At 49.1% G+C, this 1024648-nt stretch overlaps 378 protein-coding genes and 6 non-coding genes across 384 annotated transcripts in view; 183 read left to right on the plus strand and 201 right to left on the minus strand.

Moving 5' to 3' along the window:
* Positions 1-283: 283 nt before the first annotated feature.
* On the minus strand, positions 284-1864 carry P175DRAFT_0499490 (carnosine N-methyltransferase family protein). Its single transcript, XM_040896746.1, has one exon. It carries the CDS (start codon positions 1665-1667, stop codon positions 618-620), a length of 1050 nt encoding a protein of 349 aa, XP_040754332.1. The 5' UTR covers positions 1668-1864; the 3' UTR covers positions 284-617.
* A 525-nt stretch (positions 1865-2389) lies between these two features.
* Positions 2390-3024, plus strand: P175DRAFT_0432564 (proteasome assembly chaperone 4 family protein; the record flags this gene model as incomplete). Its single annotated transcript, XM_040893547.1, has 2 exons — positions 2390-2635; positions 2791-3024. The coding sequence occupies 2 exons, from the start codon at positions 2390-2392 to the stop codon at positions 3022-3024; spliced, it is 480 nt and encodes a 159-aa protein (XP_040754333.1).
* Positions 3025-9821: 6797 nt separating this feature from the next.
* Positions 9822-12443, plus strand: P175DRAFT_0530026 (transcription factor domain-containing protein; the record flags this gene model as incomplete). The annotated part of the gene is made up of 5 exons (XM_040899747.1): positions 9822-10277; positions 10330-10427; positions 10508-10770; positions 10818-11280; positions 11342-12443. 5 exons carry the CDS (start codon positions 9822-9824, stop codon positions 12441-12443), a joined length of 2382 nt encoding a protein of 793 aa, XP_040754334.1.
* A 222-nt stretch (positions 12444-12665) lies between these two features.
* Positions 12666-13478, minus strand: P175DRAFT_0514924 (tubulin-binding prefolding complex subunit GIM3; the record flags this gene model as incomplete). Its single annotated transcript, XM_040898829.1, has 4 exons — positions 12666-13022; positions 13088-13155; positions 13222-13356; positions 13461-13478. The coding sequence occupies 4 exons, from the start codon at positions 13476-13478 to the stop codon at positions 12830-12832; spliced, it is 414 nt and encodes a 137-aa protein (XP_040754335.1). The 3' UTR covers positions 12666-12829.
* Positions 13479-14465: 987 nt separating this feature from the next.
* On the plus strand, positions 14466-16109 carry P175DRAFT_0499495 (autophagy-related protein 27). The gene is made up of 3 exons (XM_040896747.1): positions 14466-15021; positions 15171-15672; positions 15767-16109. Exons 1-3 carry the CDS (start codon positions 14760-14762, stop codon positions 15960-15962), a joined length of 960 nt encoding a protein of 319 aa, XP_040754336.1. The 5' UTR covers positions 14466-14759; the 3' UTR covers positions 15963-16109.
* A 221-nt stretch (positions 16110-16330) lies between these two features.
* Positions 16331-18508, minus strand: P175DRAFT_0152030 (uncharacterized protein). The gene is made up of 4 exons (XM_040892452.1): positions 18153-18508; positions 17917-18099; positions 17055-17846; positions 16331-16947 (listed from the first exon to the last, which is right to left on the minus strand). Exons 1-4 carry the CDS (start codon positions 18213-18215, stop codon positions 16804-16806), a joined length of 1182 nt encoding a protein of 393 aa, XP_040754337.1. The 5' UTR covers positions 18216-18508; the 3' UTR covers positions 16331-16803.
* Positions 18509-19762: 1254 nt separating this feature from the next.
* Positions 19763-21022, plus strand: P175DRAFT_0151447 (uncharacterized protein). Its single transcript, XM_040892451.1, has 2 exons — positions 19763-20162; positions 20370-21022. Exons 1-2 carry the CDS (start codon positions 20003-20005, stop codon positions 20777-20779), a joined length of 570 nt encoding a protein of 189 aa, XP_040754338.1. The 5' UTR covers positions 19763-20002; the 3' UTR covers positions 20780-21022.
* Positions 21023-21265: 243 nt separating this feature from the next.
* On the plus strand, positions 21266-24052 carry P175DRAFT_0530032 (ATP-dependent Clp protease ATP-binding subunit; the record flags this gene model as incomplete). The annotated part of the gene is made up of 1 exon (XM_040899748.1): positions 21266-24052. The coding sequence occupies one exon, from the start codon at positions 21266-21268 to the stop codon at positions 24050-24052; it is 2787 nt and encodes a 928-aa protein (XP_040754339.1).
* Positions 24053-24569: 517 nt separating this feature from the next.
* Positions 24570-24980, minus strand: P175DRAFT_0491356 (uncharacterized protein; the record flags this gene model as incomplete). The annotated part of the gene is made up of 1 exon (XM_040895834.1): positions 24570-24980. One exon carries the CDS (start codon positions 24978-24980, stop codon positions 24570-24572), a length of 411 nt encoding a protein of 136 aa, XP_040754340.1.
* A 2308-nt stretch (positions 24981-27288) lies between these two features.
* Positions 27289-29364, minus strand: P175DRAFT_0454090 (uncharacterized protein). The gene is made up of 5 exons (XM_040894558.1): positions 28959-29364; positions 28735-28839; positions 28384-28665; positions 28183-28316; positions 27289-28099 (listed from the first exon to the last, which is right to left on the minus strand). The coding sequence occupies exons 1-5, from the start codon at positions 28964-28966 to the stop codon at positions 27450-27452; spliced, it is 1179 nt and encodes a 392-aa protein (XP_040754341.1). The 5' UTR covers positions 28967-29364; the 3' UTR covers positions 27289-27449.
* A 2601-nt stretch (positions 29365-31965) lies between these two features.
* Positions 31966-33845, plus strand: P175DRAFT_0474634 (putative choline transport protein; the record flags this gene model as incomplete). The annotated part of the gene is made up of 5 exons (XM_040895212.1): positions 31966-32125; positions 32207-32249; positions 32308-32387; positions 32451-32943; positions 33004-33845. The coding sequence occupies 5 exons, from the start codon at positions 31966-31968 to the stop codon at positions 33752-33754; spliced, it is 1527 nt and encodes a 508-aa protein (XP_040754342.1). The 3' UTR covers positions 33755-33845.
* A 410-nt stretch (positions 33846-34255) lies between these two features.
* On the plus strand, positions 34256-37574 carry P175DRAFT_0555611 (DEAD/DEAH box helicase). The gene is made up of 2 exons (XM_040900642.1): positions 34256-34659; positions 34730-37574. The coding sequence occupies exons 1-2, from the start codon at positions 34307-34309 to the stop codon at positions 37530-37532; spliced, it is 3156 nt and encodes a 1051-aa protein (XP_040754343.1). The 5' UTR covers positions 34256-34306; the 3' UTR covers positions 37533-37574.
* A 364-nt stretch (positions 37575-37938) lies between these two features.
* P175DRAFT_0514931 (uncharacterized protein) lies at positions 37939-46683 on the minus strand. Its single transcript, XM_040898830.1, has 4 exons — positions 46383-46683; positions 46144-46307; positions 45855-46076; positions 37939-43265 (listed from the first exon to the last, which is right to left on the minus strand). Exons 1-4 carry the CDS (start codon positions 46591-46593, stop codon positions 38070-38072), a joined length of 5793 nt encoding a protein of 1930 aa, XP_040754344.1. The 5' UTR covers positions 46594-46683; the 3' UTR covers positions 37939-38069.
* Positions 46684-46836: 153 nt separating this feature from the next.
* Positions 46837-49277, plus strand: P175DRAFT_0522033 (uncharacterized protein). The gene is made up of 6 exons (XM_040899234.1): positions 46837-47051; positions 47117-47151; positions 47218-47287; positions 47344-47511; positions 47574-47932; positions 47984-49277. The coding sequence occupies exons 1-6, from the start codon at positions 46933-46935 to the stop codon at positions 49123-49125; spliced, it is 1893 nt and encodes a 630-aa protein (XP_040754345.1). The 5' UTR covers positions 46837-46932; the 3' UTR covers positions 49126-49277.
* A 520-nt stretch (positions 49278-49797) lies between these two features.
* On the minus strand, positions 49798-51699 carry P175DRAFT_0491362 (uncharacterized protein; the record flags this gene model as incomplete). Its single annotated transcript, XM_040895835.1, has 1 exon — positions 49798-51699. One exon carries the CDS (start codon positions 51697-51699, stop codon positions 49798-49800), a length of 1902 nt encoding a protein of 633 aa, XP_040754346.1.
* A 452-nt stretch (positions 51700-52151) lies between these two features.
* P175DRAFT_0522035 (misato family protein) lies at positions 52152-54206 on the plus strand. Its single transcript, XM_040899235.1, has 6 exons — positions 52152-52163; positions 52218-52336; positions 52417-52619; positions 52718-53156; positions 53216-53763; positions 53831-54206. The coding sequence occupies exons 2-6, from the start codon at positions 52265-52267 to the stop codon at positions 54090-54092; spliced, it is 1524 nt and encodes a 507-aa protein (XP_040754347.1). The 5' UTR covers positions 52152-52163; positions 52218-52264; the 3' UTR covers positions 54093-54206.
* Positions 54207-54330: 124 nt separating this feature from the next.
* Positions 54331-57724, plus strand: P175DRAFT_0555618 (Hsp70 family protein). Its single transcript, XM_040900643.1, has 3 exons — positions 54331-54412; positions 54468-54600; positions 54668-57724. Exon 3 carries the CDS (start codon positions 54687-54689, stop codon positions 57687-57689), a length of 3003 nt encoding a protein of 1000 aa, XP_040754348.1. The 5' UTR covers positions 54331-54412; positions 54468-54600; positions 54668-54686; the 3' UTR covers positions 57690-57724.
* A 983-nt stretch (positions 57725-58707) lies between these two features.
* P175DRAFT_0405457 (uncharacterized protein) lies at positions 58708-59526 on the minus strand (the record flags this gene model as incomplete). Its single annotated transcript, XM_040893020.1, has 1 exon — positions 58708-59526. A coding segment is annotated over one exon (819 nt), but the record flags the coding sequence as incomplete, so codon positions are not given.
* Positions 59527-59888: 362 nt separating this feature from the next.
* On the minus strand, positions 59889-62604 carry P175DRAFT_0555620 (SDA1 family protein). Its single transcript, XM_040900644.1, has 4 exons — positions 62496-62604; positions 62367-62402; positions 62002-62289; positions 59889-61941 (listed from the first exon to the last, which is right to left on the minus strand). The coding sequence occupies exons 1-4, from the start codon at positions 62540-62542 to the stop codon at positions 60051-60053; spliced, it is 2262 nt and encodes a 753-aa protein (XP_040754350.1). The 5' UTR covers positions 62543-62604; the 3' UTR covers positions 59889-60050.
* A 270-nt stretch (positions 62605-62874) lies between these two features.
* P175DRAFT_0474663 (40S ribosomal protein uS7) lies at positions 62875-64077 on the minus strand (the record flags this gene model as incomplete). The annotated part of the gene is made up of 3 exons (XM_040895213.1): positions 62875-63450; positions 63549-63732; positions 63932-64077. 3 exons carry the CDS (start codon positions 64075-64077, stop codon positions 63133-63135), a joined length of 648 nt encoding a protein of 215 aa, XP_040754351.1. The 3' UTR covers positions 62875-63132.
* Positions 64078-65038: 961 nt separating this feature from the next.
* Positions 65039-71620, plus strand: P175DRAFT_0499511 (putative AMP binding domain protein). The gene is made up of 6 exons (XM_040896748.1): positions 65039-65280; positions 65405-65427; positions 65581-69320; positions 69378-69587; positions 69644-70247; positions 70305-71620. Exons 1-6 carry the CDS (start codon positions 65221-65223, stop codon positions 71200-71202), a joined length of 5535 nt encoding a protein of 1844 aa, XP_040754352.1. The 5' UTR covers positions 65039-65220; the 3' UTR covers positions 71203-71620.
* Positions 71621-72075: 455 nt separating this feature from the next.
* P175DRAFT_0499513 (2-isopropylmalate synthase) lies at positions 72076-74555 on the minus strand. The gene is made up of 4 exons (XM_040896749.1): positions 74345-74555; positions 74141-74285; positions 72485-74062; positions 72076-72395 (listed from the first exon to the last, which is right to left on the minus strand). The coding sequence occupies exons 1-4, from the start codon at positions 74350-74352 to the stop codon at positions 72192-72194; spliced, it is 1935 nt and encodes a 644-aa protein (XP_040754353.1). The 5' UTR covers positions 74353-74555; the 3' UTR covers positions 72076-72191.
* A 155-nt stretch (positions 74556-74710) lies between these two features.
* On the minus strand, positions 74711-77708 carry drs1 (putative ATP-dependent RNA helicase DRS1). The gene is made up of 2 exons (XM_040894559.1): positions 75827-77708; positions 74711-75762 (listed from the first exon to the last, which is right to left on the minus strand). Exons 1-2 carry the CDS (start codon positions 77594-77596, stop codon positions 75019-75021), a joined length of 2514 nt encoding a protein of 837 aa, XP_040754354.1. The 5' UTR covers positions 77597-77708; the 3' UTR covers positions 74711-75018.
* A 101-nt stretch (positions 77709-77809) lies between these two features.
* P175DRAFT_0543101 (GNAT family N-acetyltransferase) lies at positions 77810-80041 on the minus strand. Its single transcript, XM_040900369.1, has 3 exons — positions 79755-80041; positions 78217-79706; positions 77810-78169 (listed from the first exon to the last, which is right to left on the minus strand). Exons 1-3 carry the CDS (start codon positions 79983-79985, stop codon positions 78109-78111), a joined length of 1782 nt encoding a protein of 593 aa, XP_040754355.1. The 5' UTR covers positions 79986-80041; the 3' UTR covers positions 77810-78108.
* A 1200-nt stretch (positions 80042-81241) lies between these two features.
* Positions 81242-82422, plus strand: P175DRAFT_0474677 (uncharacterized protein). The gene is made up of 6 exons (XM_040895214.1): positions 81242-81366; positions 81421-81529; positions 81588-81609; positions 81664-81809; positions 81885-81965; positions 82060-82422. Exons 1-6 carry the CDS (start codon positions 81308-81310, stop codon positions 82189-82191), a joined length of 549 nt encoding a protein of 182 aa, XP_040754356.1. The 5' UTR covers positions 81242-81307; the 3' UTR covers positions 82192-82422.
* Positions 82423-83242: 820 nt separating this feature from the next.
* P175DRAFT_0474680 (putative gelsolin repeat protein) lies at positions 83243-88587 on the plus strand. The gene is made up of 3 exons (XM_040895215.1): positions 83243-83652; positions 83805-88167; positions 88241-88587. Exons 1-3 carry the CDS (start codon positions 83490-83492, stop codon positions 88482-88484), a joined length of 4770 nt encoding a protein of 1589 aa, XP_040754357.1. The 5' UTR covers positions 83243-83489; the 3' UTR covers positions 88485-88587.
* Positions 88588-89299: 712 nt separating this feature from the next.
* Positions 89300-91030, plus strand: P175DRAFT_0431041 (D-arabinono-1,4-lactone oxidase; the record flags this gene model as incomplete). Its single annotated transcript, XM_040893459.1, has 1 exon — positions 89300-91030. The coding sequence occupies one exon, from the start codon at positions 89300-89302 to the stop codon at positions 91028-91030; it is 1731 nt and encodes a 576-aa protein (XP_040754358.1).
* A 1343-nt stretch (positions 91031-92373) lies between these two features.
* P175DRAFT_0530054 (uncharacterized protein) lies at positions 92374-93059 on the minus strand (the record flags this gene model as incomplete). Its single annotated transcript, XM_040899749.1, has 2 exons — positions 92374-92497; positions 92962-93059. The coding sequence occupies 2 exons, from the start codon at positions 93057-93059 to the stop codon at positions 92374-92376; spliced, it is 222 nt and encodes a 73-aa protein (XP_040754359.1).
* Positions 93060-93838: 779 nt separating this feature from the next.
* On the plus strand, positions 93839-95965 carry P175DRAFT_0499517 (Zn(II)2Cys6 transcription factor domain-containing protein). The gene is made up of 3 exons (XM_040896750.1): positions 93839-94479; positions 94545-94666; positions 94729-95965. Exons 1-3 carry the CDS (start codon positions 94276-94278, stop codon positions 95474-95476), a joined length of 1074 nt encoding a protein of 357 aa, XP_040754360.1. The 5' UTR covers positions 93839-94275; the 3' UTR covers positions 95477-95965.
* A 313-nt stretch (positions 95966-96278) lies between these two features.
* P175DRAFT_0474689 (J domain-containing protein) lies at positions 96279-99344 on the minus strand. Its single transcript, XM_040895216.1, has 6 exons — positions 99096-99344; positions 98941-99025; positions 98639-98865; positions 97907-98564; positions 96895-97824; positions 96279-96833 (listed from the first exon to the last, which is right to left on the minus strand). The coding sequence occupies exons 1-6, from the start codon at positions 99123-99125 to the stop codon at positions 96676-96678; spliced, it is 2088 nt and encodes a 695-aa protein (XP_040754361.1). The 5' UTR covers positions 99126-99344; the 3' UTR covers positions 96279-96675.
* A 504-nt stretch (positions 99345-99848) lies between these two features.
* Positions 99849-100669, minus strand: P175DRAFT_0530057 (uncharacterized protein; the record flags this gene model as incomplete). The annotated part of the gene is made up of 2 exons (XM_040899750.1): positions 99849-99939; positions 100386-100669. The coding sequence occupies 2 exons, from the start codon at positions 100667-100669 to the stop codon at positions 99849-99851; spliced, it is 375 nt and encodes a 124-aa protein (XP_040754362.1).
* A 1025-nt stretch (positions 100670-101694) lies between these two features.
* On the minus strand, positions 101695-103256 carry P175DRAFT_0431981 (aminopeptidase P family protein; the record flags this gene model as incomplete). Its single annotated transcript, XM_040893514.1, has 2 exons — positions 101695-103049; positions 103163-103256. 2 exons carry the CDS (start codon positions 103254-103256, stop codon positions 101695-101697), a joined length of 1449 nt encoding a protein of 482 aa, XP_040754363.1.
* A 422-nt stretch (positions 103257-103678) lies between these two features.
* On the plus strand, positions 103679-105914 carry P175DRAFT_0499522 (SSH4 family protein). The gene is made up of 3 exons (XM_040896751.1): positions 103679-104475; positions 104567-104872; positions 104943-105914. The coding sequence occupies exons 1-3, from the start codon at positions 104010-104012 to the stop codon at positions 105704-105706; spliced, it is 1536 nt and encodes a 511-aa protein (XP_040754364.1). The 5' UTR covers positions 103679-104009; the 3' UTR covers positions 105707-105914.
* A 1384-nt stretch (positions 105915-107298) lies between these two features.
* On the plus strand, positions 107299-109029 carry pdeA (3',5'-cyclic-nucleotide phosphodiesterase PDE1; the record flags this gene model as incomplete). Its single annotated transcript, XM_040899751.1, has 3 exons — positions 107299-107406; positions 107544-108202; positions 108249-109029. 3 exons carry the CDS (start codon positions 107299-107301, stop codon positions 109027-109029), a joined length of 1548 nt encoding a protein of 515 aa, XP_040754365.1.
* A 365-nt stretch (positions 109030-109394) lies between these two features.
* Positions 109395-111677, minus strand: P175DRAFT_0474700 (amidase). Its single transcript, XM_040895217.1, has 3 exons — positions 111353-111677; positions 110658-111241; positions 109395-110586 (listed from the first exon to the last, which is right to left on the minus strand). Exons 1-3 carry the CDS (start codon positions 111484-111486, stop codon positions 109439-109441), a joined length of 1866 nt encoding a protein of 621 aa, XP_040754366.1. The 5' UTR covers positions 111487-111677; the 3' UTR covers positions 109395-109438.
* A 180-nt stretch (positions 111678-111857) lies between these two features.
* On the minus strand, positions 111858-113347 carry P175DRAFT_0499526 (uncharacterized protein; the record flags this gene model as incomplete). The annotated part of the gene is made up of 1 exon (XM_040896752.1): positions 111858-113347. A coding segment is annotated over exon 1 (1202 nt), but the record flags the coding sequence as incomplete, so codon positions are not given.
* Positions 113348-116281: 2934 nt separating this feature from the next.
* Positions 116282-117816, minus strand: gwt1 (putative GPI anchor biosynthesis protein Gwt1; the record flags this gene model as incomplete). Its single annotated transcript, XM_040893476.1, has 2 exons — positions 116282-117646; positions 117721-117816. The coding sequence occupies 2 exons, from the start codon at positions 117814-117816 to the stop codon at positions 116282-116284; spliced, it is 1461 nt and encodes a 486-aa protein (XP_040754368.1).
* A 2213-nt stretch (positions 117817-120029) lies between these two features.
* On the plus strand, positions 120030-120428 carry P175DRAFT_0530064 (uncharacterized protein; the record flags this gene model as incomplete). Its single annotated transcript, XM_040899752.1, has 1 exon — positions 120030-120428. The coding sequence occupies one exon, from the start codon at positions 120030-120032 to the stop codon at positions 120426-120428; it is 399 nt and encodes a 132-aa protein (XP_040754369.1).
* A 772-nt stretch (positions 120429-121200) lies between these two features.
* Positions 121201-122781, plus strand: P175DRAFT_0153031 (bZIP transcription factor). The gene is made up of 3 exons (XM_040892453.1): positions 121201-121744; positions 121820-122550; positions 122657-122781. Exons 1-2 carry the CDS (start codon positions 121438-121440, stop codon positions 122410-122412), a joined length of 900 nt encoding a protein of 299 aa, XP_040754370.1. The 5' UTR covers positions 121201-121437; the 3' UTR covers positions 122413-122550; positions 122657-122781.
* Positions 122782-123736: 955 nt separating this feature from the next.
* On the minus strand, positions 123737-126771 carry P175DRAFT_0474710 (uncharacterized protein; the record flags this gene model as incomplete). The annotated part of the gene is made up of 4 exons (XM_040895218.1): positions 125693-126771; positions 125272-125395; positions 124297-125148; positions 123737-124103 (listed from the first exon to the last, which is right to left on the minus strand). The coding sequence occupies exons 1-4, from the start codon at positions 126498-126500 to the stop codon at positions 123737-123739; spliced, it is 2151 nt and encodes a 716-aa protein (XP_040754371.1). The 5' UTR covers positions 126501-126771.
* A 281-nt stretch (positions 126772-127052) lies between these two features.
* Positions 127053-129135, plus strand: P175DRAFT_0474714 (senescence-associated domain-containing protein). Its single transcript, XM_040895219.1, has 2 exons — positions 127053-127903; positions 127973-129135. The coding sequence occupies exons 1-2, from the start codon at positions 127255-127257 to the stop codon at positions 128842-128844; spliced, it is 1521 nt and encodes a 506-aa protein (XP_040754372.1). The 5' UTR covers positions 127053-127254; the 3' UTR covers positions 128845-129135.
* A 6782-nt stretch (positions 129136-135917) lies between these two features.
* Positions 135918-137720, minus strand: mdm12 (ERMES complex subunit MDM12). The gene has a single exon (XM_040896753.1). It carries the CDS (start codon positions 137494-137496, stop codon positions 136171-136173), a length of 1326 nt encoding a protein of 441 aa, XP_040754373.1. The 5' UTR covers positions 137497-137720; the 3' UTR covers positions 135918-136170.
* Positions 137721-143212: 5492 nt separating this feature from the next.
* P175DRAFT_0530072 (uncharacterized protein) lies at positions 143213-143869 on the plus strand (the record flags this gene model as incomplete). The annotated part of the gene is made up of 3 exons (XM_040899753.1): positions 143213-143259; positions 143319-143628; positions 143678-143869. The coding sequence occupies 3 exons, from the start codon at positions 143213-143215 to the stop codon at positions 143867-143869; spliced, it is 549 nt and encodes a 182-aa protein (XP_040754374.1).
* Positions 143870-146184: 2315 nt separating this feature from the next.
* On the minus strand, positions 146185-146744 carry P175DRAFT_0499538 (uncharacterized protein). The gene has a single exon (XM_040896754.1). The coding sequence runs from the start codon at positions 146714-146716 to the stop codon at positions 146363-146365; it is 354 nt and encodes a 117-aa protein (XP_040754375.1). The 5' UTR covers positions 146717-146744; the 3' UTR covers positions 146185-146362.
* Positions 146662-147433, minus strand: P175DRAFT_0499539 (uncharacterized protein). The gene is made up of 2 exons (XM_040896755.1): positions 146996-147433; positions 146662-146941 (listed from the first exon to the last, which is right to left on the minus strand). The coding sequence occupies exons 1-2, from the start codon at positions 147104-147106 to the stop codon at positions 146789-146791; spliced, it is 264 nt and encodes an 87-aa protein (XP_040754376.1). The 5' UTR covers positions 147107-147433; the 3' UTR covers positions 146662-146788.
* Positions 147434-147775: 342 nt separating this feature from the next.
* Positions 147776-150079, minus strand: dus3 (tRNA dihydrouridine synthase DUS3; the record flags this gene model as incomplete). Its single annotated transcript, XM_040893443.1, has 3 exons — positions 147776-147857; positions 147926-149821; positions 149883-150079. 3 exons carry the CDS (start codon positions 150077-150079, stop codon positions 147776-147778), a joined length of 2175 nt encoding a protein of 724 aa, XP_040754377.1.
* A 3174-nt stretch (positions 150080-153253) lies between these two features.
* On the plus strand, positions 153254-155099 carry P175DRAFT_0491391 (zinc-coordinating transcription factor SFP1; the record flags this gene model as incomplete). Its single annotated transcript, XM_040895836.1, has 3 exons — positions 153254-153594; positions 153643-154729; positions 154785-155099. The coding sequence occupies 3 exons, from the start codon at positions 153254-153256 to the stop codon at positions 155097-155099; spliced, it is 1743 nt and encodes a 580-aa protein (XP_040754378.1).
* A 1642-nt stretch (positions 155100-156741) lies between these two features.
* On the minus strand, positions 156742-159034 carry P175DRAFT_0153523 (transcription initiation factor IIA large subunit). The gene is made up of 4 exons (XM_040892454.1): positions 158679-159034; positions 158460-158561; positions 156996-157927; positions 156742-156942 (listed from the first exon to the last, which is right to left on the minus strand). The coding sequence occupies exons 1-4, from the start codon at positions 158694-158696 to the stop codon at positions 156903-156905; spliced, it is 1092 nt and encodes a 363-aa protein (XP_040754379.1). The 5' UTR covers positions 158697-159034; the 3' UTR covers positions 156742-156902.
* A 512-nt stretch (positions 159035-159546) lies between these two features.
* P175DRAFT_0433330 (glutathione S-transferase family protein) lies at positions 159547-160512 on the plus strand (the record flags this gene model as incomplete). The annotated part of the gene is made up of 3 exons (XM_040893594.1): positions 159547-159894; positions 159997-160325; positions 160404-160512. The coding sequence occupies 3 exons, from the start codon at positions 159547-159549 to the stop codon at positions 160510-160512; spliced, it is 786 nt and encodes a 261-aa protein (XP_040754380.1).
* Positions 160513-160724: 212 nt separating this feature from the next.
* P175DRAFT_0499546 (WD40 repeat domain-containing protein) lies at positions 160725-162901 on the minus strand. Its single transcript, XM_040896756.1, has one exon. The coding sequence runs from the start codon at positions 162689-162691 to the stop codon at positions 160835-160837; it is 1857 nt and encodes a 618-aa protein (XP_040754381.1). The 5' UTR covers positions 162692-162901; the 3' UTR covers positions 160725-160834.
* A 671-nt stretch (positions 162902-163572) lies between these two features.
* On the plus strand, positions 163573-165864 carry P175DRAFT_0432128 (Kelch motif domain protein; the record flags this gene model as incomplete). Its single annotated transcript, XM_040893521.1, has 3 exons — positions 163573-163795; positions 163858-163944; positions 164036-165864. The coding sequence occupies 3 exons, from the start codon at positions 163573-163575 to the stop codon at positions 165862-165864; spliced, it is 2139 nt and encodes a 712-aa protein (XP_040754382.1).
* Positions 165865-166654: 790 nt separating this feature from the next.
* Positions 166655-168608, plus strand: P175DRAFT_0499548 (uncharacterized protein). Its single transcript, XM_040896757.1, has 4 exons — positions 166655-166981; positions 167063-167535; positions 167601-168186; positions 168289-168608. Exons 1-4 carry the CDS (start codon positions 166782-166784, stop codon positions 168425-168427), a joined length of 1398 nt encoding a protein of 465 aa, XP_040754383.1. The 5' UTR covers positions 166655-166781; the 3' UTR covers positions 168428-168608.
* Positions 168609-169276: 668 nt separating this feature from the next.
* P175DRAFT_0543138 (amidase family protein) lies at positions 169277-171495 on the plus strand (the record flags this gene model as incomplete). The annotated part of the gene is made up of 5 exons (XM_040900370.1): positions 169277-169285; positions 169343-169751; positions 169816-170003; positions 170080-170503; positions 170532-171495. 5 exons carry the CDS (start codon positions 169277-169279, stop codon positions 171359-171361), a joined length of 1860 nt encoding a protein of 619 aa, XP_040754384.1. The 3' UTR covers positions 171362-171495.
* Positions 171346-172569, minus strand: P175DRAFT_0454203 (putative DNA repair protein Dds20/Mei5). The gene is made up of 2 exons (XM_040894560.1): positions 171703-172569; positions 171346-171629 (listed from the first exon to the last, which is right to left on the minus strand). The coding sequence occupies exons 1-2, from the start codon at positions 172459-172461 to the stop codon at positions 171537-171539; spliced, it is 852 nt and encodes a 283-aa protein (XP_040754385.1). The 5' UTR covers positions 172462-172569; the 3' UTR covers positions 171346-171536.
* A 235-nt stretch (positions 172570-172804) lies between these two features.
* Positions 172805-175647, minus strand: P175DRAFT_0474746 (ubiquitin ligase complex subunit HRD3; the record flags this gene model as incomplete). Its single annotated transcript, XM_040895220.1, has 4 exons — positions 175501-175647; positions 175302-175424; positions 173288-175225; positions 172805-173208 (listed from the first exon to the last, which is right to left on the minus strand). Exons 1-4 carry the CDS (start codon positions 175541-175543, stop codon positions 172805-172807), a joined length of 2508 nt encoding a protein of 835 aa, XP_040754386.1. The 5' UTR covers positions 175544-175647.
* A 417-nt stretch (positions 175648-176064) lies between these two features.
* On the minus strand, positions 176065-182268 carry P175DRAFT_0499550 (DNA-directed RNA polymerase II core subunit RPO21). The gene is made up of 5 exons (XM_040896758.1): positions 181781-182268; positions 181547-181703; positions 181415-181485; positions 176486-181353; positions 176065-176427 (listed from the first exon to the last, which is right to left on the minus strand). Exons 1-5 carry the CDS (start codon positions 181907-181909, stop codon positions 176412-176414), a joined length of 5241 nt encoding a protein of 1746 aa, XP_040754387.1. The 5' UTR covers positions 181910-182268; the 3' UTR covers positions 176065-176411.
* Positions 182269-182684: 416 nt separating this feature from the next.
* On the plus strand, positions 182685-184395 carry P175DRAFT_0530086 (Set1-mediated histone H3-K4 methylation subunit Swd1; the record flags this gene model as incomplete). Its single annotated transcript, XM_040899754.1, has 5 exons — positions 182685-182754; positions 182812-182873; positions 182930-183018; positions 183086-183226; positions 183300-184395. The coding sequence occupies 5 exons, from the start codon at positions 182685-182687 to the stop codon at positions 184393-184395; spliced, it is 1458 nt and encodes a 485-aa protein (XP_040754388.1).
* Positions 184396-185597: 1202 nt separating this feature from the next.
* Positions 185598-186866, minus strand: P175DRAFT_0507754 (class I SAM-dependent methyltransferase; the record flags this gene model as incomplete). The annotated part of the gene is made up of 2 exons (XM_040898290.1): positions 185598-186426; positions 186637-186866. 2 exons carry the CDS (start codon positions 186864-186866, stop codon positions 185598-185600), a joined length of 1059 nt encoding a protein of 352 aa, XP_040754389.1.
* A 3626-nt stretch (positions 186867-190492) lies between these two features.
* P175DRAFT_0555658 (uncharacterized protein) lies at positions 190493-191602 on the plus strand (the record flags this gene model as incomplete). Its single annotated transcript, XM_040900645.1, has 4 exons — positions 190493-190699; positions 191135-191289; positions 191383-191516; positions 191573-191602. The coding sequence occupies exons 1-4, from the start codon at positions 190530-190532 to the stop codon at positions 191600-191602; spliced, it is 489 nt and encodes a 162-aa protein (XP_040754390.1). The 5' UTR covers positions 190493-190529.
* A 225-nt stretch (positions 191603-191827) lies between these two features.
* P175DRAFT_0454212 (WD repeat protein) lies at positions 191828-193755 on the plus strand (the record flags this gene model as incomplete). The annotated part of the gene is made up of 6 exons (XM_040894561.1): positions 191828-192560; positions 192684-192783; positions 192894-192960; positions 193017-193354; positions 193409-193535; positions 193588-193755. The coding sequence occupies exons 1-6, from the start codon at positions 192254-192256 to the stop codon at positions 193753-193755; spliced, it is 1107 nt and encodes a 368-aa protein (XP_040754391.1). The 5' UTR covers positions 191828-192253.
* Positions 193756-194676: 921 nt separating this feature from the next.
* Positions 194677-195900, plus strand: P175DRAFT_0491405 (uncharacterized protein; the record flags this gene model as incomplete). The annotated part of the gene is made up of 2 exons (XM_040895837.1): positions 194677-194962; positions 195014-195900. 2 exons carry the CDS (start codon positions 194677-194679, stop codon positions 195898-195900), a joined length of 1173 nt encoding a protein of 390 aa, XP_040754392.1.
* Positions 195901-196744: 844 nt separating this feature from the next.
* P175DRAFT_0t38 lies at positions 196745-196849 on the minus strand. Its single transcript has one exon. It is a non-coding gene; the product is annotated as a tRNA-Val (tRNA).
* Positions 196850-197024: 175 nt separating this feature from the next.
* On the plus strand, positions 197025-198233 carry P175DRAFT_0499558 (uncharacterized protein). Its single transcript, XM_040896759.1, has one exon. It carries the CDS (start codon positions 197312-197314, stop codon positions 198134-198136), a length of 825 nt encoding a protein of 274 aa, XP_040754393.1. The 5' UTR covers positions 197025-197311; the 3' UTR covers positions 198137-198233.
* P175DRAFT_0499560 (tRNA guanylyltransferase) lies at positions 198145-199824 on the minus strand. The gene is made up of 8 exons (XM_040896760.1): positions 199673-199824; positions 199525-199614; positions 199304-199435; positions 199163-199207; positions 198888-199063; positions 198741-198829; positions 198568-198672; positions 198145-198509 (listed from the first exon to the last, which is right to left on the minus strand). Exons 1-8 carry the CDS (start codon positions 199684-199686, stop codon positions 198288-198290), a joined length of 873 nt encoding a protein of 290 aa, XP_040754394.1. The 5' UTR covers positions 199687-199824; the 3' UTR covers positions 198145-198287.
* Positions 199825-204040: 4216 nt separating this feature from the next.
* Positions 204041-207193, plus strand: P175DRAFT_0499562 (putative lipin Smp2). The gene is made up of 5 exons (XM_040896761.1): positions 204041-204557; positions 204619-204689; positions 204754-205027; positions 205084-205978; positions 206036-207193. Exons 1-5 carry the CDS (start codon positions 204449-204451, stop codon positions 206898-206900), a joined length of 2214 nt encoding a protein of 737 aa, XP_040754395.1. The 5' UTR covers positions 204041-204448; the 3' UTR covers positions 206901-207193.
* A 331-nt stretch (positions 207194-207524) lies between these two features.
* Positions 207525-208577, plus strand: P175DRAFT_0474764 (putative transcription initiation factor TFIID, 31kD subunit; the record flags this gene model as incomplete). Its single annotated transcript, XM_040895221.1, has 2 exons — positions 207525-208416; positions 208459-208577. 2 exons carry the CDS (start codon positions 207525-207527, stop codon positions 208575-208577), a joined length of 1011 nt encoding a protein of 336 aa, XP_040754396.1.
* A 120-nt stretch (positions 208578-208697) lies between these two features.
* P175DRAFT_0454226 (uncharacterized protein) lies at positions 208698-209704 on the minus strand. Its single transcript, XM_040894562.1, has 2 exons — positions 209506-209704; positions 208698-209306 (listed from the first exon to the last, which is right to left on the minus strand). The coding sequence occupies exons 1-2, from the start codon at positions 209648-209650 to the stop codon at positions 209056-209058; spliced, it is 396 nt and encodes a 131-aa protein (XP_040754397.1). The 5' UTR covers positions 209651-209704; the 3' UTR covers positions 208698-209055.
* A 130-nt stretch (positions 209705-209834) lies between these two features.
* P175DRAFT_0454230 (rRNA-processing protein UTP11) lies at positions 209835-211069 on the plus strand. The gene is made up of 2 exons (XM_040894563.1): positions 209835-210040; positions 210106-211069. The coding sequence occupies exons 1-2, from the start codon at positions 209945-209947 to the stop codon at positions 210916-210918; spliced, it is 909 nt and encodes a 302-aa protein (XP_040754398.1). The 5' UTR covers positions 209835-209944; the 3' UTR covers positions 210919-211069.
* P175DRAFT_0555667 (histidine biosynthesis protein HIS4) lies at positions 210961-213974 on the minus strand. The gene is made up of 3 exons (XM_040900646.1): positions 213041-213974; positions 211404-212969; positions 210961-211336 (listed from the first exon to the last, which is right to left on the minus strand). Exons 1-3 carry the CDS (start codon positions 213885-213887, stop codon positions 211143-211145), a joined length of 2607 nt encoding a protein of 868 aa, XP_040754399.1. The 5' UTR covers positions 213888-213974; the 3' UTR covers positions 210961-211142.
* A 633-nt stretch (positions 213975-214607) lies between these two features.
* Positions 214608-216148, plus strand: P175DRAFT_0431416 (glycoside hydrolase family 47 protein; the record flags this gene model as incomplete). The annotated part of the gene is made up of 2 exons (XM_040893487.1): positions 214608-216003; positions 216066-216148. The coding sequence occupies 2 exons, from the start codon at positions 214608-214610 to the stop codon at positions 216146-216148; spliced, it is 1479 nt and encodes a 492-aa protein (XP_040754400.1).
* A 247-nt stretch (positions 216149-216395) lies between these two features.
* On the plus strand, positions 216396-216926 carry P175DRAFT_0530099 (uncharacterized protein; the record flags this gene model as incomplete). Its single annotated transcript, XM_040899755.1, has 2 exons — positions 216396-216610; positions 216683-216926. The coding sequence occupies 2 exons, from the start codon at positions 216396-216398 to the stop codon at positions 216924-216926; spliced, it is 459 nt and encodes a 152-aa protein (XP_040754401.1).
* Positions 216927-221521: 4595 nt separating this feature from the next.
* Positions 221522-224358, minus strand: P175DRAFT_0530101 (uncharacterized protein; the record flags this gene model as incomplete). Its single annotated transcript, XM_040899756.1, has 2 exons — positions 221522-223684; positions 223783-224358. 2 exons carry the CDS (start codon positions 224356-224358, stop codon positions 221522-221524), a joined length of 2739 nt encoding a protein of 912 aa, XP_040754402.1.
* A 1420-nt stretch (positions 224359-225778) lies between these two features.
* P175DRAFT_0530102 (aminotransferase-like domain-containing protein) lies at positions 225779-227244 on the plus strand (the record flags this gene model as incomplete). Its single annotated transcript, XM_040899757.1, has 3 exons — positions 225779-226246; positions 226317-226705; positions 226773-227244. The coding sequence occupies 3 exons, from the start codon at positions 225779-225781 to the stop codon at positions 227242-227244; spliced, it is 1329 nt and encodes a 442-aa protein (XP_040754403.1).
* A 1361-nt stretch (positions 227245-228605) lies between these two features.
* On the plus strand, positions 228606-231508 carry exgO (exo-beta-1,3-glucanase Exg0; the record flags this gene model as incomplete). Its single annotated transcript, XM_040898291.1, has 2 exons — positions 228606-228843; positions 228906-231508. The coding sequence occupies 2 exons, from the start codon at positions 228606-228608 to the stop codon at positions 231506-231508; spliced, it is 2841 nt and encodes a 946-aa protein (XP_040754404.1).
* Positions 231509-231878: 370 nt separating this feature from the next.
* On the minus strand, positions 231879-232954 carry P175DRAFT_0474793 (lytic polysaccharide monooxygenase; the record flags this gene model as incomplete). Its single annotated transcript, XM_040895222.1, has 2 exons — positions 231879-232209; positions 232312-232954. The coding sequence occupies 2 exons, from the start codon at positions 232952-232954 to the stop codon at positions 231950-231952; spliced, it is 903 nt and encodes a 300-aa protein (XP_040754405.1). The 3' UTR covers positions 231879-231949.
* A 1011-nt stretch (positions 232955-233965) lies between these two features.
* On the minus strand, positions 233966-235943 carry P175DRAFT_0522090 (VHS and GAT domain-containing protein). Its single transcript, XM_040899236.1, has 5 exons — positions 235555-235943; positions 235435-235502; positions 235339-235377; positions 234890-235273; positions 233966-234829 (listed from the first exon to the last, which is right to left on the minus strand). Exons 1-5 carry the CDS (start codon positions 235589-235591, stop codon positions 234035-234037), a joined length of 1323 nt encoding a protein of 440 aa, XP_040754406.1. The 5' UTR covers positions 235592-235943; the 3' UTR covers positions 233966-234034.
* An 80-nt stretch (positions 235944-236023) lies between these two features.
* rpl17 (60S ribosomal protein uL22) lies at positions 236024-237575 on the minus strand. Its single transcript, XM_040896762.1, has 4 exons — positions 237402-237575; positions 236941-237154; positions 236528-236715; positions 236024-236443 (listed from the first exon to the last, which is right to left on the minus strand). The coding sequence occupies exons 1-4, from the start codon at positions 237402-237404 to the stop codon at positions 236294-236296; spliced, it is 555 nt and encodes a 184-aa protein (XP_040754407.1). The 5' UTR covers positions 237405-237575; the 3' UTR covers positions 236024-236293.
* A 142-nt stretch (positions 237576-237717) lies between these two features.
* P175DRAFT_0474799 (D-mandelate dehydrogenase-like dehydrogenase) lies at positions 237718-239096 on the minus strand (the record flags this gene model as incomplete). The annotated part of the gene is made up of 7 exons (XM_040895223.1): positions 238981-239096; positions 238806-238904; positions 238639-238753; positions 238459-238575; positions 238323-238405; positions 237992-238273; positions 237718-237924 (listed from the first exon to the last, which is right to left on the minus strand). Exons 1-7 carry the CDS (start codon positions 239059-239061, stop codon positions 237718-237720), a joined length of 984 nt encoding a protein of 327 aa, XP_040754408.1. The 5' UTR covers positions 239062-239096.
* Positions 239097-239273: 177 nt separating this feature from the next.
* Positions 239274-240907, plus strand: P175DRAFT_0474802 (NAD(P)-dependent alcohol dehydrogenase; the record flags this gene model as incomplete). Its single annotated transcript, XM_040895224.1, has 2 exons — positions 239274-239670; positions 239753-240907. Exons 1-2 carry the CDS (start codon positions 239617-239619, stop codon positions 240905-240907), a joined length of 1209 nt encoding a protein of 402 aa, XP_040754409.1. The 5' UTR covers positions 239274-239616.
* Positions 240908-241101: 194 nt separating this feature from the next.
* Positions 241102-241970, minus strand: P175DRAFT_0491424 (SDR family NAD(P)-dependent oxidoreductase; the record flags this gene model as incomplete). The annotated part of the gene is made up of 3 exons (XM_040895838.1): positions 241102-241373; positions 241430-241854; positions 241912-241970. 3 exons carry the CDS (start codon positions 241968-241970, stop codon positions 241102-241104), a joined length of 756 nt encoding a protein of 251 aa, XP_040754410.1.
* A 172-nt stretch (positions 241971-242142) lies between these two features.
* On the minus strand, positions 242143-245136 carry P175DRAFT_0499574 (uncharacterized protein). The gene is made up of 4 exons (XM_040896763.1): positions 244570-245136; positions 243153-244459; positions 242781-243100; positions 242143-242734 (listed from the first exon to the last, which is right to left on the minus strand). Exons 1-4 carry the CDS (start codon positions 244698-244700, stop codon positions 242282-242284), a joined length of 2211 nt encoding a protein of 736 aa, XP_040754411.1. The 5' UTR covers positions 244701-245136; the 3' UTR covers positions 242143-242281.
* Positions 245137-247109: 1973 nt separating this feature from the next.
* Positions 247110-247842, minus strand: P175DRAFT_0555681 (uncharacterized protein; the record flags this gene model as incomplete). The annotated part of the gene is made up of 4 exons (XM_040900647.1): positions 247110-247207; positions 247265-247373; positions 247445-247493; positions 247568-247842. 4 exons carry the CDS (start codon positions 247840-247842, stop codon positions 247110-247112), a joined length of 531 nt encoding a protein of 176 aa, XP_040754412.1.
* A 1112-nt stretch (positions 247843-248954) lies between these two features.
* Positions 248955-250841, plus strand: P175DRAFT_0491426 (ferric reductase family protein; the record flags this gene model as incomplete). The annotated part of the gene is made up of 1 exon (XM_040895839.1): positions 248955-250841. The coding sequence occupies one exon, from the start codon at positions 248955-248957 to the stop codon at positions 250839-250841; it is 1887 nt and encodes a 628-aa protein (XP_040754413.1).
* A 778-nt stretch (positions 250842-251619) lies between these two features.
* On the minus strand, positions 251620-254004 carry P175DRAFT_0431075 (Zn(II)2Cys6 transcription factor; the record flags this gene model as incomplete). Its single annotated transcript, XM_040893462.1, has 5 exons — positions 251620-253104; positions 253175-253206; positions 253272-253488; positions 253551-253830; positions 253907-254004. The coding sequence occupies 5 exons, from the start codon at positions 254002-254004 to the stop codon at positions 251620-251622; spliced, it is 2112 nt and encodes a 703-aa protein (XP_040754414.1).
* Positions 254005-254170: 166 nt separating this feature from the next.
* P175DRAFT_0555684 (bZIP transcription factor) lies at positions 254171-254705 on the plus strand (the record flags this gene model as incomplete). The annotated part of the gene is made up of 1 exon (XM_040900648.1): positions 254171-254705. The coding sequence occupies exon 1, from the start codon at positions 254190-254192 to the stop codon at positions 254703-254705; it is 516 nt and encodes a 171-aa protein (XP_040754415.1). The 5' UTR covers positions 254171-254189.
* Positions 254706-254797: 92 nt separating this feature from the next.
* Positions 254798-259974, minus strand: P175DRAFT_0155252 (pleiotropic drug resistance family ABC transporter). Its single transcript, XM_040892456.1, has 8 exons — positions 259191-259974; positions 258789-259135; positions 258532-258719; positions 258129-258472; positions 257835-258078; positions 256834-257769; positions 256465-256777; positions 254798-256406 (listed from the first exon to the last, which is right to left on the minus strand). Exons 1-8 carry the CDS (start codon positions 259748-259750, stop codon positions 254890-254892), a joined length of 4449 nt encoding a protein of 1482 aa, XP_040754416.1. The 5' UTR covers positions 259751-259974; the 3' UTR covers positions 254798-254889.
* Positions 259975-260451: 477 nt separating this feature from the next.
* On the minus strand, positions 260452-262066 carry P175DRAFT_0432040 (clathrin-mediated endocytosis regulator UBX3; the record flags this gene model as incomplete). The annotated part of the gene is made up of 2 exons (XM_040893515.1): positions 260452-261861; positions 261932-262066. The coding sequence occupies 2 exons, from the start codon at positions 262064-262066 to the stop codon at positions 260452-260454; spliced, it is 1545 nt and encodes a 514-aa protein (XP_040754417.1).
* Positions 262067-262409: 343 nt separating this feature from the next.
* P175DRAFT_0499579 (PAN-complex poly(A)-binding subunit PAN3) lies at positions 262410-265693 on the plus strand. The gene is made up of 9 exons (XM_040896764.1): positions 262410-262876; positions 262954-263019; positions 263095-263149; positions 263233-263399; positions 263447-263553; positions 263675-263863; positions 263909-264053; positions 264104-264259; positions 264336-265693. The coding sequence occupies exons 1-9, from the start codon at positions 262804-262806 to the stop codon at positions 265364-265366; spliced, it is 1989 nt and encodes a 662-aa protein (XP_040754418.1). The 5' UTR covers positions 262410-262803; the 3' UTR covers positions 265367-265693.
* Positions 265694-265890: 197 nt separating this feature from the next.
* P175DRAFT_0499580 (uncharacterized protein) lies at positions 265891-266620 on the minus strand. Its single transcript, XM_040896765.1, has one exon. The coding sequence runs from the start codon at positions 266598-266600 to the stop codon at positions 266235-266237; it is 366 nt and encodes a 121-aa protein (XP_040754419.1). The 5' UTR covers positions 266601-266620; the 3' UTR covers positions 265891-266234.
* Positions 266621-266730: 110 nt separating this feature from the next.
* Positions 266731-267664, minus strand: P175DRAFT_0499581 (putative small nuclear ribonucleoprotein (LSM7)). The gene is made up of 3 exons (XM_040896766.1): positions 267284-267664; positions 267157-267228; positions 266731-267103 (listed from the first exon to the last, which is right to left on the minus strand). The coding sequence occupies exons 1-3, from the start codon at positions 267495-267497 to the stop codon at positions 266976-266978; spliced, it is 414 nt and encodes a 137-aa protein (XP_040754420.1). The 5' UTR covers positions 267498-267664; the 3' UTR covers positions 266731-266975.
* Positions 267665-268179: 515 nt separating this feature from the next.
* P175DRAFT_0515001 (Zn(II)2Cys6 transcription factor domain-containing protein) lies at positions 268180-270707 on the plus strand (the record flags this gene model as incomplete). Its single annotated transcript, XM_040898831.1, has 3 exons — positions 268180-269040; positions 269114-270489; positions 270636-270707. The coding sequence occupies exons 1-3, from the start codon at positions 268425-268427 to the stop codon at positions 270705-270707; spliced, it is 2064 nt and encodes a 687-aa protein (XP_040754421.1). The 5' UTR covers positions 268180-268424.
* A 387-nt stretch (positions 270708-271094) lies between these two features.
* P175DRAFT_0433535 (uncharacterized protein) lies at positions 271095-272302 on the plus strand (the record flags this gene model as incomplete). Its single annotated transcript, XM_040893604.1, has 3 exons — positions 271095-271331; positions 271435-271916; positions 272032-272302. The coding sequence occupies 3 exons, from the start codon at positions 271095-271097 to the stop codon at positions 272300-272302; spliced, it is 990 nt and encodes a 329-aa protein (XP_040754422.1).
* A 213-nt stretch (positions 272303-272515) lies between these two features.
* P175DRAFT_0474830 (putative TGF beta receptor associated protein 1) lies at positions 272516-276609 on the minus strand. Its single transcript, XM_040895225.1, has 3 exons — positions 276408-276609; positions 273715-276341; positions 272516-273638 (listed from the first exon to the last, which is right to left on the minus strand). Exons 1-3 carry the CDS (start codon positions 276565-276567, stop codon positions 272697-272699), a joined length of 3729 nt encoding a protein of 1242 aa, XP_040754423.1. The 5' UTR covers positions 276568-276609; the 3' UTR covers positions 272516-272696.
* Positions 276610-277297: 688 nt separating this feature from the next.
* P175DRAFT_0433470 (CCAAT displacement transcription factor COY1) lies at positions 277298-279749 on the plus strand (the record flags this gene model as incomplete). Its single annotated transcript, XM_040893600.1, has 4 exons — positions 277298-277433; positions 277507-277674; positions 277735-278582; positions 278637-279749. The coding sequence occupies 4 exons, from the start codon at positions 277298-277300 to the stop codon at positions 279747-279749; spliced, it is 2265 nt and encodes a 754-aa protein (XP_040754424.1).
* A 63-nt stretch (positions 279750-279812) lies between these two features.
* P175DRAFT_0155446 (uncharacterized protein) lies at positions 279813-280426 on the minus strand. Its single transcript, XM_040892457.1, has one exon. The coding sequence runs from the start codon at positions 280222-280224 to the stop codon at positions 279877-279879; it is 348 nt and encodes a 115-aa protein (XP_040754425.1). The 5' UTR covers positions 280225-280426; the 3' UTR covers positions 279813-279876.
* Positions 280427-281158: 732 nt separating this feature from the next.
* Positions 281159-281248, minus strand: P175DRAFT_0t37. The gene has a single exon. It is a non-coding gene; the product is annotated as a tRNA-Pro (tRNA).
* Positions 281249-282224: 976 nt separating this feature from the next.
* On the plus strand, positions 282225-283491 carry P175DRAFT_0555695 (uncharacterized protein). Its single transcript, XM_040900649.1, has 2 exons — positions 282225-282793; positions 282858-283491. Exons 1-2 carry the CDS (start codon positions 282533-282535, stop codon positions 283347-283349), a joined length of 753 nt encoding a protein of 250 aa, XP_040754426.1. The 5' UTR covers positions 282225-282532; the 3' UTR covers positions 283350-283491.
* A 229-nt stretch (positions 283492-283720) lies between these two features.
* Positions 283721-285230, plus strand: P175DRAFT_0474838 (rRNA 2'-O-methyltransferase fibrillarin family protein). Its single transcript, XM_040895226.1, has 3 exons — positions 283721-284087; positions 284296-284432; positions 284498-285230. The coding sequence occupies exons 1-3, from the start codon at positions 283985-283987 to the stop codon at positions 285206-285208; spliced, it is 951 nt and encodes a 316-aa protein (XP_040754427.1). The 5' UTR covers positions 283721-283984; the 3' UTR covers positions 285209-285230.
* A 520-nt stretch (positions 285231-285750) lies between these two features.
* Positions 285751-289160, plus strand: P175DRAFT_0515007 (bifunctional SDR family oxidoreductase/M16 family metallopeptidase). Its single transcript, XM_040898832.1, has 6 exons — positions 285751-286747; positions 287054-287184; positions 287245-287370; positions 287432-287509; positions 287576-288270; positions 288344-289160. The coding sequence occupies exons 1-6, from the start codon at positions 285793-285795 to the stop codon at positions 288732-288734; spliced, it is 2376 nt and encodes a 791-aa protein (XP_040754428.1). The 5' UTR covers positions 285751-285792; the 3' UTR covers positions 288735-289160.
* On the minus strand, positions 289148-290321 carry P175DRAFT_0155517 (PLAC8 family protein). The gene is made up of 3 exons (XM_040892459.1): positions 290029-290321; positions 289867-289964; positions 289148-289756 (listed from the first exon to the last, which is right to left on the minus strand). Exons 1-3 carry the CDS (start codon positions 290081-290083, stop codon positions 289514-289516), a joined length of 396 nt encoding a protein of 131 aa, XP_040754429.1. The 5' UTR covers positions 290084-290321; the 3' UTR covers positions 289148-289513.
* Positions 290322-291178: 857 nt separating this feature from the next.
* P175DRAFT_0t28 lies at positions 291179-291251 on the plus strand. Its single transcript has one exon. It is a non-coding gene; the product is annotated as a tRNA-Lys (tRNA).
* A 299-nt stretch (positions 291252-291550) lies between these two features.
* P175DRAFT_0499593 (tRNA (cytosine-C5-)-methyltransferase) lies at positions 291551-294703 on the plus strand. The gene is made up of 4 exons (XM_040896767.1): positions 291551-291598; positions 291653-291861; positions 291947-294058; positions 294123-294703. Exons 1-4 carry the CDS (start codon positions 291575-291577, stop codon positions 294427-294429), a joined length of 2652 nt encoding a protein of 883 aa, XP_040754430.1. The 5' UTR covers positions 291551-291574; the 3' UTR covers positions 294430-294703.
* Positions 294704-295803: 1100 nt separating this feature from the next.
* Positions 295804-296804, minus strand: P175DRAFT_0155734 (uncharacterized protein). The gene has a single exon (XM_040892460.1). It carries the CDS (start codon positions 296667-296669, stop codon positions 296070-296072), a length of 600 nt encoding a protein of 199 aa, XP_040754431.1. The 5' UTR covers positions 296670-296804; the 3' UTR covers positions 295804-296069.
* Positions 296805-297110: 306 nt separating this feature from the next.
* Positions 297111-297507, minus strand: P175DRAFT_0530132 (uncharacterized protein; the record flags this gene model as incomplete). Its single annotated transcript, XM_040899758.1, has 2 exons — positions 297111-297425; positions 297490-297507. The coding sequence occupies 2 exons, from the start codon at positions 297505-297507 to the stop codon at positions 297111-297113; spliced, it is 333 nt and encodes a 110-aa protein (XP_040754432.1).
* An 894-nt stretch (positions 297508-298401) lies between these two features.
* bfr1 (putative nuclear segregation protein (Bfr1)) lies at positions 298402-300101 on the minus strand (the record flags this gene model as incomplete). Its single annotated transcript, XM_040895840.1, has 3 exons — positions 298402-298548; positions 298612-299796; positions 299979-300101. 3 exons carry the CDS (start codon positions 300099-300101, stop codon positions 298402-298404), a joined length of 1455 nt encoding a protein of 484 aa, XP_040754433.1.
* A 327-nt stretch (positions 300102-300428) lies between these two features.
* On the plus strand, positions 300429-301412 carry P175DRAFT_0499597 (DNA-directed RNA polymerase core subunit RPB5). The gene is made up of 3 exons (XM_040896768.1): positions 300429-300619; positions 300695-300777; positions 300827-301412. The coding sequence occupies exons 1-3, from the start codon at positions 300518-300520 to the stop codon at positions 301350-301352; spliced, it is 711 nt and encodes a 236-aa protein (XP_040754434.1). The 5' UTR covers positions 300429-300517; the 3' UTR covers positions 301353-301412.
* Positions 301413-302853: 1441 nt separating this feature from the next.
* P175DRAFT_0433960 (putative integral membrane protein Pth11-like) lies at positions 302854-304534 on the minus strand (the record flags this gene model as incomplete). Its single annotated transcript, XM_040893629.1, has 2 exons — positions 302854-304114; positions 304176-304534. The coding sequence occupies 2 exons, from the start codon at positions 304532-304534 to the stop codon at positions 302854-302856; spliced, it is 1620 nt and encodes a 539-aa protein (XP_040754435.1).
* Positions 304535-304736: 202 nt separating this feature from the next.
* On the minus strand, positions 304737-305972 carry P175DRAFT_0530136 (uncharacterized protein; the record flags this gene model as incomplete). Its single annotated transcript, XM_040899759.1, has 4 exons — positions 304737-304992; positions 305320-305546; positions 305603-305754; positions 305954-305972. 4 exons carry the CDS (start codon positions 305970-305972, stop codon positions 304737-304739), a joined length of 654 nt encoding a protein of 217 aa, XP_040754436.1.
* Positions 305973-306722: 750 nt separating this feature from the next.
* On the minus strand, positions 306723-309013 carry P175DRAFT_0555706 (uncharacterized protein; the record flags this gene model as incomplete). Its single annotated transcript, XM_040900650.1, has 5 exons — positions 306723-306815; positions 306877-307015; positions 307065-307237; positions 307643-307843; positions 308726-309013. The coding sequence occupies 5 exons, from the start codon at positions 309011-309013 to the stop codon at positions 306723-306725; spliced, it is 894 nt and encodes a 297-aa protein (XP_040754437.1).
* Positions 309014-309468: 455 nt separating this feature from the next.
* Positions 309469-312848, plus strand: P175DRAFT_0454317 (beta-glucosidase). Its single transcript, XM_040894564.1, has 4 exons — positions 309469-310015; positions 310084-310155; positions 310220-310386; positions 310460-312848. The coding sequence occupies exons 1-4, from the start codon at positions 309950-309952 to the stop codon at positions 312690-312692; spliced, it is 2538 nt and encodes an 845-aa protein (XP_040754438.1). The 5' UTR covers positions 309469-309949; the 3' UTR covers positions 312693-312848.
* Positions 312849-312938: 90 nt separating this feature from the next.
* P175DRAFT_0454321 (histidinol-phosphate transaminase) lies at positions 312939-314582 on the minus strand. The gene is made up of 3 exons (XM_040894565.1): positions 314436-314582; positions 314226-314378; positions 312939-314135 (listed from the first exon to the last, which is right to left on the minus strand). Exons 1-3 carry the CDS (start codon positions 314519-314521, stop codon positions 313115-313117), a joined length of 1260 nt encoding a protein of 419 aa, XP_040754439.1. The 5' UTR covers positions 314522-314582; the 3' UTR covers positions 312939-313114.
* Positions 314583-314889: 307 nt separating this feature from the next.
* On the minus strand, positions 314890-316914 carry P175DRAFT_0454323 (phosphatidate cytidylyltransferase). The gene is made up of 2 exons (XM_040894566.1): positions 316723-316914; positions 314890-316646 (listed from the first exon to the last, which is right to left on the minus strand). The coding sequence occupies exons 1-2, from the start codon at positions 316735-316737 to the stop codon at positions 315096-315098; spliced, it is 1566 nt and encodes a 521-aa protein (XP_040754440.1). The 5' UTR covers positions 316738-316914; the 3' UTR covers positions 314890-315095.
* A 150-nt stretch (positions 316915-317064) lies between these two features.
* Positions 317065-319976, plus strand: P175DRAFT_0454326 (uncharacterized protein). The gene is made up of 4 exons (XM_040894567.1): positions 317065-317280; positions 317358-317654; positions 317723-317832; positions 317883-319976. Exons 1-4 carry the CDS (start codon positions 317143-317145, stop codon positions 319795-319797), a joined length of 2460 nt encoding a protein of 819 aa, XP_040754441.1. The 5' UTR covers positions 317065-317142; the 3' UTR covers positions 319798-319976.
* On the minus strand, positions 319973-320821 carry P175DRAFT_0499606 (U4/U6-U5 snRNP complex subunit SNU23). Its single transcript, XM_040896769.1, has one exon. The coding sequence runs from the start codon at positions 320772-320774 to the stop codon at positions 320124-320126; it is 651 nt and encodes a 216-aa protein (XP_040754442.1). The 5' UTR covers positions 320775-320821; the 3' UTR covers positions 319973-320123.
* An 800-nt stretch (positions 320822-321621) lies between these two features.
* Positions 321622-322214, plus strand: P175DRAFT_0431697 (uncharacterized protein; the record flags this gene model as incomplete). The annotated part of the gene is made up of 2 exons (XM_040893499.1): positions 321622-322051; positions 322120-322214. 2 exons carry the CDS (start codon positions 321622-321624, stop codon positions 322212-322214), a joined length of 525 nt encoding a protein of 174 aa, XP_040754443.1.
* A 614-nt stretch (positions 322215-322828) lies between these two features.
* Positions 322829-323339, plus strand: P175DRAFT_0155890 (uncharacterized protein). Its single transcript, XM_040892461.1, has one exon. It carries the CDS (start codon positions 322966-322968, stop codon positions 323236-323238), a length of 273 nt encoding a protein of 90 aa, XP_040754444.1. The 5' UTR covers positions 322829-322965; the 3' UTR covers positions 323239-323339.
* Positions 323340-323417: 78 nt separating this feature from the next.
* On the minus strand, positions 323418-323946 carry P175DRAFT_0499609 (uncharacterized protein). Its single transcript, XM_040896770.1, has 3 exons — positions 323846-323946; positions 323719-323786; positions 323418-323608 (listed from the first exon to the last, which is right to left on the minus strand). Exons 1-3 carry the CDS (start codon positions 323922-323924, stop codon positions 323441-323443), a joined length of 315 nt encoding a protein of 104 aa, XP_040754445.1. The 5' UTR covers positions 323925-323946; the 3' UTR covers positions 323418-323440.
* A 420-nt stretch (positions 323947-324366) lies between these two features.
* On the minus strand, positions 324367-326356 carry P175DRAFT_0522124 (transcriptional regulator SPT3). The gene is made up of 3 exons (XM_040899237.1): positions 325556-326356; positions 324664-325503; positions 324367-324602 (listed from the first exon to the last, which is right to left on the minus strand). The coding sequence occupies exons 1-3, from the start codon at positions 325907-325909 to the stop codon at positions 324597-324599; spliced, it is 1200 nt and encodes a 399-aa protein (XP_040754446.1). The 5' UTR covers positions 325910-326356; the 3' UTR covers positions 324367-324596.
* A 172-nt stretch (positions 326357-326528) lies between these two features.
* On the plus strand, positions 326529-327540 carry dph5 (diphthine synthase; the record flags this gene model as incomplete). The annotated part of the gene is made up of 3 exons (XM_040898292.1): positions 326529-326663; positions 326742-326866; positions 326946-327540. 3 exons carry the CDS (start codon positions 326529-326531, stop codon positions 327538-327540), a joined length of 855 nt encoding a protein of 284 aa, XP_040754447.1.
* On the minus strand, positions 327507-328585 carry P175DRAFT_0499612 (uncharacterized protein). Its single transcript, XM_040896771.1, has 2 exons — positions 327850-328585; positions 327507-327780 (listed from the first exon to the last, which is right to left on the minus strand). The coding sequence occupies exons 1-2, from the start codon at positions 328417-328419 to the stop codon at positions 327730-327732; spliced, it is 621 nt and encodes a 206-aa protein (XP_040754448.1). The 5' UTR covers positions 328420-328585; the 3' UTR covers positions 327507-327729.
* Positions 328586-328708: 123 nt separating this feature from the next.
* P175DRAFT_0474885 (AP-2 complex subunit sigma) lies at positions 328709-329973 on the plus strand. The gene is made up of 5 exons (XM_040895227.1): positions 328709-328993; positions 329061-329100; positions 329165-329194; positions 329276-329506; positions 329620-329973. The coding sequence occupies exons 1-5, from the start codon at positions 328959-328961 to the stop codon at positions 329719-329721; spliced, it is 438 nt and encodes a 145-aa protein (XP_040754449.1). The 5' UTR covers positions 328709-328958; the 3' UTR covers positions 329722-329973.
* A 2677-nt stretch (positions 329974-332650) lies between these two features.
* On the plus strand, positions 332651-334118 carry P175DRAFT_0515022 (sulfotransferase family protein). Its single transcript, XM_040898833.1, has 4 exons — positions 332651-333076; positions 333142-333314; positions 333376-333479; positions 333540-334118. The coding sequence occupies exons 1-4, from the start codon at positions 332932-332934 to the stop codon at positions 333973-333975; spliced, it is 858 nt and encodes a 285-aa protein (XP_040754450.1). The 5' UTR covers positions 332651-332931; the 3' UTR covers positions 333976-334118.
* A 1919-nt stretch (positions 334119-336037) lies between these two features.
* On the plus strand, positions 336038-343574 carry P175DRAFT_0507803 (uncharacterized protein; the record flags this gene model as incomplete). Its single annotated transcript, XM_040898293.1, has 11 exons — positions 336038-336175; positions 336245-336373; positions 336445-336486; positions 336537-337932; positions 337993-338215; positions 340325-340329; positions 341382-341620; positions 341654-342272; positions 342328-342509; positions 342567-342856; positions 342908-343574. 11 exons carry the CDS (start codon positions 336038-336040, stop codon positions 343572-343574), a joined length of 3930 nt encoding a protein of 1309 aa, XP_040754451.1.
* Positions 343575-343696: 122 nt separating this feature from the next.
* P175DRAFT_0499618 (DUF292 domain protein) lies at positions 343697-345452 on the minus strand. Its single transcript, XM_040896772.1, has 2 exons — positions 345392-345452; positions 343697-345213 (listed from the first exon to the last, which is right to left on the minus strand). The coding sequence occupies exons 1-2, from the start codon at positions 345410-345412 to the stop codon at positions 344011-344013; spliced, it is 1224 nt and encodes a 407-aa protein (XP_040754452.1). The 5' UTR covers positions 345413-345452; the 3' UTR covers positions 343697-344010.
* Positions 345453-345885: 433 nt separating this feature from the next.
* P175DRAFT_0491465 (SUN domain-containing protein) lies at positions 345886-347438 on the minus strand (the record flags this gene model as incomplete). Its single annotated transcript, XM_040895841.1, has 3 exons — positions 345886-346738; positions 346786-347018; positions 347112-347438. The coding sequence occupies 3 exons, from the start codon at positions 347436-347438 to the stop codon at positions 345886-345888; spliced, it is 1413 nt and encodes a 470-aa protein (XP_040754453.1).
* Positions 347439-348464: 1026 nt separating this feature from the next.
* ppm1 (protein C-terminal leucine carboxyl O-methyltransferase ppm1) lies at positions 348465-349718 on the minus strand (the record flags this gene model as incomplete). The annotated part of the gene is made up of 2 exons (XM_040895842.1): positions 348465-349381; positions 349451-349718. The coding sequence occupies 2 exons, from the start codon at positions 349716-349718 to the stop codon at positions 348465-348467; spliced, it is 1185 nt and encodes a 394-aa protein (XP_040754454.1).
* Positions 349719-350002: 284 nt separating this feature from the next.
* Positions 350003-355564, minus strand: P175DRAFT_0499621 (ubiquitin-protein ligase RKR1). The gene is made up of 8 exons (XM_040896773.1): positions 355094-355564; positions 354640-355033; positions 352857-354582; positions 351959-352806; positions 351491-351910; positions 351066-351439; positions 350705-351004; positions 350003-350652 (listed from the first exon to the last, which is right to left on the minus strand). Exons 1-8 carry the CDS (start codon positions 355391-355393, stop codon positions 350131-350133), a joined length of 4884 nt encoding a protein of 1627 aa, XP_040754455.1. The 5' UTR covers positions 355394-355564; the 3' UTR covers positions 350003-350130.
* A 181-nt stretch (positions 355565-355745) lies between these two features.
* P175DRAFT_0454369 (TFIIH/NER complex ATP-dependent 5'-3' DNA helicase subunit RAD3) lies at positions 355746-358640 on the plus strand. The gene is made up of 4 exons (XM_040894568.1): positions 355746-355956; positions 356018-356474; positions 356528-356644; positions 356707-358640. The coding sequence occupies exons 1-4, from the start codon at positions 355940-355942 to the stop codon at positions 358489-358491; spliced, it is 2376 nt and encodes a 791-aa protein (XP_040754456.1). The 5' UTR covers positions 355746-355939; the 3' UTR covers positions 358492-358640.
* P175DRAFT_0522137 (DNA-directed RNA polymerase I core subunit RPA190) lies at positions 358623-364236 on the minus strand. The gene is made up of 4 exons (XM_040899238.1): positions 363964-364236; positions 363370-363870; positions 360527-363305; positions 358623-360459 (listed from the first exon to the last, which is right to left on the minus strand). The coding sequence occupies exons 1-4, from the start codon at positions 364146-364148 to the stop codon at positions 358873-358875; spliced, it is 5052 nt and encodes a 1683-aa protein (XP_040754457.1). The 5' UTR covers positions 364149-364236; the 3' UTR covers positions 358623-358872.
* A 146-nt stretch (positions 364237-364382) lies between these two features.
* P175DRAFT_0454374 (U4/U6-U5 snRNP complex subunit PRP3) lies at positions 364383-366430 on the plus strand. Its single transcript, XM_040894569.1, has one exon. The coding sequence runs from the start codon at positions 364530-364532 to the stop codon at positions 366333-366335; it is 1806 nt and encodes a 601-aa protein (XP_040754458.1). The 5' UTR covers positions 364383-364529; the 3' UTR covers positions 366336-366430.
* A 30-nt stretch (positions 366431-366460) lies between these two features.
* Positions 366461-368666, minus strand: P175DRAFT_0499625 (RNA-binding snoRNP assembly protein NAF1). Its single transcript, XM_040896774.1, has one exon. The coding sequence runs from the start codon at positions 368184-368186 to the stop codon at positions 366606-366608; it is 1581 nt and encodes a 526-aa protein (XP_040754459.1). The 5' UTR covers positions 368187-368666; the 3' UTR covers positions 366461-366605.
* Positions 368667-368889: 223 nt separating this feature from the next.
* Positions 368890-372863, plus strand: P175DRAFT_0507812 (uncharacterized protein; the record flags this gene model as incomplete). The annotated part of the gene is made up of 8 exons (XM_040898294.1): positions 368890-368963; positions 369015-369687; positions 369741-370535; positions 370587-370821; positions 371608-371710; positions 371759-371811; positions 371861-371984; positions 372083-372863. The coding sequence occupies 8 exons, from the start codon at positions 368890-368892 to the stop codon at positions 372861-372863; spliced, it is 2838 nt and encodes a 945-aa protein (XP_040754460.1).
* A 228-nt stretch (positions 372864-373091) lies between these two features.
* On the minus strand, positions 373092-375083 carry P175DRAFT_0499628 (exonuclease V). The gene is made up of 2 exons (XM_040896775.1): positions 374779-375083; positions 373092-374657 (listed from the first exon to the last, which is right to left on the minus strand). The coding sequence occupies exons 1-2, from the start codon at positions 374895-374897 to the stop codon at positions 373163-373165; spliced, it is 1614 nt and encodes a 537-aa protein (XP_040754461.1). The 5' UTR covers positions 374898-375083; the 3' UTR covers positions 373092-373162.
* A 482-nt stretch (positions 375084-375565) lies between these two features.
* On the minus strand, positions 375566-376402 carry P175DRAFT_0414789 (Mpv17/PMP22 family protein; the record flags this gene model as incomplete). The annotated part of the gene is made up of 2 exons (XM_040893069.1): positions 375566-375908; positions 375990-376402. Coding segments are annotated over 2 exons (756 nt in total), but the record flags the coding sequence as incomplete, so codon positions are not given.
* Positions 376403-376938: 536 nt separating this feature from the next.
* On the minus strand, positions 376939-379659 carry P175DRAFT_0507816 (MFS transporter; the record flags this gene model as incomplete). Its single annotated transcript, XM_040898295.1, has 4 exons — positions 376939-378143; positions 378203-378457; positions 378519-378849; positions 379636-379659. The coding sequence occupies 4 exons, from the start codon at positions 379657-379659 to the stop codon at positions 376939-376941; spliced, it is 1815 nt and encodes a 604-aa protein (XP_040754463.1).
* A 508-nt stretch (positions 379660-380167) lies between these two features.
* Positions 380168-381164, minus strand: hhtA (histone H3). The gene is made up of 4 exons (XM_040892464.1): positions 381081-381164; positions 380804-381014; positions 380616-380723; positions 380168-380546 (listed from the first exon to the last, which is right to left on the minus strand). The coding sequence occupies exons 2-4, from the start codon at positions 380826-380828 to the stop codon at positions 380269-380271; spliced, it is 411 nt and encodes a 136-aa protein (XP_040754464.1). The 5' UTR covers positions 380829-381014; positions 381081-381164; the 3' UTR covers positions 380168-380268.
* A 434-nt stretch (positions 381165-381598) lies between these two features.
* Positions 381599-382456, plus strand: P175DRAFT_0499633 (histone H4). Its single transcript, XM_040896776.1, has 3 exons — positions 381599-381663; positions 381749-382024; positions 382087-382456. The coding sequence occupies exons 1-3, from the start codon at positions 381654-381656 to the stop codon at positions 382110-382112; spliced, it is 312 nt and encodes a 103-aa protein (XP_040754465.1). The 5' UTR covers positions 381599-381653; the 3' UTR covers positions 382113-382456.
* A 1078-nt stretch (positions 382457-383534) lies between these two features.
* On the plus strand, positions 383535-385838 carry P175DRAFT_0499634 (MDR family MFS transporter). Its single transcript, XM_040896777.1, has 5 exons — positions 383535-383854; positions 383933-383970; positions 384051-384392; positions 384458-384887; positions 384966-385838. The coding sequence occupies exons 1-5, from the start codon at positions 383597-383599 to the stop codon at positions 385614-385616; spliced, it is 1719 nt and encodes a 572-aa protein (XP_040754466.1). The 5' UTR covers positions 383535-383596; the 3' UTR covers positions 385617-385838.
* An 836-nt stretch (positions 385839-386674) lies between these two features.
* P175DRAFT_0499635 (stress-regulated transcription factor RPN4) lies at positions 386675-389359 on the minus strand. Its single transcript, XM_040896778.1, has 2 exons — positions 388323-389359; positions 386675-388256 (listed from the first exon to the last, which is right to left on the minus strand). Exons 1-2 carry the CDS (start codon positions 389161-389163, stop codon positions 387070-387072), a joined length of 2028 nt encoding a protein of 675 aa, XP_040754467.1. The 5' UTR covers positions 389164-389359; the 3' UTR covers positions 386675-387069.
* A 3680-nt stretch (positions 389360-393039) lies between these two features.
* On the plus strand, positions 393040-393683 carry P175DRAFT_0156812 (uncharacterized protein). The gene has a single exon (XM_040892465.1). The coding sequence runs from the start codon at positions 393180-393182 to the stop codon at positions 393534-393536; it is 357 nt and encodes a 118-aa protein (XP_040754468.1). The 5' UTR covers positions 393040-393179; the 3' UTR covers positions 393537-393683.
* P175DRAFT_0499637 (pentafunctional protein ARO1) lies at positions 393469-398990 on the minus strand. The gene is made up of 4 exons (XM_040896779.1): positions 398913-398990; positions 393870-398723; positions 393766-393810; positions 393469-393705 (listed from the first exon to the last, which is right to left on the minus strand). The coding sequence occupies exons 2-4, from the start codon at positions 398541-398543 to the stop codon at positions 393667-393669; spliced, it is 4758 nt and encodes a 1585-aa protein (XP_040754469.1). The 5' UTR covers positions 398544-398723; positions 398913-398990; the 3' UTR covers positions 393469-393666.
* Positions 398991-399239: 249 nt separating this feature from the next.
* P175DRAFT_0156862 (uncharacterized protein) lies at positions 399240-400060 on the minus strand. The gene is made up of 2 exons (XM_040892466.1): positions 400026-400060; positions 399240-399953 (listed from the first exon to the last, which is right to left on the minus strand). The coding sequence occupies exon 2, from the start codon at positions 399769-399771 to the stop codon at positions 399304-399306; it is 468 nt and encodes a 155-aa protein (XP_040754470.1). The 5' UTR covers positions 399772-399953; positions 400026-400060; the 3' UTR covers positions 399240-399303.
* A 3097-nt stretch (positions 400061-403157) lies between these two features.
* P175DRAFT_0515046 (putative intracellular protein transport protein (UsoA)) lies at positions 403158-406725 on the plus strand. Its single transcript, XM_040898834.1, has 15 exons — positions 403158-403550; positions 403607-403657; positions 403710-403905; positions 403964-404427; positions 404483-404890; positions 404915-404951; positions 404988-405088; positions 405125-405258; positions 405280-405523; positions 405551-405579; positions 405601-405701; positions 405723-405801; positions 405832-405868; positions 405890-406501; positions 406561-406725. Exons 1-15 carry the CDS (start codon positions 403275-403277, stop codon positions 406642-406644), a joined length of 2853 nt encoding a protein of 950 aa, XP_040754471.1. The 5' UTR covers positions 403158-403274; the 3' UTR covers positions 406645-406725.
* A 138-nt stretch (positions 406726-406863) lies between these two features.
* On the plus strand, positions 406864-410355 carry P175DRAFT_0454412 (isoleucine--tRNA ligase ILS1). Its single transcript, XM_040894570.1, has 2 exons — positions 406864-407356; positions 407461-410355. Exons 1-2 carry the CDS (start codon positions 406928-406930, stop codon positions 410263-410265), a joined length of 3234 nt encoding a protein of 1077 aa, XP_040754472.1. The 5' UTR covers positions 406864-406927; the 3' UTR covers positions 410266-410355.
* Positions 410356-410467: 112 nt separating this feature from the next.
* Positions 410468-410778, minus strand: P175DRAFT_0530177 (uncharacterized protein; the record flags this gene model as incomplete). Its single annotated transcript, XM_040899760.1, has 3 exons — positions 410468-410488; positions 410544-410639; positions 410713-410778. 3 exons carry the CDS (start codon positions 410776-410778, stop codon positions 410468-410470), a joined length of 183 nt encoding a protein of 60 aa, XP_040754473.1.
* Positions 410779-410979: 201 nt separating this feature from the next.
* P175DRAFT_0522154 (Sfi1 family protein) lies at positions 410980-414664 on the plus strand. Its single transcript, XM_040899239.1, has 2 exons — positions 410980-411206; positions 411292-414664. The coding sequence occupies exons 1-2, from the start codon at positions 411143-411145 to the stop codon at positions 414456-414458; spliced, it is 3231 nt and encodes a 1076-aa protein (XP_040754474.1). The 5' UTR covers positions 410980-411142; the 3' UTR covers positions 414459-414664.
* Positions 414665-414848: 184 nt separating this feature from the next.
* Positions 414849-419895, plus strand: P175DRAFT_0454418 (WD repeat protein). Its single transcript, XM_040894571.1, has 7 exons — positions 414849-415090; positions 415181-415369; positions 415470-417749; positions 417799-418242; positions 418290-418536; positions 418589-418839; positions 418903-419895. The coding sequence occupies exons 1-7, from the start codon at positions 415010-415012 to the stop codon at positions 419416-419418; spliced, it is 4008 nt and encodes a 1335-aa protein (XP_040754475.1). The 5' UTR covers positions 414849-415009; the 3' UTR covers positions 419419-419895.
* P175DRAFT_0157005 (uncharacterized protein) lies at positions 419595-420646 on the minus strand. The gene is made up of 2 exons (XM_040892467.1): positions 420430-420646; positions 419595-420372 (listed from the first exon to the last, which is right to left on the minus strand). The coding sequence occupies exons 1-2, from the start codon at positions 420442-420444 to the stop codon at positions 419710-419712; spliced, it is 678 nt and encodes a 225-aa protein (XP_040754476.1). The 5' UTR covers positions 420445-420646; the 3' UTR covers positions 419595-419709.
* A 463-nt stretch (positions 420647-421109) lies between these two features.
* On the minus strand, positions 421110-421526 carry ccpA (the record flags this gene model as incomplete). Its single annotated transcript, XM_040893003.1, has 1 exon — positions 421110-421526. A coding segment is annotated over one exon (417 nt), but the record flags the coding sequence as incomplete, so codon positions are not given.
* Positions 421527-422381: 855 nt separating this feature from the next.
* On the plus strand, positions 422382-423511 carry P175DRAFT_0522158 (D-isomer specific 2-hydroxyacid dehydrogenase family protein). The gene is made up of 2 exons (XM_040899240.1): positions 422382-422922; positions 422976-423511. The coding sequence occupies exons 1-2, from the start codon at positions 422406-422408 to the stop codon at positions 423482-423484; spliced, it is 1026 nt and encodes a 341-aa protein (XP_040754478.1). The 5' UTR covers positions 422382-422405; the 3' UTR covers positions 423485-423511.
* A 334-nt stretch (positions 423512-423845) lies between these two features.
* P175DRAFT_0530183 (OPT family oligopeptide transporter) lies at positions 423846-427248 on the plus strand (the record flags this gene model as incomplete). Its single annotated transcript, XM_040899761.1, has 3 exons — positions 423846-424655; positions 424702-426202; positions 426998-427248. 3 exons carry the CDS (start codon positions 423846-423848, stop codon positions 427246-427248), a joined length of 2562 nt encoding a protein of 853 aa, XP_040754479.1.
* Positions 427249-427286: 38 nt separating this feature from the next.
* P175DRAFT_0157082 (SH3 domain protein) lies at positions 427287-429487 on the minus strand. Its single transcript, XM_040892468.1, has 2 exons — positions 429318-429487; positions 427287-429259 (listed from the first exon to the last, which is right to left on the minus strand). Exon 2 carries the CDS (start codon positions 429227-429229, stop codon positions 427325-427327), a length of 1905 nt encoding a protein of 634 aa, XP_040754480.1. The 5' UTR covers positions 429230-429259; positions 429318-429487; the 3' UTR covers positions 427287-427324.
* Positions 429488-431041: 1554 nt separating this feature from the next.
* On the minus strand, positions 431042-432473 carry P175DRAFT_0432233 (putative cell division protein kinase (Ctk1); the record flags this gene model as incomplete). Its single annotated transcript, XM_040893529.1, has 5 exons — positions 431042-431074; positions 431140-431295; positions 431356-432189; positions 432245-432347; positions 432415-432473. 5 exons carry the CDS (start codon positions 432471-432473, stop codon positions 431042-431044), a joined length of 1185 nt encoding a protein of 394 aa, XP_040754481.1.
* Positions 432474-432898: 425 nt separating this feature from the next.
* On the plus strand, positions 432899-435946 carry P175DRAFT_0507829 (uncharacterized protein; the record flags this gene model as incomplete). Its single annotated transcript, XM_040898296.1, has 10 exons — positions 432899-432934; positions 433052-433144; positions 433214-433299; positions 433385-433412; positions 433461-434016; positions 434077-434391; positions 434413-434462; positions 434520-434599; positions 434653-434758; positions 434813-435946. The coding sequence occupies 10 exons, from the start codon at positions 432899-432901 to the stop codon at positions 435944-435946; spliced, it is 2484 nt and encodes an 827-aa protein (XP_040754482.1).
* Positions 435947-439656: 3710 nt separating this feature from the next.
* P175DRAFT_0515054 (uncharacterized protein) lies at positions 439657-440921 on the plus strand. Its single transcript, XM_040898835.1, has 2 exons — positions 439657-440053; positions 440245-440921. The coding sequence occupies exons 1-2, from the start codon at positions 439759-439761 to the stop codon at positions 440625-440627; spliced, it is 678 nt and encodes a 225-aa protein (XP_040754483.1). The 5' UTR covers positions 439657-439758; the 3' UTR covers positions 440628-440921.
* On the minus strand, positions 440884-441925 carry P175DRAFT_0543254 (uncharacterized protein; the record flags this gene model as incomplete). The annotated part of the gene is made up of 2 exons (XM_040900371.1): positions 440884-441816; positions 441878-441925. The coding sequence occupies 2 exons, from the start codon at positions 441923-441925 to the stop codon at positions 441139-441141; spliced, it is 726 nt and encodes a 241-aa protein (XP_040754484.1). The 3' UTR covers positions 440884-441138.
* A 710-nt stretch (positions 441926-442635) lies between these two features.
* Positions 442636-443127, minus strand: P175DRAFT_0491498 (uncharacterized protein; the record flags this gene model as incomplete). Its single annotated transcript, XM_040895843.1, has 2 exons — positions 442636-442950; positions 443014-443127. 2 exons carry the CDS (start codon positions 443125-443127, stop codon positions 442636-442638), a joined length of 429 nt encoding a protein of 142 aa, XP_040754485.1.
* Positions 443128-443918: 791 nt separating this feature from the next.
* On the plus strand, positions 443919-446041 carry P175DRAFT_0555758 (Ygr210 GTPase family protein). Its single transcript, XM_040900651.1, has 11 exons — positions 443919-444034; positions 444092-444149; positions 444216-444225; positions 444344-444612; positions 444691-444784; positions 444837-444868; positions 444920-445131; positions 445185-445390; positions 445437-445616; positions 445667-445787; positions 445849-446041. Exons 1-11 carry the CDS (start codon positions 443999-444001, stop codon positions 445873-445875), a joined length of 1245 nt encoding a protein of 414 aa, XP_040754486.1. The 5' UTR covers positions 443919-443998; the 3' UTR covers positions 445876-446041.
* A 316-nt stretch (positions 446042-446357) lies between these two features.
* On the minus strand, positions 446358-446953 carry P175DRAFT_0555759 (uncharacterized protein; the record flags this gene model as incomplete). The annotated part of the gene is made up of 4 exons (XM_040900652.1): positions 446832-446953; positions 446695-446765; positions 446525-446605; positions 446358-446451 (listed from the first exon to the last, which is right to left on the minus strand). The coding sequence occupies exons 1-4, from the start codon at positions 446844-446846 to the stop codon at positions 446358-446360; spliced, it is 261 nt and encodes an 86-aa protein (XP_040754487.1). The 5' UTR covers positions 446847-446953.
* Positions 446954-447506: 553 nt separating this feature from the next.
* On the plus strand, positions 447507-449225 carry P175DRAFT_0507835 (SET domain-containing protein; the record flags this gene model as incomplete). Its single annotated transcript, XM_040898297.1, has 4 exons — positions 447507-447806; positions 447901-448427; positions 448492-449077; positions 449142-449225. 4 exons carry the CDS (start codon positions 447507-447509, stop codon positions 449223-449225), a joined length of 1497 nt encoding a protein of 498 aa, XP_040754488.1.
* A 2410-nt stretch (positions 449226-451635) lies between these two features.
* facB (C6 transcription factor FacB/Cat8) lies at positions 451636-454527 on the plus strand (the record flags this gene model as incomplete). The annotated part of the gene is made up of 5 exons (XM_040899762.1): positions 451636-452125; positions 452218-452531; positions 452608-452888; positions 452942-453299; positions 453361-454527. The coding sequence occupies 5 exons, from the start codon at positions 451636-451638 to the stop codon at positions 454525-454527; spliced, it is 2610 nt and encodes an 869-aa protein (XP_040754489.1).
* Positions 454528-455156: 629 nt separating this feature from the next.
* Positions 455157-455793, minus strand: P175DRAFT_0499655 (uncharacterized protein). Its single transcript, XM_040896780.1, has one exon. It carries the CDS (start codon positions 455476-455478, stop codon positions 455263-455265), a length of 216 nt encoding a protein of 71 aa, XP_040754490.1. The 5' UTR covers positions 455479-455793; the 3' UTR covers positions 455157-455262.
* A 170-nt stretch (positions 455794-455963) lies between these two features.
* On the plus strand, positions 455964-459237 carry tktA (transketolase tktA). Its single transcript, XM_040896781.1, has 7 exons — positions 455964-456253; positions 456322-456386; positions 456697-456839; positions 456894-456978; positions 457058-457352; positions 457414-458774; positions 458842-459237. The coding sequence occupies exons 2-7, from the start codon at positions 456333-456335 to the stop codon at positions 458953-458955; spliced, it is 2052 nt and encodes a 683-aa protein (XP_040754491.1). The 5' UTR covers positions 455964-456253; positions 456322-456332; the 3' UTR covers positions 458956-459237.
* A 1654-nt stretch (positions 459238-460891) lies between these two features.
* On the minus strand, positions 460892-462535 carry P175DRAFT_0515061 (spermidine synthase). The gene is made up of 5 exons (XM_040898836.1): positions 462452-462535; positions 462090-462270; positions 461874-462021; positions 461526-461766; positions 460892-461267 (listed from the first exon to the last, which is right to left on the minus strand). The coding sequence occupies exons 1-5, from the start codon at positions 462480-462482 to the stop codon at positions 460990-460992; spliced, it is 879 nt and encodes a 292-aa protein (XP_040754492.1). The 5' UTR covers positions 462483-462535; the 3' UTR covers positions 460892-460989.
* A 662-nt stretch (positions 462536-463197) lies between these two features.
* P175DRAFT_0499658 (ubiquinol--cytochrome-c reductase subunit 8) lies at positions 463198-464183 on the minus strand (the record flags this gene model as incomplete). Its single annotated transcript, XM_040896782.1, has 3 exons — positions 463198-463419; positions 463521-463908; positions 464091-464183. Coding segments are annotated over 2 exons (237 nt in total), but the record flags the coding sequence as incomplete, so codon positions are not given.
* Positions 464184-464325: 142 nt separating this feature from the next.
* On the plus strand, positions 464326-465381 carry phb1 (prohibitin subunit PHB1). Its single transcript, XM_040896783.1, has 2 exons — positions 464326-464682; positions 464768-465381. The coding sequence occupies exons 1-2, from the start codon at positions 464359-464361 to the stop codon at positions 465284-465286; spliced, it is 843 nt and encodes a 280-aa protein (XP_040754494.1). The 5' UTR covers positions 464326-464358; the 3' UTR covers positions 465287-465381.
* A 203-nt stretch (positions 465382-465584) lies between these two features.
* On the minus strand, positions 465585-467091 carry P175DRAFT_0474995 (25S rRNA (uracil2843-N3)-methyltransferase; the record flags this gene model as incomplete). Its single annotated transcript, XM_040895228.1, has 2 exons — positions 465585-466310; positions 466416-467091. 2 exons carry the CDS (start codon positions 467089-467091, stop codon positions 465598-465600), a joined length of 1389 nt encoding a protein of 462 aa, XP_040754495.1. The 3' UTR covers positions 465585-465597.
* Positions 467092-467890: 799 nt separating this feature from the next.
* P175DRAFT_0157923 (uncharacterized protein) lies at positions 467891-468305 on the minus strand. Its single transcript, XM_040892470.1, has one exon. It carries the CDS (start codon positions 468188-468190, stop codon positions 467969-467971), a length of 222 nt encoding a protein of 73 aa, XP_040754496.1. The 5' UTR covers positions 468191-468305; the 3' UTR covers positions 467891-467968.
* A 114-nt stretch (positions 468306-468419) lies between these two features.
* On the minus strand, positions 468420-472981 carry P175DRAFT_0530201 (putative cell wall proline rich protein; the record flags this gene model as incomplete). The annotated part of the gene is made up of 3 exons (XM_040899763.1): positions 468420-471362; positions 472722-472802; positions 472892-472981. 3 exons carry the CDS (start codon positions 472979-472981, stop codon positions 468420-468422), a joined length of 3114 nt encoding a protein of 1037 aa, XP_040754497.1.
* Positions 472982-478675: 5694 nt separating this feature from the next.
* Positions 478676-479621, minus strand: P175DRAFT_0432202 (uncharacterized protein; the record flags this gene model as incomplete). The annotated part of the gene is made up of 2 exons (XM_040893527.1): positions 478676-479100; positions 479174-479621. 2 exons carry the CDS (start codon positions 479619-479621, stop codon positions 478676-478678), a joined length of 873 nt encoding a protein of 290 aa, XP_040754498.1.
* Positions 479622-480407: 786 nt separating this feature from the next.
* On the minus strand, positions 480408-481036 carry P175DRAFT_0530203 (uncharacterized protein; the record flags this gene model as incomplete). Its single annotated transcript, XM_040899764.1, has 3 exons — positions 480408-480433; positions 480494-480881; positions 480962-481036. The coding sequence occupies 3 exons, from the start codon at positions 481034-481036 to the stop codon at positions 480408-480410; spliced, it is 489 nt and encodes a 162-aa protein (XP_040754499.1).
* A 1387-nt stretch (positions 481037-482423) lies between these two features.
* P175DRAFT_0499665 (serine/threonine-protein phosphatase 2A activator) lies at positions 482424-483863 on the plus strand. The gene has a single exon (XM_040896784.1). It carries the CDS (start codon positions 482463-482465, stop codon positions 483735-483737), a length of 1275 nt encoding a protein of 424 aa, XP_040754500.1. The 5' UTR covers positions 482424-482462; the 3' UTR covers positions 483738-483863.
* Positions 483864-484331: 468 nt separating this feature from the next.
* Positions 484332-485845, plus strand: fgaPT1 (fumigaclavine A dimethylallyltransferase easL; the record flags this gene model as incomplete). Its single annotated transcript, XM_040895229.1, has 2 exons — positions 484332-485524; positions 485601-485845. The coding sequence occupies 2 exons, from the start codon at positions 484332-484334 to the stop codon at positions 485743-485745; spliced, it is 1338 nt and encodes a 445-aa protein (XP_040754501.1). The 3' UTR covers positions 485746-485845.
* A 120-nt stretch (positions 485846-485965) lies between these two features.
* P175DRAFT_0543280 (uncharacterized protein) lies at positions 485966-486693 on the minus strand (the record flags this gene model as incomplete). Its single annotated transcript, XM_040900372.1, has 1 exon — positions 485966-486693. One exon carries the CDS (start codon positions 486691-486693, stop codon positions 486205-486207), a length of 489 nt encoding a protein of 162 aa, XP_040754502.1. The 3' UTR covers positions 485966-486204.
* Positions 486694-487471: 778 nt separating this feature from the next.
* On the plus strand, positions 487472-488091 carry P175DRAFT_0433135 (uncharacterized protein; the record flags this gene model as incomplete). Its single annotated transcript, XM_040893582.1, has 2 exons — positions 487472-487765; positions 487900-488091. The coding sequence occupies 2 exons, from the start codon at positions 487472-487474 to the stop codon at positions 488089-488091; spliced, it is 486 nt and encodes a 161-aa protein (XP_040754503.1).
* A 689-nt stretch (positions 488092-488780) lies between these two features.
* P175DRAFT_0432821 (AN1-type zinc finger protein) lies at positions 488781-488999 on the minus strand (the record flags this gene model as incomplete). The annotated part of the gene is made up of 1 exon (XM_040893561.1): positions 488781-488999. The coding sequence occupies one exon, from the start codon at positions 488997-488999 to the stop codon at positions 488781-488783; it is 219 nt and encodes a 72-aa protein (XP_040754504.1).
* Positions 489000-489961: 962 nt separating this feature from the next.
* Positions 489962-491976, minus strand: P175DRAFT_0475014 (gamma-tubulin mipA; the record flags this gene model as incomplete). The annotated part of the gene is made up of 7 exons (XM_040895230.1): positions 489962-490808; positions 490860-490946; positions 491005-491208; positions 491270-491452; positions 491512-491565; positions 491625-491737; positions 491847-491976. The coding sequence occupies 7 exons, from the start codon at positions 491974-491976 to the stop codon at positions 490131-490133; spliced, it is 1449 nt and encodes a 482-aa protein (XP_040754505.1). The 3' UTR covers positions 489962-490130.
* A 331-nt stretch (positions 491977-492307) lies between these two features.
* Positions 492308-493871, minus strand: P175DRAFT_0499668 (aspartate/glutamate racemase family protein). Its single transcript, XM_040896785.1, has 3 exons — positions 492637-493871; positions 492439-492526; positions 492308-492342 (listed from the first exon to the last, which is right to left on the minus strand). Exon 1 carries the CDS (start codon positions 493648-493650, stop codon positions 492766-492768), a length of 885 nt encoding a protein of 294 aa, XP_040754506.1. The 5' UTR covers positions 493651-493871; the 3' UTR covers positions 492308-492342; positions 492439-492526; positions 492637-492765.
* Positions 493872-493947: 76 nt separating this feature from the next.
* Positions 493948-495487, plus strand: P175DRAFT_0499669 (aldo/keto reductase family protein). The gene is made up of 3 exons (XM_040896786.1): positions 493948-494075; positions 494156-494750; positions 494831-495487. The coding sequence occupies exons 2-3, from the start codon at positions 494216-494218 to the stop codon at positions 495349-495351; spliced, it is 1056 nt and encodes a 351-aa protein (XP_040754507.1). The 5' UTR covers positions 493948-494075; positions 494156-494215; the 3' UTR covers positions 495352-495487.
* A 63-nt stretch (positions 495488-495550) lies between these two features.
* Positions 495551-497009, plus strand: P175DRAFT_0499670 (uncharacterized protein). Its single transcript, XM_040896787.1, has 4 exons — positions 495551-495924; positions 495985-496253; positions 496308-496528; positions 496579-497009. The coding sequence occupies exons 1-4, from the start codon at positions 495719-495721 to the stop codon at positions 496936-496938; spliced, it is 1056 nt and encodes a 351-aa protein (XP_040754508.1). The 5' UTR covers positions 495551-495718; the 3' UTR covers positions 496939-497009.
* A 277-nt stretch (positions 497010-497286) lies between these two features.
* Positions 497287-498522, plus strand: P175DRAFT_0522183 (uncharacterized protein; the record flags this gene model as incomplete). The annotated part of the gene is made up of 1 exon (XM_040899241.1): positions 497287-498522. One exon carries the CDS (start codon positions 497287-497289, stop codon positions 498127-498129), a length of 843 nt encoding a protein of 280 aa, XP_040754509.1. The 3' UTR covers positions 498130-498522.
* Positions 498523-499259: 737 nt separating this feature from the next.
* On the plus strand, positions 499260-500791 carry P175DRAFT_0433467 (DMT family transporter; the record flags this gene model as incomplete). Its single annotated transcript, XM_040893599.1, has 3 exons — positions 499260-499579; positions 499646-500397; positions 500532-500791. The coding sequence occupies 3 exons, from the start codon at positions 499260-499262 to the stop codon at positions 500789-500791; spliced, it is 1332 nt and encodes a 443-aa protein (XP_040754510.1).
* Positions 500792-501152: 361 nt separating this feature from the next.
* P175DRAFT_0499672 (actin-related protein 2) lies at positions 501153-503202 on the minus strand. Its single transcript, XM_040896788.1, has 7 exons — positions 503078-503202; positions 502966-503012; positions 502746-502889; positions 502394-502619; positions 501757-502322; positions 501609-501686; positions 501153-501549 (listed from the first exon to the last, which is right to left on the minus strand). Exons 1-7 carry the CDS (start codon positions 503094-503096, stop codon positions 501463-501465), a joined length of 1167 nt encoding a protein of 388 aa, XP_040754511.1. The 5' UTR covers positions 503097-503202; the 3' UTR covers positions 501153-501462.
* A 497-nt stretch (positions 503203-503699) lies between these two features.
* P175DRAFT_0432596 (uncharacterized protein) lies at positions 503700-505763 on the minus strand (the record flags this gene model as incomplete). The annotated part of the gene is made up of 2 exons (XM_040893550.1): positions 503700-504627; positions 504688-505763. Coding segments are annotated over 2 exons (2004 nt in total), but the record flags the coding sequence as incomplete, so codon positions are not given.
* Positions 505764-506085: 322 nt separating this feature from the next.
* Positions 506086-506535, plus strand: P175DRAFT_0499676 (uncharacterized protein). Its single transcript, XM_040896789.1, has one exon. The coding sequence runs from the start codon at positions 506256-506258 to the stop codon at positions 506418-506420; it is 165 nt and encodes a 54-aa protein (XP_040754513.1). The 5' UTR covers positions 506086-506255; the 3' UTR covers positions 506421-506535.
* A 180-nt stretch (positions 506536-506715) lies between these two features.
* Positions 506716-507010, minus strand: P175DRAFT_0530216 (uncharacterized protein; the record flags this gene model as incomplete). The annotated part of the gene is made up of 2 exons (XM_040899765.1): positions 506716-506915; positions 506992-507010. 2 exons carry the CDS (start codon positions 507008-507010, stop codon positions 506716-506718), a joined length of 219 nt encoding a protein of 72 aa, XP_040754514.1.
* A 1408-nt stretch (positions 507011-508418) lies between these two features.
* On the plus strand, positions 508419-509925 carry P175DRAFT_0499677 (NAD(P)-dependent oxidoreductase). The gene is made up of 5 exons (XM_040896790.1): positions 508419-508522; positions 508591-508779; positions 508842-509173; positions 509260-509397; positions 509468-509925. Exons 1-5 carry the CDS (start codon positions 508433-508435, stop codon positions 509724-509726), a joined length of 1008 nt encoding a protein of 335 aa, XP_040754515.1. The 5' UTR covers positions 508419-508432; the 3' UTR covers positions 509727-509925.
* A 108-nt stretch (positions 509926-510033) lies between these two features.
* Positions 510034-512295, minus strand: P175DRAFT_0499680 (bZIP transcription factor). The gene is made up of 2 exons (XM_040896791.1): positions 511405-512295; positions 510034-511297 (listed from the first exon to the last, which is right to left on the minus strand). The coding sequence occupies exons 1-2, from the start codon at positions 511964-511966 to the stop codon at positions 510192-510194; spliced, it is 1668 nt and encodes a 555-aa protein (XP_040754516.1). The 5' UTR covers positions 511967-512295; the 3' UTR covers positions 510034-510191.
* Positions 512296-512958: 663 nt separating this feature from the next.
* P175DRAFT_0499681 (uncharacterized protein) lies at positions 512959-514008 on the plus strand. Its single transcript, XM_040896792.1, has one exon. It carries the CDS (start codon positions 513169-513171, stop codon positions 513760-513762), a length of 594 nt encoding a protein of 197 aa, XP_040754517.1. The 5' UTR covers positions 512959-513168; the 3' UTR covers positions 513763-514008.
* Positions 514009-514636: 628 nt separating this feature from the next.
* P175DRAFT_0158697 (GTP cyclohydrolase II) lies at positions 514637-516424 on the minus strand. Its single transcript, XM_040892471.1, has 3 exons — positions 515478-516424; positions 514873-515408; positions 514637-514754 (listed from the first exon to the last, which is right to left on the minus strand). The coding sequence occupies exons 1-3, from the start codon at positions 516082-516084 to the stop codon at positions 514725-514727; spliced, it is 1173 nt and encodes a 390-aa protein (XP_040754518.1). The 5' UTR covers positions 516085-516424; the 3' UTR covers positions 514637-514724.
* A 135-nt stretch (positions 516425-516559) lies between these two features.
* On the minus strand, positions 516560-518280 carry P175DRAFT_0433613 (SAGA-associated factor 29 family protein; the record flags this gene model as incomplete). The annotated part of the gene is made up of 3 exons (XM_040893610.1): positions 516560-516842; positions 516910-517438; positions 517632-518280. 3 exons carry the CDS (start codon positions 518278-518280, stop codon positions 516560-516562), a joined length of 1461 nt encoding a protein of 486 aa, XP_040754519.1.
* A 326-nt stretch (positions 518281-518606) lies between these two features.
* On the plus strand, positions 518607-520259 carry pmi1 (mannose-6-phosphate isomerase pmi1; the record flags this gene model as incomplete). The annotated part of the gene is made up of 5 exons (XM_040893442.1): positions 518607-518637; positions 518707-518727; positions 518799-518890; positions 518954-519191; positions 519262-520259. The coding sequence occupies 5 exons, from the start codon at positions 518607-518609 to the stop codon at positions 520257-520259; spliced, it is 1380 nt and encodes a 459-aa protein (XP_040754520.1).
* A 27-nt stretch (positions 520260-520286) lies between these two features.
* P175DRAFT_0499684 (putative Coatomer subunit epsilon) lies at positions 520287-522091 on the minus strand. The gene is made up of 5 exons (XM_040896793.1): positions 522042-522091; positions 521575-521953; positions 521328-521463; positions 520988-521226; positions 520287-520870 (listed from the first exon to the last, which is right to left on the minus strand). Exons 1-5 carry the CDS (start codon positions 522064-522066, stop codon positions 520762-520764), a joined length of 888 nt encoding a protein of 295 aa, XP_040754521.1. The 5' UTR covers positions 522067-522091; the 3' UTR covers positions 520287-520761.
* A 1053-nt stretch (positions 522092-523144) lies between these two features.
* Positions 523145-526594, minus strand: P175DRAFT_0434074 (putative 1-phosphatidylinositol-4,5-bisphosphate phosphodiesterase Plc1; the record flags this gene model as incomplete). The annotated part of the gene is made up of 1 exon (XM_040893634.1): positions 523145-526594. The coding sequence occupies one exon, from the start codon at positions 526592-526594 to the stop codon at positions 523145-523147; it is 3450 nt and encodes a 1149-aa protein (XP_040754522.1).
* A 7530-nt stretch (positions 526595-534124) lies between these two features.
* On the minus strand, positions 534125-535008 carry P175DRAFT_0530228 (uncharacterized protein; the record flags this gene model as incomplete). The annotated part of the gene is made up of 3 exons (XM_040899766.1): positions 534125-534259; positions 534308-534590; positions 534920-535008. The coding sequence occupies 3 exons, from the start codon at positions 535006-535008 to the stop codon at positions 534125-534127; spliced, it is 507 nt and encodes a 168-aa protein (XP_040754523.1).
* An 854-nt stretch (positions 535009-535862) lies between these two features.
* On the plus strand, positions 535863-536438 carry P175DRAFT_0159393 (uncharacterized protein). Its single transcript, XM_040892472.1, has one exon. It carries the CDS (start codon positions 536023-536025, stop codon positions 536335-536337), a length of 315 nt encoding a protein of 104 aa, XP_040754524.1. The 5' UTR covers positions 535863-536022; the 3' UTR covers positions 536338-536438.
* Positions 536439-536670: 232 nt separating this feature from the next.
* Positions 536671-539454, minus strand: P175DRAFT_0491529 (uncharacterized protein; the record flags this gene model as incomplete). Its single annotated transcript, XM_040895844.1, has 1 exon — positions 536671-539454. One exon carries the CDS (start codon positions 539452-539454, stop codon positions 536671-536673), a length of 2784 nt encoding a protein of 927 aa, XP_040754525.1.
* A 527-nt stretch (positions 539455-539981) lies between these two features.
* Positions 539982-541918, minus strand: P175DRAFT_0431335 (nucleobase cation symporter-1 family protein; the record flags this gene model as incomplete). Its single annotated transcript, XM_040893480.1, has 5 exons — positions 539982-540527; positions 540588-541315; positions 541371-541620; positions 541684-541754; positions 541819-541918. The coding sequence occupies 5 exons, from the start codon at positions 541916-541918 to the stop codon at positions 539982-539984; spliced, it is 1695 nt and encodes a 564-aa protein (XP_040754526.1).
* Positions 541919-542912: 994 nt separating this feature from the next.
* On the minus strand, positions 542913-547913 carry P175DRAFT_0515086 (ribosome biogenesis protein URB2). Its single transcript, XM_040898837.1, has 3 exons — positions 547787-547913; positions 546870-547718; positions 542913-546807 (listed from the first exon to the last, which is right to left on the minus strand). Exons 1-3 carry the CDS (start codon positions 547802-547804, stop codon positions 543202-543204), a joined length of 4473 nt encoding a protein of 1490 aa, XP_040754527.1. The 5' UTR covers positions 547805-547913; the 3' UTR covers positions 542913-543201.
* A 129-nt stretch (positions 547914-548042) lies between these two features.
* On the plus strand, positions 548043-549018 carry P175DRAFT_0159608 (MICOS complex subunit MIC10). Its single transcript, XM_040892473.1, has 4 exons — positions 548043-548134; positions 548231-548315; positions 548474-548624; positions 548695-549018. Exons 2-4 carry the CDS (start codon positions 548241-548243, stop codon positions 548742-548744), a joined length of 276 nt encoding a protein of 91 aa, XP_040754528.1. The 5' UTR covers positions 548043-548134; positions 548231-548240; the 3' UTR covers positions 548745-549018.
* Positions 549019-549567: 549 nt separating this feature from the next.
* Positions 549568-551612, minus strand: mac1 (putative copper-activated transcription factor GRISEA). Its single transcript, XM_040892474.1, has 4 exons — positions 551451-551612; positions 551233-551393; positions 550672-551142; positions 549568-550338 (listed from the first exon to the last, which is right to left on the minus strand). The coding sequence occupies exons 1-4, from the start codon at positions 551483-551485 to the stop codon at positions 549725-549727; spliced, it is 1281 nt and encodes a 426-aa protein (XP_040754529.1). The 5' UTR covers positions 551486-551612; the 3' UTR covers positions 549568-549724.
* A 535-nt stretch (positions 551613-552147) lies between these two features.
* On the plus strand, positions 552148-553471 carry P175DRAFT_0499693 (putative mitochondrial outer membrane protein (Sam35)). The gene is made up of 3 exons (XM_040896794.1): positions 552148-552576; positions 552664-552903; positions 552963-553471. Exons 1-3 carry the CDS (start codon positions 552301-552303, stop codon positions 553356-553358), a joined length of 912 nt encoding a protein of 303 aa, XP_040754530.1. The 5' UTR covers positions 552148-552300; the 3' UTR covers positions 553359-553471.
* Positions 553472-554599: 1128 nt separating this feature from the next.
* On the minus strand, positions 554600-555949 carry P175DRAFT_0159746 (cell division control protein 14). The gene is made up of 2 exons (XM_040892475.1): positions 555487-555949; positions 554600-555408 (listed from the first exon to the last, which is right to left on the minus strand). Exons 1-2 carry the CDS (start codon positions 555740-555742, stop codon positions 554792-554794), a joined length of 873 nt encoding a protein of 290 aa, XP_040754531.1. The 5' UTR covers positions 555743-555949; the 3' UTR covers positions 554600-554791.
* Positions 555950-556905: 956 nt separating this feature from the next.
* P175DRAFT_0530240 (FPP/GGPP synthase family protein) lies at positions 556906-558116 on the plus strand (the record flags this gene model as incomplete). The annotated part of the gene is made up of 3 exons (XM_040899767.1): positions 556906-556966; positions 557027-557297; positions 557351-558116. The coding sequence occupies 3 exons, from the start codon at positions 556906-556908 to the stop codon at positions 558114-558116; spliced, it is 1098 nt and encodes a 365-aa protein (XP_040754532.1).
* On the minus strand, positions 558031-559611 carry P175DRAFT_0454540 (Smr domain-containing protein). The gene is made up of 4 exons (XM_040894572.1): positions 559512-559611; positions 559321-559421; positions 558933-559183; positions 558031-558796 (listed from the first exon to the last, which is right to left on the minus strand). Exons 1-4 carry the CDS (start codon positions 559540-559542, stop codon positions 558430-558432), a joined length of 750 nt encoding a protein of 249 aa, XP_040754533.1. The 5' UTR covers positions 559543-559611; the 3' UTR covers positions 558031-558429.
* Positions 559612-562143: 2532 nt separating this feature from the next.
* On the plus strand, positions 562144-563386 carry gpaA (guanine nucleotide-binding protein subunit alpha gpaA; the record flags this gene model as incomplete). Its single annotated transcript, XM_040893587.1, has 4 exons — positions 562144-562261; positions 562329-562671; positions 562734-563290; positions 563343-563386. 4 exons carry the CDS (start codon positions 562144-562146, stop codon positions 563384-563386), a joined length of 1062 nt encoding a protein of 353 aa, XP_040754534.1.
* A 1056-nt stretch (positions 563387-564442) lies between these two features.
* P175DRAFT_0403766 (uncharacterized protein) lies at positions 564443-565655 on the minus strand (the record flags this gene model as incomplete). Its single annotated transcript, XM_040893005.1, has 2 exons — positions 564443-565378; positions 565536-565655. Coding segments are annotated over 2 exons (1056 nt in total), but the record flags the coding sequence as incomplete, so codon positions are not given.
* A 639-nt stretch (positions 565656-566294) lies between these two features.
* P175DRAFT_0491539 (uncharacterized protein) lies at positions 566295-566852 on the minus strand (the record flags this gene model as incomplete). The annotated part of the gene is made up of 1 exon (XM_040895845.1): positions 566295-566852. The coding sequence occupies one exon, from the start codon at positions 566850-566852 to the stop codon at positions 566295-566297; it is 558 nt and encodes a 185-aa protein (XP_040754536.1).
* Positions 566853-567593: 741 nt separating this feature from the next.
* P175DRAFT_0530245 (uncharacterized protein) lies at positions 567594-567876 on the plus strand (the record flags this gene model as incomplete). Its single annotated transcript, XM_040899768.1, has 2 exons — positions 567594-567671; positions 567757-567876. The coding sequence occupies 2 exons, from the start codon at positions 567594-567596 to the stop codon at positions 567874-567876; spliced, it is 198 nt and encodes a 65-aa protein (XP_040754537.1).
* A 913-nt stretch (positions 567877-568789) lies between these two features.
* On the minus strand, positions 568790-570742 carry P175DRAFT_0543346 (acyl--CoA ligase; the record flags this gene model as incomplete). The annotated part of the gene is made up of 4 exons (XM_040900373.1): positions 568790-569024; positions 569104-569207; positions 569298-569586; positions 569682-570742. The coding sequence occupies 4 exons, from the start codon at positions 570740-570742 to the stop codon at positions 568790-568792; spliced, it is 1689 nt and encodes a 562-aa protein (XP_040754538.1).
* Positions 570743-571211: 469 nt separating this feature from the next.
* P175DRAFT_0530247 (nucleoporin) lies at positions 571212-576840 on the minus strand (the record flags this gene model as incomplete). Its single annotated transcript, XM_040899769.1, has 4 exons — positions 571212-572567; positions 572628-575726; positions 575784-576714; positions 576773-576840. The coding sequence occupies 4 exons, from the start codon at positions 576838-576840 to the stop codon at positions 571212-571214; spliced, it is 5454 nt and encodes a 1817-aa protein (XP_040754539.1).
* A 293-nt stretch (positions 576841-577133) lies between these two features.
* Positions 577134-579826, plus strand: P175DRAFT_0515097 (bifunctional anthranilate synthase/indole-3-glycerol-phosphate synthase). The gene is made up of 2 exons (XM_040898838.1): positions 577134-577205; positions 577267-579826. Exon 2 carries the CDS (start codon positions 577280-577282, stop codon positions 579563-579565), a length of 2286 nt encoding a protein of 761 aa, XP_040754540.1. The 5' UTR covers positions 577134-577205; positions 577267-577279; the 3' UTR covers positions 579566-579826.
* A 39-nt stretch (positions 579827-579865) lies between these two features.
* On the plus strand, positions 579866-582686 carry P175DRAFT_0475098 (BRCT domain protein; the record flags this gene model as incomplete). Its single annotated transcript, XM_040895231.1, has 4 exons — positions 579866-580045; positions 580129-580344; positions 581348-581425; positions 582409-582686. Coding segments are annotated over 4 exons (752 nt in total), but the record flags the coding sequence as incomplete, so codon positions are not given.
* Positions 582687-582999: 313 nt separating this feature from the next.
* P175DRAFT_0522209 (snoRNA-binding rRNA-processing protein IMP4) lies at positions 583000-584198 on the minus strand. Its single transcript, XM_040899242.1, has 2 exons — positions 584167-584198; positions 583000-584095 (listed from the first exon to the last, which is right to left on the minus strand). The coding sequence occupies exons 1-2, from the start codon at positions 584170-584172 to the stop codon at positions 583202-583204; spliced, it is 900 nt and encodes a 299-aa protein (XP_040754542.1). The 5' UTR covers positions 584173-584198; the 3' UTR covers positions 583000-583201.
* Positions 584199-584725: 527 nt separating this feature from the next.
* P175DRAFT_0160196 (putative regulator of nonsense transcripts) lies at positions 584726-585119 on the plus strand. Its single transcript, XM_040892476.1, has one exon. It carries the CDS (start codon positions 584821-584823, stop codon positions 585034-585036), a length of 216 nt encoding a protein of 71 aa, XP_040754543.1. The 5' UTR covers positions 584726-584820; the 3' UTR covers positions 585037-585119.
* A 5771-nt stretch (positions 585120-590890) lies between these two features.
* Positions 590891-591801, plus strand: P175DRAFT_0530253 (putative C2H2 transcription factor; the record flags this gene model as incomplete). Its single annotated transcript, XM_040899770.1, has 2 exons — positions 590891-591153; positions 591279-591801. The coding sequence occupies 2 exons, from the start codon at positions 590891-590893 to the stop codon at positions 591799-591801; spliced, it is 786 nt and encodes a 261-aa protein (XP_040754544.1).
* A 2550-nt stretch (positions 591802-594351) lies between these two features.
* P175DRAFT_0491547 (RNA-binding signal recognition particle subunit SEC65) lies at positions 594352-595229 on the plus strand (the record flags this gene model as incomplete). Its single annotated transcript, XM_040895846.1, has 2 exons — positions 594352-594781; positions 594874-595229. 2 exons carry the CDS (start codon positions 594352-594354, stop codon positions 595227-595229), a joined length of 786 nt encoding a protein of 261 aa, XP_040754545.1.
* Positions 595230-595520: 291 nt separating this feature from the next.
* P175DRAFT_0160363 (putative C6 transcription factor) lies at positions 595521-599779 on the plus strand. The gene is made up of 6 exons (XM_040892477.1): positions 595521-596545; positions 596598-596637; positions 596688-597711; positions 597764-598092; positions 598146-598216; positions 598266-599779. The coding sequence occupies exons 1-6, from the start codon at positions 595812-595814 to the stop codon at positions 599356-599358; spliced, it is 3291 nt and encodes a 1096-aa protein (XP_040754546.1). The 5' UTR covers positions 595521-595811; the 3' UTR covers positions 599359-599779.
* P175DRAFT_0499711 (translationally-controlled tumor protein) lies at positions 599514-600849 on the minus strand. Its single transcript, XM_040896795.1, has 4 exons — positions 600731-600849; positions 600251-600527; positions 600015-600174; positions 599514-599925 (listed from the first exon to the last, which is right to left on the minus strand). The coding sequence occupies exons 1-4, from the start codon at positions 600743-600745 to the stop codon at positions 599841-599843; spliced, it is 537 nt and encodes a 178-aa protein (XP_040754547.1). The 5' UTR covers positions 600746-600849; the 3' UTR covers positions 599514-599840.
* Positions 600850-601516: 667 nt separating this feature from the next.
* Positions 601517-603436, plus strand: sur2 (sphingosine hydroxylase). Its single transcript, XM_040892478.1, has 2 exons — positions 601517-602599; positions 602681-603436. The coding sequence occupies exons 1-2, from the start codon at positions 601909-601911 to the stop codon at positions 603277-603279; spliced, it is 1290 nt and encodes a 429-aa protein (XP_040754548.1). The 5' UTR covers positions 601517-601908; the 3' UTR covers positions 603280-603436.
* A 400-nt stretch (positions 603437-603836) lies between these two features.
* On the minus strand, positions 603837-605572 carry P175DRAFT_0499713 (uncharacterized protein). The gene has a single exon (XM_040896796.1). It carries the CDS (start codon positions 605080-605082, stop codon positions 603862-603864), a length of 1221 nt encoding a protein of 406 aa, XP_040754549.1. The 5' UTR covers positions 605083-605572; the 3' UTR covers positions 603837-603861.
* Positions 605573-606129: 557 nt separating this feature from the next.
* Positions 606130-607614, plus strand: P175DRAFT_0475121 (uncharacterized protein; the record flags this gene model as incomplete). Its single annotated transcript, XM_040895232.1, has 3 exons — positions 606130-606679; positions 606746-606823; positions 606882-607614. The coding sequence occupies exons 1-3, from the start codon at positions 606213-606215 to the stop codon at positions 607612-607614; spliced, it is 1278 nt and encodes a 425-aa protein (XP_040754550.1). The 5' UTR covers positions 606130-606212.
* Positions 607615-608072: 458 nt separating this feature from the next.
* On the minus strand, positions 608073-610808 carry P175DRAFT_0499715 (putative ATP-dependent RNA helicase DBP6). Its single transcript, XM_040896797.1, has one exon. It carries the CDS (start codon positions 610776-610778, stop codon positions 608163-608165), a length of 2616 nt encoding a protein of 871 aa, XP_040754551.1. The 5' UTR covers positions 610779-610808; the 3' UTR covers positions 608073-608162.
* Positions 610809-610963: 155 nt separating this feature from the next.
* Positions 610964-613266, plus strand: P175DRAFT_0475126 (phosphatidylinositol N-acetylglucosaminyltransferase subunit A/GPI3). The gene is made up of 5 exons (XM_040895233.1): positions 610964-611137; positions 611204-611235; positions 611285-611319; positions 611373-611761; positions 611821-613266. The coding sequence occupies exons 1-5, from the start codon at positions 611121-611123 to the stop codon at positions 612827-612829; spliced, it is 1482 nt and encodes a 493-aa protein (XP_040754552.1). The 5' UTR covers positions 610964-611120; the 3' UTR covers positions 612830-613266.
* P175DRAFT_0530263 (uncharacterized protein) lies at positions 612965-613220 on the minus strand (the record flags this gene model as incomplete). The annotated part of the gene is made up of 2 exons (XM_040899771.1): positions 612965-613071; positions 613124-613220. The coding sequence occupies 2 exons, from the start codon at positions 613218-613220 to the stop codon at positions 612965-612967; spliced, it is 204 nt and encodes a 67-aa protein (XP_040754553.1).
* A 613-nt stretch (positions 613267-613879) lies between the features above and the next one.
* On the minus strand, positions 613880-614752 carry P175DRAFT_0491555 (ADP-ribosylation factor family protein; the record flags this gene model as incomplete). Its single annotated transcript, XM_040895847.1, has 2 exons — positions 613880-614604; positions 614704-614752. The coding sequence occupies 2 exons, from the start codon at positions 614750-614752 to the stop codon at positions 613880-613882; spliced, it is 774 nt and encodes a 257-aa protein (XP_040754554.1).
* Positions 614753-615801: 1049 nt separating this feature from the next.
* On the plus strand, positions 615802-617498 carry P175DRAFT_0433647 (uncharacterized protein; the record flags this gene model as incomplete). Its single annotated transcript, XM_040893612.1, has 2 exons — positions 615802-615826; positions 615916-617498. The coding sequence occupies 2 exons, from the start codon at positions 615802-615804 to the stop codon at positions 617496-617498; spliced, it is 1608 nt and encodes a 535-aa protein (XP_040754555.1).
* A 204-nt stretch (positions 617499-617702) lies between these two features.
* On the minus strand, positions 617703-618867 carry P175DRAFT_0431177 (mRNA splicing protein PRP18; the record flags this gene model as incomplete). Its single annotated transcript, XM_040893470.1, has 2 exons — positions 617703-617895; positions 617951-618867. The coding sequence occupies 2 exons, from the start codon at positions 618865-618867 to the stop codon at positions 617703-617705; spliced, it is 1110 nt and encodes a 369-aa protein (XP_040754556.1).
* A 214-nt stretch (positions 618868-619081) lies between these two features.
* Positions 619082-620180, plus strand: P175DRAFT_0499718 (SAP18 family protein). Its single transcript, XM_040896798.1, has one exon. It carries the CDS (start codon positions 619253-619255, stop codon positions 620087-620089), a length of 837 nt encoding a protein of 278 aa, XP_040754557.1. The 5' UTR covers positions 619082-619252; the 3' UTR covers positions 620090-620180.
* A 303-nt stretch (positions 620181-620483) lies between these two features.
* On the minus strand, positions 620484-621023 carry P175DRAFT_0507894 (uncharacterized protein; the record flags this gene model as incomplete). Its single annotated transcript, XM_040898298.1, has 4 exons — positions 620484-620537; positions 620607-620722; positions 620908-620943; positions 621005-621023. 4 exons carry the CDS (start codon positions 621021-621023, stop codon positions 620484-620486), a joined length of 225 nt encoding a protein of 74 aa, XP_040754558.1.
* A 932-nt stretch (positions 621024-621955) lies between these two features.
* P175DRAFT_0161002 (glutathione S-transferase) lies at positions 621956-623021 on the plus strand. The gene is made up of 3 exons (XM_040892479.1): positions 621956-622084; positions 622160-622539; positions 622609-623021. Exons 1-3 carry the CDS (start codon positions 622053-622055, stop codon positions 622953-622955), a joined length of 759 nt encoding a protein of 252 aa, XP_040754559.1. The 5' UTR covers positions 621956-622052; the 3' UTR covers positions 622956-623021.
* Positions 623022-623087: 66 nt separating this feature from the next.
* Positions 623088-624131, minus strand: P175DRAFT_0433068 (2-hydroxyacid dehydrogenase; the record flags this gene model as incomplete). Its single annotated transcript, XM_040893578.1, has 1 exon — positions 623088-624131. One exon carries the CDS (start codon positions 624129-624131, stop codon positions 623088-623090), a length of 1044 nt encoding a protein of 347 aa, XP_040754560.1.
* Positions 624132-627509: 3378 nt separating this feature from the next.
* Positions 627510-629301, plus strand: P175DRAFT_0499721 (FYVE zinc finger domain-containing protein). The gene is made up of 2 exons (XM_040896799.1): positions 627510-628408; positions 628655-629301. The coding sequence occupies exons 1-2, from the start codon at positions 627991-627993 to the stop codon at positions 629089-629091; spliced, it is 855 nt and encodes a 284-aa protein (XP_040754561.1). The 5' UTR covers positions 627510-627990; the 3' UTR covers positions 629092-629301.
* Positions 629302-629578: 277 nt separating this feature from the next.
* On the minus strand, positions 629579-630658 carry P175DRAFT_0475149 (GNAT family N-acetyltransferase). Its single transcript, XM_040895234.1, has one exon. It carries the CDS (start codon positions 630519-630521, stop codon positions 629682-629684), a length of 840 nt encoding a protein of 279 aa, XP_040754562.1. The 5' UTR covers positions 630522-630658; the 3' UTR covers positions 629579-629681.
* A 136-nt stretch (positions 630659-630794) lies between these two features.
* Positions 630795-632747, plus strand: P175DRAFT_0522227 (rRNA (cytosine-C5-)-methyltransferase RCM1). The gene is made up of 2 exons (XM_040899243.1): positions 630795-631049; positions 631181-632747. Exons 1-2 carry the CDS (start codon positions 630849-630851, stop codon positions 632693-632695), a joined length of 1716 nt encoding a protein of 571 aa, XP_040754563.1. The 5' UTR covers positions 630795-630848; the 3' UTR covers positions 632696-632747.
* A 48-nt stretch (positions 632748-632795) lies between these two features.
* On the minus strand, positions 632796-634386 carry P175DRAFT_0433207 (uncharacterized protein; the record flags this gene model as incomplete). Its single annotated transcript, XM_040893588.1, has 4 exons — positions 632796-633176; positions 633225-633868; positions 633924-633992; positions 634272-634386. 4 exons carry the CDS (start codon positions 634384-634386, stop codon positions 632796-632798), a joined length of 1209 nt encoding a protein of 402 aa, XP_040754564.1.
* Positions 634387-635560: 1174 nt separating this feature from the next.
* Positions 635561-637926, plus strand: P175DRAFT_0430936 (uncharacterized protein; the record flags this gene model as incomplete). Its single annotated transcript, XM_040893449.1, has 3 exons — positions 635561-635931; positions 636002-637113; positions 637175-637926. The coding sequence occupies 3 exons, from the start codon at positions 635561-635563 to the stop codon at positions 637924-637926; spliced, it is 2235 nt and encodes a 744-aa protein (XP_040754565.1).
* A 67-nt stretch (positions 637927-637993) lies between these two features.
* Positions 637994-639063, plus strand: P175DRAFT_0499726 (F-box domain protein). The gene has a single exon (XM_040896800.1). It carries the CDS (start codon positions 638433-638435, stop codon positions 638928-638930), a length of 498 nt encoding a protein of 165 aa, XP_040754566.1. The 5' UTR covers positions 637994-638432; the 3' UTR covers positions 638931-639063.
* A 2008-nt stretch (positions 639064-641071) lies between these two features.
* On the minus strand, positions 641072-643669 carry sidI (putative long-chain-fatty-acid-CoA ligase; the record flags this gene model as incomplete). Its single annotated transcript, XM_040898839.1, has 5 exons — positions 642764-643669; positions 642383-642680; positions 641940-642319; positions 641541-641870; positions 641072-641418 (listed from the first exon to the last, which is right to left on the minus strand). The coding sequence occupies exons 1-5, from the start codon at positions 643167-643169 to the stop codon at positions 641072-641074; spliced, it is 1761 nt and encodes a 586-aa protein (XP_040754567.1). The 5' UTR covers positions 643170-643669.
* A 1422-nt stretch (positions 643670-645091) lies between these two features.
* On the plus strand, positions 645092-659495 carry sidC (nonribosomal siderophore peptide synthase SidC; the record flags this gene model as incomplete). Its single annotated transcript, XM_040893501.1, has 2 exons — positions 645092-645706; positions 645759-659495. The coding sequence occupies 2 exons, from the start codon at positions 645092-645094 to the stop codon at positions 659493-659495; spliced, it is 14352 nt and encodes a 4783-aa protein (XP_040754568.1).
* Positions 659496-660049: 554 nt separating this feature from the next.
* Positions 660050-662587, minus strand: P175DRAFT_0522232 (phosphatidate phosphatase App1 family protein; the record flags this gene model as incomplete). Its single annotated transcript, XM_040899244.1, has 1 exon — positions 660050-662587. The coding sequence occupies one exon, from the start codon at positions 662585-662587 to the stop codon at positions 660050-660052; it is 2538 nt and encodes an 845-aa protein (XP_040754569.1).
* Positions 662588-663585: 998 nt separating this feature from the next.
* P175DRAFT_0507905 (UV-endonuclease UVE-1) lies at positions 663586-665311 on the minus strand (the record flags this gene model as incomplete). Its single annotated transcript, XM_040898299.1, has 2 exons — positions 663586-665112; positions 665183-665311. 2 exons carry the CDS (start codon positions 665309-665311, stop codon positions 663586-663588), a joined length of 1656 nt encoding a protein of 551 aa, XP_040754570.1.
* A 1603-nt stretch (positions 665312-666914) lies between these two features.
* On the plus strand, positions 666915-668012 carry P175DRAFT_0491570 (putative extracellular protein; the record flags this gene model as incomplete). Its single annotated transcript, XM_040895848.1, has 1 exon — positions 666915-668012. One exon carries the CDS (start codon positions 666915-666917, stop codon positions 668010-668012), a length of 1098 nt encoding a protein of 365 aa, XP_040754571.1.
* A 771-nt stretch (positions 668013-668783) lies between these two features.
* Positions 668784-669601, minus strand: P175DRAFT_0431745 (uncharacterized protein; the record flags this gene model as incomplete). Its single annotated transcript, XM_040893504.1, has 2 exons — positions 668784-669087; positions 669159-669601. The coding sequence occupies 2 exons, from the start codon at positions 669599-669601 to the stop codon at positions 668784-668786; spliced, it is 747 nt and encodes a 248-aa protein (XP_040754572.1).
* Positions 669602-671289: 1688 nt separating this feature from the next.
* Positions 671290-671908, minus strand: P175DRAFT_0530286 (CENP-S family protein; the record flags this gene model as incomplete). The annotated part of the gene is made up of 4 exons (XM_040899772.1): positions 671290-671407; positions 671475-671508; positions 671697-671820; positions 671876-671908. The coding sequence occupies 4 exons, from the start codon at positions 671906-671908 to the stop codon at positions 671290-671292; spliced, it is 309 nt and encodes a 102-aa protein (XP_040754573.1).
* Positions 671909-672531: 623 nt separating this feature from the next.
* On the plus strand, positions 672532-673116 carry P175DRAFT_0530287 (uncharacterized protein; the record flags this gene model as incomplete). The annotated part of the gene is made up of 1 exon (XM_040899773.1): positions 672532-673116. The coding sequence occupies one exon, from the start codon at positions 672532-672534 to the stop codon at positions 673114-673116; it is 585 nt and encodes a 194-aa protein (XP_040754574.1).
* A 494-nt stretch (positions 673117-673610) lies between these two features.
* On the minus strand, positions 673611-677703 carry P175DRAFT_0475186 (DDB1/RSE1 family protein; the record flags this gene model as incomplete). The annotated part of the gene is made up of 5 exons (XM_040895235.1): positions 677214-677703; positions 676447-677105; positions 674480-676392; positions 673975-674418; positions 673611-673913 (listed from the first exon to the last, which is right to left on the minus strand). Exons 1-5 carry the CDS (start codon positions 677306-677308, stop codon positions 673611-673613), a joined length of 3414 nt encoding a protein of 1137 aa, XP_040754575.1. The 5' UTR covers positions 677309-677703.
* Positions 677704-677894: 191 nt separating this feature from the next.
* On the minus strand, positions 677895-680805 carry cprA (NADPH--hemoprotein reductase cprA). Its single transcript, XM_040896801.1, has 2 exons — positions 678539-680805; positions 677895-678478 (listed from the first exon to the last, which is right to left on the minus strand). The coding sequence occupies exons 1-2, from the start codon at positions 680327-680329 to the stop codon at positions 678182-678184; spliced, it is 2088 nt and encodes a 695-aa protein (XP_040754576.1). The 5' UTR covers positions 680330-680805; the 3' UTR covers positions 677895-678181.
* Positions 680806-683573: 2768 nt separating this feature from the next.
* Positions 683574-692091, plus strand: P175DRAFT_0499739 (putative cell morphogenesis protein (PAG1)). The gene is made up of 5 exons (XM_040896802.1): positions 683574-683689; positions 683836-684590; positions 684647-684877; positions 684944-688258; positions 688310-692091. Coding segments are annotated over exons 1-5 (7779 nt in total). The 5' UTR covers positions 683574-683688; the 3' UTR covers positions 691787-692091.
* Positions 692092-695495: 3404 nt separating this feature from the next.
* On the plus strand, positions 695496-697158 carry P175DRAFT_0499740 (uncharacterized protein). The gene is made up of 2 exons (XM_040896803.1): positions 695496-696057; positions 696189-697158. Exons 1-2 carry the CDS (start codon positions 695779-695781, stop codon positions 696924-696926), a joined length of 1017 nt encoding a protein of 338 aa, XP_040754578.1. The 5' UTR covers positions 695496-695778; the 3' UTR covers positions 696927-697158.
* A 961-nt stretch (positions 697159-698119) lies between these two features.
* Positions 698120-700253, plus strand: P175DRAFT_0515127 (putative RNA binding protein MSSP-2; the record flags this gene model as incomplete). Its single annotated transcript, XM_040898840.1, has 6 exons — positions 698120-699069; positions 699122-699212; positions 699266-699355; positions 699413-699507; positions 699566-699883; positions 699938-700253. 6 exons carry the CDS (start codon positions 698120-698122, stop codon positions 700251-700253), a joined length of 1860 nt encoding a protein of 619 aa, XP_040754579.1.
* Positions 700254-701120: 867 nt separating this feature from the next.
* On the minus strand, positions 701121-703267 carry P175DRAFT_0555851 (uncharacterized protein; the record flags this gene model as incomplete). Its single annotated transcript, XM_040900653.1, has 4 exons — positions 703088-703267; positions 702993-703036; positions 702404-702926; positions 701121-702266 (listed from the first exon to the last, which is right to left on the minus strand). The coding sequence occupies exons 1-4, from the start codon at positions 703145-703147 to the stop codon at positions 701121-701123; spliced, it is 1773 nt and encodes a 590-aa protein (XP_040754580.1). The 5' UTR covers positions 703148-703267.
* Positions 703268-703515: 248 nt separating this feature from the next.
* Positions 703516-705963, plus strand: dbp4 (RNA-dependent ATPase HCA4; the record flags this gene model as incomplete). The annotated part of the gene is made up of 1 exon (XM_040893583.1): positions 703516-705963. One exon carries the CDS (start codon positions 703516-703518, stop codon positions 705961-705963), a length of 2448 nt encoding a protein of 815 aa, XP_040754581.1.
* Positions 705964-707290: 1327 nt separating this feature from the next.
* On the minus strand, positions 707291-709051 carry sclB (putative C6 transcription factor; the record flags this gene model as incomplete). The annotated part of the gene is made up of 2 exons (XM_040898300.1): positions 707291-708331; positions 708401-709051. The coding sequence occupies 2 exons, from the start codon at positions 709049-709051 to the stop codon at positions 707291-707293; spliced, it is 1692 nt and encodes a 563-aa protein (XP_040754582.1).
* A 2112-nt stretch (positions 709052-711163) lies between these two features.
* P175DRAFT_0530298 (uncharacterized protein) lies at positions 711164-711902 on the plus strand (the record flags this gene model as incomplete). Its single annotated transcript, XM_040899774.1, has 3 exons — positions 711164-711586; positions 711685-711791; positions 711851-711902. The coding sequence occupies 3 exons, from the start codon at positions 711164-711166 to the stop codon at positions 711900-711902; spliced, it is 582 nt and encodes a 193-aa protein (XP_040754583.1).
* A 4125-nt stretch (positions 711903-716027) lies between these two features.
* P175DRAFT_0499746 (ATP-dependent RNA helicase DBP10) lies at positions 716028-718893 on the minus strand. The gene has a single exon (XM_040896804.1). The coding sequence runs from the start codon at positions 718845-718847 to the stop codon at positions 716079-716081; it is 2769 nt and encodes a 922-aa protein (XP_040754584.1). The 5' UTR covers positions 718848-718893; the 3' UTR covers positions 716028-716078.
* A 241-nt stretch (positions 718894-719134) lies between these two features.
* P175DRAFT_0475212 (putative replication factor-a protein) lies at positions 719135-720262 on the plus strand. Its single transcript, XM_040895236.1, has 3 exons — positions 719135-719161; positions 719228-719337; positions 719470-720262. Exons 1-3 carry the CDS (start codon positions 719158-719160, stop codon positions 720214-720216), a joined length of 861 nt encoding a protein of 286 aa, XP_040754585.1. The 5' UTR covers positions 719135-719157; the 3' UTR covers positions 720217-720262.
* A 403-nt stretch (positions 720263-720665) lies between these two features.
* On the minus strand, positions 720666-722676 carry P175DRAFT_0431380 (MATE family efflux transporter; the record flags this gene model as incomplete). The annotated part of the gene is made up of 3 exons (XM_040893484.1): positions 720666-721472; positions 721541-721899; positions 721962-722676. 3 exons carry the CDS (start codon positions 722674-722676, stop codon positions 720666-720668), a joined length of 1881 nt encoding a protein of 626 aa, XP_040754586.1.
* Positions 722677-722835: 159 nt separating this feature from the next.
* On the minus strand, positions 722836-723794 carry P175DRAFT_0163418 (uncharacterized protein). The gene is made up of 3 exons (XM_040892480.1): positions 723252-723794; positions 723068-723196; positions 722836-722949 (listed from the first exon to the last, which is right to left on the minus strand). The coding sequence occupies exons 1-2, from the start codon at positions 723565-723567 to the stop codon at positions 723114-723116; spliced, it is 399 nt and encodes a 132-aa protein (XP_040754587.1). The 5' UTR covers positions 723568-723794; the 3' UTR covers positions 722836-722949; positions 723068-723113.
* On the plus strand, positions 723730-724312 carry P175DRAFT_0433813 (DUF202 domain-containing protein; the record flags this gene model as incomplete). The annotated part of the gene is made up of 2 exons (XM_040893620.1): positions 723730-723836; positions 723889-724312. The coding sequence occupies 2 exons, from the start codon at positions 723730-723732 to the stop codon at positions 724310-724312; spliced, it is 531 nt and encodes a 176-aa protein (XP_040754588.1).
* idi1 (isopentenyl-diphosphate delta-isomerase IDI1) lies at positions 724218-725643 on the minus strand. The gene is made up of 3 exons (XM_040896805.1): positions 725249-725643; positions 724790-725128; positions 724218-724733 (listed from the first exon to the last, which is right to left on the minus strand). The coding sequence occupies exons 1-3, from the start codon at positions 725478-725480 to the stop codon at positions 724498-724500; spliced, it is 807 nt and encodes a 268-aa protein (XP_040754589.1). The 5' UTR covers positions 725481-725643; the 3' UTR covers positions 724218-724497.
* A 1430-nt stretch (positions 725644-727073) lies between these two features.
* Positions 727074-728119, minus strand: P175DRAFT_0431308 (putative C2H2 finger domain protein (Ezf); the record flags this gene model as incomplete). The annotated part of the gene is made up of 2 exons (XM_040893478.1): positions 727074-727151; positions 727226-728119. The coding sequence occupies 2 exons, from the start codon at positions 728117-728119 to the stop codon at positions 727074-727076; spliced, it is 972 nt and encodes a 323-aa protein (XP_040754590.1).
* A 2170-nt stretch (positions 728120-730289) lies between these two features.
* P175DRAFT_0433542 (uncharacterized protein) lies at positions 730290-733659 on the minus strand (the record flags this gene model as incomplete). Its single annotated transcript, XM_040893606.1, has 11 exons — positions 730290-730754; positions 730834-730897; positions 730955-730989; positions 731059-731110; positions 731707-731812; positions 731879-731927; positions 732084-732126; positions 732357-732677; positions 732742-733296; positions 733353-733487; positions 733547-733659. The coding sequence occupies 11 exons, from the start codon at positions 733657-733659 to the stop codon at positions 730290-730292; spliced, it is 1938 nt and encodes a 645-aa protein (XP_040754591.1).
* A 688-nt stretch (positions 733660-734347) lies between these two features.
* P175DRAFT_0454689 (ubiquitin-binding serine/threonine protein kinase VPS15) lies at positions 734348-739507 on the plus strand. The gene is made up of 4 exons (XM_040894573.1): positions 734348-734397; positions 734453-734719; positions 734776-734896; positions 734945-739507. Exons 2-4 carry the CDS (start codon positions 734506-734508, stop codon positions 739434-739436), a joined length of 4827 nt encoding a protein of 1608 aa, XP_040754592.1. The 5' UTR covers positions 734348-734397; positions 734453-734505; the 3' UTR covers positions 739437-739507.
* Positions 739508-739647: 140 nt separating this feature from the next.
* Positions 739648-739719, plus strand: P175DRAFT_0t29. Its single transcript has one exon. It is a non-coding gene; the product is annotated as a tRNA-Ala (tRNA).
* Positions 739720-740216: 497 nt separating this feature from the next.
* On the minus strand, positions 740217-740510 carry P175DRAFT_0431078 (uncharacterized protein; the record flags this gene model as incomplete). Its single annotated transcript, XM_040893463.1, has 1 exon — positions 740217-740510. A coding segment is annotated over one exon (294 nt), but the record flags the coding sequence as incomplete, so codon positions are not given.
* Positions 740428-741747, minus strand: P175DRAFT_0163601 (uncharacterized protein). The gene is made up of 2 exons (XM_040892481.1): positions 740562-741747; positions 740428-740511 (listed from the first exon to the last, which is right to left on the minus strand). Exon 1 carries the CDS (start codon positions 741476-741478, stop codon positions 740642-740644), a length of 837 nt encoding a protein of 278 aa, XP_040754594.1. The 5' UTR covers positions 741479-741747; the 3' UTR covers positions 740428-740511; positions 740562-740641.
* A 413-nt stretch (positions 741748-742160) lies between these two features.
* P175DRAFT_0431385 (uncharacterized protein) lies at positions 742161-743102 on the plus strand (the record flags this gene model as incomplete). The annotated part of the gene is made up of 3 exons (XM_040893485.1): positions 742161-742540; positions 742594-742822; positions 742890-743102. 3 exons carry the CDS (start codon positions 742161-742163, stop codon positions 743100-743102), a joined length of 822 nt encoding a protein of 273 aa, XP_040754595.1.
* A 303-nt stretch (positions 743103-743405) lies between these two features.
* Positions 743406-744506, plus strand: P175DRAFT_0530311 (uncharacterized protein; the record flags this gene model as incomplete). Its single annotated transcript, XM_040899775.1, has 4 exons — positions 743406-743623; positions 743970-744174; positions 744235-744336; positions 744420-744506. The coding sequence occupies 4 exons, from the start codon at positions 743406-743408 to the stop codon at positions 744504-744506; spliced, it is 612 nt and encodes a 203-aa protein (XP_040754596.1).
* A 1059-nt stretch (positions 744507-745565) lies between these two features.
* Positions 745566-748800, plus strand: P175DRAFT_0454695 (DENN (AEX-3) domain protein). Its single transcript, XM_040894574.1, has 3 exons — positions 745566-746067; positions 746126-747145; positions 747227-748800. The coding sequence occupies exons 1-3, from the start codon at positions 745687-745689 to the stop codon at positions 748565-748567; spliced, it is 2742 nt and encodes a 913-aa protein (XP_040754597.1). The 5' UTR covers positions 745566-745686; the 3' UTR covers positions 748568-748800.
* Positions 748801-748969: 169 nt separating this feature from the next.
* P175DRAFT_0454698 (SDR family NAD(P)-dependent oxidoreductase) lies at positions 748970-750458 on the minus strand. The gene is made up of 4 exons (XM_040894575.1): positions 750293-750458; positions 750214-750245; positions 749795-750125; positions 748970-749688 (listed from the first exon to the last, which is right to left on the minus strand). Exons 1-4 carry the CDS (start codon positions 750415-750417, stop codon positions 749232-749234), a joined length of 945 nt encoding a protein of 314 aa, XP_040754598.1. The 5' UTR covers positions 750418-750458; the 3' UTR covers positions 748970-749231.
* Positions 750459-751341: 883 nt separating this feature from the next.
* Positions 751342-754656, plus strand: P175DRAFT_0432689 (TBC domain-containing protein; the record flags this gene model as incomplete). Its single annotated transcript, XM_040893555.1, has 2 exons — positions 751342-752682; positions 752752-754656. 2 exons carry the CDS (start codon positions 751342-751344, stop codon positions 754654-754656), a joined length of 3246 nt encoding a protein of 1081 aa, XP_040754599.1.
* A 1151-nt stretch (positions 754657-755807) lies between these two features.
* Positions 755808-757541, minus strand: P175DRAFT_0530315 (Zn(II)2Cys6 transcription factor; the record flags this gene model as incomplete). Its single annotated transcript, XM_040899776.1, has 1 exon — positions 755808-757541. One exon carries the CDS (start codon positions 757539-757541, stop codon positions 755808-755810), a length of 1734 nt encoding a protein of 577 aa, XP_040754600.1.
* Positions 757542-758309: 768 nt separating this feature from the next.
* P175DRAFT_0454708 (dolichyl-diphosphooligosaccharide--protein glycosyltransferase subunit 4) lies at positions 758310-759097 on the plus strand. Its single transcript, XM_040894576.1, has 2 exons — positions 758310-758355; positions 758494-759097. Exon 2 carries the CDS (start codon positions 758628-758630, stop codon positions 758841-758843), a length of 216 nt encoding a protein of 71 aa, XP_040754601.1. The 5' UTR covers positions 758310-758355; positions 758494-758627; the 3' UTR covers positions 758844-759097.
* On the minus strand, positions 758938-761456 carry P175DRAFT_0454709 (putative C2H2 finger domain protein). The gene is made up of 3 exons (XM_040894577.1): positions 761248-761456; positions 759547-761193; positions 758938-759437 (listed from the first exon to the last, which is right to left on the minus strand). Exons 1-3 carry the CDS (start codon positions 761303-761305, stop codon positions 759142-759144), a joined length of 2001 nt encoding a protein of 666 aa, XP_040754602.1. The 5' UTR covers positions 761306-761456; the 3' UTR covers positions 758938-759141.
* An 840-nt stretch (positions 761457-762296) lies between these two features.
* On the minus strand, positions 762297-763668 carry P175DRAFT_0499762 (synaptobrevin family protein). The gene is made up of 2 exons (XM_040896806.1): positions 763501-763668; positions 762297-763407 (listed from the first exon to the last, which is right to left on the minus strand). Exons 1-2 carry the CDS (start codon positions 763536-763538, stop codon positions 762678-762680), a joined length of 768 nt encoding a protein of 255 aa, XP_040754603.1. The 5' UTR covers positions 763539-763668; the 3' UTR covers positions 762297-762677.
* Positions 763669-763972: 304 nt separating this feature from the next.
* On the minus strand, positions 763973-765925 carry P175DRAFT_0421008 (uncharacterized protein; the record flags this gene model as incomplete). Its single annotated transcript, XM_040893102.1, has 1 exon — positions 763973-765925. A coding segment is annotated over one exon (1953 nt), but the record flags the coding sequence as incomplete, so codon positions are not given.
* A 510-nt stretch (positions 765926-766435) lies between these two features.
* P175DRAFT_0530320 (uncharacterized protein) lies at positions 766436-768512 on the plus strand (the record flags this gene model as incomplete). Its single annotated transcript, XM_040899777.1, has 9 exons — positions 766436-766478; positions 766550-766564; positions 766698-766869; positions 766923-766944; positions 767006-767038; positions 767193-767430; positions 767492-767570; positions 767683-767801; positions 768103-768512. 9 exons carry the CDS (start codon positions 766436-766438, stop codon positions 768510-768512), a joined length of 1131 nt encoding a protein of 376 aa, XP_040754605.1.
* A 1057-nt stretch (positions 768513-769569) lies between these two features.
* P175DRAFT_0491598 (ion transporter) lies at positions 769570-772909 on the minus strand (the record flags this gene model as incomplete). Its single annotated transcript, XM_040895849.1, has 2 exons — positions 769570-772550; positions 772615-772909. The coding sequence occupies 2 exons, from the start codon at positions 772907-772909 to the stop codon at positions 769570-769572; spliced, it is 3276 nt and encodes a 1091-aa protein (XP_040754606.1).
* A 1147-nt stretch (positions 772910-774056) lies between these two features.
* P175DRAFT_0454719 (bifunctional carbamoylphosphate synthetase/aspartate transcarbamylase) lies at positions 774057-781467 on the plus strand. Its single transcript, XM_040894578.1, has 3 exons — positions 774057-774948; positions 775022-781020; positions 781087-781467. Exons 1-3 carry the CDS (start codon positions 774231-774233, stop codon positions 781141-781143), a joined length of 6774 nt encoding a protein of 2257 aa, XP_040754607.1. The 5' UTR covers positions 774057-774230; the 3' UTR covers positions 781144-781467.
* On the minus strand, positions 781439-781731 carry P175DRAFT_0499765 (uncharacterized protein; the record flags this gene model as incomplete). Its single annotated transcript, XM_040896807.1, has 1 exon — positions 781439-781731. A coding segment is annotated over exon 1 (173 nt), but the record flags the coding sequence as incomplete, so codon positions are not given.
* Positions 781732-782209: 478 nt separating this feature from the next.
* P175DRAFT_0507938 (alpha/beta hydrolase) lies at positions 782210-783178 on the plus strand (the record flags this gene model as incomplete). Its single annotated transcript, XM_040898301.1, has 1 exon — positions 782210-783178. One exon carries the CDS (start codon positions 782210-782212, stop codon positions 783176-783178), a length of 969 nt encoding a protein of 322 aa, XP_040754609.1.
* A 194-nt stretch (positions 783179-783372) lies between these two features.
* Positions 783373-785496, minus strand: P175DRAFT_0454721 (acyl-CoA synthetase). The gene is made up of 3 exons (XM_040894579.1): positions 784928-785496; positions 783674-784848; positions 783373-783593 (listed from the first exon to the last, which is right to left on the minus strand). Exons 1-3 carry the CDS (start codon positions 785217-785219, stop codon positions 783429-783431), a joined length of 1632 nt encoding a protein of 543 aa, XP_040754610.1. The 5' UTR covers positions 785220-785496; the 3' UTR covers positions 783373-783428.
* Positions 785497-785699: 203 nt separating this feature from the next.
* On the plus strand, positions 785700-788463 carry P175DRAFT_0454726 (putative ABC transporter). The gene is made up of 2 exons (XM_040894580.1): positions 785700-786456; positions 786520-788463. The coding sequence occupies exons 1-2, from the start codon at positions 785721-785723 to the stop codon at positions 788103-788105; spliced, it is 2322 nt and encodes a 773-aa protein (XP_040754611.1). The 5' UTR covers positions 785700-785720; the 3' UTR covers positions 788106-788463.
* P175DRAFT_0499768 (exocyst subunit EXO84) lies at positions 788455-790774 on the minus strand. The gene is made up of 3 exons (XM_040896808.1): positions 790333-790774; positions 788983-790264; positions 788455-788919 (listed from the first exon to the last, which is right to left on the minus strand). The coding sequence occupies exons 1-3, from the start codon at positions 790727-790729 to the stop codon at positions 788529-788531; spliced, it is 2070 nt and encodes a 689-aa protein (XP_040754612.1). The 5' UTR covers positions 790730-790774; the 3' UTR covers positions 788455-788528.
* A 279-nt stretch (positions 790775-791053) lies between these two features.
* P175DRAFT_0530327 (TOM complex receptor protein TOM20) lies at positions 791054-791727 on the plus strand (the record flags this gene model as incomplete). The annotated part of the gene is made up of 2 exons (XM_040899778.1): positions 791054-791111; positions 791189-791727. The coding sequence occupies 2 exons, from the start codon at positions 791054-791056 to the stop codon at positions 791725-791727; spliced, it is 597 nt and encodes a 198-aa protein (XP_040754613.1).
* A 1303-nt stretch (positions 791728-793030) lies between these two features.
* On the plus strand, positions 793031-794955 carry gel2 (1,3-beta-glucanosyltransferase gel2). The gene is made up of 3 exons (XM_040896809.1): positions 793031-793337; positions 793406-793690; positions 793746-794955. Exons 1-3 carry the CDS (start codon positions 793323-793325, stop codon positions 794694-794696), a joined length of 1251 nt encoding a protein of 416 aa, XP_040754614.1. The 5' UTR covers positions 793031-793322; the 3' UTR covers positions 794697-794955.
* A 127-nt stretch (positions 794956-795082) lies between these two features.
* On the minus strand, positions 795083-798716 carry P175DRAFT_0454738 (F-box and WD domain protein). Its single transcript, XM_040894581.1, has 2 exons — positions 798190-798716; positions 795083-798131 (listed from the first exon to the last, which is right to left on the minus strand). Exons 1-2 carry the CDS (start codon positions 798524-798526, stop codon positions 795103-795105), a joined length of 3366 nt encoding a protein of 1121 aa, XP_040754615.1. The 5' UTR covers positions 798527-798716; the 3' UTR covers positions 795083-795102.
* Positions 798717-798852: 136 nt separating this feature from the next.
* Positions 798853-801872, plus strand: P175DRAFT_0515156 (MRX complex nuclease subunit). The gene is made up of 3 exons (XM_040898841.1): positions 798853-799125; positions 799180-801554; positions 801742-801872. Exons 1-2 carry the CDS (start codon positions 799110-799112, stop codon positions 801543-801545), a joined length of 2382 nt encoding a protein of 793 aa, XP_040754616.1. The 5' UTR covers positions 798853-799109; the 3' UTR covers positions 801546-801554; positions 801742-801872.
* A 1124-nt stretch (positions 801873-802996) lies between these two features.
* P175DRAFT_0499771 (uncharacterized protein) lies at positions 802997-804900 on the plus strand. The gene is made up of 3 exons (XM_040896810.1): positions 802997-804415; positions 804497-804566; positions 804623-804900. Exons 1-3 carry the CDS (start codon positions 803116-803118, stop codon positions 804780-804782), a joined length of 1530 nt encoding a protein of 509 aa, XP_040754617.1. The 5' UTR covers positions 802997-803115; the 3' UTR covers positions 804783-804900.
* Positions 804901-805129: 229 nt separating this feature from the next.
* Positions 805130-807405, minus strand: P175DRAFT_0499772 (fungal specific transcription factor domain-containing protein). The gene is made up of 3 exons (XM_040896811.1): positions 806806-807405; positions 806158-806754; positions 805130-806070 (listed from the first exon to the last, which is right to left on the minus strand). Exons 1-3 carry the CDS (start codon positions 807150-807152, stop codon positions 805605-805607), a joined length of 1410 nt encoding a protein of 469 aa, XP_040754618.1. The 5' UTR covers positions 807153-807405; the 3' UTR covers positions 805130-805604.
* Positions 807406-808411: 1006 nt separating this feature from the next.
* On the plus strand, positions 808412-809601 carry P175DRAFT_0499774 (uncharacterized protein). Its single transcript, XM_040896812.1, has one exon. The coding sequence runs from the start codon at positions 808803-808805 to the stop codon at positions 809100-809102; it is 300 nt and encodes a 99-aa protein (XP_040754619.1). The 5' UTR covers positions 808412-808802; the 3' UTR covers positions 809103-809601.
* A 1396-nt stretch (positions 809602-810997) lies between these two features.
* P175DRAFT_0454750 (putative nonsense-mediated mRNA decay protein Upf3) lies at positions 810998-812936 on the minus strand. Its single transcript, XM_040894582.1, has 2 exons — positions 812563-812936; positions 810998-812505 (listed from the first exon to the last, which is right to left on the minus strand). Exons 1-2 carry the CDS (start codon positions 812808-812810, stop codon positions 811038-811040), a joined length of 1716 nt encoding a protein of 571 aa, XP_040754620.1. The 5' UTR covers positions 812811-812936; the 3' UTR covers positions 810998-811037.
* A 171-nt stretch (positions 812937-813107) lies between these two features.
* Positions 813108-815049, plus strand: sitA (TOR signaling pathway phosphatase SitA). The gene is made up of 4 exons (XM_040899245.1): positions 813108-813394; positions 813469-813862; positions 813918-814249; positions 814302-815049. The coding sequence occupies exons 1-4, from the start codon at positions 813241-813243 to the stop codon at positions 814589-814591; spliced, it is 1170 nt and encodes a 389-aa protein (XP_040754621.1). The 5' UTR covers positions 813108-813240; the 3' UTR covers positions 814592-815049.
* Positions 814814-815676, plus strand: P175DRAFT_0164387 (putative phenol 2-monooxygenase). Its single transcript, XM_040892482.1, has one exon. It carries the CDS (start codon positions 815035-815037, stop codon positions 815566-815568), a length of 534 nt encoding a protein of 177 aa, XP_040754622.1. The 5' UTR covers positions 814814-815034; the 3' UTR covers positions 815569-815676.
* A 317-nt stretch (positions 815677-815993) lies between these two features.
* Positions 815994-816999, plus strand: P175DRAFT_0499777 (NUDIX hydrolase). The gene has a single exon (XM_040896813.1). The coding sequence runs from the start codon at positions 816120-816122 to the stop codon at positions 816795-816797; it is 678 nt and encodes a 225-aa protein (XP_040754623.1). The 5' UTR covers positions 815994-816119; the 3' UTR covers positions 816798-816999.
* A 420-nt stretch (positions 817000-817419) lies between these two features.
* Positions 817420-819821, plus strand: P175DRAFT_0530338 (flavodoxin and radical SAM domain protein; the record flags this gene model as incomplete). The annotated part of the gene is made up of 2 exons (XM_040899779.1): positions 817420-817447; positions 817507-819821. The coding sequence occupies 2 exons, from the start codon at positions 817420-817422 to the stop codon at positions 819819-819821; spliced, it is 2343 nt and encodes a 780-aa protein (XP_040754624.1).
* A 601-nt stretch (positions 819822-820422) lies between these two features.
* P175DRAFT_0454762 (uncharacterized protein) lies at positions 820423-822340 on the minus strand (the record flags this gene model as incomplete). The annotated part of the gene is made up of 3 exons (XM_040894583.1): positions 821942-822340; positions 820888-821871; positions 820423-820771 (listed from the first exon to the last, which is right to left on the minus strand). Coding segments are annotated over exons 1-3 (1521 nt in total), but the record flags the coding sequence as incomplete, so codon positions are not given.
* P175DRAFT_0164409 (uncharacterized protein) lies at positions 822176-822604 on the plus strand. The gene has a single exon (XM_040892483.1). The coding sequence runs from the start codon at positions 822231-822233 to the stop codon at positions 822522-822524; it is 294 nt and encodes a 97-aa protein (XP_040754626.1). The 5' UTR covers positions 822176-822230; the 3' UTR covers positions 822525-822604.
* Positions 822605-823887: 1283 nt separating this feature from the next.
* P175DRAFT_0475305 (putative integral membrane protein) lies at positions 823888-825371 on the plus strand (the record flags this gene model as incomplete). The annotated part of the gene is made up of 5 exons (XM_040895237.1): positions 823888-824037; positions 824106-824210; positions 824262-824659; positions 824721-824785; positions 824845-825371. 5 exons carry the CDS (start codon positions 823888-823890, stop codon positions 825327-825329), a joined length of 1203 nt encoding a protein of 400 aa, XP_040754627.1. The 3' UTR covers positions 825330-825371.
* A 210-nt stretch (positions 825372-825581) lies between these two features.
* On the minus strand, positions 825582-827842 carry egl2 (putative endoglucanase). The gene is made up of 5 exons (XM_040899246.1): positions 827515-827842; positions 827236-827447; positions 827111-827175; positions 826958-827055; positions 825582-826882 (listed from the first exon to the last, which is right to left on the minus strand). The coding sequence occupies exons 1-5, from the start codon at positions 827591-827593 to the stop codon at positions 825888-825890; spliced, it is 1449 nt and encodes a 482-aa protein (XP_040754628.1). The 5' UTR covers positions 827594-827842; the 3' UTR covers positions 825582-825887.
* A 703-nt stretch (positions 827843-828545) lies between these two features.
* cbhB (putative 1,4-beta-D-glucan-cellobiohydrolyase) lies at positions 828546-830198 on the minus strand (the record flags this gene model as incomplete). Its single annotated transcript, XM_040893479.1, has 1 exon — positions 828546-830198. The coding sequence occupies one exon, from the start codon at positions 830196-830198 to the stop codon at positions 828546-828548; it is 1653 nt and encodes a 550-aa protein (XP_040754629.1).
* Positions 830199-831124: 926 nt separating this feature from the next.
* On the plus strand, positions 831125-832409 carry P175DRAFT_0499783 (formyltetrahydrofolate deformylase). The gene is made up of 2 exons (XM_040896814.1): positions 831125-832285; positions 832347-832409. Exon 1 carries the CDS (start codon positions 831201-831203, stop codon positions 832065-832067), a length of 867 nt encoding a protein of 288 aa, XP_040754630.1. The 5' UTR covers positions 831125-831200; the 3' UTR covers positions 832068-832285; positions 832347-832409.
* Positions 832122-833829, minus strand: P175DRAFT_0164514 (ammonium transporter). Its single transcript, XM_040892484.1, has 3 exons — positions 833239-833829; positions 832347-833182; positions 832122-832285 (listed from the first exon to the last, which is right to left on the minus strand). The coding sequence occupies exons 1-3, from the start codon at positions 833644-833646 to the stop codon at positions 832177-832179; spliced, it is 1353 nt and encodes a 450-aa protein (XP_040754631.1). The 5' UTR covers positions 833647-833829; the 3' UTR covers positions 832122-832176.
* On the minus strand, positions 833782-835010 carry P175DRAFT_0530346 (uncharacterized protein; the record flags this gene model as incomplete). The annotated part of the gene is made up of 6 exons (XM_040899780.1): positions 833782-833979; positions 834036-834173; positions 834210-834418; positions 834523-834627; positions 834693-834839; positions 834890-835010. The coding sequence occupies 6 exons, from the start codon at positions 835008-835010 to the stop codon at positions 833782-833784; spliced, it is 918 nt and encodes a 305-aa protein (XP_040754632.1).
* A 31-nt stretch (positions 835011-835041) lies between these two features.
* P175DRAFT_0530347 (uncharacterized protein) lies at positions 835042-836088 on the plus strand (the record flags this gene model as incomplete). Its single annotated transcript, XM_040899781.1, has 4 exons — positions 835042-835264; positions 835313-835581; positions 835678-835789; positions 835847-836088. 4 exons carry the CDS (start codon positions 835042-835044, stop codon positions 836086-836088), a joined length of 846 nt encoding a protein of 281 aa, XP_040754633.1.
* Positions 836089-836157: 69 nt separating this feature from the next.
* Positions 836158-837300, minus strand: P175DRAFT_0507958 (uncharacterized protein; the record flags this gene model as incomplete). Its single annotated transcript, XM_040898302.1, has 4 exons — positions 836158-836226; positions 836280-836350; positions 836419-836976; positions 837039-837300. 4 exons carry the CDS (start codon positions 837298-837300, stop codon positions 836158-836160), a joined length of 960 nt encoding a protein of 319 aa, XP_040754634.1.
* Positions 837301-838072: 772 nt separating this feature from the next.
* On the minus strand, positions 838073-839347 carry P175DRAFT_0515167 (glycoside hydrolase family 28 protein; the record flags this gene model as incomplete). Its single annotated transcript, XM_040898842.1, has 3 exons — positions 838073-838553; positions 838635-839054; positions 839135-839347. The coding sequence occupies 3 exons, from the start codon at positions 839345-839347 to the stop codon at positions 838095-838097; spliced, it is 1092 nt and encodes a 363-aa protein (XP_040754635.1). The 3' UTR covers positions 838073-838094.
* Positions 839348-842056: 2709 nt separating this feature from the next.
* On the plus strand, positions 842057-843637 carry P175DRAFT_0530351 (uncharacterized protein; the record flags this gene model as incomplete). The annotated part of the gene is made up of 1 exon (XM_040899782.1): positions 842057-843637. One exon carries the CDS (start codon positions 842057-842059, stop codon positions 843635-843637), a length of 1581 nt encoding a protein of 526 aa, XP_040754636.1.
* A 479-nt stretch (positions 843638-844116) lies between these two features.
* Positions 844117-846481, minus strand: P175DRAFT_0430632 (transcription factor domain-containing protein; the record flags this gene model as incomplete). Its single annotated transcript, XM_040893436.1, has 3 exons — positions 844117-846223; positions 846286-846340; positions 846394-846481. The coding sequence occupies 3 exons, from the start codon at positions 846479-846481 to the stop codon at positions 844117-844119; spliced, it is 2250 nt and encodes a 749-aa protein (XP_040754637.1).
* A 303-nt stretch (positions 846482-846784) lies between these two features.
* P175DRAFT_0499789 (uncharacterized protein) lies at positions 846785-849328 on the plus strand. The gene is made up of 7 exons (XM_040896815.1): positions 846785-847750; positions 847816-847893; positions 847949-848368; positions 848430-848579; positions 848635-848943; positions 849005-849232; positions 849284-849328. The coding sequence occupies exons 1-6, from the start codon at positions 847237-847239 to the stop codon at positions 849229-849231; spliced, it is 1698 nt and encodes a 565-aa protein (XP_040754638.1). The 5' UTR covers positions 846785-847236; the 3' UTR covers position 849232; positions 849284-849328.
* Positions 849329-849767: 439 nt separating this feature from the next.
* On the minus strand, positions 849768-850537 carry P175DRAFT_0491625 (uncharacterized protein; the record flags this gene model as incomplete). Its single annotated transcript, XM_040895850.1, has 2 exons — positions 849768-850067; positions 850118-850537. The coding sequence occupies 2 exons, from the start codon at positions 850535-850537 to the stop codon at positions 849768-849770; spliced, it is 720 nt and encodes a 239-aa protein (XP_040754639.1).
* Positions 850538-850720: 183 nt separating this feature from the next.
* P175DRAFT_0454779 (TauD/TfdA family dioxygenase) lies at positions 850721-852102 on the minus strand. The gene is made up of 3 exons (XM_040894584.1): positions 851951-852102; positions 851315-851894; positions 850721-851258 (listed from the first exon to the last, which is right to left on the minus strand). Exons 1-3 carry the CDS (start codon positions 852045-852047, stop codon positions 850823-850825), a joined length of 1113 nt encoding a protein of 370 aa, XP_040754640.1. The 5' UTR covers positions 852048-852102; the 3' UTR covers positions 850721-850822.
* A 386-nt stretch (positions 852103-852488) lies between these two features.
* P175DRAFT_0431016 (uncharacterized protein) lies at positions 852489-853217 on the plus strand (the record flags this gene model as incomplete). Its single annotated transcript, XM_040893455.1, has 1 exon — positions 852489-853217. The coding sequence occupies one exon, from the start codon at positions 852489-852491 to the stop codon at positions 853215-853217; it is 729 nt and encodes a 242-aa protein (XP_040754641.1).
* A 650-nt stretch (positions 853218-853867) lies between these two features.
* On the plus strand, positions 853868-855027 carry P175DRAFT_0499793 (glycerophosphodiester phosphodiesterase family protein). Its single transcript, XM_040896816.1, has one exon. It carries the CDS (start codon positions 853887-853889, stop codon positions 854997-854999), a length of 1113 nt encoding a protein of 370 aa, XP_040754642.1. The 5' UTR covers positions 853868-853886; the 3' UTR covers positions 855000-855027.
* Positions 855028-855242: 215 nt separating this feature from the next.
* Positions 855243-855732, plus strand: P175DRAFT_0543480 (uncharacterized protein; the record flags this gene model as incomplete). Its single annotated transcript, XM_040900374.1, has 2 exons — positions 855243-855467; positions 855558-855732. The coding sequence occupies 2 exons, from the start codon at positions 855243-855245 to the stop codon at positions 855651-855653; spliced, it is 321 nt and encodes a 106-aa protein (XP_040754643.1). The 3' UTR covers positions 855654-855732.
* Positions 855733-855877: 145 nt separating this feature from the next.
* Positions 855878-857552, minus strand: P175DRAFT_0515172 (CRAL-TRIO domain-containing protein). Its single transcript, XM_040898843.1, has 4 exons — positions 856738-857552; positions 856643-856684; positions 856485-856584; positions 855878-856418 (listed from the first exon to the last, which is right to left on the minus strand). Exons 1-4 carry the CDS (start codon positions 857470-857472, stop codon positions 855883-855885), a joined length of 1413 nt encoding a protein of 470 aa, XP_040754644.1. The 5' UTR covers positions 857473-857552; the 3' UTR covers positions 855878-855882.
* Positions 857553-859285: 1733 nt separating this feature from the next.
* P175DRAFT_0433350 (putative GABA permease) lies at positions 859286-861321 on the minus strand (the record flags this gene model as incomplete). Its single annotated transcript, XM_040893595.1, has 7 exons — positions 859286-859777; positions 859836-860165; positions 860227-860624; positions 860690-860772; positions 860846-860935; positions 861064-861134; positions 861211-861321. The coding sequence occupies 7 exons, from the start codon at positions 861319-861321 to the stop codon at positions 859286-859288; spliced, it is 1575 nt and encodes a 524-aa protein (XP_040754645.1).
* Positions 861322-862245: 924 nt separating this feature from the next.
* On the plus strand, positions 862246-863581 carry P175DRAFT_0433653 (uncharacterized protein; the record flags this gene model as incomplete). The annotated part of the gene is made up of 5 exons (XM_040893613.1): positions 862246-862404; positions 862474-862578; positions 862656-862880; positions 862945-863087; positions 863149-863581. The coding sequence occupies 5 exons, from the start codon at positions 862246-862248 to the stop codon at positions 863579-863581; spliced, it is 1065 nt and encodes a 354-aa protein (XP_040754646.1).
* Positions 863582-864158: 577 nt separating this feature from the next.
* Positions 864159-867640, plus strand: P175DRAFT_0475329 (putative ubiquitin conjugating enzyme; the record flags this gene model as incomplete). Its single annotated transcript, XM_040895238.1, has 3 exons — positions 864159-864354; positions 864429-866820; positions 866887-867640. 3 exons carry the CDS (start codon positions 864159-864161, stop codon positions 867638-867640), a joined length of 3342 nt encoding a protein of 1113 aa, XP_040754647.1.
* An 871-nt stretch (positions 867641-868511) lies between these two features.
* P175DRAFT_0432077 (mitochondrial 54S ribosomal protein mL41) lies at positions 868512-868974 on the minus strand (the record flags this gene model as incomplete). The annotated part of the gene is made up of 2 exons (XM_040893518.1): positions 868512-868718; positions 868792-868974. 2 exons carry the CDS (start codon positions 868972-868974, stop codon positions 868512-868514), a joined length of 390 nt encoding a protein of 129 aa, XP_040754648.1.
* Positions 868975-869192: 218 nt separating this feature from the next.
* P175DRAFT_0555908 (uncharacterized protein) lies at positions 869193-872393 on the plus strand. Its single transcript, XM_040900654.1, has 2 exons — positions 869193-872014; positions 872082-872393. Exons 1-2 carry the CDS (start codon positions 869312-869314, stop codon positions 872262-872264), a joined length of 2886 nt encoding a protein of 961 aa, XP_040754649.1. The 5' UTR covers positions 869193-869311; the 3' UTR covers positions 872265-872393.
* Positions 872394-872520: 127 nt separating this feature from the next.
* Positions 872521-873760, plus strand: P175DRAFT_0530366 (uncharacterized protein; the record flags this gene model as incomplete). Its single annotated transcript, XM_040899783.1, has 5 exons — positions 872521-872613; positions 872733-872802; positions 872947-873126; positions 873183-873451; positions 873605-873760. The coding sequence occupies 5 exons, from the start codon at positions 872521-872523 to the stop codon at positions 873758-873760; spliced, it is 768 nt and encodes a 255-aa protein (XP_040754650.1).
* A 107-nt stretch (positions 873761-873867) lies between these two features.
* Positions 873868-876852, plus strand: P175DRAFT_0432895 (glucan endo-1,3-beta-D-glucosidase; the record flags this gene model as incomplete). Its single annotated transcript, XM_040893568.1, has 6 exons — positions 873868-874038; positions 874094-874454; positions 874511-874623; positions 874669-876393; positions 876451-876512; positions 876564-876852. 6 exons carry the CDS (start codon positions 873868-873870, stop codon positions 876850-876852), a joined length of 2721 nt encoding a protein of 906 aa, XP_040754651.1.
* Positions 876853-877648: 796 nt separating this feature from the next.
* P175DRAFT_0164933 (calcium/proton exchanger) lies at positions 877649-879717 on the plus strand. Its single transcript, XM_040892486.1, has 3 exons — positions 877649-878317; positions 878376-879220; positions 879274-879717. Exons 1-3 carry the CDS (start codon positions 877943-877945, stop codon positions 879356-879358), a joined length of 1305 nt encoding a protein of 434 aa, XP_040754652.1. The 5' UTR covers positions 877649-877942; the 3' UTR covers positions 879359-879717.
* A 210-nt stretch (positions 879718-879927) lies between these two features.
* On the plus strand, positions 879928-880640 carry P175DRAFT_0164789 (uncharacterized protein). The gene has a single exon (XM_040892485.1). The coding sequence runs from the start codon at positions 880077-880079 to the stop codon at positions 880494-880496; it is 420 nt and encodes a 139-aa protein (XP_040754653.1). The 5' UTR covers positions 879928-880076; the 3' UTR covers positions 880497-880640.
* On the plus strand, positions 880328-881473 carry P175DRAFT_0499799 (mitochondrial 37S ribosomal protein uS7m). Its single transcript, XM_040896817.1, has 2 exons — positions 880328-880874; positions 880941-881473. The coding sequence occupies exons 1-2, from the start codon at positions 880707-880709 to the stop codon at positions 881364-881366; spliced, it is 594 nt and encodes a 197-aa protein (XP_040754654.1). The 5' UTR covers positions 880328-880706; the 3' UTR covers positions 881367-881473.
* A 126-nt stretch (positions 881474-881599) lies between these two features.
* P175DRAFT_0522294 (putative plasma membrane phosphate transporter Pho87) lies at positions 881600-885425 on the plus strand (the record flags this gene model as incomplete). Its single annotated transcript, XM_040899247.1, has 7 exons — positions 881600-881628; positions 881658-881797; positions 881892-882360; positions 882553-883768; positions 883830-884174; positions 884232-885009; positions 885065-885425. 7 exons carry the CDS (start codon positions 881600-881602, stop codon positions 885208-885210), a joined length of 3123 nt encoding a protein of 1040 aa, XP_040754655.1. The 3' UTR covers positions 885211-885425.
* Positions 885426-885885: 460 nt separating this feature from the next.
* P175DRAFT_0499801 (DUF2470 domain-containing protein) lies at positions 885886-886728 on the plus strand. Its single transcript, XM_040896818.1, has one exon. It carries the CDS (start codon positions 885950-885952, stop codon positions 886613-886615), a length of 666 nt encoding a protein of 221 aa, XP_040754656.1. The 5' UTR covers positions 885886-885949; the 3' UTR covers positions 886616-886728.
* A 120-nt stretch (positions 886729-886848) lies between these two features.
* On the plus strand, positions 886849-888123 carry P175DRAFT_0454813 (40S ribosomal protein eS8). Its single transcript, XM_040894585.1, has 2 exons — positions 886849-887419; positions 887511-888123. The coding sequence occupies exons 1-2, from the start codon at positions 887346-887348 to the stop codon at positions 888037-888039; spliced, it is 603 nt and encodes a 200-aa protein (XP_040754657.1). The 5' UTR covers positions 886849-887345; the 3' UTR covers positions 888040-888123.
* A 1081-nt stretch (positions 888124-889204) lies between these two features.
* Positions 889205-896000, minus strand: P175DRAFT_0165201 (guanine nucleotide exchange factor DCK1). Its single transcript, XM_040892487.1, has one exon. It carries the CDS (start codon positions 895716-895718, stop codon positions 889353-889355), a length of 6366 nt encoding a protein of 2121 aa, XP_040754658.1. The 5' UTR covers positions 895719-896000; the 3' UTR covers positions 889205-889352.
* Positions 896001-897529: 1529 nt separating this feature from the next.
* P175DRAFT_0430595 (GTP-Rho binding exocyst subunit SEC3) lies at positions 897530-902275 on the minus strand (the record flags this gene model as incomplete). The annotated part of the gene is made up of 4 exons (XM_040893433.1): positions 897530-898457; positions 898515-899629; positions 899693-901854; positions 902077-902275. 4 exons carry the CDS (start codon positions 902273-902275, stop codon positions 897530-897532), a joined length of 4404 nt encoding a protein of 1467 aa, XP_040754659.1.
* Positions 902276-903028: 753 nt separating this feature from the next.
* Positions 903029-904683, plus strand: P175DRAFT_0475364 (nucleolar and coiled-body phosphoprotein 1 family protein). Its single transcript, XM_040895239.1, has 2 exons — positions 903029-903145; positions 903208-904683. The coding sequence occupies exons 1-2, from the start codon at positions 903089-903091 to the stop codon at positions 904381-904383; spliced, it is 1233 nt and encodes a 410-aa protein (XP_040754660.1). The 5' UTR covers positions 903029-903088; the 3' UTR covers positions 904384-904683.
* A 481-nt stretch (positions 904684-905164) lies between these two features.
* Positions 905165-907243, minus strand: P175DRAFT_0555916 (uncharacterized protein). The gene is made up of 2 exons (XM_040900655.1): positions 906104-907243; positions 905165-906050 (listed from the first exon to the last, which is right to left on the minus strand). The coding sequence occupies exons 1-2, from the start codon at positions 907180-907182 to the stop codon at positions 905363-905365; spliced, it is 1767 nt and encodes a 588-aa protein (XP_040754661.1). The 5' UTR covers positions 907183-907243; the 3' UTR covers positions 905165-905362.
* A 496-nt stretch (positions 907244-907739) lies between these two features.
* Positions 907740-909927, plus strand: P175DRAFT_0475367 (cytochrome P450). Its single transcript, XM_040895240.1, has 3 exons — positions 907740-908442; positions 908514-909628; positions 909682-909927. The coding sequence occupies exons 1-3, from the start codon at positions 908111-908113 to the stop codon at positions 909816-909818; spliced, it is 1584 nt and encodes a 527-aa protein (XP_040754662.1). The 5' UTR covers positions 907740-908110; the 3' UTR covers positions 909819-909927.
* A 17-nt stretch (positions 909928-909944) lies between these two features.
* Positions 909945-910929, minus strand: P175DRAFT_0555918 (mitochondrial 37S ribosomal protein mS37). The gene is made up of 3 exons (XM_040900656.1): positions 910708-910929; positions 910441-910520; positions 909945-910349 (listed from the first exon to the last, which is right to left on the minus strand). The coding sequence occupies exons 1-3, from the start codon at positions 910832-910834 to the stop codon at positions 910251-910253; spliced, it is 306 nt and encodes a 101-aa protein (XP_040754663.1). The 5' UTR covers positions 910835-910929; the 3' UTR covers positions 909945-910250.
* A 171-nt stretch (positions 910930-911100) lies between these two features.
* P175DRAFT_0522301 (DnaJ family domain-containing protein) lies at positions 911101-912767 on the plus strand. The gene is made up of 2 exons (XM_040899248.1): positions 911101-911500; positions 911549-912767. Exons 1-2 carry the CDS (start codon positions 911144-911146, stop codon positions 912692-912694), a joined length of 1503 nt encoding a protein of 500 aa, XP_040754664.1. The 5' UTR covers positions 911101-911143; the 3' UTR covers positions 912695-912767.
* Positions 912768-913378: 611 nt separating this feature from the next.
* Positions 913379-913638, minus strand: P175DRAFT_0499810 (uncharacterized protein; the record flags this gene model as incomplete). Its single annotated transcript, XM_040896819.1, has 1 exon — positions 913379-913638. A coding segment is annotated over exon 1 (208 nt), but the record flags the coding sequence as incomplete, so codon positions are not given.
* Positions 913639-914090: 452 nt separating this feature from the next.
* On the minus strand, positions 914091-914163 carry P175DRAFT_0t36. Its single transcript has one exon. It is a non-coding gene; the product is annotated as a tRNA-Thr (tRNA).
* Positions 914164-914831: 668 nt separating this feature from the next.
* P175DRAFT_0421573 (uncharacterized protein) lies at positions 914832-916022 on the plus strand (the record flags this gene model as incomplete). Its single annotated transcript, XM_040893105.1, has 1 exon — positions 914832-916022. A coding segment is annotated over one exon (1191 nt), but the record flags the coding sequence as incomplete, so codon positions are not given.
* Positions 916023-916209: 187 nt separating this feature from the next.
* On the minus strand, positions 916210-918434 carry P175DRAFT_0522304 (GNAT family N-acetyltransferase). Its single transcript, XM_040899249.1, has 2 exons — positions 916666-918434; positions 916210-916568 (listed from the first exon to the last, which is right to left on the minus strand). The coding sequence occupies exons 1-2, from the start codon at positions 918135-918137 to the stop codon at positions 916451-916453; spliced, it is 1590 nt and encodes a 529-aa protein (XP_040754667.1). The 5' UTR covers positions 918138-918434; the 3' UTR covers positions 916210-916450.
* A 193-nt stretch (positions 918435-918627) lies between these two features.
* Positions 918628-920055, minus strand: P175DRAFT_0475383 (putative proline utilization protein PrnX-like; the record flags this gene model as incomplete). Its single annotated transcript, XM_040895241.1, has 1 exon — positions 918628-920055. One exon carries the CDS (start codon positions 920053-920055, stop codon positions 918628-918630), a length of 1428 nt encoding a protein of 475 aa, XP_040754668.1.
* An 884-nt stretch (positions 920056-920939) lies between these two features.
* On the minus strand, positions 920940-922175 carry P175DRAFT_0507986 (cyclin family protein; the record flags this gene model as incomplete). The annotated part of the gene is made up of 1 exon (XM_040898303.1): positions 920940-922175. One exon carries the CDS (start codon positions 922173-922175, stop codon positions 920940-920942), a length of 1236 nt encoding a protein of 411 aa, XP_040754669.1.
* A 1628-nt stretch (positions 922176-923803) lies between these two features.
* Positions 923804-924592, minus strand: xgeA (putative endoglucanase; the record flags this gene model as incomplete). Its single annotated transcript, XM_040893437.1, has 2 exons — positions 923804-924203; positions 924267-924592. The coding sequence occupies 2 exons, from the start codon at positions 924590-924592 to the stop codon at positions 923804-923806; spliced, it is 726 nt and encodes a 241-aa protein (XP_040754670.1).
* A 1102-nt stretch (positions 924593-925694) lies between these two features.
* On the plus strand, positions 925695-926706 carry erg2 (C-8 sterol isomerase ERG2). The gene is made up of 3 exons (XM_040896820.1): positions 925695-926054; positions 926123-926149; positions 926267-926706. Exons 1-3 carry the CDS (start codon positions 925772-925774, stop codon positions 926602-926604), a joined length of 648 nt encoding a protein of 215 aa, XP_040754671.1. The 5' UTR covers positions 925695-925771; the 3' UTR covers positions 926605-926706.
* A 158-nt stretch (positions 926707-926864) lies between these two features.
* Positions 926865-928432, plus strand: P175DRAFT_0499817 (putative PP-loop ATPase superfamily protein). The gene has a single exon (XM_040896821.1). It carries the CDS (start codon positions 926899-926901, stop codon positions 928153-928155), a length of 1257 nt encoding a protein of 418 aa, XP_040754672.1. The 5' UTR covers positions 926865-926898; the 3' UTR covers positions 928156-928432.
* Positions 928433-928589: 157 nt separating this feature from the next.
* Positions 928590-929079, minus strand: P175DRAFT_0499818 (LYR motif-containing protein). Its single transcript, XM_040896822.1, has one exon. It carries the CDS (start codon positions 928980-928982, stop codon positions 928632-928634), a length of 351 nt encoding a protein of 116 aa, XP_040754673.1. The 5' UTR covers positions 928983-929079; the 3' UTR covers positions 928590-928631.
* A 525-nt stretch (positions 929080-929604) lies between these two features.
* On the minus strand, positions 929605-932945 carry P175DRAFT_0491658 (putative Ras guanyl-nucleotide exchange factor RasGEF; the record flags this gene model as incomplete). Its single annotated transcript, XM_040895851.1, has 6 exons — positions 929605-929688; positions 929739-930167; positions 930219-931773; positions 931991-932252; positions 932306-932627; positions 932700-932945. 6 exons carry the CDS (start codon positions 932943-932945, stop codon positions 929605-929607), a joined length of 2898 nt encoding a protein of 965 aa, XP_040754674.1.
* A 594-nt stretch (positions 932946-933539) lies between these two features.
* Positions 933540-933926, plus strand: P175DRAFT_0530389 (uncharacterized protein; the record flags this gene model as incomplete). The annotated part of the gene is made up of 3 exons (XM_040899784.1): positions 933540-933544; positions 933600-933741; positions 933819-933926. 3 exons carry the CDS (start codon positions 933540-933542, stop codon positions 933924-933926), a joined length of 255 nt encoding a protein of 84 aa, XP_040754675.1.
* A 488-nt stretch (positions 933927-934414) lies between these two features.
* On the minus strand, positions 934415-935940 carry P175DRAFT_0515195 (uncharacterized protein; the record flags this gene model as incomplete). The annotated part of the gene is given in 5 exon segments (XM_040898844.1): positions 934415-934799; positions 934819-935259; positions 935283-935420; positions 935471-935836; positions 935868-935940. The coding sequence occupies 5 exon segments, from the start codon at positions 935938-935940 to the stop codon at positions 934558-934560; spliced, it is 1260 nt and encodes a 419-aa protein (XP_040754676.1). The 3' UTR covers positions 934415-934557.
* A 1005-nt stretch (positions 935941-936945) lies between these two features.
* Positions 936946-937578, minus strand: P175DRAFT_0433825 (zinc finger HIT domain-containing protein; the record flags this gene model as incomplete). The annotated part of the gene is made up of 2 exons (XM_040893621.1): positions 936946-937429; positions 937508-937578. 2 exons carry the CDS (start codon positions 937576-937578, stop codon positions 936946-936948), a joined length of 555 nt encoding a protein of 184 aa, XP_040754677.1.
* A 382-nt stretch (positions 937579-937960) lies between these two features.
* On the plus strand, positions 937961-939331 carry P175DRAFT_0499823 (NifU family protein). Its single transcript, XM_040896823.1, has 3 exons — positions 937961-938309; positions 938375-938905; positions 938971-939331. Exons 1-3 carry the CDS (start codon positions 938040-938042, stop codon positions 939124-939126), a joined length of 957 nt encoding a protein of 318 aa, XP_040754678.1. The 5' UTR covers positions 937961-938039; the 3' UTR covers positions 939127-939331.
* Positions 939332-944532: 5201 nt separating this feature from the next.
* P175DRAFT_0430732 (PSP1 family protein) lies at positions 944533-947256 on the plus strand (the record flags this gene model as incomplete). The annotated part of the gene is made up of 2 exons (XM_040893444.1): positions 944533-946661; positions 946731-947256. The coding sequence occupies 2 exons, from the start codon at positions 944533-944535 to the stop codon at positions 947254-947256; spliced, it is 2655 nt and encodes an 884-aa protein (XP_040754679.1).
* Positions 947257-948312: 1056 nt separating this feature from the next.
* Positions 948313-949837, plus strand: P175DRAFT_0522316 (60S ribosomal protein eL15). Its single transcript, XM_040899250.1, has 6 exons — positions 948313-948355; positions 948471-948557; positions 948640-948717; positions 948769-948925; positions 948996-949222; positions 949300-949837. The coding sequence occupies exons 2-6, from the start codon at positions 948471-948473 to the stop codon at positions 949438-949440; spliced, it is 690 nt and encodes a 229-aa protein (XP_040754680.1). The 5' UTR covers positions 948313-948355; the 3' UTR covers positions 949441-949837.
* A 787-nt stretch (positions 949838-950624) lies between these two features.
* Positions 950625-954366, plus strand: P175DRAFT_0432365 (HECT-type E3 ubiquitin-protein ligase; the record flags this gene model as incomplete). The annotated part of the gene is made up of 3 exons (XM_040893536.1): positions 950625-951189; positions 951253-953364; positions 953447-954366. The coding sequence occupies 3 exons, from the start codon at positions 950625-950627 to the stop codon at positions 954364-954366; spliced, it is 3597 nt and encodes a 1198-aa protein (XP_040754681.1).
* A 516-nt stretch (positions 954367-954882) lies between these two features.
* On the plus strand, positions 954883-956678 carry P175DRAFT_0499827 (zinc-dependent alcohol dehydrogenase family protein). The gene is made up of 8 exons (XM_040896824.1): positions 954883-955145; positions 955198-955267; positions 955328-955396; positions 955451-955466; positions 955517-955717; positions 955766-955911; positions 955976-956288; positions 956357-956678. The coding sequence occupies exons 1-8, from the start codon at positions 955108-955110 to the stop codon at positions 956548-956550; spliced, it is 1047 nt and encodes a 348-aa protein (XP_040754682.1). The 5' UTR covers positions 954883-955107; the 3' UTR covers positions 956551-956678.
* A 620-nt stretch (positions 956679-957298) lies between these two features.
* Positions 957299-957396, minus strand: P175DRAFT_0t35. Its single transcript has one exon. It is a non-coding gene; the product is annotated as a tRNA-Leu (tRNA).
* Positions 957397-957521: 125 nt separating this feature from the next.
* Positions 957522-958834, plus strand: P175DRAFT_0454877 (uncharacterized protein). Its single transcript, XM_040894586.1, has 3 exons — positions 957522-958007; positions 958121-958630; positions 958701-958834. Coding segments are annotated over exons 1-3 (909 nt in total). The 5' UTR covers positions 957522-957609; the 3' UTR covers positions 958702-958834.
* Positions 958732-960750, minus strand: P175DRAFT_0165850 (E3 ubiquitin-protein ligase RNF103). Its single transcript, XM_040892488.1, has 4 exons — positions 960616-960750; positions 960400-960476; positions 959779-960322; positions 958732-959714 (listed from the first exon to the last, which is right to left on the minus strand). The coding sequence occupies exons 1-4, from the start codon at positions 960617-960619 to the stop codon at positions 958921-958923; spliced, it is 1419 nt and encodes a 472-aa protein (XP_040754684.1). The 5' UTR covers positions 960620-960750; the 3' UTR covers positions 958732-958920.
* A 1023-nt stretch (positions 960751-961773) lies between these two features.
* Positions 961774-963945, plus strand: P175DRAFT_0530400 (histone acetyltransferase NGG1; the record flags this gene model as incomplete). Its single annotated transcript, XM_040899785.1, has 3 exons — positions 961774-962314; positions 962441-962907; positions 962962-963945. 3 exons carry the CDS (start codon positions 961774-961776, stop codon positions 963943-963945), a joined length of 1992 nt encoding a protein of 663 aa, XP_040754685.1.
* A 354-nt stretch (positions 963946-964299) lies between these two features.
* P175DRAFT_0508001 (nitrogen permease regulating protein NPR2) lies at positions 964300-967841 on the minus strand (the record flags this gene model as incomplete). Its single annotated transcript, XM_040898304.1, has 6 exons — positions 964300-964463; positions 964566-965409; positions 965478-965614; positions 965671-966099; positions 966161-966180; positions 967009-967841. 6 exons carry the CDS (start codon positions 967839-967841, stop codon positions 964300-964302), a joined length of 2427 nt encoding a protein of 808 aa, XP_040754686.1.
* Positions 967842-969901: 2060 nt separating this feature from the next.
* P175DRAFT_0522324 (putative DNA repair protein) lies at positions 969902-973000 on the plus strand (the record flags this gene model as incomplete). The annotated part of the gene is made up of 8 exons (XM_040899251.1): positions 969902-969929; positions 969986-970003; positions 970064-970197; positions 970245-970343; positions 970392-970545; positions 970617-970885; positions 970939-971535; positions 971591-973000. 8 exons carry the CDS (start codon positions 969902-969904, stop codon positions 972869-972871), a joined length of 2580 nt encoding a protein of 859 aa, XP_040754687.1. The 3' UTR covers positions 972872-973000.
* A 30-nt stretch (positions 973001-973030) lies between these two features.
* On the minus strand, positions 973031-976061 carry P175DRAFT_0555945 (urease Ure; the record flags this gene model as incomplete). The annotated part of the gene is made up of 6 exons (XM_040900657.1): positions 973031-973488; positions 973544-973603; positions 973663-975717; positions 975777-975803; positions 975882-975968; positions 976041-976061. The coding sequence occupies 6 exons, from the start codon at positions 976059-976061 to the stop codon at positions 973228-973230; spliced, it is 2511 nt and encodes an 836-aa protein (XP_040754688.1). The 3' UTR covers positions 973031-973227.
* A 268-nt stretch (positions 976062-976329) lies between these two features.
* Positions 976330-978225, minus strand: P175DRAFT_0499833 (uncharacterized protein). The gene is made up of 3 exons (XM_040896825.1): positions 978090-978225; positions 977215-977604; positions 976330-977145 (listed from the first exon to the last, which is right to left on the minus strand). Exons 1-3 carry the CDS (start codon positions 978168-978170, stop codon positions 976663-976665), a joined length of 954 nt encoding a protein of 317 aa, XP_040754689.1. The 5' UTR covers positions 978171-978225; the 3' UTR covers positions 976330-976662.
* A 706-nt stretch (positions 978226-978931) lies between these two features.
* Positions 978932-982829, minus strand: P175DRAFT_0515208 (uncharacterized protein). Its single transcript, XM_040898845.1, has 6 exons — positions 982784-982829; positions 982167-982715; positions 981931-982107; positions 979905-980184; positions 979771-979848; positions 978932-979705 (listed from the first exon to the last, which is right to left on the minus strand). Exons 2-6 carry the CDS (start codon positions 982371-982373, stop codon positions 979137-979139), a joined length of 1311 nt encoding a protein of 436 aa, XP_040754690.1. The 5' UTR covers positions 982374-982715; positions 982784-982829; the 3' UTR covers positions 978932-979136.
* Positions 982830-983043: 214 nt separating this feature from the next.
* Positions 983044-984988, plus strand: csn12. The gene is made up of 6 exons (XM_040894587.1): positions 983044-983739; positions 983801-983873; positions 983929-984081; positions 984138-984199; positions 984248-984668; positions 984723-984988. Exons 1-6 carry the CDS (start codon positions 983159-983161, stop codon positions 984807-984809), a joined length of 1377 nt encoding a protein of 458 aa, XP_040754691.1. The 5' UTR covers positions 983044-983158; the 3' UTR covers positions 984810-984988.
* A 158-nt stretch (positions 984989-985146) lies between these two features.
* Positions 985147-986826, minus strand: P175DRAFT_0166277 (BTB/POZ domain-containing protein). Its single transcript, XM_040892489.1, has 4 exons — positions 986415-986826; positions 985983-986330; positions 985615-985888; positions 985147-985535 (listed from the first exon to the last, which is right to left on the minus strand). Exons 1-4 carry the CDS (start codon positions 986576-986578, stop codon positions 985491-985493), a joined length of 831 nt encoding a protein of 276 aa, XP_040754692.1. The 5' UTR covers positions 986579-986826; the 3' UTR covers positions 985147-985490.
* A 943-nt stretch (positions 986827-987769) lies between these two features.
* On the minus strand, positions 987770-989203 carry P175DRAFT_0432599 (ubiquitin-protein ligase RMD5; the record flags this gene model as incomplete). Its single annotated transcript, XM_040893551.1, has 4 exons — positions 987770-987988; positions 988046-988819; positions 988876-989003; positions 989083-989203. 4 exons carry the CDS (start codon positions 989201-989203, stop codon positions 987770-987772), a joined length of 1242 nt encoding a protein of 413 aa, XP_040754693.1.
* Positions 989204-990941: 1738 nt separating this feature from the next.
* On the plus strand, positions 990942-994202 carry P175DRAFT_0499837 (putative Sin3 complex subunit (Stb2)). Its single transcript, XM_040896826.1, has one exon. It carries the CDS (start codon positions 991211-991213, stop codon positions 993854-993856), a length of 2646 nt encoding a protein of 881 aa, XP_040754694.1. The 5' UTR covers positions 990942-991210; the 3' UTR covers positions 993857-994202.
* Positions 994203-994301: 99 nt separating this feature from the next.
* P175DRAFT_0430608 (Tim10/DDP family zinc finger protein) lies at positions 994302-994681 on the minus strand (the record flags this gene model as incomplete). The annotated part of the gene is made up of 2 exons (XM_040893435.1): positions 994302-994485; positions 994584-994681. 2 exons carry the CDS (start codon positions 994679-994681, stop codon positions 994302-994304), a joined length of 282 nt encoding a protein of 93 aa, XP_040754695.1.
* A 327-nt stretch (positions 994682-995008) lies between these two features.
* Positions 995009-997322, plus strand: P175DRAFT_0475457 (putative lysyl-tRNA synthetase). The gene is made up of 4 exons (XM_040895242.1): positions 995009-995095; positions 995294-995802; positions 995861-996286; positions 996352-997322. The coding sequence occupies exons 1-4, from the start codon at positions 995037-995039 to the stop codon at positions 997095-997097; spliced, it is 1740 nt and encodes a 579-aa protein (XP_040754696.1). The 5' UTR covers positions 995009-995036; the 3' UTR covers positions 997098-997322.
* Positions 997323-997545: 223 nt separating this feature from the next.
* P175DRAFT_0515215 (uncharacterized protein) lies at positions 997546-998984 on the plus strand (the record flags this gene model as incomplete). The annotated part of the gene is made up of 3 exons (XM_040898846.1): positions 997546-997609; positions 997707-997859; positions 997929-998984. The coding sequence occupies 3 exons, from the start codon at positions 997546-997548 to the stop codon at positions 998855-998857; spliced, it is 1146 nt and encodes a 381-aa protein (XP_040754697.1). The 3' UTR covers positions 998858-998984.
* Positions 998894-999325, minus strand: P175DRAFT_0166395 (uncharacterized protein). The gene is made up of 2 exons (XM_040892490.1): positions 999247-999325; positions 998894-999154 (listed from the first exon to the last, which is right to left on the minus strand). Exon 2 carries the CDS (start codon positions 999143-999145, stop codon positions 998930-998932), a length of 216 nt encoding a protein of 71 aa, XP_040754698.1. The 5' UTR covers positions 999146-999154; positions 999247-999325; the 3' UTR covers positions 998894-998929.
* Positions 999326-999414: 89 nt separating this feature from the next.
* Positions 999415-1001986, minus strand: P175DRAFT_0530416 (uncharacterized protein; the record flags this gene model as incomplete). Its single annotated transcript, XM_040899786.1, has 4 exons — positions 999415-1001225; positions 1001285-1001429; positions 1001493-1001569; positions 1001806-1001986. 4 exons carry the CDS (start codon positions 1001984-1001986, stop codon positions 999415-999417), a joined length of 2214 nt encoding a protein of 737 aa, XP_040754699.1.
* Positions 1001987-1002431: 445 nt separating this feature from the next.
* Positions 1002432-1005338, minus strand: pxa1 (putative peroxisomal ABC transporter (PXA1)). The gene has a single exon (XM_040896827.1). The coding sequence runs from the start codon at positions 1005050-1005052 to the stop codon at positions 1002581-1002583; it is 2472 nt and encodes an 823-aa protein (XP_040754700.1). The 5' UTR covers positions 1005053-1005338; the 3' UTR covers positions 1002432-1002580.
* Positions 1005339-1007324: 1986 nt separating this feature from the next.
* On the plus strand, positions 1007325-1012048 carry psrA (putative general stress response phosphoprotein phosphatase Psr1/2; the record flags this gene model as incomplete). Its single annotated transcript, XM_040898305.1, has 12 exons — positions 1007325-1007424; positions 1007511-1008419; positions 1008450-1008625; positions 1008682-1008831; positions 1008883-1008981; positions 1009040-1009226; positions 1010552-1010704; positions 1010788-1010819; positions 1011065-1011361; positions 1011424-1011498; positions 1011570-1011972; positions 1012029-1012048. 12 exons carry the CDS (start codon positions 1007325-1007327, stop codon positions 1012046-1012048), a joined length of 2601 nt encoding a protein of 866 aa, XP_040754701.1.
* A 423-nt stretch (positions 1012049-1012471) lies between these two features.
* On the minus strand, positions 1012472-1013378 carry P175DRAFT_0508017 (uncharacterized protein; the record flags this gene model as incomplete). Its single annotated transcript, XM_040898306.1, has 2 exons — positions 1012472-1013164; positions 1013238-1013378. The coding sequence occupies 2 exons, from the start codon at positions 1013376-1013378 to the stop codon at positions 1012472-1012474; spliced, it is 834 nt and encodes a 277-aa protein (XP_040754702.1).
* Positions 1013379-1013600: 222 nt separating this feature from the next.
* On the minus strand, positions 1013601-1014829 carry P175DRAFT_0499846 (aldo/keto reductase; the record flags this gene model as incomplete). The annotated part of the gene is made up of 3 exons (XM_040896828.1): positions 1013601-1013729; positions 1013795-1014582; positions 1014683-1014829. Coding segments are annotated over 3 exons (962 nt in total), but the record flags the coding sequence as incomplete, so codon positions are not given.
* A 437-nt stretch (positions 1014830-1015266) lies between these two features.
* On the minus strand, positions 1015267-1017288 carry abaA (transcription factor AbaA). The gene has a single exon (XM_040896829.1). The coding sequence runs from the start codon at positions 1017093-1017095 to the stop codon at positions 1015455-1015457; it is 1641 nt and encodes a 546-aa protein (XP_040754704.1). The 5' UTR covers positions 1017096-1017288; the 3' UTR covers positions 1015267-1015454.
* A 26-nt stretch (positions 1017289-1017314) lies between these two features.
* P175DRAFT_0166600 (uncharacterized protein) lies at positions 1017315-1018183 on the minus strand. Its single transcript, XM_040892491.1, has one exon. It carries the CDS (start codon positions 1017941-1017943, stop codon positions 1017497-1017499), a length of 447 nt encoding a protein of 148 aa, XP_040754705.1. The 5' UTR covers positions 1017944-1018183; the 3' UTR covers positions 1017315-1017496.
* Positions 1018184-1018873: 690 nt separating this feature from the next.
* mrd1 (RNA-binding ribosome biosynthesis protein MRD1) lies at positions 1018874-1021748 on the minus strand (the record flags this gene model as incomplete). Its single annotated transcript, XM_040893597.1, has 4 exons — positions 1018874-1020088; positions 1020141-1020413; positions 1020654-1021412; positions 1021521-1021748. 4 exons carry the CDS (start codon positions 1021746-1021748, stop codon positions 1018874-1018876), a joined length of 2475 nt encoding a protein of 824 aa, XP_040754706.1.
* Positions 1021749-1022055: 307 nt separating this feature from the next.
* P175DRAFT_0432934 (dynein light chain DYN2) lies at positions 1022056-1022656 on the plus strand (the record flags this gene model as incomplete). The annotated part of the gene is made up of 7 exons (XM_040893572.1): positions 1022056-1022086; positions 1022142-1022164; positions 1022214-1022247; positions 1022299-1022333; positions 1022388-1022414; positions 1022469-1022538; positions 1022592-1022656. 7 exons carry the CDS (start codon positions 1022056-1022058, stop codon positions 1022654-1022656), a joined length of 285 nt encoding a protein of 94 aa, XP_040754707.1.
* Positions 1022657-1023312: 656 nt separating this feature from the next.
* Positions 1023313-1024305, plus strand: P175DRAFT_0515225 (rhodopsin family protein; the record flags this gene model as incomplete). The annotated part of the gene is made up of 7 exons (XM_040898847.1): positions 1023313-1023343; positions 1023442-1023495; positions 1023596-1023629; positions 1023686-1023710; positions 1023796-1023828; positions 1023926-1023966; positions 1024038-1024305. 7 exons carry the CDS (start codon positions 1023313-1023315, stop codon positions 1024240-1024242), a joined length of 423 nt encoding a protein of 140 aa, XP_040754708.1. The 3' UTR covers positions 1024243-1024305.
* Positions 1024306-1024452: 147 nt separating this feature from the next.
* P175DRAFT_0555964 (sodium:solute symporter family protein) overlaps positions 1024453-1024648 on the minus strand; it is a gene marked incomplete at its 5' end in the record, with an annotated part of 2521 nt that continues 2325 nt past the window's right edge. The window contains one exon of the mRNA XM_040900658.1: positions 1024453-1024648. This exon is cut by the window's right edge and continues 1227 nt beyond it.

The following is a 1024648-nucleotide window of genomic DNA, read 5'->3' on the forward strand; positions in this document are numbered from 1 at the left end:
AGGCCACTAATTTAGTAACTAAGCTAGTAATCAAGCTAGTAACCTCATAGCATGGAAGATATAGTAAAAGATATAGAAAATAGGAAAGTAACTAGGGGTATAAAGAATATACTACTATATAAAAATAAATTCTAAATACTAGCTTCTGATTAGCTAATAATTTATATGATTAGAATTACTTAAATAATATATATTTTATTACTTTTATAGGTACTTATTTTAATAGATTTAAATATAGATATCTAACTCTATATATAATATTTTTATTATATGATGAATAGGTGTGGCATTATTAGGTCAGGGGGTGTGGCATGATCGGGAAGGGGTGTGGTTGGATCGATACAGGGTGTGGCGTTAACAGTCCCCTATGGCTATTTCTATTCTGCTAAGCCCTGCAAACCCAGACAGTTTTTCTTTGTTGGTCTGCTGCGGCTGAAGTATGTGTTTGTATCGCCGATCTAGGTATGTCTTGTACTGTACATACCGTTACCACTGGATGCTTGTATTTAATACCCTCAATCCCACAAGGCAGACTCCATCCCAAGCTATCTACTTCTATTATTTGACTTATTGTTCTTTCTTGTTTTGGGTCTTTTTTGAGTCCAAATACAGCTTGGTCATTTTTGTTCTGGCTTCTTGCGTGCCACCCAGTGCGAGGGTCGGTAAAGAGGTCGCAGCATGCTCTCCGAGTCTTGGATATAACCGCACTCGGCTCTCTCCTCTACGCACTGGCGCTGTTCAATGCTGAATCCCATCCGTTCCACGAGACAAAAGACTTCCTCTTCGGTCAGTTCCACGCTACCGGGCTCTCCAATCCCCTGGTGCGATGCGGGATCACTGCCGCTGTGGCTACGCTGGGTGTCCTCGAAATGCCACAGTAAAGGCCCATTGTTGATCCAGAGACCGCGCGGTTTCAGACAGTGCCGAATCGTCTCGATGTAGCGGATGAGATTGGGGGCCGTGTCGATAAAGAAGACGGTAGTGACTGCATCGAAGACCTCCCGGTTGGAAGGGTTGCTGTAGAGGACCACAAAATCGGCAGCGGACATGCTCATCGAGCCAAAAGGCATGGTAGAGTTCGCCTGAGCTTCGAGCATAGTAGCCCCAGGGTGCACATCGGGGATCATGACTTTGCGCAGCTGCTGCTCTCTCGAGAGTAAATTGGAAAAGTGCAGCGCAAACGGATATAACTCGTGGTGCTGGGGACCGCGTGTGTGATTCAGAACCCAGCTACTCGCCAGCAACTGGTGGTAGGATATTTCATTACCCTCTGCGGCGAATCCTGCGCGGCAGATTTCGAACACCAATCTCCCCAGCCCTGCTCCAGGGACGAGAACTTTGATCTCCTCTCCGAGGTCTCGTCTCTGGGCGAACTCGGTCTTGAGGGTTTGCAGAACAGGAACATAGGATACGTCCCGCTCGGGCTGGCCTTCGGCGCTCCAGTCTCGGTAGAACTGACGGATTGTAGAGTGTGCTTTGTTGACGTCGGAAGAGGTGGCGACTCCATGCCAGTTCTGACGAGGGTCTGCTGGGTCAGGGTTCGCGGGTAGACCGAACGACGAGAGTCCTGTCGCCAGGATGGCGTCGACAATCTCAGCGTTCGTGTCGATGGCGTCGTCCACGCGATTGAAGTTATCCAGAATGGAGAAGGGTGGTTCTGCCAGCATCTGCCAGTGAGCGGACGGTAGTGCATAGAAAGCCTGGCGTCGACGATGTGTAGTATTCAGATGTGCGGTTCTCCGATACTGCCTGCAGATTGTTAGTTTCTATATCATCCTTTCAACGCCTTACCAAGCTATCTGCATCTCCGTGAGAGATCTAGCTGTAAATAACCCAGAAACTGAATTCTCAATCCCGTTTTTTTTTTTTTTTTTTTTTTTTCCCTGCGTGCCAACCGCACTTCACGCACCTAAATGAATCCAAAGCCGCACACAGCACCCGGCGCTCTTCAGGATCTCCCAAGGGATCAAAATCCCCGGCCCAACTACGAGCGTCCTCCGATTCGTCGAGATGTTGGGCTCCGGATGCCATATCGACAACCTCGCGTGCCAATCCGGTAGAGGACAAAAACAAATACCTAGACTAGAAAGAGCTCCCAGACTCGTCCATCAGACATGAAAGTTGTAGATAGTTACCAAAAGCCGGACTGCTGAATCAAGTGTCCAAATATTAGAAAGTTGACTGAGTGTCACTGGTGGTGGCGGACCCGCTCCGTTTGGCGGGGGAACACACAAAAGAAGAGGACCTGAATGAAGCATGATGAACTGGACCTTCTCTCTTGCATCGCAAACAGCACATGCAAACCAAGCAACCGAAATATTATCAATCTCCTGCCTCTCCTACTATAATTATTTTCTCCCCATATAATCCAAGTATAGCACAAACCAATATGTCCACTGCCCAACAACCCACGATCGCGATCCCGCCCCAGGAAATCCCCGAAATCCCCATCATCCCCCTCTCCGTGCAGCCACAAGAGCTATCATTCCCGCTTCCGAAAGCCCTCCATACAACAGCACATGTCCATCTGACGGTGCTGGACACCTGCACTATGGTGTTCTTGGCTACTTCCACGCCGGGCGATTCCACGGGGACGGTGAAATCGATGGGGAGTTTTATCTACGCCATGCCGGATGTACGTTCTTTCTTTTTTCCCCCCCCCCTTTTTCATGTCCTCTTCCCTTTTTGGATCACTACTAGATATCTACTAGTAGCTCTGTAGTACATTCCGAGATGCTGATATTATTTTACTGATTAATGTATTTTTTTTTTTTTTTTTTTTTCACATAGCGCACCTCTCCCCGCTCTACGATATCTACGACTCTGTACACAACCCCTTCAACAGAGGAGTACGCGACGCGAATAGCCAAAATCCTGGCGCGGCGCATGGGATCCCCCGTGTATGTAGGGTGTAGCATTGACCCGAAAGCTCTCGGGCTCATGGTCGATGAGGAGATGGACGGGCTAAGTAAGATTGTGGACGGCGTTATGGCGAAATGGAATGAGAAGAAACAAAAGAGATAAACAAGCGGAGTACGGAGTACTCTATGATTATGTGGTTAATTAAGATGGGCGATAGGAATGGCTTGGGGAGATTCGGTTGGATTCCGTGTTCGTTGCGTTGAATTGTTTTTTTTTTTTTTTTCTTTTCATTTTTTGCTGGGTTTGTTTTATTCCTGACTCTGGTGCGTAACTACTTCACAGTGGAAGAGAAGTTCGGGAATCTTAATCTTGTCCGTCCAATGATTTCTTTCATTTACCGATGGCGAGTAATGCATGGGGAGTCATCGTTCACCGTTGATATGAGTACAGACTCCGAAGGACAGAGTACAGAGTAAATTAAGCCTAGGTAACTAGTAGGTAGAGAGATAATTGCCGATGTGACAATATCCCGGTTATTCCGTGGGTGCAGTCTTGGGATGATTCTGGGACGATTAGGGGGCAAAAGAACTCGGTCAGAGTCGATCCCAACGTGCCAACAGGAGCAAACTACTGGAAGAAGCAATTCAGACGACCATCTAACGGGGCGAAGAGACAAAAGGAGGTCGAGTCTAAAGTGTACGTGCGCAGGTACTATATGGGTAGTGATTCCCGAGCCTTAGCTTCAAAAGAGTCAAGATACTACTGTAGATATTCCACGGGAACTTTAGCCGCCGGAAAAGAAAAAAAAAAGAAGAAGCAGACCATCACCAGATAGTCCAGACGGTTACGAATAACAGAGAGATACGACTTCGTAGTCCTTCGTATAAGGTACACCATGCCACGCGGTCCCCAGCGCAGTAGCAGCAGAACAAAGAGAAGCGTAATTAATCTCGGTGCATCTTCCCACTACCCTTGGGCGTTTTCTACCCCAATGACGATATCCCGAACTTCCGAAGATGGGCCTTGTACTCTATTCAGACTTAGCGTTGGGAGCCATGAACTCCGGTTGGACGGACGGGGGTATCTTGCATAACAAGAACCCAAAGGGGGCATGGGCTGCGAGCCTGCGATACCTGTGCATTGTGCAATCAATCATCGTGGTTTGAAACACAGCCCTGTTGGAAACCGCGGATCCGAAGGGGGTTGGTTGGTGAAGCAATCTACCACATTTTAGTTCGTCGACTAGTCAGTTGGTTAGTTGCTGCGTACTCCGTACGGCTTACTTATAGCCGGAACAAGGAAATAAAACGAGAGAAAAGGAGTACTAGTAGTACCAGGATACTGAAAGAAGAGAGAGATGTGAGGACCGGAAAACATTCCGAAGGAAGGTTTTGGGATCTGAAGTGGAGAATCAGAATGTCACTGAATGGAATCCATTGGACTGGAAATTTCACGGTGAGCGGAACGGAAGCTCGGGTAATCTACAAGGTAAGATGGGCATAAATTAAAAGTTGTTGAGGACTGAAGTCTGTGCAGTCACTGCAGTGTACTCGGAATCTCAATTACGATGCTCGGCTCGGCTCAGGATCGCATATTTAGCTCCAACCCGAGTCATGATTGTCTTGGAGGAATTCCTGGGATATATATCTATATCTTTATTTATTTATACAGAGTATATATATCATGAAGAAGAAAGAGAAAGAATACAAGTTGATCTATTGCCATGATTCGAACAAAACTCGCAACGTCCGAATAATACCTACGAATCTACCTAGGTACCTAGGTACTCTAGTCCTCCGTACAACAGAAATCCGAGTCGATTCGATTCGATTCGTCCAAAACCATCGGGACAAGACCGGGAAAGCAGGTCAATGCATGACCCACGTGGACGCATCTCTCTAAGCGATGTCCAACATCATGTAACTACATAATTGGGCTGACAGGACTCAGGAGACGAGGAGGGGGAATGAATACGAACAGAAGATAGACCCTTCCTCTTGCCCATGGGCTAGCCTCTAGGTAACTGGATTCCAGTAGGTACCCTAGGTACTACCTTACCCCGTCTAGGGAATCCTACTGCATGCTATTCTTATTGTTATTATTCCGATCTTGCTGCAATCCTCGTCATGGCTGACCCCCCAGGATTTAGTTAGTGGTGAAAAATAAAAATAAAAATAAAGATCGAGCAAGTATAACCGATAGGAACATTCCCCCTGTCTCTTTCTCTTTCCTTCACCTTCACATCTACCGATGCTATATCGTATATTGTTCTGGTTTGCTCTCAACTACAAAGACCAGGAACAATATCTACTGTAATCATACTCTATGTGCAACTTAAAAAACCAAACAGTGCCAATTTATGGTTGACCAATAATCTACCGTGCGCTATTCATCACCTCCAGACTGTAGTGCGTCAACAACCAAGACATCTCATCTCATTTGGTAGGTTAGGTATGGTTCAGCCGTTTTCCCACACAACCCACAAGGATGGCGGGAGGGAAATGGAACGGGGTAAGGGTGAAATTGCCAGTTCTAACTTTGGAAACTCCGAAATGACGCCGGACTTGACCTCGACGAGCTATAGCTGGAAAGCGATCCGATGGCTGCACTACAACCAACTAAAGCATATTCAGGCAGGTAGGCTGTGGAGTGTACTCTAACTTAGGAACATTCTTTGTTGGTCTCCTCCTTGGCGTTGAGATTAGAGCTCTATGGTCTGTAGTTGGAAGGTCTAAAAATCCTGAACCAGCCGTCGCGTGTAAATGTTTCGGGTTATCGTGGTCGTGGGATACGATTGCCTATTCTACCAATCCGCATCCAGGGGGCTTTTTTTTTTTTTTTTTTTTTTTTGGGTTGAGATCTCGGGTAGATTGTGACCTGGTGAGTGAGGCTAAATACGCATCTACATGTTACATTATAACTCCGTAGTAAAACTTGGGCGGATGTGGATACTGGGAACTTGTATAGATTGCTATCCGTGCGAGTCATGTGAGTTCAATCCAATTTCGAGCAGCAGGAGCTAGAAGAAGAAGAAGAAGAAGAAGAAGAAAAAACGGTTAACATGCCACTAAAGGTGTGTGCTCTGTTTCTTTATCACGCAAGGCAAGTCGACTCCGCGCTGGGGGGAGCAGAGAGAGCGATGACTGGTGCAGAGAGGTTATTATCGGGCATTTGCCGTGATAGATCAGCAGTGTGACCAGAAGGATAGTTAGTTAACTCTAACCTTGCTATCTATCTAGTATCTAATCACAGCCAGCGAGTCCAGCCGGTGCGGGGAACTGGGCAGTCTAGCCTGGTTCCTAAACCCACCGTCGTACTCTGTCGAAGAGATGTGTCTGGCTTTCCTGCAGATGAACCGATGTTTCGATCATTTAGTCGACAGGACGGAGTACTCCGGAGGCTGATAGGAGATGTAGAAATCTCCAAGGATGACCCTGGTGGCATCATCGTCGGCATGCTTCCGTCGCGTTACGAGCGAGGTGAGCACACGATGGGGCCGGGCCCTGATTGATGAGTCCTGGCGCATCTTGCAACAGGCTAACGCAAGAACAATAAGTTATCACGACCCAAGGGGAAGGAGGAGGAGCCATGTTGCCAACAACATTGTCCTATGTAATCATTTAATCTTACGGCAGTTACTCCGGTATTCACCTCGAGCCGCTCCCTCCTCCTCGCACCGCCCGTTTCGTCTTAGTTGACCGCTGGTTTGACCCGCTGTGGCGGAGGAGATATTTTCCACTTCCATTTTTAATTATCGAGGTGACAGTGTCTTTGTTGTATCAGACATCAGACGGTGTGCCATGCTTTCTCGAGGCGGAGATTAAAAAAAAAAAAAATTGGCCTCTCCCTGCTTTCTTTCTTGTTGAGTGGAGGCGTACGACGAGGTTGAGTCTGAAATCCACGCCCCGCCAATCTCCGCTCGCTAGCTACGGAGTACATGTGCGCGCGCTCGATCAGAAACTATTACATAGGGATCTACTCCGTAATGCCGGGTGGTCCAGACCGAAAGCAAATGCATCAAGGGAGGAACCTTAGTTAGCATGCTCTTTTGATCGACACCGCCACGAGTACAAAGTAGGTAGAAAGATTTTTTTTTTTTTCATGAAGGGGGTGCCCCTTCGAGATACTAGGTATACTCCGTAGGCAATCAAGCATAAAAGAGGTGCTCGGTACAGAGTAGTTCGGGCGAAATCCGGAGGGAAAAAAAAAAGAATTACTAATTGAATAACGGGAGTTAGTTAACTAACTAACTAAAGTAACTAACCAAAAATTATAAAACCTCTGGGGAACACAACGACGACTGTTGAGTTTCGTCCGATTCAACCACAGCCCAGTCATCCCGTATTGGGAGCGGGGATTATAGTCTCCCTCCCTTTTCCTCTCCTCAACTCTCCATCATGGTCCACCACGGATCTTTTCCACCGAGTAAGTTGTGAGTACTCCGTAGGGTGCCATCCGATCCACCGGTTAGCTTAATAGCTTTGAGTCAATAGTTAATTTGCAGGTTCATTTCCATATGGTCCGTTCAATCGCCAACCGAGGGAAGGATGCCGAGAGGCGATCGTCCATCAATTCTCTCGGTGTTGTTGAAGAATGGGTCTTCTTCGGGTTGGCTGTGTTTTTCAAATATAGATACTAGTAACTACCTAGGTAGATAGCATATGCATAGAGTAATTGGTGTCAGGGCTTGACCAACATTCTCTGCACTCAATCGAAGGCAGTAGTAAAATCTATGAATGAAGATATGCAAGATTTGATTTGTTCTAATTATAAACAATATCCCGACAGACTGTGCTACGCGGATGCCATACTACGGTTTTATTGTTCCCCATCACAGTTATCAAAATTGCATAACCATCCTCCACATTTCACGCATCCTTGTCGGCAGCTTGCTTGAGGCTTGAGCCGCGAGAACAAACTCCGGACAATCTTGGTCGTTTACGATTCTAGTACTCCGTAGGTACGGAGTAGACTCAGAAGACTCGTGGTGGGCCAAAGCAGTGGACCCAAATGCTGGTAGGTAGGAAGGGAACGAACGACATGCTCGTTGATCCCAGGGCAGACACTGCCACTGCCGATCTTGGGATGCTTCTAACGTTACCCGGTAACTTTGAGGTGTGATCTCGAGGCGATGATGGGTTCTGACAAAAGAAAGTATACAGGAACGGAGTATTTGCTGGGTTGCTCTACAGCGGAGAAAAGAGTTTGATTACTCAAATAAGCATTTATACTTCAATGCAAGAGAGGATTTTGTGAAACGATGGAGTTACTTTGTAGTATTCCTATTCGGATTTTATATTCGACGAGTTGGCCTTTCTTGATTGTACATAGTAGAGACCTAGCCTAAGGGACAGAATTCAGCTCCTGATATTTCAAAAAGATCCCTAAAGACATGTAGATTATTCTGCTCGTCCTGTCCTGCGTCGTTTCAGCCATGTTTTCTACTAACCGGGGTCAGCCGAGAACTCTCGGAATCGTTTCCTGGACCTTGGGAGGAGTTCAGGACCCTGACTGGACAAGCTGATTGACTGACTCTTTTAGAGAAGACGCAGGCTGGGTGGATTCTGGTTTTTGACCATGTGTTTTCCATTCTTTTCCTTTTTTTTTTTTTTTTTTTTTTTTTTTTTTTTCCTTTTTCTGCTTCTTTTTGGCCAGTTCTATACTCTCGCTGAAAAATGCTAGTTTGCTATCCGGAAAAGTACGTGGATATTTTCTTCGGATGATTACTATTACCTGTAAAAAGAAGAACAAGAAAGTCTTATTATTAGTGAGGATTATTTTGGTGGAATAATAATACTAATCCTAATAAATCTGGGCGGATAGAAGACAATTTTCGTCTTATTTGATTTCTGATTTGATTTCATTTTTAGTTTGATTTTTCTGAATGATTTTTGGGTTGGATTTTATTTCTCTCTTTTTCTCTCTCTCTCTCTTTTCTCTCTTTTCCTCTCATCGGTAGTTGTCACAACCTCTGGTTCTGTATATCTTCACTTCTCCTCGACAAAATAATAATACAAGAACTGAAGAAGATACCGACTATCCCTTCTACCATCAACCCTCCGATTCTCATTCTCATTCTATATTACTGTGCTGCGTTCCAATCGTCTTGTCGTCGGCTCTAATCACTCAACTACTACTTCCTACTGCTCCTCCTCCATCATTCTCTTCACAATTGTCTGAATTTCGCATCCCCCTCGACCTCATTTATACTGTCGCTCCTTCTTTGCTCTTCCTCCCTCCTTTTCCTTCTCTTCGCAAAAATTTATCGCCCCCATTGGTTTCCGTATTCATATCTTCTCTGTCGCCCCTCCCGCGCCTCCTTCAGCACCAAATCCACCACCAAACCACAACCACCACCCCCCCCCCCCCCTCTTCCGAAAAAACTTTCCCAGTTCTACTAATTAAACAACAATCTAAATCCTCCCCCTCTCCTTCCTCATTCAAACTTTCTCTCAGCCTGTGGTCCTGGCCCCTGGACGGCTCTTCATTCCGGGAACTCGTGGGTGGAGTGGATTTCCTGCATGGCTTCAACAGCGTCATCTAACTCTTCAAACTTGCCCACCACCTCAACTAGCTTCAGTCAGTCCCCACCCGTGAATGTCAAGCGTGCCGACATTCAACCTAACTTTAATTTAATTATCTTGGGGTCCCTGGTTGCTTGATAGGCCTCTGTCGCGAGCTGCTACTGTATCCCCATTCGCTGTTCCGTCGTCGCCACCCGAGGGCGAATTTGGGTCCTGGCGCCTTTTGGGTCGAACTCTCCTTGTTTCCTATTATCCTTTGGATATTTCTTCCCCTGTTCCGTTGGAGGAAGAAGCTTCCCTCGTCATTCCTTGAGGTGGGGATTCCTGCTTGGTCTCCAAGGTTTCCTCTGTCGAACCTGTTCTTATCGCTTCCGAAAACCACTCTCTCCCACTTGCACTTTCCTTCTCCTATGAGGTTGCGCTTGGTGTATCGCGATGCATACGCATTATTATCACTCGTCGACTAACCAAACCCCACCAGGCGCTCCATATGAGCTACCTCCGGTGCAGTCGGTTACGTCCTCGGGTCCTTTCCACCTTGGCCCGCCACCTGGGGCCCTTCTTTCTGCTCCCCCAACGAGGCCTGGCAGCGGATTGACAATGGCTCATATTCTACAGCCGCAGCCTCAACATCCTCCACCCCCGATGGTGACGCCTCCCGCGCCGTACCCCCGTTCTTATGAGTCCAGCAGTTCCCCAGCGGAAGGAGGCACCGCCATCCTCCCGGATGCACCTCCGATCAATGGCTCCGGGACAGGTACGGCGGGGTTTCTACGCCACAATGGTGGTGTAGGGCAGCAACAGCAATCGCAGCCTCTGCAACAGAAGAGGGCATATCGCCAGAGAAGGAAAGACCCTAGCTGTGATGCATGTCGTGAGCGCAAGGTCAAGGTACCAAGACTTGAATCCCCCTGTTCCTAATCTGCTGGTTAACTCCGCTTAGTGCGATGCCTCTGAGTCCGCTAGTTGCACAGAATGCACAAACCGCAAGGTCCGCTGCCAGTTTACCAAGGAAACCAACAGGCGCATGTCTTCTATCAAGTTCGTACCGCGCGCGTTTCGATGATTTTATGGAGAATTTTTTTTTTTTTTTTTTTTTTTTCATTCTGATTCGATTGTAGGCAAGTCCAAGACCTAGAAAAACAGCTCTTGACCACCAAGCAACAACTCCAACAACTACGATCGGGAATCTTGAGATCGGACAACCTGATGGATATAGAGGTTGATGGAGCGGGACAGCCTCAGTTGAAGCTGCCGGACATTAGCGACAGACCCTCGCGCCGACAAAAGGCTCCTGTTCAACAGGATCTAGCCGATGCCAGAGCGAACCTACGGAACTATGGAAGGGGAATCTGGAAGGTTCCTACACCATATCGGCAACCTGGTCCGAAATCATTACTCACTGCAGACCCTCCACCCCTCCCCCGAAAGACGTCACCGGCCATCTCCTCAACCAGTATTATTCCCATCTTCACTCTACGTTCCCGGTCATCCACTGGCCGACTTTTCTCGCGGAATACGAGGAGGTTTACCAAGCAGGCTCCCTCTTAGGGGCTCCTCGCGAATGGGCCGCCGTTTTATTTGCTGTCTTCGCATGCGGTACTCTGTATACCCTAGGTCCTAATCGGGAAGAGATGGGGAAAGAATTTGTGAGGATATCTTGTGGGGTAATCGATGTCTGGCAGGACAGTTTCACGCTGGACCAGGCGCGGGCCGCCTTGTTGGTCAGCATTTTTCTCTACGAAGTCAACTCAAAATCGGCTAGCTGGGTGTGGAATGGGTCTGCGGTAAGAGTCGCTCAGGAGATTGGGTTGCATTTGGATTCCGGACCATGGCCCGCATTAGAGTGGGAAATGCGAAAACGTGTGTGGTGGGGAATGTACACCTGGGATAGGTTTGTGGCGGATTAGACCTCCGGCAAATCGTTATTCTCCAATACTAACGGGGGGGTTTAGGCTTTTGGCTTTGGAGACGGGGAAACCGGTCCTCATCAACGACCAGGACTGCGACATTGGACTCCCGTGCCCTATTGACGAGCAATTAATTTCGGATAAATGCGTCCCTGAGACTCAACAGACGACGTCACTCCTTGCCACAATACATGTAGTCCGGTCGATCGGTCAATTGACCCGTACGCTAAGGAGCACGACAATCAGCCCCGCGACTCTCGATACCTTTGAACGGCATTTCAATGCGTGCCTCGCCACCTTTCCTGAACAATACCACCCTAATTCTGACCAATTTCTTGACCCTCGAACCCTCGCGCCAATTATCTACCTTCAAAACGCCCGCCTCATCCTCCATCGTCATAATATCTCCCCATTTTGTCCTGTTGATGTTCGATCAGCAGCGCTTGATTACTCCGTTTCTGTATGCCAGGAGACTGCCCGGTTGCTCATGCGATGTATGCAACCCTCCCATGACTCTGGAAATGATGGCTGGCGCACGTTATTTACCACATCGGGAGGCACTATCTTATGTAGTCACCTCTGGCGTTGCGTGCTCCTACTGCTTTTCCGCCAGGAATTTGCTGCAGCCTTGGTATGCGTTCAAGCGAGTGCTGCGATTGGCGAGTCGCGCGTGGCTAATAACGCTTGTGGACGCTACACGGCTTTCTTTTTGAAAAGCTTGCTGGATCGATTACGCCGTAATGAATCTGTGGATCTCGAGCGTGATGAAGAGATGATTGCTTATGTGTCTGGGGATATGCAAGGCGCAGGCAGTGGTAGCTGGGTTTGGGACGGTAGCGAGACCGGCTCCCAATTAGAGGAGATGATGTCCTCTCGGTTAGATAGCCCAGCCCATTCAGGCATCGGGCCTGGTGGGTCTGCTGAAGACCCTGACCGCTGGGAAGGCTGGGAATGGATCGAACGAACGCTCCAATACCTTGTGAATGAGAAAGAGAAGCAGCAGCAGCAGCAACGGGACGCTCAACATCTTCCACAACCAGCAGAACCATCGTATCCCGCCAGCGAATCCGCCACGGGGAGTCCAGATTCGGTACCCATTCAATCGAGTTCATCGCATTCCCGAATGACGATAGCTAGCATTATCTAATTTTGGCTTGAGTGCAGACTTTTTGGCCTAATATCCGATTGGATTCTGCCTCTCTACCGGATTAGAGCAGAGCCAGGCTCCACAACGGGTCTAACTCGTATTTTGCTGCTGAACTTTTTTATTCTTATATATTCTTTTTTTTTTTTTTTTGCCCTCCGCCGCGGGGGGTTCTAGGTATGTGAAATGAGATTACGGTTACGATTTAGCATTACGTTTGGCCTGCTGTTTACAGCCTTGTATAACGGTCCCGCTTGGTGTAGGGATACCACCAAAGATCAATTTTAGATCTGTACATAGCATAATAATCAAAAACTCCTCAAGCGTCTATTTGGTTTACATTCTGGTAGAATGCGTTTCAGGGGACACTGGTAGTAACTCGGATGGATCTAAGTTTCCAGATTGATACTCCGTCCGAAGCGAGCATACAAAGCAACCTTCAACTGCTGCATCTCATCGCGCAGATCGCTTAGTCCATCCTCCAACTTGGCCACCTCGGCATCGATCTTCTCCGTTGACGCGGAAAGAAGCGCCTGGGCTTCTTCCAGGGGAAGACGAACGAAAGAGTCTCCGATTTTGTATCTGATCCGTTAGCTTTTTTTTTTTTTCGTCTTATAAGATGGATAGATGGATAGATGGATACATACGGAACCAATTCATCTTCATCAGCCAATTCCAGTTCTGTTGAGATCTCCTCAAGATCTTCTTTATCCTTCTATTTTTTTTTTTTTTTTCATCCTTTATTAGTCTGTCTTCATCCATGAAAAGAAAAAACAAATACCTGCTTCCCCTTCAACAACTCCTCCAGTGTCGCTTCGCGCTGATGAAGTCGACTAAACCGGTTAATCTTTTCCTGGTCCTCGCGGCGGACTTCATTGTCTTCTGTGCCGATTGTGGCTTCGTCTTCTTTGGAGAGCTTTTATTTATTATTATTATTTATTTTTTTTTTTTTCCCCCTTCTGTTTTAGTTTTTTTTTTTTTTTTGGATTGGGGTTTGGGTGGGGGGGGGAGGGAATGTACCATGCGATGTTGCATCATTTTGTTTCGAGGTTGATCGGGGATTGTATTAAAGGGGTATAAATAGATAGAAGAAGAAAGTAGAAGAAGAAGAAAGTAGAAGAAGAAGAAGAAGAAGAAGAAGAAAAGAAGCAGTGAAGTGAAGTTGATGCAGTGCTATATCAAAAACTGCCTCGATACCCTCGATGATCAATCACCTGACGCGCGGTCCCCACCGCCTGGGTTTTCCTCGCTGGCAGAGAGTACTTATGTACTACCTTCAACAACAACTAACTAGGTACTTATATGTCTCGTTAAATATGGCTTCGATGGAAGTGGTGATAGAAGCAATTAATTTCTTTGAAACTAGGTGATTTATTTCAGTATACTGAAATTGTGAAATAATTGGGGTTGACCGGTCAACATTATCAAGGCGGCACCGCGGGGTAACTATAGCGCTCGAGAGACTACTAATAACTATGTACCTAGGTACGGAGTCGGTACCTAAGTTATGAGCAGCAGCAGGTCCTACTAACTAATCAACATAAAAAGAACTTAACTAGTCAGTTACCTAAGGTTTATGGAGTGGCCATGGCCCATAACATGAGAGTTAGGACCTATAAAGAGTGGTTAACTGGAATAATTTTGTTACCTGAAGACATAGCACAAAATAAAGACTATGTTGTAGAAAGGTTGGAGAAAGTTAGTACTCTAGATTACTTGCATAGTAGTACCTTCGTTTAACTATAGATAGATATAGCTCAACCCTGGAAGAGAGATGCAAAGCTTCTTTAACTAGTGAGAACTACTTTGTCTTATGGTCAATTCTATTTAGTACTTCCTACACTTTATTACTTCTCCTAACTTACCAGATACTTTTGGTGTGAAATACTAGAGAAGTTTTCTTTTAATATATTGCACAAGTGTTGTAAATCAAGTCAGTTGTGAGGTGAGGCATTATTATCTCAACCTCGGAAATACAACTCCACCCTGTTTTTTTTGTTCCACCAGCCACCACACTTCAACAATCCATCCTCTCCCTTTTCATAAACCCAGCTCTTAATTCTTTCACACTCTTTCCAGCATCCCCAGATCATCCGCCCTTCCACCGTGATCTGCCCTAGTGTCTGTGTCTGTGTCCGTGTCCTGCTACTGTTCTAGGCTGGGCCCCGTCGATCACCGCCTACCAGCAATCTCCGTCATCGTCTTATATCCAAGCAGCTCCTTTACTAGCTCCGAATCCTTCTTTCCGCTCCTTCTCCTCCTCTCTCCATTTCGCATCGTCATATCCTTATTTCCTCTACCCCCGAGACATCCCACACGATGCGAATATCCTCCGTTTCCCTCGTTTCCTCGGCCGCCGCCCTCCTTCCCACCCTCGCTGCCGCAGTCACCTTCGACTGTGCACAGATCAATAAAGACGGCTACAAGTACGACCTCAGTCCGCTGGGCGGAGCACACTCACTATACCACGTCGACACGACCGACGAATTCACCGTCAACACCACATATGTCCTAAACATCTGCAATATCCTCGGGGGGAAGGCCATTCGCGGGGGGCTGAAATGTCCGACTTCAAAGAATAGTACGTCTACATTCCATCCATCTCTCATCCAGCCCACTACAAAAAGGCATCATCATATACGAACACCCCTTATCTGACAGAGAGCTGGAGCTTGAAAAAAAAAAAAAAAAAAAAAAAAAAAAAAAAAAAAAAAACTAATGCCACCATAGTCTGCGGATACCAGTACAGACACCCCATCAACGGCAGCGAAGAAACCAGCCACGCATTCCCCATCGTCGGATTAGATCATATGGGCGGCGGCGCGAAGGACCCCGAGATCACACGGTTGAAAACGCTGGATTCTGAGCGCGAGGGACTCCAAGTGAAGCTTGGCGGAGGCGAGTACACCGACGAGCAACAGAAGAAAAAGAGTGCGGGCGCCGTCATTGAGTTCCAGTGCGATCCTGGCCGGTCGGGACTAGAGGGTCTCGATGCCGCGGACATAAGCCGGTTGCTCCGGATCCGTGATGAAGGGGAGAGTGACCAGCCCTCGCCAGAGGACGGGTCGAATCCGGACAGTAGTCTACAGTTTAAGAGCTGGGGGCCTTCCGATGATGATTCCTATGTGTTGAGTTTGAGCTGGAAGACGCGCTATGCTTGTGATGATTACGTGAAGAATAGGGACCAAGATTCCTCTAGTCACTGGGGGGTTTTTACCTGGTTGATTATCATGTGAGTTCGTTCTCTTTCTAATCCCCTCGCCCGGGGTCCCCCTCCCTCGCACTTTCCCCCAAGAGACAGTGGCTGACTTGCTCACGTTGTGTAGTTTCTTCCTCTGCGCAGCGGCATACCTCATCTTCGGCTCGTGGCTCAACTACAACCGCTATGGAGCCCGTGGATGGGACCTCCTTCCACATGGCGACACGATCCGCGACATTCCGTATCTTTTCCAAGACTGGCTGCGCCGGGTTGGGAACACTCTTCAAGGGGCAGGGTCGAGAGGGGGCTATAGCGCTGTATAAGCAAATTCTTTTTCTTCCCTTTTTCTTGTTCTACCTACATTTCCGGAAAGACTTGCTTGAAAGTCTTGTCTATCTGCATTCGAATCGGAATTTGCATTTGTTGGCTGTTGGATATTTTCCTCTTGTCTTCCTCCCTCTTGTGTTTGCTTTTTTTTTTTTTTTTTTTTTCTTGTTTTTCTTGTACGATGGAATGATAGCCGGCTTGACCGTGTTGGGGTTGGTTTAACGTTGCCTTTCTCTTGAGACTTTTACGCTTTTTTGCACCTTGAACGGGCTGATATATACCTCGGTAGGATAGGATACTAGTCTATATACTTCCAGATCAACTCAGGATTCATTCCTTCCTCCCTCTCCTCGCGTTGCATTTCCGGATATATAGGCGACTTCTTTAATCCCAGGCAATGGGTTAGAGGAATTAGTGAGTTAGTCCATCAGAGTCCAGAGCTAGGCAGGCTATAGACTTAGGTAGGTACATTCTCCCTCCATTCGAAAAACAATAAACATGCAGCGGGGTTCAGATGCCGGCCGGGTAAACAAAAGTTATACGGACGGCACGACGAACAAACTCAAAAGGAAAACGAACAGGAACAACAGCCACATAAAGGAAATTCGTAACAATTCAACAAACCTGACTCAAGCTGTCTCGGAAATTGCATGCTCGGAGCTACTATCTCCTCCTCATCGACCAGGGCAGATTTATATTCACTACTAATCATATCATATCTCAACTTCAAGTGCCGCGGGGGCGATATCAATTTCAAGCACTTCAATAGCGGACTCTTCCTCCTAACTGCTCGTTCTGTCCTCTTTCACGTTGCTTTGGTTGTCTGTCCCGGTGGGATTACACCTTCATGGCAAACTGCTTGAGGTACAGGTAGTCCGCCATGTTTGCGTCGACGGTCTTTCGGATTAGGGCGGCGCCTTCGGGGCCGTACTTTTCACGCCACTCGGCGTCGAACTCGGCTTCTGTTTTGAGGGCACGGGGCTGTTGATTGGCATTTTCGATCAGCCGGGCTTGCTTCCTTCATATGTACTACATGCCAGACTAGGGGAAAACCAGAAAGAAAAAAAAAAGGGGGGGGGGTTACATACGTGGGTTCTTGCTGTGAGGCGCTTGGATTCGATGGCGTCGTTGTGGAAGCCCCTCCACTTCTCAAACGCCTCTCGTGCGTAGGTGTGGGCAGTCTCGTTGTCCCAGATCAACATATCCGGGGTATACTCGAGTCCGACACTGCGGCAAAACGCCTCAATCATGGCGGCGGGGTTGTCGAGCATGTCGTCCGCATCGATAAGACAGATCTCGACGCCCAGATCACCATTTGGCAGGCCCACAGGCTTGCGGGTGGTGTCCACCAGCTCGTCAGCATCCTGTTCCCTCGTTGCGATGTGCGGTCCAACCATTCGCTCCGCGAGCAGATAGTCAAAGAACCGGCGCATCTCGTCGTACCCAGCCTCGGCGGGGTCGTAATAGGAGAACCCTGTGACTTTGTCCAGGGGGGGCACGGTGCAGCGGTAATAAGATGGCACGCTGTAGTGGGGGTCCCGGATGAGGAAGGCGAAATGGAAGAGGGAGAGCACATCCTTAGGCACAACGGTGGGATTTTTGGCTTCACTCTCCGTGTCGTACGGATAGGGTGCCTTAGTCGTGGATGTAGCCTTTTTGAGCTTCACTCCGTTAGTGATGCCGCCCGCGACCTCGGGGAGATGGCCGTTGGCAGTGGTGCTACTGACAGCACCACTGCCAACGGCCCCGGGGTCGACAGCCTTTGTGGTTTCTGTTCCTACGCCGCGCTTAATCCGATTAAGAGACGGGGCAATGCTGGCTGGGTTTGCGTTGGGGGGGAGGAGATAGTGGAGGATGTCTTTGATGAAGATGCGCTTGCCCTGTCCAGGGTTCAATTTCAAGTCAATACTTGCAGTAAAAATGGTAAAAACTGTCCCGGGATAAACCAACCTCTGAAGCTTCGCGCTCGATTCTTTGCAACACAGTGAGGAAAGTGGACTGGCTGAAGCCGCTCTCCCAACGACCCTGCTCATCGGCTTCATATCTGTCAGAGAGTCTCTCAGGACCATAGTAAAAGGCATCTCCGAATGGTTCATGGATACACTGGATTGTATCCCGTTGAGTCATGAAGATCTGGAAATGTCAGCAGGTCGACCTTGACAGTAACAGATATCGCATGAGGATACCCGTTCAAAGGCCGTCGAACAAGCGCGAGGGTGAGTAGCGACAAAAATCGGTTTCTGAGACATTTCGAGAGACAAAGAAGAGTTTCAATCTATGGGCAAGTTGAATCGTATGAACTGTGTTTTCTCGAGCCAACCGTTCACTATCTACCAGGGAATTGCACCGCCGGCGAAGCTACTGATTTTTACTCTGAATGTTTCTTGTTAGTTTATCGATCGCTATCCAGGTACTGGTAGCAGATACTTGTCGCGAGGGCAGTACGGAAAGAGATTCCGGTAGGGAGGAATGTGGAAGTAAATGTAGAAGGAGACGAGAGTTTTCGAAGCCAAAGAATTCAAGTAGCAGCAGCTATCCAGTATCCAGTCTTTGGAAAGATGTGGACAGGGGATGAGAAAAATAAATAGGAAGCAGGAAAGATGAGGGCAGAAGAGGGGAAAGAAGAAGTATATATATGGAGGAGAGTTAACGATCACTTCGCGTTTGAGTTTGGCCGAGTCACGACCAAAAATATATATTTAATAAAATCGTCAGGAGAAAAAAGGAGAAAAAAAAAGAAAGCTAGTTAGCTGTAAGATCCATGTGAGAGTTTTCAAGTGCTACAGAGATTATTCCATCCGGTGGTACACAGAGAGAGCTTTTAATGCCGCACTGCCTAGATGGAACTTGAAGTTAACAATTGGTCTTGACACAGTACTCGATAGACAGTTATTCCTCCATGACACCGGATGACACTGATATTAATCATAGATAATCTACCCTTTATACTGGTATCAAGATCTTGATCTGCGCTGCGGTATATATGTGGCTTGCTCCCCCTCTCTCTCCCACCCCAAATCTGAATACGACAGCATACTGCATGTCCATGGGTGGGATTGGGGCCTACAGTTCTTGCTCCGCTTTCATTGCAACTATAATTGGAAGAATATGAGGTCTGGATAAGGAAAAAGGCTCGAAGCGGGTTCGAGTTCCTGACTTCTGACCAAGCAGAGTGGTTAAAGGAGTACAATATCCCTGCCGCCACCGTTGTTCGACGTAATCTTGGGGTTTCCACTTTGACGTCATGGACAGAGAATTTAGTAAAGAAGAGGACAATTCTCCAGTATCGGGGGAAGAATCGAGGGAAAGAAACGCGAGCAACAGGAGGGTAATATCACCCGGACGCGGGAATGTATACCTTTGGAACGGTTGTGATAGGAATGTGCAACAGAGTCATGATCTGGCTTCTTGTCAGGAGATCCATCCTGGGTATCAGACAAAACCGTTTAAGCCACGTCCAAGTGGGAGAGGGGCTGAGGGGCAGAGGTGTACCTCAGAACCGCTCCCGCACTTCACGGGCCATAGTCCAGGGAGAGACGTTGCTACTGCCCAATGAAGTATCCCGGACGCTAACGTGGGGGTTTGCTGGGCCATAGTTAGCCGTCCAAGGTATGATTATATTGGAGCTGTTCCCTCCGAGGCTCCGCATCTGACTAGACGATCGTCGGCTTAATATGGGTGATCCAGATGTTGGAATCGGAGGATAGGCTTCCACGGCCATTATTTTGGACGGGATAAGGAGTTAGGGTACAGCAGGAATTTTCGGACAATCAGAGAGATTTCAAGACAGAACCTGTCAGCATAAAACAAAAAATGTAGGCTCTTAAAAGACTGGAAGAATAGCAGAGAAAGCTATCGGACCGCCTGGCACTCCGCTTTCCTGAAAAGGTACAATTGCCGGCAAAACTCGGGCCTTATATAACTTGCTCGTCCAATTCCGGATGGAGGTGTCCTTGAACGCGCCGGGGTGATTCTATGGCGGAATACGGACATTCTTTCTACTTGACTAATTGTTCTATCCGCCACACCTCTTCAAATGGATCAATTTCCTGACCAGTCCTTTGAGCCCCTCGAGCTGGACCTCGATGACTCCTCGGAGCTCGACTCGCGGCTATTACCTCCTCCTCCGGAAGGCCAGTATCACACGGAGGCTGAGGCGGTACAGGCAATCAAATCATTTGCGCAGGATAATTTGTATGCGGTGATTATAAAGCGGACCAATAAAGGCCGTGATGGGTCGGTCGAGGCCATTTATCTGACCTGTGACCAAGGCCATGAGTACCGCTCAACTGCACAACGTCGTCAGCGAACGGCTTCACGGCGGAAAGGATGTCCGTTCAGTGTACTCGTTAGCTTCCATAAGAGCGACCGATTGTGGCATGTCAAGGTTCGCAATGGCTCACACAATCATGGCCCATCATTGCCTAGTTCCCACCCCTCCATCCGCCGAGAAGAGATCACCCAGAAAACCCAATATATCAAAGCCCTGCTTGATATAAATATGCCGCCTAGCCAGATCCTCAAACAGCTCCGTCATGTTGACCCCAGCTCTATCATCCAACTCCGTGATATCTATAACCTCCGCCATCGTCTCTACCAGGGCAAAACACCTGTCCCGGCAGTAGTGGATTTTCGACCGGCTATGATAAAACCCCGTGGTCGTCGAGAAAGCTCGACCTTTACCCAGGCAGAAGAGCCATTATTATTACCTGGAGCCGTAGATGTCGGGGTCCCTCTTGTCGCCGATCTGGAATATCAGATTAGGCAACCCCGTGAGGACCTACATGATGGGGCTGCGACTTTGAAATTTTAAGCATGGTCGTTTTCCGGTCGGAATTAGCGTTGTAAAATGATACCAAGGAACGATGAACGATGAACGATGGACATAACTACAGGTACCTTCCTGGGGAGATATTTTATACGGTTCAATTGCACCGCCTCCTTCACCGCCTCCTCTTTTCTGCCCGCATTTCAATTTCTCCGGATCACGTGGAGGAGCACGGGCCATGCCAAGAGGGAATGACCGAAGCCGCTGGATGCTTCTGGAAGGCGGTGGAAGTGGATGGTGTCGTCATGGTGCTTCTCGTACGGTTGGGCATCATCCACAAGCATCCGATGCTTTTTTCCTTTTGGAGCTTCCGGTACTGCCATCTATATATTTCCCTTGTGTTGCATCTCTCGGCAATTTCTTCACTCCAACTCAATTCATATCAGCTTTATCTGACATACCTTTCATTGGTCCTCCCTCTGCGGAGACTTTCATCTCGATTACTCACCCCTCCTCCTCCCACTTTTCGTCATGAATACCGATAAATACACAGACAAGGCCAACAAGGCATTGCAAGATGCTCTTGACCTCACAATAGAGCACTCGAATGCAGAGATATACCCTGTCCACCTAGCGGTCGCTCTCCTCGACCCGAATCAAGATGAGGAGCAAGGTCCCTCTCACCATCCTTCTCATGGAGACTCCTCTAGCCCCCTCTTCCGCCAAGTTATCGAACGTGCCCATGGAGATGTCCAACTCCTCCACCGTGCTCTCATGAGGCAATTAGTCAAGCTCCCCAGCCAGGATCCAGCCCCAGAGACACGCAGCATTTCTGCGCCTTTTCGAAAAGTCCTCTCTGCCGCTACAGATTTGTCCAAGACACAAAAAGACAGCTACATTGCGGTAGACCATCTGATCCAAGCTGTGGTCCAGGACTCGCAGATCCAAAAAGCTCTCAAGGAAGCGAATATCCCGAACGTGAAGCTGGTCGATACAGCCATTCAGCAGATTCGAGGAACACGACGTGTCGATTCCAAAACTGCGGATGCCGAGAGCGAAAATGAGAACTTGAAGAAATTCACCATCGATATGACAGCTCTGGCTCGAGAGGGCAAGATCGATCCTGTCATTGGTCGAGAAGAGGAAATTCGTCGCGTGATTCGCATCCTCAGTCGACGAACCAAGAACAATCCTGTGCTCATCGGTGAGCCAGGTGTAGGTAAGACTACGATTGTCGAAGGCTTGGCTCGTCGAATCGTCAATGCCGATATCCCAGCCAGTCTTTCCCAGTGCAAGCTCCTTTCGCTTGATGTCGGCTCACTGGTTGCGGGAAGTAAGTTCCGCGGTGAGTTCGAAGAAAGGCTGAAGGGGGTTCTCAAAGAAATTGAAGAATCCAAAGACCCGATTGTTTTGTTCGTTGATGAAATCCACCTGCTCATGGGAGCTGGCTCCAGCGGCGAGGGTGGGATGGACGCTGCCAACTTGCTCAAGCCCATGCTTGCGCGCGGACAGCTGCACTGTATTGGTGCCACGACATTGGGTGAATACCGCAAGTACATTGAGAAGGATGCTGCCTTTGAACGACGTTTCCAACAGGTGCTTGTTAAGGAACCTACTGTCGCAGAAACAATCTCCATTCTTCGTGGTCTAAAGGAGAAGTACGAAGTCCACCACGGTAGTGTTCGCATTCTCGATGCTGCCATCGTCACTGCAGCTACCCTGGCTGCCCGATATCTTACAGCTCGTCGGCTCCCCGACTCAGCTGTTGACCTGATCGATGAAGCTGCCGCTGCCGTCAGAGTTGCCCGTGAATCTGAACCGGAAGCACTCGACAGTCTTGAACGCAAATACCGACAGCTCCAGATTGAAATCCACGCTCTGAAGCGTGAGAAGGACGACGCTTCCAAAGCTCGTCTCCAGGCCGCTGAACAGGAAGCAGCTAATGTTCTTGAGGAGCTGCGTCCCATGCGCCAGAAATACGAAAGCGAAAAACAACGCAATAAGTCTATACAGGATGCGAAAGCCAAGTTGGATAACCTCAAGAACAAACAGGAAGAAGCTGAGCGATCTGGCGACACCGAAACCGCTGCAGACCTGAAGTATTATGCTATTCCTGAAACTACGGCCCACATTGAGCACCTGGAGTTGGAACGTGCTAATGCAGACAAAGAACGTCGGGCTAACCAGGGCGATGCAGGGGAGCCCCTTCTTGCTGACGAAGTTGGCCCCGACCAGATCAACGAAATTGTTGCCCGATGGACTGGAATCCCTGTGACGAGACTCAAGACTACGGAGAAGGACAAGCTGTTGCATATGGAGAGGCACCTAGGCAAGATAGTTGTGGGCCAGAAAGAGGCTGTAACCTCAGTCTCGAATGCCATTCGACTGCAGCGCTCTGGTCTAAGCAACCCGAACTCACCTCCCAGTTTCCTCTTCTGCGGCCCATCCGGCACTGGTAAGACACTGCTGACCAAGGCCCTGGCGGAATTCCTCTTCGACGACCCGAAGTCTATGATTCGTTTCGATATGTCTGAGTACCAGGAACGACATTCACTCAGCCGTATGATCGGTGCTCCCCCAGGCTACGTCGGACACGACGCAGGTGGCCAGCTGACCGAGGCCCTCCGACGCCGACCATTCTCTATCCTCCTGTTTGACGAAGTTGAAAAGGCAGCCAAGGAAGTACTCACTGTCCTGCTTCAGCTCATGGACGACGGACGCATCACAGATGGACAGGGCAGAGTGGTCGACGCTCGGAACTGTATTGTTGTCCTGACTTCCAACCTGGGGGCCGAGTATCTTGCTCGCCCCACCGCTAAGGACGGCAAAATTGATCCTCAGACCCGCGAATTGGTGATGGGTGCCCTGCGCAACTACTTCCTGCCCGAATTCCTCAACCGGATCTCGAGCATTGTCATCTTTAACCGACTCACAAAGAAAGAAATTCGCAAGATCGTCGACCTCCGTCTCGACGAGGTGCAGCGTCGTCTTGAGCAGAACAGTCGCAACGTTACTATCCAATGTACCGAAGAAGTCAAAGACTACCTTGGACAATCGGGCTACTCGCCTGCGTACGGCGCTCGTCCTCTCGCTCGTATCATCGAACGCGAGGTCCTCAACAGACTTGCTGTGCTCATTCTTCGTGGAAGTATCCTCGACGGCGAGGTTGCTCGCGTGGTCATGCGAGACGGTCGGATTGAGGTCTTACCAAACCATGAGATTCCTGTTGACGAAGATGAGGAGATGACCGACGAGGATGGCATCGATGCTATGGCAGAGATGGAGGATAACAGCGGTGACATGGATCTGTACGAGTAAAAAGGCCCGCCACGCAAGTCTTGAGAAGATCATGATGACGATGCTTTATGAATTTCTTTTTCTTTATACTTATTTTTACCTTGATACACTTGCTTCTGTTGCCGATACTACATTTCATTTCATTTATTTGTTTATTTTCAAGCAGCAACCGCAAAGATCATGTATACTTTATATTACAGAGGTTATATAGTACCTAATAGGATGTTCAAATTAATCATACAATCTTCTTATACAGTCTGTATATATATACTGTATAGTACAGAGTACACAACACGAACCTACTGGAACATAGTATTTCCGACCAAACAGACGGAGGTGTTTATAAAAGGGGAGTGATCGAAATCAAGCCCATCACTTGTTGAGCGATGTGGACAAGCAGAATCAATACTTCGGGGATCTAGTCCAGAAGAGCCACGTTCTTGAAGCCATAGTTGCACACCATCTCAACTTGGTTTCGACAAGCTGCCTTTCTTGACTCGTTCTGTCGAATTTCTCCGCCGCCAGTTTAAGAAACCACTTACCCAGCACAATCAAAATCAAACGACTCATCATACTCCCGTTCAAACGGACACCCCCATAGCCTGCGACTCGAAATAATACCGCGCCGTCCCCGCAGGCAGGAGCCCACCGGGGAGCTCGAGTCTCTCCAGCACGCGGCACGACCCAGAGCCGCGCCATCTGCGGCGGCGTCGTGGAAGGCATCGAAGTCCTTGGTTTCGATGGTCGTGACGTACTCGCAGACATGCAGGCTGCGGGAGGACTCGAACGCGAACGCGAACGCGATCCCGCCCTGGACCTTGCGCTCGTAGGGCGTTTGTTGGCTGGGCCCGCCGGTGCAGTGGTACCAGGTGCATTCGGGGGCTTTGGGGATGCGGGTGATGAGGACCCAGTGCTGGGGGCCGCGGGCGATGTAGATTTCCAGAGGCATTGTAGGTTGCTGTTGCTGTTGCTCTTCTATTAGGGCATAGTGGTGAGGATATCGTAGATGAAACCCCGGACAGACTGGCGATATTTATATACTTTCCGGATTATGCGGGTTACCGGACTATATAGGATACATTCTTTGTTGGAGTGTTTGCAGTCAGGTTATATAGGCAATATCAATTCATTGTTCCAGGTCCATTGTATAGCAGAGGAAGGAAGGGCTTCTTTGTAGGACAATGCCCATTATACCTACCAGACAAAAGAAACCCCCCGGAATATCCCGGTTTTTTTCTTTATTGAATCGGTGCCTGGATTCTGTGGTTTACTGTATGTATCCATGTACATATAGTTCCTTTGTGGTGTTATGTAGGGAGAAATTCCTGGGTATCTTTCTTTCTTTGGAGGTACACTGTACAAGTTGAACAGGTTCTAGGGTAGTAATCATGTAGAGATGTCAAGGGAAAGGTTACACTTTATAGAAGTACTGGGGAAAGAGGCAGGGATACTGCTGTTATTTACTGATGTGGTGGGTATAAACTGCGGCTCTAGTATAATTCCACAATATATCGTATAGACAGCCTGCCCTCTCAATCTATATATTATATTACCTTTATTACTTGATTAGCTATGCGGCATCATGCTCTGTGAATTGGAATCTAGTATATAAGTCTTGAGACTGCAGCAATGAAATGGGTGATACCTAGGTATATTTGTAGCTAGATACTACTGATAGGGTTCCTCTAACAAAGGCTACTTCTTCTTGTGTTGGCCAAGTGACTAGATCATTGGGATGCATCTCGTATGGGAGGTAGTCTGTAGAAGAATTCAAAAGCAGATATAATAGAGCATAGCCAACTAGTTAGTTAGTTAGCTAGCTAGCTTGGTCATTCTGGATGTTCTTAGCTGACTTTATGACCAGTCTCATTTCCGACCACACGGAGACTCCGCTGTAGATCCTTATCATGGACGGCAAAGCTCCGAGAAACTTCCTGACTCAGGACTGTGGGAACCAAGCTTAAGCTGTTCCATGAACCCATGGTAATGTTGTATCCGACGCGAAAACCTTACGGAATTGCCGTCTCGAGTTATTGTTTCGAAAAGAATCCACATGGTTCTCCACCGGAAATCAACTTGAAGGATCGAAAGAGTATGATAAACAGGGGTTGGTAACCGATCCAAGCCGGTCAACTGTCAACATCGGGGGTTTTCTTGCAGAAGTATATTTCCCTTTAGACTCTTGGCGGTGTCGGGATTCGCTTCGGAGTGTTTCTGTTTCTGTTTCTGTTTCTGTTTCAATTCCACGTACCCCGGAGTATGTAAACAACCCTCGTTCGAAGACCAAGATCCAGACTCCGATGCGAAAAAGGCTAAAACTACACGCCGGGCTTCGTAACTAAAAAAGGAAATCTCGACGAAACAACAATAACTTCATCCGGTGAAGTGAGGAAATAATCCCGGTAGAAATTACCGGTCGACGCTTGTCTGGACTCTGGACTCTGGACTGTACTAATGGCTTAAGAACCGGGGCTGGGGACTCGGAACAGAGAGTTATTATATTTCTCCCTGCTTGGTCTCAAAGCGGGTCAAATAGGGGGGGCTTGAACTTTGAAATACTACTCCGTAGGGGGACGAAGAGAAGTGAATTAGGTTCCCGACGGGTTCGCTTAGGGTTTCCAGCTATTGCTTGGTCTCACGATCAGTTGATTACTGCGGTAATCGTCCCCGAGGAAGAGAGTTCGTGTGGCAGGGACGGTATTTTTTTTTTAATGGAGGAGAAGCCTGGTGAGGTCATTGTCAGAGCAGTCAGCCACGTTGCGAGGAAAGGACAATGGAAAGAAGCAATCAAAACAAGGAGAGGTGACTCTGTAGATGTTTTTTTTGGAAAAAAAGGAGAAGGGGGATCAGCAGTAACAAACCACATATCCAGATAAAATTGCTGTCAGCGATCATATTTGGGGAGGACAAGATTGTGGAAAGTGATGCTGGAGTGATGCTGGAGTGATGCTAAAGGGAAAGAATCTCAAAATCATGGTTCTTGGATAATGAATTCCGTACTGTATGTGTTATTACATACTTCCATGGCAGAAATGGTAGTCTAGGCTGGTATTATACCGTACGAACCATGTAATTAACGTTCTTTCGATACCCGAGATCTATCACTGTGTGTATCTAGCATCCTCCTCCCCTACCATAGAACTAGAGAATGGTGCGTCAACTCAGATATGTGGCCCTCGATTAATCAAGACAAGGTAGGGAGAGAGAGAGAGTTCAAGGTTCAGAGGTGGATTATCAAATTAGTGGGAGAAAAATGTGCTATTAAAGACCTCCAATCTCCAGAATAGTCTAATGTACATGATGATGAACACAAAGCAACCGATGAAAAAGGTGGGGGAAATCGAAGGAAGTTATATATAAGTATATACAATATTATGCCATTTTCAGCTCATGATCTTTTCTCGCTAGTATGTTTCTTTCAAAGCTGCGGTTGGCGGAAGTTGGTTTGCTGGGTATAGTTAGGTGGTCGGGACTCGCTCTCCACCGTCACCGTAACATCTTGTCGGATCCTTAGGGCCCGTTCAGAGCCATCGTCGCTAACATCGCGATCGTCGCTTTGCTGGATACTCACATCCGATACTCCCTTCTGAGGGGTAACCACGGTGCTTTGGTTGAAGTCTTGCATGTTGAAGTCGCCAGATCGGAGCTGACTGGAGGGCCCGTAGTTTCGGTAACCGGACGCTTTGCTGGTCCAGGGACCCGATCGATACCGGTCATTTGCCCGTTTGGATCCTCCAGTCCAACTCTTAAGGGCAGGGAACACGTCGCGAAGGAGCGACCAGATGAGCGGCAGGTTGGTGACGAGAATAGCCACGGTGGCTTCACGGAAGTACCAGTTCATGTAAACATAGGAAATAAGGGAGGGAACGAGGCAGTAGACTTTATTCAGAATGGCAGCCACAATAACGAAAATTCCCATGCCGAAGATGACCACAAGAATCAGCTTCTGCTTGAGAGGAACTTTGACTTGCAACAAGAGTGGAAGACCGATGAGGAGCATGAAGATGTCAGCGGAGATTGAAATGCATCCCTGAATAATTTCATAGTACTGATAGGAGGAGCATTGGTCTAGACATGGTCAGCGTCAGTCTTCCTCCTCGTCCCTCTCTTTTTCTCTTCTGGTGTATAAGTGGAATGGTAGGAAAACGAACAGTTGGGGGTAGGCACGGCCCAATAGTTTGACAAAGGTCGACAGATCAGGAATAGGGAAAGTTCGACTCCGACAAATCCAGCGGCGACATAGACAGCGAGGTAGTTGACCCATTTCCTCTGACTCAATCCTTCCCTAAAGAAACAAAAAAAAAAAAGAGTTAGAGACCGAGTCTCTTGTCATGGTTACCAAAGATACGTACGTGATACGACCATAGATCAACAGCATACAGACTTTCAACGACCAAACGGCAAGAACGAATGCGTGTTCAGAAACAAAAACCCATTTACTTCCCTGAACTCGTTCCTCCTTGTTTGTAGGGGTAAGGTTGTTTATATCCTCTTGGGTCATCAAGTTTGACCCTCCGCCAGAGGCGACTTTGTTGAGAGCGACGCATAAGATAGTATACCAGAAAGCCGCGAACAACATAATATACTCATCCGACTGAAGGTTCTGGATACCCAAACGACGGATACGAGCGATGCTGCAGAACGATTAGACCAATCTAGATGAGGGGCGTGACAGGGGTCGCTTTTAGAGTCAGAGAGCTTACAATCGCAGCGCAACACTGAGCATTCCCACCCCGTATAGCGTCCATGTTTCTCGAGCAAAACCTCGACTGAACTCCGGGCCTAGACCGGACATTCTGGACTTCAAACTGGATATGCACACAGGGGAAATCAGTTAGGAAAATGGCTACTCCAAGAGGGGCGAAAGGGGCAACATCTGAGAGGAAAGATCACGGGTATATAACTTGCAAGGTCGCAAAGTACGTACATCGGCATTGTGCCAGATAAAGTTTGGAACAATCAACATTCAGCACATGGCCAGGGCCCAGGAGGAACCTTTTTGGAGGAACGAAAATCACAGTTGGGTTGGAATTCCATGGTTCGTGCTTTCGAATGTTTTTCTCGTGGCGCCCAGGTAAATTGGCTGATTCTTGCAGAGAACAGCCCCAGTAACAAAGTTTGGAGCTCTTTCGTGAAGGGAACCCACTCTGCCATATTGAAAAAAAGAAAATAAATGAAGTCGAATCAGAAGCAATAACCAGTAGATGTACTAGTTAGTACCTACGAAGAGGCGTAGAGGAAGGTGGAGACTTCGTGTACAGAGAGTACTTAGGTAGGTACCTACTAGGACCTAATAGGTACAGTGGGGGGGAAAGTACTGGAGTACGGAGTAGTAGATAAGGAAAAAAAAAAAAAAAAAAAAACTGGGGGAAGACGGGCATCAATTGGGGAAGAATAATTCTGGCTAGGAGAGGTTAATTAAGTAGTTGCTCAGTAAAGAGGACCAGCCCCACAAGATATATATTACTATACGAGTAGAATAATATGGTGCAGAAATGTTCTAGAATTATAATAATAATAGTATCAGATAGTAAAGGATCACTCTTCTACCTATACAAGAAAAAGTCTGTCAATATCTTAGTTCTTGCTGTATATAATAAAGATCTGCTCTACCTTTATTAAATGATAGTGAATTATTATTTTAGTTTATTTAAGTTCATCTTTCTTCTGTTCATGCTGTATTAATCTAGGAGAAAAGCAATCCGAATTCTATTCTAATCCACAAAAGCTTGTGCTCCAAATAGTTGTAAGAATTCACATTTACATTTCCTGATTTGGACAGTACATTGAAGCATTCAAGTATTACCTACAGGTGTTCACAGGTATAATCCTTGAATATTCCCCTCTCTCCCACCCAGTCTTTCCAACCAAATTATTATTCATGTTTTATTAAATCATCAATGCTCTTATCCTTCACATATAGGATTGTGAGCATATTAATCTATGTAGGAGCGGGTCAGAGATGCTTGCTGGTCTTATATATGTTTTACCAGTTGAGACTGTGCTTTGTAGAAGGTTCAGGGCACAGGGTTTGATTCGATAGAACAAGGTTGTGGCATGACTCTAGTGTCTCAAATCCCAACCAAAATGTAACTTTGAGGTCTCCAAAATATCCAACACGCAAATCCTTTCTTGTTCGGGTTCGAGGGAAATCCTCGGGATGTACGGAGTACGTATCTGCTAGTAACCTCCTGGAGAACCACGCAGATCCATCCACCACTCATCGAACTGGTTCCAGTTGCTGTTACTGTTAAATTGCCACGCGTGTCTCATCTTCATACCATCCTTTGTACAACGGAGTAGACCCAGACCAGGATATTATTTGGGTAAGGCATTATTATTATATAAAGATTACTACCTTATTTCCTCCCTACATCACCAGGCTGCCGGGTGTTCCGATATGGTACAGGGGTTCCCTGTAAGTGATTGGAAATAGATATTGATAGCCCTGTACGGAGTATGTTTTATGCCAAGACCTTGCCAAAGGAAACCAGCTCCGGGTAATTATATTAATATTAATATTAAGGAAAAATACTTCATAGGGTTGAATTAAATAGTGGGGTTTACTTGGCCCCACCTGTTTTCCATCCATATTTAATTCAACAGCATCGGATATGCAAAAAGGATCAACCACTGTGGTTACTAAATGGGATTGAAAAAGGAGGGGTTTCCAATCAAGTAAGAATTCTAAACAGGTGAAGGATATCGGGAAAGTTCTCTGCAGATGGATATTAGCCATGGTCAAGCAACTGTCTGGTCAAATCCATAGGAACTTCTGAGTTGATAAGCTGGGGCTGAATTCTTGGTCCTTCCAACATAATAAACTTAGAAATTCATGGCAAGTGGACTGGCAGCAAGGAAATCATGCATGACAAAAAATTTAGCACAACAGCATACTCTGTAGGTACAATTGTTCGAGATGTGGACTGTGGAGGCTACCGACGGCTAGAAAACAAAGCCCTCCTGCTCAGATTCCCTTCTTATGGTTGATTCTTTATCACCTTAAGCTCCTGTTTCCAGTCTAAGCTCTAGTATCCCGGTACATTTCGATCTTTTGGACGAAGTATCTAGAAGAAGAAAAAGAAGTAGTAGTAGTAGTAGTAATTGTAAAATACCCCCACTTACAGAATTCCTACCCCGCTGATGGATTGAACACTTGAACTCCCTCCCAACCAAGCATCCGGGGTATACCAAAACTGTGGATGACATGCGGTGCACCGTGCCCATGGAAATATCTATGACAATTTCAATCCAATCAAAAGACTTCATTTTATCCAGATAACAATGACATGAAGCCATCATATCATGTCATACCTGAAATGTTCAAGGCCAGGGGCATCTGTTGAAGCTCCCTCTTTTGGTTAAGCTCCCCCACACCTTCCTTGTACGGCTTGGCCATCCAATCGGAGCATTCTTAAGCCCCACTTCCGCCGCCACGAGCGGACTTTATCTCACGTTGATTGGTCAGAGATGATAATCGCCGCTCATGTACCGGTACCACCTCCAGTGGCACCCGGAGACACCTACCACGGAGTACCAGGTACCTAGCTAGGTACCTCTATTGTACCACTATTGTACTCCTGCTGTAATAGGTTCTGCAGGGAGTGCTTCGTACGGAGTAGTTCATCTTGGCCCGTCTCGCCTCTCATCCCCCTAAGTACTACCTATAAACTCCTTCTCTCACGCCATCATTTCATTTTCTTCCTCACTATAACCCGCTTCTGTTAGAAGTCAGGCTTGATTGTTCTTGTCTTCTGACGCCTCCCCGTTACTGGTTTAATTAGTTACCGATCTGTCTCAAAAAAAAAATTTATTTGACGCCACCTGGGGGAGAAACTCAGGTAGATCTTATCAGTTACCTATCAGGGTCGTCTCCTATAATCAACCTGAATCGTTCCGTCAATCGACTTTTCTTCCCAATACATATCGACAAAATGTCTTCCGAAGAGTCTGAGAAAACCCAAGTTGTCGACTCCTCCACTGAGGATCAACGGAATTCCCAAGAATTGGAACGTAACTTCAGTCTGCTGAGTATTTGTGCCGTCGCCGTTACTACTGGAAACACATGGATTGCCCAAGGAGGCAGTGTGGTACGTTGAGAGAGAGAGAGGGAGAGAGAGGGAGAGAGGAAGCACCCAGAAAAGATCTATGTTGACGAATAGGTCATGTAGGCAGTCGCTCTGTATAATGGAGGCCTTGCAGGCGTCATTTATGAATTGTACGGTTGTTCCCGGGGAAAAAAAAAAATAAAGACCCCCTCACTGACTTGACTTTAGTATTGCTGTCTCTCTCTGCTACTGGTTGGTCGCTGCCTCCATCGCTGAGTTGGCGTCTGGCATGCCCTCTTCTAGCGGTGGTATGTTTCCTCGCACCTGGACGCTCCCCTTGAATCTCATCACATGCTAACTTGAGCTTGTAGTCTATCACTGGGCTTCCGTCACTGCAGGAAAATACGGTCGAGTTTGCGGGTTTTTTGCTGGTTGGTGGAATTGTCTTGCTTGGATCCTTGGTGCCGCCTCAATGTCTGCAATTCTCGGTCAGCAAACTGTCGCCATGTACGGTCTCATGCATCCGCTGTTCGAAATGCAAGCATGGCATGTCTTCATCAGCTTCGTCATTTGCACATGGCTGTGCTGCTCCATTGTCCTGTTCATGAACCGCTATCTCCCCCACATCGGTAACCTGGGACTGGTCCTCATTCTGGCCGGTGTGCTCATCATAATCATCATTTGCGCTGTGATGCCCCATGTCAACGGTATGCCCTATGCTACCGATGAGGAGGTGTGGCGCACCTGGACCAACTCCACCGGATACTCCAGTAACGGTTTTGTTTTCGTTGCTGGTATGCTCAATGGTGCTTACAGTGTCGGCACTCCTGACTGCTCGTCCCATCTTGCCGAAGAAATTCCCCAGTAAGTCACACACACCAACTTGCGAAATGTCCTTCAACCGTTTGCCTAATGAAAACGTAGGCCCAGCAAGAACATCCCCAAGGCTGTCCTGGCTCAAATGAGTGTCGGATTTATTACCGGTATCCTGTACATGATTGCCATCTTCTATGCCATCAACGATCTCGATACCGTCATGAGCAGCAGCTTCCCTCTTGCTGAAATCTACCGCCAGGCAACCGGCACCCCCGGTGGTGGCCTCGGACTGCTGATCGTCACTTTCCTACCCACCGTTATTACTTGCGCTGGCTGCTATATCACGGCTGGTCGTACACTCTGGACGCTTGCTCGTGATCGTGCTACCCCTTTCCCCAATTGGGTTGGACACATCAACACCAACATGCACAACCCCTTTAATGCAACCCTAGTCTGTGGTGTTCTCATCACCATCCTTGCTTGCATCTACGTCGGCTCCACCACTGCTTTTAACGCATTCGTCGGCTGTTTCGTGCAGCTCTCCTCTCTTTCCTACTTTGCTGCTATCTTCCCACATCTCCTGACTCGCCGTTCATCCTTTACCCGCGGTTACTTCTGGATGGGCAACATTGGTTATGCTATCAACATTCTGAGCTGCATTTACATCGTGGCCTTCGTTGTTATCTTCTGTTTCCCCGTCGCCCTACCTACTGACGCCGCCTCTATGAACTACGCCAGCCTGCTTACTGGTGGTTTTACAGTCTTCGTGGGCATCTGGTGGCTGTTCCGAATGAAGACCTATGAAGGTCCCATTAACGTCCCCTTTACCGACAGGACTTTGGTGGACGAGGCCTTATAGATGATTTCTTGGGGTATGCGGGGATGGGATGTATGAATATTAATGAACCAGACGCTATATATTGGGGTTGCGCTATATTATCGCTAGTATGATGTATAATCTGTATATATTCGTGAATCAATCTCAATACATATACTTTTTGTCTTTTTTTTTTTTTTTTTTTTCCCACCCAAACGCATACATATCTTAGCCTCTATTGTTTAGCCGAGGATTAGGATCTGCTGGAATTTCGTGATTGCTACATGAAGCTACATCGCTTCAATACTTTCATATGCATTTGGGAACTATAACTGTTTTAATGTTTCAGTTTTGAGCATACATGCAGATAGATATATAATAATATATACTTCTCGATATCGTCTCATAAATCTGTACTATGCACAAGTAATTGAAAGAGTGCGCCATCACGTGAACACGCGTCTCTCGCGACGCGCGCTTCTTCCTCCCGCTCCGCTCGCCTGGACGAGTTCGCTCGGATGCACGTTGACCTGATAAACCTGAGCAAACGAGGCCAGGTTTGAAAGACGATATATATATATATATACGCTCACTATGGTCTTTAAACCGTTCAAGCCCCCTTCAGTAAGGAAACCGTTTCAGCCTCCGACTTCGATCCCGAAACCCGATTTGTCGGACACGGCGGCCTCGAAAAGCGATAATGATGATGAGAATCATGCCGATGATGATGGTGATGGTGATAAGCCACTGAAGAAGCGACCGCGGCTGGCATCAGATACAAACACAGATACGGATAAGAATACGAGACCTGCCATAGGGCTGTCGACGAGCCATCAGAGACGAAGGCCTTTGTTGCAGGTGAACAATGGGAGCGAATCATCACTGAGCAATAGCTCTAATAGTGGTGAGGATGTTTCTATCGCAGAGAGATATTTTAATGTGTTATGGTATATTATATGCGTGCTTCGTATCCGGTCCAGCCCAGACTAGAAAGAATGCTAACAGCCAGCCCTCCAGGCGAAAACCAACGACGAAGAAAAAAAACAAAACCTGGGATGGTGACGGTATTCTTTCCTCGCGGGATGGGTACGTTTATCTCCAGGATGTCTCGTCGGGCAAGGATATGGGCAGGGCGATGCAGGGGCCCGGGGCTACTCTGAACCCTGGTGTTGTGCTTTCTGTTGGCGGCAAGGAAGTTGAGATTGACTCGGAGATTCCGAGGACGGAGTATCTTTCTGGGAAAAGGTTTCTGGAGAATAATAACAAGGTTGTCGAGCCTGCGCGTACACCTGATTCCGAGCCTGCAGCAGGAAGGAAGACTCGAATGCAGCCGGAGAAGAAAGCATTTGTTCCTGCGTCGGGGAATATGACGGTTGATCTGACGGTTTCGCCTGTCGGGAAGAATACGACGACCGCGACGACGACGACAAGGGCGAAGATCCAGGTTGAGAAGAGGCGTCCGCCCGGGTTGAGTTTGAGCTTAGGCCTGGTGGGTTCCGCGTCGAAGAATAGCGCGGGGGTGTCGAGTGCGTACAAGAGGCCTTTGGTTGAGGGGGCAGTTGTGCCTCCCCCTCCGTCAGCTTCTTCTGTGTCTTCGTTGAACCGACCGGTCCCGCGCCATGACCCGAACCAGCCCGGTGCGTTGGTGATGAAGAGGCCGGATACCGTACCTAAGGGGAAACAAGTTGTCGATGTGGTTGTGGATCCTATTCTAGGGAAGCATTTACGGCAGCACCAACGCGAGGGAGTGCAGTTTCTGTATGAGTGTGTGATGGGGATGAGGTCGTTTACTGGGGAGGGCGCGATTCTAGCGGATGACATGGGGCTAGGGAAGACGCTGCAGACAATTACGCTTCTGTGGACATTGCTAAAGCAGAATCCGGTATACGAGAGTCCTCCGGTGATCAAAAAGGCTTTGATCGTGTGTCCGGTCACTTTGATTAATAACTGGAGGAAAGAGTTTCGCAAGTGGCTTGGGAATGAGCGGATTGGGGTCTTCGTTTTTGATGATAAAAGGAAACGCTTGACGGATTTCACGATGGGCAAGGCCTATAGTATTATGATTGTTGGGTATGAGAAGTTGAGGACTGTACAGGAGGGCCTTGCTCGTGGGAGTGGAGTGGATATTGTTATTGCAGATGAGGGACATCGGTTGAAAACGCTGCAGAACAAGAGTGGCCAGGCTATCCAGTCGCTCAGTGCTACGAAAAGGGTCATTCTTTCGGGCACACCAATCCAGAATGATCTGAAGGAGTTGTTTGCCGCGGTTGATTTGGTCAACCCGGGTGTTTTGGGGTCATTCAAGTCCTTTATCAAAGAGTTTGAGGGGCCGATCGTGAGAAGCAGACAGCCCGAAGCCACGAGAAAGGACATCGAAAAGGGCGAGGCAAGAAATGAAGAGTTGAGAGAGCTTACCTCGAAATTCATGCTCCGAAGGACAGCTGACATTTTGGCTAAATATCTGCCCCCGAAGACGGAGTACGTGCTCTTCTGCAATCCAACAACCACGCAGGCAAAGATATACCAAAATGTGCTTTCATCGCCAGTCTTTCAATGCGCCCTGGGCAACTCCGAAAGTGCTTTGCAGCTCATCACCATCTTAAAGAAACTGTGCAACAGTCCCTCCTTGCTCGCACCGAAAAACACCGACGACACCCCCAGCGAGACAATCGCAGCCTTGCTATCCTCCCTCCCACCGAACCTCCTCCGCCACTTCTCCCCATCCAGCAGCGCAAAGATCCGCGTCCTAGACCAACTCCTGCATAACCTGCGCACCTCCACTACCGAAAAAATCGTCCTCGTCTCAAACTACACCTCCACCCTGAACCTCCTTGCCACTCTCCTCACCTCGCTCTCCCTCCCCTTCCTGCGCCTGGACGGCTCCACCCCGGCCCAGAAACGCCAAGCGCTCGTCGAAGACTTCAACCGACTCCCCGCAAACCTATGCTTTGCCTTCCTCCTCTCCGCTAAAGCCGGAGGCACAGGCCTCAACCTTATTGGCGCCAGCCGCCTCGTCCTCTTCGATGTAGACTGGAACCCGGCAACAGATATCCAAGCTATGGCGCGGATCCACCGAGACGGCCAGAAACGACCCTGCCATATCTATCGGATCTTGCTAAAGGGTAGCCTTGAAGAGAAAATCTGGCAGCGCCAGGTAACGAAGCTCGGGCTTGCCGACAGCGTCATGGAGCGCAAGGACAGTGTTGCGCAATTCTCGCGCGACGAGCTGAAGGATTTGTTTCGCCTGGACACGCAGAGCAAATGCCAGACGCATGAACTGTTGGCCTGCGATTGTGGCGGGAGAGGGGATGCGGAAACCAGCAATACCGGCTCGCATTCACCCGTAACTTCATTAGAAGAAAAGCAAGAAGAAGAAGAAGAGGAAGAAGAGGAAGAGGAAGACGACTTCCCCGACCTCCCAACCCTAATAAAGGCCTCTGAACTCGACATGGAAAAACAAGAACAACTCTTGCGCACTACTACCGCACACCAGAAACGTAAACTTATTCTCTCTTCTCGTCGCTCAAGCAGCGGCAGCACCGGTACCACCACGCAGAAAAACAAAATGATCCAGCAGTCTCTATCGCAATATCTGCATATCGACCCTTTACTTCTTTTCCCACTCGAAGACGCAAACGGGGCCCAGACTGACGGAGTGGATGGCGATGATAATAATGAGCTACAGCAGTTGATTGACGACGAGGTACTGCGTTCCGTGCTAAGGTCGGAGGAGAATAGGGTGCATTATATTTTTAAGAAGGCGAGTTCGTCCGAGATGAAGGGGGGTGGTGCTTCTGTTTTCCTACGTAACCTAGAATAGAATTTAGGATTTCTGTATTATTAGAAGTTCACATTTATCAATTTTCTATTATGCATTTATGCGGGGCCTAATGCTCCTCCTCCTCCTCCTCCTCATCTAGTTACAGGGTGAGTTCGTTTTCGCATTTTCTGCCTCTCCCATGCAGGCAACGCCCACTTCACCATATACTCCGACCCCAGGACTTGGTCTGCGAATGGGCGAGGGAGTCTCCAGCCGGGGTTCATATTGATGATGTTCATGTCTTGCAGAGGTCATCGAGTGACGCGTAGTAGATACAGATTCTGGTAATATAACAACATTCTGCCTGAGGTAGCTGAACCAATTCCCTCTACAAAATTTATATATATTGAGCATCAATAAAAATAGATATAGTCTAATACTCTAGTAAATATTTATATAATAAATTAATAATTAGCTATATACTCTAACAATAAGGATGATCCGGTATATATGCAAGTCAAATACATCACATCATATCACATCAACTCATATAAAAGAAATCACTCATAAACATCCCTATTAGGCTTTCTATCCAATTTAGTACTTGACCTTCCCAACAAGCCCAAAGGTATAAGCCGCTTCCGCTTCCCCCTTCATCTGGATCATATAGACAGTCGAGCATCCGCCTGTGACGCCGCCCTTTTGTGGCATCGCACCGTTCTCATTTTCCTCTCGCACGGAGACAGCGATACCCGTTCTCGCTACACGTTCGAAACAGCTTTCATCGAGACAGACGTCGAGGAGGACCTCACTGCGCGTTTTGCCGCGAATGAGGATGCGTTTTCGTTGTTCGATTCCTCGGCGTGGGGATGCGGCGCCGGAGGCCGGAGGACTGTTTCCATCCGTACCTAGGCCGATGGTTTCGGTGGCTTCTGTGGCTGTGCCGCTGGCGTCGCTCCGTCTGCTTCCTGCTGTGTCTGGACGACGTGGTTCTGGAGACGGAGATGCAGGCATGATTGTTAGCCTAGCAGCTCCCATATCGCGCCACTTTGATTGGGTTTCTCGGATGTAGAGACGAATCTTTGCGTTGGACAGGCCAATTCCATCTACGCCATTGATGGCGCCTGCCATGCGGCCGATGCCACCGCTGGAAGCATCCCTTGAGCCTGAGGCGGCAGAGCTCGAGTAGAGGCTATCTTCCTTTTGGGCGCCGCCGCGAGATGTAACGGATGATCGGGAGATGCTGAACATTTTGCTTCCGGCGCCAAAGCGCTTTAGTGCGGAGAAAGCACTACTCATTGTGCCCACGCTGCTTTCTGAGTTGTCCGCTACGGAGCGGGGAGAGCTCGATGCCCGATAGCTCTTTCTGCGCCGAGGCCAGCCGAAGAAGCCGCTGGCGTTTTTAACTCCAGGCTCAAGAGGTGCGGGAAGGTCGGCTAGGGGGCCGCGGGCATTTTGTAGAGCGATATAGGTTGGGTTATTGATGCGGGAGTGGTTTATCAGGCCGTATAGAATCTCGCATTCGTCTGCACTCCGGGAGCGGAGCATAATGTTGTTGCTCCAGGTGACTTTTGACCGTGCGGTCGGCGGGGAGCGGATGCTGATATCGATGGCTGTGCCTCGGCGTATAGGTACAAGTGGTGTTAATTCAAGTGCGACCAGCGGACGAGCGGTCTGCGATCGGGTGTCATCGTCGTTGGTTCCGAGGGGATCATCTTTCATTTCATACGCCTCAACGAGACCCGGACTTATGATGATCTTGCATTCATCTGGGAGGACACTCTCCCAAGAACCTTTATCGGACCAGACAAATACCGTTGCCATCGCGGTGGACGACTTGCTTGGTTGAGAAGGTACCGATCGGTATCCAGCCTGGCGTGTGGAGTTGGACAATGACAAAGTACTGCTGGCTTGTGAATGGTCAGATTTCTGGCCCTCTACCTGAGGATGGTCGGCTCTGGGTTTTAGTGGCAGGTCATCTCCAGAATCTTCGTCTGAGCTATCCGTTGCGGTATCTGAGTCCGAGTACATGTCGTAATGTCGCACAGTTGAGGTATCGGAATCAGAATACGAATCAGATGCAGTAGACGGTTCGTACTCATGTTTCAAGGGCGAAGAGCCTCGGCGCTTGATGCGGGCAGCCGTTGGACTTAGAATTGGTGTATTTGTGAGGCTCGACCCACTAGTTGAACTTGGTGAACGGGAATGGGGTGGTGGTTGAGGGGGATCGTTGTCACTTGCTACACCAGAATCGGAGCCAGATCCAGAGCGAGCCATTGTCTTCGTAGGTGTTTCAGGAAGTTCAGCATAATCAAAGGCATCGCATTCTTCATCTGGTTCAAGGTCCGGGATATATGTGTGGCTGCTACCTTGTCTAAGTTTCGGGATGGAAGGAAGATCCATTGAAGGAACAGAGGAAACCCGTGGGGAGCTCTGCTCTACTTCAGCCCTGATTGGAGTCTTTGGCTGTTGTTCATTTGGTGTCTTGTGCTCTCTGTGGGCTGATGCTTCAGCCTGTTCCAAACGATTCATGCTATCACTATCGCGAGGGGAAGCTGAGGAGACTGCATTATCCGAGATAGCGTCCGGTGGGAGAAGGGGGCTTTGGGGGCTGCTTTCTCCATATCTCGAAATCCTCTTTGCCTTTGATCGTTTGAGACCATGAGAGGATTTGTCATCGCCAGCGTTAATCTTGCGAGGATCCCTCGAGTGGAGGATAGTAGATGGAGGTTGTGGCGAACACTTGGAAGGTGCCTCTGGTTCTGGAGAGGCATAATCTGAGTCGCGCGTGATAGCGGTATTTAATGACAGCTGTGATTCGGTAGCTGTAGACGACTCGGCGGTGCCTGGATCAGACCATTGCTCCTGGGGGTTCCAGGATCGTCGCGAGGCCTTGGTTGTTGGCTTCTCCCCGATGGGGATAGCGATATTACTAGGGCTGGGAGGAGCTTGGTGAGCCGTGGAAACTTCATTCGGCGAGGAAACAGTTTGCGCACGTTGTCGCTGCTTCGCCCGCTCAATAAAGCTCTGGGACCGATAGATGGCCGGTGGTACGGGGTTCAAGCCTAAGAGTTGGATCCATTCAAATCCGACTTCCTCCTCGTCGATGCGTAATAATAGGAGTTCTTGGAAATGCTTCCGTCCCGGGGCGCTCCGCAACATGACTACAATCTCTCCCTTTTTATCACCCTTTCGGGCGGAGATACACCCAAGGTCCATAGGAGGGAACAGCAACCAGCGATCCGAATGATCAATTTCACAGATAAGCAAGTCACCGCCAGGTCCATTTTCGGGGATATTATCTCTGAGTAGAAGTTCCGCACGGCAGTCGATAACCTGGCCAGTGGAATGGTAAATTGACAGGTTGAAGAAATCACGAGCCCGCACTCTTCGAGCTTTATCAATAGTTACACCCGTGAGAGTCCCTAGGCTTTCAGGATCCCTTGCGCGAGTTGAATCGATGACGCTAGCGGATTCGTCCTCAAGTCTCGCACGTTCATCTCGCGCACGGCGGCGAGCCTCTGCAACAAGGTTCTGATAGTTCATGGCGACTTCTTCTGCCTTGGGTGACGGCTGGAGCATGCTGATTCCTTTGAATGACTTTGCCAGGTATTTGAGGCGCACCAACGGACGTTTCAATAGGTATGCAACATCGACTTTCTGTCCGCTACTGTCCACCACGTCTCCCTGCTCATCTCTTGACATACCCTCGTCCAGACTCCTTGAGTCGGCGTTCTTTGACTCTTCACCCTCTTCGAGAGGAGCTAGATTAACAACCACATCTTTGAATCCTAGCCTCCATGCCTTCAAGTATTCATGGTACACCTTCTCCGCTCCATGTGCCCACTGTAATAGAGAATATGTGTTGTCATGAGGAATCCTCTTATGGAGTAGCTTCAGGCGCTCAATGGCGACACCCATGTTCACAATAGGCTTAGTGAAGTTCAGCTCATCTTTAGGGTCTGCTGATGGGTGGAAAAGACCAGCGGCGACAGCCGAGTCTGAGCGCGAGAGCACGCATGTTAGTAGCACTGGAATCACACCACCCACTAGGGTTTTGAGTTCACGCATATACTTTTCCTCATCCAAAGCTAGCTCCCTGAGGATGTCTGTGACTGTCGCGTTGCGATTCCTGCTGCCTCGAAGGCTTCGGGCGGATCGGATGCTCCTGCTCCTTGTGGTTGCAGAAGAGAGAACCGATATCAAGTCGTCATGGGTGGTAAGTCGCTTCATCACCTGCGCCGAAACCAAGGAAAGCGAGTTGGGATCAAACTGATCCCTTTCTTCCGCCTCAGCTCTGCCCTCTGGAGGAGATCCTGGTTTTTCTACCGCGACATTTGAACTGGTTATTTGAGACGGTTCGTCATCATGCGTACTCATTGATTCAACAGAGGCAATTGTCGAGAGGCGACGAACGCCCGTGCTAGGGAAAGGTCGTTTCCGAACAAGTGGCACAGGGGGATTGTTACCCGACACTTCAGATTCCCCCGAGAAAGAATATGTCTCAGTGTCAGGGACACCTTCTTTCCCATCAACAGCCTTGCAGGTCGGATCTTCCTTCGTGATAGAAGAAGCGTTGCTTTGCTTATGCTCGCTAGATTTTCTTCTCTGCGGAGACGGGGATGCATCTCTTGACGATGTCGTGACATTTGGCTTGTCGTTCCTTGACCTTGGACGGTCGCTCCCGGGGGTGCCTTCCCTACTCCTCACTTTTCTTTTGGAGGGCTTGCGAGAAGTGTCGCTGCCTACGGAATGCTCGGGGCTAGATGGATGATTGCCTTTTGCATCCTTTCCTTCTGTCTTGCTTGGGGTCTGTTTGTTTCTATTTCCCCGAGTCTTCAAGGGCGCAGGAATCTCCACATCAGGTTCCTTATCGTCCAGAAACGGATCGTGGGTGTTAGATAGCCATGTCTCAATTTTCGAACCCCGGCTCTGCGCTGGCTGCTTGGGAGGCTCCGGCTTGGAAAACATCTTTCTAGACTCATCGAGCATTTGTCCAAATATTCCACCTTTAGGAGGCTTCAAGGGAGTGCGAGCCTTCGATCCATGATTTGTGCCTCGTGCCCGCCGTCTCGATAGTTCAGAAAAGTCAGCTTCGCTCGTCGCCCACTCGGAATCGTCATCTAGCACCGAGTCTTTCTTTTGAGGACTCTCCGATGGTTCTGATAGCACGCTAGATCGGTTCTTTTCTGCGGTTGTCGGGCGGGATGAAGGCTTTGAGGATTTACTATAAGAAGCATGCTCTTTTTCAATCTTTTCTATAATCGAGTCGATATCGTGCGAAGGCCGTGATTTCCTCCGCTCCCTGAGTGCGAGAGGTGTTGTTGTTGTTGTTGTTGTTGCGTGCACCTTATCTCCTTCTCGACCGTGGGGAGACGATAGAGACGGTATATTAGTCTCTTTTGAGATCTCGCTCTTCGACGATCGAGGGGATTGTACGGAATCGTTCGTGGTATACTCTGCGATCCGTCTAGGTGCGGGCAATTTGGCCGTGGGCGCTTGAGTGGGCGTTCGATTCAACTTCCAATGCTCATCACTAATAACTCGTTTTCGCGGGGTACTCTTGCTCCGATTTCTAGTCGTAGCGGCAGAAATGGTATTGGAACTTTTCTTATCATTTGCTGGCTTGGATTTGGACTCAGCCGTGGAGTTGTTCTCCTCCTCATCCTCATAGTAAATTACCTCGTCGGCGGTGATAACCCCACCACCGTGTTGCTGCCACTTGCGGACCTTTGCTCTTACCGAGTTGGTATCATAGATGCCCAGAGGCTGTCCGATGTCGAGAGGCTTTTGCTTGGTTGGGGATGATTTGGTGCTGCCCCCTCGATTGGAGGGGTTGTTGGGATTGGCAGGAGTCGGCATCGAGAACTGGATGAAAAACGGCAGTTGTCAGCATGGTTTTGCGAACGGCAGCGTGTATCCGAGACATTTATTGATTGCAAGTAAACCATCCCGTTCTCCTTTTTGATTCTCTAGCTTGTTTGTTCATTGTTGTGGGATGTTGATAGGGGGATGGAAATAGGAGCCCGGACGACGTCATTTCCAGCAGGTGTTGTTTTGTTTATATAGCCAGAGAGGGGAAAACACTCACTCTTCGACATACCCTGCCTGACACAACAACACTAACAACAAATAACAGACAAGACCCCAGTGGATTGTTCTGGGATACCCAAAATAGTGAGATAAAAAAGAAGGCACGGTTGAAAAGAATATAAAAAAAAGAGTGTGGGAGAGTGATAGGTAATAGCTGTTAGCGCAGCTGAACCCGCGACCGCAGGTGCAAATGACAAGAAGAAGAGTGTCAGCTGGAGAAATCACAAGGATTGATTGACTCAAAGCCGAAAAGGGAATAGAAAAGAGATCAAAAGTGAAGGTACGAAAAAAAACAACAGGAAAAAAAATGACAATCGAACTGCTAACTGACGGGTTGAAAATTGTAGGAAAGAGAGAGAAAAAAGAGTAGCGACCGCGGCTTTCGAGCCCCATTACTCAGAACCTACCACTAACTAACTAACTATAGTTACAATTCCAGGACCCAGAAGAAAACCTGATGTGTATCTACAGTTCAAACTTCAAAGGTGCCAGTTTAGTGCGTGGGCTGCCGGGGAAACCAGCTCATGGCTGGCCTAGAAATAGAGCGGGCGCCAACAGAGCCAACGGGACGCCGTCAACTTTGGTTGTTCACTCGGGTTGAGCTCCTCCTAAGGAAGTCCACAGTAACGGGGCTGGTGGCTGGTGACTAGTGGCTGCCATTGGGCCGCTGTGGAGCGTCCAGCAAACTGTTGCTGTCTGATCAGATATACATAATACGCGTCCTCTCACGATGGCTCCTGTCACGTCGATCAATCGACCAGTACTCCGTACTCCATACTTCACTGATTTAAAAAGGGTTCTATTTTGGGATCGGCCGCGGACACGCTGTAACTCCGGATATAGGTACCTATCCTCCGTACCTACCAGAGTAAACTTCTCAAAGGTCAAAAATACGAATTTCCGATTCTCCCTGCTACTACGGAGTACCTATGCACGGCTATCAATTGGCTGGTGGCCCAAGGGTCGACACATCACCTGGACGTACATACATAAACCGCATGCTCTCCCCTTTATTGATGCACTTGACTTTGAAGCATACAGAGGTCACTCTGTTCATTCTGCGCTTAACTTCTATTATCATGCAAGGGGGTTGGTCAAAATTCCATTCAGAACTCTCTCTGACTACTATTGTGGAGGACTGTCAATCCAGAGGCAAGCAGTCACCGGGAGGAGAGCAAATTCACATTATAAAATGAAGCAGACCATGCGCTAGTTAGTTAACTACCTATCCTTCTAAATATTGACTAAGGGTTTTATCCAAGACCAAACATTTACAGTCATCATCATGTACATACAGAACTTATGATGCTCGTTCAAAAGGAATGCCATGGAAATACCCGCCGATGAGCCACTCCTGTTTTGAATGAATTCTGCAAACCCCCTCTCTGTCCGACCCATGCTGAATGATGGGCGTAGCTTTCATGCCGAGCTCGGAATCATGGCAGTTACAAGGTAGCTCGAGGCCCAATGGAGCTGTGTCATGTTGAGGACTCGGGCCCGGTCATCCTATGTCCGCTACTGCATCATTTCCTTTTTCAAAAGCCGACTTGTCTTCCTTACCTCCCATCCTGCTATACGAGATGTGGATTTCTAGATCGTGTAGGTATCCTCGTTCTTCTGGCATATCTATTGGTCTCCCGTGCGCTGCTACTGGGGGAAACTGACAGCTGTGTCTCGCTCCATAACAACACGAGCCATACAATCCTGGGAACTGCCGGTTCCGCAAGATACAAGCGAGAATAGCGCGGGTGCACGTCCATGTCTGGATTGGTCGGGGTTGTCTTCTACTAGGGATCATCAATGGTGGCATAGGGTTAAAATTGGCAGATAATCCTACGGAGGGATACTTGCGTATGCTGTTGTTGCGGGGGGTGTTTGGTCTGGCTTACCTTGCAACTGCAGCTTTCTGTGAGGGGAAGGTGATTCTGCAAGAGAAGGAGTCGGTTGAGAGGGAGCAAAGTTGATTGGGATTTTGTTTCGTTAAGGTTTGATGACTTGGCCGAATTATCAAGGTAATGAATGAGATGGATGAAGTCAGTAAGATTGTTTTCAACATTTCGGGGTTACTTTTTTTTGAATTAGTTAATTCACATAAACTTGACATTCTGGAACTGAAAAGAGGGGGGGGAGCCTCCTTCTATCTATTTCGATTTCCGGCCAACAGATTCAGACTCTACTGTCTTTATAGCGTCGGATATCGTTTTCATACTCTGAACGAGGTAATCTATAAACACGTGTAAGTTATTGGCCTCGCAAATCATGAAAGAGAACCCTACAGAAAGGAACAACCATCCAGATAAAGTTCATCAGGAAATAATAGATCCAGAAGTAAAAAGGCTCAGGACGGCAATACGACCGTTCATGGACATAGTGGTCGAATAGGCTTGTTGCGTAGTACAAGCTATCACCGTAAAGATGGCTCATACAGATGATGACCTGCAGCGGGTGTCGTAGAGAGTGGTTAGTGAGGATCGAGTACGCAACTATGAAGCATAACGGGCCCCAGAATAGCTATTCCACATCCTTAGCTGTTTTCACTGATCAAGTTTCTATACGGCTTTGAAATGAGAAGGCTTACAACAGTCATTGTTTCCATGCAGAGAACAAGAGTGTCCGAGGTCATATAGCGCGAATCAGAAAGCGCATATTCTTTCCATAGTTGGCCGAAAAAGTCTTCAGCTTCTGCCATCCACTCATGATTGACAATGAAATATCCTTCAAAGAAGCAATGGATAGTTCCCGCTAGATGATGGTGATTCTTCTTAGTATGTAGTGCTGTGAAAGATTGTTTTGAAGGAAGAAGGGGGGGTGTCGTACAGAGAACAAACCATAGGATTGCGATTTGATCGGTTTTGCTAAGACTCGGTCGCATCCATACAGAGAGAGCATAAGTAGCTCCTAGTAATACCGTGACGCCCACACCAGCTGTAGATATTAAACGGAGAAGAGAGGCTTCATTGGGTGAATATCCGTCGATCTGTGCATTGAGGGGATAGTATGGATGAAGAGGGGGGTCCATTTTTGCCATATATTTGGGACATTAAAACTGCAAATGAATTATCCCAAAACCAGTTAACTGAGCATAGATAGCTCTGGACGAGAAATAAGGAAAGTCCTCCTAGCGATGATGTCGGAAGTGAAGCTGTTTTCCTAAAAAGGCAAGATAACAATCCACGACCCACTAACCCATATCTGGCTAGTGTGGGTACCTCAGGCCACAGCTGTGACGACCTCCTCGTATTGATTCCCAGGATTCTTAATGATCGGGATCCCCTCATCCTCCAATGCGGCCCCCCCAAGTGACTCTACCTGCTTCCACCCATTCTCATGGGGTCTGATTACGCTCTTTTTAACGCGTAGATTCGCGATGGACCCTGCCTCCTTGAGAAAAAAGCCCCTGGGGCTTGATGTCCCCCGCATCGTTGGCAACGAGTCGCCGCCAGCGATTGCAGCTTTGTTCGTGATTCACTTTGATATTAAAGCTGGGTGAGTCTTTATATCCTGAGTATTTTCCATTGGTCAGTTTAGAGCTAACCGAATAATCATAACAGATACGTCGTAACCTGGAAACGTTCAATTCCCGGTGGTAGGTCATGCATTCATTCCATAATATCATTACGTATACACCTTGTTCACGCAAAACGGGAAATAGTCGAAGTCGAAGGAGCCGTCGAGTATAAGTCGTTACCGTCTGGTTTACACCATGTTTCGGAAGATTTAGTGTACGTGTTGAGCTCTGGGACTTAACCCTAGGTAACTAACCCCTGTTGCTGTGCAGCTATTTTGTTCACGAGGAATATGCCGGTATCAGCGCGTTTATAAATTGCCCCGCAGAGGAAGCGGAGCGTAATGCGAAAATGTTCGCTGTGGGAGTTCTTGTTCCCTTGAGCTCTGGAAGGCTAGGTAAAAGCTGGCGACATGCTCCCAAGTTGAAGGATTTAGCCCTGTAAGTGGCGCCAAGTACCCGCTTCACTGATGATCGACTCTAATGTGTGTCGCCCTTGATAGGCAGTACTCAGAAGATGTATCTAACATGCGGCTATTATCCGAATACTGGGACACCTACGAACTCTCTGCAAACGACGTGTCAGCTGTACCGCCTGATTCCCCTCTTGAATCCCCTCTCAGTCTCCGGCTAAGAGCCCACGGAGACCGCCCAGATGCTTCGCACAGGAATCGCGTCTTTAGCGATGCGATCGTGCTGGAAACGCCCAGGCCGGCCCTGACACCTTTCCACCCAGCTTCGTCCCTTCCTGATTTCTTGGACACCTTTGGTCCTCTTCTATTTCCTTTGTACAGAGCCGCATTACTGCGCAAAAGGGTCCTTCTCATGGCTGAAGCCCCGGTGCACGCGCCTTGTAACTATGGTACGGCATATCTCGCTTGACTCGTGTGGCCTCTTACTAACTGTGGTCTAGTATACGACTTGTCCTTGCTGGCTTCATTACCTAATTCTCTTCTCCCTTTGCTCCCTCTCGAGGGGCTACCCTCTCTGCGCCCACGTCCGCTGTTCAACGTTGGTGTTTATGACATCCCATACCTTTCTTCCTTCGTCGGGGCTTCGCCCAATTCCGAACCTGACTGCGCCTGGATTGCTTGCAGTACGGACAGTGTCCTGAGCATGAAATCCGAGCTTTTCGATGTCCTTGTCACTCTCCCCCCTTCTCATTCCAAAGAGGCTGCAGAGAAAGTGTACCCAACAGTCTCTTTTTTCACTCCATCCCCACAAAAGAAAACGCCCCAAGCAACGGAGCTGAAAGCCACACAGCGGGATGTACGGCGTTACAAGACCCTACGCAAGGCATTGCGCCATATATTCCGGAACGAGGACACCCAATCGAACAACGACGACAACTCCGATGCGGAATCAACCTTCTCCTCTAGCCCTATTGTCGAACCCCTCTCGTGGACCCGACTCGCATACACCTCGTTCATCTGGTGGGCCTCCGCCGGTGAAAAGCGCGACGGGTTCTCGGAGGAGGAGGAAGAAGAACATCAAATTGAGCAGGACGCGCGACTCCTTGCTAGTGTCGAGAGTCTGCCAAGCCTGCCTTCAAGCTCAGTCCGCCAGCGAAGCATTCAAGCCATGGAAACCCCAAAACAGCCACCGGAAGTTGCCCTAGTAGCTTACTTCCGACAACTGACCACTGACATTTTCATCACCTTATCGGACGTGATTGCCCGTCACGACAGCCAAAACGGCGAAGACCCCAACAATGGCGTCTCGACCCCCTACGATGACGACGATGATGGTGACAACGCCACAAACAACGGTCTAGAGAGCGATGACGACGACAACGACGACGAAGCACTTATCGGACCGGCTGCTGGGGAAGACGAATCAACCTCTCCACTGTTAGGGCCACGGCCACAGACCGCAAACCAAGACACAGAAAGGGGCCCCGTTACCGTGAGCACGGAGGATATGGTAGAGATGGGTCTTGACGTCTGGAGTCCCGCTGACCGTATCTTTGTGGAGGAATTGGTTCTTCTGTGGTGGGGACGGACGGCTTATGTTGATAGCGCGAGGATTAGATGTTGTGGGATTTCGATTATCTGATATGATGTGATAGGAAGGGGTTTTGTTCTAATAACAATGGGATATATACTTGTGTTTACAACAAGTCTTGAGTGTTTCATCTATATGACTGGGTTCGATTTAGCCTTTATTTTATGTATTTGAAAGGATATAACAAATCCAGGGCATCTGCGTATTTGATAAAAGCGGTTGAGGATGACATTCATTAAAACTATGTACTGACAGCCAAGTAAAGACAGGAGAGGGCCAACATATATTCCAAGGCAATGCAAAACAAAGGAAATCTGCGCGACAATCGCGGGTCTAAGAGAAAGTTATGACTATGAGTCAAGGAGTCTATGCCGACGGTAAGAAGGATATACAAAATGGGATGAAATAGATTGAGTGCGGCTTGTAAACGCCATCAACCCCCAACCCAAAAGAAAAGAATACTAGAAAAAGATAATTCCGAGACCACAAATTCAAGTGTCACGAGTGAAAGTGAAAGGCAAGACAAATGGAACAACTCTCTTTGGGTGCCTTTTCAATGCAGAAGTGAATAACATCAAAAACCAGAACAACGCCATCTCGCTTGGAACGCTGGGGTATCAAGAGACTGTGGTTTCATGAATGAATACCTCGACTGGTCAGCTTTTCGACTAAAGGACGTAAGTCTTCCAGGTATCCATATGGATCATAAAGCGATAGTGGAGATCAATGATGCAGCATCCGCATGGGGGCACTTAGGTCTCTGCGACTCCTTGGAGCCCCTTCGCCTCGTGGATCGGTATGTTGAAGCCCGGGGATCCGTCGCGCTGCTCTGACTGGAGTTGTGCTTATCGCACTAGCCCGGAGTGCAGCGTCGTTTGCACTGACAGATCTTTTCATGGTGCTGGTTCTCCCTCGTCGGGCTCTGATCTGAGCTAACGCTTGTTCCCGGCTGACTGGTGTACCTGGGACAGTAGCGAAGCGATTGGACTGTTCATCATCGGTTCGCAGGGGAATTCTTTTTAGGCTGACAATTTCGTTCTCTGCATGCTCCCCGGTCGAAAATCGAGCTTGCCACTGCGCTTCAGCAATCATCGGAGAATTGTGAGATCCTGGAGTCAAATCTCTGGAATAAGCTTCGCTTTGCATAATTGATTCAGATTGACTTTCATGCGCATGGGATTCATACTTCGCAATGGGACTGGCAAATACGGGTTGAGCCTCCAATTCGCTCTCGCGGTGAGCAGCTAGAGGTTCGGGCTCTTCGGAAGTAGAGTCTTCAATCTGCTTTTTGGGAGATCCTCGAACAGGAGAGGGAATAGTGCGGAAGGTTCCGGTCACTGGAGAGAATGTGATGAGCGGCTCTCCCTCTCCCTCTCTTTTCTCCTCCGCCCCGTCCCCCTCTTCCTCCTGTTTGGTTTCGATAACCTTGGCTTCATCGTCGACAGACGTCACTGTTTCGGCGGAGGCAATGTTATGGCTTTCATCCTCGTGGCCTTCCATCTCGTCCTGACATTCGTGGTGGTCAATAGTATGGATCTGTTGCTTGGCGAGAGCGGCATTTTCGATTTCCTCACGAATACGGCAAGTGCATCGGTTGAACATACATTCAACTTTCATATATTCAACCATATCCTCGGCTCTGAGTCTGAGTCGTCTTTCCAAATCAAGGTCGTATCTGAGGTCCTCGATAAGATCATGTACTTGATATGGGACAACGAACTCCCGGGGTCCCTGTTGAGGTGTAATGTCCGATAGCCTTTGCCGCTTCGGCGTGGTATCTTGAACGCATGTAGGATCGGTGGACTCAGCGACGGGTGTAATATTTGGGTCCTCGGCAGATCGCTTTGGCCGTCGCGGGGTAGGAGTCAATAGCAGGGCGAGATCTCCCTCGGCTAATGACATCCTTCCAATATCCTGCTTGTTGATCTGCTGAGCTTGGGCTTCTAGGGTATCCGCATGGGTGTTGGCTTCTGCGGAACGAAGTTGTCCTTTAAGAACCTCCAGCTCTTCCGTCAGGCCTGCCAGCGCATATGCTCTCTCGAATGCCTCTTGCTTTGCCTGTTCCTTTGCTCCTCGCTCGAGCTGAACCTCCTCCTTCAGGATTTTTGCCTCGATCCTCGCATGCTTAAGGTCCTCCTGTGTTTTCACAAGGGCAGAGCCGGCACGAAAAGCTTCCTTGCGCGATTTCCGGATTTCCTTTTCGAAGACTAGTCTCTCATGGGCCTGGCGCTCCTTGGCACTTCGCAGTTCTTCTAGTAAAGACTCAAGCCTCTCACTAATCCGGTGTTCGCGGGATTGAGATTCGGAAAGTTGACCTGAAACTCTGACGAGAGCAGACTCTGCCTCTTCACGCCCCAATATGGCCCGCTGAAGTGCGGCGGCACCTCCTGCCGATGCTGCTGCTTGCGCTGACGCGGCCGCTGGACTGTTACCGCGAGACAGATGATTCAAATAGGCGACCTTTGCCTGGACATCGGAGAGACCTCTGTTTCCCTTGCGTTGAAGACGCAGGAAATCGGCAGCGGCGGAAGGCGAAGTAGGCACTGCTTGCTGGTTGATGCGTTCGGGCGATAGCGGATTGAGAGCCTTCGATGGGCTAGACAGAACACTAGACGGAGAATCCATCGTAGAATGGAGGGAAATAGAGAGCTGTCGAGGTTAGTAGACTGAACTGATGTTGACCTAAAACATGACACCCGATTCAAGAAAATTTCGAGTGGATGATGGGACTGAAATAACGGTCTGCTTATGGAGAGAAGTTGTGTCGCTTGTCACTCCAGAGTGACGCACCCACAAAACATGTCAACATGGCCCGATTCGGTTGATGTCCCTCATCAGGTGACCGTTGCCCAGGACAGCAGCGCTAACCAAACTGGGTCATCACATATCACGTGCGTATATGACATACGCTATCCCCAAAATGGAAGACGCGGCTCCAACTTCAAAAGAAGGTCCGTGCGTTTTGATAAATTCGCCGTCAAAACATGTGATCATGACTTCTTCTTTCCATTAGCATATCAATTCTTTGAGGGGTCGATTCTTGTTCGATGTAAACATACCGTCGTCTTGATATTATTTTGAGGATTCAAGTATGTCTTACCTCATTGTTGCTTCGTCTGTCTGGACACCTACTAAGTCCCCAGATACGCCCACAATTCGTCAATGCCTTTAGTAATCCCCTCATCCAACCATGCATGAAATTCTAACAATTCAATTGGGACAACGGGCAAATTACTTGGCCACCCATTTTTGGAATCTCCAGGTTGGTTGACGTGATATCTCTATGTGTGAATTGCCCTATATATATATATAGCAGAAAGCTAAAAAAAAAATATTTCTTAGGAGTCGTACTTCACATACAATGGAGAAGACGACTCGCCGGTAGATCATGACGTCCATTTCCGTCCTGGAATCGGGGCAGATGGTGGTGAGACATTCACGCCGAGGACCTTGATATATGATCTAAAGGGGGCTTTTGGCACTCTTCGTAAACATAATGCTTTGTACGAGCTATCGGAGGATTCAACTCCTGGACAAGGCCTCTGGTGAGCTCCTCTCGTTTTCTTTTATCCATAGCGGGGTATCCGATATCCTTGCGCACTTTTCATTATGCCCGAACTCATCAGGCTTCCCCTCTATACAGGGACGGCAAAGAAATTGTACACAAATTAGCGCCTATCACTGCGAGTAATTACCAAAAGAGCCTTGATGAAGGTACTGCTCCACAACCACTTTCGTCGGAAACTGTGCGCTTCTGGTCCGATTATAATCGAGTTTTCTACCACCCGCGCTCAATTGTTCAGTTGAATGACTATGAGCTAAATTCAAAGATTATGCCCTTTGAAGATTGGACCATTGGGGAGGATCTTTTTAATGATATCGACAAGGAGCACGACCTACTTGATAGGGATGTACGACCTTTTGTTGAAGAATGTGATCAACTGCGCGCTTTACAGTTGTTTACTGGGTCTGATGATGCCTGGGGTGGTTTTGCCGCCAGGTATATTGATAGGCTTGTTGACGAGTATGGGAAGAAAGCTGTCCTGGTGTGGGCTCTTGAAGACGGCAAAAGGGTCCATCAAGTGAGTTTACAGTTCGTCGATTTTATTTGACAAAGCTAATTTAAGCACACCCAACTCAGACTACCAGACTCAAGCGTGATATGAATAAAGCCCGATCTCTTCATGCAATTTCCCCTCAATCGACACTATATACACCCATTCTCGACCCGCCAACCAGGGTTCCCCCGTCCCTTCACCTGAACCCCCATTCAGAATGGTACAGCTCAGCATTGGTTAGCGTAGCCATGGAAAGTGTAACTCTTCCGACCCGGCTACGTCCTTACCAAGACTTTGAGTCCCTTCTGGCCGGGGACGACAGCACTCACAAAATATTTGAGCTTCAGTGTTCGATTCTCTCGTCAAAAGTGAGCGCTGAAAGTCAATCTGCCATACAGGCGAAACAGTCCAATAGGGGAGAAGTCTTTGGAACCGAGCCCTCTAAAGCTGAGAGCAAATTTGACTTGGATTTTACGTACGATGGTTACAGTAGCGACAAATCCCATATCTATAATCAACTTCAGGTTTTACGTGGAGTTGATCCAGACGACAAGGACGAGCCATCCTCCGGAGAGGATATAGGTATTACCAGGAGAAAACGGCTGTATAATTCAGAGCCTATGTTTCACAGGTGGGACGGACACATACTTGCTGCTAGTGACACCCTTGCTAACAAAACTCCCACACCGACCACATAGATTCCATACCTCTCTACAATTTCCAATTCTGGGTAGCTTCCCGAACACTATGTTCGCATCGCCAAACTCTGAACAGAAGATCAATGTTCTTGCTGCACTCTCCGCGTCTTCCCGGACCGCGGAGAAGATTAAAGGGATGGAGACAGCGGCAAGTCGAGTTATTGGGGTAGATGAGCGGGAGAATCTCGTCAATGGGTTGGGAGAGATCCGAGAATCTTACGAAACGGGATGGATGAGCGATTCTGATTTCGACGATGAGTAACAATATCGTATCAAGTATTCAGATGGGACCTTTTCGATCGAGCAGTTCAATAAATGATCATGAATGAAACTATCTATCCTCCGTTGATAAAATAGAAACCCTCCCAAATACGCCGGAAAATGACGACCGAGGACGGGACATGGCCAAACAGTGCAAACATGCCGTTTCGAGATCCCAACGTGTCCTCTCGAAGCCGCGACGTTTCTTCGGCCTTTTGCATCTTTTTATCAGTTGAACCATTTCCCCAGGCTTACTGCCAGGTGGCCAGTAACACGGAGTGTCCTTGTGTTTTGGATGGCTCTCCTGATTTAACATCCCCCGTATGGCTCCCCTTTCTCTTCCTGGCCCTGCTTTCTCTTAACTCTCTATACCTAGTACAGTACCTGCGTCTGTGGCCTCCGCTGCGTCTTAAATGTACTGCTAATTGGTTGCCGCCACTTATTCACAATTCCCCTGCTTAGCATAGGCTTTTCCTCTTTTGCTGTGTTTCTTACCGTCTGCTCAGAAGGTATACTCTTCGTCAATCTCTCAATGTCTCCAAACACCTTTTAGCTAACATTTAGATCCCATCGCAGCAGGCGGAATACAGAGACCATGGCTCTGGGCGGCCGACGACGATCATGTAGCTCGCTACACTTCTTTCCCTCTTCTCCTATCCTTTCCGTCGTGATCGTTCCGTTCCTTCTTTTCTTTCTAAGCTTCCCCGCTCCCACATCTGCCGCAGGCTCTGCAGTTCTCGGGATCGATGTTGGCACAGAGTACCTGAAAGCCGCGTTAGTTAAGCCAGGAATCCCTCTGGAAATTGTCCTTACCAAGGATTCGAAGCGCAAGGAGTCCGCTGCGGTTGCCTTCAAACCCTCAAGGCAGAGCGACGCTGTTTTCCCAGAACGATTTTACGGTGGCGACGCACTTGCGCTGTCTGCTCGATACCCCGATGATGTCTACGTGAATCTCAAGACGCTCATTGGACTCTCCTTCAATGGTGGAGAGGATGAAGTGGTCAAAACCTACCATGAACGCTATCCGGCACTGAAACTGGAAAGCGCCCCCGGCGAGCGAGGCACCGTCGGACTTCGAAGCAACAGACTTGGCGAGGAGGAAAAGAAAGAGGCCTTCCTTGTCGAAGAGCTTCTGGCTATGCAATTAAAACAAATCAAAGCCAACGCTGATGGTCTGGCTGGCAAGGGATCCGACATTAGAGATGTCGTGATTACCTATCCTGCGTTCTACACCGCGGATGAAAAGAGGAGTTTGCAATTGGCAGCAGAATTGGCGGGTCTGAATGTTGATGCTCTCATCAGCGATGCGCTTGCTGTTGGGATTAATTACGCCATGAGCCGAACATTCCCCAGTGTCTCTGATGGACAGAAGCCCGAGTACCACGTCGTTTACGATATGGGGGCCGGCTCTACTACCGCCGCCGTTCTCCGCTTCCAGAGCCGTACAATGAAGGATGTTGGCAGATTCAACAAGACAGTACAGGAGGTTCAGGTTGTGGGAGCGGGCTGGGACAAGACACTCGGAGGTGACTCCCTGAACGACGTCCTCGTTAAGGATATGGTTGATCAGCTAGTTGACGACAAGAAACTAAACGGCCGTGTTGCTGTTGAGGATTTGCGGGCACATGGAAAGACAATGGCAAGACTTTGGAAGGACTCCGAAAAGATTCGTCAGGTTCTGAGTGCCAATACTGAAACCAGCGCGTCTTTTGAAAGTCTCTACGAGGAGGACTTCACCTTCAAGTATCGTGTCTCCCGCTCGAGGCTTGAGGAGCTCGCAGAGCAACATATCGCTCGTCTTGGAAAGCCCCTTGAAGATGCCTTGGCCGCAGCAGGATTGCAGTTGAATGATATCGATTCTATCATTCTACATGGTGGAGCGATTCGCGCACCTTTTGTTCAGAAGGAGCTAGAAAAGGTTTGCGGAGACTCTAGCAAGATTAGAACCAATGTCAATGCAGACGAGGCCGCGGTTTTTGGTGCGGCGTTCAAGGGAGCCGGACTCAGTCCGAGCTTTCGTGTCAAGGACATCCGGGCGAGCGATGCGTCTGGGTACCCTGTCGTGCTGAAGTGGCCCTCAGAATCCAAGGAAAGACAGCAGAAGCTGTTCACACCTACTTCGCAAGTTGGACCAGAGAAGCAAGTGACCGTGAAGAACCTGGAAGATTTTGAGTTTAGCTTCTACCAACAAGTGCCGGTTAATGGGGATGTGGCTGAGCTACCTGTCCTCTCCGTGAAGACACAGAATCTGACCGCCTCCGTTGATAAGCTGAAGGATAGCTTCGGGTGCTCAACTGCAAACATCACCACCAAGTTTTCTATCAGGTTGAATCCTCTTAATGGTATTCCTGAAGTCTCGGGTGGTTCCGTGAGCTGTGAAGTAGAAACCTCCAAGAAAGGAAGCGTTGTCGAGGATGTCAAAGGATTCTTTGGTCTAGGCTCCAAGAAGGAGCAGGAGGCCCTTAGTGAAGAAGGAGAGCCCAGCGAGTCCATTACCCTGGAGGCCGACGAGCCTCAAGCATCGACGTCCTCCGCAGACGATGCTGCGCCTACTTCTGTGAAAGAGAACAAAAAGGCAACACCCCAAACTCGGCTTGAAACAATTCCTATTAGCCTCGTCGCCACTCCGCTCGGCGTCCCTGCTCCATCTGAAGCTGAACTCGCCCGCATCAAGAACCGCCTTAATGCGTTTGATGCTTCGGACCGTGACCGCGTCCTCCGTGAGGTCGCCCTGAATGAACTAGAATCTTTCATTTACAAGAGCCGGGACCTGACCGAGGACGAAGAGTTCACGAAAGTACTGAAGCCCGAGCAACTGACCGACCTTACCGAGAAAGTTTCCGCGGCCAGTGACTGGATCTACGAGGACGGCGCTGACGCCAAAACGTCGGAACTGCGTGAGAAATTGAAGTCTCTTAAAGACGTTGTCAATCCAGCCTTGAAGCGGCAGCAAGAAAACGCGGCTCGTCCAGCCCGCGTGGAACTACTTCGGGAGACTCTCAAGAATTCCAAAATGGTCATGGATGTCATGGAAAAGCAGATCCAACAAGATGAGGAAATCCATTCCGCCAATCTTCCTGAATCAAACACCAGCGAAACGGAATCCTCCAGCTCCGAAATCCCTTCGCCATCCGCCGACGCCGACGACCTCGACGATGACGCTTACGCCACCTCTACTTCTTCCAAGACTTCCTCTGCCACAAGCACTCCCAAGCCTGCTTCCCCCAAATACTCCGTCTTTCAACCATCCGACCTCACCAGCCTGTCTAAGACCTACGAGTCCACCAACACATGGTTCGAAACCCAGCTTGCCCTCCAGGAGCAGCTGACCGAAACGGATAACCCGGCTCTAACAGTGGCGGAGATCGACTTCCGTCTCAAGGAGCTCGAACGCACCATGAACCGCATTTACGAGAAGATGGGCGCGGCCGCCAAAAAGGCGTCCAACGACCAATCTTCCAAGAAGAACAGCAAGAAAGAGAACAGCACCGACAAATCAAAGAAGCCTACCTCGTCCAAGGACCAGGAACCGGCCCAGGAGACCCAGGAGAAGAAAGAGGGAAAGAAACCCCAGTCCAACGTGAAAGACGAGTTGTAGTCATGACTTTTTTTTTTTTTTTTTTAATATTGTTTCGGTCTGTCTATCTATCCTATCGTATACATTATTATTATTATTTCTCGAGGTTTTCACTCCTTCCCCTCCTCTTACTACTACAACTATACATGCAAAAAAAAAAAAAAAAAAAAAAAAAAAAAAAGAGCAACATAACAACAACAAGAAAGCGGGGGGCGTTCGGATATAGCGTTTTATATTTGTTTTGCCCTTTTCAATTGAGTTAGTGTTCTAAATAAAATTCTAGGATATTGTTTGTATGCATTGATTGAGATATTATGGCCAAATATTGTTTTCTTTCTTTTCTTTCTTGCAACGGTTCTACTAACTACTACTATTCCTCGGGGTTGGTTGGTTAGTTCTCGTTCTCTTACAGGATTAGGGTAGGTAGATAACCTCAGTACAGAGTAAAAAGCAGTTACAGGTACACCGAGTCGCTACTGGAAACAAGACCACGCCAATCCAAGGAGATACTAGTATAGAATCTATCATGCATAGACATGATGATACATACATACGTTGTGAGAGCAGTAAGCGGGACACGAGAAATCGCTTTCGAGAATTCTGTATAGTATCACTATCATACAAGTACTAATTAACTCTGTCAACGAACCAAAATCGAAGTTCGTAAAAAAAAAGCTTCTGGGAATATAAACAGGAGAGAAGAAACAAATCCGGGGTATTATGCGCTGTCGCCTGGGAAGTAATGATGGTACAGAAAGATGAAAATATAAAGAAGGAAGAGGGAAGGAAGGGTCGAGGTCATGTCCTTAATTTCTATCCTCTCTCTCTCTCTCTCTCTCTCTCTCTCTCTCCCCTAGCCTTGAGTGAAATGGAAATGAAGTCAACCACTGATACCAGCCAATGTCTTGACTCTTAAATATACACAGCAAGCACTTTAAGCGAGCGAAAATCGAAAGAGAGAGAGAGGAGTCAAAGGACACAATTATACCCCACCCATGTGCACCTCATAATCGTGGGCCGGAGTCAAGACGTAATCCATATCGACTTCCTCCCGCCTACGTAGAAACGCAGGTTCGTCGAAATCGGCATCGCCAAAGTTCATTTCTGTTCGTTGTTTCTGCGCTGCCAAGAAATGACTTCTATGCCGTCCAAGCTTCGGGGGTAAAATGGTTCTGCCGGACACAAGACTGGCGGAGTGGGTTGTAACTGGATTCAAACGTAGCGGGTCGCCCCATGGGGTTCCTGCTCCAGGTAAGGCCGGTTTAATTTCACCCAGTTCCTCCTCGTCTTCGCTGCAGTCCAAATCGTACGAGCGTTTCTGGGCGGTTGAGTGGGAATCGATCGATTCCTGGCTACTGGGCGGGAGGGAAAAGCTATCTGCGTCGTCTGTTGTGATATGGCGGTTGTATCTTGCTACTGGTGCATTGGAGTATGGGAGAGATGTGGGAGGCTGAGGAGAAAGAGACTGGACCCCGGGGTAGTCGCCAGATTTGGATATTCCGCAAAATGGGGCGAGTTCCGAATGGGGGTTGCGATAGCTGGGTGTTGTCGTTGGTGTTGCCTGAAGAGTGCGCGCTCCGTGGGTAATAGGTAGGTCCTCGATCGTCTTCGTAGGCTGTGTTTTGTACCCCTCTGCGACGGATTTGCGCACGCGCATTCCGACGGAGAGTAGGGAGGCTTGGACTTTGGCTGGGACGACGGGAGTGGGGGAGTGAGTGGCGGCGGAATAATGGGTGTAGGAGAGGTGGGAGGCAGAGGAGGAAGTATTCGGGTCGGAAGTTGTAGAGAAGAAGGTTGTGATGGGTGGTTGGAAGCGTCGACGTTTCGACGAGAGGTCGGAGACTTTGGTGGAGGCCATGATGGAGGTGCTATTCTCTCTTCTTCTTCTTCTTTATAACCCACTCGATCCAGCGAAGCAGTGGAGGGGTTCAGAGGGGAAGGAATGCAGAGTATGGAGCGAGTCGAAAGAGAGGCAGCGGCGAAGAAAAGAGAAGAGGTTGGGGATTTGGCGGAAGACGCGGAAGACGCGAGAGACGCGAGAGACGCGAGAGACGGGACAGGTACGTGAATGTGACGCGCTCCCTCAATATTTCCTCTTTGGGACGGGTTAGGGCTCTACCCTGCGGGTTTGCATCCCGACATCTCGAAGATCTCAAAGAAACGAGTGGAGGACATTATATATATATATATATATAGAGAGAAATTATGGAGGAATCATATGGGTGAACAGAATTACAAACTGAGGGCTAGTGGCTGTAAAGTGATGGACCTGGAACGGAGAGAGAGACAAGGGAGATGCTCGCTGTATGTACAGGTATATCATTCATCTATCTTTTTTTAAACCACAGCTCAGCTTCCTTTAGCTGTATACAACCATTCTAATTAAGTCCTTGATCCGAGGTTTCCTCTCCTGCCACCCCGTTTCTGCCGGTCCTGATGCGCCCTCAATACCGCACGAGTCTCAACAAGACTCCTCTTGTTCTTTGATTTGGCTTTGCCCAGTGTCATCAAGAAGTTCTTCTTGCGCGCCTTTTCTTTGTTTGTAGTACTCTTTCCCTGAGACTCCTTCTTCTCCTTACGCCGGGCGGTGACACTCTTATACTCGGTTCGATCAGGCTTGCCTTCCTTGGCGTGAGCAATTCGTTCCTCGCGAGTTTGCTTTCCCGCAGATAGGGCAGCCAATCCCTCAATCTCGGCTGCAGTCAATGGGTCTTCCGCATGTCGTGGGCCGTCAGGGGCTTGACCACCCCGGCGCCTAGATCCTGGAAGAAGCGAGTTGACAGCGGCTTCCTGACGAAGCTCTTGGAGTTTAGCGAGATCAGCTGGGGTAAGAATACGGGTGGTTGCGATGCTCGGTTTCTTGGGCCCTGGCTTGCTTTCCGTGGCTTGAGACTCAGCGGTTCCCTCGCCCTCATCGGTTTGCTTGGCCTTCTTAGCAGGTCGCGCTTGATCATCGTCAGAGTCACTGAGATCAATCTCCACATCACTCTGGACGTCGATCCAGCCTCCGGAATCATCGCTATCTTCATCATCTTCAACGTTCCAAGCAGCCCAGTCGTTTTCGTCGTCCTCTTCTTCGTCTTCATCTTCCGCATCAGAAGGCAACCCTTTCTCGGCTCTTCTCTTCTTGCGCTCCTCTTCCTTCCACTGCTCCAGAAGCTCCAGGCCTTCAATCGCACCGACCTGTTGTTCAGCAAACCGTTTCTCCTTCCTTTGTCCAGATTGCAGACCAATAGAGGCGTCTTTGCCGCGGTCTCGTCGCTTAAGCATTTCGGGATTCTGATCTCGGTAAAGACTGAGCAGACCCCGAGCTGCCATCACAACACCCTTGTCTTTACTCTTCCTGTACATGACCAAATCTTGCAACAAAGATTCATTCATTGCAAGTGGCTGTCGGGCACAAATTTCTCTGATAGCGTTGAGACCCGCCGAAGCCACTTCGGAGGCGGATGCTTCTGATACGAACTCATTGGCGATCTTCAGAATCAGCGGCTCCAAATCATCTGGGGGGACCAAATCGTGCGATGCTTGAGCAAGCGAGGCCAAAATAGAGGTGACAGAAGGCTGTCGGGGAGTGAGGTACTTTTGGAAGTAGGAGTAGAGGTGCATGATGTGAAGTTTATGCAGCCCAACAAGACGAGTCACCAGTTGAAGAACCATAAGCTTTTGCTCCAGGTTCAGCTTCGACTTGGAACTCTGGAGGTGCTTCGAGAAAAGACCCTCCGAGAATCCTTGTGGGTCGTGCAGAAGATGCAGCGCAGAGAAATTCAACGGATGGGGTTGGTTCTTCTTGCGCTCCCGTCTCTGGACGGTGGCCTTTGCCTTTTCCACAGCGCGTGACTTCTTTTTCGTCTTTTTGTTAATCCCAACCTGATGTTTCACTCGTCCCAGATCAATAGCTTCCTCATCGCTGCTCTCTTCCTCCATTTCCTCCCGTTCTTTGTCTCCACCGAGGAAGAAGCGAACTCCGCCAACTATCACTTTTTCATTTTCTGCCAAACAGGCTTCCTTCATGACCTCAACGGCTTTGGCGTCGGTCCAAATTTGTCGTTTCCAAAGTTCGCGCGTAAGCTTAATAGCCCAGAGACCTTTAGAAGAGGTACGATCCGAGGTCACTAGATTAAAAAGAACAGTCTGCATCGTTCGGTTCAACTTGTGATTCGTCGTCTTTGCATTGGAGGATCGAAGTTCCATAAGAATTTTTTGGAAAATCAATGCCCGTAGCGTCTTGCTTGGGGTAGTAATAAGGATTGGAAACAGGGTTTGAAGCAATCTAAGACGATGCTTGAGTATTAGCAAGGCTGGATATTTATTCCATGGACAGAAAACGTACGTCGCAGAATCGAGAAGATCCTTCTTCCTGAGAAGCACGAGGCTGCCCACGATTTTCTCCCGTAATTCTGGCTCCAGAAGCAAGTGGTGTTGTGTCAACATTTCGATAAGCTGTGGACCGAAATCTTTCGTTATGTCCGGATAGCAATCAGCTACATGGGCTAAGAAATCTATCAGCTCACGCAGAGAGATGATTCCCGTGTCGGTGGCCGATGAAGGCGCCGCCATGAAAATTTCTCGGTGACTCTCATATTGATAGTGCTGAGCGCGAAAATCCTCGATATAAGACCTGGACAGATTCACACCGGTCAATATTTGATAAATAAAGCCAATTAGAATAAATTCGCCAATGCGCAGATGCCTTACTTGGGGTCTCTTCGAATTTTATGTTGCAGATTGGGCCTGTCAAGTGAAACGAGGTCATGGTTAGCGGCGAGAAAAAAATCTCCAGAAATCGCTGGGCGGGCCCTGTAAGAGAGAATGAGAGATACTCACAGGTCAGCTTCGACCTTTTCCAAGGCCCCCAACTTCCTCTTCACCATTGTATTTAATTAAGAGGAGGTGACACGCTCAAAATCGCGCTCGATATTGGTGAGGAGCAGATGGTGTCCTGGTCGTCGTTGATGCACTAGGGTGAAACTTTTTTTTTTTTTCATTTTTCTTTCTACGGGACCGCATATCGATAAGCCTGGGCAACTTGGCCGCGGCTCTCCTGGATCTCTATCAAAATTCCCACAGTTTACCAGTGTCAATCAATATCGCTACAATTTTTTAATATATAGTATTCATCGTTGACGTCCTGAAGAATCTACTATGTCTCCTAAAGCCTTATGGGGAAGATCGCTCATGGAGGGTTTTTTTTTTTTTTGGAAAACTGGAAATCTTTTTGGTTTAAAAATTTAGAGTATTGACTTGAAAAGTCTTCTAGGGTCTTCATGATCGCATCGCAACTACTGTAGAAGAAAGCCGTCCGAATCTCTCCTTTTTGGGGTCTTGCTCCTTCCCGTGACTGTCTGCAGGTATGTACAGTCGCGCAGATGCGTGCAAATCGACTGGATCCTAATAAACCCTCCGTCCACTCCAGTACACATAAAACCAGGACCAAACGGAGAATACGCCCAACAATACCATTTTACCGGTTGCTCTTAGCCACACGCTCGAGCTCGTCCTTCTTCTTGATAGCGTAGGAGTTGGAGCTGCCCTTGGCGGCGTTGATCAGCTCTTCAGCAAGGCACTCAGCAATGCTCTTGATGTTGCGGAAAGAAGCCTCACGGGCACCGATGGTCAGGAGAGCAATAGACTGGTTGACACGGCGGAGAGGAGAGACATCAACGGCCTGGCGACGGACGGTACCAGCGGAACCAATACGGGTGCTGTCTTCACGGGGACCGCAGTTGACAATGGCATCGATGGCGACCTGGAGGGGGTTCTGGTCGGTCATGATGTGGATCTACCGTGCAAAAAAAAAAAAAAAAAGGTCATGTTAGTCCCTGAACGATATTTCATGTCCAACTTCTTTAGTCGTCTCAAGCCAAAAGATGTACATACGATCTCGAAAGCGTGAGCAACGATACGGACAGCCATGAGCTTCTTTCCGTTGTTGCGGCCGTTCATCATGATGGAGTTGGTCAGACGCTCAATGATGGGGCACTGAGCCTTGCGGAAGCGCTTAGCGGCATAACGACCAGCGGAGTGAGGGAGGTAGACAGGGGAGCGAATCTGAATGTAGTCGCTGCGTGTAATTCGAGGTCAGCATGTCTTTTTCTCGACTTTGTGACATTTTTCTGCGATATCCATCCAGCAGTTGATCGTGTATCACGTTCCTCCCACCCCTCGATGTGCATTCCCCCAACACACCAGAATCCAATCCCATCAAACGTTCCCAAAATATCACTGTAGCAAAAGACCGCAAGAAATTGGGGGACACCTACGTCAAGGAAATGTCCCTGATCTCGACATCCTCATAACTCCACTTGTTGAACAGCTTCACGGTTCCCATCTCCGCGACAGCATCCTTAGGAAGGGCCTGGAAAGCCCCAGCGGGGATTTCGACCTCGACTTCACCGTGATCAGACATGTTGGACTCCGTGTGCACCTGGTGTCGAGGGACGGATTCGTGAAGGCGACGGACGGTGTCGGTGGTTGAACCTTCAATGTCGACGATAGCACTCGGTCGGCTGAAATGTTTCTCTGAGTCCCAAAGGAAATTGGAGGTGCGCTTTCGCTTAGCACTGTGGGTGGGGTTAGGGCAGAATTCTGGCCAATTATAAATTGCATGTCATGTGAACAGACTGTCACCTGTCTGGGACTAGCCGCTCGCCTTGTCCCGTGACTTTCCTTTTTCTCCCCCTTCCTAATTCGGTCGATTGCCTCTATCCTCAGGTCTCTCGTCTTTTATTATTATCCTTTGAAAGTACACCTATTAGGATATCCCTATTACTACTGGTAAAAAGACTGCATTCTTTCTACCTACTCCAAGTAAGTAATACCTAGCAGAGTTGAAATCTCCTCCATAGTTACGACGACGATATACCAAGCGATCCTCACGTGCACCCTCTGCACTGGAGTATCTTCACCTCCCAAATTCTAGCAGATCTAAGGTTTGTATTCAATTTGTATAATGCACATAATCTAGAGTAGAAATCCTATGTTTGGATACTCGGAGTAGAATTACCAAAAAAGACTCCATCATAACTGAGGCTGTGTCCGAACCCCACCAGACAAATCGTGTAGGTTCGTCATTAAGGTGATGCCATATTCTCCAGGCTACAGACAACTCTATCCCATTGACGGAAGGATCTTCATCTCCTCCAGCTCTTCCCAACTTCGGCCTTTCTAATTCTGTCTCTCGAGTTCATTCCATACCTACCCAGGAAACTCCTAGTCTCGCCGGTGTGGCGGTGTCTCTTCCCTGAGGCTTTTTATTGGCTCGTGCCCTGTACTAGAGAGTGTGTAGCCACGGCGGCAAGTGACGCTGTGGCTCCAGACGCGGAGAAAGAGACAGACACCTCGTGCGAGATTATCCCCAAAACTGACCATCTACCTCCGTTTTGCAAGGGGCCGCACAAGCTGGAGAAGTTGTCTTCTTTCCCTCCAGCGCCTCAACGAAGTCGCTCAACGGCCCTGCGATGAAGGCTTCATCTACCCCTAACCCCCCATCTACACGCTTATTAGAATTAAAGCCCCTCGCTTTGTCTCGAACTGGCACACCTTCGTGAACATGGCGGACGATAATCCCGAGCTCCAGGCCGCTCTGCAGCATCTGGATAGGGAATTAGAGGTATGGTCTTATTGTTCCTGCGCTGTCCCTGCAATACAACGCCCGGGTCTTATTACTATGATTATTACTATTATTATTATTATTATTTTCTTGCTGTGTCGCTAACATCCTATCTGGTTCTCAGGAGGGCGATATCACGGAGAAAGGGTAAGCAATCCTGTCGGAATCATAGCAAGTTTGCGTTTGGGTCGCTCGAACCACATACCCGAGCTGTCCTTTTTGTCTCAAAATCGATCAATTCCTTTAGAACCTACGAGCATCGATATGTTATAAGAGTCTTTGGAGCTGACGCCAGCAAAGTTATCACAAACGTCGCACCCTTCTTCTCTCGCAATTCCTGGGGTCAGGCATGGCCTTGGATTTCAACGCAGCCGGCTCAGTCGCCCCATCTACGTCCATCACTAGCTCTGTGAAACCTCCGCCAGCTATTCTCAATGTCCGACCACCAACGGCAGAATCCGCCACCCAAGGTGTACATTCCCACTCTTTCCCGGGCGGCTCCGACCATAGGCAAAGCAACGGAAACCTCGGGCATGATCGAAGAATAGGCGGGGACGCGCCACAGTTGTTTGATAGGGATGGCGGTTTGATGCCGCAGCATGATCGAATGCCTTCTGCATCCTCGTACGATTCTCTATTCCTTCCAAAGGCCCCGCCAGGCCCTCCCGTACAAGAAGACTCCAGGACAGCTACGTTGCTGAGCCAGAACTATGCATTCAGCCCTGGCGGGCCCCAGGATCATTTCGATGAATCGGCTGGTGCATCCGACGTGGTGCCTGGGGGAGTCTCACGACAGTCAACAATGCTGGAGTCACAACAAGGCTTCTTTTCCGACTTCGCAGGTCAACAACATGATGATTATAGGGATAGCTATGGTGGTGGCTTCCACCGCTATTCTCAATCTGATGCATTTTCTCCAACTGCAAACATGGCCCCGCCATTGATTCCTACTTCGGAATTGCCTCATGGCCCGGCAGTTGATCACCTATTACCATTAGAGCCCCGCGATATCCCATTCGCAGTAAATGATCCTCATGACAAGAATACACCTATGTCGAATTTTGACAACATTCCTACCGTTCTTAGACACCGTGCTCGAACCAACGGGAAGCAGCCCGCGTATTGGGTCCTGGATCAGAAAGGCAAGGAGATTGCATCCATTACTTGGGAGAAACTTGCGAGTCGTGCAGAGAAAGTTGCGCAGGTAATTCGTGATAAGAGTAATCTCTATCGTGGAGATCGAGTGGCTTTGGTCTACCGAGACTGGGAAGTTATAGAGTTTGCCGTCGCTTTAATGGGATGTTTTATAGCTGGGGTTGTCGCTGTTCCTATTAACAGCCTTGAGGACTATCAGAGTTTAAATCTGGTTCTCACTTCCACTCAGGCCCATCTCGCACTGACAACGGAGAACAATCTCAAGAGCTTCCAAAGAGATATCACGATCCAAAGGTTAAACTGGCCTAGAGGGGTAGAATGGTGGAAAACCAACGAGTTCGGAAGCTACAATCCGAAGAAGAAGGACGATACACCGCCACTAGTCGTTCCAGATCTTGCGTACATTGAATTTTCCCGTGCTCCCACGGGAGACTTGCGCGGAGTTGTTATGAGTCACCGAACGATTATGCATCAGATGGCTTGCCTTGGTGCTATGTTTGCCACCATACCCTCCTCAAGCAACTCAAGGCCAAGGGGGGAAACCATTATAACATACCTTGACCCAAGGCAGGGCATTGGTATGATTTTGGGGGTGCTACTCACTGTATACGGCGGCCACACCACTGTCTGGCTTGAGGACCGAGCTGTTGAAACTCCTGGTCTTTATGCTCACATTATTACCAAATATAGAGCTACCATCATGGCTGCCGATTACCCTGGATTGAAAATAACTGCATACAACTACCAGCAGGACCCAATGGCTACACGACATTACAAGAAGAATTCTGAACCCAACTTCGCGAGTGTTAAACTTTGCCTAATCGACACTCTTACCGTTGACCCGGAGTTCCACGAGGTACTTGCAGACAGATGGCTGAGGCCTATGAGGAATCCACGAGCCCGGGAAATTGTTGCACCAATGCTGTGTTTACCGGAGCACGGAGGCATGATAATCAGCGTTAGAGATTGGTTAGGCGGCGAGGAGCGGATGGGTTGTCCCCTGACGCATGAGATGGATCCCATTGAAACCCAGGAAGATAAGAAAGAAGAAAAGAAAGAAGAAAAGACCGAGAATACTGGGTTTGGAAGCAGTCTGTTGGGCGGTGGCTCACTTGCCCCAGCTCCACAGGAACATGGGAAGAATGAACTTGGAGAAGTGCTTCTCGATAAGGAAGCTCTGAAGAGCAACGAAATTGTGGTTTTGGCCATGGGTGAAGATGCGAGAAAATACGCCGCCACAATACCAAATGCTATTCGTGTTGGGTCGTTCGGCTACCCTATTCCGGACGCAACTTTGGCAGTTGTTGACCCCGAAACCAATCTACTTTGCACCTCTAATGTGGTTGGTGAAATTTGGATTGACTCACCCTCGCTCTCCGGCGGATTTTGGGCGTTACCGAAACATACAGAAGCAATTTTCCATGCAAGGCCCTACAAATTTGAGGAAGGCAATCCAACACCTATTCTTGTTGAGCCCGAGTTCTTGCGAACAGGTCTTCTCGGTTGTGTAATAGAGGGCAAGGTCTTTGTCCTAGGCCTATATGAAGATCGACTTCGACAGAAGGTAGAGTGGGTCGAGCACGGACAAGAAATTGTTGAACACCGTTACTTCTTTGTTCAACACATGGTTGTTAGCATTCTCAAGAATATTCCCAAGATCCATGACTGCACAGCCTTTGACGTGTTTGTCAATGAAGAACACCTTCCAATCGTTGTATTAGAATCATATGCAGCATCCACAGCACCAACAACCTCAGGCGGCCCCCCACGACAACTGGACTCAGCTCTCCTTGAATCTCTTGCAGAAAGGTGTATGGAAATTCTTTACCAGGAGCATCACCTGCGAGTGTTCTGTGTCCTCCTCACCGCTCCTAACACTCTGCCTCGTGTTATCAAGAATGGAAGACAAGAGATCGGCAATATGTTGTGCCGCAAAGACTTCGATGCAGGGTCCTTGCCATGTGTCCATGTCAAGTTCGGTGTTGGGCGATCAGTCATGAATCTTCCCATCGGTGTTGATCCTGTCGGAGGCATCTGGTCCCCCTTGGCCGTCATGTCTAGACAGGACCTGCTGACTTTACCAGATAAACAATATTCAGGTGTAGACTACCGTGACGTAGTTATGGATGATCGCACATCTACACCGCTTAACAATTTCTCCACCATCGTTGATCTACTACAATGGCGTGTCTCGCGCCAAGCAGAGGAGTTGGCTTACTGCACGATCGATGGTCGTGGGAAGGAAGGAAAGGGCATAACCTGGAAGAAGTTTGACTTGAAGGTTGCTGCTGTTGCGATGTACTTGAAGAACAAAGTCCTAGTTCGACCAGGCGACCATGTGATTTTGATGTACACACATTCCGAGGAATATGTCTACGCCGTTCTTGCCTGCTTCTGCCTAGGAGCAGTTGTCATCCCACTTGCTCCTATCGATCAGAACCGTCTTTCTGAGGATGCCCCTGCGTTCCTACACGTTGTCAGTGACTTTAAAGTGAAGGCTATCATTGTCAACAATGATGTGGACCATGTGATGCGACAGAAGCTTGTTTCTCAACATATCAAGCAGTCTGCACAGGTTCTCCGGATAGGTGTGCCAGCAATATATAATACCACAAAACCCTCGAAACAATCGCACGGATGCAAAGAACTTGGGTTTACCGTGAAGGAGGCATGGATAAAGGCGAGTCACCCAGCCTTGGTTTGGACATACTGGACACCAGATCAGCGCCGAATATCGGTTCAAATTGGCCATGACACCATCATGGGCATGTGCAAGGTGCAGAAGGAAACATGCCAAATGACTAGCTCGCGGCCAGTTCTTGGTAGTGTACGAAGTACCTTGGGTCTTGGGTTTCTGCATACCTGTTTGATGGGTATCTACGTTGGTAAGGAATATTCTCTTTTCAGACTCATTTACTTCGTGCTGAATTAACTTTCATTAGGGGCACCAACCTATCTCGTATCACCTGTTGATTTTGCTCAAAACCCCATGACGCTGTTCCTTGCGCTCTCCCGGTATAAGATTAAAGACACATATGCTACTAGCCAAATGTTGGACTACGCTATGAACACAATATCCGGGAAGGGATTCCAGCTCCAGGAATTAAAGAACCTGATGATTTCCGCGGAGGGCCGGCCAAGAGTGGATATTTGTAAGTCTACAACATTCACATTATGATGTCATTTTCTAACAGCACGCGATACCCAGACCAGAAAGTGCGCCTAAACTTTGCTGCCGCCAGCTTGGACCGGACGGCAATCAACATTGTCTACTCTCATGTTCTAAATCCTATGGTTGTCACAAGATCATATATGTGCATCGAACCCATTGAGCTGTGGCTGGAGCTTCGGTCCTTACGACGTGGAATGATTTGTCCAGTAGATCCGGATTCCGATCCAACCGCACTTCACGTTCAAGACTCGGGAATGGTCCCAGTAAACACCCAAATAGCTATTGTGAACCCAGAGACATGTGCACTATCCCAGGTTGGTGAATACGGCGAGATCTGGGTTCAATCAGACGCCTGCGCCACGTCATTCTACGGGTCCAGGCAAGAGTTTGATATGGAACGATTTAATGGCCGAATAGTGGATGGAGACCCCAACGTTGCCTTTGTGCGGACTGGAGATTTAGGTTTTCTCCACACAGTCACCAGGCCTATTGGTCCAGCGGGTCAGCCTGTCGAAATGCAAGTCCTGTTCGTCCTGGGAGGAATTGGAGAAACTTTTGAGGTCAATGGGTTGAATCATTTCCCTATGGACATTGAAAACTCCGTGGAGAGATGTCATCGTAACATTGTGACCGGTGGATGGTAAATATCCCAGACCAACCCTATATTAGGGCACTCTCACTAATACAAATTCTATAGTGCCGTGTTCCAGGCGGGTGGGTTGATTGTTGTGGTGGTGGAGGTTACAAGAAAGGCTTACCTAGCATCTCTCGTACCCGTCATTGTCAACGCGATTCTTAACGAACATCAAGTCGTTGCCGATATCGTTGCATTTGTCTCCCGTGGAGACTTCCCAAGGTCCCGATTGGGTGAAAAGCAGCGTGGTAAGGTATTGGCATCATGGGTGACTAGAAAACTGCGAACCATCGCGCAATTCAGTATTCGCGATGTAGAAGGACATGAGTTCTCGGCGGGAGCTAATCAACATCGCGCTAGTAAGAGCTCAAAACCGGGAAGTATCATGGGACACAGCGTGAGACGGTCCACTACTGTGTCTGAAAATGATCATCCTGTGCCTCTTTCGCCAACTCCAATCCTAGCGGAGAATACAGGAGAAGCATATATGCCTTCAGTCCACAGCCCTACCGGGACCATACCTGAAGGTGCTCCTTCGTCTGTTCCCTACATCACAGACCCGGCATCTCGGCCAGCAACATCCTCAACCAGCAACGGAAACCCTTACCTTCCAGGTAACGAACGCGCTACAATTTGCAATTCGGAGCACGGCTTCGATTTCGGAGACTTTGGAGTCCCAGCAAACACTGGGGCACCATATGAACCAACTATACCAGCTGTCACAGCTGAAAGCCTCCCTTATCGTAGCGCCGCTGACCATCGTACCTTCCCCAACTCACAGCAAGCCCAATTCAGCTCTATGCCTGGTAGCCAATTCCCCCAGCGGTCCGATTCCTACGTTGCGAAATCTGCCCCAGACACATCAGACGAAAGTCCCGGAGAATGGCCCCAGGAAGCCTTGTTATATCAATCTTCTTTGGAGGGAAACGGCCATGGAGCAGGTCGCCGTAACTTCCTATAGTTATGACAGGGGCATTTTTTATATCCGATTTAGTTTTGACTCGGCTCGACTTTTCTTTGCATAGCCTGATGAACCAATTTACCTTGTCTTTTTATTTTTTTTTTTTTTATTTTTTTACCCTCCCTTGTTCCCCGTCTACCCTGCTTATGTTTGACTTGATTCCATTCCTCCTTCCTTCCTTCCTTCCTTCCTTCCTCCCTCATCAGATCTCATCGCAGTGTGCTTTACCCAGCGGCATAGTAATAATGTCCAGGTTCGAAATCGATAAATCTCGCGAATTCTTTTTCTCCGATGATGAGGATGATGATGATGACGATGATGAATTGACACCTTTTCAATGTTTTGTACATCCATACCCAGCCTACTGTTATACACTTGTTATCTATAAAACCATGCAATAAAAGATTCTTTCCCTTCCTTCTTCTTCGACCATGTGATAATATAGTAATAATATAGTACAATAACACGATACACCAGTTAAATGGCTTCTCAAGAGTGAGTTAGGAATAATTTTCTTCAAATCAATCATGAAAAACAGTGACTTTTTTTTTTGGTTGGGATGAAACTGTGTTTTTGGGATGAGTGTATATATGGATATATATATATGTATGTATAGTCCGCAGCAGGTAAATTTCTTGACAAAGAAAACGACTCCATTACTATTAGTAGACGGGCCAAAAAAAAAAAAAAAAAAGAGACAAATTTGCAGGTCATATCTTTCATTCTGTACAATTGACTTTCCTTGTAAGGAGTGGTGGTGTTTCTTTATTTTTGGGCGGCTTTTTCTTTTCCCTTTTCCCGCTACTTTGTAGTAATCCTCGTATTTTAAGATGAGTTTTTTTTTTTTCTCTTTTTTGTCCAACATATGCACAGTTTAAAAAAAAAAAAAGGTCGAGGAAAATGGGGGGTAAGAAAAGAAAATATGGCCGAAAATGCGAGAAGACGTAGGTTGTTAAATGATACTTTTTAGCAGTGGGTTTTTGGATCATTTATTGGCTAGCAGCGGCCTTTTGTGTCAGGGCATCCAGGTCTACTACTGGTTGGGTTCCGGGATTGCCATTGGCGCCTTTAGCAGCGACTACTGCCTGATTGAAACCGTCGAGATTTTCCAGTGCTCTAAGGTCTTCGTCTGTCAGGGTGTTGGAGCGCAGAGGACGGAAAGGGGCGGGGGAGCCAGCGCGGCTGGTAAGGAACTAAACAGGGGGTTAGTTTACTTCATCTAGACTGAAAGGAACTCCCGTGGACATTAGGGACGGGGGAACAAAAAGAAAGGGCTTCTTACAGAGCTAGCAGCGCTCAGGAGGGCAATCAAACTGGCTTGGACAACATCCTGGTGGATACCAACACCCCAGACCTGTTCCTTGCTGCCCGTGGCAGTACACTGGATATATGTGGCGGCCTTGACATCTCTTCCCAGACCGATGGAGTGTTCCTTGTAGTCGACAACATCGAGGTCGATGCCCAGGGTGGCCAGGGCGTGCGCCAGGGAGGAGATCGCACCGGGACCGACACCGGTGATGGCGTGCTGCAATCCGTCGATTTCGACAATACCAGTGAAGCGACGCTTGAGGTTCTTGGTGTTGAGAGCCTTTCCGGGCTCAGGAGGAGCAGGGGATGTGGAGCGGTCGGTAGTGATGTTGTAGTCGACCAAGTTGAAGCGGGGGTTGGACTTGAGGTGGTAGGCTTCTTCGAAGAGGGTCACAATCTCGCTGGGGCGTAGCTCGCGGTTGACCTCTTCCGTTTGCTTCTGAACGATCCTGCTGAACTCGACCTGGAGGGCGCGCGGGAGATCCAGCTCCAAACTGCGCAGAATGATCCAGGCAGCACCACCCTTGCCACTCTGGGAGTTGACCCGAATAACGGCTTCGTAGGTTCTTCCGATGTCCTGAGGATCCAGGGGAAGGTAAGGAATTTCCCATTTGTCGTCATCGGTGGCACCAGCATCCTCGCGGAGCTTGAAGCCCTTCTTGATGGCATCCTGGTGACTGCCGCTGAATGCGCAGACAACCAGCTGACCGCCATAGGGCCATCGTTCGTTGACAGGGATTTTGTTGCTCTCCTCTACGACCTTGATGACGGCATTTATGTCGGAGAAATCGACCTTGGGGGAGATACCCTGAGTGTAGAGGTTGAGTGCCAGGGCAACGAGATCGACATTACCGGTTCTTTCACCGTTACCGAACAGAGTGCCTTCCACCCGCTGGGCACCGGCCATTTGGGCTAATTCGGCGGCGGCGATAGCACAGCCACGGTCGTTGTGAGGATGAACGGAAACCACATACTTCTCGCGCTCCGAGACGTGGCGGCAGAAATACTCGATCTGATCAGCGAAAACATTGGGTGTGGTCATTTCTACTGTGGCCGGGAGGTTGAAAATAATGGGGTCTTTCTCGGTGGGTTCCCAGGCGGCCTTGACGGCCTCGCAGACCTTGGCAGCGAATTCTGGCTCAGTGTCGGAGAAGGTCTCGGGGGAGAACTCGAAGTGCCATTCGGTGCCTGCGGTGGAGGGGTCGTCCTTGGTGATTGAACGTGCGTATTTAGTGCAACGGACAGCCATCTCCAAACTTTTTTCCTTATCCATTCCGAATATGATTCGGCGGAAACACGGGCTAGTAGCCAGGTAGATGTGCAGGATGGCCTTCTTTGCGCCCTTGAGGGAGTCTACGGTGCGACGGATCAAGTCTTCACGACAGGGGGAGAGAACCTGGAGCCAGACATCGTCGGGGACCAAGCCGGGGGTCTCGACCAGGCGACGGGTGAAATCGAAGTCGGTTTGGGAGGCAGAGGGGAAGGATACTTCGATTTCCTTGTATCCAATATCGACAAGCATCTTGAAGAAGCGGAGCTTTTGTTCTCCATCCTGTGATTGCGGGGATGTTTAGGGATAATGCCATTTGAAAAAAAAAAAAGGAATAGGAAATAGAAAATAGACAAATACCATAGGATCTGGCAGACTCTGGTTGCCATCTCTCAGGTCAGTGGCCAGCCACCGAGGAGGCTTGTCGATAACCTTATCGGGCCATTGGCGGTTGGGTAGATGAATAGGCTTGAACGGCCTGTATTTCTTGGAAGGATCTTTAAGCCTTTCCCGAGAAGATTAGTTGAAAGGAAGGTGGTATTGTTGGATAAGGGGTAAGCATACATGGGCATAGTGATTGGCGTCAGTGGTGGTGGAGAGCGGGCGAGAGAAGGAGGGGTAGTGGGGGAGAAGAAGGAGGGGGAAATAACGACAGAGAAGGATAAGGTTGAAAGGAGGGATAGAAGATGGAGAGAGATGAAGAAGAAGCTGGGGAGATTAAGATAGTGAAGCCAGCAATTGGCGCTGTATTTAAAAAGGGTGCCGTGAGTCACTTGTCACTGGTTCAAATGATGCATGAAGCCAGAATTGAAGGTTCGATTTTTTTTTTTTTCCAGCGATGCCGATGGCGGGATTACCTGATCTGACCATGATTTTCAATGCATTTCTACTGAGCTTTCTCTTTTCTTTTCTTTTGCCCCTCTCAATCTACTTTCTGGTAATATATTATAGATGATTTGGATTATAAGTCCTAGTAGAAGACGAGGATATTTGTATTTTGATGCTTCTTCTGGTCCCTTTCTGGTCTTTATCCAAACTTGCAACAACCCAAGAAACGTGACTCAGAACGCCGATAACGGAGCCACGAATGCCTGGGGCAGAATTAAGGCAGCACTGGTTCCGTGAATAGCCGATGAATTCCGCTCTTGGTTGCCTCTTTGGGTAATCGACATACCTCGCTATACCTTCATTTCCGGGATAAATGAATATCATCATATCCAAGATTTGGTATATACAATCTATTTCTTTCCCTTAAAAGTACCCTTCGCTTTGCCCGGTCCTGGCCTCTTCTTGCCATTACCCTTGCCCTTGCCCTTGCCCTGGGTCGGGTTCGGGTTCTCTCTCTCCGACTTGTTCTTTTTCCTCCCAAACCCTCCCTCCTGACGCATCCGTGCATCATCCAGACGCTTCTTATCCTTGTTACTCAATCTCGCTTTCTCCTTTTTCGAGCCTCCTGCGTCGGCCCCGTTCAGCGCCGTCGCCCCCAATTTGCGCGCAGCACGTTTCTCCTGCTCCGTTTCGAACCACGTCCGCTTGGGTCGTGATTTGATCTCCGCCTCGTGCTTGATTAGGTTCTCCCCCTTGGTTACCTGCATCTCCGCCTGGGCGAGTTGCTTCTGGAGCTTCTCTTCCTCGAGCACTTCGTCAATCTCATCCGCTAGATCCTCTGCCTTGTCAGCCCACTCGTCAGCAATCGCGACGTCAATCACCCGGCTGACAATCTTGGCGCCTTGTGCTTTCCCAGCCTTCACAGCGGCCTTGACGACCTTGCGGTCTGGTTCGGCTGCGATGGTACACGCTCGACCGGAGCGACCAGCACGGGCTGTTCGACCAACACGATGGACGTAGATTTCATGGCTCTGGGGAGCTTCGTAGTTGATGACGGTTTCGACTCCCTTGATATCCAGACCACGCGAGGCAAGATCCGTCGCAAGTAAGAAGTTCACTTTCCCATCTCGGAAGCTTTCTACGCTTTGGATACGCTGTAGGTTGTAATGGTTAGTTTATTGTTATCTTCTATGATTTGGGGGAGGGAATTAGTCATACCTGCTCCTGGCTCATACTACCGTGGAGCTCGGCGGCCTTCAACCCAACCAGCCCAAATATGATTCGAACTCGGTGAGCCTCACGCTTCTGGCGGAAGAAAACAATCACTCGGCCGGTGTAGAGCTCCTTGCAAAGGTGGAGTAGGTACCCTAGTCGCTTGTTCTCGCGGCCGGGTCGCAAGCGCACGAATTCTTGGACCAGTGTGACGGCAGTGTTCTTCTTCGAGTCAACCATCAACCGTACTGGGCGGTTAAGTCCAACGCGGATCAGTTTGTCGACGGAGTCTGTCATCGTAGCCGAAAACAGCATCGTTTGGCGGGACTTGGGGATGGTGGTCAGAATCTCGTTCAATTCGTCGGCGAAACCATCTTCCAGCATACGATCAGCCTCATCCAGAACCAGAATTTCCAGAGTGTCCACGGTGAAGCTTGCAGAGTTGCGCATGTGGTCGATAAAACGACCGGGGGTGGCGATGATAACATCGGGCCGTCTCTTGAGGATGTTCTCCTGTTCGCGAAGGCTGAAACCACCGACAAGCTGACAGAAGGTGATGTCAGTGTATGTTGCGAGCTTTGTAGCGACGTTATAACACTGCACTGCCAATTCACGAGTAGGCATGAGGATAGCAACACGACTGGTGGGGACCTTTCGGGGTCGGAAGAGCAGACGCTCGAGGATGGGCACGACGAAAGCAGCGGTTTTACCTGAACCGGTGACCGCACTACCAACAATATCCTTGCCGAGGAGAGCCACAGGGATTGTCTTTTGCTGAATGGGTGTGGGGTTGGTGAAGTTGACAGCGGCCAATCCGCGAAGGATAGGTCGAGACAGGTTGAAGTCTTGAAACGATCGTTTGGATGTGGTTGACGACTCGTCGGTCTTCTCTTCAGGTGCAAAGAAGGCTTTGCGCTTGGCCTCTTCTTCAGCATCCACATCGCTCTCGGCGTCTGACTCTCCTGAAGCGATATCGTCGGGGTGCTGAACCGGCGTTGCAACGGAGTCATTATCAGATGCGGCATCATCATCATAATCGTCGTCGTCGTCGCCGTCTTCCTCAGCGTCCTCGTCGTCTGCTCCCGAGTTCTCACTCTCGTCCTCACCATCAGCTCCCATACCAAACCCATCGGCCGCGAGCAATTCATCGTCATCGAAATCCACAGACATGCCTCCATCCGACTTGACATCATCATCGTCGTCGTCATCTGCTTCACTCTCCTCTTGAACCTTCTGGCTCTGCTTCTTTGCTTTCTTCTGCAGCTCGGCGTCCTTCTTCGCCTTCTTCCTCGAGATAATATCATCAATATCCACCGCCTTCTTATCACCTCTCTTCCTGCCCTCGTCATCCTCATTGCCCATTCCCCACCCATCAAATCCCTCTGTAACCTCATTCACAATACCACCAACATCGAACTCGAATTCCGAATCCAGAGCGCCATCGTCCTCCCCGGCATTGTGCTCGTCATCTTCCTCCTCTTCCTCCCCCTCTTCCTGATCATCTCCCTCCTCCTCCTCCTCCTCCTCAATTACAGCACCACTCTTCTGTTTCCCATTGCTCAATTGCCGTGGCTGCTGCTGCTGCTGCTTCTGCTTCTTATTCTTTCCCTTTTGTGCCTCCGCCGATTCTCTCTTGCGCTTTTTCGTTCCGGCAGAGGCAATTTCTTCCTCGCCGTTACCGTCCTCTTCGAGATCGTTGAACCGGTCGTTCTCGTCATCGGATAATGTCAGGACGAAATCGTCGTCTTTGGCGGATTTCCGCTTGTTGGGTGCCATTCTTCTGGCTGGGGGAAGCTACCTGGTGCTGAGGTAACTTTCTTCTTTATAAAATAGGAGATTTTTCAGAAATGAATGCTCCTAAAAGACCAGTCGACCCCCTTTGGTAAACCTCAGTCTATTTTATCTTTGAGGCTAGTTTTGTCAGGGAAAGAAAAAAAAAAAAGTTCAGCAGCAAGGCGGTGAGAAGAAAATTATCGGCATAAAAATTACCGCCTGGTGATATTTTCGCCCATCCAATTTAGGAATAGGAAGAAATGATGAACATTAGCGAGATCTGGAGTAAATATGAACTGGATCACTCTTCCCTTTCCATTCGCAAGATCCTGCTTTACTCTGTACAGTACAATGATAACTAGCCGCCCGCCCATATCCTGAATAACTTCGCTTGTTTTTCCTTATCGTCCCTGTTCCTAAACCACCATGCTCAATCTTCCCCAGGATTTTGCTCTTGTGTTTTCCCTCTACTTCGACCCAGCCTCTCGCATAAATGGCCCACTTCAGTAATTAGATCATTCCCAGTTGTTGCCATGTTGGTAGCCAACATTTCGAACAAGGTAGCTTGTATTAAGCCTGTCTGGGTTAGAAAAAGTTTCCACCCAAAGGGGCGGGCGACTTACAGCTTGCCGAACTTGACGCGCACTCCTTTAAGCAATCCCTGCTCCTCAAACTCACACGCTCTCTCCAGCCATTTCTTCACCCACTTGTATTCCGAGAGCTCCTTGTTTCCAATATAACTGAAAGCAAAAATGAGTCTTCCTAGTCGGCGCCGGCCGCCAGGATAGTATCCCCAGCGCTCGTCAGCGCTCGGTTTAAACGGACAACCCCCCTTCGGACTGTACGTGGGGTCACAGACTTCCACAAGCTTGTCGAGAAGGCATCTACCGATTCCCTGTTCCTTAAACTCAGGTCTCACAAAAATTTCTAGCTCAGCTGTGAAATTGCTTGCGGGTTGAGGACCACCGAAATCTGTTGCAAGTGCGTAGCCCAAGATTCGCTCAGTGTTTGGAGTGGATGCCCTGCGACAGTCGACAGCGACGATGAAGGGCAACTTTGCACTGCAGCAGCTTTGGATTCGTTGGAGAATGGAGTCGAAATCCAGATCCTCGATATAGGCACTGCATGTAGAGTTTTTCGCATACCAGTTGTGAATTTCCAGTAGTTCCACAACATCCTTTTGTTCTGCTGGCCGGAGGTAAATATTAGCCTTAGGGCTATTAGGGCTCTGGAGTGGCGGACTCTGTATTGCGTCTAGGTAGGCCTTACGTGCCAATTTTCTCCTATCTCTTTCCTCACATTCTGCGTTCTTATTGTGAATAGTGAGGTTGTGACAGTACCCTTCGGCATTTTCATACCAGTGAAGCCAAGTTTCTTCGTCGTTCATCTCAAGAAGAGTATTGTAATTACTCATATCTAGCACGAACATAGATCTCTCACCGTCCGCATGCGCTGTTCCATCGAAGAAGGTTGGATGATAAATATCAACGTAACATGGAAGGTCGATAGTAGTTTGTAACCAAGTCTGAAACCGTGAATGGTATGCGTCGTAATCCGGACAGGAGCGAGGATGAAACTCCCAGTCTGCGGGGGAGCCGTCTGTCCAGCTGTTCTCAGGCCTTTGCGAAGATTGGCCTTCATGGCACTCTAGTCTCTGGGATCCTTCTTTTGGGTAAGGCATTCGAAGCTTCGCTAGAATACGTTCATGCTCCTCGGTTGGTTTGGAGGAGAGCAGTAAATCTCCATTTTTAACAGTAGGGTAAACCGCGGGGCTTTGCTTGTACCAGACTTTACACAGCTGTATTGCGGCCCCAACTTCTTGTAAGCTTCCGTCTTTTATGCCATCAAGCGACATGCGTGAAAAGGTAGGAATGTCCTTGGTGTCTGACAGGTGTTTCTGGCTAACATGACGGGTCTTTGCAATCTCCTGGTACACAGCCGAGTTACGATCCGCCCCTGGACCATCTCTGCATTTGGTAAGAACTTCAGGGTTGGCCGTCGGGAGCCCATTGAAATGATTCAAATGGGCTTTCATCACTATTTCGCCTTGCATCCGCTTCAGCCAGTCCAGTTCCTCCTGCGTCAAAGGGTCCGGGAGTTTCGCCTTTGTTGACTTCGGTTCTAGTTTCTTCTTATTAGAGTGGGGATCGATATCAGCGACTTTATGTGAATTTCTATTCTCTTGCCCTGAACCTTGAGGAGCCTCGCTCTGCTTTCTATTGTGGGGTTCCTTTTGGTTTGAAGGTCCTAGAAATGATTCCGGACTCTGGCGAGGAAGATGCTTGCGAGGGCCTCGAGGAAATTCCGATCCGCGCATTGGCCTTGTGTTGCTAGCTCTATGTCTGCCGCGGCATCGTAGTAGGTTTTCGTCGGAGCCATCGCTTTCTGACATCTTAAAGAGCGTTGCTTGTTTATCTTCTGCTTTCTGTTAGCGGGCTAACTCTCGCCGGAGTGAAATCAGCACAGACTTACGGGACAAGGATATGTTCTGGGGTGACAAAGACAACATAGGCTTGATGCCACCTTCCTGTACCAGCTTTGGCTGTGATAGCTCGGGAGATTTGTTACTGTGTAAAGGAGATGCAAGATCCTTCGCTACGACAGATCTCGGTTGTGTTAAACCTTTTGAAAGGTTGTGACCGGGCGAGTATTCCATTCCCTTGTTCGGAGGTTTGTTTCTAAGAGGATGGGAACTGTCAGGAGTAGGCGAAGGAATATTCGAGTCAACGACACTGGAAAAGATTGGGTGACTAGGAAAAGTTGAAGATATGAGATTATTTGTTTGCTTGCGAGTATTTTGTGTTGGAAGAGCTGGCGAACAGTCTGCGATCCCTTTGGAGGGAGAAGACATCCATCCTTGAGTAATTGTGGTTGGAGTATTGACTCCACCAGATGGGTTATGCTCCTTTAAACACGGAAGACGCTTAGCAGTCTCGGGGATATCTTTCATCTTGATAGATGTTGCGCCAGGGACTACCTTGGAGTGGGTGTTGTTAGGAGCTTGAGAGGCATCTCTTGGGAGCGGACTCTTGTACTGCTGGGAGAACTGGCTATTGTTTAGCAAGTTCTCTTTTGCTAATTTAATCTTCTCCCAAACATCTGGGCTATCGCAATTGCTTTTTTCTTCCATTGTTGGATTCTGTCAACAAATGCCGGGTAGAATTCCTAAAATGCACAAGAATAGTCAGAATGCCTCTTCTCTTGCCCACGATAAGTCTGCATACTCTGTCACACTTACCTTGAAAAGATTATGGAAGGATGGCAGACATCTGGGATGTGCAAGAGGATGAGTAGTCCACAATCCTAATGAAAGATTTGGAAGAATGGATGGGGTGGTTAGGCTGGTATATGAGGAGAGTAAGCTATTTCTCAAGAGATCTTTGGTGTTTCTGGGCTGGCAGTGAACAGCTCTTGGAATAAACGAGGAAGGAGATTCTGCTCTATTACACTCTAAGAACCACAACCCAGATCCTACTATAGTAAATAAAAGGAAGGAAGGAATATCAGCATTGAAAAAATGTCAAATATTAAGCGAGAGATGCTGTATGCTATCATTTGCCAAATACTGACTTGACCCTTTTTTTTATCTATACAACGCTTCTTAGGTAGGTAAACCTGCCTGTCGTTTCCCCACCACAAAACCATGCAATCAAACCCACCAACCACAACCACCACCACAACCACCAAGGTAAACCAGACAGAGCTACTACCAGGATGCTCTCTATATTGAGGAAAGCCAGGTTAAAGGATAAGGAGATGCGAATATTGATGCTGTACGGTCCTCCCAGCTTCCGACTTTCTAATCGATTTGCTGACAGCAATTCAAGTGGCCTGGACAACGCTGGAAAAACGACGATTGTCAAACAGATCATGAGGGAAGATGTCACGACCGTGAGTCCAACATTAGGATTTATCATCAAGACCATAGACTTCGCGGGGTAATTACTGAGTGACCTCGAATCTTTTATCGTCGAAAGGAAGAGCTGATTTTGCTTGCAGATACAGGTTGAATATCTGTAAGAGTTCTTTCGAGGTGAACAAGTTGGTCCCCCGTTAATGCTTTTTCTTAGGGGACGTTGGAGGCCAGAAAACACTACGATCATACTGGAAAAATTACTTTGAAAAAACCGATACTCTTGTCTGGGTTGTAGATGCGACCGATCGATTAAGAGTCAATGACTGTCGCGAGGAGCTTGCTGGTCTTCTCCTGGAGGAGGTACGGAGATTCTCCCACCCACTTGGAAAAAGTTTTGTCAAGTTTCAACAAGCTAACTGACTGTTTCCTGAACAGCGTCTGATGGGGGCAAGTCTTTTGGTTTTTCTGAATAAAACCGATGTAGAGGGGTGCATGTCTGAAACTGAAGTTCGGGAAGTAAGTGTTCTTTTTTTTCTGTGCCCACTCTGCACCGGTTCTCGGGACGACAGACACCCTTCCGGCTTCCAAACCCATTCTAACCCTGCTACAGCGGCTTTGCTTAGATGCGATTAAAACTCATAAATGGACTATATTGCCATGTAGCGCAATGACAGGCGCGAATCTTCATGAGGGTTTAGATTGGATAGTACAGGATGCGAAGGACCGACTTTTCCTTTACTAACTGTGGTTTCTTTGTGTTATATATATATAGGCTTACCTGTGTAGGATGCCGGGGTTATAATTAACGACCTGATGAATTTTAGATCGCCGGATTTTTATATCTTTTGCCCTTTTGCTGGGGTAGATTTTGGGGGGGACATACGGAGTACATCCTACTCCGTTACTTATAAGGGTAAATCAAAAGCCCACTAAGGAAGATAGACTTTACCACTGCAAAATTTGTACCTGTTCCCAAAGTGAGATTTTGAAAGTTATCTGGTCCATGGTACGCCAAAAGGAGTCCGTAGGTTATACTGTTATTAACCCCAATACATCGCTAACTCGTGAACGACTCCAAGATCTAATTCGCTTTTCTTTGTTCATTAGACAGGCGTGATTTAGTTAGCACTTTATCGAGATTAATTTCGAGTTACTCCGTCGTCTGTACCTAATAGGTAGTAGTTCAGAACACACTAATATACTCACTCCACTTGGTTCATGGTGTACTCCGTAAATAGTTTTCTGGGTGTAGCAACTTCAAAACAAATCCTTTTTTGGCTGGAATTTTGGTGAATATTATAATAAATATAGAGACTAGATGGGAGAGGAAACCAAACCTCATCATTAATTAGCATGAAGACCATAAGAGATTTCAGAATCACTATCGAGCTCCTACCTCGATCTGTAGTCCCGACTCGACGGTCAGTCAGTAGTAGTTGATTCGAAGTTGGAACGAACTAACTGGTGGGGACTCTGAACAAGTTCCAACTTCCAACACCAGCTGAAGTGCCCTCATTTCTCATCCAAGGAGAATCATAATCCTAATTCTGGTCTGGTTTAAGAGAGAACTAGTCCAGGGTATTGCATGGGTATATATAACTATTTCCTATATATATAATATATTCCCTTCCACTAACAAATCTGCATGACACTCCCAGGTACATACACAAATACACGTACACACACACACACACACATTACCACACACCACCACACACATAATCACACACCACACACCACACCACTCACTGGCATTACACGGACACGCTCTCTCTTATTGCCTCTCTTTAACCCTTCCCACTTTCTGTCTCTCTATTTTGAATCCTACATAATCAATCATCCCTCGGTTCGGATTGCTACATTTATTTTGCCTGGGGGAGGGGGGTTATTGTTTTATTTTCTCTCCCTTTCTTTCTTGCTTGTTTTTCAGTCTTCTCTTTTTTTCTTCTATCCCCTCCTTGACAATCTGATATTTTTTTTCCGGCTTTTCCCTGACTTGCTTCCTTGCCGGTGTCTAGCACCAGTGACAAGGTGGTGGTCATGACTTCTACGGTCCAAGTGGATGGGAATGAGGATGTGAACGAATTCCTTCAGCGTATTCGCGAACTAGGCGAGAAACACGACAACAAGGATGATGAACGCACCAAGAAATTGGAAGAGGAGATTCTACAGGGTCGCAAAGAGAGACAGGCCCGGAGAGCTGGTATTTTCAACTCCCCTCTACTTCTCCTCGTTCCGCTCCACGCCTTCTTTCTTTGCCTGGATTGGGTTTCTTTCACCTGCCATGAAAATAATTTGTCCGCTTCCTTTGTCTTCCTGAAAGCTAATCACCGTCTTCTTCGGAATCTAATGTAGAGCGAGCCCGCTCGATATCGCCAACCAAAGATTCCTCTCCTCTCCTAGATCCCGCTCGACTAAGCATTTCGTCGTTGAGTCACCGGGCCCTTGACCCTCCAGAACAGCTCGCGCCATCACCCCAAACGCCAATCCACCACGACATTCACAACAAGCAAATTTTAGCTCGGGATGAAGCTCATGCATCTGCGGAAGGTAGCCCAGCGGGGTCGAGGTTAGATGGACCCGAGCCGGAGATGTTCCCGAAAGTTCCTTCACCCTTGTTACGGAGCAGAGCTGGAACTTTGTCTTGGCAGCAACGACCGTCATCTCGAGACCGTACTGCCAATCGTCCCTTTCTTCCGGGTTCTCCTTCACGCGATGGCCGCTTCAGGGCGATGTCGGCTGCTTCAAATGATGAACATGCAGTGATGCGCAGTCCGCTTGCTTCATTGCCTCCGTCAAGAGAACCGTCCTTCCTGGGCGAAACAGAGGGAGATGCTAGTCGCTTGCAAAAGACGAGCGTGGAGGAGGATTCGAAACACGTGCCTACTAATAATGTTCCGCTTATAGGGACCGGAAACGAAGTAGTACCCTCTGCAGAATTGGAAAACGAAAACGAACATCAAGATGCCACTGAAGAACAATCCCGCTCTCCATCGAGAGCTAGCTCGACATGTGCGGACGGTAGCTTGGGAAACCGATACTCAAGCATCTCTTCTGTTTCTACACCCACGGGTCTTGGTTCCCCAATACCTTTGTCTAACACCCAAAAATTTGAGCCTCCAAAACTCGACGACGGCTCTGACGGCCAGGTCTCGTTACCTCCGTCTCCACGACGACTTTCCCCAGAGCGTTCCACGTCACCGACAAAAGGTCTTGGCGGGTTTGTCCAAAGTGCGATGATGAAACGTTCGGACAGCATATCTAAGCGATGGAGCGCTCAACTACCGTCAGGTCTTAGCCGGGGTAGTCCATTTGCCAGCAACCGTAACAGCTTTGCTGCACCATCCCATAGCGAGATCCCCTCCATGTCGTCAATCTCTAGGCTCAGCCGCGAAGGCTCCGCCTTGTCACTTCACAGACCCAATTCTAGTCATAGTGAAGCCACAATCGTCCATCCAGCGAAGGATGAGGATCGTCCGGCTACTCCTACGGGCCAGGGAAGCAGTGAAAACACTGGTAGACCGTCCCTAAATCTTCATGAGCGATCTGCGAGTACTGCAAGCGTGGATCAACCCAAGGATTCCACATCGGTGCCCTCAACTCCTCCTGTCTCAAGAACCATGGACCCGAGGAGGTGGAGTCCCACTAAATCTACCTGGCTGGAGAGTGCATTAAATCGCCCGGAATCCCCAAGGCATAAAAGGAATCCTTCGCAACAAACATCGTGGGCCAAGGATAGACAATCTAGAGGTAGTGTGGATTTGGGTCGCCGAAGCAGTTTCAAAGAAGTTACCCCTGTGGGCCTTCTACGAACGGCACTTCCCGGGAGCCATGGCAGCAAGTCAAGCATTTCGGGAATACCCGATGTGTTCAGCCCCCAGGATGCTGAACAGCCCCAAGAGGACTCCCCGACAGAGCCGAAGACTGCCCCCAAGAAGATTGACCCGCCACTAGAGGATGTTATCCCGGAAATTCCCCCTCCCACAGCGGAAACAACGGTGGAACTTGTCGAAGATGACACAGCACGAGAAGATCCCCCGACTTCTTCATCGCCGGCAACCAAGTTAACTCCTATCGATGTACCCCTTGCATCTTCTCGTGAACCAATCCGTGATCCTCTCCTCGATCGACCTAAACCTCAATCGCCTGTCATTGATTTTCGATCAAACCTAAGGAAGCGGGAAATTGTAAAGGACCAGTCGACTAAAGAAGAGCCTGAATTCAAAAACGTCTTTGGAAAATTGAAAAAAACCGAAACGGCAACTTATGTTGCGCCGGATGCGCTTAAAGAAAACATCCTTAGGGGCAAGGCATCGCTTAATGCAACCGGGGGTCCAAAAAGGTCGCAAAGGACCGACGAGCTCAAAGAGAGTATTCTTAAACAGAGGGAATCTATGAAAACCGGTGGGGCCTCGCCGCGGCGCAATACAGCTGGGGAGAGTGACGCACCTCCCCAGATAGTCCCAGAAGCTATTGCAAAGCGGAATAACCTGACCAAGTCCAGCAGTGTTAAAACCAATTCCTCACCTGATGTGACCCAGTTGCCTTCCCCTGGTGAGATCAGCACACCGGACAGCCCACACAGTAGCCTCATTTCTTCCTTTGATGACGAGCACACCGAGGCCTCCCCGCCTACGCAAAACCATCCTGAGATGCAAACCTTCAATACAGATGACGATCAAGGGAAGGATTTTGATTTTGAATTACCCAGTGATGGGGCTAATAAGAATGAACCTGATCCCATGAGCATGGAAGATCAGTCGAGAGAGCTTGAGCTGAATAAAATGGAAGACGAATCCACACAAAAGGCCATTGAACCGGTGCGTGTTTTGCTATCGGGGGATGTCGCGCAGGCTGTAACTATGCCAGCTCTAAAGCAAGGTCACGTTACTAAACGTAGCCTCGCAGGCCGAATAAACCCTGCTTTAGCGAATATCATATCTCGAGGCCCACCGGCTCCGGTGAATGGACCCAAGACACAGGTTCCTGAAGTCAGTTCCGGGGGTGATACTTTAACCTCGCAAAGTTCCTCGTCGACTCCTGCCCTATCTCACATGACGAAAGCCCGTGCAAGAGGACCGAAAAGGCGTCCCCCCAAGGTTGCTACTTCGATAGTTGAGAAACCGAGCTCAAAAAATGAAACGATCCCTCTGAAAACGCCACCGTGTTCCCTCGAGGCCGATACCTCGGTAACTAGCTTCTCGCCGATTGACCCTCCGAAAACATCAGGCGCTTGGCCCCTCCCTGATACATATATCGACTCACAGGCTACCTCAGAACCCGCCCCCCCGGCTAGCAGGAAACCCACCGTGTTCAATAAGAGCTTACCGCAACTACCTAGAGAAGTCCCGAGTCCCGGTTTGGTCCCTTCTACGCCACTAGACAATCCTGCGCAAACACTGAGAAAGAAAACATATGAGGATGAGAATAGATGGGAGCCTCCAGCCAAGCTCGCCTTCACTCCCTCACGATCGACAACATCGCCATCTAGCCCTCTTGGTGGCCAACCACGAAGCCCAATCGTTCACTACTCTTCCCCATCTCCTTCTCCACTCAGGACCAACCTTAAAGAAAACCAGACCCGCCTTTCCCCGAAGGTGACCGGTGTGAGTAGCCTTCTTACTGGGTCCAGGGAATCGTCACCTTTCCGAAAATCCTTGCCTTTGCCTCCCGTGCCTCCCAAAGGGCCGAGCTCCAGCGCTGATCAATTGTCATCGCCCAGATCATCGGCCTCGCTGGTGCCCCAGGCTGACGAGTCCCTAGAAGCTATTTCCAGGTTCTTTACGACATTCCCAAGCTCGAGTGATCGCGTCAATATCGACCCACAGTTAATGCTGACGGAAAAACGTGACCATTCTAAAATCAGAACCCTGAAAAAGCAAATATGGGAAATCACTGGGGATGGGAAGAGACAGGATCTCCCTGTCAACCAAGAGTACATTCTCTACGAAGGGGCAATGTATCTGTGTGTTCACTCCTTTGAAGCTGGTGGCAGTGTACGGTCCGCAGTCCATCTTTGGTGTGGTGATGATGTGTGGGACGGAGCGGTAGAAGACGCCCTCAGCTTCTCGCGAAGGGTTGCGAGAGACAATGGCTGCAAGCTGGAGGTAATAAAGCAAGGCAAAGAACCTGCCGGTTTCATTCAAGCTCTTGGTGGAATCCTCATCACGCGCCGTGGGTCAAGCTCTCGCTCAAGCTCATCCGCCATTTTTATGCTCTGCGGCCGGAAGCATCTGGGTCAAATGGTTTTTGACGAGGTTGATTATTCACCGCGCAATCTATGTACGGGGTACCCTTTCGTAATATCTGCCATGTTCGGAACGGTCTACCTATGGAAAGGGAAAGGAAGTTCTGCTGAAGAGATCGGCGCCGCTCGTCTGATTGGCATGGATCTCGGACTAACGGGGGAGTTCGAAGAAGTGGCCGAAGGAGACGAACCCGAAAGCTTCTTTGAGGTTTTCCCTCAGCATACGGAGACGGGGGATTATATGTGCTCTGGTCACTGGTTGTCGAAACCGACGCATGAGCACTTCCGCCTGCGACTCCTTCGCGTCGACCATGAACTTGGGCAGCGGACCGTATTTTGGATGCGACGACCAGGCTCGTCCTCTCCCGTGATTCGCCCCAACGATACGGTTCAAGAGGTGGAGCCCTTTTGTCAGAAGGACCTCTCAGCAAAGGGCATCTACATTCTCGACACTTTCTTCGAAATCTATGTGTGAGTATTTACATCTATCAACAATTTCTGTTACAACCCTTAGAATACCCGAACTGATTCCACTCGTTTCTAGGATTGTGGGAGAGCAAGCATCAAACCGGCCTGCGGAATTTGCTTCGGCCGTAGTCTTTGCACACGAGTACGGGATCCTAGCTGCCTCGCTTCAGGATCGACCTTTCATTCCGAAGAGCTTTGTTTCTCTGGGTGGACCTCCGGAATCTTGCCGCGGTGCGTTTCGTAAGTGGAAGCAGCGTCCTTTGCAAAAACCTCCGCAGGTGTTTCCTTTGAACGCAGCCATTGATGCGATTCGGTCTTAACCATGAACTTTTGTATCATCTCTGTCTTTGCATTTTCATGGTTCATTTCTAGACATTGGCCTTTTATTTCATATTCCCCCCCCCCCCCCCCAACCCCCTATTTTGCGGTTTTCTCGCTGTTTATAGACAAGTTTTTTTCTTTTCTTTTTCTCTTTTTCCCAACTATGCATAAGGGCTGTATGGCGGTGGTGTTTATTTAGTTGCCCTTCAACAGGTGGTGGGTGCATTATCCAAGGAGCCTGGGACGGGATGAAATTTGGTTGCAACTTCCTTGTATGTGTTTCTGGAGTTACCTTTCTTTTCATGTGCTATTTTATGTTATCTCAAGGACACATTATATATTGTTATTAGTTGCTTGCATGCATGCGATTTCGAGGTGTACGGCTAGACTCTAGACTTTCTAGAGTAAGGTCGGGTCCGTATGAAGCCAAAGTGGCTATTTCCACCATTTAACCACAGCCCTTCGGGATGCGATCGGCTTTCTTCGTTTCTGTTTGAAGAATCATATTTGGATATCTCCATCTCGGGGGCCTGAAGGTAGTCTCAGATTTGAGTGTACAGGTACTGTATATGTAACTCGCTTCTGTAAATGGCCCGATCCGACCCACCGCATGAGGATTCGCCATCGATGGAACTATCAATCAATCCACCATCGCTCATTCTTCATTCATTCCCTAATACTCTCTTCTCCCTTCCTCATCATGTCTTGATTTAATAATAGACTGCGATTATCTTCTTATGAGAGAGACTGTTTGCACTTTCTGATTTATAGCAGCAGAGTATTTTTGTTTTTGCCTTTTTTTTTTTTTCTCACCATGGACCCCGCGATCCTTCGTGAAGTCTCCCTACATGACCCCGCGGTCCCTTTCCGTACGGTCACTGGCCATTTGCATCACACCTGGGCCAGAACGTTCTTCTCGCGTCCCGAACTGTATATCCAGCCTCAAACGATTGCGGAGATCCAGAAAGTTGTGAATGTTGCCCGTCGGTGTCGTCGTCGTCTCGTGGTCGTCGGTAGTGGTCACTCGCCTTCCGATCTGACTTGTACCTCGTCCTGGCTGGTCAATCTGGACGGTTTCAACCGCGTGTTGGATGTTTCGCAAGAAACCAAGGTTATTACGGTGGAGGCTGGGATTCGATTGAGGGATCTAGGCGCAGAGTTGGAAAAGCATGGGTTGACCCTGGGGAATTTGGGCAGCATCGATAGTCAGTCGGTTGCGGGAGTTATCGCGACGGGCACACATGGAAGTTCACTGCAGCATGGACTGATCTCGGAAAATATTATTTCACTGACCTTGATGCTGGCCAACGGACAACTGGTGCGCTGCAGTGGGACGAGTAACCAGGCGCTGTTCCGCGCGGCGCTCATCTCTCTGGGCGCGCTGGGAATCGTCGTCGAGGTCACTTTGCAGGCTGAACCGACGTTCAAGATTTCCTGGACGCAGACACGGCGTCACCTCTCCAGCGTTCTGGATGACTGGTCGTCTGGGTTATGGACTTCTCACGAATTTGTTCGCGTCTGGTGGATGCCGTATCAAAAGAGTGCGATCGTTTGGCATGCCGACAAGACTGACTTGCCCCTCCAGGCGCCGCCAAAGACCTTCTATGGGGAGAATCTGGGCTACCATATTTATCATAACTTGCTAGCCCTATCGAACTATTTCCCCCGGATTCTCCCTTGGGTGGAATGGCTCGTTTTCGGTCTTCAATATGGATTCCGGGCCGAAAAGACAGTAACGAAGGCAGTGGAGCCAGCCCGAACGGGACTCCTGATGAACTGCCTTTACTCGCAATTTGTCAACGAGTGGGCGCTGCCTTTGGAAAAAGGCCCCGAGGCCATCACGAGATTGTCAGCCTGGCTGCATGGCGATCTGGAAACCGCGCGTATCCCTTTCCCGGTGGAGGGAGTGTGGGTCCATTGCCCCGTTGAAGTGAGAGTCTCGGATTCTACACGTAACGGGAAACCTCGTCCGTTCCTCGACCCTACATGCTCTGATGGGCCGACTTTGTACCTTAATGCAACTCTCTACCGTCCCTATCTCCGAGACCCGCCTTGCAAGGACCGGTATTACGAGGCGTTTGAGTGGCTTATGCGAGAGATGGGTGCGAGGCCACATTGGGCGAAGAATTTCCAAACAACAGCCTCAGAGATCTGCAAGCTATACGGGAATGACATGGATGAGTGGCTAAAGGTACGCCAGGATGTGGATGGGGATGGCATGTTCCTTGGCGAGTGGCATTATCGCAACCTTGTCTTGTCTGGTGACGAAGGTGCGTCGGCGTCAACAGAACCCAAACCCCTTTGCATGCTGGAACGCGAAAAGACTCGTCGCCGAATAAATATACAAGGATCTGGTGATGGTATTGAATGGATCGGAGATAAACGATGGGAGACGATAGACGAGACTACTTCCCAGTTGGCTCCAGAGAATAACAGTCAAGGTGGCTTGTGGGAGATAACGAGCCCAAGTACCCCAGCAACAGTGACTAGTGAAGAAAGTTTCGACCTCCTCGCATCCAGGATTATTCCTGATCACCGCTTGTGAGGGATAAGAGGCGCATCTAAGAGGAACATCTGAAAAGTAGCAAACAATCGGTGGTCCTTGCGACCTCTGGATGGCTAGTTGAACTGCCCAGGCCCTGTACTTTACTGTATTTCCATATCATTTTCTTTTCTCCCCCCCCCCCCCCCCCTCTTTGTTTTTTTATTTGTTTCCTTGTTTTAACTGGAGTTGGAAGTGTCCGCCTCGCACGCTCGATGGAAACTCTGGTCCACGGGCTTCCCCCCATTTTCACCCATTATAGTCATAGGAAAGCTGAAAATTGATCCCGGAGTTATCGCACTCCGGATCGATTATCTGTCTTATAATTAGCTCGTTGACCCAACTGTTCGAGTCTCCGGGATGAGAAGACGAAAGACGGATTTTTATTAGGTGATCGTTGCTCTGGCGTCTCAACCAACTCCAGAGGGGGAGCATCTTGACTGTCTTTTCACGGCATCTGCAAGGCGACGCTGCTGTTATGATATGATTCGATCTTGGCAATATGTTTGTGACCAAGCCCAGATTGATATGACATGACGATTTGCACCCACGGGTGAGCTAAATATGTCAATAATGGAGTCCGAATTGTCCATAGCTTTACGAGTATGCACATATCATGCTGTTCAACCATCCAACTTGGTTGTCTATGCTCATATACATTTATCAACGAGAGATTATCTGGCCTGATGTTATCTGCATCTAAGCATCAGCACAGTCATTCTCCAAAGCACAGACGAGCCAGGATCTTGTTATGGAATTTGAGACCTAACCTGAACTCGCCATTGAACAAGGGTACGGTAGAGGCCCCTCTTCTTCCCCCCCTAATTCGAGTAAATTGGCTGGTTCGACCCCAGACCTTTGGTGGAATCAAATCATGTAATTTGATGCTATGCAAGCGATGCCAGGATGCCGTCCTAGTCGACGCAAAGGAAAGGATCGAAAGAAGAATCAATGAAGTTCATCATGAGACCCTATCTTTTGCGTGTTAGAAGGCTTCTCGAATCCCTGGTGATTCATTGAGGAGCAGTGTAAAAACGAAAAAAAAAAAAAGAATTGTATCGCGGGGTCTGTCGAGCCCTGCTGAAGCCCAAGTCACGTTTCCCGCATGATTGGCTCATTTCTTTATCCCTCACTCATTCTTTCTCATCCTTTGCTTTCACATCATCCTGGTTCTTTCTTCTTCTAATCGACTGCCACTCGATTGATTTACAGTTACCTACTCAAGCTAGGTAATAGCTGATTTGATGGGCGTGGCTAAAAAAATAATAAAAAAGGCCACGGGAATACTAGAGTCAGGCCAACAACATCCTCCTCTTCTACAAGCGCTACATAATTTACCCGCTTGTCTAATAGTTGGACAGCTCTCGAGCTTTCCCTCGACAATCGGACAATAACGGATGGCCATCGTAATCCCATCCTGCCCTAGCTCCGACGATTTGGCGCTTTGCTGGGGGAGCAGCGGTGGTGGGGCTGGTGTTGTTCATTAAACAAGACTGGTGCAGATGTACTTGCTACTATTTGATCGAACTGCAGAAGCTCAAGACTTTCTCTTTTTTGGCAGTTCTTGCCCGCTCTGATTCGCCTTTCCCTCTCTCACAAGTGCCGAATACGTTCGTGAAATGCTTGACCGCGCATATGTGTATGCAGTCAGGGTATGTTGTGTTACGCCAGGATACCTTCCTTAGAGGGTAAACTAAAGCTTGCCGAATGCAGAATACGTTCACACCTAGGACTTTTCTCCTCTTCATGCAGCGCTCTACCAGCGAAGACCTTGAGGACTCCTCGACGTGTCTACTTGTCAGGTGATATTATTGAAGCCCGTCTTCGTTACTATCCCAGTCAACCACTCCCCTGCGTGACAGCACTTCCTATCGTGGAACCTTCCATCAAAGGTAAAAAGGTTGCATTTGATATTGCATATTTACTAGCCTTACTCCAATGACATGCTCATTACCGCCGTAAGGGTATGAGCGGCAAGGCTTGTGGTGCTCAGTGTACGTCCGAATCGATAGAGGCGGCCCTTCCCCGTCATTGGTTGAGGTGCTTACCGTTCAAAGACAAGTTTCATCTCAAATGCAGTTAGATTGGGTGTATGGTGAAATGCACTACTTATGAACCCTATAAATTGAAAACTACGAGCACAGGTTCATGGGAATGAATGTCAAGGTGGGAAAGGGACGGCAAAAGGGGGGAAGGAAAGGAAAGGAAAAGGAGATACCTGCTCGCGCCATTGGATTATTCTTCAACTTTACCTTGGCAAAATGCTGAGCACAAAACAAAGCATTCGTCCATACACTGCAGAAACTGATAGCCAAATTGTGATGGTGATTGCCATCTGTGCGCCAATGACAGCTGTCTAGTTGACCGATAGGCGCCCACGATGTGAATCCCTCCTTCTCATTCATATCATCCGTCTCCTGCATTACTACACGATTTTCATCATGGATGGATGGGCTGTGGCCCCCTCAAGGCGCGAGGCTAAAAAGAGCCTGATTTTAGAAATGAAAAACTCCGGGTTTATGCGATGAGGTAAAGTACAATCAGCACACACCCACGCCTCGAGCTTGCCACAGCTGTCATGCATTAAGCGACCTTATTGCTTCCTCTCCGTCTCGCTGCCCAACCCAGATGACCAGGGTCATAGCCGGTTAGAGTTGATGAGCTGCCACTCGCATCATACAATTCTGCTGTGCCGGGTCGGACCGTTCAGGAGCATGACCTCTGGCGTGTCAATGCCAGCGAATTTAGTCATCTGTATCTTTAGCGTTCGACGCACACAGGGTCAAGCTCATTGTTGCGGTTGCCGGGGGGGGGGGCTGAGGTATATTCCCAAGGCTACCACAACTACAGACGGTTGGGGAACGTCGGGCGACCGTACCGGTTGATATTGCGACAGACGACAAGCATCCACGTCACCATCGGTCTTCCTATGGTGTACGTCTAACGAGGGAATGATTGTCGGCTGTATTTGCGGGGCTCCTGCACAACAGTTCCCTACCTCTTTGATAATCGTGATCTTCGTATTAGTACTATGAGAAGATCCCAGCCTCTATTCCTTCTATCGTTTTGCACTCCACCGGGTTTCCTTTTCAGCAGTCCAGTGTCTACCCCTTCCTCTCCCTTTTCTCAAATCGCGGAATATTAGTCAAGGATTTGTTTCTAGCATATCAATTATTCGAACCCTTGAAGATCTTACACTTGCGCTCTTCTCTCTAGGCGTACCGAACCCCCCTCCCCCCCAAACAGTCATGTCAAGACAACCCAAACTTCGTCCCAAGTTACACATCTCGGGGGTCTCAGATGCCATGTACGAATTTTCTACAGCTCCGTCACTATCGCTACTTGAATCCCGCAGGGACTTGGGTGAAGAAAAGCCGGACCAGCGTGTTTTCCGGGTCAAACGGAAACATGTCCTGAAAGCATGCGATCGCTGTAGAGTAAAAAAGACCAAGGTTAGTGTGCATAAACCTATTAGATCTAGTTGCCGCCTGGAATTGATCCATACTAATCTATATAGTGCGATGGAAAGCAACCATGCAACCGCTGTTCAGCATATAACCACCCGTGCCTATTCAGGGAACGGAAGGCTACACAACCAAAAGTCTACTCTCGAGGGTGCAGTGGAATCTTTCATCCCTCGTATGTTTGGGTCTAGAACACTACACATTGATGACTAACCACGAATTTTTTTGTACATGCAGGTTCGTTGAGATGCTAGAATCGCATCATTCACTCGTCGTTAAAGCACTACAGAGGCTTTACAAGCTCTGCGTGGGGAAGGAAGGATTCCCAGGCGAGCCTCTGACTGAGGCCACTGACGGGTATCCTCTAACGCACGCCATTCTAGACCGGCTAGGGTTGATAAAACAGGCCGAGGAAATCTCCGAGGAACCTGAGGAAGAGTCTGAAGATCTCCAATATCTCCGATTCATGTCCAACTCTACTGACTGTAGCGCCACCGCGGATCCATCCCCCGAGCCTGCGACTCCTCCTGATCCGCCTCTTAGCACCTGCAGCCCGGTCAACGTTTCCCCAGGAGGCCCTGCCCCCTTCAAGTGGGACTTTCATCCATCAGCCCCGCCAACCCGCCCAGAGTCATATCACGGCTATCCGCAAGCAGGGTATCAGGGATTGGTGTTATTGCGGCCAGCATTGGAGCCCGTAAGCGTGCCAACTGAGGTAAAATGTGCTGTACCCGTGCCTTCATCAGCGACGGATCAAGGGCAGTCGTATCTCTACTACGCTGATAGTAGGAGCAATGGTGACTCAACAACCAGCCGCGTTCAACTCGTAGTAACTACTGGGCCTGGGCCTGGGCCTGGACCCGTTCCGGCAATAACACCATCCGGAATGCCTAGTGGGACTGTCGAAGAGTACAGCCTCCAACTTCAAAGCAACCAACATATATACCCTTCTTTTGCCTCTGGCTGGACCTACCCTTGTGGCTAGCCGGTCTTGCCCGGTATATTCACTGTTTGCTTCCACGCAATAAATTCCCCTCTCCTCTCCTGTTGGCGCTTGTGTGCTTTCTCTGAGAATTTCCCGTCTGCAGTCAAAGAAAGCTTTCATCCATTGATGTAATTTCACGATATACCAAATTTTGAGATCCTGTTCCTGCTTCCCTCCCCTGACATCATCATGTGTGTGTGAATACTCTAAAGTCCGAGGCCTTAACATCTTGCCTATATTGCACCAACCCTAGTGGATAGAAAGGGGATGGTGGAGCTATTCTACATATAAACCCGGCTCAGCTCCCCCAGTCAACCTTAAGAGATGCAGGCTTCATTCATCCTTTATATAGGGTAAGATTCAGGGTGACTGTCATTCTTTCCCACCTCTTATCACCATCTTCATTTTTTCCCTACTAGAGCTGCAATCGTGACTTTCTAATATACATACATACATACCCCAGGAGCTACACAGATCCATCTAGCAGAGGATATCCATTCATTCACTCGCTTGTTAATGTCTCTCTCCTGAATACCTACTCAACCTCACTTCCAATAAGCAGGTTCACTAACCTTGCTAATTTTAATATATCATAGGGACGGGCTTTGTTGCTATTATTATAACTACGTATAAAGAAAGTATCTAGCTACAATCCAGTACAATATAGTATAGTACAGTAATAGTTATTGCTACAACCTCATTCATTGACCTACTAGTTAGTATGTACCTATGATAAAAGATAAACAGATAAAGAAAGGGCAAATAAATCAATAAATCAATAAATAAATCAATACTGCAATAACTCTCTCTATCAACGCCCATATCATATATCATGCATGCATGGTAAGTAAGTAGTTCGTACATATATAGCATACAATACAATATAATACATTCACCAAAAAAGAAAAAAGAAAAAAGAAAAGAAGAAAAGCCTTAAGGGAAAGATAAAAAGAATCCAAGAGAGAAACGGCCATTAATAGATAGGTATAAAGAGGAACAGTGTTGCCGGGTCAAATACTTGGGGAATACTAGTAAGATAGGAAGTGAAATAGGAATAAATTATGTTTTCTCGACTTTCCTCTTTTCTCGTTGCTTCCTTGCTTTATAGGTAGGTAGGTACATACATACATGCATTCAGTATTTGGGTTTTGGGTTTTGGTTTTTTTTTTTTTTTTTTCTCTTTTACCTAGCCGGTTTGGTTAGTCGTCAATATCGGTTTCAGTATTGGTATCACTGGTATCTCCCTCGTCCCCGTCGGTATCACTTTCTTCGTCGCTGGATTCGTCTACAGGCTTCTTGGCCTTCTTCTTTGGCGGTTGGCCCGTTTTCAGGGCTTGCATTTGGCCGGCGATTGAGTCTAAATGGAACTTGTTGTTAGGAGCGTGCTTTTTCCATGAGACAATAAAGAAATAACTTACCCTCATCGGGCTCACTGATGTCATCTTCTTCCTCCAGAGCCGCGGCTTTGGCAGGATCATCAATATGAAGTGTAATGTCTAGCTTGGTGTCGAGGCCTAGATAACTATCGCAAACCATATGCATAACGAAGTTGAAATCTCCAACCTGGGGAGGGGCCTGGAATTGCATCTTGAGAGTTTGGACATTGTAGGTAGGCTTGCCGGACTCATCAAACAAGGGCTTGTCGAAGGTAGTGAAAGTAAAGGGAGGCACGGCCATTTTGTCTTGTTTCGCGTCGGCCAGGAAAATGTGCCATCGTGGGGAGTGGTCACGGGCGAGATAGGGGGCGTGCGCGAGAGGGGGCTGGATGGCGCTGGCCTTGTTGTCGGCATCCTTGCCGTTGGCAAACTTGGCAGATCGGTTTCCTCGGCCCATCAGGGCGTCAACATCGCCTTCCTCGGGATCGATATCCTCGAGGTCAGCCGGGTTGACTTCGGGGACGTTGGAGGAACCAGGTGGTACGAATCGGGCCTTCACTATGAGCTGGACCAGGCTACTAGGGGTGATCACCTTCTCGCCCAAGACCTTGAAGAATGCCTTGGAGACTTGGAAAACGGGTAGTTGTTTAGCAACGGCGATGGCTGTGGAGTACTGCTTCTCGGAAATAACACCAGCGCCAACGGTAAGAGCGCGGCGCTTTTCCTCGGACATGTTCATGAATTTCTGGACAGTAAAATGGGTTCTGGCGTCTGGGCCCTCGATGGACTGGACCACTGCATCCGTGAAATATGGGAGCTGCAGAAGGGGAGAGGATCCTGGTGCAACGGCTTGGATCAGGTTTTGAGATGTGCGGAAGGCGCCTAGGATAGGACGAAGGTTGCCGAAAACCAGAGAGATGGTTGTAAAGGCCTCATTCAACGCAAGTGCAGTAGGTGCGACTTCATATTTTTCTACGGATTCAAAAAGGTCAGTCAGAATTTTACCCTTTTTTTTTTTTTTCATCTGTAGCAGAAAGGTTGAGTTCCAGCTTACCTCCGTCAAGAGCAGCGTCTTCCAGCTCAACGCGGCCCAGATAAGCCCACAGAAGTGCCAGTGCCTTTCTTCGGCTCGGTTCATCCAGAGCTTTGATCGCCTTTCGATCTTGTTCCAAGATGAACCTGGCATCCTCAGCAAGAACTTTCTTCTCAAGCTTCGCGAGGCCCGATTCCGCTTGTGGACCTTGGATCATCTCTTTGAACTCGTCACCGGAGGAGAGGGCGTTGACGATTCCGCCGTCTGTGATATTATCCTTATACTCCCGGAAGATATTTCCCGCACTGGCGACGAAGACCCGTTCCTTTGTATATCGCTGAGACCCGTACCACCACTTACCAACGATATACGGCAAAAGAACACCGAGGAGTCCTCCGTAAACCAACAAAACATATTTTCCATTCCCCTCGGTCACGATGAACTGAGGAAGGGCAATGCCAATGCTGAAGCTCTGCTTGCCGTCGGGGTGACCGTACTGAAGATAGTTGTTGCGCACTTCCTCATCCGTCAGGGCCTTGTACGCCTTGGTGAGTTCCACGAAGCGGTCATTCAGCATCTCGAGAGTTTCATTCTTTGAGGGGTCGGGGCGAATCTTATCGGGGTGGTAGATGAGCGACAGGCGCTTGTAGTGCTTGGAAATCGCTTTCTCGTCCGCACTCTGATAATGAATCACCGGTTAGCAGCTGCGACAAAGCTTTAAAAATGTAATCGAACTCTAGTCCTCAGACTCACCCTTGAAACGCCCAGAATCTGATATGGGTCCCAGATCTTCGGTGCAGCGCGCGAGGTGACGATGATCAAATACACCATCCATGCCATGATGGCATAACCTAGGATAACGGTGACTATGCGCTTGATGCGACGCTCCTTGCGGAGGCGTTTCCGCTTCTGCGCCTCGATGAGGTCTTCATGTTGAGGTTTGAACTCGGACTGTATTCGGGGGGCGGTATTTTCGAGTCCTAGCAGAATAGGGAAGATGAGAATGATGAGCATTACTCCGGATACTCTTAAGGGACTAGACGCTAGTATTTTACCTTTGCTAGGCTTGAGAAGATTGTATGTTAGAGGGAAGGTGACGAGGCCCGCCAAAGTCAGGATGAAGAACGGGAAGAATTGACCCTAGGCACCGGAACATGGTTAACTAGCTTGCTTCTCAGAAGGGAAGATCCGTGACCGGTCGAAATAGTACCTGCTCATCGTATGTGTAGTCTGTAGACATGGTGAAGTAAAGCCACTAGAGACACGGTTGCCCGCCGTATCAAAACCGAGCGTTCACTCGAGAGGGTGAGAAAGGGAATCTAAAATCAAAATCTCCAAGAATACAAACGAGAAAGGGTCCTCCCTGGAGTCAGTTCTCTTCAAACGGGAGGAGAACAAAAGGTGAAGAGAAGGACAGGTTGTCTGGTGTGCAACATCTCCAGATGGGCCGCTGTTAATATTATCGGATTGCGAGGTGTGGCTCCTTTTGTGATCGACCGTGTCCTTTACGGGGGGTGAAATGTCCAGCACACCGCCTTCTGCATTTGGGTAATGTGGCGGCCAAGTATTTCTACCATACAAAGTACACCTATTTAGTTTTAATTATTATTATTCTTCTTCTTATTATTATTATACAAATATAAGATGGTTAGGAAGAGTGAACAATTTATTATTATTTTTTTTTTCCCGGTTGGACCTTCAGTAGGTATTTGACGACTGGGCCTGCTAAAAGGTGTCCTCCTGTAGGGAATGCCCAGAAACACGACACACACGGGCTCACAATACTCATCCACCCTTCCCCTCCCTTCGCCGTCTTTGGTTTTTGACTTTTTAGCAGTAAGGCATGCTTTCAAGGGTTCAAACTTGTGAGGATTGCTCTGCACACTGCAAAGGCACATCGTGCGCGGACGGAAATGCTTGCCTAACCTTTTCTCAATGAATGGGGAATTCAAGTGCCCACGACTCAAGTCACATAAAACGAATCGGACACGAACTCGACCCACGCAGCAAGCAAGGCCGCGGCCGGCTTCTGACGTCGCCACTGTGCAGAGCTTCTTCGACCGGAAACCACATGGCCAAGTTTGAATAGACCAATCCAATTCCCACAGGGGGGGGGAATCTTCATTGCTACAAGTCGGTAACTTGGTTGATCCATGTAGATCGGTGTTTGCACCATGCGAGCGTGATACTTTCCCAATGGGTTGTTGTTGTTGGTTTGGGCGTAAATGTGGGAAGGGTTGCATGAGATTTTGAATCAGGTCGCTGATCAATCGGAATTTGTCCCCTCGATAGATGTTTAGATTTTGTTCCTTTTTTTTTTTCCCCCGTTTATTTGACCATCGTTGACTGAGACAGAACGCGCCAGCAGAATCCGAATAAACCTTTCTTCATCCAGGCAAGGGTTTCAAAGCCTGTAAGCTGGAACCAAAAAAAAAAAAAAAAAAGTCAGAACAAGAGTTTTTTTTTTTTTTTTTTTTTAACCAAACTTGGGGGAACTCACGGATCTATATAATCGAGTCCGCCAAAGTACTCAAGCATGCGATAACAGAGGGCCACATCATCACCAGGCTCACCTCCGAAAAGACGATACTGTTCTGTCTCCAACATGGTAGACTCCGGTCTCCGCAAGAGCTCACGTTCCTGCCATGTTGACCACCGATAATGCCGGGATGAGACGAGGTGGCTTTCAGGGCAGTCGAAAGTGGAAGGGAGAGCTGGAAGTGTAGTGGTGTTGCGATTTCGAGATCTTGGGCGTGTGCGGCGTCTGTTGTGTCTCTGTCCCATTCTATATCCTCCAGGTATTTATAAAAGGAGAAACGCAGAAAGAAAGCACTTTTGAAATATCCCCTCCTCTTTTCTTTTTTCTCTCTCTCTCGTTGTTGTAGAGAGGAGGTATAACCAAAGCAAGAGGAATAACAAGTCCAATAAGAACAAGAACAAGAACAAGAATAATATGTAAAGCTAGAAGAGGGCAAGGAGGGGAATGACCATCACCCCTGTGACAGGATGAGATGAGGTAGGAAAGAAGTAAAGCTACAGGAGAGAGATTGTATGGTGACGATGATATATATAGAGGTCGTAGTATGACACAATTAGGGCCATGAATGACTTGGTGAGATGGTGTGACTCACGTTAACCCAATTAGGGAGAACCAAAAAAAAATCTCTTTCAGTTGGAATCAGGAGTAAAAGTACCCAGAAAAGAAAAACAGGATCCACCAACTCCACAATTTCCCTTTTATTCTCTTACATTTCTTTGACTTGCTGAGCACTTTGTTCCCCCGGAGCACGGCATCGGAGCAGAAAATTTTCATGAAACTCGGGTTAGTCGGAAAGGACTTGATTCCATCCGAGTGACGCGGTTCTGTGCAGTGTGCACAGTGGTATGATTCAGTGGATAGAAGAAAAAAAAAAAAAAATTCTTTTCCTAAGGCTTGGGCTGGTGAACACACATATATACTAGTACCGAAAGTATTCACTCCTAGTAAGAGGAAGACAGACAACGTGGCATGACTTGAAATTTTTTTTCTTAGCAGCTTGCATTATTCTTGGATTCTACAACAAAGAATCTGTTGTTGTCATGCAACTATAAATGCTTTTTTTAGTTCATTGCAGGAGCTGAGTCAGATTCTTTATAACATAACTAACTAACTAGTTAGAGTCCAAGTTCACCCGGGTATTATCAAAGCAGAATCATAGTAAATAGCAGGAGTGAGGGAAAACGATTCCCTGGTCTAGAACAATGACATCAACGGTCGCCATCTAGTTAGTCAATTTTTTATTCCCGGCAAGTCAAATTTATTCCGGTAGTTAATTCCCGCGGGAACGGATGATCTCCAGCATCTCCTCCCCCTTTGGCGCCGTGGTTAGATTCTCATATCCCACATGAGTGACTAGGATATCGTCCTCAATGCGCACCCCCCCAATGGGGATGTACTGCTCAGCTTTGTGGAAGTTAATGTACTTCGCTAGAGGCAGCTGGCGCGCGTTCTTTAGAGCCAGCTTGGAGAAGTACAGACCAGGCTCAATGGTGATGACCATCCCGTCCTGGAGCTGCGGAGCGCTGATCGTTGGTACGAATTCCCGCCGGGCTCCGTGGCCGCGGTCGGATGCAGTGATCGGCTTTTCGGACACATCGTGTACCTCGAGCCCTACGTGATGGCCCAGTCCGTGGGGAAAGAAGATCGCCGACGCCCCGGAATGCCGGATCTCTTCTACGCCGCCCTCTTCGAGAACCCCTAGCCTCTGCAGACCCTGGATAGCGATGACATGTGCCAGTTCTTGCAAATCCCGGAATCGCACCCCCTGTTTGACCCGGCTGATGCATGCCTCTTGCATTTGCTCGACAATCTGATAGACCTCCTTCGCGTGCCCGCTGGGCCAGTCCGGTCCGAGGGGGAATGTTCGAGTCACATCGCTGGCGTAGCAATTCCATTCTGCCCCCGCATCCAGACAGACCAGCTGTCTCCCTTTAAGGGGCTCGTTGTTCTTGATGTAATGGAGCACGGCAGCGTTGGGGCCGGATCCTGCGATTATTTCATACGCCTGGCTCTTGGCCCCGTGCGATACACAGGTATCCAAGAATAGACCCTCAATCTCCGCCTCGTTGGACAGGCGCTGTATGTTTTCCAGAATCCTTCGATGCGCAAGGCCGGATATCTTGTTCGCCTGTCGTATCATTCCAATCTCGTACTCGTCTTTTATTTCTCGGGCCGCGTCCATCGCGGGAAGGAGCCCGGTTTCATCTAATCGAGCCTTTTGGGACGGGATGTCGGGTTTCTGGGTGCTGTGCAGGACATAAATCGGACCGTCCTCGTTGTACTTGTCCACCCACGATTCCAAATCGCTCTGAAGAGAAGCGTAGTAACGGACTTGGTCAACATCGTACCGCTTTTGAGCCTCCTCGATGGTTAGCGTGGGGCCCATCCATATCGCGTGACGCAGGTCAAAATCCGGTACGTAGAGAGTTAGAAGGTCCTTTTGAATATCGTACGTCACATAGCAATCGGCCTCGTCCGCTCCAGTGAAATAGTAAAAATAACGCCTTTGGCGAAAGGGGCGCGGTTGGTCTGAGTCCCCCCAGTTGATGGTAGGCTTGCCGACTAGATAGATCAGCCCTTTGGAAGCCCCTAGTTTCGCCGCGACTCTGCGCGCATGCTGTTTGGCTGTATTGGGCTGTCTGTTAGCCAGGAGCCTCGGGAATAAAGGGAACGTCTGTCTACAACAGAAAAGCAAAAGGAGAACGGGGAATCTAGGATATTTGAGGCCCTGAGCGTACCTGGATACTTCTCGCGGGAGCCTGTCACGGTAAGGCGGATATCACAGGAATCACTGGGATGGATGTCAAGCTTTGACGGGTCCGAAACACGCATGATGAGGGCATATGAAAAGCCTGACTCAAACCGTTATCTAACGTATAGACAGAAGTAAGGGCCCGGAAATAGTTCTATCTAGGTGATAGAGAGAGAGAGAGAGAGGGATGGAGGGATAGAGGGAGGAATGGATGGGGGGACGAGTAGACAAGACAGATCATTTTCAACTCCTCGATATGATAAACAGCCGCTGACGGGGACAGGTACATACCGCCTGCCAGCTGCCAGTATGAGAGTCCAAGTACCGACGTCTGTATTTTCGGAGGGCTGACAGTATTATAATCCTGGAGAATTAGCAAGAATTAACAACCATTGATTTTTGCTGCTCCTTTTTGTAATTAGAAATCTGACCTTGCATAAGAGAAAGTTATTTAAATCATTATATTATTCCTCTTGAAGGATATCCTTAAATCTAGTACGGAGTAATTACTTATGTCCACCTCCCTGGAGTGCTTAATTAATCTTGCGGCCTGAAAACAGCGCCCGGAAACGTCCAGCCGCCAAATACGCTGCTCACTTTCATCGCTTTTTCTTTCCTTCTTTCCTACATCAATTCTCCGCCTCTTCCTCTTCCTCTTCCTCTCTCTCTCTCTCTCTCTCTCTCTCTCTCTTCCATCCACTCTTATACCTTCCCTCACCTTATTTTGTGTCACCGCATCTGATTCCCCTCTCGTTCTTCCCTTTAAATTAGATTCTAGATATCTTTTCGTTCTCTTATCGACGGGAGCCTATACGCATCTTGGTCAATGAACGATGCGGGGATCTGAGGCATCGGGGCCCGGTGCCTACTGGGATGCTCCCTCGACCCTCGCAACCTCTGTTAGAACCGGCTCTTCAACCTTCCAAACCGGTGTTCCTTTGCATACTTCCCTCAATTCGCAAGACGTGGTGTCGAATATTGAGCCTGCTTTTGCTTCAGCGTCCTGGGATACAGATAATGGCGGTCGGATTAGCGTCAGTGGCAATTCGTCCGGTTCGACCGGTTCGACCGGCAAGGGTATCTTAATCGGTGTTCTCTCTGCATTTGGCTCAGCAGCGGTTGCCGTCATTGTCCTTGCGGCATTTTTCTTCTTCAAATATACCCAGCGTGGTCGAATTCTCCTCGATCGCATGGGGCGACCTGGTGAATATGATGACGAGCAGGCCTTCTTGCGCGAAGAGGCGGACGCCTTGGAAGCGATGGATGATCTGTCGCGATCGGAATATTTGAGAGCAAAAGGTGAGTTCCAAAATTTGGTCGCCGATTATTTAGACCAATTAGTCTCTTTTGCGGCGTTTGAGTAGGTAGTTTCTAATCGCCTGGGGTTTAGCGTTCGTTCAAGCCAACCCCCCCGAGTCGATGCAGACCGACATTTCCCTGTCTCAGTTTCTCGCTATTCAAGAAAAGGGTGTCTCGGCATGGGAATTCCAACCGGAATTGGAAATCGCCAATTGTTTCGTCGAGGGCCGGACCGAAATTGAGTTCTACGATTCGGAATGCAGTGTTCAGACAAATCTACCGGTCCCGAAACAAAACGATGTCTATTATTGGGAAGCAAAGATCTACGATAAGCCCGAAACCACTCTGATAAGTGTTGGCATGACCACCAAACCATATCCTCTCTTCAGGTTACCTGGTATGTTCTCGCTTGTATCGCCAAACGCGGTTGATTCACTGTTGGCGCTAATCTAGATTCTCTTCTCTAGGCTTTCACAAAACATCGGTCGCGTACCAGTCCACTGGCCATCGGAGGTACAATCAACCCTTCATACCTACTCCATACGGCCCTCAGCTCACACAAGGCGATGTTATCGGTGTGGGATATCGGCCCCGCTCCGGTATAATCTTCTTTACTCGTAACGGCAAGAAATTAGAAGATGTAGCCCACGGCCAAAAATCGCAGAACTTCTTTCCAACGGTTGGCGCTAATGGTCCATGCTCTGTCCACGTCAATTTTGGCCAAATGGGATTTGTTTTCATTGAAGCCAATGTCAAGAAATGGGGTCTGGCTCCGATGACTGGTAGCCTGGCGCCTCCTCCACCCTACGGAAGCGAACAAGGTAGTATATTACTTGAGTCCGGCCGAGAAAGCACCGCCCACGGTTCCCACCGGGTGTATCAGGATCCTCACTACGCCCAAACAAGCCCAACGGTGAGAATCACTCCGTCTGTCAGCCCCGGTCCCGTTCGATCTCCTACCGATATTTCGCTCGCGCAGCTCTCACATATACCTTCGAATGAGGATGTTGGAGAAGGCTCCAGCCGCACAAATGGAAGCGATGTCGAGCAGGTCCCTCTGTTGAATGCGGATGCTCTCGACCAGATTCCACCCCCGGAGTACTCCAGCCCTGATGGAAGTCGAAGAGGCAGCAACGACCTCTCACTACACGACCAGCCGCCCATACCCAGCTATGATGCTGCTGTCGGGAACTACCATCATGGCCACTCTCACGCGGATGACAGCCGTTGAGGCCTGCGATATACATGTTGTTTTGACTCTTTCCGCCTTGTGTATACGATGTGTTTACCTTTTAAATTTTGTTGGTATCTCTTTTTATCCGGTCAATTTTAGCGGTTTGGGGATGGCGTTTCCAATGGGTGGGATTTTGCGATTGGATTTCATGGACTAAGTCGCTGGATGCGACAATGATTTTCACGTGTATAAGGGTCAGGTTATCTTCATATTTTTTTTTTTTTTTTTTTTTTTTTTTGCCTATTAGCTGTCACCTCACGGCTTTACTCCAGGTCCCATTTGGGACTCCCCAAGGTGGTTCTTCCCCCCCTCTACCTACCCGATGTGGCTGAACATGGCACCGGACAGTTTTATCCCAATGATATCCCTCTTGCTTCACTACCTGCATCCCCTTGTTCCCATTCTTGGAGGTTAGTATGATTGAATGGTGATAATCTTGCGAGCGGCTGTTCTTTTGCAGAGGTAACTTTCTTTGTCAGAGTAATGTATAGTAAAGAATGTGTTCACCCATGCCTTCAAGGTCCTGCCGTAGAGTAACTCGGTCCATGTTCGAATGGATGCAGGATCGGGAGCCGATAAGATAGATTACGATCTCGGTTCCGCATCCAGAAAGCGCCGCACGCCATCCGCGATCCTTCCTGATGTCTTTCTCTCTCTCTCTCTTTGTCTCCTTCATATGTGTCCTTTCTTCCCAGCCTCTCTTTCCCTTGTTCGATCTCGACTCTCGACTCTTGTCTTCCCTCTATCTACCCTTTGTCACTTTCCAACTCTTGCTTCATTTTTGGTCATTCCTCGTCGGCAATCCACTTGTTCATTGGACCCGTCACAGCTAGCCACTCCACCCTGCACTCCACTTGTTGGTTCTCTCGCGCCCTTTCAGATCAGGTTCTAGCTAGCTACTTGGGGATGGTATACTACTACTACTACTACTGCTGCTGCTGCTGCTGCTGCTGCTGCTACCTTTCAGCTGCCTCCCGCATCGGAATGTGCCATTCTTAAGCGCACGCCTTGTGCGACACAAGCCCGTCCGTCATTCTTCAACAAGCCATACCATATCATACCCGCTGCGACTGGCCTCCAAAATTAAACCGAGTTCGGCCCCAGACAAAGGCACAGTCACTTATCCGACCCCGCCGTCGACAAAGCGTTGCCATTGATCCATTGACCCATTGAAGTTCGCCGGTCGATTTATAGGGTTGTTTAGATCTCACAAAGAACCACTGGCCCTGGGTTCCTTTTTTTTTTTTTTTTACCGTCCACGTGCCCAGTCGCTCTTTTTTCGAGGCTTACGGATTGCGCCCGACGCCCAACTGGCCTAGATTCTTTGTTCTTATCGATTGGAAACCTGAAGGGAATGGGATATTGCTCGAATTAAAGAACGGCGTTTCTAGTGCTGCATATTTTAAAGAGGATACCCCGGGTAATCGTCGCATTGGGTCACGTTTTATTGCCGCGCTCTCGCCTCATGTCGGTTGGGGTTAATCCTTGCTAGGGAAAATAGAGTGAAAGATAGGAAGAACAACAAGATTTTTGAAGTATCTGCAGGAATTACTTCGGGAGCTAAGGGTTCTGGTCGTTTTTTTGCAGCCATGGCCCAAACAGATCCCACGAGAGCAGGCGCTGAAGCAAGAACGGAGGACGACAGCCGGGAAGCGAATGCTAGAAATGCAAAGTCGGGAATCCAGGTTATTGTTCTAGTGAGTCAATTGCATCTCTTCGAACAGATTGTTTCTGTCTTAGACATTTCATATGCCAATTGCTGCTCCGAGTTCCTACTTCTCGGGTTCTCGCATCTGAAACACTGTGACTGACATTGGTCTCAAATAATAACTAGGGTCCAACTGGAGGCCCTCGCGAAGATAGGGTCACGGGGATTTTGGTGCGGTCAGTAGCAGCTGGGTGGTCGTCGAATTCGATGATCGCCGTTGACGCAGGCACCCTTCTCTGCGGCATCATTAATGCTCTAACAGGATGCGACAATAAGGATGGTGTCGTCACCTCGGGGCCATTCGCCGGGCTACCCTTACCCCATAAAACTATTCCATCGAATGCAGCATATGTTTTTCAGAAGATCATTGGAGCTGTTCTAATCACGCATCCTCACCTGGACCATGTATCGGCATTGGCAATTAATACACCAGTCCTGGAGGCTGGGAGTGGACCCAAGACCGTCGCTGCGCTGCCGTCCGTGGTTGCTGCTATCAAAAACCACATCTTCAACGATGTGATCTGGCCCAATCTCTCTGATGAGGATGGAGGGGCGGGTTTCATCACTTATCAGCGCTTAGTGGAGGGAGGAAACCCGATGATGGGTCGCGGTGATGAAAGAGGTTATGTACGTGCATCCGAAGGCTTACTAGCGAGGTGCTTTTGCGTCAGCCATGGGCGTTGCAAACAAAAATATTATCCTGAGACAGAGGGGTTCCACCGCGCAAGCAGTGTAGCTTTTTCTGCAGATCGCCATCGACTATCTACGGATACATCGGAGATGGGGTAAGTTCCATTTTCTTGTCGCCCGTCAAAGAACTAAAACCAACAGGTACCCTAGGTCGCTCTCAGATATGATCCGATCCCCCTTTTCTTCGAAAGAATCTTGGTCCAGTGTGGAAAGCTCTGCATTCTTCATTCGCGACCAACAGACCGGAACCGAAATTATCATATTTGGCGACGTTGAACCCGATTCGATATCTCTTGACCCACGTAATAAAAGGATCTGGGACTTGGCCGCCCCCAAGGTCGTATCTCATCAGCTACGCGCAATTTTTATCGAATGTTCCTATAGCGATGACACGGATGATGACTACCTTTTTGGGCATCTTTGCCCGCGACACTTGGTCGAGGAGTTAGGCGTCTTGGCCCGGTTGGTAGCCGAAGCCAAAGGTCAAACTATTCTCGCAGGCGAGAAGCGCAAGCGATTAAGTGATGCTGCAGTTAGCACCACCGAACCAGTGAGCCCGAAGTCGAAGCGGGGTTTAGTTACCAAACCGAGCCACCAATCACGTCAACCAACTCGACGCACTACACGCCATTCTTCGAAAATCAACGAAGGAGATCCTCTAGCTCCCGCCGGTTCTGTTGATCCCCATGCTCTGCGTCGCGAGCTGGACATTGCCAAACGCTCTGATCCGTCGTCGAATTCTCCAGGATCCGAGTTGCCCCTGAAAGGATTGTCCATCTATATCATTCATATCAAAGATGATATGACAGACGGTCCCCATCCAAGTGAAAAAATTCTCCAAGAGCTCAACGAGCAGGGAGAAAAGGCCGGGCTAGGGTGTGAATTTCACGTCCCTCGGCAGGGAGAAAGCATTTACCTCTAACGTTCCTACTACGCTCTCAATACTTCTGCATCTTACCCTTAGGCCAGCCAGGTTGTATTTTTGTTTTTTGTTTTTTGTTTTTTTTTTTTATTATTATTATCCCCGCGCGAGTGGCCTCATTCCTGTTTATTTCCAGTGGTGGCTCAAAGTCTCTTTCAGGCGGCGCTATGGCTCTCGAATCATGATATCCAGGGTATAAATATTTCTACTGTGTTAGCACTATTTTCTAGCTCTGAATGAAGAACGTATATAAATAGATCAAGATACTTTTTTAATGACGTGGATGTGATGCTAGGTATAGTTTGGATCAATCTTATAGATGGGTATACGTAGGATATGCGCGAGAAAGGTCAAGGGTTCAAGCGAAAAAAAAAAAAAAAAAAAAAAAAAAAAAAACAATCCGTTACATCTACTCGGAAGTCAGTTTCCCGGCATTTCCCATAACATCCTCCCAAACAGAACCGACACCACAAGGGATCGTCAACCCAACTTGCTGCTCCCCCGCTTCAGTAGGGGTGGCGGTGGTTGGTTTATTCTCCGGAAGGTCCAAGATACCTTCTCCGTCTCTCGCAAAATCAATCAAATCCTCCTCCGTCCCCCATTCGCCCATAGCCATGAGGCCAAGCGGGACTCTAGTCCCGTTATCCTCTGCATATCCGGCCGGGCAGGTGATAGCGGGACAGCCCGTGAAATTCGCCAGCCAGACATACTCCATATTGCGAACGGAGGATTTCCCGTCCGAGACGCCACGGGCCAAGTCCGCGTCCCCGCCGGCAATCTTCCAGCCGGGGATCGGGGTAGTCGGGGACAGAACCAGGAGGCCAGGATGGGCGTGGAAGAGATAGGCGAGATGCGACATGAGAAGGCTGCGGAGACGCTGGGAGGCGAGGAAATCCTGGCTGGAGATCTGGTACATGCCCATGGTGACGAGGACTTTGTTGGGGGCTGTGAGGGCGCGGATTTGGCGTGGGGAGAGGCCCGAGGCGATTTCGGCCATGATGGTTAGCACGTGGGCGCGTTGGCCTTCGGGGAGATAGGGGATCGTGATGTCGATGACGGTGTAGTTTTGGCTACGGTAGTAGGCGAGCGCGCGGTCGAAGACAGAGCGCACGGCGGGTTCAGCGCGGTCGATCCAGTCGCGGACGATACCGATGGTTTTGTCTTGACCTTTGCGGGGGTGGTGGAGGGCAAGGGTGGAGAGCGGGGAAGGGAATAAGGCCGACTGCGGGTCTTCGGCGGTGGGTGCGGGGGTTGCCATGATGCGGTATGCTAAGGCGAGGTCGTCGATGTTTGAGGCAATAGGACCATATACGCCGACTGTTGAGGCTAGAGAAACGGTGGGCGATCCGCTGACTCGGCCGTGCGAGGGCTTGAGCCCCCACACGCCGCAGAAGGAGGATGGAATGCGAATTGAGCCTCCGCCGTCGGCTCCGAGAGCGATGGGGACCAGACCGGAGCTAACGGCATATCCAGAGCCTCCTGAGGAGCCGCCGCAATAGTAGTTTGGGCTGTGCGGGTTCCTAGGGGTGCCGTAGTTGGGGTTGTTGTTGGTGGTATCTTATATTAACCTGTTAGCGTCTGTTTTGGGGGAGGAGGTCGTGAGAGTGTTGTGTTTTTGGGAGACTTACCCAACCCGAGCTCGTGCATCGTGGTTTTCCCAACGATAATGGCGCCTGCTTCCTCCCACTTCTTCACACACCAAGATGTCCCCGTAACTGAGCCTGTGAAATCCATTTTCGTTCCAAGGGTTCGTCGGTATCCCTCCATGTGAACTTCGTCTTTAACCGCAACGGGAATACCGTCCATAGGTCCCAAGGGTTGACCATTTTTGTACCTCTCCGTAGAAGCTGCAGCTGCAGCTCGCGCCCTCTCGATCTGACAGTCTAGAAACGCAATGGAATGTTTACCGGTGGGCTGGGTATCGCGACGAAGAAGCGGAATCAGGGACTCAACAACCGCCGTGGGAGTTAACTCTCCAGACTTGTAAAGCGCATGATAGTCTGCCGACGTATAGTATCCTGCGTCGCCTCTCCTTCTCGCTGTTGGTGCTGGAAGACTTGCGCCCGCAGTTAATCCAGACTCAGCGCTCTGCACGGGTATCACGGTTGGGTCGTAGCGCGCCGAATACTGGTCCAGGTCGGGGATGTCACGGATGATTCCGAAGCCTGCATTACGCCAGAAATAGCTTTGCACGAAGCCGACGGAGTGGATGCTAAGATACAGACATAAAGACAGATTAGTCGAAGCTCAGCAGAATACCATCAAGGTAACGTCAGATCAGACTTTCGGATGAAAGAGGCTTATTGGGGCAGGTTTGTCGTACAGCGCAGCTCCGATCACCAAAGGGGTTCCCCGAAAGGCGGGGATCGACTGGTCCTCATTCCGGTATGGAACAGGGGGCCCCTGGCGAATTTCGGGATAATAGATAAACGGAGGCTCTCCACCTTTGGGGGCCATGATGACGACTCTTTGTGATGTCCTTGATGAACCTGGCCTAGGAGAAGACGGATGGATGAAGTTGCGTGAAGTGGAGCCAGAGCTCTTGATTATAAGAGCTCTCTATGGGCGCACGAGCCGCGGTTCAGCTGAAAACCTCAGCGAATTGCATCTGATCCGAGTTTTCGGCCGGAGAGCTGGCGTTAGACTGAGTTTCCATGTCTCCTCAACAGGAAGTCAACTAAATGCAAGGATATGTGGCATTCTTTGACTTGTAGCTTTTGCTGCAGGTAAAAAGACACTGAAAAGATTCCTGATTATGTTTCTAGCACGTGACCACAGGTGCCTTTACGTCTCCTTTTAAACAATGATTCATTATTCCAAAATTCACAAGTCATGGGAGTATTAATTTATTAGGTAGTTATATACAGTAGACAGACGCCTAGTGGGATCAGAATATTATGACAGTTTAGTATCACCCCAATCAATTACCCGGCATAGGGCAGGCCGTGATCGTAATGATTTCCGTGCTATAGATGGTAGTGGGGGTCTTGCGGGAAGAGGACGTTCCCACAGCCTCTGTTGTAACTGCTGCTGCTTGAGATCCACTGGTTTCTGTCGCAGTAGTAGTAGGAGTAGTAGGAGTTGGATAGATAGTCTCGGAAACCGCGATTGTCTCAGTAGTCACATAGGTTATCTTCTCGGATGCTGGACAATTCTTCACAGATGGTGGACAAGCAGTCACGGTACGAATCTCGGTGCTATACACTGTGGATGAAGCAACGGGGTATACCGTGGTTTGAGTAGGAATTGTCAAGGTGGTCAGGTGGGGAGTCTTCTCGGTCAACGGGCAGTCTGTTACCGTGGCTGGGCACTTGTAAATAGTAGAGATGACGGTGGTATAAAGTGTTTCTGTAATGACTGAAGAGCTAGAAAAGCCATCTGTGCTTGTGTCAGAGGAAGAGGTAGCGCCAATGCTTGCTGGAGCAGTTGTTGTCTCGCCCTTGTTAATAGAAGCAGTTCTGGTGCTGGATGTAGTAACAGGGTATACCGTGGTTTGAGTGGGAATTGTCAAGGTGGTCAGGTGGGGAGTCTTCTCGGTCAACGGACAGTCTGTTACAGTGGCCGGGCACTTGTAAATAGTAGAGATGACGGTAGTATAGAGTGTTTCCGTAATGACTGAAGAGCTAGAAAAGGCATTTGTACTTGTGTCGGAGGAAGAGATGCTTGCTGGAGCAGTTGCTGTCTCGCCCTTGTTAATAGAAGCAGTTCTGGTGCTGGATGTAAGGGTTTCCGTGGCAGGCTGGGTCAAAGTAGAGTCAAGGGTAGAAGAGCTTGAGATAGTCAGAATTCCAGTAGACGAAGGAAGGCTTGGTGATACAGCCGCACCAGAAGGAACGCTGACAGGAATTGTGCTGAATGGGATGGAAGTGGAGGAAGACGAGCGTGTATAAATATGGGAAGTAGATCGAGACGAAGAAAGGCTTGGTGATACAGCCGCACCAGAAGGAACGCTGACGGGAATTGTGCTGAATGGGATGGAAGTGGAGGAAGACGAGCGTGTATAAACATGGGAAGTAGATCGAGACGAAGGAGGCTTGGGCGGAGACGGCGACAGAACTACTGACGAGCTTGCCGCCGAAGTCACGATAGCAGCTGTGGATGATCCTAGAGCGGACGACGACGCCATCGGGACTGGGGTCGAACTTGGCAAGATGGTCGCACAACTGGTGTAAGCTGGGCGGATAAGCGCGAGGTTTTCCAGCTGAACTCCTCCACCACTTTTATTGGTCTCAAACTCGAAAGCCAGTGTCACGGTGCTGCTGTTAAAAGTCCAGGGGGAACTATAGGTTTCCGGCGTCCCATATCCATCGTACCCGAGGGCAGAGGTCCAATAAGACACAAGAACTCCATCTAAATAGATATTCAAGGATGAAACCCCCCAGGCAATTGTGTAGAGATCCATGTTGTAGGTAAAGGTGTACGTCAGAGAAGTATCTAGGCCTGTGAAAACCTGGGATATGGTCTGTGTATTCGTACAGAAGATAGTGCCTTCATCATCTACCTGCTGACAATTGGTATAATCTAAACTGCCGAAATCGTATAGATTTTCTTCTGGATAGGTCGTACAAGTTGTGCCATAGGGTGACGAGATGCCAGATGATGAAATCAACGCCGATGAAGATGATGAAGATGATGACAGAGTCACTGATGGTGTGGATATGGTGGTTCTAGTCGTAGTGTCTGTGGAGCTTTCCGGGGTTGAAGTGGATGTTGATGCTGATACGGGTGTCGATACAGAGACTGTAGATGTTGATGTTGACACAGGGGTCGATACAGAGATCGTAGATGTATATGTAACCACGTGGGTTATGGTAGAGACATCGAGCGATGTCTCAGTGGTCATTGATTCGGTTGTTATCACACATGGGTTCGTTGTGTAGACCATCAAAGCCTCCATGGTTGAAGATGCCGTAACAAGTTGGGGATTACCACTCACGAGGAAACATTCCTTGAGGAAATTCTCCACGTAATTGAACGCTGAGCATGTTGCGACTATATTGCAGTACTTGTAACAAGAAGCGTAAGGGAGGTTGAGATACGCTCGAATAGTGGTTGCACTTGTTACAGATGCGGAACAAACTGCCTCGTAGTATTTTGTGCCATCTAACCAAACACTATTCGTGCAGGATGAACCTGTAACTGGTGTCGACCCTGGAGTACAGGTAGCGGCAGTGGTAATCACCGGGTATGCAGTAGTACTGGTGTAGGTTACTAGCTCGGTCGAAGTCGAGGTTGATATTTCCAATGTGGTACTAGTAGGGAGTGAAATAGTGAGCGAGTGTGTCCCCCTTGACTGCCAGAGGGCAGCAAGGAGGAAGGACAAGTATGTCAAAGAATGTTTCATAAAGACCGATTACCACTATTAATAATTAAAGAGTGTGAGAAATGAAATACATGCAAATGAATGAAGTCAAGGAAAGAAGGAGAAAAGACAACTGACCAAGGGGAATCAGTAGGTCAAGGTAGACCTGGCACCAGCTTTAGATTTAAATAGCAACAGCGTAAATGCCATGTCCATTGCGTCGCAATCAAATAATGCTATCATCGCCTATTTTAACCAAAATTCTGTCGTGCATCAGCGATGCTGTTCACTAGAGTTCATGTTAACGTCTAGATCCTCCATGCCAACCAATAACAGGCAGGAACACCTAGGGACTGACTCGTAAGGCCCAACTGGTTCCTGAATTAGTCCCAGGAAGACGGAAGAGCTTTCGCTTGGATGGCCTTAAATATGTCGAAGGCTCTTCTCACCACGCATCCGAGATGTGAACGGAGATATGTGGCTCGCTACCTCGAAAGGCAGTGAGTGCCAGGGCCATGGAACCATAGGCTAGTTGACTATTTGACTAGTCAACTTCAGAACAAGCTTCTGCATAGCGCATCTTCTCTGCACTAATCTGTTTTGTCGCCTCTGACCTGCAATTCCACATGGCCTGTTTCGGACCAGATGGCAAAGGTTACATGAGAATTCTCGCTCCGAATAAAGCATTCAAGTTAAGTGTCATTCACTTAAACGCTATGTGAAAGTGTACATATTCTTCCTCGGTATTGTAGGGAAATATATATAAAAATGACCCCCGAGATGTCCACACAGTAAAAGGTTATCATACTCGAGATCTTGGGGCAACCAGGTCTATCTCATTCATTGTGAGGATATAATATTATTTATGGAGCGATAGTCGCGAGGAACGGAGGAGGAGAGGAAGAGAGAAAGTAAATTCGGTATTCGAAAAGGAGTCGGACCATCAACTCAGTATATCTGAACGACCACCACAACTGGTTATTTCGGTTCGAAAGCAGTGAGATATATTTAAGTTTTCAGGTTTCAAGCTTGATTCTCGTCTTAGTACTCACCTCAAACTTCAGTTCGACATCATCCCAGTATCTCCCCAGGACTAACGATAGCTAGTGCTGATGTGACAAAATATTAGCCCAGCCATATAGCTGTGCGAATACGTCAGAAGATATGCCCTTCTTTGGAGGAACTTTTGAGAAAATGCAGGACCACCATCAGGCTCTCGCGCGGGGGGGGGGCGTAAGGAAAAACTCGCGTCGTGTAGGTACCGGCATCGTCCCCGTAAAAGCAAGGACGCTCTCAGGGATCGTAACTGTTTGTATATATGAAATACCATTATGTGTTTTCTTTTCTTTTCTTTCTTTCTTTCTTTGGTTAAATTTTGGGATAAGAGGGATTTGGTTGCAAGACGCTTCAGGGTTCAGCAGGGAATCTCAGGGCCTCAGATCGTTCAACACATCTCACGAGAGGTGCAGGTGCAACATTCGATCTGATAGCTAGCGTCGCACAAGAGATATGGTTATTTAACATGTCAATGGTGTCATAATTAAGGGTTCTTGTATTCAACTACCACGTAGATAGAGTCCCTGTAGCGTTGTGGTTCGGGGGTAGTGATTCATCGACATCATAAACGGTATTAAATATTAGTCAAATATTAAGAAGAAGAAGAAGAAGAAGAAGAAGAAGAGTAGATATGATGATAATGCTGTTGGATGTGTTGATCTGAATATCTGTAGCTTGAAGTTGATGGAGGACCGTCAATTCTCTAACCACGGCCTCGAGGACAGAGGCTCCCTGGTGGAGCCACGAGAATCTGGGCATGACTCGTAAGACAGCTGAAAACCTCGAGCCAAGAGGAATTAATGCAATTAAACATTGTTATTATTTTATATATAGGTACATTCAATAAAATACCCCAGTATATATCCCTATAATACATATTTCTTTTTCGCTTTCTCACAAGGATAGCTTGATATTGGCTTTGTCCAGCGCCAGCGCAACGCCAGTAATTACGGCTGCGTATCCAACCAGAATTACCATGGCTTGTGTATCACTAACATCAAGAGTTGGAACTGTGAGATTAACTGCGCCTGTGAGGAGGTTGGCCACCAAAAATACCGCAAGCCCGCCACGATTAAACGCCCTTAGAACATAGCTTGTTGCAAAATTAGTCCGGTTCGTTTCGTCCTCTTTTCCTACGGCCCCAGGGACAGATGGAAAGAGGATGGTCTCGATAAGAAGGAAGAGAAAGAGCTGGGCATTGTTAAAGGCGGCAACCCAGAGTACGTATGGCATGTTTGCGAGACGACGGGAAACCGGGATATTCGATCCACAGCCCATCGCATAGGTAGAGACCAGCACGAAGAGAGCCGTGCAGGAAAGCGCAAGAACTCCTAGGCTCGTAAGCACGCGCCTCCTAGCTTCCCTAGGAATAATGCGAATTCCGGTAGCACGTCCCGCCAGGAAAATAGCTAGGTATCCTAGGAAGGAGAAAATTCCTTCCCTATTCTTAGAGAGTAAGCCAGGCCCTCGAGGAGATACAAGAATGTAGCTCTTCAAATCAGTTGACTCGAGTGCTACCTGGTACAGCACGGCCACAGCGAGGGAAAGGACCTCATACGAAGGAATCAAAATGGCGAGACCTTCAAACATCTCAACAAATGGCGGTAAGAATCCCAAGGTGAAGAAAAAGTTCCAATGGACCCCATACTCTGTGACATGTTCTGCGTAATCGAGGCCCTTGACGCTGTAAAGCCGGATGAGGCCCAAGATCAGAAGTGGAATCGAGTGTCGTACGGACGCAGTTAGCCTCTGCAGCAGGGACCTCTTTGACGCCACATTTCCCCTGCAGCCTTTCAGAACGGAGCGGGCGGATACCACCCCCCCGGAGAATACAAAGGACCCAACACCCAGATCCATTAATGACGTGCCCCAGTTCTCGGCCTTGGCGAAACGTCTAGGGAATACACGGAAGTCCACCGCTAAAATGGCGATGCAGGTAATGATCATCATGGCTGCACGGTAGGTAGTGAGAAATGGGTGGATGGGCAAGGATTCTGGGTTGTCTGATGCATATCGCGAGGCAGTCGTGCGTAGGGGCTTTGCCTTTTGCTGGACGCGACGAGACCGTGAGTTTAACAGCACCAAGACAGCAGGAGAGACCAAAAGAATATTCAAGAGCCATGGCGCAGAGGAGTAAAGTGTCGTCGCAAAGAGAATAGCCAAGACATTGAGCAAGAAATCAGTGACCAAAGCCGCGGGACCGTACGGCGTGAAGAAGGAGAGACGGGCTTGGAGCGTGGACCACAGGAGAACAGAAGCCTGGTAAAGGGGACGACACTATTAGTCCCAGGGAGCTCAGAAGGAAGGAAGAGAACAGTAATCACACCACTGACAGGGGCAACTAGGGTCACCGCGTTGATCTCCAGGATACTTCCCCCTACGAGATTCGAGACGAAAGCCTCTTTGCGGGATTTGTAGGTTGGGTCCATTACGGCTAGATGGCAGCTAGAGTGAAATCAGCAGCTGCGAGAGGGTCGATTAGGAAGTCAAAGCTCCCAGAATCGGAGAGGAAAGAGAAGAATTATAAAGGAAGTTGAGTCTTTTAGGGGAACCATCGTCCTTTGGTTGGCGATGGTGGATTGACGATTTTGATGAAGAAGAAGCAACGAAGACAACAACAACTCGGTATGGCTACGTTTCCAATTACCAGTAATTATGGAGGTTCCGCGATTTTTGCTTGTACCGTCTCCTGTCATTCTGGTAATTCTGGTAATCCCCAATACACAGTACATGGAAGGTGTAGGTAAGCAAGCCTCCAATCAAGACTTCAGCAAGAAGAATCCTCAAGAATCTCTAACACTTCTCTCTTCCCTTATCTCCCTTCCCTTTCCCAGATTCTTATGCAAGGCAAGAATTGAGATGACCCCACAGGCGATCAAGATTTATAACCCGGACCGATGGGGTCGAGAACGAAACCTGTTCCGATTCCCGATTCCCGATTCCCGATTCCCGATTCCCTCGTCCCATCCTTCATCGAATAACACTAAAAGGACAAGAGTTCTCACAGTGTTGAAAAAAAAGGGGGGGATGAGGGCGACATTAGCTTCAGCCACATCTGGGTCGAGCAAAATACGGTGACTTCCTTGAACTGGTGCCCAACGCTTATCCTGCAGCAAATCCGGCGTTTCGCCTGCAAAATGACAGGTAAAGACGCGCGCCCTGCACGCTCTGTAGCCTGTGGTGGACTCCGTAGGAAAGATGGTAATAGTTACTCATGATGGTACAGGAGGGGATCATTCATTATAATCATAACTCAAGTCCGTATTTAATTTCCTCAATTGCTGGGTTCATTGCGCAAGAGTTCACTTCTGTAAGAATACCTGATGGTAGTAAGAGGTTGCTGCATAACACGTGAAGCTAAGAAAAGCCACCAAGCCTGCAAGCTGCAAACACCATACAGAATCTATCCCAACATCCTTCAAAAAGAAAAAAAAAAGGCAAAGATGTGAGCAAAAGTACAAAAGTACAAAAGTCCATTGTCAAAGACAGGATATTCTCAATCTTCGGTTCATTGACCTAATATTACAGTGATCTATCATCTCGCAGTTCCCCCCTCCCTGGTCTTCGTGATGCCTCACTTTGCAGCTTTCCTCCATCTCTCCCACCATCAACCCTCGAATCCCCGATGATTGGGCCTCCTCTCTTTGCGGCCTTAGGGTTGGACGGACAAAAAGGAATATTAAGGATCAAAGTGGTTCGTGCCTAGTCAACCCCAAAACTCCTTGAAAAGGTAGGTTCCCTTGTGCAGATTTATTTCATCGCCGAATTTTAGCCCGACACCGGCATGGAGATGACCAGCGACACTGTAAATTCCACGGTGTTTTTTTGAGTCCTGTTATTATTATTATTTTCTTTTCATCACCCTCATCATCATCTCCTTCTCCTTCTTCTGCTGCTGCTGCTGCTGCTGCTGCTTCTTCGTTTCTCATTGAGCCTCTGTGGCCCGCTACGGATCAGATTATTACTACCACGACGATGTGATTGTCCAGAATTTTCGGCTGGTTTCACTTATCTAACCAGTGCCATGATCCATCATCTATTATTCGGAATTTCTTCGGCAAATACGCCGGAGAAGAACCCGTATGGGAAAGGAGATTGGCGATGTTCAAAGGGGGATAAGTGTGCGATCTTGACTCTATTTAAATTTGAATCTTGAGGAACAATATCCACTAACTAGCCTCGCAGGGTAGAGGACTATTGTGTACGTCATGCATGGCTCAGCCAGCCCTTGATGCTTTCCCCCCCCCTCTCTTTTTTCTTCACACCTTGACTTCCTCTTTAATTATTTCTTTCTGGGGGGAAGGGGGGGAGGGGAGGTTTTTCTCCTTTCCCTTTTCTTCCTGTGGTCCTTGCTATGGCCCTATCTCATCCTACCTTTCGGTTAAGTGACCCATTGTACCGGTGGCGGATGAGGGCTTTAATCATATGTACCTTCTTAAATCAGGATGGTCCCGGAGCTTCTCTCCTTTTACACTATATATCATGATCCAATTGTATCTAGGAATGGAGGGAGACTGAGGATGGAATTTGGGACTGGAAAATGAAATCCTACTGGGTGGAGTTGGTTTCCTTTTCCTCGTGGCTGACCATCCATGGTTCTAGAATGTGGTACTAGCCTTTCCAAGATCCGAAATATGATTACATGGCGATTTCGGATACAGGCCGCCCGTTCAGGCAAGGGAAACTTGGCCTTGGCTTGTCAGCGCTAACATGGCTGCTATGCGATTCGCTCAATCTTAAAAGGTCGGAGAGCTTCTCGATACTTAGTGGTCACCAAGGTTGGAGATCTCGAGAATTGTCTATTCCAAATACAATGGTCCGAAGATCACTAAAACCGAAATGGCTGTCCTCCGTGCATAGTGCGTATGGAGCTTTACCAATAGCTAACGACATGCAAATCAAGTCCACCCATAGTGGCCACTGGGCGGCTTGTTTCCCAGCCTCTTGCAACAAAACGCCTTGCAACCTGAAGACGGTGTTTGGTCCCCCCTTCCCTTTCCGGACGGCGGCAGATAATCAAGCACCGAAGTTTGGTTTTTGAGGTGTTCCCCCCTCCCAAAATACCACTAGTCGAATTCAGCCGCTGGTCCATGGGATGTTGCAAAGGATTCCAGTTGGGGAGGGCCGCTGTTCAATCATGAATCCTCAATTCCCGCCATGTGGCTCGGGTGTGCTAAGGATCCGCCCGGTGATCTCAGCGATACCCGGACGATTTCTGAGGACACTTTCGCATGGTGTGCATCGAAAGAGGGTGATCATCTTGAGCATTCATCCCCCTTCGATCACAGGACCAGATCGGGGCCACCGTTGCTCCGCATAGCCATACGGTAGGCCAACGCTTCTTGCGTGCCGAGTCTCTCATTTCCAATTGTGAACTAGAGCATGCGTGGGCTCCATAGGGGGGGATGGTCGGAGGATTCCCATAGCGCAGACCCATAGTAATAGCTTCTTGGGGCAGGCCACCATGCCCATAATTGCCACCCTTTCGCAGGGTTTCTCGTCCTTTCTGCTTGCCCATTGGCGCCCTATGCGCCGGAGAGACCGTTGGTATCTTGGTTCCATACCGGGACTTCATAATGTTTCCGGGAATTATTGGGGGCGTGTGGTTGACGTTCAGTGTTGATCCAACGATTATTACGTGGGTTCTTCGAAGTGATTTTGGCACTATGTTTGCCTAAATCCGAGCCGATCTGACCCTCTCTGGGTCGGGGTCTTCGAATAGCTATATTCGGGAGCAGATCCCTTTATCATCTTCCTCTTGCAACACACCAAGGGACGGGCGCTATAATATCTTTCTCCATCTGCCCTCCTGACACCACCTAATTGACCTCCGTTCGATTATTTCCTGGCCCTTGAGCATGTCTAAGCGGCTTGGTACGACCCACGCACATGGAACAACTATAGTCTCTGATATTATCGGGAAATTTAACATCCGTTGGCGCACAAGCCTGGGATGCGGCGCCTTGATTTGAAGTTTCACGCTTACCCCTAGGAATAAAAACACATCACCCTACTGAAGCTGTTGGGTTTTCCATATATCAGAGCGCAGGATGAGCTCCAACTCAGACTCAGGCCCGTCTAAAAAGAGAGAATCCCGCGCGGGGACGCGTAGAGTAACATCTCTCACTGCGGAACAGTTGGAACGAAAGCGTGCCAACGATCGGGAGGCTCAAAGAACTATCCGCCAGCGGACCAAGGAACATATCGAGCGACTAGAGCTTCAAGTTGCCGAGCTTAAAGCCAAGGGGGACAGATTTGATGAGGTCGCTCGACGGAATGCCGTGCTAGAGAATGAAATCAGAGCCTTAAGACATCAACTAGCCATGGCGGCTGGGGGTTCAAGCTATCAGAATATGGGTGAGTAATATGTTCCTCCACCGCACAATACCTTTCCCGGCTGGGATTGCTAACCTGCCAACTTATATGGATCAGAGGAGTCATATGGCCAACAGACACAGCAGCAACAACAACACCATCACCACCACCACCACCACCACCCGGGGTCTTTGGTTCCTTCCCCGCAATATCCCGAGGCCCTAGGGGCGAATGCAACATCCAGAACCCCGTCAGTCCTGTCGACCTCCAGTCAGGTTTCAGTGACACGCGAATGGCAACCTTACGGCTCAACACGAACATCCTCTAGAGGGGAATCCACCGATACAGAGTATCCTCCCAGGGTCGAGCCCTGGGCTTTTGAAGGACCCTCTCAAACACCTGTACCGATTTCTATCCCACCTTCCCACGTCGGTTTCAACCAGCCAACTAGTGGGCAAATGCCCGATCCTGCATTCCAACCCTACCCGCAAATTTACCCACCTCCAAACGCTAATCGAGGATCTGGGGAAGGGATCTCAAGCAGCCACACCCAAGGGATGCCCTACGAGCCCATTCAGAGAGCCGTGTCAGCCCCATCAGAACGACAGTCTACCGGATACCCTGCATATCATTCAGCGCCGCAATACCCGCATCCTATGAATCATCAGCAACGGAGTGACTATGAGTATGATTGGACGCATCGATCCTAGACTCGTTTACAGAATGAGTCCCCCAAGACGATCGATCTAATGCGAATACACTGCGCCGTTGCAAAAGTTTGTTGCGGGTGATCAGAGCCATCTCAAGTCGGATTCGTCTTCTTCGCAACAAATGGTGAATCAGTTCCGGTAAGCTCTCCCTCCCCTATCACATTTAGTTAGAAACCCCTTTTTTTTTTTTCTCTCCGCCATTCACACCATCTTCAATTCATAGCTAACAGGGGCCCGTCTACAGCTAAACAAGGGTTATACAAAGCCCACCATGGCGATCTATCCAGCTCGAAATACATCCACCCCATTTTTCCAGCACCAAGCCAGCCACCCACCTCACCGGACTAGCAAAAATACCGGCCATCTCCTCTCATCCACGCGAACATGGGCTACCTCTTTTTTTTTTTTTATTTCCCTACGCGGCATATAATTAACGATAAGGCTAATTCACCGCACACACATGCGCTACATTTCTCGAAACCCATCTACCGCGCAGGCGTAAGAGAAGAGTGAAAGAAGTGATTGGAATGTCCGTCAGATGGAGGGATATATAGGGGGTACAGGTCTACGCAGGCCTCACTGGGCAGCGCCGCATTATCTCGAGGTTTAGCCAGTCCCTCGAAACAGCTATTTCATTCAAGTAATGAAACCAACACGAGCCGCAATTCCACTACAAGATACATAGGTGCAAAAAAGCTAGCTTTAATAAAAATGAGCCAATGAAGAGATACCCGTTTTTTCTTGTCAATTGCATGTGTGAATGCGCGAGTAGGAAAAGAGAACCGAACCAAGCCATAAAGAGGAAAATGTAAACAGTCCATTTGCCCTCGTATTCCAAGGGGGAAGGCGTGGTGGTATGCGTACGGCCTAGTTAGAACTGCAAAGGGTTCCATATGGTTTTTAATTTGTTTTTTTTTTAGTTCTTCTTAACTACTACTACTACTACTCCTCTTAGTAGTAGTCGAGGTGGAGGTACTACTATGTAGCTAGTTAGTAGATAGTTATCATACAGAATGATTGTCATCGTAAGAAGTAAGTCCCCTTTCTAACCCTGATTGAACAACAGAGAAAAAGTGCCTATCTAGATCCCTTTCCTTCCACGGTTCAGCAAATCACTAGATCATATATGTACACGGCCACATCCAAGCTCTGCTACCTAAGGTCAATAGTCCGCAGATCCCTAGGAAAGGTAGGTAATCGGGGAAAGACTCCGTGCCGAGTAGAAAGACACACACACACACACACACACACACACACAAAAAAAGGGGGGAAAAAAAAAAAAAAAGAAAGAAAAAGAAAAAAAATGCCCTCATTACTTCAACACTCAAGTCGTATACTGCTTCTGAAGCATCTTTGCAATCGTCTGCAGCTGGATGTTGCTAGTACCCTCGTAGATCGCACCGATCTTGCTATCCCGGAACATCTTCTCGGCAATGCCCTCGCGGACGAAACCCATGCCGCCCATCCATTCGACGGCAGAGCCAGCGACGCGGCCTGCAACCTGGGAGGCGTAGAGTTTGGCCATGGCAGCGTCTTGCACGAAGTCCTGGCCTGCTTCCTTCTTGCGGGCAGCGTTGTATACTAGTGCGCGGGCGGCTGATATCTCGGTGTAGGCTTGCGCGATCTGGTGCTGCATGCCCTGGAATTCACCAATGAGTTGGCCGAATTGGCGGCGATCGTTCCAGACGTAGCTGACGGGATTTGGTTAGCAGGTAGGTAACAAGCCACAGAAGGGGGTTTTGGGGGTGGTTTTGGTTTTGGTTTTGTGCTCTGTCAGAAATACTGACGGAAGGGAGGGATGAAGGGAAAGAAGTGGGTTCAATGCAAACGGGGGTTGAAATTACGGAGTAAGGAGAAAGATTGAAATGTAAAGAACGGGCTTACTGGGCGGCGTTTTCCCATGCACCTAGAGCCAGACCGGTCATTTGCGCAGCAATACCAATGCGGCCTTCGTTCAGGATGCCAATGGCGTACTTGTAGCCCAGACCTTCCTCGCCCAGGAGGTTAGCCTTGGGGATAACAACATCATCGAAGTTGAGCACGCAGGTACTGCTAGCGCGGATTCCGAGCTTCTTCTCCTTCTTGGCGATGGAGAATCCGGGGGTGTCTTTCTCCACGATAAAGGCCGTGATACCTTTATAGCCCTTGCTGGGGTCGAGGTTGGCAAAGACGATGAAGATGCCTGCTTCCATGGAATTCGTGATCCACATTTTGGATCCGTTAAGCTTATAGCCGTCCGCGGTCTTCTCGGCCTTGGTCTGCAACGCAAAGGCATCGGACCCAGAGCCTGCTTCAGACAGACAGAAGGAGCCGACGGTGCCGGTAGCGAGCTTGGGCAGCCACATCTTCTGTGTCTGGGTGCTACCATACTTGATGAAAGCTGTGTTCACCAGCGTGTTGTGCACGTCGACCAGAACGCTAACGCTAGGGTCGACACGCGCCAGCTCTTCAATAGCTACAATAGCCGCAGTGAAGTTCATACCTGCACCGCCGAATTCCTCGGGGATCTCAATACCCATGATGCCCTGCTCGAAGAGCTGCTCAACTAGGGTTGGGTCCATGGTCTCTGCTTCGTCCATATCGCGAACCTTCGGGCCAATTTGCTCCTGAGCAAACTTCTGTACCGACTCTGCCATGAGGGACTCGGTGTCGGATAGGTGGGTGATCGGGGTTGGCGTGAGGGCAGACAGATCCGCATCCCGCCGGCGGCATGTGGTAGAGAAGGCATGTGTGCTGCTGGTGAAAAGATGTTAGTGACTCGGCCCCATCTTTAATCCCCAGTTACAGAGGAGTTTTAGATTGTCGGAATTGACGTATTACAAGGTTCTCCCGAGTTATTATTCTTCAGAAGATACATACCTCTGGACAAGGCGGGATGTCAAAGGACGAACCGTGGCGGTGCGGAGGGAGGGAACAGTACGCGACAAAGGTCGCAACGCGCGGATTATAGATGCCATCATGGAAAAAGTGAGAAGATTTAAGGCTAAAGGAGGGAGAAAAAAAAAGAAAAAAGAAAAAAAAGCAACCAAAGGGATCCTCAACGATAGAATGCAGAGGAGAGGAAAGGGTAAAGAGGAGAGCAGGGGACTTTGGGGAATCACAAGAAAGCCCACGGGCCTCGGTTAAAATCGGCCTCCCCTCAAATTATTAAACAACATCCGGGGGAAGAAGCGGGGGAAACAATCCGGGTTTCCGCGGCGATATTCTCATTCTTTCATTCTCATTCTACCTGATGTCCGGTCTGGATGTATGTAGGCCCATCTACTCCGTACCTAGATACTAATAAGCCTCCCCGCATCAAATCCTTGCGCCTGGGCAAAATAATACCCCCGTTGATTCGCCAGCACTCGCTTCCCTGTACGCTGTTCCGTATAATCGCAGTTGTAATGAGTATGCCCAAACGCCCACAACCGGACTTGGGGTTTCTCCCAACACACCTCTCCCGTGAGATCTGTCGAAAACCCCGAAGATATCGGGCTGTTGACATGTGCGGGATCGACAGTTGGAGATGCGACGGTCGGACAGTGATGGGTAAAGATCACGATTTTATGATGAGGGTTTGAGCGGGCAATCTGCAAGACCTGATCATTCAACCAGTCCCGGTCGGTATCGTGGGCAGCGCTATGGGCCTCCACGGTCCAGTCTGTAATGTAGTAGAAGTCATTCAACCGATCGCTGACCGTCTCTGCTTGGTTCTCGAGAATCTTCGAATGGAGCGTGCACCCCAGCACCGTCACATCGCTCGAGAGATCATACCTAGTCTGATCCAACAAGACCAACTTCCCCAGCATCGGAGATCCCGCCTGCGCTGCTTGGGCTTGTTTACGGCTGAGTTCGGCAGAGAACTTCCTCACCTGGTCCTTTGTAGCCGACCAGCTGGACCCGTATGGCTCGTGGTTCCCCAACAGTAAGAACACAATCTCAAATTTCAGGAGCTGAGCCTCGATAAATGCGAAAAAGCCATCGTCCTTGACGTTCCCTATATCCCCGAGAAGTGCGAGGTACGGCGCCTTTGGTGGAATCTCAAACACATCGTACGCCTTGGGATTCTCGAGATGAAGATCCGACACGATTTGGAAAGTAACCATGTTGGAGCCGGAGTTGTTGTTATTCTTAGCCCCAAAGAAGGCTCTAGAGTCACGACAGGGCGCAAAACTGGGATTTAAGCGCTCTGGCTAAAATAGATCTATCTCTTCGTGTTATGCCGGTGCTTCCTTTGATGCTCGATGAGTGGAGGAACGGGCTGGGCGCTAAGAATAGTCAGTCTTCCTTTCTGAAACAAAGCTCAACCGTAATCTCGAACCCTCCACTTCGTTCCCGTCTTGTGCTCCCATACCCTGGCAGATGATTATGATCACAAAATGGGAATCTTGCTTCTGTACAGAGCATCTAGTTACTATTCTTACCGGATTTTAGCCACTCAGAGTCCCTGTGGCGGTGCAGTCAGGCATAGGAGTGTGGCGCAGCAGGGCCAAGACCACTTGGGCGCTTATTCATCAGGGCGAGGGAACCAGTGACATCGCGCGAGCCACATCCCTCCAAGAAAGAATCCAAGAAGTCGGGTTGAAGCTGTATTTATTATATTAGTTCTTTTAAATAAATCTCTTCTTCTTCTTCTTCTTCTTCTTTTTCTTCTGCTGGTTTTTTCCTTTCTTGTATTTGTTGTTTACTTAATGTTGGCCTTTTAATCCGCTTTGTTCATCACTTTAAGACACTTGTATGGAGACCTTCCCCCCGCAGTCCAAACAACAACGTTTCATACTATCTATCCTTTTGTTTATAAAGGTACTACTAGGTACATCTTTTCTTTTCTATCAGACCGCTCAGACACCGGAATAGACCATGTCTTCCTCGATTCATGATCCTCGACTTCTTTATAGCATCAATAATGTCCTGGCGTTCCATCTACAGAATGGCGACGAATCTAGTTTGACCCCTTCAGGTCCTCAGACCCTCTCCCTTCTCATGGTCCCAACTTCCGCCTCGATTCCGCAGAATTCCCCGTTGGCGCCCGCTCCAGAGACCCTGTCAGAGGAAGATTTCTATCTCCATCTTCATCTCCCGCCAGAGCTGGATCTGGCTCTTCCTGCCACTACGCAAATCTACCACCAACCGCCCAATAGTTATCTGATTCCTCGCTGGGACTTGGGACCAGATTCGGGCGCATTCATTCGCATCCAGTTCCCGGGGATCGGAGCAGGGCCCAACAAGGTGGCGCAGGAGGATGTCGATACGTTTGAAACAATCCTGGCGCAATGTACGGCATTTCTGGAGCGCGCGCAGCCTCCGCAGGCCCATACACCCTATGTCCCTGCGAACTTTGCGCCTGGTGAAGGCTATGTATCTTCGCCTAACGCGATCGGTCCTGAAGTCACCAAGCGGGACCAGCATGGGCGGATCGTCCTGGTGGACGAGGAGGATGGCAGCGTGGTAGGGGAAATGGAGGGGTATGATGTTGTTGAGAAGCCTGATGTGAAGCCCGGGTCCAAGAGTAAGTCATCACCCTTTTCAACAAAAGCATTTGGGGGACCCCCTTTTGCTAACCCGTTATCCTCTCCAGGACCCGTAGAAGTCCAGCTTCCCGCCGAGGGAGAAGGCAACCAAGTCAGCGTGAGCAATGTCTCCGAAGAATATCTTCAGATATCTCGACACCCCGCGTACAGAGATTCCACTCTTGTCCAGACATCTGCCATGGCGTCGCGCCTCATCGTGACTGGATCCACATACCTGGCCCACGCGCTGACCAACGGAGCGGATGCCTTCACGCGGAAAACGAACCCCAACCCGAAGCCAGCAACGTTCTCGGAAACCACGCATCTACGAATGCGGAAAATCGGCACTTTCTCGAACGGCGCCGCGGACTTCTCCTCCAAGACAGTCGGCCAGGTAGGACGATACGCGCAGAATCTGGGGGCCTCTTTGGCGCGGCGCAGGGATGACGGGAAGGTCCAGAATGGCGAACGACGGGGGCCCCCTCCGGCCGCCCATGGCAAGCCCGGCATTCTGAACAAGTCCTTGATTGCCTTCTCCACGTTGGCGGATGGGATCGAACAAGGCGCACGAACCGTCCTGCATTCCGGGTCGGCGGCTGCCTCGACGATGATTGGACACCGCTACGGAGCAGAAGCCGGCTCCGTGGCTTCCAATCTGACGGGCGGCGTGAAGAATGTGGGTTTGGTCTACATTGACGCTGCGGGAGTGAGCCGCAGGGCGATCCTCAAATCCGTCGCCAAGGGTATGGTGGTTGGCCGCATGCAGGATGGCAAGCAAGTTGTCGTTGGATCTGGCGATGGGGGGCAGTTCTCGCAACCAGGAAGACCAGATCCAGTGAATCGACGACGACCTTCTCCCAGCCCGACGCCCCCTCCCGCGTATGGAGCGCCGGGGACATTCTCGCTGGGGGGTACGATGATGTCAGGAGGAAAACGCTAGATAAATTTTTTTTTTTTTTTTTAAGAATATGTAGGTAGGTAGAAGACTAGAAAAAATAAAAAAATGGAAGGGTCACGAAAATAAATATCAGATCCAAATTCATACTCCGTCCTGAGTCTGAGAGTACACAGTCTCAGATCGGAAGATGGGAAGTTCTAGAAGATGGTCGGAATGAGAGATAAGATAGATTGAGAATCCAGGGATGGATCATTGCAAGGAATTTAAGCTCTGATGGATAGATAGTTGGACAATAATTGACTGATCCTTCTGCCCTGAATGAATCTTGGAACTGAATAATAGATGGTAATCGGACCGAGGAGCGAGAAGATGAGGATCGACTTGTCCCCGCGGCTCTAGCGAAACACTGAGCTTGGGTTGACCCCTGATATTGTGTTGACTCGTTGAGTATTATTACTCGGAGAATTAATGGGATCGAGTCCAATATTGATCCTGTTGCCTTTTGTATGGAAAGGGTCCATCCAGCAAGGGAATCGAAAGCACAACACGTTCTGACCCTGGATAATAATAATACAATTCCCTGTTGTTTATTATTAGCTTTTTCTTTTCTTTTCTTTCGTTTCGGGGGGGGGGGGAAGAGGACTCCATCAAAAGCACATGGGACTCTCACCTTACTCCAATAATGACTGCAGATAGGGTCAATGGATTCAATTATCCAGTTACTAGTAGTATCCTTTAATTTCAAGTGTTATTTCCGGAGGCTGCTTTCCATCCTCGAGGACGAGAATCTCAGAGAAGAACAACAAATAACCTGTAAGAGGAGTAAAAAAGAGTTGATGGAAAGAGACAGAATATCTGAATGAGAATCAAATTGAATAATGTGATGGTGTTGCTTAAAAGTCCTCCGTCGTAACTCAACTTCTTTTTCCCTCTTCTCTCCCTTCTTCTTCCTCTCCCTCTTTACCTCCTCTCCCTTCTCTTTTTCTTCTGATTGTCTTTCCCTCCTCCTCCTCCTCCTCCTCCTCTTCTTTTCTCCCGGGGGTCGATAATTCCCACTTTCTTAGGGGTGTTTCTATTTCCGCACGGCCTTCTCCTCTCCCCTCGCGCCGCCCCCTGTCCGCTCGCCTCTCCGGGCCAAAGAAAGGTCGACCTCTCTCTCTACACCCATCTTGTCGCTACCTCTTTGCACTTCCAATTCCTCCTCCCGTCGATCATGCTTCTCAACATAGCAGTTTCTCTACCTTGTCAATTCTTCCTGTCGTGTTGAGTTGGTGTAAGGTAAAATCTTCGCCTGTGATCCACCCTGTTGCTGGCTTGTGCTGCTCCTGCTGCAAATCGCGCGTCTCCCTTTCCCGCCCGCGTTTGTTGGCCTCGTCGTCCCAGCTCATTCAACTCTTGATTTTTACGAGCCGCAATCCCCCCTTCAGTGCGTTACCTAAGTAGGTCGTTGGGATTTATTGAAGAGAGGTGAAGTCCAAGAGACTATTCTGCAGTGCAGATCTTATCACCCTGGTCACTCTCCTGTTACGACTCGATCCATCCAAGTGAGAAGGCTCTCTCTCAAAACAACAAAACAATACAGAAAAAAAAAACAAAAAAAAAAAAAAAAACAATCCGTTTCCTTTGTTACGAATCGCCCCTTTTGTCCCTTTTTTTACTTACTCGAGCCTATATTTTATATTATCTTTTTTTTTTATCTGACCTGGTGTCCTCGATAAATCAACGCCCTGTACGGCTTTCCCGCATTCCTCGCTTGCTGTTGTCAGTCGTCATACCCCTTATCGGTGACAGCTTACCGTTGAGGAAACTAACTTAAAACCACGACAACTTCAGCTGCCCGATCGGACGGACCAACAGCCGACCAAACCATCACGGTCGCCAATTGAAAACGAAGGGGAAAGAACTGAACAGAAAAAAAAAAAATTTAGCAAAAAGAGAACCCCCCCCCCCCCCCCTCCCCCTTAAAAAAGAGAAGTCAAAGGAAAGAGTCAGTGGCTGGGGTATCGTCAGGCTTCTTTTACACACGGCGTTGACGTGTCAGACTTCTCCGACGTCGATCGCATTTGCTCAAACAAACCGCGACCGCTCATCCTGTGTCTGCGCGTGCCTAAAGAGGCTGTCTCGGACCGTAAACGCAGAGGACTAAGCGAAGGTATGTCATCGGTGACTATGCAAACTGTCCCTCACTGTACACCCTTCCATCATCCTCTTCCCTCGTCCCAGGCTCACAGATCAACGATGCGCCTGGCTCCTTCTCCACCCCCCGGGCGACCGATCAATCGCAAAAACCCAGTCATACTCGATTCACTTCAGTGGGTTCTATGCTAAACTTTTCAACAGTTATTCTCCTTGCCGGTCCCCACAGCTTCTTTGGCTATGAGCGATTCCATGTCCCAGGCTCTGCCACGCACCCATGCAACCCCAGCCTTGACCCCTGCTGCTCCCTCGCCCGCTCCGACTAGTAGTCGACCTCCTATCTACCCCGACCTGCTTGGTGCCCCGCCTGTCCCACCGCCGAGGACGTCGTCAAGTCACCGAAGTCACCGCGGTTCGAATACAACAACATCTGCTGGATCATCCGGAGAAAAAGGATCGGGGTCACGTCATAAGAGCAAGGGTGACGAGCGGAGCCGTCGGGAAAGGAAAGGGGATGACTCTCGGTCTCGCCGTCAAGCAGCCAGGTCCTCTGAAGAGCCACCAAGAGGCCCAAGCACGCTTGCCCAAGGCAACCCGCAGCCGGATGATCTCATGGAGACTATTCCAAGCCAGGGAACGTTGGTCAAGGAGTCGAGTACTGTGATCAACCAGGTGCTGGTGAGTGATCCGGCAGTGGATCTTGAACGGGAACAGGCCCGACAAGCAGGCACGTCGGGACCTCCGTCTCCTGAGGATGGTCCTGCCTCAGGGCTGGGGTTGGTAGGTAGTGAGGGCGTGGATGATGGAGGACGCGGTGGTATGCAAAGCCGGCAGGATTACCCCGAGCATACAGTGAAGCGCAAAGAGACAACATTTGGTCAATATATTTTAGGACAAACATTGGGTGAGGGTGAGTTCGGTAAGGTCAAACTAGGGTGGAAGCGAGATGGAACCATCCAAGTGGCCATCAAACTCATCCGCCGCGAGACTCTTGGATCAAATCCAAGTAGGCTGCCGAAGATCTATCGTGAGATTTCTATCTTGCGTGACCTCTCACATCCTAATATTGTCCGCCTTCACGAGATGGTCGAAACCGATCGGCATATCGGAATTATTATGGAGTACGCTTCTGGTGGAGAGCTTTTCGATCATATTTTGCGAAACAGATATCTGAAGGACAACGCTGCTCGGCGTCTTTTTGCGCAACTCGTCTCCGGTGTCGGTTATCTTCATAAGAAGGGAATCGTCCATCGCGACTTGAAGTTGGAGAATTTGTTGCTGGATCGGAATCGCAATATTATTATCACGGACTTTGGCTTCGCCAACACATTTGACCCTGAGGATGAGCTCAGCGAGGAGATTGAATACAACCTCACTAATAAGGAGTTTGTGAAAAGGATGCGTCTAGATAAGACCAATTCCAAGGGGTTGCGCCGAGGCGATCTGATGCAAACCAGCTGCGGAAGCCCGTGTTACGCAGCTCCCGAACTGGTGGTGAGTGATTCGCTATACACCGGACGCAAGGTCGATGTCTGGAGCTGCGGTGTTATTCTGGTAAGTGGGCCACTTTATTTTTTTTTTATTTTTTTTTTTTTTTTTTCATTTCGGTAATCGTCCCACTCGTCTCTTCTCTCTCGTCTAACTTTGGGTGTCTCTCTCTCTCAGTACGCCATGTTGGCTGGATACCTTCCATTTGATGATGACCCCGCAAATCCCGACGGCGATAACATTAACCTCCTCTACAAATATATCGTCACCACCCCCTTGACATTCCCCGAATATGTCACCCCTCATGCCCGTGATCTCTTGCGACGGATATTGGTACCCGACCCACGAAAACGAGCAGACCTTTTTGAGGTTGCACGGCACAGCTGGCTCAGCGAGTTCTCCCATATTGTCGCCCACATTACCAGCAGTACAACCAAGGTTGCCGACATTGCGAACACTACTGCTAATCGTGGTATGTTGTTTCTTCTCGCCTCGTTCCTGTCCGCTTGCTAACATAAATTGATTTAGAACCAGAAAAGGAAAATCCGTCTTTGGCACGTAGTGCATCAGTTAGAGAGCCGCCAAAAGTATACCAGGGCACAGTCCCCGCCGTGGGAGGCTTGGTTCACCATTCCGGAGATGTTTCGCAGGATCATCCGAGCGATCGATCCAAGACTCCTCGAGACACCAAGCGACGCACTGTCCAAGTGGAGTATGTGGCTCCTCAATCTCAAACTTCAAGGGGGGAGACATCCACCAGCTCGACGGTTCCTGCCCAGAACGCATCTGCCATTGAACCTGTATCAACGAAGACGAGGCCAAACAACCAGGAACAGGAGACTAATATCCAGACTGGGGGATTTGCGCAGGACACTACCCCTGACCCATCCGCACGGACGGCGGTTCTTCAGGCAGCTGCTGGCCCGGTGCCAGCATCCGCCGCCACTACACATCTACCCCGTTCCGCTTCGGACACAGCAGCGCTCACAGGCATGACCTCGATACCCGCAACTCAAACAACACGGCCCACAACAGGGGCCTCTATGGCCTCCTTTAACACTGGACGCTTACCTTCGCGAGGATCTTATGGCCAGCCAGTCGCACCAACTGTGGCCGCAACCAATGCTCAAGGCCGACTTGCTCAACCAAAGAGCAAGCAATACGTTATCTCGGCCCCGATTCCTCACGATCCCTCGCAGCCTGCTGGTCTTGACCGCTCAAATACCCAGAATCTGCCATCGAAATTCAACCCAACTCCCCGCCAAGAGCCACCCAAGGGCCACAAAAGATCGAATACCGTTTCAAGCATTGGTGAGAAATTGTTTGGAAGGTCTGGCTCGATATTTGGAGGACGTGGGGGACAGTCTACTGTTCCCAGACAGAAGACTAACAAGCGTTACCCTCCTACGAGCATGAAGGATCCGTATGCCGGAGACGTCGCCAGGGCCTCGATGGATTCAAGGCGCTCGGGCCAGTTTGGATATAACCGCAAGACGAGCGAAGCAGGTGGAGAAGGTAGGACGCGCCGATTCTCTCTCCTGCCAGCTTCGTTCTCGCTCAAGGGTCTCGCTTCATCAAGCCGATCACAAACCCCTGATGAGGAATCGCAAACTGACCGCTCATCCGATAATCGGTTACCGCAGCGTCCATCAACAGGAGCTCTGCCACCAAGGACCAGGGCAACTAGCCATGGGGCGCAGGATACAATGAGTGCGGCGCCTGAGGGTGCCCCAGGGGATGAAGTTATCTCCCCAGATGAACCCGTCAACTACCAGGCTCGTATCGATCAGCAGTTTGCTGTATTACACTCTAATCAGTCCGGGACATACCAACCTACTTCGTATGGTGCCATATCTGCTGAGCAGGTATACCAAAACGAAAACGATCACTATTATCGCAACCAATACGCCAACCACTCGACACCTAACTACTACGATGAGTACAATGGGGCGTACGATAATGGGTCACGCCAATCCATGTCAGTTGGGCGAGCTACCAGCCGTCCCGGTGTCCTGCAGAAAAACCACCGGAAATTCGCAGACGCGTATGAGTACGAGCGAGACTTGTCGCACCATTCCGGTAGCTCTGGAGCGGCCCGAAAAGTGATGGATTTCTTTCGTCGCCGGGCGAAATCTAGAGCCGGGGACGAGCGTTAGAAGGCATTTTTTTTATTATTAGCTTTTCAATGCGCTAGCTCTGGCCCTATCTTTTTTTTTTTTTTTTTTTAATTTTTGTTCTATTTCATATTATTGGACCAGGTTGAGCGTTTTCTTGGGGGTCTCAGTTCGGACTTGTTCCCGACGATAGAAGAACCAAGATAGACCGACATCTCCGTGTTCGATGCCTTTTGCTTCTTGTGTTTCGGGAGTCGAGCAGATCAAATGTTCCAGCAGGCCGCAAAGGTGCTGTGTCGTCTGCACTAAACGCAGGATTCGAACGAGGCTAGATGGGATGGACGGGTCGAGACACAGTTTCGATTGATACTTTCATCTTGGAGGGAGGATTCGAGTCAATTAGGCTCTAGGATTCCAACATTGAAAGAGCAGAGAGGTTATTTGGATACCCGGTGATACCCACGCAGCTTTCGTCCCCTTCTATTGCTTGTAGCTATCAGTTTGTCCTCTGTTGCACCAGTTGCTCCTTTTTTTTTTGTTCCCGCATACATATCCATATCTAGCATGTTTGCGTTTCCTTTTGTTGACAATAAATTTCTTTTAGTTCCTTTGTCCAAATTTCGTTTCTCTGTCTTTTCCTTTCTTTTTTTTTTCTTCTATTTCTTTCTCCCTGTCACTATAACCCCCCTCTTGACTGTAAATTGACCTTTTGTCTCTTTATTTATTTTATTCTGCTTTTGCTCTTGATTTTACTCCTGTGGCATGGCTTAGTATCTGGGGGTGTCCTTGTTGACATGGCGCAGCCTTTTTTTTTTTTTTTTTTTTTTTTTCTTCTTTCCTACTCTTTCAAGCCTATTTATGGTAATTTAATATGGTTACCCTATGAATCCGCCCATCTTGCAGGGCTTTATTATGTGTTCTTCTCTAGCTTGAATTTCCTCCGGTGGGAATTGGTTCATTCCGTCGAGGATGATGTTGATATCATTCTCTGTTGTTTCCTTGTCTGCTCCAGGCGGGTTATACTCGAATAGTTGAGTAAATAGGAATGATGCTTCTTCAATGTCTCAAGTCACAATCGTATAAAGTAAGAGAAAGCAAAATGCCTTTTTTCAGAGATATCTGGAAATATTTACTCAATGCCCAGGTATCTCAGACAACAAAAACAATGCTACTACTACTCGTAGATACCCACTCTGTGACGCTCGACATATATATATATATATATATACATATATATGTAGATGAAACCTTTAGTATTAAGGTACGGAGGAACTGTTGTATGCTAGTTATAACTATCAAACGAACGTTATTAAGGTGCAGTGCCGTCTACTAACTAACTAACTAACTAGTAACGCAGTAGCTACTCTGTATGTATGTATGTATGTAACTAGCTCGGATTCCGCTTAAGATTTGCAAGTTAATAGAGCGTATTATAGCCTAACTAATCCAGCTAGTAATAACTTTATTTACAGATCGGCAAAATCCACCACTGCTTGTGTTCCTAGAGTGGCATTACTTGCTAAATACTGGGTTGTGTAGCCAACTGATACGCAGAGTCACTCAGGGCGGTAACACACGGAGAGAGAGAGAGAGAGAGAGTGTGTGTGTGTATATTTGTATATGTGCAGGTTTAGATGAGGAAGGTATAAAAGCTCGGATAGACAAGCTCTTCCTCGAAGATACGGCGCACCTGCGCAAGAACGAATCGCTCAACTTTACCAACATTCTTGAGGACCTGTTTACCATCTTCCTTGCGGCCGATTTCACTCTCGACGCGGATCTCTTGCAATAGGCCGCCCTTTTGTTTCGGGGATGTGGGAGGGTCCGTGCCCGTTCGGTAGTGGTGATGGTGGTGGTCGCCGGCACCCCCCGCTCCGCTCTTTTCATGCTGGTCTGGACCAACCAAGGCATCGGCATCTTCGGGAGACAAAAAGCAAAAGTGGACCCGTTTGCGGATGTATGCGATTACAGCTACACCGTCGAATGTAATTCCCGTGACGTTTAGTTTCAAGGGGAGTCCTACAAAACTGGGCATGGGGTAATCGAGAAGAATCTCGGCTGTCAGCGAGAGGCGTACGTCTCCGGCGTACTTGACTTGGCAAAGGACTTGGAAATCTTCGGGTCGGCGTTCTCGCATGCGGGGAGGCATTCGGAGGCCGTGCTCAGAGGAAGCTGGGTCATCGAGATGCTCGTGCTCGTCCGGGTGAGAGCCGTGGTCTGCATCACCGCTGTTTTTGTTCGATCCAGGAGGATGTGTACTTGCTGTTGAGGGGCGTGAGGTCGGGTTGCTTGAGTCGATGTCAGCGTCCAGCCGATGGTGTCCTCCTGCATTCGGTGGAGCGGAGGCTTGGCCTCTGCCCCCCGGCCCCATTGGAGAATCTGTCCAGCCATTTGCAAATGGTGATCCACCTGCAACTGCAGCAAGGGGTGTTTGAGATCCCGAAAGCCCTCCGAGAGACATCAGGTGGTAACCCAATGTCGAGGTGCCGCCAGGGATGCCCGGGGTGCCCGCGCGGGGAAGGAAATGCGGGTTCAGGTGATCCCCAAGGGCGATTGGTGAGCGTAGAGCGGAAGGGTGATAATGATCTGTACCAAATGGGTCCCGAAGTGAATGGTTTATCGGTACATCATCGCGAAAGGGAGGCTCGTTGAGTTCCGAATGAGCTCTGTGCCATGGGTTGTCGTGGCCGGAGGGCAGACCCTCGGAGATGTCGGATGCTGTATCTTCGTCCCCATCATCTTCTTCGTAAAAATCTGTGAACGGCTCGCAAAAGTCCTTGATTTCTAGATCAGGAGGGATAGTCCCGAAATCAAAAGAATGGACCTGCACAGAACGGATGAAGCGTGGGAGAGGCACCTGCTGGAATTTGTCGTGGATGAAGGAGCGGATGCGCTCAGCCAGAGCCTCACCGTCTGGACCAGAGGTGGCAGTCCCCCAGTTGACTTCGATGGACATTACATGTGCGAGACAGCTGGATGTTTTCAGACTGGAATTCGCTGCGACGTTGCAAGAAGATCGGGAGGGTTGTTGACTCGGATTCCTTGGACGCTGCGGCAGGAAGTCATGTCACGTGATGCAGCAAGGACCACTAGAGCTTTAGAGACGTCGAACATCGTCAAAAACTTCATATTCTTCCAACCCCAACCTTGCAATCGCCATCAACAACAGCAACTTCCCAGGCCCATTTCTGATCCAATTCCCCCCCTCGAAAGAGAATGGATTCATTGAGTGCCTATGCTTGTACTTGAATTCGGCCTGGCGCTGCCTGCCCTGCTGCAATCGGCTTTACCGCTTTAGGTTTACTACTGACCCAGCACTCTGGTTCAGTCTTCTCGTTGCCTCGTTTCGTCCCGCTCCTTTTTTTATTAATCCCTCTTCAAACAAGAGATCGCACAGTCTCCGTGCTGGGCATTACTCAAACAGCTAGTTACACTTAGTGGCCTAACGCTAAATCCCCCAGGGGCTGCCTGCTATGAGACTGCTCTGCTACCGTTGTTCTAGCCACGGGATATCCGCATCTTCCTTGCCCTGGGATCAATCCAACACTTGAGTATTGGGGTAATGGATGTCATTGGTGTTCTTGATGCTGGCGGGCCTGGGAAAGATATGAATGGGTGGATATTCCTTCTCCATCCTTCTCCTTTCACATTTAGTGGTTCATATTTAACTTCCACTCCCTTGACCTTAGCTTCTATCTCTGAGCCTTACTACTGGCTTTCCACAAAGCCGATTTCTTCCATCGTGGTCTTTCCGTGGGCAGAAATGCACCGGCATCTCCGCAGTGTCCGCACTACTTTCTTTCAAGGTTGTCGATAATCCTCTTGGCATAGAGAACCAGCGCCACATGCCGCGGTTTTCTTTCATAATACTCCGTACGGAATACTGCCAAATCTTCCATGCTAATTGCGTTTCTATCATCGAATTTTCCCCTAGGCACACTGATGCCCGCAAATCTCAGCCCATGATATCCGTCCCAGCCCTGTCCTGCGGGAACAGTGCCATTTTTGTCTCCTTCCAGAGACAGTTAAGTATCGCATTTACGCGCCGAGATTTTTCTACACTAGCCTCTACTTTTTATGGCACCCCTCCCTCTCCGCGTCTCTGTTGGCTCCATTGCACCTGAATCCACCGGATAACTCAGAGCCCCTCCCTCGACATCTTCATCTGATTTGTTACTTTACATCAGATGATGGGAATTGCCTGCGGGTGCTAATGCATCCAGTGATACATGACACGTTGCTAATCATAGACGACAAGGATTTTTTTTTTTTTTTTCCCTTTCTACGTGCTTCTGGCCCAGCAGCTCTTACGCACGCAGGCACGCACCAAAAACCCCGAGCCCACACACACACATCCATGTGTCCTGCTGTCCGTCCCTCGTTTTCTCTCTCTTTCTCTCCCTATCCTCAAGGTACGCAAGATAACATAAATTTTGTGAAATTGAGGCGCCTGATGAAAGGTGATGTGCTATCCAATCCACCCAAGTAAACCCAATCGGCTATTTCGAGGGTATTGCTGCCCCATAGCTTCTCGATTAATGTTCTTATGTCGATTATTTATTTTTCTTTCCTAATCTTCGCACGAGATACCTGAGATGAAACTAAAAAAAAAATATATAAAGGATTTGTCATTTCATTCGTGAATGAGATCTATCTTCGGGGAACTGTTAGGAACGCCCGGTCCTCCTCTCTCTCTCTCTCTCTCTCTCTCCCCTCTCTCTCTCTCTCTAGCTCCCCCCTCTTCCTCTCCGCTCATAAATTTAGAAGAAAAGAAACAAAGAAAACCAAACCCAAAAGCCTCAGAATATAATAGAATAAAGATCTCAATCTCATCTTTTTTTTGTTGGGCATTCATTCATTCTTCACTCATACTGTGCCTCTCCATATAATCATCCAGTTTGAGGGTGTGTTTCTGTAGGAAAAACTATATTGTTCTGTCTGGCAGATAAGGAAACGTCCAAGGACCCAAGCTACACTACACTGGAGATATATATGGTTTCAGGCAAAGTTCAGCAAAGCAAGAAGGAGTGTAGTATTTAGCTACCTAGTAACTCGTACAACAAAAGGACAAGCAGTAGCAGTAGCAGTAGCAGCAACAGCAACAACAAGCAGCACAAACAGAGTGAAATCAAGAAATCAATCAATCAATCAACAGTTAACCGAAAAAAAAAAAAAACTGCAAAACGAAGAAGAAGGAGAATAAAGTAGCATCGCTGCAGGCTCAATCAAGGGTACCAAAAATAAGCAAGACAGGTGAGTTCAAGCGCGGGAAACAAGAACGACGGCAGGAGGACAATGTATACACTATTGCGGACAGATAATTGACAATTGATGCACTCTCTTCTCTTCTCTAGTTTCCTCCTAAAACTTTCTAGGAAATGTCCAAGCGGTCAGGGCTCAGATGGGGCGAACTAAATTGTATTGCATGTCCAAACCATTCGTTGGAAGGGTTTTTTTTTTTTTTTTGGAAGGGGAAAGGATTTCCTATCAAGAATGAAAGAGATGGAGAAGAACTGCTGTGTTCACCCTATAATCATATCAGAATTATTAGCAAAGGTGACTCTTTGTCCCTGGTGTTTCATCTTTGGCAACTCTCCCAGCGAAGGAGCCTCCATCGAATCTAGCGCACACTCACCCTCTCACTGTCTCAGAATCTAGCCACCGTGCTGAGGGCAGTTGTAGCCCTGTCGGCGGCGGACTTGCTGACGCACCCCAGTGCAAGATGTGCCTCGCTTGGCGCAGTAGACAACATCCCCTTCCGGGTGAGTGCAGCCACAGTCGTACTTGTAGAAGTATTGAGAGCACATCTTGGTAATTTGAGATTTGATAGCTCCTCGAGATTTGAGTACGGATCAGGAAGTAGAGAATGAGAATTCGGGTCCAAGACTGGAAGTAGAAAGAAGATAGCGCAAGAGCAGACAGGTCTGAAGAGATATGGTTGAGGAAATTGGTCTTTGAGCTTGTGTTGTTGATGATCTGAATGATGCGATGGGTGAAGAGGGCCTTAAATAATTCAGACTCCCGAGCCTGATGAACATTCGAGGAAAGATCAATACTTGCTGTTGACTGTGCCGCAGCAACACTCTTTAACAGAAACAACAAAAACAGAGCAACATCAGTGGGTATGACAGCATGAAAGAGAAAGGAGGCCCAGAGTTGAATAATTAAAAAAAAAAAAAAATATTAAAATAAAAGAGTTGGCAAATGAAGGACATGGCGAAGGAGAATAGGAAGTGGTAAGAGAATTAGTCGGCGAACAGTAACTACGCGTGCATGCCATTTCTTTCTTTTTTTTTCCCTCTACTTTTCCCCTTATCCTCTCAGAAAGTCTGCCTAACTGCGGGAGGCATAGAGAAACGGGCCGTAAGAGTTGGTGATTCAATGCCCATCACACTCTAATGGGAGCATTTCGGCGAATGATTCAATCAACAAATTGAAGGTCCCTGGCCTTCGGGGAACTACTGAGTCCGTTACTTCCAACACAGAGAAATTGGCGGTTATGCGGATCATCTGTAAAGAGTAGAGGCCACCTGGGGTTTGCCTAAAAGAACCCTCCTTGCCCAGTCCAGTAAATGAACAGATAGGTGATGATCTGGTCATCGGCAGAATTAGACTGAATCCTTGTCTCGAGCTTCATTAGACTTCCACGGCTGCATCATGGGAGGCTTGACATCACGTTGAAGACACAGTGTTGTCCCCAGCTAAGAAGGGTACCCCGTCACAATATGCAGGTGAGAGAGAAGAGAGAAAATAAAAAAAAAGTCAAAAAAGGAAGCCAACGATCCCGTTGTCAAATCATGGTTCGTCGTTAACCAACAATTTTAACATCGTTCGGGGTCATGCCGCAGTCCAAGCCATTGCTCTAAACCGAGCATCTGACAAACGCCAGGCAGTGCCAGCCGATAGACCTGCCCTTATCATTAAGAGAGCTACACTTGCCGTAATTGCCTCTTCATCGTGGGCACTTGGCATCTGGTGAGGGTGGGTGCGCAGGCAGGGATGCTACCAAAACTCCTGATATGGTCACCTTGCTATCAGAATCCGCAGCATCCCTAATTCCGTGATCTTCATGCCGTCTGTTGGTGCGCATGAAGCTGGTAGTATCGAAGACTGCGGCAGCAGTAGACTCATGGGCCACTTGCGCCAGTCATGGGTACCGCAGTTCCTTGACGTCTTCCCTGTCCAACATATACATCACAGACTACATGGTTTCCAGTCTAGACCAGGTACATTGTGGGTTTCAGTGGGAAGGTCCGCGGAACCTTAAGAAATGAATCTGCAAGAATCACATTGTCATCACAGTATTTCAGACATGATGCCTCATAACTGACCAATGTATGAAGCACGCGGTTCTAAACGCAGTTGGTGATATCTGCAAGCCCTGAATCAATTCCCCACCCCTCTTCTTGTCTTCCATCTTGGTATGTTGTATGCTGTTGGGAACTTTACCATCACCGCAGCGGAAAACAAAGAAAGAGAGAGAGAAAAATGGGTCTATCTCAAATCAAGTAAAAGAACAACTTTCATTGCCTTCCCCCTCCGCCTCCCCCCCCCCCCCCTTTTTTTTTTTTTTTTTTCAAATGAGTTCCATTATGTGTCGCAATGTTGGATGTGATACTGGCACAGTTTAGAGTCGCTAACTTAGTGCATTAGGATTCGAGCAACATCGGCCTATAGATTCTTGGGCTTCTTCACGATCAAAGCAACCAGACGATGAAATATTTTGAAGAGAAAAAGCGATTATTCGAAATAAGCTATCGGCACAGCACCTGAGGCGTATTTTGTAGTGGGGAGTAGATGGAGCGATACAGCCTATAGCTCATCCCCCAGTGTGTTGAGCCGCCAGGGATCCGCGCCACCAACGGAGTGACCGAGGCGATACGGGGCTGATAGCTAAGGCGCTAAAACAGCGACAATTGACAGGTTGAACTATGAGGCACAGCGTTCTCGTAGCCGCCGTTAGGTGGGAAGCCCAAGGGAGCACAGGGAACCATAGGTGTTCCTTTAATCTCGAAGCGTACATCTTAGAAGACGTCGAGAACGCCTTGTCAGAGTTTGTTTCGGGGGCCGCAGGAGGCTCTTGGCACGTGACTAGGCGTTCTGTCGGGTTGTTTGTTTCTGGGGCCAGTTAAGTAAGGTAGCGACGAGTTTGATTTCTTCTTTCCATCCCGAAGGAAATCTCGAACGGGGGGAGAGGGGGATTATCCCTTGGGAGACTGGTTATTCAAACAATAAACCGGGTCATGTGGTCTGGCCAGCATAAAAAAAGGATGCAGAAATAAAAGTTACACCCTTCCTTACCGGCTCTAAAGTCCATCCCAAATCAATAGTCAGGGCACATTTCTTGGCTCCCACTTCCTGGTTGCTGATCATCCGAGGGCTGATTTTCGGAACCACATCGATTCCTAACTAGAGCTTGTCGACGCTTTTGGAGCTACGTAAGCTCCGTCAACATGAAGATTATACGGAAAGACCCCTGAAACCCGCTTGGGACGCGAATAAATACATACCAAAGACGACAACTGGTGCCAGTCGAGGGGCGTCTTAGTTTCGCGGGGTATTTTCCTCCAGATGCCGGAGAGGCACGGCATATCCAGGCTAGAAGGGGTATTATTAGTATTATTACCTGACCCTCCCGGCCAAGATATGCATTGGTATGGGGGCCACCAATAATGACGTTGGCCAGGCGCATCGTTCCTATCGATACCGGTCTAGACATGTGAATTACGGAATACTCGGTGGTTGATTATCGATCCACCTGCGCGTATAGGATGATAGAGGCTGGACCGAAGCGAATGGCTGCCCGCTTATCACTATTACAGATTCGGTGGTGATGCGTTTGATCGACACGTTCTTTCCGTGGCCTCTCCGACCCCTCTTCTTACATCAGGAGCTTAGCCCTTTTCTCCCATCTATAAAGAGGACGCTGGATCCGGCCATCCCCTCGAAATTCCTTCATTCATCCATCCCCAATACTCTCTCCACTCTTCCAGTCTCTCTCCACTCCTTCAGCTCTCGCAGCATCTCCTCCTTCACACTACCAGACCACTCACTTACTTCCATTCGTCCGAGAATAACCGAGAACCATGTATACCTACACTGCCACCCACAAGTTTCTCGTTCTTGCTCCTATCCAGTCCGGCCCTGTTTCTCATGCCAGCGACCAGACGGAAACCGAGAGCCAGTCCTCTACTCAACTACGTGAACGATCCGGAAGCCAGTCCTCTACTGCCAGCCGCACTCAGCTGGGCGAGAGCTTCTCCACTCTGCCCAGTGGCTTTCTTTATCTAGGCCATGACGCCCCCAGGGTCTCCAGCCCCAGGGTTTAAACCAACTCCTCCGTATGACCGTCCTCATTCAAGTTTCGGATCGCGCTGGACACGATTTTCCTTTCTCTCTGCTTAGCAGCAGAGCTTAGTTTCCCCTCCACTTTCTTATTGATGGATGTTTACTTTTCTTGTTGGGGCTCTCCTTCTATTTTACCATCACACGCGCGTTTACCCTGGAAATGTCTGCAATACCACCCATGAAAGGAGCCAACCCAGGGAGACGAAGGGGAAAGGGGGTGGGGGAGGGGGCGAATGAATCACTAGCTGCCAAGCTCAAGTTGATATTTGCCAAGCCTTGTGCAATCTGTGATCTGATAATTGTAACCTGATGTTCCACAGCCAAGCAATGATAGATGCGACGATCTGCCCGTTTCGCCCCCTTTGATTCCCTGCATTCTTTCTTTCTTTCTTTCTTTCTTTGGAGGAGAAGGAATCAGATACATGAATGTACGGAGTATACAACCCCACCTGCTACAAAGGAATAAAATCTAGGGTAATAATAGGTCCCTAGATCTCTGGAAGAAATAAAGGATGACACTATGTAGATGGAAACAACGTAATCTGAGATCTAAGTTACACCACGTCAAATTTACAGCAGGCATCTACAGTACTTAGTAGTAACTACTAGGTAGTAGGTACTAGGTATGGGTCCTCCGTACTCCGTGCATAAGTACTCTAGTAGTTCATAAACCTTAGGATCTAGAATCTTAGTACCAGTACAACAACCATTACGCAGCCACAAAAAATATCCAAACCCCCCCCCCTAAAATCATATAGCTCAGCAGGAATGTTCCTCAAGAATGAGGGAAAGAGAAAGGAGGGGCAATTAATTAAAAAAGAAAAGAAAATGAAAGAAAGGATTAGGTTATCCTGGTGCATACCGGGAGTATAGTACGTCGTACCTAGTATCATATAGATATATATTCCAAGATTAGAATCATCCACCGATACTAACCTGGAGCCCCTTCCTTATCCATACACCGACATCGCCGGTTGCTCTCATAAAACCAATAAGAAATAGAAGATACTGGGAGAAGGAGGTTCAGCTTGCCTAGGTAGGGGTTCTTCTATCTTTATCTTCATGTGGCGTTTGGGTTTTACAGGTAGGTAGGTCATATGACTGACTGACTGACTGACTGGTTTAGCTGGGTTTTTTTTTGTTTTGATTTGTTTTTCAGACCAGCCAGAATTTCTTTTCTGCACATCTCGGAACCCTCTGTACTCCGTGCAGAGGCAGAGCACGGTTGTTTCCCTATTAATTAATTAATTACTACAGTAACCTCCTTGTTATACTTTACACCGGCTCAAGGATGAAGGGAAAGGTATATATTTCTTGGCTGGAATCTTCCAATGGCCGGGCCGGTCTTAGCTACCACACACCTCCCTCCATCCATCCATACCTACTTACAGAGTACCCTACCCTAACTTACTACTACTACCTACTCCAATAGTAAACATACTGCGGCAATCATAGTCATGCGCTCAATGGAATGGCGACACGGCAGAGAAAAAAAAAAAAAAAAAAAAAAAAAAAAAAAAAACAGGAAAAGGAGGGGGGTTCACCATTGGTACATTCAGAGGCGAGGCAACGGAGATCAAAAATAATAATCTTAATACCTACCTACCTACCATAGTTAATACGAAGGTCTGCACGGAGGCCAGACTCCGGAGCTTATTGGACCCAGCGCAAACTAGCATCCTCATCCTCATCATTATTCCAATACAGTAAGTAGGTGGAAGGGAAGATATGATGCTGCACGCGTCGGTTTACTCCGAAAGTCGGCAGTACAGTTTTTAATGTTGATTTCTGATAATCTGGATCTGTAATATACCTACATGAATACTGACACATTACGTGACTTACTCTGTATGGAATCATGGATACTTGACCTCATCTTCTCGTCAATATCTACAAAAGACGTGGTCAGGCGTAAGCAACATGGGGCAATTACAACCGATCTTTAGGTTCTAACCTCATATATCCGGGTATACGATTGACCCGGATGATTGGTTGAAGTGTCCGGGAAGGATGTAGGTAGACAAATTCATTGGCAAATACGTGCCGCGTGTTTCTTGATAATCAGTCTCGGTGCTAACTAGTTATCCTTCGCGGTCAATAAGCATGGGCTTATGTGGTCATGTAAAAAAAAAAAAAAAAAAAAAAAAAAAAAAAAAGGGTTTGTTAGCACATATATGATACCTAAATCACTACATATACACCCCTTAACTCCCCGTGCACGCCGTCAAGGCACTAGAAATAGGCGAAAATAAACAAGTTCCCCGCTCAACGAGCTTCCTAACTGTATAAAACAGCCCTAATCCTTCACCAATAACCCAGTTTCTAAGCTGGGAAAATCCAAGCCTATAAGGATGGTGTCACCCGATCGGCATCCCCATTCCTTTATGGGCCTCCAAGTGCAATTTGTTGACAATTTTGGTAAACCTCGCTCATTGCGGTTCAAAGTTGTGCTCCTTGAAATAACCCACAGTGACTTATAGGTCTTTCTTAGAACCCTCGTCAGACTTGCCCGCAACCTGATCGCCCAGGCTATGGTATTCACGAGTCAGGCCCTCGCACTGCTTCTTGAGAGTTTCGATGTCACGGTTCTTGGCCTCAAGCTCCTTCTTAAGACGACCAATCTCGCCCATATCGCCAGCCTGAGCAAGACGCGCAGAGTCCTTGCCACCAGCCTTCTTATCACCCTCGAGAAGCTTGACGCGGTCCTCAAGGCGCAGAACTTCGAGGATCATGATGTAGGTACGGTTGAGAATGAGAGACAAAAAGAGAGTGAATCCGCAAAGGTACATATTACGTTGCGAGTAGAACTTGCGGGCCTGGACCTCCATGCGATCAGCTCCAAGAGCAGCCGCTCTGCTAGAGACAATTAGCGTATATCGCTAAGAGAAAAAAAAATCCGATCATGATCCTAGTACAATCCTGGAAATAACAGCGTGAGAACAAAGTACGTACCCCAGAGCACCGTCCTTGGAGAGAGCAGCCACCTCCAGCTGCACCCGGTATACCCGGTTGACGCTGTCGATGAAGAGAATGAGGATGAAGATAAATGTAATCTTGTAAACTTTTAGTACCCCGGAAAATATAGAAAATAGCATCGTGAAACCTACCCTCAATCCATATTGTAATTTAGCTATCACCGGGCTTTCCGAAATAAAGGTGAATAGCTTGCGCTTGACAGTGAAGGGAAGAGGAACGATCAGGCCCATGAAGACCGCCATCTCGAAAACGAGAAGGCAGAAAACCTATTCAGATCATGACCATACTTGTTAGTGTTCTTCAAGATATTTTTTTTTATAAAAAGAAAAAAAAAAATTGATGTTCCAGCTACTGTGGAATCACGATCCATCAGGTTGCAGCAAACTCCAAATCGAACAGCGAATGGGGGGGTGAGCAATAATAATCCACGCATACTCACAAGGCTGTAATAGAGAGTCATTTTGTTCGTTAAAGTCAATGAATTGCTTTTATAGGTCGGTTTCTCGATGTACAATCTAAGGAGAAAGCTGAAGCGAGCTTCGAGGGGGGGGTTCGGACAGGGTAAACAAAAGCTCGGGTGTGAAGAAGAATGGCCACAAAGGCTTTGAGGAGCTTCAAAGTAGAGGTAGGCAATTTTCAAAGATATCTCTCGCAGGGAATATAGAAGCCAACGGGACTCCGGTACTGCTGAGAAGGGTGGATGGGAGATGAGGTGGTCTTTTTCAACAGGTTTGGGGGAGAAGACGTCATAAACGCTGGCAGCTGGTGCCTAATCACGTGAGGTGTCACGGAGCAAAAACCAAGGTCTTTTTTTCGGACTGGGTATAGTAGTTACTTCTATATATCTATCTTCTGATTTTTTTTTTTCTTGCTAATTTACACGCGCTATGCAAGCTAGAATAACCTCCCCCTTAACCTTCCGCTTCATAAGCGTTGGATTTGTGTTTGGGCTCGAATTTAAAGTCCTTGGTTGCTGGGCCGAGGAACATCTCACTGTAGGCAGATATCACATTAGAATCTATTTCTCGAGGGGCTGACTGACTGTGAATGAATCAACTTACCTTATCTTAATCCAATCCTTGTAGTTGGGGCTGCCCATCAGGGTCTCCAAGTCATTTCTTCCTCTCCAGCCTGGAGGTCGATGGTTGATCTTTGCAGGGAGGTATTCCAGCAGCCCGATGGGCACGTAACGATGTGCAAAGCTCAACCACTCTAGAATGAAGCGTCTGGTCTGGCCCAAACCAAACTCATCCGATCCCCAAGTCTCTAGTCCATACTTGGCGAATTTTTCAATGTACGTCAAACGCTCGGACGCGGACTTATCGAGATATTGGCCTGTCTGGATTTCTTCAAAAAGCCAAGGTTTAATCAACGCACCCCGGCCTACCATAACGCTATCTACACCAGCATTGTTGATATGGTTGTCGTAGTCAATGTGGGAGAAGCAGTCACCGTTACCAAGGAACCAGACCTTCCCACCATTGGGCTGCGTACGTTCTTCAGGCTCGCGAATTGTGTCCGTGACTTCGTCCTTCTTCTCATTGAGACGCTTGATAAGAGCGGCGGTTTCGGAGATGTATTCCCAGTCTGCCTCTTTCGTGTACCGCTGTTGCCGGCTCCGTCCATGCAGTGTAATGGCTGCCACACCGCAGGGTCCACAGCCAAGCATACTGGACTCGTAGCCTCCCAGAATGAGGCGCTCTGCCAATCTCAAAGCATTAGGGGAATTGTCTTTTGTTCCCATGCGAATCTTGACGCTAATGGGGATCTTTTCGGAAACAGCATTCATCCCGCGGATCATCTTCTCCAACCTCGAAGGAGAGTCAAGGAGTGCAGATCCAGCTCCCTCCCTGAAGACCAGGTCAATTGGACAACCGCAATTCAGGTCAATGACGCGAAGGTTTGGAGTAAATGCTGACAGCAGCTCAGTTGCCTTGAGAGCTTGCTTAGGTTTGTTTGCCGCAATCTGGGCGCCAAATTTCATGTCCTGGGAATTATCGTACCCTTGCACAATGGGGTCGCCTGGGGAGATGGTTGGAGGAAGCGCCTCCGACTCATGTGCCCGCATGAGAGCCCACTCTGGTTTCGACCCTTGTATCAATGGCATGCTGACAGCCATCTCTGAATAGGTGAATTGTGCACCAAACTCTGTGCAGAGCCTTCTGTACGGCAGATTTCCCTGTGTCGTCAAAGGTGCCAGGGCTGGGGTCTCTGGCCCAAAATACAACCTTCGCTTCTCGGATGGTAGGAAGGGAGGTTCCACATATTGTGCTCTGTTATCCTCTTTCTCTTCCTTATCCTGGTCATTATTGTCGGCTTTCTTATTCTCGTCTAGGTGCCGTCCATGGACATTCTTTTCCAAGTCCCTTGAGGTCTGGTCTAGCCAAGTGCTGAATGCATCGGCGCGTGGGGTCTGTCGGCGTTTTCTTGCCATATCCAACTTGTCCCCTGCCGACACCACGTTCACGATACCCTCCTCCGTCGCATGCGGAACAAGCGGTTGTGCCTTCTTTTTGCGCTCCTCGTCCTCAACAAGTACCAGCTCTTTTCTCCCATCTGCGGTTTCTCGTTCGGCCATATGGGATCCAACAAATCGGCATTTCCAGCCTGCTGAGCATTTCCCTCGAACATCCCAGACAGGACATATGCCACCCAACGTGGTAAGGTCATCTCGCTTGTGCTCCTTCAAGTAAGTCCTCAAGTTGTGTTCATAACGACATTTGTCGGCAAATTTGCATTCACCCGGGGAGAATTCTGAAGTGAGCACTCTGCTCGGACACAAGCCCTTCTCATCTCGTGATTTTCCAAATGTGCGAGCGGTGTTCTGGCCGGTGTTCTTCTTCTTCTTCTTCTTCCCTTTCTTCTCGTCCTCACGTTCCCCGTGGGCAGCGGCCTCGGCCTCGTCGTCGGCGTTGAAGTCGGTCGGCTGGGACTGTCCAGGCTTTAGGACAATGTATCTATATATCGGTAGTCAGTCAACCTGTGTGAGCGCAATCTTTATATCTTTTTTTCGCATACTCAGCCTTGACCGGAGCTATACCCCTCCGATTATCGGGAACCTCGCCAACCGTTTCTTTGGGAGAAGTTGTTTCGTCTAGCTTGGCCTTCTTGAGGGGAGGCTCCCCGGTATAATTGGCGCCGTTGGAAGTGTCTTGTGTAGGCACCTCACCATCTGTGTTTAATGCTGCGGGAACCGCCGTGGTTGCGGAGTCCATTCTGAAGGACTGAAGGACTGATGATGTCGGGTAAACTAGAGCGTAGTGGGAAAAGAGGCAAACAAATGATGAGACTATACGGCGTAGTAGACTACTGCATCCCAGCCTTACTTCAATGCAATGCAATGTCCATTCCCAAGACCATTTTGTCTATTGAACCCATCCTCTGAACGAGACTCAAAATGCGGACAAATTTTTGACCCTCCAGCCCCACTACACTCTAGTTTGTGATGTTTGCATGTGCACTGTGTGGCGCAAGTGGCGGTACAGAGATTCGACCCTCAAGCCTCGAGTCTTGATCTAGCATACAAAGAACATCTTGGAAAAGGTTATGGCTCGTAAAATACACTGGTAGACTGTGTGTTCTCGAGTCTCCTTTTCTCCTGTCTTGGAATAAACGGTAGAGACAATATAGGCACGGAGAAATGTATCAATAACGGTGTAGCGGGATAACAAGACTCCACACGGTGGTGTCCCGTGAAGACAACATGACTCGGCTTTGTTCATCTCCCACTCGAAGCTACTAGGTACCAACGGGGCACTCTTGAGTCTTCGATATTATTTATCCTCGTCATCCCAGTCAAGCGGTGAAAGAACCACCAGGTGATTCTATCATGATTCTAGCGTCGAGCCAAGACATACTACGAATCTATCAGCAGTGCCCCCCCGCCCCTTCCCCCTCCTCCCCATCGCTTAAAAGCTAACAGTACGTATCTAGTTGCTTCTTATCTCCAGTGATCGACTGCCTAGTGTTGGGCGCGAGAAAAGGTGCAATGCTCGGTCAAAGGCCGTTCATTCTCCATCCTTTGTAACCCGTAAAATAGGGTTTGACCCGCTCACGATCATCCTGTCTGTACTCGGTACTGTACATACATCATGATACATACTACAGTGTACTACTTGACCAGCGCAGGGGTTGTAACGATGCCCCAGTATATGTATGCTCGTCATAGCGCCCAAACTCAAACTACTCATTCACTCCAGCGCAGGTTTTGTTTTTTGTACAATTCAGACCGCAGGTGGGACAGACCGCTTATCAAGACCTTTTCACTCCCATCGGATCTAAAGAATAAAGGGAGACTGAGCCAGTGATAAGGGTGTTCGCCTTATCGCTCCGGAGCACGTTAAGAGTTTTAGTACGGAGTATAGATTGAAGTTTAAATAGGTAGATTTACTAGAGTCTAGGGGTTGAAAAACGTTCAGTGCACGGTCACTGTTCAGTGTTGCCTTTGTTAGGGGTTATAGTTATAGTAGTTACCCACTACTTGTAATCAGTCATACCTAGGTAAGTTTCCCGAGCAATACAAGATCGAGAGACAAACCCTACACCTTCCGATGCCGTGAGATCTTTTCGTGAGGGTCGCATAATACTCTCGAGAGCCGTTGTCGAGAGAAGAAAATGTTTTAGACCCAACCGGCGCAACGGCTTGAAGACTTCGGTCCTCTAATCGCGCCGGCTGGGCCCCTAGGTCCTGGTATAGACTGGAGGAGATGCGATGGGGGGAAGCACAGACAGAAGGAGGGAAAGGAATTGCATGTAAACCAGTGATTTGGAAATTGTCTACTAAATCATAGTTATGTACCTACTACCTACCCCTCCGATGGCTGTAAGTCATCTTTATAAGCCGTGAGCCTGTTGAACTGACCTCTCCAGAATACTACCTCCGACCTAAGTAGGAATGAGCCAAGAAGAATCGAATAAGAAAAACAACACTAGTGTCTCGACTCTTGAAGAAGAAACAAAAGTCTGAAGCAAAACAAATAAACCCAAGAATAACCACCGTCACCAATGCAACCAAAAATTCGCCAGCAAGCGGGTTTTGGTGGAGTAATGAAAGAACTGGGAAATGGAGAGACAGAGAGAGGATGAGAGACAAGAGAGGGAGCGCCGGAATGGATGGGGAAAAGGAACCACGATGAAAACATTCAGTATTTGTTACCTAATAATACGCCAAGAACGGTAGTGATACGGTAAAAATGCATATTGTGACGACCGTTGGCGGGAGGGAAGAAGTTTCGGGCTTTCTGGAAGACTATTAGTAGCGCTAGCAGTACTAGTAGTACTGTACTAGGTACTAGACAGTAGAACTCCGATGACCTTACTGGAGACTGGAGACTCTGCAAGCGGTTCCGAACCCACTGCAACCAAAATGGGCCCACCCTATGAATGCTGTTCATCCGTTTTACTGAGATGAGCTACATCATTCAGTCCCCGAAATCCCATGGATCTCCCCAGTCTCCTCTACGTAATCATCCCTCGTTGGGGGGGGTTTTCCCCTTTGGAAGAGTTCAGACGAGTCCCGGGTAAAGTAAGTAGCGAAAATAAGCCTCAGGCAAGATGGAGTCGAACAGAACCCGCAGACACTTGGGACACTTACTGTACGGTAAGTTTCGGTGTATTACAGGGTATTAGACGGCGCCCATTATTACCTGAGATCCCCCTCAATCTTCCCATCCATCCATCCATATTGTCGATTCTTACCGTCTCTGCCCAGAGCCCCGTCAAGTCGTTTCTTCTACTACTTAACCTACTTAATACTAACTAACTAATAATAATCATAGTAATCCATACTGACCAAGAATAATTTCCGCCAGTTGCCTTCTTTTCTGATACATCTTCATCTCTCTCGTCCATCCTCCATCCTCCATCCTCCTCCTCCCCCCCCTTCTGCCTTTTCCTCCTCCAGCATTTTCATCTCCATTCCTCTTAACTCGGCTGTATTTTGTTACCTAGCTCGTACCGCCACCTCCCGAATCCGTCACCTTTCCGCAAGTGAAAGCGGGACATCATTATCCGAGGGTGGATGTTCCGTGTGTGTCTTCACTACTCCGTACTTCCTCCCCAAACCTACTCGAAGTAGTCGCTCCTTCATGCTTCATCGTTACAACTCTCCCTCGACTCATCTTCATAATCGTTTGTCGACTCGAATTTTGATTCTCCTCCCTCCCTCCCTCCTCCGGCTTTGGTTTACCGTCGCGCGGATCGGATAAGGAAAAAAAGATCTCGGATCTGCCATCACCGCGAAATTCATCCCAGCACTAGCGACGCTCATTCACTGTGCCTTAGCTCTCAAATTCAACACGCTCTTTAAAGCAACAATTCTGGACCTGCCTTTCTTCCCTTTCTTCCCCCCCCCCCCCCTCCCCTCCCTCAAACATCCGCACACTGGCACAATGACCGGCGCAGCTCCCATCGACATCGCCACCCGGCAGACCTCTGTGTCACCCCCAGGACAGCAGGCTTCGAACTTGACGTCGGCTCTACAGCGAGCTGGGAACACAGACCGCACAGGTAGCCTCTCTCACGCTAACGGTGCCGCAATCAGTATGTTTAAAGCGCCCCCGCCTCGCAAGGACTCCATCGGTGCAGCCACCGCACAATGGGGAAACGGCACAAAACCTATCTCGGTGTCAGGATCCAACCGGGATAAGCAGCGTCGAGAATCTCTAGCTGGAAGCTTAGTCGGTGGGATGAGCTGGGGTGGTATATCTGTTGGCAGCTGGATTCGTGATGAGTGAGTACTCTTTTATGTTTCTCCCGCTATCCTAATTCAACGAGGGAGGGAGCAACTCTGGTCGAGAACTGACAGGAAACAATTTAGTATTATTATGACTGGCACATCTCCCTTTGCTTTCCAGTCACCCTCGTTCCATTCTTCTTCGTATCTCCCGAAACTGGAAGCGAATTTCATGAAGGACTTCTCGTGCTGTGGTGTGACACTCCCCACCCTTCACGATTTGTTACAACATTATGAAGAAGCGCATGCCACAAAGTCAGGGCACCGCCCGAGTCAAGGTGATAACCGCGCTGCACTTGCCGCTGCAGCGATCGCGCAGCAACAAAGTCAGCAAAGCAACAACCAGAATCGCGGCCTTCAACCGAATCAGAATTCGGACATGCAGCGAAAACTGAGCCAGACCCACCCCACTCAGCAACATTCCGATATGGATACTATCGACGACATGGAATTAGACGAACCCATGGATGATGACACCGCCGCGTCCTCACAACTATTTTCACCCCAATCCCAAGGCACGGGCCAGGGAGGATATGGCACACCAAATCGTGGTGTTCCCAATTTAAACCTCTCGATGCTCCCAAGACACCAAGGCTTCAAAGGATCACAGCCTGGAACACCTGTAGCCTCCGCTCGTCCGCTCTCATTGCAGAATAACCCCACTGTCTCCTCCGTTAACACCCCCACTCTCATGGCAAATCCTCTCCAGAACTCACAGTTCCGCGGAACTCCTGATTCATCCACCCCTGGAACTCCTGCAGAACTTGACGACAGCATGGTCGGTCCATTTGGGGATCTATCCATGCAAAGCGCCATGCTGCAGGGCCAGCCACAGTTCTCGAGGTTCACCGGGAATAATGACATGGTCGACCTGTGTATTGACGAGCCAGCAAAACGGTTATTCAGCCCCACTGGTGGAAACAGCACCTCGAATGCCCATTTCAAACTTAGTGGGGCGCAGTACGGTCCTAATAGTGAAATTGCTAGACGAATTCGTGAGCAACAACTATTGGCTGGTGTTCCTGATACCACCGCTCTTCTACCAAATGAAGAACCCAAACCTTTCCGATGCCCTGTCATTGGTTGCGAAAAAGCATACAAGAACCAGAACGGGTTGAAATATCACAAAGGTGTAAGTAGTCCCGCATCGTCAATCGTCACTTTGACCATTTCTAAGTAAAGACTAGCATGGCCACAACAACCAACAACTACACGACAATGCGGATGGCACATTTTCAATTGTCAATCCAGAGACATCGGCACCTTACCCCGGGACTCTTGGTATGGAGAAAGAAAAGCCATATCGCTGTGAGGTCTGCGGCAAGCGTTACAAGAATCTGAACGGTCTCAAGTACCACAAGTCTCACTCCCCTCCATGCAATCCCGATTTCCAACTTGCGGCAGGTCGTAATATGGCCTTCGGTGGAGGAGTGATGCAAGGGCAGAACATCAATGTAGCCGGAGCGGGCCTACCTGGCATTGGTGAAGAAGGGCTTCTATAGATCCACTCTTCGTAACGAAAATCACGCCTATTGTTCTTCTTTTATTCCCACCTCGATCGACTCGATGGATTTTACGGCCTCGTCGCGCGACATACGATTTAATGACCGGTTTGGTGGGTTGGAGTTAAATTTGGTGTTGACGCCAATATCAAAAAAGGCTACTACCGTCTTTTGGATTCTGGTGATACCCCCCCTCAGGATCTTTGGGGAGCCAAGTGAAGCTGCTCGGTACATGCACGTCTCTTCTTTTGCTTCTTATTTGCCTGTCCTCTATCTCCTCTTTTTCTTCATTTTTGTTCTCTTGGCTTGGTGGCTCTCTTTCCGCTGAAGACGCGGTCGTTTTGATTTCTTTTTCTTCCAACCCCCTATCTTTCTTTAATACGCAACTGTCGACTCCCTGATCATACCCACCTCGGGTCTTTCGTACAGGTCCACGGAGATTCCGAGAACAAAACTACAATCGGGGGAGCGGCAAGTATGGAATTGAATCATAAAAGCAACAACATGACTGGGTTAGGTCGGTCGGGGTAACTATTTGGATTCATTCGGTGTTCATAATATCTTTTCTGTCTCTTTGTCTCTTGTCCTCCCCCCCATTTGATGTGCGTTGGACTGCAAGATTCTAGACATTTAACCACAGCGAAGAAAGACCTGGATGAGAAAAAGAACAGAAAAAGAGCAGTCCACTGGCGTCAACTCTTGTGTAGATAGATGTTTCAGGCTGGCTTCTAACTAATAGCTTTCTTGCTTTCGCTATGTCTCCTGATGGTTATGGTTTTATTTGCGTCCATCACTTGCTTCTTTTCTGGGTGGTGTTGCTGGAGAACTTTTGGGTCTAATTTTGCTTCTGATGTTTGTGTTTATCTGTATTGAATATGCGCCTATTTCTCTTTCCTCTCACCTCTTTTTTTATTTTTATTTTTTTTTATTTTTCCCTTTCTGTCCATAGAGCTTGTTTGTGTGGTTTTCCTGATTCCCAATTCTTCCGTTTGGCCTGTTTACAGAGAAAAGAAAAAGTTTGGAAAATATATTGTTTGAATTCTTCTGATCCTCTTCTCCATTTTCTTCCATGGGCTTTTACTGTTCACTACGAGTACATAGTAGTTATACATACAGTAACAGTAACACAGTAAACTAGTTAATTACCTAGTACCTGTACCCTAAGGCAGGGTACCCACCTAGGTATCTTCGAAGCATGGATTGGATTAATTACCTCCAAACCCAATCTTGCAACACTTGAAGATCTGTACGTCACCACGAGTTTCGGCCCAGACCCAGATGGACTGGACTGAACTTTGGATGATCTAGAGCTACAGCAGGAAACTCAAAAAGAACAACTTGCATATGGGGGTGTTTCATCCATGTACTGTGTAAGTTGTTTGCGCGTATTCTAGTACAAAATACAAAAAAGAACAAGAAAAGAAAAAAAAAAAAATTTTTCACCAACCGCCTGCATAAGCGCCGTCCACCATTTGTTGTCATATGAGGGGATAATTGAAAGAAAAAAGAAATAGTGGGGAAATAGTGTCTTCTTTCATAGACATCCTGGGTTAATACTTTGGAGACGAAAACAAAATCATTAGTCGAAGCAACGTTCGTCTGCGCCAAACCATCCAAGGTATAAAAATTGTGTGGATGATATGTGGGTTTTCCTGGTTTATGGGAATGCGGAACATGAGCAAATCTGAGGATTTTACACAATACAGAGAGATTTAGGAAGATACGAAAGGAGGAAGGAAGGGGAAGGATTGGAGACGAGCGCTATGAGCCTTGCAAGGCATCATCACATTAACGTGGTTTCATCTACCATTCAAACTCGCCCTGCCCTTTGTGGAAAACATATCTATTATCAGGTTAGTATGAAGCTAGAACCTAAGGGGCATGAGCGAATCTTACTCTTTGCCTCCGGTGGTTAAGATGCCGTCCTTCAAAGTGCACTTCCACTTGTTCTTGACCCGTTGTACTTTATCGTACGTGCAGAGCATCACCTGTCCGACAGCATCCTCGGCATCATGGTCTTCCGCTACTAGGTCATCGGGGTCATCCAAGTCAGAATTGATGGCATCTTCATCATCTTCATCCTTGGTGTCGTCGCCGCCAGGTCCGTCAAACTGAGCACGAGGCACTTTAGACTCCGCGGAAGACAGGTTTGATGTTAGCCCACGCGAAGAGGAGGACTGCTGTTCTTCTAGAGGCAACATCAGACCACCACCCTCAAATTGGAGTATGCGTTGGCGCAAATGTTCCCTAAGCGCCCGGTCCCCTTCTCCATCCTGTTGTTCGGCAGCTTCCCGCCTTCGTGTGACTTCAGCCTTCCATTCTGATAGTGCATCCCCACTGGCACCGTCGGTCTGAGAATTGCCAACAGATGGATGTGAGAGAGGTGGATATCCTGGTTCCTGCTTGATCGGGTGGCCTTGGCCGTTCGGCATGGGCTGCATATTAGGGGGACGGGGCATTCCTAATCCCGGCTGTGGCTGTGCTTGCATCTGACTGACCGAGTTGGCAGCCGCAGCGCCATATCGCTGATGGACTAAGTTGGCCGCTCGTTCTCGTGCGGACTGGGGGTTTGGCGGGGCTGACATCATCATGCTGTTCATGGGAGGCAATCCGGAATGGCCATTGACGCCTGGTTCGGTCTTTATCTGGGGAGACTGACCCATACCATTGCTGGCGCTGGGCCCAACGGGAGCAGGGACTTGCAGGGGTGGTACGCTTGCTGGGACTGACTGTGGTAGTGGTTGAGGCGGGACATGTTGTGTTGGGGAAGGTTGAGGAGGACGAGGAGCATTAGACGGCACGGTCGCTGTTGGAGGCAGGATCTGGTTCTGATTTTGAGCGGGAGCTGGTTGCGGTGGTGGAGGATCCCACGGGAAATGGGCGACTCCTAGAGAGGAGAGTTTCTTCTGCCAGCTCTAAAATCGGGAGGGTTGGTTAGAGACGGGTGTATATATAGAGGAGAGGGGAAAGCCGATTAAAACAACTATATTTCCAGGGGAAGGGGGTGAGGGAAAAAAAAAAACGAAAATGAAAATGAAGATAAATAGATGATTCAGAAAAGAAAAACCGACAATAGAATAAAACGAACGAATCCAACTGATTAGCGATGGAGGGGAAATCACGATGTGAGGATGAGATGGGGGCAGAGAGATGAGGTGGCTTGGCAGCCTAAGGCGGGTATAAAAAGACACTCAAAAGCAGGCGGTTCCCCAACAGGCCAACAGACAGCCGCCTCCCGCATCCCCCCCCCGCTTCGGTCCCGAGTCAGATCCATCCTGAGATGAAGAGAACTCCCCCGATTCCATCCATCAAAAGCCATCAAAGATCAATCAGAAATTTTAAATGAAAACAGTCACTCACCTTCCGCAAATCTAGCAGAGTCTGTTGGTCGACGCCACTTTCCTCAAAATCCACCTGGGATGCATCGCACACCTCTTGGATGACACGATCAAACACCGTGCCCTGTGAGATCATCTGGATTCAGCCCACATCCTTACAAGAAAGCAGAAAAGAAACATCGACGGGGGAAAACGATGCATTCTAGCTTGGACACGGCAGGACTGTTAAGATGGCACTCACCACCAGCTGGTTCGACATGGTGTCAAGACTTGAACCGAGGAGCCTTTTCAGCTTTCAGAGAGGGAGACCGTCTTTCTTTCTTTCTTTCTTTCTTTCTTTCTTTCTTTCTGTCTTCTCTCTTCTCTCTTCTCCGCCTCTCACTCACTGATAATCTCTAAAGGAAGGAAGGAAGGAAAATAAAGACAAGTTTGGAAAACCTATCGAGCGTGGGTTCGTTCGAGTCGTCGCCAGAAGAGCCTCACCGTCACCGCGGTCGGTGATCACGAGCTTAGAAATGCGGCGGACGAACTCCCAGGCGGTCACTATCTAATCACCCCAGATCCAGTACTCACTCAGTAGATAGCTTCACACCTAGCAAAACGATCTGAAACTGAATGGGAAATAAGCCACGGCAAGGGGTGGGCCAGCAGCAAGAAAACTAGAGGAAACGATGAAAGGGCGAGAGGGATGTTGGATGAGGTGAAAGTCGTTGTTCCCGGGCGAAATCCGCCTTCCTTCCTGCCTGCTGAGTCAGCGCCCTTAGCGTCTTTGCCTCCCGTAGAACTTTGTAGTATTTCCATGATGCTTCTTTTGCTTCATTTGAATTCAATTCACTGCTTAATTGTTACCTTTGGGGGGCATCAGTTATGAGCTCGACTAACTTGCAGGTCAACTAACCATGTAGCAATCCTACCATCCCGTTCTAACAGATGACATGTGGGGAGGGAGGTTCGGAGGAGTCTATCTCTTCTCAGTCTCCCACTCTTGCTGCCTATCTAAGAGCTACCTAACATCCCCTAGATTTCATCTTTCACCAACCATCTTTCATCTCTGCTTCAGGTCCAATTGGCATCATCTCACCTACATCTCACCACCGATCTCTGTAGCAATGTCATCTCCCCCATCCCCAAACCTCATTATCTACCGTGGATGGTTCAACCCCGGCCTCTACGTCTGGTCTCCGTTCGTGATCAAGCTCGAGGCCCGTTTGCGCTTCGCCAATATCCCCTACAAAACTGCCGTGGGGTCCGTGAGAACAGCTCCCCGGGGGAAAATACCCTACATTGAAATCAACGACGAAGGATCCTCCAGTTGCATTGGCGACTCGACCCTGATCATCAAACATCTGATCGAACGTAATATCCTCGCGGATCTAAACGGGAAGCTTTCTCCCGCAAACAAGACACACGATTTGGCTCTTCGTGCGCTCTGTGAGGATAAACTTTACTTCTATAATGTATTCCTGCCCAGTCCCCCGCGGGAAAAGATTCCCCAACCCGAGGGCAAACAAAGTCAAGCTTTGATTTCAACTTCAGTCCTGATATAATAGAATGCATAGACCCACGAGCGGTGGACCCAAAACTACTATACCATGCGGGACCACATCCTCGGCGCAATCCCCTACCCGGTCCGCGTTATCGTCGGCCTCCTGATCTATCGTGGCTCCGTCAGGACCCTGCACGGCCAAGGAACGGGTCGGTACTCTCGAGCGGAGATCCAGATGTTTCGGAATGAGGTTTGGGAAAGCCTCAATGGGATGCTAGCTGCCGCACAAGCCGAAGCTAAAGACGGCGATGACCGTCCGTTTTGGATTCTGGGCGGCGATGAGCCTACCGAGGCGGATGCAACGGTGTTTGGGTTTATTGTTTCAGGGTTGATTTGTACTGCGTGAGTGATTTTGGCTCTTTTCTGTTGTTGTTTGTGTGTAGCATGGGTGGGTGGGGAGAGCTAATGTGTTTTTATTAGTGGACCTGCGACGAGAAAGTTGATGTTGGAGTTTCCAGCCATTCGGGAGTATGCAGGGAGAATTCACGAGGCGTTTTTCCCTGACTATGAAAAGTGGTCGGAGAAGTGAGCTGGATTTGTACTTGGTCTCGTAGGGTGGATTTGCCAGTATTCCCTTGAGTCGTTTCTATAGAGTCCAGAGGAAACGAGATCAAAAGAGGATGTGGATTAAACGACGAATAGCAGCTGCAATCTCTATACAAGAATCTCAGATAGAATATACGAAAACACTAGATATAATAACGCCGCCAGCTCTCAAACTCCATGTCCAGACTCCCCGCCAAAAAAAAAAAAAAAAAAAAAGTAAGAAAGTGCGCGGTGAATAAAGAGTCAAAAACCAAAAAAAAAAATCCTATAGATCACCTATGCTTGCGAAGGATCAACCAACCTCTCTACCGGATGGTCATCGACTTGGTCATCTGAGCCTTGCTGCCGACACCACCTTCCCGAGATGCGGCGGCGCTAGTTCCAGGCTTGCGCTCGAAGATCTTCCAGAATTTCAAGCTTTCATCGGCAGCCGCAGTGGCCAGCATTTGACCATCGGGGCTCAGGCAGCTGTGGAGGACTCGGGTTTCGTGGGCCGGGATCTCCACGTTGCGGACTAGCGTGGGGTAGCTCCAGATGCTCAGAGAGTTATCGGGGAATCCACTGGAGCTGACGATCTCTCGGTAGTGGTTACTCCATCTCAGGCTGGTAACCTGGGAGCCAGTGTCAATACTGTTGGTGCGAGCACCGGTTGTGGTATTCCAGAAGTGAATATGGCGGTCGTAAGATCCACCACCAGTGGCCAGGAGGTTGAGTTGCCAGGGGCACCAGCTGAGGGCCTTGACAGCCGCACGGTGGTTGGTCTTGGTGAACTTGGGCGCACTGAGGGATCGGGCGTCCCAGATGTTGACCAAGTTATCGTTACCACCAGTGGCAAGCTGGGCGCCATCGGGTCTCCACTCTAGACCACACACCTCAGAGGTGTGAGAGACGAGTTCAGCAACCTTGTGCTGAGCAATGCGGACATCGTGGTTGTATACCAGGCCGCTACGGGCGCCGGTTGATAGGGTGTGCTTCGACCAGCCCATCACGCCAACCCGCGACTCGTGCCCAAACATGCTGCGAAGCTTGGAGCCTTCTTCAACATCCCAGATCTGAACCTCGCCTGTGCCCAGGCCAACCCCAACATAGGCCCCATCACCGCTCCATTTGACACTGCTGATATAGGTATCAGGCGAAGTCTCCAGCAGACAGCTAACAGTTCCGGTGTCAGCCGACCACACATACACATTACGTTCCAGGCCAATGGCAACTTGATTTCCAGAGCTCCAATCCAGGAGGTTCAGGTAGTAGTCGTCGAGCAGGCCAGGAGCATCCAAGACTCGCTCGGGCGCGGTTTGCACCCTCCTACGGAACTGAGCCGATTGTGCTTTGGTAGTCTTAAGAGGGCGGTTGTATTGAGCACGCAGATCAATTGGCTTGGATGACTCTGGTGGGGGTGGCTTGAAAGCGAGAATGCGGGTGTTCAGGTTTACTCCACAAGCATTTGCCAATGAAGATTCATAGGCAACAGCATCTGGTGCGGGTTTGGTATATGATGTAGAGCTCTCATCATCATCTAGACCAAGGTTTTCCAGGGCTGCGGTGAGGTCCTCATCGGTTCCACGACCACCAATGTCAAAGGCACTAGCTGCTGTAGCAAGGACGGTTGAGCCCTCACTACCACTGGTTTTGGGTCTTTGAGAGTCATCGGGCTTCGCAGCTCCAGCTGTTGCCAGCCCCTCGCTTGCTGTACGGTTGGGAATAAACCTATCCCCGGCGTTGTGGGAAATACGCACGGTAGTTTTCCCGGCGCGTGTCCGGCTAGAGACCTCTTTTCGCAACCGTTCCTTGGCAGGAGATTGTGTCGACGAGGGACCAGTACCAGTCAACGACCATTCCGATAACCCCATCTCCAGATGCTTGGGAGATCTGCGAATTCGAGCAATGTTGGACTTGGGCGACTCGCGGTAGGTGCGGGATGTTCGCGGCACGTTTGATTTGGCGAAGTATGAGGACAGGTTTCCGCCATACACTGAGCGTCCTTGATCTTTGATTGCTTCAGAGTCCTGACGAGGGGGTGTGAAAGGGGAGGAGTTGTTGGATGCTAGACTGTCCCTCCGGCCACGGGGCGACGGGGTGAGTGGCATGCGGCCACCGGCCATCTTCGTGGAGAAGATCCCATGATGGGTCTTCACTGGTGTAGATACTAAGGGAGTAGCCATGTTGATATGATTGAGCTACTCGGGGTTTAATCGAAAAACGAGAAATGAGACTTTGAGCGTCGGTTTTTCAGGCCAGTCCAGTCATGAGATTGACGCTAATCAAGGACGAGCAAAGGCTAAAATGCGGCGATATGCAATGCAAGCAAAACCAAGTGAAGTTAATATGGAATGCAAAGGATAGCAGATAGCAGCGAAGAGGAGAAAGATGTGAGAGGGGAAGAGTGAAAGGAGGAGAGGGCGAAAGAAGATCCAGGGGAATGATTAAATAGGGCATGGAGATATAGTTCCTAAGCTTCTCCCATGGCAACCGTTACTGGAGGTACGCTCTTCGACACTAGCCCTGAAACAGCTAGTGCGCACATGACCTGAGGCTCTTCCCTTTTGGGACGTCGATCGGGTCTTGGCAACTTTCCCCCTTTCGGTCGCCTTTTCTTTCTCTTTCGCCACGTCAAAAAAAAAAAAAAAAAAAAAAAAAAAGGTTACTTACTTGCTTATGGACTTTAAGCACCAGACAGAATTCCCTCCTTTGCTCGATTTTTTACTCTAAATTCCTATGGACTATGAACATCAAGAATAGAAGAGAAAAAAAAAATTATTATTCCACTATTTTTTCATCTGCCGTCCCAGTGTCTCATGACCCGGTGTTGAACACCTCTCTTTTCTAACCCCCCCCAGGCTGCTTCACCGAGAGAGGCCTTGGGTGGCATGGCAACCACCCGCCACGACCACAACTCCTGCTTCAACTTCATTCACTGCGACAACGGCTCCAATTTATACTAGTCACTCGAAGACTTTTCGGTATCCGTTACGGGGCTGTCCCAATTCCACCGAGACCCACTTTGCTCCTCCCCAGTCATCGGTTGTCTACATTGTCATATTCGATGGATACGCTTTCCTCCGCCCAACATTCTACCCCTCCCCCCCAGGACACATTCCTCATGCCTGCTAGCTCGATTGGCCGTCGTCGGGGTAGTTCAGAGTCCCGCCCAAGCATTCACAAGGCTCAGGGCCATATCCCCGCATGCCTGGTTAATGCCTCGGTGACGTATTGCAACAATGATCAGATCTACGCTTTTGGCGGGTTCGACCAGTATACCGATGAAGGTTGATACCTCCCTAACAGTGACAGGTTGTATGCATCGGCTGTAAAGGCTAACTTACTACAGTGTATAACCATGTCCTACGATTGGATTTGAATACTCTTCGGTGGGAGTTGGTGGATAACTACGGAGATATCCCGGGTGTTCGCATGGGTTAGTCGAAGCCTTCCCCGCATTTGGTACCCCGTTACTCCTCCATCTGTTCATCTCTGCTAACCAATGTCGTTCATTGTTTCATCTCTAGGACACACGGCCTCGCTCTACCAAGGAGACAAATTGATCGTATTCGGAGGCGAAAATGAGCATCGTGAGTACTTGTCAGACGTAATCATTTTCGATATTCCCACATCCACCTGGACGCAGCCAGAAATCCGCGGACCCATACCACGAGGACGGGCTCGCCATGCTGCCGTTATCTACGAGGACAAACTCTTCATCTTGGGGGGCATAACGTCGGAGCGCAGTGTTATTATCGACGACATGTCCTATTTGGATCTCAAAACCTGGACCTGGTCTCGATCCTGGAAATTCACCGCCCGCTTCGATCACCTCGCCTGGATATGGGGCGGCCGCCTTTGGACATTTGGAGGACTCGATCCAGATATGGAACGGACCACGGATATCTGGTGGTTAGAACTTCAGGGCATTCCCGCTCTTGGAATGCCAACAGCTTCACAAGGTACCATGGATTCTCCCACTCCACTCGGCACGACAGCTCACGGTCCAGACCCTCTGTATAGTAACTCATCACAACAACTGCCCGGCCGGTCCGGGAGCTATGCAGCCAACTCTGCAAGTGTACAGGTTCGCAATACCAATCGACGAAAATCCATAGCCCCCGGTTCCATCTCTTGTATTCAATTCAAATCTGGTCCCAACGTACCGGCTCTGTTTTCCGGTACTCATTTTCAGGCATATGCGTCGGGGGTATTGCTCGATTTGATCACGCCATCCGAAACCGTCCGCACCTTTGATTGTAACCTGTCGTCCTTAGAACTTGACTCGTTACGATGGCAGAGACTAGCTGACGGACAGGAAATTTTCCGGCCAGGTTATCGCTGGCACTACTGCACAGTCAATGCAAGCGGCACTAAAGCGTGGTTGCTTGGATGTAGTCTAGATGTCGGCAGCAATCCCGACACGAGTGACGAGAATCATATGACCGAAGTCCTCAGTATCGATTTGGAAAGGTACGGTTTGCTGGGCAACGAGATGTCGGCCCTGTCTCCCGACCCAAGAAGAACGAGGATGATCTCTGGACGGACAGAAACGGGGCCTCTCTCTGGCCTAGGGGCGGACTTGTCGTCTGCCTTTGATCAATCACCAGAGTCCGGCAGTGGGGCAGACTTTACAATTACTGCTAATCCAGATGACTTTACTTATGCGGACGATATGACCGAAGATGGAACTGTCGCCCAGTCGACACCCGCCTTCCTACCAGCCAACACAAGCACATCTCCCCCGATCCACGTGCACAAACTCATCCTGCAACTAAGATGGCCACATTTCAAGCGGTTGTATTCCGCCCAGATGGCAGAGTATCACACGAATAGGATGCACATTCCCGAACCTTACTCCGTTGTCCGTGCGTTCCTCTACTATCTCTACACGGATAGTATAGCCGGTCATCCGGAGTACTGCTCAGATATTATTGATGTAGCAGGGATGCTTGTGATGGCAAACCTCTATGATATGCCCCGACTGCGTTTGCTGTGCGTCAACCGCCTAGGGCGAGAGCTAGATGTAGAGAACGCGGCGATAATCTGGGACAGAGCAGGACGAACGAATGAGGAATGGTTGATGAGACGCGCTGCCCAGTTCTGCCTTAGTCACTGGGGTCGGATTGTTCGGACCGATGGCTTCAAGTCTTTGAGCAGGCAGAGCTTGATTGAACTATGTGAGGTCGTCGACATGGAGGGCCGGATTATTGCAGGGCCGGAGCTGGAACTCGTCGGGACGCTGGGCGCAGATGACGGGCTGGGCCCAAGTCGCGAACTGAAACGGTCGCAACTAGCTCTGAACGACGGGGAGGATGCTGATGTTGACGAGATGGATGGCCTGGAGGCTTCATAAGGTCACTGTTCTTCAACGGCCAGGCAAGAAGATGAAAAGTACGTTCTCCTTTTCCTTTCTTCATTTTTCTATACGTTTTTAGCATTGAAATTGCATCTACAAAAGGGAAGGTTGTTGATGGATTTCCACAGCCGAAAGCTGTTACTATTTGAAGGATGAGCGCTGGTTTACCCGGAGTTTACGCGAGACATTCAGCATGACTACTACTGCTACTACTATTTGATTTGATGTAGCTGCATATGACATCTTGTAGCATGATCTCTTATTTTCTGATTATCACCATCATAGAGCATCTTAAGAAACCATGGAGCTATACCGTATCCAGACACGGCGAACGGCCCGTGTAGCCGCCAGTTTAGCCTCGTGAAAGCAAATCGCCCATCTCTCCCCTGGATCCATCTCCATTGCGCCGTTCGTTCCCTGGATTTGGCTCTGGTTGGACCAGGTACTATCTCCGTGATGAATTAAAATATTGCTCCCGGGAGCCCTTGACGAAGAGGGAAAGCAGTGATAATGGAGCTGCAAGGCTTTAAATATCCTGCGTGTTTCGATCCCTTTTTGTCCTTCTTTCTTCTTTCTAATCCTATTGTTGTCTTTTTATCCATTGACTTCTTATTCGTGGCTCTCGTGGAGTTGGCAGGTCCACTACTAACTACCATCCACCTCCATCTGACACACGCATACGAAGAGGGGGGAGGGGAAACATTCACCTTTCAGATAAAAAGACCTTCAAGCAACCATGGGCTCTGTACCACCAGCTCATCTTCCTTCAGATTTCCTTTGGGGATTTGGAACAGCTAGGTAATCCTACTTCTTGTCCCTGTCCCTGTCCCTGTCCCTGTCCCTGTTGCTCTGGCTTCTGGATGGGATTTCCCCGCAACAATTGATCACTGGCTGATCCGAGATTACGCTTTCTGATGAATAGTTACCAAATCGAAGGCGCTGTTGACGAGGACGGCCGTGGACCCTCCATCTGGGACACCTTTTGCAAAAAGCCCGGTAAAATCGCGGATGGATCCAACGGCGACGTGGCTTGCGACTCATACCACCGCATCCATGAGGATATTGCCTTGCTAAAAACATGCGGAGCCATGGTTTATCGCTTCTCTATCTCCTGGTGGGTGGTTGCTTACGCCAATCTTTTATTTTCTGGGAGTAACAGTAGATACCCTAATACCCCTTTTGTTTTCCTGCTTAGGTCCCGTGTTATTCCCCTGGGAGGTAGAAATGATCCCGTCAACGAACAGGGCCTGCAGTACTACGTTAAATTAGTCGACGGCCTGCTGGCTGCTGGTGTCACCCCCGTCGTTACCCTCTTCCACTGGGATCTACCAGATGAGCTCGACAAGCGCTACGGCGGCTTGCTCAACAAAGAGGAGTTCGTGGCGGACTACGCCAACTACGGCCGCGTCATCTTCAACGTGTTGAGCCCTAAGGTAAAACACTGGATCACCTTCAATGAGCCATGGTGTAGCAGTGTCCTTGGCTATAATGTCGGCCAGTTCGCCCCTGGTAGGACGAGTGACCGCAGCAAGAACCCTGAGGGTGACGGCGCCACGGAGCCCTGGATCGTAGGCCACAACTTGCTCATCGCCCACGGCACAGTTGTAAAGATCTTCCGGGAAGAGTACAAACCCGTTCATGGTGGCGAAATCGGAATCACGCTCAATGGTGAGTACTTTTCTTGGGCCCCGCAGTTTCCTTGCGAAAATCCCAAAGCTAACCCGCAATAACAGGCGACTGGGCCGAACCCTGGGACCCCAAAAATCCCGCAGACGTCGAAGCCTGCGACCGCAAGATCGAGTTCGCCATCTCCTGGTTTGCCGACCCTATTTATTTCGGCCACTACCCCGAGAGTATGGTGAAACAGCTCGGGGACCGGCTCCCCAAATGGACCGACAAGGAAGTTGCCCTCGTGAAGGGGAGCAACGATTTCTATGGCATGAACCATTACTGCGCGAACTACATCAAAGCTAAGACCGGTGAGCCCGAGCTCACAGACGTCGCAGGTAACCTGGAGATCCTGCTACAGAACAAGGCGGGCGAATGGATCGGTCCCGAGACACAGTCTCCATGGCTTCGCCCGTCCGCGATTGGATTCCGCAAGCTCCTCAAATGGCTTAGCGACCGCTACGACCGGCCCAAGATCTACGTCACTGAAAACGGTACCAGTGTGAAGGGAGAGAGCGATAGGCCGCTGGACCAGTTGCTCAAGGATGACTTCCGCGTGAAGTACTTTGAGGATTATATCGGGGCGATGGCGGATTCCTATACCTATGACAATGTCAATGTTCGAGCCTATCTGGCTTGGAGTTTGATGGAGTGAGTCTCCCTTGCTTCTTTCTCTGTCTTTTTTTTTTTTTTTTTTTTTTGGGGCCCCCTCTTGATCAGAGAAACACTCCCCCAAACTAACATATGTTATAGTAACTTCGAATGGGCCGAGGGCTACGAAACCCGCTTCGGAGTCACATTCGTTGACTACGAGAACGGCCAGAAGAGATACCCCAAGGCCAGCGCTACGGCTATGCCAAATATCTTCGCCAAGTATATTCAGAAGGCATAAGTCAAAAAAGCATGGCTGCCAAGACACAATCAATACTTCATTATACGAATTGTATGGGAATAAATGACCTAGCTAGTTTAGAGGTTCTATATGAAGATGAATGCAATGAATGCAATGCAACCCAAAACCAAAGTACAAAAAAAAAGAGAGCTAAGCTCGAGGCAACTTATGCGAGGCGGGGGGAAGTTCACTTACATATCTGAGGGAGCGCATATTCTTTTTTTTTTCCCCATGCTATTTCATATAGCAGAGTAGCACGCATTGGTACATATGTATATACTAGTTAGTTTCAGTTTATCCGATTTCTCAGCGGGGCCCAATGATTTCTGGTGCGGTCAATTATGAGAGACTCGGTAATTTACCCATTTGGCATGGTTTGAAGAAATTGAATAAGAATATTCTTACCCTGTGTATTGTGTGGATCCCAGGGGGGGAGTTCATGTACTTCTTAGGCCGAGAGAGAATCCGGTTCAATGTCTCCTACTTCTATACCGGTCCAGACTTGAGACCGCGTCTTTAACTCATATCAGGTGTCAAATTGATAAAGCAGCTCTCGTCTCATTTGCTACCTCTTGGCGGTTATATCTTGACCACGTTCGCCATGGCTTGAACTTGAGACAGCCTCTGCAGACTCAGAGTGCAGATACTAGGGCTAAACATGAGGAAATACCCAAGAATGTGGTTCCTGTACGGCGTTGGTTGTTCATATACAGTTCCCAAGAAAAATCATCTTCCATCACATCTCTCAGAATACTGATAAATTGTCATCTCTCCTAAAATATCTAATCATCTACCACCAGATTAGCGTCACGTTCGTTGTCATATACCTGATTAACCTCAAGTAAAACAATGAAATCGGTAAGCTCTCCAACGGTTTCCAGAGTCTCTCCGATGCTGATGAGAAGTCCGCGATAGGAAGGACAATCCCTCAGTCTTCTTGATGCCAGCATCTCAGAGCTGCAAGACGCTCTTACTTTGGGATGGACCACAAGCGTTGCGCTAGTAGCACGATATCTGCGGCGGATTAGTTTGTATGATGCTGCTGGTCTCACGCTCAGTGCCGTACCCATCCTGAACCCGTCTGTTCTCGATGAAGCCGAGGCATCGGATGCGCGGAGAGCTGCAGGCCTCCCCGCCAGGCCACTGGAAGGCATTCCCTGCCTCGTCAAGGACAGCATCAAAGTAAAGGGAATGACGGTTGCCTCGGGCTCTCCAGCGTTTGAGGGTCTTGTTGCTACAGATGATGCCGCTTGCGTCCTGATGCTCCGGGAGGCCGGGGCGGTGCGTCTCGGGAGAACGAACATGCCCGCTATGGCGTATGGTGGTATGCAACGCGGATCATACGGACGTTGCGGAGAGCCCTTACAATATGGAATATCTAACGGCAGCTTACGGATCTGGGTCTTCGAATGGTTCTGCCACGGCTGCCACGGCGAACTTTTGCACCTTCAGTTTAGGCACGGAAACTGCATCCTCAGGGAGATCCCCTGCATCAAACAATTCCATCATTGCATATACGCCATCAAAAGGATTATTGCCTCTCCGTGGAGTATGGGCCTTGTATCCGACCTGCGATGTATGTCTTGGTGCCCCATACCCGCACCATGTCCGATCTCTTTCACGTCCTCAATGTTCTGGCTGTGGCGGATAAGAATCCAGAAGGAGACTTTTGGAACGAGCAAAAGTTGATCCCCCTGCCGTCAGTCAGTGCTATCCGCCCACAGCAGTTCAAAGAGCTAGAAGACCAGTCCTCTTTACGCAGCAAACGTGTGGGCATACCTTCAATGTACATCCACTCGACAGACCCTCTCCCAGTGAAAGTGAGCACACGACCTTCCATCATCAAGCTTTGGGAATCGGCCAAGCTCGCCTTAGAGTCCTGCGGTACTACAGTTGTTGAGGTCGACTTCCCTCTTATTTCCACTTATGAAGCCAATGTTCAGAATGGGCGATTAGCGAGCGTCAAAGACCTACCAGAAGACTGGCCAGCGAAAGAGCGATGCGACGTAGTTGCACATGCATGGGATGACTTTCTAGTTGCCAATGGTCAACCCGGCCTAGACTCTGTGTTCTTGTGTAAACCCAAATGATATCTTCCCTCTAGCTCCAGGCTCCCTTCGCGGAGCACCATTGCCAGCGAATCAACTGCGATGGACAGAGATGGTCGAATATCCGAAAACCAAGTCCGGTTCTATCTTCGATATTCAAGGATTGGAACAAGCTTTGAAAGCACTCGAGAATGCCCGAAAGGAAACACTGGAAGACTGGATGGATAAAGAAGGTCTGGATGTGATAGTTTTCCCTGCAAACGGTGACGTTGGACGCACAAACGCAGATGTAGACGACGAATCTTCTCAATTTGCTTGGAAGAATGGGGTCAAGTATTCGAACGGAAACCAAGCCATCCGCCATCTGGGTGTTCCTACCGTCTCTGTGCCTATGGGGCTCATGGAAGACACAAAAATGCCAGTGAATCTGACTTTCGCAGGAAAAGCATACGAAGACAATACGCTTCTCAAATATGCTTATGCCTTCGAGCAAGCAACAAAGAAGCGCTCATTACCGCCCCTTGTGCCTGAGCTTGATTCTGATGACATTCTCAAAGCTGTTGGGACACGTACGGCAGAAGCAACACAAATTCAAGTGCAAAACCAGTCTAAAAAGATCCTGGGGGAGACTGTTAGGATTGACGCTCATGGAACTTGGAATATAACCCAAAACGACGAGCTGAAGCAATTCAACTGCTCTGTTAATGGCAACCCTGTTGAGGTGGTAATGGATGGGAGTCAATGGAGTTTGACAACTGCATATCCCGTGTCTCCTCGTGACAACACATGGTCTCGGTGGACCAGGCCTGCTGCGTACCAGCTTATAATTATCTTGGTGGCTCGATCCAGTGCCGGTCATGCAGTTGGAAAGCTTCTATTGCTTTAAGTAATTCCCAGGAATCTATTTGAACTCCGCAATGGAATGGATAGCATCATGGTTGAGAGAGCATTTGCAGGAAAATAGCATCATCGAACTCATACATCATAGCTCAGGACGAGAAAGAAAGAAGAAAAAAACCCTCCCAGACATATTAATCTAGCAATACAAGGTACATAACCCATTATCCATTAGTCCATTTCTGGTTCAACTGGTCGTAACCGATAGTCCTAAGGTCAATATTCAGCGTCTTCAACATAAAGTCCATAGTAAAGTCCTGTAAACATCCCAAGTAGATATTGAGGTCAGCATACAAAACTCTCACAGCAGATCTTAACGGGCACACCAACCTCAGGTTCCTTTGCTTCTCCCCCAAGTCCCTCCTTAATCTCATCAATCTCCCCCATAATGTCAGCCTTGCGAGCTTGCAACTCATCTTCATCCAGGTCAGCCCCTTCAACATCCACATTCCCGAACCAGGATTCCATTTCCTCTTGCTCCCATCGTGCACTATCATTCTTCATTCGCTCCCTCCAAGCTTTGATGCCTCCCATCCGGGAAACCCGTTCCTGAGCACCCGTAAAAACTTCATCTGCCGCGTTCTGGCTCACACGTCTCCATTTCACAATCAAGGCTTCAAGTTCGTCGTCCCTGTTGGATGATTCAATTTGCAGAGCTTGCTGTACTGTTTCGAGCTCTGAGCGTAGAGCCGCGAGGCGTGACTGTAAGACTCGCTGTTGTTTCTGGAGATTTAATACCGCAGGATCTGGAAGGATAGGTCTCATACTGAATGTGAGACGCTCACCGGGTGTTCTCATTTTGCGGAAAGGGGAGGAGGGTGTAGCCAATGAATTTGTAGAGAGGGAATCTGGGACGAAGGAGCTTGGTTTCGGAGATGGATTCTGTGATAGGTGACTGCTGGTTCTGGCGGCTTGGTTTATGGCATTAGAAGAAAGCAATGCACTTTCTTCTTTCTTTAGAGGTGCATTTTCCCCCTTGGACTCCTCTGGCTGCCTGCGAAGAGGGGACTTGAACGGCTTAGAAAGTGCCGCAGCAGATGATGCGTGGTCGAGACGACGTCTTTTCGCATTGGGTTTGAGAGACGCCATGTTGTTTTTATTTTACCCAAGAGGGGTTTTTTCAATATCGAATAGTGGGTTATAAATATGACATAGAAGCGAATCTTGGAAGGATTTGAAGTTGGTGATATAGATGATGGGAGATGGTTCAAGTATTCCTAATGCCGAAGGATTTTGAGAAGTCAGCCAGTCCTTCCAAGCTACAATAAAAGAGTGGCTAACGGTTTACACGAAATTACTCAACAGGCGGACACAACTTAGGTAATGAATCATAATAAGTAGATATCAAGGCATCACCATAACGCTCAATTATCGTAAAATACACACATGTACATAAATTAACGAGAGGGAAAAAAGCTTCTGTTCGTCCCTTCTAATGACCAACTCCTCCAGCAACCCATTGCACAAACTCAGGTTCTCCAGGGCGAGGGAAAAGCCCCCGGTCGTTACCATTGGCCGGTGCTCCTTGGTTTGCATTCTGGTTATCATTTGGTCTCTGGCGGTTGCGTTGTTGACGCATGTAAACCAAGACTAGGAGTGTTGCAGCTAGCGACAGAATAATTAAACCTTCGAGAATACTTTCGTCAATCTCCAGGTCGAGGTCGTCATAATAGCCATCCTCGTGACGGTCATCAAGGCGATCACCCCCTGAAAGTATGTCGTCATCGTTGTCCTCTGCGCGTTTGTACATTTGTGCCCGATAATTTGCCTCTTCCTCCTCGTCGTTCTCGATAAACGCAGCAACCCACTCTTTGAACGTGCGGCGAGGTTTCGGTTCTGTGGACAGAATTAGCACAGTCGAATTTCATGGAGAGTCGGATGTTTCAGTAGGCAACACCCAACCTGCGATTCATACCATCATCTTCCTGGATAGAATTAATATCCCCATTTGTGAACCTATTCCAAGCACTCCTCATCCGCAATTTCAGCAGGCTTAATTTAACAGGCAAATACGCCTCGGTACTTGTCTCAAGCGCGAGATCATAGTATCTTTTAGCCATGTGGAAATCCTGTTCAACGGCAACTCCGTTCTCATGCATCCAGCCGAGATTCCAATACGCCTGCGCACTGTAATGAACTTCGGCGGCGGTATGATAGCAAGTTGAGGCCTTGTCTGCATCCGCATCGATACCAATTCCGCTCAGATAATAGTCACCCATCTTAACTAAAGAGTCGATATTCGCCTGCTTGGCCGAGCGAGTCCAATAGATAAGAGCCAGCGCCGCATTTCGTAGTAGAGGAGCCCGCGGTTTCTTGAGTCCAGGAATAACCTTGTCCAATGATACCAAAGAGCGCTGTTCGTCGAGAATGAATGCGACATTGGCCTGGGCATGTTCATAGCCCTGTTCTGCGGCCATGAGCACTGGAATCAGGGCCTCCTCTTTGTCGCCATTCTCATACGCAATATTAGCCTCCAGGACCGATGAATGAACGGCTTCCGCTTTCTCAGCAACCATCTTGTAATACGACGCAGCCAGTCCGCAGTGTCTCTGCCGCCCAACGCCGTTGTTAGCTAGTTCTGCCAGGTAATAGAAGGCCTCCATAGATCCCCAACGTGCAGCTAACTCGAAATATTTTGTGGCTGTAGTAACGTCTCCCTGATCAAGGAACAACGCACCCAGTCGGGTTTCGGATGCAGGATAATCCTGATCAGCCGCAGACTTGAAGTAGGACGAGGCCTTAAATGCATCTTCTTGTACCCCGTACCCATGGAGATACATCAGTCCAATTTGGTGTTGGCAGAGCGCATCGCCGTTGGTCAACCCGCGCTTGAACCAAGAATGTGCAATATCGAAGTTTTGTTCCACGCCTTCACCCCGCATATGCATCAATCCAACGTGACCTGCTGCCTTTGACGCCAGCTTCTCGATCCCAAGAGGGTGGTTGGGATTTACCGATCCATCTGTATTCCAGTATCGTTTTGTAACCTTCCTAAAATATATCATCGCCTTTTTGTAGTTCTTGGGAAGGCCCCTTGTGCCCTCGTAGTGCATCTTGCCCAGGCTAAAGGTAGCCTTCAGCTCACCCTTCCGAGACATGAGATCCAAGTACTCCAAAATATCCTCCAGGCTGGCCTCAGTACTAGATCCCGTTCCATCACGAAGAGCGTTGGGTCCAGAGCTAGAAACACTGGCACCCTCACCATACACGCCACCCTCTTCATCAGCCCAACGGTATGATTCGCGGATCATGCTATGACCGCCAGGAGGTCCCGATCGGTAATACTGAATAGCCTTGTCTGCTACTTTCTTGTAGTAGTGTGTAGCTTGGTCGCAATTTCTGGCAGTTCCAATACCAGCATGATGCCGATACGCAAGGGTCATTTCCGATCTCGTGTTTCCCGCTTCAGCTGCAAAAGTGTGATATAGCAAACTCTTGGCTTGGTCGCGTTCAACCGCACCCCCAATTCCCGTAGCATACATAAATCCAAGCATATACTGTGCCGTACTATTTCCATCCAAAGACGCCAAAGCCTGATACCAATGCAACGCCCGTTGGAAATTTTGGGGATGCGTAAAGTTGCCGTAGAAGTTCATCTCTGCCAGCAGAAACATCGCGTCTGGGTCATGGTCCTCTAGCGCTGCAACCTTAAGCTCCTCCACAGCCTTGAAAATAGTTGGATGGACCTTCTTCCGCATAGCTTTATCCGAGGGCGGTCCGTTCATGAACAATATCCGAAAGGTTTCCTGTGCATAATGCCAGGTGTAGCCAATCAGGCCTGATGGCTTTTCTGGGGACGAAATTATTGCAATCTTGGGATCATGAAGAATCTTCAGGGCAGTGTCAACGTGTTCTACGGAGAAAATAGGACAAACGTCATGTGTTAACTAGACAGCGCCGGCTTGATGAAGGAGACGGCTATTCCTTACTATTTGGAGGATTCGATGCAGTCGGTCCATCAGACGACTGAAGTGATTCGTGAGCGACATCTGTCGGTGGGGATTCATCATCAGAAGGGCCCTTGAGTTCAACTGCAAGCGCCTGCAAGAGTACTAGAAAAGTGGAAAGCCAGTGTCAGTGTACGAGGTCATACTCCCCAAGCTCCGTAGTGGGGAGGTGGAGGCTCACGAAACACCAAGGGCAGGAAACGCCATATCCAAGGAGTCTTCATGTTGCCTGGGAGAAATTGGTAGGAATCAACAAGAAGAGACGCATGGCGAATCCGTCCTTTCTCGATAAAATAGCGACTTTAGGAGGACGTATATGGCCAACCCGATGCTCGATGAAGCTCTCTAGGTGGTCAGATCGTCATTCCAGAAGAGTCGGGCCACCTGTCCCCGCGGAGCTTCATTTTACCGATTTCCGAACAATATTATACGGAGTAAGTATGTACTCCGTAGTAACTAACTACTGCGAATCTACCTACTCTGAATTACACCCTCAAATGTCTCGTAATGTCTTTTCATTTTTCAAGTTTTTATAAGTTTTATCCCCTTCCACTCCGGTCCATAACGTATCTGCTCTAAAAACTGTGTACAAGAAAGGAAAACTCCGATCGCAAATAATACACTCAGTCACAATCTCTTCCCCATGCAAATCAAGGGAAAACGAAATAGCATCCCGCAAGAGACATCTCCAGAGTGGATAATCCAACCGAAGGTCTTCAGGTCTAAAAATAAATGCTTGCCACTGTAGGGTTCTTCAGAATAAGAAACGAAAACGTGAAAACGTTACCAACCCGTAAGAATTCGTTTGCAATTTCACCAGGTTGGCTCAGAGACTATAGAGTCGACAAGACCTTGGGAATGGGGCATAAAAAAAAAACCGCATACATTAAGAAGAAAGGGGAAGAAGGAAGTAGGGAAAATAGTAAAAGAGTTAAAAGGCTGAACGCGCCCAAATTGTGAGAGATATAACCAACCAATTCCGCAGCAGAAATGCAATATGTGTTTTCTTTTCTTGTTTTCAGGGGAGTCTGGATGCAAAAGTGATAGTACAATGATACAGCAGAAGTCAACCTGAACATTAAGGTTTCAACTTCACTGGCGAGGAGACCTAAGAAAAACCGTCAGAAATTTCAACAGCACAATAATATTCTGATTAACCAACTTACGTAGGACTGAAAGCCGGCGACGTCGGACTATAGCCAGGGGATGTTGGGCCGCCTGGTGATGTCGGTGAGCCAGCAAAGTTGGGAGATGTTGGTGAGTATGTTTGGGGGCTAGTAGGAGACCACCCGGGTGATGTAGGTGTATATTTAGGAGACGTTGGTGAAGTGGGAGACAAGTGTCGAGCACCACCAATAGCCGGGCTCGTAGGGCTGTAGCTTGGCGAGGTTGGGCTGAAAGCAGGAGACGCGGGGCTAAAGCTTGGTGAAGTAGGGCTATAGTTGGGCGAGGTTGGTGAGAATCCAGGCGACGTTGGAGAGTACGACGGTGAAGTCGGAGACGCCTGGCCATATGCTGGCGACGTGGGTGAGTAGGCGGGCGAAGTCGGCGCAAACGACGGACTAGAAGGCGAGAATCCGGGAGACGTCATGAAACGAGGGCTCGTGATACCCATACCAGGGGAGGTAGGTGAGTAACTGGAAGTTGGAGAATAGCCAGGAGATGTCGGGTTAGCGCTGAAGGGACTGCTTGGAGAGTACCCAGCCGGACTAGTAGCGGCAGGACTAAAGCCGCCACCAAAGCCACCAGTAGGCTGGTATTCAGTAAAACCACCAGGGGTCTCAGCACCTGCTTGGCGAATAGGAGAAAAGTTCGAGTCTGGATCAGGTGTACCGATATAGGCATTCTCCTGCATAGGCGAGCCAGTATCATACTGTGTCGCAGCGCCATCGGAGATAATAGCGTCCTTGGCACCAAGGGCTCCCATCACTCCAAAGCGAGCATTGTTTGAGACCACAGTATTCAGCATATTCTGGTCAAGGTAGACATCAAATTCTCCAGTACCAGCGGGTGCCATTTGTCCCAGGATCAAGTTCTCTGACACACCACGACAATCATCAAGCTCTCCAAACGCAGCAGCCTCAAGCAAAATTTCCACTGTCTCTTCAAAAGAGCAACGCATAAGCGCACCATTATCAGCACGGTTAATACCATGACGAGTGACAGGGGTTAAGTAACCTCGCACAGTCATGACATCGACCAAAAGAGCCAAGTGACGGTGGTTGACATAAGATCCGTCGAAAGCCAGCACTTGTGTCAACTCGCGAAGAACAGCCGTTCGGGCAGCCTCGATACCGAAAACTTCGAACACCTCAATAAATTGGTTGGAGTATGTCCGAGAAGCATCGACACCTGGAAGAGCCAAAACTTCGCCAAGAGATGAGCCACTTGTTTCAAGCACCCACTCCTTGCAGAGGGGATCGGTCTTGCTTGATAACAGTGACCCGTCTTCGAGGACCCGGACCTTGGCCTTCTCATTGATAAATGCGCGCTCCACTCCAGGAACACCTCGAAGAGTCAAGGTATCCAAAAGATGTTGCTCCAACTTTTTCAATGTGACATCATACTCAATATCGTCATCATCCTCATCTTCTTTGTGGTCCTGGATCTGTCGGATACGAATAACTTGCTCATCAGCGTTATTATCGCTGAAGAGGACAGCAATATCCTTGGGGTAGGCCTGTTTAATCCTGGTCGCAACATCCTGCACCGTAAGACCCTTATCAAGGAGCTTAGGTCGACTAAGGATGATACGGAGCAGCCACTTGGACTGGCGGGACGAGTCATCGGTGACATCCTCGGGAATAATGAAGTAAGACTCCACCATGTCTCGATCGTTCTCAATCACGGTGGTCTGGATATCGGGATCATAGTAGATCTCAGTTGCCTCCGTAACAGACCGCAAGCTAGTATGCTCGACAGCACTTCGCAGCTGCTTGGCACCCTCCTTGTCAAATGTTCTGGCGGGTTCCTGGTAGACAGTCATGGACGGGGTCTTGATGTTGGTAGCAACATTGAGAATTTCCTTCAGACGAGGGACACCAAGGGTAACGTTCTTTGAGGAGACACCAGCAAAGTGGAAAGTGTTCAGCGTCATCTGAGTAGCGGGCTCACCAATGGACTGGGCGGCAAGAACACCAACCATCTCACCAGGGTTCGCACCAGCCTTGGCAAACCGCATCTCAATAGCGCCCAGAACGTGCTGGAACGCGAGTTTGTTCATCGAGTATTCGGTAACCAGTCTTCGGAATGCAAGACGACTTCGAAGCTGGGCCTTGAACAAAAGCGTCGCGTTCTCCTGCGCCTCCCGTGAAATAACATCATCACCACGCACAACCAGCAGCCTGTCAAGGAGGGATTGCACCTGAGGGATAACTTCAGCAGGATGCAAATCGCTGATGGTTCCTTCACGGATTCTGAATGTTGTCCTGGCTGTTTCCAGAATTCTTTGCACGTTAATTGGAAGCTGCATCATCTCCTCATCCTCCTTCACCACACTTCGAAGGAACGCCCTGTCCTTCAGTAGTCGTTCCCACTCTTCATCCAAATATCTCTGGACTTCAACGTCACCTGCAATCTCATTGGCCTGTTCCAAAATGTCAGGGCCTAAGCTCCGCTCAGGGTCCATGAGATCAATGCGGAAACGGTCCCTGAACTTGTCATCGGAGCATTTAATGATATCAACACGCTGGTTTTCAATATGAGCACCATCGAGACCATCTTCTCCGTAAATGAACTGAATAATATCGCCCAGGGAGTTGCGGACAGTACCATCATACTTGACCATAACTTCTTCAAGTGCCTTGACCAACTTTCGCTGAATGTAACCGGTTTCCGCAGTCTTGACAGCTGTATCAATCAGACCTTCTCGACCAGCCATAGCGTGGAAGAAGAACTCCGTCGGAGTTAGACCACGAAGGTAAGAGTTCTCAACAAAGCCCCTGGATTCTGGGGAATAGTCGTCCTTTGTAAAGTGCGGCAAGGTACGATACTTGAAACCAAAAGGAATACGTTTACCCTCCACCGACTGCTGTCCAACGACAGCAGTCATCTGCGAAATATTAATAGTTGAACCCTTGGATCCAGAACGGGCCATCTGAATGGCATTGTTCAAGTCTTTTAAGCTCTTCTCAGTCTCGCTACCAGCTTCATCACGAGCATTGTTAAGAGCACGAGAGACCTTGCTCTCGAATGTTTCTCGAACATTCATACCAGGGAGAGGCTCCAGAGTGTTCTCGGTGGCACTGGCAGTGATCGCTTCGACCTCCTGTTTCCTGACACGCACACAGTTCTCAATCCTTTGGATAGTGACCTCGTCAGGAATAGTGTCGCCAATACCAATACTGAACCCATTGTGAAGCAACCAGTAGTTAACAATGGTTTGAGCACCATTGAAGAAAGCCACTGCTGTCCAGGGTCCGTACTCGTTGAAGATGGTATGAATAACACCGCCTCCGGTCGCACCAACGGTCTTTTTAGAAAACATTCCGTACAATAGCTGTCCGCCATGAACGAGGAGGCCACCATCGTTCAGAGGAGAGAACTTCTCTGAAAGAGGAGATCCGTCCTTTTCAACGCGCAGAAGATTGAGACCAGATGGTAGTGCCATGCTGATCATCTGCTTTCCTGTCCATCTGGGTCGAGGCTTCAGGATAGCAGGGGCAGGAATAACTCCATCCCAATCGGGAACCCACATCATGATGTTCATGACCTGTTCCTTGGTCAAAAACACATCACGTCGACAAATCTTATAGATGCCACAAAGAGTATCTTGCACAATACCCATGAGTGGTCCGTTTCGCTGAGGAGACACAATGTTCATGGGAACCAGAGCAAGTTGGCCGAGTTCAGCACGAGACTCTTCGCTTTGGGGGACATGCAAGTTCATTTCATCACCATCGAAATCAGCGTTGTACGGGGTAGTAACGGACAAGTTCAGCCTAAAGGTAGAGTAGGGCATCACGCGGACACGGTGAGCCATCATGGATTCCTTGTGCAGCGAAGGCTGTCGATTGAACAGAATCACGTCTCCATCCATAAGATGGCGTTCGACCTTCCAGCCGTACAACAGCTGTTGGCCTCCGGCTCTCCTGGCATGGCGAAGATCAATTCGCTCACCATTGTCTCGAACGATGTATCGTGCTCCAGGATGCTCATTGGGACCATTCATAACAAGTTGTTGCAACTTTTCGATGTTGTATGGAGTGACAACCTCAGGATATGTCAAAGTCCTAGCGATACTCCTCGGCACACCGACTTCGTCAAGTGACAAGTTCGGGTCACCGGTGATAACGGTACGCGCGGAGAAATCGACACGTTTTCCCATCAAGTTCTGTCGAAGACGGCCTTCCTTGCCCTTCAGACGGCTGCGAATAGCCTTAACAGGTCGGTTAGATTTCTGCATAGCCTTCGGCTGGCCAGCGATGTCGTTATCCATGTAGGTGGCAATGTGGTACTGCAACAGGGACTCGAACTCGCGCACAACGTGTTCTGGTGCACCTTCTTGCTCGCAGCGCTGGACGTTCTGGTTTGCTCGGACGATTTCAGCCAATTTATATGTCAAATCGTCCTCACCACGCTGACCACTAGTGCTACCACCCACAAGAACACTGGGACGAACTGGGGGGGGAGGGACAGGCAACACAGTAATGACCATCCACTCAGGGCGGGCGTAGTCATTGCTCAGTCCCATAATGCGAACGTCCTCATGAGAGATGCTGCGGAAGACATTCAGTGCCACCTGGGGACTAATGACTTTCTTCTCAGGTTGTTGCATATCCATCTCGTCCATCATGCTCTTCGTCGGCTTCCAAGTTCCAACTAGCGTTATACCTTCCTTTCGAATCGTGGGCTGGGCATTACCACATCCGCCATGCATCCTCAAAGGCTTAGAGCTTTCCTTTCCAAACGGATCGTCGTCGTCCGGAGGGGGGTCGGCTTCGCAAATCAGCACATCCTTCGACAGTCGCCAGATATGATCGAAGCGTCTTTTGGGATCCCTGATACGCAGGGCTTCCAAGAACTTTGAATCGGACTGGTTAAATGTTAGCATAATTTGCCATCTTAGATTTGCCATCCCGTAAGGGATGACTAACCGTGTTGGCTTTGATCTTTCCACAGTTGTGGCAGACCGTCTCAAGCAATTTCTTGATTTTGGTCAAGAAACCTAAAAGAAGTAGGTCAATACTCGATCCTAATAAGCTGGCTTAGTAGGGTCGTCATCATACCAATGTGGAAAACCGGGGTGGCGAGCTCAATATGTCCGAAATGTCCAGGACATTCCTTCTGGCCTTCCTCACAGGTTTCACAGTTCCACTGTCGGTCAATAGTTCCTAAACGCGGGTCATTAAGGCCCTTGGTTCGTGGGCGCTGCCTCTGATCATCCTATTGTGGTTGTTTCCCGGTCAGAATCCTCACACAGGTCATCCATAGCGAAGAAAAAGTCCAGGGGCAAAACAAACCATCGTCTCTGGATATTCAACGTGTACCACACTCATCCGCTTGATTTCCTCAGGAGAGAAAAGACCAAACTGGATCTCTTTAATGGTGCGCAGAGGCGCCTTAGAGTACGGAAAGTAGACGTTCGACATGGTGAATGGTGTCGCGCAAAGGCGTAAAATCAGGGGACGAAACGGGTGACGAAGGTGAAATAAGGACGGGTCCCAAGCCTACAGAAAACGACTTCTGAAGGTATAATCCGTTAATTCTCAAGTATGAACAAGCGAGAAGAGGAAGAATTTGCGAGCAGAGGGCCAGATGAGGCCTCTGGCAGCCCTTGCCACGAGGGCGCCTGCGACCCTGTCCACCGACTTCGCGAAGCTTCAAAAAGGGCGAAAAAAAGGAAGGTCACGGTCGGTATTGGCGATTCTCCAGCTCGTAGGATGATATCGCGATGAAAAACGCGATGATCGGGGGACGTTGGGCGATGGACAAGCAGCGTATCGAGGAGGTGAAAGGGAGGCGGTTGTCTGTCAGGTCGGTCGCCGATGGGGCACGAGTTTTCTGAGTCGCAGGCCTGTGTTAGCGTTGGTGCCTTAAAAGTCAGTCATCCCAACCTCATCTCCAGCAGTTCCACCAATCAGAGAGTGATTTCTTGGTCAGAAGTGGGTCTCGATGAACACATTATAATGCCAGCTCTCACCGCCCGCCACCCCCAGTTTTTCCCCCCTTCAGATTCCCTTATTATCGCCTCGCCCAATCCAGCTAAGCAAATGTATTGAATGTCAGCGGTCGTAGAGGGCGCTGGATGATTGCTCTCGGCCATTTCTCCTGGCCTATTCTCCAGGCTGGGAATTCGTACCCTTCTTATCTTTCTTGCTCTTTGGCTTTGGCAGCTTTAACCACACTTTTCAAACATTGCGCGCGATGAATCTCTCTCTAATTGATCCCTTTGTCCTGGCCCAGGAGTACCCAGACACATTATCAGAAAAACTGAGTATGCAGATGCGAACTACTCTAAATGTTATGATGCGTATGTAACTGACTTGTATAGGGAGCGGTCATGCGACATGCCTTCGCTTCAGTCGCAAGGGAGATTATCTAGCCTCCGGACGGGTTAGTTCCGGCTACAATACCACAGAATTGGGGGGACAGCACTGATGTTAGCTCAGGTGGACGGTACGGTAGTGATATTTGACGTTGAGACAAATGGGGTTGCCCGCAAGTTAGAGGGCCATATTCGGCAAATCCAGTCATTGAGGTAGTGTTCCCTCGCTCTCAAAAATTTTTTTTTTTTTTGGCAAATTGCTAATCTATAGCACATACAGTTGGTCTAGGGACGGTCGCTATCTCCTTAGCTCCTCTCAAGACTGGAAATGCATCCTGTGGGACTTGAAAGATGGTTCCCGGGTGCGTACAGTCCGATTCGAAGCGCCTGTATATATCGCAGAACTACATCCCTATAACCAGTCAGAAAGCCACGGATCCCACGTTTCTTTCTATCTTGTGGCACGGCGTAAACTAACCATATTTTGATGCCAGCCTGTTATTCGTAGCCTCCCTTTTTGAAGATCAACCGGTCCTCGTCGACATATCCTCCCCGAAACCTATCAAACGCATCATCCCCTCTGCTCCGTTCCGTGCAACCCCCCCCAAAAACGAAGAAGTCGATCCCGCGGTTGCGGCAAAGCAAGCGGCCCAGGATGCGAAACACTCGACATGCGTTACGGTCTTCACGGCGCTGGGGAACCATATCATCGCAGGGACATCCAAAGGTTGGATAAACATTATAGAAACGCAGACGTGCACCACCATACACTCGACTCGGCTCTGTAACGGCGTGGTGATTCTCCTCCGTCTTGCAAGCAACGGCCGTGATCTGCTCGTCAACAGCTCCGATCGCGTTATTCGCACGATCCTCATGCCCGACCTCTCCCAGCTGGGGATCGACCTCGAGCCCGCGAACATCAAACTCCAAGTAGAACACAAGTTCCAAGACGTCGTCAACCGACTAAGCTGGAACCACGTCGCGTTCTCCTCGACCAGCGAATTCGTCACCGCATCGACATTCATGAACCCCGACATCTACGTCTGGGAACGCAGCCACGGCTCGCTCGTCAAAATCCTCGAAGGCCCCCGGGAAGAGCTCGGCGTCGTAGAATGGCACCCCAGCCGCCCTCTCGTCGTCGCCTGCGGCCTCGAATCCGGATGCATCTACACGTGGTCCATCGTCACGCCGCAGAAATGGTCCGCGCTCGCCCCGGACTTTGGCGAAGTCGAAGAAAACGTCGAGTACATGGAACGCGAAGACGAATTCGACATCCACCCGGCCGAAGAAATCCACCAGCGCCGCCTAGACCAGGAAGACGAGGAACCCGACGTCCTCACCATCGACCCGCAGAAGAGCGGCGGCAGCCTCGACGACGACTCCGAGTCCTTCCGCATGCCGGTTCTGCTCGATATCTCCGACAGCGAAAGCGAGGAGGACATCGTTGCCGTTGGCCCAGGCACAATGCGACGTCGAAGTCCCGGCGCCAGCCGTGCCAACGCAGGAGACCCCGAGAAGGATACTACGAGCAGCACAGCTGGCGGGAGAAACGGTACCACGCGAGGCCCGAAGAAAAACCGCCGACGATAACCTGCGCTCTTCTTTTCCTGATCTCGCCTTGTACAAGCGCTTGTGTCTCTTAACACCCATAGATTCCTTTCTCTCTCTTTTTTTTTTTTTTTTTTTTTTTTTTTTTACCCGATCCCTTCTATGTATCAATTAGGCAATGGGGCGTTTTAGAGATTGTTCGCATAAAGATGGGCGGGGGATAGGTATATATCATTTTGTATGGATGGATTGTTGGTTGAAAATGAAAGAGAAAGAAAATCTAGTCGGAAAGAATCGATCGTTTCATACTACTCCATTTTGCATACAGTAGGATCCGTGCCGTGTATCTTCTCAATGTACCAGAGGTAGAAGTACCTGTAGTAGCTGTAGTAGCTGTAGTAGCTGTAGTAGCTGTAGTAGCTGTAGTAGCTGTAGTAGCTGTAGTAGCTGTAGTAGTAGTAGTAGTAGAAGTACCTGTAGTAGGAGGGAGAGGAGGAGGAGATATTTGATAGGTAGTTATGGGGGACATGAAACCATGATATTGAAATTTTTTTTCTTCTTCTTCCTATTGCGTGTCTCGTCTCCAAATACATATATATATATATACATACATTCGTTTCCTTGAATTTCTGATTTCCTTTGTGCTCCTTGATCAGTTCACATCTGAACATAGCCAGCATGAGAGCCAATGTAAGTTACACACCATCCGTGCCATTCCAACACATAGAGTACAATAGATTTGGTGGTGTATTTTTGTAGATTTGCGACTCGGGTGGTATTCAAAGAAGGTTCTTCTCCGCCCTTTTTTTTTTTTTTTTAAGAAAGGGCATGAGAGACGTCATGTCATGCCCTCTCCAAATAGATATATGGATGAGAACTCCACCTCCCAAGGCTCAGATATGGCCCCCGGAAAACGCACTCAGTAGGCGAGTAAATCGAAAGTAGCCATGGGGGCGGATAGAAATCGCATTGCTATGACCGTTATGTTCCCCACCCTCAAACGAAGAACTGTATTTTGTGGATGTGTGGGTGGTGTGTTGCTCATAAGTAATAAATCTGCTGGTGATGAAAAAGTTCCTCGTGTTATTACATTTCATATTTTGAATTTGTGCTTCGCCGTTCCTGTGATTTCTTCGTCCTGAGCCCTAAATGCAAGCATCAACTTCAGCGCTTACACACACACACACACTCTCTCTCTCTCTCTCTCTCTCTCTCTCTCTCTCTCTCTTGATTTCACATCGGGGTTATTTCAAAGGTTTCCGCGCTTGGTAAATATGTAGGATGTTATATGCGTGGATCTCCTTGTTAAAGGCCTCCGACTTGACATCAGCAGCCATCTGCTGGATCTTTTCCAATGGCCACCCAAATACACGGCTAAACGGTGCCAAACTGAGATTCTCGATACTTTCTGAAATGGCGAGATGGTACCATCGCGCCACCTTCCTCTCGTGTTCATCTTGGTGCCAAGGGTTAAGCGGGAGCCCAACAATTTGGTGATCGATTTCTGTAAACCCAGCCTCCTGCAAATCTCGAATGGTGTCGCGAGAGTTGTGGGCAATCGGTCGCATGGTCTCCGCCGTAGCTTGCTTCAGATATTGGTACCAGTGCCGTATAGCCAACCCGTCCAGGGACCGATCATCACACCGCGGCTCAAAGTCAATTTCCACCTGCTCAAACCAGGCACCCGGGCGAAGATGGGCAAAGACCTTCCGGTACATATTTGGCCAACCTGTGACGCTACCACAGCCCATTTGCAGATGGATGAGATCCCAGGAATCCTCCCCCAACGCCCATCGGCTCTCGAAATCGAACGGCGCATAAAACTCGCAGTTCTTCGGTTGATTGGGGGGCTGTATGGGCGCCAGATCCACGCCAACAACAAAGGCATCTGGATACTTATTGGCCACCTCGATTGCCCAGATCCCCGTTCCACAGCCGAGATCCAAGAATCGTCCACCCGTCGGATGCGGAGCGTAGATCAGTCCGTCCGATACGCGAGCTACCGTGAATAGTTTGTGAAATATATCAAGGCGATCCTGCTCTTGCTCATCGCACGGTAACATATATAAACGCCTCTGCGAAATCCATGATACGTTCGTCCGTTCTCTTCATGAAAGTTGTTTTTCTCAGAATTCCTAAGTAGCAGGGGAAAGGGGGGGGGGGGGGGGGAAGTTTTCAATATTAGCCACGACACAGAAACAGGCCCAAGATCGTGCGTCAAAGCGCCTGGACCAGGGGAGCAACGTCCCGGTGGAAAGTGCGGAGAGGGTAAGAGAGAGATACTTGCTACATGTCGGGCTCATACAGGGAGACCCATTCGGATTCCAGGACCCACTAGCAGTCGCATTCCGTCCCGACGCTTCTCTTTCAGTGATGGTCTGGATATCCATGGCATCTGAATTCTGTCTAGAACGACCAAGCTCACTAGATCTCGGGGACTGGTAGCCATAATGATTATGCAACGGTGAGCTCATCGTGGGAGGTCTTGGTCCCACCTGACCGGTCCCAAACATGAGCGGCAGGTATTGCAAATTGGATGGTGTCACACCGAGAAACCTGTTCTAATGTGCTGGAGGCAGATTCCAAAGGGTTGTTGTTGTAGTGGTGGTGGCCGGAAGGCAGTTGGAAGCGAAAAGGTGAAGTATGTATAGTGAGTATAATTCAGGGACTAGATATTAGCGTCTTATTCCAGGAAGAGTGAAGACTGAAAATAAGGCCCCAGTCACAGCATCCACACTGCAGATGGGGAGATGAAGAGGCCAGGGGGTGATTGAAAAAAAAAAAAAATAAATAAAATAAGACAATTGTAGTATGAGGAGAGCTGGAGAGAGAGAGAGAGAGAGAGAGAGAGAGACAAGGAGGAGGGGGAGGGGGAAGCTTCAACGACAGGGGAACGGGGAGGTATAAGAATTCAAGAGAGCCTCCGTACGGAAGGCTGACAGAAGTAGCGGTCACGGCCAGGATGGAGATGTAGCTGAAGGTTCAACTAGAGAGAACAAGATCAACCAGCGTTGGGGGTCAGCGGGAGCTGTCAGCAGTAACCATGGATCAGGAGGCGATTCAGGATGACAAGCAATTGGCAGGAAGACAGCAATGGTGGAGAGAAAAGGAGCCGGTTCCCTGAGACCAGACAAAGTACAGAAAAGCAACGCAAAAGCAAAAGCAGCAGCCCTGCCTTTAAGGTTGTCACAGCCGCTTTCTTGACCCCGTTGGGCCCACGGGCGCGAGGCGGGGCGGTTAGCAGAAAAGAGATTGGGAAAGGGGGGAGAAAAAGAGAGAAAAAGAGAGAAAAAGGAGAAAAAGAAGAAAGAAGAAAAAGAAAAGAAAAGAAAGAAAGAAAGAAAGAGAAAGAAACAGAAGAAGAAGAAGAAGAAGAAGAGAGAGAGAGAGAGAGAGAGGATGGAGAGAGGAGGGGAAAGGGAGGAAGTCAGGGGAAATGTTCATTAGCGGATAGACTGGGATCTGTTACTTACTGTTCATCGCCGTTGTCATTATTGATGTTGGAATTAATATTTTTTTATTCTTCAAGTACCTACCTAGGTATCTACATATCTCCTCCAGGGTTATTGGTGGACGATTGTCACCAGGACCCTCCTGGACCATGGTCCGGGATCATCTAGGGCCATCGCCATTCTGTAGATTATGTAGATTGGGTTAAGATGATTCCTAAAATTATCATGCTCTTGCTAGTTGTAGTTACTTTGGGCGGTTAACGAGGGGGAAGGGAGGTTTTGTACCACCTTACAAGGGGATGATTTTTGACTCCTCAGCGTTTCTGGATAGGTTATTCTGTGGGTTATGGTTACTATTAATATCCTTCTTACATTCTTATGAGTACCTAGGTATGATTATGATGGTCTGTTAACCACGACTTCTTAAGGTATTCTTGAGCTGTCACCACATGAATATCTTCTTTGAATTCTAACTATTATTATTATAGGAGTCATAAGAATAATACTAATACTAATAATAATAGAGAGGAAAAAAGCAAAGTAAAAGGGAGAGAAAAAAAAAAAAAAAAAAGGGAAAAACTCCCTACATCCGAGTTTTCGGCCCGCTGATTGTAACCCAGGACAGTAAGAAACTACCAGAAATATTCAAGATTAATTCAGTAGAAACCTAAGGTTCAGGCTAAGAATCCTTAGGAAATCCTCCTGGTCGACTAATCAATATGATGAGTTGTTGGAGCATGAAACATGGTGGCAGAAACAGTGAGGCACAGAGTCTGTGTTATAAAATTAACCTAGGTAATGTGTAAATTAAGAAGAAGTATTATAGTACCTTGTGTATAAGTAGAAAGTTATTAGAATTGGGAACTTGATTCCTAAAATAATAGAGCTTTCAAGGATTGGTTTCACCTTCTGAAACCAGGAAAATAAGGAGATAAAATGAAAAAAAAAAAAAATAAAGAAAAAAATATAATCTCCTAATGGACTGAGTGGATAAAGTGACTTTCGGGCGGGACGCGGACCGTCTCCAACCTTGGGAAAATAAAGAAATAGTGGGCCAAGGACTGGTTGCCTGGAATGTCAGGCATTCCTGACATTCCCAGCATTGTGGTTGAAGGATTGCACGGCGGCATTCGGGAGCCAACCGGACTGTTGAGTATTGCATGCAGCTCAGGAAAGTGGATCATCAACCTCTTGACAGAGGAGTTAGAGGAAGTTTCAGGAAAAGAGGACTTGTACGGAGTACCATCTCGGATACTAGGTAGTTACTCTGTAGTTAACTAGTAGTCTACGGAGTACCAACCACATCTCTGAGACGAATCTAAAAAAACAGCATGGAGGTCATGTGCAACAGGAACCTCCCTACAGTAGGGTACCAGGTACCTACAGAGTACTAAGCTAGTGTACTACCCTACTCTGTACTAGGCACTTGGTAATTAATCCAAAATGGGTATATGGCTGGAGTTCATTCTTTCTTATTCGTCCACTAGTTATCCCATATCATCATACAAATACTACCTATGTGCGTATCCAAATTCCAGGACGAACCTAGGGTCTTAAACCCCCCAAAAATTTAGGGTGCGCATTGCATCCTGCATCCCTCATTGGTGTTGACAAGACTCATGTATTGTATTACTTAGTACTAGTACTAGTACCCAGATTCAAGGCCCTTGGCTTTGACCGATTCTCCAAAGCCATTCCCGGTCATTCCTTCTGAACTACCTATTAAAAGTTATACCACTTCCCAACGCTTTGGGTCGCCCATCTCTGTGCATCCTACCTTGTACTTTTCCCATGCATGTAATGACAAATCGACAGAGGATGCCACCCTAAATTTTACCTGTCACTATTTTTACCTGTCATTATTGTTGAGATCGGTGTATCCCACACGTGCTAAAGGAGTAGTAGTTTATGGCCGAAGTTCACCGAACCCAAGAGGATGGAACCCACCCTGCTGAGCAACTGTCTAGACTCGAGATACCGCTAGTGTCTTTTTTGAACGGATTTTTTCTCCCTGACTGGGGATTCACGGACTGATTAAGAATCAATGATTTCACTCCCATTCAAAAAGATAAAGGTCCGGTGGGGCTGATTGAATTATTATTGGTATTATTCTTCTCTGTACGTAGTCTGTATTATGCGTAGTACAGTACTTAGTACAGTGGGTAATACAGTATTATGCAAAACAAACCCTGCCATTGAAACAGAGTAGATACTACTACTACTACTACTAGTATCAATCAGTCTCTCCAACAGAAAATAGGACACAATCCAAAAGGTACTCGTAAAACCTACTGGATTGTCCATACAGAGTACTCCATACTTAATTACTCCCACTAAATACCGGAGTAGTTAAACCAGTTTCAAGGCTGACGCATTCCCTCGTGCTAATGTCACGCGCCCCATCGGATATATCAACCGCAACTTCCTCCGCCATTAATTCGTTTAACGTCGACCAATATGCCCACAAAACTAGGCCCGTTTATATCCCTGGAAATCTTTCTGAATCGTGACCTCTGGATTTGGTCTGGTCCACTGCCACTACTACGGTGGTGCGCTGGTGCCACGCAGACATTAACAGCAAATAAGTAGTGACATGGAACCAACCACTGTGGATACGGTATCCAAGCCAACCTTGAACCAGGGGCCAAGGTAATGGCCAAAAAAAAAAAAAAAAAAAAAGGATGTAGATTCATTTCCTTGCAGGATCCTGGTCAATGCTTGAACATGACTGAGGCATCCTTTAACTCAACTGACGGTGACGAAGTCCACGCGGTCACCAAGCAGAAGAAACAGGAGACCATGCACCGAATTAATCGTTTAAGAAACAGCTCTCGGAAGGAGGATAAGTTTGATCTCTCTCAGAAATTCGAATTCTTACTAAACACTGCCACGAGGTACAGAGAGAGTCCACTGTTCAGGTCCCCCATGCTTCTCATAGCCTCCAGGGAGTTGGGATAGGAAAACAACAACAACCCGCACTTCCTACGACAGTACATCCATGCCTAATTTAGTGCATTCAGGCATCGCAAACAATGGTGCCAACTCACATTTTCCCCTTGTGCTCCCGGGCTTCGCAGAGAAGCTATAGTCCTCCAAAACAAGCCTCAAAAGATATGAATTGGGTCGCGCATGGGGCAATGATTCAAAACATTAATCATGCCCCATTTTGGGCCAGCACAATAATACCTAGACTAGGTACCTAACTAAGTATTCTGAAATATTCGATCCGATAATCGGACCAAGAACCACCCCAGCGTGTTCTCAGGGATATCGCTACAGGGATTAAGACCAACGGTCCCAACTCTAACACTGCACCTCTGGTGTAACAGAGGCGTAGCTGAACGTCGCATTAACACCGAAAGAGAAACAGTCCCCCAATACTTTCATCTGTGGGTTGAAGTCAAAATAAATACCCTCCGTGCTCCTCATAGGGATGATATGCGAGAGCGGGGAAATGAATCGGCCTCGTACACTGATTATGACAGTCAATATATCCGGTAGAATCCGATTCTTTCTTGTATCGATTTTCCTAGTAAAGAATCAAGATTATTGATGGTCTCCATCTCTGTGCTCTCAGGCCAAACGCCTCTCACCAAACGCGCCCCGACTACCGTTCTCAGCCTAGGACACGGAGGATGCTTCAAAACACTCCACCGTTGCAAGCCTAGCCCCAACGTCCTCGGAGAGTATGGTGACACAGGTAGGGTGACTGTCAGCTCCTACTTCTTTGGTCTTAATCCCCTTACCTTACCTTCGAAACATGCCAGCCGCTATCTGGCTTTGTTATGCAGCGATAAGTCTTGCAGACCTTATTATTACTCTAATTCCATGCTGGAAATTTTTTTTTATGGTCTGTATGGTATTCTCTTTTATTCTTGTGTAGGATATTTTAATTAGCCTACATGTTCATGATAGGATTACCTAGCTAGCTGCTACTCGTATCTAGGTAGGTTAGGTACGGTAGTTTTGTACAGTAGTCTATTTTGGTGCCCGCAAAATCAGGCAAATTTCGGTATATTTTTTTTTTCTTCGTGGTCTTGGCTTTTTTTCGTCTCCTCCACCACTACCATCCATCATCCTCGACAAACAAACGGGGCCCCTAAAAGGACCTCCTGAGCGAGCATTTCATTGAAGGAGCAGCCATTCTTATCAGGGCCAGCCACGTCAGATCAAAAAAAAAAAAAACAGGGTGCGAAAAAAAGGTTTCGAAAGGGAGAAACCTTCGCATCCACGTTGGCTAGCATTGTATCAAATCTCCGTTGGTCACTCCACGATTCCATTTCTCGACGGACTCATTCCCACTAGTAGAAAACAAACGGCTGTATTTCTTGAGGCTTTTTTGTTTCCATTTGAAGAGATATTTTCAGTTGAGGCTGAGTTAAGCCCAGTGTTACGGTTTACCGGCTACTACCAGTCTACCACTACTCAAGGAGTGAATCAGTCCAACCATGCATAAGCTCAGGGCTACAGCTTCGTCATCTCTGTCTCTTGCCGAGGATAATTATATCTACTCGATTGTCCCGTCATCGGCAACAGCCTTCGCAGCCATCTCTTCCGATGACTCGCTTCGCGTATTCAATGCGAACAATCTTGATTATTTATCGGTGATTTCTAGAAGCGCTCATGAAGGCGTCACGTCTCTACGGACCTATGACGCGAATAACCAGCTCCTCCTTACTGGCGGTAGGGACGGGAAGATGAAGCTCTGGGATCTCCGCAGTAACAAGAATTCAGCGGTTGTCGCGGTGGAAATGTGTAAGTATCATGTCGGGGTCCTTTTTATAGAGAATTGCATCGGCTCCACGTTGCGCGTGGATGACAGTGGATGGCGGTGGCTATGTGTGAAAATCGCTTGCTGACTGGACTATTGCCCAACAGCAAATAGAGCCCCCGTATTGTCTATCGCCGGTTGTTCCGAAACGAACAAGATTGTTGCTGGGGGTGAGCTCCTATCTCACCAAGCGATTGTTGCTTTCTGGTAAGTTTTTTCTGTAAAAAAACAATATAAATAAAATAAATAAATAAACATCGAGTGCTGCATATACCTCTATTTGTGTGGGTTTCACGTGCTGCTAACTGACGCAACAGGGATATCAGATCGCCAGACCAGCCACATCTTCAATATGTCGAAAGTCACAACGACGACGTAACTGAGGTATGTCAAATTTAACTACTAGAATACGTGCAGCTCCGCTGATCTTCGAGGGGTAGCTTCAATATCACCCGACCCGTCACAACATCCTCCTATCAGGAAGTACTGACGGTCTGGTCAATATCTACGATACAACCATCACTGATGAGGACGATGCCCTTGTCCAGGTTATCAACCACGGCTCCGTACACCATGCGGGATTTCTCGACGAGAAAACCATCTACGCCTTGAGCCATGACGAGGTCTTCTCGATCCACCCCGCCACAGACCCCGACGATCAGACTCAGTCACCGGATCCTATACAGTTCGGCAACCTCCGAGAGCCTCTTGGGTGTGAATACATCGCACAGCTATGCCTCGGGAGCCAGGGGCCCTACATTGCAGCTGGAAATAAGATGTACGGACTTATCTCTCTCTCTCTTGTCTCTCTCCTTCGTGCTAACTCTCCCAGTGACAAACAACTGGACTTGATCCCTCTTGTCCCAACGCCCTCATGGCGATTCGACGAGCAGAATCTCTGGCGCCTCCCCGGTGGCCACGGCGAGGAGGTTGTGCGTTCTGTCTATGTGGATGAACAAGTGGGTGCCCAGATCCAATTAACAGGGAAAATCGGTGACTAACTATGGACAGAACCAATCGGTATTCACCTGCGGAGAGGACGGGTTTGTTCGTGTCTGGAGACCAGATGAGGGAGAGGCGGGGCAGGCAGAGCAGGCAGAGCAGGATGGGTCGATACAGACACCACCACGGCCAAGGGAGAAGAAGGGTAAAGATAAGGGTCGATTCAGACCATATTAAATCATTATCCTTGGCTCGGGGGAGGGGGTAAAATAAAATTGAAAGTTTTTTTCTAGATTAGAAACCTGGAACAGATTAACCCCGGCGTGGGTAGAATTTCTACCCATGATGAGCTATGTACTCCGTATATCTCAACCCATGGGAGGTCGTGGGATCCATTTAACCACAATAGGAAGCGGTGAGCTATAACAGAATCTCAATTGGGTTAAGGACGGGTTAATATATTCCCGGAACGCGACTTCCCTTAAGAGTCGATATCGATAAGGGCGGGTTGTGAACTGACAAGCACCAACAATGCTTCGAGCTATACAAGGTTTCAGGAAATCCTGCGATGCCCAATTTTCTCACAGTTATTTATCTTTTTCATCTATACTAGCCAGAAGACATCTATCTATACAATGTGGAGGTCCGTAACAATTTGTCCCTGGGACTGCGTGTCATTTTGTCGCTAATACTACTAGCATATGTATTAGGACCCCCGATTTCCGAGGGAGATCTTTTCCGTTACACAAATGGACGCTTTCTTAGTGACGAAAAACTTCAATTTTCCAAGCGATATGTGCATTTTAATATTGAAGGATTATGTGACGCGATCGCAAATCTCCCCGGTTCCAAAAAGTCGTCCGTTTCTAGGATAGAAAAGATGGAGGGTGGTTTTTAGCAAGGCATTACTTATTACAACAGAGGACGCATCAGAGTATATTGCCAAAATCCCCTGTCCGAATGCAGGGAGACCGATGTACTGCACGGCGTCGGAAGTCGCCGTGCTCAGATTCAGTGAGATAAGACATCCAGAAGCTCGTTTCTTGGCTGATATGCTGTATTATCTTGAGTACGGAAATATACGACGATTCCCGTTCCTAGGGTTTTGGCCTGGAGCTCTGATATGTGTTGAATGCAGTTGAAGCAGAATATATTATTATGGAAAAGGTTCCCGGGGTTCAAGTTTTCAAGAAGTGGGATGAAATGGGCGAGCCTAATCGGATATCTTTGATCAAACGTCTTACTCAATGGGAACGTGAGCTCTCTGAAATTTGGTTTCCGGCTTATGGTAACTTATATTATAAGAGTGCTCTGAGCGAGATGGAGACGGTACCATTGGACTCATCTATCGACCCTGCAGGTGAATTCTGTATCGGTCCTTCTTGTGATCCATCCTGGCTTCTTCAGCCTGGGCAGTCCCTTACAAATATCCACTGTGGTCCTTGTAGGTATTACTTCTCTGAGTGATTTTAGATTGCTGACTCTTTCTCTACAGGGAAGACACCTCGTGATATGGGCGAATCATTAATCGACCGCTCACGCTTTAGAGTCGGTCATCACTCTAACGTGCAGCTCCCATCCTTTCTAAATAGCTCCACCGAGGACCATTATTCTCTGCTTCAGATGACCAAGGCAGTCCTGCCGGCCATAGCAAATAGCGCCAAGCTTTTGGATAAGGCCCAACCAATTCTATGGCATCCCGATCTCCACATGGGCAACATATTTGTCTCTGAGAATGACCCTGGAATTGTGACTGGCATTATTGACTGGCAGAATAGTTCCGTCAGCCCTGCATTTCTACAAGCCCAGTGGCCGGTCTTCCTCCTTCCTCCTGAGGGCTATCAACTCGGCCATATAATGCCCGGTCTCCCTGCGGGGTTTGAGAATATGGACGATGACGAAAAGGAGATCGCACTGTATAACAAAGCGAAGGCCACATGGACGAAGGCTTACGAAGCTGCAAGCTTCTTGAACAACAGGAAAGCTTGGCAAGGAATGCAAGTCGTCCCGGAATTAAAAGAGATATTCCGCCGTTGTGGGGGAACATGGGATGAGGGTGTGTTACCTCTCAGAGAGGTACTAATTGAGATATTTCTCAATCCAAGGGATTTAGGGCTTCCTGACGGAAGCCTGCCATTACATTTTACTGATGAACAGCTCGCACGGCACAAACGGCAATTTACAATTTACCAGGAATGGCACGAGATGCGCAAGTTTATCAAGGAGATGCTAGATACTGATGATGAAGGCTGGATTCCTCCTGGGCGTGACCTGGATGAAATGAAGTCTCGGAATAAGATCTTGTTCCAGTACTATGTCACTAAAGCACAGAAACCCCCCGAAGAAGTGAAAAGTATGTGGCCATTTCCGCTGGATACATAAAAACTTGTCTCTTCATCACAATTTCCACCAGGCAGGCAGATTGTATCAGATGTATTCCTAATTGAGGGGGGGGGGGGCCCGTTGTTAATAGCCATGGTAGCATCCGCTTTCTGTAAATCTGCTTCAGCGACCTTTTTGTATGAATGAGTTGTACGCCCTCCCCGGACTCGGGTGATTTTCACCAAGCCTTTCGCTGGACTTCTTGAAAGCTTCTTCTTGCTTGTCTTCCAGGGTATCCTCGTCGATAAACGCAGTCGCCACATTGGCATGTGTGCCATTCTTTGGTCTAAATTTTCAACCCATCGTTCTTTGCCAGGGCAAAGAACTTTCTGAAGCCTTTGACTGGAGCAGAGTTAAATAACTCTGTATATTTGGTGTGGCTGTATCCGTTACTTCAGCTCGGGTATAGTTCTTTCGATGTTTATATTCACCCAATATCAAGAGGGGTTCGACGAGTAGGGAATAGAGGTAGAGAGAGGGTATAGAATAATAATAATAGTAATAATAATAATAATAGTAGGTAGAAGGAATATAACTATATTATATATACTCTGTATAGTAAGTAAGATATACATAAATAAGAGACTGATCCTACTCTTCTTGGTCTTCTATATATATTACATACAAGAGGGGAAACTAATTCCTTGATCCCTCCTCACAATTATATTATATATAATAAAAGTTATCCCGTATCTAATCCATATAATTAAACCTAGTACCATGGTATGAGTGATTCCTCCAAACTTTTCATTCACATAGCAAGCTGCAAGCAATAAGGAAGGGAGGAGATCCATCCATCCCAGGAAAGACAGAAGGGGAGAAAAAGAAAAAAAAAAAAAAAAAGTAGTCGCGCCCGGGATCGAACCGGGAACCTTCTCGGAATCCTACTGGTGGTAGCGAAGCTCACAATGTTGTGAACGAGAAATCATAACCATTAGACCACGCGACTTGTTGTTGTTGTAGTATGGGGGGAAGTATTGAATTATACTTACTTACTGTCGCTGGGATCCATGACTTTTTTTCTCTGACATCCGCGGGTCTCGATTTTTTTTTTTTTTTTTTTCCCCTTCCGCATCTTATCAGTACCGTGATTCTTATTCCTGGCTTGGGGCCCTTTTTTTTTTTTTTTTTTTTTTTTGGTTCTTTCTTTTTTGTGATTATTTCGATTGATCATTTATCAGCGTATGCTATGCTATGCTAGAGCATATATAATCATAATTTATCTTGCTTCCCCTCTTCCCGAGGTTTTCTCTGGCTCTTTCGCACCCAGCCAGCCTACCTCGTTCGATCCCACCTCCCATCGAAAGGGAGACCAAGCGCCCGCTCGCTTCAACTCCCTCTCCTAAAGACCAATCTCCACGCACGCACCCTCCCACAAAAGAGCGAAACCAAAGAAAAGAAGAAAAAAAAAATGGACGCCCATGCCTATCTCATCCGCCACGGCTGGTCCGGCCCCGGCAACCCACTGAACCCCGACCGCGCCCACGCGCGCGGGGGCCTGGGACTGACGAAACCCCTGCTGGTCGCGCGACGACAAGGAAACCAAGGCGTGGGGAAAACCACCACCAAGGACCCGACGAATCAGTGGTGGCTGCGCGGGTTCGAGGATGCGCTGAAGGGGGTCGGGAATGCAGCCGTGCCTGGTGCCGCGGCGGTCTCGAAGGCGAATGCGCTGACGAGCGAACTATATCGGTTTTTCGTGCGGGGGGAGCTTGTCCCCGGGACTATTGGGGGGGTTGGTGGTACGGTAGTGGAGGAGAAGGAGAAGGGGAAACGCAAGAGGAAGATGGTAGAGAGTGAGGGGGAGAGAAAGAAGAGGAGGAGAGAGGAGAAGGATGGAAAAGAGAGCAAGGAGGAGAGACGACAGAGAAAGGAAGCGAAGAGGAGGAGGAAACTCGAAAAGGGAGAAAGGAGGAAGGAGAAGGAGAAGGAGAAGGAGAAGAAGAAGAAGAAAGAGAAGAAGGAAAAGGAGTCCAAGCCCGAGGAGGACTATCCTACGCCTGTGTCGATGGACCGGGATTCGACAGAATCAAGTGGACTTGACGGGGAGGGGTCTCTGAGTGCGAAGGACCTGGAAAAGCAGAGGAAGAAGGAAAAGAAGCAGCAGAAAGAGAAACGGAAGGATAAAGAGAGCAAGCAGAGCAAGAAGCGAGATTCTTCCTCGGACGAGAGCGCGAAACGAAAATCCAAAAAGTCGAAAGAAGAAGAAGAAGAAGAAGAAGAAGAAGAAGCCTAATCTGGAAGCTATGATGAAGCTGGTTATAACTATTGGTTCTTGGCGTATAAAGAATTAGACTGTTGATAGATACCCATTTGGTAACTAACTATTGCCATGTTTCTCTTAAACCTCATCTCAAAGCAGATATAAAGTAGTGAATCATGACAACTCAGGCCTCTGGTAATTTCCCCGGCCTCCCGGAGAGAATCCACGGCCTTCGCTCCCAGAATTCATCCTTGATGATATCGACATGGTTAACCACCACCTGTGCTTTTCGCCGGAGTTTTTTAAGTTTCTCCTGTTGTGATTTCGAGATGGCTTCTGGGACGGAGCTGCCTTCGTCCTGTTCTATACTCGGATTCGACGCCGGCTTCGCATCCTCAAGTTGATACTAAACACACCACTTTAGCAAGAATGCGCAGGGGCAGCGTGGAGGATAAGCACCATACCTGCCGATATATCACACTTCCTTTCTTATACATCTCGTCTTCATTGTTGTAGTTGATCCCGAATCTCGTGAAAAGGATCTCATTCTTGTCGGATGACACAGTTCCCTGCTGTCGTCAGCAATTTTTTTGTCTTCGCTAAAACACCCTCGGTCAGTGAAACCCGCATCACGAACCTGCAATTCACGTTCCGCGTCGGTATTACTCATTCCTCCTTGCTGGACCATTGTCCAAAACGTCGTATTATACAGATTATTGATATGGCCTATCAACCGTAAGCACGCACATAAGTGAAGACACACGGCAAGGAAAAATCAACTCACAATCAACCTGTCGCCAGCTCATGTAGTCGCGCAGATTCCCCATTGCGGGATATACAACCGCCCTCCCATCAAATGAAGGCAGATATGGCGGCTGTAAAGGGTTCTCTGTGAAATACGTTCCCCATAGGTAAATGTAGTGTGCTGTGAATGTTGACACAATAGTCGTCACGAGCTTGCTATTGACCCCGGAAATAAAACCAGTAAATCCCTCTTGTTCTTCTTCTTCTTCTTCTTCTTCTTCTCTAATCCCACCAGGGAAGAAAGGGGTGACTTACGCACTCCGCCTCTCAAACAGCTCACAGCTGGGATGGAAGACGAAACTTGAGAGGATCGAGTCAGTTGCGACTGCGGTTCTTAAGCTTGCAGAAGCAGAAGCAAGAAGACGAGCAACGAGCAACGAGCAACGAACAACGAACCTATATTCATCACTAACTCCATAGGCAATCGCCAAATCAGGGAGATCCTTCATGACTTCGACAGCAGCAGCATTCATCAAGTCCAGTGCACGTCGGTCATTGGGCTTTTTGAAGGCATACCGATCGGAAAGCCTAAGAATAGATACATCATCTCCATAAGTAAGTGTATCGGCGTCGGATCCCTTGGGGCAAAAGGCAGAGGGACAGAGAAAAAGACTGACTTGTGAAAGCCTCTGCCATCTATCCGGACCACGATCCAGGTATTCGGGAGCAAAGTGTCTGGTTGCTCGAATGACTTGACATATTCATATCTGGATGCCGTTGTTAGTTCCGCAGGAGAGAAACAGATAATGGGCAGGCAGGAGGTACTTTGAGTTTGCCATTGCTAATCTCTAGTAGCGGATTGTTTGATTGGAAATAAGAAATAGAAAGTAATTCCCACGTTGACTTCGTTGAGCGTGGAGGTAAAAAAAATAAAAATGATTCTAAGCTCCCGATCAATTGTGGGGGAAGAAACCGCCTTTGAAGGTTGGTTGGATCTGGTGACAGCCAAAAAGACACACACAGTGCCCGATCATCTACTATTTATATAAATATGTAGATTTTATATTATTACGGGTAATTTTCAGGCATAGAAAACTTCCATTTCAGATTAGAAACCGTGCTTGTCCATATTTGAGGATACGTGAAAGGTTCTATCTAGTATTTGCTGAAGTGGTACAGCTCCGGCTATCTAGACTGATATAAGGGAAAGCTCAAAGGATAGAAGGGCATGGAAGTGCCGTAAAGTCCAAGGTCAAAGGAGGTAAAGAAGGGGAAAAAGAAGAGAGATCTCTAGGTACTGTCCTCTTCGGGGATTTCATCGTCGCCAATTTCACTAACTCGCTCACTCGGTCTTTCACTGGTCTCACTGGCGGCCTTGTCGGATTTTTTCGGCTTGCGGCTGAAGAAACCAAGGCTGCTTCTGCTGGACTTGTCGGCCGAAGGAGCACTGGAGACGGTGCTGTCCACACTTTTGGCCAACTGTGTCTCGCTGGGGCCATCTGCATCAATATCCACCTGCGCTAACTCTCCCTTCCTGGAGAAGAGGCCTGAACGGTCCTTCCACGAGCTAAACTTGCTAGAACTGCCCTTTCGGGTGATTTTTCGAATGAATGACTCTTTCGAGCTAGCATTGTCGGTGGACGCAGAAGACGGCATGCGTTCAAGAGACTCGTATGAATCACGGGTAAAATTCGACAGAGATCGCGAGTCCTTAGATGCGCGCGACTCCGAGGGAGAGCCGTCTTCAAATGCGAGGTCGAATGGTGTATCGATCTCCCTTTCTCCTTCCCTATCCTTGCCCTTATCTGATTTGATGCCGAAAATCGTTTTGAATGAAGGTGCGGCAGGATTTAATTTCGGCGTCAATGGGCGATGCGAAGAGGATGGGCGGGTGCCGATCGGTGCCTGGAGTGGCCGACCCAGTCTTTCAAAGGAAGCGTCGTCCATGAAATCAGGGTCCCCTGTGAGCCCCAAAGGCAGGTGACCAGACGAACCGTACTGAGTAGTAGAGGGTCGTCGAGATTGGACTCGTGACCAGGTAGAGGGCGAAGCCCAGTCGAAGCCCAGTGGACTTCGGTGGCCAGATTTGTCCGCCAACGGCCAACCAAAGTGACGGTTATCCGTAGAAGGATGTGGAAGTTGGTTATCAAAGGAAAACGTTGACGAGGGCCTTGGAGACAGCGAGCCTCTTCGGACGGTACCTAGAATCGATGAGGGATCAATAGGATCATGCCTAGGGCTGAACTGGTTGTAGCCGGTGTTCAAGTCCGAGCTCTCGCTAGATTTGGCTAAGCTATTCCCACTGCCAAAACCGAATCTGCTGGGAGAGAAGATACTGGAAATAGCAGTACGCCTAGAGGGCAAATGATCGGATGAGCTATCTGCAGTTGCCCCTGTTGTGTTATTTCTCGGAAGGAGTGACATCGGATTGGCCCAGCTAGCTGTGTAGCTCAGACGGCGGCGTCTGGATCCGATCGGTTCGATTTCGTCTAGATCCCGGGGGAAGGACTGACTCTGTCCTTGTTTGAGAGTGCCCAAAAGAGGTGGCTCTTCTGCAATGGTCTTGCCGCGGGGGCGATGGAAGCCGAAGAGACCAGATAGCCTTCTGGAGGCACTCTTGGGTGCCTCTTCTACATCGCCCAGGGAAAGGGCCTGTGTGTCAGCCTCTTGCGAATGCCGTTGGTTTTCGTGTGGACTCGCGAAGAGGCTTGCTGGCCGACTCCCAGAGGAGTCTGGAGATGGTGGTACGTGCGGGAAACTTTCACGCCGAGTTGATTGCTCCAGACTGGAGAACCGGGGTCTAATGATAGGGCGTGGCAACTCTGGCGATTCCTCATCGCCAAGGAGATCGGATGGGAGGAGTGCATCTGCTCGAGGGCTCATCTGAGGGTTGTTGAAGGAAAATTCGGAAGCTCTGCGAAGAGTTTCGGGCTGACTTGTTAAACCTGGGAGAGTCATTCCGTTGTTGATATTGAAAAAAGACGTGCTTGCGGCAAAAGTGGGCGAGTTAGTCGACGGCGGGTTGTAGGCCAGGCTGGTAGGAAACGACGGTTCAATGGACGGAAAGTTCATCGGCGAGGAGACGTTGCTGGTCAGTGAACTGCGATGACGGCGTGGTGGACGAATGGTGGCCGTGTTAGACATGTCCAAATCGAGACTTGGTAAAGAGAATGGCACCGTGCTGCCGGCACGTTGCGACGTCAGCCATTTGAGACGCTCTTGTGCCTCTTGGTATTGTTGTTGAGCTTGAGTATGAAGATTAACGAGTGTAGCATAGCGTGTGTTGAGATGCGTCATTTTGATTTCCCATTGTCGAGCTCGTTCGTGGTCAATTCGATCCAATTCCTTCCCATCCTCGCTATCTGCCTCGGTGTGCTTCTTCCTCTCATCCTCTAGCTTTTTCACTCGTCCGCCCTTGTCTTGGATCTCATCGTCGATAATTTTCATCTCCGATTGCTCCTTTGCAATCTTCTCCCTAACCTCATCCGCACGTTTTCTTCCTTCCTCTTCTAGACGGGCCCTCTCTTCCTTAGCCTGCTCAGCGTCGACAGTCATTTGTATGACCTGCTCTTGCCATCGTACGATATCATTTTTGCGCTTCTTGCGATCGGATTCTTTCTGCTGAAGTAGCCTTTCACGCTTCGCCTTTTCACTTTGCACCGTGCGGTTGACACTTTCTAGCTTATAAACGTGCTTCTTCAAATCTCCGCTAACTTCGTCCTTCTCCTTGACTCGCTTCCTCAGATCGTCGCGCTGTTTCTCGAGTTCCTTCAACAGTGAAATGTGCTCCTCTTCCTCGTCGGTGGCTTGCTTTTCCAAGGCGTCATTTTCATGCTGCAGGTTTTTTAGTCTATCGGCCAGTCGTGAGATATTTTCGTCTTGATCCGAAGTCGCCGTATTCTGCTGTAAATTGTCCGAGTGGCCGTGCGAAATATCCACACCGCTGGCTGCTGGCGACTGCCTGCGTCCACCCGATGATCTTTTCCCTTGCATGGGTCCACCACTGTGCTCGCGAGCCATCATGGGGGCCGAAGGAGTGGGAAGCCCAGCAGTCGACCGGGGTACCGACGCTCGAATGGTAGGGCCGCCTGCTGGAGCATTTGGTTGGGACTGCGACGCTGGGAGAGGCTTTGTGCGCACGTGGATGATTGCACTGGGAGTCTGAAAATTGGCTGCGCTAACGGATAAGACGCAAATATGATATATGGTCCCCGGGAGAAGGTTCAGAATTTCGACTGCGGTTTCTGCTCGTTTGGATTCGCCCACTGGAAGTTGTCGTTAGCGTCGCTCTTTGCATCTAAATAGATCGGTAAAAGAGGGGTAACACAACGGACAAAATGAGCAATTTACCTTTAGTGCCATTTACTTGAATGATATGCTTGTGAATTGAATTGTGGAATTCTGGTTGCTTCCAGGCAATCCGAATCTCACGGGCGGTTATTTCTTCGAGGGTGACTTCCGGAGGAGGAGGGATATCCAATCCAAGTTTTTCAACCAGCACCTCATTGGGAGTCTGACAGACCTGCCACGCACGGTATAGGAGCCTTTAGGAGCGTGTCAATTGGGTGCATTCGAAGCGATAGCAGCAGGACGGCTGTGGAAACTCACCAGGTCAGAGCCCAAAGGATGCTGACAGCTAGAAACAGAGCCATGACGCCTCGTACCCTCACACGGGGAACTACGCCGGGGTAGGCGTCAAATGGAAGGAAAAAAGGCTCATACATCCTAGCGTCAGTCCATGGATAGAGGGTAGGCGAGAACCGGTGGACAGGGTGACGAAAAACCGTCCGTCTCTTCACAGGGAAGGGTCTGTCTGTCTGTCTGTCGCTCTGTAGGTCTGTTTCTTCGTCTGCTTAATTCAATGCGCGGGAGGTCATGTGAGCCGTGAAGGGAATGCTTAGTCATAGCCTAGTTATGAACTTATGTACATAGTAGATCCGGATTGGGACACTAACCAATCCTGGTTAGTCATATATGCAGAGCGGGATTCTTTCATCCCAAAACGGTAAGTGCCGTGGGCGGGTGAGGCGGCAGATCTATTTCTGTATTGGGCACTCACGCTAAGACCCAATCCGGCTAATGTCCCGTCGTAATGCAGCAATAATACCTGCTTATATAACAAATGCACCACGTATGTTGGGTTGTTGAGTCGCGGCCTCCTCCCAACGACGACTAACTTGCCAACCTTCCCCCCCTCCTCTTCTCCCCCCCCCAGTTCTTCTCTCTCCTCTCTTAACTACTTTGATTTTTTTTTTATATCTTGTTATTGCAGTCATCTGCAACTCCTCTCGTTTTGGTTCTTCTCTCGAGATCTTTTCTCTCACTTCCTGGTTGATGCTGAGCTCTTTGAGTCTCTTCTCATTCTGCACTATTTCCTACGCTTTCTCCACTCGGGGCATGTCTTTCGGCCATTGTCACATGCGCCGTATGTAGGCGGCAATTCCTGCCTTTTGAGCTTACAACTTTCTGTGCCCCTCAATTCTGCTGACCTCATTTATTCTGCCCTGATATATTATTTTTCTTCTTCTTCACCTTGTCGTTTTTCTGGTTGTTTGCGATCTTTGATTCTCGGGGTGGGGAGCTTCCTGTCAACCTTTCAGCATGCAGTACGTGCGAAGTATCAGCGGCTCCGTCTCCAAGACCTGGAATTCTATCAATCCGGCCACCTTGAGTGGAGCTATCGATGTGATTGTGATTGAGCAGGAAGATGGTTCGTTCCTGAACTTCCGAGCCCGCGTTATTGTGTATTTGCTGACTGGGGTCGGGACTAGGGGCCCTTGCCTGTTCGCCGTTCCATGTTCGATTCGGCAAGTTCTCTCTGCTTCGTCCATATGAAAAGAAGGTACTTTGAACCCACGGTCCTTTCGCGTGTTATTGGAAAGGGGTTGACTGACTTTCATCTCAAGGTGGAATTCAAAGTCAATGGAGTCAAGCAGGATTATTCGATGAAGCTAGGAGAGGGTGGGGAGGCATTTTTTGTCTTTGAAACAACAGACGAGATCCCGGCCTCGCTGCAGACATCGCCCTTGGTATCACCAACTGCTAGTCCAAAAATGCAGAGCGAGGAGAATCTGGCACCCTCTCTTCAGGAACCAGAGTATCTGGACCTGGATCGATCCGGAGGTCAGGCATCTAGCCCCACCTTGATCTCAAGGGCCGCTCGGGCCTCTAGTGATTTGGGTACTGTGGTCCTCCCTTGTCTGGTATTATGTACTTCCATACTCATCTGTGACTAGGCGTCGTGACTCCGTTATCCCAGTCTTCGGATGATTTTACTTTGGGCAGGCCCCGCCAGAACTCATTCGGTGCGGAGCCGGCAAAATTGGATCGCGCGGTTTCCGATGGTATCCTGCCGGCTGGAGGTTATGCTGCGACTGCCAGTGTAGCCGATAATTTCCGACTCCAGCGCTCTGGATCCTCCGGTTCCAATGACGACGCTGATCGCTCCCGACGCTCTCAAAGCCCTCCCCTGTTATCCCTCGAGGAGGCTGTCTCCCGTGCCACGTCTCTGTCGAAGAAACTTTCCGGGTCGAATATCCCGTCTCACGTCACCGATACTGGTGATCTGATGCTTGATATGACTGGATATAAGAGCAATGAGGAAGATGCTCTCCGCGCGGAGGTCGTTGCCCGCAAAATCCTCGCAGAGGAGCTGGAGGGCAATTATGACATTGGAGCGCTAATTGGGGCAGACGAGCACGGAAATTTATGGATTTATAGCAGTGAAGAGGCTAAGGAAGCGGCAAACCGTAGGGCGACTTTCAATGCAATGCGCCCCAGTTCTGCTATGAGTGAGAATGCGATTTCCGATCCCGGATATCACAGTGATAGTGATAAGTCCCTCCGAGAAACTTCTTTTCCAACTCGACAATATCGTGCGAAATCCGATGTTCAGCCTGGCTTTCCCACGCCACCACAGTCCCCTACCCAGGATTCTATACCGGCGGAGCCCGTTCGAAACTATGCAAAGACGCTACGTCTCACGAGTGATCAGCTCAAGGCGTTGAAACTAAAGCCTGGTGCCAACGAAATGTCCTTCAGCGTGAACAAAGCTACCTGCACGGCCAGCATGTATCTATGGAACGGCAACGTGCCCATCGTCATATCGGATATTGATGGGACTATTACCAAGTGAGTCCTTGCAATCTATATTTCATCCCTTTTACAGTAGACTAACCGATGTGATAGATCCGATGCTTTGGGCCACGTTCTGAATATGATCGGCCGAGACTGGACTCATGCTGGTGTAGCCAAGCTGTACACTGATATCGTCAACAACGGCTATAACATCATGTACCTTACCAGCAGATCGGTTGGTCAGGCAGATTTAACGCGGACGTATATTTACGGCGTTTGTCAGGATGGATATCGTCTCCCCAAAGGCCCAGTTATCATGAGCCCCGATCGGACTATGGCGGCGCTTCGACGCGAAATATACCTCAGAAAGCCAGAAGTATTCAAGATGGCGTGCTTGAGAGACATATTGGGGCTTTTCAATGGAAAAGAGAATCCATTTTACGCTGGATTTGGTAACAGGCTTACCGACGCTCTTAGCTATCGATCTGTGAACATCCCTTCTACTCGGATATTCACTATCAACTCAAATGCCGAGGTTTCCCTCGACCTTCTGAGTCTAACTAAATACAAGAGCAGCTACGTTACGATGAGAGAGCTCCTCGATCACTTCTTTCCTCCAGTCAGCTTGCTGGTTCAAGCTGGCGGCGAAAACTATACGGACTTTACCTATTGGAGGGATGTCCCACAAGACTTGGACGACTTCTCAACCACCGACAGTGAGAATGAAGATCAGGGAGAGGAAGAGGAAGACTATGACGGCGAATCGAGCGAAGAAGATGGTAGCGACCTGGACGATGAGGAAGCTACCGAGGAAGATCTTGGCGCAAGCTATATTTCACAAGATTCGACTGACGGATATGATGGGCCAAGTATGCGTTTGGAAGATGCGGAGGAAGTGGGAGCACCTGTTGTTACAGCTAGCCCAAGGGACTCAACTCCGTCTACGTACAAGTCTGCTCGTTCCGATGAGGACTAAGCCTCCTCGATTGCTTCAACATCATATTGGATATATTTGGCGATCTTTCCGCACGGCGTTTCCCTCAGCTTATAGATACCCCTCCTGGGTAGGATTCTTTTCTTTGACAGCCCCCTGGGATAATGTTTTTCTTTGCACTCAACCCGCATGATAGGCGTTTGCCCTGGTTGCATATATGCATTACGTATTATTATTATTATTGTTGTTGGGGTTGTTATTATTGAGTTGAAGAATGCTAGGCTAGATAATATACTGTAAGATAGAATTGAATGTGGTTATTATTTCATTTGAAACTATTCACAATCTTTGTATTGTGCTGTGTTGAGTTGCGAGGGGAAGCAAGTTTCCTGTCTTGGCATACATAGTGCGGATCCGGCAGAATCTCCAAGCAAATGAATACCTTCACCTCTTCTATTTAGACTCTTTCTTGCCTCTTCTCCTGTTCCTCTCACCACTCCACATTCATACCTCCCGGGACTTTCCCGAAGGATATCTCCTGGTTATATGCGACTGGCCCTAAGCGACTCCGCAGGCCCCAAACCGCCCACCTGATCCCGCAGCTCATTCTCCTACGCAACCGCCAACCGCATAAATTCGCCCATCCACCCCGAATTATCCACAACCATGGCATCACCAAACCAATCCCAAACAGGGCAATCCACTCAACCGCTCACCCCTCCCGCAGAGCCCTCCACCAACTCCGCATCCGCACACACCGCAGCCCCTTCGCAACTACCACAACCCGCCGCCACAAACACCACCACACCAGCAGCAGCAGCAGCAGCAGCAACAACGACGACGACGACGACGACGACAACAACAGCACCACCAGCACCAGCAGCAACGGCAACGACAGGAGCAGCAGCCCCCAACCAATCATCCATCTCACAACCCGCACAAGTCCCCTCGACCTCGCTCAAAGACAGCGGCAAGTCGCGTCGCCCGCGCGATGTCCGCCTCATCCACATGCTCCTCGCCTCGCTCGGCGTAACCTCGTACCAAGAGCGCGTGCCGCTCCAACTCCTCGACTTTGCGTACCGCTATACATCCGGCGTCTTGCAAGATGCCGTCCACCTGGCGACGGAAGGATACGCGGGCGGACCAGGCGACGCAGCCAGTACGAGCCGCGGGCCGTCCGAGGTGAACAGCGTGTCACTGCCTGCGCTCCGACTCAGCATTGCGTCGCGACTGCATTATCAGTTCCAGACGGGGCTGCCGAAGGAGTTTCTGATGGATGTTGCCGCGGAGCGGAACCGGGTCGCTTTACCGGGGGCTACGAGGGGGTTTGAGCAGCAGCAGCAGCAGAAGCAGCAGCAGCAGCAGCAGGTTAATCGGGCGGCTGCGAGCCAGAGCCAGAGCCAGAGCGTTTTGATGGGCGGGATGAGGCTGCCTCCTGAGCGGTTTTGCTTGACGGGGATGGGGTGGAAGATGGCGGATGAGTGGGATAGTGAGGGCGAAGAAGAGGTTATGGAGGAGGACGAGGAGGAGGGCGGAGAAGCGGGGGAAGGAGAAGATGGTGACTCGAAGGCTAATGTTACTGGTGTGGGTGGTGGTGCAGGGGAAGGAGACGAAGATGAGGATGAGGATGGGAAGATGGAGGATATCTTTGGGGAGGATGCTGTGATGGGGGATGGGGATGCAGATGGAGATGGGGATAAGGATATGACGGATGTTTAATTGAGCCTTTTTTTGGTTTCTTTAAAAAAAAAAAAAATCAAGGCATTGATTGATGTATATTTCCTGGATAAGATGGATATCCTGGTGTTTTACTACATTCTTTCTTTTCAAGGCTATGCAAGGTAAAAGGAGAGATTCAGTTCTTATTATAATTCCACCGGTTGCTGTATATAATCAAAGCAAAGCTAAGCTCTTGAATGCAAGCAGAAGACTGTTAGAAGAGGGGATTAACAAAAGAAAAGAAAAGAAAAGAAAAAAAAGCCCACATCATAACGCCAGAAATATACAGATATACAATCACGGTAATAAATCATCAATCACGCCTCAATCAATGCAAGCTGTCCTGTGCCATCTTTCCAGATTCCAGTCCCAATCAAACCCATCCGCAGTTGCAGTTGCAGCTGCAGTCGAATCCAGGAACGAAAGAGCTGAAAAGAAGAAGAAGAAGAGTGAGGATTCCTGGGCTTCACCTTCACCTTCACCTCTCACTCTTCCTCCGCCCATCCTCCCTCATCATGCGAATCACCTCCTCCCGCCTCTTCTCAACTCTTGCACTTTCCTCCTCCTTTGCTCGTTTCCGCTCCTCATGCGTAGCGAACCATTCCTCTCTCGCGCGGTCTTCCTCTTCCGGACCGGCCCAGGCTAACATGCACGTGTTCATTGCGAGGCGCTGTGTTCGACATACCCAGGTAGCTGTGACGGTGCGATTGGCGGCGCATTCAGCGAACGCTAAGAGTTTTCAGACAAGCAAAGATGTCAGCCGTGAGTCCAAATCCACGACAGCGGCAGCGGCGGCGGCAGCGGCAGCCACAGCCACAACAACGACAACGACAACGACAACGACAACGACAACGACAAACAGAATTGAATGGACTATAAATGCAAGGCTGGAAAGGCAGCATGGAATGGAATGGAATGGAATGAATACCTTTGACTTCGGCCGCGCAGTACCCTCGTACACGCTTGTAGTATAATTGCTTCACTTCTGCTTCTTGGGCGGCGGAGAGAGGGAGTGGATTGCGGAGGTTGTATTTTGGGTCAGATTGGGATTGAGGGTTAGTTGATGTGTCCATGGTGATGATAGAGAGAGAGAGAGAGAGAGAGAGAGAGAGAGAGAGAGAGAAAGATGGTGAAAGGAATTAACCAAGGGAGTAAATGAGAGGTGAGGTTCGATTTTAGTGAGTTGCACTAAGAAAGGAAGAGATCCTTTTTTTTTTTCCCGCTCACTTGAATTTTCCCTCTTCAACTACCACCATCACCACCACCACCACCACCACCACCACAATACTTGTCATTTCTCTTCGACTCGGGGATTTGAGCTTGGGAATTCAAGAATTCTAAATATCATAATTACTCCCCTCGCAAAAATGTCGTCCATGCGAAACGCCGTCCAGAGACGAAACCACCGCGAGCGTGGCCAGCTCAAGAGCCGCGAAAAATGGGGTATCCTCGAAAAGCACAAGGTATTTTCCTCCTTTTTTTTTTTTTTTTTTTTTTCTCTCAAACTAATTAAAAAAAAAAAAAAAAGGACTACTCCCTCCGCGCCAAAGACTACAACGTAAAAAAAGCCAAAATCAAGCGACTGGAAGAAAAAGCCCGCGATCGTAACCCCGATGAATTTGCGTTCGGGATGATGTCTGTGCATTCGCAGACAAAGGGGAAACACGGTACCGCGACCAGGGACTCCGCCGCCGCGAGGGGACTCAGCCACGATGCGATCAAGTTGCTCAAGACGCAGGACGCGGCGTACCTCCGGACTGTCGGGGAGAGGATCCGGCGGCAGATTGGGAAGGTGGAGGAAGAGGTGCGGATGCAGGAAGGAATCAAGGGGGTTTTGGGCGAGGATGAGCATGGGAAGGATAAGAAAGGGCCAGCAGGGGAGGAGGAGGAGGATTTTGACGACGATGATGATGATGATGATGACTTTGGGGTTGATTTTGGAGAGGTGGAGAAGCAGCCGCGGAAGTTGGTTTTTGCGGATGATCGGGAGGAACAGAGGGATTTGAAGAAGACGTTGGAGGAAGGGGATCTGGAAGATGACGAGGATGAGGATGAAGAGGAGGATTCGTTCGCGGCTCGTCAGCGCCAGCCGCAGCAGAAAAAGTCCCAGAAGCAGATCGATGCAGAGCGACAGGCTTTGGCGGCCGCTCGACGGGCGAAGAAGATGAAAAAGAGAGCCGCCGAGGGGAGAGAGAACAAGTTGAAGGCGTTGCAGAAGCAGTTTACACACATCTCTGCTGCAGGACGTGCGCTGGACTTGCAGCGAGCGAAGATGGCGCATACCGTGGGCGGCGTCAACAAGAACGGCCTCAAATTCAAGATCCGGGAGCGCAGGAGGTGATGCTCCTCCTCGATTTTCTCTGCTATGATTAATGACTGGTCTGGGGAAGAAAAAAGTTTCTGTACATTTAATAGATTTTGCGTTTATATCATTCTGCTGGGCGTCTAGATACCATGTCCATAATAATGCACTCAAGGCATCCCTTTTTTTTTTACTGGGCTCATCTATATATACATATAAAATATGGTGACGGGGAAAATATCCAAACGAAACAATAATCTGCTTTACTGTTGCTTCATAGCTGCAACACGGATGCTCACAGCCCGCTTGTGGGCGTCTAAGCCCTCCACCGCAGCCAAAGTTTCTACCGTCTTGGACAGTCGGAGAAGTCCCTCAGCGGTCAGGTTGGAGCTTGTGATGTGCTTGACGAATGATCCAAGGTTAACACCGGAGTATTGCTTAGCATATCCGTATGTTGCTAAGGTCAATGTTAGTGTTTTGCCGGCTTTCAACTCTGGGCAGGAGGAAGGGGGGGGGGGACTTACGCAAAGAGTGGTTTACTCCAGCAGAGTAATCACCCACACTCTCCGGGGTCCACTGTCCGATGAAGACACTTCCGGCATTCTCCACCTTTTCCACAACGGCCTCCGCATTCTGCATCTGCAGGATCAAATGCTCGGGGGCGTAGTCGTTGCTGAGAGCCATGGCCTCATCAATGTCCCGCACCACAAATGTAACCGAGTGTGCTAGGGATCCCTTGACAATATCCATACGGGGAAGGGCCTTGGCCTGGGCGTCAACTTCGTCTTCAATCGCCTGGAGCTCCTGCTCATTCAAATCAACAGCGATGAGAATAACCTGGGAATCGACACCGTGCTCTGCCTGACTGAGCAGGTCCGATGCGACAAAGGCAGGGTTGGCGGACTTGTCGGCGATCACGAGCACCTCACTGGGACCAGCAGGCATATCAATGCTCACCCCAGCAGAGGTGTCATTAGCAACCAGCATCTTTGCTGCAGTGACAAATTGGTTGCCGGGACCCAGGATCTTGTCCACCTTGCTGACGCTCTCTGTACCGTACGCCATCGCAGCGACGGCTTGGGCGCCTCCTGCAAGAACGATGCTCTCGGCTCCAACCTTGTGTGCGACGTACACAATTTCTGGGGTAATGCTGCCGTCCGCACGTGGTGGCGAGGCCAAGACAATCTTCTTGCATCCAGCAACCATAGCGGGAACACCCAACATCATGGCAGTGGAGGGTAGTACCGCGGTTCCACCGGGGATATAGAGACCAACACGCTCGATAGGTCGTGAGAAGCGCGAGCATACCACGCCGGGCATGGTCTCCATCTGAAGGCCATCGTTGCTACCCTTCTGAGCGCTGTGGAACTTGGCGATGTTGGAGATACTGACATCGATCGCCTCCTGAATTTCAGGAGAGAGCTTCATCAACTCGGGGGGGAAGGGGGCGTTGAGGACGGGCGAGGTCAAGGAGGTAGCCTTCTCAAACTTGTGGGTGTACTTGAGCACTCCAGCATCTCCGTGCTCGCGAACATCCTGGATGATTGGGCGGACAAGACCCACGATGGCGTCGTTGGACTTTTGGGATGGGCGCTTGAGGTATTCCTGAACTGTCTCGGCGGAGGTCGATGCGGTGATGACGCGAGTCATCTCGATTCGGGAATCGTCGGGTTTGGGTTCTTCCTTTTCAGGAGCAGGGGCTGCAGGCTTAGGCTCAGCTGCGGTAGGAGCGAGGCCAGCCTTCTCGGCCCACGGGCCTTTGGCATCGCCCTTTCTCCTCTTCACCTTCAGACTCTTCAAGTCGAGATTTCGCTCCACATCCTCGAGACTGACACCAGCTGCGACACATCGGGTCAGAGCAAAGTAAAGGAGATCGGCGGCTTCGAAGGCGATCTCTTCCTTGGTAGTTGCGCGGCACAATTCATCGGCTTCTTCCATAATCTTGGCTTGAGTAAGCTTCGGTTCGTTAAAGAGTCGAGCGGTATAAGATCCGGCGGGGGCATCGGCTTTGCGGGCTTGCAGAGTCTTCTGCAGACGGGCAAGACCATTGTAGGGACCAAAGCAGCTGGCAGTGCCGAGGTGGCAGAAACCTTCCAAGGGTTAGGGTAAAAAAGGTCAAGAAGATTTGTTATTGGGTCTAAAATTGGGTGAAGTAACATACCTCTACCAAGCTGTCTGACGACAAACACCAAGCAATCGCTGTCGCAATCAAAACCCACGCGGATCAACTCTTGCACATCTCCACTGGATTGACCCTTGTACCAAAGGCCACGCTTTCGGCTTTGATACACACCAGTTCCGGTGCGGAGGGCTTCCGCAATACTCTCATCACTGCTCCACACAAAGCCCAGACATGTACCTCTCTCATCCGTCACCGTTGTGGCGTAAAGGCCATTGCCTGCATCGACGACACCGCGAGCGGCAATGAGCGATGCGGCTTGGATCTTGCCATTGGACTCGTCGCGGTCGACCACCAGAGAAGTAGCGGGGACGATGCTGACAGCCCCCTGCTTCATTGTATCCTTCATCGATTCCTCTGTGACAGGTCCGGAGTAGGTGCGGTATAGGAGCTGAGCTTCAGAGTTCAAGCCGAGTTTAACGGAGATGGCGTGGACAGCGGTGGCGTCTGTGCAGAGGCCGGCATCCTCTCGTTCGATATGCTGGCATACCCATTTCTGGAAAGATTCAATGTCGCTATCGGATGAGGTGTAGACAACGAGCCGCGACGAGGGGACGGACTGTTCTTGCGTGAGAGCCGTCAATTGGGCGAGAGTGATGAAGATCTTGGCAGCACCGGCATTGAGGATATCAACGAGATCTCCCGTCGAGGAGATGCTGGTGGCGTCAACGTAGACATCGAGGCGGCGGAAGTTTTGGCGGACAAAGTCCTCTGCTTGTGCGAGACTCGTTACCTTGACGAGGACACGGCCAAAGTAGGCGATCTGCTGCAGAGAAAGGCCGTTGGAGGGGGAAGTGGGGTCGACGGAGACGAGGAAGGGAGTGGCCATGGCGGAATACAAGGAATGGATTTGATGTGGATGATAGTCCCCAGTCAGGGGGAATCAGATGGCAGGAGATGAGTGAAGTGGAGGAGAGAAGAGGGGCAGAGCGGACGAGGTTCAACTTCAAGTGTGAATCATCATAGAATTTCTTCTGCCCCGCGTCGCCTTCACCGCCTGAGGTTAAAGAATCATGATTGGCGTAATTGAATACGGTATGTTACACTCATATAAAATACCTAAGGACATGTTCAGGCAGCAGTACCTGTATCTGTACTATGGTATCGATAGGTATGGATGTATTAAGAGTACCGGATTTAAGCCGACACTTGACTAAATGCAGTTTAGCGGCATGTTTGTTTACAAGAGTACCTCCGCTCCTTTAGGTACCTAGGTACTTACTAGGTAGGTACCTAGGTATAGTACCAAATAGATCCTCGAGAGAATTATCCTCCATCCATACCTATATATGAAGGAACTGAATCCTATGACTCCGGAACCCTGGGGAGATTCTCCAGCACTTTGCCTGGTTTGAGCTTGGTCTGTCCAAGTATCACCAGACCTGCAAGAATGTGACATCGTGACCCTCATTTCTCCACCTTCGCATGTGTTTATTACCCTCTCCCCCCGTCACTCCTTTGGACTCTGCTGCTTGCAATTATTCCATTAATCAGTCCTTTAATGGTGCTTTACATGCATTGATCATTGTTCCCGCATTTCGAACTCAGGATGCGTCTCCACCTCCTCGCTCTCCCCGCGACGGGTTTGGCCCTGGTGGGCTCCCCCAGTGGTTCTCAGGCGGACACTGTCAAAGAGGCCTTCTCACATGCGTGGGATGGCTATATGAAGTACGCGTTCCCCCATGATGAATTGCTCCCGCTGTCCAACGGCTATGGCGACTCGCGCAACCACTGGGGCGCGTCTGCGGTCGATGCCCTGTCCACTGCCACGATCATGGGGAACGCAACCATTGTCACCCAGATCCTAGACCACATTGCCACGATTGACTACTCCCAGACCGCCAGCACCGTTAGCTTGTTCGAGACCACGATTCGATACCTGGCTGGGATGCTGTCCGGGTACGATTTGCTCAAGGGCCCTGCTGCGGGCCTGGTGGATGACAACAAAGTCGACGTGCTGCTGGAGCAGTCGAAGAACCTGGCCGACGTCCTCAAGTTTGCCTTTGACACTCCGTCCGGAGTCCCATACAACAATATCAACATCACCTCCGGGGGGAATGATGGATCCCCCACCAACGGATTGGCTGTCACGGGCACCTTGGTGTTGGAATGGACACGTCTGTCGGACCTGACTGGGGATCCGGAGTATGCGCGGCTGAGCCAGCGGGCGGAGTCGTATCTCCTGCACCCCCACCCCGCGTCCAGCGAGCCATTCCCGGGCTTGGTGGGCAGCTCGATCAGCATCGAGACCGGGAACTTCACCGACGGCTCTGTCAGCTGGAACGGAGGCGACGACTCGTTCTACGAGTACCTGATCAAGATGTACGTGTATGACCCGAAGCGATTTGGCGTTTACAAGGACCGGTGGGTGGCGGCGGCCGAATCGAGCATGAAGTATCTGGCTTCGCACCCGGCGACTCGCGCCGACCTGACCTTCTTGGCGACCTACAACAACGGCGAGTATGGGTTGAGGAGCCAGCACCTGGCTTGTTTCGATGGCGGGAACTTCATCCTGGGCGGAAGCGTGCTCGGGCGCGATGACCTTCTGGCGTTTGGCGTGGAGCTGGTGGAGTCCTGCCACGAGACTTACAATGCGACGGTGACCGGCATCGGGCCGGAGGCCTTCAGTTGGGATTCCGGCGCAGTGCCCCGTGCGCAGGCGGCCTTTTTCGATACGGCCGGCTTCTGGATCGAGAACGGCGCGTACATCCTGCGGCCGGAGGTGATCGAGAGCTTTTACTATGCGTGGCGCATCACGGGGCAAGAGGAATACCGCGAGTGGATCTGGAACGCCTTTGGGGCGATTAACAAGTACTGCCGCACGCCGTCTGGGTTCGCCGGGCTGACGGACGTGAACGCAGCCAACGGCGGGTCCCGGGATAACAACCAGGAAAGTTTCCTATTCGCAGAGGTGATGAAATACAGTTACCTGGCATTTGCCCCTGGTACAGATCCTCCTCCCTCCTCCATCCCTCAGCGGGTTCGAGAACCGAGCTAACCGACGCAGATGACGAGTGGCAAGTCCAGCGAGGCGGCGGAAACACGTTTGTGTTCAACACGGAGGCGCATCCCTTCCGCATCAGTACGTAACTAGATGGGGTATTCAGAATGAGGCTAGTTTATTCTTCCCGTATCACTATGAGCGCGTTTGGCTGTTTCAGTTGTATAAACTATAAAACCCGGGTGGTGGTTGTAAAACCTAAACCGAACACTAGCGAAGAATGTATGAGTGAATTTGAGCACTTTCCAACCTATATATATATATTCTTCACTCAATCTCATCTCCACAGTACTATACTAAACTTACTATACTATACGTATATATTCTTCCTCCACAATGTGTGGAATCCCCCGCCCCAGCACAGGCCATCGAATCGCCATCATATCCCCATCCGAACCCAGCCAATGTCAAAGCCAGCCCTACTACTACAAGCTCCTATTCCGCGACTCCCACACAACCACAGCCACCACAGCCATTTTCCGCCTACAAGATCCCACCGGGACATGGGAGATCCTACGGGCGTCATCCAGCAGGATAGATTTACGGATTGAGTACGTATGCCTCCTCTCACCAAATTATTTTCACCCTAATAACTAACGAATGGGGAAAAAAAAAAAAAAAAGACATCACGGTGATCTGTCCTCCCCCCTCTCGGCCCTGCGGAAATCCCAGCCCCTATATCGGTTCCGGCTTCGTCCCGGGGTCGTGTCTGCGTCGGCTGGGAGTCCTGAAATGGAGTTCGATCTCCCCGAGAGACTGGACTTGGGGGTGTCGGAGAGGGGGATTGTCGGGCGGCAAGTGACTGTTGTGGTGGAGGGAGAGGATTGTGTTCGGTGGATTGGGAGGGGGATCGTTGGGTTTGATTAATTTTTGTGGTATTTTTTTTAACGAGTTGAGTAGTTACGGAGTACTGGAGTGAATATATATTAGCACCATCAGCTGGGGGAAAAAAAAAAAAAAAAAAAAAAAAGTAGAGAGGCCTCGTTGACTCTGACAATACCTACTCCTAGTGTAGAGATAGTGATTCCACCCCCTTCTCTCTTATCGGGAGCAAGGTCTGGTTTTCTTTCACAATCGTCCGTTCTCTTTCCCATCGTCGAGTCCGCAGCCAGCCTCGCATCCGGCGAAGTCCCTCGTGGAAAACGTCCCCCAGGTCGTCCAGCACCAACGCCAGCAGCACCAGCGGAATGGAGATGCCAAAGCCAACCCCAAAGGTATATTTGGCGACATAGCCGAGATTCAGCGTGCCGTCGAACTGCGGCAGGTTGATGGTGAAAATCGACGAGATGAAGGACAAGGGGAGAAACACAATCGTCACGATGGTGAACACCATGAGGATCTTGCCCTGGCGAGTCGTCCCCGCGGCCTGGTCCCGCGCAAATCGCGCCTCCAGTGCATTCGCGTGTTTTTGCTTCAGATCCAGGAGATTCGTAATCGACGAGTAGATCCGTTCCGCCTGTTTATCCATCCGGTCGATATCCTTCAGATGCATGTCGATGGTCCGCTGCTGCTCCTTGAATCGCTTCTTGACTTCGTACTGTGACCGTTGCTGCCCGTGGTAGATTTCGCAAACCACTTCTTGGAAGTCGACGAGCACGTGTTGTTGGTGCTGGAGCACCGTGCGGATCATATTCAGCTCGTCGCGGATATCCTTCGCCTCCGAGAGAAGGCCGGTTTCCTGGCCGATATTAAGGAGGTTGTCGACAAACAGCGGCTGATCGTCATGGTGGTGGTGGTATCCTTCACCAACTGTTGTTGGTCCGTTTCTGTCATCGTCTTGGTCGGAATCGTCCACGGCCGTGGCCCCCTGGGGGGGTTCATCCTTCGGTCGGGCTGCGAACCGGCTCAGCTTTCGGTGGTTCTTCAGCCAGTTTGATGCTTGTGCGGAGGCTCGGTTAAATTGGTTGAATAGGATACTCTCCCGGTCTGTCGCGATCCCAATCGATGCCTCAAACATATCCAAAAACTGGTACTCCTCGTCGCCGAGTCGGTGTCGGTCAAATACGCCCGAGCACCGGTTCGTGATGATGATGGCTAAATCATAGATTGAGCGCACCGGCTCGCGGGTCTTGGAGTTGATGTCCTCGATAATGCCATCCAGGACATTCAGCGGGTCATTCTTGGGTTGTTCCCACCGCTGCGGAAAGCTCGTGACGATCAAATTCGGTCCTAGAATCCACATCCACAGCTGGTCCACCATGAATATCTTCGGATTCCCGGAGCGCCCTCGGGTGGTCTGATATCGGTACACCACCTGGTCCTGGTCGCGCGACTTCGTGTCGATGTTCGGGTAGAAGAATTGGTCAAGAGTGCGCCGGATATGCAATGAAGTCGACGACGACGACGCCAGATGTGCACGGAGCAGCATCTCATCGCGCGTGGGCACTCGAGGAACAACGCTCGGGCGAGGCGTCCCAGCATGCTGGATCGCCTCGAGCATCTTTTTTCGCCCGTCCGCCGTCTCGAAGTGCAAATAAGGCATGAAGACACAGACGTTGCACGCGCTCGATGCCCACAGGTCCTTGCCCAAGGTCAACGGAGGGCGCGGCGACTTATCTCGTCTGATTGACGAGCCCTTGGGAGCCGTCGTCCCTTTGGGGGTTGTCGTGCCTCCACGCTTGCTGCCTTTCTTCCCTTGGGCGTTCAAACTGTCATCCTGCGAGTAAGAGTCCACCCCCCGGTCCATTTTCCCAGCGCCGCCGGGCTTTGGCTTCTTGGACCGGCCGACGGCGGCCCCGTCTAGTTTGGGAGACGGCGACGATAGCAACGGCGAGACCAGTGGCTCCCTTGCCCTCCCATTAATAAGAATCCGGGGCGACTGATTCTCGTCCATCGTTTCCTCGACACTGTCTTCAAAACTCTCGTCACGTAGTAGTCTTGTCGTCGCGCGCGGGGTACTGTGGCACAGCGGTCGCATGAAATTCGAATGCGTTCTCTGTCCGCGGTGCTGATAATTAAATGACTTCTCCAGCCCCTTGAAGCTCTCCACATCGTGCGCGCCTTCCTCGATAAACACCTTGGTCAGGAGTGCCTCGACCCAGGCCATATTATTCGCCGGCAAATGAATCCAGCGGAACTCCGTAGATTTACTGTTCGCCGGCAGCGCATGAAACGCCTGCTTTCTTGGATTCTCGGTGTCCCGTCCGTACAGCAGATTAAAGACAGAAGTCCGCTTGACGCGGTTCTCATTGTGGAAGTTCCCAAAGTCCACAACCGTGGCCTCGAAGCCTTCACAGGCTCCGCGCGCATCGGTAGATAACGCAGAGACATTGTTATAGGGCGCCAACAGCGACACGATCTCCTTGCACTTGCACTGGGCTGCGCGGAGAAACGGTGTACTCCCAAAGTTATCCCTCAGCCGTTGCTTCAGCTCACTCCGCTCCAAAAGCACTTCGACCACCTCGCGATGCCCGGCCTGCGACGCCAAATGGAGCGGGGAAATCCCATTCAGCAATTGCGCGTTGACCTTTGCACCGGCTTGCAACAACTTCCGCACGGTGCTCTCCGACCCCCGATCACAGGCGTTATGCAAGGCGGTCCATCCCCCATCACTGCGCGCGTTCACATCCGCGCCGTGTCGCAGCAACAGAACCACGATACGCTCGTTCCCATGCGCCACAGCCAGATGCAACGCGGTCTTATTCCTCAACTCGACGGCGTTCACATCAGCCCCGGCTCGCCCACCATTCTCTATGCCCTTGACAAGAAGGGCCCTTGTCAACAACATCTCCGCCAGCCGGTACTTGCCCGTCGCCGCCGCCCAATGCAACGGCGTGCGTCCCAGCTCATCCGGCTGATCCAGCACGCAAACCGACCCGAGAAGTAACCGGACCACATCCTCCCCCCAATCACACACTTTATCCGCCGCCAAATTATGCAGCACATTGCGTCCACGCGCGTCCAACGCATTCACGTCCGCGCCCTTCCCAATCAACGAATGTAGGACATGCCAATGATTCTTCCATGCCGCCGTCATCACGGCCGTGCGACCTTCTCTATCCACAGCCTCCGGGCTTGCCCCGTAATCGAGTAAAAGCTGAACCACACGAACGTGGTTTTTCTCAACGGCACGAAGTAAAGACGAAGCAAGTGCAGAAACCGTTGCATTCCCTACCCCTGTCCCACTATTCTTCTCCTCCCTATTCGCATGATTACCCAACGCCGAAAGTAAATACTGTGTTGCTCCCGCGGACCCGCGCTCACACGCGCGCAGCAGCCCAACCTTCAAAAACGCCTCGGTGAGTTGTCCGCTCTCGCGTGCCGTCGCGACCACCTCGCGTAAATCTTCGATCTGGTCGTTTGCTGCGGCTTTCAAGAGTCGGGGTTCAAGTCGGTCGTGGCTAGAGCTCGCCATACTCGAGCGGGACCGGGACATTTTCTTCCTTTCTTATTCTCCCTCCCTGCTCCCCTGATTTCTTTGAAAATATTAGATGATTTAGGCGTTGAGAGTCGTATTATATATTTTCCGTACGTGTGTCATTGATTGGTTGGTAATATTGGCAAAAAAGGCTGAATTCAATCGGAGGAGGGAGGGTAAGGGTCACTGAAAGCGTGTTATCGTCGCATTGAAGGATGTTTTCCCTTCTTCTTCTTCTTCTTCTTCGCACACTCTCTTTATACAGGGTTATTCTTCACGATATATATCCACATATATCCACATAGAGGAGTATCTGTGGTGTTGGAGGGTGCGACATCGGGGTCTTGTTTTTGGCTTCTGTTGCTCTCTAGAAGAAGACGAAAGTGAGCAAAATAGTAGACAAATAAAAGGGAGAAAGAGGGCAAGAGTTGAACAGATGAAGAGATGAAGAGAAAGACAACGAGGGATAGAAGAAAATCGCTTAGCTGCAGACTGACAGACCGTGCACTAATTTAGCCTCGTTTCGTGCCTCACACGAGCCCCAAAAAGCAGAGACGACGCTGACTGCAGAATTATGATTATCTCTATCGTTCTACTAAATAAACAGAAATCCAGCCGCCTCGAGGGAATCAAGGAATGCATATCGAGGCTAAGTGATGCTCAAGGAGTGTCGACGCAGGCATAACAGTATTCCAAAACGCAAAAGTTGACACACCGCAAAAACGAATCCCGGAATAAAACAAATGCGTCTTGCTGCTGAATGCGCAAGGAGCCAAAAAAAAAGAAGGAAATAACAAGAAAAATTGAAAACAAATCGGCTCTTTTCGGTCGCAGGTACGCCGTCCCAGCCCTGTTTTCTCTCTCTGCGCCTCTTACACTCTGACCAAAACATTACATAGGGAAAACCAATGCAGGTTGACAATAGAGAAATGCAATCCGGGGAAGCGGCCATGATGATTAAAACAACGGATAGAATTATTAGAAAAGGGTCAAATCATGACACAGTAAGAACCCCTACCCCTTTGGTAACGTGATACACCTTTTTTCTTTCTTTCTTTCTTTCTTTTTTGGGTTGGTCGGTCAGGTTGTTGCTGTCCTGCAGGCCCTATTTCTTGCCCCTTTGATTGGGAACCTGTTTCAGGATATCATCAAAGCTCATGTTGGGATTGAACTTGCTGACTGGTCTAGCGGGAGGGTCAATCGGAGCAACCCCGGCGGGTAAAGGAAGTGCCTCAAGGCCCGGATTAATGGAGTGACGATGTTCGGATCGGGATCGGATGCTTGGAGCACTTAATCGAGGGATGGCAGGAGGCGGGGTGAGCCCGCCGGGAGAGAGGAGAGGGGTGCCGGGCGCTTGGGGCTGGTAGTACTGCGACTGGGATTGGCCGGATAAGGACATTTGTGGGTGATGCTGAGGCTCTGAGGATGAACCCGCGGAGGACTGGTGGGCGGGGTAGGGCGAGGAAATCGACGACTCGTTCTCATACGGATCATCCATGGTCGGAGGCGCCAGGATGGCGTCCTCTTCGGCCCATTGCTCTGCCATCTGCCAGCAGTGACTACGTCGATAAACGCCTTCGACGCCGTTGATGACCACATCGGAGGGGAGGCTGACGACCCCCCCGCCTTCGACCCCGAACCAGCTGCGAGCCACTTTGCCGTCATTGTGGACCCAGGGAGCACCACCGCGGGGGGCAATGCAAAGGAAGTACTCGACGTCGTCGACGAATCTGACGGTTTGAACGTCAACCACGAGCAAGGGGAGTGCCTGGATGACGCAGTAGATGAGGATCCACTGGCCACAGCGGAGGTCAATCAAGTCATTGACCGTCTTGCCGTGAGCGGAGCGCCGCTCGAACTGCATAAACGCTTCAATGAACGGAGTGGGCCGCATGCTCTCGCGAGTGTAGGAGCCCATGAGAACCGCGTTGATGTCCGCATCCTTGAGCTTCTTGCCCATCTGCTTTCCTTCCTTCTTGGCATCCATGGGCTTGCGGGTGATGGGTTTCAGCGAGGGATACTGGGGGATATCGAACGGCACCGGGGGCTGGACCGGTGGGGTACTGCGGTCATACTCGCTCAGGATGATCCGCATCGCGCGATTCATCAACTCCACGGGGTCGGAGGTCTCGGAGGTCTCTGGGGCCATGTCCACCGTGCGCGTGGTGAGCGCCGTCCGGTCGACCAGCATGTCATAGAGGTCGCAACAGTCCTGGTACAGATCCTTCACCACCTGCCGGTTCAGACCACTCTCCTCGAATTGGTTCTTGCGCGAGCGGGCCTTGGGCGGCCACGAGCCGTACTTCTGGCGGTAATATTGCAGGAGGAATCGGCGGAAGTCCATGAAGGCTGCTTTCCACGCCTTGAAGCGCACGGTCTTGCTTTCGATGGCCGTCGCGGAATTGGCAATGCCGGAGAACACGGAAGGGAATTCAAAGTCGTTCAGCTTGCTATGCAGCACCTTGAGCCGGCTGTCCAAGTCAATGAAGCCGCGCTCCAAGCGTTTCTGGGTGATAGGGCTGATGAGTCCAAATTTGGGACTTCTCAATTGTTTCAACTCATCCAGTTTCCCGACGCCGTGCACAAAGCCCTCGAGATAAAGCGGGAAGAAGCGTAAGCGTTCTCCCAGCACGATGGCCTCGATGGTCTTTTCGCGACTCTTGCGTACGTCGGCCAGATACAGCTCATCGCAGTAGTTACTGAAGCTGGACGTGGCAATTTCGCCAAAGTTCGAGCCGTCGAAGTTTGTAAACTCAAAGCGGGAGAGCAGCGAAGCGATGTCCATGAAAATCGAGAAGAGAGACGGGGCCCGCGGGGTTGCAATCAACGATTGACCGAGTAAAAAGGCAAACAGGTTTCGAAAGAGCAACAGGGTTTCTTGATCTTCTGGTGAGATTTGGGTAGTGAGGTTCGACACATCGCTATTCAGGGGGATGGGGAGATAGAGATGCAGCTCCTGGGGCTCATCCAGGCCATCCTCTTCCAACGACATGCGCCTACTGCCTGCGCTGTCGTTGTCATTTTCGGTCCACTTGTGGGGGGTGAGCGGAGGAGATGCAGGGGCGCCCTCCTCGGGCTTTAATGACAGCGATTGGGTTTGTTGTTCTAGGTGATTGGCAGTTCTGGGATCGTTTCCGCGGGCGAGGAAATTGAGGGAGGCCGAGTCGGTGAAAGCCGTGGAATGAATTTTGAAGGAAGCTGGTCTGCCAGTATTTTCGGGGAACAAGTAGACGTATGTGTCGCCGGCTTCATTCCACAATTCGGTGATCTATTACATGTTGCGTTAGTAACACTGGCCCTAGAAGAGGTAAAGACAATATTATATATATATATATATATATATATATATATGTATATATTTCGTACCTGTTCGCCCTTCCCCAGTGGGGTCATATCGTAAGAAATCTTATGTTCGAGTCCGGCAATCCATGCACTCGGTAACTGGGAAGTGGTTGGAGAAGCTCTGGTATCTACTGAGCTCGCCCTTTGTCGTCCCGGCATCCAGCTGCGTCTCTTGGAGGGGGTCCCAGGGCGGGAGTCCGGAGCAGCCCCCGGAACAAAAAGGCCTCCCGAGGTGGAGGGTCTCCCGTTGCTCATCCTGCGACCGCGACTTTGTGGCCTTCCATCGGACGAATTCGATGCGGTATCGGCGAGATCCTGATTCACGGCCAAGAGGGATGGGGGCGGTGGAAGCGGAGAATCCAAGTCAAAGCCATCCATGGGGGTAGCCGGGGACATAATTGTTCGTGGTTCTGTGAAATCGGGGTTTGGGTTGGAGACTAGACGCGCTGGGCGGGAGCTGGTTCGACGGTGTTTCTCATCGGGAGAGGGCCTTGGAAGGCTCGGGGAGCGTGGAGAGGTTGGACTGGGAGCATCTTTATGGGATCCCAAAGAGAAAAGGGAGGATATCCGCTTGGCCGATTTAACAGGAGCGGACAGCATCTTCTTGAGATGGGCTATATGGAGAGGGGAAAAAAAAAAAAAAAAAAAAAGGCACACACAAGTCAAACCTCAGAAATGATAATAATATAAACCAGAATAAAACAAGAACTAAAGAACTAAAAAAAGGGGTTTGAAAAGAGAAAAAAGACAAAGAGAGATGTGGAAGGAAGCCACGGGGGGAGAGAAGCAGATGTAAAAGCAGCAGAGAGGTAGGGAAAGAATTCCGGAAGCGCGAGGAGAATGAAAGAAGACCAACGATGCAAGAATCAGTCTTACAAAAGGCCCGAAGAGGTCAGATGCGATTTCTTTTGGATTCGTGGAAGATGCTGACGTTGTGAGTGGTGGGTAGAGGGTCAAGCAGTGTGGAATGGATCTGCAGGAGGAATGAATGAGATGAGAATTGGGGGAAAAGGAGAAGAGAAGAGAAGGAAGTAGAGGAGGTGTAGAGAGGAAGAAAAGAAGAGAATGAGGTGTAGAAAAGAGAGAAGAAGAGAAGAAAAGAAGGAATGAGGTGTAGAGAAAGAAAGACTTGGATGAGGTTTAAAGGAGAGAAATAAATATCAAGGAACCAATGAAACTTATTTTTAAACCACGGGGGAAATTCAACAACTTCCCTACATAAATAACGATCAAGATTCTTTCTTTTCTCTTTCTCTCTCTCTCTTATTCTATTGCTGAGATTTTACGTATAGTACTCTAATCCTCTAACTGTCCTATACTAATTGATATATTGATACCTAGATTTTCGGAACCTGACGGATTATTACCCCTCTATACGAACGACCAGTTTTCACCCAACATCAACATCAATATCAATATCAATATCAATATCAATATCAATATCAATATCAACATCAATATCAATATCCAAGAATCAAGGATAACTTCTTCATAATGTGGCTATGGGATAACAGGATGATTTCAAAGCAATACGTGGTCTCTCTTGCCCACAATCACCCCCCTCCTAGTTACGTGACAAGCCTACGTACACCGAGATCAATCTATATATATATATAGATATCGACGCTAATGCACTATACGTAGGTTCCTACGTACTAAACTCTGGATGGCCCGCGGGTTCGGTCTGTCTCTGCCTCACTTATGGAACAAGGCGTTTTTGTGGAGCTCATTTCGGCAGCTGAAGATGTTAATACAATTGATACATATGGAATCTGGATCTTCACTAACTATAAGGACTTCTATAGAATAGCTCTGTATATACTATATTCTGTATATTCTGTACTCTGTACTCTGTATCTTACTCTGTAATATATAAAAAGATGGTCCCGAACTCGGATTTATAATTTTCCTGGAATTATCTACGAATCACTACTAATTAATTGCAGAGTACTCTTACTCCGATCTACTAGAACCAGAAGTTGAGCAGAAGTTGAGCAGAAGAATCCAGGAATGAATCAAAATGAAAGTAATCGATCTATTCAGTGGCTGGCCCAATGCCAACTTGCTCCCGAAATCTGCTCTCTCTGATGCCTTTGCCGCAGTCATGGCTGCTCCCTCTATCCGGGACCCCGCTCTACAGTATGGCCCCGATGAAGGCTATGAACCCCTACGCCATCACATCGCCCAATGGTTAACTGCATACTATCGACCGCCAGACCCGATTTCACCAGCGCGCATCTGCATCACCGGTGGTGCCAGCCAGAATCTGGCATGTCTTTTGCAGGTCTTCACCGACCCCATCTACACGCGGAATGTGTGGATGGTGGCTCCGACGTATCATCTGGCCGGTCGCATTATGGAGGACAGTGGGTTTGCGGGTCGCTTGAGAGCTATCTCGCAGAAGCAGGGAGCGTTGGAGTTGGAGGGGTTCAGACAGGAGTTGAGGAAGGTGGAAGAGCGTGCGAGAAAGGAAGAAAATGATCAACCGGTAGGTAAAAAGAACCCCCCCAAAAAAGAATAAAAATTGAGATATCAGAGACTAATTTTTTTTAAAAAAGAAATCTAAACCGTCAAGACCATGGGCCAAAATCTATAAACATATCATCTATACAACTCCTACATTCTCCAACCCATCGACGCTCACCATGTCGCTGGAAGATCGTGAGAATCTCGTCCGGTTGGCTCGGGAATTCGACGCCCTGATTATATCCGATGATGTCTACGATTTTCTGCAGTGGCCATCCGATGACCTCCAGACGCCTCTCCCTATGAATTCAAAGGCGCTCCTCCCCCGCGTCGTAGATATAGATCGTTACCTCGACGGGGGTCCCCAAGATGAATGGGGCAATGCCGTCAGTAATGGGAGTTTTAGTAAGTTGATCGGACCGGGGATGAGGACTGGATGGGCGGAGGGGACCGAGAAACTCGCCTATGGGATTTCCCAAACGTAAGGTCATCTGAATCTAAAAAAGAAAAAGAAAGTAAAAAAGGGGCCTTGATTGACCAACTCACAGAGGGTCAACACGATCCGGCGGCGCACCCTCGCAATTTGCATCAGCCATAATAGATCAGCTGTTGCCTTCCGGGTTTCTGCAGCACTACATTGACCAAGTATTACGCCCCGCATACTCGAGACGATACCATCGCATGATGCTGGCAATCCACGAGCACCTGCTGCCCCTGGGGGTCACCATTCCCTTCCCCGCATCCAGCGTAACAGGGGGGTACTTTATCTGGCTGGAATTACCCCGGTCTGTTCGCGCGAGTGACCTGGCTCCGGCTGCAGGGCAGAACCACGGCGTAAGAGTCGCCCCGGGCGATCTGTTCGGAGTGCAGGGCGACCCGACGATCAACCCGAATGAGTGGAATAGGTTTCTGCGAGTGTGTTTTGCCTGGGAATCGGAGGAGAAATTAGGGGAGGGCATTCGACGATTAGGGGAGGCTATTCGCGACTTGACTACCCCGAGCTCCCCCGAACTTGTCTGAAGGTACTCTCTCTCTCTTTCTCTCTTTCTTTCCCCTATATCAAATATTGTTTTCTGGTCGAGGAACTAAAATTGAGAATTGTTGAAATTGGATTCTCGGGTCCTGTGCGGTGACTTAGTGAGGATCGACAAATAGTTGATCTCCTGAAAAAGGAAAGAAAAATGGAAAAACAAAAAAAAAAAAGAACTAGAAGGAATTGTCGATTGAAATTATCATCCAATTTTCACAAGACCCTATCTGCGAATCTAACATAAGCGTAGGGAGAAACGATTGCGACGGACATTCTTAAGCGTGTTCACATACTCTGCCGAAACTGAGCAGCGGCTAAACCAGACTAGCGAGAAGATGTGGACGGATGATCGGACGGTGAAGAGAAAGCTTGGTCTGATTAATTAATTAAAACCAAATTTGAATCCTTGTTGAATTGCAGCCTTCATCGGGATGCTTCCTCTGGCGGTTGGTTAAATCGACCACCGAGTATATCCTCGATTGTCAACAGCAACCACAGCATACCTCAATCTCGAACGAGCAATGCCGAAGAATGTCCCGGAATGTCATCTCCTGTTCAATCTGTCAGGAATTTCGGCAGGATTCTTACTGGATTCCAAGTTCCAAGTTCCAAGTTCCTACACGTCTCTCCTCCACCGCGGAGGCGCTTTTATTCTTGGAATCTAGACCAGTATGTTGATCTTTTTTGTCATTATTGATTTATTTTACTTTTATTTTTTAGGAAATTACGAGATGATCATGATATATTATTATATAGCGATCTCTTTCTTCTCTGCTTTGTTGATTCCCTCCTTTTTCTCTCTCTTTCTTCTCGCCTTCTGGACTCTCTTAGGGTTAAGAATAGTCACTCCCTTTAAATTTCCTCTTGATGCCAACCAATCAATCCCGTTTTGCGCCCTTCTTAGTCTCTCGTGGATCGTTTCACCCTTCACACAGCTGTTTCAACTCTTAGGAGTTCCTCCCTCGGGCTGATTTTCATTGGACGTGGTCGGTTAGCGCCTCGAGACGCTGTAATTGCCTTGCCCAGTTGATCCCGAGGAACAATACTTAGAAAGGATCTCCTCTCCCGGTTGTCGTTCATTCTTTCATTCATTTATTCACTCCTTCATTCCTTTTTCTTTCTTTTTCTCTCTCTGACTGTCCTTATCGTTCTGTCTTGTGTTTGTCTCCTTCTCCCTCCTGACTCCATCGTGTGACGGAGTGTGTGACTATAACTTGCATATATCCAAGCTCTTGGAAGGTCATCCGAGCATATCGATCCTGACTGAGGAGGGATTGATCTTTTTTATTATTTATTCTCTTTTTCGCCTGGTGTTTCGCTGCTGGTCAGTGAGCCATCGCGATCTTAGACAATGGCCTCGCAAAACATCTTCCTCATGCTCTTGACCCATCTCCTGCTGCTGCTGAATGGACCGGCCGTCTTGGTCACGGCCAATCCGGTCTTCTCTCGTGGTCACAAGGGACTGGAGAAAGTCGTCGCGAGAGATACAGGTTACTGGGTGGGTTCCGTTAAACATCAAGGCGTGGTAGCTTTCGGGAACAACTCGGCCTACCAAGTATATCGCAACGTTAGAGACTTTGGCGCTAAGGGTATGTGTAAACTGTAAACCAAAACAGGAACATTGAAAACAGGGCTAACTTTGGCTTCCCAGGCGATGGCGTCACCGACGACACTGTGGCCATCAATGCGGCCATCTCGTCGGGTCAGCGCTGTGGGCTGGGCTGCGACTCTTCCACCACCACGCCGGCTCTCGTGTACTTTCCCGCCGGTACCTATCTGGTCTCCAAGCCCATTGTGCAGTATTACTACACTCAGATGGTCGGTGATGCGACCAACTTGCCTGTCCTGAAAGCCACCGCTGGGTTCTCTGGCATGGCCGTCATTGATGCCGATCCGTATACCGACACGGGCGACAACTGGTACACCAACCAGAACAACTTCTTCCGTGCCATTCGCAACTTTGTGATTGATCTCACAGCCATGCCCCAGAGTGTCGGAGCCGGCATCCACTGGCAGGTCGGGCAGGCCACGAGCCTGCAGAACATTCGCTTCGAAATGATCCAGGGCGGCGGGGATGCCAACAAGCAGCAGGGCATCTTTATGGACAACGGCTCCGGTGGCTTCATGACGGACCTGACCTTCAATGGCGGCAATTATGGCATGTTCGCCGGCAACCAGCAGTTCACCACGCGCAACCTCACCTTCAACAACTGCAACACCGGTGTCTACATGAACTGGAACTGGGCATGGACCTTCAAGTCCGTGACCTTCAATAGCTGTGGTGTCGGTCTTAACATGTCGACCTCGCCGTCGAACCAGACCGTGGGCTCCGTGCTGCTGCTGGACAGCAAGTTCGTCAGCACCCCAACGGGAGTCGTGACGGCCTGGACCCGCAATAGCATTCCAGTCGGCGCTGGCACCTTGGTCCTGGACAATGTCGATTTCAGCGGTTCCACCGTCGCCGTCGCCGGCGTGAGTGGCAATACGCTGCTCGCCGGAGGCTCAGTTGTGTCGAACTGGGTTCAGGGCAACAGCTACCGCCCGTCGTCGACACTCAACAAGCGCGCCAGCAGGTCGACCGCGGTCGTGGTGGAAACCATCGTCCAGACAGTGTATGAATGCCCCGAGGACGCGGTCACGGAGACCGTGATACCCTCGCTGCCCACCGCTTCCTCCTCGGCCACCACTGAACTTCGAGCGGGCAGTGCCGACACCGCCAGCCAGATCTTGCCCTGGCTGTCCTCACTCTCCTTGGAGTTCCCGCCTCTCGGCTCTGCCTTGTCGCTCCCGGGATTCGACCAGCCGTCCACCACCGCGGAGACCCTTGCTCCTGCAACTGCCAGCGCCTCGACTGGAACCTCGGTCCCTACCGAGCTACCCTCCACTACGGTGATTCCCACAGCCTCCACGGCCTCCTCCTCCTCCTCCCTGTCCCTGGCCACGGCGATCTCGTCCGGCGCTCCTCATGCCTCCAGCGGCTCCATGCACGGCTCCAGCGGCTCCAGCCAATGCTCCGCGCGCGCCGTGACCAAGACCCGCATCCAGACCGCGCTGCCCGCAAGCTCCAAGCCCAGCTCGCTGCTGAACGGCAACGGCAAGGTGTTTGAGCGGTCCAAGCCCCTGTACGAAAGCTACCCAGCGTCGTCATTCATCAGCGTCAAGTCCGCCGGCGCGAAGGGCGACGGTTCAACCGACGACACGGCAGTGCTGCAACGCATCCTGAACGAGGCCAAAGCCGACCAAGTCGTCTACTTTGACCACGGCGCGTACATCCTCACCGACACCCTCAAGGTGCCGGCCAACATCAAGATCGTCGGCGAAGTGTGGCCGCTGCTGATGGCGTCGGGCGCCAAATTCTCGGACCAGAACAACCCGATCCCGCTGCTCCAGGTGGGCGAAGTCGGCGACAAGGGCTCCGTCGAAATCAGCGACCTGGCCATCCAAACCAAGGGCCCCGCGCCCGGCGCCATCCTCATGCAATGGAACGTGGCCGAGACGTCCCTGGGCTCCGCCGGCATGTGGGACGTCCATTTCCGCGTTGGCGGATCCGCAGGAACCGAGCTCCAAAGCGACAAATGCCCCAAGACCCCCGAGTCCACCACCACCCCCAACGCCGCCTGCCTGGGCGCCTTCATGCTGCTGCACATCACCCAGCACGCCACAGCGTACATGGAGAACGTGTGGTCGTGGACCGCCGACCACGAGCTGGACCTGGCCGACCACGCCCAGATCAACGTGTACACGGGGCGCGGCGTGCTCGTCGAAAGCCAGGGCCCCGTCTGGCTCTACGGCACCGCTGCCGAACACAACCAGCTCTACAACTACCAGGTCACCAACGCCGCCGACATCTTCATGGGCCTCATCCAGAGCGAAACCCCCTACTACCAGGGCAACCCGAACGCGCTGGTGCCCTTCACGCCGCAGACGCAATGGAGCGACCCGACCTTCGCCCACTGCACCACCAACGCCTGCCGCAAGGCCTGGGGGCTGCGCGTCGTCAACTCCACCGACCTCTACGTCTACGGCGCCGGGCTCTACAGCTTCTTCGAGAACTACGCCCAGCAGTGCATCGGCACCGACAGCTGCCAGCAGAACATGGTCGAGGTCGACTGCTCCAATGTGCACCTTTACGGGCTGAGCACCATCGCGAGCCAGAACATGATCACCTCGTCGGGCGGCCAGTCGCTTGTGCCGGCCGAGGGAAACGAGAGCACGTATTGTTCGACGATTGCCCTGTTCGAGCAGTCTCAATGAACCCTTTTTTTTCTATCTTTCTTCCCCATTGCAATCGGTTCCTCGGTTCCTCCTGCATGCTACTGTCTGGTTCACCGTCCATCATCATAGATAGATAGATAGATTCAGCAGGTGAGCCAGCCTGTGATGGCAGTGTGAAGATCATGTCCTTGTTGATACCACTTTGTTACCACTACTACTACTACTACTACTACTACTACTACTAGTTCTACTTGGATTGTAATTTCGAATCATGGATACTAAGATACCAACCGAGTATATCTTCAGTTGTAGCTCGTAACTCACTCACTCACTCGCTCACTTACTCACTCTGCCACCCAAAGGATCTTTTAAGAAGAGAGAGATATATATATATGTATGAATGTAATCTAACTAAACCAACTACACTCAGTCAATAAAATACATCAATCAAATAAGAAATAGTTACCATGCATGCATGACCTAGTTAGCATACTGCATGAGAGCCTTCAGAATGCTTCCGGCCCAGTGCAGTTTCTCCTCCGACGTGCCGTCCTTGGGGATCGTCACGCTGCTTGTTTCGGCGCTGGCGCTGGCGCTGGCGCTGGATGCTGTCGTGGAGGCGATCTTGACGTGCGTGGCGAGCGTTGTGGAGGCGAGTGAGGTGGAGGAGAGCGAGGTGGGGAATACAGTGGCTGTGGCGGTGACGGTAGCGGTCGCGGTATCGGTTACAGTGCTTGTATCTGTAGTGGTGGTGATGGTGGTGGTGGTTGTAGTTGTAGTTGTAGTCACTGGAGCTGTGGCAGTGGTGGTGGTAGCGGTAGCGGTAGAGCTGGAAGCAACACTAGAGGTGGAAGCACTAGAGGTGGAAGAGGTGGAAGCAATAGAGGCAGAGCTAGAGCTCGAACCAGACCCCAGCGTAAAATCAATGCAAGACTCATAGGTCTGATCGATTGACTGCGCATACCAGTACCACTGGATCACGCACGCCCCTCCCTCAGAGCACTTGTCGCCCAAGTCATCAGGGATCGTGATCGAGAAGTTGGTCTCGTTCTTAGTGACCCCCGTCGCGGTGGACGCGTAGACATCCCACGAGATCAGCGGCCCGCCGATCACGGTGTTCGACGCCGTATCGACGATCGAGACGTTCGCGACCCCGGTGTGTGGCGCGCGGATGTCCACGACAAAGTCGACCGTCTCGCCCGCAGTGTACGAGAAGACGTTGGCCGTGTTGTCGGCGTACTTGTAGCCCTTGCAGAGCCAGATGTCGCAGGCCGCCGCGTTGTAGTCGCTTTGGCCAGCGGCGATTTGCAGTTCACCCTGGATGTTGCCGTAGTTGTCGGACTCTTGGTTGATCGTGACTTGTTGACCGCAGGCCGCTTCCATGGCCGATCCGGGCATACGGGGTTTGGGCGAGGTGACGAAACCGTGGCCGTGGGCGAGAGAGATCAGGCCCGCGAGGGCGAGGATAGAACTGGCTTGCTTCATTTTGATGGGCTATAACTTTTTGACTGGTGAAAGAGAGAGAGAGAGAGAGAGAGAGAGAGAGAGAGACAGAGAGTGTAGATTGGTGAATAGCAAAGGTTGGGTATACCAGTATACCGATGAATGAAAGTGATGGACAAGTGTTCAAAGAATGAGACGGTCACAGACCTGTAGAGACGAGAAATGAACGAGAAAAAAGAAGTCAAGACAAGCCTGCATGCATAGGGAAAGAAAAGAAATGTAGCAAACATGAGGTTCTCTCCATCTCTATATACACCGTCAAGCGCCAGGCCGACGGCCTACTTACCCCTGGACCCTCTGCTGGACAAGTCGACTATGAAACATGGCTCTATCCTCGAAAAGGATATTCCCCTTCCTGCAGCGCGGACAATTAGGCCGGTCGGAGTCAAGTGGCATCACAGTCCCAGTAGAGTTCCGTAAAGTGACGAGACCGACGCAAACGCATCCAGGAACTCCCAAGACGGTGTGTGCCGAAGCGCCCAAATAGTTTCACCTTGATTAGCATTGACCATGCCCAAATAATGGTGGTGGATAAGATCCTGCTTAGGGATTAGCCGAGCAGCAATGGGCGCTTCCGGAGTTTCAGCTTTATATTAGGCCCAGTTTCGAATTAGAGCCAAGAACACTCTCTGTACGAGCCGTCAATCTATATGGTGCATCCTATACGAAGTGGTTATTTGCTGCGAGTCAGCTAAAGTAAGAGTACACCGTACTAGGGTTGGAAAATACTTGACTTGTCTTTGCCAATAGCGCCTGGAGCATCCCCTGAATTTCCCTGCAGGAAGCAGGAATCCGTTTATGAAGCTTCTTTAAGTGGGTGGTAGTTAGTTATGCGTGGGAGGTGAGAAATCAAAAAAGGATATTCTCTGAGGGAAAATAATACGTCCAATTCATACTGACCCGCAGAGAGGTATCACATCAGGGAGGTATAAATACATAACGGCATGAAAGAAGAATAAGGTGGGTAATCCAAAAAGTGAACGTGGGCAACGCAAAAAAAAAAAAAAAAAAAAAAAAAAAAAAAGAAAGCGTATATATCAGAGCTTGGGGAACTGTAGGGAGCTAACGATGAAAAACACCTGAAGTCTGTTGAACCGGGCGCTGATGAGGTTCAGTCCATTGATCCTGTTCATCCACCCGGTCGTCATGTTCCGCGTGAGCAGACAAGGTGGATGGGGCACTATAGTTATCCGCGAATGGATTCTGCACCTGGTAATCCTCTGACCGATACTCATACCGAGGGCCGGTCCCATTGCTACTGATCGCCGAGATGTCCGAGCGTGTAGTCCTTGTAGTCATCGACCGTCTGGTGGTCTGTTCGGGAGAGACTGGAGACGGAGGGGAGTCGGATGGAGGGGTTTGGCTCCGCGGGGGGAGAGAAGGAGCAGGAAATGGCGTAGACTGACTGCTTGGATTTGGGGACGAGGCATCCGATTGCTGCGCCGACTCCTGCTGTCCGAGGAGCTTGCGCGCCTGGAGCATAGCCCGCTGATGCTTGGAGAGCGCGACAGACAGTTCATCGTTTGTCTCAATTAAGGTGAGCAGCGTATCCTCATCGGGAGTGGGATCCGTCGCGTTAATATAACTTTGCATTGCGCGCGTTGCTCGTCGACAGCGGCCAGAAAATTCCTGAATCAGGTCGTGCGAAAGCAGCTCCGCCGGAGGTGTTGACTGGACGAACTGGATTAGAAGCTTTGCAGAGGTCTTGGCTTCGGCGACGCGAACAGCCAGTTCATCGGGGGCGGGCAAAGAGTCCGGGCGCTCAGCATCCCCGAAATTACTCAGTTGGGGGTGCTGCTGCTGCTGCTGCTGCTGCGGTGCTGACCAGGGTTTTCGAGAGTTCGGTTTTCGAGAGTTCTATATCGCCGTATCATCAGGACTGGGACGCGTGAGGCGCCGGAGGGTACATATCCATACCTGGGAACTGTGGACTTTCTCCATCTTGCTCTTCTCCTTCTTCCACATCTGTAACAGCAGCGCGAGATCTTCATCCCACGAACGCTGAATTTCTAATGCGTCCAAAGTTTCTCTCAGGAATCGCTGCACGCCCATGTCCGTCCCCTGGCGCAAGAGGTCCTTGACTGTCCCCACAAACTTGGCATCTAGATTGCGCGAAAAGGTATGTCCCGGGTTGTCAATGAGGATACGGGCCAGCATAATCGCATTATACTGAATGCGGGCGGCTGTTGCGTTTGGACTCGACAGCAATTTACGGATGAGATGGGCGGCCTCCCGCGCGGCATTGGGGCTTGATTCGGCGCTTTCGACGATGGTGGGCAGATGGACGAACTCTGTTCCTTGCTGGATGCCATAGTATGAGTTATTAGCCAAGAGGATAGGTAGTAAATGGTCGGGGGAAGACGTACGGGATTGTCCGGACCCTGACCCTCTTTGCAAAACGCAGTCTATAGCATCCAAGTCAGCCCTGTTCCCCGCATAGGGGATGTCGGATCTCCACGCACCACCTCTCTCATCACAATCCCCTCCGGAGAGTCTTGGGCATACTTGGATGAGTCATCGAGCGAAGGAGCTGCCCGGATGTTTAGCAAAGAAGTTCATCAGGGGAACCGTAATGGACTCACTCGAGCGCTTGTTGATGGTACTAAGAATGCGTTTCATTCTGGCGGGGGAACGAGGGAGGGTATAACAACGAGGGAAAGATGAAAACCGAAGATTAAGGAAAAGAAAACAAAAACAATTACAAAGAAGGGATACTTGGGAGGGAGGGAGGGAGTTGGTAAGATAGTAAGTTGGTGGTTACCTGGGCAGAAAGAAAGCGGCGATCTCAAGGATACTATAAAGAAAAAAGAAACAGAGAAAGTGGCGGCGCTTCATAAGCAAACACGCAAGATGTCCTAAAATATGCGATTCCAGCATGATGATTCTTCATCATCCAGGAATGAAAATGGTGATGCCTGCTACAAAGTCAATATATACACGTATACACCTCGAGGTCCTCTATATTCTATTCGTGTTGCACCGCCACGCTTGGCTTTCGCATAGATCAAAAGATTGCCAGTCAAGTATAGATGACACAGAGATGGCTTACGACGACAAGTTAGCAGATGGGATGAAGAGAATCTGGTGATATTTCTGTGTTTGAACTTTTGCTCATGCCTCTTATGTTAGGAAAGAAATTAAGAAAGGGCCGAATTCCATTGCTCTAGCCCATAGATTTTGATTGATTTTTGTGGCCGTTGAAAAATAATCTCTTTTATATTTTCTTCCGTGACCAGGTATTGGTTCCGTACAACAGAAAAACTCCGGCTATTCCCATTCATTTACCACAAATTCACTCGCTCCCCGACACCCACAGACCGCTTATGCCTCAGTGATGGCACGGCGAATCTGAGCACCACGCTGCCTGGAGCTAAGATGGGCATCCTGCTTGGCAACGGCCTTCTGAACGACCTCCTCGGCCTCAGTAAGGATCAGCTCGATGTGGCAGGGGTTGGTCATGTAAGGGTTGATCTAGACGTCGTTAGATTTCCTTCACTTCACCACCCGAAGAAAGACACCCGGATCCAAAACAGAAAAAGAAAAAGAAATACGTACACGACCGTGGGCACGGTAGGTGCGTCTGCGTCCCTTAGGAGCCTGGTTGACCTGGATGTGCTTAACAACGAGGTTGCCGGTGTCGAGACCCTTGGTGTCGGCGTTGGCCTCAGCGTTCTTCAGGAGGTCGATGAGGAACTGAGCGGACTTGACGGGCCAGCGGGCCTTGGAAACACCCCACTGCTTGCCTGTAGACGAAACCATCAGTAATCCGCTTGCTATAACGTATTTCCATTTGCCTTGGAGATATCCTCCGCCTTTCCCGTGTTTTCTTGTCTTTTTTTTTTTTTTGTTTCCTCCGCAAATCCCACCCCAATAATTTCCGCGATGAAAAAAAAAAAAAAATTCTTCTCTTCCTCCTTTTCCAATGTGACGATTCCCCCATTGAGAACAAAGTAAAAGGTGGCACTCACCCTGAGCGCAGCGACCGGTGCTGCCAGCGAACCTGCGGAATGGGACGGCCTCGGCCTTGTTGGTAACGTTGTCGAGGAAGGTAAGGGCGCGCTGGAGCTTCATGCCGTTGATGGCCTGGGCGGTCTCACGGGTGTTCTTGAAGCTGACACGCAGGTAAGAGCCCCGAGCGCGGGCGCTCTTTGCGGCCGAAATGTCCTGAGCAGCGTAACGGACCTGAATCGACGAAAATATCCAACATCAGCACAAACAGATTCCAGCGACTTTTCTTTGCCTGTATAATTTCCAAAAAAAAAAAAAAAAAACACAATTGATGAAGGTAGTCGAACGAAATTTCGAGCCAGGGACACAGTCAAAGATGCCGGACTGCCAACAAAGGGACGAATTCCTCGGGGAATTTCATTCTGCTTTTCTTGCACTCTCTGGCCTCCTCATTGCAGGGAAATCGAATAGAAACACTCACCATCTTGAAGTGGTTGCCGAGCGGGTGGTCCTGATGTCGGGTGAGAAGTTTGTCGCTTTTCTTTCGTCGGCCGCTGGAACTTGAGATCGCGAGAGTCGCTCGTTGTGGTGCGGCTTTCGCTCTTGGCGCCGGTTGCCCTAAGCGAGCCCTAACACTAAGTCTGTTCGGGTTACCGCCCGGCAATACTTCTATCCTACAACCTTTACTACCAGGTACAGTACTATGTACCTAATAATGATCATGGCTTTCTTTCTTTTAATTGATTACAGTTTTACTGTCTTGGAGTATATTTCAGTATATGATATATTGATTCTATTTACTTCTTCTGCTCGGGAACTTGTGTGATCAACTCTCCCTTCTGCACCGCCGACCACAGATTCTTCAACACCAACAGCTCCATCTCCTTCTGGGTCTCCAAGGTCATGGTTCCAATGTGTGGCAACAGCATCACCTTCGGGTTATTAAGCAGACCAGCTTCTACGACAGGCTCATTTTCGTAGACATCCAAACCAGCGGACATGACCTACATGCATATATTAGAATCCTGGGGGGGGGGGGGGGCGACTGAACCGAAGAATATGAGAACCTACCTTTCCAGACTCGAGAGCGGCCACCAGTGCCTTCTCATCAATCAGCGCACCACGGGCAGTGTTGACAATCACCACTCCATCCTTCATCTTCTGGAACTCCTTCTCGCCGATGATATGGCGAGTGGATGGGTTCAGGGCCAGGTTCAAGCTGAACACGTCGGAGGTAGCCAGCAAATCGTCAAACGAGACGTATGTAGCACCGCCCTCCAATTCAGGGCTGAGTCGGGATCGGTTGTGGTATTGAATCTTCATTCCAAAGGCCTTCGCCCGAATAGCCATTTCCTACTTCATTAGACGCCGATTTCAAAGAAGCGGAGGGTTGCTAGCTTACTCGTCCGATTCCTCCCATACCCAGAATTCCGAGCACTTTGCCCTGGGGATCGCGACCGAGAGTGGTCTGTCCATGCCACTTGCCTTGTAACTGTTAGTACCGCGGTAGTAAATCCCAAAGCAGCAAAGCTACGTACCATCTCGGATTGCAGCCAGAGGGACATAAGCTTGTCGCAAAGCTCCAATCATGAGGAAGATGCCAACATCTGCGGTGGCATTGTTCACAGCGACAGGAGTAGAAGAGACAGCGATTCCTACTCGCGTGAATACAAGATTAGCTTCGCCATCTTAGCGGTTTCTCCCAAGTCAAAACTGACCCTTCTCAGAGCAGGCTGGGATGTCGATGTTATCGTAACCGGCTCCGTTGTGGCAGATATACTTCAAGGTTTTGGGCAGGACGGAGACCATTTCTGCGTCAAAGGGACCGGTATACTACACCAAGTCAGAAACGAAGGGAAGCTCCTCAGCAGACAGGCTGAGATACCTTTGTAGAAGTATTGGATCGGTAGATGACCTCGACATCATCGTACTGTCCATCTTTACAATTCTGGATGAAATCCTCGCGCGTCCCCGAAGGAAATTCCTACACACACACACACACACACATAGATATATCAGCTTTGTTCACAATTGTGATGTTGAAATAAAGAGGAGTCTACCTTGAGAGTCAGAATAGAAGATATCTCTTCCCATTCTTTCCGGGCGTGAGTGATTTCACCGATCAGGAGAGCAGCAGGCATGATGTCAGTGTAGGCGGGGTAACAAGAACAGAAGTGATATTGAGAAGTGAGAGAAAAGAAGAAGAAGAAGAAGAATGAGAAAAGGAGGAACGAAAGAAGAGGGGTCCAGAAGATTTAAACCAGTAATGCTTTTGAATCTTGAGTGGCCAGTAATTTAATAATATGAGACGAGGTGAAGCTCATCTCCAGCGTGGGGGTTCCTTTCTATGACTCCAGACTACGCAGAGTCTCCCTATACACGATCAATACCCCAATTACAGTTTATATTACTGTGTCTAATTAACTACTATTCCGTACTGTAGTTAAACAGGCCTTTCTCTTGCCCCTCCTCCCCTAGAAGAAATACAGGAAAATACCGTGATCGTGCTGTGTCGGCTATTGACTCCCAAGTCAATAGCCGACGCGGAGGAAATCCGGTTATGACGAACAAACCCCACGTTGCCTGATTAAAATGGCAGGACAACAGACTGTTATATACACTCGTTCGACTTCAATTCCTGAGCTACGTTGATATCTTCATCATCATCATCATCGTTGTTGTTATTATAATCCGTCATGGCTTCTACCTGTCAAGCTCTCGTCCTTCATGGCGCCCAAGATCTCCGTCTGGTCCGTTCCTTCCCTTCCCCCGCACTCATACTATACTATACTAGACTAGACTAGACTATACGATACTAACCATACACACCAGGAATCCAAACCAGTCTCCCCCCCTCAGGGCGCAGAAGTCCAAGTCGCCATCAAAGCCACCGGTCTCTGCGGCTCCGACCTGCACTACTACAACCACGGTCGCAATGGCGACTTTGTGGTCCGCGAACCCATGTGCCTCGGCCACGAATCCTCAGGCATCGTCACAGCCATCGGACCAGAGGTAACAACCCTCCAACCCGGCGACCGGGTTGCCCTCGAAGTCGGCCTCCCATGTCGCAAATGTCTCCTCTGTCGCCAGGGCCGCTACAACCTCTGCCCCGGGATGAGGTTCCGCAGCAGCGCAAAGACCTTCCCGCATCTCGACGGCACCCTGCTCGAACTCACCAACCACCCGGCAGCCATGTGCCACAAGCTGCCCGAATCCGTCTCCTACGCCGGCGGCGCCCTGGTCGAACCCCTCGCCGTCTGCCTACACGCCATCCGCCGCTCCAACCCGCCCTCGAAACCCGACACTGACGCCGCCGCCCTGGCCGAATCCGACAAACCGACCGCGCTGATCTTCGGCGCCGGCGCCATCGGCCTCCTCCTGGCCGCAGCCCTCGCCGCAGCAGAATCCTTCTCCACCATCGTCATCGCCGACATCGACGCCTCGCGTCTCGCCATCGCCGACTCCCTCAACCTCAACCTGACCACCACCACCCTCCCCAAAACCGCCCCGCCGCCAAAGGATGCCCCGCCCGCCGAGCAAACCGCCCACGCACTGCAAACCGCCCAGCACGTCGCTGCCGCCCTCAAGGCCACCGCCGCCGCCGCCACGGCGAACCCCGACACCGAGATGCCCGGCTTCACCCGCGTCTACGACTGCACGGGCGTCCCTGCGTGCGTGCAGGCCGGCATCTACGCCGCCGCCCCGGGCGCCGTCCTGGTCCAGATTGGAATGGGGAATCCCGTGCAGACGTTGCCCGTGGGCGCGGCCGCCTTGCGAGAGGTCGATATCATTGGAGTCTTCCGATACGATGGGTATGCGTACCCGGCTGCAATCCAGCTGATGGAGAGCGGCAAATTTGCCGTTGTCGAGGAGAAGGTGGTGACACATCGCTTGGGGTTGGCGGAGGGCGTGAGGGCGTTTACCTTGGCTGGGAAGGGGGTTGATGAGACGGGGAAGCCAGTTGTGAAGGTTGTTATTGAGAGCTAAATTTTTTTTTTGTTGTTGTTGTTGTTGTTGGCTCTCTTGTTTAATATGTCTTGTCTGTCTGTCTGTCTGTCTGTCTGGCGTGTATCGTGTATTTAAAATTGAAAAATCGGGGATAATGTATTGCATGTACTTTGAATTCGTTTGGGGAAATATATATATATTGTCAGTGGGAAGTATTATCTACTACTCTTTTCCTATTTCAACCCCCCAGCTAGCAATAAACTCTGCCCCGTCATATAGCCGGTTGTTACAAGCATCGTCACTACATTCGCAACCTCCTCCGGTACCCCTAACCGGCCAATGGGGATTCCTGCGGCGACTTCGGGAATTGCTTGCGCGCTGGGAACCATGCCAGTGTCCCCAATCATCGCCGGGGCCACATCGTTGACGCTGATATTGAACTCGGCTAGCCGGGTGGAAAGATTCTTCATCATCCCTGTCATACCCGCTTTCGAGGCCGCGTAGTCTAACCCATCAAGTTAGCCATGTGCGCTCTATGCGTCCGAGAAAGAGAATACGTACGACATCCATTGATCCCACCGCCGTAGCCAGCAATAGACGACATAAGGACAATCCGACCCCAGCGCTGGCTTTTCATGTGCTCCACCACGCCCTTCACGAGGATAAATGACGCCCGAAGGTTCACGTTAATCGTGTAATCAAACTCCTCCAGCGTAATATCCCAGACCTGGGGAATGCGCTTGCCATACCCGGCATTGGAAACGAGGATATCCGGTCGCTGTCCGTGCTCCTGATCGATTTGTAGGAACATATCCTGGATCTGGTCGGCCGATCCGACATCGACCTGGTGGATCGAGACCCGGAGGCTAGCATCCTTTGCCTTGAGCTCCTCCACTAGGACGTTGATCGCGGTTAAATTGGTGGAATAGGTCAATGCCAAATGAACCCCTTTCTCGGCAAGCTGGTGGGCGCAAGCGGCTCCGATTCTGTAAATGCGTTATTCTCATATCCTCCCAAGTAAATAAGATGGAGAGACTATCTACCCTCCAGAAGCTCCGGTGATCAGAGCCAGTCGGCCACGAATTTCATTTAGCTGTGCCATTTCCCTTGAGGACATCAAATCAGAGGTCAATGAGATTAAATTCCTAGGATAGGTCCCGTCCCAAACCCGCGAACGAGCTGGGATAAAGTACTCCGTAGGTGGATGAGGGGAATTGGCCTTTTCCCCTCGGATCGGAGCAACTCCCGATCTAGGTGGCCCCGCTTATAGCGTGGGGGGGGGGGGGGGGGGACAAAAACTATGATCCTCTGAAGAATAGACGGGAATAGGTGTTCCCGCTATGTAATCTGTAGTGGGTCGGTTTTTCGAAAGCCGACAGTTGCTCAGGGCGGTAAATCGGCTGAACCAACCCTTTAGAATAGAAGAGTGCCTGTCGTATCTCCCAGCCAGACTGGATTTGGCCATATTTGGGGTCGATCAGAACCGGCTTGGTACAGAGCAGTGTTCTGGAAGGCATCTAGTGATAGGGAGCTAGGGTCTCCTGAGACGTAGTCGCCTACTGCTTCAAGATCGAGCCATGAGAAATCATTCGCAGGGCTGAAGTAAACGTAGCCGCCGCCCTGTTCGGGCACGCAATGTGCCAGAGGAGTGGAACTTTGTATCGCAACTTCATTACTCTTCTGAGTATTAGCTGGGGAAGGTGCAGTCGCGGGTTTTGGACGCCAGAGCAGTTCCAGAAGCCGGGCATAACGAGCGCCAATATCGTCTGGTCCTGCACTGGCACGCTTCAGGATCTCGGTGGTTTGAGTTACAAGATCGCGTACCCTCATTTCTTCTGCAGGTAACATAACTCCAAATGATCGCGCCTGGACTTATTAGACTTGTTCGCATTTAGGAGCGGTTTTACCATACCTTGTATAAGAAAACGGCAGCGTATATCCCATATAAATAGAACCGGAGAGGCATAAAGTGAAGATGCTGCTCGGGATCAACTGTTTCGACGAGAATGGTCAAATAGGCTTTGGCAGCATCCAGGGATTCATAAATAAACCGAGCATCTTGCATGGAGGCCACATTATTAAACGTAGCCCGCAGGTGCTCCCTCTGTGAGCGACCGTCATTCTTTTGTTTGGTTAACGACTGGGAAATTGCAGCCTGGAAGGCGAAAGCGTTGGTATATAATCTCAGATACTCATACGACAGCTGTAGAGTAGTCTGCATGGCAGTGGAACCTGTTACAAGATTAGCAATAACTCTGAAGCGCATAGCGTGCGTTCTGCATACACGGCAGAGAACCCCACAACGACTTCCATCGCAAGATTGCGACACGGAAATCGTCAACATATTTAACGTAATCGCCCATCATCATCATTTGGTTGCTAGTCCGCATTCCCGAGTAGAGAACTTCGTGAACATTCCCGTATAATTGCGTAAGATCTAACATCGCTTGGAAAATCTTGGCATAGTCTTCTTCGCCATCTCGGACAGGCTGAAGAGACGGGAAGTCCTGGCTCACAAGACCAGTCATCGGGCCTGGGCCTCGCGACCAGAAAGCACGCCCAATTCTCACGGAGATCAGTCGGTCTGAGATGTAGCAGCTGGTCCACGCTAACCGTCTGCGTGCCTCTGCATCGGGGTCCCCAGAAGAATCTCCGCGGAAACACGTTCTATCCAAGCCCAGGAAATATCCGGAGCGTAGCGCAAGCCCGACGTGCATCCAGGCAGCACGGTCTTCTTCACCCCGACCAACTCGCTCAATACGCGGACGCAAGCCTTGGGGCTCCCATTCTGCGAGGAGAAGCAGTGCTTCCACAGCTTCCACATCACAGTCAGCCCCGGCGGCAATTCCAGATATCAATTCATGCATATACTTGGAACAGTACTCGTGGATCTCTGGCCGTTCCACTAGATCTTTCGAGGCAATCGTGAGCACTGCAGTTAGTAAATGCTTTTCATTGCTTGCGAACGCGTCAAGCGCCGTATGATGGAAATACTTTCGCGGAACCAGCGGCAGGTAAGGGTGAAAATGTTCAGCGTAGCGAGCGACCAGCTGCCAGACTGTTCCGGGGTCTAATGATCGTGACTGCACCAGCCTGTAGGCCTTGATGCCGGTTTTTGTTTGGAAGTGAGACAGGTCGCCATTTTGAAGCGGATTGTACGCGGAATAGCCCCCAGGACCGGGACGTAAGGAGTCTGTTGTTGCTTCGGGGCTAGGGTCATCGGTGCCTCTTTTCGCTATGTCAGTCAGGCATTGCCAAGCATCGGACGGATTGCGAGGGACCGAGCCAATTGATGCCGTATCTTCATCGTCGACCGATACTGGAGTAATTGTTGGAAGGGGTTTGGATGGTACGGATACAACGGGGCCTGGATAAGAGTTTGATATTGGTTGCGTGGTTTCCGAGTGCGACGGGCTGTTTGGGTCTAGGGTGGAAGTCCTTTGCGCGGGCGAATTGATATCCGGAGTGAAATTTTTAATTTTATTTCTGCGAATGCGGCGACCTCCACGGTTTGATCCACCCAAGACGCATTCGCGACCGTCTCGAATGCAGCGTTGACATGGTGGCACCCCTGGGCTGCCACTCCCGTCTCTAAATGATAGAACTTAGTGAGATAGTTACCAACCAAGGGGGTTTAGCTTAATATATGGATATATGTAACTAATCTCGATTTCGAGACCTCTGAATAAGCGCGAACTTACAAATCACATTTTGATTTGCGGTGTCTGCAGTGTAAGCACGCCCGTGATACACGCTTCATCAGACGGTGTGGACGAGACTTGGATTTTGACACAGGAGTATCAACCTGCGGGGATGGCTCATCCTGCTCCATGGCCTCCGCTGATTCCGTTGCTACTCGGGAAGAAGAGGTGTGTCTAGATTTGAGTTCGAGAAGGAGGCATTTTCATGCAAGGTTGGCGGCGAAGTCGAGAGACGAGGGTGAGTTGGGCAGTTTAGATAATGAAGACAGCGAGAACAACGATCACTGTTGCAATTTCTTGTTTGATAGATCGATGTCAGGCAGCCAACGTGGTGAAAAAGAAAATCCAAGCAAGATGAAAAGGCTGCAGAAGGTGATTCCGATTGCTTTTCGATATTGGCAAGGATGGGGAACCGCCTCCGCATGATCCCTTAGGACGGTGATTCCATCCCCACACAAATAAATTCTTAGTGGACTGTCCACGGTGCACTAGTTCCAAGTTCTCGAAACTCAAGTGGTCAATTTCATGGTCCAAGAGCGGGCGTGGATGAATATTCGCCTAGTGCTGTGCAGGTTTGTAGCGCGGACCATGGTGTTTTGGCGGGCGACGTACAGTTAGTTAGTAACTAACTAGTTGGATGGGTATTACTCATCCCATACGTATCAACGGTATCTTTGGCCGAGTCAAGATGCGATATAAGAGAGTCCGGCATATTAGCATTAATTCATAGAGGGTATACAATCTTTTGATGCAAATAAGATCTTCAATCCACAATGTGAGCTCTAAGTTGAAATGTTGACTTTTACATGTTTATGGTTGATTACTTGGTAGTTAACTAGTAGACTATCATTCCGTAGTAAGCACCTCTAAGCCGAGTAACTAACAAGATATACTATACAATATCCATATATCTATCTCTTTCTTACTGGAGTAAGTTCACTTGAGATGCAAGCGTATCCAAGTAGAGTCTCTAATACTCAATTTAGAGGACTTGATCCCAATACCCGACAAGAAGCTATATCAGCAAAGAAAATCCGAACTGTTGGATCTTGACAGTGTCCAACTGTCTGGTATAATATACCGTCACAGAGTGTCTGGATACTTTGAAATACGGTAATATTACCAAACACGTGATGTTGGGCAGCCACCAACCCAGATTCAATTGCCGAGTGCGGGGATATCGGCTTTTGACCAGCATTGGTCGGCAGTTGAAACCTCCTGTTTGGGTTAGGGCGAGAGTTTCCGTTCACCCAAGGAATGACGACATTCGAGATTCTTTCTATACCCAAGTTACCTAGGTATTCTTGGGCTTCATACGATACTGATGCCGGGATAGGGTTCTCAACCTGTTGGCACTATTGTATTGTTATTGTTGTTGGGATATGAAACCCCGACTTTCTGAGAGACGGTCAATTCCAACCTCACGAGCCCATGATGGCAGAAACCATGCCCCCTGGGATAGGCATGTGCTGAACCCTGCGCGTGTTTGTGCCTATGAATGCTAACATCATGCGATGATTGCTTCTTGACGGTGGACGAACTGGAGTCAGGAAAAGGATTCCAACGCAGGGAATATAACAACTCGAGTGATTACCCGATTACCTTCGGTCGAGGGTCCAGGGAGGGTAGTTAGGGATGTTTCATTGCCTTGACCCAACCTTGCTCGATCTGGACCCGGGAAATGTTTGGAGATGAATCCCTGGAAGGTTAATTGCGAGGGGTTCTTGTTCTTTTTTTTTTAACGAACCCTGGGCCTCTTGAGTCTCCGCACTTTGCATAGATCTTCATGCCGATGAACTGTCAGAACGGAGGATGCTGGCGACAAAAACCCACATGGTCTGTGTCTCAGACCCTTGGACAAGACGAGGGTCGGAATCAACTCCCTTTGCTGATGCATGGTTCGCGACACTTTGTCTCTTCCGTCCCGGATCTTATCATGACTTGCATTCAAGGTCCCAAGCCTGTCCCAGACAATCTAATGGACTTCTCCGGAGTATTAGCGGACTGATACTCCATACCTCAGTGCATCACTGTATATAGCGACATGCCACAATCCATGTCAGGCTTATTCTGGGTGTACTCCGTATAATCATAGCTCCTGAAGGGACCCGACACTAAAGCTCTTGGCCCGGGGCCAACACAGTGAACGAGTTCGGCGGAGCATTGGCAAAGTGGGTGGTGGTGCCAGTCTCGAGTACCTTCAATTTCCACCTACTATGCAGGGCAGTGATAGATGAGGGACAGTAATTCTGGAAGAGGATTTCATCGGAGAGATGCTGGATATAGCCAAAGGTAATATAAGAATTGACTGGGATAGATTAAAATGAGTACAGACACGGGCCAGAAGCAGGAAACAGGTGACCTACCATGTGGCTCCACGACTTTTTTTTTTGGTTTTTTTGGTTTCTCCCTGCGATCTACAACCCAACCAACTCCCCCTCTATCTCGCTTGTACTTCTCCCCACCTGTGAGTCAAGATCAATTACTCCAACTGATAGTCTATCATTCCTACATCTTGATGGAACAGATTAATCCCTTCTTCATTGGGGGTCTTGACTGATGTCGCCGGTGGCCAGTTTCACCGTGGGACTTGTGCTGCAGGTGGCTGCAGGTGGAAGCAGACGTTTCAGAGCCGGGACTGAAACACGCACAGTTCACTCCTGAACCAATCCTTTTCTCGGAGAAGCCGGATGACAGTTGATGCCGTGCTGATGGCGTTCTCGCTCAATCTCCCTTGGAACGGACTGGAGCGATTGGCTAAGCAGGAAAACAACAAAGCCAACTGAGCAGTCAAGGAGGTTGGTCTAGAAAGTGGACTACTCCGGTATGTAGGCGCTAGACTCGGCGCATACTAATTTTTCAGCCTGCGGCTAACCTTGGCAATTTGTCTCGGGAAATTACAACGGAGAGCGATGTTTTGTGCACTATCATAATACCGGCAGGCGATGAGTCTGCAAGGGGCGGAAAAGGAAAAAACAAAAAAACAAAAAAAACACACCAGAGGGCGGAAAGGCTGCAGACACCTGGATCAACCCTACAGTGCCGGCAGCTAAAGGGGCTATATATGGAAGATGGGCCATTTCCTTCAAGAGACCCTCCCAGTTCAAACACCCATGCCAAAAGACCAGCAGTGACCGGGTGTTTCAATCCTATCGGGAAAGCTCCTGGTGGAGGCCCGTCTTGGCGCTTAAGATGAACTGTTGACTTGCTCCGCTGCACTATGACCGCACCATGCCTAATAGCTGCAGGTGTATGGAGATAACTATTGGCCATGGACTGCTGAAGAGTAGATCTGTGGTGGCGCCTCCCCTGGTTGTTTTGAGATTTATGAGACTCCCAACTTGAGGTCAGCCAACATCATCCTCTCTAGTTCCTTTAGGTATCCTCTATATCCTACATTCCCTTTTTTTGGTTTTTGTCTTCCTTTTCTTTCTGGTAAAATATTCACTCATTTACTTGTCACTCTCTCAGCTGGACCTGGTGGTTGGGTGTACTGGTGCATTCACTCTTTACTTTTGAGCTCTTTTTTCCCTTCTTTTCTACCAGAAACCAGTGTCATTGTGACGGCTGACAACCTTGTTGCAAGTGTTGCCTCTCTTTACCTCCAAGGTCTCGCTTTTCGCCTATTTTGGCTATTCTTGTCTATTGTTTCTTGCAAGCTAGGCGTGCCTCTACCATCGCTCTATTCTTTTCTCACTTGCCTTTTGACCCTGCTTGAATACGACGCCGGGCGTCATACGGCCCCTTGGCCCCTACAGGAACTTCGTGTGTTATATATAACATAGCATGTGAGCGTGCAGGTGAGTAAGATCGCAGCCTGGCATTATCCAGGCGGCCCTGGATGCAGAATGGAGTATAAAACTTGAGCTTGTCGCAAATGCCATGAGTACGGGCTTTTCTGATGGTTCTAGATACAGACAACCCTGATAAGCTTTATTCTCGCTCAATCATCCCTTCGCGATCGTCATTGCTATCCCCGTCTGGCCAAAAACACCGCGGATCTCAGGAACACAACCAAAAGATATTGACCAAGAGACCCTCCTTTTCACAGTACTCGACTCTCGCGTTAGCCTAGTACAAGTGCCACCACAAGTTCATTCTTATACTTGAATATCAACATCCCTAATTTCAGACGTCAAGAGGTTTCAGGCATAGTGATCTCCGCATTCCTCTCGTTCCCCTGTCACCAGGAATCCAGCATTATCGCCCGACCCACAAATCTTTTGGCCTGATTAAATTGCATTGATTGTCCTGAACATACCATCTGACAATTATCTCCACGGACTTTTCTTTTTTTTTCTTTTTTTTCTTTCTTTTTGAATTCTGGCGAGCGATCAAATCCAACGACTACAGTTCAGGTTGAGCCATAGGCGCCCACCCCGTCAATGGACGACCTTGCTAGGCGACTCGTGCCTCGTAGTCTCTACGGCACGAACGCTACCTATGTTTACGCTTTTTCAAGGGGCTTGGATGGCGTCAATGTTCCTCGCGATGTTCTGTTTACGCGAATCATCCTCGCCTCTGTCATTTTTGTGGCCTTGGTTGTTTTCTGCAGCCGGGTTGCGCAACTAAGTCACGCTTATCTTCGTCACATCTCTTCCTTAGCAGCAAACAGGCGGCAACAGACATTCTGGAGTGTGGAGGAATCGCAGTTATGGGTGAGTATCAAGAAGCATTTGTTATATGCCCCACTTGGCAGGAAGAGACACAATCGTGAGATTCAGCTGTCGTCCGCAATCAACGTCGGCACTCTGCCATCCCGATTCCAGACAATCCTTATTACCTTGTATGTTGCGAGCCAAATAGCCTACTGCTGTATCCTGGATTACAATGAGAATGTCAAAGCTGCCCTTGTTGCGGAGCTTCGAGGTCGATCTGGAACGCTGGCCGTTCTCAACATGGTGCCGCTGTTTATTCTCGCTGGCCGCAATAACCCGCTAATCCCGCTGTTACATGTGAGCTTTGACACTTATAACCTCCTACACCGCTGGCTTGGTCGGATTGTTGTGGTCGAAAGTGTGGTGCACACTTGTGCCTGGGCCGTCAATGCAGTTGATGAAGTCAGTTTCTCGGATATGCTGCTGCGCCTCCGCACCACGCCGTTCTTCGCCTGGGGTTTGGTGGGAACCCTTGCCATGGTCTTCCTCGTTCTTCATTCCCCGTCTCCTATTAGGCACGCGTTCTACGAAACATTCCTGCACCTCCACCGGCTCGCAGCGTTTCTCGCCTTCCTTGGGGTTTACCTTCATATCGACCTGGACCATCTGCCTCAGAAACCCTGGATCATGGCTGTTGGCGCAATCTGGCTTATTGAACGATTAGCTCGTGTCGGCCGTCTCATTCACCTGAACTTCTCTCTCAGGAAGGGATCCACAAACCTTGTTGTCGAGGCTCTCCCCGGTGAAGCTTGTAAAGTGACGTTCCAGCTGCCAAAACGGGTGCATGTTAGCCCGGGATCCCATGTCTATGCCTACATTCCAAGCGTCTCGTTATGGATGTCCCACCCGTTCTCTGTTGCCTGGGTGGATCCAAATAGCTGTGTAACCAGACAAGGGTTCGTCGAACACCACTCGCGAATGAACGCATCAATCACCTCCATGACGCCCTCTCGCCTGGAGAAGCAGGCCCTCGTCGACTTGGACGACTATTTCCTGGAGGAGCAACAGCCAACTTCAGTCTCTCTCATCATAAGTGCTCGTCAAGGCATGACGCGCAAACTGTACAACAAAGCGCTTGCATCGCCGAAACACACGTTTTCCGCCGTCGGACTCATCGAGGGCCCGTACGCCTCCCACGCCGCGAATGCCGGCAGTTACGGCACCGCGGTGCTGTTCTCCGCCGGCGCCGGCATCACCCATCATATGCTTTTCGTGCGCGACCTGCTCATCCGCGCTGCCGAAGGCCGGGTAGCCACCCAGAAAATATACCTTGTCTGGTCCGTTCGCAGCACCGAGCATCTCAGCTGGGTGCGAGAATGGATGGACCAGATCTTACGGCTCCCCGGCCGGCGCGAGATCCTGACTATCCAGCTGTTCGTCTCGAAGCCCAAAAGCAGCCGAGAGATCGTATCGCCTAGTGCTACAGTACAAATGTTCCCAGGCCGATGCCGTCCGGACGTCGTCCTGGACGAGGTGATTCCCAAACGCGTGGGCGCGACGCTGGTGTCGGTTTGCGGCCCGGGGGCCTTTGCAGATGAAGTGCGTGCAGCCGCGCGCAACAAAATTGGCAAAGGAGCGGTTGTTGACTTTGTCGAGGAGGCTTTTACTTGGTAGCTCTATCCAGTATTGCGCCTTTCCAGGATGCTCCATGAAGGAACGAACGACCTTTTTGCTTTTTCCAATTCTACCCTTCTCTGTCTGAATTCCTTTGGCATGCATTGTATGTACATACCACAACATTACCTTTTGCTCCTGCTTCTTCAGTCATAATTTTGTTTTGGAATTCTCCGAAGCGTATCCTGGTGGATGTATCCAATTTTAGTTCTTCTTCTTCTTCAATCTATTCTTTGGTCTTTGTCTGTGCTTACTACATCCTTCTGATACTACATCTCTATACCCCGTACTCAACTATATATACATCACAAGCAAAGCACCAAACATCCAGGAATAAATTAGGGGGTCTGGTCCTAACCCACCCCCTTCCTTCCCTTCCCTTCCCTTCCCTTCCCTTCCTCGAAAAGGGGGAGGAATAGTCCGGACTTGGGTTAGTAAACTAGCTGGCTAGCTGGCTCGCTTCTTTCTTTACTCCGTTGTGGGGTTCCTCTTCACATGGTAAACTTAGAGTATGTCCTGTATCGATATTGTTACAATGAATTCGGAGGAGGCGGTTTCGTAGAGCAGAAGGAGAGGAAAGAAAAGTTATATTCTCAGCTATAAAAGCACAGTCTCTCGTCTTCTCCCGGCCCCGGCATCTGGGATCCCATATCGCTCAACGATACGTCGCCTCCCAGGAGCATCAGATTATCCCAGTACCGGTCGTAAATGTCGGTGATGTGCTGGGAAGCGGAACCGGCGAATTGGATGCTGCTCGCGGGGATATTGGCGTCCTGTCCTAGGTAGAAGGTTGCGTCCAGGAGGGTGATGTCGGGGGGGAAGGTGGGGTGGGTTTGAGTGGTTGTTGCATTGTCACCTGGGAAGAGAGATTCAGATTGAGTGAGTGAGTGAGTGAAAAAAAAAAAAAAAAAGGCATCAAGGGAGAATAATGATATACGAAGCTGAAGTTGGGAAAGTGGTCAGAGTTCTTCTTACCTAATGGTTGGCTAGGGCCATGCATGTTGTTCTCCAGAGGAGAAGAGTCTGGCGTTGCGCCGTGTTGCAGGTGAGTGCGTGCGATCTTCAACATAACATGCAGAGCCTGGGCGGTCTTCAAGGCCTCGTTGGATTTCTGGCTCAGATGCTTCCAGATGTTAAATGACCGCTCTAACTCGCGCGACAGCTGCTCCCGCTCCGCCAGAATCTCCTGTCTCGCGCGAGAAGGCATGGGCTGCTTCTGTTTGAGGTCGTATCGAGACTGACAGGAGATTTCCAGAGAAACGATCATGGCCGCGACCCGGAAGTGCATGATGACGCAGGGCGCGAAGAAGAAAGAGGTATAGCCGAGCTGGCCGCCGGGGGAGCTGGCGTCGAAAATATCCGATTGGTGCTGGAGCACCGTTCTCGCGCCATCCAGGCATTGGCGTCTGGAGTAAGCATACGCCGGGTCGAGACGGCATTGCGTTAGATACCGGCGATGGAGGTCGCAGCGCGCCTTTTGGTACATCAGGTCGATGTTATACCGGTCCATGATGGTGCTGGGGGCGTCCGCGATTGATTCAGCCAAGGGACTGAACCGGAGTGGAGGCGGGATGGTGCCGGAGAGTTCGTGTAAATTTTGGTCGAGGCGAAGCACTTCTCGGTACGGGATGCTTTCCACCGCGGATACTCTGCGGATTATGTCGGCACATGCGAACATGACTCGATTCAGAGTTGCTGGGAAGAGAATTGGAGTTTTCTCTCCTGGGGGTCTCGATGGGGGCAGGGCTGTTGCAGACGGATCCAAGTCGTTGTCGTTTAGATTTCGGGGCTCCTCGCAGTCGGATTGCGCCTGGGGGGTGGATGGTGGGAGACCGGCCTGTAGGGAAATGTAATGATCGAGAAGGGACAGACACATCCAAACCCGACGGCGCATCTCGCCATCAAAGACGGAAATCTCGCCGTAGTGTCTGGGATCTCGGTGATACCCACTGTGCATGGCGAGCCTGGTAGCCAGCCCCAAGAGAACCGAGGGTCCAATGTGTGTGTCTGAGCTCCGGAGAATTTCGCTGGCGATGTTCAGCAGCAGAGCTTCCATCTTGTACCGGCCGGGGGTCGTGTAATCGGACCTGGCGAGGCACTGCGATGCCAGTCGATGGTACTCATCGAACGCTTCCGCAAGATCCCCGTCGGCGCGACCAGACGCGGAGAACAAATGGAGCCCGGTCGAGGAACAGAGAATGCTGTATAGATATGCTAGCCAATTGATCGACGCCTCTTCGGGCTTCTTCCAAAATTCAGCGTACTGATATCCGGGTTAGTACTTCAGAGGACAAAAAAAAAACCCTGGTTACCGACGGATGTGCTGTACCCACCTCTTTTGCGAACGTCGGAATATGCATAATCACTTGCCCAGTGTTAGTCTCAAGGGGAAAGTTTTTTTTAAGTCGTGCATATAGACAAGGCACATACCCAGCGTGGATTCTTTGCAATTCAGGTAGAAGGAAACCAGTCGGTCTGCTACCGATCGAACTGGTAGCGCAGCGAGAAGGTCGGCCCCCGTAGACGATATCTGATTTCCCAGCAGGAGGACTGGACCCGACACTTGCTTGCCAGAAGGCTCCTCTTCCAGGTCCTCTTCGGGCGACGGGTCTTGGTCGTGCTGGAGGTATGCTTTCACCTCCGCAATCTAATTACATATAGCTCAGGACGCTGGATTAAGCGAGCGTGAGGTGAGACGGGTATACTGACTTCCTCAAGTACAGACTGCCAATGCGTGGGATTCAGATACCTCGTTCCCCCTTGGTCCAGTATCATAGTCCCTGTATAGTCTTTTGGAGGGGGTTCGGACCGTTCCAACTGTGAATCCGCCGCGGATAGCTGCTGAATCCGCGCCTCGAGGGTTTGGATATGATTTTGAATACTCTGCGACTCCGTCTTGGACATTCCTCGGGGGCCGGTGTAGTGGCACAGATAGGTCCGATTGTGTTTCATGCAATTGTCGCATGGATGTAAACGATTGCATTTTAACCTTAGAATGGCATTAGCATCAGAGCCCGGGGAATAATCCATAATCTGATCTGAGGCGGGGGCAGTCAGCTACCGACTTTTTCTGACGACAAGGAGCGCATGATAACTGCGGTCTCTGTTTTCTTCTTTTCGAGTGTGAGGCTGGAGTAGGAGGATTTACAGATGCAAGATCCATAATTCAGGGGGCTGTCGATAGAAATAAATCCGCATGGGATGCGGAGATGGAAGGGCCACGACCGGAGAAAGAAGAAGCTGCGGGACGGAAGATCCATTCATGTACGTCTACTAAGATATATATATCGGTGAATTCAACCTCACCCTCACCCTCAAACTCATCAACCATCAACCATCATCAAAAAAATGAATCCCCCATCCAGTCACCACTACAAATTAAACAATCAATTCTACTTCCTCGACTGGGACACTCTCCCGATATCCTTCCCCATACCGACTCTAGAATGGAACCAGGCCAGTCCTAGTACGATGATGCTGCCTGTATCGGGAGAGGACAAGGAGAACGTGGAGGAAGGCTTAATGATTCCCCCGTTCATCCACGACCATTCAACCTTTGTCGAACACCCGCAGCAAGCGACAAACATCGAGACCTATGAGTGTTCCCCCCCCTGCAGTCCCGGAACGGTGCAAAAAGACAACTCAGAAGAAGAAGCCCGGCTCCGGGACAAACGACGCCGGAATAAGCTGGCCGCGCGGAAACTTCGCAAGAAGCAGCTGGATCGCGTGGTGGAGTTGGAGGCACAGCTGGGGAAAGTGACCCAGGAGCGCGACGAGCTGCGAGTTCAAGTTGCAAAGTGGGAGGGAGAAGCGAAGGCGTTGCGGGAGATTAATGCGTTGAGTATTCCTAGATATACGGAATGAAATACCTGGTTACTTTGAGAAAGAATATTGTGCAAATCTAACTAGATACTCCGTACTCTAGAGTTAAATCTAACTAAGCTATGTAAGACTAGGTAAGTGGTGTAAGTGGTGTAAGTGAAAATTGTGGTATAACCATGATGAATATTTTGAAAAGAAATAGAAAAGAAAAAGAGAGAAAAAAAATCTAAGCAGATCCCTGGTTCTTGCTGGCCTTGGGCACACGAGCAAGCCAGTAAATGAAGACGGCGGCGAAAATATTAAACGCAATAAATACCCACATGAGGCCAAAGTTGCGCCACGCGTCATCAAAGTTACTCGACACGGACGCAAGGAAGGTGTTGGTGTCCGAGATTTGACAGAACGCGCAGTCGGTCGTGGCATTGGGGTTCTGCAGCGTCCCACCCATGGCGTTCATGTAAGGGTCCATGTAGGTGTAGCAGGTCGTGTTGGAAGGCGGGTTGAGATGGAGGTATTCCACCTGCTCGCAGATAGCGTCCGTGCCCGAGACACCAGTGGACAGCATAGCCGAGACGAGGTACGTGAAGGGGGAAACGCGGTACATGAAAATCCAGAAGCCGGGCAGCTGTGCGGGCGTGGCAAGGACACCACAGAATACCAAGCAGAGCGAGAAAACCAGATTGGCCAAGTTACCGCCCGTTTCGGCAAGCTCGATGCCAGCAATGACCATGTGGGCGAAGGTTGAGGTAAAGAGGAGGAAGGTGAGGATCAGCAGGAACATCAGGGCTCCGCGTTCATGCACAGCATCCGTAGGCTCCGCGTTGCGATAGAGGCCAACAGGGTAGTACCAGCAGACAAAGATGAAGAGCGCCATCAGACTGTTCCAGGGAAGCTCGACAATAATATTGGCGGTCATGAACGCCTTCCATGAGTAGGTCTTCGAAGGTCGCTCACGAGCCTCGTACAAGGCGCGCTGGGTGCAGAAGTTGGGCATAATCTGTTGGACCAGGTTACCAAAGATAGTCATCAGCATGAAAATACTGAACATCTGGTTCTGGAGACCTTGTCTGCTGTTTTCGGCCTGGAAGAAGGAGAAACCAATATAGAGCGCGGTGAGGATACAAAGGGCCGACTTGGAGTAGATATAAACAGGGCTTCGCCAATACTGAGAAAAGATCCGCAGCAAGCATTCCCACAACTGAGCAGTGAAAGGAGCAGCGAATTCGTTGTAACTAGTTGGGTCAGATGCAGAGGGATCAATCGGCTTCTGCAACAGAGTGGTCTTCAGCTCGGCCAGGTGTTCATGGACCGCCTGTCGTTCAGGGCTATCGCGCCAGACAGCAGGCCAATCGATATCACTGTGGGACCCCGGAGCTGCGCCAATGACTTCTAGCATCCATTCAGCAGGATTAGCCTCGGGATGAAGTTTCGGGGCACCGTTCCTTTCAAAGTAATCAGACAAAGTAGAGGACTTCTCTCCGATCTCGCCAAAATAGACGGTGCGTCCACCTTTGGCCAGGAATAGCAGGCGATCAAAGCGCTGGAAGAGCATGGCTGACGGCTGGTGGATTGTGCAAAGAATGGCTTGGCCGTGCTTGGTAAGAGTGTCGATGAGATCTAGAATCGACCAGGAAGTTTGACTGTCAAGACCCGAGGTAGGTTCGTCCAGGAAGAGCAGCAATTGGGGTTTGGCAGCGAGTTCCACCCCGATGGTCAGACGCTTTCTCTGTTCCACATTCAGACCTAGCGTATGTTAGTTAATGATTGCGGGCTTCAGATGACAGAGGGGGGGGGGGATTACCTTCACCAGGAACACCAACGACGGCATCTGCATAGGCTTCCATTCCAAGTAGCTTGATAACCTCTTCGACGTAATCGAGTTTCTCCTGGCGGCTAACGCTGGCGGGTTGACGAAGCAAAGCACTGAACCGTAGAGCTTCGCGCACGGTGGTTGTATGAAGGTGAAGATCCTGTTGTTGTACATAACCGGTCTTGCGCTGGAAAGCCTGATCGCGGGGCCGACCATCAACCAGCATCTCGCCAGTTACAACACCCATAGTGACACGAGTGGCAAGCACATCCAGAAGGGTTGTTTTACCAGCACCAGACACACCCTAGAGAGGGAATGTCAGTGAATGTCCAAGGTGTCTAATAGAGAAAGAGATCTTACCATGAGAGCAGTGCAAGTACCGGGCTTCACCCATCCATCCACGTTATCGAGAATACGCCGGGGCTCACCCTTGATTTTGATATCGTAACAAATGTCCTTCCACTGGAAAATAGCCTCCTGTCTTTGAATGTTGGCCTCACCCTGGCCGGACTGATCCACCTTCTCTCCGGCAGTAACTGCGCTGTGGGTCTCCTCATCATCTGAAGCAGGAGGAGCCTGGCCGCGACGGAAGAGCAGCACCTCACCCTTGGACTTGGCTTCCGAAATGTACTCGGTGCCCGCAAGGTAGGTGGATAGTAAGAAAAACATGAAACCAAACATAATACCCAAGTTGCGCCACTTGTGGCTCTCGTAATAATGGAAGCTCTCATGAAGATAATCACTTCCCCGGACCAATTCATTGCCGGCGGTCGCACCCACAACCGCGCAAATCTGATTAGCTCGAGAGACAGCGTTGTATCCCGTGCCGGATGGGATCCATTCAAGGTCGGAACAGGGGAACGTCCGGCCCTCAAACTCGTTGACCATCAAACTTTCGAATCCATAGGCGATGGGGTTGATGTAATTCATCCAGCGCGACCACCCGAGCATGTTCCGGGTAGGAATAGTGAAACCGGTGTAGATGATTAGACCGAGGATAAGGATAGCGGCAGGGACCAAGGCTTGGGAGAGGGTCCGGGAAGAGGCTGCAATGGTCCGGAAGAGCATAGACATCGTCAAAGTCGTCACGAACGAGAAAAGCAGGAACACAAAAAATGCCCCTGGTTCTCGGCGGAGATTTGTCATAAAATAGAGCGTCAGGTTAAACGTGATAGCATTAAGGATTTTGTAAGGCATATCACAAAGCATCGAGGCAATAGCTTCGGCGAACGGATGGTACATGGCATAGCGGGCTTGTTTTTCGACAATCGGACGTTGCGCATAGAGTGTCAGAATCTAGGTATTGTTAATCGTGGCCAGCTTCGAAAAAAAAAAAAAAAAAAAAAGGGGGAGTGTCCTACCTCAAGAGCAGAGGAAAAGGCATTAAGCAAGACGGCAAAGAAAAGCAAGGCACCACGAGAGTAAAAGCTGCCAGTGGTCTCATCTAGATTGTAGAAAACACTTCCAATAATCAAAGCCATGATAAAGTTTCCAATAAGCTGACTCAACGTCAAACTGGCGTCTCCTTGGAGACGCTGGAAACCGCGGATCATGCAGAGTTTAACTTGTTCGTAGAGAGAGACGGTATACGGGGAACCAATACGCCTGGACATTTGTTAAAATTGCAAGTCACGTTCAAATGGCGAGGGACTCACATGTTCTTGGCCTGCATGGCCTTGCGAGATTCGATGAACTTGCCCACGGACTCACCACCAAGGGGAAATTCCTGGTGGTACTCGTCGAGGTCTCGCATCAACTGCGCATAAGCAGCACTGCTTTTCCAGGCGGCGGCAAACTCATCCGGGGTTTGTGGGACGCTGCCCTCATAGCCCTTTCGCACGATGCGTTCAGCCGGACTAGTGAGGGAGGTCAGGAAATCGGCCGTGGTCTGGCGCTCCGGGCACTCGAAACCCATGTCAATGAAGAACTGTTTCGCCTCGTCCGTGGGTCCGAAGTAAATCTGTCTGCCTTCGTACAAGACAGTGACCTTGTCGAAGACCTATTTCTCGATCAGTCACCAAATATTGGCCTGCCAAGGGGGGCGATAAGCGAACGTACATCGTAGGCACTCTGCGATGCCTGATAGATGGCCACAGCGACTGTGCTACCCGCATACTTGGTCATCAGGTTCAAAGTCCGACAGAACTCCAGAGCGTTTGCACTATCCAAGCCACGAGTACTGTTATCCCAGCACTGCAGAGGACTAGCACTGAGAGTGGCTTCCGCGATACTGACACGCTTTCGCTCTACACATTTTTTTTTTTCCCCTTGTTTTTAGAAAAGATCAACAGCTATAAGATAAGAGTGAAGCTTACCTCCACCACTAACCCCACGAACAAAGTCGTTACCGACACGGGTGTTGATAGTATGTGAGAGACCCAGCATCGCCATGACGACGTCACGCATGTGCACCGCATACTGCTCACGCGTCACACCGGGAAACCGATTGCGAGGGCAACGAGCCAGCGCGGCAAATTTCAAGGTGTCGCCCACGGACAGTTGGGGGAAGTGGACATCAGTCTCAGCGGTATAGATGGCCTCTCCCCGGAACTGCTTCCGCATTTGTTTCGCGGGAATGCCCTGGTAGTTGAGTTCGGACTCGGGATCCATATAGATACCGTTCATTTCACCTGCCAGGGTTTTGAGGAAGGTAGAACATCCACTATACTCGGTTAGTATTCCGGAACTGTACGTCGTCGGGGGATGAGATCGTATACCTTCCAGGTCGCCCGAGCACCACCAGCATCTCACCACTCTTGACCAGACCGGCAAAGTCGCGCAGAATGTGGATCTTCTGCTTTCCATTGCCCATGACAGCGCGGGCCAGGGCCCCTATCTGCAGGACGGAGTTGAAGACATCCTTTTGGTAGTCGGTTGCACTGCCATAGCCGTGGATACTGAGGTTCCTGAATGCCACCCCGGCTTCGCGCCTGGGGTAACGTTCGGGGTCGCGGGAGGAGAGCGCCAAGAGGTTCTTCATCCAGTTCTTGGCCTTGAAGTTGGGGCTGGCGGGGTTCAAGGTCGAATCCTCGCCTACTTCGAGGAACGGGTTCTCTACATTATGGGTGGAGAAGCGGGTGGACTGGTGTGTCAGTTGCTGCGCTAGGCGGGTAACTTCATCTTCGGCATCTTGTTCGTAGTCGCGCTCGTCCTTTTCTCTGGCGGTCTCGGTGGAACTCAACACACTAGTCGAACTAGCGGCCAATTTCTCTGGAGCATGAGCATCAACGTGCTGGGAAGGGGTTAAATTGGGATTGAGGGTCCCCAGAACAGACATGGTTGGTGAGGGGTGGAGACACAAGTCTCGGGAGAACGAAAGGACGCCCGGAGGCTTGTAGTACACAAGAGAAAAAAAGAAGGTGAAGTTGAAGAGGAAGATGGAGAGAATGTGGCTAGAGGTATCTTAATATTTGAACCCAACAAAGATCCATCTGCCAGTCTGACAGTCTGACTGCCAGTCTGACAGAGTCTGGGCTTTACTCATATAAGCCATAAGGTACATACTAGTAAGTACCAAGTACCTTAGGTTACCAGGGAAGTACCTCAGACTTCAGTACGATAAGCTGACATGTGTCCAAAGCGCGGCAAACGCATTCTCGATATTAGGCAATTAGTGGGCCGGCAGTCCTGCCATCCGAGCGCCGACGCCAGCTCCAATTCGTCCATTTTTACCATACCGTCTCGGACTCGTTTCGTTCCGGCTCTTTGTTCTTCTGGAATCCGATATGTCCGGAGGTACATTTAATAAGATTATCCTTCCCTCTATCCAGCTGACTGTCGGAAAGATGCCTCCCGTGCTCTACATTGACGTGGATTCCCGTTACACCAACCTCCTGTCTGTTCGATCGGAGTATAAATTTAGTATTGCCACTTGTCCTACATGCTCCCCCTGTTCGATGCGTAAGCCCCCCCCCGTCCTCTGTGCTCTGTAGGTAGAAAGCAAACCCCCAATTTTTCAGCGCCATCCGCAATACATCGCTACGACGCTTCTTCCTCGTCACTCTCCTCATCAATCGGTTCGACCAGAAGATTCCCCCCCCGGCCCACCTTCTCTTGAATAGATCCCCCAGCATTCACCTTGTAGACCATTCGGGGCATAGGAGAAACAAGTCGGAAGCCGTATTCGTGCTGGAATCCCTCGGGTTCCTCGATAGTCGTAGCCTTTTCCGATGCCTCGCTTTCCTTCAGGACTTCGTAGCACTCCACGAAGGCGTACAGTTCTTCCATGTCCGCCGCCGGAGAGAACCGACGGACCACACGCTCGCCCGAGAGGAGCCGGAGGCTAATACGGACGGCCTCCTTGACATCGGCGCTGGGTTCGTCCGGGAGAGACTGCGCTCGCCATTGCTTCCACTGCGCCAGATCCCGCGCCCGCTTCTCCTCCGCGGCTTGGCGGTCCGCAGCAAGCTGTTCTTCCCGTTGCCGCGCGGCTTCGGCCTCTCGCCTCTGTCGGGCACGTTCCCGGTCGATGGCTAGGGAGCGCTCGTAGGCCGAGTCTTGTTGCTCGCGGAGACTGCGGGAAGCCTGCTGCTCCGCGCGCGTGGCCCGGAGACGCTCGAGAGGCTCCCGGTTCTGCGAAATCGCGGATCGGAGCTTCTCCACCAATTCTGCCGCCGAGGTCGTCCCGGAGATCCTTGCGATGACCGACATTGCCGTCGAGGAGACGTTCGGGGTGTGGACGATCAGAGCGGCAAACGGAAACTTGGTGCATCGGATAGAATTGGAGACCTGGAAGGCCTCCGAGTCCTGTACGTTTCCTCCCCAGACGACAAGGTTGTTTTGCGCGTCATTGACAAAGCCGGTGACCTCTCTCGACAAAAGCGTCTCTTTAACCCAGCTATCCGTATCGTCATGCTCAGGCGCAAGCAGAACCACCAGTAGGAATTTCATATCCCGATGTGCCTTTTCCAACGCCATGTTGTATCCATTCTCCATGAACCCCAGCGAGTGCGTCCCGTATTCCTCCTCGAATTCCCGGATGAATCTCGCCGCTGTGTCCTTTGGGGCCAGGGGCCGACGCCCATTGGTATTTCGTGGGGTACCATGCAGGGCCGGGTTTGTTGTTGTGTTGAGTAATCTAGGAAGAAAAGGAAACAGAGCGCCAAATAGACGGAACGAGTTGTAAAGCAAGCGGTAGAGAAGATTGAACGGGGTGAAGACGAGAGCAAGGAGAAAGGGAGGACGATAGATAGGCGGGTCCCCGGGTTGCGTGGTGATTCGAGGAGCCGGTTCGACGGCAGGAGAGGCTCGAGAAAATTGTGCAGCGAGATCCTCATTCATGAGGTTCTGGGTCTGACGGGCTGGTCGCGCTGGAGCAGTATCGAGTGCAGCGCGGGCCTCCTCTACAGGGTCTGGCCCTTCGCCGTCAAAGAATTTCGCAATCGCAATCTTTAGATGATTCAATCAGTAAAGCCCTTTTCTAAAAAGCATACTCGTCCTTTCCTGGGATGGTTCCTACCTGCACATTCCATTGTGACCGGCCCAGCAAAGCAATAGCTTCAACGGGTTCCTGGCCTGTCACCGTAGTATAGGTTTCCAGCGCCTCCCTCTGGCTGTCAGAGAGCTGGGAAATATCAAGCCCAGGAGAGGACATGATCAATTAGGTTCCCAGTCCATAAACAAGTCGGACTGAATGCGAGAGTGCTCCAGGCTGCTAGATTTGTAGACGCAGCGGTTAAGACTAGAGGACTCGGGAATGTAATCCCGGAAGAAGCTGCTAAACCACTGACCAAAGAGCCTGAATGTAATAAAATACCTCCAGTGACTGTGGGCCACGGCGACGGAATAGCTGTCCTCTTGAACGCAGCTCCGTCATCGCCGCCGTCCAGGTCACGTTAACCGCGCGCTTGGGGCGGACATGGTCCGTGCGTGTTATTCTGTCCCGAACTCCCGACCGCCCGTCGAATTCCACCCCTCCCCGCGCGGGCTCTCAGCTGTTCTCCTGTCCCTTCGTGTCGTGTCGCCGTGCGGCTTCCGCTGCTTCACCTTCCCCCCTCCCCTCCCTATTCTCCTGGCACGAAGTTGCTCTGCGCGTGCTGGACGGTTATATGATGATTTGTTGGATGATCTCATTGCATTTACATAACTCCATGTGCTGATATCTAAACCCCCACGGGCCCTCCCCTCTTGATCCACTCCGGTATCTTTATTCAAGTGACGACGCCAACACGCGGCTGCTCCCTACCTCTCTCTCGGATTTCCTGTCGAGAACCCCGTCGATCGAGGAATGTGGGTTTCCTCTAGATCCATTCGCTCGTCCGGTATTACTTTGTTGGGAATCAATGGAGAGCCTCCTGCGTTGATCCGCTCCAGCTTGTGGATAGAATCGTCATGGCTTCCGCTGCGAAGCCAAGTCTGGATGACTCCCGCCGTGGGCTGGGGTCCCCAAAGATGAAGACACGAGGTTTGTGCATCTTTCCCGCTCGAAATGTTGGTCATCAAAGCTAGCCTTGCTGACATTGTGCTGTTTATACCCCCTAGAAAATGCGAAGGATACCCTATGCCGCAATGTGACCATCTATGGTCGCTGTCGGTATGAAGATAAAGGTGCTGCGATAGTCCCATATCCGTGCTGGCGGTAATGATTTTGGCCTTGATCTGACTGTGACCTGTACTCAAAAGGGTGCGCCTTCAACCATGACCCGCACAAGATCAACTCCGCAAATCAATTCGACAGGTTAGTTTTCCAATCCTACCAAGGCTTCTATTTAGTAGCACGCCCTAGGCAGTCACTTACGTGGGAACTTTTTTCGGTTATAGTAATAAGAAGCGCCTAAATGTTGACTCTCCGAGCTTCACGCCATCTCTGCTGCCTTCCAACGGGTCATCATCACCCACAATTTCAACATCGACAATGAAAAAAAATACCACCATCTCGCCCAAAGCCGCGAGTGCGGCCCCTTTCCAACCCAGAAATATTTCATCAAGTACGGTTCTCTCGTGAACCCTGTGGTTTGTTGCTAACGAGGGACAGGATCCGGCACCAGTACGCCCGCAGCTCGACAGGATGCGATGGCCCCAGACTGGTCTGTAGCTGATGTACAAGAATTTGTGCCTCAAGGCTTTGACTCATCGCATATGGTAAGACCAGCCTTGGCTCATATCGGCCCTTTCTCTACCCCGGATATGGGCTCGACAAGCTCACCATCCACGTGGGTTTTATGTGTTTTTCCGCCCACTAATTCTGTCGAAATCACTGCAGAGTCCTCTCCACGGAAATGGCAATCCTAGTGTGGCCTCAACCAGTGCTTACGATCCTTTCGTGACTACCCCAAACCCCCTTGCTGCGGCTGGGGCTGTTGGTCCAGTCCAGGCGAATCCCTTTACCCATGATACTGCAGCCGCACTTGGTGGAGCATATTACGCTAACCAGTCCGGCTTTCAACAGCCAGTAAGGTCTCCGTCAAACATCCTTTTTCATAGCTAACCTTTCAAGGTTCAATATCATTTGTACGCTCCGATTGGGCCTCATAATCAGAACACTCTAGCATATCAGCGAAACGTTCATGACCTGTTCCTTCCAAATGACTTTAGGGAAGAGTTGCAAAAGAAAGCAGCCGCCACATTACAGACTTTGCCCAGTATGAGAAGCAGACACGCCCATTTCCTCTCAGGACTAATACAGAAACAGATACTCAGCTTCCAGCTCAAGTCGATTATTTTCATTCTCTGGTTCCTCTGGATTTGAATCACCAGAAAAATGCTGCCACTTTTGGCTTTCCCAGTTGGGTTTACAAGGCGCAGTCTAGTAAAGACGGAAACTTTTATGCTCTTCGCAGATTAGAAGGTATAGGCCCTAGTTGCCTTTTTTTTTTTTTTTTTTTTTTTTCATCTCGAACAATATATATACTAACCAAGTACAGGCTTCCGACTAACAAACGAGAAAGCAATCCGCTCCGTCCAAGCTTGGAAGCGCGTGTGCAGCGGTAGTGTGGTGACTGTGCATGATGCTTTTACCAGTCGAAGTTTTCAAGACAGCTCATTGATTTTTGTCACGGACTACCACCCACTTTCGAAAACTCTCTCAGAACAACACTTGAGCGCTGGGACCCGATTCCAGGGCCGCCATAACCCACATATTCCAGAACAGGTCCTGTGGGGCTACATGACCCAGATCGCCAATGCTTTGAAAACGATTCACGGCAGTGGACTGGCTGCAAGGATCATTGATCCCAGTAAAATCCTGTTGACTGGCAGAAATCGTATCCGGCTTAACGCGTGCGCGATCATGGACGTGGTCCAATTCGACACACAAAGAACCGTGGCGGATCTTCAACGTCAAGATCTTGTCAACTTTGGGCAGCTCATTGTTACTCTGGGCGCCAACACCCCCAGTGTCATGCATAATCCTGCAAAGGCCATGGAGCATTTTACACGCGCGTACAGCCCGCAGCTCAAGAACTCTGTCTTTTGGCTGTTGAACGGCATGCAGAAGGATCAAGACCGGAATATTGACATTTTCATTACGGGCATATCATCACAATTAATGTCGACCTTCGACTCTGCTCTCCATCTCGATGACCAGCTAACGTCAGATCTGGGGCGAGAGCTTGAAAACGGACGGCTGGTGCGGCTCTTGGCCAAGCTGAACTTTGTCAACGAACGGCCAGAGTACGAGCATGACCGGCAATGGTCGGAGAACGGCGAGCGGTATTTCTTGAAGATCTTCCGCGACTTTGTGTTCCACCAAGTGGATGCATCCGGTGACCCTGTTCTTGATTTGGGTCACGTACTGTCGTGTTTGAATAAATTGGACGCCGGGACGGATGAAAAGATCACATTAGTGAGCCGCGATGAACAGAGCTGCTTTATAGTCAGCTACAAAGAGCTCAAAAAGGGTCTTGAGTCATCCTTCCAGGCGCTCTTGAAGTCCAGTACCAGACGGCTTCACTGAGTAGTACTTAACAGGGGCCAGGAGGGGAGATTATATATGTTGGAAAGACGGGACGGAAGGAATGATGATGGAAACCTGCTAATTGGTAGCAGATGTGGGGGAATTGATCCCTGACAGGAATTTGGGCAGGGTGGTTTTTAACCTGCCTTCCGTTGTCATGTCAGGGCCAGTCTGACAGGCGGAAATGCAAATGCAATTGCTTGTGTGTTTTTGAAGATATGATGATGATTTACATTGTTACCCGATGAAAATACAAAGGCCATTGATTAGAAATAATATTCATTCAATTCATGCTTTTTGGCTTGGACCATCTAACTTGGCGCCCGAATTACTCACTCCCTGTTTACCATAACTACAACCGTAAATGTCGTTTACAAGTTCCATTCCAACCCTGATATCCTCACCTTTTCCTTCTCTTCCTCCATCCTGAGTCTCGTCCACAACAAAAGCCCCCAATCGTCTCTTCAACTCCTCCTCCCCATCCCCATCTCCAACCCCAACCCCAACCTTCCGCGGTGGAATCAAGACACGGTCCCAAAACATGCAAGTTCCCAACCGCAACCGCCACCCGACGGTACCCGTTACCCGTCCAGGAAGCGTAGGGCCCCCAGCGCCGCACATCAACAGCGAGATTCCGGTGCTCGAGAAGCGTGGGGAGAGACCCAGACGCGGGACTCCCTTTGCGGCGAGGGGCTTGATTGCGCCGGTGGGGGCGTGTAGAGCACGTCGGAGTACAGCGTGCGGTGCGGCACGATGTGGTTGGTATTTCAGCCGGGCGCGGCAGGTATTGGAGTCCGGCGTACGATGTCTGCTGCGACGATCCGGCTATAGAAGTTAAGAACGAGGCCTCTGAATCCGACGCGCACGGTCAGATGCTGCGGGAGACCGGTAGTGTTGTTGTCTTCTCTGGTGCCGAGGAGAGGATCCTCGAGCGAGAGCTGGGTAGGGTGTGGCTGGGGAAGATGCGCGCGGCGGAATAGATTTCTGGCGAGGAGTGGTATCTTGATGAGGCTGCGGATGAGCTCCTTGGGGAGATGGTGATGGCAACGACGACGACGACGATGGGGGATTTTGGCGAAATGCGTGGTCGGTCGGGGCGAAAAAAGTAAAGAGCATCGACGAGGTCGGGGTCCTCGTTGACGATTCTCGCGAGGATAGTGGTGTACTTGCTCTTGGAGATGAGTTGGTAGATGGTTTTGTTGAAGAGGTTCTGGGGGAATGAGACCGGCATCATCTGGTTGGAGATGTCTAGGAGTTACCAGGGCAGAGCAGAGAGGGAGCTGCTAGGAGGTACAGCAGGAGGCACCGCAGGAGGTTCATAGTGATGATGATTATGGGGGATGCATTGATGAATGATGGAGCGGGAATTGGACGAATATAAGAGATCAACCTTCCATCATTTGTTTGGTTGCAAATGAAGGCAATCATGTCATATTATGAAGCTGCCTAACTTTCTTTCCGATCGAGATCATTATCTTTCATTATTTTGCTATTCATATGCTATCATGACTTGCTTCTGCCGCACCATGTACCACCGAGAGAGTATTCCTGCTCCACAATGATTAGAGAGAAAGTGGGAAACTGAGTAACTACCCAGGGAAGTGCTGATTTATTCCTCTGGCTGGACAAAAGGATTGGCAATTTGCTCGCTACCATCAGCAGGGGAGATCAGCACAATCAGAGTCCCACGGGCGACAATCAGGCCAAGAGATCGGGTAGTCTCGTTTCCGTCATCGTCTGCATCAGTTAGAAGAAATATCTCTAGGGATCCGGACATTGCCTGGACTTACCACGCATGGTCTCTTTGACATCATCCAGGACGAGATTCATCAGTTGGTCGTAACCTTTGAGCAATCCAGAGACTAGATCGGAGACCCGTCAGTTCCCTTTCTAGGACAGCAAAGAAAAGAAACATACCCTCTCGTCCTCCATTAAACTTCACACGAACTTCCTGGTCCATATACTTGGACAGGTCGAGGATATTTTCCTTCTTGGGCTTCTCTTGCTGTTGAGCACCGCCACTACCTCCCGCACCGCCACTTTTGGCCTGAGCGCCACGGCCGCCAGATCGATCATAACCTCCGCCGCCGCGATTGCGGGCACCTCCTCGGAAGGAGCCTCGTTCGGACATGGGTAATCGGAATACAATACCAATCAAATACAACAAAAATATAAAAGAGGAGTAGAAGAGGGGGGGGGAGGGAACAGAAGAGAGAGAGGGTTTGGGATCGAGGAAATGTCACCAATGAAAGAGCAAATGTTGATGACACGAAAGGGGGGGGGGGGGGAGCGGGGGGGTGGAAAGGAGAATCGAGTATGAGGGATTTTCGCAGATTTCCAGCGAGAAAGAAGTTTAGTTTCCTCAAGTGATTGTAACTAATAGTTGCTGAGGTAGAGTAAGTCCTCCGTCGTTGCGGTGGAGGAATTCTCTCAAGTCACGGGTTCACCGCCTGGAGGATAATACGAATAATACGGTCACACGGAGAACCGTGACAATACCTGGCGACCTGGCCAGCCGCAACCTCCTCATTAATAATGTCCTTCGGTATTGTCATGACTGGTCACAGACGCTCCGAATTCCCGGACCACAGGGGTCGGCGGAAGAGGCCGGCGGGAGCAATCCTCCGCCCTGTCTTAGTTTCAGTCGAATGATAATACCTGATATATACATAGGATGTAATAGATCCTATCTATTGGTTACTATTAGATTCATTACAAGTTGTAAGTTGTAACTCCAGAGGGAGTCCAGAAAATAACATAATTCACGTAATACATGATACCATACCTAACAATACCAACCCAACCTCCGCTCTCTTCTATCTCCTTTCCACTTCCACTTCTTCTTCTTCTTCTTCTTCTTCTTCTTAATAACCCCTCCTACTCCCGCCCTCGTCTTCCTAAAATCTCTTCTCCCCCGCCCCCCAAAATCTGTCTCCTTTCCTCCCAAGTCTGTCTCATCGGATTTTGGAATATTTTCCTCTTATCCCGTTGCTTCCTGCCCTCGCGATCGGCCATTTTGTCTGCTCCGTTCTCGTCCCTCTTTCCACCTGGCGCCGCCATGGACTCTCGAACCATCACCACAGAGACTCCCGGGAAACGTCCCCGATCGGGATCCGGGGATTTCCCCCCGATTGCCTCGAAAATCCCCAAAACCCATTCGAATCACTTGCAAATCAATTACCTCGCCCGCCAGTACCCCGATAATCTCCCGCTGGTTTCCGTCGATGATACCATGCCCGCCATCATCCACCTGATTGGGGAATATGACGGCGTGCTGCATCGTCATGAGAGCATCGCTGGGAACTTGGGCGCATGCCCCTTGGGCCCGATTTTGATCAAGCGCTTTGAGCGCCTGTTCGACGGCCCGCCGCGCGTTCTCAAGTCACATGGCAAGGATGGCCCCAACGTCACCTGGTTGGATGTCGTGGAGTTTGCCAGGAGCAAGCCCGAGCAGTTCAATTTGGAAAAGTCCCGTAATGGCGTGCGGGTTTGTCAGTTCTACACCAAGCAATGTCGCGTGGAAATCAGCGAGGAGGACTACGTGCTCATTGCCTCTGGGATGCCCCAAAAGATGATTCCGCCCCAGCCGATCATTGAGGATGAGGAGAAGGAATTGGGCGCTCTGGAAATACTGGAGAAGAACCTCCAGCAGATTATTCAGGTTGCGGATCAAGGTTGGCCTTTCTTTTTTTAAAAAAAAAAAAAAAAAAAAAATCTCCTACGCCGCTAACTGTTATCTCGATTTAGTCTCGGCTCGAGCTCGACAGCTCAATCATCGTTTAAAGAACCGCAGAACCGCGATTGTTTCTCGTCGGGAAAACGATGTCAGTCTCCATCCATCCCGCCAACCGCAACAACACCAACCACCACAACCACAACAGCAGCAACAGCAGCAACAGCAGCAGCAGCAGCAGCAGCAGCAGCAACAACAACAACAACACCAACAACACCAACAACAACCACAATCGCAACCGCAACTGCACTCTCAAACCCCACAACTTCACCATCCCCAACCGCAAGCCCCCCAGCCTCAAACCCTACCGCAACAGCGTTCAATTAGCCCTACCTGGCGCGACACTAATGGCAGTGCTCACAATACTCTGAACGGAAACGGCGCTAATGTCCGTTCCCCTCCGTCAGGTTTTGTCGCAGTCAATACTGCACGGGCTGGAGCGGAAGTTCCATCAGAGGAGAATGCGCTATCGTCACAATTCATGTTCTCCCACTCCAACACCGATAATGTTACCATCATCAACGGGACTTCCATTAAAGGCGCATCCCCAACCACGCGAGCCGAGTTGATGAAGAAATTTTTTACAACACAAGACCGTCATGTGCGCGGATTCGAGGAAACACCTGGATCAACCAACCGACAATCCTCCCGTCCCCGACCCAGAGTCTCCGATGCCGCCGATTACAACATGTTTACCCCCGCTCCTACGACGGTTGCGATTCCCAATACCCCAACCTCATTGCTCCCACCCCCAAAGTCACACCATCACGAGAAGGACGACGGAGGTCCCTTCAAGATCGAAATGGTCGCTCGCATGGAGGAGCTGCAACGCGGTGATCGCATTCTGCCTCCCTGCGATCGCTGTCGCCGTCTGCACATGGACTGCCTGAAGAATCTCACAGCCTGCATGGGCTGCACCAAGAAGCACGCCAAGTGCTCCTGGAGGGACGTCAAGGAGGAGGAGCTACGGGAGTCCCAGCGGGTCGAGCGCGAGCACGCGGAGGACCCACCCTCAAAAGACACGTCGACGACCCCGACGGCTTCGGGCCCCGAGCAAACCCCTCTACCTGCCGCCCCAACACCCGCCCCAGTATCGGCGGCCTCGGAAGCGGATAAAGCACGTGACCAAGGCCGTGAGGGCCCGATGGAGATTAACGTGCGCAGGGAATCCGCGCCGATTGCCGGCCCTGCATCCAGAACCCCATTCGGAAAGGAGGTCTCGCCTCGCCGAGCCACCAGCGAGATCCAAGGCAGCCACGCCTTCAGCCACGACAGACATGATCGACGGATTGGCATCAACCGTCATGCGGAGCCTGCGGCCGACGATGACGATCCGGACGCCAACCAGCGACTGATGCAGGCGATTCTGGACACGATGGACCATCACCGGGTGGCCACGGCAGCCAAGGAGGGTGGACATGAGCTTGGCCGCGAACGAGAGAGAGAAAAGGAGGGAGAGAGGGGGAGAGAGAGGGAGAGAGGGGGGGGGAGGTGGAGCGGGAACACGAACGCGAACGTGAGCGTGAGCGTGAACAGGAACAGGAACATGAACATGAGCGAGAGCGAGAGCAGGAAAGAGAAAGAGAGCGCAAATTGGTAAAGGCATGATTTTTGTACATTTTAGATCCCGGCATGAGGTGGTTTTTTTTTTTTTTTTTGAGCGGTTTAGCGGATATCCCCCGGCAGTTGGTTATTTAGTCTGATTCAGGAGGCATATGTCCAGTTACTAGGTATCTCAGGATGTGATTCTTCTGGAAATATCCTCATCATCACCATATTCCAAATGGTGGAATTACACTCTAAAGATTGCCTGAAGTTCAAGTTGGCGCAAATCGCGGGGTATTTCATGATTTCGCCTGCTTAGGAATTTCTTATACATCATCTGAGATCTTCATGCGGTGTGGCTCTATAAATCTACCGATCAACCCTCACCACCCCTCAATTCCCTTTCCATTTTCAAAAGAGAGCAAGACAGAAAGAAGAGACAACAGCAATATGGATCCCTCTCGCATCAAAACCCCCCCCATGAAAGACCTCACGATCGAAAACATCACCGAGAATGTCATCCGCACCAACTCGCTCTGTGAAGACGAGCGCATGAAATATGTCCTCGAGCGCCTCGTGACCCATCTCCACGACTTTGCGCGTGAAACTCGACTGTCATCAAGCGAGTGGATGGCTGGGTTGAAGTTCTTGACTGAAGTCGGTCAGATCTGTACAGATGTTCGACAAGTATTCCACCTTTTTTTTCTATACATATATACCGTTCGGAAATGAAGATGAAGCGCACAAGGCTAAGAAAGGCCCCGGGGGGCGGTGACATCAACAAAAAAAGGAATTCATCCTCCTCTCTGACGTCCTCGGCCTCTCCCTCCTCGTTGACTCAATCGACCATCCCAAACCCAAGGGCTCCACGGAAGGCACCGTCCTCGGGCCCTTCCACACCCACGAAGCCGAAGAAATCAACCACGGCGGACGCATGTCGCACGATCCCAGGGGCGAGCCGCTGCTGGTAGTCTGCACGCTCAAAGACACCACGGGGTCCCCGATTGAGGGAGCGAAGATCGACATCTGGGAAACAGACTCGACAGGCCACTATGACGTGCAGCACGCCGAGCGCAGCGGACCCGATGGCCGCTGCGTGCTGCGCAGCAGCCACGACGGCGTATTCTGGTTCCGTGCGATCACCCCCGTGCCGTATCCAATCCCGCACGACGGGCCAGTTGGGAAACTGCTGGGCAAGCTGCACCGGCATGCGTATCGACCATCACATATGCATTTCATGTTCGAGAAGGAGGGATATGACCATTTGATTACGTATTTCCCCCCCCCCTCCCCCCTTCTTCCTTGCCCTGCGGAAAGCGCTGTGAAACAAACTACAAAACTACTAACAACAAGAGGAAAAAAAAAAAAAAAAAAAAAAAAAAAAAAGCGCTCTCTACCTCCGCAACGACCCCTTCGAAACCTCCGACGCCGTCTTTGGCGTCAAGAACTCCCTGCTCGTTGATATCGGCAAGGCCGGACCCGACTACGCGCGGAAATACGGCGTCGCCGAGGACCACGCCCTGCTCGCCTATGACTTTGTGCTTGTTTCGGAGGCGGAGACGCGCGAGCTCCGCGCGCAGAACTCCAGGATTGCGCTTGATCGGCTGGGCCGCAAGGTGAAGATTGTGAACGGCCTCCCGGTTCCTGATCTCGACTGATGAGAACTGGTGGCTTTTTTTTTTGGGTTTTTTTTTTTCGTCCTTGTTTAATCAAACTCGATGGTTTGAGTTAGGGTATATAAGTGAATGAATGAATGAATGAATGAATGAATGGATTCTTCCTATCCGGGTTGGCTTATTCTTTAGATGAGGGTGAATGTAGAGAAATAATGTAGAAAAGCATACTATATACTGCACGTATATGAGAAGGTTCGTCAGGATTATTAGGTATTGGATAATGCATAATAAGATCTTTTCAAAGCCTGGATTTTATCCTAGCCAGCAGCTGTCCGGTCTGGTCAAGACTTCTTCGCCCAGCTTAGGGTACATACAATACAATACAATCTCGGTGGTTCTGGAAGTTAGGGGAGCAGCTGAATGAGGCTCCTAGAATCTAACCAGGCCCGCCGCCTGCCTCGACCATGTCCCCAAAATCACTTTCTGCATCATCATCATCATCATCTTCTCCGCCGCGGCCATCGACAGGTACATTATTATTATTATTATTATCACCCTCCCTTAATCGCCTTGGCCCTCCCTCATCCTCTACCCAGCCGCCGACCTTCTCCATTCCGCAGATATGCTCTGCGGCCACCCGCAGGTTTAGGCCTGCCGAAAGGGCTCGCTCGATCTTCACCTCGTGCGACTCCGACACCAGCACACGGAACACATGCACCAAGAAACCGCCGAGGATGTCCACGCTCCAGTCATCGGGAATGATGCCGAGGACCTCGCGGACATCAAACCAGGCGGCGAATCGCGATAACAGGTCGCTTGTTCGTTCAATTCTTTCCGACAGATCCTGAATCTGCAGGAATTCGTCCAGTAGATATCCGAAGAGTTCCGACTGTCGCGATCGTTCGGCAAACTCGAGCGCGGCGCCGGTGGAGCTTGTGCTGCGAGGCCCGCCAAACAGGCAGTAGCGAGCTGCGGCGTCGTAGTCGCCGAGTCCGTGGGTGAGGAGGCGGAGAGCTTCCCGGTGACGACCTTGTAGCCCGTCAAGAATTATAGACTCGGAGACCAACTCATTCTGAAAGGGTTCGATGCGAGCAAGCACTGCTGGGATGGAGTAGTTCAAGTTTGGGGCGGGGACAGACGTGAATTGGCTGGTGCTGCCGCCGCCAAGGAGTTGTAGGAGCCGAAGACGGGATTGCCACCACGGCTCTGACGGAGTATTTTCTGTGATAAAGTTCATATAGGTTGGTTTGGGAGGTCGGAGGGCGCGGTAAGTGGAGTATGATTCCGAAAGAGAGGCTCGTGCTTCAGGCGAAGATTCAAGCACGGAGAGGACAGTATCAAGGTAATATTGAAGAAGATCATCGGCATATTGCGTAAGCTGCAAGCAACATGACTTTAGCCCATCTGGTTTCAAAATGAAATATTTGGTCAAAAGAGGGAGGGCTGTGACATACGTTCTTTGAAAAGACAAGATGCTCTAGATATTCCTGGACAGCATTAGGTGCACGCTCTTGAAGTAATTTCACAACATCACTCGGATCCAATCTGACTCGGCTCGTATTGTCCGAAAAAATTTGAATTCCAAGCTGTGGGTTCCGTTGTGACAGCCACGAAGCATACTCCTCAACAAGCTGTATATCTTTGATCTTGACCAGATATCGTCGCATCTGCACCTCAACCCCGGCCGCAGTAACTTCGCCTGCAATATCTGCCTCCCCTTCTATGATTCTCCGCCAGGACTTGAGAACATGCCCAGACATTTTGCGGCTTTGATACAAGCGGCTCAAAGCATAGAGTCGGTGGTAAGCTTCCAAAAGAGAGACCGCGCGATCAAAGTTACCTTTCCAGTTATCCACCAATCTATTCAAATCGGTACGAATCGCAGTGGATGCGAGTTGTTCTTTCGTCATGCTAGAGCTCTGCGCCAGCAGAAGGCAGAGAAGGGCCGCATCGACGCTGTCAAAAACATAACTTTCGTCTGCAATGCTGCCATATCCTCGTTTCTGCTGCCACGAGAGCAAAAATCTGTTCATCATGCTGAGGACCCCGCCATCGAAAATTCCCGCCAGTGATTTGTGGGCTTTTTCGATTCTGACAAGATACTTTTCCACAGTTTCTGCTAGGCCTGCCGGAATCCAGATCCCTTGCGGGCTCTGCAGAGTCTCGCCGCGCAGAAGGGGGATCATAATCATGGCAATCCGAGGATCTAAATTTCCAATTATGAGAGCTCTCTCGGTAGCGTCAATAGCTGCCTGACTCCTGTCTTTTGAGTTCATGAAAATAAGGTCACCGAGCAAAAGTAAGCTGGCCTTCTGCTTGAGGTAGTTCAATCCAAGAAACTCAGCCTCCGATCTAGGCTCCGATTGTTGGGCCATTCCAAGAATATCCTCTATAGCTTCCCTATTGAGCGTCAAATGGCCACCACTCTCGTCTACTCCTTGGGCATTCTGCAGAGCATCATTGAGTTGTGTAGTCAACGGATTCCTCACAATGCGCCATATCCGGTTCCCAGCCCACATTACAAGACTGCTTTGCGTTCTGCCCAAGGTTTGCGCTATTTTGGCTTCTTCGGCATTGCGCTCTGCTTCCCAGCCAGCCTCCGAGGCCTTTTTAGACCCATCGGAGTCAGTCGTTTCTTGCGATTCAAACAACTCCTTCTCTTTTTGTAGCTGCTCTATTGACGCCTGTGTCCTTGGGTCCGCTACGGGCGTATGGGGCGATAATGATGGAGTCTTTAGGCGAACCACTCGCAGCAGCTTTCCTAGATCTTGCATGTCTAGCTGGTTGGAGCTGATAGTGTGGCAGATGCCGACATGCTGCAACTCCCCGTCCTCTATTAAAGGTATTTCTACCCAGCTTTTATGGTCATCAGCTTCGGAGGGATCAACATCCCAAGGTTGGACCTCCAGTAATTTTCGCATGGTTCCGTCTTGATCGGATTCTATAACTGCAAGAATAAGCTCCTCTTTTGTGTTTTCAGGCGATTGAATCAGGTTATTCTCTTCGCCTTTGTCAATAACAATTGCTTTGGGATATCTGTGAAAAGTGATTGTCCCCCGAACCACATCGCCGTCTACGTTGACAAACATTCCAACGCCGGGTTCTGCTTCGTCAGATCCTCTTACTAAGAGGAACTCTGACGGGGTCGGAGAAAGAACATGCGGCCCCAGGCTCACTGAGGGCTGCTTCGGGAGAGGTGGAAGAGGTTTGCGCTCATCTCCGGGACTAGATTGATTGTTGCGTGCTGGCTGTTCGGAAGATAACCTCGGTGAGGTGCTTGCACCACGATCCCTGGAAATGGATCTTGTTGGCGATCCGGAACCAGACGAAGGCTCCGGAGTTAGCGATCTTGATCGGTCTTTAGAAGCAGATCGTGTAGCTGGCTGTAGCATGCCCGCAAGGGTATTCAAGCTGGAGCTCCGGGCATGAGTGCGATTGTCAGCAGAAGGGGATATGCTCAGCTGGGATGATGGAGACATTTTAGAAGCAGCGGATGGTGTCGGCATATCTTCTACCTGTCCAGAATGGAACATTTCGTCCGCGAAGGATATCGGAAATAGGGGAATTTTCTGTTGATGTTCAACGTCGAGCAAGGAATAGGCACGGGTATCTGCAACACAGGATATAATCCCTCTTCGAGACAATGCTGAGCAGCCCGGGAAGTCGATGTTCCTGACAAGCCGGGCTCCATCCCCAATCTTCACGAGCATGATCCGAGTCTGGGTTCCAATCATCACAACCGGATTATCTGAATCATCTGGATTGATGTTTAAGTCAAGACCCCCGATCCAGCGACAGTTGTTGACCTTTGTGTTTCCACCAAAGGCTGGGCTAAGCTCCGGCAACATATAGAATGTGGCCGTTCCATTGCACAAAACACATGCCTTGTTTACAGTCGGGAGGAGAAGGATCTGTTTAATTCCGGGTGAAGCTGCAGATATCGAAGAATTCTGTGAGAATGGAATGGGCAGTCTCGAAGCTAGGATGAAGGATGGTTCGTTGGACTGGTCTGAGGGGTCTGGCGGCAGGCAGACGAAATGTAGAATCTCCGCCGCGGAAGTTCCGATATAAAGATTATCATCTGAGGAGAAAGTAATTAGCATCAGGATTCTCGGCAGTACAGCCTTGCGCGCCTTGAAAAACTCACTCCAATATTCCACTGTCGTAATGTGTACATCGTCCTCCTCCGCATCATCGGCTTTCACGGGTACCTGGTCGAAGAGTGGTCGGAATGCGTAAGGAGCAGCTTTTGGAGGGCCAACCCTCCGTCTCTTTCGCGGGCTGGTGCCCTCCTCTTCTGACACCATGATGAGCCCAGCTCCCTGGCGTCAAAACTGAGAAGCCTCACAGATCAAGAGTCGATGAAAGCCGCATTGAGTGGGCCAAAGAGAGCTGTGGGGATAAGCCTTGCTGAGTCAGGTGTGGAGCCATGTTCCTAAGGTACCAACATGGTTCCTGGGACTTTATATTTTAGAAGTTTCTAATACTTGGATTCGTCCAAAGAAGAATGTGGTTGTTACAGATCGCATTAGATTGGAGCATCTCTTGAGGTAATTTCTGCTGTATGTTGAGCTTAGGTTTCTTATGACTATCTGTACGTATCTGCCAGATATACCTCCTCCGGAGTACTCTCGCAGTATATCCCATACACTCAACACACTGCAATCCGTCTTGTACCATTCCACGCCCCATCAATTAAATAAAGTGGTTCCAACCTATCCAACCCCTAAAATAACGCATTATCGACGCTGTCCATTCTAAACATAGACTGCTCTGGTGGAAGCGTGGCCAGCTTACGCGTTCGGAACATTATCGGCCCGCTCGGCGTAACCCAGGCTGCCTCCGCATCGTGATAGTGTTCACAAGTAACGTACTGCGTACCTGCTGGCTTCATTTCAATTGTCGCTCTTCGTGGCAGCGGTGTGGGCGGTCTTAGTGCCTGATGCGGTCCTGTTGCTTCCAGCTATACTCTTAGTCATAAGAACCTCTTAATGAAACCAGCAGGGGAATTAACAGAGAAGTTCACGTGAAAGCAATATGGACACTTTCGCCATCACCGAGAGTATTGTTCCCCAGTCGAGTAGTCAAGATGGCCACGCTACCGAAACGGTCCCGGGCGGAACACTCCCAGAGGGAGCAAACAAGTTTCAACGTGCCATTGCGGCTTGGAGAGGTACTTCACTATTCGTCTGCATTACATTCCATGGATTTTTGGCCCTGGACGCTGACACTCGAACCCTGCTTAGGTATCGACTTATCCAATACGCTCGCAAAGTTGGACAGCACCGCCTCTGATATTGTCGCTCAACAGCGGGATGCACTCGTCCAGAGAAAAGATCTTGCGCAGAAGACGAAAGACTTTCGAAAGCTTGACGATTCCTCTAAATTAGCGGAATACAAGGGTCTCCTGAAAGGTTGGCTCCCCCAGCTCAGGTCATATCTCCCTGGATCACGGCTAACATGTGCTTGAATAGCCTACCAAAGCTTTATCGACCTCCTAACGAACCAAGGAAAGGCCTCGTCTTCCGCGTTCTTGCAACTATATTCTTCCTTGTCCGAAGCTCCAGATCCTTATCCGCTTCTCGAGACCTCCGTCGATTCGCTTGTCCTCTCTGAGGAAACTGTCCCCAAGCTAACATCCGAGCGCGATCAACTGCAAGGCTCTGTCGACCGCCTCACTTCTCAGTTAGATGATACCGAAAAGCGTCTTCAAGAAGAAAGGACTACAAGGAAAAAGTTGGAGGAGAACCAGGATGTTAAAATCAAGGAAGTCGAGGAGTCGTGGTCGGCAGTGCTATCGGAAAAAACGAACAATTGGACCGCCAAGGAGAAAAGCTTGGAGGAGAAGCTAGAAAATCAGGAACGCCTCGTCAAGGAACTCAAGGCGAGCTACGAGGTTTCGCAACGCCTGGGTCAAGAAGATGAAAGCGGCAATCACTCTCAACAGGGCGCTACCGCTGCGGAGCTAGAGCTGGTCTCTGCTGATCTGGAGAAGACAAGTCTCAGACTCGCAGAAGTGGAAGCACGCAACGAGCAGTTAAGGCTTGAGCTGGCTCAGGCTGTCTCGCATTCCAAGTCAGAGCAAACATCCGTTGAAGATGATCCTGCATACCTTCGCCTCCAATCTGAAAACTCTTCTTTGTTACGAAAATTGGAGGCTGCGCGATTTGACCGAGAATCTGAACGACATTCGTGGGAGGCCAAGTTCCACCAGTCAGAGAGGCAGTGTTCGAAGGCTACCGCCGAGAAGGAAGAATTGAAATTAAGATTAGAGAAGGTAGCTGATTACGAGGACATTCGTCGGGAGCTCGAGATGATCAAAGTAAGCTATTAGCCTCGGCTTGCCAATTTTACACATTTGCTAACTTCATTCTAGTCAATCGAGTTTTCAGCTGGTGATGACGATGACGCTGGAGATGTCACCGATGCTACAGGTGTTACCAACGGTTCCACGGTCAAGGCCAAAGAAGGCGGCAAGAACAGTTCGCTAGAACAACTTTTACTGGCAAGGAACAAGAAGCTCACTGATGAACTGACCATTCTGCGCGTCTCGCATCGCGATCTTCAAGGCCAGCTGGAGGCTCTACGTGAGGATCTCTCAACAACACAGCAAGAGCTTGAGAAATCCCAGAATCTCTCTACAACTCTTGAGAACGACCTGCTCCGTGTACAAGAAGAGGCAGCAAACGCTTTTCCGTCCTCAGCCATGTCTGTCGCAGGCACATATACCTCGAAATACCCACACTCCTCTCGCAGGGGAGCAGTATCGCCTACTTCGTCGATTATTTCAGGCTTCGACCAAAGCGCAATGTCCCACAGCACAATGGAGGCTATTCGAGCAGGAGAGCCTGTTGGTGGAGGGTCTGGCCTCTTGCCTATGATACAAGCTCAGCGGGATCGCTTCAAAAAGAAAAACACAGAGCTAGAAGAAGAGCTGTCAAGGCTGTACAATACGGTCAAATCGTTGCGACAGGAGGTGGCCTCTCTCCAGAAGGACAACCTTAGCCTCTATGAAAAGACCCGATATGTTTCAACATATAGCCGAGGCCAAGGGGCTTCATCCTCTGCGTCTGCATACGCGAACACTCCAAGTTCGACTTCCATCCATGCGTCTGCCGAAACTCCGTCAGGGCTTTCTATTGATCGCTATCAGTCGGCTTACGAGGCACAAATCTCACCATTTGCTGCTTTCCGTGGCCGGGAATCTGCACGGGCTTATAAACGAATGAGCCTACCTGAGCGAGTTGTCTTTTCTCTAACACGAATCATTCTTGCAACCCGGACAAGCCGAATCCTTTTTGCGGGGTACTGCTTTGCGCTTCACTTCCTTCTTTTCATCATGCTGTACATGATGAGTTCGATGGATATTGAGAAGCACAGTGCAACCCTAGGTGCTACGGCAGCGGCGGCTATGAATGGAGGAAGTAGTAGTAGCGGAAAACTCCACGGCGACGACTGGCAACAGGAGGGGTTCAACCATGCTGGGTAACCGATTGTACTTTTAGTCGGAAGGGACGGAATTGCCCTTTCTATCACTGTAGATATGTATGTTTTAATGCTCGGTTAACTTTCAAACTGGAAATAACTGGTCTAGTGCACCCATAGAGCCAGCGGTATCACACTCGTTTCCTCCCCCCTTCCCCCATGCCATACACACTCATTATGAGCGTCTTCCCCTCTGTATTCACTAATTCTATATGAATGACAGAGAAAGGCTCCTCCCGGCCTTTACAAACCCGTGACATAATGTGCGGAGTCAAATTGACGCTGGTTCCTCTGGAGCCTCTCACTAGGCTAGAGATAGATGTCTTTCTGCCGGTCCCAACCATGCCTCCTCCCTGATAAAGAGGAGAGAAAAATTCCACCACCGATAAGACAAGTTGCCCCAATTCAAAAGAAAGTGGGAAAAGGGAGGAGGAGGAGGGGGGGGTTCTAACTACGCTAATTGAAGAAAATCCAATCATCAGAAAGCTGACGACACCGAATATTTCTTCGCACTATCTTCGATTTTGGGGCCAGCCATCTCGTGACTAGGCCAAGAGGATACCAGTAGTACCTCTTTTCCTTGCTATGGGTTTCATGTCATGATAGTCGAGAGATCCTTTTCAAACCCTGTTTTACCATGATCAGGAGGACAATGGATGGGGGCACGGATGCGTTGAAAATATACCCCCAAGTACGGACTATATGAGGTTGAGGTTATGTATGATTGAGGTGTCCGGCTTCATTGGATCACGGATGTAATAAACGTCGGTGAAACGCATTTGCTTCATGAATATCTATCTCTTCCTTCCGGCAACAGTGCAATGGCATAATATCACTTGGTATTTCGGGATCCGGATGTGCTTAGTTGGTGCCTAGCGGTTTTCTATTTCGGTCTCGACTTGTGCAATTTCCCTACGCGCCGAGCGATATGGGAAGTATATGCACAGCGCTTGGAACAATCCAGACTAAAAGGCCAGTCAGATGTCATGGAAGCATAGGTTCTTAATGTAGAAGAGGAATGAATGTAGCCAGGTTCTCTAGCTGCACATTGCGAAGTTCTCCATCCTGGTGATTTGAGTGGAAGGAGTTCTTGGTTTGGTAGTATAATTGTGCTATCCCCGAGGACATTCATGACACAATGCTTGCTTTTGGCTCAGAAATGAAGGATGATGGTGAAGTCAGTTAATTGGTGTGCTGGGAAAGGAACTGAAGTGTTGGCAGGCGAGAAACAAATCGAACTGTGATGTGAAGCCACCAGCCACATGACAAGATATCAATAACCGCACAGTCTAGTAAAAGAGCCATTCCTATACTGAAAGGTCAATTGCACTGGCCCTACTACAGTAATTATTCTAATGCAATAAAAAAAGACTTCCAGCAGTGGGGAGCAAAATAGAAAAAGAAAAAAGAAACGGCCCGAGCCGCGGATCGAACGCGGGACCTCTCGCAGATATGCTTGGGTTAAATCCCTAAGCGAGAATCATACCACTAGACCACCCGGGCGTTGATTGATGGAAGGTGAATTCTGAATTGACTACATAAACTGGAGTTGTCTCTTCCAACATCTCATCGTCAGTCGAGCTTATGGTGGTACATAAAGGACACTTAAAGCTGGGCAACCCAGCTAGTTATATGCATTGGTGCACAAGAAACCCTTCGGAAGGTCTACCACCCAGCAAGTTTCCTGCAGAAACTTTAGATCCCAGAAGCTAAACTCCGAAATAAATGCCGTCACGTCGGCACCTGTCGTCGTCCCACATGGCGTCCGTGATGAAACAGCATCTATGCAAAGTCCGGCAGTGATGATACTACCTGGGAGCTTCCATAGGCTGCCTCTATGCAGTGGTTGGGTCTACGAGATGCTAGGCACGATGTGGCTACATAGTAGATTGAGGAGGGGGTTACATTCCTTGCCTGATTAATTCCCCGCTTCTCGTCACGATGGCATCAAGCAAGGTAAGGATCTCAATCCATGTGGACAAAAAGCAAAATCTATCTTCAAGCTGACCAAAAATAGCAAGTCATCACTGAAGGAAGACTAGCTGCATCGGAGGACAGAGAACAATAATCTCCCATCTGCACACTAGTTAGTTCTCTTAGGGCGATCTGTAAGCGCCGACCTGATTATTATTAGATCTTCAGGATGGCGGGCGGGTACATCCCCATGCGAATCAGCGCTTTCTTCACCCCGAGGACAGTCCAATCATGGACTCAAGTCGCCTTGTCCCCTTGGACCTAGGTACATCTCAATGCGCCGGATCACCCTCCCTCGTGTGCACTCCAATTCATGGCCCTAAAACTTCCCGTGTGAGCCCGAAGCAATTACTGGGCCAGCGCATACCGAGTCCAATGGGAGAGCCGGATCTATCTCTCTCCTCGTCAGCGCTTTTACGCGGCTTCTCACTCGAGGCTGTTTATAGATCCCACACTTATGGTTTCTGATAGAGATCCTAGTTGCTCTGTTCTACATACCCGCTCTCTTGCAGACCGGTCACCACCACCACCATTCCTGTCGCAGTGTATATATCTGCACCTTCAAGCCCACTCCATTCTCTTCGGTTTCTTCAGTTGTGCAGCAATTTCCTTCTATCCATTGGTTTTCGTTGCATTTCCTTTTGTTGTCAACGTAGACCCTGGCGGTCGCTATACTTTTTATTGTCCTTTGTTTTCTCCCTCTAAGCAAGCCACCCTCTCCACTCTTGCCTCCCATAGACCTTTTGGCTTCGATTTTTTTTTTTTTTTCCATATTTATCTTGAAGAAGAGCATTGGATTGACTAGCATCCGGAATGCGTCCAGTCTTGTTTCTCACTAGCTGCATGGCAGCTTGCTGCGCCGCTGCGCCCATCTTCGACAGTCTCTATGATTTCTCAGAAGATATGGCAGAGTTTCTAGGCAGAGTAAGCCGGGGTATTAGCAAAGTTGAGGACCTCTTTGATTCATCGTTGAGCTGCAACCCATCCTCTATCGCTCTGCCATCCTTTGCGTCTGGCCTGCCAGCCCCAACAGGTCAAACCCCATTATACGTTGCAGTCGGCCGCGGCACACAGGTGAGGATCAACCTGGCCTTGGAAAATAGATTCTTGCGCCGACCATTTCGCTAACACCCGCTAGAACTACACCTGTGCAACCTCAACCAAGGACTCCAAGCCGGAAGCCAACGGTGCAGTTGCACGTCTCTACAACGCGACCTGCATCGCAGCAAACTTCCCCGACTTGATAGAGCTCCTCCCAGCAATTGCATACAAAGTCACCTTGCCAAGCAACGAGTATGATCCGCTCCCACCCGCAAACCTTGGCCTCATAGGTCACCATTTCTTCCAAGGATCAACGCCTGTGTTCAATCTCGATACCACCCCATCAAGCCAGCTTGGACTCGCTATTTCTAAGAAAGTGGCAGCCCTCGATGCGCCCTCGAACGCGATTAAGGGTAGCAACGGAGCTGTGGCTTGGCTGTATCTCAGTGCCATAAACGGTACTGTTGGGGCGTACAAGAGTGTCTACCGCGTCGACACCGCAGGAGGAAACTCACCGGAAACATGTGAAGGCATGCCATCGGCTTTCACCGTTCAGTATGCTGCGAATTACTTTTTCTATGAGAGTTAAATCCCGGCGTTTAAATTGGCGGCTTTTTTTGTTTTGGTTTGTTTTGTTCTTTCATTCTAGCCTTGTACATACCTAATAAATCGGGGAACTCTACAACTTTTCTGGGATAATTAACATAAATACGAGGTAAATCGCATAGAAGGAGACCAATATTAGGTACTTCGATATTGTGAAAACTGCCAGGTTAGAGAGATGTATACTCCGTAGAACTTCGCGGATCCAATCAGAGCAGGGCTGGCGGTTGTCAGGTGACCTCGTCTGAAAACCATCACGTGCACACAGGATCTAGAAATACGCTATCCCCTACGTAGACTAGCGCCCCTAGATTTTCGAAAGATCCCAGAGTCTCAGAGGAAAAAAACTCGACCGTAACAACGACGACGAGCTGCACGGCCTCGACCGAACCCTGACAGTCAGTGTGGGCGACAATTATTTCCTCAGACTAATTTTTTAAACTGTACAATACTTGCGATTTACAGTCCTCACCCCCCCCCCTCCCTCCGAACAGATCTTTTCGTCCGTTGATTCCCTCTCGACTCTTTTTTTCTCTCATTTTTTCCCGGTCCAGTGCCCCAGCTCTCGAGACCGAATATCAGCCTTTCCTTCATCTTCTAAACCTTCAATCATATAATACAATGGCTTTCGGTGGCCCAAGAGGTGGACCTGGTGGTGGTCGTGGTGGTCGTGGAGGCCGTGGAGGCCCCCGTGGTGGTCTTGGTGGCCGTGGTGGTGGACGAGGTTTGTCATGACCTATCGCAACTTGTGTTGGGATGCTGGATAGGTCACTTGGATGCTATGCACATTCATTCTCAATGGGCCATGGTATCTCCTGATGCTATTGCTGGGCCTTTCCACGAGCCATGAATGCGACGCTTCCCAGCCCTGCAGTGTCTGCCTCTTGAGGAAAACCTGTCTTGCTAATTCTTTCCGTTTCGTCGGTATATAGGTGGTTTCGGCGGTGCTCCCCGTGGTCGTGGAGGTGGCCGTGGAGCTCCTCGCGGTGGTGCTCGCGGCGGCCGCGGCGGTCGTGGTGGTGGTCGTGGAGGTGCCCATGGTGCCAAGGGCGGTGCTAAAGTCATCATCGTAAGTTGGCCATTCGCATTCAATGCTTTCCAACCAGGACCCGACATTAATCTTTCTGTCCCTAGGAACCCCACCGTCACGCCGGTGTCTTCGTCGCCCGTGGTGGTAAGGAAGATTTGCTCGTTACCAAGAACCTGACTCCCGGCGAGGCCGTCTACGGTGAGAAGCGCATTTCCGTCGACTCTCCTGCCGATGAGGATGGCACTGTGACCAAGACCGAGTACCGTGTCTGGAACCCCTTCCGTAGTAAGCTGGCTGCCGGTATCCTGGGTGGTCTGGATGACATCTACATGCGCCCTGGCTCCAAGGTCCTTTACCTTGGTTCTGCCAGCGGTACCTCCGTCAGTCACGTTGCTGATATCGTTGGCCCCACTGGAAATGTCTACGCTGTTGAGTTCTCTCACCGTTCCGGCCGTGATTTGATTGGCATGGCTACCCACCGCACCAACGTTATCCCCATCGTTGAGGACGCCAGACACCCTCTCCGTTACCGCATGCTCGTGCCCATGGTCGACGTTATCTTCGCCGATGTTGCCCAGCCTGACCAGGCCCGTATTGTGGGCCTGAACGCTCACATGTTCCTGAAGTCCGAGGGTGGTGTCATTGTGTCCGTCAAGGCCAACTGTATTGACAGCACAGCCAAGCCTGAGGTTGTGTTCGCCCGTGAGGTGCAGAAGATGAGAGATGAGAAGATCAAGCCCAAGGAACAGCTGACCCTGGAGCCTTTCGAGCGAGACCACTGTATTGTGTCGGGTATCTACAAGCGCTCTGCGTAAAAAAAAAAAAAAAAAAAAAAAAGCAGGTTTCTTTTTTCACGGCTTTTCTATTATCTCATGTCTTAATCGTTCGTGCTCTTTCCTGGCGTCGAGTGTGCTATGATATTTTGAATGTTTTCTCTTTCTTTGCCTATTTTCGAGGAATTTAGATGTATTTCCGAGTTAGAAAAATTTAGGACTGTGTATAGTCTGAATCTTGGAATATCGTGCAGTGCATATCACGCAGCCTGTCGGTATTGTTCGTAACCTGAACTCAACATCATCCGCCCACTCGGACTTACGCCGTGTCTCGCACTCTCCAGGAACTCGGGAGTCGGATAATTCGCTGACAGAACTTCGCCTTTCAATCCATTCGGAATTGCTGCGTGTCAGGGACCCATCAGAGGACTGTAGATAGACCGAGGAGCGGAACTGCAACCCCGCAGGTGGGTGACTATTTAGAGAGGTCGTAGAAGAATGAGGAACCCTGGATATTCTTGAATTCCTTCAAGACGGTACCTATTGATCAAGATTGTATCATTTCCTCTCGAAAGAAAGACTGCTTTGCTTTTTTTTTTTTTTGGCTACTGCTTCTACTATCAGACATGTCGATAATCATTACCGGTGCAGGTGGCTACGTCGGCCAGGAGCTGGCTGCTGCCCTTCTCGCCAGTTCCCCCGACTTAACAGTGACCCTGACAGACGTTGTGGCCCCGGAAGTACCTGCATCTGCAGCAGCACAGCATGCATCGCGAGCGAAATGTATCCAGGCCGATCTCACCTCCCCCAAAGTCGTCGACGAGCTCTTCACCGAGTCGAACCACTTCGACACTGTCTACCTTCTACACGGGATCATGTCCAGCGGCTCTGAGGCTAATTTCGAGCTGGGAATGCGGGTCAACCTCGACTCCAGCAGATACATCTTGGAAAGGCTACGGGCGGTCCAGCCAGGCGTGAAGGTCGTATTTACCTCCAGTCTGGCCGTCTACGGTCTTGCACCGCCGGGCTTCGTCATCGACGAGACAAACTTCCCTCCCGTTCCGTTGTCATCCTACGGGTCGCAGAAACTGATTGTCGAGACGTTGCTAAACGATTACTCGCGCCGTGGGTTCCTTGACGGTCGAGCTGTCCGTCTCCCCACGGTGACGGTACGGGCTGGCAAACCCACCCAAGCGGCGAGTAGCTTCGCGAGTGGGATCATTCGAGAGCCCTTCAATGGGGAGAAGGCGATTCTGCCCGTGGGCAAGTCCACGGAGATGTGGATCTGCTCGCCTTACACGGTCGTGAAGAACCTGATGCATGCGCGGACGATCCCCAAGGAGGCCTTTGGGGACTCGAGGTCGGTCAATCTGCCCGGGTTGGTTGTGAGTGTGCAGCAGATGCTGGATGCTCTGGAAGAGGTTGGTGGGAAAGAGCGACGGGCGCTGGTGGAAGAGAAATATGATCCCGAAGTCGATCGGATTGTACAGACTTGGTCCCCGTATTTCAACCCGGCTCGGGCGTTGAAGCTAGGATTTTCGGAGGACATCCCAATGATTGAGAATGTACGGCGATATGCGAGTCAATTCCAATAGACGGTAATATGTCTCCGGTTAGAATTCATATATTTTTGAGTTGAAACTCTCGTACGATGATACTCTGGTAAACATCAGACGAAGACGAATAGGGAACTGTCGGGATCGAAAGCGGTGGTTTGGAAAAGCGGGTCATGTGATTGGCTGGCGGGTTGGCGAACAATTTGACTCCCGAACTTCAACCTCGCATCTCCAAGAGGTCGACCAGCCTCATCATCCTTCCTCCATTCTCCCTCCTCTCCCTCCAACATCCCACCTTCTATTCCTATCACAATGGCATCCAGGCGCCTAGCCTTTAACTTCAACCAGGCTCTGCGCAGTCGCGCCGCCTTGAAGGCCGTCCAGCCTGTCAAGCGTGGTTTTGCTTCTCCCGTCTCTCTGCCGTCCACCACCCAGTCTACCACCCTCTCCAACGGATTCACGGTACGAAAAGCCGGCATTGGCGATCCCCAATGGCATCAAACACTTACTGACTGGGTCTAGATCGCCACTGAGTACTCCCCATGGGCTCAGACCTCGACTGTTGGCGTGTGGATCGATGCCGGTAGCCGGGCAGAGACTGACAAGACCAACGGAACCGCACACTTCCTCGAGCACTTGGCCTTCAAGGTGTGTAAATCGCAGATATCGAGGGGTTTGGATATAGAATTGTGGCTAATCCTGTTTCAAGGGCACCAACAAGCGCTCCCAGCACCAATTGGAGCTTGAGATTGAGAACATGGGCGCTCACCTCAACGCCTACACATCGGTACGATCCGGAATGGATGGGTGGTGCAAGGTTCCATCGACATTGCAGCTAACCATGTTTCTATAGAGGGAAAACACCGTCTACTACGCCAAGTCCTTCAACAACGATGTCCCCAAGGCTGTCGATATCCTCGCCGACATCTTGCAGAACTCCAAGCTCGAGTCTGCTGCCATTGAGCGCGAGAGGGATGTGATCCTCCGTGAGCAGGAGGAGGTCGACAAGCAGCTTGAGGAGGTTGTCTTCGACCACCTTCACGCTACCGCTTTCCAGAACCAGCCCCTTGGCCGCACAATCCTCGGCCCCAAGGAGAACATCCAGACCATCACCCGCGATAACCTGACCGACTACATCAAGACCAACTACACTGCTGACCGCATGGTCCTGGTTGGTGCTGGTGGTATCCCCCACGACCAGCTCGTCAAGCTGGCTGAGGAGCACTTTGGCTCTCTCCCCAGCAAGGCCCCCACCTCCGCCGCCCTTGCTCTCACCGCTGAGCAGAAGCGTACCCCCGAGTTTATCGGATCTGAGGTCAGACTCCGTGACGACACTCTCCCCTCTGCCCACATCGCCCTTGCCGTCGAGGGTGTCAGCTGGAAGGATGACGACTACTTCACCGCCCTTGTCGCCCAGGCCATCGTTGGCAACTGGGACCGTGCCATGGGCAACTCCTCCTACCTTGGTAGCAAGCTCAGCTCCTTCGTTGAGCAGAACGGCCTTGCCAACAGCTTCATGAGCTTCTCCACCAGCTACAGCGACACTGGGTGAGTTTACTTTTTTATTACACTCTCTTGGTTTTAACTAGAAATAGACCCGCTAACATCCTCTTCTCCCTAGCCTCTGGGGTATCTACATGGTCTCCGAGAACCTGACCCGCCTCGATGATCTGGTCCACTTCGCCCTCCGTGAATGGTCTCGTCTGTCCTTCAACGTCACCGCCGCTGAGGTCGAGCGCGCCAAGGCCCAGCTCAAGGCTTCCATCCTCCTCTCCCTCGACGGCACCACCGCCGTTGCCGAAGACATTGGTCGCCAGATCATCACCACCGGCCGCCGTCTCACCCCCGAGGATATCGAGCGCACAATCGGACAGATCACCGAGAAGCACGTGATGGACTTTGCTCAGCGCAAGCTGTGGGATCAGGACGTCGCCCTGAGCGCCGTTGGCAGCATCGAGGGTATTCTGGACTACAACCGCATCCGCGGGGATATGAGCCGAAACGCTGCTTAAACATGTAGTCAGCTGCGTTTCCTTTTTATTCGTTGCGAGATTTTCCATGGCACCCTGGATCCGTTATTTTCTGTGTTGGTGATTTTAATAGATAGAGCCGGAGGAAGTGCGGAGAGATGAAGCGTGTCTTGTACAGTACACACTGTCGCTGATATATCAAAATGTATTCTTTTGTTCCCCATAAACCGCTTTTGAAGCCACTTCCTCCTACAGTTTCCGTCTATAGTGTTGTTTGTTTTTTTTATTGGGGGTACTACTGCAATATCAATCATTCAGGTTTTGTTATGATACTATACGCCAGAATAGATCATGGTACATATATATATATATATATATATATATATATAAGTCATTATGATTTATCTATCCAGGTGACACGATCCCTAATGATTGAGTCAAAGACAGGTAAAATAATAAATACATAAGAAAATCCACAGTATCCGGGAATGTCATCCATCCATCCATCTAGTTACCCAATAAAAGCCAATCCTTTTAGACCAAATATGAGAATCGAACAGAAGATAAGTAACAAGTAATAAACAAAATGAAGGTGGGAAAAAGGCTAATCAAGCGAGAGTAAATCAAGGAAATCAACAGGTATCAATCAGTATAGGAAAGTCAGCCAGCCAGCCCAGTCTGGACTCGGTTCCACGGTGCTAGTAAAGCACTTTTCTTTCTTTCTTTCTTTCTTTCTTTCTTTCCATGCAAGGTAGGGCAATTGCACAGGCAAATCCAGTTTCGACATCTCAAGTGATGGTGATGGACATGGAGTCCTCGGTTTATTTCTGGGGATATTCCATTGCAGCCGGGGCCTGGTACCCGGCCCCCGCTTGGAGAAGGGTCGCCTGGGCATCTAGTTCCTTCTCCTGCTGCACGAGCACACAGCAGGGGCAGCAGCAGGATAGAATGCAGTCTTCGCCGACGGAGCCCCTGATGCCGAATTTTTCGCGGAGCTCGGCGCGCTTCATCATGAGGAGGACCCAGTGCAGACCGCAGTAGCTGGAGAGGACGAAGAGGCAGCACTGATGGTTTGTATAGGTGCGGGTTAGTGGTTTTCTTTTGTTGTTGTTGTTGTTGTTGTTTCTTTGGGGTGTCGAGGATGCGGTGCTCTGTGTGTACAGGGAGAACGTACGTTACTGTTGATATAGTTACCGTCCTTGAGAGTGGGATCTCGGAGACGCTCGGTGGCTCGGCCGTATAGACCGCATGGGAAGCACCAGCCGATCAGACCTGTAGAGGGTTTTGTTAGGGTTGATTGGACTCGGAGTGAGAGGGGGAGAGGGGGAGAGCAGACAGGTTTCAATGGGTTCGATGACATCCCAGAAGGGCGAGGACCACTCGTTGGACATGAGTGTTTGCTTTCACAGGAACCTGGAAGGAATTGAGGATGGGGAGGAGAGTCTGGGGAATGTCGGGAATTGGTTTGTAGGGCCTCCAGCTGGAGGACTGTCTTGATCTTTTAAAGCAGGCTCAGGAAGACACTCACTCACTTACTCGTTCAGGGCTTCACAGGCGGGGAGTGCTTACTTGCATCCTGGCATTGGGAACGCGTCTCTCCTTTTTTTTTGTTTTTTTTTTTATTCTTCTGGTCCACCCAATGACAGAACGCATTATAGCTTCCCATACCTGGGTACCTAGTCATATAGGCAAACACGAGCAAAGCCAAGTCTGTAAGGTCTCTCTGCCTACGGTGCCTGGATCACAGTCTGGCTACAGAATATCCACGTTTAATTTTACGTACCGAGTCAGATCCGGTCCAACTGCGGCTGGAACTTCAACACGCGAGGCAGACAGCCAGAAACATCCCAGATGACCTTGCCTTCGCCCAGACCTCGTATTGCTGTCGTGGCCTCGATACGTGATACGTTCAGAGCTCCCATTCCTGCAACCCACGTTCGTCCCAATGAGCCTCTTAGCTTCGACGCTATGGCGCAGAATACGAGCCGCACAGGATTTAATCGGACGATCCTGGGTCGACCAGATTGGCTATGCAGTTCCTTCGTCTCGTTCCTGGATCAGGTCCTATGTTTTTACGGATAATGGAAACATCGGCAAGTTAGCTGGCAGCTGCTGGCTTTTGGGGCTGGGAATGAAGCAACTTTTACCAATCACTCTATGGTTTACGAGCAGGGGATTGATTGATTGTTCTGGGTTTCTTTCAGGGTGTACATACTTGTATAGAGTCTATGTTGTATTTTATGTGGCAAGACGCACAATATATAGTTATACAAAATTGTTGATAAGCAATAACCACAAATGACTTTATAACCCATTTGGACTATAAAGATAGCTCAGGTAAAAGCAGCTAGTTTCAGATACCGGACAATTCTCAAATCTTGCTCGAATATTTTACTGTTGCCATTGATAGGCAAGTGCAGTTGGATCTGACACTGATTATTCTCTAGGCTTATGTAGGCAAAACCAGCGCAGCCTTTCAACAACCAGCCGGGCTAGCTCAATCGGCAGAGCGTGAGACTCTTAATCTCAAGGTTGCGGGTTCAACCCCCGCGTTCGGCTTTTCTTTTTACATTTTTTTTTTTTTTTTTTTCGTTGCTGCGTGCTACCTTCGCCCAGGAGAAAACAGAATGCCACAAACCATCAGCGATATGCATATATACATACGGTCGCAGCAACACCTTACTCCATATCTTATTACAGTATGTCTGCTGTATCCCCTCGAACAGCCCCGTTGCGCCTCTCTTGCATAGATTACATAATCTAACAACCGGCCCGAAGGATGTTCCGGAGTGGGATACTTTTTTTGGAGCTTCAAAATTCCCCGGCGCAAAGTTGCTGCTTGATAACACGCCGTTTTAAACCTCCGGTACTTGTCTGTAGCCATGGGTAAACGCGGCAATAAGAAGGTGAGGTTTGATCTATCTCAATTGGCCCATACTATAACTGACGTCACACCACAGTTCTCGAGAGGAGGAGGAGGAGGAGGAGGAGGTCGCGGCGGCGGTGCTCGTCGCGATCGTCAAGGCTGGCAGGACCTTCCTCGCCAGAACGATAGATTCGAGAATTACTACAACTCGCAGGGATTCATCCCCGAGGAAGATAGAGAAGTCTTCTGGGAAGTTATCCGGAGGGACCTTCCTAATAGCTTCCGATTCACGGGCTCACGAGGGTACGCCGACCCATTGTAGCTGTCGCACGCACGCATACTCGGGAAGGATGCATTGAAATATAAAACTGACCCTATATGTCTACAGACACGCACTCACGGTCCAAGAACGGCTCAAGGATTTCTATATCCCCGAAATTACTTCGATTCAACACGAAGGCAACAATGTCGAGCCCCCTCGCCCGGTTGAGTGGTACCCCGACCAGCTCGCATGGTGGATGACCACCCCGAAGCAAGTGATTCGGCGCTTCCCGCCTTTCGCCTCGTTCCAAAAGTTCCTTGTTGCCGAGACGGATGTTGGAAATATCAGCAGACAGGAGGTTGTCAGTATGATTCCTCCTCTCCTCATGGATCTCCGCCCGGGTATGACAGTGCTGGACATGTGCGCTGCTCCTGGAAGCAAATCCGCCCAACTGATGGAAATGATACACGTTGGGGAGGAAGAAGCTATGCTCCAGGTGGCGCAGCAAGTGAAGGATGGAACTGCGGGACCGGAACCCCTTGGACCCGAAGGACTGAATGACGACGGCCGTACCACCGGTCTGCTCATTGCCAACGACAGCGACCACAAGCGCGCACACATGCTGATCCACCAGATGAAGCGTATTAGCTCTCCTAACCTCATTGTCACGAATCATGACGCAACAATGTACCCCTCAATCAGACTGCCCTCCAAGCCAAGCGCAGATGGAAAGCCGGGCCCGAACAGATATCTGAAGTTTGATCGCATCCTGGCAGATGTTCCTTGCACTGGAGATGGAACAGCTCGAAAGAACGTGAGTGTTTGGAAAGACTGGACCCCCACAAACGCTATCGGTCTCCATGCCATCCAGGTCCGTATCCTTGTCCGCGCCCTGCAGATGCTGAAGGTTGGGGGTCGTGTGGTTTACTCCACCTGCAGTATGAATCCTCTGGAGAACGAGGCCGTTGTTGCTAGCGCCATCGAGCGCTGCGGTGGTCTGGAAAATGTCCACATTATTGACTGCAGCAATGAGCTCCCCGGACTGAAAAGAGCATCTGGATTACGATCTTGGAAGGTGATGGACCGCGAGAACCGCATGTGGAGTAGCTGGAAGGAAGTTGAAGAGCATAGAGCCCAGGCAGGTATCAATGGCCTTGGCCGGATTGCTGAGGGCATGTTCCCACCAGCTACCGACATGCCTCTCGAAAGGTGTGTTCGTATTTACCCATACTTGCAAGATACCGGCGGTTTCTTCATTACCGTGCTCGAGAAGAAGTCTGAGATCCGTGCCAAGCCAGAGGATCCTTCCAAGGTGATTCCGAAAGGCACCATTGCTGCGCTCACAGAAGAACTCGAGTTTAAGCAGAAGAACGGAACGGGCAAGCCTCTGGAGAAGATCGATGCACTGGATGATCTGGTCCCCCATGACAAAGAAGCTGAACTGGAGGAGGAAAAGAACGCCTCTGTTGCGGAAGCTACCCACCAACCCCCTTACTCTGCAACCAACCAAATTTCATCGGCCAAGAGAGATGCGGAAAGCATGGAAGATGAGCTCCCGGTCAAGCGAACCAAACTTGATGATGGGACTGAAGTTGTCATCGGGGATCGCCCGATCCATCGGCCTCCCCCTGCTATTGAATCCGATGCCGTCGAAAGCTCCGACGTCAACTCTACTCCTGGCCCTGCTGAAGCCCCGGCCGCAACGCTTGACTCCCAGGTTAAGCCCCAGAAGCGGAAGCCCGGCCAACCCTCCGAGGAACCGTTTAGATACTTGGATCCCAACCACCCGGAACTCCAACCTGTCTTTAAATTCTTTGAGATCTCTGAACGATTCCCGCGGGATCGTCTCATGGTTCGCAATGTAGAGGCAAATCCATCACGAACTGTTTACTACACGAGCGCTCTCACGCGCGATATCCTGGTAGCCAACCAGGGCCAGGGTCTGAAATTTGTCCACTGCGGTGTGAAGATGTTCGTGAAGCAGGACGCCCAGCGCATGGAGGTTTGCCGCTGGCGCATCCAGACTGACGGTCTGAGGATTGTCCAGCCATGGTTGGGTCCTGCTCGGGCCGTTACGCTCACCCAGAGAGAAACCTTCCGGAAGCTCCTTGTGGAGATGTTCCCCAAGGTTAATGACGGCGGGTGGCAGAATCTCGGGGAGATTGGCGAACGGGTCAGGGATATCCCGATGGGCTGCAGCATTCTATACATTAGCCCTGACAGCTCAGACAAATTCACGTACGTGTTTACTCAAAAGGACTCCATCCTTGTTTTTTAACATATATGACTAACCGGAGGCTAGTGAGCGGATGGTCCTCCCACTTTGGCGATCCCTGCATTCCATCAACCTCATGCTTCCCAAGGAAGACCGCCGCGCGATGCTTCTTCGCATCTTTAACGACGATACCCCTGTGGTCAACACAACCCACAAGCGTTCCGAAAGCACCCCGCAGACTTCGACCCCTGCTGTTGAAGCTATGAGCACAGAGGAAGACGCAATCAAGCAGGAGAACATTACGCTGGGCCCAGACGAGCAGGAGCAGATGGATACGCGCGAAACATCCACCCAGGCGAACGAGGAAGAAGATCGATCTAACACTACTGTATAATTTTTTATTTGACTATCAGAGTTAGTATATACCGAACCCCCCGGTTCCAAAAGCTTGAACGATTCTCATCTTGGAGTAATTCTCTGTGTTCTCTTTATATCTACCATAACCTCGAACTTTGTGATCTGTACTCTGTACGCAACAGACCCTCAGGGACAGCCCGTAAACCAATCTTGTACAACCCACAACCCACAATCTACCGGACGCAGGAATGGACTATCCCAAGACAAGACCAAACACGGATCTAACCCCAGCTGGATCGGAGACGAACCCGGAAAGAGTCGTCGAAGAGGGACGACGGGCGGATATTTTATTCTGTCACCGGGAAAATACGCATCATACCACTTCTGTCTGATGCAGTCCTACGGGACTTACTATCCAACCGGATAATGAGGAGATTTGCGATTTTCAGATCCCTGTTATTTACGTTCCCGGTGTCTCTAGTGAAAGGGGGACATTGATTCCGGTATTGTTATTGACTAATTGACTGCTTGATCTATCCCGGCATCTTCTGAGATTGTAAGGAATCGAATCTAACGCGGAGAAATTTCCCCGGGATCGTCGAGACTAAACGATTCTCATAACGTCTTAATTGTGATTATTGGCTACAGGCTAACAGGGCGGACAGGCTTAACTTAATGATGGGGAAGTCGGAGAGAGAGAGAGAGAGAGAGAGAGAGAGAGAGAAAGCCGTTTCTTCGACCCGTTTCTAATTCTCCGCCCTCTCTTTTTAATGGTTAGCTCTCCTGATGCATGGATCCCTGTGGCCGGACTATTTTTCTTCTTCTTCTTCTTTTTTTTTTTTTTTACAGACAGGATAGGATGGGAAAGAATGAAGGAGAGAGGGCTATGATATTTTCTGCTGAGATTGAACGGAATCTGGACAACAGAGGTCAAATACAGCCCTCCGAATATCTCTCTTCCCAACCTGGAACATCTGGAGTGGAAATATCTCGACACCTACAAACAACCACTTCACTGGACGGCGCCGACTACGGGTTCCATACCGGGTACCTCGTCTTCCGTGGACAACTTCACCGCGGCCAGGCCTTTGGTAGCTCCGTGTGGCTCAGCGGGACATACATACCTGGGCTCCTGGACCGGTAGCAACGACTACCAAGAATACAACGCTACCTACAGCCTCCCCGGCCTCACAGCAGGCCAGCCCACGCAGAGCGACATCACCTGCTGGAAGCTAACGGGGAACTTTGGCGGAGAGGACTGCAGTCACAAATGATTTCCTTAAAAACCAACAGGTTATGTATCTTAATGATTTAATTTTCTTGCGCGGCTGAATCATAAATACCTTTGTGAGGCGTTGGTAGCAGCAATATGTACAGAATAGCCAAGCTTGCACCTTGGGCTTGATGAATCTCTGGTAACCCTTGCATCGCAACCTTGAAAGCGATTCATCGGAGTAGTTGACACAATTTAATCGCTCTCTCTTGGGCAGATATTCGAGCAAGATGCCTTTTTTGGCTTATTGATCAAACGGGGAAGAGACATACTATGACCTCGGATATCGAGGAGGTCTCAGAATGTTGTAACGAGCTGCCAGAATGGGAACGGATCTTGCAGTGTTGGCTGATCAAAAGGACTTTTATGACCAGAGGAGATTTACATACTGATGATAATCCCATTCATCCATCCATCCCAGCCACCGAAATAAAAACCACCCACAACCAAGCAGCAATAAAAAAAAATAAAAATAAAACCAACCCGTACCCCATGAAAATAAATAAAAATAAAACCCCTCCTCTTCTTTGTCTCTGGAAATAATTAAAACACACCACCCCCAAAGAAAGAAAAGCAACCAAGCAATGCCCCCACAACTCCATCAACTCCAACCCCGCGACGACATATCCTCCATCTCCCTCCCGTCCACCTACGCCCGGCAGAACTCCTCGCCATCGCCCGGCGTCGTGGTCGGAATCGTCCTCGGCAGCGTCGCCGCGTTCATATTCCTCCTGTACCTGCTCTACCTCGCGCTCACGTCCGGCCGACGCTTCAGCAGCAGCACAACCGTGGCAACAGCCTCCACGGCCACCCCCTCGGAAATCGTGGACCTGGGGATCCGGACCCGCCGCCGACCTCGGAGGAGTCGCCCGGACCAGATCGTCGTCGTGGAGGAATCGCTGACGGGTGGTGGTGGTTCGGGGGTTGATCATGGCGGCGTGGTGGAGGTTATTGAGGAGGAGTCGGTGATTGATGGGCCTTCTCATTCTCATTCTCCTCCGCATTCGAGATATCGGTCCATGTCGCGGTCGAGGTCGCGGTCGAGGTCGCGGAGTCGGGTGTCTCGTTATCGGAGGGTAGATCCGTCAGCGTATGGCGGGGGGAGTTCGTATGTGAGTGAGTGAGTGAGTGAGTGAGTGGTTATGGTTATTTTTTGCGATACCACTTACGATTTACGATGACGATGACGATGACGATGACGATGACGATAAACATAATGATGTCAAATAGAATACATAGTATGGTTGAGTAAAAAGAGCAACTGAGCTCCCGTTTATGAATCTGAATCACTTCTTCCTTTCTTTCTCTCCCTCAAACCCATGTCCGATCCAAAGCGCCTGAACAAAAGAACCAAATGAGCGACTCCCATCAAAGCAGGAAAAACCGGGGACCAAAGAAGAGGAATTAGCACAGAATATCCAAACAGCAACAGCAGGCCAATGCGGCTAAGATACCAGCACACATTCCACCTCCCGAGCCACCACCGCCGCCACGCTCCTCCGGATAGTACCCAGGTTGTTGTTGTTGTTGTTGCGGCGGCGGGTATCCGGCTTGAGGATAGTACATGGGCTGTGGACCTGGAGGGGGAGCGCCGTATCCGTATCCTTGGCCTTGAGGGGGACCGTAGTTCTGGGGAGGATAGCCGGATTGATTGTAGTAGTCCTGGGGGGCGCCGGCCGGCGGAGGAGCAGAGCCGGGGGGTAGGTGTGGTTGTAGCCACCGTCATGGACGGGGGGAGGGTATGAAGGAGGAGGGCCGTCCTGTTGGATTTCCGTTAGTTGCTGTGCTTTCTACTTGGTTCAAGGGATTAGAGGAGCAGCGCACGGGCTTATTGTATGACATCTTGAAGATTCAGAACCGGTCGCAAGCGGAAGAAGAATGGGTGGAGAACTAGACGTCTGGTGCTGATGACTAGAAAGGAAATGAGGAAAACGTCCAGCGAGCCAAAAATAAATAAAGATGGAGATGGAGATGTAGATATAGAGATATAGAATTTCTCGCACAAGAGGGAAACGAGAAGAAGGGAAGAAAAGAGGAAGGAGAGAATGAGAAGAATAGGCAACGTTATTCCGAGCGGCAACTTTACTATTTTTGTCGGGTTCTCGACATTTCTAACCCGCAAATCGGTTCTAAAATCAACTACTCGGGGAATACGTGTCGTCAGGATATAGGTCTGATACTGGAGTTACATAGAGAATTCCTGCTTAAACTTTGCTTTTCCAATCACTCATATCATTACTGATAGCTGAATCAAATCGCTCAATGGTCCTGAATTTTCCGTCGTTTTGCACGCTTTCGAAAGGAGAGAAGGAGAGAAGGAGATAGAAAGAGAAAGAGAAAGAGAGAGAGAGAGAGAGAGAGAGAGAGAGAGAGGGAGGGGAGACAAAGAGGGAGGAGACTTGGTGCCTGCACTGTGGAAGAAGGTACAGCAAGCCGAAGAAAAAAATAGCCGAATTACAAGGAAGAAAATGAAATAATGACAAGAACCCAATGCTCAAGGAGAGAGCACCATGAGATAAATGTGAAGGGAAAGGGACATAATAATATAATAGGAGAAAGAGGAATTCGAAGAGGATGCATCCTGCATGCCGGGGGGAAACTCCCCCCCCCCAAAAAAAGATATCAAGGTTAATGCTAGGCTTTTGGAAGCGCCGCAGATCTAAACGTCAGGTGTGTCCGCTGATGCTGTCAATGTGCAAAACATATGCATGATTCTATCTTACGGAGGTTGGCACTCTAGGCCGTCTCCTCCAGGGAGGCCTTTTGAAGGTCTTCGGCTACATCGGTAGCCGCATCTTTCTCGTCGGAGTTGCCGTTGGCCTCCGTAGCGGCACTCTCTTCCGCTTCCAGGCGGGTAATTTCTTCCTGGGCCTTCTTGATGTTCTGGAAAGTCCATTAGCGCATTTCCTGGGGATACAGGATTTGGGGGAGGTAAGATTTGCTCACCTCTTCGGTCTTGGAGGCCTGGTCCTTCTTCCATTCGGTAATCTTGGCGGCAAGCTTCTCAACCACGGCAGGCACATCGGCCTGGTTCATGGGGGGGTCGATCTTGACCTTGGCAAAGTCCTCAATCACACCAACGTTCAGGTTGAACTTGGCCTCGGTAGGGGTTCCTGGAGCGGGGGCACCGTTGGCGCTTCCCTTCTTACCCTTCTTGCCCTTCTTTCCACCGGTGCCGACGAAGTAGTCCTCTTCGCGGTCTTCCTTCTTCAGGATCTTGAAACCCTTGATGTTGGAGTCATCCACGGTACGGCCAACCTCAGCACGGAAGCTGGACGACTGGTCCTTCTTATCATCCAGTCCGAGCGAGGCAAAGTCGTAGGCGGGGTTGAAGTGGCGGATCAGACCCTGGGCAATCAGAATCTCATCCGTGTAGGCGGGCCGAGAGGCTTCTTCTAGCTTCTTATCGGCGATCTTCTTCTTCTTCTCCCGCTCGAAGGCCTCGCGCTGCGCCTTGTGCTTCTCGCGGCGGATTCTCCAGGCCTCGTCCTCGTACTCCTTGTAGGCCTTGCGGCCCTTGTAGTAGTTGTCCTTGACCTCACGGATGGCGGTCCACTTCTGTTGCTGCTCAGCGTGGAGCTTAGTACGCTCATCGCGCAGCGAGTTGAGGTTTTTGAATGCGCTGTCCTGCTCCGCCTTAATGCCATCCAGCTCCTTTTGGATCTCAGTGTACTTGTCGCTAAGTGCCTTGGCCTCGGGGTTGTCGAGCGTCTTCTTGAGGGTGGCAATCTGAGTCTTAAGGTCGTTGATCCCCTTCTGAGCCTCTTCCAAGCTGGCAAAGTTCTTGCGCTGCTTTCGCATGTTCGAGATGTCCGACAGGATCTTCTTTTCATCCACCAGGCGCAGAGTGCCAGAGTCCACCTGTTTCTCCAGGCGTTCAATCTCACGGTCATGCTCCTCAACGTTCTTGAAGGACATGCGGGTGCGAGAGTTGTTCTGTTCGGCAATGCGAGCCTTCAGAGTCGCATCGAGGGCATTGATTTTCTCCTGGGCACTAGACCTTGAAGCCTTGAATCCCTGCTGCTTTTGACGAATGGAGGAAAGTTCAGCGCGCAGTTCCTGCTGTCTCTTCGCGACGGGCGAGTCCTGGTTGTTGGGCTTGGCGCTTTCAATTTTGGCCTTGACTTGGTTCTGGTATAGTCAGTATTTTCCTTATCGCAAAATTATAGACAATACAAAGAAAGGCCTCCTTGAGAATGCAATTGAGAAATTTCCAAAGAGCAAGAAAAGGGGTGTAGTACACAAGTCGTGTGTGTACAATTGGAATTATCACGACACCAAAGCCAAACAACAAAAAAAGGGTTCATACATACCAATTTCTCCTGAACAGCAGCATGCTCCTTCTCAGCCTCAGCGAGGCTAGCCTTGAAAGCGTCCTCATCGGGCTTGGTGGGCCTCACCTTGGGCTCAGCGGACTTGACAGCAGCAGTGGCCATGGTGGAGCGGGGGGAGGAGAGAAGGTAAAGAGAAGGAAGAGAGAGGGAGGGGGATTGAGGGAGATAAACTCCAAAGAAAAGGAGAGAGAGAGAAAATAAAGGACAGGGACGAAAGAAGAGAAAGAAAGAGAGAGAAAGAAGGAGAGAGAAGGTGAATCTTTTTTTTCTGTCGGTTTCCTCAGTCTGGCCTTTTTGCCTGTTGGTCTTCTGGTTGCTTCTTCTGCCTCCGTTTTATTGGCGGCGCTTACCGCTGGCGCTCTTAGCGCTGGCCGCCGATTTTTCGATTTGCTCTTCCAGCTCTGCGAAGAAATCGCATCTCATCGCATCCTCTCCAACTCTTGCCTTACTTTCCCCCTTTCTTTTCCCTCTCTATATCTTTCTGTGATTTGCGCCCAGTGCGCTAGGCATTGGCAGCCATGGATGACGACTTCACCTCCTTCTCGATGGACGACGCTGACCGTGAGATGACCCGACTCTGGCGCACATGGAGAACCGTCTTTGAAATGTTGCAGGATCGCGTATGTTTTTTTTTTGGACTATATGACATGATATGTGCTCGCGAAGACTGTGTGTCTAACTTTGGTGGTGGGTAGGGCTATGAGGTTACAGAAGAAGAAGTGCAAATTTCACTGGAAAAATTCCGTCACCAATACTCCGATGAGTCGGGACGACCAGAGTACTGCACCCATTTTTACCTCGTGGTTTCTTTTTACTGACCAATACAGCCGAAACAAGCTGAAAGTTCAAGCCCGTCCTACAGAGGCCATGAAGGCTAAATACACACCTCTCCCCACCCCCTCCAACCGGGATCCCCAGCCCGACTGTGGTACCATCTACATCGAATTCTGCCCTGATGACAGCGGTGTCGGTACAAAGCAAGTGCGAACCTTCAATCATACTGTCGATGAAGGTAACTTTCACACGGGAATTTTTGTCACCAGGACTCCTATCTCTCCCTCCGCCGTCCGTCTGCTGAGCGGCATTCCCGGCCGTATTTGCGAACATTTCCAGGAACAGGATCTCCTCGTCAACATTACCCGGCACGAACTCGTTCCCAAACACGTCCTTCTGAGCCCCGAAGAAAAGTCCCGCTTGCTTGCGCGATACCGCCTGAAGGAGTCACAATTGCCCCGTATTCAGGTCTCAGATCCTGTTGCCCGTTATCTTGGTCTGCGCCGAGGACAGGTCGTGAAGATCATTCGAAGGAGTGAGACTGCGGGTCGGTACGCGAGTTATCGCTGGGTCATTTAATTGTTCTTTGGGCTCCTACCTATATTGTTGTGGTAGCAATCGCAGACCCCCCCCTCCCCCCCCCGTGGATCTCTTTTCTCTCAATCCCGAGTTGGACGCTTTGTATGTCGCCAACCTTTACGGACAAGGAATCAATGGCGCGGGCCAATACGGTGGAAGAAGAGTCAGACAAGACACAGAGACAACCTCTAAAAAAAAGAAAAAGAAGAGAAGAGAAGAGAAGAGAAGCATGTCCCAATTCTAGGCATTCTGGGCAGCATGGCGTAATGGCGAAAAGAACTGTTTCATGGTGGTGTACCTCCCTTATCCTATGTGATCTATGATTTTGGTGCCTGTTCAATGTTGATCAACCTTAAACCCAACCTACTGTATTATTCCCTCTCTAATAGAGCGCCAAAAAATGAATTTATAACAACCAGCCTGCTATTTTCTCGAGCTGGTGAAATCCTGAGCCTCATTAATGGACAGATTGAGGTAATTAACCCCAAGCAGGGACTCTTAAGAGCACACACAAGTGGACCGATGTCGTGCAAGACCGCCCAGGCACCTGAGACCAGGGCCGCAATACTCATGATTTAGGTAGGTATTAAGCTGTACTCTATAACTACAGTGTTCCCGGGAAGAAAAATTAGAGCAGGCTCTACTCTCTTACATGCATACAGCAATACTAGGGTTTACGCCTAGAACCACCGCGTTCGGATTCGCATTCGGGTTCCCATTCAGGGGTGAAGTGTAATCTCCATAAATCCACAGAGTGCTATAGTATGTTTAATGAGCTGTACATCTAGAGCGCTGTGTTTCGCTACGTATTGGGTTGGGGAAACTGCGTCAGCAAGGCCTTGAGAAAAGAGAAGACAACCTGGGATATTGTATTGATATTGAGAGTGTAGATATGAATATATCTATCTATATATGTATAAGTAGCCCCGCAAGATACGGAGATGAGATGAGTACAGTGGGTTGCTAAACTTGCAAGACATATAGACCTGATCAAATCTTAGAAAGCTGGGAGAGGGACAGGGAGAGAGAGAGAGAGAGAGAGAGAGAGAGAGAGAGAGAGGAGGCTGCGAAGAACAGATTCGGAATGTACTCCGTTAGATAACTATCTAGTTGCTAAGGAGATGGATAGGAAGAGTCGTGAACTTTGAAGCATACAAACTGCCCCTATGGAGTTGTTGAACGGTGAACCCCATATTAGGGGGCCATTATATGCCACTCTGTTACAGTATTTCGTAACCGATATCATTTTTGTAGTGTAGTGGTATTTCTGACAGGAGTCGTGGTTCACAGTACCGGGTTTACCACCTCTTCTCCAAAGGCAGACCTCAGTTGAGAGCTCTAAAAGCTTGAAAGCTTGAAAATAGATTTATTCCGTGTATGTTTACTTTATAAACAAAATGTGTAAAAATATGCAAAGCCCCATAACGCCCATCGCTAATATGTCATAAGTAAGTTGTATTAATCCGACAGCTTAGTCGTACATCCCGCTTCGCACAAGTCATTATCGTAGGTTATTCCTTGAAAGTAACCCGCCAACATCCTGAAGCTCGAATTCGTTGGGACGCTCCGGTATACGGGCGGACACCTCCGAATAGGTCCGATGGGGAGATGTAGGTGAATCAGCGGTGTCACCGAAATGCACACTGGAGCCTCGTCGGGGCCCTTGTGAGCTCCTACGCAGCCCCCCGGGACGAGGTTGATGGGGCGAGGGTGATATGGAGAGCAGCCCGCCCACATCCTGGAGAACAAGCCCGCTACTGTCCCTGCGGTGCGACGGGTGATGAGGTGGTTGGGGCTGGACCCAGTCAGAGGATGGGGTGTGGTAGCTGGTACCGAGAGGCATGGGTTGACTGAGGAGGCCCCCAACATCGAAGATGGGGACTTGATCCGGGAAATCCATGAATGAATCCCCGGGTAAATTATGGGCTGTCTTGCTCGTCCGAATGTATTCGTGCGGACTGACTTTCATGTCCAAACTATTGGTTGTGGATAATGACCGATCATCATAGTCAGCGGCTTGTTGGCTGAAAGACCAGTTGGGATCCAGGGACCCTGTCATGACAACAGGGGCGGGACGCGGTCCTACTTGATCGTGCGAATATAGCTCTGGATCCAATCGGATACCCACATCGCGGGCGAGATCTGAATCACTCCCCCATTGGTGGTGGGTGATGGTTGCACGACGGACAGTGCTGTGATCCAGGCTCTCGCTCACGGACGTAGATCCCAAAACTTTCTTGTATTTAAGCTTCTTGACCCCTCGATCCCGGACAAATGAGCTGATGACGACCACATTAGAGACTGCGGTGGCAGCTAATATCTCTAGAGATGCTAGGAGAGACCGGTACTGTTGGGATCCTTTGTGTTGAATGACCGCTGGTATGCGGTAGCACGTAATGCCGACCAAGATCAAAGAAAGACAGAACAGGACGACCAGAGATAGCTTGCGTTTCGCCGATAAGCTGGTCATGATGACTAGAGGAATCGGGAAGACAACAAGGAGGAGATCAGTGACAACATCACAGGCCCCCATTGTAATTAGATTGGCATAGCCCGAACGGCATCTTGGACCAGGATCTGGGTCAACTTGCCAGTGGTGATCGAAGGGTTGGCATTCAGTCAAGGTAGCAATGACCACCGCGACCAACGTTGAAGCCAGAAAATAATATAGGAATTTGAGAAAGATCCGGATGGATCGACGCCAGATCATTCCGGCGACTCGCTGGAGAAATTCACACACTGTGAGCTTCGCCGACCAGATGCTAGATAGAACCCAGCTGGTTAGTTAGAATACAACATTGCAGGGAATTCAGAGATTCTCACAAAATCGCGTAGAAGATACGAGATGCAAGAACCAGTTTGCTCCCAATGACCCTGTGTTGGATTTGTTCCTCGGTCAACCCCTCGGTCTTGGTATTGTTGGTACCCCAGATTAGAACAACATGCACGAACGCCATTCGAGCCAGCAGCGGGATGATGCTCAGCATCATGACCTTGTCTTCGCGAAAGAATCGTTCAATCCGGACATAGCGACCAAACACGCGGGTTACAATAATGGCGAGAGAAACACCTGTGGCCCACCAGCTCACTAGAAGCGTCGGATTGTCTTCGAGCTTGGTGCGGATATCCGGGGGAACATTAGAATAGAGACCCCGTCGCTCTAGCATTGATTGTAGACTCATGGCGGATGAGCCGCCCCAAAAGAGGGGCCAGCGAAAGATATGAGAGCGCGGATACGGAGTAGTTCTCAAACACTATAATGTGTATATATTTTTCAACGATGAATTTAAGGATGTGCTGACTCTGTTCCCAGTCACATTATTCATGACGATGAGGAGAGCTATAGTGGAGGGCGACACGTGCTGATCTCGGAGTGCGGGGAGATCAAGCTGCAAGATAACGGAAAATAACAGGCGACGATCTCGAGGGAATAAGTAGCAAGGCGATCAGGAGGAATGGGGCCAGGAATCCTGATGAGGGAGCGAACGTGCGGTCAAACAAGTAGGAATAGAACGACAACAGCTCGATAAGGACTCGAAGAGCAGCCGTTGTAGTTGCACAAGAACCAGGCCGGATTGTCGCTAAGGGTTTGGAAGTGGTTGTTTTGGATTTCACCGCAGTTGTGACGTCGAAGTAGTGGCTATATAGAGCCAGCCAACCGGGGTGTTATAAGCGAGCGCACGAGATGTTGGGGGAGAGAAAAAAAAAGTCGAGGAAACGGGAGCGAGGAGGATGGATAGACATAAAAGATCGGAGTCCGGGAGGACAAATGTGCCTTTCGGCTTCATATTTACATTTAATAGGGTCCCAATATCCACCCTTCTTGATAATAACGGGACTAAACCCGCTCGGTTCAGAGAGGTGTCAGCTGTCTGTTGCGATAACTGAACAAACGGCCCATGGACTCCGATTGAGGCGGAGGGAGGGCCACAGTGCTTACTATGTACTGCACGGAGTAGTTAACTACAACCGCGATAGCCTCTGGGGGCGAAGATCCAGGCAGGCCGAGGAAAAGACAGTCACCGGGAAGCGCCATTTCCCGCACAGAATTGGTCCCTTGGCCTGGTGGACAAAAATAGCTAAACAGACGAATAAGACCAAGACAGGCCCCGACGAGGAAGGGATCGATCGAGCGTTAACCAGCCAGAGGGGGGCGATAAAGCCTGGGGAGCGAATGGTGAGCCGTTGAACTCGCTATCTCGTTGACAGTCACTAATAACTCATTCATTATTTGCTTTTTTTTTTTTCACAGCCTGGGAGGGACAAATAAGACTTGAGATATCGCCCCTCCAAGGAACAGGAGAGACAAGCAGCGATGATTCGCCCAGACTAAGCTGGGGTTCGGCATATTTGCCCACATTGTAATCGCAGAGGTTTAGTGGCAGGAAAATCGGAAAGGTTCCTGGGGCCGTTAATGGTTATCTCGAGAGCCTAGGCTTGGAATACAAGAAGAGTCAAAGGTTGATTTTGAGAGAAGTTGAGGTCTTTTGTGTGACCGCGAGGGAAAAGTTGGAGAGTTTCCACGTGCCCTCATGTGCCTTTCCTGGCCCTGACTTGGGACATCTCGAAGCCGGACGCAGAACCGCAAGCTCTGATGGTACCATGGCTTTTACGAGGCATAATTGTCTCTACCCTGTAGATTAACTAATGGATTCGGTCCCACAGTCAAGGAAATCTCCCCATTCGGGCAATGTAGCACAAGACTAGCTTCAATTTCGCCCGATATCTGTATCTACAGAGTATACTTCGTATATCTCCATCCCTCAACTAGCTGCTCCTCGAATCAGAGAGTTCATGGTCGTCCTAAAAAGCTCATTGCTTGTCAATTTGATACCTCTTATCCGGTCTTACGATGGATGGATGGATGGATGCATCATCCGGTTCGCAGTCCCCTGTATTTTACATGTGACTGACTTGACAGCCAAGGGTTGGTTGAGATAATATAATCTATAATAATATAATAATATAACTATAATAAACACCGGCAAACTTTAACGCCTCGCTTTTCTTTTTACTTTTCTCGTTTATTGAGTCCGGGCAGAAGTCCAGTCAAGTAGCAAACTCTGAGTGCGGTATTTTTCACGACGCACGGATTTCATATCCAAAGGAACGGGTTACGGTAAAAAATAATTATAAACAAATCTCCATTAACTATACGTCCAATATGTGCCTCATTTTCTCTTGATAGTATTCGCTGCTTGCTCTGGACCGCGTACAGCGTGCTAACCTGCGCTCAATCACCTGAACGTTATAGGTTCCATACGCCGTAAAAATGGCATCTACGACCCCCCTCCAACTCCTCTGGAAGCATCGCGGCCGTCTACAGTAGATTCTACAGTAGATGGTGGCTAGGAGAAACGAGCTTTTAATTCACGCGCTCCACTCTTCATCCGTGGCTTGGTCGAGATCGTTGAAAGTGGAGGCGAGATGCGCGCAACAACATGCGATTGCACGGGGACCAGCCTGCCAAAATTGGACGGCCCACCTCCGTGATGTTCTTCTGCAGCGTGAGGTCCTAATTAACCATGAAGTAATTTGGGTTGATAAGGTCGTATGTTAATGCGTCTCCGGATTTGATATGCACGCGGCCTTGAGAACGGCAGAAGCGCCCAGAAGGCAGAAACAAGATTATGGCTTCGTCAAGATTCAATACTTGGCCTGTTCTGATTGAAGATTAGTCGTTGGAAAGTATACCAGAGTGAAGCTGCCTACTTTGGATTTCCCACCTCGGAGAGTTCTAGGAGGAGCCTGCTGAAACAATGACCTCTTTGCTGGCATACAGAGTTTTGATACTCTCCCTCCGCAGATACCTTATACCCATCTTCAAATCCACCCACGTTGTTCTTTTCGCGATACCATGGATCATAAAAGGTTTGGCCGATTCTCTACGGGATAATAATAAACTCTGGCAGCGTCTTCTCGAATATTTGCAAGCTGATCAAGGGTTTGGCCACCATTGATGCCAGGGCTAAAGGGTATACCCATGTACTACCATGTTTGATTTACGATCGATGTAAAAGATGGAGAACACCGAAAGGCCGACCTTGAGTGGCCCATTCCAACCGTGGTAGGATTGGTTGATTATACATACGACGAGCCAGCGATCTGCGCCTCGTGTGGGCTTCTTGAAACCTCTCACTTTTGAGGTAGCAAGGGAAAGAGATTATGCCAATTCCATACTGCATTTCCTAGTGTTTCCATGGATTGGTTTGCTACGTACGCCATGCCGAATAAGCGATTGTCAGAGAACAGGCAGGGGGTATAGGACTCTCTCCGCATCTTCAACATACCGTTAACTGTGCTCGTCTCACTCTCCCCTGAATGCTTTCCCGGCATGGTATCCAAGTTGCCAACCTGCAGTATTCTTCCTGCTCTGTTGTCTCGTATTGCCAGTCGACCAGCTTGTCAAACGCGAGTTCCGAAGCCTGCTGCTGTGACATTAGGGTTATTGCCTTCATCCCTGCCTGCTTCGATGATGGCGACTGTGACTCCTGGCAGCGCAGAAAGTATATTAGCAATGCCTGTGGCGGAAATTTGGATGTCTCGGGGAACCATTTTAAGGCCCCAATATTGTGATACTCTGCTCATGCTACTTTCCCCCGCAAGTTGACTCGTGAATGACGCAGCAGGTCAATATAAGACCGGTTTTGACTAGGCTAGTTCCTTTTTATTCAAGGAAGTATTGTCTCGATTCTGCCCGGTCCCCGAGTACGCCTCTTTTCCTCCTTTCCTCGGCCAACACACGATCACTAAGAAAATATTTCCATAGTATATGATATTCTCGTCCAAAGTGAGGCAGGTATGCTTTCCGTAACAGGAACAGGCAAGGAACCTCCATGTCAAGGTGGATATCTCAATCGCGGATACTTACACCTACTCCTGCGTTTTGGCTACAATATAGATATCTCTATGCTGAGAGCATGGTCGAGTGGATGGGATTCCTATGTACTACGCATAAGAAAACCAACCTGGTCCAACCCCTGTCGGTGCCTCATGCTGCTATCTATCTCTATTGTCCGTTTGAGACGGGTATGGCAATTCCGCGACGAATGAGTTGGAATGCGTGGAATTCTGCAGAGGGGTTCCAGAGAAGCTGGAAATAGCTATTGATGACCGGTTTGTGGACAACTTTCTCCGGAAGATATAGAGATCCCGCAGATGACGGTAGGTAAACCCTTATTAAGGCTTGCCCTCTCTCTCGTTTATCATACATGAGAGAGAGGGTCATGGGTTTTGAGAGTGAACTTGAACATGAGGGTTATTGAGCTTACGATTAGTATCAAACACAATGCTCTTACAACCCTATCTCATGGGCTTTGTTTCATTTGGAATAGTATGAATCTTCCCCATTTGAATCAATGGAGATATCACACCTTCGTCCAAACCAGGCAGTGAGAACCGATGGATGAGGAGCGCGCTGTCGTTGAGACAGACTGTGTCCCTCTCCAAGAGAAGGCACTCGAAAAGGCCGTGGAATAAGGGTACTGCACACAGCATTGACGTGTCGGATTTCCAGACCCATCATCCACAAGTCGAATAGCCCTGCTCGTCTGGCACAGGACCTGGATGGATGTCCTCGGATTCGATCTCGAGGCTGCCGACCCGGCTTCGGCAGATGTCACGGTTCCCCCGGCAAGGACTGGACTAGAACCTGGCGCCATCCGGGTTCCAACGCACTCACGCCAGCCACGGTGTTATCCCATGCGAATAGGGTACATCCCCGAAGGGCAGCTGGGCTCCTGTAACATAGGATAGGCTTGATTCCAGAGAAACCAGCCAAGATCATATTGAATCAAGCATATACTTATAGAATACTGCGAGGCGAGATCATGTCTGCCTCTGATCTAGTTGTGCTTTTGAGATTCAGATCCCCTCCCCCCGCAATTTACCCCGTCATACGGACGAAGGTTTTCGGGATCTTGGGGTGCAGAATTTACCCTCGATCCAAACTTCGGCCTCAATTAGTTAACCCGAACTAAAAAAGCAGCCGGCAAAACTTCGGTAGATCTATTGTTTGGGTAAGTTATTGTTGATTGCGATGTTTTATCCCGCTGTTAGAGGTTCTAGAGCCTACCTTGCTAAAGACTCAAGCAGATGTGTGCATGTCCATGAAGGCATCTGTAGATGTACTGGGTATCCAGGACTTACTTTGCATTAAGGGGGTTCCTTACTCGACAGTGTCTTAAACTTTACACAGACGAGACGGGAATGACTTCATCACGCACAATATTAGTAGACATGCGTGATATTGTTCCAAGTGGGAGAGCAAACTGTTTTTTTCCCGCTGGGAAGAAGAGGAAAGCGAGTTCATCCGAAGATTAGCCGACAACCATCCCCAACCATCTCCAACGCATCGCCATCCGGTTTCATTCCACGTCGAATAATAATCGTGGAACTCAATCCTGCCATTGAATGACCCCCACCACTCTGGATAATATGATCATGAGTCGTCATAGGGATGGAAGTGATACGTATGGATACAAAAGCGCCCAGGTGTCCCAGAATGTTTTCATACACATCTCTCGCTCTCTCTCTCTCTCTCCCCTTGATTGAAAATTCCCAGATCTAATTTGGATCACGGCTAAGATCGAGTCACTATGGGATCCAATGCTGAGACTGTGCAAATCGACGCCCTTCTCTCCCGGTTGACGCTGGAAGAAAAGGTAAGTCAACCCCCAGAGAAAGGCAGTGTATCTAGGGTAGTCATTAACCACGCGAAATGGAAATACAGATATCGCTGCTAGCGGGAAAGAATTTCTGGGAAACGGTTGATATTCCAGAGAAGGGAATTCCCTCTGTCAAGGTTCGACAACGGCCTCTGTTCGTGAAGGAAGCCTGCGAATTAGCTAGCTAACATTACTACCTAGGTATCCGACGGTCCCAATGGGGCGCGAGGTGCTGCTTTTAAGGGAGGACCAACCGCTGCTTGCTTTCCTGCATCCTGTCTGCTGGCTTCAACCTGGGACATCGAAGCAGCCCAAAAGATCGGAAATGCACTGGCCGACGAGACCAGGTCCAAGGGTGCCCGAGCACTGTAAGTAACCAGGAGCCCTGCTGCGAAGATTGATATGTATATACATGTGTGTGTGTGTTGTAACACGTTATAGATTAGGTCCGACCGTCTGTCCTCATCGTCATCCTCTTGGAGGTCGTAATTTCGAGTCCTTCTCTGAGGACCCCTTCTTAGCCGGGAAAATGGCTGCAAACTACATTCATGGGGTGCAAGAAAAAGGAGTGGCTGCTACAATCAAACACTTTGCCGCAAATGAACAGGAGACCTGTCGATTAACTGTGAACACACATATCGCTGAACGTACACTGCGTGAGATCTATCTCAAGCCCTTTGAGATTGCTATCAAGGAGGCAAACCCTCAAGCGGTGATGACTTCCTACAATATTGTGAATGACACACACGCTGATTCGAATTTGTTCCTCTTACGCGATGTGCTTCGAGGACAATGGGGGTGGAATGGCCTCGTTATGAGTGACTGGGGCGGCACCAACTCCACCGCGGAGTCCCTGGAGGCTGGTCTCGACCTGGAAATGCCTGGTCCTACCTGCTGGCGCAAGGTGGAGGCTGTGGTTGAAGCCGTCAAGACAGGAAAGGTGTCCGAAAAGGCAATTAATGATCGTGCACGAAACGTCCTGGAGTTCCTGGTCCGACTGGGCTGTTTTGAGGACCCAACAATCCCTGAAGAAAAGGCGATTAACCGGCCTGAGCATCAAAGGTTGATTCGCTCCGTGGGCAGCCAGGGTCTCGTTCTCCTTAAAAACGACGGGGTCCTTCCACTAAAGAAGGAGCAGCTTGCTAAGAAGAAGGTGGCCTTGTTGGGGTTTGCCCGTGAGGCTTTGATCCATGGCGGTGGCAGCGCTTCCGTCAACGCCCACTATCGCATCACTTCCGAGGAAGGTCTGCGTGCTGCTTTGGGCGACGATGTAGAGTTCGAATTCGCCAAAGGAGCCCACACCTTCCGCCAGCTCCCATTGATGGCTGCGGAGGTAGTGAATCGCGACGGCAAGCCAGGCTGGACGCTGGATTTCTTCACTAACGAGGAATTGAAGGGCGAGCCAGCTTCTTCGACCGCCGTTGAGTCGCCAACTTACGTGCCTCTCTTTATCAAGGACGCGTGGGGAAGTATTAAGGCAACAGCCAGTTTTACTCCCTCCCAAACAGGACAGCACTACCTTGCTATGTCTGGGCTCGGACGATCCAAGCTTACCATTGACGGGGAGGTTATTTATGAGCAGAAAGAAAACTGCCCGGACTCAATGGCATTCCTACTGGGGGGAGTGAAGGAGCCTGAGGTCCGGTATGCGTTCGAAGCCGGCAAGACTTACTCCATTGAAGTGATTACCACGAAGCCCATCATTCTTGGTGGAGTTGCTATGTTTGACGGCCATCTTGGTTTCCGACTCGGTTTCATGACCGCGCAAGATCACAACCGAGACTTACTTTCTCAGGCCGTGGAGGTAGCCAAAGGCTGCGATGTCGCCATTGTCTTCACTGGGCATGCACCAGACTGGGAAACGGAGGGCCAGGATCAGGTCAGCTTCCACCTCCCCAGCGACGGCTCTCAGGACCGTCTCGTAGCGGCCGTTGGCGCAGTGAATCCCAACACCATCGTCGTCAACTGCACCGGCGTCGCAGTCGCAATGCCCTGGCTGGATGATGTCAAGGCGGTTGTCCAAGCTTGGTTCCCGGGACAGGAAGCAGGCAATGCAATTGCCGATGTCCTCACTGGGGCCGTCAATCCCTCGGGCCGTCTGCCTGTTTCATTCCCGCGACGACTGGAGGATGCGCCTGCATATGGAAACTTCCCTGGCGAGTATATTGAAAATGGCAAAGGCAAGCATCTCCATGTCAAGTACGAAGAGGGCGTCTTCGTTGGCTATCGGCACTATGACCGGTCCGAAGAGACCCGGTCCACGGTGCTCTTCCCCTTCGGCTACGGTCTTTCCTACACCACCTTTGCGCATGCCAACCACCAAGCGAGTATCCACGAAGCTACCGACGACACCTCCCTGGCAGTCACCGTGGACGTTACCAACACGGGGCCTCGCGCTGGCGCTGAGGTTGTCCAAGTCTACGCGGGTGCCAAAGCAGTGTCCGCTGAGAATCCTGTCAAGGAGCTTATTGGGTTCGCCAAGGTCCACCTGGAGCCAGGGGAGACCAAGAGCGTTTCCATCCATGCCGATTCCCGGCAGTTGGCCCACTTTAGCGAAAAGAGCGGCAAGTGGGAGCTTCCACAGGGTAGCTACGAGGTATCGATTGGACAGAGTGTGAGGGACATTACCGGCAAGGCGACTGTTGCCCTGGGAGCTCGAAGCTATGATCCTTAGTGGTGTAAGACATAGAATATGTCTAGGTTCTTGGGATTAGATTAATAGTATACTTTAGGGAAACTAGATGCGTTTCAACCTGTATACATAAATGTGCAGTATCTTGATGAAAAGTATCTAGGACTTGTCTCGACGGAAACGGACAGGCGCATTAAGCTTCCTTTTTTTTTTTTTTTTTTTTTTATGGCAAAACCTCGCAATTAGGGTTTGTCGACCGTGGTTTATTTTATGAATTCGCAGGAGAGAAAGAGGGTACTGTAAATAGAACTAGTGATCTGGGTACATTCGCTTTCCTTCTCACTGGGGTCTATGCTTCCTCTCTCCTTTAAATATATATTACTCCTTGTGCCAGTGCGAACCAATGTATGATATATACCCCTCTCTCTATATACATATATTAACGTTGTTGTTATATAATCCAATTATTTCAAAGAACTAATTTCACCCCCAGCCAAGAGTCCCCCCAGGACTATTCTCAACTCCTCCAAAAACCTCGTCACCTCTGGCTCCGTACCCACGGTAATCCGCAGGCACCCCTCACATCCCAATTCCTTCCCCCGGTACCGCACCACGACCCCGCGCTTCTCTGCCATAGCCTCGTATGCCCCGAGCGCAATCTTATTACTAGGCTTCCCACCCTCAGTGGCTGGTTTATCCAGGAACTCCACCAGCAGGAAGTTCGACTGCTGTCCGCCGCGGAACCGCCCCACACCAGGGATCTTGGGCAGCTCGGCCAGCAATCGGTCCCGCTGCTGGATGATCTTCTCCCGGTACTGACGCATAACAGCCAAATTGCGCTCCGTCAGCGCCATCGTCGCTAGTGCACTGGTCGGGCTCGAGATATTATAAGGAGCCTTGAGGCTATTCAGCAGCGTCGCGATCGGCGGGCTCGTAAATGCCACGCCCAACCGAATCCCCGCGAGCCCAAACGCCTTACTCAATGTCTGCATCACGACCAGATTCGGCCACTCGGCCACCCACTCGGCGAGACTAGACCCCTCGGGGGCAAAGTCGATATAGGCCTCGTCGACAATCACGACACCGTTCCAGGTCGGGTGTTCCAGGACTTTCTGGATATCGGCCTTGCGGATGACATTCGCCGTGGGGTTTCCGGGCGAGCATATGTAGACGAGCTTAATGGAGGAGTCGGCGGAGAGTGCTGCGTTGATTTTCTCCGGTTGTAGTTGGAACCCGTTCTCGGTGTCTAGCGGGACTTTGACGATCTCAACGTCGTTGACTTCAGCACTCACCGCGTACATGCCGTACGTGGGGGGGCAGGTGAGGATTTTGTCCTTGCCAGGGACGCAGAAGCAGCGGAGGAGGGCGTCGATGGCTTCGTCCGATCCAACACCGACAAAGAGGTTCTCGGGACCGATGGTCTTTTCGGTGTGGATGTGGGTATTGCGGAGGTTGCAGAAGAGTTGTTTGAGGGGAACTTGGTGTCTTTTTTTTTTTTTTTTTTTTGGATTAGTATATCAAATTGAATGCCACTGTAATTCAATCAGGCGACTTGGAGAGTAAACAGGGACATACGGGTCAGGGTATCGGTTCAGTCCAAGGAGATCAATCTCTGGCTGGGAGGATCCTGATTCCTGGAGAGAGCCTTCGGCAGTCAATGCCAGGCCCGGACCGTAGGCGTTCTCATTCGCATCAAGCAGAACATTTGTGCCATCATCTTTGTAGTCACTGAGTCATTCTCGTTAGTTTCCGCTTTTGGGAGTGGTGAGGGAAGTGCAGACGTACTCTCTGGCGCAGCGGTAGGGCTGTAATTTAAGGATATTCTGGCGCGCACATTTGGAGAGATCGAAGGGCGATGTTTTCGCAGCCATTCTGAATTGTAATGAAAGAGAGAGAGAGAGAGAGAGAGAGAGAGAGAGAGAGAGAGAGAGGTGAGGTTGCGTTACTCTTTTTCGCTGTGGGCGGAAGAGGGGAGATTTAAATGGTGGTGGGGGAACAGACGGAACCAGAGGGGAGCATCCATCCAAGTACCTTTTTAGCACCAGGTTTTTATGAGTCAGAATGGCGCGCATCTCGAAAGATTCCAACAATCAATCAATCATTGATCAATTGAGTCATCTATATAGATGTAGGTGACTTTCTGTCGTGGTAAGCCCTCATATTCTACTTCAATGGCTCCATTATGTTGAGTGAGCTACGTCACTCTACCAGAAGTACATATAAAATATCTCAAAAATGTATCTAGATTTTATGCTCCATATCACCCACATCTAAACTGCAGTATATTTACTCACTAATGCCTAGAAATAAACGCCTTGATATGCTTTTTCAGGTGGTACCTTTTGTCTCTCTCTCTTTTTTTTTTTTTTTTTCTTTTTTATAGCACTGGAAAGCTGCTTCGATCACGGCCCCCCACCGTAACTGATGGATGTCCAAAATGGGACTCTATTCCTGCTTAGGAGCCTTTGCAGAAGAGTCTCTTGCTGCCTCGGTGGCTTGCTTGCCCGATTTTCTATACTTGTCTTGCTTTGCCCTCACATACCGCCAAGTTCGACTAATTCCCGCAGTAAACAGCCCCTTAACTGACTCCACGGAGCTGGGCCACCGGATCGTTCTCGTGATTGCGGTTTGGATTTCTTTCTTGAGACCAGCATCGCCGGCGATTCGCTGTTCAAATGGCCCTCCTTGTCTACGGCGGACCAGCTCCGGATCATTGTCCGTGCTTTCCATCATCATTTGCATGAAGTCAGCTCGGGGGATGCCAAAGCGGGTTTGGTACTGGAAATACAGCTTCTCGCGGAAGCTTTCCGGCAGTCGACGAACCATGTTCCCGCGCTTGACTGGGTCCATATCTTGGGACAGTCGCACATTGGCCTCGGGGTCATCGATCCAGTCGCCTTCATTGCAGCGCGTGTCATTAAAGACAACATTAGGGAGATTATCAATGAGCGGTGCATATAATCGTCTGAAATTTGCCATCTGGGAGGAGACAATATTGTTGACCTTTCGCGGGTCCTCCACGGGCAATGCCATGCGGAGGTCGCCCATGTAGCTGAGTGACGCAATCGTACTGTACAGTTGAAACTCGGTGAATTCGGCTGGAAGCAGGAGCAAGGCTACTCGAACCGCCGATAATAAATTCATTTGGTTGGCCAGTCGCACTTTCGGGTGGTCTCGCAAAATCTTGACCGGTTTTTGGAGTCGACCGGCAAGGTATAAGGATTCCCATCGACTGAGGTCATTGCATAGAGTGTCCAAGTTGACAACGCCATACTTAATCAAAGTGCCGTTGACGGTTATATAAGGATTGAAGTATACACCCGCTCCGAGTTTGTCTTGCACCTGGGAGACCACGTACGAACCTAGGGATCCTAGCCCAGAATAATGGTCCCGATGTTGCGCAAGATTTAATGAATGCCAGTGCTGGGAATATGATACCCCAAATATAAAGTCAATCATCTTTCCTTTGCCCTGCTGCATGTTTTGAATGGCTGCCGGAGCGGACGGATGGCATTGCTCCGAACCTGGGGCACTGCCGTGCTGCGGGAACACTCCTGATCCATATGCGAAAGCGTAGCGAATTGGAGCTCGGAATTGCCAGAGAATCTGTCGGAGAGCCTCTTTAAATTCTTGGTTAATGATCATGTGCTGGTTGACGCCAAAGTCCTTAGAGGGAAGTTCGGAGAAGGCGGAGATGGAGAGGTCCGGGTTCGCATCCCAGTCGCCCGGATCGCAGGCTTTCGAGGAGGTCGAAAATGACGCAGACGATGGGGAATTCAGGATGGCATGGTCCGACGATGCGGAATATGTACTAGGAGTGCCATGCGACAAGGCTCGGTTGCCAGGAACCCAAAGACTACCATTGCGTGCAGGAGTTGAGTTCTGCTCGGATGAAAAATACCGGAGGGAGCCCGATCTCCGACTACATCGCGGAAGGGACGGGTGAATCGAGCGTAGACGTATGTAAGAGCCCGATGTAGCGTTCGAAAGGAGAGCCTTCAAACCAGCATGCATTAGAACTGAGATAAATACAAAAGGGGGAAGGGAGAAGGAAACGATTGAGATGTCTTACAGTAGCTTCGCGCATTGTCGTGAGAGGAAAGGAGAGACTGGATCAGACACTCGCAGACTCAAACCATGATTTCCAAGACGGAAGAAACAAACGAATGGAACTGTGACAATGGAGGTGATTATTCCCTGGACATTTTCTTCTGACGTACCCTCGGCAACATGCAAGTGGAACTACGGAGGAACTGAAGTGAACTGAAGTGCGGCTGATGATTCTGGACCCGCAAGCGGAAACACACGTTGGCGTGCCTCAGGCTGTGATAAATCACGTGTGAGCGTGCTCCGCCGGCGCGTTTCTGCCAAAACAAGGCTGTAAACAAGAGGCGCCCTTGCGATAGATATTTAGCAACCCCCGATTCCTTTTCCTATAGCATCTAGGAACTCTATCAAGACCTCTTCCTGATGCTTGCTTTCTGCTTCCACCATGGCCCACCAAATGGAGACTTTCGCCGCCCGTCTAGCAACCTTTGATCTCGTCTTGCACCCGGAAACACGAAGGACTTCTACCTCCAAGTCCGCGAAACCCATCTCTTGGCCTCATAGCCGACCTTCTCCAGCTGAGGTACTTGGAAATTATCCCTTGGACCTAATACAAATCCCCCCCTTCCGACTATGAGACTAACAGTAGTTTCGCGACAGTTGGCGCACGCAGGCTTTTTCTACAACCCCTACGAAACGAATCCAGATAACACAACATGTTTCCTGTGTCGGAGAGCGCTCGACGGATGGGAAGAAGATGACAATCCGATTACGGAGCATCTAAAACACTCGAAGGACTGTGGATGGGCTGTTATGACAGACATCCAACAGCATAGCTCGAACCCCGCCGAAATAGAAGACCCTACTAGCGAGAGGATAACCCAGGCCAGGCAGGCGACTTTTGGCGATTCATGGCCACACGATGGCAAGCGTGGCTGGAAATGCCAGTCAGAAAAGGTAGGCGCGACATGTGGAGCATTTTCCAATTAAATTGGATGTTTTTCTAACCGACACTTTGGCGGCAGATGGTTGAAGGTGGATGGTATTTTTGCCCAAACGAAGAGAGCATCGACTTGGCTAGCTGTGCCTACTGCAAATTATCTCTGGATGGCTGGGAACCCAAAGACGACCCATTGTTGGTGCCCATCCGCTCCTTCCTATTAAGCCCTATTGACTGTTCGCCAGTGACGAACACTACCGCCGTTCCTCCGACTGCTCATTCTTTGTTTTTGCGAAGCCTCCTGCCACCAAAGGAAAAGCCTCACGCGCCAAGAAGGGGCGCCCATCTAAGGCCTCCTCCCGCCTCTCAACACAGTCTACCGTTTCGGATATTCTCGCGTCTGATGTTGAAGATACAATGGACCAGAGTGTATTGTCCCAGTCCACCAAGGCGAAATCCACGAAAAAGTCATCCAAGTCGAAGTCGAAGGCTACGAAATCCAAAAAGGACGATGTGCAAGAAACCGCTACTCAAATGGACGTGGATGAAGCAGTATCTGCCCAACCGGAGCCCTCAAAACCAAAGCGCAATACTCGAGGTAGGAAGAGATCTAGTGCCGAGTTGGACACATATGTAAGGAGTATCGCCGACGGAGAAATCACTGATCAACCCGAGCCACCCACGAAGAAAAGGGCCACCAAATCCCGCACTAGCACCCAGCAGGAGCAAAGCGTTGTCATAGGAGATGAAAGTGAAGCTCCAGAAGAGGAAGATCAGAAATCGAACCGTGGAACTAAAAAGAAGATATCAAGGAGCCGGAAGGCGTCTACTGCTTCGGTGACATCAAAGGCCACCTCAACTTCCCGTGTACCGCGGGACTCCGAGCTCGATGCGGAAATCGAGGCCGGTCTTGATACTGACGAGCCCGACGCACGCGACAATGAGGAAATGGGACTTGAAAATACTGCGTCTAAGCCGGCTTCAAAAAAGTCGAAATCAAAGAAGAAGGCGACCAAAAAGGAGAAAGCGCCTCTGGATGACGTTGAGAGGCCGAAGGAGCACATCGGACCAGACACTGATCGACAAATGTTAGACGTGGGGGAGGTGTCTGCAGAGCAGAAGACCAAATCAACGAAAGGAAAGAGCAAGCGCGGAAGCTCAGGAAATACAAATGATGAACCAGCAAGTCAAGACGCATCCAAAATTGACGCGCGATCCGAAGTACAGGCGACCAATGACGACGATGATGGCGAGCATCATGCGTCCTTTTTATCGGTGGAGATCCCATCACAACTGCCAGAGCATTGCTCTGATGCAGAACACAGCGACAGGGATGCAAAGAAGAAGTCTAAGAAGAAGACCTCGTCAGATAAAACCAAAAAATCCAAGCAGGCTGGGAAAAGGTCTCTGGAAGCCCCTGTTGAGCCACAGAATGCACAAGAGGAACCATCGCAAGCTTTCTATTTAGACACGCCCAAGCAAGAGACGCGAGAACCGAGTTCTGACCAGTCGTTCAGCCATCGTAGGTTATCTAAGGTACCTCCAAAGACGGCCGAGCGGTACAGTGACATTCCTCAAGAGAAACAATACGCCAAGTCAATTGCGGAATCACGGAATCCTGATCTTGACACCCGATCACCTGAAGCTACCCGCTCTGAGAAGCAAGCCCAGGAGGATGATCCTGTTTCCCCTCTTCCGTCTCCCTTCCACGGCTCGCCGTCTCTATCACCGCAGTCCTCCGATGCTGAAAACCAGCCTCCTTCCCTGAAGCCCTCATCTCAGCGGGCTCAGATGTCCTCACCGTCGAAAAGGGCACCTGTACGGATTCCTCTCGCAGCAAGTACACCATCGCCTTCAAAACGCAACGTTCCGAGCGGCAGGCTTCAAACATCTCACCCCTGGGTTCCAATTGATTTTGATGAGATCCTACTAGCCAGCGCTAGCGACAAGGAAAATGCCAACCTCCATGGAGCGCTGAACAATATAAAGGGCGAATTAACCAGCCCCGAAAAGAAAATGACTGTGGAGGAATGGATTATGTGGAATGCAAAGAACGGAGAGGAAAGGCTGAAACGAGAATGCGAACGACTTGTCGGCCAATTCGAACGAGAGGGGGCACGAGCCATTCGTACAATAGAGGGAATTGAGTGCTTTGACTGAAGGAGTTCTGAGGGATAAAGCAAATATTAGGAGTTACCGGATCAATTGGGGCCAAGGCGTTGGTTAATATGGTTGTCTATTTGTTATGCAGTGATATTTCCCTATCTTCCATGACATTTTTTGCCGAATAAGAGTTACGGTATATTGAACGCCTTCTTCCCCAACTCCAACCTAGAAAAAAAAAAAAAAAAAAAAAAAAAAAGACACTCAAAGGCGATGGTAAACGCCGGGGTATATAGACCGTTAGGGTAAAACAGGACCATTTGGTTGTGGTCGTCAAGATATCCACTGATGAAGATCAAAGTCATAAAAGAGGGCATTTTTGGCTAGGCGATAATTCCCAGGCGGCCTTCCCAGCTGTCTTCTTGTTTGATAGCGTCCTCGCCACCTTTCCGGCGCTTCTCGTTTCTCTTCCTTCGCTTCTCCTCACGTTCTCTGGCAATTTCCTCTTCCCTTTCCTTGAGTCGCTCGCCAAGATCCAGCTGCCAGGCCCGTCGCTCCTCCTCTTCTCTGACTCGTTTCTGGTGAGCGAGCATCCGCAACCGTTCCCGCACATCTTCCACTGTGGCCCTTGTGACTTCACCGCTCTGTCCGGTGGCAATCAAGTGCTGCTTGCTATTCAAATGCTCCACGAGTTGCAAGTTGTCTTTGAAAGTAAGGTCGCAGTCCGGGCAGTAGAAGCCCGCACCTCGACCGCGTTTGCCCACCGCGGAGCCCGCAGACACAATTGTCGTCTTTCCCACCATGGAGGCGACATCGAGTCGTGCTTTACGGGATGTTGTAGCTTCGAGAGAGCTGTAGTCGACAGGGGCATGCCATTTCTTGCCGAGCAGTTTCGCCTCGTAGCGAGCCTTTCCTTCTTCTTTGCGTCTGGCATCCTCATCTGCGGCCTTTTTGGCGTATTCTTCGCGATTCCAAGTTTTGTGAACGGAGGTGTCCGAGGACGGAGTACCGTAGGCGGATTGTTTTCCAGACATGATGACGGTAAGAAATAAATCCACAGATGGTAAAAAAAAAAAAAAAAGACTGTAGGTTGAGCAGTCACGTCAGAGAAATATGCTGGACGAGAGCTCAGTTGATGGAGTAATAAATCCATCATTTGGTCGCCGGAGGAAAGTTGAAGAGCGGGGATTAAAGCGGCAGGCGGTGTGGATGAGGCTTATCTCCCCCCTCTCTCTCTCTCTCTCTCTCTTCCTCCCTCTTCTCCCCTTTTACTCTACAGAGTACGTTCTTTCTTCCTCAGATCAACAGAGGTCGCGTCTGGTTCCATCTATCGGATATATACATGGCTTGTCTCTCGTTGTGGCAGCCCTAGTTGCACCAGGATTCTCTCCCTCTCCAGTGAGAGGAGGTGGGGATCGTTGTATATGGCTAAATGAGTCCCATCGTTTTCATCACGGCTTGTGAGGACGTCAATGACGACAATCTCATTTCAGCTTTACTGAATCTATGTTCTCAACGTCGCTCACAGTCTTGAACAAGCTGTGACACCTCCATTCTCTGGCTTCCTCTTTCTTGTGTGCCTTCGACGCTGGTCTGTCTAAGGTTTCCTCTGTTTCGCTCTTGGTATTTTAGGCACCAGCACTGGATCGCTTCTATATATATATAAGACAACCACACTGTCTACTGCTACTCCCTAGGGACAGCACTGCCCCCTGTGGCCCCTCGGATCCTCTCGGGTTTATATTCTGTGGCTTTCCCTCCTTTTAAGCTGCCAGAAGCTTGCTATCTTTCTGTACTTCTATATTTCTTCTCGTATAATTACTCTCTATCGTTATCAACAACAGAAAAAAGAAAACCCCGGAGTGGGTCGGGAAAATAACAATGGAATCCATTTCCACCCAGAATGCCCCGGAATCTCAACCGCAATTCAAGCTTATGGATCTCCCAACAGAACTCCACCTGCACATCTCTTCGTATCTCGCTTATCCTGATGCATTGGCCTTGAAACACACTTCCCGCCACTTCTACTCTCTAGTTTACACCGGCGTGCATCTAAAAGTCGACTGGCTAGTCGAGCGTTTTGAGCGCAAACTGGAATGTCCCATGGAAAAATGCTCGTTCCGCACAGACGAGGCCTTTTGTAACTGGCGCATTCGACGAATCATGGAGCGCAGGCGCCGACATCTCGAATGCCTCCGACACAGAGGTGGCTGTCTGGTGATTGAAGGCCGGACATGTCAGATGGATTTAGTTCCGACCTGGCTGAAAAGACCAGGTCGAGTCAAGCTAATCAAACTAGTTGGGCATGAAGGTAAGCAGGTGTATTTTCTCCATCCTCTTCTGGCGCCCACAACGAAGGTCTAACTAAATATTTGGTAGTTCTGATCCACGGGTTTATCGTGCTTTGTATTCATCTGCTCTGGGCACTCTGCACTAGGTTTGACTTGAGTTTGAGCCTGTCTGCGGACTGGTAACTTCTCTCGTTCCAGGGGCCAACTTCAGCCATGTGGCTCGACCAACATCTAGACACCGAGATGAATCAGCCCACTTTCACCAGTTAGTTCCAACCGCAACCCGTCCGTTCCCAGTGGAGTGCGCTTAAGCGGGCACTGCGCAACCTTTTGTGAAATGATACCCTCCAGGCACCTCAACCTGTCCTCTTGTGTGATAAATGTCCCCGGCCTGTTTTTGGCAGTGATGTCTTGAATCTCCTCACTCTAGCCGGCTGTTGCTTTGGTGTTCTTTGAATTTCGGGCTATAATGTCCAAGTTGCAGCTGGCTGTGACTGGACCCTCCTATTCATGATTGTACTATGAGATTAAATATACCGATACTACGTATATAATAATTTTTAAATCAACATCTCAGTCTCCAAAGTAACATACCCTCATTATACTGTTGTAGGGAACTGTATGTGGTTGGGGGGAATCCAGGGAGTCCGTAAATCACAATGACCATCTATTAAAGGTAAATTGGTCCTACCTAATGAAAGCCGACAGAAATGCAGATCATCAACGTCATTCTTTTGGCTTCCTTGAAATAACAGCAGAGGGGCCTAGCAATAAGATGGTGTAATTCCGCTTGTCGTCGGGAGAAGACGGCGCATCCCAGGAGCATCAGATCACTCAATCACAAAACTGCTGTAGAAATGCCTGCAGACGCTAAATGCAAAGGCTACTCTGATGTGATCAAAGGGATACTGCTTCATCAGAAGAAGGTACTGGAATGAAAGCCATTCAAAGAAGAAGAAGAAGGAGGAGGAGGAGGAGGAATGCGATGGCCCTCCTCACGAGAATGTCGCAGTTGATGTCTGCTGCTGTGCGTGGGAACAACGAGGCCATCAAGTTGCTTCTAGATGCAGCGGCACCAGAGTGTGATGAAGGTCGTTATCCCAGAGCAACGCTTACAATCAATTTACTAGATAACCAATTGGTCTTGTTCTTCAATGATGGACCGAGTTCATATTGCCTCAAACTAATAGACAAAAGTATTAGGTAGTAGTAGACCTGGTTGGGCCACCAGACACGTCGATACGTCAGTCCTCCAGTTTCAATACCCTCCATGCTAGCACGCGAGACTAGATCAGATCTCCCCACCGCAAAAGACTATGCAGGAGAAGAAGAGCAGAAGAAACCAATAAGCAGCTAGGCAGCATCGCTACTCCGCTCCGAATCCCAGCACATATCAATTAACCCCCACTTCAAACACGGGGAGGCTTCTGCGGTCCCATGCAAATCCCAAGGTAGCACATATCATTGTGGCAGCAGTCCCAGCTCGTGTAGCAGCCTCTCTTGCAGGGGTTCTTCTTCTTCTTCTTCTTCTTCTTCTTGGAGAGTTCGAAGTCATCGGTGTCGTCCTCGACTTTGCTCTGTTGTGTAACGATGTTGGTTAGCCAGTCAGCCAGTCTGTGGCGGAGGACATGTTTTTTTTTTTTTTTTTATGTTTCACTTCTGGATGACCTTGGGTTGGGGGCTTTACCTGATCAAGTCCATCAGTCACAGGCGCCAAGTCATCGACCTCATCGACAGCGTCGCGGAGGGCGAGGGCTACCATCAGAATCTTTGTCAGTTTTGTGTACTTGATTTGCGCGTGTAGACTGACTCACTTTCGGCAATGTCTTTGGGCATTGCAACCACAGTAACTGCAGAGAGGACCAAAGAGAAAAGGGCAAGATGAAGCTTCATTTTGATTTGAAGTTCAATGAAAAGTTGGTTGGTTGGTTGGTTGGTTGGTTGGTTAGGAATTGGAAAGGTGCTGGAGAGCTCAAAGGAAAGAGGAAAGTATGAGAGGGAGTGATGAACAAGAGAAAGAAGAGTAGAAAAGGATATGGACTTGCTACTTTTATAACCATCTTTCCTAGCCAAGGGCCCTAATCCTAGGATCATTCACAGTGTCATATCCCCTAGTATAGCAATAGACTATTCAGCAAATCCAAGGACATTCACTTACTATATTACTAGATACTTGAATAGAAAGGTATCCTTTGCTTCCTGAACCTAAAGGATTATACTATCACTATAAACTTTTCTATACTAGGTTGAGTGAAAGAAGTAGTGAACCTAAGATTAACTAACTATCAGATCTGATTTGCGCAAATATTCCAAGGTTGGTGTGGAAGGGAACAATATAGTTGAATATAAATAAAATTTGGTTAATAGTAGATATATTACAAGACAAGCAACGCAAGGCCTAGAAAAAATAGTGAATAATAAGTGTGAAAATAGGTTCCGCATAACTCCTGAAAAAGAAAACCAATCCTAGGCCCGTGATAGATATCGTACGCTCATGATGGTATGGGTATCTCTGTTAATCTGAATCACTCCATGCAATGATAAACACCGTAAATCCGTAAGGTATCAAATCTGCAAAACATTAGCAAGTGAATCCTTAGCAGCACATGAGTATTGTAATTAGGTAGCTTACCAGTCGCACCGGCATCCGCGCAGGAATGCGTCCGTTATGAAGTAGCATCGCGATATTTTTATTTGGGGTCGCCTGAAGCTTGCGATATGCCTCGCGGATGTGTCTTGGTTCTACTGGAGTACGGCCCTCCTCGGGGGGATCAAAGAGTCCAGTTTCGCGCTTGCGCTTCTTGGAATTCTCGCCGGTTCCATTCTCTGCTCCCCCGCGACGGTTCTTCTCACGATCTTCGCGTTCCTTAACCTTCAAGGCTTCTTCAGTCAAAGTCTGCACGATCTCAAAGGTGAGAAACCCAAGGATATCGACAATATCGTCGTTTGGTTTAGATTCGGTCACAATTCCAAAGCCAGCCCATTCGCGGAAACGTTTGCTCTTGCGATATGTGAAGGATGCTTGGCGGCATTCAGACCAAAACACGTACTCCTCCTTCGTCATATTCTTCGTTCGCTCATCCGCAGCTGCTAAGCGTTGAAGAGTGGCGTAATTTTGCTCTTCCTCCTCCTCGTCTTCCTCATCTTCTCTCTCAGGAACTTGGATGGAGTAAAAGCTATTCACATCCCAAACAAGACCAACACGAGCTCTCTTATTCTTCGGCTTGGAAGCAACATCTTGAGGGCCTGCAACGACTCCACCAGCAATTGGGTCATCGGCCCCTGCAAAATCAGCAGCATCGGCCCCACCCTTATCATCAGAGTCCTTCACGTTCTTGCGGACATCTTTCCAAGAGAGGAAAGTCTTTAGTCGGGACACTTTTGCTTTGTCGTGGCGAATCAGAAAGATCAGATCATCAGTAGAGATAGAGCGCACTCCACGACGAGTCGCCAAAGCCGTGCTGCGGGCCAGCTAGATCAATGTTAGTAAAATATAAAGTTCCGAGATGCAGCAGGTAACATACAATCTCGACAACTTGCTGGCGGACAATATCCTCAATCAGAGTGGTTGTCTCAACTGAAGGCTCAGCAGTCTCCCCAGAGACAAACATCATCTGTCGAAATGTGTTAGCAAGGCTAGCAGAAAACAATTCCATGGTTTTGCTATCTTCAGGTGTCTCTATTCCGCAATCGTCGGCCGATGCCGCATCTTCCAAGCACGACACCATGCTGCTGAAAGATACATCCGAAACATCAGAATCAACGGCAGACAGAGGGGTTGCGTCACGGAAGGGAGATCCATTTCGTATTTCCGAGTCAGAGGACTCAATGCTATCCAGGCTCGGGGAAATCCCCTCTGATCCCATGTCTGTCCGCATGACTAAAGGATGGTGCGGGAGATGCCGGGCATGCTATGAGAAACAACAGGAGACAAGAGCAAAAATAGCGACACAAAGCAGACAGGCTAAGTCACAGGCAACACAGTATAAGTGAAATGGAGCGCGGCTATGACAGCCTGTTGCCCATGCTCAGAATACAACATACTACCAGATAAACTCACTCAAAACAAGGAATTGTCTCCATATCATTCTATACCTTGCGCCTTTTTTTCTCTGGATCCAACTGAAGAAGGGGAGCAAATAAGCGCATCGGATGAAAGTATGCTTACCTGCTGGATTTCCTGTCGGTACTTCGGCGTACGATCGGTAGACATGTTGGCAATCAAGCATTGAAATCAAACAAATTATCAAACAAGCCACAACAGAAATTCAGTAAAGACCTGAAATATCGATAAAACAAGATGAAAAACTCCAATAAGAATGAATGCGACAATGAAGGGATATAGAAGAGGCGGTTGGCGCAAGTCCGTCCGAAGTAACTGCCTTATTCGCATCATCAGTTTCTCCGTTTTCCGCCCCGAGCGACATTTTGGTGGGGTGATAGTGAAACTTTTTGAACAACGCCTGATTAACTAAACTATTCACACTAAGAGACAAAATGTTGTACCTCGTTGGCTTGGGACTCGCAGATGAGACGGACATTACTGTCCGTGGTCTGGAGGTAGTGAAGAAGGCCGAACGGGTCTACCTTGAAGCCTACACGAGCATTCTGCTGGTCGAGAAAGAGAAATTAGTGAGATTCCTTGAAATTGCGCGCCGTGCTATGATCCGAATAGGGCTATGGTTAACTAATGATGAATTGATTTAGTAGGAGGCGTTTTATGGACGTCCTGTTACTGTAGCCGATCGAGAACTCGTCGAGAGTGGTAGTGATGACATCCTCGCGAACGCGGACAAGGTTGATGTTGCTTTCCTCGTTGTGGGGGATCCATTCGGGTACGCCCTCTCGTCGTATACCTTCCTGTCTTTCTGACATAGCTGACTTATTTTTTTTTTTTTTGGTTTGCCACTGTAGAGCGACGACACACACTGACTTGGTCCTCCGGGCGCGCGAATTGGGCATAGAATCCAAGGTTATCCCGAATGCATCAATCATGTCTGGAATTGGCTGCACTGGTCTACAGCTTTACAACTTCGGGCAGACTGTCAGCATGGTGTTCTTCACAGAGAACTGGAAACCGTCCTCATACTATGATCGGATCAAAGAAAACCTTCAATTCGGCCTCCATACCCTCGTGCTGCTGGATATCAAGGTTAAAGAACAGTCACTGGAGAACATGGCCAGAGGTCGGCTGATCTATGAGCCTCCGCGTTACATGACTGTTGCGCAATGCGCCAGCCAGATGCTAGAAACCGAGGAAGAGCGAAAGGAGGGTATCTATGGGCCCGATAGTCTCGCTATCGGAGCTGCCCGAGTTGGAGCCTCCGATCAAAAACTGGTCGCCGGAACCCTCCAGGAGTTGTCCCAGGTCGAAATGGGACGCCCACTTCACAGTCTTGTTTTACTGGGCCGAAGAGCCCACGACCTAGAAAGAGACTATATTCGAGCGTTCGCTGTGGACAAGGCCACCTTCGACGCCAGTTGGCAGAAGGGATATGGCTCCAGCTGAAAGGTAGTATTTGGTTATTGGAACGAAAAGAGTCATCATAATTAAAACAGATACAAACATCCAACCCACCGTAATATCCTGAGACTGTGACACCCGCAAACACCAAAAGCAAGCTTGTTGACGAAACCTTGAACCCCTCCCCCCCTTCCCTTTCTAAAATCTTAAAATCCGACATAATTCATATAGCCATCACGTAGATCTTTTGGTAAAGAATCGCGTCAATCTTTCGGGTAAACGCACCTGTATAATCGCACAAAGCGCATACATTAGACTTGCCACATTAACAGCTGCGATTTTCCGAGGACTTACCGTTGGTGTCGAGGGGGTTGATGGTGGTTCGCTCACATATTCATCACGATCATATTCGTTATCATCGTAGTCATCATCATCTTCTTCCATGATACTATCCTCTTCTCCTTCGCTATGGGGGTAGTATCTTTCAGGGTCCCCATTGTATACAATCCACCAGCCAATCCTCTCACCAGCCGCATACTTGTCCCGCATCTCAGCCAACGCCTTTGCAGCACTCGTATCCAACGGATTCTCCTGGAAGAGATCCGCGTTCCAGTAAGAGCCGGGACTCGCGGTGTCTGCATCAGGGATACTAATCACTTTTGCGCCAACATACGCATAGGGTTTGCTCACTGCCTCATCAGTTTCATCTTCGGGATCATACTGTTCGATAAAGCTCAATTCAGGGAGATTGGAGACAATATTGGGTTCGGTATTTTTGAAGGATTCAAGGAGTAAGTGGGTAGTGATTGGTCTCTGGATGTACTCGGCTGTCGCATCTTCTAAATTGTGTAGGACAATGTAAACGCGGATGCCTGTGAAGCCAGCCCGTGGCCACCGGAAGCCATAGAGCATGTAAACCGGCATGGCGAGGAGCGGAGCTGCGGGGGAGGTTGCAACTCTACTGGGAGGAAGAGAGGGAGGGTGCAGAAGCCCGGATGACCCTATACGGATCTCGGGGGATCATATTATAACCAAGAGAGAGGAGATCTCTTGCAACCATGCCGTGGCGCAAGTCTTGTGCAGCTGAGGTGGAAAAAGGTGTTTGCTTTCACCCATCGGCATAACGGCCCTTAGCGTTTAGAACTATATTTAACCTTGGAAGCGCTATTACCAGTCACATCAGACAGCCGATCACCGCAGCATTATCTACGCTGCAGGTGGCCTAGAAGAGATCTATCCCTACGGAAGATAACACCAACCACTGAGACTCCCATATTTTTTTTGTTCCCAATAGTATGAAACCAAAAAGAAAACAGATAGAAGTAAAAGGCGTTTTGGAGGCGGTAAATACCGGCAGTATCGCGCTCTCGACCTGATTGCGGAGCTGCACTCATGGCTCGATGCACGAGAGCAGTCTGTCCCTGCAGTCCCTTGCTCGGAGCACTGCGGATCCATAAATCAAGATGGTTCTCTCCTTTATCCTAGTCCAGAATCGCCAGTAAGCTTTTCGCGTTGCCGTACCCCGTCAGTTAAAACTACATGGAAGCTAACAAAGACTTGGATAGGGGCAAGACCCGGCTCGCAAAATGGTATGCGCCGTACAGTGTAAGTCGTCAAGTACCTCAATGGTACCGATCTACAGTGAACTGACGAGTGGACTGCGGCCCAGGATGAAGAAAAAGTGAAGCTGAAAGGAGAGGTCCGTTGTATCCCACCCCACCACAAGATTGGTGTCGGGTTCTGTCATTCCTCTTTGTGACAGATAAATAACATTCCCTAGGTTCATCGCCTGGTGGCCCCCAGAGATCAAAAATACCAGTCAAACTTTGTCGAATTCAAGCGAAGCACGAAGGTTGTATACCGAAGATACGCCGGCCTCTTCTTCTGCGCATGCGTCGACGCAACGGACAACGAATTAGCATATCTCGAGGCGATTCATTTCTTTGTCGAAGTATTGGATCAATTCTTCGGCAATGTGTGTGAGCTGGACTTGGTTTTCAACTTTTATAAAGTTAGTGCCATTATACTGGGGGTCGACGTACACTGTATATTATGCGGTGGTGACGGTGTGATGGGAATCGGAACAGAGAGTTGAACACAGGCTGACTACGAGATACTGTATAGGTGTATGCCATCTTAGATGAGATTTTTCTTGCGGGTGAGATCGAGGAGACGAGTAAACAAGTCGTCCTGACGAGACTTGAGCATCTGGACAAGCTGGAGTAAGGCGAGTATCAAATATGAGGAGGGTGGGGGAGAGATCCCATCTCGATGGACTAGATATTTTGCATGGATGACCACTGTATATGGTCATCACCGGAGTTATTAGGAGTATTCTGATCGTGATATCATTGGGCACTATTCTAGCCATTACTTGTCCGTTTGATTTGGCATTATATACTTGACTATCAACAACTAATACCCCAACCCTAAGGTGGGGGTAACACCTGCACCGTTATAATTTAACCTTGAGCAAAGTCAAAATTTTATCAATAGACACTGGTTGAAACCGTCGGTTCTAAGACTGATTGGTGTGATTCTTGGGTAGAAAAACGACGGTGCCTGACCCTCAACAGCCGAAATCACACCAACCTAATACATAATAACCAGAACGATCAATTATGCGATTTAAGCTCAAGATAACGCCTGTGAGGTTAAAAGAAGCTTCATTTAGAGGTCCCAGAATTGAGACAGAGTCGGGTTATCCCAGAATGGACATAGTCAAAGTGAGGTGATCACGACTAGCAATTGCGAGAGTGGCATCGATGGTGACAACATATCTTGGCATCTACTACTTTAAAACAACTTCATCGCACAAAGGGTCCACTGACTCTTTTTTTTTTTTTTTTTTTTTGCAATTCGAGTCAATTAGCTACTACCATAAGGGCCGTTGATTCTACTTGTTACGGCTGATGTTATTATCGCAGTTTCCCATGGAGCAGACCCTGGACCCTTGAAGACTGAGCGTCCGTTATCGGACTCAGCGACCATCCCAGCTCTAAGCCTTGCGGACCTGCTATTCCCCCCCAAAATCAGCGACAGTCGATCTGTGGTACTCCGTATAGAGGAATGGATATAGCCTGATCCTATTCATACGATGCCCAACAGAACTCCAAAACTAGGCTGTCTCGCCATGCCACGGTGTTCCCTGTGAGCTGGATGGTCGCTAGATCATCATTTATGCTTGATACTCTCTGAACGCTGTCGATACTTCGGGACGAAAATTAGGAAGCAGCGAAGATCGTTATTAGAGCGCGCAGTTAATGTTACTCCATCAACCACCTAAGAAAAAACCATCTTGGCATTCATGGACTCAGCCGGCAGGATACTTCACTTGGTACAGCAAGGTTGCAAAACTCGTCTCGCAGTTTCAGGCTGCATCAGAATACGGCACTCTGAATCACTAACTTGGAAAACCATACTAGGCTAGAAGACTTCAAATATTCAACGAGGTCAGAGCTGTTTGTGATGAGAGACTTTTTATGACGAATCCCGGTGCTTTCCATCGTTAGGGGAAAGAAATCTCCGACTTCGCCACCAGCCACTAGCCCTTTACCCCTGATACCACCGGGATACGGATTGGATACGGTTGCCAACTAAGTCAGGTATAGGCGGAACCACTACTGATTATCAATCGATACGAGTCGTTGATCTCCCCAACACGAGGCGCCAAACTTTGTTGGCGATACGAGACGGAGCGGCGTCCACACCCCAATCCAGGAAAAAGCAAAACAATTGCAAAAAAGAAGGTTGAAGAAGTGCAAGAAAGGTATCTCGATTGGATAAACTGTCAATAATTATGCAAGTCTTGCAAGAAGTGGTGACCTCCCCTTTTAAAATTTTTTTGGTTCATCTTTATTATTTTAACCTTTTTTTTTCTGGTAAAAAGCAGGGTTAATAAATTACTGAAGGAAAAAAAGGGGAATCATGACGACTCTTGCAGGGGGCGGCTGAACTTCCCGCAGGTTTCTTTCCTGGGTACACTTTTCTTACAAAGGCCTTGGCCGCGTGCCGCATGGCTTCCTGGCAGATTATAGCCGACGATTGTGGCGCCTGGGGATGATTACGATTCTTTTTAGTGCCAACTCGTCACCATAACACATAAGTACTCTCCATTCGACTTATTATGGATAAATTGGATACAACTGCAACCACACTCACCTTGCCTGACGCTGATCCAAAGGTACCTGTGTATACAATTAGACCAAATTCGGAGAAGAGCAAAAAACGAAAAAAAAAAAAAAAACTCTAAGTCATGATGCTGTGGGGAGCTTCGTTTCAGAGCTGTTTCTGCAATGTGTTATTTGCGGATGGCCAAGACGGAGGGAACGTACGGAGTACGCGTCGCCCCTAGGTAAGTGATGACGACCAATTACACAACGCAAGGCACGGTTTCGCTTTCCAAAGGGCATTTTCCAGACTAAATGCTCCATACCCACGGGCCAATCCCAGAAATTCAACGATCCGCGAATTGAGAGTCTACGCGGCCAACCTGGGGGTTCGCCGACGGGCGGCCTTGGCATGTAGCCTATGCATCCATGGGACTCCATCCTGTGTCGAACGCTGAGACCCATTCATAGAATGACGTTCAATAATTTTGGGCTAATCTCCAGTATTCCTTGGCAATTACAGCCTTCATACGGATGTGCCGAGAAAGCCGGCGGCGCCCCTGACAATCCTATTCCGTTCTTTTCAGGCTGGCTGTGGCTTCCTATTACTGGTGATGGCGCATGCAAATGAGTCTCTTTTCGCTTGGATATCTATAGCAAAAGTGCATCGGAAGATATTGATGGCTTGGCGTGGAGGGAATGACAGCTGTGGATGGAGTGTCTACGAGCGGAAGACTCAGATCTATGAAGCAGGGCTGAGACACAGAACCAGAAAAGGTAGACAATACGAAAGAACAAAAGAAACTGACGATCATGACTAGCAACTTTGGATAGCGCCTCCATTGATGATGGTTATTCGGATAATAATTACTGACAAAGTACTCTTACGATTCAAGGTCGTCGCAATCATTCCGGGTTCTTATTTCCTATTGATTATACTGTTATTTTTATCAATCGCTTCCGGTCTTCAAGTTGTACCATTCATTATTTTAAATACAACCTGAAATACGTACCAAAATTGCAAGTTTTCAAGTTTTCAAAGCTGGCTTTATCAAGTGTACCGGCGTATTGATGACTTATCGATATTCCCAAGAACTTTTATTACCACTGATCAACCCAGTCTCCTTTTCGCATCTTTAAACATTCACCTCTTTTTCTTTTCTTCTTTATTCTCCAGGAATTGTTTCTTGTCCCTGTCTTTGGAGTTCTTTCCTTTCAACTTGTCGAGGCTTCGTTCATTCAGACCTTCGTTAACCATTTCAGAACCAACACACCCGATCTACTTCAACATCATCACTATTATTCTTTATATCTGTAGAATATCAAAATGTCTTTGGCTTATTCCGATAATCTGGCTCCTCAGCCAGTGACCGATGTCTTCACCTGTGACACCAATATCGACAGACGCAAATGCCACCGTACTGTTCCCATGAAGGTGCTGGCTCTGGGAGTCGGAAGAACCGGAACTGCTTGTATGTTTAGGGCCTCCAGACCCTCATTTGGCCGTGGCTAACCTTGGTTTCTCAATTCTGAATAGCCCTTCGCAAGGCCCTTGAGCGCCTGGGTTATCTGAGATGCTACCACATGATGTCTGCCAGTGTGGAGAACCCTCCCGACTGCCTCATGTGGCACGACGCTCTGGCCGCCAAGTATGATGGTATCGGTGAGTTTGGTCGCAAGGAGTGGGATCAGCTTCTGGGGGAGTGCCAGGTAATTACCCTATTCAATGCAAAACGCTCGAGAGAAGAACAGGGTCTAATCAACATCCTAGGCTGTTTGCGACTGGCCCGCTTGTGCCTTCGCTAAGGAGCTGATTGAGGCCTATCCCAATGCCAAGGTCATTCTAACCACCCGTGAAGTCGACTCGTGGCATGCGTATGTGGCATTTTCCCTCTTAGAAATGCGCTCTTTTCCTAAATAACAGTCTGGTTATAGGTCCGTCATGAAGACCGTATTCTGGCGTGTGTCTGATCCCGAGCACCGCTTCATTTCCCACTTCAGCTGGGCTGCTAGCATGTACTACCCCATGCTGAACAAGTTCTTTGAAACCTTCTTCCGTGGTGACTTCCCTGGCAAGGGGAAGCAGGTTTACTTGGACCATGTTGCAGAGGTTCGCAGTCTTGTTCCGCCCGAGAGGCTCCTTGAATACCAGATCAGCGATGGTTGGGCTCCCCTGTGCGAGTTCCTGGGCGAAGAGGTCCCAGACACTCCATTCCCCCGGGGCAATGATATGGCAGACTTTTTCAACCGCTGCCGCACCCGCAACAGGCGCCAGATGATGAACGCCGCTCTACAAGCCGTCACTATGGGCGGTACTCTTCTTGCAGCCGGTCTGGCGGCTACCATGGCATTCAAGCGTTTCTCTCGGTAAAAGAAAGAAGAAAAAAAAAAAATTCTTTGGATGATTGATTGATCCTTCTGTACGATTGCAGTGTGCAGTGTGCGCTGGGCGTTGCTGCGATATCATTCTTATTCATGTCTCGCCTTTTTTTTTTTTTTTTTTTTTTTTTTTTTGCTCTTTGCTTTTTTGCTTTTTATATACCGATTAGCGGCTATCCTCTGGGGATACATTCTAATACCTTTTCTTTCCAAATTAACGGCTTACCTTTTTTTTTTACTTATCAGACTGTGTATCTCAAGTGATTTGAGGTGATTAATGTGGCCAGAAAAGTATTGTTTTTTTTTTATATCCCAAGGTTCCACGCTGCATTCCCTTGGTTTTAGAAAGCTTGTTTGTTACCTTGAGCAGGATATAGAAAACCAAACAACCAAACAACTGAAAAAGGAATGCAGATTTCTTGGGATAAACCTTGGCCTACGTCGATAGAATGTACAGTGTACGGAGTAGTATGCAAAGCAGAATACACAGCCACTTACTTAGCTTATACCGGACCTAGTGATGACGACACTAGGTAGGTATATAGTAGATGCATATCTTAAGGTGGCTATCGTCATCTCATGTAATCTATTCATGATACTCCGTGCGATATATATGGTAGGAACGGTAATTTTGATGAAGAAGAGCAGTCTCAGAGAACGTACTACAGTACCACAAACTTGAATCAACACGCTAGCCAGACATTTGAACCAAAATTAGAATTCTATGCAATGTCCTATTTATTCCCTTCAACTAGTCCAGGCTTTGATCCGAGAATACCGAGGTGGACTATCCGTCAATCGTATTCGTCTAGCCTGAGAGAAAAAGGTGGCTTAGTACTCGGGGTTTTGTATAACTACATGCCACTAGGCGAGTCTTTTGGTTAGGTCTGGATGGATGGATGTACGGTACGAAAAAGAGTAAATTCACCAATGCTTTTAATTATATCTGTAGCTTTATTCAAGTGTGTATACATGTCATCTGCTTCTTAAGTAATGAGGCTGAGATTCTTCTTCATCTTCTTCCACCGCCATAAAACTTGGCATCCCCGTTCATCCACTTTAGCTTGGGTTTATTCTTCCTTCTAAATCTACCCTCTATCTCCATTTTAACCCTCTTGCGATAAAAAATACGAACAATATTACTTTTCACATTGTGATCTTTTTCTCCATCGTGTGACTGGCGACTGGCGACTTGAAACAATGTCTACAGCACCCAGGCAAACGCGTCTTCCAACCCTTTTTCCCCTCCCACATACGCGGCACTTCCTCAACCGATGATAGATCCGGCTAGTCGACATACGTATAGTCCCGTTAGTGCTGGCGCTGAGTGGAGGCCAAGCCGGATGCTGTTCAAATTGGCAGGTGAACAGCCAATGATCGCAGTTAGTGGCTTGACAATTCGAAGCCACCGGAATTTTCATTCTAGTGGGGAAGGGGGGTCTTGTCCTTCATTGACCTTTCTGGGATGCGATATGAAAGGTCCGGATGAGGACGACTACGAATCTCATATCCATTATCATGGATCCTGGTAGCTGATACCGGATGAGAGGATGATTTGCGGGAGAGAAGAGAAAAAGAAAAAAAAAAAAAAGAACCAAAAAAGAGACAAAAAGAAATCGGTTGCCAAATGCAGTCGATTCGACAATGCCATACTGGCGCAACTGGAGAATCCTTTTTCTCTAGATCTCCATCTCTTCATTCGGTTTTGATTCCTCACAGCCTTCATAGCTGCTCATTCCCGTGTGGCTTCTTCTCCTGTTACTCCTAATATAATCTTGTCGCCGTCACGCTGATCCTTACCCTTCCCTAAACCTTGTCTTTGCGCGCTCTTTTTGGATATCCCCCCCCCCAAGACGGAGTACATACTAACTTTAGCAATTCTATCAACTGAGTACGCAGCACAGCGCGTGGGATTTGATCTCGATATATCCTCGAGTCGGGAACGTGGTTGGATTCTTTCTTTCTTTCTTATAGACACCCTCAATCTCTCCTCCCTGTCCCCTGTTTGCCTCTGCAATTGAGAGACAAACTGGAACAGGTGATGTGAAGAATCCATGCGCTTCTTCGCTGGATTTCCTCAGGGAGGATCCGCCCAATCCTACCAGCTCCGTCTATCGCTTTCCTTTCTTCTACTTGTTCTGCTAGGCGGGTTACAAAATGTCCTCGCAGAAATTGATTATGCATTTAAATCAGTAAGTCTCAGGTTGATGCGCTTCTTTCATCGCATCACCGGGCCCTTGGCTGATGATCTCAATGTTTAGCGTCCCGATCTGTATCCCCCAATCATTACTCTAGAGCAAAATGTCCCGCAAAAGCTTCAGCCAGGATACATCTTTCTAGGTCCCTATGAGGCGGATAATTCGGGTCCGTATATCTACGACAATGATGGGGTATGTCTTTTCTTCCTCCTCCACCCACTGCTCGCGTAAAAGTAAGTGTTAACCCTTCCTGTAGAACCTAGTATGGAGCGGTTGGGGTAATTCTGGCCCTGGGAACGCTCACGGTATGCACGTATGCAAGTATCAAGGAAAAGACCACTTGTGTTTCTTCCAGGGCATCCAACAGAATGGATATTGCAGGGGTCATGGGGTAATTATGGACAACAATTATCACATCGTGAAAACGGTGGTTCCCGGGGGAGGGATGGCGGCGAGCGACATGCACGAGTTTATGCCTATTAACGATGGAAAGACGGCGCTGATGACCGTTTACCAGCAGCGCCAATTTGATATGAGCATCTGGAACGTCAAAGCGGGCATGGGATGGCTGATGGAGAGCGTCTTCCAAGAGGTAGATGTGGAAACCAGCCAGGTTCTATTTGAGTGGCGGTCGCTGGATCATGTCGATCCCTCTGCAAGTTATACATACCCTGGACACACAGACACCTCGGGCACCGGGCTGGAACCGCGCTCCCCATGGGATTACTTCCACATCAACTCGATCGATAAGAACAAGGACGGAGACTACCTAATCTCGTCGCGTCACACCTGCGCCATCTACAAGATCTCAGGCAAGGATGGATCGATTCTCTGGCGGCTACACGGATCCAATCCGACGTTCCAAAATCTCAATTTTAATTTCTCTCAGCAGCATGATGCGCGGTGGCTGAGTGAGAATGCAACTCACACGGTGTTATCGTTGTATAACAACGGGTTCAACGGCTACAACCAAACCCACGAGTACTCTTCGGGTATGATCATTCTGATCGACCACGTGGATAACACGGCGCGGCAGTTGCATGAATATGCCCCTCCCGGCCACAGTATGATTAGTTCGAGCCAGGGCAATATGCAGGTGTTGGAGAATGGCAACGTGTTTATAGGCTGGGGGAACAACGCCTATATCTCGGAGCACGACGCGCAAGGGAACCTCCTGCTTTGGGGATATATCGATCGGGATCGAATCATGAACTATCGTGCTCAGAAATTCCACTGGGACGGACACCCGACCGACATTCCAGCGCTGTGGACCTATTCCAAGTCGACCAACCCGCATGCCTCGACCACGTTCTACGTGAGCTGGAACGGCGCCACCCGCGTCAAGTACTGGCGGTTCTACGGGTCCACCAACACCACAAGCTCGTATACACTCATTCGACAGGTCGTCAAGGACGGATTTGAGACAACATATACCGAGCCCTATTTCTACCGCTGGGCGTACGCTGAGGCGCTCGACGCACAGGGCAAAGTGATTGGGAAATCGCGCGAGCAGTTTACTTTTATCCCATCTCCTGTCCTCCAAGAGCACTGTGAGGAAAAGACCTGTGAGAATACGAACGCCTATGGAGCACCTAACGAAGAAGACGCCCATGCGATGATCCCCCCCGCGAACATCAACACGGTGCCGTGGGTGGACCCTTACCATCAAGGCGCCCACCTTACCTGGGGGCACTCCGAGGCCCCGGTTCCATCGGAGGGACCGACGCCGGGAAGTTTGGAGAAGACGTACAGTACGTGTGTCAAAACATCCCTATCGAGTATTGTCACGATTCCCTAACCAAAGCATTTAGATCGCGCCGGATGGATTGCCCCCGTATTGGGCGTGCTTGTTGCAGTGGTAGGCGTCTACCTGGCGCTCCGCCTGTCCCGGGGATATCAATGCTCCAACGGGGCGAGACGAGGATCATCATCGGAGGCCTTGAACGGGATGAACGAATCAAAAGCATCCATCGGTTATTCCAGCGCACCGTGGTGGAGTTGGCGGCGATGGGCGCCAATAAGCGAACCACCAGGGTACTTTCCCCTGACGGAACCCGACCGGAGCGAGAGAGGGATGAATTGATATCTTTCGGGATGACATGGTACCATATATAGATAGATCTTGAATTTTGGATATACTTTTTTGCATATATATATATATATATATATATATAATTCCCCGTTAAATATTAAATATTATGGTAATTCTAGAGAGATCTTCTGACCTGTTCCTCTCACCAACTCACACAATCTTATGCTTTGCGTGGGGTTTCTAAGTTAACTCCGTACAGGTTCTGTTTTTCCTTTATTGATCCCCCCTCCCCCCCCCCCCCCAAAAATTCACAGGATAAGTCTTGTTGCTTGCTACAGGTACCTAGGTCCGGGTACTCATACCAACCCACGCTTTTGCTTCCCTCCTTTGTGTTGATTGGTGCATTTCATGAACCAAATCCATGAAACCTGTCAATATACAAGTTTGAAAAGCAGCAGCAGTAGTAGCAGTAGTAGAAGAAGAAGAAGAAGACAAAATGTTAATTTCGCATGATAAAGACACTTTCTCTCGCTAGGTAACAGGCATCTCTAATAGTATACAATGGGTTGCATAAAAGCACCAAGAAATTTTTTATATAACAAAAGTTCTTCAGCGCTGGGTGGGTTAATTATGATTGCCGGGGATCCAATTTGTTCCTTTGCCGTCACTTACCCAAGTCAGTAGAAAGCAAAAGGATTCGGTCCCGACTAATCGGGTTTCTGCCGACGGCCTAGTTAAACTTAGATTGGATATCTGATTCATCAAACCGTCGAGTTTTCCTCCGCAGCATCTCCGCCCGCTCGTCCAAAGTCATCTGGACCTGGTCCCCGATTGGGACTAGACATCTTGCAAGGTACTTGTAGTCTTTGCGCAACAATCGCACTGTGATCATGATATAGTCGATGTTGCGAAAAATGAGCGCGTGTTCGGCAGCGTAGCGGTCTTTCTGTTGGATGAGGGAAACGGGATGCTCGCGCCAGTGTCGCAACGGGTTCAGATGGTGGGAGGTGTGGTATCCGTCATTGTAGCAGAAGCGGTTGCTCTGTATAACCATGGATCCATTAGTATACAGAATTGGATCAGAGATTTCTGTGTCTTACCGGTACATCGATCAAGGTGACGCTCGAGCGGAAGTCGGAGTTGGGGTCGACCTCGTCGACGAATGCATGCTGGCCCCAGTTCCCCACCATGAGCCCCACGCGCAATTGCATGAGGGGGAGCACAAAGACACACAGAGTGGCCTTCCAGCTCATGTAATTCCACAGGACGAAGAGTATGATATAGTTGCCTACTTCCCAGGCCGCTGCTCTCAGGGCGAACCCTGTTTTCCCCTTCCGGAAGAAATACAGGGGCAGGTCCAACCAGATGAGAAAGAAAAAGCGACCGACATAGCACAAGAAATCGACGATCTCGTCGCGTTGATACCGGATGGTAGAAGACAGATCCTCCGGTCCGTTTGCTTCGACGTGGTGATGCTTGACGTGATGGTAGTAATAGGAGTTCCAGGTGTGTCCCATTAAAGGATTTGTAATATACGGGAAGAGCCCATCGAACCACCAGAAGGATTTCTTCAAGATGCCCCCCATATGGATATGTTGGTGCATCATAAGGGTGTATGTGCCGACATAGTACGTCTGCATAATCCAGTGCGCGATACCATGGAGCCAATGAAATTGTTGGAAAAGGAGAATTGCACTGGGGAGAGACGTGGTCAAATAAAGCAAGATATGTGTGAGCATCACCACATCCGTTTCAACGCGGACGATTTTTGTGGCAAGCTTCACGTAGGGCTGCAGAATCCATTTTACTAGAAAAGGATACTTGGTAAGATCTTTCATATCCCAGCTGACAAAGACGGTGGGATCAAACTTGGGGTCCTCGGGATTATTGAGGGCCTTTAGCTTCTGTATCGTGTCTTTGTCCGAATCTCGATTTGCATCATTTTGCGCCGCTAGTCAATGCAGAAGGTTAAGCCAGTGCAGAAGAGTGCTTTGAGTAAATGATGAGGACTTACCTCCTTTTCTTTCTCCTTTATTTCGGATCCGCAAGGTCGAAGAAGAATCTTTCCCCTCCAAACTGACTGGCTCAATATCGCTCAATAGATTCTTAAGAACCAGTAAGTCCGGCTCCGTTAAATTCGGGTCTATGAATTTCAAGGGGTCCATGACGGAAGAGGTTGATTGGTAGTTGGGAGGAGAAAGACTAAAGGTGGAAGATAGGTAGGCCTAGGTAAAAGATCGAGATGGCTTAAGTAAGATTCACGGTTGAATATCATGCGATCCAGGTTCTTTATTTAACCCAACCCCACCAGCGACCAATAATCAATGTCCGATCTACAGTTTAGCATTGATATTGTAAATGATTTCTTTGCGACAATAGCTTCAAGAAACTGTGTCCTTCTGGCCTTTAGGGGGGGGGGGGGGGGGGATGGCTCTTGAAACTGCAGCAGACGCGTATACCTCCTGTTACCTGCATATCCCTGGTCTATGATTGACTGCTCTCTGCTGTAACCCGTGCATGACTTGTGAAGATGGCTGACTATTACATATACCACGTGGGATATTAACAGAGTCAAAGACTAGTGAAGGTTGATATGTCAAACACGCAATCACTTTTAACTAGGTAGTAGTAGTACTTAGGAGGTACTTGGGAAGTAGGTACTGGTACAAAAGGAGGATGTGTATTGAAACCAGGAGTTGAAAAATACAGCAATACGAAACACTAGCAAAACCACCCCGAAAGTGGAGTCGAGCGTCGCAAGCCTGAAAAAGAAGGATGCTTTTTCGATTGTTCTGGCTTGATTTCTATCAGGAACTTGAATAAATTAAATCCTGGATATTCGAAACAAACAGAGATGTGATGAATGTAGTGTTTGTTATATTGTAGATCCTTATCGTCTCTCTCTCTCTCTCTCTCTTTCGATCTTCCACCACTTTCTTCTTCCTCTCTCTCTCTCTCTCTCCATTTCAATCTCATATTTCCTTTCCTCTTCCTCCACTCCACCTCTCAATTCTTGTCCGTTCTAGTGGTTCCATTTTGATCCTTAGCATCCAATTGTTTTTCGCCCTCATTTTCTTTCCTTATCCCTCCGTGGTCTGGCTGACGTACCCTACGGGGCGCTCCCCTCCATGAGTACCAATCGCCAATTGTTGGCCCCTTCTGTTTCAGCTTCTACTACTACTGCTGCTACCTCTATCAACAATCTCGAACCCTCTTCCTCTTCCTCTCCTACCCTTCATCACACCTCATCCCATTCCCACAATCGCACCGCCTCCAAACCCCGGAATGCTCATCATACCCGGAAGACCTCTTGGGCTTCCGGTCTCGATCAAGGCAACGAACCTTCATCCGATTACTCTTTGCCGCAGCAGCGTCGTCGCGGGGAATCTACCGCTTCCCTCACTGAGGTCTCCGAAGCTTCCTCTGGTCGATACAACGAGGACAACGACCCTACCGTTAAGATGGCCCTGAGGAATACCTCCTTTGACTGGACCGACCGGCAAGCCCGGGCTCGTTTGCAATCCTTATCCCATATACCCGTCTCCAACCCTAATGAATCCTCTCCGCCCCGTCCAGGACCCGTCACCTGGATGTCTCTCCCGCGCAAGAAACAGCTGGCCTTACTGGGTCTTTGTCGCGTTTTTGATTTCCTACAGATCGCTTCCCTGCAAGCCTACATGTTCTACCAATTAAAGTCCTTTGACGGGAACCTCTCCGACTCCGATATTTCCACCCAGGCCGGTATCCTCCAGGGGGCTTTTACCGCCGCCCAATTCGCCACTGCCATCCCCTGGGGTCGCGTCGCCGATGCCGAGTGGGGTGGCCGTAAGTTTGTGCTCCTTGTTGGTCTTTTGGGGACTGCCGTTTCTTGTTTGGGTGTGGCCTTTGCGACCTCGTTCGCGCAGGCTGTGTTCTGGCGCTCGTTCGGCGGTGCGATCAATGGAACCGTCGGGATTATCCGAACGATGATTGCGGAGAATGTCAAGGAAAAGAAATACCATTCCCGCGCGTTTTTGATTCTCCCCATCGGATTCAACATTGCATCTCTCTTTGGTCCTGGTACGTGACTGGCTCTGCCCATTTTCGAACAGATAATATAGACTGATTTGGCTAGTTATGGGTGGAATGCTCTCCGACCCTATCCGGAGCTACCCACGACTCTTTGGCCCCAACTCGTCGTTCGGAGGGGAGCATGGCGTCCAGTGGCTCATGCATTATCCGTACGCATTACCCATGCTGGCAAATGCGTTTTTCCTTACGTTCTGTGCCGTCTGCGTCGGCATGGGTCTTGAAGAGGTAGGGTCCCCGTCCTCTCCGGAATATCATGGAAACGGACTGTGCTAACCTTTGGAGACCCTGGATGCATGCAAAGGAAAGCCTGGCCTGGGTGCCTTTTCGATGCGCCTCATGGCGCGTTGCGTCCGGGTTATAGTGCCGTCTTCATCTCCGCTGTACTCCCGACTCCCTTTCGCCGACTATGACGAGCAAGGCCCTCTGTTGGGGCGGTCCACCGAAGTTTACGAGCTTGAAGAAAAGGCAACTAAGCCGTCGCGTGGAGCGCGCATCCTACCATTCCGCCGTATCTGGACGAAGAACGTGCTGTGCACGCTACTGGCGCAGGCGTTCTTTGACTTTCAAATGGGGTCCGTTCTCCCTCATCCTATCTATGGAAATTCCGTTTGCTGATTGTGTAGTGCCTTTAATAACCTCTGGCTACTCTTCCTCTCGACTCCCCGCTATGACGTTAATGACCCTGCCAGTCCTGCCCAGAAACTCCCATTCATCTTTACAGGAGGGCTGGGAATGCTGCCTCAAAGCGTTGGGTTCGCTACTGCAATTCTCGGCGTGATTGGCATGCTCCTCCAATTTACCATCTACCCCTCAATCAATAGCCGTCTGGGAACCGCCAAAAGCTATCAGTACTTCCTCAGTCTCTTCCCTGTCGCATACGCCTTTGCTCCTTATATCGCCCTCGCGCCCTCTTCCACCCCTCCTCCAGGCCAAGCCAACGGAGGCTGGGTATGGTTCTCAATCATCATTGCCCTCTTCCTGCAGGTCACAGCACGTACATTCACCCTTCCTACGTCTATCATCCTCCTCAACAACTGCTCTCCTCATCCTTCCGTCCTCGGCACCATCCACGGCATTGGCCAGTCCGTGTCCTCTGCCTTCCGGACAATAGGACCCATCTTTTCGGGTTCTTGGTACGGCTACGGCCTAGAAATCGGCACGGTCGGATTTGCCTGGTGGTTGATCGCGCTGGTCTCAGCTTTTGGCTGTTTTGCCGCCATCTTCGTCTACGAGGGGTCCGGTCATGAAGTCTATCTCCCAGGCGAAGAAGAAGAAGATTTCCGGTCATGAGATATCTTTTTTTTTTTTTGTTTTCCCACCGGAACATTCTTTCTTGTACTGTATATATATGGTGGACACATGCATAGTCGGTGTCTGGTTGCTTTAATTTTTTTTTTCTTGCTTTTTTTCGGCCACAGTGCATCCGTTGTTTTAGATAAGGGTGCTTGCTGATTGATTACCTGTTTGATACCTCTTTGCTCCGTGGCAACTACTGCCACACGACGAAAAAGTGCGTTGGATGCCGAGATCAGATCCGGTAGATGTCTCATCTCATATATAGAAATGTCATTTAATTCATGTTCAGTATCTCCACAGTCGTAAATTACCGAAAGATTGGCTCTTTCGGTAGGGATTCCAGCAGGTAAAAAAGTAAGCTAGCTAAGAAGGCAAGTAAGTATGTACTCCGTAGACAAGGAGTAATGTAAAAAAAAAAAAGAAAAAAAAACTACCGCTTCAACGCCGCAAACCGTCGACTCAACTCATCCACCTCCGGAATCCCACTCTTATTCGGCTTCACCCGCTGAGAAGGAATCTCTCCTCTTCCTCCTGTAACCCCATTATCGGGAACTTTCACGCGCGGACTGGGATTATCCGATCTCGGCCCTGGAGGCGCAACACTCACGGGACTCTTTCCAGAATGTAAGCCGCGCGGCGGCGTCGCTCGATTCAACTCTGCTGTTTCGGAAGCTCTCCTAGCGCGCGCAGCTACTCTGTCGTCTCCTTCTCCGTCACCTGCACTGCCTTCATGAGGAGGTGGTGGCGTAGAAGGAGAGAACTCGCGCGGCACATCGCCATCGCCACGACCGGTATTGACACCAGCATCATGATTAACTTCTTCTTCTTCTTCTTCTTCTTCTTCTTCTTCCTCTACACCCCAAGACACTCCATACGCCCGCGCAATCTCCCTCAAATAACTCTCGACTAATTCGTGGCTTGGCGGACGCACACGCAGCCCCTTGACAAGTCGCTCCGGGACAGGCACGTCGCCAAGCTTATTCTCCTGCGCGAGGGCCATGAAGTCCTTTCCGTATCGGTCTGCGAGCAGGGAGCGCAAGATGGTCAGTTCGCGCACGTCATGCGGGAAACGAGACCAGGCGTAGAAGACGGCGGCGGCGGCCTCGTCGAGGGCGGAATCCAGATAGGGGTCTTCGATGGGAGTGGTTGTTGTTGTTTCTCCTTCTTCTTCTTCTGCTGCTGCTGCTGCCGTCGCCGCCGTCGCCGCCGTCGCCGCAGACGAAGCAGACCTCTGCCCACCGAAAAACCGAAACGAGAACCCCCCTCCCCCCGTTACTGGCTTTGGTTCCGTCGCGGGGGTGGTGGGAGCCGACCTCCCCGCAGCAGCAGCAGCAGCAGCTACCTCCTCCCTCGCTCGATTCCTGGCGCGCACGCCTTTCTCTCCGAACGCCAGTTGGTCCAGGACGTTCGCTCGCGCGAGTAGCAGTTCGCAGTAGAGCTCTACCATTTCCATGACCTCGACGCCGATATCTGTTGCGATGACGTTCTCGACGCGGATGCGCGCGGAGGCATCGCGGTTGTTTTCTAGGAGGGAGGCGAGATCGCGGCGCTGCACGACGGAGGACGCGGTGTCTTTTTTTTGGAGCAGGCGGAGACGTGGGATGAGGAGGTGGAGGGTTGATGTTAGTTTTGTCTTTTTATTGCATTATCATTAGTATCATTATTCGTAGAGTAGAGTAGAGTATATATATAGTATTGTGTTGTGGTGTGTTGGGTGTAGAGTAGGTAGTGTCGCGGGGTGCGGGGTAGAGACCACCGATCTTCTGGGATCTTTCTTTTATAAATGTGTAAAAAGGGGAGAAGGGGCTTACTGTTTGTGGAGAGGGAGGCATTTTGGATATTTGTAGTAGTGGGTTAGTGGGTTAATCGGAAAGAAAGAAAGACAGAGAGAGAGAAAGAGAGAGAGAGAGAGAGAGAGAGAGGGAGAGAAAGTAAGTAAGTCGGCAACGGGATTCTACACTACTCCGTACGCAGTAGATTGGCAGCCTCAGCTACAATATCTAACAGAATTAAATCAACTAGTAAGATTCCAAGAGGATACAAGAGTCTGTGCAATCATTTGCTAATAATAATAATAAATATGTATAGAATTGAAACCAGTCACCGACTGATGCTGGTAAATCGTCATCCGAATCAATATACAAGAACGTCAAATCGTAAGTATCCCGGAATATCCAGAAAGAATAAAGTGTGGACTCCGTAAGAATAAAGTAAGATATAAGGTAAGGTAAAATGTCGAAGAAAAAGTTGAACAAGTCGAAAAAGGTATGTAGAAGCAAATAATAAGTGAAGAACATGGTCTGGCTTAAACCATTGCAATGGCGGCAAGTACAGCCACCACAGAGATGGCCATATTACTGTTTTTCATATTCGCTCCGGATGTCGAGCTGGGAGAAGCCGCTTTGGCTTCTGTTGTCGTCGAAGCTACCGTGTCTCCTCCGCTGCCCGTCTCGATCAGGGCATGCGGACTATACGTGTAGTCCGCCCAGGCTGCACTGCTGGAGGAAGATTCGAATTCGCTAGACCATTTCTGCGACGAGGATGAAGTGGCCTGATTAGACGTGGAGGACGTGCTGGATGACGACGAAGAGCTAGTCTTGGTAGAGCTGACAGTGGAGGTAGTGGAAGTAGTGGAGGCGGTGGTAGTAGTGGTGGTGGGCTGTGCTGTAGTGGTGGTGGTAGTAGTAGTAGTAGTAGTAGTTGTTGTTGTACTTGTAGTTGTAGTAGTAGTGCTAGGGGCAGCAGAAGAGGATGTAGAGGTGTCATCTCCACTGTCGCTGCCGCTGGACTCAAACACAACAATATTCGCCGTTTCTCCCTTGGGCACGGTGACCACGCAGAACGCAGCGCCGCCAGCACCATCGGTCGAACTTCCACTGACCTCATTGACGCCGTTGACGGAAGGATCGATGCTGCAAGGGAGGCCGTTGCATCCGTTGCCTTCGCACTCGATAGAAACACCAAACCCAGGGAGCTCGTTGCGGAATGGAGTCGAGGGCTCGAGGTAGATTGGGTTCCATCCGATCTTCACAAACGTGTTGCCGCTGCCGTCGGTGTTTGCGCCTGCGACATAAGGAGACCAGTTGCCATAGGGGTTGGCCGAAGTACCCCAGACACAAGCGGTCTCGGGGCCATAGCCAGGGGGATTGATATAGAAGCTGTGGCGGTTAGAATCCGGCACCTTACAATAAAGAAGTGAACTTACTGAGCCGCAGTCTCACACCAGTAGCTGAGATCCGGAACCGCAAGGGTTGCTGTCTCCTCAATCACAGTAGGAATCAACATGGCCTCGTTACCGGGCAAAACAGTCTGACAGAAGGAGACCTGGCTGCCGCACTTGTTGATAGCCTGAACGGATCCGGTTCCATCCTGACAGTAGGGCTTGCTGGGGAAAGGCTTTTGGATATTCCCATTTTTATCGCAGTACAGACCACCGTTCTACACCCGTCAGCATCTCACATTTACATTGGACCCCCCCCCCCCTTCCCTTTGGGATTGGTGCTTCTCTTTAGATTTAGATGTGAAGCTTACCATTGACATAGGATAAGAGTACGAAGTCGCATCCGGATCCCACTGCATCGACACCTGTCCAGGAGGACAAGCATACGGGCAGTAACTGCCAGGCTCGCAAGTTTGATCCGGACTCATAGCCCAGCCGGCGTTACTCATACTTGGTGTAACAGCGACCAAGCCTGCATCGGTGGGAAACGCGCAGCTGCCTCCTCTCTTCTCCACCGCGGGCACATCCTGATGCCGCTGATGGTGGTGGTGGTGGTGCTGCTGCTGATGACCGTGGTTGTGCTGCGAGGCCTCAACTGCGACGGCGCAAAGAAGCGCAGTCGCCTGGATGAACCTCATCTTGAAATCTGCCTTGGAGTATGGGGGAATTGAGTGTGGTTCGTGAAATGAGTGAAGGGGCGAAAGAGTGGAGGATGCGCAATCTAAACTGGGCTGGAAATGAATCCACCCGGAAGAAAACAAGGCCAAGAAAGGAACGAAAGAAAGTATATAGGTCAAGAATTGAATAGGAGAAGCAGAAGAAAAAACGAAAGACTATGGTCAGGACCCTGATAACGAATGACTCGGGTGGAAAGGGAAAAGGGAAGCAAAGTACGAAGTAAATGAAGGGACAAGACCAACAAGGTCAAAAGCAAGTGCCGTGCAAGATACAAACAAAACGGTCCCCCACCCGCAGGGGGAAGAAGCGAGAGTGAGAGCAAGAAAGAGAAAAGGGAAAAAAGGGGACCAAACCCAATACCCGAATCGGGGCCAGGCATATTTCCTAGTTAGGGCTACCTCGAAGCTATAGTAATGCGCCGGTTTACCCGATTGGGATGGACGTCCACGGCCTTTTCAGGGGCTAACAGCCTCACGCCAATAGTAGAGAAAAGCCTCCTCGTTGTCCCCCGCGGTTCGTGGATGCCAGCTCCACTCCCAATTTCCGATGATTCCAATCAGTCAGGACTGTTGCGGTGTTGCTGGCTCTACTTCTTGTCTTACATCACAGTAAGATATGAGGTTGTGGAAACTCAAATGCGAGTCATTTCCCCATCTTTTCTGTAGATGTACATGTCAGGTACCGTAGTACATTAAAAAAAAAAAAAAAAAAGCCACTGCCTCATCTCTCTCATATTCGTATCTAGACCAACAGTCCAAGGTTGAGGATAGACTCGAGAGTTGTCAAAGTCTAGACCTTGAGATCATCATCTCTGTCCTCGAAAAGGGGCCAACCTTCAGACCCGGCACTAGTTTCCCTTTGCACAAATAGTTGCGATTAGTTTCCTATCACAACGGTTACACGAGATGAAGAAAACCCATCAGCCTGAAAGCAGGACCAAACAAAACTTAAAGCCTTAAATGACTCTCATCTTCCTTGTTGACCAGTCAGGAGGAGTTAGGACTCACAGAGTACCTAAGAGAAGTCTGCTCTTTAAGATCTCTCCATCCATCAAATGTACTCCTCCCCTCTCGCCACCCCCATGCAATGCAGTAATGCTGGGCCAGCAGCCTCCACTCCTCCATTTCGTCTAACATCTCCAACCCAGCCACACGTTCCTTCTCCACTCCACTCACCCACTGCTCCCAAATAAAATCCACATCTGCCGCTGCCTGCGCCCCGTCAAAGCCCTGCTCGCAGAGCCGCCCACACTGCGCCTCCAAGGACGCATACTTGTGCAGGGTCTGGAGATGGATGCCTCGGGCCGCGAGATTCGACACCATCGTCCTCCCAAACGCGTCGTCCGGACGGATGGGCTCGTACAGAACCAACCCTAAAGTTTCTGACTTGTCTGATCGGGGGAATAAAGTTTGTGTGAAATACCGCACCACGTCAGCGGCCTCACCCGGAGAGAGATATACCAGGCAGCATTCGGATATTAGTAACGTAGGGAGCGTCTGGTCGACTGTCTCTTGCAGATGGGCTACCGCGTTGGTCGTTGAGGGGGGCGTTGTGTCTGCGCTCGCATGTTGCGCCTGGTGCGTGAGGGTTCGTAGGTCAACCGGATGAATATGGTAGGAGGGGCAATGCAACGCATCCCCTGCGTCAGATATAGTGATATCTTCCACTCGCCCCAGTGCTCGCTGCAGAAGAGGTGTGCCACGGATAGCTTTGATCTTGGCCGCCGCATTCATCGCAAAGTCAATCTCATGGTAGACAATATTCGAGGTAGCGGGGGAGGATAAGAGTCGAAAGACACGCGTATCAGAGCCAGCACCGAGCGAAATAATTTGTTTCTTCTGTTCTCCATGTCCCAGGAATCGAGCAACAAGCTGATCGATCGCAGTGGTGCGCACGTAGGTTCCTACCAAAAATCCAATAGTTAGCTCAACTCAATGATTTACAAAAGAAGAAGAAGAAGAAGAAAACATACCTCGATTAATAATAGGCAGCCTCCTCGTCTCTAACCCAGAAGGCGTCAACGCCCTCGCAAATGGATCATCCAAGTATCCCAATCCCACCGCACTCAACCGAGAGACGCTGGCGTCATTGTCAGTTCCTTGGACCACGCGATCTTTATTGGCAGATGATCGTTGAGAACTAAAGCCATGGCCTTCATTTCCACCGCCGCGACCTCGTAATCGACCTCGTCCGCCGCCCTGACGGAGAGTGTTGAGGTTGGGGATGTTTGAGGCGGACATGGCGGGGTCATGATGGAAGAAGGTGGTGAAGCTTGGTTTGGCGGGGATGCTCTATCAACTTCAGTGTGTTGGCCCATCCATGCTTATAGTTCATAGTTACATGTCTATCTCTCTTTGTTTAGTATATATAAATTATGATAAAAAAAATTAAATTAAATGAATCTGATGCTTTTTTGGCTCTGGGAATTTATTTAGTTGATTCAGAGATTATTGACGTGAGGGGCAACAGCAATTGATGCGTTTGGCTTGACAGAATCAATAATCGATACTTAGTACTCAATATCAAGCCTTCAGGATTCAATTATTTACAGTCATCTTTATTTGAGCAGACTGACCTTCCCTTTAAGAAAAAGACCTCTCTATAGTACAAAGCAATCCATGTTTTATTTACCCCGCTAATCCATCTATATATCTATACATAAACGAAATTGTTGCGGCACAAGGGACATGTACTCTGGTTGCTGCTCTTGAACCATCGGTACAGACAGACAGAGTGGAAGGTATTCTTACAGGTTGCGCATCGCTTATTCGGGGTCTGCATGTCGGTGGAAATGACCGAGTAGCAAATTGAGCACTCGCTCTGGCCCTTCAGGGCGCCCTGGACGTTCTTGCGGAACGCCAGCAGTCCGTCTTCCAGATTGCCATTGGAAAACATGATCACGCCTTGGATGGTAAGAAGCCAGCTTTTCCACTTCTTCTCATCCACTAATACTCGGCTTCTACCAACAACCAAGGCAGGGTGTAGTGGATACGCAGGAGGTAGAGAGAGAGAGATTGAAACAGGAGGAGACTCTTCGTCAACTGGAATACTGGCGATAATCTCTGCGGTTTTAGGCGAGACCCTCACGGTAAGTGCGCGTTCCTCGTTTGGATCCTGAGTCGACATCCACTGGGTCACTCGCTCTAGCGAGTCTTCGATGACCAAAGGCGAGATCTACATTGCGTGAGTCCATGAATGGGAGGATCCGAGGGGAAAGATGACCTACAAATTTCTGCGTCCAGGCTTCCACGGGACCTTTAAGACGCTTAATTGCAAAGATCCACCAGTCTTTCGTGAGGTTGGCGAGATTCTTCAGACACAAAAAGTATAGATGAACAAGGAGCCACTGGGTTTCCTTCTCATAGCTCTCCGATTGATCAAGCTCAAACGAACGAATATCGAACTTCGATGCATCCACTATCGTTCCGTGCGACTTCTGCATGAAGTCAAACATGAACTCCAAAAGGGAGTTCAGGGAGTCGTATTCCTTGATATTAGAAGCATACTGTTCTTGGACAATGAAAGACTACATTGCTCATTAGCGGGTGGATTCCAGTCATGCCCTAAATCAACGTAGGTAGGCTTACCGAGTTAACAAAGTGATCAAAAACTAATTTCCAGCTCAGAAGATAAGACCGGATATCCGCCCATGTTCGATCATCCCCGTATGTCAGGGATATTGACTGCATAGTCGGCGCTCCAAGTAGCAGAGAAATGAGTTCATCTGGAAGCTTGACTTCTGATTTTGATAAAGCCACGTCGAAGGATACTTGCTCTTGCACACTTGGAATGTACCGGTGGAGAAGAGTGTACGCTGTCCGCTGGAGTACCAGACTGTGAGCTGTCAAAAGAGGGAAGACCTTCCTCACATCCTCAAGATTTCCAAGGGGAATGGCCTTGATCAGGCGATAAAGACGGTCAACAGTGAGGTCTCTGGGCAAGTAGAAAGTGATCGAAGAATCTTAAATGAGTTAGAAAGAGGTAGTAATTGCATGATGCCAAGAAAACCAACCGAATTTTCCGAGAGTAGAGGTCAAATCGTTGAATAGCCTCGCTTTCTTGTCTAACCAAGCATCCTTCACATCATCATTGCTATCTTCATCCTCTACAATTGTCTGTAGGCAACTGAAGAGTTTGAAGGATGAATTGAGTAAAGGCAGAGCCGCGTCTGCCCCATTGACTGTTTGCCATGTTGTGCTAATGATCTCCATACAATCCTCCCAGTGTGAGCCATACATTTCATGAAGACAGGGAAGGGCAAGCGTTAAGCTTCGGAAAATTTCGGCTTTGAGGGGGAGTGATATTTGCTCCAACTGAAGACACCGTATCAGGTGCTTCACAAAGAATATCAGGCGCTGAGTTGGCATGGATGTCATAGGATTTACTTCCTCCTCCGATAGAAGCAAGTTAAGCAAAGCCAACTTGCGCAGACCTTTGATATTGTCAGCAAGAAGTCCAAAAGAAATCCAAGGCTACTCACCATCCTGTTTCTCGTCCTGCACCTTCAATCCAGCAGAGTCAGCCACAAGCTCATTACAAAGTCGGGTACCAGCTGGATTTGCAAGAATAGAACGTCGCAAAACAGCCACCAGAGATGCAGATCGGATGGAATTTCCTGTTCGAAATTCTTTGCATAGCTGGGCAATAGCCTCAGAGGAATAGGTAAAGTTTGTTGGATCAATTCCGTCCATAATCTTTACAAACGCTTCTCCAATTCGATAGTTCACCGCAGAGATACTATCGAGCTCTTCGACTTTATTCTTCCAAATGGAAGCGATAAAGCTTCCAATTGTTTCATTATCCGTCAAATTAATCCGCTCAGTCGAGACAGACCAACCCCGAATTACCTTTCGTGCATCATTGACAACTTCCCGATACTCCTCTCGTTGTTCGGGAGTCACAGGCCCAGCGATGTAGTTGTATCCCTCAATGTCCAGGTCGTCCTCGATTAATTGCACCGCCAGTGGTAGCTTATATAGTAGTGTTTGTAGCTCTTCCATTTCAAGGTGTTGGGCGATATCGAATGAGGAAAGTATCCGAACCGTGAAATAAGTGAGTCGAAATGCAGATGAACATTGATTCGAATCACGAGCAAGATTTTCATAACGTTTGGAAACCGCATCCGATAGTTGACGGTCGACCAGATGCACAATACCTGAAAGGGGACTGGTGATAGCGGTTGATAATCGTGGAGGAAGTTCGAGGAAGGGTTCTAGCGCTTCATCCCAAACTTGGTGAGATGGGAGAATGCCCTTAGCAAGACGACCAACATCCTCCGGCTTAGAGCCGCGTAATATTTCTTCCGCAAGAGCGATTAGGGATTCGAGACTATGGTAATTAGCTTTGAATTTGAGGTCCTGAAAGCAGAAGTCACTTACGACAATGACTCCCCATTGACATGGCTCAAATTGCGCTGTAAAACTTCCACGCTTGCCTTGGCGGTAGTTTCGCCAACAACTGACTGTTTGAATTTTATAAGCAATGATTCAGCAGGTCCAGAAATCTCTTCTGACGGTGATTCAGTTAAGAAAAGAAGCTTCCCGGTCAATTTTGAGCCCTGGCTGCCACCTTGGAACCTCTTGATAGCACTAGAAGCAGATGAGACAATTTGAGATAGTCCACGCAGGACAGGTAACACTTCATCTTCCACAGATAAAGCATCGATAAGAGAAAGGAATATCGAATTTTCTAATTCATTGTGAATTGTCTGGTTCTGCAGGGCTGAGACGATGATTAGCCAGTGTGGTTGACTCCCCTTGCATGCTAAATTCAAGGCTCGCATAATCAATGAGCTAAGTATATCCGCATCGACTTCATTGAAATCCAAGCTGGAAAGCAATTTTTGAACAGGGTTTGTATTTGTCATCGCGGTTTCAAGATGCGCAATTTGCTTGACAGCTTCCTTGAAGCTCGACCCATATCCGTCCCAGGAGCGGCAAAGGAGGATAATAGAAATGAGTCGGTCACCGCATGGTGAGAACAAAAGCCCAGGTGCATCTTTCTGGATAAAAGGCAACAGTTCTTGAGAGCGCTGTGCGATCTGTGGAGCTTTGCGAATCATCTCTTCTACAACTGCAGCTGCCCCATAAGGTTTGCCATTGCGAGACCTCAAAACTTCCAAGCAGTTGTTTAGCAGTGGTAGGTTCGATTTTTCCAGCATATGCGATGTGCTAGTCTCAAAATTTGTACCCGCAATGCGCGACAATAAAGACGCCTCTAGGGAAAGAAGTCGTGCAGCTTGAACGCATACTGCGTCTTGTGAAGACTTGAAGTCTTTCGACTGTTCCGGTGAGGATAGTTTCACAGCTTCAAGCAATTCATCAGATAACTTAGTCCACAGCTGTTCTAAGGAAATCTGATAGTCAGTTGTAGCCAGGGCGACTAGATATTCAGAACATATAGCTTCAGAGGACTGCGTTGGAAGTAGCCATTGCGAATTTTCCAAGTCAAACTTCACATACTGCCTAACTAGAGGTGAAACTTTCTCGCTTAGAACCTGCACCGCATCTTGACCCGGGAGCCGTTTAGCGAGCCACATGGCAATATCAATATAGGCCTTCCAGGCGGCTGCTCGGTTTTGCTGGGGTTCATCTCTCGAGGTTAGACCCTCATGCAGTGACTCCAACAATGCCCTTGAGTTTGCTAATCCAAGAGTATCCTCACTAGCGGACTTTGAGTCGAGCTTTGCAAGTACTTGTAGCGGAATCACTTGTAGTAGTTGATAAACATTTGACCAAAATGAGCCCGGTCCACTCTGTGATCCTTTGCTTATATACTGGAGCAACCTCTTTGAAGCAGATGACTTGCCGGAATAATCCTCTGTCCATAGTTGGGGGCGGACAGATGTAACTTGCAGAATTGTCTCTGACAATGCTGACGCGGATCCAATTTGAGAGGTAGAAAGGGATTTACCGATCAGAGCTGCGCTCACTAACTTCCACTCTAGGTGTTCTGGTTCCTTTGAGACAACGGTTCTGAGGAGTATGTAGATGGACCGGCGGACGGAAGGATCATCATGGTAGGAAAAAGACCACAGCGATTTGCTACCCAAGATGGTCTCTACTTTGAGCAGATCATTTTGGAGATCTGCTTGATTAGTGTTTCCTATAATATTTCTCAGCGATGTTACTCCAAGACAGAAGTGAAATCCTAAAATCGTACCTAAAATTCGATTAAACAGTAGGATCGCTGTCCCTACAACACGTGCGTATTTGGCTTCAGCATCATCAGGTTTGACCGTCCTTTCATCACTCAGGGTGAGAGGTGTTTGCTGGAGAACGACATCATCTACGAAGTCAAGAATGGAACTCTGGTAGATTTTCCAAACGCCCTTTCTCTTCTCTTCAGTAGAGAACACCCGCGTAAACGAGTCCAGAGCCGATTGATGAACTGGTTTATCGTTGTCGTAGACTCCAGCCAACCATGCCCCAATTACCTTGGGCAGGAAGGGAACAATCCGCTTTCCCACCTGACAAGCAATCGATCCTTGCACAAAATGTGCAGCCTGCCTCACTCTACGAGAGAGATCGATTGATGCTCGGGGGTATATTTTAATCTGCCAAACCAACCACGATCAACCTGCTGCTCTAGTCCTCATAAGACACAATGGACGTACCCAAGCTTCCAGAAATCCCTGATCAAGGGTGCCCCCGGTCTTTTCTACATTAGAGACATGTTCCTTTATATCGTCTAACGCTTTTGTTCTCGTCACTTCATCCTTTTTCGAGAAATACTTGAATGCAATCGCCAATTGAGGTTCTGATATCCGAGATAGGTCTGGTGGCTCGGCCACATATGTAAGAGATGACAGATCCTTTCCGTGGCCAGACACAGAAGATGAAAATCCTCCAAAGCCACCAAAGGCACCGGCGGCAGCCCGGCTGCTTGAAGCCTGAGATTTGAACTTCTTACTCATAGTAATGATGCGGGGTAGGCGGGGTGAAACGAAAGAAAACGATCAAAAGAGGGAATTGTGAAAATGGGAGCAATAAAAAAGGAGGGAAAATAAAATAAGAACTCAACCAAACGGTTCCCTTAGAGTTTGTGTCATCACAGCAGCGTCGAGTCACTCGAGGTCATACAGAATCGATCTTGGAATCGTTTCGACTCCGATTCTTTTGTCGGCGTCCTTATCGGGTATCTCACGTGACCTGGCGTGATGACGGAAATACAATGTTCCCGTAGGGGAGCTTCCAATAGGTACCTACTACCCAGTAGCTACTAACTACCTAAATTGGTGAAATGGTCAATATTCGCTGCATTCCAATAATCGACTCAGATTCGTCAATTCTCGTTACTTTACATAATAGAAGCGTTTTTCCTAGTTTAGGATAGTACAATTCGACCGTCATCGAATCGCTGAGAGAGGCAAAGGTCAACGCGCGGGTCTGGCCCAGAAAAGAGCGTCTCTCGTCTTCTGGAGCTCCAAGTCCTCAGCTTCTCGCTCGCCCCTTCAACCACAATGAAATTCTTCATTGAGTAAGTGTGCATATCTGTCGTAAAGAACCAGTCCCATCTAATAGCTCTTGTTCTCTGCTAGTGATCTCCCCGTCCTTTTCCCTTACCCTCGTATATACCCAGAACAATATGCCTACATGTGCGATCTTAAAAAGACCCTCGATGCAGGGGGTCACTGTGTTCTGGAGATGCCTTCGGGCACTGGAAAGACCGTTTCACTGTTGTCGCTGATCGTTGCCTATCAGCAACACTATCCAGAGCACAGGAAACTAATATACTGTTCCCGAACAATGTCCGAAATCGAAAAGGCCTTGGCTGAGTTAAAGGAGCTGATGAAATTTCGTTCCCAGCAACTGGGGTACACTGAAGACTTTCGCGCTTTGGGCCTTACGAGCCGAAAAAACTTGTGCCTTCACCCGTCTGTCAAACGAGAAAAGAGTGGTACAGTGGTCGATGCTCGGTGCCGAAGTTTGACTGCTGGGTTCGTTAAAGAGAAGAAAGAGCGGGGTGAAGACGTTGAGCTGTGCGTTTATCACGATGTATGAGGCCATTGGTATAAGACATTCTTGAGCATGTGGGTAACGTGATCTAGAACCTCGACCTCCTCGAACCGCATAACCTCATTCCTCCTGGAGTCTTCACCCTCGATGGTCTACTCAAGTATGGAGAGCAACACAAGCAGTGTCCGTACTTTTCAGCCCGGCGCATGGTAAAGCTCCTGCAAACTGGAAATATAGAAAGCAAATTAACACAATCCTAACCTACTGCCAGATGCCGTTTTGCAATATCATCATCTATTCCTACCACTACCTTCTGGACCCGAAAATTGCCGAGCGAGTCTCCAAGGAGTTCTCAAAAGATTGTATAGTGGTCTTTGACGAAGCCCACAATATTGATAACGTCTGTATTGAGTCGCTGAGTATCGATATCACTGAGGATTCACTACGAAAAGCTACAAGGGGAGCAAACAATTTGGAGCGGAAGATCCAAGAAGTGAAGAGTTCCGATGCAGAAAAGCTGAATAACGAATATATGAAACTTGTCGAAGGGTTACGAGACGCCGAACAAGCCAGAGAAGAGGACCAATTTATCTCAAACCCCGTCCTGCCCGACGACCTGCTCAAAGAAGCCGTTCCCGGGAATATCCGCCGTGCAGAGCACTTTGTCGCCTTTCTCAAGAGATTTATCGAGTATCTGAAGACCCGAATGAAAGTCACTCACACTATCTCCGAAACTCCTCTCTCATTTCTAAGCCACGTTAAGGATTTGACTTATATTGAACGAAAACCCCTGAGATTCTGTGCGGAACGCTTAACCTCACTCGTCAGAACACTAGAACTTATCAACATAGAGGATTATCAGCCGCTCCAAGAGGTGGCAACCTTCGCAACTCTAGTGTCAACGTATGATAAAGGTTTCCTCTTGATCCTAGAGCCCTTTGAGTCAGAGGCTGCCACAGTGCCGAACCCAATTCTCCATTTTACATGTCTAGATGCCGCCATCGCGATCAAGCCAGTCTTTGATCGATTCAGTTCGGTGATTATCACGTCGGGGACCCTGTCACCTCTTGAAATGTACCCTAAGATGCTAGGATTTACAGCGGTCATGCAGGAATCTTACAGTATGACGCTCGCCCGTCGATCGTTCCTTCCCATGATCGTGACTCGTGGGTCAGATCAAGCCCAAATTTCTTCCTCTTTCCAGATCCGTAATGACCCTGGTGTTGTGCGGAACTATGGAAACATCGTTCTAGATTTCTCCCGTATCACTCCCGATGGGATCGTGGTCTTCTTCCCGTCCTATTTGTACATGGAATCTATTATTAGCATGTGGCAGGGTATGGGCATCCTGGATTCGATATGGAACTATAAACTCATTCTTGTTGAAACTCCCGATGCTCAAGAATCCTCACTAGCGCTGGAAACCTATCGCACGGCATGTTGCAACGGTCGTGGTGCCATTCTCTTCTGTGTCGCTCGAGGCAAGGTTTCTGAAGGTATCGATTTCGACCACCACTATGGGCGAGCTGTTTTGTGTATTGGAGTTCCATTCCAATATACCGAATCCCGCATCTTGAAGGCTCGTCTCGAGTTTCTCCGGGAAAATTACCGCATCAGGGAAAACGACTTCCTCTCATTCGACGCTATGAGGCATGCTGCTCAGTGTTTAGGCCGCGTCCTTCGAGGCAAAGACGACTACGGAGTCATGGTTCTCGCTGATCGCCGATTCCAGAAAAAGCGAAACCAACTTCCGAAGTGGATCTCCCAAGCCATGTTGGAAAGTGAAACAAACCTTAGTACGGACATGGCAGTGGCAACGGCGAAGAACTTCTTACGTACCATGGCCCAGCCATTCAAGTCTAAGGACCAAGAAGGCATTTCTACATGGAGTCTTGCGGATTTGGAGAGACATTGTGAGAAACAGATGTTCGAGGAGGAACGAGTACGACGACAAGCTCTTGCTAACGAAAACGGAGCAAACGCTACTCACAATGGAGCTGTGGATGAATTCGATGAAGGCATTGATGAAGACCTCATGATGCTTGATGCCCAGTGAAGTTAACTCATTTTGAAGATTTATTTTCTTTCGATTTGTTTGCATAATCTCGCGTCGTCAGATTTGACATAAAAGCATGATACCACGGTGTTTGCGGTGTTTTACTTGGTAGAAATGAAATGAAATAAATGCATGATTTAAATTCTAGCAAAATACACAAGATTCTATTTTACCTTCCCAAGGTATAAATGCTTGTAAATAAATAAATACTATTTGAAAAAAAAAAGGACACTTTTCTTATTTCCGCTGAGACAAAACTCCAGAGATCGTTGGACACATCAGAAAAGAAACCGCATATAAACACATGGATAAACCTTGAGAAAATGTACAACGGCAAGACAAGTGGCAAAGGGCATCACGCTTCACAGACCAGCCAGCCATCTATGCCACAGGAGCAAGAACGTCAAATGCACCAGTACCGATAGTTCCGGTACGACCAACCACAATCCTACTGCTAGGGTTGTTAAGGTTATCAAAGTCCCTCTCTCTGACCGCATCCTTGAGGAATCCGACTGTGGTTTCGAAACTCATCTTAGCCAGAGGGGATGTAATATCCTTAACAAGCTGGTTGCGATTGAAGGCGCGGAAGCCACCGGAGTGTGTCATCACGTCACCGATCAAGTTCAGATGGCGATTATCGACGGAGATACTGTGACCCTTGAAGACGTCGGACATTTCACGAACAATAGATGCACGAGCAGCCTCGACACCATAATAGGTAAGCATGTGGTCAATCGAGTTCGTGTAGATCGAGTGGGGCTTGATGATGTCCTGGTAATCACGCATGGCAAGCAAGTTGACACCGTCTGTAATAACACAAGCAGGTTCACCCTTCGCTTTATCTGCCTCCACGAATGTACAGTTTCCAAGGCCAGGGATGGACTGAATAACTGCGCTGCGGGAAGCTTCTTCAACCAAAGGCAGAATCAAAAGCTTAGGAGTCGAAATATCATACTGCAACTGGATGGTGCACGAAGATCCCTTACGTGGGTCGAACTTGAACTGGGTGACTTCAGCAAATCTGCCCTTGACGTCTTCCTCACGGAGTTTGGAGTCTGTCGTGTGGCCTTCGGCATCCGACTCATCGTCCGAGGCATCGTGCATCTCGACGTCACGGGCCTGTCCCTCGTCGTCATCGTCATCATCATCCTCACGAGTGTCAAGCTGTCGCACCATTCTCTCCTCGTCATCTTCAGGTCCTTCATAAGAGACCTGGTTTGAGCGGTTCTGAGATCCTCTAGCCCGCTTAGCATCATCCTCATCGTCTTCAATATCGTCATCAGGAGCTCGATCTTCAACATCAGCACCCTTAGGAGCCTCCTCGACGGTGCCAACAGAAACGCCGATTTCGGGCTGAGCAGTTGAATGTTTGCTCATTGTCTTCTCATCAACTCGCTTCTTGAGCTCAGATTTGGTGAGCTTCACAAGCTTAGGAATGAGCTTGTGCTGCAGAGTTAATTGCACGTCCTTGATCGTGATTGCATATTCCGCAGTATACTCTTCAGCAGGGAAGAGGCTGATTTCGATATCGTAGATCTTGGCCTTTGTGCTGCCAGAAGATATCCTCTCTCTGACCTGGACCTTGTCGACAACCTCTGCGATACTAAGCTTGCTAATAGCCTTTGCAAATCTCTCGGAGTGTTCCTTAGGTAGCTCCTCATTCAGGGTCAAGGTCATTGTCGGAGTCATGATTTTTTTACTGGCCGTCATCACAATTTCACGCAAACGAGGAATACCCAGTGTCACGTTCTTAGCAGAGTGGCCTGCCAAGTGGAATGTGTTCAAGGTCATCTGAGTCGAAGGTTCACCAATAGATTGACCAGCCACAATTCCGACAGCCTCGCCAGGATCAACAATGGATTTCATATACTTCATGTTCATCAAAGTATTGAAAGACTTCTTGCTGATAACTCCGTCGATGCCCTTCTTCTTGTCTTTCAGAAGGTCGCCCGGATTGCTGTCCTCGTACTGAAAAAAAAAATACCTCGTTAGTGCCAGATCCAACTACTTAAAAGCCAATGAGAATTCGCCATACCTTCTTAAGCGCCTGCGAGAAGGACTCGGATGTACTACCCAGGTTACCTCCAGGGGGGTAGAGAGACAGAACAGGGTCCATAGCATCAAGCTTCCCAGTCTTGCGCACTTTCTTCATGGCATCCTTATGCCAATTAGTGACCTCATCCTTCTCCAAATTGTGGAAGTCGGTCTTCAGGTTCACTTGTGACATTATAGAAACATGGTTCGCAGCCAGGAATTCGAAATTTTCAAGGTGAACCTGTTTGGTGATGTCGAGACCGTCCTCTCCGTACAAGAATTGAACCATAGAACCATCAGATGTTTCCCTGACTGAAGTGTCGTATTCTGCTCTCAACCCTTCCATGCCCTTAATCAAACAACGCTGCAAGTAACCTGATCTAGAGGTTTTCACAGCAGTATCAATTAGACCCTCACGACCAGCCATGGCGTGGAAGTAGTACTCCTGGGGTTTGATACCAGTCAAGAAACGACCGGAGACATAACCACCAGCCATAGGGTTCGTGTCGAACGCCCTGAAGCAGGGAAGGGTTTTACCACTGATCATAACGGGGACACGACGACCCTCCAAAACCTGCTGACCCAAGTTGCAAGAAATCAAATTCGCGTTGACACTAGAGCCCTTGGCTCCAGTAATAGTCATAGACTGCATTTGATTCCACGGGAAAGGCTTAGCTAAGCCAGCCGGGAGACAGGCCTTTGTAATTTCGGACGACAAGGTGGCTACCCGAGCGTTAGAAACGATATCCAGCCCGCCTTGTTTGTCGTCATCTCGCAGAACATCTTCCAGGCGCCGTCGAAGCTCGGCGTCTTGATCAGGTACCGCGGTTTTGTCGAGAGTCACATACTTCAAGGCGACCTCGTGACCAATCTTCGGAGCCTCGCTAAGCTTCTCCTTACGCATGCGGTTACCCTCCTCAGTCAGTCGAAGATCATCGATACCACAAGTAAACGCACGCATGTTCAAGAACCTAGTCAAGAGTCGTCCAATGATACTAATTAATCTTCCTGCAACAGTGTGACCGTAGATCTCGTGGATAGAATCGACTAAACCACCTGCGGTGGGACCAATTTGCTTCTTGTCGAGAATTCCACACAGCATCTCTCCGTCCTTGAAGATGACATCACCTTCTTCACTTCCTGGGCCCCATCGATCCGCAGGTGTCGAGGACTTGCTCTTCAAGTTGAGTCCTGCTCTGTCATGGGGCATGATATTCTTCAGGATAGTTGTGATTACCTGCTTACCAGTCCACAGAGGCTTTGGTCGAATCACTGCCGGGCCCACAAGTTGGATCCTTTCTGAAACCGTGTGGGAATTCTCGGGTCTCAAACAGCTGTATAGCAACTCGTAATAGTCTTCCTTATCAAAAAAGCTATCCCGACAAGTAAACCATGTTCCCATCGAAATGTGATCCTGAATCAAGCCTCTAAGAGGTTTACCGGAAGTGGCAACAAGATACTGGTGGTCCGCATCCGCAAGCATCATAGCTTCCGATCTGGCAAGTTCGTTTTGAGGGAAGTGCATGTTCATCTCATCACCATCGAAATCAGCATTATACGTGTTACAATTGGCGTAGTGCATTCGAATGGTTTTTTCGCCGGGGAGGACACGAGCCTTGTGGCCCATGATAGACGGCTTATGTAACGTTGGTTGACGGTTCATCAGGACGAAGTCTCCAGTCGTGAGGTGACGATAAACCTTCTTGTTGCGCGACCCTTTCATCCTCCAGTTCGATGGCGCGAGAAGCTGGTTGGCCAGCGCCGTGCGCTCATCGAGGCTCTTGAACTTGAGATTGGTGACTTGGCCAAACTCGTTTTCAATCGCAGCAGCACCGGGGTATTTATCTGGGCCATTGATGACCGCTTGCTTCAATTCCCAAAAGTTGTGGTTGGTCACAGGCTCCGGATATGTCAGTTTCTTCGCAAACACTAGCGGGACTCCGATCTCATTTGTTTCGATGTTAGGATCAGGTGAGATGACACTTCGAGCAGCGAAGTTCACACGTTTTCCCATCATATTCTTTCTGAACAGGCCCTCCTTCTTTTCCAGGATTTGCTTAATACCATTAGCGGCCTTCGCAGCAGCCGCCCCCGTAGCGCCGCTTCGATCACGATCAATGAGGCCATTGACGGTGTCCTGAAGTTGAACAATTGCATGAAGAAGATCACGGTAATCTCGAACGCGTGTGGCAGAATCAGCGCCCGAGTTCTGCCTTTCCTTACTAATTTGATTAATAATATCGCAGTTCTTCAAAATTTGGGTGAAAGGAGTGTTCTGTTGTGCCTCCATAATAGCATTGGAACCCTGGGAAGCGGAAGGGCGGTATTTGTTTGGCGGTACCAAAATATTCTTAATGAAGAACATGTCTGCGTTAACTTTGGAGTCCTTCTTCGAAGTAGGTCGAGAGTTATAGACGAGGTTCAAAATCTCTCCCTCCTTTTCAAAGAGCAAAGTCATCGTCGCATGAACTTCAGACGATGGCATATACTGCTGGGTTTCGCCAGCGTCCTGCCTTTTGCTCTCTGCCTGTGCCACGACAGCATTTCCGCGAGCGACTTCTTCCTCCGCGCCGTGGGTCTCGGAAGTGACGCTAGCAGTATCAGAAATACCGTTTGCGAGTGCCTTCTTCTCTTTGGTGTTCAATTTCTTCGCTTGTTGAAGAAGGATCAGAGAGTTGGGGATCTGTAATCCAGCTTGGATCATAGCGAGCCGGGCCTTCTCTGTGAAAGACTTCCGGAAAATCTTAGAAGATCGGTCTTTGCGGTAACCTGGTGAAACTCTTTTCCATCACATTAGCAGCTGCGAATAGCTCGAGGCAGTGAAAAGTTATCTGGCAAACATACCCGCTGCAATTGGCACACTTTCTAGCAGCGACAACGTCCTTAAAAAATTCCTTGATCAAATCTCGCCTTTTTTCCAAGGCCAGAGGATTTTTTGCGCCAGCCAAGATATCTTTGAGCAGTCCAGCCGCCTGTGCTTCCCGGATACACTTTTTGGCGTAGGCGTTTCTGCGCGATATCATATCATCCTCGTCTTCATCTTCCTCCTCTTCGTCGCCGGACCCATCAGCATTCTTAGTCGTCTTCCTCTGCTTAGGACTCTTAGATCCCATCCTGTCGATCTCTTCCGACGCATCAACCAGCCCGTACTGTAGAAGACGCAGTTTGCAAGCGTATGAATTAACTTGGGTCCGGGACATTTGAAAGCGATGGCAGAAGACACATTGCCCTCTTAGTAGTCGATAGAGCTGATCAAGGTGCGTAACATTGTATACATGCACTGGCAGCTCAACGTGTCCGGGATGGCCAGTGCAGGACCACGAATTCTGTCGACATGTTGTGCAACTACCCACCATTAGCTTTTTATTCCGTTCCTGCCTTTAGAGACGGGCATGGAAGAACAGCAACGATATACGAGAAGCTGGAGAGACTACTTACACATGGTCGCCCCATGCACCTAAGGCAGGGTCGTATAAACCTCCAGGAACAGGATTGTTAAAGGAATCCAATGTCGGGGTATTATGGATTCGCTTTACAGAGATAGCTTTGATGTCTTCGTCGGAATAGACCCCAAAGTCAATCCCTGAAATTGACGAGGCCACAGGACGTGCAAAAGTCGCCATTGTCCCTGTCGCAGCTCCTCGAGCAACAGAAAACGCTGGCGGTGCGAATTCTGGTTCTTTCAAGTTTTTGGTTGCTGGCGGAGGAGCGAAAAGCGGGTTCGTCGATCTTGATCGATGCTGTGAAGAAAAAAAAGTTGCAGCTTTTTTTTTCTGCCGTGCGAAACCGCCTTGGCATCCACGTTAGCTGCTGGAAAGTGCCTGTCATGAAGTTACTCCTCCTCTCTTGGGATCCTCCTTTTCGTTCGACACAGAAACTGTGACGTTCCTACGGTTCTTCTTGGACGAATCGCTTCGCTCTCTCTCGCTTATCTCATATATTCCAGATATCAGCCATCCTGCTGGTGCCCGGCGGGTGAGTCGAGAATTCTCATTCTCCTAACCATGGCGGACGTGTCAGGCAACATGCTGAAGAGACCTCATCCCGAGGAAGAAGATGATAATTCACAGAAGAGACCTCGATCCAATAATGGATCCCCACATCCAGGAAAAGGGGCGCCAGCCTCTGGCAATATCGATATTGCCAAAGTTCTTGCAGAGGCGAGAGCAAAGGCCCAAGCTGTCCGTGACAGGCTCAACGCTGAGAGACAAGGTTCTGTAGTCCCTTCACCACCGGCTTCCAGCCCAAGCCCCGCGCCCCCTGCTGCTAGTTCCGCCATGTCGAGACTGGAACAGATGAAGGCAAGAGTGGCCGCTGCAACAGGACGAGCGCAAGCGGCAGCAAATCAACGATCTAGCGCCCCAACTCCTCCACTACCACCGCCGCCGCCGCCGCCGCCTCCTGCTGCTGCTGCTGCTCCCTTTGGAGACGAAGATGACGGCTTGTCGCGCGCTCGTGGGGGTCTCGACGTCGGTTTGCATCCTGCTCTTTTATCGGATACCATTGATTTTCGGGGAGGTAAAGGGCGACAATCAGTGCAGTCGAGGAATCGTCGGACTGGGTCTCCGATGACAGGCGGAAAGCAGGGTCGAGCCGGTCTCGATCTCTCCGGGCCATCTTTAGAAGAAATCAAGAATAATCCTTACTTTGATCCGAGTCTGGGTCCAAAAGCTACGATCGCGAAGCCTCGCCATTCGCGCCAGCTACTCTTCAACCAAAAGGGAAAATATATCCAACAAGCTGCAGCTCTCCGCCGCCAGGCTCAACTGGAAGCTATGAAAAAGCGGATTGCAGAGCGAGCAAGGCAAGCTGGTATCGATGAAGACCTAGACGTGGAAAAGGCATTTATGGTGCCAGCTCCACCAGAAATCGAGTGGTGGGACGAAGGCCTTGTGGACGGAACCGACTACTCGGCCATTGAAGACGAGTGCAACCTCAAAATCGACTCGCCCGACTCGATAATTACTCTATACGTCCAACATCCTGTTCTCCTTGAGCCTCCTCAGGAGAAACTAGTCCCCGAGCAGAAGCCGATGTATCTCACACCCAAAGAACAAGCTAAGCTTCGTCGCCAACGACGAATGGCAGATTTAAAAGAACAACAAGCGAAAATCCGCCTGGGTCTTGAGCCGGCTCCGCCGCCTAAGGTCAAGAAGTCAAACCTTATGCGCGTGCTAGGTGAGCAGGCAGTCAAAGATCCCACAGCTGTGGAAGCGCGTGTGAACCGAGAGATTGCAGAGCGTCGCGAAACGCATGAGGCTGCTAACGAAGAGCGAAAATTAACTAAAGAGCAACGTCACGAAAAGCTTGCTAGACAGCAGGAGAAGGACGCTGAAAAAGGACTCTTTATGTCGGTATATCGGATTGACAGCCTCGCAAACGGACGTAATCGTTTCAAGATCAGCAAGAATGCTGAACAGAATGCCCTTACTGGAGTGTGTGTTATGCATCCCCGGTTCAATCTAGTTATCGTTGAGGGAGGCTCGCATTCGATCAACAACTACAGGAAGCTCATGATAAACCGCATCGACTGGACGGAAAATGCTGGTCCAAGTGCTGTACGAGAGGGGAACCGCGAAGCTCAGGCCGCATGGCTCGCTGCTGAAGACGAACAAACGGGCGATCTAAAGGATCTTAGTTCCAACACATGCAATCTTATCTGGGAGGGTCAGGTCAAAGGCCGAGCTTTCCGGAAGTGGCTCGGTGCGCGAGTGTGTGAAACTGACTCCCAGGCAAAAGATGTCCTGGCACGAGCAAAGGTGGAGAGTTTTTGGGCCTTAGCGAAAAGCGCAAAACAGAACGAGTCGTGAACGGGAATGTCGAGTTTCCTGCATAGACTTCAAGACATTTTACCAACAGTTACGGAGCATGCTGATGTATGTACAGTAGACAACAATAATACCTCATTTATATGAAAATATATATATTCAAAATGGTATCGTAAAATTCGGGCAAATGTAGAACTTTTCCTTTTGAAACCTATCCAGAAATAAAATACCTAGCTCCTCAAGATGCAAATGTAACCTGAGTCCACAAAAAAAAAAAAAAAGAAGAAAAGAAAAAGAAATGGCATCACATTATCATGAGCGAGGCGGCCACTGATTTCCATTGCTCAGCTGCCGCAAGAGATCCAGCTGTGCCTTTACCTGGTCAAAGTTCATTGCTGGGGATTGAGTCTGGGGTTGACCTGGTGCTTGCTGGTGTTGCTGCTGCTGCTGCTGCTGGTGTTGTTGCTGTTGCTGTTGTTGCTGTTGTTGCAAAGCAGCCAGAAACAGCGGGTTGATTTGGGCGTTGGGAGGAATTTGCTGATATAGATTCGGCGGTTGGTAAGCCTGTTGTTGGAAGGGCATTTGGAAGTTGAAGGGTGTTGGCATGCCTGGAGCATGAGGCTGTTGCTGCGGTTGTTGCTGAGGGATAGGCAAGTATGAAGGGAATTGTTGAGGTTGGTTGTAAGCAGGGTAGTGTTGAGCCTGGGCCTGAGCCTGAGCCTGGACCTCTGGCCGTTCATGCTGATAATACGGCTGGCGGTCGTGATGTGGACGATGAGGCTCATGGGGATCTCTAGATGGTCCTCCACGACCACGACCACCCCGACCACCCCGACCACGTTCAGAACCTCTACCTCTGCCTCTACCGCCGCGGAAGCTAGAATTTCGACCAGGGAAGCCATCACCCTCGACGGGTGCTTCCTGTCGCATCATCTCGTGCAGGTTCTTGGGGCGTGCAAGAGGGGTGTATCCATCCTCGGCCGCATTATCGTCATAGTTGAGCTCACTTTGGCTAAGCTTTGAAGGGCCCGGTGGACCTTTTCTGGTTTTCGAGGGACCACCATTCTCATTCTTAGCATCTTTCCTTTCTTGCCGTTTCTGCTTCAGTCTTCGCTTGTATTCGGCCTCCTGTTCGTCATCGGAGAATTCAACCTCATCTTCAGCAACTTCTTCGTCGTGGAAGTTTGAAGCATCGCTTCCCTTCATTCCCTTGAGTGGCTGGGTAAACACAAATGTAGAATGCTCCACCACATAGTATACAGCTGTACCTCGGGACAGTCCTTGCTCCTCAACGGCGGCAGCAGTAGGGAATCTCACCGCATACAGTGGGTTCTCGACCCTTCCGAGCGTCTCCGACACAACACCAGCAACCTGTCGATCTTCAAGGCAAAGCAGTGAACCCGCTTCGAGTACTTGGTATTCTCCGGAGACGTTGGCAGCAATAAGGATGGTGTTCTCAACGACCGCCTCCACATTTCCCAAAAGCACAATCTTCATTTCAGGTGTGATTTTAATGTCAGGGATAGGAAGAACATCTTCCACAACTTCGTTTGCCGTGCGGAGATGACCACCCGATTTGCCCTTTCCCTCCCCTTCGTCATCAGAGCCTAGCTCTCCTTGCATCAGAATCCGTGCTTGTTCTTCAGGGCTTAGAATCGGGTAATCTTCATCTTCGTCGCTATCATCGGACGAATCCGTGCTCGAACTATCAGAGGAGGACTCATACGGGGAGGAGTCGATCTCCCACTCAGGGTGTTCTTCCTCGCCTTCCTCCTGCTCAAGTTGCGTCTGCTCGGTAGCCTCAGCAGTATATGCACCTATGGCTCCGTTGACGTTACCATTCGCATTGGCAGTCTCTTCCAGTTGTTGTTTATTATCCTCCTCCACTTGCATTGCGTCGTCGTTCATCCCCGACATCTCTGTCTCTTGTTCCCGGGTCTCTGGTTGGGCATGCGCAGGTGATATTTGAGCCTCGCTCTCCGCCACAGGATTCGCAGCGATAGTATCCATATTTCCGCTAACCGCAGGCTTTTCATTCTGTTCGGTCTGGTGTTCCTTGAGAGTATCGTTGACCAAACTCAGGCCAGGGATCAAGGGGGATGGGTTAGAGGATACCGTCGGTTCAGTAGGCTGGGGTTGTCCACCATCCTCTAAATTATCTCCCGAAGTTACCGGGGTCCCTGCAGTCCAAGGGGTATTGTAAAAATCGCTTCCATCGTCTCCTGGTGTCAGCGCAATGGGTGGCGTATCGTTCATGCAAGGTCTTTTGACTGGAGGGCCTTCAAAAACATCCCCGGGAGTATTTTGGGGGTCTGATCCAGTCATGGTAGGCACAGAATCGTCTAGAGAGGATAAGACTCGGAATCTAAGCCGAGTAAGAAGTGTGTTGTAGTTCTGTCGAGTACCTGAATTCTTCCCGGGACTTTTTTTTTTTTTTTTTTTTTTTAGGATCTGCCACAGTTGCCGTTGGGGTCACCGAACAAGCTCGTTATCGATAAGCAGCATATGGATTTCGTGTCCGATCGGGATCACGAAATACTAGTCAGTCTCTTTTTTTCCCCTCGTTTCTACCACTCGACAGAGAATATAATGCATAATGGCGCCTGCTCGGAAACAAACTAAAGGCTCAGCAGAATCGCAGGGGGAGGCTGTGTCGGGGACAAAGCCACGGTAAATACCCTCCAATTGTTGCTACTCCAGTCCAACTAATGTTAGCTGCAGTACCCTTCGACCGGTCCCCTTCTATCTGCCTTTGAATATCACGCTCTATGTATGCCTTGTATCCAATGGAATTGCAGCTTTTCTAGCCCCTATCCAAGACTGTGATGAGGTCTTCAACTTCTGGGAGCCGACGCACTACCTCGATTACGGATATGGGCTTCAAACCTGGGAGTACTCGCCGGTCTATTCGATTCGGAGCTGGTTATACATTTCTCTCCATAGCATTGTAGGGAAAGTGGCTTCCCTAGCATTTGATAAATCCGCGGGGTTTTATATCATCCGACTATTCCTGGCTATAGTATGCGCCGCCTGCCAGACCAGACTTTATTCCGCCATCTGCCGCACACTGAGCCCAAGAATCGGACTTATCTTTATTATGATTGTCGCTTTTAGTCCAGGCATGTTCCATGCCTCATCTTCATTCCTCCCGTCCAGTTTTTCGATGTATACATCCATGCTCGGCCTGGCTGCTTTCTTGGATTGGAAAGGGGGCCAGAAAACAGCGGAAGGGATTATGTGGTTTGGCTTGGGTGCGATTGTCGGTTGGCCGTTTGCAGGAGCTCTAGTGCTTCCTCTGCTTTTTGAGGAAGCTGTCCTGAGCTTCCTCTCGGCAAATTTAGGGAAATTCTGCTTTGATGTTTTCAATGGGGGGCTGAGGTGCCTGGCGATTCTAGTACGCTTTTCACCCCATTCATGCATCAGTCTCCTCGAACTAACTGAAATCAGGCCCTGGAAGTTGCTGTCGACTATGTTTTCCTTGGAAAACTAACCGTTGTTCCGTGGAACATCGTCGCATACAACGTATTTGGGGGAGAAGGCAGAGGGCCAGACATCTTTGGTACCGAACCCTGGACGTTCTATATCAAGAACCTCCTCCTGAATTTTAATGTTTGGTTCATTTTTGGGATCTTTGTGGGGCCATTGCTACTACTGCAGGCAATATTCCGAGCCCGATCCACAAGCCTCGAGACCCTGCTCAGGACTGTCACTCTTATCATGCCGTTTTATATGTGGTTTGCGATCTTCACTGTACAACCCCACAAGGAAGAGAGGTTTATGTACCCAGCATATCCATTCCTGGCCCTCAATGCGGCCATTGCTTTCCACATGGTGCTCGCATTTATCGGTTCTAACAACCCTAAAGAGCTGATTGGCCGGGTTCCTGCAAAGGTTAAGCTCGCCGCCGTGATGTCTGTGATTCTAGTTGCTATCAACGGTGGCCTCCTGAGGAGTCTTGGTATGATTACTGCGTACAATGCGCCGTTAAAGGTGTTTGAGCCGTTCGAACAACCCGGGGTAGCTCATGCGGGGGATATTGTATGTTTTGGCAAGGAGTGGTACCGGTTTCCATCATCATTCTTTCTCCCAGATGGCATGCGAGCCAAATTTATCCGAAGTGAATTCCGTGGATTACTACCTGGGGAGTTCCCCGACGCGCCAACTTATTCAGCTCTCCTTGAGGGTGCCTCGAGGGTTCCAGAGGGCATGAACGATCGCAATGAGGAAGACGCTGGGAAATACGTAAGTCCTTCGAAAAAGCGGCTTAGCCAGTAGAGACTGATATTTTTCTAGACCGACATCTCGCAGTGTTCCTTCCTCGTGGACTCATATTTCCCCAGTCACGAAGCCTCCGAGCTGGAGCCTAATTATGTACAAAATCAAACAGAGTGGGAAGAAATGTCATGCAAGGCTTTTCTTGATGCATCTCAAACGAGCCTTCTGGGTCGTCTCATCTGGATTCCTGATCTGCCGATTATGCCAGATCGTTTTCGAAGAAAATGGGGACAATATTGTCTCCTACGGCGGCGTACCACGGACACAAAAACCCGAGTAGGAGAGGAAATAGTCGAATAACCCATCCTATCTACGCAAGACACTGTACATAAACCGAAAAAAAAAATGTCATTAACTTCTGATTATTGCACCCTATCTGTCTGGCGATAGCGATCTCACCGACATAAGACACATAACGGCTGCTGCGCGGCTTTACCTGAAGCGGCAAAAAAATCCCCAGCCCTCAAGCAGCAACACGGACAACTAATGGAATGCACCTTGAGGAGTCTTTGAACTAGATCAGTCAATCATTTCATTCGCGGGGAAATGCCACTTGGGCGGAATGGCGATAATAGTCCCGACTTTCACGGCTTTCAGTACTCTGCCAGGTCGCATCCGATTAACAGAAAGGGCAATGAAATCAATCTGCCCTGGTGTGTAATGAATGACGACCGGTACCAATAATAATGACCATCGATCGTTTTTTTAAAATCGCCTTCTTTCCTTGAGGATTCGCCTAGAGATCCGGTAGATTGTCATTCTTTCGGTCTTATGCTTCTACCTCGCACAACACCATGATTCCAGAGACGTTCCATCTAGCTCAGTATCATATCAAGTATGTTGCCGCCGCCGCCGCCGCCGTAACCACCGTCTGTGTATGGATCATCGCCACGATCCTTCAACGGCGGAAGATCTGGGGACAGTCTACACCAGGCAAAAAGAACTCCTCGCAGGGATCTAAATTCCAAAAGCCCCCTAGAAAATACGGAGGTAGGAAGCCATCCCATAATTTGCAGACACGCAAGCTAACCCTTGCAAGAATGGATTCCATCCGACTTCCAAAGACCACCAGCGTCACCATTCCCTGACTGGGACGTCCACAAGACAAAGCCAATTCCGTACCGACCATTCAGATATGGACCGTAAGCTGTCTGCCACGCGCATCGCAATCAAGCTAAGATAATCCCCAGGAAGTATTTCGTCACGATGGGTTTAAGGAGTATGAAATGGGACGAATGGATCGGTAAGCCATCGAGCAAGACAAACAGACATGAGTTACTGATCACATATAGAGCTTGACAATCACTACCTACGGTACCATGCAGACAAAGCGCAAAGAATCCAAGAACGCGGCGATAAATGCTGCAAAACCGGCCCCGAAGCATGGGACGCTGCAATCGAGCTCCTGGAAGAACTGTACGCCACCTATCTCCAAAGAGATATCCATAGAAGAAGAGAACCATACTAAGAAAGAAAAAAAAAAAAAAAAAAAAAAAAAAAAAAAAAAAAAACAGATGCTCCTACCTCCCAGAACGCTACCCAACAATGTTCCAAAAAACCGCCGTCGGAATCACCAACACAATCACGCACGAAACCTTCAACATCACCCAACGTCCGCTCCCCGAAGACCCCATGATGACCTGCGCCCGCCTCGTCCAAGACGACCTCGCGCTGATGATCGAGAAGCCCGACGGAGAATACTACCTGCTGGCGGGGGCCATCCTCCTCGCCGGGTTCTGGCGCCTCAGCGACAAATACGGCATGCGGCTATCGGAAATCCACACCTCGGGCGACGTCCCCCAGTACACAGAAAGGCTGGAAAGGGGCATGATGAACTTCTTCCGCCGGCTTCGACCCGAGGACCCCGTCCTCCGGCACAACTACTTCCTCCAGGTCGACGACGGTCTCGCCTGGTCGCATAGCATCGGCGCCGAAGACGCCGCCGCCAGCAGCAGCAGCAGCGTCTCGTGGAGCACGGCCGAAAAGAACAGGGCCATCCGCCACCACTATTTCCGCTCCGAGCGCCAGTCGCTGCGCAGGCTGCCCCGCTCGGGCGCCGTCGTCTTCACCATCCGCACTTATTTCGAGCCCGTCGTCGCCGTTGCGGCGGAGCCCTATGTGCCTGGGCGGTTGGCCTCCGCGGTCCGCAGCTGGGGGGCCGATGTGTCACGGTATAAGGGGAGAGAGAGGTACGAGGCGGTGTTGCTGGAGTATTTGGATCAGAGGCATGAGGAGCAGGTTGCTGCGGGGTTGGATTTGGACCGGGAGGACGATGTCCGTAGGTATCCTTGGTAGTATCCAACTCCGTATCCGTACTCCTTACTCCGTAGTAGAATCCCTTAGTTAGACATTTTATATAACTACGTGTGTGTGTGTGTGTGTGTTAGTCTTAGATCACTATTCACATTTCATTTCAGATATCCATACAACTATATGGAGCACTGCATGTTTCATGTTAATGTATCCCAAACACCCACAAAAACCACCCTTCCACTGCATCGTTATATATATTAATATCACCAGAAAAAAAAAAAAAAAAAAAAAAAAAGAGAGAGAGACAAGAAGATGTAAAAGAAAACTACGAGTTTAAGAGTTTAGACCCCCTGTTTCCTCCGCGCATACGCCCACTCCCGCTCACGACGCCATTCACATTCATCCTGGAACTCGCAGATCCGACACTTCCAGGTTTCCATGACTTCGACGCCGCGCGGGGTCCGCAGGCCGCGCCACCAATCCAGTTGGTCGGAGAGATAGGATTGCAGGGAGTCGGGGTCGAAGAGGAAAGATCGGCTGCCTAGGACGCGGGAGTGGCGGTCCGCGGTTGGGGCCGAGGAGAGATACCGTGCGGTTAGGAGCGGGGAGACGACGGTGGGGTAGGATTCGAGCATGGGAGGTTGGAATTCCGAGGGGATGGAGGGCGCCACAGAGACGGATGATTGAGGGGGCGGGAGGAAGGTCAGGCGGAGCTGGTCTTTCATGAGCTTCCAGAGACGGGTGAGGTTGTTGTTGCTGAGAAGGATGCTGGTGGAGTCCTGGCTTGCGGAGGGGGGGCAGTTTGTCTCGGAAGATGGTTGGGGTGAGTTGTTGTGACGATGGGGTCGCGTGGTCGCGTCCTCGGGCGTAGGGATAAAATCCGGGTCGAATTCGAGGGAGGAGGGCGCGTCGAAGAATCGGTCATTGAGAGAGCCGACTTCGCTGATGAAGGCGTCGGTGAAGTTGCGTTCGGGGTCGAGGTCGTACCGCGCGGCGAGCATCTCGATGGTGACTTCGTCGCTGGTGGCCAGCCGGTTGAGCATGTGGTAGTATAGTTGGAGCTGGAGCATCGTGGGCCGGAACGACGAGCTCTTGACTGTGGGGATGGACTGGCTGCCTCTCGTCTTTATATCCGTCATATAGATCCGGGGTAGATGCGGAATCTCAGTAGACGACTGGCTGCCAGCCGGCTCCGTCAACGGGTCAAGCTCAGCATGGTGCGACAAATCAGAAAGCCTCCTCCCGCCTTGCGCAGGGGACAGCAGATAATCTGTCAACGACATCTGATACTCGGGCATGACGACCCTCGAGGCTGCAACCTCCGCATAATGCGACGCCGCCGAGGCCTCGAGCTCTTGATCCGGACACTCATACGAGAGCTGATCGATCACCCCCGTAACCAACTCCCCATCGACTATGCCCCAAATCTCCAGCTCGCGAGTGATCCCGTAGTCCCTCAACGTGCGCAGCCCCTGTATGACATTCCACATCCGCAGCGCCAGCGCGTCTTCCTTGGTTGTAATCTCCACCTGCACCGTAGTGTATATCTCGTCCTCGAGCGACTTATGTATCGTACTGCCCTGCTTCATTGCCGGTGTCCTCCGTTTTCTCCCATGCTTAGTGAGCGTATACCAATACTGCACTTCGCACCACGCCGGAGAGACAAGATCCGTTACCGAAAAGGCCTTGTTAGGCGGGCGTCTAAACCGCTCCAGGGGCGTTCGCGTCTCCGCCACGGCCACCACCTCATCAGCAGTGCAAGCTTTCTCACGAGCTACGTCCCTCTCGCGTTGGCGCTCGCGACCTTCCGTGGAATCGGGATGCTCCACTAAACGCTTATAGTCAGAACCGTCAGTTTCAGTTTCCTAACCCAAGTAGCCACGAAACGCAGACCACAGAGAGCCCACAGTATCGTATCCGCACAGTTAAAAAAACAACAACAACAGGAACCCTCACCAGCCGCGCCAATGAAACCTGTCTTATCTGCAATCCCCCTCCGAACCTGCCACACGGGCTTCTTCTTCTTCTTCTTCCTCTCCCGCCCCAAAACCCGCGGCACCCAAGCCTGCGAAACATCCTCGCCGCAATCCTCAATGTCCCGGACCACAGAACCCGAACCCTGCCGCGGTGGTGCCTGGAGGAGAGTCGTCACCCGACCTGTCGCGTCAGCGTCAGCGTCAGCGTCAGCGTCAGCGTCAACCTGCGCAAGTATCTCGTTCAGCAGCTCCGCTTCATCAGGACTGAAATCTGATCCGTAGTCGCTGCTGCTGCTGCTGCTGCTGCTGCTCCTCTTTCTGTTGGCGTTCACTGGATTTCGGGCGATGCGAAGTACGGGGTCGTCGTCTCGTGCAGGGTTATAGGGCGGTAATGGCGGACATGACATGCCTTAGCTTCAGTGTAGAGAGAGTATGGATGTATGTGTTTTGAAGTTCGTGGTGTAGAGATGGAAGTTGTAAGTTGTAACAGTTATTTATGAGTCCTGGGGGGGGGGGGGGCGGAGGAATTAACCCAACCCAACCCAACCCAACCCGCCTTGTGGGGAATACATATCCGAATAAATAAATAAAATAGTCCAGTTAAGTGAGCAATCCTTTACTTTCAACTCGACAGGCAAAATACAATGACCAGCACTCAAAGAAACCTCAGGGAGTGTATTCTATTGCCAAAAACGCTAATCTATATTCTATCCCAAACCACAGCCCGGCGAATCAACCCTAGGAGACGAGAACCAGCTCCGCCAACTCAGCTTCAACCTCCCTGGCCGCTTTCTGATTCAACCAGCTCAGATACGTCTGCCACCCAACGGCAATACACCCCGAGAAGATACTCCGGAACTGCGGCGGCACGTACATGAAGCTGAACGCCGTCACAGCAGGCCAGAGCTTAAGGCTGTTGACAATACTCACAGGCAGGGCGACTTTCAGGCGCTCGAGAGTCTCCTCGAGCGATGCGCCGGAAAGGAGCGAGTGCACGCTGAAGAAGTAGGTGTTGAAGACGGGAGTGAAGACCGCCTGTTGAACGCAGACTTTGGTGAGGATGGAGAGGAATTTGGAGGCGAAGTTGAAGTTGCGGTGGAGGAACATGAACCTGTGTGAATTTGATTGCATTCGCATTCCCGTCAGATCGCGGCATGCACCTGGGAAAAAAAAAAAAAAACCCCCGGCTTACCAGTTATACGTTGGGATGCTGGACCCAATACCCACCACTAAATGGCGCATTGTCCTCCACGGGTCATATCCTCCCGTCTCCATCCCAGACTCTGTTGTAGCGGTCTCCGGCGGGAACAGCAGTTGTGCGCTCAAATCACCACACAGGTACACGACAATCGAACTACATACTTGCGTCAGGTAAGGCCGCCTATCCTGGAATCGCGAGTACGATCGTCCGAGTCTCCCCAAGGGACCAGCCTGAATAATCTGACTTAGGGATCGAGATCCAGATTGGGCCGGGGCTGCCGGTGGTGGTGAAATTGGAGAATGCGCCCGTGAGGAAGTATTCGAGGGCGAAGTTGTAGTGCTTTTCTGAGGAGCAGGTTCGGGGTTGGACGGGGAAGAAGACTGGTATCGTCGTGAAGGTAATCGCGGTCGCGGAGATGGGAATGGGGTTCGGCGGAGGAAGAGAGGGTGTCTCATCTTGATGCGATGGATATAAGAAAAGGAGGTGTCAAAACGGTCTATTCCATGATAATCCAGAATGACAGTAGTTAGTTAGTTAATTAGTTATTTAAGAAATCGTGCTTACCAACAATCGGTGATAACTTCCAATCGGAGAAAACAGGAACTCCACATACTTATACAATTCGAACAAAACTCTAGTAAAATATCTTTCTTATTATTTGGAGATCGTGCCTTCTCCAAGTCCAATCAACTCTTTCGTCTATCATCCAGGGTATATCAACACTCAACAAATGCAATGCGAAATGCGACAACAGGCTCAATGCAAATCAAATCAACTTTTCCCTCCGTCGATCGTCTCTCGCGTCACACAAGTTCAAAAAAAAAAAAAAAAATGGTATCAGAGAAGATGTAAATAGATACTAAAAATTATGTACCGGGATATTGTAACAAATTTGGGGGTGGGGGAAGCAAAAGAAAAAAGAAAAGAAGGGGGAAGTTGATTATTTGAACGACTCGCGGGTGTTGACGCGGTCGATGTCATAGGGGTTGGCCTCGTACAGCGATCGGTGAGAAGCGACAGTGCGGATAGATGCCTTGCTGCGGATCTGGTGCATAGCAGGAAGTTCATCCACGTTCGACTCGGCTTCGGAGCTCTCTCCGTCGTCCTCATTGGCGGGAGCTACGGCTTCGGTGCGGTCGAACTTTTCGGGTTCTCCCTCCACGGCTTGCTCCTCCTCCTCTGCCTCAACCTTTTGAATCATCTGCTGCATCATCTTGCGCATGAAAGCATCCGACTGGGCGGCGTACTTGCAACGAAGACGGATAGCCGAGCCGTACTTGTAGAACAGGAAGGGGAAGGGGACACACGCGAGCGCAAGGAAGGCGGGGATCGAAGAGGCCCAGTGAATACCCAGGTTTTGGTACATGTAGGTGGTGAACAACGGGAACACGGCACCAAAGATGGATCGCAGAACAGAGTTGGCGGCCAGAACCGAAGCAGCAAAGATCGTGTAGGTATCGATCAGGTAGCTCATGATACTCAAGAACACCAGCACCATACCAAACCCAAACGGAGCCCCAGCAGCAATGCTAGCCATCCAGTGGATAGACGGGTAATTGGTCCAAGCAAACCAGAAAAGGCCGACGGGGATCGCGACAGAGGCCAGCATACAAGGAGGGAGACGCGACTCGGGAGGGGCGAAGCCGCCATGCTTCTCCTCCGCGCGCACATATCGTTTGTTGTCCCAAATACTGTATACGACGGCAGCAAGCATACCGACCATGATTCCCAAAAATGGAAGTGAGCCAACGCCCTGATTCCAGTGACGATAACCCTGGAAGACAATTGGGTAAGCGGCGAAGAGCATGTACAAGGTTCCATAAACAATGGCCATGTACAGCGAAAGCAGAAACACGATGGGCTCGCGGAACAGCAGTATCCATGGACGGGAGAGCGAGGTCTTGAACGCTTCCCCGACGCTGACTTTGCCCCGATCGATGTCCAGCTTGCTGTAGTACACCTTGCCGGAGAGTTTGGACAGCTTTTCGGCGCGACGACGAAGAAGAACTGGAGCATAGGTCTCCGGGATCAGGAGGGATCCCGCTATCCAGAGCGCCCCTGAGAAAATCCCCAGGAACCCCATCACCCATCTCCAGCCTGCATTCATGCCCAGGAATCCGCCGATGATTGGGCCGAGGACGGGGCCTAGATAAAAAGAACTTGTCAGTCTTTCCCTGGGGAGGTTCAGAGCGGACGAAACATACCTAGGAACGGAGCAGCGGCGAACAGACTCATGGCAACACCTCTTTCCTTGGCAGGGAACATATCGGCAATGACACCACCGGCGTTGGTGAGAGGCGAAGAACCGAAAGCGCCAGCGAAAAATCGAAGGATAATCAGAGTCCACGCGTTTTGGGCTCCTGCAGTTCCGCAGTTGAAAGCTGCAAGCGCCATGTAGGTGAAGAAGTAAACGATTTGACGGCCGAACATTTCACTCAAGGGGGCCCAGAGCAGGGGACCTGGTCGGTCCTGGTTAGTTGCGAAGACGACTCGAATGACGAGAGGAGATGCGACACATACCCACTGCAAACCCGGCCACGAACAGCGACACCCCCAGAGTGACCACCTCAGTGCCAATATGGAATTGTCTTTCGATCTCGGCCACACCGCCAGTATATGCAGATGAGACCAGTGCAACCGCCAGGGTCGAAATCGCAGCCATCATGGTGATGAACCACTTTACGAAGGGACTGAACAACATGGGATTGCGAGGATCTTCGGGGATCCAGGTGATGGCGTAAGGGTCTTCTTCTGTGCCAGACCCCGGATATGGGAAATCGATGACCTCCTGTGTCACGATCCCTTGCTCGGCCACGAGGCGCCAGTAGGGGATATGTCGACTGGCGGGGGCCTCAACCTTGGAGGCCCCAGTAGGGCTACCCTGGCCATCCACCATGGCAAGAGTTGACGAAGAGTAGGAAAGAAAGAGGAAGATCAGCGATAGTTATCGAGATGAGAGGGTTGTAAGTTGTAACTGTAACTGTAAAGAAGATCAAAGATCGTGGGTATCCGGATGCGGTAAGATCGAATAAGGACTATAAGAGTCGTAGGAACGAATGAAGTAGGATAAAGGAGAGGAAGAAGAGGGAAGGGGAAATAATCATAAAAATAGAAAAATACAGATAACTACATCCAAAGTCCAGACCTTTCCCACCTAGATATATATTCAGCGTCGAGACATGTAAAGCAAGAAATTTCTTCATTACTGGGACTTCATAAATTGTCGAGATTAGTCTGAGCCATGATTTGGGCACCGATCGAAGCATTACTTCTACTATGCACGAATCCCCACCATTAATCTGGAATTGCGGATCCATAGACGACGCCACTGACTCGTGGATGCAAAGTCTGCAAGTAGAGAACTAGAGATAGAACGGAGTTAGGATCTACTAATCCGGTCACATTATGAGTACATGTAAGATTGTTTATCAATCTCTATCTATGCTTATGCACTAATGTGACTCGGTAGACTTCATCCCCGAGTCCGAAACCCATATCGGCCCTATAATATATATTATTATATATATATAATATAATATACTTGTGTTCCAGGTGGGCCAACAGCGGAGGGTTTCCTGGAGGCTTGTTCTGTGTCGGCAACTCCGTAGCCTAATACTATTATGTCGTTACTCCGTACTTGAGTGTGGCTCGATAGGGTCATGGCGTCACTCTTGATTCCTTTATTAAGTTGCATTTTGCTAACTAGTTACTAACTACCCAGGAGGTAGTCATCCATCCACAGAAGGCTATATGATTATAGGGTTTTTCTTTTTAATTGCTTTTGGATAGGGTCTGGTCATTAGTGTATTGCTGAAAATGATGAATGACCTAGTATCATGCACTTCGTAGAACAAATCCATTGTGACCTCGTCCATATCCATCTGCGACCGTACTGCAGCTCCATCAGCCCAATGCGGCCAGATTCCGGCACGGACACGTCTACTCTGCAGTTAAACTGAACGGGGTAACTGGATTGATTGTCATAGATACTGGAATTGCGTCTATGCCACCGGATGTCATCGGCTGCGACGCCATCGGGAGGTAAAAGAAACTTCCTTTTAATGTACATATTCAAGTGCACCCATGATCAATCCGTCCAGCCGCTGGATGGGCAGCCTACTATTTATCGAGCTAAAAGAAAACAACGAAAACCCATTGCCGAACCCATTGATATTCGAAAAACCGTCATGTATCGCCAGTCATGAAAAAGACAAAAAAAAAAAAGAACCCCATTATCGCCTTCCCATAAGACCAAACCAGAAAAAAGAATCTAAGAACGCTCACCACGGAGACGGCGGGCGAGCTGGATATCCTTGGACTGGATGGTGACACGCTTGGCGTGGATGGCGCACAGGTTGGTGTCCTCAAAGAGAGAGACGAGGTAGGCCTCAACGGACTCCTGGAGAGCACCGATGGCAGAGGACTGGAAGCGGAGATCGGACTTGAAATCCTGGGCGATTTCACGGACCAGACGCTGGAAGGGGAGCTTGCGGATCAGAAGCTCAGTGGACTTCTGGTAACGACGGATCTCACGGAGAGCGACGGTACCTTGGACAGGTTAGTACGATGTGTCATGTATCATCAGAACATGATGTTGGGGGTTTTTTTTTAACATACCAGGCTTATAACGGTGAGGCTTCTTGACACCTCCGGTGGAGGGGGCGGCCTTACGGGCGGCCTTGGAGGCGAGCTGCTTACGGGGGGCCTTGCCACCAGTGGACTTACCTATAGCGGGACAGTCAGTAAGTTGTTGCAGGACGACTAGGTGGGCCACCGAGAGAAAGGGTAGCCAGGTGAAGACTTACGGGCTGTCTGCTTGGTTCTAGCCATTTTAGGTGATGAGATTTGATAGAATTAGTCGACTTTTGGATGGAAAAGGGATGGCGTTGATGAAAATGTCGATGGATAAGATGGTTGTCGACAGAAACGATAGATGGATGAAAGAAGGATGGAGGGGGCGGGTGGGGGAAGGTATTTGTAGTAAGCGAGAAGGTGGGTGGTGATCTGGTGGTTTGCCTGCAAAGTTGCGTGGTCTTAGCGCCGATTGCTTTGATCAGAAAAAGTGGTCGGAAAGCAGCACACCATAAGCCGTGATTTTGCGGCCAAGTTTTTGGTAGGAAAATCAAAAGACAAGGGGTGCCGGTGGCTAGGCTGCCTCAGGTGTCGCGCTGCACTAAGCGAGACTCCTGCGTGGTTCAGCCAATAGTCTTTCAGGATCACGGATCTACTGCGCATTCCAATTCCCCCTGCCACATCCTGATCCCAACCTCAGCAATGGTATGTGCTTTGATCAATGATGTCTTACTGGTCTCTCCTATGCTCAGGAATTCACTTTAACCTTGCTGAACATTGATCTGCGTAATTTTGTGCTGTCGCGCTGGGATCAATCTCCGGGCAGCGGAATCAGCTGCTTCGCGGTCACGTTACTTAGTCCGGTCACCCGCCCCCGAGGATCACCAACGCTGATTGGTGGATCACTCCCTTAGTGTGTGATTCCCATTCTCTCCCCACCTCCTCATCTTCGCTATACAAATATCTCTCGTCCCGTGGAAGCCTATATGCTTTCCTAATCCCATCAATTCCATCTTCGTCCATTTGACGTTAATTTCTCCACTTCACCAACCTTAAAAAACTTATCTCTAATCTTCAATCAACATGTCTGGACGTAAGTGACATTCCTTGGGCGCCTGTTTATGCTTCTTTCATCGCGTCGAATAGCTTTCAACTGACGCGTTTCTTTTCTTCAACAGGCGGCAAAGGTGGCAAGGGTCTTGGAAAGGGTGGCGCTAAGCGTCACCGCAAGATTCTTCGTGACAACATTCAGGGTATCACTAAGCCCGCTATCCGTCGTCTCGCTCGTCGTGGTGGTGTCAAGCGTATCTCTGCCATGATCTACGAGGAGACCCGTGGTGTCCTCAAGACCTTCCTCGAGGGTGTCATCCGTGATGCCGTCACCTACACTGAACACGCTAAGCGCAAGACCGTCACCTCCCTCGACGTTGTCTACGCCCTGAAGCGTCAAGGACGTGAGTACTCCTATTTTCTATCTCTTGGCTTGGACTTTTTTTTTTTCTAATAATCCAATCAGGTACCCTCTACGGTTTCGGTGGTTAAGCGTTTTGTTTCTGCATTGTTTTCCTTTCCACCATCCTGCGCGGTCGGCGCGTCAGTTGTCCTTCCGCAGCAGTGACGCGACGGTTTGCTTTTTCGGGTTGGTTCACGGTATGACTGGGACGTTGGGGTGTTCTTGATCTTTTATTACAAGTGTCATGGGTCTGGGTTTGCTTTAACGTACTTTTTATTTACTATTACACGTCCACTACTGGTCTGCTAGTGTTCGTACTTTGATTTTCTGTATCATAGCAGCCTTCATGCTTTCGGCTGGTGCCATAGGCAGATAGGATCGTGCAACATAATATGCCGCGGTCGATATGAATACAAACAGAAAAAAAATTTTACTTACTGTCCTTTGTATATTTTATCGTATGGTGTTGTATTTTGTGTGTGCTGCTGCATGTTCTTGGTTACGTTGTGTGGGTTGGTTCTATACGTAGCCTGGCTTTTCATCCAGTTGATCATGAGGTATTCATATACTCCCTCGGTATTCTTCTGTCTGTCTATCATAGATCTCGACACGGCAATGGTCTTACTCGTGTAGATCACCCCCTGGCGATTCTGCTTTGGACTTGTTTTCGATGTATTATTGCGTTTGACTATATCGGGTCGTATTGTTTAAGCCTACTGCATTCTATAGACATTGTATAGGCGTAATGTTATATCTGTGTACGTGGGTGTGTGTGTTGAGTCAACTATATCAGACGAAATATATATCAATGGACGACATACATATATAACCCAAACTACTTTGGTGGAATTTGACACGGAAACCGTGCAAAATCGATATCAAACGATAGAACACCAAGAACTAATTAAAATACACACCACCTCCGATCCAAAACACGCGATATGTAGATTTGTAGGTCGTATTAGATATCAACGCCTGTTGAAGTCGAAGGGAGCAAGTGGTGCCAAGACACCCAGAATAGGAAACTCACGGGAGCTGTGCAACCCCCCCGCCAAGACCCCCAATTGGGAAGACACGTGACTACAAAGATCAAACAAGATCGCAGGGAGCACAAATACTACTACCCAGTACTCTGGAGACAAAGACAGACCGGCTACGGAGTAAGTATGGACTATGTTACATGTTAAAACACCTCGGAGTATCCATAACTAACTGTGGAATAGAGATATATCGACTAGTCTAACGGAATGCCGGAAAGCCTAAGTCCGAGCTGGATTCCTTGCGTCGGATCTGGATCGAAATCAATCCCGCTGGCTATTTCGAAAATTAGCTCCCTTTTTTGGCGCTGTTCCGTTCCGTTTAGACACTTTAGCCAAATACCCACCCAATCCAGGGGCTGTGTTTAAGCATTTTATTTCATTTATTTTTTTCTGGGCGAGACAAAATATCAGACCAGGTCCTTTTCTCAGGATACAAAAAGACACGGGGGGTTTTTTTTTTTTTTTTTTTTTTTTTTTTTTCCCTTGTCACTCTTTTCAGCTGGCATTGCATGGAATGCACAAATAAAATCACAATGAGCAAGGAAGGTAGTTTGAAGGAAACCTCCTCAGCGGAGACGCGTGTTTCGCAGACACAGATCACCTCCGAGAAACAGGTGGAGCCATTCGAGTCCTCGAATCTGGACTCGACAGTCTCTGCTAAACTTGAAGAAAAAGATGTGACGGAGGCTACCCCGGAAGAGATAGAGGACGAAGAGACGGAGTATCCAGCCAAATGGAGACTTGCCCTGATCACCATTGCGTTATGTCTATCGGTCTTCTGCATGGCCTTGGTATGAATGCCAGCTTCACGTTGAAGAAACAACAATAAAAATCGGTTCCTATACTCAGGTTGCTAATGGGGTTGACAGGATAATACAATTATTGCTACTGCAATCCCTCGAATCACGTACTTAACCCCCCCCCCCCCCCCCTCTTCTGTGCTTGGCTGCTGCAATTTGGCCACAAATTTGCTTACAAAGTGCATAGGGATCAATTTCACGCCCTGGATGATGTGGGTTGGTATGGAGCTGCTTACCTGCTCACGACCAGTTCGTTGCAACTCATCTTTGGAAAGCTATACTCTTTCTATTCGATCAAGTGGATCTATCTGACGGCGCTCTTCATCTTCGAGCTTGGCTCCTTCGTCTGTGGTATCACCCCCAACTCGACTGGACTGATCCTGGGCCGAGCAGTGGCTGGAATCGGATCTGCTGGCATCTTTTCTGGGGCCGTCTTGATTGTCAGTCGGACGGTGCCACTGGCACAGCGCCCTGCCTATATGGGTCTGTTAGGAGCCATGTATGGTATTGCTTCGGTGGCAGGACCTTTGTAAGTTCGAATTCATCGAGGGTCACAAGCATGGAATTGTATTAATATGATTTTGGTGTGTACAGGATGGGAGGTGCGTTTACCGATCACGTCACATGGCGCTGGTGTTTCTACATCAACCTGCCTTTTGGGTTGGTAACGGCAATCTTCATCGTTTTCTTCTTCACCCCCCCAGGGAAACAGAACAAGCTTAATATATCGCTTCTGGAGCAACTGCGCCAGATGGATCTCGAAGGCACCGCTCTCTTCATCCCCGGGGTGGTTTGTCTCCTGCTCGCTCTGCAATGGGGAGGTACAACATACCCCTGGAGGAGTGGGCGGATTATTGCGCTGTTTATCGTCTTTGGGATCTTGATCATCGGCTTCATCTGGGTCCAGATCTGGAAGCAGGAACGAGCCACAGTTCCTCCCCGGGTGTTCAAAAACCGCAACGTCTGGGGTAGCGCGATATTCGGTGCTTTCTTGGGATCGGCCTTCTTCGTGATGGTTTACTACGTAAGTTTTCCTCCCCCCCCAACTATTGCCCGACTCGTCCGGCCCCGGATGGCACTCATATGGATTCTTTTCGTTTAGATCCCTATCTGGTTCCAAGCGATCAAGGCCGCGTCGGCAGTCAAGTCCGGAATCATGAACCTCCCCATGATTCTCTCTCTCGTCATTATGTCCATGATCGCCGGAGGAGTCGTTACCATGGTCGGCTACTACACGCCCTTCATGCTGGTCTCATCGGTTCTCATGAGTATTGGCGCTGGCATGATCTCCACATTCAAGGTCGACAGTGGCTCTTCGGTGTGGATTGGATACCAGATTCTCTTCGGCTTTGGCGTCGGCAGCGGCATGCAGCAGACGATGGTTGCGGTTCAGGCGTCGCTTCCCGCGGCCGACATCCCCATTGGCACTGCGATCATGATGTTTAGCCAAACGTTGGGCGGGGCCCTGTTTATCGCCGTTGCGCAGAATATCTTCCAGAATCAACTGGTGTCTCAGATTGTCGCGAGTCACGTCCAGGGCCTCGACCCCCAGACTATTATCGACACCGGCGCCACCCAGATCCAAACGCTGATCGCGAAGCAGTACCTGCCTGTCGTGTTGGAGGCTTACAATGCTGCGTTGACACATACATATTACGTGGCGGTTGCCATGGCGTCCCTGTCTATTTTCGGTGCTCTTTGCGTGGAGTGGAGGTCAGTTAAGGGCAAGAAGATTGAGATGGCCGTTGCTTAAAGCTTCACTCTCTTCCCCCCCCCTCTACTCTGGATTAGAAAGAAACAGGGTTCCTTCTTTTTTCTCCTCTGTATTCCTTTGAATTTACAATATCACCTCTCTCTCCTCGTACATAATACCAATATTCATTCATTGCCAACATCCAGAGCAGCATCCACGAGAGAAGGAACCATAATTAGAATATATAGAGATAATCCTAATGCAAAAGAATCAACGCCGATATCCCTGATCTACACTATCTCCTCGTGAACCTTAACCTTCCTTACCTCTATCGGTGTCCTGCATTGTCGTCTTCCTCAGCGACAGAAATGAAAAGACACATACATACATACATATATACATACATTTCTCCTGCAGATCCTCCGCCAAACAGCAAAAGCACCACTAGTACGGAGTACTCGGCATAGGGAGGATATGTCCTTTCCTCTCTCCTCTTATCCGAATGGTCGTACCTTTCTTTTACTTGGATATTTGATCTATCTACATGTATGTATGTATGTTCTTGAGATATTGTTATCGAGTATATACTTAAAAAAATGAAATCATAGTATCATATAACACCTTCCTATTTTATACATCATATTATACAGCTAGTTGTATGTTGACAATTTTGCACCATCAACCCAATAGCCCAGGCCATCCAATGCAATCACAAACACCTAAATAAAACATGCCAGGCATTATAACATCACTCATACCAGATAATCGAATATAGTACAGCATGACAGCAAATTCGTCACGCAGCATGCTCATAAAACAACCTCCCACCCATGTATACGCACGCAATAGGCAATAAAAATATAGACACAATTTGCTGCTTCTGATGCAATCACAAGAACAAAACAAAACAAAACAAAACAAAAAAACAAAGAAATCTAAGACCCACCAGGGAAGTCTCCGAACACAAAAATAACAAGGCTGGCTGGCTGGCTTGCTCAATCAATACAGGAGGATAAGTTTAAAAAAAAAAAAAAAAAAAGGTAATCGAAACAAAATGCGTCATGATGTCTAAGGAGGAGACAGAGAAAAAAAAAAAAAAAAAAAAAAAAAAAAAAAAAGAGAGGATGACCAGCATGAGATGAGTAAGGCTTTCAAGCGGGAGGACGTCAGTCCGTGATAGTGATGACGTCACGCTGCACTTTTGGACCGGGTGGCTAGCAGAACAACCCTCCTAAAAGGGAAGTCTCTGCGACGATCCAGACCCTGGGAAGCGAGTCCTTTCCTGTTTGGGACAGCAGATGACGTCAAAGGCTGTTCTCGTCCTCTTGGGTCATGAACGACGTATCGATGGAGAAGAATGGGCGACACCAGAACGAAGGAGATTCGAAAACAAACCTGTCTGTCTCATTCGCCGCTCCGAAATTGGGCCGTCCTATCCCTAAACCCAAGGGTAGGAACGGTATGGGAAGGGGACCACTCGCCACCCCTTTCAAGTCCACTTCGGAGTGATCATCTAGTCCCTGCCTCTGCGCCTTTGCTTGCCAGGCCAGTCAATTTCCGGGTGCACGACACGCATGTGGCGGGTTAATGCATCATTGCGGGAGAAAGTCTTCTCCTCAGTGCAAAGATGGCACCTAACCTTTTGCTTCCGAGCGTTATGGATCGTGTCCTCGTGGCGTGTCAGATCGTAAGGGCGGGAGAAAATTGAATTGCAGGGCTTCCCAGTGGAAGGATTGATCCGCTCGCACTTGTGGGGTCCTGCTTGAGAGTTGCGTGATGAGCCATCCCGCCCCACCAGGTGCCCCCGAGGGGTGGTTTGACGGTGAGCTTCGCGTTTGTGCTTCTGTAGCTTAGCGGGTGTCCCAAAGCGGAGCGTGCAACCATGATAGGTGCAGGTGTAGGTGCCGGTGTCGGCGGAGGTGTTCTGGGGTCGGGTGATTTCCGGGTGGATCTTGGACTGTGAGGGTGGAGACGTCATTTCGGTGGAAGGGAGGACCTCACTTCCAGTCGACTCAAACGGCGGCAGCGATGCGGGGAATTCTGGGGGTTGCTGGAGAAGGGGGTGGTTCTGGTGCTGCTGTAGCTGTTGGCGGTCCTGTTGGGATTGGTGGAACGTAAACGCCTGAGATGCACTAGCCTGGGGGAAATGCGTGCGGAAGGACTCCATCGAGGGGAAACTCTGAGCGGGCTGGAATGAAGGGGTCTGGCCCAATGCATCCCCCAGGTTGAAATCGGACCGATCCGAAGGGAACAATTGCAGCCCCGCGTCTTCTCCCTCGTTGAACTCCAGGACAGCGTCCTTGGGGGACATCGTCTTGGGCTCCGTCTGGGGTTGTCGCAGGCCCATCCCGGCTTGACTGGGCACGCTAGTCGCGGGGGGCTGTTGCTGAATCGTAGAGTGGTCGAATTCCGCTGCCAAGGGAGAGTTCTGCCGGAATGGCGAATGATCCCGTTGCATTGCGCCAGCGGGGGACTGAGAGCGAGCAGAGAGATGGCCTTGGCTGGCAGCTTGTAGTCGATCCGCAAAGACATTGCGATAGGAGGGAGTGAGCAAGTTCTGCTGATGCGCAGGCTGCTTGGGGGCTTGGGGTGTTTGCATCATGTTTGGATTGTAAAGTTCGTCTTGGTAGACGTCAGAAATAGTTCGACTGAGCTTAGGAACTCCCAATGGAAGGTTGTTTCCGTTGGCGTAGTTGTACTCTGGAAGCGAAGCGAGATGTAAGTAATCATCCATCCAGGGGTCAACTACGGGGAATCGGTTCTCACCATGGACAATTGCCTTTGTAGCTTCGTCGAGATCCTCCAAGTTGTTCTGGGGAGTCACCGGGGAGCTGTGGCTCACGCTGGAAACAGAGGGTGCTAGCGAGTAATCACCTGGTTGCTGGGGGTTCTGTTCCTGGGCAATGCGTCCAGACTGGCTACCATCGTCGTACTGCTGGTACTGAGGCGCGAGGAAGGAGTTTTGCACCGGGGTTTGTACTGGCGTAGGTAGCGGCTTCGCCAGAGCGCTGCTACCGTGGATAGACCGGTGAAATGAGGATCCTGAGGATCTTCCTGATGAGGAACTGGAGGTCTGCAGATGTGAAGAGCGCGAGAGGTTGTTCGGAAGGTGAGCAGGGCTCAATAGCTGCAAATTGCTTTCCCACCCGTGGTTGTTTGGAACGGAGTGCTGGGCCAACATTGGAGAGCTGCCAAAGACGAACGGCTGCTGCGGGTGGTACTGAGGAAGGAAGGACTGCTCAGCAGATGGCGAAGCGGAGGGCTGAATGTGAAAGGACGGGTTGTAGGAAGAGGCAGGCGTCATCGAAGGGGCCTCGAAGCTAGAGTCGTAGTATTCCGCAGCGACTGGGGTAGTCGCAGGGAAGTGGGAGATGGAAGACGCGGGCGACGAGGTGGGCGACGACGGAGCCGAAGACGGTGGGGAGACGAACTGGTAGTCCTGGTGATACTGGAAGGGCGACTGCAGGCGTGGCTGCTCCTGGTCGAAGTAGGGGAAGAAGTGGTCGTCTTGTATACACACGGACTCGGGATAGTTGATAAAGGGGACTGAGGTCGGTTCAGCGGTGATGGCAGCTTTACGTACTGACGGATATTGCCGCATGAACATAGTGCAAAGGGAATCAGAAGTTGGACGTCAGTGGAGATGACGCCGACTGTGAGACGAAAAAAAAAAAGGTAACAGAATTTGCCACTTGAAGGGTGGGGGGGAGGTGGGAGGTCGCCGTTTAAATAATAGGTTGGCACAGACGGCCACCGAACTCCGGGGGAGGGGACCAAGATCCGAGGAATTTGGCGAGCAGGTGTGTATGTCGTCGACGAGAGGCGAGATTCTCTGGTCCGGGAGTGGAAGGGAGGTATAGGATTGGAGCGATGACAAGTGGAAGAATCTGGAAAAGTCTGGTAGATAGTCGCGTCACGAACCCAATTTTTTCCTTCGAGAGCTAAAGTTTGGTGAATCTTTGGTCAGTTTTTGACTCATCCCAAGTAACGACAAACTTTGTCATCCTGACAAGAGGGCAGGAAGGAGGAGAGGAGGATATGGTATGGTGGTGGTGTCATAGAAGTTGGAGCACCAGAATGCGGGAAGCTAACTTACTAGTTAGTGGGAATCCTAAACGATAGGGGAGTTGTATTGGTAGGAAAGAAAGGTGTTGAGTGAAAGTCAAGTTATGAAAGAGGAAGTTCTGAAGAGGAAGAAGAGGTTTAGATATATTAGTTGTAGGATAGGAGGAGGAGGAGGAGGAGGAGGAAGATTGGGGTAGGGGGGAAGTCAATAGGAATTATTATATTCGATGACCTCACGATCTGTCTGTTAATAATAATAATAATAAGAATAATAATAATAATACGGGACCACCGGCCGATAATCAAGCGAGGTAATATTACGACATTACGTGGACGATACCGGTAATTTTGGGATCCGTTCTTTTTTTAAAAGTCTTCCCTCGATTTGGGTTGATTAGTCTAAGCCACATGAATTTCTTTCAAGTTTCTACGCATGTATCCTGCATCCGAATCGACGACATTTCCGATTTCCTCCGATTATTCTAGGGTTCATTAAAGGAGATTCAAATCAGTTTATAGTATAAGATACTTGGTAGTGGGAAATCCAGATGGGCTGGGTTCTGAGACACTCCCGAGATAGTAGGTAGGTACCTACATCCATACTATGAGTAGAGCAGCTGCTCTAAGGCTACCAATGAGATGCCCAACCAGGATGCTAAGCCACCGTTCTCAAAGCCTGAAGGAAAATCAAAGTTGATCTCGTGTTTCGGGTACCATTTGAGAAACCCTTACAGGTGACATATCTAAGGAGACGCGGGAACGAAGATCATTGTTGGGTTTTTGTCTCCACCCGACAGTCCGGAATGCTCAGGGCACAGCCACACCAGCTAGTGACACGTATCTGTGGCTAGTGCATTAGTTTTCTCCCCCTTCAAGAATTCAAGTAGGGTCCCCCTAACGCGCCGGACATCACCGTCCTTCGATCATTATTGGGCTACCAGGATGATTCTGCACAATAGCGATGGGTAAGCGCCAACCTAGTTCTTTCCCACGTTTTCCGGTGCAAGATCTGCCAGACCTAAAGAATGCGATCGGAAGGAGTTACCACCTGACACTAGTTCCTAATACCGATTCCCTGTACATACGGCTCTGGTTCCGAGAATATGTTCGCTGAACATGCGATGACTCGACTCAACATACAATGCAACGGATTTCCAAGCAACTGAATAACATATTCCGGTTCCATGTCAGCTGATACCCCATAGTCCAGGCCAGTGATCCGAATTGGAAAAAAAGCCGATGATTTCCGTGGGAATCGAGCAGACAGGACAGACTAGTCGTACCACTAGCTCTGGAGATTAGACTGCTGGGGATGGCACATGATCCTTCCGGGCTGGGGAGTTGCAAGACGTGATCAATTTTGCAGTCAGACAATACCTCCTCGTACTACGAAGTAGTTCGAGTTGTTGAATGTAGATTTCCGGGGTTGGTGCCAGTGCTCGAGTTCTCTACAACTGAGACAATGTCTTGCATTTCTAGGAGAATCAAGAATCAAGAATCGAGACTACCTGGTACTTGTGGATCAACAACTTCCCCAGACAGACCAGCAGTATGAAGTGCCGGCCCACAAAATGGCCTAATGCCATGGCCTGGGATTCGGAAGAAGACAGCTGAAACCGGTGGCAAGGTAGCTAGCTAGATCTCTCCTGAGCTATACATACATACAGAGTAATACTACGTGTACAAGATCAAGATCAAGATCCAAGAGTCTACGTCCTTAGTTGCCTAACTCTCTTCTCCTATCATCGAGTTATACCCTGGTGGTGTATATACTTGTACCAACCTGGAAGCTTACTGGCATACTTGCTTGGTAGCTGGTAGCATGAATAGAACAAAGGAACCCCTGACCACAGCTCCCCGAAAAAATCAATTTTTTTTTTTTTTAAAAAAAAGTACGCCCCGTGCTCTATGGTCATTCAATTCGATCAATCTTGAGAAATGTAGGCGAGTAAGGGAGTTTGGATCTTGCGGGGGTGGACATTTCGCATCTACTCCGGTTAGGGGAAAAGGAGTTATTGCGGACGGTACTTACCTTACTCCCGGGATCCGGGCAGCGGATGTACATACTACATACTACATACTACATACTACATACAATATCTCTAACATGAACAATCGATTGGATTCTATTTGTTGTTTCCTAGGTAGGTATATACTACTCCAGGTGAACTTTTTCTTTTTCAGCAGAGGCAAAGAAGGGAATGCCAGGTTGTTTTTTATCAGCTTGTATGACTATATCTAGGCGAATCCACCAGAGTGGCCACATGGCAGATACTACCTCAGTCTAAATAAAGGGGAAGAAAATTTTTCATTGGCAGGGAAGGATTCGTGAGAGTCCTACCGACCTAGGTAGGAGACAAAATTTTTTTTTACAAGGCTAAGTGTCAGAACTTAACTTTAATGGCTGCTGCATAATTGGTAGATGGTCGGGCACAGCCACCATTTTTGGTGAAGGGAACTGGGAATCCCGATTCTCGGATGGAATGGTCCGTGGAGATGGGGATGTCCGTGAGTGACATTGTGGATACACTTCTACTAGTCCCTAGGTAAGTATGTTCCATTACTATGTATATTCTTAGAATCGATCTAGGTAGACTGTCCTCCGAAATTTATACGAGAAATTTCCAGAAATCTATCTGATGAATGAATAACCTCACTACCTACATAATCATTACTAAATCAACAGCAAGTCAATCGTAGAAAGGCCTTTACAGAATACAGAATACAGAATACAGAATACAGAATACAGAATACCGTATGATACCAGATCATGATACGTGGACAAAGCCTTTTTTTTCTCTCTAGTGTCTTGGCATCGGCGCCGCCGCAGACTTGGATTTTTCTAGTGTGTTTCTCGAAGCCTTCTAATTTTGGGCTCGTCATCGTTCATTAGATGTCAGTGCAGAAGAAATTTTCTCTCAACCTTGTAAATCTTGCATTCCTGGATAAATTACCAATCCTGATAAAGCATCATCGGCCCGGTAGATCAGTGTTTGGAAACGAACAAGATTTATATAATTCTTCCCAAGTACCTAGATTACCAGGATAAACTACAGCTGAACCTCTTCCTACTAACTAAAGGTATATATATCCACATGACTCTAGTCACCTACCTAGTTACTCCGGAGTTCTTCCTCGCTTCTGGCCAGAGACAGAAAAAAAGACAGGGCTAGAATCTTCCTAGGGTACCCTTTTGTTTTTTTTTTTTCTAAATCGACCCATCCAGAACCTCTGCATCCACGATCTTTTAATCTCAATCTATAACTAGATACCTGCATGTCTAGACTACGTCTGATTGTAAACTGCTATTTAGTTTGCGACGGAAGTCTAGAACCTCTCTCTGGTTGTGGTTTTTCCCCGGGCCCCCACGGTCCAGAACACATCCATCCATCCATCCATCCATAGGTGCTTTAGGGTAGTTATACCCTGCTTTGCTTGTTTTCTGTAGTTAGTTACCTACTCCTTTTAGTCTTTATCGATTGCCGTTTTTTTCTGCGTTGTTTATCTATCACTATCACTATCACTATTACTTTACTACTTTTCTACTGCAATCATGATATGATGTTCTTTCTATTACCTATTTTTACTTTCCTCTACCTGGATCCTTGTAATCGACTCGATCAGTTTATCAGGGCTGATGACTCTTGTCTTTCGATATCGGAGTTGCTATTTATAGTAAGAGATACTGTAGATAGAGTGATAACAGATAAGATAACCAACTTATTTGTTGCAACTGTGTATACTATGATTTATTCCTACCTCTTCCTGTTTATTAGTTCTTTCCTTGAAATTTGTACGGACATGGTTACTGTCAATCTTTCTCTGGAACCTTGTAGAGAAGGAAAGGGGACTCATAAAGTATGTAACAGGTTTGCTCTTTTGCGTATAGTACAGCGTTTCAAAGTATACTACTAGTATATATAACATTCGCTACTGCTAAGGCATGATGATGATGATGATAATGACATGAATACCGAAATGGAGTTGAATTGGTAGAATGCTAAACTCAATATCAAGATCAGCGCTTTTGGTGGATCAAATCTGATTATGACGAAGACGGACTAGGTGTGCCGAGGACAGCGGCCTACATGGTATCAAACGTTAGCATATACATCTCCCGTGCAATAACTCGTAAAAAACATACCCGTGCGCTTTCATAGAGCGGCGAAATTCCGGTCCAGTATTTGAACTAAAAAAAATCACCCCAAGTTAAATCGTTTCTGCGCTGGCTGTGGAATCTGAACTAACCTGGTACCACCCCTGTCCCACAAGAACCTCAAGGCCTGGAATGGTGTTCCATCCGGAATCAGACGCTAGTTGCATCAGCGCCGTCACCGCGGGCTTGTAGGCCATCTCCAGAAGCACCCTGGGGGACCCCTCAACGGTTTTGATCGTCTCTGCATCCGCTTCCTGGGCCCGCTCGAACATATGACAGAGAGTTTCGCGCATGCTGGAGTCGATGGGCTGGTCGGCCGGAATTGTACCAATGGCGACGTGCGGGATCGTGTCAAGTTTCTCGTTACCCTCGATAATCCGGATGTTGTAGCTGCTGGGGAAGGTCGAGACCATGTTCTGGAGCTTCGCGGGGGATCGTCCCACAATGTAGATCGGGGAGTATCCCATGTTGTGGAGGGCGTAAATAGCCGCCCGGGCGGTTCCTCCGCCGCCAACGACGAGGGCACTCTCGCCTCCGTTGGAACCGTACACGCCAGCGTTACGAAGAGAGAGGATCATTCCTAACCAATCGGTGTTACGACCAATCAGACGTGTTGGCTTACCTTCGCCACCGGACACGGGGATAATTGTGTTCACAGCACCGATGATTTCAGCTTCAGCAGCGACTTCGTCCAACAATGGCATGATGTCCAGCTTCAGGGGGATTGTTACTGACGCTCCTCCAAAACCCGGAGAGCGAATAAACTCCTTTACATCCTGTGCATTGGCGGTCTCGAGGCGGACGTACTCATGGGGAAGACCGACTTGCGAGAAGAGGGTGTTGTGGAGAGCAGGAGAGCGGGAAGCTGAGACAGGACTGCCAAAGATAGCAAACTTCTTAGACTTGATCTCGCCCATGAGAGATAGACCCTTGCGAATCTCAGTTGCAGAGAGCTGGCCAGGGGCAGCCTTGAATGGCAGGCTGGGATGAGAGACAGGTGTCATGAAGCCGTTCAGAATGCGGCTAAGCTGTCCGGTATCGCCCATATTGATCGCGATCAGAGGAACATCGTGAGCTTCGGCAGCCCAGGTTTTGAATTTTCTCAGAGCTGCATTATCATCCAGACTGCTGGCGACTCCCACGAGCTTGATCACATCGCCGTACTCTAGCGCCTTGTTGTAGAATTTCATCCAGGACATATTAGCCCATGAGAGCTCACCCTTGGGGTCGTGGTGCGACGCAATAATCTTAGAATATCCCTTCATCTCCGTTACTGCTCGTAGCATCTCGTCCGGGAAGGCGATTTCGAGATCAACAAATTCGACACCAGACCTGACTGCAAGACGGTACAGCTCCATGGCTGCCTCATGGGCATCATCAGGGAAGCGACCACCTTGTCCCTTTGTACGGATGGTGAAAATAAGCGGAAGAGAAATGCGGCTACGGAGGAAAGACAATTGTTCCACGACATAATCGACGGATGGAAGGTCACTCTCCGAGTTGGGCTCCTTGAGAAGATCCACCCGCAGCTCCACAGCGTCGGATCCTACGCATGCTTCTTCTAAAATATTGCCAGCATCTCGTAGGTCTGGCAATGTCAAGGACACGAAGAAGGAGTGCGCCTTCTTCTTGATAGTGGCCAGGCTATCTGACTGTCCGGTGACGACCTGGAGGAATTGGTCGAAGTCCTCAGACGCCCGGGCTAGTCCCGAGTTTGAAGTCTGGCTGTAGTACTGGATATTGCTGCATTCTTGGAACCAAGGCTTACGTCGTAGCCACACACCCATCATGTCTTCGACATAGGCAGGGCGGGTTTTGTCGATAGAAAGGAATTCCATGACATCTTTGAGGTTACGCATGAGGAGTAGGACATTTCCCTTAGTCTTGTGATAGTCAATGAGCAGCTTCCGGGCTTCGGGCATTTCAACGACACCACCACCACAGGCGAAAACGTAGCCCTTGGAACGTTCCTTCAATGTACGTTGTAGGATCGCTAGTTCTGCGTCTCTGAAGCCTTGCCAGCCGCGGGTCTTGATGATATCAGGAATAGTCATGCCTTCGGAAGTCTCAAGCTCGGTATCCAGGTCGATGAATGGCCGGTTGAGCGACTTGGACACCCAGCTTCCGGCAGTGGTCTTTCCAGCACCGCGCATGCCAATGATGAAGATCGAAGCATTTGCCTTGTCAGTGTGGCTGTGAGTGGCAGTGTCCTCCTCTTTGAGCTCTCTACCGTCAAGCTTCACGCTGAACATCTGCCGCAGAGTATCCCACCAACCAGGCCATGTTTTCCCAACACATTCCTTTTCGAGGATAAGGGTTGGTTGGGGAGTCACAAGGGATAGAACACTGAAACTAAATGCAACACGATGATCATCGTAGCAGAAAACTCCACCAGCAGGTTGGCGTAGAGTGGTGCGGTCGATTCCATCGATCTCAAGGCCATCATCGTGTTCACGACAAACGACCCCGAATTTCGCAAGTTCATCTTTCATAGCTTTGATCCGGTTACACTCCTTTACACGCTGATTGGCGATTCCATAAATACGGGTAGTGTGATTTCCATCTTTCCCGCGGGCGATAGCAGCAAGTACAGACGCACCAAGGAAGGCGTCTGTCATGGGCTCCATATCCACGTTAGGGAGCGGGCGCAAGATACCATCGGAGGGTCCGGTAACCGTGGTTGAGGTTTCAGTTTGCTCAACAGTGCAGCCCATAGGTTGCAGGACCTCGACAGCGAAACGGGCATCGCCTTGGAGAGAGGCAGATCCAATGTTGGGGACCGTGCAGGTGGTACCAGTAACCGCGGCAATCGCAAGTGGGTAAGTGGCGGAGCTAGCATCACTCTCAACGACATATTCTGCAGGGTTGACATAGCGACCTTGGGGAATATGGTAGGTATGCTCTTCGGTGGTGGATTTTTGCACATCAATACCAAAAGAGCGCATCATCGCGGTAGTCATGTCGATATATGGTTGGGAGATGGGCTTTCCACCAACTAGTTTCAAGGTCACAGGCTCCTTGGCGTAGGGAGCACACATGAGCAGCGAGGAAACGTACTGAGACGATACTTTAGCGGCGAGGTTAATATTTCCCCCAGCAAAGCCGCCAGAGGCAGCGATTTTGAGAGGAAGACTACCAGTCCTTTCCATGTATTCGACGGACGCACCGTTGGCTCTCAAAGCATCCACCAGGTCACCGATTGGACGTTGCTTCATACGGTTGTTACCTGTGAGAACACTTGAGTCTGTGTTGCTGGGATTGGCCAAAGTTGCGACTGTGGTAAGGAATCTGGAGGCTGTTCCGGCATTGCCAAGGTACAGAGGAGAGGGATGTGCTTGCAGGTTTCCGCCCTTGCCATTTACGACTAAGACTTCGCCCTCTTCTTCCCATGAGAAGGTAGCTGCGCCTAGTCTTTCCAGGGCATTCAGCATGACCTCAGTGTCATCTGAGTGCAACAAATTCTTGACTCGGCAGGTTCCCGAACCGAGCGCAGCCAGAACCAAGGCACGGTTAGAGATACTCTTTGATCCGGGGGGAGCACAGACAACGTTCAAGGACTGCGCGACGCCTGGGTGTACCTCGATGCTGGGCGCAAGGACAACGCTGATGTCCTCGTTGGCGACCACACTAGCACGTGGCTCGTAAGTGCGACCGATGGCAGAGAGCAGGACCACCTTTTTCTTTGGGCCGTCATTCTTCTTATCCAAGGCCATATTGAATAGCAGCTGGTCGACTGAGCAGTGCTTGCCAGCGGTAAGTTTGCGAATCCGGGCATCCTTCAATGATGTGGGTAAGCCATACGCGGTAAGACACTTCACAATGCGAGAGACAGCAACACCCTTCAGAATACCAAGGTGTCGGGCCAATTCAGCTTCCTTCACCATACCAATTGCAACGCATTCTCCATGAAGAATTTGAGGAGTGAGAATGGCTTCAATGGCGTGACCAATGGAGTGGCCCCAGTTCAGCAAGTTGCGGAGACCACCCTCGCGCTCATCTGCAGAAACAACAAATGCCTTGTGGCGCGCAGACGCCAGAATTCTGGCCTTCAGAATTTCCTCAATTCCTTTAAATCTGTGTTGACCTGGTTTGAGATCACGGCGAACAGCCTCTAGGATGGTCTCTGCGTGGTCTTCCAGGGCAGTAAATTCCTCCTCGCTGGAGATGGCGGCAGTCTTGATAACCTCCGCCATACCGTTAATGAACTCCCGAACGGGTAGAGTCTCGAGAAACTCCAAATCAATGTAAATCCTTGTTGGTTGCCAGATTGCTCCAATCAAGTTCTTCCCCAATGGGGTGTCAATCGCGGTTTTACCGCCGATTGAAGAGTCGACCATAGCGAGCAGGGTGGTGGGGACCTGCACAAAGCGAACGCCGCGCATATAAGTCGCAGCAACGAAACCTGTCAGATCACCAATCACTCCACCACCGAGGGCGATGACCACTGTATCCCGACCACATGGAGGGCTCTGACTCAACATCCAGTCTTCAATGTCGGCTTTTGTCTGTCGGGACTTGGAGACTTCTCCTGGAGGAACGTTGTAGACGAGGAGGCGCGGGGAAGGGGAAACGGAGGCGGCGGCATCTTCGAAAGCCTTCTCGAAGCCAGGGGTATAGATGGATCCGATATTTGTATCGGTAATAAGAACGTAGGTGGTGGAGGGACAACCGCTGATCAGGTCCTGGGCGACATAGTTCCGCCAGAGGCCGAAATCAGCGATTATACTCTCATGACCCAGAATACTGATCTTGGTCGGTTCAGCCATCGTCAAGAATAGAGGGCGAACACGAGAGGACAGAGAGAGGCAATAGGTGGTATAAGATGGGGGAGGAAGCCGGTGTGTCTTTAGTTCATGCTGTGAGGCAATTGCGACGAAGCTTCCCCAAGACACCTCCCAATCGCTCGGATGCGACAATGATTCGAGCAAACACGAGACTGGGGTCGTCTAGAGAAAAGAAAAAAAGACAAGTCAGTGCCAAAACCGCGTTCGAAGGCCGCAGAATAGGGTGTATTCCAGGGGTGGGGTTGACTCCATTTATCCGCAGGGGGAATGGAATATTGAAGCAATGGGAAGGAAGTTCTGCGATACCGGAGGGGAATCAATAGAGCTTGAAGCTTTGGAATAAATACTAACCTTCAAAGGATGAGATCAAGTTGAGGATGATGAATTCCAATTGTGAGGAGAGAGAGAGAGAGAAAGAGAAGAGGTGAGCAGTGGGGGTGAGGAAAAGATGGGACTAATTCGGTGAAGAACATGGATTGACTCATTCCAGTCCGTTTCTGGGGGTGTTATTTTTTTTCCTCGCTGCAGCTCCGATGTCGCCTTTTAGTGGGTTGAATTACATACTATGTATAATTGCTCTCGCTCTTCTGCGCTACTTCTCTATATACTTCTAGTCATTTATTTCCAAGTCGAACTTATTCTTCGTATTTTGCTACATGGTATATCAAGTATTCGAGTTGTATAAGCCTCCCTCAACGCCATCTCAATAATTTCAAAAATGGGAAACCCTCAACTTTTCCAGTTATGTTTGGTTCATTCTTCTTTCTTGGTAGAAACATGCGATGGGATTAATATCTCCCATATCCGCCCGAATTCCGGGAGTCTCGGCCCTGATACCCTCCTCGATGATACCCTCCACCTCGGGACTCTTGTGATCCGTAGTTCGAGGACCGTCCCTGGTAGTAATCACCTTGGCCATTGTTGTAGGACCCCTGGGAGCCTCTGTTGTAGTATTCCCCATGGTTATAACTGCTTTGTTGGTAGCTACCCCGCTGGCCCTGACCCGAGTTATACGACCCGTACTGCTGAGAGTTGTACGAATGGGACATCCCTCCGCGTGGAGGAGGTGGAGGTCCTCGGGAGAAATTGTTAGACCCTGATGGTGGGATCCACCCGGAAGGCGCTCCCATAGGGGGCCCTGCGTTGCCGGCAGGTACGAACTTGGGATCAAGATGCGCTGCGAAAGGATTTGGTCGGTCATTGCTAGCATAATTGATACGCCCGCCACGGTTATTGCGGAATGGCGCACCACCGAAGGAGCGACCGGAGTTCTGGGACCGATGTTTGGTGGCTTGAATGTCGGCGTTGTCTAATGCTGGTGGAGCAAACTTCACCCCTCGAAGAAGCATGGACTTGTGGGTGTGGACAGACTTGGGGATTTCATAGTCGACCCTGTAAAAAGTAAGAAAAGGTAAGCCTAGGGAAACTCGAAAACATTAAGAGTACGAGTAGAAAACAACTCACATTAGCGAACGATCATCCTCCAAAGTAGGCATGCCGTACTCCTCCAGTGATGATACCAGAGAGCTATGTGGAATGTACGACTCATTCCGCTCAACCTTGCCAGCCAATCCTTCACTCAAGCGCATATTGAGCTTGTACTTAGGCGCACCTTGTTTTTTTGAGTAGAAATTGCCCACTAGGTCTTGATAGAGTGGATGGCTTTCCGACAATAGCAGTACGTCTCGACCAATCTCGTTACGCATTTTTTCCTCATCAGAGAGAAGAGGGTACTTCTTGTGCATCGCAGTTAGCAGGCGCTTCTCGTCGATAAATGGCAGCAAGACGACCCCCTGCCAGGCAAATTTTTTGCCATTCAAGTCGACTGCAAAATCTTCGGGGTAGAAATCAATAATCTCGCTCTTTGGGTCGCTCATAAGGTCATGGAAAATCTCCGGAATAGCATGGTTGGAGGAAGCAGGAAGCACACCCATTAGTTGCTCGAAAGGTTTAAAAGGCGTGCCTTTTTCAAACGATAAATCCATGTCCGCAATATCCACAAAGTCGGCTGCGAATGGGGCATAATGGTAAGGATAATACCAATTCCAGGATGGACAGCCCTGGAAATAATATAGCAGCACCCAAGCTAGACCTTCAGCGTAAGCCCGGGCTACCTTGTGGCGGAATTCCTTGTCTTGTGGATCAACCCCGAACTTTTGTTCGTAATAACGATCGGCGTACCCTTCCTCCCAAAGACGAACTGTATCGGGTGGCAACTCATCGTCCTTCTTTGGTTCTGCTTTACTTGGAGTCTCCGTGCCGGTCTCCTCGCCAGGAGTCTCGTCCGCCTTTCTCTTTCCAAGAACCGACGGCGACGTCTCACCTGGTTTATCTTCGGATGGGTCTGGCGTTGGCTCCTCAGACTCCTCCAAAGGCTGATCATCCTGTGAGCCTTTCATGAGCTTGCTCTTTAGGACGGCCGCAGCGCTTTTGTTTGCCATATTAGCCCGGTAGACAGCTCCTCGATTAACAACCATGCTGTGAGTCAACTCCCGAGTCTGTCGAGCTAGTTGTCCGCGGCCAGGAGTTATTAATTCTAGGTCAGCTGGGGGCGCTGTATTAGCACCTGGACCGCGGGGTTTGGGGGTTGCTGGAGCATCATGGGCCTCGTAGTTAGGTGAGCTGCGTCTTCGCTTCCTAGCACGCTCCTCATTTCTCGCCTTTTCTTCTTGTTTGCGCCTCTTTTCATTAGCAAGTTTTCTCTCTTCTGCTTGTCTACGGCGTCGGAAAATTGCGTCTTCCTGTTTTGCCAGTCCTTGCAGAATGAGCTGAGCTCTCTTCAAGTCCACATGCCCGTCCTGCGTTAAATATCCACCCATGACGGGGATATTGTCGCGCCAGATTGCTATGAGGGTGTCGATACCGTTCTCGCGGATATCTAATGATGGCAAGTGTGGAAGGAAGTCATTTCCTACGAAAAAGCACATGAATACCCAGTCATCCAGCGCCCTCTCCAAATCAAAGGGAAATGGTTGTTGGGGAACAGAGAGCTCAACTGCCAGATATTCTCGGAGAATGGAGACATGGAGCCAGATGAATGGCTTTAGGGCGGTGCCCTTGCCCTTTTCGTCAAATTCGCCATTCTTCTCCTTTGCCTGACCCCGGCACTCCTCCGCTTTATGACCTTGCTGGCCACACAGGTTACATGTACGTGGCTTTGATTCTTGGAAAAATACATCTTCTCGCAAGACTTTGAAATAAGGCTCGTGGGTAGCCAGACCAAGCATGATTAAATCCGCATCCTAGAAAAAAAGAAGGAATCCAAAAGTTAGTCTTCTGTCAAAGCAGGTCTAAATTTCTTAAAAGGTTGCATTAGCATACCAATCCATACATGACATGGCGAGTGTTGGGATCGTGTTCTGGTGAGGCTCGCTGCGATCGGACAAACTCCATGATCTTATGCTCGCCCTCTCCGGGAACTGTGGCATCGGAAATAATAATTTTCAACTATGCGAGTTAGAACGAAACTAGATCAAAAAGGGGTCGGAGGCCGTACCTTTTCCCATGCGGGATCAGTATTGAGCTTGTACGCAATCCAGTAGCGCAATGAGGCAGCAAGGATGTCCATAAATGGTGTTCCGGGAGTAATAACGTTGCTATCCCAAGTTTTCTTGATGACCTCCTCTTCGAGGCCTCGATCCTTGTTGCCGTTCTGTTTCGCAAGCATCTTGCGGAACTCTTCCTTTTTCTCATCTGCTTCCCTAGCCTCTTGGGCGGAACGGAATCGACGTGCTCGCTGTTGGTTCATCTTTGCACGGGGGGCGACGCCATCTGTATTCCAACCATATTCTCGTCAGCCTAAAAATTGCATGGATCTTGTAACTAAGGAAGTTTGAACATACCAAGAGCGATCATGAGAAGTTTCCTGGGGCGGACCATATTCACAACACGATCGGTGTACTTGAAAATCTCCAGCATCATTTCCTGCTCGTTCGCTGGTGGTGGCCGGCCCTCCGGATGGGTACAGGGATGGACAATTCCATTCATATCCAGATACAGATTATCTGTCTCTTCTCCGTTGGGGTTTGGACCCGTGGTATTAACCGGGATTTCTTCTCCATTCACGACTTCTGGAAACTCCTCGATTACCGGTGAGATAATCTTCGGGTACTTGTTGGAAAGCCATCTGAACAAGGCTGGAACACCCATGACGACGGTAAATCCAGGACAAAATATACGAGGGAACAGAGAAGAGCGAAAGAAATTGTCTATTTCTTTTTCTGAACCTAACAAAAAAACCGAAGCGGAGAGGATTTAAGCTGGCCCGACAATGCTCTCCATCAGCGACTTGAACTTGTAGTATCGACCACTGGTTCTCTCGACGCAGATCCCTGAGTCTAGAGATAGTAAAGATACAGCACAGCCCTAATAATCACAAAAGCTGCGCATGGAATGCGAAAGAGAGGCAGCCTGTGAGGGGGTTGAGGACGATGAAAGAAAGAAGGAAGTCTCTGCGATCGCGACAATCAGAGGAAGTCCCCCGAATCCATTTGCGGCTGCTCGGCGCTACTTTTGTCGCGGTTCCGGTAGTTTAGCTTTAGCGGCCACTTGGCACTGGCAACTCCGTTGTGATAGACTATTGCTTGGCTTCATAGAGAACAACTCACTCCTTTTTACTTGTTCTAAAGGGGTTCTCTTTGGCACCACCCCATGTCTACCAATTGCTATCCTCCCGACCGGTGGTGACCATGAAATTTCGATTGACCTGTTGCGATGTTTCGAATCCTCGAGTCGCAGGCGCCGGCCAAACAAACGGCAACGGATACTATCAACACTCTCAGCAGTAGACTGCAGAGTGCGACCTTACTGGAAGATCGGCGGGCAGCTATACAGGGACTCAGGAGCTTTGCGAAGATCTATCCTGCATCAGTTGCGTCGGGGGCTTTGCGACCGTTGATTAGCAGCCTGCGAAATGACCGGGAAGATGTGGACACGCTCAAAGTGGTCCTCGAGACCTTGTTGATGCTATTTTCCCCCGATGAGAGTAGCGTTCGTTTGTCTGGACTGGTCTACATTTAATTTAATTCACTGACGTTTCTTTTTAGCCCGAAGCATCTGATGAGATAGCTCTTTGGCTCTCAGACGAATTCACCCAGGTACGACAAGGCGACAACATGGTGGTTTCTGGGCTTGCTAACAAGGTGAAAGCGACAAGACAATATAACTGCACTGCTTGACCTTCTAGATACCCGGGATTTTTACTCTCGCCTCTACTCGCTCCAGCTGATGTTCCAGATCTCGAGTGCGCGACCGGAAAGAACCCAAGAATGTATCTTGACAGCACCTCTCGGTATTCCTAGGTTGGTTGGTGCTCTGGGAGATGCCCGGGAGCCCATACGAAATGGTTTGTGAACATTTTGGTAATACTGTAAAGGTCTCTGCCCGCTAACAAATGTTCTTAGAATCTTTGCTGCTTCTTATTGCATTAACGCCCGCCTCCGAAGAATTCCAAAAGCTTGTTGCTTTCGAAAATGCATTTGAGTCGATATTCTCGCTTATGGAGACTGAGGGGGGGTTGGCACACGGATCAGAGGTTATCGAGGACTGTCTTTCGCTGCTTGCCAACCTGTTAAGGCTCAATATTCCCAATCAGTCATATTTTCGAGAAATGGGATGCATACAAAAGTTGGCCAAACTTCTTACTGATGTCAATAAGGAAGAGGAGAGCGAAGAGCCAACTCCTCAATGGGCGCTTGCCCACCGGGATAAGAACATTTGGGGGTTGCTGGTCATCATCCAACTCTTTCTGGTGAAAGGTGGGATTAACACGCCTACAAACCAAATGGCTTTCTGGAATAGCGGCGTCATGGAACAAGTTCTTAGCACAGCATTTGGTCAAAGGTTTAATGTCAATGTCACCGCCAAGGTTAGTGACCGTTTTGGTGGACTGGAAAAGCCTACTCTGACATAGACCAATACAGGCTCTAGCGACATGTGCAGATTTGATTCGCGCCAATACGCCTCTACAAGAGAGATTTGGAGACGTTGAAGTGTCTTGGGGACCTGGGGAGGCAAGTAATGGTGTGAACGGCACCAAGACCAAAGCGCTTCCACGGATCAATGTGATCGAAGCGCTGCTCAAATTGTCGCTTGAACCAGCATCCATACAGCTTCTGGATGCACGTCTTGCAGCTTGTGAATGTGTTAAAGCCTTCTTTGCAAACCACAACGGAATTCGCGTCCACGTCTTGGGAAGGGCAATCAATGGGCATGTTAGCGGCCAGGACGAGATCCCTAACATCTTGTCCGTCCTGCTCACGCCGCCAGAATCCCGAGGGAATGCTGACCCATACCAAACTTGGATGGCTTCTGTCCTGATGTTCCACCTGGTATTCGAAAATGCTGAAGCCAAGTCAGTTGCCATGGGGGTGACGGAGGGCGATGCTGATAGTGGCGAAGAAGTCATCACTTGCATTCAAACAATAGTAGGCAATCTGATTACTGGTATAAACCGAGGAGACGATGAGAGGATATCACTTGGATATTTGATGCTGCTTTGTGGTTGGTTATTTGAAGAACCCGACGCGGTCAATGACTTCCTCGGAGAAGGAAGCAGCATCCAGAGCCTATTACAAGAAACTAAACATCGAGGTGCCTCGAATGTCCTCGTTCCTGGACTTTCCACTATTTTGTTGGGAATTATCTATGAGTTTTCTTCTAAAGACTCCCCGATCCCCCGGAAGACACTGCATAAGCTGTTGATTGAACAACTGGGAAGGGAACAGTACATCGATCGGATAACTCGATTCCGGGAGTCCCCCATGATTCGGGATTTCGAAGTTCTGCCTCAGACAGTAGGCGCAAGCTACGATGGTGGACTTCCCGACATCTTCTTCGACAGGATGTTTGTTGAATTTCTCAAAGACAACTTTACCCGTCTAATTCGAGCAATCGACCGTGAACCCGGACTTGAAATATCTGTGATCACGAATGGTGTGGAGAGAGGGGTCTCGCGTGAGTTAGTCGACTCTCTGAAGGCTGAAATCGAGGGAAAGGGCCATGAAATACAGAAGCTTGAGTCCGGATTGGTTTCCTTGAGGCATAAAATCGAGCATGAGCAAGCTGAGCATCGGAAAACGAAAGACTCGAGAAACTTGGAGTCCTCGAAAATGCAGCAGATGCATGAATCTCTTCAAAGACGTCATGAACAAGAATTGTCAGCGTTGAAGGAGCAGCATAACAAACTCAAGAACGATTTATTGAAGCAACATGGGGAACAGCTCCGGGCCATTGACACACAGTTGCGAGAAACTTCCGCTGATTACGAAAGGAAGAGCTCAAAGTTTAAAGAGCGTCATGAGGCCGAGGTTGCTGACTTCCAAAAGAAGATCCGGTCACTAGAGTTGGATCTCATTAAGACCAAAGAACAACACACAGATGAGGCTGCGGGCCTGACTAGAATGATTGACTCCTTGAAGTTAGACGCTACTAAAGCTAAGGAACAATACGCAGGTGAGGCTACGGGCCTGGCTCGAATTATTGACTCCTTGAAGTCAGACGCTACTAGAACCAAGGAACAACACGTGGCTGAAGTCTCCGACCTGAACAGGACAATTCAGGGTCTCCAGTCAACAATTAACACCGCTAAACAAGAACATGTGTCAGAAGTTACTAAGCTTGAATCTGCCAACCAAACTCTTCGCTCAGAATTCGATACATTGAAGGAACAGTCTACGCAGGACATTGAGGCTGTGCGGGATGACTACTCTTCGAGATGTTCCGCATTAGAATCAAGGGCAGAGCAAGCCGAAAAGGAGGTCGCAAGACTCGAAGCAGAGGTGCGCAAGTCTGCGCAGGCATTCGAAGACGCCCAGAAAGCCCTAGTAAAGGCGAAGGAGGACGCTAAAGAGAAAGAAGAAGGGCGTAAGGCAGCACAAGCTGAACTGGAGGATCTACTGATTGTATTTGGTGACCTTGAGACTAAACGGAATGAGGATAAGGTAAGTTAGAGATATATACCGTGGACTATCCCTATACACATACTAATCCCACGCCGCAGAAACGCCTGAAGGACTTAGGACAAGAAGTATCTGAAGATGAGGAAGGCGACGAGGAAGACGAGGAAGAGGAAGAGGAAGAGTAGGTTATAAATACTAGAAACATAAGGGCAACAAAGCCCAAGAGCATCTATACCACTGTTGTTCATTTCCCCCGCAACTTTTATATATCGCACTGTAGCAGAAAAAAAAAAAAAAGAAAAGCCCTGAAACTGATTTGCGGTGTGGCTTGGCAAAAGTCAGGTTGCGCGGGGTGACTCACATTTTCAAGCCCCTCGCCTTTTCTTTAATTGTATCCCTACCCCGCGGCATCCCTCGCAATTACGACAACCACCAACTTGACGACTGCCACGATTTTTGCTACTCGTCATGTCCATTGATTTTCCCAAGGAGGAGGAGCTCGTCCTGCAGAGGTGGAAGGAGATCAATGCCTTCCGCCGACAGGTCGAGCTCTCCGAGGGCCGCAAACCTTACACTTTTTACGACGGTCCTCCCTTCGCAACCGGCCTCCCCCATTATGGCCATCTACTGGCTTCGACTATTAAAGATATTATTCCTCGATATTGGTCGATGAAAGGTCACTATGTCGAGCGACGATTCGGCTGGGATACGCACGGTGTGCCTATCGAATACGAGATCGATAAGAAATTGGGCATGTCAGGTTTGGAGGCGGTCCAAAAGCTGGGGATTGAGAAGTACAACGACGAGTGCAGAGCTATTGTCATGAGGTTTGCCTCTGAATGGCGTCAAACTATTGAAAGACTTGGTCGTTGGATCGACTTCGATAATGATTATAAGGTCTGTAAAGTCTTCTTCCAGCGGCCGGTCAATTTTTGACAGGGCTGCGCTGGGGATACTTGGAAGAAGGAGGCTTTACTGATAGATTATTTCTCCCTACTTAGACCATGAACACGCCCTTTATGGAGTCCGTTTGGTGGGTTTTCAAGCAGCTGTTCGACAAGGGGCTTGTCTATAAGGGCTATCGTGTCATGCCTTACTCCACTGCCCTCAACACCCCCCTCAGTAACTTTGAGGCGCAGCAAAATTACAAGGACGTCCAGGATCCTGCTGTTGTGGTCACATTTCCTCTAGTGGATGATCCAGAGACCTGCCTTCTTGCCTGGACGACTACGCCTTGGACCCTCCCTTCGAACGTCGCTCTCGCAGTAAATCCTGGCTACGAATATATCAAGATCCATGACGAGGCCTCCGGAAAGCATTACATTCTTCTGGAGACATTGCTTCGAACCCTGTATAAAGACCCCAAGAAGGCCAAGTTTAAGATTGTGGACCGATTCAAGGGGTCGCAGATGAAGGATTGGAAATACCAGCCCCTCTTCAACTACTTTTATGATACATTCAAGGATCATGGATATCGTGTGCTGAATGCTGAATATGTGACTGCTGAAGATGGTACTGGTATTGTCCACCAGGCCCCTGCATTTGGTGAGGACGATTACAAGACTGCTGTGGATGGTGGTGTTATTGATGAAAACCGCCAGCCCCCCAATCCAGTCGACGAGATGGGCTGCTTTACATCTGAGGTTCTGGATTTCCACGGCCAACATGTCAAAACTGCTGATAAGGCCATCATTAAGTACTTAAAGGCAAATGGTCGTCTTATTGTGGACAGCCAGATTACTCACAGTTACCCATTCTGTTGGCGCTCTGACACACCTTTGATCTACCGGGCCGTTCCTTCGTGGTTTGTTAAGATCGGACCTATCATCCCACAGATGCTCCAGGGTATTGAAGAATCGCACTGGGTTCCTAGCTTTGTGAAGGACAGGAGATTTGCTAGCTGGATCCAGAATGCCCGCGATTGGAACATTTCCCGTAATAGGTTTTGGGGCACCCCGCTGCCTCTATGGGTTAGCGATGACTTTAGTGAGGTCGTCGCCGTCGGAAGCGTCCAAGAACTCAAGGAGCTTAGCGGTTATGAAGGAGAGCTTACTGACCTTCACCGCGACAAGGTTGATCACATCACTATTCCAAGTAAGAAGGGCAATGGTGTGCTTCGGCGTGTCAGTGAGGTGTTCGACTGTTGGTTCGAATCAGGCAGCATGCCATATGCGTCTCAGCACTATCCGTTCGAAAACAAGGATCAGTTTGAGAAAAGCTTCCCAGGTGATTTCATCGCAGAGGGTCTAGATCAGACCCGCGGCTGGTTCTACACCTTGACTGTTCTGGGCACTCACCTCTTCGGTAAGCTGCCTTTCAAGAACTGTGTCGTGAATGGAATCGTTCTTGCAGAGGATGGAAAGAAGATGTCCAAGAGGTTGAAGAACTACCCCGATCCCTCCTTGGTCATGGACCGATACGGCTCGGATGCCCTAAGACTTTACCTCATCAACTCGCCCGTCGTTCGTGCGGAGCCACTCAGGTTCAAGGAGTCGGGCGTCAAGGAGATTGTCGCTAAAGTACTTCTCCCCCTGTGGAATAGTTACAAGTTCTTTGAAGGTCAAGCGGCGCTTTTCAAGAAGACTACGGATGTTGATTACATGTGGGATCCTAAAGCCGAAGCTACTAACACCAATGTCATGGACCGTTGGATCCTCGCTAGTTGTCAAAGTCTCTTGAAGTTCGTCAACGAGGAAATGGCTGCATACCGTCTGTACACGGTCGTTCCCCGTCTCCTGGAGTTGATTGACAACACCACCAACTGGTACATCAGATTCAACCGCAAGCGCTTAAAGGGTGAGAACGGCGTTGATGACACCTTGCATGCTCTGAATACCTTGTTTGAGGTGATCTACACCTTGGTCAGAGGCCTTGCGCCGTTCACACCATTCCTTACCGATAATATCTATCAGCGACTACTTCCTCATATCCCAGAGGCTCTCCGCAGCGAGGATAGCCGGAGCGTCCACTTCCTTCCCTTCCCTGAAGTACGTGAGGAATTGTTCGATGAGATTGTGGAGAGGAGGGTAGCACGCATGCAAAAGGTTATCGAAATGGCCCGTATTTCCCGTGAGCGTCGATCCCTCGGCCTGAAGACACCTCTGAAGACACTTGTCGTCATCCACCAAGACCAGCAATTCTTGGACGACGTGAAGTCTTTGGAGACCTACATTCTCGAGGAAATTAATGTCCAGGAACTCGTATTGTCGTCCGATGAGGCCAAGTACAATGTCCAGTATAGTGTGACAGCTGACTGGCCGACTCTGGGCAAGAAGCTGAAGAAAGAGGTTCAAAAGGTCAAGAAGGCCTTGCCATCTCTGAGCAGCGATGATGTGAAGAAATTCGTTACCGACAAGAAGATTCTTGTTGACGGTATTGAGCTTGTTGAGGGTGATCTTGTTGTCAAGCGCGGTCTCAAGCAAGACTCCTCCTCCGAAGCTATGGAGCCTAACGCGGACGCTGATGTGCTGACCATTCTTGATGTTCATCTCTACCCAGAGCTGGCCCATCAAGGACTGGGCCGCGAGATCATCAACCGTCTCCAGCGTCTTCGTAAGAAGGCTGGTTTGGTCCCTACGGACGATGTCAAAATGCAGTATGTCGTGCTCTCGGATCCCGACAACGTCGGAATCCGCGAGGCATTTGAAACCCAGGCATCGGTCATTGAGAAAGTTGTTCGCCGGCCACTGGAGCAGTGTAAGGCTGCTGAGGGCAAGCTACCGAATGCAGACGAAGAAGGCATGATCATGCAGGAGGAGCAGGAAGTACAAAACGCGACTTTCTTGCTGCGGTTACTGAAGCTGTAGACTTTCAGGATATGATTTCTATTTTCTTTAAATCTTGAGTTGAATCCTTAGGGCTATATATTCCCAAGAAAATAACATTCCATTTAAAAGATATATATACATCTTCCTTCCACATTAATATCGAACTGTAACCCATAAAGCACTACAAAAGTCTCACAATGCACCTTTTTGCGCCTGATGCATGCTCTGTTATATTTTCTTCTTAAACCTTTTTAGATGCAGCCTGTGGACCCAGCACATTAGCCATATTCTGACAGATGTATACCAGGCTACTTTACCAGGAAACAATCCTTCAGCTTCATAAATTCTTTAGCACACATATCTTTCTGCACTGCATTATAGTCTGCAACAATGCACTTTCCGTATGCGGCCGCCTGGATGATTACGACTTGATTTAGCTGGATTTCCACGCTCGACGTAGGCCCAAAAACGCAGGAAGAAACCTACCTCTGCGGAACACATGGCCGTAGCCTTTGCAAACTTCTCAACGGGCCTTGTTTTTGCGGACGGCATCTTTTCTTCTCAGACCGTGTCTTTACTTCGAGGCGATGCAAGAATCGCTTACTTCCTGGTGACTCTGGTTGTTGTTGTTTGTTTGTGATGGGATTCGCCAACAAGTTATATTACATAATCTGTAGTCACATGACCAAATTGTCGTCCGTGTTTGATTCGCTGCGCAATCAGCAAAACATCTTGTTGGCCATAAAAGTATTTCTGCTAGGGCGGCTGTTGTCTCAATCGGCGGGATCCCGCATTGTTATCTCGACAGCTGTGAGAATTTGTTTTGTATCCTTTCTGGGGACTCGCAATGGTTGATGTTGTTTCCCGCCTCCATGACCCATCGCCGCAAAACACGCGTTAAGTCGCGGATATTTCAATGCCTCCCGATTCCGCCCAACGAAGAGCTTTAATCCATGAAGACCCGGCCCTTTCAGATGAAGGTATGAAAACAATTATTTCTTTTCTTTATATCTGGCTATTGCATTCAAAAAAAAAGGAACTGACATCTGCTGGCTTTTGTGTTAGATGTCGGCTTCCTCTTCCAGATTATCACCCGCGCGGAGCGTGATCCAGAAGCTGTTCGCCTTCCGTACAGAGTGTTGTTCAAGGAATATGATGAGGTTATTGCGGAGCATGGATCGGATGCGGATCCAGGCTATGCCTGTATGCGTTTCCTGTTCAAGATGGGAAGTAAAGATGTCGTAGGGGAGACCCTCTTCGACAAATTTGAAAACCTGCTTCAACAGATGGGCATCCTGATTGAATTTGGGAACGAGGAGACTGAGAATGACCCTCTTACCGATAATCTGTCCTCTGTTGATGTTCAGTTGAGGAAGAGGGTCGACCCGCCTTCAAGAGAGGATACTATACAGACACCGCGGCGCAGACGAGCATCGTTCAATTCAATGTACGATATCGGCGACGACCCTACGCAGAGAAGTTTTATAAACCGCCCAAGTTCTCGTTCCTCGATGTCGCGATTACAAATAGGGAAGCCTGAGTTCCTTGATTCCCTATCGCCAAGTCGTACACCTGGTCAGAAGAGATCTGAATCACCGGATAGAACTCAATTGATTGCACAGTTCCTAGAAGTCGGTCGGCGCCTTATGAGTCGGATGGACCTCCTGGAATCGACTAAGAAAAGGTCTAGTGAGCCTGCCTCTGCCGTGAACGAGGATCGTTCTCGAAGGATAGCCGAAGCTTCGCAAGCTAAAGCCTCCAAATCGCGTAGCATTCGTTCGGTGAGCTCTATCAGCTCCGAAGAGGAAGAAGAGGAAGGATCCATCGCTCCCTCAGATGTTATTTTTGAAAAGCCAGAGATACCACCGGAGATGATCTACCGACCATCACTGTCGGACTTGCTACGAGATGCATCGACATTCAATATGTATCGCCAGCGGGCAATCAATAGGCGCATCATCACTCAGTGGATGAAAAAGGCCGTTCAAACACGGCAGACCCATCGAGATATGGACATGGTCTCTGTCAACCGGGATCGAAGCACTCTTCTCCGCCAGGCCTTTGAAACGTGGCATACAATCATCCGCAATAAACGACAAGAAGCACGGACAGAACGGTTTTTCAGTCACTTGGAAAAGCGCGCTGCACGGGCTCGAGATCTGTATTTGATGACGAAGGCATTTACCCATTGGGCCGAGGTGACTTCCGATGAAGTTAAGAAAACTACAGCTGCACGACGACATGTCCTTAGCGTCAAGTACTTCAATGCATGGCGTGAAATAACAGCAATCAACGTGCTAAAAGCCCAACGATTCGCATTACAACGACCCTTTCGGGCTTGGAAGAAAAAGGCGGACCATGTGAAGAGTCTTGAAGAACAGGCAGTCGCTCACCATAACCAAAAATTAACACATGGTTTCTACTGGAAATGGTTTTGGAGTCTATGCGAGCGACGCGCCCCCAAATGGCATGATTACTGCCTCAAAAGGCGGTCTTTGCTGTACTGGCTGCGCACATTTCGAACGAATAGAGAACGAATCCATGAGATTGATGCCCAAAATAAGCGCCTTGCACTTGGTTCTGCATTGCAAGCGTTATCTGAGAGATCAAAAGCGATCATCTCCGCTGAGCAGAAGGCCGTTTCTATCCAACGTCATCAACTCCTTGAGGACTCATTAGGAGAATGGAGAATCCAGGCTCGTCTGGCTCCAGCCGCCTCCCGTGTTGCAGAAATGGTTGATCACCGCATCCTCCATTCAGCGTACATGCAGTGGGTTAAGCGGGCTCACATGCTAAAACAAGCAAGAGAGATGGACCAGCGGAGAATTGTGCGGAACTCGTGGATTGCATGGAATGACCAGCTCCGTTGTCAAGCCCTTAGCGCCCGCATCGAAGAGCGCTTGAAGATGGAGGCTATGTATAAATGGATTTTGGCAGAGCGATTCCGTCTCATGCAGCGGATCCGCGAACAGCGAATCAAACGGGAGGTTTTTTCTCACTTTGTGACAAATATCCGTAGCACTTACTCCGAATTGCTATATCACGCCGACATACATCAAGACCGTCGGAATGCAGATCTGATCCGGTCGAAGTTTACTTGCTGGCGGGACCAGCTTGCATTACAACGTCAACGTGATGTCGTCGCCTTTGAGTTCTACGCACCACGACTTGTACAGGAATCACTTGTGGCTTGGCGCTCAAAAACCCAGCATGTCGCCAAATTAGACGAGTGGACTCGGGATGCTAGGTTTTACTTCCTCGCGACTGGCACTTTGAAGCGTTGGCATGCGACTACCTTAGACTCCGCTAAACGTCGTCGACAGGAGGCTTACGCCAAAGTAAGACGGAAGACTAAGATTAATCTAGCCTCCAAGGTGTTCAGGGAGTGGAAATTCAAGACGCAGAATGCCACCGAAATGGAGGAGCAAGCGGGTCAGATTTACAGGAAGAAATCCTTAAGCATAACATCCGAAATGCTAAGCCGCTGGCAAGAGAAAACTGCGAAGCGACTCGAAGAGTGTGATGATGCAGACACATTTTACTTCCAGCAGATTGCCTACGACCAACTCATACGATGGGCCGAAGCAGTGGTTGGATATCGGCAGCTGGACGAGCAGGCTGTCGGTATGTATCGCTTACATGTGCTCGGCCAAGCCAACATTCAGCTGCGCAAGCTTAGCCTTCAGGTGTTTCAGATCAAGAGTAGGTCGGAAACCGCAGAGGCTATGAGAGACAGGAATCTTCGAAAACATTCCCGGGGCATGTTCCGTCATTGGGTAGATAAAGCTAGGATGAGCCTCGAGGCTCGTGATTTACCAGGGCCCTTAGTGAGCCCTACAAAAACCCCTAATCATGTGGCTAGCAGCGGTGCAGAACGATCGATATTTGACCCCTGGTATCCTGTTGAGACCCCGTTTAAGACGCATGACTTTGTTTCTGAAAACCACGTTTCCTCAGCGACCCCGTTAGCTACGCCCAACTACATGACTTCACCGTCCAGAAGAGCTGCAAGGGCACGCGCCTTAGCCCGAGCTTCCACCACTCCAGCCACACCTCTAGTAACACCGTTTGCTAGTAGGCTCCTGCGCGCGGAGGTCTTGAATACCCAGAGCACCTCGACTCGACGAGATCGCAATGGACGCGGCAGCGCTCTGGGCACAAGCGTTCGATTCGTGGACGAGGAGCCAGAGTCACCCACAGACGGGAGGAAATCAGCCAATCGACGAATATGAGGCCTCCTGGCAGGTTTATATGTATATGTATATGTTGTTATGTTAAAATATCATGATGGCTGGTTGGGGCTGGGATGGTGATTTTAATACCCTGTTGCAGCATCGGGCGTGCGAAGAGCTGTTTTGTTCGCTATATTGAATGCGCGGCATACGTTGAATTATAGCTACGACCTCTAGACAAAAGAAATGAATCTCAATAGAATCGGAATTATTTCAGTAGTGTCAAGAGTCCTCTGCTTAGATCACTCTGTAAATATAGCCAATCTCTGTTTCATGAAGCTGATCGCATGTTGTGGTCAGTCACACGGCGGAAGGCGGAGCAGCTGCGAAAACGGCGTCATTTTATTATTAGCAGCCACTCACTTCATATCTCCCCCTCCCCCCAAAATCCCCGAAGCTCTTCGCGATTCCACGTACTTGCTCCGTTGAGCTCTTGCTGACATTTCTTTTTCGCATTGCTATTCCGGATAGCCCTGAGTTCCCTCTTGGAAATGGTGTAATGCCCCCTGTCTTGAGCGCATCGAGCGTCTGACCTCCGAACGACCACCCTGATGCGCGCAGTACTGCCGGGGAGACCCCCAGCGAAGCTCCAATCTTTCAGCACCGCGCTGTGGAATGGTCTTCGAGTTGTTGTAAGCAAGACCCAGTACAGGGTTGAATTATTTGACATCTTTCTGGATTTCTTCGTTGACGCGAGTTCACTAATTGCCGTTGCGTGTTAGGTGTACATCTCTGGTCAAGCACTCGTTATTCTCGGCGGTCCGCATAAGCTCCTACAAACAATCTATGTGGACGATACCAAGGCTCTGGAGGCCGTGGTGATAGATGAAGCGTCTGGTAAAATTGCTGCGTGTGGAGGACCAGATGTTTTTATCTACCAACCGTACGGGATTCAGAACGAAACGTTAAGGGTCCGTCGCGATAATCTCTCCAAATGGCATTCTTTGGACGCTTCTCCCTTGGGGTAATGCTGCCGGTAATTTGGAAATGCTAATAGTTGAATTGATTTAGTGGTCCCTGGTCTCTACCTTCCGCTACAAAGATGATGACGAGCCGATTCGGACTGTTTCATGGGGCTCCCCTGACGAGCTTCTCCTAGGCAACTCGTATCTCACCCTTTGGTATCTAACCGATACACCGCGTGCAGTATGGCGACAAAAGCTGGCAAATCCTGTCAAATTTGCGCAATTCTCCCCCGATTCGGCCCTCATTGTTACCACAGGACACTACGACCGTTTGGTCAAAGTATGGAGGCGGTTGGCATTTGGAGCTGATGACGTGCGATTCGAGGTATCGTATCTCGCACATCCCGCCATCGTTACAGGATTCCACTGGCGTCGACCATACCATCGAGACCAATCGATGGAAAACGTCTTCTACACTCTATGTGCGGACAATAAGATCAGAGTGTGGGCGACGATGGACCATCATGCTCATTCTGCCCTCCAGCTTTGGACGCAGATCGATATGGACGTCTCTTTGCAGCCGCGACATGCGACAGAGAGAACTAGCGCAACCCGCAGGTACGGGTTTATAGTTGATAGTCGGGATTTCTGTACCGCTACTGAGCAGGCGGTGCAGAGAAGCACAGGGAATAAGGGCAACCACGCCTTGGAGCATCTAATTGAAGTGGCGAACAAGAGTCCGGAAATATGTGTTGTGATAGATGGGATGGGACATATGTCTGCATGGGCACTGGAAGATGTTGGCTCGAAAGTCAGGTCAGAAATGAGCGTTTTTAATATCCTGCATGTGGAGGGCTTGGACTTTTCATTCATGCCTGGCCTTTCCTCGCAAGAGGACTATGCCCGATTATGCGCATTTCAAAGCTCGGATCCACCGGATTCCATATCCGTTCTTATCCATCACTTTGACGGCCGAATCGAATGGTTCGACTCCCAAGTCGATGTGTTATTCGACCCAACTCCACGCAAAAACAGAGTTAATCTCAAAGCGTCCTGGACCGGACATATCGGTCCTATCAAAAAAATCCTCCGCAATGCCACTGGAGGTACTGTTACCTCGCGTACTGATGACAACAACGCGTTGATCTGGAAGCAAAAGTGGAAGGAGAGCGACTCCGGGCTTGTCCGCAGGAGCTCCTTGTCTTCTGATGAACATATTCATCGTAGTTGTGTGATTGAAAATGGAGATTTCATTGTTAACCTACATCACCATGGAATTTCTCTTTGGGACATTCGCTCGTTCCATGCCACCAAGCTCGCAGACGCGACGTTGGAGCTTTCAAGCAAGCCTCTCTGCGTTTTGTCGGTCCCAGCTGCTGAGCAGAATTCAGGGTTCCTATACATAGCAGCAATTGCGGCTGATATGAGTGGAGTAGCCTGGGAAATTCAACTTCCGACTAAAAAGAAGCAAGCTAACGGTGGGAAGCCTGATTCCCAATGTTATTTGAAGAAGTTTTGTACTTTTCATCTAGGCCTCAAAGAGGACATATCTTATATTCTCCCAGTTGACCCGGCGGGTCCGAGGGCTCAGATATCAGGGTTTTTCGATCTTTTTTCACCTGACATCGCTCTGTCTTATACTGAGACAGGTGTTGTTCGAACATGGACTACCAAGGTTGATCATGAGAATAGCCGACTTGAGTGGCTCTTAACATCTACGGTTGAGACCGGTATCATGAACCCTTCTCTCGCCAGCGGAAGTTCCATTAAAAAGGCGGCTCTTGTCGACGAGGATCGCACACAGCTGACTATCTGGGATACCAGCGGGGCACAGCTTGAGTTCGAGGAGCATTTCTCACAGCAGGATGTTATCCGCGACCTGGATTGGACGTCCACACCAGACATGCAGTCCATTCTTGCGGTGGGGTTTCCGCACAAGGTAATTTTACTATCACAGCTTCGTTATGACTACCTCGACTCTGGTCCATCGTGGACACAAATCCGAGAAATCCGGATCCGCGACCTCACTCCCCATCCGATCGGTGATTCCTGCTGGCTCAGCAATGGCCATCTTGCTATCGGAGCAGGGAATCAACTTTTTGTTTATGGTAATCAGATTGATACCGCCGACCGCCTAGTATCCCAGCTGCGCATCCCATCTCATGGCTCCGCATCTGTAGGTCTTTTCGAGATCGTCAGTCGCCTTAATGGCCCGCTTCCCGTTTTCCACCCGCAATTTATCGCGCAGTGTATACTCAGCGGCAAGGCAAACCTGGTCCATTCAATTCTGATGAATCTCCATCGGAAACTCAAATTCTACACCGAGGGCGATGAGATCGATGGGTTTTTAGAGATGCCTTTGGAGGATTTCTATGTGGAGCATGATGTGAGTTAAACTTCAAGTGACAAGCACGGTTTTTTACTAATGTGCGAAGACGCCCCAAAAGGCATTCTCAAAAGAACTCAACTCGTCATATGCAGATATTTCCCTAGAGGATGAACCGACAGTAATGGATGAAACCACCGCCGCTGCCCTCAATGAAAACTTAGCGCGGGTTGCTTTACCCCAGTTATCTAGCCAAGAGCAATTTCGGCTGGTTGATGCCGTTGAATGTGTTGCTACTGTCGAGAAACATCGGCGTTCAATGGATGACAACGCCGCTCGTTATCTCCTGTTTTTCCGACAGCATATGTTGCGTAGAACGCAGGGTGTTGCTAATAATGATACAGTCTCATGGCGAGAGATTGTTTGGGCATTTCATAGCGGCAGTCAGGACATTCTTCTCGACCTTGTCTCAAGACAGTTTGGTGGCAAGTTGACCTGGAAAGCGGCCAGGGAAAGCGGGATGTTCATGTGGTTATCAAGCCCTACAGCCATTGTAAGAGTCCTAGGTCGAATCTAGGGTTATGTGCTAACGGATACCAGCGGGAGCAATTAGAGGTAGTCGCTCGAAATGAGTACACAAAGACGGAGGAAAAGAATCCAATCGACTGCTCTTTGTATTATCTTGCGCTCAGGAAGAAGAATATTCTCCAGGGTCTTTGGCGGATGGCATATTGGCACCGCGAGCAAGCGGCTACCCAGCGATTACTAGGAAATGACTTCAGCGACACTCGATGGCAAACCTCCGCCATGAAGAATGCATATGCTTTATTAGGGAAACGGAGGTTTGGTGAGCACACACACTGTTTCCGCTGCTCAGGATATTTACTAACAACCCCCAGAATACGCTGCGACTTTCTTCCTGCTTGCGGACCGTCTGAAGGATGCCGCCTTCGTTTGCCTAAACCAGGTGGACGACCTTCAACTCGCCATTGCCATCACCAGGGCCTATGAAGGAGATGATGGCCCAGTGCTGAAGGAGATTTTAGAAAAGCGAGTTCTGCCAGAGGCAGCTGCTGACGGAAACCGTTGGATGGCTTCCTGGGCTTTCTGGATGCTTGGCCGGCGTGATATGGCCGTGCGATCACTTATTGTAAGCCCTCAAAATCTTTCAAATCGGTCTGTTGACTAACAAAAAAAAAAAATCTATATATAGTCACCCGTTGAAACCCTCGTTCCATCACCCCCTGCCTCTCCTGGAACACCGGGGTCAATCCCTCTGCAGGCTAAGTCTTACCTTTCCAACGATCCTGCATTGGTTGTATTATATAAACAACTTCGCGAAAAGACCTTGCAAACCCTGAAAGGAGCGTCCAAAGTGTCTGCCCAAGCCGAGTGGAATTTTGTCATTCGAAACGCACGCCTGTACGATCGAATGGGATGCGACTTCCTCGCCTTGGATCTTGTCCGCCACTGGGAGTTCCTAAGGGAAGCTCCCAGTCCCCAACTCACGCGGGATGGCGTGCTTAATCTCGAGAGTGGCGGCGTTGATTATAGGAAAATGCTTCGACGGAGAAGCAGTCTCGTGGTTGCCGACATGCCCGTCAAGCCCATGTTCGCGGCGGAGCCCAAATCTCCGATTGAACAGAAACCAAAGAAACCAGCACAGCCGCCGCCCACAATGTTCCATGAGCCAGATGCCAACTCTCTCCTTGATAGTTTTGGCTTCTAAACTGGTCATGTCTGTTGTTTGTTCGAACAGACAGCGGTGATCCATGTACTGTACATCCATACGTATTAGAAGGCAGTTTCGAAGTTGATTTCTATGCCTGATTATCTAGAGGATCTCGATATTGCTCGTCAACTTGAAAAATATTAGAGAAACCATCAAGACTAGTAGATTATTCTTTTCATATCCAAACTAACGCCACGCTTTTTATAGATATTATATACAGAGAGAATCCAACACAGAAAATAAGAACAAAGAAACCACCAAAAAGAAGAAGAAGAAGAAGTAAGCTATCTAACGCCCCCAAAGCGAAAGCCTCCTCCGCGTATGCTGCCATAATCTCCTCCGAGGCGCCGTACCATTCCCAGCGCCCGGTGCGGTCCCGTTCAAAAACGCAGTCACCATGGTCATATTATTGATACTCGGCCCATGAACCACCATAGAACCCTTTCTCTTTCCCTTTCTGCCTCCCTTTCTGCCTCCCTCCTCCTCCTCCTCCTCCTTTGCACACGACATGCTCATCCAAATCTCACTGAGCCCGTAAAGCTTTCTCTCCCTACACTCCCCCAGCGCACTTCCCGCACTTCCAACCCCCGCGCTCGTCGTCGTCGTCGTCGTCCAGCGCTGCACATCCCCCTGGATCAGAGCCTCCTCCCCCACACACCCAGGCAACTCATGCAAGGCAATCCTGCACGTCTCCCCGGGAGAGAGCCAGAACCCGTCCGTTTCAACCGACACGTATCGGCCTGCGGGCGCGTAGGCCAGCGGAACGGGGATGGCCTGGCACGACCCCGCGTGAACGTTCATTCCTACCGCGAATTGCTCGTCCAGGTCGAGATCGCCCACCTGGGATCCCGGAGACGGGGTTGGGCAGTGTGGGTAGAATTTTACCCAGGTGCGGGCTGTGCTTAGGGCTGAGGCTGTTGGTGCTAGGAGGGGTAGTACCAGTAGTAGATACTGTTTTGGTTTCTTTTAGTATTGGTTTCTTTTTTTTGGGGGGGGAGTTGTTCTTACGTTTGTCCAGAACATGGTGGCAGCAGATCAGATCAGATCAGATCAGATATGGATGGATGGATGGATGGATGGATGGATGGATATAGTCTGTTGTGTGGGTACGTGATTGCTCTCCTGATCCAACAGACATTATTATATGCTTCTTCCAACATCCCCAGCCATCGCGGCCAAATTGATTCGCATGGCGGGGAGGAACTCGAAATGTGTCCTGTGGTATGTGAGGCTAAGAAATATGCAGAGCATGGTGATGGAGACTTCACAGACGTGATTGTTGTTGTTGTTGTTGTTGTTGTTGCTTTTGTATAAAGTATAGACTTGTAATCCTTTGATTTCTAGAGTTATTGCAACAAGACAGCTGAATGCTTTGGCGCTCGTGGACTCTGAATAGTTATGTGATGATGGCTTGGGGAAACATGAAGTTATGATGTTGGTGGCTTTTTGTCTCCATTCCATTCTACATTCTTGTTGCCTCGCTCCCAGTTTACTTGTCTGGTCATTTTAAATCGAAATTCTACTGGGCAAAATCAGTACAAAGTGCACACATATAGCATTGCATTTTTATTTATTAGTTAAATATTATCAGTTAATACATGATGATATCAAGAGAAGACAGTCTCCCCGAATTATCCGTTTCGCTTCTCTTACAAGCCCACAGGAGGACTGGCAGGCTTTCCTTTGCGATCTCCATCCCGCTCACGGTCGCAGATCAAACGAACAGAAACATCCCCGTCGAAAGCAATGTCGCTTATGCACGGGCTGTGGGCGGTCTTTTCTCCAGGGAAGAGCGGGATAGCGGTCTCGGGAAGGCCGGCACACTCTCCGTTGGAATAGACCGCCACAGCATGGCATTCATACGACGTGTCGCCGGTAATGGCGTTTACTTCAAAACTATACGCGTCGACTTCGAAGAAGTGTTTGCCCGGCAGTTGGGTGCAGGTATCCTTCGTGGCAATGGTGGTCTCTGCGTCTCCCACACTGGGTCCAGGCAAGCCACCGTTAGGGCAGAGATCGTGGTACTTCATGGTGACGGTTGCAACACCGTAGCCGTAGACAGCTGGGGCGAGGGCGAGCGTCGAAGCAAGGGCAAGAATCTGTGGGTTTCTCCGTGAGCTTTCGCTTTTGTAGGATGAGGTCTGAAGAAGCGCTTTACCTTGCAGAAAAACATTCTGAAGGGATGATGAGCTTAGATAGGGGGAAATGGATCTGTGGAATCTCTTTCGAGGCTCAGCGATTTTGGCTATCGTCCAAAGGACTCCAGAGCGGTTTCCCTGGGGGCGCGGCGCGGTGGTCTATTTATGTGTTTTCATAGTGAAAAGGTCTGGACGCGTCGGTACATGGAAGTCCTGGGATTGATGCCCATGGCAGTGAATTCCCGTTCTCGACTCTCCTGGGTCAACAACGGCTGTAGGAATGTAGGGCCAATGGTCGAGTTGACTTTTCTTTCCCTTGGGCCCTGGGAGAGCTCAAGCGCAGTCGGAATGTGGACAGACTGGCCAGGAGCGACAGTCCTTGGAATGGGCGTAGCTCCTCTCAAATGCCTGGCGCATAAATCAAGGGGAGAGTCTCCTTACTGGGAAATCCAGGCTTTCTAAACCAATCGTGAAATTGTTCAATGGTCGCTGCCCTGTGAATGAAGTACCTTGCGACACCAAGCACTGGGCCTGCGGATGTTGTCTCGTCAGACGATCTGACCAGGACCTGACTGTAGAGATCTCTGTCCTCCTGCTCCTTCACAAGAGAACAACCGCATCGTGGATCCGTTCGGGGTTGAATGTGATCTCGACACTAAAATGTCAGCTAAAGGGCGCCTGGTGGGTTGGAAGAAGCGGGGAGACAAGAAGACGACCCACCGGTAGATAACCCAGACGATATATAACTCTGACATACACAGATCAAGATGTTTCGATCTTTAAATCTTCTTTTTCCTTCCATAACTGATATTAGCAGGGAGACAACACCACAGAAAGAACTGGAAAATGGCACTTCCGTCCCCAGAGCACCACCACATTGTCTATCTTCAGGGTGAAGTGCTACAGATCCCCACGTTTGCTCTCCCACCTCCATATACTTATTCAGAGACGATCTACCCCCGGACTGCCGTCTCCGATGTATCTACACGCATTCATAATGCCTCGATCCTAGTTGTATCCGCCCTCAGGGTCGACGCACATGCCCTAGCTCCCGAGACAAGTCCCTGTCTGAAGCTCATTGTCGTGGTAGCTTCGGGGATTGACTGCATCGACCTAGATGCATGCAGGAAGAGAGGCATTGTTGTTAGTAACTGTCCGAACTCCAACGTCGAGGCTGTATCCGAGCATGCCATAGGACTGTACTTTGCTACACGACGAAAACTACTGGAGATGCACCTGGCGACTAGGGCCGGGGAATGGTCACAAAAAGGGTTCCTGATGTATAAATGTCTAGACAAAGATGGAATGCCACCCCTGACTTGCCAGGATGAAGTCGCTGGAATTATCGGGAATGGGAGTGTAGGTGAGTGTCAACCCACAGTCGCCACTGCTCCCCGGAGTCTAACCGAGTAACAGGGAAACGAATTGCCCTTCTCGCGCGTAACCTGGGAATGAAAGTGATCATTTCTGATCGCAAGACATCCGATGCGGCGAAATCTTCAGAGGGCTCCGATGACAGTGAAAGGGTCCCCTTCGACCTTGTGATCAAGCAGAGTACGGTTCTATTTATTGCGCTTCCGCTCATGGATTCCACTCGGAACCTCCTCTCCACAATAGAATTTGAATCCATGTCCCCGCATGCTGTTTTAGTGAATGTTTCCCGAGGAGGTATCGTGAACGAGGAGGCCCTCATCCAGGCGTTGGAGCAGCGCAACATCTTCGGCGCAGCAACCGATGTGTTTCGCGAAGAACCTGCTGGGCCGGGGAACTCCCCATTACTTCGAGAGAATACTCAAGATTTGAATCTTGTCACCACGCCTCACTTGGCTTGGTTGTCCCAGAAGACATCCATTAATTATTCCCAGAAGCTAAAACAGGCTGTGGAGGCATGGTGTGCAGGGGGATCCGTGAATGTGGTGACATGATAGATCATCTTTTTCTGCGTAGTCCATATATGAAGATTAGTTACTATGTATAGAATCTGTTGAGAATGAGTATTGATGAAAATGCGATGAGATTGAAGAGAGAGAGAGAGAGATCTATTAGTCAGATTTGGAGGCAACGCGATCTCCTCACTTTCACTTTCTCCTCCTCGCATCCTCAACTCTTGTCCCTCATTTCTTCCATCTCTCTTATCCTTGTCATGGCTTCGAGAGCTTAAAATGCAGTCACCTTCTTGTTCTTTTGTTTCGCATTAAAGAGTGAGAACCCTCCCTTGCTGCTTATTTCATGAACTACCAATCTATCAACACGCCGGCGGTCACCGGCGGTCACGTCCGTCACAATATGGCTGATAACCCCTCTCCAAACCATGAAGATAGGCGGGGTGCTAGCAGAGATGATAATTCATTGGATCCAGCATTTCCCTCGAATGGAGCGTCTCCCAGAAGTTTCACCCTACGGTCGCTCCTGGTTGGCCTGGTTATTGGAGCCTTGATCACCTTCTCGAATACATACTTCGGATTGCAGACAGGATGGATCAGTACAATGGCTATGCCTTCGGCGCTGATAGGATTCTCGGTTTTCAAGGTGTTTTCCAAATATCTCTCCTATCCGTTTACCCCTATCGAGAATGTCCTTATCCAGACTGTAGCTGGAGCGGTGGGTACAATGCCCCTCGGATGCGGTTTTGTCGGTGTGATTCCCGCGCTGGAGTTTCTCATCAGGGACGGAGAGGATGGCCCTTCAGGTGATGGTGGGGTTGGGGAAGGTGGTCCCTTGAAGCTCAACTTCTGGAAATTGGTCCTCTGGAGTCTGGGGGTCTGTTTATTTGGAGTGGTCTTTGCTGTCCCTCTGAGAAAAGAGGTGATTGTTCGGGAAAAGCTAAAGTTCCCCAGTGGAACCGCCTCAGCTTTGATGTTAAGGGTTCTTCATGGAAGCGGTGGAAATGAGAAAGCATCTAGCACCGGCGTCTTTCGTTCGGCTGGAACACGAGATGAGGAAGACACCCAGGCTCTACTATCATCACACGATTCAGAGGAGACAGGTGCTCTATTGAAACAGGATGATGCTCTGGAAGATGCAAACGAGGATAAGAAGGACTGGAGGTCCAAGATGCGTCTTCTAATTGGCGCCTTCACTGTGTCTGGACTTTATGTAAGCTCTACTCCCCCGAAAAATGTTCTCATTCTCATCGGATTAGACTCTGTTCTCCTATTTCGTGCCTCAGGTCCGCGATATTCCGATCTTTGGTCTCTCTCTTGCTTCGAATTGGCTATGGACCCTCAATCCATCTCCCGCATATGTCGGGCAAGGGATCATTATGGGCCCTTCAACCTGTATGCACATGCTGCTTGGTGCTGTGTTTGGCTGGGGGGTATTGTCTCCACTGGCGAAAGCTCGCGGCTGGGCTCCTGGTCCTGTGGATAGCTGGGAGGATGGAAGCAAAGCATGGATCGTATGGGTATCTTTGGCTATTATGCTTGCAGATTCTATTGCAAGCCTAGGCTGGCTGGTGCTCAAGCCAGTTGTGGGGCCCAAACCCAATCTCACGAGCAAGCTTTGGAATAGTCGGATGGGGCGCTGGATCTCCTCAGAAGGCCCTAAACCCTCTAATCTTCCATCATACAGCTACTCAGCTTTGAGTCCCATCTCCGAAGAGTCATCCGCTAGAAGCCAGCTTCCCCCACTTGGAACCTCTTCGGAGGCACCAGAAGACGAAGATGCACCTCCTTCGCAGCTCATCTCCGGACGAACCGTCCTCATCCTTCTTCCTCTCACCCTCGTACTTAATGTCGTATGTATGCATATCGTCTTCGGTGACATTATATCGCCTCTACTTTCTAGCCTCGCCACGCTTCTAGCAGTCCTTCTATCCATCATGGGAGTTCGCGCCTTGGGCGAAACAGATCTCAACCCTGTCTCCGGAATCAGCAAACTGACCCAACTGCTCTTTTCCCTCGCCACCCCTGCCTCCCATTTCTCTCGCCGCACCGCCCTCGTCACAAACCTCCTCGCCGGTGCCGTATCCGAATCCGGCGCCCTCCAAGCGGGCGACATGATGCAAGACCTGAAAACCGGCCACCTCCTCGGCGCTAGCCCGAAAGCCCAGTTTTACGGACAAATGATCGGCAGTCTCGTTGGTGCCGTCCTCTCCACTGCAGTCTACAAAATGTACGTCAACGTCTACGAAGTCCCGGGTCCGATGTTCCAAACACCCACCGCATACGTGTGGATCTTCACAGCCCGCCTCGTCACTGGCCAAGGTCTACCTCCCATGGCATGGGAAGCGTCCTTGCTCGCCGGCGCAGTCTTCTTCGCCATTACCGTGCTCCGCATCATTGCTGCCTCGCCCATGGCGAACGGCGGCCAACCACACGGCGTCTCAGCGCCTTGGAGATCATGGATTCCCGGCGGTATCGCCGTTGCAGTCGGCATATTCAACGTTCCCTCGTTTACGCTTGCCAGGGCAATCGGTGGCCTAATCGCCTGGTGGTGGTCTCGAAGCCACACGAAAACCACAAAATCCACCGGTTCTCTCAATGTTGAGCCCGAGCCACATGGCCAGGATTCCCGCGCGGCGAGCAGCAGCTCCAATACACAGGGCAGAGTGGGCAACCCTACCGATAAAAATGCCACTAGCGCTGCGGATGCTGCGTCCTCGAGCGTGGTGGTTTTGGCATCCGGGTTGATTCTCGGTGAAGGTATTATGAGTATTATAAATTTGCTCTTAGCTAGTGGAGGTGTTCCACATCTTTGAAGAGTCAGTCAGTTAAGACATACATGAATAGATAGATGGATAGATGGATAGATGGAGTATATAAAGCATATATAATATTCATTTTCGGGATTCGTATCCTTGCAGTCAATGTTCATGAGATTATGAAAGCATTGGTCGGCTATTGTAGATGAAGACTTCAATAAGCAATAATTTAAGTAGTATCGTTTACCTTCTTTCTTAACGATCTACTCTATCTACTACAATTCTTCTTCATTATCCCAGCAAGACAAACTACTGCTAGATTGATGATTCTCATACTGTCTTTTACTCTTTTTTGTTTTTGGGGCGTTGGGATGGATTAGACAGAGAATTGCAAAACATCTGTAATTTTAAATGCTAATCTATCCGCCCCCTATTCTCCTTAACCTCGTCCATCAGTACATACCGGCATACACACTGCCCAACCCCCAACTATATGCCTTGATTTAACGAAACGGCAAATCAAGGGCACAGGAACAGCAAAGATTGGAAGGGACAGGATTAACGACAAGGGCAAGTAACTGATAGAGGAAGCAATATAATTGGGAATAGATAAGGTAATCTAAAAGGGAAATGTGATAGAATGTTTAGAATAAAGAGGAAAAGGTAAAAAAAAGAAGAAAAGAAGAAAAAAGAAGAAGAAAAGGGAAGAGAAAAAAAAAAGGAAACCAAGCATGTAAATTCCATACACAAAATCTTACAAAGGGGGTATATCCCATGAAAACTCGGACACATTCAGAGCCTACTCAGCGGGTCGATCGGAGAGAAGCTCGAGAGCTTGTCATTGCTTGCGTGGTTGGCAGCTCGCTGGGCCGGTCGACGGAAAAGGTGTGGTATGAAACATTAACGTCAATCAAATTCAAAAGGGGAAAGGGTAAAAAAGATGAAGGTCATGGGAAATCAAAGCAAGGGAAACGTGAAAAGGGTAATACGTCGCAGACGCATGTCATAGTTATTGGACGAGTGTTGTCAGATACCCGCCGGCAATGATGGGTGATCATTTTCGTGACGGCATATTGGATTCCAGGTAACATGAACGGCTGTGAGCTAACAGTTTCAGGCGTTGTTAAGACGGGGCTGGGGCAGCCACGGGAACCGAGCTTGTAGGGATTGCTGGAAGTGCGGCTGAAGGTGGTGGTGATGTGGGAGTAGCAAGAGGGCTAGATCCAGGTGCCACACGTGGGCTCTGCCCAATAGCACCTCCCATACTATTACTGCGTTTTCGTTGGTCAACCGCGGGCATTTCGGGTCGCTGCAGGCCCGGAGGCCCGTAGGGACCTGGACTCATCGATCTTGGTGGCCCTTGTCGGGGACCTGGAGAGTATGGCTTGGGGACTGGCGGGAACTGGGCCGAAGACATGGGGCCTTGAGGGTAAGGACGTGAAGGCGGAGACCCGTAGGGACCGTGAGCGGGGGATCTTGGGCGAGCAGGCGGCATCGGACGGGCAGGGGACATTGAATGCGAAGGAGAGGCAGGTCTGCCTCCATCCTGAGGATAGAAACGTGGAGGTTGGGGCTTGCGGCCCGGAGGTCCCATCATTGGTGAGCCTGGGGGTCCTGGAGGTCCTGCAGGGCCACGAGGGCCGGGATGACCGGTAGGAAGAGGGCCTGGTCCAGGGGATAGACGACTGCGAGGCTTCATGGGACGGGTAGATATACAGGAACGAGGGACAACTCCTTGTTGCGAACGGTCGAGTTTCACACAGAGCGCCCAACCATCATCATACTCATGCAAGAGCCTGACCAGTTGGCCGGCGTGTAGCTCCAACTCATCATCCATCGAGGGTTTGAAATCCATCTGGACGCGGTGTACATTGGTTTGCATTTGACCAGGGCCGGCAGAACCCTCTGACCCGGCACTGGGAGGACGATTGAGTAGATCTTTATCAGCAGAGTGATGGGCGGCAGCGGCAGCAACCGTTACGGCGGATCCAATCGCAGCTTCAGAGGGGCCAGATGTGGTAGCAGCAGCAGAAACGGGCGTTGACGGACTGACATCTTTGGCAGACACAGGAGAGGGCAGTTCTGCTTGATTATCGAATGGGTTTGCTGGATCACAGAAAGGATCTCGGTTGCTAACACTAGACTGCGGTGTGAGTGGTGGTGAAGGGTTTCCAGTGAGATTTCGGTGAGCCGCTGCAGCTGGAGCAAATGCTGCACCAGCACCGACCGCAGACAGACCTGTCAACCCTTGGGCGGGGGTCAGGTCGGGAGCAAACTGAGTAACAGGACGAACATTGAGCTGAGGAGGATCTGAAGGTGTCATCGGCTGCGTGCTTTGGGGTGGTGCTTGTACGACCGGCGGGGTATTATAGCCTTCATATGACTTCTTCTCATTTAGCCTATCGGTTTCATCCAGTGTCTCAACTGGCTGCTGTTTCTTCTTCTTATTCCAGACGAGCAGGAAGATCAATCCGGCAATGAGCGCGACAACGAAAACCGCACCGATGGCAATTCCCGTTTTAGCACCTGTCGACATCTCACTAGATCCGGAATTTGCGGCAACGGCTGAGCTCGAGCTCGTTGCAGTATACTGATCCGCATATATTGTGGATGTGACGATAGGGATATCATCAGAGGCGCTATTTGCGGATGAAGTGGCAGTTGACAAAGTCGTTTGGATGGCAGTGTTGCCAGTGGTCGCAGTTGCCTTGGTTGTTTCAGCCATATGGGTAGTTTTGGTGGCTACGTCCTTAGTAGTTGTATCAGAGTCCACCGCCGTGTGTGTGTGGCTTTTGGTTGTAGTTGACTCGTCGGCTGTGGTCGTCTTAGTTTGCTGAACAGGTTGACCGACACCGGAATTTTTTGTTGTCGATGTAGTCGTAGAGTCTGCATCTGTTTGAGTCAAATATCCACCGATGGGGCCATCGAAAGTCGCCGAAGCCGTGACATAGACGATATGAACGGCATCGCCAGGGCTTCGCTTGAGGACTTCTCCGTGGCCATGATGATGACCGTGTCCGTGAGCCATAGTTGAGGATTATGCTCGGACAATGCCTCTCTTTCCGGGTCCAATTTGATCAGTAGGGGTTGAGCAAGAGGTTAGATAAGAGACATACATCCAGCAGATCGGTTCAAGCTCGTTGGAGTCGTTGTTTAGTCCAGAGTGATCCCAGCTTGGAGGACTCTCTCGCACGTCGTCCGTCGGGGTCCTGCGAGGTGAAAACGAGTGTAAGAAGCGGAGAAAGAACTCAAACACGAACTAAGCTGGGAGATATGTCGAATATCGTGTCTCTCTTGTACTGGAAAGCGATCGATCGCGTCTCAAAGCAAAAGGGGCGCAAGCGCGTTAAGGAATGTGGCAGGCGAATGAAAGGAATGAAAACGAAGAGTAGTTGGTATACTTGGGGATGGCTGGACGAGCCCCGGGAGAAAACGATAAAAGAAGGACGACGAGCTTCCAGGCCGCGAAGATGAAAAGAAAGGAAGGTCACAAAGGACGAAAGAAGGACATCAGAGACGCGGGAATTCCATGAATCTGGGAAGCAAAAGAGAAGGTGAGAAGCGAAAGCGAACAAGATGAGCAAAAGAGTCAAGTTGAGTTGTTGGTTGTACTACTATATTAGGCAGTCGATGAAGAGGATTACCGGTAATTACCAGCCCTGAAAGTAAACGAAATGAGATCAACCTAAATTCATGGAGGAGGGGTTGTGGACCAATCATGCAGCGGAATTGAGGGGTATTGACGGGTATTGATGCGTATCAGTGGACTAATACTACCTAGGTACTAACCCTTTAGGGCTGATTAAAGTGGAGCAATTCATGTTTGATGTGAATTGATTGGTTGTTATTATTACAGTGCCTGGTTTCAGGACCGTAAGAGTGGATACGAGGGTCCCGTCATGGCTATGATCAGTCCACCGCATTATTTTGACAATTTTACAGGGACCACGATGTCTGGCTCTCGGTAATTTATCTGTAATGAAGCTGTAATCAGACAATTTTGCTATCCGATTCACCCTATTTTTGGAAGATCAAAGAATTCCTGAATAATTCTTGAAATTCCTCCTAGTGCCCTGGAGGTATCCTTTTGGTCCAGAAAGAATCCTCTTATGCATGATCATCATCATCATCATCATCATCATCATCATCATCTCTCGGGGTTGTCAACTTCACAGGAACCTCCGTTCAGGGGGCACTCAAACTACTCCGGACATCCCAATTGTATTGGATTTTTCATCCCCCGCAAATTCAATAGTATTTATGACCAGAATCTCTGTTAACTCACTCACTAGGGGCCAGCATCCATCAATCACTTCCACATAAAGGGTTACGGAGTACTGAGGAAGATTACAATTTACATCTCCCGTCCCTGAAATTGCGCCCCCCCTCCTTCTCTTTTCTCCGGCTCTTCCTAGCGCTCTCCATTTCCCTTTCGTTGGGGATGAGATGTCTCGCATGATTGGTTGTCTTCCATAATTCCTTCCCAAAGAAGGACAATTTAGGATGCAGACGGGATCGAGTTGTTATTCTTACACACTTCCAGAAGACGCCCCATGATGCCATCACGCAAGAACTTTCCGCGAGTGAGTGTTCTTGATGAAACTGATCACCACTGACCTCGCTGACAACGGACAATAATGTCTGGGACTTAGCCATATGCGGCCTGAGCTCGAGCCATTGGAAAGCCTGAAACACTTGGGGAAATCCAGCTCCATTCACCAATTATTATGGTTATTTCCAGCAATGCATAGATAGGCATAGCGACCAATAACAATAAAAATCCATCCACAGGGAGTCGGTTAAGCATTTAATCCCAGGTGTAACGTCATCACGGCCTCTCTCAGCAGGCCGAAAAATAGGGGTGTCTGAGAGCCTAATAGGTTGTCAGAAGAACCCGAGGATGAAACATGTGAGAAAGGCAATTGCTGAGGAACATACCACTGCAGCAGATATACGCTGGCGGCTCTCATAACGAACCAACTGGCTCACAAGGTCCCGGCCGTTCGAAGACGCACCCATCAGGATCCCATCCCACGGTTTAGCGGGATATTTGTAGAACTCTATCTTTCCCCAATCTGGGAGTTTGTTCGTCTCCTAGGACCCGATATTAGCATACCAGAGAACGCATATCAGTGCCCAGCGGGTTCGACGTACGGGCCAACTCTCTTCATCAGGGGTGCCCAAGGTGGTGAATATAGACTGAATGAGGGACAGGTCACTTCCAAGAGGGCCCGAATCAAAGAGTTGCTTATGTCCCACGACCACAGCCTCTGCAACCACACAACCGGCCGCCCACATATCAAGGGCATTTCCGTACCCTTTAAACCCAAACAAAACCTCTGGGGATCGATAGCACGTTGTCCCTACATCGGTGATCTTCTTATCAGCTGACTCAGCCCCTAGACTGCCCTCTTTCCAAGAGATCCCAAAGTCCGCCAGGAAGGCCGGTCCTTCGGGAGAATCAAGTAAAATATTCGATGGTTTGACATCCCGATGTATGATGCCTAATTTGTGAATAAATTCCAATGCGCTAAACATATCACGTAGAATCGATCTCGTTTGTACTGCGGTTACCATGTCGCGACGCAGCAGAGTCTCAAGATCGTACTGCTTGAAAGGAAACACGAGGACGAATCGTCCCTCATCCAGCCTGAATGTATTCAATAAAGCTATTACGTTAGGACTGGCAGACTCTCGCAAAAGCTGAGCTTCCCGTTTAGCCACATGGGGTTGTTCGAGAAGATGGGGTGTTGTAACTTTCAGGGCAACGAGTGTCCCTGCCTCATCCTTCGATTTGAAGACGGTGGAATGAAGGCCATCAAAATGATGAGCGCATAATCGGTATGGACCGAGAGTCTCGCCTGTCGTCCAATTCCTGTCTGCTGTATCATCATCTGACTGAGCAGCAGCAGCAGCAGTTTGGGACGATTCTAACCCAGCAGGCTCTGCTGCGTCTATTGCATTCTGACATAGTTGGTAGTACTCGTCCTACGTATACTTAGAATTCAATATGCCAAGAGCAGTAGTGGATATATAAACAGACCTTTGATTGGGCTTGATCATAAGCTGCACGCTCGATTTTTCTTGCCTGTGTCTGAGCTTCCTCAAAGGCGGCGAAGGATGACGTTTGCTGGTATGCAGTGGTCCTGGACGATAGCATAAGCTAGCTGACCCATTTGAATCCTAGTAAATATTATCTCTTTGACAACTTACAGAGACTGAATAGTTTTCAATCGATCCGAAAAGCCCAGAGCCTTGCTCCAGTGTATCATCGTTGCAAGAAAAATGGAGTTAGGAATGCCAAGGGTGGACACAAAGTGATGGCGGGGAAGCGAGGAGGGCTATGGAGCTCAACTCCAAATCACTTTATCAGCAGCCAGCTCCCCCAAAAATCAAAGTAAACTCAAGCTGAAGATATTCAGCCGTGAGTGTCAAAAAGAATGATAGTTAACAATAACATATAACATGTGACAAAAGGCACCATTCCCAATGCGGACCCTCTGACAGCTTAGTCATCGGCTCCCCCCCAGCCTTACAACCCGTCATCGTCATCACCTTCTCTTCCGTCCACCTCCACCCGGCCCAGAAGCATCAACCCATCGTCGCACTCCCTCGCATCTCTTATTCTCTGTTAGCCCGAACTTTTATTATGCGCTTCTCCGACAGTCAATTTCCGCCCAGTGTCCTATGAGAAACAATGGATCTCTCCCGGCAGGAGTATCCAGCGCTGCTGGTACGATCAACTCTGAACTCCAACCCTCCCAGCCCCTCCAAAATGGCGCCTCCGTCTTTTTCCGCAACTACTATTCCGATTGCTGTGTTCATCTTCTTACTTGTTGTTTTATTATAGGCCTCTTTGCAGCCTGGCCAAGCCACCACCGTACTCGCTGATCGCGTTCGCCTGATTAACAAGATCAATACGGACATCGCGGATTGGCTCCAAGTATACCATTCTGCCCCGTATGACACAGTTCGGGATTGAAATGGGCTAATTCACCATCTTTCCTGGCAGGAACGCCGCCGCGTCGAAGAAGCGTACGCTCAAGGGCTTCGAAAACTGGCCCATCGACCGCAATTGGACAACGGAGCCGCCCTAGGGTAAGGTTCACCACTCGTTCCTTGCTTCTTTCCGCGCCCTATTTCAGAAAACAGCAAAATATAAACTAACGTCTGTGGAACATAGGATTTTCCAGTTACCATGGCAGCGCATTGTAAACTCGGTCGAATCGATAGCCACATCGCACGAAACCTTCGCACAGAAAATTGATGAGGATGTAGAACGCCCCTTAAGAGAGTTCAGCACCAAAAATCGCGAATTGGCTTCTATGCCTGGTACTCAGACCAGTCTCGTAAATCTAGCAAAGAACCTCGAAGCATCCCAGAAGAAGGTGGAAAAGGCCAAAGAAAAAGGCCCAAAGGGTGCGGATAGGCTAGCTAGTGCTATATTTGCTGCCGAGGAAATAAATCAGCAATGGGACTCTAGGGCACCGTTTGTCTTCGAACAGCTTCAGGCTGCGGATGAGAGTCGACTCAACCACCTTCGAGATGTGTTGACTCAATTGGAAACCCATGAGTCGGACCAGATTGAGCGCTGTCGCCAGGCTGCAGAGAGCTGTCTGAATGTGCTTCTGAATGTCGAAACTGCGGATGAGATCAAAACCTTTGCTGCAAAGATTAATGGGGGACGCCCGCTTCCCCCGTCTCGACAACACACCTCACCTCCCCCAGCTACACCTCTCGCCCCTCCCCCCCATATTCAAGATGATAATGCCAGCCAGCGTTCGGAAAATTCAGGTCGCATGAGGTCGCCTCCAGGTCAGTCTTAGTGCATATGCACCTTTTCATATACTCGCATACTAACTCCGTTCTCAATAGCTCCTGAACCTCGATACAACACGCCACTCGGTGGGCTCAAGCGACTAGGGACAGTGATGAATAGAAGAAAGAGTATTGTGCATTCTTCTGGCGGGCCCTTTTCAGAAAAGAAGTATCGCAGTCCCTTCTCGTTTAAGAGGGGAGATTCCCGCGAGATGCAAATTCCAGAAGACGAGCCAGAGAGAATAGAACGTCCGGGTACGGGCCTCACTTCGCAAGACAGCTATACTGAGTCCACACGTCGTCCAAGCGAGGCTACTGAACATGAGGAGCCTAGTCGAGCAGCGGCGTCTCCAACGCCTCAATCGATATCAGGTACAGTAAATGGCACTACAGCTCAGGATATTTCTGTCGTGACTGCGCCCGCAGACACGAGCACACATGAAGTAAGTGTTTTCGCCAGGTTCCGACGGTTGAAAGTCTTCTCTAATGCTCTACTTTAGCCACATGTGGACTCGGAAGGTTACTCTGAACGCCCACAGACTATTGACGAGATTACACAAGCGCAAAGAGATGCAGCTGGGTAGTTGTTCCAATAGACCGACCTCTTGAAGTATGATGCTAACACCGCCGCAGACTAGAAGAGCCGAGCATAAACCTAACAATCCGTGACCAGCCGATTTTTGAGGATGAAAACCAGGCTAAGCAGGCGATGGATGATATGGCTAATCAACTAAGAATGGTGAGCGATCTTGGATTGGGCTTCATGTTGTTCATTCGTTTACAATATCTATAGCAAGCCCAGCAAGTGGGTGGGATGAGGCGAAATACAGGAACCATACGCGGACGCCGTGATGTCCGCAATACTGTTTTCATTCCGAATATCCCGACTCAGGGTAATGAGATTCCAGGTCTCACTATGCCACACGATAGCTTCCAAGCCACCTCTCCAACTTTTGCCGCAAAGCACGCAACTTCACCTAGTTCTGCTACGGATGAACACACTTTGTCAGATGCAACCTCGATTCGTTCATCACATACGCTACATAGCATTTCAGGACCAGTTTCTCACCCCGAACTACATGAACCCGGCTTAAACGCCTCGATCATAGAAACGGTCAATGCATGGTTCACTGAAGGCACAGTTACAAAATCTTTCGTTGTTGGAGAGCTTGCCCTCGCATATAATGGAACATCTGAGCTTCCCAAGGAGAGCATTCGAGTTCGTCTCGATAACTTTCAGGTACTGGAAAAGGTTGCCGCGAATCCACATTTCGTAACGGAATTCAAAGACCAAAACCAGTCAGAGGACAAGAGCGGCGAATATGATGTCGTTATATCTAGCCTTGCACGGCCCTCGCCAAGTGTGGCATTCAAGTATCAGCTCCATATCAATCCTGAAGATACTTCGGCTTTCTGTCCGGTCATCTTCAAACCAGCCTGGAATCTTGAAGAGTTCCAGGCTAGTGTAATCATTTTTTACTCTTTGAATCCCTCATATGCTTCTTCTGTCTCAAAAGACTCGATCATGTTGACGAATTTGGTCCTGACGGTTAATTTGGATACATCTCCTCAAGAGGACAGAGAGGTAGCTCATGCAACCAGCGCCGTGATGTATCCCAATACAGGGGCATCGTTTCGCCGCAAACAGTCCGCAGTTATTTGGAAGATTCCCGAGTTCGAAGTGACCAATGGATCCGACGGAAAGCTTCTGGTTCGCTTCTCTACAGCAAACAGCTGGCCGCAAAAAGGAAAGGTTGAAGCTAAATTCGACGTTCGGACATCAGATGCTGGATCTCGACTTGGAATCAGCGCTGCTCCCATGCAAGCAGGCTCCGATCCATTCGCCGACAATAGCAGCAGTCCATCTTCGTGGAAGGAACTCCCAACAATACGCAAGTTAGCTGTTGGGAAGTACGTATCTTCCTAATTGCAAATACTCTGACCCCCAGCCAGCCCTCTCTATCGAGGGCTTAATTCTATCCTCCTTGAACGAAATTTTTAAGCCATGCATGAACGAAACGTAATCAAATCCGCCGCATCACCACAAAAGCAACGCAGCCGCCGCCTGCCTGCCTTGTCAAATATTCTCTCTTTGATGCATGATTATATTAAGAACTTCGTGGACACCACCTACAAAGTTACCAGCACATACTCGTCACTTCAGCTTTATACGACTCTTATTCTATGTTTCTTATTCATCTTTCATTTCAGTTTTCTCTCTCTCTCTCTCTCTTTTTTTTTTTTTTCTCTTTCTCTCTTAGCTGCTGTATCCTATCATTTCCATCTCAATACTTCCATTGTCTATTTTCCTACACATCCTATGTCTTCTGCTATCTGTTATTTGCCCTACTTACCCCCCCCCTTAGCCTTTCCTTTTGTGTGTGTGTGTGTGTGTGTGTGTGTTGAATTCACCAATAATCCCTGTAATCTTCATCTTTTCCATATTGTCAGGACACCGTAGCTATGGCGATTGATTGGTTTGTAAATAACCTTGATGTAACTACTAGTATGGACGTTGAAAGGTTACCAGAGTGGACCAAAGTGAATCAAATTATCGGGTACCTTTTATATCTATCTACGGAGTATACAGCTGTCTTAGGTGTGCTTTGGACTCTTTTTAAAAATTTCTTTCTTTCTTTTCCCCCCCCTCGTGCAATGGTAAATGTATATATAGTACCTGATATGGGGGAGAGGATCAAACCGCGCGTCCTACTAGTAGTTCAAGGTCCGTATTGGTTAAAGAATATATATATATATAATGAAACCCTCTCTGCTCCCTGGTACCTAATTCATCTGATTCATCTGATACTAGTATGCATTAAAGATTTTTGCATAGGGATATCACTTTAGAATACAACACAAAAGAGATTGAATCGAATACATACATAGAGGCAGCACAGCACTTAAATGAACTGAATAGAATAGATCAAAAAAAAAAAAAAAATTAATGCTATTACATCCGCGCTGCCCTAGTCGTCTTATCGTAAAAGTCCAAGGTCATGGCTGCTAAAAAGCAAGGAATGTCTTTGCGCTCCTCGACCCAGAATTTGATCAGGTGCTTGATTTCCATTGCGAACAGGCTGTTGGGTCCGCCAGAGATTTTCATCGTGCCGTTTTCTCCGTCGAATATGATTGAGTTCTCTTCGCCGTTGCCCATGCTGCCGGGACCACGCGAGTCTGGTGTTGCGTCCTGGTCGCCATGTCGGTATGCGGGGGAGAGGTGGAACATAGACGTGACTCGGACACGGCCGTTGGGGAGGAAATCTAATTTGTAGCCGAGTAGGGAGGCGACTGCTTCGCGGAACTCGGATGATTTGGCTGTCCAGATCTCCTTAAGACGTCTCATGCGTTTTTCCTTATCTGCGACTACACGTTCCATGTCTTGAATCTCTAGTTTCATACTTTCAAGAGTGGTCACAGGGACGACTTTGACCTCTGCATGATTGCCGCGTAACTGAGCGAGAAGATCGCGATTTTCGGCTTTGAGGGTTGTAATCGTAGAGAGCTTGAGGTTCTCAGATTGAGCGGTAGGATTATCGCGAAGCTCTAGAATGCGCGTGCGAGATTTGACTTTGAGAGATCTGAGCTGTGATTTGGTAGCCTCGAATTCCTTGCGTAGGAGAGCCATGGCTTGCTCTGACTTGGATAGTGATTCCTGTAGTGTCCTATTTTTCCGAGTTAACACGGATAGACGCTCGCTCTCTACATCACTTTCGGCGGGTGAGAGGGGCCGCTTGACCCCGCGGGGTTCTGTTTCCTCTTGCTGGGAAGTTTCCCGCTTGGAAAGTTCTTCGTGAGCTTTTGCTAATTCTGCTCTGTATTCATCGACCATCCTTTCCAGGTTGGCGATTTGCTCAGATTTGTGTGCATCGAACTGGCCGTGCTCTCCATTCATGGTCTCCTCTTCGGTATCAAACATCTTCAATTGAGCACGAAGATACTCCACCTCCTTCACTGCAAGCGCCCGTTGTCGCTCAATTCTAGCTTTGGCTCGAGTTTCTGCCATGGGTCCTGTGGAGGCTGTTGCTGTGGCCCGCAGCTTTTCAATCTCCTGGCGTAGGCTGGTACGCTCAGTTTCCAGGCTTTTTATCAATTCGTCCCTCTCGAGGAACTGTGCTTCAACACTACCGAGCTTATCGATGACGCTAGCTTTTTCAATCTGCTCCTTCAATAAGGCCTTGACCACCGCTTCAGGCGAGTCATACTCTGGAGATTGCTCGTTGTCCTGTAAAAGGCTGGTCCATGATCTTCGTTCGTCCTCTAGGATTTGCTTTTGGATCTGAACTGTTCCCAGCTCAGCCTCCACTTCCTTCATTAAATGCAGTTGGTTTTCCAATGACTTCTTCTGCTCCTCCACGACCTCAACATTGCGTTGGATTTTGAGCAACTGCCGTAATTCCATGGTTTGTTCCCGATTCGTAGTTTCCAGACTCCTGATATGATTGACCTGGTCGGACAGCTCCCTTTTGAGGACAGCTAATGTTTCCGCATCGTTTCCTTCAGACTTGAGTCGGATATTTTCCGTTTCGAGGCTAGCGACGTTTGATTCGCTTTCACGGAGCCTGTCTTGAGCGGATTGGGCATCCTTGCGTGAATTTTCAAGATCTCTATTCAGTTCTTCAAGCGTGCTCTGGAATGAAGAGCGAATGGTTTCTAGCTCATTGATCTGATATTTATACTGCCTTTCTTGATCGAGCTGCTGTGCTTTGGTGTCCTCTATCTCTTCCTGCAACCCTTGATTCTGATCCTGAAGACTTCGGAGTTTCCGGTCAAGCTCGGCCTTCTCGTTGAGCGCATTTTCTTGTACTTCCTTCAACTCCTTGGCAAGCGCCTCCGTTTTGTGGTTCGCGCGGTTGCTGGTCGATTCTGCAGCCTAAAGAGAAAAGTCAGGGCAAAGTCTAATAATAAGATTAGCTATACAAGATGTCTCACCTGTGCCTTTCTGAAATCTGCATCCGCCTTAACTTGCAAATCGCGGAGCTCTTTTTCGTGGCGTAGCGTCGTTAACTCACGCTCTTGCTTGAGGTTTTCCAACTCATATTTCAAGGTGTTCAATTGAACGCGTAACTCTTCCTTCTCTGTGTCTTTAGGGATAAAATTAGCGTTAAGGAATGCGCTTCGTTGGGGAGGCGACGCCAACTCACCAGGTTTTTGAGGGTGAGAAGAACGAATGGATTGTCGGAAGACACTAGGGGCCGGAGGAATTGATAAAGGGGAGGTATCCCTCACTGGAGAGCCCAAAGAAGGGTTTGAGTTCCTGCTTGAATTCATCTATAGCAGTGTACTGGTCAGTCTGATATTCTCGGGAGGCTGCTGAGCAGCACAAACGGTCGTCGCAACGTACAGCTGGTAATTAAGGAGCGAAAAATCTCCACATTATAGTTGTTCAACAGCCCATGCGAATTTGCGGGCCACAAAGTCCCAATCGTCTTCCTAGATATATGTCAAATCCAGCTGCTGGCGAGGCAGGAGACGCGACGTCAAAAGAGAGGCCGAGTGACTGATTGTTTTTGGATTGGATGAAGCATCCTGATTGGGCAATTGCTGACTCAGCTATTCACCGCCCTCAAGAACTTGTTCTCCCAGATAGGACTAGTGCCTAAATTTTGAAATAATTTCGAATTTTGTCCGCTTTGGAAGCATTCAAGATTCCTTCTTCCACACGCACACCAGCCTCATTCTAACGCCCTCCTTTTCACCAGGTCTGTGATCCGGGTCACTGAATGGGAATAATTCACAATGGCAAAGGACAAGTCTGAAAAGAAGGATAAGCGCGAGAAGAAGGAGAAGCGTGCCGAGAAGGACGGTGTCCACAAGAGCAAGAAGGATAAGAAGGACAAGAAGGATAAGACCGCCCTCACCGATGCAGTTCTGAAGGGAATTGAGCACGAGGCTTCCCAGTCACCTGTCAACGGTGTTCCTGAGATCGAGGAAACCGAACCTGCCACCCGTCCCATCGGCGCACTGGTGCCATTTGCCAGACCTCTCGTGGAAGACAAGTTGGCCAAGAAGTCCCTGAAGAGTGTGAAGAAGGGTAAGCCATTTTCTTTTACTTTATATGCTATTCCAGGTCATTTTATGTTGCATATTCGTCGATGCCCGTATTGTGACAAAAAAAAAAAATTTCGGGATGTGCTTGTATTACGTCGTCCTTGAAAATTTCACCACATTGCCCTGCAAAGGTTTCTTAATTGATTTACAATTTACTAAATGTATTTTTTTTAGCTGCCGTCAATAAGTGCCTCAAGCGAGGTGTTAAGGAGGTTGTTAAGGCCCTTCGCAAGTCGCCCATCCCTGCCCCTAACGCCACTATCGCCATTCCCAACGGAATCGTCATCCTTGCCGCAGACATCTCGCCAATGGATGTTATCTCACATATCCCGGTTCTGTGCGAGGACCACGGTATCCCCTACATTTTTGTCACATCCCGAGCGGAACTCGGTAACGCTGCTGCGACCAAGCGGCCCACGAGTGTTGTGATGGTTGTCCCTAAGTCTGCCACCAAGGGCAAGAAGAAGGATGACGGTGATGACGATGAGGATTTCAGCAAGGTGTACGAGGAGTTGGCCAAGCTCGCCCAGAAGGAGCTTAAGCAGGTGAATCTATAAAGATTCAGCTGGATGTCTGAATCGAATTTATTTTTCCTTTTTCTCACTTGTTTTCGACTTTGTTATTCCTAATTATACGGCTTATTTATGTGTCTTGCCAATTCTCGAGGCTGTACAGTTCCGCTTTGTTTGACAAGACCACGCATGTCTTTGGGGTCTGGCCTACGGACGTGTTCATCTGGGTTGATCGTTTATGATTGTCTGTTGCAAAATGGCGTTCTCAAATCGGTGTATGAAAAAAGGCAGGAAGTATTAAAATCCAATAAAATATGATGCTGATTGAGCCTTTCTGTGATTTACGAGCCTATATTAGACTTCGCTGGATAGAGCTGCTTTCGTTAAGCATAGATGATGCGCAAGCCCTCCGTATACCAAGGACTAGGATTGGAGCCCAGCCATATGGATGGGTGAGAGCTCCCGAAGTTATGAAACAAAAGGTAGATACTAACTATTCATACTCTCAATGGATTCTCAAAGTACATGGTCCAAAGGACTTCCAAAAAAAAAATCATTAAGCTCTCTGATCACCATTCAGCGCCTGATACCAATTGCTATCCCTAATGCCCTGTTCTCTAGGAGCGGCCGCTTCGAGTCCACTCTTTGCCATTCTATGTCGGAAACCGCTCTCTGCTAAACGGCCAGGATCATTCTCGTCTCCGATATCAAAGTCGAAACTGGCGTTGTACTCTGGATAATCAGGGAAGTAACTTTCATCCCCGCGCTGACCAGCACCCGCATACGAGGGCTTCTGGGAAGCACCAGTCAGAGTCTGATATCCACTTCCACTAGCCGTAGCGCCGGACTGAGGGGGCTTCCCCGAAGCAGGATACTCATTTTCGTTGATTCCCAGTTCCTTCTTGGCTGCTGCTGTAGGCCCGCCCACATAGCCAGACCCAGGCAGATGGGCTCCAGGGTAATTTCCCTGGTCCCCGAGGGCTTCGGGGTATTTCTCTTGTCGCTGTCTGTCTTCGCGAAAAGCGCTTACTGGAGCCGAAGACAGCTTGGTAGCTGCGGACGTATCAATGTTATGGACGGTGGATTGGCCGCTGGTGACTCCTAGAGGTTCAGCCCCGCGGTTCTCGCTGTATGGACCCCCGCGGTTGACGGATTCGGCGGCGAGGGAGTCATTGAGGACTGGACCAGACGACTCATAGATGGGCTGGCGATCGGCCATGGGGTCAGTTGTGGCCTGTAGACGACCACATTAGTTTGGTGACTCCCTCGGCTGTATGATATTTGATATATCGTACCTTAGTACGTCTCTGGCCTGGAGGAATTGGGTGTCCTTGGAGATCCATGATTATCTCGATATATGGAGAGAGTTGTATTTTTGAGGAAGGCTTGATTGTCGATAGAAGGAGAAAGAACTAGCTATATATATATATGCACCTAGTTATAGCAGATTATCTTATGATACAGAGACTGAAATGGCAAGGCTATATAATGCATCTAGCCTTGCTGGCTTGGCCGATAGATATGCCCTGTGATGTCACCCTGACGGTAGAGACCCTCAATTTGATATCAAACATCGAAGATAAAAGTACGTCAATAAGACCCTGGTAGAGTATGCGAGAAATTGGCTGTGACGCAGACAAGTGCTGAAGACGAAAAGACATCCAAGAGGGCTGGTGGGTGCTTGATGCAATACTGGGGCGAGATAGGTGTATTTGACGTCACATCAGATTTCAAGCAGGATTCTGATCGCCTTTCCTGTTCTCATTATATCACTACTACTAATGCCAAGAATGACATTCCAGTGAATAGGAAGAAGAGAGGGACAATTGAGGGTTTAATCGTGATTGCCTACGTTGTCTGGACTTTGCTGAGATAGCTATGTAGGTGGTATTCCTGGCCCAGACATTTTTATACTTCTAGTCCTATACTGCATCGAAATGTTTTTGGGTCAGATTTGAAGAGTAGAATGCCTAAAACCATAATTATATTTGTAAAACATGCGAATTCTTAATTGAATAAGACAGCATTTTAAGTTACATGCTTGATGATTTCATTACCGTGCAAGAGCATCCTTTGGCAACCCAGAGAGATTATCCTTCGCCTGACGTCCAACCTTGCCTGTAGGCTGGGTTAACCTGTGAGTTTCTTCTCCAACTTCTCGAACGCTGCTTGATGCTGTTGCAGGCCCTCTCAGGGCAGAGTTGGATTCACCAGAGATGGGCCCCTCCACACGGCCAGAGCCAACATTGACAGCCCTCTGATCTGCAGAGTTCCAGTCACTTGCCACCGGGGGTTGTTCAGGCAAGGGTAGATTGGCCTTTGTGCTTTCAATCTGGGCCTTCTTGTCTGTGTTTTGGTCGACAATTGACTATATAAAGCATCAGCTTTGGTGGCATTTGAGGCCATAAAAGGATACACATTTGCGCCTTACCTTCATTGCCGAGATATTCGAGTTCTTGGGGGTCTGGCCATGCATTGCATGCGAGGCATGGGATTCAGGCTTCCGGAGATCCTGGGTAGTTGTATGGAAGGTGCTGTCGGACATGGTGAAGATGGTATTCAGATAAATCGAATTTCGGGAAATGGGGAATAGACACTTGGAGGATTTTAGGAGCAACGCGTCGTGTGGTATTCAACTTAATTTGCAGCAATAAGGTCAGTGAAGTAGGAGTGGTTTTATATGCTGAAAAACAAGACTATTCCAATGACGTGAACTGCTATATGACGTTGTTGTAGCGGTTGACGTTCTCGAGATCGAAAACCCATGAGAACAAATCCAAAACAAGGTGGCGAGAGAACGTCTACCGAATACTTCCAATCCATTGAATGAATACAGTTAACTCATCAATTCTCAGATGGAGCCCGACTTCGTCACCTCGCTGATGGCAACCAGACCGTTTCATTCCAAGTATGTTTTATTTGCCACATGGGCAATTTATGCCTCCATGATACCAATCGTGATTCTAACGTCTGCCTTGGTGACACCAGCTTACAGGGTATCTTTAGCAGGAGAAGGCAGTAGTTGGAAAAGGTCATTTTGGTTCAACAGATGACGGAATTAGAGCCTCTCATCAGATTCGACCTTAAGTTGGTTGTGCATGTGGTCAGTTTTTCATCTCCGAATGAAGAACAAGAATAGAGAAGAACCTTCTTGTGCCGTATCTTGGGAACACATTATCTTGACTAGTTCCTCTACCTAGGGAGTGATATGGAGGATTATTACGATGTTGAAAGATGCTATGAGTGAGCATTCACCGCCTTCCTATATGAGACGGCAGAAATTGACTGCTCTCCGCGGAGTCAGAAATGACTTTTTTTTTTTTTTTGCTGTTCCTGAATTGGACAGCTTCATCCTTTCTTTTTAGTTTTTGTTTTTTTCTGCTCATATACTTTAGACTAGCGTCAGTTTTGCTACTATGCCAAGGGATCCGCTCATCGGGCTTGTTGGGAAGGTCTGTCTATATCTCTGCTTGGAAGGACACCCCGCTAACTGACCTGAGGGGCATTAGCCATCCAGTGGAAAATCCACGACTTTGAATAGTTTGACAGATGCTTCTTCCAAAGTTGGTATGCTTGTCTTTCTGTAGATCATGTATCATTCTGGTTTGTTAATTATATTTTCTTGATATTTAGGAAATTTCCCGTGAGTTGTGCCTGAATATCATTTCCTCACCTTCAACAATGCACCTACCTGGCTTCAAGCCCTGATATCTATGAACGTCTACTTTCGTATACCTCGATTTTGACAAGCGAGTGCCTAGGTTCACCACTATTGATCCACAACGTGCCATTGGTTACCTCCAAATAGAATGCGCTTGTCAGCGATTTGGAGTCTCTGAAAAGTGCAAACCGAACTACGGCGGATGTGCCGAGGGAAAACGATCCGTTCCCATCGAGCTTCTGGATGTTGCAGGGTTAGTCCCCGGAGCGCATCAGGGACGAGGGTTGGGCAATAAGTTCTTGGATGACTTGCGCCAGGCAGATGCCTTGATTCACGTGGTTGATGTTAGCGGTACAACCGACGCCGAAGGTCCGTTTCCATAATTCCCTGGCACTTCTCTTTCACCCCGATACATCTGGGATTATTGACAATTTCTGGATACTTCAGGCAAAGCCACCCGCGGTTACGACCCCTCAGTGGACATCGAATGGCTCAGGTCGGAAATCGTACGGTGGGTATTGGGAAACCTGATGCAAAAATGGTACAGTGGTGATTTGGATATGCAAAGAAGGAGCAAAGCTAATGGATTCTAGGGGGTCTATTAAACGAAGACATGCCGCGATTAGTTAGTCAATACTCGTTTCCATTTGCTTTGCATCATTGACCATGAAACTAGAGGCCACCGCCGTCGAGACGCTACAAGGTCAATTTTCCGGTTATGGAAGCACACCGTCGACTGTCGCACGATGCCTTGACCGATTAGGATTAAAGGAGCCTCTCCAAGAATGGTCAGATGAGACGGTCGAGAAAGTCGTTCAAGCCTTCATCGATGAAAAGTTCCCTACGGTGTTTGCTCTGAATAAGATTGACCACCCCGATGCAGATAAGGTACGTCAGCATCAAGGGGATTCCTCTCTCGATACTGATATATTGTGTTACAGAATATTAGCAAGATTGCAAAAATGCAAGACCCTCACTCTATTGTTCTCTGCTCCGCTATATCCGAGGTTTTCCTCCGGAGACTTGCCAAGCAAGGCTATATCAAGTACACAGAAGGGAGTGAATTTCTAGATACAAGAGAAGACCTTATTGCCGATGGAGACCCCGATGGAGGCGGATTGAAGGAGATGGACGAGAAACTGAAAAGGTACGGAACCCAATGATTTCGAAAGAGTGTTCCTGACCATAAGCAGCCGTGTCGAAAACTTGAAGGACATGGTTCTGTATCGTTTCGGCTCCACAGGAGTAGTACAGTGTCTCTCCCGCGCAGCTGAGGTCTTGGGGCTTGTCCCGGTCTTTCCGGTGAGAAATGTACACACTTTCTCCGCTGGGGCCGGCAGTGCCGTGTTCCGGGACTGTGTGTTGGTTAAGAAGTAAGTCTGCATAACTCATCTCATATTTCTTACCTCTAATGTATGAATAGGAATAGCACGGTTGGCGATGTTGCCCGCAAAGTGATGGGTGATGTCCCCATCTCCTATATCGAAGGCGTCGGCGGCATCCGGGTTTCGGAAGATGAAACTGTTGAAGTGGGAAAACACGATGTAGGTGTTTCAATTCATTCAACAGTCTTTATACCTGCTAATAATGTCATCCGAAATATAGGTTCTCTCGTTTAAACCTGGCCGATAGACCTCACTGTATAGTTAATGTGATGATGATCAATAAATTCACCCACACACCTTTTTTTTTTTGCCTGGCATGCTTGAGATACCATTCAATCTCGTATACTCCATTTAAGCATATACATGTAAGTTTAACATAGTTTCAAATTTCTAAAGCATCTCTTCTCTTCGTCACCTTGCTTCGTTCTATGTATCTTGGATGGTAGCGGCAGTGCAAGGTGGGGGGGGCCTCTAAACTGTGTACTCTGTAAATCTCAATACACCTGGTCTCTTTCATCATCTCTGTTTGATCAGAGATGCAGGTTGTATCTAAAAATAAATAGGCATCACTCCTACAAGTTTTCCCGCAACTGCAACAACAACCCCACGCTCTCTGGCGATGTCTCAAACACTCGAGTCATTTTTAACACGTAAAACTATTATTGAGGTAATATTTACAACATTACCAAAGCATAAACCAATAAAAAACATTACTACATGTTTGGTTCTTTACATGCTAAAGTCTAGAATCTCAATGTTCAGTCCTGGCGGGATGTTGACATTCTTGAGTTCATCCATATCCACATCATCAGGAGCCAAAACACTGTACAGTAAGGAACACCGCGTTAGTTTATCTGAAAGTGCAATCAATCTATATCAGAAAGAAAGAGCCATACTTCATAAAGTGAACTGGCGGAGTAGTCAGCGTAGATTCAAACTTGTCCAGGATTTCTAAATTTTGGTTCTGGTATATATTTCTGAGGCTTTAGGTCCAGGCCAGTACTAGTATTAGCAAGTCGAATTCCTAGGCTCTGGATACCGGGCAAATGTCTAACTGGAGACATACTTATCAGCTAGCTTCTTGCCTTCGCCATAGTATTCATGTGCGAGCTCGTTATCGTAACGAACGTCAAAGGTCTCGAGTTTGATTTAGAATTAGATTGCGTACTTCGAGGCTTTGCCTGTGGGAATTGCCTAGCGTACCAGATCTTTGGTCATGTTTGGGGCTATCCGGTATGCGATATGAGTATGCTTGAAAAGCTGAGGTGTTTTGAGCTATATCAAAAGGGTAGGTTCTGCCATTTATAACTTCATCTGTAGAATTAAAGTTTGGTTGACGTCTGAGAAGCTCATGTCTAAGTAGGTCGGGGTCTAGTATGTACTAGACGCTTTCGTCATGGTAGTTATCTATGATCGATGATTCATTATTAACTATAACAATCAGAGGATGAGACAGTGCCTTTGTATTTGTGATAAGTCTTATTTTCCAGATAATTCGTTAACCTGGGATTTGCCATCACATCGTGCAATGGAAGACCACGGATAGAAGGTTCAGTGTGGCGTTCGTTTTCTGGTACTTTTAAGGTTAATCTCACAAATATCTGAATATTTCTGATTGACCATTTGCTCTCGATTACATCTAGAAGGATCTGAAACTATGTTGCACCTAATCACAGATACTTGTAGGTTGTATACAACAGCTAGGGCTTAGGGTTTTAGACCCGCATGCTTATCGATAAGCATCTATCTGGCATCCGAAAGGCTCCCCCTCCTTTTGGCTCGTTACATCACAATGTGAAGTTAAACTCATCGAGAGAGCTATCTACCACTTGTTGACCTCGCGGTCAGTCAAGCTTTACAGGACAGCATCTGGGAATTATGAAGCGGAATTCTTTCCCCATTGAAGCCCTAGCTCCTTGGGCGCGGCTGAATGGGGTCTCAACCCACGAGGTCGCTTTCCGGAAGCTGCAGGCAGAAGATGGAACGGACAAGGGCGGAGCAATTGTCGCGACGGGAGACATACTTCCAAGTGAATCGGGAAACGAGGTGTCTTTGGAAGCTCAAGTTCTTCTCAAAGTGCCATCAGATATGATCCTTTCATATGAAATGGTCGAGAATCATGCAAAGTCCGATCGGTATCTTCGCGACGTACTGGATGTGCTTGGGGATTTCGGAAAGGTACGCTGCCTTTGTTTCGTGGTTTCGTGGACTCAGCTCAGTTTGAGCTTTGTTTCTGGCTTTCATCCTTGAATTCTCCAGCTGATATGTGTAGACAGCTAGAGGTGCCATCTTAACCTTTTTGCTCATCCAAGTTACGCACTCCTGCCCTGAATTTTCAGATGAGCGACATAAAATCGGGGTATCGAATCCTTGGACTGAATATGTAAATTTTCTGCCTTCAGAAATACCATTGCCTACGTTCTGGACAATGGAAGAGCTTGAGCTGCTACGAGGAACGTCCTTGAGACTGGCCTACGAAGCGAAGATACTTTCCTTAGAGACGGAATTCGATCATCTTCGCCAGTCCACAGCCGAGATTTTGTGGTGCCAGGAGCACTGGTGGGATGAAGATACTGGAAAGCTTACTTTCGATGACTGGAAATACTTGGATGCAGCATTCCGATCACGATCGGTAGACCTACCTGGACGTGGACACTCAATGGTTCCATGTATTGATATGGCAAACCATGCATCAGAAAGCATGGTGAATGCTCTGTACGAGAAAGATATCCACGATAATGCTATCCTTCAGCTACGTCCGGGAAAGGGGCTGCACTCAGGCGATGAAGTCACAATTTCGTAAGTCGTAAATCGTCTTTTTTTCAGCGAGGGGGAAGGTTTGATACTGACTCGAATACAACAGATACGGCGCCGATAAGGCAGCATCTGAGATGGTGTTCTCGTATGGGTTCCTCGACCAAGAGAGAACCGATGCGAAACAGTTGTTTCTCGACCTAGATATACCCGAAGATGATCCATTGAAGAGGGCGAAGAAAGCATTTTGCAACGAGGCCCCAGGGGTTCGTATTATCTCAAACTTCGTGGGTTCTGGAGAGACAAAAGCCACATGGGAAAGTCCAATTATCTGGTGGGCTTGTGTGAATGAGGAAGACGGACTTGAGTTTACGTTGCTGCAAACTAACGATGGCGGCAATGAGGTCAAGGTTACCTGGAAAGAAGAGGAGCTAACTAGCCCAAACCATCTTAAAGATTTCCTAACAGCAGACCCTTCATGGGATATTTTTCAACTACGTGCGGTCGTGCTCATTCTCGAGCGACTTGAAACTCAATTTTTCGTTCTTCAGACGACGGAGAGGATGGTATCTGATATCCGCGAGGACGAAGATATGCGTGCTATCTTCCGACCCGATGTGTTCAACGCCGTCACAAAGCTGAGGGAACTGGAAGGCCGGCTACTAGAGATGGCAATCAAGGACCTAGAGAACCAGGTATGTTTTTCTTTGGATCACGTGTGCCGGTTGCATTCATTAATTCCGGTCGTTCCTTGTATAGAGACAGGAGTTGATGATGTCGGAAGCGGTCCGCACTTACCTTACTCAACAGCAGTCTACAGACATCGAGGAGGACTTCTCTTGATTTTGTAATAAGTATCTTTGCTACAAAATCGATCGATTCTATGCACAACCCGATATAGCCTAGTACTGTACGTGCATGCAATGTGCCAATAGTCTACTCATGATCGAATAATCAATCCAAAGCGGAAACCGTCTTTTTTCAACCTTGGAAATGAGAGGGAAAATTTGGGGAAAGAAAAAAACAACGATCGTAACCCCGGCTGGGGTAAACTATAAACCATGGTATTCTTACCTGTTTTAAAAGAGCGAGCACCAGAGCATCGGAACGGAGGTTTAATCCCTCCACAGTCCACACAACCACTATCATGACGTTATTATTCCAGTTTTCTCACGCATGACAATGCACTGAATGCAGCAGCCTACTGGAGAAATACTGCTAGTGATTTGGTTAGAAGATCGATCGAACTTGTGGAGGCTTTTGCTAACCGGGTTGTGTGGCAATAGTATGATTCACTCAGATTCAGTGAGCCCCCTCCACCTCCGCTAAAGTGGTCTGGACCTCTCGAGTCCAAACGCAAATCCCAAAGCCTTGGAACCAAAAGCACGTTGGGGAATGAATTATACGGCAAAAACCGGGCAAAGATTTGGGTTCTCAAAAGTGATTTCCTTCAAAGCTCGCCAGTATCATGGCATGGAAAACCCAAACGGAAGCCTCAGGGAATACACTGTTCTCTGTAGGTAGGTATGGAATTCCAATGTGGAGAATTGCTCACTAAGTTAATTACCTGCAGTCAGTTAGCACAGCCCAAAAAATGCCCACCCGGAAATGTGGGAATAACTAGTCAAATTAGAAATAACGGATTCGATCAGCAAAATCCATCGATCAGTTCTTTGTGGTTGGTTTAACCGGCCAATGGAGGCTCCATCACCACCAACAAATGAGCACTAGCCCGCCTCCACATCTGCGAATTCTCGGCCAAGGCTCGGCCAGAGGGAGAGAAAAGGAGAAAAGAGCGTTGGGGGGACGTGCTCGTCGTACGACCCCTCATAATAAAGCATCAACGGGGGGGTCAAACTAATGTGGCGTTTAATTCTGGCCATTATTGTTACTCAGTCCGCAAGGGATTTTTCAAGGATCGGGACCAGGGTTTGATAGCGGTGTACTGCCAGAATAGCATATTCCGAGTCTGTCATGGTCCTGGGATCCCCCGCGCTTTCCCCCATACGCGAACGACCGGGGAAAAGTGGCAACTAATGGCAACTAATATGAGAAAGTGGTTCCGAGGTCTCTGGGGCGGTTATACCGAGACATGCATTGCCCTCCACGTCATGATTCACAACTAGTATTAAAAAGGGGTCGCGAACATCGAAGAGAGGTATGTTTTTTTTTTCCCGGCTCCCTTGATTTTGATTTTGATTTTGATTAATATAAAATCCTTCTTTCACAACGGATGAATACGGGTAAGAAAGGAAGCGCACCCCCGAATACGGTTGGGTGTTTCACTCAGGCTGAAAGTTTGTTACATCCCTGGTAGCCGGACCAGGGGATTAAATAACAAGAGAAGAGGGGGTTTACTTTGGCTTATTATGGACAGGGCTTCTTTGAATCAGATTAACTCTAGCAGGCGAATTACACGGGATTCCTCCCCTTTCCTCCAATAACATACCCTCGCGAAAACTTCCTGGTAGCATTCATCGTATTGGGCTCGGATAGAAAAGCTGGCCTTTCCCAAGGTCGAGCGTCCGGTTGGAGTCATGTGGAGTGAGATACGATGATCTTCTACATTCCAGATATATCTACAGGATATTGTCATTCTTCCTTTACCTTTGATTATTCTATATTCTGGCATCACAACCATAGTATAACTCAAAACTATAACCTGATACCCTCGAGTCCTTTGTCGGAACCGCATATCGTAACATTCCGGAGAATATCCTTTCATCTCTGGATTCCCCTCTCTTAAAGTTAATTGAACTGCTGACTTGGGCCGTGGCTTCTACCAGACTGAAGCTGTATCTGGATACCGAGCCAGTAATTAACGATGCAGGAAAAGTCGCCTGAGCAGACGAAAATCGTAAAAGAATTCTCATGATTGGTAAACTGAGGTCCACATGGCAACCTCCCCGCCGTCACCCGCACCGTAGAGTATTACCAGATACGGCCCCATACTCCGTTCCTTACCGTTCATCAAAAAGTCCGCCGCCCGCAGTCTCTCTCCCGCTCTGTTACTTCTCCTTACATCCTTCCTTCTTTTCTCATCACCATCATCCCTCTCTCTCCACTCTTTTCCTTTCTTTTTACTTTTATCAGATTATCGACTGTCAGATACTACTACTACCACTACTACTACTAATACTATTCTCAACTTGCTTCTCCAAAAGGACGGTTACTCGACACTTACTTCCCCCCCCCCAACTAGTACGATAACGACTGCGAATTGGCGCCAGGCGCGCCTTGGAAATCCCCCAAAATGCCTGGAATTCTTCCGATGAAAGTCATCAAGGTCGGCAACAATGCCCAAAGTCGCATCGCCCAGGCCTGTGATCGATGCAGAAGCAAAAAGATCCGCTGCGACGGTGTACGCCCTTGCTGTTCCCAATGCGCCAATGTTGGCTTTGAGTGCAAAACCAGCGACAAACTAAGTCGACGAGCTTTCCCCCGCGGATACACGGAGTCTTTGGAGGAACGGGTACGAAATCTGGAGGCCGAAGTCCGGGATCTCAAAAATTTGTTGGATGAAAAGGACGAAAAGATCGACGTACTCTCCCGTATACATTCATTTTCATCGCCGTCACACCAGAAGGTCGCTAAACCCGTTCAATCGTCGTCGTCGAATCCGGTGAATAATTCAAATACCTCGGGCTCGAACGAGGGTGTGATTCATGTGCCACAGCCTGCGGTGTCCAGCGATTCAGATGAGGTGGAGAGTTTTGGGATCTCAAGTATACGTGGATTTGCTGGTATGGTTTATTTATCCTGCGAATCGGAGTGGGAGGCGCATGGAATAGCGATGTTGTCGGTGATGGAAATTACTGACATCTGTCTCTGGAAGATAATTTCACCAGCAAGCTTGTGGATCAAGGCCGGGTATCGCTGGGAGTGTCGACGAAGGCTTTGACCGCTCCCCCTCCTCCTATATCTCATTCCTGCACCGATAAGACTCTCAGAACAGCTCCTCGAATCATCTCCGACCAGCTTATCAACATCTTTTTCCAAGAATGGGCTCCTCTTTACCCCGTTGTCCACCGACCTACTATTCTCAAAGCTTACGAGCAATACCTTTCCAACACCGAATCCTTCCAAGGCAACAAACGCGATGTCGCGCAGTTAAACCTGATATTCGCTGTCGCTGCACTTTCTTCTCCCGTAATATTTACACCCTCCCTGGTTCCCAATCATATAAATGCTAATATTCTTTTTCCCCCCCCCCGCCGAATTATAGTCGAGAACTAATCAAGACCCTGCTTTATTCGAAGAAAACTGGTCGCCTATTCTTGAATCACTTTCGGGCAGTATCTCCATTTCGACCTTGCAGTGCTATGTGCTTGCCCAAATGTATTGCATGACAAAGGGCGATTATTCCGGCCTTCTACGCTATAGGGGTCTTGCCGTCGGCCTTTGCCAGCAGTTGCGACTCCACCAGAGCCAGAAGCGTTTTTCTTCCAACCCTCTCGTCGCTGAAACGAGGAAGAAGGTGTTCTGGTGTCAATATGTCCTGGATCGGTATGTCTATTTATGACAGCCTCGAAATGTTACTCTCACTAACACGGGGATAGTTTCTGCTCTGCTCTAACGAATCTCCCTGTTCTTTTGCGAAACGAGGACATTCGCACAGAGTACCCAGAGGATATTGACGATGAGAACGTTACTGAATCTGGGTTTTTACCCACTCTTCCTGGCGAGTCTACTCGCATCTCCAGTGCCCTCGCGCTATTTGCGGCATCCAAGGTCCTCGGCAACGCCCTAGAAAATGTTTATCCGTCGGATGGAGGATACGACATCCCCTTATCCAAGCTGCGTGCAGTTGCAGAGCAACTTGATGAATGGGTGAAGACCTTACCTGCTCATCTTCGCCTGGAGTTTTCTCAAGACAAACCCAGCACTAATGTCACCAGCAGCCGATCGCCACTTCTAGTAAGTGCTGTATTCTATATATCGCCCATGGAGTCTTATTCACTAATCATCTTGCTTAAAGTCCCTTGTATATTATTTCATTCGGTCCCTTATCCATCGCCCTGCCGTTTGCTTCGGGGAGGAGCAAGCGCGTTCACCATCGGTCCTTGCGCTTGCCGACTCGAGCAAGCGCATCATCCAAATTCTACAACTATTGGACGAGAGACGCCTTTGCCTCTCCATTAGCATTAACCGAAGAGAATTGGTATCCGCGTCAGGGCTGGGACTCCTTTGGCAAAATATGGGCCTGAAACGCGACAGCAAACTAGTCAAAGAGAGCCAAAAGATTCTTACCGCGGTCATTGACCAGTTAGAGGGCGAATCATCCGCGGCTGCTGCCCAATTCAGCACTTTGGCTAGTGTGTTAGTGTCTTTGGATCGCAGCCACGCCAAGCACCAGCCCCCTGCTAAACCCCAGGACATGTCCCCGCCGATGCAGAAACCAATGAAGTCTCCTAAGAAGCAACTTCAGAGCTGGAAAGCGCGCTTGATGGGGAATATAAGCCTACACCAGCCCGAACGGCAGGAGCCCTTGTCGCGTAGGAATACAATCTCCGGCTCCAGCCCTAACCTCATTGAACGTCAGTTACGGTCTCCTAGCTGGGCTAGCCTGCCTCCTGAGAACCCCCAACATTCAAACGTCTCGATCGACAACAAGACCTTTTACCCCTCGTCTTCTGTGGGATATGGCGGTACTCATCTTTCCTGTTCTTTGCCTGGGGACCCCACATCCGGAGCTATGTCCCTCACAGACTGGGAATTTGTCGTGAGTGATATGGATCAAGGGTACTCGAATATTTTTACTGGGATATACGGGGGCAAAGAGTGCGGTGAAGATCATGGCCCATTTGCGTCTCTCACAACAGAGCACGTACAGAAACAAGGCCAAATGATTGCGCCCTTTGCTGCATCACAAAGTGATCTGCAGGGTCTATCGCCCGAGGCATGGTCCGCGACCAGCAGTAGCGACGCAACGCACCAGCAGGAGCTAACCGCACGCAGCGTTTATTCAGAAGAGAGTTTGGGAAGCACAGATGACGTCGTTCCCTTCCCCAACATGCAGCCCTCTCCCGAGGAACGCACTAGCGCACTTTTAGATCCATTCCGGGGCGTTATGATCCCTAACGGAGATGATGAAATTGATGAATTTGGACTGGTTAACGGTTGGGATCGACGGCTGGCCGTCTGAGTTTCTTTTTCCTTTCCTTTCCGCCCGGGCCCAAATTGTCTGCGTTTTTTTTTTTTTTAAGTCTTCTTGGTTCTCGAGGTGTCAAGGGTGTTGTATAATTATGTCGAAATGAGGGAGAAGGATCTATCTGTGCTGGCTTTGCATGATACCTAGGCGGGTTAGGAGTTTTGTTTAATTATCTGTCTTTACTACCCTTCCGCAGCCAGAGGCGACGTGGACTCGGACTCTTCACGTGCAAATTGCCTGGATAAAGTAAAATAGTTCAGCTCGATCTTTTATCTGATCCAAAATGAGAGGATATAACGGAACCGTGAATGTTCTCCCTAGTACTAGATATATATACCTAGATATATCGAGTATCCAGTGACGCGTCATTGTGCGGCTCTGGGGTAGATAGATCCCTACTAGAAATCAGGAATCGAAGCTTGGGAAGTGAGAGACGACAACAAAGCTCTCCACCAGCCACTGCCATGGCAATGTCAACATGGGTAGTTGGGGTACATCCATGATACATAATACATCCAGCTAAGGCATGCATGTGTGCCTGTACCTGGCTGAGGGCCAATTAGACAAGTTCCTAGAATTTATTAGGCAGAGAGGGGGATGTACTCCGTATAAGGGGGGGGGGGGGGGGGGTAATGAGATGATGAGATTTGACATGGTTTCCAAGGGGGGAGATTTTGCTGAGTCTGTTCTGTTTTAATTGTGCCATCAATTCCATTAACAGGTAGATAGTTATGCTCTGTACTCTGTAGAATTTGTCCCTCTTGGATTTCCAGGATTCCCTCCTTCAAGTTTAATCAAGTCTAGATGTTCTATTTTGTCATCTTTGGTGCCGGAAGACACTCCTCCGCCCTGGGGACCGGAGGTGATTAATCCATTGAGATCCCCCCCCCCCCTTTCCCTTCCCTCGTGACAGTGAAGAATTTGAACAGCACTCAAAAGGAACATGTTTAGTCTCTGGAAATTGGTATTGGACCGCACATTTTCCCGCAGCAGTCGCAAACAAACTCATGGACCGGGTTTTGTTAGGATTTAGCGGCGATCTGCTTTCCGTCTGTCTTGGGGGCTCATCATGGAGGGATTGGGGAGGGTTTAAAAGACGCATTCAGAGACGTAACCATCATGTACTCTATACAGAGTGAGTTTTACATTGTACAGAGTATATCAAGAGAATCTTCCGGTGGGGTATAGATAGATGCCTGAGGCTGCCATTGAGGGGTCTACTCTGTATTCTTAGTTAGCTAGCTTCAAGGAATAGTTAACCAGCCCAGTCAAACATTACTCAATGATTATCAGGTTAAGCTGTCACAGAATTTAGGCTATCAACAATTCTTACCAATTCTTCCATAATAACAATCATTCCTCACAAGTACCTCTTTCCCCCCCCCCCCGTGGATATAGAGAAAAGAACACCGGTGAACCTCAGGCTGACCCACTGCAATACATCATTATTTCCCCACTTATCCATTTCGACCCCTCCATTCATTTTCTGTATGTGTTGAATAATTAGTATTTCCCCCCATCCAGCTTATTATTCCATTCTTATCCTACCGTCCATCCCAACTCTTTTCTTTCTCTTTTCTTCTCTTCCTTCCTTCATCCCCCTTCTCCTCCTCCTCCTCCTCCTCCTCCTCCTCAAGCTCCTGCTTCCTCCTGTTCTTGTTTCTATCATTCTATCCCTTCCCCCTCTTCACAAGACAGGTTTGATTGAGTCTTTGATTTAGTGCGTATTCCGTCCCCCAGGCCCCCATCCCAACAAGCTCTCTAACCGTTTCTCCTCATTCTCAACAGACGTCGCCATCATGAGTTCCACAGATATTGACCAATTGGCCATCAACACCATCCGTCTTCTTGCGGTATGCTCTTCTCTGTTCTCATTTCATTCGTTCCCTCGTCTTTTCTGGTCTCCTTTTGTCATCAATCTGCCCTCTGCGTTGCTATCTGAGAAGCTGGGGGTGGGAACAAGCTCTGCAATTGTCTGCCACGGTCAAACTCAATGCACGGCGATGTTCGCGGGACTTTACTGCGCCCCAAACGTTTCCGAGTGTGACAAACCAGAGCTCTCGAAAATTGCCTCATTTTCTCCACGGGAAAATAGTGCCGTGAAACACGGAGCCCAAGAATTTTCATCAAAAGCTTTGTAGAGCTCCAACTGATGGTTTCTAGGTTGATGCTACCTTCAAGGCTAACTCCGGTCACCCCGGTGCCCCTATGGGCATGGCCCCAGTGGCCCACGTTCTCTGGAACAAGTTCATGAACTTCAACCCCAAGAACCCCGACTGGGCTAACCGTGACCGTTTTGTTCTCTCGTATGGTTCTCGTTCCTAAATCTCAAGAGTTGTTCCTAATCTATCTTGTTTTAGCAACGGCCACGGCTGCATGCTCCAATATGCTCTCCTCCACCTTTTTGGATACGCTCTCACCATGGATGACCTGAAAAACTTCCGTGTAAGTATCTGGTCACGCACAAAAAAAAATAAAATAAAAAAAATAAGTTTCCCAAAGCCTAACTATGTTTCCTTTCTAGCAAATTGACAGCATCACTCCCGGTCATCCTGAGGCCCACGATACCCCCGGTGTGGAGGTTACCACTGGTCCCCTGGGTCAGGGTTTCGCCAACGCTGTTGGTCTGGCCATTGCTCAGGCCCAGACTGGCGGTACATTCAACAAGCCTGGCTACAGCCTCTTCAACAACTACACATACTGCTTCTTCGGTGATGGCTGTGCCATGGAAGGTATTGCCAGCGAGGCTGCCTCTATGGCCGGTCACCTGAAGCTCGGGAACCTGATCTGTATCTATGACGACAACCATATCTCCATTGGTAAGAGACTCCGCCTTCCCTTCCCTTGAACGCCTCTTTTTAACCGATTTCTTCATATTAGATGGCGACACCAAGTGCGCCTTCACTGAGGACGTCACCAAGCGCTTTGAGGCCTACGGCTGGCACGTCGTCTGGGTCAAGGATGGTGACCACGACGTCAAGGGCATTGAGGCCGCTATCAATGAGGCCCAGTCCGTCACCGACAAGCCCACTATGATCCGTCTGACCACCACCATTGGTTTCGGTTCCAAGCTCCAGGGTACTGGTGGTGTCCACGGTAACCCCCTCAAGGCCGACGACATCCAGAGTGTCAAGGAGCGCTTTGGCTTCGACCCCGCCCAGAGCTTCGTCGTTCCCCAGCAGGTCTACGACCTCTACCACAAGCACGCCGCTGAGGGTGCTGCCAAGGAGCAAGAGTGGAACCAGCTCCTCCAGAAGTATGCTGCCGAGTACCCCAAGGAGCACGCTGACCTGACCCGTCGTCTTTCTGGCAAGCTCCCTGAAGGTTGGGAGAAGTCCCTCCCCGTCTACAAGCCTACCGATGCCGCCGTTGCTTCCCGTAAGCTCTCGGAGGCTGTCCTTGAGAAGATCCATGACGTTGTTCCTGAGCTGCTGTCTGGCTCTGCTGATTTGACTGGCTCCAACAACACCCGCTGGAAGAATGCTGTCGACTTCCAGCCCCCTGAGTACGGTATCGGCGAGTGGTCCGGCCGCTACCTCCGCTATGGTGTTCGTGAGCACGCCATGGCCGCTGTCATGAACGGTCTTGCTGCCTACGGCACCGTCATCCCCGCTGCCGGTACCTTCCTGAACTTCGTTTCCTACGCTGCCGGTGCTGTCCGTCTCTCCGCCCTCTCCCGTGTCCGTGTTATCCACGTCGCTACCCACGACTCCATCGGTCTGGGTGAGGATGGCCCTACCCACCAGCCTATTGAGACCCTGGCCCACTTCCGTGCTCTGCCCAACTGCATGGTCTGGCGCCCTGCTGATGGCAACGAGACCAGCGCTGCCTACTACTCTGCTCTGACCTCCAAGCACACCCCTAGCATCCTCGCTCTTACCCGCCAGAACTTGCCTCAGCTTGAAAACTCCACCATTGAGGCTGCTCTCAAGGGTGCTTACGTTGCTGTCGAGACTCCTAACGCTCAGGTTACTCTCATCTCTACTGGTTCCGAAGTCGGCATCTGTATCGATGCCGTCAAGGAGCTGCAGAAGCAGGGTGTCGCTGCCCGTGTCGTCTCCGTTCCTTGCTTCGAGGTCTTCGATGCTCAGGATAAGGAGTACAAGCTCAAGGTGATCCCCGATGGCATCCCCGTTCTGTCCGTTGAGGCTTGCTCCACCATGGGTTGGGAGCGCTACTCGCATGAGCAGTTCGGTCTGAACCGCTTCGGTGCCTCTGGCCCTTACAAGAAGGTCTACGAGGTAAGTCTTGAATTATTCTTATTATGGCTCCTTCTCCTTCGATACATGTACTAATATGAGTTTTTAGAAATTCGAGTTCACCCCCGAGGGCATTAGCAAGCGTGCCATTGCTACCATTAACTTCTACAAGGGATTCCCTGTCCGCTCGCCCATCAACCGTGCGTTCCAGCAGATCCTGTAGACGTCTCGCCCTAGCATCATGATTCTCGCGTTTCTTATGTCAATGACTTGTTATTTTCTTATGTGCGGGTATGGGTTTATGGGATGAGGGACACGGTCCCCTGTCGGAGACAACTCCAAAGGGATAGATTCCTTAGTTTAATGGTCCTACGAATTTCCTTTTGAGAAGAACAAAAATCATCCGCCAGCATGCCGGTTTGGTAAGACATTTCTGGTAGATTTACACAAAGATGTGCATAAAAAGAATACCACCTTTCGTTCAATTAATTTTCGTCCATTCTTTCGTCCGTAGCATCCAGAAAACGTCCTCGATAAGAAACCCAGGCCCTATCCACAGTCCATGGATTGATTATAGGGCGTGTTTATAATACTGGAACAAAAACATAGTAGTAGTAGTAGTAATCTCTTTGACAAGAAACTAACAGCTGTAGTAAGTGCCTACCTAAGTGTTGAATAATATAAAAGGAACGAGAAATAATCCTCTTGAAATAAATATATAGTCTACATACATATTATATACACACCCTAAACTCCGAACTGAGAATTAGTTAGGTTGTTAAACAATGCTTTTTTTTTTCAACGCATATTCATAGTACAATAATAAGAAGCCACATATCATATCATATCATATCATATCATATAGTTTGGAGGTTCCCTACCACCTGTGAATCACTCATACGGGGCGGGCGGTAACTATACTAATCCTAATAATAACTTAACTACAGATTAACTATTTGTAGTTGATTTAGGGCTCCGGAGACAAGTCAGAAATATAAAAAACATTTACGCCGTCTGTACTCCGTACAACCAGCTGTATCCGTACTCCTAGGAATCAATACACCAGGAAAATGAGAATGGGCCTTGTCAGTTCTCACACATTTTAAAACCATAGGATGGATAGTTAAGAGCGGAGTGGGACGGAGACTCCTGGGCCAAAAAAGACGCAAGAAGGGCTCGTATACATCCGCGGATATTGACCGGGAAGGAATGGTCAGGTTGGTAATGGGGTAAAGTCTCCTCCTCTATGGGCGTTTCTAATGATAGAGTAATAGTTATATATGAAAGGTTGCGAAGGGGGGGGGGGGGGGGGATGAAGACTTTCGCCAAATGGCGCTTCGCCACAAGTTTTAAAAGTGATGCCATGCTCGCATTTGCGGGCTAGCCTGCGGTCAGAAAGGAGAGGATTTCATTTTGCCATCGACCCTTTTAAAGGCCTCGTTCTTTTGTATGACTTGCATATTAACGTGGAGGATCAGTACCCCCCTGGGAAGCTGCTGCTGGGTGGACGGAAAGAGTTGACAAAGAGAAATTCAGAGCCAGCCTGGAGGCTCAAGGAACTATGTACGCGAGGCTTGCCAATGCGGGGCCTAGTCTGGCGCTGTTTCATTGTTTCCCTTTGATTGTTTCTCTCAGGAGTGTATCATGTCCACCACCATACCTTGATATTACACTGGGTAGACCTTGAGCCGAAGCAGAGGCGTTGGCATATCTCACGGATTTGCCTGGGGTAGAAGTCGTATCGGAGCGTATAGGTTTGAAGATAGGAACTGAAACCAAAACAGTCAGTAATACGATGCCGGCTGGAAAGTGAAGCTCCACCATCGTTTAAGCTTGTTCAAGCCAGAATGCAGATGCAGCCATACCCACAGCAGATGAATCGGGAGAAGTGCCTCCAGACTGGGGAAATGTGGTTTGACTTCAATCAGGTTTTAACCGTGGAACACTCCTTACTCCCTGTCTTGTTCATAGAACAAGATCAACGCAAAGTATAAAACCCCCAGTTTATACTCTACGCATCCAACAACAGAAGCAAGACCAAGAAATTCGGCAAAATGGAGGAATCTCCCTTCGTATTTATATTCATCATCATCAAATCATTATTTGATTACCAACCCCCTTCACAACGGGCCTCAAAATAGGAGATAACCCCCAAGTTGAAAAAAAAAAAAAAAAAAAAAAAAAAAAAAGTAAATAAAAATATAACAATAAAACCCCCAAAATTTTAAAGAACAAACAAGCATTGCGAAATCTAAGCTTAGTTCAAAGCCTTGCGAGCAAAGTTGGGGAGTATGAAGCTGGCACGGTGAATGTCGGAGTTGTAGTAGCGGCAGAGACGCTCCTCCTCCTCGTGAGTCCAGCTGCGGACGGGCTCCTTGACGTTGCGGGTGGCATCCTTGCAGCAGACCATGAAACCGATCTGGCCGGAGGGGTAGGTGGGGATAGTGGTGTAGGCGTATTCGGCGACGGGGAAGACCTCATTGCAGGCCTTCTTGAGGTCGGTGATCAAAGAGAGGTGAAGCCATTGGTTCTCGGCTACAAAGGCAAAACACGAACCCAGACCGATCCCGGGGATTCGGGTGGTTTTGGGCGTAGTACAGTTAGTTTCTCTGCTTTCTAGAAAATAAAAAAGACCAAAAATAAAGATAAAAGAATAGAGCGGAGATAGAGAGGGGGGCAGGAAAAGGGGGGAGTGAACGAGAAGGGAGGGGGGTTCAGGAGGAAGGAGGCTAGTAGGGAATACAAGATGGGGTATAAAGGAAATCGAGGAAGATAAAAGGAAAGGCAACGAACAACCTTGGGTGGTGATGACACCTCCATCGCGCAGGGCATCGCGCAGGAGCTCGAAGTAGGGCTTTTGGAAGAGGCTCTCAGCAGGACCTTCGGGGTCGGAGCTGTCAGTGATGATGACATCGAACTCGTTCTTGCGGTTTCTGAGGAACTCAAAGCCATCGCCAATGTGAACCTTGACGTTAGGGTGCTGGAAACCAATGCTCATTCCAGGGAGGTACTTCTTGGAGACCCGAATGACAGCCTAGGTGGGAACAAATCCGTAAGTCCGGTGATCAATTGACGCAGAAGATGTAAGATGGGCCATTGTGAGGGGGAGGAGGGGGAGGAGGAGGAGGGGGTTTTCTTTACCTCATCAATGTCGCACAGGATGGCCTCCTCGACGGTCTCGTGCTTAACGACCTCACGGAGGACACCACCATCTCCGCCACCGATAACCAGAACCTTCTTGGGGTTAGGGTGGGAGTTCATGGCCAAGTGAGTGATCATCTCCTGGTAGCTATAGTCCGATTATAATTAGCTGGGTGACGGAAAAACTAATTCAGCAACAGAGCCGGGGGTACGTACGAGAACTCATCGCGCTCGGTGCATTGGATGACATTGTCGAGGACCAGAACAGTACCGTAGTCGCTGCTCTCGAAAACAAGGACATCCTGGTACTTGGACTTCTCGTGGTGGAGGATCTGGTTGACCTTGAGGTTCATGGCCTGGCCGGGCCACATACCAGACTGCTCAGAGAACCAGCCATCTGGGAACGGGGGTTGAGTTAGTTGAGAGGAAATATGAGCCCAATAAAATAGAGGACAGGAGATATAATCAATTTCAAGGGGTGTATCGATGGGAGATTGATCAATTGAAGGTAGTTATTGATGCTGCGTTCGTTGACGTAGGGCGGGGTAGATTTGGGCAGAGGTGAAAATAATACATACCCTTGATAGTGGGGTGAGTGATGTCGGACATAGTGATGGATTTGAAGGGACGAATGAGACGAGGAGAACGTGAGAGAGTGACAGGATGAGGAGAAGTGAAAGGAAGAAAAGATGAAAAGGGAGAAGAAGAAGAAGAAGAAGAAGAAGAAGAGAGAAGAAAGCGAGAAAAGCAGACGAGGGAAGACGAGCGCATGCGGAGTGGGGGGAATCTTGGAAAAAACAGAGAGAGAAAAAAAAAAAAAAAAAAGGCAGAAAATGAAATAATACTTACAGGTTTGGGTATTTTGGGTTACAACCGCCTGTATCTTTTTTTCCTGGGTTTTTTCTCTCTTTCTTCTTCTTTTCCCCCCCTCTCTCCCGTGTTCCGGATGAGGGTTTTCTTGTCCAATGGGGGACATTTTAGAGTAGAATTCCTTCTGGCCATCTTCAGTGCAACAGATCATCTCTGACATCCCATTTCATCCTCTTCGAAGCTCTTGTAATTGGTAGATGGAGTCCATCTCCCCCATCCCATTCTGTCCCAAAGCGGAAGGACTTCCGCCTCAACTCCTCCCAGCAAACGGTAAACCCAAGGTCCCTTTGTGGGGGTATCATTACAATTATCATGAACAGGAGCAATTATATCAGTAGTAGGTAATAGCAACAAAAGGGAGCGGGTCATTGGTTAGAAGGCTCTACACCTGGAGCTCTAAAGGGTCCTACAGGGTCGACAAACCCTTTCAAGCCCAACATCATGCAAAACAGCATGCAGACAAATGAAAGTGCAATTCGTTCGATTGCTTCTAGGTACTGTACAGTGCAATCACAAAACAGATACATCTGCCTTGCTCTGTATTCCTTCTACAGCCACATACACACACAAAACCCCTCTCTCTCTCTCTCTCGCCATCTATTCCATACTCAAACAAAACATTTACTCGTCACCAGCCTCAGCAAGACGGCCAGGCTTGGAGTTGAGATACTCGTTCCTAAGCAGCGAGAAAGCAAAGAGTTAGCCAGCCAATCACAGCACACGATTGCCAATATTATCTACTCTATCCCTAATGTCCCGGGGAGCCGTGAATCGTACCTCTCAATAGCCCAGTTCATGGCAGCGTAGGCAGCAACGAAAGGGGGGACCACATAGAGGACCTGGTGTCTGCAGCGGCGGAAGGTGTTGAAGATAGCAGCGTGGAAGGTACCAGCAAGGGGGCGTTGACGGTTGGGGGAAATGGAGTAGGAGGCGATGCGCTGGGGGGTAGTGCAACCTATTGAGTCCAAGATTAGTACTTGACCACCACTTGCGAGTTTGGATCATCCAATGTCGTCCGAGAATGTTCGTCTAGTAAAGGTAATGTTTCGCCGAGATGGCGTAGCTTAATTGAGTGCAGCGATCTCGAGTTTGTCGTGGTCGCAAAATGTGCTATAGGGATGAAGGCTGAAGGGACCTACCCATATCACCCCAGTTGCCCATGTAACTATATTTCCAATTGAGTCAGTTGGTTCCAGAGCAACATCAAAACGTACGGCTCTCTCTCTCTCGACAACCACTCAGGGCTGAAGACCAAGCAGTATCTCGAGAAACAAAAGCCGTCAAACAACCGCCCGGATACCCGGAAGGTCGCCCACACAAGACATCGGACCAGCAGGGGAAACTCACATTCCATTCTTAGGATCCAAAGAGCCACCCATTGTGAAAGTATCGATAGAGTGAATGGGATACAAGGCGCGATGTGGGAATGGAAGACAAGGCAAGACGTCGAGAGAGAAAGAGTCGACGTTCGTCTCGGGCTAAAACGGCGAAGTTGCAAGTCCAACGCCGCTAGTCCGTTTTGGGACAGCACCGAAAAGCCCGCGACATCATCCAGAGAGCAACCTGTAAAAGTGCTCCATCTCCAACAACCAGATTAGCATCTCCCCACCTCATCATGGCGGCGAATTCCCTGTACAATATCTACCGTCTGGCCATCCCCGTGGCTACGGGAGCCATGATCTTCAACTCCTCGATCTACGACGTCCGTGGCGGAACCCGCGCTGTCATCTTCGACCGACTGTCTGGTGTGCAGGAGAAGGTTGTCAACGAGGGCACACATTTCCTCGTCCCTTGGTTACAGAAGGCCATTATCTACGATGTCCGAACCAAACCTCGCAACATCTCTACCACTACTGGAAGTAAAGATTTGCAGATGGTCAGCTTGACTCTGCGAGTTCTCCACCGTCCTGACGTCCCGAAACTGCCGGCCATCTACCAGGTATCCCTCTCATTATTATTATCATCATTATCATCATTATTTTCGAATATAACCTGTATATTCTCTAACACTGTTTTCTGAATAGTCATACGGTACCGACTACGATGAGCGTGTTCTCCCATCCATCGGAAACGAAGTCCTTAAAGCCATCGTCGCTCAATTCGACGCCGCAGAACTAATCACCCAGCGTGAGGCTGTCTCCAACCGCATCCGCACAGACCTGATGAAGCGCGCTGCGCAATTCAACATCGCCCTGGAGGACGTCTCCATCACCCACATGACCTTCGGAAAGGAGTTCACGCGCGCCGTCGAGCAGAAGCAGATCGCACAACAGGATGCCGAACGAGCCCGTTTCATCGTCGAGAGGGCTGAGCAGGAGCGCCAGGCCAACGTTATCCGTGCGGAGGGTGAAGCTGAGAGTGCCGATATCATTAGCAAGGCTGTTGCCAAGGCTGGAAGCGGTCTCATTGAGATTCGTCGGATCGAAGCTAGCAAGGAGATTGCGCAGACCCTTGCCACTAACCCGAATGTCACCTATCTGCCTGGAGGCGAGGGCAAGGATGGCGGAAAGAGCACAAGCCTTCTCTTGGGCCTTAGGAGTTAAGGTGTTCCTAATCTAATAAAATTAAACCGATTGTATTTTTTACCCCTAACTTTTTCCACTTATTGTTGTTTCCGTTTTTTTTTTTTTTTGCCTTGCCTTGCCTTGCCTTGCCTTGCCTTACTGGTTGGGCCTTGGGCGTGCATGATCTTCATGGCGAATTGAAGTTGTCTGGTTGTTCCTCTCTATGAACTGTAGCAATAACATACCTATTCCTCTCTCCATACCAAAATCAAAACCGTGGATTGTGAAAACATACAAGTATAACTTATGCTACACTATCATCATCATCATCATATGAATTAAATATACCACTATAATCTCCTATAAACATGAATCTGGAACCTCATATCCTCCAAACCTGCCCCTTCCCCAACATCGTACCACAACTTCGCCGCATCCCTCCTCCACCATCGTGAATCCTGCGAGAAAAGCCTTTCCCACTTGCCCGTCGCAACTGAGAGAAGCGTGTGATCTAGGAGAAACTTCATAGGGTATTGTCTCTCTTGCACACCGCTACCGCCCTCCTGCTGAGTCTTTCCGAGTTTCAACGTCGAGTAGCTCCCAGGACTATCTACAACCAGTAACAGAGTCCCCGGGCGTAAATGGTCGGTTGTGCGCAGTAAAAACGAGGTTGCCTTTGCCATCGATGTTGAGAAGAGTTCGTTTAGCGTGAACATTAGCGTTACCATGACGGTGGATGTTGGGAGGGAGTTGGGGTTGTTGTCGGCGTCCGCAGCATTGAAGTGAAAAAAGAGTTCACCCAGCTTCTCGTCCGGTAGAGAAAGAACGTCCAGTCGTTGGAAATCCACCGAGAACCCAGCTGGGTTTCCATCTGCTCGTGTTGTGTCCGGGAGTAAAGGGGCCCGGTGGGCCTTTGACCCCGGCACTCTAGGCGATAGGATAGTCGAGGATAGTCGGTTCACAACCGTAGACCAGTCTGCGATATCGACGGCCGTGATTGAGAGATCTGGATAGCGGCGGGGTTCTCCTTCTCCTTCTCCTTTGCTCGCTCCTGGAGCTTGGGCTTGGGGATCACAATCACACACGGCAGACGACGAGGCCATGCTGTTCTGTTCGCGATCGTCATCCTTGTCGTCGTCGTCGTCGTCGTCGTCTAGAGAGACGGAACTAACAGCATCCAATAAATCCGTCGGTTTCTGGTGCTGTGCCGATTCATTCATCAAATCCCTCCACGCAGCAGCTAGAGCAACAATCTCTGCTCCGGCACCACCACCAATACACACAACATGGCTCTTGCTCTGGTTCTGGTTCTGGTTCTGGTTCTGGTTCTTCCCCATGGCACGATCATCCATAATCCCTTTCATCAAGGACTTGAACAGCCCCGCGTACCCCAAAGCCCGCGCAGCACTCCAGCGCAGCGCATAAGCACGCAGCAAACCCTCGTCGGCATCTGTGAACGCAGAGTCAAAATCCCGGTTATACAAATGCGACTTGATGGTTTGAATTAACGATTTGATATCCAGTTCGGTCTCTGTTGGAGCAGAGGTGGGAGCGCTGCTACCGGTAGGAGAAGAAGTAAGCAAAGCAGCCCCGAACACATTCAGCAGTAACTGCTGGAGAGATACTGGAATCGTCTCTGCAATCTCGATCTGGTTCCTATTGTTTCTGTTGGTTTCGTCTGAATGTGCCGGGGTTTTCTGCGCTGGCTGTCGTTGTGGCCGCTCATAGTCTTTGTCTTTGCGACGGGGCACAGCACCGGGATTCCTTTTATCCCGCTTGACATCGCGATTCTGCGACGAGTCCTTGGGTGGCTTTCGAGAGTTGGCTGTGCGAGCTTGTGGCATTGTGAGATTTTCCACGCCGCTGGAGTGCGGGTGCAGTGGAACTGGCTGGGGAAGAGGATTTGCTAATCTCAGCCTAGTAAAAAAAAATGGTGGCTATAGATATTTCTTCAACGGGGCACGGGGATGCAGACGACAAGACTCTGTATCGAGATACAATCAATCCGGTCTAATCCTGCAAAAGCTGAATCCCGGATATCCCGTATATCCCAGTGGACTGTACCTTATAATCCATTTCTCTGGGCGCAAGGGAAAAAAAAAAAAAAAAAAAAAAAAAAAGTATCATAAATAGCGGGGCATAAAAAAAAAATTGATAACTTGGGAGACACCCGGAATCGAACCGCGGATCTGTGTGAGGTATATAAGCCATAATTTGGTCTCCATCAGGTATGGGTGTGTGGGCCTAGCTCAGAATCCATTTCTTGCCTTTTACCAGAGATGGCCGTGGGCCACGCAAAAGACCCTATTCATCAATCTTTGGACTTATCCTATCGACATAGTCGTCGATTTTTGTTGCGTTTTTTTTTTTTTCAGATGGTATGTTTATTTCTCTGCTCAATTATATATATACCCTACGGTCTTTTTACGAGGTTTCTCCCCCTTTCTACGCAGAGGAAGTGGATTGTTGATGGCGTGGGTTTACGTTGCAGTGAGTGCGGATAAAGGACATATAGCGTCGACTGTGAGCATTCTCCATAATATAATGCTTTATGTTCTACAGTAAGGTAGTTGGACCTGAAAGATAGGCTCCAGAGGCTATCGTTCAAACAATGCTTGTACTACATATATGACAGAGTGTAGATTTGATTGTTTGTTAAAATTTGGGCACGATGCCTCTACAAAACACTAACAGCCACCTCCAGGGACAAACAACCCCCAATTAAAAAAAATCACCGATGGGGGCAATCGGCTCAAAGAACTTCATCAAGGAAAGTAGGCGCAGACAAATGGATGAGGTAGCCAGAAAATTAAACAAGAGAGATTGTAAGAAAATAAAAGAATTCGAAAAAAAAGAGAGAACAGAAATAAGTGAAAATATGCCCACATGTTGCAACCGGCCATAATGAGAGACAAGAATGAAAAAGAGAAAAAAAAGTATCATACCCTTACGCTTGTAATCACATACCAAGAAAAGAGACTCGTCAGGTATCCCAACAATAGAAGGTAGACCAGTTGGATAAAAAAAAAAAGTATCAAGGGTGGGGAGAAAATAACAGAAAAAGTCGCAGTCGGCCTTACAAAGACCATGTTGAACGAATCATAACCAGGATACTATGTACAAGGGGTCGGTAATGTCCTTTTCCAAGGCAACGTTTCGTCATGACCACAGCTTATTCTTCAACAGTATTCTCATTAAGCCTGTCTTTATCTTTTGTTCTCCAAAAGTGCATTAGACGACTAATTCGGTGGCCCTTTTTCTTGGCGGTTTCAGGCTCATCCCCCGGTGGTTTCTCTTCGTGGCTTAGCTTGCTACGTTCCGTATGTGGTCCTACCATGAGCTTAGAAAGACTTGCGAGGCTGGTTCGCTTGGAGGCGCTAGGTTGGCTGGCACGGCGAGGAACCGTGGCCGAAAAGGATGCTGAGCGATCGGTTGACAGCCGGGGGCGTGAGAAAAAGGTGGCGGAGACGCGGTTGAGCGTGTTCGTCATGGTTGACGCGCTACTCGTCAATGAAGGCACATCTTCCATGGAAGTATGGGGGAAGGGATCAGTAGTTGACGATGTAGTGATTGAACGAGGCGCTTCGGACGATATGGTGAAATCCGGCGAAGGAAAAGAAGAATTAGGAAGGGAGCAAGCGCTAGGAAGAGAAAATGGGGGTATTGCGGAGGCAAGCTCGGTGGGAGACGTAACAGGCCGGTGATCAATTGGTAAAAATCGAGGCGAGACGTCGGGGCTGGGAGGAATCGGGATTTTATTCTTCCTATCCTCTTGTTTGACCAAGTCTATTGGAGTTTTTGGTCGGCTGGAGAGCATATTCGTGCTTTTCTCAACCTGGGCAGGAGGGGTTTCCTGCTCATCCTCACTTTGCTCCTCCGGGGCTGGCGATGTGATATCGATGGGTGTTGCCTGATTACGGCCAATGTGCTGGATTCCAAGGCCTGAATGTTCCGCCGGTGTAGCTATATCTTCCACAGATTGTCGAGCGATGGTGTCGGAACTATCCTTGCGTTCGTCTGACTCACTGTCCACATCGTTGGAATCTGGGGTAGTATCCTCAGTGGGAAGATATTCCACACTATCCTTGCCCGAATCGCTAGTAGCTGCTAAAAATGCATCTTCCTCTTCTTCATAGAAGACATCTGGATTCTCCAAAGACGAGGTGGTCGCAAGCCGGTGGGCACCTAAAAAGCTTCGATCGAACGGGGGCATTTCTGGGGCGCTCTCCGCACGACGATGATAGCGCATTTCTGGGCCAACAAATTCACCGCGCCGCCCGCCGCTATACATTCTCCTGGTTGCTGCAGAGAAGCCACTCTCAGGAGGTTGGCCAGATCGCATGTCAGGGGTATTAAAAGGTCCTAAGGCGGCATCCAGGTCAATCACGGGGCTAAAAGCGTCGCTGCCCGTGGCTTGCTCATAGAAACTCCTGGGTTTCCAAGAGGTCTCCAGAGACGCCCACGTCTCATTCTCGCCAGGAGTTTGGCGGAGTTCCGGGGTTGTAGGATTAGTTGGTGTTCGAATAACGACAATGTTATCGTCATCGAAATCCACGTCAAGACCAGACCCAAGGTCTGAGTTAGTCCGGGTCAGTACCGGAGGAGGAATAGTAGGCTCTGCATTAGGGGTGTCTTTCTTCGAATGATGTCGTTTACCCTTGCCCCGAGTCAAAATGGCACCAGCCCAGGACTTAACTTTCTTTTGTCTCTTCTTGGCTTTCAATTTCCGCTTAGATGAGGTAGGTGATTCCGACGCATCATGGGTATCATCCATTGATACGTCAGAGTCGTCATCTGTGGATCGTCTCAGGGACTGTGGGAAAATGCGGTCTTCATCTGCATGGTCGCTTTTCCTCAACGCCGCCTCAAGGATCCCAGAGGACATGCTTTTATGAGCACGAGAATGGCCTGCTGCAGAGAGGGGTCGCTTCGAGGGGCTAGAATCATCAACCATACCAGTTCCGGGAAAATCAAGCATCAAGGATGCATCAGCAGTTCTCGGTCTAGGCTTCGGCTTTTGGCTTCCAAACGGCGATTCATCTGTGGCAACGGAGAGGATAGTCTCGCTCTTTCTGGCAGGAATTTCTGGCTCTACAGCGTCCTTGAGCCCGGAATCTTGAGATGACAAGGCTTCACTCAACGTGTGTGAATCCAAAGGAGCTTCCGTCGGTTTCTGGAGAGATGCAGATGGTCCATCAATCACAATTTCGGGAGAATCCGGAGGAGTATGCCGGAATAGGCTGGTAGCTGGATATGATAAAGGCTGTGGGGACTCCCCGGGGGTTTTTGGGCCCCGTTTTGCATCTGCCGGCGTACAAGGTGCACTCTCAGCGTAAGGCTTTGTTTCAAGCGCATGTGTAATTGCAGTTAAATCGACACTTGATATGGCCGCTGAGCGTCGATGGGCATGTCGGCGACGATTCCCCGCACTGAACCCGGGTCCTGGGGCCGGGAGTTTGACCGGTGTTGTCAATCCTTCATCGCTTGTTTGGCCGGCATTCAAGTTTCCAGGGCTGACCAGTTGCTCACCACCAATGAACTCGCTACATCGTCGACGGTGTCCACTAGGGTGTCCACTTTGTCGATTGGAAGGGGCAGTCGGCTGGGCTGTGTCTACAGATCCTGGGTTGAAAGAAAACGCTGGGAGAGGTAGTGGGGCACTGCTGGCAAGTTCTGGACCTTGATCACGGCCCTCATCCGGATCGCGCGCGGGAAAGACGAAAGGTGGATTTGGAAGAGGCGCGGACATGGTGGGATTGCGACGGTGGTGTCCGGTGGGTGGTTGATCCGCCGAATCGAAGTATTGAGAAAGCGCTGACATAGTCTGGGGTTGTAGAGGTAAGGAAATTGAAGCCATTTTCGGCGTATAGCGGAACCTAAATAGTCGAGTAACACCAGCCTTGGGAGGGTTAACTTCGAAACCGACCCGCGGGCGAAATGAGGGTAGGCAGTGTTGAAGCTGATCCAGACGCTCAAGGACCTCCAGAGCAATGCGACTTCCCTCCGATGACTGGAAAGCCCAAGTTCGTCTGGAGGTCTTCAGTTTCGCCAGAGAAACATTGAAAATTGTCGAACCAATATCACACCAGTTGAGGGTAACACTCCAACCTCGACCCTTTACAAGAGGAAAATTTTGTCCGAAAGTCCCCGATAAAATCAGGGGGATGCGATAATAGAAAAGAAGTAAAAATAAATAAAAAATAAATAAATAAAAAAGGAGCCCTAGTCTGCTAGAGGAGATCAAGTAATTCCGTCGGCAAGGCTTGGTGGAGAGAACGTGTCGAAATCGACGGGCAGGTTTAGGGTTGTCCAGCAAGTTGAAGGTGATAAATTCTAAGGAGCGGACGGCCACGGGGACGGGCCACAAATGCGAAGGGAGTGGGATTGGGCGGGAAAGTCAGCAGGGAGGGTAAATAAATGAGTGAAGAAAAAGAAGAGGAGGAAGAGGAAAGAAATTAAGGTGAACAGAGGGAGAGAGAAGGAGAGAAAGAAAGGTGGAGAGGGGAATGAATGGGAGAGAAGAAGAAGTGAGGTTGAAGGAAGGAGACAAAAGGCTAGTAAGTCACAGCAAATGGAGGAGGCCTGCTTAGTTGGAAGAAGAGCTGAGGCCGTGTGATGGAGAGTTATTACTATTATTACTATTATTATTACCTTGATATTATTTATTATTATTATTGTAGTAGGAGTTGAGGGGGTGATTGGTTGAGGGAACGGAGGGGCCACTTTTTTCCATACAGGTCCATACAGGCCCATACAAGCCGTATTACCACGGCTATTTCGATCGTCCCTCCACCAGTCAGCATCAGCGGAAACTGGCAATTGAACGAACTATCTTGGCTGGTGTAGTATTAGCTTGTATGGAGTTGATTTATTCAAGTAGAGTCGTAGTCAATGTTGTAGTGGTACTAAGCACTAGTATGATCTAGTCTAGTTTGTACCTAGGTACACAGTATATGGGGAAATGAATTTCAATGGAGTCGTAATTCTTCATGAACCCTCCACCTAGAGGCTATACGTAATTAACCATACACAGACAACATCAATATTACTACTTCAAGTACAAGATCAATCCGATGACTTAGTAAAGGATTGTAGTGAGATATTCAGAAACAATACCTTTCTTTCTTCAAGCCCAACATTCATCACATGGAACAACCTACTAGTCTCGGCCAGATTAGAGCCCCAAACGTCAACGTTTTAAACGTCATGACTTGAATCGCCACCACCAAGGGATACGAATTGAAGGCCCAAATAGGGTAAGGTCAAACCTAGATTACTTGGGAATATTACATAAATACAGTAACTCCCGGAGTCGTAGATACCAGTAAATGTGTACATACCCCGAATACCCTGGTAAAGTAAAGAGCAACTTCATATTCCTCAGAAAAAATTATCTTTCCCTTTTACTTTTGAACCTGCTCCGGAGAAAAAAAAAAAAAAAAGAACAGGCCTCAACAGGCTAAGAGATCCGTACCTGAGACCAATACCAATCATCCCGCCTCAATATCAGAATCGAAATCTCGCTTGTTTCGGTGGAGTTGGCCGAGCGCCACCGCTAGACCTGTTAGAGAGGAGTGGGTTTAATTAATTATTAGCGTGCTTTGTTGCCAGCAAACCATCCCTGGAAAGGTTGACACGTCTTACTCTTTGACTCTCAAATCTCAAATTGACCAGGGGCACTTGAAACAGTCCGAATAAGGATGGGGGGTAGAGATCATCCTCTTGAATAACCATCGTAATTAAATTGTGATTGATTTCGGTCCGGATTAGGTACATATTTAGGTACCGAGTACGTACCTATGTACATTACAAGTCCTGTCCAAGTCTAATAATAATTATCTATACTATTGACCCTTCCTCTCTTTACAAGCTCCGTCCTCCGTCAGTTCATCACATTAGCAACGCAATTCAGGTTTCCGCCGTCACTAGGTCCGGACTCCCTCCTTACAAGTTCCCCACGTGGGTTTAGCCTTCAGCACTTGTCAACTTCAGCTTGAGTCCTTTAAAGAATTTGATTCTTTGCATTTTTAAATTTGGGCCTATCGCTTTGACTGGACAGGAAGACACTTCCTCCCAGAAGCTTTGATAAAGCAGGATTTCCCTCCCCCATACGGAGTTGAGGGCGTGACGGCAAGATATCAACACCCCTGCTAGATCGTGAAGTAGGCTTCCCAGTTCTTCCCTGATTGGCGGCTAATCGGCGTTTTCTCGCCCCCTTCCCCTCCTGAATGCAGGACATATTCGTGTGTTGTTTCAGTGTTCTTGCACAACAGCAGGCTTTTAAGCATTTAATGCCAGATAGCAGCCAGCAACATACTCCATCTATCCATGGCCGTCGATCATAGGTGGTCTTTGCAGTCCTTGAGGAATACCCGGGTAATGTGCGACTTAAAAAAAAAAAAATAAGGAAAAATGCAGTGGTTCGTCCTACGTATTCGGATCCTTGATGGGAATCTTAGGTTACAAGGAGATTCTTGCTAATTTACCCAACATGACATCTACCTACGGAATACAGTATCTCCTTATCGTGCCATGTCATCTTTCTTTTCTTTTCAACCCGGAGCTTCAAGCCTTTGCTTTTTAGCCTTCCCATTATTTCCGGAATAGTCCTCCATTAACTTCTGACTGATCGCTCAAGGATGATGGTTTTCGTCTTGTCCTATTGGCGAATACCTCCTACACCTAGTTAGGTACTAGAAGGAGGTACTAGTAGTAGGTAGTTACCTGGTAGTTCCATCCTTCACGGAGGCCAATCAGGTATGATCACCTAGGTACTGGTACTCTCTTTATCAATCCTGTGCCCTTTGCACAAGGGCTCACATACCTAGGTACGGGCAGGGAGGTACCTAGATCAGAGATAGGGTAACCACCTCACTTCACTATTCCTGGAGGTACCTCGGATTATCGAGATAGGCGCCGTATCCAATCCCTGTCAAGTTTTCTCAAAATTTGTCAAAATCATGGTGCACGCCCGGTGCAAGTATCCGAAGTACCGAAATGATCCGGCCGGAAAGACTGTTTCCTTTTTAGGCAGAGGACTTATCGTGAACTCGCTCATTTATATTATTATTATTATTATTATTATTACTGACCCAAATCTTGGCTTGTGAAATTAAATCGGCTTTCTCGGAGATTTTAAAGGGAATTTCTCATTATTGAACCTTCGTAGGCAGAAAAATTATTATGTACTTTTCTTGTACTCCGTACTCTGCTCCCAGCTTTCCATGTTTCCGTATCGACTATTGCTCAAGTCAAGTCACAAGACATGAAGGACTGACTCTATCTTCCTTCAAGTCTTCTATTGCTACTAGTGTCTCCAGAATTTAGTAAATATTCTGTCCATCCATATTACTTGATCCAGTACATACTCTCCAGGCTGTATGGGTAGAGAGATGGATGTTAATAAGAAACAAGCCAATAAACCCCCATAAATAGGTATCCATGCCTTTCTGCCCACCTAAACCGCTACCCGCTTTAGGTGCGCCACACATTCTTTGCGATCACATATTCTTCGCAATTTTTAATATTTCAACTTATTTTTATTATTATTACAATATAATATACCTAAATCTCCAGATTTTAATAAATCTTGCTTACTTAAAGCTATTACTATGGTTTAAAAGCAAAAAAAACCAAATATTATAAAGATTATATAAGAATTTAATATATCTAACTCTATATTCTAAACATGCCTCAAAAAACTAAAGATACTAGTAATACTAATAATAATAAATAAGAACCTTCTACAATTATATTAGGAGAAGGCTTTAATTAACTAGATTATATAAATATAGAAATAGAATATCCTACTAACTCCTGTAGTTATTATAGCATGGGTAAATTAGATACTTACTCGCGTGGGATTAGATAAGTAAGTTAGTAAGATATAACTATATTAATTTAAATTATATATATTAGTAGATTTAGGACTTGCTCTAGTAAAGTAGAAGATTAAGAAATTAAAGTAAATATAAGTAAAAAATACTAGCTTACTTTAATATTAATATAATCTTTTAAAATTATTTCTTTATAGGGTCCTGGCTTACCTTATCTATAATTTTAATAAATGTAGTTTCTAACTAGATAAAGATTATAATAAGAAGATTTTTAGGGGTCCTAAATGCCTTAATCTTGTAGAAAGTAAGTAAGATAAAAATATTATTATAGTTAAATATATTACTATAGATAGTTAGGTAATAGACCTATTTTTTATTTTTAAAGTAATAAGCAACTATATAGAGGTCTAGTATTATAATATAGAATAATTACTACCTAAAATAATAATAGTAATATCCTTAAATAATTAGATAACTAATAAACTTGTACTTGCCTAGCTATATTAATTTAATATTAAAATAAAATATCCTGATTATATTAAGTAAGATAAGAAGTAATATTTAATATTTAATAGTTATAGCTTGTATCTTATACTTAAATTTCTATAATACTATAAGAAAAATAATATTATTTCCTTTAATTTTATAGCTTATTTAATATATCTCTACTAATCTCTTAATAGAAAACTTTTTCTTACTTATAAGACTAATTTTTACTTTAAGAATAATAAGCTATCTTAATAGGGGGATAAGTTATATAGAAAGGTAGAGTTCTTAAAAATTATCTAGCTAATCTATAACTAGATCTTTTACCAGTAAATTATTTAAGATACCTTTAAAAAATATAGTATCTAGCTAGTTAATAGTACTAAAATTATTAAAAAACTAGTAAATTAGATAGATATACTAGATATATTAATTAATCTTTATTAAATCCTATCTCTACTACTATTACTATCCTCTAGTATTGAAAATAGTCCTCCAGCAATAATAGAGGCTTTTTGTAAGAGCATGTGATTCGGGCAACATGTCTAAACCATTGGACCAAAAGGTCACTATGATCAGACCTGATGTCTGATCTGCCCGAATCCCACCTTATATACCCTAGTAATCATTGCCTTGGCACCAGTGCACCTAGTGCACGCCGTGACACTTTTCTAAAAAATTAGATAAAAGTTATAAAGAAACTTGATAAAGTATCTAACTAGGCAAGATAGAATATATTAAAACTCTTTTAATATTAGGTAGAGAAGCTTAAGGAGCTAAAAATAATCTAGAAAGTAATTTAAAGGATTAGGGCCATGCAAGAGCCTTAATACTGGATTTATATTAAGTGCTAGATTAAAGGTCTATCTAGTAATAGGGTTCTAAGAGTTCGTGATACTATTTAATTAATTAAAGATAGGAAGGTAAAGGATGCTAAATATAAGTAAAGGAGATTAGTAAAGTAAAAAAAGAAAGTATATGGTTCTTTACTCCCTCTATACTTGCAGGAGTTAATTTAAAGAGGAATTAATAATATAAGATATACTAAAGAAGCTAGAAAGTTTTTTTATTTTAATTACTAGTATTATTGTTGTTATATAGCTTCAAATATTAAAAAATCGCGAAGAATATATGATCGCGAAGAATGTGTGGCGCACCTAAAGCGGGTAGCAGTTTAGGTGGGCAGAAAGGCATGGATAGTCTTCTTCTTATTCCATGTGATTCGGAATTGAACCCTTAGAGGTCCCCCTGCTTCTTCCGAATTCAAGTATTAGGTACTCCCTCCGTACGGAGTACTCTGTAGGTACTGCTGGGCCCCGAGTCCCAATACCTATTAATTAGCGAGTCATCTCCAACACTGCAAGGATCTAGTCCGACTTTATCGAATCCCTTTCAATTCTATCGGCTCCTCCCATGCATGAACTACGGAATAAATCTGATCCTGGTAACCCTTGCTTCCTTCCCTTTTTCTCACCTCTACGGAGTACACTGGAGTACACAACGAGGTACGGAGTCCAGTACAGTCCGCGAGGGAGTTTAAATCGGCGTCTCCGGCGCGACCCATGGTTCACAACGGGAATCACTCTCCTTTGTTCCAGAAACGCAACCTGACAAACTGACAAAGAGACTGGAAAATTGCCACCCTGCGGTTCCTGTATCCGATCGTGATGTCAGGTCAGACAGACTCATCTCACGGCTCTATCCAGTCAGCGTTGGGCACCAAATATCCCCATGGCTTCGGTCAGGAATCGGTTATATATAACTTTATGGGCTGTCAGCAGGACTGCATGGAGTCCTCGCATCGTAATTAGATCAATATCCCAGGATGTAGAAATCCCCCACTCGGGAATCAAGGATCCAGCCAGGGTTTTCTCAGCCCTACGTACGGATCGACACATCCTGTCACGGTCCCTGCCTGGCACTCCTTGTCCCTGACGCCAACCTTGATGCGTATTGGACGTGTATAGACTCTCAAGCTCTTTGCCCAGTGGTTCCATACGTCGTTGCACGATTTGCTTGTCTTGAGTTCCAAGCTCTACCGAGTAGTTCAGCTCCCGTGTAGGTTTCCTACAGGGTAAGTGCTTATCTTGAACAGTGGGTTCTGGAATCAGTGGAGAATGCAACCCTCGCTGCTGGCGTTGTCAGTCTATGCTCAACGAGCACCCCACGTGCGGCCCTTATTAAACAACCAAGATCTAGATGAGGTGGAAAAGACAAAGCTCGGAAGTGCAGGGGAATACAAAAAAAAAACCTTTAATTAGTTACACACTACAAGCTATCTGATCTTAGAACCATCCATTTCCAAGGTATAAAGAGGTATGCTTGGAAGTATCTATACGTACCCAAGGTAGAGTTTATACCTCTCCAATCCTTTGCTCGATATCATATGTCCCCATTCATACCTCTCTTGGGTACTATGTATGTATGTATATTTTTATTTTTATTTTTATTTTTTTACCTGAACCAGGGAACGCAACTTGGTAAAGTTGATCAAGTTCAAAGCTAGATAACTATTCAGGATCCGCTGCTGCTCTGGACTACCTACCTACTACCATGCCATTCTTGTAGATATACGGGTACTGGGTGGGTATCTAGTGGTATGGACGATATCAGGGTTAGCCTGACGTAGTTGGATTCGTCAGTTGCGGATGACTCCTCTTAAGACGCGTCAAGTGAGAGTACCAAGGTATGTTGTTATCTAGTCATGTGCTCGCTAGCTGTAGGAGACGGACATGATTTCAGAAGTGAAGCGCAAGAGTTAGACAACGCTCCAGAGAGCTACGTCAGATACCGATCGAACAGGCCATGCCAATGTAAAGGGTTCACAAATATGTTCTATGGAGGCCTGCTACCTACTCCGTACATGCAACTATATACCAGTCATTATTAGACTTCCGTCTCAAACTCCATAGCAGATAGTTAAAAACAACAACGTAGTATCCACCAGCTAAGTTAATAGTCAAACTCCAGGAAAAGGCAAATTAGGCAATGAAAAAGAAAAGGTGGATAATGGTGTACGTACCCCACGACCGTAGTAAAAATATGAGGGGGGGGGGGGGCATTTTAGTTTCGGACGCGTGGCCGTCAAACTGGCATAATTTGGACGTTAACTTTCAACAGCACCAGGAGAAATGGCGAGAATGACAGCTAGAGCAGCTATAATCAGGGCACCTGCTAGAAATGAAATCAAGGCTATACTGCCCCGACTGGCCGGGAATTTACCCCTGATGATCCAGTACTGACTTTCAAAATAGCGATGGAACCCTACCAAGAGGATCATTATAGCCACTCCGATAAATGTCGTCCCCAGCGGTTTGCCGATGCTCCGAAGGCGCTCAGATGTGTTTGTTATCCGGACAGTCCCAGGGCCAGCGAAGGTGGGCGAGAGGAACTGGGGTATACTTTGGGAGGAAACCTCCGTGCTATTGGTGCTTTCCGTGGTGGTATTACTCAGGCGAAAAAGTTGTGTCACTGCGATTCCAATGGAAGCAAAAGCTAACGATGTCCTGAGCCATGCGAGAAAGGTGCGTTCTGCGAGGCATCATTGTTAATCCTTCTGTCTTCATCGAGAGCAGAACCAACCAAGACCTAGATCATAACCCACCTAACGCAAGATGATCTCGGGCCACACTTCCCTTATTCTCCAGCTCTAGACTACCATATTTATCTGTGATCCGGGCATACCAGGACGCTTTGTGCTTTGCGGAATCCCCCCGGGAATTCTCTCGACTCGCAGTCGCTGAGCCCCTGCGCGATTGGGATTTCAGCTGGCCATTTTGAGGCGGTGGCCCCGCATCCTGAGATCTCGGTCCGTCCTGTGTGGAGTTATATTGTCGGCCGTGCGAACTGGAGTTTCTCACGATCGGGGTAATTTCATTAACCGAGAGGCCATGTCCTGGCGCCAGGGTTGCCTGATGCGGTGTACTGAAAGGTGACATGCGTCTTGGCTCGTTGTAAGACGACTGGAGGGATGAGGATCGATGTGCGGGAGACGAGGCACCGACGTTCCTGGTGTTGGCGTGCGGTGGTGGAATCAAATCACACTGGTCCATGATGGCGTGCTCGCGGGATAGCAACCTTTCCACCACCCCAGACTCAGAGCGTAAAATTATGGGAACAAAAAAATAGTGGGTTGCAAACAACTACCCCAGCTTTCACGGGTGGAGTTTTTGGCTTTGATTGGTGCTATCTGTTGCAAATAGAATGCATGCTCGTGGAGTAATTGTACGGCCAAAAAACCGAACAGCAAGAGAGAGACCCTGAGGAACCTGAACGAGAAGATATGGCGGGAATAAAAGGCCAGGATTTCTTGCAGTTTAACCGAGTCGACCTGCAATAGAGCTCAAGAACCTCACAGCAGCCTTTTGCCTTCCACAGCCAGCTTTTTCTTTCTCTCGCGCTTTCAAGAATCGGCAGCACACTAGAGACGCTGCTGTCATCACGCGCCGCAGGTTTGCCTGGGGACTAACCGTATCCAGCTTGGTGGCCTGACCGGCACTACGTAAACGATCGTTCGTTTCCTTGCGCTAGTCTATTCTCGGTAAGGCCATCCCTTTTATTAGGCAGGCGGTCGGTATTCTGCCAGATCGTCGAAAGGCTTCTCTCCTTTGTCTGAGTGACCCTGTCGGCTGGTAACAAGTAATCAACAGTATGGTTGCGGCAGGAAACAGAATCATGTTCTATGCGAGCTGAAACTAGCGTCAGATGACAGATCCCAGCCAAATCTCGAGGACTTCCTCAGAATTATGGGATTCCGTGCTCAAGAGGATCTGCTTGCGACTCGTTCGCCTCTTGAATACTATAACATGGATGCTTCTAACAGACCTCTCCGTTGAAAGTCACGAGTTCAGAATCATAACTCGAGCTAATCATTTCAACTCACACTACTGCATCTTTTTCCCGATCAAGAATGAGGTATGCATACCCTTGACCCAAATACAAGGGATTCCTGGTCTAAACTGGCTGTTGTTATCCAACCAGATATTCGTCCATCGCGCTGCTCCTCTACAAGCAACTCGAACCCTTGTAGCAAGTTGTTCCTTAATCAAAGACTCGACGCCTCCAAGGCTTATTTTATGCTGGAACAACATGGACAGCTTACTCGGCAATTTTTTTGCGAATTTCTCGTTCTGCAACGTAATCGAGAAGACAGGACCAAGGACATCGGGCATCTGCTTCCGTAGCGAAGGCTCATCTTGAAGACTAGTGTAGTGTATTTCCGGAACACCTGTTGGTACGATATTCTCGATACTGGTTGGGCTTGAGGCTCGTATGGACAAATGATTCTGCTGTCCATAATCAAGTATGCTCCCCTTTCGTGGGCGTTCTTAGTACATTGCTCGATATGAAAAGCAGTTCTCAATGCGTTAATGAAAGCCTCACGGAGGATTACGTCCAGTTCTGCTAAGATTTCCGCGGAGAAGTCAAGGCCAGCCTTCTGAGACACGGGAGACAGAAATGACTTCATGGCTCCCGTGATACCCCTCTCCGACGGGGATCCTGAGGGGATTTAACAGCACAAGTGCAGCGCGCAATACGACCAATCCTGTTGCATAACTCACTGCATGTCCGCTGAGGAGGGACGAAAGCACGGCTTCGAAATGTGTAGCATTTGGTGCGAATTCTCAAGAGTAGACATAACTCTTTCCGTCAACTTTCTCTCCAAGGGGTTAGCTTTGTGAAACGCGCATCAACAGAAAGCACATACAACAGGGTCTTCAGAAAGAACTAGATTCTCTGGTTCTCTGGGATACCTAAATGTTGTGGACAAGTGGATTGAGGAACACAGTATTACTTCGGGGGCAGTCTGCAATTTATAATTTCCAATAGGTATGTACAGAAGACTCCTCCCGTTAACTTTGTCAGATTTAAGCTAAAAGTTTATGCTCTCTGTCCTATCAAGTTCTGATTCCAGCAAAAAATTCTACCAGTCCACAAAAAGCCCTGGGGCCTGAAACTTTTCTAGCAGCTTCTTCCCCTAATATCCAGCCACAAGAGTCAGAACAGCAATAGATCTTGAGCATCTCTCTCTCTCGGCCTGCTCTCCAATAGGAAACCCGGGTTTCAAACGGCTCGAACCCTCAAGTGTCAGTTAGTACCTAGGTAGGTGTAGGAACAACCGTGAACACCAAGGTATATAAGAATCACAGAGAAGCCCCCTCTTATCATTCGATCGCGATCTCATCAATCATCTTTCTGCAACCCCTTCACCATGTATCTCCGCGCCGTCCACGCAGAGACATCCATCCCATACTCCAACAGCTCATCCGCGACAACCCCCTAAGGATCTTAACAACCGCCATAAAGTCCCCTCTCTATCTACTGATGCTGCAGTCAAGCCATGTCCCATTTATACTCGACGTCCCCTCTTCGCCAGACGGCACCCTTTGAAATGGGTTTCTACGCGGACACATGGCAAAACAAAACCCGCAAGCCAAAGCCATTGGGACTGAGATAGCGGTTGAAGGACCAGAAGAGGTAGATTTGGTTTGGCAGTTTGAAGATATGTCCTTTCATCTAATCACTAGACTGAATAGTCCCGAAGGTGTATGTATATATACAGTACTTGTATGTATATCTAGCGGGCTCGACTAACTAACCCTAACCCTAACCCAAATGTATCCGAAAATGAAATATCACCATACAAAAATGATCCATGTGGTTTTTCATTGTATATATTATGAATTAACCATAAATTATTATGATTAGAATTTTATAAGAGACTGGAGAAATTATAAAAGTTACTCCAAACAACTTAGGCATGTATACATTTGTCAGAGCGGCTAACTGCATCAGGAAATAATATAGCTGTTTGGAATTTGACATCATCTTTTCCTGGGACCATCACCACTGCCTGAACATAATCTGTGAATACATCATTTGTTCACCTCAAAATGTCCTCCCAGCCCCAGCCTGCCTTCACGCCAAAGATTGATTTATCTCAGAAGCTTTCACAACTCCGAACCGCCAATAGAACAAAACCCAACGCGAGCTCGCGAGAAGCTGCTCCTATCACCCCGCCACTTCCCACCCCGCCAGACCTATCCTCTCACAGCTACACCCGCCCAGTCCGTCGCATTCTCTCTAGAAAAGACCATGAAACATTTCTCTCGTCGCCAACATACACCCTCGTCCTCTCCTTTATCTTTAATCTCTCCGACTCAGTGCGGGGCCGCGCAGCCCCAGACCCAAAAAACGATGCCAACCCTTCTTCCCCCAGCATCTCCAAGATCCTCGCGATAGTCGAGAATATACGTTCGCTTGTTGATAAGCACCCCTCCATCGACCAAGGTGGCTCTCGCTTCGGTAACCCTGCATTCCGTGACTTCTTCGACGACGTCGCCACCCAGAGTACAGCATGGCATCGCGACATCCTGGGAACCAACAACCCGGCCGCCGTCGCCGAGATATCCTCCTATTTAATTCACTCACTAGGCTCACGAGACCGCCTGGATTACGGCTCCGGCCACGAACTGAATTTCATGATGTGGCTGCTCTGTCTGCGCCAGCTGCAGCTGTTCTCGACGACGGACTTGGAGGCGGTTGTGTTCCGCATCTACGTGCAGTATATGCATCTCATGCGCGACGTCCAAGCCACGTATTATCTGGAGCCCGCTGGTTCACACGGGGTTTGGGGGTTGGACGATTACCATTTCCTGCCGTTTTTGTTTGGGGCTGCGCAACTTGTGGGGCATCCGTATATTACGCCGTTGACGATCCATAATACCGCAATATTGGATGAAGAGGGGGATAGGTATCTGTACCTGGACCAGGTGCGGTGGGTGGACAGCGTGAAGACGGTCAAGGGTATACGCTGGCATAGTCCCATGCTGGACGATATCTCTGGGGCAAAGAACTGGCTGAAGATTGAGAGCGGGATGAAGAAAATGTTTGTCAAGGAGGTTTTGGGGAAGCTGCCAATCATGCAGCACTTTCTATTCGGAAGTTTGCTGCCAGCTGCACCTGGGATGGGTGATCTGGCTGATGATGGGGATGCGGAAGATGGACATACCCATGAGCATAGTGATGGCCACGCGCATGACCATAGTCAGCATGCCGACTACTTTGGGGATTGCTGCGGGATCAAGGTGCCGAGCACTGTAGCTGCTGGAGCAGAGATGCGCAAACGTATGGGGAACTCAGGTCTCCGTCCGATTCCTTTTGATTAGTGTATCTTACTGCAAACAATCGATGCTACGACTGCTGGCCGAGCGTAGCTTTTGAATATCCTCAATATCATGTAATACTCAACACGTCATAGCGATCAGCTTCGTGTGACCAGCTTATTTTCTTATTATAACCCTGTTGCAATCTAGACTGCCTGTCCCCTGACAGGTCGGCTACCAGCCTGCCGTTAGGCTATAGTATCATCCTGGATGTTTTTTTTTGTTTTTTTTTTTTTAAAGGTTGCATTTCTGGAATCCGGTTCGCAGCGTCTACGGAGAACTTGTGGTACCTATAGATACTACAACCTGCCAGTAAGCGGACCGTGGTATACAATTTGAGGTTTCTATATAGGCTGTGTACCTGCTACTTGTCCTAGGTTACGCGGTCTGGCCAGTTGCTAATGCCACCCACGGATATTCATATATATGTATATATATGGCAGGCTGCCTGACCGTTACTCAATATGTGTATTATTGTGTCTTCTGTCTTTGCTACTTATTCGAGGGCCTGGTCCTGATCACCAGCTGTCCCACACGCTTTGCTCTGCACCCTTACTTTAAAAAGCAACCCCCCCCCCCCAAGCCAGACTAAACAATATGAACCTCGAATCCCCGCAAACTTCCCAACAAGCCTGGAAAGTACTGGATAGGACCTTGCACTTCCCAAACAGCGACCATAAGCTTTGGTGGGACAGATTGGCCCCCGTGCTGGGTCCGTCTCTGCACCTCGCAGGGTACGACATTGAAGCCCAGTACCGAAGCCTCCTAGCGATCTACTCTGCCATCATTCCCAGCCTGGGCCCGTTCCCAAATAGCAACAGGACCAATGTGACCTGGACGCACGCCCTCTGCAATAAAGCAGGCCCGCTAGAAGCCAGCATCAACTACCAGCAGGGCGCCAAATGCGCGTTCCGGCTCGGGGTCGAGCCTGTTGGTCCCTACGCCGGGACAGACGCAGACCCTATCAACGAAGTCGCCGGCAAGCAGCTGCTCCAGCGGCTAAGCCATGTCCAGCCGGGGGGCGTCGTCGACCTTTCGCTGTTCGACTACTTTGCATCGGCGCTGGGGGTGGACGCGCATGCAGCCCGCACGCACTGGGACTCCCTCGCCGGGTTCCCTTGCAAATCCCATACAGTTGTGGGGGTGGATTTCCACCACCACCACCACCACGGAGCGCCGCCCTTCACGGTCAAGTCGTATTTCGGCACCTTTGTGAAATCCGTCGTGGCCGAGACCGACGTGTTACGACTTACCTTTGACAGCTTCCGGAGGCTCCTCTGCTGCCCTTCTTCGACTCGTCCCGCCGCCGCCGCCGCCGACGACGACGACCTGCACTTCGACTTCTCCCAGGTGGAGGAATACGTATCGGCGAACCGGGACCGATTCATGCTGGAAAAGTCATATGTGGCGTTTGATTGCAAGGCCCCGGCGCAGTCTCGCGTCAAGGTGTATGTCATGGCGAGCGTGGCCTCGCTCCGGGAGGTGTATGATTTCTGGACGCTTGGGGGCCGTCTCCGGGGCGCGGACCTGGAGGCAGGGTTCGGGATTGTCAAGAGGGTGTGGAATGCGATCTACCCGCAGCAGTTGCCCAGTGGGGGGCATAGGGAGGCCATGCAAATCCAAGTGAACTGGGAGATGTCGCTCAAGAATGCGAGCGTCGTCCCGAAAATATACCTGCTTGTTGCTGACGACTATGACGAGCATGTTTCGAACGCGGTCGTGGATCTTTTTGAAGACCTTGGGTGGACGGAGCATATCCAGACGCATAGATTGCTGGAGAAAGAGGCATAGTAAGTCTTCCCCCCCCCCCTTTTTCCTCTGGATTCTATCGCAATGGTAAAAGTAGCGTGTTTCTAATTAGCCTAGCTCTATACATGGCGATTGTGGGTTTCAAGGCAGAACAGACTGCTACTTGTGGCTTGCGTTTGCCTACTCCGGTAGATCTGGTCCTTATATCACTGTGTATACGAATCCTGTTGTCAGCACCGCGGTCCCTAAATGCATAACATAACGGTGCTTTTGTAAGGTGATCCATCCTGGATCACTCCCCCTGAAGGCCAAATAGGGTCCAGCTGAGATACTGAGGATTGCATATTTTTTTTCTCTCTTTCCTTATGACTCTACCAAAGCTATTGAGAGTGTTACTGTGTTTACTGAACAAATTGATATGACTAGTTTGGAATGCATAGCTAGTTTAGAATTCAAATGATTATCTATTTTTTTCTCTCTTTTTTTAGATAAACAAATTGTCGTAAAAGCACAGGTATGTAAATAACAAAACTCAAGCACAACAAAATTAGTCCATACTTCAAGTCCGAACCTGGCAGATAACACATGTCATGTCATGTCATGTTAGGTTCAGTATACCATCACTTACCAGACACGAGACAACAACAGCAACGAATGAATACCTACCTACGACTAGTAGATAGATAGGCGATATACCCACCCAGATATAGTAGACGGGATATCAAACCCCCAGGAACTGCTCCATATCATACAGCTGCTGCAGATTTCTCAAATTGCAACGAACCATCTCCCTCGCCTCGGCAAAGACGACATTCGCAGGCACATCCTTGGCCATGGCCACGGGCATCACCATGCCGCCGTCAGGCACGTTCTCCTTCTTCACGAAGATGGTGGCCCGGGCGTTCTGCAGCTCGGCCAGCGCAAGTCTGTACTTTAGGATCTCAGAGCCGGTCATCTCCTCGTCAAGGGGGATGTGCACGTACCAGGTGAAGGTTCTGGAGAAGAGGCGCTTCGCGGGCGCTTTGTAGCGGTTGTGCGAGCAGCGGGAGCACATGTAGCATTGCATTCCCGTGTGGGCTTGCACGTTGTAGGGGTGGTTGGTTTGGGGGCATTCGATGGCGCCGCTGGTGGTGCAGAAGGTGCAGGAGGGGCATTCCACTGTACCGGGGCGGTAGCGGATGTTGATGTTGATGTTGGTGTTGGAAGCCATGTTTGGTGGTGGTGGTGGTGGTGTTGTTGGTGGTAGGTAGGGTTTGGAGTGGTTAGTGGATTGAGCTGTAGTTAGTTGAGTGGGTGGATGGATTGAAGAGACAGACTTGGGATCTATGCCAGTTTATATATCTTTCCTCTGAGACATGAGGGCGAAGTTTAAGGGAGGGTGCCGTTGTTACTTAGGTATGTAGTATACAAGGCGATTCAGACTGAAGGATGCAAAAGGGGAGAATATCCTTTATTCTTCTTTGTCTTTCTCGGGCCATGTCCCTGTATTTGTATGATTATGAAAGAGCCTTGGAAACCAATCCTTTGTTTTGTTCCGGGGACTTTCATGATCTTTTGTTTGATACTGGAGATATGACCGTCCATCCATCTTGACTGAGAAATGCATAACCATAGATATGATGATACTTACCGAAAGAGTTCCTCAAGTATACAAAGCAACTACCAGATATCCAAGAGCTCCAGCCTAGAATTGCTGGGCAATAATCCAACAAAACCCTCCCACTATCAAGAATATACATATAATAAAATACTTCATACCTGTGCTGTGGTGCACTACTGCTGCATAGTTATAATATACATATATACTTCCCAATCCGGTAAGCCTATAATTAAGCATACCACGTGACCCTAAAGCAGCACCACACCACTCCCATTCCGTCACGTCACGGCATGTCTTCATTCTCTGTCTCGCGATATATCCATTAAAACATAACATAACTAGAACGGATCGGAGGATACCTTGCGTATCCCGATTCCTGGATTCCAACATGGATGCCTATTCCACTGGGGGAGGCGGCAAGCTCAAACTCAAGGGATCCAAAGTCAGCGATGGCCGGGTAAAGAAGAAGAAGAAGAAGAGCAAGAAGGCCATCAGCGGTGCTGGTAGCGATACCGGCACGCCTGTGGAGAGGGAGTCGGATGCTGTACCGGACGAGAGGGAAGAAGGGGTGCCTGGTACTGAGGTTGGGGATGGGGTTGAGCGTGAGGATCGGGGTGAAGGTGCTGGGTTATCGGGCAAGACGGAGGCCGAGCGACGACATGAGGAGATGCGGAGGAAAAGGGTATGTTTTCTCTTTTTTTTTTTTTCTCTCTCTTGTTCTTGCTTTTTGGTTCTTTCGTTGGTGGTTCATTAAAAACATCAGAGTTTGTGTATTGAAACACATATATATATGCATGGCTAATAATGCTCCTACAGCTGCAAGAACGCCTGAAACGTGACGGGGCCAAAACCCACAAAGAACGGGTAGAAGAGCTGAACAAGTATCTGAGCAGATTAAGTGAACACCATGATATGTATGGTTTCCTTTATTATTTCATTTTGATCAGTTGTTTGAAAGGCACCGTGTCACTGACCTGCTGCTACAGGCCGAAAATTGGCCCTGGCTAAAATCCATGGCGATCGATCCCGTTTACTTGTTTTCAGTCGACTTTATTAGTGTCTCTTTGGCTCAGACAGGGACAGCTAGCTGGGAGAATGAATGTACTGCGTGCTCTGTTCCGTGGACCAGGCCAGGCGCGTTGGAAACGTATCGGAGGGCGCTTGCTACGTTCTGCACGCTCAGTGGTCCGCGCAAGGGGGTTGACTACAGGGCAGGTTTCGTCTGCACTACTTAACTGCCGCCACGCTTCTACAACGATCTTGGAGGATGGAGGTGCAAATTGATAGGTCAACAAATATGCAGTGTTATATACCTATAACCGCTTGGCTATGTGACACACGCCAATGGAAACGGTCATGGTCCAGAATGGGACCATGATTCTATCCCAAACTATCTCAGAATTGGTAAGGAAAAAAAAAAAAAAAAAAAAAAAAAGGTCGAATAACTCCAAGAAATCAACGCCGCGCGTATAATGCGGAAAGTAGAGAATAGACGAACAACGGAACCCCCAACCCATATAGTGAACATGTGAAACGCAGACAGCCCTATGCGGCGATTGCTCAACCAACGACGATAATGGAATAGAAAAAGGAGAAGAGGGAAATGCGTCAACCACCGACCAGCCAAACACCACTAATTACTGTATTCCAACGGAGGAGAGAGAAAAGGGCCAAAACGTAGGTCCCCCCCGGTCCGTTTATACACCCTTGATGACCTGAGTGCGCTCGCTGTTCAGCTTATCGGCATTCCGGGCGTGTGATTCCTTCTTGCAGTCCTCTAGGCCGGTGCAGGAGTGAGCCTCGAGCATGCGATGCTTGGAGCAGTAGTGGCCACTGCAAAAGCTGCAGTCCCCGACGATGCGTTGGGCGGCTTCCTTGCATTCCTTGAAGTTGCACCGAGGTTTGCGGGGAGCCATGTTGGGTGGTAGTGGTGGTGGGTAGGAGAGGAAGCCGGAGTTGAGTGGTTTCGGTTGATGGCCACTTGGAGAAGCTCACAAGGACGGTCTGGTAGGAATCCAGAGAGGACGGGTAGAGATGTAGAAGCGCGAGACGGTTGTGAGGGTAAGAGGGTGACGTGGAGTAGAAGACAGAGGAGGAGTCACCAGTGCGTTGGGGAGGCGAAGTAGATAAGGAGGGAAGATAAGAGAGAGAGATATATATATTCGGAAAGGATATCAAAAGGGAATTAGCTGGAATCGGGAAGCAAACCGAAGATCGGAAGGGACGGAGAGAAAGAGAGAAAGAGAGAGAGAGACAAAGGATGAAGTGGCGGCGAAAGCAACGCAAAGTCAATTTATACGGCAGAAAATTGAGCAGAAAGCCTGGATGGAGATGACCTGCTGAGTCAAAGGGAAGAAAGAAGGCAATTAAAGAAGTTTAAGGAAGAACAGGTGCAGATCTGATCTTTAGCCTTACTAGGGGGATGCGATGAGTTGGATGGTGGATTATTCATAAATCATCCGGTGGAGGCAAAATCAATTCTGGTATTAAAGTTACCTTCAGGAGGCAAGGAAAGAAACCACTCAATCTTCCTATCCCGAGACCCCCTTTCCACAGACCTTGTAATCTTCTTCAAAACCGACAGCTGTCTCTCCTAAACCTCATTTTTTGTTTTATTTTAGACCTAGGTAGAATCGAATCTAACTTAACCTTCTTGATTCTCCTCATCTCCTCATCTTGGGCATGAATGCTGAAGAGCCGTCCCCTCACTAGCTGAGTACATATGACTTGGACCAGATAGGAATTAGGTAGATAGAATTGTTGATAATAGCGAAAAATAAAATAGATCCTGTTATTTCTTCATTCTTGTCTACTTACAGTGGAAAAAGCAGTTAAGAGTATTGTCTAAACTGTAACTTCTTTCTGGTAATGTTGATTTCTTAAAGGATGCGCTGCATTAAGGATTCAGAAAAGCAAGCCAAACAAAGTAAAAGGGAAAAAAAACGCCTTCTCCTTGCAAAATACACCAGATCATTCTGAGAGGTCGTAAAAAAAAAAAAATAGATAGCTATGAAAATCAAGTCAACGTGGCGGCCAGTGCGGTGTTCTTACACTCCCAGCTCCTTTTCTTTGCCTGCTTCTGGATCTAGGTAGTCTTCTCGCTCGGCTGCCTCATACTCCCCCACAAGGTCCATGACCACAGCCCTGGCTTCGTCAAACTCTCCCAGCCCGTCCGAGAATGGCGCTTCCTTCTTGTACTGTTCCAGGAACGCGTTTCGTTTTCGTAGGCGGTCGTATTGTTGCACAATTCGCTTGAATAACGTGGCCACGGAGGTGTGGTTGGCCAGCATTAGCCCGCTGACTCGGTGGGTGTTTTGCATGTACGGAGACTTCTTGGTCAAAGCCACCTGAATGCTTGCAGGTCCCCACGGAATAAATGATGCAAGGCGCCGTTCGCGGATACGGAGCAGTGACTTGTGCACGTCGGTGGGATCCGCTTCACCCTGGATGATATTGAGAATACTAATGTAGCAACTGGATTTGCTGGGGTTGATCGAGACCATCCGGTTCTTCGGCTGTAGGAGACGGCGCATCACATCCAGCACCGTCGTCTTGCGGACCGTTTTGGCTTGTTCAATATTGTCGCCGGTGAAGGGAGTATACGAGGTGATTAGGAAATGGCTGCGCGGTGTAGGGATAAGAGAAGCGATGATTCCAACGAGATCATTGTGCATGTATCCAGGGTATCGAAGGGTGGTAGTGGACGCGGACATGACCGTCGATACCTAGTGTTATTAGCAAAATCGCCCGCGCGCATATCAAGGTCTGATCCGTACGAGCTGATTCGTCTGTTGGAATGAAGGCTCCTGGACATGAAGTCTCTCTGCCACAATTCTTGAAAGGGCGCCGTTGTCCAAAACCACCTAAATGCCGGTTTAGTTACCTCCCGCCAGAATTCCCGAACATGGTATGAGAGCTTACAACGGAGTCGGCGTTCTGGGTCAGTCGTCGCATGGCCAGTAAACTGTTGTATGGATTAACCACAACATCTGGAGACTGTGTATCAGGGAAGACGGAATATGTCTGGATCAGTTTCTTGGGAAATCGGTCGTTCATGCGCTCCAGAATAAAACTTCCAAGGCCCGAACCCGTTCCTCCTGCGATGGAATGTAGGAACATGAACCCCTGTCATAGGAGAAGCATCAGTATTGAATTTTGTTCCTTTCACTATCTTCCCCAAACTTACCTCTAATGAATCACTACCATCCGCTTCTCGATCAATCATATCAAAAATCTCCTCCTGCACGCCCTCGCCAGCCGCATAACCAGCGCCCCAGTTGTTTCCAGCACCAATACCCTGCTGACCGATAAAGAAGTTCTCGGGATTGTAAATATTTTTGTAGGGACCAGATTGGATGCCATTGAGGACCTGGTAAAGATATTTTAGCGCGCTGTTCCCGGTCCTGCATCCAAATACTCGGCTCGTACCCTTGGTTCCAAGTCTAATAAAATCGCGCGGGGAATATATCGTGTATCGTCACTCTATAATCAAATGTATTAGCGGGGAAAGTATCCAGCCCAGGCCAGCAAAAAAAAAACACCTGATAGAAAAACACATCCTTGCGATCGCCGCCTTCTGTCGCGAACTCCTCCAGGTTCCCATCTTGACTTATCCCGTGCTCAAGGCACAGCTGTTGCCAGAACTGGCTTCCGACTGCGAAGAGAATATATCAGTAATAGGTTGCATCATAGTCGAACAGGCTGTTTTGAGGAAGAGGGCGGCGGCGTTGGGCTCATGGAGAAATGCGGTGCGGGTTTCGTACCGTTGTTGCCGCACTGGCCGGCCTGGATTGTGATGATTTCTCTAGAGACACAGTTAGTACCGGCAAAATTATTGCAGAATTGCTGGAATAAACCGCGAAAATCCAGGATGGTTGTGGCATACCTAGGCATCTTTGTTTGACCTGGAGTGGTCAAGATGATAGCTCACGCGTTAACGCGCTCCCGCGGGGAAACTTGAATTCGATTAAGTCGGTGTGGGGTGCCTCAGGCTTGCGCAACTTACTTTGTACAATAATTCAGAAAACAAAGGCAACATCATGGCAATCCCTGCACCAAATAAGAAAATAAGAAATGAGACTGCGGTTCTTGCTTTCCCCAGGCCCTCTCAAACATCACTTCCCGCTTATCACATACTATTTTCATCTCGTCATGGATATTCAACGCAATACTCGACCACCTTCCCATAGGATGCGAGACCACACGAAACTGGGTTGGATGCGAATTTGACGATTTTATTCTTGACACATCTTCACTGGGGTAGATACAAGATTATTCTTCTCAAGTCCTCCTTTCAGCCTAATCCCTCGCCCTCTAGGTTGTCAAACACTTCGCTGATCGGGTTACAAACTTCAGATTTCTCGACCAACGCTCTTGCAGTGACTTGCTGTCTGCGTCGCTTTTAGCTTGCGACAGACGAGGGTATTTATAACCTGCAGATCAGGTAACGACTCAATTCCCAAGCCTCATGCTCGGCGTCTCAACAAGAACCACGCCCCCGAAGACTGGATCATAGCATAGCAAGATTTTACACTCGTGCTCACGCGTATTCAGTCCTGCAGATCGAAAGCAGAGCTCCAATAAGCCACCAGCCGGCAAACGGAGATTCCATGAGAATGTGACCGAGGATGGCGACGATGATGGCGACGATGATGGCAACGGTCCCTAGGTACTCCGCAGCCTTCAGAATCCAGCCTTGCAGGCTGTTACAAGCATTCCAGCACCCGACACGACACCATCCACTATCCTGACACGATTCCCTTGCTTCAAGCCATATGCCTTGATGCAACCTTCTCGAACTGCCTCCTCCATACCGGCCATACCAGCGCATCCCATGCAGATCGCACTGACAGGGAGTGCAGTCTCCTTGATAAGTCTTTCAGTGGCTTCGCTAATTCTTTTTCTCACTTCCTCTGGGGAAGTTGTATGCAGTTCGACCGCCGTCAGCCCAGTTGTTTCCACACCAGCAAATCGGCTTGTGGAATCTTTGTGTTCGCCTGAGTTAACAAGCATGTCTGCGACGGCTTTGCTGAGCTCGGGCTTCCAAATGCTGCCAGTAGAAACGATACCGAAAGTGTCCTTTGCTTGTGATTTATGAAATCCGCCATCTATGGCAAGTTGGAAGGAGCTGATGACTGACAGAGAGGCAACGACACTTCCCTCGAAGATCCCAGTCACGTACTTTCGTTTGACATGCGCGAGGAAAGGCTCCGACGAAGCTGTATCTTCAAACTTCTCAATAGCATCTCGAAGCATGCCAACGAGAGGGTGTGCCGAGTAGCATGCAACGAGGAATCCATCATATTTGGGGACTAATGGTTCTACGAATGGCCTGCAGTGGAGGGCTGATTTGACTGAGTCCTCTCCCGAATCTATGCTGGGTATACCGTGGATGACACGTCCATCTGGAAGCGTAACGGACTCCGACTGGGGAGCTGTGAAGTAATCGAAATGAACGTCTGTGAAACCGAGGTTGTTTATTATAGGGACCAACGCATCCGTCATGTGTGTTGAGGTATTCGGATTGATAACCAAGATTGAAAATCGTGCATTATTGACTCTAGCCATTGCGTACACGAGGTCTCGAGATGACTACGAAGGATCGATTTAACGATGACTCCTTCGAGGCTGCCGATAGTCTGATTCGCTATGGGTCGGCCTATTTACCACCTATTAGGCTTCGCGTCTTTACAGAGGGACGGGTGGGTGAATATGCCCCAAACATATAGAATGTCATACTTTATCAGAAGATGATCTTCTAGCAATTACAAAGCCACTGTGTAAACACTTGCACCTTGTATTGCTCTGGAGATTAGGTAGCGCTTGAGAGTTTGCGCTGTGTTTCTGGAAATGACGAAGTGTGGGGGGGCGGGGAGAGGAGGGGTCGATTGATAATCGAGCGAGAAGACAACTCTCGCTTTTTCTCCTCCACTATTTAGTAGATACTAGATAGTGTCCTTCAGTTTCAGTGTCAGTTTTAGCGCATTCAAGAGGTGAGTCATTTGCAATTATAGATATTTGCATGACTGCAATGAACTTTGCCTAACTGACTTTTGTTGAGTACTCCGCATAGGTATCTCGTCATCTGCATTCTTCACCAATCATTCATTTCATTGACCTCCTCTCCGTCAAAATGCCCCTTGTCGTACAGAACGCAACACCAAGGGTAATCCTTGGTTTGATGACCTTTGGGCGTGACGAAACAAAAGGGGCTCGCATTACGTCCCTCGACGAATTTAACAAGTGTTTGGATTATCTCCAACAGCAGGGCTTCAATGAGGTCGACACGGCGCGGATTTACCAAGAAGGGGGGCAGGAGGCGTTCACAGCGCAAGCGAGATGGAAGGAAAGGGGCTTGACCTTGGCGACCAAATGGTATCCCCAGGCTCCCGGTGACCACAAGCCTGAAGTGCTCCGGCAGAACCTCGAGCTTTCCTTGAAAGAGCTGGGGACAAACCAGGTCGATATTTTCTACTTGCATGCCCCTGACCGGTCGGTTCCGTTTGATGAGACTCTGGAAGCCGTCAATGAACTGCACAAGGAGGGAAAGTTTGTACAATTGGGTCTGAGCAATTACACCGCATTCGAGGTTGCGGAGATCGTTACTCTCTGCAATGAGAGAGGTTGGGTGCGACCAACCATATTCCAGGCCATGTACAACGCAATCAGTGAGCCTATCATCTTTATACCTTACCCATGGCTAGCATACTTATGAACTGGCGCCAACGTACTAATTGCTTTTCTGTAGCACGTTCGATTGAAACGGAACTGATTCCTGCGTGCAAGCGTTATGGTTTAGACATTGTGGTGTACAACCCACTTGCTGGCGGTATCTTATCTGGTAAATACAAGACGAAGGACATCATCCCGTCTGAGGGCAGATACAGTGACCAAAGTACTGCCGGCTCCAGGTACCGTGAACGATATTTCAGGGATGGCACGTTTGATGCCTTGGCAATCCTGGAGCCAGTTGTTCAAGAGCATGGACTAACACTACCTGAAACTGCACTCCGTTGGATCCACCATCATTCTGCTCTAAACATGAAAGACAATGGCCGGGACGGCATCATTGTGGGCGTGAGCAGCTTCTCCCAGTTGGAAAGTAATATTAAAGATATCTTGAAAGGTCCTTTGCCAGCCGCAGTGGTTGAGGCACTGGATAAAGCATGGCTGGTGGCTAAACCAACCGCTCCCAATTACTGGCATTTGGACCTCAATTATACATACGACACTCAAGAAGCGCTGTTCAAGCCCAAGACGAAGGCTTAGACATGGGATGTTTGGCTCGGAGGGTGCCCACGTTTTCATGCGTTAGGCAACTTAATCAAGTATATAAAGTACCTAGGTAACGAGCCTAGTATTACAACTAGAATATGAGGACCTGTGAAATTGACGCCGAAAATGACCACTACTAAGGCCATAAACAGCCGCATTTCCCCCTGTAACTCTCAGCAGTGAGACGCTGCGTCGACATTCTTACATGCTTCGCACCAATATTCTGCACCCGCCAAGCCTTATTTAGTCACCTCCTGAAGTGGATGTTTTTGCCAGCGTGCTCGACATCAGCGAGCTTCAGTCTATTTCAACTCACTACCAAACTGACGACTAACTTCCCATTTGTTCTTTAGTGCTAAACATGTTCTTCGCTCGGCTATCACAATCCCGAATTTCCCATTTTAGACGGGGAATTTCGCAACATTATGTGATGCCATCTATATCGCAGGCCAGCAAAGAGCCTCTCAGCCCGGGCACGATGCTTAAGAGTGACTCTGGGCAGACCTATAAGGTTGAAGAAGTCCTTGCTGACCAGAGAAAGCCTCTTTTATGTGTTTACCGAGCGAGGTAAGTTAATTTCATAGTTAGTATATATATGCATTTTCTTGCTAACAACATGTATAACAGCTCCGAAGGAAAGAATTACATTATGAAGAACATGATCCAAGGAGAATTTGAGTATCAACTCAAACTGCAGAAAGCACTGTCTACTTGTCCAAATGTGCGAGCGGTTGTCGATACGATTCAAGAACTTGAAGTCTTCATCTACCCATTTTTGTCGAGAGATTTGCTTCATTTGAGCCAGAGAAAATTATCTAAAGCGACGAGGAGATACATTCTTCGATGCGCCTTGCGTGGCATTGCTGATATGCATCATATGAACGTCTTGCACAACGGGAAGTGTGAATGTTCCGAAGGAACATACTCACTACGGTACTGACTGTCAATAGATATCAAGCCTAATAATATCCTTGTGGATTACGAGGAAAGTCCTGGAGTTGGAATGATTATTAAAAATGTGCAAATTTCCGACCTTGAGGATACCGTCATCGTGCCACCCGGGAAATGGCTAACAGGCCCGCTTTGTGGCAATGCGATATGGAGGAGCACTGAAAGTTGGTGTCGATCTCGGCAAAACCAGGCATCAGATGTGTTTTCGTTTGGGATTATGGTATGGCTTTCTTCTCCTGACGTGCTGTTTGGTTGCTGATGTTCACTGAGATGATTTATGTGATGGTTAATGAAATGGTCTTCCGCGTCCGTGATGACGAACTGAACTCAGCAAACTCGTGGCGCCATATACTGTGTCGGCATATATCTTATTTTGCGGATGAAGACGGTCTGAATGGACTCCTAGGGCATATAGGGGAAGAAAATCCATTCTACGAGCGCTTGCTGGATCTTGCCAACAGCTTCGGTCACGGAAACCCCAGGCAGCCTTTTCAGCATTGGAGCTATGTGGAGCCAGAGTTAAGGGATCTTGTGGGCAAGATGACCCATTTAGACCCAACGAAGAGGATAACTGCGAGGGAGGCGCTCCAACACCAATGGTTCAGCGAGACTGTAACTGGAGATTTGTAGTGTAGGATATTCTAGATTGAAGGATACAAATCTGATATTTCCGCACGTTTAAACTCGCTAGTCGAACAGACTATGGATATGTATAGCCTCAGATAGCGAAGTCTCCGGAACACAAACTGGTACTTCTCTTTCATTGAGGGCGAACAGGATTTGCTTAATACAGTAGACAAGATCCATTTTTCTTCTCTTGTTTCTTGCAGAATGCCATATTTTGAGACCAACGCAGCGTCAACTTGTTGCTTTTAAATAAACTGTCCGGTCTGCTGTAGACGCGATTAGTGAAGTCTTGGCCCAGACCCCTTTCCCAGTAATTCTTTGAGCATTCGGGGATGGATACCGATAGACACCATGTTTGAGAAAATATTCTCGATTTTCGATAGATTTTCCACCTCTTTCCAAGTTCTCTCCGATCTCCATCTTGAGGTCAATCAACAATACCTATCTTTTGAGATCCCCGTATGCGCCAAACATCTCATCCTCGCCGGTGATATTGGGCGATTAGTGGACTACGACAACTATCGCTGTTTCTTACAAAAGCAAACAGACCGATTCGAACTTGTCTTTCTGGTACTCGGAAACCATGAGTTCTATAATGACACCTTTGCAGCAGGACTACAAAGGGCTAGGCAACTCGAGCAGGAACCTTCTTTGAACGGGCGCCTCATCCTCCTCCACCGGGGACGATACGATATTCCAGAGTCCCATTTTACTATCCTTGGCTGTACACTCTGGTCTAGAATTCCCGATGAGACCAGGGGCGTTGTCTCGTCGAGGATACAAGACTTCAAAAAAATTCGAGATTGGACTGTTAATGATCATAATGGAGGTCATGAGGCGGACCTTGCCTGGCTGCTGAGCGAGATAGAGCTAATACGAAGCAAGAACAAGGCACAGAACAAAAAGCAATCTGTACTCGTCATGACGCACCATGCCCCGTCCCTCCAGGGCACATCCAGCCCGCAGCACGCGAACAACCCTTGGAGCTCCGCCTTTGCAACTGATATCCTCTCGCAGATCTCAAAGTCAAGTGGCGTCAAAGTTTGGGTTTTTGGACACACACACTACACCACGGAGCTGAGAAATAAGGGAATACGACTCGTTGCAAATCAACGGGGGTATGTGCTTCCGTGGACTGATTCGTCGAAGGGGTCGAAAGATGGGTTTGACATTGGGAAAGTCATACACGTATGATCCCGCGAGATTCTTGGTATTCGTGTAAGAAACGCCGCGTCTTGGGTGCGTCAGCAGGCAGCCCAATGTAATAGTTACACGGAGGACATATGTGTAACATGGCTAGAAATATATCCAGAACATTGCACTCATCATCTTCCATAGATGAATATAACACAAAGGATCCCTGGCACTTAGAGATTTGTTGATGGCATTCTTAGGGGGGTTCCAGCCAGGATTTTTATATACCAAACAAAGTCACCTATTCTTAGCACATTCAAAAGAGTTATATTGGGCAAGGTCTGCTAGTTGAAGTTTGCAATGCCTAAACCCTTCAGCACACCTGTGTGCTTCAAGTTAAAAATAAACTTGAATTAGCTTACAGCCACTTCAGGAATCAGTACACTTTTCACTGTGCTTCCCACCTGTTCTCTTAACATCATCAACATCTTTCTACTCCATATGAGCCTCATCTGGCCAAGGGATCTAGTCCAAATACGGAATTGGTCACATGATACTACGACATGTCGGATTTATGATATTCCTGTAGCGGCAGCTTATCAGCAGAACGTTGGATTCAACTGCATGCATACTCCGTACATAGTTACTTATTGACGAACTAACCTGACCAGCATATCTTTTCTTCTCCCCTTTATTACTCTTGATCACTTTCTCTTAACACTATCCTCCCAGGTTAGCTCATTTTAGGGATCTTTCTATCATCTTCCTTTTCCGATCCTGACCGCTGCATATCCGGTACTTGGCACACTCAGTGTATATGTTTCACTACTCCGTATTCCAAGACGCAATCCAACTGCTGCGCCACTCCTTCACACCACCAAATCGTCCGCTGCTGTCCAAGGAAATCTAAAACCAGGGTGATTGTTTCTATTGCATGGATAAGCAATCTCTGTTGAATCGAGAACTTTCCCTTATTCACCTGGCCTTCGACCTATTTCCGCTTCCGTTCGGAAAGGCTCAGGAGCCAGCCTAAACTTTTACGCCATCCATTCATTATATCCCTACCGCCACTTTTCTAGACATTACCAAGAAGATAGAACAAAGTGGCTTCGGATAGTGAACAACTGTTGGGTAATCAGGAGGCAAGGGACTCGAAGCTGGCTGTCGATCCCCACCATTCAGATGACGAGATGCCTCTGAATCGCTCACCAATGCACCGACCATTGGATGGTCGGGCTCACCAACCCTTGCTTAAAGATGAGAACCCAGGACGGATGTCAAATGCCAGCCTGGATCATGGCGATGTAGAAGGCCGGCCTATGCTGCACCATTCCCGGCGCCCGACAATGAGGAGTCGAAGTCCGGAGGATCTTGCGAAGCAAGCAACTCGACGAAAATATGTCCTAGCATCAGGGTTTTTGCTGTTGAGTTTAGCAAGTTTCGTGGTTCAGACCGAGACCGCTGTATACATTCAGCATGATTTGGGTTGGGACAAACCATATTGCATGCTGTAAGTTTGGAAGGCGCTTTTTTGATTTGATTATAAACCGATCCGCTAATTTTTATGAATGAATAGGTATCTTACTCACGGTTCCTGGTTCCTTCTCTGGCCGATTCAGCTCCTTCTCCTTCGGATACAGAAACGGAAACTCTCCTGGGAGACTTTCTGGCGTCGTCATGTTTATCTGCTTCACACTACTGGTCAGATGGTAGAATCCCGAGATCTACATATAACATCCCGCGATTCCCACCGTTCGCCGATACCCTACCTACTCAAGACAACCGCATTCGTGACAACTGCACTCACTGTGGCTGCTGGGTCTTGGTATGTCGCCGTCAACATGACAACTCCTAGTGATTTGACAGCCATTTACAACTGCTCCGCATTTTTTGCCTACGCATTTTCCATTCCTCTTCTCAAAGATAAATTGCGGTTTGATAAGGTGTTTTCTGTGGCTGTGGCCATTGTAGGAGTTTTGGTCGTCGCATATGGAGATCGAGATGACGGCAAAGCTACGGACGGTGCGGAGGGAAAAGCAAAGCACGAAGCGCAGAACAGGCTGCTGGGGAATATCATCATCGGCGTCGGCAGTATATTATACGGCTTGTATGAGGTATTGTATAAGAGGTTTGCCTGTCCTCCAGAGGGGACCAGTGCTGGTCGTAGTATGATCTTTGCAAACACATTTGGCAGCCTGATTGGGACTTTCACTCTGCTTGTTTTGTGGATTCCACTGCCCGTTCTTCATTATCTCGGTTGGGAGACATTTCGCTGGCCTACAGGAGAAGCTGCCTGGTTGCTAGCCGTGTCGGTCCTCGCGAGTGCTGGTGAGTTTGCCCAATCTTCCCAAAATAATGCCCACGACACTGTAAAGCAAGAGTCAGGTCTTGATCCTCCCAGTAGTAATACATGCCAATGCTACCAAATGCTGACCGTTGCCCTTTTCTGGCCCGCGCAACAGTATTCTGCGGATCCTTCCTGATCCTTATCTCCCTGACTTCGCCTGTCCTATCCTCCGTGGCTGCGCTGCTTACTATTTTCCTTGTTGCATTCATCGACTGGTTCCGAACAGGTCAGCCGCTATCAGCCGCATCCATTATCGGTGGCATCCTGATCATCCTGGCATTCTTCCTCCTGAGCTGGAGCACATACCGGGAAATGAACGAAGAACGAAAGAAGAACATCGACGAAGACGATGTCGAGTCCGAAAGTGACGAATAGACTTACACTTACTAGATAAAGACCGGGCCTTGGTGTCCGATTTCGCATTTATATACGCGCGTTTTTTTAAGTCTGCGCTGGCCGGTATCTTATTTCTCTTTCCCTCGCAGGATTTATGCCTAACTATATTCTTGGGGAGGTTTGGAAATCTTGTCTTGATTGACAAGGGTGGCATATATAACTATTCTCTCTTGGGTTGGTCACGCACGGGCTGCTTGGCAAATCCTCCTACTCTATATCTATCTATCTATCTATCTATATCTCATTTCTCTTTCGGCATCTGCGTATACTTATACACTACTCATGGTTGGGGTGGCTGGCTTCCTTTGTGAGATAGAGTTTACATTATACAATGTTTTCCAATATATATCATTGGCGTTAGGTTAGCTCCAGTTCTCTATACTGTAGTACTTAAGCAGCTACACAACACAGAAAGAGAGGCAAAAGATGCAGGCAAGGTACGTTGTTGACGACCTTGGCCCTATATGATATGATATCAGGAGTAATCAGAGAATGTTTATATGTATATCGACAAGAAAGAGGTTTGGACATCCACAAAAGGGGTTTGAGGGAGTTTTCATTCAAAGACAAACAGACGGCAACAAGCACACAAGACACGCTAGCTGAAGAGTTAAGTAGGTCGGGTAAAGGATCAGGGTAGATGGTGTGATTTATCTGGGGCCGAGCTTGGCCAGGGCACGAACGCCTTGTTCTTCCCATTCCTGCTTGGTAACCCACATATCTTCCTTGTCTGCGATCTATTGGGAGCTGTTAGTAGGCGTGCACAATTTAAATGGCTTGGGAAAGGGGGTGGTACCAAGTTTGCGAGCACGGCACCTCCCAGGAAGACCATGTGTCGTCGTCGAGGCGGGTCTTCGATGCGAACCTTGAATTTCTATGGCCTTTATCAGTAGCTGTTCATAGGAAGGTATCAACTTTGTAAAGCATGAGGATTGAGTACGTACGTTCAGTCTTTCTGGGTTTCCTTGGAGCACCCGTGTTAACCACAATTGTTTTAGCTCCTTCTCCAAGCGCGTGGGGAGACCGGGGTACATGCTGCTTCCTCCACTGAGTACGATGGCCTTGTATAAGCTGGAGCGCACATCAACATCAGCACCCTGAATGGTGTTGAACAGCATCTCAGCCACACCGGGCTGATCTACGTCCACTAGGTGTGGCTGGAAAAGACATTCGGGGGCTTCGAATCTTTCGCTACCGACTCGGATGACACGGCCGTCGGGGAGAGTGTAGGATTCCACAAGCACAGTGGTATCTTCGGAAAGCTTCTTGTCTAGCTCCAAGTCGCAGGAGACATAGCAGAGCTTCTCCTTGATCTGGCGCACGGTTTCGAAATCGGCTGTACGGTTTAGCGCATAGCCGCGGCGAAGGAGGAGAGCAATCAAGTTGCGCGTGACATCACGGCCTGCAACATCGAGTCGGCGGATGTGGTGGTTTAGAACGGTCGATTCATAAACAGGGATGATGTGAGTGACACCATCACCGGAGTCGACGACAACTCCGCTGCTGAGACCTGCGAAAAGTGGAAAACCGAGCCTGTTAGTTACTGCCAAACAACAGGTATTTAGAGATGTAGGAGCTTACCCTGAGCGTATAGAGCGAGGACAGCCTGAATTGCGACGTATACGCCTCCGAAATTGTAATGTTCCAGCATGACCTCAGCCATCTGCTCGCGGTTCTTCAGGGGGTTCATCGGGGGTTCGGTGAGGAGGATTTTGCGACCGGTAGGATCGATCTTCATCTTTTCGTAGAAGGTGTAGTTCCATAGGTGTTGCATGTCGTCCCATTTCTTCACAATACCATTCTCCATCTATATTTGCAGCAAGGGAATCAGCCCGGAGCTTTGTATTAACATACGTATCCGTTGGACGTCGACGAGCGAGACTTTGCGACCGCATACAAGCGTGGTGTCTGGACGGAGGGAAAAGGAACATACAGGGTAGCTTATTTGAAGCATTGATCTAGCCGCAGCAGCTTCATCTCCGCACATAATATCCTTGACGACAATGTCGCCAGCCTGTTCCTCCGTTCGTAGGATGGGCCGCCCCACTATCGAGGGGAACTGGTGCTCTGGGAAGTTCTGTTGATGGGGAGACATAATGTGAGTATACAGCTCGGAGCTATACTAAAAAGAGACTGAGACGTAAAAAACGTACCTGCGCAGCATATCCGACCTTAAGGAAACCGGTTCCTCCGTCGAGCACTGAGGTGTTGTTAGTGACGCTACATCGGGACCAGGCATACATGGGACGCTGGAAGCAAGCTTACCAATGGGCATGTCCGCCATGGTTGATGCAGGTGGGAGCAAAAGAAGAGTATTTAATCAATTCCTGAGTGAAAAGCAAATGAGAGCATGGGTATGACGTCCAGCCGTGGGGGAAGCTGGCGATATGAGGGGAAGCGAGAAGGAGTTGGCGGTGGTTTTGGTTGCGTTGCTGACTGACGATGACGGCTGCCTTGCTGCCTTGCTGCCTCAGGAACGACTCCACCTTGCCCCCATCAACATCTCCCCAAAACTTCCCATCCACAACTACGTCTATATCTACATCCTCCTTATTACCAAATTTTACCAAACGAAAGGATGCAATCTTTTCTCACGCACGTCATTCTGCACGATTCATGATGACTGGACACGTGTACCGCTAACCCTATGAATTCAATGCAGCTGCAAGGTACTATTGCTTCTGGAAATTGAACTGCCTTGATTAGGAGGATACTAGGATTTGACGAGACTAACTTAGAGGAATATACTCTATATTTCATTCAATCATACGATGGGAATTCAACCAAGTACGTGAAGGCACAAGACTAAGCATATCTTGGCATAATTGTCCCAGCTCTGGTCTCTCTGGGTAGCTGCGGATAATAAGTTGGATGTGTGACTGGTACACTAGGAGCTAAAGGGACCTTTTTTTCTGGAGTGAGAGCGTCTGCAGCAGCCACAGGTTATCCAGGCAAGCAGAGCAAGGACCAAGGCTCCTCCTATCCCAGCACAGAGACCGATGACCAGGGAGCGATTGCGATCAATCCATGACGATCCACTCCTTCCAGTATTGTTTTCACTATGTCTCTGACATTGCCCACTCTGGCAAATCCCACCATTGCACGGTGTGCCATCTAGGACCTGCTGATTAGTCCTTATGCATCCATATCGGGAACGAGAGCAGCTAAGAGTGCAGGCATCGGTGGCGCAAGAGGAGACACTGGTGCTGTTTATATTAAACCACTCTCCGCATTGAATATTTCGACTCGTGCATTGGCCACTAGCACAGAAAAGATCGGAATCTGTCCCACAAGTATGTCCATCAGGTGCATATCTGTCGGTAGGACAGGTGCTAGCGTCCCCGGTGCAAGTCTCTTGGATATCGCAGCTTCCATTACTTGCGCGGCAAACGGTGTCTGCGGACATGAATTGACAGCTTGAGCAACAGGGACCCGATGCATCATCGCACACAGCCCCTTCCCTGAAGCGGCAGGTCGTCCCGTCACAACATGGGTTCTCACTGCAATCAGCCCCACAATCGCACTCTTCGCCAGCTTCGACAATCCCATTCCCGCACACCCCATTTGTGATTGTTGGAACGTTATCATTGCTTACAAGGCAACTGGTTCTTACTCTCCCAGACCCAATCAATGAGCAGACGTTGCCTACAGTGCATGGCGAAAACTCAGTTTGTGAAGAGGCCGAAGACGGATTCATTAGGTACCGTGCGTTCCCATCGCATGTGGACGAAGATAGAGGGCAGCACTGGCTGCCAGAGGAGCATGTGTTTGAGTCGCAGTCATGAACTGCCCCAAACGTATGAGCCGACTCATGGCTAGAGGGTCACCTCATAAGTAAGCATCAAGGCATTGCTAATCTGAGGATTGTTACTCACGCGAAAACCTGCCATTCATTTGTGGTGAGCGCGACAACATTTGCGCTCGTCCTTGAATTACATAAATCCCCCACCAAAGACACGCCTACTTGACTTCCAGTTGGGCAACCGGTCATGAGCGTCCAATACGCATTTGTTGTATCGCCCAAAGTACCTCTCCATGCAGAGAAACGCTGTAAACGCCATTCCAAATCTCCCGATGAGCATGGGGCGTTCCAAGGGTCAAAGTTTGAAGTGCTACTAGGGCACTCTGCATCGCTGACTGTAAGATTGTGTAGACCAAGGGAGACATTGAAAGTGTTCTCGAATACCTCGGATGCGGTATTGACCATGTTGATTATATTTCGACGAATTTCTTCATTGGAGCTGAACGATGCGGTATAGGAACAATCCGTTGCGATCCCGACCAATGCCACCCTTCTTACAGTAGGACAGCCCGCAGTATTGCCAATGTTGTCGAGGAGGTATCCAGTATCCAGAGAGAGCTGTCGTTTTCGAAGTGCGAATGAAATTTTGCTGTTTCGCGCGTCAAAAGCGCCGATGGTATCCTGCGAGCTTTTCCTAGTGCCCGAAATCCAGAGATTCCGATCAATTGCACATGTTGGGTCTTCGGGTGATCGAATGTCTTGAGTATGAGATGTGTCCGTGCGGCTGTTTTGGTATGCACACATCTGAGTTCTTGAAGTCGATGAATGCAGGCCCCCCATTACGTTAGATGCAGGCTTGACATGGTATTGCTGGCTGGAAACGCTGAATGCACCTTCGAAAAGCGGATTCTTTCCATCTTGAATCATGTATATTCTCGCCCAACCTGCCTTCTTCCAGTCATGGCCCAGAACCCGAACGCAAACACTACCCTTGAAGACTTTGTGCGACTCTTTATCGATGATCTCCGTAGCCCGGGTTTCCCCCTTCGAGTCGAGGTACTTGATCTGGGAGCTTTGCAAGAGAATATCATTGTTCGGTTCCAAGCTGAGTTTTAGGGATTCATTTTGACCTTGAAAGCTGAAGGTTAGGTCAAATTTTGATGACACTGTGACCTGCCCTGAGGGGGTGTGGATGTGAATTGTTTCTAACGGAATACCTCCATCTGCGGGTTGGGAACGAATTGAGTGTGCTGCTCATGTTACTATAAAAGCGTTCATATATAGGTGACTTCGGTTTGCGTCCTTACCTATAACCCGCTCAAGAGTTAATAATATCAACCAAACAACAAGCGAGAGAGTGGACCGAACCCGCATGACTGAACAATGAGTAGATGGCTCCTAGTCCGAACTACATAATATAAATAATGCCTTCGATATATATGTCTCTATACATTGCGACTCGGAGACATATATTCATTCTACGTGAGATCTTATCCCCGATGCGCTATACACTCCATCCGGACCACAACCGAGTCCGTCCAATGGCAATAACTCTATGGCCCATTAACACTAGGCAGCAAAATAAATCTCATTGAATAAAGGGCGTCTTGGTGCCCCGCTGATCGAAGCGTCCTCCAGAAGGCCCAAGACAGACTCGTCATCGGCCTTCCTTCGCCCAGAGAGTGCTGTCAGCCCGAATCAATGCGGTGTTTGGCTTCACCGTTGTCTGAAGAATCAAAATTCCTGAATTGCACAGCCTCTCTTGAGTCTGCACCCTTGATCAAGACTTGTGGGCTTACGAGACTTTTGGAGAACGATGATGCCAAGGGAGAGGGCGGACGGACGCACCGTAATACACATATATAACTACTACTACTACTAGTTAACTAGGTACTGTACCTAAGTGTGGCTGTGTTCTATCATTTCATTTCATTTCATTTCTTTTTGGGACCAAGTGTAATAATCAACAACATTGTAATCACAGGGTTACAGTTGTTGTTGTTGTTGTCGAGTAATAAGACCCCATTCACAGTACACAGTACACAGTACTCCGTCCACAGAACAAAGACCTGCTTGCTGCTTGCTGCTCTGCTGTTCTCCCTGCCGTGTTCATGTCCGTCTAACCAAAATGAACCCGATTTCCCCAGCCTCAGCCTCAGCCTCAGCCTCCGCGCCAATAGATCGCAGGGTCTGCTGACCCCATATACTGATCTATCATCACGTAGACGTGTCTCAAAAGCGCAATCAGCGTGACGGCTAGGAGTAGCAGTCTCAACCGCCGCTGTGATTGCAGTTGGCTCCGATTCAATGCGGGGAGCTCTGTCCGTCCGGTCTCTATGCAGGGTTGTTCGCACGAGGGCTCTAGAACGAAGTTAGTGTGAGCAGGCGGAATCTCCCAACTTGTACTCCGTATTTGGGGAGGAAAAAAAAAAAAAACCTTTGCGAGGGGAATTCATGAGGGAGGGCAGTGGTTGTTCCTTAGGTAGGAACTTTTGGGGGGGGAGGATCTATGAATGGAATGATGACCAAGAGCCGAGTCCTGATCGGTGGAAGGACACTTGAATATGGCCTATGACGTGGCTCTTTTGCATCTGGAGTCGAGGGTATTGTGTGACGTTTGGCTTAATGGGGCATGCAAGAGGTCGTCCATGTGTGTTGCTCGGTGAAGACAAAGAGAGGGTGATATGGGGGGGGAGAGCAGGATGACAGACAGGCCAAGAAAATAAGGCCGGAGATAAGACCCGTCTCGATCCGTTATTGCGACAACAACGAGGTTTTAGGAAGAAGAGAGTCGTTTGCCTAGTAGGATGCAGCTCTTGGATTGACTGACTATATTATGTCGGTGACTGGAGTTTTAGTTTTAGCCCTAAAACTAAGACAGTTGTATATGTTCCAGTAGGACACTGAACGCTGGCACGAACGGCAATGCATTTTCCATGATATAGTTTAGTGTCTATTGCTAAGGTATTACGCTTATGCGGAGCCAATCGAACTACGATTATATCAGACTTGGCAGCCCCCTAGAGGGCGAGTCCGGGTGAGTTGTTGGGGTTTACGGCGGCTGAAGGCAGTAGTAGTAGTAGCTTGAGTCGATCGCAGGCTCAACTTGCTTGTTGCGATAGCTAGCGTTCAGTTAAGAGATATTTGGAGTTATTCGCTTCTGAGGAAATTCAACATTCGCTGCTGCTGTTCTCTTTGATCCTCCCAAGAGTCAGTCCAGTTGACGACATGACTGAAAGTACCAGTGCAGGACAGCGTTGCAAGTACGTGATCTAACATTGAGTAGGAGATTTCGTGGTAGCCTGACGCATATCCATGTCGTCAAAGCTTTGGTCGATATGATACTCGGACAGCGCGCAGTACCTAGTTAATAGTTATCATTTCGAAAACTTAGTCCCCTATTGGTGGCAGGCGAGCAGTCCAAGGTAGTCTTCGTTTCGGAACATCATGACTTGCAGCACTTTTCTGCTGGGATAGTCTTAAGACTTGGGCGATTGAGAGCCATGCACTCGGCGGCTTGAAGCAAGTTAGCAAACCCAGAAGATCTGGAAGCAATCGAGTGACTTTGATGTCAACATACTAAAATCATATCCTCGGCTGAGATAAATATGACGGCATTGCTCCAAATCCGATACAATTATGCCTCGCAGCATATCAACCTCACGACTAAACCAATCGACTCATATTAGAGGTAAGGCCTTTTTCAAAGAATACTAGATAGTTAACACTTGAGAATGTGAGGATGTAAAGGAAAGCAAGATGTTAAATATCGGAAGAGGCCGGGCGCCGTGCTGTTATAAGAGCTAAGCGCCAAAAGCGGCAACTCCGGGAAACTCCGTGTCCAGGGGAGCCAACTTACAATAGGTACGGAGTAGTATATGTACATCTCTATCTCCAGCGCCTCTGCATTTCCTCATAGAAGAGCAATTCATTTCAACCAACTAAAAAAAATGACTCGTATCGGTTGGGTAAGCCCTTCCGGACTCCCTTGTACTGATCCATTCTTCGGAGCACGACATGCTAATTAACCAACCAGTACGGCCTCGGGTCGATGGGCCTCGCCATGGCCACCAACCTGCAGAGACACCTGGCGGCCAAAAACGGCCTGAGTCTCGTTTACTCGAATCGAACCATGTCGCGTGGCGACTCACTTCAAGCGCTCGGAGCCACCGCTGAAACAAGCTTCGAGAAGCTCGTCGCGCAATGCGGGATCATTTTCACCATGGTAGCCAACCTAACGTACCTAACACCGCTTATCTTTTGCAGATCTGGATCTAACCCGGCCAGGTCTCCAACGATACTGTCCTGTCAAGTCTCATCTCCTCGGTGACTAGATCGGGGCAACCTCTCCAAGATAAGATCTTCGTTGACTGCTCCACTGTCCACCCGGAAACGGTCGGGTTGACCGTTGCAAAGCTCCAAGAGAAGCAGGCTTCTTTCCTTGCTGCGCCTGTCTTCGGTGGAAATCCAATCGCCGTAGACGGGAAACTTGTATTCGCTATTGCGGGGCCTAAGAAGGCTTCTGAACAGGTGAAGCCACTGATTCAGGATGTTATGGGGCGAAAGGTGATTGATTGCGGAGAGGACGCGACGAAGTCCTCGCTTTTGAAGATCGCTGGGTTTGCCCCCCCCCCCTTCGTCCTTCCTTATATGACATTGCGAAATTCTTTGGATCGATACTGACTGACCGTCCTATGAAATGAAGAAATATCGTCACGGTTAACCTTATGGAAGCCGTAGGCGAAGCACAGGTCTTCGCGGAGCGTACCGGTCTCGGAACCGGTCCCATGGAAGAACTCATCGGTGAAGCATTTGGCCCTGTTGCAGGGGGATATTCTAAACGGTGAGAACTCCCTTTTTTCTTCTCTCTTGAATCCATAGTTTCTACCTTGGAATTAACAAGGATCGTCTAGTCTCACAACTGGCGCATATGCACCATCCTTGGACTCGCGCCCCGGATTCGGGGTCTCCCTAGCGATCAAGGATGCAAACCACGCCTTTGCCATTGCGAAGGAAAACAAGGTTGAGTTGCCCGGGTTGAAGGTTGCCGCTGAGAACATGGTGGCTGCTAGAGAGTATGCAGGGGAGTGTCTGGATAGTAGCTCCATGTACGGTGTTTTGCGTCAGAAGGCAGGGATGGAGTTCTGGAACGAGAAGAGCCGGAAAGAATAGAAGTGCTTAGGTAATTTCCCGCTATCTTGGCAAATCCGCGGCTGCCGGACTGCCAAGACCGCGGGAAACCACGGGATGTCTTGGCAAAACCAAGCGAATGTTAGGGCTCGCTTGATAATCAGAGTGAGATTTCACTAACTCATCTAATGCATTCTAAAAGCCGGGGTGATTAGACTGTATTTATATAACAAGAAACCGCTTTTATCTTTTTCGTTGGGCATCCATCGAGAATATCCATGAATCTTGAAAGGAAAGAGTAAAGAAAGAAAGAAAAAAGAAAGAAAAAAAAAAAAAAAAAAAAAAAAAACTCCAGAATATGATATCAATAATAAATATTATCTCTTCGCGTAGTATAGCCAACTGTACGTGTCTTGAAAGCCTTCAAAGCAGATTGAATGGCATATGGAATGTGTAAATATGGGAGTAGAAATGCTTTCGCGGAACGAGGCAAAAAGGAAATTTGAATTAAGGGGAGGGGTTAATTTTAGTGGTTTCGACCAATTGGGGGTATGTTTCGGCGAATTCTGGCCCGAGTGACCAGTTGTTGATATCGGAAAAGTGCCTCTCAAAGACAGGATTGATAATCAAGTCATCACTGTCACCAGTCGATAGGAGACAGTCTGTGGCCTCATATGGCCAATTGACTGACAGTGTGCTGGTAAATGGAATAAACCAGTTCTCAAACGGATATTCTGGGTATGAGAGGACGAGGCGGTCCCGCATGCGCGGCCAAGGAAGGTAATCAATCCATGCAGGGTGTGGTGTGAGGAGTTGCGATGGCCGCGGAGTTAGCCAGTCAGGCAGTCGGCTGTAATTCTCCAAGTTCGGGAATATCTGCCACCGCATGAGGAGGAACATGGCATACAGAACGGCGACTTGCTCCGGAAGGGATGAAATATCAGGGAACGTGCGCAAAATGTCGGTGAATACTTTTGAGAGCGGATGGGAATATATACTTTTCTCCGGGTTGAGGAGGGATGAAACACTAGGATATGCAGGGCCAACCAGCTTTTGTTTTGGAACACCCTTGGCCGCTTCCCGTTGTCGGTTCTGGAGAAAGTCGAGGAGAATGGCATCCAGAGTGCATGTGGGAGCGATATTCCGAACCGGTGTCATGTAGGCCGGCAAGGTTTGATCCATGATGGAACCAAGTGGCGGCAGTGTGTTGTATGCTGGTGCAGCGCTGGGCTGTGATCTGCAAATATCCAATGTACGACGGGCCCCCTCCATCTTGGGAACTTGTTGCGTTGGATCGAGCAAAAAATTAAAGCCCATCCTCTCGTCCCCCCCGAAATCCAACCCATGGGTCAAGTTGTGCCGTTGGTAATCGAATGCAACCCGGAGTGAAGCATGGTTTCCACTCGCACTATCACGGCGGGAACCTAGTGTGGGTGCTGAATGGGTAGAAGAGGGTGTCTCCACGCTCGCAATAGACTCAGTGTACGAGCGCTCCATCGTTGATGCCCTCTGGGTGTTAGCCGCGAAAGCATTGTTCTCCATAAAAGGTGACGTTGAAGGCATGAGGGAGGCGGCGGCGGCAGCGGCAGCGGGAACTGTCGTCGAAGGATCGTCTGTGAGCAGATTTAGACTCGTAAAAGAAATAAAAGAAAAGAAATCAATCAATAAATAGGGTCGAAAGCTAGTTCGACCAGAGAAAATCATCTAGTAAGCAACTTACTCGATAATGCCTCCTGCTTCCCCATCAATGGTTGTATAATATCCATGATCGCCTTGAGCCCTTGTCGGAGCTCCCGATTTTCCGCCTGGATAGCCTCATTCTGTTTCAGGGCAGCCTGGAGATCCAAAAACGGCTTTTGCGACGACAGCTCGCGCACCCGTTCCTCCAGGGACTCGATATGAGTCTTAGTTCTTTCGCGGATGGCCCGCTGAGCTTGGCGATCGTTGGCCCGTTTCTTCGCCAGTTGCTCGGGGGTGAGATTCGCGACGCCTCGTGCCGACGTGCTGTTCGGTTTGCGTTTTCGGCCCGCGGCAGTTGTCGCCGGAGGTCCAGCATTGTTACTCATATCACCCGGAGTTAGCAGTGCTCCTGCGTCCGCAGAGGCACATGTCATACCTAGGGGAGTCGGGGGGTCCTCCAGCTTCACGAATCCCGAGTCATTCAAGGCTGGCGCATTGGCGGCCGGCGGTTGCGAGACGGCGGGTGCTGAGGACGAGAATCGCGATGGTTCGAGAGCCGGAGAGGGCACGGGATCGGAGAGAGGAGGCAGGCGGGTAGCCATTGCCTCACTCGCGCGGGCTGTCGGTTCGCAATGGCCATTCAATTTCGTGGCAGGAAGAGGACAGAATCGATGGTTTTTGGGAAGTGGTGTGATGGCCACAGGGAGCTTCGATTAGCGGGAGATAAGCATCGGGGAAGCTTAAAGTTGTAGGGAGCGTGAGAGAGAAGGAGAGAGGTTAAGAGAAAGTAGAAAAGAGGAAGAATCTGAACCTTTCCTGAACAAGTTGAGCAAGAGTCTTATCAGAGCAAAGGGCAGAGTATGAAACAGGAGAAGCTGTTGAAAGCCAAGAAGATGATGGGTGGTGAAGAGGAGACTTTTCGGATGACGATACGATCGCTGGAATCCTTTTGAGGGGCGATTTTTTTTTTTTTTAGCAGGGAATTCTGCAGTGCCTCTATTTTAGTATAGTTCTTTCAACTACCCTAGGGTAATCCTTTCCTACTTCTTATTTGATTTGATTTTGTAAAAAAATACGATAATTAGTTATACTCCAGGATACTTTCCATAATTTAACCACTATATTTCCTGCACTAGTTAACACCGTTTCACTAATGTAGCCTCATGTATCTCTAAAGTACATCAGATCAGGTTCCTAATTCTCTATTGGTGTTTGTTCCTGCTAATTTCCCATATGCTTACAGACCTAGTATCTATCGCCTGTCCCCGTGGATAAAGATCTAGTTGCAGGTTAGACAGTATAAGGAAGGATGTCACCAAAGAAATCATCTGGATAGCTCAAGTATAAAGAAGCTGAACCACAAAGGTCTGGGATTCTATACTTCATCCTAGTCCTGCTGCTGAGAACTGCCGCCTGATAGTCGTCATGTCATGTCTTTTGAGATAATTCCACTATAAGTAGGCTCAACTCTGTTGAATAATCCAATAGGAATATAGTAAAGGTATTATATGAAACCATATGAAGATACTCTAGTAGGCTCTTTATGTTTCTACAATAATGACTCTTTATAACTACCTTGCCAGGGCAATAGACAATGTACATGATAATGATATAGGATTCCTTCTCTCTTTGTAATGCTAACAACAAAAGAGAGACAATTCTATCATACAAAGCTCTTTCTTCCTGTCTTGTCCTGCCCTTTTCTTTGTATACTTCTCTACATATATAGACCGGCCAGATATCCCAGATTTGCCCTATCTCATCACCACAATCATCGAACCAGCGGTGAAAACACAATACCAGAATGCCTTGCACCACTCTCCCCACCATGTGCGACCAGTGTCGGATCGTGTATACCAAGATCCCGCGCACCATTAACCCCAACTACCTCAACTCCCCCGAGAACAGCTACCCCGTCATCTTCAATGTCGTCCTGTTCGGAACCACGACCGACGCCCGGGAGTTCGTCAGATGGGCGCTCCCCCGCCTGAGTATAATGTATAGCAGGGAGGTCCCCATGTACAGCGCCGCCAGAAGAGCCGAAAGCGGCAACGACCCAGCCGGACACTGGCATGACCTGACCTGCCCGCCACCACTCAAGAAAGACCCCAGCTGGCTGCAGAAATTCGCCCTAGCTGGCACGCCCTTTCGGTCTGAAATCGAAGCGCTGAAAGCGGCCCGGACTCGTCAAGCCCACACCAAGCCGCGGGACATCTCTCTCCTGGTTGATTTCCCGTCGCCGATTCAGCCCGGGGGCGAGATCCAAAACACCATCGTGGCCAGTTTTGTCCGGTATGACAAAATCCAGAGTGTTGGTGTCATCAAGCATCCCGATGGTGATACGAGCTTGTTTCGCCTCACTTGGTGGGCGGAAACTCACCCCGAGCAGCAGAGTTGAATATTTCTTCCCCCCCCACTTTCTTGATTTTCTTCTAATCTGTTCCTCTTTCTTTTGAATATGGCTAATATGCGACAGGTGTTTTGTTCTTGTGATTGAGCTATACATACATACATACATACATACATACACCAGATATACTAATAGCTCGAAAACAACGCAGGACTCAAACATACATACGCACTCTACCTCCAGAAACCCAGTTGAGACATGCATATTAACAATATAAATGAAAAATAGAAAACATAAAAAAAAAGTACACCGTGCCATTTCATATGTTCACGGTTTCATAGGGCTTCTTCCCTCCTTGGCTTCATCCTAGTAATTTAATCCCGATCATTTAATTCAATGTGCTGCTGTGACATACTGCGATCTGGCGGGCTAATTGAGAGATATTTATCCAACGCTTCCAAGAGTCAATATAAGATTATGGATGTCTTGGGTAGATACCGAGAGAACTTCTGCGAGGGTCTTGAGTGGTGAATGTAGCAGCTGTAGTGTTTGAAACAGATATAAGGTAGATAGATACTTTTATGTCGGAGAATAACTTGAAACGCCTTCATCTAATCATGCAGGAAACTAACAATCGTCAGAAAACAGGAATAATAAAGAAGTATTAAATTCAAGTTACAAACTTGTTGAACCTACAATATAATACACACACCACCATGTGCATCATGTTGGGATTTCGAGTCATACAAACACAAAACAAACCCCAACCCCAGTCATAAAAAAAAAAGAAAAGAAACGAGGGGAATAGATATATATCTCGCTGGTTCGTATACATAAATAAAAACCTTCACTATCCATTGAAATGCAGGGTGTCCAAATAATGCTTCTTTTCCTCTGCAAAAAAAAAAAAAAACCGAGGAATAAAGATAAATAAGAAAGAATAAGTAAGCGGGGTTCAATGCCTGATCAATGACTCAAGGGAGAAAACTAAACGACGCAGAATATTTGCATCATTGAATCATATGACCCATTTTGGAAATCTACATTGAGCTCATCAGTTAGCTGAGTTCCATATTCTCACGGAAGGAATCAAAAGAGGTTGCATTAAATTTTGCCATTAATGCAAAAAACCAAAAAAAAAAAAGTTTCAGGGCTTACCTTGGTCCGTAGATAACCTTCAACCTCGGAGCTCTTGATGCCCATCTTACCACCTGTCTGCCACGCCAATGGCACCATCGGAACCCTCTCCTTCACTGTCACCTCCCGGTTAGGACCTTCGATTGCTCGTACTTTGTCGGGGTTGTTGGTAAGTAAACGGATGCCGTGCTCGTTACAATCTTCCCCCAAGCCTAGATCGACGAGGATTGCAGTAGCCAACCCGTAGCTTCGGGCATCGGCAGGGTGTCGCAGTAGAAGATTGGCTTCTACTGTGTCAGAGCCCAAGTCTTGTAGATTGTAAGCCTTCAATTTCTCCCCGAGCCCGATTCCGCGACCTTCCTGGCGCAGATACACGATGACTCCGCCCGAGACATTTGACGGCACCGATCGAGCCTGTTGCGAAGCGATCTCGTTCAAAGTTTCCATGGGCAGAGACATCAACCGGGCTGCCTCATCCAGCTGTTCTCCACAGTCGCACCGGGCGGACCAGGCCGTCTCTCCCGTGTAGCACTCGGAATGAATTCTCACCAATGGCGCTTGGCTGGGATGTACATTCATCGATTCCCGGTCGCGCACTGCGCCTCCATCGGCGCTCGTATTGGCACCACTGGCCGACCCTTCTGTCGCCGTGGAATCATCGTGCCAGCTGCTCAGTCGGCCAGGATGCAGTTTACCCACGTAAGCTCCACGAATCATACGATCCATTTCAGTCTCCCCCGGTCGCACCTTGTCCAAGCTCCGACTTCTGATGGTATTTCCAAACACAATTGCAAGATGCTCTTTGTTATCTAGGTCATTAAGATAGAGATGTAGGAACATCTCTGCACCATTGGTGGTGGGGATTCGTGCGCGCACAATGCACTCCACATTGGGGAGGCGTGGGAGGAGTTTCGGGGGTTTTGTGTGAGAAATTGTCTGGGGTAGCATCTGTTGCAGCAGCCGTTCGGCATTCAAAGTCCCCCCTGGAGTGGCTGGAGGTGTAAAGGAGGGCGAGAGGAGCGAGGCCGGGACAGCAGGAGTTACATCACCGGATGTGTATCCAATGCCCCCGGCCTCACCCACTAGGTCACCATGTCGAACATTTTGTGGTCTGGGATCTGGAGATGACGGTGTTTGCTGTTCTTCTGGCGCGAGAGAGATATTGTCGACTGGCTGTATGGAGGTCTGTTGTGCGGTGAATGTGGGAGAGGCGTGGGACGGTAGGTTCGCCATGGTGATGTGTAAGCCCTCAAGAGGCAGGACAGCGGAGGTAAAGATGGGTTATGCACAGACAAGGTCAATTCGCATCCCACACTCGAAATCAAGAGAGAGTATGTCGAGAAATTGTCCAGACTTCCAGGGAATCGTTTTTCGGTCGAATGTTGCTATCATTCGCCGCCGTCGTCGCTCGCCGCGACCTCGGAAAGATACGGCCGGCCGGCGGGCGGAATTTGGCGGGGGAGCGCTGAGTCATCGGGTTGATGACCACGGCTTACATAAGGTTGGGGTAAGAAAAAGGTCTAGCATCTTCTATGAAAATAATCACCTCATCGTTGTATCTGGGATTTGACTTCTTTCCAATACTCAAAATAAACCTCGTAAACGCCTCCCCAATTTAGACCAAGAATGTTAAAGAAATAGAGATACAGGTGAGCAAGTTGGGCTAGAAAAAAAAAAGGGTATCGACACTGCTAGACCAGCTCAAACTTCACTTTCCAAGGATGTCCAGAACAAATCGCCGGTCTACTTCCATCTCTTTATCATCTTCTTCGCCTTCGAATTTGAGGCGGTAGGCGTCCTTTTTTAACCCCATGACCTCTGCGCGGTAAAAGGTAGTTGTGTCAGGGTATCGCGCTAGGACTTGTTTCCCTACTGCGAATGACGGTAAGGTAGATCCCATTCGAGGTATTGGAATCAAGGACGCGGCGGTGGTCTTGTAAACTGCCCCCTGTTCGCCATTTTCGTTGGGTTCTGGGTCCTGGACATCGTACCTTCAGGAGGCATTCGGTCAGTTGGCCTTGGGATAGAAATAAAACAAGAAGAAGCGTTGGAACCCACCGTTTCTTTAGGCCCTCACCTGAAATTCCTTTGATAATGCACTGGATCCCCTCTCCTTCCACACCCTGTTTGTTTTTATTGTGCTTGAAAACAACTTCAGCTCCCACTGCAAGCTGTCCATTGCGCTCCGCGAGTGTCCCTTTCGTAATCTCTACCCCCTCTTCAAGTTTAACCTGTGAATTATCGCGCACTTCACGACCCTCTCGAACTTGCGTACTTGATACGCTGGTGCTGCGCTGGGCGCCACCTTTCGAGCGCCCTCCTTTATCTGCAAAAGAAGGACCTGAGGGCCCCGGAGAATCGGTAGCGGATCCATCCATCTCATTTCGCTTCTTTCGCGATTTAGATAGCGACCCCGTGCGACTCATTGGGGCTTCCGCTTCTGATGCTTGGCGGAGCGCCGTCAGGAGGCCCAAGTTTTTGATCACATCGCTTGGTTCATCTTGAAGGATGGCTCTTTCCTCTTCACATAGCTTAGCCATTTGTCGATAGAGGCTATCCAGCTGGTTATGCTCGCTGAGGCCGGGTTCTGTAGCATATCAATCAACCACTATCCATGCTTATTGAAAGTCTCAACACAAATAAACATGTGTCCCGCTGAATAGCGACAAGAGTAAAATCCCCCCAAAAAAAAAAAGGTCGTCAGGCTTAAAGCAATTCCGATAGGATGCGACCAGCGCAAAACTGAAGCTCAAATATACTACAGGGGAGAAATCACTTACTCCCGCCCTCTTTACCAATCTTCTCATTCAGCGTGGCTATCTGCTCAGCAAGTGATTTCTGCTTGTCATTTTTCTCCTTTGCCTTACGCAAATCCTGAAGGATTTTGTTCCACATGTCAGTCTCCTCATTGGCGGCAAGGCCATTATCCCTAGGCACGGGAGGTCCCCTGGGACGATTCCGTGACATTTTCAGTTTGAGAGCTCTGGGGGGTGCAACGCCCGTTTGGGGTTGCTGGTCTGGATTACCGTTTCCGGTGGCTAGGGATGTTCCCTTGGGGCTCTTTTGGCTCTCGATTTCCAGCGCGGCCCATTCAAAGGCGGACAGGATCACCCGCGACTGGGAACTTCGTGTTCCACGGGCAGCACCGTGCCTCAGGCTGTGTGGACGACCAGCCGGATTGCTCTGGGGGGATTCAAAGCGTGGCGACTGCTCTGTAGACGACCGATGCGAGGTCGAGTTCAGAGACGAAGACTGGGATACTGGGAGTTGGGAGGTGTTCTTAACGGGAGCATCATCATTCCCTTTCTGATCCTTCTTACTGCGGCCTCCTTTGGCTTTGGCTTTGGCTCTCCCTCTCACGTTACTTTGGCGGTTCGAAGTGGGTAAGCGCTTAGCGCTCCAGTGGACGTTATGATTGGTTGCATCCATGGTCCAGTCACGGGGTCCTGGGACGGATGCGGTCAGCCTAATTGGGAACTCCACATCGGAATTCCATATATCAGTTGTTGTTTCTTAGTGGAGGGGTAGAGAGCATACAAGAATCTATCGAGAGAGAAGAGTTGTCGTATGTTGGTTCAGAGAGAATCCTAAGAGGAAAAAAAAATATTCTGGAGTTGGGAGATCTCCGCCAGAAATTCCCTCTTGCAATTGAACAGTGAATGAGCGCCCGTTTTAGTTCTGTCTCTTGCTTCCATTTCCCCTCTTTCCCCTAGCTTGCTGGCAAAGCTCTGTACGGCCTCATCAATCCATCAAAAATGCAGGTACCATTATTGCGACTTCAATGTGGTAAGTTGTTTTATAGTCTCAGCTTTCTTTCATGTACAAGGCAAAAACTAATTGCTCCTTGTTTTCCAGGAGTAAACAGCTACGATTGGGGTATGCTCTTTCCCCCCCCCAATCTCCCCCCGCTTTACTAGCAACTGTCCTCTAAGCTCTCACCACTACAGGCAAGCTTGGCTCTGAGTCGGCAGCCGCAAAGTATGCGGCAACAACTGCAGCTGCAGATTTCTCTGTCGACGCAGAAAAGCCCTACGCAGAGGTGTGTGTGCCCGCAGTTCCATTCCTCGCGGGGTGATGAGGACACGGAGCTAATCCAGCACAGCTATGGATGGGTACCCATCCCTCTCTCCCATCCAAAGACCTCGAAACCCAGCGCAGCTTGCTCGATCTTGTCCAGGATAATGTGGCTTTGATGTCCCCAGAGGTTACCCAACGATATGGCGGAAAGCTGCCTTTCCTTTTCAAGGTTCTCTCGATCCGCAAGGCTCTTAGTATCCAGGCCCATCCGAATAAGAAGCTAGCAGAGAGTCTCCATGCCCGAGACCCTCGCAACTATCCAGGTTAGTTATAAGAGCTGATTATGATGTGCTCACTGCCTCCCGAATCGGCTAACACTTGCATACTCTCCAGATGACAATCACAAGCCAGAAATGACCATTGCAATTACGCCATTCGAGGGACTTTGCGGATTCCGACCACTGACTGAAATTGTTCATTTCCTTAAAGCCGTCGCACCGCTTCGCCATCTTGTGGGAAACCAAGCTGCCACTGATTTTGAAACCGCAGTCCAGGGCTCCGCAGACTCGGATGATTTAACCCAGACCCAGAAAAATAAGGACGCTCTGCGCGTCCTCTTCACAACGCTGATGAACTCTTCGACTCAGGACATCGAAGCGGCTACAAAGGAGCTCCTCGCAGCGGCCCAGAACTCGCCAGAAACCTTTGCCTCGTTGGTGAACACCCCCGAGTCAAACCCCAGTAACCCCACGGAGCTGGCCTCCATCCTCATCCGCCTCAACGGACAGTTTCCCAGTGACATTGGCCTGTTTGTCTTCTTCTTCCTCAATTTTGTTGAGCTTGCACCCGGAGAGGCCATGTTCCTCAAAGCGGACGACATCCACGCGTACATTTCCGGGGACATCATTGAGTGCATGGCATCCTCCGACAACGTTGTGCGGGCGGGATTTACACCCAAGTTTAAGGATGTCGATACTCTCACTGACATGCTGACGTACTCGTACGCACCGATCGAAGAGCAGAAGCTGGAGCCCACGGACTACCCCTATGTTGTCCTGAACGCCACGGCTTACTCGAGCGCTTCGTCATGCCTGCTATACGATCCCCCGATCGAGGAGTTCAGCGTTGTCAAGTCAGAGCTCTGCCGTCCTGGGGCGAAGGCGACGTTTGATCAACTCACAGGCCCCAGCATCTTAATTTGTACGGGGGGGAGCGGAAAGATAACGGTCGGCCACAAGACCGAACTTGTTGAAGAGGGTTATGTTTTCTTCGTCGGCGCTAATGCCGAGTGCATCATCGAGAATACTGGACGTGAACGGGAGGATGTTTTTACTACATATAAGGCCTTTTGTGATCTCACGGGCAAGGAAGACCTGGTGAATGGACATTAAGGATTTAGAAACTTGGTGCAGCAAGTGAATACAATAATTAAAGCTACTTTTTGCATTTTTGCCCAATCTCCCACCTCTTCCGGTTCCACAGTCAACAAACAGTACAGCCATGGTAGTAAGAGCCCTACAAGATAAACTGAGCGAACATGATCAAGTACACAAAGAACTAGTTTTTCATACGAAGTCCAATTTCATTTCGAAACACTTCATCCCCAGCACCAGCGAGAGAGTAATATTTTTATGCCAGTAACTCTCCCAATTGATTGACAATCATCTTGTCTTGGTGTATATTTATCCTTCTCTCGCTGTGCTACTGCATATTTCACTCACACTTGTCATGAAGAAAAGAAATATGGAACGGGATGGACGGTTTCAGTACAGGCTAGCTTGCTTGCTGTCGTATCAATTCATAACAAAGGACAACGAACGGTATATTAAGAAGAAAGAAAGAAAGAAAGAAAGAAAGACAGATTAAACAGTTATGCACCTATTTTACGATGCGCTATGAAGAAACCTTTGCGGAGTATTTAGCGGCCGCTGCGTCGAACAAATCACTCTTTTCTTGGATGTCGGTCAACAGGGTGTGAGATGGCTGGACTTGTTGGAGACGTCTGGAATAACTCATCTTGTCAGTACATTCAATTTCACATTCACTCTTGACGTCACTTGCAGCACAAAACAAGAAAAAGAAGAAGAAGGAGGAAAGGAAAGATAAACGAGCAACATACGTCTCCAGTTCCTCTGTAGGCTTGCCCGTCAACACATTCAACACGATTGTATTTGCAATCAGCTCCGCCTCGTTAGGGTATCTCTGGAGAGCGGCGGAAAGCGCAGCCTCAGCTTCAGGGAGTCGGCCGAGGTGGATTTCCGCGACGGCCTGTCCGACGATCGACAGCGGAGCGGAGGTGCTATCAGCGGATGCGAGTTCCTCGTAGACGTAGAAAGCAGATTGGTATTTCTCGCCGCCCTGCAGACATTAGCATTCCTCTCCCCCCCCCCCCACCCCACGGCACTCTCGTTAGCAGTAAGGAGCAGGTTAAAAAAAAAAAAAAAAAAAAAGGAACACACCACTCTCATTCCAACCCAGGACTCAGCCAGATTCACCAATAGTGAATCCTGAGCCCAGCGCTTCGCAGCCTCTACTTCCTTCAACGCAAGATCGGACCTGTTCTGCTGGAGATGAATCTGCACAATCAAGGCAACACTATCCCCTCCCAACAACAAACTTCTTAGCAAACACCACGGATGTTATAAAAAAAAAAAAAAAAAAAAGGAAGGGGGGGGAAGGGGGGGGAAGGGGGAGGATAAAACATACGCCTCAAGACTCCCCTGATGCTTCGCCAAAAGCGCGAGCGCCTCCTCACTCCGGCCCTGCGCCTGGAACACCGTCCCCACCAGGATCTGAACCACTGCATTGTCAGGATAATTCTCAGCGAGGTCCTGCGCCCCCTGAAGCGCAGCCTCGTCATCCCCCGCAACATGCCGAGCAAGCGTGTTCACGGCCGCAAGATCGGGCGTATCCTCTTCCCCATCGACGTCGGCGAGGACCTCGTCTGTGTGGCCTAGGGCAATCCTGGCGCGGAGCTGGAGAATGCGCGCGGGGAGGTGGTTCTCCGGCGAGAAGGAGGAGGTGTCAAAGTCGATTACTTCTTGGTATTGGCCCTGAAGGAAGGCATTGTGGATGTTGATGAGCTCTGTTGGAGAGAGAGAGAGAGAGAGAGGCATAGGAGTTAGCTTAGCTTTCGGAATGGGGTTGAGAATATGGGGATTGTGCATACGTACCGCCTTCTGCTGAGAATGGATCCATTGCGGGTTGATTTGGTTGGTATTGATTGAATATTGTATGGGAATGATGGAGAAGGGGAGCTCTTGTTGTACGGCGGACTTGTAAAGTCGTCACGTTGTCCCCGGCCGGAAAAGGGGAAGGTGGGCCGATAAGGCAAGTTAACCGAGGCCCTACCATTTTCCCCCAGCTTCATATTATCATATATGTATACAGCTCTTTATTACAGTTCTGTGAAAGGTGGATCAATAACTTTGTCAATGGACTGGAGCGTCCCAGCCGCGTCTTCCATATTAAACATCTAATGAATACAAAGATAGAGCCAGGAGTCGTCGAGAGCCCCGGATGTACCAAATCATGAATGAACCAGTCAAGATGAAATGAAAAAAAAAAAGTCTCCCTCCTGGGGCTCATGCTCTCTTAATTCAAACACTCAGGTATCCCCCACCATTTATGACAGACAATGCAACCCTCCTTTGCTAGTAACCCCCAATGCGACCCCTTTCCCATAACTAACCAGTGCAATATTAGTAATGCCCCCTGAGCTCAACCCATGAGTCCGACTCCTATGCATGATAAACAAACAAAAGAACAATGGGGACAGAATCCCGTTGACTTGCACACAGAAATGCAGCAGATAAAATAATACAATCACAGTCAGAGGGTATCGCTGGAGGAATAGAAGAAAACAAGCGAAATGACCTTGGAAAGCGCCTTGAACTCGCATCTTCAGCGCTCAGAGCAACCATGTATCCCTTAAAAATCAAACAAAACTGTAGACGAATGCAGATGAGAGCGGAGACATGCACACATATTTGGAAGTATTCTCTTGGAATCTTCCGCAATGACTAGCACAACCGAATTCGCCGAACTCCCGAGGCTGACATAAAAGTAACACGAGTAGTCAATAAAAATAATACTAAAAAGTAAACAAGCCCTAATAGTCAGACGTGGAAGAAGATGTAAAAATTTTCAAAACGCGATGGTATAGAGATTGCGAAACAGACAAACAAAAAAAAAAAAAAAAAAAAAAAAAAAAAAAAAAAAGACATATGAAAGACATTTTCGGTCGAGTACATTCGACTCTCCTAAATTGAGGACATCACGACAGCAGAGATGCAGTGGAGGTTGTAGAAACCGTTGGTGTCAAAGCTGGAGAAGCATCTTTGTCCTCTGGAGATATTGGTGTATCGATTCCCCTGTCCGACTGAGTATCTCTGTCTCTTTCGGTCGATGAAGTGCGCTTGAAAACTGTCTGGCCGATTTGACGTAGGATGCCCATTCGTTCAGCCCTAAGCTCTTCAGCACCGAGTCGGCGGACAGAGATAGGATCTTCCTTGGTGATTTTGCAGAACAACGTCGAGAACAAGTACTGGTCACCGCTCCCATCGTACAAGGGTAAGTAACGGTAGCCTTGTGAAAGACTTGTCAGCTTAGCGGTGAAGGTGGCCAATTGGACACTGCTGTTATTCCCCGTGCTTCGACCATCCATTGAGCTCCATACAGTCCACCGAACAAAGACCAGGTCGGGATATTTAGTCTCCAGCGACAGGCGGAAACTATCGTTGAAATTCGGGCTGTATCCGTTTCTTTGCTCGATTCTCGTACGTCGGCGGTGTGGGTAACCAATGCCGGACATGCCATTTCGGGCGGAAGCGTTCATACCGCCTTCGCCGAAGACAAAGCTCTGGCCGCGATCGTCCGCGCTGAACATCTCGATCTCCACATACGGGTTGATACTACCATCAGGCGGGATGCTTCGAGGTCGCGGGAGTTGCTGGGCAGAGATGACATCCACAGAGAATCGAACAAGCTTCCGTTCCAGTGCCTTCAGATCTCCGTCTGATGGGGCAGTGCGAAGAGACTCCGGTTTGAGAATATAGCCAGTGCGATCACTCCCCGCAGCAAACATGGCCTGATTCATCTGCATTCCGACGTCGTAAGTCTGCCAGTTTAACGCGGCCATTTGCACCCCGCGCCGCCAAAACTTCAAGGGATCAAAGTTGGATGATCGAAGACGGAAGGCCGAAGGGTACACCCGTGTCAGGCATTTTCGGTTGTGTTTCTCGAGGAGAGCCTTGTTATTGGAATCCCGGCAGATGCTTTCGAAAGACCGTTCCGCAAAGGAATACACGTGGTTAAATGTTTGGCTTTCAGGAGAGAGGAAGCTGTGCCACTTATAGCCACGTGTGTAAACCCCCAAGTCTGATAAGGGTTTAGTGATTTTGCTCTTCTGGCGCTTTTTCCTTTCCTTCTTGACTGACACAGGTGCACCGTCGCTGTCCTCCGTGGCACTACTCATACTCGTGGTGGTAAGGGATCTTCTCTCCGCTGCCAAAAACGGCCCAGGGCCGTCCGGCCCAACGGTTGGCGGACTTGAGAGCGGAGGGAGGTATGGAACAGCCAGAGTATCGGGTATCGTAGGGCGCATAAACGGGGAGCTTGAGCTGCGCTTTCGGCCAGTTGGGAGAAAGGAGCTGTTCGAGTCCTGGCGCGCATTTCCCTGCACCTCATCACAAGTCTTCACCTTAATCAGAATGCGATGCTTGAGTTCCTCAGGCGATGGGAGAATGAATGAGTTGGTCAAAAGGGGCTCTAGAATAAGCTGGTCTCCGAAGGAGTCCTTCATTATTTTTACCATTGCTAGCTGCTGCTCGGGGTTACAGTGCACTTCCAGAGATATGATCAAGGGAAAGTCGCTGGTGACGAAGGCGTATCGGTTAATCACGGTGATACAGTCGGCAAACAAAACGCTTGTGGTCATAGTCCTTCCGTGCGATACGATAGGTCTACCATCTGCACCATCCCAGCAATCAATTTCGATACACCGACATCCCTGGGACAGCGCAGTAATGTACGCCTCTGTGCTTGACGCACCAGCAACCTGTCGTCCAAGAAGGTAAGTATTGTGCGAACTCGAGACAAAATATTCATTCAACGGTCGATCGAATCTCGACTGGGGAGGGCGAGAGGCGTAAATCCCGTTACAAGCGGAGGCCAGAAATGAGGAAAAGGCATCTAGATTCATCCGACGAGGCGGTGCTTCAACAGAAGACTCGGGAAGGCTTGGAGCGCGCGATCTCGACTTTCTAATAAACTTATCGAAACTCGAAATCCAATACGCACGGTCAGAGTCAACATCCTCGTTTTGCACATCGCGAAGGAAAGCCAAGAACTCCTCCTCTGTGAGGCCTTCACGGTAATCACGAGTGTTATTCTTGAAAATATCCCGCACATCCCTTCGCTCTTTCAGTCTTGTGACAAAGTCTTTGAACTCGGTAAAGTTCAATTTTCCTTTGTTGCCACAGTCAGCCTTGGTGAATTGAGCGCGAAGCATATTCTGAGAGCAGTTGATATGCAGGCTGTGGCACACACTTTCAACTGCTGCAAAATCAAGAGTCTCAGTGTCTCCTGGCTTCATCCCCTTGGGAAATAATCGGGCCATTTCACGTTGCCAGTGGGCTTTCAGCGCCGCTTCATTCTGGCTAGAAACAGCCAGGCCAGCCATAAGCCCTATCCGATATCGTGAAATGTGCTCAAGGGTCATGGTCCAGACTTCCAAGATATGATCATTCGGGGCAATGAGATGAATTGTCTTGACAGGGCGACCCTTGGAGCGCTCGGGATCTGCAATGACGATTGTGAACCATCGACTTTCAGCGTCCTGAGGAACCTGGTGTTCCTCGCGGTAGTTTCGCGCATCCGCGCCAACGCGAATCTCCTTAATATCATCGATATAAAACCGTTTAGTTGGGTTCGATGGATCCCAAAAGACCTTACCCGCGTCAAGGTCGAGAAGAAAGCGTACTTGCTTTCTTCGTTTCTTCGTTACTTTGGTTAGGATAGTACCACGCTGGATGATGGAATCAACTGTAGGTGCGACGGCCCCAGCATTCCGGGAAACAGCTGCAACACTATCACCTGGAAAGTTAGTGCCCTCTGGGCCGCACCAGGCACCCAGGGAATCTAGAGCATCATTGCTATCTTCCTCGTAGCTGGATTCAAGAGCACTATCTCGGCCATTCTGAGTTCCAGTCTTGCTATCACTGCGCCTGCGCATGATAACGGGACCGGAGCTGCGGTCACGTTTGGCATTATGTGAGGTTGACTGTCGTCGTCTTGTTAGTTTACTCGCTGCGCCTCGGGAGATCCTACGCATCAGCCCGGGCCCTTTGTTTGAGTTCTGGGTGGGCGAGTCTCCAGAAGCGGAGGTACCAGTGGTTGCAGGAACAGCCATGGCGCTTTCTCCCAGCTCGAAGGAGGTAGGAGGGATGAGAGGAAGTGGAGTGATTCGACTTCGAAGAGAGTCGGCGGCGTGTAGAAAAGGAGTCCCCGAGGGACTGGAATCATTCGACGGGTGGTAGAGAGGGCGTAAGGAATTAGGGGTATTTGTAAAGGAGGAAACATAGGTGGGAGCCAAGGCAGGAGGAACCGACGATGGAGCAAGAACATGATGTTGCTTGGGGGGTTTGGAGCGCGAGGTGGTAAGTTTTAAACTCGGTTGGGTGTCGCCATTTACGGCGGGAGACGACGAAGTAGCTGCATAAGTCATTGCGGCTACCGATGAGACGTACTCCTTAGCTGCAAACGTGAGATTGTAGCCCTGTCGTAAACCGCGCCAAATTCTGAGTCACCTGGACCTCGAAAAGGACGAATAAAACAAGTAGCCAGGGCTTGAGCGTGGCCGTGTTGGTAGTGGAATGGCAGGGCTAAAGCTGAAATGCAATACGAGCCGAAGTCGTGAGTGTGTTTTGGCCGAAATAACGCAAAAGCCACGTCCTTAGCGGTATTGGTCCGTTTTTGATATCTGCATTTTGGCCTGCCTTGAATGCAATGCGGAGAGCCCTGCCTGAGAGCTACTACTCGCAAGTAAACGGGATGTCAAGTTCCTGATAACAATGGAAACACGGGCACCAGGGTTTGTGTAACAATGGCTCAGCAAAACAAGAGCTGAACACACTATCGTCCGTTCGCTTTATCAGCTATAATAAATTTACTGATGCAGCACCCAGGCCTTGGTCCCTTTTTTGGAACCGATTTCAGTACAGCTCCAGTACAGCTCTCTGTCTTTCTTTTTTCTCCGCGGTTTCCCCTCCTTATCTTGCCAAAATCGAGCTCTTGTTCAACCCTCCTAGAAGTCGCAGGTCCTCAGGACGCGGGGAAAGCTGTTAGTATTTTTTTTTTTCTTGGTTTCTTTTTTTCTTTTTTTTTTTTTTTTTTCCTGCAGGAGTGGGAGACGTGCGGAGGGTGACCAATTGGCTGTTTTTGCCCGTGGACGGATGGGGTTGAGGTTCCTTCGGCAGCAAGGAGCAGGAAATGGGAACCACCAGGGAAAGAAAAACGGTAATAATAAAACAGAAATCAAGGGAGAAAAATAAAATAAGTGATAGATAGGAAATATTATGCAGGTCAAGTGTCGCCCGCCTTGCGTGTTGTGCTTTGATTCCAGCAGAGCCCCTCCGCAAGTATCTATCACGACAGCAATTGGTGAGGGATTTCGAGTCGCAAGCCTGGCAGGCTCAACCCCAAAGCAAATCACACGGGAGTAGGATTAAAACGCGAGGTCAAGACTGAGCGCAATGGGTAAGCGGCGATGAGGATTGGGAATGCAGATGCAGGATTGCCTGCCAACACAGTGATGCAAGTGGTCCAAAGGGGAAGGATGAGGACAAGCTATCGGAGATTGGACCGAGAAGAGAAGTCGTGAGGGTTGCGATTGTCTAGTGCAGTTTTCGATATGTAGCTGTCCCAGTTTCCTGCACAGTTACGTGGGGTGTCGTCAAGGACCTGCAGCGAAAAACCGCCAGGATGGAAGTAAGAGAGATGATCATGCGACGGGAAGACAGGGCCAGCAATATCCGGCAAGCAATCGCCTGCGAAGGTTAAAAAGCGAACGAACTGGTTGAGAGGTAAAGGGATGGGGGAAAAAATTAGAAGTTGGAAAAGATCTTAAATGAGACGTGAGGTTCTCCTTTTTTTTTTTTTTTTTCCCCCCCCCCTTCTGGAGAAAAGCGTCTCGGCGAATGTAGCGTCGCACGGGTGAGGAGAAGATTTAGAGGAAGATTTTGGAAGGGCTTTTTTTTTTTTTTTTTTTTCGAGAAACCGATGGATGTTTCAATTGAAAGAAAGTTGGAGTGGAGCCTGTCTGACGTATTGTGCGGTATTGCCGTATCGTTTCAGGTAATGGTATGTGTAAGAACAGTGTATGGGTAATGTGTAATAAACAGGATGATTAGGGAAATTTCCTTTCTTTCTGGGGCTCTCACGATCCTAACAGGTGAGCCCTGTTGATGCTCTGAATAATATACTTTTCAGTTGTTTCTTTGAGGCTATTGCGCCAAACTGCCAAAAAAATAGGTAATGATGATAATCACGTCAGGTCAAGATGAGAGTGGCAGTGGTGGTGGTGTTCGAGCCAAAGGTAGAAGAGAAGATGGTGTTGATAACCTTGGAATACAGATAGAGCTAACTGATATAACCAGGCCAGTCTTGAACTTTTTCTTCCAAGATATGAAGATGGGAGTGATTGTGATTAAAGATCCAACCCCAGAGGGAGATTGCCTCTACTATATACTGTCGTGACTCACATCAGGTCGAGAAACGATATATGAGATCCTGATCGATGATGGCAGTCTAGTCAACTGGGCTGTTGCTACGTTGCTAGGGACTCTTCTTAACAAGGTTGAATGAAAAAATGGGGTGGTAACAACACATCTCATCCTTCCCCCAAAAATGGCGGCCCAAGTTACAAGGGCTAATCATATCATTTCTAGAATCTCCTTCTACCTACTATCTCCATAGGCATGATTATCTCTTCAAAGCGTGGCCCTGTCCTTGCCATCACACACATCCATGGATCTCACCTGGAGCCACTCTCGTTTCCTATTATCTCCTATTGGACATGTTAGATCGGAACTTGCAACGCAAAGAGCCGCGGAATTACTAGCTGATTACCTGATAAAGCATTATCATTTGTCTACCAGCGATCAAGTGGGATCATTAACGCATCAGATTGACTCTTTTATTGGTCAATCATGCCTTGAGAGGTAGTATGTTTCAGGGTTTTTTTTTTTTTCAAATTGCTGTTGTTGCTGGCTAATGGTTTATCTATCTAATTGGCAGGTGTCTTGTGGTCAAAGAAATAGCGGCTTCGTGATAAGTCTTCATGTTATATCCAGTACTCCATACTCTGTAACACTAATAGTAAATCTAATAATTAGTGAGCTATTAACTAGAAAATCTGTGTCAATCATAATTCTGTAAACTCTTCCGTTCTTCTTTGAGTAAACTCTATACAGGCTACGGAGTACACTCGAGCGGGAATGCTAAGGATAAAGAGATCCATGAGTATACTACTAGGTAGTAGGTACGGACCCAAGGTTCATGCTTCCATATTCATGCGGAATATTTGCTCTCAAAAAAAAAAATCTCTCTCTTAATTTTTTTTTTTCCCCCAATCTCACACAGAACAGGGTTTTCCTGGGGGTACGTATTGGGTCCTCTTTACCTTTGTCCTTTTTAGTCCCAATGAATACCGGATCCCTGTTTCTTGCCAACGAAACCACTTAATAATACAGCCTAACGATGCACGCCATCAATACTTGATGCCTCTAATGACAACCTTGAACCTACTCGTATGCACAAACAGACATACGCCATAGCCATACAGGGCTGATCTTTGCGTGCGTGTCACCTGACGGTCAGCCATGGAGCCATATCCGTACAGAGGAGTGTTATCCATACACATTCCACGGCACAATGCCCCTCACTAGGAACTTTTAACTATTGGATCGAATCCCAAGACTTTGTACTCGTCAGAAAAAAAAAAAAAAAAACAAGGAAAGAAAGGGGGAAATTTCAAGGACCGGACGCAAAGGACGGACGGATGTTGCCGCTCTTCAATATTTTGAACGTCGTGCGTCCGGTAGCGATTGGCTTCTTCCAAGGTCCCCATCCGGGTTATACCTAGACAACCAGCTGTTACCGCCGGTGGGAAGGGTTTCAAAAAGTGACTACCAAGTAACAATTCCGTAACAATTGACAATTGTCCGGGGTGACAGGGCCTCGCAATTCATGATGACGCCTGTGGTGGGATCTTCAGGGTCCAAGAGGGAAAAAGCTTGGAAGAGCGACCCGGCGGGATGAAAGGGCTGTCCTTCATACCTACCTACCTAGGTACTCAGGCGTATCCAATTGAAGTATTTCTCTGGTCTCCCATGCGACCCTGCTGGGGTTGAGCCTTGAAGTGCAATAATAGATGATGAAGTATGCCAAGCAAAAACGGAAAAGAACGGAAAGAATTCCAGCTGGTAATCACACGACAACAGGAAGGGATTTGTTGGGTGACTCGTCCGACTGGAGAGTCAGAGAAAGGAATCAAAACGCGGGGTAAATTCTACACCAAAGGGGCGCCAGGATTGGTGGTGAGGCTGGGGACCTGTGGCAGTGATGCAACAATTGGGGCGGTTTGGGAAGGGAGTCTGTATGTATAGAAAAGGGGTGGAAACAACGCGGGATACAGGCAAAGATCACCGCCACTATGAAGCGGTAAGGCACTTGAAACCATGATCTTGACCACTAATTAGCAGATCCTAGGCAATCATACCACCGTCGTTCCTTCATGGCTCCATCGTGAGCAACTGAAGGACGAGTTCCTGACGACTAAATTTTGCCTTGCCTTTGCTGCATCACTGCAACCCGTGTGCTTGAACACTGCTTGGCTGTCTATTGGGTGTCATTCTCTCTGCCATTATTGTGATTTACGGCGTTAAGCAGAAGACGACGCGGATGACGAAAGGGGATTCCTCTGTATGAAAGCAAAGCCCCGGGTTCTATGGGCAGGACATGCATACTTAGTACACCACCAGATTACTCCGTACAGGGGGTGTATTACAAGCCATCAATAGGTCGTCATCGTCATCATCCCTGCTATTTACCAAGATTGTACTCCGTATGGCGAGTTAAATCCTGACGATTGCAGTGATATCGCGTCAAGGCACCTGTCACCAAGGTGAAGTATTGACAATGCGACCGTTTGGGGTTTATGCATTGTCAATCCCTGAGCAAGAGGCAAAGGCAGAGGCACCCATCAGGTCACCTGCAAAATGTCTGTCAACCCCGCACCCACGTAAGCCAGGTACAACTTCACTCCTATCTCTTAACTGCTATAGCAGCGTGAATCTATCTCAGTCGCTTCTCGACCTCCATCGGGTCGTGTGTTTCCCTGTGGTGCGATAAATCCCAGGTCAATCCCAATGATCACAGATGTTTCACACCCCTCCGGGACACCCAGGTAATTCAATGTGCGCATTCGTATCTTCTCTGATGTGGGGTGGATTTAATATCTGTATGTATACTAATTTTATCACCAAGATTAGATCTAAGAGGGATTGGTATTCTATTCTACCCCTGCCTGGATCGTGTCATGATACCAACAGCCTCTATAATTGTGGGCAAAGACAAATTATCGGCGCCATGCTAGGTCACCGGATTCAATACTCCAGGATGTGTATGGAAGGTTCTTTTACAGTTCCACGAAACAAGGCGTGATTAGATTGATTATTTAAACCAACCTTAAGTATCCAATGTCCGGCAAGGCTGTGCATCAAAGCCAGCCGCCTATCTTACGCTGTGCGCCTCATTTTATCATTCAGTGCACCGAAAACCAATCTTACGCCCTTGACTTGTCGAGGGGGTTGTTATTGGGTGTGTAAAAGCACGATCTCATTCTCGCGATAGGTGCTGAACAGGATCATGTCCAAATACATGCGCATACATATTCCAGCAGGAGATTGACGTCGCGTCGCGGCTGTGGCGGAATATTGGGATGTAATACTGGCAGGACATGAAGCATCCATGGGGACGGACAGACAGCAGACATATGTACCACTACCCCCAAAATGTCTCACCCGTTTACATATGACGCAAGGGCAAAGCTGCAATTTGTTGCTTGCCGAATGACTTACGTCCCAGCTCCGCACGACTACCTCGTCGTGCATCTTCCCTATCAAGCGGTTAGCAAATCGCCGTTGTCCGAGGCGACACGGCAAGCGGTGATAAGAGAGGGGTAGTAAAGCTTAGGCGGCATGCATTAACTACCACTTTGGTGATGACTTGCTGATACCTAGCACCTAGTAGTATAATGTAGGTACTTGCCCAGGTGTTTATGTGCAGACGCGGCCTGAGGTTGTCGAAAGAGGTATGCAAGAGTGGGCTAAGCGCAAAATTACCCCTCCTAATCCGCTGATAATAATCATGACGAAGGAGAGAAATCAAACGAGATAAAATAAAAATGGACCGATAAATAAAGGACAGTAATTTAGGCCAGGTGTTCCACCGCCAGTCGTCCTCTTCCTCCCAGGCTTCGAAATTTAGGTATCGGGCTTTGGTTAAGAGCTCTCCAACATACCAGAAAGATCGATGTGCATTGGTTTCTATTTCACCGGATTTTCGAGGTCAAATTGATGAACCCGTGACCAGAAGCGTATTCTCTTATTCGCGCCGGCAAACCCGGCTAGTCCTTGAGATGACAATTGAGTGTTAGTGCTAGTTACCCTGCTGATGTGCACTAATACTGAGACGGTAGGCAAGTAGACTCACTCCATAGAGCAGGGACCTAATTAATATTGTTGTGGTGGAGGTTCTCTGCACCAAATCACAAGGGTGACTGACTCATTGGAAAGTTCCTCTCATTTGGCGGTCAAGACGTCGCTAACTTCGAACAAAGGAAAAGCAGTGGCCTTAGGCGCCGCTTACCTTACGATACGTGACTCCGAGTAAACTTGGGAAATGAAATGCCAAGAAGCCGCGGAAATTCCTCCTTGAAACCACCTGCAAATTGGACCCTTTCATTGGCTGACCCACTCTTGACAGCTTCCAAGCCTTCCATCGCGGTTTTCCCTCGCTGGGGATCTCGCATAGGAACGATCCCCCGCTCTGTTTGTATCCTATATGTTGATGGATAGATGACATCATGGAGAAGACGGAAGAGAGCACGCAACCTGAAGTGATTCTGCCCCACTATTCGTTGGGAAACAACTCCTCTAAGCTTCTTTCCACCATTGTGGTTACCAGATTGATTACCCATATCTAATGCAGTAGTTAGTGTATGATACCAGTTGGTCTGTGTTTTGTCATGACAGCTCTCCTGTAATGACAGTACAGATCATCAACCCTTACAACATTACCTCATTCCAGTGTATCTACTATCCTGTATCCTGTATCCGAACCTGGAGCAGCTTCTCCACTATACTTTATCATAGTGAAAAATACCTGTAATACAACAAGGATCATAAATTACATGGTTCCCAACTGGATGGAACGTTGCGCCTCCTGGACCAGGATCCTATTTTCTTTATCTCAAGGTCTTGGAAATCCGGAGAGACTTCTGCTTACTTTTCTTGCGGTTCAGTCTGCGAAATAGGTAACCGCATTTTCCTTCTGTCTTCACGCTTTCGATGCGTCTTCGGTGCTTGAACCTTCTCAATGCACCAGTGACAACGTGTGGTGGCTTGTCAGATTCCGTCGATAGCCTGCCTCACTCCCTATTGACACAGAGTACAGACAGAGGGCGGCGACAAATGCCCACGAAGACCTCGTCCATAGATTTAATTGATTGATTCCAGATTCTCAGTTCCAGCTTGTTTTTATCTCCCTTTTCCATGAAAAGCACCCCAGCCGTTCCTCCGTTCGGAGTGTATACCGTACCAATGTCAACTACGGCGTATAAACCATCTTGACCCCAATTACTCCGCCCGAGCTATCGACTTATGGACGGCGGAATCCTATTTTTGAGACATCTAGCCTTGGCTCAATGGGCTCAACAAAATGATGGAATGAGCACGGAGTGTGGAATTAGGCCCACTGCTGCTGTGGCGACAGTATACTTATGTACGAGTAATGCCGGCTGCCGCGGCAAACTCCGTTCCCAAAAGATTTTCTTTTCGGGGCAATGATGTTTGCTTCGAGTCATAAAAATGGCTAATTATGTGCCGGCCCGTACAATTACGGAGACGTTCTTGAGAAAGGGTTGTCTCCCATCCAACCTTGGCTTGACCAAACGACGAAGAAATCTGACCGACACCTACTTGTACTTGAAGTCCGTGATCCTCGAGGTTGCAAGAGTGGTGAAATCATCATTCAGGCCCGTTATTATCTGCAATTGATCCGTTCGGGCCATTTTTACCCAAGGACAATTATGGGCGAGATGCAGGGTGCTCTGGTTTGAGCGTTAGTTAATCCCGGCATACCTCTATGTCATGGTAACCTCCGAGTGCTGTATATCAGTTGTCTTGAAGATACAGAATGCTTCGTACCAGGTTCTTTCAGCCAGCCCATGAGAATCGCCTGATACCCAGCGATCCACTTCTCGGTACGACAGTTCTGTACAATTCTCTCGTCCCATGCGTAAATCGGCGAGCCGGAAGGATTTCCAAACCGATTTCGCTTTGCAAGTCCTTCCCGTTGCTAGGGCTCCATAAACACCCGTGGATCGTTCCTGGTTAGCCTCGAGTCCGTCTTGATCTCCACCTAAATATAGCACAGCCTTACTGAGACACAATGACGAGAATAGATTGGCTCATATCTAGTCTTCATGAGGGCTTGCCGGATCCTTTGAGGGGTAACCCTCCCTCATAACGGACCTGAATCATGGCGATTCGCAGTTGTCTGCCTTCGTTGTGGGGTTGCAATACCTCATCTCATGCCAAGTGGTAGTCTATGAGAGCTGACTGGGAAAAAAGAAAAGAAAAGAAGAAGAAAAAAAAAAACCCCCCCCCGCTACTCCCGTCATCATGTCATAAAGTAAATTGCTTTGTTTCAATACCACGACAGGGTTAGAATGGGCCCTAAGTGGGCCAGTCTCCGCATCCCAACAAACCTGAAGACATTTGCATAATCATTATCACAAGGGTCCCAGAGCGGCAATCGAGGGCGAATGACTACTTTGTTCAAAGTCTCTCTCTCCATTTTGGTCCTCCTGCGTCGCCAGGTTATTGTCAAGTCAATGGCCGGCGCTATCTCGGCATTCGCTTATGCTACTCGGTAGGCGACACGTGTCTAGCCTCAATATGCACAGCCGATTGATAACCAATTGCTCATCTTTTCTTCTGGCAGCAAAATCATTGCAAGCAGGGAGGGCGGGCGACTTGCATTTCACGGTTAGGGTCGTGTGCCGTTGCACAGCCAGATATTGACAACCCCAATTTTGTACCTTGTTTACAGGATTTTTTTTTTTTTTTTCCCTCTCTCTATCTAGTAGTATTTGTTCTTACATGTTCACTTAGTCTTCACTCTTCAGAGGCATTTGTTGCCCTATACTACTATTCGTATATCCATCTCCCGCTTTCTCCACTTTTCACTTGGGGTTATACGGTACGGAGTACGGAGTCCTGCTAGATGTTCCATCAACACGAAACGGATCCAGAGTACATATGCGTCTCCTTGCGCGGCCCAGCCACGGCTCCAACAACCCGTTACGAAGTGCAGATACAAGCCTGGAAGAACCACAAAGGGAGATCCGTGAGCTGAGCGGCGAATACTCTTGCGATCCCGACGACGATATTGCTCTGTTCCGCGCTCCCCGAAGGATGCACTCCCGAGAGCCTCCGAGCAACTATATACATACACGCACCACCACCACAAGCTACGTTTTTACCCTGCATTCCCAATTCATTTTCAATCTCCCCCCGGGCTGAATAGATCCGAATGCTGATCGATCACCGATTACACTGCAGGGTGCAGATAGATAGTGAACTACAGGCTGCAGGCTGCAGGCTGCAGCGAGGCTCTTACACGTCAGCCCGCCAGCCAGCCAGCGAGCCCCCCCCCCAGTGGAGCGGTGTTTCAGAGCGAGCCCGACTGACGCCAGCTATAACTATCTATCTATAACCTGGGACAGATGGTGTTTGAGATGCCGCCCCGTCGATCATAACATAAGACTGCGCTGACGGGAATGAATGAGAGAGAGAGAGAGAGAGAGAGATGTACACTGTAGTACACGGCGCCGAGTCTTTGTATTCCAGAACACAGCAAGCAAGCAAGCAAGCAAGCAAGCACCCGGAGATAGATTCCCATTCCCGCTCTAAAAACACGCTCCGACAATGCGGAATTGGTAGCGGGCACAGAGAGCGAGCGGCCTTTGGTGAGGATGCCGTTGGCCGTTTAATTTACATAATCAAGGGACGGTCATGTAGATCTGGAGTATTTTATTTTATTTTTTTTTGTTTTGTTTTTGCACTTACCGGACTCCTCGATGATGTCTATACAGTTATGCAATCTGCACGGGCTCGGCGTTGACGAGCTGCAGATGATGCTGACTTTTTTTCGCCTGGACAGGATGTGATTCATGTTCCGGAGGAGATCTGAGGACCGGGAGATTTGAGCGGAGGATGTGTCTCTCGTGTAATGTGTGCATGCGAAGATGTTTTGATGGCGTTTCTTTCCTGACCCATCATTTTGGATATTGTAGTCTTCTCAACTCGTTTAATACTAGACTAGTTTAACCACATATATATACTATACTATGTACAAGGTATATTATTATTATATATATAATATATAATAATTCATAACGTCGTCCCTCATAATTTCGTAGCCCCCCCCCCCCCCCCCCTTAAGACTTTAGGGGAATCAACCGTGCCACTGAAATTTCCCTTCCTTGAGAGTCTCAACCACTCCAACAGGCACAAACTCCCGGTTCACGGCCGCCAAACTTCCGTACTTTTTCACCATCCCCTCCTGGTACAATTCCGCCATCCATCGCCCGTACGGCGTCATGGCTTCCCAGTTTTTCGAGACGGCGTTTGCCCCCGTGCCTGACGTGCTGCGCGGCCGTGTGTCGCTTAGGAGCGTCTGGTTGCCGCGCATACTCGGGGTGAGGTTCGCGCTGGCCTGCTCCGGCACGCGGATCAAGTCCTTGTAAGCGCTAAGAAAGGCATCGCTGTAGGACTCGGCGTACCGCATGTACTCTTCTAGCGAGAGGAAGGAGTCCGGGATATCAGAGTCCCCGCCGCTGCTGCCATTGAAGGCTCCCGGGTTCCGGGGCCCGTGTTTTCCAGCGTACTCCATCTCCGAGAGGTAGGTGGCTGAGTCTTCGAGGAAGGCCTTGAGGACGCGGCGGTGCGGCGTTTGTCGGATGTTTTCGCGCATCGCCAGAAGGGGGATGTAGGGATTGAGAAGGTCCAGGCCGCCCAGTTCGATGGGGAAGTAAAAGAGGCCCTCGGGGAGATCATGCACGTTGAATCGCTCTGCAATCATCTTGCGGAGGTGATCCGTGACGCCGCTGCTGAAGAGCGTGCGTTCGATGTGGCTAAGCGTGGAGAGCGCCATGTCGATGTGTTCGCGCCCAAAGCAAACAGCCGGTTTGGCGAGGTTGTTCACGAAGAACCGACCAAAGTAGCTGTTCCATGCTTGGATCCAGGCGAAAACGCTCCGGCAGGAGGATAGTTGCCGCTGGAGCTCAGTGATGTGTTCAGTGACCCTGTCCTGGTCGATGATGAAGCGGCGTTTTGGGGAGTCGAGCTGCAGTAACCCCCAGCGGATGTCGCCGTCGGGCAGGGGAACTGGCTCGAGGTCCTTATCTTTGCCGGCCGTGGTCGTGGAATGCGCCCACGGTTTATATCCTGAGCGGCTCATTTCGTCATCCGCTGCTCCGTCGAGTCGAACAGTGCCGGTTTTGCTTTCATTAAACTCGAGGCCCATAACGTCTGCAAAAGCGTTCATTGCGGTCCACGCGTTGACACACGTGTCTTCCTGACCCCAGAACCAGAGGTCGTCGTGCATCCGGTACAAATAGGAGCCGTCCGTACTCTGATTCACGGCATAGTCCATGCAGAAAAGGACCGCCTCGCTCATGAAGGTGGAAAGTGTGTGGCTCATGGGGACTCCTCGGGCGCGCGAGACAAGCACGGCGTCGGGCCCATCTTGAACGAACTTAATAGGGGCACTCAAGAAGGTTTTGAAGAAGTTGAGCCAATCCTCGGGGACACCGAAGTAGGCCAGCACCGTGATGATCGTAGTATGCGGGAGCGACGGGCCAAACCATTTGAAATCGGATTGGACCGCAGTGAACTGCCCGTGAAGGGTAGTGTGGATGATGGACTCCGTGAGAAGGAGATGTAGCAGGGCATGCTTTGTGTCCAGGGCGTTCTTGCGACGCTCCTCGGTCGGATCAGAGTCGCTGCCATCATATTCACGCTCGCCGTCGCGAAGGGAAGCAGGCAACTGCGTCATGAAGTACTCGTCTCGGTACACCGATTCGCGGTATTCATTGACGGTCTGGTCGCATCTTCGCGAGTTCTCATCCCCAAGGAAGTACATCCGACGCAACTTGTCCTTCTCCGGGATGGTTCCACGCCGTGTCTTCCAACCGCGCGACCCGAGGAAAGTGACAAACGCGCTTCGCAGCGTCACAGACCACTTGAGTCCCAGGTAGTGAAACATCAGGCTATCTAGGACATCCTCGTCCATGAAAACCCGGTACTTCCCATTCAATTGGCGGCGCATTTCCACGGGAATGCCCTCCTCCGGCCAGCACCAACTATCCAGCGAAGCGAGACGCATATTCAACACGTCTGCAACCTCCTGCGCAACAGACTGATTTCGCATCAACTCCTTGAGAATCCCCATCTTCTCCTTTGTGAGGAGATCTGTCTTCAGCAGCGAGTTGGAAACCCATTCGAGGTCGTCGGCAGTCAACCAGGTCTTCTTGGAGGAATGGCCCGTGGCAAAGGACTTGATGCTCTCCCGGAGCTCCTTCAACGCCTGTTGCGACAGGGGCGTCTTTGTGAACAAATCTTCCAAGTACGCCCGAATCTCATCCGCTTGGACATCACTGTCCTCCCGGAACACGATCTCCTCCCAGGTCCGTCTCTGCTCGTGCATCTCGGCACGGCCCACCTTCTTCTCCATCCCCTCGCCGGCCCCAGCTTCCTCTTCTAAAGAAACGGACCCTGAAGGCGCAACTTCCAGATCCTCCAACCACTCCGTCACAAGCTTGCTATAGAACGCCGCATGGTCGTGACTCTGTTCCATATACTGAAGCTCCTGCTCCAGCCCCGCAATCCACTCGTTCAAGCTACTCTCCGCAACAGACGGGTCATACCGCCCTTGTAACAGGAAGCGCCGGATATTGGCGTGTCGCGCACGCTCCGTCCCATCCTCCACTCTCGTCTCGTCGCCTTCCGGGTGATCGACATCGAGATCTTCGTTGTCAAATGCATCACCTGGATGGCCCTTGAGCTTTGTCACACCCTCCAGCAGGATCCTCGCTTTGGTGCGAAGGTCGGAGGCGTTAGAGGCGGCAGTGAGAATTTCATGGCGGCGTTTTTCGAAAAGAGAGCGCTGTTTCGAGAGTTCTTTGATTTTCGTAGTCGTGATGGAGCGCAGGGTTTGGGGAAGGGCATTGGAAGCCATGATGATGGCTCTTTTCTTTTCTTTTTTTTTTTTGTAGCTTACAGATTGGTGGCGGCGCTGAAAAGAGTTGGAAGGGGGAATTGGTCGAAAGAGAGAGATGGAAGCACGGCTAGATGTCTAGCGATGTGGAAGGAAGAAGGAAGAAGAAGAGGAAGAAGAAAAAGGAATTGTGACAGTTTTAAGCTTGCAGCTTTGAAGTGAAGCTCGCTAAAGAGAGAGGGGTGTGGATGCAGCTGAGCCTCACTGTGAGTCAAGCATGAATAGGTTAACTTTGAATGATTGGACTGTGAAGGTGGGTTCTCTGGATAGTTGTATAACCTCAAGATTGCTTGCTGTTTTGGGTCCCCGATCGTGATCTCATTGCGAGGTGTGCACGAGTATCTAGTCGCATCTTCTAAATAATAATAGTATTTAGACACAGGTATTCTTTATACATGAAATTCAGATCATAAAATAAAAGTATAGGAAGTCATTATATAGAACTCCAACCAGCGATATTAGTATTGGTTAGTATGGACATCTCGTGTCTATACAACGTTCGCAGAACCCACCTTTGCGCCCTTGTAGTCCGGCATCGTGCCGTAGCCTAGAGTAGAGTCGTAGCCTACAGTCTTACCGGTGGTGCGCAAGTCGTCCGAGTCCAGGTCTTGCCCCTCTGCAACCGATAAGTTGTCGATATCCACATGGACTTCGTGCCAGGTGTCGCTTGTGGCCGGAATGGGGAAGAGACGGGTCAGAATGTAATACATGCCGGAGGAGATGATGAAGCCGGAGAAGTAGTTGACATTGTAAATATATTCAGCGCCTACTGGTACCGTGCGTCCAACGGCGCCGGCAAATCCAACAATGTTGATAATAATACCGGAAAGATACGAGGCGTATGCTTGCCAAGAGAAGCCGTAGCTGAAGCGGTAGGCAGAGTCTTCCCCGGCATTGTAAAGGTCCTTGATCTGCAAGTATCCTTTACGCACAAGGTAATAGTCACTGATCATAACACCTGCAATGGAAGACAGGAAAATAGAATAGGCCGACAGATAGGTGGTGAATTGGTTGGAAGAGGACACAAGGTTCCACTAGAAGTGTTTTGTTAGTGAGATGCAGCGACACCCCGTGGGGAAAGAACCAGTACGTACCGGACACATTGCCAAACCCACAGCGGCGCAGATGTAACTACCACGCCGAATATTGAGGTATCGGGGAAGCAAAGCCGTCATATCAGTGCCGGCAGAGACCGAATTGGCAGAAATGTTTGTACCCAGCTGGGCCAAAGCAAACCCCAGGGCGATGATAAAGATACCGAAACGCTCCCCAGAGCTAGCACCCTCGAGGAAGTTTCCTAGAAGATCCAGAGGATTCCAGATTGGATCCCCCCCAAAAATGACTGCAGAGGACGAGGAAGCGATGATGCCAATAAACGAGGTGATGCCGAATCCAATGGGAATTGTGAGCAGCTGGGGCCATAGAGCGTCCGAGGGTTTCCGCGCGAATCGAGAAAAGTCGGGGTCATTCACAATAAGCGTAGCAAAGTTGCCCAAGCAGCTCATAATCGCCTTCACCACGGCCCAGGCTAAGGCGCTTCCGTGAACAGTGTTAGGTTGGTGGACAATAGGACCAATGCCGTGAGCGCGAGAAATAGCCCAGGCAAAAAACGAAATGGCGGCAATTGGAGAATAGATGGACTTGACAGTGAAGAGATGGCGCAGCTTGTGGACTGGGAACCACAAGGCAGGTAAAGAGAGCAGCCAGAAGAGGAAGAAGCTCAAAAAGTCCTTACTGGTGACACCAGAACCTTCAGGAATTCCATTAGGCAAGTCTTGATAGCTTGGCCAAATCGCCCGAATCATCAGTGTTATACACTCGCCTGTTCTATTGATTAGATTTTTTGGGCTGATGTTCGCATTGCGGGCAAAACTCACCTCCAATGTATCCCTGAACACCGTACCAAATCACAGCCATGACTGTTCGGTTCAAAACTGGCCACAAGGAGCCCCAGACTCCGAACGACGATCGGCAAACTACGGGGAAGGAGACATGATAGATTGCACCAATGCGACCGGTCAGACATACAAAGCACGCAGCGATGAAGTATCCAGCCCAAACGCAGAGCCACGACTGCCACCACGACAAGCCATCGACAATCATTGAAGAGGAAATCATCCATGTGTTCTTCAGTCAAGTGTATTAGTGACCACTGTACTTTATCAATACTCCGAAGAGATCTAAACTCACAATATTGAGAGAATCTGCCACCCAGAAGGCGACGAAATTGTACCACTTCCATTGACGCCGCTCCGCTTCCACTGCACGATCAATATCAGACGGCTGTCTCTCGATTCGGTTTCGCTTTTTTGAGGATAATCTCACCTGGTCGTAAGTCATTGTTCGTCAACATCAACTGGGCACTGGTCAACCCTGGCTCTGCTTCCACCTCCAGCTTTTTCAGCCATCGTTGAAAGCCCGTCATATTCAGCCACGATAGAAGTATGAGAAAAGAAAGATAGGACAATAAATTAACCCCAGGTTGGGGGAGAAACCAGCAGGTCACGAACTGGCGAATGTGGGATGGAAATTAGATGTAACTATGAGGCAGTTGATGACGAAATAGAGAGAGAGAGAGAGAGAGAGAGAGCCTTCAATAGAAATCGATGAAAGATTAAGGAGAAATGAAACCAGGAAATCCAAGACAATATATAAAAATCATCCCGATATCTATCATTCTTTCTTTCTTTTTCTTTTTTTACCTTTTGTTACCTTTTTTTCAACGAGTATCATTTAAATATTGGCTTTTGCGCCCCAGAAAGTCCATCAGACCCACATTCCGTGTAGAGTATATTCAATGTAGATATGATAGCATTATGCGCCGGACAACATCACACTGCATGTCGACGGAGCCATTCACGTTCTCGACCGCTAGCGAGACACTCAGGGTTTGATAAGGAAACAGGTCAACCCTCCAAAGGGCCGCGGGGGGGGGGGAGAATAGACTAGTCCTGCAACCCGTTATCACCCTCCTGTATGTAGCATTGTACCGGTAGGAGGTCAGATAGAAAGGTGTAACACAGCTCACCCGACATCATTTCCATTGCCCGATTCAGTCGAGTAACAGGTAAGGGAATCCGTTATCAGCCTTTGAAGATGTGCACTCAAAGCTGCTAGTTCTTTCGGCTGACTCCACTGATATGCCTCCGCGTCCTGGGATCCAGCCATTCACCGCGGGGAAAGACATCGCCTAGCGCAGTGGGCGTATCTAATCTGCGGGTTGGCTGGAGCGGTGCTGACTCGATCTGATCGAGTAAAAGATATCCGCTATCATCTGGAGTATGATATCTGGAGAAACCGGATGCACATCCAGATAGATAGATGCATTTGTCCTGGCAGGGAGTTAGTTCAATTTTGAGAAGATTCTTGGTCCCTTCGAAAAGGTCCCCGTCACATGATATTCACGTGGGCAATCAATACCGAAGGCTGCCTTTTTTGCCTTTCGACCTCGTGATATCGACTTAAATTAACTGAATTTGTCCCTATGGATTGGCTGGCGGGAATTCTTTCTACACTTCCGAGGTCCTCCAAGGAACCTACAGACTATAGGAACATTTCCTCTGCTACGGTAGCTTGGTCTAGATCTTAATTGCAGGATTCGTTATCATTATTGAAACCGGGTATGTCCGTATTTAGGGATCTTTCGCCTGACTCTGCTAGCACACATACACAAACGCCGCGGTCCCGGTCAAGGCTCAGCCAGCCACACTAGCCTTTATTCCACTTGCCGAATTTCATATAGTCATCGTACAACGCTTTGAATACCGCTCGTCCAGAGATATCTAGCCCTGCGTTCAGCGCCCGCATAGTGTCACGTGACATCACGTCGAGTACCGAATAGAGACCGGGCATGAGGGCCGCCTTCACATCGGGGGGCAGCGAACTGCGGAGGGAGTTTTGCGCATATTCCATGATCAAGTACTGGAGGTATTGTCCTGCGATCCGCTTGGATTTCTTGGTCTGATCGGTAAGACCCTCCTGGCCAGCACCCCAGGGGGTTGGTCGAGAGACAGCAGAGACTGTCGGGTCGCAGAGGGAGGTGAGAAGGCGGGTGAAATGGGTAGCATGCGCAGCGTTGAGTTGGGAAAGCCAGAATGGTTGTTGGCTAGATCCGTTATCCGAGAGTACAGATCGGCCACGCTTCTTAGACCGAGCGAATAAGCAGTGTAGCAGCCGTTGAATGGCCGGGAGGATCAGGTGGAAACGACCTCCCAGCTTTTGACGGTGCAGACCCAAAAGGAGACCCATTAGCCGGCATAATCGGATATATATGGTGCCGGCAAATTCTGGGTTGATCCGGGGGCCTGACTTGGACGCGCACACCGCGATGCATGCAAGAAGACTGTCGACATTCCATTGGGAGACAGACCGTGGCTGGTTGCGTAGCAGAGCATCCAGGCATTCCGTGGCGAGAACAAATTGTTCGAGGGACTTGGTGCGTGGCACAGACTCGGTGACGGCGGTGCACAGTAGCGACAGCTCCTGCGCTTGAACGCTCTCCTTGTCTTCAATAGGAGAGAGCGCGGCCACAGCCAGACCGGCAATGAGCAGATGGTACTCAGCGTTTTTGCCCACAAATCCCAGCTGGCGGACATCTCGAATCACCTGGGTCAAGGACTCCGCGGACATAGCCCGGAAGCGCTCGCTTGTCGATTGAATAAAGCGCCGCTGCTCCTCACTGTACATTTGCTGAAGCGGCAGGGACTCGGCGTATTGTACCACAGGAACTGTGATGGTTTTCGCCGAGCCTTGAGTGGCCAGGACTCGACGCCGAATAAGCCGGCGCAATGACGACCCTCCCTCCTCCGTAGATTTTTCGACGTAGCTCTCAATCTTGGATAGGAACCTTCCAACTTCCTTGTGGCCTGCTGCCAGGTCCTCGAAGTCCTCCAGCGCGTCCAAAGTTTTGATAAGAGAGATGGTTTCCTCCAGATGCTGCTTCTTGTACTGATCTTTGGCGGAACGGACTTCGGCTACTACTGATTCAAAGACCTTCTCGCGACAAGCCTGCAGTTCTGTGGTATCTATCGCATCTGCTAGTTGATCCCGATGAAGCCAAAATTGAGAGAGAGAGATTCTCAAAAAGAAGCATTCCATCGAGCTGCGATCGATGGACTGCAACTTGGAAGCCTTTGCTGAGACCTTCTTGTACATCTTCTTAAACAGCTTGCGGCGCTCGCCTTCAGAAAGAAGCAGTAGCTTCGCAATGACTGCTCGATGTAGGAACCTAAATGCTTTCATCATCTCAAGATCGACCTCTGCTCCCTGTAAAGTAATTGCTTTCGCTACATCACAGACGGGCTCCCAGTTGCCTGTCAGTGCGGCTGGAGATTTGGACATATCCGCCAGCCTGGCCATCAGTGCCAGGATTCCAACTGTAAGGGTGGATGTGCTATCCTGTTGCACAATGACCTCCTGCAGCAAGTCTAATAAAGCGCCTCTCTGGCGGCGGGTAATAAGAGGAGCGGGGATTCTCTGAAGACTTTCAACATAAAGCTTGCGATTCAAGACATCTTCTTTGAGTTGTGCAGACAAAACCGTAATCAGGTCGGTTACGATTCTGGGAGTATTAAGTAGGTATTCATGACAAACAACACTAGCCCAGGCCTGGAGGAACCGAGCCCCTGGTGGGGGGGTCTCCAAACTTGACGACGATGTATGGTACTGGGCTGACGCAAGTGATAGGATATGTCCGAACAGAGATTGTCGGACATCGGATTCAATGCGAATCCACACATCTGGGTTTCGGACTAGACATAGGAAATAAACCAGAGCCAAGGCAGTTGGCGAATCAAGATGGTCTGAACGGCCGTTCCATGGAGAGCTCATTGATTGCAAGGAATCCTGTTTCGAGATTGACTTTGTGAAGGTTACAACTTTACTTGTCAAGGAGGAAAATTCTTCAACATAGTTAGAGCTTGGAGACTGCTGGATGGCAACAAGCATGAACTGGTAGATTTCAAGACACTCCAACCGCGTGTGCAGCTTCTGCAAGTCTCTGTGGTTGCGTTGAATTGACTTTGCAGCCACGGCTGTTAACTTGGCCAAAGTAGCACCCATGCCGGTGTCAATTTTCTGCACGTTGTTCGCAAGAAGATTGCGAGCTAGTTTCCACAAGCGCCACCGCCAGTTGAGGGACTGTTTTGAAGAGAGGGCTGAGATCACGGTTTCCACTACAGAGCCGAGGCTGTCATTTTTATCCGCGAGGTCAATTGTTCTTTTTCTGAGGCCAGACTCCAAGATCACAATCTGCCCATATGCCCCAGGGGAATTGGCAATTTGGCCAGCGTCAGCGCGAATTTCTGTGGCTGCCGCTTGGGTTTGAGCGGTACAGAGGGATTGGTTTAGAGGGTTCCGCATTAGTTCGCTGTAGGCATTGCAGAGGTCGTCATCTTCCCACACTGCGAAGAGGTTTAGGTTACTGTCTTGGGTTCTTGCCTCTTCAACGTCGATTAACTGCTGATACCACAATTCCATAAAGGTCGCAAGATCTCTGGCTGCTGTAAAACCATGCAACAAAGGGAGGATAATGCCGTTCTTAATTATTTCATAGCTGCCGTCCGTTGTCCGGCTATTGCGCCAGTGCAAAATGACCTTTTCCAACAAACCATTGAGATACTTAGTGGAGTCCGCAAGGCCGGAGTTTGGCAGGAAAATATCCACTCCTAGCTCAATGAGCAATGCAATAAGGCCCCATTCAACCTGCGAGAGCCCATCCTTGAGGAGGCCGGTATATGCGGCGTGGGTAAGAAGGGTGTGTAGAGATAATTGGACGTTGCGGCTGAGCGCCACACGGAAAAGTTGTTCCAGAATGCCCACAAAGTCGGAAAGGAATGACGGTGCATTCTCGGATTTCACAAGAGAGAAAGCCAGCTCTGCAACAGCAACGAACAAAGTCTCCAACCAGGCGGCCTCATGTGTTTGTCGACGGAAGGTGTCCCGGGGAACGGATCGCGACGCAACATCAAAGAGCTCCGGCAAAAGTTCAGCTGCTTTCCAAAGCTCTTTCTTTGGCGAATCGCTTGCGTTTGCGTTAGAGGTGTTCTGGTCTGGGGACTCTTCTATGCAAAGAATAGGCCTGAAGGTATCCGAGACGGGTTTGACGGAGCTCCAGTCTGGCTCGTTAGCGGAGTAGTCGATACCCGAGCCGCCCCTAGTGAAAAAGTCTGCACGCGCAGGAAGAACAACGTGCAGAGCAATCAAACGCTCCACACCGGTAAGCACTTGGGCCTTCTCGTCAGTATCAAGCTGTGTAGATCGGACGCAGAGTAGGAGTCTGAGAGCACGCTGGAAGCAATTTGCGGCAAAGGAATCCTACGAAAGTCCGCGTTAGCAAAAACGTCACGATCCCTCGAATTTCTCTTCTCAAAACATACATTACTCAAGCTCTGGCCCGAGTCGTCTTGGCGGTGGGACCTCCATTCCCACAGCTCGAAGAGGGCGGGAAGCACGTAAAATAAATGCTGCAAGTCGGTGGTTTTCTGTCCGCGACGGAACTGAGTAATAGCGATGGACGCAAGGGTGAAGGATTTGCCAAGAGTGACCGCAACCGGTTGGGGTTCTCCTTTGAGAGCATGTCGCAGATGCGAGCTGGCGGTGTCTTCATTCATGCCAGATGCTTGATGAGCAAGCATGACTAGGCTATATAAGCAGTCCAGCACACGCATGAAGGTCAAGAAACATGAAGCCAGTGTCCGGGGCTGCTCGTCAATATCCATCGCATCTTGATGGTCCCCATTGTTCCTCTTCCTCTTGGTTCCCTTCTTGTCAACCCCTTCAGTCGGGCGTGACGAGTCACTCAGAGTACGACTGGATTCGGAGTCGGAAAACAGCAGGTCGTCCATTCCATCCTGAATACTGGCATACACATCAGTTGTCAGGTCCGTGATCGTATGGTCGAGAATTCCGAGGAATTTTTGATCCTTGAGGGTGGAAGCCAATGTTTTTGGAGGGATTAAATCGATCAGTTGTCGCAATAGAAGAAACGAAGCAGACTCCATTCGATAGTTTTTCCCCGACTTCAGCTTCTTCAACAACCATCGCAGCACCCATTCTTCCTTGGGGGCAGCGTGGGCCGGGAGATGAGGGGTTCGGTTGATCTCTGGATGGCTGGCGCAAAGGGACAGGTCGAGTCCGATAATTTGAGCTGCCTCATTAAGCTGGGTAGTAGGAGATGCTGTGCCCTTCTCGAGGCGAAGAAGGGCTTCCTGCGAAGAGCGCGGGCGCTGTATCTGCACGTCAATCGAAACCCCAATCCATATCACGACTTGGGAAGCTCTGTAGGGAAACGCACCTCTGCCAGTGAAGGCATCCTGTGGAATAAAAGCGATGCACCAAGGGTTCAAAAAAAATATATTAATTTCCCCTTCACTTTTTCCTCCTCCTTTTCCCCGTTCCTATTATGGAGAAATAATCATCACTTGATAGAAACATCCAACGATGCAATTATTGTTTTCGTCAAAGGAAAAAAAAAAAAAAAAAAAAAAAACCAATTGACTGGAGAGCAGCCAAGCCTAATTTTTCCGACCGCCTTCGCCCGTGCGGAACCCAAGCTCGAAACCGCCGCAACCCGATCACCTCCATCCCAAAAACCTCCTTGACGCTCGCTCTTTACCCAGTTCAATTCCCCTCCCTACATCAGGTACTACTCTCTCTGGATTCCTTTACCTGAGTCTTGCGAGAGGATTCTCATATCCCTATACTCGATGCCCTCTTTAAACTAACCCCGGGCTCCTAGATCGATCGCAATGGCCGACTCGAACGATCCCCAGCCTGTCTCCCGCTCGACCCAGCTGGTCAGCGAGGCTCTGCTCAATGAAAAGGTATGAAGCTGAATTACTCGTTAATTTCACCTCGTCTTTTTTTTGGGGGGGGGGAGGGTTGCCTCATTGCAATTTGAGACATTTCTATCCATGGACGAGGTCCCAGGCCATCACAAAGCTGCCCGATAACCAAGGCTAACATGTGAGCTTGTTTCTAGTGGGATCGTGCCATCTCCTCCATGATCATTCGCTCCTCCCTCGGTCTCTCCTTCGGTGTTGTCTTCTCAGTTCTCCTGTTCAAGCGCAGGGCCTGGCCCGCGTGGGTTGGTCTGGGCTTCGGTGCCGGACGTGCATGGGAAGAGGCTGATTGTAAGCATATACCCTTGCTCTCGCAGTCAATGAAGTGCGCGAGACGATAGTCGCTAACGGGAGAAAATAGCTTCCTTCCGTCGGGGTGATTCCCCCGTCCGAGATGCTCTGCGCCGGTAGAGTTGGGGGGGGGGGTTGGAAGGAGGGGGATTTGGCATGCAGCATGTGTATGTATGATACCTGTATAGGTGGAAAGGGAAAATACCTCGGGACCAAGGCATGATTTACTACACAGTTTAGAAGAAATTCTAGACTTGATTGATTTCCCCCCGCACTAGAATGCACTTCTTTTCATTCTGTTTTGATACTTCTTTCTCTGTGAGATCGCTTGCATTCTCTATAGTTAACTCTCCATCTGCTTTCTTTCGTGTAGGGAGCTATCCAAATGATGAAGTTTCATGTCAGTGATCTAAACTATAGAAGGATCGACATTTTTTAAGTCATTTCATATTGATGGAATAGCTATCTACCTAGGTAACTAAAAGCAGTGTAGCTGCGGTTCCAGATATGATGCAAATTCCAATCTACCAAACACATTATTGTCGTACCTGCGACTTTGTGGAAGTCTCATCCATAACTTGACCTGTCACCAGTGACTAGTCTAGTAGCGGATCGAGGACAGCCACAATAAATGTGTTTGTGGATTGGCGAAAAAAAGCCAGTGCTGTAGATACCAGCCAGAATATTATGACGAGGGGAGATGGAAAGAAAACAAAACATGGGGTAAAGAAATAAAACAAGCAGGGGAGGGGAAAGGGTGAGAGAAAAAAAAAGCGAAACATGCATTCAAGGGGAATTATGGGGACACAGAAAGACGAAAAGTAAACCTTGAAGCGAGATGGATATGGAAAATGGAAAAGAAAATTTGGCCAGGGAAAATGCAAAGAAAGGAAAGGAAAGGAAACCCCAAAGAAGATGAATATGTACACATACAAAATGATTAGTGAATTCTAATCCAGTATTCAGGCAAGGGTATTGAGGTCATCAGTCATCCAAATACGTTCGACGTTGAATACAACATGGAGGGCAAAACCTTTGAAACACTACACCAAGATAGAAGATGACAACCAAACGCCCTGAGCGTGGGACAGAACGTGGGACTAGAAGTGAGAAGTCTTATCCAAGACGGGGGTGTGTGCGCCAGTAGCTGCATCATCCACAGCGGAATGAGCATCTTCACCGTGTCCCAAAGCGCCACCAAAGCCAAGGCCGGACGCAAAAGCAAAACCGTGGCTGCCACTGTGAGTCAGACAGCCAATGCAAGAGCAATTAGGCCCACACTGGCAACTGCCAACTTCACCCGCGCAAGCACCAGGAAGGCCCACCTGGAAGTGGTAGGTGTAGTACTGGTCGGGAGCCATGAGATCATCAGGGTCGATGTACTCATGAGGTGGGGAGGGATGAGAATGGTTTCCATCGGCAAAATCAGGGTCGTAGTAAGTATTGACGGGGAAGTTTTCGAAACGGTTGTTCATGTGGTGGTGGAGCTGGGAGTAGGAGTGGTGCTCTAGCTCTGGTTCGTTGGCATGGTTTCCATGGACCTGGGTGCTGCAACAATTGTTCTCACTTCCAAGGCTCTGCTGATCCTGGGCGACAAGGAGACCCATCTGCTGGACATGCTGCGTGGTGGTGGTGTTGTAAGGATGCTCGGGGCAACCCAAGCAATTGCAGCTCGGTCCACAGTTGCAGCGACGATGAGTCCCACAGCCGTGGCCTGGTAGAGAATGGTCAGAGGTGTTGTTGGATGGGCCGGCGGTAGACAAGTGGGCCATATGAGACTGGACATGAGAGATGCTGGCAGCACGGCTCAGCTGGGAGGAGTCGGGGGAGCCATCTGCGTAAGCCTGAGGCACAGCTTGGGTCACGGGGGACTGATGTCCATTAGGCGTGCCGTGCAACGACGCAGCGCAAAAGTGTCCATCCAGAGAAGGGAAGCCCTGCCAAGAAGGAGAGGGATGACTCATAGGCAAGGCAGAGAAGGGCGAAGGAGTGGGAGAAGAAGGGGAAGAGGAGGAAGACTCGTTCTGAGAGACCGTGTCGGACTCGCCTTTGAACCCATCCTGAGCTCCATTGCTACTAGACTTGCGGCAGCAAGAATCCTCAGCCTGCATTGGCGTAGAGACGGTTGGCTGCATGGCAGGCTGAAAGTTGTTCAAAAGATCATCATGGCCAGCGAGAAGGTCATTGCTGTGGAGGGCTGCACCATTGGCAATATTGTTGATTGCAGGAATGGCATTCTGCTGGTTGGGATTTCCACCAACAGCACTATGGGGGCACGCAGTCATCTGTGCCTGGGGTGCATATGAATGTATGTCTGCAGTGTTAAATGGCACAGGCTGGTGCTGGAATGCCGGTATCGCACTTAGGGCTCTAGTCATGGTCTCTGGTGACGGCTTCACATACTTCTTGCTCGACTTCTGAACTTTGCTAGGACTAGTAGCTGGAACAGGGGTCATAGCAGGAGTATGATCATCTTCAATTGGAATCTCGTAGACTGGTCTACAGATACAGCCCGAATCTAGAAACTCAAAGGGACAGTGAGCTAAGATGGTTCTGTGGGGGTGGTAGTGGGGTTATTAGATTAGGATATCTACATAGACTGACTGACCTTTGGGGACGCGAACCATGAAAGCGTACTTCTTCTGGCAGGCACAGTTTCCTTTCGGGTGAGGGCACTTGGCAAGAGGACGACCAGCCTTAGGAACCTTCATCATAAGACGATCGAAATGATTACACTTGGAGGATCGGTGGCCACGGATGCATGGCTCACTAGAGGTTGGACCGATTCAGTTCCTGCTCTCAATCACGACAACGAGGAATGCTTACCACGACCACTTGTTGCCCTCTTCGTCGAGAGGCATCGTGAGGAGTCCGAACAATGGTAGCTGAGAAAGAGAAGAGAGTTTGGAAAGGGAAAAGATATGGAGGATGTGTTTGGGTTTTGATCGCGCGTAATGTTGCAAGAGAATTACCCCGCGGAAGCAGACTCGAGGCGGGTCAACGTTTGGTACTTATAGCCCAAGAGGAAGAACACATCAAGCCTGATACAGTGAATGAAACCGAACAGAAAGAAAGAAAGAAAAGGGCATTCAATACAACTCCGGGGTAGTGTTGATCAAATGGAAGAGACTACGGCCAACAGGGGAATCGGACGGGGCGGAATCGGATGGTGCCATGCGGCGGAACAGTGAGGAAGAAGCCAGCGGAGCATGAAAGAATTAAAGCGGAGCCAATGGGGTTGTGAATGGAAGCTCAACATAGAGGGGGACCAGCCAGGGTATACAAAAAGATACATGGGAAAGTCATAGTAGTCAGATAGTAAGTAGTCGTACAGGGTTGGAAATTGACGTCGCGGGGGGGATTTTTTATTTTAATGCAAAAAGCCATCACCCCTGCGGCTTCTGATTGGCTGCCGGCAGCTTTAGTGCCTGGGTGCCTCAGACTTGGCGGCCTCAGTCCCTGGGATGCCTGAGGAATGCCTGAATTCCGGCATTCACTTGATATTTTGCCGCACGACACAAAGCAGAGCCTCAATCGCATCGTTGCCCCTGTTCTCACTGTCACGTATGGCCTCAGTGACTCGGCCGGAGCTCTATCTTCTACTCGGACCCGGTTGTCTACTTTCCTCCTGTGCCTTTGTCCGCCTTCCCAGCTCTCCATTCACCATCTGCAGCCAATGACCTCCAACAACATCGAGGGCCGTGATATCCCCGAACAACGACCCGACAGTAGCAGGACAACGACCTTGCGCCGGTCCCGGGATTTCTTCACCGTGCCTGCTCCAGTAAAACGGATCTTCGACTATTTCCCGCTAGTAACCTATGCCGCGAATGAGCTTCCCCACTACTCCTGGTCGACGCGACGTGGAAACAACCGCTTGTTTGTCTTTACCGATATTGCGGGTGCCCAGCGGGGGAGCCCTTCGTTCAACCCGCAGTGTCTTAAGTGGCAGGTATGGTTATATATATATATATATATATATATATATATATATATATATATTGATCTCGGCTACTAACCTCTGGCTCGGTTTGAACAGGCCTACTTGAAATTTGTAGGGGTTGACTTTGACCTGGTCCCCTCGAACAACCACGCATCCCCAACCGGCGCTCTCCCTTTCCTTCTTCCCGCCCTCCCGCCTGGCCCCGAAACTCCGATTCCGTCCGGCAAACTACAGAAATGGGCTATTGAACAGGTCCATTGCGAAGAAGAGCAGCAATTGAACCCGCGCTTCAACGTATATTCGTCTCTGCTGGATCACCGGATCCGAAATGCCTGGGTATGTACACAGGGTTGGGCTTCTGACGAGAGGCGGAGAGTTGACTGATACGGTTATAGCTTTACCTCCTCTACCTAAACCATGAGAATTTCGAAGCTGTCACTCGACGCCTTTACGTGGACTCGACATCGTCCAACTTCGCCGTACGCGCCGCCCTGTCAAGCCAATTGCAACAAGCCGCGCGCGACGAGCTCCTGAAGTCGTCGCAATTCATCGATGCGAGTGCTTTGGAGGCCGAAGCGGCGGAAGCATTTGAGGCGCTTTCTACTCTCCTAGGCGATCATGTCCATTTCTTCAATAGACCCAATCCCGGACTATTCGACGCCAGTGTCTTCGCATATACGCATTTGCTCCTGGATCAAGGGATGGGATGGAAATACAACAGACTAGGGCAGCTATTATCACGGCATGATAATCTAGTCCAGCATCAGGCAAGACTCCTGAAGTTCTTTTAGCCTTCAGCGCTAGTAATGCAACAAAGAAATATAGAGAGCAAAAGCGCACATTTCATAGGCCTGTATAATAATAGCTTCACATTACTGTTCAATTATACTCAACCCTAAAACACGCTAATTCCCTAACCCACTGATTAGTCCCTCTTCAATTGTAAACACGCAACACAGTAGATATACCTAAGCAGGATGTCTATATACAATATATTATAAGCCACTGGGCACCCCCTAAGAAATTTCCCAAAGCAGACCCCATACCAAACCATAACACCCACCACTTCCTCTCCCCATCAACCACTACAACCGCAACCCCAGCTCCCTGCACAACACAAACAACATCCCCAATCTCATGCAACTAGCTCGTCAGCCGGATCTTCTTCCAGACTTATCTCACATCCACAACCCCAACCTAGCTAATCGCCCCTTGCATGCAACTGTAGAGTCATAGAAAGAGAACCAGAACCTGGCCCAGGGATAGAAATCTCCTTCTGAAGACCCCCCCCCCCCCCCCTGGCTACCGCATCTAGTCCAATAATTTGGCCTCTGCGAGGGGGCTGGTTTCCCCAGTTCCATGTATTGTGTTTCGTCCCGTGCCGCATGCGAGATCTACTACCTACCTACCTACCTACCTAACTAAATAACTAGTTTGGTGTGTCTCTTTGCTCCTGTGGTTTAGGAATCGTGGAAGCAGGGTCCGCTGTTCATCGCAATGTTGTCGACGAGCGCTTATTGTCGTTCCGTCAGGATCGTATACCTGGTTTATCTAGTATACTGCTTTTTCCTTCGACTTTGGACGTGGATTTGGGAGTTTGTATGTGCGTAGTCGATGGGTTCACCTTTGTGGTATAGAGCGCTAGGATTGAGAGGTTCTTGTGTTAATGTACTCCGTACCCAAAACAAATGGTAAAGAAAAAGGTAGTTTATATAGTTACAGAGTACAAGAATGAGTCACGACAATCCCTCCCTGAAATTTACTACATAGCATGGTCGTTGTGTCTGGCGCGCACATGGGAGAGTTAAAATAACTTTCATAACGTTCAGGTGGAACTAACGATAAATTTCACATTATCGTTCGAGTCTAGCTCATTCTCCAAGGAAGGGTAGATAAAACATGACACATGAGACATCAGAAGACCGGGGTCACAAATTGGTTCAGGATGAAAGCAGACTGAAAAATGGTCGGGAACACATGAGAGAAAGAAATAAGGAGGTCGAAGGAGAGGGGGGGGGGGGGGGGGAAGAATGAAAGGAAAGAAGAAAACAGAGGTAGAGATGGTGATCCATATGCCGTACCAGCGGACAGAGAGAAAGCGATGCGGAAGAAGAGAAACATTATGTAGGTCAAACCCAGGCCATTATCCCGTAAGGCGTACACACTCGATCGCTCAATAAAATCGTAAGCACCAGAACGCATCCATACTCATTCATAACTCGTGCTAATAAACCGTAGCTCCGAAAGGCGCGGTTTCTTTGAGATCTTCGACGAGGTCCTCCACGTTATTCAGATACCTTCCCAGCAGGGACTGCTTCTCGTCTGTTGTGCGTGTATCCCGGTTCCCTTTACCACTGCTATGAGCGCCGGAAACATTGACGCTTCTTGATACCTGCACGGGCCCCAGCTTGCTCGGGCTGCGTTGATGGGCCGTGTTGGGTGCACTTGCCGGAACCATCGGAGTCTCCGGCATCAGATAAAAGTACAAAAACTCAACCAATTTGAGTTTGACCTCGCGAGAGGTCGAGCGCTGCTTGAACAAAGAGGTCACCGTGAGCAGCCCGTCAAGTTCCTCGAACGTGCGGGTATTGGCGGGATGATCTAAAAGAGCGGTAACTAGGGTCAGGAGAGTCGCCGACTGAATTGCCGGGCAATTGATCGGATCAAGTAGGTCGAGAAGCAGGTTCATATAGATTTCCCGGGCGAACAAAATCCGCGATGGCGGGTGGAGCAGAAGCACGCCCTGTATTAAATCGAGAGTAGAGAGAATAAGAAGATCGTTGGTTCCACTGCTCCCGCGGCCAAGGAGATGCTCCAGACAGGTCACCAAACGCATTGCGACTTTGAAAAGTCAGCCCAAGCCAAATAATAACATATTAAAACTATGGGGTAACTCTTGAAAAAATAAGCAGCGCATACCATTCCATTGAAATCCATCTTGCAGCTTGAAGAATTCTCTGAATGCCGGGTCATCTTTAAGGTCGGAGAGGGCCTTGCAACTTGGCTGTGGACTGTCGAATAATAGCGGCGACTTCCGTTTGTCAGACACCGGCCGTTTCGTCCTAGACAAGCATATTTGTGCGAGGAGACCCTCAACCTGGCGCAACCCTTTGCGGACTTTGGTTGGCTCGTAGGAGGAGAGGTAATCAAATGAATGTGCCAGTAGCGCTTCCATCAGTAGTCAATGCGGAAGGATACGCGATCTTAAAATTGAGAGACTGAATCCCCGAGCGGGAAGGCGGGAGTTGGAGGAGAGGAAAAGAAATAGAAAAACCGGCAAGCAAAACAGGTTCTTAATCTGGACCCTCTTCCGCCAAGGATATATTACTAGCTGGAGAAAGGCGGGAGAAGAAAAGGAAGGGATGGAAAGCTAGGGGAGGATCTGACTTGATTTCCGATTTTATTGTGGATAAATAATAACCGGGAGGCTGGTAAACTAAAGAGCATTGTCAATGATGAGTTGTGAAGCTAATCAGTGCTCCAGATTCTCTCCACTTTGTATGCGTTGTATGGCGAAACCAGGGAAAACACCCGATGGTTGCCCCGGAGACAGCAACCGTTCTTCAGCCCAATCCCGGGCTAGGCCATCCAGGCTTGAGCTGAATGGTGGAGATGATGTCAAGCCCAATGCTTACTCGTCTGTAGGTGGTCGGGATCACTGCATCGGGCTCTTGTCATGGTGAGTGTGGCCTTTCTACTGGCTGTGGACTTGACAACCTGGATGCAGTGGCTGGTCACCGGCGTGTCACTCATGTTTCCCCATCATGCTGTTGAGGGTTTCTGCGTCGTTTCTGCGTCTTTCTTCCCTGTCAGGGTCGCGTTCAAGATAACTGCGGTCACACTCAGCCTGCATCCCTGTGCTATCTCGGAGTAATCGAGCGTCTCTGTGACTCTCGATGTCTCCCGAATCCCTGATCGGATTACTAATCCGCTGACCCAGAGTACTGTGACCGCCCGGCAGCATGTGACACTACGTCACGTTGTCCCTCTGGCTCATTTTCGTCTCCCCGCACGAAAAGCTGGGGAGCTGCTTGTGTTGAGGAATATGAATCCAACTGCCCCCAGGGGGTCACGGCAATATTGTTCAGAAGCAACGGTGCTGATGACTCTAGTTGCCTAGTTGTGTCTCGCTTTCTTCAGGCTCGTGGCATACCGATGCGGGATTGATTCTTGGTTTAGATTTGTCCAATCCTCTCCTTTTTCGGGGAGCTTGTTTAATTAATACACAGCTGTCAGTTCGATACTGGAGCTACCAGGTAGCCACGAAGACGGAGGCAGCAAAGTTTCTTTTCTGTTCAAGACTGAAGAGAAAAAAAAAAGCTCAAAGCCTTCAGCAAGATGACTTCAGAGTCCTATTTCCAACCACCTATGGCTATCCCACCGCGAACAAGCTCTACAGGTATGCCAGACATGTCTCTCCCCCCAGGGAAACCCAACCTGGTATTGATTTCCGAACTAGACTGTCGGGAACGACTACAAACAAACACCAACATGTCTCGTCGACACACGCGCAACCAGTCGAGCCTCGATGGCACAAAATACAAGGACGGGAAATGGTCCCGTGAGAATGAAAAGATCATCATGGGCCCGTACGACTACATGCTGCAGCACCCAGGCAAAGACCTACGACGACAGATGATCAACGCCTTTGATTTATGGCTAAAAGTCCCACCGGAGAGCCTCACTATCATCAACAAGGTGGTAGCTATGCTTCACACCTCCTCCCTATTGTAAGCTCTCTTCCGCTGTCCCCGCATCAAGGAAGCAACCCTAACCGGTCTAGAATCGACGATGTCGAAGACAACTCCATCCTCCGCCGCGGAATTCCTGTGGCCCATAGCATCTACGGCACCGCACAAACCATCAACTCCGCCAACTACGTCTACTTCCTCGCCCTCCAGGAAGTGCAGAAACTCAAAAGCCCCATCGCAATCGACATCTACGTCCAAGAACTCCTCAACCTCCACCGTGGCCAAGGCATGGACCTATTCTGGCGCGATACCCTCACGTGCCCCAGCGAAGACGAATACCTCGAGATGGTAGGCAATAAAACCGGCGGTCTCTTCCGACTTGCCGTAAAGCTGATGCAGGCGGAAAGCACGACGGAAAAGGACTGCGTGAGCCTCGTCAACGTCATGGGCCTGATTTTCCAGATCTGTGACGACTACCTGAACCTCTCTAGCGGGACATATACCAAGAACAAGGGGCTCTGCGAAGACCTTACGGAGGGCAAATTCTCCTTCCCGATTATCCACAGCATCCGCTCAAACCCGGGAAATCACCAGCTGATCAATATACTTCGACAGAAGACCCAGGATGAGGAGGTGAAGCTTTACGCGCTTACCTATATGGAGAGCACCGGGAGCTTCAAGCATACACAGAAGGTTGTGCGGGAGCTCCGTGAGCGGGCGTTGCAGCTGATCGATGAAATTGAGAACAGTGGTCGTGGAAAACAGGTTGGGGGCCAGAACGACGGGGCCATGGTCCGCGCTATTCTGGATAAAATTACGGAGACGACATTGAAAGATAGGCATGAAACATCTGAATGAATTTTTCCTTATTTCTTTTCTTTTTTTTTTTTTTTTTCTATCTTTCGTATTCTGTGGCGTGTTTGGCTTTGATTTTGGTCAAGGTTGTTTGCTTAGATGGGTTAGTTTGGCTACTATGATAATAATGACATGATGACCTCTTGTCTCGTTTTCTAGCTGGGGTTTTTCCAACTTCCTCAAGGGGTAGGGAAGTAGTACTGCGGGTAATGGTAAGTCCCACACTCATAAGAATGATATTATTATTAACGTCGTAATACAATAGTATTTACCAAATATGTAATCCTTAAATCATGAAAAAGATAAACCCATCCTCCTACATAATAGCACAGCAAGCCTTCTCCAACTTGCGCAACACCCGCGGAAGAAGCTGATTAACCACTTGCTCGATCTCGTCCTGGTTCTGGTTCTGTTGCTGGCCGTGTTGTTGTTGTTGTTGTTGTTGTTGTTGCGGGTACTGCTGCTGCTGCTGTTGATAATGCTGTTGTCCAGGATAACCGCCAGCATTGCCAGCATGAGACTGAGAGGAAGACATATCGGCCGGTCCACCCGTAAGGTTCACGTAGATGCGCCCGGCATTTTCCTCTGTTGCGTACTGGAGTCCGAGTTCGGAACAGATTTGCTCAACGCGGGGTTTGATTTTCTGGACATGATTGGCGGAATGGTTACCTTTTCCGACGATCCTGTAAATATGGATATTCGTTAGCAGAGTTAGGTTTTTTTTTTTTTTTTTTTTTTTTTTTTTTTCATATCGAAATATATCATAGGGAACGGGCCAGGTCGATTTTTATCGGTGGAGCTATGAAAGGATGAACGTACACGTGAAGGTGCGTCTGGCCATGCGCCCTGGCGTATTTGATGCGCTCTTCTAGAATATCTTCTGCCTCCTCGACGAACTGTCCGTGCAAATCGATGGTATCCGCATCGACGCGTCCGTTGGCGTTATTCTCGCGGAAGATGAACTCCGAGGCCTGCTTGTTGTACTCGTCCATCTTGCGGCCGTGCGCTTTGCCTTGCTCGGAAAGTTCTTTGGCTTGGGCGCCATCGCCGCTGGAGTATGCTTCTTTGGACTGTTTCAAATTCTCCTAGCTCCCGGCCACCTGATTGGAGGCGGCGGAAGGGGGGAGGAGGGTGTATGATTAGTCTCATGCGGATGGCTCTGAAAATAAGGTACAGGGAGTGAGTGATGGGGGGGAACGGAACGCACGCGCTGGAAACAGGAATTGCGCTTCGCGGCTTCTTGCCGGGCGAGGTCGCGGAGACGGTCATACTCGGCTTCCGCATCGGAGCTTTGTTCATGGTTGAAGGCTGGTAGGTGAAAACAGGGGGAGATTGGTTAGCGAAGGGTGCGTGGGAGAGGTGGTGGTAGTGGTGATGATGAAGGTTGGTTGTGTTTACCCCGGGGGCCCATGTAGGACATCTCATGCATGGTGGTTGGTGGATTATTAATTAACAAGGATGATAAGAATATAGATTAAGGTGATCTATATATCTAGATATAGATATAGATATAGATATAGATATAGATGTAGGTGGGTATCGTCATAAAAGACAGAACAATATTTATAGAAGGGAAGGATGAACAGGAACAAAGCTGAGAGGAGAAAGATCAGATCTGTGATCGGAGGGAGGGATTGGTGCCCTAAAAGTCAGGTGGACCCCGCGAGGCCAACCAGAAATTTCTTTCGCTTTCCGCCATGGATGCATTCAATTCCTGGCCACGAATATCGATAGGTAAGATTCTCGGGGGCTTAATTTATAACCTATCATAACTACTTTCTCCAGTGGATGGTGACTAATTCAGAATTTCAGATGATCTATTGACAAGGTCATCACAGACGGTGTCACTGTACTGGGCCCAGTTTACCAACTAGTACAGACCAGCTTTGCCATTCGATCCACCAAGAGACTCCATCCGTCCCAAATCGCAGAGATCCAGAATTGAAAGCTTGGGAACTAACACAACTGAAAAACGCGGACTAACCGATCCGATTACTCCGTGGTTCTACTCCATTTGGCCTCAGACTGAGTCAAGGAGGTGTGAACCCATAACTAGTTATTATTTCGACCTGAAGCGAACTACGGAGGATCGGAAACGATAATTAATTTACCGACAGGAGATGATTCTTCCCACCCGCCACGAGGACCGAGTTTGGGTTAGGAAGGGCATAGCGTGAGGCATAGAAGACGACTAGAAGGACTAGACGGTGGAGAGTCATTTTAGCCCCAGGATCAGGACCATACTAAGTCAATACCGTCTTCCACAAAAAAAAAAAAAAAAAAAAGGGAACCCAGATCCTCGGGGTCATAATATGCCTGAATAAATGTTGGCATCCTGGACTTGATGATTTGTTGACCTGCTGACTGGTTTGAAGTGGAATTTATCCGTATGTATCGTCCAGAAATCCCAATGGATGGATAGGATATTTCCTCGCGCGGAGAAAGAAAAACGAGGCTCGACAACAGTTAGCGTGGAAATTACCATACGGTATTGATTCTTGCTGTTTTTTTTTTTGTTTCTCAATGATGATGTGCATATCACTATATATAACCTACAGAGCATACGTTATGAGACTCTAGATGATCAAACCAGGCCGAAAACTGCGGTAGTTGGATCAAGTCTCACATCCTCCCATCTTGAAACCAAACTGACTTTCCAACGGATTCAGAAAATCAGGATGGACAGAGTACAGGAGATTGATTATAGAGTATTGCACAGCATATAAAGGCCTTGCCGCAGTCGGAAATTAAATAGATAAATCAATTCCTGCTAGTAATCTCTTACACTACTAGGTACCAGTAGTTACTAGTAGTAGTCTTCTATGAAATCAAATTGATCCTCTAACAGAAGTTGAGTGTACTTGATGATACATCTCCAGGACGATTTATTACCGGCTGGAGACTACTCCAAAGAGAGTCTAGTAGGTAGATAAGTGTACTTATTGGATGTAAAATATAGTCCACTTTCCCCTGAGGTATTGTCTCCAAACAGGTAATGTAATGTATTGTAATACAACCCCTTTCTTAACACTTCTTAGGGATGAACTCTTCTTCTTCTTCTTCTTCTTCTTCCCCGAAATTTCTTTATTGTCCAGTGAGATCTCATTCTTCTGATACAGTAAGACTTCTTAGTGATTTCTACTAAGCGCCCCTCCCCCTTACCTTTTGAGCTTAATCGTTTCTTCCTCTCTCTCTCTCTCTCTCTTCCTCGTTCTCTTCTTTCCTCTCTTTTCTCTCTCCAACTGATCTGCTCGTCCATCTCCCTTTCCCCTCCCCTCCAGCTGGGCTAGAAACCAATCATCTCCTAAGCCTCTATCTATATCTTCTTTTCTTTTCTTTTCTCTACCCCCATTTTCTTTCTTTCTTGTTTTAATCCTCCCAATCGTCTTTCTATTAGGAACGCGCTTGTATTATTGGTGTATTCCAGCTCACTCTCTCACTCTAATTTTTTGCCTCCTTTCCGCTTGCTTAATCATACGTTTCATTTCGCGGCTCCCATCTCGCTTTTTCTCCCCTTACTTCCTTCACCTTAGGGGCCATTTGTAATTCCAATCGCAACAGACCTTCAATTCAACCCTGCCACTCTTCTTCAACCTTGAGAGAGAGAGAGAGAAAGTTTTTCTATTATGTGAGTTTGTCCTGGCTCGTTCTCGTTCCCATTACCTCCACTCCTGGTTTTTGCCGGCTTCAACCTGCTGCATCGGGTGTCCACTCCACTCTACCTACCTACCCCCTTGGTCCTCAAGTTGCTCTGTCACCTCCTCCTTGCATCTACTTGATCATTGTGACATCGCACTCTATTCGTGCGCTGTCCAATTTTGCATGGTGCCCGTTCATTTGCAGTCACGGTATCTCGCGCTCTTCTCCCGTGTTCTTCCACGTTCATGACTTCCGTGCACGGAGAATTCGCTGACCTCCGGCGCCTATTAGACTTTCTCTCTACTTCCACGTCGCTCATTTGAGATACCATTGTTCAACTAGACTTTGATCAAGAACTTTCCTTTATTTACATCGATTAATCGCCGCCAAGATGGGTTGTGGAATGAGCACCGAAGATAAGGAGGGCAAGGCCCGCAATGAGGAGATCGAGAATCAGCTGAAGCGGGATAAGATGATGCAAAGAAACGAAATTAAGATGTTGTTGCTTGGTATGCGGTTTGGGCCTATTATTCCCGTAATTTTGACTTGGAATCAATACGCTAACAATACACCCAGGTGCTGGAGAGTCTGGCAAGTCAACAATTCTCAAGCAGATGAAGCTGATTCACGAGGGTGGCTACTCGCGCGATGAGCGGGAATCGTTCAAGGAAATCATCTACAGCAACACGGTTCAGTCGATGCGTGTCATCCTCGAAGCCATGGAGTCCCTGGAGCTGCCCCTGGAAGATGCCCGTAATGAATATCACGTTCAGACCGTCTTCATGCAACCCGCTCAGATTGAAGGCGACAGCCTGCCCCCAGAGGTGGGCAACGCCATCGGTGCTCTTTGGCATGATGCTGGTGTCCAGGAATGCTTCAAGCGATCGCGTGAATATCAGTTGAACGACTCTGCCAAATAGTAAGTACTGCGGTACTCCACAAACCCCTTTCTTTGCTAACTTTAATTTTTTTTTTTTTCAGCTACTTTGACGCTGTCGAGCGGATCGCCCAGCCTGACTACCTCCCCACCGACCAGGATGTTCTCCGCTCTCGTGTTAAGACCACCGGTATCACCGAGACCACCTTCATCATTGGCGACCTGACTTACCGTATGTTTGATGTGGGTGGCCAGCGCTCGGAGCGTAAGAAGTGGATTCACTGCTTCGAGAACGTTACCACCATTCTCTTCCTAGTCGCCATTTCGGAGTACGATCAGCTACTTTTCGAAGATGAGACTGTCAACCGTATGCAGGAAGCCCTTACCCTGTTCGACTCTATCTGCAACTCCCGGTGGTTCGTCAAGACTTCCATCATTCTCTTCCTCAACAAGATCGATCGCTTCAAGGAGAAGCTGCCCGTCAGCCCCATGAAGAACTACTTCCCTGACTACGAGGGCGGTGCCGATTACGCCGCTGCGTGCGACTACATCCTCAACCGCTTCGTCTCCCTAAACCAAGCCGAACAGAAGCAGATCTACACCCACTTCACATGTGCCACCGATACAACACAAATTCGATTCGTGATGGCGGCGGTAAATGGTAAGATCTTTTCAATCGAATATCCATTTCCAAATCGCTAATAGATATCTAGATATCATTATCCAAGAGAACCTGAGACTCTGTGGTTTGATTTAATGATCGGTATATTTTGATCGAGTGAGGATTATCTCGTCATTTTAGACCGTACGCTATGTGAATTGTAATTTGTCTTGTTTTATTGTCATACCATGCTGCAAATTTCCTCCGAAAGATCTTGGCGTTGAGAACTTTCATTGTTTATTTTTTTTTTTCTATCTTAATTTCCTTGTTCCCCTTTTTCTTTCACCTTTTCCTTTGTCTTGAGATGATATCTAGCCAGCTCTTTGTTCTCAGCATTACCGATATCCATGTGACACAGAGCAGCGGGGGGGAGGCGGTTTCCTAGTTCCATTTTCTTCTCTTTCCTCTTCCCCACAAGAAACAGGCCATCTGTGATTCTGTGGAATCTACCTGTGGCCCTTGCTCTTGGGATACTATGCCCAGCTCGATTTACTCGACTCTCCCTCCTTCCCTCCCATTGGCTTTAATCTGTCGTTTGGTTCTTTCCCTTTTGTCTCTGTCTGTCTGTCTGTCTGTCCATCTTATCTGCTCTTTTTGAAACCCGGATATCCCACACATCTTGGTGCACTCATCATAAAATCTTCGTGTGTATCCATATCTCACGCATATTTCCCTTTTTTTTTTTTTGTTCTTCCCCCCCCCCCCCCCGAATTTCTGCCCATTTCTTCTCCTTCTCCCTGGTCGACTGGGAGCAGTACGAGCAACAGACCCACAGGCACAGCAGAAGAACAGGCAAGGTACCAAGACTTTCAGGTCCTTTTTTTCTTTTCTTATGTGTCATGCCAGGGTCGGTCATTCTGTCATAGTCAAAGTTATGGGTTGTGAAATATATTCCTTGTTATATCATTTAATCTACATCCAGCTTTCACATGTTAGCGGAATGAATCCCTGCATCGTCTTATAGGGATCGAGATTTATAATAGCATCATTGATCATAGATTAGATTTCACACGTGGGAGCCATCGGCTAAGGACTGAGAGTATATACAAGTAAATGAGTCCTAAATGGAAAAGAAAGCTACCCTCGGCTTACCCTCCCATAACACGCACATCCCATCCCTTTCCAATATAAAAAAGAGAGAGAGAGAGAGACCTAGAATCTCAACTTCGGGCCCACAAAAACAATCAACACAGCAACAACCCATAGCCCAAAGATCCAAGCATACAGCATCATCCTTCCCCACCATCCTTTCCCCTCCGTCATCCGCCGCAACATCCCCATTCGCTGCTCCGCGGTTTTCATATTCCCCGTTGTCCGATCAAGACCGTCCACTGCGCGCGTGAGAACGGATTTCTCGGCCTCCAGAGAATCATGGAACGCCTGGGAGGAGGTTTTCAGTTGCGTGGCGAGTGACAGGAGAGAGGTAGTGAGAGTTTCTTGCTCCAGGCGGTCGGAAGAGAGGGCGACTTCGGTTTCTTGGGCTTTTGTTGGGGGGTGCGAGTCTGGAGAGGAGGTGGTGGTAGTCGAGGGGTGGAGGCATGTGCCCGTTGCGGCAGCTGTAGAGGATGGTGGTAGTGGTGGGGGCGCGAGAGAAGTGTGATGTCTATTTCGGAGGGTTGCGATTGGTGTGGCTGTAGCTGAGGTGTTGGAGGAGATCGTTGTTGTAGTAGGTTGTTGGTTCATTTCCTCTTTGTGTATCGTTGTTACTGTTGCTGTTGGTGTTGCTGTAATTCTGGGTCCTGGACCGGAGGTGGTTACATCATCTTCGAGGGTTACATCCTCTCGACTTCCCTCTTCTGTTGTTGTGCTAGGTGTACCTAGGAGGTCCTCTTCATCGATAGATCCCTCGTCGTTGGTGTCGTTATCATCTTCGTCGTCAAAGTCTGTGTCTTCACCATATTCACTGCTCCGCGCAGAGGAGCGAGCGTCCATCTCGGCTTGGATCTCATCGAGGACGTTCTGGAGACGCTTCAGGGTTTGTTTGTTGCGGATGAGAGAGGACTGAAGGTCATGTCGGCGGTCGACAGGTTTCACCTGGGAAAGACTGCGCTCAAGAGCTTGGAGGTGGGTGCGGGCGTATTCTATATTCTATATCCATTGCGAATTGGCACAGATGTTAGCTTGGAGAGCCCTATTCATATTAAGTAAACCACAAATGCATGTGCCGCTCGCCGCTAGGTTAATCCAGGTATAGGTACAAGTACAGTACAAAGGGACAAACTTCGGGGTATTAGAGCCGACATACCGCGCCAACTCTCATCCGTTGGTACTCCGATCGCTGGAGAGGCTGGAGATCAGCATTTGGTGAGAGTAAGTTGTGTTCGAGACGAGTGAGAAGACGAGAGAGGTTGAGAGCTGCGAGGTCAGAGGGGTCCGTGGTAGCTGGATAGGTTGTAAGAGTCATTGTTGGGGGGGGGGGGGTGTCTATTAGGGAGGAAGTTATTGACTGAATGATTACTGCACTGGCCTGGGTTGCTTGAGATTCGTGCTTTGGTAGGGTATTTGTAGATGCAGAGGAGGGGGAAAGAGGGGCCGAGAGGTAAGAGAGGTGCAAGGAGAGAGAGTCGGGCATTCACTTCATAGTTAGTTGGTTCTTGTTGCAGCTGCGAAGTCATTAAGTCAGGAGCCAATTGACCTGTTGCCGATTGGGTGCTGACTAAGCCGAAGCTGGTCCTTGGTTTGCCTTAGGTACACATGTGGATATCTCTGGATAAAGGAATTCAATAACACTAGATCTTATTGCCGAGAACCATCGTCGTCATTTAGGGTCATCAGGACTCAGGACTCAAGAAAACCCCTGTCCGTACAAAAAAGAGGAGTTAATAAGAAGAAGAAATGGTCGACGAGATGAATGAACGAAGAAGGCTCCTAGAAAAAAAAAAGAATTGGAGAGCGAAACAGTGTGAAGAATAAAGGCGCTCCATTCCAGATGAGGTAGATGAAGATACATTATTCTAGCGAGTTGAACCAAAAGACCAAAAAAAAAAAAAAGAACGAAAGAAGATTAACTGTACTCGACTACCCACCTTCGCCATGTTCGCACCCCCTCCTCATCAACCTCGTGCAAAAACTCCACACCATGATTGTGTCTTTGAACAGACTGAATCTCACCAGAGAGGGGAGAACTTGGAGGTCCCAGGCCTTGACCTTCTACAGTCCACCCCCCAGTCGGGGGTGAGGTGGCCTGGAGTGGCTCTTCCGACTGTTCTGTGGATGAGCTTCCAGGCCCTGATGACGAGTTTTGGCGACTGTGGTTCACCCCAAAAGCCACTGACGGAGTGTATGCGGGTCTATGGCCAGAAGAGCATTTCGTATCCGGGTTGGTATTTAGCTGGTCCCCCTGTTGATAGTCTTGGTCCATCCTCAGTCTTCGTTCACGTGCTAGAACGGCGGCCAAGTAGCCACTCGACGGCAACGGCGAATAAAGCGACAGAGGCTGCAAGATATCACAAGCAGACGGGAGTGGGGGGCTATCGTAGGGCGTGTGTGCAGGATAGGTAATTTCTTCGCTCGCCGCATCAGATGGCTCTTCGCCACCACCTTTCTCGGGTGGCAGATCCATTAGTCCCTCAAATGGTACGTATCTTCTACGTTGTCGACGCCTGATACGCTGGACAAACACAAAGATGCAGACTATGCAGGTGACCGAGTACAGGACCCCGAATAAAAGAAGTCGGGGATCTTTGAAAACGGTCGTATGGTCATCCTCGCAGCTCATCGCCGGTTTCATAGGATCCCTCTCTCAATGAGGGTATCACCCGCAGTCCCCCGACAGATCCCAAGGTACGCCGGGACGTACTGATTTCAAGTTTAAGATCGAGCGGGTCTGTCGGCAACAATCGTCTGATGATGCGATACTTGAGACTGGCAGGATCTGGGTAGTCCTTGACAACGGAACGACGTCTTGAAAGTTTCAAGGAACCTAGGAGAGCAAAAATCACGGCAAAAAAAAATGAAATGACAGAAATGAAGTCCGACAATATCTCCTGAGGTGTTAGGAAGATGACAGGTATAAGAGTAAAGATGGAATTTGGTGATTCCTAGGGCCAACGGAAAGACACAAAGACCGAGCGACCTGTCTGAGTGTCAAGGTGAGTACTCTGATCCCAATCAGCTCCAAAGAGGGAGTTGGCATGTTCTAATAGCTTTTCTAATTTCTGCAAAGGAGGGAGATGAGGAAAACTCCAGATGCAGGGACGCATACACAGACCCCATCTAGAGCTTACCCGTAATTCATACTAGCCCTCACGGAGGGAGGGGATCCCCCCAGTCCAGCTGTATCATAGTCAGCCACGGAGAGCTTATGCGGCAAGTCGAGCCCACGAGATCCCCATCAGAGTGTCAACGGGCCAAAGAACGCGGAAGGAACATTCAGATGCAGGTGAGTTCAGCTGTCCAAATGGTGCGCCACCCTCCCCAGCCAGCGTCAGTTAGTAAGTTAAATTAAAGAGACTAAGTCCCACTAGTTCTCTAGGGGACATTTAGCGGAAATTCCATTCGGCTGGGATAGGCGTAAGGCTGCCTATGCGGCTCCATCGCAAGCAGGGAAGGTAATCTCGCCGATGGCGAATCGGCAGCGACGATGACCAGACCATGAGGTAGGAGAATTCATTCTTTTAATCTTAGGAGGATGGAAATAGAATACGAAGGGGAGGAGAATTTTATTGGAGCTTTTCAAGTTGCAGGTTGGTGGACGGTCACGGGTCACGGGTCACGGGCCACCTAATCGAGTTAAGGCGATCCCGTGATTCGCCTCGTCGTTTGTTTTTCTATAGAGTACTTTATAATAACTTCAATAACTTCACCAGCTTTGTGTGGTTTACTGAAATGGCCCGAGTCGACGATTCCACCCTGTCGCTGTCTTTTCCATCGAGAAGACCGGGGATGCTGTTGTTTCCTCCCCTGGTCCTCGCCTCTCAGCTACGCCTTCGTCCGACGGTGGACAGGAGAATGGAACCTTAATTCGTCACAATCAGCTCGCCATCCGCCGCATTTAAGACTAACAGCTCCGCTTTGACGGCCCAGAAATAGTTGATATATCTTTTTTCCAACATCTGTCTCACTCCCAGATCTCTCTGCAGCGGCGATGGAGGGGCAACAGCTCTCCCTATTCGCTCCATAGTGCCGGTGGGCTCGCTATGATCGACTGTGGCGTGCTCCTTACTCGTTTTCCCTCCACTAAAATCCTTAGTGGCCGAATGAGGATAACCAGGCTTTATCGCTCCTCCTCGTGATAAATGGCTTATCCGCTTTGATTGATCTAGATCTACATAGCTGCCTGGTGATATATATGAGCTATTTGCCCCTCTCCCAGGCTCCAGCTCGACGCTCAGTCTTGCGACCCAGCAACCGGGTCACTCTGGCTGCATGTCGTCGATCCCAGCAAACCCTATACCAAATTTCGAAAATCACTCAATGCCCCACAATATTAAGATCATTGGCTATCTTCGATGGCCGCATTTGACTGAGGGGCTTAAAAGAGGGAAGGCGGGATCTCGTTTATAGCTTCGCAGCCACGCCACTTCCTTGCATCTCCTGTTTAGCCTGGTCCCTAAGCGCCTTTCGCAAGATTTTGCCAGATGGATTTTTGGGGATCGCATCAACAAAAGCCACTCCACCAGTAATTCTCTTGATCGCTGACACTTTGCCGTCTATGAAACTAACAATATCTTGTTCAGTGGCGCTGTGTCCTGTTCTCAACACAATATACGCTCGAGGGCGCTCATCGTTGTTCCTACCAGCCAAAAATTTCCTCGTTAGCTCACAAGATCGCCGCGCATTAGCGTCTTCAAGATCGCATCCCAGATACGTACATTGGTACTCCAATGACTGCAGCATCCGCTACTGCCGGGTGTTCCAGTAAAAGGGCCTCCAGCTCTGCCGGTGCGACCTGGTTGCCTTTCACTTTGATCAGCTCCTAATGCACAATTTTAAATTAGTATATGCACAACAGCACGGATTTTGCCCCCAGTGTGGTGGCAATTGGGGTTTTTGCGCGCTATTTTACCTTCTTCCGATCAACTACATGAAACCTTCCGTCAGAATTGACGTACGCGATGTCCCCTGTCTTTAACCAACCGTCTTCTGTTTTGATCTCCTTTGTAGCTTGAGTATTCCGCCAGTACCCTTTCATGATATTCTGACCACGGACCCAGAGCTCTCCTCGTTGGTTTGGCCCTAATTCTGTGGTGCCATCATCGTCCATGATTTTGGCCTCACAGTTGGCGTGAAGCTCTCCAACCGAAGCTGAATAGCTTTTCTCAGTAGGGACCCATCCCATAATTGAGCATGTGGTCCTGCCATGGCGCAAATTGGAAAGATTCCAAGTTAGCCTACAGGTTCTCCCCCACAAAGCTAGCCCTTTGCTCCTCAGGATGGGAGTGAAACCTACTCGGTCATCCCCCATCCTTGTTTGACATTGATTTGTCCAGGAGGCCACAGTGCCTCAGCCTCTTCACATACTTCTCGCCCCAACGGGGCAGCTCCACTGCCAATTGATTCCACACTACTAAGGTCATATTTACCTCTCTTTACTGCAGGGTGCTTGGCCAACGCAATCACCACAGGTGGGACCAAAATGAGGTCGCTAATACGGAATTTCTGAGTGTATTCAAGCATCTTGACAAAGTCAAACTTTGGCATGATGTAAACGGGTACCTCACGGTTTAGTGCTGCAGCGATGAAAATATTTTGAGCCATTGCATGGTACATAGGAAGGAAGCATAACCATCGGGCCCGCTTCGATCTTTCCTTCCAATCTGGGTTCAGATAGAACATGTGATTATACTGCAGCATGTTGGCGGTATAGTTTTTGTGCGAAATCTCGACCCCCTTCGGTCTTCCTGTCGTGCCACTCGAGTAGTTGAGCGCAAGGGTTTGGTCGGACTTTTCAGGTGTTGAGAGTTCATCCCACGTAAACCCACCACCCTCTTCAACAGACGCGATTAGCTCCCCCCAGTATCGACAGCCCTTCTTCCCTTGTCCTTTTCCATCGAAGATGGCATTGTTAAAGACGAACACCTTGTCTTTTCCCATTCCAGCTATTTGTGCAGCTTCAATTCCAGTGTCGAGTCTATCGTCCGCGCAAATCAGGAACGTTGTACCACTGTCTTGCAGCTGAAATGCTAGTTCTCGGGCCACATAGGTAGGGTTTGCACCAGTGAAGATGCCGCCGGCCATGATAATTCCCAAAAACACCACAGGAAAATAGATATCATTGCCTGAGAAAAGCAGCACTCGATCTCCTTTCTGGAGACCAGCCTTGCGCAAACCAGCAGCCAACCGTTGACACCATAGCCGGAAATCATGAGTAGTGAAGTAATGGGTATCTGGACGAGCAGCTTCGGAATAGCATCGATGCGTCTTGGAAAGGGGGTGAGACGGGGAGGTAAAGAGCAGCGACGCTAGGTGGATGTCGGGGATATTGATCTGCCAACGAGATGTGAACGGCATCTTTCACGATCTTTCTCTCTTTTAATTACTGACGAACAGCAAACCCAGGCTAACGGCAAGGTCAAGGAAGGACTCAGCAATGATAATTAGTGGTCAACGCCACCCCGTATGTTAGGAGGAATATCGAACGTAAGGAAAGAACTCAGGAAGCCACGGAGCCCCAAAACAATTAGTTATATAATGTTGAGAGAGAAAGCCCGGATACCCCTCCAGTAAAAAAAGCAAATAGGCAGGAGAGGAGAAGAAATGCAGACTCGCAGGTCTGAGTTGTTGAAACATCTACAGGAGTGCGTTGTCCCACGCTAAAAAAATGTAGAGGTCTGTAGAGTAATCGCAAGAGGCAGAAGATACGAAATAGAAATTGAAATGAAAGAAAACCATAGACTGCGAGACAAAGGATAATCGTGATGATATTGCATACAAGCAAGCAATCCTTCGTTGGCATCTTATCTAGTCCATAAGGATCACATTACGCCCCTTCTCCCCCCAGACAAACCAGAGCTGCTTTCAGCTCGCTGATAATTTTTTCTTCTAATCGATTCTCAGCCCCCGATGCAGCGTTGACCGGCTTCTGTCGCGCCAACTCCGCCTCCTTCTCATTAGTCGCGACAATCCGTGCCCGGAGAGTCGGCTTCCGCTCTAGCAGTTCTTCAATGTCTTCTTTGACCTGCGCCTTGTCCCATCTGAGGTCCTGGATTGACTGCGCATCGACCCCAATGCTAGATCCCGCTTCTCGGAACCGACCGAGAATGTACGAGATTAGCGCGAGGGAGTAAGCTTCGGAGGCCATGCTTAAGCAAATCCTTCGGGAAGGTGAAGGAAAAGCGCTGCGTCCAGCGGTAAACGACTCGGCTGCTCGGGTGAGCTGCCCTTCGAATTGGTTGAGGAATGCGGCCACCTCGGGCGCAGTGCGGATAACGTGGTAGAGGAGATTCAGGCATAATGGGAGAATGCCGCCGGTCCAGATAGCGTACAACCTCGGTACGGGGTCAAATGGACCGAATCCCTTGGGTTGACGCAGGACGTTTGTTAATCGGCATGTAGTTAGCTGGGCGAGAGCCGCTTCCACCGCAAGATGTTCTGCTAGCATGGGTATCGTGGACAGTTTCGCTAGAAACGAGATGCTAAGCTCGCCGTAAATAGGGTCGCCCGCGACGGCCAGTTGGTCCGCCCACGAAAAAAGCGATGTAGCATGTCTTACTGTGTCGTTGTCTGCGATATGGTATACAATGTGCTCATATAAGCGATCGACATTCTTCACCTGCAGAGAGCTTTGTAGAATCGCCGTGAGTATGGCGAAGTCCTTCGGTGTACATTTGTGGGGCTGGTCGTGAAGATATGCGGTCAAAGACTTGAATCCCTGCGCTACTACCGTCTTCACAATCTCTACCACCAGTCCAAGATCGGATGAAACCTCTGCCTTCTTGCTGAGAGTTTCAGGCGCGGTTCGGGAAGGACTGTCAAGGTGAAACTGGAGGGAAAGGAAGAGCACATTGAGAAGTGATCGATAGTACTCTGAATCATCGTTAATCAACGCCTCTTCATACGTTGCACGACGAGTACGGAGAGCCTCCCAGACGACTCCGAGGAGGCTGAAAACATCCGCGCCCTTAGCTCCAATCTCAACCAATCGTTGGAGGAGGGCTTGTGCGAAGTCAACTCGAGTTTGCTGGATGCGTTCAAAAATGGCCTCCTGTGGAACACCGTTTGTATTGGCCTCCAGGCATTTTTTGACTACCTCTGCCATCGACTTCTGAACTTCACGGTCTGTCATGAAGTCTGAACAGTGCTCCACTGCGAAGAACTTCCAGCTGCGAAGAAGACTCTGTAATCGGAATTAGCCGCTAGAGCTCTCTTTTACATAGGGGGTTGGGCTTAAACCTACCACTTGCGCCTCGACTAGAGATAGATTAAGATTGGCACGTTCGAACTCCTCCGCAAACCCTTGATTCCGCGATCCCGCCCAAGCAAAATCATAAGAAAGGAGCTTTTTCCCTAGCCGGGTATCGTAGTAATACTCACGTCCCAGGGAGCGAGGTCGCAACGACGTCCTCTTAAAGTCGTCTAGTTTACATCCGGAATACCTGTTCTCAAAGTTTCGCTTAAGATTGGCATGAAGGGAGGCGTTGTACCCAGATACTTCCACTGCATCTTTCGCATACCAGGAAACCAGAGGGATCAGGGTTTTGTAGAAGGTTCGATCTTGCATTTCCTTCGCTGAGTGCAAGTAAACGGCGCAGAGATCAGCGATTACGGCGGCGATCCTTGTAGCAAATATTTGGTCGACGCCGGAGAGTGCCGACAATTTTAGTTTTGAAACATAATTAACGAGGCTGGAGAAGAAGTTGGGATGTTTCTTCAATTGTGGGGTTGCCCAGGGCCAGTTCTCTTGTGCGTTAGAAACAAAATCAAGTAAAGAGAGGGACACCTGAAGAGGAGCCTGCTCGATATCAGAAAGCATATCAAGTGCCATCTGCAAGAAGGGGGTTCCTCTCATAGCAGAGCTATTCTGCGGATCCGACTTTTTTAAGGATTGGCGGGGAGAAGACCCAGTCAGAATATAGACTGCAAGCCACTGTTGGCGCTTGCTGACCAAAGTCGACAGCAAACGCCATACAGCCAACTGTAAGTCCTGGTCACTTAGAGGTTTGTCGAATTGTGATAGAACGTCAAGGAAAAGGCAGGAGGATTCAGCTCCCAGGTGACCAACTAATGACGGTGGTTCATTCGCGGCATCGAGAGCTGCCCCGGATATCAGTGGCTCCAGCAGCGATAGGACAGATAGTCTGTAAGGATAATGAAGAGCATATAGCTTCACAAGAACGGGAGTTGCCTTGAACAGCTGGTCTTCCAGAAGGGACGGCGGCTGGCCCAATAGCTGAGCGGCCTGCAAAAGTCTAGTCGAGAGCTCCAAGGTCGAGATAACCTGTTTTTCCACCAAGGTCAGAAATCGAAGATATATGGTGGGGGGAGTTTGAAGCCCGTCGATGATAAGTCGGAGAATCGGATTGAAAGGCAAGTCAGCCACGGAGTGTGGTCGGAGAACCTCTAGAATGTATGTTGCCGAAGAAGAGAAGACACCTGTAATCCTAGAATCTAATTTGGTAGTGGCATCTTCATTTGTACCAAATGCATAATAAAGGATCCTTTCAAGTGTCTTCGCTATCATGGTGTTGATTTCGAATCGGTGCTCTGGAGCGTTGAATCTCCAATTCGCGTTACTATTGTACACCTCCACCATCGTGCGAACAAAGTTGAGTAAAATACCTCTCATGACATGAGAGGGGACGCCAGAAGTCCAGTCAGACACAACCCCGGCCTTGCCTGTAGGGCACCTTCTCAAGACAGCACGAGAGGCGGCGTCATCAGCAACAACTTCAAATAAACGGACGCAGCCAATTAGGAAAGGATATTCTCCCGATGTCACTTCTGCAGCAGAGATTATCGCGGTCATCATGCCGCCTTTACCATCGGACCCAAGCAGACTGCTCCGGGACAGCAACGGCCATACCCTGTTCGGTAGCACTGCGATAAGTGCATAGATAAAGCGCAGGCAAGCGACTGTCGAGTCCATAACACTCTCCGAGCCTGCTCTAGAACCAATGCTCTGTAAATTACGCTCAAATATGTCAAAAACAAGGGAAACAATGTCGTTTTGGCGACATAGCCCATCACTTGCCATCTCCAAGATCCTCTTCGCGGGGGAATCGGGGTTGTTTCGTGTCTGATCGTTTGTAGTCGTGGTGAGAAGGTCCGCAAGTAGCCATATCGTTTCGGCAACAGACTCTTCTGCGAATTCTGCTGAATAGCCCCCGTTTTCATTCCACTCCTCTAGCCAGCTTCCAAGGTAGCTTAGGCAGGAGTACTGGTGTTGCCACATTACCACAGCAGGCTTTGATTCAGAAACAATTTGGCCCACTGTTGCCGATGGAATCTGGGATGAACCAGTAACAATGAGGGCGTTACTGGTTGTGGGACGGTCAAGTATCTGTCTTCGTGAAGTTGAAGTAATCATAGGAAGGGGTCGAATAAGGCTAACTAGATTCGCATTCTCATCTTCCCTAATTGTTTCATAGCCCTGGAAATCACCGGGGATAATCTGTGTGAAAGATTCCATGTTCTCTAGTTCCCCGAGGATTTCAGGGAGACTTTCTTCGTTGATCAACTCCTTACTTAGGAGAGCGCGACACAGCTTGATAAATGGTACCGTTTCGTAGGGGAACCGTGAGCGAGCCAACCGAAAGATGGGGTTCATTAACGAATCATCCTTCATGAAAATACTCTTCGGGTCGCTAGAATCGACTGGCGAAGTAGTCAACGGCCATGGGGATCCTGCAGGTGGTCCGGTAAGAATTGCCAGCACAGACTCAACAATTTCTGGAGAATAATCCAAGTATACGACCACCGCCCGGATGAGATCCAAGAGCGATACTCGGATCCAGCGACTTGTCAAAATATCATCAACAGCAGAGGTGTTTCCAAGTTTGGCGGCAAGGGAAACGACGGTATCAAAGACAGTACTCTTCATTGCATCCGAGGTGAGGAGTGCGATTGTATCGTCCACGGTATACGTAGGAGTGCGTGCATTCTCGAGTAATTCTTCATAAAGCGATGTCTCTGATGCCCGACCAGCATTTGAATGGGGAGTATTTGACTGGAAAGAATCCACAGCGCTTTGAAACTGTTCCAATTCCCGGGTCTCTTTGTCAATTAGCGCCAGTTCCCCCATGGTATGTAAGATAAGACCCCACGAAAAGGCCGCCGGACGCGCAGTTTTTGACGCCACTCCGGTCGTCGTGAAAATCTCGTTCAGCTGGCCAATATCTTCCCTTGAAAGGAAATAAGGTGTTTTTGCAGAGGCGGGTTTGCCATTTCTTTTGCTGATAATCGACGGTATGGAAAGGGGGAGCTTCAGGAAGACGAGAGTGATCAAACAAACAAATGCCTGGAGAGGCAAAAGCAATTCTATCGAATTGTCGCATGGCTTGGAATAGTTAGATATATATGGCCAAGGACACGGGAGAACTAAAGTAATGCTTACTGCTTGAAGGGATTCGAGGAAGGCATAGTCAACCATTAGACGGAGCCAAGACAAGAAAAGGTCTGCAGAAGGAATTTCTGTAGACGCTTGGAGTTGAAGGAACAGTGTCTGCAGGAGATGCAAAATTTCTTCGACAAGGGCCGTCCTCCACATATCTTCAATGGCCTCACTGCTTTCGGCAGTCCCTAGCCAGCCACCGTCACCTTCTAAACTTGAGAGTCGTGCCTTGATGGCCTTGATACATCCTTGGGAAAAGTCACGCCAACCATCACTACTTGACTGGTCTTTAAAGATGGATGCGCCCAATTGGCACAAGTCCCTGCGGCTACCCTCCTGCAGTTGAGGTGCCGTGTTCTCAGTATCGCCATCTAAAAACAGGGAGAACAGCTTGCGGGCGGTCTTGACAATATGGGTTTTTTCGGACAGGAACAACTCCCTTAATCGCAGGCGTCTTTTTTCTTCAGAGGCGAATTCGGTGGTATTGTTTCCATCCCTCTTGCTGAAAATTTCGGCAAAACTGGGCCCAGCTAACGAGGCACGGAAATTATCAATCCCAGCTGCGCCTTTCAAACTCGTAGCCTCTTCATCGGCAAAGCGATCCAGAAGGCGAGTAGCAGGACGGGTTTGCCATTCCAGAACTACGATTCGAAGCGCGTTGATCTCATCGATTCCGGCCTTTTCACTCAACCATAGGGCGTCCGCCTTGATCTCCTTCAAATCGTAGGAGGCCTGTGTAGTTGTCTCTGCATGAATTGCAGCTGTCTTTGTCTCAAAGTCGGATTTGGTCTTTGCGGACGGTGGACGGAAGACGTTGTCGCGGTTCGAGAGAAGCTGGACACTGTCTGGGTGCGACAGAAACGAGAACAGACTTCTTGTGTCATCGGGGACGCTGTCGGGATTGCACGTATAGAGGAAGGCTCTCTTCCAGGACCTAATATCACCACAAAGTCAGCAACCATTGCGACACGTTCCTGTGCAAGCGCCCATACAAAAGCTGAACGTCCCCAGAGAAGCACTTGTCCAGGGACGGGAAATAGGCTTCCGGGACGGGAGCCATTGGCGGGACAACTATATCATTATAGATAGCAGAGCCACGCAGCAGGGGATTGCAGGTTGGGTGGGATCCCAAGTAACCAAAGACCGCAATACCAGGCGAAGGTGTTACGGACGGAGCTCAACCAGAGGATTATATCGAAGGAGAGCATCTTTTCGGAGGTCAACATTGAATGCCTATCAGGGTTTAGTCCCCAGGCGGTGAGGCAAAAAATTTGTGCCGTTTGACAAAGTGTCCCAATGGGGAAAGGGATCGGCTCCACCAGTGAGTCAAGGATGAATGAAGTGCAAGGGAACTGGATGGTGACACAGTTATTGGCATTCCACCACGCCGTCAGTCAGCTAGGACACGGTAAGTGAGCTGTTCTGGTCTTTCAGCTTCTTCCTTTCTTGCTTCATTTCTTCTAACTCTCTGATTATCGTTCCAAAAGCACTCCCCAGTCATGGCAGGCTCCGATCTTGTTGACCACTCACCCCGCCATCCCACCAGGGCTGTGCAGCTAGAGACCGCTTCGAATGTCATCTTAATCGATAACTACGACTCCTTCACCTGGAATGTATACCAGTATTTGGTGTTGGAGGGTGCTACCGTGACGGTCTTTCGCAATGACCAAATTACTTTGGAAGAATTGATTTCTAAAAAACCAACTCAACTCGTTATCAGCCCTGGCCCGGGCCACCCGGAGACTGACGCCGGTATCAGCAATGCTGCAATTCAATACTTTGCCGGGAAAGTGCCTGTTTTTGGGGTGTGCATGGGCCAACAATGTATGATTTATTCATTTGGCGGAAAGGTTGATGTAACGGGCGAGATTCTGCACGGCAAGACCTCGGTCTTGAAGCATGACGGAAAGGGTGTCTATGAGGGGCTTCCTCCTTCAGTGATCATTACGCGGTACCACTCTTTGGCGGGCACCCATTCTACTGTGCCTGACTGCCTAGAAGTGACCTCCACGGTTCAGTTAGGAGAAGATTCTAGTAAGACGGTTATCATGGGTATTCGACACAAGGAGTTGGCAGTGGAAGGTGTTCAGTTTCACCCTGAGAGTATCCTGACGGAACATGGACGAACAATGTTTAGGAACTTCCTCAAGCTTACCGCTGGCACCTGGGCAGGCAACGGCAAGAACTTTGGCCAGTCTTCAAGCGCTCCTGCGAAGCCGGGCAAGAAGATGTCTATCCTCGAAAAGATCTACGACCACCGCAGGGCCGCAGTCGCTATCCAAAAGACCATTCCGTCTCAGCGGCCAGCTGACCTCCAGGCTGCTTACGATCTTAACATTGCTCCCCCCCAAATTCCGTTCCCCGCCCGTCTGCGGCAATCTGCATACCCACTGTCCTTGATGGCGGAAATCAAGCGTGCTTCCCCTTCGAAAGGCATGATTGCAGAGCATGCATGTGCTCCTGCGCAGGCCCGACAATACGCCAAGGCTGGAGCAAGTGTCATCTCAGTCCTGACTGAGCCGGAATGGTTTAAGGGCAGCATTGATGACTTGCGTGCTGTGCGCCAGAACCTAGAGGGGATAACCAACCGGCCTGCGATCCTCCGGAAAGAATTTGTGTTTGACGAGTACCAGATTCTGGAAGCGCGCTTGGCTGGTGCCGATACTGTTCTACTCATTGTGAAAATGCTTGACATCGAGCTTCTCACAAGACTTTACCGTTACTCTCAGAGTCTGGGCATGGAGCCCCTAGTCGAGGTCAACACTCCTGAGGAGATGAAGATTGCCGTAGACCTTGGTGCCCAGGTCATTGGCGTTAACAACAGGGATTTGACTAGTTTTGAAGTGGATCTCGGCACCACCAGCCGGCTAATGGATCAGGTGCCCGAAAGCACCATTGTTTGTGCGCTCAGCGGAATTTCAGGTCCCAAAGACGTGGAGGCCTATAAGAAGGAAGGCGTCAAAGCTATTCTTGTTGGGGAGGCCCTTATGCGTGCTCCAAATACTGCAGCGTTTATTGCAGAGCTCCTTGGAGGGGAATCCAAGAAACTTCCTCAAACCCCGCCAAACACCCCTTTGGTGAAGATTTGCGGTACTCGAACTGAAGAAGGTGCCCGTGCGGCAATTGAAGCTGGTGCAGATTTAATCGGTATTATTCTTGTCAAGGGCAGGAAACGGCTGGTTCCGGATGATGTTGCGTTGCGAATTTCTCAAGTAGTTAAGTCTACTCCACGACCCACCCCTCAATCTCCCGCCGAAGGAGATTCAGACACAACCGCAATTGATTACTTTGACCATTCCGCCAGTCACTTGCGACACCCTACGCGTGCTTTGCTTGTGGGTGTATTTCTGGATCAGCCGTTGTCTTATGTCCTTGCTCAACAACAAAAGCTTGGGTTAGACGTCGTGCAACTGCATGGATCCGAACCCCTAGAATGGTCCAGGCTCATTCCAGTGCCTGTCATTCGTAAATTTGGCCTCGATGATTTTGGAATCGCGCGAAGGGCTCACCATACATTGCCGTTGCTGGATTCGGGGGCTGGAGGCTCTGGTGAACTCCTAGAACAATCACGTGTCAAACAAGTTCTGAACTCTGATGAGGGTTTGCGAGTTATCCTAGCTGGAGGATTGGATTCCACTAATGTTGTCGATACCCTCAAAGGACTTGGAGAGTCGGGATGTAAAGTGGTCGGGGTGGACGTGAGCTCTGGCGTCGAGTCAGACGGAGCCCAGGACCTTAACAAAATCCGTGCTTTTGTGCAAGCAGTGAAGGGTCTTTCTCTGTGATTTCCCACCTTCCATTTAATGTTTAGGATCTGGATATCTGACCTTTTATGACGGCTTTATATATGAGATTTTTTTTACATCCAGTCTTTTAATTTTGGTAGCCCTTGCCGTCGACGGAAAGCCTCTCTCATAAGTTATCATCTTTTGTTTTTTCAAATATCACTTTCGGGTCCTCTTAGTCTCACTTTCACCTCTCAATAGAATAATCAGCCTGTACCCTGAAATAAAATTAAATCTTTGAAAACACAATTTCAGCCTCGCTTACTTACCTCTCACTCCACTCTCCCACCCTCAAGAAAAGCATGATCTCCAAAACATTCCGCAAGGTTCACGCCTGCTCTGTTAGCAACTTCGGCACCAATACTCACAAAATCTCCCAATGGATACGTGCAAATGGAGGAGAATACTACAAAACCATCAGCACAGATGTCACTCACTTAATTTGCCCTGCTGAAAAGTTTCGAGGGAATATCCCTGAAGGTAAGAACCCAGTACCCTCTCTACCTAACTCTCATCTCGAAGAATGGTATAGTATATACTAAATCACAGTTCTCAACAAACAGTGGAGCAGGCCAAAAAACTGGGATCTATTCATATCGTTTCCTATGACTGGCTAGAAGATTCCCTCTTGTCCAAGACTCGCAAACCGCTTCCAGAGGCGCCGTATCTTTGGGAGAACATCTTGAAAGACAACAAGCCAACCGTCCAGCAGGCGAAGAGGAATGGTAAAAACCAAAAACAGAAGTCGAGATTTTCTGCTAAGAAATATCCTGGTATTTGTTTCTTGCCTATAGCTGCCCCTTAACCTTTTCATCCTCCACTTTTTAGGGCTTCGTCGCTGTCGTCCGGGGTTTATTTTTGTAGCCTCTATGCTTATACGATAATTGATTCACAGGGAAATCAACGAATCCATTTGATAACAAACCTTGCACTGCTAAAGCTCAATCAATCGCACGTAAGTTTTGCTTCGCAAGGTGGGTGGGCATGTCAAGCATTAACATGGTTATGGTTATTATTAAATAATATATGAAAGTCTCCCTTTTACCCGTGGTATGACCCGTACACCGTGCTGAGTTCTACACGCGCTTCGGAAGAACTATGGCCCGCAGGGCCATCTTTTCCGTGCTGTAGAACCTGGGGATGTTGGTTAACCTGTTAGTTATAGAGATTCCTATATTATCTACTTTTATAAGCTATTACTATACTAATACCTACTTAAATGCCTGCTTCAATGCCTGCTTTAATGCCTGCTAATACTTACTTTAATACTTGCTTTAATACTTGCTTTAATACCTACTTAAATACCTACTTGAATGCCTACTTGAATGCCTACTTGCTTTTTCATGCTATAGAATCTAGAGATATTGGTTAACCTGTTAGTTATAGAAATTCCTATATCTACTTTTATAAGCTATTACCATGCTAATACTTACTTAAATAACTACTTAAATAACTACTTAAATACCTGCTTATACTTACTTTAATGCCTACTTGAATACTTACTTGAATACCTACTTAAATGCCTGCTTTAATACATCCTTTAATACCTACTTTGATGCCTACTAATACCTCCTTTAATATCTACTTTAATACCTATTTTAATTCTAACTTCCATACTTACATTAATATAGTAGCTATTATACTATAATTAAGACTATACTATTAGTTTGCTATATGCCCCAACAAGCCGCCGAGCGTAGCAAGAATTTAAGGCTAGTATATTAAATAATATATGAAAGTCCCCCTCAAACACCCGTGGTATGACCCGTACACCGTGCTGAGTTCTACGCGCGCTGGCGGTTCGGAAGAACTATGGCCCGCAGGGCCATCTTTTCCGTACTATAGAACCTGGGGATGTTGGTTAACCTGTTAGTTATAGAGATTCCTATATTATCTACTTTTATAAGCTATTACTATGCTAATACCTACTTAAATGCCTACTTGAATGCCTGCTAATACCTGCTTTAATACCTTCTTTAATGCCTGCTTTGATGCCTGCTTTGATGCCTGCTTTGATGCCTGCTTTGATGCCTGCTTTGATGCCTGCTTTGATGCCTGCTTTGATGCCTGCTTTGATGCCTGCTTTGATGCCTGCTTTGATGCCTGCTAATACCTGCTAATACCTGCTTTGATGCCTGCTAATACCTGCTAATACCTGCTTTACATAATACTTGCTTTAATACCTACCTGAATGCCTACTTGAATGCCTACTTGAATGCCTACTTGAATGCCTGCTAATACTTGCTTTAATACTTGCTTTAATACCTACTTGAATGCCTGCTTCAATACCTGCTTGAATGCCTACTTGAATGCCTACTTGCTTTTCCGTGCTATAGAACCTGGAGATGTTGGTTAACCTGTTAGCTATGGAGATTCCTATATCTACTTTTATAAGCTATTACCATGCTAATACTTACTTAAATACCTACTTTAATGCCTATTTTAATTCTAACTTCCATACTTACATTAATATAGTAGCTATCATACTATAATTAAGACTATACTATTAGTTTGCTATATGCCCCAACAAGCCGCCGAGCGTAGCGAGGATTTAAGGCTAGTATATATGTAGTAGGTTACCACATCTACATAGAGAAAGGAGTTAATTATAATACAACTCTTTTTTAATACTGTTCCCCTCCAAATTCTAGAGAGAAGTTTTAACTTCAGGTCAGTTTAATATTACTATCTTTATATTTAATGGCTTTGCAGTCTCCCTCAGTGATATCCACCTTCTTGGCCCTGGCCGCGCAACTAGAGCAGCATCTATCTATATATGCCTATAAATATTTTTTAAAACCAGGCTAAATAGTCACAAATTTAGATCTACAAATTAATCGTAGAACCACATGTCTACGCTGCCCATGTTAAATATAGCTGGGTTAGAGTGTCCAAATCCAAGCTCCTAACTCCCGTTGGTGTTCCCCTAGATAGTGCTCTGCACGCCTTCAAAGAAGGGTTCAAAAAGGAAACGGGCAAGGAATGGGATGAGAGGGCAGATAGTGCTATACCTCCACCTAAGAGGGATAGTAATGGAAAGCTACTTCCTTCTCACGAGGGTTGGTTCTCCTATGATGATAGATCAGGCTTGCTGTCTAGTTTTCTTCGGCAGGATTACTGACCTATATATATAGTGGAGATGGATGGCCATCCATGGCGCACTATCTAGTAAACGTGAAAGTAATATTTTCTTAGAGATAGAGAAGGCAGTAACAGGAGTATAAACCAGTTTTTACTTATTTTTAGCTCTCTGATATGTGGTTAATATTCTTCTTGATCGTATCTTGCTGCTCTGGCTTCCTGAGCCTGGATATATGATATGATATAATCCCTTTTGCTTTCACTTTGACTATAGGTATTCATGCCCTCTAGCCCACGTAGTTGGGAGGGAGATAACCAGATTAAAAGGTATTCATAGGAATGAATGACACAACCTAGTTACATGAGCTGGAAATTGACTTGCCGAATACCATATGAGATAAATATTTTCATCGTAATCATACACTAAAATGTACTTCTTTTATTCCAGATGGGTATACAATAGTCACCAGGAGTGCGGAATGATGGAATGCTCCCAAACACCATATGCGCCAACCCAAAAACTTTTCCCCCTCTCAACACACAAGATGAAACTGTCTAAAGATAATCCTTCTTCTTGGAAGTTCTTGTGTATTGGGTGAGTGCCCACTCGACATCACCACTAGAACCTTTCTCCAGGGAGCCTCCTCTAATCTCGAATAATCTCATGGTCATCCGTGGTCCAACTTCCGCCAGCTCGACATCCTTATATCCGGTTTTAACGAAAACGTGGTGTCGGACCTCGATACTATCTTCTTTGTTGACGAAGCTAACGACGCGGTTTCCAACCTTTCCAGCCTCGCGCGGGGGGAACAAGTGTTTCAAAATCTGCACCACACGAAGTCCTAGCTTCGTCTGGAAGCCCTCGAAAATCAGATGCGGGTAACTCTCCGATACGGTTCCACGAGCGGCATTGGGGATATCGGCACGAAGAACAACATTGTGCAGAGAAAAACTAGCGGTCGGTCCATGAGGCATATGAGATATTGTCATCGCTGTGGGAGTACCACGATGTTCGTGAAGGAGAACCATATCAGTGAGCGCTGCGGCGTTTGCGCTCGACACGAGGTCGGGGAGAACCAGGTTACCACGGTTCAGACGGATTGAGGTTGGAAGAAGTAACCGGATTTCCTTAGCGAAGGTTCCTAGTCGAACTGAAGGAGAGCGAGAAGTTGTGACAATGGGACGGGGGTCGACGATTCCGGAGGTAAGTGCGTATTCATCATCCAGATCCAAGAGATCGGAGTCCTTGTTCTTCTTATCAGCTGTTGGTAGTGATTCATCGTATTTGTAGTCTTCACGGAGGCTCTTGTCATTTGCTATCGACGGGTCGAGTTGTTTTCCAGTGGCCAGCGACTCCTTCAGCTGCGCTCGCTTCTCGGCGATGGAGGCATCGCGGAGTTGCAGAGCCCTCCGATAGAGATAGTCTCGACGTTCACGAGCTTGACGGCGCTAGAAAAAGAGGGAGAAATAGTCAGTGAGCGTTCGGAAGCATTCATTTCCCGTGTAGAGTAGACACTTACAAGCATTTTGTCCTTTGTACTCAAGAATGAATCCTTGATGGTTTTGCCCGAAAGCGGGCAACTTTTTTTTTATGCTGCGTCTTGGGTCCGAAGCGCCGCCCGAACTGTGGGATTTGGCAGCGAACCAGTTCGATAAAAGCACAAGGCCAATCGCAATCCTCCTCTCTCACGAACGTATATGAGTTCGATTATCCATCCCGACGCTTTGGATTGCTCAACTCTCTTTCATTTGACACTTTGGTAGTTGGAGAATACGGGGATATTTAAAAGATTGACTCACAGGTCAGTATTCACTCTGCATTCTTGAGGTGAACGCAGCATACTAAAGTCTGAGCCCGCATAGCCTCTTTCCTTTTGCCCCTCTGTTGTGCCACACTGGTTTCTCTTGGACAAGCACAGGGGCGTACGTTCTCTTGTAGCTGACCAGGAACAACTGGTTTGTGCTTTACATTCATTTGTTGCATACTTCGTTCTGAATCGGTCTACTCATCAAGCCTGTGAATGATTGTGTTTGGATTCTAGTTTGCGGTGGCCTGGAGGTCTATCAACTTTTTCTTTTTCGTGTTTTGCGGTATCTTTACGAGCATTCGACTCTAGCATTTTACCCATATCCGCCATTCAATAGTCGACCTGTTTCCGAGTTCCGAATCGACTATGTCAGCTTTGAATGAATATCAAGTTTCGGGGGAGTTGGACCAGGCGGTCACCGGAGGGCCTCGTCCGCGGAGGCATGATGACGACGATGAGGCATCTGATAACTCTGGGGATGATGATCTAGAAAGCACGACTAGTGCTCCGGCTGCCGAGAATTCGAAATCTCATGGAGGTTATGATGATGAGAAAGAACTCTCTCCGCACGCATGCGCGTAAGTTTCCTTTGCCCGATGTTTTCTCCCTTTTAGAGTGTTTTATCTCCCGGAAACAAATGAAAAAATTGCTAAGTCTTGTTCCTTCCATTTCAATAGATACTGCGGAATCCATAACCCGAGTAGCGTCGTTAAATGTCTGGCCTGCAGCAAATGGTTTTGCAGTGCCCGCGGCAACACCTCTTCCTCACATATTGTTAACCATCTCGTCCGAGCTAGACACAAAGAAGTTCAGTTGCATCCTGCCTCCTCTCTAGGTGATACAGTTCTTGAATGTTACAACTGCGGAACCAAGAACGTGTTTCTTCTCGGATTCATTCCTGCGAAGTCCGATACCGTCGTTGTGCTACTATGTCGTCAACCTTGTGCTGCCATGCCGTCATCAAAGGACATGAATTGGGATACCTCACGTTGGCAGCCACTGATCGAAGACCGCTCGTTCCTCCCGTGGCTCGTCGCAGCTCCCTCGGATCAGGAGCAGCTACGGGCTCGCCATCTTAGCCCACAGTTAATCGCCAAGTTGGAGGAGATGTGGAAAGAAAACTCCCAGGCGACTATTTCGGATCTTGAAAAAGCCACAGCGGTTGACGACGAACCTGCCCCTGTACTTCTACGATATGACGATGCATTTCAGTACCAGAACATCTTTGGCCCACTTGTGAAGATCGAGGCCGATTATGACCGCAAATTGAAGGAGTCTCAGTCACAGGACGGCTTGATTGTGCGCTGGGACCTTGGTCTTAACAATAAACACCTTGCTAGCTTCATTTTGCCAAAGCTTGAGCTTGGAGATGTCAAGCTAGCGGTTGGCGATGAGATGCGCCTTAAGTACACTGGTGAATTGCGCGCTAAGTGGGAAGGAGTGGGATATGTCATGAAGATCCCCAATAACCAGTCTGACGAGGTCACCATTGAATTGCGGGCTAAAGGCGACCACAAATCGGTTCCTACAGAGTGTACGCACAATTTTACTGCCGACTATGTTTGGAAATCTACCTCTTTTGATCGCATGCAGCTTGCGATGAAGACCTTTGCTGTCGACGAAATGAGCGTCTCTGGTTATATCTTCCACCGCCTCTTGGGACACGAGGTCGCGGCTGCACCAATGAAAACACAGATGCCCAAAAAATTCAGCGTTCCTGGTCTCCCAGAACTGAACGGTAGTCAGATCAATGCGGTTAAGAGTGTCTTACAGCGGCCCCTGAGCTTGATTCAAGGTCCTCCTGGAACTGGAAAGACCGTTACCTCTGCTACGATCATTTACCACCTAGCTAAACTTAATGGAGGACAAGTATTGGTTTGCGCGCCCTCTAACGTTGCCGTCGACCAACTTTGCGAACGTATCCACAGGACTGGTCTTAAGACAGTCCGCGTGACAGCTAAATCTCGAGAGGATGTCGAGTCTCCCGTGGGCTTTTTGTCCCTCCACGAGCAAGTTCGCCTTAACGATAGCAATATTGAGCTTTTGAAACTTAACCAGCTTAAATCCGAGCTTGGGGAACTATCTAGCCAGGACGAAAAGCGATTGAAGCAGCTTACACGGGCAGCAGAGCGTGAAATTTTGAACAATGCAGATGTTATCTGCTGTACTTGCGTTGGTGCAGGCGATCCCCGTCTCTCGAAACTCAAATTCCGTACTGTCTTGATCGATGAGTCTACTCAGTCCGCAGAACCAGAGTGCATGATCCCGTTGGTTCTTGGTTGCAAGCAAGTTGTCCTTGTTGGTGACCACCAACAACTTGGACCTGTTATCATGAACAAGAAGGCAGCTAAGGCAGGTCTCAACCAGTCCCTCTTTGAGCGACTTGTTATACTGGGGTGCTCTCCTATCCGACTGAACGTTCAATACCGTATGCACCCGTGTCTTTCAGAATTCCCATCGAACATGTTCTATGAGGGATCCCTACAGAACGGCATCTCCGCCTTTGACCGTCTCCGCCGCGAAGTTGATTTCCCTTGGCCTATTATCGATAGCCCTATGATGTTTTGGTCGAACCTAGGAAACGAGGAGATTTCGGCATCTGGAACATCTTACCTGAACCGTACTGAAGCTACAAACGTGGAAAAGATTGTCACACGCTTTTTCAAAGCTGGGGTTCAGCCCAAGGACATTGGTATCATTACTCCTTACGAAGGCCAGCGCAGTTATATTGTGAGCTCTATGCAGGCAACCGGTACTTTCAAGAAAGAACACTACAAAGAAATTGAAGTGGCTTCGGTCGATGCTTTCCAGGGCCGTGAGAAGGATTTCATTATTCTTTCTTGTGTGCGTTCCAATGACCATCAAGGCATTGGTTTCTTGAGTGATCCACGCCGTCTGAATGTTGCCCTTACTCGAGCGAGGTATGGATTGGCGATTCTTGGAAACCCTAAGGTGTTGTCTAAGCACCCTCTTTGGAACTGCCTCTTGCAACACTTCAAGGAACGTCACTGTCTAGTGGAAGGACCTTTGTCCAATCTCCAGGAGTCTCTTATCCAGTTCAGCCGCCCCAAGCAGGCGTATCGCGGACCCCAGCGATTCCAGATGGCTTATAACCATGCCTCTAACGTTACAAGTGGATTAATGAATGGAAGGAACGGCAACCGGAATGAATTCCACGAAACCGGTTCGGTGGTTGGCTACATTCCCGATGACGTCTCCTCGGTGCATTCGTCAGCCCTTGGAGGTGTAGGCATCCCGTCGGGATACCCTCACATGTTCCAGCATTTTGCGGATTCCTGGCCATCCCTTCCCGGTGCCCGTCGGGCCAATGGTAACAGAGGAAAGGGTGCACCCAGTATTGCTGGGGAATCCGTTGCTGCCACGGAGTCCGATGTCACCGGAAGCATCATTGATGGAAAGAGTGTTGACCAGGGTGGTGTTAGCCTTACTGGACTGAGCATCAATGATATGACCAAGCAGCCCAGCTTGAGTCAATCTGACCGGTTGAAACGCTACGTGGAATCTGGGGGGCGTGAGCCTTACAAGGCTGGCGTCACCGACAATAATAGCATCTTTGGAGGAAGCTCCGCTAGCATCCGGGTTACTCGCGGAGTGCCTGGCCATATTCATGACGACGATGATACCCGAAGTGTTTCAACTGCGTTTGCTAGCCAGGTTGGAGGAAACTATGATTGATCGAGGTCAAATTCTTTCCTTTCATGATCCAGAGTGCCACCAGGGGCTTACCACCTTTCTCGTGACCTGGAGGACAGCTGTTTTGAAGATGATTGGGCCATTCCAACAATGGCTGATGTCCCGAGAGTCCACACTCATCTGATTGATCGCCGGACTGGCTGTGCGGTGTATACCCTGAGAGTATCAGGCTGGCATCTACAAAAAGTCACATTTCAGCCATAATGCGGGAAATAAGGGTGTCTCTCGGCCATTTTGTGGCGATTTTATGTCAATTATCACTATCTTACCATTCCCGTTCTGCGAGAATAGGGGATGATTCTCTTCATCTCTAGGACCTTCTCGTGAGAATGTGATTCTTTGCATAACTGCGGTCGACTACTAGTGGCGGCCGTCAGATATCTACACCTCGACGTACGGCATGACCTACAGCTGTCAATTCTCCTTTCAAGGGAAGGGCAACTGGGAAATTATTTTTTTCAAGTCTTTTTTTTTTTTTTTTTCCAGCTTACGTTTGCACCCATCTGGCTCTTCCGGAGCTGCCGGCGAAGAATTTTATTCTAGCGGGCGAACGAAAGAAAACACAGCCATCGCCAAGATGTGCTGAAATCCAACATTTTGATATTTGCTGCTTTTTATGTTTCTCAAGAGTTCTCTCAGATTCTTCGACTTGCTTGGTGGCGTTGTGATGGCATGCAGCACCTTCAAGATTGACTAACAACTCAAGATGAGTTCTGGAGATCTGCTTTCGCCTTTGGCATGAGACCTGGGACTCGAATATGGTTTCATCCAGCAAAGCCGATTACCAAGTCAAGTGAAGAATCCTATCTAGTTTTTAGTACATAAACCAACTACCGTCACTCTCTATAATCTGGATGTCTGATTGCATCATCCGTCAGACTTGTGTTAAGCCCCCTTCCCCTTCCTTTCAAAAGATAAATAAGCCCTAGAAGTTTCTCCGTGACCGGTCGAAGGTACTCTATAGTCTGTCTATACACCCTCTGCAAATCAATCAGGCACCCATGAATCTGTGTGGCGCCTGAAACAAGAATAGGAAATGCGTGGCGATCGACACTAGAGACCACAGCGTGTAGCTAGACGCTAGATCTTGATTTAATGTGCTTTAGCGTATGCGTGGAGGTATGGGTGGTTGTTACTTAGCTTCAGCCTTCTCCTGCAGCTTAAGAGAGCAGCGACGGCCGAGGCGATAACACAGCCACATCACTCTTCAGCAAGACAGCTTAATCGCTGCGTGCCTGCATCCCATGTAATCCGATCGGTCCGAAAATACGATATACATAGTTACTTATAGCTGGAGTTAGCCCGTGGCTGCTTTTCATTTATAGAACTTATATTTTGATCTACGATACGGAGTACTATGAAGAAATAAAGATGCCTGCTTGGTATTCCACCGCAGCCTGTCAAGTTCTACATTTAGCGAGAGCCGAATACGACTTGTTTTCCTTCGTGTCCATTCACAACCGCCCCTAGGTTTCATCCTAGTTTTGCTGGCGTTGGCTCTTCGGGGAGAAAACCAAAAAAAAAAAAAAAAAAAAAAAAAAACAAGGCAGAGAAAGCTTATTGGATTTATACTGTCCGATAATCATCGATACTTCAAAATTTGCAAGGCTGTGTGATTAGGCAAAAGGCCCAGTAGGTGAAGAGCATCGCAAGGGATCTGCATCTTGATGGCGCCTCGCATCTCGATTCCCTATTTTGTCGCTAGTTTGACTCGGGTTGTTCTATGTATGGGAACACAAAAAAAACAAAAACAATCACAGTATGATTCTTGGGGATGGTGGTTAATTTGCGGCCCTCTCGAGAGTCTTTCAGCTGGTCTTGATCGTATGGTACACATTGCCTTGTTTCTTTTTGAATCGTTGAGAAGCGCCTTCTTTATGCGAGTGCCCCTCTGGCAGGAATAGATTGGGCAAGAATCGCTCAAAGAATCTGGAGGATATCTCCGCAAGCGGTAGTTTGGGTACTCCTGCTCTGTCTGTACTCTGTGGCAGGGTCCACGAGTCTTGAGTGTCGTTAATCATCCACCACACCTGAGGGAGGAAGTTACTAACTTGAGTTCGTCGATGTCATCCACGCTGTTGCGAAGGCTGTGTGGCTGTAGAACTGTGATTGGCTGGTCGAATAGCCGTTGTGTGGTGGTGGTTTTCTTTCGAACGTGGGAGGGATAATTTGGGATAAAATACTAGCTAGTAGTCATCAGCATAAAATCCCTTCATATTGTTGGTTGCCTGATCTCTACCTTACCAGTCACTTACTTCCTCGTTATAACTCGGATACATGAGTCACTTTTTTGGAGCCTAAGATGAAACATCATCCGCAGCAGCAGTCCCATCATTGACGAGGCCTTGTCTATTGTTGTTGTTACGTACGGAGTACTTATTAAATTAACCGCTATTCTCTTATTCTGCTTATTCTTCTTATTTCCGGTGGCGTTCCATCTTGCTTAGTCAGTCGTCGCACTGGGTGCCTTGTCACCTGGAAAATTCGGCAACACCTTCATCTATCCTGATTCCTCAGGCCCTACCTTTTTGTCCATCGCCGCTCTATATCAACAACACTCGTCCCACGATTCTTCTGACCTTGATTTGTCGCCTATTCGATTTCTGAAGATTCCTCGCTCTGCCATTATCTTCTCTTCTTCCTCCCCTTCTCTCTTGGATCCTCCCGCGCTTTTAAGTCTGGAGTACAGTCTCGCCGGCGGGGTTCTACTAGTAACTACGATATGGGTGACGGCTCTGATTACCCTAGTCCAAGAAGCGAAGGTCCTGGAGGTCCTACATCTGTTCTCATCACTGCTCAGGATACTCTATCTCCCATTCCGAAGATGGCCGATCAACTGTCTCCCAATTTCATGGAAGGGGCTCGTCCGCGACTGTCGGTGAGGCGAGCGCGCGATCCGCCCAAGAACGCTGTCGGTCAGATTTATTGTGACCATGCAGAGTGTCAAGCGAGCCCTCCGACCTTTCGACGTCCCTGCGAATGGAAGTAAGTATTCACACGTCTTTTGGCTTTCTTTTTACATTGCGTGTTGAGAGTTGAATTTGGGAGAATAACAATGGGCGCTAACCACAATGTTGTTGTTTTTTTTTTTTGTTTTTTTTTAACCACAGCAAGCACATGGACAAACATGACCGCCCTTACAAGTGTCAAGAACCTGGATGCGACAAAATCCAAGGGTTCACATACTCTGGCGGTCTCCTGCGGCACCAGCGCGAGGTGCATAAGAAGAACATCAACGCCAAGAAACCTCTGATGTGTCCATATCCTGACTGCAACCGCAGCACAGGAAACGGATTTACGCGTCAAGAAAACTTAAAAGAGCATCTTCGCCGTCGCCACATGCATACTGAGAACGGGCATGCGCCAGAACTCGCCATTGTGCCATCGCCTGATTTGGATGGCACTGCCGTGCTGCAGAATGCTTCGACCACCATGAAGCGAAAGCACGACTCGATTGATGACGACCCTTCCATCATATTCCCGGAGGATGGCGAGAATGGTGTCGACCTGCGCAGCGAACTGAAGAGACTGCGCCGCGAAGTCCAAGAGAAGGATCGCCGGCTAGAAGAGCTTGAGCGCGTTGTCGCGGGGCTGCAGCAAGTGATCCCGCAAACCGCAGCCACCCAGGGATAATAGCCAACTTCAGTACCTAGCAAGAATCATTTCCCTTTTTCCTCCCCCCCTCTCTTAATGCTTTGAGTGTCTCCTGTCACGGTCTTCCCGTCTTATTTTTCTCTTTATTTATTTTTTTTTATCCTTGTCGCGTTTGCATTCCAGAGGCGTTTTTTTTCCCCCTCTTCTCTTCCACATTCAAAGCACGGACCTTGAGGTATACAACATTAATGGGAGGATTTCTACAGATTGGTCTGCATCTCAGAACGCGTGGATTCACAACAGGGTAGCTCTGAAGAATATGGCGTTTTTCTCGAGGTCGACGATACAGACCAGGGTGGTGTTTTTATGGTTTATCTCTCTTTTTCTATTCCCTGAAATATACCCAGGCGTTGTTCTACCGAATCTCCTTATGTTCTCTCTCTCTCTCTCTCTCTCTCTCTCTCTCCTCCCCTCTCCGCCTGTATGTCTCCACGACTCTCTGCAACCTGTCGTTGCTTGAATGTTCTACCATCTACTTATCTTTCCACATGGTATTAACTACGAACACAACAAAGATGTTTTTATTTTTCTCGTCTCATAACTCGTACCTCGTCCTTTATCCTAATAAGAGCCTCGAGAACCCCCTGACTCCTTAACTACCTACCTACCTACCTACCTAGGTATGTATATGTACATTGAGAGAGTGAGGTGAGTGAGTGAGTGATCTTCGCGAAGCGCACCTAGAGGCTAGACCCAGGTACTGAGTACGGATCGAATAATATCGAAGAGTTCTGGCCTAGCTCTTATTCCAATGACGTTGACGTCTGCGCCAACCGATGCGAGAAGCTTCGAGTTTAGCTTTGGAGAGATAGGGCTAAAACTACCGCCGCTACTACTACTACTACTGCTGCTGCTGCTTGGAAACTTGCCTAGGAGGTATGGAGGGAGTGTCATGTCATGTCATGTCATGTCATGTCATTACTTGGTATTTGGGTTTCGTTTTTGACGTCGAGGTTGGTCTCGCTTTTGCGATCATGTGATTGATGGGTTAACTCGGTATATTAGTTTCTAACTAACTAACTAACTATAAGTTGGTTTGGTTGAGTGGAGAGTTGAGTCATCGGTTGGTTGATAGCTAGCTAGCTGGAAGGGAAGAGTTACGTGGTACGATAGAGGGGAGGATGGGATTGAGTGGCGTGTTTGGTTTGGGTGGTAATAACTAACTAACAGGGTTGTGTGGGAAATGACTCAAGACTTAGATTTCCTGATGTGATCTTTGCAATAGCGAGGTTGCTGGCATAGCCTGCGTTGAGATGCCTAGACCTGATTAGTTGCAACTCGAGGTTGGACGTCTCGAGCCACATGGATCGTTAAGGATACGGGACGAGGTTTAAATCTCGACCCAAGGCTGACTGGACACCATCAGATGTGACTCATAAGTTGTTGGATGGATGAGCAACTCAGGTGGCAGATCATTATCGACGCTTGCCAGAAACGACCACGGGAATTTGTCAACGTGGGGGTACGGGATATCCTCCGCGGGAATAAAGAAATCTTGCGTTAAAAATGAATCACTCCCTCTGAGTGATATTTGTCGAGATTCCTGAGGCGAGGCAAGCATATAATCTCGCCGAGAAGAGCCGTATCCTGACTTCTGAGCGGTTAGCAGTGAAGCGGTGCCGGGATTCGGTAGTATTTGTCGTATTGGATGGGATATTGTCGAAGGCTCGTCTCCCTAGAGGCTCTTTCCCGTAGAAATATCCTAGTGCTTGCTAATATGCCCCGATATAGTTACGGCAAGGAATTGATCGTCTGGCACGGGAAATAACACAGACCACGGATTGACACCGACTTCGTCCTGTAACTGAGCGATGCTTACGGGTCGCCCCTCGTCTTATCCCATGTGCCTATATCCTGGGCCGATCATAAATCTCCAAGAGTAATATATTGGCAAAAATGAATGCTTCCGGCTAAGATGCTCCTGACAAGATATTTCCGCAAAATGCGATGTAGCGTATTGTGTCCATGCTGCGTGAGTGTGACAACACCACTGGTATTCAAGGCAACAGTATTGGGCTCATTTGCTAAATGAATTGTTACATAATTCTGGTCCTTGCTGTAATCACATCTTGGGAGCCAGAGAAATCAGCTAAAGCCTCCGAGGGGTTGATATGGAAGATTTGCTTCAACTCATAGAAAACGGCAATTCAATTGATGCTGGGCGCGCTTTATAGTCCATTATGAATATCTTAGCAAGGTGAGCTCAGAGGTGGCCAAGAAGCAACAAAAAGAAGATCAGATTCGGTGGATTACTTTGTTGACAGAGGATGGAATTCACGGTAGATAGAGGATGAGTATGGGATGAAGTTCGGGAGGTGAAGTAACTGATGCTCTCCGCTCTGGCACCGCCGCCGGCCACTAAAACCCCATCCCGCACAGAACGAACACAAGGCCAGCACAACAGACTTGCTGAAGTCCCAAGTCTTGCTCAACTCGTCGGTTTCTAGACCAACAAAAGCAAATCTCCCCCCGATAAATTCGACCTTGACTCTAATTCAACCCTTCCCTGCCTTTTGCTTGGGAAAAACGATGTCCCACCACGCGCAAGTCGAAGAACTGTCCGACTCGGACCCTGAAGAAGTCGCCCCTTCTTTGGTCGTCAGGAGCTCCAATGATCCCATTATTTCTCCCGCCTCTATTCCCTCGACCTCTTCGTCGATACCTATGAGACAGGCTCCAGTCCCGGAGCCTCAGCGCGAAATCCCGAAACATTACCAGTGTTTGTATCCGGTGTACTTCGATAAATCGAGGACTCGCGCAGAGGGCCGCAAAGTGGGATCTGAGCTCGCGGTCGAAAATCCGCTGGCCCGGGATATTGTCGATGCCGTGCAGATGCTCGGGTTACATGTGGGCTTTGAGCCAGAGAAGCTACACCCCAAGGACTGGGCGAACCCGGGGCGAGTGCGTGTGCAATTGAAGAACGAGGATGGACAACCGCTCAATTCGCAGATTAAGAACAGTATGTTGATTCACCTGTTAAATGGGGGGTTTACTGCCCGTTACTGGAGTGCGGATCTTCCATTTCTTAGAGCCATGGCTAATTGTTCACAGAGCACCACCTATATATCCTCGTTGCGCAGTATCTCAAAGCTCATCCGACTACCGACCAGTCGCCCTACCGCCTGCGCATTCGAGGACTCCCAATGCCCGAAAAGCTTCCCGACGCCCCTCCCCCCCCTCGTGGCTGGAAAATTGGAAAGATCTTGCCCATCCACTCCCCCGCATACAGTGGTGGTGGGGTCAGCGATAACCCGTTGAAGGATGCTATGGCTGAAATGCAGAGCATGCAAGGAATGCCCGGTATGCCCCAAATACCAGGAATGCCTAACATGGCGGGCATGATGGGAGAGCCATCCGGAGGCAATGAAAAGAAGAAGAAGAAGGATAAGAAGAAGGGGAAGGCGTGAGCTGAAATATTATGTACTTCTACCATTTCCATGGATTCATGCGGTAGTATATATGCTCTGGATTGCATTGGCACTGGCGAAAGGCGTTTTTGTTCTTAGTATTATTGTTTCCCCCATAAATAGAGGGTATATGAGTGTGCTATTCTCTTGCTCCAAGGCTGGATTGAATCCAAGCGGTTCATCGTTATTCAGACGAACGACCAGGTCTCTGTTAGAACAGAAATACTGGAACAAGTTTGGCTCCCTAGAGAATAGGTATATAATCTCAAGAGTATAATCAGGTCAGATTATTGGGACTTCCGCCATAAATTGTGGCATCTGGAACACATACACATACACACTGCTCTGTCTGCTATTTCGCTGATGTGATTGGCCGAGGCAAGGTCGCTGGCTGTTAATGCGGGCTCCCACGAAATCCCCCTCTTCCTGCGCCGCCCTGGTTTCAAGGCCTAGATGTTTCGATTGCTGATGCGGTTTCGCTCTGATACTGTACGGATTTGCCTGCTCTATTCCCACCATTCCACATGAGGGGTCTCAAATACGTCCACTTATCGATGCGGAGTGTGAATTGGAGTGCGAATTATGAACTCCAGCCCGACCAGCAACCAGCCTGCCTGTGGGCTTTCTGATCGACCCCTAAATACATCACTGCGCTTTAATTCCGATTCTCCTACCGTCTCTACCTCTCCGCCGTCCGGGGTCGCCCGGTCCGTGAATAAAAAGGTTGTAGGGCGCCAGATTACCCGAAATCGAGCCAGTTACAGTTGCCATACGTGTCGCAGGCGGAAGGTGAAATGCGACAAGATTCATCCAACTTGTGGGAACTGTGCGAAAAACGGAACAGAGTGTCTTTACGATGCGGCGTCACACAAGGAGAGTCCGTCGCGGAGTAGCCGAGACAAGGATGGACACGGGGTGAAGCGGAGGAGGGAGGCGTCACGACCACTGGAAGAAGATATTGATAGCTTGCAATCGATGTATGGCTTTCTGAAGCAGGCCGACACGTCTGAACAGACTTCTATCGAATCGCGACTGGATAAGCTCACTTCGATGATTGAGCGACTCAGTAAGGCATCCCGGCCGCTGGATCTGGGCGAGAGACAGATGCTGGCGCCGAATCCGACCATCCAGGAGCCCTCAAAGTTAGATCCCCGTGCTGTTCTAAACGGTCGTTCTACGCCTGACAGTCTGCGCCGCACGGGTGATTTGAGCGGCGATGAATTTCCCATACCGTCTGGTCATGCTACTGATCTGGTAGACCCGGTGGGGTCCTTGAATTTGGGCCATCTTAGCCTGGAGGACGGCGGGAGATCCCGGTTTGTTTGTCTGTTAAGCTCCATATGCCCATCCAAACTGATCATGATCTAGATACGTGGGGACCACATTTTGGGCCTATATATCGCACGAGGTAAGGACCGAGAGAACCTCGAAAGGATCACAAATGCTAATGAAAGATAGATCAATGAATTAAATCAACTACTTCGGGACCAGAATCATTCACATGAAAAATCTGGGCTTAATGAGAGCTACGCGGATGAACCTATGGGAAATGCGCCGACCCGTAACTGGGTGCCTTCTATGAATGATACCAGCGCAGTGGTTGAGCAAGGGCTCTCAAGCGGGGACGCATTTCAGAGATCTGTTTTGTTCCCATCGAGCGAATCGCCACTGGTGAAGGACCAAATAGTTGAACCCGAGATGCTCGACTTCATGCCTACGAAAAGACAAAGTCACGTCCTTTATAAAGGGTTTATGTCCGGAATCCAAGCTATCTGTCCCGTGGTACATCCCCCCACGATACTAAAGCAATACAACGCCTTTTGGCATTGGTACGACTCTAGAAGTTACTCAGGGGAGTCGTGCCCGGACCCATCTTTTATCCCTCTGCTCTACGCTATCTGGTATGGTGGATCTGTCACGATATCAATTCGGGCGATTAAGGCAGAATTCAATGTCTCTACGAGAGCTGCGCTTTCAAAGACATACAACGACCAGGTTACCCGCTGGTTGACCAAGATTTCTTTTCCTCGCAGCCCATCATTGCAAGGATTGGCCGCATATTTACTTGTACAAACAATACTTTCAAAGGAGGAAGAGCCACTTACAAGCAGCTTATTTGTGAGTCTTGCCATGCGAGTAGCACAAACAATGGGTCTTCATCGGGATCCCGCCAATTTTGGAATTGGCCCGTCGGAGGCAGAGTGTCGACGACGAATGTGGTGGCACATTGTACATATGGACGGCGTTGTTTCAATGTCTAGTGGATTGCCTCCATTAGTAAGTGACGAGAATTTCTGGGATGTTCGTGAAACAAGTGAAGTCAAAGATACTCTTATTGGACTCCCCGAGGCTGAGCAGTACGAGAGGATGGTTCGTGCCGGGTTGAGACCTAGGGATACTCCTGATGACCCGGCCGTTTGTGGTGGACCGTCCACGGTCAATGTCTACTATCTAAGCGCCAGAGGCAAATATGTTATGGCCCGTAAGTCCCGTCAACTGACAAGGAAAAATCGCCAGGGGCTAAATTTTCTTAGGTGCTGTTCGTCGAATAATGAAGATTCAGCTGGGGACCAAACCAGTAACTCGGCGCGACATGGAGGAATTAAGATCAATCCTTGTTGATCTTCAGATACAGCTTAATTCGATAGTCGCCCGCATTCCAGAGCCCAAGCAAGCCGACCTTCCTTCCAAGGCTTCCAATAGATCCTGGTCATTTTCACAGTCCCCGACTGAGGTTCGGATCAGTGACACCACCACACTCCCGGGGGAAGCCTCCCACACCTGTACAGAGCAGTACCATTCGCCCGTGCTGGCCTCTTTTCACAAATGGGCACGAATAGTTCTCACTCTATTTATAGATAAGGTGGGAAGCCCTCTACCGGTAGCATTTAACCCCAATCTGACCAAACTTGTTAGGCATTTTGTGTTGCATACCAACCTTTCCTTAAGAACGCAAAAAGCAGAATCTGGCCAGCTGCAAGGCAAAGGTACCATCCCGTACTCGGCGGTAACCAAACTATGAGCTAACTGAAAAAGTGCCCTCCGCCATTGCCATGGATTCATGGAAAAGTTCATTTCCCTTGCTACCGACCCAGATTTCCAACCCTTCCAGTGGAGCTGGCCCGGAAACCACCAACCGATGCATGCGACAATGATCATGCTTATCGATCTTTATGAACGACCTAATAGCCCGGAGGCTCCGAAGTCGCGGGCATTTATAGACAAAATCTTCTCTCTTACTGGGCCCGATGGAGGAGTTGTAGGAGGTGAGGATGGCATCACAACCCAACGGCCTTTGAAAGAAGGTGGGCGCGAGGCATGGGACATGATCCGTAGACTGCGCCAGAAAGCATGGCAAAAGGCAGGGCTCGATCCGCAAAGGCTGTGGACTGAGCAGGCGCAGATTCAAGCGGGGGCAGCAACTGTCCCTGATCAGTATACTGCGATGAACCCCAACTATCCCGAAACCGCCTCAGCTGCTACTTCTCCGGTTGGCTCCCAGCCGATAAACACCCGGGATCAACTGATGGACTTTTCAAAGATGTTTTACAATATGACTCGTTCCCATATGCTTGCGAATCCCACATCCGCTGCCCGGTCCAGATCCAGCCCACTACGATACGAACTATCACCAACCAACGGCGGTGCAGCCTCATCAACTCTAAACACCGCAACAGCCCCTCAGATCCTTTCTCCTTCTCCCACAAACAAAGGCTCTGCCCTGCCCGCCTCCGCCGTTTCTCCAACCCCGGGCCTGACACCGCTCAATCCTACCGCTCCCCCAGCACCCGCAACTATGCCCTTGCTCCAACAACCATCTACCACGACATCCCCGGCACCCCCAAGTTTCCTAGATGGCGTCGTCTCTCCCTCTGGACCAGCCTTGAACGCTCCAACGCCTCCTTCCATGGTTGATCCGAACTTGAATTTCGACTGGGACCAGTGGGATGCTGTCTTTGGGCACCATCTCCCCGTTTCAGATGAGCTGATGGAGCTGGATCCAATGACTGGATTCGAGTTTGGAGATCTTAGCGGCGAAAGAACGAATGCGAGTCAACTGCCTAGTGTGAATGGGAGCGAGTCTGGAATAAGCGATATACGGAGTTCGAATTGGAACGCCTTTTACTAGTTTTTTTTTTTTTTTGTTATAGCGTGGGGGGTTGGGGGTTGCTTGGTTACGATATTATGTATAGCCATATTTCTTGGGGTGCAGTATGGATGTATGTGCATCCCACTTATGATACCTGGGTATAGTAATGTCGCGTATATAGCTTGAGGAACCAGTTGGGGCGCATATTTTGCGGGTAGTTTACTACCAATACTTGTAGGCTACGGTATGGACAGAGATATAATCTTGCCGGGGGGTGGGTGATGCGAATAGTATTTTTCAAGGTCGTCTAGAGCATCTGGGGCGGGGCTCGATTAAAAGAAGAAAGTAAAGAGGGCGTAACAGGTATGAGATTCATGAGGCGTGACTCTGATCAAATGGGATCCAGAATATGCGAGATAGAGCGAGCTTAGGATATTATATGAAAAATGAGACTAGCGATACCCATCTTCCTTCTGTTTTTATTTTCCTTTATGTGAGAGTATTCTTCATGGAATCGTAATTTAGACCTTCATCTCCTCGAGACCGTGCTTCCAGAGGGTAGCGAAGGGGGTGACACCATCCTCACGGAAGTCAATCAGGACGTGCCTACGTATAGATGTTAGTTTTGGTCAATTTTTTCTAGTCGCCTTGTTCGCATGTTTTTCTCCAAGAGGAAAGAATTGTGAAGAACGTACATAGCATCCCCGTCCATGGACTGGCCCATGAGAACATCATAGTTGTCGTAGTTAGCAAGGATCTTCTTGACACCAGCGGGGGCACCCTTCTTGAACTCGTTGATGGTCTCCTCGGAGGCGCCAGTCTCCTGGAGCTTGGTGAGGACCTTCTTCATGTAGGCTGCAAACAAACTCAACGTTAGTCTATACCAGTCCCAACCGGCACAACATAGAGGAGAAGAAGAAAGGAAACGTACTCTTCAGGTGAGACTTGAAGGCATCCTTGGAAGGCTTCATGCCCTCCTCAGTCTTGAGCCAGACAAGACGGAACTGGTCCTCAATGTCGTGGACCATAACCTCACCACCCTCCTCACCATCCTCGTCACCACCCTCGGCGGAGGGGTTAGCACCCTCGAGCTCGAAGTCCTCGTTCTTCTTCTTGAGATACTTCTTGCAGTCGCACTCGTAGAAGACACCGTCGACAACCTTGAGGTTGAAGGTGTCGGAGAGGACCTCGTCACCGGACAGGATATCCTATAGAGGAAAGAAAGAGGATGTTAGATGACAGTTTCTCATCATAATAAGGGGTGATGTGCATCATTCCGTTGTCCCAATATAATACAATCGAATGGGTTGCGCTGTTTTGATTCTTGCCATCTGGCGGCATCTTGCAAAGTGGGGTAATGTCGGGTATAGAGTGCAAGTAAGAGGGACGAGAGGGGGAGAAAAGTACGTACCTTGAAAATAATCATTTTGAAAGATGGATTGAGAAAGAAACCCTACAAATAAACAAGACAAAAAAAGGACAGGAGGGATTGGAAGATGGATTGGCACAGGGCTGGATAAGAAAGAAGGGAAAGAGAGAGAGAAGAAAAGGAAGATGGAGGGGAAAATTTGAGGATTATTATTTTAGTGGCGGGTTGGTTTCTTTTCGGTGGGGGATTTTTTTTGGCTATACTATTTTTTTTCTCTTTCTTCCTCAGGCGCGCCGGAAAAAGGTTGTTCCGATTTCTGTTGTTTTGTTCCGGCGGCGAGGTCACGGGCACGCTAGGCTATTTTGGGGTATCGACATTTACATCCATCCCATGGATAGTATAAGTTGTCGTTATTCTATTACTGGCCCCTTATAAGATAGGTAGCAAATTTTGGTTTTCTTTTTTGGGCGGGAGAGGCTTTTCCTACCCATTAAGATCTAGTTTAAAGACAAGAAAGACAAGAAACAGAAGAACAGGTGATTCCCATCAGGATAATATTACCGTACCGACCAATACAACAAGATTACACCGTTCCTCCACAATAAAGTAAGAAGAAGAACCACCAAATACCACCCAATACCACTAGGTTATCGATTGGATACGGCAAACTTGCGATTCTCCGTGGTGCCACCCGTGATTTTTCCTTTCCCTTTCATCCTCGCTTTTTGGAACCTGGTGTGACTTCAACCTCAACCAACACTCCTTTCTTTGCATCCTCTGCTTCCATCTTCTCTTCCCTAAGTCCTTACATCCTAATTGTTTATCCTCGCGTCTCAGCTTGTTTCACCTTTCTAAACTCTTCCACGAGTCGTCCCTTGACTCTTGGTGGGCCCCTACTACCACAGTCTCGCGCTTATCTTCTCTGATCTGACAAGCCTCAACTTCACCTCTTTCTCTTGGACATTCTTTTCAAACTATAGGCTGTCATTCTTCGTGTCAGTCTCTATCTTTATATAATTATCTTTTCTTCTTTTTATTCCCCCCTTCTTTTGCCATCCTCTTCGACTCTCAGACTACGGGTCCGCTCTTTCCGTTCCGATCTCGAGCATCCGACCCCCCGACCCCCCGACCCCCCGAGACCGATGCCTGTGACCCCATTCATATTGGCTACACAATTCTAATTGCAAAACTCCTAATATCGCCTCTGGGCTGTCCTCATCATGGCTGCCAACACCTCTGTCGCGTTTGAACTTCCGCCTCTTCCGTCCTATACCCTGACTCCACGCCCTCCCCTAGTCGACGGGATCCCAGATAATATCCTTGCTTTGATCCTCCCGATTATTGCCTACTGGGCTGTATCCCTGTTCTTCCACTATATTGATGTCAACGATCTATTCTCGCAGTATCGCCTCCATACCCCGGCTGAAGTTCTGGCACGAAACCGTGTCTCGCGATGGGATGTGGTAAGGGATGTCGTTTTACAGCAGATAATCCAAACAGTCGCAGGCCTGGTTATGGCCTACTTTGATACAGAGGAATATCTGGGAAAGGAGGAATATGATGTTGCTGTTTGGGCGAGTCGTATTCGTATCTTGCAGAGAGCCCTTCCCCACCTGGTGGCCCTATTTGGGCTGAACGCTTCTGGTCTCGCCAGTAACCTGTCGCAAAACGGCTACAAGACGCTCGCCGGAGCTGTTGCAGGTGGACGTTACCCAGATATTACCCAATCCATTATTTTGGAGAATGGTGCTGAGACATTGGCACCAGCTTTCGCAAGCTGGGAATTAGCCTTGGCTAATTTCATCTACTGGTATTTTGTCCCGGCGCTCCAGTTAATCCTAGGCATCTGCATTGTGGATACATGGCAGTACTTTTTGCATAGGGCGATGCATTTGAATCGCTGGCTCTATGGTAAGTTTGGAGAATCATTTCGCTGTTAAATTCAGTGACCCCAGCTTGGGAGCGTTGAAGACTAACTTTGGGTGCCTTTAGTGCGCTTCCATTCGCGACACCATCGCTTGTACGTGCCTTACGCCTTTGGTGCTCTCTACAATCACCCAGTTGAAGGGTTCCTGCTTGACACTGCGGGTACTGGCGTTGCCTTCCTTATTTCGGGCATGACCCACCGTCAGGGCATGTGCTTCTTCACCTTCTCCACTATTAAGACCGTCGATGATCACTGTGGGTATTCCTTCCCTTGGGATCCTCTGCAGCATGTTACCTCGAACAATGCTGCCTACCACGACATTCACCACCAAAGCTGGGGAATAAAGACCAACTTCTCTCAGCCCTTCTTCATCTTCTGGGACCGACTCTTTGATACGCAGTGGAAGGGTGATGTCAAGCTTCGCTATGAACGGTCTCGTGAGGTTGCTCAGAAGCAGATTGACGAAGGTACAGCTCTGGGACCTGACCCTCACGCCGACGACTCATTTTATTCCACGTCCAACCTCGATATGGCTGTTGTGTCTCCTGAAGCGCCCGCTGAGATCAATGCGCGAACCCGTCTGCGTAGAAAGACAGCTACCCTGTCCCCAAGCGTGGACTCGCTTAAAGGAGTGAACCATGGTGTGACCAGCAGCGTTCTTTAAGCTTTACGCGCATATCTTACTCTCCGCCGCTCCAACTCCCCGCTGCCCTTACTCTTCTCCCTTCTGTTTCTCTTTCTTCTTCTCTTCTTTTCCCTCTCCCTTCAACCTTTTGATTACTGTCTCTGGAGCTGCGGGTCGTCTCCTAACCATGGTGGGATAATGATCACTTCTTACCTACGTATTGTATTAATAATTAGGGATTAAGACTGTCTATGCCCTGTACACTGATGTTACTTTTCCTTCTGTTAAATACTTTTTAATTAGAACGGCTTGCACGATTATTAGGACATGGAAAAATCACGATTCATCTAATCTCAATTTACTGGAAAACCTTGGTGTATGTATCTCTTGTCAATCTTAGGAAACTCACCTTCCATCGCGAAAAAAAACTGAAAACTAGCAAAAGGAAGGCTATACCCAAAACAAGACAGAAAAATAAAAACAAAAAGACAAAGAAAAAAAAACGGCATTCTAAATCAACTTACTCTCTCACCTCAAATGTCTGTTGACTTCCTGGCCTACTGAGCTTGCTGCTTGGCTCTCTGGTTCCGGGGTCTTTGGGCCTGGGCGAATTCCCCCTCTTCAGGAGCTGATATACTCGGTCTCAGAAAACTCCTCCATCTCTCTATGGTAGACGTTGTCACTTCCAATAGGGGCTCGCTTCCTACTGCTATTTGCTCCATACTTGGTAGTGGTGGCCAACGCCATGTTATCCATTTCCTCGACCAAATCGTCGTCCTCGTCAATGGGGCGGGCTCCCGGAGGGGGTCCAGTGGAAGACACAGAATCGCGGTCCCAGCTCTGGATTGAGAGATTTCTAGAAGTATAGCTATCATCCCAAAATCCATAGCTTGGATGGTCTCCCATGCCTGCCTCCTCGGATCTGCCCTGAGACTGGGTTTCGTACGCGCTAATCACCTCATCCACGACGGTGTCGAAGCTCATGGCCGCCCCTGCTCCTGCTTGTCCTGCTTCAGCTAGGTGCGGGTCAAGGTAGACAATAATAGAATGGGATCTAAGAGAATGCTCACTGAAAGGAGGCTCATCGACGGGACGACCCCGACGCTGGCCTTGTCTCTGGCGCAGACAACGCACAGCATCCTTCCGGGCAGCTTTCAAAACGAACGCCATTTCCGAGCTATTAGTGAAAACCCGGAACGCGCCCTGTTCGAGACCGTTGATGGCCGTGTCGATGAAAACGAGCAGCTTGGGCGCGCGGTGTCTGGACCTCGTGCGGGTCCGGCTGAGCAGCGTCGCCCGCAGGTTCTCCATGTACCCCAGGTCCTGGACGATTCTGGCCAGCACACAGGCCTCGCATTTATTCTCCTGCGGGTGCACGTTCCCCGGTGGGTAAGGACGATGCTTGGCCGGGGAGGGAACCCACCACATGGCCTCGATGGACTTGATTGCCAGGAGGAGCTCGGTCATCTGGGTATTCAGGGACACGGCGTTGTCAGTGATGATGTCGATGTGGCCGGTGACTTCGCGCTTCACGAGCTCGAAGATATGGTTGATGATGTAGGGGTTCAGGCCTCTGTGGGTGCCGCAGAGGACCGCGGCGCGGATGAGGGCATTGGGCACAAGCCGCAGCATGAACTTGCCGCAGAGGTTTTCGGGGAGTCTCTTGATCTCGCGCTGGATGTCCAGGTCGATCTTGTCTGCTTCCCGGCGGGATTGCTTGGGGAAGGTGATCAGACTCTCTAAGCTGAGGACTTCAATTAGCAATTTCAACTCCGTTCTGGAGAGGTCAAGGATCGTCAGAGGGTACCTCTGCTGCATCTGGCGGGAGAATGCGTTTGGCATTTTCGAACGGACTTTTCTTGGGTTGTGGTAAGTAGTAGATGGTGGTTGATTTGAATGCTGAGGTAGACTTTGGATTGGAATGAGTAGGGAATAGGACTTCATGAGAAGGTCATCGAGATCCTATTTATATACATCCAAATCCATCCCGGTTCTTTGATAATATCATATAACGACCGCGGTAAGGGGAAAATGCCATTATGTAGTGGCCATATTTCTTTGAGCTATGTTTTTGTTACCGTTTGGACAAAAGAGCCCTCCCTGCCAATGGCGAAGTTTTCAAAGAACCCATTCATAACTATGCCTTGTTCACATCCAGCTTTTGTCCTCCATGCCTTTGTCTCCTCCGCCTTGGTTTTACTTTGTTCAGATATCCTACCTTGTATTGCTTTAGTGTAGGAACTGTGTAGTGGATGCTGGAGGTCTCCTCCAAGCACAGCATGTGGCCAAAGGAATCAAGGAATTCTGTATAAAGTAAGACATATGAACCTAGCCAAATGATATCTACATCTATTTACTAGTAAATAACATTAGAGGGATTTCTTCTTTGTGTAGGACCTAGAGAAGACTTAGGGTTAGATAGACTCTGTACTGTCTGTATAACTACCGTATATACATCTGTAGACTCTATGCTCCACCTCACAACAGATATACTAAACTGCTACATATCCATACCTGTGATAGAGTAAAGAGTGTTTAAACATGAGTTTTCAAACCCAGCCATAGGTAACCTCTTACAGTATCAGTAGTCTTATAAGGTAGGTTGTAGTATATTTAATCTGGTACCTAGTAAAGGAGAATAACAGGAAATATTAATATGATGAAGAGTACTCTACTGCTTGAATAAACAATACTTCCCTAAGGATTTTTACTCTAATAACTTTAATTTCAGCTATTTAGATAAATCTTATAGTATTTTTTCAGTATTCTAATGATGTTACAGAACATATGAAAAAAACATGGGAACTGTGAACATGATTGAAAGAATGGTTGCACACGCCAAATGATCACATCACGCGAAACCCCAACTTGCTTCTGTCAACACACGACCATCCTTCTTATATTCAAGCCAACAATGCCCAACTTCCTCCATTTATCTTTATTTTTGGCTAGGGGATATTGTTAGATTTCCCATGCCTATTATGCCCCGGGTCATGTATCTTCCTCCCCAGTTGGCGGAGCCGCCAAACTCCCCGTTACCTTATACAGCGTCTCCATGGAAGCTGCTGTGGACAGACATTTGTCTCTTCTTTCGGTGCGCTCGCTACCTCCCCGGTATTATTTTTCCACTTACGCCTTGGAACTCGGGTTGCTTGGACGAGCTATACCCTTCTCTGAGGAATATTGTTAGTGTAACGCTGCAACTCGTGCTCAGCGTGTGCCAGCTCCTCTTCTTGCTGTCTCTCCCCATCCTTCTGGTTTGGATGGTCCCAACTTTGGGCGTCTTGGTATATATGGTGACAGTCTTATTCTTAAACAAGGGAATTTGCGATCTGTTTCTGAACCGAGGGGATAGTGTCTTGGTTTCCAGCGTCCCTGAGAAAGAAGCCCCGGAGCATCAACATGAACACTGGATCTTCATCAATGGCGTTGCAGTTGGGTAAGGAAGAACAGTTCTTGTCTGTATTCTGGCCAGAAAGAAGCTAACTACCATCTGCTTTTGAAGACATTATTGGTTACAGCAAAGCATCAACCGTCTCGGATATACCTTTGGAAGAAAAGTCACCGGTGTCCATAATCCAACGTATGCCTTCGTTTGAGTCCCGTTTGGCCTGAAGTTAGTCCTAACTGTGGGACTATAGGGCCGGACTCATATTTGATATAATCCAGTGCCTTGTACAGAGAAACTTTTGCTACGCGACGCAGGATGTGAGACACGCGTATGCCCATGCTAAAGCGGCCTTGTTTAATCCTCAATACAAGAAAGTGATTCTGGTAGTGCATAGTCAAGGGGGAATCGAAGGAGGCCTGATTATCGACTGGCTACTGGATGAGTTACCCAGTGAACTGCTCCACAAGCTCGAAGTATATACGTTTGGAAACGCCGCAAATCATTTCAACAACCCCTCCAGAGCGTATTCGGAACGCCACTCTGATACGCAACAAGAGGAGAATGCGATATCGCACATTGAACACTACGCCAACTCGAGGGATTTTGTGAGCACCTGGGGAGTTTTGAACTTCAGCAACATACCGAATCGGTATATGGGCCAGGTATTCATCCGGCCAGGATCCGGCCACCAGTTCAACCAACATTACATGGACACCATGTTTACGTCTGGATCGGACCACACAGTCGCTGATTCGAATGACTTCATGGATATGGAGGTAGAGACTGCCGACTGCAAGGTCCCTCGCGAGTCAGCGGTGCCGTCCAAGCAGGTTCTTGTCGCTCAGAATGAGAGATCCTCGTCCCCAGATAGCACAGATACTAGTCATCTTTCCGTTCTCGTTTCGGAGAGACAGAAACGCTTGAAGGTAAAGGACCTCAGTCGATTATGGCTATATCGAAATGGTGGATCTCCGGAAGTGTAGGGTCCTACAAGCTCTCTCTCTCTCTCTCTCTCTTTCTTTTCTGTTATTGCCGTCGCTTTCTACCTCTCCGGCAGCTCAACGCGGTATTCAAGAGAACAACAGGCCTTACTCAACCTAGCAAGGATACCTCTTACATCTGGGATTATTATCGTTAGACTTCCTGTACCTATGACTCTGGGGCTCCAGCAACTTCAACCTGCAAAGTGCTACTTACTATAGGGTCATAAAGCAGAGTTGCTGTTTAGGATCTTTATGTGTACCCGTCATCAGTCTGCATATAGACCCATCACTCACTTTCTCAGTCACTCCCCCCAGACCCAAGGAACAGGGCTATTCAGTACAACCCCCCCCCCTGCCTGACTGAACCAAGGGTGAATATACATCGCATCCTCGGACACTGTAAACCGTATATTCTCCTGCTTCTATGGTATATAATCTAATCTTGGGTGAGAGAGAGATCGAGACAAAGAAACTAGTGAATGTTTGCAGTAATAATTGGTATAATATTATATACAGTAGAAAAAGCTGGTACACAGTATTCCGACTACCTATGTTTGGGATCGGGGGGCTTGTTTGGTCCCACCACCGACCCTGACTTCCTTCTCTAGGACGTCCAACGCGGCAGCATACTTGGATTTGAATTCCTTGATCTCCCTCGGGAGGACGGATACCCTTTCAACCTTGGTAGACCTAGTTATCATGCCGTTAGAGCCCTTGGAGATCTCATTTGTGAACCATCGGCCTTCTCGGTGAGCAACAAGGGTCCAGCCGGACCCGTCTCTTCCTGCGCGAGCTGTACGGCCAACACGATGCACATACGTTGTGACACTCGCGGGGACGTCATAGTTAACTACGTGAGTCAGGGACTCCAGGTCCAACCCACGCGACGCACGATCTGTGGCTATGATAATCGATAGTTTTCCGCGACGGTAGGCTGTAAGGGTTTTCCGCGAGGCAGAGGACTTGTTAGATTTGATGATTGTCCCAATGCTGTCGGCCAACGAGGGTTTAATCAGTGACAGGAGACGAGAAAGGCGCGATGCAGATTCAGACGACTTGGTGAAGACCAGCACCGTGCTTCGCTTGGGGCTAGGTTTGGTTTGGGGTTTAACGGTTTTCTCAGACTCAGACTCGGACTCGGACTCAGAGCTACTGTCTGATGCGTCAGATTCTTCATCCGAGGAAGAACTGGAGTCGGAAGTGTCAGTTTCGGAATCCGAGCCGGAATCTGAATCAGAGTCTGAATCGGAATCTGAATCATCAGAGCTAGAATCCTCGGATGATGAGCCATCGGAGCTGGTTTCGTCAGAACTAGAGTCCTCAGAATCAGATCGTTCCGAAATAGTTCGTTTTGCAGAAGCCGGGACATCGATCTTGATATGGGAAAGTAGAAGTCGTAAGAGATAGAGCGGCTTCTGTGACCCGTCTCCGACAGCAACAGAGTACTCTTTCAAAGTAGGTGGAAGAGTAAACTTGTCATCCGAGTGAGCAACCACGTCACTCTGATCATCGCCTGTTGCGGCAGAGTCGGCAGCCCCAACGACAACCATTTTAGGGTTGATGAGCCTCAAGGAGTTTAACTTCGAAATATCCCTTGTCATGGTCGCACTGAGAATCACTTTCCTTGGCTCTTTGACCTGCATGGAAAGCCCGAGCTCTGCCATGAACTCCCCGCTGGAACCAAAAGCGCCAGTCACTTTGCGTGCATCAAGGGAGTTGATCACCACGTCAACCCATTCCTGGAAGCTCTCGTTTAGCAGCCTATCCGCCTCGTCAATGACAAGCCATTGGAGGTGCTTCAAGGTGAACCCTTTTGTGTAGCGGAGGTGGTCAACAAGACGACCAGGCGTGCAGATGAGTATATCAACATTTGGCTCTGCTCTATGGACATAACCTGGTAAAGCCTCCCCTAAGTCGGTTGAACTTGAAATATAGTCATGCAAGTTGAAATTCGTCCAGTCCTCTGCAGTCAGCTCCGCATTTTGTCGTAGTTTGACGGTCTCCGGGCTATAGATCTGATCAACACGCATCAGGGAGCGCTGCTCATCCTTGATAGCCACGTTTCCCACAGCAGATCCGACGCGTAAACCCGATCCTGCAGCACAAAACTCGCAAGCCTCTCTAGCCTGCTTGACTAATTCTCTGGTTGGAACAACGATTAAGCCTCGCAGTCTAGGGGCCGGGATCTGATCCAACGCTGTGACTAGAGGAAGGACATAGGAAAGAGTTTTTCCCGAACCGGTAGCCGCCGAGACGCAAAGATCCCCGGAGTGATTTCTGGGTCCTTGTAAAAGCAGAGGAATGACCGCTGACTGAACAGCAAAGGCCTCTTTATATCCATTATCTTCCAGAACACGAAGAAGACCGGGTTCGATTCCCAAATCGGAGAACTTAGATCTTGTCCCGGCGGAGGTCCTCAAGGGATTAGCTAGCCAAGCCGGAAGAGAAGAGTATGTCGGTTTCTCGTCCTTCTCAGGAGCAGGTTCGGGCTGAGGTATAGGTTCTAAGCCCTGTGCTATCACGGGTTCTACCGCGTTCAGATCCTTATCTTGTGCCTCATCCTTTTCATAACCTTTTGCTTTTGCAGCTTCCTTGACTTTTGCAGACCGCTCGAATTTCGACAAGATGCCAGCAAATTTGTTTTTCCCAGACTTCGAATCCACCTCTTGTTCGTCAGAAGACCCCGAATCCTCTGATTGCTCGGGCGTTTTCTCCGTCCTAGTTCCCTTCTTATCGACCGCTTCCTGGGTGTCCTGATTTGTTTCCTCTAAATCCGAAGTCTCCCCATCTGAGCTAGAATCATCCCTTGAATGCTTTTGTTTCCCCGACTTGGATTTTTTCTTCTTCTTATCGATACTGCCATTTTCGTCGGACTTCGCTTTGCCTGGCGAAACAACACTCTTCTTGTTTTTCTTCTTGGTCGAATCTTTTTGAACCTTATCTCCGAGGTCCAAGTCAGACTGCTTTTCCCGTTTCTTCTTCTCTTTGCTTGGGACGGGGGTCGAGGGGGCACTCTCTGTGTTCTTTGATTTCTTCGTTGGAATAGATGAAGCGCCAGTAGAGCCATCGAGATCTCTCTTCCTTTTATGAGATTTCTTCCCACCCGTTAGAGGAGTTCTGTTGATCATTGAAGTATCATGGTCAACAGTGCTATCGCCTGCCATGATAAAGGTGTCAGCGCAGTTCCGGCGCAGATTGCAGGTCAAATCAAGTGAACAGGCTTCTCAAAAAAAAAAGCTTCTCCAACTTTTTTTCGGCGGGGAGATTCTGTCGGCAGAATATTCACACCGCTATCCGCACCGCTGCGGTCTGGACTGTTCCAGATTCCCCCAAAGCGTCAGGCGGCGCGTCTCCTTTTACATCAAATCAAGTATTGCGACTATTTGGCGTGCTTGCATCCAGGATGGATGGCACCTTACTCTTGCAGATATCTTCCTCCGGGTAACATGTTAATTTTGTCCCAGAAGTGTGTCTGCGTTGGCCTCTAGGAGACCGCAATCATCAATATGACTTACAACATTGCGTAAGTGCTCCATGCGCGCGGATGCGAACAACTTAGCTGTCTATACTAACACCAGTCGGTCTCCAGTATGGTCAGTGACTTTTTCTTTCCTCAGCCAGGTCGGTAGTACTCCTCTCTGTGTCTTTGATTTCGCACTGAACTCTACAGGTGGCGTTGAAAGTCACATTTACCAATTGTCGACTGTAAGATTACACTCCTCGCTCTCCGAACTTGACGGATACTCATCGTCCCACAGAAGCTCATCGACCGTGGGCATAAAGTTATCATCATCACCCATGCTTATAAGGGTCGCACAGGCGTCCGATACCTGACAAATGGGCTTAAAGTTTACCACGTGCCGTTCCTGGTGCTATACCGCGAGACAACATTCCCTACCGTTTTCTCCTTCTTTCCCATCTTCCGAAACATCGTTATTCGCGAGAGAATCCAAATCGTCCATGGACATGCTAGCTTGAGCAACCTTTGCCACGAGGCCATCCTCCACGCCCGAACAATGGGACTCCGGACCGTCTTTACCGATCATTCGTTGTTTGGATTTGCTGACGCTGGTTCAATTCTTACCAATAAGCTTCTTAAATTCTGTTTGAGTGATGTCGACCATGTTATTTGTGTTAGTCATACATGGTCAGTCTGAATGGCTCGCGAGAACTAAATTGGAAATGGGTACTAATGCTCCATTCCAGCAAGGAAAACACAGTTCTTAGGGCATCTCTAGACCCGTTAATGGTTTCGGTGATTCCCAACGCTGTCGTAGCTGAGAATTTCCGGCCTTTATATGCGACTCCACGTGCGAACGAACGACAATCAGGGGGATCGCAAGAGATCCAGCCTGTTCCGAGGCCTATCAGCCCTAATGATATAATCTATATTGTTGTTATTTCGCGCCTCTTTTACAATAAAGGAACCGATCTTCTAATTGCAGCAATTCCAAGAATTCTCGCTTCACATCCAAATGTGCGGTTCATTATAGCTGGTTCGGGACCCAAAGCTATCGATCTAGAACAGATGTTGGAACGAAATGTTCTCCAAGACAAGGTGGAAATGCTTGGCTCGATTCGACACGAGGAGGTGCGAGATGTCATGGTTCGAGGACATATTTATCTCCACCCGAGCTTAACAGAGGCATTTGGTACGGTCATTGTTGAAGCTGCTAGCTGTGGACTCTACGTGGTGTGCACCCGGGTTGGTGGTATTCCTGAGGTCCTACCGCAGCACATGACGGCCTTTGCAAAACCGGAAGAGGACGATATAGTCCTAGCAACCAGCAAGGCGATAAGCGCCTTGCGCTCCAATAAGGTGAGGACTGAACGTTTCCACGATCAGGTGAAAATGATGTATTCCTGGACCGATGTAGCCAGGCGCACTGAGCGAGTATACAAGGGCATATCTGGGGACATCAGTCCACAGGAATTCTACGGATACTATCCGGGAGACATCTGGGAACCCGGGGGTGATAGAGTTCGAAATTTTAGTTTGATCGATAGGCTGAAGCGATATTATGGGTGCGGAGTCTGGGCGGGCAAATTGTTTTGCCTATGTGTTGTGATTGACTTCATAATCTACCTCTTCTTGGAAATGTTGTTCCCCCGGGCGAACATCGATATTGCACGAAATTGGCCCAAGAAACCGAACCCAGTGAACGAGAATACCTCATCAAAAGGCGAACGAGACCGTATTGGGACTGCGTCTTGACTCTGCTTGAGCCTCCCTCCATGGATTACACGAATTTGCTTAATGATAATTTCTGAAACCGACAATGATGATACCCATTTTCGATACTTTTATTGTACACTATGATATGACTATAACCCCGGCCTGTCATTACTCTTACTGCGCACGGATTCCCTGCTTGCTGGTGCTGTCCCAGGTGGATAAGTCTTTGCATGGAGCTCCGACTTGAAGGCTTTTGGAGCCGATGTTCTGCCAATGCCATGCTATTTCTGTTCATAAGGGACTTTTTTTCCCAGCAAAATGCGATGCACATACCTTGATGTCCGTAGGGGACCATTTGCGCTAGAAGTCTATATGCTCGGCTTGAAACAGCCCTGCTTTTGATCGGGAATGTGTTGTTAAGGTGGCTCATTTTGAATGACAATCTCAATTCTAATAGAAGAATAGAATAAAGTGACTAATACTTTTTTAATGTTGAATATATACTTAGCTTCTAGCAAGTTGATATGTTTTAGTTATGTCTAACTCTGTACCTCAAGTCGCAGAACCCTATCTTATCCAAATTGGGAATGACGTCAAAGATCGAATCATATCAACTTAGGGCCATCCCTGTAAATCCTGTTTATATCCTTGGTATGATTTCAAGCTGAGCTATTTATGCAAAAGACAGCCCCATTATGATGGCAAATCAAAAGAAGTTGTGCAGGGTGACATGATACGACCCCGACTGTAGACGATAGCAGCAGCGAGCTGCTATAGGCAATGTTCACTGCCATTTATGAGCGATGGTGTGAGTGTGTATACAAATAAGAAGTTATATCGGATAATTTTGAACAGAAGAAGAATAAAAAGCAAAACTATCTAGGTATCTTTCGCAATAAAAGCATAGAACCCCCCCCCCCCCCCCCAAGCGCCGGACGATGAGTCGTAGGAAATGAAAGAAAAGAAAATGAAAACAGGGGGAAACAGGTATCCAAAATCCAGCCTTCTAACATCATATCAGCGAGGACGGGTCTGGACCACACGAGTGAACGACAAAATGCATCATCATCATCATCATCCTCATCACTATCACCGCATCACAGGCGGTCTTCCTTCCTTATTCCACTTAACCCTGCTCTGGACCCATTCCACAGCCTCCTGCACCCCAGAGCCCATAAGTGCACTAATCGGCAAGACACGACTATCCCGCACACCACTACCCGTTTCTCCCTCAAAGACCTTCCGCACAAACCCCTCCTTGATCCGGACAACCTCCACGGAGTCTTCCCGATCCTGCTTATTGGCCAGTATCAGGATTGGCACCCCCGCGACATCGGAATTCTGCAGTACGGACTCCAACACCTGGCGACACTCGTCTAGTCGGCCAAAGTCACTACCGGGGGCGTTGATACCGGCCATCTGCTCGGCAAAGGAAATAGCGGCGCTGTCGTCTGTCGCGGCGCCTCCCGTTCCGGACACAGAACTAGGCCGTCGATTGCCTGCGGAGGATGGTAACCGGGTAATGTCTGGATCTTGGCCCACGTCTGCACTATCCACGACGAAGATGATGGCATGGCAGCTGGCGTAGTAGCTCTGCCAGAGGTTTCGCATGGAAATCTGACCACCAACATCCCAGATCTTCAGGTACATATCCGGTAAGGAAATGGTGGAGACGTTTTGTCCGACGGTGGGCACGGTTTTGCCTGGGTTAGGAGGGGGGGCGCCATCTGCGCGCGGCTGATAGAGGGCTTTGATCTGGGAGAGGAGGGTGGTTTTGCCAGCGTTGTCCAGGCCGAGGAGCAGCACGGAGTACTCTAATTAGAGGAATAATATGTCAGCTAAAAAGGGGGGGGGGGGGGGTAATGCTCGATGGATAATATCCAGGTTTGTAGTTAACTTGAGACGCAACGTACCCTCCTTGCTGGTGGCATACATATACAACGACTTGGCCAGATGGTACATCTTGTATGAAGCCTAGCCTTACACTTGCGCCAGCAAGTCCGACAAATGCAGCTTCAATAAAGAGGATTATAACGGACGTAACGAGGAATATGATGAGAGATTCATGGCAGAACAAAGGGTTTATCTTCTCTCGTTCCAGCCCTTTCTTTCTTTCTTTTTTTTTCTCTCTCTCTCTTCTCCTCGGAGCTCTGGCAGTGGTCTCTTGATTGCAGGTTACGATATGAAGTACGCAGTAGATGATAGAGAGCCACCTCAGGCCAACCAACGCGTCAGCCCGTCCATAACTGGAAAATAGGGTATAGGGCTACTACAGTGTCAAGCCCTTAGCCCTAGTTTCCTTAAACGGAAGTACCCCGCCGCGTCAGCAGTTGGCATGTGATTAATAATCCGTATGACTTCATCACGTTCTTTTTCTTTCGGAGCTGCCTTGATTGGATTCGCGATATCACCTAAAATAGTAAGAAAAAAAAGGCAGCAATTCATTCGTATACCAGAGGCATCTACGCGAATTGATTGATCGAAGCCTGAATAAGCAAAGCTATAACTGCGGTCCGAGCACATCACCTTATCGGCCTCGAATCATCTCTCCCCCTACTGCAAGCTTTCCCACTCTACTCCGTACCGGCCGTGGTCCGGCTCCAACCAGAACCGTGAACTGGGAAATACACAGCAGGACCGGGATATCATCAAACCTGGCCGCCACCAGTGGTTTGATTTATTCTTCTGGTTCTTGTAGCTAAGCTTGGAAGGCTTTTTTTTTGGGGTGTTTTGTCAGCAAGTTCACCGGTTGCGGAATTGGCTCCTCCCACACCCGCCTTACACCAACTCTCGATCTCCATCCTATCCTCCTGGCACACTTTGGCTCATCCCCAGATGTAACAGATGCTCTCAATGGCCGTTCGGGTCCTTCTCCTTCATTCGGAGGTCGCACTGGTTTCAGAGATTGTAACAGGAATCACAAATTGAACACCGTTCTCCGCACAAGCCCCCGAGGAACCAGGTCATGCCCCGCGCTGACTGGCTCCGGGGTACACAAATAATAGCCTGTCATGGACACTGACACCATTATTATCGGTATGTTGCCATACCGCTCCCATACAGTTATTTCCCCTTAATCTGTTGTCTTGCTGCCAATGACCATCATTGACTCCGGGGCTCTCCAGGGAACGGGCCATCGGCCATGATCCTGTCCTATATTCTTCATGGCCATTTCCCATATTATTCACCTAAGCATCCGCACCCCGATCCCCTGCTCCACGCAAAACTCAGGGATGTCCCAGGACTCCTGGAAGCTGATGTGGAGGCTTTAACCGAGCATTTTGCTGCTTCACGTCTCTCTTACTCAACCCAGGCTCTTCCCGTAAATGTGCTCCTGGACACGCTTGTGCGTCCCAGCGTTGATGTAGAGGAATTGGAAAGCAATACCAATGTGGAGTGGCGGTATGAGCCTGAGAAAGCAGTCCCTCATTTAGTGATCGGCAATGCACCCCGGCCCGGTGGCCAGTGGACCGAGAATCCGATGCCCGCAAGCTGGGAAATCCAAACCCTGAGCTACGCGTCAATGCTTTCCCTCCCCGGATACTCCTTTGGCGACCATTATCGCAAAACCACGGGCAAGGATCTTCCACCTTATACTCGACCCAGCAGGCAAGAAACCGCTGACTACTTCCGATTCTACCCACAAGCCGTGCATATCAACGACGTTTTCCGGTGCAACGAAACCGTGTCCGGCATCACACGAACGAACAATGGGTTCTTCATTCGTTCGCACAATGTCAACTGTAAACATATCGTCTTGGCCAGTGGAATCTTCTCCGAGGTGTTACAGCCTTGTCCACTCTTGCAGCCTCTGGTATCGCTTCAGCCAACTCCCGAAACACCGCTTCTTGTTATTGGGTCTGGTTTCTCAGCTGCGGATGTCATCATCTCCGCGCCAGCGAATCAAAGGATTATTCACATGTTCAAATGGGATCCTGAGGAACGGCCTTCACCCCTTCGAGGTTGTCATCAGCAGGCGTATCCTGAGTACGCTGGTGTATATCGATTGATGAGACGTGCCACCATCACCACGGAACCTCACTCAACCAAACGAGCCAAGTCGAAACGGACGGCATCAACTCCTTTCCTGGAGAGTCGGGCATGGGACGATATATATGAAGGATTTCCAAATGCAGAGATTATTAATGTACAGATGCAGAAGGATCACGCGATTGTGACCTTTCGTCAGTCAGATGGGGCAATCCTATCCCGAACTATCCGCGGGATGGTGTACGCTACCGGTCGAAGAGGTACCCTCAAATATCTCGACCACAGTCTTTTAGAAGAGGTCCTCAGCGGCGAGGAAGGGAGTGAGGTAAATGCTACGATATCAGGACAGACATTGCGAGCGAAGGCCATTGAAAATGTGGAGATTGCGCACGATGTCTTTATCATCGGTAGCTTAACCGGCGATTCTCTCATCCGTTTTGCATATGGAAGTTGTGTCCAGGCAGCTGGAAAGTTAATCAGTGCATTTACCGGGGATGTAAAAGCTAAGAGCAGACCACTAGCCGCTTCTAGGCCGCAAGACTTTTCCATTGGGGTGATGCATGGCATTGACGGCCATGATGTTTACCGTCCTAACGGGCAACCCCAAAAATTCAGTCAAGAGCATGGCACAATTATCTCACCAGTGCCCGAAAAGAGCGAACCAAAAGGGATTTGGGGTTGGCTGGTAGAAATCTGGAGGGGGTCTGTTGTATATTGACCAGCTTTTTTGCATGAGTGTATGAATTTACATGCCGCATAGATATGTTTTAGACAGTCTATATCATTGGTGTATATTTCGCATAGGACAAGGCTGCCTTGGGAGGATTATTGTTGATATGCCAGAGAAGATTGAGTGCAGCGGAAAGCAGAGAGAATATTGACTGCATAATCAAAATCAAATTTACACTGGATATATCGGTTCTTAACCCATAATCTGAAGCTGATCATCTGGGGGCCATCGGGTCTGAGCAAAACTAAGGCATCTCTTGATACTCTGGAGGTATTTGCGCGTTATTTCGTCGCTCAGAATATGGGCTTGCCGGTCGCCCTGGTGTAGCTTCTCTCGGGCCGAACGTTCGTGAATACCAACCATAGTCACACCGATAGGCCATGCTCTATAATCCGGTTAGTCTGATCAAGATATTAGCAAGTAAAACAAAGTCGACGTACGCTTTTCCAATACTTAGGCGAAGATACGCATCATTAGCGTCGACGTATCTCCGCTGTTGGGCTTTGTGGATGATCTCGACGATGTGCTCAAGCACACTGTCGTCGATATCGGCCTTTTCGAACTTGCGAAAGAGTGGCGTGATATTTTCTCTTGACTGAACCATCGCGTTGTAGGCTTGTCGTCCCTGAAGGCTTTGTTTTACCGTCACGTCTCGCTTCGCTAGTGCAAGCTCCCACTCGGAGAGTACCATGTTGAAATAGGAAGCCAGCTGACGGAACAAGAACTTGCGTCCCTCTGCATCTCTAGGAGCCTTGTCGGGAATCTTCATATCTACTTCAGCAACCAGCTCTAGGGTTGTTGGGATGGGCCCGTCGGACATCTTCTGCGCTTCGAGAGAGCGCTCTGTTAATTTCCGATATCTTCGTAGGCGACCACGGTGCGTCTCTCCAAAAAGCCTAGTTGGCTCATCCAGTTCTCTCAACTTGCGAGTAAGATCCTCATCACTGATGCCGTCTTCTCCTCCCTCTATCTCATCGCTCTCGTCCTTCTCGCATGGGGAGGGCAATTCCGGCAGTCCAAGTCGTTCCCTCCGCGCTCGTTCCTTCTCAGCTTCTTCAGCTTCCCTTTTCTTGCGCGATTCTTCTGCTAGTCGCCTCTTTTTGTCTTCTCGTTCGCGTCGTCGGTCCGCTTCTTCCTCTTCCAGCTTCCGCTTCTGGGTCGTGCGCTCCTCGCGCTCCTTCTCCAGGCGCTCCTGTTCCTCGTTATAGGCAGCTACTCGGGCAGCTTCTTGGTCTGCGCGCCGAATGTATTTCTTTTCCGAGGACTTTGACGAGCTGTTTTGTTCTGATCCTGAGCTGGGAGCGGCGGGTCCTTTCGCCTTGGCGATTTCCTTGGACATTAACGCAGCGAAATCCATGCTGCCGGTCTGTTCAAAGCGTAAATAAGAAAACCAAGTTTATTATGTCTGCTGTGTATTAGATGCAGCCATATAAAGGGGCGTAGAGTACAATTGCGCTGAATGGGCACGAGTCTGAGAAGGAAAAGGTGGAGGCTCGTCCCAGCAACTTAGTAGTAGGAAATTGTTTCTCCTTCCGGCGGTCGAGAGCTCTCGTGATCACCCATTCCAACATCACAGTCCCAATTCTCCATATTTGTCCCAACCCACCTTCATTCCCCAACAATGATATAGAGGAAGTTCTATTTTTCGAGCTCAACTTCAACTCAAAGCATACCTCATAAACGTCGCAATACACCACACGCTTAAAAAAAAAAAAAATATTCTCCAGCTCCGCGTGCCCATCATGGCCGCGGCCGCTCGAGATGCGCCGAAGCCCAAAATCGACCGACAATCGACCACCCCCTTCCACCTCAAGCTCTTCTACCGATTAAACTCCTTCCATCTCCTCTCTGACTTCGCAGCGCCATCTTCTTCAGCGGCGCCGTACAGCGGCCCCGTGAGCGGGCCAAATGCCATTCGCCCTGGCTCCCCTCCCCCACCACCCTCTTCTCTCCCTACACATCTTCAAATCTACACCTGGCAATCATGCACGTTACGCGAGCTCTCGCAGCTCCTCACCTCCGCACTGCCATCGTTTCTACCGGATCCACCCATCGGAACCCGACTATGCTTCCGTCTCATCTACCCCGACACGAAAGGGGCCGCGATGATGGGGCCCGACGCGCGAGGCCGGTATCTTAGCAAGGACCTGGGAAGCGTTGTGATCGGAGCCAGAGAAAGCAAGGAAGATGAATCAAGAAATGGCGGTACAGCGCGCACAGGTCCGTTCCGACTGCAGGGGAATGAGGCGGACAAAACGCTGCAGGAGGCGCGGTTCGTGATTGGAGATTATGTGGACTGCGCAATTCTACCGCCGCTGGAGGACGGATCGGTCGCGCCACCATTAAGTGGCGGTAGGGGTGCCGGGAGCTCAACTATCGGCGGTGGCATGCGCGCATTCCGTGATAATGGGTTTGGCGGTGGGAGTGGTGGTCGGCCTGGTGGACGTGGAGGGAGAGGAGGAGGAGGAGGAGGTGATCGAGGGATTCCTCCCGGTGACTGGAGACGAGGCGAACGGGTACCGGAAGGTGGACGGGGATATGGCGGACCCTCTGGGAGGAGAGGATGGGCACCTTATTAGTCTCTGTTCTCCTGTTCTTGTCCCTGATTGTTTCTCCCAGGATTATGTACTACTAGCAACAAGGAGTTCCGGACCAAGAAGGGATGTCCGGACGAAAATCCAGATACGTCTAATGGGATCAATACGTTATTATACTCATGAGAACAGTAAACTAGACCATGATACCGCAAGGTAAAAAAAAAAAAAAAAAAATGTCTAGAGGAGGAGGACCCTTCACAAAACGAAACGAACTTGATGCGGTATATTCTAGTAATAGTTACAACGTCCAGCGAAACAGAACACCCGGACCAAAAAAGACCTCGCACACTTCCCACCACGTCAACGAATCGAGCCGGAAGCACCGGTCTCGTTCTTCCCCAGTGATTCCTTTTCTTTCTTCGCTAATCCCATCCGCTTACCATTCCGCAATGGTATCGCCTTTCCTCTTCCCGCGGAGATCGTATTTACCCTATAACCCAGAGTTAACACCACACTCAGCCCTCCTAACCCATCAAGGAAACAAGGAAACCAAACATACATCGGTCTTGTAAGCGATGTACCCCAGGGTGGCAGGGATCACGCCGACATAGATAAACGCAATCCAGGCATGGCGGGGTGTCCAGCGGAAGTACTTGTAGCGGTTTGCATTGAGTTCTGTTCAATTGAATTCCCCCCCCCCCCCCCCCAAAAAGATCAGTACACAAATCATCCAGTTACTTTGAACGCCCGAGATAGATCTCCCGTGCATCCTGGACATGAGCCCGGCATTGAGGTTCGCTCTCATAGGCACACAACAGACATGCATGGAAACTTCGTCGGGAGAGGACGGGAAACGGTACCGTAGTATTTCTGCAGGGCCGGGTCGAGGACCAGGGCTAGAACGAGGGAAAGTCAGGACCCTACTTCATTCTTCTTCTTTTTCAAAGGGGCACTTACACTTGCTAGGACCGGCCATGGTGGTGGTTGTTTTTGTTTGACGGCTTTCTTAGGCTGGATTCCTTGATATCCGAATGCTTTCGGTGACGACGAGACGAAGTTGGGCGATCACGTGGATATGTCTTGGTGTTGCTGAGTCAGCAGAGACGCAGTCACTAACTAGTTAACTAACTACTAACAACTAACTAAGTAACTAACTATGGCCAGAATGTGCTCCAGTTTAACTATTTCGATTCATTTTATTGTGTTCCTTTATGGTCTAATTTAGTATAATCTGACAGATAACATGGTACGATTTGGGTGGACCAGCCTCAAATCCTCGCTACGCTCAGCAGCTTGCATATTAGTATGATAGCTATTATATTAATGCAAGTATGGAAGTTAGAATTAAAATAGGTATTAAAGTAGATATTAAAGGAGGTATTAGCAGGTATTCAAGTAGGTATTCAAGTAAGTATTAGCATGGTAATAGCTTATAAAAGTAGATAATATAGAAATTTCTACAGCACAGAAAAGATGGCCCTGCGGGCCATAGTTCTTCCGAACCGCCAGCGCGCGTAGAACTCAGCACGGTGTACGGGTCATACCACGGGTAAAAGGGAGACTTTCATATATTTGGGTGGATTTGTTTGTCTTCCTGAATGGTGAAGTAGGTAATTACTCTGTATAGTTACTTAGTAGCTAACCTAACTTCAATTGCCCAGCGAAGGACCCGGACGGGAAAGACAATGCATCGAAATGCGACTGAGCTGGATCGACCTCCGCAGAGGAAGAATTCGAATTATCTGGTTTGATTGATCAATCCAGCCCTCAAGACCCACGAGCCAATGACGCAGATGGTCGTTCACAAGCATTTTTTTTTAACTTCCCCTTCCCGAGGCTATACCTATGGCCTGTGAGCTACGCCAGTAGGATTTGAAAAATGAGAGAGAACCAGGATTACGATCGACAGGATATAAAAAGCCTTCCCAGGTCCCAAATTATTCTCTCTCGGCCCATCTCCAGCTTTTGATTCGGGATCTGTGTTTCTAAACCTACTGTCGCCGCCATGGCTTCCGACGTCAAAGTCACTCTTTACTGGTACGGATCAGCTTCCCCCAACCATCCTACAAAAATCCGCTTCTAATGAAAAAAAAAAAAAAAAAAAAAAGGTAGGCTGGAAAAATCCCGAGCGCATCGCATTCTCTGGCTTCTAGAAGAGCTCAACGTACCATATGAAGTGAAAACGTTCCAGCGCGGGGCCGACATGCTCGCTCCACCGGAGCTCAAGGAGATTCATCCTCTCGGTAAATCCCCCGTCATCGCCATTGAGTCTCCGGGCGCCTCGAAGCCGCTGGTTCTTGCGGAGTCGGGTTTGATCGTCGAGTACCTCTGCGATCACTTTGGAGGAGAGAGGCTCATCCCGACCCGGTATTCAAAGGGCAAGGAGGGCCAAGTGGGTGGCGAGACGGAGGAGTGGATGCGATATCGGTATTATATGCATTTCTCTGAAGGAAGCTTGATGCCGTTCTTGGTCATGAAGCTGCTTATGGATTGTAAGTTTATTCTTTATTTATTTTATTTTTTTCAGCTACTGGTGTGAATGGGGAAACTAACGACTTTAGCCCTCAAAAACGCGCCTATTCCGTTCTTTTTGAAATTCATCCCCCAGATGGTGGCAAACCAGGTTGAAGCCCAATTCCTCAACCGCAACATCACTACCACCCTGGAATTTCTCGAGGGCCAGCTCGAAACTAGCCCGGAAGGTGGCCCGTTTTTCTGCGGTAGCAAGGTGACGGCTGCCGATATCATGATGAGCTTCCCGTTGATTGCAGCCCACGCAAGAATGCCGCTGCAGGGCCAGTACCCAATGCTGGCGCGGTTTGTAGAGAATGTCGAACAGGAAGAGGGTTACAAGAGAGCCAATGCGAAGATTGAGCAGATCGATGGGAAATTCCAAGCTTCTTTGTGATTGTACTGCAGATATCCCAAGTTCTCTGGTGATAACCAAAATTCAAAAGTGTTTTGATGCTACCATACTGGTGCATACTGAACTATAGGTAACATACCTACCTAGGTAATATTAAGACGAAAAGAAGGGGGGCTACAATCGCACAGGCTCCTTATCCCTCGCAACTAGTAAATGGCCCTCCCTAACCAAGGAATTCTTGCAAGGCCTCTTCATCACCCAGTCCTGCAAATTCGCCAACGTGGTCGAGGCAATCTCCGTCAGAGCCTCCTTGGTAAAGAACGCCTGGTGCCCACAAACAAGCACATTGGGAAAGGTCATCAACCGCATCAGGGTATCGTCATGGATAATCTCATGCGAATGGTCGTTATAAAACAGCGCGCCCTCCTGCTCATACACATCCAGGGCCAACCCGCCCAACTTCCCGGTCTTGAGGGCCTCGATCACGGATTTCGTATTAAGCAGACCACCTCTGGATGTATTCACCAGCAACGCGCCGGGCTTCATCCTGTCGAGATTCTCCTTGTCGATGAGATGCCGCGTCCCCTCCGTCAACGGACAATGCAAGCTCACGATATCGCTCTCCGCCAACAACGCATGCAAGTCCACCAACTCGCCGTACGTTCGGAACTCGTCGCCCCCAAACGGATCCGACGCCAGCAATCGACACCCAAAGCCATGGAAGATCTTCGCAAGCGCCAGTCCGATCCGCCCCACGCCTACAATCCCCACGGTCTTCCCGTGCAGCGTGGAGCCTAGGAACCCCTCGAGATTGAAGTTCCCCTCGCGCACGCGGTTGTAGGCGCGGTGGGTCTTGCGGTTCAGCGTCTGGACCAGGGCGACGGTGAATTCCGCGACGGCTTCGGGGGAGTAAGAGGGGACGTTGGCGACAAAGAAGCCCAGTTCTTCGGCAAGGGGGAGGTCGATGTTGTTGAAGCCCGCGCAGCGGAGGAGGATCGCGCGCACGCCGAGGCTGTGTAGGGTTCGGAGAACGGGGGCGTCGAGGGTGTCGTTGACGAAGGCGCAGATTGCGTCGACCCCCTGCGCGAGCGCGACCGTGTCGGAGGTCAAGGCGAAGGTGTGATAGGTGATTGTACACAGGGAGGGGAACTGGTCGTGGAGGATGGTATCGAGGTAGAGTTTATCATATGATTTCGTGCTGAAAACGGCGAGATTCATGGTGGGTTTATTGTTGTTGTTGTTATTATTATTATTATTATTATTATTATTGTTATTATGCGGGCTTATGGTCTCAGAGAGAAAGTATACAGGTCGAAGGACGAGCATCATTCAAGACTGAGGGGTAAGGAAGTAGTAACCTGGATGATGACGTCGTATACCTCAGGATTCACTCTCGTGTACGGGTAGTATTTTCCTTCTAGTTTTAGGAGGCATTTGAAGGGTTCTGTTGATATGGTGTATCTGATTACTTCTTTTTGGAGCCGAAGTAAGTTACTGTATCTAGATGAGTATGCAGGGGTTTAGTTCTGCCCAGGGTATATATACTAGTCTACACACTAAATAGTATATACTCCGTACATATTTAAACAGGCCAGATTTTCCCTGCATTAACATCTACAACCAATCATGTACCATGTTCTCAGTATTTGGCCAGATTAATGTGATGATACAGATAGATCCATCTCGACCGGCTCAAGAGTTCCCCAGCCAATCCACGATACTATGTACGGATACATACTAGGTAAACCAAGGAGGTGGGTAAGTCTCGATAATGAGATATGTGATACGTTTCATAATATGTGAGATTAGAAATTTAAGTTCGACCTGTTGATTCGCGGTTGACCCCCCTAGCTGCGTCGAACTACTAGTAACCTGCGTCAGCATTTGTTAGAGTTAACTAAGTTACTCCGGACTCTGTATAACCAACACAATTGGGACCTGCAACCAAGGCAATAAAGCCCTCGACAGCATGCTAGATTACTCCTGAGAATTGGATCTATTGAAAATAAGACTACGCGCGGAGAAGAAAGTGATTCGCGAAAAGCGGGTAGGTCTGTTTAATTCCAAATGAAGGACTTGCAAGTGTCATGAGACCACATGTGATAGATTGATAGATCGATAGAGCTTATGCTTAGTGTCTCAGTTTACTCCGTACAGAACCAGTAATAGTACCCTGTAAAGGGGTGCATCTTATAATTGCAAGCCTTAAGAGAATTCCTCCGGAGCAGAGCGGATTCCATCCATGCCTCCTCAGTTCGAGTCAACAGATTACTCCGTACGGAGTACGTTGAGATAAAACTAGTAACCTAGCATGGAGGCAAATGGACTTGATTGATCATTATTTGAAGAAACGGGAATTGTTCCGCGATGCACTAGTCGGGCCCCCTCCATCTTTGTCGAAATTGACGAGGTTCCAAAAATGCTAGTCCGTAGTCCGCAATACTAGGTATAATATATCGATAGTAGACCGGAGGATGCCCGAATTATCCCCGGGCGATCAGGTAGTAGTACTCCGTAGTAGGACGGTGAAATGAATCTACTACGCGTGTCTTGCAGAGGATTATTTATTTATTATCAACAAGTATTTAGATACAAGGTATGTAGTAGTACCTAGTACGGAGTATACCTTAGGTGGTATGTGGTTAATCCCTGTAGATAGGCTCCGTACATACTCTGGGATGTCGATACAGTAAAAGGGTGAGATAAGGTAGATTGGGGATTCTGAAGCAATTAGGCTTTTGCGCCCGGGCAACCGAGAGAGGGAGAGAGAGAAAGAGAGAATAGAATATTCGACAATGCTTCCACGAATCCACACGCTTGTTGACCGGGGACCCAACCATTCAGTTACATAATCATCGGCAGCGGAGCTCGGCCTATGTCCGTGCAGGACCGGCTGTCGGCCAATAGCAACGAGCCACGGCAAGAGAAGCCAATCAGGAGTCTGCGATAACAAGTTCGAAGGCTGCCAATCCGGAAGCGAGTTTGATCAAACCCACCGGGGTTGGAAAAGCCCGTGCTTATTGTTGATTGGTGCTCCACTTAACAGTCGACCTTCCCAAGAACTCAAACTGAGACGGTGGGTCCTCTGAGTGCCTATACAGTTACACTTACAGTCCACGGTGTGTTGCGCAGCCGAATATCGGTTCTTACAGCTCTCCGTACTTGACCCTTCACTTGGCAACAAAAGTGGAGGGGTCACCGCTACTACATGTCAAGCAGATCTAGGGGTAATCTTGGGTTAGGCATATGCAGTTCTCCGATTTATTACCTTGACTACTGGGATATTGATTTTTCGTCGAAAACATTCGGGTAGGTAATAAAATAACAAAGAGGGAGTCTCGTGAACACTTCCATCTTCTCCGGGAAGAAAAAGTTATCTATCGCCAAAAGTGGTTAGAGTGGGTTGGGGGTCTCGTGTGGAGTCTCCAACTGTCCAACTGCAACCGGATTGCCAATAAGGATCGCCTAGATTTTGATTTCTGGATGGATTCAGTCTCAGTGTGCCGTTGGTCAGTAACCGTCGTAGTGACAGCGGGAGAAAACTTTTTAGACCAGTAAGCCGGTTTCAATTACCTCAAGTTGGGGTCTCTCTCTCTCTCTCTCTCTCTTGCCCTTTTTACCTGGAGTCGCAAGTGGAGAGAGAGCGAGAGAGAGAGAGAGAGAGGATGGAGATCGCCTGAAGAGGAAAGTCATCATGCTTTTTGCCGCTCAAGCTACTGAATCTGAATCCGTCGCCACCGCCTGAAAACAACCATAGTAATCCACAGACGACAGGATGATGTTATGGATGATTCACGATCTTGAAATGCTACGATCACTTTCCAGATCCTCCCTTTTTTTGGATGCTTCCGATAACCATGTGAGGCGAAGCATAAATTGCCCTATTTTGGGGTATCAAGAGGCGGTCAAGATGGGGCAGGGATGTTGTCATCATGACTCCGGAGAAAAGGGGAGAGAGGAGGGGAAGGAAATGATACCTTCATGCAGGGATTAGGTACTTATTCTACGTTCTTGTTGGCCCCTTGTTTTGTGTAACCAGAATTGACAACCTTTCCTTTACTTTGAAGGATGAACGGTGAAGAAGGGAGGAAAATCCTAATTACCTGAGTGAAGTCTCGATATTGGGGCCAGGGGAGAAGACTTAGCCCAGAATGATCATCCAGAGACTCCAGACCCCGGCAGAACAACCCTCGAACTATGTAGTTATTAATAATAACGAGTTGCCTATCTCTCTTGCGAGATCCCGTCCCAACCACCGGCCAGTTCATTTCCTCGGTAAAACATCGCTCTAATCCAGGAGTCCTCTGGAATTTCTTCCTCGATCATATATACATACCTAGGTATCCTTGAACATAGGTAGTAAAAGCTTCAAATTTCATTCCTTCTTCTGAATAAGTTAAAAAAAAAAAAAAAAGCCACCACCACCATCACCAGAAATTAATTGCCCTTGTCCAAAGTAAAAGGGATACTGGTTCTGTTGCCTCCGATCTTCCAACGGGTCCACCGGCTACGTTCCTTTTCTCGACAGATTATTCCTCTATATTATTATTGGGGTTTCTGAACTTCTCCATCCGTTAGCGTACATCTCCCAAAATCCCCACTGGCGCATGGCAAAAATCGCCTTGCTTTCCCTCGCTTTCTCGTCCACAAATCCTATTAAGGTCCATGCATTTCTTCTCTCCATCAGAGTATTATCCCTATAGATACTACTTCTCTCCTCCCCCGTCTTGATTCTCCCTACGCTCCGCGGCTCTCGCATCCGTCCAGATCGTCGCGCTCTCTTTTGATATCTCATCATTCACCCTTCTCGCCGTCATTACGAACTTTATCGGCCAAACTTTCGCCACTGCGATGTGTTTATGGTTCCGCTGTACCTCAATTCATCTACATCGTTGATACTAGCTTGGTCCATTCACCAGCTCCAGACCCTCTTCTAATAATAATCATCATCATAAAAACAACCACACTCACCTCACTCTTGATCATTGCTTTTTCGACTCTCCCCTCATCAGATTTACATATCCACTTGTCACCTCTGCACATACTATACTACCTACTACTGTGTTTCTTTTTCGAAATGGCGACTCATGTTGTTACTACCACCACCTCTCCGATCAACCATATTTCCATCTACGGCCATCCCTCTCCTATGAACTCCGCAACAACCACTCCTGCCAACAACTCGCCCACCTCTCCTCGTCTTCAGTATCTCCCTCTGCAGACTCGCCAGCTGCGTCCTCCAAAGGCCCCTCTCTATGTTCCTGCTGCCTTGCGTCCCACTGAGCGGCCTCAAAAGCCCTCCCCTCCCACTCCTCCCCGCAGCATTCACGGTTCTTTCGACAGTCTAAACGATGGCGAGACTAGTGATACTGTCAGCCGTCGCTCCACCTTGGAGAGTGTTGCCAGTGGAGGCATCAGCAAGCTAGCTGAGGATGAGTGGATGAAAAACGAACACCTCGGAGAGGTTACTGGTCTTCCCACCAGAGATCACTGGAAGGTAAGCCAAATAAAGTTCTTTTTGCATCTTAATTTAAAAACCTCTTGTGGGAAGACGTCCTCCTCCTTGGGTTGTCTTGCAATTTATATTGCGGCGGTTGCGTGCCTGCGCTCCAGAATGTCGCACCAGCCAGCGGTTGCGACATCTCGCGCAATCGTCAACTACCAGGGATTGTGTTACTCATGTGTCGCAAAGTCTTTTTTTTTTTTTTTTTTTTTTTTTTCTTTACTAACACGGTTTAACTAGGCTGACTCTGCGTCGCGCAGCTGTGACTCTCCTACCTGCCGTTCCTCCTTTGGTCTTTTCCTCCGTCGTCATCACTGTCGCCATTGCGGCCATGTCTTCTGTTCCTCTCACACGCCTCATATGGTCCCTCTCGACCAGGATGCTCGCTTCCATCCTGAAGGCATCCCCTCGCGAGCCTGCGACCTTTGCTGGAGTGCCTACCAGCGCTGGGAAGAGTCACGTGCTGACCGTCTCAGCAAGATCCAGAGCTTGATCAACGCCCAAAACGCCAGCCCAAATGCCGTGGAGCCCATCGATGCAGACAGCCCTCCTGCCTTGGAGCATGCTGGTTTCTCGCAGGACGAGGGCATCAAGTCGGCGTTTGCCAACGTGCTCAACCAGACTACTGAGATCGCTGCGAGCATCCCTCGAGGCTGGAACTGGAGCACTTTCTAATCATCATCGATGATGGTCGGCCAATTTTTTATTTGGGCCCTGTCACATTGATCTCACAAAACCTCATCTACTGCAAATACTTCACTTCGACATGACACATATTCTAGAACATCTTCTGTCCCATTTTATCGGGCCCTGTTTCGCACCTTTTACATTTCAAATCATCTACCTGGAGTTCGGGCGGGATCTTTTTTTTTTTTTTCTTTCTTTCTCTCTTGTGATGCTTCACAAGTCCTTTACTACTACTTTTCGTCACCTCATACCCGGGGGTCGGTCCCTTTAATGCTGCGATAGAAGCGGGCGGGGGTTTTCACACTTTTTTTTTTTTTTTTTTTTTTTCGTTATTCCTCAGGATACCCTGTTATGATTGCTTATGTTCGGCGATCTTCTGTTGGTTTGTTTCTCACTGGTTATGGCGTTTTATGACTTGCAGGCTATTCGCTCTGTCTCGGCCTATAGAGGTGTGTTGGTACTTTGCTAAATGAAACCTTAAGCTGCATTTCTCTCTTCTTCGTCATATACGTAGTGTAGTTAACTAGTGTCTTATAATAAATATAGGTTAGTTATATGTCATGTCATGTACTGAATAGTTACCTAGTCTTGTCCCCTCTAACCCTATATCCATCCAACCGCTTCCACATCCCTACATGCTCGATCCCAACCTCACTCCACCTCCCCATCTCCTCGTCCGTCTCAAACCCAAGCCGCTCATAGAACTTCTCCACCCATACCTGCGCATGTACCAGCGCCAGCCCCTTCCACACAGGAACCCGAGCTCCACGAGCCAGCCCGCCACTGCACTCCTCCCGAACCACCCGCGCCAGCGACGCATTGATCGCCGCAGCGTTTCCCGCCGCCCACGCCATTGACATTTCCATTAATTTTCGCGCGAGCCCGTACCCGCGGTACTCGGGGAGAACCGCCACACGGCCGAACTTGATATGGGCTTCGTGCGTGAAGTCATACTTCTTGAGTCGTGGGGTTGCGTCTCCATCTCCATCTCCATCTCCGCTTGAGGTTTCCTCGTCTTGGCTGGCATTGGCATTGGCATTGGCGTTCCCATACATCGCGGCAAAATCATCATGCGATGCATGCGGTGGCGGCACGAGCCGAAGCACCGCAACAGGGACTTTCATGGGGTTCGAGTCCGAGCCAGGGAGTCGGTGATTCTCATCATAAATCACCCAGTGCCAGCTCCGGCTATCATCCTCGTCGATTTCGAGATCGGGCGCGCATTTCTGTTCGTCAACGAAGACTTGGAGGCGAACGGCGAGGGCGTCGTTCAGCACGGATGGGTTGGTGGGGGGGTGGGGGATCGTGCGGGTTGGAAGGGTAAAGCCGACGACGTTGTTGGGGCCGGGAGGGAGGAGGGATGTAGTGAAGATGGCCTGGGTTGGCTTTGGTTTGAGCGGCAGTGGTGCTGAGGGCATTGGTTTTTTTGTTTCTTGTACTGAGTACGGAGTAAAGCGAGGGCTTAGTCCATGGAACCTTTGGGTCTTTTGTGTGAACAGACTGTTGATTCAGTAACACTGTATCTCATCTCATGTCCTGTTCACTAATATAGTTCGTCGTTTCTTATCAAAAGACCAGATCAGATTACATACCATGGATCAAACAAACACTGCAAACATAGACATCACATCGCTTTCCAGGATATTTTTTTTTTATATCGACAACTATTTTACCCCCCCCCCCCCCTCCAATTTGTTACGAGGATTCCCCATCACGGTGCTTTGATATATATATATATATAGCCCATGTCTCTCTACTACGACGCTGTTGCGGTCCTGACCGCCCCCTCGTCGACAGGTGGCTCATTCAAATCACGCCTCTACAATTCGCGTACTCTCAAGGCCGCCCCTGCACAAATCTATGCGCTTATCGTCGAGGCGGCGAAATGGGACATCCTTCTGAAGGAAGTCATTGAGCATGCAGGAATTCTCAAGACAGAGCCAAAGGTGCGCATTTATTAAAAAGAAAGACGAAAAGATCTCCGGTTTTCATTTTTTTCAAGAAAGACAAAAAAAAAAAAAAAAAAACACGGGGGAAAGTCCTGCTGACTGACTAGGAATCCTTTTGAGTTACATAGCTCTCTCCATTACTCGCCATCCTTCTTGTCCATGATCAGCTCCTCGCCAAAAATGGCATCGCGGCGACAGCCTCCCACCCCCTTCGTCAAGCGGTGGAAAGACATAAGATTCGGCTAAAGGGCGAGTTTGCCAAGGCCCGCGTACGGCGCGGGTGCGCGACAATCCCGGAATTGAAGGAAACTGTTCGCAAAGAGAAACTGGCTCTTCAGGGCGCAGATGGACCGGCAAGCGCAGCGGTGTATCCACGTTGGGTGCGGGTGAATAATGTGCGGACAACGCTGGAGGCGCAGCTAGAGTCGTCTCTTTTTGCTTCGTATGGAAAGGTCGAGACCCTGAGCCAGTTGGTTGATAACCAGAGGGAAGAGGGGAAGGGGAAAGGATTCAAGATGCGCTTGGATCCACATGTTCCGGACTTGATTGCTGTGCCCCCTGGAGTGGAGTTTACGACTTCATCTGCGTATAAGAATGGAGAGATCATTCTCCAGGATAAGGCCTCTTGTTTCCCGGCTTATCTGTTGCTTGGTGATAAGGCATGGGATGGCGGCGACCTGCTGGACGGGTGTGCTGCGCCAGGGAATAAGACTACCCATTTGGCTTCATTGCTTTATAGCAGTAGTAAGAAGACCAAGAAGAAGAACAAGGAAAAGGAAAAGGAAAAGGCGCCATCTTCGCGGATTTACTCTATGGATGCGTCCAAGGTTAGAGCGAAGACTCTACAGAAGATGGTTTCTACGGCTGGCGCGGATAAAATCACCACCGTTCTCCCCGGCCAGGACTTCCTCGCTCTCGACCCGGAAGACCCCCGATTCGAAAACGTCACCGGTCTCCTTCTGGACCCCAGCTGCTCCGGAAGTGGGATCATCGGCCGCGACGACGTCCCCAAATTCGTCCTCCCAGCGGGGCCGTCCACCGGTTTGGCACAGGGCAAAAACCAGGGCAAGAAGCGGAAGCGCAATGAATCGGACGAGCACCCGTCACGGAACAATGCTAGCCCAGAGTCATCCCCAACAGACGAAAACGAACTGACCAGCAATACACCTATGGACCCCGAACGGCTCACAAAGCTATCCAATCTACAAACCCGCATCGTTGAGCACGCGCTGAGTTTCCCTGCTGCGACGCGCATCACGTACAGCACCTGCTCGATCCACATGATTGAGAACGAGTCTGTCGTTGAGCGGATTCTGTCTTCAGAGGTTGCGAAGCGGCGTGGATGGCGGATTATGCGGCGGGATGAGCAGCCTCGAGGGTTGAGAGAGTGGAAGCGTAGAGGGATTCGGGCGGAGGAGAGTCGGTCTGTGGATTTGTCGGACGAGGAGCTGGATGCTTGTTTGAGGTGTTGGCCCGGTGACGATGAAGGAACAGGAGGGTTCTTTGTTGCAGGATTTGTGCGCGATAGTAGTAGTGTGGTAGAGAAGGTTGACGATGTTGAACCGAGCGCTTCTCCTCAGGGGAACAATTTTGAAGAGACCGAAGAGGACGCAGGAGAAGAATGGGAGGGATTCTCTGATTAGAAGTATCTATGAGTGATATTATTATATATTTATATAGTGATTGGTTTATATTGTGACGGAACTACTCCGGACACCTAACACCTGTTACCTACGGAAATTATTAAGAACCGAGAAAAGCCTGCCGCTTATTCCGCATTCTCTGGCTCGTATACACATCCAATTTAACAGCTGCCATCACAAACTCTGGACTGTCCTGTGACGAACCTGGCTGCATTGAAATGCGCCACTGACCGTTTCGCACGATCCAGGTAGGACCTCCTCCTCCAGTATTCCCGAATTGCGATCCTTCCACTCGTCGCCGTTTTGTCTGTGGTTCGACTGACGCAAAGTCAGGAACGTGACTTTGGCCCGTGAACTGGTCGAAAAAGAGCTGTTGCTCACCGTCCACGGTGAGATCTGCTTCATCTTCGATTTGTATACGGATCGGGTGCTGGATGGTAGCACTTGGGGTTCTCTGGTGGGAAGAACCTGATGACGGCTGCTGCGAGAAATTAGTAGCCGGGGTTTGGCTACTGCTGCGACTGCTGACACTGTTCCTCTTATCCACGATGATCTGAAGGAGACTGGCGACGCGCGCGTTGGTGAGGTTCAGAAACTTGGGGCGCATGCTCCGCAGGTCGATGAGGGTGTTTTCATCGCCAATTTCGAGGACTAGATCGTGCGCTGGTTCGTCCACAAAAGGCCGCGAGTATGTTACCCGGGTATCATCGTCGTTGTCTGTTTCGATGTCGATGCCAGATCGACGGACATCTTCGAGGCGGATAATGATCTCGGACCGGCCGCGAATGGGGTTAACACTGATGTGGTGCGGAATGAGCTTCTGTTCAAGCCCCCGGAGGTGAAAGTAGCGACAGTCGCGGAGAAGTTCAGTACGGTGGGCCTCGTTTTGAATGTGAAGGGGGTAGCCACGGAGCAGATGCAGAAGCTGCGCGAAGACTTCTCCATCGCGGTTTGGGACACTCGGAGGAACAATAGCAGGAGGTCGGAGAAGGCCTCGCCGGTCCAACCCGGGGAAGACTTCAGCGGGAGACGCAAAGAAGGCTGCAAAGCCGAGAGAGAAGAAGTTAGGTGAGTCGCCTGAGTTGGAGAAGATATCCCGGGGTATTTGGAAATGGCGGTCGCCGATTTGAATAATGATCTCGGACTCGAACAATTGGGACATCAGCCGGGGTACTAAACGCGAGATTAAGATTCTGTTGAGATAGCGTTTTGCGACAAGGGATCATACAGCTGTAGAATTGCGAGTCCGCGAATAACTTCACAAATTGGGACCCATCTTTTGGTTGGACATGATAACCTATTCATGCACATTGGTTAAACATGGCATTTTGGGGTAAATGCGCATCCTTATTTATGCTACGGTACCTTGCAGATGTCTGGCAATCTCGTGAAAGGTGATCGGGTCACGATCGATGTATAAAGTGCGGCAATTGGATCCATCGCAATTTTGGCTCAGCTGCTCTTCGAAGAATCGCGAGAAATATGAAGGAGCTGAAGCACGTTCAATAACAGTTCAACCCCCAAGAATACCCACAATCACAAAACAAATGATCGTATGAGATTCGGAACAACTTACCATCAGAAGCAATTGACGCGCCCGAGAGCCGGAAAAGCTCTGTCCCGATCTGAATCGAAAAGACCTTCTCGGGCGGAAGATTGCAGCCAGATGAACTGGACTTGTCTGCTGCCATGTGCGTATCGCTCCTTTCTTTCCTTCCTTCGTTTGGCTGGCCTAGGGCCCAGAGGCCAGACAGAGTGCGGAGAGGATTATCCCCACAAGAGCATAACAACACCCAGGTTGATCTGGGGAATTAAGGTGAAAGCTGCGAGAGGAGCCAGGTGCCGAATTCGATCAGTAACAGGAATCGCAGTTAGCCATTCGAGCCGCTGTCAACCTCAATCGACAATACTGGACTTGCTTAGAAATGAAAGATTGAGGTCGTAGTTAGTTATTTGGTGCCTCGGTCACGGGCTGCCGGAGCTTTCGGCGCTGACATTCCGATCTGGGGATGTTTTTGAATCACTTCATTTCTGCATCTGTTGAACGTCGCGTTTATCAAATGAATCTTGTGTTTTCTTGATTCGATTCTCTAATTATTCCCCATCGCTTTCTCCCTTGACCTCGTTTCTTCTGACTTGGGCATCTCACCCCCGACTGTGGCTCATCACCCTGAATTGATCAAGAGATGACGAGAAGAGATCAAGGACTGGGAATTATTTAAGAACAATCCAGACGAACGAAACATTCCCGAAGACAGTCTTGATTCGTTTATCTTCGCATGACTTTGGTCTCGCTGGTGAAACTCGGCTGGCATCTTGAAACGCACTGGAAATCTCCTGATCTTCCTTCACTCGGTTAGGTCTCCGGCAGAGATACTCGCCTCGGTTCATACCTGATCGCCGTGTGGACATGCTCTTACTTCCAATCCTACAGCCTCCGCATCCCAGAGTGAGCTTCATATGTCGGTGCAAGGAGGGCAACAAGCTTCCCCGGCTGGACATTCTGGTTCTTGAAGTTGGAGTGTTTGCTAATTGATTTCGTGGTCGAGCCCCGGGCCCCTCTGCCCATGTTGGGAATGAGCGAAGCCGTTGCCCCTGGCTTAGTTTGTAATTCGCAAGCACTACCCCTTATGGATAGAAGTTTCCTATCTTAGTGGTTCTTGCTCTACTCCGTAACAGTGTCTCCATTCTGCAATGGAAGGTGCGCTCTGTTTGGTTGACAATCTATATCACCTTCTTCTACCCCCGCTTTCTACCTCTCTCGATGTTTTCTTTCCCAGTGTTTTCTACCCCTCCAGAACTGACTGGGCTTGTTTGTACATATTATCTATATTTCTAGCCAAGCTGTGGTAGCCAAAATTCGCCATGACGGAACAAACTGTACCTTACACGCCCTTGGATGCTCCTCTCCCCCCGGTTTCTACAGAAGAGGTGTTTACGGAACTCCAGTGGAGGACCCTGCTTTCCTTGGCAGATACTGTTATTCCTTCTGTTCGCGGGCCTAGGGGGCGCAAATCTCGATCAGCCAAGGTAGTGTCACAGGAGAGGCTGGATTCTGCCCTCTCAGCACTCAAAGCCACCATCCCTGGCCCGGATGCAGCTGCCCTTGCAACACAGTATCTGGAGGAAAGCTTGTGCTCTATTCCCAAGGTCCGGCAGGCACTCCAACTTCTTTTTACACAGTATGTGCATCAGGAAGGGAAAAATGGACTGAGTTTTGTCTTGACTGCCTTGAAGTGCGTACCACCTTTTTGGATCTCCATGGTAATTCGTGGCAATGTTGACGCTGACACTAATTTTGTGCAGTACCAAGGCTGGGTCCCTCATGCTGACGGGATCTATAACTCCAATTCAGAATCAACCCTTTGATGTTCGGGAGCAGATTTTCCAAAGCTGGTCCGACTCCCGGCTACCACCGGTTCGTGCGATTTACCGGGCTCTTACGGCGATCTTCAAGAGGACATGGGTGACCTTTAGTCCTGCTCTCTACGCAACCCTTGGCGTTCCTCTCGTTCCTGTTCATGGTGTTCCCAAAGATGGGTTCAAATTCGAGTTTCTGCAATTCCCCCCATCCGAAAAGCCAGAGATTATTGAAACCGACATCGTCATTATCGGGAGCGGCTGTGGTGGTAGCGTAGCCGCCAAAAACTTGGCAGAGGCAGGGCACCGAGTGATAGTCACTGAGAAGGCCTACTCATTCACATCCCGACATTTCCCTATGAAGCCCCATGAAGGTTTCAACAATATGTTCGATGCTGCCGGCACTACTATGAATGACGAGGGGTCAATGGGCGTTCTCTATGGATCAACCTGGGGAGGCGGCGGTACTGTCAATTGGTCCGCTTCACTTCAAACACAGGGATACGTGCGCCAGGAATGGGCAGAAAAGGGCCTTCCGCTCTTCACTACATGGGAATTCCAAAAAAGCTTGGACCGTGTCTGCGATCGTATGGGAGTCAGCGCTAAATTCATCAAGCACAATCCGGCCAACCGCATGATCCTCGAGGGTGCTCGGCAACTTGGTTATGCAGCGCAAGCTGTGCCACAAAATACCGGTGGAACAGTGCACTACTGTGGATACTGCACCCTAGGCTGCCACTCAACCGGAAAGAAAGGTCCCACGGAGACATTCTTGGCTGATGCTGCAAATGCTGGCGCAACATTCATTGAGGGCTTTAAAGCAGACAGGGTCCTCTTTAGCAAGACCAAGGCCGGTCAGGTTGCATCAGGGGTCGTCGGCACCTGGACATCTCGCGATGCGCACTTTGGCGTCTCGGGAGTTGGTTCGGTTAAGCGAAAGGTTATCATCAAAGCAAAAAAAGTTATTGTTTCTTGTGGCTCCCTGCACAGTCCTCTTCTGCTGCTACGCAGTGGCATCAAAAACTACTATATTGGTCGCAATCTTCATCTTCATCCTGGTAAGCCTATTTCCTTATGCTTTTGATGATTCATAACCAACGAAAATTTCCCTTTTTCTAGTTGCTATCGCAACGGCTGTCTTTCAAGAAGCTACTCGGCCTTGGGAAGGAGCCTGCCTGACGACAGTTGTCAACGAGTTCGAGGACCTTGACGGCAAGGGCCATGGAGTCAAGCTCGAAGGCGTATCTATGCTTCCGGGGGCAATTCTTCCAATCCTCACTTGGCGCGATGGGCTCGACTACAAACTTCAGGCGGCGAAACTCTCCCACTCGGCGGGATTCATCACACTCACCAAAGAGCGAGACCCAGGGCGTGTTTACCCTGATCCTCATGATGGACGAGTTCGAATCGACTACAGTGTTTCTGCTTTTGATCGCAAGCACATCCTGGAAGGTCTCATTGCGAGTGCCAAGATTGCATATATCTCTGGAGCCAAGGAGATCCACACATCGTTCCGCGATATGCCGCCATTTATCCGACCCGAAGAAGACGTCGAAGGGTCTCCCGATGGAACCAACAGTCCCGCTCTCCAAGCATGGATTACCGAGTTCCGCCGCAAGGGACTTAGTTCGGAGAAGGTTATGTTTGCTAGTGCACACCAGATGGGCAGTTGCCGCATGGGCTCATCCGCACGCAATAGCGTTGTTGACCCGGAAGGTCAAGTTTGGCGCACCCAAGGATTATATGTGGCTGATGCGTCTGTATTTCCGAGTGCTAGTGGGGTAAATCCTATGATCACCAATATGGCAATTTCAGATTACATCAGTAGAAACCTCATCGCACTGATGGAGAAGAAAACCACGCGACTCTAAGCTTTCATGTGTGTGTTGATGGATGTGTGACTGGGGATTTGAAAAATGGCAAGCGGACTTGATATCCTTAATCAGTTGGTCGGGGGCTTTTTATATTCTTCCTGTGGCTATTATTACTATTCTTATGAGACCAGGCGCAATGTGTAATAAACAAGAATATTTTTAAAAAAGATTCCAAAATGTTTTTTTTTTGCCTTGCCTTCATTCTAAGATCAGGAATCTATCATTCCTCGAACTTTATTCCCGGTCTCCTTGGTATGAATACTTGGTATAGGTACTATACCAGTGTTTAGAAGATCCTTGCATCTGCCCACAGGCACTCTCATTGTTTAGTATCTAGATGAGGGAGAGTATTCTGAGGCTGTAGTTCGAGTTATCTCAGGTCAACCCCTATGTATCATGTGATGTGGCGCGCATGACATCAAAAACGACCTCGACCAGCAAAACAACAACACTGAATGAGAAAGAAGAAGAAGAAGAAGAAGAAGAAAAAGAATAACTGATAAATGTCCTTATTTCTTACGCTTCTCCCCCCCGAAATCCATCTCCTCATCAGCACCAATCTCCTCTTCCCCGATCTTCTTTATCTCCGGCTCAGCTGCCGCTACTTTTATAACCTCCTCCCCTCCCCTCGACACAAGGACCTCCTCCAAGCGGAGCAAACAACCTACGCCATCGCAAAAAACATCTACGCATGTCGGTACTGTCTGCGTCTCCGGGTGGCGAGCCAATTCGCCGACCGGATGCTCCAGCGCCGTCGTCGCCGGGCTGGTCGTGATGCGTGGAAGCGCTTCTGTGTGGAATGCGGGCTTGCGCCGCGCTCTGGAGAGGCCCGGTATGGACCTGGGGCACAGATTGTGATTCGGGGTGTTTTGCACGTTATTTGTGTTTCTTGCGGGGAGTTTGGGTTGGGGGTTTACGACCGGCTCGGGAGGGGGAGGGATTGGTGTGAGGGTTGTTGGCTGAGGAGGGAGTCTCCCTACGCATCATGCCACCACAGGTAAAAAGATCGTGCCATGCTGGAGAAGCGTGCTAAGTCTTTTATGTAGGCTTTGCATACATACCCTTGAATGTCGGACACAATCTCAGCGAAATCGGAGCTTTGTGGCTGCCCAATAAGTGGATGGCACCGTTCCCCGCTTTTATATTCCATTAACATTAGAGTACTCCGTATTTTAGTGTTCACTACTTCTTAACTACTTCTTAACTAGTTTCTTAGCGAGCTGATGTGGCCGGCACAGCCACTTAACCAGCCACAGGCCCTCGAAGTGTGTGACTTGACTCCTTTTTCTATTCACCTCCTTCACTTTTAAAGGCTCAGTTCAATGTCTTCTTCCTGACTTTCCCACCGCATTTATTATTGCAAGCATCTTGCAAGCATCTCCTCAATCGCTTAATCACATACTCTACGGCAAAGGATCGTGGGGAAGGGAGTGGATCAGATTGACGTGGAAGAATATGACAAACCTCGAAGAGAATTAACTAATGGCCATTCTTGCTTCCGAGGAACTGAATTACCCGCTTAAGGTTGAGACAATGCCGCGCTTGTCCGACGTTCTTGAACATACTTGGGCCACAGGAACATTCTGGGTTACGTTACCCTAGATTCTACAACGGGAAATATTTTTGGGATGGGTCTCTGCCTTTCTTTTGGACAAAGGGTGGACCGGACTTCATTGCTCGTAAGGTCAGAGATAAGAAAAAATATGATGATAATCTCCGACTTGCATTTGATTGATATTCACTCTCATTCCTGGGCCCCCTCGGTTACCATCCTTGCTGTGCTGCCCATATCTCTCCTAGTATTCTGTCAACATCATTTTCCTCCCTCTTTGTCTGTGCACAAGCACATCTATGGTGACCGAGTGAAGTGAGTCTCCTGAACCTGGAAAATGAGCTTTGTAGGAATGGTAGGGTGACCTGGCAGGTAGGTTAAAGATTAAATCTGGGCGACGCTATTTTGCCCCGTTTGATTTACTCCTTGGTTGCCCAAATTTACACAGATTGGGAAGGAGAATTTCATGCTTTAAAATAGTGTGTTCTCATTACCTAATATACATTGTAGGAAGAGGTGATAACTATGCTATTATGCTATTGCTGCCTAGATTCTGACTGTCAAACCAAAATATTAATAATACTCCAAGTGGAATAAGGAGGGAAATAGGGTGTATATTCTTGCTACCACCACAAAACATGTGCTTCGCTGCATGTCTTAGAAATTAAGTCAATATCTAGTAGGAATAGTATGACTATGCGTCATTTCTTTTTGGGCTAGAAACAAGTGTTGCATTTACTTTGGAGATGAAGCATACTAGAATAGGGAAAGTAGTAGTTTCTGTAAGTTACAAAATAACAGTAATGTTTCTGAAATACACCCTCAGTGTCATGATTACAATATGTCTTTGTCTCAACATTTCACTCTTTGGTATTTTGATACCCATCCCATCACTACCAAGATTGCCCAGGATTCACTTCATTTCTTCTTTTCCATACAGCATTGAGCCTGTCACAGACAAAATACCCTGAAGATTTACAGTCGGTTGCTAGCAATGGAAGGATGAGAATCTAGATTTGAAGTGCCCACTTCAAATATCTATATTAGTCCATGATTCATTTCTTTTCACTTTATAACCGCACAACTATATGATATTTTGAGCTCACACTTCGCTGAACCTTGAAAGGGACCTATTAAGAAAAATTAAAAAAAAAAGAAATAAAGAGAGATTGGAAGACAAAAAATCGCATGCACCTGTCAGATTGCACCATCCCACGCTACGGCTGAAACCGGATGCAGAAGAAAGGCTTTCTGGTGGGTGGGAAAAGGGGGGTCGACCGTCGTACTGTAAGTGTATGCAGAACTGGCATCTCCATCAGATTAGATAATCAGATTCATCTTCATCTAATCTGATTGATAAACGTCACCGAAATCATTATTATTATTATTATTATTATTATTGTTTTTTCTCTCTTGTTTTACCCCTCACCGGACTTTGCAGGAGTATTTCTAGAGAACACTTCGGAAACTTCAGAGTGAGACAAACCTTACAGAATGGAATAATTGCAGGGTATAACATCAAAATTATATACATCTCTCTCTCTCTCTCTATATATCTATGGTTCATGAGGCCGGGGGGGGGTAAAAAAACTAATTTTTTTCTTTTGTGCGCTGCTCCAAAACCTTCGCCGCGATGTTGCGCAAATCCACCTTCCGTACTTTGCCGCTTCCAGTCACAGGAATAGTCCGATCCACTCCTTCTTCACCAAAGACGAAGAAATACTGTGGCGCCTTGTGGCGCCCCAGTGTCTCCCGTGTCCACACTCGAAGCGCTTCGTCAGATGGGCGCTTTCCCTGGTGTTCGGGTGCTACGGCGATGAAGGCCCCCACTACCTCGCCGTACTTGTGGTCTGGAATACCGATGACGGACGCGACCTCGATAGCAGGGTGAGAGGATAAGCGCTCCTCGATTTCTAAGGGGTAGATGTTTTCTCCGCCTATGTGGTTTAATTGAGCGGTTAGCCAGAACTGTCTTTTCTAGCATATAGATCACGAAGGTTCCTAACGAGATCCTAGGGGTTTAAACGAGCGAAGAAGAAGAAGAAGAAGATAAACTTACCTCTGATGATAATGTCCTTGAATCGACCGGTGATCGTGCAGTAGCCTTCAGGAGTAAACATGGCCTCATCGCCTGTCCTCAGCCATGTAGTTCCGTCCATATCGGTGATCAGACTCTCGGCAGTTTTCTCGGGATTGTTCCAGTAGCCTTTTGTCAGTTGGTAGCCGGCCATGCACAGCTCTCCACGTTGGCCAACGGGAACGATGCGACCTTCCGCATCGATAATCTTCGCTTTCGCGTGTGGCATCACTTTTCCGACAGTCCTCAGGCGCGTCTCAATGCTATCTGTGGTAAGCGCGTTGAAGCAGGTAGGCGATGCCTCGGTGAGACCTTAAACAAATCGAAACGTGTCAGTCAGTATACTTCGAATACAGCATTACGGGGAAGGGCATCCTCTACCGTAGCTGCTGGTATATTGCGTCATATTTAGCTCTGCGAACAACCGCTTCATCAATGGTCGAGGCACAGGAGCTCCCGCGATAATGCCGGTGCGAAGGTTGCTGCAGTCGAAATTTTCCGGTGCGGGAATGCTGAGAATGGCTTCAAACATCGTTGGAACCCCATGGAGGGCCGTGCATTTTTCGTCGGATATAGCATGTAGAACTGCCCGGGGATCGAATGTTTCGCTGGGGAAGACGATTTTTGATCCGTGAGTAACAACTGCGAGCATACCAAGTACCAGACCAAAACAGTGAAACAGCGGAGGGGGGCAGCAAAGGATGTCGAATGAGGTGAGGTTCATGCGATCGCCAATGAAGCGGGAGTTATTCACGAGGTTACTGTAGAGGAGAAAAGTGCTGTTAGTATATTCTGCGGGTGGTGTTTAGCAGGGGTATACCTACTGATGCGTCAACATCGCAGCTTTGGGGTTTCCAGTCGAGCCGCTGGTGAATTGCAGATTGCAAACGTCATCCGGCTGTAGGTCGGCCTCTCGCTCCAGCAGAGCATTGCTTGGAAGCAGCAATCCCCGTTCAATGACATCCTTATATGTGCTGAAGTTTTTATACTGCCCGCGAATGACGATGATCTCCTCCAATGCCTTTGAAGTTCCGTCCTGTCTGGGCTGAGGTCCAAGTTTTTCTAGAACTTCTTCTAGAGAATGGCGGCCGATCCGGGAAGTCAGGAACAAGAATCGACAGTCTTCAAAACAAGAAATCAAGAAATCATTAGCATGCAGGTATTTCAAAAAAAAAAAAAATGAAAGATCGGCTAGTTCAACCTACCTGTATGGTCAAGTGCATAGTATAGCTCTGAAGGAGTATACGTGTTGTTCAAGACTACTAAGATGGCTCCAGCACGAGCAGCTGCGAAGAAAATTGAGATATACTGTTCACAATTGCCAGCCATAATACCAATGCGATCTCCCTTCTGAATTCCCATGGCCAGCATGCCACGGGCCACTCGATCGGCCTCATCATTCAGGTCTGCATAAGACCACCGCGCCCCTGTCCAAGGGAATACTAGACACTCATAGTCACCACATTGAAGGCTTTGGAGAGCCAAAAGCTCACCAAGCGTGATATCTAGGAGCTCTGGCTCTGTTTCCCCATACACTATCGAGAGTTGTTGGGGTGCTGGAGGTGTCTGAATATGGGAAAGGGTTTGCTGGAGTCGTCGCACAGTCGCCATTTTCGCGGATGGGAGTGATACCAGACACTTGCAGAACAGCGCGGCCAAGCAGGCAGAGGAGCAAGCGATTCATTAAATACAGAACCCAGCATTACGATTTTTTTTTCAAGGAAAATCTGTCTACCTCGGAACTCGATCATCCCTCCCCCCCGGTCATTGCTATTGCGGAGACTAGCGAAGCCCGCAAACCAGCAATTCGAGGAAGAAAATTACAGGTTAACTTCCTCTGCCATTTCTCGGTGTATTACCCACTTTCAGACCCAGCTGAATTGAAACAATTCCGGTCAACTCGTCTAGAAGAAATTAAAAAAAAGCAATCCTTCCATATCAGATCCTGTTCCCGACAGACTAAGGAGGCTCTTGGCAGTCTAGAGATTTCTCCACCGCATAAACGAACCAACCCAGAGATCCGTTGTTCTTGTGGAGGTTGAGATGGAATTATAATTGGCCATGAGGTATTGCAGTATGCGTATGTGATAATAATTGATTGGTATTTTCCCGCAGGGGTTAAATCAGATAAAAGGTTCCAAGTGCTGGCGTTGGGGGGTTTGGTTGGGGCGTTGTCAGCATTAATTAAATGGGTGTATGCCGGGAAAAGAATACCTGACGGTCATCCTAAGCCCTTCAGTGGACTAGATACGGTCAGTAAATACGTAAAAATAATATTTTTTTGGTGTTTGAAGGCATGTTTTCCTATTTGGACGTCCTGGGGCCTTCACGATTGAACCCCTCGAAATGGCGCGGAACAACGGAATATTCTAACGCAAAAGGACATGGTTTCTCTGCCTAAGTGGGCAGTGGGGATTCTGCATCGTCACCACTGCGGGATAATGATTAAGTCCGAGTCAAAAATGCCTTCTAGTATGCGACGGTAGGAGCCTGCAAACGTTCCGAGACACCCGATGGGTTGTGTACATTGTAGACTATAAGCCCCCGAATCAAACCCAGGGCTCGACCAGAGTAGGACCTCATCGTGTATACTAGATAAAATAGCTCCGGAGTCCGTTGTGCAATATTCTAAGGTTACGCTCCACAACGGATCAGATAATTTATTCCAGTCGGACATCTCGGTCCGTGTTATCAATCAGTTACACCAGCAGAGAGGTGGATATGAGATGGTACATTCTTGGTTTTCGAGACTACCATTCTTATTTCTGACTTCAAAGTAGCGAATATATTGACAACTAATGCGGAATCTAGGAACTGATGCAACGCACTCAACTAAATCACCGCGCTTCAACACAGGGAAAAGGCCAGGAAAGTTTTCTTCGTCCCGCCCAACTTCGAGACTTCGACAAGGACTCGGAATTGGCTGGGCATTAGTCTACGATATCGGCACAACGCCCAGAAAAGCGCTCAAAACTGCCAGGGTCTTCGGTGCTTCAAAGTTACGATGGATACATTGCGATACGGATGAGAATGGTACGTGGTAATGTAACAGCCAAATCCAGTAATTCTTAAGACAGACGAATCTAATCAGATGATCTAATCAGATACATATCGCCCGATAATCGGAGACCACTCGGCACCTCACCTGACTGATCCCGTGCAATATCCCGACCCGGTCTGAGTATTTTCCACGCCATGCTCCAAAAGTCGCCCACCTCCATCCCACTTTTAAGCCATAGAGTATGCCTGTGCGTCAAGATGCAAAAGCCCCTCCTAGCAGCTGCGTTACTGCCGCCAGAGACCAGCTTCGACTCCCCCACCTGCACACCTTGGCCAATCATTGTGCAACATACCCCTCGTCTACCCACCAATGACGTTAAATGTATTTGAGATCGATTGAAGATTCCTGCGTCACAACAGGCGCCTTTTTTTGTTTGCTACTAGCGAGGAATATTTTTTACCTGCGCTGAGGCTCTTGCTTGTTGGGAGTGCTTCTCAAAATTCCCATAGGTATATGGGGGCCAGGATTTGCGATGGGAAAACGCAATCTCGCAGCTTCTGTTCGCAGGTACGTGACGACCGGGCTCTCCCGCGTAACTAAGGGGATAGCAGGTGCTTTCCGCAGTAATGAGGGGCTCCAGAACCCGACAGATTCGATAAGTCAAGCTGCCGACTCCGGGATTTCAGTTCATTATCCGATTTCTCCGATTGAAGCTCTTCCAGTTACCAAGGTTCCTGCATTAGACACTGTTGATCAATATGCTATTGACAAAGAAATTGAGGATCCCATTCACAGAAGCCCTCTCGTTAAGGTCAACTATAGATCCGACGTGCGGGGTGTGATAGACAGCCTGATCAAAGGCTACGCACGTTTTATTTCCTCTTTCACTGGCCTTGAAAACGTCGCCTTTGTGACAACTCGCCACTCTCCTTTCGTGACTGAATCCCAAGAATCGCGCTCGGTTATCTGTGCCTCAGTAATTTTGTCGACGGATGTTCAGGAGTCGAGTAGCTCAGGCGACTGCGTGCTCTACGAGGCTGATGAAAAATCCTATAATAAGGATGAAATACAGTTCTATGCGGAGCTGGGGTTCAAAGTTAATCCTGAAAATAAATGTCACGAAATTCCACACAGCGCTGAAGGAAAGGTCTGTTAATACAGGGTGAAATGGTCTTTTGTGATTAACTAACACTTGCTAGGCATTTACATTGTTTGTTGAGCCTGATAAGGGCGAGAAAGCCCTTCAAGTCAGCTTCACATACCCAAGGAGTCGTATTCCAGAGCCTGCGGTGAGCCAACTATTGAAGACAATTGCTTTTATCTTAACCGAATCTTCTCCTGTTCTTTCCTTGTCGATGCCCCAGCCTGAGCCATCCGTGCTTAACTTCCCACCTCTTATGATACCCCCTTCCCGCGATGCTATTCAGCATGGTGACAATGCAGGGCGTGTTTCAAACCCACACCTTTTGCATGCTGCTTTTGAGGGCTGGGCCCGCAAAAAGCCGCATGCGATAGCGCTTGATTTTGTACATTCTTTGTCATCAAAAACAACCCCCGCAGAACACAGCACCCTGACCTATGCGGCCCTTAATGCGGCAGCTTCAAATCTGGCCGAATACCTGAAGTCTTTTCTGTCCACTCGCGGTCTTCCAAATGAATATGGACGTGTGATTCCAGTTCACATGCCAACATCACCTGAGCTTTACATTTCCTATATTGGAATTCTAAAGGCCGGCCACGCATTTTGCCCTATACCTCAAGATGCCCCTCCCAAAAGAGTACAAGAAATTGTACAGGCCATCGGTTCTCCCATTATACTCGGGAACAAACCGAGGTCATTGTCTGAATTACGAAGTACAGACGGTACAGAATGTGAACCAACAAACCCTACGTGGGTTAACGTCGCCGAAGTTTCCAGGTGGAGGGAATTACAGAGCGACAACTCGCTTCTTGTCCCGGGCCCAGAAACTTATTCAAGTTTGATCAATATCAAAGAAAATCAAACGTCCTATCTTATCTTCACAAGCGGTTCCACTGGACAGCCCAAGGGCGTTCAAGTCAGCCATTTAGCAGCTACATGCTCCATAGAGTCCCATGCTACAGCGATTCCTCTTCCAGGAAAATCCGTGGGTGACTTCCGCTGGTTTCAGTTTGCTTCCCCATCCTTTGACCCGTCTATTATGGAAATATTTGTTTCACTTGGTACTGGTGCTACGCTTTGTTCTGCAGACAGAAGTCTCACCCTCTCCAACCCCGAGGAAACCATTAATGAGGCAAGAGCCACCATAATGATGGCCACTCCTAGTCTGGCGTCATTGCTTCGACCAACTCGTTTAAAGACTCTTGAATATCTCTGGTCAATGGGAGAAAAGCTTAATAGAACTGTCATAGAGAAATTTTCAGGTGGCGTTGATTCATCTCCAAGGATGTTAGTGAATGCATATGGTCCAACAGAGGGAGCTATTAATTGCACATTTGTTGCCCCGTTTGAACGGCACACCCGCGGGTCAATTATCGGGAAACCCCTTCCAACATGTGCAATGTTCGTTATATATCCCAATAACCCTACACCACAAGCAGTCCCGGCAGGTCTCGTGGGTGAGCTAGCAATAGGCGGCCCTCAGATTAGCAAAGGCTATCTTAATCTCCCTAAAGAAACTGCAAAAGCCTTTGTCCACAGCGACGAATTCGGATACCTTTACCGCACTGGTGACAAGGCACGCATTGTCTGGGATGAAACTGGCTCTCAGGTAATTGAATATCTGGGCCGTATTTCTACGGACCAAGTCAAGGTAAATGGCCGCCGCGTTGAGCTAGGTGAAATTGAATCTGTCCTTGCGACTGTGCCGGGCATCGCAGAAGTTGCGGTTGTTGTATTGAACAAAGATGCCGAGCCGGTAGGACCTGAACAAATAATTGCATGTCTGGTAGCGAATAATACTCCAAGCGAGATGGAGAAACAGCGGGTAGTGGAGCAGGCCCAAGAGGCAGCGAGAGAATACCTCGTCCCCTCTATGTACCCATCCTCGTTTAAAATTTTCCAATCACTTCCCAAGTCCAGTTCCGGAAAACTGGACCGTCGGGCTATATTATACATGTTACGCGAAGAAGAAACGGGTGGCACAGAGATTTCCCCCGTTGAAAATGAACACACATCGGCCAAAACAGACGAATGGCAGAGCGCGCCTGATGACAACACACAATCTTTACAGCAGCTTGTGATTAGGCTTGTCGCAGAAATAACAGACGAGAGCGCCTTTTCTATCGAACCTGGAACAGATCTATACTCAATGGGCCTGGACAGTCTTAGAGCAATGCAGTTTCTACAAAGACTACGCGACTATTCTGTTGATGGCCTGTCCGTGAGCGACGTACTACAATCTCAAAACTGCCGAGGTTTGGTTTCCCTCATACAGGACCACCAGAAAAGCCAAGATGGCAAGTTATCTGAGCTTCAGCACGGCGAAATCTTGATGAAAGATCTAGAATCCACTCTTCAATCGTTCAAGGATAAGAATCACATAAAGTGTGCAGAGAAGCTCGGCGTGCCCGCTGATACTCTTCTAGAAGTGCTTCCCACTACTGCAACGCAATCTGGCATGCTGACGAGCATTCTGCGTAGCTGGGCCGATAGCTCCTATGTAACGCCTACTTACATTTATCATTCTGTGCTTCCTCTGGGGCCACAGGTCAACCTGGAGGATATCAAGAAAGCTTGGTCAACGGTTATTGCAAAATATGATTCCTTCCGAACAGTATTTTGCTTGATTGACGAAGAAATGGCTCCGTTTGCCCAGTGTATTCTTACTCCCGAAAGCGTTTCTGACGTGGTTTGGCATACATATACTATTCCTGATGACGGCACTTCAGAGGAAGATGCACTCAACGAAGTCCTTCGAAATGCCGAAAAATCGATATATTTGGCTACCCCACCCTGGAAGATTTCACTTATCTCTTCATCAAAGTGTTCGAGGCTAGTATTGAGTATGTTCCATGGAATCTTTGATGGCGGCTCGTTGCAACTCTTGCTGGAGGACGTGTCTTTAGCCTATCTTGGAAAATCACTTTCGGAGCGCATATCCCTGGATTACATCGTCAAGCATCACTTTCGAGCAGACAACTTCTCAACATCTCGTTTCTGGAATGACTATCTGAAAGATTACTCTCCTACCGTGTTCCCATCCCTTACCCCCAGTCGACTTCCATCCACCAAGAGTACAGGATGTGTGCAAACTACTTCCCGCATCAGCCACCAGGATTTAAAGCGGCTGTCCAAAAATTTGGGATCAACGTCACTGTCTGTCCTCCAAGCAGCGTGGGGATCAATTTTGTTAAATTATACAGGAACTCCCGATCAGGATGTAGTGATGGGCAGTGTTGTGTCTGGAAGATTGGACGGGGATTCGGAAAAGTGCATTGGCCCAACTTTCACCATAACTCCAGTAAGAGTCTCGATCACTCAGATTAAAAATGGTGATACCGGTCCTGTCTCGAACAGGTCTGTTGCTCATCACCTGGCATCTTTCAATGCAAAGGCTTTGAAACATTTACAACCTCGTCTAGGATCAGTGGTTGGCGGAGATGGTCAACCCCCTTATGATACGGTTATTGCATATCAGGACTTTGGCTGTGGGTCCAGTACATCAGAGCTTTGGGGTTCAGTGTACAACCCGCCTATGGCAAATGACTTTGCAGTGATGCTGGAGATATTCCCCGAACGAGACTCGTCTTTGACCTTCCGGGCTAGTTTTGATCCTAGGTTGGATTCGAAATCCGCCGAATTAATGCTTGAACAGCTGGATGACATTGTTCGTTTTATTCTTGAAAAGCCAAACGGGAACTTCGAAGATGCATCATTTCAGACGAAATCAAGGCTTAAGTCAAGTTTCAACCCAAAGCCTAGCGCTTGCCCGGAAGTTTTGAACGGGGCATTGCTACATAGTCGGTTTGAGGAGCACGCGATGAACTTTCCGGAAGATCTTGCATTGATATTTAAGCAAGATCTTGATGACGACGCAAACCCGGGAAACGTGTCATTAACATATGGAGAACTCAACTCTATGGCGGAGAATTTGGCAGGATATCTCCCCCAAGTTTGTGAGCACCTAGTAGAAGCATCAGTCCCGATCTGTATCGAGAAAAGCCCCGCCCTTTACGTTGCCATTCTTGGGATCCTCAAAGCAGGAGGTGCTTGGTGTCCAATCGACACACTTTCCCCACCACAGCGCCGTCATGATCTCATTGCAAGAACCAGCTCTGGAGTGCTCCTGATCTCAGAAATGGATGGTGTGCAACCTGAAGGGGCAGTTCCCTCTGGGGTTAAAGTGATTGATGTCAGCCAGTTCACCAGAAAATCTTCCCTCAGCATCAGCAGTAACGAGCCACTTCCGGTGCAACCAAAACCTACCCCAGATAATATGGCATATCTGATTTGGACAAGCGGTACAACAGGAGCTCCAAAGGGTGTACCAATCACACATGCTGCTGCTGTCTCCAGTATGAAGTCGCTGCAAACTGATATTCCCTTGAACGCCGACGGTAGTCCTGTGCGTTGTTTACAGTTTTCACAACCTACGTTTGACGTGTCCATCCAAGATTTCTTCTATACCTGGGGTGTAGGAGGTGTTTTGATTTCTGCTACCCGGGAAATAATGCTTGAGTCCTTTCCGAAGCTGGCAAATAGCACGAACGCGACCCATGCCCATCTTACCCCCGCATTTGCCGCAGGCGTTCCTCGAAAAAGCTGCAAGACACTGAAAGTAATTACCATGATTGGTGAAAAGCTGACCCAACCTGTGGCTGATGATTGGGGCACTGATATGAGAGCCTTCAACACCTACGGACCGGCAGAGGTAACGGTAGTGTCAACCATACGGGAATTTGGAAACGAGCATAAAGCTATCAAAAGCGCAAATATCGGCTGGCCGATGGAAACCGTCTCTGTCTTCGTGATGAAAAATCAGCGGGTGGTAATGAAAAATGCCATTGGCGAGTTAGCCTTAGGAGGGCCACAACTTTCACCTGGGTACTTGAATCAAGAAAACGTCACGAAAGCAAAGTACGTCTGGAATGATGAAACTTCAGAAAGACTTTATTTTACCGGGGATTTAGTCAGAATGCTTTCTGATGGCTCCCTTGAGTATATGACCCGTGTCGATGATTTGGTCAAAATCGGTGGCATTCGGATTGAGCTCAGTGAGATAAGTTTCGCTCTCCGTGGGTGCCACCCTCTGATTGAGAATATTGAAACCATGGTACTCAGTCGCCCTGATCGACCTACTCAGGTTGTCGTCGCTTTCCTTTGCGCTCCAAAAGCTGCAGGTATCGGACATGGCGGGCCACTATTACTGTTTCAAAGCCCTGCACTTGACATTGCACGCGCTGCTAGTAATCAAGCACGCAATGTATTGCCCGAACATATGATGCCCTCTATATATTTGGTACTCAGATCTATCCCCAAAACACCTTCAGCGAAGGTTGATCGCCGAGCACTTCAGGCCGCATATGCATCCGTGGATCTCGATACTTGGGAAGGCGAGTTGAACCCAGAAGATGCCAGTGACGACCTTGAAGGAGATCTGGACGGTTCCATAGCCACACAGATTATCGGAATTGTTGCTGCACTAGTTAACATTGAGCCTTCAATTATTACAAAGCCCAACAGGCTCAGAAGTCTTGGTGTGGATTCTATTCGCGCAACCCGTCTCGCCTTCAGGCTCAAAGAAGCTGGCCATTCTCTCTCCGTTATGGAAGTCTTAAGCTGCGTCACCGTCCAGGATCTCATCAAACTAGCCGCATCTCGGAATGGAGCTGATATGACAGTTTCCGGTGCCTTCGACATAGATGCCTTCAATGAGGATTGGCATGATGCTGTAGCAAGCAAGATATCGGATGAGTTCACAACAGTCCGCACAACAGCTATTCAAGAGAGCTTATTGACCGAGACAATGGGGAAATACAATATGTACTGGAGCAATCACTTTTTTTCACTCGACCATTCTGTGGATATCGCCCGGTTGAGGCAGGCTTGGTTTGCGGTCTGCCAGAAAACCGAGGCATTAAGAACTGGTTTTATCCCAGTTGCAGAAACTCGCAATATAAAGCCCAATGATATCCTCAACTTTTCTATTCTACAACTTATATACAAGCTCCCAGCTTTGGATTGGGAATATTACAAGTGTTCCGAGGAAGATTGGACCGAACTGCTCGACAACCGAATTGAGGACATCATGACTAGACATCAAAAAAACTACTTCCGACATCCTCCATGGGCGGTCACTATATTTAACAAAGGGCCTGAACGCATTATGGTCTTTACTGTCCATCATTCTGTCCACGATGAGCCTTCTCTTCAATTTATCATCGATGATGTGCGATCCGCCTATACATACAAGCCGCCTTTGAGAAGCCAACTTAGTGACGGACTTTCGGTCATCCTCGCGAACGAGAAAAAATATGAGGAAACACTCAAATTCTGGGTGTCAGAGCTGGAGAGTTTCACTGAGCTCGATGTTCCAGTGTGGCCGGACCTCACCGGAAAACGAGTATCCCCAGGTGTAACTCCCGAGTACCAGCTGATATTTGAGGAGATCCCATTAACAGAGTCAGTTACTAAACTTCAGTCTGTTGCGGCAAGCTTGGGGCTGCAGTCTATTGCTTCTATTATTCGAGTTGCGTGGGCATATGTGTCACTCAGCTACCTTGGTCTACCGGCAACAGTATTCGCTGAAACCCTATCAGACCGAGTTTTAGATTTAAATCTTGAGAGCAGTATTGGCCCTTTTATATCTGTTGTTCCTATTCCATTCAATCCAAAGGGGACTACGCGTGAAGTATTATTGGAACAGCAGAGGCTTTCCGTTGAATCTTGGAAACATCGCCACATCCACGCTCGAGATATCCGGAAGACACTCAAGCGACCTAGGGGAGAGCCCTTGTATCCCGCCGTATTTAACTTTCATGCACCTGATGAATCCCCTGACATCAACTCTCTGCCAAATCTTTGGCGGGGGCTGGAGGATGAAATCGGTTTACACGTCGAGCACCCGATGGCGATGAATATTTTCCAACGCTTGGACGGCAGTCTAATCCTGGAGGCATCCTCAGATAGTCGATCGATGAGTCGAGATCATTTACGTCTATTCGTCCGTCAGGTTGATGGTCTCATCTCCTCGATTTTAGCGTTCCCAGATGAACCATTATCCTCCCTAGTCAATCGCTTACCTCCCGACTTGCGTTCCATATCAACTCAACTGGCAAGTGAAGAGGTCGCGAAATCAATTCATAACGCTCCAACACACTGGTTAGAACAGTACTCTCAGACCCATCCTGAATGGACTGCTTTGGAAGTCGCCAGCAGCATTACGGCAGATGGAGTTGAGCGAGAGACAATGAGCTACAGGGTGCTAAATGCAGAGGCAAACCGCGTGGCTGCATTTCTATCATCGTTTGGTCATAAGAATAGAGTAGTCGCCGTCTGTTCTGGCCGAACAATAGCATCCTATCCAATCATCATAGGCATCTTCAAGTCTGGGAATACATACCTTCCTATAGATGAGAGTCTGCCAGCTGATCGAATAGCATTTTTGGTCCAAGACGCAGATTGTCCGATTGTATTCACCGAGTCTCGTCTTATCTCATCATTTTCTGGAGCTCCAAAAAGCTGCCGAGTGGAATGTCTTGACGACCCTGAACTCCAAAAGGCTATCGGCACGATGTCTCCAGAAAATAAAGACTATCAGTGCCATGCGGACGACAGCGCATATCTGCTTTTTACATCTGGTTCCACAGGAAAGCCAAAGGGTGTCATGGTGACCCGAGGAAATCTTTCGTCTTTCATCGAGTCTTTCTCTGAATTCACATGTCGCGTAGCTCCTATCACTTTGAAATTAGGCGGGACGGGAAGATATCTTGCTCAAGCCAACAGAGCCTTTGATCCCCACCTCCTAGAGATGTTCTTCCCCTGGCGCCACGGGATGGCTACCGTGACAGCTCCTAGACCAATGATATTGGATGACCTTGGGTTGACTTTGTCAAAATGGGACATAACTCACGCAAGCTTTGTGCCTTCGCTCGTGGATCAATCCAATATCACGCCGGAGCAATGTCCCATGCTGAGATTCATGACTGTTGGTGGTGAGAAAATCTCGCAGAAGGTTTTAGATACATGGGCTTCTACTCCGGATGTCACAATTGTGAACGCTTACGGTCCAACTGAGGTCACAATCGGCTGTACATTCGCCCACGTGAAGGAACACACGAACCTGAGAAACATAGGACCGCCCTTGACTGCGTGTGTTGGACATGTCCTCACCCCTGGCACGATGAATTATACACTTCGAGGCCAAACTGGAGAGTTATGCTTTTCAGGTGACCTTGTTGCCAGGGGTTATCTCAATCGACCAGATGCAACTGGCTTTATAACAGGGCCTGATGGGGAAAAGATGTACCGTACTGGCGACGTAGGACGCTTGATGGCGGATGGCTCCGTAGAATATCTAGGACGTGGCGACGATCAAACCAAGATTCGCGGCCAAAGACTAGAGTTGGGAGAGGTTTCCGAGGTGCTTCGTTCGTCCTCACCAGTGGCAATCGACGTTGTTACAACAGTTGCCAAGCATCCTGGTCTTGCAAAGGTCCAACTTATTTCGTTCGTGACTCGATCTGTTTCCCGGCAACATCAGAGGAAAGACATTAATGTGGCTTTCTTGCGGTCTGATTTTACAACCTTGGGTCGAGAGCTTCAAGATATATGTCGGAAAAAATTGCCTGCGTACATGGTTCCCGAGCTTATCCTGCCTATTACGCATATCCCTATAGCGCCAATGTCAGGGAAAGCGAACATGAAGGAATTGCAGGCACTTTTTGTCGAGCTTCCGCTTCAAACTGTGCTCCAGGGGAATATTGCAACGAATCTATACGGCGAGCCGCAAACAAGACCTCTCAACACCGAGGAGCAAGCAGTGGCCAATGAGGTTTGCAATGTCATTCCAGCAGATAGTAGCAACTTCGGACCCATGACAAACATTTTCGAAATTGGGCTGGATAGTCTAAGTGCCATCGGGCTTTCCATACGGCTCAGAAACCTTGGTTATGCAGCCACTGTTGCTCTCGTCATGAGCAATCCAATCATTGAGCAGCTTGCTCGCTTGCCTAGATCTTCCTCTTCACCAAGTACAAATTCCGGGCTGTCGAACCTACACCAAAAGATGAAAGACTTGGAATCCCAATATCACGAGCTTTCTTCTCCAGGACTTGAGGTTTCTCAAGTTTCATCGGTTCGGCCTTGTCTCCCGCTACAGGAAGGTTTGGTAGCTCGATCAATGAATAGCGAAAACGATCAACTATACGTCAACCACGTCACTCTTAAACTCGATAGCAATGTTAACGCAGAGAGACTCAAATCAGCAATACAAAGAGTTACCAACGATAACGAAATCATGAGGACTCTTTTTGTTTCTCTAGATCGGGAGTTGGCACAAGTTGTCTTCTCAGAAACTTCTTATAACATGCAGTGGACTGAATCAGAGTATAGTGATCTAGAAGAAGCGATCCAACAACAAAAGTCCAAGGAGGTCCAAATTTCCCAGGAAATCATCTCTAATATTTCAAAGTTGCCTCCAGTGCAATTCCATCTGGGGAAGTGTTCCACGAATAAACAACCCCTCGCTCTATTCATCGCTATTCACCATGCCTTATATGACGGAGAGTCATTCTCAATGATGTTAGAGGACGTTGCTACATGTTATGAAGGAAAGCAGGCTCCTCAACGCGGCTCCCCGTTTACCTTCTTAGAACATGTTTATCCCCAAAACGCAGAAAAGGCAAAAGATTATTGGATACAATCCATGTCTGGATGCCATCCTACGATTTTCCGATCGAGTGCAGATAAAATGGAGCGACCCATGTCCGTGCATCGGAAGCTCAACCACAGTCTCACTGAATTAGAGCGCCGCTCAGGAAATCTCCAGACAACAGCTCCAGTCATGGTACAAGCTATATATGCGCTTTTGTTAGCAGACTTTGTTGGCGCATCAGATGTCACATATGGCATCATCCTTTCTGGAAGAACTGTCTCCGTTCCTGGTGCAGAATCAGTGATTCTCCCATGTATCACAACCATTCCGGGCCGTCTTAATACCAGATACTTGAGTACCCTCACCGAGGTGGTGGAGGCTGTCCAGAAATCGAATGTGAGATCTCTTGACTATCAACACACTTCATTAAGAAAAATTCAACGTTGGCTACAGTCTGAGACGCCTCTGTTTGATTGTCTCTTCTCTTACATCAGATCTACCACTCCATCGAAACATAATCTCTGGACAGAGGTAGATAGTTATATGCCTTCTGAGTATCCTCTGGCTCTCGAAGTGCACGCTGATAACTATACAAATGAAGTCCATCTCAACTGCATTTTCTCGTCCGCTTTTGGGTCTTTTAGCACCGGGGAGGAATTCCTCGAGAAGCTGGACACTGTTCTATCGAGTGTCATGTCTGGTGAGGTTCTTTCACTGGAGGATTTCAACCTTCCTCTTGAGGAAGGCCTGAGCCTGCGAACCCTCCCTACAAAGTGGGATAGCTCTTCATGGTCAGCAACGGAAACAAGGATCCGGGAACTTCTCGCAACCTTCTGTGCTGTAGACTTGAGTACCATATCAAAGGGGTCTTCTTTCTTCAGTCTAGGTGTTGACTCGGTGACGGCAATCCAATTCGCACATAAATTACGGCAAATGGGATTTAAGGTGTCGTCTTCTGATGTGATGCGATATTCGTGCATAGGTGCACTGGCTAAACATATCGACGAAATATTCTCCAGCACCAAGTCTGATGCAGTGAAAGAGAACGGGAAGCACAGTGTTTCAGTCGACAAATACGATATTCGACTTCTCAGTAAAGAGGATTCTATATCGTCTATCTTCGAGTGTACTCCCTTGCAGTCTGGTATGATTACGCAAACTATAGGCTCCTACGGGAAGGTTTATGTCTACCCTCATCCTATTCGATTGAGCGACAGCGTGGACATTCACCGTCTCAAATTGGCCCTCCACAAAGTCTTTAAGCTGAACGATATCTTACGAACTTCTTTCCACATCACTGGAGATCTGGGGGCTCCTTGGATTGGCGCTGTACATACAGATCCTCCCTTTCAATGGAGAGACGTAACTTTGGCTGATGGAGCCCATATTTTATCTGAGGCTATAGGGCTCTTCTCTTTCAATGAGGAAGCTTGCTTCCAATTCCCTCCTATTCACCCTGTCCTAGTCAATCAACCAGAGGGCAAGACTCTCGTTATTGTCATGCACCACGCTCTCTATGACGGTGCTTCCTTGCCGTTCATCTTCGAGGACCTAGCTATGATTTATACCGGTCAGCCACCACTAAAGAGACCACAATTCTCACATATGGTCGAACACGTCCTCGACGGACAGGAAAAGTCATCTGAGTTCTGGGTAAACAAGCTTAGGGGATATCAAGCTGCAGAAATCCCTGCACTTCATACATCCGAATCACCACACAGCGTGTTTACCTCAGAGTACCGAATTGATCTTGAACTGGCTAGAATCCTTGCCTCATGCCGAGAAATGGAGGTTACAGTTCAGAGTGTAGCACTTCTAGCTTACGCCAAAGTTTACGCCTGTTTAATTGGTTCACGCGATATTGTCTTCGGTCAGGTTATTGCAGGGCGTTCTCTGCCCATACCTGATGCTGACCGTACCCTTGGGCCGTTATTTAACACCGTCGCTCAAAGAGTTACATTGAATCCCAAATTCCTAAGCAACAAAGCTTTAGCACAGCGACTCCAGCAACAAACTTCTGACGCCCAAATTCACCAACATGCACCTCTAAGGACTATTCAGAACTCCCTACGCCAGGCTGGTAAATTAGATTCTACACGGTTGCTGGATTCTCTTTTCGTATTCCAGAAGAGCGCGGCCTTTACTGACACTATTTTGGAGAAACAAGATATCTGGGTTCCATATGAAACTGAGAACTACACAGCGGATGCTGAGTACAAGCTCAATGTGGAAATTGACCATGCGCATGATGGAATTGTTATCAGAGCGACTTGCAATAGCAATTACATATCGCAGCAGATGCTGGACAAACTTTTGCACGATCTCAACGTTACCTTCTGTGATATCATCGAGCATCCAACGAGGTGTTCCACAGCTTTGCCAGAGGGGCTAGGAGAGCTACCATTCAAGCGACGCACGGAAGAAAACAGCCTAGAACCTGATTCTAGTGAGCCTGAGACCCCTGCACATGAAGCCGTCATTCGATCGGTGCTTTCAGGGGTTACAGGTATTCCTTTAGAGAGCATCAAACCGACTACAAGCATTTTCAATATTGGTCTTGATTCACTATCGGCAATACGGATTGCCTCAGTCTGCCGAACCAAAGGACTGAAGACGAGTGTGGGCGATATTCTCCAAGGTATTACTCTACGTGGCATTAGTAAACGTGTCCAGCCCATCGCCAGCCAACGAACACCGGCTGAAGGCTCACTCATCAACAATTACAATCTGGTGGAAAGTAAAGTACTCCAGGGGCTCCAACTCAAGAAGGACTCCATTGAAACGATTTTGCCCTGTCTCCCGGGCCAATTCTATCATCTTGTCAGTTGGTTGAAATCTGGGCGGAAACTTTACGAGCCACCATGGGTATTCTTCAGCCCTGAACGTATTGATAGTGAGAAGATCCAAAAAGCATGGATTGAAATCTGCCGGAGACACCCGCTGCTACGTACCTGTTTTGTGGCTACTTCGCATTCAGAAGCTGTGCAGGTTGTATTAAAAGATCTCGTGGTTGACTCAGATACATTTAAAACTATCGAGTCTTCCAAATTGATCGGGGAAGTTGCGAAGGAGCAAGCTCGAGAGGAAGCATTGCGTCCCTCTTCACTGTTTACTCCACCCGTTCGTCTTCGACTTCTCAAGGCTGCTGATAGTGATGGCATTATTCTATTCCTCAACCACGCCCTGTACGATGCCTGGACAATGCCTATGTTCGTGTCCGAGCTAGGCAAACTTTACCGCAACCAGCCGTTGGACAGCAACCTTGACTTCCCTGCTTTCGTTAATTTTTCACTACTCACTCTTCGGGAGCTTAATGAAAAGGCATATTGGACATCTGCACTGAGGAATGTGGAACCCACCTTCATCAAATCCACTACACAGCCGACAGAGCCAGTCCCCGATCAACTATTCGTGGGTGTGTGGGAAAAGGTCAAAAACCTTGCTCAGCTAGAGACAGAATGCCGCTCAGCTGGTTTGAGCCTCCAAACCGTTGTTCTTCTCGCCGTGGGCCGCTGCATCGCACAGTCTACGGGGGTCAAAAGCCCAGTAATGGGGTTATATCAAACCGGAAGATCTGCCTCGTTTAACAACATCGAAAAACTCTCTGGACCTTGTCTGAACGTGAACCCATTCGTGGTCCCAAATGCCACGCAGGACAGCCACCTCCTAGAACAAGCCCGAGCAATCCAGTCTTCCCTTGCGGAACGAGTTTCCTACGAACAAAGCTCTCTACGTGACGTCCTTCACTGGGTAAACACCCAAACGCCTGGGGCTCCATTATTCAACACATGGGTCAATCTGCTCTGGATGCAAAACTCCATCCCATCCACCAAGGACGTCACTCCAAAGTCAGAGTTGGATGGCGACGAGGACGGGCTGTTCTTGCCTTTGCGCATCGGCGTCCCAACGGATTTTATCCCCACCGAGCCTCTACCTGATTCACCACCCACCTCCGTGAGCGCCCTAGACGCTTCTTTCCTATCGGATCAGAATGTCTTCATTGACATTGGACCTGATCCTAAAACCAATACGATTGGTTTCGGTGTTCGCGCAGAGGGCGGGATCCTCACAGAGGAAGAAGTGAAGCAACTCGTGACTGATATTGGGCGGGCGATTGAAGAAATCGTCCGTTCGCTATAATGGAAGCCGTTGTTGCTGGCTTCTAGATGTGGACTGTTAAAAGTGAAGCTAGAAAGATTTTTGTTTTGCTTGTTCGCTTTCTTGTTTTTCTTTTGCCGTGTCATGTAGCTTAGAATTCCTACATGTGACATGTGATCTCTTCTCAATATATATTATTATATTGCATATATGAACTTGGAATGCAGTCTTATATATAATAGCTATATGCCTAAATTACGCGGTGGCCAGGTAGAACAGAATTATTGTTGTTCACTAGGGGTTAGTTACTGGTTGCTAAACCACGGGCCGTCTAACTATTATGTATTATCTATCTATGGGTTTCAGATAATCCACATGGGGAACCTAAATAAGGATCATGGAGTCGATTTCTTTTCTTCCCTTTCTCTCTTTCGTTGTTCTAATTCAGACTTGCTAAATGCACTCTTCCAAAACCTTCAATCCATTTCTTCAGCAATATTTACATAAAGTGTAGTGTATCCTATGGTAAGCTCGTTGAGTCATTGTACAATGCCAAGGTTCGTCATTGGTCATGATGGCATATCTCCTTTCCTTTCTCATCTGCAGGTTGGACTGGCTGGCTGGTCTCCTTTCATATCCTTCAACGCATCCTTAACCAACCATAGACTAACATCTTGCGCATCCTTTCCTACGCGCCAACTGCTCAAGACCACTCCGCGATCTCCCAAAATCGCAGTGGCTCTCTCCCAGCGCCTTCGCCACAACTCCTCCCGTTTGTTTGGTAAGGGGGCTGGAGGATTCGCTGACGAATTCATGGACCCTCTGCGAGATGGCGAGTAAACATCGGGATTTGACGCAGTTGATCGGAGAGCGCTCCTCGGCGGAGGAGGCCAATCTTGGCGCGTCGATAATGAAGATGGTGACGTAGTGGTGGGCTCAAAAGACAGGGATTGTTGCCGTTGAGGAGTTAAAGGCCTTATGTTCGATCCTGAGGAGTTGGAGCTCATGACTAACGACCCGGTGTTAGATCGACGAGGCGGGGGAGGGGGTGGTGGCTGTTTAGAGACTCGGGTGCCACAATCGCTGGCTTCTAGAGATTCTGCAGGTCGAGTACGACTAGGCAATTGGCTTGCAAGGATCTTTACACCTGTTCTCTCATCACTTCCGGAAGCCGCTCCCGTTAAGGCGCCTGATGGGGAATACCGTGCTGCGGATTCCCTTGGCTGCGACGAGCAATTGGACTCAGACGGAAGTCGCCTCGGTATAGGAGGCGCCGGCTTGCGCTTAATGGCATCCATTGTTGTTGAAGCTGGGGAGGTTTTGTCTACTATATCATTGGTGTTGGTAACTGAGCGTAATGAAGAAGGTTTCGAAGGTATGGTTGGCGGTGTGCGTGTAATAGCCAGTTTCTCGGAAGTAGGGGCGGGGGGTTCCTGAGGTGCTTCATCCGAAAGATCGATCAGGTCCATGCTTTCCAGAGATTTGGTCTCTGGGCCTGGCTCTGACGGTACGCGCGGTGGACGGGGTGGTAGCGTAGGCCGATTTGCCATGGTATCAGAATGATCCATAAGTTCAGGGGTGCTGCGGCTTCGAGTTGAAGTATTTTCGAGGTGGTCCATGGACGTTTCAAAGAATTTCTTTCTCTCTGGCGTAGTGATATCACGAATAAACACCCCTAAAACTCTGCCCGGGTTTGCCATCACAATATCCGTGTATGCCTCAAGGTCAGCTTCGCCACTATCCCCAACTAAGATAAACTTGCGCTCCGGAAAGTCCCTGAAGATTTGCTCCAGAGTGCCCTTCTTCTTTTCTACCGTGGGCTCAAAAATCCCCTGGAGCATCCCGCTGTATTGCTTCAGGTGGAATGAGCCAGGAGGAAGTTCAACTAGCTTGAAGTAGCGCTCCAATAGAGGGTAGAGCTGCCATGGCGCATTAGATACATAGTGGACCTGGACGCCCAAGTCGACAAGACTATGATACCAGTCGGCAACGCCATCAATTTTGAGCTCCCCCAGCTCGCGGATAAAGACATTTCGAAAAATCTCCTTGGCCCCACTGGTGATGGCAGAATGTTTTACTGTATCATCAATGTCACTTATGAGGCTGACGCCTGTTGGTTCAATTACTTGGATGTCTTTCACCGCTGAAAGCTCTTCCGATGCCAGTATGCGAACGTGAGTCGGAACGAAAGGCAGCGACGCCCTTAGAGAAAAATGCCCCGACTCATTGGTTAAGATATTCCTTGACTGGCTCTTATTGTCGTTAAAGAAGAAGACAGTAACCCCCATACCAGTCATTGGGGTTGTTAGGAAAGGACGCATTCGCTCCATAAGATGGGCGTTTGCGACAGAGATCTCGTCTTTTGTCAGTTGTACAGACTCAACAGACGACGACATCGTGGGTGTTCGCTGCGGACGCCCGGGGGCAGCAGGATCCTCATCCAGCTCGTCTGGCTGAGCACCTTTCCAACCCAGTTCATTTCCCTTTTCAACATTTTTGATGATGGATTGAGCTTCCGTATCAACAAGGTCCTGTTCCCTTTTCTCTGTCAACTTAGGAAGGCGATCTCCATCTTGATTAGACCCCTCAGCATCAGGTGGAGGGTTAGTCGGAGCCGGTATACCGCTCAATTTTCGAGCAAGAGCAATGGCTAGACGGTGCTTTCGAGTCATCGGCCCACGGTTGGGTGCATAGACCCAGCCACGAACGTCGACGGCAACAACAGCATTCTCATCCTCAAACTCCTCCCACTCTGCCAACCCCGGTTCCCGTTCATCGGAAATCCCACGATACTCGTCAATCGTAGAATTCGACCCTCTTCGCTGTCTGAAAGATGCATCTGTCGCCTTGTGCTTAACCAAGCGTCTTGCATAACTAGGAAATATCACCATCTCCTCGTCCCCAGCTCGCGCGATTTCGACATCAGGAAACGCGCCAGGCGTGTTGAAATAGTCCTCGCTGTAATCGCGCATACCACTCCGTTGAGCGGACCACTGCGCCGTATACGATTGACGCAACTCATTAGCCGCTTTCAAATACTCGAAAACCTTCTTGCGGCGAGCCCCCCGCTCCCGTCCCACGCCACTCCCAGAACCCCATGTTGAAGAAGAAGTCGGAGAGTCGTATTCCGACATCGAGTTTTTCTGTGCCTTCGCACCACCGCCGCCACCACTACCACCTGGCGCCTTCCCAGCCGTGCGTGCTGCCTTTTCAAACGGCGCCAGCAGTCCCCCAACAAAGCCGCTCGTCCCCCTGAGCCGTCGCCTCCGTCCAACAAGGAACCCTGCAAGTCCTAGTTTTCCCGGTTGAGATCTTTGTGCAAGTCGTACCTGTCGCTGGAGGATAGCGCGATAAACTGTTGCCTGCGCCCGATGCCGAACCGCGGGGAGGGTCTCGTAACGGAAATCCCACAGGCGTAGTCGGGCACGGTGACTTGCGTATGGCCCGAAGAGCACGCGGAGAAAGCGGGAAATCTTCCCTCGGCCGGATTCCGGATCTCGACTTGGGAAATGACGAAGGGAAGGAAAGGGCTGGTAGGGGACCGGCCACTTCACGGAGGTCGGCGGGGAGAGGCACCAGCGACTGCGGAAAAACTGTTTCGGAGCCAGTGTTTTAATCGTCGTCGTGGATGTAGAAAGAAAAAAAAAATCCTATCAGATCATGCGTATCTAACTTAATAAACTAGGTTAAATGCAGGTTTCCAGATGGTTGGTGATTGTGATGGAAGCGACGGGAATTCAGAGCAGTGAACGGAGGTCAGCCAGGGGAATGAATAACTATCCACGAACCGAGGACAATATCACTCAGAAGTCGTCTTGATTAAGTGTGGAGTGCATGTGGTAATCACGAATCAGAATGATTTACCAGGAACAACACTGCCTGGTGCTGATTCTCGTCAGGGAAGATGCACTGATGCAGGACAAAACCTCTTGTGGGGGAGCCGACTTGGGTGACGTTTAGCGGAGTAGTGGCCCGGAAGTCGGTGTTGGTTTATTTACTATTTAACGCACGCGCTCTAGCCACGGGAGATAGGATGGGATATTTATATAGAGAGTGCTATCGTACATAAGAAATTGCAGAAAGCCTCCAGAACAGGCGACGAAGTATATCCAAATCTATCGTCCCAAACGTTTTACATCGATTCACTATCTTCGGCATAATTCACCGTCTTGGTTCGTTGGCTTCGACGGCGGCCTTTGGTTTGAGATCGGGTGAGATTGGGCAATTCATCAGGATTCAACAGCTCTGTATCCGAAGCGGATGGCGTAGATGCAATTGGAGGAGCTTTGCGCTTTCTGCTTGATGGGTTCTTTGGACTTGCTGAGCGCTCAGCCCCTTGAGTAGTCTTTGAGACGGGTGGAGTGATGATATCTCCGTTCTCAGGGTCTATCTGCTCCGAGCTCTGAGCCTGTTGTAGAGATCGCGGCGCTTTCCCTCGTGCTGTCTTCTTGGGCCGAAGCCATTCTTCCATGCCTGGAGGCCAATATACCCTTCCCTCTGGACCACCCATGCCAACCTCTTCCTCCAGAACAGTCTTTGCCGGGGGTACTTGACCCTCGAGGTCAACAAATCCACCATTCTTCTTGGGAGATTTGCGCGGAGGTTTGAATGGCTTATTCTCATCCGTACGCACGTACGGGGTCATGTTGTTGAATAGGTCATGTCCGGGAAGTTTAAATACCCTAATCAATTGAAACACAGCCTGCTCCTTGTCCTTGGCTTCGATCATCAAATCCATGGTAGGATCACATGGAGGAAGGGTTACGACACGATCACTATGCTTCCGACGTTGGCTGTTCGTGATCGCAGACGAGACAGGTTCTGAATAATGCATCTTCTGAGTAATATTTTTCCGGGTCCAGGTAGCCTTGATCCGGTCAAACAGATTCATGATGTCGAGAGTGCCCTCGCGCATTTGTGTTGAGTCGAATATAATGTTATGGTGGTGGAAGTCCAGGACGAGCGGAATATTCAGCTCTTCACATATCGGCAACAAATCATGTACCGACCAGCTCACATCGTCGTTTTCCAGAACCAGACGATTCTTAATGTCTGGGGACAGTTTCTGGTAATTCTCTCGAAATCTGTCCAAGGTTGCTTGTTTATCACCAAATACCCCACCCATATGGAGAATCATGGCTGCATCTCGATCTTGCTGTGGCGGTAGTCGAAGAAGTTGCAGCATCTCAGAGTGATACTCCAAGTCACGATACGAGCTCTCCACAACTTCCACCCTAGGAGAGCCCAATTGGGTAAACTGACCCGGGTGCACACTCACCCGATGGCCAAGCTCTGCGATCACACGGCCAGCATCTGCGAGAACCTCAGAGGCAAATGGCGCGAGCTTATAGCCATACTCTTTGTGACTTGCAAAGGGAAACATCTCGCTACTCAGCCGCATAAACTTGATTCCATACCGTTCATTCCAGCGCAGTAGTTTGACCAAATCGCGAGCGTTAGCAAGTCCCAGGGACTCCACGTACGCCTGACCCCGTGCAACATCGGGTGCTTTAGTCCGGTCCGGCCGGTTCTTCGTTGGATGAGGTGGTTGTGAGGGGTCCAAAAGAGGGTGGCGATTTTCGAGGATGGAAGATATACGACAGGTACGGGAACAAAAGACAGGTGGGTTTGAGTATCGAAGGTATGTGTTCAAGCAGGCCTATTTTCGGAGAGTATGTTCCATTAGACAACGATCACTCCGGCAATCCAATTTTCAGCGGGGAACTCACATAGCCCAACCTTCCTTTCCACGGGAGGGGTAGGTAACTGCTATTCACAGGCGGGGGTCGCGAAAGAGCTTCCTGGAGCTCTTCGGCAGCGGCTGGCACGTCCTCGTCCAACTCAGGATCCATTGGCATGTCGTCTATTTGTCCAATAGGGTGGCACATGAACAATTTCTCAGCGGCGTGCCTAGATTCGTCAAGCTGCGCGTCCGCGAATCCAGGTCGCGTTTCTAGTGAAATAGCTTCGGCAACTTGGGATAAAGCGGACAAACCTGTCGAAAATTGTCTCCAACGGGGCAATGTCGTCAGCGATGTAGTCGCAAGCCTCGATGCCGATCGCCCCGCAGGGGAATGTGATGCACCAGCAACCACGCTAGGAACCCGATTTTGCGAGCGAATTCCAGAGGCAGAAGTCGAGATCGCCACAGTAACCAGGCGAGTCATCCAAGACCGTGGAGGCAGACAGGCGTGGCAAGAGACACGGAACGGTGGGCCGAATTCCACGGCGCTGTGGAAACATGCGGCATGTTGGAGGGGAAAGGCGCGAGCGAACCTCTGCTGGTAAAAAGATCGCAAAAACATCCAGCAGAGTATTGGAGGTCAAAGAAGGGAAAGGGAGCGAGTGTTGAGTTGGGTTGACACGGGGTAGTTAGGCCTCTGGTGTCCCCAGAGCACCATGTTGAGCACAATAACAAGTCGAGTAGAGACGCGATCTCAGGGATGAGGTTGATCAAGGAGAAGAGAGGAAGAGAACAGGTGAAAGACGTGAGCTGACAGACGCGAGGGATAATAATGAATAACGGTTCGTGTTAGGTTCGATAATTATGGGCGGAAACCCAAGAGAAGCCTGGAACTTCTGGTGGTGATCATCTAAAAAGTACCTCCCGACTTACAACTTCCAAGTAGTACAACAATCAGATTCCTGGAAAAGTTTCATCTCCATCTCCTCTTGACTTTGTTTCATCGATAATAATCCAAGTGCAGTATTTTTGAATTAGTACTGATATTGTCTCTTAATTAGTGGTATATTTTGCTGACTGTCGTCCTCTTGTCCTAGTAGACACGCTATGTTGAATGGCCTCTTGAAGGACATGGCTCCTCCCATTCAGATGAGGCATGTCAGCGAGGGGAATAAGATTATTTTCAAATATGGGCTATTATGGACTCCCAATAACATGCGAGCGACCAAAATGTGTTTCCCCGGCTCAATCTGCTCCAGAATTCGTGACAATGGCATGGCATGGTCTCCTACATTGCTACGTCCTCCGTTTATACCATTTATAGCAGCATTCCTCGCGAGATAAGGATCGCTCAGGAACCAGAAATCCTGAGCTGGAAGCTTGTAACATGGTATGTACTTTGGGGGGAAACAAGGAGATTTTCTGCAACATACCAATAATCCAAGAATACTTAAGCCATGGGTGTTGGCAAACCTGTGGTACCAGGCTTCTCCTTCAATCTCTGTCTAGTGACTGGAGACCACTGGACTTGTGTTGCTGTTGTATTGTCATAATTCCTGCTTATAATTATACGGCAGAGCTGCGAATGATTACCTCTTCACTGGCAAAGTGACTCCAGGTATGTTCTCTTGTGTTATAACTACAGATGGGGGTTTATATGGGGACCCAGATAGGTCTGACTCCGAATCTAACTTCTCCCTGCATGCAGATTTCTTTCCTGTTTACAGAGCCTGGTGCTTCTTCAACATCTTCAGCCAAAATTCTCTATAACCACAGCCATGATGAAGGGATTCCTGCTTAGCTGTGCCTTGTTGGCTTCGCACGCTTATGGACATATCCAGATGGCGAAACCATATCCAATTCGGAGCCCATTAAACAAAAATGCAACTGGTGAAAAGGACTACTCATACACGAACCCTCTTGCAACTGACGGATCAAACTTCCCTTGCAAAGGTTACCACAATGATGCGTTCAACTCTGTGGCGAGCTATAGCCCCGGGCAATCATACGACCTCGAACTTGAGGGAAGTGCCACGCATGGAGGAGGCTCATGCCAAGTCTCTCTCTCCTACGATAAGGGCAAGACATTCCAGGTCATTCATTCCATGCTTGGTGGATGCCCGTTACAGAGCAGTTACAAGTTCACAGTCCCTGCAGACGCTCCATCTGGCGAGGCTCTCCTGGCCTGGAGCTGGTTCAATAAGGTTGGCAACCGTGAGATGTACATGAACTGTGCCCAAGTCACTGTGGGAGGGAGTAGTCAGGGTCAAGAGGGATTCACCTCCATCTCGCGTCGTGACGCATTCAGCAGCCTCCCACCCATGTTTGAGGCGAATATCAACGGACCTGGACAGTGCAAAACAATCGAAGGCCAGGAAGTCAACTTCCCTCTTCCGGGTCCCTCGCCAGAAGGAAGTCTGAGCGGCCAAGGCTATCAATGTTCTGGCTCTGCTCCTTTCCTAGGAGGTAGTGCGAAGTCTCCCAACTCGTCGTCAACTTCCTCCAGTACTTCCACTTCAGGCACCGCCTCCAGTTCTAGCTCGAGCCCTAGCTCGAACAGCACCTCCGCAACCACACACTCTCCCATGACTTCATCCCAACCGTTGATCTCTGCACCCTCCCCAACATCCTCCTCTGCCGTGGCTTCCAACGTCCCCTCATCAGCGGTCCTTCCGTCATACGATCGCACCGTTCCCACCTTATATCCTGAGGTGCCTTTCCACAGACCCACGGAGGAGCCCTGCGTTTCCGGAACGATTATCTGTTCAGCAGACGGTCTGAGTTGGTCCCTCTGCAGCGAAGGTTCTCCCATCCACATGGGCAACGTCGCAGCTGGAACCCACTGTATGCACGGGGCGATGCACCGCCTTCCTTAAAAAAACTGAACAAATAAATAAAGATTTGTGTTTCTGTGCTGTATGCTGTGCGATACTTGCAGCGTACAATAGTTATATCTGTCCTTTGTCTGTCACGACTCATGTATCCCGTTCTTTGTACTTTTCTCGCCCGGTGCGAGTCCCTTTATGATGCCCAGGCTTGTTTCCCCCCCCCCCCCCCCCCAAAACCCCCCTTGTCTATGTTGTGTCCCTAGTTCTGTCCCCCCCTTTGCTTTTTCCTCTTGACACCTTTGAGAATTTTTTTTTTCACTATTAGGCTTTCGTTAGGTTATAGTATAGGCCTTTTACTCATGACCTGTACACGGATAGTTTTTAAGTAATTTAGATTAATTCAGACAATGATATGCTTTCACTATAGGCTCTCTGTATGAACAGGTATTCGTGTACGACTTACCTCTGCTTGCCTAAATAAAGGACTATTCTATTACCCATGCCCAACATATCTATACAGTTAGTGTTGGGATGTTCAAGACAACTTCCAGTGGCCAGCTCTATATATACAGCTAGACAGGCTTTTGTAAAGGGCAGAATATCCTAATAGAGAGTATCAAAGTTCATCGTGTTCATTATTAAAAACAAATAATAATAAAACCTGCGAAACACAAATAATACTATACAAAGAAGAAAAGATCCCATATCTCGTGCTCATTAATTAGTATCGATCATTGCATTCAGTCATAGAAAGCCTCCGCAAGCATTATCCCGGTTTTTTTTTTTTTTTTTTTTTTAGGTGGGAAAGGTACTTCATTCTTAGTAGTTGCCCGTGTACGCAGAGTTGCCGTAGCGGGTTGTAGCCTGAGTGGACGGGTCATTCTTGCGCGAGAAATAGCCACGGCTAAAGAACCCGTTCTTTTCAAGCTCGTTTGGGGTGGGATGGGTTGGGAGAATGTCATCTCCGCTGGCGTTGTCCGGGCTGTTCTTGTTGCGGCGCCAGAAGCCCCGGCGTTGGGTTCCGTATGTGTATCCGTTTGCTGGGGAGGGTCCGAAACGCTTCTCGCGCTTGTGGTGACGGGCGAGAAGATATTGGAGGAATATGGAGATGAGAAAGAAGAAACTTTAAAGTTGAAATGTTAACAATCTATATATAGAAGGAGGGGTTGGGGGGGGGGGGGGGGAAATACGCACATTCCGATGATGGAGACAGCAAATGCAACCTTTTCAAGTCTACAGGCGAATCCAAAGCTTACTTTGGATGCAGAGTCGGCATCACTAGCCCCAGTTCCCAGAGGGGTGTTGACGGTACCAGAGCAACTTTGGGTTCCGTCGCGGGTCATAATGGCGATGGCAATCATCGCTCCGATGAAGCACACATCGAGAACGATACCCAGGAAGGCGAAGAAGCTGACGCCTCCCAAGACGCAGGTGAAGAGGGTCGCCAGGAGCGCATAGAGGGCTGCTGCTCCGGAGAGACCCTCCACTGCTCTAATCCATTGAGGAATAGACTGGTCATGCTTAGATAGGATGGCGAGGAAATAGGAAAAGATTCCTAGGATGACAGCGGCATCAATAAACTGGAGAGCCCGAATGGCGAGGTTGAAGAAACGGATAATAGGGCCACCAATACCCATGCTAACGGATGGTAGGAGGAAATAGAAATGCCAGTAAAAAAAGTCTCGAAAAAAACCAGAGAATTTCAAGAGCGTAGTGTGTGTTCAGAAGAATGGCAAAGGGTCCTGATTAAAGAGATTTAAACAGTACAGCCCGGGGGAAGAGTCTGCAATATCCGGACACAAGTCGAAGGCAGCAAAATTACCCTTTTCACCGTCCCAGACCCCCAGGAGACCAAAAAGGTGTCATAACAAGCAGAGCAGTGGGGACATTTTGGTGGGCCAGGCCAGTGCAGCGGCTTCGGACCACTATGACAGGCCGCTCGAGAGGCGCCATCCACTTTGCTTCCCACACAATTCTCGAGCGAGGATCCACGGATGGCGACAAAAGTTGGTAGTAGTACTTGGAAATACGTACGGAGTAGTTGGGTATTACAAGCCACACCAGCCTCCGCCCCACATGATGTCATGACACCCATGACCAGAGACAAAAAGTAATACAATTGGCTGGTTTGGTAGTGGCGCTACACTAGATGGGGCTAGCCGCTCGAATATTCCAATTATAACAAAGTTCACACCGCCACAGTCGCCCCACTATATCTTGGCACACAGCCCTATATGTTAGTCATCCAGCTTAGGTAATCGTCGTTGGCTGTGCTGCAACCACATTCGGCACTCAATTTGATGGCAGGTATGTCCGGGCAGTGTCTACAGGGAAAAGATAGTAGAAAAGTGAGGTGTCGTCATTATCAAAGTCAAGACTAAGGATCAATTGAGATTTGAAAGCGGTTGCTGACTTCCTGACGTGCCACTCTCACAGATTCCAACAAACGCAGGTCGCAACTAAATCGCTCAATGTAATCAGCCCACAGCTATCACTTGATCTTTAAGAATCCTATCTTCACGTGGCCCTTTCCACAGACAGACTCCCCGATCTCATCCGCACGTATATCCTGTGGCCCCATGGAAGCGAACTACTCTCGAGCAGCATTGCTTGCAGAGTTGTTACGTTGTAGGAAACAATATTTGAAAGAGAAAGCCGACTGTGTAACATTTTAATTGGTTTCAAACCCTATATAGTACTTTGTTCCTAAACAACATGCCCTTGGTTTAAATAATGTCTTCACTATGTTATCTCATTATAACGTCTGCAACAGTGCCGATGTTGAGGTGACGTTGAATAGCCATGGCTGGCAGTCACCTCTGACCATCAGTTATAATATAATATCCATGCTTCATCAGACAAGCCTTCTGGCTGTCTTTCCCTGGTGTTGGGATGTGGGAATATCAGCGAATTCACTTGTACATAGAAGCACCGCCCAGAGTCATCAACTGCAGCCTGCAGGTCACACTCGGAGACTGAGCCGATCCATCTTCAACAAAAATCCTCATCGAAAGTCCCTTTTGGCTGCAATGCTTGGCTGGCATGGGAACCTGTGTATCCTGAATAGCGATTCTGTAGGGCTATGTATACGGTGGCGTCATGTTGTTCTTGGCTGATTTCATCCACGCCGCATAGGGCTAAGTACATTATCAGTTACAAAAAATAGAAATTGAATAAAAAAAAAAAATTACCCACTCACTGTTGGAAATTGTGCTCTGTTGGATATACCAGGTATCAACCCACCAATCATGCACGTTCATGATATTGCATGTAACCCAATAATAGCAGCATAATGATTCTTGATATGAGAGCAGAACCTCCACACTCAAGCATCCTGGTCATGTTGCTGCTCCACGAAAGCACGTAGAATAGACTCCAGGCCCTCGTTCCGGCGTGCAAGCATCATTACGTCCGATACATTGATTGTCGACCGACCAGCGTGTCTAGTCCAAATCCAGCCCATCAGAAACGTGAAAAAAAAAATATCCCATATAACTTAGGACCACTTACTTTGCAAAGGCCTCAAGATCCTGGCTGGCTGTCTCTGTATCAGATCAGGCATTGGAATCAGCAAAAGTCACGCGCGGAATCAAAGCCTAGAGGGCAGAAAACAGGTCCGCTGAATCCAAGCAGCGAGCTTCTAAATAGGATCGGATCGTTTTCCCTCGAGAGTCCCGCGCAGGGAAACATCACGACGACCGTCCTCTTGGGAGGTACTTGAGAAAGTCATACCTATCTGTACCCAGACAAGTTCCGTCAAGGCCCCAATAAATTGTGGAGTCGCATTGATACCAAGTTTAATAGTTTCCTCGTCCACAATTTTTCCAATGGACAACCAAAGAGCAGATTTCAAGCGCTGGGAAGAGTTAGTCTGAAGTAAAACCTGGCGCAAAGGGTATGGTACTAAATACCTCCTCGAGGCCCGCATCCTCATTCTGGTCCATTCTGGTAGGAACCACAGTTAAAGAAGGCAGTCCACAATACGTATGTCGTTGCAAAGTCGCCAGGTAGGTATATTTCCACCTGTATACTCTCAGCTCGTCGTCTGAAGAAGGCGCGCATCTCAGACCGTGGGACGCGTCTGCAACACGAACAAGAGACCGGACAGCGCTGATTGGCTGAAGCTGTAACCCGGGAAAATAGCTTTTCCGTCCCTACGGCACTAAACCCATAAAGGAAATTTCCATATTCGGATGTTTCCAGCAAGGCAAAAAAAAAAAGCCTCATCTCGTGCTTTCTCCTTATCTAAACCTCAGAGAAAAGAAAGGAAAGGAAAAGAAAAGAAAAGAAAAGTCTACCTACTTACCCACTTCTATAAATTGGGATCTCACAGGACAAACCAAGCACTTGTAGCTTTCCACCGAGCTAGCCGGTTGATTGGTCTACCCTACCGCATTCTTTTCTTCCCATCTACCTACCTCTACCTCAACTTTCTTCCTGACACACCTTCCCACTACATCCCAACCTCCCCCACGAAACCATAACCGGCGCCCTTGCGGGGGACCAGAGAGAGAGAGAAAGAAAGAAAAAATAAGAAGAAAGAGAAACAGAAAACAAGAAAGCCACAATGGTATCCCCCGACGATGCCGCGGCCGTGATCTCCGACTCCCTAAACGACTTCTTCAGCCAACTGTACACATTCTTCGAAACGATCATCCGCCGCTTCTGCACAAACTTCTACAACTCCTTCGCGGAAGTTAGCGTCAATCGATGGACAAAGGTCGCCCTCTCTGTTGTCGGCTACATCCTTATCCGTCCCTACATCGAAGCTTTATTCAAGAAGATGCATGACCGGGACCGCAAGAAACAACAGGAGAAGGAGCGCGCCAAGGCCGCTGCCGCGGGGAAGAAGAAGAAGGCAAAGGTTTCGCCGAATGCGCTGCGCGGTGCTGGTGCCGCGGAGGGGGGTAAGGTGCTAGGGGAGGTGGAGAACACGGATGACGAGATCGAGGAGGATGCAGAGGAGTTTGCGGCTGCGAGTGGGGTGCCGGAGTGGGGGAAGAACGCGAGAAAGAGGATGAAGAAGCATCGCAAGAATTTGGAGAGGGAGTCTGCGGAGCGGGATGGCGAGAAGTTGTCCGAGGACCAGATTATGGAGTTGTTGGATTGGAGTGACTCTGAGGGAGAAGGCGAGAAGAAGAATCAGGCTTAATTTTACCCCCCTTGCCTGTGTGTCTGTCTGTCTGTCTCTCTCTCTCTCTCTGTGTGTGTGTGTGTGTTTCTGGCGCAGCTTTTCTCTCTTGGGTCGTTTCCTCTGTTTTGTTCTTCGTCTCTTATGTATAACTTTGATGTATGTGTTTTAGTCCACTACCCACGCACAGTGCGAGACGGCTTGAGAGAGACAAGAAATGTCACTGCTACCAGCTACTAGTACCACCCTCCCCCCGTTTCAGATTTACTATTAAACAAGTCCTATACAACGTTGTGCTCGGCAAAAGTTAAATATATAGATATTCAAAATCATTAATCCTGTCAATCCACATCTCTACCAATCATCCAAGAATAGGTGTTGAAACTTCATTCATGTTCTCATAACCTCTGTACATCAATACTACAAATTCGAAAGTGAAGGAGGCAAAGAACAAGCCAAAAAAAAAAAAAAGCGATGATGATGATGATGATGATGATGGTGAACCAAGCCAAATTCTAGTGTAATCTCCTCAGAGCTTCTATCATAAGCTTGACTTCTTCAACATCCATCACACCGACCATATCGACAATTTCCTGCTGCACGCTCGGATCACAACCAAGGAACCGCTCAATAAGTTCTCCGTCCACGAAACGATATGGCTCCTTCGCTTCGCGGGTCATGGTTCGGAGGCCACGGAATTCGTTGAACGAGATGCCGCCCAGAGAGTCGACTTTCCCGGCCATTGTGGCCTGTAAGCGCATTAAGAAGTCTTGATGTTCAGGGTTGATCATGGCGAACAGATAGATAGAGCCTTCGACCTATACATGGGTTAGATTAGTGCAAGGTGTTGAGGAAATGATGGCCTGTGACCCAACTTACTGTTCCAAGGAAAGCTCTAGGTATGACAGTTGCACCGGGAAGTTGCTGGATATTAACGGGCCGGATACGATTGACCATTTCGCCTAGCGAAATCTCACCCGTTACCTCTAGCCTACGCTTATCATCTTCTTCAACTCCTGAGCGGTTGCGGCGAAGCATAATCAGATTACCTTCTGCATCGCTTTCGAGGAAAGTATCCGGTGCGATAGAGGCTACGCCTGTCCCCCAGACAGTTTGGAAATGGCGGGCCACTTCCGTAAGCTTATCGGGGAGGCCATTTTCGCCTTCCTCATATTCCACGATGCATACACTTTTCATGAGATCAGAAATGGCGATTGTGTTGCCGGATACCGTTACGTCCACTGGTGCGGTAGATGTCCTGTAACTGGCGAGTTTCTCGAGCTTTATCCCGCTAAATGTATGTATCACTTTGTACACGACGACCTGAGGAGAAGGTTAGATAGATGATAAAACACGCGGAATAAAAAATCTACGCGATACGTACCGTTTTAACAAGTGCGGCGACAATTTTATCACCCATCATTGCGAGGGCCCGACATGCTCCTCGGACAGATAGATTGGCGACTTGGGCAAGTTTCCGGCCATTATCAACCTCAAATATGAGAATACGCCCTCGAGGCGTGTCCGCGTCCTCGTCAAGATCGGCGGTACCGACAATGAACCGGTCCTTCGCAGGGTGCGTGTCCCGCCCGTTTTCATCCTTGGCGGCTGGAAACTCTGCCCGGATTGCGCTTTCCACGATCTCTTCGCTGTGCATGTCATAGGAGTCAAGGCGGCGGAATAAGATCTCATCGGCCAGAACAAACTGACTCGTGACAATTTCTGCTCCGTTCTTCAGTTTACGTGCTATTGTGCCGATACCAAAGGCCTTCTCAGAAGGAGAGTACGCGACCCGCCGGACAGTAGCGGCGATCGGGAGTGTTTGGATCTGCGTCGTCCTTTCCTTGTCTACCAAGGCAATCTTCAACTCACGGGCCGTGGCGACTGCGATCGATCCGGGATATGCCTCTGAGTTGAAATGGCATATGCGCGAGGCTCCTTCGGAGTTGACGGCAGAGTAGATAATGCGGCCGTCGGATCCATAGATTAAGCTCGGATTCTCGCATGTGGCAAAGACATTATACAGTCCATCACCTCTCGGTAGTTTCTTGAAGCTCGGCTGCTCGGATCCAAGGATAAGTTTGGTCATGCTTGTTAGAGAGCGATCGTTAATATTGTAATTGTACGTGATAACGCTACCATCCGCCATTGAAATGAAGAGCGTGGGCGGACTATCCACAAGCACATTAGCAACAAGAACAGAGCGTGGGAATGCCTCACCGGCCGGGCCGAGTAGGGTTGTATTAATCTCTTGCAAATCCTTGAGTCTCAGCACAGAAACTTTGGCTAGTTGAGGAAATCCAACAATGCAGACCTCCGTTGGCGACGACGGTAATGTGACGCCCGAGATCTGGTTATCCGCCCCGAAGTCTTTCTGCACCACCACCTGAGCTTCATTCCGAACATCCAGTACAGTTACCAATTCACCGCCAATAACAAGAACGATCATGTCATCATTGGAAGAAGCCGCCGTGATGATCAGCTGATTCGGCGGCGTCCATTCATACACAGTCATTTCACCCTCGATATCCGCAATAAGAACTCTTTGTTCAGTAACTTGTAGAATTCTCCCGTTAGGTAAATTGGCGGCGAGAAGCGTATTCTCCGAAAGACTGAGTCCTAGAAAGCTTTCCAACTCTTCGACTTCGCCATCGGGACTAAACCGGAACACTCTCGTCTCATCCACAAATGTGACCAGAAGGGTGTCCAGGAAGTTATCCTTTGACTCGGCTTGCAGGCCCCAAAGGTCTGTGATATGCTCCATATCACCTAGAACACCCAGCTCTTCCATCCCGACCCCACTGCGCACACTTCTGAGAGTACCATCATCAAAGGCGCCGGAGCCAGTAACAATTCGGGCCTGGCCGGATGAAAATTCATGTGTCTGGCTTTCGCTTGTGCGGTTCCCAAGGTCCATTATGGTGAAGTCTAGAATAGGGGCAATATTGGACAACGTTTGCAGTATTTCGAATGACCGGTCCGCAATGCGAAGAATCTGAGAATTTCCTTGATGCGATCCGACAAACACGATTCCTCCCCCAAGATAGACGAGAACAGAAGCTCGAGATGTGTTTCCCAGATGATGTAATTTCCAGTGTTCCACTTTGGTATGCGAATCATCTAAGACCAGCATCAGAAAAAACAGCCTTCCATAATCATCTGCAAGCAGCCACCTCTGGCTGTCGACCTGTTCCCAGGCAACGAAAATGGTTGCCTCGTCCAAAGGCCGCGAGAGAATCTCGTTGTTATCGACATCAACATATTGCAGCGATGTTTCGCCCAGGATAAGAAGGCCACCTGTCGGAAATCATTTAGCGAAACAAGACAAACCAGGTATCGTGCCCATCTCACCTAATGGAGCAGGAACAGGGATCAAATGAGAAGCCCCAAGATCCAACTCCTGTGTATAATCCGCAAAATGTACAAATTCCGACTCCGCTCCTACCCCCGCATTATACTTCAACTCCCGAACCTTCAACTTGACCTTTTTCTGGTTATCCTCGTACAATAGCGCCAACCTTGGTGGAGCAGTCTGCACATGTAAAAACGCAGAAGAGCGCACAAAAAGCTCATCGATCCGCGTGATTATCGGCTCCCCCAGCTCCCCCACCTGGGGCGCATCAGGCCCAGAGGGCAGAGCAACCTGTCGGCCTCTCTTTTTACTTGGTAGCTGGATAATCGGAACAACCACAATCATGCCATCGTAGACCTCCAGCGTCATGAACCGACCACTGGGATCGATCAAGCACCGACTGCCCGTTTGTGTTTCGCGAGAAGACGGATCCGCAATATCGACATAATTCCGCTCCGTACGTACTTGGTTTCTTCCACTGTCCCAGGAGAGTGTGAAGTAGCTGTATCGATCTGTCCCGACGAATAGATGGTCCGTGGGTGAATTCACCGGAGCTGGGAGGCGGGCGAGCATGGTCACCCTTGCGTATATAGAGCATGATGTAACGAGGGTGAGGCCGTCGGGAGTGAGGGAGTAAAACTCGAGTTGGTTCGCCTTCCTATAACCAACACCCCCCCAACTTTCGTTAGCAAAGGGAGAGGGAGGGAGTGTTCCATTTCCATTCGGGACATGAATCTGGGAGAGGGAGGGGGGCTCGTCAACGCACGCAACAACCAAGCACTCCTCCTCGGGTTTCATAAATTGCAGCTTCAATGCATGGCGGATGCTGCTCGCCCGGTGAATCGGCACGATATACGACATTATTTCCAGTGGCGATGACTTCTCAGCTCCTAGCGTATATTGGGAGGGTTGGAAGTGGTAAGGGCCACTGCGGGGATGATGAGGGCACGTCGGCAGCTGCTGGTCGTATCCAGCCAAGGAAAAAGCAAGGAAAGAAAGGAAACGGGCATAGGCAATCGCAAAAAGGTTAAAGCAGCATAGAAATTTGCATTCTCCCTCCGGTCGCTTCAGAAAAAATAAGAAGTGGGGAGGGAGATAAGCTGGTTGTTGAAGCAGCTTGCCTGTAGGAGGACTAGATTTCTTCCGGGCGCGTTTTGGATGGATAAATCAGTGCTCTCATTACATAGTATGACGACGCTGCTGCTTGCGGATCCCCTTTTTTTTTTTTTAACTCCGAAGAGGCTGACCACAACCACATATAATAAATAAATAATATGAGATGGGATCATATCAACATTACTCTATCAAGATCACTCTGCAGAGATTGTTTTATTGACTGTGTGTATTATATGTTATGATTTGCTTCATTCTAAACATTGCTCAATCGTATGTACCAAGGCCGGACCAGAAAAGAAATACATCGAACACAGAGCATACGAAACAGAATGTTCATGTTTCTTGAATTTCCAATCATAAGAATTTTTGATATCTTTCTTTCGACATTCCTCATCACCGTCTATAGCATCCATTTGAAGGTCATCACTCGCGTTGCGGCTGACCGGGGAAAAAAAAAAAAAAAGACTAGGCATACATGAACCACGCCAGGATAAATCAATAAAACCGGAGTATATATGCGAAGAGCAATCGGGGGGGCATGAGGAGAAATTAAAAGGAAAATGAAAATAGTAAATCAATTCATAGCATGAAACGGGGGAACAAGCAAGCACCGGGAGATCATGACCAGACATCCTCCTGGTAGCTGCCGCTGCTCCGCATATGCTTCACCATCTCCTCGCCCTTCTCGGCAGGAAGACCACGCTGGGCAGCAATGATCTGGCCAAGCACGAGGTTGACCTCACGAGCCATGTTCGCGGCATCTCCGCAGACATAGAAGGTTGCCTTCTGCTTCAGAAGCTCACTAACCAGTTCAGCGTGTTCACGGAGCCTATGCTGGACATAGACCTTCTCGGCACCCTCACGGGAGAAGGCAGTGATGATCTTGAGAGAGTCCCCAAGTTGGTCCTCGAAAACCTGCAAGCATGATTGTTAGGACTCACAAATTACAATCACACTTGAAAAATAAATACATACCTTCCATTCGTCCCGGTAGAGGAAGTCTTCCTCACGATTACGGCAACCAAAGAACAAAACGGTGGGACCAACTTTCTCGCCCTTGGCTGCCAAAGCTGCACGTTCCTGGATGAAACCACGGAAAGGAGCAACACCAGTGCCTGGGCCAACCATAATGACTGGTCGGGAGGGGTCGGAGGGGAGCTTGAAGTTCGAGTGTCGGACATGGACAGGGACGTGAATACCATCATACTTGTTGCGGGGACCAGAAATCTCGTAAGTCAAGCCAAAAGCATCGGGGGAAGGGTCGCCATTCTGCTTCTGCTTGAGTGCATAGAGGTAGTTGGTGGTGACACCCTTGACCACTTGGGTTGTACCAGGCAAGCGAGTCGATTCCACGACAGCGGTGATGCTGATCTTATCCTTCTGGACGAGTGAAGAAGAAGAGATCGAGTAGTAACGGGGTTGGAGCTTGTTGAGGCCTTCGATAAGCAGAGAGAACGGAACGCCGGCGAACGGCTTAGAGGTAATGTTCTGGAGAGCCTGGGCGATGTTAAAGCACTGGTTGGTGATCTTCTCATGGAAATAGTCCTTGTCACCGCCAAGACGAACGATCTCTGCCTTGCTCTCCTCATCGGGAGCAAAAGCAGCCAGGGTTGCGATGAACTGACGGGACACAGGTGCACAGACTTCCAGGTAGTAGCGAATCGCAGCATCGTAGGTGGTAGGGGTCGGAATGGGGACCTTGGCCGTAACATCAATCCCCTTGATACTAATAACCGAGTGGCGCTTGTCTTCGAGACCGAAAACCTGGAGGAACCGATCCACTTCGGCGCCTGCGTTGTTGGGCCAAACCGCAATGTGATCACCAGTCTGATAAGTAAGGTTGCTGCCCGCGATACTGATTTCCATGTGCAAGCAGTTGCGGTCCTTGACAGCAAACAACTCGCGAGACTCGACAATGGAGGCAATAAAGGGGTTGTGCGCAGAGAAAGGACCTTTGGGCTGGCCTTCAAGGTGACCATGAGTAGGCTCGCCAAGGTAAACCGACGAATCTTCAGAGGTCAGAGAGTCGTCCTCCGTAACGTTGAAAACCGGTTCGTATACAGCCTCGCGCTCTTGCAGACCCATGGCATTGGAGAGTTCCGCCCACATGGGTTCCTTCCAAGCCAAAAAGTCCTCTTCCATTGTGCCAGCACCATCGTCACCCTCACCAGCAGAGCCAATCCGTTGTGCACCGTACTTCTGGAGAGCGGCGTCGACCTGGCGAACCATTTCATTGTAGTGTTCATACGTGTTGTTACCCAAACCGAAAGTGACGTACTTGAAAGAGGAAAGTGGCTTGTCCTCGGCGGAGCCTCCCCCTTGGAATGCGGTATCTTCCCCGGTGATGAATTGATAAAACTCGACAGCGTTATCGGTGGGTTCGCCCTCTCCATAAGTAGCCAGAACAAAGAACACAATCTTGTCCTCGGGGAACTGGTCCAGGTTCTCGTAGTCGTATTCCTCCAGGTCAGCGACCATGGTCTTGAGGCCAAACCGCTGGGATCCTTCCTTTGCCAGTCTGGAGGCGTAGTCCTCGGCAGTTCCAGTTTGGGAGCCGTAGAAAATCACACAATTCTTGCCAGTCTCCTCCATTTTCTCGATGATATCTCTGGACTTGCCAGTCTTGGCAGCCCCGTTCATAGCCGCGTCCGAAGAGGCATAGGGATCTTTGGCAACAGCCCAGAGGGAGCCCTTGGTAAAATAGGCAATGCTACCAACCAAGAGCACCACCAGGACGACCAAATCCAGGGTGTCGAGCTGCGCCATGGCGGAAACAGAGGGTCCGACCAAGCAGAGAAACCGCTGCCAGTGAAGCAGGGCTAGAAAGAGGGAAGGATGGCGATAAGGGAGGAAAGGGAACGGCCCTTGATCTCTCTAATCCCGAGTCCAGCGCTGACTCTAAATTCAGGAGGGGGGAGGGGGGGGGGTTTGTTAGGGACGAATGTGAAAGAATGAATGGGAAGAAGAAGAGAGAGGAGAACAACCCAAGGGGAAGAAAAAAGAAGCGGAGAGAAGGTCAGCGAGAGCGCTATGGTATGATTACCAGTTTAAATTAAGCAGACCGCATAATCCAACAAGTAACTCCAGGCCAAGTAAAGTGGGAAAGGACACTCTGGTGCGAAGGGCCTAAGAATCGAAAGAGATTATGGCGGCATTTCCGAACTCCGGCACTGGGGGTTGCGTGGCCGTAGCGAAGGGAAAGTGCGTGGGATTAAGCCTCGCCTTGTTTTCCGATCGATCACCGAAGACTCTGTGACCGTATACTCGGGGTAAACAAGTCGATTCGCATAAATGATCATCACAATAATCATAATAATCATAATAAGAGTCCTAAACACATTCACTTGCCAGGAAAAAGGTGATGAATGATCCTTATATCTACACAGGTCGACACTTGACTGAGATTGTGGATTCCAAAGGCAGGTAGGTATAAGTTGGTACCTCATCAGGACCTAGGTAGAGCGCTGCTTACCGTCGTTATTCCTCTGCTTCATCTGGAGGATCTCCCGAATAACCTGCCGAACTGGGTATCTACCCGACTTCCGCCTTTGAATATGCATCGCCTGGAACTGGATAGGAAACCTAATGGGCGGGCTGGGGATGATTACTTGGTATGATGCCACTACTTAGGTTTTACGCAGACAGTATTTTGGCCTGTTGACAATCCATAGCGGGAAATTGAGTCCATACATATGTACTCGGCACTCTGTACTCTGTACCTATCATAGTGTTCTCTCGCACACGGACAGATTGGACGGAGGGATCTAGGAAATCTACATGTAGTCTCTGCGGCTGTCATCGAAGCCCTGAAGGACAATTTGTTGTCCTGCCATAATTCCATCAGGTTCCAAAAAGATCCCCTTCTATTCTGTATTCCGCCAGCTTGGAGTCTCGTCTGTCCGTTCCCGCGGGAATCTGCGCTTTCAGGAAAGTATCGGAAACCACGGCTCGATTCTGCGGGGTCCGCCTGTCCTGGAATACTTTGAAAAGAAAAATGTACGTTTTTTATATATACATCCAGAAATATCAATCGATACTATCTACCCCCGATTACTACAGAAGACTTGGTTGTTGTTTTCATTATCGAATCCTCCTTGTTTGGAACTGTCATGCTCAAATTCGCGCTGTGAACTTTGATGGATGCAGTTGACCCCATCAAGTTCGTCAATTTGTGTAATACCTGTAGTAGTTCGATAATAATCAGAATTTGATGAAGCACATCTTAACAGCCGGATTGCATCCTGGACTAATTACCTAGGGTTATGGTATTGGATGACTTCCAACATGCGAAGTCGTCGAAGCTTGTCCTTGGGCTTCTTTGAATCTCGAATATCCCATTCCCAGCCCTTGCTTTCATCCGGTTACTCGTGTACGGTGAGGGAGGACGAGATTACTGCGATGCTGCTGCGATAACTGTTCTGATTCCATGACTACTAAGAGTATTTCAAGATACAACCTTTAGCACTGATTATTTCCTGTTGTGTAGTCAGGACGTTGAACGAGTGGTCACCTGGAGTAGTCTGTTTTCCTATGTTAGGCTCTCTGGGTATATAAAATGATGCACAGAGAGGCCCTCGCGACCTGCAGCCATTCTCAATCCATCGTTGGCCTCAATGATAAAGAAGGTCTGATACTGCTGACATTTATTTTACCTTGATGACGACGGGCTGTATCTAAGTTACTTCTAGATGAACCTCGCCATACGGGGAGTCAAAATCAACCGGCTCCAGAGAGCTTCTTCGTAAGCCAGTTTGTTATCAGACTTTTGTTCCCGGAGATTGTAAATCATCCTGAACTTACCCGAGCCCTCCGTCCGGATCGCGCAACCCGCGATCCGGACGGCTCAACAGGCAATTTTTCGAATAATCCAGGTAACTACTACAAGTTGGTAAGAGCTGGCTAAAGCGCTGGCTAATATGGAATTCTGTATATGATTGGAAGTGTGCATAAGCATAGAGATAGATTAGAAGAAAGTAGAGAATTATGCAGTATTAATATAGTTTTAGTTGCTATACTAGGTTATCGAAAGTAATATATTGTTCTTTTGATTATTTAGAAGTACCCCAAAAAAATGTTAAATACTTTTAATTTTATAATTACTTGCCTTGTATATCCAGAGCATAGTTTCCATGATACTTTGGAGATTTATTGTTTAAAAGTAGTAGGAAAAACATACCTAGTAGAGTGGCTTAAGCAAGAATTGGATTGCTATATCCAGCCAGATAAAGCCCGCTGTGAGCAAGTAAGGTCTTCTAGGTCCTAGATATAAATAGGAGGCACAATATTAAGCACCTAGAAGTAAAAATGAAGTGATCTGATGAGAAATATCATAAGTAAAAGGAATGAATATAGCTACAGAAGCAATAGAAAAGGTCATGGAGGAGCTTGTTGACCATGCTATTGAGTGAGGAACCTTATAAAATGCTTGCAAGCATCTGGAAAGAAGGACTAGCAAATAAGCGTTATTTTTGTATATAAATTAGTGTCATGTCTTTTAATTTGGGGGTGCTAGGTTGTTTTGAAGTTGAAGTATAGAGTAATACAAAAATGCCTGTTGAGCTGTCAAGTTGGGAGATCTTTTTAGGTTCAACGTCTTTTTGGGGGCAGGAGTGGCATCTTATGGTCCGAAATTTTGGAAGAACTTGAGATCTTTATTCCGTGCATCAACAACAAGCTGATTTCGTGATGGCTTCGTGATGGCTTCAGGAGGCTGGCTACTCCGTACTTAGAGAAGACAAGTTATGTTATGTTGTTCCTGCGGCGACAAAATCAGCAAATCAATATATATCGAGAATTTGTAATTCAGACCAAGAAAAAGTAATGCAATTCAGGTTGAATCTGGAATATCTAATCATTGTCAAGATCTTGACAGGCCGAGTGAGTGGATTTCTGCTCCCGTGTTGAGAGAGCCTCCTCTCGGTCGCGCACCAACAGCTCCGCCAGAGCGTCTGGACAATGAAATGCACTTCTTCAGATGGCCGCCATTCCCCAAAACCAGCAACCCCAAGCTGCAGGGCAATAATGTGCAGTCCACAGGTGTTTTCATAGTCATTGGCTCTCCTCTAGATGCGAGCATTGCTAGGCAATGAGTGCCTGAATATCAGGGCGCAGCACGGAGGATAAACAGTATGTTGCCGAGCGGACCTCTCTTTCATTACAACCTTCCCACTCCCCGCTGTTTCTGCCCCCTACACAGTCCCCAATTCGATATCAATTTGCTGGCAAATTATTTCGGTAAGCGGCAACGGAGATCTGATCTGATGCTTGTTTAGTGGCATCCCATCCTACAATAAAAGCTGGCCCCGTCCAGCCCACGCCAATGCCCCTCATCCCTGACGACCCGAGTTCTACGTCGCACCATAATCTCTCATCTCCACCAGAGCGCCTGGTCACCAGAAGCACTCCATCATCCACTGTACATAGTAGGGAAGCATCCGCTGTTCGAGGACGAGCACCCGACCCCTCCGCACTAGCCCCTGCGACCCTACAACCTCAGAATAATCGTCGGTGCCAGTCTCACTCCAAAAGTCCTGAAACATCTTCGGTGCGTCCTAGCGCTGGATACGATGCTCCCTTGGAACGCAGGCCGTCCAACTCGTACGGGCACCACCGGCAGACTTCGATCGTCCATGGAATCCAGCACTCTCGAAATACTAGTTTTGCCGCGTCGTCCACTTCCACGAGTCCTCTGAGCCCGGAAATAATTGCGACTCTTAGTCGATCCGGTGCCGCTGAGCCGGAGGCTTCGGTTGGACTTGGGCGATTGGAACAGTCCGATATGCACTCGAATCTTCAGGCCCCGGCAGGGAATGGGGCAAACCACACGTTACAAGGAATGCTGAGTACTATTGAGGACCGGGATACTGACGAGGTACCCGACGGTACCAGTCCAGTAAACCCGGCACATAGAAGGATGAACTCTGCTGGGAAGCCATGGCGAGAACGCTCCCATAGCCGTTCGCACTCGAAGCATCTCGCGGAGTCCAAGACTGTGGGCGAATATGCCCTGCACCACCTTTTCAATTCTGTAAGTCCGGGATCTACCGGGGAAAACACCCACTATATTTCTGACCGTAGGGATAGTTTGTTGGACAAGCGGATAACAAGATAAACCAAGCGATCACGAAGTTGGGTGAATCAGACGCCCCGGTGGAAGAAGTGTGTGGTCCTGGTGCGGACCCGAATTTCGATCAATTGATATCGGCCCTCGGTCACATCGCGCGTCAAAAGCCCAAGCCCTTGATCGACACTATCATGTTCTGGCGAAAAGCGAAAGGCGATGCTGTTCTGATAGCCAAGCAAGCTGCGAGTCAGGTATGTTGAAAGCCCTACGCCATAAGAAGTGTTTCCTCCGTCCCTAACTATTTGTTCTTGCTGCAGCCGAAAACATCTGCAGAAAACGGGTTACTCATTCGTCGCAACACGGAGCCAACCCAGGTAGTTACAGAATCGGCTACTCAACATACGCCAAACTCCCTCCTCTCGCGACACGACGATATCATTCTGACTGAACGCCGCGCCACAGTGTCTGTCTACCTCGTTTGCAGGGTCCTGATAGAGATTTTCAATCAAAGCAGTCTCGAATCGATAACATTGGACATGGCTGAGCGTTTGGAAGACATCGTGTTTGGGCAACTTAAGACGGTCGACCCAGAACAGATCTCAGCGTCACCGCTTCGTATGGCAAATTGGAGGATCTATTCTCAACTACTTGGAATCATGAGTGAAGAGAAGTTTACAAGCGTTGCAAACCGGTTCCTAGCAGAGCTTGAACGGTACCAGAAGGAGGAAAGCATCCGAGGGCCATCGAAAGAAGGGGACGCCAAATCAGAGCTTTTGATTTCGGGGATGAAGCACATTCGAATTAGGTCCACTCCCGATAAGTGGCCCAAGGCATGCGAATTTATGCGGTCCTTGGCCCGTTTGTTTGTGAACTCCCATGGCCAGCGTATCAAACAGACCTATTGCAATATCTTTGAAAGGATGCTTTTACCCATTGCGGCTAATCCTAATTGCGACCTCACTTTGCCTAAGTGGAAGGAATTCCTCGACTTGCTCCATTCTCGCCTTCCACATATGCTGACGAAACCTCGTCATTGGGCCGCAGCCTTCCCCCTTCATGTCCTGCTCTTGTGCCTATCTACAAAGGAGAGTTTCTCGTCTCAGTGGCTGTCGGTGATCCAATCTCTCCCGGCTAAATTGAAGGATCGTCCCACCCGAGGACCATCCCTCCAAGCCATGTGTCGCCTTATGTGGACCTATTTTTTCCGATACTCGGATTCTCCGACAGTGACTCTTCGAAAGATTGAGGAGGTGGCCCGCATAGCACTGCCCGCGGGAAAGAGGACATACCTAAGTAGTGATCCAGCAGTGGCCGAACCTTTGATTCAATTAATACGCATGATTGGATTTAAGCACCCAGATGTATGCTTCCGCACTATTATCTTCCCAATGATTAATTCCGACTACTTCACGTCTTCCGGCAAGGATATGAAGATAGAGCAGATGGAACCGGAGAAGATGGTGATTGGGATTAGATCTTTTCTTGCGATCGTGACGGACCTTGAGAACTGCGATCAACTATGTCCTCCCTTCCCCACCGGCTCGATCCCCAACCCCTTTACCGACCCTTCAGCTTCAGCCCACTTGTTTCGTTCTCAATATTTGGTAGATCCTCGCCTACCTGGCAACCTGGAGACGACGGATCAAGCATCGTCACAGCCTGTTAATACGTCAAGACTCAGCGATAATGTCAGGGACCATTATATCCGTTTCTGTGAGATATTGGGCAATATCACGATCTTGTGTGATAATACCTTTGGAGGCCAGGCCACTTTGGATGAGAAATTTGGCGGAGTCACCCCCAAGACCCCGATTACAGAGGCTTTCAGCTTTGGAAGACGCGATGACCATCTCAGCGCGCTAGATCAGAGGCAGAGTTTCTATGACCTGCTCCATGTTGCGGTACAAGCACTTCCCAGGTGTCTCTCCGACCATATTCCCTTCAATTCCTTGATCAATCTGTTGTGTACGGGGACTGCTCACGTTCAGTCGAACATCGCATTTTCATCCGCCGAGTCCTTGAAGGCAATCGCGCGCCAGTCTCATGCTCAACAAGTGACCATAGGTTTCGCGAGGTTTATCTTCAACTTTGATGCTAGGTACTCTACTATGTCCGATGAGGGAATGCTTGGTCCTGGCCACATTGAGTCCACCCTGAGACTCTACGTTGAGCTGTTGAGGATATGGATACAGGAAATCAAGCAAAAGACCAAGTGCGCTACAACTGACTCTGGGGAGAAAACTGGCTCTGGAAGTAGAGCACTGCAGCTCGACCTTTCCACTATCCTAGCACATGTTGAAGAGATTGAGTCTCACGGCCTATTTTTCTTATGCTCACAATCACGAAGGGTACGAGCCTTCGCGATTACAGTGCTTCGACTTATTACCGAATTCGATAGCGCTTTAGGCAAAGAAAACACAAGAATCATCCGGATCCTTGAAGCCGACTCCCAGCAAATCTTAGATGTTAATGACGAACAGCTCACTGTAGCCGAAAGAAGTCGAATTCAGAAGGGCAAGAGAAGAAGTGCTTCCCACAACACTTTGACCGAGCTCTGCAGCAGCGAGGTTTCATATGATTCAACACTATGGTCAAAGGTTTTTCCAAACATTATTCGCATCAGTTTTGAGACGTGTCCTTTTGCTGTCACCCTTGGGCGTGAAATCGTGTGTGCGCGTCTCGTCCACATGCACAAAGCCATCACTGCGCTTGCCGAAAGTCCCCAACATCCTCATTATGCCCCAATTGATGCTGCGCAGGCCCGCGCATTGGGCAGAAATAACATGACTGCGGAGATTTTGGTTGAACAGTGGAAATTATACTTGGTTATGGCATGCACGACTCTCAACAGTGTTGGCGCGCAGTCTCAAAGTCAATTAGCTAATGCCCAACATGCGCGGAAGGCTTCAAAAGGTTCTCAACAGTCCCAAGATAAGATAGGATCCGCGAGAAGTCTCTTCGCGTTTGTGATCCCGCTGCTGTCTGCCGAACGGTCCTCAATCCGAAATGCGATTGTAGTCGCGTTGGGCTCCATTAATAAGAATCTTTATCGAACGCTGCTGGAGTCATTGCAGTACGCCGTCACCACCTGCAATGAGGAGGCCAAGATTCGTATAGGCACGCATTATCGAACACCAAGTAGCCCGCGGCGCAGTCGAAAAACAGACAGATTACGGACGGAGGTGACACATGTCTACAAGCTCACATCGAAGTTCTTGAAAGAACCCGAGGTATATAATGACGACTGGATCGTCAATAATCTCGTCACCTACACTAAAGATCTCCGGATATTTTTGAGTGATGCAGAAGTTCAGAATGATTGGGAATTCCAACGCTTACGTTTCCACTATTGCGGCCTTATGGAAGAGTTGTTCGAAGGCGTTAACCGCACCAAGGACCCTTCTCGGTGGATTTCCTTCGAGTCCCGTAAATCTGCTTTCTCACTGATGGAGGATTGGTGTGGGTATTCTCCAAATCAAACCCAGATTTCCCAAAGAGAAGATAATATGCGAAAGCTTGCTATGGCTCGGCGCCAAGAGTCCGGAGGAGAGTTACGAAATACCGCCGCTGCCATGGAAATAGAGAAGAAAAACCTCCGAGCGGCGGCCCTTGGCGCAATGACATCTCTCTGTGTAAGTAGTCATCCTGATCTCGTCTTATCTTCTCATGCTAATCTTCCACAGGCCGGGCCTATCAGTATTACTACAGAAAGTGGCTCCGTTCTTCAGTTCGATGTTGGACGGATGCTCTCATGGATCGATACCATTTTCAATACGGTTAGCGATAAATGGCATACGATTGGCCGACGGGCACTCAAGAACGTGATCATTCACAATAAGGAACATTCGTACCTGTTAGAACGATCGATTGAGATGTGCTATGTCACCGAGCGACCGAAGGCCTTAGAAAGTTACTTTGAAGTGGTGACTGAAGTCCTCATTGAGCACACCGACTACCCTCTCGGCTTCTGGAGGATTTTAGGAGCCGTTCTGGTGACCCTAGGCAGTTCTAAACGGGAGATCAGGATGAAATCCGCCAAGCTCCTTCGAATCCTGGAAGAGCGCCAACAAAAGAACTCTCGCCTCCAAGATTTTGACATCAGCATATCCGACAAGACTACCGCCGTCTACAAACTGGCACAATTCGAGACATCCAAGCGCCTTGCACAGCAGCACTCCGACTTATCCTTCACTCTTTTTTCTGAGTTTTCTTTGCATTTTCGGAATTTGCAGCCCGACAGCCAACGCAATATGGTGGCAGCAATTCTTCCTTGGGTACAGACAATAGAGCTCCAGGTCGATCCTAATGGTGGCCCAACAGCTAAATCATACATGCTCCTAGCCAACCTCTTTGAGATCACGATAAGATCTAGCACCATTCTCCCGAACGAAGTTCAAGCTCTTTGGCAGGCGCTGGCCACCGGGCCCCATGGGGGAAATGTCCAGTTAGTACTTGATTTTATAATCAGCCTTTGCCTGGAACGTAAGGAGCAGAACTTTGTGGAATGTGCGAAGCAGGTTGTTGTATTTCTGTCGGGAACTCCGGCTGGATCGAAAGTCATCGAATTCTTCCTTATGCAAGTTATTCCCAAAAATATGGTCCAAGAACGGAAAGATATCACTCCGGCCCCGCCTGATGTTAAAAGTCTGCCTTATGTTGCTGATCTGGGAGCCGTTCTCCCGGTTGGTAACAAGCAGGCTGGCCTCTCTCTTGGCCAGGTGGCACTCATCTTTCTCGTGGACTTGATGGTTGCGCCTGTTACACTCACCCTCGAAGATGTTGTGAAGTTGCTGCATGTTGTTCTCATTCTTTGGGACCATTACACACTGACTGTGCAGGAGCAAGCCAGGGAAATGCTTGTCCATCTGATTCATGAACTGATCGCTGCCAAGATAGAGGACAATGAACCTGCTGGGAGCCGTCAGTCTATTGAGGACTTTGTGGAGTCCATCCGCAAAAGCGATCCTAAAGTTGTTTGGGAGTATGAGGATAATAAGGATAAGGAAGACAACGATGACGACAGCCGCGTTCCCACATCGATGTCCAGTGTCACTCATAGAGTCGTTGATTTCTTTAGCTTTGCCTATGAAGGTATAAACGATCTATGGGCGAAGGAAGCGCTGAACTGGGCGACCTCCTGCCCAGTACGACACCTTGCCTGTCGCTCATTTCAGGTATTTCGCTGTATATCAACATCCTTGGATTCTAGAATGCTTGCCGATATGCTAGCCCGACTCTCAAACACCATTGCAGATGAGGAGGCGGATTATAGAACCTTCTCCATGGAGATCCTGACAACACTGAAGATTATCATTAGCTCTTTAGCGCCAGCGGACTTGTTGCGTTACCCACAGTTATTCTGGACTACTTCCGCGTGCCTAAACACTATACATGAAACGGAATTCATAGAAAGTATTGGCATGCTTGAGAAGTTCTTGGACAGGATGGATATGAGTGACCCCATGGTTGTCACTGAACTTATCAAGGGCCAGCCGCCTAAATGGGAAGGCGGCTTTGATGGTATTCAAAACGTGGTCTACAAGGGGCTCAAGTCGTCCCAGTCGCTCAACCGGACACTGGATGTTTTGCACCGTCTGAGCGCGCTTCCAAACAATGAGTTGATTGGTGACGGCAGTCGTCTGCTCTTCACTATTCTGGCAAACCTGTCTCATTTCCTTCGTCAATTTGATCCAGCGGTGGAGGACCCGAAAACACTTGCTCGCGCTACCTTATTAGCACGCGTGGCTGAAGGGGAGGGATGTCCTCGTCTTGCTGCTTCGCTGCTTGGATTTGCGAACGGACAATACAAGGCAGAGAATGACTTCCTCAACCACATTATCACGGAGATCCGGGCGTACTATTTCCCCCAGCAAGATGTTCAGAGCTTGATTTTTCTCATGGGATTGCTGACCAACGCGACCGATTGGTTCCGCATCAAAATTATGAAGATTCTATGCGTCGTCATTCCAGACATCGACATGCGACGCGCGGAAGTAAGCTGTCATGGCCCCGATTTGATATCTCCGCTTCTCCGCCTTCTCCAAACCGACCTCTGCCCGCAGGCTCTGCAAGTTATGGATCATATCATGACTGTCTCTGGCAATCCCATGGAGCGTCACCACCTCCGCATGAGTATGGCATCCTCATCTTCATCACGGGCTATCCGAAAAGAATACGAACGCATTCAAAGCCTTTATGGCATCCCAGAGCCCACGGGGTGGTCTATTCCGATGCCGGCTGCCCAGTCAGGTGTTACACGACATAACGTTCATGCTGTGTTTTACACTTGTGCAGAAGTGGACCGCATGGAGGCGCAGGAGACTGCCACGTCTGATGTAGAATTCCGCGCAGATGAATACAATGACGCCTTCTTCCCTATGCGGGCCGACACGATGAAATCAATCGATACCCAAACCGACGGCAACATCGGTGACATTGTGCAGAAGCTGGACAGCCTCGACGACTTTTTCGAGGAAACTGAAATCTCCCACCCGACCCTAGACCCTATGCCAGACTCAGCCCTGCGAGGGTTTACTGGCAGCTATGCTGATACCAATGCCAGTCTTTACGACCAGCAAACCGCGCCTATTTTGCGAAAATCTTTAGCCCGCACTGCTTCGACCTCATCTTTCCATAATGGTCTGGCCGAGTCTCGCCCCTCCAATTTGCGTTTTGACAGCGTTAGTGGCCATTCTGCAGGCGCTTCAACCCCCTATTTGTCTACACACTCGCTGCGCCCCGTTTCCCACACCCGATCTGTGACATCACCGGTTAACCATGTCATTTCTCCAACCGCATCGAGTATACAGTTTGGAACCCCACCCATTGGTATCCACGAACCCGCCTTTTTGTCCGACGATGAAGTGGACGACAGTCTCTACGACTTCGATGGGCGCTTGACGACCAGCAAGCAATCTGTTGTTCCCCACGTGGTTAGTCAATCCCGTAGCCCGATGGACTCGTCTTCATCGCTTGAGTCTATGATACGAAGCGGCATGAGGCGGCTTACCGGTGGCACGGCTACGAGTCGAGAGAAGGAACGGCAGCGTGAATTGATTCGAGCTCAACACCGGGCGATGGCAAGCTCCCCGCGCGTCCCCAAAGTGCCACCGGAGTACCTGGTGGGGTCGGCTAGTAATCCTACCTCACCCGGATCGTGATGAATAGTGGTCGACGACGCTCTCTACTCACCCCCTGCTTTGCCCTTCCCTTTTTGCTCTTTTTGAAACTCATTTGCAATCTTTCCAATTAGCGGCTGGTGCAATATTGTGGCGTTGCAAGGCAATCTGATACCTTGAATAATTTATACATAGTTTCATACCCGGGTTGTGTCCCAGCTCCTATAAGATGGGGTGAGGATGTTCATTGCCGTAATTAGAATAGACAAATGTATATTAACGGCCTTTTAGCTGGGGACTCGGTCTGTATATATATATCTATATATATCTATATTTATTTACTAGCCTTAAATCCTTGCTACGCTCGGCGGCTTGTAGGTTGGCAAACTAAAGCTAAAATAGAAGATAGTATAGTCTGAATTATAGCATGAAAGTTGGAATTAAAATAGATATTGAAGCAGGTATTGAAGCAAGTATTAAAGCAGGTATTAGCAGGCATTCAAGTAGGTATTAAAGCAGGTATTAAAGCAGGCATTCAAGTAGGTATTAAAGCAAGTATTAGCAGGCATTAAAGGAGGTATTAAAGTAGGTATTAAAGCAAGTATTAGCAGGCATCAAAGCAGGCATTAAAGGAGGTGTTAAAGCAGGCATCGAAGCAGGCATTTAAGTAGGCATTCAAGTAGGCATTTAAGTAGGCATTTAAGTAGGCATTCAAGTAGGTATTGAAGCAGGTATTCAAGTAGGCATTCAAGTAGGCATTTAAGTAGGCATATTAGCAGGCATCGAAGCAGGCATTCAAGTAGGCATTCAAGTAGGCATTCAAGTAGGCATTCAAGTAGGCATTCAAGTAGGTATTCAAGTAAGTATTAGCATGGTAATAGCTTATAAAAGTAGATAATATAGGAATCTCTATAACTAATAAGTTAACCAACATCTCCAGGTTCTATAGCACGGAAAAGCAAGTAGGCATTCAAGTAGGCATTCAAGTAGGTATTCAAGTAGGTATTAAAGCAAGTATTAAAGCAAGTATTAAAGCAAGTATTAAAGTAAGTATTAGCAGGCATTAAAGCAGGCATTGAAGCAGGCATTCAAGTAGGTATTAGTATAGTAATAGCTTATAAAAGTAGATAATATAGGAATCTCTATAGCTAACAGGTTAACCAACATCCCCAGGTTCTACAGCACGGAAAAGATGGCCCTGCGGGCCATAGTTCTTCCGAAGCGCGTGTAGAACTCAGCACGGTGTACGGGTCATACCACAGGTAAAAGGGAGACTTTCATATATTATTTAATGTGTATCCATGCCTTTCTGCCCACCTAAACCACTACCCACTTTAGGTGCGCCACACATTCTTCGCGATCACATATTCTTTGTGATTTTTTAATATTTAAAGCTATATAATAATAATAATACTAGTAATTAAAATAAAAAAACTCTCTAGCTTTTTTAGCATGTCTTATATTATTAATTCCTCTTTAAATTAATTCCTGCAAGTATGAAGAGAGTAGAGAACCATATACTTTCTTTTTTTACTTTATTAATCTTCTCTACTTATATTTAGCATCCTTTACCTTTCTATCTTTAATTAATTAAATAGTATCACGAACTTTTAGAATCCTATTACTAAATAAATCTTTAATCTAGTATTTAATATAAACCCAATATTAAGGCTCTTATATAGCCCTAATCCTTTAAATTACTTTCTAGATTATTTTTAGCTCCTCAAGCTTCTTTACCTAATATTAAAAGAGTTTTAATATATTCTATCTTACCTAGTTAGATACCTTATTAAGTTCCTTTATAATCTTTGCCTAATTCTTTAGAAGAGCCTCTATTATTACTGGAGGATTGTTTTTAATACTAGAGAATAGTAATAGTAGTAGAGATAGAGTTTAATAAAGATTAATTAATATATCTAGTATATTTATCTAATTTGCTAGTTTTTTAATAATTTTAGTACTATTAACTAACTAGATACTATATTTTTTAAAGGTATCTTGAATAATTTGCTAGTAAAAGATCTAGTTATAGATTAGCTAGATAATCTTCAAGAATTCTACCTTCCTATATAGCTTACTCCTTTATTAAGATAGCTTATTATTCTTAAGGTAAAAATTAGTCTTATAAGTAAGAAAAGGTTTTCTATTAAGAGATTAGCAAAGATATATTAAATAAGCTATAAAATTAAAGAGAATAATATTATTTTTCTTATAATATTATAGAAATTTAAGTATAAGATATAAACTATAATTATTAAATATTAGATATTACTTCTTACCTTACTTAGTATAATTAGGATACTTTATTTTAATATTAAATTAATATAGCCAGGCAAGTATAAGCTTATTAGTTATCTAATTATTTAAGAATATTATTATTATTATTTTAGGTAATAATTATTCTATATTATAATACTAGACCTTTATATAATTACCTATTACTTTAAAAATAAAAAATAGGTCTATTATCTAACTATCTATAGTAATATATTTAACTATAGTAATATTTTTATCTTACTTACTTTCTATAAGATTAGGGTATTTAGGATCTCTAAAAACCTTCTTATTATAATCTTTATCTAGTTAGAAACTATATTTATTAAAATTATAAATAAGGTAAGCCAGGACCCTGTAAAGAAGTAATTTTAAAAGATTATACTAGTATTAAAGTAAGCTAGTATTCTTTACTTATATCTATCTTAATTTCTTAGTTTTCTACTTTACTAGAGCAAGTTCTAGATCTACTAGTATATATAATTTAAATTAATATAGCTATATTTTATTAACTTACTTATCTAACCCCGTGTGAGCAAGTATCTAATTTACCTATACTATAATAACTATAGGAGTTAGTAAAATATTTTATTTTTATATTTATATAATCTAGTTAATTAAGGCCTTCTCCTAATATAGCTGTAGAAGGTTCTTATTTATTATTATTAGTATTACTAGTATTTTTAGTTTTTTAAGATATATTTAAAATATAGAGTTAGGTATATTAAATTCTCATATAATCTTTATAATATTTAGTTTTTTTTACTTTTAAACTATAGTAATAGCTTCAAGCAAGCAAGATTTATTAAAATCTAGAGATTTAGGCATGTTGTATTATAATAATAATAAAAATAAGTTAAAATATTAAAAATCGCGAAGAATATATGATTGCGAAGAATGTGTGGCGCACCTAAAGCAGGTAGTGGTTTAGGTGGGCAGAAAGGCATGGATACATTGTCTGACCAGCCCTAATAGTGATCACAATAAAACAGCACGTGACAGTTGGTTCTCCGCGCTCCGCAACCTTTCCAGATTGAGACTTCCCCGCATGGAGACGGGTGGAGATGGTTGCAATAAGAATGGCCCTAGGGAGAATGGGAGGTGGATTTCTCTCCATCTATACAGACTATACTTATGGGGTAAACCCCCCCCCCCCCCCGCGCATGGATAGCCTCGGAAAGCCACGGGTGCCCAGACACTGTTTGCTTTGATCCTCGGGATTTCTCTGTACGGGTGATTACGTTACGGAGGGAAGTTGCTGATCAGGCTTCCTATCTACCATCAATCACCTTTGCTGAAGTGTAGATTTGCCATTCCTCTTTCTCCCTTGTCCTTCAATATTCCTACTTATACCATACCTCGCCGCTGATCAGTGCCCCCGTCAGAAGCTCTGTACACTCGATCATTCAGCGTCGAAGTTGATCCGCTTCTTTTCACAATGAGCGTCTCCTGTGCCTTCACCCCTCTATTGCGGAGGGGCGCCGCTTCCAAGTCATGTCACTCGGTCCTTCAGCGCTCCCCGTCAAGACTACGGAATGCCAGAGCTTTCTCTACTTCTTTACCACGCGATGGCAACACCTGGGGATTTATCGGATTAGGCCAAATGGGTATGTGGAATATTTCCTTCTGTTCTGTGTTTGCCTGAACCCGCCCTGCAGAGTCTGTCCATCTTCTCAGCTGCTGTTGTGTCTCAAGGCTTGCGAGGATATGGGGGAGACAGTGAAAGTAGAATTACAGAATATACATTAGACGTCGGCGAAATGAAGAGGTCAAAAAAATGCCTCTTCTTTTTCGCTTTCTCTGTTCGAACAACCTTCACATGCTTGGGTTTGCTGACAATATCCTCCCCTTCCCCAGGCTATAATATGGCCAAGAATCTACGCGCAAAGATCCCCGCAGGTGATACACTCATCATTCGTGACGTAAACGAAGAATCGACGGCCCGGTTTGTGCGAGAAGCCCGCGAGGCTGCTAACAGCACTGGCGTTGGTGACAATGTCTTAGTTGCCCCAAATGCAAGGGAGCTGGCAGAGAAATCGGTAAGTTCAACCAGCTTGATTCGCTCGGCCTGTCACCGCTTAACTACCTAACCACCTACCTACCTCCATGCTCAAGACCGTGTGTAGCTATTTGGGCTTATTCCACATTCTAACAATTCGCGGCTTCTTAGTCCGTGGTGATTACTAGTCTTCCGGAGCCCCAGCACGTCAAAGATGTTTTCCATTCCATTCTTCGCCATGGAGAGCTCCCTCCCTTAGATAAGGAACGTATCTTTATTGATACCTCAACCATAGATCCAGCCTCTACTAAAGAAGTTGCGAATGCCGTTCATACCACTTGCCAAGGCCGTTTCGTCGATGCGCCTGTCTCTGGCGGAGTCGTTGGGGCTTGTGAGGGTACCCTGTCCTTCATGTATGGAGCCTCCTCCCAGACTGGTGCACTCGTGAAAAGGGTGGAGTCCATCCTGCTTCTCATGGGAAAGAAGGCCTGGCATATGGGGGCGCCAGGAACGGGTGTTTCGGCGAAGCTCGCCAACAACTACATCCTAGCCATCAACAACATCGCAACTGCCGAAGCGATGAACCTTGGAATGCGCTGCGGCCTCGACCCCAAAGTTCTGGCAGATATGATCAACACCTCCACTGGTCGTTGCTGGCCGATGGAAATCAATAACCCTGTGCCTGGTGTAGTCGAGGGAGCGCCCGCTTCGCGTGACTATGAGGGCGGGTTCGGAGTCAGTCTCATGAACAAGGATCTCCGGTTGGTTCTCGCTGCGGCCAAGGAGTCTGGAACTCCGCTTGCACTTGCAGAGGTGGCTCGTGTCCTTTACAACGTGATTGAGGCAGAGTATCGAGGCAAGGACTTTTCCGTTGTATACAAGTGGCTGCGGGATCAGTCACCGGCTTAGTGGGGAGATGAAAGACCCTATTTTCCGGCATTTGTCTGTTCCTGTTGCTTATTTTTTGCCATCACTTTCTTGTCGTTCTGCTTACTCTGCTTCCGATATCCTCTATTCAGTATGTTTCCCCCTCTGGTATTGTATTGCATCATAGATTTACTGGGCTTGGTGAAGATATCTTAGTTTTAACTAGTTCAGAATCCTGCTCCGCAAGCACACACACACACACACTATAAGATACAATGTTCCTATATATATGACTTTGGACACATGTACTTTAATATAGCAGTGTACTAGTGTATCCCATAAGATGTGAACTTGTGTGATTCTTGTTTCAGTCCATATCTATACAAATAATTGAAACTGTTTGTCAATTCACAGGGAACAAACCTCGCATGATTCTTTCAATATTATTTTAAAGAATACTCTCTCTCTTTTTTAGACCTATCCGTCCTGTGTTCTGAGGCATAGATATCCTGTTGTGCCTTCCTAATTGGGAAATATCTCGGCGTCACAACAGCCTCCTTCCATCTCAAGCAGTTTCTTTCTCGGTCCTGATGATCGTTGAGGTCAACGCTTCCTTCCTTCACTTCCTCCTCTTCCTTCCTCCTCCTCCTCCTCCTCCTCCTCATCCCATCTCTTCTTCTTGATCCTCCTCTCTGTCTCCCTCTCTCATATCCCTTCTTTTGTTCTATCTCTCTGTTCATCCAACAACTACTTCATCCCATCGACTAGGTTACGTATTCCGTATCCTCACTTTGCTTGATTCTGCTACAAGCTTTTGCTTCTAGCCTTCATTCAAGCCCTATTCTGTTACTCTTCTCGCTCGAAGCCAGCCCTCTCGTTGACTTTCGTTCTCTAGTTCTCCATACTGTCGTGCGTCTATTCAGCTTAGGAATAGGTAAGCTTGCTAATCCCAATGGTTGTGAGTGTACAGTTGTTGATGTATCTGACTTCTTTCTACTTAGTTGAATACCCAAGGTGTCTAGTGGCAATCTTTTGGGTAAGTTTTTTCTCCAGACAATAATCTTCTCATCAATGACCGACCTCTTTCACCCCTCTCTTTGCATTCCGGTTTCGCTTGCTCTGCCTGGGCTATCTGCCCACTGGTAATAAGATAGATGCGTTGCTCGGTTGAATTCTTGCAAATGGGGTAGTCATCACTAATCAGCATGACAGAATTCCTGTTCAAGTCTAGGACAATGCATACCCAGAGTCAGCAGCAGACTGTCTCCGACGGTGGCCAGCCAGCCAGCCAAAACGGACAATTTTTGCACAACAGTCACGGTCCTTGCGCTCCAACCCATCAGCAGGGCAATCGTCCCGATCTGTCATCTCTTCTCAGTGGTCTGAACCTTCAGAACCAGGTGCCTGGCCATAATAAGTTTAATACTGTAAATGGAAACTTGCCAGTGTCCATGCCTCCACCTTTGGAAATGGCTGGCTCTCATCGTTCTCCGTACAAGAACCAGCTTGTTCTCCTCCCTAATGGAACTGTCTTTGGGGGTATTCCTCCTGTCTCTCAGGTCCCCCCTTTCCCTCCAACCTCTCTTCCTGGACATGACCAAGTGGGCCAATTCCCGTTTCTGCCGAGCAACATCTATCCAAACCTCACTCCTGGATGCCCGGTAGTTCCAGCAGCCATGCCCGGGTATCCTTTCCCTTATCTGGTGAACTGTGACATGCCGGATCTGACCGGCCAAAAGAGGAGCCACTGGATTGCTAACGATGAACAGAAGGGGGCGGGCATCTCTGTTTCTGACGGTGGCAATCACAGTGAATACTTTCCCACTGTTTCAGGAATTGATGGCACTTCCATGACAAATTATGGGCTGAACGGTATGACCCAGCCAGCGCAGGGATGTCTGCAGTTTCAGATGATGAAAACACCGACTGGCTATATTTTGCAAGATCTCGAGAGCCTAGTCCAGCAAGAACCTGTGATTCCCAGAGCTGTGCCTGCGATGTGGACTAATCCCACAGACTTGACTCTTGCCAAATGCCTTGAGAATCGCGAGGGGATCACCAACGTCTATATTAGAGGGTTTCTTCCTGAAACGACCGACGAGATGCTGAATTCTTATGCATCCCGCTTTGGAAAAATCGATCGATGTAAGGCTATTGTCGATCTAGAGACTGGACTTTGCAAAGGGTATGTGCTCATCTCCTTTTTTTTTTACCGTCCTATCACTGACTCCTCAAAGGTTCGGCTTCGTCCAATACTTCAACTTCGAATCCTGTGAGAACTGCATCCGAGGTTTTTTCTATCTGGGCTACCAGGCCAGTTTCGCTCAGGTATGTGATCTACGACAATTAGTTTGGTTGACTTCAGAATTAACGAAGGATAGAAATCTCGCAATTCTCGTCTGAAAGACCTTGAAGACAAGTTGTCAACCAACATCTACTGCACCAATATTCCAATCGATTGGACTGAAGCTGTACGTCGATTTACCTCAATGTGTTCCATACCACCACCTAATTTTCTTTCTCTCCAGGACCTTCGCCGCCATTTCGAGCCCTATCGCGTAGTGTCTGAGAAGATTAGCCGCGATGAAAAGACGGGAGTTAGCAAGGAAGTTGGGTTTGCTCGGTCTGTGATCCCAACACGATATACAGGAGTACCTCTATTGTGCTGACATTGGACTTAGATTTGAAACACGTGAGATTGCAGAAAAGGTCCTGTCAGAATTCCATAACATCGTGGGTGAGGATGGAGTGAAACTACTGCTCCGATTTGCGGACACCAAAGCGCAAAAGCTACTCAAACAGCAAAGCAACGAGCGTCGTGCCTATCGTGCTGGAGAGTACAACTACTCGGTCGAGGTCGTCCAGGGGTCAACTCCTTCTCCTTCTCTTCATCGTTTGCAACAAACAGTCTCCCACCTCAGCCCAAACTCTCAGGTCAGTTACGTGTCTCCAGCCGGGGTGGGATCTAGCTGGACTCCTGCGACATCCATCTCACCATCGTAAGTTCCTCAAGTATGACTATGAAGTTCGAGACACGCTGACAAAAAAAGTAGGCTTCCTCTGGTGAAGAACCCGGTCGATAACATGCGGTTTAACTCATGGTCCTCTAAAAACAGCCCTGTTGCGCTTGATGGTACTCCGATTTACCGTGGGCGACTTGCACTTGCGAATCGCAGCAATTGGAATGAAACCATGTCCGGTGGCTCATCGAAGACAAATTCGTCCAAGACGGTTCTCCCTAGCACTCCTTGTGTCGGGCCTCGTTCTGAAAGATCCAGTCCTCGTAAAGAGAATATCAAAGCCGGATCTCTGTCACCCATGTCCTCGCGCAAGGAGGTCATTGTGAATTCTCCACGATCCGTCATCTGAGACGTAGCTGTTTTCTGAGGCTATTCTTGTTTGTTCGAATACTTGTATACGGACGTCTAAGAGATATCGCCTTGATCCACAAACTTCAATTCGTTTTCCAGGATGGTACAGCTTGCCCGCAGCGACTACAGACACCAAGAAAGAATGGAGTTAATTGAAACCAAAAACGAGAAAACGAGACTATCTTACATGGTTAAAGTATCCTTGCATTGTTCGACGCTGCTTGTTCAGTGGTCCTATCTATTTTTCTCCGAATTATGTTGTCTAACTTTTTTATTTTCTTCTGTTTTTTTTTTTTTTTTTTTTTTCCACTTTTGTTCTGGACTTCTTGAACTTTTGAGTGTTGTATGAGTGTTATTTGTTCTTCATTTCTTGACAGCACTTGCGGTTCTATGGCCCACGGGGGAATTTCATTCAGGAGTTGCATCTGTTACAAATTGTGTTTGAAGAAGGATCCCAAAGCGAAATTGTTCAGGGGGAGATTAGGAAGAAAATGGCATATTTCTGTATCTGTCTAGCTGTATTGTTTCGCTTTTTATCAGAGCAGATTACCTAGTCTAATACTAATTAACAACGAGCTCAGCAGAAGTTATATATATATATATGTATATATCCAGTGTATGTTGAGCCCCTGAGGGCACCACATTTATACGGGCTCTATCATTTCACAACCCAAGGTGGAGCGAACCCATTGAGTGGTGACTTTCAAATATGGGAACTTCCCAAGGGAATGGGCTCGGGGAAGGGGGAAGACAGTCTACCCGTGATTCTATTGAGTATGGGTGAAGGCCACCCAAGCCTTAGTCCACCATATTAGCATAATAAAGAGGGTCTTAAGACGGCTAAGGATGAAACATTTCATGCCGATTAATGACGGCCCAGTCGCTCTTGGTCATCCTCAGTCAACTCATAGGCCGGGCGATAACTCTGAGCAGAGACCGCGGGGTCCTGGGTGCGATGAAGCCGAAGCTTCGGGTTGGGGAGGGTATCCGTCGTGCCACCCAGACTCGTATAACCCTGGTCGTAGAGAGGGCAATACTCGAGATCGAGGTGACGAATGAACGCCCAGATCTCAGCATAATGCCAGTCGATGACGGGGTGAATGCGGACGAAATCGGGCCAGCCATGATCCGTGCGATCGAAATGGGTGAGAGTAGCGCCGTGCGGATCCGTTCGGCGGGTTCCGACAAAGATAGCCTTGACGGAAGGGTTGCGGGCAAGATAATTCTCGAAGCTGGAGCGGAGGGTGGTCTGCGGGGGGTTGGTCGTATATTTGATCATGGCGAGATGATAAACGCGCGAGGACCATTGGACGAAATCGTCCACGGCGGGGAAAGAGTCTGGTGGGAGGGCGTAGATGGCCGGGATGGCGTCGAGGCCGCCGCCATCTTCGGGGGGTGGATGAGGGTGGAGACTGGCGAGGAAGAGGATCAAGAGGACGAGACAATCTTTGCCGCCGTTGTAGGAGAGGGAGAGGCCCGCGAGGGAGTAGCGGGAGAGAGCGGTTGCGACGACCTCGAGCGAGATGCGGGTCTGGGATTGGACGGCGGCGAGGACGGAGTTGGGAGGGTGGGATTCGGAGAGGAACGCGTGGACTTTGTTGTGGCAGTAGGCAATTATGGAGGAGAGAGAGGCGGCTGCTGGGTGAGGGGGGAACTGGGATTGAGATTCCTGGTCTTGTTGATGTTGTACTTCATCTTGGTGGTGGGGGGAAGGAAGGGACGGAGACATGGGTTTGATTACAATGTCATTTGCATGGGAGAGAAGAGGATCTGACGGGGTGGTGACAACAGAGTCTGTCATCTTGTGTCCCGAGGAAGGAATGCAGATGAGGAGGATGGAGAGGAGGGGGAGGAGATGGAGATGGCGATGGAGAGAGAAAGGATTAGGTCGGAGAGAGAATGTTCTAGTTGCGCCGGCCATCGCAGACAAAAAGCGAATAAACGACAAGAAGCGCCCCCGCGCCCCCGCAATCCAACCGTTTTTGACCGCTTTCTTATCAGCTTTCGTTCGCTTTTATAGGATTATACTGTAGCATGATGTTGTGCGATGGAAGAGAGGATCAAGAGGGAGAACGCTGGCAGGATTCTATGCAAATGGCCAAGAAGCACCTAGTAACTATAGGTAGGTCGGTACTTTCATCCTAATACCTTCATTTTCTTCTTTTTCTTCTTATCACTGTCCCCCTTCTTCTGTCCCTTCTGGAAGTCACGCCAACTGCCAATTCGCTCGTCACGACTGTCCTCCCATGCCTTATCTTGGTCCCGTTTTCGTTTGCGCTCCTCAATCTCTTCCTCTTCTTTGCGTCGTTCCCGTCCTTCTTCCTGTAGCTTGGCCTTGGCCTGTCGCCGTCGGCGCGCCTCTTCTTCCAGAAGCACCTGGACTGTTTTCTGACGCCATTCCTTCTTGAACTCTTCAGTCTTCAGCTCGGGCGAGTCAAGCGTGTATTTGTGTTCGCGGATCAGGAGGCGTCGCGCATCCGCAATACATTCATCTAGATAGGTCCGGGACTTTTCTTCTAGTAAGGTTGTGTGCGCTTTCTTCAGGCGGTCGAATGCGTCAGGTGCGGCGGGGTTCTTTGTCTTATCGGGGTGGATCAGGAGCGATTTCTTGCGGTATTGGATCTTAATATCTGACTCGGTCACGCCAGGTTGGAGGTCAAGGACAGCGTAACTAGTCAAGCATATCTTAGCTTAGGGCTTTGTAGACGATTGTAGGGTGAGGGATTTGGCCACTTACGCGTCTAGGACGAAGGCCTTCCGGATGCGGTCAATCTCAGCATCCTGTAGTCTGGTTAGTCCTTGGAGGATTTGCCTCGAGTACGATGGACTTGCCTTGATAAAGTCCGAGGCCTCTCTTTCCAGTGCATCGAGGGCGTCTTGTTCGTCCGACATGATCGTGAGCGGAGAGAATAAATGCGATTGAAACGGAGACAGACACAGTTTATACGCCAATAATGCCAACAGCCTGTCTAGTCCACTGGGAGCTTCTCTTTCACGCAAGATTGATTCTTCGAGGTGAAGCCGACCAAAATAATATAACTAACTAGTTAATTAATTGAAGCGACAACCTTATCGCTGCTGACTCAGCACTTGCCCGCCCGGCAGAAAAAAAAGTTCCTTCACCGCCCTTGACTTTCGGCGTTTGAATTTCTTTGCTTTTATAATAATAATAAGAGAAGAGATCTCTACCAACCAATTCTTTTCCTGTCCAAGAACAAGTCTGGAGATTGATCCGGGAATTCATCTCCAGTGATTCTATCATGGCTGCGTCAACTGGTCCTCGGAATGGGAAACACGCCAAACATGCCCAGCGACCCTCTAATTTAAAACGCAAACGGGTTCAGGAAGATCTCTCGTCGCTTGTGCAGCGGGTAGAAGATATCGATCTCAAAGGAACATACGAATCATTCTCGGATCTGCCCATCTCGGAACCGACCATATCGGGACTTACCTCGTCTCATTTCAAGACCCTCACCGACATTCAGTCTCGTGCAATCAGCCATGCCCTCAAGGGTCGCGATGTGCTTGGAGCTGCGAAGACGGGCAGTGGGAAAACCCTGGCCTTCTTGGTCCCCATACTCGAGAATCTGTATCGCAGACAATGGTCCGAACACGATGGTCTAGGCGCCTTGATCATTTCCCCGACGCGCGAATTGGCTATTCAGATTTTCGAGGTTTTGAGGAAAATCGGTCGGTATCACACCTTCTCTGCCGGTCTTGTGATTGGAGGCAAGAGTCTGCGGGAGGAGCAGGAAAGACTGGGACGGATGAACATTTTGGTCTGTACGCCAGGCCGCATGCTCCAGCATCTCGATCAGACGGCATTTTTTGAAACTCACAACCTACAAATGTTGGTGTTGGATGAGGCGGATCGAATCATGGACATGGGTTTCCAGAAGACAGTCGACGCCATTATTGGACACCTGCCGCCCAATCGCCAGACCCTTCTTTTCAGCGCTACGCAGACGAAGAAGGTTTCCGATTTAGCACGACTTAGCCTTCAGGACCCCGAGTATGTAGCCGTTCACCAAGCCGCCTCTTCGGCTACCCCTTCCAAACTTCAGCAGCATTATGTCCTTACACCCCTTCCCGAAAAACTCGATATCTTGTGGAGTTTCATCCGAAGCAACCTGAAAACCAAAACCATTGTGTTCTTATCGTCAGGGAAACAGGTCCGGTTCGTCTACGAGTCCTTCCGTCATATGCAACCCGGGATTCCTTTGCTCCATCTTCACGGTCGTCAGAAGCAGGGAGGACGACTCGATATCACCACTCGCTTTTCGCAGGCACAACATGCAGTCCTTTTTGCTACGGATGTTGCTGCCCGTGGCTTGGATTTCCCCGCGGTCGACTGGGTGATTCAAATGGACTGCCCTGAGGATGCGGATACCTATATTCACCGGGTTGGACGGACTGCCCGATACGAGCGCGACGGCCGTGCTGTGCTGTTCCTGGACCCGAGTGAGGAAAAGGGAATGCTAAGACGCCTCGAGCAAAAGAAGGTCACGGTCGAACGGATCAATGTCAAATCGAACAAACAGCAAAGTATCAAGCACCAGTTGCAGAACATGTGCTTCAAAGACCCTGAGCTCAAATATCTTGGACAGAAGGCATTCATTTCATACGTAAAGTCTATCTATGTTCAGAAGGACAAGGAAACTTTCAACCTCAGAGAGCTCAAGCTGGATGACTTTGCCACTAGCATGGGTCTTCCCGGTGCGCCTCGTATCAAGTTCATCAAGGGAGACGATACCAAGGAACGCAAGAATGCATCTCGGGCGACCGCCTACACGTCGAGCGATGACGAATCGGATGAAGATGGAGAAAAGAAGAAGGCCAAGAAGGAGCCACAAGTACGGACCAAGTACGACCGTATGTTTGAGAGGCGGAACCAGGATGTGCTGGCTGATCACTACTCGAAACTTATCAATGACGACGGGACAATCGCGGAGCCTCCCAAGGCCACAGACGACGCAGATGAAGACAACGATTTCCTGTCGGTTAAGCGGCGCTTCGAAGCTGGCGATGATGCTCTGGGCGCCAAGTCCGAATCTGACTCGGAGGATGATGAAGAAGAAGACGACGACGACGACGACGACGACGACGACGACAAGACATCCACAAAGGGAGCCAAGGTGGTACAGCTTAACGGTAAAGAAACCCTCGTCATCGACTCCAAGCGCCGTGAGAAGCTGCTCAAATCGAAAAAGAAGCTTCTCAAATACAAGGGCAAGGGGTCAAAGCTTATCTTCGACGAAGACGGCAACGCCCACGAGCTTTACGAAATGGAGGACGAAGAAGCTTTCAAGGCTCGCGGCGACGCCAAAGACCAACAAGCCCGGTTCCTGGCGGAGGAAACGCAACGCACCCAAGTCGCAGATACAGAGGACAAGGAGATTGCCCGACAGAAGAAGCGCGAAAAGAAGGAGAAGCGCAAGGCCCGCGAACGCGAGCTTATCGCTGCAGAAGAAGAAGAAGAGGAGGAGGAGAAGGCCGTGGCTCAACTCGTCCCATACGAGGAAGACGGCGATTTCTCTGCCTCATCAGAGGGAGAAAGAGACCGTCGCAGCAAGCGACCAAAGGTACGCACAGAAGAGGAGAAGCCAGAGCCGTGGTACAAGCAGTCCAAGAGACCCGCAGCAAAGGAATCAGCCGGGATCCAGACTTTGGAGGATCTGGAATCGCTGGCTACGGGATTACTGGGGTGATTTTCTTTCTTTCTTTCTTTCTTTCTTTCTTTCTTTTTTTTTTTTTTTTTTTTTTACGTAGTTTCATACTTCTTTGTCACGCCAGCGAAAAAAAAAAATATCTCCATAGAACGAGCTCGTTTTCTGTATATAGTCTGATAGAAATACACGGATGAGATACAACCAACCTACCTACCCTCGAGTCGAGTCAGTAAAATCAATCGGCGTTATTATACATACATATACTGTACAGCATTACTATACATATATACCTAACCTAGCTGGGCTGAGCTTATGGTTGGGTTTCAAGGACCGAGAGAGAACGGCAGCAATCATAAATAAAAAGGTAAATCTTATTGCGATTATTCTTGGATTCGTAGTGATCCAGTAAGGTCATGGATTTTATTTAGATTGCAGACTGTTCTTTATTACCTAGTAACTAACTAGGTATCGTATCCTCGGGACCTGGCTAGAGAGCATCATTAGGTCAGGTAGATGGTAGATGGTAGATCGGAAACAGGAATAAGCCCTCGATTGGAGCTATGTATCTATGTATGTATGTATGTATGGCCTACAGAAGAAGGTGTTCTGGTGGGATTCTAAATTCATCAAAAACAATTCAAGTGACAGACTTGTATTATTACATAGTAGTAGTAGTATAAGTAATAATAATGCTCATCCAGTTAGGGTTTGCTCCGCACTAGCCCGGTTTGAAGAAAAGACACCTGCAAAACAGCCCAAGGCTCATGAGAGCGACTGACTCTCAACCAGACACAGAAAGCTAAGGAAATAATAAAAATGAGATGCTAACACTACAATAAATGAACGCATTGCCTTTCCGATGCAGTGTAGACTCCTAACAACGCCGTCGATGATGATGAGACAGAGAAACCTCAGGGCCTGCGAGGTATCCTTGAAGAACTGCAACACGCCGTACATTGAAACAGTCAACCTGACCCAAACTTCCGACACCATGCACCTTTTTTTTTTTTCACAGAACTGGCTATACCGACAAGATGAGACAAAAGAAATGAAAAGAAAATGAAATAGGTAAATGGTGAGTCATGTATGCCAAAGTACATGTACGTAGTAGTACAATGAGGTTTGAGCTGGAAAAAAAGAGAAAAAAAAGAAATCAAAGCATAGCAAAATGATATCCGGTCAATCTGTCCAAGAATAGACGCTAGCACTCCAATGCCACAAAGGAAATATACATTAAGATCATTAGTCCTTGTAGACCCTGCTACAAGCATCAAATATCCAGGGGAGGCTCCTGCTCCCAAACTGAAAGGAATGAAGGTGCTAGCTGCAGGTAGATTTCTGTAATAGCAATGACCAAATATATTACTTAGTCATTCACCATGTCATCCAAGGCCATCTTCCGGCGTTTCGCGGGCCTTGACGAGTCCCCGTTGTCCGTTTCAGACTCAGTTTGCGTATCCGGGGGGCGGGTCGCCGGCATTTGACGCGATAGTCCTTGCGTGGGGGAAACAACACCCGGGCCCATCTGGCGGGGTGTGGGGTCCATGTATCCGAAATCAGACACTGTCTGGTGCATTTGGTGGGTAGGAGAAATAGGTTCAATCAGCCCCGGCTGAATCTGCTGGCGGGCGATATCGTGCGGTGACATCTGCTGCTGCTGCTGCTGCTGCTGCTGCTGTAGGTATTCTTCTCGCATCCTAGGGGACCACATTGTTGGATAGGCATCACTGAGTCGATGCCCTTGTGTGTTGGTCATGGTCGGAGGATAAATAGGAGGAAGCCTGACTGTAGATTCCACATAGCTTTCACGAGGATCTCTTGCCATCGAAGCTTCACTCATTTGCATCCGGTTCCCCATGCGAGGATTCTCCGGGTAAGGGGAGATTGGTACACCGTACGTTGGATGATACTGAGGGGGGGAGGCTGCAGGATGTAGCCCTTGGTTGGTGTAGGATGAAACCGGCCTTCCCCCCACACAAGTAGGCATACGCACAACTGCCAGAGCCGGATTATATCCGCCAGGAACGGCCACATAGCTAGGTGGGGAGGCTGCTGTAAGGGACTGGACAGATCCAGAAGATGAAAACCGTCGATGCCCCATTGCTCTCTGCATTGACAAGGCAGGATCTACCGCATGTGGATATACCGCAGTGGACCATCTCTGAGGATGACCAGCAGACATCCTTATACCCATGGCGCCTGGTTGCCCTGGGTGCATCTGAAGATCGGTCATAGGTCTGATTTCGCGGGAAGAAGTGGCCCGATGCATAGAACGCCTCGACTGAACTCCTTGTTCCCCTGGCACCCCCCGGTTGTCCATCTGGGCAGTGTACGTCCGTAACGATGCTTCTTCTGCTTTCAACGGCGGTCGTCCTCGCCTTTTGTGTGTGACATCAACGCATGTTGCCTGGAACAGTTAGAGACTCATCCAATTATTTGTTTTTTTTTCTAACGTTTGCTTTATGGCAGAACTTACTTCTTTCCCTGACAAAACACACCTCCGACAAGGCCGAGCAGGGTCGCAACCTAGGTGCTTTTTCTTGCAGTTCACGCAAGCTGAGGCCACATGGGCTTTAGTACGCCGGGTGGGTTTCTGTGGTAAAGCTCGAGATGCTTGTCCCGGAGGGGACCCTCCAAATGTAGGCTGATGATATGTTGCGGTTACGGATTGCGTAGAGCCCGGTCCAGTTAGTGATGAGGGTAGTCGGGAAGAGGGAAACGGCTCGCTAATGGCGAATGACTGTCGGAATGTCTCGTCCCTAGGGGCCGAGACCAATTGCTGTAGCACAGCCTCATGAACCGCGGCAGGATCTGGAGATCCTGGAGGCAGGACGGGCCCTGAGACACCAGTCGAAGCCGCAGCAGCACCGGCGGTGGTGGTTACCGCTGTTACCGGTTGCGGTACGTCTGGATGTCCGGGCCGTCTGGCATTCCCGGAGATCTCCAGCGGGTCTTCTGCTGGGACCGAGCTGGACATAGAGCGGGGAAGTGGCAGATCCCGGGGCGTACACCGTCGGGCATTTGTAGATCTAGGTAGATTCAACGGAAGCCGCTCAGGGGCTGAAGCAAATCTGGGATGTCCGAACTCCGAGGCAACAAAGGAAGGAGGAAGGACGAGTGATTGCATCTGGTAGATTTTGGTATGCTATTTCTCTTTTGTTTCTTCTTTCTTATTAGTTCGCCTTTCGAGGTGACTAAAGGCGAGATATGGCAGCGGCTTGAGATGACGAGAAAAGGGTTTCACAAGGGAAGACCGGCTAAAATCGGGCTAAAATCAAGCTGGAAATGGGAAGCATATCTGGCACATAAAGAACGCTGATTTTCTTTAAAAAAAAAAAAGGTTGTATAGTTGGTTGCGGTGTGTTGGAGTTCAGAAGGCAGTCATCATTGAAACAAGCACGCTTGCAGTGAGAGGACCATAGGAGAGCTTATAATCCGTCAGTCCAGATTCATTATTGGAGGAGTCATAAAATAGGACGCGTTGATCAGCAGTGAACAGCCAGATCGTGACGGCAGTTTTCCATAGCTTCGATGGTCCCCATTCTGGGATGATTTATTGCAGCATGGTGGACGATCACTGGAGCCAGGGAAGACGCAGAAGGGGAGAAAAAAAGAGGGTAGGAAAGGGAAAAAAAAGAGAAACAGGAAAAGCAAATAATAGAATAAAAATAAAGCCAAAAAAAAAACACTTCAACTGCAGAGGAGAAGCATGTACCTTACCTGACAGTAATATTCATAACCCGTAATTTTCCTTTCTTGTGCTTCTCTTTTGTATTATTATAATAGTCTTCTGCTGGCTGGCGAACAACTGGTCTCCGAAACTCCGGGGGAAAAAAGCAGCAGGGAGAAGACGGTGAAGTATAGACCGAAAAGTAAGGCGTAAAAACCCCCGGTGGGTTCGCACGCCGTTTTATTATCCTTTTTCCCAACGGAAAGTAAAAAAAAAAACAAAGAGGGTTAGAAAAAGGATGGGTTAAAATTGGGAAACAAGAGGAATTAAATAATATGGAGAGGAAGAAAATAGGAGTATTTCCCCCCTCTCTCTCTCTCTCTCTCTCTCTCTCTCTCTCTCTCCAGACAGGCCGTCCTAGGAAGAGAGGAAAGTGACAGAGTCCGCTGAGCCTAAGCTTATAGCTCTGTGGATCATAAGGGACAGCTCTGGGGAGATCAGAGAAAGAATGTCCGAGTTTCAAGGAGAGGGCTCCAAGATCAAGTCCAGTAGGTAGGGACGGCAGCTACTCAGCGTGTGCTAGTAGCTGTAGGCTGCAGGCTCTGGTAAGGCTTAGGTATACTTCTTTTTCTCCCAACCGGAAGAGGATCCTGGTTGATTGGCAAAGAGGGACAGATGGAAAGAAAGGGAAACAGGTAAGAAGTGGATAAATGATGGCCAGTGCAACCGTGACTAGCAGCCGATAGACCTGATCTCCATTGTGTCGATCTCAATGGGGAGTATGTCAGGTCGATATGTAACTAAATGAGGAGAGAGAAGGTGTAGGTAGAGTGAGGTAACTGAGGTTCAGGAAAGAGAGAGAGAGAGAGAGAGAGAGAGGGGGGGGGGAAGTCAGTACAATCAGTGTCAGTGATGATAATGAGAGAAGTCAGTGTACAAAAAGGAGGTCCAATAAGCTCAATCTTCAGCTTGCTTTTTACTAGAATATTAAAAATCAAATCAAATCAAATAAATCAAATAATTAATTAAAATCTACTTTTTGAATTTAATTAATTTAAATGATTTTCCCTCTCATTTGTCGGGGAGAATCTATAGTCAGAGATCAAGTACACCCGAACTATAGCAAGAACCGTGACTCTTGGGACACAACCCTTAGAAAGAAAGAAAGAAAGAAGAAAGCAAGACGGAATCAGAAGGGGAAAGACATTATTGGATGTAAGCTGGACGCAAGGCAAAGATTGAGCGACAGGATCGACGTTGTCGGCGGCCCATTGCCAATAGTCCGTTCGTCTCCCACATAGAGGATTTTAAGCTTGTCCTCCATACGAATCAGGCAATAGAAGACCTAGGGAATGACTTCAAGGTGATCTCTTAGAGGCTTAGGAGTAGATAAGAATTCACTCCTCTACCTCCTCTATAGGTACTACGACATGGGATCCTCGGAATGAAAGCTAATCCTGATTCTTTCTTGTCGAATTATTGGGATAATAGAAAAGTATCTTCACTCTTACCCCTCCTTCCGTGAAATCTTCCCTGCAAATCTTGGTTTGTCCTACGGAGGATACGGGGATGGCAACCTCGTTTCTTACAGATCCTCCAACGCATATATATACGGATTATATATCAGGAACGGGGAATTTGGCCTCCTTGATTCTACGATTAAGCTCCCCTCAATCGCGGCCATTTTCTCCGCAGTGGCTCTGGGCCTCATGCGAGGACCCACTCTGTCTATCAGATACTAGAAGATGTATTAACAGATTGTACAGTTGGAAGAAGCAAGAACAAGTACAATGCACATGTGTTATTGCACATAACCTCCCGACCTATCCAAAGCCCCAGAGATTGACCTGGCCGTTGAAATTGATCGCCAGCACGGCTTACAATGATGATGATGATCCGCACAGTCAAACTCAAGCCGGCGCCCCTTCCGAAGTGATGTTCTCCTTACCAGGAACCCTAAACAAGCCATTCCGGAACAAAATGAACGTCTCTGTATATAAAAGGGAAATAAACAAATCATGGGAACACTTTTTGTTTGAAAGAAAAAAGAAAAAGAAAAAGAAAAAGAAAATGTGACTGTTATTTTCAAGATGTGGCTGCAGCTACAGTGCCTTGGTGGAACGAGCATAAGTCTAGCTTGCTTGATCACCTGGACTCCGGATAATTTGTCAAGATTCATGGCAATTGAAAATGTTCCGTCCCTCTCCGTGCGATAAGAGGCAAAGATCCACTGGCATCCTGTCGACTGTCGTCCAGGGAGCATAGCGAAAACGGCGAAGAGGAACCGCCGCGGTCCAAAGGCGATTGATTGTCAATCATTTCAATGTCCAGACTGGGAAGGGGCTGGCATTCTCTCATCCATTAAGCATGCCGTTCTTTAGCTGGCTGTACCGACTGGGGAGGGGCCTAGGCACGACTTGTCGATGAGGGTCCGAATCTGGAGGCACCTCGGGGAATTCTCATTACTGCCTGTGAGCTCTACGATTGGCCATTCTTTTCTGGCAAACAAAACCAATCGAATGGATAGACGAGGAAAATACTCATGGAGCCAGAGAACTAGCTAGCGCCCCAGGACACGACACGCACGCACGCATGCACGCACACACAGCTAGCCCGTCCGTTAACCAGTCGACCTATCAACATCAACAACTGTTGTAGAACCGACTGACTGAGTGTGGACAGGTGAGAACCGCATTCTTGTGCGACATACCGCACGCGGAGACAAGAGTAAGGGGGGGGAGCAGCCTGAGTGCTACTCCTGTACGGGAACAAAACTCGGAGAGTCAAGGGAAGAGTCCAGGTAGACTAGGTTCCAAAAAGCGGCAACTTCAAGTGGTTCATGCAAGCTGGGGCCAAACGCCAACACGATCTGCCACTTAGGGGGCCCTACAAGTGTCAATAGTGCGTCCCACTAGTCCCCATCTTAGCCCGAACAGGTAAAGAGGCGGAGGGATAGCTGAGGATGATGAGGAGACAGGGTGATTGATGCGACCGGAGAGAAACCGGACCTCGATGATTCACGGGGACCTGCAAGCCCATCTGGAAATCCGTCAGTACTCCGTCCAAGTAGCTCAAGTTAACTTAACATGGGCTGCAGTGTCACCCAGACACCTGGATCTGAGATGCTACCTCTGAGGAGTACACCAGACTCACATCATACGATCAACGCAAGTCAAATAGTAATAGTAATATTACTCCGTAGATGAAAAAAAGAGAGACAAGACGGAAGGGAAGGGAAGTTGACGAAGAGAAAGAGAGACGATCAGCTTTTCCCTGAAGCAGTACAACCGGTTTGGGAAACACGCAGGCCTGGACTGGGAAAAGATTATCCGACTATTTGTCACTGGGCCGAGCCTCAAAAAGGAACTATTCAACACCACTTCTACTAGACGCTGAACTAGCCACTCCGGACAATTTTTCTTTTCCTAGGTTCGTCCAATACATCCTCGTCGTTGCACTTCCCTGCCCTCCACGCCAAATAGTCCTTCCTCCGATTATTCAGGACTCAGGAGACACCAGAAATCCTCCGAAAAGCATCCTTCCGAGCCGATCCCCAGAATGTCCGGAGTACGGACAATAATGGATACATTAGGATTTATAATTGCTCAGAGAGATACGACCAGGGCATAAGTTTGGTTGAAGTAGCTGCTTCGGGTTCCTTCCATTGCACCGCTCAATTTTAATACAGAACGCTCTCCATCCAATCTCACAATGGAGCTGAGTACCAGGCAATTGCATTTCGCTACCCAGTTGAAGTACGATACCGGGATGTCTTGTTTTGGTCATTGTCAGAAAATAGAAATGTAACTGTGCTCTTTTTTGACATCGGATACGTACGTCCAGCGAAACCGGCTAACGTTCAACAATGCAACAGACAAGTATCACTACTCGCCAAATAACAGGACTGAGCTGTCAGATACCCTTTCCCATCTCGTTTGCGACGTTCAATTACCCGAACCATGCATTGCGGGCTAGGTGGCGTTCTCTATAGCCAGGGTTAGGAAAGAGAGAATCGAAGCGGGTATTTCATGGCGCCCTTCGCGGGAAACTCTTTGCCCGATCACTCGGAGGAAAGAAGCTGAATCGATGCGCATTTGATCGGGATATGGATGTCCGAATGACACTCAGCTGCCCAGGCTTTTCTCAATGTGTTGTTGACTCTTTGGACACGCCACGAAGGGATCAAGGTCAGAATGAATATAGCCCTGGTGACTTCCTGCATCTTGCGGCGGTAGCAAATCCTGGCCTCATAACGCGTAGACTGGTGTTGTGCAACCGTCCTCGAGATCAACTGCTACCGGCACTCGTGATGTCCTCCCAGATGGGGAACAACTGGCTCTTTTCAGTAAGAGCACGCGCAAGACATGCAGTCCTAAACTTGGTGAGGCGCAGAGAGAGGACAGGAGGTGACCTATCCTGTCTATCCGCAATGGTCTGCCTCACGCTAGGGTTGTTGGGTCCGAAGCCCGTTTTGTCGGTCAAGAGGCAATAAGGTTTGCCACATCCAGCAATGCATTGGATTCTCGACGAGATCTGAGGCCACAAGGGTCTGCACGCCGTGCTTGGCGAGCTCAACCGCAGGTAGCCAGCCACGATGCATGACAGACGTTGAAAACGCACTCGGAGCGGCCGTCGAAAATGGACCGGTCATGTTTGCCCATGGATAGGCTGCTCAGGATGTATTCAGACATACCTTGCGTGGATCATGGTCTTAAATTGGCCAGAGTGTCGGTGAGGCTGTTATGTGACGAGTACTCGACATGTTCCAATTTTGCATCCTCAGTCCCCCGGGAATCTCTCTTGTACTCTGTACAGTCTACTGAGATAAACGGAAACAGGAAATTATCATTTCCACGGTATCCCCCGGAGTCTGTCCAGACCAAATGAACTGGTTTCCTTTTCTTGGGTCATTTCGGGACGGACCGTGTAAACCCTATCTCGTTCGACCCACCAAACCGCGCCTTTCGCAAATTATATTATAGGAGTAAATCCCAAACGATGAATGAAGGGGTTCAATAATTGACCAAACCCAATCACTCTCAAGATATGGCACTAAATTCCAAGTTTTCCGTGCCAACAGCGCAGCTCCGACCTCCAACGCACGGCACTTCCACTGAGGAAGCGTAGCTAGCGGTGGTTCATCGAATAGGAAGGCAATCAATCTATTGACTTTCCTTGCTTAATGCTCGGATTCAAGGTTGAGTTTTGGGGTATCTGAGTTTACCCTACAGCACAAAGTCGAACTCGCACTTGATTCCTCTACGGTAATGTTTAAAGACATGTATTATAGTAATATGTATTCCCTACGCCTTTATAACCTTCTTTAGTCCCCACACTAACCATACCAGTAAAAGCAGTTCTACCGGAGTCCTAATACAAAACACGAAGCGAGGAAAAAAAAAGAAAAGAAAAGTCAAGCGAGGCGCCAAAAAGCGCTTGCAATCCTTGTCGGCGATCATTGTCTGATGCAACTTAATCCTGCCTTTTTTTCCTATACTCCTAGTTAGCAACGACAACAGAATAAAGCTAATATACATAGCGTAGCACCATCAGTGCATATCCACAGCTCCAGACAGCGCTACCCATATCTCGGTTTAAAAAAGAGAGAAACAAAGGTAGCCAGCTACATAAGTGACCAGCTAGCTAGCTACTTCTCTAGATGACAAATAACAACTAACTAACTAACTAACTAACTATAGCTAACTAGTAGTTATTATAATACATACACTTTGGTCATCCACACCTAGAGTGGAGTAACTAACTATTCCAATCCTTTGATCTGATTATAAAGTACCAAGCAGTGCTCCGTAGTTACTTGCACTGCCCCCGTCCACGCTCATACATACATAGACTCTGCACTATTTCCAGTGTGAAGCACGGACGGCGACGGCGACGGCGACGGTTACCGGAAATAGGACCGACGAGACGGGATGGGATGGGATGGGATGCATATGATATGGGAGATGATGTGACCTGTCTTGGATGAAAGCTGTGGATTCGAGAAGCCTGGAAGAGAAGAGAAGAGAACCCGTTCAAGGTCAAGTTCGATTTCTTTTCGGTCCCCGTCGTCACTCTGGAGGTAGTTATTATTATTATCATGGAATGAATGCTTCCGGGTTGATGGGCAATTAGGTATGTAGGGCATCTATATAACCACCTAGGTAGAGCCAGGTAGAATGATAGGTAGTAGTAGTAGGTATATATAGCTTAAATAGAGGACAAGTCAGGCAGGCATTTCGCCCTCTGGCTCTAAATGTCGTCCCTGCTATCGAGTACTTCTGCTATCGAGTACTTCTGCTATCGAGTACTTGGGGACATTATTTGATCACTTCTGTTGTAGCCAGCCAGCCACCGCAGTCGCTGAGAATGTGAGACAAATCCAAGAATTCACCCGCTTTCACCGGGCCTTTTTTTTTTTTTTTTTTACAAGGAGTTTAGGAGGAATTTCGGTATCGTATAAGAAAAGCTTAGCTTGTAGCTGCTACTACCTCTTGCGAGCCGGCCGAGCGTTCTTCTCTCTCCTCTTTTGCTTCAACGTGCGGGCCTTGCGGATGTCGTCGGTGTTTCTCAGCTCGCTCCTGCCGCCTGGAGCTGCCCCCCCAACCTTGGTCATTGTTCTCTCGTTCGCCGCCGCAACCTTCTTCTTCATCTTCTCGTAGTCGCCACGGAGAGGATCAGCCCTCTTAGGCGCCTGGTCCTTACGGTGTCGGAACCGCTTGCCTCCCATCGCGGAGCCAAGTTCCTTCGCCATTCCAGGGGTCTCCATCTCACCCACCCGAGGCAGGCGACCCAGCCGCTTGCCTCTCTTCCAGGCATCGAACCGTCCACTCCGGAAACTGGCCGCAATTTTGGCGCCGCTCTCCCCGCGCACAAGGCGTGCCCCCTTGGACCCGTCCTCGTCGTTCTGGCGAGACACGTATTTCTTGTGTCGCTTGTCCCAGCGCATGAGCGTGCGAGGCTCAGCGAATCCGCGTCCACCTTCGTCGGTCTGTAGATCCATCGCTGCATCGCGCGAGGCTTGGGTAAAATTGACATTGGTGCCCGAGTGCACACCGTAAGCCCTGTCTTCGGCTAGCGAGGTGTTGGCAGGCGTGTAAGACATGAAGTAATCCGGGTTCTGGAAGGACGAGGTCGTATCTTTCTTGTTCTTGCCCTTGTTGGATTGGTTGTAGGAGGAGAATGTAACCTCGAGATCGGACTCGGATGCCATGGACATGTTCTCAAGGGCGTCCTGTGCGGCGGTGTTGTCTTCGTCGTCGTCAGGGAAAGCGTCCTCGTTGTTGTCATCGTCCTCGAGTGATTCAGACTGCTCAAGTTTCCTCTTCTTCTTCTTCGAATCGAGAGTGGTTCGGACTCTCTTGATCGAGTCAAGAGCTTCGTCATTCTCATGCTTGCCTCCACGTCGGTTGTTCACCTCAAAGATCGTCTCCTGTGGCCGATAACCTCCAATCCGGGCAAGCATCTTTTCCCGCTCCGCTTCCAGCTGGCTTGCGTCATCTTGGAAGAGAGGGTTGATAGTGGTCCAATTATCGGAGGATACAACCTCCTTTGAGCGCTTGGCACTCTCAAGGGAGGCGGCATTTCTCGTGCGCATATAGAGCTTTTCTCCCTTTGAGGCGACTGATCGCTGTGTGGAAATGTCGGTATCGTCATCCAAGACCTTGGTTACCCACTCGCAGTTCTGCGAGAGACCGTCCCGTGGCAAGCTTCCGACCACCACATCCTCAGCGAAGTTGACCTGGTCGCTGGATTCGCGGCCGAGGACGAGTCTTCTTCCGAGGAAGAGCTGCAAGTCAAGGAGGTACGGAGCATCCGCGTCGCGAACAAGACTGTAACTCCAGCCCGTCCGGCCGGCACGCGCGGTTCGACCAACTCTGTGAACAAAGATCTTGGCCTGGGAGGGGAAGTCGTAGTTGATCACATTTGCGAGAATAGGAATATCGATACCTCTGGCTGCGACGTCCGTCACGACCAGAATATTGGAAATGCCCGTCCTGAAATTCTGGACCTGAATCTTACGAGCAGTCTGGTCCAGGGAACCGTAGACGTAGGATACCGCAAAGCCAGCTTCGCGCAAAAGGGAGTATATGTAGTCGACATGGTGCTTGGTGGCCGTGAAAATAATGGTTGAATGCTTTGTAGGAGACTCTTTCATATTGACGGCTCGATCCATTTCCGCTCGTTTCCGCTTCTTGAAACTCTTCGACTCGTTCGAGTGGGCATCCTCCTTCAGACGCTGGGAAGCTTCTGTCGGCCCTGTAGGCATTTTGATAACCTCGTGCAGTATGTATAGCAAAGCACCCTCCTTCTCCGCAGTCTTCACAGAGAAGAAGGCATTCTGGAGATCCGGGGATATTTTACTCTCGGTATCCAATCGAATAAGTGTAGGTTCCTGTAAACCGGCCCGCGCAAATTCCACCAGCGACTTGGGGAGCGTCGCGGAGAAAAGCAGAGTTTGTCTACTTGACGGAAGGCCATGAAGAATCTCGGTCAATTGAGCGGCGAAACCCATTTCAAACAGTCTGTCGGCCTCGTCAAAGACAACATAGCGAATACTGGACAAATCCAAGCTCATTTCGACCTTCAAATGCAGGAAACGTCCAGGCGTCGCAATCACGATATCCGGGTTACCGGCCATCATAGCGAACTGCTCCTCTAGACTATCACCACCAACCAGAAGCACCGATTTGAGATCCGTGCCTTTGCCTAGTTCCTTGACCACCTTCAAGGTCTGCAGCGCCAACTCTCGCGACGGCGACAAGATAAGCCCGCGCGCTCCAATCTTCGTGCTATGGGCCTTGAGTTTCTCAATCATGGGGATAACAAACGCAGCGGTCTTTCCGGAACCCGTCCGGGCCATTCCAACCACATCCTGATCGTCCATGATCACAGGGATCGTTTTGCGCTGGATCGGAGTCGGCACGGAAAACCCTTTCCTCGTAATCGCCTTCAACAGATTCGCGTTCAATCCCATAGCCTGGAAACCTCCGCCCTTTTTCACCGTACGGCCCTTAAGGTTCGCCGCCTTCCTGTTCGCCGCCGTCTGCTGCTGCGAAATAAACGCCTCGTCATCGTCATCGTCGTCGTCGTCGCCGCCGCCATCTCCTCCAAGGAAATCGAGATTCTGGGCCGGTGTGTTTCGCTTCGTCACAGACTTCTTCTCGACTTCGGAATCGCTGTCATTTTGAAAAAGCGCGCTCGTGATATCAAACTCGTTCTCCGATAGCGCCGGGGACGCCGCGCGAGGAGCCATTTTACCTGGCCCTCAAATATTATTTTTTAAAAAAAAAATATATCTTTCTCACTTTGTCAACTTTTTTTTTTTTTTCTTTCCCTCAGGCAGGAAAAAAAAAGTAAAGGCGGTGAAGAATCGGATCAAGTGTTATCCCGAAAACACGGTGCAAACAATGCAAACAGACCCTCGCCCCGCGACGCGTCCAACACGTCCCGAAGAGGTAAAATGACTTGCTTGCTTGGATACCCTCACGGCGTGAAACATCAATATCTTCATTCCCTCTCTCCCCCCCCCTGCCTTTCCAGGACATAGACCAATCTCGCAAGAAATGGGTATGAACTGGTTTTCCCTATCTCCCCAGTATCTACTGTACAATCTTAGCTAACTGACCGATCTAGATAACTACGGCTACGGTAGTTCTTCCTACGGAGGAGGCGGCGGCGGCGGCGGTGGTGGTGGTGGAGGAGGATTCATGCCTGGAGAGATGACAAGTCCAGCTGGAGGAAAGGTACACTGCAACTCCATGACTTTGCTTATATCCCTAGCTCGCTAGCTAGCTAGCTAGCGATGAACGCAAACAAAATTTCAACCGTAAAAAAAAAAAAAAAAAAAAAAACACTAACACTCGCTGCGCTACTAGGGCGAAGGAAACAACTCAACGCTCCGCCCCATCACAATCAAACAAGCTCTCGACGCCACACAACCCTACCCTGAGGCCAACTTCCAGATTGACGGCGCCGACGTCGCCAGCATCTGCTTCGTCGCGCAGGTCCGCAACATCAGCACGCAAAGCACAAACACCACCTACAAGCTAGACGACGGCACGGGCGAAATCGAAGCCAAGGAGTGGGTGAATCCCAGCGCGCCCGATTCCATGGATACAACGGAGGACGAGAAGGCCGCGGCTGCATCATCCGGCCCCGGAGCGAACGCCAAAGTCGAGGTGAACGGGTACGCCAAAGTGTACGGGAGGCTGCGGACCTTCTTCGGCGATAAACGGGTGGTGAATACGCATTGTGTGCGGCCGTTGACGGACATCAATGAGTTGCATTTCCACATGCTTGAGGCTGCTGCTGTGCATCTTTTCTTCGCGCGGGGCCCGCCTGGTCTTCCTCGCGCGGGTGATGCAGCGATGGCCGGCGGCGGGGATCAGAATGCTCCTCATGGCCATGAGAGCACGTTGCCTCATATGAGTGCTGTTGCGCGGAGGGTGTATGACTTGCTGAATACGGAACGACAGAGTAATGAGGGGTTGCACAAGCAGTTCATTGCCGCGAGATTGGGTCTTTCTTTGCCTGAGGTGGCCCGAGCTAGTCAGGAGTTGCTTAACTCTGGTGTGGTTTTCGCGACTCTGGATGAGGATACATTGGCTATCCTGGAGTACTAGGTTGTTTTCTCTATTAATCTTTTTTTTTTTCTTTCTTTTTTTTTTTCACTCTTGCATTGCGATATTGATATGATACAAATATCCCAAAACTTTCCAACTTTTCATTTTCTTTCTTTTTTTTTTTTTTTTTTCTTCCCATCCGTCATCAATATAATGGGGTTAAATTTGTAGATATGACCGAAAAATATATATCTGGATATCTTCAAGTGAACAAACAAGGATTAGAAAACATATCTAGACTAGCTAAAAATTTCAGAACAATTTAGTCTTATACTTATATAACTCAGAAGAAACCCCCCCCCCCACTTTAGTCATATCAAGCATTGAAGTGTAGCCCATGTTTATGTATATAAAGTCTCAGGAAAGAGTCGTAATATCTCATCATCACCATCATCACCATCATCACCATCATCACACATACACGAGGAACGTTGTCAGCCATGCCTTGGTTATGCTATTGCATTTCTACGAACAGCTTCCTCAACTGAACGGTTCCAGTCCATTTGAGTCAGGAAAATAGCCTCGAACACGGAGACCAGGAAAAGAGCAATTGCAACGCCAGTCCAAAGACCAGGTAATCCCCAGTCTAGCCCGAACGAGGTCCCAAAACTAATGGGCATGGCAATTGCGTAGTAACAGAAGAGTTGAACGTACCCGCCGATTTCTTGTCGTCCAAGACCCCGAAGGATACCGTTACAGTTTGATGCGAGGGCGTCAAACAGCTGGAAAGCTGCGCAAAGTGGAAGGATTTCCGCAACGAGCTCGATGACTTCCTCCTCCGAGGTAAAAAGCCGCGGAATGTAGTGCCGCAGCGATGAGATAAAAAGCATATTTAACAAGCCCACGATGACGGCGCCGACCATGGCTACCTTGGCGGTTGTCTTGGCTGCTGGGACAAGAGTCGCTCCGATCAAGTTGGCAACACGAGTACTCGCGGAAATTGAGAGAGTAAAGGGGACCTGGTAGGTAATGGATGAGACTGTTGCGAGCACTGATTGTGCAGCCAAGGGGGTGGTTCCGAGGTATGAAGAACCCAAAGTCAACACCTCGAAAGCAAGACATTCGGCTTCAACCATGATCAATCCAGGGAGTGCGAGTCGAATCATTGGACCCCAGTTATGCAGCGCTCTTCGGGTGATTCCATTCCAGCACTCCACTCCGTCCACAAAGTACACATAAATAAAGAGCAAAATGGGCATGAGCGTGTCCGTAATGGCCACCGCTATAGGGGCGCCTACAAAGCCCCAACCGAATTGCTGCTCATGGATTGACGATTAGTACAGCGGAATTGTACACAGTAATCAAGTCAAAAAAGAAGACTTACCCAGACAAACAGCCAGTTCATAAACGCATTAAGCGGAGCACAGATCAGCAGAACATAAAGAGATGCGGAGAAAATCCCCTGCGCTTGTACAAATCGCTTTCCACTCTCAAAACAAGCATATCCCGGAGCCCCCAAAGCGACCACCTTCAGGTAAAGACCGGCTAGAAGAGCTACATCCTTTTCCGGTACAATTCTCACCAGGATCTTATCCGAAAAGTACCAGAGAACAGCAATGGGAATCGTAATAAGCCACAGAAAATACACCATTCTCTGCATCTGTAGTCCCACCAATTTCTTCTTCCCAGATCCATACGCTTGAGCACATAAAGTATCCAAACTAGTCGCTAGGCCCTGGTAAACTATGAACTCGGAATGTTAGACATGTCGCGGAGAGTGAAAAGGGAAAACGGTGGGAACATACCTGCATAGCCGGTGATATTTGCACTCATACTCGCAAGACTAACTGCTCCCAGCTCCTTCTTGCCCAAGTGTCCTAGAGTGAAAATGCTGGCTACAGTCAAGGAATACTGAAGTAGGAAGGTGACTATCAACGGAGCTGCATTTTTGCCTATCACTTTTGCTTCGCGTTGCCAAGTAGTCTGGATCAGGCCCGCAACCACTGCTTCCTCCCACTTTCGATCAATGTCCTCATCCTCTGCCGCGTTGAACCCAGGACACCGATCTTCTCCGGCTAACAAAGAGGTTGTTTCCGCCGTTCCAGCCTCAGACCTCCTGCGCTGGCCCTTGGCCCCGACAGACGATACCAAACAATTACTATCGGCCAGCAACTGTCGCTCGTCTTCAATCGCTTGCTCGCGCTCCCTGGGTGTCAGCCCTTCGTTCTCCAGACAATGCGGGACCACTGTCGCATGCGACACCGTTGTGAAAAAACTCGGACGCTGGTAAGATCCAGCCAGAGAATGAGGCGCCGTGCCGGGAAGACTACCGATTACTGGACGAATGGTTGAAATTCCCGACGTATCGTCTTCAGTGAGCACTGAATCCTCATCATCAGCATATTCCTCCAAGTCACGGGCAATGGCAGCCTCGGCAAGTGGAGAGCTCGAAAGGAAATGGCCGTGAAGGGCTCGGCCTTCCGGTGTGCCGAGCGAGTTTGCGCTCTTATCGCGTGGCATAGCCGGTAGCTTTGACGTGTAGAAATACCGAAGAGAAACAGAAGTTGGTTTATCGAAAGCTAGTAAAAAGAGTGTCTGCCACTCTTCATTGCGGTGCGGACAATTGCGCAATGGAGAGGTAAAGGACTGGTGGACGAAGGATCGAGGAAAATGGAAGAACAGAACAGAGGGTGAGAAGAAAAAGAAGAAGTGACCTCTAAGCAACCTTTCCCCGTATAAGGAATAGTATCCGCGTCCCTCGAAGCCGCAGAATTTGCTTCAACAGGGGATCCACTAAAATCCTTGCTTTTCCCATGGAGGATAGTTACCTAGGGAGGTATTAGTTAGTCCAGCGGCCAGCCCATGACTCACAACAGCTTTGTTTCACATGGAAATCAAATTTAAGCAGAACCTTTCTGATCAATATGAGGACCAATAACGGGACGATGGAGATTGAGTTATCGCCGTCCTGGGGATTGTTCAAACAATGCGAATAGTGACCATACTGTCTGTCCCAAGAACGCCCCGCAGATTGACTCCACTGTGTAACGGCCGAATTAGGTAGGCTCAATCGGGGAGGGGTCTATTCATCTTACTCCGGATGGACAGTGCAAAATCGTGGAGATATTCTCCAGGCTGATACCAGGATCGTGCCCCGTAGCTGCAGTTTATAAACAACCCGACGCCCTTCAACCGTCGAGGCTGGTTTACCATCTTTGCCCTTGGTGCCTCAGGAAACAAAACTGACCGAATCAACATGACATCATCGCCCAAACAGGCTAGACCAAACCCCGTATCACGTGGACACATTTGTCGCATGCGTGCGTGACCAGCTTTAAACCAGAGAGGCAAATGCAGCGAAAAAATAAAATAAAACAAGAAATAGCCGAAGCCGCCCAGCCAGGTTTTCATCCTTTTTGATTCTTGCTAGCGAGAAAAATGCACATTGCCAGAATCTCCTTGCAGGGTATGTCGAACTGGGTGTTTCTTAACGGGAAGAAGTCCAGCTGGCCGCCAATATAACCCCGGAGACACATTCAAAAAAAGTTGTCTCACCGATTTTCTCAACCAAACATGCCAGCCCCAGCAGCGCCCCTCGCAGGGCAGCATGCCGCCAGTAGACAACCACGATATAACCCCTTGATTAATCCAACGCATACTCGACCAGTGCTAGTGGAGGAGTGAGCAAAAATCGGCCCTGGAACCAGTCATTTCCACGCTAACAGTGACCAGGCATCTACAAGATAAACCCCACATCTTCCTTACGCGACCATGGCTTGGAGCTCTCTTATTCGAGAACGTCGCCTCCGATGCCCGCGACCACTGTGCGAATGAACGCACATTCCTCTCGTGGCTGCGACTCTCCATGTATCTAGGCATCGTATCGATCGCCATCATCATTTCGTTCCATTTTCAGACTCAGCCAACCGGGCTTGAGCGTCGGATGGCCCTGCCGCTGGGCATCGTATTCTGGGTCTTAAGCTTGGTCTGCCTCGCCAATGGACTTGCAAATTACATTCGGACAGTGAAAAAGTACAGCCGGAGAGCGGCGCTTGTGCAAAGCGGGTGGAAGACGCAAATGACGTTTTTGATTGTTGGGGCAGTGATTCTGGGAAGCTGTATTGTGTTTTTGGTGACTGATGCCGAGAAACAATAGTCCCGACTGATTCTAAATAATTATTATATCCATTGTGAAGGAAAAGCAGCTTAGAATTAGGGATTGGGGAACATTCGCAGAAGCAGGACTCCCGCCAAACGAGTGATTACTAGCTATGATAATGGTTCCAAGGATAATGCTGCTGCTATATCGTCATTAAGTGTATATCCGGGTGTTCATGATCCTCACATGCGACGAATCTGTGTCTCGCCCTTGTACTTCTCCAGAGAGGCAGAGCCAAGGTGGCTCCACCATTCGAAAAGCATCGAATTGCAAATCAGCTTGAACCACGGGGTGAAAGTCAAGCCGGGTTGCTCAAACATCTGCGTCAGGTCTTCTGCACTAACATAGCGTGTGTCTCGGGCCTCGTTGGGGTTGACGTCAAGGTCGACGTCTGCTTGGATAAAGAGAATGTAGTCAACTAAAAATGTCAGTCAGTTCCGCAAGAAGTTTCACTCTAGAGTAAGATGAACATACTCTCATGCTCCCCCCACTTCCCATCACTCGGCGCCTTGTAGTGAATCCTTGTAAAGAACTCGAACTTATCCAGAGGCACTTGCTCGGGCTTGATGCCCAATTCGTGGTTCAGCTTCCGCTGGGCAGCCCTCTTCACGCCCAGAATAGCAGCGTCGAGCTGGGAGCCAGTCTCTCCGGGGATCCCCAGGGGATGAGAGCAGCAGGTGTTCGTCCACATATCGGGGAAAGTGATTTTCTCGGTGGCGCGTTGTTGCAGGAGGAGGCGTTTATTAGAGTCGAACAAGAACACAGAGAATGCGCGATGCAGAAGACCCTTATCGATGTTTGTCATGAGGTGGCCTGTAGTTTCGAAACAGCCATTTTTAGTTGGTACGAGTTGAGTTGAGTTGAGTTGAGTTGAGTTGAGCAAGCCCCCGCCGTGAGAGAAAAGAGGACAGGAGAGGTAAATACTTTACTTACAGGTTTTCTTGCTGGCGCTGCCAATAGGCTTATCATCGTCGTCGAGCACGATACACACCTCATCCATCAAACGGACCTGTTCCTCATCGTACCCGGCGAGGTCACTGCTGCTTGTTGCAGGGGTGTTTGCTAGTGTAGGGAGGACCTCGCGGGCAAGGGAGGTATCAACGTCGGGGAAGATGCTGGCGACATTCTCCGCAGTGATTCGAGTGACAGTGTCTGTGGCGCTCATGGTGGCGGCAGTATTTGCAAATGCGCAATAAAATGTGAATATTTCACTTCACCTGGATGCTCTCTTGCTTGCTGCTTGTTAAGACTGGGGAATTGGCGCCATATTTGAGGGTCCACGCGCCTCAAGCGGTAAGGCTCGGCAAAACCAGTCGGGGAATTCGAACTGCCACAATCCGTCACGTCTCGTCAACTCGCTTATAACTACCTACCAAGTGCATTTTAAACCAGGCGGGGGGGGGGGGGGGGGGGGGATATAGGAGATTGAGTGATTGATATTCATTCATTGGCTGGAGGATTTTTCGGTGTCCGAGTCAGTCCTGGATTTGCTTCTTCTTCAACGCCAGCTTTTCCCTCCGGCCTGTATACATGGGCTGGCTGCTGTATCCTGACGATAATTGACTCGAAAGGTATGTGTCACTTTCTTGGCACGTCAACGACTCCGTACTCTGTGGTACGTATTTGTTCCAGGCTAAAAAAGGTTTTTTAAACTTGTTTTAGGTACCTGCAACGGGACAAGATTGAGGATGGTCCAATCTAGAGATCTCGAAATATATCCAACACCAAAAAATAACTAGCCTTGAAAAACCTCTATGCCTAAATCTCCCATAACTCCTTCGATATCTCATGAAGACCCGATAGAAAATAGTGAAAAAAAAGTAGTCACGTTCAAAAATTGTTCCTTTTCACCCTCCCCCTTGTGACTGACTGCCCAAGGACGAAGTAAACCGACTCACCTATCCACCGCAAACAACAATGCATGGAAGAGCTTCAAGAAGAAATTGGGTTTCCACTACTTAGATACCTACTAGTAGTCATATGAAAGCTTAGTTAAGGAGTATGTATAGTAAATCGTCATGTAGAGTGGATCCACAAGATGGCAATATATATAACTACCCAAGGCGCGTGCGTAATACTGCAAGCCTTCCATGCATGCAGGCTTAAAGTCATATCTGCAAGTCTAGAATTTTAACATGTTAAGAAATGAAGTGAGAGTACACAGTATATATATACATATATATACAGGGTTTCCAAGGGGTTCATGTGTTTAGGTTGATACAGTTTAATGTGATGATCAAATAAGATATCAGATTGTAACGCCTGATAACAAGTCATTCCTGTGCATGGGCCTGCCATGGTTAATCTCCTTACCTCTATCAGTATTCATATGCAATGCCGGTTGTACATATATCATTAAACCTCGACGCAAAATAAAGAAAGCAGATGATGACAAAAGCCAGCAGACAAAATGCAAGATAAAGAAAATGCCTCCCCGACCTTATGGAAACATCGACGGCTCTGATCCAAGCGCACAACGTAACTTTGAACCAATAAACGAATGAGCTATCACAATGCAATGTACGCTAACAGAAATCAATCCTCGCTACTACTGTGCATATCGTGGGTTTGGGAAGGACTGGCCTGGCAAAAATTGGCTCGGAACGGTTTCGGTTGGGGGGGATGGTGAAAGTCGCGCCGTTTTTTGAGGTTTAGTAGATTTCCGAGTGCTTCGTTTACACCCGTCTGCGATATGTCTGTAAGGTAGTACAGACACGTAAATATGGTTATCGAAGATACCGTGGAAGATCGGCTCTACTCACCTTGCAAGAGTGTCCTGCCTACTAAAGCGAAAACCACACTGTTCGCAACCGAATTTCCGCAGCCCATAGTGAACCTTTTTTCCCTTTATTAGCAATGGCCCTGCAAACCAACTAGGAAAGAAGAAAAAAAAAAAAAAGAAATGCATACGCTGCCGACATGTCTCTTGAGATCAGTCTTCCGGCCAAAGGGCTTTTCGCAAATCTCACATGGGAATGTTTTTCTGCTGTTAGGGTCGTGCCTCTTCATGTGTTCCCGGCAGTTCGAGCGGCGAGTAAAGCGGACGCCACATATAGTGCATAAGAGGCCATTCGCGGACGATATCTTCGGTTTTTCACAGTTAGGGAATGCGATGTTTTCTCTCATCCATTTTGAAATTACCTCAAAGGGAAACATAGCAGGTTCCACCGGCAGATCACAGCTGAACGTTCGTTCCATATGCAAATCAATCTCTGCTAGCTTTCCGGAATCCTCTTCTTCGAGGTTTTCGGGCTTGGGGGGCACCCTTTCTCCTTCGTTTTCCATGTTTGTGAACGCAGGTAACCCAACGAGAGCTGGGTCCTCCAGAAACGATCGATCTTGATACTCAGCATCTGGGTCTTGCTTTACTCGCGCAAGGGTGTCGGAGGAGGAATTATTTGGCCAGAAATAGGACGCATGCCCACCCAACACATCCTGCGGAGGCCCAATGTCCATTATCGACCCACGGCTAGGTGAAGCACTCATAGTTCGTGGGTCACAGTAGCTGAGCGGTGAGGCGGAGACATCGGAGCCTGAGTATGTTTCGTAATAAGTTGCGGGCGAAAGATGGGTTGTATCCAGTGTTGAGTGGGGGGGCAGTGTAGAAGGCATCAACTGGCTGGGCCAGCCGGTAGTTGGGATGGCGTAATCTTCGGCGGATGGGAAGTGACTTAACTGATTGACAGGAGGCTCGCTGCCACAAGTCGAGATCCCCAAGCCAACTTCCACCATTCGGGGGCTTCTGGGGAAAGTTGGAGAGGTAGATAAGGGGTGTGAATAGGATAGAGCATTGGCTAACACCATGTCACCGGATGACGAGGGCGTGAAAGAGAGTGGGAATGACCCATGTGGACAATCCATAGCGGAATAGAGCAGGGACGTAGAAACCCGTAGAATTCAATGTGATAGCAATATAAACAAAAGAGGATATCCACAGCTCTTCCACTAGCTTTCTCAAATTCTGTAACGGAGAGATTTGCCAGGTGTATCAATATATATTTGAAATTGCAGCGGTACGAATGACCCCAAAAAAAGAAAGGAGAAAAAAAAAAAAAAAAAACCTCAAAGGACGATGCTTTTGGGAAATAAGAATCGGTAGCAATACCAGTGGCAGCGGCTTAAAGAGTCCCTCAAGAATAATCCATCTGACCATTAGAGGAAGCTCCCTCTACCTGGGCACAGTGAAGAAAGTTATAGGCAACAGACTCGACGCCTTGCCCGGCAAGGCAGAATCGAGCTGGTGTTGTTGCATGGATGTAGCAGAGGGACGGGGGGAAAGTGGGAAAGAGAGAGGGTGAGAGAGAGGGAAAGAGAGAGAGAGAGAGAGAGAGAGAGAGAGAAAGAGAAGGATGGGAACGAGAAGGGGGGGGGGTGGTGGAGTGGTGGGAAGAGGTTCTGCTGTGGAGGGCCGGACCGGGTTGACTGCAACCATGTCTGCAACATTCAGATAGGCGCGACAATTTAGAGGGCATGCACAATTAATTAGCGCCGAAATAATGTGATCCGGCCAACTTCGTCCATCAGTGCAGCACCCAGTAGAGAGGGTTGCATGGAACGATTAATGGAGGAAGTGAGCGGTGACTGTGGCCCAGGAAATTGAGTCGATTGACATGGCCCTGTGCATCCAGGGAGGAAATGACACGGAGAGGGGCCGTAAGGGAAAGGGGACAGGTACTTCCAGTGAGAAAACGAGGAGAATTCAAGGATTTTCGTCAAGAAGCCATGAAAGAAACCCAGTCAGCAGGCAGGACGAGGGGAGAGAGAGAGAGGCTTTGGAATCCTGCTGGCTTAGCAACAGACCAGGACTGAGTGGGCAATAATCTTGTTTCCCTAGGAGGGCCCTGGTATCTCCGATCAGCGCCATGATTATTATTATTATTATTATTAGTGATTTGGCTGGACGAGAGCGCAGAAATTTGTTTCTTTTCTCTTGCTTGAAAGAGGTCTAGTCCGAACCCGACAGTCTGGTAACGCTAGCTTGGCCACGGAGCAGTGCGTGTCGCCAGGTATCGTATCATTGGGAAAACCAGCGGTAGTCTCCAGTAGGCAAAGAAGGTCTCCTGGGGGGAAAAGAAAGCGAAGAAGACAAGGAGAGGAAGGGGATCTTGATGGAGATTATGGATGAAAGACAGAATGGATGAAATGGAGAGAGGAGGGAGGATGGATGTGGTTGTTGATGATGAGCGGATGGATGGATGCAAAGAAGAAGAACGAGTGAGGTGAGGGCTGGCAGTCCCCGTCAGCCAAGGCGGGTCCCTGGAAAAGGAAAAGAGGGGAAGAAGAACCTAACATACCTAAACAACAACCTTGACTTCAGCCTAAGAAAATACAATCAATCAATACTTAGTTAACTATTGCCTTGAATCATGATTATTGTCCTGATTATTGTTCTGATTCTTCATCTTATTTATTATTATTGTTTTTAGAGGTATTATTCCCCCCCAAAGAATGGAGATGTTTTGTGTACAGATGATTTGGATTTCCCCCCTGTCAGCGCCTCTTCCCAGGGTCATTCAATATTAACCCACTAAAGCCCAAGGGAATTTGACCACGAGATAAGAGTGGACCATATGGTAAAACACTACGATGCACCTGATCAATAATAATAATAATAATAGCAGCAGCAGCAGCAGCAGCAGCAGCAGTAGTCATAGGCATAGTTCACGAGCAGTTGGGCCCGACCGAACACCTTCAGGGAAGGACGCGGAAAAGAAACCCCCCCCAAAAACCATAGGTAACAGATACATTGGCTTCATCGAGGTGCGTCATTTCAGGAGGTAATCTGGATCTATTCCCAATTCTAGCTTGGTGAACCCGCCGGCTCCCACGCTAGATCGTTCGGTAGCCGACCACTCATGCAGGAGGAGGTATGTACAACCCCTCTATTTGGTATTTCACCCCACGAGTCTCGCTGGTACAGGTCTTTTCTTGAATTCCATTCTAGTCGCACATAGTCACAGAATGATGGGTTATGTTACCGTCGATTTCGTTGGTGAACCCCTACAACAGCGGCAACCCGCTCGACTTGAGCGCGCAGTCGTTCCATTTCCGCAATCATTTCTGCGATGTCATTTGGTCTAGACGGACCTGCCTCTGACTCACGCGTACCAGGTCGTTGCACACTGGGATTGTACCCCACATGGCCCCCGGGAGCTAGAGACTGCGCATCCGCTGCGGAAGTCTGAGAGGGAGCTGGGTGCGTGGAGAGCACAAAACGAGCCCGAGTCGATGAAGTTGGACGGCTGAATTCCCGGGCCGCTATAGTTGGGGGAGACTGACTGTTTCGCCGTAAGGCAAATCGGCGGCTAGACTCATAGGCCCAAAGCAGCGCAACAAGCGGAAGGTGGGTTGCCCTAAGGAGAATGATGCGCACCCGTCGAATATTCTCCGCAGGGAGAAAAAGTCTCATGGGTCGGATACAGAGAAGCGGAATTAGGTTCTGCAATTTCATCAGCGCCCCCTGTTAATACCAACATCTTTGGATAATGATCTCGGGCCAATCGTTTTGATGTACTTACCAATGGCGGTAGGAAGTATGTTAGTCTCCGAGAATTACTGCTCTCCAAGACATAGATTGCCAACCTATCTCATAAATCAGTGGCTGAGCAGTTATGAAACCAATGCAATTTCTTCACTAACTGAAACAGGTACTCCTCTCGAGCATGAGACATAACCTAACCAGGGTAGATGTTGTGTTAGTAAATCACCCCTGTACAGAAGAGAGAACAAAAAAAAAACCATACCCCTTCCAAGCTCATACTCATCAAACTGACCAATGACGATATCAATAACAGGCTTGTCACGGAGACAAAAATCAGCCTAGAGGTCACACATATTAGTATATTGCTTTCTTGGTCAAAATAAGGCGTTTCAGCCCTCGTCGCGTCTTGAAAAGAGCCAGGGAAGCACTCAATTTGCACCGCCTCCGTCAACGGGCGCCAAAGGACAGAAAAATAAATGGCGACAGAAAATGGAACCCAAAAAAAAAGAAAGAAAGAGTAGAAATCGAGATAGGAAAATTCAACCAGGCGAGGGGTTCAAACGTGACGAAGATTGTATGCAAAGGGCTCATCCGGAGTTCTTGTGGCGCAGCAGTGAAAAAAGGTCAACAACTCACATCAAACCACATCCGAATATTGGGGAAATCTAAAACTAGCGTATCAGTCATGTAAACGCCAGAGCCAACCATTTTCCCAAGACTTCTTGGATTCCAAATTCTGCTGCATGACAGCCGCCTAGTGCTTGCACTTACATCATAACAAATGTCCTGTAGGCCAATCAATTCAGCCACCGTTAGTAGATAAATCTTCCTTCCCGCACCCGAGATTGACATACAAAGCCGAGAGAGTTTGATCTGCCTCGCGAAAATAATTAGCAGAACGCCTAACAACAGCAAGTTTTGACCGCCATACCCAAAGAATATTTTCACCAGAATCCAGGACATCTGCTGTGAGGAGAGGCGGTCGCGAGAAAGCATGGTAAATGTTGTTAGGAAACCTATATGCGGCAGGTTAATCATCCGGCACAGCGCAAGCTAACTATCTCCTAGGCTAGGGGACATACCCAGGTACAAAACGATGATCACAGGCATAAAGCGGAAAAACGCTTTCGTCTGCATCGCATCGATCAGCCTTACTCTAACTTAAATTGTGGCATAGGTGGACCAAGGTACCATTTCCTTTAACACTGGTATCTATCATGCAAGAATCTGTCAGCCAGGGTTCCAGAACATGGTTCTCTCAGCTGAGGCTTGGCAGGGCAAACCTACAAGACTTCCGAAGTATGGATTTAAGCTCACTAGGGAGAAAATTCTATTGGTGTTTATTAGATTTTAGACCCATTGCTGCGACTGTAGCAGTGCTAACTTACCTAGGAACTAGAAACAACGCCTCCAGAGAAAGTATGTCAAATGACAAGTCGGTGATGTACGCATCTTTTTCCACTAAGCCGATAATCCCTGTATTCAAAGTTAACAGGCCGAAAGAAAGACATGTCTGAGCCAACCAGCTGAATGGCAAAACAGTTCAAGGCCAGCTGAGACAATACCGACGAGGCAGATTCACAGGGGTTCAGGTGCTCACTCGTAACGACAAAGGCAGCACCGGTACCTATGATGAAAAGATCCCAGAGGTTCCAGAAGGTCATCTGATAGAAGAGCATTCCAGAATCAACCACTCCGCTTATCTCATCGTACGCAAAAGCAGCGATCCAAATATACATTAGGGCTTCGAAAACTCCTATTCCAGTTGGCTTCCTCTCAACAAGAACTGCATAATAAAGAAGGAGAAAGGAGACAAAGAAGGCGGCTTCAAAAGCTTTTCGATATGCCGGTACTCTTAATCGAGAATACGGATCTGCCGTCCTGTGGTAGGTGTAAATATTTTGGTAACGGCCTTTATTTCATTGGGCGTGAATAATAATCGTACCTTTTATTAAAAAGTTGCGGTTTCTTTATTGAATGAACGCTGAGGGAGTCCCAGAAAACAATTTCTCCGGTCCAGAGATCATCTATTACTCGCTGGACTACTCTTTGGCTGAGAAACTTTTTTGCCTGGGCAATAGTTGCGATTTCAAGGGCATTCAGCCCAAAGAACATGGAAAATTGTTCAGCTTCATCTGCGCTCCCGAAAAAGTTTGAAAAATCTTGGCTACCACTCTCCAGGGAGCTTGCCTGTCGTCTACCGCTTGCAAAGAAACGGGATTGCGAAGCTCCAGAGTTCGGCAAAAGTGGAGTCCTCTCGCTTTCCTGAGCACGATGGTCCCCTGTGGAAAATGTAAGTCCAGATATGCCACTCTCCGGTCGATTGAGACCAACTTCGTCTGGTAGAGGACGGGTGAGCTCCTCCAGAAGATACTGGATCATTTCCCGCTTATGAAGATGACAAAGGAATTTCCAGGCAATATACTCGCAAGCAAACCCTCGGGTTTCGTTTTGGCCTCTGTCATGTCCCCAAGCCTTTTCAAACTTCCACTTCAAGATCCTAACATAGGCAAAGTGAGAAATCTCGACATATCAGGGCATCTAGAACCAACTTACATTAAAGCAGATATAATACAAGGATTGCGAGAATTTTCCGCCAATGAATTTATAAGCAATCTGATGCCATGGTCCGGAGAAGATCGCATGTCTTCGAAAGTATACGAAGCCTCGGAGATCAACAAAGTTATAAAACTGTGATAACAGTGTTAGATCCTCATGTGATACAGGTAGGACGGGCTTTAGCTTGGTACTTGTCTAGTTTTCGAACAACGTCAACGAGCGATTCTTCATCGCCAATGACAGGGGCCTCGACATATTCATGGTCCGCGGAGGCAATAAATGACCCCGCTAGATCCCGTCCCATGGTGAGATATTAAAGACGACGCTCAGTACCAGCGTATGTTGCTTATAGAGAATACAGGGCCCCTAAGGCCCAGCCTGGTTTACCTTAACGAGGAAAGCTTTCAGAACTCCCTTTCATTAGTAGCTTCCAAGGATATTCTCTCGATAATCTGAGGTAATTAAAATGAGAATTGGCTCCTAATGAATCGCGCAAATATGAAGAGAAAAAGCGAAAAAGCATCAAACCAACCTGATTCAACAAGCTCCTTTTTCAATATATGAATAGTACGGTGCTCAGTTTTCTAACAGCAGAAACATCTATTATGGACACAACGACGATATCAAAAATCCCATCTATAGTCAAGGATCAGAAAGAAGTAAACTGTAACTCAATTTGTCGAGAATCCCACCTGGTGACAGCAAAGTCTAAAGTTTTCGTAGTTAGTGAGAATCCATGGGATCGTAACAGATGGCTCGCAGGAGGCGGGTGGGAAGTCCTAGTATATAATAAGACACAATCTGAATCTCCAATTGAATGAAATTCAATGCACAATGGATAATCTCTTCCTAAGCAGAAGAAGTTGTCGCGAGGTCAAACAATGATAGGAGATGATGTGGCCTTCACCGCCTTCCTCTCATGTGACAGCCTCCGATAGTCATCATCCACCATCATCGTCCCCCCATCGGATTGCTCCAGTCCAGGTCTACATCGACAGTGAGACGATCTGCGGCCGTCCGAGGTTTTGTTTGCCAAAGCATTGTAGGGGTTGTCCTTTATATCTCTTTTCCTTGGACAATACCTAAACTTTATGCAGATGAAAATTATTTTCCGGTTATAAAGGCTGTGAAATGAAGAGGCCTCAACATCATGGGCCAAGGCTACTCCCTCACAACCCTTTCAGCGGGTTCGGCTGGGATCGATATCCCTGAGCTCTCGGACTTGACGTATGAGAAGTCCATGGGCGGTGGCCGGTTTATGAAAAGTATCCGAGCAAGACAGAAAAATGGCTTGGTGTTCGTAAAGGTAATCATGAAGCCTTATCCCAGTTTGAAGCTGGAGCCATATGTCAAGGCCATTATTCGTATGTTCTAGTCACTATCTATCAGTTAGAGATGACGACCTAATGTCTGGGAATAGGGGAACGCAAGCTGCTGTCAGATGTTCCAAATGCATTAAGCTATCAGAGAGTGCTAGAAACAAGCACCGGAGGATACCTTGTTCGCCAGTACATCCACAGCTCGCTTTACGATCGAATGAGGTATAACTTCTTCATTGACAAAATGTGAGTTTACGCTAATAGAACTAGCACCCGGCCCTTTCCAGAGGATATTGAGAAGAAGTGGATTGCTTTCCAACTGCTATGTGCTCTGCGAGACTGCCATGCGCTCGACGTTTTTCACGGTGATATCAAGTCAGAGAATGTCTTGGTGACGTCGTGGAATTGGCTTTATCTCTCTGATTTCTCTTCCTCCTTTAAACCGACATTCCTCCCTGAGGACAATCCTGCAGATTTCTCTTTTTATTTTGATACATCGGGGCGTCGGACCTGCTATTTAGCCCCGGAAAGATTTCTCGTCGCGGGGGAAGATCCGGGAAGCAGGCATGTCAACTGGGCCATGGACATATTTAGCGCAGGCTGCGTAATAGCAGAGCTGTTTTTGGAGTCACCTATCTTCACCCTGAGCCAGATCTACAAGTACCGCAAAGGCGAGTACAGCCCTGAGCACAGCCAGCTCGTCAAAATTGAAGACCCGGAGATACGGGCTCTGATCCTTCACATGATCCAACTCGACCCAGAGTCCAGGTACTCGGCAGAGGAGTATTTGAATTTCTGGAAGAACAAGGCTTTTCCTGAATATTTTTACAGTTTCCTGCATCAGTACATGTCGCTTATGACTGATCCGTCATCTGGTAGAGCACAAGTGGAGGCCGATTCCGCCAATCGAGGCGAGGCTGATGACAGGATAGAAAGGGTTTATCTTGACTTTGACAAAATTTCTTACTTCCTAGGCGCATCCCCCTCGGCATCCAAGGACGGTTCCAGCAACACAACGTCGAGGCTTACCAGCAACCCTTTCCCCGTTCAACTTGACCTGCCACACTACGAGCACCAGAATTCCAAGTCTTACTCGCAAAATGACGACGGCGTGCTAGTTTTCCTAACTCTCGTGGTATCAAATCTCCGCAACACATCCAAATCGTCGGCCCGGATCAAGGCTTGTGATATCCTTCTTGCTTTTGCTGAAAGGCTATCGGATGAAGCGAAGTTGGATCGCATTCTCCCCTACATTATGATTCTCCTCAACGATCGAACAGATTCTGTGAAAGTGGCTGCTATACGTGCGCTTGCGCAGCTATTAGAAATGGTGCAGGTAGTTTCTCCGGTCAACGCTTACCTTTTCTCAGAATACATTTTTCCAAGAATACAGCCATTTGTTCCCAGTGCCAACTCAAATCCCAGCCCGTTAGTTCGCGCTGCGTATGCATCTTGTATTGCATCCCTCGCTCAATCTTCGCTCAGGTTCCTGGATATGATCCAAGCATTGCGCTCCGATACTCGACTACCTGACCTTATACCAGCTGGCTCTGAACCTAGGTGGACCGAGGATGCGACCTATCATAATCTTTACGATGTCGCAAGAGTCGATCTTCTTGACTATTTTGAAGCTCACACTAAAGCACTGCTAACCGATAATGATGCTTCTGTCCGTCGTGCTTTCCTCGGGTCTGTGTCCAGCCTCTGCGTATTCTTTGGCAATCTGAAAACCAACGAGGTAATCTTGAGCCATCTCAATACATATCTAAACGATCGAGATTGGATCCTGAAGTGTGCGTTCTTTGAAGCTGTTGTCGGCGTTGCTGCTTATGTAGGAAGCACCAGCCTAGAACAGTACATTCTACCATTGATAGTACAGTCAATGACAGATCCGGAGGAGTTTGTTGTTGAGAAAGTGATTCGTTCGCTTGCAGCAATGTCTAAACTCGGCCTATTCCAAAGATCCACCACTTGGGATCTTCTTCACGCCACAGTGCGTTTTCTAATGCATCCAAACAACTGGATAAGAGAAGCGTCCGTTAGCCTCGTTGTTAACTCAACGAGGCATCTTTCCGTGGCTGATAAATACTCTATCCTCACACCTCTCATCCGCCCTTTTCTAAAGGTCAACCTAATAGGATTTTCTGAGCGGGAGATCCTCGACGCCCTCAAAGCTCCGCTCCCGAGAGGTGTATATGACTTGGCTTTTGTTTGGGCCTCAAAAACGGAGAAAGGATTGTTCTGGAGGTCGATAAGCCGCGATGTTGCTTCAGGCCTCGAGGTCAGCGATGGCTTACTCCCAAAGAGAAGCCAGAGAGCCTTCTCTTTGGGTTCGCAGCAGAAAAATGAAGAGGACGAACAATGGATCACGAGATTGAGGAACATGGGAATGGGTCCAGAAGACGAGTCTAAATTGCTCGCCCTTAGGGAGTATATCTGGAAGGTCTCATCACGCCAAGCAAAAGACCCCGACGGCGGGGTATCTTCATTAAATAACGTCGTTGCTCTGATGGATTATGGGGTGACCCCCCAAACAGTATTCTTTGACAAAAACCAAAATGCCAAAGTGCGCAGGAGTTCGTTAGGCAAAGCTCCTAGTAATCGAACCGAAGACCGCAAAATACATACGATTACTGACGCACTACTTGATGCTTCAACCACCATCGACAGCGCGTCAAACGCTCGGCGAAAGCACCTGCGGTCACGAAGCCAAGCATCGACGGCCACTTTGACAGCTCCGCGACAAAGTGCGATCGATATCATTCGTGCAGAATCCTCCCCAGGATCTTCGCCGATCGCATCGTCTCCAAGCGCTGCGCCCGGATCCCGGCCATTTTCGCCACCTAACTCGGATGCTGAGCACAGAGCCCTAGAAGGCAGGCGAAGCCCCGGGCAAGACAGCTCGTCGACGGAAACAGAACATCTCAGTGTGAAGCGATTGAATGCCGGCGTACCAAAAAAGCCCAGTGCCATCAGTTTACTCAATCGCAGAGACACCGCGAAGGCGTATGCCGAGACGGCCACAAGCTCTGCAAATGCTTTTGGCAAGATTGGAGTTCCCTCCTCCCAGCGAGATGCAGCAGAACCCGCGATCTCACCCACTCCGCTTGAAAGAAAACCTCTTGACCAGCAAGTGCAACAGTATCGAGCCAACCACTCCTATGGAGGGGATGACCCAGTAGTTTTGAAGCTCTTAGACTCTGTGTTTGCGGAGAACTATCCAACAGACTTTTTCGACCTCGGACCCTATGTCAAAGAGGTGGACACACGGCGTCCTATCATGAAATCCAACGAGCGCGATACATCTAAAGTCTGGAAACCAACGGGGGGACTTGTTGCTATCTTTGGAGAACATAGTGGGCCGGTGAATAGGGTAGTTGTAGCCCCAGACCATGCGTTCTTCATCACGGCCTCGGACGATGGAAGTGTTAAGATTTGGGACACCACGCGTCTTGAGAAGAATCTCACCCCGAGGTCCCGTCAAACGTATCGGCATTCCGCTGAAGCCAAGGTGAAAGCATTGACATTTGTTGAAAACACTCATACTTTCGTCAGTGCTGCTACCGATGGCAGTATCCACGCAGTGAAGGTTGATTATCACAATTCCAATGGCACCGTTCGATACGGGAAGCTTCAGCTCGTCCGTGAGTATCAATTGCCTGTGGCCGATGATGGTTCTCCAGAGTACGCCGTTTGGATGGAACACTTCCGCGTGGATGCGCAGTCGACTCTCCTTATTGCAACAAGCAGGTGTCGGATCCTCGCCTTGGACATGAAGAACATGCTCCCGGTCTTTAGCTTGCAGAACCCAATTCATCACGGAACACCTACCACTTTCTGCTGTGACCGTAAGCACAATTGGCTTCTGGTCGGCACCACGCATGGTATACTCAACCTTTGGGATCTCCGGTTCCAGGTACGACTTAAAGCTTGGGGCCTCGTAGGTTCCGGCGCCATCCACAGGCTACAAGTCCATCCAACGAAGGGCCGCGGTAGATGGGTCTGCGTCTCGGGGGGTGGCAGCCACGGCAATGAGATCACGGTTTGGGATATTGAGAAGGTCCGGTGCCGGGAGGTATATCGAGCAGATTCCCCTAGTCTCAGCAATGGAGCATCGAATGTAGGTCACCTCAGCCCCTACGGGGAGAACAACAAGCTCAAGCACGTATACATGACGCCTAAGGATTATGAGGCGTGGCATGTGGAAGGGGATCGCCCTGAAGGAATGCTCAGTCGATTTGCAACAGACAGTCCCGGAGCGGTCGACAATCCATCTGGGCCTTCACCAACCACAGCACCAGCAGGGATCTGCTCTTTTGCTGTGGGATTCGACTCCCCCGATGATGGTCGGGACAATAGCACGCGGTGCGGATTCATCGTATCTGGCGGCTGCGACCGCAAGATTCGATTTTGGGATTTGGCGCGGCCAGAACTGTCGACTGTTGTTAGTGGGCTAGAGGCTGTTTCGGATGGAGGACCAACGGGGACGCCACGGTATGAGCTGTCTCAACCGGGACCGTCACTGCTGGTGACTACGGAGCATCTTCCGAGCTCCTCGAGCGCATCAACAGGAAACGGAAAGGGCAGCAGTGCTAGGAAAGGGGGCAGTGGGCGACTGCCCCGGAGCACGGTGATTAGTCTGCAACAGCAGCAGCTATTAAAGAGTCACCTAGATTTTATTCAAGACATTGCGGTCGTGCGGGTACCATATGGGATGGTCATCAGCGTTGATCGAGCAGGAATGGTTTATGTATTCCAGTGATCACTTCTTTAACGACATGACAGTGTATGATAGTTGATCAAGCTACTTAGAGAATTAAATCCATGCATGACCTAAGATAGTTCTAGGATAAGGAACTACTACCTACTACCACCTACCTTTCTTTGTGCGATTATATTGATATCAAAAAAAAAAATACTCTGGAATATACTGTACTATAATGTAATGAAAGTGCTTAGCTAACACGCAAAATGGGCTTGTGGTTTAGGGGTATAACATCTGATTTGCATTCAGAAGGTCCCGGGTTCGATTCCCGGCGAGTCCATCGTTTTTTTTTTTCATTTTTTTTTCATAAACATTAAATTAAGTTACTAGGCAAAAAAGTCTGCATAAAAAAAACGCGATAGATAGATACCCCAGTTTTTTGGCTTTAATATGCCCCAATGCTATTCCCAAATAGGGAAGGAAGTGATACTGTTAGGCGGCCCCGCAGGTGCAGGTGCAGTGCCGAGGCGCAACGAGGGCTTGCTTAGGTAAGATTGTATATGAAGTACTAGCAGCGACTGGTAGGAAGAAATCACACTTGGCTCCCATCGATCGCATATTTCCCAGTGATATATATGGAAGATTACAACAGGGTCGAAAGATGGCAAAGAATGCAAGGAAAACACATTGAACTTATAGGTACACCGCGCTTCAAACTGCGATCACCTAGAGCAAAACAAGGAACATAGACAGATGACCAATAGATAGCAAGGGGCAACAATCCTCAAAATGTATAGTGGATAACCAATTGTGCCTGTAAGCTTTGAAACACCCGAGTCACTTGCATTGTGATTTCTGTTTTGCTTGGATTTCACCTTCAGCATAAAGTGTTATGGCAAGAAGTATAGGACCCAATTTCTCCATGTGCGATCGCTGTTGCGTATTCCAAGGACTATACTGGTGCATGGTGAGGAAGGATAGGGCTCCAGTCTCAGGCGCCGGGTTCGAAGACGTTTGACTCTTTGACGCTTTATCATTAGATGCTTCATTCTTGAGATACGAAAGATACTTATCATCATATTCAGCAAATGATAAAAATATCTCGTGCCGATCCTGTGAAACATGGATTCGTCTACATGCGACTGTCAGATTAATAGTTTTCAGGATTAGAGAGAGACTTGCATTTTATTAAGGTCGTTATTCTCAGAGTCATTCATAAGCCATCCAACCATTTGGGCGCCCTCCTACATCTGGATAAGATTTCATTTCTTTCCTCGGGTAATAGGCTTCACTTCAATGAGAGCATAAGCATTCTCTTGGCCATCATCCAGATAACCATCTATCCGAGCTTCGAAACTAGCCTTGGTAAAGTTAGCAATAAACCTTTTCCGGTAAAGAGTCCAGTTACAAGTCTTGCAATTATCGAAGTAAATGGTAAGCACATTCAAAAATATCACAAGTGCGGTGTTCACAATTTGCTCATCTTTTGTCGGTGGGTACATCAGGCTTTGGAGCTCTTCAGGGGCCTGGGCGGCTGGAGTAATAGGTAAGGGCTGGGGAAAAGACTCCTCATCATCTGCAATCAAGTCATCATCAGAGGATGATATGACTGGTGTCTCCGGTGGCTTGGTTTGCTTCTTTTGTGGGGTCTTGGATGGATTTAGTTGTAGTTTAGATATATCCGGCACTTTGTTATTGCGTTTGCTGCGGGTGCGCAGTGCAATCGGGGTTTCAAAGCTATTGGGTCTGATATTTCCTCTGCTGTTTGCTGCCATCTGCTGATAGTGGCGAGCCACCGCAAAGCTCCCTTCAGGGTTTTCCTTTTTACTAAAACTGTCACAGTATGTCTTCCACGATGGAAATTGCGCCAGCATTTCAGCTGCCTTTGGAAGCAACTTGCTGATTCTTTCCGGGAATGACACGTCCACGAGGTGTTCCACCCATATAATACGAAGGAGCAAGTATTGATCATAACCAATCTTTGACCCAGAAGCCAGCTCAGCTCCGTGGATGGTTTTCCCCTCGAGTTTTCTTTCCTTGACAAAAAATTCCCACTCTTCGCGATTAGAGGGAACTTCCTGGGAAGCAGTACCACTCATCCTAGCAGGTAAGATAAAAGAAAATAATAGGATGAAACGTTCGCAGGGACACTTGTGCGGGGACTAGAATATAGGCTTTTCCGTGTTCAATAAAGATGCGGAAGAGTCCGGATCTTTCTCCCAACGAACGGAGGAGTAAAGGATGAAGGAAATATTGATAATAAGCTATTTTCATCTTCGAGGAAACCCGGGGACCGAGACTTGTTTAATAGGACAGGCTCACACCCCCAGCCCCCCATTATCACGCTTAGGGTGTTGTTTGGACCTGGAAGATGGAGATAGGCCACAAGCCAGACGGCTCCTGTCTGAAGTCATACCCCTGGTAGAACTAAGCGCGCTAATGCTGTATGAATCAGCTTTGGGTAGTTAACTAGTTAGTTAGTTAGTTAGTTGAGTCACGTCACCATTCATGGCCATGGCCAATGGACTGGCATATACCAGCGCCGACTCTGTATAGGTAAGATCTCATCACAAGTCACAGTGACTGCAGTAGCCCCATTGGACAAAGACGGAAGCAGGTCACACCGCCCAGGCGGCAAAACACCAACACGTCTGTAGCTCCCCAACTCAACAAAGGGATGGGATAAGATAAATCCACCTTTGATCGGGGTATAACAATCCTTCTCAGTCATTCTACAGTCTACTACATTTTGCCTACCCGCATCTATTGATCATGGCAACCATGCCTTCTCCCGAGTCTCAGAAACACAAGGAGCTACGGGGTGCGCTCCGTGCCCTCGCGAAACACTTTAATAGTCTCGAGACACATCAATTCGATTACAGCCATCTAAAGACGCACAAAGTAGACGTCTTGCCCATGGATCTAGATAATTCTAAGACTAGACCAAAATTTTTTACCCCTTGCGCTGCCTCTCTATTAATGAACCCTGATTATGAATATGACCGGACCAGGAGAACATATTGTGACTTTGATTTAGTCAGCCCAATTCGCAGACTCCCAATAGATTGTGCGCGCAACATGATTAGTTATTTCTCCTACTACATATTTGCCAGCAATCTTCAAAGCAATGACTATATTCATGGCAAGTGGTCTAGTATCAGGTACCTCCTCCACCCTCTATGTATTGTACTTGACTTCTCACACAAGACAATAGTGTTGATGATACACCTTTTACGGGCTTGTTCGATCATGCTTCTCCTGAATATGGAACCCCCACGGCCGCTGAATATACAGACTATTCATGTACGCATATAAAAGCCATGATCTATAATGATCTGGAAGGTAATGATAGTCAACTTCTGCGAGGAGAGATCGTGATTGCTCTCCGCTTGATTTATGGACAATTCAGGAGGCTCCGTTTTTTCGAACATCTGACTGCCCCGGTAATTTCTGCTCTGCCTACGCTCTATCAGCCTAAAAGTGAAACTGAATCTAAGTGCGAACATATAGGTTCTTCTTTTCTCCTTCATGGGGCCCCAACATGCCCGGATCATCGAAGCATATTTTGATGGCAGCTCGCTGGTAATGCGTCCAACTCGGCTATTTGATCTTCGTAAGAAGGACGAGGCCTTGATTAAAACTTTTGGGCAGTGGTATCTTGGAAGCCCGACTGGAGACACTAAAGTTCTTGGAAGCTGTAATCCTGACCCTTTACAGACATGAGGAATGTCTATGATAGGTCTATCGGTTCTTTATCTTTATCCTTGTTTTTTAGGTATCTTTAGGTGTAAAAAATTGGTCTGGGCTCGAAATGCTACATTTGCAAAGAATATGGGTTATTGTCGAGAATCTCAAGCCAACGCTGCTAAATAATCTTATTTTATCCGAAGCTCTGTTGCTAGTGTGATTTGGCCTGGTTAAGTAGAGCATTTGACTGCAGGGCTGAACTGGCACTTTTTGTCGCTGGGCGAGCGGCCAGGAGGGGGAACCGGAAAATATGTTGGTTTTCTCAAGGGTTCCTTCAACATGAGCTTCCGCTTCAGCTTCGACGATGGACAGCCGGGTGCGGGAGTTGAGTTGCTTGATGACAAGGCGCGAGCAGAGATGGAGCCATTTTACGCAGATCAAGATGGAGCAGCTGCAGGCATATCAGGAGGAGTGTCCCGCTCGTTTTTCGTCGGAGATGCAGTACATCTTTGTCTGTACACCGTGGTTGCTTACGGATGGACACTCAAAGCCAAACTGTGAGAATACTATTAGTATTTCTTGATATATCTCTCTCAAATCCAAGTCCCAGCGTCAGTTGCTTAGGCTAGGTTCTAGGATCCAATCACTTCCCCCGGAGTATTACTGGGAGCTTTTTATATAGCTACACAGTACTATATATAGTTAGTTAGTTAGTTATCATGGATTTATATTAATCTTACCCATCCACTCAAACTAGTTAACTAACTAGTCAAGCACAGAGGTCCGTCATTATAGGTGAAACACTAGCACGTGGATTCCGGTTAGTCTTACCGACAACACCGTACATAGTTATATATAGATATATATGGAGTACAAGTGGTTGTAAGTTGATTCACTAATCAGAGTCCCCGACGAACTCAAATCGACGCCTGAGGCAGCAGCCTCTGGATATTTAGTGGTTTCCATAAACTCCACCGGTTCGACTCCTGCTGCGTTTTCCAAAAAGGGGCATCTTGAACCAAACTATAGGTTTATCGATTCAACCCAGCTTGTCATTACCGTCATCTTCATCATCAGATTCTTCATCCCCGGGGAAGTAGAATGGAGGGTGTACCTGAAATGAAGAAGTTGCAGAACTATCCGGGACTAGTCTGAAACACCTTCCCAGGTCCTCCTTTATAAGACTCCCGTCAGATCGGAACCAAATAACCCATTCAGATACCCGGAGAGGAACCGTGGGTTTGGATATTATATGACCTATCGCCTGCGAGTAAGTGGCCATCAAAAGAATCATACATACGGAGGACTCATGAGACAATTCGGTTAGGGTTGATGCTTACCGTCCCTGTGAAGGACGGATTAGCCGAGGATGAGAAGCGGAGCTCAGATACAAGATGCTCAAGATACTCAAGATACCCTCAGGGACAGGAGCTACTATGAGTATGTATGTGAATCATATTCTAAAACCAAATCCTGCTTTGCTAGCTGGGTGGTTGTGATCCTCCAGTTGAAGCTAACAAGGCAATTATAATAACGGGTGGACCAAATACGAATCAATGAATGTCTTACACCAAAATTTAAGTCAAGTCGGTTTAAGTTTGAATGAAATTGACTTTCCGAGAAATGAAGGAAGAAGAAGAAGAAGAACCAACGTGGGTTCGATTCAACATGATATAACGTTCACGACCTCAATCCAGGTACTCGAAAGCTGCAAATAATGATCATCCTAGAACAGCCTCCTCACGAACCTTTTGCACCAGTCACCACCTTCATAGAAAAGAGCTAGGCCTTCTTTTGTAACAGCTAATCAAATTCCAAGTTGGACCGAAGCAGATCTTTTTTTTTTGTTTCTGAGAGGATTTGATCAGTCTGTGGTTGACAACCCCTGATATGAATTCTCCAAGTCAAAGTATTTACTCGGGATTTTGGCAACAGATTCTGACCAGCCAGAATTCTTTGGAGAGTATGATTTCCCAGTGAGAATTACCATTAACTATTCCACTCAAGATAACTCTTGATTATAATTCAAAAGGACTCCTCCTGAAATAAATGAAGGTGGAGGAACGAACAAACGACTCCGCAGCCTAGACTCGTCTGGTCGCAAGTGAAATTACTGTAATATAATATAACCCCTAGAAGTGCTCTGTCTAAACTCTTCAGGGTCAAGATTGACTCCCGGATTTTTTTTTCCCTCTCCTGTTCTTTTGTTCGTTTGTGTCTTCTGTCTCTGTCTGTCTCTCTTTCCCCCTCTTTCTGCCTTTCTTTCCCTTACCTCCTCTCTTCCCCCTCTCTTCATCCTTCATCCTCTTCATCCTCTTCATCCTCTCTCTTCTTCTCTACATGTCTTTGCGTCTCTTCTCTCTTTAGATGTGTATGTTCTATAGCATGGGACATGCAAATCGCTTCTGATTCCTGAAGTAGTCCGTTGTTGATTGCGTATTCTGATTGCTTGCCACTCTTTCGCTGCAGCCATATATCGGTCTTTTTTTTTTTTTTTTTTTCTTCCTCTTCACTCTTTTCTCAGCAGTGCTGCTATCCAATCGAAAATTCCATCCCACTATACAATTGAGTTACATAGGTCCTTTCCACGGCAATAACACCGCCTCATTCTCTCGCGAATATGACACCGTCTCTGAGAGACCACTCGTCCTTCGTTCGCCCATCCACCCGCGACCGCCCATCCACTCGTGATCAAGGGGAAAATTCGCTGGTCGTCCCTAGTCGCACATCGTCCCTCCATTCTCGCATCACACAACCCATCTCGTCGCAGATGAATCTGAAACCCACTCAACGAACACCAAAGACTCTTACCCATGCCTACATGGTGTGTGGTGTGGGCCGGGAGCCCTCGCAGTGGGTGAAGGCACCCACTCCCTCCCAAGGAAAGATCAGCCACATGAAAGGCGCTGTGGGCCAGTATTGGTTACCCGAGATCTTAGGAAGCAGCCCCCGCTTGGAACAAGATAATGAGATTGCCAAGGCTCTGCATTCCGCCATGAGGGTGTGTATTGTATCTGCTGATGTGTCATGGCACGAACGAGATGAACTAACTCCGCTAGGCGTGCTTCCCGCACGATGTCGAAATCTGTACCGGCAAGAACCAGCCGCACTGTGTTCACCATGCGTTCGTCCTGCAGCAGGATTCCTCTCATACGCTCTATGGCATTGCTTTGCGCGTCTGGTCCAGGGCCGACGAGAAGCGGGCCGAAACGATTCGCGAACTGCGCAAGAAGACCGAATCGGATTTCTACGATAACCCCGAGGAGACTTACTGGATCCCCTACTGTTTGAGTTTCCTTTCCCGATATCCCCTGTACGATCTACTCGGTGATTATCTTCGTGGAATGTGGATCCACTGGAACAAGGCCACCAATCTGTTCCATGCCGAGGAAGTTTCCCGCATTCTCAGCTTCCCCGCGCCCCGTCTCAACGATCTGGTCCGCATCGATATGAAGGATTATGCGCTGTGCTACCAGTTTCCTTCCTCCCCGACTGGCTTCCAGAATTTCTCCATGTGGCCCCTGTTTACCTGCTTGTCGATTCCCAACATTGTCGGCGTGGTGGAGGCCGCGGTTTCGCCCACTCGCCGCATCATTTTTGTCAGCCACCATCCGGCCATGCTGACCATTGCCGCGGAGACCATCCGTTACTGCGTTCGAATCTACGAGTGGAGCGGCTTGTATGTGCCCGTGGTCCATGCCCGCCACACCAAGGACTTGGTCCAGGAACCGGGCCCCTACATTCTGGGCGTAACTGCCGAGTGTCGAACCCTGTTCAATGCCCCCTCCGATGCTCTGGTGGTGGACCTGGACCACAATTTCGTTCTGACATCCAGCCCGCCGAACATTTTGAACCCCGGTCAGCGGACCAAGTTTATCAGCCGCCTGACCCAGGCTCTGAATGGAGATGTTTCGCCCTCGGGGGTTCCAAACCACCTCCGCTCCGCTTATGCGGGCGGCAAGCTGATCCCCGCGGGTCAGATTATTGTGATGAGAGGCGAAGTCGAGAGTGTTCAAGATCCCACCTGGTGGAACCAGGATGCAGTGATGGGAGTCATGGACCATGTTTGCGAGAAATTGGTAAGTTTCCTGTTTTCAGCGCGAGTGGTTGGGGTTTTTTTTTTTTTTTTTTTTTTTTTTTTAATTTAACTCTTTGAGTAGGGCCGCAATACGGGTATGAAGGCAATCTTCGGTGGCTCTGTGAAGAAGCCGCTTATGACTAAGGTGTCCATGCGTCACCTGAATGAACTCGTTCGTGAGCGTAACCAGTACTCTCGCGATGCTATGGAGGCATGGCAAGACTTTATCAACCTGAAGGGCCGTATGGACACTGAGTTGACCAAGGTCACGAAGCGCAACAACTTTTTAGTCGAAGAGCTTGAGACCTGGAAACAGCAATTCCTCAAGTTCCAGGCCTTCGCGGAGCAGCTCACAAAGGAGACCTCCGAACTGAAGGTCAAAATTGAGAACCACAAGCGGGAGAACCGCCGCCTCACGGGTCTCATTGACCAGCAGAAGGATGATGTTGCCCGTCTTACTCTTCGTTTGTCTGGCACCGAGAAGCAACGTGATGATGCCCTCGAGGCTCTTGTGCTGCAACAGGAGATCGCAGAAGAACTGGAGCGCGAGAGGAAACGCAACCAGAAGGAGCTCTCGTCATTACAACACAGCAATTCTTCTCTTTCGCGCCAACGCGACGACGCTCAGCGGGTTGTCTTGCACCTGCGTAGCCTGATTAACGGCCAAACCCATCACATGGAGCACATTGTCCGCTCAATTGGCAGCTCTGCCGAACTGAGCGAACTGGTTGAGCAAGAAGTTGTGGAAGAGAACGAGGCTCAAGAAGCTGCCGACGTCACCCAAGAACCGAGTGTCGATCGCAGCACACCGACAAAGGATAATATGAGGGATATGAATCCAGAGCTGGAGCAGCACCTCCTGAACATTGGTAAAGGACATCGCCGCCTTGCTCGGCTTAGCATAACTGATGTAGCAGATCGCTACCTGCGCGACAAGACGGATGCGATTTCGGACATCATCCGTAGCATCAGCGAACAATGCGCTGCCGCTGTCGAGGGCCTGCACCTTGCCCAAGATGCCGAGGATGATGAGGACGAGGATACTGGCAAAGCGGGCCGGGGCGGTAGCCACGTTGGTCTGGATTTGGAGAGCCGCAGGACCCATTCTCCCTGTGACGGCAGTGAAATCGGTGATGGTGAGAACAACTCCCTGCACCCTGATCATCGAGGCTCTAGCGTCCCTCCCACACCCGACCTGGTACACAACCGGTCAAGCACCTCGATGTCGATGGTGAGTAGCTCCACATTTCCCGAAAGGTCGAGCCAACAGTACGGGCCCGGGGAGATCCCCACCCGGATAGTGGAGGACGATGATGAGCGTATCCACGAAACGGATGGGATTGACGACCATACCGAGACTGGCACTCTGTCCAAGCAGGCCAGTGAGGACCTCATGCGGTCCACCCCCCGACTGGTCGCATAAAACTCCCATCCATCGATGATGCGACGCTTGATTTGGACGACTTCGACACGACATCTGCTCCGCATTCAATACTGTCAGAATTAGAGCGAGTTGTGGCCAATCCTTGGCACTGTTTTTGGTCTTTTTTTTTTCCCTCTTCCTCCTCTTTTTCTTCTACTTCTTCTTTCTTGGATATTCCCACTTTTGTCGTGTGTGATTATACGGATGCATTTTTTTTTTTTTTTTAATTTTTTCTGGAGGATCTCTATTCGAATTTCTTTTCTCTCCTAGAGGTAGTCAGGTCGACTACCTCGGTTCATTTCTCATCTTTCACCCACCTTCCCACTGGGTGATTTCTCCTACCTTCACCCTCATCTTTTTTTATTTTTTTTTTATTTTTTTTTTCTTCCTCTCTCTTGAAATAGATCGCGGCATCCATCTTGGGCCAGTCACTCTCTCTCGATTTCCTATCCTCTTCCCCTCTAATTTCCTTTTGTCTATAGTTTCTCGACAGAGCTGCTTTGAAAGCTACCATCTGAGTCCGAGCGCTGTTGAATTGGGCGCAGTCTTCTCTGTACCGTCTACTGAATCTTTGGCGGTTTAAAGTTTAATCGATTGTTGATAAGTGCATTACATCTCTTCAGTAGGACACTTGTAGTCGACTATGGGGGAAAAAAAAAAAAGATTAAGCTAGTTTTCCCGGAACAACAGGGTGCCCAGCACTCAAGCCACCACAGACAGCCCACGCCTGACCGTTGACATAACTACTCTCATCACTGCCCAAGAACAAGGCAACGCGCGCGACTTCATCGGCCACAGCCCCCCGCTGCAACGGATTCAGCTGGCCAATCTTGCGCTGGGTGCCGCGCGCGCGGGCCGCCTCGAACATGGCGTGGGTCATGCCCGTCTCAATCAACCCGGGGCAGATGGCATTGATGCGGATGCCGGAGCCCGCAAGCTGGTACGCACACGTCTGGGCGATGGAGACCACGGCGGCCTTGGAGGCAGAGTAATCCGTGGAGCCGGCATTGGAGCGGAGACCGGCCACGGAGGCGGTGCAGATGATTGAACCGGCGGGGTAAGGTTTCTCGGGGGAGGTGTGGTTCATGGCGATGGAGGCGTGTTTTGCAGCCAGGAAGACACTTTTTTTTTTTTTTTCATTGTTCAGCCATCCATCCATCCATCCATCCATCCATCCATCCATCCTAAAGAAAGGATATGGAAGGGGAAAAAAAAAAACAAACAAACCCAATCGTATTACACCTCAACGTCGTCTCAAACTCCTCCGGCGTAATCTCTGTAAAGATCTTCGCGTGCCCTAGAACCCCCGCGTTCGCAAAGAAGATATCCACTCGGTTGTAGGTTGCAATGGCATCTTCCACGACAGCCTTTACGGCGGGTTCGTCACCGGCGTCGAATTGCCGGATGTGGACGTCGACTCCTGGGTACAGCGATTCCATCTCGCGTTTGTGCGTGGCGAGGTGGGAGGCGTTGTAGTCGCATAGATACACGGCTTTGGCGCCGTTGTGGGCGTATTGGTGGGCGGTGGCGCGGCCGATGCCTTGGGGGGAGTTTGCACCTGTATCATGTTATTATTCTTACTTTCTTTCTTTCTTTCTTTCTGTGTTGTAGTGGTGTAGTGGTGTGGTGGTGTGGTGGTGGTGTACCTGTTATAATGGCTACTTTGTCTTTCACTCGACTGTCCACTCAATTAGTATATATATATTGTTCAGTCAATCCACGTACGGTCCCACTGAATCCTGAGCAACTTGACGTATCTTGGGAATGTCTTCGAAGCTCCCTGCATCGGGGATCCCTTCTACCAATTGTTGGCTGAGCGCTTGGAGACGGTGTCGGGCGGTTCCAGACATGATTGAACGGGATGGATAAGTGATGGTAGTAACTATATAACTATAGAGAGAAGGAGAAGAGAAGAGAAGAAGAAGAAGAAGTAGGTACTCTGTACTTATGAGTAAAGGCTCTCGGCTGTTCTGCGGAGAACCGAGGCTGTTAAAGATCTGAGTAAGCAGTGGAAGTGAAGTTAAACTACTTTGTTGGTTCTTCTGGGATCTGATAGGCATATATTTCTCCTCTAAATCCCTCTTCTTTGCTCGGTATCTGGTTGGGCAGGGTTTCTCTAGTCCTTCTGGTTATGCTGCATCCAGGGCTGGGATTACGCGGTTTCAGGAGCTGTGCTGATTGATGATAGAATATACCTCTTATTTTCCCTGTTCAATCTGATTAAGAAGGAAAACAAAACCCATCCTGTTATTTCTCTAGCTTTTCTTCTCTTAAAATAAAATCCTCTGGATTTCCCTGTCGTGTTTATGTATGGCGGGAGTGCAAGAAGTCACATGTCCACCTCACGTCATGTCATGGCTCGCGATTTTAACTCAACTCTCTCTCTCTCTCTCTCCCTTTTGGTCCCTTTCTTTACGCCTGTTATACCCTCTTCTCTTCCGCCTTTTCCTTCTTTTCTTCTTTTCTTTTTCTTCCCTCTTCTCTCAATTTTCGGCCCCTTCTCTTCAAGGCGGACCGCGTGTGGTTCGTTCTTTGCCTCCAATTTTTGTCCCTACCTTGCTTCTCAGCCAGCATCCCACCTTACTTACGAACATCCTCCACCAGAGGATAGCGATCCTGGCATCACCGCCACCAGTTGGCTTGTATAACTAGACTAGATGCTCTTCTATCTCTTCTATATCACTGTCTGTACACAAGAAATATCTCTCCCAAAGCATTCATGAAGTCCGCCGCGATCCATTCCCCGGTCTGTTCTGTTTACCGCCCCACAAGCCATGGCGGAATGCGATATTCGACTCCCACAGCGTCGTTCCTCGTCACAGACTTCCTCGTCTTCTCGACAAAGTCAGAAGGCTAGAACCATCCGTGCAAAGTCCCAGAAGCGCCATTCCGCCTCCCCCAATACCGTCGCCACCGACCTGACCTCCTTCCCCTCCCTCTCTCCAGATCGCTCTCCGCAGGGGTTTTTGGGCCAACCGGCGCTGAACCATGCCTTGACCAGTGCCTTGTTAGATCCTGATAGTGGTGACTACTCGAGCGATAACAGTCGCGATCGGAGGGCGACGCTGGCGAAACTGACGAGTGGGTTCCCGCACAACCCGGGACGCTCTGCCCTTTTTGAGGATTCCATTCCGATCCGGGATTTCCCTGGTGCTCTACACCTGGCGGATGATCCGCACATTGAACGATTGATTGCAAACAACGGCCCGGTTAAACTGGTTCGCCAATTTGCTCGCGACCTGGCCCAACGCGATGCCGAAATCTCTGCCTTACGCCAGCGCGCCGATGCAAGGGAGAGGGAGCTGAAGAGGATGCTACGGGAGGCCTCCGTCTCCAATAAAGATATTGAATATCGGCTCTACGCCCTAGAAAACCCCCCTCACAAGCCCATCAAGACCCGAGAGAACGGCGATCCTGGCCACACCGCCAAGTCGTCAGGTGGAGTCGGTGGGCTCATGCAGCAGGCGATGACGGATGGGATTGGATACCAGCTGCCGCATGATTCTTCAGATGCTGCCGCTCCCCCCCAGCTGCAGACTACCATTCGTGCGCCCCAGCGCCTAGACCCCGATGCTAAATCAGGTACCTCCAGTACTGAATCGGCCGCCAATCGGAGGCGCCAAAGCTCTCTCCGAAGTTGGCAGGATTTTCTTTTTGGGAGCGCTGCCGGAAGCCGGAAAACAAGTCGGGCAAGCAGTATTATGACGGATCTGGGGGAGGATGAGGAAGATGATGCCCAATATCAGATTACGTCGGGTAACGTCGCTCGACGGAAAGCGCTCGACGATCGATTGTTCCAGCCGCCTCCAGACGTGTCTTCGGGCGGAGATGATGCCAGTACCCATTCACGCAAGTCATCGAAATCTGTCTCGTCCTGGACCATCAAGCTATTTGCTGGCAATTCCCAAGCGAATAGGGATGACGATTCTGGGGTGATCAGTCGCGGGAGAGCTTCTTCAGCGAATGGAGACAGAAGTAAGGGAACTTCATCCGCATTGGCTGGCACTCCCAAAGGAGGAATGTCGGCTGTCGCCGCCTTGAAACGGATCAATAGCAACACGAGCATGCATAGCGCACCGGGGAGGACGAACGGGTTGAGTGGCAGTACAAGATCGGTTCAAATTAATCGCAGGCAACCAGCCTCCAGCATATCCCAGGGAGCCGCTGCCGAAATTGCAGCTAAGAATCCGACACATCTCGGCCCCGTGGAGATGGATGCCATTCTTCCAATGGAATCGCGCCCCCCCACGCTTTCGCCCATCTACAATAACTACCTTGGCGGCGATTTTCTAACCGACCGATTTGGATTCATCTATGATCAGCGTCGAAAAAGAAGGCAACGAGAAGCGAGTGCGCTCAAGACCAATCCAAGCCGGCTGAGCATCGCGGAGACCTTGAACACCTTTCGAAGCGATGTCTCAGACGATAATGACGATGACGACGACGACGATGATGATGATGATGATGATGATGATGATGATAACGATTTGCCGGAGCTGCTGCCGTTTGCGACTGGATCCCAACCTTCACCTGGTACTGAAACTCCGGAGGATCCAGACTCTACTGCTTCGGGGACCCGAAGATGGCAGGACTATTTGAGAGTCCCGTCTGCGCCAACGGAATTGCTGTCACATACGCCTTCTGCTGGACCGATTGTGTCCCTGACTACCGCGGGTGAAGATCAACCACGCATTAATACAGCCCCCGTGTTTGGCAAACGTGGCTCGCTTGCGGTCAACTCTAACCCTCAGCCATCAGCCTCTACGTCTACCGTTGTCGCAGATCGTCCAGAGTTTGCCGGGACCTCGATTGATGAAATAGCCGGCCCGGCATCCGGAGGCGAAAATGAACCGGTCAAGCTGCTCCTTGAGCAGCTCACTGAGCTCCACGACTTGTTGCAGAGAGACAGAACTGTCCGATGGAATGAGTTCTTACGCAAGGTGCGCGCGGAACGCAGAAGGGAGGGCGAAGCTGCAGCCGCGGCTGCAGCTGCATTGGACCGACCCCTGCAATCGGTCGATATGCCCGAAGTGGCCCTCGCCGACGGCGAAATGGTCGGGATATCTGGCTTGGGAAACAAAGGAAAAGTTGGCCGTGCGAAGTGGCGGGAGTTCCGATCTCTCGTTCTTGGTGGAATTCCCGTTGCGCTTCGATCAAAGATTTGGTCTGAATGCAGTGGTGCATCCTCGATGCGGGTTCCAGGCTACTATGATGACTTGGTAAAGGGGATTGGGGGTCTCGACCCTGACCCGACGGTTGTGGCTCAAATCGACATGGATATCAATCGGACTTTAACAGACAACGTATTCTTCCGGAAGGGCCCAGGCGTTGCTAAGCTCAAGGAAGTCCTACTGGCTTATTCTCGTCGCAATCCCGAGGTGGGATACTGCCAAGGCATGAATCTGATCGCTGCCTCTCTACTCCTGATCACGCCTACTGCGGAAGACACTTTCTGGATTCTCACTTCCATGGTCGAGATCATCCTTCCAGCGCATTACTATGACCACGGTCTCATGGCTTCTCGAGCTGACCAGGTCGTGTTGCGACAGTACATTTCTCAAATCCTCCCGAAGCTGTCCGCCCATCTCGAGAGTCTAGGCGTCGAACTCGAGGCCCTCACGTTCCAATGGTTCCTCTCTGTTTTCACAGATTGCCTCTCCGCAGAAGCTTTATACCGTGTTTGGGACGTAGTCCTCTGCCTTGATGTTGCCAGTTCACCGAGCAAAGTCCCCCTCCCTCCGTCCAACCCCACATCATCGTCTGCAACGCGAGATAATGCCACATCAAACACCTCCGCCATCAACGGTGCGACATCCGGAAGCGGTGGTGGAAGCACGTTCCTCTTCCAAGTAGCACTTGCCCTCCTAAAGCTGAATGAGCCCCAGCTTCTCACCACCTGCTCCACCCCGGCAGAGCTCTACACATACATCAACCACCAGATGACCAATCACGCTATCAGCATCGACGGCCTAATCCAAGCTAGCGAGGCCCTTCGAAACGTTGTGCGCCGCGATGATGTTGTCATCCGAAGAGCCGAGGCCTTGCGAGAGATGCGGGCACTCGCCGACTCCAATCAATCAGCCATATAGAATCCAATCCAATAAAAGGGCATAATCATAATATAATCCCTTTGAATCCTTCTTTCACCATCCATCCTTTCCGCAATCTCCACATTTTTAGCTTTTTCTTGTATTGTTTTCCCCCAAAGCACACTTATGCATTCATTCATTCATTCATTCATTCATTCCCTTTGTCTATTGGTTGTTGCCTATTTCTTTATCACCATGATACCACTTTTTTGTCTTTCCTTATAGACCGGGCTGGATGGTTGTTACCAAGGGGGCTTTTCTCTTTTTTCTTTCCTTTTTCCTCTTGCCTAGCCTTGCTTACTGATACCAAGCATAACAACAACGACCCCTCCCTCCCTCCCTCCCCCCCAAACCAACACAAGATTGGAACTGTTCTTTTCTTTTCTTTTCTTTTTTAATCTTATCTCATCTCATCTCTCACCTGGATAGGCATAGATATCATTCTTCTCTCATACTCATACTCATACTCACACCCACACCCACACCCATACCCATACCCAAAAGGCTTCTACCAGTTATTATACCAGGGCTTATACAGAAAGAAGCAAATATGTACGTTCTGTATTGATTGATGTACATACATATTAAAGCTGGATGGATACATTACATTTTATTTTTAAGTGAACTTTTTTTTTTTTTTTATATAGAGTAGAGTAGAATATCATAATATATATACACACGGTTTAGTACGAGGTACATAGTTGAGATACAACAAAACAACACAATAAGATATAATTAATACCTGGTTGAGATTCGAAATTTAGACGAGGAAAACAAAAGAGAAAAGAATAGAAGGGCAAATTCAAAACAAGATAGATATATGTGTGTGCTTTAGCTTGGCATATATTTATTTATTTATTTATTTATTTAGGGGCTTGTGAACTGTATATAGTATATATGCAGGGGAATGTGACATTTTTAGATAATACAAGACTGTTCAAACATCCATCTAGACAAGATGGATAAGCGATAAGTTCCCCTGGAATAAAAAAAAAAAATATCAAAGTAAGCCCGACAGATATGAGATGTATTATATGAACTAGGACTGTGGAAGGAATTTCAAAATATGGACAAAGGGTATCATTGCAGCGTCGTCCGTCCTCAAATAACGGAAGGGAAAGAGAGAGAGAGAGAGAAAGGAAAGGGCCCTTTTATATCGGAAGTGCTTGTGGGAGCCAGAATCGGTTGTTGTCTAGGACTGTTGAAAGGTCGATTTGATCCATTGTAGGACGTAAGCCCATGTCCATTACGTCACGGGCAACAGCCTTGATCTGACGCATGATTGATTGTGAGATCGCCCAGGTGTTGGCCAGAGTTTTGAATACTCCGATGGTGAGCGATAATCGATCCCGACTGGGGTCTGGCATCTGTCCTGCTTTCACAGAGCAGGCGGCTAGTTGTACTATGGAGCTGAGGACTAGAGAGCAGATGAAGAAAGGGGTGTGCTTCACAACAGGCATTCTGATGGACGCTAAAGTTGAAATCTCACTGGCTGCCTTGACAGCCTTCATAGCGTGGGCGTGATGAGAAAACGCGGGGATGGAGCATGGTCCATGGTGGCCGCAGATAACCTCAGCGGCAACAGCAGGGGAGGAAAGTAGGTCGGAGCGCGGGAAGTGGAGGTAGATGGATGCGCCGTTTACAACCATTGTTGCATGGAACATCATCTCATCCACAGATCCATCAGGGCGCAACAGTTCCGCCTTAGACTCTGGTAGGTGGTGGAAAAAGCTTGTAATTCGGGCGTCGATGGCTTCTACATGGTCCTGTTGGCCTTCAACCATGTCTTGAATGGCGACAACCCGGCCAAGAATGCGGACCGACTCTATGCGGTAGGCGAAAGAAGAGAAATCTCGCTCCTCGTCGGCAAAAACCCGCTCGTCGAATTGCGCCACCGTGGGGGGAGATGGAGGGGCTAATCCATCCTGATAGATGCGCTCCTCACAGGGCAGCGGCACCTCCAGCGGCACCATGTTTGTGCGGAAAGCGGACTGGACACCAAGTGCTGTGAGCATTCCCTCAATGATGAACAATTCCCACCAAGTACGCCTTAGGCACTCCTCTCTTATCGGATTCCCTTCGCCCATTGTTGTTGCAAAGGGTTTAGTATGGACTCCCAGTTCGAAGGCCAGGTCAACGGCGGCAACGAGACACTCGCCGGCCTGGGGTCGTTCATTTCGGGAATGAAGAACAATAGCTAGTAGTATCAGTGCCTGTAGCTTTTCTACTGACCCTGCCTGGTCCATAACATTGGCCATTACTGTCGGTCGGTAGGTATCAGGGGTTGCAGCTGGGGTGAAGTGAGCTCCGATGAATTTGATCACTTGCTCAAGAAACCGGGGGACGCGGGATTGGTAGAGAAGGCGAATGGGAGGCAAGACCGGGTGTGCGGGATGGAAAAAGGTGTAGTAGATATCGATAAGATAGCCATCACTGGAAATAGAGGATAACGAGTCCGGGGTTAGAGGGGAGTTGTTCACGAGAGCGGATTGTGATGCGCTAAACTTCTCAGCGAAACCGGGACTTCCCGACGACGTTGAAGAGGGAAGAGTCGCTATTGGCACATATGGGAGACCGGTTTGGAGGTTCCAGTCGATGGGGGCGTTGTATATGCCAACTGTATTCGGGTCGAATGTGGCAGGAAGCTCTGTAGGACTTTTCTCGGGCGAGGATGGATTGGTTCGTCTCTTTTTCGAGGGCCCTTTGTAGCCTCGGCGTGATGGAGTATACTGGCACTCTGAGCCCGTCGCAGCACAGCGGCTACAGACAGGAGTGACACCATCACATTTAAGGTGTTTATGCCGACAAAGAAGACAGGCTAGGAGCGAAGGGCCAGAAGCCCGTGGTTGGTTGAAGCTCTGGTTGGGGATGAATTGCGGGTTCATTTTGGAATGACCGAAGATGTAGATAACCGATTGACTGTTTGGTTAAAACGTAGGCGCCGTTTCCCGACGGCGCAAATACTTGAAGCAGAATATTCGGCGAGGAAAATAAAAAGCTCTCACAGGTACAGCAATGCGCCGGCTATTGAATAGGAGAAACGCAAGAGAAAAGCAGTCTGAAGTAGCAGAGAGGGCCGGACAATCGGGAATTGACTATCGATTCGAGAAATTAAACCGAGCAGGAGTCAAATGGGGGGAGCGAGAAAAGGTCAAGGAAAAGAAAGAAGCAGGTTGCTCAGCAAATTAGTAAAGCGGCCATCCACTCCACACAGAATCCTGAAGCCAATGAACCAGGCAGGCAGGCCCTGTATCCGGGCCGTTGCAGCGCGCTTTGATTCTCCAGATGCGACTAACCTCCGGGGTCGGACAAGTTTCAAGAGATACAAGACTGGTGAGGTAGATATCAAGTTGAGCAGAAGCATAGAAGTGATGATGATGATGATGATGAAAATGATGGATATGTAGAGGAAGAAGAAGAAGAAGAAGAAGAAGAGGAACGTAATTCGAAGGTATTGTGAGTATAATTCTGATTATCTAACTATCCATTTATGCACGGCGACAGCGGCGTACTAGAGTACAGAGTAGTACGGATCTTTTACCCATATTTCCCCGGGGAGAGCTGTAAAATACGGTACTTTTGGTAACGGCATGACGACACTTGACCAGTTAGCCTTGTATTCCCTTATATCCAAGGTGTCCATTCCGCTCCCTTCTCATCATCAGCTCTATTTGAATCCCTCCATCTCATGAACTTGAGGTACGTTTCGGAGAAGTCCCTGTCTGTCTCTCTCTTGCACTAGTTGGGGTAATTATAACAATTGCAACCACCCCCGTGAAATTACCCTTCCGCTACACGTTTATCCAAGCTAACCTAACCTACCACCGTGGCATCCAGCAGCCATCTCGACGAGCTTCATCAGTGCGCTTAATCGCCTTGGATTGCGATCTCCCTTCTTAATGGTCGCTTAATATCGCCTATCTCCTCCAGCTCTACTTTCGAAGAAAAAACTTCACCGATCCCTCTCCACCATGATCACCGACGATGAACTCCATCGGCTTGCCGTCTTTCTGGGCTCCTGCGCCATGATGATGATCGTCCTTTATCACTTCCTGGAAGTGAACGCCAAAGATGATGAAGATACCGTGAATGCGACAAAGAAATCAGCCGGCGGGGTGACAGCTACTGGTTCTGCAACTTCTACAGAGGCCGCCGGCGGCTCGTCAGCAGGAAGCAAGGACCGATAACTTGGGGACATTGGTTGCATGTCGTATTTTGTGTATTGTAATCATGGCCGCTCGATACAATTGAGGCATAAAAGAAAAGGAAACACAATAATTCTTGGTAAAATAACTTTGTGGCTGGATTAATGGGAATCCTGTTCTCCCTCCTATGGTTAATGTACAGAGAGGGCAAAAAAAAAAAAAAAAAGGAAATACACTCCTCCCCTTTTGAAGATATCCCATACCATGCAATACCATGCCGCCTATGCTAGAACGCCTCGATGAAAAAGAGGGTATCACGGGGGATCATAAAAGATCGCTTTTAAAAACCAGTCCGCACCTCGTATACCTCCTCATCATTGCTCACCCTTTCCTTGCGTGAAGGTGTGGCTAGCTCACATCCACCAGGATCTAAGCCGACCCCAACATGTTCCTTCAGTCGCTGAACGGCCTTGAAAATTTCCTGGGCCTTGTCATACTGCGTGTGATTTCCATGGACTCGATTGAATGCGCGAATGGAGCTGTAGCTGGCCGGAAAGATAAGCGAACCCTCGCACCCTGGTTGGATGGACTCGGGAATGGTCAACGGCACAGAGTTTCCATCAGAATCTCGATCGACTAGACCCGGCAAGTAGAATAGAAAAAAAAAAAAAAGTCAATAAAGCAAGAATATACTATTGGCTCCCGAAGTATGCAGAATCAAAAGCAAATCATTGCGATTTCTCACCAGTTGGAGGCCCTGCTGGACCATCACCTAATCTCCACGCAAGGGAATTAAGATGTTCCTTCTTGACATGATTGAAAAGCGCTGCAGCGGGCAGAGCGTCGGTGAACGTGCAGCTCCTCCAGCTACAGGTTATATGATAAGTCACATGAACCTTGAAAATGTGTTTTTTCAGCATCTCCAGGTTGTGCAGCTGGGCCTGACAAGTTCCCCATCGACAAGCAAAGACCGGATACGAGATAGTAGCAGGGGGAGGAACGACAAGCTTCGCAACCTTGAACTTCCCGCTTCCGGGTGGCCTGCCCCTCCGGCCTGGCATGTTTGGTTTTGGTGTCCTTGTGGTGTCTGGTTGGGGCTGGGGTTCTGGCTCTGGCTGCTCCTGCTGATGTTTAAGTACTAGGGGTAACTGCCGGGGCGTGCAATACTCCGAGGAGTGACTTTGTGGAAGTGGAGGTGCAGGGATACGAAGAGAATCATTGGCGGCTGGTGGTGGTGGTGGTAGTGGTGGTGGTGGTCCCTGAACGGCGGCCTGCGGAATGGGGGGGCCAACTTCCATTCTGGGAGTAGTGTCGAGCATTGAATCACGTGATGGTTCCGGGTCAACAAGATCCCATCGAAATGTGTCCAAGTCGGAGTTGGTGTCTACGAAAACAAACGAGTCTCTCAGTCGGAGAAGGTGATGGTTCAAAGGATTTTCCGTGGGGTGACGGCCGGCTGCGATCAGGACGTCCCTAGCGATTGTTTTGGGATCGTATGTGAGCTTCTCTGCGAGTTTTTCCTTTCTGATAGGCTTGATCAGATCTGTACGAGATTTAAGATAGGCCCTGTCTGGGGGATCTTTAGGCTGGAAGGAGAATAGCGCAAGGTTTGCATATGGCCCCGGTCGCGGAGGAGCCTGAGGTGTTTGCGACGTCTGCGAGGGTGGTGGTTCGAACAACCCAGGATTTGGGGGAGGTTCTTGCGTATGTTCCGCATTTAACGAAGAACTAGATGGTGCGCCTAAATATCGAGGGGGTTGTATGGCTGACGGTACGACTGATCGTAAATTTTGGGTCGGAAGTTGTGTAGTAGGCCTTGAGACAAACTCCGAGACACGGGGTATATGGGATTGCGAAGCAAGGCCTGCCGTAAATTGTGGGGCAGAAGGGCGAGATGCAGTTCGCAGACTGGGATGCGCCATTTGTTGAGAAGTAGTCCTTGTTACAGATTGTGCAGCAGGATATGAAACACCATGGGCATGGGTTTGTGAAGATGGCTGTAAGTAGGCTGATGGAGCGATTTGCGCAGGAGCTGATAATGCAGTCAGTGACTCAATCCGTCGTCGTTTAGCCTCGTGGTCGAAATCCATGTTTTCCACCGTACACAATTCTCCTGACCCTGTTCGATATAATGGAAGCGCTAGCTGAGAAGGAGCTGGACATTTTAGGAATTGTTGGTGGTTCGAAGAGGCAGAGGGCACAGGATCATCGCACTGGTGTTGGGTGTCTGTTTCGAAGCTGGAAGGTGTAGGCCACTGGCGCAAAGGGGGTTGGATTAAGTCCCTAGGGCGCACATAGGCCTCATTCTGTGGATAAGGCGAACGGTATTGCGGGAGGCCGTGATTCTGGCTCCGTTGTGTCTGAAATGTCGAAGGTGGTTCATAGTACGAGCCTATTTGGAATGGAAGTTGAGCATTTTCCTCGGCGTGTGGTAGGTTTTGATTACCTGTCTTGGCCGGTGCATAGCCTTGAAGCCTAGCCCAGTGAAACTGCTCGTCCGACATGCTAGAGGTAAAACGCGCGCCCCCGATACCCAGGTATAACTAAGTCAACAGTGGGGGTTGCCGCGTTATGGATTATTGCTTGGGGAGCATGCATATGTTGGATTCAGCTGCATAAAAAAAGGCCATAAGAAGAGGAAGATGTTTGCCATATAATATTCCAGAACAAAAATAAATAACCTCTTTATAGAATTTCTATACTGTGTAGTCAGGTATTCAAAAGACTGAAAAACAGGACATGCTGGGTACCTAAGGGACGTGCTTGTCAAGTAGTTAATTATCAGCCAATCTTTACAAAGGCGGTCAGAAAACCCACCGCTTTAGCGGAGTGTCATGTGACGCACAACAATATCCACCATCTGCGGAGTATTTCTCGGGTTTTCCTCCTTTGACCACCTTGTTCTTCTCTGTTGGTTTTAGCTATAACAGACAGCTAGGAAGATCAAGAGGTCGAAGGAGTTACTACTAACATTACTATCTATCACAGGCTTAACAGTGGCGGACATGTCCGCTCTCCATCTTATGCACCGACTGACACATAGTCACCATCATCCATCCCTCCAACGTGGTCTTCACCCAGCTCAAACTTGACAAGGACTTGGAGCAGCAGCAGCAGCTAAGAGTCATGATGTTGTCAAGTCTGCTTCTGCTTCAAGGATCTTCCAAGTTTCTTTCCAGCATTTTGACCCAATAATATCTGTTCTAAATCACACCCCCCTTTCTCCTCCCCTCCCCCTTCGCTCTGCCTAATAAAATAGGCGCCAAATTATCTCCTCCTCAATCAGTCCACCAGGACAACCACCATGATTGAAGAGGTATACGGTTGGCGTAGAAGGAATTGCAGGATCTGGTAATATTCCAGAAATATATTCTGCCTCGCTTGCAGACTCGCACTGAGGCCTTTGGCCGAGGAAGCTGCGGGTTTGATAGTGAGACACATATCTTGGTAAAAACATATCTTTGGTAGAAAAAAAAAAATGAAAAGAAAAAACAGTGATTGCACTTGGTATAAATCTCTCTCTCTAGGTATACCCATATGCCTACTAGTACTCACAGGAATAAATATACTCGATCTAAATCATGAAGAACTAGTAACAAAGAAATCAATAGTATGATACAGACACCATCTTGGTGGATCAACGATATCATCAAGCGGCTGGATATTGCTAATAGAAACATCGGAAAAAAGAAGAAGAAGAAGAAGAAGAAGAAGAAGAAGAAGAAGAAGAAGAAACCCCTCATGTGCTCCGCAAGAAAAGCCCTAGATGCAACTAACCATCACAATCATTCCTCAGATAGCGTCTCACTCCAAGGAGGCGAGGGAAGGTGAAGGCAAATGCCCCCCCCCGCCCCCCAATAAATAAATATCACTCACCTACTCGCTAGACCCAGACGCAATGCACTTCCCCCATGCCGGCAACCCGCAGCCCATACCAACAAACAAATACAAGAGGAAGATAACGACAACGCCCAGCAGAACCATCAACTTGACATTCTTCCACCACATGCGCCTGCGCAACCCGCGACTGCGAATCCGGAAATCGTGCGCACTCCCGCCCAGACGATCCGTCTTATCCACGAGCAGATCAATGCGTTCGCCGCGCTCAAGAACCCGCTCAATGTTCTCCGTCATAATATCCCTTACACTATCGATCTCTCTGCGCGCAGAGGCCAAGGAATCCGAGGGCGGCGCCGTATTATACGTATGCAATAGCGAGCGCAATTCCGTATTAAACGCGGCGCAACCGTAGGCTGGGAGAGCTGAGAAATCTGTACTCGACGGTGGGTACGTGGTGAGAAACTTGCGCTTCATTTCGAGGAGATAGGCGAAGGGGATGCGGCGGCCTTGTTCGGCCGTCGCGACCACGATGTAGCTGAGCGGGGCATAGGAGTTGGGTTCTTGGCGGCTTGCATCTTCAGCGGGACCGGTGGGTGAGTCGGAGATGTAGTGCACGAAGAGACGCTCGTGTGTGTAAGTGAGCTTTTGGGATTTGTCGTGGCTGATTTTGGGGAGGATGATGGAGGCGAGGGACGAGGCGGCGGTGGAAGAGGAGCCAGGGGCCGAGTGTTCTGCGAGAATGGTGGTGCGGTGAGCTATGCAAGAGCTATTATTTATCAAAAATGTTGTTAGCTGGCTCTGTTAAGAGAATGAAGTGAGACATTGTTATGGCTTTTGAGTGCCATCCGATGCAACATACTACAGGAGGAAGCTCGACGGCTTGGAGGATGAGGCCATGGCGGCTGATTTTATTCCCAACAGACAATCTAGATTTTATTCTTTCGAGGCTCTGAATAGAATTGTCTGGATTTCAGGGAATGCGTGATGATAGAGACAAAGGAGTTGTCTCGTAGGAGCTTTGACAAAGGATTCACCAGAGCCTGATTTTGCGCATCTCCGTGACGTCGGCGGTGCCAAGACCTCATATCTCTATCACGTGCTACATATTGCCCTTGTATACAGAGTATCTATGAAGTAAATACTGATCCAGCTCGTCAAATTTTGGTATCCGTCATTAAATCATGAGTCATGTCTAATTTTCTTTTCTTTTCTTTTCTCTTTTGAAAACAAAAGGCAGTATGATCCCGACAGCACCGTTGTCAACCCGTTCAATAGGAACTATTCTCCTCATCATCAGCATCACTCAAATTTAATTCCTCAAACTCATCGAGCTCGTCAGGGTGATCCATGACAACGGTATCATCACTGTCGCTGTCGTCATCGAAAGGAAAGTCCTCAACATCGTCTGCAGATGAGCCTAGTGTAAAGGAGTCATCACTTATATCAGTTTCGGATGCGGTGGATTTCGAAGTATGGTTTGGTCTGTCTGAGACTCCAGCTTTTGAGAAAGCGTCGGAATTAAGAGATAGAACGTCGCTCTCATGGCTCTCAGTCGCTTTGTGAGATGCCCTCTGGACTGTGCTGAAGGTGCAAGCCGAAAAGATAGAGAAAGAGGCTAGAGAAGGTGTAGTACTGTCCGTATGGATGGAAGGCCCTGGAGCAGAGAACCCCCCGGTTTCAAGAAATGGAATGTCTTGGTCCACGAAGACTCCACCGGTTCCATCATCATTCCCTCCGGCCCATAGTGGAAGGTATTTGAACTCGTTATCGGTAAGACAGGTAAGTGTGTCGGTCAACTCGTACGTCATTGCTGGTCTGCTCGCCCTAATCATGTCCCCGGCATATTGAGATACGAATGACTGGATCTCTACAAGAAAATAAGATAGAGAAAATCTCGTCAAGATGCCGTCCCTGAGGCTATCTCCGTCGTGGGTATTATTATGCCTAGGAAGGCGGTTGAAGGCCAAAATATTGTGGTCTAGCTCGAGATCATTGACTGGTCTGATAACCGCGTTCTCTTCATCGCGAAAGCCTCCGATGTGGTTTCCCAGAGTGGCCAGGGATGTATCCCAATACTTCTTTTGTAGGAACTTAAAGCCGTCGTATTTGCTGAATTTCTTCTCGGAAAGATGCTTCCAGAAAGTCCTGCTCATTATGCACTCCACACAATCCATGGAGTTGTAGACATTCATGAAAGCGTGCGTCGGGTAGGCACCGCGGTCGTCGACGTTGAACTTTTTTGGAAGATAGGTTATGGATAATTGATCTAGGGTTGCTACAATGCTACCTCGCACAAAATCTTTCACGGAGGAAAGAAGACGAGAAACAACCTCGTATTCCCTGGGCGTCTCTATTTTGTAGAGCAGGATACTCTGAAACGAGGACAAGTTGGAGAGCCAGTGCATTTTTGTGCCTACGAGGCTAATGAATCGCTGGATTGCATGCTCCATGAACGCCTGGCTGGCATATTCAACACGCTGGAGCTCTTCGTCACTCAGTGATTCCCGGGGGCGTCCGTGGAAAGTCGCCTCTCGTTTCTTGGGGCTGATAACTCCCAGGTTTGCCTGGTGCAGAGAAAGCAGAGCCTCCTCTCCGACTAGGACAGCGAATGCATCCCAACAGAGGTAACCACACTGAGTTCCCTGAGCTATGCGATAGGCGATTTCCGGGTGGAGCTCGATGAGGCGTTTATTGTTACCCTCATAGATCCACGACAGCACGGGGATACTGATCTGGGGAAGGGTAGCGACCTCGTACAATTTGGCTAGCGCAAAGAAAGTCCAAAGTTTACAAGGAGTGTTCAGCTGTGGTGTTGTTCCATCCAGCGCTTGAAGAAGGTGTACTATACCCGCACGATGCTGAGCAGGCGAGTATTCCTGGAGTAAGCCAGAATTAGCCTGACCTTCCCCCGCCATCGGCCGTGGGTCTTTCCCCGCGACACAAGCCGGCGGCAGATCCCAGCGGGTTCTTGTACCAGCCCAGGTCATAATACCCTGCGGGCAGGATAACTCAGTGAGAAACAAGACGGCGTCGTCTTCAGTTGAAGGAGGAGTGAGATCTATGATGTACTTGATGCCATCTGGGAGAGGTCCGCGACGTTTGATATTGCGCGACTGGGCCCTTGGTTCGAATAGCTTGCGGATAACAGGGGATCTCGTTTGTAGCAATATGCCGCTATGGATACGGTGCGGGATAGATTGGCTGGAACTCGGCTGGAGGGACCAAGTAGGTTTGTAGGAAGGAGCATCGATGAATGCCAGGGTATCTGCACCTTTCAGGAGGAGCAAATCCAGCTCTCCGGAACTCATATTGATAACCCGAGACGCTTGGTAGAGTTGGTTTAATCTGTAGATCGGTGTTGATTGTGGGGCAGTTCTTGGAGCTGTGAGGTTGAAGGCAACGCTTAATACTTGGCTTCTTGCAGTAGAATCTCGATCTGCATGTAGAGAAGAGAGGAGAGAGATAAAAGTGTAAGACGAAGACTCAGGTAGAGTGAACAATTATGCAGGATCCGAGCCACCACTCATAAGAGAGAGCCAAGTGTTTCAAGAAAGAGAGTTGGAAATGAATGAGATGAGGCTGAGAACACCCATGCAACTTTCTCTCGTGTTCAAAAAAGGACGACCACCTCTTTCCTACCTGAGCAGGGTGAGTCAGGTGATTCACTCACCCATCATCCTCTTTTCCTCTACGCCTGTTTGTTTGGCTGCTTCACTAAGGAAGTCAAGATGCACTAATGAGAGGATAGACCAGGCAGTGCTGTGAACAGCAGGCCATCAAAAGCTATTTCAGCTATGCGGAGTACGATGGACACCAAGCGCGAGATAACGGGCAAGAGTGTGTGGACTTTGTGGAGTACTCTAGAGCAGATCTTCAACGCAATGGCCCAAGCTAATCTGGACTGACAGGAGCTCGTTCTCTGGGTCAGGAGCGCCAGTTCTTTAAATCCTCGAAGTCTTAGTCCGTCTTATTTCCCTGATGTTGGCCCTTACCTCAGGTGTTCAGAGGAACTCGCTTGATAGGTGAATGGGATCGTTCCATGACATTGTCTGGCAGGAGCCGATTGGCTTCCTGCATTGTCTTTGAATCTGCCCAACGTCGAGAGGCGAAGTTCACCAAGCCATACTGGGAAATTGATTGACTGTCAAGATGGTCTGGTCAATGATTCTGCCCGGCATGAGTTGGTGATACGTCACCCAAGCTGGTCAATACCTTGGGTTGCTGGCGGGTATATCCTACTCAACTCGTTGAAGATGTCTTGTAATCTATTCTACTCTCTAGCCGCATTCTGGGCATGTTGAAGGTAAATGGCCCATTCATGATGCTATCCAGGATTGTCGCCATGGGAAAATGAAACTCTCTAGGGCTCTCTTTCACCCCCAGGTCGGATCATCAATGTACGTATTTACTTATAGCGTAACAAATGGCTGTAAACACCTTAAGATAGAATTAGTATGAGATCCATCGAGCTCCAGGGAACCAGGTTGCGCGAGGAACGCTTCACTGGTGTTATGACTAGGATCCTAATTCATCTGAGAATACCATTTCCAGCAACTCTCACTTACGTGGTACTCGGGGGCAACACAAGTGAATGAAGACAAAATTTCTCAGCTCTTCACTTCATCACTCTCTGTCCCAAAACACATCCTCCACCCACCTCTCTCCATTGACGTCTTCTACTCATTCTCATCTCTGATTTCTATTAGGGGAATCCATCAAAATGCCAGATACAGATATGAACCCGATGTCGAGATTGACTTCAGCGCTATTGCGCCTGAAGAGGAGCTGGGTGAGCTCAAGTTCCCTGCAAAAGAAAATCCCGGGGAATTACTGACAGAGTGAAAATAAAGAACCAGAGCAGTCTACTGTTCTCTCAACGAACAAGAGAGACCTCCAAAAGGAGCTGAGACTTGAATCGGAAGAAGATTCGTTAGATTAGCTCCGCTCTCGCTTTGTTTTACCCCTCTAGAAGGAATTTTGGGAAGATTACCTGGGCAAGAGAGACCAGTTCGACATTGCTGATCCTGAAGGGATCATACAGTTACTTTTCGAAGCTGGCGAACTTTCCTGATGTCAAATTGATTTGCGACACTGAGCACCCCTTAAGGAGAACCAGCGCTTACCTCTACTTGAGAAATAACCGGATGTATGGAATTACAGGTAAGACTCTTTTATTATCTGGAACCAATACCTTGCCCTCTTGTTTCAACAGCTACAAGTTACTTCTTGTAGTATTTCACCTACCGGTGCATATCCCCTTTATTACTTGATCTTGTTTCACTCACGAGGTATTGGTTCCAGACAACAAAACAAAAGAGTCTTACCTGCAATTCCATATATCTAGTTATTTCTTATATAGAGGTAAGTGCTGGTTCTCCTTAAGAGGTACTGAATAGGGGATGGATATAAAAGGAAAGAGTTCGCAAAAAATACCCAAGTTAACAGGACTTAAGAGATTCAGCAGCACGTTTCGTCAGAAGTTTGAAAAAAGCAGACCAGCAAGATCTAGCGGTCCTGCGGGGGAAACTCCTCGAAAGGTTTAGAGGGGAGGATGACGCAAACCTCGAGTTAGTCGCGTTAGAGAAGATCTCAACGTTGACACAAGAGGGTCAGTCACTGAATATCTACCTTGAAGAGGCACGGGACATCTCTTACATCCTTCCTACTGAAGAAAAATGGAACACTCTCCTAGCAAGGGGAGTGGTTCTAGGCCTAAAGGATCCACTCACAGTATTGACACCCCACTTGATAGTGTTACGGTCTTGCCAGATAGCACCAGTGGTCATATCAACCTCTCCTGCCCCTCCGAGACCGAGGAAACAATTTTGCCCTTTTGGCTGGCTGCAATTTGAGAAGCTTGCTGATCTCTAACCGCCCCTGCAGCAAGCTCTAGAAAGCTTAATTGAAGCTATATCCACAAATATAGTCACGTACACGAATATTAAAGACCCAGAATTTAACTAGTAGGGAACTAATTATTTCTAAATAAAGTTAGTATTACCTGGAGAAAAATAATATAAGGAGTCCTTTAAGGTACTGACCTAGTTATATGCAATCAGAAAACAGGGACGCAACTGTATGATCCCTTCCGGATCAGCAATGTCAAACTGGTCTGATAAGCAGATTCCACGCGGACATTGGCAAATCTTGGCAGTTCTCTGAGCCAGCAGCCCAATTCCGAACGTTCCTTTCAGTGGAGATATCCTCGGGGAGATGGATGGAAAAAACTGCCTTGAGAGAAAGTGACCTGACTTCCCTCCGCATAGGGGGTTGAAATCATTGCCGAATGCGGTGCACGGGCTTTTTACCCATCATACTTGGCCTGAATCTTAGCTAACTAACTAACTAGTTAACTAACTACTCCCTTCTTCCTTCTGCTGATTCACCCCAGCACTGCTCGCCTATTATTTATTAGATTGAGCAAGGTGGTTGTTCGGTTGTTCTACAGAGTGCTCAGCACCTAGGAGGTACTATACTGTACTATGTACTAGGTACCTATATACATATTACTGCCTGTTGTCAGTAGCGGAATAATAACTAACATCCAGCATCGGGGGTGATATTTTATCCTAGATATTCATCAATAGTTAGCTCGATTTAGAATTATCGTATGGTGAAGTGGTATCTTGGTAGAGATGTAGAATATGTGGAGTGGAGCATGCAATACAGAGTACATATTAGGTATGTTAGGTATACGAAGGATAAGTGATTATCGATCAAGTAAGTCATAACTAAGCGTAAATTCATTAACTAACTAACTAATCTATAGCTTCTCTAATCATAGCCGGCAATTCTATTATTAGTGTCCAATTGACACAGACAGACACACAAAAAAAAAAAAAAAAAAAAAAAAAAGATACAGCCACCCTGATTTTGTACACGGGGTCAAATCTTTTCAAAGTGCAAATACGGGAGAGATTGTAGGTCGTTATGCGTGATTTTGTTGATCTATATCCTGTTCATGCAAGTCATAAGTCGTCTCGCCTGCTCGCATCCCATCGCTGCTGATCTTGCTTCGCCGAGAGCTAGGGGCTTTCTTCTTTCCGTCTTTCTTATCCGTTCGTCTCTTCTCCCGCTGGCCACTGCGCTGCTCATCGACTTGGCTTTCATTGCGGCTGGATCCGGTGCGACGAAGGTCTTTAACCTCCTTGATCACTTCACGAAATCCTTCTTCGATATTATTCATCCGGGCCAGAACCAGCTTGCTGAGTATATCCTGGCTCCCTTGTGGGCTTCTTCCTCGTCGAATGCCTCCTGTGGCGTACGCCATCTGCGTAGTAAAGCTTGAAGGCACATCCCCAGTAAACCCATTGGCAATTGCCTTGTTATCACCCAAGTCTGAACCAAGACCGTCAAGAATGGAGGTTGCGTGATGCCATGAGCCAGGGCCGAGAGTGTCGCCAATACCTGGCACAGGCATGGGACCGGCAGAACTCGATGTGACATCCGTGTCTTCATCATGACTTGGTGATAAGAGAGGATTGTACAAGATGGTGGCCCCAGACGGGTTTCGTGAATGATAATGAGGGCGTCGAGTTGGACTGTTCTTGCGGGACTTGCGTCTTGCTGTAGATGGTCGAGAGCTGTAGAATTTCGGCGTGCTCTTTCCTGGAGTCGTAGTCGCGGGAACACCACTGTCACCATCTCCCGCACTCTCCTGCTGCTCGGCCCCGTCTTCATTGTCGCCACTCGTAAGTTCATTATCTCCTTCGATGTCCGTATGCCGTGATAACTTCCTTCTTATCGTAGGGGTAACGAACCCTCTTCTGTCGCGAGGGGTAACGGGGGAGGATGTGGCGTGGCGTATGCGATCTTCGTGATTAGAGGTAATAGCTGAGAGGTTGAACTCCGGAAAGTTGCGCAGACTGCGAGCACGCCGTGCCCGGAAAGGGAAACGGCTTCTAGGCAATCGTTCCAGTCGATACACTTCATCCGAGTCTTGTTCATCGGGCGGATTGACCGGCCCCGATTCCATAGCTTCCATCCAATTATCGACGATATTATTGCTTTTCCGGCTGGCGATATTTCTGACGGGGCCTCTATTTGTATCTCCATGAAAAGGCCGCCGAAATACTTCTTCCAGGGCACGATCCTTTTGATAGGTAGCCACTGATGGCTCCCGAACAAAGCGAGGCGCTCGGGAGCTCAAAGCTCTGAATCGAGGATGAGCGCCGCGGTTCTCGCCTCCCACTTCAGATCGAATAGGCGAGTCAATGAGGTCAGTGGATTCAATCATCTGGGAGCCAAGGATCGTCTTCTCATAAAGGCAGATGGTGAACAAGATGGGCAGATGTGTGATCTTGATGATCGTGCGATTGACCTTGACGTATTGTTTGAAAGGGATGAGGTATCGAAGAGGCGTAATTAGCCAAGCAAGAATGTTGGTTGGTGCGACATAAGAGAAAAGGGCATCTGATTTGACCATCGAAATCGTGTTGACGGCAAATAAAAACTGATGTTCTTGGTTGGCGTTTTGTACGATGCCCATGAAGGAATTGGTGAGGACAGTAATAAGAATGGTGACAACGACAAAATGACAGATGAAGAGGAATATGGTTAGGATAGCCCTTCCCAAGACGTTATACTCGTCCCAGAGGGTCCACGCAGCCGGGGTGAATCCCATTAACATCTGGAATAGGGCGTAGGCCACAGAGCTTGGGGATTGATCTTGGTTATTGCTGAAGGATGAGGTGAAGGCCACAAAGAATCCACTGCAGGCAATAATGATAAGCAGAAAGACAGCCACCAGATCAGACGCCATAATCCGAAATGCAATGAGGAGTTGAGAAAAGTAACGATAATGATCTAGAACCGAGAAAAGTCGAGGGAATAAGAGAACCGCATTCGCCGCCAGTATATCGTAGGCTCTTTCCGCAATCGTCTCCTTGTACGCATAGGGCATCAGAGCACCGTAAAGCCGCATACAATAATAGCAAAATAAAAGAAATAAGATTCCAAGGTCAAAGAGATTCCAGAAGCTCATCAGGTAGAGACTGAAACCTTGCTCGTTGAAGCCGACAATCTCATCCAGCATGAAGCCAGCGCTCCAGAACCAGAACACGATTTCCAGCGGGGTGATTTCCATGCTTCGTTGATGCAGAACGGCTAGGAAGAGCCCCAGTAGGACGGCAAATGACAGGGTTGAGAGAAATTGTCGATACCGAGGCACCCTCAGTCGGGAAAGCTTGAATAAGGACGCATCTCGTGGGTCATAGAGCGTCACTGATCGTCGAAAACCAGACATTTCAGGCCAGGTCTTTTTGTCTGATACCATTGACGGGCTACGATTGGCAGCCGCAGCGCCGTAAGAGGGTCGTGGATTGGAATGGGGTTGCACCAATGGACGATGCAGACTATCAGCGGCTGAATGGAAAACAACGGTGCCTGCCCAGATCGCCTCCAATTGTTTCACCACAAGGGGGTGAGAGAGAAACCGTTTCGCTTGGGCACGAATGGCGATTTCGAGACAAGAGATGCGAGCTACCCCACGCAATCGTTTGGATTGTGCCGCATAGCTCCAACCAGGGACGCGTTCGGGGGCGCCATTTTCTGTGGGCGTTTGACCCTGGAGGGGGTAGAAATCATAGGATAGCGCATCAATCAACTCTCGGGTGGTGTACTCTCTTAGCAACTTGATAGCGAGAAGTTCGCTTACCATGGCCCTGGTCTGGTTTGTGCCACTGTTGCCGGGATTCAGATGGACTTCCCGGTTGAACTGGAGGCAATTGGTCATGAGAGCATACAATGTGGCTCTGGAGAAATGCAATGCCGTGATTTTCTGCTGGATAGGCTTCACCAAGAATTGGGAGATTTGTGGCGAGCGTAGTTGGTCCCATGTTAAGGTGGTTTCGCAGCGTGAAATGATCAGCGAGCGAATGGCATGGGTAACATCGTAGACTGGAAGGATATCTGGAAGGTAAAACAGAGTCAGTCGATACTGTCAGAAATTTAGTTCGAGACCAGTAGTCATTACCGAGATGAGGAGCAGAGAAGATCGGAAGAAGAGGCGTTGCCTCGATCGGACCGTCGTCGTCTTCTCCATCAGCGTCGTCGTCGTCATCCTCCTCCTCCTCCTCCTCATCCACATCCACATCTTCCTCGTCCGTCTCGTGTTGATCAAGTGTTTCATACCCTGCTCGCCGGTCTACACCCGCTTTTCCGTTAAGAGAGAGCCATAGCGATTTGCGAGCGCTGTAGGGAGGAGAGAACTGAGAGCGCTGCGCGTACTCGCGCCGCAGTTTCTTGGGTCGAAGCAGAGAGGCGAGCATAGTAGGGAGGCTATGGTTGCAAATTCCGCGACCAGGCAAGAGAAATGGGTTACCACATCTTTTGATCGAGGACGAGGAGATATGCCAAGGTATAGTATCAAGGGATAGAATATAACCAGGCTGGGGAATTATGATGGCGGAAATCGCGATGACGGCAAAAGAGGTTCGTCCAAGCGTGGTCGGGGATTTGCTGGAGTAATTAACGCAGTGAGAGGAGGGGGAAGCTTTTACTTTGGTACGTATCCGCAAGATAAGACGCACCGGGCATTATCATCTGAACATCAATTTTCTCTCAAAAGATCTCTGACGGATGGACCAGGATTTACCGTACGTACATATCTGTATGCAAGTGGGATGAAAGGACCAGTAGGAGGAAGAAGGCTTGAGCTCTGAGAACACTACTGCTAGTGAGTGGCCAGGGTGCGATAACTCAAATCCTCGATGACTTGCTCTGGTATTGGATACTTGAGTATGTCCTGTACTGTATGTGGCTGTACTTGTAGAGAGAGCGCTGCGTAGGAAATCAGTACGAGTAGTTAGGTGATATTTCTTTTCTTTGTTGTCTATTAATACCTTCAGGAATACAGATTTCTTATCATAATATGACAATAATACCTACATATAAGAATAAGATCTACTAGTCCAGACTGCAGGAAAGATGCAGGAAAAATGGTGCATCGTTAGTGTGAGCCTTGTCTTCACCGCCTGCACCGAAACGGACTGGATTTCTTGGGTGGCAAACCTGAGGCAATTTGTGTGACTGTGCCCTGGGCCTCGGGGAACTGGATCCGGTTTATTGATGTTGATGCTATATTAAGCTGTATCAAACAGTTTGAGGATCATTAATGTATGTTCCATGAATATTGTCCCTACCTATTCTTTTTTCTCGGAGTGATCAACTTATGTAATAAGTAGTCGACAGAAAAAAAAAAAAAAAAAACCCTGGAAAGAAAAAGGAAGAAAATTCTGTAGGCGGTAATCAATGGCAGAAACCCAAAGGTCGGTGAAGGATTTCGTCCAATAAGAAATTTGGTTCCGCTAGCAGTACTCCGTACACAAATTTTTTTTTTATTCTGCCAGGAAATCCACTGTAACTTTTCTTCCCTTCCTCTTCCTCTTCTTTCTTCCTATATTCCTCCCCGTGCAGAAGCAGCAATCAAAAGACTCTATCTAATACCGCCCCAAATCCATTCTCAAAGAAGAGTCCTGGAGGCTGCTGATGCTACGGTAGAGTGAATTCACCCCCTGCCATACTGTCCTTGAGAGGACCTTTCCCCTCATATATACCTCCCCCCTCCCCCCACCTTACTACCTGCCGACAATGCCTGAGTCCATCGGCCACGAAGAGCCTGCTCTTCCTTCGAGCCCTCTGTCGGGAGGGGCTGTGGCTTACAATCAGATCAGCAAGGAATTGCAACCTCTTCCCTCAATGGCCAACACCAATGGCGCCATCATTCCTCCTGCCTCCTCCAGAATTCAGGGCAGCACCGGGCGGCTGTGTGCCCTAGAACTCGAGGATGGTACCGTTTACCAGGGTTACAACTTTGGTGCGGAGAAGAGTGTCGCAGGTGAACTGGTTTTCCAGACCGGTATGGTTGGCTACCCAGAGTCAGTTACTGACCCTTCCTACCGTGGTCAAATTTTGGTGATCACGTTCCCTCTGGTGGGCAACTATGGTGTCCCCTCGCGGGAGACTATGGACGAATTGCTTAAGACATTGCCCAAGCACTTCGAGTCCACCCAGATCCATATTGCAGCCCTCGTTGTTGCTACCTATGCTGGCGAGAACTACTCCCACTTCCTGGCCGAGTCCTCACTTGGACAATGGCTCAAGGAACAAGGAATCCCAGCCATGCACGGGGTTGATACCCGTGCGCTGACCAAGCGTATCCGACAGAAGGGTAGTATGCTTGGACGCATGCTGCTTCATAAGGCTGGAGCCTCTGAGAGCGCTGCAGACCTCGATAAGGATGCTTGGAAATCGTCCTTCGAACAGATTGACTGGGTTGATCCTAACGCCAAGAATCTTGTCGCTGAGGGTGAGTAGATGCCTGTGCCGTCAATTTTCATCCTCCTCTCCTGAATTATCTCTGATTATTTCCTTTCAAACAGTCTCTATCCGCGAACCCAAGCTCTTCACTCCCCCCGAGAATGTCGCCCTGAAGCACCCCTCTGGTCGCACGCTCCGTGTTCTTTGCCTGGATGTCGGTCTGAAATTCAATCAGCTGCGCTGCCTGCTTGCTCGTGGTGTTGAGGTTTTGGTCGTGCCTTGGGACTATGACTTCCCCAATCTTGCTGGCAAAGACTACGATGGTCTGTTCGTCTCCAACGGTCCTGGTGACCCAGCCATGCTCAGCACAACTGTTACCAACCTATCCAAAACCATCCAGGAGGCTAGGACTCCGGTTTTCGGTATCTGTTTGGGTCACCAGCTGATTGCTCGCTCTGTTGGCGCTCAAACAACCAAGATGAAGTTCGGTAACCGTGGTCACAACATTCCTTGCACCAGCATGGTGACTGGAAAGTGTCACATCACTTCCCAAAATCACGGTTTCGCTGTGGATGCATCCACTCTGCCCAGCGACTGGCAGGAACTCTTCGTCAATGCCAATGACGGCTCTAACGAGGGTATCAGACACACCAGCCGCCCTTTCTTCAGTGTCCAGTTCCACCCGGAAAGCACTCCCGGCCCTAGGGATACCGAGTTCCTCTTCGATGTGTTCATCAACACTATCAAGGAAACGATCGCTTCCCCAGCTGCTCTCCAGCAGCCCGTGAAGTTCCCCGGCGGCACTATGGCAGAAAACATCAAGGCATCCCCTCGTGTTTCTGTCAAGAAGGTTCTGATCCTCGGATCCGGTGGTCTGAGCATTGGTCAAGCTGGAGAATTTGATTACTCCGGAAGTCAGGCCATCAAGGCTCTGAAGGAAGAAGGAATTTACACCATCCTCATCAACCCCAACATTGCCACCATTCAAACCTCCAAGGGTCTCGCGGATAAGGTGTACTTCCTCCCAGTCAATGCCGATTTCGTGCGCAAGGTCATCAAGCACGAAAGGCCCGACGCTATCTATGTCACATTCGGTGGTCAGACTGCCCTCCAAGTTGGTATTCAGCTGAAGGATGAATTCGAGGGGCTTGGGGTTAAGGTCCTTGGTACCCCAATTGACACCATCATCACCACCGAGGACCGTGAGTTCTTTGCCCGCAGCATGGAGTCCATTGGCGAGAAGTGTGCCAAGTCTGCCTCGGCCTCAAACCTTGAGGAGGCTCTCAGTGTAGTCGAAGATATTGGGTTCCCCGTTATCGTCCGTGCTGCCTATGCTCTTGGTGGTCTTGGCAGTGGGTTCGCCGATAACATGGAGCAGCTGAAGGAACTCTGCGCCAAGGCCTTTGCGGCTAGCCCCCAGGTGCTCATTGAAAAGAGTATGAAGGGATGGAAGGAAATTGAATACGAAGTCGTCCGAGATGCTCGCGACAACTGCATCACGGTCTGTAATATGGAGAACTTTGACCCTCTCGGTATCCACACTGGTGACTCCATTGTTGTTGCTCCCTCTCAAACCCTTTCCGACGAGGATTATAACATGCTGCGTACTACCGCTGTCAATGTGATTCGTCATCTTGGTGTTGTTGGAGAGTGTAACATTCAGTACGCTCTGAACCCCTTCTCCAAGGAATACTGCATTATCGAGGTCAATGCTCGTCTATCAAGATCTTCGGCCCTTGCCTCCAAGGCTACCGGTTATCCACTTGCTTTCATTGCTGCGAAGCTCGGATTGGGAATTCCCCTTAATGAAATCAAGAATTCCGTCACCAAGGTCACGTGTGCCTGCTTCGAACCATCGCTCGATTACTGTGTGGTAAAGATTCCCCGCTGGGATCTGAAAAAGTTCACCCGTGTCTCTACCCAGCTGGGCTCTTCTATGAAGAGTGTTGGTGAGGTTATGAGCATTGGTCGAACCTTCGAGGAGGCCATCCAGAAGGCCATTCGCTCTGTGGACTTCCACAACCTGGGCTTCAACGAGACCAGCGCCCTCATGTCCATCAAGGGCGAATTGCAGACTCCTTCTGACCAGCGTCTTTTTGCCATTGCTAACGCTATGGCTGCTGGCTACAGCGTTGACGACATCTGGAAGCTTACCCAGATCGATAAGTGGTTCCTGAGCAGACTGAAGGGCCTGAGCGACTTTAGCAAACAGATGTCGACCTACAACGCCAGCTCTGTGCCCTTGCCACTGATCCGCCAAGCCAAGCAGCTTGGTTTCTCTGATCGCCAGCTTGCGAAGTTCCTGAGCTCTAACGAGCTGGCCATCCGACGCATGCGTGTTGAAGCTGGTATCATCCCCATTGTTAAGCAGATCGATACCGTCGCTGCTGAATTTCCCTCAGTCACCAACTACCTGTACCTCACCTACAATGGCTCCGAGCACGATGTTGCCTTCGATGACCATGGTATCATGGTTTTGGGATCTGGAGTCTACCGTATTGGTTCCTCGGTCGAGTTCGATTGGTGCTCTGTCAGGACTATTCGTACCCTCCGCGAGCAGGGACACAAGACCGTTATGGTTAACTATAACCCTGAAACCGTCAGTACCGATTATGATGAGGCCGATCGATTGTACTTTGAAAACATCAACCTGGAAACCGTGCTGGATATCTACCAGCTGGAATCATCCAGCGGTGTGGTCATTTCTATGGGTGGTCAGACCCCTAACAACATTGCTCTGCCTCTCCACCGCCTCAATGTCCGCATCCTCGGTACCTCCCCTGAGATGATCGATGGCGCTGAGAACCGCTACAAGTTCTCCCGCATGCTGGATCGCATTGGCGTCGACCAGCCGGCTTGGAAGGAGCTTACCAGCATTGATGAGGCTACTGGCTTCTGTAACAAGGTCGGTTACCCGGTGCTTGTCCGACCTTCGTATGTGCTGTCCGGTGCCGCGATGAACACTGTCTACTCCGAGCACGATCTTGCCAGCTATCTCAACCAAGCTGTGGAAGTTTCTCGCGAACACCCAGTGGTCATTACCAAATATATTGAAAATGCAAAGGAAATCGAAATGGACGCCGTGGCTCGCAATGGTGTTATGGTGGGACACTTTATCTCCGAACACGTCGAGAATGCCGGTGTCCACTCTGGTGATGCTACCTTGATCCTGCCGCCCCAAGACCTGGACCCCGAGACTGTCCGCCGCATCGAAGAAGCTACGCGCAAGATTGGAAATGCCCTGAACGTTACCGGTCCTTTCAACATTCAGTTCATTGCTAAAGACAATGACATCAAGGTCATTGAGTGTAACGTCCGAGCTTCTCGTTCCTTCCCATTCGTGTCCAAGGTTATGGGAGTTGACCTGATTGAAATGGCGACCAAGGCGATGATTGGCGTTCCTTTCACTGAATATCCTCCCGTCAGTATCCCCAAGGACTATGTCGGTGTTAAGGTGCCGCAGTTCTCTTTCTCTCGTCTCTCTGGAGCGGACCCTGTCCTGGGTGTCGAGATGGCTTCCACCGGTGAAGTTGCTTCCTTCGGTCGTGACAAGTATGAGGCCTATCTTAAGGCACTCCTGTCTACTGGATTCCGCCTGCCCAAGCGCAACATCTTGTTCTCCATTGGTTCCTACAAGGAGAAAATGGAGATGTTGCCCTCGATCCGCAAGCTGCACGAGATTGGATTCAATCTGTTTGCCACTTCTGGTACTGCCGACTTCCTGAAGGCGAATGGCGTTCCTGTCAAGTACCTGGAGATTCTGCCCGGCGAGGAAGAGGACATCAAGTCTGAATACTCTCTCACCCAGCACTTGGCCAATAACCTGATTGATCTATACATCAACTTGCCCTCTAGCAACCGATTCAGACGCCCTGCCAACTACATGAGTAAGGGTTACCGCACTCGTCGTATGGCTGTGGATTACCAGACCCCTCTGGTTACCAACGTCAAGAATGCGAAGATCTTGATCGAGGCTATCGCTCGCCACTATGCTCTGAACGTGCAGACTATCGACTACCAGACCAGCCACCGCCAGATCATCCTCCCTGGTTTGATCAACATCGCCGCCTTTGTTCCTGGTCTTGGAAGCCCCGATTCCAAGGACTTCGAACTTATGACCAAGGCTTCCATTGCTGCTGGTTTTAGCATGGTTCGCGTGATGCCTGTCGGTGTCAACACTTCTATCACGGATGCTAGTACCTTGAAGGTTGTTCAGCAGAACGCTCAGAAGGCATCTTACTGTGACTTTAACTTCTCGGTTGTGGCTACTTCCACAAACTCGGAAGATCTTGGACAGTTGACCTCCGAGGTTGGCTCCTTGTTCATCCCTTTCAACCATCTCTCTGGAAACATTAGCAAGGTTGCCGCTGTGACTAGCCACTTTGCGGCCTGGCCCTCAAGCAAGCCTATCATCACTGATGCGAAGTCGACGGATCTAGCTTCTGTTCTGCTGCTGGCAAGCCTTCACAGCCGCAACATCCATGTCATGAGCGTTACCTCGAAGGAGGATATTACCCTCATTGCCCTGAGCAAGGAGAAGGGCCTGAAGGTCACCTGCGATGTTTCTATCTTCTGCCTCTTCCTTTCTCGCGATGACTTCCCCGAATGCAGCTTCCTGCCAACCGCCGAAGATCAGAAGGCCTTGTGGGAGCACATCAGCACCATTGATATTTTCTCCATCAGCAGCATTCCGTACCAGATCGCTGGTGAGAAGGGCTCACCCGTTGTCGGTATCGCCGAGGCCCTGCCTTTGCTTTTCACTGCTGTCTCCGAAGGCCGTCTTACCGTGGACGACATCGTTGCTCGTCTATACGACAACCCCAAGAAGATCTTCGAGCTTCACGAACAGGCCGATAGCTCTGTTGAAATTGAGATTGACCGCCCCTATCTCTTCCAGAGTCCTACTTGGTCTCCATTCAACGGCAAGAGCGTCAAGGGCGTCGTCCAGCGAGTCGTCTTCCAAGGAAAGACCTCGTGTCTCGACGGCGAAGTTATTCGCGATGCTCCTAAGGGTTCGGATATGTCTGGCCACCGGATTATTGCTCCTGTATCTCCTTCCCTCAAGGCTATGTCTCCCATGGTTGGTCGCCCTGAGAGCGCACTTGATAGGAGACAATCGATCTCTGGGACCCCTGCGCGCCTGCCCCGCAAGCCTATTGACCAGTTTGTACCTGCAACTGTGAACGAGCTTGGCCCCCCTCTCTACGCTCCTGTCCCCCGTGCTTCTTCGCCATTGCTTGACATGCTCTCTCGCTCTTCCTTCAGACAAAAGCATGTGCTCTCCGTGAACCAGTTCACCCGGGCCGATCTTCACTTGCTCTTCACTGTGGCGCAAGAAATGCGCCTTGGCGTTCAGCGTCAGGGTGTGCTAGACATCCTGAAGGGCCGCGTCCTGTGCACTCTCTTCTACGAGCCTTCTACTCGCACTTCCGCTTCTTTCGATGCTGCTATGCAACGCCTTGGAGGTCGTACTGTGGTTATCTCCACTGAGCAGTCCTCCACCAAGAAGGGTGAGACTCTGCAGGATACTCTCCGCACTCTTGGCTGCTATGGTGATGCCATTGTTCTGCGTCATCCTGACTCAAGCTGCACCAAGACGGCCGCCAAGTTCTCCCCTGTCCCCGTCATCAATGGTGGAAATGGCAGTGTGGAACACCCCACTCAAGCATTCCTCGACCTCTTCACTATCCGCGAAGAGCTTGGAACCGTTACCGGCCTGACTATCACCTTCACCGGTGACCTGAAGTACGGACGGACCATCCATTCTCTCATCAAGCTGCTCCAGTTCTACGACGTTCGTATACAGCTTGTTGCCCCCAAGGAGTTGTCTCTGCCTGAGGAGGTTCGCCAGCAAATCGTGGCTTCCGGCCAGCTTGTTGTGGAATCCGAGCAGCTGACACCGGAGATCGTCGCCCGCTCCGATGTCCTGTATTCCACCCGTGTGCAGAAGGAGCGGTTCGCCGACCTTGAGCAGTACGAGCGCCTGAAGGATAGCTTCATCATTGACAACGCTCTCCTGAAGCACGCCAAGAGCCACATGGTGGTGATGCACCCTCTGCCTCGTAATGCTGAAATCGCGGAGGAGGTTGATTTTGACCAGCGGGCAGCCTATTTCCGACAGGTGAGTAGTCGTCCCGACCTTGAGTTTGAAGTGAGAATCTCCCCATACTGACTTTCCTTGATACAGATGAGATATGGCCTTTACTGCCGCATGGCTTTGCTCGCGTTGATCATGGCGCCTTAGGCCATTACAGGGGCCGTTGATTTTATGAGGGAAGAGAAACCCTTGTTACTTCATTTTTCCGCCGTTTTCTTTTCTCTTTTTTCTTTTCTCTTTATTTCGTTTTTTCTCCATTGGGGTTGCGTTTTATGTTTTTGATGGACCTTTTCGATGTTATATCCAAAAGTTATGCAGACACTCTATATACCGTGTAGGAACTTGTGAGGCAGATAAACACGCCCACAAGATAGATTAGATGAATTCTTTCTTATGAACTCGATGACTCCGTTATGTGTGATGTATGTGGTATGTGTATTTCTGTGTTCTGTGTGGTGGTGTGTGTTGTGGTGGTGTTTGTGTATATGTGTGGTGTGTGGTGTTTTTTTTTTTTGGTTTTCTTTTCTTTTTCTTTTTCTTTCTCTCTCTCTCTCTCTCTCTCTTTCTTCCTTTCTCTTTCTTTTGCATCCTTGGAGCCGTGGTTGGATTGGGATTTGGGCATTTGGGATTCAAGGCATTGGGCGGTTGGTTTGCATTCGGGAGACACCGGTTTGGGATCCAGCAATCATGATGATACCTTCATCAAACATGATATACTATTTGGATACATTTACGAAACATATGTGATAATGTCAATTATATTTATTGTTCGAACACAACCCCGCGTTTGACTGTAGAATCGGTACGAAAGATTGGATGGACATCTGCTCCCTCTCCTCCTTGTTCTGTATACTACGGACTAAGAAGCCCTAACAAATGGCTTCATTGCTAGCATATACCTATATTAGATACAATCCCCCGAATTCTCTGTGCAACCCATGTGAAATATAATCAGTTGGATTCTTTTATTGGAGGGGGATGAGGGGTTTGGTGAATGTAAGAATTCACTGTTAGTCGTCCAGTCACGCCTTCCCCAGGACTTGGGATCTATTTCCTGTGCTTTTTCTCTCTCCTTTCTACGCTCTATCAACCTTTGATCTTCGTCCCAAAGTTATCCATATTTCTATCCCTTTTGCGCGCTCATTTTGCAAACTGACCGGTATCTGGTTTCCCTCCTACGTTGAACTTCCTACTACACCTTACACACGACACGATGCTGCAGAGGATCTCCAACGGCGTGAAGAGCTGGAGCAAGGCAATTCATAAAGCAATCCTCGTGCTCTTCCTGACTCTGGGTGCAGTGATTTTGAGAGCCCTCGTGAAAATCTACAATGCTCTCTTCATCAATCTCAAGGTCCAGCCGGACACAATCCAGTTCATCCCAACCGGGAAAGAAAACGACAAGCATCGGATCAAACTTCACATCTACCGCCCCAAAGAACTTCGGGGACCGTCCCCTGTCCTGCTCACTTTCTGTGGAAGCGGGTTCATCATCCCAGGGTTCGGGCTAGATGACCCGTACTGTCGCGAAATCAGCCAGCAAACCGGCCATGTCGTGATTGACGTTCAGTATCGCCTGGCACCGGAACACCCTTTCCCAACAGCCCTGGAGGATGCAAAGCGTGCGATCGACTGGGTCATCGGACAACCTGATCTCTATGACCCAGCTCACATCTCGATCGGCGGCTTCAGCGCCGGGGCCAACCTCGCCGTCTCCATTGCAGCAAACGACTACGAGAGCCATACCTTTCATTCTCTGATTGCCTTTTATCCCTGTGTCGATGCGCAGACCAGCCCTTATAGGAAGAAGGCCCTCGTGTCCGGCAGACCGGCTGTTGGAATCGGCTCTGTGCCTCCGGCATTGATGCACTTTTTCCAGACTTGTTACTTGCTCGGCGGAGGCCAGGCGAATGACCCCAGGGTGTCCCCTGCGCTGGCGGCGGCTATGGACCGGTTTCCCAAGAACTGTTTGTTTGTCGTTGCAAGTTTTGACTCCCTGGCCAAAGAAACCCTCAAGCTTGCTAAGCGGCTGAATACGAATGATCGTCATGTTCGCGTTTACAGGGCTCAGGGCGGCGGGCATGCTTTTGATAAAGCGGTGCAATTGGGTACGGAGCAGTATCTTATGAGACAGCAGGCTTACGATGAGGTGGCATCTATACTGCGCCGACAGAATTCGTGATGAGTGCGGATTTTTTTTTTTTTTTCTTTCATTTCCCTTGTAGTCTTGCTCTTGCTTGCTCTTGCTTGCTCGTGGTTAAAAGGATAAAATGCAACTTGATGGAGGATTTTCGTACAACTAGGTAGCTAGCTAGGTAGATTTCAGAGGAAAAAAAAAAATGAAAATGAAAATGATTGATATCACTATATAATATACTCTACTATATATAAGACCTGGGTATCGTTCCCATCATAGTTTCAGTGTGGGTTATTCAGGCCAGATCGGGCCAGTATTTCTTCACAATCGTCTTTTTGTTCACTTTCCCCATGGCATTCCGCTCAATTTCGTCGACGATCTTGAGGACGGTGGGGATCTTATACGGGGCGATTTCCTGCTTGAGCCGAGCGCGAAGGGTGTGTAATTCTAGTGGGTCAGTCTGGAGTTTTCATTATTTTTATTCTCGTTAGCATTTATTTCCCCCCCCGGGATATTGAGGAAGTGTTGGTTCCTACGTACCCCAGCCCTTTGCGTTACAACCGCCGCCACCCGCTGCCCCCATTCTGCATCGGCAATCCCAACAACCGCTACCTCTTGGATCTCCGCGACGGCCAGTAACTTCCTCTCCACCTCCAAGGAAGAGATCTTATACCCGCCGGATTTGATGATATCCACGGACGCCCGGCCCTGGATAAAATAAGCGCCGGCTTGGTCTCTGCGGGCCACATCGCCGGTCCGGAACCAGCCGTCGGCAGTGAACTCCTGGGCGGTTGTCTCGCGCGGCCGTCGCCAGTACTCGAGAAAGACATTATCGCCCTTGACTTCGATCATGCCGTCGGCGTCAACGGCCTCGATGGGAAGAATGGCCCCCGTGTCTTTCTCGGTTAAGCGCACCTGCACGCCCGGTAGCGGCCACCCGACACTGCCGTCGATTCGTTGAGTGAGGTCGAGGCCGCAGCTCAGGCCCATGCCGATCTCCGTCATGCCATACCGCTCGAGGAGGGATTGGCCGGTGATGGCGGCGAACTTGGTTTTGATTGGGGTGGGGAGAGCGGCGGAGCCCGAGACCAAGAGCCGGAGGGATGCAGCGCCGGAGCGCGCGGCCGAGTCGAATTCCGTACCGAGGATATGGGTGTCGAAGTAATCGATCAGACGGGCGTAGATGGTCGGCACCCCGAAGAACATCGTGGAGGCTCCCGGGCTCCGGTCTTGCCAGCGCGTCCAGATGGATTGCGGGTCGAATTTAGTGTGCATTTCGACGGTTGCGCCGGCGAGGAGGGTCGCGGTGAGCCCGTTGATAATCCCGTGGATGTGGTGCAGCGGCAGGACGTGGATTAGGTGGTCGCTGGGTTGGTAGTTCCAGGCTTGCACGAGGCATTGGGACTGGAAGGTAATGGTTTTATGCGTGGTGACGCAGCCCTTGGGTGTGGAGGTTGTGCCGGACGTGTAGATTATCAGGGCGCGGCGGTCCGGGAAGTAGACGGGGGAGAAATCTGGGAGCTGTGGTGGTGGATTGGTGCCGGTGGTGATTTGGGAGAGGGGAGTTAGGGTTATGTAGTGGCGCGGCGGGGAAGCTGTACTGTCGCCATCGCGAAGAGGGGTTAAGAATTCCTCAAATGTTGGGTGAAGAATGATGAGGGACGGATCTGAGTCGCCAATGGTATAGAGGAGTTCCTTGACAGGGTGGGATGTGCCTGGGATAACTTGTCAGTATATATTTTTCTCTTTTCTTTTCTTTTCTTTAGTTTCTAGTAGGTAAATGTCGGGACGTACAGAGAGGCACGCAGACCCCGCCAGCCGCCCAGACAGCCCATTGAATTACCACATAATCGTATCCATTGGGAACTAAAAAGGCAACCCGTCTCTCCTTTAAATCGCCTGCACCTGCCAGGTCCAATTCCTCGAGAATGCGCTGTTTCAGTTTGGCAGTATCGGCGAGGAGTTGGCCAAAAGTGAACTGTTCTCCCTTGGCGGTATCAATCACCGCGACCTGATTCGGATTGGCCAGGGCATGCTTCTTCGCTTCAATGAAGAGCGGAAGAGAAGGGAGAGCTGCCAGCGACATACAGGAGAGAACGATGGCGTGAGAATTGGGGAGAGGGGACAGAGAGAGAAATGGTCTTGATATCTGTGGAATGTGTTATAGGTGCATTACCAAACTTTTCTTCATGAGTACTGATGAAAACCAGATTGTTGTAGTTGGAATCAGAGGAGAGAGAGATAGAAAGGAAGACAGAGAGAGAGAAGAGAGAGAGAAGAGAGATGAGATGCCTCGGGGCTAGAACTGAATGCCGAACCCCGGTCCCCGGAGAAAGCGTCTTTCTCTATTGTGAGTGTGTTTCAAATAAGAGAGAGATATATATATATACCTAGGTAGGATACATGTTATGACTTAAACACAAGCTAAAAAGACATTACATGCACGAGAGAAGCTGCATTTCAAGCGAATACTTGTATACGTACACGTGATTACAATGCAGCCTCGGAATTCAGGCCGATCCCTCTGGACCTCGGATCGCATCGAAGAGGAAGAAAGACCAAAAGGATTCTTCTTCCCACGGCGACCATGTTGACGATGTTCCGGCTGCGAACGAGGGCTTTGCGTCCTTGGGGCCAATCCCGCCTTGTTCGTTCCGTATCTTCTTCCGCCACCCCTCCGTTAATTCGCATTCAAGACGCTACTTTCTACGAGACCTATCCAACCCCCGAAGACGAGGCCAAAGGCCGCAACCCTCCGCTGTTTCCTCACCTGAATTTTGTCCTTCCATCGAAAGCGACTCCGTCTACCGAAGGAGGGGAAGAGAGCCTCCAGCACTGGGCTGTTATCGGTTCCTCAGGACGAACTCAGTTCCTCGAGATCCTCCGCGGCCAATACCTCTGTCTTCCGCCCACCGCACGCAGTTATCCGTACCTGCTCACAGACGAGATAGCCAAGAAGGATCCCCGGCTGCGATTCTCTGGGAATGCCATCCAATATATTGGGTTTAGCGGTGAGGGATCGGGGGCAATTGGAGGCACGCGGGGCGCGTATTTGAGTGCTCGGTATGAGAGTCTCCGAGAGGAGACCGATTGGACCGTCCGTCAGTATCTCAGGGGCCAGACGTCTTTAAATCCTCTAGAAGAGGAGAAAGAAGGAAATGTGCATAATGAGAAATTCCTCTCCGAGGTCGTCACTGAATTGCGCCTAGAGGAATTGCTGGATATGCCGGTTGCAAATCTGAGCAACGGCCAGACGAGACGGACGCGGATTGCCAAAGCTCTGCTCAGCAAACCGGAGCTTCTCCTTCTGGACGACCCGTTCAGTAAGTTTCTGCCCATCTTTCTATTCCCAAGTATGATTTTTACTGGATTCTGACCTGGAGCAGTGGGCCTGGACCCTGCTACCGTCCGAAGCATCTCGGATCTTCTCCACCGCCTCGCTACCAAGTCGGATCCCCGTCTAGTGCTCTCTCTCCGGGCCCAGGATCCCCTCCCAGATTGGATTACGCATCTCATGGTTCTAGGAAACTCGAACCGCGTGCTCTTGCAAGGACCACGATCTCACGCTGAGTACGTCTTCGACGTATGGTCCAACGTGGCCAAGGTCGCGCATACGAGACGAAAGGACGATGAATATCGGGAGATGTTCCAGCAAGCTAAGGATGATATGGCAGCGGGCTATCTAGACCGTCAGCTCCTGTGGGACCTTGGGTTACTCTCCCACGACGCCAAGGAGGTAGAGCTGCCCCCACCCCGAGGAGGAGAGCCGCTGATTGAAATGGACGGTGTTCGCGTGCAATATGGCGACAAGCCTGTTCTCGGGGACTGGACCCAGAAAGTCAGGGGCGAGAAGCAAGATGGCCTACACTGGACGGTCCGTCGCGGCCAACGCTGGGTCATCCTGGGCGCCAATGGCTCCGGAAAGACCACCCTCCTCTCCCTGATCACTTCCGACCACCCACAAGCGTACGCCTTACCCATCAAACTTTTCGGCCGCTCTCGTCTCCCAGAAGCCGGAAAGCCAGGAATCTCTATCTTCGAACTCCAGTCGCGAATCGGCCACTCCTCCCCAGAGATCCACGCCTTCTTCCCGCGCCAGCTCACCATCCGCCAAGCCATCGAGTCCGCCTTCGCCGAGACCTTCGTCGCGAAACCCACTCTGGATCACGAGCGCGACCTCGACGTCAGCGCCGTGCTCCGATTCTTCAAAGCAGAGCTCGACCCCAACGCGATTGTTACCCTCAAGGAACCCCCTCCTAAGGTTCTCCCGGACCGCTCCCAATTCCCCAAAACTGCCCGTGCCCTCCGCTGGCCCTACATCCCGCTCGACTATGACATCGAATACGCCGACTCCACCACATTCGGCCAGCTCTCTACCACGCAACAGCGCCTCATCCTCTTCCTACGCGCCGTCGTGCACAAACCAGATATTGTCATCCTCGACGAGCCGTTCTCCGGCATGTCCGGCTCCCTCCGGGACAAATGCATCCACTTTCTCGAACTCGGCGAGCAAGTCGGTAACAAGCCATCCACTGCTACCCGACGCGCAGGGTACAAGGGTGAATGGCTCCGCGGATTCAACTCGGATGATTCTTCCTCATCATCTTCATCTTCCTCCTCCTCTTCTTCTTCTTCTTCTTCTTCTTCTTCTTCTTCCCCATCTATCCGCCACCACGGTCTCTCTGACGACCAAGCCCTTATCATGATCAGCCATGTGCGTGAGGAAATCCCCGATAGCGTACGACACTACATGCGTCTTCCGTCCGCAGCACATAAGGGCGACAACACAGCGCTGGACTTCCGCTTCGGATCGCTCAAGTATACGAGTACGCTGAACGACCCGAAGATCTGGGATCTGGCGTGGTCGCCTGCAGAGAAATTCAAGAAGAAGGCCCGGCGGTCGTTCCGTAGGACGGAGGGGTCGGAGACGGAGAAGCTCGATGAGGAGGTTTACGAGTGGTATTCTTTTTAGTGGGGCTGAATTTTTTTTAAAAAAAAAAAACTAGAGAGAGGGAGAGAGAGAGAGAGAAGAAGAGGGAATTGGTGTAAGATACATATACATACTTCCATTAGTCTAGAATGGTTTTTGCGTATAGTGTAGAGTAGAAGATGAGTAAGTATCAAGACCACACACACACTACATACACTCCTCACTTGTGTTTGGTTCTATCAATTGTACATACATTATCTTTGGTTCCCTAATTGGAGGTCACGTCATCTCAAAATTAAGGAGCATTGTATACCGACCAGGATATACTTGATGAGCGAGAATAAAAGCAACATCATAAAAAGAACAAAGGAGAGAGAGAGAAAAAAAAAAAGGGGGGGGGGGGGGGGAACCCAATCCCTTGAACAAAACAGGTTCATATACAATTATATTCCGTCTCTTTCTTTCTTATTCCTTAGGGCCATCAGATAGACCTAATATCAAAGACTCTGAGCGAGTCATCTGCGGTCTGTCGGCTTTCTCTTCGTCCGTCATTTCTAAACCCTTCGCTACCAGATCGCTGAAATCAACACCGACTTCGGCTAGGAGACCAGCCTGCTCGTGCACAACATCGATACATTTCTGCCAAACGGTAGTACCGCGTTGCACGCTGCTTAATTGCCGGGTAAGGAGGGCATTGAATCCATCCAAGTGATGCTTTGCCCATTTGATACAGGCGCTGGTCATCACCGATGGAAAACACTGTTGATAGATGCTGACGGTGTTTTTGATGAGCGTGAAGTAGACGTAGGATATTTGGAATATGTAAAGCGGGAGGTCGCCTTCGAATATGCATGCGCTAAATGATTCCAGTCAGCATAGGGGTTTTTTTTTGTAAAAAAAAAAACAAGGAGCAATATACCGGATTCGTTTCGAAATAACATCCGATCGCGCGTTCAGGTAGACTTCCCGAGCCTGATCCTCGAAGCCCAGACGAGTAAGCCAAGTGACATTAGTCTTTGTCGATGTGGGGAATGAGTGAGTGTCGACTAGAGATCGAGATAACACACCCGCTAGCTTGGCGGCTCGCTCGTCGACCTTCGCATTGATCACCTCCTGAGCAACGGTATTTCCTTTCAGCCCCCGGGCGAGCTTTCGTAGCCGCTCGATATTGGACACAGCTTCCTCAGATCGCTGGAGGGCAATATCGATATCAAGCTCATCCACCTGGCTATCAACCCACCGCAGATTTTGTTGCTTGCCGTCGACGTCAATCCGGACCTCGGGGCGATCGCGTAAGGTCTCTTTATTTTCGTAAGGCTCTGGGGTTGGTGCGTAGGTGGAATTCCTTGAGTTCATGTAGCCAAGCGACTCGGTATTCTTGCCAGCTGCCTCTGTTTCAGAGCGCAGTGTCCGTCGAAGATCCTCCACAGTCTTGCGAAACGTAGCGAGAAGATCAATTTTCGCCGAACTACTCCGTTTATCATGGCGATATGTGAACGGCTTTGAGCCCACGCGGACGTTAATGGCATTTGAAATGCCACGGTCCTCAGCATTTTCGCGAACGGGCCCGGCGCCGAGGTTAGCACCTAGATCAATCATGTCGACGTCTTGAAGCGGCCAGCACTCTTCAGCAACAAGCTTCGTGGGAACAGGGCCGCGATGGTTCGACTTGCTCTGGTCGACTCGTTTCCGCTTTTTGGCTGCCACCAAGAGATGGTCATTGAGAAGCACAATGTGAACAGGCCGTCTCGGTTTCCACGTCGCAGAGTCTAGCTCGACCCAGTTTCCCGTCTCCAGGACAATATGCCGACCAGGAACCATGGGAAGAAACTTTTGCGATCCCTCCACGGTCTTCCACAAGGTCTGAAGCTGAACGTTCCACATGCTCTCAAGATTGGCGACGGAGCTGCGGTTGGCATTTCGCTTGGGTAGCCGCTCGTCTACTGTAGGGGACATGGGGTTTGGTGCATTGCCGATAGTTGTCTGTCCTAAAGCGGTGGTGAGCTCAGCCATCAAGGCCCGAAGAGTCCTCATTTCCCCCTTGAGTTTGTCGGCCTCCTGGCTGATCCTGATGAATTGGGTACGGTTTTGATACACATTTTGTTGGAGATCGGTCGACGTTCGGTTCTTCACTTTTTTCAAACTCTGCTGGTACTGTCTGATCTCTTCCTCCGAGGCGTTGGCGAGTAGATTGGCGACATCTGGATTTGGACAACCAACATTTAGCATACCTTGGATGATCTGGTTTCTTCGCATACTAGATACTCACATCGATCGACTGGCAAGCTTGGATCCCTCAATGCAGTCAGATCAACTTCCGGGGGCCCAGATGATTCTGCAGACGGTTTCGTGCTCGCCTGGGGAGGACTGAGACCTGCAAAGGCGGCGGGAACCTGGGGTACACTAGGAACCGGGGGAGCAGCTCCGGAATCGAATTCTGGGGCCTGGTTGAATCGGGTGGAATATCTGCGCTTCACTAGATCTGACGTCGCATCCTTTGAGGAGGCATATTCTTGCGAACTTGGGACTAAGGAAGCAGCCGTAGTCGAGCTAGGAGCGATGTCTGTATGGGTCGGGGGCAGCGGGCCGGAGATGGGTTTCGGGGCACTGATCTGAGGACGAGGACGGCGCGACTTGCTGCGAAGGGTTAACCCTCGAGCTTCCATGATGTGGGATGAGAGGATGAGGGGATGAAACAGGCAGCAGTGACGAGGAGCGAGAGAGAGAGAGAGAGAGAGAGAGATACGTTGTTGCGTTGGGCGTCTCAAGCGGGACAGAAACGCCGAGGCCGGAACAACAATGATCCTGGCAGTCAAAAATTATCCCCATCGCGGGTTCCGTACTCCACGAATATCATCGGTTTCTTCCATCCTATTTGGAGTCGCTTGTGATTACAAAGGAGCGTGTTTCGTGATCTTTCTTTCATTTTTTGGAGGGGAATTACTCGTGTCAATTCTCTACTTTTTGATTTAATCTACATTTTCGTCGCCATGAAGACCTCAACACTCGTCGCCGCCTCTGCTGGCACAATCATTACCGGCCTTTTGGGTAAGACCCTGATGATACCGAACTTCTCTCTGGCGGATACCGACGGATACTAATTCCCCTCGCTTGTTGCCCCGTAGCTTATGCCGTGTACTTCGACCACAAGAGACAGACTGACCCCGAATTCCGAAAAGCCTTGAAGAAGAACAACCGACGACTGGCGCGTGCTGTTCAGGAGGAGGCGGAAGCCCAGGGAGCCATGGAGCGTGAAATTATCAAGAAGGTCGTCCAGCAGGCCAAGGATGAGGGCTTCCCGACAGATCTTGAAGAGAAGGAGGCCTACTTCATGGGCCAGGTCGCCAAGGGTGAGGGTCTCTGTGCTGAAGGTATGTTTCTCCCTCTGATGGCTGCGATGAGGTCATCAGAAGTCCCCAAGATTTTGTATCTGCGATTCACATACCAACCCATAGGGTCTGCAGACAAGATCGAAGCTGCGTTGGCCTTCTACAAGGCTCTTAAGGTTTACCCTCAACCCAAGGACCTGATCTCCATATATGACAAGACCGTCCCCAAGGAGGTCTTGGAGGTTCTGGCCGAGATGGTGGCCATGGATGCTGGCCTGAAGCTCGGCTCTTTCACTAGCGAGAGCGGCAGTGTTGACGGCCATGGTGTCGAGTAAGACGGTGCCATGACCTTGGACTCTGCGCCCTCGCTTGTCCGCCCACCTCTTTTCCGCATAAGACCCTTGGCCGCTCAGACGTGTTTCGCTTGCATTTCCGGCTCACGCTAGGCCGTGACCGAGTCATCACTTAAATGGGCCTTTCTCTCGCATCACCATCCTCATGCTGGGCGTTGACAACCTCTCCACTACCTTTTCTTCGTTTTCGTGTATATTTGCATCGTGCCCTTGGCCCTTCCTCCTCCGACGTGGCGGCCCAGCTTGGTATTTTCTCGGCGCCATGACTTTGTGCTATCTATTGTTTGTTTTATTTATCTCTTTTTATTTATTTCATTTCTCTCTTGATTTCTTCACCCCTTTCTCCAGACCCCCTTCAGGGGGTATCGGACTGTATTCTAAAGAGCTTGCAGTTTAGAGATAGTACTATATGTTGCAGGATAAAAATTGATGTTTTAATGGACAGAAACGATTTTCCCGGCCAATTCTTTTTTAAATATTAAGAAGTAATTGCCCTAGGGTTCTGAGCTGAATTCACGTGGTCAGATATGAAATCTCACAAATCTCTCTCACTTCCCCATCTCACACCCTCTCTGTCTTTAGTTCTTCAACCTCTCCGACTTCAAGGGTCATGGCATAACTACGGGGCAGCATTTCCATCGCACCGCCGTCGACTGAAGCCCCCACTCTAGGGCCAATAACCTCCCTAATGAATATCACTTCTCTGGAGAGTGGAGGCGCCGGTTGGCTGCTAGTCCCTGACGCTCCCCCCGCCCAGCGCCCTAGTCTTGAATATCGTTTAATTAATGGACGGGGACAATTGTCCGCACGATGTTTGGGTTTCAACTGAGACTCTCTAATTCTGTGACAATCTCACCCAAAGAAAGCGAGAGATTTCGTTGAGGGGGTTGGCCCGCTGCTTGTACTTAATTAAAGTCGCACTCTCCAGCCGTCGTTGCCTTCTCGCCTCTCTTCTCTGCTCCCTGCTTCTTCATCCATACGCTTTTTATTTACATCTATTTCTTCTTCCTCTTCTTCTTCTCACACTCGTTCCTTCCGTGTTTGTTCAGGGTCCTATCTCCGGCTATCGTCACTCTTTTGATTGCCGCTATTCAGGGTCTTCCAGGGGGAGAACCCGTCCAATCGTTCAACTAGCCTATATCATCATATCTTAACGGACATTTTAAGCGTGGACTGAAATTTCTCATATAACTATCCAAAATGCTTACTGTCGGTTTCTCTATCGTCTACGTTGCGCCTCTGCAGAGAAACACCAACACTAATTGCTGTCGCAGTACGCCCGTCTCTTCGCCGCGCTCTGCGCTCTCGCAAGCACTGCCAATGCTGTAACGCCCCTAGAGATTAAAGGAAAGGATTTTGTCAACAGCAAAACTGGAGATCGGTTCCAGATTTTGGGTGTCGAGTAAGGATCTACTACTTTTCCTAGGGATATTCGACCATATTGCTTCTTGGAGAAAGCGGTGGTGTTGATCTTTGTTTTACTTCGCAACAGTTACCAGCCCGGTGGTTCTTCTGGCTTCGACGGAAAGAGTGACCCTCTGACTGATCCTGATGCTTGTTTGCGTGATGCTGCTCTCATGCAACGTCTGGGTGTAAGGCTCTCGGGACAACAACTCGGTCTATTTCTATGTGATCTGGGCTAATGCGCCCAACCAACTAGGTGAACACCATCCGCATTTACAACCTCGCCCCTGGCCTCAACCACGATGAGTGCGTCTCTATCTTTAATGCTGCCGGTATTTATATGATTCTCGACGTCAACTCTCCCCTCTACCCGGGATACATCGACCGCTCCGCCCCATGGACCACTTACACGGAATACTACTTTACCCAGGTCTTTGGTGTTATTGAGTCCTTCAAGGACTATCCTAACACACTCGCTTTCTTCGCTGGTAATGAGGTGATCAACGAGGATAGTGTCGAGCAGGTCCCTCAGTACATCCGCGTATGTTGTTGGCCATTGAATTATGTTGATCATAACGAACCTAACCCAATTTTAGGCCGTTCAACGTGACATGAAGGAGTACATCGCCAAGCACCTTACCCGTTCCATTCCTGTCGGTTACTCTGCTGCTGATGTCCGCCCTATCCTGATGGACACTTTGAACTACTTCATGTGCGAGGATGAGGACTCCACGACCTCCTCCTCCGATTTCTTCGGTCTCAACTCGTACTCCTGGTGCGGAAAATCTTCCTACACCAAGAGCGGCTACGACGTCTTGACTGAGGACTTCCGCAACGCGTCTCTCCCCGTTTTCTTCTCTGAGTATGGTTGCAACGCGGTGAAACCACGTGTCTTCACTGAAGTGGAGGCCATTTATGGTGAAGACATGACTCAGGCTTTCTCCGGCGGACTGGTCTACGAATGGACCCAGGAAGCCAACGAATATGGCTTGGTCCAAATCAACTCCAACGGCACTGTCACGCTCCTCATCGACTATGATAACCTGATGACTCAGTACAACAAGCTCGACATGAGCCGTATTGCAGCCTCTAACGCCACTCAGACTTCTGTTAAGCCCGTTACTTGTAGCGCAAGCCTTATCCAGAACAGCACCTTCAGCACCAACTTCACCCTGCCTGCCAAGCCTCCTGGTGTCCAGGACATGATTGACAACGGTCTTACCAACATTACCGCCGGATCGCTCGTCAGTGTCAAGTCCCAGACTATCCCCACGACTATCTACGACTACAATGGCCAGGAAATCACCGACATCAAACTGAATGTCCTGTCTAGCGATGAATCCAACACCCCTGGCTCGAACCCCTCCGGCTCGACCAGCTCAAGTGGTAACAGTACCAGTAGCAGCAGTAGCACCAGCACCAGCACCAGCACCACCAAGGGTACAAGCAGCGGTAGTGATCACAACGCTGGTGGTAAGCTGCATGTTCCCTTCATGGGTTTGGTGACGGGTGCTGCTACTATGTTGGCGTTCTTCATGATGCTGTAATTATGTTGACCTGAATTCTTTTTTCCGCTTTTCTTGTCACTGTGCCCTTCTCTTTGATCTCTCCCTCTCTCTATTTCATTCTTAGGAAATGCCCTGTTTCTCTTCGTCGATTCATACTTGTGCATACTTTTTTTTCTCTCCTGGTGTGACTATGAATAGATCTTACCTTACATACATCATATGCTCTACCCGACAAGTCAACACCAGTAATAAATTTTTAGATGTGCAATATTAAATTCTTCTAATTGTCTTCTACAATACCAGGAATGTCAAGGGAAAGTGGAATAAACATAACTTAGTTATAAGGCATTGTTTATTAAGCATATGTTAGTTAGTTACAGAACGCGCGACTATTGAATAATGTATAGCACGAAGACGACAAGGTCAAAAAAAAAAAACACATAATTTACCACACCACCCGAGTCTTGCCTTTGTTTTTGGGGGACCGCGATCCCACAGGAAGTGTGGGAAACTCCTCGTCCTGCTCATATGATTGATCGCCAGGCTGGTTCTCTACAAGACTCAACTGGATGGCAAAATCCAGGTCATCGAGCTCTTGCTGTCGACTGCTCTCTGCATTTGTGGGTTCAGGCGGAGAAAAAGAGCTCGTATTAGATTGAGACCCGTTTGAATACTTAATAGGGATGCTCTTTACAGGTTCGAACGAGCTAGGGGTGTCAAGGAGACTCAAGCGAATTGCTTCCGCAAGGTCTGGATCGAGATCTTCCTCGACAGTATCGTCGTATGGAGAAGACGCCGAGGAGAAGTCATCGGGCACAAACGAACTATCATGCGGGCCGATGGTATCGCTGGGAGAGGTGCTGATGACTGAACCTTCCGCAAGTTCACCTCGTTTCATCGCTTCGCTGCTATACGCTTCTTGACTCAACATCTGAGCATAGGCTAGTAGTTCTTCCTCGCTGACATCTGGACCTAGAAGGTCAATGCCAAAACGATTGCTTAGATGTGCTTTCTCTTTCTGATCGGCGACGATTTGTCGTTCCATCTCAACTTTCTCGTCCTCGATATGCTCTTTAAGTGCTCCACGGCCACTGTTATTAAAGCGTTGGCCATTGGCCGCGTTATTGCTGCCTCGCTGGGTATGACGGAGCCGCCGTTTGTTACTCTTATACTGGTCTGCAGCAGAGGAGCTGTAAGACCAGTAACGGAGATGTGTTCCTAAAGCAACCATTCCTCTGAGGTTGGTAGGATCGGGGTCAAGGCATATGGCTCCTGTTGCATAGTAATTGTTTCCAATTCCATGCATAGAAGCCTCAGCCTGAACAAGGCGTCGGCGAGCACGTGAGGAGAAGCGAGAATTGATCGTTCGAATTGGACGGGTAGTAGAGGCAAGAGGATCCCAAGCTTGAACTAGTCCGTCATTCCCACCATGAACCAGGTACAAGGAGGTTAGAGCAACACACGACACTTGAGGTGAGTCCGTATAAATGACGCGTATTGGAGCAACCGAATTAATGATCTCCGGATTCTTCGACGTGGGAGACCGAATATCCCAGACAAAGACGGATCCGGTGGCTGTCCCAATAGCCATGTATCGCCCACGTTGTCCTGGTATGTCAGACACACCAGAAGAACGTTCCATATGGGGGAGAGGCGATGACACAGCCGATGACGGGGCGGAACTGCCTGCCATTCCTAAGAGGAGATCCTCGTCAAACGTTATTAGCGCGTAGGTAGACATATCTAAAGCGCTTGTGGTGATCTGTAGAGACTTCCGACCGTCGAAGTGGAGATTCGAAATATGCCACACAGTATTCGAGGGAGTGCACACGGGCTCATTGAGCCTAGCAGAGGCGCGAGACGGAGGGGAGCTGCTTTCAACAGAGGGAAGAGCCGGTGGATTGGCAGGGCCACCGAAGATTGAGGTTGGAATAGCATTTGAAGCAGCGGGAGTGTTGAAACCCAAAGTAACTGCCTGCAAGTGGGAAGGTGAAAACTTTCGAGTATACCTCTGAATTGTTGCTTTCTCATTTTCCCCATCACCGCGTTGGATCACAATAATTGACTCGCCAGCGCCATAACCATCGTCACCCGCAAAGTCAACTTGGAGATCACGCCTCATATCCCAGCCCTCACACACCTTGCGAAAGTGTTTAGGCTTGAAAGATAGAAACTGCTCAATCTCTTTTGTTTCAGCAGAAATCTGGTCTTCACCTAGTCTCATCGAGTCCGATGACGACCTCGGACTGTAGCTGCCGTCGACCAATTCACGATTGAAAGGGTCCGGGCGCGCGGTTCGCCTACTAATTTCAACCAATTCCCAGCGCACACTGCGGCCTGTCTTCCAAGCCAACTGGTCAGCTTCCTCAGGAGTCATATTAGTCGACACGGGATCGTTTTGTCTAGGTAGATCAGAAAGATAAAATATCTCTCCTAATGCATTGAGAACCACTGCCCACGCGCGTCGACGGACACATCGGTTTTGGGAATATGTGTCATCCACAGCGATCGCAACGATAGGAACACCTGGACTGAGAACCCATCGAGCAGTGATTTGGCCTCTTTCAAATCGCCTCTCATAGGCCGGATGAGGCCCGAGGGCGTACGCAGTCAGGACACCTGAGGAAGAGCCGGACAGTATCCCAATTAATCCGCCAGTCATTTTGAGAATGTCCGAAGATTTTGCGATCCAGACAGCAGTGACGGCAGTGGTTATCTGATTGACAGCAGGAATACCAAGTTCGGGATGCGAACCCAACTCCGTGATCCCTAAAAACCTTCCCCGTTGCTCAGCTGTCGATAGGAAATAGCCACGTCCTTGGGGGCATGCTTCGCCATAAACCATACCGAATGGCTGACTAACATCCATACGGTTGGGCATACCAACAAGGTTACCAGACCCTAGCCCATACTGTGCTTCGCCGGGGAACATGTCGGTAAAGTGGCGGAAGAAATGGTGGTCAGACAAGCCCCATGTGCCAACCTTCACGGCGGATGGGTCGCTGGCGGACGAACTACCTTGTTCCGACGCCCCATGAATAAAAAGAGGCTCTTTCTTGGCTGAATCGCCCCCAAAAGTGCCGTTGAGATGGCTAACAGGAAATAGGAGCTGAGAGGTGTAGGTCGCGATCGCGCTACCATTCCGGATAGTTGCAGATCGAACAGTACCATACTTCTTGGACACACCAAATTGTGCTGGTTTGCCCCGGGAAAGCGATCGCAACAGGCGGGTTCTTAGGATATACTCGCTTCTCCAGGATGCCAGCGCAGTCAACCTGGAGAAGTATCGCTTATCGGACGTCAATCGGTCGGGGGACTTGGAATCCTCCGAGCCATAAGGGCCGGGGAAGTACCGAGAGAAGGCGATTCTCCACGCATGAGGGGTAGTAACGAGACTGTGGAACCGACGGGACACAAGCGCAATAGATGACAAAGATGCGGGGGGTAAGTGGGAGAGAATGTGAGTTAAGACCTCTGGCATGGGCTTGTTAGGCACATGACGCTATGAGAAGTGGTGATTGGACAAGCGTACCATTGGGGAACGTATCCAGAGAAAAGTTGGACTCCTTTGAGGAAGGGATTACGATGAAACCGTAGTCCGATTGCCTTGGATATGTTTCAAATGCAGCACTCTCATACTGACTGACCCGATCAACAGCCGGTGACGATTGAGCTGACCTTAGGAGTGATACGTCCCGCACTGGTGAGTCAGGGACATCGGGGTCGTCTCCAGCGTCTTCGGGAAGACGGCCAGAGACTCGATAGTCACCATAAAGATCATTTCCATGCTGGGTAGGGTGTAGAAGGTCTTCCGAGGATGGATCTACTGTATGAGGACGATTGAGAACGTCAGAAGGCTCTGATTGCATAAAAAGTGATCGCGGGGTAACTGGTGAAGCGGAGGCGACTGAACCAGGGACAAGAGCTGGATCAGTCGGAATAAAAGAGGTATGCGCGAAGTTGCGGGAGCGTGTGGTAAAAGCGATACTTGTGACTGAACGTCCGATGGCTAGGAAGAGGAGAGAAAAGAGAGAAAGAGAGAAAGAGGGAGGAGTTGGGAGGGTGGGAGATGAAGGGAAAATATCGGGATTTGGCGGCTCCTGAAGGTTTCGCGCTGCAGTCACGTGGTCACGCGCCGTGGCGGCGAAAAGCGTGTCTGGAAGAAGCACCAACAGAGGATTCGAGATACGATCTCAGGGGAGGCCTTCTGTTGGGTTTTTCTTTTTACATAATAATGGTTATGTGAAGAAAAGGATAGAGGGTGCTCTCTCCGATCCCAGAATTCAATTATTTCCTTTTGGTCTCTGTCGTTATTTTCCCAGGCAGCAGCAGCATCTCCCGAGGTCGATGATTGACTACCTAACGCGAACTTGACTATTCAACCCCGAACTTCTTCTCTCTTTTGTCATTCATAGTTCCATCTTGGATGACTATCCGACCACAGTGATTGAAATGGCCGAACTTGGAGGTGAGTTTCTGATAGTGAACAAATTCCAAGCTATCGTATACTCATGCCACGCAGACGCGGAAACGATCCGCATCCTGGTCTCGACTGACAACCATGTTGGATATAATGAACGAGACCCTATCCGAGGGGATGACAGCTGGAAAAGCTTCCACGAAGTGATGTGTTTAGCCACGAAGCATGATGTGGATATGGTCCTTTTGGCAGGCGACCTTTTCCATGAGAATAAACCTTCACGGAAGTCCATGTACCAAGTGATGCGCTCAATGCGCATGAACTGTCTTGGTGACAAGCCCTGTGAGCTAGAGTTTCTCAGTGATGCTAGTGAAAACTTCCAGGGAGCATTCAACCATGTGAATTACGAGGACATGGATATCAACGTCGCTATCCCTATCTTTTCCATTCACGGTAACCATGATGACCCGTCTGGAGAGGGTCACCTGGCCGCTTTGGATATCCTACAGGTGTCTGGATTGATCAATTACTACGGACGGACTCCAGAATCGGATAATATCCAGATCAAGCCCGTCCTGCTACAGAAAGGTCGAACTAAGTTGGCATTGTATGGAATGAGTAACGTCCGAGATGAACGATTGTTTCGCACTTTCCGTGACGGCAAGGTGAAATTCTTCCGACCATCAATACAAAAGGATGATTGGTATAATCTAATTTGTGTCCATCAAAATCATCACGCTTACACAGAGACTGGATATCTCCCGGAAAACTTTCTCCCAGAGTTTCTGGACCTTGTGGTCTGGGGCCACGAGCACGAATGCTTGATTAATCCTCGTATCAACCCCGAGACCAAGTTCCGCGTTATGCAACCGGGCTCGTCCGTTGCGACATCCCTGGTGCCGGGTGAAGCTGTGCCGAAACATGTGGCAATTTTGAGTATCACTGGCAAGGAGATGAAATGCGAACCAATCCGGCTCAAGTCAGTGCGTCCGTTTGTGATGAAAGAGATAGTCCTCTCGGAAGAGAAAGGTGCACAGAAATTAGCCCGAAAAGAGAACAATCGAACCGAAGTGACACGTTTCCTTATGACGATTGTCGAGGAGCTTATCGAGGAAGCCAAAGCGGAATGGCTAGAAATGCAAGACGGGGCAGCAGATGACGAGGAGCTGGAAATACCACTACCATTAGTAAGACTTCGTGTGGAAATATCTACGCCAGAAGGCGGCAGCTATGACTGCGAAAACCCGCAGCGGTTCTCCAATCGGTTCGTGGGCAAGGTTGCCAACGTCAACGACGTGGTACAGTTTTACCGCAAGAAGAAAGCCGCTACTACGAGTACAGGCCGGAAGAAGGGGAATGAGGTCGAAGAAACGTCCATATCACATCTTACGGCCTTGGATACCGTGAAAGTTGAACAACTGGTGCAGGAATTCCTCGCGTCACAGTCCCTATCCATTCTTCCACAAAATTCTTTTGGGGACGCTGTTGCGCAGTTTATCGACAAAGATGACAAACACGCGATGGAAATGTTTGTCAACGATTCTCTTGACGGCCAAATTAAACACCTGCTATCTCTCGACCGTGATAGCGAGACGGAGGAAGATGCTACGCCGCAGAGCTCCCTGCAGCAAGCCATGGAGAAATACCGGTCCCAAATGGAGGAGATGTTCTCCAAGGGCGTTAAGAAACGCTCTCGAGGGAAGAAGCGATTCAAACCCAAACCCGACGGGTGGGACAGCGAATTCGACGGTTCCTGGGAAGATCAACCAGGCGCACTGATCCACTCTGATAACGAGGGGGGCAATTCCCCTGACGACAAGGACGGTGCCGAGCCGGCCACCGGACGATCCACGACTTCCACCCGTGGCCGCGGTCGTGGTAGAGGAGGGACAGCTGCAGCCACCCGGAAAGCAGGCACTACGACGAAGAAAAGTGCACCTACGAAAACAACGCGGGCTCGCGGCCGTCGCGCCGTCTCTGACGAAGAAGAAGAAGAAAAAGAACACGAAGACCACGACGTGGTCATGATAGACGATGACGACGATGACAACAACCAACCCCAACCGCTCTCCGATATCGAGGAAGACTCCGACTCCCAAGCCCTATTTGTCAAACAACCGGCCTCGAAATCTCGCAAAGGTAAGGGGGGCAGCACCACTACTAATACTACGACCACAACAAGAACAACCAGCCAGCGCCAATCGAAACGCTCGGTGCCATCTCCTGCTTCCTCGAATACCGTGGGTGGGACAGCTGCACGCAAACCAAGAGGAGCAGCAGGCAAACAAACACAGTTGACGCTGGATTTTGTCGGGTCTCAATCTAGTGCGCGTGGGTCTACAGCCGCGAGTAGTAATACGAGATCCATGCGGCCGAATCGGACCACTCGAAGTGTCAGTGTTCTGAGTGAGGACGTTGATGATAGTGATGGATTTGAGCCGATGCCGAGTAGTCGACGGAGGAGGTAGATAATACTTGTAAGTGTTCAATTTGCATCACTTGGTAGGACCCCCCAGGTGACTACCTAGGGACGTGTTTGTTAGATTGCTCTCATGATGAACTAAGGGGAAAGTTCATTATAATAACAATCAAATCAAATCAATACTGAATTCTTTTACAAACAAAACTCCAAGAAAAGTCACAAGACTAAACAGCTTCCATCAGCACATACCCCCGGATTCCATCTGCCCGAGAAAGCGAGTCATCCGGCCCCAGTTAGAATCACCCAGTAGAACGAGGGAACGACAAGAAGGACCAATGGAATCTAGTAGGATAGGAGAAGAGCATCTCCAGCGGAAGCTTGGAAATAAGCTCCTACCGGAAACAAGGATCTAGTGCAGCCAGTCAGTCTCCAGGATTCCGCTCGAGAGCCCTTTGTCGATCGACGCGGGGTTAAGGGAAGAGTTGCGCAAGGGGTTCGAGATGTCCCAGATTGGAGATGCGTGGCTGTCGGTCCAAAGGAAAGCTAGGTAGCTTTTCGAGAAAATGGTAATGTGTGTGTGTGTGTGTGTAGAGAGTACCAAAGATGAGATGAGATATGCGTACGGAGGTACCTACTCGTTAAGAAAGAAGAGCTGACCTCGTGATGTGATTTCTCATATGCAGATTGTAGCTGGATATCCACGGATTTTCGTCTCCAGCGGGGCTCCCTATTTCTAATGTCCACGGGGGAAAGTTACTTGTATCTTGATTATGATCAGTTTGGTCAGCAAACATGCAACTTGAACAGTCTGTCAGTCCCCCAGAATTAATGACAGATCTCGTCGTGCCGCAGTGGATCACTAGTATTAGCTTTGCAATCAACAACAAACCTGACGTGGGGGGGGGAAGGATTCCCGCTTGCCCGTTGAAGAAGCTAATTGTTCTTACGGAGTGCCTTCCTCCGTAAATTACATACCGGAGTAGATCCACTTTTATGGATTGTGGAGTTCAATCATAATAAATTAGACATGTACAGACTCCAGAGTACTGTAGGGGGAGGAGTATTTCTACGGTTTTTCTCATAATAAATCAGTACTCGTGGAGACCGGAATAGTTCCGCTGATTGATCCCAGTACTAATATTTTGGTACCTAGCTACTAGGTACCTAGGTAATGCAGGTAAGATTACAGTAAATCCAGAGTTGGTCCCTGTCAGCCCTTTGATTGGTTCTTTCCAGCAGGATCCCCGCATGATCGCCTTGGGTCGCAAGTGGAGGTAACCTTGCACAATTACACTAGTATCCATCCAGTAATATATTACCGGGGTTCGTATGAGGAGACGGTAAATTACCACCAGCCTTGGGTTCGGAAGTACCTATACAATTACAGGCGGTCTCCGTTTCGGTCCCAATTATCCCTTCCCCTCTTTTGCTCTGGTCATATTAGAACTCACCTTTCTCCTCTTCGTTTCTTCTCTTCATCTTTTCTCTTCCTCTCTATCTATCTCTCTTTCTTTTATTATCAGTGATACCCCTCTCCTCTCCGTCTCCTTCTTCTCACATCCCCTTCCTTTTCATAATGTCTCTCTTCAGTACCATTGAAACCCCCATCGTTCAATATGAGCAGCCTCTTGGCCTGTATGACCTTGTCCCTACCCCCTCTTTTCCCGCCATGTCTGTTGTGTTGCCTTGGGACTAACCTCCTTTCTACATCTAGGTTCATCAACAATGAGTTCGTAAAAGGCTCCGAAGGCAAGACCTTCGAGACTATCAACCCCACTAGCGAGAAGCCAATCATTGCCGTCCATGAGGCCAACGAGAAGGATGTCGACATTGCTGTTGCTGCTGCTCGCGCTGCCTTCGAGGGGCCCTGGCGCCAGGTCACCCCATCTGAGCGTGGCCTTCTACTCTATAAACTCGCGGATTTGATGGAGCGCGACAGTGACACCCTTGCGGCCATCGAATCCCTCGACAACGGCAAGGCCTTCACGATGGCCAAGGTGGATGTTGCGAACTCCATCGGTTGCCTGCGCTACTATGCCGGCTGGGCCGACAAGATTCACGGCCAGACTATTGACACCAACAGCGAGTCCCTTGTCTACACTCGTCACGAGCCCATCGGGGTTTGCGGCCAGATTATCCCCTGGAACTTCCCACTTCTGATGTGGTCCTGGAAGATTGGTCCTGCCATTGCTGCCGGTAACACGGTCGTTCTCAAGAGCGCGGAGCAGACCCCCCTCTCGGCTCTCTACGCTGCGAAGTTGGTCAAGGCCGCTGGCTTCCCTCCTGGTGTCGTTAACATCCTGTCCGGTTTCGGCCGTGTTGCTGGTGCCGCCATCTCCAGCCACATGGACATTGACAAGGTTGCCTTCACAGGATCCACCCTGGTTGGTCGGACGATCCTCCAGGCGGCTGCAAAGAGCAACCTGAAGAAGGTCACCCTCGAGCTGGGTGGCAAATCCCCCAACATTGTCTTCGACGACGCTGACATTGACAATGCCATCTCGTGGTCCAACTTTGGTATCTTCTTCAACCATGGCCAGTGCTGCTGCGCCGGATCGCGTATCCTCGTGCAGGAGGGTATCTACGACAAGTTCGTTCAGCGCTTCAAGGAGCGTGCTGCCCAGAACAAGCTAGGCAACCCCTTCGAGTTGGACACTTTCCAGGGTCCTCAGGTCTCGCAGCTCCAATTCGACCGGATCATGGAGTACATCAACCACGGCAAGCAGGCGGGTGCTACCGTTGCGGTGGGTGGTGAGCGCCACGGCAATGAGGGATACTTCATCCAGCCCACCGTGTTCACCGATGTCACTCCGGACATGAAGATCGCCCAGGAGGAGATCTTCGGCCCGGTTGTGACTGTCCTCAAGTTCAAGGATGAGGCGGAAGCCATCAAGATTGGCAACAGCACCGAATACGGTAAGACTCATCATCGAGTTATTCAATCCTTTTGAGAAAATCCCTCCTCCTAACGTGTCATAAAAAAAAAAAACAAAAAAGGTCTCGCTGCCGCTGTCCACACCAAGAACGTCAACACTGCTATCCGTGTGTCAAATGCTCTCAAAGCTGGGTCAGTACCCACCCATCCTTTCTCCCCAAGATGAACTACAGACTAACCGCCAGCAGCACCGTATGGATCAACAACTATAACATGCTGACCTACCAGGCTCCCTTTGGCGGATTCAAGCAGTCTGGTATCGGTCGTGAGCTTGGCTCCTACGCCCTCGAGAACTACACACAGGTCAAGACTGTGCATTACCGCCTGGGAGACGCCCTCTTTGCTTAAAAATACAGAATGACCTCATAATGCGGTATATATGGCGTACTGGATATCGTCCTGTTGAAATAAAATAAAAATAAAAATAAAAAATAAAAATTTTAAAAAAAAAAAAATTTAAAAGAAAGAAGAAATTAGTTACCCATTTCTACCACTTACTCTCACCCAAATATGACTTCACGATTACTCCGTACTATTATGGGTCCTTGTTATTTATTCCTGATTCTATTCGTATGTCGGGTTTCCGAAACCGTCTTTCGCCATCCAACCATGACGTCACCATCCATCCCCGTTGAAAGCCCCGCCCATCCCCCCGTAAAAAAAAAAAAAGAAAAAAAAAAAAAAAAAAAAAAACCAGTGGTACGTAGTTGAAAACTCCAATCTGTTGCGTGTACATGTATGTACCTAGTAGGTGAATATACCATTTCTTTTTGTTCTACGGAGTAAGTCAAGTACTAACTATGTCGGTCAGTCAGTCAGTCAGTCATGCATGGTCGGGTACGTAGTAAATCCCCACAGATTTTCTCACTCGTTGTACCGGAGGATATTTACCCCGAGACAAGACGAGATGCAAAAGACAAGGCAGCCAGGCAGGAATGGGATAATATCAGTCCGGAAGGATCAGACTAAGTACCTAACTAAAGATTACTAGGTACCTAGGACTAGGTAACTAAGTAGGATTCACTTGGTTGTCTCGGATCTATGTAACTAATGATAGGTATGGCTGACGCTCCTCGCTCGGGTCGCATAACAAACAAACAACCAACCAGCCAGCCAGCCAGCCAGCCAGCCAACCCTAGCTGTCAAAACACCGGTACTAGAATATAGAAATCATCCGTCGACAAACGGGAACCTGTCCCATAATGATAACTCCATGCCTTCCCACCCGAGGAAAGGAGATGACAGTGCTACGGCGTCGAAAAGATTGGTTGAACCTCCCGGATCTACATATGGACCGACGCGATCGGTTTGGGAACCCTCGGAGGAACAGGCTGCCGTGGTGGCGTCCATGCTTCCCTGGCCTTGCGGGGAATTGTTACGCAGATTCAAGCTAAAAATCTTGCTAACGTACTTCTTATCTGGGACCGGGGTTTCTCGCAGGCGCTGGCGCTGTTCATCAATAGCGTTCCGCAGAAGGCTGAGGATTTCATAGTAATGCGCGGCCTGGGCGGATTGCTGCGAGAGCTCACGCAGTATTTCCAGGGCACCGTTGAAAGTGTCCTCGAGGGTTGTGTCTACCTCTTTTTGTGAGAACATAGAGAACCCTGGGACTAAGGCAGCAGCAAACACGAGAGCTCTTTATGAAATATTAGTCAAACATTTAAAAAAAAAATCTTCGAGAAAAAAAAAGAAAAGAAAAGAACGAAAGAAAAGATCTACGTACTTTAAAATGCACATATTTCCTAGCAGCAGGCGAGACTGATGTACCTCCAAACAGGTTTGTATCATGTATAATGCTGATTCCACGCAGGCGTTGGCTAGCCGTGTGTGGGTGGGATCCTCGAGAAACGTCTCCTCCGGTATGATTCCTGGGGAGTCTTGGTGCAATCGTGCGAGGCGAACGCCCAACACTGATATCAAAAATGGCCGCGTTACTATAATTACTGCGAAATGATAAGTGCAGGCGACATGAAGACTCCCAATGATATGCTCCTGAGCGGCTAAACTTTCTGGGTCCGTGCTGGGAGAAGACAACAAATATTCGGGTAAGTCATTACTCCATTGTTTGAGCTTCTCGAGTAATGACTCTGCGACTTCGGTTGAAGCAGCCTTTTCGTGATATACCCGAACAACAATATCGTCAAGAATCCGGGACATGTAATAGGAAGCAACAAGACTATCATCTATATCTCTACCCGACTTTAGTGTGTTGGTGGCGCTGTCTGCTATGTCCGAGGGTAAATTCGCTGTTGCGGGCGGTCGTCCAAGAATTGAGCTAACAAGGAGGTCCAATGTGCAGAGGCTCATCCATACTCGAGCCCTAGAAAACTGTGAGTAGTGGATATAAGAGGATTTTCTAGAATAGACTTGCCTTTTCTGTTGCTCATCGATGTTTACAGAGTTTTGATCAGCAAAATGGAGGCCTAAAGCAGCTGCTGCTCTAGCAGCAACCCCCAAATACATAAAAGCGGCATTTCGGCGGCAGGCACCTAGCATATAGAATGACATCAAGATAAATAGGCGCACCATTTCTAGACTAGGATTCACTAGCATGCTAGCAAATGCTATTCGCTGTGCACGAGCAAAATAGTAACGGTCTACTTGCGTGAGTGTCGCTTCATGCTTTGAAGCCTGTGCGCCTATTGCAATCAAAATATCTCTTAGTGCTAGGGTTGTTTTGGGGGAGGTTTCTCTATTTGGACTTGGCCCTTGTAGCATTTGGTCTAATTCCAAATCAGATAGAACGTTGAGAAAACCGCTCACCTAGATCATAGTACCTCGTCAGAATACCAGACCCACCACTTCATTCCTAGGGGATGGAAAGTCAACCTACGGCAATGCGATAGGTTTGAATATAATTTTGTTCCTGGCTGAAATCAAGGTCATCATCGATTGGTGGGGGGGTTTCATGGGGCGTTTCCGTCTCAAGCATATCCTCACTTTTGACATTGTGCGAGAACTGAGAAGGGCCGATATGTTGTGTGACCGTATCCCTAAGTAGCTGCAAGAAAGACAGTGATGCAGCCCTACCGACGTACACTATATTGAAACTTAGGTTGATTCTAAACCACTTCAAACTTAATTCAGGCGTCAGGTTTACCTACCTCGTTCGCCCTGCAGGCTCCGCAACATGCGCGAATGGGTTTTATGTAGAGCCCCTGGTTTTTCAGGGGAACCGGTAGGTAGGACTGGACGTGCATCAGAGAGAGGCCCCGATGCGATTCCCGTCCCATGTCCCGGGTCTAAGGCACCGGGGATGCTCGGCACCTTACATGGATGGCTAGATTGATGCTGGGCGGAGGTGGGATTCGAGCGTCGGAACGGGACACAAGTGGCTGCACGACCAGTGCGGACACATTTTGAGCACGGAAAGGTCCCACTGCAGCGCTTTTTGGAAGCACGACACGCGAGACAAGCCTCCGGAGCCCGAAGACGATTAGCAGGAAGGACCTTCGGTCGCGGCATCGGGGGAAGCAAAACCCTCAAACAATGGAGTACTTCAGATCATAGTTTACAGAGTAGAGATGATGGCTGATCCTCTAAGAGGAGAAGACTGCCGGAGCAATTAACAGCTAGTAGTTGCGACGAGCTTGTTAATCACGGGGCAGGGATAGGAAGATGTCAAACTGGATACCGCTAGGATTCGCTTCAATGGTGGTTTGGTTGCAGGTCAGGTCAGCTGCAGTCCCTCGGGCCGAGATAGCTTATGTAATGGGTCTTGCATCACGTGTTTGGGGTCTGGCCCGAGCTAGGTAATGGTTAGTTAACTTTGAAAACTTTTACATTAGTTGGTTAGTTGTAATTTGAAAAGAATCGCTTGCCTTTGGTAAATAATCTAGAGTATATTCTATAATGCTTTATATATATAATAATAAGAATTAGATTACATCCCAACATTGGTTGACGGAAGAATGGCGGCCAAAAAAGGCAGTCTGTCGGTGCTGTTTTAAGCACCCTTCGTGTCCAATAGGATAAACAACCAGGAAACTGCTGACTAATGGGCCATACCCAATCAAACTCTACCTATCACGCTCCATTTTCAAGTGTCTCGGTCATTCCAGATAGAGCCCTGACACCAAGGCAAAGACAGCGAGTCCTTAGATTTAGCAATATTTAAAGAATAACCGCTGAGGAAATGATGGAGCTGAAAGCCAGATGATTTAATACCACTTATTCAAGTATTAGGATAGCTGGAGATGCTGGATCATTATGGCTCACAATCAAGACTGCCCAGGTGGCTTTTGTTGGTCACCTCAATATATATAACTACCGGTACCTACCTAGGTATATATATAAAGATTGACACGACAACTGATTTGCTGCTTGACACCAATTGCGCTTCTCCCGCAGATATGATGATCCCAATCGATGCTTACTTCTAGATACTGGAGATATCAAGGAGATTTGAACCGACGAAACATCATTGTTTCCTCCTTCAACCCAGTTCAGATTGTCGTTGTGGACTGGGAGCAAGCGGGATGGTATCCGGATTACTGGGAATATTCCAAAGCTTGCTTTACCTGCCGGTATGAGGATGAGTGGCGCAAGGATTTTATCGACAAAGTTTCGCAACCTCGAACGGACGTGTACTTCGTTTTTTTCCGATTATACCCTGGCGATGGGCGCCGTTTAACTCTTACGTTCTGCAGGTATTATAATAAGGCCTGAATGAGGAAGAACAGCAAATACAAGGAGAGGCCTATCGTATGACTAAATTCAAACAGCTCCGTTAGTTATACATCGGTTTTGCCATATATTTTGTTTGTCATTTGGCCCAATAATCTGCCATATTGAAAACAGTGTGCTGGGAGGCCCGATTACATCTCTTCTCAGCATCTGTGTCCAGGCTGCCATGCCAATCCCCGCATCCGTGACTGATAGGCCGTGGTCCTGATTAGGAAGAGATCGTTGTCTTCCTGATAAGGAAAGTCCAACCCTATACGAATGATTACTCCGTACGAAGTACTGTGGAAAAGATTCTGAATGTCTAACTCGAAACAGCACTGTGGAGAACCCGCTGTTGTTAGTTGAGCGCCGAGACTAAATTGGCATATATGTTGAGCTGCTGAGCATACCTAGAAATGTGTTGTATTAACATGCCAAGATTTTGGAGCGGTCAATTGCAACTGTTATGTAATAGCAAGGGAATAGTTACCCACAAAAAAGCTCTTATTCATGATGCAAGAATGCACGTAATAATATTTGGTAATACTAACTGAAGAACTGGAGCTTCTAGAAGCAGTGGAGCTGCGAGAGTTTTTCCTCCCCCTCTGATTGGGCCAGAGTTGAAAAAGTTTTCACTCAAACAAGGCAAACAGCACATGACCTCGCTTGCTACTAGCGCCCTTTGAGTTTCTCCCCAATTATAAAAGGCGCTCGAATCCCATTCATTTAGAAAATCAAGCGACTCTACGTATGTTCTCCTACCCCCTACATTGGGATTCCTCCAATCCCAATCATTTGGAAATGAACATTCACTAACAATCTCAACAGTTCAAAGAATCACTTTAGAGTAGACGTCCCTCATTGAGCTCTTCTAAAGAGCCACACCCCCAACCCTTGTTGATGACTTTTATGTCCTCGATGCCCTAAAGTGAAACCGTGTTTACTTCCGCCTCGACCTTGCATTCCTGGGCTCCCGATACGATCTGTCTGACAGACTTGTTCCGGGTTTCCGGTTTGCTTTATGGTCCAGGGAGTGGTGATGATCTTGACCTTTTCCTGACGTCTGACTTCGGTCGGTCGGATTTGGTGGGTGTCGAGGAGGTCTGAAAGGCTTTTCCTTTATTCATTTCACCTTGATGTTGGTGGATGGGTTGAGGATGGAAGTATTGGGAATCCTTTTTTATAGTCTTATAGCAATAATATGAAAATTCATATCTTCATGATATTATATCATCAATAGTAAGACAAGACTAGTTTTTCCCAAGTAGTACACTACCAGTATTAGTATCACTACTGATATAGGAAACTTTGTCGATAAAATCCTTGCGCCACTCATCCTGATTTTCCGCACTCTGGGCCACACCTATTTACTGCTTACAGTGAACCCATAATGGTCTCCAAGTTAGCACGATCTTTGCTATATCTTGTTCTGATCTTTGTGAAGTCTTTAATGCTATCACGATCGGCAGATGTTTCTGGAATATAGTTTTTCCATCCGGCGACTGATAACATAGGGACTCAGTGTGCTGCCTGTTGTTCTTTAATTCAGTCACTCAATCATATCAGTCAACAGTCCTGCACTGGAAGAGTTTGCACGATCCACCATGGCCCACACATCTGCTGCCACACTTGAAAAAAAAAAAAGGGAATAATAATAGTTAATATTGGCCTAGTAGGATGATTCACATTAACAGAATTCTAGCTTGATTTTATTTGGTCTGGCCTGAATTGGGGACTGTATAGTATATAGCCAACAATTCTATACATGAGGGTAGATATCATGGCTAATACAAGTTTTTACTTGGGATTTTACAGGTTAACAAAGATATACTAGAGTAAGAGAAATCCTACCGGTAGTTTTATAAGATCTCCCAACATTCTAGTGGGCTCTCATTCATAGCATATGGGGTATCATTATTGCATTCGTTTTATCATACATCATTTATTCTCTGCACTCTTATTGTCCGCGTTTGGATTTGTACCCCCTCCATTCCCTTTCGAATTCTTGTTCTTCGATCCCCGGCTACCGCGCGATCCACGAGACGAGTTCCCCCCAGATCCTCCGTCGCCAGACTTCCCACCCCGATTATTAGGAGTCTCGGAGCTCGTATTTGCAGCTTTGGCTTCACCGCGACCCCCCTTTCCACGGCCCTTCTCTGCCCCGGGGTTCAGCTTCCTCTCCAGAACAACAACCTGGCTCTGGGCGACGGAAACAGGACTGGCCGCGATAGCCTTCTGCAGATCATCTGGCTCTGCGAAGTCAATGTACCCGAACCCCTTTTTCTTGTCGATTTCCACCTTTAAAACATTACCAAATTGGGCAAAGGCAGCCTCAAGGAGTAGCTCCGTAACCCCCTGCGAAGGATTCGCATGTTTGAGAAAGGCCTGGGTAGCTGCAGGGGCTGGGGTAATTCCTGCCGCCGTGGAAGCTTGTTTACCTCTACCAGACTTCGGAGGTTTCGACGACGTAGATGTTCCTTGGGCTGGCGTGCTCGCTTCGGATCGTGGGGCAGATGATGGTTCACTGGGCTGAGAAGTGTTATTCTGTTTTGATTTCGCGTTTTGCGAGCCTCCCTTTGCCGGCTTAGCGGGAGGGTCCTTCTTGCTGGTTTCTGGCGTAGCAGTATTCTGATCGCCTTTACCGTCCCCGTTCCCAGAGGTCCCCTTGCCACCTTTTCGCCGGCTATTAGAGGGCGTAAGACCCAGATCGCGTTGTAAAATCCTCGCCGCAGCAGCAACACTCCCGCGCTCTCTCTTCCGCTCCGGAGCCGGCTGAGTTGCTTCCCTGGGGGAATTTTGTGCTCCCGATGCTTTCGCTACTTGCTTGGAGGCAGCACTAGCAGCCTTGTTGGCTGCCTTTACTGCTTCCTTCGTAGCTTTGTCTGTTTTTGACCTCTTCTCCCCCTTCTCCGCACTAGCCGAATGTGCTCCTTCCTTGTCAGGTCGTTGTAGAAGCTTCTTGGATTGTAACTTCTCGGATTTTCCGTCTTTATCGGACCTGTGCTTGGATGATTTGCCCGAGGACTCTTTTGCCTTATTGGCCTTCTTTTCCTTAATATACTGCACGAGAGGAGTGGTCGTTACAATCTCTTTCTTCTCCTCACCGTCTGCAGCGGACTCGACAGGCGCAGGTTTCGAGATTGGTTGTGTGAGACTTTCCAGGAAGAGAATAAATTCGGGGTCTTGATCAATTGTCCCCTGCCGGGCATCTTTTCGGACGCGGCTTCCGGGGATTTTTGCGTAGGGAGCATATTCCAGAGTAGGAGGGCCCAGGAGGACGGGATCATTGGAGGTGCTTCGAGAATCTAAAAACGACGTATCCCGGACTTTATCGGCAAGTGGAACGGCGTAATCGCTTGAAGCAATGTGGATATATGCTCGAGCCGGTCTAGAGGGTTTTGCGGGACTGGATGTTGATGACATTATTAGACTTTAAATCCCTAAATCGACCGAACCAACTTACTCTTTGGAAATCTTGCCAGGCTTATATTGGAACCAATCAACCTTCCCAGCTCCAAGTTTCCACTCCGAACCCAGCGCCGTCTCGAATTCCTCTTGAGTCAAGCCGGGTGGCAGACGCCTCACAAGTAATTTCAGGCGTGGTGCCGCTGGCTTTGAGGTCTTTCTGGGAGCTGGAGGCGCACTCTTCTGGGTCGCAGCAGCGGGAATCTGAAGAACCCCCCCTGTTGATTTGGTCAGAATTTGCGTCATGATGAAGATGTCCTTGTGTCCTTGACTATGAAGGATCTATCTCCGATTGCAGCGTAGGTGGATAGCCGCCGCGGGAGAGAGAGTGAACAAAGAAAACCAAGAGGGTTGATTAACTTGGGACAGAATGAACTGTAGGATTCACACCCGACCCTGATAAAAGAGTTGAGAGGTGCAAAGTTGGGCTTCCTGATGCTGCTTGAAATCCCCCGCTGACTACGGCAGCTCCAACACGTGACTGCTCTCTGTGGCGGCCAGTGATAACCAGAAGTGTCTTGCGGGGAAGTGTTAAGGGAGGAGATAGTTTTGCGCATGTTCATGTGCCTGATCTCATAACAACAACTGATTTTTTATTTGGTGCTATTACTTTGTCACTTTCTTTCAATTTACTCCTTTGTGGAAAAAAAAAAACCTTACCTTTTAGGCCCTCAGTATGGTGGATAGTAAGGTCCCTCAGCCGGGACCCGCGAAGCTGAAGCGGAATGCAGGGCCTGATGAATGGCTGGAGGCAGCTAAGGATTGCAAATATCTTTCAGAAGCGCATATGAAACAGCTATGTGAAATTGTGAAAGAATATATGATGGAAGGTATGCTCAGACCCCGAAGCATAGACGATGATAATCTTATTTGGGCGGGGGGCTAATATTCTGTGTGCGCTTAGAATCGAATATCCAGCCCGTGTCGACACCTGTCACGATCTGCGGAGACATTCACGGTCAATTTTATGATCTTCTAGAGCTTTTCCGGGTCTCTGGTGGAATGCCAAACGAGTCGGAAGTTGAGCCGCCCAAGACCACATCCTCTGTGATTACGTCCGCCGATATTGAACCGCCGACCACGATTACGGATCCTAAATTGCGGAAAAAGTTGAAGAACCCGAGATTTTCGGAAGATGGCGATGATACAGGATCAATTAACAGCCAAAGAGAGCGGTCTTCGAGCTCAGGATCGGCGGACGTGACACTCAACCGGAACTTCGTGTTTCTTGGGGACTATGTCGACAGAGGGTATTTTAGCTTGGAAACTCTTACTTTACTATTATGTCTGAAGGCCAAGTGAGTTTTTCTTCAGTTTGACTAGCTTGGGTGGACGTTAATTTGAGGCCTTTAGATACCCTGACCGCGTAACCCTGGTTCGTGGCAACCATGAATCTCGACAGATCACCCAGGTTTATGGATTTTACGAAGAATGCTTGCAGAAATATGGAAACGCTTCTGTGTGGAAAGCATGCTGCCAAGTGTTTGATTTCATGACGCTAGGTGCTATTATTGATGGCAGGGTGCTGTGCGTTCACGGCGGCCTGAGTCCGGAAATCAGGACATTGGATCAGGTTCGCGTGGTTGCCAGAGCCCAAGAAATTCCCCATGAAGGAGCCTTCTGTGATCTGGTATGGTCTGATCCGGATGATGTGGAAACCTGGGCAGTTAGTCCCAGAGGAGCTGGTAAGTCAAGCAACGGCTCTCTCACCTTCGTATCTATACTAATATCGCCTAGGTTGGCTGTTTGGAGATAAAGTTGCAGATGAGTTTTGCCACGTTAATGACTTAACTCTGATTGCCCGAGCACATCAACTCGTGAATGAGGGATATAAGTACCACTTCTCGAACCAAAACGTCGTTACTGTGTGGAGCGCCCCCAACTACTGCTACCGATGCGGAAACCTGGCATCCGTGTGCGAGATCGGTGATGACCTAAAACCGACCTTCAAGCTCTTCAGTGCCGTGAGTGACGATCAACGACACGTCCCCCCGTCGCGGCCGGGCCGCAGCGAGTACTTTTTGTAAAATATTTCCATGCCCTGCATTTTCTCGATTGTTTGTCCGCCTTATGGCTCTGTCCGTATTATGAGGCGGTCATTTACACCGACGCGGGCGTTCGGGGTGAATACCTGATGTGCCTGGTCCTCTTCGGAGGGGAGGCTGTTGACGAGCATCATATCATACATAACGATTTAGAGCAATTAATGAGATAACTAGCCTGGCCTTTCCACTAGATTCCGAACATACTAATTCAAAGTGAAATAAAAATCTTTTCTCAAAAGGAAAGTCCCTAGTATGCCGAGTCAGTTTCTTTGCACAAGTCCTTTCTATCTCATTCCCTCCTCCGCAGAGGCCAAGAACAAATTGATCATGCCAAACCACATGCCACCTTCAACTCCCGTCCTCCCCCAAGAATTGATCCGTGCGCCTCCAGTCCTCCACTATTGCATGTACTCCAGACATCTGCAATGCCGATAATGCGGAGAGAGACAGCGAAGAAAGAAGCAAAGAAACAGCCCTGTGATTGGTCGATGTCACATCCGAGGAACATCCTCAGCCAGTACGAGGGGAATTTACCAAGACTGTTTCGTGGTCTGCGTACTCTATCGGCCAGCGTCATGCTGACTTCTTGCACAAAGATTTCCTTGTGTTCCTGGGTGGAGGATGCATGCCACACTCACTCACCCCAGGCTGGCCAGGGCATGAATGTTAGTTTGACTGTTATTTCTCGCAGCTCTTCTCCTCAGGTGGGAAGGCTTCTCCTGAAGAGTTTCAACACGATGTTGAGCTTGATCAGATTCCTGCAGCCTTCTATCCCGTCACCGGCAAGAACCAGATCAAAGGTTTGTTCTGAGTTACGGAATTTATGGGTAGAAAGTATCCTAGACCTTCACAGAGCCACAACATGGGTCACGGTCATTTGTACAAACACCTTGGTGTCGACCCTCGGAACGGTGTTATTGCTCTTTCCCCCTTGGATGTTTCTACCGTGGGCTTTATGATCCCTCAGGAAACCTCTGGTTCGTTATCTGGAAGCAAAGTGTAAATTCAATTCAACCTTTATTATTATGGGACATGAAATTAAGAACTCTGGGGATAGTATTGAGATAACCAATGGTGTATGGTTGCATTCAGTTTTATATAGAGGAAAATAAGAGGGCATATACATACAGTTAATATCACCCACCTCGCTCAGCCACAAGCAAACGACAGCTTCCTATCCAAAATACATGAGATGACCGTCTTGGAACTTACCTGCTGTCTTTATTTGCAAACTTAATCCTTTCAAGCTGTATCTTCCTGTGGATAATGAATCCTGAAATTACCCGTTGATTGGTGTGCAGTGAGTGAGTGCTGCGCCCTCATTAGGTACATATACCTTGCGTTCCCGTCTGGCTGATCTACTACAAGGCAGAATCGTTCGAAACGCCAGCATAACACAGACTCTGATATTAAAAGCTTGGGCTAAAGCTAATCCAGTCTTTTTTACTTTACTTTACTTTACTTTTCTTTTCTTTTTCTTTTCTTTTTTAAAAGAAGGGGTTGAAGCAAAATGACGCCAAAATCCAACTACACGCTCCCCCACCATCTCGAAGAATACAATGTCCCATTTTCCAGCTTTAGAGCCGCTAGACCGCAATTCACTCACTTCGTCGGCGGGGGTCTTATCTTCTCACGGAGAATTCTTCAAAATAGCGACCCCGAAGAGGGCAATCCGCCTCTGCGCATACTTCTCCTCCAGAGATCTTTTGAGGACTCGTACGGTGGGCACTGGGAAGGCCCCGGCGGATCCTGTGAGCCAGACGACGAGACACTCTTAGCAGGGGTTGCTCGCGAAGTTTTCGAAGAAAGCGGACTCCGCGTGTCGAGATTCGTGGAGTTTGTTTCGCTGGACAGGTGGACGAAGTTGAAGCCGGATCGGGTCTACGCTGTGGCCAAGTTTACTTTCATTGTGGAAGTGCACGAAGTGGGATCTGACGGGCCTGTCCATGCACAAGATGACCGGAAAAAGGAGGAGGCTGCTTTATTCACGGATACCTCTGATGGTCTGCCGCCGGCCCGCTGGGAGGATGCGGTGAAGTTAAACCCGGAGGAGCATCGGGCGTATCGGTGGGCTACTGAAGATGAGATCCGGGAGGGAGAAGCGAGCGGCATTGGAAAGTTCACTATGCTTGGTGACCAGGGACAGTCGATTCTGGAGGCGTTTCGATTACTGAAGTTGAAGTCATGATATGATGATTTGTTTGTCCCATGGGCGGTTTTTGTTCTTTTGGCCTCGTATAAGGCCGAGTTGGAGATCTGTCTCAATGATGTTAGCCAATTTTCCACATGTTCTTGAAGATGTCATGTCATATTGTGCATAATGAATCGCACGAGCCCGAAGATAGTAGAGAGATGCAACTGGGAACACACCTGGGTCTAAGATACCAAAGCAATATCTCCCACCAAGAGCCAAACGGATCCAGTATGTCTATTATTGCTTAACAACGGCGGATTTTAGCCAAAATAACAGAAAACAAAACAAAAGTCTTCAGTCGCATGAGATATAGCCATACAATATAACGGTGCCTGAGGTGTCTATGTGGGAGCCAATCACGTTTTTGGCGGCAAAAAATTCGAGATCCCCAACATCCATTATCAACTTGGATTTCTTTTTCGCGACAAGAGAGTCTATCGCAGCTCATCTTCTTTCCTTCTATACATTCGAGAGCTCTGCGTGCGATGCTTTATCAAGGCTTGTTGTATCCTCTATGTTAGAGATCTCCTAGGCTTCTGACCGCCCGCCAAACCCCATTCTCTCGACGCAATTACATTGAGGGGCGACACATAAAACTTCCCCTCCTCCAGCTACGATGGCAGAGTCCTCCACAGCCGAAGAAGGTATGGGTTCTTAAACTGCCCTTATGCTTGGGAGCAGCTACTGACGAGACCTTTTTTAGGCGTACTGGCCTTTTGGCATTCTTTTCGCCTTCCTATCCTTGTCGCCCTCACCACCGTCATTGTTATTATCCGACTGCGTCGCAAGACACAGGCTAGACGGCTCAAAGCCGCGACTGCGTCCTCGGTTCCGCCATCGCCCCGAAGTTCCGCACCAGAAAAGACTATTGAGAAACATGAAGTGCCTGCCGTATCTGAGAAGAAGGAATTGAAAGGTCCAGACCGTACAGCGGTTACTGGAAAGCCCGCACCAGGACCGAAGAGAGTCTCGGGAAGGAAACCCCAGAAGGTTGCTGGACGACGCGCAGATACAACGGATCAGGAACCAGCTTTGACATTCCTCCAACCCATTATATTTTACGCCTCCTTAACTGGAAACACGGAAAGATATGCCCAACTCTTCTTGGAGGATCTCCGTGCCGCTGCGCAGAGTCAGTCTGACTCTGAGAATCGTGAACGCGGACTGCTGCCTCCCCAGATGCATGATTTGGCGTATGTAGATTTCGATGACTATTTCACCACTGCGCCAAAACCGCCCTCGACCTCTCCCGGTACGCGCTATATTTACTGTTTCTTAATTCCCAGCTACAATATCGACACTATCCTCAATACCTTCCTGGCCCACCTCGATGAAACCCACCACGATTTCCGAATTGATACGGGATCCTTGTCCACTCTTGCTGGCTTTACGGTCTTTGGATTTGGTGACAAGGAAGGGTGGCCGACTGAGGAGGAAGGGTTCTGTTCGCAGGCCAAGGAATTGGATAGATGGATGGCCAAGCTTACTGACAAGAAGAGGGCATATCCTCTCGGATTTGGTGACGTGAAAAGTGACGCCGAGTCCGCACTCAAAGAGTGGTCTCGTGGTCTTCAGGAAATTCTTGGCGATATTGTTGAACACGGTGGCTTGGGAGAGGGTGTTCCAGGAAGCGGTGACCCGCTGGAGAGTGATGAGGAGGACCTGGACGACGAGGAAACTGATGATGCCAAACAAAAGGCTCGGCCCCGCAGAAAGCCTCGAGCTGTAGTTGACTTGGAAGATATTAAGATGGGATCCAATAGCCAAGCTGGGTCGGGATCCCCGATCCCCGTTGATTTCACCACCTCAGGAAACCCTGCTGTCCAATCTATTCAACCCACTGAGAAGGAGATGGTCCCAACAACATCGCCTACCTATGCGGCCCTCACAAAGCAGGGTTATACAATTGTTGGCTCGCATTCTGGCGTGAAGATTTGCCGGTGGACCAAGTCTGCGCTACGTGGTCGCGGGTCATGCTATAAGTTTTCCTTCTATGGAATTCGCTCACATCTTTGTATGGAGGCAACCCCTTCTCTTTCTTGCAGTAACAAGTGCATTTTCTGCTGGAGGCATGGGACCAATCCAGTTGGAACCACTTGGCGCTGGAAGGTGGATTCGCCTGAGTTGATTTTCAACGGGGTCAAGGAGGGCCACTATAAAAAGATCAAAATGATGCGCGGTGTTCCAGGTGTCCGTGCAGAGCGCTTCGCGGAAGCCATGCGCATTAGACACTGTGCCCTGAGTCTTGTTGGTGAACCGATTTTCTACCCCCACATTAATGGGTTCTTGGATCTTCTACACTCGGAGCACATTTCTAGCTTTTTGGTGTGCAACGCACAACACCCTGATCAACTTGAAACATTACACAGGGTGACTCAGCTGTACGTATCTATCGATGCCAGTAACCGCGAAAGTCTTCGAAAGATTGATCGTCCTCTCCATCGGGATTTCTGGGAGCGGTTCCAGCGGTGCCTCGATATCCTGAGGGAAAAGCGACACATCCAACGCACGGTCTTCCGCCTCACACTGGTGAAAGGATTTAATGTTGATGATGAGGTTATTGGCTATGCAAATCTCGTAGAAAAGGCATTGCCGTGCTTTATCGAGATCAAGGGGGTGACATACTGCGGTACGAGCACAAGTGCAGGCGCTGGGCTGACGATGCAGAACGTCCCGTTTTACGAAGAGGTTGCTCAGTTTGTCGTCTCTCTTAACAAAGAATTGGAGCGCCGGGGCCTGGACTATGGAATTGCTGCGGAGCATGCTCACAGCTGCTGCGTCCTCATCGCCTCCCGGCGTTTCCATGTTGATGGAAAGTGGCACTCCCGCATTGATTACCCTCGGTTCTTTGAACTTTTAGAACAGGAAAAGGCCGATGGCACCTCCTTCCGTCCAGAGGACTACATGAAAGAAACGGAAGAGTGGGCGCTATGGGGCAACGGAGGGTTTGACCCGAATGATGAGCGGGTCCATAAAAGGGGTAAAAAGGCTGCACTTCAGCGAGCATTGGAGGCATAAAGCACTCGATTTGAAACGCGTGTGCTACTGTGCTACTTTGGAGCAAAGGATAATGGCGCCTTATTAGCAGTCCCGTTCCACACATACACATGTGTAACTAGTACTGTTTGCAGTCCCTACAATCATTCCTGATTTTGATTGACGTGCTGTGTAGCCATAGTGAAAGTGGTCAAAAGCCGTGCGAGGAAGTTGCCAAAACCAAGAGAGCCGTGTTCCCAGGGACCTTCCCAACCCAATGTCCGGGCTCTCCCCAGACTGTATTGATTGCTCATTTTTTTTTTTTTTTTTCGACCGGGTGGACAGGACGACGATAGTCCTGAGAAGACTTAAAACACACTTCCATGCAACTAAATGGTTTAATGATTGAAATCCTCTAGCTTATGATAACTATGTATATAGCGAACATGCCTTTTTCATTATACTATGTTCACACATCGTCTTTCACGGGGGTCATTTTTTTTGCCTTGAGAACATCGCTAGTATCATAAATGATCCCGGAAGTAAATGAAAAGTCAAATCGCAACGCATACTCGATAGTACCATTTTCTCACGACGAGGCTCAGCAGGCACCAGGTGTAGGAGAGAGAGAGAGGGAGGACCACGCTTTGAACTTGCGCGTCGGCAGTCCGAGTTCGAACATGCGATCGATTTCCGCGGGGGTCCTATTCTTCATTTCCGGAATAAGCATCCATGCGCCTACCAGAGCGATGCCGCAGAGACCCGTGTACACGAAGCCCGTCTTTGCCCGGAGAGCCGCCTGGTCGTTGTTGAAGATATACGGGAGCACGAGGCCAAAGACGCCGTTGGAAAGACTATTCACAAGCCAGCCCAAGCCCTGCGCCTTGCCTCTGAGCTGGAGGGACGAGGCCTCGGCACTGACGGCGTACGAAGCCGGCCATGTACTGACGCCCACGACGGCGATGAGTAGCATCATTGTGGCTGCGGTGTACCTGGAGACGATCAATCAATCGAGATCAGTCTAAACGCAGCTAGCTAGCGCTACTGTTTCCCGATTCAGGACAAGAAAGAAAGAAAGAAAGAAAGAAGGAATCTCGGGCAAACTGACCAGGTTGTGGCAACGCCCGAGAAGCACCCTGCGACCCCCATTGCAGTCCAGAGCACCGTGCAGCCGGCCAGACCGAAGAGGTACAGGGGTCTTCGTCCGAACTTGGCCAAGGCGAGTATGCTCAAGATGTTCGCGACCAGTCCGAGCGCAAGACTGACTTGCAGGAACAAGAGGCTGTGGTCGGCGTCCAGACCGACGACCTGCAGGAAATAGCTCGCCTTTGCTAAGAGGGTCAAGCCGAAGAGCTGCGGAACCAGGTTGGAGAACAGCACAATGGCCGTGCGGCGGCGGTTCGTGGCCCGGAAACAATCCAGGTATCCCGATGCTGCCGTGGCGCGGGAGGCGGCGGCCTGATGCTGCCGCTCGATCGAGAAGCGGATCTGCTCGACGACGGCGTCAGGGTCCGCGGTTGGGGGAGACAGTCGGCGCTGGCATTGGCGCGCGGCGTGCAGGCGGGTTTTCCGAACGAGATAGGTCGGGCTTTCGGGGATGAATATCGCGACGACAAGCGGGAGAACCGAGAAGGGCCACTGGGAAACGAAGCAGCGTCGGTATCCCTGCGGGCCTGGCTTATGCAGGGATGCGTAGACGACAACGCTTCCGATTAACTGGCCTAGAAGCGTGAAAATGGGGAAGAAGGCGAGAACGGGGCCGCGCAGCCGGGGGGGGAGCACCTCGGACATGTATGTCTGGGCTGTGCACATGCCCATGTTCACGGCAAACGACTGCACCACTTTGGCGACGAAGAACACCCCCCGGCGCGCGGCGAGGTAGCTGGGGATGTTGGCGACGTATGCTATGGCGACTGCTATCGCGGAGACAACACTTGCCGTCGCCAACGACCCGCGCCGTCCTTGCGCGTCTTGGATAACGCCCCCCGAGAGGGCGCCGCAGACACCCCCGATCATATTTGCGACATTCCACAGGCCGAGCCAGAGTGATGGGATGATCAGTTGCCCGTGTAGTTCTCGACCGAAATCTCGTCTGGAAACGGGGGTGTGTGAGATAAAAGAGGAAAAAAAGAAAATGCAGGCAAACCAACCACCTAACTTACTGGAACTCAGGCATGGAGGAGACATTTCCCACAATGACAAGATCGTACCCGTAGAGCAGAATCGCAGACGTCAGGGCAACGCACCACCCTGCTATCTTTGGTGATAGCTTGACTGTTGCCGACAATGACGTCTCATTCCCCTGCTTTGGAGAGGGGGCGCTTTCTGTATTCCCGTTGAGGTTCTCCATGGCCGGACGATCTGGCACGAAGACGACACAGAAAGGGCTTCATCGCCTGGTTGCAAAGGGTCAAGTCAAGTAGTAGATACCTCGGAGTATAGTATTCTTGGATGGGTTGTCGAGATGCCCTGCAGGGTAACATGAATGCCAGGTTGCAGACTTTGGTTACGCAACTGATTTGTTTGTTTTATCCTCGAGCATTTCTTCTTCATTTCTTCATTTCTTCCCAAGGTATGGACATGCATTTACCTGTCTGTCCCGAGAGCCGGTTGGTACCGGTATGCAGGTCGCCATTTTTGCATGGTTCCGAATCTACGGAGTACAAAGGTACACACGAACATGGAGTAGGATTGATCATCAACGGAAGAAGGGATAAACCTAGTCCCAGGATTGGCAGGGCCTAGATGCGAAATATTAGGAGCCGAGGGATTCTGAGTGGCTGGTAGGTACTCACTATAGAATATGTAGTCTGACCTCGGATAGTCGGGAGTCTGGTACATATACCGAAAAGAGAAGATACGGATATCACCCTAAAGAGAGACTCCGCGACAACTCTCAGGGGCTTTAGCAGCCGTTCCTTTGAACCGAGAGTATCCAAGCTTCTTGGTCGAGAACAACGTAGGAGAGGAGAGGTTTGTCCAGGGAAAGCACAGACAGGGAATCTGTGAAAATCCATCTAGATTCTAGAGTACTCCGTAGGGGAATGGGAACCTGCGTGGAGAGCATTCTAGCAGTCATTGGGAATCGCCATCGTTCTGAAACAACGGTTGGTAAAGGATTCATCGTCCTGTAGATCGTACATTGAATCGGCAATACAATCAGATTATAAACCCGGATGAGATTCTTTCTTACCGAAAAACGAGGTCATCTTTGGTATTGAAGATAGAAACCCGGGTTGAATCAAAAATTCATCATAACATCCGGGCCATTGGAACCTAGAAGGTAGAATTGTATATTCAATTTCAACCCGAGATAGGGCTCCGGATCCCCTTACCCTACTATCCCCAACCAATGGGATTTCTACCGCAGTTTAATCCCCCTTTTTTTTTTTTACACGTGGATTGATTTTAATCCATATCAATCGGTATAATAATGTTATTATATGGATAACGACTACCGTTCAATTGCCTAAGATCGTTTAGCGGATACTCCGTCGAATCCAATCGAGGACACGGACTGCTCTTTCTCCCGTCTTCTGATAAAGATCAACTGGTAAAACGCCACGGGAAGTTTGAGCACACGGGATCTGTTCTTTACCTCTGCGCGGATGCATCGGCAGACAGACAGACAGACATACTTTAATGTCCAGCGTTGCATATGGACAACAATAATCGCCTGTGGAATCGTATGACCTAGACTTGGATACTTGACCTGGATACTTGGTACGCTACGAAATTTCGACCCTCCCGACCCTCTCTCTACCTTGGGTTACCTCGTTTTGATGTAATTGACTGGCGAGTGGATCTCCTCCGTCGAAAACCAGATTCACACCAATCGCAGGGCTATCTGAAGGGGAATTGTAGGCTGGTAGCTGCGGTCCTCTGGTTAGTAGTTGACACCCAGACTTTCCACTTCCAGTAAAGAACGAAATCGGTTGACGGGGCTTTTCGCCCCCCGTATGAAGCATGGCAAAAGAATTTGGGATCGTCCAGGGTTTTCAAGAGACGATCGATTCTTAGATATATATATATATATATATATATATTCTGAATGGGGTTCCCGCTGCCCTGGCTCGCGGGAGAAAACCCCTCGTGATGAGTCGCCAAAATGACCAAAGATGACCGTTCCCTAGAGGTCAAGACGGTTGCGGCCGTTTTCATGTCCGTGGCATCGGTGGCTGTGATCTTGCGCTGCTATGTGCGCGGATGGGTGGTGAAGGCCTTTGGGTGGGATGACGCGGTGATGGTCATCGCCATGGTACCGACCCCCCTCTCTATATAATTGTGTCAATCCGGATCTAACCCAGGATATCAATTGGGTCGCAGATTTTCTATGCGATGTTCTCTGGTTGCATGATTGGCGGGGCCATACATGGAACTGGTCGTAAATTCGCAGTGTTGACAGCACATGAACGGGTGACCGCGATGAGGGTATGCAAATTATCTTGACTGGAGACGAAGAAGAAACTAAAACGCAGATAGTACTGGTGGCTCTGTGAGATCGCCTACTGCTTCGCGTCTTTCGGCTGTAAAGTCTCCGTCTGTATCTTCTTGCTTCGTATCACCGTCAAGCGAGCCCATATCTGGATCCTGTACACCGTCATGCTTCTCACCGTTCTTGCTGGTCTGGCATTCATGTTCGTCTTGTTGCTCCAGTGTAGACCGCTGGCATACTTTTGGACTCGCACGGCCTTTGATGCCAATATCAAAGGATCCTGTATCAGCATGGACATTATTGTTGTTATGACATATATATACAGCGCCTTTGCAGCTCTGTGCGATTTCACCGTGGGAATTCTACCCATCTTCATCGTCCACAAGCTGCACATGCGCACCAAGACCAAGCTGGCCGTGATAGGCATTCTCAGCATGGCCTGCATGTAGGTTCTGTTCTATTCTCTTCTTCTTCTTCTTCTTCTTCTTCTTTTCTAACTCGGAAAGTGCTTCTTCAGCCGTTATTATTCGAATCCCCTACGTGCGAACATTCAAGGACCCCGATTTCCTCTGTACGTACACACCCACATTATATTATATATATACATACATATACTAACACAAATAACAGACGCCACCGTCGAAATCGCCCTCTGGTCCAACATTGAAACCGGCCTCGGAATCACAGCAGGCAGTCTCGCGACCCTCCGCCCCCTGGTCCGAAAGTGGCTCGGCTCCGCCCACGACCCCTACTACGATACCTCTCGTTTCCAGGGTCCATCGGGGTCCCGTCGTCACCCAGACACCAGCCGAGACCGTCCCCTGCCCCTGGGATCAATCGACCACGATGGCGTCCACGGACACGGACACGGACGACTCCGCCCGGACAAACTCGCCGTCACCGTGACGACCGTGCACACCCACCACGACTCCGGGGACCGGTGGACGGTCTCGGGCAGCCTGAACAGCAGCGAGGAGCGCCTGACGGCCGACCAGCAAAAGGCGCCAGTTTCCAGTCCCTTTGCGGCGCAGATGACGGGGGGGATTCATCGGACGTTTGAGTTGACGCAGACCTCGACGAATCTGCCGCCGACGGGGGTGAAGGACCGGTTTTGAATGAATTTACAAGAGAGAGAGAGAAATAAATAAATAATAAACCCTGTGTGATGAAATTAGTTTTTCGATTCTTCGTTCTTTTGCTCTGGATATAATGAATATATATATATATTTCTTTTGTTATATATATATATAACTAGCGATTTTTATGGGGTAGGGGTTCTGTAGTTGGATAACGAAAGAAACACAACTAGGTAATAGTATAGGAATAGTATATATAGGAATAGTATAGGAATAGTATAGGAATAGTATAGGAATAGTATAGGAATAGTATAGGAATAGTATAGAAATAGTATAGAAATAGTATAGAAATAGTATAGGAATCGTTTATTCTATCTAGATAAAGAATGAATTTTCCATACACTAACCTGGCCAGCTAAATGCACGGATGAAAAGAAGCGACTAAAAACAACTAAGGGATAAAAAAATAACAACAAAACGATTGGAAGAATCGAAAGAAAGAAATAGAGAGATAAGAAAAAAAAGGTGCAGAAAAGAAGGTCAAGGTCCGCGTTTCTTGTCTGGGTCGAGAGATTTCAAGAAGGTAACGAAGGGTGTTTACAGGCACTGAGAGTACCAGGGGTTCTGCACAACGCACTTATAAGGGCTCGCGCATGTGGTTGATCCAGTCCAGCTGTGACCGCCGCATTGTCCCCAGCGTTCCACGGTGCCAGATGCGGTGGAGGCCGCAGAGCTGGCAGTAGTGGTGGAAGTCACTGTGGTAGTGGTGGTAGTGGTGGTAGTGGTAGTGGTTGTCACTGTGCTGGTCAAAGTCGCAGTGGCTGTAGCGGTGGCATCGGCGGCGCTGGTGCTAGTAGAAGTAGTAGCAGCAACGTCAGCAACAGTAGTAGCAGCAACAGACTTGGTAGTAGTAGTAGTAGCAGCAGCAGCAGTGGTAGTAGAAGCAGCTTTGGTAGTGGTAGCAGCAGCAGTAGTGGTGGCAGCTTTGGTAGTAGCAGCAGTAGTGGTGGCAGCAGCAGCAGTAGTGCTAGTGGTAGTGGTAGCAGCAGTAGTAGTAGATCCCGTAACAAAGTAAGGGCTCAAGATGCTCATATAACTCTCATAAGCAGGTCCGGAAGTAGGCTCGATGCTGTACATGTAAGAACCCCACCAGGGTCCAGCAGCCCACCACGAAGCCCCAGTCCACACATCAGTGTTCTCGGAGAGATAAGAGAGCAGGTCCTTGACGGCATCCTCGCAGACAGAGTTCACGCCACCAGCAAATTCACCCAGGACACCCTTCTTGCCGTTGCTGCGGAGCCAGGTAGTGGCGGCCTTGAGACGCTCGCTACCAATTGTGGCGCTGACGCAGGTAGAGCTGGTGCCAGAGGCGTCGCTGTCGAGGTACTGGTGCATCTCGTAGATGAGCTTGTCTTCGGAGTCCGTGAGGGCCTTGAGGTTGTCGTTCACAGTGGACCAGGTCCAAGCACCAGAGTAGGAGTTTCCTTCGGCGAAGATGTATTGGCTGGTGGCACCGGCAGCGCGGATAGCATTGATGGCGGCCTGGTTGAGGTCGAGGACAAGGGTCTGGTCCATGTCGTGATATTCGTTGTCTTTTTTTTTTTTCAATATCGGTTAGTTTCTTCTCTGCTATTTTCCCGAGGTTGAGACTTGGGGAGAGAACATACTGGTATCGAAAATAACGAGAGAATTCGAGGCGAATTCCTTCGCGACAGTGGTCCAGAACGCAGCGAAGTCGGTAGTCGACTCGATAATGTTGCCGTAGCTGGTTCCATTAGTGTTTGAGCAACCTGCCAGAAGAAAAAAAAAAAAAAACATACTATCGACCATAGTTATGGGGATCAAGAACGACATGGGCCCCCAGGGCTGTGACCCCTTCAACGATCTGTTCAACCTGGTCAGCAATCCCCTCCCTCGGGAACTATATCTGGCGTGGACTAGGTACCTTCTTCAGCTCGCCCATGTAGGTAGAGTCCACAGTACCAGTGAGACTGGTTGGGATCAAACGCTCCATGAGGAAAGGCACTCGGAAAATGTTCATGCCAGCCTTCTGCAGTGTAGTGATGGTGGACAGGTCAGGCCACTCGTAGTTTGTACCCGCGACACCAGGTAAAGTGCCAGGGCCGAACTCAGCGCCAGACTCGTTGCTTCCAAGCCCTAGGATTCCGTTAGTACACTTGCGACTGAACTGCCATGCCATGGGAGAGGAGGCAACAAAACATACAAAGGAGTGAGGAGGAAGAGCGCTTAGTTGGCCGGGCCAGGGCTAGAGCCCAAGTAAGTGAAAAAAGAATGGACTTCATTGCTACCGATACCAGATCTGGTGTGAATGAAAAAAAAAAAAAACAAAAAAAGGAGTGTTTAAATGAATGTTTTTGGGAGATGTTTTTTGGTTCTCTCTCGACGACGCTGAAGATCCGATAGTTGGCAGACGCTTATATAGGCGAGGGCTGTTGACTCTATTCCAACCCTGACGGGTATAAAAGGGGTTCTCTATCCCCACTCCTAAAGCCCCGAATAGATTACTTTTAATCTCCATCGCGTCCGGAAACAGTACGGACTCCACGGGGGCCCAATTTGGTGACGGTCCTGGCGCGGACCCTTTGGTTTAACAGGGGCAGACAAATGGCTTGATGCCTCAGATTCCCCGTATCGGCGCTGCGTCCGATTGGAGGACAGGCTAGGGACGGATACGTGTAGGAAACGCTAGATTTAGTGGCGGGCTTAGTGAACTATAGGGTGTCGGATCTATATGATGGCGTTCGTGAGATGCGGGGATTCGGGAGATTACAACTGTCCTTCATAGACGGCTGAATATCCATTATCAGCACTAGTGTGAGTGAGTTCGTCCGTTTTGCCTGGTGGCCCGGTTGTTATTCCTGAATCCGGCCAATCCGCGAGTCCCCCCTGGGAATTAACCAATATAAAATGGATGGGCTGGTGGCGAAGCTTTTTGGCGAACTATTGGATAGTTGGTCGGGTATGAATCGTGGTGGGCGGTTACTTGAGATGAGAAGGATTGCACCCTAGGCTGATGCAATTTACCGAGGCCATTACATTACGGCTCTGAATGAACAAATTAGAAAATAAAAATAAGCGCTTCATTTTACTGGACGAAAAGCAAGGTCTTGGATGACGAAAGAAGGCGGCTACTCTCAGTAATACAGACAATATCGCAACCGCCTCCTAAAAGTCGACAAAATCAATTACAAAAGAAAAAGGACCCTCGTGTACATCCAACCAATTTTCCATCGCTTATAAGCACTGGGAGTACCAGTCGTTCTGCTTGGAGCAAGTGTAAGGGCTAACACACTGAGTTGGACCAGTCCAGCTGCTGCCGCCACATTGTGCCCAGTGTTGAGCCAAGCCGGTAGAAGTTGAGCTGGCAGAGGAAGTGGTAGTGGTAGTGGTAGTGGAAGTGGTAGTGGTAGTGATCATAGTGGTGGTGGTAGTTTTGGTCGCACTGGTCGCACTGGTAGTGCTGGTAGAAGAGGAGGAGCCACCACTAGAGCTGCCGGAGTTGAAGGTAGAGCCAAGGGGTCCGAACTTGATATTGGAATAGACAACATGTGCATTGGGCGAGCTGGCCTCGACATCAGCGGGTACACCAGAGCTAGTGGAGCAGGTACCACGGGCGGCACCAGGTTGGGTGGCAGGAGCACCGGTAGGGTAAGTAGAGTCGAGCCAAAGCATGTTGGCAGCATGGTCATCCCACAGAGACAAGACAAGAACCATGCCCTCATCCATAGCTGCACCCATACCAGCCAGGCCACCATGAACGGAAAACGCATCCTGGTCGCCAAATAGCTCCTTCTGAGTCTCGCAGTAATCAGTGGTAATGGAGTTGCCGCTAACACCAGTCCAGGTGGACTCGGAGTTGGGGATCACGGTTCCATCCTGAACATAGAAGCGCTTGATTTCGGACAAGGTACCGGTGTCAGTACCGTCATTAGTGATGAACTGGGTCACGATGGTGAAGGGGCTGTTGGTATCAACGGTCATGCCGGGTCCGTAAAAGGTCTTATTGCCTTGACGGTAGGAGTTGAAGTCACAGCCATCGGGATCACAGGTGCCACCATAGCGGTCAGAGCTGTAAGTACCACCACAGGCGTCACCAGTGCACATCACTTGACCAGGAGTGTTGCAAGGGTGAGGAGTGAATGCCGTGGAGACGCTGTTAGCTTCCCAGATATCCATCTCCGCGCAGCAGGAGCCGTGGTTTCCGACACCCGCATTCGGGTCATTGGAGGAAGGTACCCAGCCCTCGACGTTGGCCAAGCCGTTGATAAACTTGAGATCGCGGGGGCACTGCGAGTCGCAGTATCCAGTACCATACTTCGCGCCTGCCTTGTTGGTTGGGTAACGGGCCAAACCACCGTCGGCATCCATGGCGACGAAGTAGACGGCACCGTTGAGACCGCAGGGAAGGTTGGAAACATCCACGTCGAAGGTGAACTCACGGTTGAGCAGCTTGAACATAGCGTAGGTATTCTCATCGGACATGAGGTACAGACGCGAGCCGATGTTCTTCTGGGCTGACTGGGTGACAAAGTTCAAACGCAGGGAGTTGCCGGAGGTGGTGACTCCATAGGTGGAGGAGTAGCTAGCTCCATCAACAGCGCACTTTGCAGCGCATTCCTCATCGGTCGAGCAAATAGAGGTATCCCACTTATTGCCAGAGTAGCAATTGGTGTACCCACCCACAGTGTGCACCCAACGCCAGTTCGCATCGACGGTGACTCCACCTTGGTTGGCGCTACAGCTGCCACCACCACTGCAAGTCTGCCAGGTCAAACTGGGGTGAATCTCAGCTTGCTGGGTGCCAACATTTTGTGCCTGCACAGCAGACAGCAAGGAGGCGAAAAAGAGAAGGGACTTGTAGATCTGGAAAGAAGAAGAAGAAGCCATTGCTAAAAGCTTTTCCTGAAGTCTGGGGAGAAAAGAGGAAGAGACAGCAGAGAAAGATCGCTGGTGATGGGTTGAAAGAGACCTGCCTGGAAAGGCACAAGAAGTGGCTTTTATACGCGCGCTGTATGCCTCCGACCTTGACACTCGGGGATGCCAATACGGCACCCCGGTCCGTAGACCGCAGAGAAAACGAAAGTGAAGCCATTCGGACAAGATCGACAAACGAATTCGTATCACCAAGCGGGATTGAAGGGACTCCTGCCTTGACGAAATAGGTAGTCCGGATAAAAGAAACCCTTCAGGCAATATGCATGGGTGACTCTTGTGTGAAGCAGGGCATGCCGAGGCGTAAACCTGGGGAGATTGACTAATGTACGATTAGATTAAGTGCTAGTGTAGGAGAAGTCACCTGGAGTATACGGAGTCACGGACTGAGTCCTAGAAGTTGGAGAAAGGAGGGGGGTAACAATACGCGAGCTAGTCTGCAAATGAGAGAGCCCTTGTTCGGTCGCGGGGGGAACTTGTTCAATCCAGAGGCGGGGGAGGCGGTGGCACTGCGCGGCGTGGGTTGGCCTTTGCAGCAGAGCTTCGATAGTAGATTAGTTAGGGCAGTGGGTGATGCCTTGATCTGGACCCTGGGAGAAGCCCGTGAAAGAAGGTGTAAAGATGAAGGTATTTTCAACCTGGAGAGCAGCTGCCTAAACAGGAAAGGACACATGATGACCTATGATGCCCCAGAGCCCTAAGCCGCAGCCCTAAGCCGCAGCCCTAGGCCCTATTCCAGTCTATATTAGGAATCTTCAATAGCAGCCCTTATCAATCTAATCTATGACTCAGCGCCTGCTTGCAGATGTCACGTGGTATGATGATGGGCCCGAGTTCGGTAAGAATTCGCCTGACTCAAGCCGTCGTTCTTTCCCTACCCCTCATCACATTTTCTCCCTCTGCTTCTTGCAATTGCATCATATTAAGCATTCAACATCAAGCCAAGTCTTCTTCAACATGAGCTTCATTCTTACCCTGTCGTGCCCGGACCGACCAGGCATTGTTAACGCCGTCACAGCCTTCCTGGTGCAGCACAACCTGAATATCATCGACTCTTCGCAATTCGGTGACTCAACCTCGCAGCGTTTCTTCATGCGCATGCATTTCGGCGCCGCTGCCACCGATGCCGGCAGCGATGGTGCGCCCGATATCCAGACCCTCCGCAAGGCCTTTGAGCCTACCGCCGCCGCCCACTCGATGGAATTCCAGCTCGTCCCAGCGGACCACAAGCCCCGCGTGCTGATCATGGTGTCCAAGATTGGGCACTGTCTGAACGACCTCCTTTTCCGTCAGTCGACCGGCCAGCTCTCCGTCGACATTCCCCTGATTGTGTCCAACCATCCGGACTTTGCGCCGCTCGCCGCGACGTATAAGGTGCCCTTCATGCACCTGCCCGTGAATGCGGAGACCAAGCCTCAGCAGGAGGCGCGCATCATAGAACTCGTCAAGGAGTATGACATCGAGCTGGTGGTTTTGGCACGATACATGCAGGTCCTGTCACCCACGCTGTGTGAGGCGATGTCCGGACGCATCATCAACATCCACCACAGTTTCTTGCCTTCGTTCAAGGGCGCCCGACCCTATCACCAGGCATATGATCGTGGTGTGAAGATTATCGGAGCCACTGCGCACTTTGTCACAAGCGATTTGGATGAGGGTCCGATTATCGAGCAGAGTGTTGTTCGTGTGAACCACGCGCTGAGCCCTAAGGAATTAACCCATGCTGGAAGCAACGTGGAGAGCAATGTGTTGGCAACTGCCGTCAAGTATGTCACTGAGCGGAGGGTGTTGTTGAATGGACACAAGACCGTGGTCTTCAACTGATGAACATTTTATGATGAATTGATTGCTTGATGGCTATGTACTGCTATCTTTTCTCGACGTGATATACTGTACAAGAGAAAAAAAAAAAAGCAAAATTGCATAGCTTTAATTATATTTGGATTTCCGCATGGAATGGGTGGTAGTCCTCTTCGCCGGCCCATTGTGCCTGGTGCAAAGATTCGTCCATCTGCGATGCATCCATCCCGGCGATGATATCCCTGGATATTGGTCAGCGTTATGTACTTAGTGTAAAGGGGCCAACTTAATTGCAATACTCACTCGTCGGTTGCGAGAACTTCAAGTCCAGGAACACAATCCACTAGCGCATAGAGGACGTAACTGCCTACAAAACTCCACGTAAATCCAACCAAAGCCTCAACCAGCTGAACTCCTAGTTGTCGCCAATTGCCATCGAAGAAGCAGCCCCCTGGAATTTCTGTCACGCCATCGTAGGCGGCAACTGCCTTCTGCGCAAAAAGACCCGTTGCCAATGTGCCCAGCAGGCCGCCCAGGCAGTGCGTTGCGAAGGTATCACCGTTATCCACCCAACGCCACAGCGCCGCCGCCTTGGTGAACTTGATCCGCAATGCCTGGCGTCCGGCGAGAGCACCAACAACACCCAACGCAATTGAGGTATTGAGATCGATAAAGCCCGCGCTGGGTGTAATCAGGACCAGCCCAGCGATGGCGCCTAAGAACGTGCTGTCTAGGCTGAATTTGCCAGTTTCCCAGTATGTGATACCCGCCCAAGTAAGGGCACCGGACGCAGCGCAGAGATTCGTCACACAGGCGGCCATGATACTCTTGAAGTTTAAGGAGAGAGTGGTTCCGGCGTCAAAGGCAAGCCAGGCATTCCAGATGATCATCAAGGCCAGCAGCTGGCAAATAGAGTTATGGGGTTTGTGAAGGCGAAGGTGTTGAGGGGTGCGTTTGGTGGAGCGACGCGATCGGAAGAGAGGGTATGAAAGGTAAATGCTCATGGCAGTCGCTGTGGCGCCGCTGCAGATGTGGACGGGCGTGCCGCCAGCGAAGTCGAGGGCCCCGAGTTGCGCGAGGAAGCCGTTTCCCGACCACACCATGTGGGCGAGAGGCGCATAAATGAAGGTACTCCAGAGCTGGCGCAAGGTATTATTAGCAGCCAAACAGAAGAACGGAGGGGGAGGAGCTGTACAAATATGAAGGGAATTAATGGAAGAAGCCGACCGCGCTCACAGGCGCCACCAATAGCGATAGCACAGACGGTTGCACAGAATATAAGCTGGAACTCTGAGAACAAAATCTCGGGGATGGTCCCAACGGGCTCGGAGAGCACACCGATGTGGAACGCTTTGGAAAGATCGCCGATGAAAGGATTGCCATCGCTATACGCCAGGGAGTAGCCAACCATCCACCACTGCACCGAACAGACAGCTACAGCTAGGAGGCCAGGATAGAATGAGGCGAGGCTGTTGAACCGAGTTGAATACCCGGAGTATGCCAGCCCGACTGCCGGTATGATAAGCCAACAGAAGACGGAGCAAACAAGGATGAAGAGGGTGTCGATTTTGTCGCACGCCTCCCAGGCGTCTTGAATGGACATTTTGCCAGCTGCGGCTTGTTTTGAATCGTTATAATTTTACCGTTCGTTGTACCTGGGGATCACAGCACCCCTTGGGAAGGGGTTGCAGGGAGTATTAATACTCATCAGCAGAGGAACTGTATGGAGAGCCCAGGCTTATCGCATATATTGATGCGAGGATTGGAATGCATTGGCACATCTCGACCAATGAGAAAGAGAAAGCCTATCAGACAGGGTGATCCTATTAATTAGTGGTACTTTGGGGAGCTGTAAGCCTGCAAGTTGTCGACCAGCGCTTAGCTGTGGTTTGGTCGCCCCGAAAATCGTGACGGTATACTCCGTAAACTGACTGCACTATAGAACAGATACTGCGGTGGAAAGCAAATAATGGCTATGTATCATATGCATACACGTCGGCGTAATGATTCTGCCACATCCGCATATTGCCCCTGGCTTGCAACTTGCCGTGCTAGGACCTCATCCGCAATATCATTGGCCCAACGATACTCGGAGTGGAACTCGCGCAACTCGAGAAGACGCTCGCGCAACTACTCACGTTGTACAGCATTTTCAATTTCGATCACCGCCATTAGGAGTGGCCAATGCAGCCGACGGAGTAGGCGCGGATCTGACATGTGTTGCTTGCGTGCGATCTCGACAATGTTTGTTACCGCTAGGCGATGGAGGGTCGATGGCGGACAAGGAGGATATAAAAGGCGATGATGGAAGAGAGCTTGTGCATAAAATGTGCTGACAGCCATATTGATAGTGTTGAGTGTACGGCGGGTGGAGGCTGGACCGGCGAATTTAGCAGTTAAGAGAATAAGTCAGAAAATCGCTACGGTAGTTAGCTGGCGTCCCACTTGTCCTAGTTACGCACAACAGCACTGGACATACCTCGCGAACATCCCATAATCTCTGCCAGGAGGGCTGCTGCTTGATGTCTGGTTTGGACTAGATCATCTATCAGGGCCCGCCACGTTTTGTATCGGAGGGTCATGTCTATGCGTAACAGTTCTAGTGCACGGTAGTTCTCTATGTAATCAGACGCTTCCTGGACTGGATACTGTTGGCCCCAAAAACAGCGGCCCCAAATTGGAGAGCAGCGATACATAGTAGCACATTATTCACATCTTTGATCTGGAAAAGCTCGGGGTCCAAGCTTTCATATAGTAAAACACGACGGAAGAGGACGGGAAGAATTGGAAGTACTTCTGATCATGTTCAGTGAGGACCAGTGAGTTGGAGCACGCAACTCCTGTACTCGAAACCGATGCGTAGAGCGGCAAAGGAATCGAGTGAGGCGACTGGTACAGAACTCCAGTCTGTCGGGGAGAACGCTTCCACGGGAATCGGAGAGGTCTTGGACAGATTGAGAGTAGCATTGGGGGGGAGAGCTAGGATGCGGCCAAAACAATGCGCCTGGATTATTGGAGCTCCATCACTACCCGAAGGGCCTGCCGCAGCCCATGGTGCTTCCGTTGCTGGCCATCGCGACCCAGGTGGTTGAAGATAGCGAGCAGCAGCATCGGCCTTCCCTCGTTTCACAGGTACACCCCATTCGCAGCTGAGATGCAAGGAAAAGCAGCGTCTGCAGACGGGACGCTCCTCTCCACATCTAACTTTACGACGTCTGCATGTGCGGCAGGCTAGAAAATGACACAGAAAAAAAAAAACAAATCATTAGCCAAAACCGGGCTGGAGATTCCCGCGGAGAACTATCAGGACTTGGGGCTCACAATATCGTTCTTTGAGCGAGGGGCATTGCGGCCCGACATGAATTCAGTCGCCCACTCGTCAGACGAACAGGCTAGCCCCGAGACACCAGTCTCTGGGATCGAGAAACGACAAAATCGAAGCTTTGAGGGGCGACAAAGAAACGGAATTCGAGCCGCGGGAAAGTTGGGGATTCAAAAGTTGAGGCCGATGGGCGGCTTAGTCATCCAATTCCCCGCGGTGAAGATGAAGATGAAGGGAAATACCAGAGCGCAAAAGCGTGCTGGATGACTGAGAGAGACGATGGATTTGATAGAAACTCGTGAGGAGGCCTAGGGGTTTATCCGTGACTTTGTCCTTCACTGGTCAGCTCCGATATCAGAACAAGATGTGGAGCGACTAGATCTCCGTGACGCGAGTGTCTTCAGCTCGTTTTGCCCGCGGCACTGTGTGAGGCATATTCCATTTTGGGGGGACGGGACGAGTTCATGAGAAACCAGGACAGACTATGGAGGTCCTGTGAGCTTTGATGTTGATGACTGCAACGAAGTATTGGTGTTTCGCGATGAGAACCAGGGAGCTGCTGCTTGCTGGGGGATTCTACTCTCCGACATTGCCAATGGAGACTCCGATCCGCCAGTCTACGTGAAGCAAGATATGGCAGATAAGAAGACTGAAAACTGGGAGCGCTGGGCTGAGCGGTTCTCTCTCGCCTGTGTGTATCATGCTGTGGGACGCAGTGCATGATTCCCGTCGGAAGAGGCGTTGGACTTGATTCGCGAGCGACTACCAACGGTAGAAGAGAACTGATTATCATCATGCCTTCCATGGGGGTACCAGGAAATACACCATCCCATGTCCAATAGATGCAGCCAACGGTCCAACCTGGCGAGAAAATCTATCAGATCAACTCAATATATAGGAAGGGGAAACCTTACCCAGTGAATCCAATGATACCCTGGAAAATAGGATCCCACATAGACTCCAAAGCATCTCGCCGGGTTCAATGCTATATCATCAGCTTGCCACCTCATATTTCCGCAGGACTGAACCAAAGGATGGATGAGAAAGACATACAGGCGCCATCATATCCGACCCGCGTATAGGCAGATCCCCAGCTGACAACACCCAGAACTAACCCTACTAACCAGGGGGAGAGCGCCGCTCCGTACACCTGCACCTGTCGCGGATCTAACCCCACACCAAAGGAGAGGAAGATTAGAATCAGACAACATATAAACTCCAACACAAACGCTTGCCGAACAGGTACCAGCTGCGTATCGATATAGCAACCGCCTACGCGGAAGTTCCGTGATCCCCACGCGGCCTCTAGAATCCAACCCGCAAGCGTCCCACCCAATATTTGACTAGCCAAATAGATGACCATGCGCGGTAGGGATATCAACCGGGCGAAGAAGGTCGCAAGCGTGATCGTCGGGTTTAAATGGCTGCCGCTAATAGAGGAAAACGTGAAGATGAATAATGTCAAAAACAGCCAGTTCATTATGCCACCAAACAGCGGACCAAGAAAGGCTGGGGTACCGAAGATCCCCGCCGGGTCTGATACCGAGCTCGTTGGGGTATTTGTAGAAGTCGTCGAGACCCAGGCTGTGATGAAAGACAGCATCATGGTACCTGTTATGTTTTTTTTTAGGGATGGAATTGACTTGAAGCCTTTTGCACGGGAGGTTCCTCACCTACGCATTCAACTAGCCCGAATCGCCACAGGTTCCAATCCACAAACCCAGATGGATTCCAAGCATCATGAAATGCCATCAAGGGCGCCGCATCGGGCGTCTTCTTCAAGATATCTGCATTGCTTGGATCCTGACGGTCCAGAACTAAACCCTGGTTGCCACCTACGCGGCCGGCGAATGGCTGGATCTGTGGCCTGCATGAGAGCTGCTGGACGTTGGAGCTGAGATCCAAGTCATCGCGGTACTGAAACGGGGAAGTCATGTCTTTGAACGATGCCGGCATCATCCTCTATTTTCAGCTATCGATGTTGGGTTTCTGTTGATACGAAAACCGCGAGGGTTTGTTGCCGCCAGTCAATTGCATCATCACTTCATTGTTTACACCACTCGGGAACCATATCCTAACCAACGTTATATGTGAAGACTACCAAACATGAAATTGTACGCCAAGTAATACCCAGTAAAATCAACAGGGGTAGAAAGGCTATTCTTAACAGCCTTTCGGGGGTATCTTGGAAAGAAACTGACCCCAAGTTCGCACTCGATCGTCATGCGCTCACTCCTCATGCATCTAGACCACCCTCGAAGAGGAGCACGACTTAGCGGGCTGTTGGTAACATTACTGGGCCGCAATTTTTTTTTTCCCGGAAAGGAGGAGCCTCATTATGCGGTATGTACGGAGCGCGTTGCCGTGTTCTCCTCTCCGTGCATTGGGGGTTAGCGTGAAGATGCTAATGGATATCTATCTAGACTGGATCGACCGCTTCTATCTCTGGATTAGCATTTGGTGTGTTTTCCCTTGCTTGCTTGTTGGTTTACTACTTCTTTGAGAATAGGCGTTGATGAGCGAGCCGGAGCAGACAGTGCAGGGAGACAGACTTGGAGATTGAAAGCTTCCGCTTCGTGATGTAAGTTTTATTATGAAAGAATTTATGGTGCGAGTTAACCCAGTTCTATGCAATCTCTCACGGTCCTCTACATAGTTGGGTATGTTGGCATGAATAGATAGTGGTGCCAGAATCTTGCAGAAGACGAAAAAAGAAGATCAAACACCAACTAGCAGGAAGCTCCAGAGGGAACGTTCTTACACTTGCTGCTCTTCTTACCACCGGTAATGTCAACTCCAGACCAGGTCCAGTCAGTGCAGCTGCCGCTACCGCAGAGGATGTACACACGGGTGGCATCGCTGTCCACGGAGCCTGTGATACCCTTGACCTTGATATCGGTAATGTCGATTCCGTTGCTAGGAGTGCCGGTGGGACTGCCATTCTCGTAGTCCTGCTCGATGACGATCCCGTAGTCGGAGATGGAGGAGAGTTGGATATCAGAGAAGGTGACGTCGGAGACAGCGCCAGTGTCGTCGTAGATAGTCTTAATACGGACCCCGTTCGCGGATTTGGTGACGGTAGAGCTCTCAATAGTCACGTTCTTGACAATGTTGTCGCTGCGTCCACCGATGGAGCCAATCGAGAGACCGTGGCCGCCAGAGCAGTAACCCCCGCTGAATTCGATGTTCTGTACCGTAACCCCCCCCACCCCCCAATTTAGCACGCTTCCCGGATAGCGACAGTGATATATGGATATATGAGTACGTACCTCACCGGAGTTAATGGCCAGGCAGTCATCCTGGTTCTTCACGGTTGCGCCGCGGATGTACACCCCGGTGCTATCGCTGATGTCGAACCCATCCGTGTTGTGACCACCTTCAGAATCACCGGCCGAGTTGTCAATGGTCATATCGATCAGATACACGTTGGTGGCCTGGACGCTAACAGCCTGAGCGGGGGTATTCTTGATCGAGAGACCGGTAATGGTCGAGTCCTCTAGATTGTGAATGTACATGAACTTGGGCTTGGTCTTGCCGCCGTTCGTACCCTTGCCATCCCACCAGCGGGATCCTTCACCGTTGATAACAGCACCGGATTCCTGGTTAATGGTAATCTGCTTGCCACCGAAGCGGAGAAGAGGGCCGCTCCACTCCTTGTAGCCGAAGGTGGTCGTTCCAGCGAAGGTAATCTAGGTAAGGGGGGGGGGTTTTCGTTAGAGATATGCAGGTCGGGTTTGCGTGATGGAATGGTGCGAGAATAAGAACGTACGGTAGTGCCATCTTCGACGCCGGACATGTCGAGAGTTTCTCCTGCGGGAACTGCAATGTTCTTCAGGATAATACTGGAGCACTTGGAAGCGCTCGCGGTAGCCTGAGAAGCAGAGGTAAAGGTACAAGTAGACTTCTTCGTCAGAGAAGCCGTGGGAGCAGCGGAAACGAGCGAGAGAGAGCCCAGGAGGCCGAAAAGAGCAAGAGAATGCATGGCTAAGATTAGTTCCGATCTACAGAACAAAAGACACAAAGAGAGTAAAAGACGGGACGTTCTGATCAACAGAAAAATGGCTTGAGAAATCGGAATAGAAAGACTGGATGATGATTCGACTTCCAACCAGACATGCCAGGCTATATATCCTGATCCCGAATGTGCTATCTTCCAAACTCCATGCAACGTAATGGCTAAGCTCAGGAGAAGAAGCTTAGAAGAAGACGAAACTGGCCATTGGTGGAGCGAATTGGCAACAGAGAGCATGGATCCCCCCCGGCTCTCCACCCCAAATCAATCTCTAACAGTGGCTGAAGCTTCATACATCAGGGGTCACGGATGCTCAGTAGGGTAAAAGCGACTTATGGGAGAAAACACGCGGGATCTATTCAGGAAAGGGGTTAGGGCTGTGTAGTGAAACTTGTCTAAATGGATGGCTTGATTTTTATACTACGTTATAAGAATGAATGCCACAATTCGTGCCCCAGATTGGCGGAGAATCAACGGGTTGGAAACAGTAGTTTGGAACAGCGCTGCAGAACTGCGTGTTTCCTATAAATGGATTGAGTCAACCGCTTTGACATGAATGGTGGACATGACCATGATGACACTATAACGTACTCCGATACTATACACAGTTAGGGTTACCGATATGATGATCACCGCGCCCTATTATCCGTATATTAACACGGAAGCAGGCATGGAATATAAAAAAGTACGAGTAATATGACGGTTGATTATAACTGCGTATAGAGATTTAATTCGTCTCTTGATTAGTTCGAGACACGGCAAATATTCCAAGGTTGGACTTTAGGCTAAGAACAGGACTTATAATATAGACGCATGACAATATATATGAACCACTGGTAGTTGAAAAAAAGATAGTTGCATAGTACAGCTATCTCCCAGCACAAGCATGTATAATGCTCTATATATGCCTCCGCCCCTATCGCCCACGAAACTGTACAAGAATTAGTAACCAGCACCAGATTCTAACTCTAGGTTAATATCGGCTTACTTCACCGCCAGGACCTGGAGGTGGTCCTTGAGAATGTCCATGGGGTCCTTGAGGACCAGGACCTTGAGGGCCATGGGGACCGGAACCATGAGGTCCTTGAGGGCCAGGACCTTGAGGACCAGAACCATACGGGCCATGGGGACCGGGCTGCATATGTCCTGGAGGTCCGCCGCCGGGTTGCTGGTGGGGACCGGGGCCATGAGGTCCGCCAGGTCCCGGAGGAGGGCCGCCTGGGCCGGAGGAAGGGTTATGTGGGTGATGGTGAGAGAACAGGCCCATGGTGACAAGATTAGACAGACTCAGGCAATAATAACTAGGTAGTCAGTCCAAAGTATCCAAGGAAGGGAGAGCGCAGTCTTAAATACTTGGTATGCCGAGACTATGGAGGGGTTACCTGGATGAATAGGACTCGACTTAGGGCTAAGCGAGATCCTTCCGGGGCAAATTGATGGATATCGAGAGCCGTATTTGGCCCGGAATTACGCAGCCTGCAATGGAGCTTTCGATTTTCGAAGAATCAGGACTAGCTCAACAGCCACTATTTTATTGGATATTCGTGGAATCAATGGAATGTTGATAAATAGTGAGAAATCGCCACGAAGTGGGGAGCAGCATACGTACCACTCTCCACTTCGATGATGCACACATTCAGCCTTATACAATTTTTGGAAATAATACGACAAGAAGCTCTCGTATAGGTACCTCGTAATTCTCGGCTGAGGAGCTCGCAATTGAAATTCATTAATCAGTGGCGCTCGAAGTTGGACTTGGAACCTGTTCCAGCCACTGGCAGAACCCTCAAAATCGCGTTTACTCTTGTACAACTACCGGGCTCCCGCTTCAATGCCAAAGCCAGAAGATTGACAGCCTATGTAATGGTCTCGGTTCTCCCCAGACGTCTGCGGATTTTTTTGGGGTCCCCTCTAAGAGTTCCTCCAAACAGTCCAGAACCTGTATACCGGAGTAATTCGGGCTCGGGAGTGTCAACACAATGCCATCCGTCTTGGCCGTCCTACAAGCGCTTCGATTGGCGGGAACGCGTGCAATCATATCGAGAATATATGGGCTCTGTCCAAGTATCTGATTCTGCGGTAGAGATCAAATCCGGAGTGCTGGTAGACGGACTATTGGTTGATAAGAAAGCCTAGTAGAAATGTTTAGAAGGCAATAAATAATTATCTAGTATGGAGTAGTAGGAGCTGTAGGACCGTACTGATATCTTTCGAAACCTTTATGAAGAATATGAAGACTTCCAGCGTGGTTACTCTAACATGAATCAGCTGTATGAAGTATGTGAAGAGTTCTCCATATTGTTATCAGAATGTGATCCCATCCCTTTGAATCTACTACACTGAAAGGCAGTGCATTTGTGAATTCCTTTATATTTCATCGTTCGACTGACAGATATCAGTTTCCTTTGTTGAGTATGTACAATGAGATGGCACAAAGAATAAAGAGTAAAGGAACAACCCTGATACCATCTTATACAAAGAATTCTCTGGGGCCATCTTGAAACTCACAATGCAATGAACAACACCTTTAGGGACTCTCCGGCAGGTCTATACTCTTTGTTAGATATCTTATATATACCCTCAAGTATTCCAGCATGTTGCCATATCCAATCCATCCCATCCTTCCAATTCATCCAATTCCCTTACAGACCCCCCCCCCCCCCCCTCCATTCTTTCAACATGCCTGACTTCATGAGATTACTTCCCCGGGAGACCTGTGCGCAGATTATCCAGGACGTTGTGGGAGGCAGACCAGAGAGAGATGCCGACTACTTTGGTTCAGTCCCCGCCGCAGCATGCCTGGTCAATCGCCACTGGAACATGATCTTCACCCCTCTACTGTACTCTCGGTATGAGTTTAAGGGTAATTGGAAACTTGTCAAGTCTCCCTGGTGCTTCTTGCGTACACTTGTGTTGCGCCCCGATCTCGCTGCATATATTACACATCTAACGCTGACCACGAATGGAATCGTCGACGCAGAATACGGCGAGGACCCCGAGCAATACTATGAAGAGCTATTCAAGGATAACCATGACTGGTACTTGCAGGCAATGTATCAAGCCGGATTCGTTAGCACCCACTTCCCGACCCGGGCCCTGACTCGTGCCGCGACAGAGCTCCTGCGCTGTGAGCTCAACTCCAACTACCAGAAACCTTTGACGGCGTTGATCCTAGCCCACTGTCCTAACCTCAAGAGACTCAGGTACCACGCCTGCGATTTAGATCCATTTCTCGACACCATCCTCGCCTACGCGACTGGAGATCCCAGAATCCAGCATGGGCACCGGCCCTTCGCGCTGGCCTTCCAGAAGTTGGAATCCCTGTATCTCGGCTCCCGATGCCAGCTCTCGTCCAGCGGCCGTATCGTCCCCGGGCGATCTATACAGATCGGTGAGTGCCGGCCCTACCAGCGCCTCCCCCAATTGAAAGAACTCGTACTTCTCGAGACCAAGTTCGCCGAGAACTTCAGCAGCATGCGACACTCCCCAAACAACATCCAGCAGCTGACCCTAGGGTTCACCAAGCACCCGGCCCAGCTCGACCTGATGCTCAGCCTCAGCCCGAAGCTCACGCAGCTCTCGCTGTTCCTTCTCGGAAAACACCCCAGGGAGGGCGTCTCCTTCCACCGCGAGCTCTGGGGCATGCTGGACAAACTAAAGGACAACCTCGAGTACCTCGACATCTACCAGGGCAAATTCCACTACACCTCCGACACCACCGACTTCTTCCCGGACGACGACGACCTCTCGTTCTGCCCCAAGCTCCCGCAGTTCAAGAAACTGCGCCAGCTCAACATCACCCCGCTCCTGCTCAACGGCCACAGATGCAAGCACGCCCCGGGCAAGAGACTCAGCAGCCACCTGCCCCCGAACCTCGAGTCCCTGGGACTCTACGGCCAAGACGCCGCCTGGATCGCCCACTTCCTCCCCGCGCTGGACCGAGAGCTCGAGGGCGTCGCCGTCGCCGGCGCCGCGCGCTCCCTCAAATCCATCGTCGTCGACGACGAGCGCGGCCCCAATGGACTGGGGATGTGCTTGCCCTACTTCCGCATGCGCGATGCGGCCGCCTCGCACGCCATCCGTTTCCATAGCTTCGCCCGGGGCGTTCTGCTCTACGGCGGCGCCGACACTCCCTTTGGCATGTCGACGTATTCCAGGTTGCCCGTGGGTGCCTTTGCACTGGATTATGCCCTGTGCCACGTCTGGGACGTTATCCCGCACGGTATGGAGGTTCATAATTTCAAGGGCCGCTTGTGCTGAATTCGGATTGATTGATTGCGTTGCTTTTGCTTTGCTTGAGTGGGAGATTCAACTCTCTGGTCTGGTATGGGTTGAGCAAGTAAGTTTCTTCTTTCCCTCCCTCCCCCCTTTTCAAATGAATGCATTGGTTTCCTGCTGTTTTTGTCGATTCCAGGTTGGTTCTTCAACAGGGCCGTGATATAGTCAGCTATATACTCCGTAGATCTAGTTGTTGAAGAATATATATTGATTCCAGTTTACATGCGGTAGTGAAGTCGTAACTAGATTAAAATATCTCATATTTAATACTCCAACTCGTTAACAGCCATAGAACGATCCATTCGTTGTCCGGAAATCTCTCCCAGTTGGATCTCGTTGCGAACAGCCGACTTCGTGCAATTGGGATTGTCCAGAGAAATTAATTTACTCAAATGAAGCCCCGAGAAAGCGTCCCCTCAAAATGTACTGCAGATGATTGATCGTACACACACCAACGGTCCTCAAGGTCTGTCTGCCCCATCAAGAATATCCGCATAGCGATTCAAGGATCGCCCGATCAAGTTCACCAGCTCGTAAATATAGTCCGCAGTAAATAACCGAGCCCAAAGTCGCGTTATGCTCGCGCTCAAACGAGTGTGGTTGGCCAGCAGCCATGCTCGCGACACCCCCTGCTGCGCTTCCATCACCATCTCGATGACAAATTCCAGGAGCTTGGTTTCTTGTTCGGTCAACTTGGGCTGGGGATTCGCAACCGTTGCCACTTCCAGCCATTTGGCAAGCAGCACGGCACATTCGAGTGAGCACAGGGCATATTGATTCGACCACGAAACCACCAAGGTTCTTGCAACATAGTTGATTCCCAGTTTGATGGGGGTGCTGAGTGCATGGGCACAGTGCAGTGCGGCTCGTGTCAGACGGTCACTTCGCTGCACAGAGAGATTTTCGCGAAGAGAACGAGCGATTTGATCTGGGTCCCAGGTCTGGAGACGGCGCGCTGAGCTGAAATCAGCATTCAGGCGGATGTAAGCCAGCCTGAGTAGAGCCGTGGACGTGAACGATAACGGCCCATTAGGGTTAAACGGGTCAATTGAAGATTCTTGATTACGCTCCCAGCATTGGCACCAATTTTCCAGTGCCTGCTCCAGGGATGTAATCTGGGCTGGCGATAACGAATTACTGCCGGAGACGGGAAGTCGACATGCCTTTTGTATAAGCCAAATATTTTGGATGATCGCGTGAATCAGGACGTAGCCCCCCAGAGATGTAAAGCCTTCTAATTGTTCTGTGGCGCCAGGGGTGCGGGTGAACAGGGAGGCCAAGGCATCCTGTAGTTTGGGGTTTGCTCGACTCTGCTGCCTCTGTTCCAGCCATTGACTAGCATTAGGAGCCATCCATTCTTTTTCGGTACATGGCAAATCAAGGGCTAGTTCTTCTGGTAAAATCATAGAAGGGATATCGAAGACAATCGTATGGATACCATAGAAACAGAAAACAATCAACTTCGTTCGCTTTGCGCTTTCGTTCCGGATCCAGCTTTCCCAAGATCCATCTTGTGCGGGTAATTCATTCAGCCCGCCCTTTCGCAGGAGTGTTTCCATAAAGCTCCGCAAATACAACGCTTCGTAATGGGGTGGATTGTGCTCGAACCACGACGACACAGAGATCAAAATTACCAATGATTGAACCGTTTCCAGAATGTCTTGACTCTGTGACGGCTGATCCCGGGACGAGGTTTTGGGATACAGGTCGCTGTTTTCACCCCACTGCAGGTCTCTTCGAGTATGCTCTAAAGTCACGGCCTTTGCAAGGCGGAATAGGTTCATGCTAGTGTCACGCTCACGGCAATATTGGGCCCCCAAAGCTGCCATCGCGAGGAATAGGTGTAGAGGAAGGGATTCGATGTTCAACGTGGGGATATGTAGGAACGGATAATGATCGTGATATCCGGTTATATACCCTGTCAGACATCGTGATAACGCATGACGCGAAGGGATTGACTGTTCTGGGACAACGTTGGCATAGTCCAACAATTCGCGGACAATTCGATCTCGACATTGCGTTGTAACTGAAATCGGGACCTTTGGGGGGCGCGTTTTGTACGGAGGATGAGATTCTTCGGGCTGCAATGATGGTAACTGCGTACCATGACGGGGAAGTACAGAGCTAGCTGGAGTACCAATGTCTTCTGTAGCTCTCTCGTTAACCAGAGTAGAATGATACTCCGATCCGGACTCCAAGTGCAACGGCGGGAATAGAGGGAGCGGTTGGTAAATTGGGGAATATGTGTGACTTGGCATAGGAATGCTATCCAGAAATGACGTGAAATCATCCCCGTCATACGAAGCTGACGCCCCAAAGCCTGCGAAAGGCTCGCTGAAGCTGGTTGGCCCTGTTGGTGGGTCGGCCTGAAACGGTCCGTGAGGGGCGGGCATGAGATTTTGATTCCCCGCAGTTACAGAGGGGAATGGGCTGTCCGCCACGGCCGACGCCAACACGGTGAGGCCATGGAAACCCGGACGGCTCGAGGTTGGAGGAGTCGTCAAGGGAGTTTGAGTCGAAAGGCCTGGTGAACTGTGACCCAGACGCTCATGGCGAACCAAAAGATCTCTAGGTAATTGGTCAGCAGCAGGCGACTACGGGCAAGGGGGGTTGTTTGGTTGGATTCCGACTTGCGCGTAAAGGATTTAGGGCATTTATCACAGAGATAGGGCTTCTCCTTGGTATCTAGACCAGACTAGTGAGCGGCTGACAGAAGGATAGAAGGAGAAATGGCATACGGGACCGCTCATGGCGCTGGAGATGCTCTAAGCGAGCAAACGTGCGGGAACATCGAGGACATTCGTAGGAGCGTGTGGCTTTGACCATTCCGATGGAATCATTACAGGGTTCTTCTAGTTCCGTGCCATGATGTTGATTAACTTGAGGATTGGGATCCTCTGAGAGAATGATGGATGAAAGGTGTCGATGACAAAAAAGCCGAGATGACGCTGCCGGAGGAGGAGTATTTCCGAGGTCCAATTCGACAATACCAGATGCACCCGTGGACTACGGAGTATATACATAGCTGACTTCCAAGCGAGGGAATTAAGACCGAACAACAGTCAAGTCCAGACTCGGAGGATGCTCGTGTCTCCCCGGCCATTACCTTTAACTTTATTTTCATACGACGATTGAGCCTCTCTCGTTCTTTCTCTGCAGAAACGAATTTGATAACTATGTGGCCGGTGAGTCATCATACTCCAATTTGGAGAAGCCCGCGGAAGTGGGGAATTTCCCCGAATCTTTCCTTAGGGAACGGAGTATTCACGTCAATTCAGGGCTCAGTTTCTCGCTAGATGACTAGAATAGGAGATGATTGATTCAAGTCACTTCAATTTGTAAGACAATTTTCATGCTATGCAGGAATATATACGACTTTGTCCTCGAGACCGGTCTTCTCCAAATCCCAGCACAGGGATCGGGCATTCGGACTGCCCAGATTCTTGGTCAGTATCAGCTATATTATTATAAATTCGTACGGGGTCGGTCCCTTTTCGCATTGTGTTTTCATTCATTGTGCAAGCCAACCTGTGTTGTCTCCAGCTAGGAGCTCGAGCAGACACCTCCCTACCACAGGAGAAATGCAGACCGACGCAGTATCCAGCTCGAACGAGTCGACGGCCTCGACTATAAGAGAGAGCATGTCCCCGCCTCGTTCACAGAATGCCGGCCCTGAATACATCTGCGAGAAAAACGCACCGGTCTCAACCGACGAGATCGAATTTCTCTACCTGGAGCTCGATACACCTCTTCCAACACCGTGGATCACTGCACCCCCGGGACCAGGCCAATCTGCGCCTCCTGACGCCCCGAGGCTCGAGAAGTTTGCGTCTCCGTTTGCGTGGCCGAAATGGCGCAAGTCCATGATGACGTGGATCTCCTGTGCAGTGACGGCGCTGGCAGGCTATTCCGCGGGCGAAATTACCTCTTCCACCTCGATATTGACCAAGGAGTGGGATATCAGTCCGGTTGTATACAACCTGGGCGTCACAATTTTCTGCATCGGATTCGCGCTGGCCCCTATGGTTTTGGCTCCGTTTTCCGAAATCAACGGTCGTCGGCCCATTTTTGTCATTAGTGGGATTGTTTTCACGGGTACGTACTCCGACTCCTATGCACATCACATCACGCAGGAAACGCAGACCTGACTCTCCGGGTAGCTTGTATTATCGCATGCGGCGGAACGAGATCATTTGCTGGTCTCCTTGTGGCACGATTCTTCCAGGGCGTGGGTGGATGTACGTTTGAAAATCATCCCTGTCCCCTCGGGGAGGAGCACACTGACAAGAGCAGCGACCTTTTCTACCATGGTGGGTGGTGTCATCAGCGATATCTATCATGCGCACGATAGAAATACGCCCATGGCCCTCTTCTCAGGCGCAGCGCTCTTTGGAACCGGGCTTGCTCCGCTCCTCTCTGGTGCAATTGTCCACCACACCACCTGGCGATGGATCTACTACTCTCACGCGATAGTTTCGGGGTTCTTCGTGATCCTGATCTTCTTTTTCTTCAAGGAAACCCGTGGCAGCGTCCTTCTCAGCCGCAAGGCTCATGCGGTGAACCAGTACTATGAGCAACTCGAAGCTGCAGGCCATTTCGGCGTCCTTATGGGCGATTCACCATATCCTAAACGTATTAGGTGGAAAGTCAAGGCGGATGAACAAAGAGAGTCCCTGGCGCAAATGATCAGTATCTCGCTATACCGGCCCTTCCGTACGTTTATGCTCGCTCGAATCCATTGGTTTACAGAATGCCGGTTGCTAACATCCCCAAGACATGCTTGTCACGGAGCCCGTGGTTTTCTTCTTCGCCCTTTGGATTTCCTTCAGTTGGGCGGTCCTCTACCTCCAGTTTGGCTCCGTCCCGCTAGTCTTCAGCGCCAATCACCAGTTCAACGTCGAGCAAAACGGTGCTGTGTTCAGCGGTATGTCCATTCCCGAAATCCTGGACGCTAACAGATCCCCACTGACATAAACCAGCAATGTGTGTCGGGGCCCTCCTCATCACCACGATTAGCATCTACCAAGAGAAAATCGCAAACCGCTTCGGGTTACTGCCCAAAAGCCCCGAGGCCCGACTGTACTTCGTTTGCATCGAATCCATCCTCATGCCCGTCGGTCTCTTTTGGTTCGGATGGACGAGCTTCTCCTCTGTCCACTGGATTTCCCCCGCCATGGCTATCGGCTGTGCCACGATGGGAATCTTCTCGGTCTATTTGGCGGCCTTTAACTATCTGGCTGATACATACCACCGTTACGCAAGTTCCGCTATTGCAGCCCAGTCATGCTGTAAGCTTCTCTCTTCCTCCCCCGATTGCCCACGACGGCCATCCCTCTAACTTGGCAGTAGGCCGAAACCTGCTGGGTGGTGTCTTTCCCCTCGTGACAAACGCCATGTTCAATAACCTTGGGTTCCCGGAAGCGTCTAGCTTGCTTGGGGCGGTTGTAAGCCAGACAGACCCCTTCCTCTTACACCGAGCCTGTCTGCTAACTATCTCAGGGTGCGATTCTCTGTCTGGTTCCATGGGTGCTGGCCATTTATGGACCGCGGATTCGTTCGAACAGCAAGATGGCTAGTGTGAGTTTGACTCGTTGGCCCGAACCCGAATTCTGCGACTAACTTTGGTAGGAGCTCAATCGATGAATTATGAGGAAAGAAATTATTATGCATGGCTTATGGTTGGGGAATACCGCGTTTATAGAGGTGCATTCCATGGAGTAATTAATTCTATTCCGTATAGTTGACATTCATAGTGATGCCTACATAGAATTATCTAGATCATTTTACAAGTCTTATATCTGTGTCTCTCCTAATTCCTTCATCATTTCTCTGTAGGTTATTGACTCATTTACTAGGGGTAGTCGGGAACGAGTAGTATAGTACATATAGTAAACTGAACGTGGCTCATCGAGGTAATCCACTAACGTCTGGCAATGACAGGTGTGGTATTGTGCAAGTGGCTGAACTACGTCTGCTTAGATGCCAGTGTAATCCGTCATAGAATAGTTAACCTTCGTCCAAAAATCATACTCATCTAGGGAAAGATCGATAGATGCCAGGATTTTCCACGATGAACTAGACCTCGCCCAATCCAAGCCAACTCGAAGCAACACTATACCCCGAGGCCCCCCCAGTCAATAATGTCGGCTATTTGGCCATCCTCCACGATGATGTTCGTAGGATGCAAGTCACCATGAGTGAAGACCTTTCTCTCGTCGTTACCATTATCTCCAGATGCCAGGATTTCTTCTGCTAGGCAATAATCAGTCTCACCAACAAGTTGGCCATGAGGTCTCGGATTCCGGAGAGCAGCAACAACGCCCTGATTGTATTCCTTTCGCGTGTGAGAGGACCCGTACTGGGCACTCTGCTTTCCCCATGGATGCTTGAAGACGATGTCATCACAGGGGCCCTGCATCGACAGAGCCAAAGAAATCCCCCTGGATCTCCCGCCATTCGGACATATAGGCACGAAAGTTGCTTCATGATCGCCTGCTGTGAATCGTCGGGGAGGTCATTCCAGCATTTTGCAAGAAGAATTCCTGAGATTTTCTGCATCACGATGAATCCCACATCTTCGATCATATACGCATTGATCACCTCCGGTACAGGCACATGGCCTCGGCTTCTCCCATTGAAAACCACGGGGCCCATTTTCAAGACGATCGATTCGCTGATCTCGAGGATTTTACAGCCGCTGATGCGATGAGGACAAAGATCTCGCGCTTTTTGAATCTCTTCACGTGTCACAATCGGTCGAGCCTGTTCTTTCATCGAGGGTGCGTCGCTGATCTTGACAGGTGAGGATAACAGATAGGCTGCATATTGTCGAACATTCCGTTTGAAAGACAGAAATTCGGCAGGATGAACTTGTTCCGTCATGATTTTTGATTTTGAGATTCAAGATCAAACAGGGAGAGGGAAGAAACAGCTTGCAGTGAGATGACCCCTAGCTGGATGTCGGGGTGGAGTAGCTTTGATTTGCATGCAGGCATTTACTGATGGCCATGTTTCTTCATGATATGGTCTATATAGACTTGCGTGAACCCAGGGACTCCCATTCAAGCCACATTACATGCAGTTTATTCAATCTAACCTAACTAAAGTACACGCCAATAAAGAAAGAAAGAAAGAAAGAAAGAAAGAAAGAAAGAAAGAAAGAAAAGTTCACTGCTGATACTCCAACGGAGGCTCCGCCGCCGCCAAATTACACTGTCTGAAAAGCCGCACCTCGCCTGCGCCAAAGGCCCCAACAACCGAATGAATCACGCCCCGGTTGTGGAAGAAAACAAAATCCCCTTCTTCCCAATCATGCGCGTAGACGTATTTCGGGCTGATCGCGGGGCGCTGCAGCTTGTACACGATCTCCCGCACCCGCGCCAGGTCGTCGATGACCGTGCCGTCCTTGAGATGGATCCTACGCACCGCGGCCGGATGGATCTGGAGAGCAGGCTTGCCGGTGCCGGGGTTTTGCCAGACCATGGGAAGTACTTGGATCTTGGATTCGTCGATGGGCGGGAGCTCGGAGAGGGGCAGCTCGAGGTTCTCGGTGTACATGCCTAGTCCGGTGGGCAGGGCGCGGGCAGAGCTCATCCAGATGTATCTGGGCCATCCTCGTTAGTTTACTTTCTTAGCCTGGATGCGGAATCAGAGACTTACGGGTGAGGTGCGTATTCGACCTTGCTGCCGAGGGCCAACTCCCGGTCTTCGTCGGAGAGAAGCTCGAACATCCTTTCGCCGCTTACAAAGGCAGTGGTCCCCAGAGGGACGTCTAGCTTGTCGTCTGATCCGTCGTCGTAGCGGAGCGTCTGGCGACGGCCTTTGGGGACTTGCACGGCGAGCAACGTGGTCACGCGCGGCGGATACAAGTCGTAGAGGGCAGCGTCAATGTGCCAGCGGTAAAACCGGGTGAAGTCATAGTCATCGTCGTCCGGAATGGGATCGCGGTGGAAAGTGCGGTGGTGCGGGTGCTTCAGCTGGACATTGCTGAGGCCCTCGTAGGACTGTACAAACCCGTGTCCAATTACCTGGACTTGCGGTTGGTGAGGAACGGTCTTCAGATCCGGATGAAGCACACTGCGTTTGGCATCCAGAGTCTTCCCATGGCCATACTGCGAGGCAGCCGGATCGAAACGACGCGTGAGGGCGTACTGCGCCTTGGGGGTAAGATTGTGCTGGTTCTTGACAACTACAACGAGGTGCTTGTGGAGGGCGTCGCTGATGATATCAAACGCATCATCTAGGAGCCATGTAGTTAGCAACTCGCCGCTTGTCTCTATTATCCGCAGGGCATACCGGTCAGGTTCTCCAAATCGACATTGGTGACCACAGCACCGAAATCGATATCAGAGCCGGCTGGAGGGCTGAGCGGTTCAACGGTGATTCCGACCATTTCTTTTTATTGTTTCTTCACTATTCACAGTTTCGAGGTCTCAACCCCAGCAATGGCGACAACAGCTTTATATATCTATCCCGCCCAGGCTGCGGAAAGTCCCGTAGACGGTGTGCCCCGATGAAGTCATTCTATCCCACGCTTATCAGCTATCCGGCGGCGGGCGAGTTGCCCTAACTCTCCCGACGCTTGAAATGCATTTCCCAAGGGAATAGTTGGCCAGGTTCTACAATGATGTGGGCAAAGAATTCTGACCGGCGTATTTTGGGCGACGATTCAACTGTCCTGGATATAGACCGAATGTAATCCTCGGGATACATCGATGTCGTACACTTGCTCCATCTAGAGAACTAAAATCGCCGTAGCACAGACAAATAAACATACATTACCTGTCCACCCACTCACCAGACCACCCCCATCTAACGAGTTTCACCACAAACCATGGCCCTAGATATATCCCAAGATGCTCGCCGCGTCCTCGACACCCTGCAAGCCGGCGGTATAGCCATAATCCCATCGAGTGTCGGCTACGGCATCATAGGAAGTACGCCAGCAGCGCTGCAACGCATCTTTACCGCAAAACGCCGCACGCCGGACAAAAAACACGCCATGATAGGCAACTACGAGCTCCATAAATCCATCCACATCTTACCTCCCGGGCGACAAGCCCTCGTGCAGGTTCTCGCCGTCACGCAGGACTTGCCGCTCGGCGTGGTCGCCCCTTACGACTTCACCCATGCGCTCCTCCGAACCCTAGACCCGCAAACGATATCCCAAAGCACCGATACGGAGGCCAACACCCTCGCCATGTTGGTCAATGGCGGGCCCTTCCAGGAGGAACTCACCCGGCTTGCCAGCGCCGCGGGGACCCCTGTGTTCGGGTCTTCTGCTAATCTCTCCGGACGCGGCACCAAGACGCGCGTCGAGGAGATAGAACGCGATGTGCTCCGGGTGGCGGATGTTGTGCTGGACTATGGACTACGCGTGCATCATGCGCCAAGGGCATCCTCGACTATGATTGACTTTGGGTTCGTGGATCGAGTTAAAGTGGTGCGGTTTGGCGCTTGTTATGAGGTTATCCGGGATGTCTTGGGCAAGTTTGGAGGCGAGGCTTGTGCGAGATTACCTGTTGATCCGGGAAAGCAGGTTTTGTTTTCGGGGAGGGTGTGAATGGATTGGATTGGATTGTGCTTTGTATCTTTTCGAAGACTTTGGCTTGCTGTGAATACATACAGATGTGTATACCTTCCAACCCTAACCATTCCCATATCCCCCTCTCTCCCCTTTCGCAATAGAAAGCCAAGAAGAAGCCCAAGACCTGCCAAGAGAGGAAACCGATGGTCTGATTCTATTTCTCTTGGCCCGGATGAGGCTTTCTGGCCCGTATCTTGTCAGGCAAGGATCAACGTGGCATAAGATGGTGGCTGGATTGGCCGCATTCAGGAGACACTAACCTCCAGCAATCATCCGTTCGAATCAATCCCATCTGCGTCTGGATCCCAATCACGGCCGGTGACAACTGCATGTGTGTGTCGGCCGCCAATGCTGACCAATTCGCGACTCCGGAAAGCCTGGGATAGATGCACATATTTGCTTCTTCGCGCCCAACAACAAACATAAATACCTCCGTCCAACGCCTCGAATCCCCGCTTTGGTCCAGGGAAAAACAAGAAAACATTGCAACTCATCGAAGCAGTCAAGATGCATCTCCCTTCGATCCTCCTCACGGCCAGCGTTGCTGCTGCCTTCCCCTCCTTCAATTCGCACTATGGCCGCAGTCATAAGCCGGTTGTAACCAACATCCAGGTCGGTCCGCGGCCATTCTGGCTGGTTGACCAGATGGCGGCCGGCCCGCTGAAATCCAAGCTGGAGTCCTGCAGCGAGAAGCCCATCCGCCACGCGCCAGCCTTCTCCATCTCCCACCGTGGAGGTCCGTTGCAATTCCCGGAGCACAGCCGCGAAGGCATGCTTGCTGGCGCGCGCATGGGAGCCGGGATCTTAGAATGCGATGTCGCGTTCACCAAGGACCGCCAGCTTGTCTGCCGTCACTCGCAGTGTGATCTCCACACCACCACCAACATTCTGCTGATTCCGGAGCTGGCCGCGAAATGCACCGTCCCGTTCCAGCCCGCGACGGCTTCATCTTCCGCGACGGCGAAATGCTGCACCTCCGACATCACTCGGGATGAATTCCTCTCGCTGTGCGCGAAAATGGACTCGTCCAACCCCAATGCCACCACCCCGGCCGAATACCAGTACGGCGGGCCCTACTGGCGCACGTCCCTGTATGACAACTGCGCCACGACCGTGGACCACAAATCCTACATCAAGCTGGTCGACAGTCTGGGCTTGCAGTTCACGCCGGAGCTCAAGACCCCGCAGGTCGAAATGCCCTTCCAGGGGAACTACACCCAGGAGATGTACGCGCAGCAGCTGATCGACGAGTACAAGCAACAGGGCATCAAGCCCGCGCGTGTCTGGGCGCAGTCCTTCCTGGAAGCCGACATCCTCTACTGGGTCCAACACGAGCCGGCGTTTGGCCGGCAAGCCGTTTACCTCGACCCTCGCGTGGACACTGCAGCTGGCTACCAGGAAGCCGTTGCGAACATGCACCAGCTGGCTCAGCAGGGCGTCCGCATCATGGCCCCGCCCATCTTCGCCTTGCTGAACACTTCCTCCGACGGCCGGGACATTGTGCCCTCGTCCTATGCGATCGCCGCCAAGCAGGCCGGTCTGGATATCATCACCTGGTCCCTGGAGCGATCGGGTCCGCTGAAGCAGGCAGCAGCCGCCGGCGAATACTACGTGCACTCCATTGCCAGCGCGATCAAGGGCGATGGAGATATGTATCGGATTGTGGATGTGTTGGCGCGCAAGGTCGGCGTGATTGGGATTTTCTCGGACTGGCCTGCAACGGTGACATACTATGCGAATTGCATGGGGTTCAACTGATCTTGTATTCCGAGATAACTATTCCTAGTCGTATAGATATATAGATAGATATATATATATATCTATATCTAATAATAAAGCAATTCAAAATGTTTGTTTTGTATACAAATAGAGTTGGGCTCTTGCCACATGGATGACATCAACGACCTGCTCTCCTATACATATAAAAGAAACCTGCAATCCCATAACAACCTCATTCTCTTCTCTACCCGTCAAAAGACCAACTCATCCACGGCAAGAAACATGTCGTTCCTCATCAGATCCACCTTCAAGCGCACCCCGCGGGTGTCGTCGCGCATCCTCCCTCGCGCTCTGTATCATCCCGAAATCCACACCACCAAGCGCGATGAGTTCTTCATCACAGCCTCCTACCCAGATGACTTTGAGTCGCCCACTCTGATCACGAAACGGAGCACTTCAGGCACTCCGGAGTGGGACGAGATCAACGCGACCCTGAGTGAAGCAGATGTAGGTGTCTTGTCTATAGAGTTCCCCCCCCCCCCCCCCCGGGCCTGCTGGTCTCGTACGGGTTACTGATTCCCTATCACGCGGGCGCAGATCAAAGCCGATCGAGGCGAAGCATATAAAAAGGGGAGACCCGATGATGTTTTCCAGCCAGAGGCAGATTTGGAGCCCAAAATCGACGAGCTATAATGAAGCGTGAATGCTCTGTGCTGTATAGGATATGGGTTTATGCGCGAGTGCTTGGGATGATGTGCATGCTATATCGTACCGTACCCAAAATTGATCACGTTCATGTATTAGTTATTATGTGTGCAAGACAAATCACAATTGGGAATTTCATTGGGAATCATAATAAGAATCCTAAAATATGACTTGCCGGTTATATCTAGTGAACTATTCAACGGGTCGAAGCCCTCGCTTAAATGGGAATGGCATTCCTCTTGGTCTGCTCGACATGTGCAATCCCAGGCACCTTGACCTCCGACCCCGAAGATACGTCTGGCGATGTTGTACCAGGGTAGAATTCCACCTTGCCGCCGTCTTGGACGATATTCTTGCGGTCGAGATCATGTCGTCCGCGCGTATACGGGTCCACCTTCCAGTAGTTCAGACGCAGCTGCTCGATGATCTCGTCCCGCTTGGCCTTGACAGCCTTGACTTCGGCGTCGTTCCTCTCGTTCGCCGCCTTGATCCATTGCGAGGTGCTTCGCAGTAACTCTTCGCCGATCTTGAGGCGCTCCGCCTGCAGAGCATCCCTTGTAACCGTGTCGTCCATCAGGGCGTTCTCGCCGTCAACAGGCTCTGTATACTGGTAGGTCCAGTCCTCGCCGCCCCCTAGCTCCTTGGGCAGCTTGTCATGGTCGATGAACTGGCAAAGGTCTTTGGCCTTGTAAGTGAAATGCACCTTGGACACAATCACAGGGTCCATCCACCCCTTGATCACTTTCCAAATCCCTGCTGCGTCGTTAGACAATGGTACATGCATTGGTGCTGGTTACACACAAAAGGGGCTGAGCGTACCCGAGAACACCCAAGGGGCATTGTGGATGAGCATAGTGCCGAGAGACTCGGGGTAATTGTCCTGGAAGCATTCGATGATGAATTTAACCGGTGCGTATTCCTAGTCTTGTTAATTGGATGGACTTTTGAGCCTTTTGCATCGATCGGACAATCCCTACCATGTTGGACAGGGTGAACCCAGTCATATCAAACACAATGGTCTACGTTCCTAGTCAGTGACGATTTAGGATAACATCAGGAATACCCCACATACCACTGTGTCCACAGGAGGCACAAGCAAAAGCCGAGTAGACTCGATGACATGCAGGATGAATCGGTTGATCACCTCCGAGCTCTGCGCTGAGGGTTTGTGCAGCTTCACACGCACCACACCAACCGGTCGACCTTGCTTATCACAGCCGTGTTGGTAGCACTTGCCCATGCGCAGCTGGGCCAGGAAGGCCTCCGCTTCTTTGGCCTCGTGGGGGTTAGACTTATCGCGAGACTCCTGGAGAGCCTTCAGCTCGCTATTCAACAATACCTTCTCCTCCACCTTGACGGTCTTTAGTCGCCACAGCATCGAGCGCAATATCATGTTGAACGACTTGACAAGATCGAACTTGCGGGCACGGAGAAAACGCAGGAGCAGCGCATCTGGGTTGTCGTTCTTCGCGTTGTTCAGGAGGCACAGTCGCAGATCGTCCACGGTGGTGTTGTGCAGGATCTCCTTGATGGACCTGATTTCGGATGCGCTCATGCCGATATTCTTGAGAGCCTGGGACACTTGGGGGGTGAAGGTGCTCACGCTGCTGGCAGAGACTGTAGTCTCGGTGCGCTTGAGCGACAGCCTGTCGGCCGCCTCCCCGATCTTGGTCTCGGTGGATTGCTCCGTCTCGAAAGAGACAGCATTCAGCAGCAAGAGAATACCCCATAATTGCCGCAGTTTGGCTTCCTGATCCTCCGAGAGGTTTCCCAGCCAGCCAGGGGGGATGTTTCCTGCAGTAGCCATAATGGATAAATACTCCAGGTATGTGGAGATCAAGGGAGAGTAGGAATAGAAGAGAACGCAAATAGAACCCAAAATGAAGAAGAAAGCAAAGGTAATATAAGTAGGGTAAGCGAACGCAAAAGTGATGCAGGAAGCCGCAGTTGGGCGAAAGGGTCCGATTTAATTGTCTCTATGTACCTCTCGCATCGAAACATATGAAATCCCATTCCTTCCCCCTTCCCCCTTCCCCCGCAAACAGGATCAACGAACCTCGGATCTCAAGTTCCCAACGGCACAAGCCAGACCAAAGTTCAAATCTGAAGCTAGATTCTGAAGCCCCTTCCCAGGGGGGTCTGAATCGAAAGAGACCAGGTTCAGCGCTAACACGGATGCGGCGTTCTCGTGGCGACGAGTTGTGAACCGCGGAATTGTCCTTCCCATACATATTCTACGTGATCGTCCTGTCTCAAGAGTGGAACGGCATGAAATAAAGAAGGTCTAGGGATGGAGGGATATCTGGGGATAGTCTCAGTTGTGGGATTCGAGGTCAGTCTGGGGGTTTGCAAGTATGATGGAGGCGCATCCTTATGGCTTCAAGTCCAGCTGGCCTCCAGATTACTGACTCTTTGATTGACAGAGAAGAAGATGATGATGTTTCGTACCTCATATCCGGCGCAAACTCTGCAAGAAGCTCTCGCGAGTATTTCCCGATTCATCACATCCATCGATGATCGTCGCCGCCAATAATAACCCGGCTAATAATTCTTATCTCCAGCCCGACAGGTCAAAGTCAAACAGATGGCTTTGAACGATGGATCCGACCCACTGACGTTGTTTCATATGGAATGTCTCTATTTTCTACGAAGAAAGACCCATGGGTCGTGGAAGAGACACCGATTCCCTGATTATCTTGATTCTACTCTACTACCCTCAACCTCGGTGCTATGCGCAACATGTGCGGATGGAAAATCGCAAACCAGTTGACTCCTAGCTAATTTTGTGTTCCTTGGATATGTCTGTCACAGATCAAGACAGTCGAAATACTGAGAAGTCGAGCTGGGACTGACTTCTTTCTCTCTTCTGCTCTAACCATCGGCCGTCGGAAGCCCCAGCGCAGACCAAACCCTGTTCGATTCAAGCCTTGGGACAGTCATTATCAAGACCTGGTCTGGTGCCATTTGCCCAGTCTAATTCTCAATGATTCAGCCATTGTGACCCAGTGGAGCTGACGGGTTTTCATCCTGGCTGGTGAGTTTTCCCGTACCCCGGCTCTATGTAGTTTTCGGGTGGTCAAGAGTTTCCTCTTGGGGAACAAACATTTACCAGTTATAGGGTTTGAAATAACCTATCTACTTCCCTGATCGGATTGGGAATGGGGGGGGGATCTTCGCTTCATGCTCATCGGTACCACTCCGCGGTGAGTCGACTGTCGTCGTCACTTGCTCTGTAGGTAAATCGGCATATTCCCCTGCATTTTAAAATCCCTCTGAGATAGTTTCAGGGCCCAGTCAACGAATTATTAATAGCTGGTCTTGCATCGAGACACTACTTCCTATTGGGGGAAAAATGTCACAGACACACTACCGCGGACCTTTCATTTTTATCTATTCCATAGAAGGACATTGAATGGAGCATGCTGCATTTTCCTGTTAAATCAGTATTGCCTGGTTGCTGACAATATGAATATACACACAATCAATAGTTAACTAGTCGAGTCGATCATCGCAACATTTCATGCATCTCAGCCCAGAATAAGCCTACAAAGGGGTACCACTCGGTCGGCTCCTAATCATCGATTTTTTCCCTTTTTTTTTTGCGCCTTGAGCGCACAAGCTCATGGCAAGGGAATTGCAATCTCCCTAACTGGTCCAGTATAGACCTTCCTCGCGCGCACCGCATAGTACAACACCGCGAGGAATATTGTACCCCAGGTCCCCACCACGCTATAGTTCATGTTCTCCGCTGTTACCGGCAATTGAGTAGGCCAGAAACTAAAGAAAATAATAATGAGAATATAAATTAGGGCACAGGCGTTGACCATGGCTCCCCATATTCCTGGCACGTGGAACGGGCCCCATACCAACTCGGCGCCAGGTACATTAGCCACCATCGAATCCCCTTGGGGGATCCGCGATATTTGGCCAGTTGTACGGCGGTAAAAAAGCAACGCGACCACAATGAGGTAAGATGTATAGAGGCCGGAAACGGTCATCGACACCACATCATTGAGCGCGACGCTTGAGCCGATGTTAATCAAGCCTAACAGACAACAGATGGCCATGGTGAGGTAGATTGAATTCGTGGGAAGTGCTCTTGATGTGGAAACCTACAGATTTGTTAACTTTTGTCCTCATGATGCGGAATAAAAAGCTGTCTCATCTCACATGGCTCCATATGCGCCAACCAGGCACTCCTCGATCGCGCGCAAACGCCCAGAGTTGCCGGGATGTCGCAGCGAGCATGCCAATCACAGAAGTGACACCGATTATCAGAACCACTGAGGACATCCCTAGTGCCCCGGAGACAGAACCGGTAATCTGATGAAAAATTTCCATGTAAGGGTAGCCTGTTGGTGTAGCCAACGCGGTTTCAATGTCTCCCATACAGAAGAGAACAGCTATCAACATGCTGAAGCCCAGGGTGCCGTTAATGAGAATGCTCAAAAGAATAGCACGTGGCACAGCTACAGATGCATTTTGGACTTCTTCAGCCATCTGTCGGTGCTGTTAGTGTCTGATCTCAGGGGGATCAAAGGAGTACTATCCATGGACATACGTGGACCGCTGCATCCCCGCCGGCAAAGGCAAAGACAGATCCCATCATACCTACAAACCATGATACCCCTTGGGTTGGAAGATTGCCCCCATTCAGAAATTCCTGGAATACCTCAGAACTTGACCTGTGTCTTCCCATGTAAGTCAGTGGAATCAGAATTCCAAAGAAACCCAAAATGTGGACAACGAGAACCACGGTCTCGAGACGAGACAGGAACCCTCCCCCCCCGAGATTAATACCAAGGGCAAGAACCACCGCTGCCCAAAGGATAAGTGTACCTTGCCATGCATGGGGGGTGTAATTTGAGTATGCAAGGATCGCAGCGCCCTGGATCTCTGTTCCGGCAAGGTATGCGGCGGAGGCAAACCCGGCCTGCCATCCGATCACAGTTACCCACCCTGTGTTGGGAATCAGCAGTTGTTGGTTTAAGAGATCTATTTACTTTTTTTTTGATATTCCATACCTGTGATATAACTCAGGAACTTCATCATATGTGGGGGAGCCAGCATAGCACACCAGTGATATTGCCCACCCGACGTAGGTGCCCTACCAACGGTTAGGAAGAAGTCATTCCCCAGTGATACCAGGCAAGAGCCCAAATAGATCCTTGTGTTCTCACATTGAGGCCAGCTCTGCAATCACAACAAAGGTGCAGAAAGTGCCTATCCAGGCCAGAATATAAGAGTAAATAGCACCTGCCGAACCACCACTATGTCCTTTAGTGCCGGTCATAAAAGCTCATTAATGTGGTTGACCCTACTTCGACAAAGGCATTAAAAAGAGTCTGTTTCTCATCAGCTGTGTTATTCTTCCAATGTACCAACGTCTATTCCTTACGCAAATAAGCCCTCCCATGTAGCCAAAATAGTGCAGCTAAATCCGAGGATAGATAGGATTCCAAAACTCCGCTATTGAGTCAAGGAAACCATTAGGGTTTTCTCACGGCAGGATAACAAGTTTGCAATAGAAACTTTTGGCGCATACCTGAAGAACTGATTTCTTCCCCAGTCTTGCCAGACCAAGCCTATCACGATCATTCTTGCTACCAGTCCCCCGACTCTCTGGGTCGGTAGACTGCAACTCAATTTGCTCCATGGCTGAGTCTTGTACCAGTAGTGGTGGATTTACAGATCAACCAAACCAGTCAATAAGGATGAGGGGTGAGAGTATTAGAAATAATCTCCGGACTTGGGCGCAACAAATGGCCGTCCTACTCATATGAATAGAATCAGAATTGAACTTTTGATTCATGAGTGATGTACAATCACTTGAGCTTGCAGGTCAGTAAACTAGCGCTCGATAGCGCGAAGTATAAGACAATAATGAATCAATGTAGGGTTGTTGGGTCTTTAAGAAACCCAGTCCTTTCCTAGAAGCAGAGGCCTTCGTTCTCGCAAATAGGGATTCACGGGATGCAGGATAGTCTGCTTTAGTGTAAACTCAGCCACGGCTTGGTGCATTCGTAGATAAAGGGAGAAATATCGCTCGTGTGTGTGCAAGTATGCATGTATGCCGATCACACAAAGCGCGGTGACAAGGAAGCAACAGTTGAGCAAGGATATTGCTTCCCATGCCTGCACTGATTAGGAGTATCCCCAGCTGTTTCCTAGTGGTCTAACTTCCCTCCTGTTGGTATTTCTTTGTATAGGCCCATGCAAACTACCTGGCAAGTAATGAACCAGGGACCATAATTTGCAGGCATTCTATCCTCTGCCTCCACAAAAGGAGAATGCACACGGACATGTAATATATTCGGTCATAGTAAGATTCGATTTCCGGAATAGGAGCAAGAACCAGTCAGCAATGAATAGCAATCCATAAGTGATTTGAATAGCCAGGCATCGAAGTGCTCTGCTGGTCCATGCTCACGAACCCATATAGTCAAGGTTGTCATACTTTATGGAGAGCCATGTCGGCCTCTGGTCCCAAAGGCTCCATGACGAGTCGAGCACTTCTTCGCGAGCCATCCCATTTTATCAGCTATCAAGTAAATCTCTTTTCGAAGCCACGCCTGACTTCATGAGTCAACTCACCAAGGAGAGCAAAGACCCGGCCATTAATGTTACCACCTGGTTTCTTCTGGTGACAGCAGTCCTAAGTGTGATATTTAGACTGGGAACCAAATATCATATTTTTCGGAAGCTCACCAGTGATGACTACCTTATTATTGCCTCTCTAGTAGGTGGACCTGCAAGAATGGCCTAGTCTGGGGGCTAATAGGGCTGGCTTTGCGACCTATACAAACAGGTTTTCTGCATCGGGCAATCAATCACAATTTCAATTGCTGTCACAAACGGATATGGAGAGCACTTGTCCACAATCAGTGCCATACATCTCCAAGGTATTATGAAGGTATGTAATTGATGCGGACCTTCTCAGGTGCATCTTCCCGTGATATGTGCGCAAGGCTAAGGGTAACCCGTTTGCAGGCTCAATATTCCGCATCTTTCCTATACACCATGAGCTTGTACTTTTCGAAAATATCCATCTCTGCCTTTATTAGAAACCTTACACCCGTAGATAAGGATCATTTGCTTGCGACCATACTACAGATCCTGATCACGGTCTGGATGGTTGTGGCGGTATTGGGGACCGCTTTTCAATGCAAAGTCCCCAATCCATGGGATTATATCGAGGGGAAATGTATTCAGCTGGTAATTTTGCAGGATCCTTCTGGACACTCGAAAGGAAGCTGACAAGCAGTTATCATCTGTATAGGTTGGCTGGCATTATTTTCTGTCAGCCACCAATATCGCAACAGACCTTTTGCTCATCACCCAGGCCCTATTTCTGATATTTCGGATTCAGGCCTCACTGCAGAAAAAGGCCGTTTTCGCCAGTATTTTCATGACCCGCATATTGTCAGTAACTCATCCCTATCTCCCGCATAATAGATAACCATAAACTGATCCACGGGTGCAGTGTCATTGCTGCCATTATTGCAGATATCATCCTAACCCATGATACAGCGCAGTCTCACGACCAAACCTTTAACGATTTTAAAGTGACCATCACCATGCAGACAATCCAGTGCACAAGTATCGTCACAGCATGCTGGGGCCAGCTTAAACCATTTCTTAACCAATTCAAGTCCAACGGGTTGCGTATCCAAGGCGTTGAATATGAATCATCCTTCAAAACCCAGTATTCTCGGTACATATACGATACGAGTACCATGGGAAGCAAGCGCGGACATCATCCTCTCGTACCAATTCCTCTTGATCAGGGAAACACGACAACGGTATCTGCCTTGCCCTCCTGGGATGCGGGCAGTCAATCGAGTCAGGCCCATATTGTCATCCGTGAGACGCGTTCCTGGGTTGTGACTGGCGCTCGATCCAGCGGGAGCTCATGAGTATTTCCGGTCTTCCATTGATTTTTTCCTATGCTCAGTCATTGATCATTTTGGTTAGAACCTTTGAGACATCATATTTTTCAAGGGAAGGAAGGGAGTGGGAAGATACCAACAATGCTCTGGAATCGACAAGCCGATAAAAACGTCCCACGTCACAGTGAAGCAAAAGAGGGGGAGGGGGATAAAGCTATATATACTACTTATGTACCTGAGTTGATTGTCAGGAACATCCCGTTGTTGTTCTGGTGGTCCCTGTTCAATCAGTGTGAAGAGCAGCCACAGATGTCATTGTATATGTAGTGTCCATATTCAGCTTGTAGAATTCACTCGTTTACAAGCTTCCGTTGAATTACTTACTGCGCAGCCCACCCAGACAACCCTGAACTCTGGTCAGATTGACTTCATTTAAATCCCCCTTCTTCCCTGGATTAGTTATGGAAATCGTTTTTCTCTCCTTCTGGGGGATGACTGTCCTTTGTCGTCATGCCACATTTCCTCTTGTCAACCTCTATCTAGCATTCTCCTATCCCTCATACATCCACCAAACGCGGAGCCTATCCTCTATCCATGCTAAGTCATGGCTGCTCCCCAGCAAGCACTACAACACACCATGTCCCGGAAGGACTTCCAGAGAGATGTGGTCCAAGCTTGTGTTCCCGGGCTCTTCCCCCGACTGGCCGATGTGAGGGGCGGCAGTGAAGATGGACTTATCGCGTTTACCTACAGAGTTCCTTCCAACTCAAATTCAATCAAGATTCAAGTCTCAGTCCCAGGTGAGTAGACAGAATCACTGAGCTCTGGGTCACCGATCGGGTTGTCTTGGGCTGTTTACTGACCTCTCGCACAGATACATCAGAATACCCAGAAAGCCACCAATACTTTGCCTATATCGAGAATGATAAGGTTCCTGAAGCAGTCCCTATGATTCTAGAGGCCTCACAATCCTCGTGGAATGGCCTTTCTGTTCGAGACTTTTTGAAGGCTATCTCAGAGTGCTTAGATGAGGCTACTCTAGGGGGTGATTGCCAGTGGGATCGATTGCAAGATGATAGTGACCAGGATTTTGAAGATGCCTATGACGAAATGGATTGGGAGATGGAGGACGAAAAGGACTTTAGCCCAAGATTCGATGATCGAGAATTGCGGGAGAACATACGATCGGACCTTCGTAAGGCTCGAAATGCTGGTTTGCGTGTTGGATATCTGGGTGAACTAAACGGGGCGGTTATCTTGTGTGCCTCGTCGCGTATTGCGAAACTAGGCATATCAGTGGAAGCTATGCAAGCGTGGAATGTTCGCCCTACAGACTTTTTTGTACTGTTGCTTCGCTACCCGCAAAACTATCGACCATTGGCCGACATTGTTTCCAGCCGAGGGGCAGAAGGAGGCTTTATCCAAATGTATGTTGGTGTCTGCGAGTCGTACAAGCCGAGTCTCAACTGCGCGCGTCATATTTTTGCCTCCAAAGAAGCACAAAAGCCCGCAGATGTGAATGAAGTCACCAATTTAGAGCCGGCTCTGAACCCTATATTCATTGGGAAATCGCTCAACTCCCTCCTTAACGAGCGTTTCCTCCACATAGTCAAATGCCGCCTTGACTACGGGTTTTCCTGGACCGGTGCGGAATTATATGTGAGCGATGGTCAAGGAAAAATCACAGATATTCGAGAAAGAGAGAACCCCAAATACTTTCAGGTTGAAGACTGGAGTGCGTCGTCACCGGCATTTCTAGTAGCCGATCATCTTGCCAACGTCCAGAACCGTTCCGATATGTCTTTGCTCCTGGTAGCTATGCAGTTCACCCTGCGCCGCTTTGTGAAGTGTACAGAGTTCTGCCTCAATTGCTACTGCAAGATCAACGCAGGGTTTGAAGCTATTAAGCCGTTTATCTGCTCAAATGGCCTTTGCTTGTATCAATACTTAGCCCTCGGGATGGGTCCTAGCTTGGAGTGGGAGATCTCGTCCCAGCCGTACGTGGTTGACCTACTCATTAGCTTTGCATACACCAGCATCGTTTCCGGAAAACTAAATAACCTTCCCAATGGCCTCCAGCTGAAGATTCCTCCTCCTACAAGCAACTCCATCACGTGGAAAGCCTATGAAGGACAGATGTTCACTACGGAACCGAGCGGCCTATGTCTTCGTGTAGGCAATTCAATCAACCTCAAGCACGGCGATTGGATTGTTGTCATGCTTCCTGTAGCCCAGGGTACACAGGGGGAGCCTCCTGAGCTACATGCTTACGTGAAAGATGTCTCTAAATGGCCGGACATCTGCCTATCATATCCAATTTTTCGGAATATCACGACGGATCAAAAAGAGTGGGAAGGGAGTCTCCATGGAGAATTAGTACGATTTGTGGTCTACGATACCAACTTTGATTCTCTCGGGAATGATCAAAAGTTAAAGGCTCTTCTATCACTGCTAGATACCCTCCCTAGTGTGACAGAGATGAAAACTTTCGTCGACGAGTGGTACGGGGCGAAGCCGGCCTCGCTTGCTCAATGGCAGCATCGAATATCTCCATCCGCACTGCTTCTGCTACAATGGATTGTTGGCTCAAACCGGTCCGTCATAATTTATGACGATGACCCGGAACATCAGGTTTCCGGCATGGAGTCGTATTTGCAATTCAGATTTGCACAGGGAGCGCCAGATAAGGAAGAGCGATTTGTGGCGTCTGTCACTCGCACTGCTTTGCGTCTTCAACTTCAATACCCGACCCTTTTCGCCTGGCATGGAAGTCCAATGTGCAACTGGCATGGGATCCTAAGAGAAGGGCTTCATTACAAGCAGATCGTTAATGGCCGGCAGTTTGGTGACGGCGTATACATGTCACAGGACTTCTCTGTCTCCACTGGTTACTGCAATCGAAATTTTTCACCAGTGTATCAGAATTGGCAGTGGCCTCAGAGTATTTTGAAATGCTCAACCGCTATATCATTGAATGAGGTAGTCAATGCGCCTGCGGAGTATGTCTCCTCTAGACCTCATTATGTCGTGGGGGATGTGGATTGGATTCAACCAAGATATCTTTTTGTCAAGTGCCAAACAATCCCCCAGAGCTTGGATAAATCAAAACCTCGACAGCCCTCAAATATCTATGATCAAGATCCCTCATGTTTAGTCAGAGGGCCACAGCAACAGCAGATCAAGATCCCCTTATCAGCTGTGAATAGTCACCGGATACATACATCACCAAGAGAAGTGAAGAAGAAAACCAAAAAAAAGGCGGCTCGGTTACAAGAATTAAAATCGATTCTCAAAATACCTCAAGGACAGGAAATTTTGGCGACAGGAAACAGTACCAATGATGACGATGCCGACAGCATTGCAACGCTGATGGAAGACCAACTTCTTCTCCTCTCAGACTCTGAAGAGGGGTTTGGCCACGAGCAACCCAAATCCACTGGTCTCGTTCAAAGCACCGTACTAAAGACAGACTTCAAACCAGGTAGCCTTGATCCATCATCCGTGCAGTTACTCGGAGACCCCACATACGCAACGCCAACGGCTACCAAGGTTCTGCAGAAGCAACTCCGAGTGGCGCTAAGAACACAGAAGAAAGAGCCCATGCATGAATTGGGTTGGTACATCAACGAGAATCTGATCAGCAACGTCTACCAGTGGATCGTCGAGCTACACAGCTTCGATCCTAATCATCCGCTAGCGCGGGATTTCAATTCGGCTGGCTTGACAAGCATTGTGTTAGAGATTCGTTATCCTTCGCAATTCCCTATATCTCCGCCTTTTGTCCGTATTATTCGTCCCCGATTTCTCAGATTCAGCAGTGGTGGTGGTGGACACATAACAGCCGGGGGCGCCATGTGCATGGAGCTACTGACGAACTCGGGCTGGTTACCAACTTCATCCATCGAAAGCGTCCTCTTGCAGGTCCGCATGGCGATTCTGAACCCAGTGCCACAGCCAGCGCGACTGGACCCTAAAAACTGGGGGAAAGACTACACCGTAAGCGAGGCGATCGCAGAGTACAAGAGGGTATGCATATGCCACGGCTGGAATGTCCCGGACGACATCAACCAACTCGCATGGACCTAATTCGGTGCATACGAGTCCAGTTCCAAAGGACCTTAGGTACTTTTTTGCTGTTTCACCATAATTTCTTTTAGGATTTACAATATGAACGAAGATTGGAAGCAGGTTTTTACACGTTTTCAGGAGCAATTCAACCAAGTACCTCGGTAGATCCTCCTTCTCTCTCCATGTTTAGAATGTTAACTAAACCTGCCGAATCGAGTATTTGTCTTTTCTTTCGTTTGAGGCTTCACTTCACAATATTAAGCAAACCTAGATTAGGGAATATAAGCCCTTGAGTATCTATTTTCTTGATTGGTGCTAAATTGGATTATATCAACCTAATATACGGATGATCATGCATAAAATCTATATCAAGACAAAGAGCCTGGCTTAGAGAGGATAGACTACTCCTCGTAATTCCTATGGATTCATTCCACCTCCCAGCTAAGATAGAAACCAAGGTAAGAATATTCGAACTGTATTTAGGGTATTTAAATGAAGATTTCCATGTACGTTGAATCTTCACAACCACATCGAAAACGACAAAGAAAAGCAAACATGTGCTATGTGAACAATCCCAGAGATACGCCGCAAACCAATATCATGCCAGGGAGTCTTAAGGGCCAGCGGCACCATTTCTCCTCTGCCAACCATTTTGTGATATATCCTTCTTCGCCTGATGCCTCAAATACTGTACATATAATAATACAACCGATGGTGATCGTACGGTTAGATATAGGATCCGATCGTCGGCGTAAGCCCCATGTTTCGAAGGCCGGTCACCCTCCTCTGCCCCGGGATGTCTACGGGGAGATATGTGTGAGTTGTGCAGCGTTGTGGCTCGAAAGGGGCCTTGGATTCTGCAAAGCTTTCGTCCGTTGCACAAGGTGGTTTATTGGCGAGTCGCTCCGCTGGATGCCGATTCCTCCTCCAGTCGCTCCCGCTCGAGAACCTCCTGTCCATTGTCCGATGCCCACATATCGAGATAATCCTTGCCCCCGAAAGCGCGTTCAACGGTGATGATCTTGCTATTCTTCTCCAGATCATTGGTGTACTTGCTCCTTGTCGGGGCCATGCGTTTTGTCACGAAGGGTGTGAGCTTCGGGACATGTTATGTTAGTCTTGGGCCACCAGCATCGATTATCGTCAACCTAAAGATCGAAAGAACGCACCTTGAATTCATTCAGATTCTCAGGCACCACGTAGGTGCGGACCTTCTTCCAGTCGATCACATAAGATCCGTTCTTCGCGAAGTATCCCATCGATCCCGTCCGGTTTCCCTTGTAGTAACCACCATTGACCTGCTTCGTGGTCAGGCGCAGACGCGCCATCATCGTTGGTGAAGGCTTAACCATTGTGCCAAGTTATGAGAATCGATAATACCAGGACTCATTCAACGATTTCCTTCATCCGATTGTCGGTGTTGACGGCCGGAAAGGTTTCTGAGTTGCTGAAAGTTGGCAGGTGCGCTAAGAAGAAGATGCTCTCCGCCTTGGCAAGAAAATTATTTTTTTTTTCTGCCCATCTTGCAAGATAGAAAAAAAAAAAAAAAAAAAAACGTTCCAAACCACCCCACGCTTTTTGCCTGAGCAGCTATTTACAAAGCTCTCAGATGGGTTTTGTTTCGTTATAAGATATCCTTGTTTTTAATTTGCTTCCGCTGTCTATTTCGTTTCCACCGAGCGCACCACCATGCCTCGCAAGCAAACTCAGCAGCGCGGTCCCCGAGACGAAGCGTTCAAGAAACAACCCACAGTAAAGCGAAGATCTGGAAAGATTCTGAATGCTCTTGCTATCGCAGAGAAAGAAAATCCCACCAGAGTCAAAATCCGGCGTAGCCGACTAGGCGACGATGACGATTTGTTCAAACGCAAGCGGAACACCGGGCGCGATGCCGCAGATTCAGATGGCCCAGACAATAAACGTCGTCGGGTCGGTGACGACTCAGACGATGGCTCGAATGCGGGCAGCGATGGTGAAGGTCATCGATGGAAGATAGGTCAGGTGGACAGCGATAACGACAGCGAGTTGGATAGCGACGAAGCCATGGGCTCAAGTGATGAGGAAAGATTTGAAGGCTTTACATTCCGGGGAAGCTCGACATTCAAGGGCAAATCAAACGCAGATGCCCATAAGAAGCGCAGGAAGGAATTGAATCTGTCCGAAGGGGATGAGTCGGACGCAGATGAAGATCTTAACGACGATGATGATCTCGGCGAGGACGCAATTGATTTGGTCAGCGCTTGGGACATGAACGCCGCAGAAGAAGCAGAAGAGGCTAAAAGGGCATCGTCGAAGGCCAAAAAAGCCGCCGAGAGTGAAGATTCGGATGGTGATATCTCCGAAAGCGAAGACAGCAATCTCTCCGAGGATGACAACGATGACGATCTGTCGTTGTCTGAAGAGGAGCTTGGGAACGAAGATGGCCTCTCGAAACTACAGAGTTTTGTGGATGCTATGGGTACAAATGCTGCCTCTAAACAAACACGAAAATCACAAGCCGGGCAAGAACATCTTACCCCGTCAGAATTCGGATTAACCTCTACCAAAAAGCTAACCGTAGCTGACCTCCTCTCGTCGATTACCGACTCCCGCCTAAAGAGCTCTTTAAAACATGTTGATTCAACCGTCACTGGCCCCACAGCTTCCGCCGGGATCCCTGGAAAACTAGATGCTCCCCTTGCGAAACGGCAACAGGATCGTCTTGATCGAGCAGCCGCATACGAAAAGAGCAAGGAAACTCTTGGTCGCTGGATCGAGACAGTCAAGGCCAATCGCAGGGCGGAAAATCTCATGTTCCCCCTGCCCGATCCCGACGCACAGCAGTCCCACCGTATGGGTGCCGTTCAGGCAAAGACAGACCTGGAAAGCACAATCCAAAATATCCTTGTCGAGAGTGGACTTACCGACGCCAAGGGGAAATCTGGCGAAGACCAAGTCCAAGAATTCGAGGAGTTGCAGGGTCGCCAGCTGCCGATTGAGGAGATCCGAGCCCGAAGAGCAGAATTGCGCAAGCGTCGTGACCTACTCTTCAGAGAAGAAGTGCGAGCCAAGCGAATTAAGAAAATCAAGAGCAAGTCGTACCGCCGGGTACACCGAAAGGAACAGGAGAGGTTGGAGCAAAAGGAGAGACAAGCCCTTCTCGAGGCCGGTGTCGACTTGGAGGAGCAGGAACGAGAGCAGAACGAACGACGAAGAGCCGAGGCTAGAATGGGCTCCAAGCACAAGGAAAGTAAATGGGCAAAGAGCTTGAAACAGACCGGCAGAACGGCATGGGATGAAGACGCCCGACATGGTGCTGTCGACCTGGCGCAGAGGGAAGAGGAGTTGCGTCAGAGGATTGAGGGAAAACGCGTCAGAGGGGGCGATGACGATGACTTTCTAGGATCATCCAGCTCGGAGGAGGACGAGGAGAACCCCTGGGACGAGGAAGGCTCTGATGTCGAAAAACAGAAGCTGCTCAAAAAGCTAAACAAGCTTGAAGGAGGCGACGAGGCCGAGCAGGAAACCCAGGGCCCTCACGCTAAGCTGTTCTCTATGAAGTTCATGCAAAACGCCGAGGCATCCCGCAAAGCACAAAATGATGCCGAAATCCGACGACTTAATCGTGAACTACATGGAGAGGAGTCTCAATCCGAGGCTGAGTCTGAAGTTGGTCGTCGTAAATTTGGTCATTCAGAGGAGACAAAATCCCAACTCGACAAGAGCACGAAACAGCAAGCTAAAAACGAATTCGAGGAAGCAATGGGATCCGAGGATGAGCCCGAGCTAGATACAGACCAAGATGCAAAGATCAAGGTCGGCGGCCCCTCCACCCAGAAGCCAGCCTCGAAAGCGAATAACAAACCTCTTGCACGCCCCACAAACGAGGTGAGTGCTCAGAACGAGCCTGATGCCGAAGAAGAGAACCCCTGGTTAGTGCAGACAACTCGAAACAACCGTCGTACGACCGCAGACGACTCGTCCCAGACTATCGACATCACGCCTGTCGGCACGGGGTCAGCGAAATCTAGCTTAAAGAAGGGTGCTGTAATTCCCAAGGCCAAGTCTTCGAAACCGCCGCCACCAACCGACGCAGACGGAGAGTATGACAGTGATGACGAACGGAGTGTGCCAGTCCTTCTCAAGAACCATGACCTCGTGAAACGAGCCTTCGCTGGGGATGAGGTCGTACAAGAATTCGAGCAGGAAAAGCTAGACACTGTCAAAGAGGAAGGTGACCAGGTGATTGACAACACCCTTCCGGGCTGGGGCAGCTGGACCGGCGACGGGGTGAGCAAGAAGCAGCAGAAGCGACAGAAGCGGTTCTTGACCACCGTGGAGGGAGTAAAGCCTGAAAATCGAAAAGATGCCAAACTCTCACGGGTCATCATCAATGAAAAACGCATCAAGAAGGTAAGGAAGACCCTGTTCGAAACCACCTCGTGACAAGTTGACTGACATCGTTTACCCTCCAATATAGAACAATAAGTACCTAGCGACCCAGCTCCCTCACCCCTTCGAGAGCCGACAACAATACGAGAGGTCTCTTCGCATCCCTATAGGCCCCGAATGGTCTACCAAGGAAAGTTTCCAGGTGTCTACCAAGCCTCGTGTGATGATCAAGCAGGGCATCATCAAGCCGATGGAGAAGCCCACGATTTAGTTTCGAGACCGGCTGTCCGTCCGTTTGGTGGAGAGAGAGAGAGAGAGGGGGGGGGGGTCTACAAGAACTACGACCCATGTCTCTCGATTTCCTGTGTCGATCATAGATTATTCTGCATTATCACGATCCCGAGTCATATTAATATGTATACGGCGTATATAGGAAGCTAAAATCGAATAAGGATGTGTGTGCTGTGCCGATCTAGGATTAGATAGACTCTTTCAATAGACGTAGCATGATGCTGTCTAGCCTCAAAATGCCCATGGTTGGTCATCTTCCAAGCCTCGACCGAATAAGCAGTGTTTTAGAGGAGAGGATGATCTGGTCTGCTGAGGTCTTAATCAAGGCCGTGCGGGGTATAAACTGCGACCTTTCGAGGTTTCCATGAACGCATCCACACCCACATTTGGGGCGGTGGCACCTCATGGCATGGATTGCACCACAACATTACAATCAATTGGGAATTAGGAGCATGGGAAGGGCAAGCTCAAGCTTTGGGGCGCATTCCTGGAGAACCACGACGCCAACCCTCGAAGCCGTTGGTAAACAATGGACACGCGGCAAGCAAAATTCAGTCATCCCTGGTCATCGCGAATATCGAAAAAAGAAAAAGAGGGTGGCTCATAAGAGGTATCAGGTATCTCTAGTTAATGAATTAGTTACTCGACTGACGCTGACCAAGAAGCTATCGAGATTATTTTAGTGTCCCGCGTTGCCTCTCCTGTTGCTGCCTTGCTCCACATCCCTCATTCCTCTTCCACCACCCTCTGTGGACTCTCCAACTATCACACACACCCCCGTCATTCGGAGATCTCGACATACACAGCAGGTTTCTATCAAATGATTCAATCAGTCGTTCCAAGTAAGTCATCTCCGTGAATGCTCCTGTGTGACCTATGCCTTTAAAACACCTCCAAGGCCCACTCCAGAGATACAGCTTCGGTGGCTTGGTGGGAGCATTCCAGGTCCTCGACCCTGCATTTTTTTACCCTCTTCGGGTGACCACCAATGTTGTTTGTTTTGCCTCGGGGCTATTTCATATACTCACATCTGCGCAGATCTGCATTTTCGTGATACTTTTGTCTCTCCCCCACGCGTACACCTACGCCTCTTCCAAGCGGGCGTGTTTGCTCGGCACTAGCAAGATTCCTCGCAAATTGCTAGAGATCCGCTCATATTTAAGCCTTGTAAGCCACTTTACTTGATTCCAAATGTTCTTGATCTGTGCTGGTCTCCGTCCTGTCCTTCCTTTGCAGTCGAGCTGTCAGTAGGGTACCTCGCTCATGTATCGGTAACGGGTCCTATCACGCTCTCTACTACTTCCCCTGCCCTTTTCATAGTGCATTGTTGTCCAGCGATTGCTGTATTCCCCTCCTTTACCTAGAATTAAACCTGCGACACTCCTTTATTCCAGGACCCGTGGCAAGCTTCTCTCCGCACCAGACAAGGATATCAACATTCATTCTTCATCCAAAAAGGGCGGCATCTCACTTTAATGTGGTGCCTCTTACATTCACTCCTTCATTGATTCCATATATATATATCTCTCTCTCTCTCTATTTTTTGTTGCATAATTCAACGTCCCCATTACAATCATTTCAAGATGGAGTCCAGATCAACGTGGTCTCCTTCCACCATGCTAATATGGCTACTCGCTGCAAGAACAGTATACGCCGCTCCAAGACCTACGAGATTGGAGACGCCCACATCCCTCAAGACTCAGTATCCTCCGTCTACACAGGGTGCAAGACTGCTACCTCCTGAAACACAAGGTGTGAGTATACTCGCATCTATTGCCCAGGTTTCTATTCACTGCTGACGACATATAGTTCTATCCAACCAAACTTGAGCACGAAGGCCATCCATATGTAGAGCCCACCCCAACAGATTCAGGGAATCCTTTTGATGTCTCTGATCTCCTTGATACCCTTGGCGATTCAGATACGCTGCTAGATTGGTTGCTCCCAGGCATAAATCTAGACGACTCGGACGCAGCTCCCAGTAGTCCACCAGAACCATTAGCCTGGTGGACGCCAACACCGAGACCTAAGCCAAGTACATCCAGTGATAATCACATCTACGATTTATTCTCAACAAGGCCGCCCTCCAGCTGGATTATCGGATCTAGTCAATCAGTTACTCCAAACCCCTCGGATACACCGACAAGTACGCCTTTGCAGGTAGCACAAGGTCTGTTTTTGGAGGGACATTATATCGTTCCCACGCTAACTTGATTATGATTATAGGTTCTTTCATCACGATGGCTACTAATCAAGACGTATTCATCCCTCTACCCACGGGTGCGATTCCCTCCGTGGTTTCTGCAAGGAACGACCATCCAGTAGCTAAAACCGGCATCGTAAGTTATATGAGACAGGCTCAGTGGCTCCGCTAACATTCATAGAACTCAACCGGCCCAATTGAGACCAATAAATTCTATGCTGGGTTCTTTCTAGGTACCCAAAGCAATGCGACCTTTACTCACCCGTACTCAGTGTTCTGGGCGAAAGGAAGCGGCATTTTGCAAAGCTGGGGCATGGCTGTCTCGCACATTGAATACAACCTAGTTGCTAACGGGCCAACAAATTCTCATATCCCGGGAAACCCGGTATCATACTATATCAACCCGATTGGGATTCAATCTGTCGTTTTGTCAGCCACAGAACTCTCAAGTTCGACAGTCCTAACCACAGAAGACCCCTTGCCATTCTCAGCCAACGCCGTACTCCGACCACAGGCAGGCTCATCCCAGAACATAGTCTTCCCGGTGGTACAGGGCATGGGTTATGTTACTGCAGTTTACACTCAGCTTCAGCCCGTCATTCAAAGCGCTGTTTATTTCCGTGAAGTGGTTACTGCGGGCTCTCCGCGACCCGGTATATTCAAATACCGTGCAACTTTATCGGACGGCACTGTCTGGCTTCTTTATCTCACCCCAGAAAATGGGCAAGATCCCGATCTCAAGTTGGTATCTACAACTAATCTACAGGGCCCTGCTGGATGGTCAGGCACAATTCAAGTCGCAAAGAATCCGGGAGGCACCTCTGGAGAAAAGCTGTTCGACAACTCATCTGGCGTCTTCCCTGTACAGGCAGCGGTGTCTGGCTCGGTCACGAACAATACTGGTTCATATCGCCTTGCCTGGGCCAAGTCGGGCAAGGATGTCCAAAACACTCCTCTGATGATGTTTGCTCTGCCTCACCATGTTGCGGCATTCGATTCTACTACCAAAGACCGAATGACGAACATTACCCTTAGGACCACGACGAAGGGCATTGCCACGGCAGTAATTGGAGAGTACTGGACAATGACAGAGCCCGATCTCCCAGTGACTATGGATTTCGCACCCTGGACCCCTGCCGCAGGAAGCTCTCCTCTCCTCACCGCGGCATCCCAACAAGTGATCGCGAGTGTAGCCGCAGTTGAACTCCAGCAGAGTATCGAGAACCAAACCAACCTCAACAGCATGTACTACAGCGGCAAGGCATTGAGCAAGTTTGCTACCTTGATATATACCGTCGACCAGCTACTCGGTGACCACGCCTCGGCAGCTCCCGCTCTAGAAAACTTGAAGAAGGCCTATGCCCGTTTCATTCAGAACGGCCAACAGTATCCGCTCGTTTATGACACTGTCTGGAAGGGCGTTGTATCGTCCGCCAGTTACAACGGAGGCTCTACTGGGGCCGACTTTGGTAACACATTGTATAATGATCATCACTTCCACTACGGCTACTTTATCCATGCAGCCGCCATTATCGGGCGCCTTGATCCGAGCTGGCTCCCGAACAACCGAGATTGGGTGAACATGCTTGTCCGTGACGCGGGAAACGCCGCTGCGGACGATCCCCTCTTCCCGTTCTCGCGTTCATTCGACTGGTATCATGGTCATTCGTGGGCCAAAGGCCTCTTTGAGTCCTTTGATGGAAAGGATCAGGAGTCTACGTCGGAGGATACGATGTTTGCGTATGCACTCAAAATGTGGGGAAAGACCATTGGAGATGCAAGCATGGAAGCAAGGGGAAACTTGATGCTCGGTATTTTGCGGCGTAGCTTGCACAATTACTTCCTAATGGACAGTGACAACACCAACCAGCCCGCCAACTTTATCGCCAACAAGGTTACCGGGATTGTAAGTAGCTTGCCCCCTCAAAACTGGGGACGGCCGGGTTGCTAACAGAACCTACAGTTGTTCGAAAATAAAATAGACCACACAACCTACTTTGGGAACAACCTCGAGTATATTCAAGGGTATGGTTCCTTGTTCTTCCCTCTGTTGATCATTACTCACTCTCTCCATAGCATCCACATGCTGCCGCTCCTACCCTCTTCGTCATACGTGCGAAGTCAGAAATTCGTGCAGGAAGAATGGGACGCCATGTTCGCCTCGGGGGCTTCTGATCCCGCTGAAAATGTGGCTGGCGGATGGAAGGGAGTGCTTTATGCGAATCTAGCTCTGATTCGCCCTGCTTCTTCATGGAACTTCTTCGCCCAATCCAACTTTGACTACAGTTGGATTGACGGGGGCGCGTCCCGCACATGGTATCTGGCATACGCCGCAGGTGAGTTTCCAGAGAGAGTTAGTTATTAAGCGATTCGTCTTTACTAATCCGTCCGCAGGACTTGGTGGAGGACCATCCTAATAATTTAGCCGATATTCCATTCTTTTTTTTTTTTTTGGCAAATCCACTGTTCTGTCTTTCAATTATATAGACGTATAACGATGATGATTTCCAGTTTGCAGTATAGATATTTTGATATATTTGAATAAGATGCGATATCTCTTGGAAGCATGTCAGAATGAAAGAATGGTAAATAGATGGTGACTCTGTAGTTATACAGAGACTCAAACTTGGGTGGAGAGAGTGAGGCTGTGCAAAGGAATGGTTGCATCTTGAACTTCTTGGCTGATGCGAGATAACCCAATAGAAGCAGCAGGAAAACTCCATCCATCCACCTCCAGGTCTGATCCTGAAAACCCGATGCGTATATATGCCTGGTTTAGGTTTGGCAAGGTTCCTCCAGCCACATCCTTTTCTTTCTTGTCTTCTTCCTCCACGATGGTATAATCCAATTCCAGACCTTGCTCTCATTCCAACCCTTGTCCCTCTCACTAAATCTCTTTACTGCCCCCCTGGTAGCAAAAAGTATCTTTCATCAGTTCCAACTTCCACATCCTGACCTTTTTTGGCGCCCGTGGATTCGTCCGCCACAGACCGTGGATTTCCTCAATGTGTAGGTGCAACCTTTTGATTGATGCCAGTAAAACTGATTGTTTCATTTCTCTCATTTCATCGAATCTTCCCTTCCCCTCTTTTCATCATCATCATCACACCATCCTTGGCTGTTCTTCCGCTTCTTTCTTTCCTCCATCCATCATCCATCCTCACAGTAATGACCCGAGCTTCCCGACTCAGCTTGCTTTTCTTTCAACAACAGAACTCTCCTTCAACAACCCCTTTCCCTTTTTTGCCCTATCGTTTTCTCTCTTGCTTTGGTTGACACTTGATATCTCCCCACATTTCATCCCATTTCCCGTCATCTTCTAGACCTTTCTCGCTCTAGCCACACTACGCAGGAACCCTACACCTTGCGCTAACACAGCCACCTATTCATCAGCGACAGCATCGAAAAATATCTTTTCAGCCTTTCGAAAACACAGCTTGGGTCCACCAAGAAGAATGACTGGGTTTTCAACGGAAAACGGTCCCGCGGAGCCGGACGAGAGAGAGGCCCTGATCAGTGCTTCTGTTCGTCAAGACTCAGTTCAGCGTAAGCGTGAGCGACATTGGTCGACATGGCCAACTCAGGTCATTCGGCTAGCCTGGGCCACGCTCGTCCGGGATTATGTGAATGTTCTCCTGGTGTTCGTCCCAATTGGTATCGTTGCGGGTGCCCTTGAGTGGGATAGCACCGTTGTCTTCGCGCTGAACTTTTTAGCTATTGTCCCGCTTGCGTCGCTGCTGAGTTTTGCAACCGAGGAGCTGGCTGCAACTTTGGGACAGGCTCTGGGTGGATTGATGAATGCAACCTTTGGAAACGCGGTCGAGCTGATTGTATGTTTTTGTTCTTCCTGAGGTCTTCTTCATCGGGTCTAATAATTGTCGTTGATAGGTTAGTATCATTGCTCTGAAGGACAACCAGATTCGTGTCGTCCAGGCGAGCATGCTGGGAAGCATTCTCTCCAACATCTTGCTGGTCTTGGGCTGCTGTTTCTTCGTCGGTGGCCTCCGATTCTCCGAGCAGTCGTTCAACAGCACCGTGGCATCGACCATGTCCTCTCTCATGACCGTCTCCTCCGCTTCCCTGATCATCCCTGCCACCCTTTACGCCTCCTTATCCTCCTCGAAGAACGCAGACGAAAAGATGAAGAATATCTTGTTCTTGTCGCACTGGACGGCCATCATCCTTCTGATCCTTTACGTCATGTATCTTTTCTTTCAGCTGAAGTCGCATGCCCGGCTCTTCGAAGAAACCAACAATGATCTTATTGACCCGGAGAACCCGGAAGAGCACGAAGAGCATGAGGAAGAACACCTGCTCAGTCCATGGGCTGCCAGTGTTACCTTGGTCATCGTGACCATTCTGGTTGCCATCTGTGCGGACTATCTTGTTGGTAGTATCGACAGTATCGTGGAGAAGACAGGCATGAGCCGTACTTTTATTGGTCTGGTCTTAATCCCGATTGTTGGAAATGCTGCAGAACATGTCACAGCAGTGGTGGTTGCGTACAAGGGCAAGATGGACCTTGCCATTGGTGTCGCCATCGGAAGCAGTCTTCAGATTGCGCTCTTCGTCACCCCATTCCTTGTGATCCTGGGCTGGATCATGGATGTGCCCATGTCCCTTCATTTCCATATCTTTGAAACGGTGGCTTTCTTCATCTCTGGACTGGTTGTTACATTCCTTATCCAGGATGGCAAGTCCAACTATCTTGAGGGTGGATTATGTTTGGGGATGTACGTAAATTTCCCCTTGTTTTTCAATAAATGATTGGCTAACCTTTTGTTAGGTACGTTATTCTGGCACTCGCTTTTTATGTGTACCCAGACAATGTGAATGAAGATGCCCTTTTTCACACTCTGAACGCACAGTAAATCTGTGCCAGGCAACACAAGGCATCTGAGCATTCTTGCCTTCTTACCCTCATTCGATTGCGCTACAGCCACATATTTGATCTGTGCTATAGGTTTTCACTTCTATCTGTATCTGACAGATATATGTTTCTCTTATGTTCTTGAAAAGCTGAATAAGCCTAGTTGCTCTATTCTCCGGTGGTTCCAGTCCCTTTTATAATTTACAAAATATCAATCAACCCTGGAAGCATAGCTTGACAGCTCTTATCTTCCGCGCGACTTTCTTTGGGCCGTGAATTCCTTTGGGATTGGCGGAGGCCAAATTGGTTTGGGGCTGGGGTTAGGGTTTTTGTTTGAATTACTGAGCACGCTGTATTTGGTAGATTTATCTGTTTCTGACATTTGTCCTATACGAGTACTTATAGTATTCCTTATATCCATCCCCTGCTCAAGTAATATTGAAGAGGAATCAACCGATTATCCGATCCCTTTCAGATATTAGTTCTCAAAGGGATGAAAAAAAAAAAGTGCCATGAAAAGTGATATACTTTATGCAGATGGATTAACTAACTAACTAATTCTTGGCATACACAGATGACTAAGCATATGCGGGAGGAAAAACGTTCGCCGGCCGGCGGAATCGAAAGTCGAGACCAGAAAGAAAGTCGAGGACTCATCCAACCTTCATTCATCGTGCGGTGTGTTTGATCGACCGCAAGCCAAAAAAAAAAAGAAAAAGATGCCGCCCCGACTCAATCTTTTCGCTGCCAGGACAGCAGTCCCTATTATTCGCCAACATGCCACTCCCCCCGTCACAATCTCGAATGCCTCCCGACACAGCATTGCAACTGCTCTGAACAGACGCTGCATTGTATCAGCCACCAATGGCATGAAATCCGGTCTATCCTCCTCGGTCCAGGTACAGAGGAGGTGGAATTCTTCAGGTTCCGGTGAAGGAAAGTCTGCAGAGGAGGTGAAGCGCTCCGCTGAGTCGATGCCTCATGTGAGCGAGGAAGCCGCGGAAGTGAGCAAGATCATGGATAAGAGATGTGATGCGACCCCTTCCAGTCCGGAATTGGAGCAGGGAACGCCGGTTTCTGAGGTGAGATTCCGTCTCTATCTTTATTTTTCACGCTTCGTCGTCGACATGCAAAAATAAAAATAAAAGCCGAGAATATCTATTTAACGCAACCCAACGCAGATCCTTCTCCGCGACAAGGATGCGCAGAAATACGCCCCCAAGGTCTTCCAGGACCAGAACAAGACCGGTCCCTCAGGGTCCAGGTCATTCTCGACCTCCGTACGCCGCAGCCACCTCGAATCGCACAGTCAACCCAACGACCAGGCTTCCGCCGCACTTGTCGAGAGCATGATCTCGCAGGTCGCCCAGCAAGCAGCCGAGCTAGGCCCTGGTCTGAAATTCGCTGCTCCCGAAACTCTTCCCAAGTCAGAGAACTTCCGCACAAGATACGAGCCGCTTCTGGAGCAGTTTACCAAACTGCTCATGCGCGACGGGAAATTGAGCGCCGCTCAGAAGGTACACCCACCCAATCCCTCCATTAGAGTTCACACAGATCGATCTAACATCCAAGCGGGAATATAGAACATGGCATTCGTCCTCGACCACCTCCGCTCCGCCTCCCCTCCCAATCCTAACCCCAAACGCCCTCTCCTCCCCGGCCCGCCAGCCCCCCAGCTGCCCCTCAACCCCGTGCTTTACCTGACCATGATCGTCGACTCTGTTGCACCTCTGGTCAAAATCCGTCAGCAAAAGGGTATCGCTGGTGGTGGTGCCTCCGTGCAGATTCCCGTCCCGCTCGCCCAGAGACAACGCCGCAGAACCGCTATCCGGTGGATCATCGATGCGTCTGATAAGCGTCGAGACAGCCACTTCGCCCAGCGCGTGGCTCATGAGCTAGTCGCTGTTGCTGAGGGGCGTAGCGGTGTTTGGGATCGTCGGGAGCAGGTGCACAAGCTTGGTATTGCGGGTAGATCGAATTTGGGTTCTATGACCGGTGGTCGTCGGTAGATCTGAAAAAATACGGGGACATCCGGGTTGCTTGTATGATTTTTTTTTTTTTAAGTGAAAGGGTAGATTTCCTTACGGTGCAGCTTAGCTTTTTTTTTTCTTTTACTAGTGTATTCTAAGACTTTTGAGGTTCATAATTTCAAGGCCATCCGCATCCGAGATCACATCTGGAGCACAGTCATCATTATCCTGCTCCTTGCGACTCCTTGTTGGTGTTTCAACAAGACGCGAGGATGAAGCCAAAGAAACTATTCCCAATCGGGTAGGCTCCTGACCACCCGGGTGCTGCAGGAAGTCAAAGCTTCTTCCTTCTTCCCCTTGCCTCGCCGACTTGGGTGAAGGATCCGTCTCAACTCTCTATCATGCTGCCTACGCCATCTTCTTGGGGAAATTCGTGAGCTGCAATCACTCGTTTTGCGTTCTCGATGTCGGTGAAGTCGTGTTCTGTCTCGCCTTTTCTCCGACAGCCACACTAAACAATACTATTACGTGAGTACCACCGATAGCGGCTCTTCTACCAACCAGCCTACGAGCGATTGGATATCTCCTCGCTACACATCGTGTCGTCGAATGCTGGTGCGCAGAGTACGGCACGCTTCGCTTCTGCGACGGGTGCCTCTGCTGCGAATAACGGCGTAACCTCGCTTCCTCTGCAAAGCATCGAACTTGTCGAGTACCCTGTCCCACCTCGCACCAGCGCAACAACCCCACGCAGGTTACCCACCGCATCTCTGCCCCTCTCCCCTCAGTCACTTCGGCGCACTCAACAACCCGGTTCGGATTTTTCAGCCTCGCTACAAGCTCGAGCAGATAGAGGACGTCTCCGCTGGAGTAAATCGGTCAAGGTCAAATACTGGAAGGAAGCTGTTCGTCGCCACGCTTATGAAAAGGACCGCGACGCAGATTCCACCATGAAGTTCTCCCACAGCATTCAGTTCAATGCTGTCCCTGACTGGAGTGCATATTACATTGCCTATTCTAATCTCAAAAAATTGTGCGTTTGAACGTCCCTGGGAGAGAAGAAGGGGGGGGGGGGGGGGGATTTTCCTCTCTTCTGTCATGCCACTTTTTTTTTTTCTCCCCCGTCTACTTCCGAGTCATATGCTGTGTGACATGTTATCCGCGCTCGAGTATGACAACTCTTGATTGACCTGAGGCTGATTCGATCTTTTCCATTTTACACTAGAATATATTCTTTAGAACAACAGGCAAATCGGGCAAATGAGCAGGTTACCGATGTGGAGTCTGCGCCGCTACTGGACAACTCTTCAAACCCGGATAGAATATTTCAGCAGGCCCTAGATGCAGAATTGGAGAAAATATGCTCATTCTATCATGCCAAAGAAGCAGAAACATTTGAAGAAGTCAGAGACGTCATCAAAGATGTGGAGGACTACTCAGCCCGAGCCGACGAACTCAGTATGGACGCCATGAATGAGACCATGACGAAAATGAGGACTATGAGCGCTGGCTCCAGATCTGGTCCATTGGGTGACTTTGAATTTGACCAGGAAAGACGCCGGAGTACAACGAGTGAACAAGCTGCCGACGACGATGAGGATAGCGATGATGACCCCCCCCCTTCGCATCCGTCAAGAACCTATTCGCATGGCGCTGGGTCCAGCCACCATGATGAAGGCCGGATGGAGGATATGGGAGGCTCATTTTGGGCCGATAGTGGGCTAGATTTCAACGGTCAAGCCATGGGTCGACGATCTGAGCAATTTACTGATCCAAGAGTATTGGATCTATACAACACCGCTATCTCCTTGAAGAAGCGAATCGTCGCGGTTTATGTCTCCCTGTGTGGTCTTAAATCCTACATTCAACTGAACAAGACTGGATTCTCCAAGGCTCTCAAGAAATTCGACAAGATCCTTGATCGCAGTCTGCGTCGTGAGTACATGAGCTCTACCGTTTCTTCCGCCTATCCCTTCACAGACCCCACTATGACAAAGGTGGAAGGCGATATTCATTTGGTTGAAACTGTGTATGCCAATTTGGGGACCAAGGGCGACCTAGCTTTGGCTAGACGGGAACTTCGGTTGCACCTCAGAGAGCATGTGGTCTGGGAGCGAAACACCGTGTGGAGAGAGATGATTGGAATTGAAAGGAAGGCTCAGGCGGCCAACGTTGGTATTCGTCGAACTCTGCTGGGAGGAGATGAGGATCCTGCAACAGCACGGCGACAAGGTGACGAGCAAGCTCCGCCGGGCAAAGAATTTCGCACGCCTCTTGGATCCTTCCATCCTCCCGAATGGCTCTTTAGCTTGACCTTTGCCACCCTGGTCATTATTCTAGTCGTGTTTGCGGCATTACTCTCCATTCCGATCATGGAAAACCCCGAGCAGCAAAACTGTCTGGCTATGCTCGTGTTTGTGAGTTTGTTATGGGCTACAGAAGTAAGTGCGCAGACATCCTGTTTCTCCCCCGATCCGGCTAACTCAAAATATCTGGCAACAGGTGATACCGCTTTTCGTCACTTCTCTACTCATTCCTTTCCTCGTTGTCCTGCTCGGTATCATGAAGTCAGAAGAGAAGCCTTACAAGCGCCTAGGCCCTAAGGAAGCCGCCGGTGCCGCTTTTAGTGCCATGTGGACCCCTGTGATCATGCTTCTGCTAGGTGGATTTACCATTGCCGCAGCGTTGTCCAAGTACGATATTGCTCGTCGAATGGCCCTGTTTGTCCTGAGCAAAGCTGGCTCCAACCACAGTATTGTCCTTCTCACCAACATGTTTGTGAGCATGTTTCTCAGTATGTGGATTAGCAACGTAGCCTCACCTGTTCTTTGCTATTCAATTATCCAGGTAAGCAGTCATCATCCCGCTGGATGATTCCTTATTTTGGCTAACCCACTCGGATAGCCTCTGCTGCGAAACCTCGCACCCGATTCCAGCTTTGCCAGAGCCCTGGTTCTAGGCATTGCGCTTGCGGCAAACGTTGGTGGTGCAGCGTCACCTATTGCGTCTCCCCAGAACATTATCGCGCTCCAGAACATGCATCCAGGCATTAGCTGGGGGACCTGGTTTTTCATCTCCCTTCCTGTCTGTATCATCTGTATTTTGATGATCTGGGGTCTTTTACTGGCTACTTTCCGCCCTGGTCGTGATACCACCATCGTTCCTATTCGGCCAATCAAGGATAAATTCACCGGGATCCAGTACTTCATCAGCTTTGTCACACTTCTGACGATCGCTTTGTGGTGTGGCAGCCACCAACTCGAGCATGTCTTCGGCGACATGGGCGTGATTGCTATTATCCCCATCGTGCTGTTTTTCGGAACCGGTATCCTCAACAAGGAGGATTTCAATAATTTTCTCTGGACTATCATCATTCTTGCAGCTGGTGGACTTTGTCTTGGAAAGGCAGTTACATCATCTGGGCTTCTGCACACCATTGCCGATGGGATCCGGGAACGCGTCGAACACCTCAGTCTTTATGGCGTCTTGATCGTGTTTTCAGCGCTAATCCTGGTCGTCGCTACGTTTATTTCGCATACTGTCGCTGCGCTGATTATGCTTCCTCTTGTCCGACAGATCGGGGTTAGCATGGATGATCCTCACCCTAATCTGCTGGTGATGGCCAGCGCATTGATGTGCTCATTCGCGATGGCTTTGCCTACGAGCGGGTTCCCTAACATGAGTATGTATTTTTTTCCCCCTTGCAGGTTTACTAGAAGATGCTAACCAATGAATAGCTGCCATTATGACGGAAGTGCCACAGACTGGCCAGCGGTATCTGCAAGTGCGACATTTCTTTACTCGAGGAATTCCCGCCAGTCTGATGTCGTTTGCCGTGGTCGTGTCCGTCGGATACGGGCTGATGTATGTTGCCGGGCTTTGATCAATTGAGATGCAATGGCATCATTTATGCTTATATTTACACGGTTGTTACGCTGAGATATTATGGGCTTACGCAAGAGGTAGAGTGGGGGATATTTTTTTGTTTGTGATTTCTTGATTTCTTGATTCATTTTCCGTAGATAGAGATACATATGCAGTGGTTAGAATGAAATGGCACGCTGATTCAAACAGTACTCTGTATTGAGAGATGCAACCTGAATAACCTCATTCAGAAACCCTCATTCATAGAAATCCTTTAGGGTTAGGGTTAGGGTTTGTGATTGATCATATCAAGAAGTTGAAAGTGAATCAGTTACTATAGTATCCAAGTCAGCATATCCAGCTCAAAGAAACGACGAGAAAAGACCATGTTGAAAACAAAACAACTCAAGGGAAAAAGAAAGAAGGAAAGAAATGCATACAGTAACCCAAGTGTCAAATCCCCATGAAGTTATTCCAACTCCTTTATTTTTCCGGCAGTATACCTCGTGAATCTAGGTTGGTTACAATTGATGAGCCTTGTTGCTGTATATATAGATAGGTACTTGGGTGGGAGCCGAGGTGCTTGGCAAGTATTCAAGCTCCATGATCTCGATCTCCAAGAGTTAAATAAAATCCACCACCATCTTCAAGTTTCAACAACTCACTTATCCAACCCCTCAATCTCAATTTTCTCAAAAAAAAAAAAAAAAAAAAAAAAAAAGAAGGGTCCCAATTTCCTCTGGAGCAAAGTAATAACAATGGCCGACGACACGCAGTCCCGCGGCAAAGACTTCATTATCAAACACATGAACGCCGACCACCAACGGTCTCTCTCTCTCTACCTACAAGTCTACTGCTCCGTCTCCTCCAGGGCCTCCCAACCCCCGAAACTAGAGGACATCCGCCTTACGGACCTAGTGATCAGCGCCCAGGGCACCCGCTACACCATCCCCTTCCACCCCCCGCTGAACAGCCTAGCGGAGACCCGCGGCCGCGTCGTCGCCATGCACAAGGAGTGTCTCCAGCGCCTCGGTCTCTCGGACATCGTCATCAAAGAATACCGCGGGCCGCGGGGGGTCCAGCTCGCGGTTTTCACATGCTGTCTCGCCGCCTATGTGGTGTACGCCCGCCGCGCCAATTTCCTACCAGGGTCTCTGTTCTACGAAATGGCTGGGCTGCGTCGATTCCCTGGGGTGGCGGGATTGAATTACCAGTATGCGCCGCGGATTTGGTGGACTCTTGCCGTGGCGCATTCATTCGAAGCCCTTGGGTTACTGGCGGGGATGAGGTTGAGAAAGCATGGGGTGCCCCTGTTTTCGGGGTTGTGGTGGGCTTGGGTGTTGAGTGGGGTGATTGAGGGGTTTACAGCGTGGAATCGGTTTGATCAGTTGGTGAAGGAGAAGAAGAGGGAAGGGATACTGTAGACTCCGTAACTATACGGAGTGGACTCTGCACCTAGTAGGTAACTACTAGTTAATGTACGTAGTTAGTTACGGAGTAGTCAAATGTAGCCTGAGATACAAGGCAGGAATATTCCCAAAAAAGAAAAGCGTAGACGAGGTCACGGGTCACACTGCTAGTCCTAACGCGGTTAGTGCCCACGAAAATAGGGCAAATTCGACAAGCGAAAGACACACACGGAATTCACGACCGCCGACGACAAGCACTCAACTCCTCGACCACCCAACGACGACCCTTGCGCTGCGTTCCTGGTGAAGGGCTGCAGGATTCAGAGGTGAGTATTCTTCTTAACATCACTTCTGCAAGAGTCTTTGTTTCGATTTCCCATCTCTTCTATCCCCGTGTTGTCGAGCGAGTCGGTGCCGCACATCAATCAAATTCAGTCTGTCGAAACTCGATCATAGCCAGCCAACCTTGAGGAGACAAAAGAAGAGACGGATAAGATTAGTTTCAGACGGGGGAGATTCACCAGTCTACGATTATTCTGCTGTCGTCTTTTCTTTTTTTGAGGCTTCGCGATATTCTTATCTCACACACACACACACACACACATCAATACCATCAATCCATCGACTCGCGTCACGCTCAACTTGGGGATAGAATCGAAGGGCGATCCGAATTGACTCGGATCTTTTTGTCAGTTATTTGATACTAATTGATCTTTTTGTGGATAGTCCCTCATAGACCGCAAACATGGGTATCTCACGCGACTCTCGCCACAAGCGCTCGGCCACCGGTGCAAAGAGGGCCACCTACCGCAAGAAGAGGTATGCGACTTTTTTTTTTTTTTTTTTTTTTTTTTTCCCCTATCATGTGTTGGCAGACAGTAAGAGCAGTTTTTTTTTGACTAGAAAATAGGGCTTTCGAGAAGGGTCGCCAGCCTTCTAACACCCGTATCGGCACCAAGAGAATCCACCTGGTCCGCACCCGTGGTGGTAACCAGAAGTTCCGTGCCCTCCGTCTCGACTCCGGCAACTTCTCCTGGGGTTCCGAGGGTGTCTCCCGCAAGACCCGTGTCATCGTCGTTGCCTACCACCCTTCCAACAACGAGCTGGTCCGTACCAACACCCTGACCAAGTCCGCCGTTGTTCAGATCGATGCCGCCCCCTTCAGACAATGGTATGAGGCCCACTACGGCCAACCCATTGGCCGCAGACGCCAGCAGAAGACCGAGACCACCGAGGTGAAGAAGAGCAACAGTGTTGTGAAGAAGCAGGCCGCTCGCTTCGCCGAGTCCGGCAAGGTCGAGTCCGCCATCGAGAGACAGTTCGAGTCCGGCCGCCTGTACGCCGTCGTTGCCTCTCGTCCTGGCCAGAGCGGCCGTGTTGATGGTTACATCCTGGAGGGCGATGAGCTTGCATTCTACCAGCGTGCCATCCGCAAGTAAAAAAAAAAAAAGATGACAAACCCTGAGAGAATGAAGATGTTATTTCGCATACGCTAAAAATTAACTATTTTTTTTAACCCTTTGGAGAACCTTTACTTGTCATTGTAAAAGGGTGGTATATCCCACAGATGGCCTTTTACGATCGAAGTGGGGGGGGTAGTATCCAGGGAGCATGTGTGTAGACTCTGACCGTCAATGATAGTTATGTGACTTGTTTTTTTATGTTGCTCTACTAGGTTATTGTAGACTGTATAATTGTAGACCATGGAGTAACTTTCCACACCAACTTAGTAGTTACCCCAACACCAGCAACAACACAATTAACACTACCATTCATTCATCTATCTAACTAAAGAAAGAAAGAAAATGATAAAAACCCGCCTCCTCCTCCTCCTCTGAGATACACCCCCCCTCTCCTACTCCAACGCCTACCGCTCCTCCCCTCCCACCCAGCGACATCCCCCCTGCACGCCGGCGACATCGATACCGAACAGACCATACAGCCGGGCTTTTTGCACAGCAGCAGCACCTTCCCCCGATCTACAAGTCTACCGCTGGCTCTGGTTGCGCTGGGGGGGGAGGAGCCGGTTTTTGTGAATGCGAGTGTGGTTTTCCGGTTAATTATCAGCCGGTGAATGCACACCTTGGATGGTGGATTTGGATTTGCCTCTAGGAGATTAGGTGGGACTGAGTATGTTCTGTACCTCAATCAATACTCTCATACTCCTTACATTATATATAAAAGTAACTAGGGTAAACCCCAATCTGCCAGTACCAAGTTTATATTCGAGTCTACAACTGATCAAGACTGTCGCCTGGGTATAGTTGCATTAAATATTCAATATTTTACAAAGCTCGTGAACAAAAGAAAAGTCTTCCTATTAGCAATACAGCCAAGAAGAAAACACAGGTATCTCAAAAGTAATGAAGTAAAAGCGAGATAATGAAAAAAAAAAATAAAAATATCCATCATACCCTGGATATGATATGATGATACCCGCCGCATAAGGGGGTCCATATGCAAGCAGCAGAAGATAAAAAGATAAGAAATGAATACATAAAGTTAAAAATGAGAAATAAAGGAGAGGAAATAACAAGCCAGAGAGTACTGCGTTCTCAGCTCGAAATGGAAATTAAACGCTTTATGCAAACCAATGCCTGAATCAATGCTAAAAATGGAATGAGAAAGGAAGGTTCAAAGAAGATTAATGTCCAGACATTACAATGGCGAAACTGAAAAACCTCCCCGGAGAATCAGAAGCAAGAAATGAAAAAAAAAAAAAAAAAAAAAAAAAAATTGAGTAAAAGGAATGTTACTCCTCATTGACAGCCGGGTCGTTCCTGAAATCGAGACGACTGGTTTTCCGACCGACTCCCTTTAGCAGGCTCAATCGTTTCAAGACGGAATCGCGGACACCGCCTCCATTTGAAGCAGCATAAGTTTGACTGGCAGGACTTCGAAGCTCTGGACTCCGAACGGAAGCAGCACTACTCCGTGTTACTGGACGCGGATGCTCAATCACTGAGGGGATCGTCGACCAGCCTCCTTTAGGGCTGGCGACTATCGGCGTCGGTATATCCTCTACCGGGGCTCCATTGTGACGAGAGGGGGTACGGCTGACATTCTCCATAGACTTTGCTGTTGTTGTATCACGCGACGCGCTTCGAGATCGTTGTCTCTTCTGCGACCTAGAGTCATCACCAGTAATGCTGGCACTCATAGATAGCGATGACGCGTGCTTGTGTAGAACTTCCCCGAAGAAACTTCGTCTTTTATGGGTTGTGTCCCGCGAACGATTGGTTGTCCGACTGTGAATTGTAGCAGCATCATCATCACGGTCGCCCGTATCATCGCCCTGGGCAGTGTGCCCATTAACTTTGCCGGTTGGCTGTCCCTGCACTGTGGCAACAGAGTTGCTTGCCGTGTGGTTGGAACGCTTGAACGGGTTCATTATACTGATTCGATGGCTAACGGAGTGTCTTTGTGAGTGATGTCGACGGACTTGGCTGTTCTTCCTAGAAGCGCGAATTAACCCCTGCTCCGGACTCATAGACCGCGGGAGAGCAGAGATCTGACGACTCTCCAAGGAATTAGGAGACTGATGTCGGGGCAGCTGGGACGTTGTCACTTCTGCAGGTCGGAGAGATAAGAGCTCGGGCGCGAATTCTTCTTCGAAACGACGGGACAACTCGGCCTGCGTAGCTTGATGCGCTGGGCGGGAGTACATAGTGAGGGCGTGTTTGATTGCCATAGCATGATCGACAAGGGCAACAGCTAGGGCTTTCTTCATAGGATCGACCGGCTTCGGTGTATTGGCTTCCTCTTCATCCTCTTCATCCTCATCGGATAGGAACTGACGATAGTGGGCGACGCAGCTTGGGGAGGATGATCTGAGCTCGAGCAGTTGCCCCAGAGCCTCGGTCAAATTCGTCAAACCGATATCTTCACCCGAAACTGCACGTCTGTAGAGCAAGTATAGCTCCTGAGTCTTGCGCCATGTCCGCTCTAGGGCGGTTTGGAGTGGGGTGAGCGCAACCTCTTCAGTCGAAACCACTTCGCTCCGGCGAAGGATATTAGGGAACGGCTCTGCTGTTGTGAAAATGACCTTTTCCACCCATTGTTCTTGAATATCTACGTCGCGGATATGTCTCTTTAGCGTGGAGGCGAAGCGAGTGGGTTCGGAAATCAAGAGATGATCCCTCACTGATGCTGGAACTTTGGATCGCTGGTACACCGGGTGGTTCATATCCCGATGTACACTGACAGGGCTAATATGGAGAAATTGACCTTCGTAATCATGAACCTCACCGGAAGATACAACCTGCGCAGCAGGGTGCTCTTTCTGCATACGGTCGATAAGCGTAGCCATTCGTTCGCTTGGGGCACATTCAACAATAAAGTCCTTGTCTCGGAGGGTAGGAGGGAAGCCAAGGCCTTTGTACATAACGCGGAAGTATCGTGGGAACTGCTTGTCTTCCTTAGCAATAGACTCATGGATCTTTGCCATGGAGCTTTGGGCTCTCGAAAGTTTAGCAAAATCCATCACGGTATCCTCATAGTGTATCGCAAGCTCCTTGTAACAAGCCAGCGCATGGGTCCATGCTTTTGCGTCTTCAAAGTGTTGAATAATCGAAAAGTACAAGGCTTCCTTTCTTTCAAAGGAGGTTTGCTCGGGGAACGCTGGGTTAGAAAGCTCAGGGACAGACCGGTTGGCGTCCCAGTCATACAAGTCCGCATGGAATTGGAGGGCGAGACCAGCTTCCGTGGAATTGCCTGCTGACGCCTGGACTTGAGCTAGCTCATGAACGTAACGGATGAAGATATCCTCGCGGCCCATATCTTTCATGTACTCCATCAGACGAAGCGTGTGTAGACTCTCCGCCATGGAGCCTCCTTGGGAGGCCACAAACAGATCCAAGAGCTCATCCACGGTCGCAATAAGAGCTCTGACCGCATTCGATAGGTTTTCGTCAAAGGCAGAACAACCTTCAAAGCGATCGAGAAGCTCTCCAATAAAGAGTTTCTGTATGATGCTCTCGTTCATGTTTTTTGTTTTAAAGAGGTTGTCAAGACTGGAGATAATCTCGGTCTCTATGATAGAAAGGTCTTGATTAAGACTCCATTCACTGAGAATCATGGTGCGCAAGATGTCGACAGCGACATGGCGTAGTCCTTCATGGACACTAAGGCAAAGTTCAATAATCGGAGCCACAAGCCCTGGTACGTATTGTACCTGGTAGCCACCCAACCTTCTCAAGCCGTACCGCGCTCTCTCTTCATCAGTGCTCTCCCACCCAATCGCTTCCCAGGCTGAGAGGAGGAGGTCTGCGCCTTGTTCTCGAACATCGCCAGCGATCTTCCAGATGGTGCGTCGCTTTTGCTCTGGGAAAGTTTCAAGGGCCAGGGCATCACTGGAAACGACCTTGAGCAACGTAACAAAGAAATATTCCCAAAGTCGAGTATCGAATGTTTCTGCATCATCGGGAGCTGGAAGCAATTTATTGATCAAGAGTGAGGCTAGGAACTCAAGACTCTTCACCGTCGCGCGGTGGTTGTAAACATGGGTGCTAAACCAGCTTTCGGGGTACGGCTCGCAATTCAGAATGGAGTTATGGACGTCGAGTGCTTGAGAAAGAAAGTTGGAGAGTTCCAGGCCCTTTAATCGTGGTGCTTTTGGATTAGGCACCGCGGCTGTGGCTGCCATGATGGCGGATAATTCCACCAGCACCTCGTCGAACTTTTGACTCGTTTTGGATGCTTTGAGCTGGAAAGGGAATGATTTGCTGAACAGAAGAGAGAGGTAGTTGGTGTCATCCACGCCATCCGGAATGATCGAATAGTATGACGAGACGATTTTAGGCATGAACGCATAAAGATGGCGTTCTGGCTGCGTCAACAGTTCTGCAACAATTGCACACGCTAAACGGACTTGGTCGCGATACTGATCGGTGACTGTACCAGTAGCCCCCCAGTACGGGTCGAGCCAGCCGATACAGCTGGAAGCGAGGCTCTGCCTCTCGGAGCCAGAGCGGAAGATATCTAAGCGAGTGTAGTGCTGAATGAGCACTAGCTTGTACAATACCAACATTCCTTTAACATCGTTGCATGAATCCATAAAACTGAGCGCGATCATGATCATCTCGTCCCTCCCGAGTACTTTTGAGAGTTCTGGTAGCCAGGTGTGAAAGTGTTGGACCACGAGAGTTTTACTTCCGACCATGGCAGGAGACGGATTTTTCATCAGGGCCTCCAAGGACTTGAAAATTGTATGCAAGTCCCGATTAAACGTGGACTGAACCCGAGTAATGCCGATTCCTTCCTCCTTCAACTTTTGCTGCTGTCGAGCATTGATAATGAATTTAAGGATATGCCGCCCAACTTTGAAGGTAGCGCGAAGATTCCGTGACTGCTGCGGGTCGGAATGTGCCTGCAAGAGATGAAGATAGCTTCGAATAAGGCACGGCGTAGCAAAAGGGAAATTGAATCGGTTCTCCGTGTAGTCGTCAACTAATGGGCCGAGGTTGAATCGTCGATCGTGAACGATCCCAAGAACGGTAACGAGGTTATTGAAGATAAGGTCCTCATACTCTTCATTACCCGCATTTTCAACGAGAATAGAGAATAGTGCGTCGAAAACCCCGCTCAGTTGCTTGACAATCTCAATCTCGGGGACGAAAAGAACTCGCTTGAGGGTATCCAAGATTTCTGCCACAGGTCGTTCTTTCCAGCTCAGTAAACTAAGTATCACCTGATCCTGGGAATATTCAGTACTGCATAAATGAGTGTCGAGGTGAAGCGTAGCTAGGGGTCCGGTCAGAGCCTCATCCTTGGCGGACTCGTTTTTCCCCAGGGCGCTCCAAGGGAGCGCTAGATAGGCGCCTTTTCCATTCTCAATACTCGAGGTGTGCTTGTCATAGGCATGTAGAAGTAGAGAATGGGGGCCATCTCGGATAAAAGCCTGATTGTCCCATAGAGGCATCCAAGAAAGGGCAAATGGGAACTCGGGTGCATCTGCAATGCTCATAATCAGGTGGGACCCTGGAATTTGGTCTGTGGGGATATTGAGGCGGATAGTCTGATCCCATGGCGTTCCCCGCGCCGTGATGGTGGTTCTCCATGCGGTGTGTGCGGCGTTGTTGGATGAAGCAAAGACACATCTGTCTACTCGAGCTCCTGATGCCGTGCGGACCTCGAGGGTTAACTGCAGATTGCGAAGCCCACTATAGGATGGCATCGGGACTTGACCTGATTGGGGGTGAGAAAGAAGTGCCTCGGGGGGGAACGTAGCGTGGGAGACGGTCACATAGATGTCAGATCTCGCCTTAGTTGGCGCCTGGGAGAAGCCGATTCGCTTGGTTTGAACGATGTTGTGCATGATGGTAGGATTTCTGCGAATTAACGCATCTGGATCGGAGTCGACATAGGAATAGAGATGGAGATGAAGGCGGGCGGCCCGTGGGGATCTCACATACTTGCCGCTCGGGCTGGGTAGTAAGGAGCGGATTAATACATCAAAACCATCCGTGTAACCTTCTCCGTCTTCGTTTTGCTCAGAAGGAGACCAGATATTGATTACTTGCTCGGCGTCCTTATCTTGCCGGAGAATCTGAGAGACTTCTAAAAGGCCCACTCCAATCGTACGAATCTGGGTAGACTCCTTGACCGGTGGAGGTGGTCTTTCCTTGTTGCTGGCTGTGCTTCCGGAAGACTGAGGCGGTGGCCTCGGGCTTTCCTTGGGCTGATCAGAGCTTTGGAGGCCTCTCGGTTTGGAGGACGACCACATCATGCTGCGGCGAGTCTTGAGGCCAGACTTGCTAGAGTGATTCGATGGTGCTGGCTGTTTGACGGGAGGGGGGCTGTCCCGCGAAGCAGTAGGGGCTGGCGGCGCAGGAACAGCAGCAGTAGATGATGCAATTTCTGGGGCTCGAACGCTCACAACCAGATACAGCTTGGGTCCGTTGGTAGAACCATCGCCGATATCAGTACTGCTCAATTCCGTAAAGAGAGTCTTCAACTTGGTGGTTTGTCCTGAATTGGCAAATTGTTCGGGTGACGGAATGTCCAAGATGTAGGTCTCTGATAAGGGTTTGAGAACGCCCGTCTCTGACTGAGAGCACAAGTGAACAGCCAACGTCACTGGACCTGGGGTATTCCCAGATACCGCATTGACCTCTAGGAGCAAATTATGGAGCGCAGCCGCATCCGATGCCTGTGTGGGGCTACTGTCGAGCATGCTCATCTCGGACTGGAGCTTTGCGAGTTGGACAGCGGAATCGTCGCCGGTCAACAAGCGGCCCCTCTGGTCTGGATCTCTCACAATAACCTCGCCACCCAGCAGCTTATTTCCTCGCACGAGCTTCCAGACCACTTCATGCCGTAGTGCCTCCTTCTCTTGCGCCGTGAGAACATTGTACAGAAGTTGTCTCCTGGCAAAGTCGAGTTCTTGGACGATATTTGACATTTCTTCCACAACTGGATACTGCTGGGAGAGCAGCAGCTCGTGCAGATTGGTTGAATGCCATTCCCGCAAGCAAGACGCGATTTCATCAACTAGGGGTTCCGAAAGCGAGGTCGGGGTTTCGTCCCCGATTTTAAGCATCGGCACCGGGGCTGCTGGCTTGGGTGCGTCAGGGTCCCGAAGTGGCAGGCTGACCGGTGTGAGGGGGAGGGGACCCGTTCGAAAGGGGCTATTCTGGAGGGCGCGCGGAGTGGTTTGATCATCGTCATCTGTCTTCTGAATGAAAATTTGGGAAGGCTTCTCTTTCTTTACAATGACCACAGCAGATACCTCGCCCGAGAGATGTTCATCATCCTGGAAGGAGGCTATACTGCTCCTCAAATCCGCCTCCACCTCCTCCGTGGGGTCCCCAATTGACAGGTCTCCGTTCGTCAAAGCTTTGTCTCCGTCGCCTAGGACCTCGCGAATCTCCACGCAATTGCGGGGGAAAATCCCCGAAAAGACTCTGGCCTCGAGCGTCTGACCTTTAATGCTCGTTAGGCCCGCCAGTAAAGAGGGCGGAGCAACCAAGTAGCCGCGACACCATTCGCCATCGTTCCCTCCCTGTTCAATAATGTATAGCTCATCGCCAAGCTCTAGGGGTAAATCGGCCGGGGTCGAGGGCTGGAAGGGATAGATGGCGACGGCAAAGGCGATTCGAGGCAGAGGCCGCCAGGGCATATCTGTAAACGAGGCAGCGGTCCAGAGCACACCCCCGCAGCGGTCGTCACAACGGGCCGTCGAGGAATGGAGGAGCACCGATCAACGCGGGGATGGAATTTCTCTCCTGATGGATTGAATGGGGCGCTACATGCAGGTGTCCTATGAGAGGGTGTGACAAGGGAGGAGGAGGAATGCGGGTAGCTTTAATGGGAATTCGAGATTTTGAAGACAACAAACGGTGTGGTGTGATTTTGATCTTCAGAAAGACTGGAACCTTATACCCCCTATCAGGAGAATATGCAGTCAGCTTACTGAGTTCAGACTGGATGGCAACGATTGACGTGCAGGGGAAGGGGGAAGGGGGGAGGTTGTTAGAAGGGGAGATTTGGTTCTTCAAAGCTCAAGGACAGCTTGGGAAGGGAAAATTGTCACCCGCATGTGAGAGAGACTGTATTTACCACCACACTCGCAGATCTAACTGATGATATTCATTCAATTGCTGCTTTGGCCTTTGCTTTTGACTTTTTTTTTCTTTCTTTAATATTCTTTTTACCCCTCTGTCTCATTCAGTTTCTTGCAAGATCAAACCTCTAGGAAGTGGGAGGAAGTGGAGTCCATTGTTGGTGACCTGAACGGGAACAGTGGAGTAGCGAGAAAAGAAGGGGGAGAGAAGCTTACCGGAAGGAAAGCAAAAAGGAATGGGATGATGGAGGAATGGAGGGGAGGAGAAGGAAGATAGAAGATCAGAGAAGGGAATATGGTCGCATGGATGGAAAAGAAGAGGAGGAGGAAATGAATTGGAGGAGCCAGAGAGAGAGAGAGAGAGAGAGAGAAAGCGAGTGTGTGTGAATAAGTAAAGAGAAAGAAAGAGAGAGAGAGAGAGAGCAAGAGGAAAAGAGTCGATGGTTGTCAATCTTCGCGCATGGGAGGCGGAGATGACCAGCTAGAGATTTCTTAATTTTGTCTGTGCAAAGAGCTAGGATCCATTTCCTGTATAGATGCCAGTACAAGATTGATATCACTAACTACTAGTTAGTAGTTAACAAGATGGATGACTACCTGTATATTTAGTTTTATGGTCTATTCTGATATAAGAAGGCATCTTCAGCCTCCTGCATCAACAACCCCCTGAACCATTGTTATTCTACATCCATCCATCTTCAATCCATGGCTCTCAGCTTCGACACCCAGTGGGACTTCAACCCCCGTTAGTTCACCATCATCAAGTGGTTCCCCTATCACTGACCACTGTTTCAGGAGCAATCCAGAGTTTACACCTGAAGGCTGACGGAGTACAAGAACGGCCATTAGCCTGCTTAGGGGCCTGGGACCTGGGTAGAACACAATCAATCTCCACTGTGGCCCCTCCGTTGGCTCTAAGCCTCCTTCCTCGTGGTCCTAATCCGCATAGAGAATGAGGATTGTCCTATTGATTCATTTGACCTTCTTGGCTAATGGCCTCTTCACTAACCGAGGGAGGTCATGGTGTGTGATCATACCTGTCAGATTCAATCGCGGGAACCGTGGCCGCTCATGATACAGGTTGAGATAGATTCATCGCATTATCCCAATATGGAATGAAGAACCCCTACAACTGCCAGCCATGGTACGGAATAGTGGGGGGAGGAAAGAAAAAAATAGGAAAAAAAAAAAAAAAGAGATATATAAGAGTATCCAACCCCAGGCGCCCATCCACACAAAATGAACCTAGTAATAATATAATGTCCCCAATTCTCATCATGCAAAGAAGCCAGATATACAAATAATCACCCAAGGTGAAACGCAAAAAGGAAAAAAAATAAAATAAAATAAAATAAAAAGATACATCATTACTTCCTAAACATCGCAAGCCCTTCCTCCTTGCGCCACTCCAACTCCAGTTGGCCCTCGTACACCGCGTGAAGCACGCGCTGGGCCTTGTCATAGGTTTCCTCATACCGAACCTCACACTCCCGGAGCACCTTGAGGACCAGGCTCCGGCTGAGACCAGGGTCGTCTGCATCACCAAAGTGTTTCTCCACCCTCTTCTTGAGCATTTCAATCCCCCGCCGTATCTCTTTTCCATCGTACGTGGCCAGCACTTTCTTCGCGACAGCCCAGGAATGGCTGGGGCGGCTGGCAATGTCCGTTGGGTTACTGCTCCCCGCAAGGAGGCTTTCCGTAGACTCCACAAACTCGATCAACTTGCCGAGTGGGCGATGGATGACCGAGTCTAAATACAGCTTCATATGCTCTTGTAGATCCCCCTGGGCCCGGTCGCGCCACCGTTCCAAGACGGGCAGACTGCGAACATCAACCTCTTCAATGTAGTGATTCATATTTTCGATCATCAAAATGTGATAGTTGAGGATTTCTTTGTCTTCTGGGTCACCAGCACCACCGGACGCCGCGGTTGGTTGACCGGGGGCCTCTTTGGCGATAAATTTCAACGACTCCCACATGGCACGGTTGATTCGGTCATACGCTTCGTTGACGCTGATGCGAATGTCGAAGAACTCTTGCGAGGGTTGGGAAAGAATGTTCTCCACCGCTGTAGAAAAATTGGGGAATACTCGCATGAACGAAATGACCCCCTTTCGCTTATTCACCTTGACCTTGGTTTCCTCAATGCCACGGATCTGCTCATCGACAAACCGATTAAAGAGACCGATGAGGCGAGAGTGAAGCTTCTGAAGCGAATGGACAATAAAATCCTGGTTAGTATCATCCAAGTCGGCAATACCTTTCTCGAGCGCAAACAGAATGCCAATCCCTTGTCTACATCAATTCCGTCAGCTTCAGGGCAACCCCGAAAATTTCTAATGAACAACTTACAGAGGGTCGGATTTGATCGCCCAGTCGACCAGGTTTTGCATGTCATTCGGCCAGAACGAGTAGAGTTCATCCATAATTTGTTCCACCCTCCGGGCCATAGCTCGATCCGGATCAGGCGACTGCTTGCTGCCAAAGTCCGGTAGGGGACGCTCATCAGGATTTCCAGAGGCAACGAGATCAGAAAAATCCGTAGTATTGAATGAGGCCAGGTGGAAGAAATGCACAATGAAAGTTTGCTCTTCCGATATCATATTAATCGTCTCCTGGAGCGTGCCTGCGAAGACTTCGCACGGCTCCAGCTTTCCGTGCTGCTTGTCACCAAAGGAAAGGCGGAAATTAGCCGCAGCCCTGATTGTCTTGCCTCTCCTAACAGTGAGTTTCCGGGCCGCCATGGTAATACCCTCGGTTTCCTTTTCCTTGTCCTGGTGGGTGAAGAGTAGCTCGTGTTCCTCACCAGTGGGCTTCCTGGACGTCTTCTTCCATGCTAGGTTATTGTCTCGGAATTGATTTTGGTAAGGGTGTTTAGCCTGCTGTTCGTAGAGAGTGATCAAGCCTTGCCACTCTGGGCCACTAACCTCGCGTGCAAAAAGCATCAAGGCATTATACACCCAAAGTTCCCGGCGAGAATAAATCCTCGCAGTGCTGTCCAGCTTCATAGGATCTTTCTGGGACTCGGATGCGGCATCGGCTCGTTTCTGCTCTGCCACTTGATAAGCAATGGCCATGAACTGCTTGAGTCGTTGAAGGAAAGAGGCAGAATGTTGACGATATTCTTCCTTCTTGTCCTTAATTGCACGCATTTGCCCGATTTCGGTGTCAGCATATACACCTGCGCTTCCATGATCCCCAGCGGCGTCAAGTCGCTTTTTGTTATGCCAAATATCGGGGTCAATCATGAGCATAGCCCTGTATAGTGTAGAAAGTGCGACCTCGGTTTCTTTGAGTCCGTCGGGGTTACTGAGAGATGCCTCTTTCAAGGACTGCAAATCCTTGGCCGAGATGGAAAGCGTCTTCAATAGATTCTGCAGCTCACTCTGAAGGAGCTTTTGATTGGCTGTTTGAACTTGCAAACCTTGAGATTGTGTCTCAATATATGACACGTCATCTCGAAGAGTCTATACCCTGCGTTAGCAAAGGAAATCCCTAACCAGAAACGGACACGAATATTGCAAACTTACATTGAGTTCGTGTGAATACAAAGTAAGGAGGTTATCCAGTTCTTCACACTCATCAATTGTCCGCTCGATCAATTTAGCCAACTGATCCACCTTCCCTTCTTGATGCTCAAGATTACCAAGCCAGCTCGTGGCCTCAACGCGTCCGATCTCACGACGAACATCTACCTCAAGGTCTTCGATTCTTTGCTCATCAGAAAGCCGACCGTTCCATCCAAGATCGGTCAACGTATCATCAAAGTCAATACCATGCCCATTAAGAATTTTTGGGTCAAGCCCTAGTGCTTGGCAATACTTGAGTGTGTTATCCTCATGACGCCTACGTCGACGGTCATGTGGGGAAGGCGACACTGATCTTGCCCTTTCGTCAACCGCGATCTTCACAGTATCCCGTGGAACTTTTGGCGGAGGGACCACTGCGGTATCGGGAACAGCCTCTGTGATTTCAACCTTGGGCGGCTCTGTTATAGGGGATGGCTCTGGAGGCGGCACTTCCTGTGGCAACGGGGGGGGTGGAGGCGGTTCTTTTGGCGCTTCAGGGGGCATCGTACTGACAGGCTCATTTGTTTTCCGAAGAGATGGCGCAGGCACAACACCAGTAATCCCATCTGGCTCGTCGGAACATGCGGCCGCTTTTTTCTTCGCAGCTGCCAAAAGCTTCTCGCCAGCGCCTCCAGGCCGCGGCTTGAAAGCCCCATAAGCAGTGGCAGCTTTTCGAAATGCACCAGCGACGTCTTTGTTTGATTTTTTCTTAATCATAGGCCCTAGTCCTGGCCGATGGGCTTCCAGTGGATCATCTGTGGACGCACCAGTGGTTTCAGACGGGGTGGTTGGAGCAGCAAGTGGTTTATTCTCTGGGGCTGGTTCTTTGGATTCGATCTCCTTTGAAGGAACTGGCTGATGTGTCTCAGCAGCCTTGGGAGCGGTATTGTTACTCGCAGAGGAGCCTGGCCTGAGTTCAGGTGGTACCTCGGCAAATTGCAAATTATTTGAGGCGCTCACTTGCTCGCCCGCAGGGGATGCTGGTTGGCCTACTGGATTGGGGAGCAGTGTGCTACCTTCATTTACGGGTGGTTTCACTCTCAATTCGGCCGGAAGTGATCCAGGACCGATGTCATCCTTAAGCCGCCTAGTTTCGGATGCACTTGAGCTCGAATCTTGCGGACGAAGCACTGGCCGTAGTTCAGGTACTGCTTTCCCATCACGTGATGATGATGGTCGAGGCTCTGTGTGAGAGCTCGCCAGACTGCTGGTTTCCGGCTCTTTATTCATCTTGTCCCACTGGCTGGGGGACGCCGTTTTAAGACTACTAGGGATGTCCTTATTCCTCGAATCTGGCGGTGGAAATACAGGTGCCTTCGGTGCCCTGGTTTCCGATGCCAGTCGCTCTAGTGAACGTGGAGGTGGTTGGTCACTTTGGTCTGTAGGCACTGGAGGCACTGTAGGCACTGTAGGAGGAGGATGCTGAGGCGGTGCAAATGGTGGTGGACCGCTTTTGCCGGATTGGCTGGTGGAGGGTCTTCGCATTTGTTCGCGGCTCCTCTGCGCTCGGAGTGGCATGTCTTCTTCAGTCGGGAGTCGCTTAAGACCATCGCGGCTGCGGGTACGGTTCCAGGCGGGAGGCTGATGCTGGCCACCTTGTGACGAGGGTGGGCGCGGAGATACAACGGAGCTTTCAGGGTGTGAAGGTCCGTGACCAGACCCCGATGGCGCTCCAACTAGAAGTTGACGCTCGCGCTCATCAAACCCGATGAGAGTAGGCATCTTCCCGCCGGTATACTTTCTGTAGATCTTCACCAAGCTGCCAATAAAGAATTCCTTCTCCTTTGAAGTCCTAGCATGCCAGTAGTAAGGTTTCCCAACGGTCACCACAAAACCAACATTCGATGCCCACTGCTTCTGCTGCTGTTCCAGTGGCGTCGACGGTACCCATGCATTGTATGATTGAATTGAAGATAGATCATCTAGCATCCATGTTTTCCCAATCGAGAATGTCCCATCATTGTTTTCCCTGGCCTTATGCATGCGCACTCGTCCAGATCGCCTCACGGCAACGATTATAGCTCTGGGTTTCTTGCTTTCAGGCGATGAGTTCGGCGGCGCAGGCGTAGAGGGATAAGCGCCATCTTCCGTAATTCGAACATGTGTTATATAGGACTCTACCACTAAAGGTGTCAAAAGCAATAGTCAGCCAAAGTGTTCCAAAATACTAGGTATCATGCGGAAGGGGGAAACAGTCCCGCAACATCAGTCAGTCCCCTGCCACAAGCTTGGCCTCATAAGACGACATCCTTCTCAGGGTCTCCTGATTAGAATGTCGACAAAGGCAGGTAGCCCTGAGCAAAGACGAGAGGTTGAAACGGAGCCAAGGAATTCTGCAAACGTACAAGAGCCGTCACTATCTTTCTTTGCAAAACAACTTTGAATAATCCGCCGCTTTTCGTCTTCGAACCTCTCAGCCCTGGAGATGGTGCTGTCACCCGAAGCGGCGTATCCTCCATTGCGGCTCTCAGCACCTCGACGAGGATCTCTCTGAGGCGGAATATCCCCAGAGGGAGGGCCTCTAGAGCGATCGCGCCCATTCATTGTTGTGATTTAAATTTCCAACGGCCTGGATCACTCAGGAGGTATCTGAGGCCAGGTGGACATGATCGGGAATGTTGGGAGGAATAACACAAGGATCCACGCGCGGTATGTATGAAAGGGACGGGTAGTCGACTGCTGTACTCAAATCCAGGGGGGAATAGACCCAACTCGAAGGTCAAAAAGCGGAGAAAGAGGGCGTTAATAGGCGGCGCTCACAATCGCAGTCCATGCAAAATAGAGGAGCAAGTTCGGTGGACTCTATTAGCTCATTGCTTGGGGATGGAGCGGGCGGGCGGAGAGCTCGTGGCTGTTACAGGATCATACATCAAAGCTAGTACTTGCACATACATAATCCCATGCTTACCGTGTCAGTGGCGTACCACAGTGTAACATGATTGTACTTTGAATTGATGTGTAGAATTCTAGTTGTGAAACACTAAATCTAATTTAAAGACATTATACAAAACCTGTCCCCTATTTTTCATTGCAATATTGATCAATACCGGGTCTCCGATGCCTGATACAAAAGCATTTGGTTCAGGCTCCTAGGCTCCTAAGAAATAAGAATCATCTGACTAAGCTTAGGGCCTTAGGCCCATGTTCTGTCACGGGACCCACGTGAGTCTAATTTAGTGTTGATCATTTCCAGCCAATCATATTATGTTCTGGTCATGACCGCCTTTCTTGGCGGCCACTTTTTTTTTCTGCCATTTTTTTTTCTCGATCCCATTTTTTGCGGTCAAGGAATTTGTAGAAGTATCAACACCAGCGCTCTTTGGGTTGAATCCATAGAAATTGTCAAGAGACCCAAGTATGGCTGCCCAGGGCAAGAAGAGTGCGCCTGCCAAGATGGCTAAGGGCGATAAAAAGGCAAGATAACTCCAATTCTCAAGTATGCAGGGGAGATTATTGACGGAATTTGCATCTACCAGAAACCCAGCAAGAGCGCCAGTGCCGCACCTCCAGCGAAATTGGTTTCTGCCATTTCGGCCTTCTTGTCGGAATACGGATTCTCGGCCACCAGTGAAGCTTTCGTGAAGGAACAGACCAAGAAGTCTATCGACACTAAAATCGAGTCCAAGAATGTGCCATCATTGCTGGAGCTTTTCCAGACTTGGGAGGGCCAAAGCCAGGCGACAACCACTAGCTCTTCGGACGACTCTTCCTCAAGCAGCAGTGACAGCGACAGCTCGGATGAATCTTCGGACTCCGATGTAGATATGGCCGAAGCCCCCAAGGAACAACTCAAAAGACGCGGCTCCTCTTCTTCTTCATCGTCGTCCTCATCCTCCTCGTCATCCGCCTCCTCTTCCAGCTCCTCTTCTGAGAGCGATTCTGACGATGAAGAAGATGATGAGGCCACTCCCGCATCTGCTCCTACATCTCAGGGTGTGAAGCGCAAGGCGGAATCGAGCTCTTCTTCTTCGGATTCTGATTCTGACTCGGACGAAGCTCCCCAGACGAAGAAGACTAAGTTGGCCTCGGAGAAAAAGGCATCGGAATCCGAGTCTTCTAGCAGTGAGAGTTCGTCGTCGGATTCTGAATCTTCGTCTGAGTCGGGTTCCTCCGACTCGTCTTCTGACTCCGACTCTGACTCCGATTCTGATTCTGATTCTGACTCGGACTCGGACTCGGACTCTGAATCCGACAGTGATGATGCTAAGAAAGCAGACAAGAAGGTTCTGAAAACTGCCACCAAGACGCCCCTTCCTCCTTCCGACTCAAGTTCCAGCGGCTCCTCTTCGGATGAGTCCTCTTCCAACGATGAATCCTCAGGAAGCAGCGGCACCCTTCAAAATTCAGAATCCGAGAATGCCACTAGTGAGCCAGTGCAGTCGTTCAGCGCCAGCCCAGCTCCCGGGGATGGTCCCGTGAAGAAGAAGCACACCGGCGCTCGCCCTACTCCTCTGGCTGCCCTCAGCGAATTGCCCCACGATCATCCCTCAAATGATTATGTGCCCTATGCATATGCCGAAAAGGCCTGGAAGGATCTGTCCGTCACCCGCGGCAAAGGTTTCACCAAAGAAAAGAACAAGAAGAAGCGTGGCTCGTACCGCGGAGGACCTATCGACATCTCTGGAGGAAAGTCTTTCAAGTTTGACGACTAATTCGTTCGAGCAAATGATACCATCCTAGACTACTTTTTGCTCTTTGTTTCAGCAGAACTACAAGCTCTGTTGATGATTACGATGAGGTTTTCTGTTAGATTCACCAAAAGTTTACCGTGTAGGAGATAAGGATAGATCTGCAACATAGATCTCGTTTGCTTCGCTTATAAGCACGGCGCTAATGGAGTTTGTTTTTTTGTTTTGTTTTGTTTTCTCTCAAGTACTTGGTCGGGTTAAAATGACTATGATAACTCCATTTTAATCGTAAAAGAGAAGAAATAGATCCAAGCAACAAACCCCATCTATAAAAGTTTCAACCCGTCGTGGAGTTTGGAGTTACAGTACAGTATAATTGTGCTCTGTTCGTTGGGGCTGCTAAAGAGAGTTCCTGCATCATGGTTGGTATCTAGGTAGGTATTACTGTAGATGGGATGGCATCTCTCCAAAGCGTAGGGAAAGTCCCATTCCAGGTACTTTAAAAACCATATTCATCTTTGCCCTTGAGAAATGTCTTAAAGAACACAGCTAGTCCGTCCGTCGTGGGATTCATTAACTACCTAATACCTAAACTGCTCTCTTTGCAACCCTCAACTTACTGTAAACGGTACGTCTTCACAAAGCTCTCCAATCCTCTGCGCGCCATTCCAAACACCTCCAGGTTGCTCGCGGCACAGATCACCATCAACTTCCCAGTGGACTATTTCCTAAGAAGCCGCCAACTCAAAGTAGACAATGAACTATTGGACAACCCCCCGACCCCCCCCCCCAAGTGGGATTACCAGCGAAGCAAACATCATTCAAGCACAGGACTTGAGAAATTGGTAGCAAAGCAGTAGAAAGAAGAAGAAGAAGAAGAAGAAGAAGAAGAAGAAGAAGAAGAAGAAGAAGAAGAAGAAGAAGAAGAAGAAAAAACAAGTGACTACAATGCGGGAATCACAACTCGAATATCTCTGTCAACTAAATGAGCAGGGCTTCAAACCTAATCCTGGCGTCTCCACACCCCGGGTCTCTCCAGCGGTATCCACCTTCTATCCCATCCAGTAGACATCTCATTAGCGACATCGTCGTCACCGACGTAAGCGTACGGCTGCTGGGTCCTGAGTTTGGAACAAGTAGTCGTGTCCTTGCTGTCCGGCCGCTCGTAACCAGACAAGTCGAGGGTGTCGTTGGGGAAAGGTCCGAATCTGGTGGCTTCTGACCTCAGGTCAAAGGAATCGCGATACCAGTCTCCATTAGAGCCGGCTAAGTCGTCGGTGGAAACAAAGTGGAGCTGGAGAATGCCACCGGCTATGCCAGTGTAGATTGTCGGGGAAAGTAGTGAGGGGGATGACATGGTGTAGATTGGGCCGCGGTAACGATTTCTAGTGCCACGGTGCCGGGATAGGGTATTTAGTGGGGTAGGTGGGAGATGAGATAGGAATATAGAGAAGTCTTTGCTAGGGTAAGTAGGCCGGTTTGGAAGGGTCATTTTGGGCGAATTTGCTCTTGCTGTTTGATAGCTATATGTTTTTGCCATACGCAAATCGAATATTTTAACGACAGCGTCTCCTCCCGCGCCGGCGATGAAGCGATCGTGGCCAAATGGATGGATACAGTAAGTAGGGTTCTCGTCTGCTATGTCTTTATAAGTCATCTCGTGTGATCTATGTGAGCGGAGATCGTGGAGTCTGTCAATGTTAACCAGATATTCCTTCGCGAAAGAACGTGATTAGAGAAATACCTAACAGCGCCATCGCCCCATGCTGCAAGAAAGGCAGTTCCTGGCGAGCCTCCGACAATTTGTCCATTGAGGGGAGCTAGAGCAGTCACGTTGTTTTTCACTGATAGACCATAAGAGGTATCTAGGTCGAAGGCGCTGATTTCGCGATCTAGTGACACTCTCGCTTGGGAGATGGTGGAAATAGCGATTGCATCTTCGGAACGCCCCGTGCCAACAGCAAAGTGAGTTGAGGATAGAAACTTCGAGCACTTGTTACGCACAGAGCCCTCTGCGTTGATTCGAAGGCGCGCGAAAGCCTCCACTTCGGGATCTCCCGTCGTTGTGCTATAGAAAGCCACCGTCCCATTGCCTAAATGCGCAGCAAGAATAGGCTCCAGGCCATCGCTCATGTCAGTTCGCTCAATTTCCAAGCCATCAGTGATAAATTTCTGCCGATACTCATGGGTGCGGTCCTTTGGCGCAATCGCAAGGTGGATAAGTTCACCACGCATCCGCGCAAGAATCAAATGCTCCTGCTCTGAGGTTTTGGATGCATGTTCGGGTCTCAAAATATGGATTCCGCAAATATCATCATGACTACTGATGTGTTGCAAGTCGTTGAAAATGACCCATTCCTGCTCTTGATTGCGTCCATACTGTTTAACACGTAAGAATAGCTCATGTGCAGCACCCCAGGCCAGAACCTCTTTGCGGTCGTGCCAGCTTGAGCCGTTCCAAATTTCATAGGAATCGATGGCAGGTCGATACCCGTGCGTTGGGTTATCACCCCGAGTCGCTTGCCGGGAGCCCCCCAGTTCACCTGCCACTGCTGGACGGAGGATAAAGCGACCAATAATCCCATGTCGGTCTAATGCTCGCGAACGAGAGGTAAGAGCCTGAGCAACGTCCTTCCAGAATGGGGGTGTCTGTATACCCGGGAACTGGCTGTGGACGAACGCTCGAAAGATCCACCAGTCCTCGCCAGCGACAATCTCATGCAAACGGTGACAGGTCTGAGCCAAATGGGCCAAAGCACTGGCTGTGGGAAGATTCTTTGCAATAAGATAAACAATCTCTGGAGGCAATTCTGAAAGCAGCATGGTATAGGATTATTGTATGTTGAAATCCACTATGGACAAAAGCTTCAGAAATAATGAGGAAGTCCTGATATAGAACTAGGTATAGATCTGAAATCACTTTTAGGTCACTGTCTAAAAGACAAAAGAGGTAGCATACAAGTCTGGAGAAAAGAATTATAAATTAGGCTAACAATACTCTAGTTTCCATAGCGATCCAAAGGCAGAAAGGATTAGTCTCAATCACTAGGATTAAAATGAGGCTGTAAGGCCGGCCATCAGTCGCCGTAGCGATGAGCCATGATGTGACTCATGCCAATAGCACATAGAAAAGGCAGCAAAGAATATGGTTTGTGATAAGAGGGATACAAACAAAATGCTTTAATATATAAATCAACAAATGCTCAGCATTGCCTGCACAGAGGGGGAGGAGGGGGGAAATAATAAAGAAGATATATCCAGTGTATATATCAAAAAGAAAGGGAAAAAAATGCTGTGGAAATTTTATAAGGAGGACAGTATGTATGTATTATGTCATCCAACCCATCAACCTCGTCTTTTTCTCATCGCTTGATTGCTGTTGTTCTTCAAGTAAACGCTGAAACCCCGCGTTCAAGGTTAGCAACATTCAACCACAGTCTATTGATCCGTGATTCATAGCTTTCTCAACTGAGTCACACGAGACATCTGCTGCAGCCTTTCGAGGTCGTTATCGGATCTCCTTGGGATGGGATATCGTGGTCCTTCCATGCGGGGAAGATTCCTAACTAAGTCTACCCGGACCAAGTGGTGTCTCGACGAATTGATGATCTTCCCCAATCTTCAAGATAGATAAGCCTTAGGGCAAATTATAAAGAGGATACCCAATCTACCCAAGTCTCTCTCTTGTTTCCTCTCCAGATCGACTTTCGATCAAGATTAATGGGCTTGACCATTTCTCATACTCTGCGCCATGGAAGTTCCGGTTCTCACTTTGATTACGGGCATTAGTCTCGCCCTGTTTCTTCTATACAAGGGCGTGATCTATCCGGGATTCTTGTCGCCATTGTCGAAAATCCCAAATGCGCATTGGACGGCCCCCATATCTCCTGCTTGGATTCTGTGGAGGCGATTTCGGAGCCAGAACAATCGCACCATCAATGCAGCCCACGAACGGCTGGGACCCATTGTGAGGCTTGCACCTTCGGAGATTTCTATCAATTGTGTTGAAGGGGGTATTAAGTCCGTCTACACGGGGGGGTTTGAGAAACATGAATGGTATCCCCGAGTATTTGGCTCGTTTGGGTAAGTGAAACCTGAAGCTAGCAGCCATTTATAGCTAGAAAGGTATTAAGTGGAATTATCCAAACCCGTAGTACCGTTAGTATGTTTACTATGACTGGCAACAAGGTTCATTCGACCCGCAAAAGGATCCTATCCAATATCTACAGCAAGTCATTCCTACAGTCATCCCCTCATATGCGTCTAATCTCCGAAACCGTCATCTTTGACCGATTCCTACCGATTCTCGAGGAAGCTTCTTCCTCCCACAAGGAGCTTGACGTCCATGACCTCAACCAAGGGCTAACTATGGACTTTGTGTCGGGGTATCTCTTCGGACTAACAAACGGAACTAACTTCCTTCAAGACGAGGAATACAGACGTAAAATGCTCCAGATTTACCAGTGCAGGAAGCCATTTGAATTCTACCACCAGGAAGTTCCGGGCCTTCTAGCTTGCTTGAAGAGCATCGGCATTCGTTTGATTCCAAAATGGTGTGATGCTGCGAATGAGGTGCTCGATGCGTGGGGGTTAGAACTATGTGATAAAGCAGAGAAATCTCTCGCATCGACCGAGCCTCGAGTTGAACCCGTTGTATACAAGCACCTTAAGCAGGCAATATCGAAACAAGCGCCAGTCAACACAGATAATCCGAAACTGAAAGCGGAGTACCTTGAACAGCAGCGGTTAGATATCGCTTGTGAGATGTATGACCACCTCTCAGCCGGCCACGAGACCAGTGCTGTTGTCCTCACATATCTCTTTTGGGAGCTGTCTCGGCATCCTGAGATGCAGAAGGCCCTTCACAAGGAGTTATTAACTATAGAGCCAAAGATTGCTTTCCCCCGGCCATCTCCACTGACGGAGCTGCCTTCGCCAAAGTCTATAGACTCGTTGCCCCTTCTAGAAGCAATCCTAACTGAAACGTTACGACTCCATGCCTCGATCCCAGGAATCCAACCGCGGGTCACCCCGTTTCCTACCTGCACTCTCGTAGGGTACGAGAATATCCCCGCCAACACACGTGTAAACGCACAAGCCTACTCGCTCCACCGCAATCCCGAAGTTTTCCCGGACCCTGAAGCGTGGGAGCCAAAGCGATGGATGAAGGATTGTGCTTCGCCTGTGGAATTAGATGAAAGGAGGCGGTGGTTCTGGGCGTTCGGCAGCGGTGGGCGAATGTGCGTGGGAAGCAACCTGGCTCTACAAGGTAGGTTTTGTTACACTGTTGTCTCTTGAACAGTTTATCTAACAAGTATACAGAGATGAAACTTGCCGTTGCTGCCGTGTACAGCAACTTTAAAACGTCCATCGTAGACGACGAGGGCATTGAAGCAATCGATGCTTATACCGTCAAACCCAAGGGGGAGAAGCTTATTCTCCAGTTCGCGCGCGTCTAGACATATTCAACTAGAACCACGTTGAAATTCTAGACTGTCCAAGTCTATTAGTACTGTTCCACCAAGAATGTCAATACTCAAACTCAAGACATTTACTTGTCATTTCTTCCAATTTCTTTCTACTCTACAAATATTCCCGGTATCGTAGGTTAAAAAGAATCTTTGCCTTCAAATAACAACAGTAATGTACAAAGAATATGTATACAAAATCCCACATCAGCAGTGTTGCCCCTCGCAACCCATAAACTCCAGAACAGAATATCTTGGTCAGAATCAAGTCAACCCCGGCGCAACTTCTTCAGGTTTGAATCACCTCGATCCTCTACTGTGTCGATTCATAACTGGTGTATCGTACGCGACGCTTGGAAGAAATCATTTCGAAAAGGATATAGAAGCTGTAACGAAAAGAAAAAAGAAAAGAAAAGGCAACCTCTAGCCGAGACGACCTTCCCTCTTCTTGGGTCCGACAACCTTCGGGTACATGCGCATAAGGTGGTAGTTGATGGTGTTTTTCTTGTCTCCCTTGGGTTTCTGTGTACAGGAAGAAGTATACGTGGTTAGCCAGACTGGATCGCTTTTTCATAGTAAAGGGGAAAGACGAATAGAGGAAATGTATACGCACCGGTGCATCCATGCATTGTCTCAATTGTTGCTCTAGAGCGGCACATCCCTCTGCAGTATATCCAGCAGATGCCCAGCAGCCTGTAAAAAAAAAAAACGTAAAATAAGCACCTTCTGTCCCAAAGCAAGCAAGCCATCTTCCAGATAGAATGGGAGGCCCCCGCTGTCCAGAGTTTTTTTTTTTTTTTTTTTTTTTTTTTTTTTTTTTTTTTTTTCCCAATCCTACTCTGGATGTAGCCGGAGACTGATAGCAATAGAGAAAACGTACTCAGCATCGAAGACATAACCGTCACGCAGGAATTCTGCTCATGTTGATTCGGACGACGGACTCGGAGGTGAGGGATGGTCTGGAGACGGACCGGGTTGAGGCGGGTGGAGGCGGCCTTGACGGGCATGGTGACGGTAGAGACCAGGGCGGCTCGCTATCGTCTTGCACGGGGAATATGCAGGGAGACTCTGACGAGCTAATCCGACGTGGAATTGGCGATGGTGCACAGGGAATGAATTGCGGCGTCCGGGTCCAGAAGCTGGCGGGAAGTTCTCAAGACTCTCTCTGTGAAATTGTTTGCCCGCGGAGACTGGCTGATGTAATCATTGGAGGAGCGCTAGTTCACTATACATAGTACATAGACGAAGCTGCCATTTAATTCACCACTACAATCTAAAACTCCTTTGTTCCCCTTCTCTTCTTTATCCAGCCAGAAATGAGCAAAAGGCATACGGGGTCGCTTCGGATCAATAACGTTTTCTCCCGACACACCCCAAGATACCCAAGTCCGAGAAGCTTTTCTACGGCGAGTCCCCGGCAAGATGCGGCGTCAAAGGCAAATGATAATGACAGGGCATCAAAGCCTCAAGATGAACCCCAAGAAGACAGTGCCATGAGGCGAAGGCTATCTGAAATGACAGAACAAGCTATGCTAGAGGGTGGTCGGTCTGCGCGCAGAAACCTACAGCAAGCGGGGTTCTCGGAGGAGCTCAAGAAACAGCTTGAGGAGAGAGTCGCAGCAGCGTCGTTCAAGAGCGAGCATGCGGCCGCCCACTCTGTTGTCGATATGCCAGTGCGTTTTTCCCCCTTTGGATCTTTAGTCTACTAATATGTACCAAAGGCAAGCGCAGGTCAAGGCACTCGAGAGATCGCTGGAGCAACACCCTGGACTGGCTCGGAGAGTGTTCACGACGTGACCCTACGCATGCTTGATGGCTCTAAGAAACCGTTGCGCACGCCGTATAAAATCCCTCAACCCGGTCCCATCGATACTCGACTCAGCCCCAAGCCCAACCCATCACCGGGTATCCGACTCGCAGATGCACGAGAACGCACAGCCACATACACATTAAGCCAAAGCCCAGGGGTGTCCGAGGACGAACGAGAAGCGATGCGACGGGAGATGCGGGAAAGATTCACACCGGGATCCCGGCCAATGCCGGCCACGCTACAAGGATTAGCTTCGCTTGCGAACGAGCGAATCGAGGATGCTATCGCGCGCGGCCAATTCGATAGGATCAAACGAGGAAAGGGTGTAAACATCCACACGGACCATAATGCGAATAGTGCATTTATCGATACAACGGAGTACTTCATGAACAAGATCATTCAGAAGCAGGAGATCGTCCCACCTTGGATAGAAAAGCAACAGGAGCTTTCAAGAGAAATCGATCGATTCCGCCAGCGGATAAGAACCGAATGGAGGCGACATGCTGCCAGACTGATCGCCAGCCAGGGCGGGTCATTAGGAGCACAAATGCGCCGGGCCCAGGCATACGCCGCCGCCGAAGCCAGGAGAGCCAGGAGAGCCAAGATCGAGCAAGCTTTCCGAGATACAGACGAAACCTCTGTGTGCGACCTGAACCCGCAGTGCCAGACATCCGCTGAAGAGGATCTCGATCAAGTATCCCCTCTACGGGACCCGCAGTACACCGCAATCGAACGCTCGTTCTATGAGCTCTCAGTAAAGAGTATCAACGATCTTGCGCGCTCCTACAACCTGCAAGCGCCACCGGTTGCGCAAAAACCGTATCTCAACCTTGAGCGGGAACTCGCCGCTTGCTATCTTGACGTTGCCCCTTCTTTAGCGGAGGAAATCAAGCGGCGTGCGAGTGAACGAGCTCGTGCTCCGCCGTCCATTGGGACGAAAGCCAGTAGCGTCCTTGATGCGTTAAGCACATCCCAGACTACGCAGGTATACGAGGAGGACCAATCAAAGGGCTACGGATTCAAGGAGTTCTGGCAAGATTTGTTCTCCAAACAGTAAGAACCGATATTAGACCATTCACTGTGTACATATATATGAGCAAGAAAGTTAATAGAAAGGCATTCCAATCTGCAGTGACTTGTTAATACTCTTAGCTATCCTAGGCACCAGGCTGCCGATATGAATACCGACAAAGCCAGTTTTTTTCTGGTTAAAGTTCAAAGAGTCGACCAAAATGCTGGAACAAAGAAACAATAATTCAAGGAATACCGTCTTCGCAATCATGGGACTTGCATTTGCCATAGCCAGGATTTCCAATTGTTCTTCGCCAATCATGCCAAAGTTCCACAGTCACTTCGATCGCTAAGCCAAGGCCTGCTCCGCGAGCCGCCATATATACAAGCATCATCGACACGGCCACCTTCTTGGAAAGATTGAATACGTGGATCAACACCGACCAACTAGAATATTCCAGCCACAGGGCAACCAATCCCACGACAAGGTAGAGCGTGGAAAAAAGAACAGCGCCTGCATGTAGTCGTGCTCTCGACCGGGTGTAGGTGATATCAGGGCTGTAGCGTGGGATTACGCGTCGGATGTCTGCCGGGAACTTCAGAATGTGGCTGGTGAAAATGGCTATGGCCGTGACTCCGAGGCAGTAGATGAAAACGCCAAGGACGAGGTCATGTCGGATCAAGGAGATTGGACAACAACCAGCAGCAGGATTGTCGACGGTGGTGGTATTCAGATCTCGCTTCAGGGGGATGATGAAATCATGCCATGGGATCTTTGGAAACCCGCTGGCCCATCCGGCTTGTCCCATGTCGGTATCTCCAAAGGGAAGACGCGAGATCATTTCAACATCACCGTACCAGATCTGATTAATGGCGTTTCCGGGCTCGAAGTAGTTGTCGGACTTGACGCCGTTGACGGCGGAAATTTTCTGCCCCATTTGGCCCACGAGGAAAATAATAATGTAGGCGGGATGTTGGGTATGAGTGAATTGAATGCGTGGCGCGTGGTTTCAAGTGCATAGTTTTGTATATAAAGAGCAAGCTGGTGAGGTTTTGTTGTCGCGAGGGTATACTTCATGGAGGAAGGAGCATTCATAGCTTTCTATTTATTGTCCTCCAACACGCTTTCCAGGTTCGATGGCCTTGCCTCGAACCGAAATTCACCCATACTCAATACTCATGACGCCAGTATGCAAGGCATAAAGAATACCTGAAGCCTTTTGGGTGCATTAAGGAGAACTGCTGGTGAGGTTCTTCCTCCACAACCAATCAATCCGTGTATAGAATCGAATTTCCAAAGTGGCTGAGTCTCGAGATGGCGGTGGAGAAAAGCAAAGGATGTAGAGTGAGTTTGTATAGTATTATTAAGAGGTCCAACTGAAATGGACAGAGAGAATGTTATATTAAAAAAGTGCCCCGAGGTGGGAAAAAGAAAAAAGAAATGCTCACACTCGGATTCGAACCGAGGATCTCATCATTACTAGTGATGCGCTTTACCAACTAAGCCATGCGAGCTGATTGGTTATATTGCGTAGATTATTTCTTTAAATAGTAACTAACATACCTACATCACTAGTTATCGCCTGTCTAGAATGCAATAACTTGGACCTTTGATACTGGTTAATTCCAAGTTCGAGGTACTTCTCGCTGGCAACTCCCATTGTGATGTGATAAGTGTGCCTCCAACACCAGAACCGCCGATGGGAACTCAATTTAATAGACCCAAATCTGACTGGTCTGTCTCTCAGTGTGATGGTGTGCCGTGAACGCATCCTGGCGCGTATTTGCACCAACGACAGCCCGCATACGCTTTGGTCCTCCTCAACAGCTTCACACTCAACTTCTTCACACCTTCATATCCAATCAGTCTCCCGCAGTCTGTACCTATATCACCTCCCCCCCCCCCCGTCGTCTTTCATGATGAACTCTCGCTCCAGCCGTTTCTGTAAGGGATTTGCAGACCCATTTTCAATCCCATCGATATGTGCCTCCTTCATCACAATCATACAGAGAGTACTTAAAATCTTTCGCTGCCGGCGGGTCTCTAGCTTCCGTGCCAAAGAAAAAGCATAATAATAATGCTGCCTTTTCTCCCAAGTCTGCGTCTTCACCCTGTTGTTGCTTGGTCGCCATCACAGGAGCTGCACTTTTCTCCAGGTCTTTTCCAAACGGAGACCCTCGTCCGACGGTCATCCTACCCTCCCACTCCCCCAGTGGATGAGCCGCTCCTCGCGATCCAAATCGGCGGGATTGTAGGTTCATACGTGATCTTCGTCGCCATTATCTTGACTCTGCTGCTCTTTATCGGCCGTCGTCTCAGGAGAACAGTCCAATCGTCCAACTACACCTTGGAAGTAGAGATGATGAAACCAAAGGGCGCCGCAAGTATCGATCCCAGCCCGGTCACACCTACGTCGTACAACTTACCAAGCCCGGCCAAGTCGCACGGCTTCAGGTCGTGGTCCAGTTTGACCAAGGGCCACCACCAATCACGCTCGTCCAACAATGGCAGTGTAGCCACCATCGACGAGGGTGTCGTCGCCTCCGATCGTCGCAGAGCCCAGGAGGAAATGGAGATGCTCTACGCCGCCGTCATGGCGCACGACGAGCAGCGCGCCGCAGCATCGGCAACAGGCAGCCCCGTCCTCGACGACAAAGAGACGCCCCGATCGCCCCTGAGCATCCAAAGCTCCCACACTAACCCATTCTCCGACCAAGCCGCTGTCCGCTTCCCAGAACCATCGTCACAACCCCCCGCGGTAGCCGCCCCGCTCAGCCCACGCTCCAACTCACGACTCTCCCGCATCTCCAACCTCTCGCTCTTCCACTCGAGCTCGTCTCGCCCGCAACCAACCCCAGGCAAGCTGCGATCCCCCCGTCTGCCGCTCCGGAAACTCCCCATCTCCTCGCCCATGGCCTCCCCAGACGCAAGAGCACCCAATTCCTATGGCGAAGACCAACTCCCGCTCTCCCCACGCCTCTACAACCCACCGGCACCCCCGGTACCCCCGATCCGCATAACCACCGGCTCCCCAGAGCGAATGCCCCGCAATCCCGCGCCGCCCCCGCTGAACCTCAGCCCAGCAACGCAAAGCAGCGCCTCGCTCCCCTTCCGTGAAGCCTACCCGCAGCTCCTAAGTGCGCCGCCCACGAAAACAACTATCCTCGAGCGCCCCGAGAAACACCTGAACGGGCCACGCACGGGTCTCCCGACACCGTATAGTCCGTACATGCCATTTACGCCTCTGACGCCGCTAACACCGAGCCGAATCGTCACGAGGAAGCAACGCAAACGAGAGGGGAAGGAGAATGGGCTGCGTGCATTGGATGAGGAGGATGTGGTGCGCGGGGATGGTGATATGTGGGGGTATTAACTTTTTCTTTTTTTTTTTTTTTTTTTTTTTTTTTGGGGGGGGGGGGGGTTCCATTTATGCATTGGTTTCGCTCGTTCGTTTCCTGCTCTTTACCGAGTTTCAAACTTGGCTTTTTCTTTTCTTTGGCTGGCTGGCTGGCTGCTCGACTCGGGGTTTGGTTTTATATTGATAACCTCCATAGTACTTTATATATATAACTACACATATATATATATACATGCACATACATACAACCCACAAAAAAAAAAAAAAAAATAAAAATAAAAAAAATAAAAAAAAGGCAGGATAAACTAACCAAACCATGCTATGCTATGTGATATTATTCTATTGAGTATATAAGATTTTATCATCGATCATTCCATACTCGGTTGGATGGACTTCTTTCTGAAACGCATTGCCCAAACTCCAACCCTAAACAGAGCGCAACATTACAGAGAAGGACACTCCCAGGAGTCTCTCCGGACCTTCATCAATGCTGATTGTTTATGAGGAAACGTCACCTCGCCTTCCTTGTAGAAGCCTGCGTTTTGAAGGTATTTGATTATCCTAGATTAGAATTATTAGCAACTATCTTTTATACCCTTCTTCTTCTTCTTTTTTTTTTTTGGGGCGGCGGGATTGGGAGGGAAGCAAGCATACATACTTTTCATTGTCTACTCGTGGCTCCAACATAACCGTCTGCGTTCGCATATCTGCCAACCAGCAGAAATGCACCAAGGAACTCAGCCAGGCCGAAACCCGGTGCGGACCACGGAATTCCTGCTCTCCCACAAGTAAATGAATCCCGCGGTCGTAGTTGTCCACGCCGCCGATGAGGGAGCCCAGCGGGTCTTCTTTGACCCAGTAGATCTCGAAGTAGCCAAACGGCTGGCCGTCCCAGCAGCCGATGACGGGGAAACTGTGGTTCTTGGAGAGATTCTCGCGCAGAAAGCGGTCTTGTTTGGAGATGGGCCCGCTTTCGCCCCACGCGGCGTTGACGCGAGGGTCATTCATCCATTTGTGCAGGTAGTCGAGGTCTGACAGGGCGCTTGGGGCTGTTGCTGGGTACTCCATGCTATTCGGTGCAGGGCTGTATTCACGAGCTGGAGTCGGTCCGGCGGACCTGGGGTTCGATGACGGCAGACACGGGATTCGGAAGGAGAGGTATTGCTGAACACTAGGAATATAACGAACATAGAACAAGTCGCCTTGGTGAGGTGGTTTCGGTCTCATCGGATGCCTGACTCCATTTGTAAAGGTGTACTGGGACGGAGGAGGTGGGAAATACGTGGGGAGATGGCTTGTAGATCCGAACGGTCCTTCACTGGGCGTGTAGTGGAAGGCAGCAGCAGAATCTGCAGATGCCGGCCGGACATTGGGATCGGTCAGGTACAAGCTTTCCCGGGTGGGGGAGGCAAGCCTCATGAACGGCGACCCCCCCGCAGACTGCGGGACAGACTGCGGGCTCAGGGTGAAGAGATACAGACGCGCATCAAGCTGCCAGAAACTGCGCCGGCTGACAAACATGTGCGCCCAAGCGTTTTCGCTGTCCTGGTCCAGTCCCACAGAGGAGTCTTCGCACGCGATGAGCCCCATGCGCTCCAGTTTCTGGAGCACATTGCGGCCCTTGAAGATACCCTCGCGCTTGATACTGACTCGCCAGTCTCCCTTGGGTTTGCCCGTGGCCGGGGTGCGCGAGGAAGCCTCTGTCTGGATGTGGAGATCCGGCTCCGGCTCGTGGAAGTACCAGGAGAGCGTCACCCAGAGCATCATGGCGATCTGACGGGAGGGCGAGATAACAGGCTTGTAGTCGCTATCGGGGGGGTTCACAATGTAGGAGATATAGAGCTCATCGCTGGACATAGTAGGTGCCGTAAACCGAGTAACCCGGGGCCGGTTTGCATCTTTCCCCGCTACCTCGCGAGCCCGTCCACGCTCCTCATCGGGTGGTGCTTCCTTTGCTTCGCCCTCTGCTGGCTTATCAGTCGCCTGGGACGTGGAGAGCACGATATTCCATCCGGGAGGCAGTATGGCGTTGTTTACATTCAAGTTGTTAGACTTGAAAGTGACGCCGCCAAAGACTGGGGAGACCGTAAACGACTGGCCATTGGGGAGGTGGCACACATGATGACGCATCTTGGGAAGTATGGATCTCACTTTCAATAAGATATAGAGGGAGAATAGAAAAGAAAGAAGAAGAAGAAGAAGAGCGCCAAAAAAGGCCCGGGCATATGGGGTTATTTTCGTGGGAGAGTTAGTTGGCTTTCGACCTACTGGTGGGATGATTCCAGAGTTGCCCCTCAGTAAGTGGCAGCAATAATACGTCGTTGCATCTGTCGGTGGAGTAACACCAGGCTTTGATCGCAGACAAGAGGGAAACTCTCTCCTCCAAAGCTGGCAGTGAGAGCGACAAGTGGGATAATGGAATCCGACACTTTGGAAGGTGGAAAAAAAAAAAAGGTTGATGTCATGGTGTCATTTATTTTTCTTTTCTTTCCCACCGTACATACCCCGTACATACATAGGCACACAAATCACAGTTGTTGAATTAATAAGAATTATAGATTAACTAGTTATAGTATAATATAACTATTGTTAACAAGTCCAGATGAAGAAAGAAAACTCCCTAAAATTCATCCACTGTGGTCCCGATGCGCCTCTCTCGCGCCAACTCGACCAAATCGCTTCCGGTCACCAAATCCATCAACCCCAACCCTACCCCCTTGAAGATGATGTTTCCTCGTTCAACCCACTGTTGTAGATGTTTGGTGTCGTCGTCTTCCATGGGATCCTTTGCAGCATCACGGACCGCATCACGGACCATCAGCAACTCGCCGATCTCTACCACTTGGTGCGATTTGATGTCCGCCTGGATGAGCTCTCCGGCCTCCTTCATCGCCGCGTCTAGACTGTCCACCACTACAACGCCGCTGCGCTGGACATGTTTGTGGAAATGGCGATGCGGTGGTTGCACGGCGACCTCCTGACGAAGGATTTCGGGATCGAGCTCCGTCATCTGTGGTTTGTAGGATCCGATAGCACTAATGAGTCGACCCTTGCGTCTCCCTTCGTGCGAGGTGAGAAGCTCGGCCGGGAAAAGCGGTTCGTGCGATGGCGTACAGCAGAAGATGGCGTCAGCCTTGTGAATCGCATCGTGGAGGATCCGCCGGTACTCGCCGAAATCACTGCTCACGGCAGAGAACTTCACGGTGCCTCGCCAGCTGGAGTTCTCGGGCGCGTAGATCTCCCGCAGGAGCTGCGCAGCGCGCTGGAATGATCGGTTGACGATGAACACCCGCTTCATATCCGCCCCGCGTAAGATCACGGCCAGTCGAATATGCCAGTACGCCTGTTTGCCCGCTCCAAAGACTACGATGGTGCGCACACGTTTACGCTTCTTCAAGAGCATCGTGGTCGTTAATGCAGTGCGGAAGGGAGTCAGCTCGTGCGCGTTAATCAGCCCAAACGGTAGACTATTGTCGTCTAGGAGCGTAACGCTCCCCTGCGGGGAGGTATCCCTGGTTCCGGCACCCGGCCACGCCCCCATGGTCTTAGACACCTCCCCAGCCGCAGCGTCGATCGGGATGTTATTCAGAGAAGCCGATGGAAGCGACTCGGCGCCGCTGGATGTGCTCGAGGACCGCCCAGCCGCATCTTCCTGGGACGAAACCGACAGTTCACTCAACTCAGAGGACACAGAAGCCATAGAGTGTCTCGACCCTGCTTCTCCTGGAATGCTCTTCCTGACTCCGCGGAGGTCCATCCCCGAATCGACTTCGCAGCCCAACGGACCGCCGCCATCCTGCAACGAAGTGACTTTTATCCCGATCGTGTGGCGAGTGCTGGCGGGCATAAACAACGTCGTACTGCCATTATGTCGCGTAACTGCGGTTCTCCGGGGCTGGAATGTAGCTGCGCAACCGGAGTCCTGGTTTCCGACCGAGTAGTCTCGAAGGGCATTCGCAAGATGCTGCTGAATGGAAACGATCTGGTCATGGTCTAGCGACTCGAGCAAGGAACGGAGCTGGGCTCCCGAGAGGATTGTTAGTGGCATGAGAAGAAAGGTCAGGAATTAGCTGATTTAGAACGGATATGAGTACAAGGGGCAATGGAGTAATATATAACTAGTTGTGTGTATGGCTGGGCTGGTCTTTGGAAAAAGGCCTTCACCGTTCGCGTTCATCACAACGCCCCAGTACGTATTTGTTTCATGTTCAAGTCATGGTGGAGTTGATGATGACAATTAAGGTCTGGGCGGGGCACTAATCCGAGTGCCAACCCTATTATTATTATTATGATATTAATCGTGAGTGAGTTAGTGAGTTGAATAGTGGCAAAGATACTCAGAGAGACAAGGAAACTGAAGCTATTGGCTGCTACATTCTCTTCGGCATTCTTGCTCTCTGACCGCGCGCGGATGTGAGTGACCCCCTCTTTCGACTCTCGCCGTCCTGGATGCCTATTAAGTCGCTGGGATCAGACTAGAGGATTATTGACTTCTGCAGGTTAAATGTCAATCGGGGTGTTATTCAATAAAAGATTCACTATTCAGATCATACATGACATATAGGTAGTTGCAAGTTGATACTTCGTATACATATCCATCCATACACCCCAGCCGGACCTATTAACCCCCAACCCAAATCCCAATAACAGACCAAGAAACAAATGTCAACGCCTTTACTACATGCAATGCAATGGTCACAAAGGAAAGAGTAACAAGAGGGGTGGGAGGGGAGAAACAACAACAAAAATCTTCTGGATCGCGGGGGTATTGGATTGTGACCCATGAAAGAAGAAAACATGGCAGGGTATTAGTTTATGGTTGGTTCAGGGATCAAGTTTCCTGGCGAGACCAGCTCAAACAGGACAAGTAGCAGTCGTTTTTTTTTTTTTTTTTCTTGTTTATACGTGGTTGGAGGAGAGAAGACGGCCAGGTTAAACATGAGGACGCATCCGGCCACCCATGTACGAGCCAGTCGCCGATGCCAAGAAGCGCGCCACAAACCCAGCGCTGCTCGTATGGCCGGTCACTCGCATTTTCTTGCTAGGTTGTTGGAAATCATCGCTTTTTGCCACATTGGCCGGGATCATCATGGACGGAAGGTGGACGTATCCACTGCTGAGGCCGGGACTGCGCGATGAATCGACCACATGCACATCTTTCATACTTGTCGACGAGCTGGAGGGGCGCAGACTAGCCGGGGTATTGCTCCGGGTGCTTGGCGCAACGCTAGAAGCGCGCGAGCTAAGGGAGGGGACGGTCTCAGCCCGAGACAGGCCAGGGACATCCTGGACCGACGGGGGAGAGGTCGACATGCCGTGGCGGGAGGAAGGCCGTCGTCGCGGAGGGTAAGGTTGGTACCGGTCGGAGTCCGCCATGGAGGACGGAGAGTTACTTTGCAGACTCGAACACGAGGACATCGACGACAGAGATGCGGACGATCGAGGGCTGGGTGGGAGTCGACGGCGGGCATCCAGGCGGGCATCCAGCTTCTGGCGACGCAGGCGACAGGCCAACAGCTCTGCGGAAGCATGGAAGCGTCGCCACTCTCGGGGGTGGCGCAGCTCTGCCTCCCGCTGTTCTTGGATCTGAAGATAATGACGAATGGGGGCAAGGAAAGGTTCCAGGTGAAGGAAGAGATCACTCTCATTGACCCGAGTATCCCAATCCAGAAGGAAGAGAAGTTGACGTTCCATTAGATTAACCTCCGGAAGGGAAAACCCAAATCCCTCGTAGCCCTTGACGGCAGTGTACCGAGCCCAGTGCTTGTTCTTAGGGCTCGAGTCGTTGAGGTTTTTGGCAGCCAGGATCAGGGATGCAAGAAAGATGCGATGAACGGTGCAGCGCATGCCCTTGGCGACTGGAGGCAGGCGGGCACGCAGACGAGCGAGGTACACAAGGGATGTCATTAGGGTTGGCACCTGGACGTGGGAGCGGTCGACTAGCGATGCGATAAAGTTTTCAACGGACGGCAATAGTGGTAAACTCGGGTCGACAGCGTCGTCCATGGGAGGAGTACTGGGCGGAGTGGGCTGGCCATGAGCCCGGCGTGTGGTTGCGGTTTCACAGCGGATGACCCGCGCAGCCTGGAGAGCCAGATGAGCCACCATCTCCCCCGAGACGGGCTGAGCGATGAACTGGTGTAAAGCTGCTCGATTCAGGTCCATCATTATGAAGGGTAGTATTGTATTGTGTTGATGGACTGAAGTTCGGAGAAGAAGAACAGTTGGGAGAGGAAGGGGGAGGTAGAGAAAGAGACAAAGAGAGTGAGAGTGAGATTGAGGAAGGTATTATTATGGGTTATAGATCCCTGGTAAGGTTCTTGAATGTTCCCCAAGGTAAGGAATGTGAAAGATGAAGTCCTGCCAGCAGGAGAGGGAAAAAAATGCGTTGTCCTGTCAACTGGCGAATGAGTCGTACTAGCCAAACCAGTGAGACAAAAGGCAGGGAGAGAGGGTCAGACAAATAATCGACTGAAGAGAGTTGATATTGGACAGTAGATAGAACAGTGGTGGATGAGGGAATGAAGAGAATTAAAAAGAAAGAAGAGCTATGGGTGTCAGAAGATGTGGATGAGAGACCGCGTGAAGCATTCACGAGCGAGTGACTCCTGATATAAATAAGAAATAGCTTGAGCTTTTGAGATGAAGATGAGGAAAGGCTGGACTGCAAGGACCAGAGCCAGCCTGCATACCGGGACCAGTCCTGTCTCCATACCTGCAGGGCAAGATTATGGTCCATCGTAGCAGTTGGCGCGCGCGAGGCCAGGATCGTGTTCATTGGCAGGAGCACAGGGAAGCGAGTCAATCAATCAGATGCCAAACATGCACTTCACAGGGAGTCAAGGGCGAATCATCCCCTTCCTGCGCGTTGGTCCTGCAACACCTGTGACGCGCTTTGCAGCACAATGCTCCTACACTGTCTCCGTACCTAGGTAGGTTCTCTGGAATGAGGTCTCCCATCCATTCCCAATGAAGTCATCATGGTGAATTTTTTGGATTAGACACACATCCGTGGTTGGAGAGTTCAGCTTGACTTGACTGAAAACCCTCCACGATCGATCGGCCGCGGGATATTCCTGCATGTAAGCGCCTAAAGCTTCTATTCCTGGTCCTTTTCTGTGCGCTACCAGGGTAAAATTAGATAGCCAACTAACTGGCTACAGAAAGAAGACCAAGAAGAATACTGCTAATAATAATAATAACCCAGGCTCTCTTTCTCCTACAGAACTTTAGTTTCGTCCACATCCCAACTGTTTCCAACTTCCCCCACGGAGGAGTTGAAACACGGCGCGTGCCTCGACATTCTCCCCCTCCGTCAACCTCCCAGTCGAAAATTTGAGGGAAAAGGATCCGTTGACACGTTGACTAGAGGTTTCTCGCTTTCTCCCTGTCTTTCCAGGTTGGCTTTTCCTGTGCCTCCTTGTTGATGCCTAATTCTCAACCAAGGCACCGACGGGCACATGATTCTCTGGAGTGTAGAATAAAAGAAAAGGCAGGTTATAGTTAATAACTAGTAGATGATTTACATGCATTACCAAGGTCTAAAATTAAATCCTTGTATCTCAGGAATTACATTAACTGATTCTAATCATGTCGGACCTTCCATTCACCTAAGCGCCGAACATCAGTGCCTACAGGCCCAACCCCAATGCTATAAATAGACTCACTGGAAAGTAGCTAATACTACCACTGAATTTCTTCACTTCCTCAAATCTCTCTAGGGAAGGTATTCAAGTTCTCGAATCCAGAGGAACAAGCCTTCTCGCCCACAAGGCAAACTATGTACAGAAACCAGTTTAAGAAACATGGACAGAGTAAGAAGACACAGTCAACTTAGCATTCGATCCCGTGAAGGGCTCAGTACCGGCCTGGACATGGGTAAGATACTGGGATGTTGGGAACTTGTGAGATCTCTCTAGGTACTTGAAGAAATCGTTCAAGTCTGCGGAGAAGCTCTTGGTGGTGGAGGCGGCAACGAAGCTATACACCTTCACTGGGCCATTGAGTCCGTACCAGACGTGGAATTTCACCCCTCCAAGGGTCACACTTGCAATGGCAGACCCGGTTGAGGAGATTGGGCCAGCTCCTCCAAGGGCAGCCAGCCAGATCATAATCTCATACTCGGCGTCTGCACTGGCGGTGGGAGAAGTGAACATATCGTAGGCTACGTCGGCCACAATGTCGCTTCCAGTGTAGCTATCCAGAATCATTATTAAACCCATGATGGAGCAGACAGCAGGAAAACCCGGGCCGACTTACCTCCATTTCCATTCGGTTGGGATAGACCGGATTTTGCTGAGCTTGGTTGCGGTGAATTGATACGCAGCATTGGCGTAGCTCTTGACGTAGGATGGACCGCCGGACCAACTCCAGCTGGTGTGCCAGGTAATGCTGTTACCTTTGGCTGAGTCCAACCCCGTGCACTGTGAACCACTGGAAGCATTCCAAAGGTTGTTATACAGAATGAATTTGCCCGCAGTGACGGTGTCCCATTGGGCGCAAAAGTCACCACGGCGGGTGGCGTCCTCGGCGCCGATAGAGGCAGCAGAGGCCAGAGAGGCCAGAGCAAGAGCAAGAAACTTCATTTTGGTCCGAGTCAGACAAAGACAGATAAGACTTTTGATATAGGGTGTCTGTCTTCAGAAAAGCAACTATCTTCTACCTGGGCTCGAGATGCTATTTATCTTCAGCGGAGGGTCTCAGACAACTCGGGCAACTTCCATATTAATCCACTAGAAGCATATTAAGAAAACGAGTCTCAACCCTAATTAACGGATTGATGATTGAATTCTCAGTATTGGTCCGTACTCCGGTAATTCTCCAGAGAGTGGTCCCTTGTCCCCTTTCCCCACAGAGGGCTTTCCTGATCCCATCAATGCCGTTTGAAGAAATAGCGAATCTACGAGAAATCCTTACCTACTCTGTAAGTGCGAGTCGTGCTATCATAGGGTAAAGACCGATGCGGAGACCAGTCCAGAGACATCCGGTCAAAACAGGTCATTATAACCTCTTGCGAATACGTCGCAGAGGCCAAAATCAGCGGCGTCGAACAACTCCCGAATCCATTTAGGAAAAGATTCAGTGATCGACATTACCACGCGATGACACCCTCTTTTATATTGGCACCGCCTTCTATGGCTTGATGACAGTGATGTCCATCCTGGCAACATGCAATTCATCAACGAATTGTAGCCTTGCAACCTAGCAGCTGGTCGATCATCCGAGTCTTGTTGGTTCGGGTGAAACAGCGTCCAAGAAGGTCGTCGGCAAGATTCATCTATCTGAAAAACCGACAATACGACGGAAGAGTCTAGGTAGTTGAAAGGACCTACCTAGGTAACGACATTAGTGGAGGGGATTTGTTCTAGGCGGGAAGATCTCTTTTGCGACCAACCAAGGGCACGGTTAAAAGGGGCATGAGCTTATGAATTCTGCCATTGCTTCAGCCAGGGTATTCATTTCATAAGTAGAAAGAAAGTAACCATTCAGATATCCAAAAACCATCAGAGACGATGTTCTTTTACAGGATCCAGCTCTGCCTGCGGGGTTCGACTCGACTCGACGAGATTCGTCGATGAGCGCTCTCTTTACATAATAGAGTCTATTTCCTAATTAGGATAGCCCAATGAAACAAAAATACTCACGATGCTGAATCTCGCGGCCCCTTACAACTTCAACAACTTTTCCTGCTAATCCGGATTCCTGGATATTATCCTCTGTCTGTTCAATTCCTTTACCCTCCCTTCCCCCCAATACTCTCCCCAATGCGCACCCTCAGCATTGCAATCGCCTTTTTGGCGCTCTTCACAGGGCTCTACAAGTACCTGGACGCGCGCCTGGAGCAATTCTACATCTTCGACCCAGCCCATTTGCACGATCTGTCCCAGCGTGCAATTGCTGCACACGGAAATGACACTCGCTCTATTGTCCAGTATATTGTTTCCGAATTAGACGAGAAGATTCCCGGTACCCACCTGAACATGGACGAGGAATGGGTCTTCAACAACGCGGGTGGTGCGATGGGTGCCATGTACATTATTCACGCGAGTATGCAACTATTTTTATTTTTTATTTTTAATACTACTTGCATTGAGAGCTTTGCTAACTCACTCTAGGTATCACCGAGTATCTGATTATCTTCGGTATACGCTCCTTACCTTCCTTCGTCTCTTCATCCCTGGATTCAGTCTCCCGACATGGGGGGAGGAAAGGAAAGCAGACGACACAGCGGTAATTGAATACTGACAGAGATAATCTAGGCACCGCGATCGGAACTGAAGGCCACACCGGTCGCCACACCGCTGACGACTACTTTAACATTCTCCAAGGCACCCAGCTCGCCTACGTCCCCGGCTCCTACGAGCCTGAAGTCTACCCTCAGGGCTCCGTCCACCACCTCCGCCGCGGCGAGGTTAAGCAATATAAGATGGATTCGTCGTGCTTTGCTCTGGAATACGCCCGTGGCTGGATCCCTCCCATGCTTTTCTTTGGCTATGCGGATACTTTCTCGAGTACTCTAGACTTCCCTACCCTGTGGGCTACCTCCCGTATCACCGCCCGCGAGATGATTGCCAACGCTCTGAAGGGAAAGATGTAAGGGACACCACACATCGGGATGCTAAAAAGCAATTGGATTAATGTGCACTGTATTATTATATAGTTAGATATCTATGTATAATGATTATAATTAACCTTATTAATGTCCTCCCTTTTTTTTCCAGCTCAATATTCTCGTCCAACAAAAAAAAAAAACCCCCCCTATGCGGGATGCAAACCAGACAAAAGAATGACTAAGCATCTTATCAGTTGGTTAATCGGAAGAAGAAAATGAGATTTTCCCCCTCGGCCCCGCGAATACTCAGTTATTGAACTGCCCAACACAGCAAGCAATATGGCTCCGTCCTTATGTTTCAACTGCCAGAAATCTAGGGCAGTCATTATCCGACCCAAAAACCGTCATAAGATTTGTCGCGAGTGCTTCCTGCAGATTTTCGAGACCGAAGTCCATGAAACCATCACTTCCAATAACCTATTCTACCCCGGCGAACGAGTGGCCATCGGCGCGAGCGGCGGAAAAGACAGCACCGTGTTAGCTTCCGTGCTCAAAACGCTTAACGAGCGCTACAACTACGGGCTTGAACTGTGCCTCTTGTCCATCGACGAGGGAATAAAGGGCTACCGCGATGACAGTCTGGAGACCGTGAAGCGCAACTCGGTGCAGTATGATATGCCGTTGGTAATTGTTGGGTATGGGGAGCTTTATGGCTGGACAATGGACCAGGTGGTGGAACAGATCGGAAAGAAGGGGAACTGCAAATACTGCGGTGTATTCCGACGGCAGGCGCTAGATCGTGGCGCTGAGCGGCTGGGCATCAACCATGTCGTGACGGGACACAATGCGGACGATGTGGCTGAGACGGTGATGATGAACTTGCTGCGTGGAGATCTTCCTCGTTTGTCCCGGGGCACGAGTATTGTTACGGGTTCGTCGGCCTCGGATATCAAGCGCAGCAAGCCGTTGAAATACGCATACGAAAAGGAGATTGTGCTGTATGCGCACCACAAGCAGCTGGACTATTTCAGTACCGAGTGTATTTATTCGCCGGAGGCGTTCCGGGGGAGTGCGCGCACCTTGATCAAGGATCTGGAGAAGATTCGTCCAAGCTCGATTCTGGATATCGTTAGGAGTGGAGAGGAAATGGCTATACTTGTGCCCATTGGAGATGGCGGACCGAACGCATCTGCAGACGACGAGACTACAGTGGGGGGCTGTGGAAGCCAGGATGGAAGAACTCGAGGTGGCGAAATGGCGGACATGGAGAAGAAGCTGGAGCAGGACGAGGCTGAGGCTGCTGCTGGTCTAGAGACAGAAATCAAGATGCCTCCGCAGCAGACTTCCGCCATTCCTCTGCCAAAGAGGAAAAAGAAGAAAACTAATGAAAAGGTCACAGTGAGAAAGCAAGTTCTAGGGAAATGTCAGCGATGCGGATATATCTCGAGCCAAAAGATATGCCACGCATGCGCTTTGCTAGAGGGCTTGAACAAGAACAGGCCCAAAACAGCAATCGAAATGGAGATTGACGCAGAGGAAGAAGAGAGCAGCTCTACACTGCGAAGACAGATGGAGCAAGTCCAGTTGACGGGGTGAGCTGCTCAACACACGTTGAGACTTCCAACTAGAACCCGAAGATAGATCGATAAGCTTCCAATTTCAACTCGGCTCTATCCGAAGCCGCACCGAGTCGGCCAGTCCAGTCTCGTCTCAAGGAGAAACAGGCCGGTCTATCATACATCTATGCTCCACGCATGATCACGAGATACGACACCAGATACCAAAGCTCACATGTAGACAATACATTCCATCGTTCTAATCATACATACACAGAAAAAGAAAAAAGAAAAAAAAAAAAAATAACAAATCAAATAACTCCATCCAACCCATCTATAATACCTATACTATTATTATAGTATAGGGACAAAATTCCACAGCAACATCCACACATCCATCCATCCATCCACCCACCATCCATTATTCATCAAATATAGCAGTTACAATCCACCCCCCCCCCCCCCCAAAAAAAGGTAGATAGATAGATAGATAGATAGATAGATCCATCCATCCATTCACATTCCCTCCTTCTCCGCCTCAACCGGTAAATCCAACCCAACCCTCCGAGCAGTAAGCCTGATCCTCTCTTCCTCATCCATCGCCGAGCCAGGATTATACCTCTCCACCAGCATCGCATACGTCCGCTGCGCCCGCGCATAGACCGCAAACTGTTCGGCCTCTTGGACCCGGCGCAGAAGGAGCTCTTCTGCATCGATTTCGCCGCCGGGCTTTTTTTCCGCCGTGGCGCGGTAGGCTTCGCGGATTCGGTGGTGCAGCGGTGTAGTAGTAGGTGCGGAGAGGGAGCGGCGAGGAAGTTCGCGGAGCAGCGCGCGGTAGGTGGATTTGGCGTGTGCGGAGAGTGGCATTTTGGTTTTTGTTTTCCTTTGGATTTGGATTTGGATTTGGGGTTCTTTGGCTTGGGTGCTTGAGGTGTTGTTTGTGCTTTTGAGTTTCTCTTCTCCTAACCTAGGTAATATGTACCTTAATCGGGGGGGGAGTTGTCGAGTTTGTTGGATCGGGGTCGAATTGTGCTCTTCCTAATTAGGAAATGGGCTCTATTATGTAAAAGTAGTGGTCGGTTTAGTTAACTATCTTTATCCCTCCTAAGAAAGAATTAAACACACAGCGCAGAGTTTTTCAAGGCAACTTTCCATCGATTAGCTCGTGTTTCCGGTGGAGACGGGATGTTACGGGGTGCTGAATATTTATACGCTGGAAGCAACTTCGTGGATTGGATATTTCTGGGAAAGCAGCTTTATTAACTCCGCGGAGGAGGCGTAAAAAAAGGTATCGATACTAAAGTATGCGGGTAGTAACTACATATGTTCAGCAACAATGTATGTACATTATCTCAATGACGATCATGAAGCGCTTCATCAGTCCTCGTCAATAGTAATTGGAGCGTGCAAACGTGCAGAGTCATAATAGAATAGGTATAGGTATCCTCGTCAGATCACATTACATCAACTACATCAATTAGATCAGTTTTTACGGTCGTAGCCAGCCAAACTTCTTTCGTACGAGGTCCCCCCCCGAGGAAGGTTCAACTTGCATACTGCGGGCATATAGTTCCTACCATCGGTGAGCAGCTGTATATATTGCTTAAAGGAAACGTAGCCTACCTCGTCATCGCCGGAAAGCTTCATGTCTAGAATAGCCCGCGTCGCATCCTCGTATCTATGCAGGTGCGGATAGGGAGTCTTCTGACTATGTTGAATCCCTAGAACCACTTCGCCCATCACCTCGAATTTCTTCCAGTTAATCCGAGTTCGCGTGTCCCCAATAAGGGTTTTGTTACCCTCCTCGGCTGACACAAGATCGCGACGGTGGAGTGGCAAGAATGGAATCCGCTCGCCAAATGAATTGTCCCATGCCAGGCGATACGCAAAATGGCTCTTCTGCGTGCCCATGAGGATAACCAGCCTCATAAAAGCCTTCTGCGCCTGGACCGGAACAAGTTCCCGGGTCTGGTTAAGTCGGTGAACTGGTGTTCCATTAATTCCTGCGATAACAGCCCCAAGGGAATTATAATTGTTCAGCCGTCGGAGTTTCTAAGGGCCAAGTCAGCACAGTCTATCATCGCCAAGTTACGGGTTCCTTACTTGAGCTATGCTCATGAACTTCTCCAAAGCCCTCGCTCGGTGCTTAGGCTTATCTCTGAGAAGGACCAGGCTGGCCACAAAGAACGCCACGTGGTTGAATTGCTTAATCATTCGATTGACATGTTTCAGACTCTGTATTTTGTCCTTATCTGGCCCTGAGAGGCTAACATGTCGCACAAGATCTCGCGGGCGGAAAGAATTAAACATAATCCAGTCTATACGAGTCATTTCTTGCGCAAATTCGTCATCTGGAATTTCCATGAGCTGCCGCCATTGTACTTTCGTCAGCGGAATTCGGGCCGTCAATTCCAGATTTTGAGATTCTCTCTGTGCCGCCTCGATACTCAAGAAGGTGAAGGATTGGCTAGAGACGGTTCCAGGCTTTTCAGCAACCGGAGGGTTTGACAGCGTGGCAGAGAGCTTTGAGGATGAGTCGTGTACGCCTTCGCTAAGGTCCAAAGCGCTCATGCTATATATAGGGTCCTCTTCCTCCTCATTTGCGTCGTCATCAATCGAAACCCCCCCTAAAAACATAGACGGCGAGCTCCGAGCAGAGCTATCGAAGAAAGTTTCCTGTCCCTCAAACGCCTCCGCTTCCCCATCCCGGAAAGCCCATCCAATATCATCGTCCTCTGCATTAACCTCGAGATATGAGCCGATCTCCTTGGCAGCGAACATATAGAAGTGGCTCTTCTCTAGAGTAGAGACGAAATCCACAATCCGCTTCCGTGTCTTAGGGTAAGCTAGGTCGCCAGAATACTCCGACACCCATTGAGCCATGACGTTGAGAAGCCTTAGTTGGTCTGCAATACGAGTCAATTGATCCGTGATGTTCTTCTCGTTCCGCTCGAATCGATTAATCAATGCATTCAACAACGTAGCGGGGGCAGCGAACTTTCGATAGAGGCACAAGAAAATCGAGGCAAATTTGGAATCCTGCTTCGACATAGGTTGGGAAACGAGACGATCTACCAGCTCATCGAAAGTAAAGCCCGTTTCATTCGAGGAACTCTCGCTAGAAGCCTTATCCTTGCTGTCTGGACTCGACGGGGCGCTCCGCGGTCCATCAATGTCATCCCCCATGTCCAAAAAGCTGTTAAAAGCGTCCGACCCGCCACTGTTGCGCCAGGTTGTGTGAAGGCGATGTTGTCGATGGCGATCCTTGTTCGGGGACGAGTCCATAGTAGCAGATGGTCTCATGGGATTTAGAAGCGGCCCGGACGTAGGTGTATGAGGTCGCACCGGTTGCGAGTTGCTCCGGGCATATCGTGAGCCCTGTGCATTGGAAGCCAGGGTTAGAGACGTGGTCGAGTCGCTGGGATGACGGTCAACACCGTACCCATCGACTCCTGAATCAAGAGCACTACGAAACGGGCCGCCCGCGGCTCCAGAAAGCGATGGTGTGGGGGTTTCCGAGCGGGTGCGAGTATGATGCCACTCTTGTGTGCTCGAGGAATTTGGACGTTTCTCAGCGACAACTAGGAGGAAGCAGTTAGCATCCACATCTAAACCAGGACCAGCAAAAAAATGCAGTGGATGCGATTTGGCCGGATTTCTGTTGTGTTTGCAGAGTCAAACTCCCAAGGATCAGCGGAAAAAATCACAGGAGGACGCGAGCAGCGAGCTAAACCTAGGCCGCGAACTAGCGCGAATGCGGGCCGTCTTAAGGGGCTGTTGATGAAAGTAGAAACCATGAAACCATGTATATCATATGGAGATGGCCGTATCACATCCCCGAGTTGCCAACCATTTTCTCATTTGCTCACTACTACCTCCCTTTCCCGCCTCTTATAAAAACGATATCAAAGGCAATGGGGTGTATTTTCAATCTCAAAGTCTTAAACTTACCATCCTTTTGGCTAAAAACAGCACGCAAAACCACAGCGATACACATTTTCTGTGCTTGGGGCGATTCGAGGGACGTCCGATGGACGTCATAGCTGCCTACTGAGGTTTCAACCGGTCCATCAGGGGTTCGGACATCACATTTGGTAGCCGCAAATACAAATGGAACTGAGGCTGTGGCGAAATTTTCTAGAACAAGTAAGTTGGCAGATTCTTTGTTGATGTGTCGAGTGAGAACGTACCCAGCATCTCCACCATCTCAGGGAGAGTCTCGGGACGAGTTGCATCGTGTAAAAGCAGAACGCCATCAACCATCTGTGGCGAGTCGTTACCTAGACGTGGCCATTGGACTTTGCCATCGCTAGTGAGCGAAATCTCCCTGCTATGCATTTCCAATAACCGCACGACATATACGGTTCCATCCAATGACATTTTCTTCGTTGTTGATCGCGAGGAAAGGGGGCGTTTCATCTCCAAAGCACTCTCGATAAAGGCCGTTTTACCTACTCGGTCTCCACCGACCACCGCGATACTAACGTGAGGAAAACTCGGCTTTAAGGACACCTAGATACGACATGATAGTCAGATAAAATTCCACGTTCAGTGTCTCAATAGCACCAAGAAATTGAACCGTACCTCGTTACCAGCATGGGGCAATGCCATCCCATGTCGCCGGCCTGGCGATTGAATTTCCTCTTCTTCGATAAGTGTGCGTCCAACTTTATCACCAACGCCCATCGTTGCTCTAGATGGATCCAATTTGTGTAATCCTCCGGGAGGAGCGGAAATGGTTCGATTGGGAAGGCCCGGCCGTTGGGGTATGAGACCAGCCTGAGCTCTATCGCTCGAAGCCCTCTCTCTCCTCATAGCTTGGGAAGCCATAAAGAAGGGTTATTTTTCGCGTGCAAGTGGATGCTCCCTGTAGCGCGAGTAAAGTTCCGGTCAAGCAAACAAAGTGCGACAGCGCAAGGTCGAACGGCTACGTAAGTAAGTGAAGTGGGCACGCCAGCTGATCCATTGTCGCTTGGAAAAGGAAAACTAGAAGTCGGTTTAATTTGAATTTTTGACGTCTTTTTCTTGCCCTGTCCTGCTCAAATTCCTTTGCTGTAAATCGTTCGTGGTGGTTGCTCGAAGTTGTTTTGACAGTCTGTCGGTCAAGGGTTTTTTTCTTTTTTTCTTTTTTTTCTCCCCTTCTTGTCACTCTTTCCTTTTTTTATCGGACGCAAATTCCCGGGTAAAACCTGACTGCAGGAATATCACAAACTGGTAAGAGATTTTCTATGATATAATCATTGCGGGAGAGGTAGGACAAGGGAATCTTACGAGATATTAGGCGTGATGCAGAACCAGCCAGAACAATTGATCATAAGTTGACCAACAATATATCAATGGCCCCAAAACCCCAGCAAGTCGTTGGAGGCGGAAGAACGGGGCTAAGCCCAATAGAAAAGAGGACTAACAAGAAAATCCAGGGATATGAAGTGGGGGGGAAATCATTGATCAACAGTAATTGATGGAGGAGCGCGTCGATTGAAGAGCCAAACAAGTCGGGAAAGCAATCAGCTTTGAGCTGCTGTCGTCGACGCTGGGAACAGAGTCCACAGCACAGGATCAGGAACTTTGCGAGTTGTGCACCCAGCCCGGGATCTGCAAGCCGCGCACAAACCAAACTGAGCTGGTAGGTCAATTGGGGACTGTCCAGCCGCACGTTTAGTAGCCAAGGAGGTTGGATGCTGGCTGATTATTCGTGGAAAGCGTGAAAGATTCGACGAAAGGAAAGAGACGAAAAGACACCTAGCGGTCGAATCGCAGGCCGAAGAACCAGAACCCAAATTCCTGCTAGCGAACGGAGAGGACGAATAGCGCTGGTCCCAAGAGGCGATATAAGGCACTGTGGACACGGTACCTCAACCAGGCAATGGCTGTTCTAAACTTCTAGATCCGAAAAGGGGAGATTAGACGGAACCCCGAATATCGTAAATCGAAATGGATGAGGTGTATTCTCCGAATTTTTGAGGATGTGATGGATGGATGGATGGATGGATTGGATGAACCCAAATCCAGGTATCGGGAGGTGACTAAACATGAGTCTTTTGTTCGGTGGGCGGGAGAGAGAGAGATCCTGTAGGGAAATATATTTTCGCCGCGAACCATGTGCCAGCAGATAGGTATGAAACTGTTATAGAACGCTGGAGACTAGTTGGTCACATTCTAGTAACTACATGAGTGGAAAAAAACTAGTGAATAAAAATTCGCCTTACTATCTATGTCCATAGTAGCTACATAGTACATAGTAGCGCGTTCAGATGGATCCTGGCGGTATCCAAAATCGAATTTTGACAGATCATAACCGCGTCTGGGCCTTCAAGTCTTTGAAGCCTTCCTTTTCATAAGTCTAGCTCTTACTGTATGCAAGGGGAGTAATGATTGACCCCAAGATAAAAGGGATCAGGTTTCAAGTAAACATGGAAAAGAGTCTAAAACAGTGTCTTTGTTAGTCAATCTCTTCCCGATCCCTAAACATCCATCCCTCGTTTAAAAGACGAATATCCTCCTCATCACCATCGGCAGCTTCGACGAGGGATTCCTTCAACTGGGTGGTTTTTCGCACCGTATCTTCGTATCGATCATTGCTAACCCAACCATCCTCGTTGATGCCAATCTCGTCCCGCCAGTAGTTCACAAGTTTGTTCAAGTCAAACCACATTTGCTCTTGCTCAGTGAACCCATCCAATTCTGCATCAGTGAACTTCACCGGACACTATTCCTCTTGTGTCAGGCAAATGGGACCAGTATCCAACCATACGAACCAGTGCCCCCTTTAGAGTCAAAAGGGTTCCATTCCATTGCCTACCCGCCCTATCCACGAGATGCTGACGGGGTAAAAGGATAGGGTCTCGGAGAGCTTGCAGATGTGGTTTATTTAAGTGGCCACTGAATATGCGGTAGTAGTAGAAGAGGAGACGGCGTCGATAGAGCTCATCAGCCTGGGCCTTCGCCTGACCTGGAAGGCTTTTGTAATCGGAAGGGAGCAAGGGCTCCTTGAGATCAGCCGGCTGTTCAAGGTCTGGATTCTCAAATGCACGGGGATGCCCCGCGACTAGTAAACGTGGCTCCACTGTTGTGTGCTGCCAGTCGATGATACACGAAATAGCCCCAGAGTCGGGAGAAACAAAAATGTTATTTGGGTTCAAATCTAGAGATATTTCTCGAGTAGACCAATATATTCATCCGGGGAGACTTCCCCTGGGGTAGAACCATTATGAGGGAAATCAAGTTTCGACAGCTTTCCGTAGTGTCGCAGCCATTCAATTTCTTTTTGGGCAATAGATGTCAGATAATCACAAGGATCGACCCCTATCATAGTCAACAGTATAACTCTATCTAAGCTTCCAATTAATCCTCACATGGTCCACGGAAGATATCGAGAGATGCCCTCCTCCCTCGCCAAAACATATAGTCTGCTGTAGGACCAATACAAAACGTATTCGAGTCAGTGCCCGCCTCATCGTAAAGCGGAGCCTGAAGGTCAGAAGGTATATCGTCCTTGAAATAGATACTTCCAGTGGATCGAAACGGAAGGTTGAAGAATTTCTTCTCGATTTCAACAAGACTGGAGGCGAGTTTATGTGTTTTGTGCTTGCTCATCTCCAGCCATGTTGTCTTCAGTCCGACACCAGCAGCCTTTTCCATGATAATATATTCCGTGCCGGCAGAATTATCATTTGAAGAGGAATATCCATATGTATAGCCGAGGAACGGGAATACCTTTGCTGTAAAGAAATTGTAGAGTAGCCGCTTCACTAGCCGTCACAAAATGTCTTGGCCCGGCGATTTGGTAAGGTATTTTGATGATAGCTTCAAATCCGTCTTGCATTGTTAAAAGTAGAACTCGGTTGAAGCCACCTTCGCCGATTTTGGTGATTTCCCCGGCCTGTCCATGGCTTGAGCCAAGGTGTCTTTCGACCTCTCGACGAAGACCATCGGGGTCGAATTTGACATAACGCTCACGTAGTCGGGCTTCCTCATTGTAAAGAAACCTCCCTGACGTATACTTAAATAAATCCCGCGTCTCCAAAGTGCCTGTGATGGGGTATTTTCAGGCAAGCGAGGGTATGCAGCTCATCACATTGAACCTAGAGTACGGAGTAGAGTGAAAGCTTCTGATCAATAAACCCTGATATAAAAGAAGTACTTAAAATCGCCTTTCCGGAAAATAATCAACTCCAGATGCTGGTCCAACTTCAACCGAGTATGGAAGTGAGCAAGCTAACTGATTCTGGCCCTTGAGCCAACCGCGGAAAACCCGCCCTAACGTAACTAAGTCCCTACGCGGATAGATAGACAGGCATACCTTTCATTTCAGAATCTCGCGCTGGTTGGCTACTGCCCTAAGTTCTAATCACAAACCGGGGCAGGTCTCATATGAAAGGCAAGCCGGATTTAGGCAGCCAATCGAGAATTCAGCCCCTAAGTTACAACTGAGAACAGCTCCACCATGGTTGCATTTCGTCGACAGAAGACCAATGTGATTTGCGACATACTCGGCTGCATGTGCACATTTGGGAAAGAAAAAAACTCATTTTCTCGAGCAGGATCAAGACCTTTTAAACAAGCCACGTTGATACAGATGGGTAAGCTATGCCAAATAGGTTTTGGTTAGGGTTGCCTTGATTGTGTTTGCTTGCAGTGCTCAGATATTGGACAGGCTGTTCGCGGCATTCTTCTTCCCACCAGGTAAGGTGTGAGCGCATCATTATTGGTGATGGAAGATATCATCCGGACAGTACGGACCTGGTTGGTATTGAGCATAAGACCCCTGCAGCTTCAAAGCAAAGTTATAAGCCCAGTTGCCTGTTACATAGTAAGAACTATGCTTTCATCAAGGTGCTTTAGAAGTATTTTCTTCGTTCACCAAAGTGAAGAGTTGCATGAACCCTTGTGCATTCTTCCCAGTTTCCAAGCCATCTTCACACCTTTCTCTGAATTTTCGAACCTTTCCCAGGCCCCTGTTGAACCCCTTCTCGCGCGTCCATGGTCCATGATGACGACGGATTGGCTTGCCTCTGCCAAATTGTCGTGTCCTATCTCCATGCACTGGTGACTCCACCCACTCTTCCTGCAGAGTAGCCTTATATATATCTCGCAGTTGGTCACGAAGTGATGGATACTGTTCAAGAAGATCTTTTGCTTGTGATAGAAACTTGGGCGCTTTAAAATCGAAGCCCGACTGGGTTTCTTCGCCTGTAAGTCCATTGGTTGCGTTTAATGGGTTCTCAGTATTGGTCGCTTCGTTCAAGGGCTCAGTCGACTGTGCTTTGGGTGCGCAATAGATTTTATGGGATTGAGTGCAGGCGAGCGAACAACTATGAGGCATTAGAAACTGGCCCTCAGATTGACTAGATTCCTTTATCCCAGGCATTCAGAAATGCTAGGGAGCGTACCTCATAAGCCCGCAAGTAGGGCATCGGTATTTGAAAGCTTCCGAGGCGCAAACCTCACAAAGACTCGTCATCTTCTCTTGTTTGCCAATAATCCAAGCGTTGTGCCGAATCCAGCGTGATTAGAGTGCCTTGGTCATGGCTGTTGCACTGTGGACCGTCCAAAACCTGATAAAAAGGCCTTTTGCAGAGTGATTTGTGCCGCAAGGTACTCCGTAGTATGGGTAGTAAAGGAGAACAAGAGTAAAAAAGCCTCAGGCACATAAGTCACGTGTATTTCGGCATCTGCTGACGTCATCGATTCCCGCTATCTTTACATAATCGGCCCAGGAGTAAAGTCTATTTCCTAGTTAGGAATAGTTCACTTTGACGGAGTTTCCAAGACACGTGACCTAATTGCGTCAGAGATCGGGATCCGGCGCGCCAACAATGATTAAAAAAAAAATCAACTTGACGGTCGATTCAAAGAATAGATCCTGTCACCTTGTGGATTTTCCCATACCTCAGAATGTCTATCAATTCAGTACCTGGAACCATGGCTAGGAGGACAATTCTCAGCTCTAGGTTTGCGGCGCAAGTTTTATACGCTCCTGAGACTTCTCGGGTAATCAGGCCTGGCGCCCTGGGATCCTTCAGAGGTATTCATCGTTCGGCTCGATTGCCTGCCATCACTGCATCAGAAGCACGGCACAGGCCAACATTGCAACCGCATCACCAGTCCATGGCCCACATTCGAGTTAACGGCCCATCCCCAGTTAGCAAACGAACGATCTTCATCCAGACGGAAACTACCCCGAACCCAGATGTAAGTATAGAGGCTCCTTTGGCCTCTTTAGGATGCTAATAAAACCTCCTTATTTTCAACTATAGGCATTGAAGTTTGTTCCAAACCACCGAGTTCTCCCCGAGGATTTCAATACCACTTTCCTCGAGTACCTTTCCCCCCGGTCCACCCTTGCTCCTCCTCACCCATCTTCGCTCGCGGCCAACCTTTTCAACATTGATGGCGTTACATCTGTATTCTACGGGCCCGATTTCATTACCGTCACCAAGGCAGGTGATGCCAACTGGGCTCACATTAAGCCGGAAATTTTCAGCTTGATCACCCAAGCTGTAACCTCCGGTGAGGCGATCGTCAGCACTGTAGCAAAGGGAGATGCACAGCAGGGTGCCGAAGAGGATTCGCTTAGTTACAATGAGGAGGATGATGAAGTTGTCAGTATGATCAAGGAGCTCCTGGAAACAAGAATCCGACCGGCTATTCAGGAGGACGGAGGGGACATTGAGCTGAGAGGGTTTGAAAACGGCATCGTGATGTTAAAGTTGCGAGGAGCTTGCCGTACATGCGACTCGAGCACAGTTACTCTGCGAAACGGCATTGAGTCCATGCTTATGCACTATGTGAGTTCCCCCAAGTGTGGTTGATAAGTCATGGCAGCAATTCTAACGACCTTTTTTTTTCTTAGATCGAAGAAGTGAAGGGAGTTGAACAAGTGACTGACCCGGAAGAGGAGATTTCCATGCTCGAGTTTGCCAAGTTTGAAGAAAAGCTACGAGAACAGAAGGGTGCTCAGGCGACAGCTTCTACTAGTGGAAAAGGCACCCTGGACACGGCGCCCTAAGGACAAAAGAACCTTGAAATCAAAAATCAACGCCTTTCGTTTATTCGACTTTTAATGAACAGATAGATGGAATTGGACTTGGACCTGGACCCGCGCCTTGTGTGCCGTTTTGTACTATAATATGAATACAACATCACTGTTTGGAAACCTACCTGTCATATTAAACTTCAGATGTACGTACAGAACAGAACAACTTGAACTACCCTTACTCTTCATCGCTCTTTCAAATTTACAGGTCCTTTCTTTTCTTGATCCGCCCCTGTGATAGCAACCATTTGAACACTGGTCTGTTAGATTCAACTTAGGATGTGGAGCTGTGGGGTAACTAAAGAGTGGAAACCTGCACTTGTGATGGATGATCGAAAAAAGGGTTCGGGGTAGAATCCGAACAGGTAGTTTATGAAGACCTAGTGAGCGAGGACGTGTACGGATGATTATTATTCTATGGAACCGGTCGTTAGGTACCTGACGGAACAGGTAAAAGCCAGGGCATACCTTAGGTAGGAAATAACGAACTTGGGACATGGGCCAAACACCAAGTTAATTTAAGGTTACTACCTAGGAATACATACCTCGCTATATCAGGACACATCATTATTTCCTATATAGATAGATAGATAGATGTAGGGAGAATGAACATGTGTTCTGTAGACTTAGAGTAAGCAAGTCGGTTACCCCACATTTAGCATTATTTGGCAATTGGCATTCTGTGGAATTTACCTATTGAACGGAACTTCGTCACCTTGTTCTCCGGGCATCCCATCCCTCCTCCTCCTCCTCTGGTTCGTCATTATTTATTTGTGCTCAATACATGGGGATGAACGAACTGGCTCCTCGTGAAGAAAATTAATGGCGAGACCAGGGCTAGGGGGGGAATTATGCAGACCTCGATATTGAAAATTGGCAAATGAACATGGGTAGGTAATAATATCCTAATATCCTGCTCGACTAGGAGGGGTTCTTCTCCCGATCAAATCAGGCCAGAATGCATCTCGTATCCTTGTCTTTTGAAATAAGCAGGTGGGGGTTTTGTGCTACCCTAGGTATCTTGACATACGACAAATAGAAATGGGTCAATGATAGCAATATCCGCAGGCCAAGTAGCAAAGAAAGCAATGACGATTATTAACTATAATCCCTGGTAGTTATCTGATACCTAATCAAAGCTGTCGAACGATCCGTGGGTTCCAAGTCCAGCGGCCCCCCTCATCCCCTCCTTTGGAATCTCGTACACACCTAGTTAGTTAGTTAGTTACCTGGTAGGTATTTTGTAAGCGATGGCAAATGACAACAGGGGGCCGCAACAGCTCCAATCCATGGGTAGATGATGCACCTGCCATGATCCGCCCACATTTGCGTAAGATTATTAGGTAGAGCTGGTCCATGCTGTCAAGCGGTTTTTTTTTTTTTTTTTTTTTTTTGCTTTCCATTGATCTATGTTACGTGTGTCAGGAGACTCTCAAGGAACCTACCGATTGATCTCATTAATTTAGAAAAAAGGTTTTGCTCTGGGGTATGACTGAGGGCTGAAAGTTGAGCCCCCAAATCGAATGGGAATGCGGGAAGCTCTCTCCGCAATTCGGACGGTGGCGATCCTGCATAAAGGACGACTAACTACTAACTACTAATACGGATAGAAACTCCTAGTAGGTGGTACTAGTAGGATCGGACAAGTAAGAGGAAAATATGTAGTAGTAATCTCACCTCTTTGAAATTACCTTCCTTGGTATTTCTGGTATAGTACTTACACTTATTCTGACTAGGGCATGATGATGATGGTGGACCACCATATGCCAAATCGATCGCTTCCCCTCCCCCGCAAATCTAGAGGAGACTAAAGGAGGGGGCTGACGCAAGGGAAGGATGAAGTAATGAGAAGAAGTTGTCTTAGTATCTGAATCAATTTGAGTCTGTGGTATTATTGTTCAGCCATGCCATACTGTTTGCTCTTTCGAGGAAAGACAGATCGGAATGATTTCCCGTCCTCTTAATTCTACCTAGAGAGTTGCAACATAACGCCAGCATGACGTTCACGGGTCCCGAGGTCTGCTGCGTTGCAAGTTGTTCCACAAAGAAACTTCGAACTCTGATTCTATGGAAAACTAAATTAGTTATAGGTACTGTATATGAAAAAAGAATTAAAGATAAGTCTGTCTATCTTGGGGTTACAAAGTCAATCAGTCAATCCCCGGATGATGACCTACCTAGGTATTTTTGTATCAAAGTTAGATTAGACCGTATCTTCTATATCTTGGGTACTACTAAGATAAGTCGAGCCTGCGACAATATGAGGGATTTTGAAACCCATCCTTCTATCCAACTGTTTCTCTATAGTTTCAGGCTCCTGCTTGTGCCCAAACTCCCTGGTCTGAAGACGGAATGCATGGGGGGAAAGAAAGTAATTAAGTTCAGGAGATAAACAGTGTGTGTATATATAGAGAGAGAAATTTGTATAGCTACATCAAGTCTTCACCCGCCATCAATCTTTAACCACCTGTGGCAGGTGTTGGTGCAATAAAAAATTAGAAGGCGGCCGGGGTATTTTCTCTTTCTAAACCAGCGAGAAGCGCGGAGGAGACCCGCCCGACCCACCACAGCAGGGTGTTCCATCAACGACATCAACGACGGGAGACCAGCTTGCTTTCTGTCATACTGACTGCTGCTCCTTGGTGGTAGTAAGTACTCCGTAATACCACCCTTTAAAAAAAAATCAAAAAGAGATGCTGCCTTCTAGCCTCACAGCCTCTCTGGCTCTTTCCTGTCCTTTCCTGACCGTCCCTGAAGTCTCAAGTACAAGATTGGTTGTTATCCCTCCCTCCCCTTTGATCGTGTGCGCGACACACTTTCCAACGGGTTCAATCATATTCCCCCTCTCGCAACCTAGGGCTCCATGCACATACCACAGTGTATCCACCGTCTAGACTTCTTGTCCCTCTAGAGTCTGTTCTCTTCTACCCCGCCCCAAAGGGACATTAATTTAATTTCGTCTTTATTCCTGGTTTTCCCCCTCTTCCCCCATCATTAGCTAGATTTTGTACTATGGAAACGTCGTATATAGTCTCGCATAACACCTGCTCCTTCCCATCTTAACCTCGTCCCAAGAAACAGAAAGAAAGGCAAAAAAAATACAAATCAATCCTGGAGGGCAAAAATAGCATCATCTAAAAATCATCCTGGACTAACTTGCTCTGTCGTAGCTTCTCAAGTCGCGCGCCACTTCTGCTCGGTGCCCCGACCCGTGGCTCGTTTCTCCTCCTCCTGTGTGTCCGGCTGGTGGCCTGAGGTTAGCTCACAGTACCTCCCTAAAGCTAGCTTGCGTTCTTCTATTTCTCTCTCGCTCGCTCGTTCGCCCTCGACTGTACAACCTCTTTGCTCCTCTTTTTCTACCATCCTTCTTCTTCCCTGACATCTCACTTAACTTTTCTTTTTTTCTTTCTTTTTTTTTTCAACTCCCTCCTTTTCTCTCTCCCCATTCCTCTTTGTTTTTTTTTTACACCCTCCATTCCCACACTGACCCAGACCATCTCCTGTAATCTTCTCCCTTTTTCTCTATCTCCCCCATCAATCTTCTCCCAAGAAAAAAAAAAAATAAGAGCTCCCTCGCCTTGCCCCGGATTATTGTGGGCCGTCGCAGCAACTCACCACCACTACTCCCGCCTCGCCCAACTGTCGCTGCGAACCTGCGCCGTCGTACACTCCGCACTCCTCCCCCCTCCTGCTTGCGACTTAAAGTTGAAGAAAAAGGACGGCCCTCTTAACCACCTGATTTCTCTTCCGTCAAATAGCTGGATTCCAATTAATCCGACGTCTTACCTGCTTACCCTTTCCCTGTCCACCTCAAGATGCGCTGCTCTTGAGGGGATCTGCCCATAGTTATTGGAGCCAGACTGCTTCCCAACGTCATCTATGGTCACGCTACCACCTTCTTCCATCCCGCATTTTCAGTGACATCCTTCTCGTCGCAGGTTGGAATCAACCACCAACATAGAAGTTCTCTTTTCTTTTCTTTTCTTTTTTTTCTGCTGTGGGCCGGAATATAATAAAAAGAGATTTTTTCTGTTTCTTTTTTTTTTATTCCTCGTTCGGTGCGAATCTGGCTAGACCGATTCACCTCGAGTTCTTCGGTCTCCCCCGGCTCGTCGCAAAGCGCCTTCTCTCTGCTCTTCTTTAGACTGGAAGCCTGGTCGCTTCTCTTACGGCGCAAATTTCCTCGGAGACGGGTTACTCGATTGTGAGACGGTTTATTTGTTTGGGTTGGATAGATTATAAAAGTTTCGTTTTCTTTTAGATTGGTGAGACCGCTGTTGCGCAGCCATCAAGTCGTCGCTAATCTATGAGAGTTTATCGATAGACGCGGTCACGAAATTCACTTGCGCTCCATCTCGCCCTTTTACTTTTCTTCGCAAGGTATGCTTCGAGGTTTCTATTTTGCCTCCCTCTTTCAACTTTCGCCATTCCCCTCGTGTTCGCCACCTCCTATGCGAGTGCATTTTCTGGCTAGCCACCCTTCGAGGTGTTTTGTTTGTTTCATCGGCTTCGATTTCGTATTGAAGAATACGCATCAAACAGTCAAGATGTGGAACAAGAATCCTCTTCTACAATATAGCAGCCACCATCAACATCATGCCACAAAGATGTCCACCCCCCTTCTTTAACATGATATAACAGGCGGGGGGTGTGTGTATTAGCGTACAAGTTCGGGATTCTGTTGCTGGGCCTGTCGAGGTAGTACCTATTCCTAGGCGTCGCTAATATTCAACTGGCTTGGTGTAATCCCAACCCATCATTCTTCATCTCCATCACAGCTTTTCCTATGTTCTTTAGATTGATGGTTTCTTCAATCTTTGCACTTGCTTTATAATTCACCCACTGCATCTCTAAAATATGCACCAGATGAACTAACTATTCATACATTACAGATATTGTCTTTGTCTATTGATTTTTAAGAGCTGGCATTTTGAGGATAATTGTGATATCATATATAGAGGCTTTAAATTTATCCAACCTTTGTCCTGGCCTCTACTTTGAAAGAGATAAAGGAGGTAAGGAAGAATTCCCCTCGCTGACTGTACAGTTCTTCGGTTCTGATTGTTTCAGCCAGTGAATGCAATAAATATTCTGTTACTGTAAACAGTTCAGAATATCAAAACACTCTCTTATTTATTGATCTTCAGGTACCTGTTACTGTGAGCAACTGGTAAGCTGTCATTACCTACGTCATATGTTGTTTTCATCTCCAAATACCCAAATTATATCCGTTCTTTCAAGAAGCCTTCGACCCACTGCAATCATTTCTCCGTGCCTCTCGAGGATTTGCTAACCCAACCACAGTACTTTCATCTGTTAAGTCTCCTCGCAGACTAATAATACTCAGCTTCAAAGCCTTTCTCTAGGTTGAGAAGCGTCATGGCTGCGCCATCGAACAATAAGCCTACAAAGGCGTTACAGTCGCAGACTCCACCTAATAGTGCATCATCCAGACTGGAGAAAATGCACCCTGGTATTCGGCGTTCAACACCCGACTCAGAGGCGTTGGCGTCTTCTGATGATGACGGAGACCACACCCTGCACACATCTACTACAGCAGTGCCTGCGCAAAAGCCTGCGCGTCGTACCTCTTGGCTCAATGAAATTCCAGCTGTCATGCCCCGCAAAGCGTCGCTATCCGGACCGCTTTCTACGGGTGCTTCGAATCCCACCAGTCCTGTAACAGATCAATCCGCCTGGCAAGCGAACGCCAGTCCCGGATTGAACAGCTCTATCACTTGGAATAATGTCGGCAACACCTCATTCCCATGGGGCACCGGGATCTGGAATACTGAGTCGCGCAAAGAGCCGCCTCCACGACTTGCTGAAATCGTTCCATCTCCGACCATGTCCAATCCTTCTACCGTCAGCAACTATTTGACTGAGGAAATGTTGAGTCCGACCACTCGAACGACTTCTGGTGATTCATCAATCCCATTTTCCATTCCTCTCCATCCGACGCCCAAGACCTACCGTTCGCAATCATACTCCGTCGGCCAGCTAGACCCCGAGTATTTAAATCTGGGTCCCAACAAGTCTGGCGCCAGTTACTCTGCTGGTCGCCCTCGAAATGGCGCTCAATTCTCTGCATTACAGCATCGTACATCGCGCCCTAGTCTTCTTGGGGAGCTTGGTCATGACCCCGCTACCCTTGGCCGTGTGCGCGAAGACGACGACGACGACGAAGCAGGAAGCCCTAATGGTTCAGATGGGAGCTACAGCAACCATGCTGCCAACCAAGCTCGTACTATTGAGCAGCTCTCTAGAGAAAATGCGCTCTTGCGCCAGGCAGCTGGGCAAATGGATAATTCCTTCAGGGAACGTGCCATGTCATCTACGTCTGCAACGAGCGGGTACGCTGTCGGTTCTGGTATTCGTAATCTGCATCGTATCCGCGGAAGTGTTCCTGAGGAAGCAGATCTGGCGGTGGAAGATCTTGATGAAGTCGGTGACATTCCTGGTTACAACGACATCTACAATAACCCCCGGAGAAGGTTCTCTGAACATTCCGTTAACCTAGAGAAACAATTCCCCGCCTTCACTCCACTGGAAAATCGTGCACTGGAGAATGTCAGAAAGGCTCATTGGCAGACTTCCCTCGGGTTCGGTAGCCTTGGAGATATCTCCCAAAGTCGCCGGCATTCTTTCGCCGAAATACCTATCCGGCATCCTTCTATTTCAGGAGAGTCGCAGGTCGGAGGTACCGCTCGAGTTGGATTGGGAGAACAGGAAGAGAACTATGCGAATATCAGCGAAGGTTCCATTCCAAGTGCTCCAGGCCAAAATCGTGAGTCCCAGCGTTTTCATATGGCCCCTCGCCCCGAGGAACATGAAATGGAGACGGAGTATTTACGAGCTCGTCGATTTGCAGAATCCTATTTCGCCCGTGATTCATCCCTCCGCACTGCTGCGGATGCCCAGTCACCAATCCCAACCTCGCTTCACCAAGCTTACAGTGCGTATGGTCGCCACCAACCAGGCCTCGCGCATCCGCACCAGAATCAGCTCCTATACATTGTCACGTTTAAGTGCCACCGTGCAGACGTCTTCTATATCCAAGAGGATACTGGTCTTCAAGTGAAGCCTGGAGATTTAGTCATTGTCGAAGCAGATCGTGGCACGGATCTCGGAACTATACAGCATGCCAACGTTTCGCTCCAAAAGGCACGAGAACTCAAGCAGAAGTACGCCGAGGAACATTACAAGTGGTTGATGATGTTCTCGAGACAAGGCCAGAGTGGAGCAGGGAGTGTTGTCAGCACCCCAGGAAATGTTTCTGCCATGAACAACAGAAGCGCAATCGGTGGCATGGGGCCTCATGGTCCACATGGAGTGCAAGAGTCTGCTGCTGACATCAAGCCGAAATTGATCAAGAGGCTTGCCCAAAACCATGAAATCCTCACTCTACGTGATAAGGAAGGAAATGAAGCCAAAGCTAAGCGCGTCTGCCAGCAAAAGGTTGCGGAACATCGGCTTAACATGGAAATTCTGGATGCAGAATTCCAAATGTAAGTTTTTTTTTTTTTTTTTTTGCTATGCATGTCAATTGGAATTTTAGAGCTAATCCACTTTGTAAGGGACTGGAAAAAACTTACCTTCTATTATTTTGCCGACTCATACATCAATTTCAACTCCCTTGTCACCGATCTATTCAAGATTTACAAAACCAGGATTTGGATGTCGGCCATTAACCCAGCATCCTTTGTCACCCCTCCAACTGCAGGCCTGCAAGCCCCCAACCCCCTAGGATATAACCCAGATACCCAAACAGATCATTCTCACCAACGCGATGCTAGACCCTATGGGCACACGCGTGATGGTATTGATGCTGGGCAAGATGGCAACCAGATGGGTTTGCTCCGCAGTGGATACGGAGACACCTACCAGCCTTTTGGTCATACTCCCCGGCAAACCGATACTAGCCTCAGTGGTCTCGGTTCGGTTGACCCTTTCACCGCGTATCCACCGAGCGCATATGGTCAATTGGAGCCTGGATACAATGACTATGCTACAACTCCTGGCGCAAATACTGGCCCCTCTCGCATTCATCCTGCATCAGGCGAGTGGATGAACCGGTTCCAGGGTTTATCGCTCAACTCTTGAGACCCAGTTTTGAGATTCCGGATCTCTTTTTACTTTGTCTAGACCGGCACGTTCACTTGCTCACTCTCTTCTCCCCGCGTTTTGCCCTGATGTTGTTTCCACCTTTCCTTCACTTAAGACTACACACATTCTACCTCGAGATTTATCCTGTACTTAATTTCTTTCCCTCCTTTTTCTCTCCCCTCCCTTCCTCCTCCCAACAGTTTCAAATCTCCTTTCCTTGTAATGTGTTTTAAGAGACTAGAAATTATGTGCAACGGATCAAGAAAGATTATGATCTGTCGTTAGTGCTGATACCTAATAGACTTTCAGCTTACGATCTGATGGCCCCGTGAATTTTTTTTTTTTTTTTTTCTTTGAACAATCATTTGTGCCGGTAGGAGACATACTAGGGTTCAATTATTTCAAAAAAAAAAATTCCTGCACAGGCGTTCTCTTTTCTTTCCTTTTATTTTATTTTCTTTCTCCCTCCCACATTTTTTGTTAGTTAATGTACTATGCCTGCCTGTTACTACATCCGTCTCATTTTTCTTTGTACGTTTACGGTCACTGGCTGTGAATAAATACAGAAGAACTGGAAATTGACAATATTGGCACAGTCAAAGATCTTGTGTACCTGGTTTTAAGGTACAGGAAGTGTATCTGTCCATAAAAGATGCAAAAGCAGGTCTTGGAATTCCTACAAATTGTGCAGCTTATTTAATTGTATAATTTTCACACCATACAAGCATGCTGTAGGTGATTAATTCTAGTAAATAACTTAAGTAGTATGGGGTACCTAAGTGCAGTTACCTTCCATAACTTGGGTACTTTGTATGGAGTAATTAATTAACTGCAAAAGTTGAATGGGAGGTTGGAAATTAGTCAGCATTATTGCCTTGGAGCCTTAGGGTCGTGCTTGAAAAAAAGACGAAAAATTCCAGACGAGGGAAAAGTTTCGACACCTGAGGCACAACACAGGTACACCCGACATGATTGGTTGTGGCGACGCTCGCCTAATTTGCTAGTGTCCCACACACAACCTCCTCAAGAGATCTTCCCCTTCGAACTTTTCTAGCAGCGACAACGCCGACAACAGACGACCTGCCACGCCGACAAGGTACGTCCATTGATCAGTTGTTTGTATTCTAGGTTGAACGATAGCAGTATTATGCTTTGTTTTAACCTATTTACGAAATCGTTCAGTCAAAACTGACAAGAGAAATTTTCTGCAGATGGGTGCCCTCAAATACGTCGAAGAGATCCAGAAGAAGAAGCAGTCCGACGTGATTCGCTTCCTGCTGCGTGTCCGTTGCTGGGAGGTGAGAATCCCCCCCCAAATGTCGATTGTTTAACATCCCGCCGGGAACTCGTGTGCTTTGCCCTAGGACACCTTTTTTTCAGCAGAAGAGGGTTCTTACAAGGCGGCTCGAAACGATATTTTCTCTCGCCGGCGGATGGATGTGGCACACAAGAGACTCTGTGTGTCTTGCTATACACTCGTTGAACTTTGCTGAGAGTGCATCAATATAGCTCCGTCAGTTGAACGCTATCCACCGCGCTTCCCGTCCTTCGCGCCCCGACAAGGCACGCCGTCTCGGCTACAAGGCCAAGCAGGGATATGTTGTCTACCGTATCCGTGTGAGACGCGGTGGCCGCAAGAGGCCCGTTCCCAAGGGTGCCACCTACGGTACGAATTACTCGCTTGCGAAATCCTAACCGAGTATCAGTAGACTAACGAAAATTGTGTATGATTGCAGGCAAGCCCACCAACATGGGTGTTAACCAGCTCAAGTACCAGCGTGCTCTCCGTGCTACCGCCGAGGAGCGTGTTGGCCGCCGCTGCGCCAACTTGCGTGTTCTGAACTCCTACTGGATCAACCAGGACTCCACCTACAAGTACTTCGAGGTTATCCTTGTTGACCCCCAGCACAAGGCCATCCGCCGCGATGCCCGCATCAACTGGATCTGCAACGCCGTTCACAAGGTTCGTCTTGGCGTTGCCACCATTTTCGCTTCTCAATTCAGCCTGAAGAGTATACTGACATGGAATTCTCCGATTAGCACCGCGAAAGCCGTGGTCTCACTGCCACTGGCAAGAAGTCTCGTGGTATCAACAAGGGCCACCGCTACAACAACACCTCTTCTGGCAGACGCCACACCTGGAAGCGCCAGAACACCCAGAGCTACTGGAGATACCGCTAAATGTAGTTGGAAGGGTATATTCGGGGGTAGTTGGCTATGGGGAAAAGCTTTCTTTGTGGACGTGTCTATTTCGACCAAAACTCGCTTCTTCATTGAGCTGTCAGGCTGCGAGATTAATGCAACGGATCCTTCGGATCGGATGTTAGCAAAAATCCATCCATTCTTCGTGATTCCCCATCTCGATTATTCTCCTAACGAAGTATTACGACTGTTTTTCGCTTTTCAGGGACATCGTTCAGCTTGTAAGCGCACTGTAGGGGTAACGGGTATTGAAAACAGTCTACATGTAGGGGGTCTTTCCATAAAACGTAAGATCAAGGTAGTATAGAGTACACTGTACCTAAGTTGACTATTCCGGCGTCGCTACCTTGGTGGAGTAGGTGTAGGTATATTAGGTAGTATTCTCTGATGCAAAGATGAATGTAGAAAACCGGAATTACAGAGTATATCTGTTTCAAATCCTATCCCAGATCTCCCAAAATAGTAACATCACACACGTTCACCGCTAGCAGCACCAGCTACAATATATTGTACCACCCGCCAGGATTTAGAGCAGTTCGTAAAAACCCACCAGTTCCCTTAGTCTGAGACTTTGAGCCCTCCAAGCCCCTATGGCATCGTGGAGGGAGGGGCAGGTCTCACTCACTCCCATTATATTAGTGGTCGTGTCTTGCGTAACCTCGTCCCTAGGTACCTAAGGTTATGATTATCCTGACTGCTGACTGCCTGTCAGGTTAGGCTGTCTTTGTCCCTCTTTGCTCTACATATCCCTGACGCCTTTTTTCCAGTTGGGATTGTTCGTTGCTCGCCGATCTCCTGTCATCGCTTCTTGCAGCTATTCTTATTCTTCTTCGACCCTTCCCTCCACATTCTACATTAACTCCCTTCCTTGTCTCTCGTTATCCCAGTTTCTGGTACGTACATGGTTCGCACCTGGCTGTTTCCTTATCCAACTGTCTCAAGTCACTTTCCACCGCAGGCGCTCCCGATCCCTCATAATTCGGCAGGAACTATTTATTTATTCATTGACATTTCTGAGGCTAGCTCCTGTCCTCTTGCTACCTACCTACTACTCCTTCGCGATACCCACCACATACACTCCCTCCCCCTTCTGAGCAATCAGACCACCTAAAAACATTTCCCCCGACCTCGCGCCAAGCTGTCGGCACGACTAATGCGCCCATATGCCGTCACGGGCTGCACTTAACTCATCGGATCCTCCAACTTCAAGATCGGCCGCTGTCCACCCTAGTACGGCCCCTGTTCCTCTGCCGGCAGAGAGGAACCTGCCTCGATTGTTATCGCAAGATGTTCCAGCCCTACCGCCCATGACCGGAAACCCGGCTACCTCTCCGCCAGTCCGTCGAGGGCACTCGCGATCCATCAGTCACCCGTTCACCTCACCTTTTGCAGGGATTGGTAAGAGTCGGAACAAGTCGATTTCCAAACAAGCGTTCCTTGACTCGGATGACGACGACGACGACGACGATGGCACGCGCCTCCCAAATCTTCTATCCTCGAGTCCTCGCAAAGGTGTACCACGGCCCGCTCCGGGGGAGGAGTTGACAACGGGGAAGTGCATGACTTGCAGCTCGACTGTGCGATGGCCACGCAGCGTCAAGGTTTTTCGATGTACAGAGTGTTTGACCGTGAATGACTTGGAGCCATGCCAGGAAACAAAAGAAACGGGGAGCCAGGGAACCCCAGGAAAGAATGGCAAGCCACCACAGGCTTTAATTCCCAGGAGAGGTATTGCAATTCATAATAATGCCTTAATTATCACACGTGCGGTTTCTTACATTGTTTTGTTAGCTATTCCATTATCCGTTGAGCGAACAAAGTCCATCATCAACGGATGTATCTTGGCGTACCTTCAATCACGTTTAGACACTCCTACTACACATGCGTTGCCAATGAGGAGCCGATCCGACAATCCGTTCTGTGCGGGACAGGATGAGAACTCTTTAAAAGGTTCAGGCAGATCCCCGGGATACTTGTCTGCGCCCCAACGCCCTAGAGATCCACGTAGCCGGAGTGCATCGGCGTCCGAAAGGCTACCGCAGCTTGATCGTGGACATGATCATAGCGGAGATTCACCCTACCTGAAGCCGTCTTTTGCCCCTATTCCTCCCCCCAAGGAGGCAAGGGATTCCCAAATGAAACCCCGTGAAGCGCAGAATACCCCCCGAAGTGTTCAATCCCGAGACCCAGGTCGGTCACCCGAGTACGATAACAAGGAAGGCGTGAAGCAACCTTATGTGTTTCAGGCGCTGGAAGAATATATAATATCCGCATTTAAAGGTTGTGAGGTCTTGAATGTGTCCTTTACTACACCACTACCCCCGCGAGCTACTGCTACTACTACTACAGAGACTAGTCCTTCTAAACGGAGCCTAGAGCAAAGTTCCAGTCAATTCCACTCGAATATTGAACTGGATCCGAAGACCCTTCTTCTCGGAGATCTTACTGAGAATTCTTCGTGGTGGATGGTTGACGCGGAACAAGTTGGCGGGTCCAGCCATGGCCATCCAAAACACAAGACGTCCGGTTCATCTAGAACAGTCAATTCTAGAAGTCCGCGAATCAATTGGCCTGAGCTCACCCAGTGGTATCAGTTAATAATGACGGCAGGAACGTCATGGGTCGAGCAGTGGTCAACTATGAAACCTTCGGAAATCACCAGCACAGAGGACTATGCGAAATCTCAGGCCTGGGATGCTGCAGACTTAAGCAACATTGAAAAGGGGGTTACAGACTCGCGAGTTCATCTACATAGAACTCTTTTAAAAGCTACGGAAAATCTATTGAAGCGACCGCGGCGACCTCTAAAGAAACCGGATGACATCAGGTTTCTCCTGCTGTTGTTGGCAAACCCGTTGATGTACCCATCTAGCCCAGCATTAGCGCCCCCCACCACAGCTCGCAACGGCCGAAGACCTTCACACCCCAATGACAGTGCTCACCAATCAGGAGGCAATGCTAGACCTCCTCCTCCTCACCCCAAAAATCGAAGCGGGGGGCCTAGTCATCATTCCGGGATTGTGAAGCGAATAGTTGGGTTAATAGCCAACCTGCCGAATGATTGTCATCACTATTTGGTCTCGTGGCTTTCGCGCTTTCCAGTAGGACAGTTCGAGAAAATAGTTGAGCTGGTAGGCAGCTTCGTGACATATCGTTTAACCCGCCAGCATGGACGCAAACGAAGCGAATCCGCGAAGGATGACAACTCGTTAGTCCCTAGTTTTTCCAGCGCCGCTATGAATACTCCTGCGGAGCTGCATGCGGCGATCAATGGAAGAACGAACACCAAACAGACAAAAGGCAAGCAAGAGAAACCCGTTGTATATGGCGACGATTGGCAAATCCGGGCTGCTGGACGAATGATGGCTTTGCTATTCGCTGCCAATAATAGCAGTGTTGCTCGAAAGCCTGAAGGACTCCCTAGTTCAGAGTCAAGTCCTACGTCCAGGCAACAAGCAGCTCAACATGGACATATGATTCCAATCAGTTCGTTTTATAATACCCTACTTGATTATTCCGATCTGGTAGCCGATTTCGAGGCCTGGGAGTCGAAAACAGCGAAATTTTCGTTTTGCCAATACCCCTTCTTTCTTAGTATCTGGGCAAAGATCCACATCATGGAGCACGATGCACGTCGCCAGATGGAGGTCAAAGCCCGCGAAGCTTTCTTCAGCAGTATTTTGAATCGAAAGGCTGTGAGCCAATACCTTGTGCTAAAGGTCCGTCGTGACTGTTTGGTTGAAGACAGTCTTCAAAGTGTTGGTGAAGTCATCGGGTCTAGCCATGAAGAAATTAAAAAAGGACTACGAATTGAATTCGCTGGCGAGGAGGGCATAGACGCAGGCGGTCTCCGCAAGGAATGGTTTTTGCTGCTCGTGCGAGAGATTTTCGACCCTCTCCATGGTAGGTTTACCTCTCCGCCCAGCAGGGCATTCATTGTATCTGACGGAAGCTAAAATGGAAAAAAAAAAAAAAAAAAAATTAGGACTTTTCATTTACGATGAAGATTCGCGGTACTGCTATTTCAACCCATACTGCTTCGAGTCGTCAGAGCAGTTCTTCTTGGTTGGGGTTCTACTTGGATTAGCCATATACAACTCAACGATCCTTGATATTGCTCTTCCGCCTTTTGCATTCAAGAAGCTGCTAGCTGCGGCACCGCCGACCAACGGACCGCTACCCTCGACTTCACGGCCTTCGTATAAATGCACCTTGGATGATCTAGCAGAGTATCGACCTGCCCTTGCGAAGGGTTTGCGATCTCTCCTAGAGTATGAGGGGGACGTCGCGGACACGTTCTGTTATGATTTTGTTACCCACGTCGATCGATACGGTGAGGTGGTCGCTGTGCCGCTGTGCCCAGGAGGCGAGAAGAAGCCGGTGACAAATGCAAACCGACGAGAGTTTGTGGATCTATATGTGCACTATCAATTGGATACGGCGATCACGCGCCAATTTGAACCGTTCCGGCGCGGATTTTTCACGGTATGTGCCGGCAATGCGTTGTCCTTGTTTCGTCCCGAGGAGATTGAGTTGCTGGTGCGCGGGTCCGACGAACCGTTAGATGTGAGGTCTCTCCGCGCGGTTGCCACATATGACAATTGGGGGGATGCAAAGCCCGAGCAGGAGCCAGTGATACGATGGTTCTGGGAGTTCTTTGAGCACACTCGGCCTCAAGTGCAGCGAAAGATCCTGTCATTTGTTACGGGCAGTGATCGTATCCCCGCGATGGGGGCGACAAGCCTGATGATCCGACTAGTCTGCCTTGGAGAGGACTCGGCGCGGTTCCCGACGGCGCGGACCTGTTTCAATCAGCTGGGGCTGTATCGATATGCGACGCGGGACAAGTTCGAGCGGATGCTCTGGGAAGCAGTGCTCAACAGTGAAGGATTTGGCCTGAAGTAAAGGGAGAATGGGGCCAGGGGAACGGGTTCTTCTCGGAGCGTGAAGCGTGGTCATCAGTGCTGATTGCTTGGTACGGGTTACATGATGGGGGAGGGGGTTCAATTGGGGCCGGCTAATTGCATTGGAAATCATTATAAATAATGGAATTTAAACATTTTTACTTTATTCCTACTAGAATTTCACGCAGGTTTGTTTCAAGATGTGGCAGTAAGGACACACAGGAGGCGAAATGAAATTAAGGGGGGGGGGAACACGGAGGGATTTTCTGTTTATCATAGGATCCAAAATGTAACCCTAATAATACTTGAGTGAAGTCATAGCGGATCTTTTCAGGAACAGGAACAGACCTTGTTTTGGGGTTGAAATGGTTAGTGAAAGTGGGGGAATGAAGTCATCCGGATGAAGAGTATCTCTAGATGGAATGGAATGGAATGGAATGTAGACATGCATACATACTTGAATCACGTTAAAGATTCCCTCTTAGGGTACTATATAATTCATTTGGTTTATATATGGTGGTGATCAATTATTCACTACACGGCCTCCTCAGCTCCGACCCCTCGATTCTTAACACTACTTAGACCTCGTCTTCCCTCCTCTTTTTCTTTCTCTTTTCTTTCTTTCCTTCTTTCTCTCACTGCTTTCTCTCCCCAAGCTCATCTATCTTCTCTTTATCTTCTTCTTCGTCTCCTTCTTCTTCTTCATTCATCCTCTCTTCATCCTCTCCATTATCCATCCATCATGGGTTCTACCATTCCCCAGACCATGAAGGCTCTCCGGTACGCTCTTTCTTCCCCATTCTTGGGCCATCCTCCTCTAATTCATCCCCAGCTATGAGAAACCAGAAGTGTATGAGGTGACTGAGATTCCGGTCCCCACCCTCCGCGACAACGATGTCTTGGTAGGCAATCCATCACCCACCTCCATTGCTTCCCCCGCTCATCAGAAATCCTTCCAATAGATCAAGGTCAAGGCGTGTGGTGTCTGCGGTACCGATCTCCACATTCATGAGGGGGAATTCATTGCCAAGGTATGGTCTGATCCTGGATAATGACCCAACACTTCAAACTGACGTTAGATCCAGTTTCCATTGGTCCCCGGTGCGTCTGGTTGTCTCTCATGCCATTTGGCTTAGTGCTAACTCGAACAGGCCATGAGACCGTCGGTGTCGTTGCAGCTGTCGGCCCCAAGGTCAAGGGCTTCAACATCGGTGAGCGTGTCGTCGCTGACAACTCCGAGCTTTGTGGCGAATGCTTCTACTGCCGTCGTGGAGATGAGCTCTTCTGTGAGCACTTTGAGGCCCACGGTGTCACCATGAACGGAGGCTTTGCTGAATACTGCGCCTACCCCGGTATGGAACTTCCCTTGAAGGACTCGAACGTTCACTGACTTCATGTAGCCGGTAGGGTCTTCAAGATCAAGAATCTCTCCGATGTCGACGCTACCCTCCTTGAACCTGCCTCGTGCGCTGCTCATGGTCTGGACAAGATCGCCCCCAAGATGGGTTCCCGCGTTCTGCTCTTCGGTGCCGGTCCCACTGGTTTGGTATGGTTTCCCTTGCTATGGTGCTGCTGCTGCTGCTGCTGCTTCATATTCTAATGAAGGCCAGATCCTTGCTCAGTTGCTCCGCCAGTGCGGTGGTTGCCACGTCGTTGTCTGTGCCCCTGAGGGTCTTAAGATGGAGCTCGCCAAGTCCCTTGATGCTGGTGACGAGTACATCGGTCTCTCCCGCCAGGACCCCAGCGCTCAGTTCAATGCCCTCAAGGCCGACAACCCTTACGGATTCGACATCGTGGTAGAGGCCACCGGGAATGTCAAGATTCTCGAGGACTCTATCAACTATGTTCGCCGTGGTGGTAAGCTCGTTGTGTACGGCGTGTATTCCAGCAAGGACCGTGTCTCCTGGCCCCCCAGCAAGATCTGTAAGTTCTTCCCATCCCTCTTTCTCTGATCACTTACTTATTCTTCCCCCCCCCCCCCCTTTCCAAAGTCGGAGATGAGATCCAGATTATCGGCAGTTTCTCCGAAGTCTACAAGTTCCCCGCTGCCATCGACTACCTCGACACGGGCAAGGTGAAGGTCAACGGGATCGTGAACAAGGTCTTCACGATTGACCAGTGGGCCGAGTGTCTGGAATCCATGAAGAACAAAAGCGCCATCAAGGCAGCCATCACCTTTGATTAGGCGGCACGCGATGATTAATGAGTAGACGATTGACATTAGCAGTTTGATATTCTTTGGCGTAGGAAAAGAATAAATAATAAATACTTACTTACTTACCCTTGGCATATTTCACTTCTCCTCAGCAAGAGAGAAAAAAAAAAAAGGAAGCAAAGTAAAATTAAAGTAGCGCACCACCAAGGTACCTACTACCTGTCTATATATCTTACGAACACTTCCAAGTAACTACTTGACGAGCATTAGCAACCTGGAGATCTTGAGCTGCAGCACATACATACATACATACATAGATCTTGACCCTCCGTGATCCCGATAGATGGTCTAAATGCAGTTGCCAGATTTACGCAGGCGTCCATGATTAATTACCTCAGAGCATACATATTCCTTGGTTTCGGGTATCTATCTCTGTACGGATTTCGAACTCTTACTACGACGGAATAGAAGAAGGGGGCTATGGTTGGGACTGGGACTGGCTACTCTATATGTATGTATGTATATATACTCTTTGGATGTAGGGTAAAAACATGGTTGGGGTTACTTACTTACTTACTTACATCCACGTCACTGCACGCACCTGTTGGTTGGGTGGGGAATTTATACGGGCATATGTGTGAATTATGGAGTACTTACTTTCAAATAAGATCCACTCGCGAAGCTACCTATGAATTATATAATATAGGTGATAATAGAAGAAGAAGCAAGAAGTAATTAATCATGTGGACGCTGAAAATAAAAAAAGGAAAAAAAGAAGTGACAAGGGTGGGATTCGAACCCACGCCAATTTCTTGACACGGAGGTTTGGTCAGGTGATCCTGAACCGTGCGCCTTAGACCACTCGGCCACCTTGCCTGGGTTATGAAGAAACGGGGTCTGATTTGACTATATAAGTTAAAGGTTAGAAATACATGCCTGTATTTTAATATATGTATGGATATGGATATCGATAAGCGCAAGCTGCCAGTCCCCCCCTTCCAATCTGCTTTCCTCCCCTCAACCACACTACACTACACTACACTACCGAACCAACCCCCAACCTAAAAATCCACCTATATTCAAATAAAAATGGTCAAACCCCTAACCTTCAAAGGCGATAAGCCCAAAAAGCGCAAACACCGCGAATACCTCACCGACTCCGTTGCCTCCACCACAACCACACCAAGCAAACTCTCCAAACCCGCCCCAGCTCCGGACGATATAGAAGCAGAAAACAATGCCGAAGACCAAAGCTGGGTCTCTGCCGACTCGCCATCCGATATCTCGGGCCCGATAGTGATTGTGCTGCCGTCGGAGCCGGTAACTTGCATCGCCAGCGACATGAACGGGAAGGTGTTTGCAAGCGAAGTGGAGAATCTGATTGACGATGATCCGAGGAGCGCAGAGCCCCATGATGTACGGCAGGTTTGGGTTGCGACGAGGGTAGCGGGGACGGAGGGGTTTAGTTTGAAGGGGCATCATGGGAGGTATGTTTGTTTCCCCCTTCTCTCTCTCTCTCTCTCTCTCTCTCTCTCTCTCTTACTGATTGATATCAATGCTAATTATTTATTTCCCCCCCCCCCCTTTTTTTCAATGATAGATACCTATCCTGTGACAAATATGGGATATTCGGCGCCACGGCATCCGCTATCTCGCATCATGAATCCTTCCTCGTTCTCCCCTCGCCTGATATCCCCGGAGCATTCTTTATCCAGACTGTCGGCGGCGCAGGCGAAAGCGAGACATTTATCAGCGTCCAGGATGTTTCTGGCAGTGGCGGCGGCGGCGATGGCAGCTCGAAATCAAAATCAAAGTCTACGGCTACGGCTACGGCTAGCGGGGCTGGCGTTGAGATTCGTGGCGACGAAACGAATCTTTCGTTTCAAACCACGATGCGGATTCGCATGCAGGCTCGATTCAAGCCGCGGATTAAGGCGAGTAAAGAGACCAAGGCGCGCGAGAAGATTAGTCGGAAGGAATTGGAGGAGGTCGTGGGAAGGAGATTGGAGGACCATGAGGTGAAGAGGTTGAGGAGGGCGAGGAGGGAGGGGAATTTTCATGAGGAGGTGTTGGATGTTAGGGTCAAAGGGAAGCATGATAAATTTGCTTGGTGAGTTGCACTGATTTGTCTTAATCTCCCCCTTCCCCATATTAGATTGGATGCTGATTACTTTTACAAGATTCCCAAATCTCAAAAAAAAAAATTATCTACTTAGGGAGGCGTCAAGAAACTGGGATTTTGGGCATTGCTGAAGCAGGGCCCTTCAGGACTGTATTATATAGAATTCATTCCAAAAATATAACACGATATAATATATGCCAATAGATTCAATCATCAAGGGTATCATAGCACTGTTGTCGCATATCAACATAACACCATCAGGAAAGAAACAGAATCTGCTACCAGGATCTCCGCATACTGTCTCGCCGATAGAGTATATTTGTCATCGGCATGGGGTAGTACCCAGGCGGAAGCACACTCTTCTTGCAGAGCGGACAAAGGCTGCTGCTCTGAGTTAAAGACATATCAATGCAGTCGGGATGGTAGATATGACCACAAGGTAGCTCGCGGACAGTTGACGAGGCAGGAACGAAATCATCCAGGCAAATAGCACAGGTCGTCTGCGAATGGCTAAGTCGGTTTTCATGCTTGGGGTAGGGGAGCTGATATTCAGTGATCGTTGCGCGCAGAGTAGACTCGGATGGGGAAGACGGCGGAGGAAGGCTATCGAGTTTTATTTCGACTGTTTTACTGCCTTGATCAACATTCCATGAAGCTTGGGTTTTCAATTTCTCTATTGAGCTGGGATTTACTGTCTGGATGTCTGTTTTGGTTTCGGTTTCCTTTTGGACTTCTGGTTGTTCGTGCTCGGTGGCTATCTCGTCGTCAGATCGTCTAGGGGTATCACTGGTGGATAGCCTCTCTTGGGATAAGTTATCTTTGGCGAGACCGCTGAGATCTGGGTAAACGTAAATTGGAAGTGTAGTGAGGAAATCTCGAGGAACTTTGATCTGATTGAGACCATATTGCTCAAAGTCCGTTTCTCCTGCCTCGATACGTCGCTGGAGGGTTTCCCGGCGCCTTTTTTGGATGAGTTGGTACACGAGGAGGAGGATAATGCAGAGGACTAGAATTGTTCCAAGGATCGCTAGAATGAAGCCCCAGAGACTAGGCGCTTTCTTCTCAGCTTTCTCTATAATTCAGACCACATCAGTCCTATCATTGCATCGCAAGATGCTTGAATTCCAGGTACCCACCTAAGTCAATGACAGTAAATAACCGCAAATCCCATTCTGTATTTTGGGAAGATGTTATAGAGCTATTTGAAGAATTCTGTGGATATGTTCCATTCCCAGAATACCACGATAGCTGCTCCATGAGGGTACTGCCCGCAGGGCCGGGGATCGCATAGATGGGGTGCTGAAAAATATTATTCCATTCATCTCCATCTCCCAAGAACCAGGTCGGATCATCCGCAGCGGGAGGTTTGCTGTCCTCGCTAGAAGGCAGAAAAAACACCAGAGCTTTGCTACCTGCCTGTTGAGAAGCACTCAGGAATGAAAGTGTACAATTGGGCGTTACCCATGGCGCTAGCCCAATGGTCTGATACCCAAACGAGGCGACATCCTGAAGGCGGGTGACATTAGCTGGGATGTATGGCGCGGTTGTGTCACTGCAAGAGTCCTGGCTCTCGAGGGTCGGGACAAATAGCAATCCTTTAATTGGGCCATTGGCTGGGGCATTTTCGGCGGACAGTGTCTGGATCGTGCCGTCGAGAACGATGTGAAATGTAGCGCTCCCCTAAGCGCAAATGTTAACTTCTCGTACTCCAATTATCCCGTCCGTTATCGCGCCACTCGCGAGAGAAGAGGACGTACATTGACTGACGCAGTTGAATTACTCGCTCTACCAGGTCCCGCGAAGAGCGTGGCAGCCGTGGTGAGCGACCGAGCAGCTGTAATAGAACGAGACATTAGCTAACAACCGCCCACAGAGCATCAGACCAAAGCGCAAGAACAAGATATATTGAGGATTCGAATCCAAGGTAGGTAGAGACGGCGGGGCATTCTTGTAACCGGAGCTGGGGTCCATACACATGCTTCAAACTTGGTCTTTCGACCAGAACCGATTGCAGAAAGGTCAAAAGTGCATCGTCATTCGGATTGAGGCGGTCAGGATGGAAACCGTTCGATGGCTACTTGATTTGGGAAGAATGTGAGGGCCGAATCAATAGTTTCGAGAAAGAATGCAGACAGGTCAGGTCGTATCGATCGAGTGAGATAGTAAACCACAGAGTCTATACCCACTGCTAGAGAAGGCTAGGAGCTATGCAGAGGGAGCCAGAGGAAGAAGGGAGATGAATGCGAACACTTCCGCCCTTTTTTGATTCCTATTCCTACTCCAGCTGTATGTTCTGGGTCGCGTGTTGTCCACGATTGTTTCTCTCCGTTTTGGACCTACAAGTCCCATGTAAGTGGAGCAGGAGTGACGGTTGCGGACACGAAGGTGGGATGAGGGCAGAAAGGATGAGTAGGGTGTGATTTAGGATGAAAGATGGGGGGAAAGGGGGGGGTTTAAAAGGAAAAAAATTCTGAATGTTTACAAGATACATGTACATACCTAGTAGGTAAATCGTTGATAACATGTCCAGCCCATAAAAGCGCCAAGGCTGCGAGGCCGCGAGGCCTATCTTGCATCTTGAAGTTTGTGGCCTCAGAACGAGATAAAAAACGAGATAAAGAGGTAATCGAGAGGAATGACAATTCAATCGATAATTAGGCTTCAATTAACGAGTCATATAGCAAATCCTGGTGCAATCTGAGAAAAGAGGACGATTTATACAACCTGAAGTGATGTTGTTTGCCAAATCGGGTAATGAAGCAGAGAAATCCGAGATAACGTCATCTCCGCCTTATCTCCGCGGCTATCACGTGGGATCACGTGGTGTACACTCACCTGATGTTGGGGATCCGCGCCGCATTCTTTGGATTCAATGTTTTAAATCGCTGCGTTTTATGATTAACGAGAATATCGCAATATCTGTATTACTTCTTCACGTACTCTTGGCTCTGATGGATGGTTGATTAGGTCTCGAATACTTGGCGATTATCCAACTCCCACTCGTGACCTTTAAGGCCCAAAGCAAGAACAACATGGATTGTTGAGCCCCGACCGTTCTGATTACGACTTCATCATTTAATACGCACCTACTACGAGATTATATCCTTTTTACCTAGACTACGCTCCATAAAATGCCTTCCGCAAACAAAGGAAAGGGAAAAGGCCGTGACGTCCGACCATCGCGAAGCCGCAACACCACCCCCAGCTCCAGTTTCAGTACAGCGCCAACGGCCACTTCCGCTCCTATTTCTAGCTACCTTGAGAACGATGCTTCAAAGCTGCTCATTCCAGCGCCCATCCAATATGCAGAGATCCTGGAGCGCATGGGCGGAGTGGGCCCTATTCCGGATTCGAAGTCCTTAGAGGCGTTGATGGAACATTTGAAGGCACTAAGCCAAATTGCGGAGGCTCGTGGCGATGCGTGCAATGCAGGAATCAGAGAATTGTCACAGAAGCGCAAGGAAGTGGTCGATGATTCCGATATATTTGAAGCAGCGGATCGAAAGATGAAGCGCGAAGTGGATGACGAGGAGGAAGATAGCAAAGCGTTCAAAACTGGGAAATTAAAGAAGCGAAAAGAGCGCGGCAGCAGCTTAAAGGAGGAACGTCCATTGGCTCATGGGGCTCATGAAGTTTCTCGTCAGGATGGTGCTGAAACCAAGGTTGAAGGTGGTAAGTAATGCAAGATCCTTACCCAACATTCAATATCTCACTTTACAGCGGGCTTGTTTTGTTTGTTTATCGATGTGATAGCGTTTTTTTTTCTCTCTCCGGAGACTTTGCTAACCCTTTATTTAGCCGCCTCACCAGCGTCTAAAAAGTCTAAGAAGGCAGTGTCAGAAGATATCTCGTCGCTTTCTCCTCCGTCATTAACCCCCCCCCGCCCGGCTGGTGCCGGTAACGATGCTACGGATGCAGGCTCTCCAATATCTGATGATATCTCGGACTCGCATCAGCCTGAGCCCGCACCCGCCGTCCCTCAAGTTCAAGTGTTCGGCCCTAATCCGCTCAAGTTTGATGACCCGACAATATACCATATTCGAGATATTACGCCACACATGACAGATGATGAAAAGAGGGAGGTTTATTGTGTCAACCGCTTTCCATGGAGTGACTTGCGTCACTTGATGGCTGGGACCCCTCCTGACCGCGATTTCAGCAATTCGAAACCTACTAATCAAGTAAATGCCAACACGTTTCTTGCATATATTGATCCTTATGTCCGCCCTATGACAGAAGAAGACATGGCTTTTCTCAAAGAAAAGGTTCGTGCTCCCTTCTGAAGAGTGCCTCTTCACCTACTTACTGGTCGATAATAGGGCGACCGAGCAACCCCCTTCATTATGCCAAGGCGGGGAAAGAAGCATTACAACGATGTTTGGGCGGAGGAAGATGGCATGATGAGCATTGACCAGACTAATGGTGATCAGAACCGTCTACCGCTGAATCAAGGTCGCGGGAATATCGATCAAATCACGGACGATACTGTGGAGACGGATAAAATCTCAGTTGGTCCACTAGTCAGCCGCCTATACTCGCTGCTACGATATGAGCATCGTGCACCCCACGATGAAGGCACTACGAACGGTAATCTTAACGGAGACATGTCAATGAATGGCCTAAACGGAGACTCAATGGACATTGATCATCCCGCTGGAGAGACGGACTCCAAGTCACTACCATCTGCAACTAATTTTCCCGATGCATCGCCTAACGGATTCAAGGTCCCTGCTGCCAAGCTTGATCATTCCCAGCTAGACGAACGATTAAAAGCCGAGCTCCGCCATGTTGGATTTCTCGGTGCAGATGATAACCCAGATTACGATGCTCACTACGACGACGACATCGCACAGCGACTGCGTCTCTTGCAGAGCGAATTAAAGAAGCAAATGATCCTCAACAGTGCACGGAAATCTCGATTACTGGAAATTGCCCGCGAGCGCATGGCCTATCAAGAGTACATGACTATCCATGATGACCTCGACTCGCAAGTTCAACAAGCTTATCTCAAGCGAACTCGAACCCTAGGCAAAAGCAAGAAAGGCTCCCAAGCCAAACACCGACCTGGCGGGGCCGGTGGTGGTAGTCACCTCGTCGGCTCTGCTGGCGTTGGCCGGCCCGCCATCGGAGACGTTGCCCGAACACTGATGGACCGACGCAAACGCTGGCGTGACTGCATCGGGCCTGTGTTCAAGGACTGTAAAACAACAGTACCGGCTAATGACGACACAGTCTTTGACGCATCCCTCATGTCCGAGTATGAAAAGGCAGAGCTTGAAGGATGGGATGAGGATCAGGAGTAATAATTCACTGTCTCTGTTTTCATTTCTTGTATCTTTTCGCCTAGGGTCTCTTCTATTTCTCTCCTCAGGTCGAATGGCACCGGCAACGGCGTGGATGATAATTATGAGATTGGATTGGCGTAACATGGAGCCCATTGTTCAATATCCAAAGAGGGGCGTTGGAAATTAGTCACGGACGTTTTCTTTTTGGATGTTTCTTTTTTTTTTTTTCTTCCTTGGTGGAATATAACGGTGCAAGAAGTATGCATTGTGAAGTATGATTATTCCTGACCGCTTAGGGGAATGGTTCATTATAATCATAAACTCGGGTATCATTTATTCTCTTCGTATAAATATAAAAAACCGCTCACTCATTTAGCGGTGTATAATCAAAACCTCTCCCGGATACCGTTTCAATCTCGTTGTCAGCTCCTTCTCACTTATTTCCAACTCCGTACAAATCTGATCAAAGCAGTGCATCCCGTCCAAATACTTAGACAAGACCTTATCATCGATATAATCATCATCGTCTTCATCCTCTAGTATCGCCCCACTTCGGCTACCACTATGCACAGAAGAAGCATGCTCTCGGTCTCGTCTGTCTTCACTACGTCTATGATGGTGGCTATGACGATGATTACGGTGATGCTGATGCTGATGCTGCGCAATTGGCGCAGGCTCATCACCAGCACTTGATGCATAGGGGCTATTAGCCCGGGTCCCCGAGCCCCTGGACGAGGCTACACTGGGGATAGACAGCCGGTGGTGGGAACGCGGTGTTGTAGCACCTGACTTCAGCTGTGGAGCAGGCATACCAGTTGCAATGGCGTATTTGTGCACACGGTAAAGAAATCCTTTGATAATACCGAATGTGATAAAGCGGCGGATATCAATGTGAGTGAGTTGACGGCTATGTTGTATGTACCATTGCTTGACGCTCTGGCCTTGCTTCAGACTGGCGTACAACTCCACGATACCTACGCCGTCAACTACGTCCCGTTCAGTATAGGAGTGTTCCATGGAAGCAGTTCCGGTGCTGCCAACGGGAGGTATCATATTGTTGGTAGTAGCTGGGCTGGGGCTTGGGGCAGAACTGAGGCTTCCCGTTGTGTTGGCTGCGATGTCATTGATACCGGTGCCGGGATTCAAGTCCCCGACGGGGGGCCAGACATAATCGTTTTTATCAAAATGAGAAGGGAAAATGGCAGAAGCGGTTGGGGAGAGAGCAGTAGATGCAGTCGTTGGGGAGGCAGAGAGCGTATTGACATAACGAGCGCATTCTTGCTGCATCGCTTCATCGGCAGCAATGGTAGAACTGAATAGCGCCGTGGGGGCGTAAATGGCAGAGAATGAAAAGATATCGAGGAGAAACAGACAGCCGTAATAGAGAAGATGTCGGATCGCCCGGCAAGTGAGTGAGAAATCCGAGTCGGCCAGGGCGGAGATGATTCGAATGCTATTGACGCCATTGATATGTGGGACGATCTAAGAGTGTCAACTTAAGATATCGAATTAAATATAATGTAAATAATCATATTCAGTGAAACACTTACACGTTGCATTGTCAGATCCCAGTTCTCATCCATGAAGGCTTGATAACGTACTGTGAATAAAGGCACCTGCCAGGCGCGGACGGACGGAGGGGTGGGATAAACGGGGAAAAGCTTGATATTCAAAGTGTTGAGTTCATCTGTATTGGCGATCTTGTTAGCCATGGATTAGGAAAACGGGCAGGGGACGCGTTACCAATGGGAATCATGCACTCGCAATAGTTATTCAAGTCCTCCATCAGCGTCTCACACAAGCTATATACCTTTCCCTCACCACTCTTGGAGTGGTCCCTGGACAAGAACCCGCTCTGTTCTTCCAGTCCATGCATCAAATCTGCCAGCTTTTGGACAACGCTCTTATAGCTGCTGAAGTCTTCTTCCTCCGCCAGCACCAGACAGAAATTGAAGATAAATTCATTGCGGTCGTACCGGGGAGACTTCATGCAAATAGGATAGCCTAGGATACGATATCCATTCGTGCACACTTGAATCAGGTTTCCACAGAGCTCCTGGCGAGGGATCACGAAGAACGATATGTCGGAGAAGGTTAGGAAAACTGGTTGTGCGGGGGCGGTGGTGGAAGGGACAATCGCTCCATCGGGGACTTGGTGAACGACCTTGGGCCCTTAAATCCCTCTATTAGTTCAATAAGAACTGTACTAGGGCAGCTAAAAGGGATAGCTTACCTTCCTGAGTGTCAAATTTGCTGTAGAAAATGGCCTTAATCATGGTGGATGGGGGTGGAGCATCGGTACAATGAAAGCAGGTTCAGCTCACTCGGGGCTAAAGAGCATCTTTCTAAGGGAAATATACGCCTTGCTATAGATGCATTGTATAGCGAGGCTGCGCGCTGTGGCGAGACGGACAATCGCCTTGGTTAGGTAAGTGGTTGTAGTGGAGAGGAAGCTGGATGATGGAGTTGGGGAGCTTTGCGCGTGGGGATGGAGTTCGGTCGATCTGATCTTCCCTCCACCCAAGAACGACACAATACTAACTAACTACCAATATGTACGGAGTAGTGCGTTCTAATATATTTCACAGATAAATTAAATTAAATTAATTGAAAATTTTCTAGGACAGTTCTTATCCAAATCTGGCAAGCAACAGCTGTAATAGTTCTGTACTAGAAGCAATCATTACTCCCTAAAGCCCCAAAGAAAAAAAAAAAAGCCATGGAATGAGGAAACTAAAATGTGCAAAGGAATAGGATTTGGCAGTAAATCGATGGGGTATTGAACGACACTGGCAAAATAGTGAAAGCGCAAATCAGCTAGGAAATCTATAACAAACAGAAAGAATCCGCGAACTGCAATAAGTAGGAAAGTTGCGCCTGATGAATAATAATGCTGATAAGGAGAGTCCGCCACTCAAGCGCCACAAATGCATCCAAGATATGTATAAGAATGGGGGAAAGAGACAATTTTGCAAAGGGGAGAAGATCCTCCCCTTACGGTGCAAGAAGTCCTATCGGGCAGCTCTTGCAGGCGATTGGGGTGGGCGCTGAATGGTCGAGCGTGAAGAGAGTATGCTCGACGACGTGGGCAGGAGGAATGGCTCAGGGAACGAGGCAGGCTGTCGAAGGGAAGCTGTGCGTGTATGAGGCATGGAGGCAGGGATGTCGTACAAATAATTCAACGGTTGGCCTCGTCGGATTGCATTGAGGACGTCTGTGTAGCTCCCACGCTCGCCGGCCTCCTTGAGCCACTGCTCCCAGTCCGCATCCAATGGTACGTTGGCCCCTCGTTCTCGTGCGGCAGTTGCAGCAAGAAGACGATGGTTTAGTTCCACTCCACAGCTTTCTATTTCGTCGTCGCTTGACTCTTCCCCTTGTCTATGCTGCAACTCGCAGTCAACCCCCCGATCATCAATTCTATCGCTCATGATATCCACTTTCTCGCATGTGGCTGTCTTATCTTCCGACTCTCGGACAGGCTCCGGGCCGTCCTCACAATGAATTATGACAGAAGGAAGCGGCGAAGGCGATGCGGGTCGAATTGCATCGGCGGTTGTATCTCGTACTTTCACACGCTCCTCCTTCTCGTAGCGCTGGCGTGCGGACTTGGTGCCCTCCCAGCGACATAAGGAGCCTATTTCCTCCTCTGATAAACGAAGTTCATCGAAGACTTTGAATAACTTGTGGTGCCAAGGAAACCGGCTCAGTCTCATGCGGTGTGGGCCATAGGAATAGTCAAGACCCGGATATTGAGCTTCAACGCAATCTAGCGATCCATAGAAGGTCGACGTTTCTATGCGAACTTCAGGGACCAGGTTGAGAGCAATATGGGCAGCGAATGTTGCTGGATCGCTAGAACGCTGACGCGGAAATGTTGCTCGATGCACAATCTGAGCAAGAGTAGGTTTGTGCATTGTGAAAATAAATCTGATTAGAGAGAGCTGGTTAATAGGTGTGTTGGTCGAATTGGCTGGTTGGTGTAGGCGAAGCCTCTAGTCGACAGGGAGGAGGATAGTAAAGGGGAAGAAAGTTAAAAAAAAAAAAAAAAAAAAAAGGGAAAACTAGAGAGATAGAAATAGAAATAGATAGTACGGAGACCTGCGTACTCCGCAGAATCTAATAATAAGGCGGGGAGTGTAATGCCTGCTAAATATAGGATCCCTGAAGGAGCAGCAAGAGCAAGAAGAAGAGAAACTGAAAAAGAAGGAAAATATGATAGTAAATACGGCAAAGAGGGAGGAGATCAATCGGAGATTTGTAGCCCTTTCCTCCTGTTCGGGGAAGGGACCAGTTGCGGATCGTCGATCAATAGTTGGAAAAATAATAATGAAGGACAGGGCGGAATTGTGGCACGAAGGTGGGCTGGACTCTGGACGGCCGGAACTCACTAGAGTTTCAGCTGAGCAAGGAGCTCAATAGAATAAGAAGCAATATGTTGGTGTTATGTAGGTAGGAATGGTCAACGAAGAATAGGGGATGCAAAAAGGCATGCCTTGTTGGAACGATGCATGAGATAGACCATCCAACACGTGGTAGTGATGGCAGTGATGGCAGTGATGGTAGTGAGGTAAAAAGGATGCGATGAAGCCTTTTCTTGATTGTTGGACTAGAGCGGCAGACGGGCAATGACACAGTTAGAGGAGGTTATTAGTGAGATCTCAGCGGCGATCTAGAATAAAGTAAAAGGGGGCAAAAAAAGAAAAGAAAAGGAAAATGACAGAAGAATGTTTAAGATGGTAATAGTATTAACCGGTGGTACAGGATAATAAATCCGCGATGGCCGGAGAATGGGCAAGGGAATATTGTTCCTTCCCTTGTTCCTCTCTCGGAGGAATTCCCAAATCAAAGCGAACTTCGTCCCCTGGATGGGATTGAGTCGAGGGAAAATAGGTGGAGGAATAGCGAATATGATACACCACTGCCAGCGAACTAGCCAGGCACAATGTGGCTTCAGGTACCGTTAGGACCCAAAGTCAACTCCGTCCGCTTTATCTAGAAAGCTGGAGACGAAAAGCCAGTATCCATGCTGGATTCACAGGAACGAATATGTAGAGCAGTAGGTTTCTGGAAATCCGATCCGGGTCGAAAATTCAAATCGAGACAGGGACGAGAAAAATGAGCGAACGAACGGTTTTATAGTGGTTAGGTTCCTTGCAAGTCGGCTGACCACGCATACAAATGACCAGCGCATAGAAATCCATACTTTGCGTGGTGTACTGGACCCAGTCTCGCTGGGGGTGAGTTAGCCACCTTAGATCTGCTACAACAGCTGAATTCATCGACAGACGACTCGTCCACCTCGCTCGTCGAGTAAACCCATCGATCTGGTGCGCTGGCGGGCGGGCCCTTGGGCCACTCGTTTCGCGGAGGTTATCTGCACGGCCACTTGGTCAACGGTAGCCCTGCTCTTGTCTGCTGGCCTTCATGCTGGGGCCCTGTAGGTACTTGGACGGGGGAATGCGACTGGACATGAGAGTATTTTGGTAGATAGAAGGTCTAGGCATAGTTCGAAGTGGGAAATGGCCGTTGTCTAGCTGCTTCTTGATAGGTGATCGATCCGACTTGTCAATCCAAGTGCATGACAGGCTCCAATGGCTGGTGAGGTGTCGGAGTTGAGATCGGTATGATTATTTCGATAATGATTCGCCACTTAAATTAATCTGAATAAGAAATAATAACGACCAGAGTTGAGTAATGATTTGGTCGTTTTCTGTGCGGCTTCATTGTTGAGAAATCAGTCCGTATTGATTTTCTGGTTTGCTTCATAGATCCATGACAAAAAAAATATATGTATAGAATAAAATAATCACGTGCAGACAGCTTCGAACATCCCACCTCAGTTATACCTTTTTCTCATCCTCATCACCCTCTCAGTCTCAATGAATAATTTTAGCCGAGCAGAGTCATCTGACTAGAATGCTATTGCCGAATCTCTTCCTTATTTCCCACTATTATCGGACATCAAGGACCACCGATGTCGACCTTTGATGGGTTTGTCCGGGGTAAGTAAATTATCCCCCTCGCGTCTCAAGCCCACTGCTGACTGACTACACGATAGAGTTTCCTTTTATAAGAAGTATGTCAAACCTACATCTGTGGGACTTTGAGCTTTGATTTTCTGAGACATCCACTGCAGTCGACTACTTCCGCAAAAACCCACAGAGACCGCCTCCTCTAGCATGTTTCCTTAGCCATGTTCACAGTGACCATCTGCAAGGACTCGAGTCCTTTAGAGCTCCTTTTATCTACTGCTCTTCAGCAACGAGAGAGGTGTGTGCTTTGCCCATGTTTTATCATAATGCTAAAATTCGTTGAAGCTTCTTTTGCGGATTGAGAAATATCCCCATCGTATCAATTTTAACAATGGCGTTCTCGAATGTCGAAGACTTCATTACAAACACTTGTCAAAATTTCTGGTAATTTTCATCTACAAACAGGTCATCTCTCATACTGACTTGAACTAGCGGCCAGTTCCATTAAACACACCAACAGAGATCGATTTAACCCCACGGTTGTCTATCAGAGTCACTCTGCTGGATGCGAATCATTGTGCTGGGGCGGTAATGTTCCTGATTGAGGGTGATGGCAAAGCTATTCTTTATACAGGGGACATACGCGGTATGCACTCGATAAATCGACAAATTTGGCTTCCTATTTTTCAAATATTATCTTTGCTAATCGTGGCTTAGCGGAGGCATGGTGGGTTAATAGTTTAATCAGACATCCAATTCTTATCCCTTATACCTTGGGGAACAAACGATTAGACAAGATATATCTAGACACTACATTTGCTCATACCTCCCACGCATACGATGATTTTCCGTCAAAAGCAGAAGGGATCGCTGAACTGTTACGCAAGCTTGAACCATATCCGGAAGACATCAAGTTCTATTTCCGCGCCTGGACATTTGGATACGAAGAAGTGTGGACAGCACTCTCGGCCGCCTTGAAATCCAAAGCAAGTATCTAGTCTACATACAAGTTGAACTGCATATTCGCTAACTTACCCAGGTGCATGTAGATCGGTATCAAATGGGGTTATATATATCGCTTTCTTCGCGAGAAGGATATGGTACGACCGAAGTGCCTTTTCTCTGTGGCTTCGAACTCGGAAATGGAAACATACCTGGCTGTCTGAGCGACGATGAGAAGTCTCGAATTCATAGCTGCGAGCCGGGTGCCCACTGTTCCGCTATCATGTCAAACAGGATGGTTTATATCTCGCCAATAGTGAGTCGGACAAACGATGGGTTCGATGTCCCAGAAGTAGGAGCTGGTGGTGGGGGAGGTGATCTATATCAGACCCATGAACTTGAGCTTCCAGACCAATCAGCACTGGAGCGCCTCGAACTATTTTGCCGCGAGCGAATCCATGATCCACAAGTTCTCTCCAAAACCAGGGAAGCGCTGCTTGAAGCGTTTAAATCTAAAAATAGAGCCCTCTCGCTTGATAGCTATGGGATGAAGGATGCGCAAGACATGCCACTGGAGGAGCTGGTGGAGATTATCAGCCGTGGAAGTCAATCAGAAGAGCTAGAACTTCCGGAAACATTGAAGACATCGATGCAAATTTTGGACAAGTCAGGAAACCCTCTTCCCAGGACTATTGTACGTCAGCCCCCCTTCAACTTTACTAGCTTCAGCTTGTCTCTAATTCACGCAGCATTTTCCATATTCTCGGCATTCATCATATGCAGAGTCGTGTAATCTCATCGCCGCCTTCAAGCCTAAGGACATTCACCCCTGCACCGTGGACCCTCTAAGCTGGAACGAACACATGTCAATGCAAAATTTGTTCGGCCATCTCTGCTCTGATAATCAGTTCGAGCATGACGAACATATGCGAGTCATCAATGCAATTACCAGCCAACGCTCTAGAAAACGAGCAAGATACGACCATGACCTCTCAACCCAGTCAACTCAACACTCGTCTATCATGACCATAAGCTCCGACAGCGATCACCAACTCTCCCGAATTCCCCTCACCCACGAACCCAGCGAAGCAAAAGTAGGTAGCAAACTAAACGAGGCATCTCAACCTGAATCTCCACATCGTTCAGCACCCCAAGAACCACTGGAGCCACCATCGTCACACCAAATCCAAATATCAATCCCCTCTTCAACCGAGATACCCAACATATCATCACGAGACACAACCAGCGAACCGATTCAATTCTCATTATCTGCACCGAACCAGCCACTCAAACTACCGCCCTCAACTCCAGAGTCTACGGTTTCGAAACAAGCTGCAATCCATCAAGCCTGGCGCTTCCTTCACGACGCCCAACAACACCACAAACACTTCCATCTGGGTTCTCCCCCATCTTCATGGGCCATCGATGACCGCGAGCCACGTAGACGAAGCGAAACAGACACAGCCATACCCATACCCATACCCAGGCCCTTCCCTCAACCTCATGCACCACCCGCAACGAAAAATCTCGACCTTGACCCCCAACCCGAAGAATCCAAATCCGAACCCAACCCTTATTTCATATCGAGAACACCGAATCCAATAGCTCGCGGACAAGACCACGAAACACCCATGGAAATAGGCATCATCAACACCAACACCGAACCCGAAACCAACACGGGCCATGACCCATCCAGCCAACAAAGCCACAGCCTCTCCGTCTCGTCCTCCGCCTTCGCCTTCTCAGGCCAAGAGCAAACGGAAGACCAGAGAGTATTCCTCAACCCTGAGGATAAATCGTCTGCTCTAAGTGATGGCGATGAGCGAGAAATGCCCGATGACCTGGCTGTGAGCGTAGATCCGGATTTAGATCCAGAGACACGAGGAGGTCCCTCTCTCCAACGAGAAAGGTCAACTCGCGCACGGAAAGCGGCGTATCTCGCGGCCAAGGCGGATAGTTATGATGCCTGGGCGTCTATTTCGCTTGTTTCAGCGGGGAATAATCATACAGAGGAGGAGATTGAGTTGTAACCGTAACTTCTCACTTTTATTTACCGCGTAGCTCTTTTACAACTACTTTATTACTTATACTATACGATTTTATGTATTCATAATCCTAACGCCTTAGGAAGGGGATTTTAATGAATTGGAAAGAAACGCTTGGATTTAAAAATTAGAATCATTATACTCATTTATTTTGTCACGCTTTAAGATGCCCTTGGATAAGGATAGTATTAACCTGTATTGCTTTTTCCGACTGTCGCAAAAGGGGCAGCAGCAGACATGCAAACTCGGAATATTCCAAGAAGCACAGAGGAGGAAGAAGAAGAAGAAGAAGAAGAAGAAGAAGAAAGGGGGATAGGTCGGACTACGTCATAGACAAGGGACTAGTAAACATAGTAATTTTGGGTGAGAGGGAGTGCATCTGCCGGCTCGGCTGCACAGAGGGCGCCATCTGCTTCGACTCGGTAGCTTTCCGGATCGACCTTCATTTTAGGCATGATGTTGTTGAACTTCATATCGGCCTTTCCGATGCTGCGGCAATTTTTGACAGCTTCGACGCGTTTCTTGAGGTCGTATGTCTGTACGACTCCGGCGTCGATGGAAGCTTGGGAAACGAACATGACGGACAGACTGGGGACTTGGGCCTGCGGAAAGGTTAGATTGGTAGATATATTTGTTCGGGGAGAAGGGGCACTGTACGCCGAATTGTGGCCGCATGGTTACTGGCTGAATGGTAGGAATTGATCCGTTAGGGTCGCCCTGTTGGTCCCGCCAAGTCAGATAACTCTATATCTACAAGGGAGAAAGGGTGCTCATACCATCATAGAGGCTACGATCATGCCGCTCTTTAGAATCTGGTTAGGCTTTGTACCGAAGGAGCTTGGGCTCCAGATAACCAAATCCGCAAGCTTGCCGACTTCAACGCTTCCGATCAAGTGGGACATGCCTTGTGCGATGGCTGGGTTGATGGTATATTTGCTAATATACCTCTTAACACGGAAGTTGTCTGCGTCTGTTCCTTCATCCTCTGGTAGTGTACCACGCTGCTCCTTGTTCTTGTGTGCAGTGTTCCATGTTCTCAGGATCACTTCTCCACAGCGCCCCATAGCTTGGGAATCAGACGACATCATACTGATCGCCCCAAGATCGTGGAGTACATCCTCAGCAGCGATCGTTTCCGCACGGATACGACTTTCAGCAAAAGCCACATCCTCAGCGATATTTTTAGATAGATGGTGACAAACCATCAACATATCCAGGTGCTCATCGAGGGTGTTCATCGTGAATGGACGAGTTGGGTTCGTACTGGATGGAAGCACGTTGGGATGTTCCACAACCGAGATGATATCCGGAGCATGACCACCACCAGCTCCTTCCGTATGATAGGTGTGGATCGTGCGATTCTTGAAGGCCTTGATAGTTTGTTCGACAAACCCGGATTCATTGAGCGTGTCGGTATGGATCATACACTGTACATCGTATTTCTCGCACATATCAAGGCAGGTATCGATTGCAGCAGGTGTCGAGCCCCAATCTTCGTGGAGTTTCAGACCAGCAGCTCCAGCAATAATCTGCTCCTCGATACTCAAGCCGCCGCTGTCGTTTCCTTTTCCAGTTATAGCGATATTCATGGGGATATGGTCACATGCCTGGATCATCTGGCGCATATGAGTCGGCCCTGGAGTGCAGGTGGTCGCATTGGTGCCGGTTGATGGACCTGTTCCTCCCCCAAGGAATGTAGTAATTCCAGATGCGAGCGCCTCATCTGTCTGCTGAGGACAGATGAAGTGGATGTGCGTATCGAAGCCTCCGGCAGTAACAATCTTGTTCTCTCCCGCAATGACATCCGTAGAGGAGCCAATAACCATCTCTGGGTGAACACCATCCATTATGTCTGGGTTTCCAGATTTGCCAATGCCGACAATGACGCCATTCCTGATACCAATATCTGCTTTGTAGATTCCAGTCCAGTCGATAATAAGTGCATTCGTGATGACGGTATCCAGGCAGTCCTTCGAAGATCTTGCAGAGGCTTGGCCCATTCCCTCTCGAATAGTCTTTCCACCGCCAAACGTGCATTCATCGCCGTAGGATGTGTGATCCTTCTCAACCCGGACCCAAAGGTTAGTCAATCCCAGACGAACGAGGTCTCCGGTAGTGGGGCCAAACAATCGAGCATAAGCCTCTCGATCCATCGTGAAGGGGGCAACGAGTGCACTATCCGCTGTTGGTTCGGGAACATGGGCAAACCCTTCGACCTGCAGGCGTTGCATGATTTCATCTACTCGACTCAGATCAACCTTCCCTGAAGCGAGGAAATTACCCCCATGAATGACTTTGTTGCCTGCGATCTCGACGAGGGTAACCGTCTTGGTGTCACCAGGCTCGAATCTCACCGAGGTACCAGCAGGAATGTCGAGGCGATATCCATAGGCTCGAATACGATCAAAGTACAACTGTGGGTTGGTTTCAATGAAATGGTAGTGCGAGCCAACCTGAATCGGTCGATCACCCTTACTCGTCACTTTAAGCTTGATTCTCTTTCTTCCATCATTCAAGGCGATCCGCTCGTTTTTCACGGGGATGACCGCCCCGGGCACCTTCTCCGGTAGGTAGTCTTCCGGGTTCGGATCCGGGAATGTATCCGCTGGGGGTATCGGTAGGAAGCTCCCATAAAGCGCCCTTTCAAGGTCTCCATCTTCGGAGCTAATTGGATGATGTACTGTTACGAGATAGCTACCAGTGGTAAAAGTGCCTTCCACCTGCAGTTCTACCAATGTAGAAACAACGGATGGCAGAACGTGGCGGCGACCAAGCATGGTTTTGCCGATAGACATCAAATCGGCCACGGAGTATTGCCCATCGCGAATCAACTGGTAAGCGAATAACAAGGTTAAATACAAGGCCCAACACTACAGATGAGTTCACCCACCTCGTGCAGATTCGAGGAGATCAGCGCCTAGTTCACGCCATTAGCCACTTATCCGATGGAAATCAATTCTACACCGACGCATATTTGAAGACCGTATTAACATACCACAGCTTCTGCGTGATTGAGTCTCACGCCACGTGCAAGGCGCCGCTGGGCCAAGGATCCCAGTTGCGAGATTGCGAGTTTATCGAGCTATACGAGGTGGGATGTCAGCTCAAAATAAGCAAGAAACAACCAATTGCGCCCTCCTGAGCAAGAAAATACCTCCTTTGGAACAAGATGCATCTTGAAGGAAGAAAACCACTAGGACTACAAGTGCAGTCGCGGGAGAGGTCAAAATCGAAGAGAAAACGGAGACAGGAGAGTTGTATATATATATATGTATATATATATACATAACTTGTAGGCTGGCGCCGGCCGGGGGAAGTGCAGTGTAGATGGTGGGGTTGGTGAGATCAGGTCACGGGAGGGGGGGAAGCCTGATAAGAGCCTAATCCGGCCTATGATGAGGGAGGTGTTAATTCATCATGTAGTTGTCAATGGGTTTGACACACTCTTTACTGCTTCAGGCTGAATAGTACTATCTGGGGTAAGGTAGATCCGTAACTACCAGGTACTAATGTATGCATGCATGTATGACAGTATGTACATACGCGATACGTATGTACCCAAGTTTATTGGTTGACCTCCTTACTGGACATAGATAGAGACATATGAGCCTTTCGGCCCAAGCGAGACAACAACTAATATCAAAAGACTGAGAGAAAGAGCACAAATAAGAATTCACAAATGAAATACTAACAAATCCAAGGTCCGAATATCTGCCACTTCCGGAGGACTAGCCTCGCAACCCTAACCCTTACCCTTCAACTGCCACAAACACCGTTTACTCGTCCGCGCTGACCTCACTCTTGCGCCTCTTCTTCGTGCGCTTTGCGTCGCCTCCAAGGGACTTGCGGCTAGCAGCGGGCTCCTCCTTTTCTTTCCTGGCTCCACGCTTCTTCTTCTCCGGCGACTCATTTCGGGCCTTCTTCTCAGTAACAGGCGAGATCGCTTCCTTGGCCCTGATCTCACTGCGACGGCGCTTGCCACCACGGGGAGGTGTTGGCTCCTTGATGGGCTCAGGCGAGGACTCTTCTTCCTCTTCCTCTTCCTCCTCCACTTCCACCACCTCCTCCTCCTCCTCTTCTTCGGCTTCTCCGGCTTCCTCCTCCTCTGATTCCTCCGATGCCTCTGCTGCTACGACTCCCTGTTGCAGCTGGTTGGCTGCCTTTGCACTGTCGTCATCAGTGTATGGGAGGCCGGCCTTGTAAGCCTTGACCTTCTCCTTGTAGACTGCCAGGTTGTCGGCATACAGCTTCTTCCAGACCTGCTCACTTTGTAAGCCATACATACCATACGTGGTTTCGTGATTAGTCATAGACGGGAGAAAACATACCTCCTTCTGAGGTTCTGGCATCTCAGCCCAACGACGAGTACCCTCATCGGAGACGTCTTTAGGCTTCGCAGAGGGCCCCATCTCTTCAGCGATGATAGAACGATTGTGTTGCATGAACAAGAAGAATGGAGTCAAGGCGCGCTTGGGAGCATTGGGGTCAGGGGGAGCGCGCTTGCGCTTCTTCTTTTCGCCCGAGTCAGACTTGGCTCCAGGGCTGGAGGCGCGGGCACCCAGCACACCATTCTCGCGGAGAGTATTGGTGATACCGCTGGTGATTAATGCAAGATCAAGACTGGTGGTGTCGCGACCCAGGACAGTGTTGGAGTGGTTGATATAAGCCCGTGACAATTCAAAAGCAGCAGACTGCAATTGTGCAAGGCTTGCAAGAACCTTTGAATAATGTCAGTGAGAGTCGGTGGGGATGCGGAAAATTCCGGTAGGGGCAGGAACAATAATAATATTTAGGAAAAAGCAGGTCAAATAATATGCGCGAAATAGGGGTTTGTGTAGGGGGGGGGGGATAAATGCGCCCCAGCACGATAATGTGGTGAGGTCATCCCAGGTTGCGCGCCAAAGGCAAAACAAAAATAATGCACGGCGAGCGCTCGTGTTGTTGTTTTAGGGGCTTGTATTCGGGGGTAAGAGTCGCCAACTTTTAAGCGGGAACCACGCCGGGAACAACGCCTAAAGGGGACAAGGACCATGAAAAAGGTAAACAGGAGGGCTGGCTGGCTATTTTTGTTTACTGAACACGCGTGTGGGCAGCAGAGCAGGTTCCAGCGGTGCAGCGAACGCCAGAAAGTTGGGGAGGGGGGGGGGGGGAACGGAAGCGCCCGCGTCGAAGAATAAACAAAAAAAAAAAAAGATCAACTTACACTGTCGCGAGTCTTGGTGAACTCCTCAATATTGACGGTGACGGTGGTGTCTTTCGACTTGGACTCATCCTTGGGAGCCATGGTGAAAGACCAGCTCGACAGATGAAGGAATGGAGAAGAAGAAGTTAAGGGGAGAGGAAGGAGTTGAGTTGGGTTGTTGGGGGAGCAGAGGAAGCGAAAAGGAAAAGAAATTTTCGCTAGCGGGGGGAACAGCACTGCTAAATACCTGGTGGGACGCTGAGAATTAACGTAGGCTTAACTATTATTACAATACATATAGGCCTTTTTGGTCCCGGGCTGCCCGCGTCCAGCATTCTAAACCCCACTCACCAGCCCGTAACTCTCAGAGAGTTTGGTGAGCATCACCACCAACTCAAGTCACGATTAGGTAGTACAATATACATAGATATAAACTTCTCAAATAAATCCAAAATCTCTTCGCGACCCATAATTTCCAATTCTTTCTTGCTCCAACCCACGCTGAACGTGACCATCACTTACTATATATACCTATACAATAACTCAAGTACGTATAGTTAACTGTCGCCGAACTCTGGAAAGAAAATGTCAGTCCACCACACCACAACCCCGTTTGATTTGTTCAAACCCGTTGGAATGGGAATCCTGTACGGAATGCGACTCGTTTGATAATATATACGATAGACTTATTCGCCATGGTTTTCTCGGTTGAGTTTTGGGATGACTTGTGCGCCCACGACCCCCTTTGGTTTGGCGCTTGCGGTGCCGCTCTCGGGGCGTTGTTTTGAAGCTGGGGCTTGACATTTAGGTAAATCAATACCTTGAAGAATATTCAGACTATAGAGGATTTGTTTGACGTAGAACTACCATATATATTGAGCATAGAAATACACCATCTGATTGTCTATCAATCCCAGAAGAAATAAAAACGTCTATCTCCGGGAACTATTCTAAAATTGGATATACAGCTGAGGTATAAAACCAACCAAGCAAGCACAAACAAGATTCTCTAGAAGATGCGTATAAACCCAACTGCTCGGGAATTCTCATATCTTAAGCAACCGGGTTTTAGAACTTGAACACCTGCTCCGCGCTGTACCCCAAGTCCTTCAGGATGCCAGAAAGCTCACCCTGGTCCTTGAGGCTCTTCTTGGATCCGCTAATGGCCTTGTACATGCCGGGAGGGCCGCAGACGAAGATCTTGATGTTCTCCTCCTTGGGCTCGGGAAGAACAGTCTTCAGGAGTTCCTTGGTGATGAAGCCCTTACCACCGGTCCACTCCTTGGGAGGGTTGTCCAGGACGTAGAAGGCCTTGAAGCGGCGGGGGTACGTGTTCTCAAGTTCATCCAGTTCCTTCTTCAAAAGGATATCCTCCTCGGTGACATTTCCGAAAACGAGAGTGACTTTGGTTTTATCCTCGGGGTTCTTGAAGATTTGGCGCGCCAGCTGCCACATGGGCGCGATTCCAGTACCACCGGCAATCAAGCAGATATGCTCGTGCTTGTTGGCTTCCCAAGGGTACTTGGGGAACGGTCCCTTGAAAGACAGGGGCTGGGCTGGGTTCAGGCTGTGTATGTGCTCAGACATGGGTCCGTTGGGGTAACGCTTGACGACCAGCTCAAGATAACCAGGTTGCTCTGCGAGTAAGGTCAAAACGTCGATCCAATCAATCCCATAGGAAAGAGAGATATGTTTTAAGTACCTTCATCACTTGTGGGGGTGTAAGGGCGAATGACCGCCTTCTCGCCTTCGGCGGGGGTGAACTTGGTTAAGAGGACAGCTACACGATTTGTAAGCTCAACTGGCTGCCACTTTCAGGATGATGATTGAGCCTACAGGCAACTTCAAGACCAGAAACGGCTTCCTTATCCGGGAACTCGAAACGCAGTCTCTTGGTGTTGTGGCTCAGCGTCTCACTGTCCAACAACTTCAGGTCAATCCATCCCTGGTCCCCGCCGGTGAAAACCTTAGGGCGATCCTTGGGGGCCTCTGCAGTCGTAGCACCACTAGAGTAGTAGCGGTACAGTCCAATACCGAGACCTGTTGCACCGACAGCGGCATAGACAGGGGCGAGGGACTTGCTCTTGGGGGCTTCGGTGGAGTATTGGCGGGCACTCTGTGGACTCCTGTCAGCATGAAATGCGGGAAAAAAAAAAAGAGGTCGCAAAATGGTTGCGCGGAGTAAGAATTCCTACCTGTCTCAGAGGCTGGGCGCAACGGAAAGCATGGCGGGAGAACATCCTAGGATATAATAGGCACAAATCCAGTGCTCAATTGGTGTGAACTGGGTGATGTTCAGAATAAATGTTAACTTGGAATATGTTGGGGGATAACTTCGACGGATTTCATTTGTCAGCGCCCGGTCGGTCAAGCAACTGTGTAACTATTGTTTTCATTTCCTAAATCAGTTAACCGAAACCTCCGACTCACGTCTACCGGATTGCGCGATCCGGACAGCTCATTTTGTATTGCTTCATTTCGAAATAACCTAGCACCCAGATATTACAATAATTTATATACCAAAAAAAATAAATAAATAGTCCTTCTTTCTAGATGCTCGCGACCGTTTTACAATAATCCTCACTCAATAGCCATGCTCCTTGACCTTCTTCTATTACTTCTGTAGCTGTAATCGTTTGCTCATGGTGGGCTTTATCTGCGAGCGACTCTGCTAGATATGTTTCTATAATACTATCTTCAACCAGCAAATCTAAAGTATTATTACTTTAAATACCCTGATATAGTAACTAAACTACATTTAAATAGCTATATAACTCTTTACTTTCTTCTAATCTACCTCTATCTATAGCCCGTATGCTTCCATTTATACTCCGTACGCTTGTAACTAGTAGTTTGCCTGGAGCGCGGTCCGGATTGCGCAACGCGAGATCCCGGAGACCTCGGAGGATGGTTCGGGTAGATTAACTATTTGCTCCTACTTCTGCTGTACTAGATACGGCTAGATTTAGAAGAATCAGTCATTACGCTTAGCGATCTATTCGATAACTAACTAACTAACTAGAGGAGTTGTTGTTTTCGGACCCGGAAATGCCGATACTGAATGACGTAATCCGCGATTCCGCTCGCAAGTCCGGATTCCTTCTACGGAGTACATATTTTGGTTATTGTCATTTATAGAAGGGAAAAATGTGGGTTTTAGGTAGTATTCTGTTTTGTATACAACCGATTTCATTTGTGGTGGTGATCAAAAGCTGACGAATTGACTTTCTTGCCACATAGTTAAAATTTTTGCCAGAGGAAACCCAAATTACCAATAATATGCATACTCGATCTGGTATGGGACGTTGAGTGGATGGAAGACTCTGGAGAAGTACTTAATATTATATTAGAACACTTACGGGATTCGTGCGCCTGAACTTATGCGACATGCCGGAGAAGCTACGAAAGAGCTTGCAGGGATTCAAGGTATTCAGAAAAAAAAAAAGAAATGAACCAGGTATTTTTTTTTGACATATAACTTGAAAGGTCGCTGCAGAGGACTAGAGACATAAAACCATGTGTCCCACTTTCTAGGTTTAGATACACGCATGTTTCCGCGTGACCTTTGTCCTGCTTGCATGCTAGGGCCATAACATAGTCATTCATCCACACACTCCGTTCCCATGAACCAAAAACCTCACATTTATGCGAAAGTAGAAGGACGAGAGTAAGCGAAGACCTGCTTGGGATTGGCGCGGCCAGAGCGGTGAGGCAGAGGGAACTTGAGGTCCTTCTGGAGGAGCTGCTTGATGTAGGGGCGACGGATGGAGTCGGCCTTCTCAACCTCAACAACCTTCAGGATCTGTACGGGATTGATGGTTAGAAACGAGGCCCTTCAAACGTCGGAATGAAAAAAACATACGTGGATGGAGCCGAAGCGGGCACGGTGACGAGCAGCCATGTCCTGGTAGAGAGCCTCAACAGCATCGGTGCGGCTCATCTCACGGAACTCCTTGTACATGTTGTGCGTGCCGGAGCGAGAGTCGTAGCGAAGCCAGATACCGAAGTTCTTGACCTTAAGGGGGCGCTTCTCGTGGATCTACAGCAAGAGTCAATGGGCAAAGCTCATGTTGCCAGCTAATTTCATCGGAAACATACCACGTTGATGCTGACGATCTCACCGTTGGCCTTCTTGACCTTGCGGAGCTGGGTGAGGAAATACCAGAACCGCGACTTGGCAACGACGGTATTAGGCGCAAAGATGCGCATGCGGTACAGCTTGGGCGTGGGGTTCGCCTCGGTGGGCAGATGACGCCCAATGACCTGGTACTCGGTGAGACGCCCTGTGATATTCCAGTCAGCCATTTCCTCCGAAACTGTTGCGTCTTATCCTCAGTGAATCGGCTGTGTTTAGCGGCTGGCCTCCGTTGGATCAAGTCGAAAGGGTTATTTTATCGATTCATGCCGAAAAAAACTGAACAAGATGCGACCAAAACTTTTCCTCTCAACCACCAAAATTCCTTCGCCTAACACCACACACTCCTGTCGAAATCCTTTCTTTTAAATGGTCGCGCATCTCATGATTCCAATGTCGTAGAAGTTGTTATTCGCCGGAGAGAAGTCGTTCAACGTTCAAGGGAGAAAGCACAGTATAGCCGATTCACGAAGGGATATTGGACAGGAGAAAAAATGATAAGACTCACCCATCTGGAAATTTAACAGTCAGTAATACGATCTCGAAGAATTGATGATAGGATCAAAAGGGGAGGGCTCACTTTTGTTGACGCTGTGTCGGTTAGTTTGTCGAGATAGGTGTGCCGGAGTGTCTCGTCACAAAAATGGAAGATTTGTGAACTGGGGGAGTTAGGGCTGTCGCCCTCCGTCTAAGCGACTTAAGGCTTGGCAATTACACTAGGCCCGTTTTGGATGCACAGCCACGGTGGCTGATGGAGGCCTGAGGTTGCCGGCTCTTTCCCCACCTTCAAACCCTTTGATTGATCGGTGCTTGGCGGTGGGAGCGAGGAAGTGGACGACAGCTTCCGGTCTCCAAGGGCAAGGACCAAAACCGGAGAGCTCAATAACCTCAAACAATGAATACGACTTGAATTACAAATAAATCGCTATATTCAGACCATTGCGACTACAGAGAAATGGATACAATCCTGGAAGACTTGCGTCTTGGCCACCACAAGGGGAGTGGTCGGCACCTGGCAGCCGCTCTCACCCCGATTGACACACCCCGACTCCCCAATCGATTGAAATCGTTCTACAAGCGTTGGCCTGCCGCGCAGGTACCCTCAAATATTCGCCAGTGTATTTTGCAAGCTCCTGCTCGGGATTCCCCGAAACTGCCAAAACAAGAGCTAAATGCATGGGTGGATGTCTTCACAGCTTACTGGAGGGCTGTTGGCGAGATTGTCCAGTTCGAGGACTACTCCTCGCGTGCAAGCTGGGTGAAAGTATTCGATGCCTGGAAGGAGTTGGCAAATATACTCATCAGAGGCTACTCGAACTTTGGATTTCAAGCTTGGACCATACCCTGTTTATATGTTGTTGGAAAATACTTGCGAATCTTTGCGATTAAGGCAGACGCGGAGATTGCTTCTCAAGAGTCGATGGCGTTCGCGGATCGCTTCCAAGATGATGTTACTACCGACTTTGGGAAGAATGGCAAACTTGAGGAGACTGCGCGGATTCTGAACCGGATGTTTACCCTGTGTCTCGGTGACAGGTGAGTTATCAGAATCTCATCCCTTCTGAGGGGGGGTTGGCTTTCTAAATGCCTTTATTAGAAACTCGATTGAGGAATCCCGAAAGTGGGGAGTATACTACATGACAAATCTATTATTTAAAACATATTTCAAGGTCAAGATCCCGTAGCAACCCTGTCTCGAGAATGCCACTGACAGAATGAAATTAGATCAACGCTGTCGGACTTTCCAAGAACCTCCTTCGTGCGCTTAATGCACAATCCGGGGACATTCCGCCGTTAGGGTCCTTCCCAAAGTCTCATATTGTGACATTCAAATACTACGTGGGAGTGATTTACTTTTTGGACGAGAACTATGTTGAAGTACGTGGTTGCCAGTGACTCCAAGAAGACATGATGCTAATAACCGCTTCTTAAAGGCAGAGCAACACCTCGCCTATGCTTGGGACCATTGTCACAAAAACGCAATCAAGAACAGAGAGTTCGTCTTCCCACTCTCATTTTAAGTATGATGCTGACTGCCCCTAAGGTTGATTCTTACCTACCTCGTACCTTGCCATCTCGTCACAACACATACGTTACCCAGTCGAAAGCTTCTTACCCCATTTCCCCGTTTGGAGAAACTTTTCCGCCCACTCTGCGATTGTATCAGGAAGGGAGATCTCCATGGCTTTGACGCAGCCATGTCCGCCGGAGAGGAAGAATTCGTCAAGAGACGCATCTACCTTCCGCTCGAAAGAGGACGCGACATCGCGCTACGCAATCTATACAGGAAAGTGTTTATCGCTGGGGGATTCGAGGAGTCTAAGGATGGACAGCCTCCAATCCGGCGGACAAGGATACCAGTTGCAGAATTCGCAGCTGCTTTGCGAATAGGGACCCACGCCGACGATCGTTCCCGAGTTGATATTGATGAGGTTGAATGCTTATTATCCAATCTCATCTACAAGGTGAGAGTCCTACAACTTATTTCAGAGATACTTTATATCTAATTTTATCTCCAGGGACTAATGAAGGGCTATATTGCCCGCGAGCGCGGTATGATAGTGCTTAGTAAGGGTGGCACTGCTTTCCCTGGGACAGGCGTTTAGAAGTGCGAAGCCCCTCCGTATCACTACTTTGCATCAATTATTTATCATTCAGTACAGACTACGTCCATACACTACTTCATGACCTATCCCAAATGAAGGGTTAATATTCTACGACCATTTTCGATTCAAGTATAAAAATCACTCCCAAACGACACCCGTGCAGGGCAAAAGGATGCGGCCATTGTCTGTCTCGCCTACATGACTAAATGTGTATATGTTAGTTTCTTTCCACATCAAAGCTTAATGAACCCTAGCAACTCAATTAGCATTCATATTATAGATAAATAAAACAAAAAAAAAAGTTAAACAAATTGTGACTGTCCATGTTTGTAAATCGGTCGGGATAACTATTCTGTTAAATTATTGCTAACCCTAGAAGTATTACTCCAAAATCCCACGTCAAGTCAATTCACCTCGCTAATAGTATAATACATACATTACAGAATTTTAGAACCGTCAATCCAACAAGTATTTCCCTGAAATCATTATCCCAAAAGCAAAGAAAAGCAAAGAAAAAAAAGTGAACTCAAAACAACCAGGCCTGAGCAGATGAAAAAAGAAAGAAAAAAAAAGAGAATAATAATCCATAGCATACTGTAGCTACCGTTTTAGCCCCAATCTCATCGCGAACCGAAACCTGTGGATATATTTCTTTGAAATATAAACAGAACCTAACCGGATCTAATCAACAAGCAAAGGCTTCGCGCTTGAGGATGATAGGTCGTCCTAAATGATACAGCAAGTATGAATTAGTATAAGAGCCGGAAACAGTCGGAACCAGAAGAGGTCGGGGAGTAAGACGAACCATATGATTGCACATGGCAACGAAGAGATCGAAGAAGAGCTTGCCGCCTTTTTCCATCTCCATTTGCATTGTCCCGCTTCGTTTGAATGTTGACCTGCTCCGGATAATCAGGGCTAGGTAGTGTGCTCGGAGCTTGGATTCGTTGTCGGGTGTGTTTGCGTAGGCGTAGCGCGCACTGGCGAGGATAGTGCTGCATGGAATACCAGTATGTAAGCCCTGCTTTGCGAGCGAGAGACGTTTCAAATGTTCTAGGCCGTATTTGTCGGCTGCGCAGCTGTATGAATGAAACCCGGCTTGTTAGAGATAATTCTAGGATTTTGGGGGGAGGGGGGGGGGGGGAGGGGAGGATACCAGGAAGATAAACTTACTATACAGCTGTGTCTTTTAGAATCTCTACATTGGCAGATTGATGGAAGATGGTTGCTCCATCGGTTTGTCCATTCTTGAGCTGGGTGTTTTCTAGTTCCCAAGTATCGCGCTGTTCATTATGGACTAATCTGGGGTAGTAGTCGCCTCTGTATAGATACTCGAGGATGCACGATAGAACTTCCGGCTGCTCTTCTGGGAGGCTTATTCTTCTGCTCTGGGGATTGAGGGACTGGGCGGCGGCACATGCGGCTGCGAAAAAGGGCGAGACGCTGAGGATTTCCTTGTGAGCGGCGAAGAGTCGCTTCTCGGGTCCGACACACATGGTAATGACAGACGAAGAGGAAGAGCTAGAGATTGGTTAATTTGTCAGCGAAAAAAAATCCTGGATGGGTTGAGAAAAGTAAGAAACGAGGTCGCAATGTCTTGCTTACCTGCCATCAGGAGGGCTATCTGGCACCTGGCGTCTTTCAAGACGTCGAGATACAACCAAGGGGTCACGAAGGACTCGCCTAGAGCGATAGCTAGCTTTCGTAGTCCCATACCTGGAGGAGAAGCTGTCAGAGTGGTTTTGGGGGGTTCTTTTGCTGAAAAGCATTTTGGATTGCCTTGATGCAAGTCTTTTTGTGTCTAATAATGAGCAAAAGATGGGGAAGAAAGGAAAACTCGAAAATGCCTGAGGAAGGTGATGGATTTCAGGGGGGTTTAATAAAGAAAGAAAGCCTGAGAAACTGGTAAAACAATGGTGTGAATTAGTACGGAGTAGTAGTACGGAGTAGTACTTACGGTTACCTGTACGGAGTATGTATGGAGAGGTACCTCTAGTATACTAGCCTTGTCTGATGAATGATGTACCTAGTCCCAGGAAAAAGATCACCAGCATTCTTGGTCCAGGATTAAGGTGATAGAGGGTGAGAAGAAGCAGAGTTTCACCCAATTGACACTTATTTCCTTACTCAACCCTATCTATGATCCTTCTTTGGCAGTTTCCTCGTCCATGATACTTAATCTCTAGGGGAACAGGCAGAGGAGCAAAAAATAGAGACGCGTAAGGAGGTGGTATTGGACGCGTAAAGGGGTTTTGGCATCGCCAAATGATCGCGGTGTCACGGGAAGCCCATTGGCCAATCAAATCACCCCAAGGGGCAACCACTTGTGGGGTCGCTGGATCACTGAACAAATCATTAAATGCTCCATCGAGGACTGAGACAGGCGATCGATTCCTCACGACCTTTGGAACTGTGGAGGTGAGACAAGTTCTCTGGTTCCTTTCAGCTTATGGACGACGCCACTACCGGGATGTTCCATTTTCTCATTTACAAGAATGACTCAAAAGGTCTACCTAACCAGCTCTAAGGAGGCCCCTTTCCCTCTAGCACTTGCTAACCGATCTCGACCGCAAACTTAGAGAGTGAGACCATGCTCCTAGAAGGCTGCCTCCCTTGGCACATTATTGGGCAGATATGAGCATTGAGACCTATGTTGCCGGCCTATGAGGAGAAAATTGCGAAGCTGAGAGGACATATATACATTTCCAGGGAACAAACAAGGCCCCAATCTGAGAGGCTAAAAATTTCTCCCAATTAATAATAATATTGGTTACTCAAGCACATATAATCCACACGGGTCGCCGCGTCCAGTCCGAAATACACCACCATTCCCAAACGCCCTTTGCATTGACAGGATAGGCCGGCCATCCTAGTTCTCCTCTCCTCTCTGATATTAAATGCTTAACGTGGGCGGAGAAATCCTGCTCGTTTATACACCCATCGGTCGAGATACTTCGTTTTTAGAGAAATACTTTTCTGGCATCCCTTGGGTGACTTTCATTAGGGCAGTAAGGGCACTTAAACCGGGTGTTTTTGCAAAGCCGTTTGAGGGATTCCTCGGCAATGACGTGTCCGCAGGGCATCATCATCGGTGGATTTTCGTCGGTAGTCTGCTCTTTTGAAACTGGACAGACAAAGATAGAATGGAAGAGGTATGACGGCGGTAATGGGATCTCGACCTGAGTTACTGCATTAGTTTATATACAGATATGATAAAGAAGATGGATCGCACTCACCGGCAGCTCATGCTCCGTAGTCCACTCCGTCCGCTTAGCCTTCATAATCGCCTGTAGCTTCAGTAAAGTCGGGAGTGCAATTGCGCCTGCAGTAGCAGCAATATATAGGGGCGAATCCGGCGATAGCCCGAGAAGCGAACAAAACTCTCGGGTGAAAGAATGCGAAACATCAGCCCACGCCGACGGGTTATTAAATATGTTCCGATATGGAGAATCTTGTAAGTTGGGGCAAAATGCCATTGCTCCCATCAACTGCTGAATTTCCCGCAAGTACCTGGACAGGAACACTTGGAACTCCTGCCGGGCATATTCCAAGGCTGCATGTCGGCCCTCCGGGGTTGGACCGCGCTGTTCGTGTCCACCATGGAAAAGCCAAACAAACTGCAGTCTGCATAGTTCGAATTCGAGGTTACTCCCTCTTGCCTCCAGGGCATCTTTATTATCTCTTGACCACTGTATCGCTGGAAGCAGGTTGTTATTTTCCTTCAACTCGTGCAGTATATAATACATGGTGTGAAATTGTTTCCGAACTTCGCTCGAGGGGACTTCGTCGATATCGAGGAGAGTTGCCGCTTGATCCATCGCATTTGTATGTGAATCGTTCTCTTGTTGTTTTCTCGCGGCCTTTTTCTCTGTGATCTCGGAAAGAAATGCAGAAGCTACCGAGAACTGCCCTTCTCGGAGAAGGTGCATTGCGATGGCTCGGTTAATGAGGTGGTCTTGGGATGCAAGGACATCGTGTTCGGTGCTTGGCAAGGGTCTGTCTTTGAAAAGCTGGAGGAAGGTTAGACTCAGATCTTGAATTCGTCGAATCGGTAGGAGCGTAGTACTTTGTCTAAAGATTTGGAGTACTTATTGAGACCGCTGTGTGTCTCCTTGAGATTGTCATTAATAGCATCAAATGACGACTTGATCGGATTTTGAAGCTTAGCCAAGGTTATAGACGCTTGATTTGGATCTGATGCAGGCTTGCTGGTTAGCCATGGTTGGGCAGACAACGAAAAAGCTTAGGATCGAGGACGTAACGGCGAACAAACCTGAAGCGATTTTGTCCCGGGCGGCCTGCAGCAAATCGATTGCATTCTGGACATTTTTGATGCTCTGGGATGATTTCAGCTTCTTCGAGAGCCGCTCATGCTCTTTCTGAACAAGGTCCATCGTGGTGAAGCGAACGGTTGCAATGCAAGCTCAAAAGCGGAGTCCGACAGTTACCGCTCTTCGACCACCAGTATAGCAATAGCCATATGGAATTATTGAATAAAACTTCAATATACAATAGGCAATGCAGCAAACGAAATAATCTCCAGCAGTATCCAAGTTCAGAAGCGCTCAAATCAAAGTTGAGGTCATGAGAGCAGCACAGGTGAAGAGGGATTGATCACTTGGCCTCCTCGTCACCAGACAGAGGGTCGTGCAGTATTACGACATGGCTTATCACGTGGTTGCGAAGCATACATTACCCCTCGTTGGATGTATCATTCCCAGAGTGACAGTCATTAAGCGGACCCATCCGAGAAACATATCAAATGAGCTGTGTATATAATTGAAGAATTCAGGAATTCCACTAAATCTGAATTCATCCTTCGACGTCCACACACACACTATGCAAGGGAGCCGGGCTACTGAACAGGCTCGCGCTTCTTTTTGATGTGGCTTATCCGCGGAGATAGCACAGATTTTTGAGGAAGAGCTTTTTGACATTATCCTTGATCCCTTCAGTCACACCATTGAAACATATAAAAATACTTCCCTTCTGAATACCATCCCTATGTTGGAATCTACCTAGGTACACGTTGTCTGATTCTTTGCTGTCACCTCTCCGAGACTTCTTGGCGCAATGGATCCATTTGCGGTCACGGGGGTCATTCGGAGTATTAGCCAATTATTGTCTTTTATCTCGAGAAAGACCCACTTGGAAATCTCGCTTACACTAGCGCCTTTGACATTGAGGCTTGGCATGAGTATAAAAGCCCACAAGCCTCCCCTTTCTTTTAATCCCTTTTTCTTCTTTTTTTCTCTATCCTGGTGCACGGGTTTTACACGTGTCAGTGAGGAGACATCCGAGACCGTGTTTTTGCTAGTTGAAAACTACCTAGTTGACTGCTCCAGTTGGCCCTAGGGTCGGCTGGGAATTTTTGAAAATAGAAGCTGCCCTGACTTCACTCAGTTGAAGCCAGTCTGTAGAGTACTTTGTCTTGTAGATTTCACATATGGTGCTACTTTCCCTTGGAGTAGCCCATATCTTGAATTACAGAAAGTGCTTGGTTACACATTGGTCTTCTTTTCATTACTGTTAGCTTCCCATGTTTGGAAGTCTGTAGAGAAGAGAATATCAGTGTTCCGTCCGCTTTAATAAATTTAGCTCTTGACGACTTGCAAGTGTATCTAGCTAGGCGACAGTTTTGTGTTCTCCCTCTGGCCACGCATCCAACCTCCAGCTCCACCAGTTGGTTGGTAGTTGTACGGAGTGCGGAGTAGAATGTCATTGTGGTAGTGCAAGTTTTGCGATTCGCCTGACCTTTTTAAGCAATGATTTGAGTTGTGGCTGAACGCAACTAGGCAACTCCTTTCCATGCAGAATGGCTTACACAGTGGCGCTCGAGACAACTTGCAAATATCGGGAGCATTTGACGGGATGAGATGTTGCACTAGAGCATCTGGTTAATTTCAATGTAAAAGAATCTGACCTTGTAAACAACAAGTACTGTAAATACATTATTATTGTAAAAGTACTCCGTAGAGACCGTTCGTTCGTCGCCAACAGCTCTTGCCGGTTGCTGTGGCCACTCACCGCTTCGAGGTACCTTATCGGGACCTAGCCCATACAAAGTTCTAAGGTCGTCACCGGCCTCGTCTCCCTTGTGACGTCGCCGACATATAAACCCCCCCCCTCCCCCCAAAATCCGCTCCCTTTTTTCCTCGCCGCCAACGTTCGCTCTCGCGATGAGATGCATGTCCGCTAACATTATCTCTCACTCGATTATTTGTTTGCTGTGGTCTTGAATGCTCAGGAAGCTCTTGACCTTGGATATGTCAGGGCTGTCTTGCGCTCAATGGACTGGACCCGGACACATGGGAGGGTTGGCACTATTTTGAGGCGGGTATCTGCGTTTCAATTTCTTTGATGATCACTTGTCCCCTAGGGCTTCTTGTTGCAGCTTTGGAATGCATCATCTGTTTTACGTCCGTGCAGTAAAAACTTGTGCGGCCTTCACCCTGATGTCTCCAGCGCCAGCTTTGATCGGTGCACAGGCCGCGTCTCCCACTATGAATCGCGATTCCACAAGACCCTCAACCCATGCTCAAGACAGCCCATCCTCACACCGCAATGGACTTGAAAAGCAGTCACCACGTCATGGCCATAGGAAACTTGTCTTCACAGACCCTGTCGCACTCCGATACCTTGAAGAGGATCCCTTAACAGTCGTACTGCATCGACACTTGAGTTTAGAGGGCTATGAGATTTACATTGTTGAACAATGGGCATGCTCAAGGATTCATCCGACATTTATCATTACAACATATACCGGTGACTCCTCACATAAGGTGTTTGTTGGCATCTTAGGTGTTCCTACCGACGAATCAATATGGTCTCCACGGTTGAAATTATACTTCAATGCAGTCAAGAAATGTCAACTCAGAGAAAAGGAAACTCCCTTAGGTACCGTAATGGTGACTGATCTAAATTCCTTTCCATCAGGGCTCAGCGTCATCCCCGTCCCTAATGGAGATATTATCCGACACAAAGAGGATTTTATTGTCAATGAAAATCTAAAAAGGCTAGGTTGCGCGGGGCGTGCCGGCCTGAAGCTTCAGCCACCATCTTCGGCCACTGCTGCCAAGTTCTATCAACTTTATCGCACAAGCGAACGAGTGCCTCTCTACAGTGCAGTTATGGAGCTCGTCAAACAATGTCAAATTGCTCTCATGATGTTTGGCAATCTGGCACCAGAATACGTGGATGGCCTGCTTTGTGATATTACGGAAGCTGCAATAGGGGACTGGTGGACCGATATTGGTATGGACTTATTCAATATAGAACCAAGTGATGGCGCTCTTGGCCCGACTACCGCGGCAGCCTTGCTGGGCACCCTAATGGGAGCCCGTAATCGGCTTCACGCGTTTGGTGCTCCCGTGGGCAAGGATGCATTCGACATATCAAACCTCAAACGGGGAATAGGGAGCTTCCAGAAGTCTCAGAAGATTAAACGCACGCGCAGACTAGACCGTCAAACTCTAGACCGACTACACCGCGCCACCGCCAAAGCAGCAAACGCCGAAGGCTGGACAGATGCAGTGAAGTCAACGATGGCAGAACTCAGTGGACATGGCGGGGAGATGGTCATGGGTATGGTGCGCGGCCGGGAGAAAGGTAACATTGCCGATATTGAGACACTCGATATTGACAATTTCGCTCAGCTAGTCACTGGTGAAAGATCCAAGTGGCTGTGGCGGGGAAAGCCACGCAAGAGTGCCATTGACGACGGCTTTGCTAATGGACCCCCGGCTGCGGACATGGTATTTACCACAGACGATCAAGGCGGATATGTTTGGACTAGTCGAAAGCGGCACTCCAATGAGGACCTAGCTATAGACCGTACTTTCCAAGGATCGGATCGGATATGGAGACAGTCAGAAGCCGCCGTGCCGCCCGAAGACAGAGATCAGAACCTGAGCAGGATGGTGATCAAAGGTGTCAGTGGAAAGGTTTCAGATGCTCGGATAGGCTTTGGCAAATTCAAAGATGCCGTCGGCTTGCCAGGTCTCCGATCACATCTACAGAAGCAGCTAAAAGATGGCGTTGACTTGGGAGCTGAGGTTGCACAAATTCCTTCAACAGAGAGCGACTTGGAAGTACCTCAATTGAGGAAAACCCCCGAGACCAGCATCCAATCTGAATACGAGAAGGCACCTGCGATCGAGTCTCAGACACAGAATGAAGATCTGCAAGTTGAACCGCCGTTGAGTCCCCTAGCCCAAAAACCGTCCGAGCAAATAACCCCGGCAATTACAGTGGACACTGCTGCTTCCAATGATGATACAGATGTGTCGCGCAAAGGATCTTTACTGCGAATGGATGAGGAGCTTTTGGATCTGAATCCAACAAAAACACGATCCACCGATGCCTCCGCAGAGCGAGAAGGAAGTACGGCGTCTGTATCCGGTGTGATGGCTTTACGCCGGCCTCAAAGCTGCATCGAACTTAGTTTCAAAGATGACTACGAGCGCAGAAATAGTTATTGGCCTCGCCATCTATCCTTTAGCACAGTCGAAGAAGTCGTCTTAGGCCGGGAAGAATTAGGAGAGGATACACTCTACGAAAGAACCAACGCCACCCTCGAAGAAGCTATCCTTCGTGAAGACCTACTAGCCTCCGATGCGCAAATCTCTAGCTCTCGGATCCAAAACCTCAAATTGCATACTGTTCCTTGGGTTGAAGATCAGGTATCTTCGGTTGACAGACTCAACCGAATTTTGTATGAAACCCACGAGAAACTCAACGGATCCTATTTAGAACGATTTGAACTATACCAGCAAGTCAGAGAACAATCCAACGACCTTCTGGGTGAAGAACATTCATACCTCACAGATCATATGAGACAAGTCGAGATGCTGGGCGCAAAGCTGGACTACGAACTCCACGCACTCGAGTCTAAAGTTGAAGATGTTGAGGCTGGACTTGGGGAAGTTGAACGGCATGTTGATGATATAGAGACAAGGATCAAAGCACTAATACGTGGAGAGGAAGACAAACAACATAATTCGTGGGTGTGTTGGTTAAAAAGAATGACCGGTTTCGCAACACAATAAATAGTCTTGACTTTTCTGGTAATTGTCAAGAGCAGTCATCGGTACGCTCCTGTATATATGTGTATCAATTATATTGTACATAATTCCTGGAATAGATTGTCTTTTATTAACGTCGAGCACACAACGTAGAGAACTTCGATAACAGCTGCGCGCCTCTACCGCCAGAAGAGGGTTTGAAATGGAAGTCCCCCTCCCCGGAAGAATATTGCCCAGAACACAGTCGCAGTGTTCAAATCCCACCGGCAAGTATCAAAGATTCCGGATCCGCAAGGGCAAACGTAGCCCAACCTCAATGAGAGAAACAGTATCAGGCAACCTCCCGTATCTTGGAGAAACGACAACAAACATCAAGTAAAAGAATAGAGCCGAGCAAGCAATTCATTACACACAAGTAGTAAAGTACAAAAAGGTAGTTATGTATGGTATATATCCCTCGCTTTTCCAATTACATGAATCCCATACCACCGCTCTGCTTGCCAGCGGCCTCGCCTTGCATCTTCTCACTGACTTTGATGTTGACCTCGAAGAATTTGGCGACACAGCGGTCAAGGCAAACGGATTCGCCCTTGTTGAGCTCACCTTCGCGGTAGTCGGCGGGAATGCATTTCTTTGTGCAGGATTCGGTTAACCTAGAGACAAAAGGATAACAGTGTTAGCATAGAGGTATAAGTCAGACATGGAGATGTGGAAGATGAAAGTTGCAGATGAATAAACGGGTGAAGCGCACCGGTTGAACATGTCTGAAATCATCTCCACCTCAGTCTCTGCGGCAGCAATCTTCTGCTCCGAGGTCATCTTGGGGGCACCGCCAAATAGGAAAGACATGATGACGACTTGAGTGTATGAAGAGCTAGCAAGGGAAAAAGGTTGTGGTCAGCATGTTTCATAAAGCGAACGGGAAGTCGGACGATGGAGAATATATGAGCACCCACGATTAAGAGAGATACAGATGATTTGATTTGAGGGTATTAAAGTTCGAGTTGCTTGCTCTTGTTCACTTGAAGTTATTATTCTTGCTCCGATTCTGCGCGGAGGATGAACTCGGAAGCTCCTGCTCACCGCCTTTGGGTTTTTCTGCTTTGAGCCTTTTTTTTTTTTTTTTTCTTTTCCTTTCCAACTTCTTTCCAACAACCTCCTTTATGGATGCAGTCATCTAGACCCCCCCCCCCCTCCCCCTTCAATGCAGTCAATTCGCCCCCGGTGGGCTTCACAGCTGAGCAGGGGGAATGTCTCCATCAGGTAAGAACCTAATTTTCGTTCCTTTCTTTTTCTTTGCATGATGAGCCCAATCCCATATTCAGAACCGCTGCAACTGATGCTTGGTTTCCAAGCAATGAACGCACCTGGATCTTTTTTATATCTCTGATAAACCGTCTCTACTTTGAAATGTTTTGTATTCTATAGCCTTGAAGAGCATTGCTAATCAAAAGACCTTAGCGCGGGACTTCCATCTTACCCTCCGCTAACACAGACCTTGTATTCGAAAACTAAGTGCTTCCGGGCAACACAGCAAATCTATCCATCAAAAAGATGGAGCACTAGTGCTGCTTCTCCAGAGAGAGTGTTCAAACAACGGCTTCAGGAAGTCAAGGAAACTTGTCCCGATCCGTATCCCCGTCTTAAAAAAAGCAGCTCTTCAATTAGTTGCCTAGAGCTCCGCTCTCGGTACAGCCATCTAGCCAATAATGAAACAGTAGAAGAGGATACAGTTACTGTAAATGGTATGTGTTGGCCTTCGACGGCTCTTTGTTATGATTCTTTGTACTTAGATCGGTACCTAGGTAGGATCCGTACCTCTAGACTGGCCGGGAACAAATTGATATTCTTTGATATCACCCAAGACGGCTCTAAAGTGCAAATAATGTGCAATCTTCGTCAACTGGATGGAGTCACTCCAGAATCTTTTAAGAAATTTTATCGTCTACTTCGCCGTGGCGATTCATTTTGTACGTTCTCGCTGATCAATACCAGTGCATATCTCTTAGACTAAACGACATATAATAGCCGTAACAGGTAAACCACACCGCACAGGACGAGGAGAGCTCACTGTTGTAGCCTCCGAGCTGCCTCAGCTGAATTCTCCCTGTTTACATGATGTTCCTCTTGACGCGAAAGACCATGAAAACTCTCCCTACGCCCGTCATGTTCAGTTCCTCGCCGACCAGAACACAGCCGACATCATTAAGGCCAGGTCTGCCATCATTCAATATCTCCGTCAGTTCTTTCTTAATCGATCTTTCATGGAGGTCAATACCCCGATTCTCAATTCAATCGCTGGAGGAGCGATTGCCCGTCCGTTCTATACCTCCGCCACTGAATTTCCCGACCGTCAGCTCTCCCTCAGGATAGCGCCTGAACTGTGGTTGAAACGTCTAGTAGTAGGAGGTTTCGACCGGGTGTTTGAGATTGGCCCTTCATTCCGAAATGAAGGTGAGGACGTTCTCACAGACACATTTTGCAGAAGAATATATGAGTGGCTAATATGTTTGACCTAGGTCTCGACAAAACCCACAACCCCGAGTTTACCACCTGTGAATTTTACCATGCTTACTCGAATTTGGAGGATCTCATTTCCACCACAGAGGAACTCCTGTCAGGAATGGCGGACCATATTCGGGAGTTCACCAAGAATGCCTCCTTAACACCGACAGAAGTTGACTTTACAGCGCCTTTCCGCCAAATTGATTTCATTTCCGGCATTGAAGAAACGATCGGTCACAAACTCCCGGATCTCACCTCTCCAGACGCCCGGGAGCAGATTATCCAGCTCTTCAATACGCTCTCTCTCGAAATCCCCACAAACCCTACCCTTCCTCGGTTACTAGATGAGCTTTGCAGCACCTACCTTGAACCACAATGCATAAACCCAACCTTTATCATCAACCCGCCCGAATGCCTTTCCCCGCTCTCAAAATCCTTTGTCCACCCCGTCACAAACCAGCTTGTTGCCGCCCGCGGGGAGCTTTTCATCGAAGGTAGGGAAATGGTGAACACGTACGAAGAGGAGAACTCCCCGTTCGAGCAGAGACGCAAATTCGAAGACCAGCTCCGGCACGGTAGGGACGTCAATGAGCCGGGAGAAATCGACGAGGAGTATCTCGCTGCGCTGGAATGGGGCCTCCCGCCTACTGGAGGCTGGGGATGCGGTATCGACAGGCTTTGCATGCTCTTCACGGGTTCAAATAAAATCGCAGATGTCCTACCGTTTGGGAATCTGCGTAGTGTGACACGACGCCACTAATTGCGGCAGTGTCAGTGTGGCATTAGAGAGCAACTGTATACTATCAACGACAACTGTTTATTGTACTCCAAGATACCAATTGAATGTATTTTTAGTTAAACTGTGGTCGATGCGCGGATCGAGCTTTTATCTGGCTGACTATTTGTTATCGTTTGGATATCAGCCTCCAATACGAACCAAAATGTTATATCAGCGAAGGATGCCAGATTAGATAGTCTCAGTGAGAAAAAAAAAAAAAAAAAAAGAAACCCCTCTCAATGCTTTTGTATTTTGATAACAAAAATATCGCCGTGTAGAATTGGAGCGGGCCGTGAAGAAGCGCGGGGGGGAGAGCGAGAGAGGGGCAATAAAATATGTACCTAGTATAGTTTATTATATCTTCTGCTTTACCACCAGCAGAGTTTGATGCTTCCACAAAACCCTCAATTCTGGCGAAAGAGAAACAAATATGGCGGTAGATAACATCCAGCACGCGCAGGCTGTCACAGTGAGTCTGAAGGAGCTACTAGACGGTGAGCATCGAGCACAATCAATACCTATCTATGACTTTTGTCTGCCTCTACATATACTAAGACTCCCCCCCCCCCCCCCTCCGCCCTTCCTGTATAGGCTCCGTCTCCTTCGTGACCCTCACCGAGGCATTTGGCCCTTCTTCCCTAGGCATTATCATCGTCAAAGACCTGGACCCTAAATTCCAAAAGCTACGCGCTCAAGTCCTTTCAAACGCCTCGTATCTAGCCGCGCTCTCTAACGACGAACTAGGTCCGCATCTCCATCTCCACAAGAACCAAGACTCTTATCACTGACCACCTCCTCCTACCCCCTTACCAGAATCCCTCACCACGCCTGCAGCAAAATACCTCGTCGGGTGGTCCTGCGGCAAAGAAACCCTGCGGTCCGGCCACTTCGACACCCTCAAGGGCTCCTACTACGTCAACTGCGCCTTCTACCAAACCCCCAATCTCCAGGGCGCCCCGGCAGACGGTTTCCCCGGGTTCCCAGAGTACACTGCTCCGAATGTCTGGCCGGATGCGGCGCGGCTGCCGACCTTCCGACGGAGTCTAGAGGAGCTCTGCGCGTTGATTATCGACACGGCCGCCCTCGTCGCCAGGGCGTGTGATCGGTACGCGCTGCAGAATATCCAAGGGTACCAGCGCGGGTATTTGGAGCATGTGGTGAGGACGAGTCTCACGACGAAGGCTCGGTTGTTGCATTATTTCCCTACTCCGTCGGAACCGACGACATCTAGTACTGGGGGGAAAGAAGGGGGTGGTGGTGGTGGTGGTGGTGATGATGGCGACATCGATGACTGGTGCGCTACACACTTCGACCATGGCTGTCTTACGGGTCTTACGTCGGCTATGTTTGTCGATGAGGCTGCGAACCCGCCTGCATCTGCAGCGTCAGCTTCAGCTGCCTCGTTCTCGTCGTCGTCGTCGTCGTCGTCTCTTCTCCCTGAACTTCCCCACTCCCCGGACCCGAAAGCCGGATTGTATATCCAGTCGAGAACGGGCGAGGTCGTCAAGGTGGATATTCCGCGGGATTGTCTTGCTTTCCAGACTGGTGAAGCGCTGCAGCTGATTACGAGGGGCAAGTTCCGTGCTGTGCCGCATTTTGTAAAGGGGGCTAGAGCGTCTGGTGCCGCAAGGATTGCGCGGAATACCCTAGCTGTCTTTACGCAGCCGAATCTAGGGGAGGAGGTGGAGAAGGGGAAGACGTTTGCGGATTTTGCTAAGGAGGTGGTGGAGAGGACGTATTAGTATTGGTATTAATCTTATATGATAGATACCTAGGTACCTACCCAGGTAAACTATGGGTGTCTAGGTATATATTTATATATATATATATGTGTGTGTGTGTGTGTATAAACAGGCCCTTTCCACACCGTCATGCCTATTATAATCTTCTCCAAATCTTCTATAGTGTACACCTGGCCATACCAATATCATAATCAGGAGAACAACCGCTGAAAAAAATATATTCGGGTTGAAGAAGGGTACGGGAGGTGGGAATAATATAAAGAATTCTTTCAACAAAGTGTTTGTCATACCGTAGCCCTAGATCAGAAATAATTAGATTAATGCTTGTGAAGAACTTTGCCTATGATTATATAGTTGATGGCATGGAATGTAGAGGGGGTGAAACTTGCAAGATATCTTCCATGGATTCTCTGTTGTCATCAAAACACATCCATCCCTCCTTAGGACAATACACAGTTTCGGAATAGCTATTTCTGTTGTCTGTGTGCATTGCAAGGTTGACTGGCAATATCCTGTGTGGAATGTATGTGTTTACACGGTAGGACGTCACCCAGTGCCTAAAATTCATGTTTTGGCCGCTTTGTTTTGGGCTCCTCCTCTGGGACATAGTCACCTTGTTCTGTTTCTTCTGTTCCACCGCGGAGCTCTTCTATGCGTGTTATAAAGACCTCATCCGATTCGCTTTCCTCGTTCTCTTCACCTCCCTCGTCCGCCTCGTCAGAAGAGTGACTAGAGCCTTCGTCGGCTGAGCTCACTGGGTTACTTGTATCCACACCCTTAAGGCCGGTACTGACAAGCTTGCTGGTCTTGCCTACTTCTGTAAAATCCGATCGTGTTTTGTTCATTGGTCGTCCAACGTCACGGGGATTCTTTGCCTCCCGAATATCAGCTTGGTTGGCGATGCCGTCAATTATTTTGAGGTTGGCTCTCCAGCTCTTCACGTCCCGGGTGTCGCTGTAGTGACCGACATCCTCGCCGTTCAGTGAGTCAATAGCAAGGGTCTGCGTCCGGAAATCTCCCCAGAACCAATGTTTGCCTTCTGAAATCCGTTCATCGACGAGTCGTGAATACTCCCTACCGCTCAGCACACCCCGCAAGTCATACCCGAGGGAGAGAGAACTGAAGAGCAACTTCATGGCGTCTGGCTCATAACAACGACCAAGAACCATATCCTGTGAGATATCCATGACTGAGCCTGAATGAAGCTCATACCATTTGCCGTACCCATCCATCCCAACATTGTCGAAAGCACCCACAACATCATTGAGTGAAAGGGCTTCAGTTGAAAGCTGGCCGTTCACTGCTTCTGCTCGTTTGATATCGGGAGTGTAAACTTTCCCGGCCATTCGAACCCGATATTTCTCCGCGATTTGTTTGGATTTCTCGTCCTCGTCGCACTGGATGAGTTCAAGTCTGATTTCGTCAATTACCAGAACATCCACCACATGAGATTTTTCACCATTTTCAAGGCTGAAACCTTTTGGTTTCAAGCGGACAGCATCGCCAACGGCCAAGAGTTCAGCTCCAATGAAGATACCTCGACAATATATCGAAGCATTGGGCCACAGCCCTCGGAAACGGTACTTATCTACTAAACTGAACGAGGACATGACAGTCATGGCATATTGGATAGAAGGGTGTAGATTGTCGTCGGGGATACCCTGCAAAAATAGTTCAAAGGCATTGAATGGCTTGATGGACTTCAGATGCACGTAGCTATAGTGTAATGAGTAGCTCTTATCCGAGCTGTGGGGGTCGGGGAAAGTTTCGATGCGGAATCCAGAGTAATTAACGCCCCATTTCTTTGTGGTCGTTTCAACAAGGTCTTGGAGCACTACGCCCTCTGTCGGAATCTGGCCAACGACACCGGCTCGCCATTCTGGGGTTTTAATCCATTGGCCTCTAGCTGACGAATATATTTGGAGGCACTGTTTCTCTGAGTTCCAGGCCAATTCTCCGTCAAAATCGGAGGTCCAAAGAACAATCTCCCCCGGGCGCGGTAGATATGAAGGCCTTAGATTTAATGTCTCGAAATATTCATCAATTGCTGCTCTCTCAGCTCTCCAGTCCATACTAGCAGGCTCTGCAATATTTTGGTCAAGTTGGCCCTGCATCCTCAGTTTCCTTACCGCAACTTTGAACACGTCAGGAGTTCCTTCACTGTCAAGGATGGTGAAACCTGGTCTACCTGGTGGTCTTCCAGAAGGCTTTACTAGGGATTTCCCAGGGGGTCGTCCTGGTGGTCTTCCTGGTGGTCTTCCGGGGGGTCGTCCGGGGGGTCGTCCAGATGGGGTCACTGACGGTGTTCCTGGAGGCCTTCCAAGGGGTCTTCCGGGAGGTCTGCCTCGTCGTATTCCCATAGCTTCGTCTGTGATAGGACACCCGTTAAAAATAAATGAGAATTAGAAGGTATCTGGATTTTCTAACCTTTTTGACGCTTTTCTAATTTCTGACACAGGACACATGGGCACTTTGTGGTCCCTCCGGTCATCAGATAGTAGAAATGCGGGAAAAACTGCTTTACAGAATAGAAATATTGCCCAACTGGGTGACCGTAAAGAAATCTATCACGCTGTGCAGAGACGCATTAGACCCTCCAAAAGAACGGCCCGAGGGTGATTTTTGAGAAACTTACAATGTCCGGTCTTGTCCCCCGAGGTCTATCAAAGACAGCGTAGCCATCTGGTAAAGCGTCAAGAATATAAACCGACCCTTGATACCGAAGAAATATGTCAGAAAACAGACATAGGAAAGAGGCTGAGAGACAAAGAGAGAAGAAAAACAAAAGTTATGCCCAAAAATCCATTGTGCTCAACTGGACTCGTGTGCTTCCACTTCTTATTTTACATCAGATATACATAGACATCCGATGGCCCACCAAGAGAAAATTCAATTCAAATCAAAATTGATATAAAATAGAGGGTAAGAAAGAAATAGCCCAAGCTTACCTCCTACATAGGCACCTGTCTCCCTCAACCACATCTCCGCTAATTTCTCTCGATAATAACTATCATCGGGTCTTTCAAACCTTTCTTCAGTAGGCCAATTTGACAGCTTGCCATCACTAAAGGATCTGTCAATTGGAATTACCGCCAAATTCTCATCGTCTAAACCCTGCAGGGCATCCATTTCCGACGAGCCGCGACAATAGGTGAGAATTTGGAGTCGATCCTGAATTTGGAAATTTTGGCAGACGAGGGCATGGAATTTTGCCTAGTCATAGAACTATTCTAGCATCCCTGAAGAAGGAAAAAAACTAAAATAGATCATTATTGGTAGAATTGCAATGGGAGAGTATTCTCTTGTTGCTTGTTGCATGTAAGGTAGACTCTGAGAAAATGAAGCTTTCCACTGTTATTAGGCGTAGGACTGTTGAAGTGAGTTGTTGATTGGCTGACTATCTGACATTACCTCTCCACCACTATTCCGGGGCCACGTTGATCCGTGTCGGATTATAGTTAATCCGTTCCGATGAGAACCTCGAGGGATCACGTCAGCAAGAACGGATCGGTCATGTGACCTGCACGGCAAAAGGAAGCCATTCAGGTATTATTACCAAAAAAAAAAAAAGATGTGGAAAAGGTAGTTTTAGACAACCTTCTGAATGCATAGCAGATCCCAAATGTTATAGCGTTATACTACATCACTAGCTAAAACATGCCAGTCGGGAGTGGCTCTTACATTATAGTCCTCCAACTACTACTCCGTACATATACTGCTATACTAGGTGCTACCAGAGCCCGTCACTTCTACAGCTTCACTTTCAGCCACATTGGGTTTCTCCTCGTATGGCGGAGGCGCAAGCTCTCCCTCCTGGACCCAGACCTTTTGGAGTTCGTTCTCAATTTCCTCGCGACGTTGCTTCCACTCATCGACCTTATCAAGGCGTTTGCGAATCTCCTGTAGCTCCTTCTCAACACCTAGCTTCTCCTTTGCGGTACCAATTCTTTCAAACTCCCACTGTTCCCCCTCAGCGCCCAGGCCGATGGTGAGGTTATATGTATGGTACTTTTTCAGTGATGCCCGTGTAGAAATAGTGATCACCGTGATTCCCCGCTCCTTAGCTTGTTCGTAGAGCAGCCCTTCAACGTCTGAGGAAACTGCGGAGGTTCCTTCATCAAGGAACGCATAGCGAGGCTCATGGTAAAATAATCGTGCCATGGCCATTCGCTGCTTTTCGCCACCACTCAGAACGTCTTTCCATTCCTTGCGCGAGTCCCATCCTCCTTCGCGGGCAGGGAGGTATCCTAAGTGAGCATCTTCCAGGATCTTCTGGAGGGCGGATTCCAGCACGCCTGCATCACGCATATCCATCTCAGTGTGAGGGTAAATGACTTGGTCACGTAGAGTTCCCACGCTGAGATACGGCCGCTGGGGAAGGAACATGATGCCATCAAGCCCGAATCCTCTCGGGCGGCTGACCAGGCCACGATACACGGGCCATAGCCCGGCAACGATACGTGCAATAGCGGACTTACCGACTCCATTAGGACCGGAAATGAGAAGGTGATCGCCAGAATGAACAACGAACGACAACGATTCCAAAAGCTCGTCACCTCCCCGAGGGTAAAGGGAAGGCGCTATAATAGGAACTTGTTCAAGACGTACACCATCGAACCCATTATGGATGGTTCCTTGGACATCCTCTAACGAGTATAATTCCGGATGCGTCCCACTCGGAGGGTAATAAGCATCTGCATGAACCCGATGAAGGGTTGAAATAAGACCGTAGACTCGGGATGTATAACCTGCTAGCTCTGAGATGTCCTTGATGCTATACATCATTCGACCGCCTGCATCGGCCAAAGATAACATCAACCGCTTGTTTGTAATAAACTCCTTCATACGGCCGCGCTCCCGACCGGCAACTTCGGAGGTGTCTGCCAACTCCCTAGCACCGCCTAAACCACCCCAAGCGGGGAGGAAAACTGGCAGAGAGGTAATTAAGTAGCCAAACGCGGACCAAGAGTATTTCAGAATCACATCCTCTAGCATATTGTACCGGATCTTGAGGCTGTAAATACCCTCCATCCATCGCTGAAGGTCTTTGAAGCTTCTCGTCAAGAATACGTGCTCTGTGTCGGCACCGCCGTAAAAAGATATCTCCTCTGCATTCGCCAGGAGCCTAGAATGCAGTCCTCTGAAATCGCCCTCCTTCTTACCTTCAACGGCCTTGAGTTTGCCAAAAGGTGGGGAAAGCTTTCGGAGGACAACAGCCGTGCTAAAGTATCCGGTAAGAATTCCACTCAGGGCCAAGGGACCCAAAGAACGGTAAAGTTGGTAGTTAAAAACGAATAGATCCACCAAAGGTTTGCCCATGGAAGAATACAGAGCGGCTGCGGCTGAACAGAAGAGAGTCAGATCCTGGGTGATGAATTGATCGGGACCTTGACCAATACCTCCGTCGAGGTTCATCAACTTGTAGTAATTATTATCCGAGGTGAGATAAAGATCATGGATGTATCTTGTAAGTCGGGTTCGGAATGCAATGGACACCTTCGACTGAAGGAATTTAATCATAGCATTTGTATATGATGCCAGAGTACCGATACCACACCACTTGATAATACCCCAGGTGAAAGCGCGTCCTTTGCCAGCGACAAGATCTCTCACAATTTCACCGTCTAGCCTGGCAATCAGCAATGAAAGATATGTCCGTAAAAGCAGAAAAACACCGTGGCCCATGAGAAGTCCTGTCTCTTTACTCCCCCAGCGTGGAACCATGATACTTCCCAGGCTGAGGAACTGGTGAAGAAACGCGAGGTTCAACCCTGGTTTGGTAGTCGCAGGAGGGATCCGGCTAACAGACTCGTCCTCCCCCGGCGCCGACGCGGGCGGGTTTAAAAACAGCCTCCGATGCGCATCGAATGTGGTGGGTTTAGTCGGATAGATCTTGACCTTGGAGGTTAGGGAATCCTTGTAGGGGACGTATATCGTACGGGATCCGTCTTTTCCTCGGATCCCAGAATTTCGACGAAGTAATCGCTTCCCTCGAGCCCGCTCCTTAGCCCGTTCTCTAAACCAGCTGTAGCCTCCATATCCGGTCCCAATAATCGATAATATTAGGGCGATGGTAGCGATGATTTTGGTTGTCTTGGATGAACCCTTGATCTTCGCCCGGAACACGTTCGCGTAGTGGGTGTACAACGCCACAAGAGGGTCCTCCCTATGCCGAAGTGTCGATTGGGCGACCATTGTGGCCTCGGTGCAGACGTATATCCGTGGTCTCTGTCCCTAGAAATGCCGTACAACAGCTGACAACCTTAGCCTAACCCGTCGACGGCCATGGAGGAAGGGGGCGTCAGTGAGGACGCGACTGGGAGAAGAATGGATTGTGATGGGAGGACTGGGGAAAAAATGAAGAATCAACAGGGGATTTAGTGTTAAAAGAGGATGGGAGGGAGGGATGGTGGAAGAGTTGGCTACTGATTAATCTGTTATGAACGCATCGACCACAGACACAGAGAGTCATTGCATGTGAAAGACCTCGGGCCAAACAGCGGTTTGTGGCAACAAAACAAGCCCACTTGGACTTGGGCCTCACGTGCGGATTTCCCCAGATCTTCTGCAAGACGGTACCAAGATTTCTGTAACTCACAACTTATATATATAATAATATATATAAATTATAAATGTAATATATAAATATAATAAAAAATCGTGATTTTGGCCTATAAAATTAGGTGGTGGTGGTTATCTTGTTTGGAGACCAATTTTGTATCTTCTACTTTCACATCTTTCAAAGCGGATGATCACTGATCCCTGTTGCAAGATAGAATCCCTCATCTATGATTAGAGGGAATAGACGGGATTTTAGGGGGGAAATAAGAAAATAACCGGCCGCGTGCGCGTGGTCCATATAGATATACAGTCTTCAGGCGGATGTACGGAGTACATACGGTATGCTCCAAGCGCTGAGAATGAGCGTATAGTGGCCATCGGGATTCACTACCCTATGCTAGGACCAGGGTATGAAAACGGCCAGGAAGGACAAGTTGCGAACTGTCTAGTGCATGTTATGGTGTGCTTGGAGTCAGGTCATATCCTGCATTGCTTGCTTCAAAGGTCCGTCCTATGCGGAGCGCTAGGCTATGGCAGTGTGGAGAAGCAACTTGGAAGTCTCCATCCAGGTGGAGAGACCGAGAGAATACCTGTGAGCTCGGACTTGGACGTAGCCAATTATTGACGACAATAATGATACGGAGATGGCAAGCTCTTGAACTGGTCAAATAATAATGCAGAGCATTCAATAAGGATCTGGGTTTACCATATCACACCAAATCACTCCCCATCGCGGCGGCTATTTTGTTAAGGGATTCTTGTTTGGCCAGCTCTGGCTTTGCCCAACAACCTCATCCTGGTGGATTCCGCCAATCAGTCACCCTGGATATTCTTCTTTACAGCCCTGCATTCTTGGTCCAGACCAGAGCTGACCGTGCTCTCTGGTGTCTTCTTCCTTTTTTCCCCCCCTCTCATCCCCCCTCCCTCCCCGTCACTCGGAGCTCCAAAGTCCTCCGTTCACCCCTTTCGCCCCTCATAATAATACTCTCCTACCTAGTAAAGTATACTCTAGGAGCTTAGGACGGCTACCCACCCAAATTTCCAACCATCCTGCTCTGTCCAGTCTAGCATACTAGTAGTATACTATTGCAAAGCTAGAGGTAAAAACGGACGACCAAAATACACAAAAATCAGCCGTTCTGTCTCCTTTTTGTGCTTTTGACTAGCCTGCCATCAATCATATCCCCTCGGATTTCTCTCTTCCTCGAACCAAACGATCCAGCACAATAATCCAATCGTGCATCTATTACTGGTCAGGCACACTGAGTTTTTTTTTTTTTTTTCTCTTTTTCAATCCATAATAATATTAGATTCCAGTCCAGGCCATAGTTTGCTGAGGAAAATACGGAGTCAAGTATTTCTCAAATCACCAGTTCAAGGAACTCCCTCCAGACGAGCTCGCCACGTGACGGTCCCCCCCCCCCCAACTCTCTCTCTTTCGCTCTCTCCAATTCCTCTTTGACTCGATCTTCGACTGTCAATCTCCAACGCTTTCCCGGACTCCATCGTTTCCTAGACAATCTCGCTCGGTCGCGTATGGTTTTTACGGTCACCTTTCATCCTACCTTGCGGTTTTCGGAAGGTGGATTGTCTACTAATCCACTTTGCGACAAGTCCTAGTGCTGAGCACTAATTTCCTTCAAGGCGGTGGTCCGGAACCAAGAGCCAGAAGCACCCTTAGTAAAACTAACCTGACTACTTACCACCGACTTGCCTCCTCCATTATTCAGGCCCTGTTTGGATCCAGGAGGCGTCGCCTTGCACACACTTTGAACCGCCCTCCTCTCGGCGGAACCCTGGTGGTATTCAAGCGCGTGTATTTTGGACTCCCTACCTTTTACCCTCGAATTATTCTCTGTTTCGATTATTCTCGTCGCCCCAGTGACCCTCTGCCCCGTCGCCCTCAATGCTCGGCGGGAGCCCAGAAGGAAGTTCATCCCCATCCAATTCCAAGTCCGCCACGGGGGAAGTGTCAATGCCTGTTGTGACAAGTAACCAGGAGTCGAGTAAGTTATTCTTTTCTACATCATATAGCTCGTCTTCTTCAATGTGTCGCTCGCGTCCAATAGCTTTATCTCACATCTCCTTTTAGGTACTGAATCGCCGCCCGAGGGCCCAGTCGCGACTACAGATCCCTCGCCTCCGTTGAATGATATCGAGTGGTCCAAACAGACTCCACCCTCCTCTGCATCTCCTGAAAATGCCGAAGGTTCTTCTGGGGCTGCCCCTACCGATCCTCCTAAAAAACTCCATCGATTAATACCCATCCCATCGCGGACATCTTTGAAAGCGGACAAGCAATCCACCTCGGACAAAACCCAAGACGGTCCCCAGGATGGATCCGAAAACACTCGAGGCTCGCGAAGAAGTCTTTTAAGGAATCGGAGGGACAGAAGTAGGGGGAGCAGTTTGAGGTCGCGAGGCCCAAACCAAGAAGGGACTGCCGCCCAGGAGTCTGACTTGCGCGACCCTGCGAAGCCAGAGAAACCGATGAAGACTTCCCACAAGCTCTTCGCCTTCTTGAGCTGTTGCTCATCTTCCGATGTCGATCCTGAAGATGGCTCTATCCCACCTAAACGAACTCCCAGACGGCCGTCCGTCCCAAATACTCAGCCAACATCGGAGAAAGTAGATGTCAATGCGGGTGATTCGAGCACTGCGGAGTCGAAGGAGCCAAGCTTCTTCAAGGATGAGAAACCCAACCTGACCGTGACTTCAGATCAGTCAGCTTCGCAGGCAGACGAAGAGCGCACAGTGGGAGGCGCAGAGCCAGGCTCGCAACTCGACGGAACAGTAACATCAACGGGAAAGTTTGATTCCACCACCACTCCCCCTTTACCGAAAATCACCGCCGAAACTTTCCGTGTGGATGCCTCCCAGGCTGTCCAATCTGGTGCAGCAGCACCGGACTCGGAAAAGTCCGACGATCTCGGTTCGAAGGCGGAGGAAGTACAGGGGAAGGAGGATACGGCTTCTACCACACATGGGCCTTCAGCAGATAGTGATGGCAAGAATACTTCTCACGATGAAGACACAGCGATGCTACCCCCGCCGCCGCCGCCAATCATACCGCTAGGTAAACAGCCAGAAACTACCGTACAGGAGAGATCACAACAATGGCTGTTACCACCAGCTCTGCCACATTTGCGAGATCGGAAATGTCTTGTCCTCGATCTCGATGAGACACTAGTTCACAGTAGCTTTAAGGTATATATTTCTGGAGTCCCTTTCGCTAGAAACTTCTAGCTCACACTCTTGTCTAGGTTCTCGAACGCGCTGATTTTACCATTCCGGTGGAAATCGAAGGCCAGTATCACAACATCTATGTGATTAAGCGACCTGGAGTCGATCAATTTATGAAACGAGTCGGGGAATTGTATGAAGTCGTTGTGTTTACTGCATCTGTTTCGAAAGTGAGTTCTTCGTTTCTTGGCCTGCGCGAATAGTCACTAATCTTGTGGTAGTATGGCGACCCCCTTCTCGATCAATTAGACATCCATGGTGTCGTTCATCACAGGCTGTTCCGAGATAGTTGTTACAACCACCAAGGCAACTACGTCAAGGTTCGTCAATCGCGTAAGCTCCAGTTTACGTTGCAAGCATTCTAACTCTGCCCTGCAGGATCTCTCCCAAGTTGGCCGTGACCTTCGACACACGATCATCATAGATAACTCTCCAACATCCTATATATTCCATCCTCAACATGCGATACCCATCAGCAGCTGGTTCTCTGACGCCCACGATAACGAGCTCCTCGACCTAATCCCCGTCCTCGAAGACCTTGCTGGCTCTGAAGTTAGAGACGTCAGTCTTGTTTTAGACATTACACTGTGATTTCTGTACCTTTATTGCGCATGGCATTTTCATTCAAGCGTGCTCAATTCTAGTTCTCCCTTGCCCTGACAGATCTAGTCAAGGCCCCACAGGGAAATAAAAATTATGTCCAGCTATCTATTTCCTTTGTTTTCTTTCTCTTTTTTTTTTTTTTCTTTTTCTTTTCTTTTCTTTTTTTCTTCTTTTCTTTTCGTGTACGGGAACTCTCAACCTTTCTCTGTACCTGAACCCTACCTAGAAGACGGTTTGGATATTTAGAAGCCGTCACCCTCGAAGGTACCAAGGCTGGTGATTGCTTGCCCTATCTCCATTCCCTCCCAAACACCTGGTTGTTCCCCTGTTCGTGCTCCCAGTGAGCTGTTATTATATCCCCTGATGGATTTTCTTCTTGAATTCCCCCCTGAAGTTTACTGCTTCTTTTTTTGTATTGCATCCCGCAGGCGTCCGTCTTGGCTGTCAGCTAAGTTTTGCTGACCTCATGTATACGCTCTTCGATTTACTTTTCCTTTCCCTCCCCCCAATCTACCCTATCCCCTCTTGTTCTCCTTCCGCCTCTTTTCCCTTCTAGGTATCTTCTGCCTTTTTTTTGTTTATCCATGCCCCAAGAGGGGTGCGACTTGACTGTCTTCCTGATTTTCCTTACTGTGTTCAAATCTGTGATCACCCCATTCCCGCAACATCCTTTTGTCATTTTGTTGGCCATGATTTTTTTTCTCTCTGACCTTTTATTCTGATTTTGGAGACCTCAGAGCGAGTCGCATCTTCATCCATGTCTCCATATCAATGTCACTGTTTCTGGTGCCTCTCATAGTTCCTATCAGACCAGAATTCCCGATTATCGGTGGCTTGCAGTGTCTATGTACATTGGTGGTGTGTGTGCTGTACATAAAAGTGGTTGTCTTCACGATACAGCTTTATTATGTGTCTCAGTAGTACAAGAATAAGAACGAGATCAGTTTTTACCGGTGCTATTTATTCTCAAAATAAAGTATTGCGAGTGGGATTGTCCAAATATAAAGAGCAATCAAGATGCGGGTCGGATTGGTCAAAAATTATGGTTCATATTCATGCCGCCTTCCGCGCGCATTGTCAACTCAACCCCACGAGCTGCGAACTCAAGTCCGCCTTCATAGCACAACCCCTTTCTTTCTTCTTCCTTTCCTTTTTGACTTGGCGCCATTTTTTCGTCGTTACTTAACATTAAATTACTCCCCTTGCCAGGTATTGACCTATAGTTGCCATCCGATACCGAACTAACTCCGTGCCTCCTTGACGTCGTCCCACCCCGCATCCCTTCAGCACCGAACCACACAACCATGAAGGACAGTAAGGGCTGGGATGGCAAACTAAGGGTTGAGCCGAAGGCTACGATAACGAACCCAGAGGCCCTGGAAGACCCAGACTACTCTGACTCTGACGCGCCGCCTGTAGAGGAGATTGTCGCAGATGAAGGTAGGTTCTTTCCCCCTCATACTAGGAGGGTAGAAGAAGGGGTATGAAACCACCTGTTATTCAGGTCTAATTTATGTTTCTAGATCTGTTAGAAGACGAGGATGAGGATGTCGAGGTATGTGATCCATCATGATGGAGGGACTATGCACTACTCCGAATCGTGGATTTTCAGAGAGCTTACCGAAACTCGCTAGGAGATCGACCTGGTACACTGTCGTATAGGTTCTATTGCGGCGTTGCGGTTAGAACGGTTTACCAAACTTCAGGTATGTATTTACTTTATTTTTTTATTTTTTTTTTTTTTTTTTTGCTGTGCAGGTGTGAAACGCGTCGCTAACGATGGCGTGTTTGCTTGGATAGAGAATTTGCCTTCGACAAAACCAAATATCGCGGATCGAATTCCCCTCACGTTTGGACGCCTCACTGGTTGAAATAGATCTCTACGATAACCTTATCTCTCATCTAAAGGGCCTGGACGATTTCCATAACCTGACAAGCCTGGACCTCAGCTTCAATAAGCTCAAGCACATCAAGAACATCTCGCACTTGGTCAAGCTGAAGGATCTCTATTTCGTGCAGAACAAAATATCGAAGATTGAGGGGCTCGAGGGATTGACTGTTCTGAGGAATCTGGAGCTGGGAGCTAATCGGATCAGGGTAGGGTTTATTTATGATAAAGGGTGATCTTAGGTTGTTCTCTTCTGACGTATTCGGCCCAGGAAATTGAGAATCTTGATACGTTGTGTGCTCTGGAAGAGCTCTGGCTTGGAAAGAACAAGATTACTGAGATGAAGGTACGATAACGTCCTTTTTTTTTTTTTTTTTTTTTTTCTCGTGAACTCATTTCATCTCAAACCTTGGGCAGAATCTCGATTCGCTTCAAAACCTCCGGATTCTTTCGATCCAATCCAACCGACTGGCTAGTCTCAATGGCCTCTCTTCTCTGAAGAACCTGGAGGAGTTATACGTCTCGCATAACGCAATCACAGACCTCGGCGGACTAGAATCCAACACCTCGCTCCGCGTTCTCGACTTCTCGAACAACCAGGTCTCCAAACTCGACCATCTATCCCATTTGAAGGAACTAGAGGAACTCTGGGCGTCAAATAATCAACTCGAGAGTTTTGACGAAGTAGAGCGTCAGCTTAGGGACAAAGAGAATCTGAAAACCGTCTATTTCGAAGGAAACCCGTTGCAGACCAAAGGGCCCGTGGTGTACCGGAATAAGGTGCGGCTGGCGATACCTCATATCATGCAGATTGATGCTAGTAAGTCGTCCCTCCGGACAGGGTACAGCACAGGAATATGTTAACCTCCCTTCCAGCATTTGTACGAATTGCGTAGGCAGGGGTGCGAATGAGTCGAAGAATTAAAAGATATATGTCTCATGAAGCGAAGCTAACGATGGTGGCTTTTTTTTTTTACCCGATCAAAGAAGCGGATCATATTGTTACTCAATAATATATGGAAATAATACCCAGTTTTCTATAATGCGAGAGCTGGTTAATATATTGTAGAGACTTTGTATCTTTCGTTCCAAGTTGTGGAACTGGTCCGCTGTCCTTGCGGAGTACAGGTGTATGTGGTGTGGTTGCGGTGCGTAGCTAATCTAGCCAGCTGGGGTCAAGTAGAGCCGGGTCGTCATGACTGTTGTTGTGTGATCTGCGGTGAACAGGAAGAAGCAGACAGAGCTAGCTGCTATACACCCGGGAGACCTAAGAGAGGGTCAAAGTGATATAAAAATCATCTTCATCTTCATCTTCATCTTCATCCAACCTTCTTCGCCTTTCCCTTCTCATTTCCATCCCCGTCCTCGAAAACTTCTTCTCCTTCTCCTTCTCTGCCATGTAATCCCCCCTCCCCCTGCGACCCCTTCCTCCTCTGCGCCCTCGCCGCTCCATCCCGATACAACCCCATCAACGACCCCCCTCCCATCCGCACCGTCGAATAATGCGCCCTCTTCCGATCGTTCATGGGCAGGAACTCCTTCCGCGCCGTCGGCACGTCCGCGAGCTCCGGGCGCGGAATCCCCGTGTTCTCCACCAGATCCCGGTATATAGCCGAGGACTGGTCGAGTTCGAAGCGCGTGTAGAAGGGGTTCCGCTTTAGGGCTGATTCGTGGTTATGGTGCGATGGTGCGATGTAGCAGGTTAGGTGGGTTGGGCGGGTTCCTGTTGGTGTTGGTGTTGCGATTCGGGGTTGGTTGGTTGTTGTGTTTGTGTTTGTGTTTGTGTTTGTGTTTGTGTCTGTGTCTGTGTCTGTGCTAGGGGGTGGTGGTGGTGGTGTCTGGGTTGGGCTGGAATTGAGATTGAGATTCTGAATCTGAGTCTGAATCTGAGTCTGGGGTGGTAGAGCGACGAGAAGCGGAGAAGACTCGGTTGCTTGTGTTGCGGAGGCCGCGGAGTCGAAGATCACGACTGTGGTGCTGTTTTTGCTTGCGGAGGTGTTGGTTGTGTCATACTTTTTTGTTTTAAGATTAATTTCTATATATAATATATATAATATGTAAGAAAAAAAGAAGGGAAAGACTTACTCTGAGATTTCGGAATGTCACGACTTCGCCGAATTTCTGCAGCGCCGCGAGAATCAGTTTCGTTTCGGCGAGAGAGCGCGGCGGCGGTTTTGTGCTGATGTGTATTGATCGCGCTGCGATTTGTTCGAGGGTTGAGAGCATGTTTTTCTTCTTTGCTTTGGATTTTCGGGGGGTGTACAGTGTTGGGGGTGCAATTGAGAGGAGAAAATGAGGAGGAGAATATAGAAGTCGGATGGGAGATGCGCTGTCTTGGCAGCGGCGTAGTAAGTAAGTTATGTACTTCTTTCTCCGGCTACATATACATAGATACATTTTACAACCTTTTTCCCCCCCCCCCCCCTAAATCGCTCGGTGATAAATGTATAAAAATGAATCTATTTCAATTGCATTGTCATAGCTATAATCATCAATATGGTGGTATTTCATGCGTATTCTACAACCGACAACCCCCAGCTTTTCCCATGTTTAGAAGATAGGAACGTACAGGTCGTACTAGAAAAGAGGTTTAGTAAAGAACTAGCAGACACAGGTGGAAAAGTAAAAACGAGAGAACTTACGCCAAGAGGGTCGTTGAAGCGCAGGTTCTGGTCCAGAGCGCTGATCGAATCCAGCTCACCAGCCTCGAGGTCAAATCCAGTGACATCCAGGTTCTGCGCGAGACGGGTAGGGTTGTTGCTCTTGGGGATAACGGCAATACCGCGTTGGGTGGCCCAGCGCAGGAGGATCTGGGCCGGAGTCTTGCCGTACTTATCGGCGAGGCTCTTGATGACGCTGTGCTCGAAAAGAGGAGGCGAGTTCTCCGCGTTCTTCACCTTGAGCTCGAGGAAGCTCAGAGGGCCAAAGGAAGAATAGGCAGTGATGGCCATGCCCTCCGACTGGGCATACTTGACCAGGTTGGTCTGTGTGAGGTAAGGGTGATGTTCGATCTGAAGGGTGGCGGGGCGGATGCGAGCATAGCGCAAAAGATCCATCAGCAGCTGGGCGCTGAAGTTGCTGATGCCAATGCTACGCGCGAACGACTTGTCGACCAGCGACTCCATCGCCGTCCAGGTCTCCTGGATCGTAGCCTTGCCGAGCTCCAGCTTGCCATCCTCCGACATCCAACTGGGTGGGTAGCGGACGGATGGGTCAACATACTTGAGCGAGATGGGGAAGTGCACCAAGTACAGGTCAAAGTAGTCGACACCCCAGTCGGCCAGCTGCTTGCGGCAGATGGGCTCCACGCGCTCACCATCATGGAAGCTGTTCCACAGCTTGGACACGATGAAGAGATCTTCACGCTTGACAATGCCCTCCTTGATGGCACGGGCGACACCCTGGCCAGCCTCCACTTCGTTGCCGTAGTCTATAATGAGAACACACAAGTTAGCTTTTCTTGTTTGTTCTCCCCCCATTTTTTTTTGGTCTCAGCTTCTTTTGCTTCCTTCCTTTTTCTTTGTACATACCACAAGCGCCATCAAACAGACGGTACCCCGCCTTAATGGCCTCATAGACCTGATCTGCGCAAGTGTCATTGTTCACCTTCCACAGACCAAAGCCCACAATGGGCATGTCGAAGCCACTGCTGAGCTTGATAGTAGGGGTAGTCATGGTGAATCTAGTGGAGAGGGAAATGACTTGGAGGAGGAAGAGAAATAGAAAAGAGAGAAGAAATTAAGAAAGACGGAGGAAGAAGAAGAAGAAGTAGAAGAGAGGAGAGGAGCTGAGGGGTAGAAAAGAACACCACTGCCCTTTGCAAGAGACAATCTTTTTTTTACCCCATCGCGCGCCCCTCCTCTCGCCATGGTCCACAGGATAAAGGTGAACCTGACAAGCCGCGGATGAAGCTCCAGAAGGCTAAAGTGCGATTCTGGCGGCTGTACGGAGTAATGGAGTATTCGCGGTCCCCCGGTGGGATGGAGGCAAAATATCGCCGGCTAAAATGGTGCCCGGATAAATTGGCAACAAAAAACCCGCCTGTAGGAGCTCACAATTTGTTACTTTGTATTGAATACTAAACTGGTCCAATCACTAGGTGTATGATTATAATATTTCAGAAGAAGCTGATCCACTATTATACAATAACATTGAAGGTAAAAAAAATTAAAAATAACAGTAGGGGATATGAGAATAGTACTACACTTTTTGTGCTGCCATGATTATCATTAAATATTAATTGCGCTTGGCGCTAGAAGGTAAATCGATATTTCCCTCGAATATTCGCTTCATCAAACCTTCTTAAACAGCCTCCACTGCATTATTCTCAGCATAAGCCGAATTGGTATGTTCGGGGCCTGCCCCATTCATACCGTGAGCACTAGACATCCCCCCGACAATGCCCACTAGGTCGTCTGGGGGCATCAACCCCTCAAAGCTGTTACCATGGTGCGACTCTCGAGATACCGCGATGGAATGATCGGAAGACGGGAAGGGAAGGTGGTGGTAGTTGCCCCCGTTAGTGTCCCCCGGAATTGTTGTGGTTGGTGTCGACCAGGTCGCGTGGCTGTGGCTTATATCGTCGAGTGACTGGCTGCTATGCCCGAAAAACCCGCTCAAGCCGCTGGTGCTGTTATGATTATCGTGGATGCTCCCGCCGTGCTGATGCGAAGTAACATAGTGGTTGTCTTGTCCCAGGCCGTATGCACTGAGGTTGGACTGTGAGAGAGACAGATCAGGAACATGGAGCATCACCGGTCCCCCCGTGGTTCCGTGGAGAGTGGTCGGCTGGCTGGTTGTCTGTTGCTGTAGATTGGGGAAAGGATCTAAGGCAGTGGTTGAGGCAATCTTGTCACCCAATACTTCCTCCGCTTTTGTGATGCTGTTGAGGAAGTCATAAGCCCCAGTGGAATTGTACAGACTGGAAACGTTCTCATGCGGTTGATACAGAGACCATGATGGCTGAGACGTGCTCGTATGATGCAGGATATCATGAGGCTGAGGAGCATGATAAAGGTTTGGAGCTGGTTTGCTCAGTAATATTGAATCCAAAGAAAGAGGTGGAAGATCGATCCCGCTGGTTGGCTTGGGACTGTTCGTCAAGGTACGGTCAGGCGAGGTGACCAGCTTTCGCCAAGTAGTGGTGCCAACCTCATTGGGCCGTGTCTGGCGGAACTTCCAAAGGAGTATAGCCATCGTTTTGCTCTCGTCGACGGGGGATCCTGAATAATGGCTCTGCAGCCGACGCGCACTAGGCACGGTGGCACGAATCTCCTGCACTGCCGTCAGGGTATGAAAGAATCGCCGCGTACGATCATCAGCGGCATGGTGATGTCCAGCGTTTTCTGCCTCACGTTTGTCTTGCGTGAGTTTCGTGAAAGTCTTTGCCCACCACTGTGACTCAAAAGGCGGCTTTACCTTCTTTGAGTGTGGCTTAGCGAGGTTGTGGTATGCTTCCATTGACCTCCGACCATCTTCATATATGTAAGTACTGCAAGTCCAATCCTCCATGTGATTAATCCCCATCGCAGAAACGGCGTTTGAAATATCAAGCTCCAGATGAATTCCTAGTCTGGAGCCTACGGGAGGAAAATCTTCCATTAGCTCAAGGTTGGATTCAAGGAGAATAATCTCACATCCAAGTGGATTATTCACATCTGCTACCAAGGAGTTCAGGTGAGGAAATGAGCACTGCCAGTTTTTCAATTCTTCTAGGGGCATAGGGGCCTGGCGTTGGTCGCCCTGAAGGCGTGTGTATTTGTGAAAGGCTTCGTCAATCCGATCCGGCTTGTTAGGAGCACTGACCCACATGTCAAAGCCAAGGCCCTGGATTGTGTTCATGTTTGAGTCTTGTGAATTGAGGGTCGAGCCGTAGTGGAGTGAGTGTAATTCTGCGCTATACGGTGGCACTAATCTCATAGGATCATGATAGGAAGCAGCCATATGGTTGTTGTAGTGACTTGAGACTGGATGCTCCATGGATGTCCTCCATTTAGGACCAGCAGGCTGAGTTTGGCTATTTGAGCGGTCTGGGGGCTGTTCTCGAACAAGTCTTTCCCCTGTAGCATTGTTAGACTCGAGTTATGCCAGGACTGAGAAGACTAGGCATCTTACAATCGGGATCGCCTTTGAGGAACGAATCGAGAACCTGCAAATGGCTGGAAACTTGTTTCCTCGTCCTGCGCTTGCCAGTTTCTTTGAAAATATACTCCGCAATCAACTCATTCCGACCATATGACTTCCCACGTTCAGACCATTTTCTCCTACCCATAGGCGGATTGGCCTCAAGAGCTGCACAATTTGTCATTAAAAACTCATCTTCAGAAGAAAAAAGGCCGATGCAGTTACTCACCCTGCTGAAAGGCGTCTTCCAACTCATCCGACCACACTGGCTCCCCATCCTTGCCAGTGTCTCGACGTGGCCGAGCCCGATACTCCAGATACTTTTGCGATTTCAAATAGCTTCGCGTCCTGCGAGCACCGGCAAAAGCCGGGCCAGTGGATTGCAAGCGTCTCAACTTCTTTATTTGATACCGGTGGTTTAGTATCTGGGGTTGGTAGAGGCTAGTGCTTGGTAGAGGATGGGTTGGGACAGGAGGATGAGGGTATTTGAAAGTAAAGTGCTGAATATGGTCATCACGTCCTGCGATCTCAGCGTGTGCTAAATTGTCTGAATATGACTGCACGTTGCCAGACGTATTCTGGAGAGCCCTATCCGAATGGGCCCCTACGCTCTCCAGAGCTGTTTGGCTTGGGGGTACCATGCACTCAGGTTGCCAGTCAGTAGCCATGGAGCGGACCAAGGATTTGCTGTAAAGAATGATAACAAATTCCCAAAACAAGGTGCTGAGAGCCGCCAAATGTTTCCGGCCTGGCAAAGAACGTAGAGGTGACAAAACAGCAATGAAGAACGTAAATACTTGAGGAGAATGTAAGAGCCTGGGAAAGAGAATGTGGGAGCGAAGTCCATGGTGTTTATAGAGAGCAGGATGCCCCCCTGGAGAAGGAGGGTGAATGTAGGCCCAGTAGCAACATTACTCGATCACGTTGCTTGTTTGGATGTCCCCCTCGACAGCAACCTCGATTGTCCAAGGCGGAGGAAGCTCCTGCTAAACTTCACGCGTCCGGTCAAGGTAGACGGAAGCTCCTTCATCGCAGCAAATCAGATGGGGAGAAAACCTCCTAAAGGAAACCGGCGGATGCCAATGCAAGGGGCATCCAGGGAGCACGGTCCAGTGAACTACCACCCGGAGATTTAGGGCCGCGCAGGATGGAGATGGAGCGTTGCCAACAAGCTGCACAGATAAGCAAGCCCGGGAAAAGCAGTGGCAAAGACCTCTATGAGGAATGCAATACGTCCAACAACACAGCCCATTGCCATTTGTTAGGAATGCAGAGGGTATTACAAGAAGCAGGGCAAGAATGTTAAGCGGGCGTAGCTTACAGCCCTATGTTGTGGTTATATCCAGGGTGTGAGGGACTAGTTGTATAGGAGTCAAGTGAAGGAGAATTTTGACATTGAAGAAATCCTAGAGGGACCAAACTGGGATGAAAGGATGCTCTTGATTTTGAAAGCACGAGATGACGATGCTTTGCAGGACGCGTATGTAAGTATTGACAGGTCGCATGAACGTGTTGACTGCTTCTACCCGGGATGCAAGGGATGCTTTCGCGAACACCAGACCACTTGTTCTCGTCCCTATCCACAGGGAGAAGGGACTCTAGTTTTCGTCGTCCTGGGCCCCTACGATGAACTTCTTGCGCCCAGTTCCCGTGAGCTTCTGGAGCTTGACCCTGTCCAGCTGCTCCCCTACTTTCTTTTCAATCCTCTCGATCTCCTGTTCAGGATCGACGGCCTCCTCGTTTGCAAATTCCAATACTAATCTTCTGCCCAAGAGATGCGTATTCTTGAGCGCGTCCATGGCATTTTCCGCTTCACGAGCGCTTACAAAGTCGGCGAAACCAAAACCACGAGCCGAGCGGTCGAACTTCTGAGGAACCCGCACAGAGCGGAGCTGACCATAGGCCCCAAATAACGACCTGACATCCTTTTTCGTGGCCTGAAACGGTAGGTTCTTAATAATAATCTTGGTTCTTCGTGCAGCAATTTTCTTTGCTGTGTCTTCACGTCTTCGCTCCTCGGCTGCGTCCATGCCCTTATGAGACGTCCTAACCACCAAAGCGTGCCGCTCCAGTGTGTAGCCATTCATTACAGCAAGGGCTGCCTGAGCTTGTGCTTTCGTCTTAAACTCGACGAAGCCGAAGCCCATGCTGAGGGTCTGTCCCGGATTTTTAGGATCAGGTTTAAGTTTAATTCTGGCGGATACGAAGCCATCCAGCGGCCGAAACGCTTCCACCAGTTTATCATTGGTCGTAGAGAAATTGAGGTTCTTGATAAACAGCGTTGAAGTGGCCAGGCTGTCATCAGCTTCTTCCGCTGCAAAAGTGTCCGCAGTTGAGAAGCCTTGGGCAACGGTTTTAGTTTCTGGTGTTGGGTTTTGCGGTGTTGCTGTCCCTTCAAACAGATTCTTTGGTGCCTTTTCTAGGAAGAGGATTGAGTCTCCCAATTTCCGATATGCCAGACCTTTAAAAGCCTTTTGCGCTTCATCCGGCCTTCCATACTCCACAACAGCTATTGTGCCAGTCGGAGGCATCAGTAACCTTGTAAGTTGTCCGTAAGGCTCAAAAAGTTTCCGAAGATCTTCGGTCTTTGTGCCATACGAAAAATTCTTTACTAAGATGGCGGTATTACCCCGCTCTCGTTGTTTAAAGGCGTCGAGGTTCACGCCATTGGCTCTGAAATAGGCTTTTGTTTCTTGGATTACGTGCGTTTCTGCATGAGCTTGCTTCACTGCGGCATCCGCAGAAGTCGGATCCAACAGCTCAGCTTTGGAAACACCAAGTCGTTCAGCCACCGAAGACATGACTGCATCAGCCTATGTATTTGATTAGTAAATGCGCAGAATATCCACCTTGCGGTAAACTCACATTCATATAAAGCGAATTCCAGCTGAAAGCTGCAGAAGAGGCGTCCTGCTTTCGCTTGATTTGCTTTTGTTTCTTCAGTGGTAGCTTCGACAGCTCGTGCTCGTCCAATTTATATGTCTTTTTTTCAGAGGCGGGCAGAATATGGAGCAAACGCCCTTGAAAATGCTTTCCATCGAGATTCTTATAGGCTTCTACAGCCGCCTCAGGATCAGAGTACTGGATGTATGCAAATCCTTTGCTGGTGGTGAATCGAGTATCGAAGGCGACGTGAATCTAGAGATATCAGCAGTTGTTCACAAATTTATTGGCAAGTCAAAATATGAGATGGTGAACTGCTATTTCAGAGAACAAGAGGCATCTACTAAAATACTCTTTCCCGTTGACATCATTTGCTTTTGCATCGGATGTCCCTATCAGGAATATCATCATTTTATGCAGTTTGGGGGAGGATCAAGGCATAAAGGGGTACGTGTCTTTAAACTAACACGGGAAACAAAAAAGTTTTTGGCATACCTCTTCAATTTTGCCGAAAGGTGCGAAGATCGGCTCAAGATCTGACTCTGTCGTATCATAAGAAAGATTCCTCACAAACAGGCGGGCAGATATGCGGATAGTTTCGATATTTGTGTCCACTTCTGGTGCTGCAGGCGCTTTTTGTGAATCAGGCTTCGGAGAGCTGGCGACATTGTCCACCTTCGTGACCTCGTTGGTTGAACCCACGGCAGCAGCACTACTCGACTCTTGCATTGTAGGCTCAAAAGCGGCCTGTTCATCTTCGTCAAGCAGGCCGAGGAGACGACTTGTTTTTGAGCGAAGCCAATCAGAGTCTGATACCGGTGCCTCCTCCGTCTGACCGTTCTGCTCCCCTTCATTTTTCTCGGCCTCCTCTTCTTCAGGTTGTACTTGGTCTTGATCAGGCATTGGTAGATCGCCAGCATCCCCAAGAACATGTGGGCTCTCTCCTTGGTTGTCAGCCAGTTTCGCCCTCTTTCTCTGGGCGTAGGTCAACTCTTGAGGGGTCTCATCCGCATCAACAGGCTGTTCATCCGAGGGTGAGTTTTGTTCAATAGGAATGGGTATTTGATCATCATTTGCCCATGTTTTGGTCTTTGAGGGGTGCTGGATTACGGAGAGATACTCTTGCAGTTTGGGATCTTGTTGGATGTTATCACCGTCCCGTTTACGCTTGAGCGCACTTCCTGTCGAGTCACTGGCGGCGGAAGATTTACTATTCCTGCCAAATTTGTGAGAAACATCAGGTTCTGCATCAATCTAAAGCCATTGGTCAGTTACAAGACCATCCTTGAGAGGTCAGCGCGCGCAACGAGGAAAAAAAATAATAATAATGACAAAATGACAAAGGCAGAACAAGATACATACAGATCTAGCAATGTCTACTGAGATCTTTGACATCTTCATATATGTCTTATTGAAATAAGAGACAGCTTGTTGGGCTACTTCGGGGCTTTTAAAACCCACAAACCCAATTCTGCGTTTCGGCAAGACATGGGCGTCTGTAACCAGGAAGCGAGTTGCAAAATGCTTCTTCAGTTGTTCATTGGATAATGTCGGCGGGAGGCCAGAGACAAATACCCGTGTACTCTCCATGGTTGTGTCGGGTGGCCTCCTCTTCAGCGCCGTATGGAGTGGGAAGAAAGAAGTAGAAAAACTTTTTTTCTTGATACCTTTTTTTTTTTTTTTTTTCATAGTGCCTAAAGGCGGTGAGTGTGATGGCGTGGCCCGTGCGTATCCACTCTTTGTTCCTTCCGCGCAAAACAATCGACCAAGCGACCATCACTTAACGACGCCCATTCTTGAGCATTGAGAGCAGAGTTATTCGAGCAGGCTTAGTATCGCCAATTAATCTATTTCCAACTCTTTTTTGCACACCATCAAATCCGCTTTTACCCCCAAAATGGCCACCGAGAAGAAGGACAAGCTAGAACGTAAGTGTCGAGAACCACGCAAACTGGCTTCGAGAGTGACTAACACGACTTCCAGCCCAAATAAAGTCGGTTGACATGGTAAGGAGCTCTAACGTGCAAGATTGAATCGATGCTCATAATATGGTAGTCGGAAGACATGCAGCAAGAGGCTGTCGAAGTTGGTATGGGCACGCTCCTTGGACCGTGGGGGTGATTCCAAGCTAATTGCTTAGCGATCGAGGCTATGGAGAAGTACCACATTGAAAAGGTAGAGGCTCCGAAGCATATGTGCTTATTGAAATTCAGTACTAACCGTAACCAGGATATTGCCCAGTACATCAAAAGAGAAGTCCGCTACCCCTGATACCAACCCACGACGACGTAGTTCTCACACGGGCTACAGTTCGACTCTCGCAAGGGAGCCACATGGCATTGTGTAGTTGGAAGAAACTTTGGCAGCTTTGTCACACATGGTAACTGCTAGCACGCAAAAGACCAATGACTGGCGTATACTAATCCCTCTCAGAAACGAAGCATTTCATCTACTTCTACCTCGGACACTGCGCCATCCTCCTGTTCAAGACCCAATAAGCGCGACGTCGCGGGCTTTTATTCTTACCTTTCACCGCACATACCGAGCAAAGCGACCCCCGTACACACGTTCTCGGAATATATGATGCCACTTCAACCCCTTTCAAACGACGACAATCTCTTTTGATTCCCATGCTGCATTGGAGGGACAGTTGAGGGCCATGGCACTATTATGGAACCCCTGACTGCGACGTTCAGCCCTTTCATTTCATATTTCTTTCGGTTTCATATGTTTCCAGACAAAAGTCGGTCTATGGATAGCCTATTATTGGCCTTAGGACAGATTCTTACCTATATAGCACATAGAAACCTGCTGGGTAACCGTACATAGCCTACTACCGACCTATGCAATCCCGTGTCTTTGCCTATTTCTAACTATATCCGGGTAGTATTGCAAATGTACATACATTAGGTAGTTCTCCTGAGTATAAAAGCGGAAGGCACGTGCCAGCAGAAGGACAGGACCGCCAAGTGCCAAGCCACGGCACAGCGCCTCACGTTACTCGCGGTGTCTTCCTTAATAGTGCTGCCTTCACCCCTCCGTCCTCTCTGCATGTTCTGAAGTTGTAACTACATGGATATGCGGGAGAAAGGTCTCTCTTTTACTCAGATTTAGTCTGTCACATACTATATACACGACTCTAATACCATCCACTATGGCGATTTGTATTACCTTTGGAACGCATGGTAGGTGATTCCGCCCTAAATCCGGCCTCCCCCCTCGACAAATGAATAGTGACCTATAATTAACAAAAGAAAGAAAGAAAAAGGCTAACAGAATCCAGAGTTCACCTCCATGCTAGAAGGCTATGAGAATGTTAGAGCTTATTGCTATAACTGTATGTCTTTTCTATCTATCTACTAGCACTGGCAGTGGTTCCTTATAGCGATGACCAATCGTACATTATGTACCCTATCACTAACTCACTACCTAACTAGGTCAACACTGGAATGGACATTGTATAACCCGATGGTACAGAATCTTGATTGATTCCACTAACTAGACTGGACTAACCCCTTGTTCAATAGGCCATTCTTCACCGTTTGCTTTGTTGTATGCATTCTCGCTCCCTGGGTATTACATGACGCAAAGTGAAATTGGAATCTACATAACTAAGCATTTATACAATTACAAACAGCCTGTGATTCCACTGTCTACACATAAGTACAGGGTAAGTCGAATCTAAGCATGTCACCTTAGCACCCGAGCAAGAGAGAGGAGAGAGAGAGAGAGAGAGAGAGAGTGAGTGAGAGACTAATAGCTTCCAGGAAGTCACCTGCTACACATGTCGCTTCACCCAAGATCTACGGTATGTGTTTTCTTTTCTTGTCTATCCAACTTCTCGGCTCCAGCTTGTTTGTTCACTTACAACAACACCAGTGACCGCCCAGATATCAATCCAAACACCAGGCCGCCGCCGGGCGCAGTATATGGGCCGCAGCCTCCACCGCAGGCTTATTTCGGGGGTCCCCAGCAGCCTCCGCAATATCCACAACCGCAACCGCAACCGCAACCGCAACAGCAGGCGCTACCGATGGCGTCGGGGGCAGCCTCTCCGCCTCCGCAAAATTTCACGTACAAGTAATTCTAATGGGCTTTAGAAGCATGGATGTTTGTTTATTTTTTTGTTTTTTTTTTTTTTTTTTTTCACATAGCTTAGCATTTTTCTTGTTATGGTGCTGTATGCTTGTTTTGTACCCCGTACAGAGTACTTTCAGTGTTTGATCTGGTTGGGCTGGTTGGGCTAGGTCACTACATGCATACTTGATTATTTATGTAATGAATGATTGATGTTGGCATTATAGCCAAAGGCTATATTATATTATGTTATATTATATTATATTATATACCCACTGGTAAGGACCAAAAAGTCACTCGATAGTTATATAAATATGTAACGAAGCAAAACAAGGGCAAAGCCAACACCAAAAACGAAGGAGGGAGGCAGGGGGTATAAGAATCATGAGCCACAATTTCAGTTTCCTCATCAA

The sequence above is a fragment of the Aspergillus ochraceoroseus genome (genome assembly GCF_002846915.1).
Source record: "Aspergillus ochraceoroseus IBT 24754 chromosome Unknown P175scaffold_2, whole genome shotgun sequence".
Lineage (NCBI taxonomy): Eukaryota > Fungi > Ascomycota > Eurotiomycetes > Eurotiales > Aspergillaceae > Aspergillus > Aspergillus ochraceoroseus.

Excerpts from the sequence above, each read along its gene's own strand:
- P175DRAFT_0499721 (XM_040896799.1), top strand. The coding sequence starts at position 627,991 with ATGGCGACTCATGTTGTTACTACCACCACCTCTCCGATCAACCATATT. Across the intron at positions 628,409-628,654 it reads TCCCACCAGAGATCACTGGA|AGGCTGACTCTGCGTCGCGC; the intron begins AGGTAAGCCAAA and ends CACGGTTTAACT.
- P175DRAFT_0499558 (XM_040896759.1), top strand. The coding sequence starts at position 197,312 with ATGGACGCCCATGCCTATCTCATCCGCCACGGCTGGTCCGGCCCCGGC.
- P175DRAFT_0499711 (XM_040896795.1), bottom strand. Across the intron at positions 600,175-600,250 it reads CTTCAAGTCTCACCTGAAGA|CCTACATGAAGAAGGTCCTC; the intron begins GTACGTTTCCTT and ends GTTTGTTTGCAG. Across the intron at positions 599,926-600,014 it reads TCCATGGACGGGGATGCTAT|GCACGTCCTGATTGACTTCC; the intron begins GTACGTTCTTCA and ends ATCTATACGTAG.
- P175DRAFT_0515208 (XM_040898845.1), bottom strand. The coding sequence starts at position 982,373 with ATGGCTGACTGGAATATCACAGGGCGTCTCACCGAGTACCAGGTCATT. Across the intron at positions 980,185-981,930 it reads CCCGCTTCGGCTCCATCCAC|AGTGCCCGCCAATACTCCAC; the intron begins GTATGTTTTTTT and ends AGGAGTCCACAG. Across the intron at positions 979,706-979,770 it reads CACCCCCACAAGTGATGAAG|AGCAACCTGGTTATCTTGAG; the intron begins GTACTTAAAACA and ends CCTTACTCGCAG.
- P175DRAFT_0555667 (XM_040900646.1), bottom strand. The coding sequence starts at position 213,887 with ATGGCCACTCCCTTCCTCGTCTCCGTCGACCCCACTTCCCCCTCCAAC. Across the intron at positions 212,970-213,040 it reads CGTCAGACAGCTTGGTAGAG|GTTTCTGCCACCTCGGCACT; the intron begins GTATGTTACTTC and ends AACCCTTGGAAG. Across the intron at positions 211,337-211,403 it reads TGGAGTAAACCACTCTTTGC|CAACATACGGATATGCTAAG; the intron begins GTAAGTCCCCCC and ends CATTGACCTTAG.
- P175DRAFT_0499670 (XM_040896787.1), top strand. The coding sequence starts at position 495,719 with ATGTTCTTCGCTCGGCTATCACAATCCCGAATTTCCCATTTTAGACGG. Across the intron at positions 495,925-495,984 it reads TTATGTGTTTACCGAGCGAG|CTCCGAAGGAAAGAATTACA; the intron begins GTAAGTTAATTT and ends CATGTATAACAG. Across the intron at positions 496,529-496,578 it reads TGTTTTCGTTTGGGATTATG|ATGATTTATGTGATGGTTAA; the intron begins GTATGGCTTTCT and ends ATGTTCACTGAG.
- P175DRAFT_0164409 (XM_040892483.1), top strand. The coding sequence starts at position 822,231 with ATGGGTTGTCGAGATGCCCTGCAGGGTAACATGAATGCCAGGTTGCAG.
- P175DRAFT_0155446 (XM_040892457.1), bottom strand. The coding sequence starts at position 280,224 with ATGATTGGATTTTCTTCAATTAGCGTAGTTAGAACCCCCCCCTCCTCC.
- P175DRAFT_0454877 (XM_040894586.1), top strand. The coding sequence starts at position 957,610 with ATGGTCAAACCCCTAACCTTCAAAGGCGATAAGCCCAAAAAGCGCAAA. Across the intron at positions 958,008-958,120 it reads TTGAAGGGGCATCATGGGAG|ATACCTATCCTGTGACAAAT; the intron begins GTATGTTTGTTT and ends TTTCAATGATAG.
- P175DRAFT_0159393 (XM_040892472.1), top strand. The coding sequence starts at position 536,023 with ATGTACACTGTAGTACACGGCGCCGAGTCTTTGTATTCCAGAACACAG.
- P175DRAFT_0499550 (XM_040896758.1), bottom strand. The coding sequence starts at position 181,909 with ATGTCGAACGTCTACTTTCCGTACTCTAAGGCGCCTCTGCGCACCATT. Across the intron at positions 181,704-181,780 it reads TTGAATATCCAGAGACGATG|GATGATCAGAGGCAGCGCCC; the intron begins GTTTGTTTTGCC and ends CAACCACAATAG. Across the intron at positions 181,486-181,546 it reads CACCCCGGTTTTCCACATTG|GTTTCTTGACCAAAATCAAG; the intron begins GTATGATGACGA and ends TACTTCTTTTAG.
- P175DRAFT_0522304 (XM_040899249.1), bottom strand. The coding sequence starts at position 918,137 with ATGCGTCATCATGTGTGCCACCTCCCCAATGGCCAGTCGTTTACGGTC. Across the intron at positions 916,569-916,665 it reads CCACGAGTAGACAATGAAAA|GATAATCAAATACCTTCAAA; the intron begins GTATGTATGCTT and ends ATTCTAATCTAG.
- P175DRAFT_0156862 (XM_040892466.1), bottom strand. The coding sequence starts at position 399,771 with ATGCTAGCAATGACCGACCAAATCCTTTCGCAGCGCATCTTGATCCCA.
- P175DRAFT_0499633 (XM_040896776.1), top strand. Across the intron at positions 382,025-382,086 it reads CGCCCTGAAGCGTCAAGGAC|GTACCCTCTACGGTTTCGGT; the intron begins GTGAGTACTCCT and ends TAATCCAATCAG.
- P175DRAFT_0499634 (XM_040896777.1), top strand. The coding sequence starts at position 383,597 with ATGAGCAAGGAAGGTAGTTTGAAGGAAACCTCCTCAGCGGAGACGCGT. Across the intron at positions 383,971-384,050 it reads ACTGCAATCCCTCGAATCAC|GGATCAATTTCACGCCCTGG; the intron begins GTACTTAACCCC and ends CAAAGTGCATAG. Across the intron at positions 384,393-384,457 it reads GCTTCGGTGGCAGGACCTTT|GATGGGAGGTGCGTTTACCG; the intron begins GTAAGTTCGAAT and ends TGGTGTGTACAG.
- P175DRAFT_0499669 (XM_040896786.1), top strand. The coding sequence starts at position 494,216 with ATGCCCCTTGTCGTACAGAACGCAACACCAAGGGTAATCCTTGGTTTG. Across the intron at positions 494,751-494,830 it reads GGCCATGTACAACGCAATCA|CACGTTCGATTGAAACGGAA; the intron begins GTGAGCCTATCA and ends GCTTTTCTGTAG.
- mdm12 (XM_040896753.1), bottom strand. The coding sequence starts at position 137,496 with ATGTCCATCGAAGTCAACTGGGGGACTGCCACCTCTGGTCCAGACGGT.
- P175DRAFT_0499495 (XM_040896747.1), top strand. The coding sequence starts at position 14,760 with ATGCGAATATCCTCCGTTTCCCTCGTTTCCTCGGCCGCCGCCCTCCTT. Across the intron at positions 15,022-15,170 it reads ATGTCCGACTTCAAAGAATA|TCTGCGGATACCAGTACAGA; the intron begins GTACGTCTACAT and ends ATGCCACCATAG. Across the intron at positions 15,673-15,766 it reads TTTACCTGGTTGATTATCAT|TTTCTTCCTCTGCGCAGCGG; the intron begins GTGAGTTCGTTC and ends CACGTTGTGTAG.
- P175DRAFT_0499621 (XM_040896773.1), bottom strand. The coding sequence starts at position 355,393 with ATGAGTAAGAAGTTCAAATCTCAGGCTTCAAGCAGCCGGGCTGCCGCC. Across the intron at positions 351,440-351,490 it reads CTCTACTCTCGGAAAATTCG|ATTCTTCGATCACTTTCTAC; the intron begins GTTGGTTTTCTT and ends AACTCATTTAAG. Across the intron at positions 351,005-351,065 it reads TTGATCACTTTGTTAACTCG|TCTTTCATTGTCCAAGAACA; the intron begins GTAAGCCTACCT and ends TGAGCAATGTAG.
- P175DRAFT_0499774 (XM_040896812.1), top strand. The coding sequence starts at position 808,803 with ATGCTTACTTCTAGATACTGGAGATATCAAGGAGATTTGAACCGACGA.
- P175DRAFT_0499837 (XM_040896826.1), top strand. The coding sequence starts at position 991,211 with ATGCATCATCTGTTTTACGTCCGTGCAGTAAAAACTTGTGCGGCCTTC.
- P175DRAFT_0153523 (XM_040892454.1), bottom strand. Across the intron at positions 157,928-158,459 it reads CTCTGCTAGATTTGCGGAAG|AACCAGATCCTGCCTCCAAC; the intron begins GTGAGTGACTGT and ends GCTCAAAATCAG. Across the intron at positions 156,943-156,995 it reads TTAACCACCGGAGGCAAAGA|ATATGTTTTCCACAAAGGGC; the intron begins GTAAGATTCGCT and ends ACCTGATAATAG.
- P175DRAFT_0499612 (XM_040896771.1), bottom strand. The coding sequence starts at position 328,419 with ATGCCGGTTTACATGCTCTATGGCTTCCGGTGGCCACGGGCTGGCTTC. Across the intron at positions 327,781-327,849 it reads CAACCCCCTCGACACCAACG|GTGCGTTTACCCGAAAGATT; the intron begins GTAAGTCCTCGG and ends GCGATTATACAG.
- P175DRAFT_0499546 (XM_040896756.1), bottom strand. The coding sequence starts at position 162,691 with ATGGCTACTCCCTTAGTATCTACACCAGTGAAGACCCATCATGGGATC.
- P175DRAFT_0499597 (XM_040896768.1), top strand. The coding sequence starts at position 300,518 with ATGGATGACGACTTCACCTCCTTCTCGATGGACGACGCTGACCGTGAG. Across the intron at positions 300,620-300,694 it reads TTGAAATGTTGCAGGATCGC|GGCTATGAGGTTACAGAAGA; the intron begins GTATGTTTTTTT and ends GGTGGTGGGTAG. Across the intron at positions 300,778-300,826 it reads GATGAGTCGGGACGACCAGA|CCGAAACAAGCTGAAAGTTC; the intron begins GTACTGCACCCA and ends TGACCAATACAG.
- P175DRAFT_0515061 (XM_040898836.1), bottom strand. The coding sequence starts at position 462,482 with ATGTCCGACATCACTCACCCCACTATCAAGG. Across the intron at positions 461,767-461,873 it reads TCCTGTGCGACATTGATGAG|GCTGTCATTCGGGTCTCCAA; the intron begins GTAAAGAAAACC and ends GTTCCCACCTAG. Across the intron at positions 461,268-461,525 it reads TGTCATCACCACCCAAGGTT|CCGAGAACCAATGGCTTCAC; the intron begins GTTCGTTGCCTT and ends TTGCCTTTGTAG.
- P175DRAFT_0454695 (XM_040894574.1), top strand. The coding sequence starts at position 745,687 with ATGACACCGTCTCTGAGAGACCACTCGTCCTTCGTTCGCCCATCCACC. Across the intron at positions 746,068-746,125 it reads CTCTGCATTCCGCCATGAGG|GCGTGCTTCCCGCACGATGT; the intron begins GTGTGTATTGTA and ends TAACTCCGCTAG. Across the intron at positions 747,146-747,226 it reads ACCATGTTTGCGAGAAATTG|GGCCGCAATACGGGTATGAA; the intron begins GTAAGTTTCCTG and ends CTCTTTGAGTAG.
- P175DRAFT_0499789 (XM_040896815.1), top strand. The coding sequence starts at position 847,237 with ATGCAGACCGACGCAGTATCCAGCTCGAACGAGTCGACGGCCTCGACT. Across the intron at positions 847,894-847,948 it reads CTTCCAGGGCGTGGGTGGAT|CGACCTTTTCTACCATGGTG; the intron begins GTACGTTTGAAA and ends TGACAAGAGCAG. Across the intron at positions 848,944-849,004 it reads TATTGCAGCCCAGTCATGCT|GCCGAAACCTGCTGGGTGGT; the intron begins GTAAGCTTCTCT and ends ACTTGGCAGTAG.
- P175DRAFT_0499768 (XM_040896808.1), bottom strand. The coding sequence starts at position 790,729 with ATGGAAGCTCGAGGGTTAACCCTTCGCAGCAAGTCGCGCCGTCCTCGT. Across the intron at positions 790,265-790,332 it reads AAGCTTGCCAGTCGATCGAT|ATGTCGCCAATCTACTCGCC; the intron begins GTGAGTATCTAG and ends GTCCAAATCCAG. Across the intron at positions 788,920-788,982 it reads GTTATTTCGAAACGAATCCG|CGCATGCATATTCGAAGGCG; the intron begins GTATATTGCTCC and ends GGAATCATTTAG.
- P175DRAFT_0515022 (XM_040898833.1), top strand. The coding sequence starts at position 332,932 with ATGTCTTTGGCTTATTCCGATAATCTGGCTCCTCAGCCAGTGACCGAT. Across the intron at positions 333,077-333,141 it reads CGGAAGAACCGGAACTGCTT|CCCTTCGCAAGGCCCTTGAG; the intron begins GTATGTTTAGGG and ends AATTCTGAATAG. Across the intron at positions 333,315-333,375 it reads AGCTTCTGGGGGAGTGCCAG|GCTGTTTGCGACTGGCCCGC; the intron begins GTAATTACCCTA and ends TCAACATCCTAG.
- mac1 (XM_040892474.1), bottom strand. The coding sequence starts at position 551,485 with ATGCCTCTCGACGAAGAGGGCAACAAGTGGTCGTG. Across the intron at positions 551,394-551,450 it reads GAGGGCAACAAGTGGTCGTG|TGAGCCATGCATCCGTGGCC; the intron begins GTAAGCATTCCT and ends TCCAACCTCTAG. Across the intron at positions 551,143-551,232 it reads CATGGTTCGCGTCCCCAAAG|ATTCGGGCTGTATCTGTAGA; the intron begins GTCAGTCAGTCT and ends TTGAGTTTCTAG.
- P175DRAFT_0151447 (XM_040892451.1), top strand. The coding sequence starts at position 20,003 with ATGGATCAATTTCCTGACCAGTCCTTTGAGCCCCTCGAGCTGGACCTC. Across the intron at positions 20,163-20,369 it reads ATTTGCGCAGGATAATTTGT|ACAATCATGGCCCATCATTG; the intron begins ATGCGGTGATTA and ends GCAATGGCTCAC.
- tktA (XM_040896781.1), top strand. The coding sequence starts at position 456,333 with ATGAGTTCCACAGATATTGACCAATTGGCCATCAACACCATCCGTCTT. Across the intron at positions 456,387-456,696 it reads ACACCATCCGTCTTCTTGCG|GTTGATGCTACCTTCAAGGC; the intron begins GTATGCTCTTCT and ends GATGGTTTCTAG. Across the intron at positions 456,979-457,057 it reads ATGACCTGAAAAACTTCCGT|CAAATTGACAGCATCACTCC; the intron begins GTAAGTATCTGG and ends TTTCCTTTCTAG.
- P175DRAFT_0164789 (XM_040892485.1), top strand. The coding sequence starts at position 880,077 with ATGCCGCCCCGACTCAATCTTTTCGCTGCCAGGACAGCAGTCCCTATT.
- P175DRAFT_0499684 (XM_040896793.1), bottom strand. The coding sequence starts at position 522,066 with ATGGATCCATTCTCAGCAGAAGGCG. Across the intron at positions 521,464-521,574 it reads CATCAGGGGAGTCTTGAGGC|TGTTGCCTTGATTGTGCAGA; the intron begins GTATGTTTTATC and ends GGGAGGGGATAG. Across the intron at positions 520,871-520,987 it reads CCTACAGAGGAACTGGAGAC|ACGTCTCCAACAAGTCCAGC; the intron begins GTATGTTGCTCG and ends GAGTTATTCCAG.
- P175DRAFT_0160363 (XM_040892477.1), top strand. The coding sequence starts at position 595,812 with ATGAACTCCAGCCCGACCAGCAACCAGCCTGCCTGTGGGCTTTCTGAT. Across the intron at positions 597,712-597,763 it reads AGGCAAATATGTTATGGCCC|GTGCTGTTCGTCGAATAATG; the intron begins GTAAGTCCCGTC and ends AAATTTTCTTAG. Across the intron at positions 598,093-598,145 it reads TCACTCTATTTATAGATAAG|GCATTTTGTGTTGCATACCA; the intron begins GTGGGAAGCCCT and ends CAAACTTGTTAG.
- P175DRAFT_0499818 (XM_040896822.1), bottom strand. The coding sequence starts at position 928,982 with ATGCCACTCTCCGCACACGCCAAATCCACCTACCGCGCGCTGCTCCGC.
- P175DRAFT_0499609 (XM_040896770.1), bottom strand. The coding sequence starts at position 323,924 with ATGAAGCTTCATCTTGCCCTTTTCTCTTTGGTCCTCTCTGCAGTTACT. Across the intron at positions 323,787-323,845 it reads GCCCAAAGACATTGCCGAAA|CCCTCGCCCTCCGCGACGCT; the intron begins GTGAGTCAGTCT and ends TTCTGATGGTAG. Across the intron at positions 323,609-323,718 it reads TGACTGATGGACTTGATCAG|AGCAAAGTCGAGGACGACAC; the intron begins GTAAAGCCCCCA and ends GTTACACAACAG.
- sitA (XM_040899245.1), top strand. The coding sequence starts at position 813,241 with ATGGTGGATAGTAAGGTCCCTCAGCCGGGACCCGCGAAGCTGAAGCGG. Across the intron at positions 813,863-813,917 it reads CTATTATGTCTGAAGGCCAA|ATACCCTGACCGCGTAACCC; the intron begins GTGAGTTTTTCT and ends TGAGGCCTTTAG. Across the intron at positions 814,250-814,301 it reads AGTTAGTCCCAGAGGAGCTG|GTTGGCTGTTTGGAGATAAA; the intron begins GTAAGTCAAGCA and ends AATATCGCCTAG.
- P175DRAFT_0158697 (XM_040892471.1), bottom strand. The coding sequence starts at position 516,084 with ATGGCGAACCTACCGTCCCACGCCTCTCCCACATTCACCGCACAACAG. Across the intron at positions 515,409-515,477 it reads GACAGAAGGGTCGGCCAGTG|CGCCATTGGTGAGAATTCAT; the intron begins GTGCCAATACGA and ends ATCCCAGCCAAG. Across the intron at positions 514,755-514,872 it reads AAGGTTATCTACGGACCAAG|ATTTCCAAAATGGGTCATAT; the intron begins GTAAGCCCTGAA and ends AGCTCAATGTAG.
- P175DRAFT_0474838 (XM_040895226.1), top strand. The coding sequence starts at position 283,985 with ATGGCTTTCGGTGGCCCAAGAGGTGGACCTGGTGGTGGTCGTGGTGGT. Across the intron at positions 284,088-284,295 it reads TGGCCGTGGTGGTGGACGAG|GTGGTTTCGGCGGTGCTCCC; the intron begins GTTTGTCATGAC and ends GTCGGTATATAG. Across the intron at positions 284,433-284,497 it reads GCGGTGCTAAAGTCATCATC|GAACCCCACCGTCACGCCGG; the intron begins GTAAGTTGGCCA and ends TTCTGTCCCTAG.
- P175DRAFT_0454090 (XM_040894558.1), bottom strand. Across the intron at positions 28,317-28,383 it reads TTGATCTATGGTCGTATCAC|GGAAGGATTGAGTCAGAGGA; the intron begins GTACGTATCTTT and ends TTGTTTCTTTAG. Across the intron at positions 28,100-28,182 it reads GGCCGTGCCTACCCCCAACT|ACCAATGCTCCTCCTATCAG; the intron begins GTTCGTTTTCCT and ends GACCATGTCTAG.
- P175DRAFT_0164933 (XM_040892486.1), top strand. The coding sequence starts at position 877,943 with ATGACTGGGTTTTCAACGGAAAACGGTCCCGCGGAGCCGGACGAGAGA. Across the intron at positions 878,318-878,375 it reads GAAACGCGGTCGAGCTGATT|GTTAGTATCATTGCTCTGAA; the intron begins GTATGTTTTTGT and ends TGTCGTTGATAG. Across the intron at positions 879,221-879,273 it reads GGTGGATTATGTTTGGGGAT|GTACGTTATTCTGGCACTCG; the intron begins GTACGTAAATTT and ends ACCTTTTGTTAG.
- P175DRAFT_0499827 (XM_040896824.1), top strand. The coding sequence starts at position 955,108 with ATGGGTTCTACCATTCCCCAGACCATGAAGGCTCTCCG. Across the intron at positions 955,146-955,197 it reads CAGACCATGAAGGCTCTCCG|CTATGAGAAACCAGAAGTGT; the intron begins GTACGCTCTTTC and ends ATTCATCCCCAG. Across the intron at positions 955,912-955,975 it reads GTGCCGGTCCCACTGGTTTG|ATCCTTGCTCAGTTGCTCCG; the intron begins GTATGGTTTCCC and ends AATGAAGGCCAG.
- P175DRAFT_0155734 (XM_040892460.1), bottom strand. The coding sequence starts at position 296,669 with ATGCGGAGGAGAATGAGAATGAGAAGGCCCATCAATCACCGACTCCTC.
- P175DRAFT_0499511 (XM_040896748.1), top strand. The coding sequence starts at position 65,221 with ATGGCGGACGATAATCCCGAGCTCCAGGCCGCTCTGCAGCATCTGGAT. Across the intron at positions 65,428-65,580 it reads GGCGATATCACGGAGAAAGG|TTATCACAAACGTCGCACCC; the intron begins GTAAGCAATCCT and ends ACGCCAGCAAAG. Across the intron at positions 69,588-69,643 it reads CCGGCCAAGAGTGGATATTT|ACCAGAAAGTGCGCCTAAAC; the intron begins GTAAGTCTACAA and ends CGCGATACCCAG.
- P175DRAFT_0166600 (XM_040892491.1), bottom strand. The coding sequence starts at position 1,017,943 with ATGGCTACTGACTGGCAACCTGAGTGCATGGTACCCCCAAGCCAAACA.
- P175DRAFT_0555908 (XM_040900654.1), top strand. The coding sequence starts at position 869,312 with ATGCCTCGCAAGCAAACTCAGCAGCGCGGTCCCCGAGACGAAGCGTTC. Across the intron at positions 872,015-872,081 it reads ATGAAAAACGCATCAAGAAG|AACAATAAGTACCTAGCGAC; the intron begins GTAAGGAAGACC and ends CCTCCAATATAG.
- P175DRAFT_0454326 (XM_040894567.1), top strand. The coding sequence starts at position 317,143 with ATGGCCCACCAAATGGAGACTTTCGCCGCCCGTCTAGCAACCTTTGAT. Across the intron at positions 317,281-317,357 it reads GCCGACCTTCTCCAGCTGAG|TTGGCGCACGCAGGCTTTTT; the intron begins GTACTTGGAAAT and ends GTTTCGCGACAG. Across the intron at positions 317,833-317,882 it reads GAACCCAAAGACGACCCATT|TGACGAACACTACCGCCGTT; the intron begins GTTGGTGCCCAT and ends ACTGTTCGCCAG.
- P175DRAFT_0499771 (XM_040896810.1), top strand. The coding sequence starts at position 803,116 with ATGAGCAGCCTCTTGGCCTGTATGACCTTGTCCCTACCCCCTCTTTTC. Across the intron at positions 804,416-804,496 it reads TGGCAACAGCACCGAATACG|GTCTCGCTGCCGCTGTCCAC; the intron begins GTAAGACTCATC and ends AAAACAAAAAAG. Across the intron at positions 804,567-804,622 it reads TCAAATGCTCTCAAAGCTGG|CACCGTATGGATCAACAACT; the intron begins GTCAGTACCCAC and ends AACCGCCAGCAG.
- P175DRAFT_0454412 (XM_040894570.1), top strand. The coding sequence starts at position 406,928 with ATGTCCATTGATTTTCCCAAGGAGGAGGAGCTCGTCCTGCAGAGGTGG. Across the intron at positions 407,357-407,460 it reads ACTTCGATAATGATTATAAG|ACCATGAACACGCCCTTTAT; the intron begins GTCTGTAAAGTC and ends CTCCCTACTTAG.
- P175DRAFT_0515097 (XM_040898838.1), top strand. The coding sequence starts at position 577,280 with ATGGCAGGCTCCGATCTTGTTGACCACTCACCCCGCCATCCCACCAGG.
- P175DRAFT_0499517 (XM_040896750.1), top strand. The coding sequence starts at position 94,276 with ATGTCAAGACAACCCAAACTTCGTCCCAAGTTACACATCTCGGGGGTC. Across the intron at positions 94,480-94,544 it reads GTAGAGTAAAAAAGACCAAG|TGCGATGGAAAGCAACCATG; the intron begins GTTAGTGTGCAT and ends TAATCTATATAG. Across the intron at positions 94,667-94,728 it reads AGTGGAATCTTTCATCCCTC|GTTCGTTGAGATGCTAGAAT; the intron begins GTATGTTTGGGT and ends TTGTACATGCAG.
- P175DRAFT_0499715 (XM_040896797.1), bottom strand. The coding sequence starts at position 610,778 with ATGGCAGGCGATAGCACTGTTGACCATGATACTTCAATGATCAACAGA.
- P175DRAFT_0454317 (XM_040894564.1), top strand. The coding sequence starts at position 309,950 with ATGGGATCCAATGCTGAGACTGTGCAAATCGACGCCCTTCTCTCCCGG. Across the intron at positions 310,156-310,219 it reads AGGGAATTCCCTCTGTCAAG|GTATCCGACGGTCCCAATGG; the intron begins GTTCGACAACGG and ends ATTACTACCTAG. Across the intron at positions 310,387-310,459 it reads TCCAAGGGTGCCCGAGCACT|ATTAGGTCCGACCGTCTGTC; the intron begins GTAAGTAACCAG and ends AACACGTTATAG.
- P175DRAFT_0499655 (XM_040896780.1), bottom strand. The coding sequence starts at position 455,478 with ATGTTCCTTTTGAGTGCTGTTCAAATTCTTCACTGTCACGAGGGAAGG.
- P175DRAFT_0499538 (XM_040896754.1), bottom strand. The coding sequence starts at position 146,716 with ATGGAGGTCCAGGCCCGCAAGTTCTACTCGCAACGTAATATGTACCTT.
- drs1 (XM_040894559.1), bottom strand. The coding sequence starts at position 77,596 with ATGGCACCCAACAAGCGGAAATCCGCCAAAGACGACGATTTCGTCCTG. Across the intron at positions 75,763-75,826 it reads GTAGTATGAGCCAGGAGCAG|CGTATCCAAAGCGTAGAAAG; the intron begins GTATGACTAATT and ends TACAACCTACAG.
- P175DRAFT_0499718 (XM_040896798.1), top strand. The coding sequence starts at position 619,253 with ATGGCCGCGGCCGCTCGAGATGCGCCGAAGCCCAAAATCGACCGACAA.
- P175DRAFT_0499783 (XM_040896814.1), top strand. The coding sequence starts at position 831,201 with ATGAGCTTCATTCTTACCCTGTCGTGCCCGGACCGACCAGGCATTGTT.
- P175DRAFT_0499593 (XM_040896767.1), top strand. The coding sequence starts at position 291,575 with ATGGGTAAACGCGGCAATAAGAAG. Across the intron at positions 291,599-291,652 it reads GTAAACGCGGCAATAAGAAG|TTCTCGAGAGGAGGAGGAGG; the intron begins GTGAGGTTTGAT and ends GTCACACCACAG. Across the intron at positions 291,862-291,946 it reads CGATTCACGGGCTCACGAGG|ACACGCACTCACGGTCCAAG; the intron begins GTACGCCGACCC and ends ATATGTCTACAG.
- P175DRAFT_0155517 (XM_040892459.1), bottom strand. The coding sequence starts at position 290,083 with ATGTCCAACGAGTGGTCCTCGCCCTTCTGGGATGTCATCGAACCCATT. Across the intron at positions 289,965-290,028 it reads CATCGAACCCATTGAAACCT|GTCTGATCGGCTGGTGCTTC; the intron begins GTCTGCTCTCCC and ends AACCCTCTACAG. Across the intron at positions 289,757-289,866 it reads GTAACTATATCAACAGTAAC|TGCTGCCTCTTCGTCCTCTC; the intron begins GTACGTTCTCCC and ends ACAAACCATCAG.
- hhtA (XM_040892464.1), bottom strand. The coding sequence starts at position 380,828 with ATGGCTAGAACCAAGCAGACAGCCC. Across the intron at positions 380,724-380,803 it reads TAGAACCAAGCAGACAGCCC|GTAAGTCCACTGGTGGCAAG; the intron begins GTAAGTCTTCAC and ends GTCCCGCTATAG. Across the intron at positions 380,547-380,615 it reads GCCTCACCGTTATAAGCCTG|GTACCGTCGCTCTCCGTGAG; the intron begins GTATGTTAAAAA and ends AACCTGTCCAAG.
- P175DRAFT_0522154 (XM_040899239.1), top strand. The coding sequence starts at position 411,143 with ATGCCTCCCGATTCCGCCCAACGAAGAGCTTTAATCCATGAAGACCCG. Across the intron at positions 411,207-411,291 it reads CCCGGCCCTTTCAGATGAAG|ATGTCGGCTTCCTCTTCCAG; the intron begins GTATGAAAACAA and ends CTTTTGTGTTAG.
- P175DRAFT_0474714 (XM_040895219.1), top strand. The coding sequence starts at position 127,255 with ATGTCTTCCTCGATTCATGATCCTCGACTTCTTTATAGCATCAATAAT. Across the intron at positions 127,904-127,972 it reads TGTGAAGCCCGGGTCCAAGA|GACCCGTAGAAGTCCAGCTT; the intron begins GTAAGTCATCAC and ends TATCCTCTCCAG.
- idi1 (XM_040896805.1), bottom strand. The coding sequence starts at position 725,480 with ATGAGCGCCACAGACACTGTCACTCGAATCACTGCGGAGAATGTCGCC. Across the intron at positions 725,129-725,248 it reads CAGCGCCAGCAAGAAAACCT|GCCACCTCATGACAAACATC; the intron begins GTAAGTAAAGTA and ends TCGAAACTACAG. Across the intron at positions 724,734-724,789 it reads GAAGTGGGGGGAGCATGAGA|TTGACTACATTCTCTTTATC; the intron begins GTATGTTCATCT and ends TGACATTTTTAG.
- P175DRAFT_0454779 (XM_040894584.1), bottom strand. The coding sequence starts at position 852,047 with ATGGTCGGAATCACCGTTGAACCGCTCAGCCCTCCAGCCGGCTCTGAT. Across the intron at positions 851,895-851,950 it reads CGATTTGGAGAACCTGACCG|ATGATGCGTTTGATATCATC; the intron begins GTATGCCCTGCG and ends CATGGCTCCTAG. Across the intron at positions 851,259-851,314 it reads GTCGAATACGCACCTCACCC|ATACATCTGGATGAGCTCTG; the intron begins GTAAGTCTCTGA and ends AGGATGGCCCAG.
- P175DRAFT_0475126 (XM_040895233.1), top strand. Across the intron at positions 611,236-611,284 it reads CTTTTTCTTTCCTCAGCCAG|GTGGCGTTGAAAGTCACATT; the intron begins GTCGGTAGTACT and ends TGAACTCTACAG. Across the intron at positions 611,320-611,372 it reads ACATTTACCAATTGTCGACT|AAGCTCATCGACCGTGGGCA; the intron begins GTAAGATTACAC and ends ATCGTCCCACAG.
- P175DRAFT_0515086 (XM_040898837.1), bottom strand. Across the intron at positions 546,808-546,869 it reads CGGGCCAGAGCTTGAGTAAT|GATTCCTTTGCCGCAAATTG; the intron begins GTATGTTTTGAG and ends GGACTTTCGTAG.
- P175DRAFT_0454721 (XM_040894579.1), bottom strand. The coding sequence starts at position 785,219 with ATGTCGCTGGCAGCTCTCCCTTCTCTTCCGCTCTTCATTGAAGCGAAG. Across the intron at positions 784,849-784,927 it reads CGGGGTCTGCGTGCCTCTCT|GCACATCCCACCCTGTCAAG; the intron begins GTACGTCCCGAC and ends AAGTTATCCCAG. Across the intron at positions 783,594-783,673 it reads TTGTAACGCAAAGGGCTGGG|ACTGACCCACTAGAATTACA; the intron begins GTACGTAGGAAC and ends TGAAAACTCCAG.
- P175DRAFT_0522301 (XM_040899248.1), top strand. The coding sequence starts at position 911,144 with ATGAGCAAAAGGCATACGGGGTCGCTTCGGATCAATAACGTTTTCTCC. Across the intron at positions 911,501-911,548 it reads ACTCTGTTGTCGATATGCCA|GCAAGCGCAGGTCAAGGCAC; the intron begins GTGCGTTTTTCC and ends TATGTACCAAAG.
- P175DRAFT_0475457 (XM_040895242.1), top strand. The coding sequence starts at position 995,037 with ATGCAGTCAATTCGCCCCCGGTGGGCTTCACAGCTGAGCAGGGGGAAT. Across the intron at positions 995,096-995,293 it reads AGGGGGAATGTCTCCATCAG|CGCGGGACTTCCATCTTACC; the intron begins GTAAGAACCTAA and ends AAAAGACCTTAG. Across the intron at positions 996,287-996,351 it reads CCCTTCATTCCGAAATGAAG|GTCTCGACAAAACCCACAAC; the intron begins GTGAGGACGTTC and ends TGTTTGACCTAG.
- P175DRAFT_0522033 (XM_040899234.1), top strand. The coding sequence starts at position 46,933 with ATGGACCCTGCCTCCTTGAGAAAAAAGCCCCTGGGGCTTGATGTCCCC. Across the intron at positions 47,288-47,343 it reads CATGTTTCGGAAGATTTAGT|CTATTTTGTTCACGAGGAAT; the intron begins GTACGTGTTGAG and ends GTTGCTGTGCAG. Across the intron at positions 47,933-47,983 it reads GCACGCGCCTTGTAACTATG|TATACGACTTGTCCTTGCTG; the intron begins GTACGGCATATC and ends ACTGTGGTCTAG.
- P175DRAFT_0499739 (XM_040896802.1), top strand. Across the intron at positions 684,591-684,646 it reads TGCACCACCTTTTCAATTCT|TTTGTTGGACAAGCGGATAA; the intron begins GTAAGTCCGGGA and ends CCGTAGGGATAG. Across the intron at positions 688,259-688,309 it reads GCGCAATGACATCTCTCTGT|GCCGGGCCTATCAGTATTAC; the intron begins GTAAGTAGTCAT and ends AATCTTCCACAG.
- P175DRAFT_0157923 (XM_040892470.1), bottom strand. The coding sequence starts at position 468,190 with ATGATACTTTTTTTTCTCTTTTTCATTCTTGTCTCTCATTATGGCCGG.
- P175DRAFT_0499574 (XM_040896763.1), bottom strand. The coding sequence starts at position 244,700 with ATGGAGCAGGATGAGCCATCCCCGCAGGTTGATACTCCTGTGTCAAAA. Across the intron at positions 244,460-244,569 it reads CGCAAATCAAAATGTGATTT|AGACGGGAGTGGCAGCCCAG; the intron begins GTAAGTTCGCGC and ends TCTATCATTTAG. Across the intron at positions 242,735-242,780 it reads CTGCCGTTTTCTTATACAAG|GCGCGATCATTTGGAGTTAT; the intron begins GTATGGTAAAAC and ends TAATAAGTCCAG.
- P175DRAFT_0499522 (XM_040896751.1), top strand. The coding sequence starts at position 104,010 with ATGCGGGGATCTGAGGCATCGGGGCCCGGTGCCTACTGGGATGCTCCC. Across the intron at positions 104,476-104,566 it reads GGAATATTTGAGAGCAAAAG|CGTTCGTTCAAGCCAACCCC; the intron begins GTGAGTTCCAAA and ends CCTGGGGTTTAG. Across the intron at positions 104,873-104,942 it reads TCCTCTCTTCAGGTTACCTG|GCTTTCACAAAACATCGGTC; the intron begins GTATGTTCTCGC and ends TCTCTTCTCTAG.
- P175DRAFT_0499680 (XM_040896791.1), bottom strand. The coding sequence starts at position 511,966 with ATGGCTACCCGCCTGCCTCCTCTCTCCGATCCCGTGCCCTCTCCGGCT. Across the intron at positions 511,298-511,404 it reads GAAGCAGGAGGCATTATCGA|ACGATCCTTCGACGACAGTT; the intron begins GTAAGTTGCTTA and ends ATCTGCTCACAG.
- P175DRAFT_0499665 (XM_040896784.1), top strand. The coding sequence starts at position 482,463 with ATGTCCTCCCAGCCCCAGCCTGCCTTCACGCCAAAGATTGATTTATCT.
- P175DRAFT_0499772 (XM_040896811.1), bottom strand. The coding sequence starts at position 807,152 with ATGCTACAAGGGCCAAGTCCAAATAGAGAAACCTCCCCCAAAACAACC. Across the intron at positions 806,755-806,805 it reads ATCGATGAGCAACAGAAAAG|GGCTCGAGTATGGATGAGCC; the intron begins GCAAGTCTATTC and ends ACAGTTTTCTAG. Across the intron at positions 806,071-806,157 it reads GGAAATATGTGCATTTTAAA|AGCTCTCGTGTTTGCTGCTG; the intron begins GTACGTAGATCT and ends TATTTCATAAAG.
- P175DRAFT_0499726 (XM_040896800.1), top strand. The coding sequence starts at position 638,433 with ATGTCCTTATTTCTTACGCTTCTCCCCCCCGAAATCCATCTCCTCATC.
- P175DRAFT_0515054 (XM_040898835.1), top strand. The coding sequence starts at position 439,759 with ATGGCAAAGGACAAGTCTGAAAAGAAGGATAAGCGCGAGAAGAAGGAG. Across the intron at positions 440,054-440,244 it reads CCTGAAGAGTGTGAAGAAGG|CTGCCGTCAATAAGTGCCTC; the intron begins GTAAGCCATTTT and ends TATTTTTTTTAG.
- P175DRAFT_0522137 (XM_040899238.1), bottom strand. The coding sequence starts at position 364,148 with ATGGCGACTTTTGCACGTCCTGTGGCCTCGTCAATTTCAGGGATTGAC. Across the intron at positions 363,871-363,963 it reads GGTGCATGGGGCGACCATGT|TTGCACAACATGTCGACAGA; the intron begins GTAAGTAGTCTC and ends AATGGTGGGTAG. Across the intron at positions 363,306-363,369 it reads AAGTGTGCCAATTGCAGCGG|AGTTTCACCAGGTTACCGCA; the intron begins GTATGTTTGCCA and ends GTGATGGAAAAG.
- P175DRAFT_0454418 (XM_040894571.1), top strand. The coding sequence starts at position 415,010 with ATGCGCGCAGTACTGCCGGGGAGACCCCCAGCGAAGCTCCAATCTTTC. Across the intron at positions 415,370-415,469 it reads TTCAGAACGAAACGTTAAGG|TGGTCCCTGGTCTCTACCTT; the intron begins GTCCGTCGCGAT and ends GAATTGATTTAG. Across the intron at positions 417,750-417,798 it reads ATTTCTATGTGGAGCATGAT|ACGCCCCAAAAGGCATTCTC; the intron begins GTGAGTTAAACT and ends TAATGTGCGAAG.
- P175DRAFT_0454708 (XM_040894576.1), top strand. The coding sequence starts at position 758,628 with ATGATCACCGACGATGAACTCCATCGGCTTGCCGTCTTTCTGGGCTCC.
- P175DRAFT_0515007 (XM_040898832.1), top strand. The coding sequence starts at position 285,793 with ATGTCGATAATCATTACCGGTGCAGGTGGCTACGTCGGCCAGGAGCTG. Across the intron at positions 286,748-287,053 it reads GAATGTACGGCGATATGCGA|CCTTTAACTTCAACCAGGCT; the intron begins GTCAATTCCAAT and ends CCAGGCGCCTAG. Across the intron at positions 288,271-288,343 it reads ACCAGCTACAGCGACACTGG|CCTCTGGGGTATCTACATGG; the intron begins GTGAGTTTACTT and ends TCTTCTCCCTAG.
- P175DRAFT_0454369 (XM_040894568.1), top strand. Across the intron at positions 356,475-356,527 it reads AGCTGTGCGTTTATCACGAT|AACCTCGACCTCCTCGAACC; the intron begins GTATGAGGCCAT and ends AACGTGATCTAG. Across the intron at positions 356,645-356,706 it reads ACTTTTCAGCCCGGCGCATG|ATGCCGTTTTGCAATATCAT; the intron begins GTAAAGCTCCTG and ends ACCTACTGCCAG.
- P175DRAFT_0555611 (XM_040900642.1), top strand. The coding sequence starts at position 34,307 with ATGGTCTTTAAACCGTTCAAGCCCCCTTCAGTAAGGAAACCGTTTCAG. Across the intron at positions 34,660-34,729 it reads AGATATTTTAATGTGTTATG|GCGAAAACCAACGACGAAGA; the intron begins GTATATTATATG and ends CCAGCCCTCCAG.
- P175DRAFT_0153031 (XM_040892453.1), top strand. The coding sequence starts at position 121,438 with ATGAGCTCCAACTCAGACTCAGGCCCGTCTAAAAAGAGAGAATCCCGC. Across the intron at positions 121,745-121,819 it reads TTCAAGCTATCAGAATATGG|AGGAGTCATATGGCCAACAG; the intron begins GTGAGTAATATG and ends TATATGGATCAG.
- P175DRAFT_0157082 (XM_040892468.1), bottom strand. The coding sequence starts at position 429,229 with ATGGCTCACGGACACGGTCATCATCATGGCCACGGAGAAGTCCTCAAG.
- P175DRAFT_0159746 (XM_040892475.1), bottom strand. The coding sequence starts at position 555,742 with ATGGAAGCGCTACTGGCACATTCATTTGATTACCTCTCCTCCTACGAG. Across the intron at positions 555,409-555,486 it reads AGATGGATTTCAATGGAATG|TCGCAATGCGTTTGGTGACC; the intron begins GTATGCGCTGCT and ends GACTTTTCAAAG.
- P175DRAFT_0499681 (XM_040896792.1), top strand. The coding sequence starts at position 513,169 with ATGCCTTGCACCACTCTCCCCACCATGTGCGACCAGTGTCGGATCGTG.
- P175DRAFT_0454203 (XM_040894560.1), bottom strand. The coding sequence starts at position 172,461 with ATGGCGTCTCTCAAACCCAATGCGAAAAGACGTCGTCTCGACCACGCA. Across the intron at positions 171,630-171,702 it reads GAGAAGCAAAGGAACCTGAG|GACTTTACTATGGACTTTAT; the intron begins GTTGGTGTGCCC and ends GGATGTTTACAG.
- P175DRAFT_0499513 (XM_040896749.1), bottom strand. Across the intron at positions 74,063-74,140 it reads AGAGTCTGCCAGATCCTATG|GATGGAGAACAAAAGCTCCG; the intron begins GTATTTGTCTAT and ends CCGCAATCACAG. Across the intron at positions 72,396-72,484 it reads TCCTGAGCGCTGCTAGCTCT|TTCCTTACCAGCCGCGCTGG; the intron begins GTAAGAAGCCCT and ends CCCCCTGTTTAG.
- P175DRAFT_0499579 (XM_040896764.1), top strand. The coding sequence starts at position 262,804 with ATGGCTTCCGCTGCGAAGCCAAGTCTGGATGACTCCCGCCGTGGGCTG. Across the intron at positions 263,020-263,094 it reads CTGTCGGTATGAAGATAAAG|GGTGCGCCTTCAACCATGAC; the intron begins GTGCTGCGATAG and ends TGTACTCAAAAG. Across the intron at positions 263,150-263,232 it reads TCCGCAAATCAATTCGACAG|TAATAAGAAGCGCCTAAATG; the intron begins GTTAGTTTTCCA and ends TTTCGGTTATAG.
- P175DRAFT_0454750 (XM_040894582.1), bottom strand. The coding sequence starts at position 812,810 with ATGACGCAAATTCTGACCAAATCAACAGGGGGGGTTCTTCAGATTCCC. Across the intron at positions 812,506-812,562 it reads CCTGGCAAGATTTCCAAAGA|TCCCGCAAAACCCTCTAGAC; the intron begins GTAAGTTGGTTC and ends ATCAACATCCAG.
- P175DRAFT_0474689 (XM_040895216.1), bottom strand. The coding sequence starts at position 99,125 with ATGTCTACAGACTACACATACGATGAGCAG. Across the intron at positions 99,026-99,095 it reads ACTACACATACGATGAGCAG|GGTCAATTCTTCCCGTTCTT; the intron begins GTACTATTTCGA and ends TCCGGTGCCTAG. Across the intron at positions 97,825-97,906 it reads AGACGCTGCTCTTGACGGAG|AAAAATATGAAGTCGCACCT; the intron begins GTAAGCTGGAAC and ends TTGAATCCGTAG.
- P175DRAFT_0555618 (XM_040900643.1), top strand. The coding sequence starts at position 54,687 with ATGGCTCTGGGCGGCCGACGACGATCATGTAGCTCGCTACACTTCTTT.
- P175DRAFT_0555758 (XM_040900651.1), top strand. The coding sequence starts at position 443,999 with ATGCCAAGGGATCCGCTCATCGGGCTTGTTGGGAAG. Across the intron at positions 444,869-444,919 it reads ACGAAGACATGCCGCGATTA|AGGCCACCGCCGTCGAGACG; the intron begins GTTAGTCAATAC and ends CCATGAAACTAG. Across the intron at positions 445,391-445,436 it reads ATGGACGAGAAACTGAAAAG|CCGTGTCGAAAACTTGAAGG; the intron begins GTACGGAACCCA and ends GACCATAAGCAG.
- P175DRAFT_0454540 (XM_040894572.1), bottom strand. The coding sequence starts at position 559,542 with ATGCATGAGATGTCCTACATGGGCCCCCGGG. Across the intron at positions 559,184-559,320 it reads GCAATTCCTGTTTCCAGCGC|TCCAAAGAAGCATACTCCAG; the intron begins GTGCGTTCCGTT and ends AATTTGAAACAG. Across the intron at positions 558,797-558,932 it reads GGCCAGACGCACCTTCACGT|GATCGTCGGAAAAGGTAACC; the intron begins GTACGTTCATCC and ends CCATATTTACAG.
- erg2 (XM_040896820.1), top strand. The coding sequence starts at position 925,772 with ATGCGCACCCTCAGCATTGCAATCGCCTTTTTGGCGCTCTTCACAGGG. Across the intron at positions 926,055-926,122 it reads CATGTACATTATTCACGCGA|GTATCACCGAGTATCTGATT; the intron begins GTATGCAACTAT and ends AACTCACTCTAG. Across the intron at positions 926,150-926,266 it reads CGAGTATCTGATTATCTTCG|GCACCGCGATCGGAACTGAA; the intron begins GTATACGCTCCT and ends GAGATAATCTAG.
- P175DRAFT_0475149 (XM_040895234.1), bottom strand. The coding sequence starts at position 630,521 with ATGCCCTCAGCACCACTGCCGCTCAAACCAAAGCCAACCCAGGCCATC.
- P175DRAFT_0166395 (XM_040892490.1), bottom strand. The coding sequence starts at position 999,145 with ATGACAAACACTTTGTTGAAAGAATTCTTTATATTATTCCCACCTCCC.
- P175DRAFT_0499539 (XM_040896755.1), bottom strand. The coding sequence starts at position 147,106 with ATGGCGGTCTTCATGGGCCTGATCGTTCCTCTTCCCTTCACTGTCAAG. Across the intron at positions 146,942-146,995 it reads AATTACAATATGGATTGAGG|ATTACATTTATCTTCATCCT; the intron begins GTAGGTTTCACG and ends AAAGTTTACAAG.
- P175DRAFT_0454813 (XM_040894585.1), top strand. The coding sequence starts at position 887,346 with ATGGGTATCTCACGCGACTCTCGCCACAAGCGCTCGGCCACCGGTGCA. Across the intron at positions 887,420-887,510 it reads GCCACCTACCGCAAGAAGAG|GGCTTTCGAGAAGGGTCGCC; the intron begins GTATGCGACTTT and ends ACTAGAAAATAG.
- P175DRAFT_0555918 (XM_040900656.1), bottom strand. The coding sequence starts at position 910,834 with ATGCCCGTCAAGGCCGCCTCCACCCGCCTCAACCCGGTCCGTCTCCAG. Across the intron at positions 910,521-910,707 it reads GGTTATGTCTTCGATGCTGA|GCTGCTGGGCATCTGCTGGA; the intron begins GTACGTTTTCTC and ends TTTTTTTTACAG. Across the intron at positions 910,350-910,440 it reads GACAATGCATGGATGCACCG|AAACCCAAGGGAGACAAGAA; the intron begins GTGCGTATACAT and ends TCCTGTACACAG.
- P175DRAFT_0474677 (XM_040895214.1), top strand. The coding sequence starts at position 81,308 with ATGCTCTCTATATTGAGGAAAGCCAGGTTAAAGGATAAGGAGATGCGA. Across the intron at positions 81,530-81,587 it reads TCAAGACCATAGACTTCGCG|TGCAGATACAGGTTGAATAT; the intron begins GGGTAATTACTG and ends GCTGATTTTGCT. Across the intron at positions 81,610-81,663 it reads CAGATACAGGTTGAATATCT|GGGACGTTGGAGGCCAGAAA; the intron begins GTAAGAGTTCTT and ends GCTTTTTCTTAG.
- P175DRAFT_0522227 (XM_040899243.1), top strand. The coding sequence starts at position 630,849 with ATGTCTCTCTACTACGACGCTGTTGCGGTCCTGACCGCCCCCTCGTCG. Across the intron at positions 631,050-631,180 it reads TTCTCAAGACAGAGCCAAAG|CTCTCTCCATTACTCGCCAT; the intron begins GTGCGCATTTAT and ends TGAGTTACATAG.
- P175DRAFT_0555620 (XM_040900644.1), bottom strand. The coding sequence starts at position 62,542 with ATGGTGAAGAGGAAGTTGGGGGCCTTGGAAAAGGTCGAAGCTGACCT. Across the intron at positions 62,403-62,495 it reads GAAAAGGTCGAAGCTGACCT|GCCCAATCTGCAACATAAAA; the intron begins GTGAGTATCTCT and ends TTCACTTGACAG. Across the intron at positions 61,942-62,001 it reads GATCTTCTCGATTCTGCGAC|ATTGCTTCAAACCCTGTTTC; the intron begins GTACGTTTTCTG and ends GCATCGTCTTAG.
- sur2 (XM_040892478.1), top strand. The coding sequence starts at position 601,909 with ATGGCTGCCAACACCTCTGTCGCGTTTGAACTTCCGCCTCTTCCGTCC. Across the intron at positions 602,600-602,680 it reads TTTGAATCGCTGGCTCTATG|TGCGCTTCCATTCGCGACAC; the intron begins GTAAGTTTGGAG and ends GGGTGCCTTTAG.
- P175DRAFT_0499746 (XM_040896804.1), bottom strand. The coding sequence starts at position 718,847 with ATGGCTCCTCGCGCGGCGTCCCCGGCGCTATCGGAGAACGAGTTTGAT.
- P175DRAFT_0454719 (XM_040894578.1), top strand. The coding sequence starts at position 774,231 with ATGCCTGAGTCCATCGGCCACGAAGAGCCTGCTCTTCCTTCGAGCCCT. Across the intron at positions 774,949-775,021 it reads CAAGAATCTTGTCGCTGAGG|TCTCTATCCGCGAACCCAAG; the intron begins GTGAGTAGATGC and ends CCTTTCAAACAG. Across the intron at positions 781,021-781,086 it reads GGGCAGCCTATTTCCGACAG|ATGAGATATGGCCTTTACTG; the intron begins GTGAGTAGTCGT and ends TCCTTGATACAG.
- P175DRAFT_0454689 (XM_040894573.1), top strand. The coding sequence starts at position 734,506 with ATGGGCCAAGGCTACTCCCTCACAACCCTTTCAGCGGGTTCGGCTGGG. Across the intron at positions 734,720-734,775 it reads ATATGTCAAGGCCATTATTC|GGGAACGCAAGCTGCTGTCA; the intron begins GTATGTTCTAGT and ends GTCTGGGAATAG. Across the intron at positions 734,897-734,944 it reads TCGCTTTACGATCGAATGAG|CACCCGGCCCTTTCCAGAGG; the intron begins GTATAACTTCTT and ends TAATAGAACTAG.
- P175DRAFT_0474885 (XM_040895227.1), top strand. The coding sequence starts at position 328,959 with ATGGTTCTCTCCTTTATCCTAGTCCAGAATCGCCA. Across the intron at positions 329,101-329,164 it reads AATGGTATGCGCCGTACAGT|GATGAAGAAAAAGTGAAGCT; the intron begins GTAAGTCGTCAA and ends ACTGCGGCCCAG. Across the intron at positions 329,195-329,275 it reads AAGTGAAGCTGAAAGGAGAG|GTTCATCGCCTGGTGGCCCC; the intron begins GTCCGTTGTATC and ends AACATTCCCTAG.
- P175DRAFT_0499635 (XM_040896778.1), bottom strand. The coding sequence starts at position 389,163 with ATGTTCATGCGGCAATATCCGTCAGTACGTAAAGCTGCCATCACCGCT. Across the intron at positions 388,257-388,322 it reads TACAAAGGCAATTGTCCATG|AGTACAACTACGCCAACGGA; the intron begins GTGAGAACCGAT and ends CTTCGCTTCCAG.
- P175DRAFT_0499618 (XM_040896772.1), bottom strand. The coding sequence starts at position 345,412 with ATGCCTCCCTCTCCACAAACA. Across the intron at positions 345,214-345,391 it reads TGCCTCCCTCTCCACAAACA|ACAAAACTAACATCAACCCT; the intron begins GTAAGCCCCTTC and ends TGCAATAAAAAG.
- abaA (XM_040896829.1), bottom strand. The coding sequence starts at position 1,017,095 with ATGGCTGCTTCCTATCATGATCCTATGAGATTAGTGCCACCGTATAGC.
- cprA (XM_040896801.1), bottom strand. The coding sequence starts at position 680,329 with ATGGCGCAGCTCGACACCCTGGATTTGGTCGTCCTGGTGGTGCTCTTG. Across the intron at positions 678,479-678,538 it reads TCTACCGGGACGAATGGAAG|GTTTTCGAGGACCAACTTGG; the intron begins GTATGTATTTAT and ends TCATGCTTGCAG.
- P175DRAFT_0164514 (XM_040892484.1), bottom strand. The coding sequence starts at position 833,646 with ATGTCCATTCAAGACGCCTGGGAGGCGTGCGACAAAATCGACACCCTC. Across the intron at positions 833,183-833,238 it reads CATTAATTCCCTTCATATTT|CTCTGGAGTACCTTCATTTA; the intron begins GTACAGCTCCTC and ends ACCTTGCGCCAG. Across the intron at positions 832,286-832,346 it reads GAAGTTCTCGCAACCGACGA|GGATATCATCGCCGGGATGG; the intron begins GTGAGTATTGCA and ends ACCAATATCCAG.
- P175DRAFT_0160196 (XM_040892476.1), top strand. The coding sequence starts at position 584,821 with ATGTCAGCTTTGAATGAATATCAAGTTTCGGGGGAGTTGGACCAGGCG.
- P175DRAFT_0499817 (XM_040896821.1), top strand. The coding sequence starts at position 926,899 with ATGGCTCCGTCCTTATGTTTCAACTGCCAGAAATCTAGGGCAGTCATT.
- P175DRAFT_0522316 (XM_040899250.1), top strand. The coding sequence starts at position 948,471 with ATGGGTGCCCTCAAATACGTCGAAGAGATCCAGAAGAAGAAGCAGTCC. Across the intron at positions 948,558-948,639 it reads TGCGTGTCCGTTGCTGGGAG|CAGAAGAGGGTTCTTACAAG; the intron begins GTGAGAATCCCC and ends CCTTTTTTTCAG. Across the intron at positions 948,718-948,768 it reads TGTGGCACACAAGAGACTCT|CTCCGTCAGTTGAACGCTAT; the intron begins GTGTGTCTTGCT and ends GCATCAATATAG.
- P175DRAFT_0454226 (XM_040894562.1), bottom strand. The coding sequence starts at position 209,650 with ATGGACACATCAACTAACCCTCAATCCCAATCTGACCCAAAATACAAC. Across the intron at positions 209,307-209,505 it reads CTGCGCGGCCGAAGTCAAAG|CGTTCGCTGAATGCGCCGCC; the intron begins GTATTCATTCCA and ends GAAAACTCTTAG.
- P175DRAFT_0499628 (XM_040896775.1), bottom strand. The coding sequence starts at position 374,897 with ATGTTTCGCAGGCTTGGGTGCCGCGGGTTTTGGGGCGGGAGAGGAAGA. Across the intron at positions 374,658-374,778 it reads CAGGTTTCATTGGCGCGGCT|GCGTTTAGTGGAGCATCCCG; the intron begins GGTGAGGGTTCC and ends TTCTGACTATAA.
- rpl17 (XM_040896762.1), bottom strand. Across the intron at positions 236,716-236,940 it reads CACCGGTCGCTGCGCTCAGG|GCAAGCAGTGGGGTGTTTCC; the intron begins GTGAGTGCCACC and ends TTTCGTCTACAG. Across the intron at positions 236,444-236,527 it reads CCTACCGTGCCCACGGTCGT|ATCAACCCTTACATGACCAA; the intron begins GTACGTATTTCT and ends AACGACGTCTAG.
- P175DRAFT_0474680 (XM_040895215.1), top strand. The coding sequence starts at position 83,490 with ATGACTTCTACGGTCCAAGTGGATGGGAATGAGGATGTGAACGAATTC. Across the intron at positions 83,653-83,804 it reads GAGACAGGCCCGGAGAGCTG|AGCGAGCCCGCTCGATATCG; the intron begins GTATTTTCAACT and ends AATCTAATGTAG. Across the intron at positions 88,168-88,240 it reads ACTTTCTTCGAAATCTATGT|GATTGTGGGAGAGCAAGCAT; the intron begins GTGAGTATTTAC and ends ACTCGTTTCTAG.
- P175DRAFT_0514931 (XM_040898830.1), bottom strand. The coding sequence starts at position 46,593 with ATGGCAAAAATGGACCCCCCTCTTCATCCATACTATCCCCTCAATGCA. Across the intron at positions 46,308-46,382 it reads AATCCTATGGTTTGTTCTCT|CGGGAACTATCCATTGCTTC; the intron begins GTACGACACCCC and ends ACCATCATCTAG. Across the intron at positions 43,266-45,854 it reads TGATGAACTTTATCTGGATG|CAAAAGCCTCTCGACATCGG; the intron begins GTTGTTCCTTTC and ends TCCCCAACCAAG.
- P175DRAFT_0555916 (XM_040900655.1), bottom strand. The coding sequence starts at position 907,182 with ATGCTGCTTTCAGAATTGCCTCCAGAGATTGTTTATCTTATTGCAAAG. Across the intron at positions 906,051-906,103 it reads TGGGGCGATGGCGCTGTTAG|ACTCCACGATCTCCGCTCAC; the intron begins GTATTTCTCTAA and ends TAACATTGACAG.
- P175DRAFT_0543101 (XM_040900369.1), bottom strand. The coding sequence starts at position 79,985 with ATGTCAGAAAGCGATGGCTCCGACGAAAACCTACTACGATGCCGCGGC. Across the intron at positions 79,707-79,754 it reads AGAATAGAAATTCACATAAA|TCAACAAAGGCGAAACTCCC; the intron begins GTCGCTGATATC and ends CTAGAACCGAAG. Across the intron at positions 78,170-78,216 it reads CGCGTCAAGTTCGGCAAGCT|GCTTAATACAAGCTACCTTG; the intron begins GTAAGTCGCCCG and ends TAACCCAGACAG.
- P175DRAFT_0499740 (XM_040896803.1), top strand. The coding sequence starts at position 695,779 with ATGAAGAGGTCAAAAAAATGCCTCTTCTTTTTCGCTTTCTCTGTTCGA. Across the intron at positions 696,058-696,188 it reads GGGAGCTGGCAGAGAAATCG|TCCGTGGTGATTACTAGTCT; the intron begins GTAAGTTCAACC and ends GCGGCTTCTTAG.
- P175DRAFT_0499490 (XM_040896746.1), bottom strand. The coding sequence starts at position 1,667 with ATGCTGGCAGAACCACCCTTCTCCATTCTGGATAACTTCAATCGCGTG.
- P175DRAFT_0499677 (XM_040896790.1), top strand. The coding sequence starts at position 508,433 with ATGTACATCTCTATCTCCAGCGCCTCTGCATTTCCTCATAGAAGAGCA. Across the intron at positions 508,523-508,590 it reads AAATGACTCGTATCGGTTGG|TACGGCCTCGGGTCGATGGG; the intron begins GTAAGCCCTTCC and ends TTAACCAACCAG. Across the intron at positions 509,398-509,467 it reads GCAGGGGGATATTCTAAACG|TCTCACAACTGGCGCATATG; the intron begins GTGAGAACTCCC and ends AGGATCGTCTAG.
- pxa1 (XM_040896827.1), bottom strand. The coding sequence starts at position 1,005,052 with ATGGTCGCCCAATCGACACTTCGGCATAGGGAGGACCCTCTTGTGGCG.
- P175DRAFT_0454230 (XM_040894563.1), top strand. The coding sequence starts at position 209,945 with ATGTCGTCCATGCGAAACGCCGTCCAGAGACGAAACCACCGCGAGCGT. Across the intron at positions 210,041-210,105 it reads GTATCCTCGAAAAGCACAAG|GACTACTCCCTCCGCGCCAA; the intron begins GTATTTTCCTCC and ends AAAAAAAAAAAG.
- P175DRAFT_0163601 (XM_040892481.1), bottom strand. The coding sequence starts at position 741,478 with ATGAGTGGTACTGCTTCCCAGGAAGTTCCCTCTAATCGCGAAGAGTGG.
- P175DRAFT_0164387 (XM_040892482.1), top strand. The coding sequence starts at position 815,035 with ATGCCGATAATGCGGAGAGAGACAGCGAAGAAAGAAGCAAAGAAACAG.
- P175DRAFT_0475364 (XM_040895239.1), top strand. The coding sequence starts at position 903,089 with ATGGCTGCCCAGGGCAAGAAGAGTGCGCCTGCCAAGATGGCTAAGGGC. Across the intron at positions 903,146-903,207 it reads TGGCTAAGGGCGATAAAAAG|AAACCCAGCAAGAGCGCCAG; the intron begins GCAAGATAACTC and ends TGCATCTACCAG.
- P175DRAFT_0522090 (XM_040899236.1), bottom strand. The coding sequence starts at position 235,591 with ATGAAACGCATTCTTAGTACCATCAACAAGCGCTCGA. Across the intron at positions 235,503-235,554 it reads TACCATCAACAAGCGCTCGA|CTCCTTCGCTCGATGACTCA; the intron begins GTGAGTCCATTA and ends ACATCCGGGCAG. Across the intron at positions 235,274-235,338 it reads GTCAGGGTCCGGACAATCCC|CAAGGAACAGAGTTCGTCCA; the intron begins GTACGTCTTCCC and ends TATGGCATCCAG.
- P175DRAFT_0499548 (XM_040896757.1), top strand. The coding sequence starts at position 166,782 with ATGAATAGTTACCAAATCGAAGGCGCTGTTGACGAGGACGGCCGTGGA. Across the intron at positions 167,536-167,600 it reads AATCGGAATCACGCTCAATG|GCGACTGGGCCGAACCCTGG; the intron begins GTGAGTACTTTT and ends CCGCAATAACAG. Across the intron at positions 168,187-168,288 it reads CTGGCTTGGAGTTTGATGGA|TAACTTCGAATGGGCCGAGG; the intron begins GTGAGTCTCCCT and ends CATATGTTATAG.
- P175DRAFT_0499693 (XM_040896794.1), top strand. The coding sequence starts at position 552,301 with ATGACCTCCAACAACATCGAGGGCCGTGATATCCCCGAACAACGACCC. Across the intron at positions 552,577-552,663 it reads CGCAGTGTCTTAAGTGGCAG|GCCTACTTGAAATTTGTAGG; the intron begins GTATGGTTATAT and ends CGGTTTGAACAG. Across the intron at positions 552,904-552,962 it reads ACCGGATCCGAAATGCCTGG|CTTTACCTCCTCTACCTAAA; the intron begins GTATGTACACAG and ends ATACGGTTATAG.
- P175DRAFT_0499833 (XM_040896825.1), bottom strand. The coding sequence starts at position 978,170 with ATGGCTCCCAAGGATGAGTCCAAGTCGAAAGACACCACCGTCACCGTC. Across the intron at positions 977,605-978,089 it reads TCACCAAGACTCGCGACAGT|GTTCTTGCAAGCCTTGCACA; the intron begins GTAAGTTGATCT and ends CATTATTCAAAG. Across the intron at positions 977,146-977,214 it reads TGCCAGAACCTCAGAAGGAG|GTCTGGAAGAAGCTGTATGC; the intron begins GTATGTTTTCTC and ends CAAAGTGAGCAG.
- P175DRAFT_0499625 (XM_040896774.1), bottom strand. The coding sequence starts at position 368,186 with ATGCAAGTGGAGGAGGATAATAAACAACAACTGGAAGAGACTGCCAAT.
- P175DRAFT_0454738 (XM_040894581.1), bottom strand. The coding sequence starts at position 798,526 with ATGCAATCAGAGCCTTCTGACGTTCTCAATCGTCCTCATACAGTAGAT. Across the intron at positions 798,132-798,189 it reads TCTGGATACGTTCCCCAATG|AGGTCTTAACTCACATTCTC; the intron begins GTACGCTTGTCC and ends AGCCCATGCCAG.
- P175DRAFT_0155252 (XM_040892456.1), bottom strand. The coding sequence starts at position 259,750 with ATGTCTGTTCTGGGGACCCTCAATCCCAATTTAACCCCTTCCCAGCAC. Across the intron at positions 258,473-258,531 it reads CATCGCAGAGTGCCTACGAT|GTCTTCGACAAGGTCACTGT; the intron begins GTACGTTCGCTT and ends ATCGAGAAATAG. Across the intron at positions 256,407-256,464 it reads CGTTGGTGTTCCTGGTGAAG|GTCTGAATGTGGAACAGAGA; the intron begins GTAATCCCCCCC and ends AACATACGCTAG.
- P175DRAFT_0499713 (XM_040896796.1), bottom strand. The coding sequence starts at position 605,082 with ATGCCAAACGCATTCTCCCGCCAGATGCAGCAGAGGTACCCTCTGACG.
- P175DRAFT_0161002 (XM_040892479.1), top strand. The coding sequence starts at position 622,053 with ATGGCTTCCGACGTCAAAGTCACTCTTTACTG. Across the intron at positions 622,085-622,159 it reads GTCAAAGTCACTCTTTACTG|GCTGGAAAAATCCCGAGCGC; the intron begins GTACGGATCAGC and ends AAAAAAAGGTAG. Across the intron at positions 622,540-622,608 it reads CATGAAGCTGCTTATGGATT|CCCTCAAAAACGCGCCTATT; the intron begins GTAAGTTTATTC and ends TAACGACTTTAG.
- P175DRAFT_0499606 (XM_040896769.1), bottom strand. The coding sequence starts at position 320,774 with ATGTCTGGAAAACAATCCGCCTACGGTACTCCGTCCTCGGACACCTCC.
- P175DRAFT_0475212 (XM_040895236.1), top strand. Across the intron at positions 719,338-719,469 it reads CAAGTCCAGCTGGAGGAAAG|GGCGAAGGAAACAACTCAAC; the intron begins GTACACTGCAAC and ends CTGCGCTACTAG.
- P175DRAFT_0152030 (XM_040892452.1), bottom strand. The coding sequence starts at position 18,215 with ATGTCTCAGAAACCGATTTTTGTCGCTACTCACCCTCGCGCTTGTTCG. Across the intron at positions 17,847-17,916 it reads TCGAGCGCGAAGCTTCAGAG|GGCAAGCGCATCTTCATCAA; the intron begins GTTGGTTTATCC and ends AACCCTGGACAG. Across the intron at positions 16,948-17,054 it reads GCCTCACAGCAAGAACCCAC|CCCCGTGCCCTCAAAACAGA; the intron begins GTATGTAACCCC and ends GCCAATCAACAG.
- P175DRAFT_0499637 (XM_040896779.1), bottom strand. The coding sequence starts at position 398,543 with ATGGCTGAACCGACCAAGATCAGTATTCTGGGTCATGAGAGTATAATC. Across the intron at positions 393,811-393,869 it reads TGGGACAGGGGTGGTACCAG|TTCAAATACTGGACCGGAAT; the intron begins GTTAGTTCAGAT and ends GATTTTTTTTAG. Across the intron at positions 393,706-393,765 it reads CGCTCTATGAAAGCGCACGG|GCCGCTGTCCTCGGCACACC; the intron begins GTATGTTTTTTA and ends GATACCATGTAG.
- P175DRAFT_0499777 (XM_040896813.1), top strand. The coding sequence starts at position 816,120 with ATGACGCCAAAATCCAACTACACGCTCCCCCACCATCTCGAAGAATAC.
- P175DRAFT_0499762 (XM_040896806.1), bottom strand. The coding sequence starts at position 763,538 with ATGGCCTCATCCTCCAAGCCGTCGAGCTTCCTCCTGTA. Across the intron at positions 763,408-763,500 it reads CCGTCGAGCTTCCTCCTGTA|CTCTTGCATAGCTCACCGCA; the intron begins GTATGTTGCATC and ends GATAAATAATAG.
- P175DRAFT_0499676 (XM_040896789.1), top strand. The coding sequence starts at position 506,256 with ATGCGGTGTTTGGCTTCACCGTTGTCTGAAGAATCAAAATTCCTGAAT.
- P175DRAFT_0454709 (XM_040894577.1), bottom strand. The coding sequence starts at position 761,305 with ATGTCGGACGAGCAGTTTCACTGGGCTAGGCTTCAAGGCTATGCACCG. Across the intron at positions 761,194-761,247 it reads CTATGCACCGGCCAAGACAG|GCTCGTACTATGAACCACCT; the intron begins GTAATCAAAACC and ends CATTCCAAATAG. Across the intron at positions 759,438-759,546 it reads TCCAGCAGGGCCTCCAACTG|TCGATCGAGATTCTGATGGA; the intron begins GTGAGAAATCGC and ends TGCCGGGTCTAG.
- P175DRAFT_0156812 (XM_040892465.1), top strand. The coding sequence starts at position 393,180 with ATGATGTTCTTTCTATTACCTATTTTTACTTTCCTCTACCTGGATCCT.
- P175DRAFT_0159608 (XM_040892473.1), top strand. The coding sequence starts at position 548,241 with ATGGCCGACTCGAACGATCCCCAGCCTGTCTCCCGCTCGACCCAGCTG. Across the intron at positions 548,316-548,473 it reads AGGCTCTGCTCAATGAAAAG|TGGGATCGTGCCATCTCCTC; the intron begins GTATGAAGCTGA and ends GCTTGTTTCTAG. Across the intron at positions 548,625-548,694 it reads TGCATGGGAAGAGGCTGATT|CTTCCTTCCGTCGGGGTGAT; the intron begins GTAAGCATATAC and ends GGGAGAAAATAG.
- P175DRAFT_0454726 (XM_040894580.1), top strand. The coding sequence starts at position 785,721 with ATGTTGACGATGTTCCGGCTGCGAACGAGGGCTTTGCGTCCTTGGGGC. Across the intron at positions 786,457-786,519 it reads CCTTCTGGACGACCCGTTCA|TGGGCCTGGACCCTGCTACC; the intron begins GTAAGTTTCTGC and ends GACCTGGAGCAG.
- P175DRAFT_0155890 (XM_040892461.1), top strand. The coding sequence starts at position 322,966 with ATGAAAGCCATTCAAAGAAGAAGAAGAAGGAGGAGGAGGAGGAGGAAT.
- P175DRAFT_0454374 (XM_040894569.1), top strand. The coding sequence starts at position 364,530 with ATGGCGGACGTGTCAGGCAACATGCTGAAGAGACCTCATCCCGAGGAA.
- P175DRAFT_0499581 (XM_040896766.1), bottom strand. The coding sequence starts at position 267,497 with ATGTCCGAACGAGGCTCCTTCCGAGGAGGTGCCCGCAATCGCGGCGGC. Across the intron at positions 267,229-267,283 it reads GTTTAATGGAGGACGAGAGG|TCTCTGGATTGCTCAAAGGT; the intron begins GTATGTTTCTTT and ends TCTCCGATCTAG. Across the intron at positions 267,104-267,156 it reads TGTCAAAGAGACCATGCGTG|ACGATGACGGAAACGAGACT; the intron begins GTAAGTCCAGGC and ends TAACTGATGCAG.
- P175DRAFT_0499823 (XM_040896823.1), top strand. The coding sequence starts at position 938,040 with ATGGCTAGGAGGACAATTCTCAGCTCTAGGTTTGCGGCGCAAGTTTTA. Across the intron at positions 938,310-938,374 it reads AAACTACCCCGAACCCAGAT|GCATTGAAGTTTGTTCCAAA; the intron begins GTAAGTATAGAG and ends TTTCAACTATAG. Across the intron at positions 938,906-938,970 it reads AGTCCATGCTTATGCACTAT|ATCGAAGAAGTGAAGGGAGT; the intron begins GTGAGTTCCCCC and ends TTTTTTTCTTAG.
- P175DRAFT_0522158 (XM_040899240.1), top strand. The coding sequence starts at position 422,406 with ATGGCACTTCCGTCCCCAGAGCACCACCACATTGTCTATCTTCAGGGT. Across the intron at positions 422,923-422,975 it reads TATCGGGAATGGGAGTGTAG|GGAAACGAATTGCCCTTCTC; the intron begins GTGAGTGTCAAC and ends ACCGAGTAACAG.
- P175DRAFT_0163418 (XM_040892480.1), bottom strand. The coding sequence starts at position 723,567 with ATGAAAACCTGGCTGGGCGGCTTCGGCTATTTCTTGTTTTATTTTATT. Across the intron at positions 723,197-723,251 it reads TTTTGCACTGTCCATCCGGA|TGGAGTCAATCTGCGGGGCG; the intron begins GTAAGATGAATA and ends GCCGTTACACAG.
- gel2 (XM_040896809.1), top strand. Across the intron at positions 793,691-793,745 it reads AGGTCCCTCAGTACATCCGC|GCCGTTCAACGTGACATGAA; the intron begins GTATGTTGTTGG and ends ACCCAATTTTAG.
- P175DRAFT_0165850 (XM_040892488.1), bottom strand. Across the intron at positions 960,323-960,399 it reads ATTCAACTGCGTCAGTCAAT|GGGAGCGCTACATTTCACAT; the intron begins GTACGTCCTCTT and ends ATTTGCGCTTAG. Across the intron at positions 959,715-959,778 it reads ATTTACTGTCATTGACTTAG|AGAAAGCTGAGAAGAAAGCG; the intron begins GTGGGTACCTGG and ends TCTGAATTATAG.
- P175DRAFT_0454698 (XM_040894575.1), bottom strand. The coding sequence starts at position 750,417 with ATGTCTGGAACCGCCCGACACCGTCTCCAAGCGCTCAGCCAACAATTG. Across the intron at positions 750,246-750,292 it reads GCTCAGGATTCAGTGGGACC|TCGAGTGAAAGACAAAGTAG; the intron begins GTACGTGGATTG and ends TTGAGTGGACAG. Across the intron at positions 750,126-750,213 it reads CAAAGTAGCCATTATAACAG|GTGCAAACTCCCCCCAAGGC; the intron begins GTACACCACCAC and ends AACATGATACAG.
- phb1 (XM_040896783.1), top strand. The coding sequence starts at position 464,359 with ATGGCGGCGAATTCCCTGTACAATATCTACCGTCTGGCCATCCCCGTG. Across the intron at positions 464,683-464,767 it reads AACTGCCGGCCATCTACCAG|TCATACGGTACCGACTACGA; the intron begins GTATCCCTCTCA and ends TTTTCTGAATAG.
- P175DRAFT_0522035 (XM_040899235.1), top strand. The coding sequence starts at position 52,265 with ATGCATGAAATTCTAACAATTCAATTGGGACAACGGGCAAATTACTTG. Across the intron at positions 52,620-52,717 it reads ACTCCTGGACAAGGCCTCTG|GGACGGCAAAGAAATTGTAC; the intron begins GTGAGCTCCTCT and ends CCCTCTATACAG. Across the intron at positions 53,157-53,215 it reads ACGGCAAAAGGGTCCATCAA|ACTACCAGACTCAAGCGTGA; the intron begins GTGAGTTTACAG and ends CACCCAACTCAG.
- P175DRAFT_0474830 (XM_040895225.1), bottom strand. The coding sequence starts at position 276,567 with ATGGTGTCAGAAGAGGAGGGCACCAGCCCGCGAAAGAGACGGAGGGTT. Across the intron at positions 276,342-276,407 it reads TACGACAGTGGAATATTGGA|ATGATAATCTTTATATCGGA; the intron begins GTGAGTTTTTCA and ends CTTTCTCCTCAG. Across the intron at positions 273,639-273,714 it reads ATCTTGTCTTTTCAAAGAAC|CTTACGCAATATGCCGATGA; the intron begins GTATGTCACAGC and ends TGTTGCTTGCAG.
- P175DRAFT_0165201 (XM_040892487.1), bottom strand. The coding sequence starts at position 895,718 with ATGCCCTGGCGGCCTCTGCCTCGAATCGCCTTTGCCGTCGCCATCTAT.
- P175DRAFT_0499562 (XM_040896761.1), top strand. The coding sequence starts at position 204,449 with ATGCAGTACGTGCGAAGTATCAGCGGCTCCGTCTCCAAGACCTGGAAT. Across the intron at positions 204,690-204,753 it reads TTCGTCCATATGAAAAGAAG|GTGGAATTCAAAGTCAATGG; the intron begins GTACTTTGAACC and ends TTTCATCTCAAG. Across the intron at positions 205,979-206,035 it reads ATTGATGGGACTATTACCAA|ATCCGATGCTTTGGGCCACG; the intron begins GTGAGTCCTTGC and ends CCGATGTGATAG.
- P175DRAFT_0454321 (XM_040894565.1), bottom strand. The coding sequence starts at position 314,521 with ATGGCTGCGAAAACATCGCCCTTCGATCTCTCCAAATGTGCGCGCCAG. Across the intron at positions 314,379-314,435 it reads CCCTACCGCTGCGCCAGAGA|TGACTACAAAGATGATGGCA; the intron begins GTACGTCTGCAC and ends AGAATGACTCAG. Across the intron at positions 314,136-314,225 it reads CTGAACCGATACCCTGACCC|ACACCAAGTTCCCCTCAAAC; the intron begins GTATGTCCCTGT and ends AAAAAAAAAAAG.
- P175DRAFT_0499672 (XM_040896788.1), bottom strand. Across the intron at positions 502,890-502,965 it reads AGGTCGGATATGCTGCGCAG|AACTTCCCAGAGCACCAGTT; the intron begins GTACGTTTTTTA and ends CCCCATCAACAG. Across the intron at positions 501,550-501,608 it reads GTGCCGTGCTCGCAAACTTG|ATCGCAGACAAGGAAGATAT; the intron begins GTACCACCCCCT and ends AGCTCCCAATAG.
- P175DRAFT_0166277 (XM_040892489.1), bottom strand. The coding sequence starts at position 986,578 with ATGCTTTTCAGCAAAAGAACCCCCCAAAACCACTCTGACAGCTTCTCC. Across the intron at positions 986,331-986,414 it reads GATAGCCCTCCTGATGGCAG|CTCTTCCTCTTCGTCTGTCA; the intron begins GTAAGCAAGACA and ends ACCAATCTCTAG. Across the intron at positions 985,889-985,982 it reads CTAAAAGACACAGCTGTATA|CTGCGCAGCCGACAAATACG; the intron begins GTAAGTTTATCT and ends TCATTCATACAG.
- csn12 (XM_040894587.1), top strand. The coding sequence starts at position 983,159 with ATGGATACAATCCTGGAAGACTTGCGTCTTGGCCACCACAAGGGGAGT. Across the intron at positions 983,740-983,800 it reads ACCCTGTGTCTCGGTGACAG|AAACTCGATTGAGGAATCCC; the intron begins GTGAGTTATCAG and ends TGCCTTTATTAG. Across the intron at positions 983,874-983,928 it reads TATTTAAAACATATTTCAAG|ATCAACGCTGTCGGACTTTC; the intron begins GTCAAGATCCCG and ends GAATGAAATTAG.
- P175DRAFT_0499793 (XM_040896816.1), top strand. The coding sequence starts at position 853,887 with ATGGCGGCCGGCCCGCTGAAATCCAAGCTGGAGTCCTGCAGCGAGAAG.
- P175DRAFT_0499668 (XM_040896785.1), bottom strand. The coding sequence starts at position 493,650 with ATGGCTAGAGTCAATAATGCACGATTTTCAATCTTGGTTATCAATCCG.
- P175DRAFT_0475367 (XM_040895240.1), top strand. The coding sequence starts at position 908,111 with ATGGAAGTTCCGGTTCTCACTTTGATTACGGGCATTAGTCTCGCCCTG. Across the intron at positions 908,443-908,513 it reads CGAGTATTTGGCTCGTTTGG|TACCGTTAGTATGTTTACTA; the intron begins GTAAGTGAAACC and ends CCAAACCCGTAG. Across the intron at positions 909,629-909,681 it reads AAGCAACCTGGCTCTACAAG|AGATGAAACTTGCCGTTGCT; the intron begins GTAGGTTTTGTT and ends ACAAGTATACAG.
- P175DRAFT_0499580 (XM_040896765.1), bottom strand. The coding sequence starts at position 266,600 with ATGATGCCGGTCTCATTCCCCCAGAACCTCTTCAACAAAACCATCTAC.
- P175DRAFT_0499799 (XM_040896817.1), top strand. The coding sequence starts at position 880,707 with ATGATCTCGCAGGTCGCCCAGCAAGCAGCCGAGCTAGGCCCTGGTCTG. Across the intron at positions 880,875-880,940 it reads AATTGAGCGCCGCTCAGAAG|AACATGGCATTCGTCCTCGA; the intron begins GTACACCCACCC and ends GCGGGAATATAG.
- P175DRAFT_0555695 (XM_040900649.1), top strand. The coding sequence starts at position 282,533 with ATGCGTCCAGTCTTGTTTCTCACTAGCTGCATGGCAGCTTGCTGCGCC. Across the intron at positions 282,794-282,857 it reads CAGTCGGCCGCGGCACACAG|AACTACACCTGTGCAACCTC; the intron begins GTGAGGATCAAC and ends AACACCCGCTAG.
- P175DRAFT_0515046 (XM_040898834.1), top strand. The coding sequence starts at position 403,275 with ATGTTTCGAATCCTCGAGTCGCAGGCGCCGGCCAAACAAACGGCAACG. Across the intron at positions 403,906-403,963 it reads CCGGGAGCCCATACGAAATG|AATCTTTGCTGCTTCTTATT; the intron begins GTTTGTGAACAT and ends AAATGTTCTTAG. Across the intron at positions 405,802-405,831 it reads CTCCGGGCCATTGACACACA|GAAGAGCTCAAAGTTTAAAG; the intron begins GTTGCGAGAAAC and ends TGATTACGAAAG.
- P175DRAFT_0499801 (XM_040896818.1), top strand. The coding sequence starts at position 885,950 with ATGGCCGACGACACGCAGTCCCGCGGCAAAGACTTCATTATCAAACAC.
- P175DRAFT_0499560 (XM_040896760.1), bottom strand. Across the intron at positions 199,436-199,524 it reads GATGGCAGAGGCTTTCACAA|GCTTTCCGATCGGTATGCCT; the intron begins GTCAGTCTTTTT and ends ATCTATTCTTAG. Across the intron at positions 198,830-198,887 it reads GAGCTGGCGACAGGTTGATT|GCCATATCAATAATCTGTAT; the intron begins GTGAGTTGATTT and ends TACGGTTGATAG.
- P175DRAFT_0522124 (XM_040899237.1), bottom strand. The coding sequence starts at position 325,909 with ATGCGGACAGACATGGGATCAGAGGGGATTTCCCCGAGCCTGGATAGC. Across the intron at positions 325,504-325,555 it reads GCCAGCAAGTTGTCGAGATT|CTGGCCCGCAGCACGGCTTT; the intron begins GTATGTTACCTG and ends ACATTGATCTAG.
- P175DRAFT_0474700 (XM_040895217.1), bottom strand. The coding sequence starts at position 111,486 with ATGGCCCCCAAAGGTGGAGAGCCTCCGTTTATCTATTATCCCGAAATT. Across the intron at positions 111,242-111,352 it reads TTGGTGATCGGAGCTGCGCT|CATCCACTCCGTCGGCTTCG; the intron begins GTACGACAAACC and ends TCTGTATCTTAG. Across the intron at positions 110,587-110,657 it reads GATGCACGAGCTCGGGTTGG|ATACCACCAACAACAACCCC; the intron begins GTAAGTCTCCCA and ends GGTTAATATAAG.
- P175DRAFT_0515172 (XM_040898843.1), bottom strand. The coding sequence starts at position 857,472 with ATGGCTACTGCAGGAAACATCCCCCCTGGCTGGCTGGGAAACCTCTCG. Across the intron at positions 856,685-856,737 it reads TGCCTCCTGTGGACACAGTG|ACCATTGTGTTTGATATGAC; the intron begins GTATGTGGGGTA and ends CTAGGAACGTAG. Across the intron at positions 856,585-856,642 it reads GGTTCACCCTGTCCAACATG|GAATACGCACCGGTTAAATT; the intron begins GTAGGGATTGTC and ends TAACAAGACTAG.
- egl2 (XM_040899246.1), bottom strand. The coding sequence starts at position 827,593 with ATGAAGTCCATTCTTTTTTCACTTACTTGGGCTCTAGCCCTGGCCCGG. Across the intron at positions 827,448-827,514 it reads CTCTTCCTCCTCACTCCTTT|GGCTTGGAAGCAACGAGTCT; the intron begins GTATGTTTTGTT and ends ACGGAATCCTAG. Across the intron at positions 826,883-826,957 it reads TCTCGTTATTTTCGATACCA|ACAACGAATATCACGACATG; the intron begins GTATGTTCTCTC and ends AAAAAAAAAAAG.